Source organism: Marmota flaviventris, chromosome 10 (assembly GCF_047511675.1).
Source record: "Marmota flaviventris isolate mMarFla1 chromosome 10, mMarFla1.hap1, whole genome shotgun sequence".
Classification (NCBI taxonomy): Eukaryota; Metazoa; Chordata; class Mammalia; order Rodentia; family Sciuridae; genus Marmota; species Marmota flaviventris.
This window is the reverse complement of record NC_092507.1, coordinates 62751814-63787960: the sequence shown is the minus strand read 5'-3', so window position 1 is coordinate 63787960 and position 1036147 is coordinate 62751814. Positions and strand designations below refer to the sequence as shown.

Below are 1036147 nucleotides of genomic sequence, written 5' to 3'. Positions count from 1 at the left end.
GCTTTTGCATTTTATGTTCACGGCCTGGAGAAATCTATCATGAGATTGTTTTTCCTAAACTATTGTATTATTTCAGTTTTCCAGTTGTTCTAATTTACTCTTCCCCCTTAGTTTTACTTTTCCATATTTATGCAATTCTCATGCAATCTTTAGATCATAATATTTCATTTAAATTATGTCATTCATTATTTGCTTCAAAGATTAACATTTATATTTCGACCTGATCTTTGAGGTTCCTAATGTTCATCTAAGTGATTTTAAAGTTTTTTTCTTTTTTTTAACTTTTGGCACATCTTATTCATGTGATTAACTGAACCTGTAGATTCTTCCTAATTTTAATGAAGAATTTCTGGCTTCTAGAGATGGAACTGCTATGGTTTATTTCATAAGAATCCTAATGAATTTGGTTCTTTCGTGGTGTTGCCTGTTGATCTGAAAGGGCATGATTTCACATTCAGAACTTTGATTAAAATTAAAAACATCATTATTGTTCAGTGTTGGGCAATTCACAATAGCCTGTTTAACAATACTCTCTTCCCTGCATTAAATTACAAGTGGCATTTGTTAAATATCTAATTTAGCTAAAAACATATTTCTTGTTAAATTGCTCAGTGAAAATAGTTGTCTTAATGTGTTACTTAACACTTCACCTGTAGCAGTGTAATGTTAAAGATTACATTAAGATGGAAATGATCAACAGGCCAACTGAACCATGGGCACAATAAGAGCTTTCTCAAGGCCAAAAAAGGCATTACAATCCTTTTTTAATCTTCACTAATCTAATGCTGGACTGATGATACAACAGGAACTATTTTTAACTTATGAGGCATCCTTCCATACTTCATATTAAGAAAGCTAAAATGATTGGTTCAATAATGAATATCAGTGCAACTTGTTAGGGAGAGGGCAAAAAACCTATGTGATTTAGCCTTTCAAGGAAAAGCAAAAAAAATTGAAAACACTGTCCAACACTGCCATCCTTGAAGCTATTTATTCAATTTGTGCTTTAGGCATGAATAGTACCAGTTGTTAGGGCAGGAAAAGCAGCAGCCAGAGGAGAATCTTATCGAGTCTTGGCAATTCTTTATTGTATGGTTGCACTTGACACTCAAATTAATGAAACAAAGGACCAACTTGATGAATCATTGCAAGCAGATTATCTGTGTTTCTCTAGGGTTCTTTTTGAGATGCTACTAGACGCAGCTCTTGCATTTTTCAGGATTGTTCTCCCTCCATCTAGCAAGTTGCCCAGTGACCGATAAAACACTTCTAATATATTTTGCCATGCCAAACAGAGCCATCATATTTATGATTTAAACTCATGGCAGCACGTTGGACATCTGTTACACGATATGTTTGACCAAATTCATTAAGCTTATGCTTTTTCCCCCTCCTGGGATAGCAGTTAGTTACTTGCAAAATCTACTTATGAAATGGCCAGGATAAATTTAAAAATTTAACTCTGAGCTTCATTTGAATGACTTCAAAGTGTCTGACTTTCAAATGTTTTATTAGATTGATGCCACTATTTTAGGCATTCTGATCTGAGAGCCAAATGGACAAGGTCTGGTTGTGGGGGGGCATATAAATAAAACAAATAAGACAAGTTAATTCAATTTGATGGTGATTTAATGATCACTTGTTACCTGATGAGTCTGCATTAGGGAACACAGAGATGAATAAAACAGAGATTTTCAATCTCTGAGGGTTTAGAACCTACTGTGTGTGTGTGTGTGTGTGTGTGTGTGTGTGTGTGTCTAATGAGACAAGTCCATGAATAGGTAATTTCAGACAGAGTACTATAGATTCAGCATATATTTATCAAATACCTACTGTGTTAAGCATCTACTCTGTTAAGCACCTACTATGTGCCAGGCATTGGGAACTTCTATCTCTAAGGAATTCATAGTCTGTTCCCAGATAAGTACTATGAGCTTTTATATTATAAAGAACTAGGATCAATCAACTAGTTTGTTTTTCAACTTTAGACAGTCTGTTTATTTAAGATCTGAGAGGTTTGAGATTTCAAGGGCATCCATCTACATTTATGCAACTTTATGTACACCTTTAAGTTAATAATAATCTGAATAGCCAGAAACAGCAGAAAATAGGTAGGCAGCATTCACAAATACTTGATTGACTTGGAGACAAGCAGACAGGTAGACAAGTCAATGAAGCATTTTTAGTTCATCTAACTTGCACAGTTCAATACAAAATGAGTGGAGGAATCACAATTTGCTTCTCAAAACCCAAGTAGCTGAGATGGATTTCTCACCATTTAAAATTTTGCCACATTTCTGCCTCTGGTGCTATCACATCCAATCAAATAGTTTCCTATTTTTGAAGAAAAAAAAAGAAAGAAAGGAATAGAATTGAAAAGAAATTGAGTGTTCTACAATGTAGGTTATGTGATAAAATGAAGCTGGGAATTTATGAAACAAGGCATGTCATGGGGCGATGAGGGAACAGGTAGAACAGCTCGGAGGGAAGGCTAGCTTTGCACAAGGCCAGAACTATCAAAGGAGGAAGAAAGGGTTCTGGAAATCCAGGAGCCCTGCCCCAATTCTAAATTGACTAATAACTCAGAAACAAGCATTTCACAATTTCAAAGGTTGATGGAAAGCAGAAAACAACACAATGTAAACTAAATTTGAGATACAATTATTTTTCACCTTATAGTCGTAAAGAACAAGAAGGAAATTCTTTAAAACGCAACAAATAAAGATAGAAAATCCTAAAGCAAGTTCAATACTGTGTGTGTGTGTGTGTATGTGTGTGTCCTGCAGTTTACTTAATTCTTTATTCTTTATTTCAGAGTTTAGGCCCAGTAGGCTGGTTGGTTGAGAATAAGTTCCTAGAATCAGGCTCCCAGGACTCAGATTTTGACCTTACCATTTACTATCTCTGTGACCTTGGGTACCTCACTGAGCTGTGCCTTAGTGTTCATGTACAAAATAGTACCTACTTCAAAGCATTGTTGGGAAGATTACTATAGGTACTATAGGTGATAGGTCTGGGCTGACACTAATAGATTGTTAGTAGTATCTTATGAGTACAATTAATAAACTGTGTTTCAAGGCAAAACAGCAGGTCTTGATCTTACCTAGGGCAAGGAATTTATAAATATATTCATCATTGTTAACTCTTCTACAAAATTGGTATAAGACAATCTATCCTGCAGATTGTTTACTTATTAAGGTCTTGATTATGTGATTTCTTTGCAAAATGTTAAGTTTTGTATAAACTAAGGTCAAAGTTTAGGATGGTGACAACTGAGCAGAGTTGTGAACCTATCTTGATCAGTGATCCTATCCTGAGGAAGGGCATTCTATGCAAAAGGAATAGCTAATGCAAAGGCCATGATGTAAGGAAGGGCTTGCTGGTCATGGTGGGGGGGCATAAAAGAGGCTGAACTGGTTGGAATAGATGGGGCAGGAGGGAAAGTGCAAGGGAAATGGGATGGAGGAATAGCCTAGGTCCAGATGGTTTGGCCCTTGTCAGCCATGAAACAATGTGCAGGAAACCCAACAGAGGGTTCAATGCAGGTAATGGATTCTTGATGTTTTAGAAAGATTGCATGGCTGTTGTGCTAAAATTAGCTTTAGGGAAAGCAAGAGTGGCAAAAGGGAGACCCATTAGGCTACTGCAGTAGTCTAGGTAAGAAGAGATCATCATGCTTTAAGAAATGACTGAACTCAGTATTTGTTGATTACTGGGTATGAGATACAAGTAAAGAGGCAAAGAACAGTGCAACTGGAAGGATATGACATTGGGCAACTGGAAGGATATGGCATGGCTGTATTTCCAAGGTAGGGAGTGCTGTTGGAGAAGCAGGTGTTGGGGGCCAGAGGTGGAGAATTTGTATTTAGAAGTAACATCATTTAGAAGTGACACCTCAGTGTGCGATGTCATGCCACAGAGTTCAGGCATGACGTTGGGCTGTGATACATGCCCTGGATATCACAAGCATGAAAGGATGTGAACTCCCCGAGTAAGCCAGGACACAGAAGAGAAGTCACAGGCCTGAGTTCTGGGTGCTTCAAATTTCAGATGCCAGGAAAAGGAGGTCTCCTGAATAGTAACCCTAACACTGAAAAACAACAAATAACTATCCAAACCTGCTATGATGTAGGTGGCTGATGATTTTCATTTTGAATGGTTTTTCCATGCCAATGCAGTTAGTCATTTATGTTCTCAAAGCACTTTTTAAATTCTATTATCGTACCAAGCAGGTTTAGTCATGTTTATTTTTGTATTTATTGTTGATCCTTCCTTCTAACCTATAAATTTTTGAGAACCAGGACTATGTCCTATTACTGTTTATATCCACCATGCCTGGCGCAAACTGAGGATGATAATATTAATCACTAACATTTATTTAGCCCTTACTGTGTGCCAACATTTTTCTAAAAGCTTCACATATATTAACTCATTTAGAGCCCATAGCAATTGCATGGGATAGATGTTATTACTATCTTCATTTCCCAAATGAGTGAATCCCAAGTCAGAGAGTCATTTGCCTCAAGTTACCCAGATCATATTAAGTGTTGGGCTTAATAAATATTTGTTAAAACAAATAAATATCTCTTAAAGAATGAATGAATAGAAGCTTTGCAAGAGTTTTCACGTCCAAATTTTTCTCCTGAACTCTGAATTGGTCTGACTTACAAGAATGTGGTTAAAACCCAATCTTTAGATAGTATAAGTAAAGGCAGTTTCTCATTTTGTGATGTATTTTTGCTCCTTTTATTTTTCAAGATATATACACACAGTTAAGTGCATAAAATTTTAATATACAATTTTGATGAGTTTTAACAGAAACATCCACCTGCTAATCAGCAGCACTGTCAAGACAGAGGCCATTTCCATCACCCCAGAAGGCACCTTCATGCTTCTTTGCGGTTGTACCAACCCCATCCCATAAGCCAGCACTGAAACCCTGCTCTGATTTTTATAACTATACATTAGCCTCGCCTGTACATAGATGACACCATATGTATATATCCTTGGGTCTGACTTCTTCCATTTAGCATAATATTTTTGAGATTTATTCATGTTGTTGAATATATTAATACCTTGTTCTTTCTTATCATCAAGTACTATTCTATTGTGTGAATACAGCACAATTTTTAAATTCATTCTCCTGTTAATGAACATTTGGGTTGTTGCCAGTTTGAGGCTCTTATGAATAAAGGTATTGAGAACATTCTTATGCAGGTCTTTTTATAGCTGTGTGCTTTCATTTTTCATGTGTGAATACCTAGGAGTGGAATGGTTGGGCCAGATGATTAGGTGTATGGTTAACTTTAGAAGAAATTGATAAAATGTTTTTCAATGTGATTTATAAACCACTCAACAATGAGGGTGGTTTATGTTGTTGTACACTGTCTTCAGCACTGGGTGTGACCAGTCTTGATGTCTTTGTGCTTTTCAAGGGATTTCTACAGTTGTTGATGAGAAGTGAAAATCTTTGCATTAGCATCCAGAATCCTTCCAGACTATATGCTTACCATTCTCTTTGAGCTCATCTCCTGACTTTCTACACAGGAACACTTGGAACTAGCCATAAAACCTGTTCTTTGAGTTTACTGTCCTATATTAATGCTTTAGAGAAGTCCCTGTGCCTCCTTCTCCTTCACCTATCAACCTATACCTCCCCCAGCCCAGCCGCTTTGCTTCCTGAACCTCTGGGCAGAAGTAAGGCTCCTTCTTTTATGCTTCAGACACAAGCTTGGAATCACATAGACCAGGTTTGGCCCGGCCTCGGACACTTAACTCTCATGTGACCAAGAGAAGCCATTGGTCACTGCTCTCAATTCCCTCATTTATAATAGGTGGGTAGCCAACCTTTCTAGCAGATTGGCTGTGTAGACAAAATACACTAATTATGTAAAGTGTCCATCACTCTTCTGGGTATACAGATGGATCAATCTAAAGGTTCATTTTTCATAGAGGACTGCCTGTTTGGTGTAGATGGAGACACGTCCATCCTTCAAATGTTTATTGAGCTTACAATAAAAGTAATAGTTAATACATATTTGTGCCTGCTGTCGGGCATTGTGTTCATTATAGGGAGAGCTTATTTAATCCTCACAATGACTTTCTGACCAATGATGGCAACATCTCTATTTACTAACAAGGAAACCAAAAGGTAGAGATGTGAGGCCATTTGTCCAAGGTCACATTGCTAGAAGGTGACAGACCTCAATATTTGACCAGGTCTGTCTGACTGCAGAGCCATCTCTCACAACCTCCACACTCCACTATTTTCAAAATGATCTGACCTTAGATCTGGACTCCTACAAGATGCTGGAAGTGCACTGATAAGCAAGGCAGCCCTCACTGCAGAGGACAAACCTGTAAGCAGATAATTGCAATCCAATGAGCTAAGTGTAAAAGTTGAGTTATGAACAAAGAAGTAGAGGTGCACAGAAGAGGAGGAACACACAGCCATTTTTAAGAGCCATTTCAGATATAATTTTTCTGGCAAAGAGAAAATTGGTTTTCAAGGATCCACTAGAAATAGGCCTGGAACAGTGGGACATCAGGGACCAAAGCATGGAAGCCTGGAACCTCATGACAGGTGATAGGAACAGACAAGCCATTTGTGAACAAGGCAGGGAGATCTAAGAACCAGGGTAGCTCCATACAGTTGTGCAATGCACAAGGATATTCATCTAAATAGGCATCACTCATCACAGAAGTGCAGACCTGTGTATTTAATCAATTTCCCTGAAAGTAGTGACCAAGTAGTTTACTTTATAATTATTGGAACTTTACAACATTTTTCCCCCCAGTAGATAAACAGAGTGTTACAAAAGAAACTGGAGTTTTTATAAATTTGCACATAAATATTGTTTGGGCTGGGAGTAGTTTGCTCAGAATTACTCTCTAGGTGGATGTCTCTGGAGATAGCAAGAAGGATGCCTTTGTGGAGGGAAAGACTGGAGCCAGGGAGCAGTTAGGTGACTATTGCAGAAGTTCCAGTGAGAGAGGAAGAAGTTTTTGGTCAGAGCACTGTTGTTCAGGATGGATTCTTAGGCAGGTATTAAAATGGCTAGAGTGGAGGATATCCTAATGTTTCATAAGTAGATTTATAAAGATGAAGCATTGATTTTTCTTATGCAAAATAGTGCTTATAATTGTGGTCACATTTCAGAGTGATATAGAGTAATAATAATAAATGGCTTATATCTTGTCTTAGTTCTCTCAGAAGCATACCCTGGGATAAGGACCCACTTGTAAGTATTTACTTGGCAGGTAAAGAAACCCCCACTGGGGGAGTAGGAGATTGTCACAGGCGGGGGAAGGCAGCCAGTAACAGTGTATTGTCAACAAGTTACTACTGTAGGCAACTGGAGCCCAATTCTGCAGAGGAAATTCTGGCAGCCAGTGTAGAACTCGGGCCTCAGTTATTCCCCCCGAGGGTGAGAGAGCAGTGGGGTCTCTGCGGTTGCCGACTGCTCTGTGCGGGGTGGTGTGCGTTGATTGCTTGGCACGCACTGCACAGCACAGGTGGTGAAGCGGGAGGACTCTGGAGGCTGCAAAGTCCCGCCAGCAGACACGCAGGTGCTGGAGGTTTCCAGTCCCGGGTTTGCCCTGAAGTGGCAAAGGCATGGGAACACAGAAGGCTCATGACAGCATCTGCTGCACATGCAAATTGCTCTTCCGAGTTTTCAAAAGATTCAAATTCATTATGTCCTTTGAACCGCCCCATAACCTTGAGAAACAGAAAAGTGTGAGGCCAGTTCCTCCTTCCTCCACAGCTGCCATTCCCAACAGAAACGTTTCTTGTCAAGGTCTCTCTTCTTTTTCTTACTACTGATTTGTTTAGATATCTGTCTCCTGACCTCAACTGTGAGCGGCTGAATTTAGAAACTGCCTATTAGTCACCTTTTCTTCCCAGAGCTTGCAAGTGGTGGGTGCTTGGTAAATGGAACTGTGAAGGAATCAATGATTAGCATCACCATTTCAACTTTGTTAAGGCCGAACTGAGATTGCTAAGCAACCTCCCCAAATCGCCCAAACAGGTGACAGGGCTCATCTCTTCTGCCTTTCCCTGGAGACCTGTTGAACTGCAGTACAGCTCAGCAAGGTGACGGGGCTAATCACCTTTTTATAAAGCTTTATAATCGCTTTTTATAAAACCCTTGGATATAGTGTGAATATGTCCCCCGATACACCCACTTCCCCAAGAGAAAAAAAAAAAAAAAAACTCAGTCTTTTCAATTACTAATCCATTTTGGAGACCAGAAGATCACTGCACAATGTCTGCTATTCTTCAGTTCTGTTATGAAATTACATTAATAGTCTACAGAAAAGAAATAGGGGAAAAGAGAGGAGGGGAAAAGACACCAGTTAAACTATACAAATATATCCATGGCATAACATGAAGGGAGTAGTTGAGGGTAGACCAATGACCACAACAGCCCTCTATGACATTCAGTGGAGGGAGCTTTACAACTTAGGAATTATTTTTAAAAATATTTATAATGTCTCAAAATAAAATGGAGAACCACAAATTGGGGACAACACCATGGCTCTTCATAATAGAAAACATTTTTCTTTTTCCCTCTCCAGATATCAAAGGACCAGCCCTGTGGGCCCAATGTAGCAATCTGAAGCTGAATGAGAATGTGTGCTCAAACTCCCTGCATCCTGGCTGAAACAGGAAGTCAAGGGTGGTGCTGGCCCATGGAGAAGAAAGGCTTCCTTCTGCTTCTAATACAGCATGCAATGGAAGGAGAGCAGTTGCAACAGGGGAGATCCCTGAGGGCTTTCAAAATGAATTAAAAATAAATTCTTGTCTGTCCTTGCCATATTTTTGGTAATATAAAATGTGTGATTGATCTATGTGCCTCTCTTCTTATGCTTATTTATATCAAACTTGTGTCTTCTTAACTTTTGTTTGGAAACGTTATATATTCAATTTAAAATAGATAATTTAAGCAACATTGAAATGTTAAAGTTTAAAAAGTCAAATTTAAAAAAACAACACAATTTAAATCTTGCCTCCTCATGAGAAGACTTAAATTGGTGATTTTGAAATTCCTTTTTATCTGTAGAACCTACACTTCACCTCCATGTGAGGGTAAGGATACAGGGTTCACTTGTTTCAGTACCAATTCTACCACTGTGGACTATGACCTTGAATAAGATATTAAATCTCTGTATATTCTACTTGTCTCCTCCATGCAAAGTAGATGGTTATAAATACTGCCTTCCACAGAACAACCATTTGAAGAATCAAATGAGGTAATGATAATACCTAATATGTATATAGCATTTTCTATATATTTAATCGAATTAGTCCATTTTTTGTCACTATAACAAAATACCTGAGACAGTCTAATTTTATAAAGAAAAGAAGTTTATTTAGCTCATAGATGTGGCGATTCAAGGGCAAAGTACAAACACTGATTGACTTAGCTCTGGTGAGAACCTCATGGTGGATGACTGCCAGTGTCACAGCAGTGGAAGTGCATGTGGGAGGAAGAGAATGCACCTTAAAACAAGAAGCCAGAGAGAGACTCAGGGTTCAGGCTCAGGCTTTAATAACAACTTGCTCTTGCAAGAACACATTTTGGGGGAACAGCATTCCCTTTGCAGGGCATGGCTCCACTGACATAAGGACCTCCAACTGGTCCCAATTCTTAAAGGCCCATCCCGTCTCTCAAAACTGCCACTTGGGAACAAAGCCTGCAACACATGAACCTTTAGGGGGATACTCTAATCAGATCCAAAGCACCATTAATCTTCATAGTAATATTGTTAGCTATAATAATATTAGTTATGCATGAATCTTCATAATAATATTATAGTTATAATAATATTATTAGTTATTATAATAATATTATGCATGAATCTTCATAATAATATTATAAGTTATGTACTGTTATTATCTCCTTTTTACACATAAGGAAACTGAGGCAGAGATAGGCATAGTATCTTGTTCATGGCTACATAGCTTCTAAGGGTTAGTGTTGGTATTTGAGCCGTGACACATTAAAAAAAAAACTTTAAGAAAAGCTTTATTAAGTACTATTGCCATTACAATAAAATCTAACCTGGAGTCTCTTTCTGGGAATTAAAACTGGAACTGCTCTGGTTGACTTAGAATTGGGAAACCCAGATTTCTCCCTGCTCCCTGAGACAGCCACTGAGGTAGTTCCTTGAAAAACAAACATGGAAATCATTGGCCTTACTGCAGCTGATAGAGAAAATCAAGCATTAATAAAAAAATAAATAAATAAAGGCAGGCTAACAAATCCCTATACGATATAGTCTGTTTGTCCTGCCTTATAAGTCTTATTGGATACTTCAAATGTTAACTACCTCTCGTCCTTCCACAAATAAACAGCTACATCTCTTAAGATGACAGACAAGACAAGAGCCATGACAATATGTTTTCTTGGGCCTGTTTTTATGAGGTCCAAACTTGGGGATATCAAAGGCACAACCAGATGGATTTGCTTTACAATTTATCCTTAAATAACAAAAACTATTTGAAAAATATTAATTCGTTTGTCCATTCATTCAGCAAATATTGATGGAGTACAAAGTTTGAATCAGACATGGTTGTAGGAAAGGTGGGAAATAGTGAGGCAGAACCTGGCTGTATAACCTTACACCTCCTTGCTCTCAGTCACCTCATTCCTCAGTCACCTGCAGATGACCCACTGCCTGCTCATGTCCCCTGTGCACAGTCCAGATGCCCACTTTGATGTTTCACCATCTCAACCCAGACACTGACGTCTTTCCCTTACTTCTTCCATGTTCTGTAATGGTTCTATCTTCTCTTCCAGGAAAAAATGTATTGTTTCATTCACTATTTTCAGAATTTTTCTCCCACTGCTTTCCAGCAAGGGCTAGCTTCTCTTGTGAATTTATTTCTTTTTCAAGTCAATAGAAGGCTGGGATCTCTTTTAACAGGATGACTCTGAAGGGACAGGCCTGCTATAACACCCAACTTGCTAGATAATCTTGAGGTTCAACCTCAATAATTCATTTCACACCAGGCACCATCCTGGCACACGCCAGGCCCTTGGTTACAAGCCATTTCCCCTCTTCCTTAAGAACATAGTACCTGGAATGAAATACTGTGTGACCATTTACAATTTATGTGTTGTTATACATCAAGGCTTTAAATATATGGAGGTCATTTCTTCCTTTCGTAAGTTATCATCAGAGAGAATTTATGAACCCTCAGATTCATAGGGTTGGGATGAATAGTATAAAATTGAGGCAATAAAGCTCCATCCTACACTTTTGCTCAGAACTTCTTTCAGGGACATTTTTGTAACCTTATAATATTCACATTTGTAGAAGATATTTTCATCTTGGACATTTGCTGCTATGGTTGACATTGTTTTATATGTAATTAGCTATTTATGTGTACCAATGAGTAGTTTTCATATATAAATTTGGTGCCTGGATTTATATGTGCCATAAGTGGAAAGGCCAATTGAAAAGTAATGAGATGCAAATTGAGGTGACTTGACATGTGGTAGTTTCTAGGATTAACTAATTAATTATCTAATTCTTTCACCTATTGAGCATTTATTGTGTCCCTGTACTGTGACCAACCACCACAGGAGAGGTCCTGATAATACAAAGGTTAGAGTTCCTCAGGCTATCAGAGATGGGTTCATGAAGGATTTCATATTGTATGGAAAAGTGCAATGATAGCTGTAAGTTCATGGTATGTTAGTAGCAAAAAAAATAGGAGTGATCAACTCACATGTTGTAAAATACAGGTTTTGTTATTTGGGTATGATGAGCTGATAGATCCAGAGATGGTGGCCTTAGAAGGACAGTCTGTTATATTCAGAGATCCCAAGAAAGGTACATATCATGCTCTGGGGGGCCACCAGGGTAAAGAGGTTTGGGCAGGAGGTGAGGGCATGGGTGGTTGGTAGAAGGGGTAAAGTGGGCGAGAGCCCTCCTTGTAGTTGTGAGAGGCAAAGTAAGCAGGTTCAGGATTGGACAGTTTTAAAAGTAATTTCAGTCACTGTGGAGCACAAGAGCTGTCCTTAGTTGTCTGCTACTTGGCCCTGGGGTGTTAGGTAGGTAGATGAGAGCTGATGAAGAACTCTGTTGGGGGTTTGTGCTCTGGATTGGTTAGTTTGCATTTCAAATATGTGTTCCCATTGTGGCTGTTTGCTCTCTCTAGGAATTAGCTATCCCTCCAGGAAGCATGGCCCAAGATGTCAAAGCATCAAAATATACAAAATAAAACACTTTAGTTAATACAACCATGTGGAGTCAGGGCAGCCAGGAGGACAAGGCTAAAGCAGATGGAAAAGTGCCTCCTGGGCAGATGGTTCATCTTATGCAAATGCCCAGGTGCTTGGAAGAGATGGTTGTACTTCAACGTGTTTGGAATCCACAGTTCCGATGAAGCATGAGTAGTAAGGTAGGGGCGGGTGGAAGTGTGTGGGATGAAGGCACGGGCCAGTTCATGAAGTTTGCCTGGTTAAGGAATTTGTACTTTATTTTAAAGACTGTAGGAATAGCTGAAGGAGGAGGATGACAATGATTTTAGTTTACTTCTGTTTGGTGAAAATCTATGCTACTAAATCTATGCTATTTAAAAATTAATGAGGTTTCACATTTCATCTTTGTAAAATAAACAACATGATGTGTTTAGTACCTTCAGTGGTTATGTAAAGAATGTTTACTCTTCTTTCCTAGGGATTATAAATCTTTGGTGTTCTCTTTTTCCAGGGCCCACCCGGTAGACAAGTAGTACAGCAGAAAGTACAGAATGATAAGGAAGTAATTAGAAGACCAGTGTCCTGTTTATTGCATTGACTGAATCACTTAATTTCTCCAAGGAAAGACCTAGTGGATTAGATCATGAACTGGAGACAGTCAATGTGTGTGAATTTTGACTTTGTGACTTACTGTATGACCTCTGTCTCAGTATCCTCATATATATAATGGAAATAAGAATAATATTTATATCATGGTATTGATAAGAAGATTTGGAATTTTTTCCCTGACTTTCATGCATCTGTCAGCACCAACTCTGGGTGTACTGATGCTTTATGCAGTGTTCTGGTGGTGTGGATTGTCAGACCAAAGAATACACATCAGAACGGAATAAAGGAAAATTGGATGTTTGTGGAAAATCACTGGCACTATCACATACTCCAATACTTGGGAGCAGAGCCTCTTCTATAGCAGAGAAATGGAGTTTGAAGACTATTGTTCTTGGCTGATGTCAACATCCTCCAGAGTTGGTGTGCTCTATATGTTGCTATAAATCAGAGATCAATATATGGTCTATTTTCCTCCTTCTTCTCTCCTTGAATAAGACACACATCTGGGAGCCAGCACCTATGGGGTGGGGGAGTGACTTGCATAGTTGCTGCTACCAGCAACATTTGTGCTGCTTGTCCTTATGACTCTGGGTTCTGTTTTTTCCTTTGAGTTGAAAGCTGCCATTGCTGTCTTGCCTTTTCAGTTCTTCATGCTGTTAGGCAATCACACAAAAAGAAGTTACACTTCAGTTGGGCTGGTTGACTCTGAGTAGCAAGGCAAAATAGGGTTGCTATTATACAATGAGTGTAGTGAAAAGCAGGCATGGAAACATAAGATGCTGCATGGACTCTTAACCTTTACAACCCTTCATAGGCAGACCTACCAAGTGCTCAAATCCCTAAAGAATAAAAATCTGCCTTGATGAACTGAACAAAGAAGCTGAATTGGGATTTTTCAAGCAAGGGAACACAGATATGTAGCTTTGATCTGTGTGTCTTCATATACATGTATGCATGGTACAACTCCTTTAAAATATAAAAAGTGGAGCTCGAAACTTAAAAACATAGTTGTGTTATTATAAGATTAATGAAAAAACATATTTCTTGTTTTTTAGTTACTATAAAATAATAGGAAATGTTTTCAATTATTAGTTATGCAGGATATCACCACATGTTATAAACAGAATATGTCCTGAACTAATCAAATTCCAAATGAATGTGAGGCAGTCACTTTTGAATTTGACCTTTATTTTGGCTCATCTCAAATAGATAAGAAATTTGATCCTCACCAATTTTAGAATACAACCTGAGTGTAGCACAAGAATCAATAAAAGTTAAAATCATGTTATGTTGATATACTCTTCCTTTTGTGGGTGGAGGAGTGGGTCCACTTTTGGTTTGCTATGATTTCATTTTTTTACCTGAGAAAGATATGTATTAAGTCTTAAATGTTATAGAATGAAGTTTTGTTAGTTTTCTTGATGCTCAGAATCCATTCTTCTTCTTTTCTTTGGCAAAATTCTTCTTTCCCATTTGTGTAATCCAGATGGCATTCTCAACCAAGGGACTATTCTCCTCTACCAATGAGTAGCCTTGATCTGTGTGTTCATGGTCTGGCACATGTGTCGTGGGTCAACCAGACTTTCCCTTGCAGGACTTGAGAGCTTGTAGAGAGGTGTGCAAAGCTGGAAACAAAATCTGGCGGTAGTTGATTCCTCTCCATGGTGGCAGTACCAACGACAGTCTTCTTCCACCAGGATCTCAGGAGCTTTTCTTGTACTTACCTCTTTTGAGTTTCATTCTTCTAATAATATTTCTTCAGTCTTGTGAACCAACCAAAAAATACAGAGTCTAATAACCCAGGCTAGGCCAGAATGCAAAGTCTTACAGAGGGCACGGAGAGGAGAGCCTGGCATTTCTGGGATAGGAGGATGTGAGCAAAGTAGTGGTGGTGGTCTCAAATAGTACAATGAGTCTGAATAACCCAAAGTAACTCACAGTAAAGTCAGCACAGAATTAATAATGAAGGGGCTTTTATTCTTATTTGATGGGTCCTAGTATGTAGGTCATGGATCCCTAGTGTGTTACATGGTTTGAAACCAAAATCTATCATAATTTATATGTGACCAAACCTGATCTATAGGTTGAATAAAAATCCATGGAATCACTATTATGTGGTACTATAAAAAATTAAAAGTACAAGAGATTTTACCATCAAAATATTAGGGAATAACTGGACTAAGTCAGCAGTTCTCAGCTATAAAGTGATTAACATGCTTGTCTATCATGGTGGAATTTGATAGTAATATTAGTTGAAATGTCAAGGTTTATAGGCACATTGCTTCTTTTGTAAATTAGAGCAGATTCAAGCTGTCCTTTTTATAAATCTGTTGTCTTCTTCAGTGGAGAAAAATGGAGAAGAATTTTAACTGTTACTCTAAGAATTGCACACAAATTGCTACCCCTACTATCTCAATCACAAAGCATGGTGAGACACTGGTCTTGATGTGGCATTGATGATTTTAGTGGCAATACATTCTTATGGTGGATTCTATTTTGTGAGTTGTTGTTCCATCATTACTTCCCATTTGTTTTTTATTTTATCTATGGTAGATTTATTATTTATTTTTTTAAAATATAAACTTACACAAAGTTAACAAAACAGTCAAATTCACAAATATTCTTCACCCAGTCTCCGAATTGTGAACATTTTACCTCATATACCCTGTTTTCTCTCATAAACCATACATTTGAATTATATCAAATATAATATACAAAATAATACATCATAGGTATAATATGTATTATGGGTAACAATATATACTATGTACATATCATTCATATATATATATGTGTGTGTGTGTGTATATATATATATATATATATATATATATGTGTGTGTGTGTGTGTGTGTGTGTATATATATATATATATATATATATATATATATATATATATATATATAATTTATTTCCATAGTATTTTTGTAAAGAATGCATGCATGAGTTTGGTCATGAGAAAATTCTGGATAAACACAGACTGTGGTTCTGTGCCTTTTTACTTTTTTTTTTCCACTTTTTTTCAATCTGGAACAGTTCTTTAGTCTTCTCTGTTTTTATATCCATGATAGTTTTAAACAGTGCAGAACTTTCATTCTTTGAGACAGCTTTATTCCAGTAGCTACATTACAAAAATCAAGGAGAATCCGGTGAAATCAATAGCTATCCTTACTTAAATCATTATATTTAAAATGTGATCATTCAAAATGTAATCAGCACAAAGGGACCCTCCAAAAGGCCATCAGCAGATTTCTCAGCAGGAAACTTGCAGACTAGTAAGATGGCATATTCAAGGTGCTGAAGGAAGAAAGGAAACTGCCAACCAAGAACTATATACTGCACAAAGCTGTCCTTCAGAAATGAAGGGGAGAAAAAGATATTCTCAAACTAAAGCTGAGTGAGTCAATCACCAATAGACCTGCCATATAAGAAATGTCAAATGGAATTTTGCAAGTTGAGACAAAAGACTGCTAAATGGCAACCTGGAAACAAGAAAGTATACAGCTCCCTGGTAAGGGAGGTAATTATAAAGTCAAATTCAGAGTACTTGAAAGCTGTAATGGTGGTCATAGAACACTTACAACTTCAGTATGAAAATTAAAAACAACTATAGGTAAAATAGCAAATAATTTTTAATATATCCTTAATATATTAAAATAATATATTAATATAATAATATCCTTTAATATAAAATGATGTGAATGTGAAATCAATAGCATAAAATATGGGGGGAGGGGTGGGAAGCAAAAGTGTGGAGTTTTTATAAGTTTAAACTGAGATTAAGTTGTAATCAAGTTAAAATAGACTGGGATAACTATGTTATGCTTTTTGTAATCCTCATGGTAATCATAAGGACAAAAAAAATCTCCAGTAGGTACACAAAAGTTAAAGAGAAAGAAATCAATTTGTAGTACAGCAAAAAAAAAAAAAAAATCATCAAATCACAAAGGAAGATGTTAAAAAGGACAAAAGAAACAAAGGAACTACAAAATACCTTAAAGCAATTAACAGAGTGGCAAGAATAAGTCCTTATCTCTCAACAATTACTATGGCTTAAATTATCTAATTAAAAGGCATAGAGTGACTGAATGGGATTAAAAAAAACAGAGGAGGAGGATCACATGGCAGATTATAGGGAGGGTGTATTCTCAAGCTGCTCCTCAGCTCAAGATTCAAGTATTGGGAAGATTGCTCCCCAGTGAGGTGGGGGAATCAGGGAATTCATTGAAATTCAACCTTGGACAGTAAAATAATGACAGACACTGAAAGTTGGAAGCTTTGAAAATAAAATAAGAAACAATATGTTAATGATGTGCCAGCTTGCACAGGGAGAGAGAGAGAGAGAGAGAGAGAGAGAGAGAGAGAGAGAGAGAAGCATAGTGAATAAAATTGGCTTGGAGGAACCTGTGGGGTAGAGAGGAAGGCTGGTCTTAACTGGAAAAAAATGGCAGGGGAAGTTGTTGAGTGAAAAGTGATCAAAATCACTGAGCTGACAGGAGAAGAGTCATGACAGGAACCTGAGTCATGATGGGAACCATCTTTAAGTGGCCATGGAGCATTGAATAGAGGTCAGAGATTCAAGAGTTTATAAATGAAATTTCCAGCCTGCCTAGCATTTGTATGTTGTGGGGTTAAGAGTGTGCCTGGATCAGGTGCAGAAAGGATTGTGCCTAGGGTAATCCAGGATGGGACAGTTGAGGAGAAAGAGCCTCCTTTGTTGCTGGCACCTCATCTGAGCAACTGGAAGATGCCAGCAACTGGTCAGACAGGCATGTATGCATTCCAGGTCCAATCATGGGTAATTCACATCCATGACTAGGGAATATGTGAGACCTGCAGAGGTTGAGAACTAAGAGTGAGACTTTTGGAAGGTCCCTGAGAACTAGATGTCCAGCAGAGATTGTCATCTGCCCAGAAACAGAGGGCATGGATCTAATCTCAACTACCCTCAAAGAGACTTCCAAATGATAGCCAAGGCTAAAACTCAACTGCTGGAACTTCCAGTTTAGATCTTCTTAGTCAGCCCTGCTCTAAGAGTACAGTATTTTTCAGTACCCCCAGTCTATCCTATCTTAAACTGTGAGATAGGAAACTGAGAGCTACTACAACCAGCTTTGGCTTCAGGACACAGTGGCTGGCAGCTTGGTGATAAACATAAATAAATGAGATTCAACAACCCCTAGCCCTTGACACAAGGGTTCCAGAGCCCTAAAAGAAATGCAAAAGAATGGCACAACAGCAAAAGCAATGAGCAAACATCCTTACCAACAGTTTTGACCACCCCAGTGGAAAAAAAAGCTCTTTATTTTTCATTACGAATTTTTTTCCTATCCCACTCTTCTTTTTTAAACTTAAATTTTATTTACTTTTATATTTTTTTGCTTTCTTCCATTCTGTGTACTTATATTTATGTGTGTGTGTGTGCGCACGCGTGCACTTATTCTTGCTGTGCTGTTAGGTTTGAGAATGTGTGTGTGTTTGGTATAATTAAATTAAATATAAAACAAATATATAAATAAAAATTAAAGAAAAAATATATAAATTTTCTTTTATTCACCCACTTATTATTTAGCCTTGTTTTCCCTTTGGTGGGATAAAATTTTATGTTGATTTGATTTGATTTTTTAATTTTTTCATACCTTGGTTTTTGCTCCTCTTTTTTACCTCTTCATCACCCTTCTTCCCCTACTCAGAGCCAAATTTTCTTTTTTCCTTTCTCCCTCTTTCTTTCTTTTATTACTTTTGGTTATTTCTTATACTCCTTTGTAGCAATCATATGTTACCTTTCTCTTGCAACTATTCCATGCAAATGACTCTAAAAACAAGTAGTAGTGGCCATTCCCATACCTGACAAAGCAGATTTCAAGCAAAAGAGATTTAATCAGGAGAGACAAAGAATACCACTACATACTGACTAAAAGAACAATCCAACAAGAAGATACAATGATAATAAATATTTATGCCCCAAATGCCCGTGTACCTAATTACATGAAAAACTACTTCTGGACATTAAATTCTAGGTACACCCAAGCACACTAATACTGATGAAACTCACCCTTTTCACCAATAGACCAGTCATTTAGACATAAAATCAATAAAGATATTTCCAACCTAAGTAACACTATAAATCAAATGAACCTAATAGACATCTACAAAATATTTCACCCAAAAACAGCTGAATTCACTTTCTTCTCAGCAGTTCATACGGATCCTTTTCCAAAATAGATCACATTCTAGATCATAATGCAAGTCTTAGCAAATGCAAAAAATTGATATAATCCTGTGCATCCTATTACATCAGAATGGAACAAAACTAGAAATCAACAGCAAGAAAACTTACAGAAATCACATAAGAGATTGAAATCTACATGAAGATTGAACACTACTTTTTAAGTAAGGAATGGATAATAAAAGAAGTGAGAGAAGAAAACAAAAAGTTCTTAGAGACAAATTAGAAAAGAGATACAGCATATTAAAATCTCTGGGACAGTATTAAGGCAGTCCTAGAAGGAAAGTTTATAGCATTGATTGTCTATATTGAAAAAATAAGCAGAAAGATACCCACCAAATAATCTAAGGCTACACCTCAAGGCCCAAATCAGTAAAAGATGGGAAACAATGAAGATCAGAGCTGAAATTAATAAAATTGAGAATAAAAAAACAACACAAAGGATTCATGCAACAAAGAGTTGTTTCTTGAAAAGATAAACCAGACTGATAAACTATAAGTCATAATAACAAAAGGAAAGAGACAATACCCAAATCAACAAGATTAGAGATGAAAAAGGAAATATCACCACAGACAGTTCTGAAATCCAGAGGATCATTAGAAGCTATTTTGGAAATCTATACGCCAATAAACTGGAAAATTTAGAAGACATTAACAAATTTCTAGGTATGCATGCCCTGTCCAAATAGAACCAGGAATATATAGAAAGCCTAAACAGACCAATATCAAGCAATAAGACTGAAGCAGCAATTAAAAGTCTTCCAACAAAGAAAAGCCCAGGACTAGATGCATTCTCAGTCAAGTGCTACCAGGCCTTTAAAGAAGAACTAACACCAGTCGTTCTCAAATTATTCCACAAAATAGAAAAAGAGAGAACATTCTCAAATACATTCTATGAAGATGGTATAACTCTGATACCAAAACCAGACAAGGACAAATCAAGAAAACTATAGATCAATATCCCTGATGAACATAGATGCAAATTTTGGGAGAAGGGTACTGGGGATTGAACTCAGGGGCACTCAACCACAGAGCTACATCCTCAGCCCTATTTTGTATTTTTATTTAGAGGCAGGGTCTCTATTAAGTTGCTTAGAGCCTCGCTTTTGCAGAGGCTGGCTTTGAACTTGGCATCCTCCTGCCTCCACCTTCCAAGCCACTGGGATTACAGGTGTGCACCACTGCATCCAGCTGCAAAAATTTTTAATAAAATATTACCAAGCCACATTCAAGAAGATAGTACACCATCATCAAGTGGGTTTTATCCCATGGATGCAAGTTTGGTTTAATATACACAAATCAATAAATGTAATTCACCTTATAAACAGAATTAAGGAACAAGAATCATTTCAATAGATGCAAGAAAGAACTTGGATAAAATATAGTACCTGTTCATGTTTAAAATGCTGGTGAAACTAAGGATAGAATGAACTTATCTCAACATTATAAAGGCTGCATATGACAAACCCAGGTCAACCTTGTACTGAATGGAAAAAAAAAACCCTGAAAACATATGCTTTAAAATCAGGCACAGGACAAATATTTCTACTCTCACCACTACTATTCAATATCATTTTTTAAATTCTAGCCAGAGCAATCAAGCAAGAGAAGGGATTTAAAGGGATATACACAGAAAAATAAATCAAACTATCTTTGTTTGCTGATGACATGATCCTATATCTAGAAGACCCCCAAAATTTCACCAGAATTACATGAGTTGATAAATGAATTCATCAAAGTAGCAGGATAAAAGATCAACACTCACAAATTTATAACTTTCTTATACTACAATAGTAAATCTGCTGAGAAAGAAATCATAAGAGTTATCCCATTCAGAATAAGTTACTTGGGGATAAGTCAAATTAAATAGATGAAAGACCTCTACAATGGAAACTACATAACACTGAAGAAAGAAATCAAAGAAGATCTTAGAGTAGAAAGGCCTCCTCTATTCTTGGAGGTAGAATTAATATTATCACAAATGACCATGTTACCAAAAGTGTTATACAGATTCAATGCAATCGCCATAAAAATACCAATGATATTCTTCATAGATCTAGAAAAAAACATTCCTAAAATGAAGAGTGATGTTGGAGTGATCATAATACCTGCTCTCAAATTGTACTACAGAGCTATAGTAACAAAAACACTATGGTATTGGCATCAAAATAGACAGAGACAAACCCACAGAGTTACAGTCATTTGACACTTGGAAAAGGTGCCAAAAATGTAACTACATGTTGGAAAAAAAATAGCCTTTTTAACAAATGGTGCTGGGAAAATCAGATATCCATATTTATTTATTTATTCTTTCTTTTTAAAAAAATTTATTTCTTACATTACAATAGTGGAGTGCATTACATTCATAATTATCCATTCACAGCATAATTTTTTGTAACTCTGTATATAAAGTATGTTCACACCAAATTATGCCATTACACATGAGCTGTCTTATTTTTTTGCATACAATTCTTTTTTTTATTGGTTGCTCAAGATAATATAATGATCTTGATATATCATACATTTGATTCAAATGGGGTATGGATTCTTATTTTTCTATGTGTACAGATTGCAGGATCACATTGGTTATACAGCCATGTATATACATACAGCAATACTAGTGTCTGTTGTATTCTGCTACTCTTCCTATCCCCCCTCCCTTCCCCTCCCCTCCCATCACCTCTTTCTACCCAATCTACTGTGACACATTTCTCTCTCTTTTTTCCCCCTCACACCATCATATATGTAATTTCGTATAACAATGAGGGTCTCCTTCCATCTTCTGTGCAATTCCCCTTCTCCCTCCCATTCCCTCCCACCTCTCGTCCCTGTTTAGTGGCAATCTTCTTCTCATGCTCTTCCTCCCTACTCTGTTTTGAGTCACCTCCCTTATATCAAAGAAGACCTTCAGCACTTGTTTTTTAGGGATTGGTTAACTTCACTTAGCATAATCTGCTCTAATGCCATCTATTTCCCTGCAAATGCCATGATTTTGTTATTTTTTAGTGCTGAGTAATATTCCATTGTATATAAATGCCACATTTTTTTTTTATCCATTCATCTATTGAAGGGCATCTAGGTTTGTTCCACAGTCTCGCTATTGTGAATTGTGCTGCTGTGTCCCTGTAGTATGCTCTTTTTAAGTCTTTTGGGTATAGTCCGAGAAGGGGAATAGCTGGGTCAAATGATGGTTCCATTCCCAGCTTTCCAAGGATACTCCATACTGCCCTCCAAATTGGCTGCACCAATTTGCAGTCCCACCAGCAATGTACAAGTGTACCCTTTTCCCCACATCTTTGCCAGCACTTGTTATTGTTTGACTTCATAATGGCTGCCATTCTTACTGGAGTGAGATGGTATCTTAGAAGAATGAAACTGGACCCTATCTCTCATTCTGCACAAGGTCAAATCAAAGTGAATCAAAGGACCAACTAGACTAGAAAATTTGTAACTGCTACAAGAAAAGATAGGGTCAACACTCCAACATATTGGCTTAGGAACTAACTTCCTAATCAAGACCCCTCAAACTCAAGAAATAAAACCATAAATAAATAAGTAGGATGGCAACAAATGAAAACACTTTCACACAGCAAAGGAAATGATTAACAATGTGAAGAGAGAGCCTACATAATGGGGGGGAAATATTTGCCAGCTATCCTACCAACAAGGAATTAATATCCAGAATATATTATAAAGAATACAAAGAGCTCAACACCAAAAAAAATTACATAATCAAATGGGCAAAAGAACTAAACAAACATTTTTCAAAAGAAGAAACACAAATGGCCAAAGAATATATGAAAAAATTTTACATATCCCTGGCTGTCAGGGAAATGCAAATCAAAACAATATTAAGATCCCATATCAATCCAGTCAAAATGGAAATCATCAAGAATATAAAAAATAAATGCTGGTGAGTATATAGGGGAAATGGTACACTCATACATTCTTGGTGGGACTGCACATTATCATAACCTCTTTGGAAAGAAAATATGAGGACTCCTCAAAATAATAGGAATAGAATCACCACATGACCCAGTTATCCCACTCCTCAGTATTTATCCAAAAGATCTAAAATCAATATACTATGGTGATACAGGTAAGTCAATATTTATAGCAGCACAATTCACAATAGCCAAGTTATGGAACCAGCCCAGGTGCCTGTCAAGAGATGATCTGATTAAGAAAATGTGCTATATATCACTCACCCGTAAAGAAGAATGAAATTACAGCATCTTCTGATAAATGGATGGAATGGGAGAATATCAAGCTGAGTGAAATAAGCCAGACTCAGAAAATCAAGGGTTGAATCGTTTTTTTTCTCATATGCAAAAGAAGGAGTAACGTAAGGGAGAAAAAATGGTGAGGAGGTCAGATCTTATAAGGATAAAGGAAAAGCAACGGAATAGAAGAAGGAAATTGAGGAGGAGAGGGGAGGGACAGGAAAGGGGAAGAAAAGCAAAATCTATATGACAGAATTACACTACATATATGTATAAATATGCCTCAGTGAATTCCACCTTTATGTATGTCTATAAAGCACCGATTAAAAAAAAAAAAAAAACAACAGATGCAGCAGTATACTGCCAAAAGACAATCACTTTAGTTTTAAGGATACAGATAGGCTGAAAAGGAAGGGATTTACAAAGTTGCAAATAATAATCAAAAGAAAGCAGGAAAAGCTATACTTAGATAAGATAGATCTAAGTAAAAAAAAAATATCGTAAGAGACAAAGAAGGCCATTGTATTATAAGACAATCACTTCAACAGGAGAAAATAACAATTACAAACATATATGTATCTAAAGACAATTGATGATTGACAGAGGTGCCAAGAACACACAATGGGGAGAATGGAGTATTTTTAATAAACGATGCTAGCAAAATTGGACATCCCCAGGCAGAACAAGTGTATTGGATTCTTATCTCTTGCTATACACAAAAATCAATTCAAAAGTGATTAAAGACTTGAATATGAAGCCCAAAACTATGAACTACTAGAAGGAAAAGCTTCTTGACATTGGTCTGGGCAATGTTTTTTTTTTTTTTGGTTATGACACCAAAAGCACAAGCAACAAAAGCAGAAATTGAACAAGTGGGATTTGCATCAAATTAAAAACTTTATAAAAAGTAAGGAAACTATCAAAAGATGAAAAGGTGATAAGAAAATGGGAGAAAATATTTGCGAGTCAAATATCTGATGACAGGTTAATATCCAAAATATATAAGAAATTAAAAATGTTCAATAGCAAAAGCAAGACAACATCAGCAAATGACTCAATTATAAAAGGGGCTGAGTACCTGAACAGACATTTCTTAAAGAAGACATTCAGATGCCTAACAGGTTTATAAAAAGATGCTCAATATCACCAACCCTTGGGAAAATGCAAATCAAAACTACAGTGAGATATCATTTTACATCTGTTAAAATGATAAGAGACAAATGTTGGCAGAGATGTGGAGAAAAAGGAACTCTTGTACAATGTTGGTAGGAAAGTTAATCAGTACATCCATGATGTAAAACTGTATAGAGAGTTCTAAAAAAATTAAAAATACAACTACCCTATTGAGCAGGAATCCCACTTCTGGGTATGTAGCCAAAGGAAATGAAATCAGATTCTCAAAGAGATGTGTGAATCACCATGTTCATTTCATCACTATTCACAATAGCCAAGGTATGAACATATTTAAAAAAGCCTACGTTTCATAGATAGATGAAGGAATAAAGAAAATGTGGAAGGTACAAACATAAGTATATGTATGATGAAATATTTTTCAGCCTCAAAAGAGAAGTATTTATGTACACCTATATCAATATTTATATATCCACTGAAATCCATGCGTTCACACTGACACCTCCAATTCCAGTCCAACCCCTTTTCTTTCTTGTTTTCCACCTTATTGTATTTTAAATCCTTTAGGTTGACAGCAAGAACCTTGACTCCCATTATTTTCAGTACATTGTGTAGTATTTATTCAGTCCTCCAACTTGTCACCAATCTTTGGATCCTGCTGACTGTCTCTTTGCTCTTGGCTCTATTGCCACCTTTGTGACCCCTCTGCTGCCTTGGTGGTCCCACTGCCCTCTCTCCTGCACTTCTACCTCCTTGACCGCCTCATAGTCATCTCCCAAAGCCTGCTGCTGGCCCTTCAGCCCCACAGATACTCAAGTATCTCCTGACAAATGTTTCTGACAAGTGTTTGCTTTTCTTCTCCACCAAATGTTGGGAGTGGACCTGGATCAGCAAAGGGTGGGTTCTTGTATCTAAATGACATTAGTTCTGTGTGTCACAGTAGGGAAACCATAGCTAACCCCCATCCTTGGCCATGAGATGCCACTGAATATAATCAGGTGGGAGAGTGATATTTGTCTTTAGAAGGATTATCCTGGCCACCATGTGAAGGAACCAGAGGAGAAAGGACATATAACCAGAGGTAAGAAGAGTACAGGAAGGAGGGGTGTTTTAGAATTGACAGCATAGAGCAAAACCTGCCAACAACCTAAAGAGGCACCAGTAAGGATCCACTCTGAAAGTGGTGTATTTCAGATTCTAGTGGCACATGTGCTGTCTGTGGAAGGGCTAAACTACTGGAGGTGCCTTTCCCTCAGGCTAGGATCTGCTAATGAGAATTGTGCTGATGGCATCAGGCTCCCAACTTAGTTTTTATTTAGTGGAGTGTGTTTCCACTTAACAAATATAAACACTGATCCAGGGCTTGGGCTTGTCAGTTTTTATTTATTATTTTAACTTGAATTTGCATCACTCTTGAGATCCAAATCAATTTAGTACCTTACTTCAAAATTCTTTCAAATATTTGAATAAAATACTTCTTGGCACTTTTAAAACTGCATCTTCTGCATCAAGCAAAAAAATATATGTTGCTGAATTATTTAGGTGATTACCTGAGAAAGGACAGACCGGTCCTATCTGAACAATGCTTCTCTTCTTTGTTCTTTTTTGGGAAAAAAGAATGTCCCTTCTTTCCTGTTCTCATGGTCTTCTTATGCAAGCTCAAACAGAGCAATTTAGCCCAGCAGCTTAGACCTTCTGTGGGGAATCAAAAAGGGAGATGTAGAGATTTGTACAAATACAAAACGGTAGAGAGAAAACACCAAAGACAGCTTTCTCTTTCACAGACTAAAAATGTAAAAATCTACTCTACTACGTCCTTGCAATAGACCCAAATATCAAAAGTGATCTTAAAGGTAACCAAAGTCCATTCCTTAAATGGACAGACAGCACATGTGCCACTAGAATCTGAAATACACCACTTTCAGAGCGGATCCTTACTCGTGGCTCTTTATCCCTCTCTCCCTGCCATCTCTGCCTCCAGTGGCTTTTAATCTGAGGTATTGCTATGAGACAGAAGTGTTCCCTACTCTTCATCAGGAGTGATAAGAAGTTGTCTTTGTCAAGCTAGCCTAGTTGGCCAGGCACTCTGGGTTTTGTTTCACTTCTATGTGAGCATCCACCAGCTCCCCAGAGCTACATAGACACTCCCAGGGGCTGTCATAATCACTCTGCATATATAAAGATTTAAAAACACCTGTTGAGGACTTATACATGTATTGGTTGGGCATTTAAGGAATGGACTTTGTTTACCTTTAAGATTACTTTTGATATTTGGGTCTATTGCAAGGACATAGTAGAGTAGATTTTTACATTTTCAGTCTGTGAAAGAGAGAGCTAACTGTCTTTGGTGTTTTTCTCTCCACCTTTCTGTATTTGTACAAATCTCCACATCTCCCTTTCTGCTTCCCCACAGGCTGGAAATGGGCACTGTGCTGCTGAGATACCTTTGATTATATGACCAAGGCCACTTCCTCAGAGATGGCAGAGCCCTTATAGTTCAGAAGGCAGGGAGTTTGATATATATGGCTTCCCACAGGGTTGATATAACTACAGATCCACAATCTAGAACATGGCAGAATACATTCAACAATAGGAAAGATATTAGCACACATTTGAATATTGCTAGGCTTTCAGGGTGTTTTTTTCCCCCAATACATTGAGAAACATCAGTAAACATCTCCTTCTAAAGTCTCTTCTCACCCTGACTCTCCCAGCCCTTTACTTCAGAGGGTGAGCATGTGCTGAAGCACTCAGCCAAAGCTGTCCTAACACACATCTGGACAAGGTGATGATGCCATGAAAGAATTCATTGCTTAAAAAAAATATTTCTGCTAACGTTTAAATTCTCCAACAAAAATTTGTCACTTTGATATAAGAACATGTTTCCTGTTCCCAGAAAGAAAATATCTCTAAATTATCAAGAACTGCAAGGATTGGGAAATTTTACTCATTTGCAAGCTAACAAATTAGCTTGCCACAATTTCCTGGAGGAGGGAAGAAGACTTGAGACTTCTGGGTCAGAGACAAAAAGACTTTATGACAGAAAACACAAGCAGCACAAGCTTTATGTTCACACTGGCTCTCTTCGCTGCTTTATCCCACGGAGATATGGAGGCAGGCCTAGGAGACGCTGTGCACACAGGGATGTTGCAATACAGATGAGGAAACCTCTATCTTTATGGAGAGCTTCTAGTAAACCTGCTCAATCTTTTCCCCAGCAGACATTATCTTCTAATATTCTTATTCTGGATCATGAAACAACTACGCTTTCTGTCTTGTGGGATTCAAAAGCTGTCTGTTTTACAAATATCTTTGAAAAGATCATTCTGACAAAGGCTGATAGAAGATATAACAGAAACATTATGGAGAATGGTGGATCAACACGTGAAAGAAAGAATATTAAGCCTTTAGCAACTTTACACACATGACAAAGCATAACTAATGACACTTTCTAAGGCTGGCCTTCTGGCAATGGCTCCCCAAGAAAAGAAAGGCAAACACAATAGGTCCCTTCTGGAATCTTAGTGGCCTGGTGCTCGCAGAGTGACAGATTTGGATAAAATATTTAACTGGAGACCCTGGGGTAAGGGCAAAGATACCTCCTCCACAGACTGACTTAGATCACTTGGCTCCCTCTCACTGGAACACTATCCTTCTCCTCTTTTCTAGGATAATTCCTTCATTTTTTTCCTTGAAGACTCTGCTAGGATACCTCCCCTGCAAAACCTGCCGTGAGTACTTGCCTCCAACTGAGATAACCATCCACAGCTGTGCTCCCACAGCACCCTGTTTATCTTGCTCTGCAAGACCATTTATTGCACTATATGAGAGCTGTGACGTGATGTTTCCTTTGTCAACTGTAGCCTTCTTGAGAAGAATCTGTATATCTGTCTACTTCTCTGGTTTGCAATAAATGTTTGAAGAACTGAACTAATTTGGTGATGATTTCAGTACCTAGGTTTGACCTTCGGTTTCCATTGGTTTCCTCAAATTCGATATAAATTCTATACCAGATTATAATTTCCCACCGAGCAGTGGACTTGCCTTAAAATTCCTTGATACTTCTCTCAGAGTCATGTTTCCTAATAGGAAAACAAATTAGATACCATCTTCTCTTTGGGGAATTATAAGTCTAAATGAACAAGAAGCTACTTATGGTTGGATTAGATGTTCAACAAGGTCAGACAATTGTTCTGGGCTCCATGAGGTCCACTATAAATGTCAGTCTTGGAAGAAATGGTACTTAGAGTGATTTTATGGTTATGTGTTCATAAGGGCACAAGCTAGGCTGCTGTAACAAAGAGACCCCAAATACAGTAGCTCTAATAGGATAAGTGTCTATCTTTTATGTAACAGTCTTCAAGTAGATGGGTCAATGGGCCAAGGTGAATAGGCAGTTCTCCAAAAATAATTGGAGTTCCCTTTCATTTTGTCACTGGAGGTTGGTTTTCCCTCTCTATTGTTTGGGGCCTGAAAGCATCCAGTTTTTCTGATCTTATAGGATTCCACATTTCTGGACTTCTAGACTTTCGATTCATTTTATTTTTTGCTACAAATTGCTCAATGTTTTTTTTTTTCCTGAGGTATTATTTGTCCTGTAATATTGCCAAACAGCCAATAACAACAAACACAGACTATAAAATTTCAGATTTTCATCCTCTTTTCTTAAGATGGCTGATCAGAAGCCACATGATCTGCCTCCCAGGTTTCCTAAGGAGACGATTTTACTAAATACATCACACAGATCTCCCTCGCGCCAACCTCATTTAGCAATTATCTTGACACTAAGCCAGTGCCACATTACAGGGCTTTTTTTGTTGTTCGTTTGTTTTTGTTTTGTTATTTGGTGACAGTTCATCATTTCTGTTCCAAATATGTGCATTAGTCAAAGTGGGACCGTGGTGGATTCTGTTATTGTCTCCAATTATTTGTTACCCTTTCCTGTAAAAGGATTGCAGTTTTATGTGTCATTGTAGTTATTATATGACTCACTGTGAAAAATGAAATGGGAGATGTGCAGTACACCACTTCTGAACAGAAGGTTTAGAAGCCACCATGTAGTTCCATCAGCCCTCTTGCCACTCCCATAAGATCAGTGCTGTTGAGGATGGGAGCTGCTTCTTTCCCCTGAATCCCAGCGTGCAGATAACTCAGAGAGGAGAGACACAGCCAATCCCTAGCCACATCTGATGTGAGCTCATCTTAAAGCATTATATGCCACTGGTTCTTGTGGCTTTTGTTTTCACAGCATTGAACTTAGTGAAAGCTGACTGGAACAGCTAGAGTGCACAGCAGTAATACATAAATCCCTAAATCTCAGCAGCTTAGTACAAAAGAGTTTAATGCTCTTGATTAAGTTAGGGTAGATGGAACTTCATTTTTTTCTAGGATATAGCCTCCTTTCAGGCATTGCTAAATCAACTGTCATGAACAGCTATAGCTTTTAACTTACTGGCCAACTTCTGTTTATACCATATTTAACCAAATCCACTGGGATGGGACCTCATGAAGGTCTAAATTATGATTTTTTTTTTTTTTTGGTACATCAACTCCTTGTTCCTTATTACCTGCTCCTCCATTCTTACAGAAGACGTTTTATTTTATTTTTTATTGAATTTTTAAAATATAGTTTGACTTTCACCATTTTGAGATTTTGGTTAGCCTCAAACTTGTGAACCTCCTGCCTCAAGTCTCCTGAGTTGCACCACCACCCCTGGCTTGTACTGTCTTTTTAATCATTAAAGAAGGATTGTTTTGGTTGCTCCAAAATGAATCCCATTCTATTTTCCAAATTCAATATTATTTTGAACTTATTCCAGAAACTGCGGGGGGATATTGGTCTTATGATTCAGAGAGATACTTGGATCCCTGCAACCTTGGTGTAGGGGGAAGGTTTGGAACAAGTATTCCAGCTTCTAACTCTCAGTCTTAAACTTCACATAGCATTTCTAAATGGTCCAAAGTGACCTGCTTATTTCTCTCTTATCTAAAGATGGTGATTAAAATTAGCTTAGTGTCGAAGCTTTAAAAACCTTTGAACAGATTTTAGCAGCTCAGTGTATCTTTGATTAGGATATGTTCATTTAGGTGTTCCAACTCTTTTAAAAACTCTTCAGTAAATTTCCAAGCCTCTTGCCTAACATAACTGACCGATTGCCTTTCCAACTCCCAGCCCTAAAGGAGTCTAAAATCATTTCTCTGACATTCTCATCGACTAATTGGACTTTGATTGGTGTCAGCTGCTGCCAACTGTGATAAAACTGTTTTCAGTAAGCCTTGACATTCTAGAGGTGACATTAGGTCACCTCTTCACACTTATAAACAGGAAAGTTTTAGAATTAAGAGGGGGGTTGATGCTATGAATAATCTTTCATTCAAGAGACCTAAATTAAGAACTGACTATGTGCCAGATACTGTCAGTGTGGGGTAAAAACTTACTCCCTCTTCCAAATTTTCACTGGAAAGAGCAAATTAATGTAATTGGAAAAGATGGTAAATGCAGAACGAGCAAAATGCTGCCCAGCTTTGAAATTGCTGTGAGTGGAGGAAAAGCACATTTGTGGATGAAGGAGAGGAGACACAGTGGAAGTCCACAGCAGCCTCTGGCCTATGCAGTGAGCACTCCACATGACAGGGGTGTGTGCATGTATGTATGGTATATTTATATTTATATATAAAGAGACAGAGAGACAGAAATACTTATCCACTGTGTTAGTCAAATTTCTGTCTCTGTGACAAAACATCTGAGACAAACAACTTAAAAGGAGGAAGGATTATTTATTTTGGCTCATGGTTTTAGAGATCTCAGTTCATGGTCACTTGGACCTATTGCTTTGGGCCCGTGGTGGGACAGAACATAAATAAAGAGCATGTGGTAGAGGAAACTACTCACCTTATGGCTTCCAGGAAACAAAACAGAAAGAGAGGGAGGGCTGGGTTCACCCGGCTGGGTTCCCCACCCACAGTTCAGAGGCATGCTCCCCGTGACCTACTTCCTCTATATAGGCCCCACCTTCTAGAGTTTCCTCCACCTGCCAACAGCACCATTAGCTGATATCAAGTCTTTAACCCATAAGCCTTTGGGGCTCATTTCAGATCCAAACTTTAAATCTGCTGAAGAAGGTAGCTGGCATTGGAATTCCCAGAGTGCGACCAACATGGAAATGGCTAGCTCTATCTGATATAGCACTTATCACAGGAGGTAGCCTTCCACATTCACACATCATCACTCATTCCATTATCACAATACGATTGTGAGGTAAGCAGCATCACATTCCCGTACAGATGAGGAGACCCACTCCTCTCATTTTTTGCTCCTGGTTTGTAATTGACTGAGTTGTTCAGATAAATTGTGCAGCCTCCTACAGAAGGCAGTTGTGCCAGTTAGAGAAGAGAAACAGGAGCCCCAGCTCATGTTCTGGTGGCTGACATACAGAACCAGAGCTGCTGTGGACTGTGAGGCCCCTGGAGGTGACTGCCTTAGGGCTGCAGCTTCCTCCTGATTTCCTGGGAACAGCCAGATGTCTCATCTTGTGAAGTGAAACTACAGAAATCTAAATCCTCCTCCTTTTCTATTTGTCTTGAGCCTGAAATATTTGATCAGGGACCCATCTTCTCTGTGGCAGAATCTGTCTGAGCTGTTGATGCTGGGCAAACATAGCTGTCCCCTTGCAGAGTGGCAAACAAAACTCACTGGATATGCCAGAAGCAGTAGCAACTCAAAAGATGGAGGCAAATTTACCCTTCAAGTCATGAGAAGAAAACTCTCAAATAATCTCTCATTGGCAGTTTCAATAGGAGAGCATTGCATTTAGGATGAAGATGCGGACAATTCTAAAAGAGAGTCCAAGAATCAAAATTGTTTCTTGGACATGAAAAATAATGAATTCTCAATTTATGCAATGGAGGAAGTAGGCAGTTAATGGAGCATAATAGAAAACCGAATTGTTGCATGAGAAATAAGGTTGATACTTGACTATAGACAGTAAAGAAAGCATAAAGGAGTGAAAACAGAGAAAGGAGACATAGGTCTGATCGTTGTGATCTGATAGGACATAATTTAGAACACCTTGAGAAGAGGACTAAATAACTATAGGGAATTAACAATCAGAAATAATAAAAGGTAAAACTTGAATATTAGGGTTGAAATAAATAAAATGTCTGGGTTAGGGCAAAGTTTTTAAAATTTAAATGATTTCTTAACCATTTAAAATATGCAGCTTCAAGAGAAATAAATTGATTGATTTTTAAAGAAAAATAATACAGTTGACATCAAAATTCTTCTCTTTAAAATGAACACTGGCAGAAAATAACAGGGCATTGTCCACATAATTTCAAGAGGCAAAATATTACGCTCCCAGAATCCAGTCCTACCCACACTTGTCTTCACATAGAGCGGTGGAGGAAAGACAATCTCCAATGTGTAAGGCTTCAGAAAGCATATGTTAGTGCATTCTTCCTGAAAAAATTACTTGAATAAGTGCTTCAGTGAGCCAAGAAATTAATCATAATAAAGAATTTAGAAATCAGAATTTATCAAAGAAAATGTAGTGAAAGATAGAACAAGTGAAATAGCATCAAATTTAGATTACTATTGCTAATGTAGACATGAAGCTTTCTTCAAATGTCAAAAACAAAGAAGAAGATACACAACAATGTCATAAAAAGAACTGGGATCTAAATTCTTAGATCCTTTAAACAAAAACTGGGTGGTGGGGTGTGTGCATCATATTTGATATTGTATATATATATATATATATATATATATATATATATATATATATATATATTTACTTATTTATTTATGTATATCTTTGTTTTTATTTTTCAAAAGCTTTAAAGATGCACCAATAGCAAGGTTAAAAATCACTTAGTTTTTTGACAGATAAAATTCTCCTTAAGCTACCCACACTCACCAACACACCTGAATATGAAAGACATATCAGTGAAGACTGCTCTGAGAAAGAGCAGCCAACTTAAGACTCTAACACCTAGTCTTCCCCTTTGCTTATAGGAGGGCTCTGAGGCCTTGTGACCAAATTCTGAAACTTATTGTTTAAAATTTGAAAATTCTTGCTATAGTAGAACAAAATGAATAAAACTTCTGTTCATAAAACCACAGTGTACACCAATGTGCTGTGTGTGATTGGATTATAGACATGCCCTGAAATATTGATCTCTGACACTGGAGTGGCTGTGCAGGCCTGAAGCAACTGGTGTCCCATTGCTTTTGACCTTGAGCTGCCTTATCCAGGGCTCCTTGAAGAGTGAAGTGGTTTGTTAGCGTACCCCTCAGCCACCCCAGAAGTCTTCTCATTACCTGAATAGCTCTTTCAGCAGTCAGTGTTAGTAAGATGTGTGTTCATTTGTGTGAGGGGGCAGGTATGGCACAAGTCCCAGTTAGCTTTGGTCCTGGGTAGAGGCTGATGGGAGGTGGAACTTCCGGATGCATACAGCTCCCTGCAATAATCCTTATCTCAGTATTCATGTATCTGAAACTTCTATCCATTTCTGGCAGAGTGCCTTTGTGTTGGCAATTTAGGTACCTTCAGAATGGCCTAAGAATCTATGCTCATTCTGAAAATGAGAGCACTACCACTACTTTTAACTACTTAATATGAAAAAAAATTTCAAGAGGTTCAAAATCCATCCACATTATTACAAGAAATTTCCACGTTACATTAAGAAATAAAAGAAAAGGAAGAGCTGTTGGTTTCTTTAAATATAATTTAAACAGGGACCTTTTTGAATTATTGTAAAAATGCTTTACAATTTTTATCACCCTCCTGTGCAAACTAAGTTCCTCAAATTCTCATTCTCATTATGAGAATTTGAAAATATCATCATGAAAAATTCTTCATCAAGAATTTTGTGTAGAGAGCTGCCAACCACGCCTGCAAGGTAGGCGGAACTGTGACCACCGGCACAACAGGCGCAGCGGCCTGCTGAAGGGCAGAGCTGCCCCCACCCCCGCGCCTGCAAGGTAGGCGGAACTGTGACCACCACGGAAAAGGCCCAGTGGCCCGCAGAGAGGCAGAGCTGCCAACCACACCTGCAAGGTAGGCGGGCCTGCGACCCACCAGCAGAACAGGCGCAGTGGCCTGCTGAGAGACAGAGCCGCCCCCTCCCCCCGCGCCTGCAAGGTAGACGGAACTGTGACCACTCACAGAACAGGCCCAGCGGCCTGCTGAGGGGCAGAGACGCCCCCCTCCCCCCGCTCCTGCAAGGTAGGCGGAACTGTGACCACTGGCACAACAGGCTCAGCGGCCTGCTGAAGGGCAGAGCCGCCCCCACCCCCGCGCCTGCAAGGTAGGCGGAACTGTGACCACCTACCGAAAAGGCCCAGTGGCCCGTGGAGGGGCAGAGCTGCCAACCACGCCTGCAAGGTAGGCGGGCCTGCGACCCACCTGCAGAACAGGTGCAGCGGCCTGCTGAGGGGCAGAGCCGCCCCCTCCCCCCGCGCCTGCAAGGTAGACGGAACTGTGACCACTGGCAGAACAGGCCCAGCGGCCTGCTGAGGGGCAGAGCCGCCCCCTCCCCCCCTGCAAGGTAGGCGGACCTGTGACCCACTGGAAGCACAGACCCAGAATTCCGCGGAGGGGCAGAACTGCCCCATGCGCCTGCAAGGTAGGCGGACCTGCGACCACCAACAGAACATGCCAGACCTGCAACCAACAGACAGAACAGGCCCAGCGGCCTGCGGAAGGGTAGAGCCGCCCCCCCCCCCCGCGCCTGCAAGGAAGGCGGACCTGCGACCCACCAGCAGAACAGGCCCAGAGGCCTGCAGAAGGGCAATGCCGCTGCCTGCGCCTGCAAAATAGGCAGAACTGCGACCACTGACAGAACAAGCCTAGCGGCCCGCAGAGGGGCAGAGCCGCTGCCTGCGCCTGCGAGGGAGACTTTGCAACTATACAAGACCAATATAAATATATAGGGGGAAAATTCAATAGCACAACAGTTTCACCAAGCAGAAAGAAACGCGAACAGTATGAAGAGACAAGGAAAGAAAGGACCACAAGCAATGCAGGTCAACTCAACGTTAGAAGAGGTAATATCTGCAGCAGATGGAATGTCAGATAAAGAATTCAGGGTATACATGCTTCAGATGATCTGGAGTCTCAGGGAAGACATCAGACAGCAAAATCAGACAATGAAAGATCACTTCAACAATGAATTACATAAACAAATCCAAGAAGCCAAAGATCAACTATACAGGGAGATAGAGGTTATAAAAAACAAACAAACAGAAATCCTAGAAATGCAGGAAGCAATAAACCAACTTAAAAACTCAATTGAGAATACTACCAGCAGAGTAGAACACTTAGAAGATAGAACATCAGACAATGAAGATAAAGTATTTCAACTTGAAAAGAACATAGACAGCTCAGCAAGACTGTTAAGAAACCATGAGCAGAACATCCAAGAAATATGGGATAACATCAAGAGACCAAATTTAAGAGTCATTGGGATACAGGAAGGGATAGAGTTTCAAACCAAAGGAATGAGCAATCTATTCAATGAAATAATACGAGAAAACTTCCCAGACTTGAAGAATGAGACAGAATCCCAAATCCTAGAAGCCTACAGGACGCCGAATGTGCAAAATCATAAGAGATCCACACCTAGACACATTATAATGAAGATGCCCAACATACAGAATAAGGAGAGAATTTTAAAAGCTACAAGAGAAAGGAAGCAGATCACATTTAGGGGTAAGCCAATCAGGATAACAGCTGATCTTTCAACACAGACTCTGAAAGCTAGAAGATCCTGGAATAACATATTTCAAACACTGAAAGAAAATGGGTTCCAACCAAGAATTGTGTATCCAGCAAAATTAAGCTTCAGGATGGAAGATGAAATTAAAACCTTCCACGATAAACAAAAGTTAAAAGAATTTGCAGCTAGAAAACCATCCCTTCAAAACATCCTTGGCAAAACATTACAGGAAGAGGAAATGGAAAATAACAATGAAAACCAACAGTGGGAGGTAGGACAGTAAAGGGGGGAAAAATAATCAAAGAGGAAAACAAGCCATGTTTAGTAACATAAATAAACAAATATGGCTGGAACAACAACCCATATCTCAATAATAACCCTAAATGTTAATGGCTTAACCTCACCAATGAAGAGACACAGGCTAGTAGAATGGATCACAAAACAAGACCCAACAATATGCTGCCTACAGGAGACGCATTTGATAGGAAAAGACATACATAGGCTGAAGGTGAAAGGTTGGGAAAAATCATATCACTCATATGGACTTCGGAAACAAGCAGGAGTGTCCATACTCATATCAAATAAAATAGATTTCAAGCCAAAGTTAATCAAAAGGGATAAAGAGGGACACTACATACTGCTCAAGGGAACCATACACCAACAAGACATAACAATCATAAATATATATGCCCCAAACAATGGTGCAGCTATGTTCATCAAACAAACTCTTCTCAAGTTCAAGAGTCTAATAGACCACCATACAATAATCATGGGAGACTTCAACACACCTCTCTCACCAATGGACAGATCTTCCAAACAAAAGTTGAATAAGGAAACTATAGAACTCAATAACACAATTAATAACCTAGACTTAATTGACATATATAGAATATACTACCCAACATCAAGCAGTTACACTTTTTTCTCAGCAGCACATGGATCCTTCTCAAAAATAGATCATATATTATGTCACAGGGCAACTCTTAGACAATATAAAGGAGTAGAGATTATACCATGCATCTTATCTGATCATAATGGAATGAAACTGAAAATCAACGATAAAAGAAGGAAGGAAAAAGTATACATCACTTGGAGAATGAACAATAGGTTACTGAATGATCAATGGGTTATAGAAGACATCAAGGAGGAAATTAAAAAATTCTTAGAGATAAATGAAAACACAGACACAACATATCGGAATCTATGGGACACATTGAAAGCAGTTCTAAGAGGAAAATTCATTGCTTGGAGTTCATTCCTTAAAAAAAGAAAAAAACCAACAAATAAATGATCTCATACTTCATCTCAAAATCCTAGAAAAAGAAGAGAAAAACAACAGCAAAAGAAGTAGAAGGCAAGAAATAATTAAAACCAGAGTTGAAATTAATGAAATCGAAACAAAAGAAACAATTGAAAAAATTGACAAAACTAAAAGTTGGTTCTTTGAAAAAATAAACAAAATCGACAGACCCTTAGCCATGCTAGCGAAGAGAAGAAGAGAGAGAACTCAAATTACTAGCATACGGGATGAAAAAGGCAATATCACAACAGACACTTCAGATATACAGAAGATAATCAAAAATTATTTTGAATCCTTATACTCCAATAAATTAGAAGATAGTGAAGGCATCGATAAATTTCTTAAGTCATATGATCTGCCCAGATTGAGTCAGGAGGATATAGACAACCTAAACAGACCAATATCAATTGAGGAAATAGAAGAAACCATCAAAAGACTACCAACTAAGAAAAGCCCAGGACCGGACGGGTATACAGCAGAGTTTTACAAAACCTTTAAAGAGGAACTAATACCAATACTTTTCAAGCTACTTCAGGAAATAGAAAAAGAGGGAGAACTTCCAAATTCATTCTATGAGGCCAACATCACCCTGATACCTAAACCAGACAAAGACACTTCAAAGAAAGAAAACTACAGACCAATATCTCTAATGAACCTAGATGCAAAAATCCTCAATAAAATTCTGGCGAATCGGATACAAAAACATATCAAAAAAATTGTGCACCATGATCAAGTAGGATTCATCCCTGGGATGCAAGGCTGGTTCAATATACGGAAATCAATAAATGTTATTCATCACATCAATAAACTTAAAAATAAGAACCATATGATCATCTCGATAGATGTGGAAAAAGCATTCAACAAAGTACAGCATCCCTTTATGTTCAAAACTCTAGAAAAACTAGGGATAACAGGAACATACCTCAATATTGTAAAAGCAATCTATGCTAAGCCTCAGGCTAGCATCATTCTGAATGGAGAAAAATTGAAGGCATTCCCTCTAAAATCTGGAACAAGACAGGGATGCCCTCTCTCACCACTTCTGTTCAACATAGTTCTCGAAACACTGGCCAGAGCAATTAGACAGACGAAAGAAATTAAAGGCATAAAAATAGGAAAAGAAGAACTTAAATTATCACTATTTGCAGGTGACATGATTCTATACCTAGCAGACCCAAAAGGGTCTACAAAGAAACTATTAGAGCTAATAAATGAATTCAGCAAAGTGGCAGGATATAAAATCAACACGCATAAATCAAAGGCATTCCTGTATATCAGCGACAAATCCTCTGAAATGGAAATGAGGACAACCACTCCATTCACAATATCTTCAAAAAAAATAAAATACTTGGGAATCAACCTAACAAAAGAGGTGAAAGACTTATACAATGAAAACTATAGAACCCTAAAGAGAGAAATAGAAGAAGATCTTAGAAGATGGAAAAATATACCCTGTGCATGGATAGGCAGAACTAACATCATCAAAATGGCGATATTACCAAAAGTTCTCTATAGGTTTAATGCAATGCCAATCAAAATCCCAACGGCATTTCTTGTAGAAATAGATAAAGCAATCATGAAATTCATATGGAAAAATAAAAGACCCAGAATAGCAAAAACAATGCTAAGCAGGAAGTGTGAATCAGGCGGTATAGCAATACCAGACTTCAAACTATACTACAGAGCAATAGTAACAAAAACAGCATGGTACTGGTACCAAAACAGGTGGGTGGACCAATGGTACAGAATAGAGGACACAGAAACCAATCCACAAAACTACAACTATCTTATATTTGATAAAGGGGCTAAAAGCATGCAATGGAGGAAGGATAGCATCTTCAACAGATGGCGCTCGGAAAACTGGAAATCCATATGCAACAAAATGAAACTGAATCCCTTTCTCTCGCCATGCACAAAAGTGAATTCAAAATGGATCAAGGAGCTTGATATCAAATCAGAGACACGCCGTCTGATAGAAGAAAAAGTTGGCTACGATCTACATACTGTGGGGTCGGGCTCCAAATTCCTCAATAGGACACCCATAGCACAAAAGTTAATAACTAGAATCAACAAATGGGACTTACTCAAACTAAAAAGTTTTTTCTCAGCAAAAGAAACAATAAGAGAGGTAAATAGGGAGCCTACATCCTGGGAACAAATCTTTACTCCTCACACTTCAGATAGAGCCCTAATATCCAGAGTATACAAAGAACTCAAAAAATTAGACAATAAGAGAACAAACAACCCAATCAACAAATGGGCCAAGGACCTGAACAGACACTTCTCAGAGGAGGACATACAATCAATCAACAAGTACATGAAAAAATGCTCACCATCTCTAGCAGTCAGAGAAATGGAAATCAAAACCACCCTAAGATACCATCTCACTCCAGTAAGATTGGCAGCCATTATGAAGTCAAACAACAACAAGTGCTGGTGAGGATGTGGGGAAAAGGGTACACTTGTACATTGCTGGTGGGACTGCAGATTGGTGCAGCCAATTTGGAAAGCAGTATGGAGATTTCTTGGAAAGCTGGGAATGGAGCCACCATTTGACCCAGCTATTCCCCTTCTCGGTCTATTCCCTAAAGACCTAAAAAGAGCATGCTACAGGGACACTGCTACATCAATGTTCATAGCAGCACAATTCACAATAGCAAGACTGTGGAACCAACCTAGATGCCCTTCAATAGACGAATGGATAAAAAAAAATGTCGCATTTATACACAATGGAGTATTACTCTGCATTAAAAAATGACAAAATCATAGAATTTACAGGGAAATGGATGGCATTAGAGTAGATTATGCTAAGTGAAGCTAGCCAATCCCTAAAAAACAAATGCCAAATGTCTTCTTTGATATAAGGAGAGTAACTAAGAACAGAGTAGGGTCGAAGAGCATGAGAAGAAGATTAACATTAAACAGGGAGGAGAGGTGGGAGGGAAAGGGAGAGAGAAGGGAAATTGCATGGAAATGGAAGGAGACCCTCAGGGTTATACAAAAGTACATACAAGAGGTAGTGAGGGGAAAGGGAAAAATAATACAAGGGGGACAAATGAATGACAGTAGAGGGGGCAGAGAGAGAAGAGGGGAGGGGAGGGGAGGGGAGGGGGAATAGTAGAGGATAGGAAAGGCAGCAGAACACAACAGACACTCGTATGGCAATATGTAAATCAATGGATGTGTAACTAATGTGATTCTGCAATCTGTATATGGGGTAAAAATGGGAGCTCATAACCCACTTGAATCAAAGTGTGAAATATGATATATCAAGAACTATGTAATGTTTTGAACAACCAACAATAAAAAATTAAAAAAAAAGAATTTTGTGTAGTTATTTCAAACCTAAACCCTAATATAAATAAAAGCTAGAACTGTGGAAGCAAGCTCAAGTTTTCATGCATTAAACATGCTGAGAAAATTTTAATTGAAAACTTTACATAAATTCGATATTTAATATGTATTTTACTTTTCTTACTGTTTTACATTTTACTCATAATTTTATAATATACAGAAAATATATTTTACACTAAATTCTATATACTCATATTTCTTCCGGTTTATTCAGGGGGATGGGCACCCAAGTATTATTTTCTATGTTTTTGTGCTATAAACTAAAAGAAGTTAGGAAGCACTACATTAGGAAAATAAATATGCTTAGAAAGTTTCATCCATCACAAAAATAAAGGGGAATAAAGGAGGTTCATTTGAACACTAACCAGTATGTATTAAATGAAGGTGGGAATTATAAAACAACATGTGTTTTCACTTTTACAAAATAAAAATATGAAACTACCACTACTGGGTATGTGTGGCTCTCTCCCCAGTTGGCATGATTTCTTACCTCTCTATATTGTCCCTCTTTAACACAAAGTGGCCATGGAAGCAGCTCTGCTTATAGAACATATCCATGCCCCTGTCCGTAGGTACTTGGATCAGGGATGGGGTCTTTGATGAATCCATATTTCCTTCCTGGAGGGCTTTGAAATTGTGGACAAGTGTGTATGGTTTTAGTGTGGCTGTGATGTTGGATAGAGGAAATATAAAACCACAAGACATTGGTACTGGCCATTTTCTGTCACAGGATGGGGAAATAGAGGTAAAGATGCAGAAAGCAGATTGTTCCAGTTCCCTGCAGCATGTTAGTCTGTTTCTAAGGCCTGGTACATTTCTGCTTATGAGTTCAGGAAGACGTCCTATTATCCTTTTTATAAATCCCCCTTTTACTTTAATTACTTCAATTAGGCTTCCTCTGCCCACATCCATTGAATTCATTATCTATATATTAATTTACAGGAAATGATGAAAGACAGGGAGACCTACAGTAAAATATCAGCAGAGTTTAACTTTGGAGAGCGGAGCACAGTGAATTTGACTTTTACTTTTTGTTTGTAGCAAAACCTTTCCAAGAAGCATGTATTGCTCTTGGGATAAGAGAAAGGGCTAACAAAGATATTTATTTAGGGGATCTGACATTTGGTAATAATGTTTAATCTAAATTTTTCCATTTACGCTCCTAAATTTGAGTCTTATGATACATGATACAAAATGAAAGGTGACAATTCAGAAAATACTGGTCTTTGTTATTGTGACTATAATACTAAAATTAAAATAGAGCATTCTGCTCTTTAAATAAGTACAATTGTAAGTTCATCTTAATCTGCTTTCTAGGGGAAGAATTTATGAACTTTTTATTGGTGTACAAGTCATACTCCATTTGAAGAAATGCCTTATGAAGAGAACGGTTATTTGCCCTCAATTAGTGAAAATTAAGACGAAGTGAGCCATAGGGAAAAGTAACACACTTCCATTTCTGGTCCCATAGAAGGTCTTGCATCCCTGCAATGTCTGTAACATCAACAAAGCAACAAAAAGAGACTTGAATGGACTTTGACTGATTTTATTATCCTGGGGAATGCAGAAAGGCATATATTACTAATGAAGCATAAGAAGAGAAAAGGGTGCTGTTTCTCTAAACCCAGATTGCTTTCAAAATGTCAAAAAAAAAAAAAAAATCCAAGCCATTGAAAACCTGAATTTAAATTTCAGATTCTAAGGGGGTGTGAGTGAGAACTTCCTTCTGAATTCAGTCTGTTCCTGAGAAAAGATATGAACACCCCACACATTAATAATTTGGCAAAGTTGGCCATCTGACTTAAAAAGCTCAAATGCTGAAATCATGCTGAAGATTGTGTGGTTTTATGCTTAGCACAGATGGGTTCACCTGTGTGAATTTCTGTTCTTATTTAATGTTGTTGTCTTTAAGATGAGAAATGGAAGGTTGACATTTTCAGATGCATCTTCAGTGGCAAGTCTTGAGCAGAAATAATCACCAGCATTATTTGTCTGATGACAATACAATGGAGTAAAATGAATGATGACAGCCCTTGCAACTTGTACTTTGGGGGAGAAAGGATAAGAGTTTGCTGTAGAAGGGAGAAGAAATATTTGATTAAAATAAAATTCTTGGATAAGACTGTGTTCAAATGTGGGATCATTTTTTTCCCCTCCTCTGTACTTAACCCTAATGGTTGCTTAGATCTTGTTTTCAGTCTGTTACAGACCTCAGCCATTCCAAACTGTGGGACTCTGAATGACTCTGAATGTTAGCAACTGCTGTCTGAGGCCAGTCAAATCATTTCCAACTGGCACTCACTCATTGCTCAGGTTTCCTTGTAGGACAGGTATAGACCTTGGGTTCAGGCAACCAGGTTTGAATCCTGGTTCCTGTTGGTGAGACTTTGCAAGGTGGTTTAATCTCACTGAATTTTGTTTTCCTTCTTTGTAGGCGGTTGTGGAGATAAAGTGTGATGACATAATGCAGACTGGTGCAGAATCTTTGTTCTTTATGAATATCTGAAGGCTTAATCTCAGCTCTAACCTAGTCTTCCTTGAAAAACGTCCACTGTGCAGCCTCCTTGTCTTTTACACATATTCTTTGCTCATTGCATCTGTGCTTATTTCTTTAGGAGTGCTGAGATATTTGCTTTCTGGTGTTTTTCTAGACTATTCTTTTAGAAATTTCTCTTTTTGCCCACAAAATCCTATGCCTTTAGTTGTTAGGTTTTGGGGAATACAGTGGAGTTAACAGCTAGGAAATAAGATTTGCCTCTGTGGATTAAACTATGAAACTATCACATATTGGAGGTTGGTTGTACTTGCCTTATATGGTTATTGTGAAGACTAGAAGAGATAATGCAGGAAGCTGTTAGCATGAATGCCTAAATATGGCTGTGTGAGTAGTGATGTTGATTATGTTGACAAGTCCTAAGAGTGCCAGGCAAAAATCGTAATGTATAAGCAGTAAGTATGTTGTGGATTTTTCCTAATAAAAATTAGAGTTGTTAACAACTTTAGCATAGAGATTGCAAATAGGGCTTTATTCCCCCCCTCATATGCTATCTAGGATATTGGTCTAAGAAGGACTCTGAAAGCTGCATCTGAGATCACTGGGAAAGTGCACCATGGAGAGCAATGTCAGTTGTGGGAGCAGGATGTGGTGATGAATGTCAATTATTTAGTTTTTTTTTCCAGGAGATTTCTTTCCTCCTTTCCTCTCCTCTCTTCTCCTTTCTTCCATATTCTCTCTCTCTCTCTCTTTCTCTCTCCTGGACTCATCTAAATAATTCCCACCTTCCAATGTAAAAAAATAAAATACCCTACGATTACACAAAATTAGAGAACAATATGATGAAAACCATACTTAAATTCTTCCAAGACAGTTACTGAAAAATTTAAGCCAAAAAATCATTACCAATTTTAGACTTTATTAGCCCATAAAAATTTGAAGTAAAATCAATGAGGGTAAAGTAATAATATTTCTTGAAAATAAAGAATAGCACCTGTTGAAAACCCTGACCAATCAAGATAATACTAGTGGTTCTCTAATTACAGGTTTTCTTCCTGCAATCAGTGTGACTTTTAATTACTGTAGGTCCATGCAGTGGAATGTTTCCAATGTTGCCAAGCCTCAAGGGACGTATTTAGTTGAATCCTAAATTAGAAGCTTCTGTAAATTCTAGTTACACACCAGTTACAACTAATTTTAGTTTAATGTGACAAAGATTACTAATGGTTCACTAGTATCTGTGAATGGACACTGGGCATAATAATTGCATGGATTTGTACAGTTTGTAGAGATTAAATAAGATGCTAAATGTAACAGTGAGGACATTGGCCAGCACACAGCACAAGCACAGAGAATGTAGTTATTATTAATTCATGCAATTTTAGAAATTCTAGTGAAATCCTACTAACTCTTTAAATTCATCTCTATCTTCTTATAATATTTCAACTACACTACTTGAATGTTTTTTCCTTTACGGCTCTGAATCATGTTTTAAAAAGCACATTGCCTTGGGAAGACTGACACTTCATTCCTTTAGATGTTTAGCATATTTATAAATGGCTGCAATGAGCCAGACAGCATGCAGTGTCCCATTGGGGGTAGGGAACCACTAAAATGAATGTCATGGTTCATAACCCTAAGGAACTATGAGTCATTCTGGGTGTGCATGGCTGCCTGGCTTAGTCTGATAATTTCTGTGATCTGGCCCCAAACCACCTTTCCAAATGAATTTCCCATTGCAGTACATTATGCTCTGTCCCCACGGAACCACCATGTTTCCTAAGCAATCCTGTGCTTTCCTATTTCTATGTTGTGTACATTCTGTTTCCTCCAATTGAAAATATTCCCATTCTTATGGTTAGAAGAAACAGGTTAACTATAACCTCACCTATGAAATCTTTTGTTTATATCACAGTCTGTAAGAAGGCTTCCCTTTTTTACACAGCTACAGTAGTTTACCTTTCGGTGAATTAATGGCTGTGTGACTGATTAAGTAAACTTGTGTCTTACCATAGTCATAGGGCAAGGGTAAAAATATGCCTTAGGCATACTGGGTGAGTATGTAGAGTAAGGTGGTAAGAAGTTTTGAAGGCAAGCATCAGTGGATTGGCACTTCATGTATACATACCATAAACTATAATGTATACTGGGGGACAAGCTCTGGAATCAGGTTCTAGCCCCACCACTCTTCTGTATGACCTCAACCAGGTTATTCAGTTTTCTATCTGTAAAATGGAAATAACAAGACTATCTTCATCCTAGGATTCTGAGGATTAAATGAGACAATACATATTAAATACTTAACATGATAACTCCTTGGTATATGGTAGGAATGACTGTTAACTATTATCATTTTCTATTCTGTGAGCTTGTCATTTTCCATGTACTGGTAAAACCCTAGACTCACTGCTAGTTTTGAATCTAGTTCTTTGGATTCATCCTCCTTGGCAGATAAACAATTATAATCCCATGCAAATATAAAACTGGAGACCATCAAGAGACCATTTGGAGTATCAGGAAGTGTGGTTGTGCAAGTTATATGACTTTTTCAGATAATCCAGTTCTCCAATTGGCCACTTCTGTGTAGTCTCTACTCCACTCTTTCAAGTTTGCATCTATCACACTTGATGGTCATCTCCTCTTGTTAGCTGGCAATGGTTGAGACCAATTAAAATGCAATTAATAAGTGATAACTCCAGAATAGAATGATGTTGGCTTGTGTCAGAGGCATTCAGAGAGAAGCAGCTCAGCAGGCCTGTCATGTTGGCAGAATTAGCTGGAAAAACCACTTCAGTGTTCTTTGAAAACAACTGAAATGCTTTCCTCTGAGTGTCACCAATAAAGTACAAAAAGCATAACCAAAAGAGCATATTGATGCAGTGCTGTTTGCAGCAAATTTCCCTGATTAGGGACAAAACCTTCATTTATGTTTTATTTTATGTGAGTACATGTGTGTTTAAGTAATATATGCCAACCACTATAACAGGAAATTTGGATGGTGTAATTGGAAAAGAAAGTACAGATGAGAAGATTAGAGCATTATCTTTTGCAGCACTACAAAGGATGTGAAACAGCATTTGAGGTCAATCAGAGGTTCTGTGAAGTCATTTTACAGGAGGTACTTAAGCTACACCTTATTTGTGGTTTCACAGTTTCTAAGTGGACTGGTAGGTCAGATAGTGGTTGGGTGAATCCCTCACAAAAGATAACTGAAACATGTTTGAACTAGGGATGAAACATGGCAGGAAGAAATATCATGAGGGAGAGGAACTAGAGAAAGAAATATCATTTTTAAGTATCTTAGCTGGAGGTTAGCTATTTATGCAGGTTTCTTTGGATAGTCCCAGTTTATGCCTATGTTTAGGCTCCTTCTCTATTTAGCAACTATTTCCACTCTCTAAAGTGTCCTTGTTTATAGGTACTAGGGTTGAACTAAAATGCTCAATTTCCTCCCATTGCCAAGATAAAGTAGCATGGACCAAAATCTGCCTTTGGCTGCTGAAATTCTGAGTTGTATGGTAGGGAAAAAGGAAAGGCAAGAGATTGCCTCCTGAAAACCCCAGGTACGTTTATTTGGTTACTTGGATAATAAAAGACCACACATGGAAGGCTGGCCAGATAATCAAGCATGTTTGTATCTAATGCAAATTTATCCTTTGGACGATTGATCCTCTGTTCCCTTGTGCTCTCCTGCTCCTGTGGAGCAGAAATGTTGCTCACTCTTCAAGGTGGTTAAAGTAAGAGAACACAAGCTAAATATTATGGTTTCTTCTAAGATGAAGAGTTTTTTCCAGGAGATGGTCAAGAGGGAGATAAGGTTAAAGAGTTGATTCTAGTCCAAGGGCTGGAACTTGTTGTCCTAGAAGGAAGTGATTTCTCCCTTTTCAGAAAGCATACTTCACCTGTGCAGTTCCCTTAGGTCCTTGCATATCTACCCAGGAGGGGCCAACTATCACCAGGAGAGAACTTATAGGTGTCTCCCTTTGGTGTCACACAGGGTAGCAATAATACGATTCTAAGACTACTAGCATTGCTCCTATTTAAAAATATTATTGAAGCATTCTGGTTTTTTTTTTTCAAGCCAAAGGTTATTACTTTTATTTAACATTGTACTAGAGGACTCAGCCATTGGTGTATAGCAAGAAAAAAAGTTGCCAGTAATGAAAATAAACAGAACTGATTATTCAGAGGTGATATGAGAAATATACAAATAAAAGGCCCAATGTATACAGACATAATATGCACACGGACCAACTAAGAGAATTGAATAAGATTACTAGGTAAAGGATCAATTTTAAAAAGTCAATTGCAGTGCTATATAATGACAACCAATAACTACAAATTGTTAATTTTAAGTAGAATATTTTTTAAAATAAACAAAGTATAGTACCAGGGAATCAATTTAAATAAAAGATGTCAAAGTCCTTTGTGTAGTAATTTTACTGAAATGTTATTTTACACTATTACTGCAAAGAAGAGCTAAGTAAATGGAGGCATGGCATGTTTCTCGATATGGTGACCAGGTCTCCCATAGTTGATCTGTTAAAATATCAATTGAATTCTTTATGAAATGTCTACAGTATAGATGGAAGAGAAAATAACAGCCAGGAATATTCTGAAAAGAGAAAAATATGGAGGAACTTTACCTTCCAGCTACCCAGAGCATTATAAAGCTTGATATTAGCTATATATTTGGGTACATAAAGAGATCAGAAATAGACCCACTCATTTACAGAATCCTGGTACACACAGACCTTGCACTGTGCATCAAAGGGGAAAATGGCCATCAATGCTGTTGGGCCAATGGGTTGTCTCTGTGCAAACAAGGAGAACTGGAACTCTGCCTAATATTCTGAACAAGTCTATTTCAGGTAATTAACAGTTTAGAAGTAAAAATAAGTCTAAACTTTCAAAATAGAACATAGGATAAAATACCACATGGTAGGGATGTACTTCTAAACAATTCATACAACACTTAAACCACAGATTAAAAAGTAATAAATTTGCTCACATCAACAGAAGATTATGTGTTTTATCAGAAGACAGAAGAAAAAACTAAGTGAGAAATGGGCATAATACAGAAAAAGATAAATCATAGAAGGCATTTAAATTCTTATAAGCATATGAGGAAAATATTCAACCTAATTAGTAATCAGGAAAATGCAAATCAAAATGGCAATGAATCAACATCTTATACCCCTCAGACTGACAATGTTGGACCGTAGTAATAATCAGTGAAAATGCGACACATAGTTCTTGTGGAGTATAAATCATATATCCACTTTGGGAAATTATTTGGCATTATTTTTATTTTATTGTACATATTTGTGGAATACAGTATTCTAATTTGATATGTATGTACAATGTGTACTGAACAAAATAGGGTAATTGACATTTCCATCTCTTTATCTTTACTTTACCTTTGGAGCCCTTGAGCTCCTATTTTCTAGTTATTCATAAAATATATATTAGGCTATTGTGAATTATGCCGTACTATATAGAGCACTAGAAGTTATTACTTTTATCTAACTGTGTTTTGGTATCCATTATCCATCCTCCCTCTATCTAATCACTATTCTACATGCAGGTGGAATAATTTTTTAAATGTGAAGAAAAGCACATTCTATTACCTAGAAATCTCACTCATAGATTGGTATTGTAGATAAGTTCTTGCTCATGTGCATAATGTATAAGAACATTCATACCATGTTTACTCAAATGTCCAGCTAAATGTCCATTGAAAGGAGAATTGATCAATAAATAGCATACTCTACAGTAGTGAAGATGACTGAATACAACTAAATGCTTCAACATGGATAAAAATTGAAAACAATGTGAAGAAAGCAAATCATAAAGGAATACTCAGAGTATAACACCACTTCAGTAAAGTTCAGATACACAAAATGAGTAATTTATACTTTTGAGCTACATAAATAGATAATAAAACTATTTCTAAAAGCCATAGTTTTGGGTGGAAGGAGGGAAATAAAAGTTGAGGGGGAAGGATTCAACTGCTTTACTAGAATTAGCAATTGTCTATTTTTTTAATGCTGGTTTGGGGCACATAAATATTCACTTTGTTATTCTTTATATCTTAGCTGTTCACTAGACCTGGTTTTTTGAATATATGAAATATTTTCATGAAAAATAAATTTTTAAAAAGTTTCCAGCTAGCCACAGACTCCCATCAGCTGATTCATGCTGTTCAATTATTTCCTTATTTACAGCTGGATTTATACTTTTACCTTTGGCTCATCCCTGAACAAATTTACAGAACATGGTCTAGTGATCAGATTAGCAGCTTTCTGTACTGTATTAGCCAATCCCAACCTCAGCATATGCATAATACAATTTTAATGACCCAGAACAACATATTTAGTTATCTAATATAGGCAGTTTCCCCATTAGCAATTTCATTGGAAATCCCCCAGTATGTAATTTCTATTAGTGACTTTATTATGAAATTCTATTGCTGCCTGCTGGGGGCTGTACCAGAAACCTGATTTGATGATCCCAACAAATGTTACTTCCTCAGTGAAGCCTTTGCTAATGCCTGAAGGCAGATTTTGTTATCTCCTTCTGCTCATCCCAATAGCATTTCCTTGTTTGCAAAATGGAGAGTAGTGACATCTACCTTCCAGCTTACTATGAGTGATAAACGCAATCATGCATTTAGAGCTCACGGTAAGCACTCTCAAATATCAGCCACGTCTGTATTTTATTTATGTTATTATCATCATCATCATCATCATCATCCATACTGTATTAGAATTCCTGTCACAGTGTGATATGCATCAGCTAATTGTCTCTATCACAGTCTCCCTCTATATTTTGTAAACTTGAGGATGGGAAGTGTGTCTTATTTGTCTATGTGTCCCAGGTGCCTACTACGGTTCCTATTGTATACTAGACACTCAATAAACATTTCTTGAATTTAGTTTAAAGAGAATTGTTTTAATGGTTTTATATTTTGGATTTTCAAATTTCTTCCAGGTTCTAGTCCCTTGAAAGCTCCTAAAATTTTTGTCCTACTCTGTCCCTCTGTTGCTCTTATTCCTTGTTGGATACAATCAGAGACTTAGTGATGTCAAAAGACAAGTTACAATTTCAATATCTTAATTGGCTCTATTTGCAATTCTTGAATCAGGCAATTCTTTTTCCATAGAGTCAAATAAGTGTTTCAATGAGGTGAACAGAGGAGGTTGATTTAATAGACAGAAGAGGACTGAAGAGAGCAGAAACAAAACACAAAGAGTGGTTTGGTCATTTAAAAGTGACTTTCTTTGCAAGGTGGGAACAGGGAGGCAGAATGATAGAAAAATAACTGATGGGTTAACAGTAGGTTACTTTTGTTTTTGTAAGGATTGCAACAAAGGGACCTTTATTGTCATGCTAGCTAAAACTGGCCTATTTGGGGAAATTGAACTTCTCTCTCTTGATTTCTTGAAAGGTCAGAGAACAAGTTCAATTTCAGTTTGGTGGCGTGAAACTTTAGTATTAGTGACTCCATTTTGGGTTTTGGTCTGGTTTTGGAAGGCTAGTGTAGGAGCTTAGTCAAAATTAATGACCTCTTTTAATTTTTATTTAACATTGAGATTATGGCAGGATACTCAGACATACTCCCAGAGGAAAGAGAGAAATGGCTACCCTTGATTGGGCAGTTTGCAATTCTGGATGAAAACTTTTGCTCTTGATTATCATTTCCTTAGTCAGAAAACACAATACCTAAACATGAACAAAATTTGATTTTCCCAATGTAGATTTTGTAATCTACAGTTACAAAATCACTGACTGTAGATTTTGCTCTTCCATGTGTATCAACCTGAGAAATAAATGATAGCTGATACATGATGTATGGTGAGGTTTGGGCCAGAGAATAGGAAATAGATCCATGCTTCTAAATAGTTTACACTCTAATTTTGATTTGTTACTGATTGTAGTTATGTAGTCATAAAAGTGTTTAAGAATTTTCTTGTGTGAGAGGCAAGAGAGTGTGATGTGATATGTAATACAGTATGATCAGTATGAAACTTTATTGGTAAGTAGATTGATTACTATGTATATAAAAAGTATTTGGTTGGAATGTTTTTAAAGATTAATTATGTAGTTATATACTTGGAAATAATTTGTGTTTTATTATTGGAACTAGAAAATAATAAATTACTGGATTTGGGGGAATAGATTTTATATAGTCACCTATATTAAGGCTCTATCAAAATAGAGAGGTACAGAATTACATGCAAATAAAATCACCAAAGCCCAGAAGAATGTGATCTTCTTAGCTGGCACTAGGAGCAGAGTTTGGGATAGAGTGAAGTAATGGTTGGAGAAGATGGTAAAATATAAAATGGAGAAGAACTATTTTGTGGTGGATAAAAAGAATGTACCAAGCCCCTCTACATTACCAGGGAGTCCCAAGTTTCCAAGACCATCTTTAGAGTTTCCAGAGCCACCTAAGTCCTTGTTGGAGGATAGTGGGGTGAAGTCTTCATAATCAACATAGAGCATGGTGCTTCTCTCCATGCAATAACAAATCCCCTGTGAGCACTTGGAACCACTGCTGGCCATGGAGGTATTTGGCTACTTGGCTAGGGATGCCCTGGCATAGTCCATGAGGGACCCCCTTACAGCTCACAGAACCACAACCGAACATCCAGAGAGGCCAAGGTAAAGACTGGGTGAATAGACTATGGTGACTGAGCTCCAAGCAATTTTTGAAGACAGAGAATGATCCAGACAGGGAAAAAATAGATCCATAAGTCTGTACCCCAACATGGAACCAAATGGATCAGTCGTGGTCTCCTTACCCAGAGCCAATCAGAGAACAGCTGCGGGGGCTTGGATGTTTGCCATGTCCTTAACATTGGTGGATTTTAAAACTGGAAGTATGTGAAAGAAGTTTCTGCATCTGAAACACCTCATCAGGAAAGGTCTTTTCATACTTGTTTTTGATTTTGCTTGTATTGTCTTCTGTGTTGATTGGTTTCCTGTCACTACTTGTTAATTCCTACTTTTATCTAATTTTATGCATTTTAAAAATTCATGAATTAAATTTTTCTCTTTTCTTTCATTTTTATTTCCTCCCCTTTCTTTTTCATCCAGTTTTTTCTCCTTTCTTTTTTTCTTCACATTCTTAAAATGTTTTTGTTCCTTTTTCCTTCAATTATTTTCTCTCCATGTTTTATAGAGCTTAATATTTATTTTGCTTTTTCTATTACTAACTTTTCAAGATAGTCTTTAAATTGCTCCCGATTTCTTCTCTCTGGTTAATCAGGTCGCAGAGAAAATTTTCAATAAGTTTTTATTGCATGCTGATATATCTCTTGCTTTTAAACTCTAGAGGTTACTAATGGTTGTTGACTCCTCTTAAAGTAGTGTCAGGAATTGAATATAGCACTTTGAGCATAAAACTTTTTAACACATTGAGTGGGTGATTTGAGCCTGAGGTAAACCCTACACTGGGGCACAACATAAAGAGAGAGCAGCTCATTAAAAAGACGCTCACACAATAGTGGTAGAGATATCCATCCTAACAGAAGGACACATTCAAGCATGCAGACACAGATACCATGACAAAATGTACTAAGATGCCTCCAAAAGTTCAAAGCTCCCCAACAACTTAATCAATAATAGTAAAGTGAAAGAAATGCCAAAGAATTAAAAAAAATTGAGGGTTAAAATGATCACTTAATTAAAAGAAGAATTAAAAAGGAACCAAGGAAGACAATGTAGGATATGAAAGACCATTTTGAGAAGGCAGAGATTCTGAAAAGCAACCAAACAGAGATCTTGGGAATGCACACCATAAGTCAAATACAAAACCTAGTTCAATGTTTCTCCAAGAGACTAGGTCAAGTAAAAAAAAAAAGTGAGGTTTTGGAGATATGGTAGATGAATTAGAGTTCAGACAGTAATAAAGAAAAAGTAAGAAACGAAGAATAGAATACACAACAGCTCTGGGACAACATTAAAAGACTAAATTTAAGACTTAGATCTCAAGGAAGGAATGGAGATACATATAATGACAAACTGAATAAGAAAACGTATTCAGTAAAATAACAGGAATTCATAAAAGCAAACCTATTGGAATAACCGATTTCTTAGCAGAATCTGAAGGTCGAGATGGCATGTAATAATGTATTTCAAGTCCCAAAAGAAAAATAACTGCCTACCTGTATTACAATATTCAACAAAACCATCAGTGAGAATTGAAAAAGAAATAAAAAACCTTTTAAGATAAGCATAAGCTAAAGGAATTCATGACTAAAAAACTGAAATTTTTGAAGATAGTTGAAGAAATCCCATGCACAGAAAAAGATAAACAACCAAGAGAGCCTGAGAACAAATAAATCTCATTAGAAGAGTAAATAAGCAAATGAGAATTGGGAATGAATCCAACATTAGAAATAAAATAAAATGACAGGAATTAATAGATATTTCTCTATAATAACACTGAATGTAAATATTTTAATTCTTTAATTAAAAGACACAGACTGACAGATTGGATTAAAAAGAAGATGCAAATGACCTAAATGTATATTGTCTACAAGAATCATACCTTAATAGTAAAGATATTCACAGACTAAAAATGAAAGGATGGAAAATTATATTTCATGCAAATAGAATCTGAAAGGAAGCTGGAATAGCTATTCTCATAACTGAGGAAGCAGACTTCAAGTCAAAATTAGAAGAGACAAAGATGGTCACTACATATTGGTAAAAGCAACAATATGACAAGAAAATATAATAATTGTAAATATTTATGCCTTAATAATTGGTTATACAATTTCATAAAACAAACACTACCTGACATGGAAGGACAGACAAATTCCAATACAATAATAGTGGTGACTTTAATACATCATTCTTACTATTAGGTAGGTCATTCAGATATAATCATAAAGATTCTACAGAGATAAACTATATTATAGATCAAATGGACTTAACATCTCCAGAATATTTTATCCAACAACAGCTGAATTCACCTTCTTTTCAGCTGTTCATGGAATTTTCTCCAACATAGACCACATATTAGATCACAAAACCTATCTTAGCAAATACATAAAAGAGGGAGAATTCCTTGTATCTTATGTGATCATAATGTAATGAAATTAGAAATGTACAGCAAGAAAAATACAGAAACACATGAAGATTTAACAATATACTTTTTTTTTGAATGTGTGGTGCTGGGGATTGAACTCAGGGCCTCATGCATGCTAAGCAAGCACTACCACAGAGTAACATCCCCAGCTCTGAATAATATACTTTGGAATGATGAATGGAAATCAGGAAAGAAATTTCAAGCCATTTCATAATCTGTGGGATATAAAAAAGGTAGTTCAAAGAAGTTTATAGCTTGTGAGTGCCCACATAAAAGAAAAATCAAAAGATATCAAATAAACAACTTAATGTCACATCTCAAGGGCTTAGAAAAAAAAGAGCAAAACAGTAGAAGGAGATAAATGATAAACATTAGAACTAAAATCAATGAAATTGGGAATAAAATAATAATATAAAATATCAATTAAGCATAGAGTTGATTCTTTGAAAAGATACACAAGATTTATAAATCCTCAGACAAACAACCAAAATAAAGAGAGAAGAGATAAATAAAATCAGAATTGAAAAAAGAAGCATTATTATGGATACCACTGAAATCCAGAGGATCATTAAGCTCTATTTCCAAAATTATATTCCAATAAATAGGAAAATGTAGAAGAAATGGATAAATTTCTGGACTTATACAACTTACTAAATTTGCACCAAGAGTTAATAGAAACTTAAAAAAAGACCTATAGCAAACAATGGGGTTGAAGCAAAAATAGAAACCTCCTAACAAAGAAATGCTCAAGACTAGATGGATTATCAGCTTAATTTTATCAACTCTTTAAAGAAGAATCAATACCATTTCTCCTCAAATTATTCCATGAAATACAAAGGGAAGGAATGGTTCCAAACACATTCTGCAAAGCCAGTAGCACCCTAATGCCAAAACCAGGAAGGGACCCATCAAGGAAAGTAATTTGAAATCAGTATAATTGATGAACATAAATAAAAAATCCTTTATAAAATACTTACACACTGTATTCAACAACATATTAAAAAGATCACAGAGCATGCTGAAATTGATTTCATTCTAGGGGTACAAGGATGGTTCAACTTATGCAAATCAATAAATATACCACAATAAATATATGTGTATATCAATATATACACTACTTAGAATCAAGAACAAAAATTATATAATCATCTCAATAGATGCAGAAAATGCCTTTGACAAATTCCAACAGCCCTTCATGATAAAAACCCCAAAGAAACGAGGTATAGAAGGAACTTACCTCAACATAATAAAGGCTGTATGTGCCAAACCCAAAGGCAATATCATTTTGAAAGGGAAAAACTGAAAGCATTTTTTTTTAGAATCAAGAACAAAATAAAGATATCCACTTTCATCAGTTTATTCAATATAGTACTTGAAATTTTAACCAGAGCAATTAGACAGGAAAAAGAAATAAAAGGGATACAAAGAAGAAAGAAAGATATTAAGTTATCCCTATTTGCAAATGATATCATCCTATACTTAGCAGATCCTAAAGGCTCTACCAGAAGACTTCTAAATTTGACAAATTGAGCAAAGTAGCAGGATACAAAATTAACATACAAAATCAATAGCTTTTCTATACACAAATAATGAACCTGCCGAAAAATAAATCAGGAAAAACAAATCTATTCACAATAGCTTCAATAAGTAAATAGATAAATAAACAAATAAGTAAAAATACCTAGGAATAAATCTTCCATTCAACAACTTAGCAAGGCCAACCTTCTTAGCTTCCAAGAACAGACAAAATCAGGCCCATTCAGAGTGTTATGGACATATATACTATCTAGGAAAAAATCTAAGCAATGAGGTGAAAGATTTGTACAAGGAAATTAACAAAATGCTGAAAAAAGAAATTGAAGAATACACTAGAAGATGGAAACCCTTCCCATATTCATAGATGAGCAGAATGAATATTCTTAAAAGCAGTCTATAGATTCAATGTGATTTTGATCAAAATACCAATAACTTTCATTACAGAACTAGAAAAACAATTCTAAAATTTATGTGGAAGAGAAAAAGACCTAGAATAGCCAAATCACTCCTGAGAAAATAGAAATGTTGGCAGCATCACAATACCTGTTTTCAAATTATACTACAGAGCCATAGTAATAAAAACAGCATGGTACTGCCATAAAAACAGATATGTAGACCAATGAAACAGATAAGAAGACATGGAGACAAACCCACATCTGATTCATGATAAAAGTGAAAAACTTATGTTAGAGAAAAGATTCCTTAACAAATGGTGATGGGAAAACTGGGTATTCATCTGTAGAAGAATGAAACCAGATTCCTATCTTCCTTTTTAAAAGTCCACTCAAAATGGATCAACAGACCTAGGTATAGAAGAAAAAACAGAGGAAATACTTTAACATATAGTCACAGGCAATGACTTTCTGAATGGGACACCTATTGCTTAGGAAATAATACCGAGTATTGATAGATGGGTGGCATCAATTAAAAAGCTGATGCACAGCAGCAAAGAAAATAGTCACAAGAAGAGACAGAGTACAGAATGGGAAAAAATCTTTGCCAGCTACTCTTCCAACAGAGGGTTAATATCCAGAATATACAAATAACTAAAAAATTCAACATCAAAAAACAACAACAAAAAAACCCACCAAAAAGCCCACTCAATAAATGGGTAAATGAACTAAATAGTCACACTTCAAAAGAAGCACAAATTACCAATAATTACATAAAAAGTGTTGAACATCTGTAGCCATCAGGGAAATGCAGGTCAAAACCACAATGCAGTTCCATCTAACTCTAGTCAGAATGGTAATTATCAAGAATACAAATATTAATCAGGAGTGTGAAGAGATAGCCTACAGAATGGGAGAAAAATCTTTGCCACCCACACCTCAGATAAGGCATTAATTTCCAGAATATACAAAGAACTCAAAAAGCTTATCATCCAAAAACAAAACAAAACAAATAATCCAATCAATAAATGGGCAAAAAAACTAAACAGACACTTTTCAAAAGAAGAAATATGAATGCTCAATAAATACATGTTCAAAATCTCTAGCAATTAGAGAAATGCAAATTAAAACTAAATTGAGATTTCACTTCACTTGAGTCAGAATGGCAGTCATCAAGAATACAAGTAACAATAAATGTTGGTGAGGATGTGAGGAAAAGTCCTACATTGCTGGTGGGACTGCAAATTGGTGCAACCACTCTGGAAAGCAGTATGAAGATTCTTCAAAAAACTAGAATGGAACATTCTAGTTACATCCCTTCTCAGTATATATCCAAAGGAGTTAAAAATCAGCATATTACAGTGACATAGCCACATCAATATTTATTGCAGCTCAATTCACAATAGCCATACTCTGTAACCAACCTAGGTGTCCATCAACAGATGATGGATAAAGAACATGTGATATATATACACAATGGAACATTACCCAACCATAAGAAAGAATGACTTTGTGATTTTTTTTCTGGTAAATGAATGGATCTGAGGACTATCATGCTAAGTGAAATAATCAATCCCAGAAAACAAGAGGTCAAATGTTCTCTCTGATATGTTGGTGCTAAAACACAGGGGGTTGGAGAGGAGAGGAATAGAAGTTCAGTGGATTAGTCAGAGGGGAATAAAGGTAAGGGAAGGAGTTTGGGAATAGGGAAAATAGTGGAATGAATCTGACATAACTTTCCTATGTACATATATGAATACACCACAGAGAATCTCCACATCATGTACATCCATAAGACTGAGATCCTAAAATGAATAAGATATGCTCCATGTTTGTATAAGTATTGACTCTACTGTCATGTATAACTAAAAAGAACAAATAAAAAAGAGAATACAGGGCTGGGGTTGTGGCTCAGAGGTAAAGTGTTCACCTAGCATGCAAGAGGCACTGGGTTTGATTCTCAGCACCATGTAATAATAAAATAAAGATATTGTGTCCACCTATAACTAAAAAATAAATATTTTTTTTAAAGGGAATACAAATAACAATAAACACTGGTGAAAATGTGGGGGAAAAGAAATTCTAATATATTTTTGATGGGAATATAAATTAGTACAGCCACTGTGGAAAACAGTATGGAGGGTCCTTCAAAAGATAAATAAAATAAAATAAAAAAGGAATACCATATAACTCAGATATACCACTCCTTGGTATTTTCAAAACAAGATCAGCATATTTTAGAGATACATGCATTCCCATGTTTATAGCCACACATTTCACAATAGCCAAGTTATGGAATCAGCCTAGGGGTCTGTCAACAGAAGAATAGGTAAAGAAAATGTTGCTGAGAGCCATAGCCAAGTAGGAATGATGCATGGCATTTTGGGTTGAAAGGTGACCCCAGCAAGCCATTGAGATGATAATGATTATGTTAAGATGTGCATTCAATTGGAGATTAGACCCCTGCTGTCTACCTAGGCCTGCTACAACTCCCGGAGAGTTCCCATTGGTTGGGGAAGTGCGGTAGGAGGGAATTCCAGAGGAGGGATTTCCTGTTGGTGTAGTGTGTCCCGAGTGGGTGGTTGGGGGGAGAATTCCCGGGGAGCGTGTGTGGAGTGTGCTGGTGGAGTTCAGAAATAAAGTTTGTTCCTGCTTGAGTGGCTCGTGATTTTGTGCCCAGCCAGACTGCGGCAAAATGTGGTAGGTATATACAATGGAGTTTTATTCAGCCATAAAGAAGAATGAAAGTATATCATATGCTGGAAAAATGGATGGAACTGAAGAGCATCAAGTTAAGTGAAATAAGCCAGGCACAGCAAGGACAATGTCATATATTTTCTTTCATTTGTAGGGGGGGAGGGAAAAAGGGAGGGAGGGAAAGGAAGGAGGAGAGAAAGAGAGAAAGAGAAAAGAAGGAAGGAAGAAGAGGGTGTTTAAAAACAGAAAGGAGCCTATGAGAGAAGAGGAAGGGAACCAGGGGAGGAAGAGGGAATAGTATGGTAAGTGTTGGGAAGCTGAAATTGGTCAAATTATGTTATGCACATATACTAATGTGCCATGATGAAACTCACTATTCTGTACAATTAACTTGCACTAAAAAAGGGATGTACCAAGCATTCACCTTTAAAAGTCCAAAACTACTACTCTTACCAGTCATTTTGCTCACTGGAGTGGTCATGGTCATGTTATTAAACCAAGGTTTAAAACCCCAGACCCTGGGCACTGTCACCATTGAGGTGGGGAAGGAAACCCTAGCAGCAGAGTGTGGGGTCCCACACAGCAGAAAGAGTATGACTTGAGAGTCAGGAAGTGCTTTAAGTTCAAGCTCTGCCACTCATAGCACATGAAATCTTGCCTAAGTGACTTAATATTTTTTGACTGATTTTTTATTTTTTAATGAAATGGTATGGAAATAGTGTCTTTTTTAGCTTGTTTTATTTTATTTTTGGTTTTGATACTGGGGTTAAACCCAGGAGCACTTTACCACTAAACTACATCCCCTACATCCCTAGCACTTTTCATTTGTTATTTTAAGACAAGACCTCACTAAATCGTTGAGTCTGGCCCTGAACTTGTGATCCTCCTGCATCAGCCTGCTGAGTTGCTGGGATTATAGGCATGCAACATGCCTGGATATCATATCTTAATGAAGAACTAGAGGTTATTTATCAGATGCTGGTACATTGCAGATGCTCCCAATTCTCCTTTACTAATGAACATTTACTGAGTGTTCCTCCACTTAGGCCCTATGCTGGAATTTGGGAAAGAAAGATAAAACAGACACTTTCTTTTTTTTTTTTGTCACAGAAGATGCTACCTGGCTGAGAATTTAGTCAATGAAACAAATGTGGGAAACATTTTATAAAGAGGAATAGAAGAAAGTGCTAGATGATTTCTGGTGTTCATCATCTCTTCTTTCTTACAAATAAGAATCCCAAATTTTTATTGAAAACATTGTGCTTTGGTTAAATTACTATTCTCCTAAGTCCATTTTACAGCTCAATATGGCCTTGCAATTAATTTATAGCCAATTAAAAAAAAAATAAGCACAAGTTCTATGTGTAATATTGGGATGTTTTCCAATTGTAGAGGAGTGCTTCTTTTTTTTTTTAATTTTTGTACAGGGATTGAACTCAGGGGTACTCAACCACTGAGCGACATCCCTGCCCTATTTTGTATCTTATTTAGAGACAGAGTCTCACTGAGTTGCTTAGCTTAGTTGCTTTTGCTGACGCTGGCTTTGAACATGCAATCCTCCTGCCTCCGCCTCCTGAGCTTCTGGGATTACAGGTGTGCGCCACCATGCAGGGCTGAGGGGTGCTTCTTTATTGCCTCTTTTTCTTTTTCTGGTATCTGGAGTGTGGACACGATAACTGCAGCTTGAGCATCCTTCTTCAACATCTTCAACCTGAGGTGGAAGTCTTGCAGGGAAAGTTACTACCAAATTGAGGTCCTTGGTGACCGTGAGGCCAGCCTCTAGCTTGGGCTACTTATCTTCAAATTTCATTTGTATGAGAGAACAATAAGCCTATCTTTTTGTTGAAGTCATGGTTCTTCAGAATTGTCTGAAATTTTCAGCCTACCCTAATTGAATTAATGTAACAGGATACAGTGAGGGATACAAAGTGACTGGAGACCTTTGAATTAGGGGAACAGAAAGGATTCTTAGAGGATGAGCTAAGGGGAGGATGAGCTGAGGGGCCTACCACCTAGTGTGGTGCTCCATTAGGAGTTTGCACTGTAGTTACAGACACAGTGTGCAATGCCTAGACAAGTTTATTAGAAAGAGGGTTTGAGAGCTCTTACATAAATTGGTCTGTCATTTCCTAAATAAGAGAGCTTTTCACTGACAGGCTGAAACAGCTGGACTGGTATTTTGTAATTTACTCAGGGGTGTGTGTGTGTGTGTGTTGAGAGAGAGAATACTTCAGAAATACTAATTAATGTTTTTCTCCTTATTCTCCCTTTTACTTCTTGATCCTTCTCCCACATTTGACCAGTTAGACTTTTATCAGTGTTCGCTGCCTCAGAAGAAAACATAGCCATATAGAAAAGAGAAAAAAGAGATCCCTAAACTGCTAACAAAGACGGGACAGGCATTCTCTCACCAGGGACAGATGTCAGAGAAGCACCTCTGATGAGTCCCTGAGAGAGAAGTGCTGTGTGTCCTGCGCCCTGGATCCAGTCCCAGGCCACTACTGATGGGGCCACTGAGGTCTGAAGCAAGGTGTCTCTGTTCTTTCCCAGGTAGAGCCTGGGTAGCTGACAGGCTCCAGAAGAGAAGTGAGTTTGTGGTGTCTAGGCAGGCAGCACCTTAGGTACTCAGAATGCCCCTGAATTCCAGTGTGGCATGAAAGCTGCAACACAATCCCAGGGTGTCCAGCAGTGTCCTAGAAACAGCAGAGAAAGAGAGCTACTACTGCCCCGATGTTTATTGGAGTAAGAGAAATGACTCAGCAGTGACCAGCGAGGGTATGTCTGTGGGTGTCAGCATGAAAAGATGACAGTGCACACTTGGCACCCACCTCCCAACACCATGGCACTGTGTACACCCCCAGGGTTTAGGTGTGACAACCCTACCATAGAAAAGGGCTGATTTCCACACTAGCAGTCTGCTAAAGAGCAGCTTAGTTTAGTTGTTGGGGGAAGAAAAGAGATGGCTCTTACAGACCCGAGTGTGGGAACAGAGATCAGGATCTGCTGCTGGTTCTTTTATTCATTCTTCCAACAATAATTTGTTGAGCACCAAGTGACTGATACTGTTTCTAGGTTTGGAATACTAGAATACACAAGACAGATGAAATGCCTGCCATGGCATATAGTTTAAGTGAAGTTAGGAACATAGAAATGAACAGAAAATACATTAATGTTATTATATTATTAGATCGGGTACTATTAAGGACTAGGTAGAAAGATAAAGCAGGGTCAGGAATACCTTACCCACACTGGGAGATGAATATATAGAAACTAATTATGAATCTGAATGGAACCCCTTGCTGTTATTACCTGTCTCGTGTGTTGCATCAATCTTATGTAACTGAGGAGAGCACACAATCATTGATCATTCTCAAGGTGGAGATGCCAGAAACGATGATGGAGCACTTAAACTGTGACTGTGCCTTCCAAAGATCAAGGCCAATCTGGAAGCAAGATCCAGGTTTTGGATAAACCCCAGGACTGAAGCTGAGCTTCAGTGAAAGCCTCGTGTATTTCTTCTTTTAACCCTTTCATATGCCCCACTGGGTAAATACCTGTATTCATTTTGATAAATGATAGCATTGATCCTCAGAGAGGTTAATCCCCTGGACCAAGGTTGTGTCAGGATTCAGACCTAAAATTATGAATCCAAGGATCTCACTCTGCACTAAACAGATTGAAGCTTTCTGTCCATCTCCATGGGTTGCACTTCTGCACTCTCTTGCTTTGCAGCCAATTGAGGATTCTCAAGCAATTGCACAGGCCCAGGAAATCCTCTGCAACCCTAGGAGGACCCTCCTTTGCCTACAGTCCACTGTCATTCAGGATGGAGAGTAGAGTGGGGGAAGGGGACTAAAATGTTTGACAGGCCTCAGAGGTCTCGGTTACCCTGAAACAAGCTCCTGTGAATATATTCAGCTATAATCAATTTACAACACAGGCTGTCGCCCTAGAGAATTGAAAGAAAGCTTGAGGATCATCCAATATACTCATCTTTGTAATCTATGAATTTTCTGAAGACAATCTCTGATATGAAGACATTTTTCTTCCTACTGTCTCATGTTCTAATGGAGAAGTTCTAACCTGACTGGGCAAAAAGGTCTTTCAGTTCTCAAGGTAAGCAAAGGGTAAATGACCAGATACCAAAGATGAGCAATAGCTGAAAGGAACAACTAAGGACAAAACTCAAGGATCTTTACCTCAATTCCAGTGTGTCATGAATGTCATGAAAAGAAAATTAGAATCAATTATTGCAAAGCGGGGGCCATGAACCTGAAATTCGTGGTTTTCTTCCATATAGATATCAACAGTTGGGCAAAGTTATTGGCAATTTACTCAAAAAAAAGCATTAATAAAAGAATTCAACCTGAAAAATGTGCCATTTTATGGGTAGTACACGTGGGTTCACCTGTATGAATTTACTGTGCTTATTTAATATCCCCTTTAAGATGAAAAATGATGCCTGCCCAGAGTTAATAGCATCTTTCAGTGCTGAGAAAGTGCTCTTGTGGATTGAATGGCAGTTGCTCCTTCCTCAGATGGAGATTGAAAACTTCATCTTGAGCGTCTTGCGCTGGTGATGGCGTCCCATGCAAACATCAGCAGCAGAATGCCCACTAACGAACAGTGCGTTACCATAGGTACCTTGACTTTGTGGGCTCATCAGTCAAGGATGTCCTACTTCAGAAAGCCTCATCAGTCATCATTGAGCTGATAGAAAGGGAACTGCTAACTAATTCACACTTCAGTTTACAGGTCGGTTTTCTGACACTGTCCATCAGATGGCATATTTTGCATTTTTCATCTGTATCTTACTGTTGTACCTCCTTGAGTCTGAAAATCTTAACCATCAAGACAAATGATAGATATGTGTAGACACTTTGGTTTTGAAATTACTTAGAGTTCCCTTAGAGATTTGGAAAATGCTGGAGAACATGCGAGGTGATACTCCAGGAAATATGGGAACACAATGTACAGGTAGTAATCTTTCCTGAGGATCAGATTCCCTGTCTATAAACTCTGAAAGTATCTTTTAGGCCTACTATTTTGTAAATCTAAAATCTCTCTTTTGCTTTTAGGAAGAGATTCTTAGAAAATTCTTCCTATTCAGGCGCATATCATTTTCTTATTTTTACAAAAGATAGTTTGAGCTGGTTATGGTGTGGGGAGAAAAAAATGACTGTGGATCATTTCCTAAGTGGGACTTAGGAAGCAGATTGTAGGAGAGAGGGGAAAATGGAGACATGATCAGTGAATATATAGAAATGACAGTGACACCCACCAATCTTACAATTAACACATGTTCACAAAAAAGAGCAGGTAAAAACTACATTTCCACTGCTCTAAGGAAAGGAATTCAAATACATATATTCTCAAAAGTAATAAATATTACACAGCTTCAATAAAAAGAACTGTACATCACTGAGTAAATCATTTATTTTTATCTGAATTCATTCAGTTATAAAATGAAAGCACTTATTTAACGTTTTTTTCCCCTTAGTCCTAAAATTTAAGGTCTTGTAGACTACTGGGATTTAAAAAAAATGTAATGTTATAAAACAAAAACATATAATTATTGTTTTGAGTTCTTTCAAATAAGGTCAGATTTCTTTAAATAGAAAAAGAACCCGTGGGGCTCTTTTGTTGGGGAGTGTGAATGGAAAACTGGGTAAAACAATACTTTATAAAATGGTATCCATAGACTCCTGAGAGGCCCTAAATGCATTCCCAGGGCTCGCAAGTTCCTAAGTCTGCACGAAACCATACAGAATGAAGGAGTTCAGAACATGCCACCTTGAATATTCCACTCTGGCATATGGACTATTTTAAGTTAAAAACACTTGGTAATCAACAGATACAGAAGGACACTCTGAACTTCCTTTTTCTTCTCAAAAGAAAAAGATGAAACTCCCATGAGAAAGATGCCATCTCTAAGAAAGAAACATTCTCATAACCAAGGGTGGAAAATAGAGGCCAAGAGAAGTCTGTACACACCACGCTTGGCAGATGAACCCTATCTTCCTAGTTATTTCTTCACATTAATTCTCAAGCTTGAGTCCCTTTGCCCTGTTGTGTTTTCCGCATTTTCTGCTTTTGTCTAACTCACTATAGCAGCTTTCAACTTTGCTTCCTTGGGGCTCATTTTTCTTGTGAAGATTCTCATGGACATGTAAAAAAATTGAAATTTGGTTTGCTTTTCTTTTGTTAGCTTAATTCTTAGGCCTAGTAAGAAATTCAAAGAGGATAGAAGAGAAACACTGCCTTTCCTGCAAGGACCTAGAATTGGAAGTGGATGAATGAGAGGTAGAGTTGGGAAGCAAGTAGGAAGTTGTCAGTGTACTGATCAGAGGAATTTTTTTTTTTTTTTTGGTACCAGGGAGCGAACTCAGGGGCACAGAACCACTGAGCCATGCCCCCAGTGTTCTTTTATATTTTATTTAGAGACAGGGTCTCACTGAGTTGCTTAGAGCCTCACTTTTGCTGAGGCTGCTTTGAACTGATGATCCTCCTACCTCAGCCTTCCCAGCCACTGGGATTACAGGCATGCACCACCATGCCTGGTCTGATAAGAGTTTCGACAGAGAATAGAAGGATCTTCAGATAAAGTAATTTGAGGAGTTGTCCAAAAGAGACTTCTGCAAAGATTCACAGGGTGTAAACCATAAAGGGTAGCATGGCACCCAAATACCATTAATATCCCTAGCTTAGCAAGAATGGAAGGAAGAATCCATCTGTAGAATAGAGCAGAGAAGAAGCCATGACCTTCAGCAGGGGACACAGTCAGTGTACAGGTGGGGACTTGGAAATACCCCTCATTTAATCACGTTTCTTCTCCTGGCTCCTCATGGACTAAACTCAACTCAGGCACGGGGGTCTGCTGAAGGCAGACATGTTAGCCTCCAGGACAGAGAACAAGATGGTAAAGCAGGGAGGTGGATCTGTAGAAGCCAAAGATACCCAGTACAGGGGGTTAGGGGAAAAGAGAAGGATATGAAAGAAGTCCTTATACAAGGATGACCCAGGGTTCAGCACCATCTATGTCCGTATCTATATATTTATATCAAACATTTTGCTTCATGTAATTCTACGTCATAATGTCCCATAAATTAATATGCCAGTCTGTTTCTTCCCCTTCCGGGGCCTAACGCAGCACTTTGCACACATGACAGGCTCAATGAAGATGTGCTGATTTGATTAGATGGATATTAATTAAAGATTTACATTTGAAGCTAAAATCACAACAGTTTCTCTAAATTTATACTTCTCCCTACAAACTGAGAGAAAGAGAAGATATAAAAATATTCTAGTTTGGCAGTTGTCAGGAAATGAAGTAAAAAACAAAGGAGGATGCCAGGATTTTATTTTAATCATCAGCCATTATTAATGATGTCACTTTGTTTTACAAAACCCTTTAAAGCTTACAGTCTTTAATATGGTCTTTAAAACAACCCTTAGCAGTTTTAGTTGTTCTTGCTATTTTCTGTCCCCACTTTACAGATGAAGAGAATGAGGCCAGAGGCGGATGAGCAATGTGCCTGAGGTCATATGTCTAGTAAATAGAGCTGATCCAATGTTGATTCCAGCACACTGCTCATTACTTTAAGAAGACTTTACTGTAAGATTCCCTAACGGGGATAGGAGGCTCCTAATCTATCCATCTCCTACCTTTTCTTTTTGTAAATGGAAAATATGACAATTTTATTTGCAACCTAATGGGATAATTTTTTTTGAGAAGTGAATTTAAATGATATCATCAATCACTTAGCCAGATGATATATGGCTGTAGGAAACAAAATTAAAATAGTTAAAGCAGTTAAACATATATTTTATTTCTCTTTTGCATTTCCAATAGAACCAGACTATGGAACATTCACCAACACCTGTTTATTGTTTCCAACATACTATATTTAACTTGTTATTTTCTTTAATTAGGCAAGATTTCATGTCAAATTCAGATTCTGAGAATGGATTGTTTAGAAATAAAATGTCAAGTTTCTTATTCACACATCTAATTTCTTTTTGACCTCAGAGAATTCCTCAAATCTAATGAAATTGCTAGGTAGGGGAATGAGAAAGATCAGCTGCTATCAGGCGGTTTTCTTCCTTTTTATGTATTTTTATGGTATCTGTTTTGCAATTACTAAATGGTGGTCTCAGGGACACCCATCTGTCATGCCTAATTAGGGACTATAAATGGATCTTCAGCAAATATTTCATTAAAAATGAGATTTCCAAGTAATAGAAAAATATTACGCCCAAGCTATAATGGCAAGTGCTTTACAAAAATATTACAGAGAAATAGGGAGAAAATGAATTATATACTATATTATCCCAATTTTAATTAGACTCATAGAATGTTAAAATGGGAAGAGAGATCAGAGAGAAAGCTGAAAGTAGAGAACTAAACATCCACTTAAATAAATGTGCTTCATTTAGTACTTACACTATCACTAGGAAGTTGGAATAACTATCAGAACATGAGGAAAAGGAGGCTCAGAGAGGAATTTCAATTTTCCCAACACCATACAATTAAGAAAAGAGGAGGTCAGGGGTCAAACCTGGGTTTATCTGGTACTACAGCTCCAACTCCTACCAGTGAGTCAGTACATGAATAAGACCAGAACCCATACTTCATGACTCAGACCAGCACCTTTCACACTCTCTGTAATGTCTCTAAAGAAAGGGTGGACATTGACCCTAGGAATAAAGCCAGAGGCCTTTTCTACCCTTCATCTTAGTAATTCTCTTCATATCTCTATAATGTCCCCCATATGAACATTTATTTATGTTAAATATAACCCATTGGATAAATAGCCAGGAGGAAGAGCTGAAGAGATCTGCATATCTATTCTCTTTTCTTCATTATAATGAACTTAAAATTCTTATAATACTCTCAGTGTAGCAAGGATTGCAGTGGCTTAATAAATATTGCATAAAGCCATGCATCCGAATGGGTATCATGAGCTTTGGGAGCTAGAAGATTCCTTAGAGATAACATAATCTTTACTAATATATTACTATTTGAAAATTAAATCTCAGGGAGATTCCATGACTTATCCAAATCTATCCATTCACGTCAAGTTCTAGTGCCTAAGTCTTCTGACCTCCAGGAGACTGATATGCCCTCACATCAGGTTGTTTCAGAAACACAACCTAAAAAAAATAATAAAAATAAATAAGAAGTATAGATAAAATCAAGGAATGGCCTACTGAAGCAATGAACTTTAAGAAAAACAAAAAGTGCTATTTTTATATAAAAAAAGAACAGATGATATTCAGGACAAGAAAATCAATGTGGCCTTAAATTTTGGAGATATTAAAGCAATAATTTTAGATACCCAGGAAAATAGAATACAATCTTGATGCAAGATTTTGTGTCAAGCCAAGTTATTCATGAATAAAGACAGAAAAAATTGTACTCTGAAACATTTGAGCTACAATCAATAAAGAAGTCAAGCCAATCATGAAAATCAAAATGAAGAGTTCTTAGGAAATCATAGCAAAAAAGGACTAGTAAACTGTTACTATGATTGCAGGCTAAAATGTAAATAATCTTATACTTGACAAAGTAAAAGTAGTAATACAACTGCAAACCCACAATGTTGAGTGGTGGGAACTTGGAGAGGAATGAAGAGAAGATTCAGTACAAAATCATTACCTGAGAGACAGAGACATGTGTGCAGTTCACATAGTTACAAAAGTAACTCAGGGAGAATTATCAAAAGATCAGAAATGAAAATCTGCAAAACAAAGTTGAACCCAGATTCAAACCAAAGCAAAAGATTGAAAAGGCATGAAAATTGGGATGATTTCATGATCACATGTACCCTAAAATGAATGCATATAAAATATTTATAGGCCTTCCCATATTACCTATTTATAATGATAAAATATGATGGAATTAGGAAGGGAAGGGTAAAACCATAATCATACTACAAGCACTTTTTTAATGCAATCTTATAAAGTAGTACTTTTATAAGATAGTAATCATAATGATATTCTTTAAAAAAAAAGTAAACAAAAATAGACCAGTAATAGAGATGACCAGACCAAAAACTAAATTCAGACCAAAATATCATTGAAAAACCCCGGGATATATAAATTACTACCTTTCATTTAGAATTAACTATTGAAATGTATTTTCCTCAATGTCCCAGATGTTACACAGTTAGAACAGGATGATAGGATATCACCACTTCTGCCACGAGATGTGGGACACTGGAAATAACTATCACTTCCTACACCCAGATTGGGTAATTATAGTTCTATTAAATTATATAAGAACCTCACCTTCAACCAATCCTTTTGGCCCCTCTAGGTAGAAAATGATTTTTATTAAAATTAGACTTCATATTATCCCATATATTGTTGTGCAAGAGAACTTCCAGTTTTTCCTCTTTTCAGACAAGTGGAGTATGAGGGCAAGTTATGGGGAGAGCTTGACCAAAAGCAGATGGCTAATGCCTCCCATTTGAGGAAGGATGCTTTTATGCATGACATTTAAAATACCAAGGACATTTTTCATGCTCCCTTCCAGTTTTGTCTTTAGTGAATGATCTTGCAACTAACACTACACACAAGCAAAATTTATACTTCTGTTATTTTGAAAATTTGAAAATATAATGTTTTTACAAGATGTAAGACATTTCTTACTGTACTAATACATTGCATTTGAGTGTCCAACAGAAAATTTGAAGGCAGGAACATTGAGTGACCACAAAATAATTTCTTTTTCTCTTCAAAAATTTAGTTATCTATGAAATGATATTTTTCTATAAGGCAATTTACTGAAACAGAAGTTCCATAGCCATCTTTTATAACAATACTGTTATGTTACTGATGACTTTACAAATTATTATGATTTTTTGGTCCATGGGATTGAACTCAGGGTCTCTTAACCATTTATCTACATCCCCAGTGCTTTTTATTTTTTGAGACAGGGTCTCACTAAGGTGCTTAGGACCTTGCTAAACTTAGCTGAGGCTGGCCTCAAGTCTGCAACTCTTCTGCCTCAGTCTCTTGACACTGGAATCACAGGTGTGCACCACATGTGCCCAGATACAAATTATTAATAAGTGATGTTACTGTGCGGATGTGTGTTTTGGCATGTCAGTTGGTGTGTGTGTGTGTGTCAAAATATAGCAAGGATGATTCTCTTACTCTTATTTGATGTTCTCCTCAGGCTACTGAACCTGCATTAGAGCCAAGAATGCAAAAATTTACATTTGGGTACAGAACTCTGAAATTGTTCTGCCGTAGGCCCTGTCAAATCAGCCTCCTTTAAGTTCAATCATTTATTCAACAAGTATTTATTGAGAACCTTATTTATATGTGTCTGGCAGAAGTAGCTACTGGGCATTACAGCAGAGAACAGAAATAGGATTTCAATATTTTAGGTAATTTTTGTGGGATAGTTTCCCTAGAGAGCAGTCTCCATGCTGGAGATTTATTAGGGTGCATTCCCAAATTCAACATACAGGGACATGAAAGGTAGCAAAAAGGATTGTGTCAGGGTGAGTTGCACTATAACCTTGGTGTATTAGGATCACTCAGTGCTCACTATTCAAACCCCTGTTCTGTAGAACTTCTTGTTCCTGATATTCTTGTCTTTCTCCTTTCAGATCCTCAACTAACTGGTCAAGTCATTTACAACTTTCCACACATTCACTATGTTCTTATCTTGAGCCACTTCTCTTTTGGCACAAATTGGATGTCCCAGTAATCTTCCCAAAGCTCTACCCACTGATAGGATTTCTACCCATGACCATCTATCAGGAACACCGATAATGAGGTTTATGCTGTCCATGTTTGTTTTCAGATCTCACTCCTGTACTCAAGTGACCCACCTGTGAATCAAGGCTGAGAGTCTTTCCCATGTCTATGAGTGGGCTGTGAAGAACCTCCCAAGGGTTCCTCTCAATATATGAGTAATATAAGGTAAGGGAGATAGATGTGCTAGTGCAAAAAATGGTGGATGACATGTGGATCTGTCCTAGCTCTCTTGCAGTTTATGCACTGAAGAATTGCTCATACTCAATCTTGGATGTACTACTTCTAATTTAAGATGGATTGCTGCTGGGCCCATCCAATTTTATGAGCTGGTGAGTCTGAGAGAACTCAGGTCATGATGGACAGTTCTGGCTGCATAGCCATTTGATGTTCTGTGCTCTGTCTCTTCGACAGAGTCATAGGACAACACTGCAAATACATATCGCTGTCTATTCAGGTGGGCAGTTATTTCTGATTCTCTTTTCTGATAGGGATGGAAAAGAGTTCATTTACCAGATCACTAGCTTTACAACATATATCTGAGGTTGTGTTAATCTGTTCTAGCATAGATAACATACCTAGCATAGCAGCTGAAAATGGTGCTCCTGCTTTGTGAGTTTTTAGTAGCCTACTGTATCCCCTGGGATCCATCTGTTTTACTGTAGAAGCCAAACTGATGACTTAAGTGTTGTTATTATGGGGATCACTATACCTACATCTTTTAGGTCTAGGAGTGGAACTAATTGTTGCAGTTCTCCCTAAGATGTGTTATTCATTTCTAATTTCCTGTTGGGCATGGAGTGTAGAAAGATTTCAGAGGCTTCCTCCTGGTCTTCCTTACTATGATAGCTCTTGCCCTATAGGTTAAGCATCCCCTGTATCAATTGTGCCAACTACTACTTGTGTTCATAACAATTATAGGTTTGGAGACTGAAGAACTGAGTACTAGATGGGTAATGAATTTCATAGACCCACTGTGACCTAAATCTGAACCAGGGCTTCATATATTGCCTGATGTCTCTATATCCTTGTGTTAATGGAGGCCCATGGTGACACCTTGGCTCTCCAGGTATGAATGTCAACACAGACCTTGCATCCAAGAGTCCACTCAATATATGAGTAATATCCTTTCTTCAGTGTACACATTATTAAAGTGCTGTAGGTTACTTTGGAAGTGTTATATTATGATATATTAAGAAATATATATTTGGATTTTATTTCTGGTTCCTGGAACAGGACTCCTAAAAAACTCTCATAATTTCCTGAGCCATTGGGGTGAGAAGAATATCTTTTATTATTGCTAATAAGCTCTTTTCAACCATACTGGAGAAGTTTATGCTAATGAGGTGACTCTTGGTGTGACCCTGGATAGTTCTAAGTCAGGACCCGGTTGCCAGAGAAACCAACATCTTGTTCAGAAGGTGGATTTTTCATCCTTATTCCCTAGTTTCTAGGGAGAGGAAACGGGTTGGAGTTTGAGTTTGATCATGAATGGTCAATGATTTAAACAATCATGTCTGTGTGATAGAACCCCACAAAAATCCCAAACAATAGAGTCCAGGGAGATTTTGAGTTGATAAATTCAGAGGGGCTGGGAGGGTTGGCTGCCCAAAGACAGTATGGAAGCTTTCAACACTCCTTCCTTCATATCTGGCCCTGTGAATCTCTTCCATTAAGCTGTTCATGAGTTGTATCCTTTATAATTAACTGGCAGTAGTAAGTAAACTATTTTCCTGAATTCTGTGAACCATTTAGCAAATTTTCAAAACCCCCAGTGGGGTGGGGGTCATTGCAACTCTCAATTTATAATTGATTGATCAGAAGTATGAGAGGCCCTGGACTTGCGATTTTCAGCTGACATGGGGAAGTGTTGTGGGACTTGGCCCTTAATTGTGGGATTCAATACTAACTCCAGGTAGACGGTGTCAGAATTTAATTGAGTTGTAGGACACCCAGCTGATGTTGAAAAATTGGTCGATTTGTTGCTCTGTGTGTGTGTGTGTGTGTGAGAGAGAGAGAGAGAGAGAGAAACCCTACAGTTTGGGGCTGGAAATGTTGTGAGTTAAAATAATTCCTGAGGGGAAATCATTATTATGTACATTTGTATGGCCTTATATGGCCACCATTCCTGTGGTTCATCATCTCTTTCAGTCAATAGAATCTGGGTCTGAAACCAGACTCAGGCCTGGAAACTGAGCTGAGAATTGTAAACTTTTACTGAGGTGGCTGCCATCTTCCTTGATTCTCATCTTTGCAAGGTATCATTTTCTCTTTCCTTGATTTATTTTTATTACGTGTATTGACTGCTACCATTTTTTTTTGGTTGCCCATCTGTTTCCCCCTCAGGAATGTAATATACAATTAGCCATCTCCATATTCTCTGTAGGGGAGAATCCCCTGGCAGCCCTGGTGATTTTTTCATCCACCATTATTAAACTCATGTGGACCTTAATGTTTTAGGGTCCTGTCTTTCCCATGCCACTGGTGAGCCCAATGCTATAATGGAATCTTCAGCTGTTAGTTTTGTGTGACAGAAGAGAACCACCACAAACCCCTAAGTGATCCTTGTGTCCATTTCACCAGTGCATTCCTTACTACTTTGGTGACTGTTGTATCATTTGGGCTTTCCCATGGACGACAGTCCATAGATGTTTGGCCTTATATAGTATATCTGCTTTATTATAGCCCACTTTTTTTTGAGTTTCTTTTTTCCTTTATTTTACCATCTGTCATAGTTATTCTGGCTCTCTTTGAGTGGATCATCATTTTTATCCTCTTCTAGGTGTTATCCTAGTACCATACGCACATCATCTTCCAAAATCCTTGCCAGGGTGTTAAATCTTATATCCTTGGAGAGAGCTCTCAAATTCCTAAGCTCTTCCTTATCAAACAGTATGTTTAACTTACTGGATGAAACACCCTCAGAATCCAGTCCCGTGTGCTTTCTCCCAGGCCTGCCGCCCCCTGCTAGCTCTGCCTTGTACTCCTTTGGGATATGCTTTCTTTCCTCTCCATCAAGTCCAACATGTCTCTAGCTGAATCATGTCACAGTTTTACCCTAGTTATTTTTTTTTTTTATTTTTTTATTTTTTTTTTTTTATTGTTGGCTGTTCAAAACATTACATAGTTCTTGATATATCATATTTCACAATTTGATTCAAGTGGGTTATGAGCTCCCATTTTTACCCCATATACAGATTGCAGAATCACATCAGTTACACATCCATTGATTTACATATTGCCATACTAGTGTCTGTTGTATTCTGCTGTCTTTCCTATCCTCTACTATCCCCCCTCCCCTCCCCTCCCCTCCCCTCCCCTCCCCTCTTCTCTCTCTGCCCCCTTTACTGACATTCATTTGTCCCCCTTGTATTATTTTTCCCCTTCCCCTCACTTCCTCTTGTATGTACTTTTGTATACCTCTGAGGGTCTCCTTCCATTTCCATGCATTTTCCCTTCTCTCTCCCTTTCCCTCCCACCTCTCATCCCTGTTTAATGTTAATCTTCTTCTCATGCTCTTCGACCCTACTCTGTTCTTAGCTACTCTCCTTATATCAAAGAAGACATTTGACATTTGTTTTTTAGGGATTGGCTAGCTTCACTTAGCATAATCTGTTCTAATGCCATCCATTTCCCTGTAAATTCTATGATTTTGTCATTTTTTAATGCAGAGTAATACTCCATTGTGTATAAATGCCACATTTTTTTTATCCATTCATCCATTGAAGGGCATCTAGGTTGGTTCCACAGTCTAGCTATTGTGAATTGTGCTGCTATGAACATCGATGTAGCAGTGTCCCTGTAGCATGCTCTTTTTAGGTCTTTAGGGAATAGACCGAGAAGGGGAATAGCTGGGTCAAATGGTGGCTCCATTCCCAGCTTTCCAAGAAATCTCCATACTGCTTTCCAAATTGGCTGCACCAATTTGCAGTCCCACCAGCAATGTACAAGTGTACCCTTTTCCCCACATCCTCGCCAGCACTTGTTGTTGTTTGACTTCATAATGGCTGCCAATCTAACTGGAGTGAGATGGTATCTTAGGGTGGTTTTGATTTGCATTTCTCTGACTGCTAGAGATGGTGAGCATTTTTTCATGTACTTGTTGATTGACTGTATGTCCTCCTCTGAGAAGTGTCTGTTCAGGTCCTTGGCCCATTTGTTGATTGGGTTGTTTGTTCTCTTATTGTCTAATTTTTTGAGCTCTTTGTATACTCTGGATATTAGGGCTCTATCTGAAGTGTGAGGAGTAAAGATTTGTTCCCAGGTTGTAGGCTCTCTATTTACCTCTCTTATTGTATCTTTTGCTGAGAAAAAACTTTTTAGTTTGAGTAAGTCCCATTTGTTGATTCTAGTTATTAACTTTTGTGCTATGGGTGTCCTATTGAGGAATTTGGAGCCCGACCCCACCGACTGTAGATCGTAGCCAACTTTTTCTTCTATCAGACGGCGCGTCTCTGATTTGATATCAAGCTCCTTGATCCATTTTGAATTCACTTTTGTGCATGGCGAGAGAAAGGGATTCAGTTTCATTTTGTTGCATATGGATTTCCAGTTTTCCCAGCACCATTTGTTGAAGATGCTATCCTTCCTCCATTGCATGCTTTTAGACCCTTTATCAAATATAAGATAGTTGTAGTTTTGTGGATTGGTTTCTGTGTCCTCTATTCTGTACCATTGGTCCACCCGCCTGTTTTGGTACCAGTACCATGCTGTTTTTGTTACTATTGCTCTGTAATATAGTTTGAAGTCTGGTATCGCTATACCGCCTGATTCACACTTCCTGCTTAGCATTGTTTTTGCTATTCTGGGTCTTTTATTTTTCCATATGAATTTCATGATTGCTTTCTCTATTTCTACAAGAAATGCCGTTGGGATTTTGATTGGCATTGCATTAAACCTATAGAGAACTTTTGGTAATATCGCCATTTTGATGATGTTAGTTCTGCCTATCCATGAACAGGGTATATTTTTCCATCTTCTAAGATCTTCTTCTATTTCTCTCTTTAGGGTTCTGTAGTTTTCATTGTATAAGTCTTTCACCTCTTTTGTTAGGTTGATTCCTAAGTATTTTATTTTTTTTGAAGATATTGTGAATGGAGTGGTTGTCCTCATTTCCATTTCAGAGGGTTTGTCGCTGATATACAGGAATGCCTTTGATTTATGCGTGTTGATTTTATATCCTGCCACTTTGCTGAATTCATTTATTAGCTCTAATAGTTTCTTTGTAGACCCTTTTGGGTCTGCTAGGTATAGAATCATGTCATCTGCAAATAGTGATAATTTAAGTTCTTCTTTTCCTATTTTGATGCCTTTAATTTCTTTCGTCTGTCTAATTGCTCTGGCCAGTGTTTCGAGAACTATGTTGAACAGAAGTGGTGAGAGAGGGCATCCCTGTCTTGTTCCAGATTTTAGAGGGAATGCCTTCAATTTTTCTCCATTCAGAATGATGCTAGCCTGAGGCTTAGCATAGATTGCTTTTACAATATTGAGGTATGTTCCTGTTATCCCTAGTTTTTCTAGAGTTTTGAACATAAAGGGATGCTGTACTTTGTCGAATGCTTTTTCCGCATCTATCGAGATGATCATATGGTTCTTATTTTTAAGTCTATTGATGTGGTGAATAACATTTATTGATTTCCTTATATTGAACCAGCCTTGCATCCCAGGGATGAATCCTACTTGATCATGGTGCACAATTTTTTTGATGTGCCTTTGTATCCGAGTGGCCAGAATTTTATTGAGGATTTTTGCATCCAAGTTCATTAGAGATATTGGTCTGTAGTTTTCTTTCTTTGAAGTGTCTTTGTCTGGTTTAGGTATCAGGGTGATGTTGGCCTCGTAGAATGAATTTGTAAGTTCTCCCTCTTTTTCTATTTCCCGAAGTAGCTTGAAAAGTATTGGTATTAGTTCCTCTTTAAAGGTTTTGTAAAACTCTGCTGTATACCCATCCGGTCCTGGGCTTTTCTTAGTTGGTAGTCTTTTGATGGTTTCTTCTATTTCCTCAATTGATATTGGTCTGTTTAGGTTGTCTATATCCTCCTGACTCAATCTGGGCAGATCATATGACTTAAGAAATTTATCTATGCCTTCACTATCTTCTAATTTATTGGAGTATAAGGATTCAAAATAATTTTTGATTATCTTCTGTATTTCTGAAGTGTCTGTTGTGATATTGCCTCTTTCATCCCGTATGTTAGTGATTTGAGTTCTCTCTCTTCTTCTCTTCGCTAGCATGGCTAAGGGTCTGTCGATTTTGTTTATTTTTTCAAAGAACCAACTTTTAGTTTTGTCAATTTTTTCAATTGTTTCTTTTGTTTCGATTTCATTAATTTCAGCTCTGATTTTAATTATTTCTTGCCTTCTACTTCTTTTGCTGTTGTTTTGCTCTTCTTTTTCTAGGATTTTGAGATGAAGTATGAGATCATTTATTTGTTGGTTTTTTCTTTTTTTAAGGAATGAACTCCAAGCAATGAATTTTCCTCTTAGAACTGCTTTCAATGTGTCCCATAGATTCCGATATGTTGTGTCTGTGTTTTCATTAATCTCTAAGAATTTTTTAATTTCCTCCTTGATGTCTTCTATAACCCATTGATCATTCAGTAACCTATTGTTCATTCTCCAAGTGATATATTCTTTTTCCTTCCTTCTTTTATCGTTGATTTTCAGTTCCATTCCATTATGATCAGATAGGATGCATGGTATTATCTCTACTCCTTTGTATTGTCTAAGAGTTTCCCTGTGACATAATATATGATCTATTTTTGAGAAGGATCCATGTGCTGCTGAGAAAAAAGTGTAACTGTTTGATGTTGGGTGGTATATTCTATATATGTCAATTAAGTCTAGGTTATTAATTGTGTTATTGAGTTCTATAGTTTCCTTATTCAACTTTTGTTTGGAAGATCTGTCCAGTGGTGAGAGAGGTGTGTTGAAGTCTCCCATGATTATTGTATGGTGGTCTATTAGACTCTTGAACTTGAGAAGAGTTTGTTTGATGAACATAGCTGCACCATTGTTTGGGGCATATATATTTATGATTGTTATGTCTTGTTGGTGTATGGTTCCCTTGAGCAGTATGTAGTGTCCCTCTTTATCCCTTTTGATTAACTTTGGCTTAAAATCTATTTTATTTGATATGAGTATGGATACTCCTGCTTGTTTCCGAAGTCCATATGAGTGATATGATTTTTCCCAACCTTTCACCTTCAGCCTATGTATGTCTTTTCCTATCAAATGCGTCTCCTGTAGGCAGCATATTGTTGGGTCTTGTTTTGTGATCCATTCTACTAGCCTGTGTCTCTTGATTGGTGAGTTTAAGCCATTAACATTTAGGGTTATTATTGAGATATGGGTTGTTCTTCCAGCCATATTTGTTTATTTATGTTACTAAACATGGTTTGTTTTCCACTTTGATTATTTTCCCCCCTTTAGTGTCCTACCTCCCACTGTTGGTTTTCATTGTTATTTTCCATTTCCTCTTCCTGTAATGTTTTGCCAAGGATGTTTTGAAGAAATGGTTTTCTAGCTGCAAATTCTTTTAACTTTTGTTTATCGTGGAAGGTTTTAATTTCATCTTCCATCCTGAAGCTTAATTTCGCTGGAAACACAATTCTTGGTTGGAACCCATTTTCTTTCAGTGTTTGAAATATGTTATTCCAGGATCTTCTAGCTTTCAGAGTCTGTGTTGAAAGATCAGCTGTTATCCTGATTGGCTTACCCCTAAATGTGATCTGTTTCCTTTCTCTTGTAGCTTTTAAAATTCTCTCCTTGTTCTGTATGTTGGGCATCTTCATTATAATGTGTCTAGGTGTGGGTCTCTTATGATTTTGCACATTCGGCGTCCTGTAGGCTTCTAGGATTTGGGGTTCTGTCTCATTCTTCAAGTCTGGGAAGTTTTCTCGAATTATTTCATTGAATAGATTGCTCATTCCTTTGGTTTGAAACTCTGTTCCTTCCTGTATCCCAATGACTCTTAAATTTGGTCTCTTGATGTTATCCCATATTTCTTGGATGTTCTGCTCATGGTTTCTTAACAGTCTTGCTGAGCTGTCTATGTTCTTTTCAAGTTGAAATACTTTATCTTCATTGTCTGATGTTCTGTCTTCTAAGTGTTCTACTCTGCTGGTAGTATTCTCAATTGAGTTTTTAAGTTGGCTTATTGCTTCCTGCATTTCTAGGATTTCTGTTTGTTTGTTTTTTATAACCTCTATTTCCCTGTATAGTTGATCTTTTGCTTCTTGGATTTGTTTATGTAATTCATTGTTGAAGTGATCTTTCATTGTCTGATTTTGCTGTCTGATGTCTTCCTTGAGACTCCAGATCATCTGAAGCATGTATATCCTGAATTCTTTATCTGACATTCCATCAGCTGCAGCTATTACCTCTTCTAAAGTTGAGTTGACCTGCAATGCTTGTGGTCCTTTCTTTCCTTGTCTCTTCATACTGTTCGCGTTCCTTTCTTCTTGGTGAAACTGTTGTGCTATTGAATTTTCCCCCTATATATTTATATTGGTCTTGTATAGTTGCAAAGTCTCCCTCGCAGGCACGGGCGGCGGCTCTGCCCCTCCGCCAATTGGGGCAATGTGCCTACCACGCCGGCAGGCCGCTGGGCCTGCTCTGCCAGTCGGTAGCAGGTCCGCCGTCCTTGCAGGCGCGGGCGGCGGCTCTGTCCCTCTGCGGGCCGCTAGGCTTGTTCTGTCGGTGGTCGCCGTTCTGCCTACTTTGCAGGCGCAGGCAGCGGCACTGCCCCTCTGCAGGCCTCTGGGGCTGTACTGCCAGTGGGTCGCAGGTCCGCCTACTTTGCAGGCGTGGGGGGGGGGCGGCTCTACCCTTCCTCAGGCCACTGGGCCTGTTCTGTCTCTCGGTTGCAGGTCTGACCTGTTCTGATGGTGGTCTCAGTTCCGATTACCTTGCAGGCGCGGGGGGGAGGGGGCGGCTCTGCCTCTCAGCAGGCCGCTGCTCCTCTTCTGCCGGTGGGTCGCAGGCCCGCCTACCTTGCAGGAGTGATTGGAAGCTCTGTCCCGCCGCGGGCCACTGGGCCTTTTCTGTCGGTGGTCACCCTTCCCCTACCTGGCAGGCGAGGGGGGTGGGGGGCGGCTCTGCCCCTCAGCAGGCCGCTGGGCCTGCTCTGTGTTTGGTCCCAGTTCCCTCTACTATGCCGGCGCAGGGGGAGGGGGCGGCTCAGCCTCTCAGCAGGCGGCTGCTCCTCTTCTGCCGGTGGGTCGCAGGCCCGCCTACCTTGCAGGAGTGATTGGAAGCTCTGTCCCGCCGCGGGCCACTGGGCCTTTTCTGTCTGTGGTCACCCTTCCCCTACCTGGCAGGCGAGGGGGGTGGGGGGCGGCTCTGCCCCTCAGCAGGCCGCTGGGCCCGCTCTGTGTTTGGTCCCAGTTCCCTCTACTATGCCGGCGCAGGGGGAGGGGGCGGCTCAGCCTCTCAGCAGGCGGCTGCTCCTCTTCTGCCAGTGGGTCGCAGGCCCGCCTACCTTGCAGGAGTGATTGGAAGCTCTGTCCCGCCGCGGGCCACTGGGCCTTTTCTGTCGGTGGTCACCCTTCCCCTACCTGGCAGGCGAGGGGGGTGGGTGGCGGCTCTGCCCCTCAGCAGGCCGCTGGGCCTGCTCTGTGATTGGTCCCAGTTCCGTCTACTATGCCAGCGCAGGCGGAGGGGGCGGCTCAGCCTCTCAGCAGGCGGCTGCTCCTCTTCTGCCAGTGGGTCGCAGGCCCGCCTACCTTGCAGGAGTGATTGGAAGCTCTGTCCCGCCCTGGGCCACTGGGCCTTTTCTGTCGGTGGTCACCCTTCCCCTACCTGGCAGGCGAGGGGGGTGGGGGGCGGCTCTGCCCCTCAGCAGGCTGCTGGGCCTGCTCTGTGTTTGGTCCCAGTTCTCTCTACTATGCCGGCGCAGGGGGAGGGGGCGGCTCAGCCTCTCAGCAGGCGACTGCTCCTCTTCTGCCGGTGGGTCGCAGGCCCGCCTACCTTGCAGGAGTGATTGGAAGCTCTGTCCCGCCCTGGGCCACTGGGCCTTTTCTGTCGGTGGTCACCCTTCCCCTACCTGGCAGGCGAGGGGGGTGGGGGGCGGCTCTGCCCCTCAGCAGGCCGCTGGGCCTGCTCTGTCTTTGGTCCCAGTTCCCTCTACTATCTTACCCTAGTTATTTGTCTAGTGACCAGAAAGAAGGTGGGGGCATTGCTGAAGAGACACACATTTTGTATTGGAGAGTGGCTTCTGTATCATCCTTAAACAAGAGAAGACTGCTAATTCTTAAAAAGACTCAGCTACTTCTGCAGGTTCAGAGAGTTCTTGTAACCTGGGATTCAACATCTTTAGATGTGTCAATTCAGATATTCCTATTCTACCTATCAAGTCATTGTTTATCAACAGGACTCTCAGCTTGGCACAGAAGACTTTTCTTGATTAGGAATTCAACTTTCTTTGGAGCTCTTCTGTTCTTCCAATGAAGTTCTGAGATTGGTCCTCAGACTTCTCTGTCTCCTCACTGCAGAGGGTACGAGCATGTTTATGTGCTTCCCCACAAATCCTCTGGCTTTCACACTAACCTTTTAATTGATGATTAAGCCCTCCTAACCTTTTGTTATCTTTCTCCTGAGGTCATTTCAGCTTGACAATAGCTACCCAATTCTATTCTACTTAGGTATTATCTCTCTCTCGTATTGCTCGAGAGCCTGGCATATCAACCAGCTAATGCATTGCCTTCCACTGATGTACCTTCTCAATTTAACACTGAAAAAAGTTTTAAAAAATTCATCATGTACCAAGGACTATCTGTGCTCTACCACCACCAGTGCTGAGGTTCCCATTGCCAGAATGTGGTGGGTGATCAAACGCCAAGATCCTGTTCCTGTACCTCTTCCTCCAGTCACCCCCAGCACCAACTGTTTCAGGTTGGTTCCCTGGGAAGCAGATTCTGAAGTGGAGATTAATGTGCATAATCGTTACTGAGGATGCTATCTACTGTGGAAGGAAGCCTGGTGGAGCAGAGGCAGAAATTGAACTGAAATACAATCTCAGTGGAAGTCAAACTGATCCTAAGAAGAGTTCTAAAGTTGAAACCAGCATTCAGAGTTGTCCTGAGTTGTGGTGAAGGGGCTGGACCTTTATATTCCATATGAATTTTTCCTTCAATGCTAGCTTCTCTGAGACAGGAATTGTTACTACAGAAAAGTGATTCTATGTGCATGGCTGTCTCCATAGAGGCTGACAGCTAAGACCCTTCTATCATTAGCACTCTCCACTGGGGATAAGTCACTTTCTGAAGTGCCCGCATGATGGTACATCAGGGCTCACCACAATCATAATAATGATAATCAGTATTTTCCAGAGCTTTGTCTATACTAAGAACCACGCTGTGTGCATTATTGACATTATTTCATCTAATATTTTCTAGAATCTTATAAAGTATCTACTGTTATTTCTCTAATTTTAAAAATGAGAAAAATGAAGACTGGAGAGGTACAGTGGCTTTCCTGGGTGACAGGTAATGAACACAGGAACTGGGATTTGAGCTTATACCCAGGAACTCACATACAGCTTTTCTCAGCTCAGCTGAAGCAGTCACCCATGCATTGGAATCGAGCCCAGCTTAGTGAGAATTGAACAAAGTCCCTTGATGCCCATTCTACCCTCTTCTTCGGGCATTCTTACTCTATCTATCTATCTATCATCTGCCAGTCTATCTATTTTGTTTTCTTAGTGGTGCTGGCCATTAAACCCAGGGCCTTGTGCATCCTAGACAAGTGCTCCACCACTGAGTTACATTGCCAGCCCATATTCCCTGAGTATTCTGCATTTAGGTTGAGGCATGCTGTTTGCCTACACTGTGCTTTTTGTCCAAATTAAAAAAAAAAAAAAAGAAAAGAAAACAGTGTTCCCCTTTGCTTTGGTGTCACAGTTTCTTGGACATTTTTCTTGTCCAGCAAACAGTCCTTTTTGGTGAAGACTAAGACAACCTTTTCTATAGGGACCTCATGTCTATTACTGAGCATAGGTTTGACAAGCCACACTCGGGCTAAATTTCAGCTTTCACTTATCCCCTTGGGTCAGTGACTGCACAGCACCTTGTCAGATGAATGGTTCCATTGCTGCTGTTTAAGAAAGTTGCTTTTAAATCCCCATCTTAGCCTACAACTGTGTGCCGAGTTTTGTATATGCTGAAATCAATTGGCCACTATATATTCTCATTTATAATTTCTACAATCACCTAAAATGGTTTACTTCCAAAGAATTCCTCATTTATCTCCCCATATCCATGAAAATCTGTTATTTCCTTGTATTTTAATAACTCAATCATTGGCGCTGCCATCTCTCCTTTGCCCAGGATAGGAATATGAATACAAATCCCTGGTACATACCTGGCCCTGTAGTGAGGTATAGGATAACCAGTCTTTTTCCTCATTGAATTTGTGACTTATGAGAGAGACAGGCAAGAGCTAATAAACAAACAGGTAAATAATTCCCAGTTAAGTTTGCTATTATGAAAAACATCAACAGGGTGATATGACAAAAATTGAGGAAGGGATTTATTTTTCATAAGGTGGTTAGGATCTACCTCTCTGAAGAAATGACTTTTTAACTGAGGCATGAAGAAAGAAGAACAAGTGCAGATGTTTCATGTTTGATGAATCATTTGCAATGCCTCATCCTCTTACATCCCACACAAACCAGGTCTATGGCTTCTATTTCCTCAACAACTCATGAGTCTGCCTGTCTTCTTCAGTTCTCCTGCATGGACTTGCATTTAAAGTCATTATGCTTTCCTTGTCTTAATTACTTCATGCTTCCTAACCACTACTATGGCCAACTGTCAACATCTTTCTATCCCATTACCATAAGAATACTCAAAATCGGTCATATTGCCTTTATTAAAATTTGAAAGTAGGTCCTCTTCTTTTTCAATATAAAACTCAAACATCATAGACTAGGATACTAGCTATTTTAGCCTGGACCTTGTCAGTCTCCCCAGATCCTCGTCATAATGCCCTGTGTACATCATGCCTCTTGGAGCTCTACTGAATCCTGGGTATAAGCTCAAATCAGCAGTTCCCTTGCTAAGCCAAGCTCTCAGCTCCCTTCATTCCAGGTGTAGTTTTATATACTGTCTGTCTTTCCTGACACATGTCACCACTTCCCCTGGAGCATATAAACATGCTCAGTACTGTGATTCTGTGGCTGGTCTACTGCTTGTCTTTTCTGGAGACTTGTTAGGTGTACCCTCAATGTGTCACCTTTATTTGTTGTATCTGCTATCTTCTGTTGAATGTAGCTTGGTGGGTTTATTTATTTTATTTTCTCTTGCCCACATCTCAGTTTAAAACCACTCTTGGACAGGTTACTGGGTCTCCTTCCAAACACACTCTTCTAGCTTTTGTGATACATATTTCATCTCTTGTCAGAAGTCGGCTTCAATAGCTAAATCCTGTCATCTGATTACCCTGCATAGAGGTGTTTGACTCAATGTGTCCTTTTCTCATACACAGACAGAAACATTTATTGGAAGAATGAATTAAAATGCACACAGGTCCCCAAGTCCTCCTGTTTCCCAGCTAGAATTTCAAATTCACCAGGGATAAGATCCAGGTTTCTCTTGGTTGGTTGCACCACTGGCTTCTGGGATATTCTCAGTTCTATTCAGTATTTATTAATCCATTCAGGTATCATGTATTGAACACCTCAGTGGTTCTGAGCACAGCTATGAAGTCAAATGTATATTGGTTGAATCCCATTCCACAACTTACTCTTGTGTAAGTTATTTAAATTCTCTGAATGTCAGAGTCTTTATCTGACACTGATGAAGTGGGCCCAGAAATTATTTCAAATGCTGATCTGAGGATTGAAATGAGATGATACATATAAAGCACTTAGGCCAATGCCTGGTTCACAGTAAGCACTGACTAAGGAGGAGTGACTTGAAATAATATTTACACAAAGCCATCTTATTCTCTGTGCTAGATGCTTGGTACATATCTTGAATTTCCCTCCAGAAAGTCAGTGGGTATTTTCCAGATTCATTGTGTCAGTACAAATTGTGCCATATTCATGTCACAATGATAGTACTAAAAATAATGATATTTATTCATTTACTAAGTACCGGCTTTGTACCAGCTTATGCCAAATGTGTTGCAATCCTCATCACTAATTCACAGTCATCCTCCAAGTACATGTTAGCCTGTTTTGCATATGAGGAGGCTGAGGTCCAGAGATTTAGGGGTTTCTCTAAGACTGCTCAGCTAACAAGTGGAATTCTGGGTCTAGGTTTGTCTTACTCAAATTGCATACTCTTAGCTCTCCCTTCTGGAAATTGTAGGTTTATCTCATCATTTAATTCATATCTCTTTGGTGTTAGAAGTGATGCTGCTTCCAAATTTCCCTTCATATACAATTACACATATTTGTTATAGCTCTCATGGTTTTATTTTCTCCTTACTTTAATTGTGTTAAATTTGTTCAATTTGACAATAATCCGGGCTTCTTTTTGATAATTTTATTGTTTTATGTGATTGTAAGTAGTACACATTTACTTGGGGGAAAAAAAGCATAAGAATGGAAATAAAACACACACAATTCCCACCTTCCAGGTCAGTTTTAATATTTGATTTTTATTGCTTTCTGCACCATTGGAGTATTTTTTATTGTTTGGTGCCTAGATAATTTATTTTGTCTAGGAACCCATCATCCTGGCAATACAAAGCAACATAGAAGACATTCTTCTTTTTCTCATCTTAATTTGCTTACCTGCTGATCTGTTTGCATTTTTTGACATTCATAATTGGCCACCACCTAAATAGGAAATCAAATGAGATTTTTACTTGAAGGCAGCTATTGTAAATCTTTTCAGACCCTAAGAGTCTTTGGCATTCCTCTCTCCCCCTGGAAAAAGAAGAAGAAAAAGAAAGAGAAGCCTATTTTGTTAGCTCCCTGGTTACGTAAATACCACTGGTTATAGATAAAAATTTTTGGCTTGCTTAATTAGTCTTCTCAATCTCTTTGATCTTTTTGGCTATCTTCTAAAATGTTAGTGACAATTTACACAAAGTAGAGCCAAATATATCTCCAAACTCTACTGATTTCAGGAAACACAGATCTTAGCTTCATGAAACTATACACTTGCTAAGAATATACGGAAAATGGCTGGGCCTGAGTATTTTGGGTATGATTAGAAATCCACCAAAAGAAAGATGGTATTGAAAGGGGCTCAGAAAGGCATCAAAAGAACTATGCTGCTTTGTAAAAGAGTTTCCTGCTTTGCTCTCAAAATTGTATTCATCTCAATAAATATTAATAAATTAAAAATATGAAGATAAGTATATAAAGGGCTCACATGAATCTTCAAGAAAATGAGCAGTGCCCAATACAAGGATGGCCCAATGGTGTATAAACATATTTGACAAAAGAGAAATATAAACATCAGATATAAATATTCTTACTGAGGCCACTTGTAATCAAAGAAAACTAATTGAAACTATTACTAAGTGGAATATTAAAAAATTGATATTTAGAACTAATGAACATATAGTAAAAAATAAACTTACACTGTCAATGAAAAGAAATTTGGAAATTTGTATTGAAAACCTTATTCTTCATATACTTTGATGCAAAAATCCCTCTTCCATAATATGGCTTAAGAAAATAATGACATATACAGGCAAAGACTTAGCAAAAAATGTTTATTATGGCATTATTTAATAAAAGGAAAGCATCTTAAATTAGGATTCTGGTTAAGTAGAATACATATACCTTTATAATGAAATACTATACTCTTCAAATTATATTTATGAAGAATCTTTAGTGACATGATAAAATGATGAGATTATATCATATAAAAATATGAAATTGTGTATTTAGATTGTGAACAGTTATGTGAAGACAGTCACATAAAATAGAGGAAGTAAATATGTCTGATCCATCATAACGGGCTGATTTTTATTGATGCCTTTCTACTTCTTCCGTTATCCTTTCTTTAAAATTCTTAATGGCAAAATAATAAATGTTATTTTGTTTTTTAAAAAGTGCATTCCAGACATTCATCTTACTAATTGTCACCATTTACAAGTTGTTTTGGTCATGTTGTATATCTCAGAAAAACTGTTCTGATTTTGTTTCTTTCCTGTCCTCATTTGAGATGAAGGACTGAAGGAACTGGTCATCAATAAGCCATGACATTTATAGTCCTCAGAGTCCCGGTTCCTCCTGGCCTTGGCAGCAGCCCTCAAATCCCAGTCTGCTTTTGTTACTGCCCTCAGGACTAGAGTCCTCTTGAGACCCAAAGGAACTCCACATTTTCCCTCCTGCTACTCTGCTGAGTGGAAGGAGTAGGTTATATGTTTATTTGGAGGCTGCCAACTCCCAGTTACAAATCAAAGTAATTGGCTGAAGTTCATCAGAAATGTGGGAAGGGCAAAGAGCTCACAAATAAGAAAATGATAAGTTGGTTGCATCTGCACTCATGTTCCCACCCCTTTGTTTGTCGTTGCTAACATAAGTCATCCTTGATGACTTATGGGTTTCTGAGATGGGGAGAGCTGAATCAAGTCTTGGTTTTTATCTGTTTTGGATCAGAACACTATATTTATTATAGAAATACTCAAGAGACATTAATAATCAAGATGAATTGTGTTTTGAATGGCTGCTTTCACAGGACACCTAATAAAATACTCCATTCCAGAGGCTACCAGCAAAATGCAAGGATGCTTGACAGTGTGGTGCCGGGCTGACAGGGGATGCTGGAAGTTTCTCTGCATTATTTGGTACTTCATGTTGATAGTGGGCCCTTTGTTCAGGACTGTCCCTTATTCATTCTCCCAGCCTAGATGAAAATGATGTAAATACCCACCATTGAGTGATATATTTTACAAAGGGTTCCAACATATACCGTCTCATTTAAGAAAGGAAGTCAGCATGGTGAAATGGGAGGAATTCAGGTTTTGGATTCAGCGACACACTTGGACTTAAGTCCCACCTATACCATGCATTTTTAGTGGGACCAATATGTAGGTCATGCTTACTTTGCAAGTTTGATACAAAGATTATCAATTACATATGCGATTAGCTGGTTTGTTCATTCTTTCACTCGCTATTCCAAAGGACTTGCAGGTGTTCAATATCAGTATTCTAAGAAAGTTAATAAAACAATATTTATTAGAGAGAGAAGCAAATCAATCATTCTTCCTTCTTACATAGAACTTTTAGTCTAGTTGGTTTAGCTAAGTATTAACCTAATAATAGCAAATAAGTTAAGAATTGTCACTTGTGATAAATGCTATAAAAGATGACTTTCTAGTTAAGTAATTAATCCTAGGTAAATGGGAAGTTGTGCCTAAACTGAGTTCTGAAGGATGTAAACAAGTTCTCCAGGGAGAGAAGGTAAGTAGGTTGCTCCAGAAGAGAAGGTAGCATGTACAAGGCCTGAAAATGTGGCAAGTAAGTGGACACATTAAGAACAAGGAACAGGGAGACAGGTGTTCAGAAGGGAGGGCAAAGGCCACACTGTGTGGGGATTCTTGATTGAGTCAGTGAGCAATACCACCTCTCTGGGTAAGAACAGGTATTAATTATCCCAAGAACAATGTGAAATCATTGAGAATTTTAACCATTTGTGAATAGGATCATATTTCATGTTGAAAATTTGTACAAATTGTAAAAACTAAATTAGAGGAAGTCCAGACAAGATACAATTAGATCAGATAAGAAACTAATATAGAGTTCAGGAGAGAGATCATGGTAGCTTGGATGAAGATGGTGATGATAAAAATGTATAATATGATATATATAAATAATAAAGTATTACTCAGCCTTAAAGAAGAATGACTTTATGACATTTGCAAGTAAATGGGTGAAACTGGAGACTATCATGCTAAGTGAAATAAGCCAATCCCCAAAAGGTGAAATGTTTTTGTTGATATGTGGAAGCTAACCCATAATAAGAGGGGAAGTATAAATATTCAGTAGATTAGACAAAGGGGGGATGAAGGAAGGGAGGGGGGATAGGAAAATAAAAGACAGTGGAATGAGTCCGAAATAATTTTCATAGGTACAACATAGTGAATCCCCACCATTATGTATATCCATGAGAATGGGGTCCTAATTAAAATAAGATATAGTTCATGCTTGTAAAATTATATCAAAATGAATTCTACTGTCATGTATAACTAAAAAGAACCAATAAAATTAAAATATATGAGCAAACCAAAAAAATGAGTATATGGAATCCAGAGATATTTAGAAGCAAAACAGAACTTGATTATGGAACAAATGTGTGAGTCCTGTATACCAAAGAACTTAAAATCAGCATACTACAGTGACACAATGTCACTGTAATGTCTACAATACCTACCAAATTTCTGAATTATATAGTCCAAAGACAAAAGCAATGTTGAATGGCAAAGATCAAGAGTTCCTCATGTGGACATGTTGAGTTTGAGATATCTTTGAGACAACAAGAAGAGAGTTAAGGAAACAATCAATAATGTGAACAGAGAGTCTACATAATGGGAGAAAATCTTTACCACATGCACCTCTAATAGAGTACTAATCTACAGGATATATAAAGAACTCAAAAAACTTAACACCCCAAAACAAATAACCCAATTAGTAAATGGGCTAAGGAACTGAACAGACACTTCTCAGAAGAAGAAAAAGAATTGATCAACAAATATATGAAAAAATGTTCAATATATCTAGCAATTACAGAAATGCAAATCAAAACTACATTGAGATTCCATCTCATTCCTGTCAGAATGGCAATTATCAAGAATACAAGCAACAATAAATGTTGACGAGGATGTGGGAAAAAAGGTACACTCATACATAGCTGGAAGGACTGCAAATTGGTGCAACCACTCTGGAAAACAGTATGGAGATTCCTTAGAAAACCTCAAATGGAACCACCATTTGACCCAGTTATCCCACTCCTAGGTTTATACCAAAGGACTTAAAATCAGCATACTACAGTGATAAAGCACTTCAATATTTATAGCAACTCAAATCACAATAGCAACACTATGGAACCAATCTAGGTGCCCTTTAACAGATGAATGAATTAAGAAAATGTGGTATATAAACACAGTGGACTATTACTCAGTCTTAAAGAAGAATGAAATTATGGTAGTTGCAGGTTAATGGATAGAGCTGGAGAATATCATGCTAAGCCAAATAAGTCAGTCCCCCAAATCCAAAGGCTGAATGTTTTCTCTTATATGCAGATGCTAATTCACAATAAGTGGGTGGGGCTAGGGAAGAATATATTGTACTTGGGGTTAGACAGAGGGGAGTGAAAGGAGGGGAGGGAATATGAGTGTAGGAAGGATAGTAGAATTAATCAGACATCACTACCCTATGTGTATATATGATTACATGAAGAGTGTGATTCTATACTTTGTACAATCAGATGAGTGAGAAGTTGTACTCCATTTATGTATGATGTATCAAAATGCATTCTACTGTCATCTATAACTAATTAGAACAAAATTTAAAAAAAAAGAAAAAAAATAAGGGAGTTAAATATGTAGTTGGCATGCAGTCTTTAATAAAATGACATGTATTCATTACATCATATAATTGTTTTATGTTCACAATACAAGAAACTGCTTATATACTTTTCCATATGCTAGTACTTCCTATATTTATCAGGATCCTTAACTGTAAGACAACTGAATCCACTCTATTGGAAACATTGAAGTTTTGGAGAAAACTGGTTAATTCAAATAATCTATAATAGAGCTAAAAGACTATCTTTGGAGACTTTATAACCATGAATAGCAGAGCTGGGGCAAAACATAGGAAAAACGCCAAACCACACCCTGGACTGTTTGGTACCTATGATGTTTAAGACTGAGGACAGAACTCTGACAGTAGCGGGAAGACCAGATGTCTCTGCCAATTGCTTGCTAGAAAAGCCAATAAGCCCTTATGGATCCCTATAAATATAGATATGCCCTACACATTGCTCACTTCTGCATCCAAAATTTGGGTGACTCTATGATAGGCGTTAACCGAAAAGATAAGCCATTCTCCTAGCTGCAAAGGAATCTAGTTCAGGAAAGCAGGTTAGAAGAAAACTGCGTGGGTTTTGAGAGAGCCAATTTACAATGTTTGCTAGGCTTCCTTTACTATTCAAGTACATTTCACTGCCCATGATTAATCTTAGAAACAACACTATGCTTCTGTTAGCACAGTACGGCTACATCTTTCATATGAGTGAACCATGCCTACCCTCCCTTCCAAAAGATGAAAAGGGCTGGACAGGGACACAGGCAACTTGCTGCCCATCAAATATCCACTTTTTCTTCCTTATAAAGCCTGATTTTGAGGGTGGGCTGGTAATAGACTTCGTTTTAAAAAAAAAATCTACTTTTCTCAGGTTCTCTTGCAAATCGAGGAGGCCATGTCACCTAGTTCTGGGCAGTGAAATGTGATTAAAACTTCTTAGACGGGATTCTGGGGCAGTTGTATTAAGGTGATAATATGCTGCTTTATTTTTGTCTTAATGCTTCGCCCTTCTTCCTGACTGAAAGGTGCTTGGATTGTCAGATGTATTATCTTACGGGATAACCATCCCATAGGAGATTGGCTCAGACAAACAAGGAAGCCTCTGAGCCCTTGCATTCCCCCATATAGCCTTTCCTGGCTTCACTTACAGGAGAGTAGAGCAAGCTCCTAACTGTATGTGCTTCTTCCATTCTTCTCTGGGATTTTCTATTATAAGCAACCAAACCCAAATTTCTAACCAATAAATCTAATCGGGCTCTCTTATTCCCTCTTGCTTCTTCACATCCATTTTTCTACACCATATGCAAGTGATCCTTCAAACAGAAAATGGTGATATAATTTTCTTATTCAAAGCCCTTCAATAACTTTTCTCAATCATTATCCTGGCCCATAAATCACAACACCCTCTGACAACCTCTTCAATTTCATCCTATGGAACCTGCCCCTCTTCACCAGGCTCTGAATGCACCAACTTTCCTGTCAAAGGGTCTCCTTCAATGCCTCCCTTAGCAAGAAATGATTTCCTATACTTACTCTACTAGGTCTTAGTTCTAACCATTTCCCCATAGAGGCCTACTCTGACCCCATAGTCTTTTTTTTAAAAAAATATGTATTTTTAATTGTTAATGGACCTTTATTTTGTTCATTTATTTATATGTGGTGCTGAGAATTGAACCCAGTGCCTCACACATACTAGGAAAGTGCTCTACCACTGGACCACAACCCCAGCTCCTGACCCCACAATCTTAATTAGGTCTCTTCTGTTCATCGCTCTTCCTGAATCATGTTATTTTTTTCTTCCCTAGCTCTTATTCCAAATCACATTTATACATAAGTTTATTTCTTCACTGTTTCCTTCCTTAGATCATGAATTCCATGAGGACAAGTCCTTTATCTGCTTGGTTGATAATTACACTAAGCAGAGGTCCTTGTATAAAGTAAATATGTAATAAATATTAGTTGAATGACAAATGAATGAATTCATCAGACTCTGCCACAGAGGATGTGTTTCAGCAGTCAAATATCATATGTGCTCACAGACACAGAATCTAATAGTAACAAGATATTATTGTGGTAAAGGACCTTAGTAATCCATAGTCAAGAACAGAGCTAGAGAAAATCAGAGAGATAAATAAGTTTTCCAAGCATCACATCACACCCTTGCCCCAAATCTAAAAATGTTCTAGAATAGACTTGTCAAGCAACTTGTATTCATTTGGCCATTTACTGAACATTTCCCATATTCCAGGCACCACAACAGAAGGAAGTAAAGACATATCCTGCCCTTGAAAAGCATACACATAGATACATGTGGTGACAAGGTCTATGGAGAAGGAACTGCAGCCTCTGCTGAAACCACAAATTTGGGGCATTGAACTTAGCTTAGAAGCCTAGGTGTAAGAGAAGGTTTCAGACCTGTGTCCTAACCCTTCCTCGTGCATTCCATCACCAAACCTATAAAAAGGGGAACACATTTGCCTGCCAAACGGATTTCACCTTTTGGGTCCCCTTCTTCCTCCGGGAGAAGTCTTTTCTGCTGTACTTTAATAAACTTCTAATTTCTACTCTGAAAAAAAAAAAAAAGAGAAGGTTTCAAGGGAAGGTGGTGTGTAATGTCTGGAAGACAAATAAGAGTTCTTCAGACTGATGAGGATAAAGGCAGAGATTTCAACTGGATGAACAACACATACAAAGACATGGAAATCTGAAAGTGAAAGGCCAGGGCAGAGTGGAGGCATTTTACAAAAGATGCAGGCAACTCCTGACACTCCCTTGGGTCTCAGCTCAGTCAACACCATGCTGAGGAACTCTCTAGACCTGTTTTGCGAGGCTCTTCCTGGTGGTGGGTGACACCATGCTGTGGTACAAATGCTCATTCAGTTCTCAGCATCTCACCCTAGACTGCACAAGGATGAGTGCAATGTACATGTGCTTAGTGGATATTCGAATCTGGGCCAGAACCAGATCATGGAAAACCTGAATAGGGTGGCTGGATTTTTACTTTGAATAGATTGGCATGGTCTTGGGAAGTTAAGGGGAGGGCTGATTTAGATAGACTGAAATGAAGTCAAGGAGATCAGTAGAAGAGTATTGAAATAGAGAAACTATTTTGAAGATGTATCTTATCATTGAAGTAAACTTTTTTGGTGTGTTAAAAATAATTATCCTTGGAAAAAAATTGAGGCTGGCAAACATGACCTGACTTTCTTCCATATTTCTGATATAATGTGAACCCCAGAGTCTCATAAATATAAGAAACATAAGTAAAATATTTCCCTCCCCTTTGGTTCCTAGCTCATCTTACCTCTTTCTCTCCTCTTCATCTGCAAACTTCCTGAAAAGAAGTCATTTTTATTCTAACTCAGCCATTTCTCAAACAATGGCAAAATATGCTTTCACTGCTTTCCTGAAAATTCTCACATTGTCTAAATGGTTCATTTTGTTGACAGCTCTTTGGCTTCTAAAATAATATTTTATTCCAAAATCTAAAATCTTTATTTTTTAGATTATGTTTTTTTTTACCCTCCCTTTCCATGCCTGACCTCCACCCCATTCAACAGCTAATCTACTTCCCTGAAATTGCCTTCTCAATGTGAAAATTCCCTTGGCTTCCCCATCTATGTAGAACAAAGTCATTGTCATTCTCCTTCCAATTGTAACTAATTAGTTCAATTGTAACTAATATTTTTGACTTTTAAATTGGTACCCTCAGCCCTCCACGTCTTTCAAATGAAAAGTCTCATAGAAACCTCAAACTCAGCATATCCAAAAGTGAATATGTCATCTCTCCTCCCATGAAGCCTATTCTCTTGTATCACTTATTTCAATGAATGAAGCCATCATACACTCAATTAGCCAAAGTATAAACTTCAAAGTCATTCTCCACTCTTCTTCCCCCATCTCACTGACACCCCAAATTAACAGCCAAGTCTAGCTAATTGCTTCTAAGTAATAACTTCTGAATTGTAGTGTAATGAACAGAACAGCCCAACAGTAATGCTGGAAACTCACCCTTATTTGAATAATGAATTAGCTGGAACCAGTGGTTGTTCTCCTACAGGAAGGATCTCTACCCAAGCTTCATTTCCCATGGATCAAGAGGTTTCTTCCCTTCATTTGGGTCAACTGCACCATGTGTTTCCCCAAGCCTTCCAGATTCTTAAGAGTTGGCATTTCCAGTCAATTCCTAAACTGGTGGCACTTCCAATTCAGGCAATGTTGTACCAGGTACCTTGTCTATTCCTCCAATGACAAGTTTGTTTTCTCAAGATTTTCTATTAGGAGAGAGAGTCATGGAAATGGGGGGGGGGACGCATATTTCCACTGGGACATAAACCCAAAATGCATATCTGGCAGAGCTTAGTCTGTAACATAATGCTCTGTGGAGCAGTATTAAGATGTAGAGACCTTTTTCTTTCTTGACTTCTTATCCCAGTTTGTAAGTTATCTTGTTCCCCAGTAAAGCTTATTCCTTAGCCTTTGACATTTGCCCTTGCAAAAATATGCCTCAACTTGTTGTACATAGCAGGAGGTGAACCACAAGGGACTCAGCTGGCATGCCACATTCCCTGCCTACCCTCTGTATCCCAAAGCAACATCTTCTGTTAACATCTCATTACCTCTCAATAGGAAAACTGCAACAGCTTCCTATCTGAACTGCTGCCTCAGAGTGTGCCTGTCTCCTAACCTTCACATACTTTCTGAAGGTAAATTTAAAATAAAAATTAGATCACCTATATGTTCCTCATTTTAAATCTTTCAGTATCCTATGATAGTGTTTCTGTTTAAAAAAAATTTCTGGATTCCCAGTGGACTTAAAATTATTTATTATAACATCAACAAAATCTATAAGCACATAAGACTATGTGTGACAATTTTTATTTCTCATAGGTAATATATAAATCTAACCCCAAAATAAATATAATCATGTGTTGCTTCATGATGGACAAACATTCTGAGAAGCATACCATTAGACAATTTCATCATTCTGTGAATATAACAGAATGTAAACTAAAACAGCTGTATCACTAGGTGATATAATTTTAAGGAACCACTGTGTTAAGTGGGTCTAATATTGATCAAAATGGCATGTGGTGGGTCTGGAGCTGTGGCTCAGTGGTAGAGCACTTGCCTGGCATGTGTGAGGCACTGGGTTCAATTCTCAGCACCACATATAAATAAATAAATAAAATAAAGGTCCATCAATGACTAGGAAATACATATAAAAATGGCATGTGGTGTATGACTGCATACAATTAAATATAAGCAAAATGGTAAAACAGATAAAATTCTAATTAACACTAGTGTGAAAGATTAATAGTAGAAAGAAAATTTTTGTATACTTGTATATTCTATCTTTGTTTCTGTACCTTTAATTTAAAATACTGAAGAGAGCAATGCTGTTTACTTAAGAAGGTTGTTCACAGTGGAGTTAAGCATTGTTACTTATTTGTTTACTATTTTAGCATATTCAGACTACCTACTTATTCTATTTTTGTCTGTAGAATAATCATATTCAATTTTAATGAACTGTCCCTTGATCCCTGGGCGACTATCTTGTTTGCTTGAAGATAAGGTTATCATTATGGCATATTTAAGTCTGTATTAAATGATTACCTAATCCAATTATTACAAGATTTGTGAACAGGAAAATAATATTTCAAGTTAATTTTTGTTTCTTATACTTGTTGAAAAGATATTTATGTCCCCAGCACAGAGCCAGAGGAAAGATATCAGTAAATACTATAATAAGTGATCTGTTCAAAATATGTTGGCATGACTTGACCGCAAATCAGGTTTTCTGTCATTATTTCCATTGTGTCTGAAATTTGGAAGAAAGCATATTCAGACTTGGTAGAAAACTATCTTTATGTAGTGTCCCAAGATGTTATTTGGCCTTTAGTTGGCATGAATAAATATTTAACTTCATAAATTTGTTCCTTTGTTATAAGCTACAAACATTTAAAAGGAGCTGCTCCTCTGTGCAATGTTCTTATCACAATTTCACATTAAAGAATCCCAGTTTATTGTCTACCTTAAGAGACAAAATCACATCCTAGGAAAATGCGTCTTATTTTAATTATCAGTGTCATTATAACTGGTAAAATGATTCCACACAAATACAATGAACTCAGCATAGGACAATAATCATTTTGTCATTTGGACATGTTGATCTCACCCCATACAATCAAATGCATTTACTAACCCATTAAAAGTTAAAAACTGTCACTTTAGGTCAGGGTTGCAAGCTGGTGGTGCAGTATTTTGTTTGGACTGCACAGTTATACCTTTTGAAATCATATTTTAATACTTTTAAGCTGGGGCATATAACCTCTAGAATACATGGGCCCCGCCACTCTTGACTGTCTTGTAGCTGCCATGATCATTTATTTACAAAAATCACTTATTTACAAATGAGTTGTCAACTCCCACACTGCATCCAAGGTGACCATAATGTAACCATGGACTCCAATTACGGTAGTAATTAAATGATCCAAAGCATACATGTATTCATTTTAGAAGTTTTGTGATATTTTGTTTTCTTTTGTTTAGAGTCTCATCAAAATGAGGGGGAAAAAGGCTTTCTGATAATTTTTTAAAATTTGTTGTTTTTATATATGCATTATAGTAGGATATATTTTGACATATTATACATACATGGAGTACAATCCATTATAGTTTTGATTCCATTCTTATAGTTAAACATGATGTGGAATTCCTCTGGTCATGTATTCATATATGAGTACAGGAAAGTTATGTCCAATTTATTCTGCTGTCTTTTCTACTCCCATCCCACCTCCCTTCCCTTCATTCCCTTTTGTCTAATCCGAGAAACTTTTATACTTCTCCTCCTGATCCTCCCTTTTTATGGTTGAGATCCACAGAACATTTGGCTTTGCTTTTTTGGGGGGGGCGCGGTGGGAGGGTGGTTTATTTAGGTTAGAATGATATTCTCCAGTTCCATCCACTTATTGGCAAATGCTATAATTTCTTTCTTCTTTATGGCTGAGTAATATTCTATTGTGTGTATATACCACATTTTCTTTATCCATTCATCTGTTGAAGGGCACCGTGGTTGGTTCCATAGCTTGGCTATGAATTGAGCTGCTATAAATATCGATGTGCCAATAAATGGGATGGCATCAAACTAAAAAGCTTCTTCACAACAAAGGAAACAATCAAGAACATGAACAGGGAGCCTACTGAATGGGAGAAAATCTTTACCACCTGCTTCTCAGATAGAGCATTAATCTCCAGGATATAAAAAGAACTCAAAAATTTAACACCAAAAAAAAAAAAAAACCCACAAAACAAATAATCCAATCAATAAATGGGCAAAGGAACTGAACAGGCACTTCACAGAAGAAGAAATATGAATAGTCAAAAAAAATGAAAAAAATATTTAACATCTCTAGCAATTAGAGAAATGCAAATTAAAACTACACTGAAATTCCATCTCTAGTCAGAATGGCAATTATCTGTCGCGACCCCTCGCCAGCAAGGGAAAACACGACACAGGATTCTTCTTTCAGCAGTTTATTCAGGCCTTGATTCAAGTATCATCTTCTAGCGACCCCCCGCCGAGCGCCCAAGCACAGCCTAATAAAGCCTCCCGCATACCAATCCCAAGCTGCCACGTGGATCTTTCTCATAGGGTGGTAAGGGATTGCGTGCCAATTCTCCATAAAAGGAGTTGTTTATCACAGGCCACAGTGGAAGCCGGCGCCATCTTCTAATGGCGGCCACGGTCTATAGGAACGGCTCACCACAATTATCAAGAATACAGGTAATAATAAATGTTGGCAAGGATGTGTGGAAAAAGGTTCACTTATACATTGTGGGTAGGACTGCAAATTGGTGCAATTACTCTGGGAAGCAGTGTGGAGATTCCTTAGAAAACCTGGAATGGAACAACTATTTGACTTAGTTAACCCATGCCTAGGTTTATACCCAAAGGACTTAAAATCAGCATACTATAGTGATGCAGCCACATCAATGTTTTTTGAGAATTTTCCCAAGAGTGTTCCCTCCCTTAAGGATCTTGTGTTAAGGGTCTGTGGACCCCAGTTTGAGTATTGCCGGAATACTTTAATTCCTTAAAGGGGTGGCCACTACACTAAATGCCATATTGCTTTCTTGGCAGACATACCCCCTCACCTATCATATAATCTATCCTCCAGCCACATGAATTGCTTATCTTTCCTCAAACATTCTGTGAATGATAATGTCTTGATGTCAACATACATCTTCCTTCTGCCTAGGATACCTATTCCACCTTATTAGGCAGACAAACTCCCATTCACTCCTTTGACTCTGCACAACATAGTTGAAGTCTCACCTCCCCAGTGAAGGTTTTCCAAGCTCCTATAGCAGAATTAGTTTGCTTCCTGCTTCATGTCCCCCCACAACACTATTTTAAAAGACACTTTATTGTAGGATCTATCTCTTGGCGTTGATTATAGTGAATCCGTAGTGAGTCTCTTCCTAGGTCTCTACCTCATTTCTTTCTAAAGGGACTAAGGAGCTGCATCATCTCCATTCCTCTGAGGACCAGGATGTTACACACTCTTAAGAAGGCAAATACAGATGGTACATGAAGGAATAGATAAGGGAGAGTAAAATAAAGAAAGCTGTGCTGAAGAGATCTGTTTCTTTCAAGTACAAGAAAGGCACATACCATTTGGAGCCACAAGTCTTGAGTTCAATTTTTCCATTTCTGGAAAATCAGCTGCCATTGTCTTCAAATAGTGCTTCCATTCTCCCTCTCTTCTCTTTATGAGAATCTGATTAACGTCTGTCGGATGATCTCATTGTAGCTTCTATGTATTTTCCCTTTTTACTATGTGTACTTGCCTTCTTCGTGCTACATTTTGTACGATATTTCGGATTCCCCTTCTGGTTCACTAATTATCTCTTCAGCTGGATCTAACATAGTGTATATACGACAACTTGGCTCTTAATTTTGGTTATTGTAATTTAAGTTTTAGCAGTTCTATTTGGTTCTTCGCAAATCTTTTTATAGATTCTTGTTTTTTTGTAGTTATTTTCTAGCATGCTTTTAAATTTTTTTTAAAATACAGAGCAAAATGTGTTGTTTTATCATTTATGTCTGTTAATTTGGACATATCAATTCTTTGAGAGTGTAGAAGATACTCTTGTTGCCTGCAGACCTTACCATTTCAGTGCATACCAGTCCAAATTGCTCACTGCCAACACCTGCATCTTTTTGAAAGCTTTTTCTAATAACCCAAACCCACAAATTCTGGACAACTAACATCACCTTCATCCCCTGGGAATAGCTTTGCTTTTGCTGTCTTATCCCTAAAGTAGATAAATCTGTGGCTTGTGTTTTTCCTGACCCTGGAGTGCCCCAGCAGGACTGAGCTCCAGCCTCCTAGAGGTAACTAGCTTGGCAGTACAACCCTTGCTAGCTGTCTTTCCTCATTCCTTCCCTGCCTCACTTCTCAACCTCCCCACAGGCTCCTTCCACTCAAATCCTGACCTGTGAATTCCACATTAAAATTGTGAGTTTTTCTGTTATCTGTTTTTTTTCTTTTTCTTCTTGTCTTGTGTATAGTACCATGTTTCCTTATTGCCTAGTTATGAACTACATGCTATATTTAAAGAGATATTTATGTAAGTTAATGAAGACCTAGGAAAATGATATTTTCCTCCAAAGAGAATTTTTTTGGTCTCGTCTTGAGGCCTGGAGAAATACTGATCTTGAATGACATTATTCAGAGTTTAAATTTTGAGGCTCCATAGACCTCCTCGTTGCTATAAACCTGGGCTGCAAGTCCCTCAAGGGTTGGTTTATTTCTGGTTCATTCTTGAGGCACTTTGGAGTCCCCATGTCAATGTGGAGAGTTGTCAGACTTCCCAGATGGGACAGACATGGAGGTCTTATTTTCCCTCCCATCTTTCAAGGCTATCAGAAACACAATTTGTCTTTGCAGCTTTTTCATCCAAATGTGCTAAAGACAAAAGCAACTTTGAGTACTGGATTTATTCCTCTGGATCTTTACCTCCTTCTATATTCAGACTGAGTCATTCTTGGGCTGTTGTTAGCTCTTAGGCACTTTAGAAAGACGCTTTTTTATATTTCATCCTGACTTTTTGTTGTTTTCAGTGAAAAGATTGACTAAAAATCCTAGATCATTATCAATAGGATAAGTTGGTTTTTTTTTTTTCTCTTTAATGTAGGCACAAAATAGTAAGCAGTATAGCCCCCTGTGGAACTTGGTCTTTTATTTCTTCTCCTGATCAGCCCAATTTGTTAAAGATTATTTAAAAAACCTTTGTGAAAATATTAACTGTTGGTGGAAGAAGTTTTTAGGTGGTGGCCTTACTACAAAACTCCTCTTGGCTTTAATTTGATCATCCCATCTTCTGCAACAATGCCATGCATGTGGTTAAACTCAAGAAGTGTATGCTTTTGAAGAATCTGTAGAGCAAGGATAGTAATAACTCACCTGAAGAACTGCATTAAGGGAAGAACAGATAACGTGTAAAAATAGAGATTCAAGGTATCGCTGGTAGATCCATAGTGGTTTAGTGATTTGTTCAAGGTTCAAAAATCAAGTATGGAAAGGGAGAGAAACCAAGATCCCCAATTTTCCCTCATTTCCTATGAGAAATGATGCTCCAAAGAATAGCCATGTTTTGGTGTCAGAAAGGCCAATCTTCCTGGGAGTGATGGAGTTCATTGCAAATGGGCTCCTGTCAGGACAAAACTACTTTAGTGCAACATGACTGCTTCCCAGGATCCTTCCAGCTTGCACATAAATTGACTGTCTGAACTCACAGTCTGGTGATACAGCATTGCCTGCACAATTCAGCTAAGCAACAAGCCAAATAGAATGTAACACGCATTATATTGTTACAAAAGGGGTAAAAAAAGGGGGGAAGCTATATGGCTGGGAGGACATAGTGGAATATGACAAGACTTGTTGCAGCTTGAAACTTCAATCAATTCATCTTGAATGTCACTCATTAAGATTGGTTTAGTTAACTTCCACTCAGTTTGGTTCACCTCAAAAAGCATTTATTGAGGCCCTGCTGTGTGCACTGGGCTGGGAATTCAGAGATGATGAATGTTAGTTATACACAAACTTCCTGCAAGGAAAATATACCCCAGAGGGTATACAGAGGCATAGCAATACAGTTATTATATACTAAATCTCAATCACTTCACTGTTGGCATCTCCAAAGAATTATTTGTTTGGGGTCAGGTTGGGGGGCACTTTACAAGTAGATTCTGTAATAATTTTGGTCACAGATTACAAATTAGCTCCTCAGTCCTGTGACAGTTGATACCAGATCTCTGTATTGGGTTCAAATGGAGGTGATGACAGACTCCCTTAATATTTCTGCAAGTTCATGTGTCTCCATCAGCTGTGTGTGCATTCTGTAGTGAGTCAATTCTGTTTCCCTGGACCTCAAGTTCTACAATGGCCAGAGGAAAGATTGTTATAAGTTGAAATATTCAGCCTAAAGAGAAGCTGGGAACTATGAAAATCCTCTGAGAAATATATTTCTCACCAAATTATTCATTCACTTTACAAATTCAAATGCTGGGATAAGTTTCAGGGGGAAAAATCTGATTAGATAAGCTTCCATTCTTCCTAGATTTTGAGCACTAATTCACCCTGCACTCATCTAGCTTTTACCATATAATATTTCCATGCTTCTCTAAAGGAAGAATAGGCAGTTTCTTGATTTACTGATCAGGTAATATGTGTGTGTGTGTGTGTGTGTGTGTGTGTGTGTTGTGGGGGTTTGTGATGATGGGAAAGAGTGAAATCTATCCTGAAGAAAAGTAATGCACATTCAAAGTGGAGGTGGCATTTGACATTGAGTAGGATGAGTTTTCTGCATAGTATTTGATATAACTGGGAAATGGAGGAGGGTTGGTGCTGTGTCAGCACACGGACTGCAAAGGCAATAAAAACCACATATACCTGAACTATGGGGTGGGGGGTTGGGAAGCAGTCAAAAACATTCTGAGTGAAAACAGAGACAGCAGTAGTCATTTGAATGGAGGAAAACAAATAATCAGAATGGGAAGGAAAGAGGGAAGGGAGGGAAAGAGAGAGGGAAGAGGGAGAAAAGGGAACAGAGAGGAAAGAGAGGTGGGGGAGGAGAGAGAGACAGAGACAAAGGGAGAAGCACAGAAGCTACATCTGGAAGGAGTTCATTCATTTTTTAAAGTTCAGTGAAAAATCAGAAGTTTGTGTCCTTTAGAAACCGTCCCCTCCTGCTTTCCTTGTGAAATTTCTTCTTTCAAATGCTTTGTTTACTGCAGCATTTCATCCCTCCCAGAACCCTGAGTTTTCCTGTCAACAAGAAAAAAGAAATTTCTGATAAGACTTATTGCAATTGAAGTACTGAAATGCATTTCTATCTTATGGAGAACATGGTGTGGAAATTGCTAACAGAAATGTAGGACTCATGGTTTTGGAAAGGACCACCTTTCTGGAAAACTTCAGGCACATCTTCCAGGTTCTGAGAATAACATAGAAAAACACAGAGCTTCTAAGAGTCACAGAGAAGTATTGAGCGAGAATTTTTGAGACATGGGTAGAAGTGGCAGTATTCATTTATGGAGGTACATTTTCACAAAGTCAAAAGGGAAGCCTCCAGGTATACTGTGACTGAGAGTCAGAAAGAGGGGACACAATTATTCACTATCCACGAGGGGTCAAGTACAATGCCATCAGTTTTTAAATGAGTTGTCTCAAGTTTGACTATAGCAACATGAGACAGTTCCTACTATACCCATTTTACAGATAAGAAAATTAAGTCCTGAGGAGAAATTCACTGAAGATAAAACAGATATCTAGTTGCTACCAGGATTAATAGAAAGAGTTACCAGTTTTTGAGAGCTTACTGTGTACCACTTTGCAAATACCCAATTAAGCACTTTGCAAACACCCAATTTAATTCTCATAATTACCCTTTGAAACAGAATCAATTTCCCCAAACTATTGGAGAAGAATATATGAAACAACCAATAAATGGCAGAGACTTGATTGAACCCAGGTATGTCTGATTCCAGGGGTGAATTTCCTAACAGAGCCTCACCCCGGTCCTCTTTTGGTGATTGTACTGTGGTCACTGTACTCCCAGACTTCCAGACGACTGCTGCTCTTTATAATGCCCTCTTTTGCCTTTTTTTTAACCCTCTCTGCCTGATACCCAACACCCTGATCTTGACCTTTAACCCACTTTCCCAATAATAAAAGGATGCACTTGCCGTGGGCACTGTCTGTACACACCAAATTGTAAAAACAGCTCTTCAAAGGAGGCATTAGTGTCTCTATCTGTCTTACAGATGAGGAAACTGAGGCTTTGCACATTCAGCGTACTCATCCAAGGTCAAATGCTGAAAAGTGATGGATTTAGAATTTGACATTAAATCCATCTCCCTCTGAGCCCTGTGAACTCCACTTCCCTGCAGGGCCCCTTGAACGTGTTCTGGGGAATAATCCTGTGCTCACAGTGGGGCAGGGGATTAGAATTCTCAACAAAGTGCTTTCTAATCATTTGACTGTCAGAGGGCCTCCACTTTACTGAGTACCAAACTCCAATTTTTCCAGTGTGAAAGGAAGCCTTTGCAAAATAGAAAACGTACTTTCATTCCAGAGAGAGTCCTAGGAATAATAATAATAAAAAAAAGAATGTGCAAAGAAAAGCAGTGGGGGAGATGGCTAATACCACAAGCTTATTCTCATAGGGGAAAAAGAGACGTTTTAGAAAAGATCTATTGTGTGAACTTGAAAACATGAGGCAGGGTCAGAAGTGCTGGGTTGCAGACCCATGAAGGAAGTAGCCATGAGAAGAATAGCCTTGATTACAAGCCAGTGTTAATTAGGCTTTGGGGCTCACAATGAGCAATGGAGATTGAGCTCCAATCATTGCTCCCACACATGAAGGTTTTTGTAATATGGAAAAGTTATATAATTCTCCTTTCACATTGTCATTTTAAATCCTCAAATTAATGAAACAGTTTTCCAGGAAAATAATAGCAGCAAGAAAAATATAAAATAGTAACAGAAGAATTTTGAAAATGCTCACCAAGAAGCAGCTAGGAAATCAATACCTGATTTCTAGGCATGTTTCATAGTTTTGCTATTTACATGGGCCAGAATTAATTTTTCCTATGGAGAATTTATGGACTTCCAGATGTATCATGCTGAAGATAGCATAGATCCAACACAAGGCAAATGCCTGTTCCACGTTTAATCAGTGAGAAAACAAAAACAAAAACAGATCATGAATGCAAAAGGGACTTTGTACCAAAGAGGAGGAGGAGTAAGATATTCTGGGAAAAGAGAAAGAGAGAGGATTATTTCCCCTTGGTTTATTTTCATCATACATTGAACTTCTAGCCCTTAATATCCATTAACATTATTTGTTTAATGTCTGTCTTCCTTGATAAACTGAAAAGCTCCATGAGGTTGAGACTGTACCAATCAATCTCTGTGTAAGTGTGTTAGTTGAGAACTTGACTCTGAAGCTAGGATTACTCTGTTTAAATTCCAGCTTCTCTACCTGGTAGCTCTGTAACCTTGGGGAAGTTCAGTCTCCTGAGCCATATGGCAAGGATGATAGTAATAGCTACTTTACAGGGATATGGGAGAAATGCATGATTTAGTATTTGTTAGATTAGCGCCTGATGCCTATGTAAACTAGGCAAGTGTCTGCTGCTATTATTCTTCTTCACAAATGTAGCCCATGACTTAATATAGTGCTTATGTAAAGTAGTTTGGTAAAAACAGAATGCGTGGATAAATAAGTTAAACAAATATTTTGTTTCCTTTTCCTTTTAGAAGGAAATAGTTTTTTTTCTTTTTTCCTTAAGTGAGTCCAAATTTTCCAAACCGGCCTCATTTTGTCCCAAATGGTACAATAAAATAAAAATTAGGAGAAATGCCCAACTGGTGCACTGATACTTTTTGTTCATATACTCACACTCCTAATGATTCTAATAACATCGGTAACCTCTGCTTCATGATTGTTTATAAAGCAATCGTGTCTGTAAAAAGGCAGTTCACAGCCATCCTTGAATATATTCTGCCTCTTAGTGAATATGCTTTAGCTCTACCTCCAGATGGAATCAAAGTTGACCCACTGGGAATTCTGTAGAACAAAGAGCTTCTCTGTTTAGAACTTCCTTTGAAGCCAATTCATTATTCTTGTTGTGAATTTTAATGTCTCCATTCTTTCTCTCTTTCTTTAAAGTTACATTCTAAAATGCCTATTATGGAGGATATATCTGATCAAGCAATGAATAATTCTTCTCTGATGGTAGTTGGTACAGATGGCTGGGTTGAGACTATTTTTACTCAGGGAAATGGCACCATGGTGATTTGTTTAATTTGAGATGAGACTTACTACTGTGGTTGGAGTCTATCCCTCAGTGGTTCACATGTTGGAAGGTTGGTCCCCAGTGAGGTGACACTGGGAGGTGATGGAACCTTTGAGAGGCGGGGCTTAGTACAGTTGGATAATTAGGTCATTAGAGATGCATCCTTTGGAAAAGATTAGCATAGTTCTTGTGGAGACCCACTTAGTTTCCTCAAGAGCAAGACTGGCCTGTCCCCAATCTCTGCAACCCTGTTTCACCAGGTGATCCAGCTCCTACAGTGATGCCATCTGTCATAAAACCCTTATCAGAGACTGAACAAATGAGGCTTTCTGATGTTGGACTTTTAGTCTCCAAAACCCTGAGTTAAATAAACTTTTTCTTTATACATTACCCAGCCTCAGGCATTTTGTTACAGCAAAGGAAAATGAACTAATACTCTGACAAATTTAGAACACTCTAATATTATTTTCTCCTCTTTGGGGATGTGCTCTAACAGCCCCAAATGGCCTTAATAAACTTTGTTAGGTAGTTTTGTATTTAACAGATATTCTTTAAAATTTTGTCTTCTCCTGCATTAAGACATCTGAAGAGATGAAATGTTATCTATGTGTGCTGCCTGATGTTTGCAATCTCTCTGGATTTAACACAATATAAACATTCTTGGTTACCAGTGATACTGAGGCCACCTCCACTGTGTATATTCTGGGTTTAGGATTTCTTGCTCTTTTGGAAATGTGTTGTCCAATAGCATACAAAGCGAAATAACTTTGAAGGACAAGGTTTAATAACAATTATATTAAAGTTCAGGAATAGCACACAAAATTATAGTCAAAATACAACCCCAAGTTACTCATGCAAAAGAATAGGGCTAATAAAATATTTCCATTATCATCAATTTAGTATTTGACTTCCATTATTATTTATTTTAAATGAGTGAAGTCAAACTGTAAATGTTCCCTTTATTAATTTTTTCAAATTAAACTTTTAACTTTGAGATAATTATGGACTCAAATATAGTGGTAAGATATAAAGAGACCCTATGTACCCTTTGCCTAGTTTTTTTTTTCAAACAAATGTCCTTTATAACTGTGGTACTAATCACTAATCTGTTCTATATTTCTATAATTTTATCATTTCAAGAATACTGTATAAATAAAATCATAATTTTTATCCTCTGGAGAAACAATGCCATGGCTAATTATGGGGGTAAAAGTTAAGAATTCAGGTCTTTACCTGGTGCTGCTATTAAATAGCACTTTGATCTGTGGAAAATTACCTAACCTCATCTGTAAAATGATAGAGCTGATCCTTCCAAGTTCCCTTTCAATTCAAAATCATGTGATTTTTGTGATTTCAATGCACCTTAAATGCATCTGAATTGCCATAAGAGGACAGAGCTGAGGCTTTGGGAGTGAGGAGTGTTGCTCTCCAGCATTTTTGCAGAGGATGCTTCCTGAAATGATCTTGTCTTCATTAGTAGCAAGGTACTGCTGAATCCTTTCCTGCCATGTGAAATTGACCTTCATTTGCAGTTACAGAAAGCAGAAGAATGTTCAGGGATTTTTCCCCCCTGTTTCTTCTTCAGAGGGGTTATAGAAACATCTCTGAAACTCACCTAAACAGGGAAAACATAGAACCTTTATTTGAAACTCCATCTCCTTTTACTCTCCCTGAATTCTGCAAAAAGAATACTGGAGTGAACAACCAGAGATAACTCTTTGCAGTGATGTGATTACAGGTCAAACAGACATTAGAACAAGAGCTGATGAGAAGATAGGTGGTTTGACTGCTATTGCTTCAAATGAAAGTTTTGATATCAGGTCTGGCTTTTATAGTATTTGGCCTACACTAGTATAGGGTCTCCTGTCTAGAAGTGGTTAGAGTCTGCTGTTACTGTCTTGAAATTCTCAATAATTTTATCCTTGGACTTTTTTTTTCAGTAAAAACCATTGGGATACTGGTATAGGTTTCTGAGCAGAGGAAATGAAGGAAGTATATGTTTGCTTCATCCATATGTAGCTTTCTTAATACCCCAGGAGGATAGAATAAGTGTGGATCTATGTTTCCATTATTCTGCTACATGAATGAGCCATGAAATAAGAGTTGTATAATTTTGCATGTCAGTTAAATACTCTGATATTTGCATTAAAAAGACATTGTACAATAAATATAAATGGTAAAATTTATAATCTAAGTTCATGATTTTTCTTTACTTAGAGCACTAAATAGCACTCCATGATGAGTGCTCAGAGAGGTTATAGAAGAAAAATAGGTTTATATTTTAATATCTTAATACTTTTCCCCTGATTTTTATAAGTAGCTCCCACTTTCATTTTGCACTGGATCCCTCAAATTACATAGTCAACCCTAAGTTGTGTGGTGGTGCTGAGATGCTGAGCACATACAAATAGGGAAAGGTCTCTTTAGATGCGTTGGTTTAATTTTTTGGAGTAAGGAAAGTGAGATCAACTTGGCTGAGTAGAAAATTATTTTATTTTATTTTGCTTTGTTTTGTTTAGGAAGGATACAGGGTACCCATTGAACTGAAGGGAAGACTGAGAAAACATTTTCAGAAAAGGCAGAAATGAAGAATGTGCCAGGGATCCAGGAATGGCAACCAAAGAATAACCTGAAAGGCTTCATAGCTACAGTGAATCTGTTCCAAATGCATAACCATGTTTGTTCTGCTCCACTTGGCATTCTCAGCCAAAAGCAAAGTTTGACTGGTCATGTTGGTTTGCCATTCACCTAGAAGAGGAAACATTTCCTTGACTATAATCCAAGTCAATCAATGTGGAAGAAGTCAATTCCCAAATAGATACTTTGGTACCTATCTTAGGAAGGGGGATGCAGACTGAATGCCAAATCAACAAATATCCATTAAGTTAAAGGACATTCTGAACAAAGGGTACTGAGTGCATGGTTTTGCCTATAGTACACACTACAGTCTGACTTTAATAATCAGGTGTATCCCACTATCACATATCTTTGCATAACAAAACTTGGTTAGATTAGTTTTATTTTTCCTTTATTGTTCTTACAAAAATGCTATTAGAGAGGCTACTATATACTCTGTATTTGATTAAATATTGATATAAATATGATGATACAGTCATGTCAAAGACATACATGATCCCCACCTCCGTAAATTTTAAAATTTAGGAAGTCTTGGGTGACAGTTAAAGGATTATTAGAGATTATGGATAATTAATGAGCATTCATTTTATAACATGCTGACATCTGAAAATATGTGCATAAAGGACACACTGCTGGTTGCTGGTACTGATGATGTCTGAACCCTTCCCTCTAAGTAGGTGATGGAAACCTGCAGCCAGTGCTTTTGCCTAGCCTTTGTTTTTCAAATACCACTGTAATAGGCTCTGTCTGACCAGGTATGAGCAACTCCTCTTTCTGGTTCTGGGGATCCTTTTTTATGTCACACACTAGAGCATAGTGGTTAAGAGAATGAGTTCTTGGAACTCAATGGCCTGAATTCAAACTTGGTTCCACTATTCTTAGCTGTGTAAGCTTGGACATGTTATATAACCTTTCTGTCCCTGTCTGTAAAATGGAAACAACCCTGTACCTTCCTAGGTGGGTGCTCAATAAATGCCAGGCTTTGACTACCACCACCACTACTGAGTCATACTTACTAAACTCGACAGAACTCCATTTTTCTCCTCTTCTCTATATTGCTTAGATTATACACTGTTTGTTAGTATTTTCTGTAATGATGGAAATGTTCTGCATCTATGATTTCCAAAAGGTAGCCATTAATCACATCTAGCTGCTGACTTCTTACAATGTGGATAGTATGACTGAGGAACTGAATTCAATTTTAGTTGAAATTTGAATTTAAATAGCCACAGGTGGCTAATGGCTACCCCAGTGGGCAGTGTAAGGAAAAGGAAATTTAGTTAGATAAAGGACAACACAGAACATTCAAGTCATATACAGTGAGGTTACTTCGATAAGGTTGGAGGACAGAAGAGACATAAAAGTTATCTTTTCCTTCATTTCTGTCTCCTCTGTTCTTCTCTTTCATTCCCATTCCTTCCATCTCCACTGATATTGGAGGATACCTCATTTATTAGGCTGATCATCATTTAGAAGATCAAGGAGTTAAAGGCTCTAAGGTGAAGGTAAGATCTTAACTTCTATCCTTGATTTTTGCCTGAAAATTTATTCTTGCAGTTTTCATACATACTAATGCAGTTCACCAGATTAAAAATCATGTGGGGAAAAAAATTGGAGCAAAATCCAGCAAGTGACTAAGAGCTTATATTTTTTTGAGGTCTCTCCTGAGCGTCTCTGTAACTTAGAAGCCTAAATAGGACCTAGGATTCAGGGATTTCAGATTCTGGTTATAAAGTGTTAGCAAAGACTACAGCCTTTTAAAATTCTTGTTTACAACCTGCTCTGAAATCCCTTTAGGTACAATCTTATAGAAATAATATTACCAAGTTTTCTTCCTTCAAAAATATCTTGCAAAATGCTAGTCTCCTGATTCCTGTTAAGATGTTACATAAAGATAATGTCAATAAATGTTTACTTTTGTCATCAGCATTTCCCTGAAAATGAATGAAATGTTCTTTAGGGTGTTGGAGGCATCTATCCTGCCTTGAAAGAAATGAAAATTGTTATAGCAGAAATGAAGAGTAAAAAGGGCCAAGTGAAGTTTTTTAACTTACAAAAAAGGCTAATGGAATCCATGACAGAAACATTTGAAAGGCAAAATTTTTCTTGAGATAGAAGGGATTAATTAAGAGAAGAGGATTGGAGGTGTAGTTCAGTGATAGAGTGTTTACCCAACATACCTGAGCCATGGATCCATCCCCATTGCTGAGGGAGAGAAATACAAAGATGGATAGATGGATGGCTAGGCACTGAGAATTATAAGGAAAGCTCTCAAACATGCAGTACCTAAAGATTATTCCAGAATCCCAATGTCATGTAGAAAGGGAAGCAAAAAGATTCAGATGGTCCTGGCTTGAAGTGAGGGTTACTGAGACCTGGAAAGGAACAGAAAATGGATCTAGGCTTAGAGAAGGAGCTGGGGGAGGGTCCCCACTAAGGAAGCCACAGGTAGGGAAATGGAGACTAATGCCACCCTTATCAATGGAATGGGGCCTCAGGTAAGCAAGACCAGTCATGCAGACCATCCACCAGGATTCTGGGAAGCAATGCCCATCATCTTGGCTACAGTCATGTTAGCCCTTTTGTTGTTCTTGATTTCAGGTGGAGCCTTTTTGGTAATTGTTTCCAGGCCATCTACCATTGGTGGGTTGTCTGTCAGAAGTGCAGCTTTGCTGAGCTTCCTTTGAAGTGTCTCAACTGGGCATTTCCTCATTTCTCAACCCTTCTGGGGAACCCACAAGCCCTTTTTTTTTTTTTTTGTAGGTAAGTGGTCTATCACTGAGCTACACTCCCAGACGTCATAAGCTCTCTTAACCAAACAATGAAAACCTTTATGTTGGCACACATGTGGAGAGTGTGAAAGGGACCATGGGTGGATTGCATAGTGGAGAAGCACTGTGTTCCCAATTTTTTTGTAGGGAATGCTTCAAAGTAAGAACTTTGCTCAGTGCTGAAGCTGTCTCTTTATAATCTGGGTGTTTCAGGACTTCTTTCTACAGTTTTGTCTTCTAGTTATGCTACAGTGTAGGGGACAACATTTTGAACATTTTTGAACGTGTTTTTTTTCCCTTTGGGGGGGAAACATAGGCTTTGTGTAGTAATATTAAACATTTAAAAGTCCTCTTAGCCACTAAAACATTTAGCTTTAGTGGCTAAGTCAGGAGGACATGTCTAAGCTGGTCATCTTAACAGCACATTCAGTTTGGTTTTAATTACATTCAGCAGAGGGTATTAAGCACCAAATCTAAACCAAATCTACTAGGCATCAGGCTAGTAACTGTAGTACAAAATTCAAGACTATTGGTATTCATCATTCCAACACAGTTTAGTTCTGTGTAATTCCTTAAAGACAATGTTGTTTATCCATAAGCCTGTTGCTAGTGTGGGTGGAGTAGTTGGTAGACAAGGAGACACATCAATAAATGCATTTGGCTTTTTTTCTTTCTCAACTGCAAACTATCACTGACTCATTCAATAGTGACAATATGGCCCTTAATGAGGTTAAAGAAGATATTTGGTGGTTCTGCCCACTCCCGCCCTTTTGCTGGTTCCTACTTTGTCGTTCAAACCTAAAGCCCTTTATACTCCCTTGTCTTCTTCTGTGTCTCACTTCTCTGGATCTTGTGTGCACCCAAAGTAAAATTCTTACTGGCTTATTTGTTCCCATTTAGCTCTGGGGGACAGCTGCTTGAAGGTGTCTGAGTGGGTAGCTGGAGGCTATCCAGCTCCATTTGGCTTAGACTAATAATTTAGAAGGATTTGTTTCTTTCATTTGTTTCTCACTCTGCATTGAAAAAAATGGAAATTTGTCTGCAGAGTGGGATGTAAAGGTAGTGAGTGGGAGAGGCTGAAAGAATAAGATGGGGTGCATCCCTCCTGCCACCTGCTAGCTGCGAAAGTCAGTTCCTTTCTCTTTTGTGCTTTGTTACCACCATCTGCCAAGCTATATTAGTCAGGTCTCTTTAACCAAAGAGCTCAAGTAACAGAAACTAACTTGATCTTGCAACAAACTAACTCAAGTAATAAACTAGCTCAAGTAACAAACTAACTTGAAATTTATAAGGTCGTGGTATCTTTCACAAAGCCAAAGAACAGAAATATCTGGAATGGTATAAGGAAGGAACAGAAATGAGCACTTGAAAAGTCTTTGGGTTTTTCCTTTCTCTATATCTTTTCTTATCATGAGTCATTGGAATGCCTGCTCTGCTTCTCTCTCTCTAAATACCTTTTTTTCCTGGACTTCCTATCCCAGAATATGGACACCCCAGAGTATCTATATTCTGAGACTGAAGTTTGATTCAGCTTCAGAGACTGATACTTCTCAGACCCAGATTCTCATCCACATATACTTGTAAGCTTTGGTCTGGTGTCCATGCCTGGTCTAATCAACCCCAACAGAGGAATTAAAGACACAGTATAAACTTGATGAGAAGAGCCACTTCTGTGGACCAAGAGATAATTTCCAAATAATAAGAGAGAATTGGGAATTGAACACACTTACTAGCTACCTCAATCCTAGTGATGTGCTGTATGATACCTTTTTCTTCCTTTTAGATCCTTCCAGTTCTTTATTTATATGATTTTGTCATAAGAAAGATGTGATCACTGTAATTCTGTAAGGCTGACTACCTTCACCCAGAACAGATTCATGTGGGGACAAGCACTGTGATTGGGATAGTTACAGATCTCCACATATTAATATCTTGATCTCTAACTTCCTTGAAAAATGGGTTTGTCAGTAAAGATGCCAAGGCCTATGAATGTCTGTGTATCTCTGCCCAAATAACTAAGTATCGAGTGACAAGAATAAAGAAGCAATGTCTCTTCAGATTTATGGAGCCCTTAAGTTTTCCTCCTACACACCAAGAAATAGGGATGATGATATTTGGAAGGTTAGAGCACTGGAGTTAAAATGCCAACTCAGCTGATTACCTGTGCAATAATGATGCCTTACTCCGATTCCTCATTTGCTCCTCAGTTTCCTCATAATAGGTAATGATAATGATGTCCAACTCATTAATTAATCTGAAGATTTGTTATATGCCACAATTCTTTGGGTGTGAAGTGTCTCATAAAAGCCTCTGTGTTAATTCAGAAGTGTTTAGAGGTGAAATGATTAGATTATGAGAGCTGTAACCAAAGTAGTGCATTTCATGGATTGATAATTTAAATGGACCAGCCGAGTGGTAACTACAGGAGGATGGGGCATGGCTAGAGAAAATGAGTCACTGGAGGCATGCTCTGGGGATTATATGTATTGTCCCTGAAGCTTCTATTCTGTCTCTGTTTTCTGGCTATCATGAGGTGAGCAGCTTTCCTCTGCCATGTCTTGGGCCCACTGAAGGTATTGGCTGACCATGGACTGAAGTTCTGAAACCATGAGCTCGAAATAAATGTTTCCTCCTCTAAATTGCTCTGGTCAGTTATCTTAGTCACAGATATGAAAAGCTGATTAACACAGGAATTGTTGCTGTAACATACCTGATCATGATGCTCCGAAGCTTTTGTAATTTGTGTGTGGAAGAACTTTGGAAAAGTTTGGAAATGCAGGATAGAGAAGTCTTAGAATGTTGTAAGTGGAGCTTAATGGGTGATTCTGGTGTGAACTAAGAAGACCAGAAGGCTGCGAGGAATGTGGACAGTAAAGACCATGCTCATGAGGTTTCAGAGGAGAAGGAGGACTCAATTGGGAATTGGACTAGAGGTCACAAGTGTCATATTTTGGCAAAGAACTTGTCTGCATTTTGCCCATGTCCTCAGACTTTGTATAAGGCTGAACTTAAAGGTGATAGACTAATTAATCTACTGGAGGTTTTAAGTCAGCCCAGCATTTAGGCAGTATCGTGAGTATTGCTGGCAGTTTTCAATTAGGTTTACTGGGAGAATCAGGAACATAAAACAGAGAAGAAAATTTTTAAAAACTTAAATTTGGCCAGAAAAGTACATGTAAAATTGAGGCCAATGAAGTTCTGATTGTTGAAGAGATTACAATCTTTACAGAGAAACTAACTATTTTGCACAGAGATGACAGGAAAGATGCCTTGGGGGCACCTCAGAAATCAGCAAAAACATGCCCATCACAGGTTCAAGGGTGTAAAATGTAAAACTCCTTTGAAAAGAGACATCCTGTTCACACAGGAGCATCTAGGAAGTTTCCTTAGGATTCAATTGACCATGCTTGGCTTCCCAGGCACTTAGAGACCACGGCATCCATGGTCCAAGGGAGCTCAACCACTATTCAAATTGTTGACAGGCCATGGCTTTATCTATGTGACACTAAATTGTCAGGAATGCAGGAACCTGGAGTTAGGGAGTCAAAGAGACTTCCATCAAGTTTTCAAAGGAAGACACTGGAGACCAGGCAAAATGTGGCAGGGCTGGAATCCCTGTAGGCATCCCCTAAGAGAATGACACATAAAATTCTAAGAGGGAAGCTGAAGCTGCAGTGGAGACCTCCCAGATTGAGAGATGCCAGTAATGTGGAACATCTTCTGAGGAAAGCTTCTGGCTGTGAACAGAGGCAGGCTGAGAGAGAGCTCATGTGTGCTGAAAGAAGCGCGGCCACAGGGATGGAACTACAGAAGCCATTTGGAACTCACATTTTGCCGCCATGTGTTCCAGATGCTGGACATAGAACTATAGGACCTAATGTTTGTCTGGCTGGGTTTTAGTCTGATTTTGCTTCCATCCCTTCTTTCGATGCTCCTATTCCTTCCGTTTGAAATAGGGATATATACTTTGTGTGACTGTATATTTTGTGTGTTTGTGTGTGTATCAAAAACAAGCCCCCACCCCACACATGCACAGGGGCTCTAATTTCCAGTTATGGTCAGCTTTTAAAAATAAAATATTTCCATTGTAGTTGAAGACCCTGTTAACTTCTTTCTGAACACTTAATTTTTAATTATCCCCAAAGTAACTAATTCCCTTAATTTATCATTTGTTGCATATATATAATATGTGTGTATGTATATATATATATATATGTAGGTGCTGGGGATGAAACCTAGCCAAAAGCTCACCTTGAGTCTCAGAGGAGCTTTTGCTTTGGATTTGGACTTTTGGATAATTCTGGAACTGCTAAGACTGTGGGGAATGTTAGAGATGGGCTAAATGCATTTTGCACTATGAGATAAACATGTGCTTTTTGGAGCCAGGGACAGGATGTTATGGTTTGGATATGAGGTATCCTCTAAAAGCTCCTGTGTTATTGCAGAAGGTGAAATGGTTAGAATATGAGAGTCAGAACTTAACAGTGCATTAATCCATTTGATGGATTAATAGTTTGAATGGATTACTGAGTGGTAACTGCAGGCAGGTGGGGCATGGCTGGAGGAAGTGGGTCACCAGGGCAAGGACTTGGTATTATATATTTTGTCTCTGGTTTCTCTCTGTTTATTGGCTGCCACAAGTTAAACAGCTTTCCTCTGATGGGCTCTTCTGCCCAATATTCTGCCTCACCTCAGGTCCAGAGCAATAGAGCCAGCTGACCATGGACTGAAACCTCTGAAACCGTGAGACAAAACAAACTTCTCCTTCTCTAAGTTGTTCTTGATGGGTGTTTTGGTCACAGTGGTACAAAGCTAACACATGCCTCCTATGCACCAAGTTTTGCACTAGGCTTCTGATACAGTGATCCTACCCTCACACATTTTATGGTATGAATTGTCATAAAGTACATATTTTATAATTAACAGGAAGTATTTAAGATGTAAAAAGAATAATAATGGTCAATAATATATGGTCAGCTTTTAAAAATAAAATATTTTTATTGCAGTTTAAGACCTTGTTAACTTCTTTCTGAACACTTAATTTTTACTTCTCCCTGAAGTATCTATATCTATATATATCTATATCTATATATCTATATCTATATCTATATATATATATATATATATATATATATATATATATATATATATATTGCTGGAGATGGAACCCAAAGCCTTATACATGCCAGACAAGCCCTTTTTCACTGAGCTATACTCCAAGTAGCCATGTGTTTCTTCATACATTTATGTTAGGAGTTGAAATGTACCCCCTTTAGTATGTTTAAATCCTAACTCCTCACTGTGATCTTATTAGAAATAAGTTCTTTGCAAATGAACAAATTAAGACTCAATCATTAGTGTGGGCCCAAAGCAATATGCCTGTGATCTTATGAAAAGGGGAAATTTGGACCCATACGCACAGAGGCAGAATAACAATAACTGAAAATGAAGAAAGATGTTGGGCTGATGCACTTACAAGCCAAGAAACAGCAAAGATTATCAGAAAACTACCTGAAGTTAGAAGAGAGGAAAGCGATTTTCCCTTACAACCTCAGAAAAAGCCAATCCAATTGATACCTTGGTCTGAGATTTCTAGTCTCCAGTATTGGGAGAGAATAAATTTCTGCTGTTTAAGCCATTTGTTTATAGTACTTTTTGTTATAGCAGCCCTGGCAAAGTAAAACAACTACTATATCTGTATATATTCCTAAACAAGCTGAAAATTTTTTACATATATTAAAATGTTACATAAATTATATTTTGCTGCAAATAGTTTTCCATGACTTTATTTTTTCTCTTAGAATTGCTTATGAGATTGATCCTTTAGTACATGTAGCTTTTTTTTAGTGTTACATAGTAGGCTATTTTATGAATATACTTTAATTGATATGTTTTAATTATCCATGTCCCTGATGATGTGCATAATAATGATACTGCTATGGACATTCTTATCAATATTTCATTGCACATAGTTGAAATCATTTCTCGGTGGTTTATACCACATAATTGAATTTCTATGTCATTACTATGTCCAACAGTGTTGAGCAGTTTATCTTATTATACAACCTCACTGACAATCAGTGTCATCTAACTTTTAAATTGTTTCTATACTTGTCAGTGTACCTAGAACTGATATTTGAAATTATGAAGTGTTCTATGAACCCATATATGCAAAGTGTTATGAGAAGTCCAAACTAGCCTGAAAGTGTGGCAGAGAGGGTTATGGTATAAAAAGTAACACTTAAATTGGAACTTGAGATATAAATAGGTGTCAGGGGAATGGAAGTGGGAAGTTTGATGGATCAAGGAGCAGAAATTGAAGATAAGTGTGGTGTCATTGAGTAGGGGACAGAGAGTGTACTCACTAGTGCTAATGTAACCCTTTGATAATTCAGGTGGCCTCTCCTCCTTCTGCAGGAACAAGAAAACAACTTTTTGAGCATAAGCAACTTCTATTACCTCCAAGTCTAGGACATGCACCTTGAAGGTCGAATGAGGAAATATTCTTTGTTTCACTACGTATGTAGGTCAGAGTTCAAAAACTGGGTACAGTGAGATGACATCATAAAATGTGCTTTATTTGAACACCACAATAATTTTCACCATCAACTCATTTTTTATTTCTCCGTCACTCTGAATTCTGTCTGAAGTCACTTATGTTTGAGAGCCCTGTGGTTTGTAGGGAGTAGGGAGGAACAAATTATCTCCTTTGGGATAGATAAATTGCCTAACTGAGAAGTCCTAGTTGACATCACTGTACAACCACTACTGTAGAGATGAATTACAGGAAAGAAAACCCAGCTGGGTCATCCAGGACCTTCCCTGCTTGTAGGACTAGGCCCCATTTCTCCCCTGGAGAGTAAAAGTGGGGAAGGCTAAGAGTCTCACTCCCCACCTGGCATACACATAGGAACACTTTTCAAGCTGCAGAAATGCCATTTGGGTTATAATACATGAGATGGGAGTAAGGAACATCTGGGAGTGGGAGGAGGTTGAGTTTTCCTAGAGAAGATGGAGATTTCTACTGAGAAATGTTAGGTGTTTTTTGTTTTTTGTTTTTTTTTTTTGGTGTGGTGCTGGGGATCGAACCCAGGACCTTGTGCATGCAAGGCAAGCGCTCTACCAACTGAGCTCTATCCCCAGCCCTTAGATGGCAGACCTTTTGGAAAGGAGCTTGCTACTGATGGCAGGGAGCCCTGGTAAAGAGCGAGGGAAACACCCACTAGGGGTACCTTCCTTTCAAGGCTCAGGAAAGCCCAATTTAGTGAACCTTCTGTTCTTTTCTAGATTTGTAACTACTTTCTGAAACTGCCTTAACTCTCTTGTCAAATTCTCATCTATCTGACACACAGACTGGTGTACTGAATTTGGGGAGACTGAGAGATCAGGCAGTAGAAAACAGGAGCTCTTCTAGTTCATGCTGTAAAACGCATCAGGCCATTCACTGTTTTTCAACTCAGAGACTCTTGATATTGGAGGTGGTTCAGGAGAGAGGTCCATGGGGAATCCTGGGAGCAGGAGTAGGGAGGGGGCTAGAAGGGGATACTAGAAAAATATATCTGAAATAATTATAAACCCAAATTCTAGGGGTTAGACTTGAATTGGTTTTCAGCCTTCTCTGAAAATTAGAATCACATGGGAGCTTAAAAAAATTCCCAGTGCCAGACCAATTATAAACCATAATTTCTAGTTGGGAGGATACAGGCATCACTTTTTTTTTTTTTAAATAAAACTTCCTAGGTGACTGACACCAATGTTCAGCCAAGACTGAAAATCACTGGATTAGAGAATATTGCCTTCTGAAAGCGATCAGAGGGGCCCATAGCTGCCACACTTACATTTAGTTTCAGTAACAAAATAAAGTATGTTTTAATAGAAATGCACCATCTCAGCTCTTCTGTGCTGTCGTGAGCATATTTTTAGAGTAAACAACAATTTAAAAAATGGGTGACTTTGTGGCAGGGAAGAAAAATGCAGTTAGAATTATTTTTTTTCCTCTTTGCCTATAAAAGCTTTACAAAATACTGCAAACTTTGCCAAAACAAAATTGTATTTCCACCATATTTTATCTCTTGAAGCAATTCTAATGCCTAGAATCAAATGCCCTCCTGCACCACCCTCTGGTTCATAGATCCCAAAGAGGTTTTGTATTCTATCTCAGATATTCATTCTTCCTTGAACTGAAAAGATGTTTCGACTCTGAGGCATTTAGGAGGAATTGCTTAGAAAAAGCCCTGCAGGGAGGCTGTCATAATGATGCTGTTTTAAAGAACACCCTAGACCTCTTGGAGGGAATCACTAACCACCCTCCCGTGTTTTGTTTTCCTTCCTGGTCTCTGAGCTTTCTGCAATACTTTGGTTTGGTTTCTAAGGCAAAATTTATGATATGTTGCTGACTGAAGAACAATTCAATTTTATGCAACCGTCATGCTCACCAGGAGGACCCGAAACATTTTCCCATAGTTTCTCCCAATATGTTCCATGTTAATTTTGGTCCATATCTCCCCTTAAGGTGTAATGAATGGGGAAGATAAGTTCATGAACAGTCCTTTGTGAAAGCAGCATATTTTTCCTTCTTTTTCTAAATGGGATAGCAGAAACCCCAACTATATTGCTGTGTATGTGTGTGTGTGTGTGTGCATGCACGCACATGTATGCATATGTATGAGTGTGCATGCATGCATGCATATGTTTGTGTGTATGTATGGGTGTGTGCATTTGAGTCTTCTGGGGTGTGGGATAGGGGAAGTAAATGGACCTTCTATGGCTTCAAATAATGGCCAAGTGGGAGCTCCGTCTTATCTTACAGATGCTGCTTGCTTGAGTTTCATGACACATTTTATTGGCATCTCAATCTTTGATCTTTCTGCTCAGCTAATCGTTTAACCTGGTAAGCAGCTGTTTCGTGTGGATATGTTTGGGATTTAGAGGATGGAATTGAATGCCCCAGAAGTTTGCTTGCAAAGCCTAATTTTAACCAGAGGATGCCAATTGCCTTCTATTATAGGATCACATCCCCTTTTATGTGTACCTGGAAGAGCTCAGTTGAGGTTTTTTTTTTTTCTTTTCAACAAAGTCTTTGTATATTTTCCCCATCTGTTCTCAAATGATTTATTCAATATTTGTTTGTCATCAAAATTCAGATATCACTTCCCACATCTCCACATACCTAAGGCTAGTGTGCTTTCCAGTTAAATGCCCCTGGTTGTCTTTCTTCTCCTCTGCACTGCAATTGTTCGTTTGTCCCCTTTCCACGTCAGGACCAAAGAAGACTCCACAGGTGTTGTCATATTTAGCATATATTTTTTTTTCTATCAGGTCAGAGGAAGTCGGTGCCTCTGCAGTGTCTGATATGAGTCCATGGGCTAAATCGATAATGAGCCTGTCGAGACAAATAGGCCAGCAATTGTTCTAGCCAGGCCAAAGGAGGCGAGCAAAATGCCAATTGCAGACGCAGTGGTGAACCGAGCTGCTGAGAGCAGACAGTCCCGGATTAATGAAATCGCACGCGCTCAGCTTGCACCCGGAACTAAAGCAGCTTTGGGAAAGGCATATGGCAAAAAATAAGCCAAAGTTAATCGCAAAGTCAGGCGTCCAATAAAGCAGCAGCTGCTTGAAAAGGAAAGCACAACAGCACAGTGACTTCTCTCCTGCTCCGTCAAGCAGGGGGATGTGCAGAGCAGGATTAGCCGGGCTACAACCCACCGCGCTGCGGTTGCCAGGGCGGCAGCGAGCTCCGGTCCGTGTGTGCCTGGGGCCCCGAGACCTGCTGCGGCTCTTGCCCGAGGCAGCCAGCTGTGGATCTGATTAGCGGCAGCAGCCAGGGCAGCTCTGGAGCCCGTCCGCCTCTCATTTTCCTTCCACTTACGAAACAGCCAGCACCAGGCTCTATTGTTTCCTACCAGTTTCTCCCCGCACTGCCAGTAATCAGCAATAGTCTGCACTTGAGTGCACGACCTCATTTAAAGAGGTTTGGCGGAATGTCAGCGTCATGTTTTTCCCCTCCTCGGTTAATGATGGCGTCTCTCTTTGCCACTTGATTTTGAATCTGTCGTAATTGCCTCCAAGAGCTTCTATGTCCAGGACTTGGTAACACTTTAGCTGTTCTCCCAAAGAAACCAGACTAGGCGAGAGGGTTATGGATTGTCAGAGGCTTGTTGGCTTCCCTGGAATTTATTTTCACTGTTGTAGAGAGTGGTTTAGGTATTGGTTTGCTCTCACCTTGGGCTTGTGTTCTCTGAGAGGAATTCCATGGAACACTAGTGGGATTTAAATGAGTATCCCTTAGGAAAATAAATTCCCAAGTCAACTAAATTTGAAAATCACTGTGTTTCATAGTTTTTTTTTTTTTTTAAGTGACTTGACATTTTTGGTACATCAACGGGCTTTGTAAGGTGGGTAATAAATTAGAATTTATAAAATTTTACAATGATGTTGTCCTTAGAACCCTGTTTTGGAAGAGCATTTGATGTTGGTTGAATTAAACCTCCCCAAATTCATATATTGAAGCCCTAACTCCCAGTACCTCAGAATGTAGTCTTCTTTGGAAACAGGGATGTTGCATATATAGTAAGTTGAGACAAGGTCATACCAGGGTAGGCTAAACTCCCAATGCATCCTTATAAAAGGTGAAAATTTGGACACAGAGACAGACACACACAGGGAGAATGCCATAGGAAGATTGGAGTTATTCTGTCATAGACCAGATAAATACTAGAAGTTTGGAGAAAGGTCTGCAGGCCTTTAGAGGGAGCATAGTCAGCTGTCACCTTGAACTCAGGCTTTCATTCTACAGAACTAGGCATGGTCTGTCTGTTTAAGCTACTTTGTTATGGCAGCCCCAGGAAACTAACAATATTCAAGGGAATACTGTATGAGGAACAAATACTATTTAACAGTTTTACCATGATAGTAGTTATAGCAGACCATGAACATACTCACAGAAGTTTAAGATTTTAAGAAGTTTAAGGTTCAATAGAAGATTTTCTATATATTTCTGGGTAGAGTTAATTCAGACAACCATGATGTTCATTTGCATTTAAAAGGAAATTCTTAGGCCAACTATATATTTTATAAAGCAAATGGAAACATTGCTCTCTTGCATTCTTAAATACTAGAATTATTAAACTACTTTTATTACTTAAGCTCACGATCATCTTTCTGCCTTGCCCGAATAACTGCTGCAGCCTTTAATTACATGGGTTGGCAAAATTGTCCCAGGAGTTACCCTAGCCTGTCTGGATTGTATTCCTCTATCCCATTGCTTGAATTAAATTGAATGTCCTGCAACTCATGGCCGCACATGAGCAGGCAGTGCAGCTATTTTATTGAAGGAATTTCCAAGGTTGAATAATGATAACCCAAACTTGGGGATTTTATGGTCTAGTAAATATTAAAAATTAATTTGGAGACTGACAGAGACTTGTAAACTTTCCTTTTGTCAAGTAAGCATGTTAAAACAACAGTGACTGAGAAAATAAATAAGAATCAATAACTACTGTGTGCTAGCGACATCATTTAAACTTTTAAATTTGCCAAGTAGAAATATTAAAACAAATGACTAAAGGTACCAAAAAATATAAACAACTTGAACAACCATGAGTTAATTTGATGGTTTCTAAAAGAACAGGATATTTCCAAAACCAAAAGAATCAAAAGAGAAAACTGTCATGGTGTCCTAGTGGGTTATGTGTTTGGAGTGTTATGTGCCAGGCATGTTGTAAATATTTTATGTGTATAAATTCAATTACTCCCCACAAAAGACTGTAAGATTGAAACAATCTTTAGTTTATAGGCAAGGAAACTAAAGTACTGGGTTTAAAAGTTGACTGGGTTTATCTGCTGCTAGGTGTTGAGGCTGGGTATTGAATCCACAAGACAGGCCCCCAGAGACTATGTTTCTGTGATTCTGAACATCAGATGATCTTAAATCTCTGATGACATAATCCTTTCTCATAAGGAAACCTCAGCTAACTTACTCAGATGTGCCTGGGAGTGAGTGTGTGTGTGTGCATGTTTTTAATCCTGCTTCTCCCCCTTTACTACAGATCTGTGATAACATCCTCAGGGCAGTCTGGCCTGGGTTTAGAAAGCCCAGATTGTAGCTGCAAATCCACGTGCCAGCAAGAGGTCCAGAATGGAAATGTGCTATGTGTATATGGAGGGAATTCCTAAGGTAGCTAGGGGAATTGGCTCATTTTTCTCATCAGTCATCTGTGTTTTGTGGTAGGACTTGAGCAACCTTCTAAAAGGTGAGTACAAATCAATCATTTCAGCTGACATTTTGAAAATACTGCAGGGTGGCAGAAAGTTAATGTATCAAATACCATTAAAGGTTTAAAACAACCAAACCAAAACTAAAATACTTTAGACTTAACCTCAAAACCTGAGCTGTGATTCAGTGTTGAGATCGGTGTTTGTGTGTGTGTGTGTGTGTTCATGCAAGTGTGTATGTGTGTATAATGTGATTCGGATTTGATAGCCAGGATGTATATGGAAACACTACATAAACCACTCAAAAAGAAATCACATTAAGCACATAAATGACCTTCTGCACCTGGAATTTACCACATAGGCGTAGCTTCTGCAAGGGAAGAGCTTTGTATTGCAGCATGATTTAATGAAAGGACATGCTTTGGGGTCAGGTAAAACATGGGTTCCTATGCGTTGTTGCTGTGGGGTCTTGGAAAATTCAATGTTTTAGTCCATTCAGGGTGCGGCAAGAAAAAGACCATGAACTGGGGTTGGTTCTTGAGGCTGGGAAGTCCAGGAGGAAAACACTTTCTTATTGGGTGTCTGGTGAGGGCCTATTCCTCATAGATGGCACCTACTCATTGTGTCTCATGTGGTAAAAGGGGCACATAAGGGCACTAATCCCCACCCATGAGGGCTCTGCCTTCCTGACCTAATCACCACCAAAACCTCCTCCAATCCTGATACCCCTGCATTGGGGATTAGTTTCAGCACATGAAATTTGGGAGGACAGTAACATTCAGAATATAGTAGTCACTTACTTATCCACTGCTTTATTTATTTTTATTTGGAAAGAGTAAAACCTTTAGTATAGCTTTTTATGAAAATTAGACTAATTAATGTCCAAAAGAGAATTTAAAAAATTTTTTTTGTGATACTGAGGATCAAACACAAAGCCTCATCACTGTACCACTGAGTCACATTCCCAAGCTGAGAATTTCGTTTTTTAACAAATATTAATACAGAAATTATATTGATAGACCCTTTTCTAAGTGATTTATAAATATTAATAACAATCCTATGAAGGTAGATGTAATACTAGGGTAGTAATAATTACTTCCATTTTATAGTGAAGAAAAATGAGGCAGAGAGAGAGAGAGGTTAAATAACTTGTTTAAAGACAAGAGAGCTGGTAAATGTCAGAGGGTTCAAACCCAGGCATTCTGGTGCTGGAGATTGCATTCTTAATCTTGATTCTGTAGTATACTGATAACTGAAGCTGAAATACTTTCAATTTTAAGTATCTATCAGTTAACGGTGTTTGAAAGAGCTGCTTTACCCGAACTCCGGACACAAAGGAAATAGTTGGATGTGGACAAATTGTACATGGATTTAATTAGTTGTGAATTTATAAGGTTAAATGCATAGAGATTGTGCAGTGTGGGATTCCCTGTCAACCACCAATTTCTTCACACCAGATGTTGGCAATAGTGCTTGGTCATCAGCTTCCCAACTGCCACTTATTTCTCTCTTGTCTCTTCCCATTTGTTGTATGGTTTCCTTTCTGGCCTGACCAGCTTCCAAGTTTCTGCCTCCACCCTTAATAGATGCAGGAACTCTCAGACTCTCTCATAGGCTTTCTGCCTTTTTAAATGTCGTAGCTCTTAGCAAGGACTTTTCCAGCCCTGTGTCCAGGCTGCACTCCCACTAGGCTCTGCCTTTTCTTCTTTGGGTGGGTGACATACATCTTGAAGGAGAGTTTGTAGGAGCTATTTCTCCTTTCTCTTGTGCAATCCACTGTTAAATTCCTGCATTGATTTGGCTTCTTTCCACAACACTTGACTGAATGGCTCTCATGGTGGTCATCAATGCTCTGTTAATTGTTGAATACAATTGCATTGTACTTGACCTCTCATGGAAGACCCTGCATGGTCTGGCCCAAGGCCAACTCTCTTGTCTCATTTCCTGTTCCATCTCCCTTACTTATTGTCTGGCTCCACTGACCTACCTACTGTTCTTCAAACAGCAGTGCTACTCCATGATCTTTGCATATGCTGTTACCCTTGCCCCTTGAACATTATTTTCCCAGATATTTGCATGGCTCTTCCTGCATTCATATCTCTGTGGAACATCACTTCTTAAAGTAACCCTTTCTAAACACTGCTATCTAAAATGGCACTGGTTTTGCCCATCATTTTCAATCTCCTTACCTACTCTAGATGTTTTCAAAGCATGTATCAACTTATCCCTTAACTGCCTCCCCCAGGATATAATTTCATGAAAGCAGGGGCTCATCTTCTTTGTCTGCAGGTGTAGTTTTTGTAGCTGTACTAAGTGCCCTGCTAGTAGTAGAAGTTCTATAAATACTGGATTTAATGAGTGAATTTGAATGTCCCTTATCTCTTAGCTTCTGTATAACACTACCCTTTCTGGTTCTCCTACTTTCTTCCTGACCAAACTGTCTCTTGCTTACACTTGATCTAATTCATCTACCTGGAACATAAGAATTTCATCCTTGCTCCTTTTTCTCTCCAACTTCACATCTTGTTCTTGGGCAATCCTTTTGATGACTTTGTCCCTCCCTTATATGGTGATACCTTTACATCTTTCTCCCTTGGATCTTCCAAAGGGAAGATACATATTTCCAATATCTCCATGCAGAGATACCTCAAACTCAACATGAGGATAGGAGGGCTAGTTTTCCATCCTCCAGATGCTTTTAGTTCCTGTCTCAATTGAAAGCATTATCATCCACTCCACTAAGCTAAGCATTTAAGCATTTCCTGCTTTTCTCTTATATATCTGAGTTCTATTATATCCATTTCAGAAGAAATCCATTTCTTTTGCCGTGCTTGAGGCCAAGGGTCATCATCTGTTGCCTGGAATATTTCAGTAGTATACTATATACTGCCTCCCTGCCTCCAACTTCTCTTACCTTCATTTCAATTCATCCATATAAAATGCTTCCAGAATTCCTTTTCTGACATGAAACTTTGATCATCATTTTCTCTTTCAAGAATCTTGGTAGAGCTACTAGTTCTGGATCAAAATCTGAGCTCCCTGGTCTGATCCATAGGCCCTCACGATGATCTTAAGATACTATTAACTGGCTGCAAGAGAACAAAGCTTTTAATTGAATCATAGCATCCCAGCTGTTGTCCTTCCTCCTGGGCAACAAGGAGAATATCCAGATGTTGGTCTGCCTCACACCTCAGCCAGACTCTGGCTGGCAGGGATAGCCCAAGGGTTTCTCAGTGTGAGGTGTGGAGGCGGGTACAATAGTGAACCTAGGGGGTTAGTCCACTATTATGCCAACAGCCAAAATGTTCTCTCCTCCAAAAATATGGATTTTTTCTTATAAAAATTAATAATTATTTTTTTTCTGTGAAGTGTGCTTACTTCATAGGAAATAATGATAATAGTTACAATCTACCATATGCTGGGTATTATTCCAAGCACTTTATATGTATTAATTTATTCATTCATTAAACAATGTCAGGTAGATAGTATGATTCTCTCCACATTATGTATGAAGGAGCCAGGGCACAAAGAGATTAAATAACTTTCTGAAGGTCTTACAGGTAGACACAAGTCTGAAATTAAAACTTAGCTAATATTACTGTGCTATTATAAAAAATCTGGGGACCTGCTGGTGTTATTGAGAAGGAGAAAAGATTGGAATTGAGGGAGTCATATTCCCTCCTTTTTTCTCTGGGATTTTTGATGTCTGGGGTAAGAGAATTCCATGAGTAACGGAGGCAAGAACATACAAGAGGAAGTTTTATGGGGAGGAGGTTATTTCTTAAATAATCATTTGAGTGACTGGACAGAGATAGGAGGAATGGTGTAGAGAAGAGAAGGTAGAGGAAGAAGAAAGAAAGGGAGCAGAAAGAGATCTCAGATACAAATCTCAGATACAAGAGCTCAGATACAAATGGAGTGAATGACCCTGGGAGTCACTGAGACCATCTGGAAAATCCTCCCATTATTTGGCACAAGGATACAATTTGCTTGAAACGTGACCCTTTACAAGTTCCTCCCTTTGGGGCCTCTGCTATCCCTCCAAAATGCTGCACTGTATTGAGTCTTTTGGGGAGTTTGGTCAGGTGGAAGCCCCGAAGAAGGGCCAATTTCACTCCTTTTGTGCATGTTGGTGATGAGGGGGCTACAAGAACACCGGTGTTTTGAATGACCAAGCTTGGATACTAGAGAGACACATGATCCAGAAGGCGCCTCAGATGAACCTGAACTCCAGAGGCAATGGCATTAAACTTGTAATTGCCCCAGATTGGTGTCTCAGTACAACCATGGGCCTGCCACAGCTGGGTGCACCTGTCTGAGCCACATCACCTTCGACCCATTGCTGTCTTGTCCACCAGGAGTTCTCCCATATCTGAGTCTGTCAGTGGGCTGCTGTCTTGGACGTCTTTCCTTCCCTTCCATCTTCCTCATGCTCTTGTCACTCTGTCTGTTCCTTCCCCTCCCTACAGAAGTCTTGTAGGTCTCAGAGGATGTGGGATGTATTTCTGTTGTCATATAAAGCACATTGTATGGTGGTTTTCCCGGACAAGCCGTGAGCTTCTCTAAGTATGCTTTAAATTCCAGTCTTGGTATTCTTATCAAGGAGCATAGAGCCCATGGTAGGTGCTTAATAAATGTTTGATGAATACATAAATGAATGAATACCTGTAAAACATTTAATGGTGCTGCAGCTGTTGCTGCTGTCACTCCTCATGCATCTCAGTGGATTTTTTTCATTTCCTTTCCTTTTTTTTTCCCTGCATTGGCACACAGCTCCCTGTAAGGAGTAAACAGCCCCCTTTTCCCTTAGGAGATGCTAAGGGTGTCATTAGTTACAAGATACTCCTATGGCATGCAAATAATACTTTATCCATTGTCCTTTCTGTTTCTTTATTAGAAAAACAGAGAAAACTTTATATTAGAATTCTGCCCTGTCTGGGAAGACACACCAGACTTTAATTCTTGATAATGATTATAGAAAGTTTCACCGAAGAATTTGCTTTATGCTGGCTAATGGGGTAGGTGCTTTTGACACATTTTCTCAGTTAATACTTAGGGAAATCTCCATTTTTAATAGCATCATTTTTTTTCATCTTAAAATGTAGATGCTGAGGCCTACAGAGGTTGAGTATCTTGCCCAAGACCATCTTAGTAAGTGGAGAAGTCAGAATTCAAAACCAGATGAATCTGGTTTTGAAAACACACAGAAGGAAGAGCCATGATCAGTGATCTGTTTCACACTTCTGACTGCTACATGGGGATGGCTCTCAGACCACCAGGTCCAGAGCTGGAGACACAAGGATGACCACAAGTCCTGATGTCTCTGAGACTGGGACTCAGGGTATGGTGATGAGGGCAGAGAGAAACAGACAGACCAAAAACATAGTAAGACATAAAATTTGAGGAGTATTGTGACAGATTAGACAAGGGAGACCTGCCCGTAATCTGCTGGTACCTCATTGGTTGCCTGGGAGCATGAGGACGTCCAAGGAAACATTACAAAGAGAGTAGGGATTGGTGAGAAGATAACAAATTCAGTTACAGGGGTGTTGAGTGTAATGTACTGGAGGTATCCAAGAACGATTTCTAGGAGATATTTTTATGTATGAGTCTGAAATTCAGAGGGAATGCCTTGACTCTTTGTATCACCCTTTGTGCTCCGTGATCATTTGATTTAAAATTCTTTTAGTTAGTAAAAGTTTTCCACTTAATGGACATCAAGGGAGTGTTTATTAGTGAATCAGAGCCTCTTAGGGAAACCTGGTCCATACTATCTTATGAAATGCACTTTCCCATTGCCTGAAATAATTCTGCCTTCTTTATTATATTTTATATTGTCCTTTCCCAGAAAACAGATAGCTGTGTCACCTCTGCATCTATAGTCTCAAATGCATTTTGTTTGGGAGATGAAGTGTCTATGTCTATAAATTATTTTCAACTGTTAGTTTTCTTCCACACTGTCTTCTAATTTAAAAGGATTACTATTTTTTTTTCATTTAATTAAACATTTAGCCCTTCAATATAGTCTTGCTTATCATCCTGAGCACAAACGAAAATAGCACGATTAAATAAATCTGAGAGTCCCAGCTTAGATTGTTTCACCAAAGGAAACTGAAAATACTCCAAGATATAGGAAATAAAAGGTGGTAACATGTGATATAAAGTATTGTCTCACCACCAACAACAAAAAAGAGAACAGACAAGCCAAAATGGATTGCCTACGGGTCTCCTCCCCTGCAGTGGGGCGTCCAGCTCAATGTTGTGAACTGTTGCAATGAATTTTGGCCTCTCAGTGTCTGAATACCCTTCATTGTGTGTGTGTGTGTGTGTGTGTGTGTGTGTGTGTGTGTGTGTGTGTGTGAAACTGCAATCAAATAGTGAAAAGCTGGTTCTTACTAGAGAGACAGCAAATATGATTGTCTTCCCAGACCCTGGATGCTAAGGTGTGGACATATGACCCCATCGCTGACATGGAGAGATAGCTACTTCAGGCTTACAGCTGGATGCTGGGGAGGGGAGCGACAGGGACTAAATAGACTCTACTCTGGTGAGAGTGGCAGTGGCAACATCCAGTTTTTAGAGGCAGCAGAGAATGGTTCTGTGGTCAGAATGCTGTGTCTTCCATCCTGGGCTTGGAAAAACATATCATGGAATCTGTTTTGCAGACCAGCTTTGCAGCATGTGATTTTGGACACTGCTTTTGTCTGAAGAGTTGCCATGCCTGACTCTCCTAGATATTTTGTAAGCTGCCCAATACCCTTTTATTAAATTCATTTTCTGCTCACATTTGCCAGGGTTGTCTGTCAACTGTCTGATGCAACTGAGTGATACATCCTAATTCCATGTGACACACAAAATTTAAAGAATCTGTCCTATAGCTTCTCTGTAGGGATGACGTTAGAATGAATTTCATTTTGTCTTGGATTATAATTACATATTTTAATCAGATTTTTTGAGAACAGAGACTACATTTTATTTATTTTTGCATCCTACTGCTAATGTCCAATTTCAAATGCCTTGGACATAGTAAAGATTTTAAAATTGACTTGAGCAGGATGTAAATAGACCTTTCTAGCTGCAAGAAAACAACACGGACCAGGCTGAATGTAGACTGTGGAACTGTGAAAAACACTGGGGGAAGTCAATAGGTATCCTTTTATCATGAAGACTTAGGCAGGGAGATGTTCCCCATGAGGCTTTGCCTGTTAGGTCCAGGCCACTGGTCAGTAATAGGCAGAGTGATGGCAGTAATCCCTCCTCTAAGCATCTGCCATCAGGGTCTATTCGCTGAGCAATAATAGTCTGGATTTCAGTGCCTACTGAGTCTTCTCTTCTTCTGGTGAGTTATTGTAGTAGACCCAATGCAATTTCCCCCTTTCAGAAGGGTAGATATAAGCTTCTTTCCCTGTTTTTTTTTTTTTTTCAAAAGTATTTCTTAGAACCAGCAGCATACATTTTATATCATAATCTTTATTTCTTAGTGCCTCGCTTACCTTTTATGGGTGTAAAAGACAACCCTGTGTGAAATTGCATTTCTTATGCATAATTGTCCTTCAGCAGGATTTTTCATGATGCTCACTGGACACATGTAATAGAGTACCTGCAGTCCCATCTCACTGCTCTTTGGTGTGAGTCTACTGATCACACCTTTATTAAGTTATGCCCATCAAACCAGAAATTGGTCATAGATCTAGCTCATTTTAACATGGGTGTGAATTGAACTCCTTCCTCTTTTACCCCTCTCTTTGAAGTTAATTATTGGTGTTATGTACTTGCTTTGTCATTTTCAGTTTTTGTTTTGATCCTTTCCCTCATACTAAGGTCTTGGAGAGCTATTTGAATTTCATTTTTTTCCTCTTATTTTACCTGTATATTTTTAACTCACCAAAGGGTATTATATGGTGTACTTAGCTCTTACTCTAAAGGAAATACTGCTTATTTTAATGTGGAGATGTATGTATCTTCAAATAAAAACTTTAAAAGAAGTAAGAACTTTTCTAGTTCCTTTCTTTTGCTTAGCTCTATTAAATGTGAATTTGACTTCATCTAGAGAGTGTACTGCAGAGTAGTAATAAAAGTATAGGCTCCAACATTGAACTGCTGAGGATCAATCCCAGGTTTTCCATTGAATAGTTCTGGAGTACTAAAATCTCAGACTTTGATTTCTTCACATGTAATAAGGGCATGATTATCTACCTCAGTGTTGTTGATAAATTAATTAATTTTCACATATAGAAACTTTCAACAGAGAATGGTTCTTAATAAGATTTTATTCAGGGTTAGTTATCATTACTTATATTATTATTCCCTTATTTATTTCATTTGCAACTTCCAAGTTAAGGTCATTCTTTAGGTTTTCGAAAATCATCACCATTGAAATTCATAAAGAACCAAAATTCTAAGTCTCTTAGCACAGATAATCTAGAATACGTTAAGCCACAAATTAATTTTTAAAACTTTGTAAGTTCATCAAGTATTGTTAATGCACATTAATATACTATTAATTAAGTTCAATAGCTTCTATGCTCTTAAGATATTATTTCCTTAGCTACTATATATTTTTATATATCATCTTAGGTTTTTTTTTCTGTAGATGGTAAACATAAAATTAAAATTAAATAATGACATTTTATGCATTTTATATTGGGAAGGGGTCTTACACATTAGATGTTTTCATTTTCTACTTGAAAAGAGAATCCATTCATACCAGGTCTCATAACACTTAGAGGTTTCAAGCCCAGTAAGGCTTATACTTTGAGTATCAGGATTTACTGGAAGGAGGGGAATTTCTCTTTCAGACTATAAGATTATGTTAATTTAAAGGATATGCACAAATACAAAAAAAATTTTCTAAAAGAAGCAGTATATATGGGCTGAGGTTGTAGCTCAGTGTTTGAGTGCTTGCCTCGCATGTGTGAGGCACTGAGTTTGATTCTCAGCACCACATAAAAAAATAAATAAATAAAATAAAGATATTGTGTCCATCTACAACTAAAAAATATTTTTTTAAAAAAGCAGTATATAGAAATAGACAAGTTAGATTGTTACTCAAAACAATTCTTATAAAGTTCATATCTTAAAGTAGCAAGTTTATTCACACTACTGAATTTCACAGGTACTTAACAATTTGATCTAAAGAGTTCATTATCATTCATGTTGCAGGTCAAATGTCACTGCCTCTAAGATTTTATCCTTAGCCATTCAAACTACAGAGGGCCTACCCCATTCACTCCCTTTCCTTGTAACTTCTTTATTTTTTTCATACTTCATATCAGAAATTATATTACTCATATATTTTTATTGCTTCTCTGTCTCTCTTCTATTGCAGCATAAATTCCATGAAGAAATGAGACGTTTTGCTTAATATTATATCTCTGTGTGCTAGAATCATGTCTGGCACATAACATTCTCTCAGTAAAAATGCATTTGTTTGATTGAATGGATACATGCAGCCCATGCTAAGGAAGTTGATTTTATTTGGAGTGCATAATAAGAGCAATTGAAGAATTCTGTGCAGCAGTGTGATATGATCAGATTTACATACTAGAAAGGCACTGGCCAACATTTTATGCATACCATCTCCATAAGCAGCCAAAAAATTAAATTTGCTTTTGGACTTAAATTGGAAGCATTCACAAATGTCATTTGGGACAAAGAAAGTCATAGGACTTGAAGAAATTGGGGATAGAAAGATGAAAGAAGAAAAAGAGAAAGAAAACCAAGGGGAGAAGGAGGAGAAAAAGGAAGAAGAAAAGATAAAGATAAATGAAAAATGCCTAGGAAAATTAACCCAGACAAGCAAACAGATATCTGAATGAGAGGGAGAGACTTGGAGAGTCAGTGAATCCTAATTGCTTTAGAAGAATTCCATGGTACAAACTTTGGGTTATGAGATGCTCTCTCTGGAGATCAGTTTGGGTCCTTATATGTTGTTTTCAGAATGACTCCATCATCTTTTCATCTAGTTGTTGTGAAATTTTGAACTGACACATGAACTTGGTGATCTGAAGAGGTGCCTGTATCTTGTGAATTCAGCTTAGATCTTGAAGGTCATATACAAGCACCAGGCAAATTGCTTGTGGAATTGGGGGTGAGTAGCCAACAATTTGACTTTTTGTGTATATTATTGGTACAATGATGGTGACTGTTGAGAGTAGCAAAGAAAAGCAGGGTCCCTGAGCAGGCTGGATTCAATTCTAGAATCTTAGGTGCAGAAAAGAAGACATCATATAATTAACTCTGAATTAATGGAAGGAGAACAGAGCCATGAATCATACCAAATAGTACATCGTTTTAAAATTGCACATGGAACTGGGCTTTGGAATGCACTGTATGACTTCTTTAGCAGAGGATTTGCATCTTATTTGCTTTGCTTAAGCTAATAGTAAAATTAATGTGTATTCCTTCTGCATTTAAAAGATATTTGGCAGCAGGTGGATTAGATGGAAAGAGTGTAGGAGAAAGGGAAATAAAAAATATAAGGGAAGAGAGCAGCCAGGCAGCATGTTGCCTGGCTGGAGATTCAGGCCAGGGTAAAAACTTGCCTCTCACAACCTCTACGATGCAAAACTCTCATGTGCACAGTTAAGAATGAACCATATAATCAGATAATAAAATTGAAAGCACCAGACTCAATAGAATCAGCATTCAAAATATTCATTAAATAAAATGAATTTTTCCTCTCTATTTAAGTAAGGATTCCTTATTTCACTGAAAATCTGCAAAAGGTCTATTCAATATTGTTTGATTTTTATTGGGTGTTATCTTGGTAAGAAGGCACAGAAATCCTCTTTCTTTTTTTTTCTTCCTTTCCTCAGATTGAATCCTGAAATGGTATAAAAATATTACAATTTTCGTCTTGGGTATAAAACCAGCTGTTGCTATCAGAATGTATTACATCAGTTTGAACTTTAGTCACAATGCTATTTTTGAAAAGCAATGTATGGTTGACTTTTAGGGACATGTTTTTAAAAGCTTGGAGAATGAGTTACCTTAGTTGAGGCTTTTTGTCCTTGAATGGCTGGCCACTTTCGAGATGTGTCAGTACAACACATCAGTACTTAGGTTCTGCTGATGAAACTAGACACTCATTCTCTGATCACATTGACACTTCTGATCAGGGCCAGGACTACCATCAGTGAGCTTCGTTAGAAGAGGGTGCTATGGCCAACTCTCCAGGAGAGCCCGAGGCAGCAGACACTCAGCCAGCCAATGCTCTGCTCTCATACCAGTTGGGACCCACTGAAAAAGTGTTCCAAAGATCTCAGAGGACTGTGGTTATCGGAAGAACACCCACCAGCACGATGCTTCATACCCTGCCTGGAGTGGTGAGAAACTTGAAACCTTAATCTCTTGCTTGGCAGGGATCCTTCATTCTTACTTCTACTGGATCTCAGCAGGACCAAGACATTAAAGCATGCTTGTATTTGAATCCAGATGGTGTGAATCTATAACTCCATATAAACAGACTAATCTTCGAGAAAACCTGTCTTGCATCCCTATCATCAGACTACATAGGCATCTGTTCTGCGATACTGGGTCTCTAATATCTCATATACACCCTGAAGTAAATAAAGACACTCTGTGTGTCACGTCAGTGGAGGAGCATCACATAAATAGGATGAAGGCACACAGGGAATAATTCTTCACAGACACCAGCCAATCACCCTTACACCATTGCTGAAATTGTGATCTAGCAGCCCTATCAATTGAAATTATAAAGTTCTCAATGAAGAACATTTATTATTATAGATTATTTTCATTGATTGCTCCTAAATTGCCAACATAGTACAGAAAGAAAATCAAAGTTTAAGAGGTTCTGTGACATTTATCAATGTTCTTTTATGTCAGAGAATGCTGGTCAGTCCCCTCATTGCTAATAAAACAAGGGTTGCTTTTATACTGGCAATTGTGTCTGGCTGCATGTAACAGAAGGCTGACCTCATTGGTTTAATAAACAGGGCTTTATTTTCATTATGTACTGAAGTTATTTTGTTTATTTGTTTTCATAATATATTTTGTTTTGATTTTTTTTTTTTGTTTGGCAAGTGAAAAAAAATGGCTCCATGATGAAGTCTAGAACTCAGGCTCTGCCCACCTTTCTGCTTTGACATCCCTACTGCGTGGCTTTCTTCCTTATGCTCAAAAGATGACTTTTTTCTTTTTGGGCATCATATTCAATTATGAGAAGAAATCATGCTGCAGTGGGGCAATTGAGGGGAGAGAAAGAAAAGAAAAGAGATATGCTGGCAAAGTCTATCCTTTTCTATCAGGAAAACAATAATTTCCCTAAAATCTTAACTGAATAGATTTCTATTTCCTTATCTTTGGGCAGAAAAGGAGCCAATGGCCATCTTATTGTTTCTATTGGTGAGAAACCCTGAGAATACCATTTTGGTGAGGGTATTGGTCAAGCAACTTGTACTTTTATCAAGTTATAAAATGTGGGCTACAATTTTCTTCCAGATTCATTAGAATTTTTTGATGCTCTAGACGATTCATCACAGAAGTTATTTAAAACTTCTGATATATAAAGCATACAGATAACCCGAGTCTGACAAACTTGCTGGTGTGGAAATTATTCCTAAATCTCAAGGGCCTTATTTATTTCTTTTTCCTAATAGTCAGTGAGATCTGGCGAGGGGTGGGAAAGACATCAGGGAGGGCAGGAACTTTATTTTTCCCAAGCATCTAATGTATCACATATAGCAAGAGCTCAAAAGAGCACATTTAATGAGTGAATGCATGAATAAGAGTGAGAAGATTTGGGATTTGGCACCATCGCTGATTCGCTATAAGATCTCGAGCATATGATTTGACCTTTTCCTGTCTGTTTTTTCCTATCTCTGAAATGGTGACATTATAGGTGCAAATGTGCCTCCCGAGGCTGTAGAGAAGGTCAGGTAAGAGAATGCATGATAAACATTTCTTGCACAGTGTAGGTATTTACAATTTGCCTAGTGCCTTCATTTCCTTTGTTCCTCTCTTTAGTTCTTCTTATCACCCTGGCCCCACCATTGACCTGTGATAGAGTTACAGCAGATATCACTGAGTTCACGTCTAGTGGATTAAGAAGATAAATGTTGATGGCCTGCAAGTGATCTAAGTTCACATAAATTATAAGTGGCAAAGTTTGATATTTAGGTTTGAAAAAATACAGTATACAGTAAGTTATTTTAATTCAGAACCTTTTTTTTTCATAAAGGGCTTAAAGTGGTGAGGAATTCTCAGTACTTAGTACTCTGAGAAACACATGCATGCAATAGCTCGTAGACTGCTTAAAAGATAGTCTCATTTGGTCCCTGAAGAAAAGGTTGAAAGCCCTCACGGAGTATTTTCAAGAATATGAAGGACCCAAGAATTTGAAATAAAAGGAGTTGGAACACCGTGAAACTAAGCAACATATTGTAAAATAGAATTTTGAAATTCTAAAATGTGTTAATAAGGTTACTTTCTCTAGAGAGTTAAAAAAAATAGATTCCCATCAGTGGGAGGCAGTTTAAGTACAGCACAGTAAGAGAAGAGCATGCGGTCTGCCTCCCTAAGTGTGCCTCTGAGCCTTATTATCTCCAAACTCTTAGAATTCATTATCACTTCTGTTTATTTACTTCAAAATAACAACTGACACTTCACAATTTACAAGTGCTTTTGCACATAGCCTCTCATTTAATTCTCACAACAACCTTCTAATATATTATGCACATTTTTCTAGGAGTAAGTTTCAAAACTAAAATTCGAACCAAATTCTTCTGAATCTATATCTGATGCTCTTTTCTAGACAACTCATCTGTGTCCTCTTTCTATGTGATCATGTTTTACCTGGACAGCTGGTGAGTTCATTGTCTTCCAGTTTAAACTTGCTGCTTCTATAGTCCCCAGACTACAGTCCTGGTCTTGGTTGGTGGAACCACTTTCTGCTCAGTAGTCTGAGGCAGAGACTTAGGACTCAAATTATACCACTTTTTTTTCTCTCTCACCTCTGCTCAAGCATCATGTTCTGTTGATTTTAACTTTCAAATATATCTAAAAGATTTCTCTTCTTTCCAGCTCACCACTACTTTTTTTTGGCTTAAAAGCTTTACCACATTTTTACCTGAATTATTAAAATAATTTATTTCCCAGATTTTCTCCCCTCAGTATTTCTTCCTTCGTGACAACCCAGGACCAGAGTGAAGAGCTTTATGAGAGGAGAAAAGTAGTGAGATATCTATGGAAATCCCTGCTAGAACCTTCCCACGGCTTCCTGTTTCCCACTAAGTGCTTCCTAGTGTTCAGCTACTTTCATAGTCTTTGCATTTTGGCGCCATAGTCTCTTTATTCTAATTTTTAAAATTTGTTCTTTTTAGATACACAGGACAGTAGAGTGTAGTAATTATACATACATAGAACATAATTTATTCTCATTAGGATCCCATTCTTGTGGTTGTACATGATACAGAGTTTCACCGGTTGTGTATTCATATATGAACACAGGAAAGCTCTGTCCAATTCATTCTACTGTCTCTTCTAATCCCATCCTCTCTTCCCTTCATTCCCCTTTGCCTAATCCAATAAACTTCTATTCTTCCCCTACCCTTATTGTGTGTTAGCATCCACATGTCCGAGAGAATATTTGGCCTTTGGTTTGGGAGGATGGGCATCACTTAGCAGATAGTCTCCAGTTCCATCCATTTACCAGTAAATACCATAATTCATTCTTCTTTGTGTCATAGTCTTATACCACTTAAAGTTATCTGCAGTGTCTTCTTGAAAATAGTGCATTGATACACACAGACATTCAACATAGGAGACTCTATACAACCAATTCAGAGCACGTGGTCTTCTCAGTCTTTCAAAGACTTGTGAGAGAAGTATTAGTTGGTTCCAAGATTTCCTCTTAGAGCCCTAAGCCTGAATTCATGGGTTTGGGTAGGATGCATTATCAGTATTTTAGTCTATTCAGGGCACTTAAATTGGTGAAATCGTGAATTGGGGGCTAGCTATGTTTCTCCTTAATACCCATTAAAATTTATACATAACTATTAATATTTAAAATGTTATTTATATTACCTAAAATCATCTCTCCTATATCAGTGGTAAATCTTGCACACTTCTAGAAACTTCTTAGTATGACATAAGTGTCTTTGTGATCTGGCTTTTTTTATTTTTACTAGGTGGTCTCATCTACAGGGTGATCATAAGTTGACTATAAATTTATAACCCAAACCAAGATATGTTTTAGTATGAAGTGGAGGGAGGTGCTAATTGATAACTGAGTTGGAACAACAGATATAAAACTAGACCATCTCAGGAGAATGTAGGCATATGCTCTTCCTAGTGATCTACTCACTCTAATTTCTAATTTAAAGACTTGAGGAATACTCAAGTATTTTTAGGTTTTTGTACCAACAACATAACTTCAAGTCTTTGAGTTTTTGCACATCCTGTTCCTTAAGCTTTGAAATCCCTTATCAATTTAATTCTGATACCTAACTCCTACACATTAGCTTCTTTAGGAAGCTTTTTCTAGACTCCAGACTGTATCAAATGACTGTTCCCAGTATTTCTTGAGAATTCTAAATATATGCTTATTTTCAATTGATCTTGTTACATTGATCTTGTTCATGCAGCATATAACACTCTTTAAGGCATACATGCATGGAATATATGTGACATACTCAGTATAAGGATATGTCTTATCTACAGAATCCATGTTAGGACTTCATGTTATCTCTAGGGGAATATCTCCTATCTATAACCCCAAATTTAACCCTTACTTGATTGGTAATATTGCTACTACCCCAAAGCATCAGAAAAGTGCTCTGAAGAAGTGATGACTTATCTCTCTTCTCTTTTCTTTACTTTTCTTTACCTTCTGTGCAGAAGCAGAATATCATGGTGCTTTAAACATGGTTTAGTAGTTAGACAGATCTGGATTAGAATTCCTGCTTTCACTTGCTAATTTTGTGATCTTGAACAAATTATTCAACTTTCCTAAACCTAAATTTCCTTGTCTGCAAAATCTGGATGATAATAAAAGCCCACCTGTGAGAACATTGTGATGATCAAAAGCAATGATGCATCTAAAATTATGACCATCATGCTGGGCTTGCAGTATGTGCTTGGTGTAAATGTCCTGGGAGTGATTTCAGTAACAAGATGAAATAGGAAGACCTGGACCCTCTTCGCTACCATAGAACACTAATTCAGCTACAATTCATAGGCAAATTACCTTTGTGAGAAATCCGAAACTAATTGAAAGGCCATGCATGCTGGGTTAAAATAAAACCAGACTCACCAAAGCCCAGTAAGGAAATTTGAGGTACTCTCTGACGTCTGGATGCCGTGTAGCACCATGTGATGAGGAAAGGCTGTGTAGCCTGGAGTTTCACCCAGGGGAGGTAGGAACTTGGTTTACATGTTCAGCACTTCAACTTTGGCAAGACTCTTTAGAGGCCTGGCTCTCTTTTTGCCAGTCTTGGAGACCTGATGGTGATTGTGCTGTCTCGGCATCTGGAGAAGAACAAAGTGTTTATTTTCAGCCAGTAGGTGCTACTAATCTCTCCCTTGCTTAGTAAAGAGTGAGTGGATGGAAAATTCCAGGTCTCCCATATGCCCTGGGAAGAGAAGGCATTGATCCACACATGTAGTAATCCAACGTGTCTGGTACTATCTAAAGAACTAGACCAACCAAGGGTCTTCAATGGTGTTAAAGTGGAGATGACAGCTTGGACAGGTAGATTATATAGCTCCCCCATTGTTTTGTTGTGGAGCAAGCCAACAATATCACAGCTGCCTCCTTCTTCCTGAGGAGCCTAAGAGTTAACAGAAGGTCTCATAACCTCAATGGGTTTATTGGTGGGTTTTCTTCTCTATAAGGCCAGTCTTTGAAGACTAGAAGAGGAGCTCACTTTATCTAACATGCAGATATTAACATGGAAAATAAAGAGTCAATCACCAATATTCCAAACAAAGGGAAAATGTACGTTCCCAAAGTTCAACCATGTTGGTACATACAGAAATTCCTTCTTTTTTGAGGCTGTAGACTATTCCATTTGTATGTATGTGTACACATGTGTGTGCATGCACATTACATTTTCTTTATTCATGCATCTTTGTGTGACTTAGTTTGTTTGCATTTCCTAGCAATTGTGATAGTGCAGCAATGAACATGGTCCTAATATCCTGCAATGTTTTGATTTTATGTTTTAAATAAATAACTATAACTGGAATTGTTAGGTCATATGGTAGCTCTAGTTTTAATTTTTTGATGAATTGCCATACTATTTCCATAGTAGTTTGTACCAATTTGTACTCCCACCAATAGAGTGAATGGGGTCCAATATCCACTGCATCCCCAACAACACTTAAGAGGTTTTTTTTTTTTTTGTTCTTGTTTCTATATAATCAACCATCCTGATGGGTGTGAGGCAATATCTCATTGTGGTTTGATTTGCATTTCCCTGCTGATGAAGGATACTTTTCCCCCATATACCTATTGGCAATTTGTATGTTTTCTTTGAAAAACATGTGTACCTGATTGTTAGCCTATTTTAAATGGGGTTTTAAATGACCCTAAGTTTTCATTTTATTACTTTTTTTGAAACTACTATTACAGGATTTCCTTACATATTTTAGAGTTTAACCTTTTATTAGATATATGGTTTGCAAATATTTTCTCAAACTGTGTGGGTCACCTTCTTACTTTGTTGGTTATTTCCTGTGGTGTGCAGAAGATTTTCAGTTTGATATCACCCCTCTTGTTCTATGTTTGCTTTTGTTGCCTGTATTTTTGATGTTGTGTCCATGAACTTACTGCCAATAACAATGGCATGAGGTTTTCCCCTTGTGTTTTCTTCAAGGAATTTTATATTTCAAGTCTTCAGTTTAAATCTTTAGTCTTTGTTATTTGACTTTTGTTTTCATGGTGTAAGATAAAGTCTAACTTCCTTCTCTTGAATGTAGGTATTCAGTTTCTCAAACACAATTTGTCGATAAGCCTATCCTTTCTCCCTTGTGTATTCTTAACACTTTTGTCAAAGATCAATTGATCATATGTGTACGGATTTATTTCTGAACTCCCCGTACTGTTCCATGGGTCTATATGGATGTCCTTATGCCAGTACCATACTGACTGATGTAGCTTTATAAAACATTTTTAAATAAGAATATATGATGCCTCCAGCTATGTTCTTCCTCAAGACTGACTTTTGTATTTATGGTCTTTTGTGGTTCTATGTGATTTTTTTGAGTTGTTATCAAAGATTTCTGTAAAATATTTAAATTTGTTAAGAGTGGCATTGAATTTATAAATTTCTTTGGGCATTACGTTAGTCGATTCTGAATGCTGTAACAAAATACCATAGACTGGTTTATAAGCAACAGAAATTTATTTCTTACAGTTCTGGAGTTCAGAACCATCAAGATCAAGGCACCAGCATCTTGCATGTCTGCTAAAAGCTAATTTCTCATAGAAAGCCAACTTCTTACTATAACCTCACTGGCAGAAGGGGTGAGGGATCTCTCTAGGGCCTCTTTTCTGAGGGTACTGATCCCATTAATTAGCGTCCCCTCTTTAAGGTCCAATTTCCTCCTAACACCATCATATTGAGGTTAGGATTTTAATGTATGAATTTGGGGGTAGGATATATAAACATTCAGACTGTCTTAGGCAATGTGTAAATTCCAAAACTTCTATATCTTTTAATCCGTGAACATGAGTGGTTTTTGCCATTTATTTGTGGCTCATTTAATTTCTTCCATCTATATTTTGTAGTATTTAATGTACAAGTTTTTAACTCCTTATGTAAGTTTATTTCCAGGTATTTTATTCTTTTTGGTAATATTCTGGATGAGAATGTTTTTCTAATTTCCTTTACAGGTAGTTAATTGCTAGTGTATAAATTGATTTGGTAAAAAAAATGTTTTGTTGAATTTTTAAGGTTTTCTACATATAAGATCATGTCATCTGCAAACAGGATTTTTTTTCCTTTTCTTCTGATTTTGCTTTCTATTTTCCTTTCTTTATCTCACCTAATTTCTTTGACTAGGAATTCCAGTATTATGTTAAATATAAGTGACAGGGGTAGGCACCCTTTCCACTTTCTTGCTTTTTGGAGGAAAAGCTTTTAGTTTTTAACCACTCAGCATGATATTAATTGTGGACTTTTCATATGTGACTTTTATTATGTGGAGGTAATTTCCTTCTATTCCTAGTTCACTGAGTTTTTAATCACAAAAGGATGTTGAATTTGGTCAAATGCTTTCTTCTGCATCCATTGAGAAGATAGTGTGATTTCATCTTCTTATTCTGTTAATGTAGTGTATCCTATATATTGATTTTCGTATGTTGAACCGTCTTCGCCTCCTAAAGATAAATTCCATTTGCTTATGATGTATGATCCTTCTAATGGGCTATTGAATTTGGTTTGCTAGTATTTTACTGAGACTATTCACATCTATCTTCATCAAGATGTTGACCTATTTTGTTTATTCTTTCTTTCTTTGCTTTGATATTGTTGCTGTTGCTGTGTTGCAGTGATGCTGGGGACCAAGTCCAAGGTCTCACACATGTTAGGCAAGTGCTGTACCACTGAGCTACAGTACCAGACTCTTAGATTTCTTTTCTTATGATCTATTTTTGGCTTTGGTACTAGGGTAATGTTGGCCTGTAAACTGAGTTTGGAAGAGTTCCTTTCTGAATTTTTTTGGAAGAGTTTGAAAAGAATTGGTGTTAGTTCTTTAAACGATTGGTAGAATTCTCCAGTGAAGCCATCTGTTCCTGAATTTTTCTTTGTTGGGAAGTTTTTTTTATTACTAAGTCAATCTCCATATTATTTATAGGCTTTTCAAATTTTCAAGTCCTGATTTATGACTGATATGTTGTTTGTTCTAGAAATTTTTCTATAGTTTCTAGTGTATTCAATTTGTTGGCATTTAATTGTTTATAGTAGTCTCTAGTCTCTTATGTCCATTTTATTTCTGTAAAATTTCTGTAGTACGTGTTGCAGTCTCCGATATGGTTTCTGATTTTATTTATTTTGATCCTTTCTTTCTTCCTTCTTTCCCCCCTTCTTTCCTTCCTTCCTTTTTCTTAGTGTAGCTAAGAGTTTGTGCTATGATTTAAATGTATACCCCTAAAGTTTATGTTTAATGCCCCAAACAACAGTTTGGAGAGGTGGGCCCTTTAAGAGGTGTTAGATCATTAGGGATCAACCCTCATGAGTAAATGATGCCATTATCAAAGGAGAGGTAAGTTATCATGGGAGTGGCTTCCTCACAAAAGGATGATTGGTCTTCTTCCTTTCTCTCTCTCTTGCATGTGCTACCCTGCCTTTGCCTCTTTCACAGGGGATGATGCCGCAAGATGTTCCTTGACAGGTGTGGGCCCCTTGACTGTGGACTGCCCCACTTCTAGAACTCTAAGAAATAAATCTGTTCTTTATAAATTATGCAGCCTCAGGAATTCTGTTGTAATAGCCCAAAATGGATTTAAACATTTTACCAATTTTTTTTCTCTTAAAAAATACTTCTAGTTTCATTGGTTATTTTCTGTTTTCTATTTAATTTATTTTGTTTTAGTCTTTATTTCCTTCATTTTCTAACTTTGAGCTTATCTTATTCCTGGAAGTATAAAATTAGGTGGTTATGTGTTTTTCTTCTTCTTCTTTTTTTTTTTTTTAACTTAGCTATTGGTCTTTAGGACCCTCCCCCTTGACACTGTTTTACTGTGTCCATTTTTTTTATGATTTTGGTTTGTTGTAGTTTTGTTTCAGTTGTCTCCAAGCATTTTCTAATTTACTTTTTGATTTCTTCTTTAACACAATGTATATTCAAGAATATGGTGTTTAATTGTCACATATTTGTGAATTTTCTCATTTTCTTTCTGCTATTCATTCCATTGTGGATTAGATACTTGATTTCATTCTTCTTAAATGTGTGGTCTTGTTTTGTGACCTAACATGTGATCTCTCCTAGAGAAAGATCCATGTGTGCTTGAGAAGGATGTGTATTCTGCTGCTATTGGGTAGAAAGCTTAATATTTATATCAGATCCATTTGCACTACAGTATTCTTTAAATACTATGTTTACTTATTGATCTTCTGCCTGGGTATTCTGTCCATTATTGAAACTAGAGTATTAAAGCCTTCTACAATTATTGTGTTGCTCTCTATCCTTTCAGTTGTTTCAATGTTTGCTTTATGCTTTATATATTTAGATGCTCTTATCTTAAATGCATAGGTTATATCTTCCCAGTGGATTGAAACTTTTATTATTATAAAACATGTAAAAGTCACCTCTTCTATCTTTTGTTTTTTATCATTTGCATGAAATACCTTTATCCATCCCTTCACTTTCAGAATGTGTGTCCTTAAAATTAAAGTGAGTTTCTTGTATATAGTATATCGTTGGATCTTATATTTTTTATCATTCATTCTATGTCTTTTGATTAAGAATGTTAATCCCATTATATTTAAAGTGGTTACTTTTATTAGGAAAGATTTTAAAATGCCATTTTTGGGGTGTTTTATATTTTTGTGTTTTTACTATCTTTTCTTCCTTTGCTGTCTTCTTTTGAGTTTTATTGATTATTTTAATATGGACATTCCTTTCTCTTTTTCTTGTGTAACTTCTTTGGGTGTGTGCGCATTTATATATTGTAAACTGAAATAAGCCATACACAGAAAGACAAATACTCAAAAAACTGACAATTTTTGTGAGATTTCTAACATAGTCAAATTCATAGATTCCGGGTGGAATGGTGGTTGCCACGTACCAGTGACATGAGGATGGAAATTGGCAGCCATAAAGTTTTTATCAAGTAATATAAACAAACTTTAGAGATATGCTGCACAACATTATGCTTATGGTCATTGGCAAGGTATCAAGCACTTAAAAATGTGTTAAGGTATATCTCATATTACACATTCTTACCACAATGAGATGAAATAAATTGCTAGAGAAAATTCTGAATTGATACTGAGATCTTACTATCTGATGAAAAGAATGCTCGAAATAGCAATGCCATTCATTAAAAAAGCAATAGAGATGGATGAATAAATTGATGAATAAGACATGAGTTAGGGAAAAAAGCAATGGGTGGAAGCGGTGAGATTTTTTGAATCATTAGAAAACCTTGGGTATATAAAGGCACTTGGCTGGAATCAACTATTCACTGAGCTCTGAAGAAGCATAGAATAAATGCAGTCAACTAAGGATGCAGAGAAGTAGAAGAGGGAGAGGGAAGAGGGAAAGAAGAGAGAGGGGATGATAAAGGAAATGGATTTCACAAAATTACTTTAAGTTCATTTTGAAAGATACCAAAGGAAATTTCACTTTTATGAATATGCAGAAGAAAGGAAGTTTAAAAGGGTAGAGGAAAAGGGAGGATGGGGCTTGAAGTCAAATTCCTTGTGTGTATGATTTTGTCAAAATTAACCCAATTATTATGTATAATTATGATGCTCTAATAAAAAATATATTTTTAAAAAGGAGTGCAGCAAACATATGCTTTAGGCAGTCTATATGTGCTAACATATAAAAATGAAGTTCTTTAAACCATTGTTTTTATTTCATAAGAAATTCCAAGAGATTTTTCACTACTTGTGTTCTTCTTGGAACTCTTGCCATCACATCTTCTGTGTGTTTGAAAAAGCAAGTTTTAAATCCCTGATGCCATCTTCTATCTTAGAGACAATTTGATTAATAACCCATGCAATCACTGATTGATTAAGTCATCATTGCATGCCTGTTACATATCAAGTACTTACCTATGTTCCTCTCATGCATTAGGCAGGCATTATATATGCACTGGGGATAAAATGATGATTAAAGAATTTGGTCTTTGGGGCTTATCTAACTTAAGGGGTAGCAAGTCATAGAAGGAGGAGGACAGGCTACTATGGGAGATTTATCCTATTTTTTATAGGATATAATTTTAAGGACTAATATTTGTTTCTGACTATAAACAGAAATTCCCTTCTGCTCAATGTTTTCATATTTTCCTCAGGTTCTAAACAAAAATGGATACTGTCAAACACGTCCTTGTTCTACCTAAACACTCATGGTACAGGGTAAATTTAAACATTGATTAGAAAGACAGTACAATTCCACTGTATGTACAGCTCCAGGCAAGCTCTGTCAATTGTTAGCTAATGATTTCCAACAATTCATTTCAATTCATCAGTCATTTTTTTATGTCTCTATAAACATGTGCTGAAAAAAATGACAGATTAAAATTGCAGAGGCTGCCAACCAATATTTGGCATGCTATCTTTGACCACCTTGGTGGCACGTGCACCCTTGAAATACTCATTTAACTGTCCCAGTGTTAGCCTTGTCATATTGACATATAGTGCAAGGATCATGTCTAGTAAAACTGTTCCAGTTGGGAATGATTAGTAAAATGTCTGAACTCTGGGTCTCTTAAAACAATTACAAACGTCACTGTGCTAGCTCTGGGTTATGTCAGAACATGATGTTGGATAGCTGTCCTGCCATAACATAGAAATAAAGAAGTTATTTATAGCTATTAAGCTGAAATATCAGCATACCCATTTAGACGATCACAAAGTTTGTATGAAAATGGCTGCTTCAAATGTATTCAAAAGCTTTACTCTACAATGCACCCAAACATCTTCTTTGAATAGTGTATGTATTTTATTGTTCTGAAAGTATACCACTTTATCTGTCAGTACAGTGTTAAATTGCAGGCCATTTTCTCAATTTAATTTTATTGATTTCATTTTCAACAAATACTTATTGAGAATCTGCTTTGCATTCAGTATTGTTCTAGGTTTGAGATAAAGGAGGAACTACGCATTCTAAGTTCCTGACCTCATAGGGTTTTCATTATTTTGATATGTGGGGAATGATGAGATAGAAGATTTATTGTAACAACACATTTTTATATTACTAAATACTAAAAACATACCGAATGGGAAGTTAGAATGGGAATTACTTAGAGGAATGAAGATTCTTTAGAGCATTAGCAAAGGACTCTCTGAGATGATGTGATTTGATCTAAGATCTAAACCGTGACAAGAAGATCGCCAAACTAATATTTGGCATGTGGAGGACTCTGGGCAGAGGGGACAACATGTGCAAAGACCTTGCAGCATGGTAAAGATAATGATGTGTTCAAGGGACAGAAAGGAAGCCTGTGTGGCTAGAATATATTAAGTGAGAGAGAGAGAGCAAGGAGAAGATGAGGTTGGCAGAAAATTAAGCCTTCCCTGATACTCTTGCAATGGAAAGACAGTGGTGGGTGACGTGATTTAAGCATTAAGGACATCTCTGGCTTCAGTCTGGAGGATGGAACTGGGGTGGCTAAAAGGGAAGCAGGGAAACAACTCAGAACTAATGCGTTTGTCTCAATAAGAGCTAACTGAAGATTAGAAGCTGGAGATGGTGAGCACTGTCTGGAGTGGAATGTGCATTGATAGTCAGGTCTGCAGTACTTGCTAAAGGATTGAATAAATGATATGTTTAAAAGAGAAAAATGGAAGATGGTGACATTGGGGTTTGGGTTTGAACTTCCTAGATAGTGGTGCCACTTGCTAAGATTAGGGAACACTGAGGGAGAAAAAAGAGGTTAGTTTAAAATATACTAACTTTGAGGTAGCTTTTTAGACATCTAAATGGAATTATCTCACAGGTAGTCTTGATTGTATGTAGCTCATGGCAGGATTGAGGTTGAAGAGAGAGGTATGGATATTGTGAGGTAAGTGAAAAAGTGTAGGTGTGGAGCCATTCCTATAGGGTCAAAGGAGAGTTGAACTGGAAAAACCAGCGTAAGAGAGCTGGAGAGTTTAAGGAGTATTTGAAGAGTAGGATGTTTGAGAGGTTGTGTTTGTTATTTGTGAAATAACAAATTCACCTAGGAAGGAGGTGCTGAAGTGGAAGGCATTCATTTAGGAAATCGCTACTAATCCTCCCTGGGTATAATAGTCAATTAGAATCACTTCAAGACCAGAGGTGGAGATGAAGACAGAGGTTAAGATGGATATTGGTAGGAAAAATAGAAGGTGCCAGATTTTGATGACTTATGCTTTAATGGGTCTGAGGAAAAGGGGAACAAGTGGTTTGGGAATATCAAAACAGAGCAAACAAGACACCTACTCCTATGCCTGAGATTTAGGGCAAGGTAGATATGGGGGAAACTCCAATCTTGGGAGAGTTGCTAGGAAAGCAGAATTTCTAGTGGAAATCCTGGTTCCTTTAGAGCATCAGAATCCTCTGCAGAACTTGTTAAAACACAGATTACTGGGCCCTATCCCAGAGTTTTTGATTTAGCAGGTTGGGGTAGGGGCAGACCATGTGCATTTCTAAAATGTTCCCAGATGTTGCTCATGCTGCTGATTCATGGAACATGCTCTGATGACCGGTGACTTATAGTCAGAAGTTTCAGAGAAGAGGTTAAGATGAGGGGAGATTACTGATAGCAGTCTAGATGTTAGAGGGCAGTGTGGATGTTTGGGGAGAAAAAGGAGGAAAGTGGTGATGAATGAAAATGGTCAATTTGGTTATCAGATGGTGTGTGAGGAAACCAGAGATGTGAAGTACCCTTGGAGCAGTGCTCATTGTCTCTGGAAGGAAAGTAGTCAGTGAAAGTCTGATGGTTCATTATGAGGCATCTCTTCACTTCCATCTCATGGAATGGTGTGTGGGGCTAGAGGATGGTTAAGGGGCTCTACTGTTGCACCTCTCCCTCCATGGTAGTTCCATGAGTATATGGGTGGTAGAGGGGATTTTTACTAGGAATGGGAAAAGATGTGACCTTCAGGACACTGTTTACCTTACAAAGAAGAGCTGCCTCATCAGAGTGCAAACCTGGTTGCAAAGCACCAGTACAGCTGAGGACATGCTCCTCCATGTATTGGGGGCATTTGGGTTTGGGGTGACTTAAAAATAAGTTAAGACACTGAGCAGTTCTTTTGCATAATTAATAGTGGTGGATACTATCATGGCTTTGCCCATTTGTGTCCTGGAGATGCAACGAGCAGAGCAGCTTGATCAATCAGAATTATTTCTATTGCCAATCACTTGGAGTGATTATTTGCAGGCACAAATGGATAAAGGTGTTCAAACCCTGTAATCTAGACTCTACTGCATGTTCTCTCTTTCCCAATGATTTTAGTTGTGCTGTCTTCATTTCCAGAAAAAGCCTTTTCTTGTAGCAATCAACAGCCTCAAGTTTACATCTTACCACTCAGAAAATCCAGTGGAAAGAACCTTCCTTTTCCCAAAAGCCCTGCATAAATTGCAATGATGCAACAATCCTTCAATCAATCACTACAACCAAAGAGACAGAGGGACAGATTTGACCTGGCTTGTCATGTGCCAGAGAGAAGGAATGGAGGCATGAGATTCTCTGTCAACACTACCTGACCCAATGAACTGAAAAGCAGAGGAAATTGGTTTCCTAAAAGGAAATTGTATGCTATGATTAAAAAAGAAAGAGAGCAATAATAATGTTTATTGAAAACTAATGTTCATAAGTCATGGTGCTAAGTGTTTTACATTATCTAATTTAATTTTCATAATGCCTGGTGAGAGCATTACTGTAATTATTCTTATATTACTCAAACACTAAGAGGTTAAGCCATTTTGTATGCTTACATGGCTTGTGAGTGGCAGGGTACACTCTGCAGAGTTATGGGTGAGGAGTAATACAGGGGACAGGGAAATTCTGGGTTGGGGCCCAGCAACCTGTGCTTTAATAAGTTTGGCAGAGAATTCTGATAGAGGCCAGCAAAAGCCATCTCAAGGTGCATGAAAGTCATGAGGCCAACAGTGAGGTGGGACAGCAGCAGGTGGACTAGGGGCAAGGCATGTTGTCAGGGTGGTGCCAGGGCTAGCCCAGCAGTGTCAGGAAGCAAGGTGTCCCAGGATGGGAAGAGAATGTCAAAAACAGAGAACTTCTGAACTCAATCAACTTGAAATAAGTGATGAGAGACTTAATGAGGCCTCACCATGAAGCTGTTGTCTTCAGGATCGTTTATGTTCTCCGCAGACAAGTGAAAGCTGAGGTGGCACAAATGTTGACGAGAGAGCTCAGTCCCGTGTCCTATTGGTACCTCATTGTCGTGTTTGTAAAAGCAATCATACATTTCCCATCTGTTTTCAATTTCTCTCCAAGAATCTGTATCGTTTTGTTTACAGACTCACCCCCACCCTATGGGGCAGAGTTGTGTATAATTATGCTGAACTTGAGTGGAAAACATGTGATTATGATTCCAGCTTCAGCCATAACAATGTTCGTTTTGTTATCTCACACAATACTTTTAAGTAAGACTGCGGAGGGAGAAATTCACGGGAAACTTTCTGCAGTTTTGAAGCTCACGCTGTTCCCTTTGCTCCTGTCCAGATGGAAACCCACTGGTGCAAGAATCCCCAGGATCATAGTGTATTGGGAGCGATTAGACTGACGTGATGGATTCCTAGCTGCCCTTGAGAGGAGCCCCTCCTTTTCTCTGTGGAGGTTCCCTCTCCTTATTTGCCATCAATTGATCATAACAGCTGCAATAAAATCCACTTCACCTTAATAAAAATGAACCAGAGAGACTCATTCTATATATTCCAACATCACTTGCACAAGTGCTGATTATTGATCTGAAAACAGGCTGTGCCTTAGCTTGGTAATGTTTAGCTTCATTTCCCCCCTCCCCTCAGGTTTCAGTAACAGCCACCATTGCCTACTCTGGAATTGCCCTAGCAGAACGATATGATAGCGGACAGGCCAGAAAATCTCTCCTGGGTCAACAATTCATCATAATGAAAATTTCAGAGGCCCGAGTATGTTCACTGAACAGTTAACAACTCATGCTTTTCTCCCCAATATATCATATGCATTGGGCTTGCTGACTGTCATCGTTAAATTCAATTTCTCCAGTATGGCTGATAATTATGGTATTGAACAATTGATTTTGCATAACTGCATAACCAGAGCTGATTTGGCTGTCATTACTGGGAAAGGGAAAATGACAGTGGTCGCAGCTGAATGCCATGGGCCCCTGAAGAACTGTTAAGAAAGGCAAAACTCAAAAGCATCTAATTTTTCTTTCCAGTTGAGCTGTCCTGCCAGCTCCTCATTGTGAAGTGAGAAGTAGATATCTTGGAAGTGACAGCAAAATGACACCAGGGCCATGGCTACCTTTACTTTCATTGCACAATTTCCATCCTCTTCAAATCACAAAGTTTACCAGTTGATGGGGTCATTTTGCCAAGGGCACAGACCTTGGAGCTGTTCCAAGACAGGGACATCAAGCCGTGTGTTCTGTCTCTTATTTTATTGTGGACAATAAACCCTGTAATATTCCATTCTGTTCAACAGAGGTTTATTGAGTGTATGCATGCTTCAAGCTCTCTGCTAGGGGCTCGGGTTCATGTGATTTGTATACACCTTGTTTCTGTTTGTGCTTGAAAGCCCACTGGGATATGCATTTAATTGTCAGCTAGATTTCTGCTTGAATCTGTGGTTGTCTTAGTGTGTTAGTGTGTCATCTGTGCTCTCATACATGCCAGAATGAGGGGAGCTACTTAATTGCTGGCCTCCCAGGTGCCATAACCTTCACATTGAGGGGGACAATACTAGGCTCTAGAGCCAGACTAGTCCTTGTTTTGCACCACTACGTAGAGTCAACAAAAATATTGGGGATGGTACTGGGCTATAGCTCAGTAGCAGCATGTATGAGGCCCTGGGTTCCATACCCAGCTCTGACAAAAAAGAAAGAAATATTAGGGAGTAAGACCTGGCTTGGTAATTGGAATTGAAGAACATTTAGAAATTAAGATATTGCATAAAAGAATAAAAGGAGAAGTGTTTGTAATTATCTAGAAATACTAACCACTGTTACCATTTTTGCTATCTTAATGTTTTCTCTGTACATATACATGATACACACAGGCATAAACATGGTTACATGGTTACAGTTAGGAAACTGTGCCCCATCAAGCAATATCATGAATGTGTATTCATCTGCTGCACATTAAGCACCTATTGTGTGCCAAGCACTATTGTAGGCATGGCAAATTGTGGACAAAAGAGGCAAATACAGACTTTATTGAAGCACTCTTTCCAGTGGGGGATGGGTAAAGAGAAGAGAAAATAAAGAAACAAGAAAATATGAAGAAAGCACTACAGGTGGATGGGCAGAGGGGCTTCTTTCACAAAATACTGCTAAACAGTGGATCAAATGGCAAAACAAACTAGCCATGGGAAGATTAAGGAAGAGCGTTCCTGGCAGAGATACCAGCCAATGCAAATGCTCAGTGAGGGAACCAGTGTGGTTTTGGGTTACAGGAACAGAAATGGCCTTACCTGCAGTAGATGGGACAGGGAGAGAAGTATGGGATGAGGTTAGAGAAGGAGGAAAAGGGCCAGTTGTTCTCTGCTAGTTCTTTCTATGTGTGGTCAAAGCGACTGAAGTGTTTTAAATAGGGAATAGCAAGAATGGATTTGCGTATTTAAAAATCCCCAAACTCTAGCTGCCAAGTGAGAATTGATTGCAGGGGAGAGCAGAGTAACTAGTGGTGCCACTACAGAGTTCATTAAAGTGGTCCTTAAGAGAGATGGTAATGACTTGAGCCAGGAGTTCAAACCATTACCCTAGAAAAAGTTTATTCAGATCAGCTAGAGGTATTAACTTATTCCAAGGTAAGTAATGTATACGCAGAATCTAGCAATGGGCTCTTGGGAAGAAGAAAACCCACATGCACTTTTGGATTTTTTTTTTTTAATTAGGAACAAGAAAACTCTATTAGCCACTAGCAGTGTTGATGTTGGAAAGAGATGTTGATGTTGATGTTGATGTTGGAAAGAGGGAGAGAGAAAAAAGACAGTGTGAGCAGAAAATAAGGAAGGTAGATAGATAAATGGTAGACAGATAGATTATCCATAGAACAAGAAAGAAAAAGGAAAGGAAAAGGAAAAAAGAAAAAGAAAAAGGAAAGTCTAAGAGAGAAACTAGAAAAACTGCTACCTTGTGGTTTGTGGTGTGTGGCAATGCTATTTAACATTTCTACTTGCTAGCATTTGTGACAAAAATTACTTACTTTCCCCAGAATTTTGTCAGTTAGTAGGAATTAGCTAATTATTGGAAATGTGCAGTAGAGTCTGGAATGCAGTGGTTTATTCATAGATGTAAGGGTTATGTTGTCAGACTGTGGTAGAATCTTATTAAAATAAGAAAATAAGTAGCACAGGGTCTCAGGCAGGAGCAGTGACACAGAATAACCAGGTGTCCTCTCCAAGAAATTATTTTCCTGATAATTGTACATAAACGTCTTGCTCCACACTTTCTCACATGCACTTAGCTCTCGATGGAGGCCAATTATAAGTAGAAAATCTGACTTTCATGCCTTCTCAGAGTTTATTTTCACCCTTTCTTCTGTCCTCATATATTATTGACTAGTGATGAATGAGAGAAAGAGGGAGAGAGAGAGAAAGAGACAGAGTTTCAGAATCTAAGTCACCACCTTTCACTCAGACAAATATCTTCAAGATGGGAAATATGTGGGAATCTTCTTTTGCCCGAAATATCTAGTTGGTAACTGGGAAAAACTTGTATATACTTGTATAAACTGAGTAGGTGCTGAATGTTAAGAGAGATTAGGAGTTGTAGAAAGGAAGAAATTATTTGAATCCTGCATCTGAAAGAAATGATTTTGAGTCCTGTTACCTTGTCTCTCTCAGGGTCTCGGTTTTGTCCTCTATAAAATGGAGCCAGGTTTACCTACCTCGTAGAGCTGTTGTAAAGAACAGATGTGATTATTATGAAAAGTAGCTTGCACTCAGTGAACATTCATTTTCTTACCTTTGCTTTTATTGATCGGTGTGTACAACCAGTCTAACACTCTTTCCCTGAAGCCTGTTTCTACACGACAATACATGGGTAGAGGCCAAAATATTTCAAGTTTTCTTTCTCTATTGCACCTGTCCTTCTGCCCTCTATATGCTGCTGCCAGTCTTTGGTGGATGAAACTTTGAAATTTCAAGCTGTGATTTCTCTGGGGTACTGTTTGGATCTGTCACCCTGGTCGAGGGCCATGGGGTATGTAAATAATGACATCTCTTAAAATACTTTTAATCCCTCATCTTGATGGATGCTTCTGTGTTTCACATTTGTCCTTTGAGGAAGAAAAGGGAAACTAATAGCTCCTGCAGGTGACAGGTAATTACAGACCAAGAGCTAGGCTAGCACCAAGCAGTATGCCAGGATGTCTTGCTCAAGAACAAAGGTTCACAATCCCACCTTCTTCCTGATGGTGCCGAGAAAAGGCACTACACTTTTAATTACAATTAAACCCTGCATCATCAGGGAAGCAGAAAGCTAGTGTTGACTCAGTCAGTTTCAGAATTGCCCAAAAGTGAAGTTGGGAGGAGATGTCCTGGCTTAATCCCAGGTTGATTTAAGTCTTTGGTTAATTTCCAGAGTTCTGGAAAAGTTGATTCTGAAAGTTTTTATTATTTATTTATTTTTTGTTATTATTGCTTTTATGGAGGGGTGGAATTTGGATTTCTTTACCCTGTTGTTTTTGATGTCATCCCCCTAATTGATTTTTATCTTGCTAAATGTTGTATTTTCCTGATTCTTTGAATGATTCATGATTTTTTATTAGAACCAGATATTTTGAATTTTATAATGTCAGGTGCTGGATTCTTCTGTATTCAAGTACATAATGTTGGGCTTTATTCTGGGGTGAAGTTAATTTACTTGAAATAAGTCTTCTGTGAGGGCTTACCCTTAAACTCTGTGAATATAGATCCAGAATGGTCTTTAATCATGGATCACTCCATAACTCGGGTGGTCCTGAGGATTCTACCCAATACGCCAGGTATTAGAGGGTTTCCCCCTCTGGCTGGTTAGAACTAAACTATTCCCAGTCCTGTGAGACTCCAGGGATTGCTCCATCTACTCCTTTCCATTATTGCTTCTTGGGGTTTAGGAATTTGCTTTTTCCATGAATTTGTGTCTTGGTACTCAGGCAAAGATTTGGAATCACTCTGCAGATCTCTTGATTCTGTGCCTTGGGTGAGTCTCTCCTCTCTGCTATTTGGCTCCACAAATTCTTGCCATTTGGCACATATGAATTATGAAATGTCTCCTCAACTCAGCAGAACTGCTGGGATATTTTGCTTCTTCCTTCCTGGACTGATCCTGGAAACTCACCCCAAGCAGAAACTGGGAAATTGTAAGACTTGTCCCCCGACGCCCACACCTTTTACTCTCAACCAGCACTAACCTGTATTGCCTATTGTCTAGTGGCTGAAAACTGATGTTTTTACCTGGTTTTCCAGTTATTTAAGATGAAATTGTTAGCTGGTCATCATGGCCAGAAAGCTTCCTAACACTTTCATTAACACATATGTAGACAATTTATTGGCCCTTTGGTCAACATTTGTTTTCCATTATCCCATGCCTTCCTTCTGCTTGGATGTATATTTTATTTTGCTGAATTTTGTCAGGTATGGTTCTGGGGGAGGTATGCTTTCCAAATCTTTGCACATCTAAAACTATGCCATCTTTCCTTCATTTGTTGGTTTGGCAAACAAATTCATGTTCAAAAGAGATATTCGTTGAAGACAGCACTCTATTGTTTTTCAGAATTTAGTGTTTTGTATGAGATTTCTAGTAGCAATTTGTTGACAGTCTGTTTTTACCTCTTTAGAAGCATTTAGCATTTTCTGTTTCTCTTGGAGCTCAGAAATGCACATATTCCATGAACCAAAATGCAATTGTTTTGATGGCTGAGGAAGGAGAAATACAGTTTTGAAATTCTAGTGTTATGGAAAAAAAACAACAACAAACAAATCCAAAAATATATGGAAAACAGATTTCCCTCAGAGCTGTCTGAGTGTGGCCTGGTCTGGCCACACATAGCCTTTCTGATGCCCCAGGCCTGCCTCTGTCCTTCCTATTTCTACTTGCATCTTCCTTGTTATGGCATTTTGAATTTCCTCATTCAGTCTGACAAAGGCTCTTACCTACTTTTGCAGAATGTTGAGCCCTGCAACAAATAAAAAGCTTATGTTACTTGTTTAACAACACTAGGTTTAACAATGTGTTAACTTATTAACAATAATTTCTACTCTACATAGAAAAAATAGGCTAAAAGTTTTCCTTATAAAGAATTAGAGTTGTCAGAGAGCTATCCAGTATAATTTATTGGTTTTCACAGTTCCGTATACAAATGTTCAGAAATCACATATCAATTTTATAGCTAGTTCTAAAAGAAAAATGTTTCAGGTAGGAACCACAGTTCCAAAATAGAAATGACATATACTTACTGGTTAATATTTTAGCCTATAAAAATTAATCTGAGGTTTAAACACACAAAGGAATGATATTAGAGGGTGATAATGGTGTCAAAAGGAGCATTATTATGCCCATTTTGTGAGTTGTTCTCAAATTATGTGATATCATTAAAACTGCAGCCATCCTATGAAAGGCCACGGTTGTTGATTAAAAGCAGTTAAAGTGACTCTGTGTGTGTGTGTGTGTGTGTGTTAACCTAGTATGCTGAGCATAAGGAGTGGCTATTCCCTTCTCAAATATTCAGCAGGAACAAGGAAAAAAAAAGATAAGAACTAATCTGGGGTAGATGTGTTTTGTAAGAATTTGGTTTGTGAATGCAAGTTTCTACATCCTCCTTCTATAGCATATTCTGACAGATGTTTGATCTGACACATGGAATGTGAAAAAAAGGACAAGTCATCTTCTTTTGGAATTTTAACATCATGTACAATGAAACATGCTGAGAGCCACGGCCGAGTCTGTATGGCCCCTGGCATTTTGCCAACAGTATTGATTGACAGGCGAGGCATTACTATCCACCTCTGCCGCAACCTTTGAGTTCTCGCACTATTTTGGAGTTGTCGTGGGGATTTCCGGGGATTCCCCGAGAGTTCCCATTGGTTGGGGAAGTGCAGGAGGAGGGATTTCCGGGAGAGATATTTCCGGCTGGGGGTTCCTGGACCAGCCGCATGTCGTTCGGGAGGATTCCCCGGGAGCTGTGTGAAGTGTTTTCCTGCAGTTCAAAAATAAAGTTTGTTCCTGCTTCAGTGGCTCGTGATTTGTGCCCAGCCAGACTGCGGCATTTGGTGGCCCGTACAGGGGACGTCTGAAGCTTCGGGGTAAGTGAAATTGCTTGCCCCTAAGGGAAGGCGAGAGAATGGGTGACCATTTAAAAAAAAAAAAAATGTGTTCTTGTTTTGATTTATTTTGTGTTTGTTTCAAGCTGCCTATCCCTAGAATTTTCTCAGGCAGATTGGGAAAAATGGTTGGCTCAAGGTTTGAAGTTGTTCGCCCCTGAGGAAGAGATAGAAATAGACCACAAACGCACATATCAAGAAAATAGGAAAATTGATACAACGATTTTTTGTTCCGTTTTTGTTTCATTCTGTTTCGGTTTTGTTTTGTGTTATCTTATTGGGTTGCGTTATCTTTATAACAGATTAGAAATTAGTAAAAAACAAACTGAAAGAGTGTTAAGTAAATTGTTAGAGGTTCAGACCATAGAGAAAGACATTTTAGATCAAGCAAAAGAGAAGGTCTCTCAAGCTAGTCAGACAGAGGAAGAAAATTTAAAGGAAGAAAGCTTAGAGGAGAAACAGCTATTAGGGAAAAAGCTACAACAGGAGGCTGCTACTAACACCGTTCTATCACCAGAGGGCGTAATTCAACCAACAGCTCCCCCTATGGAGATAGCTGAGTGGCCCTCAAACCCCGTAGTTGATAGATGGGATCCTGAGACAGGACCTCAAAGATTAGCATGCCCTGTACTTGAGCAGGCAGGAGGGCAGCGAATTCACCGTGCTTTAGATTTCGAAACAGTGAAGCAGTTAAAGGAGGCTGTAACAACCTATGGTCCTCAAGCACCGTTCACTGTAAGCATGGTCAAATCCATTACCAACTTGGACATGACGCCAGCAGATTGGGCTAGTATGTGTAAATCTGTGCTAAATGGAGGACAATATTTGTTATGGAAGGTTGCCAATGAGGAATTTTGCAGGGAGACAGCTAGGCGAAATGCAGCAGCCGGTTACCCTCAAAGAAATCTAGATATGTTGTTAGGAAAAGGACCTTATGAGGGTCAACGGCAACAAATTGAATATGATCCTGGCGTATACGCACAAATTGTTGTAGATGCGGTTAGGGCATGGAAAACTTTACAGGGGCATGGAGATTTACAAGGTCAATTATCTAAGGTAATACAAGGAACTAATGAACCTTACGCTGAATTTGTAGATAGGCTTATTCAAGCAGCTTCCAGAATTTTTGGGGATACAGAACAGGCAATGCCATTTATAAAACAACTGGCTTATGACCAAGCAAATCGTTGCTGCAGAGAGGTCATTAGACCATAGAGACATGAAGATTTAAACACATATATTAAATTATGTAGAGACATTAATGAAAAAGGGCAAGTCTTAGCATCAGTACAACAGGCTTTAGATGCCAGGCCAAAAACATGCTATAATTGTGATCAAACAGGACATTTTAAAAGGAGTTGCCCCATAGGAGGAGGGTTTAACAAAGCTAGGTAACAAAGCTAGGTATCAAAGGAATAGAATACCGGGTATTTGCCCATGATGCCGTAGAGGGAAATATTGGGCTAATGAATGCCGTTCTCAAACCACCATAGAGGGTATTCCGTTATCAAAAAACAGACAAGGACCAAGTGTTTACCCACGATATCGTGGAGAAAGGCATCGGGCTCCATTGTCAAAAAACGGACAGGGGGGACCAATGCTCCGGGGCCCACGACCACAAATGTATGGGGCACTGGAGGAACCCAGAAACACCATGGAGGAACCCAGCAACACCATCAGGGTAGTGCCCAGGACACATTATCCATCAGATCTCTCATCAGACGAACCAGAGGGAGCGCAGGGTTGGACATCTGCGCCTCCGCCAGAGCAGTACTAACTCCAGAGATGGGAGTTCAAATCATTCCCACAGGAGTAAAAGGACCTCTTCCCCAAGGAACAGTAGGCTTATTGTTAGGACGCAGTTCTTCTACACTAAAAGGACTTATGATAAGTCCCGGGGTAATTGATCCCGATTATGAAGGTGAAATAAAAATTATAGTTAGTTCTCCAAAGGGTATATCAGTAATTTCACCAGGAGATAGAATAGCACAGTTATTAATAATACCCAGCCTACATGATAAATTTTCCAGTAGTACTATAGAAAGAGGTTCCAGGGGATTAGGCTCCACAGGTGTAGATTGGGCTATGCTGTCTTTAAATTTAGATTCTTGCCCCATGCTAAAACTAAATATTCAAGGACATGAATTTAATGGACTACTGGATACAGGTGCAGACCTTAGCATCATGTCTCGTCAAGAATGGCCAAAACATTGGCCATTACAACAAGCCACTCAAACGCTTCGAGGCCTAGGAGTGGCAACTAATCCCCATAGAAGTGCAATGGTATTAGATTGGAAGGATCCTGAAGGATGTGAAGGAACTATACAGCAATATGTATTGGATCATCTTCCTATAAATTTATGGGGACGAGATGTCCTAGATCAATTAGGTTTGACATTAACAAATAACATCAATCCAAATGCGCCCACTATTAGGGCTGGACAAGGTTTCAGGAAAGAAAAAAAGATTAGGAGAACAAGGCATAGCAGCACCAATTCAAATAGATCAGGGAATAAATAGACATGGACTGGGTTTTCAGAAGGGGTCACTGAGGCAATAAAAATTACTTGGAAATCAGATAGACCAGTATGGGTTCCTCAATGGCCCCTGACTAAAGAAAAGATACAAGAAGCCCATGACCTGGTCAAACAACAATTAGCAGAGGGACATATACAACCTTCCGTATCTCCCCATAATACTCCCATTTTTGTCATTAAAAAGAAATCTGGTAAATGGAGATTACTGCAAGATTTAAGAGCCATTAATAATGAGATGGTTATTATGGGACCTCCTCAATCGGGGATTCCTCAATTGTCTGCTTTGCCAAAAACCTGGTACGTTTTAGCTATAGATATTAAAGATTGTTTTTATTCAATTCCAATTCATCCTGAGGATAGTCCACATTTTGCATTTACTATCCCTGCACTGAATCATGAAGGTCCTGATCAGAGATATGAATGGAAAGTACTCCCTCAAGGGATGGCTAACAGCCCAACTATGTGTCAAATTTATGTTAACAAAGCAATCCAGCCACTTAGAAATCAAAATCCTAAACTACAAATATTTCACTATATGGATGATGTATTGTTAGCACACAAAGATAAAAACACATTGCTAGAATGTTATGCCACACTTACAAATTTATTAAAAAATTATAATCTAGAGATAGCAATAGATAAAGTACAATTAAATTTTCCAATTAATTATTTAGGAGTTCTATTATCCTCAACCATGGTCCGTCCACCAAAAATTCAAATATGAGTAGATCAACTCAAATCACTTAACGACTTTCAAAAGTTATTAGGAGACATAAATTGGATAAGGCCTTATCTAGGCATACCAACAGGAGAGTTGGGACCTTTATTTGATATCCTAAAAGGTCCGTCAGATCCAAATTCACCCCGCATGTTAACGCCTGAAGCAAGAAAGGCATTAAAAATTATTGAAACATATATGGAAAATATGCATTTGGATAGAATTGATATAACTTTGCCTTTATTATTTATTGTAATACCAACAAAAAATATTCCTACAGGAGTATTTTGGCAAGAAGGTCCATTATTGTGGATACATTTATCTTATTCTCCTAACACTATTCTTACTAGGTATCCTGAGGCTGTAGGACAATTAATACTCAAAGGAATAAAAGGGAGTGTTTGGAATTTCTCCCAATAAAATTATTACTCCATATACTATGGATCAAATTTATGGGTTAGCTAATGAGTTAAATACTTGGGCAATAATCATGTGTAAATCTAATGTTTCATTTGATAATCACTTACCATCTAATCCTTTGTTGTCTTTTTGGTCTTCGCATCCTGTAGTTTTTCCAAAAATGACAAGAAAAACCCCTATCATGAATGCTCCAAATGTATTCACTGATGGGTCAAATAATGGTACAGCAGCAGTAGTTACCCCTGATCAAACTTTTACATTTTTAGTACCCAAACAAGCAGCTCAAAAGGTAGAGCTTAATGCAGTTTTACAAGCTTTTATGATGTTTAAAGATTCTGTATTTAATTTATTCTCTGATAGTCAGTATATAGTTAATGCTATAGGATCCCTTGAAGATGCTGGCAGGATTTCCCCTTCCTTTACGGTTTTCTCTTTGTTTTCTGCTATACAAAGTCTAATCTGGGACAGAAAAGATCCATTCTTTATAGGACATATCAGAGCACATACAGGATTGCCTGGAGCCCTTAGTTTGGGCAACGATTTAGCAGATAAAACTACACATGACATACATATTTTCTCTACACTAGAAGAAGCTACACATTTTCATAAAAGGTTCCGTGTCAATGCTAATACTTTACAAAAGCATTTTAAAATAACTAAGGAACAAGCTAGACAAATAATAAAACAATGTCAAAATTGTGTGACCTTTTTACCACAAGTTAATCTTGGAGTCAATCCTAGAGGACTGATACCTAACCATATTTGGCAGATGGACGTCACACACTTGCCACAATTTGGAAAATTAAAATATTTGCATGTTACAGTTGATACTTCTTCCGGATTTTTGATGGGCTCCCTTCATTCCGGAGAAAAAACTAAAGATGTTATAGCTCATTGCTTACAAAATTTTGCCACTGTGGGCGTTCCAAAACAGTTAAAAACAGATAATGGTCCTGGTTATACTTCTACCTCTTTTAAACAATTTTGCTCATCATTTGGCATTACTCATACAACAGGAATCCCATACAATCCTCAGGGACAAGGCATAGTTGAAAGAGCTCATCAAACTATTAAAATGTACTTACTAAAGCAAAAAGAGGGAATTGGAAAGGGGTATATATCACCCAAAGATAAACTTAAAATAACCCTTTTTACTCTAAACTTTTTAAATTTGGATTCCTCAGGGCTTAGTGCTGCGGAAAGGCATATGTGTCCAAAAAATGTACATAAGCCTAAGGTACTTTGGAAGGATATTCTAACAGGACAATGGAAAGGTCCTGACCCAGTGATTGTCTGGAGTCGGGGTTCTGTTTGTGTTTTTCCACAGGGAGAACAGCAGCCGATTTGGATTCCAGAGAGATTAACTAAAACAATTTCTACAGGCCAAAAGAAGATGATTTGACTCAAATCCATAACAGCTGATATCCAGAACTCCAGTTTGGCTATTCTTACATCTGCGACAGTGATTAACCAGGATGGTTTTTTCAATATTTATTTTATTATTTGCCTTTTCCCACATCATAAAGTTCTATTTTATTTTTGAGCTCATACAAACCTAGGTTAATGTTTTTCTGATCAGTTTTATTTTTTGACTGTGGAGTTTTTAAGCATTGCAATGGAGATTTCACCTAGGTAAAGCTACAAGGCCTTTACTATTGTCTTATGTGTTGTATGTTATGTGTGCACGCTTCTGTTTTGTGTTGTATGTCTGTATGTGCGTATGTCCATATATCATATATGAGGAGCGCTCATGAATAAATGGATCTGAATTTTTTTATTCACGTGATTTTAATGGTTTAATTTAGATTGGGTAAACAGCTGTTGAAAATTGTTTTAATATGTGAACAAATAAGGAGGTTAACAGATCTGTTTGTTTACTTTCACCTTTCCTTCTCATTATGTTTAATAATTCTGTTCAGGATAATGTAAATTGTTCAAAAAATTGTTTTCTTAGTGCCTGTTGGAATGTTACATAATTTTTTTCTTAGCATCATTGCCAGAATTCCTATCTTCATCCCAGTGCCGGTGAAGACAAAGATAAAACCAAACTACAGCTTCTTCGATAGTTATCACAACAAACTGTAAAAACTGATGCATCGATGAATAATAACTCAACAAGTAATGCTCAATTAAGGAGTCGATTTACTTTGGGAGGAAATGGACATATTGACAGATTCCTCTGCTTTGAATTGCTTGCAGAACTTGCCTGGACTATGTATCACTTGTATGCATTGTGAACTATCTGTTGGTACAGCGAATTGTGGTAGTGCTGGAGTATTTTTGCTGATGGTGTCACCGGTGGTACAGTTTTTCAAAGGAGCCCTCAATTGGCTTAGTGTCATGGCATTTTGCATCCTCCTCCCTTCTACTAGTGATGGTCTAAAATTTGGGGGCCAACAGAGGTGAGGCAAAGAACCTCACCCCCCCACTGGCACCAAGGCCAAATTTGGGGGCCAACAGAGGTGAGGCAAAGAACCTCACCCCCCGACTGGTGCATAGGCCTATCCACAAGTATGGCTGTATGCTGGACAGGTAGTCAGTGACGGGTATGATCCAATTGCAGTGGTACCAACCTAAGACAGGAGGCTGACGCCTAGAGGTCAGTTCATCCGATGACGGGTAAGGACCATATGTTGAATTGGACTGCCTAACAGGCACGGTCCCTAAGCCACATTGCTTGTTGTTTAATTAAACAAAAAGGGGGAGATGCTGAGAGCCACGGCCGAGTCTGTATGGCCCCTGGCATTTTGCCAACAGTATTGATTGACAGGCGAGGCATTACTATCCGCCTCTGCCGCAACCTTTGAGTTCTCGCACTATTTTGGAGTTGTCGTGGGGATTTCCAGGGATTCCCCGAGAGTTCCCATTGGTTGGGGAAGTGCAGGAGGAGGGATTTCCGGGAGAGATATTTCTGGCTGGGGGTTCCTGGACCAGCCGCATGTCGTTCAGGAGGATTCCCCGGGAGCTGTGTGAAGTGTTTTCCTGCAGTTCAAAAATAAAGTTTGTTCCTGCTTCAGTGGCTCGTGATTTGTGCCCAGCCAGACTGCGGCAGAAACACATGCTTTTAAATTCTTTGATCAACAATATTTGTTGGTGTCCCTTTCTTAGGCTGCCACACAAACTATTTTCAGTACCATGAGTCATTAGGGTTGAAAAGAGTTTTTCAGGGATTCTGTTTACTTATGGGACTCTGAAAAAGTACCAGAATTCAACTGTATACTTGAGAAGTAGATAAAATACAAAATAAAGGTTGGACGAGTACAATGAAAAAATATGAAAGAATTTAGGAATTAATGTAGTTAGAAATTTTTCTTAGAAAATGATAAAATTGCTTCCAAATTTCTCAGGTCATTTTTGTTGCCTTCTCTAAACTTCCACTAACTATGTGTATTTTTGCATTTGAGTTTCACTAGCAGGTGCATGTTTGGAGTATTTTGGGTGGGCTCAGTAAACAGGGAGTCAATGCCACCAAAATGCTTGTGTGGGGGGCTGTCATTAGAACAAAGAAGCTCAGGCATGGGTATAGTCAGTGCATCATTGTTCTGACCTCTAATGCTGTGGTGCTTCAAAATAAGGAATATCAGAAAGTGAAATAGTCAGGTGCTAGCTTGAAATAACTCCTGAGCATGCACATGGAGAGGCTGGTAGAAAGGAAAGCACCTTTGAAAAGAAATGTTTTTCAATAGTATATGCTAAATGTAGTGTAGAAAGAGGGTGAAGGTCCTATTTAAAATAGAAAACTAAGCTCATTAGTCAATGAAGAAAGTCCACTTAGGAATGAAGATGTTTGAAAAAATCTTGCTAAGAAACTGTTCAGATACACTTAGGCAAGGGAGCAATCCTGTGCAATGTGAATTTCTTACAACAAATGCCTTTTGGCATCCAGTATGAGCTCTGACCACAGAAGAGCAGCATATAGTGGAGATGGGGAAGTGGGGAGGTAGGAAGCGACATGGTTTTGGTTGGGCCACATCAAAACTGTTGCATGAGTTTGTAGGGATGAACACAACTACAATTACTATGTATAGCTAAAAAGCTCTAATAAAAAAGTCATTGTCATAAATAAATATGATATCATATCAATGTATAATAAACCTCCTTGTCAATCAAAAAAGAAAAGAAAAGAAAAACAACTATTGTGCTGTCAGTCAATATAATTGGTGAAAAAACTTTGGACAAACCCAATTCAGGGAAGTTTTAACTTTACAAAAGAGGAGAAAAGCAGAGTCAAAAACTATCTTGGGAGAAAAAAAATGTAGGACAGCAGAGATGAATAATCTCACAAATGGCAGCTGGTTATATTTAAATTGGCACTTTTCTACCTTTATGGAAACAATTGTAAACTACTATAATCCTCTTGAAAGTAATATGTTAACACAAAGCAAGAACTGTAGAGATGGTCATACCCTTACCCCAGCAATGTTACCCTGGGGAATGTATCCTAAGGAATAATTCCACAGAAGCAGAAAATCTTTATGCAGGAAAGTATTCATTACAACAGCTTTTTAACAACAAATACAAAAGTCTCTAAGAAATAATATATGTAAAAAACAGTTGTGAAATTGTTTAGTAAATTATGAAACATAGTCCATAGGATATTATTCAGCCATTAAAATTATAAAGACCAAGAAAGATAAGGAAAAATGCTTATATTATGATGTTAAAAGGAAACAGTGGGATTACGATATTATGTAAATTATGATTGCATCTGTTTAAAATGTGCATGAGATTGGAAAGAAAACATGCAAAACCATATATAGTTACGTTAGTTTGTAAGGCTTGTGGATAATTTTTTTTAGTTTTAAAAAATTGAGTTTAATAAATAATAAATATATTTTGAATAAAATGTAATGGGAATATAACTTGTCAAGGGATATAAAACTAGTAAATAATGGGGTAAAGAGAATATATGTTGGAATGCTATTTAGTACTTTTGAAAATTTTATTGCTTTAGCTCGGGAATCATCATAAGTATGTGTAATATAGATTATCTTTTATAATAAGAATGGTCACATTGGTTGTATGAATCCAATAGAACTGTTCTAAGCCTGAGCATTAAGTGTATAAGAGTCTTCATATCATCATCAGTTACAGAGATGAAACATAAATGGAAATTGGCAAAGCTACTAGCTTACTGCATAATGCAAAATTGCTGACTCCTAACTCCTACCATGTACACTTCCAACAAAACTTACTACAATGTATTTAATATATACAGCTGAATATGCACTATCCATGTGTCCTTGCATTTGCATTTATTCCTCTGTGTGTGTTTTTACCTTTCAAAATTATGAAACTTTATACACAAGAAAATGTATAAAACATACAGGCACAATTTAACCAATAATTACTATGTGACATCTTGCATAACCACCATCTAGACTAAGAACTAGAATATTGCCAATCCCTTAAACGCTATCAGTCATGGCCCCTTCTCTCATTCATTAGTAGTAGCCATAATTAGGAAGCCCTAGTATCATAGTTTGAATCTAAAAATGTCCCTCAAATAGCTCATATATTAGACAATGTAGCAATGCTCAGAGGTGAAGGGATAGGATTATGAGAGCTCTATCCTCATTAGTGGATGTATCTGTTTGATGGATTAATAATTTGAATGGGCAATGGGTTGGCAACTGAGGTGTGCTTGTAGGAAGTAGGTCACTGAGAGTGTGTCCTTGGGCTATGCCTTACACATAGCTTCTCTCTCTCTCTCTCTCTCTGCTTCCTGGCTGCCATTAACTGAGCATATTTCTCTGTCATTCCCTTCCACCATGATGTTTTGCTCACCTGGGGCCCAGTGTAATGGAGCCTACCAACTATGGACCGAACCTCTGAAACCGTGAGCCCCAAATACACAGTGATGAGAAGCTGACATCAATTCTGATCTTTTTGAGTCATCACTCCCCAGTTGTGTTTGCTTTTTCTCATGGGTCTCAGGTACACAGAATTGCTTTAATCATAATATTTGGCTTATGGAACTCTGCCATAGTTGGTGTACATATAGCCCTCCATTTTCATTTTATTTCATACTGATTTGGTGAAACTCATGAATTTATTGCCTAACTCAAGAACCACTAACCTCAGCTTTCTATATGCTCCTCAACTGCTCCAGTCGGCTGCCTCCTCGACAGAGGTATCCTGAGTTGCATATTATTCAGAATCCTGAATTGTATTATTCTTTCTGTCCTCTTTTTAAAACTAGCCTTACCAACTACATATGTATGTTCAGACAGTGTACATCTAATTTTGTTTGGTTTTGAATTTATATGGATGGATTATACATGTATTACTTGGCAACTTATTCCCACCCCCGCAACTAAATGGTTTTTAAGCTTCATTCCTATTATTGTCTACATCTATAGTTTGTTTACATTCACCTCTAAGAAGCATTTGATTATATGAATATATAGCTTATTTATTTAATTTCATATTGATTGGCACTTGTGTTTCTGTTTTTTAGAATTATGAGCAGTGCTGTTATGAGCAATCTGGAACATGTTTTTGGATGCACACAAACAGAAATTTTCTCTAGTTTACATTCTAGAGGCACACTAAATGTACATTTTGGCAGGGTTTTGAAATCGATATTCAACCAAAGTTGAGACCAAACATAAATGCCATCAGAATACCATCAATTCTATTATATGGGAATAAAATCTGAAATTGTATATCAAAATGTAATTATCATAATTTAACTATTAAAATTTTAAGTGACCAGTTTTTAAACATTTGAAATGGCACACATTTCTTGGTGCCACTGATTACTGTCAGTTCTGTTGGTGACACTATAGTCACCATTTTACATCTTTAAATAGACACTTTGAATGAGGGTCAGATGAGACACAGGTATTATTTTGCCAATCTGTCAATACCATAGCGAACATATTATATTCTCTGATTGAAATGCTGGAGCCAATTTTGTCATGTCTTCCTTTCTCTTTAATGGCAATGCACTGCTATAAGGACAAAGCTTCACTTCAACTCACGGACTTGAAAATGTGTTCCAGTGATGATGCAATTTAAACAAGGCAAACTAAAGCTTTGGGTATTGCTTAAAAAAGATTATGTCTGACTGTTTCCAGAAGTAGACTTAAAGCTAATATCCTTACTTATATATTTTAACCTTCTAGCATTTTTGCCCTTAATTTTTCCTACATCCATAAAATTGAGAAAAAAAATTGTCTTTTAAACTTTGGATTTAGAAATGAGGCAATGCAACAATGTGATTAGCTTTCAAGATAAAAAGAGAAGTCATACAAAAATTTCATCTGCATCTCAGCTTTCATTTCTCTCATGCACAATAATTTCAGATTCTTCCTCAGATTGCAATGATGGGAGACTGTTTTTTCAGCAGGTGTCAGGTGGGAGATGCTCACATTCTCAAAGCACTTTAGTCTGGTTGCTTCTGAAGCAGCTTCTAGCAAATATGTCGTTTCATTTGTGTCATATCAGACAATATTATTGATATTGTTCACAGCAATGTATGGTGTTAAATTTCTTTTAATTAACATGTACTAGCTGCTTTGCTCATGTTTAGAAAAATTCTTGTGTCAGGACAACATAATGCTGTTCTAAAATCTCTTGTCATGAGATTGACCTTGGTAGGAGAAGGATAATAGAAGTAGGTCAATATTGTTTATGACCAATAACTCTGTAACAGTACTGGTGAGGACTGAACATGTCACTGGAGGGTGTGAACAGACAGCTGTCTGTGAGTAATTTCTCACCCAGTTCTGTTCTTTACCATACAGTTTCATCAATAAGGACAACAAGTGTCACACCGAGGTTGGCTGATTTTTCCTGGAGTTAAGCAAAAGGATTAACAAAATTCATACAGCAGACATAGATAGACCACTATGTCTAACAATTACATGAAGTATATTCTTTCAAACACAAGCAAAATTTCAAAATTTTCTTGTTCACAAATCACAAAACGTATTTAAGGATCTAAATCATACAGAGACATCCTAAAATTAAAATCATACACAGCACAATAAAATTAACCTAGGAATTAATAACTTAAAAATTAAGTATAGTATTTGCAAATTTAAAACTAAACACTTCTAAAGTAAACCCATGTTTCAAAAAGAAATTATATTAGCACTCAATAAAAATTATTTTGAGTGAAATGTTTGTTTGTATAATTAAAAAAGGCAAGAATTTCTTTGAAAAGACTAAAACAATTGACAAACTTGTAAGAATGAAGAAACAAGAAGAAATGACATAAATTCACTGAAGAATATAAAAGGGAATGAACATAGGAATTATACACATGAAAGAGATTAAAATAATTTATAGACAGTTTCACTTATTTCATTTAGAATTCTATTCTTGTGGTTGTACATGATGTGGAGTTACCCTGGCTGTGTATACAAATACAAGGCTAGGAAAGTTATGACCAATTAATTCTACCATCTTTCCCATTCCCCTCCCCTTCCCTTCCTTTAGTTTCTCTTTGTTTAATCCAATAGATAGATTTCTATTATTCCTAAGTAAGTTTCTTAATACATGGAAGCATTTATGAATTTTTTTACCAAATCTCACATTTAAAGTGAAATGTTGAAAGCTTTGCCTTTGAAATCAACAAAAGGGAATAAGTTTTCATTCTCTCTTCTTTTAGTATTTGTTGGAGATCCCAGCCAGCACAATAAAGTAGGAAAAAGAAATAAAAGAAACACAGCTGTCATTTTTCAACTATGATAATAAGCACTATTACAATTCATCATTTCTGGGTCTATAATTTTTTAAATCAATAGTTAAAACTCATCATTATTTTCTACAACTAAAAAAGAAAAAAATGCCAATTAAATTCTGAAACTGCATTGACAATTTTCCTACATTCTGTGTGATTTAGTTTTTGCTTCTGTAGAGAGATTTGTCAGTTTTTCTGGACATTGTGGTGTTGAGAGAAGTTCTCCTGACCTCAGTTTCATTACATGAAATGTGATAGATAATTATTCTGCACTTGTGGCAGTAATAACATCACACAATTTGTACCACTTATGGGTATTTTTTTCTTTTTGGATATTTGATTATTATTTTACAAGTAAATATATTTCAATTTTTACTTCCACAATGAATATTAATATGCTCTCTTGCTCTATTTCTATGCTTTTTCATGTACTCAGTAACTTTTCTTTCCAAAACCTAATAATAGTGTAATTGTTGTAAAGACATTTTAATTGACAGTTACAGTTAGCACATGTAACAATGACCGTGTTCACTCATTCACAGGTGATGAGGACTGTTACCTTGAAAGTAATAATTATAAATTAGATTCTAAGATTCATTTCAACTTCATAAATATTAAAATGTATAAAAAGACACACCATGGCCTTGTTTAAAAATAAGATAAGTTAGCAAGTTTGCAGGATATACGATCAATATAGAAAAAAGATTGGATTTTTTCACCAGCAATGGAATGCTCAGTTGCTTTAGAGCTGCTGATTTTCTACCCTATTTAGGGTAATGTAAGGTGGGGGTAAAATGAACTCCACAAAACCTTCTCCCACTTCTTCACTTGTCTTCCATTCTAGATGCTTTCCCATCCCTTCCTACCCCAACACATAATGGGAACCAGCTATTTTCCATCTCTCCAAGAGATTCTCACATTGCTTTTGTAATATTTGAGGAATATGAACCTTCTGTGGCTTCTGGATTACTCCAGAGTTGGACTTGAAGAATGGAATCAAGTATGGGTAAAAATCAGTTTAGAATTTTCTAAGTCTCTTTAATGTCTCCTATTTAACATGTTTGTCTTTGTTTTTCTTTTTAAGAAACAAGGATCTGAGAAGGAGTTAAATCACTCAATGTTGCTATAGAGTGGATGGGAGCTCACCAAAGGATTCCTTTCTCAGTTTCATCATTTGTAATCTTCATAGGTAGTTATCTGAAATAAGGACTTTTACATTTTCCTGCCATTGGAATAGTTAGTTTAAATAAATCATCACAATGTTTCTTACTAGAGCTTTCTCAGAGATGTAATGAAAGCTTTTGAATATACCAAGTACATTATATTGATGGCTCTTGTGTATATATTCTTTTCATTGTGTCAGTTTCCTCTGACACCTCAAATGGTAAAGAGAATCTGTACAGAGAAAACCCCTTTGTATAACTACTTTATATCAAATCCTTTCAGAAAACTTGAAAGAGTTGATTAGCTAATTTTATCTTCCACTGTACAAACCTTAATGATAGCTACTCTGTGATTGACAAATCTTTTGCTACTTTTCATTTTGGTGGCTGACCATTTTCTAAAATATGTTATCACCAAAAGATCACCTGTGTAGTGAGACAGGTAGGAAACCTGCTTTCAGACATGTGGACATTCATCTTTTCACTCTTTCTCCAATTATTTCTGCAGCCATTTCAGTCTCATTCTCTCTGAGTGGTTCCTTTGACTTCATCAGGTAATGCCCCTCTTTTTGTTAATCACACATTATGGCTTTCTTATGGACCCTACCCCTCTGCTGTGCCCTCTTTTTTCCCATCTTTGTTATCGTGTTGTTAGTAGACCAGTAAAATAAGATGCATTTACTGTGTTGCTTTGGAAGAATGTGATTGTTAAAGTGACACTATCCTACTCCAAGTATCTCTTTCCAAAGTGACACAGCTGCCTAATTTGTTGGCAACAGCAAATATTCATTCTTGGTAATGTTGCAAAACTAATATAGCCAAGGAAGAGAAAAAGAAGCATCATTCAGTGTTCATCATCAGCTATCAAATTATAACTGTAAGATTTATATTACCAAAATATTAACAATAGGAATACCCTGATTGACAGAGTTTTTGATATGGTAGAGATTTAGGGATGAGACACTTTGACAGTTTTGATATGACATATATGTGTTAAATGTTTGTCAATTTGTTTTTCTTTACAGGAAAGTTATTGGGGTCAATAAACTCACAAAAGCCTATTTTGTGATTAGGGTTATTGTGGAAGAAAATTGACAGTGGAAGAATTCTTTCCTGGGTGTGAGCTTTGCCTAGTGAGCTGTGGCAAGTTGTTTTCCCTATCTGTCTGCCCAGGCGAGTGATGGAATTCCTCAGAGTTATTTAACATTTTCTGTTTTATGAATACATTTAAGCTCCTTTCACTATTCATAGCAGTACCCCGGTTACAATGTGTCAAAAAGAAGTCAGTGTGGTTCTGTACTGAAGAGTTATTAGCTATGACTTTTTGCAAGTTAGTTAGTCTCAGTTTCTTATCTATACAGTGGGAATAATAAATGTACCTACCTCATAGGGATTAAATGAGAAAATGCATATAATCATATAGTCCAGAGTCAGGAAAAGAGTAAATACTCAAGGAATGTTTGTTATTATTGTTAATAACATCAGGGCAAATGAGCAGAGGGTTGGATATGTGTAACAGTAGTTATGGTGTAAAGGGTAAAACTTGAGGTTTGCCACATCTGATACCATAAACCTTGTTATTAAAAAGGCTTCTATTGTGCATACCAAAAAATTAAATCTAAAGTATAGTAGATTCCCAAAGGAACGTAGGGCTGGAATTAGTTGGACAAAATTACAATGCTAATCCATTAACTGTAAAAATTATTTTTGTCTCCAGAAGGAAATAAAAGCTGATGCAATGAATGGAAGTGAAATAAAATAATCTTGGAAGTGATGATTAACTGATGAGAAGATGATTAGAAAACTCTTTAAAAATGAAATGGGACCTATATCAAAGCTTTTGGTTAAAAATGTTTGAGTACTTAAGCAATACTGAATGTCTTATAAAAAACATCATTTCACACTTACATTGAGACCCACAAGCAAACAAAACAAAACCAAGCAAACGAAAGATGTTCAACTATATACAATAAGTTCAAGTCTCTTATTATTTCCCTATCCATCTTCATTGATATAACCTCTCTATGTAGTACAATCTGCTGCATCAGACAGAACAGGTGAGACTAGACCTTAGGAAGTGACATATGCCAAAATCTCAAGCAATAAAGGGAAGGACTTCACTTGATCATCATGGATATCACCGATGTTGGGGTAGCAATCCTGTAATCCCTGCCTGATTATGTCTTCCATTCAAAGAAAAAGACTCACAAGTTCAACATGACAAAAGATACAACAGAGCTCTTGAAAAAATCTTTAACTCTTCAGTGTTAATTTCCGTAGTGAAATCTTCCACATCACATTGTTGTATATGAATCATGGAACTAAAGTGAGAAAGCAATGCTTAGAGACATCTAGACCTCAGCTTCATGACTCCTAGACTAGGTCATGTCCTCAGATAGCTAGTAAAATCTACCAATTTGTGAGCATCTGTTTCTAGAAGTTTTCAAAAGGGAAGGGCAGTTTGGGGGAACAGGTGGATATCTGAACAAATACAAAACAAAGACATATTTCATGGGGATCTCATTGACTTTTAGAAATGCTTTGAACAATAGCCATGGCCACTGGGGTGCTGTAATGACATGCCCCATTATAAAATGTAACACTAAGTAAACGTAGGAGTGGAAATTTAACAATTGAACATTTAATGGCTGCAATTATGGCAAAAGAATAATGAACCTATTAGACAGGAGAACTGGCAATTACTCTACAGCTTATTGGAATACAGCTGTGAAAAAGTAATACAGCAGCATACTTAAGAATGGTTATTAAAAGGGGATAATGCATTCTGTTTACACTGACAGAAGCAATTTTTCTTCTGAAATGAAATGGCACTTTTTGGCTATCAGACATATGAACTCAGATATGATGAATCCTACTATTTAAAGGTAATGCATTTTCAGATATGCCTCTCTAGCTGTAAATGATGTCTCCACTAAGACCATAAGGGTGAGATCTTTTTGGTGAAAGAAATGGAAGAGGATGTCAAAATGGCCTTATAAACACTAAATAAATCACCTGCAGAAAAGTGGGCTAAATTTTAACTGATTCAAATAGCTGCAATAAATAAAATATATACAAGTTCAGATGTGGAATGTCAAGAGAAGGTGTTCAAAACAATTACATGATCTGTGAAATCATCATTTCAGTGTCTGGGAGTGATGGATGTGTCCCATTGCATTTTCAAATGTATACACTTCTAAGTGCAATTTATATGGCCCTCTCCACTTTCAGCTATATCCTTCTACATGTAGTCATCAGAACCCTGGGAGACAGCCAAATACTGGGCTGCTTGAAAACAATAATCCAGATAAAGGGTTGGGCACTAAGGTGCAAATGAAATGTAAGAAAACTGTGCTAAGTACATCAGTCCCTCAAGACCTCGAAACCTGTCCAGAGATTGATTTTGAAAGGGAAGCCATGTTCTCATAACATAACATAAGGGGTTGTCAATAGCCATTTCCAAGGTAGATTGGAGTGATGTACAGTAAATGCTTGAACTGCACAGAATTCTGGGAATTCAGAGATCCTTGGGAAGGTCCTCTGATCCAGCCCAGACCTCTGTTCCCTGGCAGGACCATATTCAAGCTATCTAAAATAGGGGAGAGAGTCCTTCATTTTAATCCTTTTAGCAGGGAAGACTCAATGTTTATTGGATCCACTCCCCCCCACCCCGCCCCCTGGAGGAAAAGTGTACCTGAAACTTGAGTTCAGGTCCCTTTTCTTATTACAGTCCTATAAATTTATGGAACAAGATTAAAGCATGGTGCCAGACTGAAACTCCACTTGCCTGGAACACTCTTGTGTATGGAAGTCCCACCTACTGCAGTGTGCATTGTGCCCATTATGCCGCAGTCCGGTTCCCTGCCTGGAGCTTGAAGCTGGTTGTGCTCTGCATGCTCTACCTAACAAGCTAATGTGGGAAGAGGCTGTTTTAAATGGAGTGTTCTGACTGGTCTAGGACATTTTGATGTTTGACATATGTAAAAAGAACAAATTAAATTATCTTTTAACCTGGAAAGAAGTTGCTCTGGGGAGACAAGGAATATGAGGTTCTAAAATAAGACATTTTTATAGTTTTACGGTCACAGACCTGTTTGGGGGGTTCAATGGACTCTGTAGATAATCCCCCCCCACACAGGTTGCACATATATAGTGATTTTACATGAAATTCCAGGGCTAGAAACCTAGTAGGAAGTCTGAAGTCCTAGAGTGAAACTTATATAAGAAGTAGGAGTATCAACTTCTATAGCCTTTTATCTAAATAAAGCTTATGCAACTGCCAGTTCTCAAACATTTGATTTAAGAAGGCCAGTGAGAGTGGGGAAATTACATTCATACAGTTAAAAAATACGGTTAGAGTTAAATAGTTTTCCTTAGACTTCCTACCACATCAGATTCTGGCTGGTTTGAATTTCACTCTTTCTTTCTTCCCATGTTTATATAGGTAGAGAGAGCACTAGAGATCAGAATGTCCAATCAGTGGATAAAGAAAGAGGTCTCTAGATGACCAGCCCTATTAATGAAAGTTGACTGTTAGTCTTGAGAGAATGAAAAGATGAAAGATGAGAGAATGGTTTTGTCCATTTTTTCTACAACTGTTGTCTGACCTCTGAACCAAACTTCTCTCCATCCAAGTTCAAGATGATAGGGAAAAAAATGAGATGTCCTTACTTTAGAGAGGCCAATAAAAGTGGGTGGAAAAGGTCAGTCCCTTTGGGGGTCTCCATGGTGTACTGCATTGCTGCATCTGCTCTGCTCTGATTTCCATGTCTGCCCTCCTGATGCCCACCCTCCTCCACCCTTCTTTGTTCAGGTTTCTCCTTGGACTTCAGATCTGCTCTGGAAATCAAAATATTGATCATCTCTTTTGCTTTCTGACCCAGTTTTCTCTTAGATTTTGTTCCCCTGAATAGCCATTTAGTCTCCCTTGAGTGAGTCCTTCTTTTCTGTTTGCAATTACCCGAACAATATCTAGACCGATTCCCCTACCAGATGCTAAAACTCAGAAAAGGGACTGATAATGGCCGTGATTTCAAAACTGCGTTCTAATATCCTGGGTGTAGGCAATGGAAGGAAAGTAAAGTAAATAATGCCTAAGGTGGGGCAGGACGGAGAAGGGACAAGAGGATACTTGGTCAGCATGTGCACAAAAGTATACTAAAATTAAATCTTCTGGCTTCTTTTATCTGATCACAGAGAGAGTACAGAAAGAGGTTAGAAATGCAGGTTAGAAAGATGGCATCCATCCTACAATTTGAGACTCATAGTTTCAGATCACAGTGCCTATTGTGCAATGAAATACAGTCATTCTTTTCAAATAACATAATTATCTTATGAATGGTATAATTATATTGCATTGTGTGTGTATTAAAATTATCAAATTGTTAAATGCCAACATTATGTATACACATCTATGTATGTATATGTATACATATACATATATTCCTGATTTGTCACTTCTCTATTTGCATATACCTTGAGCCTTGAAAAAGAAAAGAAGAAAAGGAAATACTCTAGACTTCCACTTATTACTGGGAAGCCCTGGGGAAAGAAAAAGAGAGAGGAAGGAGAATGAAGAAAAAAGGGTGGGGGGAATAAAAAGGATAAAGGAACAGGCCTTTATCCATGAAGAGGCTGGTCTTTTTTCACAATCCCTTTGCTATCCTTTTCTTTTCTCCTCTTGAAAATTAAAAGGTTTTTTCCTTTTGCTTTCTATTGCTCAATTGTATTTGGAGGAATATAGATGCAACTTACAATAGGCAAAAGACGTGGTGTGGCTTTCAGGACAATGTTCTAAAGTGTTTTATTCAATAATAAAATAGAAAATGCCCAAATTCCCTGATTCTTTGACTTTACCTAGTATAATCTCCCTCCCCCATCAGTACTGGGATTGCCAGGGGTGCTCTGCCTCTGAGCTATCTCTGCCCTCTTTTTATTTTATTTTGGGACAAGGTCTCACTAACTTGCCATTATAGTCAAATTTTTTTCGTTGCTGTGAACGAAAGACTTGACAAGAAGAACATAGAGGAAGAAAAGTTTATTTGGGAGCTCATGATTTCAGAGGTCTCAGTCCACAGATGGCTGATACCATTTCTCTGGTCCTGGATGAGGCAGAGCACTATGGTAAAAGGGTGTGGTAGAAGAAAGCAGCTCAGGACGTGGCCACCAGGAAGCAGAGCTCCACTCACCAGGGACAAGATATAAACTCCAAAGGTACACCGACCTTCTCCACCCACATCCTTCCTATCTGTAGTTACTGCCCAGTTAATTCTTATTAGGGGATTAAAGGACTGATTATGTAAAGACTGTCATAACCCAATCATTTTATTGTCTAAACTTACTTGCATTGTCTCACACATGAGCTTTTGGGGGACACATCAAATATCTAAACCAGAACAGTTATCGAAGCTGGCCTCAAACATGTAATCTTCCTTCCTCAGCCCCCATGAATTGCTATGTGCCACTGTGCCTGGCTATGTAGTCTTAGTAAACGTGTTTTTGTTTTTTCTACTTTACCTCTTAATTTTTTTTAATTTTTTTTTTACTTTGTTCTAATTAGTTACACATGACAGTAGAATGCATTTTGACACATTCTACAAAAATGGAGCACAACTTCTCCTTCCTCTGGCTATACATGGTGCAGAGTGACACAGATAGTGTTGGTTCCATAGTTTAGCTATTGTGAATTGAGCTGCTGTAAACATTGATATGGCTGCATCATTGTAATATGCTGATTTTAAGTCCTTTGGGTATAAACCAAGGAGTAGGATAACTGGGACAAATGTTGGTTCCACTCCAAGTTTTCTTAGGAATCTCCATAGTGCTTTCCAGAGTGTTTGCACCAATTTGCAGTCCCACCAGCAATGTATGAGTGTACCTTTCCCCCACATCGTCACCAACACTTATTATTGCTTGTATTCTTGATAATTGCCATTCTGACTGGAGTGAGATGAAATCTTAGACTAGTTTTGATTTGCATTTCTGTAATTGCTAGAGATGATGAACATTTTTTCATGTTTGTTGATCAATTGTATTTCTTCTGTGAAGTGTCTGCTCATTTCCTTAGCCCACTTATTGGAGGGTTATTTGTTTGTTTGTTTGTTTGTTTGTTTTGGTGTCAAGTTTTTTGAGTTCTTTATATATCCTGGAGATTAGTGCTCTATCTGCGGTGTGTGTGGTAAAGATTTTTTTCCCATTCTGTAGGCTCTCTCTTCATGTTATTGATTGTTTCCTTTGCTAAGAAGAAGCTTTATAATTTGAATCCATCCCATTTATTGATTCTTGATTTTACTTCTTGTACTTCAAGAGTCTTGTTAAGGAAATCAGGTCCTAAGCTGGCATGATGAAGATTTGGGCCTGCTTTTTCTTCTACTAGGCGAAGGGTCTCTTTTCTAGTGCCTAAGTCTGTGATCAACTTTGAATTGATTTTTGTGCAGGGTAAGAGATAGAGGTTTAATTTAATTTTGCTACATAAGCATTTCCAGTTTTCCCAGCACCATTTGTTAAAGAGGCTATCTTTTTTCCAATGTATGTTTTTGGTGCCTTTGTCTAGTATGAGATACCTGTATTTATGTGGGTTTGTCTCTGCATCTTCTGTTCTGTACCATTGGTCTATCTGTCTATTTTGGTGCTAATACCATGCTATTTTTCTTACTATTGCTCTTTAGTATAGTTTAAGGTCTGGTATTCTGATCCTCCTACTTCACTTTTCTCACTAAGTATTGCTTTGGCTATTTATTTTTCCAAATGAATTTCATGATTGCTTCTTCAAGTTTTATAAAGAATGTCATTGGGATTTTAATAAGAATTGCATTAAATCTGTATAACACTTTTGGTAGTATGGCCATTTTGATAATATTAATCCTGTCTATCCAAGAACAAGGGAGATCTTCCCATCTTCTAAAGTCTTCTTCAATTTCTTTCTTTAGCATTCTGTAGTTTTCATTATAGAGATCATTCACCTCTTCTGTTAGATTGATTCTCAAGTATTTTATTTTATTTTTTTGAGGCTATTGTGAATGGGTAGTTTTCCTAATTTCTTTTGCAGTGGATTCATCACTGATGTATAGAAATGCATTTGATTTATGGGAATTGATTTTATATCCTGCTACTTTGCTGAATTCATTTGTAAGTTCTAGAAGTTTTCTGGTGGAATATTTTGGATCTTCTAAATATAGAATCATGTTGTAGCAAATAGTGATAGTTTGAGTTCTTCATTTGCTATTACTATCCCTTTAGTTTCTTTCCTCTATCTGATTGCACTGGCTAGAGCTTCAAGGACTATGTTGAATAGGAGTGGTGAAAGAGGGCATCCCTGTCTTGTTCCAGTTCTTAGAGGGAATGCTTCCAATTTTTCTCCATTTAGAATGATATTGGCGTTGGTCTTAGCATAGTTTTTATAATGTTGAGTTATGTGCCTATCATCCTTAGTTTTTCTAGTGTTTTGAACATGAATCTGTCTGGTCCTGGGCTTTTCTTGGTTGATAGGTGCTATATTTTGTCAAATGCTTTTTCTGTGTCTCTTGAGATGATATGATTCTTGTGTTTAGTCTATTGATGTGATGAATTACATTTATTGATTTCCATATGTTGAACAAATCTTGCATCCCTGAGATGAACTCCACTTAATCACGGTACACTTTTTTTAAAAAAAATATGTTTTTGTATGGAATTTGCCAGAATTTTATTGAGAATTTTTGCATCTATGTTCATCAGGAATATTGGCCTGAAGTTTTCTTTCCTTGATGTGTCTTTCTTTGGTTTTGGTATGAGGGTGATGCTAGCTTCATAGAATGAGTTTGAAAGAGTTTTCTCCTTTTATATTTCTATGGAATATCTTGAGGAGTATTGATATTAGTTCTCCTTTGAAGGTCTTGTAGAACTCGGCTGAGAATCTGTCTGGTCCTGGGCTTTTCTTGGTTGATAGGTTTTGATGGCATCGTCTATTTCATTGCTTGAAATTGATCTGTTTAAATTGTGTATGTTCTCCTGATTCTATTTGTGTAGGTCATATGTCTCTAGAAATTTGTTGATGTCTTCAAGATTTTCTATTTTATTTGAGTATAAATTTTCAAAATAGTTTCTAATTATCTTCTGTATTTCTGTAGTGACCATCGTGACATTTCCTTTTTCATAATAAATTTTAGTAATTTGAGTTTTCTCTCTTTCTCTTTGTTAGTGTAGATAAGGGTTTATCAATTTTATTTATTATTTCAAAGAACCAACATTTTGTTTTGTCAATTTTTAAAAATTATTTCTTATGATTCAATTTCATTGATTTCAGCTGATATTAATTATTTCCTGCCTTCTACTGCTTTTGGTATTGATTTGTTCTTCTTTTTCTAGGGCTTTGAGATGTAATATTAGATAATTTATTTGTTGACTTTTTGTTGTTTTAATGAATGAGTTCAGTGCAATGAACTTTCCTCTTAGCACTGCCTTCATAGTGTCCCAGAGATTTTGATATGTTGTATCAGTGTTCTCATTTACCCCTAAGTATTTTTTCTATTTCCTCCCTGATTTTTTCTGCTATCCATATGTTATTCAATAGTATGTTATTTAGTCTCCAGGTATTGGAGTAGCATCTATTTTTTATTTTATCATTGATTTCTAGTTTCATTGCATTACGATCTGATAGAATGCAGGAGAGTATTTCTATATTTTTGTATTTGCTAAGTATTGCTTTTTGGCACAATATATGATCTATTTTAGAGAAGAATCCACGTGCTGCTGAGAAGAAAGTATATTCGGTCAATGATGGATGACATACTCTCTATATGTCTGTTAAGTTTAAATAATTGATTGTATTACTGAGTTCTACAGTTTCTTTGTTTAGTTTTTGTTTGGAAGATCTATCCAGTGGTGAGAGAGGTGTGTTAAAGTCACCCAGTATTATTGTGTTGTGGTCTATTTGATTCTTGAAACGGAGAAGGGTTTGTTTGATGTACATAGATGCTCCATTGTTTTGGGCATAAATATTTACAGTTGTTATGTTGTGGTGATGTATGATTCCCTTAAGCAGTATGAAATGTCCCTCTTTAACCTTTCTAACTTTGGTTTGAAGTCCATTTTATATAATATGAGGATGGAAAACCCTCTTGTTTACACAGTCCATGTGAGTGATATGATTTTTCCCAACCTTTCACCTTCAGTCTGTGGATATCTTCCCGGGAAATGAGTATCTCAAAAGAAGCATATTGTTGGGTCTTTTAAAAAATACAATCTGCCAGTCTATGTCTTTTGATTAATGAGTTTAGGCCATTAACATTCAGGTTTATTATTGAGATATTATTTGTATTCCCAGTCATTTTGGTTTTTAACTGGACTTAACTAAATATCCTTTGATTTACTTTGTCTTTAGTTGTAGTTCCTCTCCTTGCTGGTTTTCTTTTTTTTTTAATTTTTTATTTCATTTGTTCCTCATGGAATATTTTGGTGAGAATGTTCTGTAGTATAGGCTTTCTATTTGTGAATTCTTTTAACTTTTGTTTATCATGGGAGGTTTTTATTTCATCTTCAAATCTGAAGCTTAGTTTTACTGGGTATAAAATTCTTGGTTGCTTGATAGGACTCAGCGGTAGAGCACTTGCCTTACATGTGCAAGACCCTGGGTTCGATCCTCAGCACCACATAAAATATACATATCATATACATACACACACATAAACACACACACACACACACACACATATATATATGTATATAAAATAAAGGTATTGTGTCCAACTACAACAACAAAAAAAATTAAAAATAAAATTCTTGGTTGGCATCCATTTTCTTTCAGAGCTTAATATATGTTATTCTAGGACCTCCTGGCATTGAGGGTCTGAGCTGAGAAATCAGCTGAAATTTGAATTGGTTTCCCCCTATATGTAATTTGAATTTTTTTATCACAGCCTTTAAAATTCCATCCTTATTCTGTATGTTAGTCATTATCATTATAATGTACCTTGGCGTAGGTGTGCTGCAATTTTGTATATTTGGGTCCTATAAGCTTCCTATAATCGATTTTCCATTTCATTCTTTAGATTTGGAAACTGTTCTGATATTATGTCATTGAAAAGATTGTAAATTCCTTTGGTTTGTATCTCCATGTGTTCATCTATTCCAATAAATAGACAAATTTGGTCTTCTTATGTTATCCCATAATTCTTGGAAGATCTGTTCATGGTTTCTTATCATCTTCTCTATATGGTCAACTTTATTTTCAAGAGTATATGTTTTGTCATCATTGCCTTAGGTTCTGTCTTCCAAGTGGTCTAGTCTGTTGGGAATATTTTCCATTGAATTTTTAAATTTGGTTTATTTTTTTTTCATTTCGAGGATTTCTGCTTCATTCTTTTTATAGTCTCTGCCTCTTTATTGAAGTGATCTTTCACTTCCTATATTTTCTCTTTATTTCAAAGGTCAGTCTAATTATGTACCTTATAAACTCCTTCTCTGATATTTCTTCTACTGTGTTGTCTATGTATTCTTTTGTTGGAATATCTAGCTTTGTTCCCTTATGTTTTCATTTTGTTTGTGTGTCTTCCCATCTAGCTGTATGGATCTGAGGCAGTACAGTTTGTATCCTATAGACTTATAGTGTCCCTGAAGGCTTCCAGTACCTTCACCTTTAAGGGGGGAGACCAATATTAACAGCACCCAATGCAAACAATGTACAGCTTTATACCAAAAAGCCCCATTAAGGCATCTACAGTTTTGTCCAATAAACATAAATGATGTGTTCAATTATTGTCTACAATATAATCAGTAAGTTTGCTAAAAGGGCTTATCATTTCAAATGATGGACAAAGAGGGAACAGAAGTAGTATAGGATGTAATGTTTATGAGAGAAAAGGATATAATTTAAAGGTAAAATTTGTAGTAAGAGCAAAGGAGGAATTAATAGAGGTTCACTGTTAGCATGAGAGAAATCAGAAAGAGAATCCAGGGAGACAGATAAGTGAGAGAAAAAAAATATGTACAGATTTAAAACAAAAAGCAAAAATATAAGAATACACAACAAAAGTGAAATATACTATTCAGACATCCCATTCCTCAATAAATTGATGCATGAAAAATATTTGGATTCAAAGATGGTAGAGATATGAGAGAGAGAGGGGGAATAAAAATGGAAGTCTCAATGGGAAATTGAATCATTGCTTTTGTTGGCTTTCAAAAAATTTCTCAGCTTCCTTTCTTCACCCATAGGTGGGTTTGTCTGAAGTTTCATTTGTTTGAGTTGCTTAGATGCCCCTATACTCTCTTCCAGTCTTCCCACTGAAGCTGGCCCCTGCAGTCCCTGCATACTTTAGGACTCACTGATTTGGACACAGCCTGGTTTTCTCCAACCTGTGCTCCCTCCAGGGAACTGTCCCCAGTCTCCAGCTTTCCAGAGGCTTGCTAGGCCCAGACATGCCCATGCACACCCATTCTGCAATCCGACAGATCTGGGCTTCAGATTCCCCAGACTTTGCCTTGCTACAGTCCCAAGATCTCAGGGCCATTTCAACTTGCAGAGAGACCACCAGGGATGTGCTCACATAAAATGCCACTCCACAAAGAGGTAACACTAGCACATCTAGCAGGAAGACATCAGGTACAACCAGATCTGCAGGTATCCCAACAATATATCTCCAGGACCTGGCAGGTGTCCCCAGACCAAGGTGGCTGCTCCCCAAGTTGGCAGCAGTGGCAGCAGCAAACCTGCAGGTCAATTGCCCCTGGACTTGGGTGTCCCAACATGGTGGCTGCTAAATGTAACCAAACCTGCGGGGACCCTGACAGTGGACCTCCAGACAGTAGCAGGCAGCAGGCAGCAGGCAATCCATGGGCAATTCACCACAAATGGTGGGTGATTGGTGGGTGGACAGTAGGCTGTGGGTGATGCACAGGCAAAAGGAAGGCAAATGGGCAGGTGGTTGGTGGCAGTCAGCCAGTGATCTGCTGTAAAAGTCGGGGAGTCTGCTTGGTGGGCGGAAGGGCAAACAGCAGGGGATCAGTGGGCAGTGAGGGCTGCCTCCCAGTAAAACGGTATTTCCTCTGCTTGAATCTCAAGTCACGGAGTGACAAGGAGTGCAAGTCTCCCTCTAGTTCACCATCTTGAACTCCTAATAAACATGCTTTATTGAATACACAGTCAGTGAGTTTTGAAAGACAAGTGCATCTTTAAGTTCCTCTCCAAACACCTGTAGCAAACCAACCAATAGTGCTGCCAGTTGGTATCCCCAGGGATCATTGCGGAAGTGAATTGGCTTTTCCTCACTCAGGACTCAACTGGTCAACTTCTTGCAATGATCATACCATAGAAATGTCAAACAATCTGCATTTCTGGTCCCAGCTCCATTTGAATTAGTTAAGTAGTCTTGAGGAAGTCACTGCTCCCTCCTGGGATGTTTTTATTTCCCCTTAGAAAATATAGGAATTTGAGGCTGGAGTTATAGCTTAGCTGTAGAGCACTTGCCTCACACATGTGAGGTGCTGGGTTCTATTCTCTGCACCACATTAAAATAAATAAAGATATTGTGTCCATCTTTAAAACAAAATCTTTAAAAAATATATAGGAATTCAATTATAATAATATTAAGATGTTTATAGATCTAAATGTTTTATGATCCCGTGGTTTTAATTATTGAACAACATGATACTGTTTATGCCATATAATGCAAAAATAAAAAAAAAACAAATAAACAACAACAAAAAAGACCTCAATCTGACATGTTTTGTTGTCTGAGTACACTGTATCTACAAGCTTAAGGCAAATTAATATCCAAATACAACAATGGAGTCCTTGATTTTCTGAATATACCAAAAGCTTATTTTCACTTGGCATGTCACTACACAGTAGTAGGAACTTAGTCTGAGGAACATTTAAAGAAGTAAGGTTTGTGATTATTGAGGAACTTATGCAAATTTTTTTAAACAGAACTCAGCTCCATCCTAGGTTGTTATGATGAGATTTTTGAGAGTGTGAAGCTGGCCCTAGCCTACCTCTGCAGATCATGATTCCGTGTTTAGACACATTTTATCTTATCACAGTGGGAGTTGGTTGAAAGTACCCAGCAACTGTGCTTGCTTGCACTGAAACTTGTCGTCATGAACAAACGGCACAAGCTGTTCCCTTTAGGAAGTGTATTTTGTGGATGAGAAAGTACAGAAATAAAGCAAAAGGCTGGCAAACGAGGAGCTCAGGAAGGTGATTAATAAGAAATAGGAAATTATATTGCAAGAAAATACCTCTGTGAATGCATACTCCCTGTGGCCAAGGTAAATATTTTGGACTTTGAATTGGCTCATAAATGCAGCTATCAATGGAGTGATGTCAGCATAATTCTTAGAGAACTCATATATTTTAAAAATAACAAATGTAGCTCTTTATGAATAAATAGTGAAGATTTATTGATTATTGACAGAAAAGTTTAAAAACAGTAAGGGAAAACCATTCAAGCCCTTGACACTGATTTAGGTAAACTGTTTATAGAAAAAGGAAGCGGAGAAACTTGCTTTATTAACATGCAGATCATTTTTTCAATATTTTCTGCGCTAGCATTCAGTGTTCATGTTGAGGAAAGTAGCTGTTTGCATCCTATGTACTCTTTCTTGGCTTCCTTTATCTCGAGCAGACTTTGGGAAGAGAACATATTTCTTTGATAAATATAATACAAAAAAACTCCTGCACTGAGGAATAGCTATGCCCTTTCAAACTAACAAATTAGGCAAGGCCTTTATTTTTTTTTTCCCATTTACTCTCCCTATAGAATATCACTGCATATATCACTACTACTGTATTAATAATATTTAATGATAATTATATTAGCAACATTAATAAAGGATTTTAATTCTCTTTTGCAGTTAAATCAATTCCCTTGTGCTAAAAAGAAATCATTAATAATTCCACATCGACTCACGAAATTTTCCAATTATTTCAATGCTGAATTTTCACACTTCCACAGAGACATGGTAAATAAATAAGGCCTTTGAATGTGGTGATGCAAACCTTTCCATTTCAGCTGCTACGTGCTGCGTTTTTATGATCAGTTTAAGGAAGGAAGAAGCTCCTTAAGTTCTTTAGGTGTTAGAAGGGGCTAAGTTTGCATCTTTGCTTGCCAATTTCAACAATATCCAAGTGAGGCTGAGATTGTACCTTTTTTCCTTAATTTCTTTTCTAATCCTTTTATAAATCCTGTTCATGGTTACTGCTTTTCTTTGTCTTAGTCCATAGCACAGTCATATGTATTTGTCAGTATCCTGCTATATTAAATAAAGTCCCAAATCTCTTTAGATTACTACAGTCCAAGTTTATTGCTCACTAATGGCACAGTTCAGTGGGAGTCAAATGAGAATCCTGAATGACTCTCATCCAATCTGTGACTTGGGGACCAATTGATTTCCATCTTGCAACTCAGGAATCTCAGAAACCTTTGCTTTCAGCGTTTTGTCTAGAAAACAGAAAGTGCAAGTGAAAAATGCCCATCTACTCTTGTTGGCCTCGGATTCAGGATGCAGACTTCCTTCACTAGCAGGGATTAGTCACATACCCCACCTAAAGCATCCGGGTAGAAAAATGCAGTGAAGTTCATGGATATTTTGTTAGTAGTAACATTCTCAGCCATATCTTAAGAAAGATCAGAATTATATATTTCTAATGCACATGTGGAGGAGCAAAGTCCAAATGTAGCTAAGAAAACAAAGAAATCATCCAAGAGTACATAGGGCTTTGGGAATTAATGAATTCTAAATTAGATAATTTCAATATTTCTGATATTACTCACGCTGGGTGATATATATATACTGGGTATTTCCACTCTGGAAAGCACTTTTACTGTAGTGTATTCTCAGAAACTTCCATAATTTCTGACAGGTAAATGTTGCTCCTCAATAAATATTTGCTGAATTAAAGAATACATGTCAATTCAGTTCAAGCATCTAATAGTCCTGTGTCCCATCACTGATTGGCTGATGGGGCCCAATGTAACAATATAATTTTGTCAAAGATGACTTTTCTATAGCTGATAAAGATCACTGAGCAGAAAATGAGCAGAGTTGCCCTTTTCCTTCTCTGGCTCTGCCCAGCCAGCTGGTGGATATGGAACTTTCCCAGACCTGGTCTCTATGGAGAAGAGAAAGAAATCCAACTGTAGTCTCCTTCTTGCTATTTAAAAAAAAAAAATAGCATTTCTACACACCTGTAATCCCAGTGGTTCGGGAAGCTTGAGACAAGGAGGATCCAGAATTCAAAGCCAGCCTCAGCAAAAGGGAAGCACTAAGCAACTCAGTGAGGCCCTGTCTCTAAATAAAATACAAAGTAGGGCTGGGGATGTGGCTCAGTGGTCTAGTGACCCTGAGTTCAATTCCTGTACACCCCCTGCAAAAAAAAAAAATAGCAATTCTCATTTTGGCTAGGGTGAATGGTAGTGACTGTTACAGACAAACCCGAACACCTCTGATGCACCTTATTGTGGAGTATATTCCTTCCTGGTAGCATTGTTTGGTGTAGATGTGCCTGGTCAGGCTGGCTCTTATGCAAGTTATGTCTGTAACTAAGGATTCTCCATTGCCTTTACTTGGGGCTCCCAGGTTACCCGTTAGGGTCATCTCCATCCAAGTCAGACAGAGGGGAGGGTATCACAGAGATCCTATTTATGAGTTTTTCATGGTGGGTGTTTTATAGGACTAGAAGTTGTGTGCATCATTTCCATCTCTATTGCACTGACCAAAACTTAGTCATGTGGCTATATCCAACTGCAAGGGAATTAGGAAATGTTTTCTAGAGGTTATTTTGGAAGGAGAAAAGCAGGCAGTCTCTGTCATAATAGTCAACAATGATCAAACAGACATGGTATTCAAAAGTTAGATATGTAGTCCCAGAAAACAGAAGGTACTTACAAACAGAATTTAACATTTTCAACCACACTGTTTACAGATATATGTTTTAACTATAACCAACTCACTCGTTTTCACCAGTTGTCATCCACTAGGTAATAGGAAAGAAAATGAACTGATATTTCAGTTGAAACTAATGATACAATTCCACAGAACCTTCTGCCATGGTTTGGATATAGTTTGTGCCCTCAAAAGTTCTTGTGTTGGGACCTTGGTCCCCAGGACAGCAGTGTTCTGAGGTGATAAATTCTTTAAGGGGTGGGGTGTAGTCAGAGCTCCTAGTTCAATTGGGGGCAGGCCCTCAAAAGGGAATAAGATATTTCTTGTGGGATGCTGGCTAATTCTCATGAAGATTGTTACAAAATCCTGAACTGGCTCCTTCTGGTCCCTTACTGCTTCCTCTATGGTCATGTGATTCTTCCTCCCACAGGTGGTCCCTGTGGCCTCTGCCATTCACTATGATGTGATACAATCAGGAAGGTCCACACTATAGCTGAGTCAGTGCCAGCACCATGACCTGAAACCTTAACTGTGAACAAAGTCAACTTCTTTTCTTTATAAAGTTAGTCTGTCTCAAGTATTTCATCAAAGCAATGAAAAGCTGATTAGCTGTGGATTTTTAAAAGGTAGTCTTTACTAGATTGAGACAGTGATGTTCTAGTTTTCATTTGTTGGCTATTTTTTACATTAAAGGTTTGGGAAAAGAGTAAAAGACCTCTACTCTTACTTGTTATGTAAATGCTTTATTATAGTGATGCAAATTTTATCTATTTGTTGTTTAAACTTTATAAATGATAGATAATTTTTTTGCTTCTGTCTCAGAGCTGAGAGTATTAATCTGGGATCCAAGTGGAGAGTTGGACAAAGGACAAGTTAAAGGCACTTGTGATTGGTGGCCTAGGGAGTATGGGGTTTGCTTTTCCAACACTTTCTGTTGTAATTTTTAGAGAGCATCTCCTTTTGACAAAGGATTATTTTTAAATGCAAAGATGATAAATAAAGTAGAAGTAAACATGAAAAAGCTGATTAATCTTTTTTAAACGATGGGCTCATTATTAACATTTGATGGTTATCTGAAAAAGTTTAGCAAGGCAGGAAATCATAAAAATATACACAGTAAGGATTTTAACTTTAAAACATATGCATATCCATTGTTTTGCCTAGCTTTTAATGTAAATCCAAAGATTATACTTTCGTTTGTATATTGATGTATTGATTAAACTAATCTTCTCTTTCTTGCATAAACTATATCCACTATGTGTTTTCTACAATCATTTCAGTCTCTCTTTTCTTAAAATAGAGAAGCAAATTTCCAACTATCTTTTAAAATTGTCTCTTTCCCATCCAATTTGACAGTCGTTTTTTAAAAGTATACAATTTGATGGTTTTAATATATTCACACAATTGTGCAACCATCGCTATAATCTAATTTTAGAACACTTCTCACTCCCAAAGAAACCTTGCATGTATTAGCAGCCACTCCCCATTTCTCTCCCTGCCAGCTCCTGGAAACCACTAGTCTACTTTCTGTTTCTATGGATTTGCTTATTCTGTAATCTTTTAAACCAAACCTCTAATTTGAATGTTTATGTTGTTTACACATGCTCAGTATTGGCAAAAGGTAATTAGATGGACATCTAATATTTTTTTCACAGTTTGCTTGATTACATCCTTTTTTGTTGCTTTTTTTCTTTTCATTTTAAAATTTACTTATTCATTTTTAAGTTGATGAAGCATATATATTTATCATGATTACAACATGATGTTTTGAAATATGTATTCATTGAAGAAGGAATAAATTGAATAAATTAATATATGCATTCCCTCACATATTTATTTTTTTGGTCAGAACACTTAAAATATATTCTTTTAGAGGTTTCTGAGAATAGAATACAGCAAGGCTGTTGATGCCTTATTGTGCAGTGGTTCTCGTGAACTTACTCCCCTTGTCTAACTGGAATTTTGTATTATTCACCAATATCTCTCCAACCCCCTCACCCTCAAACTTCTGCCATCTACCATTCTACTTTGCTTTTATGAATTCAACTTTTTTTGAAATCCACATTGAAGTCATATCTTGTGATATTTATCTTTCTATGTCTGATTTATTTCACTTAACATGACATTTAGGTTCACTAATGTCACATACTGCAGAACTTCCTGTTTTAAGGCTGAATAGTGTTTTATTATGTATGTACATCATGTTTTCTTTATTCATGCAACTGTTAATAAACACTTAGGTTGATTCCATATCTTGCCTATTAAGGCGATTATGAATGATGCTGCACTGAACAAGGGAGTGTGGATATGAAGTGACCTATTTTGACCCAATTTTATAAGACATTGGTATTCATTTTTAATGATGAAATATGCCAAACCAATCAAGATACTTATCTACATGAAGAATTATGGGCCTATTCCTCAGCTTTAAAGACATACTATTTGTATATTAGAAGCCCCAGTGTGTTCCCCTTCTCATCACACCACCTACTTCCCCCTCAGGTAACTTCTTTCTTGAACATTATGTTAGTCATTTCCTTTGCTTCCAAATAGTTCTACCAGATGAGTATATATCTCTCAAGACATATATATTTTTTTTATTTTGCTATTTTTAATAATTTGTATATATGTAGTCTTATAGTATATCAATGACACTTTTTGGCTCAGAATTTTTTTGAAAGTCACCCATATGAAGTACAATTCTGTTGTTCATTCATTTTCACTGCTTTAAATTATTCCAAATTTTGAAATGTTGTAATTTATTCATTCTACTATTGATGGAGAGTGGATTGTTTCTAGATTTTGCTACCATAAGTATCCTTGAATATTCCTCCTAAAATGCAGATGCAAATTTATTTTGGCTATAAACAGGAGTGGAAATATTGGGTCAGAGGTAATGGGCATGTTCAAGTTTACTATGTAACTCCAGTTTTCCAAAAAGCTCACACCATTTTACATTTCTAACAGCTATGTTTGAGAGTTCTCATTGTTTCCATAATTACCAATGGGATATTTTTCCTATTGTTTATTGGGGGTACTAATTCATTGTGAGATACATGTAGCAAATGTCTTTTTGCCAGCTTCTAAATTCTCATTTCATTCTCTTCACTGTGTCTTTTGATGAAAAGAAATTAGAGTTTTTTTCATGTAATCAAGTTGATTGTTCTTTGTTTTGCGAATTGAATTTCTATGTCTTATTTAAGAAATCCTTACTAGCAAAAGTCATAAAGAGATTCTCCTATCTTATGTTTTATCAGTTTTAAAATTCTCATTTCTCATGTAAATATTTAAATTATCTGTAATTTATTTTTGTGTCTGTTATGTGTTAAGTGTCCAGCTTAATTTATTATTTCTTGAATAGGCAATTTTCCCAATGCCTTTTATTAATAATCCATCATTGCTCCACTAGCCTTCAATGTCAGTTTTCTCATATATCAGGTTTCTGCATGAAGTAGATTTATTTATAGACACACTTGCTGTTCTATGGGGGTTATCTGCTTCTGAGTCAATATAAAGCTAGTAATGCCTGTAGCTTTATGATACCTTAAATACCCTGTAGGGAAACTTTTGAATTTCCTATTTTGGACAAAAGGCAATTTTATAATATTGAGGTCTCCTATCCATGGACATTGTAAGTTCTCCATTTACTTTGTATAAATTAAGGGCTTTCAGTAACGGTTTATAATTTTATCCTTGAAAGTAGTTTACTAAATATATAATATAAATATACATATAAAATCATACTTTTAGCCAGTTTTTACTGATGTATAGAAATGTTGAAAATACTTTAATAACTGAGAGTCTTTTGTCTATATGTAATTGCAAATAATAACAATCTTGTTTCTTGCTCTGTTGAAAATCATCAAATACATTTTTCTGTAGTCATTGAGATGATCATAGCAGTTTTTCTCTTTTATCTGTTAGTCAATGAATTTTATTTATAAATCTTTCCAAAGTTAAGCCAATCTTTAATATTTTAGATAAATTAAACTTTGTTGTGAATATTATATATAATTATGGTCTGAAATTTGTTGCTTATAACTTTGTATTTTTGCATTTATGTTCATAAGATATATTGAGCTGTAACTGGTTTTTTTGTATTATCATTGTCATATTTTGCTATCCAAATTATATCAGATTCAGTAAATAACATAGTGTCCTATTTTTTTCTCTAACAACATTTTCTATAAGATGAGAATAATTTATCTTTTGAGTATTTAATGGCAATCAATGCCAGTAAAACCAGAAAAAATTTCTGGGTTAGTTTGATGGTTATGTTATTACTCAATTTTCTCATTTATATATAAGTCAATTTTGGTAACTTATATTTGCCTAACAATTTAACCCATCTCAGTTTTCAGATTTTGGCACATAAATGTGTAACCTCTCTTCCCAGGTATACGTATAACACACTTTTGCCTCCTTAAATTACTCAATTGTGACTTGTCTTTTGTAATTATTTTTCCAAAGCTTTGCCTAATTTGAAGAAACTTACCTTTCCTAGACAGTGGAATGAATCTGAAATAATTTTCCTATGTACTTACATAGAATACACCATAGTTAATCCCACCATCATGTATCCATAAGAATTGGGTCCTAATTATAATAACATATATTCCATGACTGTATATTTATATCACAATGAATTTACAGTCATGTGTAAATAAAAAGAACTAATAAAGAAGATTAAAAGTCAAACTAAAAAAAGAATCAATATTTGATTTGTTCATAAAAAGTTCCTTCTGCTTTTTGGATTATCTTGGTGTTCTGTTTCTAACTAAATTGGCTAAATATAAATCTATTAATTTTTAGCTGTCCTTATTTCTAAACATAAGCATTTAGAAAGTTATACATTCTCTTCTAACTAATGCATTGTTTATATACCAGGAGTTCTGATAAATGCTACTTCAATTATTGTTTAGTTGTAAATATTTTCTAATTTCCATTGTAATTTTTTTTGAAGCATAAGTTTTTTGAAGTATAATTTTAAATTCCAAACACTTAGGGTTTTCTAGTTTTTTAAAAAATTGATTTCTAGCTAATATATGCATTGTAATTAGAAAATAAGTTATGGTTGGTATTAATCCTTTGAAATTTATTGAGACTCGCTTTATGTCCAAAACATCATTCATATTCATGAATATTCCATATGTACCAGAAAAAGATGTGTGTTCTGTAGTTTGGGGGTATATTTTCTTGCTATTTCTAAATCGTTTATTGTGCTGTTTCATTTATCCCCAGTTTTGACTAATTATGCTCTCACTTATCAACAACTTTATGTTTAAGTACCTCATTATGAAAGTAGATTGTTAATATCAGTTTTAGTTTAATAATAGACCTTCAAACCAACCCTTAAGTAACCAAATGCACATATGTGAATGAACATATGAAGACAGGACACTCCTGGAGACAGGAGTGACCCAATGTGGAAAAGCAAATGTTGGAATCATTGACCGGATGTGATAACACAAAGAATGAAAATAATAAAAAAAAATCTGTGGATTGAACCATACAACACTCCAGAATTTATAGGTTGGAAAGACAGGAAAAGACACAAAAGACTTCCATTGATAGAAACTTAAGTCTATGAATCAGCAGTGCCAGACAGTAGCTATTGCTAATTGCTAGAATTCAGGGTGCTGAGTTCTGTCTTTGCCATCAAAAAAGCTATAGAGAAGGGGAAACCTGATACATGTGCTCAGGCTCTCCTTCTCTGCTAACCTTGCTGCACATTCCCCTTTCCTCTGATGTGGTGTCCATACTAGTTTGCAAAAGCCTTTGAGGTTATCTTCTTCCAGAAGCCTGTAAAGAGAATGGAGCAAAAGTTCTTGTGCCCTCACAGTTCTGGTCCATAATCTAAAGACCTTCCTCCTCTCAGGATACAGCTCAAGGCAAAATACACTCACCACCACCCCTCCCTTCTTTGGGTGCATTCTTGCTCACATTTTCTAGAAGACAGAAAGGACAGAGTTTTCTTTTATTTGTTTGGTCTTTGCCTAAACTGTATTATTTTACTCCTTTTCCCGTCTCAATGGCAAAAAGACTTATTCTGAGGGTTGGGGCTACAACTCCTTGGTAGGGCATTTGCCTAGTATATGCAAGGCCTGGGGTTTGATTGTTATCACTGGCTGGTGTGTGGGGGGGAGATATTCTTCTCCATCCTGGTGGAGAATCATGTGATGAACTACAAACTAAAGAAGTTTGAAAGGAGTTTAATTGTTGATAATTAATAATCCACAATGTATAGCCTATTTTAAAAAAAGGTGAATTCCCTCCTGACTCTTCCCCCCTACATGCATAAATGGGTTCCTAGGAGTGCTTTGGAAGAAGTTGGATGCAAGAGACAGGTCTGCAGGAGAAGATTAAAATGCACAGCTAAGTGAAAGCGTCTTCTTTTTGGACATTTTGGAAACTTTCAGTATGAAGAGTCCTTAGTTCTCTCAGGGCTTTTCTGAAACTAGTACAACTTGATGGGGAGGTATTACCCCCAGATATAGGTGAGACATGCCCTTGTTCTGTATCCTGAATTTTAGAGGACCTAACTGGCCCCTAAAGTCTATACCTTTCTTTGTTTATACCCTTTTTTACTAGTTTGGGGGTCCCAGGGGAAAATGTTCAGATCCCCAAGAACCTACATCTCCCCCACACTCTCCACCATGTTCAAGGCCAATTCTGGATACCCGGGACCCTTGCAAAACTTTTTTGACTTAATCTTCCCGAGAGTAGACTTTACTTCAAATGAATATCCCTCTAGACCCTAGGGATAACTAAATGTGTAGGTGATGGCTGGAACTTGGCAAGTGGTTAAGAGTGTCCAGATGCATTTGGACATCCCACTGTGTAGGAAAGAATCAGGAGTGGGAAGAGCAGGCAGTGGGCTCTTGGTGGGATTTCTCTAAACTACCATATTCCAGCATGGAACTCAGAGGATTCTAAGAACTCTTAAACCCAAAACAGGTCTTCCAAGATGTTATGAAGGTATATTTTTCAAGATAGGGAGTTAGAACAGTTTTAATTTAACATTTTGTTAGATGATTTATAAACTGTATATATTTAAATGTTTTACTCTGGGTTCTAGATATTAGGATGGGATATGGGAGGTGGGTGGACTCTATTAAGACTCAAATATGTATAAAGGAATGTCATAAAAATGCATGTATATGTAAAATCCAAGGCATAAAAATAAATAAATGATCTAGATATCACTTGTAGTAAGGCCCAGTGTTTTGCTGCACCTCTTCTAAAACACAGGACCCTAGTGACCACACTGCCTCAGACAAAGGGTTCTGCCAACCAGGCTGGTTTCTTCAGTCCATAGCAATCCCTCTGTAATAAAACAAAAACAAAACAAAACAAAAAACAGGAGATGTGCTTTACCACCCTCCTGTACTTCTCTTGTCCTCCTTCTGAGTGGAAATGTGACCTCTTACCAGCTCTCTTCTGCTCTCCATACAGGAAAATCCTACTGTCTTTCCAGGCCCAGTGCAAAGCCCAACTTGTGGTCATCTCTGATCATTTATGTTGTATCTGTCCCAATAGCATGCAAATCCCTGAGTTCTTTGCTTTTGAAGGCCTCTGCCAGTGTCCTGTAATGGAGGAATTCATTAAATGTCTTTAGGAAAAATGAATTCTCATTGCATATGTATCTGGCATGATGGGTTCAGCCTGGGATGATATACCAAATATAAGTAGGTAGGTGGGCTGTTTCCTTTCTTATGTTCTGTCTTAGCAGATGATTTAAAATTCTGAAAAAGGTATTATAGTTATCTTTCTATAAATCATTTAGTGTCACTAGCATAGTTGTAAGATTGGTACAGATCAAACCTTGATAAGATGGTTAGAGAAGAAAGGATGTGAAGAAAATAAGATGAAAATGGAAACCAGCAGCTCTAAAACAATGGTAAAGAATGTCCTAGATCCACAGATGTATGTTAGTGATGGGGAAGGGAGGGGAAAATTGGAGAAGATTGGAAATTACCTCAGGATCCTGCAGTGAGAATTCTATTTTATTTCTCTTCCCTTTCTCTATCCTTATTTTTAGGATTCAGAGTGATCTTGGAGGTGATCTCCACTGTCACTGCACCCTTTCCTCTAAGCACAAGCTGTCATGCTGCTTGACAGTTGCATTTTTCTATCTAGTTTATACAACTTGCAAATACCTTCCTAAGCATTGCTCTGCCTTGAAAAAATAATGCTGGCAGTTTGACTGTATTATCCCCTACGCCAATAATAGAGCTTTAAAAACCCTCTTACTAATTCACATTGGTCTTTGGAATAACTTTTTCTGAATACCAGCATAGCAGTGAATTAATTTCATTTTGAATTTAATTAAGTTTTTTTTTTTAAAAAAAAAACATAATTACAGATAATACAGTTGAGATGGCTAAAAGAGTCAGTATCAAGCCAAAAAACGACACTGTGATGAGGCAATATATCAGGACAACACCTCTTCTCACTCTCCATTCCTCATTTTTATTTGACTTGAATTGTGAGGAATCTGCCAGTCAGCCCCTTTCTACTAGCAGGAAGGGACAGGGCTGGGGAACAGGGCAAGTCAGAAACAGATGTCATGAAAAACAGAACTAGGGATTCACTTGCATTTTAAAATCAGATAACTGGGTGCAAATTCTTCTAAGACCTTGACAACTTAACCTCTCCAAACCTTGATTCCTTCATGTTTCATTATATTTTGGGATAACATGAAACCAGAACAAATGGGCAATATTTGAGGTAGAAGTATATATATATAATATACATATTATATATATGTGTGTATATATATGCATATATATATGCATATATATATATATAGAGAGAGAGAGAGAGAGAGAGAGAGAGAGAGAGAAAGAGAGAGAGAGAGAGATCTCAATAGGTTGCAGCAAATAGGCTCCATCTTGATAAAAATTTAATAAGGAAATATTTAAAGTTCTATTCTTATGACTGAAAAAAAAAAAGAAACCACATCACTCATGCAAATGCAGTAGCAATTACATACACACCTGGAGTGGGACCAACAGAACTTCTTATAAAAGAGAAAATAATGCACCTGTTTTTAACTGTTACCACACAAGTTTTACAGAGGAAATGACATATGAATTAGGTCTTGGGGCACAAGTTTGATTTCCCAGAAAAAAACATATTTTGGCAACAGATTATGCTTATTACTCCAGAGGGCTATTTGGGTAGAGATATTCAAGAATAAGAATTTAGGTCATCAGAAGATGTGTCTAGCCAGCAGAACTGACAAGAATGCGATTTCAGAAGCCAGGTAACAGCAGTCAACTGGAAGTACTCCATGCTGGCATGGAGTGTACTCAAGCAACACCTGCATTGCTGCATGGAAGGCGGGAGGGCATAATCATTAAGAGCTCACATTCTGGAGACAAACTGCCTGCACTGAAATCGTAACTTTGCCCCTTAGAAGCTACGCCTTTAGTGCCTCAGTTTCTCTACCTTTAAAACAGAAGCAAGATTAATGTGTATTGCCGCAGTCCGGCTGCAGCAAAATAACCAGGGGGTGACGAACAACTTGTGTACATTGATACAGCAGGAGTGGGAGCCGTTTATTGTAGGACAGGAGGGGTATATATACATTACACACAGCTTATCTTAATTAACATAAACTAGATACAGCAGTCAACCAATAAGGAATCTCCACACTTAATGGCTCGCTGGCGTTACTTCACAAACCACTCCCTCTGGCAAAATGCCAGGCGCCATCTTGACTTGTTTACAGACCCTAACAGTGTATTTCATATTGTTGTTGTGAGGATTAAATAATTAACAAATGTGAAGTCTGTTAGTGTTTTAAAATACATATATTTGGTACCAGGGATTGAACCCAAGGGCTTAACTACTGAGCCACATCCCAGCCCTTTCTTATATTTTATTTAGAGACAGGGTCTTGCTGAGTTGCTTAGGGCCTCACTAAATTGCTGAAGCTGGCTTTGAACTCAAGATACTCCTGCCTCAGCCTCTTGATTACAGGTGTGCACCACCATGCCTGGCTGCTTTGTAGACATTAGTGGTAGTATTTTTTGGATGGGTTGTTATAGAAGAAGTTCTTGCTTTCCATGAGTTTGTTTGGGTGATCAATATTAGATCTTCTTCTGAGATCCTATGATTATACATTTCTCTATACCCTTCCTCTAAATGGATGAAAATTTCCAGTTGATCACTGAATAAGATATTCTTAAAAACAAACAAACAAACCATGTTTCTCTAAGAAAATCTTCTAACACTTTTTTTAGTAGTAATGAAAAGCATATTTTAACAATTATTTGAAAAATTATTCTGACTCCCCAAAGAAATTAACTACCTCCAAACTCAGTATTTGGCATCTAGGAACAGCGGGAATAGAGGTAGATAGGAGAGAGGGATGCCAATCAAAATTAATTTTTTTATTAAATTTTTAATTAAATTCATTTTAGGGGGACAAGTTTATAAAATGATTTCAAGTGTTCTCCATGGCCACGACCTTGACAACTTAATCTCTCTGAGCCTTGATTTCTTCATGTTTCATTGTATTTTTGCATAACATGAAACCAGAACTAATGGGCAATATTTGAGGTAGCAGTGAACCACCTTCCTTTGCTGTGAACACTGTGCCTTCTCGGGGTCAGGCAGGATCCCCAATGGGTCTCCACCATGTGATAAGCTTTCATTGCAACTTCTTCACTGCTCTCACTGCCTTAGACTTCTCACTCTCCAACCCATTTGTGTACTGTTGCCTAAATGCTTCTTATAGAATGCCAATTCTCCCTGGCCTGACACTCCTCAAGAGCCCCCACAAGTCAACAGTATGACATGCAAACTCTATCAGTCACCAGTAACCATGCTCAAGTCCCAATGCCTTAAACCTGCTGCTAAGTGAGGCAGCTGACTACCTATGATGTTAAAACACAGCTCAGTCAGGTGTGGTGTAATCCTAGAGACTCGGTGAGGCTGAAGCAGGAGGATCACAAGTTCAAAGCCAGCCTCAGCAAATTAGTGAGGCCTTAAGCAACTTGGCAATACCCTGTCTCAAAATAAAAACAACAACAACAACAAATAAAAGCCAGCTCCACTTATGTGCATTTAGTCAGTCTCTGAAGATGGAATTCAGAAGTTAAGAAACTAAATCTCATATTTCATCCACATTGGTCTGGCTGTCACTATAGGCAGGGGAAGAGAGTGGAGTCATCTTTTTCTCATTGCATTTTAAATGGAATAAAGTTTAGCTCCAGCCCTCACACCTATTTCCCCTTAACAGCAGCAAACAGCAGCACTTAGCAGAGTTCCGACTAAGGCAGGTAGCCAATGATAGCTTAGCCCTTTTCTCTGTGTCTTCCAGCCAAACGGGAGATGTAATTCATGGCAGCAATCCTGAAGCTACAACTCTTGACAAATTAATTTCATAACAAAAATCAATCACGGCACTTGTTGCTGGCATACATAATATTTTGAGTTTCCTGTCTTGTGCCACAGAGACGAAGACCTCCTTGACCTTGACTACATTAAATGAATGTGCTTCTACATTAGTGTGATCTGCTGATCAATGCATGCACCATCATCCCAGGTCTGCTTCATGGAGATCAGTGTTGTGCTCCTGTTTCCTGTGGAGCTACCGAACCCAACCAAATTACCATTATTTGATAGCAGAAGGAATGTTTCCTCTAGTCAAAAACAGTAGCTATAGCAACACCTTGAGAAGGCCTCCTGTTTAGACTGGTCACCTCAGGCGAGATGTCAGCTGATTTGCCCACTAGCTTTTCCCTGAACAAATATCTGGTAGCTGAGAGGCGGGGGAAGAAAAAACTCACACCAGAAATCCCAGTGTGACCACAGAGATAATAATTACCTGTTCAGAGCATACCCTTGTTCACTCCCAGGGCCAAAAAGGCTAAGTGGGAAAGGAGGCACGGACCGATGGCTGGCTAAGCACATTGTCTGCATAATAGCAAAGTGCAAAGGTGGGTACCATAAGTGACAGATAGGTGGGGTGAGAGAAGAAAAATATCTTTTCCTTTTTAAGGTTAGAGGAATTGAGGGACTAGATTATACCTGTGAATTTCAATCGAGCCACAAGAACCCACTGGGAAAGGGCTACTGACCCTCCCATTGGATTGTTCAATACAGTTTCACAGATGGGTGAGAACTTTCACTGTCAAGCCAAACCTTCTAGAGTGAGCTTCACTGGAAGTCTTTGTTCAACTAGCAGAATCAATCACTCTTGCTGATTTCCCCCAGTTGGTTGTTTATAAAAAGAAAAGAAAAAAAAATATTTGGGCTGCTCAGGAAGGAGTGTTAGTATGGCCATCATCCCCAGCAACTGATGCCTACCTATATAGAAGCCTGTGTCTGATGCCTAACCAGAAGAGACCCCACATGAGTATGTTAATTATACAAAAAAAAAAAAAAAATGGCTAGGGGACACACCTGGACTTAGTTAGATACCTGAGTGCTAAATGAGATGTCTCATTTTCAAAGCTCTTAATTTACTATTTTATAAAATGATCTTGTGGCAAAAAGAAAAGAGCTAATTAAGCATTTCATTATCTGACTGATATAACAAAGCACAAAGTGACAGTGGGAAAAAAAAAGTCAGCTTTGAGAAACATCTGTCCCACTCTAATGCTGAGGAATTCACAGCCTAGGACAGCATCTGCAGATGGAGGCTTTAAAAATTGAAAGAGAGGAATCTTCAAATAGCATGTTATAGAAATACACCAGGGAATAAACTCCAGACAAAGTTTGCTCTTCGAACCTCTACATAGAATTTACTCTTGGAAATGATAGAGCACCCCTGTGCAGAGGAAATCATGTTGAAATTGGTAGTGATTTAATGAATACAAGGAAATTATACTGAATTTACTGGGTATTGTCTTTCTCATGTTCAAGGTTTTCCTAAGTGTCTTACTAACAAGCAATTAAATTGCAGAGAGACCAGGAATGGGTGGGCAATGGCAAAATGTCGTCTCCGATCCTCGTGGTTTATATATTGCCTGGGACATCTCCCAGATTGCTGGAGGAGTGTTGGTTGCTGATGTCACAGCTGTTTCTGCATTTGCCTGAATGAGCAATGAGATTTGGGATTCTCTCTAATTAGTGGAATTTAGTAGGGAGCTTCACTAATACTACAGTAAACCACTATCAGGTAGGACCATTCATTCATAAGAACATGTGCTGCCCAAAGACAGACCACTCAAAAGAAAATAAGGAAATAAAAGCATGCAGTATGATGATTTTTATTATAAAATTAATAGAAGAGGGAGAAATTATAACAATTTGTAACCTTGTACCAGAGAGAGAGAGAGAGAGAGAGAGAACTGGCAATGGTGTATGATGCATAGTATGCAATTAAAAATATTTGTCACATAAATGTTTTCTTCCATTCTTTTTAATCCAAGTGTGTGTGTTGTTAAATACAATGGGATCATAAAAGTGAAGGAATGGGGGAGACCACATAGGTATAAATGTGGACAGGTGAGAAAGGAGATTTGAAAGTGCTAACACACTTCCTACTTGAATGTGTCCACCACCAGTGGAAAATACTGAAAAGAGAAGCCAGTTAAATTGGGAGGAAAACCAAGGGTGCTCGGTCCTGAAAGCCAGGGAAAGAAAGTGTGTTAAGGAGGAAGGAAAAGGTAACTCTGCCAACAGTTGCTAATATATCACTGCTTTTAGTCCAGGTAGTGCCTCATGTAAAGTAAAGAAAAAGATACCCTCTTCTGGTGGATGGGCTGCTTCAAATATGCTACTCAGCAAATGCATTGTGGAATAAATTCCCCTTTTCAGGAGCCACTGGGCAGGCACAGCCAGCACAATTATACATGGCAATCCTCAGAGGTGATGATAAGAAAAAGATCAAGAATTGGTCCTTGAATTTAGCAATGTGGATGCCATTAATGACCTGCACAGGAGGTGTTTTGGAGGAAGGGTGATCACCAACACGTGAATGTTCAGAGTCTAAGGGATTGAGCACACAGGAATTGTAGACAGTGAATCTAGACAGCTCTTTGGGGGAGATGTGTCTCAAAGAAGGGCTAAGAAATAAGGTAGTCCATGTCCATTGTGGGGGACATGGACTAAGAGAGACAGAGGATAGCAGTGTACTTGTATGCTAACGGGAGTGATGACACCATTGTCCTCTCTTGCCTGCCAAGCCTTTTTCAATTGTTTCCCTACATTCACTTGCATCCTTCAGTCTTTTCTCTGAGTATTCCTTGAGTGTGACTTTTATAAATCATAAATCAAATCATGTCATGCTCTCCCCCCATAACACTGAAAACAATATCCAAAGTCCTTTCCATGACCTGTAAGATCCTCCCTGGCTAACTCTCTTTCCAGATTTCCTGGCACTTGTCCTCTGCAGTGCGCAGCCCCAGCCTTGCTGGCCTCCTGTGCTTTCTCCAACACACCAAGCAATCTCCTACCCAGGGCTTCTGTGCTTGCTCTTCTTTCTGCTTCCTCATTTCTCTCAGGTTTCTACCCAAACATCACCTCCTCCGTCTTTGCCTGACCACCTTATGATTCTCCTGGCACTCTCTATTTCATTGAATGCTTTTTCATCACTGTAATATCAATGATAATTTTCACTGTCTCTCTCCCCCTCAAAGGTAGTTTTGTAAAGATAGTGGCAGTGTCTCAATTCACATGTTTACCCATAGCCCATACAGTAATGCCTGGTATGTAGAAAGCACCCTATCAGAATTCTTTAAATGAATTAATACACGAACAACTGAAAGAATACTACAATTGACACTATGCATACTAATGATTTTTCATTAATTGTCAACTTAGGATCATGGGTTTGAATTCTGTTGGGCCTCTAGAGATGAGTAGAGAGGAGCTCCTGTGCTTTAAAGATATTCTTCATCCAAAGGTAAAAGGCCTTCGGGTCAGCCTAACCATACTTTAGGGTCTTTAGTTTATTAAAGAACATCTGGTAGAAAATTAACCCAGTAACGTCTGCCATTCTGGTGCTAAGAACACTGGATATGCATTAGAAGGAGTGGGTTCGAGTCTGTTCTGCTACTTGTTAGTACTATGTGACTTTCTGTAAGTCCCTGTATTTCTTTACCCTAGGTATCTCGTTTTCAATTTGCGAGAAAGAATATCTCATCAGCTTCCACCACCTCCTTGCTTGAGGGCCAAGTGAGATATTTGGGATAGTGCTAAACAAATGCATATGAATATTTCTCTGGATGAAAGAAATTGAGACTCACCCATGGGGATGAGAGAGAGCACAAAGTGTTCTGCTGCAGCATATGCAGCATCTGGCTTTTAAAAATGTGTCCCTTAGGAAGAAAAATGTGATTGTTGTCGAGACTGCAGCAAAGAATCATTTCAAAAGTGATATTTTCCAACTCTAATAAGTCTGTGATCAAACAATCAGTTTCTGGGGTAAAGGCCACCACTTTCCACCAACTGACCTGGAAGCCTGCACCATATATTTAATGTCAAGAGTGTGCAAGCATAAGCACTTTCTGCCCGTGAAGAACAGAAAATAAAACCATGTCATGTAAGAGACCAGACATGCCCATCTAGCTGGGAGCTGACAGGCGTGCCTCCAAGGGGCCGCCCTGAGGCATCGCCTGCTGCGTGCCAGCTAGTCCCTGGAGTGGCCAGAGGTGGTGCTTTCCATACAGCATGTGTGTGCTAGTTGCAAGCAGAGAGGAAGTGCCTGGAAGGTGAAAGCTAGGGACAACATGGGCATAGGGATAGCTCAGGCATCTCTTCTCCTCTCCCTTGTGGCATGGTTTCTTTCTGCCACTCCCTACTCCAAGCCCCTCTTTCCATCATCACCTCCCTCTGTTTACTCAGGGCCCTGCACCCACTCCCATTACCTCAGTCTATACCTGAACCCCTGGGGTCACCCTGGGCTTGTTAATTACCAGTAACCTGTTAATTACTATCCCCTGTTAATTACCAGTAACCTCCAGTTGCCCGGTTTCATTATTTGCAAAGAAATCTTTTTTCTTTTGATGCTTCTGGGGATTGAACCCAGGGCTTTGTGCCTTCTAGGCAAACACTCTACCAACTTACCTATATCCCCAGCCCCTACAAAGGAATCTTATTGGGCCAGCTCACCTCATTTGGATCCTAGCCCCAGAAATCTTGGGTCACTGGTCTTTTTAGTTTGGACCACCTTTGAGAGAGCTGCTCACCTCGGGACAATCCACTATGACAGAGTGAGGTCATGTGGTACTTAGCATGGCTGTATCATTGACAGAAACCATGGGCCTGGGCAGATTCCTCGAGAAGGCGATTAGGGAGCACAGGCATTTGAAAAGACACCTGGCTTAGGTGAGGGCATTGTCACGTATGTGGAAAGCCTCTATAGTGTTTTGCAGAATCACTGGTTACTCACAAAGAAGCTGTTATTCAAAGAGAACAAATCTCCTTCTTGCAGTCTCTCGTGGCCTTTCATCCTGTCTATCAAGCTAAGCTACTTGCATCAGTGTTATTAATTTTCAAGGATAACAAACTGGTTTCTAACATGCTAAAAAGAGGCCTAGACACCAAGACCCACTAAGCAGCAAGAGTTGTTTCACTATATAAACGTTTGTTATAGTAGGCTTAGGCCAACCAATACGAGAACCTTCACAGTGTTGCACAATCTGTGATCCTACCCTGTATCCATCCTTGGATGCTCACCTGCCCAACTTGGACTCAGTACCTCCAGCGGTGGGACTTGGACATCATGTTCCCAGGATTGTCCTTTTGGTTATAAAAACTCAAACAAGCATTCACTGAAGTGGGAGAGGGGATACAATAGCACCTTTACACATGAGATTAAAAATAAAATGTTCATCATCCGGCATGAGGAGGTCAGAGGTTCCTGCTCCTATTGCCAATGCCCCTGACACGATCTTCCTAAAGAAATTAATTTGGGGGGCTATCAGTATAGGGATAGGAACTGAAAATGCTCTTTTCCTTGGCACTTGGTTATCAGCACTGCTGGAGGGTATATCTGGTGTAGGGATTGGACCATCATGTGGTCTTAAAAGATCTTGTCAGAGCAGGGGTGGGGCTGGGAACCTTCCTCTCGGCCTCACTCCAGATGTGAGGTACAGCAAAGCCCTCATGTACCCCCAGTGTTAGAGTCAGAGGACTGATCCTTGAGGACTGTCTTAAAGCGGAGGCTCCTCTGGCTTTCTTAGTATTTGTCATAGCCAGTGACCAGGCCAGTTGCTATCTGTTAAAAAGAAGAATGAGGAGCTCTGGGTTTTCTTCCTTAGTGGGACTCATCGCTGTGATCCCCATTTAGTCCTAAATTTCTGCATCTGTTCAAAGGAGGCATCCACACAAATAGATTTCTGATGGGCAGACAACCTTTCCACGCTTGAGGTATCCAAGAGGAGGATGGAATCCCCCACTCACCTCAGCAGTCTGACCACCCAGAAAAGGTATCTTGGAGAACCCAGAGGTACAGTCTCCAAATTATATTTTCTTTTTACCATAAAGTTTAATGAGGATGATAAAAAATGATAACAATGGCAACATCGATGAGCCCCACAGATGCCTGTGGATATTAACTAACTTGGGTTGGGCCATATATATAGTAAGTGGCCCCAATACTGGAGAGAAAGATTTCTTTAGCAAGGCTAAATATACAGATCTTTGAGTTTTATATATACATAGATGGGTTCATTCCCAATTTCTCCGGTCCAGTTACCTTTCTGACTAACTTGTAAAAGTGGAACCATTGACCTGGAATTTACATATGTAGGGTCTCCACCCTCATTTCTCTCTTATTCTGCTGTAGGCAGAGTCAATAGCAGGAATTGCCCTAGGGAGCTGACCTGTGCCTTTGTTTACTTTTCACACAGGGACAATGGCCAAGGAACACAGGTCTTTGGGCTGCCATGTACAGCCTGCCACTGAAGGGATTGGCCTAAATGAAGTGGGAAAGTATTGAATAACACGTCCAGGTCACAGAGCTGGGAAGTGATAGAACTCCCAGACCAGGGCCTGAAAAATCGTGGGCTGCCAGTAACTAGTTATTGAATGAATGGAAGCTGGGCTCCAAACCCAGCTTTTCATTCTAAGGAAATGCAGTTTCTATTTGGACAGTCTGCTCCCATTTTAAACATCTCTCACTAATTAGCATTGAAAGAAAAAGCTTTTTTAACTTCATCCTTTCTTTTCAGATACAGAAATGTCACATACGATATTGAGTGATCACATTGGGAGCAATGCTAGTAGGAAGATGGGAGGAGGAATTTAGTCCTTCTGACCATCCTCCTGGTCATGGGTAAACAGCGTGCCACTGTCTGCCTGGCGTTTTCTTTTGTGTTTGGAAATGGAATACTAAGTGAGTCTAAAATTAGTTTCAATGAATACTGGAAGAAAAGAATCCCACTTGAGATGATTGTGTTGCTGTGAGTATGATGTACAGACCAAGGTGTCAGTCTCCTCTGCTGACAAGAGCAGAGTGATCAGATGTAGATAGCATCTCTCAGACCTGTGGGCCCTTCCCCAAGATTCATCAGCGCAGCTAATGCAGGACTGCTTCAGATGACAATGATCACTGTACAATGTCACGGTAATGTGACCTGGCACGGCTTGGTAAAGCTAAATAACCTCTCCAAGGGAGTTATCTCACACACGCACACGCACACGCACACACACACACACACATCCTGAGAGATTTGATAGGGCAAGTTCACAGCATGGGTGGGGACAGCACTGGTTGAGCACTCTACTTAGTATTTAGCGGAGTGAAATTATTTAATAAGGCTTCTCTTGAATTAAAAATCTTAGCAATTCTCTGTCTCTCTCTCACACACACACACACACACACACACATGCCAACACACACGCACACTTTGTCTTTTACCACCCCTCCCTCTTCTCCTTTCTCTTCTTTCTTGAGCTCAATAAATTTTGCAAACTCAAGAAATGGAGCCATTGTACACATTGTACACAGTATGAAATAACCTTCCCCCTCCACTACATTGGTCCAGAAGAAACCTGTTTTCCCTTCGTCCTATTCAATGACAGAGTAAATTTTAATTATTTTCCTCCTAAATGAAATGCTTCGCTACTCACCTGGTGAAGGTTAGTCAGGTATCTATTCTCTTCCTTGCCTGCTATGGATGTTAGGCATCAAAGTTGGGAGAACTCTGGCACAGGGATCATGGAGGGATGGGCAAAGAGTATTAGTCAAGGCTGGAATCTACACGTTCTGCCCACCAGGTCAGAATCCATAAACTGTGCAGGTATGCAAGAGGCCATCACACCTCTACAGTGGTGTGTTTACCCGTGAGTGCCTGTTCTGCCTCCATCTCCTTCTGTCATCCTTTCCTGAAGGTGCCGCATAATCAACAGTAGGCAGCACAGGGATGGCATCCAGGATCAAGTGACCCACCATCTACAGCATCTCAACTCCATGAAGGGACTCCTCACAGAGAGTCCATGCTATGGCCTGGAATGGAGCTTTTCAACTTCTTTAGGCCTCCCTATTTTAGCCAAATTTCCAAGCATGTAAGCAACACTTGAGATGATCAACTTAAAAAGAGAAAAGTTCACCATGGCTTACAGTTTCAGAGATTTCAGTCCATGGCCAGTTGGCTCTGTTGCTTCTGAGCCTGTAGCAAGTGAGCATCTCCTGGAAGGAGCACATGGTGGAGGAAGCTACTCACCTCATGGTGGCCTAGAAGCAAATAAGAGAAAGAGACGGGTGTCCCATGATTCTATAGAGTATCATCCCAACAACATAAAACCTCCCACCAAGCCCCACGTTTTAAAGATCCCACCACCTTCAATAGCACCAAGCTGAGGACCAAGCCTATAAAACATGGACCTTTGAGGGATATTCCACATCCCCAGTCCACCCTACGCTTCTTCTTGAACCCGAGGCACACTGCTCTCCAAGCTCTTTCTGCCTCTGCACTAACTGACTGAGCCTGAAGTATCGAGTCTGAAGCATATTATTCTGTTCACCTGGTGCTTGTCACCAGCACATCATCTTTGATTTTCCCTTGGATCTTTTTGTTATCCTAAAGCCCCCCCCCCCTAAATTTTAGCAACTTAAAATGGAGTAGGGTTGTCACGAATCACTTTGAACAGTGTCTCTGTCATACAAAAGCACTCAGTTCTCTCAAAGGATCAGGTTGTAAAATAATTCCTTAACTAGTTTAGGGTGTTACTCTGCATGTGTATGTGTGTGGGGGGTGGGTATGTGGTGTGTTGGGGGTTGTGAAGAAGGTGGAGAAGATGAGAAATGTTTTTTAAATTTCTTAAATAGAGGGCTGGGGCTGTAGCTCAGTGGCAGAGCACTTGCCTAGCACATGTGAGTCCCTGGGTTTGATCCTCAGCACCACATAAAAATAAAAACAAAATAAAGGCATGCTTTCCATCTAAAAGTACAAATAAAAAAAATTTAAATTCTTAAATATTAAAAAAAATGCTTTGGGGAAGGAATTTATTTTATAAGATTTTTCCCTTGTTAGGGGTTTAGTAAATTTTATAAATTGTCGATTTCATAGTAATGATCCAATAGCCACACTAAGGTAGGCTTCTTTTGTAAATAAACTTGGGGGCTGGGTGCAAACCAAATCCCCTTGGTACCAGGCAGAAGCACCCCTATTAATCCTGCCGCTTGTAGATGATGCATTTTCAGTCATATCCCACATTAATAGGTCACATGGAAAAAATATCATCTTGGTTGGAGCCAGTTGCATAGTTTAAACAACAAATCCTCCAGCCCAGAGATCACCTGTGGGGCTTAAGGTCAGTGATTAGAATACCAATTTAAAGAACCTTACAAATCTGGAGAAAATTACCTTCAGCTGCATGAAAAGCATGATGAATTTCAAGAAATATCATTTTTTATTTTTAGAATGCAATGACTAACAACCTACTTAACCTTGAGATTCTGACTTTACTGGAGCTATGGTGTGGTCCAGCACTGGCATATATAATGACAAAGCTTCTTTGTCAGGGAGAGATTTGTCTGAGGGCTATTATGCTATCCTGATATTAAGATTTAAAAAAAGGAAAAATATGTAGGCGGGTAAGCAAATCAAGCTTTGTATTTTGATCTGAGAGAGATTGAAAGACATTTTCCAAGACAGAGAATTTTTCTAAGTTCCTTTTGTTTAAGTAAATTGTCCTCCTCCCACACTTCTCAAGACTATTTTGGTTGCTGATTTTAAGTTTCTAATGGCATGGGTTTTACCAGGTAAAACTGACTTCTGCAGACACCTTTTATAGAGATGTTCTCCAGATGTGAAGCCCATGTGTTGGTGAAAAATGCATTTTATCATCATCATGCTCTAGAGCTGTTACAAGAAATCTACAGGGAATTAAATGCTACTTTTACCCATAATTACCATTTACTTAATCTTTTGTTGTTGTGATGGTGGTAAGACTATATGTATATGTATATATACACACAAAACTTGTTATTTTTCTTGATGTACTATTAAATTCAGCAGCATTAGTTATTTTCACAATATTGCATAATCTTCACCACTATTTCCAAAAATTTTCATCACCCAACAGACTATGAAACAAAAACTCTCTATCTTTCCTCCCTCTCAGTCTCTGTTAATTTATAATCTACTTGTAATCTACTTTCTGTTCCTATTAATTTGCCTATTATATAAGCAGAATTCTATGCTATCTGTCCATTAATGTCTGGCTTATTCCAACTTACCACAGTTTTCTCAAAGATCATCCATGTTTAGGATATATGGAAACTTCATTCATTTTCATAGCTGAATAATATTCCATTGTGTCTAGAGATCACATTTTGTTCATCCTTTATTCTGGACACCTGGGTTGTTTTCATTATTTTTACTTTTATAAATATGACTCAACTACTTAGTTTTTTTTTTAATGTGCAATAGAGATTTGCTGAAAAGTCATTCTTTACTGGAAGTTAAATTCTTTAAGGATCAGTTTTTAAATACTTTTGCCAAGTGAAGAGTTTCTAGACCCACTCTGGCTGCTTCGGATGGTGGAAACCACAATTCTGCTTTGAGTAGTACAGCTGGCAAAGTTGCTTTACATTTTGTCCTTTTTCACCAAGATGAACTAGGTGGTATCAAATAAATGTCATTGTCCCATAGCCTTGAAAAAAACCTGGATGATAAAGAATGCTCAGCATCAATTCCAAAAATAGATGAGAAGTGAAGTTCTAAGAGAAGAATAGGTGGCTGAATTAGTATTAAGGGAGTTAGCAGAGGATGGGCTATGTGGTTTTAGAGCTAAGGATAATGAGTTGGTCAAAGATTCATCTGGAAAACAGAACCAATCTGAATACTTAAAATGAAAAGGGAGTCTACAGTGGGGGACTGGGTTACTGGGTTTCAGAAGGATTACTGGAATAGGTACTAGGAGAACATTAGAATAACTCTTAAAAGCATTCTTCAAGAGTTCTAGGGGAGCTACTGCCCCCCTGACGCCCTTACTGCAGCTAAGAGTGCATGCTCCTGTCCCTGGGACCCAGGGTCCTGGAATCTGGAATCATGGTTGTGGGTTAATCAACACCCCCTCTTTTTTCCTTTGGCTGAGATAGTCTGTTCAAGGAGAAATAAAAATGTTTATAGGTCATATTATAAGCTATTTTAAAATCAAAATATATTCTTTGTGCCTACACAGGTTTTGGTATTTCCCTTCATTAATGAAAAAAATTTGGATCAGGAAAAACCTTGGAAAATATATATCTAGTGTAATTCATAGCATCTGATTATAACCAGCATCTTTGGTTAATTTTCTTAGAAGTTGAGATCTGGTAGTGGGCTGATCAGACTGAGAGATTAGGGGAGGGTGATAGTTAGGATCCAAATTCAGAAACGGAGCAGGGAGGACAAGAGCAGTCCCAGTAGGGGATTCCTAGGTTTAAGGAAAGCAGGAAGAGGGAAGCTGAATAGAATATGGGATGATCTAAGGAGACTGTAAAGCTGCCAAGTCTCAGCAAGAAATAGAACAGATGCAAAATTCTATGCAAATAATTATTTTTTCTTTATTACCTATTTATAAGTCATAGCAGACTTATAATAATAATTTTGGAAAAGGTGGTTGGGATACCCTATGTGCATGGTTTGTGTGTGCTTGGTGGAGGGGCTATTCCTTGGAGATCCCCACTAGAGTTTCACAGGTTGATGAACTGGGGAGAAGGATCAGAAAAGATATGACTTGGTTCTGTCTCGTCTGAGGAGCTGGCTGCCCTCTGTTCCTTCACATTGATGGTTTTGCAGGGGCCCAATGGAGGGACAAGAGCTCTTAGTGTTCAGCACAGCATTGATTCTTTGGAAGTTTAATATTTGAACTTTAATTTCTTCTTGGGAATTTCATAAAGGAAGAGGTTTGAACTCAAATAGGTTGCAGTCAAATAGGTTGCAGTTACTGGAACATCTTTAGGTCATGCAACTTCATTGCAGAATTGCTAAATCAGACGCTGTGACCAGACACGATTTAGTGGGGGAATCAAGTAGGAGAGTGGATTTTCAGTTGTGAGAGTAGAAAGACCTTGTACTTTCCTGTCCTTTACTGTTGTGACCCTCTTTGGAGTCTTCTGGGGACAAAGTCTAAATTATCCACTAGTGGTTAATAAGGGGACATTTCTTTTCCCAAGGAATAGTCACTCTTTTGGTTGACCTTAGCTTAGGGAATATCTGGACATTTCTTCATTTCTTCATTCCTCATTTCTTCAACTTCGTGTTTCCTTCTGAAGGAATATCAAATAATTGATACATTTGGTGGCATTGCCTTTACATGATTCAGCACCTTTCTCTCTCTGAAAGACAGACGGTTGTTGACAAAAAGTATAAATTGTGTTCTGCTTTGCTTCTCCTTTCCAGGGGAAGCCTATGATAATTCAGCACTTCCAGTGAGTGAATAGCCACACCTATTTAAATCTGTGCAAGGATTCCTATGCTCACTGGGCAAGTAGTCCTAAATCACTAGTCTCATCCATAATCTGACCCCTGGGTCTTCCTCTTCCTCAATTCTGAACTTGGGTGGGGAAATGTTGAGGATTAGCTCTTTTGACCCTCAAAAGTAAGAGGACAGTGGCTTTTTCTCACTCTGTATCACATGGTATCCAAATGAGGGTCCAGTTGCCACACCCTGAATGGTGGATGCTGCCAGTGATGCAGCCCTCAGAAAGCCAAAGTCGCCATCTTGGGAAGGGTTTCTGCAGTGCATTTGCTTTTCAAATGAATAATCAATCAGTCAAACTTAATTTTTAAAATGATATCAGATAGATTCTAGGGTTTCACAGAACTCAGTTTCGCCACGTTTCATATAAACACAACCCAGCAACCAAAATGACTAAAAAGTCCTTTCAGTGTTCTGATTTTTTACTTGCATTGTCTAAAGGACAGTAAAAGGGATCCTATTCAAAACATAGAAACACTTGTCAAAAATCCCTTCTTGTTTTCCACTTTTTTTCCCCACACCTTTGGTTGCTTGCTAAGCCTTCTGCTCAAAACTTTGTCTTCAGAATAAGTGAAATCTCTGTGTCAACAGGAACTTTTTCGTATACAAGGGTATCGTTTTAGCAGAGAAAGAACTCAAATTATTTATGATAGCCTGGGTTTTAAATTAATATTATTTGAATTAAATTAGTATAATTAAAAATTACTTGAGCCAATACTTATTCAAAAACCAAATATGCTTTAAACCTTTAAATGGAACTTCAAGTTTTGTTATTCTGTTTATGAATTTAGTGATTTTTGGCATAAAATTAAAAAAATTTATTAATGTTGATTAATTCAAGTTAACAAATTTGACATGACTATTATCAATTGGACCATTCCACCCTCCACCCTTCATTTCTTGTTTTTCAGAAATCCATCCTAAATGAGCTCTGTGAGTACCTTGTCCTCTTCCAGCTGGAATGACACTGAACTTTGTCAGTAGTGTGCCCTGAAGTGGCTGCAGCAGGAGAGGGCTTTTCTCTCTGGTTCCAGTGTGCTCCTCTTGGAAGGCTCTCGCAGCAGGTGTGGCTTCTCTAAGTGCCCAGCTACCATGGGATGGTTGCCTACTCGAATCTAGAGCTCTTGGTGCAGGTGACTTTGCCACCTCCAGACTCCTGCAATGCACAGCAGCCAGCAGCACCTGGCAGCCAGCGGCTTCCCCAGCACCCTCTCAGGAGGTTCTATAGCTGCATGCTTCTAGCAAGATGCTTTATAAACAGCTGACATCTTAGAGAATGGATTTCTGGAAAGTTCCAGAGGTTGGATTTCCAGAAAGTTGCATCAGTAGAACACTAAACTGAATTTTCTGCTGCCCAGTAAGCCATGGACACATCTTTACAATCAATATCTGGGCCTCAGGATGGATTTTCCTTTTCCTGCATGCTGGATCTCACCTAAGGTAAGATTGCTTCTTTTATTTGCAATCCCTGTGTCTTTATAGGATTTTTGATTCTATCTAGACTTCTCTTATGACTCCAATCCCCTATTAAAGGTAATAACTCATTTACTCAATCTTTGAATTGCATCCTGAATGCCCTGCAGGATGTGGCACTTGGACCCTCATTTGTATACCTTATGATGCAGCATAGGTTTAATAAGCAGTCTCTTTTTCAGACCTAATCCCTTATATATGCTCAGATTTTTGAACTCTGCCTATGACTTAATACCATTAAGTTTCCTTTTAAGCCCTTAAAATGATCCAAAGAGCAAACTTTAAACTCATAATAAGTAAAAATCTCTTAATACTTAAGCAATCCTTATAAATCTAATAAATTAAATTTATACAAATAGGAAATTTCAAATTCACATGACCATTCCAATTTGTTTACAAACTTAGTCAAACTCTTGTAGAGCTTTCAACTTAAATCAGAAACCGAAAATCAATTACTGATTCAAATTTGGCACCAGAAGTCTAATTTTTCAGATTTTTAAATATGCCAAGATAATCTCAAGCAATTTACATAAAGAAATGTGGATTAGATTGATTCTAATACAACAGCATTTACACGATAGGCTCGGGTTATTCAATGTTGTATTTATTTCCAGTTTTTTCCCAAGGTAAGGCAATTATCCAGCTGTGTCTGGTTAGCAATTATGTTAGTCAGCTTTTCATTACTGTGACAAAAATGCCTGATCAGAACAACTTAGAGGAATAAAGGTTTATTCTGAGTTTATGGTTTCAGAGGTCTTGGTCCATGGTTGGCCAACTCCATGGCTCTGGGCCGTAGGTAAAACAGAGTTTCAGGGCAGAAGGGCAGCAGTGATAGAAAGCTGCTCAACTCACAGCAGCTGGGAAAGGGGAAAGGGATACAGAGAAGATGATCCATTTGGGGACATATTCCCATGGATCTACCTCCTTTGGTCACACCCCTTCTGCCTCCAGTAACTACCCAGTTGGTCCATTCCAACCATGATGGATCCATTCTAATCACTTTACCTCTGACTCTTCCTGCATTAACACAGGAGCTTTGGGGGGACACCTCATCTCCACACCAACACAGATTCTAAGTTGACTTACTATGAAAGATTTGGAGACTGTAGGGGAGATAGATGGACTGCATTCATGGATGCCAAGTGTTTTTTGTTTTTTTTAAGTATATATGTATATGTTCAGTTCTTAATAAAAACTGGTCCTGGGTCAATTTTTTTTTTTTTCATGTTACTTGGGGCACAGAAATCTTGTTGTTTTCAGATACAGCTAACTTCTCTTGGGAAACGCAGTCTCCTGTATGCAGTTTTTGATCCTACAAGGCTGTATAATAATGGGCTTCAGGCCTGTAACACTTCCTTACAAAGAACTGAAGAGTCCTCACATTCTGTGCTGAGCTATCCCTCTGGGTGGTTATTTCTTTCCCTGGTTATTTCAGTCTCAATGTGTACCGCTTCATCCTACGTAAGCGGTAGATGGCTGGTTTATTCCACGTGTAATGTTTTCAGAGTTCTGCCATGTTGAGTATGCAACAACATTTCCTTCCTTTTTAAGGCTGAATAATGTTTCTTTATATGTCTACGCCACATTTTGCTTGTCAATTTCTTGTTCCTTTTTCATGTGTGTGTCATATAGCACCTGGTCAACACTAGTACTATAGCTGACTATTTATTTTCCTCTTAGGTGAGAGGTGGGTCCTTCTGCTGCTACAGCACAAGAGGGGTACATGCCGGCCAACTGCTTGTGACTGATGGCCATGGGGGACCGACATCCACTACCGAAGCTGCTCTTGTTCTGTTTCTCCTCTGTATGAGCAAAGCATTGTTCCACTCAGGGTTTGATTGCTTTGTGGGTTTATTCACTGAATCTTCTCTGAAGTAGTGACATTTTTGCTACAGACCGAATGCTAGTGTCTTCTTCAACTTCATGTTGAAATTCCAAGTCCCAGTGGGATGGTATTTGGAGGTGGGGTCATTGGGGAGTGGTTAGGTTCTAAGAGTGGAGCCCTCATGAATGAATTAGTGTCCTTGTAAAAGAGGCCCCAGATGGCCCATTCACCTCTACCAACTTGATCTTGGACTTCACAAACTCTAAAATGGTGAGAAACAGATTTATGTTATTTGTACGCCACTTGGTCTCTTGGTATTCTGTTCTAACAGTCTGAATAAACCAAGGTGACTGATTAGGTTTGGAAGCAAAATCCTCTGAAGACTCCATTGGTAGAAAAAATGTTGAAAACATTTGAATTTTAGATTTCAACAGACCTGGATTAAAATCCTAGGTTTAATTTTTATTATCCCTATTATCCTGCCTGAGCCTCGGTTTCCTCATGGCAATAATGATATGATGATGACAACAACAAAAATGACAAGAACAGAGAACTCCCAGATAAGAATTAAATTTGATTTGTGTAAGCATTTGACACAATGTCTGGCATCTAGACTTTACTTTCTTTTGTCTTCCTCTTGCTTTTGTCCTATTTTGTCCTTTTTGTTTGTTTGGAAATGTCTTCATCAGCTTTTCATTGCTGTGACAAAATACCTGAGAAAATCAAATTAGAGGAAGTAAGATTTATTTTGGCTCACAGTTTCAGAAGTTTCAGTTCATGGTTGGCTGGCCCCATTAATATGGGCTTGTAGTGAGGCAGAACATCATGGTGGAGAGAGTGTGGTGGAGCAGAGCTACTCACGTCAATAGCAGATGGAAAGCAGAGAGGGAGGAGGGGGCCCAGGACAAAAGAGTTCCCAAGAACATACCTCCAAGGACCCACTCCCTTAAGCGAGGTTCACTTCTTACAGTTTTTACCACTTGCCAATAATTCATTTAGCTATGAACCCATTAATGGATTAACTCATTTATGAGATCTGAGCCCTAGTAATCCAATCACTTCCTGAAGTCCGACCTCTGAACCTTGCTACACTGGGGTCCAAACCTTCCACACATGAAACTTTCAAGGGGACATTCCAGATCCAAACCTTAACAGGAAGTCTTAATTCTGATTCTTAAAAGCACGGCCATCTAGTTCAAAAAGCATGGGACCTTCATGCAACAAGCATTCCTAGAGACAAGTTATCATGCCCAACATCCTAAGTGAATATGCCCCCACTTCACAAACATGGACCATTGCTTATGAGAATAAGCCCTCACAATAAGTCAATGATCAAAAGACAATCACCAAAGCTTATCTTTGACAACATCCTTGCCAGTTTTTTTTTCAGTCTGGAGCTCCTCAGGGTTCTGTCTTTGGTAGGGGAAGTCAGAGACCTTTGTTCATTGACGCTGATTATGCAGCGCCCCCTGCTTGCTGTGCAGGTTGTGGCAGCCTTGCTGAGACTGCCAGCCCAGGATACAATTACTGCCAATTGCATTGGGATATTTGTGTGAGAGAATGCCCTGTTATAGAACACACAGAGGGAAGCAAAACACTGATTATTTAATTTGCATTGTTTTTCCATGAATATAAAGAAACTCCCTTCTGCAAGGAGCACAGAGGCAAAATGATTAAGGCAGAATGGCCAGAATAGAATGAAATAAACCCAGTTGCTTAAAAGAAAGGGGAGGAAAAAAAAAAAAAAAACTCATGGAAGCAGAAGCAGTCATAAAAAACAATGTTATTTAAATAATACTATATCTCTCCTGCCTTATCATTCTGATTACATTCAACTAATCTGCAAAATTGAAAGGTAATGAGCAGTATTTCCTTAAAGCACATTAAATAATAGTGTCAAAATGCAAATTTATTCATTAAGTATAGATGAGTATGTTAAATATTCATGAATTGTTGCTCACAGTATGTAATTAATGCCATGGTCTTTGTGTCCAGGGTGTTGAGAAGATAAAGGGTTGTACCATCACTGTTATGAACTGATACCCTTCTCAAAAATTCCCCTCGGGACAAAGGTTAGGCCCCCAGCAGACCCCAAACTGAGCTTAATTTTATCAATACTTTATATTGTATTTTAATAGGAACAGAGCTATCTGATGACTTAAGATTTATATTTCCTACTCCTGCTGTCTGATAATCTAGATGGGAAATAAATATTTTAGGCTTGAAGAAACTCTTGCTTGGCCTGAATATACTAGATCTGAAATTCTTTTGTTGGTTTCTGACCTTGGGCAAATGGAAGCATTTTATAAAAGTCTTGCTCTTAAGAAGAAAATGTCATGTTTTTACCTCCTGTTCTCCATCCCTTCTTTTTTTTTATATCTTAAGTTCAGTCCTTCCATTTGAGGTAGAGCCCCTTAGGTTTAGAATATCTTGAAAATACCATTCGTTTTCTCTCCATAAACCCATCTGATCTAGGGCCACGTACAGTCTGAAAATCATATCGCTTCCTAAAGGGCTAGTGTATTTTTATAGATTCTGGGAAGTTAAAGCCTCCCATGCATAATGTTTCCTATTTACTATCTAGGTTACTTGTCCCACTGTTTATTTTGATTCCTATTTGTTATTGTTGATCTCTAAGGAAACCCACAAGTGCAAGGTAGCAAATAAAAAATTTATATTTTTATCAAAAATCAAAGACACTGTGATATTTTTTATTTGTTTTAATTAGTTACACATGACAGTAAAATGATCTTGACATATCATACGTTTGAATCAGATGGGATATAATTTCTCATTTTTCTGCGTGTACAGGTTGCAGAATCACATTCATCATGCAGTCACGTATATACATACAGCCATAATAAAGTCTATCTTATTCTTCTGCCCTTCCTATCCCTCCTTCCCCCCCCCACCCTCCCATCACTTCTCTCTACCCAATCTAATGTGACACACTTCTTATTTTTTTTCCCTCACATCGTCATACATGTAATCTGTATAACGATAAGGAACTCCTTCCATCTTCTATGCAATTCCCCTTTCTCTTCCACCTCTCTTCCCTATTTAGTGGTTATCTTCTTCTCATGCTCTTCCTCCCTATCCCATTTTGAGTCACCCCCCTTATATCAGAGAAGACATTCAGCCTTTGTTTTTTAGGGATCGGCTAACTTCACTTATCATAATCTGTTCTAATGCCATCCATTTCCCTGCAAATGCCATGATCTTGTTATTTTTTAGTGCTGAGTAATATTCCATTGTGAATAAATGCCACATTTTTTTTAAATCCATTCATCCATTGAAGGGCATCTAGGTTGGTTCCATAGTCTAGCTATTGTGAATTGTGCTGCTATAAACATTTATGTGGCTGTGTCCCTGTAGTATGCTGTTTTTAGGTCTTTTGGGTATAGTCTGAGAAGGGGAATAGCTGGGTCAAATGGTGGTTCCATTCCCAGCTTTCCAAGGAATCTCCATACTGCTTGCCAAATTGGCTGCCCCAATTTGCAGTCCCACCAGCAATGCATGAGTGTACCTTTTTCCCTGCATCCTCATCAGCACTTGTTGTTTGACTTCATAATGGCTGCCATTCTTACTGGAGTGAGATGGTATCTTACAGTAGTTTTAATTTGCATTTCTCTGATTGCTAGAGATGGTGAGCATTTTTTTGTATATTTGTTGATTGATTGTATATCCTCTTCTGAGAAGTGTCTGTTCAGCTCCTTGGCCCATTTGTTGATTGGGTTATTTATTTTTTTGTTGTTTAACTTTTTGAGTTCTTTGTATACTCTAGAGATTAGAGCTCTATCTGATGTATGAGAGGTAAAAATTTGTTCCCAGGATGTAGGCTCCCTATTTACCTCACATATCATTTCTCTTGTGAGAAAAAAACTTTTTAGTTTGAATTCATCCCATTTGTTGATTCTTGGTTTTAACTCTTGTGCTATAGGTTTCTTATTAAGGAATTTGGGTCCTAACCCCACATGATGGAGATTAGGGCCAACTTTTTAAAGAAGCTGTGATTTTAATCCTTCTCATATCTTTCCAAGTTTATTAGCAAACTTTATAGTGTTTGGGAGCTTTAAAGATGGGAATCAAATTTTTCCAATTGTGTAGTAGCTTATTAAAAATGAATTAGATACACATGATGTCTTGCATGTAACACTATATAAATATATCTTTCTGCTAGTAGATTGAATTATTGTCCTCAGTTCTTTATCTCTCCATGATAACATTTATGATAACATCTTACAACCATACCTCATGCCATGCAGGTTTTACAACATATCTCCTAAGAGTGGTCAGAATGTTTCTCTGCTCCACTGATGTGGGACTTGGCTGTCTAACTTGTTTTGGCCGATGAAATGCTGGCTGAAATGAACAGGAGCCAACTCAAAGACAAAGCTTTAAAAAGCATCATGTGCTTGCACTCATTTTCTTATGCTTCTGTCACTCACCATAAGAACAGCATGCCCCAGCGAGCTGCTTATCCAATGGTATGAAAGAAACACAGAGCAGACCTGATTCCAGCCCTGAGACTGGAGCCAAGCCCAGGGTACTGTAGCTGTACTCTACACCCCAGTCTACCCACAGACCTATGAGGGCGAACACAAATGTTATGATAGGTCACTGGGTTTTGGAGTTTGCATATGTATATGTGTATTTGTGTTCATTGTGCTAAACAAACACAATAGAAAATTTACCCTTTTAGCTAATTACAAGTATATAGTATTCTCCATTATGTACATTCAAATTTGTTGTGTGGCCATCAGCACTATCCATTTCAAGAGTTTTTCATCTTCCACAACTGAAACTGCACCCATGAAACTCTTAACTCCCCATTTATCTCTCTCCCTCCAGCTCCTGTCAACCACCATCCACTTTCTCTATGAATTTAATTACTGTAGGAACCCCACAAAAGGCGAATCATGTAAGGGGAGTCCTTTGTGTGGCTGTCTTATTTTATGTATAATGTATTCAAAGTTTGGTCATGTTGTAACCTGCACCAGAATTCCCCACCCCCCGCCACACACACCTTTTGTTGTTATTGTTTTAATTAGTTATACCTGACAGTAGAATGCATTCATGTACTTTGATAGATCATACATAGATGGGATATAATTTCTCATTTTTCTGAGTGTACATGTTGCAGAATCATATTGGTTATGCAGTCACATCTATACATACAGTAATAATGTCTATTTCATTCCACTATCTTTCCTATCCCACATCCCCTCCTCTCCCCTCCCATCACTTCCCTCTACCTAATCTAAGGTAACGCTATTCTTCCCTAGTGCCCCCCGCCTTATTGTGAATCAGCATCCACATATTAGAGAAAACATTTGGCCTTTGGTTTTGTGGGATTGGCTTATTTTGCTTAGCATGATATTCCATCCATTTACTGGCAAATGTCATAATTTCACTCTTCTTTAAAGCTGAATAATATTCCATTGAGTATATATACCCCTTTTCTACCATTTTTTTAAGGGCTGAATAATAATGTTCCATTGTATGTGTGTACAACATTTTTTCATCTATTCATCTGTCAATGCACACTTGGATTGCTTATACTATTTGGCCATTATGAATAATGATGCTATGAACATGAGTGTATAATTCTCTGTTTGAGTCCCTGCTTTCACTTTCTTTTGAATATATACTCAGATGTGGAATTCTTGGAACATATGGTGATTTTTTGGTTGACTATTTTGAGATGTTATCATACTGTTTTCCACAGTGGCTGGACCATTTTACATTCTCACCAGCGATGCAAAAGGCTTTCAATACCTTCACACTTGTTTCCTTCCTTCTTTCTTTTTAATAATCATCACCTTATTGGGTATGAAGTGATATCTCAATGTGGTTTTGATTCACATTTCCCTTTGACTAGTGATACTGAACATCTTTTCATGTCCTATTGGCCATTTGGATGCCTTCTTTCTTTCAAGAAGTGTCTGTTCAAGTTCTTTTATTGTTAAGATCTAAATAACTGGTTAATATAATATATACTATTCCTGAAAAAATATACTTAAAAAGAAAAGGGCATAGTGGTTATTACATGTAGAAATTCCAGTAAGTTTTTCTGTAACTTTTATACTTTATGTGTTATTTGAATATTTTTATGATTATCATTTTAATAAAATTATAATAGTAAGTTTATATTTATGTAAATTAGTGAATAACGTAGGCCAGAAGTGGTAAATAGTGCTTCCAAATCCAAATTTAGGATCCATCATAAGTTATCTTTCAAATGGCTAACAACAGAAAAATTACACCAATGAAGAAATTTCATAAACAATTTTAAAATAAAGAAATTTCATAGATTTCTTATTGGTCTTGAGAAATAGGATGAAGCCCAAGCAACCCTGGGCCTATCTCTAATCATGTCAAGTTCAACTAAGAGTTGAATAATAAATAGCTTCTGACCCCTGTTCTTTGTTGCCCACAACTTTTGTCATGGTAGCTACATTTGAATTTGTGACTTCTGAGCAAAACAGGGCTATGTGGGAGCTTGAAACATTTATTTAACTTTTTTCAAGTTTCCAGATTCTATATGAGGATTGTAGACTAATGGAAAGTGTCTAAGATTTGAACTCAGAGAAGACTGAGTCTCATCTTGTTCTCTGGGTGATATTCTGTCAATATCTCAATCCCTCAAATTCCTGCTCTATTCTTTACAAGTTGGGATTATTCTTTTTACAGGACTTTTGTGAGAATTACAAGTGATTATATCTATGAAAATTGTTGTCCTTAAATTGAGCATTAAAGGCTAATCACAATAATTATCTCTGGTTTCTCTGTTTCCAGTAGTGTCTGAGACACTCTTTCAGAAGTCCACATGCCAAATGTCCCTGTCTCCTTCAAATCTTTGCTTTAAAAATTGTCTTCTCCATGAAATCTATTCTGACCACCATCTATTTACTTTTATTTATTTTTCTTTCTATGTTTGGTTTTGAATAGCTTCTATGGGTTTATCTTCAGGATCACTGTTTTCTTTTTTCCTGTGTTAGTCTAATCTACTATTAATTTTAATTCTATCCAGGGCATTTTTAATCTCATACATAGTGATTTTTATTCCTGCAAATTTATATAGGGCTTTTGAAATATCTTTCATGTCTTTACTTAGCTTTTTGAACATATGGAAAATACTTAGAACAATTGTTTTAATATCCTTGTCTGCTAATTCTCACATCTGTGTCAATTCTGGGTCTTTTAAAATTGATTTTTCCTTGTATTTTCTTGCTGTTTTTGAATTAGTAGAAGTTTTTAAATATTCCAGACATTGTTAAGTTTACTTTTTTGGGTACTGGACATCATTGTAATCATCTTCATATATTCTCAATCCTTATTTTTGGATGCATTTAAATTACTAGGAAGCAGTTTAATATTTTGGATTTTGCTCTTGAGGTTTGTTAGGTGGAACCAGAGCACTGTTAAGCCTAGGGCTAATTGTTCCCCATTACTCAGTCAAGAAATTTCCGAGCTATTTACTTAATGTCCTATAAATTATGAGACTTTCTAGTTGCTGGTGAGAATGGGCATTATTCCCAGCCCTGCATGAGTATTGGCAATGGTTCCCTCTGATCCTTTTGACTGGTTAATTCCCTAAGCTCTAATGTATGTGCTGATGAGCACACAACTGAAGGCTAGGGACCCTCTGCAAGTCTCCCCAGTTCTTCCTCTTCATCTTTCTCCCATCTGCCGTCTTGATCCTTTCACTGTCTTTCCGTCTTTATTCTGTCACCATCCCTGGTGGCCTTGTTTCTCTGAACTCTCAACTTCCTCTCCTCTACTCAAGGTGTCCACCAGACTCTGCCTGGGTTTCCCTCCCTGAGACATGGTCTGGAAACTCTTTCAAGGTAACAAGGCTCACCTTGTTTGTTTCCATTTCTGAGAGACCAATGTCCTTTGTTGCCTGTCATCCAGTATCTGAAAACCAATATTTTATGTTAAAACTTTATTTATTTATTTTTTTGGCTGCGTCAGGTGGAAAACCAAACCTAGACTCTGATTATCTTGATCAGAAAAGAAGTCTTTAATGATTCTTTTTTTTATAATTTACTTTCTGGAAAATATAACCTTATGCATATATAAAGGTAAGAGGGCTTAAATTTATTTCTGTTATTTATTGATAGAGAAAAGGGACTTGGGGCATGTGTGCTGGCCAATATTATTGGATCTTTTAAAAGCTAAATTAAAACATTTAGAACCAGAAACATGAAACACAACCACATAAAAACATGGAACTAATCATCTTTCCCATAAATAGCACACTATCAGTAACAAGAAGTGAAATCAAGAATGCTTCTTTTCCTTCGTGAACATCTGGGGTTGGAGAGGTGATGAAAACTTCTGCTCATAATTGGAATCACCAGAAATCAATACCACAGACAGGCAAGTTGAATTTCAGGACATACTTTATCATCATTAGTAAAATTATTAACGAGACAAAAGAACACATTGGGTGAGGCATTAAAATAGGATGGTGTCATCTCTTTGAGGTGTCATGATAGAAGAAAATGAGTAGTGACTGTATTGATTTCTTTTCTCTGAAGTTCTGAGACCAAAGATAGCCAGAGTGATAAACAAAAGGACTAGGAAAGGGTGTCTGCATTTGTGTGGTCTTCAGTGAGAAAACTGAAGAGTTCCTTGATAGAGTATATACAGTACAGGATATGAAGTGGGCTGGGTTTTTTGGACCTGGAATTTCCTCAGATAGGATGGAAGTGGGAGTGGGGAAGCAAGCAGGAAGGTGCATCTCTGTCTAATTATTGTAGGTGAACCAGGGACATTTCTAATGTTTCATGACAGCTATATTTGTACCTTAGATCCTGCTTTTATATTAGAAAATTGAAATGGATAACATCTATATCAAAATGAATATTTTGATCTAAGTAGTTCAATTTGGTTGTACTTCTTGGATCCATCTAAGTGATCATTTTTTCTTTACATCATACGTAAGTAATTCACATATGGAAAAATGAAGGGTGATAATAATAGTAGTGGCAGATAAATTTGGGGGGTTCAGTAAGAGCCAAATTATTATATTCATCTATTCTTTAATCATGTCAATAGCTACAGAAATTAGTTACTGTAGCATTTGTAGAGGAGGCTTAGAGAGATAAGATTCACTAAGCAAAATTGTGTATTTTACAAGTAGAAATTATGAAAAGCCTCAGCTTTCTCATCTGAAAATGTATGTGGGTGCTTATTGGATTACCTTTGATTGTTTGCACTAAATGAAATAACAAGGGAAATGTGACCACAGAGGTCATAGACCCTGTCATGCCTGGGGCAGAGGTGGGAGTTGGGGGTGGAGTTCTTAAAGTTTCCTGATGACTTCATGGATCATAGGAGACACACACACACACACACACACACACACACACACACAAAGGAGAATAAAGGAAACACACCGCTGAATATGATAAAGCAATAAGCCAGAGTGAGAAGGGAGAGACAGACAGACAGACAATAGCAGGAACCAAAGCAACAATGGATAGAGCCCTTGTGCTTGAACCCTTGTCCTTTATAGACCAGCTCCTCCAGGGTGCCACCAAAAGCTGATGCTGCTGCCACTTAAGGACTTACCTGAGTTTTCCCTCCCACTTAACTGGTGAAATCTTTACACTCTCCTCCTGGATCTAATCCTTTCCCCCTCTTCTTCTACATACTTAATTTTTGAGAGAAGTTTTAGATTCACAGCAGAAGTGAGCTGAAGGTAAATATTTCCCATTAAATTCTGATCCCCCCCATGCATATCCTTCCTCATTATAAACACCCCCCACACACCATAGTGAGACATTTGTTACAACATTATTACCCAGAGACCATAGACCATAGTTTACAGTAATTTTCAGTGTTGTACTATATATATATATATATATATATATATATGTACAAGTTGATAATGACATGTATCTACTATTTTAGTATTTTATGGAGTAAGTGTGTTATAGTTAAAGCAACGTCCCGGGGTTTCATAAATTGACTTCCAGACCACTCACGAATCAAGCCTTTAGTGAAGCACACTGGTGATGACTGACAGGGAACATAAAGTCTGTTCTCTGATCAGCCCCGAACAATTGCAAGGGCGCCCCTTTTAAGCCTGAAAACCACAAAAGGGATATTTAGGGGCCCAGCCAATGCAAGCAAGCCAAGTTACAGAAGCAGGAGATTGCAGTCAGGCAGCAGGAAGCTTAACCAATCACAATTAGCCCAGTTACCCCAGTTACAGAAACAGAGCCCCATTACCCTACTTACAGAAACAATGCCCCGTTAGGTAGTTCCGTGTTCTTAAGGGTTTCTATAACAAAAGGAAAAAAACAACTTGCCCCAGTCATCATCTTTCTATTTGGCATGGCTGTTTTACAAAATGGAGTTACTAAACCAAATGGAGTCACTTTGCCTTGACTATCACAATTGGCCCTGAAATCTTCTGTATTCCTTGTATTCATCTATGCCCGTTCCCTAATCCCTTTTGATTACTGATCTTTCTGCTCTCTTCATCTTGTTGCTCTTACATAATGTCATATGGTTGGAATCATACAGTATGTACCCTTTCCAGGTTGGTGTCTTTTGCTCATTAATATGCCTTTAAGCTCACTTCGTGTCTTTTCTTGGCTTCATATTTCATTGTCTGGATGTACCATAATTTATTTATCCACTTACCTATTGAAGGACATCTTGGGTGCTTCCAAGTTTGACCAATTATCCAGCTGCAATAAACATCCACATGCATGTTTTTTACATGGACATAATTTCAATTTATGAACTGTAATTACTAGATAATATGAGAAAGATACGTGTTTTAGTCAACTTTCTTGCCTTTTTGAACAAAAGGATGACAAGAAAAATTAAAGGAGGGAAAGTTTATTTGGGGGTTCATGGATTCAGAGGTCTCAGTCCATAGATGGCTGACTCCATTGCTTTGTGCTAGAACATCATGGTGGAAGAGTGTGGTAGAGAAAAGTTGCTGAGGACATGGAATTGAATCCAGAATTAGACAGACAGTCAGTGTAGATAGGTAAATTGAGTCAGGTTGGATCAAGGAGGCCAATTTTGAGTGAGTCTGGGAAGTTGGAGACTGTCCCCTGAGGGATTAATACGTTAATTCCTTTAAATCCCTTCTTCCACACTTATCAAGAACCTGCCCCTGCTCCAACCTGCTTCCAAGGTAACCTGTCCCGGGAATTTCCCCTTCCTACAGGGAGCTATAAGGTTGTTAAGGTGTCCTTGGCTACTCCCTCCTGCTCTCCCCCTTCAGCCCACCTGTTTCCCACCTTTGGGCCCTCCCATTGAGCATTCCTAGGCCTAGTCATGTATGCAGGAAGGAGAAGGATAACTTGAAAAGGCAGGAGAACAAAAGAAACTTAGGACATATAAAAAGGGCAGAATGCCTCGCCTCTTGGGATATCAGGATACTAGCTATGGTATTTTTAATAAAATCCAGTTTATCAAGTCTCTCTTTCACAGATTATACTTTTGGTGTTGTATCTAAAAAGTCATTGCCAAACCCAAAGTCGTCTAGATTTTCTTTTCTATTATGTTCCAGGAATTTGTAGTTTGCATCATACATTCACTTCTGTGATTCATTTGTATTAATTTTGTGAATAGTGAAAGCCCCTTTTCTTATTTCTTTTTTTCTATTCTTTCTTCTCCTTTCCTTTCTTCTTCCCCTCATATGGATGTCTATTTTTTTCCAGTATCATTTGTTGAAAATTTTGTCTTTGTCCCATTGTGTGACCTTTGATACTTTATCACAAATATGTTTACTATATTTATGTGGGTCCATTTTTAGACTCTCTATTTTGTTCTTTTTCCATTTGTCTATTCTTTCATCAGTATCACACTATTTTAAATATTGTAGCTTTATAGTGAATCTTAAAGATAGGTAGTGTCAGTCCTCCAACTTCGTTCTTTTTGTTCAAGACTGTTGGCTCTTCTAAGTTTTTTGTCTCTCATTAACTTTATAATTACCTTGACAATATTCACAAAATAACTTGTTGATATTTTGATTAGGATTGCATTAAATCTATAAGCCAAATTGGAAAGAACTTATATTTTGACCAATTGTGTCTTTCTATCTATGAACATGGGATATCTCTCCATTTATTTAGAACTTCTTTGATTACAGTTGTATAGTTTTACTCTTATAGATTTTATACATATTTTGTTAGACTTACACTTAAATATTACTCCCTATATTCTAGTTTTCTTTGACTTCCATGATCTCCTTTAGTGTCTTTTTTAGTTTGCTTACCTATTGTACATTATTCTTAGATGGACTGCAATTCCCCATCCCCCTTTCTGCTGCACTCATGTCTTACCTATGACAAATGTTCTTGCTATCATACGGTGGATGAGCTCTCAGATTATGGCAAGGCTGAGCATTTGGAGCAACAGCACCAGTAGCTGAGATAATGAAAAGCCCCATGATGTCCTGAAACCAGATAGGACCAGAATATGGTTATGGGGATTTTCAAACAATTTTGCACCAATTTACTAACTCAATTCTCTTATAGAACTTTAGGTGCTTTCTCATGTCTCCTTCTAGATTTATGCTCCCTGATAATTCATCTGTGGCACTGGGCGCTGAACTCAAGGCCTTATACATACTAGTTATATGCTGTACCACTGAGCAGCATCCTCTGCTTAACTCCTTAACTTAATTACAATTTTCTTTTCTGATTTCATTTTTGAAGTTATCAATTTACCATTTCTGTTAGCTTGTTAATTTTATATTCTTTTATTTTTATTTTTTAGTAGTTACCTCAAGATTTCAATTCAATCTTGACTTCTTAAAATCTAGTATAAATTTGTATTTTTTCCTTTTTCTGCATAAGGAACTTAGAAATTTTATTTCCTTTATTCAAGCTTATTGTGTATATATTTTTCTTTAACATATATTTAAAATTCTACAAGCTTATCATTATTATTGTTTTATGCCACTTTTTAAACATTTGTATTCTTTCCATTATTCTTCACTATTTTTTAAATTCCTATTTCCAGTCAGGTAGTTATCTTCTGTCCTTTTTTTTTTTTAAATCTTTGGGCAGTATTGGGATTGAACCCCAAACCTTATGCATGCTGGACAAGTGATCTGCCACTGAGCTACACCCCCCAACCCTTTATCTTCTGTCTTAAGAAAAGTTCTCTATTTATTTCAGCCAAGGTTTATTAGTGAGAAATTTATTTGTGTAAAAATGTCTTTGTTTTGACTCCAAATATGTAGACTATTAGTACCGGCTGTAAAAGTTTAAGGATGGCATGTTCAGAGACGGTATTATATTACATTTTGTCCTGATTTCATTATTTCTATGGAGAAGTCAACTGTCGGTGTGATTATTGCTGCTTGGAAATTAATGTGCCTTTTCCCCCTCTGACTTCTTTTAAGATTTTCTCTTTGCCTTCAATATACATTCCCTTTCCCCAGTGATAGTATGAGGTACCTGAGTGGTTTTTCTAATTTGAAATCACCTTTATTGGAATTTAGTTTACTTCTTAAATCTGTGGTTTGATGTCTCTCTTATTTTAGAAAAATTTTTTGGTCACTTACCATCCAATATTCTGTCTTTCCCATCTAGGGGTTCATTTATGTATATTAATTTTTTAACTTTGCTTCAACCTAAACGTTTGGTACTAGTACTCTACTCCTCTTTTCAGAAATGTCTAGTCTTCTATGAAGCCCATCTAGTGAGTTCTTATTTTTAATTTTGAAGTTTCTCTTAACTTCTATATTCTTCTAGAAGTGAACCATTTCATTTCTTTAGTTGTCCAGTGAATTGTTCATCTTCTCATACATTTTAAAAAATATATTAGACACAGTTATTTGTTGTATAATGTCTAATATTTATATTTATCATAAGTTCATTTCCATTGCTATTTCTCTTGTTCTCTTCTACTGGCTTGCCTGATCAATTTTAATTTAACTTTTTAAAATGTTGCATATGAAAATATATAGAAATAATTTGATTCTGGATCATATTATTTTCTTTCAGAGAGGATTCATTTTTTTTCTTGGCAGGCAGTTAACCTGGCGGCAGATCACTTTAATTAAATTTGAGAATAATATGATTAGAATTTTGTTTCCAGTGGGCTGTTCTGTTTCTTGTTAGCCTTTCTTCTAGTGAGTAGTCCTTCCAGGGCCTCAGATGTTTGCTAGAACCGCTTCTCTTTGTCAGGACCTGAATTTGATTTTTTTTTTTTTTTGCTCCCCAGTTCTATGAGACTGCTGAAAATTTGACTTAGCTTCCCAGCCTAGTAATGAGCAAATGCTTTCAAGGGAAAAGCTGAACTGAATGTCAGGCTTACCTCTTTGCACTTTCTGTCTCTTAGAAACTTAGCTGCTAATATCTTTGTTCCTTGATAGCTCCCTGGTGTTTCCCAACAGATTTTTTTGTTCATATTTTATCCAACCCTCCCAGTTGTTCTTGGCAGTAAAGGTTATCCTTGTGCAAGTTAATAAGCCATCACTGGAAATGGAAACTCTTCTCATGCTTCTGAAATTTGTAATTTTTTTTTATGTAGCTAGTTTATATTTGCTACTAGGTGGTAAATTCCTAGAAGGTAGGGATTCTTTTTACTTGTAATACCTTGACCTACACACAGTGCATATTCATTCTATTGATACTGACTGACTGAGTAAATGAATTTTTAATTGGGAGTCCCCCAATAAAAGAAGTAATGCTGAACTCATTTTATTCAGGAGTTAAAATTTCATATAAAAATGAGTTAAGAGAGTCATTGTGATAAATGAATATAGACTCAGAAAAGTGAACCAGCTAAACTACATCAAAGTTTTAAAATAATGTCAGCGAGTCAGACACGGAAATTCTGAAAACCTTTAACTCCCCAGGATTTATTCATTCTACATGAAATAGGAGTTCTCCTAGTGACACTTTGATCCAACATCCTCATGTTGTTGGAGTGCAGAAACCTTAAGGCCTCAAAGTTCTGCTCTGATTTTGATCCAAAACCATAATCAGGTTTTGATCCATTTCAGAAAAGAGGCCTCATCTCCAGAGTCCAGCAGCAGCCATGGAACCAGGGAAATCATTATGCACAGACCAAAGGCCCTGCGAGGGGCAGACAACTGATAGATGCGTTGTTGAAAATGCTTGTCCACTTCCTTCTTCCATTTCTTTGGTTACTTGGCCTAACTTAGTTATTCTTTATTGTTCAGAAACAATATTTATTTAAGTCTTTTGAATTCCAGTTTGTGTTATTGTTATTCATTTAAGAAATATTCTTAATGTTTATCATGGTTTAATTACCATAAAAATGCATAGAGAGGGGAACATGAGAAGTAGGAATAGAACCCTTGTTCCCAAAATGGGGGAGGGTGTGTGTGTTGTGTGTGTGTGTGTGTGTGTGTGTATGATGATACACAGCATGAAGAGTAGACAGCTTCCAGATAGAAGCCTTGTAGAAAAGTATGTTTATTAGATGAACAAATAGATTTCTAGAAAAATTGTTGGAGTGCAGTTTTAATTGCTGCAGATATTGCTTAGATCCTAGTTGCTTTCATCTGAAGTCACATCAAGATGGTCAGTTAGGCTTATAGGATTTGTAAAAATAAACGCATCTTTGAATTTTTGCCTATTTACATCAAAATAAAAAATATTCAAGATTTCAATAAATCTTTTGGTAAAGAGAGTTCAGTACATCAACCTATCAGCTTACAAGTCAGTCCCAGAAACCTGAACCAGTAGAGCATCTGACTGCCTTTGATAGAATGGTTTTAAACAAGTTGAGTGAATTATTTTGGTGTTCTGGGTCCACAGAAACAAGATGAGCTCAACCAAGTCCTTCATTTTACCAAAAAAAAAAAAAAAAAAAGATGGTGGTAAACACTTTCTCTTTCAATTCATTGAATTGGTATTTTATAACTAGCCAAACTGACGAATGTGCTGTTTTGATAATTCAGAGGTAAATTTTCATTATATTAATCTTTCTTTGCCCTGTGATTTATTTGGTAATACAATGTGCCTACTACTATTACAAGATTCTTGGGGAATTATAAGTGAAAGATAGTCACTGTTACTTAGAATAGTTTTCACTGATAGTAATAGAAAATCTCCAAGAAATAGGCAGTCCAGGGGAAATATGTTGCTTAATTCCAGAGATTTTTTAATGTTTTCGTTGTTCAACAGATATTCACATACTTATTACAAAGTAGAAATGCAAAGGGTGGGTGTCAGCTGTCCAGTTTTAACTTTTTTTGTGTGTGTGGTGCTGGGAATTGAACCCAGGACCTTATACATGTGAGTCCAGCACTCTACCAACTGAGCTATATCCCCAGCCTTGATTTTAACTTTTTAAATATTATTATTGTAGTTTGTATAATACAATTCAGTTTTTGCACACAGTTTTGAGTTTTAATACACATATAGATTTGTATAACCTCCAACATAAAGAGAATTTAAAACAATATCATAATCCCCCAAACTCTTTCATGCTACCCCAGAAGTCACCACAAACCTAATTCAACCCCTGGCAACCACTCACCTGTCCTTTATCATGTAAGTGGAATCATATCTATGTAAGCTTTTACTATTATCTTCTTTAGTATGTAAGTGGAATCATTTCTATGTAACCCTTTACTATTATCTTCTTTCCCACAGCATGATGCAATCAAGAGTTCTCCATGCTGTGTGAAGGATAGTTTATTTTTTTATTGAAGAGCAATATTTTATTGGGTGAAAACTGCATAATTAATCCATTCACCCACTGACAGACATTTGGGTTACTTCCAGTTTGGGATAATTATGAATACTATTGATATACAGGTTAATGTACAGGTTTTTGTTCTATAGATAAATTATTTCCTTAATGCATTGGGTCAGAGAGTAAAGTGTATATACTTAATGTTAAATGAAATGGCTAAACTATTTCCAGATGGCTGTACAATTTTGCATTCTGTTTTTCAGTGTGTGAGGGTTCAGGTTGCTACATGTTCTCATCATCACATAATATGTGATATTTTGTTGCTTTGCTTTTGTTGTTGTATTTTTTCTTAACCATTCTAATAGATGTATATATGGTGGTAGTTCATTGTAGTTTTAATTTGCAGTTTTCTGATGTCTAATGATGTTGAGCATCCTTACAAGTGTTTATTTCAATCTATATATCTTCATTGAAGAAATATCTGCCTATGGTGGTTAATTTTATGTTTCAATTTGGCTAGGCTGTGGTACCCAATTACTTGGTACATCAAACACATCTGGATGTTGCTGTGAAGATTTTTTTTTAATGAGAGTAACATTTAAATCAGTAGACTTTGAGTAAAGCAGTTTTTCCTCTATAATGTGAAAGTGCATCATACAATCAGTTGAATGCCTTAAGAAAAAAATTGACCTGCTCTAAGGAAGAGGGAATCCTGCCAGATTCTGAAGCAGGCTGCCTTCAGACTTGAGCTGCAGCATCAACTCTTCCCTGGGTCTCTAGCCTGACAACATACCTCACAAATTTTGCACTTATCATCCTTGACAATCAGATGAGTCAAGTCTTTGAGAGATTCTATTGGTTCTGTTCCTCTGGAAAACCTTGAATAATTCCTTTGCCCAATTTTGCATTGTATTTTTTTGTGCCTTATTGAACTTTGAGAAGTCTTTATATATACTGGATAAAAATCTTTTTGTTAGATGTATGATATGCAAATATTTTCCCTAAACTCTGGATCATTTTTAAGAGTGTCTTTCTCAGAGCAAAATTTTCCCATGTAAAGAATTGTCTCCCAGAAAATTATGCCTTAAGTATATTTAAATATTTTTATGGATTTTCAAATGATAATTTTTCTCCTTAGTTTTAAAATGTTTATTGTCAGTATTTAAAAACATGACTTTTTAAATGTTAAGCTTCTTTCTTACAATATTGCTAAAGTTATTTAGCAATATTGTAGGAAATATTGAATTTCTAGAGTGTTTTTTAAAATAATATTTTTTGGAATTTTCTACATTAAAAAAAACTATTGTCTGAGAATATGGAGTGTTTTATTCTCCTATTCCTTTCTTATGTTATGTATTTTTTTTCTTGCCTTATCACACTGGTGAGGACCTCTAGTACAAACACAAATAGGAAAAGGTGAAAGCAGACATCTTTGCCTTGTTACCAAATACAGGAGAAAAGCATTCAGTCTTTTACCATTCAACATGATATTAGGTTGTATGTTTTGGGTAGATGCCCTTTTCTTATAACATTTAAAGGTTTCCCTTTTCTGCCTCCTTCCTCTCTGTGATTTCTCCCCCACACTCTGATTCTCATTCTGGTGCTATGTCTAGAAATCCAGACCTTCGGCCTCCCTGTGTCATTGTTTACTTACTTTAGTTGAGTTCACCTCAAAGTGAAAAATTCAAAGACTTTTTCCTATAAGAGCCTGCCTTTCTGGTCCTCTGATTGGAGAGAGACTATTTTTCTTGGAGATAGTTCCAGCCATGCATGGTATATTATTATGGACTTTTGCTACCCTAAAGTGAAATCAAGGAGATAGGAGAAGAAAAAATTCACAGAAAAACAAAAAGGAGAAATTCATTGCTATAGGGGATATTCTTCAAATTATTGTTCCATCTTCAATCTAATTGTCATGGATTATTTTTTGAAGTTCTAGGTAGTTCGTTTATATGTTTGTGTCTTGAAATTTTAGCTGTAATCCATGGGAAACAGAGTGGATTGTATTTACTTCTTCTTCTTCTTCTTCTTTGTGTGTGTATGTTTATTTTTTACTTGTTCTAATTAGTTATACATGCTAGCACATGCATTTTGATTCATTGTACACAAATGGAGCACAACTTGTCATTTCTCTGGTTGTACATGATATAGAGTAGTACCACATATGCAGTCATCTATACCTTGGTTAATGATGTTCACCTTGTTTCACCATCTTTCCTACCCCCATTCTCCTTCCCTCCCTCCCCTCCCTTTACCCAATCAGAGTTCCTCCATTCTCCCCAGCCCCCACCCCATTATAGTTCAGCATCCACTTATCAGAGAGAACATTTGGTGTTTGTTTTTTTGGGATCGGCTTACTTCGCTTAGCATGATATTCTCCAACTCCATTTTTGACCTGCAAATGCCATAATTTTACTCTCTTTTAATGCTGAGTACTCACTTCTTAAATGGAAGCCCAAACTGTCAGCTATCTCTTAAGAAAATTTCCATCTCATGCTTACTTCTCATTGACCAGAAATTGATAATATGAACATACAAACTGATAGGGTAAATGACATTATAGCTAGCCAAAAAAAGGCTTTGTAATCAAGAAAAAAATATATAGCTATCGCATGCCAGTTAGCTTTAAAAAAAAACTCTAGATCTAATAGAAGAGACAGGCATGTAATCCATCTGTTACTATTTTGAAAGTGATATATGAGATATTTGTCCTTATGAGCATGGCTTCCATACTGCGGTCTCTGAAATCCTAAGTGCTCTACAGAAAGTCATGTAAGTCTCAAAACTATTGTAATATTTCAAGAAACTTCACAGAAGTCGTATGTTTACCTTTGATTAAGTTTTAAAAGTTAATGAAGCATGGAACTTCTTTCCTTTTAGCTGGAATTCTATGAAGTCAATTAGTAATTCTAGTGTTCTCATCCTGACTCCAAGTTTATAATAGACATAAAAATTTCTCAGTTACTAAGAATGTAAAACAAATTACTTTTAACTTAATATATGCAATACAGTAGACATTGTCTTTCAAAACAGAGTCTTGATGATATTTGTAGATTTTTCTTTCTTTAGGTTATTTTGAACAGCAAATAACAAAATTTGAAAATCCAGTTCATGTTTTAGGCAGTTTTTCAAGTGGGGGGGAGGGCATTTATTTGCTCATGCAATTGAGAAAAATATACCGAAATAGGCATCAGTGACACTTTGGTGGTGATGTTGGTGGGGTGAGGGGTGGGAGGGTTCAGAATATCCCAACTAGCTTTTTGTCTCTTCATTTAACATGCAGCATGGACATTTTTCCCATTAAGGGGAAGATAACTGTTGGCCAGATAGGCTGTCAACATTCCTTTATAATAACATCACTGGAAAGAGGCAGTTCCTTTCTTTTAGAATCTATACATGTAGGGAAGGGTTTGAATTGTCCACGCTTGGGATAGATGCCTATTCTGAAGCAATTACCATGTTAACTATGACATGATGCAAAGATTGACCCATCCTGGATTATGGGCCCACCCTGTGGTTTGTTAGTAGATGAACAGAAAGAAAAAAATGTGTGCTGGGAAAGGAGAAATAACAGCTACCCCAAATTAATATTGTGTGCTAATGAAAGTATCATACCTGAGTTTATTTTCCTGTGATTGGGTATCTGATATTTTAAAAATTCAGGCACTAAGTTTTTCCTTTGAGAGAGATCACAATCAGAGAAGTTTCTTAAATTATTACTTACAGTATATTCTAAACTTTCTTCTTTTTGTCAAGAGTTCTGAATTGTCACTGTGTGTCCCCAAGTCAGGAATATTTTCTATCATTAGAGCCAGAAAGGAAATCTCAACTTCATTTTAGCCATAGGTGGTGCAGATCTGAAAGCTCTTTATTTCATTTTTTCTCCATCCTTTTGCCACATTCCAGCTGTGATATAGATAACCTAGCACCAGGCCTGAGTGTTAATTTGAAATGTTATAGTGTCTTTCTTCAAAAAATGTCTCAAACTATTTTTACTTAAACTTTTAACTAACAGTAAATATTTGTTAGGTGAATAAAGGAATGATTGGTACTCGATAAATACTAGTCATTCAGAATATCAAAATTTTTTCATCTTCTTTGGAGATCTTGCAATTTCCCCTCTATATACAACATTATATGCATGTTTAACTCTAATTTTAAAATGTCACTTCAGCATTTTCTTCTTTCTTTTTTTCTGGCCTGCTCATGAATTTCTGGAAACAGCATTTCTTGACATCACATCAATTTTAAAAACTTGAATGCATTTTTCATTCTTTCTGTCTTTCCATCATCCCAAAACCTACCCAGTGCCAGTGTGCCAGGGATTTTCAATTCACAATGTGATTGCTCTTGTTTGGGAAGCCACATCACAAAAAATCCATATTTGGAACCAGATTTTATTCCCTTAACTCTTGATAAAAACTAACTACTACTCCTTCATTCTTACATGCACTCTCTGCTAAGACCCCTGTGGAGAGCACAAATCTCCATTTAAAATATGTAGCATTCTTTTCACCTGTTATTTGTATATTTGTAAACAGGGTAGCTTCTTTTAAGAGTCCTTTTTACCCTCTGATATTTGTTTTCCTTGTAAAGCCAACTCCATAGGTTATTTCTCACTGGATTCATTCTCTGAAGATATATACTAGGTTGGGTGTGATGACACACACCTGTAATCCCAGCAACTTGGGAGGCTGAGGCAGGAGAATTGTGAGTTCAAAATGAGCCTCAGCAATTTATCAAGGTCCTAATGAGATCACATCTCAAAATAAAAAATAAAAGAGCTCATCTAGTCAGCCATTTCACTGCTATGACTAAATGATCCAACCAGAACAATTGTAGAGGAGGAATAGTTTATTTGAGAGGCTCAGGGTTTCAGAGGTCCATAGAAGGCTTGCTACATCTCTGAGGGCTCGAGGTGAGGCAGAACATCACAGCAGAAGAAAATGGAAGAGGGAGACAGCTCACATGAAGATCAGGAAGCAGAGAGAAACGCTACTGGCCAGATACAAATATATACCCAAAGCCACGTCCCAATTCCCATCTCCTCCAGCCACACCCTACAACTTCAGTTACCATTCAGTTAATACCTATCAGGGGATTAAATCACAGAATGAGTTAAGACTCTTACAACCCAATCATTTCTCCTCTGAACCTTCTTGTATTGTCTCACACATTTTGGAGGGATACCTCACATCCAAACCATAACAGGACTGGAGATGTTGCTCAGTGGTTAAGTGGCCCTGGGTTCGATCCCTGGTACAAAAAATAAAATAAAAATAAAAACAAAAACAAAAATAAAAGTGATATACTAGATATACTAGATTTACTCCAACTTTGTATGTTTTGGTAAATTTGGTTTATCATCATTGTGGACATGGAAATATGAAAATTTTGCTAATCTATATCAAATGGGTGATGAAGTCTTCATTTTACTTATTTTTCATCTTTTACTATTTAGTTCATACATATGCTTTCAGATTCAAGTGTCATTCTTATTGTGAAGGTTTTTTTTAACCTTGTATAGGTATAGATGGAGTGTTAGGCAATTTATAAGGGAACTTCTAATGATTCTGCTTTCTGGTCTTGTATAATTTCCTTCCCTTAAAGAACTTGCCTCTATCCTGTAGAATACCTCAACAATGAGAGGGTGTCATGTCTAATATTAGGTTAGAAGGGATCGTGACCGTTATCGGCAGACATTCTTCTTAGATGATTTTCATGTGTTGATGATGGTGTGATGGTGTGAGCTGTTCTAGCAAAGATACACATGGCAAGGATGTAGACCAGCACCCATCAAGAGCCCTCTAGGCCTGATTGTGGTCAAAACTCATATGAGCTTGGAAATGAATCCCTCTACAGTTGAGCTTTCAAACTAAATATCTGCCCTGGTTGGTTTGAATGGAGTTTTGTGAGAGCCGCTAAGGAAGAAGATTCATATGTGCCATGCTTGTTTTTCTGTCCCAGAGAGACTGTGCTATAATAAATATATGTTGTTTTAAACAATCAAGTTTGTGGTAATTAGTTGCTCAGCAATTAATAATTAATTGAAATGGTCACTGTATCCTTTGTGCTTTTATGACATTTTGTACATATTTCTATCACAGCATTTTCAGAACCTATTCTATACTGTGCAAAGGAATATCTATCTATCTATCTATCATCTATCACCAGTCCTGTCTCCTGAACTTTGTATGTAACACTTTACTTCAGTGTTCTTTATGCTCTTCAAATTGACCATATCTAAAACAATTAAAATCTTCTCCTCTGCTTACTATTTTAGGTTGTAGGATCAGCAACCTCCCAAACTTGTAAACCACCCTCGATTTCTCTCCCTACTCTGTGTGATTCTTTAAAGAAAAAGTCAGATATAATACTCCTTTTTTTATGGAAACTTTCCACACTTTGCATGCAGTGCTCTTGAATATTCATACCACAGCCTGTAGGACTTGGGTGATCTGGACTCTGATCATATTGCTCATTTATCTCTAATACTATCCACTTCTCACCTCTGAGGTTTTCCTCCAACCAGCCATCCTAAATTTCTTTCAGATTCTGGAACGTGTTGTGCTTTTTCTCTTCATCAGGTCTCCCTGCATTCTGCTGTTTCTTGCCCACACTTGCCTCTTCACATCCCCCTTTGCTGGATTCACTTCTGCTCATCATCCCCATCTCAGTTTGAAACCACTTTCCTCAGGAAGCCTGTCTTGATTATCTTGGGTTGTCTGCCTACCCACACTACTGTCTGCGTGAAGACTTCCTACATTATGCAACACTCCCAAAGCACCTGCATTTCTCCCAGTCAAATACTTAAGCCATTGTTTAGAGCTGCCTACCTGTGGAATTTCTCATTGCACTGTAAACTCCATAAAAGCAGAAACTTCACTGAAAGTGTTCTCCAGTGGATCCTTTATGCCTACCAGAGTGCTCAGTTTCCATTTGTATTTCCTATTCTCTCTCATATTGAATATCTTTTCATGTGTTTATTGGCCATTTATAGTTCTTCTCTTGAAAAGTTTCCATTCAAACTGTTTGCCTACTTTTAGCTGAGATATTATCATTTTATTATTGAGTTTTAAAGAGTCCTTAGATTCACAGAGAGGCAGATGGATATAGATATGTGCGCTACAAGTATTTTCTTCAGCCTATGGCTTGTCTTTTTATTTTCTTAGAGTATCTTTCAAAAATGAGTTTTTAAATTTGGTCTTGTCCGATTTATCAATGTTTTTCTTTCATGATTTCTGTTCTCTCTCTCTCTCTCTCTCTCTCTCTCTCTCTCTCTCTCTCTCTGTGTGTGTGTGTGTGTGTGTGTGTTTGCAGATCTTTGCCTATCCCCAAACCATGAAGATTTTTATCCTTTGTTTTCTTCTAGAAATTTTAGAGTTTGTCTTTTATGTTCAGGTTAATCATCCACTTCAGGTTAATTTTTTCCATATGGCATAAGGTAAGAATTTGATATTCATTCATTTCCATATGGATATCTGTTTGTTTCTGCACCAGATGTTGAAAAAACATTCTCTCCCACTGAATTACCTTCGCATATTTATAGGAAATCATTTGACCAAATATATGTGGATCTGTTTCTGGACTCTAGAGTACAGAAATGGACAGAGTTCATGAAATCACCTGGGTGGCCCTTTAGCTGATATGGAGGAGAGAAGAATCTTTAGGGAGAAAATGAGAGTTCAGCAGAAATTGAGAAAAGACATAGAAAGGTATTGATTTATGATCTCTCAACTAGCTATCTCCTCCCCTGGTTACCCTTCTTCTCTACTCACAGTAAATCATTAATTTTTCCTGGGACCTAATGGGTCACTTGCAAGAAGATAAAAGTAGGTTATTTAGAACGTGTAAGTCATTTAATCAAATAAAAGAGAGTAATTTCTCCATTAGATTTTCTTTAGCAACAGGTAAAAGTTGAGTTAGGGCATATTATGAAATTTGCTTTCCCAATTTGTTTCTGAGCTCTGCTGAAGTCTCCAATTAGATGCATACAGCTATCATTACATTAGGAAATTTTCATTCAAGCTCTGTAGATAAGTATAGATGAAACCATCATAAGAAAAGCATAATCAGGATAATTCACATTCATGGTAACTCCTAAAGCTGAGAGTGAATGCATATCAAGAATAATAACACAAGACTAATTGATCTACATGGATAAAAGGGATAAAATGGGTCCATATTTACACCTAAATTGGTTCCACATCCTCTGCTATTTGAATTCACAGCTTACTTTGAAATGCCTTTGAAAGGTGCTATTTGTTCAATGAATACATGTAAAAATAGTACCAGAGCCTCAACTGAACCCTGGCCCCCTAGCAAATTCCAGAGAAGATGGGAAAGAATTCTTAGCATTTTACTATACCATGGATGTTTTCATTTCATTTTTCAAAAATAACCTCTACATTTTCGAATAAACATTGCTCTTCTACAAGACACTGCTGTCAGAAAGTCTCATCTTATGTTAGATGAAAGTGTTTTTATGTCTTGGTGGCTGTCTCCTATATTAGCCGTTTCAATAAGGCATTGCTAATAGAAGTTCAAGATGTACTTCCTGAGACCCAGAATGTACTGCATCATCCTGAGAGTCTAAATCACCATGTAGGTATACTGGAATATTACCTGCACATATACGTGATGCAATGACAATTTTTAGATCAGAATCATCATTTCCTTGTGCCTCTTATGCTTCTGTATTACACATGATGCATTTTGTTTGCATCACTGTTATGTGCATTACCTTATTCTGAGTCACCCTGCAGTGATTTAGAATTTAGATTTTTTTTAACTCTTTGGAAAAAACATAAAGATAAATACTGCAGCCTACCTATCCTACCCATCTCCATATCCTCCAAAGCTCTAATGCAGTACCATGAATTTGGTTATATCCATTGGATATTTCTTGATATGATAAAGACTGGAACTAACTCCCCAATTATACATTAAGCATATTATCAAACTTTCACTATGGGTGCTAGGAATACAATTAAACTCATAGCCTCTCCAATCCTCCCTACTGAGAAGACAGGTTGACACAGTGTGATGATTAGAATGCTTTATGTTCAATTAGTTCTCTTGGATTAAGTCTAGCAAAGGAAAAGGCAGGTTATTTAAAGTTGTATTATGGAAAATATTATTTTACAAAAACCTTAAGAGGGCAGTTTGAAAAGGGCATTGATTGCTTAAAACTTAAAATATCCAAGGTATCATTTTGAAACTACAAAGACCAGATAAAAGGATTATAAATGTACTGAAAGTGAGTGGTACAGACCAGAAAACTGAAAAATGCAGCAAAACTCAATATGAAGAATTTATTTATTCTAACAGAAATATGCAAAGGTGGAAAATATAAATGGTTCCTAAATCTACAGTGACATCCATTATCATAAATTACCAACATGAGGAATACTATGATACTAAATGCAATTTTCTTGAGTCATTATATTTCAAAGACATATCACAATAGTAATTTTATAAAAATACGGATGTATGAAATGTGAACAAATTTCCTCCACAGGAAGCAAAAAAATTTATACCTTCTTGAGAATATGCAGTCATGGAGCTGAAATGATGATGGTAGTGTGAGGGTTCTGGGGAGTGTGTGTGTGTGTGTGTGTGTGTGTGTGTGTGTTTACCTACCATTATCAAAGGTACTCCCAAATTTTGGGAACCATCTCTGAACATGAACTGAATAAAATCTGTCATCAGCAGATGACTGTTTTAAGAGATAGCTTATGAATATGCTGCTGCTAAGATAAGAGTCTCCCAAAGCTTACACATATTGGGCACACTTTTTCAGAGCTTTGGTAGCCTTTATGCCTGGGAGTTTCATCCTATTTCATAGAATTTTGGTGGCTTCTTCAAAGATCTTTAGTGGCTATTGAGTTCAACTCTCTAATCAATGGAATCACTGAAAAATGGTGTAATCTGATTTATCTGCAAACCCTTTATAACAATTTCACCCACTCTAAAAATCCACAGTCTAATTTTGGACTCCTCCTCTAAATGTTCTCCATGGATAAAAATCTGATATTTTATTCATTGGCTCTAATTCTGTTCAGTAAAGCCACAGAACTTAATTTTGCACCTGAATTAATATCTTTTAAATATTTGAATTTAGTTTTTTCTAAAACATTCTATGAAGGTGATCACATGTTTCTAACTCCCGGTGCAATAAAATTTCTAGTTCCCTCATGATCCTCATTTTTCTCAACCTTATTCCAACTCTTTTGACTAGATTCACATTTGTCGGCATCTTTAGAGTGTGGTGACTCCCACTGCAATTGAAAAATGGACCAAACATAGAGGAAGAGCTAATTCATGAAAAAAAATGTAAATTGCCAATAAATATGCAAAAACTTAATTTCCATAGTAATCAGTTAAATGCTAATTAAAAGACTATAAACTCCCCCCCTCACCCTTGGTATATATAAAGTTAGCAAAAATGAAAAACCTACCATTTTTGGCAAGAGTTCAGTGCAGCAGGCACCACTATATGCTAGTAAACTAAAAGGAAAAAAGATCAGAGAAGTGTTCAAAAATTCATGAACCATAGCTATTTACCACATAGGGAAAGGTGAGAAGGGAGGAATGGTTAAGTAGATTATGGTCACAATATAGCTATTGAAAATGTTTTGGGATAATCTGATGACATCAGGGAAAATGTTTGAATTTTTTTTCATTGAGGAGACAAAGAAAGCTATAAACTACCTACACACATAAATTTTATTAATATTTATAGAAAAAAACACTAGATGAATACTGGACAGCGAACATGGGCATTCTAACCTTTTTGCCTTTACATATTCTAATATCTTCCATTTCCAACCAGAAATTGAATAAAAATAAGTTTTAAAAATATACTGAGAAATGGGTTGATCATTTCTGATCCTTGCTGATGCTAATATCCTGATCTTAATATCTAAAGGTATTAGTGACCTTTTAAATTGGTTTTTCTTCTAGTGGAGTATTCTAAAATCTCCAAATGTATTTTCAGAACTACTGTTATTAAGTCATGTTTCTGTTTTTTCTTTTTCTTTTTTTTTTTTTTGAACCAAAGTGTCCTGGCTTTATATTTGTTCCTCTGACATATCATTGAGTTTCACTGAATTCATATATTGTGTTTCAGAATATTGTTCAGTTTATTTCTGTTGCTCTGTAGGCAGCAGCCCCTTATAGTTCAATATGATTCACAGCTTCATCTGCATGACATTAATGTCCTTATCTAGCACTAATGCCCTTTTCTCCATCAAAGAGGGTGAAGTATATTCTTTTTTCACTAGGGAGGAAACCTATCATAATCAGTGTCAGCAAATGATGTGTTGGCCAAACTGTTTTAATTTGAAGTAATCCTGACACTGAAGATGAAAGACCATTATATGTACATTTTATTGTATGTGTTCTATTGCTAGAGAAATTTAGGCATGTGGTAGAAAGTTTTGGATGATGATACAGATTTTTAAATGATTTCATAAGCACTGAAAATTATATATTTAAAAAGTTTTATCAATTGTAGGTTCAAGAACTCTCAATGCATAACGTAAATTTCTACATTATGGTATAAATGGTATTACTCCAGAATTTTAGCTATGGACATAAGGATAGTGACAATACCACTCTGATAAAACTGAATAATTTATCCCTGTGAAGAATCATAATAAAATCTTATCACCAACTAGAACCTCTAGAAACAGAGTCAAATCTGTCACTTACCATACCAACTCCAAGCACTGCACTTTCTTGTCCTTACATGAAATTTCACATTGATCTGGAAGAAGGTAAACCACTGGCAGATTCCTTTCTCTAATTATTTTGCTTTTAGACTTCCAGCTAATCTCTCTCATGGGCAAACAAAGAAAATTTATATGCTAATGCAAAGCACTTTTTCCCAAGACAGCCAATAGTTTCCTATTAGGCAAAAAAGAATTTTAGGATGCCAAGTTCTGTTTGTGTTAAGGGAAAAGGATTTCTAGATACATTGAAGAAAATAATGTCAACTGGTAGAAAGAAAGTGTAGGGGAGAGAGAAAGCATGGCACCTCTCTTCTTTGGCATGTACCTTATATTTTGATGATGGCCAGTCCATTTATGGCATACTGGTACTTTTTCTTTGTTGAGCAAGTTCATATGCCCCTAAGAACACAGAAAAAGAGGGGCAAGAGAGGGATATTTGCAATGTTAAAATTTGAGCACCAGAAATTGCCTTTTTTTTTTCTTCTCTAAGTTGTTCTTTTTTTTTTTTTAAATTTTTTATTGTTGGCTGTTCAAAACATTACATAGTTCTTGATATATCATATTTCACACTTTGATTCAAGTGGGTTATGAGCTCCCATTTTTACCCCATATACAGATTGCAGAATCACATCAGTTACACATCCATTGATTTACATAATGCCATACTAGTGTCTGTTGTGTTCTGCTGCCTTTCCTATCCTCTACTATCCCCCCTCCCCTCCCCTCCCCTCCCCTCTTCTCTCTCTGCCCCCTCTACTGACATTCATTTGTCCCCCTTGTATTATTTTTCCCTTTCCCCTCACTTCCTCTTGTATGTACTTTTGTATAACTCTGAGGGTCTCCTTCCATTTCCATGCAATTTCCCTTCTCTCTCCCTTTCCCTCCCACCTCTCATCCCTGTTTAATGTTAATCTTCTTCTCATGCTCTTCGACCCTACTCTGTTCTTAGTTGCCTTTTTAACTTAAAAAACCATCACAGCATTGCATGGACCTGAAGTAAAGGTGAGGTGAAAAGACAGGCTATTGTTGGTGTCATCTGGCAAAGGAAGAGACAGACAGAAGAGGTTCATCAGAGGTGAGGTTGGATCTACCTTACCTTAACCACAGATCATTAAGACATTAAAAGTCATGTTTTCTATTGTTGGTTCACTAAAATCACTTAAAAGTGTTTCCTGCTTATCAGTTTCTTTCTTTGCTTTCTCAGGGAGAAGAAATCATATCCTCTCTTCTTGGCATAATGGAACCTAGATCAATATTTTGTTCCTGGGTTTATTCTGTCTCAGGTGTGGGCGCTGACATCCATGCAGAGAAATACTAATGCGAACCACTCTCCGCATGGGTGCACAAAACTGAGTGAATTTTCTTTTTCTTTTTATGGCTATATGTCATCATTAACAAGAATACTGTGGCAGATATTGTTAGATCTTCATCAAACCCTTGTTCTGTTCCTACTGGGCCCACAGTTAGACAACATAGCCCACCTAAGTGGTAGGTCATGTTCCTGAATCCGGAACGTGGAATGCAGAGGATGTGATGTTCAGTACTTACAGGCTTGCCTGTAAGACCCTCCAACTTTGGTCCTCTTTGCTTTTTTGCATTAGCAGGTCAAATACAGAGGACTTGAAAGGCCAAAGGGAGGGCAAAGCCACATGATGCAATGTGCCTTCATCTCTGAGTTGCCCTTGGAGGGCAACTGGTTGGTTGGAGAGGAGCCCCCCCCCTTCCCTGTGGAACCCAAGGCCCCTTCTGTTGAGCCACTAAATTTGGGGGGTTTTGGTTATAGCTATTAGCATATTCCAACATGATATAGGCTTTAGGCCAAACTGCTTTTGTTCAAACCTCATTCCATTACTATCTGTGTGATGTTGGGTAAACTACTTCACCTTTCTGTGCTTTGATTTGTTTGTGTGTGAAATGGTGACAATAACAACATATACTTCACAGAGTATTCAGGGGATTGGATGAGGTATACAGTCCTTTAGTAAACCTGGAACATAAGTTACTATTAGTGATTCCCAAAGAAGACTCTTTGGGGCTGAAGGTTTGGATCAGGATTCTATCCCTAGTAACCCTCCTCCTCTACAAAAAAACGAAAACAAAAAATACTTATTTGAAACCTCATCCAAATATGTGGTGAGTAGGATCAAGTAATATAAGCTGATTTGTAAAATAAGGAACTATACAAACAAAGAAAATGATGGTTAAAAGGAAAGTTAGAAGGGGGGGATTTATTTTAAGCTGCATCTTTACTAACTTGACTTTGGAAGGAAGTTTCTCTCAGTCTAAGACAGTTAAGGTGGACTAAACAAATTCTGAGAATTGACCAACATCTTCTCTTGTTATTGTCCAGAATAGAATTTTGGATATCTTTCTGCCTTAAATATTGAATATATTGAATACTCCCACCATTTTTTCTTTCAATAATAAATAGTCTCTGGCTTTGTTAACATATCCTTATTTGTCTAGTTGTGAAAGAAAAAAAAACCCTGAAAAATGCTAATAGCCCTTTGACACTGGGAAAGCTGTATTTGAAGACATAGTGCCTATAAATAAAGCAATATGATATCATAAAAAAATCCCTCACCTAATGTAGAGCTGTGCATTTACAGTCTCCTCTGTAAATAGATGAAGATTACAGGTTTTAAAAGTGAATGAGAGACTACAGCAAAATTGTGTGAACTCAGAAAAATGAGTGAAGCATAAAACATACTATATGTAATAGAAATGGGTATTTACTCAGTAGCAGTGACAACAAAGTTAAACCCAAGGAAATTAGTGCTTTCAGGTTGGGTAACAAGGAATCATGAAATGCCTTGGTTCTAGTCCCTTGGAGTTTCTTAGAAGAAGCTGCTCTCTGTAGGCAAATGCTTGAATTTGGAAATTGGCTATTTATTCATCAAGATCTTCTTTACCTTTATGAAACTGAGCTTCTATTTTTCTGAAGTCTCCAAGGCATGAACAAAAGGAGACATATATATGGAGAAAGAAGAGCTTTTCTACCTCAAAAACAAATCATGTATATTCTGAAAAGGACCAAAAAAAAAAAAAAAAGGTGGTGATAGAACTTAAAAAGAGCTAAATGAGATTTTTTGCAGTGTTACAATGCCCAAGGACAGTTTCAATTCGATGCCTTAGCAATTTACATGCAATTTTATTCTGGTGGTATCTCTAAGGTTCAGCAAAAAACAAGCACCAGAACAATACACCATCTCTGAGCCACAGGAAACATTTTCAGGCCCCAGTGCATAGAGCTTCAAAACTCTCCACTTCTAATAGAATCGTATAAGTAAAAAGTATATATAATTGTATTATATATACTTTATATATATATATATATATATATATATATATATATATATATAAATTGCATTATATATAAATGTAGAGATATTATTTACATATATATGTAATATATATAATTATTATACTTTTATATAAATATGTGTTATATATAAATATATATAAATATACTTTTATATAAGTATAAAGAAAAAGCCCTTTTCAGTTTTGCATGCTGATTAAGTCTTATGGGACATTTGGGGCTGGTATTTACCTTTCTGAAGGGTATGTGGGCTCAGAGAGTATGTGCATTGCAAAAGATGAGCAATGAAACCAAAGGGTAGTATTTCACTGGCCACTGCTGATGCACAATTTTACTAACACAGGCAGCTGAGATGGTTTGAGAGTGACACTTCTGCTCTGAGGAGTAGTCAAGAGTAGCACTTGACAGTTTCATCAGGTAACCCCTTCATCATCTAACAGCTCTTGGCATATGTTAGTCAGCTCTTCATCTCTGGGACCAAAATACCTGTCCAGAACAACTTAGAGAAAGATAAAAGTTTATTTTGAGCTCACAGTTTCTGAGATTTCGTCCATGGTCTGCCAACATTTTTGCTCTGGGTCCAAGGTGAGCCAGAACATCATGAAGGAAGAGCATGGCCAGGGGAAACTGCTCTGCTCAGGAAGGAGAGAGAGCAGGGTAGGGAGAGAGATAGAGAGAGAGAGAGAGAGAGAGAGAGAGAGAGAGAGAGAGAGAGAGAGAGGCAAGAGGATCTCGAGTTCAAACCTCACAATTCAGCAAGACCTTAAGCAACTTAGTGAGACCCTGTTTCTAAATAAAATATAAAAAAGAACTGGGGAATGTGGCTCGGTGTTTAAGTGACCCTGGTTCAATCCCTAATACCAAAAAAAAAAAAAAGAAAGAAAGGAAGGAAGGAAGAAAAGAAATTCGAAAACTAATGTTAAAAATACAAAGATGATTTGATAAGTTGTTTCTTATTTCCTTTTCATGTTGAGGACAATTAAGCCATGGATATTGTGTGTGTGTGTGTGTGTGTGAGAGAGAGAGAAAGAGAGAGAGAGAGAGAGAGAGAGAGAGAGAGAGAGAGAGAGAGAGAGAGAGAGAGAGAGAAACACGTAGGGAAGAAGTTGAACCTTTCCAGGGCACGCACACAATGGGCCACATCCTCCAGCCATGTCCCACCTGCCTACAGTTACCACCTAGTCTCTTCAAACTGGGATGGCCTGATTAGATTGCAGCTCTCACAATCCAATCATTTCACTTTGAAATATTCCTGCACATTGACACTTTTGGGGGACACCTCATATCCAGACCATAACATGGTGTATCCATGGCTTAATTGTCCTCAACACCAAAAGGAAGTAAGAAACAACTCATGGACTCATCTTTTTATTTTTAACACTAGTCTTAGAATTTCTTTTCTTTCTTCCCTGCTTTCTTTCTTGATTTCTTTTTCTTTTTTTTTTTTTTTTTTGTGGTACTAGGGATTGAACCAGGGTCACTAAAACACCAAGCCACATTCCCCAACTCTTTTTTATATTTTATTTAGAAACAGGGTCTCACTAAGTTGCTTAGGGTCTTGCTGAATTGTGAGGCTTTGAACTCGAGATCCTCTTGCCTCAGCCTCCCGCACTGCTAGGATTACAGGCATATGCCAACCTGGTAGGCTAGAATTTCTTTATATGAGAACATGGCCTAGTCTTAGAAAAAAACATAGAGAATGGAGAATATAGACAATTACTGGGTTATGTTCCTTCAATTATGCAAATATTCTTATACTTCTTTGTGGGGATTCTTTGATCCTGAGTAGAACCAACACAAATTGGAGTCTGTTTTTCTGTGAATGTAGATTCTTTTAGTATAAACATATGCATTTTTTTCCCAGCTGCTATTCTGTGCTTTGAAAAAATGTAGTGGAGCTGGATGTGGAGGTGCACACCATAAAAATCCCAGCAACTTGGGATGCTCAGGCAGGAGGCTCATAAGTTTGTGGCCAGGCTGAGCTACTTAGCAAGACCCTGTTTTAAAAAAAAATGATGATGGTGGAGTAGGTATGGGAGTGGCTGGGGATATAGCTCAGTGATACAATGCCTCAAGATCCATCCCCAGTACTGAAAGGAAAAAAAAATGTATAGTAGAAAAATTATTAGATAAGGAGACAGGAGATGAGAGTTTGGGTCTTAGTACTGCCATCAGTCTATTCTCTAGTGACAGGTAACCACTTCATTCTGTATGGGTCTGGTCTTCAACTCTCAGGTGGAGGAAGTGGACTGGCTGGTCTTTAAGGACCTTTCAGCTCTAAAAGTTCAGACTACTTAGAAAGCCTAGCACCGGTTCCTTCAGTCATTGGTTTTTTCAGTACACTATTAAAATAATGAGATCTTGCCATTTACAAATGGAGTTAAATTCAAAGTATTTTTCCCTTGTGTTTCAGGGGCATTAACTAATTTGCTATGCTAAGACATGCAAATTGAAACTGGACAACAAAGTTGATTCTTGACATTTGACATGTCATCTTAAAGCTTAGATGGGTTTGTTTTTTAAAAAAGTAAGCCATCTGTTTATATCTTCTTGCTTATCAAAATTAAACTCATCTCATAATTAGCATCCAATTAACACCGCCAGGTGAAGTACTCCAGTGTTGTCTTTATTCTAAAAAAGCCATGAGTGATTCTCTTCTGATGGCTTTATACTTCTTGGAAGGTCAGCAGGTCTCCAATTCAGACTGTTGTTCCCAGACCAGCTGATTCATACCAAATCCTCAAAGAGCAATCTCCTTATATAATTTTCTTTTTTCACAATGGTCACAGTCCTCTAGCTATATAATAAAAACCATGCAAATCTGAGTCCTGCTTATGCTAAAGACTGGCTTATTTGAATAGGGGGACCAGTGTTCATTTACTTCTGCATGAATGAAGCCTGATGCAATGTTTTTCATGTGATTTTAGCTAAGCTGTAATCGGCAGAGCCTTACGATACAGATTGCTATACTTACAAGTCTGATTTGTGACAACTGTGGCATCTAATTGTGTTCCCAGTTCTAGATTTAGTGCCTTATCTTGCTTTATCCTTCTGGCCAGCTACTGAATATGTTTTTATGTACTCTCAGCAATCAGTACTTTTACTTTGAATTTCTGCTTTTTTCATAGGATTCAAAATGAAACCCAACAAATTTCAGATGGAGGCTAAAATAGGGTTTTTTGTGATTCACATATCTTTGAGGAATATAGGATTACATGTATGCTTTCATATATAGTTATGAGTATATATGTATATTTATGCATATAATTATATTCCACACAAATGAACTTTATGAGCATATATTCAAATATCATCCCAAATCCTACCAAATTTTGTTTTCTTTGATAGGTTTGGTAACAATGTAAAATTGTGTGACCATCATAACAATACAAATCATTAAAACTTGTCACTAGGTTAACTTAGATAGGATTCAAACATTTATTGTAAAATTATTTTAAAACTTACTTTTGCTAGGTTTCTGCAGAATTAGAAATAGAATTTATTATTTTAACTTGCATTCTTTTATACTGATTTCAGAAAATAACAGCATTTTCCATAGTTTTGCCTAGAGTCTCAGGTGATATTGAACCACTTTTCTTTTCCACAGATATTAATTAACATTCAGGATAGGTGCACCTCAGTGATGAACGAGTTCATCTGTATATTCCAGTGTTTAGATTCTGGATGAAATCTTTTTCATTTGACCACAACCTGTAGAATTGTCTAGAAATTGCCTTACACTTCTCTATCAGCAAATCTGTGAAGGAAAATTTCTCCCAACATGGGAGAAAGTCAACTGCATTTCCACTAAAATTAGGAAGCTGGAATAAGAAAATCGGAGCCAGGCATGATGGTATATGCTTGTAATCCCAGCACCTTGGGAACCTGAGGCAGGAGCATCACCAGTTCAAAGCCAGCCTCAGCAAAATGAGGTGCTAAGCAACCAATAGGACTGGGGATGTGGCTCCACAGCCAAGTGTCCCTGGGTTCTATACCCGATACCTAAAGAAGAAGAAGAAATAGTAAATGAAAGCAGAGAAAATTAAGATGACAGAGGAAAGTAAGTCGTGAGTTTCTATCAAAACCCCAATTACACTGGAGATAATCCAAGTGGGTCTCCAATTTGAGAATAAAATACTTCTGTTTCTTGATTTTAGAAAAAAAAAAGTATGAAAGAAAACAATAATAAAAAAAATGCAGAGTAGGAATTTAGTTTAGAAAAGAAAGAGACAAAAAGAAACAAGAGAAGAGGGAGAGAGGAAAGGAAGAGGGGAAGAGAGAAGAGAGGAGAGGACTTGCCCTGAGCAACCTCCACAGCGCATGCCCAGTGCCGGCCTTTCCCACACATGCAGTGAGGAGACAGAGCACTGCAGTCTCCTTCATCAGGGAACCATAGACAGAGGCCAGAGAGCAGCATATCTTAACAATTTATCATCAGTAAAGGCAAAAACAAACGAGTCAGCCCTCCATTTACTGGGAAATTAAACAAATCAGGTCATGGCATTCCCCAAAGCATTCTGATTAATCAAGGATTCCTTTTTATTTAAAAGTGGAATTTCTGTATCACAACAAGGAGAAAAACAGTGTATTACAATTTTTGACATTTGTATCTATTTATTTTTGAGTGGACATTTCTATTCATCAAAAAAATCTTCAGAGACCTGAAAATATTCAGAGACCTGAAAATCATATGAGGAAACAACCAAAGAACAACAATTCACTTCCATGATGAAATTGGAGCTTGGGTATTTTTATGGATGTGGGTATCAAGTGGCAGAAGAGGAGCAGGAGAGAGGCTTTTACCCAGATCAGCATATTTTAATGATAACTCATCTTGATATTTAGCACTGGTAAATACATGCCAACTCTTCCTGAGGTGAAATGCATCATTTCTTCCAGCCTCTTAAAGGTTCTTTAAGTTGAGCCTGGCTTTTGTCTTTTAAATCATTCTGCAAGGAAGTATCTAGACTCCTAGCTACTCTCTCAGTGAATAAACCCTCTAATATTTAATGAGCAATGAGAATACAGAGAACAATTTTCTTAAACCTAGAATAGGAAACTATTTCTCTACTTTCATTCATTTCTATTGTCCCTAATTCCCCATCTAAATACATCAATTAAAAAACCAGACAAACAAAAGAAAATAATCAAAAGTACTTAAGTTCATAGGGGTCTTAGTCTATGGCCAAGACCATCCTTATGGTACTTTCTGCATAACCTTGATATAATATATTGTATTTGGCACTGAAATCAATTGATTACTAATCTATATAAATGCTAGTCTATGCAAATATTAGCAAGTAGAGAAATTCGGTGTATATCAGAACAATCAACAAATTACAGATCAACTACTAAAACAGATGGCAGAATTTGTAGGTGATAATTCAGTGAGGTGGTCAAGGGCATCACATGGTATAGGATATGAAAAGGACTCTAAACAACAAAGCACTTTGGACATTAAGGTCATCATTATTGTTATTATGGTATAACAACTGATAAACTATGGGGAAAATTAACCCCAAGAAGGCAAAAGTTCTGTTCAGATGTAATATAAGGAAGGAATCACCCATGTTTAACAGTTGGCACTTGGCAATGATACTGTAATGTATGGAAAGACACATCTTGGGCCTATAAAATAGAAATTTGAGTATACAAATATATACTATGAAGTATGATAGGATACAAATTGATGTAAAAATATGCTTTGCTTTCCCTGTTTCATGATTTTAAAAAGCGTATAATTTTGTGTTGCTGGATGTTGAAGCAGAGTTAGGAAACCCTTTGGTTACGTTTTAGGAAAGTTTCACAGTATATGTTATTACAGTGTTGAAGTTGGTATCTTACATGTTAAATAGCCTTCACAAATATTTTGGACTCAGCCAAAATAACTAAACACTAATTCTGATACTATGTTTAGTTATATTGATATTGTTTTGAGTAGTAAGCATGAAGTGGTCAGAGTGGAGATTCCTCAAGATTTGCTACTTGGTACATTTCAGATTAAGTGTTGAGACAGTCAAGGTACCCTGATCTGTAAGACTTCCTTGATGTCTTCATTGCTAATTAGGTAATGGCCTGAGGCTTCAGCTCTGGGAAGATGACATATCAAAGAGATATCTTCCCTTCCTCAGGCTAATTAGTAAACTGCAGTAAGATACTTGTACCCTGATAGCATATCTTGGGACAGTGTTTGACAGTTAACCATTCTTCAAGATGGTGGAGCTGCCCAGGCTCCAGAGGCCACGGATTCGGTAATCTGTCTTCAGGAGGTCAAATTCCATGACTTTTAAAAGTTACTGTTGAAGAATTCTGGGCAGCTATCTTGAAGGGTAATCTTCCATTTCTTAAGTCACAGTTGTCATATCACTGGCCTTCATTTCAATTCCAGTTAAATTATAAAGTGCAGTATGTAGTGTTGAACCTTCAGAAAGAACATAATGTGTACAACCACCCTCCACGGAATCCCACCAGGTTCAAATTTCTAGCAGAGTCACCATCCATATTGGAGAATGTACAGGGACTTGAGCATCATTGCTGTCTTCTTTATCATCACCATCATGGTCATTGGCATCACCAGCATCACAATTGTTATATCACGATCAGAACAAGTGATGTGGCAGGGTCAGAAAATCCAACATCAAGACACTGTCCAGTTTGGATGTGTAAATATTATTCTGTGTTTCTTGGCCCATTTAGCAAACACTTTCTTTTCAGTAATAAACCTGTGTCCCCCATATGGGGCATGTTCATGAAGAAAATATTCATCACACTCATCTCTTCCTTGTTCATAGTAATGATAGGGGACTTTTCTATAACCTTCTGTCCTAGAAAAGAAAAAAAATAGGAAAGGGAGAGAAAGATTGAGATGAAGAATGAAGCATTCACTTACAAGAATCCATTAGGTGCCCAGTAAATGCATTTACTTGAAAACCCATAGATGATTCTTGTTGATGAACTCAGTTAAAAGCTATTATGTATGAAAGCTTTTAGGAAGATGTACCAGGTTTTTAGTGCTTTCATAGATCAAGGAAAATTTATACATCACACCAATTACATTCAAACATATGGCTATCCTTTGAAAGAGGAAATGGTGTATAATGGAAGCGAACTTGGGCAGACTGATGCTCTTGCAGAATTTAAAGAAATTTTGTGATTTTTCAACAGTTAAGACTTTGGGTTCATCTGTGCTCTACTATATGTATAGTTAGGGTAGAAATATTTGTTCATCAAGATTGTGGCTGAGAGTTACCATTTTGACAATATGATTAAAACAGTCTCTGAGTTATAATGTGCCAATTGTTGGTAGAGAATATATTTCATTACCCTGATGAAGCACGGAGGGTTTGTTTTATTATCTAATTAGAAACTCTCCCCCCAGCTAGGATATACTATGGATAAACACACTCATTTTAAATAAGGATCTGGCAGATTACTCACTTATTAGTGAAATATAATTTCCAGGAATTCTTATTAAGCTGTCAGTTTCTCTGAGGCTTCAGGACATTTTTTTCCTTCATGATCAAATATAACCATCGAGTGGATAGCCATCCATCAAGCATTAGAGCACAGAGATGACAAACTCACTTTTGCAAATTAAATTGCCTCTAAACTTGTTCCAAATTTCCAAGCTACCAGTCCCTGACATGCCACTGATTAAGGAAAAAGTGTTCCTTCTGACATTTGACATTAGACTGTGGTAAATATTTTTCTTTTTATCACCCCTGAAAGTCACAACTTGATGCACTGACAATAACATGTCATGTCAGCAAAGAACACCAGGAAATAATTGTTGCTTTATCTGTTTCTCAGATTTATGACATTAAAATGAATTGTGATATTTTGACAAGATATCAGAATTGGAGCTGCATAAAAATAATTTCCTGTGATCTTACTTGCAGTAGGTGTCATTTATCATCCCGTAGACGTGGATGCCATAACAGGCGTCCATGGCCAGAAGGAAGGTAAACCACCCCGTGCTGAGGTAAGAGCCAGACTGCACTCTGTGGGGGGAAAAAAACAACAAACAAAACAACACAGAAAACATACACAGAGCAGAAATGAAGTGTGGTGAGAAATAAGCAACACTTCATCAGAAACATAGCACTTGTTACCAAGAAGCATTAAGAAACTTGACAATCTGTCAAGGATGCACACTTATTTTGAATTATCTCTGAATAATTTATAGACATGCTCCTGCTCTTACTACCTTAAGCCTCAAAGCTACATTGTGTGATAGAAAAACCATATGGCAAATATCTGAAGTCAAATAATCCTGCTCCCTTCAGGTGAAAAATAATTTATTTGATTTTCCATAAGACACAAATTAGTGCTCTCTATCAGAGAGCAGGTTTTCTAAAGGTTGTTTGGAGCCCTGTTGGGAACTGAATGGGAATGGTGTTGTCGTGCTTACCTGGACAGATTACTTTCTCAAAGGCTTCTTGGATTTTTATGTGTAAATGGGGTGCAGTGTCGGTGAGTGGCTTAGTCTATGAAAGCACCCAAAGTTTTCCTAAACTGTCTTCCAGGTATTGTGAGACAGGACTTTTCCCTTGTAAGAACAATGTTACCAACTTCATCAACACATTTTTATTGGACACCTACTATGTGCTAATCACTATTCTAGATGCTAGGAATATAGCAGTTATCCAAACATCCATTCAGGTCTTTATGGAGCCCAGAGGATTAAGTTTAAAGGTAACTGTGCTATAAACATTAGACAGAGAAGGCTTTTTTGATAATAGGGGCAAAAATCTAAAAAATAGTATTAAGGTTTGGGAATGGGGGTGGGGATGGGAGTGTTTGGCAGATGAGAAGGAGCCATGTAGACCATACCAGAGGAAAATGTTTCAGGAAGAGGAACCAACAAGGGCAAAATCACAAAAATGGAAATGTGCTTGGATGTCCAATAAGGAGTTGGGAAGCACAACTGAGGTGGGAGGGCAGCTGATGCCTTTAGATGTAGCACTGACTGGGGCCACTCATTTTTAGAAACTGGACCACACTGAGTTATACGCACTTCCCTTTGTGATAGGAAGAGTAGCAGCAACACAAATCTGGAGTATGTGCTGTGTGAGTGGGAAGGGGTTCCAGAAGAACGCAAGATAGACTATGGAGCACTTTGCTTACTATAAAACTTAGCCTGCTGTCATTTTGCAGTATAGGGTCTGAGAAGGAGCATCAATAATGGGATCTGCTAGTTTGAAAACTGGGAGATATCAGAAGAGGCAAATGCTGGACAAAAAGCTCTGTAAGAGAATGCAGGCATTATGTACTGAATTTGTCTGGCTATTATTTTCACGGAATTGTATACCTTCTCCTCTCCTTGCTTTCTCATGCTACTTTTCCCACATTTTTACTCTCTAATATCCTCCCTCTCCTTCTTCATTACTAGCCTAGATAAGCACTAGTAGAGATCACTGAAAATTACAGCATTTGCTTGGACATAATGAGAAAAATATGTCTCATTTCTTCACCCACTTATTTATTTTTCCAACAAATATTTATTGGTATCCTATTATGTGTCACTGACTGTGCGAGAGGCTGTTGATAAATATTTTCCTAAGGAGCACATGATCTACCGGAGGAGGAACACACATTAATACAATTGATCATAATACAATACAACAAAGCATGGGCCAATTTATTTCAGAGTCAGTACCGAGTGGAGTACAGAACTGAAGTGGAGATGCCTGGTCTCACATTCTAGCTCTGCCACTGCTTGAATGAGAGGCTGTGGACAGCCAGACTCTTTGGGTCTTAGTGTCCTTGTTTCTAAAATGAGATTGTTGAACTAAGTCATGAGTAAATCTTCCTCCAGATTTAAAATAGATGATTCTGTGATCATCACCCTCCATCATCAATCTGAGATTAAGCATTAACCATTACGTAGTAACATGCTCTGTGCATGTTGGATTGTTGCAAATAGCAATCACATTAGTTAGATTATATTTAGTGCTAACTTGTGTGCTGGGTGTGATACAAAATGCATGAGATATTAAGTTTAAAAAAAAAGTGTACAGAAAGTGTTTTCCTTGCAATGGTATAATCACTTAAAGTTTTAGTGGAGGAGCTCTGTGTTTGCCTTTTCTCACTGCCATTCAGGAAAATACAAGATGACTGTCCAAGGCAGACGACGCAACTGGACTATGGTACTAGAGGTAAAGCTTAATTTGAATGAGGATAAATATAAGTTGGGGTAAATGGTCATTCCTTTGACACAGTCCCTCCACACAATTGCCAACAGTCAAGAATCCAGATGACATTCCAGGTCAAGATAAAGGGGGATCCTTTGTGTGACATATGGACCACTATTCTGCAAAAGAAGCTCTCCTGACTTATTCAGGTCCAGCCCAGATAGTCAATTCTGAGAGTTCAACAGTAAGCATTTGAGATGGAGCCCTCAAAGGGTATTAGGACATAACTGTTTCTGTGATTCCTCTATCTTTCTTCACTTGACCACAGGAAAGGGGTCAGGAATTATAGGCTTTGACATCTGTTCAAAGATCTTTCCACCTTACCACTTAATAAGAACTTATGATACTAGATTCCTTTTAGGCCTAACCTGATTTATTTTGTTTCGGGGTAGATAGTCTATGCTAATTAGCCCAAAAATTCTTCCAACAATGTGTGTTGCATTTGATTCAGACGCAGGAGGTTCATACTGCCCAAGTGTCCTGTCCTAAAAAACAGCACTTAATTAGACAGTTGCATTTTCCCCCTTAATGCCTGTCATATATTTGGGTTATGAAATGGCATGAGGTTTCCTATCTGTAGTACATGCTGAGACCTTCAGAGTGCTTTGTTCTCAAAATGCTCAAAGTAAATGTCCTTACAAAGATGCTTGAATGGCATACTAGCAAATGCTAGCTCCATCCAGGAATTCTTCCAAACAAATAGCTGGTGTTTTGAGTCCCTGGAGGAATGCACTGGCCTGGATGGCCCTGCCTCCAGTAATTCTTGTAGTTGTACCATATGCAACTACACGTGTACCACGTCTTGTTGCATGGGTGTGTTAGAAAGGAGTATAAACCATACCCAAGGAAGACTTTCAGGATTCAGTAAAACAACACAAAGACTTGAGCTGATGTACTTGAAATTGTTTATACTTTTCAGTTTGAAGAGACCTAGTAATCACTATCAAATAGCTTAAAATTCTTCAAGAGTGTATTCTGGGGCCAAATATTGTATTTTGTCATGCATACGCCACTATGTATCAGCTGGCCATCAACCATAGTACTTTTTATACCTTCCATATTTAAGGATCAATAAAAGCAATTATTGTCATCCACAAATAAACAATCAAGATTCCCATAGGGATGATAAGAGAATTTAAGCTCCTAATTCAGTACAATAGAAAAAGCTTAAATTAATGCAGTGGAATAATGCGCCAGTGAGCCAGGCAGGGGAAAATAAAGGCTGAAGAATTACCAGGAAGCTATCAATCATTTGCTTTCACTGGCCAGGTTCTGCCTCCCACTGCTCCTTGGTAATCAAGATACTTATAACTTGGAAACTACTTAAATATACCTGTGCATCCCTTGGAAAAAATGATGCTGTCAACACCTTGATGTAGCACATGCTCGGAGGCGTATCATTTAAAATATGATCTTTCATCTAGTTTATTACTGATAAAATGTAAGCAACTTTACCCCCTTGACGTTTACCCCTATTCCTTGATATCTTAAGGCCATCACCTGAATACAAGGACTCCTTGTCTGTCAAACTATCCTCATTTTTACCACTCTCAATATTTCTGGCTGTCAACATCTCTCCTTTGCCTGCTTTTCAGCATATACCTTATTTTTGGAAACATTGTGAGGCACTTTTCTCCTATTACCTGGCAAGCTGGAAACTGCTACAGAGTAACATTTTTGTTCTGGGTAATTTCAGAGGATGAACTGAGTACTCTGCAAAGGTTACTCTTCAAAAGAAAACTGGATTATGCTGAATTTATTATTTGTTCACAGGATGCTTTGCTAATTATTCAAAACTGTCACTTCATGACTTGGGTTTTGAACTCAATAAGCTTATACTTTGATGGGTAAAATAATAGCACTTTCCTCCAGTTCAGGGTTTCTCAGTTTCAGCACTTTTGGAATTTTGGATGAGACCATTTTTGTTGTGTGGATTTTCCAGTGCAGTTCTCTCATTTTTTCAGATTCCTTTCTTTTGCAAGCTCACCTGGGTCCTAATAGGACAGTAGAACTCTTGGCTCCCATGCCTAATCCTAGCATAGAGTGGTTTCCTCTGAAGGTGCCCCTGATCCTGAAATGCCAAGTTTTCCTTAACTATGGTTCCTATTTTGTCTTCTCACTGTTCCTCAGACTTTCCTTATCCAGACTGGCATCTTTCTTTGTTCTTTCCTTTATAAGTCTATCTGAAACCATTCAGGTTTGACCCAACCTTACGCATTATCTTACCTTTTCACACAACCCCTGTCTCTTGGAATGAGCAACCCCTGTCTCTTGGACTTGACCAAAGGGCAAGTCCTTATCTGTAATGGAGGATGCATACTAGGGAAAGGAAAGGAGCATCAGGTGGGAACAAAGACAAGGAGTTTGGGAGCCTCCGTCTCTGCCTCCCTTTATGGAATGGTTCCTTTGGGGTCCTATGACTCAAGCTTTGCAATGTCATTTCTACCATTTCTTATTTCTTCCAGGAACCAATGAAAGCCAATCCTGGGGCACTCAAAGATAACATTTCAGAAGCATAATAAGCATTTATCAAGGCCTGAAGGGGATCAAGACCCTCCCAATAATGGAGGTTTATTGGAGAGCACAGTATTGGCAGCAGCTTCTGAAATCTGCTATACTCTGGACTAAAAAGGGATTTTTAAAAAAGAATTAATCAATATTTCATGTCTTGTTTTAACATTATTGGACCTCAGTTCTCTCATCAATATACTACACTGGCAGGGTAAATAAAAATAGCAGAGTAAGTTTCCAAATGCCTTCCTAGGAAGAAGGAATACCTGGCAGAATACAGATTATTCAATTAAAATCATTCTTTCCTCCATTTTTTTTTCAAAAGCACATGGATAATGAAAGAACACATTTAAACAAAGAGACTAAGCAAGAAAAACAGCTGATGGTTATCAGTAGTACCTTGGGATTCAATCTAATATTGTGAACCAGTCTAATGGAAGCAGAGCTCAAAGTGTGGAAATAATTTCAGCTGTCCCCAAGTCATATATTTTTGTATATTATTCGATAGTCCAGAGCTATGGAAATGCTCCAGACTTTGCCCATTATATTAACACTGTATATTTGTACTATCTATCAGTGGGACATGACCAGCAAATTCTTTAGGCAGCAACAACTTTCTGCAATTCAGGCAGCAGAATTCTCAGTCTCGGTTTGAATCATTTGCAAATGGACATTAAATTTTCAAATGGATAAAAACATCATCCTATGGGTGATGATTCTTAAGAGAATATACCAAGTTCAGGGAATTCAGGCCTAGAAAATAATAAGAATTACCATGGATAAAAGAAGAAAAACAGTATAGATCTTCGAGGAAGACTATACCGCTGTCCCCCTCAGCTGATGCAGAAGGCCTGTGTTAATCAGTAGGCATTTGTACTGGGAATATAACAAATAGTTTTCCTGCCACAGAATCAACAGGACCTTCTGACTAGTGATGAATGCAATGAAATTGTACAAAAGAAGAGTAATAAGAAACGACTGTGTTCTTTTCAAAATGTACATTTAAAAGTAAAATGGTACAGCTCCCAAAGGTATGATTTATGGCTGCTGTAGAAATAGAAGATACCACTCACAAAAATTACTTTGTTCATTCATCTCAAAAATTAAAAGGTTATTTCATTCTTGCCCTTGGGCTTTAATGCCCTTTCAATTGGAGATGCTGATTTCTGGGATTTCATTCATTTTCTTAAATGAACAATGGAACCCCAGGAAAGGCAGGGATGGGTGATGGAGATCTCCTTGACCCCTTCATTTACCAGCAACCAGTTTCTCAGCCACTCAAAATGGATGAGTGCTAAGGGCTGAAATGCATTCCCTCAGATCCTTACTTTGAAATCCTAATACCAGTGTGGTATATTTGATATCTGGTGATAGGGCCTTTGAGAGATAATTAACTTTAGGTGAAATTATGAGGGTGGGTCCCTCATTATGATATTAGTTTCCTTGTAAGGAGAAGAGGAAACACCAGAGCTCTGCCTCTTTCTACCACATGAAGAACAACAAAAAGCAGCCATCTATATCTAGGAAGAAAGCCATCAGAAATCAATACTGCTGGTACACTGAGCTTGGACTTCCAGGCTTCAAAACTATTAAAAAAATTATTTTGTTTAAGTCATGAAGTCTATGGTAATTTGACATATGACAGCCAGAGAAAACTAAGACAGTGGGTATCCTATAAGACCCCCTCCCAACAAACCTAAACTCACCTTGTTTTTTTCCAGGACTCTTTTTCCTGAACTCTCTGCTCTAGTCATTTGGGCCCACATATTTCTCCTTAAGCACACCTAGAGCATGTTAACCTCTGGCTTTTCATGGTTGTGAATGATTTTCCTCTTCCTGAAAGGACCTTTCCAGTTTCTAATTGATTGAGCTTCAAATCTGCCTCCTCTCACACATCCAAAAGATGACCTAGTTCATAGAAATAACAAGTTGCCCCCTACCCACCTCAGCTAAGGCTCGACTCAGGGAGACCAGACTTGAAAACTTCTCAAAACTAGGGCTATCAAGTGTGCAATTCTGCAAGTGTTATGGGAGTATCAGGGGAAGAGCAAGAAACACAATTTGGAAATTGTGGAATTCCTTCTGTAATAGGAGGTAGGAGCTAAGCTAGAGTCGAAGATCAAGTAGAAACTAGGAATAAAAGATAAGAAAGACAGTCTTCCACGCTAAGGGAACAGTTCATGCAGAATAATGGGAATAGAATTAGTGAGGCTCTGTCCCCTAATCTGAAAAGGACCTTAAACACCATCAGCAGTTATTTCCATACTACACTGTTGGCTAGAGACAGGATGCATAAGAAGCACTGATTTATTTTCCAGTGTTACATTGTGTTTTGAAATATTGTAGATATCTTGATGTTTTTTATAGTTTTTTTTTTTTTAGATGTAGGAAATTTATGGGTCTGGAGAAAAGTATCCAGAAGAAAATTGGCAGAATTATGTTTTTTCTTCCTCATTAAATTCCTCATTAATTCAGAGTTGAGAACAAATGTAAACAACATATGACGAAGAATAAAAACAATTCGAAATGTGTGATGATGAATGCACCTAGTAGTGCTCATCTGTGTTATAAACCAAGTTACGAATCATTAGCAAACTCATCTAATCTCCACTTACCACCAGGCAGGCTTCCTCAGTACACACCTGGAGGTTCATGACTATTCCATTGACAAAGGAAACAGTTCTTAATTTACTTACATGGAAATGAAGACATACTCTTCCTCTAAGCATGTGAATACCTTGTAATACCTTTCAGACCTGGAAATGTTGAACTTAATGACTTGTAAATATCCCCTCCACCTAGTAAGGTTTCCAGGAGAACGAATGATTCTATGCACCTTCATAACCCCAATTTCTACCCTAGATAACTTCATTATCTTCTCTGGATCTCTGATTTTCCTAAATGACCCCAGACTTGAAGATCCACGGCATGCAGAAAGTCTGTGTGGGTACATGACTACTCATGACACTCTACAGGTCCTTATCACAATGACCAAAGGTTTTTGTGCTTTTTCCCTCTACTTGGTGGTATGAATAGTCCCCTCTCTGAGCATGGCTTGCTATGGGTGTAGTAGCTTCCCTGACTCATTGCCTCTGGGCTTAATCAAATGACTTGCTGAGACTGAAAGATGAGTAGAAATAAATACTGTGATAGTTCCCTGTAAGGATTTTAAGATGCATTACATGGTTCCCATTTCTTACACTCTTTCCTCCATCATAAGAATAACACATTTAGGGGAGGTGTTTCTTTGGCCTCAGTCATGGAAGGAGGAACCTTATGGAACAGACGTGAGCCAAAATTAAAACCAAATCCAGCTAAGCTTAATGGACATATAGCTGATCAGGGATGTATGAGTAGGAAATAGAACTGTTTTTGCCAATCATTGAGTTTTAGAGTTATCTGTCATACATCAAAAGCTGATTGAGATATCTCAATTGATAATTTCTATTATTTACAGAGAATTTATATGTGCCAGATCTATAGCTGTCATAACTGTACATTATCTTCCTGAAGTAATGCTCATAAAACCCCTCCCTCTAGGGAATGTTAGTATTCCCATTATACAAATAAACATTCAAGGTTGTACAAAGTACTATATTTGCCCAAGAAGAGTCTGACTCAGGTTCTTAAATGAATTCTTTCTTGGTCACTGTTCTCAGTGGTGTACGAGGCATTGCATGTCTGATAGATAAGCCAGCAAAAGATCTCAATTCTTCTTCTGGCTCCACTATTAACCCTCTGGGAAATCTTAGACATGTCACTTCTTCCTGGACTATGGCTTCTCTGAAAGCAGAATTAGGAGATCTGCTTCGGGTCTTTCATCATTAGCTGCAATTCTATAAAAGTCCACGTTAGAGAAATTATAAATGTACAGTTGTATTTTTAGTACAGAGATATATCTATCACCACTTTATAGGTTTGTCCTTGTAGCTTCAGTTCAAAGCACTTTCAGAATTTCAGCTGTGGACCTGTTCAAACAATAGCTTTATGCCACTGATGTGGATATATGCATTAACTTAAAGAGATAAAGAGGTAACTCTTGAAATAAAGATGAAGTTCCTGGATCCACTCCACTCCCTAGGCCCGGCTTCCTTCCAATTCTTTGTTTCTATCAACTTTTAATAAATCCCCCCTCTTTGGCTGGTGTCAGCTGAAGGAGGAGTCTCATCTCTGCAACCAAAGATTGAAGTTGGATCGGTTGACCTCTAAGATCTTTTCCAGCACAACTGAGTCCATCAAATATTCTAGGTATAATTAGGGACTTTACTTTCAACTAATCCTTGACTCTTATTAGCAACCCTTCTTTGATCTGATCCTACTTTTATACTTGGACTTAAAATAGTTGCTTCTTCTCAGCTTACCCTTCAACTTATCTTGAAATCATGCCCTTCCTAAATTGATGTGGGCTTCAGTATTCTGAATGCTAATCAGCTTCTCTACCTAAGGCACAGGTGCCTGTTCTCGGCTAACCTGATAAATGTAATTAAAGGAAGGGTTTGTCTTTTTCTTCCAGCTCTTCTATCAGCTGTAACTTATGCATATATTTTCCTTATGACTTAAGGGGGTGGGGAGGAGAGATTATAATCAGGTAGGTGTATGTCTAAACAGATAAAAGAACTTTTCCTCCATTTTCCTTTTTTGGAAGAGAAATGAATTGACTTACTTTCCCCTAACTTTGTGACATAACCAGAGTTTGAGTTAAGCAAAGATTTCCCATCAGAAATTGTTCTAGCACAGCAACAGACTAAAACTTGCTCCTGACAAAAATGCTTTCTGAATTTGTGTTCTCTTTTGAGATGAAAATTTAGATTTAAAAATAACTTTTTAAGTCGCTAAAATTTTAAACAAGGATTTGTAACAGTGGTTTGAGGTTGTTTTACCCCGGAGAGGAGACTGAGGATCCAAGTCTTGCTAGCTCCTCCAGCACCTCTAAGATCACCATTAAACCACCCTCAGCTAGAGCCCAAGTGATTAGCCTCACGCAACAATGAGATTAAAAAACACAAAGCAGCTCTGACCTTCCTCTGGTTAAAAAAAAGACTAATTTTGCAGCCACATCCTGCTTATTCAAAGCTATTGTCATCTTTCTGACTGAGTTGTATGGCTCAATAAGTCCTGGAATAAATTATTTTGAGGGAATATTTATTTTCAATAGGAAACTCTAAGCTAAACCATTTTCACCGTCTATTAAAATTGTTTTTATCTGGCTCACTAAAGGAAAATAATTCAATCCAAAAAGGTCAAAAGCAACAACTGACAGATGAGTCTTAAGGCATTTAGAATTCTAGAGCCTCTAACCTAAAGGAGAGGCTTTAAAGCCTGCCATTTTCCCAGTATGCTGACATTAATTGACTATCTTATGTGTAAGATCTTTGCCAAACAGAAGGGTATCATAAGCCTCTCAAAACAGGCTGGTCTAGTGCTCCTACTCCAGCCTGCCTGCTCTATCTGAATACCTGAAGTTAAACAAGTTAGTGATGGAATCTTCCTTGAAACTCAAGGATAATTGATTCTCATCTATTAAAACAAGCTATTTGTCCACCATACCAGAATGCTATTTCAATTAAAAATTGCCAGAAATTTCAATTCTAAAAAAAAAGTTCCTTTTCTCTATTTTTTAGATGCCTGTTGAGATGGGATTTAGGAGCATAAAATGTTTTGTTTGTGTTCATCCAGATTTTCCTGTTGATTTAGATTTGTTGTTGTGTGGTGGAGGTAGTGCCCTTCCCACCGAGCTGCTGCAGAGCTTGGCTGAATACCGGTGGGGAAAGCCTGGCACTCGTTGCTTACTGTTAGGGTTTGGATGTTAGGTGTCCCCCAAAAGCTCATATGTGAGACAATGCAAGAAGGTTCAGAGGAGGAATGATTGGGTTGTAAGAGTCTAAACCCAATTCGTGATTTCATCCCCTGATAGGTATTAACTGAGTGGTAACTGAAGTGGTAGTGTGTGGCTGGAGGAGGTGGGAATTAGAGCGTGGCTTTGGGGTATATATTTGTATCTGGAGAGTGGAGTCTCTCTCTCTGCTTCTTGATCACCATGATGTGAGCTGCTTCCTTCTGCCACACACTCCACCATGATGTTTAACCTCATCTTGAGTTTGGGAAATGGAGCCAGCCTTCTATGGACTAAGACCTTGAAAACTGTGAGCCCTCAAATAATAGTTGTTCTGACCAGATTCTTTGACTACCAGAACCTCCAGAAATTTAGGGGACCTTTCTCTTTTCACAATAATTTATTCTGCCCAAATCAAGGGAAAAATCAGAAATATACAGAAATTTCAAGAAGGCATAGTCCTTCACTTCTCTGATCAGAGGAAGATGAGAGCACTAATTCTCCTCCTTTAAACAAAAGATATAATTTTCATGTGTCTCTGAAATTCTTCAAGTGCTATATTTTTGTTGATCCAGAGTAGCCAAAATGCTATAAAGAGGAAACTAGAACACAGAGCCAAAGCAGTATATCATAGGAAATGCTAAGACAAAAAAATATATATACAAAGTAGAACCTAGAAAATGTTCTTTATGTGAAAGCAACTGATTAAAATGCAAGAATGTTGTATTGCCACAGATTTTCCTATATTGCAACAGTCACAGAATGTCAGAAAAAGAAATCTCCATGCCCAACTATAAAAAAGAGGAGGACTCCACAAAACAGGGAAGGAGATCCTCCGTCTGGCACATTTGCTGTATGCTCATGTTTCTGCACTCTAAAATTCTGACTAAAGAGGTTGCAGGGAAGTGACCAGGGGAACTACTGAATTCTGAAAGCTGTTGGATAACTGTATTTGAAGCCCTCTTATTGTATTCCTTCCATTCCCCTCTCCTTCTCCTTACTTCTGAAGCTGAATCCTTCAGTGCTTATAATCAAAGCAAAAGAATGAAAAGAACTACATGGAAGTGAAACACAAGACAACATTTTATGAAAGACTTACCCCCCAAATAAGAACATGGATTAAAGGTAGCTTCTTTTTTTCCTCATGAGCCCGACAAAGGAAGTGGAAAGGGGTTCTGACTGTGGAGGTTTAACTAGCTCCCTCCTCAGGGATCCCTGTGGGATCTCCTGCCCCTGGGTCCCTGGCCTCTACCTCCTGGTCACAGCCCCCATCTCCCTAGAAGTACTGTTTCTGAGTCCTCTCCCCTCTTCCCCAGCTCTACTCTCCACCACTGCTATTGATACTGGATTTTATTTTCCTGTCAGCATAGACTGGGTACTGGTACTTATTAAAAAAAATATATATATTTTTAAACTTCCTAGGTGATTATAGAATGGTGCATAGCAACCAGGGCTGAAAATCACTGATGTAAATGGTAGTTAGGTTTGAAGATTCTATTAGAAGTTGAGTTCCACTTTCTTATGAGTTCAGTTAGCTTCTGAGAATTGGCCTGAGAATCTAGCCACTACTTTAAAAGTTGTTTCTTTAGGAAAATGTGTCCCAGTTTATAAATGGCCAACTTGCAGCCTGACTGGAATCTTGCCAGTGGAGGGAATGTTGGTGGGCAAAGGTGCCCCATCTATCTGAGTCAGCCATGTCTAGCTTATAGCGGGCACTCAATTTGTCCAGCTTAGTTGAATAATTTTTGGAAAGTAGCCTGTTCCAAGTAAGAAACTGCCAACATATTTTTCCCTGAGGATTTTAAAACATTTTGCTGTTATCGTCTCAATGATGGTGTAACAGATACTTCCTGATAGAAGTGTGATGTGTCTGAGGATATACCAGGGACATGCCAGAGACACAGGCCAAGACAGCACTCAAAGTCTCATGAGTTTCACACGCAGCTCTTCTCATCATTTACCTCCAGAATCAAGTTCTAAACTCTCCTTAAAAAAATAGTTGTAGATGGACATAATACCTTTATTTTGTTTATTCATTTTTATGTGGTGCTGAGGATCGAACCCAGTGCCTCACACATGTGAGGCAATCTCTCTACTGCTGGCCCCCAGCACTCTCCTTTTTCCTCGTCAGTTAACCCATAGCTCAGATGCAATTCTGATTTTATTAGGATTGAAATCTGCTCTCCACTTTTTTATAAATAAGAAATTGTTGTGAAGGATTGATCACGAACTGTATGTAATAGAAAGAAGAAACAAAGTTGGGGCTCCAAATGCTGGAAAGATGTGTTTCCATAGTTAGTTTCACGCACAGAAGATGTGTCAACATCACGAAGCTTAATCACTGCTAAATCCCCGAAATGATGAGGTGAAATATCAATTTAACTAAATTAATTAAATCCTCACCGCAAAGCAAACTCTCAGAAAATTAGTAGTGCCTTTTGCCCCCTCCTGGAGAAGGAAAGCACACACCCCGGTGGGTTCTCATGGCAGCTGATCTTAGGTCATCCCACAGACAAAGGAGAGACTTGCTCCTCTCTACCTTTGCTGCCACTGTGCTTGCCTCTTGCTGCTGAGGTCCTCAGTTTCACACAGGCCGGAAATGACATTTGCACACTAGCTTCCCATAGGAAAGCTTCCTTAGCTTTTCTGTTAGCACAAAGCTCTTTCAATTATGTCCAGCTCAGAAATGTCATTTTATTCATCAGAAGGTCATTTTACAGTTTTTAAATGGCTTTGGACCTGCCACTTTCTTTGAGTAACCCTGACCACAAGAGCAGTTGCTATTCTCCTCAGGCTGAGCTTACAGCAATTCTTTCATATAAACCTTCTGTTAATAGGACTAATGCGTTGGAGATCGTTACTGGATTTGTTGAAGAGACTTTTTAAGAGTTCAACCGCTGACTTGCACCATGTGAGAGAAGAAAAACTTGAAGTGCTCACAACCATAGGTGTGAGTGAGTGCTGTTTCCTTTTGCTGGCACTTCAGGAATGAAACATGATGTCCCTGCAGCCAAAGAACATCTTAGGTGGTAAGTGGCTCAGTCCCTGAGTTACTCTGGGTGATTTTATCAATTTGTAAGTAAGTCCACTTCGCAGTGGCAACGTCATTCTCTAGGTTACGGATGGGAAGCCTGACTTTCCCTTCTTTCTGCTTGGTGCTCCAAATTCTTTCTTCATGTCGTCATTGGCATCCATCTCTCCCTTTACTTTACACTGCTACTTGAAAACCCCGGTAACAGGGAGGCTGGGATAGGCCTCAGATCAGTGCCTCTGCCCACTGTGGCAATTATGGAATCTATATGGGGAACAAGGTGGGGCTGGACTGGTGACAAAAGTGAATCAGGTCCCAGGGAGCCATCTTTTTGGTTTTTTTGCAGTTGTGGCACAGTCTTTACAAATCCCAAAAAATTAAAGGTGGGGAAAGAGGTAAATTAAAAAAAAAAAACACTCAAGTATGACTATGGAGAAAGATATGTTTTCCTATCTTCCTACCCAGTAATTTTTTTTTGTAGTCACAGGTGAATTTATGGTAGAAACCACCTCTATGTGTTTCCAGATGAGGTGTTAGAACTGAGAAACTACACGCTGAGTTAGACACAAAATCAATATTGTTTGATTCAGCCTTGACAATTCATCATGGTACTTTCCCACATCATCTCTTTCAAGAAGGTAATGCAAGAGGAAAATCAGATTTTTCTCTAATCAAGGGTGAGGAATGATTTTTAGCTTTGTGATAATCAAGGAACTTCAAAGAACTCAGTGTTGGTTAAAATATGAAAGCCATTTAAATCCCAATTTTATATTGCAACATGCCACAAAAATCTTCTTTTGATTATTATTAATCTTTTTAGACTTTATACACTATTAGAAAAGCAGTACCATTTAATAAGTATGTTAAACATAGGCCCCAAACTACTAATAAAAAGGATCTTTGGGTGGATGGGTGGACCATTAGTTGTTCCCAACAATTCACTTGCTTCCTTAAAGAGGGGAGAAGCTGGAGAGGGAACCACTTTCCTATTGATCACTGTTATTTTTCTCTCTAACATACATGTTTCTTATTTCAGAGTAACTCAAGGATATGTAATCTCAGTAGTTTCTTCTCTTTTTGTTTGTGTGTGTGTGTGTGTGTATGTCTCAAAAGTAATACATCATTTTGATTGAAGAATTGTTTCATGAGCAACTTATGTTTTAAGAGAGAGGTATGTTATTTTGTTTTGTTTGTAGCCTACCTGGCATATGAAGAAATAAGTAGAGAAAATAAATAACTTAATAGCTAATTTAGAAAAAAATAATTTTGAATATGAATATATTCAAAATTTAAAATTACTGAGTATATTGAATATCTAAGACCGTTATTATACATTGAGAGTTCTGTGACCAAAAGAGGTAAAAAAGCTTCAGTGCTTCAAAAAACATAAAATAGGATTGAAAACACATATTTATTGGCTAGGGCATTTTATATAGAGATATATGTGTATTTACATATCTATATAGTATAATATATACTATAAGTAATACATATATTATATGTGCAATTATAGTATTTATAACCACCTGAAGAAAAGGATTTACTCCTCTCAGTTTAATTTGTACTCTACATATTAGGAGCACAAATATTTCACAAAATTGAGGGATGAAATTACGTGCATTTATTTCGCAAACACGATGCCCTTATTCAACAGACAGCAAGCACATAGCAAGCAGCCTGCTATGAGTCAGGCACCACATAGCTAAGGTAGTTTGCTTTTTAGTATGGAGTAATTCCTGCGTCAGGAAAGAAAGCGCATGAACATCTTTTTGCTGGGCCCTTAGCTGATCCATGAAGCACTGTCTGTAATAATATGGCATCTCTCTGAATAAAGGGTTCTATGACTTAGGGAGGAATTGGTCTCAAAAGTGGCATTAACACCTTCTCTTTCCGCTTACAGGCCACAAATGTCCAACATCCTCTCAACGCCACTTCAAAGAAAGTGTTTTAAAAACAGGATCAATATTCTTCGACCTTCTTCTTGGGATTCTAGGCCCCACAATTCACCTGGCTCTGCTGCCTCCCTCCCTCCAGGCCCACATACGTGTCACCTCACTTTGTTCTCAGCATCGGGGACAGCATACCCATGGAGAAGCTTGATTCTCCTGCCTGGGATTCTATCATTTTCTGCTTCCCTGACCTGACTTTGATGCTTCCCTGTTCTGCGCTGAACTGGGGTGACAAGAGCAAGGAGTTATTGCCTCTAAGCAGAGTAGGCTGTCCACACCGTTAGCCCTTGGAGCAAAGAGCAAGTGTGTTTACTAAAGTGAGGAAAAATGGAGACACTTGAAGCCTCATCAGTAAAGAGAATAAAACTAACAGGGGAATTTAATTACAAGCTCACTGACAACCAGTTAGCATTGTGTTTGGGTTCATTTCTCTCTTGGCTATTTTATAGAAAATATTTCAAATTAAGAAAATAAAATCCTGTGATAATTCCCATGCTGCATAAGTTGTTACAGAGCCCAGAAAAATACGGAGCATTTCCCAATGCATATTACCAATCCAGTGTCACACTGATACTAAAATTCAAGAGAGAGCCAAAAGGGGGTACAGGGAAAAAATGCAGTACAATCCCATTTATAATTACAGACTCAAAAATCCTCAATTAAAACCTAACTCACTGGTCTTAGCACTAAATTAAAAGGTCATACTCTATGGCTAAGCAGTGTCTACTCCAGGAATACCAGGAAGATTTACTATAAGGAAAGCTATTAATAAAACACTTCTCACAAGTGGGAGGTTGAACCCTGTCAATGGCATGCCAATCGGCCTTACATGAAGGACAGGGAATCATGTAATGTTTAGAAATGAAGAGTTTTACAACATTAACTGGATTTCTTGGCTGCTGGATATCTGAGCTTTCATTTGATAATGAGCTAATATAATCTATAAGAATAAAATATATTAAGTAGCATTTCCTCAACTTATTTGATCCAGACAATAGATCCCTACCCCATTTTTTTTCATGGACCAGCCTGTGGAATGAATGTCTCTGGCAAACATTTTTTGATGGATCCTGTATTCATTTCATTCAAAGTATCAGTTATTCGACGAAGAAACACTACATCATTTCTCAACAGATGACATAAAGAATTTGACAAAATTCAATATTCAACCCAAATAAAAATGTTTTAGTCTGTGACTAAAATGTTTTCATTAATCCTTAATAAAGAACACCGCTAGTAAAATAAAGGCTGACATTGTAAGTCATGGTTAAATGTTAGAGAAACGTCATTAAAGTCAATAATGAGAAATGCATAGACTGTTGTTTTACTCTAACATTATTCTAGAAACTTTAGTGAATGGAATCAACACATAATTTTTCACAATGGGAAGAAACAAATCTTATAGCTATCTGAATGAATCTTCAATCTGAATGAAATAATGATGTCTGAATGAAAAATAGTAGAAGGAACTCAAGAAGATCATGTTAAGCAAAATGAGTTAAACTCAGAAGGTCTAGGTTCCTATGTTTTCTCTCATATGTGGAAACTGGAGAGGAAAAAGGAAAAGAAACGTGTGGACGAGGGATCTCCTGAAAATCGAAGGACTAGAGGAAATGGACTAGAGGAAAGGAAGAGGGAAAGGAAAAGTGGAATGTCAAGCCTGGGGAATGACACGGGCCAAAATATATCATCATACTGTGTGCGCGTAAAAATATATAACAAGAAATCCCACCATTATGTACAACTATAATGCCCTAATAAGAAAAGAAGAAAACTAAAAACTCTTAGAATGAGGTAGTTAGATAAGATGGTTAAATAAAAAATATATATTTAAAAAACTGATAGTTTTCTCTTATGACCAGAATCAATAGTTAGAAAATAGAATGTATCAAAATAGCAAGTTCATTCCATGCCAACATAATGCAAAATATTAAGGAATAATCTTCATAAAAAATTTGCAGGACTTTCAAGACTGAACTACCAATTTTACTGAATGGGAAGATATGTCAGTTCTTCCCAAGTTAATGAATAAGTCTAAATGCAATTCTGATCAAAATTCCACTGATGTGAAAATATTCATAAAAAAGGAAAACACATTGATAAAGTGAAGGAAAAATGTTGTTAACATGTGGAATTTGAAGGGTTAATGTTTTTAACATAACAATGGATCTGTTAAATGACTGAAAGAGGACACACACTGCAGAGTGGGCTTGTGTACCCACCTGGCACTTCCAGCTCAGGACCTTTGGTTTTACTCTGACAGTGCACTTTCTTGGCAAGTGTTTCCTGACAGCCTATATCAGATACCAACCACCCCCACTAGAGTGGCTGCTCCAGACTCTCATCTGACTTCATTTTTCACCAAACTATTCATCACCACCTGACATGGTACAGATTTTTTAAATTGATTCTTTCTCTTCCCACTAGACTGCGGAGTTCACGAGTATCATTCATTTGGTCAATGTATGTTTTCCCAGGATCTAGAGTAAAAATCATCATATAACAGAAGCTCAATAAATATTCTTTGGTTAAGTGAATAAATACCATCTACTCTCCTTTAATAATTCTAAGTATTTCCTATATTCATTGGACACTTTGAATAATGTATTTTATGTGTGACTGTCATTTTCATTCATATCAGCATGTTCATGCCTTAAAACTTAGGGTTACTTTATTTGGCTTGGAATGAACTTGCTATTTTGTAATGAAATTATATTTTATATAAAACAGGACTTTAAAACTTTGGATTAAAAACTATATTTTAATGGGAACCTATCAAGGCCTATGAGGGGGGCATGTTGTCAGACTATCTCATCTTAGTAACTAAGAGAATTTGTTGACCACGTTAGGTTTGTTTGGGGCAGTCCTAGGATTATATAAGATGCAGGACTGAAGAGTCAAAAACAGAGGTCAGGTTTTAGCTGAAAGGCCTGTCCCCTACATAAAGGTATAGGCCAAGACAGAGGCTGGACACACATGTGTCTTGAAATCCTGCCTGTATTCAGCCATGATTTGTTCCTTCATTCTGGCTGTATCAGCCCAGAGGGAGGGATGCTATACTATTGTGATGAAAGAAGAAATAAATATTTGGGATTCTTTCCCCCAGTTCCTGGCACAGAGTTCAAGTTTAAACTCAGTGATTTTCCTGAGTGTAGGATGATAAGAGCAACTTTTGTTATAATATTTGGTCTTAGACCTTGATTCCTGTCACAACAGCTTCAAAAACCTTGGAATATTCAGAGTGGCATGAGTGCCTTTTGGTATGTTAATGGCATGACTGATGACTGGGGCTCCTAGAAAACCTCAGGATGGTGGAATGTGATGGACATCATTATCCAAAGTACATGTATGAAGACTTGAATTGGGTGTCAACCTACTTTATATATAAACAAAGATATGAAAAATTGGGATATATATGTGTAATAAGAATTGTAATACAAAAAAAGAAAAAACAAGTACATGTATAAAGACATGAATTGGCATGAACATACTTTATACAAAGATATGAAAAATTGTGCTATATATGTGTAATAAGAATTGTAATATATTCTACTGTTGTGTATTTTAAAAAATAAAATCAATTAAAAAAAAACCCTCAGGATGGGAGCTGGTTGCTAGAGGAACCAATCATATGATTAGAGGGTTAGAACTTAAACCTTTAAACCTCATTTCAGGACAAGGATAAAATCACAAGATTGAGCTCAGTTACCAATTGTCAGTGGTTTGATCAACCATGTCTACATAACAGAATCACCATGAAACCTATAAATAAAGGAGTTCAGACAGCTGCTGGATTGTTGAGTACATGGAGTTGCTGGGAAGGTGGGAAATCACACCCTTCCCCACATACCTTGCTCTGTATGTCTCTTCTATTTGGTTCTTCCTGAGTTCTATCATTTATAATAAATAGGTAATAACAAGTTAACTGTTTTCTTCAGTTCTATGAGCAACCTTAGCAAATTATCAAAACTATTGATAGGTAGACACCTCCAGTTTATAGATGCTGGTCAGAAGCACAAGAAGCCTGGATTTGCAATTGGCATCTCAATTTTGTGGGACTGAGTCCTGTGGGGTCTACACTAACTTTTGGTAGGTAGCATTAGAATTGAATAGAATTGTAGGATAGCTGGATGGTGTCTGAGAATTGGTTGAATGTGCAAAAAGATCTCACACATTTGGCATAGAAAAATTGTCCTTAAGCCTAGAGAAACAAGTTTTTTCCTTGGGGTATCTTTAAGTAATCCCTCACCTGGAGGGGAACCTTTTTCAATTGTACAAAAAGACTAGGGATAATGATAGCATTGGGGTTGTTCATAATCAAGATTTTCTTGAGTAAATTATTTCAGAAGGCAGAGACAAAAGGAAATCATCAGAGATTCCAAAACTAGCACATTTGCTGTTTGGGAGGGAAAAAGAAAGGTCCTGAGAAGAGCCACTCCTAAAGAGCATTTAGGATAGACAAATCTCATTCTAATAAATCTCAATAAGCCTAATAAAACATATAACTTTTCTGAACAGAGAGACCAAAGTGAGCACAATCTTGGGATTATAACCTTAAGAATGATTCTGAATAAGTTTAAATCCAAAGTTGATGGAGATTGATAATAAAAATGTTACAGAAGTACCATTGATTTTTCTATTTGTGAATTGACACATTTAATGAGATTCTCCCAAGTGGTAGTAGGTTATGGGGAAATAGGAGGCTATACTATGTGTTAGGTGATGTGTGCAGAATGCAACAGGATTTTAGTAGTTTAGAAAAGGAAGTGATCATTTTTTATTGGACATGTTGGAGAGGTGTTTGTTGAACAATAATATTTAGGGGTATTAACTATGAGTGGAAGTTTGCCTAGTGGATAAAGTAAGAGCATTCCCAACAGAGGAGTGAGTATATGATTAAAAGACAGAGAAGTTAAATTATGGTACATTCAAGGGATGAAGAGGAGTTTAACATAACCACACCATATGGTATATATGACGGAGTAGCAGGAAATGAGGGTAGAGAAAGATTGTGAAATGTTGGACTACAGGAGAACCTTCTGTACTAAGCTTGTCTTTTAAGCAAGGAGAGCCAGGCACTCCCTAAGAGGAGGAGTAACGTAATACGTTATTTCATATTTACAGGGAATAACATGATTAAATTTTTATGACAGTCCATGTGAAATATAACTGCATTTGGGAAACATTGGTGACACAATGACAAGATAGAAGGTCCAATTAAGACATTATTAAGATGGGAAACAAGTTGTAAAAAGGATTAGAGAGAAGAGAGAGTCAAATCATAGAACATTCCTGAAAACTAGTAAATTGGATGCAGCAGAGTCAAGCCAAAGCAATTTCTAGTTTGAAATCCTGGTGGGATGATGATACCATAATGAAAACATAGACTCCGGTTATTTTAGGATATGAGACAACACTGGAGTCTGGTGTTAACTTTGAGGTGTGTCTAGCATCACAGCTTGGGAAATTCCAAGATGAACTTAGAATATGAGACTGGACAGATCAAGTCTGAATAGAGAAAGATCTTGCAATATTCGGATTATGAATGTAGAAGAATAAAAATCAAGAAGAGGAACAAGAAATCAGTCCTTAAGGGGACCACAAAGATATGATGTATGAGTAAGTAAGAGGCCAAAGAGAGAGATGGAGAAGACACAGGTAGAAATGTCCTTTGCTTTGTTAGATATTACATTTATAGACTCATCACCTCTCATTAACAGTATTGATTTTCATTAATTTTTTTTAAATAGAAAAGAAACTAATATGGCAGCCATAATAGGTGCTTAATGAATTTCAACAGTGACTACAGTTTTTCCAGAATTTCCAGAACAAATTTGTTTATAGAATCTTGAATATCTGGTGTTTCATAGAACATAGTTTAGGAAAATACTAAACTACACTTTTGGTAATCTTATGTTAAAGAAGCTAAATTGACAGATAAAGTACTTTTTACTTATTAAAAATGAAACACTGAGAGGATTTGACCTCACAATTCAAATATTCAACCCTTCTTTCAAAGAACTGTGACTTTCTAACGCCCAGTTAGTTCTTTATGTACTGGAAACTAAGAGCCACATAGGTTTATAACCTTGAAACCAGGGTATGTACACAGACAACCACCACATTTTCTTCTATATGGGTGACTTTTCATCTCCCATTCAATTTTTTCTAGATCTACATTTATTATTATTGTAAAATATTTTATACATTTAAATGACATGCATATGTAATGTGTTCATGGGTCCATAGAGAATAAACACTCAAGCTTAAGTAAGAATTATCAATTCAAACATTTATGTTCCTATCCCATATCCCTGGCGAAAGTAATCACTATTTTAGTTTTTAGATACATCATTCATTTTTTTCCCTTCAAATTTTACTATATGCGAATATGTCCTTGATCAAAATATTAGTTCTGTTTCTCATCGTTGCATATATGACATAATTTTGTGTGCATGCTTATGATTTCTGTTTTTCCACTCAGCATTTGTTTGTGAACTTGATCTCTTAAATTAATGCTTGTAGCCAAATTTTATTCATTTCTTAAACTATCACACTAAATCCATATGAGCACATAATAATTTATTTACCCATTTTTTTGTGAATGGACATTTGAGATGCTTTCAGTTTCTTTCTGAAAATGAACAACCTGTACAAATGTTTCTCTAGAGAAATATCTAGAATCAGATTGTTAGGTGGAATGGTAAGCAAATGTTCAACTATAAGATAACTGTTTTCCAAGGAATGGGGACCAATTATACTCCCATCAACAGCATATATGAACTCCTCTGCACTTCATCTTCAAAAAATATGTATTTTCAGACTTTAAATTTTTTGCCAATCTCATGGGTATAAAATTATACTTAATTTTGGTTTGAATTTGCATTGCTCTGATTACTAATGTGGTTGAAAAATCATTTTTAAAATAATTTAAAATTTTGTTCTAATTAGTTATACATAATAATAGAGCGCATTTCCACACATCATACATAAATGGAGCATAACTTCTCATTCTTCTGGTTGTACATGATGTACAGTTACACTGGTCATGTAATCATATATGCACATAGGGTCATAATGTCCAATTTATTCTATTATCCTTCCTGTCCTTGAACCCTCTTCCCTCCCATCCCTCCCCTCTGTCTAATCCAAAGTATCTCCATTCTTTCCTACCCAACCTCCCCTTATTGTGAATTAGCACCTACATATCAGAGAAAACATTTGGCCTTTGGTCATGTTTCTTCTGAGAAATTCCAGTTCAGCTTATTTTCTTTCAAATGTATTGTTCGTCTTTTCTTTAAGTTTTTAGTTGTGCTTTGTGCTACTCCCACTTGAATGTGTTGTAAGTCTTCTCTCAGTATGGTTTGTCTTCTTACTTTTTTCTTTGAAACTTTACATCTTAAAATTAATCAATTAATTAAAATGATTAAATAAAAATAAATCAATACATAATGTGTTAATAAAATTAATAAAAATAAATTTACACAAGTAACCACACATATGGGTCTTTTCCTGTGCAGTTAGTGCATGGGTGCTGTTTTTAAGAAATTCATGTCTAATCTGATAAATAATTTAAGACTTTTTAAAAAGCATTTTATTTTTAATTAACACATCATAATTTCATGCATTTATGGAATATGATGTGATGTTTTGATACATATGTACATATATATATTTATAAGATATTTTTATAGCGTGTTTTCTTTTCTTGTCCTATGACTTAAAATCACAAGTCTGTTACTTTACCAACTTAATATTATTATGCTAACAATTTACAAATATAAAGGCTTGGGAGGTCTCAAGTGTACTTTTGTCTTTTTCTTTCTGCTGTTCCCCTTCCTGTCTCTCCTTTGGTTTATCTACTTAAACACTCTCTCTCATCAACCCATGAAACACTCAGGATTTCCTTCTGTGTGCACATTCATGCATGCACATGCCCACAGGCACACACACGCACTTTTGTGTGCCCTTGTTGTTCTAAGATCCTACAACCAAACTCATCTCCAGTTCTGCTTCCCAGGTAAAGTGTTACCACCCCTAACTCTGGTAAACTGGCACTAGCAAACTTCCACACTTCAGCTTGCTATGAATAGCAAGTTGTTGGTAGGTAAGGCTCACTTTTCTTTTTCTCAAATCCTTTTTTTCTTTCCTAAAGCCTGATCAACATTGATTACCTCTCTTATGATGACCTTACCTCTTACTTTGCAAGGTCATGAGAGACTACTTAAAAGTCTCTGCAATGTCTTCCTCCCTGACCTCCCATCATTCCAATTTTTCTGCATCTGTTATCTATTTTTGCTCATTTGGGTAAAAAGATATCTTCTAGAAGGTGGAAGATCATATCCAGGACCCCTACTTTCATTTTGACTTCTTCTTCTTGTTTGGAAACTCTCCATTTCCTCACTGTTATCAGTATATGATATTTAGCTACTCACTTGCAGCACTGAGCTCATCTCTATTTCCTTTCCCATTCCTTCCTCACTAGCTTCCTCCTTTGCAGTTTCTAGCTAACAGACTCCACATGGTTTTACTTAGGAGACATAGGCTGGAATTCTGGTGTGACCACTGACTTCTTGTTCTAGTGTCAGTAAAAAAGACAAGAAAAATTTCAGCCAACTGTCCTTGTAAATGGAAAAAAAAATATTCCTACCCATGAGATTGTTGCCAGGGTTACACACAACATAATGTTTGAAACTGAGCTTCATGGAGGCACATGGTGGGAGTTCTATATGTGTAAGTTTGCTTTTTTTAATCCTCTAATTTAACTTCCTCTTCTTTAATCTTTTTTAACTTTGAAAAATAAATTTATTTTGCTTCCTAAGTTAATGATTTAAATACTTCTATCCTATAATTATATCTTTTTCAACCAAGGCCCGATGTCCTAATTCTTTTATTGAAAATAACTATATACATCCCTCAATTACCTTACTAATTTCATCTATTTTTTGGGGGGGTTTTAGTTGTAGATGATGCAATACTCATTTTATTTATTTATTTTATGTGCTGCCGAGAATCAAACTCAGTGTCTCACATGTGCTAAGCAAGCACACTACTGAGCCACAACCCCAGCCCTCACTTCATCTAATTCTTACTCATCTAATTCTTACTATTTATCAGTTTTATTTCAAAGACAGGTAGAAAATAAAAAGCAAAAAGAACTGAAATTAGTGAACTTGAATATGCTGTTTTCCTGAAAAAGAAGATGTTGTAGGTAGTATGTTTCACCTTAATATGTCTTATCCATTTTGTAGATGACCATTTCCATGAAATTTATCAGTGAAATGGCATTTGGAAAAATACATTAGATAAATGGCTTCTGAAGTAGTGTTCTAAGTATTGTTCTAATCTAATTATTAAAGCCAATCCATATGCATAAGCTGAAAGCTGGAAAAAACTATTTCTTTGATGCATTTATTTTATAATAACCTTGACATGTTTTAAAATGTACCGGACATCTTCAAGATGCAGCACAATGCACTCAGAGAACAGTGAAATAGCTGCAGGGTCAGAACAAATTTATATACTGGATGAGGTAGAGACTGGCATGCTACTCAAGATTTTTTGGAAGGGAAGGGGCAGAGAAAAATGAGCAAAGATCTTGTCTTATCACTTCTTGTGTTCTTAGTTCCCAGCAAAATGTCTGTACTTAGAGAAAGTTAGACTAAATATGAGGATGGAAATGAAAATGACTCTTTATTTGATCCATTTCTATACCAGTCTGTATTAGTCAGTTAGGCTGCTGTAAGAAAATAATATTAACTTTGTGTCATATAAGCAACAAAAATTTATATCTGACGGTTCTAGAGACTGAAAGTCTCAGATTGGGGTGCCAGTATGGTTGAGTGCTGGTGAGGGACCTCTTAGTTATGTGGACTCAACTTTTTATTTTCACCTCTGGTGCACAGGGTGGAAGCAAGCTCTCTTGAATCATTACAGCATTAATCCCCTTTCTGAGGGCTCCACCATTATGATTTCATCTAATCCCAATTACCTCCAAAAAGCCCTACCTCCATTAGGTATTAACCACACTTGGGAAATAGAATTTCGTCATAAGATTTCATCATAAGAGTTTGAAGTTATGCAAACATTTGGTGTATAACATCTACCTTAAAAATCACCTTTGGTCTAAAGTCAATTTTAATGCCTACCTATTTCTCTCTTGCCACCCTATCAATTTTCTAGCTTTAGAGAATAAACAAAGCATATAAAACATAAAATTGTATGTTCTGAAAATTGTGTGTCAATGATCATAATTTCATTGATGTGCATCATCCAAAATAATAAAATATGATGAAGAATGAAAGTATTTATCCACATTGTCTAAGCTACATTCCTTCCCTCCTATAAAAAATGGGCTAAAATGAGAGGAGTAATAAAATAAACAATGTTTTATCATAATTACTTGGATAGTTTAGGTAATTCATCCTTCAAGGTAGAAGGATATTTTATTTTTTAGATGTAGATATAACACTTAGATGCTTTTCACCATGAAATGTTTATAATAGTCCCTTTACAATAAGCCCATACTCTCAAGCTGAAAAAATTACCCAGAAATCTTATATAAACCTTTCAATTATTTGTATGTATAAGAGAATTACAAAAGATAATTTATTTTAATGTGAATCGCTAATGAAAAATAAATGAGAAATATTAATGGTATTTCTTCTATTAAATTTATGGAAATAAACAATCATAAAACTACCCAGAAGAAAAAAATAGTAATACAATGAACCTATAAGAGTGGGGAAAAAAACAGAAGCAAATAATACTAATAAAGCTAGATTACTTTTGAAAGTACATATTTCAGTACCAAACTTTTTATCAAGTTATTTTCTCTTTCCATAAAAAAACACACATTATGTAAAACTGTGGATGTGTAACCGATGTGATTCTGCAATCTGTATTTGGGATAAAAATGGGAGTTCATAACCCACTTGAATCTAATGTATGAAATATGATGTCAAGAGCTTTGTAATGTTTTGAACAACCAATAAAAAAAGAAATTAAAAAAACCCACAGAAATAGTGAGAATTGTTAGATTCTCATATACTTTGCTAGAATTGTTATATTCATATTTTTTGTCAGAAATTTATTTTTTCTATAGGTACAGGAAGAGGTATATAGTAGAAATGGATGTTATCGAAGATATGCTCTAATCAGTTCTTGCTTAAACACTAGTGCAAAGAATCCTTCTCTGTCACAGATGTAATAGAGGCTTAGCACTTATTTTTCAATTTATGGCAGGGATAAGCAGTGAAGATCTCAGCTTGTCTATAAAGCAAACCTGAATCATGAGTATGGAAGAGATCCATAAAAGGATTAGTGGGGGTTTGAAAAAGTATTTTACTTTTTCCATCATGGAATACAATGGAATAATTCAAAATGGGTTTTTGATCCAGAAATATCAACATAGGATAATTCATATTTCTTTCCCAAGTCCTCCTTATCAGTTTAAATTCTGAATCTAAGCTATTTGCAAAACATTTCTAGCTGTCAGTTGGACCCCAGACCTGAGTACAGCTCAACCCGTCATCACCATGGATGCTGTGGGGTGGACAGGAGCATGGGAATGTGTGGCCTCCCTGCTTTTCTGTAGTCCAAATGCACTTGCTCATGAAGAAAAACTCTGAGGAAAAAGTTAAACAATTATTTCCCACTCATGTCCTCTTACAAATATGCTCACAATGATCCAAGAGGGTGCCACCAGCTGAAGTTTCTGCTCTCAGTGTCTACTCCACTGCAGTCTCTGAACCATGGGACCGTCCCTGGCTCAGAACAGCTATTTTCCCATGCTTCTCAAACCCTGCTTGACCATTCCTGGGTTAATGTATAGTGTGTTTGAATTTCAGAACACAAAATCAGATGTTCAAGACCTACATTTCTTAATTTTTATGTTAAACTTCCATTTTTCCAGGAAACACAAATGCAATCGCAATCAATTCAGGGCTTTTTTTTTTTTATTGGTTGTTCAAAACATTACAAAGCTCTTGACATATTATATTTCATTTTTCAGTCAACTTGGCATTACCCCATTCCTCATCTTCGAGGATGCTTATTTGTTTCTGAGGTTTATGCAGTGGATCTGATCCTTGGTCCTGATCACCTTCATGCTGGTGTCCACCTAGATATCTCTATCCTCAATGGGTCTCTGGTCACTGATCCATGTAATCTATGGTAAACAAACAAACAACAACAACAAAACAGCATACTGTTCTTTCTCAGCAACTTCTGAGTCTGTCTTGTGTTCATGGGGAACAAGAAGTTACTTCTCCTACATGGAGTGAAGAGGGGCCTGCAAGCCTGTCATGGGCTCTCTACCAATTCATTCCTTTCATCCAATGTTGCTATTAGTTTTGAGTTCTTATCAGTATGCTTGCTGCAAAGCAATTGAAGCATTCCTTTTTAAAGTTCTGCTGATAACCAGCTTAGGTAGGTTAGAGTAATGAATGTCCCTCCCGGGCTCTGCAAGTTTGCCATTATCCATGTATAGTAGGAGTTGTTTACGGAAGTTTGTGATGTCATGGAGGTTGCCTGCACTGATTTCTTCCTCTCTATCTGATTACATTCCCTGGTTCATTTGAACAGGATCAAGTATTATATTTCAAAAATCACCTGTTAATTTGCCTTCTGGGAGAGTTACTTCATTTAGCATGAACTTTGGATCAGACTGGGTGTGCTCAAATCCCAGCTATGCCCTTCACTAATCTGTGTGCTGACCACCTCTCTATGCCTCAGTTTCTTCATCCAAAAATGGGCATTATAATAATAATCGACAAGTAGGGGCATAAAGCTATCATGAAGATACATTGAACTAATTTATAGCTCTTAGAACAGTACCTACAAAATAGCATATGCTGTTTTGCCCTTATTTTTGTCTTCTGGCAATCATTAGATGAATCATATTCTAGGAAAAGCTCTAAGGACAAATCAGCTTGCTTGGGAAGTGAGGTGAGCAGTGACAGACATCGATCTGTGCATAAAATACTAGCTACAATAAGCAAAAAGCATGTGTGCGGGAGGGGTTGAGGGCATTCTGGATCCTTCAGGAGTTCTGGTATCCTTTGCAGAGACATATAGGTAAAGAGAGACAGAGGCAGGTTGGAGACAGACATCATATTTTACCATTTGGAAAATTGCCTTGAAAAGACAAAGGTTCCAGCTCCCATGCCTTTCTCCTCTGAGAGAGAAACCAGATGTTCAGTCAAGCTGGTCATCCAAGTGCTCTGTATGGCACAGTGAGGCAAAGTGGGGTGCATGTGTATGTGTCTTCTTCGTCTGTTTAGGCTCATATAACAAAATGCCACAGACTGGGTGGTTTATAAACTCAGAAATTTATTTTTCACCATTTTGGAGACTGGGAAGCCCAAGATCAAGCTTCCAGGAGATTCAACGATGGGAGAACCTTTTCCTCAAAGATGGTGGTCTTCTACATGGCCCAAGAGGTCAGGGGTTTTACATGAGCCTCCTGTATAAGGGCTCCAATCCTGTTTTCCTCCAAGGCCCCACCTCCTAGTACCATCATCACCTCGGGGGTTAGGTTTTCTCCTTGTGAATTTTGTGGGGACACAAACATATGGACATCGTGTGCATGCCTGGGCCATGTGTGGGAGAACTTCTAGTCATTATATAGTCACAGCTTCCCACTAGAAAGGCAAGGCAGCACTACCACCATCACCGGGCATAGCACATGATAAGCAAACAGCATGTTACTAAAGAATAATGTGGTTCTAAATGACTGGTTGGCCAAATGGGAACAGCTGGCTCTTTGTGACCATGTTGGAGCTTCCATTTCCCTCTACTGTTGAGCAGGCCTTCCTCCCGGTTCAGATGGGGAAAGTAATCAGTGAAAAGCTAATCGACACTCCCTTGCTTTATGCTTTCAGACTCAACTTTGGGTTTTCTTTTCTTTTATGAATGTCCTCAGAAATCTTTCAGGCTAGTAAATCTCTTTGAAAACATCGTAAGATGGGAAAGGGAAACCTTTGAAATCATCTCTTAAAATGAACTCAAGGATAATTATGGGCTCACAAGTATAAACATGTCCATTCAAAATTGAATTGGGGTCTAAAGAGACTAAATAACGGCATGTCATACATTTCCTTGTGTATGGAATGCCAAAGGACCCCGGCCGGCCAAGAGTACCACCACCAATAGCAATAGTTATAACCGATGTTTTGCAAGGAAAAGTTATTTTAACTTTATTAAGGCTTAATGGAACTAGTCATTCACTGGTCAGAAATCTCTGTCTCACTAGATGTTGCTTTGCTTCCAGAAATAATTTACTGGGCTAAATTCTTTAAAGTTTAGTTGTTGTCATATTTGATAGTTGTCATACTTCTGATAAATACAAGTAACGGAATAAGAAAGTACAAATATGTCTTTGATGAATATCTTGGAATTAGAAGTGTTTTTCCAAGAAGATTTTTTTTTCGGTTAGTACAAAACTATAGATCTTTTTTTTTTCTTCAGATTTATGCTCAGTTACACTTATTGAGCAACTACTATGTGCCAGAATATTGTCGAAGGCTGAGGCTTTCTTACATAAACAGGACATGTCTCAGAAAAACCGACTATCTTATGGGGAGATGAGCACTGAAAAAATAATTATAAATCCACAAGATGAACAAAAGGAAAGAGGCATGAATAAATCATTAAGGAGGAAGTAATTAATTATGCTTGGGCAGCAAAGGGGAAACAAAAGCTGAAGCAGAGGTCCTTGAAGAGTATTCCAGGAGTCTTCCAGGCTTCGTGTTAATAAACAAGACCCGCATTTTGTGTGTTTATCTGACTTGGAAAGATAAACCCTGCATTTTCCAATGCAATGGTGCCCAGCCTTAACTGCACATTAGTCACCTGGGGAGCTCTTAAAAAAATGGGCATGAAGGGACTACATAGACCAATTAAACCCGAATCCTTGGAGTGAGCCTCAGTCCTCAGTCACCACCACCATTAAAACATCTCCCAGGTGATTCTGACTGTGTCACTAGTATTGAGAAACTCTTTCCAGTATTGGAACCAACTATAGAACACTCTCTATGCCCTAAGTCGAGGGGACCTTTATTTGGGAAGGGGTAAGAGAGCAGAACGATCCGTGTCCTTGAAAAGAAAGGATTCACAAAGGTTTAAACTTCAAGAATTCTCTTTTATATACCTAACTGCAGTCAAGGTAAAAAATCAATTGTTAATGCCTGTTTGGGTTTGATTATGGATAGTCATAAATGTTGTTTATTGATTGTTACTGGCTAGGCTTTGAGAGTTACACTTCGGTATCTAGACCTGAAGACTCTCACGTGCTGAAGACTTCAGGGCTCTAAGTACTTGAAATGATTCCTACCTCCAACTATCCCGAGAGGCTTCTGAACATTTTCAATGTGCAGTGCATTAAATTGCCAATTAAAATCCCCCCTTTAAAAAAATCCTGAGAGTGGGGCGTGGTGGCACACACCTGTAATCCCAGTATCTCGGGAGGCTGAGATAGGAGGATTATTGTGAGTTCAAAGCCAACCTCAGCAAAAGTGAGGGGCTAAGCCACACAGTGAGACCCTGTCTCTAAATAAAATACAAAATTTGGCTGGGTGTGTGGCTCAGTGGTTGAAGGCCCCTGAGTTCAAAGCCCAGTACCCGCCCCCCCAAATAAAATATCCTGAGGTAATCTAAATAAAGTATGGAAGTAATAATAATGTAATATGTAAATATTGGGTCATTAACTGTAACAAATAAAAATCTAAGATTCTAACAATATGGGAAACTAGGTTGGGATAAAGGGGATGCTGTCTATACTACAGTCTTAGCAATATTTTGTAAATCTAAGGCTGTTGAACATTTTCAAAGTTTCTTTTTAAAAATCTCCCTTTTCTATCTTTGAAGCTGATACACATCATTCAGTGTCACCTTCCAGTACATGAGATTTTGACCTTCAGTTAACTTTCTAGCTCTCTCTCCTTATAACCTAATAAGATAGAATATCAGCTATGTTGCTAGGCCAACATTGCTTATGATAAAATGACACCTAGTTGATAAATTTCATCTGAGCTGGGAGAATTATAAACATCTGATAGGAAGCCTTAGCTTCCTTGAATGTAGGGACCACTTCTGACCAACATGATCCTTGATGAAGGAGGCCATCAAAGTTACCCCTGAGTTGTCAAGAGATATGGACTCCAATAAGACACGTTGCTTTGAATTGAGGAATCTTACATACCTACCTGATATGAGGTTCATTTCCTTAAATGTAAGCAGTTACCTAGATGCCAAGAGAATCACTCCTGGAAGGAAGGCCATGTGGATTCTTCAAGGTGTCCCCCCAAGAGAAGAGCCTGGTGCTGCTCACTTGGCAGGCTGTATATTCTGTGCTAGAGTTTCCCAAATACCCAAGTTTTTAAATGTGGCCTGTGGGAGAATTTTGAGTCTATTGTAGGACTGCCACCTGATGGATATTGACCATTGTATCATGACCTTCATAGGTAGCCAGAGATAGATGGCAGGTGGTATATTACTTTGTCATACACAGACAGACATAGCAATTGAGTGGTCTCATAAATGAGACTATTGGTGGCATAGGTATTTGTTAGGCTGATTCAGTGGTATCATAGTTTATTCAAAGATGGTCAAAGAAGTAAAGAGTCCAAAGGGGCAGCTTTCTCTTTGCCTGCATTTGTCTGTCTCTGTCTTCACCTATCCATCTATCTATCTATGCATCTCGCCATGCATTCATTCACCCATTTATCTACCCATCTATTTATCTATTGTTATTGATATTTTCCTTCATGGGGTGGACAATATTAGAATGTTATTTATGCTTTGTTAATTTTTAATTTGCAATCCTTAATAGTAACAAGGTTATTAGCACCTACCTAGAGCTCTGAGTGCCCACACTAGATAACAAAATTTTTCAGAGGACCTGTATTACCAAATCAGAGTTTGGTATTAGGGTTTGATTTGGTAATACAGGTCCTCTGAAAAACCAGAAGTAAAAAGAGGGAATTTGAGATCTTCAGTATTTTCTAAAGTCCTCAAAGTCAATAAAGGTATTGAGATTAGGTATAAACATATTTCTAAGAAAAAGTCATAACCTTTAGAATTGGGTAGATGAGGTGTGTTCTGTTTATCATGAATAATATTACATATGGAAAAATAAGATATATGATTTTTAATAGTGATTGATAGGATTGCTAGCTGTTTAATTTAAAAAAAAATAGTTCTGGATGTGTAGAAGTAGCTTCATTTTTTAATAGCTCCACTTTTATGTTAGTATTTTTTTTTTTCATTCTTTACAGCTCTCAGAAAAGTATATTTTTTCCTAGAGCCACAACCAAACTCGTGGTCATATGATTGGATTTCAGTAACCACTGAAAATTACTCCATATTCAGAGCCATTCCAGGGGATTTTTATGGATAAACTAGGGAAGTGTTGAGGACCCATCTCCCTATGCTGTTTGCTGTATTGTTTGTGAGGAGCTCTGTAAGGATCTGGGCGACCCTCTGAGATTTCCACCATGACTACCTGGCTTCTTCCAGATGAGTCAGTCCCTCTCCATGGCCAGTCCTGTCCTCATCACCCACCACATCAGCATGCTTCCTGCATTATGCCAAAACCACTTGTTTACAGGCCTGGGTTCCCATGAGATCCCATGCAAATACTTTAAGAATAGAACCTAGGTCTCATTTATCTTTGATTGCCCAACAAGTGTTACAACTAGTAGGCATTTAATGACTAATTCTTGGAAGGAAAATGAACTTTGGGGGAGGGAGAGCAAATAGTCTCAGAGTATCTGGGAGGTGATTGTAAAACCCTGGACAGAGTTTGATACTCTTTACCAACGAGGGAAAATATAAAAGTCATATAGAAAGATTCCAGATAAAAAATCTTTTCTGATTCTGTCAAGTTCAGTTTCTCAAAATTATGCCCTATCCAAGGCCATTAGAGCCTCTGGGCCCCTTTTCGATTTTCCACATGTTCATCATGCCAAAATTTTGTTATCTAGTATGGGCACTCGGAGCTCTAGGTAGGTGCTAATAACCTTGTTACTATTAAGGATTGCAAATTAAAAATTAACAAAGCATCCACACAAAATTCCAGTGATAACATCACAATTAGTTCTGGGAAACAACACAATTCCTTACAGAAGCTTCCTTTGCTTCTATACTGCACTCTGTCTGATAAGCACTTGCCAACAAAGACATCATACTAATTACAGTTTGTTATACAAAGGGCAGGGAAACTGATAAATGATTCATTGATTATTTTCTTTCTGAAATAATTCTTCTGTTCCTGTCCTCAAGTTACATTTGGAAAAATAAATGGAAGGCTTAAGTACTTTTTCCAAGGAATTATTTAGGAGAAATCATGCTGACAACTTTAATTCTTAGCAATTGTGAATGGCTATGCATTAAAACAAAGAAGGGAAGAAAACAAAATAATTTTTGATCTTTGTGTCTTTGTGTGTGGAAAAGAATTGCCATCTTAAAAACAGATGGGTGCTATAAAATGTTCTTTGGCTTCTGTGTCAAGTTCTCCAATTCCTGCTGGTCCAAGTTACATCAGGTGCAACTTCCTCTCCTCTCTATCCCCAGCAGCTGTGCAGAGGCAAGATGGCTCAGCAATTTTACTGGCTTTCTTGTCTTTTAAAAGGTCAACACGTGATAGCTAATCTGTCCATGGAAAATGGCTGGGCAAGGGCAGGCATTTGGGAAGTTCAAAAAGTCTTCAGAGAATAGTAAAAAGGAATGCGGGATGACACAACAAGAGTCAGGCTCCAAAGGGTCTTTCTTTCTATTTGTATTTTTTTAGTGCTGAGGACTGAACCCAGGGCCTTGACATGCTAAGCATTTGCTCTACCACTGGGCTCTGTTCCCAGCCCCCAAAAGATCTCTGGATGCCTCCTCCATCTGGGCACTTCCTTCATGTGTACACCAGTGCCTCATCTACAACATGCCCCCAAAGGACCTTTGCCTGTTTCCTTAAACCTTTTCCAATTTGTGTGTCCTCATCTCAAAAAATGACATCAGAGTCCTATAGGCTGAAAACATTTCCTCATCATCCTATTTGTTCTCCCTTACTCCCACATATTACTGCTAGATTTTACTTAAAAAATGTTTCTTAAATTCTTTCCTTCCATCTTCTTTCACTTGGAACCTCATTGTCTCTGAGCTGGACAACTATAATCACTTCAAGATGATCTCTCTGCCTTTAGTCTTTTCTCTCACTTACCTAATGTCTAAGCTGCTGCCACAGTGAGTTTTCTGAAATACAGATCTGGTTACGACATCCTCCACTTCAAATGTTTCGATTGCCTTCTACCATCTAGGCTACAGAATACGATCCAGTGTCCTTCACCTCGTGCAAGAAAATCTTCAGAATTTCATCCCTGCTGATACTTCTGATACTGCTGATACTGCAGGTTGCTCCTCTACCTTCATTGTATGTTTGATCATTATGGATCCATTTGTGAATTAAAAGACATGCTTGTTCTTTAGATACTATGTGCCAAACATTCTCTAGATCCATACAGGTGCAGAGCCCTTGCACACGCTCTTCTGGAATGCCCTTGTAAGGCTTCCTTTAAGATTCTGCTCACATATCACGTCCTCTGTGCAGTCTTCACTGACCCTCCTGGCTAGAGGCAGCCAGGTCATATTCCATGCAACCAGAATTTACTCATCTCACATCCTCTGCTCTGATTTGACACAGTATAAATATATGCATTGTTAATTCTTCCTCTCACTAAAATAAAGATTGAAGTCTTTAAAAAAGACAGACCATGTCTTGTTCATCTGTGTAGCCTCAGTGTTTAGGGTAGTTCTTGGCATGCAGTGGGTACCTGATAAATATTTTCGGGTGATTGACAACCTGTGTTCATCATATGTGTCTAGGATACATCTGCTTCATACACACTTACCCGGTACTCTCAAGAAAATGCAGGCACATCTCCAGGCAACCACTCATCCCACCCACATACCTAATGTCAATGGAACTCCACAAATTTCTCCATCAAAATAAAATTCATCATGCTGAAAAATAAAACTAAACAGAACTGAAAGGGAGATTAATAACAGTTGCCTCAAGTGTCGTGGCTTCCATAGGGAACTGGAGCATGTGCATGTGTCTGCACACACCCACACACACCTCCTGCCTACTTAGCTCTCACTAATCTTTCATATCTCATTTGCATTTCTTCAGAGAACCTTCCCTGGACCTAACCCAGATTAAGTGAAGTTCCTCTGTCATGTATTCATTTAGAATCAAATCTCTCCCTTTGATTGGCTTTATCCATCTGTAATTATATTTGTATATGATCACATGATTAATTTCTAGTTTCTTTTTCAAACCGTAATTTTAACAGGATATGCTCATGTATGATACATGGAGTATACATATGCGTTGAATAATAAACAAGTGAACAATCTACTTTAACCCTCATAATAACTAGCCAAGGTAAACATTGTTATTATATGCATTTTCCAGAGAAAATGGATACTGTGTATAATTAGGTAACTAGCCCAAGGTTACACAGTCAGGGATGAAACCCTGGGACAGTTGCTGGATTTCTGCTTCCCGTATCACAGAAAACTAATCTACAGCTATTTTAAAACTTTAAATAAATGAGCTCAGTTTTATTATTCACTGTTGAATGCCTAAGAAAATTTATCAATTTTAAACATGAGTTAAAAAATATGAGTGGATTCACAAGAGGGTTTGTCTTTTTTGATCTCTCAGCTCTGATTGGAAATAAGTCAGTATCAACAGTGTTGCTGAAATTTCTGCTGAAGATCCATAGGGGTGCCTGGAGTCTAACAATAGAAAATGCAAGCCTAGCTTTTTTTCTCAAATATATGATTCTTGTATAATTCCTGGTGTGAGTTTGAAATAATTAAAAAAGTAATCTGATATTTGCAATTTAATGAAACATATCTGACAGCTGGGTATTGAAGAATTTACTGTTGCATTCTTTTATAGCCTTCTTAAAATCCTAATCCTATTTCTCCTACAGAATGGATGTATTCTTCCTGAATAAAGACACGGAAAAGCAATAGCAGATGAACTGTGGCCATGCTGCGCAGCTGCTCAGAGCCTCAGGAAAGTCTGAGTCTTGATGTCACAGAGAGTTCTACAGACTCCAGTTAATGGGGAGCAGAGACCCAGGTGCATTTTGAATACAAAGAAACCACAGGGGTGCAGCATGGCGACATGGAGCATGTATGTTTACCAAGACCATTTGCTGCCATTGGACTCCACTGGAGTTGCCTGAAATGTACTCAGTTGTAGGGTGAAAAGGAAGGTGAAATGGAATACAAAATGAACTAAAAGAATGGAACTAGACTCCAGAAGAGAGTCAGAACTACAGTTGTTCCCTACTTCCCAAGTTTGATATGGAAAAGAACCTGCGTGCATGAAGGGGTACTGATTGCCATAGAAGAATTAGTTTCTAACACACTGGGTATCTCAATGCCCAATTCATCTCTACTTTTGATGGGATCTTATTTTTTCAAAGCTAATTTAAGCTACACTTAAAAACAAGTCAGTATTTCTATTCCCTTCTTTCAGATGTGCTCTTCTAACATTACTCCTGAAGTGGAGCAGTCAGGAGTAGAACTCTGAGGAGTCAATTTCCCCACCTGACATGTTGCATCATATTAATGCTCAATTTCAGACATGAATTACTTTAATGGCCCATTTTATAAGCCATCCATTGTCTGGATTCTTACAAGAATTAGCAAGTTTTATTCTTTACTTAATAAAAATCTCTCTAGGCTTTCTGACTCAGAGGGGATGATGAAAAACAGGCAAGGGCACATTTTTTTTTCCCTGTGGGTCTGGCAAATTCCTTTACTCCAGGGCAATGGGCAGACCTTCTCAGGGTAAGAAATGGAAGCACAGAGTGAAGGGAAAATTCAGTTCAGAGCCATTTTTGTACCCAGAGAAAGTGAAGAATTCTCGCAAACTATTGTAAAAGTTCTCAACTGTCATATGGAGTAGTTTAGTCCTAATGAAAAAATCTCCAGAATAACAAACAGGGAGATATTTATAAATGGCATGAAATATTAAAGAACAAAGCAGTGTTTCACTGTGATGGAATGTCTTGGTACATTACTTGTGTATTCTCGTTTTTATTCAAAGCTGTGGAGACACATATCTGCTTAGATATATTGACTTTCCCATTTTCCAGACTCAATGGGCAGAAATAGATTCAAATCACATGTGTAGTGAGTATATCAGTCAGAGTATAGACTGGAAACCAAAACTACTGTAAGTACTTTAGGTAGAGAAAATTTAATACCTGGAATTAGTTACATGGATGATAGAAAGCCAGAAAAACCAATCAGAGAAGATGGAACAGCATAAAGCAATGCAAAGGCATGAAGCCACTCCGGAATTTTGAAGTGGCATATTTATCAACTGGTATGATCAAGTTGGAACGTGTACCATGGTGGAGGGTGGAGACTGCCCAGCAGAAGCTGGGTCATGGAAGTAAGGGATGTCCAGTGTGTGTGAAACCAGAGGAGACACATCTTCTGGTGGAGATGCTTCCCCAAGGCAGAGGGAGAATTACTTCAGCTTCTCCTCTCCTAGCATGCTGTGCTAGTACACTGCTATAGTTGGTCCCCTAGGGCTCATGTATTACAGACTTCTTCCCTGGTGTGGTAGTATTGAGATGGTGGAACCTTTAAGAAATGGAGCCTATTGGAAGATAATTAGGTCATGGGACCAATGCCCCTGAAAGGGGTTAAGGCAGGTCTTGTGCACTGTAGTAGTTCTCTTGAGAATGGGTTGTTGTAAGGGAGCCTGGATCTCCCCCTAAGTCCTTGGTTTGCGGGTACCATTCACCACTCTTGCACACATCCCTGCCATTTTGATACCATCTACCATGAGGCCCTCACCAGAGTGGAGCAGATGCCATGTGATGCTCTTCATCTCCAGAACTATAAGTGAAATTGCCTTTTTTCTTTATAAAGTACCTAGCTTCAGGTGTTCTGGTTAGCAGCAAAAAAAAGACTAAGACATATCCTATTATGGTCAGAACCACCTGGAAACTGGCTGTCAAGAGAGCCTGACAAATGGTATTTCCCATGATTAATAGCAGAGTGGAGAAAGAGTGGGAAATGATTCTAAGGACACGCTGGCAAATTGTCCAGCCTTCACACACAGGCTGAGCACAGAGTACCATTACTTTTGTGCTGTAAGCTTGAGAATTCAGTTCACTTTTCTCTTTGCTTTGTTTCTGTTTCTTAGTGCCTTTTATTGACACATCCTGTGTGCCCTGTGTAACAAAAAATGCTGGAGTTTGCTCTGGTAGAAAAGCAGAGATCAGGAAGATGAGCTAAGGGAGGAGACACATGGAAAAGGTGTTGTACACTTTATTTGGATATGGCTTCATTAAGAAAATTGGGTGTGATGCTCTATTTCTTTTTAAAGTTACCTTGCTTTTGACAGATTCCATATTCAAGGAGGAGAGATGAAAGAAGGAGAGCGAGGGAGAGAGAGAGAGAGAGAGAGAGAGAGAGAGAGAGAGGAGGAAAGAAGGCAGGAAAGAAGGGAGGAGGGAAGGAAAAGAAAAAAGGAAGGAAAGGAAAATATTTGTGACTATTGTGTGTTCACTGGGTCCATCATTTAGTTTTAGGTGGCTTTGGGGGTGCACAGAGAAGGAAGAGGAATGAGCACTAGGCTAGGTCTGCTCTTGCAATGGGTGGAAAGGGAAAAGGAGCAAAGAATACTGTAGGCATTCATTATCTCTGTCCCCTCCTGGCTCATGCCAGGTTTCCCAGGTATAGCTCCTCTACTGGCCTCCACAGGGTCACTGAAGCCCTGGCAGATGCCCCCTGGCAGGTGCTCCCAAGAGCTATCAGTAGTAGGACCTGTCTGCACCCCTTTATGCTGTGAACCTGCCTCTCACCAATCCCAGCCTCCAGGCTTTGCAACCCACGTGCCATTTTTCTTGTCCTGCTGGAGCTCATTAAATCTGAATAGGGCCACCTGAAGTCCAAGCTTGCTTTAGAATTTCCATACCAAGAGCCATGATGTGCCTAGCACGTTGACTAGACGATTTATCGGGATAATTTCATGTAATCTTCACACTGATAGCAGTTTACAGGTGCAGAGACAGATTTGAGGTTAATTTGCTTAATGTCTCTGATCAGTAAGCCACAATGGGATTGGAACTGTGTTCTTTGTGTGCAAGTGCAAATTTATACTGTCCTGGGCAGCCCAGGGCCAGGACACAGCAGCAATTCCACAGGCTTCTCCTTATTTATACCAGGCTCTCAGCATCTGGAGAACTGTGCCCTTTAACCAATTCTCATAAAGCCAGAGTCAGAGCCGTGGACACACATAACCCGAGGAGAACTGGACAGACAGGAACATCTTCGCGGGGAGACAGATACACACTGCGTACTAACTGGGACTCACAACATGGACTCACAACAGTATGTTGTGAGTCCCAGTTAGTATCCCTGGGCTCCTCATTAGCCTTCCATCTCACAGAACAAATCCATGTCAGGTAATCAAACACATTTCTTTCCTTGTCTCTTCTCATCTAAGGGACTGTATCTACTTCCTACAGCTTATTTTGTATCATTTATCAGGACTAATATAAAATCATTCTAATAATAATCCACCCAAACTGGCCTTCATATCTGGTGTCTGGAATATAACAGAAATCTTTTCATTTCAGTTTGAAAGCATTGCTTCATCCAACTAACTGACTGCAAACTGACACATAATCTAACCTAAAGGTTATGGATCAGTAGGTAAATGCAGAAATTCTATTAGTTTTCAGGCCAGGGATTTATGCCATTCATTTTTAAATGAAATCAAAATCCTATACAGAAATGGGGAAGAAAACACCATGGATAGATTCATTTTTAACAGCATCCACTTAACTCTTACACAGGGCCCAAAAGGCAGCAGTTTCTATATCATGTAGATACTTTTTATTCCTGTTCATTGACTTTGACAAAGATAGTAAATAGCATGCATATAGAGAATAGATACATTTTGAAGAAATATTAAAACACTGATTAATGTAACATTAAAGAAATGTAAAATCCCTTGCCTAAAGAGAGAGAGAAATTAAAATGTCTTTGGTTCTTAATGAAAGTGCACCGGGCTTAAATAAATCTGAATTCCTTACCTTAACCTGAGTTTAAAATAATGGGCTAACTTGACAGCACTTTACAAATCCTAGCAATGAACATTATCATTTATTACCAGAATGAGTGATAATAGGAGTAGCAGAGAGATAGCACATACTGGGAAGTGTCCAAAGAGTTTAGCAAGACAATATTTCTTTTTCACAATACAAAGATAAAACAGTCATAAAACTGCAAGTTCGTTTCATTCATTTGGAGGAGAAGGGCAGGTGGGTGTTCTGGTTAAACAGATTGCAACCTTCTCCTAAAGGAGCATAAAGGAAAAAGAACAAACACTGGAGGTAATATTCACCCTACAGTGCAAGGAGGTACATGGATTTAAAGTCCATCACAGTAATTAAATTTCAATGTTGACACAGTACATCTCAACATTCAGAGTTCTAAATATAGTTTATACAGTGCCTGTGAGCAAAATGCAATGCACATGAATATTTATCTGTGTAGCAAAGATTCTTTTGCCACATGCTCAGGAAACAAGGGTTGAGATTAGGACCCACCAAGGCAGAGTCCGCAGAATTTGATGATAAACATTCAAAATAGTTGAAATAATCTCATGGCCTCCTCTGAGGCAGTAATTTTCAAGCATTTTTGGTTGCAGAGCCCTTTGTATAAAGGAATTCTAATTAGAGGCCAAATATTTGAAATAAATTGAAGTGGAATAGGTCAGTTGATTTACGCAGAGAGGCAGGGTGATCTAGACCCCTGATTTCTCAATGGCACAGCAGACTTTGCAGCACACAATATAAAACTACTATTTTAACCCATAAATAAGTAAAATAAAAATCCATTTAGTATTTGATTAACTCTAAGATACTGTAATGATTTGAAGGCACTGACAGATGGTAGAGAGCTATGCATTTCAGAAGGAAAGTCTTGTGAAATTAGTTATGATAGGGAAGAAGCAATAAGAACAGAAGTAAATGTTATTTACTTTCTGTCACAAGAAGGAAGATACCATCTTGTTTCACATTATTCTCAGGGCTTGGGTTTTGTTCCTGGTTCCAGAATAGACTGCATCCTCTCTTTCTGCCTCCAACCTTAGTTTGTCCAGCTATGCTGTCAGAGACTGCGCCTGTGCTCAGGCTCTCCCCTGCTGGAAGTTCCTGGAACTGCAAGATGCTCTTAAGCCTCACGTTTCTCTACATTAACCCAGATTTCCTCAAGCATTTTCATAGTTTATTAGTCAGTTTAGGTTAAGCATGTGGTGGTAACAAATACCCCAAGTCCTAAGTAATGTATAACAACTCATTTCTTGGTAGTTTTACAAGATGATAATGGGTTTGCTAGATGTCAATCTTACTGTGGGTTCTAGGCTAATGGAATATTCATATTTGTCACACCATTGGCCTTTTGACAAATAAAAGCCTTCTTGCAATGTGTTATACAAGGCCTCTGGAAGATATGACTTGGAAGTAGCACAGATAACTTCTGCTCACATGCCATTGGACAAAATAAGTCAATTGTCCTTTAAGAAAGCTCAACTCAACAATCTCATTTCAGTTTGTTTTGTCATGCGATTTCAATGATAGATACATAGATGACATTAATCAAGGCAATTTCCACTGAGAACCAGAGTAGGATTTCTTGTATGTTCTTTCAAAACAGGTTTTACTCCTTTTAGGAATGATGGTTAAATAATTTAATTCAGCTTTAATTTGTTAGCTTTTTAGATATTTGGAAAGCAGAGATATCAAACATGTCCTAAACAGAAGGATAACATGCCTTGGTGCTTTTGGTTCTCCCAGTATCCCACTAAGAGATTAACTTCAGAAAAAACATTTGTAGCATATATTAAGAGTGACAGATACAGCCGGAAATGGTAGTGCACACCTACAATCCCAGCAACTCAGGAGGCTGAGAAAGAAAAATCACAAGTTTGAGGCCAGCCCAGACAACTTAGCAAGGCCTTTAAGCAACTTAATGAAACCCTGTCTCAAATTTTTAAAAAAATAAAAAGGGCTGGGAATGTAATTCAATGGCATAGTATCCTTGGGCTAAATTCCCAGTACCCCCCCACCCTCCCAAAAAAGTGCTAGACATGACTTGCTTTTAGAAAAATCATTCATTCATTATTATCTACTATGAACCAAACAAGCAAGCACTGTGCCAGATGGAATCCTGCTCTCATGAAATTTACAAATGAAAGACCTCCTGTGTGGGATAGCTGATGGACATCCTAAATGGTATATTCAACATCTGACATCATCCCAACTGCTACATGATTCCAGCTCTCCCACCGACTGATCATAAGACACCTTGAGACAGTTATGTAGTTTCTATATACTCTTCCCCCTACATAAAGTGGGGAGAATAGAAGTAACTACCTCACAGGTTTGTTGTGCAGACTTCTTGAGACACTAAAAAGCACTTAGTTGTTCCTGGAGCATAGCAAGTGCCCAGTAAACACTAATCATAGTCTTCATCACAACCATAAAAAGAGCATACATCAGAGTGGTGCTGAGAAAGGGAATCTGGCTTTGAAGAGTTGCATCTGAAAAAGATCTGGTGATCTTCACTGAAGAAGCTTAAGATGGATCAACAGTGTGATGGAGCTACTTGAAAAGCTAAATTCAACTCAAATAGTAGAGGGAGCATCGTATCTTGTAAAAACAAATTAATTCTACTTCAGTCTTCCCTGGTCAAAACTTACATTTGTTACCACCACATGCTTAACCTACAGAAATGTTCTGTTGGGTGTGGGACACTAATTTAGGGAAGAGGAGAACCTGCTGCTGTACCTGCCAGACACATGGTCTTAAGCACTCAGTCTCTGTGAAGATGAGTTCCTAGCGTCACACACTGTCAGCCACTCCGGTTTTTGTTAAGTCACTAGAATGCTTGGCATGTACTAGCCTTCGTTTTTTCTAAGAATTTTTCTGATACATATTGGCCAATCCTACAGGGATGCTTTACAATGCCCTTCAGAATGTCAGAAGGACTTATACCAATCCCTAATTTCCTGTTGATCTTTACCATCTGTTGCCTTGACCTTTCCATCAAAGGCTCCTCAAGCTGCTGGAAGCCCCACATGCTAACACGCAGTGTGCTATTCTCCCTGTGCTTAGCCTCAGCCTCAGCACTACCACTTGCATACATTTTTGTCTTCCATTATGGCTTCAAACAGTTCACCAGAACACACAAATATATGGCAGAAAGAGAGGCTCCTGAGGGTATACAACACACTGATGAACACTTTCCACTCAGTATGGTGCGGTGGAGTGTTCACTGGCTGAGAACATTTGCCATATGGGGCACAAACATTTGCTGCCTGAAAGCATCTAGTACAATCTACCATGTCAGTTCTCATTGGCTCAGAGCATGCCGGCGCTCTGCGGATCTGAAAAAATATGTATTAATAATATGCTCTAATGAATATTCTATACATACATAGATATTTCTTTGGGGAAAACTACTTCATATACACATACTATTGAAATAAATCAGGCAGCAAGGGGCAGCTTTAAATGGAACATGTGTTCGAATTTAGTAGCACTTCAAGGGGGATAATAATAAGCTATTGCTTGCTGAGAAGATAACCAGGTGATGAAGGACATAGGAAACTTGGACAGAGAAAGAAGGGATATGAACCTCCCCAAAGAAACACAGTTCACTTCGAAGCTATTTTCAAGCACAACAGGGAAACTTGCTCTGTCCTGTTCCAGAAGGCAGTAGGAGTCACAAAAACTAGAGATGATAAGAAAGCATATTTTGCCCAGTTTGAGATGAGATTTTTTTAATATTTAATAAGGACTGACCAAGAAATGGTTTATATTCCATGATAAGGAGCTCTGCATCTCCAGAATGATCATTTTTTATGGGTGCCATATCTGTATATGAGTAGGGTGTTGGTTTATCAATGATGGCCACACACTCTTTGACATTCCTTCCATAAAGAAGCCCCTCCTCTTGAATCTGGGTGGGTTTGTAATTGTCTTAATTTAATTAAGGATGTGACAGTGGCGCTATATGACTTCCAAGGCTAGATCATAGGAGTCTAGACAATATTCACCTTGTTTTCTTGAATGCGTATTTAAGGGACTCCATCTCTGAACCCAGCCACCGTGCTGGGAGAAATTGGAGCGTGGAAAGATCACGTTTGGGCAAGATAATTGGAATTTAGTGTACAGATTCATTCATATTCATTTTGTCATTTGGAAAATTAGAAATAAATTAAGTTCTACTAAAATTTAATATCCCACTTGACTGTGGTGCCATCATTCATCTGCACATCGGAGTCAACATGCTTAACGTCTCTCTTTGAGTGTATTCTGGCATTTTCTGATTTAGGTGGTCTAGTCAAACTTGTTTATATATTTATTATAGTGCTTAGTTTTGACTTCTTGATTTGTCCTTCCTTTCAAAATAGACAATGGACTTAAAGAGATTCCTACAAAGAACCCATGGGTTGACAAAAATAAAGTAACAATGTAAGCCCGTGGACACAAGAAGAAACCCACTGAGCTGATGGGTGTCTTTAGTCAAGCTTCCAGCTAGTCCGAGCATCAGAGTCAAAGCTGTGATGATGTGATTTGATCAGAACTAACAATATTAAATTATCCAAGAAATTATCTGAAATGTAGATTTACATTCACTATCTGATTGTTCCTCACCTGAAGAGTTATTGTGCTTTGGTATATTAAATAGTTGTAGCAGCCAGCGTATATATGTGTATTAATAAATAATAAATAAGAAAAGAAGTTCACAAAAATATGAAATTGTCCTGTTTGACTATTTTGGATACTCAGAATGTCAATTTCATGTGGGTCAATATTATTTATTGAGCTTATAAACTATTTACCTTTAGGATGAATGTAGTTAAAGAAAAAAAAAAAAAAAAAAGCAGACAGACCACTGGTTCAAAGAATAAGACACATGATAAACATGGACTTGGGACTAAGTGCACAGGAAAAAAATGCATGATCGCTCCCAAGTCTGTATCTCTTGTGTATTTGAGAAAACTGATACACGACATGTTACAAAATCATTGCTTTTTTTGTCTGAGAGATAAATAATTTTACCATAATGCATGGGTCCTTTCCAGTCAGGGTGGTTCTTAGTGCCCTGATAGATTATGAAACACTGACTTGAATGACGATGGTTATTCTTTGCTTGACTCCATTCTGCAGTGATCTATCTAGAAAATCAACATTCCTTAGGAAAAAAACAAGGCTTTAAAAAGAATGATTTTTATGGGAGCTGGTGGTTATAGAGAATTTTAGTGCCAATAAAAAGAAGATGAGGATTACTTGCTCCTTTGAGGCCGTGAGGTAATTAAAAAACAATATTTAGTGGCTTTTAGAGCACCTATTTCCATGAAATCTCAGCACTAAATAATTCAGGGAAATCTGAATAGATAAATCACCCAAATAGATCAGAAAAAAATGAATAAGCAACCATAATCCTATGCCACCTCCATCCTCTTCAAATTCATTAAATTATTTTAACCTCCTGGCACAAAATTTCTAACACTTCAAAGCATGTGTGTTGCTTTCGTGCTTCTCAAAATTTGTGTCTGGAGGACCACACAGGAAATGCTTGACCATAAGGGACACTTTTCTGCAGAAGCCTTCCTCCCAAAGGTCCCAGGAAATGAACTCCCAACCTGCTCCTGCAATCTGTAGTGTTAGTCCACAGTCTCAGCACAATATGCAAAAGTAGATTTATGCCTCAAACTAAAAGGAGATCATGGATTGGTTTATTCATTTGTTCTTTCAGTCACTGATTCATTCAGCAAGAATTCAAGTTTCTACTCTCTATGAGGCAATGATGAAGAAACAAAAGTCCAGAAGAATGTAGCAAGTTGCAACCAGGAGCTAAGGACACCCCCCCGCCAAAAAAAAAAATTAGAATTCCAAACACCAGGTGAATTTGGTTCCCTAAGATAAGGTAAAATGTGAGAAGATTAAAACAGGCTATTAAAAACTAATGTGTGCTGGCACTTCTGTGTATCTCAATAATTTACATTTGAAAACTAGCTCCTGCAGAAGCTATCCCAAAGTTAAAATCATGTGACAGAACACCTGCAAAGAGCAAGAGAAAGAAGGAGGAGGCTGAGTGGAGGGAGAGAATGGCAGCCACTTCTAAAGCCCCTGGGATATAATGTCCCAAACAGAGTTAATAGTAGACATGAACGTGTCAAAAGAACTCAGGAGCTAACTGAAGAGTCCTCTCGGGCTTGGGATGCATCTCAGTGGTGGAGCGCTTGCCTGGAGGTACCAAGGCCCTGAGTTTAATCCCAGCAGTGCAAAAAGGTGGGGGTGGGGTGGGGGGGGAGCTCTCCTGTCTAGGTGAAGATAGAATAATTTGAGAAGCATAGAGAAAGCATAGATATAATAGACTGAAATATTTTAATGAACTTTAAATCCATTTCTTTTCATGATAATAAAAAAGTACTGAGTTCTGATGGAGACTGCTAGACTCAAAACTGTGAAATACAGAATCGAGAATTTACTCTCCATTGAGAATTTACTCTCCTTTTTCTACACTCACTGTAGAAACAGTGTACCACCGTTAACTGGAGAGTAGATATAGGACGTTTTTACTATAAAAATATTACATCTAATAAGTGAGGAAAGCATGAGAAAATAAGAATATCATGTTTTGATCTTTACTGAACTAATAGTGCTAGGTACTGAACGTCAACGGCTCACCTCTCCAGACATGGCACAGGTCTTGGGTATTTTCTATTAAGCCAACAATACCAGATATGTAGGTGTCTTGTCAAAACCATCAAATCTGAGTATGATCAAAACTCCAGATATAACTATTAATTCCAGTAATGAGCTGCATAATGACATTTTGGTCATGAGAGACTGCACTTGTGATGGCAGTCCCACAGATTGTATGGCCCAGTGACATCACAGCCATAACATACCATATGACATTTCGATAATGACAAAGTTGCCTAACAATGCATCTCTCAGAAAGCATACTTGTTACGGAATTGGAGACTCTCATGCTAAGGGAAATAAGCCAATCCCAATAAAACAAAGGCTGAATGTTCTCTCTGATATGTAGATGCTGACTCACAATGGGGGTGAGGGGAGAAGGGGAGGTTCACTGGATTGGACAGAGTGGCATGGGGCACAGAGGAAGAGGGGATGGGAATGGAAAAGACAGTAGAATGAATTGGACATAACTTTCCTATGTTCATATATGAATAACATGATCAGTGTAACTCTGCATTGTGTACAACCACAAGAATGGGAAGTTATACTCCATGTATATATGATATGTCAAAATACATTCTACTGTCATTTATAACTAAAAAGAACAAATAATTTTTTTTTTTTAAAAAGAAAGCATTCTTTTTACTAAGTGATGCATGACTAATATGATATAGCATTTGCCTCCAAATAATAGGAGGTTGTGGATGAAGGTTGTGGAGATATGACTGATGTTGGAGATGGAGTGGGGACACAGAAGAGTGAGTTAATATTTGTTGGGGCTGGTGATAAACATGTGAAGGTTCATTATATATTATTCTGCTTACATGTGTGTATGTTTGGAATTTCTCCATAATAAAGGGAAAAATTAATAGAGGTATAAACTATTATAAACAAAATACCAGCAGGGACTGTCTACTTTATGCTCTTTCAGATTCTCCAAAGAAGTTACCTACAAATGTCTGGTTTTCTCAGATTCATAGCTATATTTAATGTGGAAGAATCCATATTGAATACATAAGCCTGACAGAAAGCAAGCAGGAACACACACTCTCTCTTTATGTGTCCGTGCAGAATATATGTATGTCCACATACACACAAATTTATATATGCATAGATACATCCCAAGATGCATAATATTGATATTCTGTTTGAAACCATTTTTAACCTTGTCAGAGAAGGCATCTCAGACTGACCACAAATAAACCAATATTTCAATTAGCACAAAAACACGATTCAGATCGTGTACCAGACAAATGATCTTTGTGGCATGGGTAGCTAGTGTTTATAAAATGAGTCCCAGTGAATAACCATGTGGACACTATGCCTCAAAGATTAAGGGAGCTCTATCAAATGGCTGTGTCTAGGTCAATTTCAGTCTGGAGAAAATGCACTGGATCCAGGAATTCCATACCTTAGACTAGCTCTGAGCTTTCTGGGGTTCCACTTTGATACTGAGAATATAGAACCTTCTATAATTCAACAAATCAGACAATAAAAAGATGGTTCACCTACTTTTCATATTAAAGGTCAAAGCATCCATCTTCATAGTACATTATAAAATTCTAGCACAATGAAATTGAAGCAAGACAACGCAAACAAACGAAAAGCCCTGAGCTCCTGAAAAGTAACAAAGTCCAGATTATGAATATAATAGCCTCTTTCCTTTTGTTTGCCACATCTAGCTGTTTACACAACACAGGAACCCTTATGGATCCCTGCATTATTAGAGCAAATTAGCACGTTTCATGACAGTCCTGGATTATTGCAGATGAAAGTATTTAACCAACAGGGATTTTATGGCTGGCAAATGTGATTATATATCCATTAGCATCTGCAAGCCAAACAGACATGTCACATACCTACCAAAAACTCCTCAGTGAGGATGGTCTAATTTTCACTATTTCAAGCACACAAAAGGATTTTTATCCAGGCAGAGCCAATTACAACTTTGACAAAACTGGGTAGTAAACTAGGGCGAGTTATTTCTGTCACTTAAACAATTATCAACTTCCCATCTGCTATCTAAGGATATTAGAAAAGAATCGTCTGTCATTGTCATTTTTTTGAAATGTGGCAAATGTTGACCATTTACTTCATTAGTCTGCTGTCCTTACCCACTAAACATATTGAAATTTTATAGGAGAGAAACTTGGAGAAAATAGTAAATCTTCTCTTTCTCCAACCGAAAAGAATAGGGCATAAAAATAATGAGACATCTGCCCTGGCAGAGCTGCGAGCTGGTTAATGCAGAAATGCTGGGGTTCTATTGCACGGTATGCTTGCAGGTTGCATCACTGTTATCAGGGGCAATATGTGCAGGCCCAGGGCTGGGAGGACAATGCCTGGATGTTTTGAGGGAGCTGATGCTAAATATTTCCCCATCATGCTACAGTTTTGTTTTTGACAAATCCTGCTGTGCTGTAATGAACTTTAAGCAACAGCTGGGAGAAGAAGACATGCCAGTTTTCAAGGTCTGTGGGAAAAATGAATGTTTTTATGACATGATTTATAAATGATATTATATCTATGAAATTTTAATGCTTTAATTTTGGCCCACATGGCATGAATTAGTGAGCCAAGATACTATCGGGCCTCATTTTCACAAGAGCAATTTCCACTAACGGATTAAGGGGCCATAGCTCTTGCTAAAGGTTACCTTCCCTGCAGAAGGAGGCAGGGCAGACAGAAACCTAGCACTGCCTTTTTCTACAAAACCACTCAATTGGAGGAATCAAAACCTTCTCCACTCTACAGTCTTGTAATCAAAATCAGAGCAATGGGAAGATGAACAGGTTCTACGTGGATAAAATTTAACGAGAACAAATTAGAAAAATCAAAACAAATTTAAGAAGTGAAAACATTAAAAAAAATATTTACTTAGCATAATCTCCTGCTTTTCTGTTGCCATGATATATCTCATTCATTAGGCAGAAAGTTTATAAAGGTAAAGAACTCGGCATAAAACCAGGATTGTCTTGGTTAGTTTCTTCCTGTTTTCCTTCCTTCTTTGTTTGGGGTGGGGGTTGGGAGGGGAAAGGGTGCATGGTGGCTGTTGCTCAGTCAATCAACACTGCATCCTTTCTGCCTGCTAGACCTCTAGACTGGGTTGGAGAAGCAATGTCAGAGCTGGTTTTGGCCTCCCCGTGTAGGTTAGGAGGGGAAAGTAACATGACAGAACAAGCTCTCCAAGTGGATGATGTAGTAAGATGCAGAGTCTAAATAGTTCAGGGAGAAGGAAAACAAGGATATCCCCAGCAATCAGGAATGGGCTCCTTAAAGAGGCGAAGATTTAGAGGCTTGCAATGGGCACTGAAGACAATAGAATTTTGACAGTTACAAGAGGAGGAAGGGGGCACTCTTGGCAAGAGATCCTGCTGGATCAATAACAGCACTTGGAGCTGGTGGATCTTGAGTAAGCTTGGTAGATTCAAAAAACATATGATATAAGCAAATCAACTTCTTTAGTTATATGAAGACTCTCATTCCTGATGACCACCTGGAAATGATTACCAGGCTCCCGTGTTCACCTCTGCCATTTTTTCTGTACTATACATTCCAGTTTTTATACAACTTTTATAAAACTAAGTTTTAAGAGGTAACTGATGTCTCTTTTGTAAACCAGAGAAATTTGCAAGCCTGCGCCTCGGGAAACTAATATTTTAGCTATTCTTGGGGTGTTACTACCTGTTTTTGTTTGGCTTCTATAGCACTCGGCTGCCAAGATTCCTTGGTCTAATGGCAGCAGGGGGAAAGCTATCATCAATTATGGATTGGGAGTAAACAATTAACTTTTCAGGTAGCAATTCAAATGAAAGCCAAATTTGTTTTTGGACATTCTGTGATATTGAAACTTTGGTTTATCGAGAGATGCAAAAACACTTCATTTTCCATAATGTCTGTGGATGCCGTTAAGTTCTATTCCCTGGTCTTTATATGCACCTCTGCAAGAATAAAAGCACTATCATGGTCAGAAATGCCCACTGCCAAATAACTAATAATCCTTTTCTCTGCTGCATTTGACAGTGCCCAGGGGAGAAGCAGAGAAATTCTTTGAGCAGAGTTGCCTAAGGTTTCCCTAGCTGGCCCTGACTGCACTGGCCACCTGTTCCCTGTTTAGAGAAACCACCCTTTCCCCCCACCAACCTTCTGTTCCTTGTCTCAGACTAACGATGATATATGGGGTGCTGTGTTCCTCCTAATTATGAAAATTGCTTTCCATTGGTTCCAAGATTTTTATTTGATATCTTCTCAGAATCTTGGCTAGCCTCTGTGCCTTGGGACCCTTAAGTAAAATTAGATCTTAGAGCCCCCATATGGGATCTGACACACAGCTTTTAACCAGGAGCTCTTATTTAAAAAAGGAAAGTGGATGCTTCAAAGAAAAGATTCTAGTCCCTTACTATGCATTTCACCTCACCATTAAGCCTAGGTTTTCACAACTAAAGAGTTCCTGGACCCTGAGGCACCACTGCCTGGACTACTGGCCACCGCCTGCAGATTTCCTTCAGTATGTTACTCCTTCACAACATGACCTCTTACCTGTGTTTGGATGGCCATCTTCATCTCCCAACTCCCTTCTGAGAAGCCCGAAAATTTCTCTTGAGCCTCTACCACACCAATATTAGTTACCATCAAATCTCTCACCTTGTTGTCTTCTAACCCTGTCCTTTCCAATCTACCCACATTCTACTACTTGATTTTAGGCTTGTTATTTTCATTTGGATTATAGAAAATAGATAGCAATTTATTCTTAGTTGTACCTGGTCTCCCTGCCTTTACCCTTATTCCCTTAATTGTCTTTAGACTCTCTAGTCTAAATGATTGCTGTGAAATACAAATCCGCTATTGTTATTCCCATCCTCCAGACCCTTCAGAAACTCTAGGCCTTCAGATGATGCAGGAACCTTTTGCCGGTGCTGACTGAAATGCTACTCCCCTTCTTAGTAACCCTGGTTTGTCTTTGTGCACACATCTTGCAGAGGTCTTTCCTTGCCTGTGCTAACCTCTAAAATAACTCTTTACTTGATTCTTTCCATGGGCTCCTTTGGAGGATGGGGTTGGCAGTGCTTTGTTTTACTTATCTGTGAATCCTCAGTGTGGATGACAGTGTGACACAGCCTCAGTTCTCAAAGTATGTTTGGTGAATAAATCAATGATGCAAATTAGAATAAAGTCTTTCTCCTCATTGGTCATTAAAAGCATAAAAGTATATTATTCTAGCATTTGGGTGCTACTGGAAACCACAAGATTGAGAGAGAACTTTTTTTTTTTTTAAACAAAGAACTGTTAGTACATTTGTAATGGATGTTGGTAAAGAACCTAAGAATGATTATCTTTCCATTGGTAATTAAAATGGATTTCCATTTCCTCTGCACAAAAAGATAAACTTTTTCTATGGCTCAAATCAAGACCTTTCACCATTGGCTTCTCCATGATAGCATGCTCTGCATTTTAAGAGTCTTTCCCCAGCCATAGAATCCAGTATTTGGCTGCTTCAAGTGCAAATGCATATTCAGAGTTTCTACTAAAATGATTCAGCTATTCAAGTATCCTTTACCAATGTAAGAGTCCACACAGAGCTTGGAAGGTGAACTTCTTTGCCTTAGCATCATCCAGAGACTCAGAGAAGAAGGGGCCACCTTCTCAACCTGACTCAAATGAGTCAGTTGGTCTGCCTATAACCAGTGACTGATGCCATCACTAGTTCTTCCATGTGATGTTGGTGTTCATTGATAGACCCTATTATTTTTATCACCAGTTTTATGGAAATATTTAGCATCTTAGAAGTATCTAAGGGCTCTTCTTGGCTATTTAAAATTGGAAGGTTGGGAAGGAAATATGTGCATTCCCTAATTCTGCTGTCTGAGGCAGTTCCCAGGGACTTGTATATTATCCAAAGAAACTATGGGCCTGTGGATTTCAGGTAAATATAGGGAGAATATTTTAAAAACTGTAGCTACTGGCTGGGAGAATGAGCTGCCTAAGAAGTATAGAGCTTCCTGTGCTGAGATTTCAAGAAAAGGCTGATAATTGCAGATTAATAGGTTAGGGAGAAGACAGCCACGGGGAGAAGGAGTGTGGGGTAGTAGGAATAAGGAGGGCATGCCATGTAAGTTCATCCCTGCGATTCTGTGATCCTAATAGATTCTGTTCAATTGGTGCTAGATTCTATGTGTAGACTTAAATTAATGTCAAAAGCTATAAAATATCATCTAGAAATAAGACTGATATGACTATCTCATCTTTATGTAATCTACTATTTTAGACACATAGTTTAGATAAAAATCCCTGATTCTGAATTTAACACTTAATCATTCTAAACTGTGCCAGATACCAGGTCCTATAAGTGCTTATCTAAAGCAATTTGGCTACAAAATTTTTTATCAGATTGTCAAATTTTGTATTTCTCCCCTCTCTCTTCTACCTCCATCAAGGCAATCTTACATTATTCATTGAAGTATTTCTAGTATATCTAAACAGTCCTTGGCATACGGTAGGTAGTCAATGAATATTTATTGAATTATGAGAATTTTCTTACTCACAATATTGAATGAAAAAGATAAAGGTATCTCTCTATCCAGAGCAAATATCTCTCTTGGAGTCTTCTCTACTGCCTTGCCACCCATCCATGCCCATTCATAATTGCTCTAAGGAATCCTAGAATGTGACCAGACTACTCAAAATTTCTCAAAAGCACAAGACAAGAAGATAAATTTAAAATGTTAATGACATATATGCATATATGCATATATATGTTATATACACACATGCATATATATATATGTGTGTGTGTGTGTGTGTGTGTGTGTGTGTATAAAGTTCTGCAATGTTTTTCTTTGTGTTTTTCCCTTTTTAATAATTCCTTTCTGAAATGAAATTTTATTAGTTGTTTGATACAAAAATAAAAGGAAAGGGAAGGGCAAGATCCTGTCTTTTCAATGTCATCATACAAACTGAGCCAATATCTCTGGAAAGATGGAATCAAGAGATACTTTTCCTTTTCTCTGCATAGGTGAAGCACAAGCAAAGTGACCTAGGTCACAGAATCACACAATGATATAGGCAGCGAGGGAGCTAAGCACTTAGGACCCCTTCATGGATTGCCCCCCTGCCCCCACTATACAAGGCACACACAGAGCCCTGATCCCTCAGAATAACACCACTGTATATTGATGTTATGTGACATATACTGCTATATGATAAGCAGCAAGGGGATTTCTAATGTAGAAGTTGACACAATGACCTATCATCAGGTTTATGTTGCCTCTGACATTTCAGAGGATGCTTGTAAGAGGACCTGAAAATTAATTCTACTCACTGGTACTGGCAATCACTTAAAAAGTGTCTATGGGCATCAAAAGATTCCTTGCCCTACTTCTGGATGAGACATAGCCAAGGGATCTCTCAGGTTGGTTCAGCATCACCCTCAGGAGTACAATGGCAGGATGGAACCTGTTTCCCAAAAGTCCCCTGTCGACTCATTGCTAATCTAGCCACATCGATCGCTAAAGAAAGATGATCACTTCTACAAAACTTGGTTAATGTTCTGAGCTGTGGCCTAAGATCAGCAAAGCTTCTCTTTAAATGATAAGACAAGCAATTTTAAATTTTCTTCTCCAAATGAATTTAAGGTACTAAGTCACTACCTACAATTGTTCATGATGGTATCTTCTTGTCTTCTTGCCAAGCTGTGAGACTAACAATGCTTTTGACAAGCAGAGAAATTCCTTAGTTGTCTGCTGTCTCCGCAACAAATTTCCTTCATCAACTAATTCACTAATTTGGGCCTTCTTGAGAACGCAGCTAATTTGTGAGAACAGGTGGCTCATTCCATAAGTGTTCAATAAAGATTCACACATGATTACACATACAGCATCGCCTTAAAGACAAATGAAGAAATGTGTGTATTTATGGAGAAACTAAAGAGATAGACAAGAGATTCTTCAGTAGCTAACAGTGTGCATCTGGTGATCTGGCAAAATTCTTGCAAAACTGGTGGGGAAAGGGAGCAGAAGCAGGTAACACAAGGATATAAAGTCCTTGTCACATGGATAATTTAACAATTCTCAGGGAGACTACCAAGAGATGATGGAAACCAAGGAGGAGGAAAAAAAAAAAAACTACTAATCATGATTTCACTCTTAATTTTCTCTGCTCTTATGAGACACATGGCTTGAGATCATTCAGTCATGCAACATTTATTGAGCACTTAATAAGCACTCAGTACATGGCAGTACAATCAACTATCTGCTTTCATTATAAACAAGGAAAAGGAATGCTATGGGATTAAGAAAATATCTGGTTTACAAACTAAATTAGATGCTAAGGTATTACTGGAGTAGATAAGCCTGTCCAGATATCAAATAATCATTACCTTACAAAGCATCAGATCTAAACAGTACAAAGTGCAATGAGTACCACAAGAGTTTTAAATTAACACATATCTAGCAGGGTGGTAATGAGTTCAATCACTCTTTATATATGACAAATAAGAAACACAACCTCACTCAGGCAGAATGGACCTTTCTTTCCTATTTTTGATCCTAGCTATTTTTGTATTCCTTTATCTAGGAAAAAGAAATGTTTGCATTTACAAGATAGTAAATAATTCTAGTGCTCTGAAGGTTTAAATTAAAGGTTAATGAAGGTGAAGAATTTAACAAAACATGATTTCTAAAAGAAAGAAGATCCAGTTTCTATAACCTATGATAAAATCATGGCTGAGAAAATTCTTCAACTGGTACAAGACTGACTGGCCTTTACAGATATGGAAATTATCCTTTTAAAAAGTAGATGGATACAGAGTAGCCGATATTTTTTGGTTGAAGGGTTAAAGATAGGCTAAGTCATTTATTCACTCTTCAATTAACACGTTCATTTGTTCTAAAGACACTCACTAAACATCTTAGAGGAGTTGGCTGTTAAAGATCAAAGGACTATGAAGCCAAGTGGAATCTCCTGTTAATGATGACTACAGGAAGTTCAGGGGGTGCTGAGGGGTATGTGAACAGCAGTAGGGGCTCTAAACCAGATTTCTCCGTAAAAGTGATGGCAGATCTAAGAAGTTGAAGATAAAGAAAAGGGTTGAAGTATAGGAATTACCTTGTAGCAAAAGGAGGCAGTATAGTTAAAATACACCGTAATTGTGAACATAAAAGTAGTTGGTGCAGCTGTAGGGATGGGAGAGGGAGCCCAGGGGCAGGAGATAAGTTCAGGATGAGTTTTTTTTAAAAAGTCTCATATGCTAACCTAAGGTCTAGGAATAATAGGGAACCATGGAGAGATTTTTAACCCAGGGTGGAGACCATTGGGTTTGTGTTTTGGAGGAGGGTGTACCAGAAGCAAGAAAAATGTTCCAGAATATATTGTAGGATTCAGTGGAGAAATGGCAATAAAAAGGTAGTGGGAAGGGCTGGGATATGGCTCAGTGGTAGAGCACTGGCCTAGTGTGTATGAGGCCCCAGGTTCAGTCCCCAGCACCACAAAAAGTGGTGGTGGGTTTTTTTCCCAACAAAACAACAAAAGCGGGGGCGAACACACCACCACCACCACCAAAACAGGCATGATTTGTAATGCACATGCCTGTAATCCCAAGGAGGCTGAGAGAGGAGGACCATAGCGGTCATTTGGCAAACTTGGCAAGACCCTGTCTCAAAATAAAAATAAAAAAATAAAAAGGGCTGGGAAGGTAGCTCAGGTACACCCCTGGGATTTATTCTCAGTTACACACACACACACACACACACACACACGGAGAGAGAACTACACAGACATGAGGAAGAATAAATAAAATTTGATCTAAAATAGAATGCAGGAGATAAAAACTCAGAAAAAAATTGGAGAACTGAGATTCTGGCTTTTTGCCTGGATAGAAGCCCCTCCCATCACCAAGTTTCAGAAGATAAGCCAAGGAGCAGTTTTGGAAGAGGAGAGCATGTGTACAACTTTGGACAGCTTGATTCTCTGTTGCCTGTAAGGAACATCACTGATATAAGGGAGATCACTGATATTTGGGTTGGGATGCCAGTGGGTTTAGGTTGAGAATATGAATGTATGAGTAGTATCTACAGCCATGGCCTGCTTGCAGTCATCCAGGGATTGGTGCTGAATGGAAAAAGAGAGAAGCAAAGGAAAATCCTGTGAATAATATTTCTGGATTAAGAAGAAGATAAAAAAAAATACCAATCAGACAAAGAAAGAACTATCTGATTGGTATTCTTCAAGGCAAGAGAAGAGAGCATTTTGATAAAGGGATGTGAGCCAAGTGCCCTCAAAAGATAAGAAAAAGCAAACAACAACAACAATAATCAAACAAACAAAAATGCCCATGTCCATGTCATTGATAAACCTACTGTTGTGGCAGTATGAAAATCTAGTTGTGTGAATTAGAAGTGAATGAATATTTAGGGAAGGAGACTGGAGATACCTACTTCTTATACTTCTTTAAGTAGCTTGCTTTGAAACATGAAGGAGTTTTATCATGGTAAATAGAGGATGATGCATCATTGAGAAAATAAAAATTAACAAAGATGGATGGAATTAAGAAGCTTCATATAAATCAAGAGGGAAAAAAAATCAATAGTACAGAGAAGTAACTGAAGAAAGAAAGGGAGAAGGGAGATAAAATAACACCCCTTGGTCTGAGGACAGATGATCTGGAGTGCAGGTGAAGAATCACCCCTTACTCTACATACATTTTTAATGATATTCCATAAAGCTTTCTGTTTTACAAAGATATTTTATATAGATATTTCAAAAAAGGTTTAAAATTCGTATTGATTTAAGATGGACATTATTAGCTCAACCAACATGAGTGCACACTACTCATAAATGGCTGGATTAACTCTCTAAATTAGATCCCTTCCTTCCATATTCAGAGCATGACACAGCCCTTCTTTAACTTTGCAGCTTTATTACAGAAAATGGATCAGTTTTACACCCCGCCTCAGACAGAAAATGATCTTTGAGTTAGACCGCCTTGACATGGATGAGATGTCAAGTCACTTGATTTTCAAAAGTAGATGATAGAAACTGATTTCCGTAATTTTTTGAAAATCAAGTCCAAAAACACAGGAGTTTCATAGCTTACAAAAATTCTCTGATGTTAATAGTACAAATGATAAAATATGTGCCTAATCAAAAGACTCAGTCAGTATTGAACAGTAGGCCCTGCAGCACCCAATTACTCAGTGTTGTTTCTATTAAGAAATATGATGTGGGGGTATGTCCAAACCTCTAACCGTAAATAATATATGGAATAATATAAAGAAGGAAGAAGAAGTTTCTTAAGTGCTGCCTTATGTGGTCTTAATCGTAATCCTAATAGGAGAGTAATTAATTGGAAAGGGGATGTGTGTGTTTTTCAAGCAATCAGATTTTCACATCCAGGCAGCACTTCTTCTAAAGTTGACTTGCTAATAAAGTTGCATTTGCAACTGGCATTAACATGATTTTATTTTGAATGTGTCATTTTGATTTGCCTAGGAGTGTTGTTTTGATTTGCCTGGGCTGATTTTACAGCAGGACAAACACAGAATGTTCTATAGTTGTCTCAGCTCACGCAAGGCTCATCCTGCAACCCCTGTCCTTGGTTAAATGAAGTGACCCACCATGTTTCAATTAACTCAGTTTTGCCCAGCCCAAATTCATATTTGGGCTCGAATATTTCCTCCCTCTTGCATTCACTGAACTCATTTTGTACCAATCCAACAGAAATATGTCTTGGGAAGAAAACATTAACTTGAAAGTAGAGAAACCAGCAGGGTTTTTGTTTTGCTTTGTTTTCGTTGCCTTTATTTCAAACAAGTGTATGTTTAGGCAGCAGAGACAGGAGTATATGGCCTTTCACTCATTTCCCTAGAGAATGGTTTATCAACTGCTATAAAAGGAGTTATTTTTTTTTTCTGCAAAACGCATATCAGATCCTCTGACAAGCAGTAGTCATTAAGGTCTGTTCGGTATGCAGTTCTGAATGCCAGGGATGGTTTTGCAGGCAAGCCATCCCCTGGGGCACTTTAACCCCATTTATTCTTCTCAATTTTCCTCTAGGTTTCTAGCCGAAAAAAAAAAAAAAAGAAAATAAATTAAATTAACAAAATCCATTTGGAAAATGAACCTTTTGTAATGGGTTCTAGGAAATGTTTAGTGCAGGCAGGAATAGGACTAGTATTTTCACTCACACCCAAGATGACGGCTTTGATGCATGGGCAGTGACAGTCTTGGCAAACCTGGGATTTGAGGCAACAGCTCATTAATGCACCTGCACGCTAAGTAATGTACCGTGTGTCAATGTTTCCACGGTGCCTTTCCATCACCTCTTCTTCACAATGTAGAACCTCAGCCTGCCTTTGTTTTTGGGGGGAGGGAAGGGGGGGTAAAGCTGCCAGTGTACATGGGGGATGGTTGTGGGTGTTGAAGTTGGTGTTAATCCATGCATTGGTTCAGTGTCATTGGGCTCCTGTAGAGATTCCAAATTACAATGCGACTGCACAGGGTTTATAGACAGCTCTCATGCTGAGACAGAGATGGTCTGCAAAAAGAGTGCCAGGAAGAAAGTATATACATGACACAGAAGCCGGCTTGTGCACAAACCTTCCGGAGCATTTCTGTAGATAAGTTTTGGTGTGTTAAAGCAACGTGGAATGCTTAACATACAAATCAGTTAAACGACTGGAAAAAGTGACAGACTGCAGCGAGTAGGGAAGGGTTCAAATCAGGCCCCTACTGGGTCCTTGTGGTCTGATCTTGGATAAACCACTGGACCTCAATGAACTTTGCAAATAGGGTACAATGACACCTGCTTCACAAGGTGGCTTGGGAGATAAAACTACATAATAGATAAGGAATTCTCCTCACATCCCCCAATGAGTCAAACTGGGTCTTCCTCCAGGCACTGTGGATACAGAGTAAGATATGATACCTGTCTTGTGCTTAAATTGTTTTCTTCTTTTCTTCAATTTCTAAAGCCTCTCCTTCCATTGTCAAGGTAGCAATAATCTTCCTTTGACCACACAGACAGAACTACTGAGGCACAGAGGTATAGAATTGTTTGCTCAGAACAAATAAAACATTTCCTCGCCAGAGAGCCTGTGGTGCTGACACCAAATTGACAGTTCCCTGCTTGGGAGTTTGGAAAGGCAGGTTCTCCCTTATCACATCCTACACACTCTGGACAGGCTGCAGTCAAGGTAAATAACCCAAGTGCACAGGGGGTTGTTGGGAACCAAAATATAAAGAGATATCCATGAGAGATATTTATTTCTCATAAGTGTCAGTTTGATTTGATTTGGGCTGTTCAAAGGATATCTTTGAAATACCAAGGGTATTTCAAACTGCAATATTATTAACTACCTTCTCATGTGGATATTATTGCAACTAGTGGTATCTGCCTCATGGTTCTGCTTTAAAATACTTTGTTGCTTAAAAGGAAAGAAAAATGTGACATTTTATAACATGTTTTGTTATTTTTCCTTTATCATTAGAAATGATCTTCCATTTTGCTTGTTTTTCTAGTAAAATGTCATAAGTAAATAACAATTGATACTCCCCCCCCCTGTTTCTTTGATTATTGCTGTCTTGTTGATACCTTACCTTGGCAGCCATTTCAAAAGTAAGGGTGTGATTGATCCCATGGATATGCATAATTTTAGAGCTTACTCTAGCTTTCATGGTATATTAAACCTGGTATTGAAATTCCAATCAGATGTGTTACGATGTTATGAAACACCAAAGCCAAAAATAAGAAGATCTTATGACTTTAAACAACGTATTTAGTTTGATCCAGACATCTCCTCAAAATAAAGTAAAAAATATTTCTCTTGCTTTCCTCATATGTAACAGTAAAATGTTAATGTTTTTGCTCTCTCCGGCTCCTCCTTTCTGTTCTTCCTACCTCCTTCCTTTCCTGCTCGCCTTCTTTTCTTTCTTTCACTCATCATCTACTTATTGAGAGTCGGGCAGCAACCTGTCTAGGATTGCCTGAAGTGGAGGATGTGGAACTTTCCTTACTAAAACAGAAATTCTTGGGCAAATCGGGGTGAGTTGGACATTGTAATTGGACATTGTAATTATGTGCCAGTTATTATTCTAGAAGCTGGACATTCAGCATTGAATAAAGCAGTCCCTCTCTCATGTAAGATACTTCCCAACCAGGAAAGAAAAGAAATTCTAACAACATGAGTAAGTGCTAAGAAGAAGACTAAAACAGGATCAGAGCAAGAGAGAAATGGGTAAGGGAAGAAATTTTTATTTTGTTTCGGGTGGTCAGACCAGAGCTTTCTGGTTAGGTGGCATCAAGCAGGATGTGAAGGAAGAGACAGTGAGACGGAGGACAGCACAAGGAAAAATCCATCTGTTGTGGAGGGACTCTGAGCAGCAGAGAGCTGGAGGTATGAAGGAAGAGGAAGAAGGCCAGTGTGGCTGGAGTGGACCAAGGGGAGGTGGAGGCAGGACATGGCACCTGCCAGTCACTATACAGAGCTGAAGCTTTCCTTCTTAACGCCCACAGGAAACCACTGGAGGGTGAAGATCATTTAGGGAGATTTTTGGTTGTGAAGAGAATAAGTCAGGAGGAAGAATAGAAGCAGAGAAACTAGTTACTAGTTTCTCATCTTCCTTCTATTATTGGGTGTTTTGAACATAAATTGCTTTTCATCTTCTATAAAAGATTGTTGAGCCGGACCCCTTTGCAAGCTACTCTGTATATTGGGATATGTTATCATTTCAGAATAGAATCGGGGGGATACTTACTGTTTGGGATTTGCCTTTGCTCCAGGGATTCATGAGGGCACCCCCCATTCACTGCTACCTAATATCCACTACAAAACAAAATCTTCAGAAACAAAATCTTTGTTAATCAATTTTTTTTTTAAATGTCATTTACCTGACCTAGTCTCTAAGTTATATCAGAATACCAAACTGTCACTTGGAACAATAACTGAAATAAAAAGCACCGTTCAAAATAGAAACACTTTCAATAGAAAATTTGAAAAGAGGCTTCTGACTAGTGTTTGGTAGAGATAATAATTTTGAATTGTATTAATGTGCTTTTTTTTTGCTCTGAATGTCTGTGTGTACGCCCCCATATTGTTCCAGTTATTAGCTCCAGGCGGAGGGGCAGGCGGGTGGTTAGGCATGTTGGGCAGGATTGCAAAGGTAAAAGAGGAGTCAGTATATAGGTTCGAACATCCAGATTTTTTGGCACTGGCAACAAGACAATAGTTTTAAACAATTTAATCTGTTGGAAATGACCAAGACTGTCCAGGATCTGTTGGCTTCAACTAACATACTGCTTTGGTTTGGATCTCAAAGTCAAACATATTAAACAAAGCCAAGCTTTGTTAAAAGACCTGGTCACTAGCCTGGGGCACTACTGGGAGTTAGCAGAATCTTCAGGAGATAAGAAAGGATGTTAGGGGCATGCCCTTGACAGGGGTACTGGGGCCCTGGCCCCTTGCTTTTCCTTTCTGTCTTTGCTTGATATAAAGTGAACAGGTCTCCTCTACCATGTGCTCCCACCATGATATACTTTGGCATCACAGGCCTAATGCAACAGGGCCAAGAGAACTTAGACTGAAACCTCTGACACAGAGCCTAAACAAACCCTTCCTCCTTATAAGTTGATTACCTCAGGTAATTTGTCACAGTAATAGAAAGCTGGCTAACACACACACACACACACTCTAAGAACTAGGCCTGAAACACAAACCAGGCATGTTTTTATCTTTTCTATAATATGGAGGGGACACCTTTTCTACAACTTCAGCTGAGCTGTAAGGCTTGGTGTCCTGAGAAGAAGGATATGACTTAGAGGCTCATTCAAGAGAGAAAGAGAAAGTAAAGGAGCTCCACTTTCCCTGAAGAAGTTCCCTATGGGGACCAGCAGGAAGAAAGTGAGGTAGGAGGAGTAAAGAGAAGACCTGTCCTCTTGCTTCCTGAGGGAGGGGATAATTGTGCCATAGGTGGAGACCACAGTAGTGGCCCCACATAAGTGAAATGGCCTGAGATTAGATCTTCAAAGTCTTCCTCAACTCCTGTGAATGTACTAGGTATCCAGAAGCATCCTTCTGTACTCTAGGGAAGAGAAGCACAGGTGAAGTGTGCCTGATGAGCTTTGAGGGGACTTCCCTTCAGTTGTTCCCAGCATGGCCTGAGTCTTTAAAGCTTGCTCACCCAATGGGAACCCATAAATGAGATCAGAGGGGCCTCCTGTCCCCTTGGACCTAGAACCATGCCTAGTCCTTCCAACATACCCAGACACCATCTTTGGGAACAGAAAAGTGAGAAGAAGTGTGAAAAGGCTTTGAATTTTCCTGCAGAGAGTATTTTATTATTTTTTAAAAATATTTATTTTTTGTAGTTGTAGTTGGACACAATAACTTTATTTTATTTATTTATATGTGGTGCTGAGGATTGAACCCAGGGCCTTGTACATGCAAGGTGAGCGCTCTATCACTAAGCCATAACCCCAGGCCCCAGAAAAATATTTTAAATGGGAAAAAAAAAAGAAAACAAAGAAAACCACCAAGTTGAAGTTTTTCTGTTATCTAGGAAGTAGCTGAGTGCTCATGAAAAATTAGATCAGTTTCAGGAAAATGAAGAAGTTGCACTGACTTTTCTGAGTCTGGTGTGTTATTTTTTTGATCTTACCAGTTTGGCATTGTCAGTGGGCCCTTGGCTAGCATTGAATCCCGAATCTGGCCTTGCAGTGAAGGGTAAAGTCATTTGCTGTGGTGTTCTTTTGAATTAAGTCCCCTGCAGGGGTCAATCCAGTTTGTGGGGAGCCTAAAACCTACATGGTGTGGGGAGTGAAGGTCACTAAGGGAACAAGTGAAAATTAGGTACAAATGAAAATATTTAGTGTTAAATAATAAATCACAGAAAGTTACTAGAGATTCTTTTTCTTCTGTGATCTTTTTTCTTCCCGGTGGGGCCCTTGCAAGTGAGGGGCACTGATGCTTACACTACATCAGCTTCATGTTAATAGAGATCTCTGGATCTCTATAGGTTATCCTGTTTTCTACAGGAACCAATGGTCCAGGTTAAGTCTATGGTCTCATTAGGAGCAAACCAGCAGACCAGTTGAGCACAGCTGCTTCCTTTGCACTACTGTTCTTGTTGGAGACAGGGGAATGGGGTCAAGTTCATCAAGTACTCCCTCCTGTACCTCTTGTCTACTTCTTGGCACCCTTTTCTCCTTCCTGGACTTGGGGTGCTGAGTGGATCCTTCTTGAAAAAACTGGAGCAAATAAAAACAATTTTCTAATGTTGAGGTGTTATTGGGAGAATTTCCTGTCTGTTAATCTAAGTATCTTTCAAGGGGCAGAAGGGAGAATTTGCTGAGCATTCTCTCAGAAGCTGCATCAATAACCATTCTAGGAGCTTTGTTTTTCTATGGAGAAGAACTTTTTGCTTCATATTTTTCCATACGAAAATCAAACAAAACATATATCGAACAGCTAAACACCACCATTTTCTCCATTGGGTAAATGAAATAAGACAATATATGTGAACTACATTGTAACAATACTCTGCTAAATAAACATAAAACTATTTATTATTGTTATTGTTGTCATTATTTCTACTGCTTTGGGGCATGAAAGCTAAATTGGTTTCTAAATATGCTTGACTTTGCCACCAGAGTGTTGCTGAGACTTGAAAATCCAAGGATTATCTTCCTTTTGGGAATAATGAAGAAAATTGTATGGGTGAAAGAAAGTTCCAGAAACAATTACTATGACTTCTTGAGATACCTCTGGATAAGAGGCATCAGGCACTGGCCTCTCCTACTTTGTCCTTTTGTCAGCACATGGAAAGTGATGCAAACTTTAAAACAGATGCATCAACAAAGGTTTAATTTCACTACTGGCTCAAGGCCTAACATCCCCTCTTCCTGTTTTCCATATCTCTGGCCTGCCTGGTTTCGTGAGAAGTTGCCAAACAAGATTGAAAACTGATTGATTTCCCATTTTGATACAGCTACATTGCTGGTTATATTATTCTTTAGTGGTGTTAGTTAAATATTTAATGAAATCTTAAGAGAAAAATTTTGTCTGTGTAATGTAAACATATTGTTAGGTTGCCTGAAAGGGTCACATCTTGATTAAGCTGAATGTCAGGAGTATTGATAGTACCTTCTCAGTATTCCAGAAAGCTACCATCAGTGAAAACCCCACAGAGCACTGAGGCAATTCTGCCTTTTATGCACAACCTGGATGCATTGGTAGTGGGAGAGCTTGTCCAATCCCACATGTGGCTCCATTCCTTCATCTGCGCATCTAACAATTTAGATTTTCAGAAACAGAATGCTAACTGGAGAATTTGTCTCTGTGACCTTTATTGTGCAAAGATTTATTCCTCCTATAATCCACTACAGATCTCGATCACTTATTAAACTAACAAAAGTTTTCAAATGTGCTCATGATAAAATGTCTATTTTAACAAGGCAGAATTAAAGATAATGGGGTGGTTGTTATAGAACTTTGTCTCAAACAGTAAAATCAGTCAGGATGATACTCTCACTAGGTAGGCTAACTCAGGAGGTGGTAGAGAGACACTAGCACTGGGTGTTTTTAAACAAAGCAATGGTTACTGCCCAATGGAGATATTGTGGTGGTTGATAATGTTGATATAGCCTGCCTAGTTACTTCCATATAATTCTGTACCCATTTCTGCTCTATCATTCTCACTGCCATTATGCTAACTTGAGCCCTACTTATCATTTCCCTGGACTACGTCCACATTTTTTTCTTTGCTTGTTTCCTTGTCTATGATCCCTTATGTGCTGCCCTCCACCAGGATATTTAGTGATTATTTTTCTTTTTAGCAGTATCATTCTCATGTAACTCACACAGCAAATAATTTACCCATTTAAAATGCATTCAGGGGGCTGGGGTTGTGGCTCAGTGGTAGCGTGCTTGCCTAGCATGCATGAGGCACTGGGTTCAATTCTCAGCACCACATACAAATAAATAAAATAAAGATCCGTCAATAACTGAAAAAAAAATTTAAAAAATGCAACTCTCATTGAGAGTTGATGAACATGTTTGCACCTGTTTTACCACAATCTGATTTTATTTATTTATTTTGGTTTGTTGTTGTAGTTGTTTTGGTTTTTGGTGCCAGGGATTGAACTCAAGGGTGCTTAACCACCAAGCCACATCCCAGCTCTTTTTAAAAAGTGTTTTTGAGACAGAGTCTCACTAGGTTGCTTACACCCTGGCTAAGTTGTTGAGGCTGGCTTCACACCTGTGATTCTCCTGCCTCAGCCTCCTGAGCTGCTGAGCTTGTAGGTGTGAGTCATCATGCCCGGCTTTGTTTTGCTTTTTTTTTAAGATGGGTTCTCACAGGGCTGGGATTGTGGCCCAGTGGTAGAGCGCTCACCTTGCACATGTGGGACCCTGAGTTCGATCCTCAGCACCACATAAAAATAAATAAGTGAAATAAAGGTATTGTGTCCAACTACAACTAAAAAATAATATTAAAAAAAAGATGGGTTTTCACTATGTTACCACAGCTGGACCTGAACTCGAAATCCTCCATCCTCAGCCTCCTGAGTGTCTATAGAATTGTCTATTCTGTAAATAGAATCACTCAATACATGGTCTTTTTTGACCAGTCTGCTTCACTCAGCATAATATTTTCAAGATTCCTCCTTGGTTTTTAGAATCAGTACTTCATTGCTGAATAATATTGTATTATATAGATATGCTTCATTTTTTTATCCATTTGAGAGTTGATGAACATGTTTATACCTTTTGGCTATGAAGAATAATACTGCTATGAACATTCAACTACAAATTTTTGTGTGGGCAATGCTTCCATTTTTCCTGAAAAAGAATTACTACATCATGGGTGAAACTCTATGTTTAACATTTTAAAGAATGCCCAGACTGTGTTTCAAAGCAGCTGTGCTATTTTACATCCCCACCAACAGCTCGTGAAGGCTCCAGGTTCTCTGTCCTTGCCAATATTTGCTGCTATCTGTTATGCTAGTGGGTGTGGAGAGGTGTCTCGTTGTGGTCTGATTTGCATTTTCAGGATGTCTAATAATGTTGAGCATCCTAATAATGTGAGTTGGCTATTTGTATATCTCCTTCAGAGAAATGTCTATTCTAATCCTTGAACCATTTCAAAAATTATGTTGCAATAATTCTTTATTATCCATGCAGGGCTTTACTCTGATGCATAATCTGTCAATATTTTTTTCACATTCTGAGTTGTCTTTTCACTTTCTTGATGGTGTCCTTTGAAGCACAAAATTTTTTAATTTTAATAAAGTCTTGCTCATCTATTTCTTAAACTGTTGTTGCTTTCACTTCTACTGTTAAATGTAGGAAATCACTGACTAACCCAAGATTGTGACAACTTACTCTTGTATTGTCTTCTAGGAATTTTATAATTTGAGTTCCTATCCATGGGTCTATGAGTCCCTTTGTTAGTTTTTTTGTGTATTGTGTGATGTAAGTGTCCAACTTCATTGTTTCTCATGTGTATGTGCAATTACCCTAACATTATTTGTTGAAAGAGTGGTTTTTCCTCACACAAATCCAAGAGTTCATTGCGTTTCACATTCAAAATTCTTTGGCAGTTCACTGCTACCTCTGGCTGTAGCTTTTACATTTGGACTCCATGAACCTCATCTCCAGGAGAACTTTAATAAGCAGACTTAATTTGTTTTAATCATGCACCACTTGATGTGCATCCTTCTATTGATCTGTTCATCGAGACTCATTGGAGTAACAAACCGAGATTTGGGAACAGGAATTCCTTTAGGGAAAGTAGCTTCCTACCCTACCCCATCATTTTCTTGCTTATATTAATGAAGTCTAGAGAAATGACAATTCAATTCCTAGTATTTACCTACTTTGCATTTGTTGACATTTTGTTCTTTAATTATTTCAAATAATTCCTTGTGCATTTGTTTTTTTTCTGTCTGATTAGATAATAATCTTCTTGAAGATCTATAGTAACTTGATTTCATGTGATTATTTTTGGTGCCTGTTAACAATAAAATACATACTTAACTCTAATAAGCTTGCATTTCCAGTGCTTTCCTGAATTGTCTCCTTATATTACCTAAGGAAGCTTTTACTTTTAAGAACATTTAGGCTATTTTATAAATGAGAGTAATGAACTGGTCTGTTTCTAATTTACAGAAGAGAAAGGATTTAATCTGCTCAAGGAGACATTTAGGTATCCTAGAGAAAATTACTCAACTTTTTGAACTTCAGTTTCTAACTTAAAATGACCTAATACCTACTCTGCATGTTTTCTTAAGTATTAAATAGTTAGTACTTATTTAGTGTTTAGTGAGTGCTTGCATGTCATATCTTCTGGGAAATATTAGTTAATTTTATCATCATAGTCATTACCGATGTTGGAAGTATTCTACGATGGAATTAGTCCTTAGAAGTCCAAGGATTGGAATGTATTTTTGCTTCAGGGCATTGAAGCAGCTCTTCATTAGCCTTTTGAGTTAATAGAGTTTCCCAGATTGCTAACTTTCTTCCAATAACTATAAATGCTTAGAAAAGTATATGCAACGAATGTTAGAAAACACTAATTTTCATCCACCTCCACATCAAGCCACATGTCTAAAGGGGTTGGTTTTATTAACCAAGTAAATCTTCTGACTCCAGCCTCCAGAGAAGGAAGAGCCTATGTCCCAGAGCATACTTCCTCTCAAGAAATAACATGACCCACGTAAAGCATCCTCATTAGCTAAGCTCTTCCATCAATTTTCAGGTTGCAGTATTTTTTTTTCTTGAAGCCTAGTAAAGCTAGCTTAATTGGCTTTTCCCCCCTGTAGCAGAAGTTTTGGGGAAGATGTATATCTGGAAATCTAATTACATATCTTAACTGTAACCTGAGAAGCTTAAAATTCACAGATGCACTTTATCTGTCAAATATGGAGACAGTTGGCAAATGCAGGCCATAAAGGTGGAGATTTAGTACCCAACTGCATGAATTGTTGCTGCTTTTCTATGTTTATTACTTCACAGTTAATCAAGGAGATAACTCCCAGGAGTTTTTGGTATCTTTCTCCCAATGTTCTACATGATGAGGGGGAAGGAGAAAAGAATATTCTCTTTGCAACATGTTTCCAATTGGAATAAGGTATTTGGTTCACAAATCCTTGAATGAAGAAATAGCATTAAATGTTCCAATCAATTTTCTGAAATCTTTTTTAAAGTCAACAGACCAGGTCATCACATTATTATCACTGTGTGTACACAGTTCTTTTGGTACAGTAATTTCTCAGTAATTGTATGAATATGTGCATGTAATTAGGACAGATATTCAGAAACAGAACTGCTCAGCAATGATCAAAACCATATTTTTACATTGGCTTGGCATTTTACCACCAAGAGCAATTACATTGAAATAATTTTGTAATATTGAAGCTCTAATTATTGACCAGAAAATAGTTGCTCTGCTAAGCATCCAAACTACAAAAGATTTTATGTGTATAGAAGTATATAAAAAAAAGAGCAGAGCCACTCTCCATCACAAGCCATCACCAATGCCACCTAGGACAACTTCTAAGAAGACATGCTCATCCAGTTCACAAACAGAACCTCACCTTGAGCAATTAAGGGTTTATATCCTAAAAGATTCTACATGCAGTTATCAGCAGGTGCCAGCATAATTCACCTCATCAGCAAATGGGTAATTATGGCACTGGACCAAGTTACCCCAGAAATCCTTGGCTGATGGATATTCAAATCTCAGAATTACTGAGGAGTTCTACTCATCTGGCCTAAAGTAAACAGACCTAACATTTCCATCTTCCTCATCTCCCTCTGTTCATACCTTTTGTTATTATTATATAAGCTTTAAATGTTCCACTTTTTAAAAGCATAGAAATTGAAAGAATAATAGTATTGCTACTGCTATTGCCACTCCTCTAATAATAAAAGGTCTCAGTAAACATAAGACAAGAAAAATAAATACAGAAAAAGCATTTGAAAAAATTCAACAATGCTTTTTAACTAAAAACTTCAAAGAATTAGGCACAGAAGAAACATACCTCAACACAATCAATGCTACATATGACAAGTCCATAGTTAACATCATACCAAATGGAGAGAAGCTGAAATTGCTTTAAGATCAGGAAGAAAACAAAGAAATCCACTTTCACCATTCTTATTTAATATAAAATCTTACCCATGACAAGAGAGAAAATTAAAGTGCATCAAATAGGAAAGAAGAAGGACAAATGAATGTTACAGTTTGAATAGGTAGTGTCCCCCAAAATCTCATGTGTGAGACAATGCAAAAATAGTCAGAGGCCGATTAGATTATGAGATTTATAAATGAATGGATTAACTGGGTGATAACTGTAGGAAGGTATTGTGTAGCTGAAGGAGGTAGGTCACTGGGGGCATGCATTTGGGATTTATATTTTATCCCCAGTAAGCAGAACTCTCAGCTTCATGGAGGCCATGTCCTGAGCTGTTTTCCTGTGTCACACCCTTCCGCCATGATGTTCTGTCTCACCTTGGGCCCAGAGATATGGATTCAGTTTTCTATGGACTGAGACCTCTGAAAACATTAGCCAAATAAATTTCTCCTCCTGTAATTTTTTTCTATCAGTTCTTTTGGCCACAGTGATGAAAAGCTACCTAAAATAACAAATTATCTCTGTTTGAAGACAAGATGATTTATATATAGAAAAACCTAATGATTCCACCAAAAAACTGTTAGAATTGATAAATGAATTCCATGAGGTTTTAGATACAAAAGCAACATAAAATTGGTAGCTTTTTAAAATACAGAAACAAGGAAATTGCTGAGAAAGAAATCAAGAAAGCAATCTCATTCATAATAGTTAGACACTAGGATTGCTGTATGTATACACATGGGTGTATAACCAATGTGATCCTGCAATTTGTACATGTGGAAAATGAGAATTCATATCCTATCTGAATCAAATGTATGATATGTCAAGATCATTGTATTGTCTTGAGAAACTAATTAAAAATAAAATAAAATAAAGAATATAGAAAGTAAACTTAACCAAAGAAGTGAAGGATTTCTATAATGAAAATTCCAAACCACTGATAAAAGAAACTGAAGAACACAAACACAAGCACACACATGCATGTGTGCACCATGTTCATGGATCAGAGTTAATTATATTGCTAAAATGTTCATGTTATCCAATCTAATACCAATGGCATTCTTTGCAAAAATAGAAAGAAAATAACAGTCCTGTAATTTACGCAGGATTACACAAGGTCCCAAGTAGCCAAATCCAATCCTAGTCAAAAAGAAAAAAACTGGAGGCAATATCTGACTTCAAAATATATTATCAAAACAGCATGGTATTAGCATAAAAACAGACACATAGGCCAATGGAAAAGAATAAAGAACTCACAAATGAATACACATATGTACAGCCACCTGATTTTCAACAAAGGCAGTAAGAGAATGCACAGGAGAAAAGTCTCTTCAACAAATGGTTCTGGTAAAACTGGATATCCACGTGTAGAAGAAAAAAAAACTAAATCCCTTTTTTCTACCATGTATGAAAAGCAACTCAAAATGGATTGAAGAGTTAAATGTAAGATCCAAAGTTCCACAATTGCCAAAAGAAAACACAAGGGAAATGCTTCAGGATATTGGTTTAGGCAAAGAGTTTTCTTTTTGGACATGAACCCAAAAGCACAGCAACAAAAGTAAAAATTTACAAATGGTATTACATCCATAATATTACTAATTACTAATAGTATTACTAATATGCTTCTGCACAACAAAGAGAACCATCAAAGTAAAGGGGAAACTTAAGAATGGGAGGAAATATTTGCAAATTGTTTATCTGAGAAGAGATTTAGTGTATATATATATATATATATATATATATATATATATATATAAATTTATATGTATTTATATATATACTAAATTTATATGTATTTATATAGTTCCAGTAATATATATATATATATATATATATACACACACACACACATATTTATATTTAGTTCCAACATTATATAATAAATTATATATATATATATATATATATATATATATATATATATATATATAAAATTTGAGTTTATATATATCACATAATTGAGCATGGTATTGGCAGGAAAATACAAATGAAAACCACCATGAATTATCATCTTACCCCAGTTAGAATGACTATTATCAAAAAGACAAAAAATAACAAATGCTGGCAAGGATGTGAGGAAAGGGGAAATTTCATGCACCATTGATGAGATGCTAACTCATACAGCTATTCTGGTAAATAGGATGGAAGTTCCTCAAAAATCCAAAAATAGAATGAAAAGAACAATGCATGATCCAAAGATCCCACTACAGGTTATGTGTCCAAAGGAACTGAAATCAGTATGTTGAAGAGACATTTGCACTTGCATGTTTATTGCATCACTATTCACAACAGCCAAAATATGAAATCAAACTAGGTGCCCATCAACAAAAGAAAAAATGTGCAGCATTTATATACAATATAATGTCTTTCAGTTATAAAAATGAATGAAATTCTGTCATTTGCAGCAACATAGATGGAAATGAAGGATATCGTATTTAGTGAAATAAAGTCAGGAACAGAAAGACAAACACCCATGTTCCTACTTATATAGAGAGGTTAAAATATTGATCTTAAAAAAGTGGAGTCGGCTGGTTACCAGAGCCTGGGAAGTTTGTAGGTTGGGAAGAGAAGATGATTAACACATAGAGGAGAACAATTGGACAGGAGGAATAACTTCTAACATTCTGCAGCACAGCAAATAACTATGGTTGATAATAATAAATTGAATATTTCAAAATTGCTAGTAGACAAGATTTTGACTATTCCCAGCACAAAGACATGATAAATGAGGTGAGAGATAATGCCAATTACTCCAATCTGATCATTGCACATTTTATATGTGTAATAAAATGCTATATTATATTCCACTAATACGTATAGTTGCTATGTGTCAATTTAAATAAAACTATAATAGAAACCCCAAATAATAGAGTAATTAGTTAATAACTTTTGCTTTATTAAAATCTATTACTCTGATTCATGAAGCAAAATCTAGCAAGAAATGAAAAATCTAGCAATGGTCTGGGAAAAGATATTTGCAATGTGTATGTTCAACAAAGGGTTACTATCCACAATATATAAAGAGCTTTACGAATCCTTAAGAAAAAAATATCCCATTCCCTGAAAAAGGGCAATGAAACAGGTAATTTTCATACAAGGAAAACTAATTGGTCAACATATCTATTGAAAGATCTTTAATCTTCCACATTGTCAGGGAACTACAAAATTTAAAATAATGTTATGTTATTTTACACTAATAGATTGACAAAAATCTGTTTGATAATAGGAACTTTTGAGGATAGAAAAAAGTTCCTCTCATCCAGAGCTTGTGGGAGTATCAATTAGAACAATTATTTGATAGAACATATTAGGCAAAATAAAAGAAAATTGAAGAAATCTCTTTCTTGCCCTGTAACTTTATTTACAGGTACCTAACCTTAAACTAAGAAAGTCTCACAGGTGTCACAGGGAGGTATTTAAAAGAATGTTAATTGTACATTATACTATTTGCAAAAGGGAATAACTATAAACATCAAAATGTTTATCAATGCAAAAATGGAAAACTAAGCGACAGTATGTTCATATAATAAAACACTACACAGACACATGCAAAATTGTCCTTAAACATCGGTATCAAGCTGACTGAAACGATCAGGCTTTTAATATTTATTAATTTTATAGTGTTTATATGGCATAATATTTACATGCAGCTTAAAAATATGCAAAATAATATCTTGACATTTCATATGGCTTTGGATATTTACCCAGTTTGTCATAGTACAAAAACACATAGTAGTCTGATTCAACTTAAGGGCAGGGATTACTTCCAGAGGGAAAGACAGGGGCATGGAACCAGGGACAGAGACTCGGGACTTGAATAGCATTTGAGATATTTTACTTATTAAAATATGACGACAACACCAAAGGGTCTAGGGTAAAATCAGTGAATTTGATAGAGCTGAGCAGTAGACATTTTAATGCTCATTATTTCATTCCATATATATATATATATATATATATATATATATATATATATATTTGTATATATACATCTTTATGTTTGAAATGTTTACAATAAATACAAAAGAGAAATATGTACACTGAATTTTGATGAGCAGATTCCCATTTTCTCAGGTGTTTGTGACTGTATGATAATTTCAGAGGTATTTTTTTTCCTCCTTTTGTCTTCTAGAAGTCACCTAGTCCACAAATGAAGCAGTGTTAAGTGCCTGCCACTCATCAGGACAAAACTGGTGTATTAGTCAGCTTTTCATTACTATAAAAAGTAATGCAAATTACCTGTACAAAGCAAAAGGTTATTTCAGTTCTGAAGGATTCAATCTAAGATTGGGTGGCACCTGTGCTTTGGGCCTCTGGCAGGGCGGGCACAACATGGTAGGAGCGTCAAAGAAAACTGCTTATATCACGAGTGAGCCAGGAAGTAGAGACAGGATAGAGCCAGGACAATCCCCTTCAAGGGTATGTCCCTAATGACCTAAGGACCTCCTCCCACTAGGGCCTTTCTCTTAGAAGTCCATAGCATTCCCAGTACCACCACCCTGAAGACCAAGCCTTCACACCTGGACCTTTGAGGGATACTCATCCAAGTCTGAAATAGCAGCTAGGTTTTACAGTGGTGATAGACCAGATGTAGATATAGAGTATATCTATATATCTACATCTATATCTATCATGATTTGTGTCCTTATACACTTATAATCCCAAATTATAAATGTACAACCATAAATTATGATAGATGTCATGAAGAGAAGAGGCAGGGAACTATGACAGAGGGTAACTGGAGTGGGGCCGGGAGTGGGAGACGCTTGTGTCTTGGCAGACACTGAGGTTTGGTGACCCTGGAAAATGATTGACATTTCCTTCTTCTTTGCCCATCTCTACCCTGGAGACTGGAAAGCTAAACATGACTTTACACATTCCTGGAAAGTGACAAGAGTCCTCACCAATTACATAGAGTTCAGAGTCTCTGGGGACAATGCCCCTTCTTGAATACAAAAGCAAAGACCCACTGGAAAAAATAATCAAGTTGGAAGCCACAAGTGTGGGGGTGGAACAGGGAAATAGATGGACACTAGGTCCTGGGTGACTTTGCTGAGTTGTGGCACCGGCACTGGACTTTTTTTTCAGTCACATAAATTAATATCTATAGGCTCAAGCCTCTCTCAGTACAGTTTTCTCTTATTTGCAGTTCAAATGATCCCAAACAGATACACAAAAAATAGGGTGGGATTTTAGAAGAGGTGACATTTAAGTTGAGAGGCAAGAAATGAGAGAGCTAACCATGCAGAAAACAGGAAAGGAACAAGGAGGTGGGAGGGAACACTAGCAGAGAGAAGAACAGTAGGTTTCAGAGGTTTGGCACGTTTGAAGAACTCAAGGAAACCCACTGAGTCAGGTGCTTAATAATGGCACTGTGAGTGCTTTGTTATTGGCTGGGAAGCTGGATATTTGACTCTCTTAGGTGCTAGGTTAAGAACAGTGCAGTTAATGATCTGTAAACAAAGACCAATTCAATGGCACCAAGGGGAGTTGCTGTTTTTAGACTCCTTTCTATGAAACAAAGAATTACCCTTAATTCATCTACTTGGATATTTGTAGGTTGATCTTTTGAAAGTGAAGTCTGCCAAGTCCTCCTTGAGTCCAGGAGTACAGCCTTCTCTACTCCCTCCCAACTGCCTAAGGTGGGGTGGTAGGTGGGGGATTAGCATCTTTCTCTTTGACATAAAATAAATTGCAATGATAGGATTTAACTACAGCCTAGCCAACCGTGTCTGAGGCATTCCCTGTGTTACAAAGGTTTCTATTTTGTGCTGTATTTGTCTGAATGGGAAGAGGCAGCTTCACTGTTGAAAGGCCTGACCTGAATAACGCAACAAAAATCTAGCTCCCTTAATCCGGTCCTCACTGGGCACTAAGGAATGGGTTGGCTGATTTTTTAATATGCTTCCAATTGGTCGAGTTCCTGGATCCTATACTCTTTTGGCAAAAGAAGGTGATTTTATAAGATAGTATTTACTGAACACCTGGGTAGGCAGAGTGCCATTGCAGGCAAGAAGCCTATTGCTTGGAAGGAAATGTCCATTTTCATCTGAAAAAAATCTTAATTTGATGGCTATTCTGCAAGTTTCTATTGGCTAGTTTAGAACAGATCTGGATTTTTTTTTTTTAATTTAGTTTCCAGGCCTGTCCTTTCTCTTCTCCTTCGCTTTCTGCTATACTATAGCTGTCTAATCCGTTTAATCTTTCATGGGCATCCTTTCCTCAGGCTCCTGAATTTATTCACTCTTGTTGCTATTCTCTGCACTTCCTCCAAATTGCTTGAGCTTCCCTGGTAATGAAGTGGTGGGAACACTATGTGTGGTGCCAGGTGCTGCTCAGCTAGAACTGTCCACAGAGGAACTGTTATGCTGTGTCCTTCTGCACAGCCAGCCTCAACCTGGACTTCCCTCCCATCCTGCCAGACTGCATGGCTGGCCTGAATTTAATTTGCAGACCACTGGGCCTCCTGGGCCTACTTTGGCAACTCTGCGATCTGGCGTCTGCTTCCCAGAGAACAGCTCTGTGTTTGGATTCTCTTTCCCCAGGTGTATTCACTGCCTTGCCTTTTTTTCAAATGCTCACAAAGTTATTATTCCCAGCCTACATACCTTAAGTCTCAAAGGTCGTTTACATTTTATTTCTGTTGCCTGAGCTGTTTGCAATCCTTTCCAAATTGGAATCATTAGTGAATTCCAAAAACTAGCAGCTTCTTCCCTTTTTCCATCCAGGTCATGAATAAGAATGCTTAAAAAACAGTCAGAACCACAGTTGAGGCAACAACATATTAGGTGACGCATCTTAATCCTCTTTGAATAGTAATTTCTCCACCAGCATCGCCACTCTGAAACTGCTTAGTTTACTAAAGTTTTCTAGCCAACTTTAAATCTACATACCCAACCTTCCAAATACTTATTGAGTATTATGCTAGGTACTTTGAGAGAGTCCAAATCATGTAAGACACAATTACTGTTCTTCAAAAGGCTTCTCTCACTACAGAGGAATTAAATTTTTTCATAATTCAATATTTAATAAGCATCTTCAATGATCCCAACATTGTTAGAGAGATCTGAAACAGCCTTTATGAGTTTTCATTGTACATATGATGGCATGTGATTATAATGAAATGTAAGAACCATAATGAAATATATACCTAGACTATCAATCTTTCACCCTCAGTTTCTTCATCTGAAAAATGGCACCAATGTTCTAAGTGAGAGGCTAAACAATACTTATTGCCATGCACAATACAAAGTACTGAGATGTTGTCATTAATGATAGTTACTAAGTATAATAATGAAATTATTATTATTATTATTATTATTATTATTATTATTATTATTACTATTATCTCCCATAGTCAATCTTATTGGCCACAGCTATGTTGGGTACTATTATAGGAAAATTCAGAAACCTGTAGTAGGTTCAATGGAAAAGAATACTGGGATGAATGCCAATACCATGGACGGTCAGGAAGAGGAGATACTTATGCAAGTGATTATTGACCTTGCAAAATACACATAACTAAGCGCTGCAGTGTGCAATGGGATCTTCTGCCTTGGGAGTGGCATGAAGTGCACAGGAGGTAACTGATTTTGTGCTGTAGGATAGGAAGAGTCTGATGTCCTGTGGTAGGAGCTGTACCACTCTGTGACTTTTGGTCTCCTACTAAATTGATTCAGAACTCCAGGTGCATTTTAAGCTTGGAGTCTAAGAGATCACATAAAGCTGGGTGTGGGTAAGATTTTCTGCTACCAAAATAAGGTCATTCCTGGCTAGGGTAGCTGCAGAAAGTCCTTGGTACTGGTAAGAAACTGCTGTCCCATGACAAAGTTTTCACTTATCTGCAGCAAAATGAGAATAAGGCCAGTGGAGATGGGATTTCATGCAACCAAGAGTTCTTAACTTAAAGGACTGATATTGTGTGCTCTTTCGATTTTGTGGGTGTTAAAATGTCATCTCTTTCATAAAAAGATGCTCTGATGATATCCCTTCTTAGATTGGGTCTTGAAGTAAATTCCATAGTGCTTATTGCTGTGAAAGTTTATCTTCCATAGCTTTAACACCATTGATAATGCTGATAACTCCTAAATGTATGTCTTGTGGCAAAATGGTCCTCAAAGCTTCCCACAGGGATACCCTCCTGCGTTGGATATCTCATAGGCACCTTAAATTTATCAAATCCAGAAAGGAATCCTTAACTCACCCTTTCTTCTTTAACATGTTCCTCTCTTGGTTTTCAGTCTCAGAAACTGCTATATTAAATGGCAAGTAGCTCTGGCCACCAGATATATAGGAAGTATCCTTCATACTTCTTTTTTCCTTCTCCCTACCTCATCTATCAATAAGCTTCCATGATTTTAGTTCCAAAATATGTTTCAAATCCAGCTAGTGACTAGCATCATGGTCACCCACCAGTTATATCTAGGCCAATGAAATTTCATACCAATTGCTCCTTGCACTCTTGCTTCCTTCCAATCCCATCTCTAATAGCATCTGGAGGAATTTTTAAAAACATTGATCCTGCTTAAAATTCTTTAATGGCCTTCTATTACTCTTAGCATAAAGTTCAGAATCTCTACCACTGCCTACAAGGCCCTGCATAGTCTCAGGTTTGTTAACTACAAGTGTTGATTCTAAAGGGGAAGATTTCCCTGACACTCTCTGTCCACACAAAATCGATGTGTTACATTGTTACATGCTCACAGAGGGTGATGTTTATTTATATGGGAACCTATCTCAACATGAAATACACACACACACATATAAATATAATTGATTGAAATATTCCCCCCCACCATCAGACTATGATACTTTAGGACTTGTATCTCGCTTGTTTTTCACTGCATTCCCAGGGCACATTTTAGTAGCTACAAATAGAATGTGTTCAGTAAATATTCACTGAAATATTGTTGTGGCTTATATCTAAGGTATCCCCCTAAAGCTCATGTGCAAGAATGTAAGAACTTTCAGAGGTGGAATGATTAGACTTGGGGAGTTGAAACCTGATTGGTGGATTAGCTCACTGATCTTAATGAACTGGGTGGTAACTGTAGGCAGGTAGGGTATAGCTGGAGGAGATAGTCCACTGGAGGCATGCCTTTGGGGTACCATGGATTGAACCTCTTAAACCTTGAACCAAAATAAACTGTTCCTCCTGTACATTGTTCTTGTAAGGTATTTGGTCATAGCGACAAACTAACTAAAACAAATACCAAATGAGTGAAAAAAGTAAACATCTTTTCTTAGTAAATGGTCTTTTAGAGCTTGTGGGAGGTGCTAATAGGAATAGCTAATGGTGGGCTGGTTCTCTGCTTTCTGGATGGATTTTTAAAAAAATTTAATTCTAGCTGTAGAACTTCCAGAGCTCTGGATGCTGGGCATGGCTCTAAAACTCTTAAGTGTGTCTAAAAGAAAAAGAATAAATACACATTGTATCCATGTCAAATTTAAGTTTTGCATTTTGGAGGAATTTCACTGCATAACTGTGTCTGATTTGCTGGTAAATTCTACAGAAAGAAAGATCTATTTACAGTGAAACTGTGCCTTTATTCCATTTGGCTCCACAGTATTCCACTTCATAATTTTGGGCTATCAATTAGAAAAGCAAGATTCTAAGCCAGCCAATCAGACTGACATCCCTAGCAGCAGCTTGTATTCTAGCACTTGGATGGTTGTATCAAACATTTTATTGGGATCCAGATGTTCTGGTTCCCGACCTTCCCTTAGTGAGTGGCTGACAGGTACTCCTGTCCAAAAACAAAGCAGTCGGTACTTAACTGGAGGGTCTCACACTTGGCAATGTTCTCCAAATAATATAAAAAGGCTTATCATCGTTGTCAAAGTTACATATGAATGAGGTATTTGCTATCTGAGTTGTAATTAAAAACTCCATTAAAAGAAATTTTGAATTCATTACCAACTTTTTTTGGCACACGTTTCTCTATAGAAAAATGAGCCATGTATAGCTGAGGCATTTCAGCATTCAGAGGAGGGCTGAATTCCAAAAGAGGCTTGAGGAAAGGCAGAGATAGTGGTCATAGTGACAAAAAACGAACTAAAACAAATACCAACATAAAGGAGGGCAAGAGCAAGATTCAGACAGTGACATTAATGGTGAGGTAGTAATTCCTCTCATTCCAGCACCACCGTATACGACTGCAATTCTCTAATTGGATTGTGCCATTTCATTAACATTGAGGGCCACTGTCCCTAATGAGTCTCTTCAAAATAAGCAAACAGGAGGTAGCTTATCATTACAGCTCTCACTTATAATGTGCCTATCTATCAGAAGGATATTATTGGAAAAAAATTAATTGCATTACAGTGGGTGCCACTGAATGTAAGCACATTTGGTTCTTAGGGAAATGATTAGCCTAAGTGGCTGACCATATTAATTGACTACTGAGAGTAGGCATCAGTGATGAGTGGGAAGCAAATAGATGTGTATCTCAAAAGGAAACTCCATTTCACAGTAGCATAGTGAAGCTGGATGAGAAAGCAGCCCCAGCTCTGCCTGCAGCTGGTTAAACCAGGCAGTTTCTGAAATCAGGACGTAAATTAATAATAGTATTAATTCAATAGCAGACTCCCTTTATTGAGCACTTACTATAAGTGCTCACTCACTCACTCAGCAGTGAGGCTGAGCTCTTTAAATTCATAATCTTCATCCTCACAATAATAACCCACTGAGATGTCTCACAACTTGCAAGTGATAATCAGGAAGCAAATCAGTTTGATTCTAAAACTAGTACCCTTAATCATAAACCTGTACATTTTAGGTCCAAACACAACAGAGTATGTTTAGCACTAGTCCATTCTGTTAGCCTAGGCATAGCTGTACATCTGAGTTTAAGGCCTCCAGGTATTCATTTGGATGAATATTTATTGAATATTCTATTTGTTTGTATATGGTTTAGACATATTGGAAAACACTATTATTTTTAGGATGAAATGGCTCTGCCTTTATGCCTGTGATTGTTAACAGTAATCCATAAATAGCAGTAAGGCTGATTTTAAAAGTAGCACTGATTCAAAATTTCCTAACTCTGTTAAGGAAAAGGGGTGACTAATACTCCACATATTTATCTGAAAACTCATAATGAATCAAGGTAATGTGTATTGAAATATGACATCTCAGAAACAGTAGCACCCACTGCACAGAACTGTCTATGGCATTCTCCATCACATGTGACAATGGGGACAATTCAGGAAATCTTGACTGTCCAAATAATTATTCCAGGCCCATGATTTTCATACCACGTGGTTCAGTTTTTGCAAAAGTAAAAAGTTATGCATGTCCAGGGCAGAGGGTGTATGTTGATGGAGTTATGGGGAGATAGGTTGAATAGAGGGGGTGGGTATGATAAGGCGAGGGTCCTGAAAACCAGTGGAAAAAAGCAAACACTCCTTTGAAGATTGACCCTGTTGGGGTAACAGATATTGACATTTTAAAATGAAATAGTTTATAATGAAATCAGAAGCTATTTTAAGGGGAAGATGGTGGGAGCAAAGGGTCTCTAGCACTGCTGGAGTAAAACTTATGCATGAGATGAGAGAGGGGACCAAACACTTGGGCGGAGACCCTAGGAAGCAGCATGGAAACATGAGTAAATGATGGAGTTTTGGTTAGGTTTGGATAGGTGGTGTCCTCAAAAGCTCATGCATGAAACAATGCAAGAATGTTCAGAGGTGAAATGATTAGTTATGAGAGCCAGAACCAAATCAGTGGATTAATTCATTGATGTGGATTAATTGGGTGGTAACTGTAGGCAGGTAGGGTATGGCTGGAAGAAGTACCCTGGGGCTGTACATTTGGGGTTTATATTTTGTCCCTGGTGAGCAAAGCTCTATTTCCCTGTCCTGAGCCAAGCCCTTCCGCCATGATGTTCTGCCTCACCTTGGTCCCAGAGCTATGGAGTCAGCTATCTATGGACTGAGATCTCAGAAGCTTGTGCGCCAAAGTAAATTTTCCCTCCTCCAATTGTTCTTGTCAGGTCTTTTGGTCACAGCAATTTAATAGCTGTCTAAAATAGCTAGCGAGAGAGAATCTTGACAAGGATGGTAAGATCCTTCTCAAAATGGGGTTGCCTTGTTTAATCACTTTGTTCAATCTCAGGGGAATGAAATGATACTGACAACCTCTGTCCTGCAGCCTTGCAGCATGACCTACCTCACTTCCTCTTCCACTCCCCATTGCCCACTCCCTTCCTTCCACCCATCCCTCTAGAGGCAGAAGTGTAAAACTTTAGGTTCTTCCTGTTTAATGCCATACTTTCCTCTGGATCCCATTCCACCATCTCTGCCACTTCTTACGGACCATGTTATATTAGTTTTTTTTTCTTTCTTTTACCTTTTCCTACTGCCGGTTCCTTCCCTTCAGCCTCAGCCTTGCTTAAGCTTTTCCACTCTTTGAATGACCCATGATCAACCCTGCACTTCCTTCAGCCACCATCCTGTCCATTCCCTCCTTCCTCCCATCCTAAGTTCTTCCAGAGGACTCTGTGCTTGCTCTCCCCACATTCTCTCCTCAACTGGCTACAGCCACTCCTGCAGTGAGATTGCTCTAACGCAGTCACCTGAAGTCATGGCTTTTCTAAGTTTAGGGTTTTTGAAGCCCTTATCTTGGATCTCAAAGCTTTAGTTTCACTTTGGATCACACCACCTTTCTGAACCACCTTTGTTCCTCTGGCCTTAGTGACATGCCACTATTGTGGGTCCCTTCTTCCCATCTTCATTGTTCCACTCTTTCTCAATTCCCTCTACTTTGGTCCACTCTAAAAGCCAGGACTCTGCTCTTGCCTCTGCTCTGACGCCTCATCTTCTCTCACGGTGTTAGGTGTTTATAATTTATGAATTCGAGTTTCCTAGTAGGAACTGTTGTTCACAACTCAGGGGCTCATATCCAGTTGCCTCTTGGACATATTTTCTCAAATGCCTTTGAGAAACCTTGAAGTAAACATGACAAAAATGAGCACCTACCTGATCCCCTATACTGGATTCTTCTTCAGTATATGTATGCATGTGTAGAACAAATTGTCTAGTGAGTCAACTATAAACTTGAGGGACATCCTCACCAATGCTCATCAAATCAGTCATAATGCATGACTTTCTTAGGCTATTTTTTAAATCAGTCATATCTGCTCCATTCAATTATCCTTTCCTAATTCAGCTCTTTCACCTACATTATAGCAATATCTTCCTCACTGTTCTCCCTGACCCTTTAATCCACCCTCCATATTTCCCCAGAAAGACCACATTATCACTGAGTAACCATCATTATTGTTTCACTATTGTTTCATCTTCCATCACCAACAGGATAAAATCTAAACTTTTAACCTAAGACACAGACCTCCTATAATCTGACCTCCAGAGACTCATCCTCTGCTAGTCTCTGTTTGATATTTTAAGCTCCAGTAATACTAATGGGTTTAATGACTCAGAATACCCCATACTATTTTTATCTCAAAGCAAGACTTTTGCCATCTCCCTCCAACCCTGATTCCCCTCCCCCATTTCTCCCAAATTCTTCTGAACACCTTGACTCTAAAAATTTAGTTGGATCATTTTCTATGCCACCTAGCACCTTGGCATGTCTCTTATCATTGTGCTCACCACACTACGTGAACATCATGTTTACACATCTGTTTCCCCAATATAAGTATGAAATCCTTAAGGACAAAGGCCTATATTATTATTTCTTAGTGAATCCCTAAGTGCCTGAAGCAGATTCTGATTTTTATGCAATAAATACTGACATAAACAAATACATGTATAGGACTTGGAATTTTTCAAATTGCCTTCCTACATAACATCTCCTTTAACTCATATAAACTGCATATTTTAATTTATTAAAAAAGGGACACTTAAGGTGAGAACCATCTGAACAACACAGCACAAAGGCTATCAGAACACAGCCCACAATTATTTTAATAAGGAATTATGACTGCCCCCCAAATTAGCTCAGGAATTAAAAAACAAGAAATCCCAATTTACCATGTTGAAGTCTTGTAGTTTACTCCTTTTTGAGTTCCAAAAATAGTATGTGGTCATTTTCCTATGTTGATAACTGAGTATTTTACCTATTTCTACAATCATTTCAGTAGAAGTTTTAATTCTTCCTTTATCCACAAATTACTAGTCCATATGGAGTTGCCAATTCTCATTTTGTATTTTTATCTGATTTTTTGATTAACTTTTAGATGGCAGATGAATTCACAAATTGGATTTTGTATGTAAAAACATTAAACTGAAATGATGTTTGATTAAGACTTCTTTTGCCCAGTAGAATAGTCGTTATCAAATGCCATTTTTGCTCATGAAGCAAATATAGTTAAGTTATAAAACCTGCAGCCTATTATCAATACATTTAATGTGTTTTCTTTGAGACAAATAGCTTTACCTTTTGACCTAGAGAAAAAGAAGGCTTACAGCAACAAGCAAGCTCATGCTTTAAATGCTGTTCAGAATTTTAATAATGGTGTGTTCAATATTTGGATTCAATTCCCTAAGGATAAGAGAAACCAAATTAGACTATTTAGTTAGTACTTCCTTACTAAAGGGAAAAATATCATCTGCATACAATATCAATAAATTCACAGTTTTATTCCATTTCCATTTCTAAGTGACTGCTATAGAGAAGAAACACTCATTTGGGGGTAGATAGCAAATACAGAGCTCAGCATTCTGGTTCCAACATCTTTCTTTGTTCCTATGTATCTGTGAAGGGCAACATTCTTTCTTTTCCTTCACTTTGCAAAAGTCATGGAAATTAGAACTTATCTATTACCAGAAAGAAGAAGTCATGGAAATTGGAATTTATCTATTACCAGAAAGAAGACAGGCCTAAAATAAATCATACTATTGTCTGGTGATTGTCTTTCTATAAAAAAACATTTATAAAGTTCAACAGTGATGCTACAATTCCTGGTATCCTGGTTTGTACATAATCATGTCTTCCAAATGCCAGGCGAGAGATTATCACAAAGAACACAAAATTTCGAAATGCGTCAAAATGTTAGTAAACACTTACAGAGCACTTACTGTGTGTCAGAAAATTTTCTAAGCATTTTACAGGTAGTAGCTCATTTTGTTCCCTCAGCCATTCTGAGAGAATGTTCCATGGTTCTTTCCATAGAACATGCTCTTCCTTTCCCCAACACTGCCTCTCCCATGGCCTACTGCCTGAAGTGTGGTTCATAGAGATGATTTCATATTGTAGATGGTCCCGCTTCATATTGAAAAAATTCTTATGAATTCACAGTCTTGGACAAGGATCTGAGAAAACATCTGTTCTAACCAAGACCCAGAGAAGCTACCTGATACACCTTACGTCACGCATCTTACAGGTGGCAAGTGTCCTGACTCCACCCCCCGACACACACACCTAACTTGCTTATTCCACATCCTTTTCTTATGTGAAAGATGAGGAACTCATTTACTTCAAACCTATTTCCTAACTACCTATGGCATGCCAGGCATTTTATACACTGGAGATATGAAGACAGAAAATATGAAGCCTTTTTGAGTTATGCTATTCAAATCACTAAGTAAATAGGGATTTACTGAGTCCCATGTATGCACTGAGCTTCAGAGAAGTTCTTCAGAGATAGTGTGGGTGAAGTAGACAAGGAGGTAAGTAAAGAATTATCCTTGATCTCAAAAGGGTTACATAAAAGTCAGAAGAGGCATGAAATACTTGCAGGAAAACACAAAAGAGCATATCATTATGAGCCTAGTTGTGTAGTCAATGACTACCAAGGGACTTCAGAGAAGGGGGGTGCTATGCTATGGCTTCCCAAACTCATGTTGAAATTTAATTTCAATCCTAACAGAATTAAAAGTTGGGATCTTTCAAACGTGATGAAGTTAGGAGGACTCCACCCTCACGAATGGATGTCTGTTTTCATTGAGGGAGTAGTAATCAGGAGGCAGACTGGGTTTGCTAAGAGAGAAAATTCCACCTGATTTCCTCTAGGTCTGTGTGATGCTTGATTGTCGCCCTTCTGCAATGCTATGAGGCAACACAAAGACCCTCATCAGACACTGGCACCATCCTCCTGGACTCTCAGCCTCCAGAATTATAAGCCAAGTAGATCTCTTTTCTTTATCAATTACCCAGTCTGTGGAATTCTGTGAATATAGGAGTAAATGGAATAAGACAGGGAAATTCAATAAATAGATGAAATCTGAGTGTGTGCACTGTGGAGAGAGCAAACGTGAATGGAATGGTTGCCTATGTGGAGCATGCCTCAGCTACAGATGCAGAGACATGGGTGTACTTTGAATACATAGGGCCGAATGAATAAAGTAAGAGACAACTGGATTTTAACATGTCATTATATAAATTAATATAAATGGGCATTTAACAAAATATTTTTTGGGGTGAAGAATGTATGCAATAAGAAAAGATGCATATAACACATAACAGAATGAGGCCCTGGGTTCAATCCTCAGCACAAGGAGAAGGAGGAGGAGAGGAGGAAGAATAAGAAATATAATGGAATGATTGCTGATACAGAGAGGGAGTAAAAGAATAGAAATAAAGATAATCAGTGTCATAGTTAATTGATTCATTGAACAAAATCAGGGTCCTTGCAGACCAAGGCTTCCGGACCTGATTACGTCAATTGTCTATCATTAAGTCCAAGGAAAAAACTTGAGGGAGTCTGGAATAGACACAGTATAAATTGAAAGGATATATGGGCCATATTCAGGCTAAGAGAAGACTGAGAAAGGCCCTCAGGATGAGGGCACAGGATGAGAAGATAGAGACCTGCTGTCCTTGTGCAGTAGAGACAGTAGAGGAAATATGGGTGGATATGTGGCTTGGACCTCTTAGAGGAATCTTCAAAAGCCAGACTGAGGCCTGAGAGTAGATGTGGCAGAAAACAGGGACTCAAGTGGAGATCTCAAGCAGGTGGGTGGTGCAGAGACAAAGGAGAATAAGGGTAGTCTGGTAGCATAGGCAGGAACAAAGACCAAGATGGTAAGGCATCTAGGAATCCAAGCTGTGGACATTTAACTGTGTATGAATGAGGGCCTAAAATAGTGGTGACTAGGGGAATGAGAAAGAGATGAACAAGGAGCATTGCTGTGGTCTGAATTTGGTTTGTTCCATCTGAAACTCATGTTGAAATTTGATTTCCATTGTGGCAGCGTTGGATATGGGGCCTTTAGGAAGTGATTAGGTCGCTGAGAAGCATAACTTTCTTTCTCATGGTAGTGAGTTCTTACTCTCACAGGACTGAATTAGTTATCTGGAGAGTAAATCATTATAAGGTGAGACTGTTTCTCATGTTTTCTCTTTTCTGGGTGCTTGCTTGCCCTTTCACCTTTTGCCATGTTGTGATGATGTATAAAAAGTCCTCACCATTCTACTGCCATGTTCTAGCCTCCATAACCAAATAAGCTAAATAAACTTCCTTCCTTTTAAATTACCAGTCTCAGGTATTGTGTTATAGCAGCAGAACACATAAAACAGATGCAGTCCCCGAGAAGATCATGATGCTACGGGGATGTAATTGTTTGATTCTTTGTACAGGACATTGTCAAAAGTTTGCTTCTGAGTAGCCATGGTACCCAAAAGCAGTTAAGTGGGTCACTTGCTTAGCTTTCCTTAGTGGTAGATTAATTAGCCAGCTGTAACTCCCGGATCTCTATTTTTAAATAATGACTTGCATAAATCTCCAAAGACAAGAACTCACCACTGGTACACAGCACAATCCAACAGCTGCAAGTTATTATGCCCAGTGGAAATTAAATATCTTTTAGGGAAATCATGCAAGATCTCATGATAAATATGAAATTAACTCCTGCCACCTCTATGCCCACCTCATTTCTTCGCTTGCCTGCCATCCTAATAAGCAGAGTCTCTAGGGTCCTGAAATGACAGTAGAATTGGTAATATTTTTAAAAGGCATTATTCATCTATGAGCATCCCACAGAACATGCAGCCTTTGTCCTTGATTTGGGTTAGAAACTCTGGAAATCAAACATTGATAGACGTACTCCATAGTCCCCCTCCTTAATACCTTGAATCCAAGGTCAGACAGAGATACTTATAATGCCAGGGATGAAAACAATCTCATGAGCTTCATCACTTTTCTTCCTCCACCTACTACTTTCAAATTCGCACTTCTTTCCTTCTTGCCAAATACATCCTGGTTCCTTTTTTACTTCCTTCTTTACTTATAAGCTCTGGCTTTCAGATAATTTGTGACTTTTTCCTTTTTGCTTTCACTCCCCATTTTTCTCTTAGGTCTGGGTTCCTGCAGTGTGTGGAGGATAAGAAACACTGTGTTCTCAAACTGCAAACAGAGTAAAGAGGATGCAAGAGCTGGCCTGAAGTATCTCCTAACTCTAGCAGAAGTGCTATAGAAGGGCTGTAAGGCCTGGCACGGCATTCATGTTCAGATGCCATTTGTTAATGCGTGTTTAATAAGACTGATATCAAACCACCCCGTGGTTTTGGCAGGCAACTCTTGCCTGGGAAAGTAGAAATGAAATCCTTAAGTTTCCCAAGTTACTGTAAAGAGTTCACAACACATTCCCAACTTCCCAGTTGAGCACCAATGCTCAAGAAACCAGGAGAAGAAAAAGAATCGATGCCTCAAAACAAGCGGTATGATTTTTGGGGTCAGAAGGGAGGCAGAGGAAATCAGTAAGGATCTGAAAAGAGAAGCAGGGGATGGTCATCATGGCATCGCTGCCTGGAGAGGCTGTGGTTCAAGCTCACTGTGAAGCTGGAATTGGCTGATAAAGGTCCTCTTTGCTCTCCACAGGTTCCAGCATCTCTCTGACTTTCCCAGGGAGGGCTGCAAACTCCAATGCTGCTGGGCAGTACTGTTTTCCTCTTTCTACCTGAGGTAAGTCTTGACTGAAGCCTGGGCCCTCCCCTTGACCTTTGACCTCATATGCCAAGGAGTTAACATGGTTCTTGCCTCCAGCTAATGGTTTCCAACATTGCTGAATTGAGTCTATCTGATCAATTTTGTGAACTTCTGCCTTTGGCATGAAGGTCATTATTGTGTTTTGCACCTGGAATCACATTGTAATGAAGCAGATCACATTCTCTTACAGTCAATGAGGGGGAAAAAAAGCACACAAAGTGGAAATTACTCCTAAAATGACCTTGCTAAATTTCTACATCTGGTTAACAGAGCCTGTTTCTATACATCAAGAAACTGACATGGCAGCTTTGTCATACAACCAGGCAACCCAATTCCATGTTAGCAAACATGCTATTATGGAACATATGGCATAAGCCCATTAATACTGTGCACAGTTGATGAATTCCCAATGTACTACCCACGATGTTTACTGATTCCCTGCCACCCTGCCCGGGGCTACTTTCAAACATGTCAGAAAAATAAAATGTCCATATTTGCATTAGAAAGTTATTCCATATTTACTCATGCTAATAAAAACAAAAGCTTGCTTTTTAAGGAAGGAGCAAACCCCATAATCAATTTTCTGAAAGGCCCAGGTATTTGACATGTTCTGCAAATATTGCATTCACTGGAATAACACCTTGAACAACAGGCTAGGCTGGCTCTGCAGCTTCTTACCTCTTACTCAGTGCATAGTATCTTCCAGCAGACGGCAACCCGTAAGCTATAGTGGTACTAGCAGACCACTCATTTTCTCAACAACTTGCCTTAGTTTTTTCCTTAATGCCCAAAGAAATTTTTGACAAATCCATGAACAAATTAACTATGAGAATAGCCATGACTTGATGATGCCCTATAACTTTTCTATCTGTTGCATTAAAAACCAGCTCCCTCTTCCAACAGCCTGACACTCCTTTCTGGACTGGAATATAGGCTTTGAGGTCATCACAAAGGGCATGAAATTCTGCCTCTGAAAATCACTTGTAATGTTATCATGAACAAGTCACTTAACATCTTTGGGCCCCTATCCCCTCATCTATGAAATGGGTGTCTTCTAAAGATTCTGTAAGTCATAAGAGACAAAAACTCACTTCAAACTATTTTAAGAGAAACACAAAGAATCTTTATGGATCTACCGGGCTAGGACAGTTATTAAGCTATATGAACAAATCATACAACAAATCATACAAATCAAAGTATGGGTACCAGGGCCTCAAATGCTAGGATCAAAGTAAAGCCACCAGAATTCACTTCCTTCCAATCCCAGTGGCTCAGGAGGCTGAGGCAGGAGGATCATGAGTTCAAAAGCAGCCTCAATAAAAGCGAGACCCTAAGCAACTCAGTGAGACCCTGTCTCTAAATAAAATACAAAATAGGGCTGGGGTTGTGGCTCAGTGGTTGAGTGCCCCTGAGTTCAATCCCTGGTTCCAAAAAAAAAAAAAAAAAAAAAAAGAATCCACTTCTTCCTTCATGTCTCTCTCAGCTCATCTCTGCTGGACTTCACATTTATCCATTGCAGGTATACTTTCTTCACTTATCAATGCACTGGGTCTCTTAGTCCCAGTATCACATTCCTACAGCATGATGAACCCACAGGTAAGGGTGCTTATTCTTTGCATTCAAATCAAATGCTTAGATAGTATTCCACAGGAGGCCTCAGGTTGGCCCTGCTGGTTTACATGTTTATCATAGGATAAGAGGTCCATTATGACAGTCCAAAGTTTTGAATTCTGTGAATATGTTAATAAAATCGACACAGGCACTTTAAAATAGATTGGAAATCATAATCCAGAGCTTATAGATCCTTCATATAAATTTTCATATCTAAATAAAATATATGTACACATATATATTTTCAAACTCTCTGATCATTCACTTATTATTTGCCTCAAAAAAAGAGATCTTTAAAAACATAAATATTATTTCAAAGTTACAGTAAATGGTATATTAATTGCTCAGTTTAAGTATTTATAGTTGTTCCACATTTGGGAGGATGGGATTAAATAGGTAAATCAGATATAGAGTCGTGTCCACCACAGCATATAAAAGGTAATAGTCAGAGTGAGTTACCAGAAGAATAGGGATAAAAATCCTTGCTGAGAAAACAAGATGAAAATAAAAACTATTCCTCCACACCTAGGTGTGCAGGTCCCAGCATGCAGTGGTGCTGAATGTGTCCTATAAACCTTCAATAGTTATATATGAGCCCTAAAAGAGCAGCTATCAAATTCTATTTATTATTTCTCTATTTTAGGGCAAAAATGGCTGAGGCTGGTATCAATGACAACTATAATGATAATACTTAACACTGAAGGAGCAATTGATTACTATATGTCATGAATTGCTTTCTTAACATCTCATATATATGGACTGTGAAATAGGTACTATCAATATTTCCAGTTTTCATGTAAGTGAAATGATGCAGAGAAAGAAAATCAACTTTCCCAAAGTCAAAAAACTAGTGGTAGGGCCAGAGTTCATAACGCCAACCACCAGGCCATGCTGCCTAGCCATTTTTCCTGCACCATCAATAAAGCAAAAATACTCATATTTTGCTCTGTCCTCTGCATCTTTTCCTTGATGCACTGAAGACTCTACAAGACTGGTAATTGGGTCTATCTTAGTCATAGTTGCATAAATATGCCATCTTATGGTTTACATGACTGATAAGAAGAGTAGAGATAATTAAGATCAGGCTAGACTTTAAGTTGAGTGTCTGAATATCATTCAAATAATAGTGCTGTTGAAAATGAATATGCACATCCATTTTTCTGAAATTCAGAAAAGATACATAATATTCAGGTGCCTAATAACTTGGCTGCTAGTTAATCATATTTGACACTTATATAGCACTTCACCTTTTAAAATCATTTTAGAATATGTTAGTTCATTAATCCCGACAACAACCATGTCAGACAGGAAAGATTCCTGATACTGCCTCTGATCTCTCTCTACCACCTGGTATCTAAACACTTGGCCGCCTAAAGAAGGAAGAAAAGAATTAAATAAACCAAGCAAGGCAACGTGCAGACAAGAATGACAGAGACTTAGAGGGAGAGAATGTAAAGGGAGTGTCTTCTGACTTTGGAGAGGTTTGTCCTTGACACAAACTTTCAACATGCAATGTCCACATAATAACAGTTATTCACCTTTGATTGGTAAAACTACAAGAAAACAGCAACCAAGCTGCATCTTCAACATCAAACACCTGTACCTCAATAGCTTGACCCTATAAATGGCCATCTCTACTGATTAAAAAATGCTTCTAGTTATAAGTTTTCTTCATATTTGCATACTTACATTCCAAGTCAGGGTTCTCACCCCAACTTCTACTTCTCTTAAAAATACACACACACACACACAAAAAAAAAACAAAACCAAAAAACAAAAAAAAAAAAAGCACACAAATTGGCCTTATGTTAACATCTGGTATGCTTTTAACTGTGCTCAGTATAGATTTCTTTATGTTTCCATGTCATTTGGAGGCATTCCCATTAATAGAATGACATTAAAATCAAACCCAAACCAGACTGACATACAGTGCATATGTCTAGTTAGTGAGGAAACATCTTCTTTTTAGCATCAGCTCATTCTGCTTTCTCAGGATGCTAAAGATTAAAGGGAAGGCAGCAAAGGACAATAATGATAAACTCATATTCTAGGATCAGGAAGATCAGGGTTCAAACTGATTAAACTAATGAGTATCTATGTGACCTCAGGCAAGTTGCTCACTCTCTCTGAGCGTGTTTCTACAGAATAACCTCAGAGCCCTACTTCTAGAATTGTGGTAAGATTCAATAATCATTCATAGGCTTAGCACAGAGTGGGGAATGCAATGAATGCTCAGAAGTAAATATGATTTACTGTCTCCAGGTTTCTTTGATAGTCTCACATTCCATTTTAAGGTATGATATTCAAACTACCTGAAAATGATAAACCCAAGAATTCTAGCTATGATTCCCTATGAACCAGGAATATACTGTGGTTTGCGTTAAGGCATAAGGATCTTTATCCAACATGGCTGGCAACAGAAATGCTCTAAATCACTCAAAAGGTCAGATACTTGTCAGCAGTTAGCAGACTAATATGCAATGTCGACCCTGGGCAAAGTCAGGCAATAGATGATTTGTCTATCATGAGCCTATATTTTTTCTCCTACTGCCCTGTTCCCTCTTCTTGGGATGCTGTCCTCATTCTATTTTATTCGGGGGCAATTGAGGGCTTTTCAGCTGCCTTGGAAGATTCAACAAATAAATGATCACTTTACCTACTCATGAGCGCTACTCTGGCAGCTTAAGACTTTAAAGGTTCCTAATGTTAGCTTTTGCCTGTTTTCTATAATCACATTATTAACTTGGAAGAGTGATTTTTCAGCTCCTTCCCCTCCTTTCAAACAGCTACCAAGATAATACATGATAAAGGGACATGGTAATGTCTCACATTTCCTTTTTACATGAGACATGCAAGGATGTTAGGAGTTGGGGAAGGTGGTATCAAGTTCATGGGTTAATTTTCCATATCTAATAAAGTACACCCCCTTTTTGTTAAAAAAAAAGAATTTGTCCATTGGAAGAAAAAAACAGAAGGAAGCATTCAAACGATAGTGCTGAAACCGGATGAACACTTATTTTGCAGACACAATTACAACTGCCAGAGGATAAAATTTTTTCAAAACTATTTAATCTCTGAAATGGGCAATAAGCTTGTCAGCCTCTTGGGCATTTCAACCTTGATGCAATGGTTCATAGCGAATCTTTCCATGACCAAAACTCATCAGATTCATCAAGTGTCTTCATTCCTTCACAATAAAAGTCTTTTAAGACTCTGAGGATGAAGGAAGCTTTGTGTGTGCAATATATGCTTCTCTCTGTCACCAATGCAAAACCTGGGGATGTGCACAAAAAAAGAGCCTTAAAAATGGGGATATTCATCTTGCAAGTCTTTGAGATGCTATTTCTAAGCTAATCTCCCCTACAAATCAAGAAGTCCAATTCAATTCAAGTCCAATTCAAGCTTGTCTTCCAGAACATCTAGTAAATCTTCAAAAACATGAATTGTGTACTTGTTTTGTGTCTCACTTTCTACCCATCCTCCTCTTAGCCTCATGAGTTCATTATGGCTATGGGAAGTATTAAGAATTGACTGGAATTAGTGCTTTTTTTTTTTGCTATCACATCTATTAATGACTGCAACATCATAAACAATAAAGTTTAATTAGAAACTAAAGTGTCTACAGCAATTAAATATGAAGGAAGTATTCAAAAACACAGCAGGAAGGATCATATTTTTAAAGCATTTAAATTGCAAATGATGTTATTGATGGAACTTTTAAAAGGAATTTTGCATTTGGGTAAAAGATAAAAGAAAGAGACAAGTCTAAAGTGAAGAATTGACTCAATGGCATTTACAGACAAATAAATATTTAGGATGGATCAATTTGCAACCATGAGCAGATGCTTCAGGAAATATATAGAGCTAATGGGAACTGTCTTTAATTTCAACCTCACCGAGTCAATGAGAAAAAAAATCAACTTAAAGGATTCCAGAGTAATGACATGACTCATTAGTGTTAAGGCCACTTCAAATTAAAGGACTCATCTTCAGTTACTGAGAGAAGAAAATGATTAATGAGCTTCATGCATGAATATTTGGAAAGAGCTGTAACTCACTTTTTGGATTTAAAACCACCTGAAACTATAACCACAAGGATTTCATGTTTCTTGGACCAGATTCTAAAAAATTTTTCCCCCTTTGATTCTGTAGCTCACAGAGCTGGGGATGAAGTTGTGTATCCACTAGTCAATTGATCTAGGAGTGCTGTGAATGATAAAGTCAGGACAAACACTGGAGAGAGGGGAAAATTCTATTACCATGGTGAGACAGCAAAAGAATGAAGACAAGCCTACCTTCTACTAAGTTTATATTCTAAAATATAATGGTAGTAAACTCAGAAGTCAATGAAAAATGCAGAGAGCTCAGTCATCTCTTTCTGAATGCTATGAAGTCCACAGCTGAGTCTGCCACTGTTTTTGGCATTTGCTCTTGAGTTCGGAATTTGACAGACTGCTTCTATCTTTAACATCTTCACATATTAGGCTCATTTGAGAGGGGTGGGTCCATTTTAAAGTCTCTGGAAACCAAAATTTAGTGCTTGGAGGAAGTATGATGAATAAATTGTCTTGATCATTGAAAACAAGTGAGAAAAAAATAATTATTTCATAAAAAAGTGATATATGGGGAAAAATTAGATAAAAGTCCAGAATGTGAGGATTAAAAGGGGCAGGGAAGTTTGTAGACAGTAGTGGCTCTTCTTGAACCACTTGTGAGAAAGACATTAGTTTAAGTGCACTTCCTGAGGGTTGGAATACTGCCACAAACAAACAAACAAACAAAAATGGAGACTTGTTCTTTGACTCCTGGGATGATCTATTAGTAACTCATTTGCAAGTTAGAGGAAATCAGAGACATCATGACATTTTTATGATTCCTTTCTGGTATTCAGGAATGTGGACAATTTCATTTCCTAATAGAAGTGTGTTTCTTCTTCCTCTGTGTTTGAATTGCAACGGAAGAGAAGCATAGCATTCTTTGTTGAAGTTCTCCAAGTTGACAGTCTGAAACTCTGATCTATATTTATTTATTTTTCAATTTAAATTCAAAGCCAGAGTTCATAAGTACTTTCACACAAGCTGCAGACCTGTGGGATGTGCTCTCTGGCTCCTCTGTACAGATAAAGTTTTGGTCTCCTCATTTTGATCAATTAATATTTCAGAGAGTTAACTTTTTACTGAAATTGGAGTAGATGTCATTTTCCAGAAAGTCATTTACATTGCTATTCGTTTTCTTTTCAGTGCCTTGTTTATGACTAAAAATGCACTGATGATTTCATAATGAGAGTATATTATGTAGAAATGGGAATATAATCTTTGAAAAGCATGACTTTTTATGTGTTAGGTAACATTTCTCTTCAATTTCTCCTTTCATGTGATTGTTTTGTCTTTTCTAAAGGGAAATATAAGTGTCAGGAGAAGACTAAAAATATATAGAACAAATTTATATATATATGTATATTTATATATATGTATGTGTGTATGTATATATATACATATATATGTGTGTATATATATATGTATATTTATATATATGTATGTGTGTATGTATATATATACATATATATGTGTGTGTATGTGTGTGTGTGTATATATATATATATATATATATATATATATATATATATATTTCTTGAACTACTAAAAAATCTAGAGGGACCAGATGATTAAAGTTTTTCATTTCTAAAGAACTTGCTTTGAGAAATCTCAGAAGATGGAGATGGATTGTTTTCATTATTGCTTAAGTTTTGTTAGGGACATAGAATATATTAGGTCTATAATGAATCAAAGTATTCCATTTTTCTAATGTTATATATAATATTATGGACTATTAAAAGCAATACTTCTCACTATATGAAAAAAACCAGTGAAACCATTGAGTATGAACTTCATGTAGACATTTATTTCTTATTTCATAATTATTAGATAAATAAATGATGAGCACCTACTTTGATAAGAGTTATGGCAAGAATAAACATGAATAACATATAGCTTTTTGTTGTTGTTGTTACCAGGAATTGAATCCAGGGGCGATCATCCATGGAGCCACATTCCCAGCCTTTTTATTATTTATTTATATTTTGGGGTACTGATGATTTAACTCAAGGGCATCCCCAGCCCTATTTTGTATTTTATTTAGAGACAGGGTCTCACTGAGTGGCTTAGTGCCTTGCTGTTGCTGAGACTGGCTTTGAATTCTCAATCCTCCGGTCTCAGCCCCCTGAGCCAAGGGGATTACAGGTGTGTGTCACCATGCCCAGCTTCCCCTTTTTATTTTTTAATTTTGAGACAGGTTCTTGCTAAGTTGCTAAGGGTCTCGCTAAGTTGTTGAAACTGGCTTTGAACTTGCTATCCTCCTGCCTCAGCCTTCCATATCATTGGGATAATAAGCATGCATCACTGCACCTGGCGTAACATGTAGTTTTTGCCATTAACAACTTTTTAAAATTATTTTTGCCATTAATTTATAATATAGTAGTAGAGACAATATTACCAGGTACTCTCTAATATAGGGCAAAAGATTCAAAATGCTATTAGATTTGTATCTCAATTGGTTTGCTGAGGGTACATCTTTACCTCTTTTCCCTCTCAAGTTATCACTGCTATGAACTTTTAACAAACCATCGTAAATGCCACGGCAAGACGGGAAAACTTGTCTAAGGCAGAGCACATATTGACAGAACTTTGGGAAAAACATCATAAATTGATGAGTGTACTAATTCCATGAAGACTAAGATAGTTTTCTTTAGGTCGATTGACCTGATTAGAAGAATTTTAAGAAGAAAAATAAAACTAAGATAGACACAAGAATCATGTTTAAATTACATGATAAATGGTTGAGACTGGGCTGGGGTTGTAGCTCAGTGGTAGAGCACTTGCCTAGCACATGTGAGGTTTAATCCTTAACACCACATAGAATAAATAATAAATTAAATAAGGTATTGTGTCCATCTACAACTATATATATATATATACACACCCACACATATACATGTATATACACACATATATACATGTATATATATTATATTAATATATTTTATATATATATATATATATATATATATATATATATATATATATATATTTTAAAAAGCAGTTGAGAAAATAAGGATGAGAGAGGCTAAAATAATGGGAACTGGAGGCTCTTGGAAAAGTGTGATAATGATCTCTAGTTTCCCTTTCCCTAGAAGCTTAGGCTGATACTTGCCATCAGTCACCTGGGAAGCTGGGCCTTCACTGAGAAGGGGGCCACTGCCAGAGATTGAGAAACAGTACCCTCTTGATATCTAAATGGAATGAAGTCACAAAATTAAGCACTTGAGGAGCCTGAGGGTGCCACTGACTCACCCTCAAAATGTTTACCAAATGCTGAAGGTGTGCAAAGTAGAACTAAAGAGCTAAGAACTGAAAAGAAATAATAAAGGAAATTGTTCAGGCAAAAAAGAATATAACCATAGAGGAAAATACAGAAATGGAGGAATAAATAAAGAATAATAAAAAAATAAATATGTAAAATCTACTTAAATATTAGTGGCATAAAATAATACAATGATTATATCTGTGGAATTTAAAATATACAGAGAAGTAAAATGCTTAGTAACAATAAACCCTAGGGATAAATGAAGTTAAAGTGTTGTCAGGTTCTATCATTACTATAAAAGAGGTAAAAGTTATCATTGACACTAGGCTATAATAAGTCATGGGTGCACATTTTGACTCTAAATCATTATAAGAGTTGTTAAGATGTAAAACTAATAAGAGAATGGAAAAAAATTGAATGGTAAAAATAACTTGATTAATCCAAAATAAAGCAAGAAAGCAAAAGACATTAAATAAAACTTCACATAGACTGGATTTGGTGACACACACCTGTAATCCCAGCAGGTGGGGAGGCTGAGGCAGGAGGATAGCAAGTTCAAGACTATCATCAGTATCTTTTACTTCAAGGTCCAAGTAAAAGATGAATAATTTAATGCTAAAATTTTCAAAAATCATGTGTTTATAACAGTAAGGGAGTATCATGTGCCATGAAACTACTAACTAAAGAAAAGTGGTGAAACTATACTAATGTTAGTCAAAATTAAGACAAAGTGTTACTAGAATATTCTAAGATAAAGTGCCAAAACACTAGGAAGATATACCAATTCTAGATATATCAAGTTAAAAAAATTAGTAGGATCCTAGATTCTATAAGCCATACAGAATAAGAGAGCCTTTAAAATAAGTGATTTTTTTTCAAAAAACCAAACTCTTAAGTAATTACAAGATCAGAAGTAGTAGTGAAGGCTACAAGTAGTAGATTGGGTGTGAATGTGCAAGTGCATATATATATATATATATATATATATATATATATATATATATACTCTGTTAATTCCCTGCTCTTAGAGCTGCTGACTGCAATGTATGCTTCTAGAAATATACTGAAAATATGATTTTATAAGTGGGAATTCTGAAAAGTACCTCTGATAAGTTATATTCTCCTGTGCTAAGATGAGAGGCTATGAAATCTCCTTAAAGAACTTTTCTAGTTATGTATCTCTTTTCCTTTGCTGTTATTGGAGTTTATATTTGCTGCTGGTTCAATAGGGATTCTCATCTGTGCTGAGAAAATAAGATGTCACTATCAATACTTTTCAATCAGGATTCTCATATACAAATATAAGCAAGCATCCATGAATTTCTAAATATTTGAGGGAACTAAAGAATGAAAAAAAGAGTCATTGACTCAATATAAAGAAGAATTAATCAGGAAAAAAGACATTAACATAGGAAACAGTGTGTGTGTGTGAATACAGATACATACATGTTTATATACCTTAAAATTTAATAAATATCCATGATAAAAGCAACTGGCTTCAATGAAAAATAAATGGGAAGAGTCCTCAGAAATTAAAGACACAATTGGCATAAACTTGATAAGTTAGCAGAACAGTTGGAAATTGAATAATGAACTAGAAGTTCAAAATGAGAGACTCCTCCAGAAAACAGCACAAACAGAAAAAGGAGTTGAAAATAGATATAAGTCATGGAAAATGAAAGCCAATATTAAGCATCAGTAAAGTTTAATAAGTAACACATCTCCATGACTGTAAAGCTGAACTAATGTAATAGTCACTATCTACACATGGCTTTTTAAACTAATTATAATTTAATAAATTTTAAAACTTCAGTTCCTCGATTTACTACCCACATTTCAAAGGCTCAAGAGCTGCATATGATAGGTGGCTGCCATTTTGAACAGTGCAGTGAGAAGAGATTACTTACAAAGGAACAGGGAACTGACTGACATCATTTTTTTTTCAGCAGAAAATTTGGATGCACAATGTTTTCAAATTTTGATCAGAACATGATTTTCATTCTAAAATTTTACATCATCTTTAATGTGTGAAGATAGAACTGACATTTTCAGATGCAAGATCTCAAGATGTTTTACTCCATAGGATCTTTTTTAAGGGAGTACTTACTTGAAGATACATTCAGGAAAAAACAAAAACAACAATATCACCAAAAATGAAAAGAATCTAAATGAGATACAATAAAAGACGGGTAATAATTTAATCAGAATGCTCTTGGAGAAGTCTGAAATATGGATAATAATAATAATGTTATGATACTTAAGGCAATTTCTCCAGAACAATTCCTAAGACTTTTTTCTTGAAGAACAAAATGAATATGCAATATCTAATCATTTCAACAAAATATAGAAAAGGGCAGGAAGGTGGAAGGGAAGTGAAAATGTATTAAGAGTCTAATTTAGAAGGAGCAGTTGAAGAAAGTACTTAGTGTCAACACAGAACTGGAAATTGTAAGATTACACAGTGTATTTAAATATATATTACATGGAGACTGAGGATATAGTTCAGTGGTAAGCATGGGGCCCTGGGTAATTTCTAGCACTGAAATAAATTTTTAAAAAATGAATAAATGAATGTATAATTCATGAAAAAATGAAATGTATAATTACCAAACAAGGAAGAAGAAAACAGATAACCCAACAAAACCAAAATAATATAAAAAAGGGGGAAAATGAAATAATTAGAATATATAAGATTCAATATTTCAGTTAGTATGATAAATGTAAATTAAATAAAATGCTTCATTTAAAATAGGAGCCATTTGGGGACACAAAATAATTTCATTTATATGCCCTTTACTATAGTCATACCTATGTGAAATTGGCACACAATAGTTGAACATAGTTTCACTAATCAGTGAACACTTGTCAATCTCATTTAAACTGACATAATATTTGTATGTAATCTATGTATATCCTTTTGTGTATTTTAAATAAATTCCATATTACATGTAAATATGCATTATAATGTATATTTTAGGGATTAATGAGAAGAAAAAAAAGTCTGTATGTACTCATTATAGATACAATTTTTCTTCAAGTACATTTGAAATGTGGTTGGTTGAATCCAAGGATGCAGAATTTGTGGATACAACAAATAAGTTGAACCTATCAGAATTCTATAAGGAAAATTAAACAAATTTATAATTATATTTGGACACTGCAATGTACCTCTCTTAAAGATATAAAAGTGAAGTAGTCAGAAATAAGTAGTATTACAGAGCATTCAGTACTAAAAATTATACCTAATAGACAAAAATGAATTATTTTTAATATCCATAAATTAGTTATAAAAACTTACTCTTTAAGGTCACAAAAGAATCTCATACAATTTAAAAAGTAGAAATTAAGGCCTACATTTTATGACTCAATATATATATATATATATATATATATATATAAAATATATGATAAATGTAAATGTAGTTATAATAAATATTAAATATATATATATATTTATATATATATATATATATTTTTTTTGCACAGTCTTCCTCCAAAACCAAAAACAAGAAAACTCCAATTGTAAATATTTAAAAAACACACTTTTACTAAATCATGACTTGCTATAGTTTTGATCTGGGATTTCCTCCAAAGACCCGTGTGTTGAAGCCTTGGTCCTCAGTCTGTTGTGCCATTGGGAGGTGTTGGGACCATTAGGAGATGGAGCCTAGTGAGAGGAAGTAGGTCTTGGAGATGTAACCTTGAGGTGATACTAGAACTTTCCTGGCTGCCAGGAGGAGAGCACTTGTTCCACCACATTCTCCTGCTTCACCACAGCCTAAAAGCAACAGATCAACTGACCATGGACTGAAACTTCGAAAACTGTAAGCCAAAAAGCCAAAATAAGCCTTACCTCCTTTAATTTGATCTATCAAAGGTCTTTTTCAGAGCAATGGAAAGCTAACATGAGTTAAGGAGGAAATCACAATTAAAATCACAATTTATTTAGCAGTGAATAGCATTGAATACATATCAAAGTGGGCTAGTCCACAGACAAACTCGGAAGAAAAAGCATAGCCTTAGAATGTACCAATTAATAATAATGAAAAATGTTAAAAATGATCAATTTTAATAATCAATTAGGCAAATGAAGAAAATAATTTATAAGGTTTGAAAGTAAATATAATAATAATGATGGCAAATCTTAAAAAGATAGGTTTGATTAATCACAGTTAAAAGTGACATTTTACAAGAATAAATAATACCTTCGAAAAAAACCTGACAAGTCTAATGAAAAACTGTAAGGGCAGCCAAATTAAAAAATGATTAACTTTTCTGCACGCTAAAAATAAAACATTGAAAGCACACCTAAAAAGTCATAGTCACTAAAACACTAAAACTATAAAGCTACCAGAAATGTGCAAGACCTACATGAAGAAAATGGTGAAATTTTACTATGAGACATAAAAGGAGATTTGGATAAACGAAGCAATGTTCTTGAGGGAGAAAAGTACATATTTTAAATGTGTTGATTCTCCTGATATAAGGCTGTAGAGTCAATAAAATCTCAATCTAAATCCCATGATTATTAATCAATTTAAACGGTCTTTTAGCTTATTTGAATCAATAAAATGTGCAAGAATCCCGAGGAAAATTTTGAGATTAAAACATAATTCATCAGGATCTGCCTTAGCAGAAATTGAATTTTAAAGCAAAATGATAAAAGGACTCAGAACAAACAAAAGAAAAGCCTGAAAGTTTTTATAATACAAGTATTAAAAATTTCAATATTGAGAAAGCGACAATGAACAATGAATGAAAGTTAAAAGATGACAAGAAAGAAATGGCTACAACATTTATGAGTAATAAAGCCATAATATTCCTTTTAAATGGTTCTTTAAAAATATAAAGACAAGCCATTGAATACCTGAGCATAGGACCAGTCACAAGAAAATAAGCACATGGGCTAAAAAACATGCACAGTTTGTTAAGGTTGCTAGTACAGGGGAATAAAATCACAATAAGAAGAAAGTAACTTTTGCTCAGTAGATTGAGAATGTAAAAAAAAAAATTGCTCAAGTTTTTTAGAATGTGACAAAAACAGCAAGATCAGATACTATCCAGGCACAGTTCCTTTAGAAGAAAGCTGTCAGGGTATAGCTATCAAAATATAAAATGTGCATACTCCCTGATCTAGCAATCTCACTTCTAGGAATGTTTCCTAACAAAAATCTTGCAGTTATCCAAAAGTCATATATTCTCAGTAATAGCAAAAAATGTAGGGAGGATTTCTTTTTTCAGTTGCTAGCTATAGAAAATGAATTCAAATAATTTAAGCAAAAACACAGTCAGAAAAACCACATACTCATTAAAAGAAAAAAGAAGTGTGTATGTGTATGTGTATATATGTGCATGTGTGTGTATATTCATTATCTCTGTCTATATATGTGTGCGTTTAGCTCTATGTAATGTCCAAGACATAGTTACAATAATATTTTTAAAATATTTAAATGGCAGAATATCTGAAGCAGCAGAATGAACAAACACATGTAAGTGCCTTGAGTGTGCATGTGTGTGCACGTCCATAGAACAGGGCTAGACTATTATTAGGGGTGACCTGTGAACAACAGCACAGCTTTGAAGAATTAGAAGTAGACTTTCATGTTTTTTATTTTATTTTTCAGAGTAGTACACTCCATCCCTACAAAAATCACAACATTCAAGTATGATGTTTTCCATGTTAAAAAAAAAAAAAATTAAAGAAGAAACTATTTTCTGTGAGCACAAGGAAAGAAGACACTAATGCCAAGAGACAAATCCAAAGTTGGAGCCTAAGATCCAGTCCCCGCCCCTCAAGAGGTTAGGAGATAGGGAATTGTTTCTCAGGTTGTCATGACACACAGTATAGAGGTCCATGAGAGAAGTAAAAACAAATCATCAGGGAAGACAGCAGAGAGCTATTACTTCAAATATGTTATCTAATAATTCATTTTGTTCTACCACTTAATGTGGAGAGGAAAATTCAATTCATTTGAAATCATTTATTCATATCCCTAAACTGAGCAGCATATTGATTTTGGAATCCATTTCGTGACATTCAAGAGGCCTTCGATGTGGAGCCCTTCCATTTTTAAGTGTCCTCACATCACCCACGACGACTGTACTGCCACGCTGGCAAAAATCACAGCCACACTAAAGGGCGACATTTTCCTGCTCATTTTAGTTGAATCCAGCAAATGTCGCCTACATGGCTTTAGTGTGCCAAGTCCTGGACGACGAGGCCTTGAGAAGGGAAGAAGAAAACCCCATGTCCTCAACCTGGAGAATCTTCAAATCCTGGGGAAGAGAGGCAGAAACATCCAAGCTGCATTTAGGGCATTGTGGGGAAAAGGGAGGGGCAGACGGGCAGGCTGGGGATGCGCACAGCTGCAGAAGTTAGCTAGGGTGAAAAGGGGCAGCCCTGCTGTTTCATGGGCATGAAACAGCAGGGCTGCTTGCAGGGAAGCAGAGCCTCTCTTTCTGATTTGTACTTGGTGACATAGGTTGGAAAGAGAGGGGATGGAAGTGAGGCCAGAGAGGTGGACCAAGGTCTGACTGACTCTTGCAGGCTTCAGATGGAGAGTTAAAGGCTTCAGCTCTATTGGGGGCAAAATTCGAAGGATTTTTAAGTTGCAGTGTTAGATTTAACTTTATAAATGGATCACCCTGGTGTGGGATAGTAGAAGAAGGCAAGGACATCAGTTAGGAAAGTGGCAAAGGACCCTGATTTCCTGCATTCCGTGGCAAAATTAGGGTGGAGATGAGTTTGAGAAACCTCTCTAGGAAGTCAGTTCACCAGACTTGGGCTGGGAGGATTTTAATGAGCCAACATCAAGGAAGATCTTAGAGTGCATGGCATGTAGGAAACACTGCGTAATTGTGGCTATGATTATTGGATCCACCATGCTGTCTCTGTCTCTTTATACTTTCTGCTTCCTCTTGTAGGACCATCCTCCCCGAATGCATACCTCCTCTGGTCCCACAGCTCACTCTATTGTTCCTGTCATAACATATTCTGATACTGTATGTGCGTCTCTGGCTGCAGGCTTCTAGACTGCAGAGTCAGTATTTCATTTGTATTTCCTTCCCCATACCCAGCACATCACTTCACGCAAAGGGCTCAAGATATTTTTGGTGAAAGCAGGAATCAAAGGCTGAAATATTTTACACATACTCTTTTTAGCTCATGAGGCCTTAAAATGTAAAGAAATGAAACTTAGTGTGAACATCCATTCTAAAGTTCTTGTCTAGAGCTCCTAGTATGCTGTAGGTGAAATCACGTCCATATTTATATTGTGATCTGTTACTGTAACATGGAAAAGCTATGCCATTCAAGCCTTTGACTTCAACAGCAGCAGATGACACTTCAGGTAGCTTGCTATGTTTTAACTGTCCCTGTAGAGTCCAGTTCAGTCCTCAAAAAACACCTTCAGACAGGCTGAGAAAATCCTTTCTTCCCTGTGGTGGGTAGAATAATGGCCCCCTGAAGATGTTCCCACAGTAACCCTTGAAACCTGTGAATGTTACCTTACATAGCAAAAATAACATTACAGTTGTATTTAAATTAAGGATCTTGAGCTGCAGATATTATACTGGATTACTGAGGCCGAACACAGAGATCCCTAAAAGAGGAAGAGGAAGACAGGAAAGTCAGGGAAGGAGATGTGGGAATGGAAGCCGAGGTCAGAGTGAAGTGGGGCCAGGAGCCAGGGAATGTGGACAGCCCTGCATTTCTTGCTGGAAAAGGAAAGGAAGCAGATTCTCTCTCATAGCTTCCAGAAGGCATGCGGCCCTGCCAACCCCATTAAGGCTTCTAACTTCAGAACTACCTTCTAAGTTTCAGAACTGCAGGAAAATAAATCTGTATTTTTTTAAGTCACTAAGTTCGTGGTAATTTGTTACCACAGCAATGGGAACCTAACACTTTCCCCAAGACACACATACTCAGTACAGTTCATTCCAGTCTCTTTGTTCCCTTGGATGAAGCTCCCATCCCTCAAGAACTGCTCTTACCTTTTGAAGTGTCAAGATTAGCATGGCTGCTGCTTCCTCTTCTTCTTCTTCTTTTTTTTTTTAATAATTCTAAGTAAGATATGGGTGTCGGCTGCAGCAAACTAACCAGGGGGTGACAAGCAACTTGTGTAGAGTGATACAGCAGGAGTGGGAGCCGTTTATTGTAGGACAGGAGGGGTATATATACATTCCACACAGCTTATCTTATTTAACATAAACTAGATACAGCAGTCAACCAATAAGGAATCTCCACACTTAATGGCTCGCTGGCATTACCTCACAAACCACTCCCTCTGGCAAAATGCCAGGCGCCATCCTGACTTGTTTACAGACTTTAACAGGTGTGGTATAAATCAGAACAATCCCAATATTAGAAGTTCTCTATTTTTAATATTAAACTCAATTTGATCCAAACTGAACTCCTGACAATATATTCTCTATCTCTTTTTAATGAACCGTTCTCTGAATGCAAATTGTATTAGCAAGTACAATCACCGCTCGACACCCCCTTTCTTTACCTTTCATTTTGTGTTTCCCTGTTTGAATGTTTTTTGGGGGGAGCTTCATTGAGTAATAAAGATATCTTCTTGGACCACTGATATTCAAATCTTTTTACACTAAATCAAAACTTAAAGAATAACTCTCTTGGTCTTTCTAGAATAAACAATTCCATTTTCATTTCTCCACTGAGTTTAAAGATGAGAAGCTATTCAACTCTAAGACTCTTACATTAGAATCATCATCCCAGACCTAGAAAATTCTGTCCTCCTTAAGGTATGTATACTATGTACATTGTCCTTACTAAGTTGACACTCTAAGCTCACCATCTGGTTTTTCCCGGCAATTTACATATATTTTTATGTGACAAAAAAACTTTCTTATTGATTCTTAAATAAAAAATATGCCCCGTGTCTCAGAAATCAGCTGAAAAATTTCAACATTTCCATAACATAAAAGCGTCAGTGTGTTCCAGTAGCTGTAAAATTTTAGAGCATAAAATGGGAAGGAGATCATGGGATACAAGTTACCTGATGTTTGCCCAGGAGTCTGGGATCTGGCTCAGCCCTGGGTTGATGCTTGCTGGAAAGCCCTCCTCCCTTTCTCCATACCTTTTCTGGAATCTCTTCTAGGTACCTCCCAACAACTCTAAGGTGCTAGGACAGACTTCTCAGGTGGCAAAATGCAATGATGCAACTTTCCTATGTCTTTCTGTGCAGACTCCAGAAGCTGTTGTAGAGAATAGAATATTAAAACTTTCCTGACATTACATCACCTTTGTGATGGGCCAAATTCCTCCAAGACAAGTCTACGAACCAAGAAAAGAAAATCAAAGGATCCAATAAGCATATGAAAAGATGCTCCCTAGTATAACCCATCAGGAAAATCTAAATCAAAACCACAGTGAGATTTTGCTTCATGCCTACCGTGATGGCTAAAATAAAAAAGAAGTAACAGTACTAATAAGGATGTGGAGAAATTGGGACCCTCATACACTGCTAATGTGGAGTGTCAAAAGGTACTATTCTTCTTAAAAAGTCTACTGCTTCCTCAAAAGTCTATAGTTACCAGGATTGGGGTTGTGGCTCAGTGGTAGAACACTTGCCTGGCATATGTGAGGCCCTGGGTTCGATCCTCAGCACCACATATAAATAAACAAATAAAGTGAAAAACCCATTGGCATCTAAAAAATATTCTTAAAAATTTTTTTTAAAAGTCTATAGTTACCATACAACTTAGCAATTCCACTCCTAAATACTTTCTTAAGAAAAATGAAAACGTGAGTCCACAGAAAATCTTGTACATGGATTTTCATAATAGCATTATTAATAAATAGCAGACAAAAGTAAAAACAACCTAAATGTCCTTCAACTGATGAGACTGTACACAAAATGTGGTATATCCACCTAGTGGAATATTATTCAGCCATAAAAGGAATGCAGTACTGTTACATGCAACAATATAGATGAAACTTGAAATATTATGCCAAGTGACAGAGACAACACACAAAGGAGATTTGCATGGAATATTGAGAGTAGGCAGTTCTATAGAGAGAAAGTAGATGAGTGATTACCTAAGGCTAGAGGGTGCTGGGAACAGGGCTACTGAGGGAGGATGGATAAGAGGCCTGGGGTTTCATTTTGGATGCAAATGTTCCAAAACTGATTATGGTGATGATTTTACAACTCTAGATATATCAAAAGTTATTGAATTCTGAATTTTAGATGGGAGAATTATGTCACATAGGAATTATAACTTCAGAGGTTTTTTTTTTTTTAAGAAATAGAAGAAATGGGTATTTCCCACAATGCTTACTTAGCTGTCATTGGTTAACTGCTCATGTTGCCTCCTCCAGCCACCTCCGCCATTAGCCTCACCTTGTTTTACTTTGAGTTGACAGGATCAAAACCAGCATCAGCTCCTAAGAGACCCAGATTTAGATTGGCCAGAATCTTATTTGTTTAGTTTGTGAAATAACCAACAGCAGAAGCATTTGCTTGATTCTACTGGCTTCTTCCTGAAAACCCCTGCCAAAACCAAAATGCATGCCATTTTTCATTATTGTCTTAGAAATTTTCACCTTAAATATTTATTTCTGTTCCTGTCCACTCATGCTCCAAGGCTACACTCCATTATGTCAATATTCATATGTATTTACTTCCTCTGACTTCTAGTCACTCCTAGTCATTTGGCCATGCCCTACATAAAACCACCTGCCTTTATGAAACGATCTGATTGTTGTCTTCTAATCCAAGACGGACAAATTATCTGCAGATTACAGTTTTTAATATCCAAACCACCTGCCTCAGTCCCCAACACCCATTATTAGTCTCTACATTAGAATAAGTAGAATTGACCTGGTTGGGCCCATTTGTAATCCTAGTAACTCAAAGCCAGCCTGAGCAACTTAGAGAGGCTCTAAGCAACTTAGCAAGATCTTGTTTCAAAATATAAAAAGGGCTGGGGATGTAGCTCAGTGGTAAAATGACCCTGAGTTCAATCCCCACTAAAAATAAAAAAAAAAAAAATTCATTTGAAATATTAATGTGATTCGGGAAGAAAAAAGTATTGATATACCCTAGACAGACATATCTCCCAATATCAAGTCAAACATAATAATTACTAAATAATATTTTTAGGAATGGGTTGGGGAAGTCTATAGCATGTGGCAGAACTTAGGCAGGGTTTTGCTGTGTTCATAACCTCAGCAAAGGTGACTGGAAGATACACAGAGCCAGCGGAATCTCAGGGAAATTGTAATTTGCTTAAGCGGGTTATTGGGAGGGAGAAGGGGATTGCTAAAGAAGATATAAGGTTTTGGTGTAAGAGACCTTTCTCTTAATTCACAATGGGGACCAGATTCCTTTCTTACTAGGACACGAATACTGTCTTTCTTCCATGTTAATATAATATCACTCTACTACAATTAAACTTCTGCTATAGTTCAGTGGTACTAGAAGTGGTTTCTACCTCCTCTACCCCAGGTTTACAGCAGCGAATAAAAATTTGTAAGGACCCCAAGATTCAAAAGGGTGAAGGGGACTATGTGTCACCTACACAGAATCCCCATTACAATCTCACTGGCTCCACTACAAAGAACCTCAGCAACATTCTGGAAATAATTAATATTTGATGTGTTAAGTTTCATATATAGTACTTTATGAAATAAAGATCACATCTCCAAGTAAGAGCTGAACTATTTATTTTCCTGTGTTCCTCAATAAGGAGGTTCACATCAGCAACTATGGACAAGTAGGAACAGTCAAATTAACAATGGTGGGCACTGAAACTAAGTGACAAACCCCTTCCCCCATGCACATGCTATTTCACATGTCCATATAAAATTATTTTTAACTGTTAGTATTGGCAAAGGTGGAAGATGATGATAGGGTAGTCTAAGGTCTTCCATTTAGCGTTTCAATTTCAGTGCCTTTAATAGATTACACTGCATCTCAAAAAATGTCCCACCAAAGGAACTTCTGCTTCTAAACTTATTGAAGACCTTGTCTCCTTGGAAATAAAATTCTCAAGTTAGACAGACTAAGTCTTACCAGTCTAGGTTTTACTTTGTTCTACTAATAAAGTGAAGAACAATCATTCCTCATAATGTCAATAATTGATGTGATGTAGGACAAGCTCGAGTTTGATTACATGTCTAGAAGTGCTCTGACATATTACCCTGAGTTTTTCAATAATAGTTTTGGCTGCTCAATTCTTGTCTAATTATCCTAAGTAGTTTATCACAAATGAAAATATTAACACTTTACTAGGTATTTGAAAAAAATATTTACCATGTTACTCAATAGAACACAGTTTTCTGTTAGGACTATGATTTAAAGATATCTATCTCCTCAATGCATATGCTGGGTTTCATATGTTAAACTACAGTAAGAAGAGAGGGCTAGAGCCCCTCTTTGTCCTTGAACAATGCCACATGTGAAGTAAGCTAGAAAAAAAAAATGACAGTGGGCATTATCCTATGAAAAAGTTTGCATTCATCAGAATGCCTTTCTAAAATATAAAACTTTTAAAAATAACCAAATATCTAGTATCATACTGGTAGATAGTACTGTTTATTAGTTCTTTTTTTGAAAATTGTTTTTGGTACTGGGGATTGACCCCAGGGGTGCTTTACCACTGAGCACACACTCAGTCCCTTTTGTTTTTGATTTTGAGACAGGATCTTGCTGAGTTGCTGAGGGTCCCACTAAAGTTGCTAAGGCTGGCCTTGAATTTGCCATTCTCCTGTCTCAGCCTCCCAAGTCACTGAGATTACAGGTATGTAACACCACACTCAGCTAGGACTTGGTAGTTTAAAAAAGCTCCAATGGCAAATAATATATATTTAGCAATTGTAAAACCTCACTGTAATATGATCTATCACATGATAGATCATATTACAGTGAGGTTTTACAATTGCTAAATATATGTTATTTGAATTACATTAAGCCCTTTAAAATGTATCACTCCATACATTGAAGACTTAAAAAAAAAAAACATGGTGTTATCCTCTAACACAAGCATCTAAGTGTTCTTTGAGTACCCATTGGGTGTCCTATGCTACTTGTATATTTGATTCATATTTAATTTTTTGTACACTTTTCAGTGCATGTTACTTTCATATAGTACACTTCTTCACATTAAGTATTAAAGCCTTATTGACTATTTTTCATTTTTTCCTTAGATGTTTATTTAATATTATATTGGATTGAATTTTGCCTCCCTATAAAAAAAAATATGTTTCAAGAAATAAAGGTCTTTGCAGGTGTAATTACGGTAGAAATCTTGAGATGATACCATCTTGCATTAAGCGAGTCCTAAATCCAATGACAAGTTCTTAAAAGAGGAAGAAACAGACACAGAGAAGAGGAAAACACCACATGAAAGATGGAGGCAGAGATGGGGGTTATGCACCTACGAGCCAGGCATTTGAGGATTTCCAGGAGCCTCCAGAAGCTAGAAGACAAGCATGGAAAAGATTGCTTTTCAGAGCCTCCAAAAGAAACCAATATTGCAGACCCCTTGATTTCAGACTTCGAGTCTCCAGGACTGTGAGAAAATAAATTTCTGTCGTGCTAAGCCACCAACTTTGTGGTAATTTATTATGCCAACCCAGAAACCTAACACAAATATCAACAATATGCCTGGTGCTGGGCATACAAAAATGAAAAACGCCAGTTCCTTCTTCTGGGAGTTGGTGGTCAAATGAGAGGAATAACCAGTGAATCCTCTGGGATTGCTAGGAACTGGGGGAATGCCTAAGAGGATAACCAAACAGACGTGAACAGGAGATAGTCAGGAGACCTGCAGGAAGAGGCAATGGTGGAGCTGAGTTTATAAAGTCTTCCCAGGTTATTCAATCCTACTTAACACCAAACACATTACAATCAATGACTATGCAACTGCAGAGGACAGAATGTTAGAGCAAACAATCATGAGTATGCTAGCACATTCTTCTGATTTCAAGATTCCTCTGACTTCTTCAAAGTCCCTTCTCACTAGGTATTATCAGACCATCCACTTCACAATAAAAAAAGGAATAAACAAACAAACAAATAAATAAAGATTTCAATAGAGAGCTGACTATAACTTTTCATTTTCCAGTTGGTAGAGCAAGTCTTTCACCTTATGTTTAGACATTAGAAATACTGGAAATGCTGATTTCTAACACCTATCTTCTCTGAGGGTCTGGAATTTCAGAATCATTTTGTTTGGATTGAGGTTGGATCTTTTTCTATAAAAATATGTATTTGTCCTGCAATTAGTAACATACTTTGTAATTGGCTGTCTGTTATACCTTGGCAGGAATTCACCCAATAGTTATTACCTGAGTCCTACTGTTGTAGTTTGGATATGAGGTCTCCCCCAAGACCTCACATGTGAGACAATGTAAGAATGTTCAGAGGAGAAATGTTTGGGTTATGAGACTCTCAACCTGATCACTGAATTAATCCCCTGATGTGATTAACTGAGTGGTAACTGAAGGCAGGTAGGGTGTGGCTGGAGGAGGTGGGCATGGGGGTGTGCCTTTGGAGTATGTATTTTGTATCTGGTGATTGGAGTCTCTCTCTCTCTGCTTACTGATCATCAAGTGAGTTGCTTCCCTCTGCCACACTCTTCTGCCATGATGTTCTGCCTTACCTTGAGCCCCCTGTGGAATAGAGTTGGCTATCTATGAACTGAGACCTCTGAAACCATGAGCCCTCAAATAAACTTTTCCTCTTCTACAGTTGTTCTGGTCATGTCTTTTAGTCACAGCAGCCAAAAAAAAAAAAAAAAAAAAAAAGGACTAAAACACCTACCTATTTGTGGTAGGAAAAAGAGAGGCATATTACGTGGCAGTGGTATGAAAACAAATGGATAGGCCACAGTGGGGCATCTGCTCTGTCTGGTTGAAACAGAGCTAAGCCAAATACAGGGGAGCTGGGGGATCAGGGTGAGAATGGGTGGGATGAGACAATCAGCGAGACACAAGTTTGGAAATTAACAACCAAACAAGTGAAGGAGAATGAGCTCTAGGACAGTCTTCAGCATCGGTCCTTTACCTTTGGCAAATCCAGCTTGCTCATAGTATGCTGTGGGCCAATTATTCTCTTGGTTCTACTCCCTTCAATTTTTTTTTTTCCACTAGTTTAATTCATTTTAGCATATAGAGCTCAAAGCATACAAGTTTTAAATTATGTTTCAAGTTATCTGATCTACAACTATAATTTGAACTGTATCTACACTGAGATACTAATTCAAATGTGTTAGCTGGAAATCGTATTTTTTTTTTTTGCCACACATCCCTATAATATTCCAACAGTCGTTCAGTCACACACATTAGAAACACTGCAGTTCTGTTCTCTCACTCTATTTCTCAAGCATTTGACTTGTTTTCTTGTGTTACAGAGAAAAGAACACAAGTTAGTAGTAAGGCAGAACTAGTTTGGAAGCTCTCGTGAGCTTGCACAGGTTATCTAATCTTTATGAGCCCTAATTTCTTCTGTGCAATCGTATTTTAGCTAGAATTTTTTTCCTCCAAAATTTATATGGTGAAATCTAAAGCCTCAGTATATCAGCATGTGACCTTATTTGGAAACAGATCTTTACTATGGAGTAAAAATGAAATTGTTGCAGTGATCCTTAATCAAATATGAGGGAGTCCTTATAAAAGAGGGTAATTTGGACACAGAAACATGCAGAAATGAAAAGGAATGGGAAGAGACATGGGTAGAAAAAGTCTTGCACCCACAAGTCAAGGAGAAAGTTCTGGAACATATCTTTCTTTCACAGCCCTCAGAAGGAACCAACCTTGCTGACACCTTAATTTTTGGACTTCTAGCCTTCAGAACTAGGAGAAGTAAAATTCTGATGTGAAGCCACCTGGTTTGTGGTACTTGTTAATGGCAAGCTTACCAAACTAACACAAATGGCAGTAGTAATGCCTCCAAAGATTGAGAGGCAGACTGTTGCCAGCTGGCCAGGCTGACGAGATGAGCTGGGCTCAAAGGAGTTGGCTGTATCAATAACTACGAAAACGGAGAAGAAATCACACAAACGTGAAAATAACTTTTTCTCAATTGCTGGGGTCAGGAACAGCTCTGAGACCTCAGCTATCAGCTCCCATGCTGGAGGGCAAGGGAAGCAAGGGAGACAAGAGGCAAGAGATCCAGCATACCCTGAACCCCTCTATTTATTGGGGAAAGGACATTCCATAAAGTTCCACCCAAATAAGGCAAGGGATTGGGTTTCGAAGGGTGGAGTCTTGCTTGGTGATGTCTTGTAGTCCGCAGATTGATTGACATTTTGGCAAGTCAGGCCCATCTCAGGTGCTGTGTGGGATCACAGGCAGAGTGAGAGAAAAGGCACACATATGTCACACAGCAATGTCACACTAGTCCCCTCATATTGCTCAAATGTGCATAGCTCATACACTAGGACCACGGATGGCTCCCAGTAGCCGACATTGTCGCTGCTTTCTCCAAGACCACCACTGTTTCTTACTTGCTAACAGAGCTTTGATCTTTCTTTAGGTATCAGGAAGAGATTCCTTGATCTCAGAAAAGATTGATGCTGTCCCTGAAATGGGATGAGCACATGACCCCGTGGTGGCTGAAGAGTTGTACAGGGAAGCTTCTGGGGATTCTGAGAAAGATATTTTTTACCCTGATAAGAGGAGCACAGGAAGGAGCAGTGCTGCCCTTTGCTGCCCTTCATCTCAGGCTTTGAAGTGGATCATGGGAGGATGCAGAGCCTGATGCTGCTGCAGCTGCCTCAGAACGTGTGGACATGGGGGAGGCCGAAACTATCACAGAAATGCTGAACTGATCGGGAGCTCTGATTTCATTGATTTGCTGAATCAATTCCAGTGACTGCCTGCATCCAGACTGCTTCAATAATGAAAAAAAAAAAATAGACATCTATTGCTTGTGCACTGTTGGTCAGGGGTTCTCAGAATGAACTAAAGCACCAAGACTGCTGCTCCATGGTGAGCACTCAGTCAACACTGGGTCCTTGCCCCTTTGTTCTCCTGGTGCAGCTTCTGTAGCTTTGGTCCACATTCTTCCTTTTGATGCATGCTCATTTAGGTTACCTTGATATCCTGCTTCTCTACCTTTGCTTCCATTTATTTGGGAAAACTGCAGCTAGCTTGCCCAATAGGCATGTTCTTTTTTCTTTGACCCGCTTCATAAAATTTGCTTCCTTCAGTCCATTTTCCACAAACTGACTTACTCTCTTGCTGTTTCAGCTCAACAAAATGATTTCTTCTTTCTTAGTGTTTGTTTTCCTGAGAATTGGAATGTAAGTTCTTGGGATAAGGACCTTGCCTTTTGAATCATTTGCCTCCTAAGCCATCATGCATTCATTTGGGAATTTGCAGATTAGACAGAGCATGACCAGAGCTTTGGCAAGTGGCTACAGAGAGAATGGATGGGAAGGAGGCTAGAGTCACTGAGCAGGCTCTGGCCTTATCCACCACAAGGTCAATGGCTTAATTTGACTGAAGGTAATAGCAAGCAAAACTCCAAAATGAGAAATGGAGTGTAGGAGGAAAGAGGGGAGAGAGGAGTGGAAGGGAGTATATCTAAACTAATTTCCTTTTAACACACCACTGCCAACACAAGAATAAGGGTAAAAGAGAAGCAGAGTCATCTCCCCGCTCTCCAGGGGTCTTCCCCTCATTGTGTGATGCAATATTCCAGAAAAGGTCTGCAAATATGTGGTCACATATAATCACAGGTAACATTTAGTGGCACAGCCTCTTAATTTTGTATAAATGGGTTCACTGTAAATATTCTGCAATCTGTTCTTATACTTGAGAATATGTCATGGATGCTTTTTCCACTACTATATACATCCCATAATTGCCCAAGTAAAAAGCAAAGTTACTTTCCTAAAACTGTTCTTCAGAAAGGAAAGGTAATTGTCTTTGAATCATTTTAAAGTGTCTGAGATTATAGGAATCTTTCTTCATTACTTAATTCTGAAGAAAATGTTGTTGTTTGGGGAAAGATGTGTTATCTGAAAAACTTCAAGTAGTATGTTTTGACACCTATTATGATTGCTTGATGATGTTGATTAAAAGGGGACAAACAATGTATCATATATTAGTCTTTAGACCTGGGATTAAGTCAAAAATTTAAGACTGCGTAACAAGACTTCTAAAGATCATTTAACAAACAATAAAATAAGTGGTTGTATTGTGAAATCTTGCAGACATACCTACAGAAAGAATTATAATAAAGCAATTTTCTGGTATTCATCTGAACATTACTTGTGGTTCGGGATAAAATTTCTAGGGAGAGCACTGTATGTGGGCACACAATTGGTACATTTCAAGTAACAGATGGAAATGAGGCAGATGTACTCTGAAAAATATGTCAGATGATTCAGAGAGCAGTCCCAGTTTGTAAGACACTAATGTCAAAGATTCACTGAAGTATAGCAGCAATACTGAATCAAGATTGCAAAAAGTAGAAATATTTCTAAAGTAATATGTCATATGTGATCTTTAATGTGTAGCTTTATATGCATAAATGGTATAACTATGTATACTAAATATATAGCTATGTATAATCTTGAATATATAACTAGATTGATAAATATAAATACATACTTGAAAAATTTATTTATAATTTCAGAAGCATGTGCATTTCAGTTGGTTGAAGCCGTTGAAAAAAAATCTCTACAATGGAAAATATGAGTCTATTCTATATTCTAACCAACGAATGTTTGCCACATTTTCCAGTTGCATTGTATTCCATAACAGAGATGCACCATATTTTATTTTGTCAGTTTATTGATGACCTTTTACATTTTATGTCTGTAGTGACTATTAAGATTGTAATTGCTTTTCTCATATGTATTTCAGGTGTTCTTGCAAGGATGTCTATGGAAAAAGTTCCTCCAAGAGTCATTTTTGGGTTAATTCATATTGTAGTTGTCTAGAATTTTCTATTCCTTTATTTTCTTTCTTGTGCACCAAAATGTTGGTGCTTAAGTATAGTGTATTTGAGTTACCATGTGAGAGGTTGTCATAATCAGCAGAGGAAATGATTTATTTTCTTATGTATTTTCATTCATAAGGCCATAGGGAGCCTTCCCCTCCTCTGAAGTCCATGGCCCAAAGAGCACAATAGTATCCCACCAGGCGAGAACTGAAGACAATTGAGCAAACCCTGGGAAACTGTTGAAGGATTAAAAAGACCAACTGGGAAGGGGGAGAACCCAGGAACAGACAGACTAAAAAATGAGATTAGAGAAGAGGCTTCCTTATTTTCATCTGAGTTAGACGCTGTCTAGCTTGATAAATGTCCCAAAGGGAAGAGGAAAATGTATTTTGCTCCTTCCTCTATGCTCCATGAATATTTTATTTCTGGTGATGGTACTTGACTTTCATATCCTACCAGATAATGTGGACATTACTAAGATTTTATAATAAATAATGCCAATTCCCTTACGGAAAAACTATCTCAAATTATACTCCACCAATGTTTTTTTTTTTTTTTTTCCCCATAGTCTCACCAACATTTCATATCATTAAGCTCCTTAATTATTGCCAATTAGCAAAAAATATCTCAATTTAATTATATAAGTTTAAGCATCTTTTCATGGTCTTTGACCAATCATATGTTTTCTTCTTTGCCTACTTACTTCATATTTGGTTGTTTATATTTTTCTAATTGATATTATAAAGAGCTTGATATATTAGCAAATTAACTGTTAGTCAATTGGGGCAAATTACTACTCAGTTCATTATTTATCATTTTAGGTTGTTTAATTACTTAGTACTTATGGCTCTGCAGAGTTATATTCTGATGTAATAAAATCTATCATTTTTTAAAAACTATATTTTTCTGGAGTTTGTGAAGTGTTGTTGTAGATGAAGTTTACCTGGTTAATTTATACAGAATGAATAGAGAAAATTATCTCATCCTTAGCCACTCACCAGTCAAGTGATCTTGGAAAAGTCATTTAAACTTCCATACTTTTCCTCCTTTACAAAGAGGAAACTTTTTCCACTTCTCTGTTTCTCTTTGCTGTTTTGATAATTGAATGAGGCAAGGTTTCAAAGACTCTTGACCTCACATGATCTACATAAATAACAAAGTAGTTCATATCTGCAAATGGGATGACTAAATGTAAAGTGTTTTCATATAAGGAATACCTTCCTTGAATTAGGTAAAAAGTAATACAAATTTGGAGAATCAACTAATTAGACTTTAAAACAAAGTGAAAAGAGGTTTTTCTAAAGCCTGTTAGCATCAAAACTCTCCATTCCAGACACTTTAAGTCATCAGGCCACACAAATGATCCGCACATTCTCATTAATACTACAGACTGTTGGTTAGGGGAAAAAAAAAAAAAAAAAAAAAAAAACCTTAATCGCTCATTCCTTCTCTCTAGGGATTCTAACAAATTGAGGAATGGAGAAGCCAATTGGTGATCAAAATAGAGTACCAGCTTTAGTGAGGATAAGAGATATTGGGGAATGCGGAAAATCTTATCACCTTCTCTAAACCTAAATCACAGATCAACCAGACCAATTTGCTGTTCAGATTCACATTTTTGAAGCTAAATACAGAGGTTTTCCCCTGATCTGTAGTTTTGCTTTCTACAGTTTCAGTTACCCATGGTCAATAAAGGTCCAAATATATTAAATGGAAAATTCTAGAGATAAATATTTCATGTACTTTAAATGACCTTAATTGCAGGATATTATTTTAATTGCTCCATTTTATTATTGTTGTTGTTAATCGCTTACTGTGCCAATTTTGTCAATTAAACATTATCGAAGGTATGCATGTATAGGAAAAGACACAGTATACACAGTTGGTTCTTGTATCTGTGGGTTTCAAAAGTGTGGATTCAACCAACCATGGATCAAAAATAATATATATATTTCTAAATGCATCTGTACTGAACATGTACTGGATGTTTTTCTTGTCATTATTCCCTAAACAATATAGTACATCAACTATTTATATACCATTTACATTGTATTAGGTGTTATAAGTAATCTATGAATGATTTACAGAATACTGGATGATGTGCACAGGTTTACGCAAATACTATATACAATTTTATGAAGGTACTTGAGCATCCATAAAGTTTTATATTCACTGGGAATCCTAAAATTAATCCCCCATGGATGCTGAGGTACAACGGTATAGGGTTCAGGGATATCTTCAGTTTTGAGCATCCATTGGGGGAGTCTTAAAACATCCCTTTTCGGCAAGGGGGGATGACTATACCATTTCTTTTATGCTATTTCTCTTGAGCTCAAGAATCTTATCCTGGACTTTACCCTGGTCCTCTTCACACTCCTCCTCTAGTCCTCCCCACTGTTCTTAATTTGTGGAGCAATAGGCTGGGTGGGCTCCCCAAGATCAACAGTGTCCAGTAAGTGCAGGTTCTTTTCTTCCTGTGGTTCCCACAAAGCTGCCTGCCCATAGTTATATACTCCTGACCAGGAATATAGAGTGCCTTTCTTTGAATTCATTTGATTTCAATGATTCCTTATTTCCTGTCATCACAGAAATTGTGGTTCCCCCTTCCTCAGAGAATCCCTAATTAGGGTTATTAATACTCATGACCAGGTCTCCTGAAGAAAGCAGACCATCTGGCACCTTTGGCAAGGATCCAACTTGTACATATTAAAACAAATTCCCCCAAATAAGTGAAAAATAAAAGAATGGATACCAGCCTTCTCAGTTTCTTCACCCATATGAAGTAGCAAGACAACAGAGTAGCCCCCAACCCTGGAAAAAGCTCCCACCAGAGGCCATTGAGCAGTCAGCCTTAGAGGGCAGGGACTTCGGATGCAGACATATGGAGAGGTCATTTGTTTCTCATTTACCCAACAGATAAGAATATGGAAATAGTCTCAGTCCATTTGTTTGATGGGCCTCCTAAGCCGGTGATAAACAAATCAATACAATTAGTAGTGGCTCATCATCATTAGGGAACCTTCACTGCTGGGACACAATTTAATTATACCTGTCGCTTTACAGGAAAGGAAAGCTGTCGAAATGGGTGGCTTCCCTAGGGGTTGCAGCAAAGCACAAGCAGGTAGAAAGCTCCTGGGCAGTGTCCATAGGACTCCTTGAGAGCATCGTGCATAAGGCACAGCAAAGGGATGTCACCAGGTCAGTCTTCATTGCTCCTGCTGCAAGTTCTTGGGATTCAGTGGAGCAAATCTGCATTCTGCATGGAGCTCAGAAATATAACAATACTAACAGATTGAAACAATGAATAAAGATTAAAAGGACATCTAATCTAGCACTAAAATCTAACCAGAAGCCAGAATGCCTGGAGTGGGTTCAAATGCCTCCCTCATGCAGCTCTGTGATAGGGACAGAGTTACAGAATTGCCTTCTGCCTCAGCTTTCCAGCTGAATCGCTGGAACCTGATGACTGACAAGCAGCCAATACTCTGTAAATGAGACCTGGGAACTTAGCGTTGTTCTTACAGGGCACTTTTGTACCACGATTTCTGCTCTGGGGACTTACTATTTTGAATAAACCTGTCTACATCCCAGATGGATTGTCATACAAATGGAGGAGCCATCTACCATCTTCCTGCTGTGTCTCAGAGCTTCAAGTAGATCTTCCATTGAACCAAATCTAAAGGGGGGTTTGTCCAATTAGGATAATTGCAATTTTGATTTTGAAGTGACTTTGGGAAAAAAAAAATATGGCTAGCATCCTAAGTTTCAAATGAGGAAAACAAGGCCCAGAGTAGTTCATTTATTTGCCCAGATTACCAGGCTTGATGATGAAGATTTGGTACTTGAACCAAAAACACAATTGGAGGGTTTTCTCTGCTATACTGGAATAACAAGTTTGTATGTTTCCAAAGTTCTACTTTAAAGAAGTTACCCCCAAGTAACAAAGGTTCTTGAATGTTGAATTTATTATTTCAATAGTGTTGACTCTTCCTAATTGGTTCCTAGGAGATCATCAGCAAATTAAAATTATTTTCCCAATAAAGTAATTTCTAAATTATAGGAGCCAGTCATCAACTAAATACATAATTTTGAGGTTCAAGGTACTATGATAGACTCATTGATTTAAAAGTTTATATATAAAAATGGGGAAGGGACCTGGATTTCCAACTGGAGGTGAAGCTATATAGGAAGGTTTTTTGACTTTTATTAGACTGTGAAGAAAGTAAGAAATAACTTTTCATTAAACTAGGGAGTGACTGTCATAGTACATAGCATTACTTACCAGAATACTGTAGAATTTTCCCACCATTGTTGAAGATCACAAAGGCAGTCATAGTGTATTTTCCAACTTCAGAACAAGAAACCCTACCCTTAAATATCTGACTAATTCATATGCAAAAATACTATGAAGAAGCTACCAAACTAAGAAAGAAAAGCAACTTTACTTAAAAACGGGACCCTGTAGAATGCCAGAAATTAGACTACCAGAGGGTTCGGTGGTATTGATTTCAGAATGCATGAGATGTGATCAAGATATCACTTAGTTCTCAAAGTGGACAAGAAACGTTAGGAAAATATGCTTAGAAATCTGGCTGCCAAGATTGAGTCAGGTTGTGATGAGACAGAGTGCAGAAGTTTATGGAGACACTTGACCATGCAGAAAGCTCTGCTAAGGGCTGGGCAGAGATGAAAAAGGAATCAAGATGAGAAAAGAAACAAATATGGCTAGGCATGGTGGTCTACACCTGTAATCCCAGCAGCTTGGGAAACTGAGACAGGAGCATCTCGAGTTCAAAGCCAGCCTCAGCAAAAGCAAGGCACTAAGCAACTCAGTGTTGGGTTATCTGAATTGGAACTGCAGCCGAGAGGTTCCCAGCCTTGGGAGTGGCATGAGTAGAGTTGATTATTGGTGATAAGCTATGGATCATGATCATCATCATTATTATTTCTTTTAAATAACAAAACCAATTGAAATTTTTATCATCAAATAATCAGCTATTTTGTTTTCACTAATAGGTGGTTTTTAAATTTTGGTTTTTCCTATGGTCATATTCTTAAGTTTGTAGTTTTGTTTCTTTTTGATGTAAGCATATTTTCTTCAATTAAGGCTATTAATTGAAGTGTGACACTGTTTCTAAATAAAATACAAAATGGGACTACTGGGGACGTGGCTCAGGTTGAGTGCTCCTGAGTTGAATCCCTGATATTGGCCTCCCTCCAAAAAAAAGCAAATATAGAGATGTGGGACCTACTCAGATCCCCTGAGGAAATGATGGCCTGGCACACACGACACAATCCAGTTGTGAAGTTTCTAGATATGTTTGTTGATATCCACTGTAGAACATTCTGAATGACTGAAAACAACTTCTCTTCTTGAGTACAATGCTAAAATGACAAAGTGATTATTTAATCAATACACGTTACATAAATATTAAACTCAGGAAGGACTGAATAATAAAAAAATAGAAATCACACCCAGATTTACATTGCCTGCTATTTTGAAGAATGAAAAACATGTCTCTGTTATTCCATTTGAAGAGAGAGATAAGCAAGCATTCCCTTTGAATGGTCCAGGAAAGCTCATTTTAGAAAACTATTAAGATTTTGAAATAAGAGGAGAGCATTTTGAGAAATGACTAATCAAAATCTGCAATTAGTGATTTCAGATCACAGCAAAAACATCAGAAGCAAAAGGTAGACTTGAGAAAAGAGACTGGAGAGGAAGGATTAGAGCTGCAGATTCTGTGTCTTTGTTTCCTACTAGGATCACATTGCTGCTTCTGTTATCTCCTAAATCTCTCTCTTGCCCACAAGTCTCCCTTCAAAGGTTATTTTGTAGTACTACCTCTCCAGTTTCTCCAGGTCTGGTATGCCCATAGTTACCATCTTTTGGATTTTGCCAATGCTTCATAGCAGCATCTGCCTCTTTAGCTACTTGAAAAACCCTCAGCACAAGAAGTTTTGTTGTAGACATTATTTACTTCCAAAGACAGCATTTGATTTTGAAAGGCTGCTGAATAATGTAACCAAATGAATAAGAAACCCAACATTGAAATAAAATAGGTCTAATGGTACTTTAAAAGGAAGCCAAACTATGGAATCAGCCTAAGTGTCCATCAATGGATGAATGGATAAAGAAAATGTGGTATATATACACAATGGAGCTTATTCAGCCATAACACAAAATGAAATTATGGCATCTTCAGGAAAATGGTTGGAACTTGAGACCATCATGGTAAGGGAAATAAGTTAAATTCAGAATGTTAAAGGTCCTTTTTTTCTCTCATATGGAGAAGCCAGAGAGGAAGAAGGAAAACAAAAAATCTCCTTTTGAAAAACAAAAGGAGATCAGTAGAAGAAAAGAATCAAGAGGAGGAAGGAGAAGAGGGAGGGAGGAAGTGTTGGGGAGTGATATTGGTCAAATTTTATTATTATATTGTATACATGTACAAATACATAACAATAAACCCCATCAATATGTACAACTATAATGTAACTTTTTTTTAAATGTGGAAAGAGAAAAACAAAACAAGTCAACAAGAGTAAGAAGATGTCTACTCTGTTTTACATCATCTCCCTTCTGTTCCCCCTGATCCAAGCCTCAAAGTGGTGCAAGCCTGCAGGATTAGAAAAAAAACTGCTCCAATACCAGGGTACCCGGAAAAGACCTCTCCATTTGAGAAAATCAACTAGTTCGTAGAACAGGTAAAGAAAGTTCATTCATGAATGTCATTATTGACATTACCCTGCAACAGATTTGTAGGACCCCAAAATTTCTCCAGCCGTGAGCTTAATCTTACATATTGATTTAATTCCTACTTGACCCCTCTTTTATTCATTTTCTTTTTAGCTTGAGAACAGCTATATTCTTGCTCAGCACTTTCCTTGGATGCTTTATATGTATGCTGGGTAGCCCTACACCATGGTCTAGTTCCATATTTAAGTTAGGTTTGCACATGGCTACAGTTTGGATCTGAAATGTCCCCCAAAGGTCCATGGTAAAGGCTTGGTCCCCACCCATAGCACTAATGGCAGGTAGTAGAACCTTTAACAGGTGGGAGATCTTCAGGTCATTGGGGCATGCCTTTTAAGGGATAGTGGGACCCCATTCCCTCCCTCTTTCTCATTTTTTTTTCTTCTGCTGCAAAGGGAGGGGTTATGCTGCACTATGCACTTCCTTGATGATGTGCCACCTTCCTACCAAAGACTTAAAAGCAAGGTGTCCATCCATCCAAACTAGAACCTCCAAAACTGTGAGCCCAAATAAACCCTTCCTCTTTTTTAAGTTGATTGTCTCAGGTATTTGTTATAGTGATGGAAAGCTGACTAACACACACATATTCATCCTTGTATTACCATTATAACGTATGGGGGAGTTTGATGTCCTCAAATACTTGTCATGGCATGAGTAGAGTTGATTATTGGTGATAAGCTATGGGTCATGATCATCATCATTATTATTTCTTTTAAACAAAAAAATTGAGATTTTATCATCAAATAATCAGTTATTTTGTTTTCACTAATACGTGATTTTTAAATTTTGTTTTTTCCCATGGTCATATTCTTAAAGTTTGTAGTTTTGTTTCTTTTTAAAGTAAGCATATTTTCTTCAATTAAGGCTATTAGTTCTACACCATCATTAAGTCTACTATTTTATTTTACTTTACTTCCCATTTCTTAGGGATTTTTTTAATTTGATACTAGGTCTTCCTAGTATCACTGCAGGCCTATGTGACACCTGTAGGATTCATCATCCTTAACTTCTCAACGGGCCTCCAGTTCATTCTCGAAAGGGAAATTAATTAACTTACAGGCAGGTAAGGAGTAGTCATGGGGTAAGAAAAACTAATTAACCACAGTACAGGTTACTTGGCGTTTCTGAAACTTAGTTCACTCATAGGTCAAATAAAAATGATAGTATATGCTACTGATGACCTAGGATATTTGTGCATGTAAAGGCAAAGACACATCAGGGTTGGAAGTTTGGGCTGAACACTAAGCTCATATAGATAATATACACCAAAGTGATTTGTGAGAAAATCACCCTGTAGGACTAAAAAGGAGACAACGAAGCTAATTACATGGCTCATAAACAATTTAGCCACAATGAAGGCATAAAAGGTTTGAGAGAGGAAAGAATTCAAGGGAGAATTTCTTTGGCAAGAACTGTGCCTTAGGGTCTCTTCCCCAAAATGGTACTTGCCCCCTTTTTTCCACTCTAGTGACCTGGCTCAATGGGACCAACAGGAAATGCACTATCCATCTCCTGCACCTAGGGAGACATAGAGACCTAGCATCTCACTGCCACTGGCAACAATGGAAAAAGTGTCTCCTTCAGGTTCTTGGGCCAAGAGATATGTGTTTCCTTAGATTAAACACAGGCTAAGTAAATGAGGGAACAAGAATAACGCTGGGCTACCACCATTCTGCTCAAGGGGAGGCTTTGAGCTAGAGAATGAAAATTCAGCAGCTAGAAGCTGGAGATGAATATCTGCCCTCAGATAATTCCTAGGGATTGTGGATGGGTAAGGAATGAATCACAGAAAAATGGGTTACCTGAATTGGAACTGCAGCTGAGAGGTTCCCATCTTAGGAGTGGGAAGAAGATCCCAACGAACACATGAAAGTGTTTCATGAGAGACAAGTTTAATATTGGCCAGGTCCAGAGTGCACCAGGCCAACTTAGAGCAGAACCATTGATGTAAGACTTGCCTCTCATCCTTACCTCTTGCTCCAATTACAAATGGTCTATAAATAGCAGCTAGCAGCTAGCAAGAAAGAGAAAAAAGGAACCAAAGGCATTACACTCCCAGGTTGCAGGCCCACTGGGAGAATAGAAAGTAGCTTCAATTTAGAATGAAGCTGGAAGTTTCCCTGTGACAAGGGACCAAACATTTAATGTACCAAACTGGGAAAATATATTTTTTTAAAGTAAAGTAATCAGAATACATGTTATTATCTGAAAAATATCAGGAATCCCATGGAAATGCCCAAGTTAAATTTTCATTCAGCAGCAGGGAAAGAATTAAATATATTCTAAAGGGAGAGGTGAAAAAATATATTGTTTCTATTCAACATAATTCAAACATACACACATACCTGTATATTGTGTGTTTCCTATACAGTAGTCTGCTAAAAAATTGAAGTGTTAGGGGCTGGGCCTATGGCTCAGTGGTAGAGTACCTGCCTCGCATGTGTGAGGCACTGGGCTCGATCCTCAGCACCACACAAAAATAAATAAAGATATTGTGTCCATCTACAACTTTAAAAAAAAGGCAAGAGAATAAAATGTTGATCACTAAAAAAAACAAAACAAAAAACAAGGTATAACAGGAACATATCTCAACATTGTAAAAGCTATCTATGCTAAGCCCCAGGCCAACATCATTCTAAATGGAGAAAAATTGAAAGCATTCCCTCTAAAAACTGGAAGAAAGCAGGGATGCCCTCTTTTACCTCTTCTATTTAACATAGTTCTTGAAACACTATCCAGAGCAATTAGATAGATGAAAAGAATTAAAAGAATATGGATAAGAAAAGAAGAATGCAAATTATCACTATTTGCTGATGAAATGATTCTATACCGAGGATATACTAAGATATACTAGGATTCTATACCTATATCCAAAAAATTCCACCAGAAACCTTCTAGAACTAATAAATGAATTCAGCAAAGTAGTAGGATATAAAATCAATACCATAAATCAAAGGTATTTCTGTATATCAGTGACAAATCCTCTGAAAGAGAAATGAGAAAAACTACCCAATTTACAATAGCCTCAAAAAACAAACAAACAAACAAACAAAAAAACCTTGGGAGTAAACAAAAGAGGTGAAAGAACTCTATAATGAAAACTACAGAACACTAAAGAAAGAAATTAAAGAAGACCTTAGAAAAATGGAAAAATCCTTCTTGTTCTTGGATAGGCCGAATTAATATTGCTAAAATGACCAGACTACCAAAGTCATTATACATATTTAATGCAATTCTGATCAAAATCCCAATGAGATTCCTCATAGAAATAGAAAAATCAGTCATGAAATTCATCTAGAAAAATATGAGACCCAGAATAGTTAAAGCAGTCTTCACCAAGAAGAGTGAAGCAGATGGCATTATTATTCCAGACCTTAAATTATACTACAGAGCAATAGTAACAAAAACAGCATGGTATTGGCAACAAAATAGACTTGTAGACCAATAGTACAGAATAGAAGACAAAGAGACAAACCCACATAATTACAGTATCTTATATTAGACAAAGGCGCCAAAAACATATATTGGAGAAAAAATAGCCTCTTCAACAAATGGTGCTGGGAAAACTGGAAATCCATATGCAACAAAATGAAAGTCCCCAATCTCTCACCATGCACAAAACTAAACTCAAAGTGGATCAAGAACCTAGGAATTAAACCACAGACACTGCACCTAAGAGAAGAAAAAGCAGGCCCAAATCTCTATTATGTTGGATTAGGCCCCAACTTCCTTAATAAGACTCCTATAGCACAAGAATTAAAACCAAGAATCAATAAATGGGATGGATTCAAACTAAAAAGCTTCTTCTCAGCAAAAGAAACCATCAGTGAGGTGAATACAGAGCCTCCATTTTGGGAGCAAATTTTTACCACATGCACATCAGAGAGAGCTCTAATCTCTAGGATATATAAATAACTCAAAAATATTAACACCAAAAAACTCAAATAATCCAATCAATAAATGGGCCAAGGAACTGAAGAGACAATTCTCAGAAGAAGATATATAAATCAATCAATAAATATATGAAAAAATGTTCAACATTTCTAGCAATTAGAGAAATGCAAATCAAAACCACTCTAAGATTTCATCTCACTCCAGTCAGAATGGCAGCTATAAAGAATACAAACAACAATAAGTATTGGTGAGGATGTGGGGGAAGTGGCACACTCATACATTGCTGGTGGGACTGAAAATTGGTACAGCCAATATGGAAAGCAGTATGGAGACTCCTTGGAAAACTGGAAATGGAACCACCACTTGACCCAGGTAACCCACTCCTTGGCCTCTATCCAAAGCGTTAAAAACAGCACACTATAGGGACACAGCCACATCAATATTTATAGCAGTACAATTCACAATAGCTAAACTGTGGAACCAACCTAGATGCCCTTCAGTAGATGAAAGGATAAAGAAACTGTAGTATATATATATATATATATATATATATATATATATATATATATATGAATATTACTCAACATTAAAAGAGAACAAAATCATGGCATTTGCAGGTAAATGGATGGAGTTGGAGAATATAATGCTAAGTGAAGTAAGCCAATCTCCCAAAAAACAAATGCTGGATGTTTTCTCTGACCTAAGGATGCTGATTCATAATGGGGGTGGTGGGGCAGTGTGGGAGGAATAGAGGAACTTTAGATAGGGCAAAGGGGAGGAAAGGAAAAGGAGGGGGCTTATAGATAAGAAAAATGGTGGAATGAGAAAGATATTATTAATCTAAGTACCTGTATGAAAACACAAATGGTGTGACTCTACTTTGTGTACAACCAGAGTCATGAGAAATTGTGATCTATTTGTGTAATATGAATTGAATTGAATCCTGCTGTCATATATAACAAAATAGAATTTAAAAATAACTGAAACGTTAACAAAGATGGAAGCTTCCAAGTCTGATCCACCATATAAAGATTTTAAAAAAAAAGTTCCCAAATCCTAAACTAACTTCTCTACTTTGAGAACCCAAGTGTGTAGAGAGTGTGGTAAGAAGGATCCAGATGAAGGAGTCTCATCAGAGAGCTCTTGACTTGCTGACAATCTTCACCTCCCCAAATATGATGAGGGGAACTTTCAGGGGTTACTGAGAGACATGTGGGCCACATTTCCAGGTCAGGAGACAGAGAAGACTGATGCCCAAGCAGCCTCTGACTAACCAGCCTTCCCTCCCAGAGGCTGCATGCAAGATGTGAACATTTCCCATGGAGCACTAGTGAATCAAGTAGAAGACACAGCAAATAGGGGATTTAAAAAATATCACCCATAAAATCCTGCTTCAAGACTGAATATATGTCCTCTACCCTATAGGTGCTGAGTGAAGAGCCAAGAGAGACTGCTTAGACTAGAACAGATGCTTGGGATATGAGCCCTCAGAAGAAGTGGCCCAATAGGAGAATCTTTGAAAAATACATGAAAGTTTCCTCCATCAGGCACATCAATATGAACCATCCACCGGACTCAGAGCCAAATAATAACTGAGACTAAGGTATTACTGTCTTTCTTTCCTGTCTCTTGTCTTACACTGGTTGGGGCGGGGGGATCTGAAACAGCAGTGATCAGGTGAGAAAAGGGGTGAACAAGGAGAGGACTGAGAAAGCCTAGGCCCTATCTTAGGAAGAAGAGAATACGTTCAAGTTCAAGCTCTGATTATTCCATGAAACTGATAATAATGAAAATTAATGGAATTGAGACCAAATTTGTGACTTCAGGGCATTTCAGTGTATTTATCCTCCATGAGTGAGCAAAGAAATAATAGAGCCTACTAGAATTGTTATCCAAGAGCAAGGAATGAGAACTCCTTCTCTAAAATACTTAAGGGGATGGTGGAAGACAAAAGTTAGGTCTATCAACTCATAATGGTCAACAATAATTTACCCCAATGCCCAGAAGAGTCCTGACACAGGGTGGGTATTCAATAAAAGATTTCATGAATAAATGAATAGCATGTCACGAACACACACACACACACACACCTACAACTCTGGAATCTATAAAGCTTCTTAAATAATATTTCCAAATAAAGATATTATTCTAGTAATTACTAATGGTAATAATATCCAATTACCTACAATCTTCATAATCAAGGTTTGCATTCACTCACTCATCCACTAATTCATGCAATAAATGTTCACTATGCAACAACTTTATCCCAAGTACTATGCTGAGGACTGGAGATGTAACAATGAGGAAACTCCTGTCTTCACAGATTTCCCTGTCCAAAGGGGAAGGCAGACCAGAAAAATAAGCAATTGCTTCTAGAAAGGCTAAACTTTTGAGTGGAAGAGAAGAAAGGGAGGAAGAAGAAAGATGACCATAGATTTTCATAAGTGGGGTTTACCCTGGTCCTACTGAATTCTGGTTGGCCAGTGGCCAGTCTGAGGGACAGCATAGGCTTGGAAAACAGCAGTTCTAGCAAAGAATGCGAAAGGGCAGAGGATGCCAAACAAGCATTTAGCTCCTTATGTATTTGTGCAGAACTGTTTCTGGGAGTGGAAGCCAAATTGTATTACAGAATCATGGATGATGGAGGAATGCTCAAATGGACTAGAAAGCATGACTAGTGGGGACCAAAGGGCCTGAATGCCTGTAAGTTGTCTTAAATAGTCTTGCTGTCATCCATATGGTCATTCACTTAACAAATATTTATTAAATGTTGGCTCTGAGCTGGCACACCCTGATCCTCATGGATCTTAGGTACCTCTTCCTCCCAAGGCTTTCTGTTCTGTTCTTAGGAGAAGATGGTAGGGTAGCTGAACAATTATGGACAAGGCTGTGGACACCCTATCTGGGTTTGGTCTGGATGACTCCAGTAGACTAACTCTATGTCTCTGAACTTTGCTTTCCTCCCAGGTAGAAATGTGCCTTGCCAGGTGGCTGCTAGGTAGAGAACATGCAATAATGCATGTGGAGCCTTTGTCCAGGACCTTGTGCATAAGAAGTTCTGGGTACAAGTTAGTTATTTGTTATTATTATTCTCCTCTTTTTTTTTCTGCTGCACTTCCTGGGAAATTGGGCACTTTGTTCTACTCAGCACAAATGCCGTAGTGTTTGAAATATTTCTCCTTGGTGAAGCTGCTTAATATCAGTATGTGAAATATCTCCTCTTTTTTTTTCTCCTCTTAATCAGTGTTATTGTTAACAACTCAGAAGCAACATGGTGATTGTAACTCCAAAAGGAGTGAAATCTCAGGGGCTCATAACCTTTCAGAAAATGAAAAAAATCTCTTGGGCTGAAATTCTGAATGCTGACTCTTACTGCAAAGGTGAAGTTTTTGTATGAAGAAAATTTGATAAAATTCTCTTTGACAAATGTCTGAGTCACTGGAGCATGAAAAAAAAAGGTGTTTCTCTTCCCTTGAAAGAAATTTTGGGTGCCTTTTTCAGTGCAAGAATATCTCAATAAGCAGCTTGATTTTCAAATGTCAAACGTGCCACCAAACTTGGTTCTTGGGTAGGACAAATACCTTTGATTTGTTTGAAGAAATTTGATTTGGAAATAGTCAAGTGATTAGGTGTTGAGACTAAGGCTTTGAAGTCACAGAGCATGGATTTCTATTATAGGCCCTTGTGGAGCCCCAGACATTTGCATGTAAAATGTTCCTAGAACTTTTGCATATGCTTAGATATTAAAATAAGCAGGCCTAATGCATTTATAAGATTCCCATCTGTCACATACACAATGCACGTTAAAATACAACCTGATGAAGAAATACCATTTTGTTGTTTAAACTTAATCACATAGGAGAATGAACAGAGAGTGCCGATGAGCTCTGACTGCCGAAGTCCTAAATGCAAGTTACATTTAATTCTCTATGTTGCACATTTGAGACATCCTTAAATAATGGCTCTTAGGAGATCTCCATTTGAAAGAAACTTAAAAATGTGGATCTGAACCAATGAAAAGTTAAGAATCATTCAAGCATAAAAACAAAAGTTTAAAAAGGACCTTGAAAGGTAATAACACCCAATTCCTACTTAAAGTTACAATTTTGTAGGATGTTAGGGCTGGGGGAGACCCAAAGGAAATCACCTATGCCAAATATTTTATATTACAAATAAAGAAATTGAGGTCCTACTTAGAATTCATTCAAATTTTATTTGTATTTTCTTTTAGAATTTCAGGGAAAAAAAAAAAAAAAAAACTCTAAAACTTCCCTAAGCAACATATACTAGTGTTTAAACATCAAAGAATTGCAGCTACCCCAATTTCCACCAATGAGGCTAATTTTATTGATGGAATGAAAGTAACAGCATGCCATACACCTCTGTAAATGACTAATGCTAGAACATGGCACTGTGACACCACATTAGAAATGCAAAATCATTTCAATTTCAGAAAGCTCACGGGGGACCTTATGTGAGTTTTCCAGTGGATGCTGTTATTCTACCAAGAAGCAGGGGCAGAGGGGATTGACATGTGTACTTTAAGCCTGAACTTCAGCTCTGTCTCTTATTAACTAGAACTGGGCAAATCCCTTATTTTCTCTAAGACTCTGCATATTCTTGGACATTAGCAATAGGTACTATAGAATTGCTAAATGAGGACCCAAGAGTATCTCACTTATTCATTATGGTCGTTTTTTTTTTTTTTTCTTATACATAATATTTGCAGGATAATAAAATGAAAATGATAATGATTGCTTGTTATTACCACCCTTATCGTCTCTAGCAAATATATTATTTAAGATATAAACATACATAAAAATTACATTTATAAAGAGAATTTGGAGGACTAGTATACAAGCAGGGGTGAGAGGAGTACTGCTGATTTGTGAAGGATTTTTTTCTTTCTTTCTTCTTGGAGATGAAGTGTTGATAGCAGCTAGAAGTACTATATCCCCCAATGACTGGGTGACATTTCCATCTCCTTCACATCTGTGATATTCTGGCTTTTGTCTACCTAACACCATCTTCAAATTTTGCTTCATGTAGCATTCACTCATGTTTACACTTAAAGGAATTTGAAGATCGGATAGGAAAAGCCACATGTAGTTTATGTCTAACCTCAAGATCCAGTTATAAGAAATTGATATTGTTTTTACATTTTTTTCAGAAATGCCAAAGATAAGTCTTGCTTGTTATCACTGGAGATTCTAATTTATCTGGTTAAAATGAGTTTCAAATGATTATTGGTAGTGGTAACTCTTATGCAAATCAATTTCAGTTTGGTAGTGGAACATCAAATTGCACTATAATGAAAAGCAAATCCTCTAAGTTCTCATTCTCTCATTTAATACAAATTGATGTCACAGCATGACTGATAAACAAAAAAATACTTTTCTCTATTATTTCTATTTGTTAGCTTGATGCATTTAATTACAGACCCAGGAACTAGCAGTTCTGTTGTCTTTATCAACCAAGAGTTACAGACAACTTTACTTTGTTCAGGTTAATATGTTATTTTTTAAAAATGTAAAATTTTTATGTGTGGATTGACTAGCCAAAGGGATAAGTTTGGCAAGAAGTCACCAAGATCTTGATTAACTGTATGAAGCTATATGAGACTCAGGGAGGAGGGAAGCATTTCGATTTTGTCCATCTCTGCATTCTGATGGCCCCTCCCCACAACCTACTTCTTGAAGTAACTTTTTCGAGTGGTGTGATAAAGTATGCAGACCAAAATATTCTCTCCTGTGGCATGGAAAGCATTTCAGTTATGCTGTATGTCTCCGCAATACCATTTTAAGCACGTCAATACTGTTCTGGGGAAGGTATTAGAATTGATGGACTAGGGGCAAGGCTATGACTATAAATCTGACTATGGAGAAGAAGGTCAATCAGAGGAAAAGCATCTAGATGCACATGACTGGAAAAAAATGATAGTCCTGAGGGTATGTAGATTGTAGAATTGGGAAAGTAAGTCCTTTTCTCTTGTGGAGTAAAATCCAGTCTCTGTGTGAATGAGAGTTAGAGGTACTGGGTCTGATGGCAAGGCACCTGGCTTCACTGAGCAATTGAAGTCTCTCTTGATATTAGTTATGGTAAATCAACTGGAAGAGAAAAGCCTGGATCCAGCAAACAGGTCAAGTGTTGGTTCAGCTTTGGAGTCCACAGAATTTCGTTGAGAATAAGCCAGAAGGAACTCCACAAGACAGAAAAGGAAATGTTTGAAAAAGCAAGACAGGGGGTCTCCAATCCATTAAGTAACTTCCCTGACTGAAATGAAATAGCCTCGGGCTGCCAGATCATGGTGAAGATAGCAACTGCTATTAGGGAGACAGCCCAGGCCCAAAAAGGCTGAGATCTAACTAAAAAATCACAATGCAGACAAAAAGGGCAGTCAGTCCATAGCCAGGCAAACAGAGGTGATTAGGAGAGAAACATACAGGAGGGCACAGATTCTCCAGACCTGGAGGAAGGTAGGAATGAGAGCTCTAGTATCCAGGGTAATAAGCCAGGCCCCTCTTCAGGAGCAGCTCACAGTTCTCTTCTCTTTACTTGGTACTACCTACCCTTCCAAAGATGGCCAGGCACGCATATGTCCAGTTCAAAGACACTTTCTTGGCCACAGGCTCAGTTATTTCACAATGCAGAAAAAAAGTGATCAAGGCCCATGGAAAAGCAATATCTTCAGAAGTATCTCTTCAGAATAATGTATGAAATAAAATTACCAGAAATCTTGTCCCTCAAATTCACTGCTTGGTCACTAGTATTTAACACAGCACCTGGCACATGACAGATACTCATTAAATCTGTATTGAGTGAATGAACAACTGAATGCATCAGTGAGAGGAGCCTAGAGGGTGGCCCGTCCTTTGGTGTACCTCTTTGCCCCAGAATGCCTGAGACAGACCAGGTCAGCTCTGTGCTAGGCACTGGGACGGATGTTCTCAGGCTCACATGGTACTGAGATGCTTCTCTTCTGGACAGCATGTTTTTCCTGAGACAGACTTCTTTTACTACTGAGGTGGTGAGATGACAAAAGCCAAGCTCCAGTGTAGGCTGAGGGCAAAGGGAACAAGAAACCTGTGTGACCTAATTTGTTCCGGCTACCTTCCACTAAGACCAGCCCACCCAGGTTCTTCAGGTCCAGCATGGCTCACAGAGACCTGCATTCAGGCGAGGAGCCAAATCACCAGCCAAGGTGTCCCTTTGCCTGACTATTGTGGGCAGGATCAAGAGATGCAGATTGTGAGTCATGATTCCATTGTCTTTTTAAACATAAAGTACAGCATCCATCAAAAACATGCTGGGTTGAAAGATAAGAGTCTTATCTGCTTTCAACATATCCAGGGATAGATATTTTGGAGTACTTGATATGTTTGAAAATTATTTCTTCTTTATATGTCTCTTAGTAGTCAATAGAAAATGGAGAGAAAGGCAGTAAAAGGGTAAAGGCGAGGTGGGGGTGGCTCTACCGGTACCACCGTTTGGGGCAAGGGTCAGAGAGAAAATAAAGATCACTAAATCCTGGCCAGATGTAGTGGCACACACCTGTAATCCCAGATACTCAGGAGATTGAGACAGGAGAATCGGAAGTTTAAGGCCAGCCTGGGCAATTTAGCAAGTCCCTGTCTCAAAAAAATATAAAAAGGGCTGGGATACAGCTCAGCAGAGTAGCCCTCTGCACTGAATCCTCAGTACTAAAACAAAGGAAGGAAGGAAGGAAGGAAGGAAGGAAGGAAGGAAGGAAGGAAGGAAGGAAGGGAGGGAGGGAGGAAGGAAGGAAGGAGAGAGAGAGAAAGAAAGAGAGAGAGAGAGAGAAAAGAAGCATTCCTGGATCATGGCTTTTGGGACGATATTTTACTCCTGGGTCCACTGAGGGACAGAGGCAAAGTAAGGGCAAAGACCAAACCAAATGCAAGCTGGTGGTTGAAGAATGTCCTCCTAATGGATGATAGAAAACATGTCCTAAAAACTCCTGATTGTGAAGGGATGTTCAAGCTACTTGCACAAAACACAAACAGAGCTGAGGGTGGGCAGTGGGTTGGGGCTGACCAGCTGCTCATTTACATAAAGGGCAGCATGATGTTCACTTTAGGGTTTTAATGGCAGCTTCTGCCTGATGCCATAAAGCCCTGCATCCAAACTGCTCCTCTGAGAAAGAGAAAGAAATTTGTGCAAAACACAAGGATATTGTTTAGAATTAATGTGGTGAACAGGCCCTACTCCTCAAAATCATACCTAATCTCATTGCATTTCAATGAAAATGGTCCTAACTCATTAAGGAAAACAATCCATGGTCTCATTTAAGTTCAGCATATGCCTGAATCTTTTAAATGTTATTTTATTAATATATTTTTCATTCTCTCTTAAAATACTTTTTGGCATGAACACCTTAGTACAGATACATTTGTACTAGAGCGGGGATCAGCAAACTATAGTCTGTGGGTCAAATTCAACCAGTGGCTCCTTTTGAACTAAGAGCTAGGAATAGTCTTTACATTTTAAAGGGTTTGGAAAAATGACAAAGAAAATAATATGCAATAGAGATCATTTGTGGCCTATCAGGCTAAATTATTAGCTTTCACAGAAAAAGTTTGCACTCTTGCATTACAATACTGTTTCTTCTTACAATTCTTAGAAGTCTTAAGATTATGAAAGGAAAAAAAAAAAAAGAACAGGAATAGCCGGTATGATGTCAGTTTTAGTTTGCCTGAAGATTTACAAAAATTCAGTGAAACAATAGAATTGGTCCTCCAAGAGGGAAATCTTATGACATTTATAAATTGCAAAATGACTTGTTTCTATATAATATTATATTTCTTATATTGTACTGGACATTGATCACATTGAAATCATCGACCAAAATGCAGTTGGACTTCCCTCCTTTGTTCTAAACAGTACTGAAAAATGGTCTCCATGGTAATCTCAATACATGAAAGGCTCAAATTGTGATTCATTTCAATGACTATCGTCACCCTATATTGTTCTCATCTCAGATGAAGTCCTTCTCATATGGCATCTCCTTTCGTCTTCAAAACTACCACATGAGACAGACAATACATTCTTCCCATTTCATAGAGGAAGTGACTGAGACTCAGAGGAATGAATATCGTGTGTATGGTCTCCCAGTTACTAAGCAGCGGGACAAAGACTTGAACTCAGTTCTAGCTGGTCAGGTCTCAGCATGAGCTGTGGGACAGCATTGTGCTCTGTGTGCTGCAATGTCTCCCTCTACAGAGACAGTACATTTTATTCTTTACTCTTTTTGCAAATTCTGTACCATTTGGGGAGTGGGTGGGTGAAACCTCCCCACCTCTGCATCTGTAGCCACCCCTCTAGTGCACACACAGAACAAAAGGAACTTTTGGAAGGTTCTAAAATCCATAAAAGGAAGGTGTGTCTTGTTCTTTTCATTGTGAATTAAAAAGCTGAGGTTAGGATTTCTTATTTGGATTGGTGCTATTTAAAGGACAAACCTTTGAGTAACGATGATTTTGGTTGAGAGCATGTGTTTGCTATCCTTAATTTTGCCTCAGCGATGAGGACTGCCAAGAGGTGGATCTGAAAGGAGGCACAGTCCCACAGGATGGCAGCTTGGCTTTTCCCCTTCACTTGAGTCCTTCTCCCTCTCTCCTTTCTTTCTCCCTTCCACCTTCATTTTTACCTCCATGTTTACTATTAAATACAGGAGTTCAGAGGGAGTTAGAAAATCTTAGGCTACCACAACAGGGAAGAAGAGCCAGCTGCATCTTTCTGTCTGAGGCCTCTAATAGCCCAGCCCCTCCTCCACCCCCTGCTCCCAGCCAGCACGTCCAACTGCTGATGTCGCATTTTTTCCATGGAGGTTGTGCTATCGTGTCAAGAAATAACAACTGCACTTTGGAGGCATCCTCCTCAAAAATCCAAATCTCTATCTAGGCCCTATTGCCGTCCACCCACAACAGTATTTTCCTAGTCACAGATTTTCACAATGATCTTTATTTCTCCTTATTCTCTGCCCCTGATCCCATCACCAGATCATGCCACCTACTGTTCTCCCACCTCTTCCTCTACCTCTCTTTCTGAACTTTTCATCTGCCACTTGACAGTCTGGCTTATGTCAGTCATCTTAATTTTCCTCCTTATAATGAAGACTCTTCCCCTTCACACCCCATTGCAGCATAACAAGGTCTCAAAACTCTTCAGATCAAAGCCACAGCCACCATTTACTGGCTTAAAGTTCTGCATGGTGGGTAGAGTTCAATGGCAGTGGCTGCTTTCCACAACAACATGCATTGGAGAGTGGGTGGGTGAAACCTGGGGCAGCTGGACTTGGCTCTGTGGGAACTGAGCTGGTGATAATGCTTCTGGCCTTTCTGCTAGGGTGTAACTGAACCCTCTGGGACCACATTGGCCTCTCTCTTCCCATGCTGTATCCTCCAGGGCCTCTGTTTGGCTGCTCTTTCTCTTTCACACTCCAGGAAGTCCAGGAAGTGTACATAGTAGCTCAGGATTTCAGAAGGGCAAGAATGGAAACTGCAATGTCTCTTATGGCCCAATTTGTCACGTTTGCCTCATCTTTATCAAACCAATTCATAAACCTAGCCCAGGTTCAAGGGGAGAGGACACAGACTCCACTTCCTGATGGAAAGAGTAACAAAACAGCTTTGCAAGAGGGCATGTAGAATGAGAGGGCTTTTGTGTGATCATTGAAAGATAAAGTCATATGTGTTTCAATATGAATGGAATCTACTTAAAAATAGAATGACCTGCTTAATAAAAGGTGAACTTCCCATCTTTGAGCATTTTCAAGGATGAATTGGGAGGAATAGAGATAGGATCTAATTCAAATTTAATGTCTACCATCCTAATAGTATTGCAATTTTGTAAGAAAGAGAAAGAGAAATCAATAAATCAAGAAGTGTACGGCTATAACAGTCATTTTTCTGTGGTTAAAGAAATCATCCTAAATTCTAACTTCACACTGCAGATCACAAACATTGTCAAATGGTTTTAGACTTGTCATCACCCAGAAATGTGCCACCTGTGGAAATACACCTGTGTCTCTCCTTGTGAGCAATTTCTTATCAAATGAGAATTCTCACTCCTCTTGTCAGACTACACATTCTGGCTAGTGTCATCCTGTCGCCAGAAATGACTGCTGTATAACTTCTTCATTTATCTATCCTACCCTATTCCTCCCTCCTGCTACCTCTTGTCTCCCACCAGATGAGCTCAGGACTATTTTTGTTAGTGTTGAATGCTTCCTACTGTCCCCACTCACTACTATTCTTTATTACCCTCACCCTAGCCTTAGGGAAAAAAAAGTCCCTCCTACCCAAGGTCCCCCCCCCATCCATCCACATCACATCTGAGCCACATTCTCCTCACCTCTCAGTCATCTTACTCTATCCATTAATCTCTCTCTATACTTGATTGACAACATCCCACTCTGTGAGAGCCACTTTTCCTTCAGAATAAGAAACATTCATCCTTCACCTATCAGGAGCCTGAACACCTAATCCTTGCCCACTATCCAACTATGCCCTCATTTTCTCTCCAATATTTATAGTCAAGCTTCCAAAGTAGTCTTAGTGTTAGCTTGTAGGCTTAGCATACTCATCAAAGGCAATGGGCATTGTTCTAAGCATTTTCCCCATGTGAGCTCACTTACTATTCATAACAACCTTGAGATAGAGCTATGTTTATTCCCATTTTAGAGAGAGGAAAAAAAAAAAAAAAAGCAGAGACAGAGACAGACACTTAGTATCCCATCCGTAGTCAACAACTAGTGAGTGAGAGTTTGAGTTTGGGTTTAACCTGAGTGGCCTGGCTCCAGAGTCTATGACTCCCTCACCAGATTACTAACTCAAATGCTGTTCAGTCCACTGCAGTTCACCTTCTGCCTTCCCCAGTGGAATTGCTCTCCAGGTCACCAACTTCATTCTAGTTGCCAGTATCAATTAATACCTATTGGTCCTCGTCCAACTCTGCTGAAAAATTGTATGTGAAGAGGAACAACAGAGAGAGAAATTGAAAGAAAAAATAAAAAGAGAAAAGAAGCTTCTAGTCTCTCGTACAGGGGAAACTGTCCAGTCCGGCACGGCTAAGACCAAGAAAGCAAATCTTTTTTTCTTACTCACCTATGCTTCAGGTATTTTAGACCAAACTTCTACGCCTGAACTGTTAGTCAATTCAGATCACAAACTCACAAATGAAGGCAGGTCTCCCAAAAGTATTTGCAAGAGACTTTACAAACCCAGTTTTACCTCATTAACGCCAAGTATGCTAGGGCCACTGAATTCTTAATAATACCTCACGGAACATGGATTTGGAAAGCCCTTTGGCTATGAGATACATTTTATAAAACCCATTTTTTTAACAATGGGTCAACAGTATTGGCATGTACAATTATTCAAAGAAGTACCATTGTTTAGAAAAAATAAAAAGGTCAGATCCTGCCCAAGTTAGCAGAAATAGACATCCTTGTGAAAGCTGCTTGCAAAAGTATAATGACAACACAGAGTTTCAAAAATTATGCCAAGAGAATGAAAAATGAAAAAACCAAGGGAAGTAGTTTATTCTTAGATATTTGCATCTGTTACATTTCTAACTCAAAGAGTCAGCAAATGTTTATTGTGTGCTGACCACAGTCACATCACCATACTTTGTGCAGAGAGAGATCTGAGAAGAGGGCTCTGCTCTCCTAGGCCTTAAATGCTGCTTGCTCTTTCAATGTGTGAATTGGATGAACACTTGTACATTCACGAGGCAGATGCTGACTATCCACTATGGGTCAGAAGTCACTGCTTTTAAGACCCCCTCCTTCAGTGAGCTTGTGTCTTATTGGCAGGAGGACAAAAACATCATGATCAATAATACAAAGTAGAAAACATACTTTTAAGCACTTAGAACAGCAGTAAGTATAGAGTCAGCATTTCCCAAATATTTGTTAAATAAACAGTAAGTATTATAAAATAGGTCCATGCTAAGTGCTGCACACATTAGGTGGAAGGAAGTGGATGTTTCATAAAAACAGCATCTGAACTGGGCCTTAAAGAGATTCAGAGTACTGGTGACAAGCACACCCATTCCAGGACAAAGTCAGAGAGGCAGGAGATCCCCAAAGTTACATAACCAGTTGCTTTTGCCAGAATTGGTAGGTAGATAAAAGGGAGGTTAACCAAGGAGCGAGTGTTTTGATTAATGGGTAATAAGGAACCAGCAACATTATTGAAGATAATAGGACAGGGTTAGAACTCTGGCATAAGCAGATAACTAACTGAGAAACTGTTATCTGTGGGGTGAGATTCTAAGGGGGAGATCAACTCAGGTCTGCCTCTGTATTCATGATCTGCAGACTCTGGCAAGTATAGGGCATGTCTGTCATTGACATGAAGTCTTCAGCCTCTGCTTCTGCTAAAAGTACATTAGCACAGTCATGCCTGCCCTGTGTCCAGCCTAGTTCATGTAGAGCTGACCTCCTTCCAGATGAGTCCAGGTAACTGTGGCCCAGGCAGTCCTTTAGCCTCAGTGCAGGATCCTTAAGATGGAAGATCTTAGGATAGACAATGACCCAATTTGAACTGAGATAAAGTTTTGAGTTTTTAAACTAAACTCTTGGGAGAAAAAAAAAAGCCCCTAATTTTCCTCTTATTAGATTTGGGGAACCTTAAAGCAAAAACCTGTTTGAAAATGAAGGCAAGAGAGGAGAAAACATATTTCACATTTGTGACATAATATCTTCCTCACTTCTTATTTTCAATCAAAAAGGATCCTGACTGATACAATAGGAAAGTTATTTAATGAACTGACATAAAAACAGGCAATTGGGTTCTATATGGAAACAGCATAGTCTAATGGGAGATGACCCCAATCTTTGGATGGCCAGTCTGCCATATCTCTAGACATCAGCAGTTTCCTGTGGAATCCTGTTCACCTACAAGCCATGATTCATCTCCTAACTTGATGATCTATGTTTCAATGGATCAGTCACAGAGAATCGTAGAGCTAGGCACACAGTAGCATGCACTAAGTCCTTTGGACAATTTGTTGCAGAACTTAGATTTTAGAAAGAAAACAAGTTATGAAGGATCCTGTTGGTAAAAGAAAAAAAAGTATTAGCTGTAGGATCCAGATCACTGTTGTCAACAAACCATCAGTTTGGGCCCTGGCACAGCAACATGGAGTGAAAAGTTAACTTTCACCCTTTTCTTCCAGATGGTGACACTTGTCTTAAATTACAGTCATAATAACAATAATAATAAGGATATTTTGTTAGTAGTTAAAATCTTAGTGTATTAATGTTGCTAAACATAAAAAGAATAGACTTTCACTGCAAGGAAAAAAAATGTGCAATACTGCAAATACCACTCATCCGACTCAAATAACCTCCACTGGTAATTTCTAGAGGAGCAAGAGGAGTGATTTTCATTTGTGCTTACCTGAAGCAAGGGCTCCATTAATGCAAAACATCAAATACCCATCAAACCTGTTTCATTCTAGGGGCTAACTACAAGCTGGACACAGCCACTCAGTATTCTCACGGGTGCATTACATTTCCAAGGCTTTGGCTGTTCTGAAATAAAGTAACTGCTCATCTCTGCCTTACCTATTGTTATATTCGTGGGCTTTATACATCATTCATAAACCTCCTGGTGTTATTTATTGTGAATCTTTCTGGCACAAGTCACATTCGATCAACATACTGAGAAACAAGTGTTCCAGTCACTAAACAGAACTCTTATAAGAAGAGAAATGGATTGAAACTTGTTCAGGATTCAGTTTACCTTAATACAGTTAACTGGATTAGCTGTCAGGGGAATGTCTCTTTGTGATTTATTTGATACATGTGTGACTTTTTTTCTTCAGGGTTCTGACTTTAATTAATTCCGTATTTACTGAACACCTACACTGTGCAAGACACTTAGGTCCTGGGGCAATCCCACATTTTGTACTATTAGATAATCCTTCAAATCCACAAGGAAGCAACAAAACTGCAAATGCTGAGGGCGTGAAGAGGAAAAAGGGAGAGGTGCGCTGTATTAGGGTAGCATTAAATAGTGGGGAAGAAGCCTTTCATCAATAGTCTTTTAATAGGGAAAAAAATCATTTTTGGCTCACCCCTAATCTAAGGCATTGCAACATGTAATCAGAGAATTTAAAAGAAACAAATACAATAATTGCTATTGGTACAAGTAACATTCTTTTACTAGCAAGCAAATGATATTGTAATAATCCATAAGGTACATTTTTGAAGCTTTCTTTTTAAACAACCAAGGTAGAAAAAGCAAATGAGTCCACATCAGTATACTCAGTGGAATGGAAAGACCTTCTCCCCCACTACTGGGGATTGAAATCAGGGCCACTCCACCCCTGAACTACATTCCAGGACCTTTTTATTTTTAATTTGAGACACTAAGTTGCTCAGTCTGACCTCAAACTTGTGATCCTCCTGCCTCAACCTCCAGAGTAGCAGGGATTACTGTTAAGCAGCATTGTACCCAGCAAAAGTTTATATTTTCATCTGAGACTCTAGAATATTTTCTTTCTTGCCTCCTTTCCCCTTTCCTTCCTTCCTTTCATAAATATTTATCTCCAACCAATAAAGAGGTAAGAAGAAATTTCCATAGGTTTTGCTAATGTCAAATTATATTGGTTAGAAATCTCTTCTAATGATTAACTACACTGGCCCCTCACACCCTGAAACAGGGAATCCTAAAGTCCTTTGTCCTCCATTGGGATGATAGAAATCCAGATCCTCCAATATTATAAGGAAAAAAAAATCATTTTGGTAAAAATTGAGTAAAGCTCAGGCACAGAACCATAAATAAACTCCCTGTTTATTAGTACATTTGGACAAGTGTGTGAAAGCAGACTTTAAAATTTTGTAGAATTTGTAACATTTCGTTAACTTCAGGGGTGACATATTTGGTGATGAGAAACTGGCAAATTTGGAGGTCAGTATCCTTTAACAAATATTTTGGTTTCACAAACAATAAGGGCAAGCTTGCTGGATATGATGGCACACACTTATAATCCTAGTTACTGGGGAGGCTGAGGCAGAAGGATGGCAGATTTGAGGTTAGTCTCAGCAACTTAGCGACACCCTAAACAATTTAGCAAGATTCCATTTCAAAATAAAAAACAAAAAGCACTGTGGATGTAGCTCAATGATAAAGTGCCCCTGGGTTCATCAATCCACAGATATGGACTTACTGGGTGGTATCTATAGGCAGGTAGGGTGTAGGTAGGTAGGATGTGGCTACAGGAGATAGTCACTGGGGATGTGCCTTTAGGGTTTGTATTTTGTCCCTGGTGAGCTGAGTTTTTCTCTGCTTCCTGGTTGCTTTCCTTTGCCTTGCCCTTCTGCCATGATACTCTGCCTTACTCAGACCCAGAGAATGGAGTTGGCCAACCATGGACTGAACCTCTGAAAAAGCCAAAATAAACTTTTCTTCCTCTATGTTATTCTTTTCAGGTCTTTTTGGTCAAATTGACCAAAAAGCTGACTAAAACATGCCCCAAATAGCTATTTAAATCACAGGCACTATATTTAGGTACTTAGGGACAAAGACTGATCTAGTTGCTAGCCAGTAAGTTCTTAAATGAGGGTCTTTGCTGTCTGCTACATCATTTTCCCTCCCCAGGAGTTTATGAACCCAAGACCTTTAAAAAAAAATGAGATAAAGTCATCCGCCACTCACTCTGCTTATAATTTTAAAACTAGAAGAAAAGAGGATAGAAAGAAAGATGGAAGAGAGATAGGAATAAAGAAAAAAATTATTTGGTGTATATATAAAACAGAACTTTTTTTGCTAAAAAAGTTAAAAAATAAATTGTCAGATAGAGATCGTATATAAATAATACCAATATTTGTCATTTCCATACAAGCTCCTCACCAGTGGAATTATAGAACAAGGAATATCCTGACCTGAACATTGCCATAGACTTTTATTAACTAATGGAATAAAAATTTTATTTCATTTATTATAATTTTTATGTTTGCCTATCTAAATTTGTTTTAAGCAACAATTCATTCATTACGCTTTTGGGAATCTGTATTAAATTCCATTCAAGAAACAATTATTACAAACAATTTTCTTCTAATTATTTTAAAAGTACACATATATAGAAGAAAAAAATTGAAGAATGAGGACATGAATAGAGAATTAGTTTTCTGTTACCCAATGTTCCTATGACCATTATTGACAGGTTTATGTCATTTTAATTTTTTTCCTTTAAGTGAGGGTATGCAAATCAGAATCTTATTCTATGCAGAGTTTTATACTCCCTTTTCACATAACTTTACTGTAGACATTATTCAAATTAATATGTATTTGTTTATTTTACTTCCAATGCCTCCTTAATTCGTTACCATATGATTATAGCATGCTTTACTTGACCAAACTTCCATTGTTGGGTATTTAGATTGTTTCTGAGAGACTTTTTTTCCCATGAGATTTTTATAAGTCTGATTCAAGGCTATCAGGAAAAGATCACCTATACTCATATTTCCTTTCTGTCTAATAGTTATTTGGGATACAGTCCTTTCAACAAAGCTTATACCCCATTCATAACAAGACACTTCAAAGTTCATGACCACAGGCTACACCATTTCAACATGTTAAAGGATATTACTTCAGTCTAAATTATCTGATGAGATTGTCTTATTTTGGGTGCGTATTTTGGGTGCGAACATTAAAACCCCACAAAGAATCAGACAAGACATCTGATTATTTTGAAAGAACTTCTTCTCCTTCTGTTCATTTATTTGGTTTCTTTTGGTCCCTTTTTTTCCCCTTGTAAATTTAATTATTTAAATGTTAATTCTCCAAATCCTTCACAAGTTCAGGCTTCAAAAGTTCATATAAAGAAAGCTTCAGTTAAAAAAAAAAATTCCATTGTTATTACTCTTCATAGTCAAGTAGTTTTTAGATCCTAATTATTGTTAAATAGAAAATAACAGTATAAATTTAAATGCTAAGTCTGAATACAGTTTAGCAAATTTCATTCCTCATGTGTATGCAGTATAACTGTGGCCATACGTTTTAACTGACCCTATATCATAAAATTTTGTATATCACCAATTAGACTTCACAGAATAACACAATAGGTTTTACAAAAATTGACCCCAAAAGTCTCCATTTCTGAGTACTTATGTTGTTTCAACAGTTCATATGTAAAAAATTCTGCAATGAACATCTTAGCTTTTAAAATTCTCCTAAATGATTTCCTAGTGTGAAATTCCTAGAAGTATAATTATAATATTGGAGGATATGGGCACCTTCATATATTGCCAAAATACTTTCCAAAGTCATTACATTGCCAACAATAATATACGAGTCCAGAAGCTTCACCAATATTGTACCAGCAGGAAGTATTGCACTTTAAAAATGTTTTCTCATTTGACAGATGTACAATGGTAATTGCCCAAGGTTTTTAATCCAAGTATATCTATGGGTTGCTCTCTCAAGAACCCTGGAGAGCTATATGCAAAATTCTCCTTGGCTCCCTGTGTGAACTGGTAGCTAGAATAAACAGACATAGAAGTAAAATGGGTCACTCAAGAGCAATTCCAGTTCACTGAGACATCACTACTAAATAAAAGATGATCCAGGGAGTTGATACAAGTTTGTATCTCCTTATATTGGAAACGGTGCCATCATCACAATGATTTAATCCAACTATTTGAAACTGAAGGTCAGTTTTGCTGGAGACTAACAATATTCAACCTAGATTTATTTGAGATTAGGGCTATTACCAACCATGACAGGGAGACATGTTTGTTACGACACAATTTATTTTTATATGAACATCCTTTATACCAAGAGTCATAAAACATTTTACAGTGATACATAAGCTAATGGTCCTTGTAGAATGCTGATTTTTTTTCAATGTTTATTTAACTTGTGATGAAAAATCGGTTGTTTTATTTTCTGGTAGGTAACAGCTGACTTTCCAACAACTCTGTTAAAGAAAAAAACTCCTGAGGTTAAGAAGGACTCTGGACCCGGAACATCATGATTTACCCTTTTCTAACACTTCACACAGAATCAAGGAAATGCAACTTTGTGGTGAAAACAAAGGAGAGGAAAAGAATTAGGAAAAAAGAATCAATCTGCACCAATAGGGAAAATCTGTCAAACAAGCAAGTTTTTGTTGTTGTTGTTTTGTTTTCCTTCAAAGAAATGAAAAATGTTCTCCTGTCTTTTCCCAGTACATCTGCAACCCCTCAGTGTTGGGCTGATATGACATTTAAATGATAAAGTAAGACAATTTGAAGTCCACCATATCAAATACAGTAACTGCTCTCCCAGGAACTAGAGAAAGGAATCAATGACTATACTGTTGGATGCCTTGAGGTCTGCGGTATTATTTTCATAAATTAAATTTATAAGGCATTGGATTGCTTTCTTTTGCTTTTTCAGGGAAGTCAAAACATCATTACTCCCCATTGAGATGAGGTGACAGTTTTGCAGATAGATGTCTTGGCTTTCTCTTTTCCTGTAGCCCCAGTCCTTCACCTAATACAGGAACTGTAGGAAATACTTGCATCAAGGGAATAAAGTTAGGTAGAATTCTTCTAAAACCACATAGAAATAACTCAGCCAGGCAATGGTAATTCCTGTTATTCCCTAAGGACACAAGTTAAAATCTGGAATCAGAAGAGAGGCTCACTGGATCCCAGAGCAAATGACTCAAAATCTAAAATGCAGAAAATTCAATTTCTGACTGTTATTCACTATGAGTTTCTGAAGCTTTTTTTTTTTAAACTAATATGCAGTTCATTTATTCCTGCTCCTTCTTCCTCAATTTCATGCCCTCTACGTCTTTTCCAGTAGAAGGAGATGAATACTAGTCCATTTTTTTTTCAATTGAAAGAATGCTTCATTTTAAAAAATGTGTTTGAAGACTTGATAGGCACAAATGTGTTTTCAAACATGACTTTTGACAAAGTTGATGCCCAAAACAGGCTGTATATGCTGAATTAGTAGAAGAAACCTTTCTGAGTTAGACAGTGCTAGGTTCAAATCTTGGTCCTGCAAATTCTTAGCTGTACATGCCTAAAAATGTTATTTATCCTTATCATTCCCAGCTTCTCCTTCTATAAAACAGAATTAAGATTTACTTTATAGAGTAATTGTGATTATTATATAAGGTGATCATTTAAAGATTGTAGTGTGAAGCCTGTTGGTATGGTTTAGATGTGAGGTGTCCTCCAAAAGCTCATGTGTGAGGCAATGCAAGAGTTTGCAGAGGTGAAAAGATGGGTTTATGAGAGCTGTCATCTAATTGAATATGAATATGAATATGAATATGGATGAACTGGGTGGTAACTGTAGGCAGATGGAGTGTGACTGGAAGAAGTAGGTTACTGGGGTACGCCTTTGGGATTTCTATTTTGTCCAAGGTGAGCAGAGCTCTCTGGTTGTCATGTCCTGAGTTGCTTCCTTTTGTTACACCCTTTCGCCATGTTATTCTGACTCATCTCAGGCTTAGAGCTATAGTTGGACAACCATGGATTGAACCTCTGAAACTGAGAGTCAAAGTAAACTGTTCCTTCTTTAAGTTGCTCCCTTTGGGTCCTTTGGTCCCAGGAATGCAAAGCTGACTAATGCACCTATCAAATCCAATGCCTGGCATACAGAATGCAATGAATAAATGGCCACTAACTCTGCTACTGCTGTGGCCAGAGGCTTAAATCCTTATCTCATTCTTTTTCCACTCTTCCCTGAGATCAGATGGCTACACTCAAAATAGGGCTCACAGAGTGGAGGCTGGTTGCCAGCAAGGTGCTGAGTTCCATTACTCTTCTGCAAGATTCTTTCTTCCAGGACATTTACTTCCAGCCTGTCCACAAAGCCCAGTGAACCGGGTAATTAACAACGAAGGATCTGACCTATTCATGGGTCATGATCACCATCACCCACAACAGCAAATAATTATTGTGCTTTCCATGTATCAGTTGGCTAAAAATAAAACATATTTTGAGGAACCAGAGGTTGTTGTTTTAAATACCTTTCCATATTGATTAAGGAGGTGGTTTCCTGGAAACATATATAAAAATAAATAAGTCTTTGGAAATTGTTTCAACTGTGTATGGCAGAAGATGAAATAAGGCTTAAGTCCTGAGCTTAGAGTTTAAGTGGTGCTCGAGAGGTGTCAGTCACTGCCAAAGGGGTAATTTATCAAGGTGTGACCAGGTGTAGCAAAACCATGAGGGGTGGCACAGTACACCAGGCCTAGTAGCAGTGTGGAACAGAAGATCAAAAGGAATGGTGGGGCAGTCACTGGGACACAGAGACATAAACTACTGCATGGAGAGGAAACCCATAGAGAGAGAGAACCAGTGGTGACCTTGCAAAGAGGGATTGGGGGGAATACATACTCCAACCTTCCTCTTCTCTTTTTCTCTACTGCTTGTCTTCTGCTACTAAAACTCATGCTAAGGCTAAATTCCTCAAAGCAGCAGTTTTGGGAGTGGGGACTAGTGGGAGGTGCTTGGGTCATGGGGTAGGAGCACTCATGGATAAATTAGTGCTGTCTCACAGAGACCAGTGAATTCTCACTTTCAAGAATGGATCATGAGATGGGTTTTATAATAAAAGGTTGCCCATCCTGTTTTGTCTCTTCCTCGGATGCCTTCTTTCCTTCCACATTCTGCCATGAGTTGAAGCCGTGGGGCCCCTCACCAGACTGAGTAGATGCTAGTACCATGTTCTGGACTTCCAGAACTGTGTGCCCATGTAAGCATCTTTTACTATCAATCTCATGTGTTCTGTTATATTAACAGAAAATGGACTAAATCATGTTTCCACTGGCTAAATCCAACCAGAAGGCACACAGAAGATAGCTCTTGGATGCATCCCATCCATAAGGGTCAATGTCTCAGGGAAGAGAAGAAGGTAGAGACACTCAGAGTGGGCCTCGGAGGGCAAACAGAAAATCTTTACTATGCCCATCTACCCAAGCAAGATGATTCCATGCCCTGTGGTGGGAAAGCCCTGGGTCAAAATATCTATTAGAGCAAGGAATTAATCTTGTTCACTTTTGTAACCCAAATGTCCAGCAATTTCTGAGCTTAGAGTAAGCACTCAACAAATATCTGGTCCAGGAAAGGCAGCATTGTTTGGTATTCACTTCAGTATTAGATTTTTTAAGAAGAGCATTTTCAATTTGCTGCTCAACCGATCAAAAGCATGTCTCTGCAGAGTCATAGAGAAATATGAAAATAGACAAAGTGACAAAAGTTTGGCATGTGAAGTCAAAACTGTCTTATCTCCAATGAGCTGTGCAAGGCGGCTCTGCACATGAATGCATTCCCCCAGAAAAGTCTGGCTCCTTCACAGCAAGTTAAAGTTTAAATCCTTTCCTAATTCCATTGGCTGATATAAATGGAGCCCCCATAATTTACGTAAAGCAGTAGGGCTTTTAGGTTAACATTTGGAAGAGCAAATTTAAAGAAGAGTACAAAATGAAATAATTCTGCGAATTTCAGAGTTAAGCTCTCACTATTAAAATTATTAGAACTTTCTGTGGTGTTTTTTTTTTTCCTATTAGCTTTTCTGCAGTATTTATATTTTAACACCATTGAAATAATTGCACTTGGATTAAACTTTTAAAACTTTGGTGATAATTTTTACAATAGTTTTGATGAACTAAAAGACTTTAAAATCTGTTGAAGCAGGGCAAGTGGTGTTTAACCATAAGTCAAACATGTCATTTGAGACAGTGAATTTCAAATAATAAGCAATATACTTCACATAGTAATTTGGTATACACTTAGATTTGTACTGGGTCACAATGGTGCATGCTGTACACGTTCTCTACCACTGAGCTAAACTCCCAGCCCCTCACTATCAAATGTGTTCTTAGTGTGCATAGTGGTCAGACATTTTGAAAATCACTATCTTAAATAAGCATCCCAAATGTGACATTTACTCTGCTTAAAAACTTGCCATAATGAATGATATTTAATCAGTGCTATTTAATTATCCATCTGAAACAAACACTATGTCTTTTTAAGTACCATGGATGCCGATAAATTGTATTCTTTTCTACTTGCTTCCTCTAAAAAAAAACATGTTGTCATCCACTAAATTAATTTTAAGAGCTAGTAATGGGTAGGATGCTACAGTTTCGAAAGGTTTGCTTTGTTTTGGCTCATCTGTAAGTGCCAAATGTAGAAAATAAGAAAGCACAAGGTAGTCTAAAGGAAAAAAAAAACAATGGGGACAGAATGAATTAAGGGGGTCATAATGCAATGCAGTAATCTATTGTGGGACCCATAGAAATGGCTGGATCCTTTTTATACGAAGAGTTGGAAGAGAGACAAAGAAACAACCTATTCATTTACACATGCATATCTTAGTATATTTTACCCATTTATGTTAGACTTTAAGGCTGCCACCCTTTGTCAGGTCTTGAAGGTGGGGAGGTAAAAGCGTCATGCTCCCAAGTCCATGATCTGGGAAGATGGAGATGAGTTTGGAATTGGCTACTACACCGATGACAAACAGCTTCTCAGGGGCATGTGCAGGGCACTGAGGAAACAGAAGGCCACACAACTAGTCTGATGGGGAAAGTCAGGTACTCCACTCAGAGGAGTACTCAAGAACATGCCCAGCTGTCCTGTTCAAGGCTGGAGTCAGATAACCTAGGTCTGAATCTTTATTCTGACCATGAACTAATTGAATGTCCTTGAACAACCTCTGAGCCTTTCCATCTGTAAAATGAAAGGCTAAGAACACCAACCTGTGGGGTTTCTGTGGGGATTAGGCAGGGCCATGTACCTAAGGAGTCTACCACAACACCAAGTGGACAACACATGGTCACTGCTGTTATACAACTGCTGTCAACACCAAGATCCTCTGTTTTTACTCTCAGAGCTGGTGGCAAGAGCTCCCTTGCACACATCAGCATCCCACATTATTAGCCAGGGTCACCTTGAGCTTCTAACAAGCCCCACAGAGGCCCATATGGAGATAGAAATCTCAGCTCAATGTTTTCTGGGAAAGAAGTGGAATAAAGTGCCCAGCAGGGGGTGCCACTGTCCTGAAGTGATGTCTTTTCCTGAAGTTCTAACATTGTCATGTAAAGTAACTAATTGTGTGGTTTTAAATATTTTGGTGCTTTTAAGGCTTAATAGCACAGGATCTAATTACTTGGAGATGAAATATAAAAAAAAAGGAGTGAAGAGCTATCAGATTCCAAAGTCTGCTGTGGGCAACCTCTAGGGGAGAAACTGCTTAAATATAAAACACAGCTTATTAAAGTTGTACAAAGATCCAAATGATAACTGATCGCTGATCACTATGTGTTTTGAATATTTAGAGGATTCTGTGAAGGATATGAACTACCAGCAGATATGGAGTATCATAAAGAACAATTTTATAGTAGGAAGAATAAAGCAGACTTAGATTAAATAAGACAATGACCAATCTTGACTCCCAGGTTGCAATTTCTGCCTCCAGCTTTCCCGAGTTGGGCCTTTTCATGCTGTGAACTTACTTTAATAAATAAGACATTCAAATAAAATGATCACAAATATTACTCCCACTCATCTCACCCGAAACCTGTAGAAGTCTAACCCAACCATTGTAAAGCCTGTCACCATTTCCCTCTTGCCCATTTACTCAAAATGCTGAAACAAAATCAGAAATTCTGAGTCTACCACCTAGTCTTTGGACATAAAAAAGGAATTCATCCATATTATCAAGCTAAATGTTTCCATTGAGAATGATTTTGGAAGAGAATGTGAAGAAGAAAAGTAAATGCTCTTTAAAAGACATCAATTTCTATGTATTAAATCAAATAAATGATAGATAACGGGCTGCAGGTTTGGGTTATAATCTTGTTACTGCTTAGAGCAATTGCTAATGCAAATGAAGAATAATGAACTCAGGGCCATTTAGCAATTGTCTTTGATAGCAATGCTGACTCCTGGAAACCCACAGTGAGAGACGTTTCAGATGCAATAATGGGACACAGTTCTGCAGTGTCTCATTTATTTGCTAGAATCAAAGGCTGCCTTGTTTCTTGACAGGTGAAAATAGAGGACCAATGATCAAAGGGAAAGAATTAGGAAAGGGACCTCTTAGTGAATAGTGGATGAAGAATTTGGGAAAATTTACCCTTGAGACTTTTTTTTTTTTAAGTTGTATGATTTCTTAAAAAATGACCAACAAGTAACTCTTATGCATCTAAAGTTTTGTGTTTAAAACACTATGACACAAACAACCCAATTAAAAAAATGGGAAAGGATTTGACATGTCTCCAAAGAAGATACACAAATGATAAATGAGCACATGAAAAAATGCCCAGTGTCACTAGTCATTAGGGGAATGCAAATCAAAACCACAATGAGATGCTAATTAGATCATTATTAAAAATAAACAAAAGTGAAAAATAACAAGTTTGGGCAAGGATGTGGAAGAACGGGAGCCTTCCTATGCTGTTGGTAGGAAGGTAAAATGGTGCAATCACAGTAGAAAATAGTCTGGCATTTTCTTAATAAGTAAAATGTAGAATAACCAGATGGACCAGCAATTCTACTCATAGGTACACATTCAAAAAAATTAGAAACAGGTGTTCAAACCAAAGCTTGTACAAGAATGTTCACAGCAGCACTTTTTTCCAATAGTCAAAAAGAGGAAACAACTGAAATGTCCATCAACTGGTGAACGAATAAGCAAAATTTGGCATAGTCATATCATGGAATATTAGTTGCCCATACAAAGGAATGAAATACAGATATATGCTAAAACATGAATGAACTTTGAAAGCAGCATGCTAAGTGAAAGAAGTCAGACATAAAAGGCCACATATTTATGATTCCATTTACTTTGCTTATAATTGACATTTATTAGGCTTGTGATGGCCATCTTTCATGTTCCTTGGTACCTTTGATTTTTTTCTTTTTATTGGTTATTTTTATTTATATATAACATTAGGATTCATTTTGGCATAATTATAAAAGCATGAAATATAATTTGTTTTAATTCAGTCTCCAGTATTTTCCCTTTCTCACCCTCCTTCCCTTCCCCAATTCCCTTCCTTCTACTCTATTGATCTTCTGATATATATATTTTAAATTACTGTCTTGTGGATATTTATGATGGTGAGATTCACTATGGTCTACTCCTATATGTACATATAAAAGTTAGGTCATTCCATGTTCTTTCTTTATCTCATCTCTCCTCCCTCCCCTTAAATCCCTTTCATCTACTCCACTGATCTTCCTTCTATTTTTTAACTCCCCCCACTCTTATTTTGGATTAGCTTCCTCATATCAGAGAAAACATTCAACCTTTGACTTTTAGGGACTGGCTTATTTCAGTTAGCATGATAATCTCCAGTTCCATCCATTTACCAGCAAATGCCATATGTCATTCTTCTTTATAGCTGAATAAAAATGTGAGATACACACACACACACAAATGTGTGTGTATAAATGGAATATTATGATGATTCCATTCTTAGGGACTATCCAGAACAGGGAAATTCACTGAGATAAAAGGCAGATTAGTGAGTCATTGGCTGGGACCAAAGGGAAGGGGAAATGGGGAGGAACCTCTTAGTGGGTGTGACATTTCCTTTTGGGTGATGAAATTGCTCAGAAACTAGATAATGATGATGAATACACAATATTGTAAATCTACTAAATGCTACAGAACAGTATACTTTAAGATAGCATATTTTGTATCATTTGTATTTTAATATATATGTTGTTATGGTTTGGATCTGGAAGGCTTCCAAAGTCTCTTCCTGAAGCACAGTTCCCAGTGCAGCAAGGTTTAGAGGCGGGGCTTTTCGACAATGATTGGGTCACAAGGGCTCTGACTTCATCAGTGGATTAATCTATTCATAGTTGAATGGATGAGGGTGGGGGGAGGTGGGACCTAGTTGGACAAAGTAGGTCACGGTGGAATACCCCAAAAGGGTTTGTCTCCTCCTCAGTACCTCAGTCCCTTCCTTCCTGATGCCCCCACTTCCAATGGTATCTATGCCTTCTAGCTGCCATGAGCTGAGGAGCTTTCCTCCACCATGCCTTTAGGCCCAGAGCCATGGAAGTGGCTGGCCATGGACCGAATCCTCTGAAACTGGGAGCCAAAAGACATCTTCTTTCCTCTAAGTAGTTCTTATCAGGTATTTGGTCAGAGTGATGAAAAGCTCACAACACACACACACACACACACACACACGTGCACACATTATACCATGGCAGCTCCAGAAATTCCATAAAGAATTGAAGGAAGCTGTTTGAAAGGGTTCTAGAGGCTGGGGCTGCTTCAAAAGCAAAGTTCCTCAGAATGAATATGACTTTTGCTGATTATTTTGATGGAATGTCTGGAAGTGACTCATGGAAATTAAGAAAGGGGAAAATTGAAAAAAAAATTAAAATAATAAAATAAAAATTGAAAAATTTTGGCTTGAGAAAAAAGAAAGGCAAAATAAGGAAATCACCCCATGTCCCCACCAATGTTGAAACACCTTACAGAGGCATCCAGATTTTCAAATGTAAAATAATCAATATGGAATATTATTCCTTGTAGTAGATGCACTGAGAATATAATAGACTTTGTTCAACAGATTTGTTTCATAACCTCTATTTATTTATATTAGCATATCTAGCCTTCAATTTCTGTTCCCTGTCTCCTCACTTTTCTTCTCTGCAATATGGAGACATTGTTCATTTTCTTCTCTACTCCCCTAGCAATTTTTATTGTTCTGTATAACAACAGGGGAGCAAGCAGTTTTACACACTTGTAATAAGCTACTCCTCTTAGCAGCTGACAGTCAATTCCATCCTATCCCCAAATTTTTCTCTATATTAAGCAGTGATGCCTTATTGTCCAAGGACACTATTTTAATTTGTCAGCCCATCCTGGATCTAAGTTTAAAAAACATGGCGATGAAAGGAACCAAAGTTCTCAAAACTGAAGCCTTAGAAGTTTTTTCTTTACAACTTAGAGGTAAATGAATTCATGGGGATTGACAGACATGCTGGGTTGTATATAGATTTTAGGGAAATAATTATCATTTATTTTCCTGAATCATTGATCTCACTCCACAATAGAGGATGTAAAAACATAATTTTCACATTAAAACAGATACATTATGGAGCAAGATGCAAGATCCATGTGAATTTTTAATATTATACAAGGTTTAAAAGAAATTTCTCATTAGCCTCTAGATTCTGAAAGGACTCATACATTCTCCTCTGCCTTTAGAAACATGTTCTTACATGTCTCTGTTGTGACCTGCAACAGATCACACAAATTTGCAGTAATGTGGCACTATAATGCTGGTGGAAAATTTCTAGTGTCCTGTCTAATGCCACAGAGAAGTCACAGTCTTTATATTGTGCTTTAGAATTAGTTGCCAACGTATTTTTACACATTCTATTCATTCCATACTGCCAGTGCCCTAGTGGGGTTGTGATTTTATAGATGAGTATAAGAAGGCTCGGAAAATGTAAGCAATTTTCATTTATAGAGATACTGACAGTCTGACTCAGAGTCAAAGTTACCCTAAAAGGCGAAGCAAAATGCTGGGTTCAGAGAGGGGTAGAGTATTGGTTGAAACTTGTATCCAATGTACTCTAACTCCACAGAACAAACAAAGGGTTCTTCTGCAAAATAACAAATAAAGAGAGCAGTAGGCACAACTGAGGATGGGGGTGAACTCTTGTAGCAGAAACATCCAAATCTGCACAGTGAATGGAAAGATCTTGGCATCCGAGCAGCCTGGGTTATACCTATACATAGGAGATTGTGGTGTGTTCTGAAGAAGTTCAAAGTCTCCCTGGAGTAAAATCTACATATACTAAATTAGGAGTCCTTTAAAGGAGCTGACTCAGCAAAACCAAGCTACAAGGAACACAAACCCCTCCACTCATCATACAGCTTTTAAGCAGCTTTTATTCATTGTTTTACTCCAAAGTATAAATCAGCAGCAGAAAGTGACCATAAATTGAGGAAATATGTCAAAATGAAAGCCAAAAAATCCAAATATCCATAAAATAAGGAAATGGCACAAAATAACCTGCAGGATAATATGTGCAGGAAACTGAAGAGGCAAAAGACCCAGAAGAGCCAACTAAACAGTGAGCAAAGCAAAAAGGACTGGCAGACACTACCTGGCTTCAAGACTTGCTCTAAAGCTACAGTAGTTGAGACAGTGTGGTATTGATGAAGGAGTAGACAAACAGATCAGCAGAACAGAATAGAGAGCTCAGAAATAGACCCAAACAAACAGACCCAGTCAACTGACCTTGACAAAAAGCAAAAGCAATACAATGGAACAAAGATGACCTTTTAACATATTGTTGGAACAACTAGAAATCTACATCCCAAAAACAAATTTAGAAACAGAGCTTACAACTTTCACAAAGAATTAACTCAAAATGGATCACTGACCTTCATTTAAAATTCAAAATTATTAAAGTATGAGGAGTTAACAAAGGAGAACACTATGATGATTTGGTATGGTGGTAACTTTTTAGATATAACATCCAAGGCACAATCCTTAAGAGAAATAATCAGCAACCTGGATTTCATTCAGACTAAAAGCTTTCACTTTACATATACACTATATACATTACCTAGAAGATGAGAAGATAAGCCACAGACTGGGAGAAAATATCAACCAAAAATATACCTGTATATGTCCATTATACCTAAACAAGGCAGTTTTGAAAAAAAAAACTATTATCCAAAACATACAAAAGACTTTAAAAACAACAATAACAAAACTCACAATCCAATTATCTAAACACCAAAGAAGATACACAGGAGGCAAATAAGCTTCTGAAAAGATGTTCACAATCATGTAATTAAGGAATTTCAAATTAAAGCAACATTGAGATCATACCACACATGTATTAGATGGCCAAAAGAAACTCTGTCACTGAAAAATGTCTTCAGTCAATGCAAAATGGTATAGCCATCATGGAAGAGTGTTTGGAGGCTTTTTATGAAATTAAACACACTCCAGCAATAGTACTCCTTCACAAAAGAGTTTAAAACTTATGTACACCCAAAAATCTGCACAAGGATATTGATTTGTACATACTTGCCAAACACTTGCCAAACACAGGAGCAATTGAGATGCTCTTTAGTAGGTGAATGCATAAGTAAACTGTGGTACAACATCCGACAATGGAATATTATTCAGTACTAAAAAGAAATCAGCTAACAAGCCATGAAATGACATGGCGGAAGTTTAAGGGCATAATACTAATTAAAGAAATGTTTTGATTTAGACATGGGGTGTTCCTCAAAAGCTCATGTGTGAGATAATGCAAGAAAGTTTAGAGGTGATTGATTGGGTAATGAGTGTCTTAACCTAGTCAGTGACTTAATCCTCTGACAGGTATTAACTGGGAGGTAACTGTAGGCAGGTAGGGTGTGGCTAAGGGAATCTCTCTCACTGACTCCTGGTTCCATGATCTGAGCTGTCTTCCTCTACCACACCCTTATGCTATAATATTCTGTCTTACCTTGGACCCAGAGCAATGGAGTTGACCACCAATGGACTGACTGACACCTCTGAAATAACGTGAACCCCCAAATAAACTTTTCCTCTAAAATTGTGCTTGTCAGGTATTTTGGTCACAGCAGTGAAAGAAGCTGACTAAAACAAGAAGCCAGTCTCAAGAGACTACACACTGAATGATTCCAACTACATGACATTTTGGGAAAGGAAGAACTATGGAGATAGTGAAGATCTGGGATTGCTAGGGGTTTGTGGGGAGGGTGGGATGAATAGGAGGAACACAGAGGATTTCTAGGGCAGTAAAACTATTCCACATGATATTATAATGGTAGGTACATGTCATTATATATTTGTCTAAACCCACAGAATGTACACAAGGAGTGAAACTCAAACATAAACTTCGTGTGACAACGAGGTTCGTGTGACAACAATGGGTGGATGTAGGTTAATCAACTGTAACAAATGCATCACTCTGGTGGGAATATTGTGAGAGGCTGAACATGTGTGGGAAAAAGGGCATGTGGGATATCTCTGGATCTTCCTCTCAGTTTTTCTGTAAATCTAAAATGGTTGTAAAAAATGAAGCCTATTTAAAAAAAAAAAAAAACAACTAATATCACACACAAAAAAAGTTTTTTAAGAAAAGAATATAACCATAGCGTATTGCTTGTTTCTTTCAATGAATAACATTTACACAGTTATAAATGCTGAACTGTTGCCTTAACTGAAAATTATGATAAAGCTATATTGGGAAAAGGAGACAATCAGGTGTATGGGGACATGAAAGATCAATTCTCAAATGCCATCAAAGGAATTTCATAGATAATATCTAAATTGAGACACAAAAGAAGTATACATATGCCACTTAGAAAAATGGAGATAAATAGCATCAGCCAAAGGTCTCAGAAGTGATTGCCACTAAAAGAAAGAAAGATGAGTTCCAGGAGGCTACTATTTTTAAACATACTTTTAAGTGTATGCATGCATTATTTTCATAAAAAAATGTTAATTTTAAAAAGAATTTCAGGGCTGGGGATGTAGTTCTGTGGTAAAGCACTTGCCTAGCATGCAAAACGACCTAGGCTCAATCCCCAGCATGGCAAAAACAAACAAACAAACAAACAAATAAATCACTCCATAGTGTCCCATAATAGAAGATTCAAATATTTCTGAAATAATCAATGAAATAAGATACAACATATTCATTAAATAACATTTTGAAGAATATCTGCATCCAAAAGAAAGAATGTCCACAATATATTGACATCATAAAAATAAAAGGAGTGAAAAGAGTATAGATATCATGTGATTCCATTTTTTTAAACACAAATACGCCCAGTTTGTATATACTGTGGATATAAAAATTAATGTTCAATTCCCTCAAAAAACTTCCAATCAAGTAGAAGGTACATATAAAAGCTGACAGTTTTAATATGATGAGTTTGTTAATCAGATGCAGGGATTTATGAACTTGAGTGTGCTTCAGAATCAGTTGGAGGACTTCTTTAAACAAAGATTCAGGGGCTGTACCCCAGAGTTTCTGATTTGGCAGTTTTGAGGGGGAGCCTAATAATTTTCATCTTTAACACATTCCTGGGGCTGTAGCTGCTGCTGGGCTAGGACTCCACTTTACACATGGAGATGGTTACCTGCAGGGGTCTCAGGTACATCTTGCCCAGCATGGAGGTCAGGCAAGGCTTCCTGGTGGAGATGCTCCCAAATTATATCTTCAGGGTTTCTCAGTAGTCTCTGAATAGTTCTCGAAAATTTGGAAAGCTACTGACAGATCTTAAAGGAAATCCCTGATTTGTCAATAAGAAGATTGCCCATACTTACTCTGAATGCCACATTTTCTTGCTCTGGACTAGAATTGTCTACTGGCCACTGGGTATTTCCAACAAATCAGTGTCAGTGTTCTGCCCTTTTATGAAAGGAAGGAAATAGACTCATAAAAATGTCATTTTTAAGAATAGAAATTTGACAAACAGAATCTTCCAAGCTAGAAATGACTGGGAGTGTTCAGAATAAGTTTGTATCATTGAAGAGAGGAAGGGAGTCCTGACTCAGTCCAATAAAGAGAGAGCACACACACTTGCCAGATGGTTACAAGACAGCCAGGGCAGCTCCCTGCTAACTATGTGATGCTGTCCCTCTGTTCCTTTCTCCAGAGGAGAGGCAAATGTGGAAAATGGAGAAGGAACATTAGTAGATCCATCCAGAGTCTACACACTGGGCCATGCACTAGACAGTTCCTGCAACATTCAAAGCATCCCTAGGTGCATAGTATATTAAGGAAATATCAGAAAAATGAATCTCTGCTCATGTGTTAGCCAGCTAGTTTCTTTCTCACTCTAACCTTTTAAAGTTTTCCCTAAGGACAAAAATTTCAGGTCTGAAATTAGTATTGAGTTGTCAAGTAAGTGAATAAATACTTGTTGCCATGGTCAGGTTGGGCAAGTTGTGTCTAAAGGACACAAGAGATGTTCTTTCCTACAGCATCAGCAAGTTGGAAAACAATCTTCTGATAGCCCTTATTCTAACTCTAAAGGTCTATAACCAGGTCTACTTTTAGAGAGTAGAAATGTGAATGTGAAAGACTGATTGTCATGCTAGTAGTTATCAGTGACTCCTTAGGAGAGGAAAAATCCCCGATGGTGGACACAGTGAAGACCAATAGTTGGCCAAGTCTCTCATAAATTAAACAATGACCCTCCTTCTCTAGAAAGGTGCCAACTTTTGTTGCTTCTGATGGAACGACAATTAGGTCAGTTCCAGTCACCTGAAACACTGGTCCCAGCTATTCTAATGAAAATTTCTATTGAAAAATAGTTGGAGATGGTCTTTTCTGCATATGTACACTTATTAAGATGCCAAATTGCATTAAATGCCATTAAAGAGTCTCTCAAGAGTTAAACAATAATTAAGTGAACTAAAACTCTCTTGCCATCTCTCTTGGGTGGGAACTTGACCTCTTTGTCATGCAAAAGGCAAAACTAGGAGGCTACTTTCTAACATAATATTTTGATTTTCAAATAATTTTGTTTCAAAATTCATAAAATAATTTTACAGAGCATCAGACTGAGTGCTTTAAAATGTGAAAAGTTCAAGAGAGCCGAATTACATTCTCCCTCACACTTTAGCCAAAGATAATGTAAACGGAAAGCAAAATCCTTTTTGGTGCTGGAATTCTTGGTGAGAGTGAGCAGAGAATTTGCCTAGGATTTATAGGGGACCATAGATCCCCTGTGCCTATCAGCACTTCTGACCAGCCTGCCTTATTCCCTGCATGCTCAGTCAGGAGACAGACCCCTCCCAACTCCAGGCTCAGTGAACTCACAGGCTCCTCACTCTTTAAGCCAAATTGGATGCCACTGCCTTTACCTATCCCAGGAGCTTCTGAATTAGCAATGACAGGTCTGCTTTGGCTTTGGTTTGGCCAAGTCACTTGGATCTTACAATTAAAACTTATATTAGTTAATATGCTGGAATAATACCAAGACTGGTACTCTCAAGACATCAGCCATGAGACTTCAAGGACAAGAAATCTTGAGTAATCATAATTGTAATACTATAGATGTCAGAGATCACAGAAGGAAGTTAAAGAAAGCCAGTAGTTTAAAGAAGAAAAAGTGAAACTCTTAAACACAGTAGGAGACCATTTTGATCTTTGTTATCTGTCTTAGGTATGAAGAAATGAGAGCTGAATTCAGCAGGAGTCTGATGGAGGAGGAATAGCTAAGCTGTTTCAACTAAAATTTTGAATTTTAAATTCCATTAAAGAAATACATATTCTGATTGTCAGTCACTTTGAGTTGGTCAAACTCAAAAAAGGAGTCCTGAAAGGGTCAATGTGAAGGTGCACCACTAAGTCAGGCATCTTGCTCAGTGGAAAGAAAGGCTGTGTGCAAATCAGGGTTTCTCATCAAATACCAGATCTATTGTTGGGAACACTTGGAAAAAAGTATGGTGTGCTCTTGGTCAAGAAAGCAGTGCATAATATTTCTTTCCCATATCCAAACCATGACTCATTAAACTCTGAAATGGGTTAGTTATGTCACAGCATATTGTCACTTGGGCATATTTGGAGTAAACCTAATAGAATCCAACTCCAAACTGTCATGCTTATGAATGCAAACAGCGATGTAGAGGTTCTCAAAGTACCAAACCAGAAAATCACTTAATTTTGGTTACAGTATATACAGTAATACTTGAGAGGTGTCCCTTTACGTGTGTGCTTTGGTTATGGGAATGTGGAAGTTAGTGTGTAACCCCTATGAGTACATCAACTGATAGAGGAGAAAATTGGGATAAGAGGAATAAATCAAACTAAAATGGAATATTTCTGTAGATAAATTCCGTGAGGAAAATTTAGAGTTGGCAAATCATTAAATTTTAAGGGGAGACATACATAAAATCATTTCAAGGAAGAGGAAAGAACAAGTTATTTTACCTAAGCTAGAACACACAATACCTTTGTTTTTGGTTTTTTTTGGATATAGGGGATTGAACCCAGGGGAGCTTAACCACTGAGCCACATCCCCAGCCTGTTTTATACACACACACACACACACACACACACACATAATCTAGAGACAGGGTCTTACTAAATTGCATAAGGCCTTACTAAATTGCTGAGGGTGGCTTTGAACTTGCAATCCTTCTGCCTCAGCCTCCTGAGATGCTGGGACTACAGGTGCGCACTACCACACCAGGCCAATACCTCTTGAGTTCTTAGCAGTTACACCACTTGCCCCATGCAAATGCACTTACCATGGGGGAATGGAAGAACATAAATAAACTCTCAAAGACCCTGATAATTGATGAGCAAGATAGTTTCAAAGTGTTGTTTACAAAAATTAAAATGCTTTGAAGATTGAGATTGACATCAGGAGAAGCTTACTCTTTCAAAGTGGGTTCTCTGAGTGCTTGATTAGGGAAAAAACTGTATTTGATGCTAGTGTTTTGGGGGCTCTCAGTATAGAACAGTTAAGTATGTGGGTGCTATAATCAGAATGGATTTGAATCCTGCCTTGACCATCCTTCCTCCTAGCTTAGGCTAGCTTAGGTAAGGAGCACAGTCTTTCTGTGGCTCACTTGCCTTGCTAAAGAATAAATATAATAGTTGCACCTGCTTCTCAGGGTACTTGAGATGATCCAATGAGATAAAACATATAATCATGATCCAGTATTTGGCATGGTTTCAATAAATGATATTTATGATAATTTCAATAATAATTATAGGTCCACATATCTGTCAGTAGTTGTTGAGCAAACCCACCCTCTTTTACATTTTCTTAAAGTCTTAGGCTTGTTGGTTCTCATTCTACTTGCAGATCCTGAAAGAAGTCCATCTCTTATCCTGTTTTCTCTGCCCAGTTCCTGCCATACAGGACTCGCATGATAAAAATGTGTTTTAAATTTCCATTTATTTTAAATAGTGAGTCATAAAATTAATCAATTATAGTTTACAAGGCTATTATGCTCCTGGGTGGTTTGAAGGTAAAAGTCTAAAATAGAATTTGCTAAAAAACAATAAGATTCTATCAGATAAAATTTTATTTTCTAGAAAAGGGAAAGGATAAACCTGTAGTGAGTATTTTGGCCATGTAGTAGCTTCTGCTTCAAAAACCTTGTTCATGTTTGTCATTATGACTGCATGTCCCCATCCTGGCCCACTCACTTCTGCCATCATCCTTACTGAGCTCTATGATTTGACTTGTCACAAAATTACATTATTTTATTGGCCATCACTTTGAAAAAATGTAAACATCGGGGTGGCAAATTCTTTGTTTCTTTTTTTATTTTTTGAACCAGAGATTGAACCTAGGGGTGTGTAACCATTGAGCCACACCCCTAGCCTTTGTTGTTGTTGTTGTTATTATTATTTTGAGACAACGTCTTGCTAAATTGCTGAGGGACTTGCTAAGTTGCTGAGGCTGGCTTTGAACTTGAAATCCTCCTGTCTCAGCCTCCTGAGCTGCTGGGATTATAGGCATGTGTCCCTCTACCTGGCCCAGGGTCACAAATTCTTGATCCAAGGTACAATGTGCTCCCTGATGCCTACCTTCATTTCCAGGACATCTCTCCATTCTTTTCCACTAAATCATTTCCACCAACCAGCTCTTCCAGCACATTCCATATACCATGCTTTTGTGTTTTATTCAGGCTGTTAACCTCTGCAGAGAAAGTCCTTTCCCATTTTTCTCCTAAAGAGTCCACAGTATACCTCATAAAACCTATCAGGGTTATGTTCTGTTGAGTACATATTAAGTGTCAGGAACTAGTCTAGGCACTTAAAACACTTAAACTAATTTAATTTCCACTACAATTCTATAGGGTGGTATTATTATCATCTCTATTTGCAGAAGAAAAAAGTGAGGCACACAGAGGTTAAGAAATGTGCCACAGTCACACTGAGGGTAAGTGGCAGCTGCTTGTGTCTGTCAGAATTCGTTCTGTTCTCTCCTCAGGTAGAGAATCTTGTTTATATTGCCATTTCGGTGCTTGTTACAGTCTGATGTGTTAGGGGTTCTTTCTCTCATTACCTTCGAATCCTCAGTGCCCAGCACTGAACCTCATAATTGGCTAGTGTTTTAACTGAATGAATTCATATAAGAAAAACACAGCTACATTCTCTACAGATTTTCCTAACATCGGGTATGCTCCTGCATCTTCATTTGGTTGCAAAAACTGGGTTCCGAGGCAACTGAATAGGAATGAGAGTGGGCAGACGAAAGCACATAAACGGTTTTAGAGATGGCACACTTTTGTAAAAGTGCATCCTTCAACCCACAGCAAAAATCAAATGCCCCACACACTTCTAAATCCTGAAGAGTTACTGAAGCATACAAGAAGAGACTGAAAACATAACACACAGCTTTTCAAAGTCCCAAACTTTTATAAATAAACTTCCTTTCTTCATTTCTATACATTACATTTTATTTTAAGCCATGCATATTAGAGAGGATTAATATCCTCTCAAAACAGCTTAATTCAGTTTTGATAGTAACTCTTGCAAAGACTGTTTACTGGACCATTCCTCCAGGACTCTCTGCTCCACTTGGCTGTCAAAGGAAAACCAATGATATATGACAGCTGATGCCCTCTCCTGAAGATCACTCACTTCGACCAATGGTTTAGGTAAAGAGTCCCCATGTTACTATGGAAAATTATCAGATATCTTCAAAGACAACATCTCAATATCCACTTTGGTCTCCAAGAAAAGTACGCAGCAATGAAAAATTGAGTATTTCAATGATTAAAAATCATGGGGCATTTAACTCATCATAATATCACTTTTCTGATTTCCAAGTTGATATTTATTGAATATGTGTTACAGATCCAAAAAGAATAACACAGCCACTTGCTCAAGAAGCCTCTTATTCTAGTTAGTGATGAGGATCCTTGCTCAAATGATTATTCTGTTGTATGATATGTTGATATCATATATGTGATAGCCATTCTGCCTAGACACAGACATGGCAGGGAGGGTCCATGGCGGTGGAGCCACTTTTCGGCATCAAGGAAACACTGGAGTTGACTAGGTGGAGAGCAAAGGAGGAGGTGAGGTGGGAATGGGAATGATAAGTAGAAAAGAAATATTCATGTGCAGAAAAGGAATATTGTTACATTGGAGCACAGGATGATTCATGACTTAAAAGGAAAAGAAAGAGTGTGGAAGAGAAAGAAAAAAATGTCCTTTACATAAGAAAGGTAGAGCCTATAGCAGGAGGAGAAATGCATAGGACTATAGGAGTGAAATGCAAGTAAATTATTTAATAGAAAGATAAGAATGTTGTTTGATAGCATTTCATTTAATGGTGTCAGAATGAATTAAGAAAAATTCTAAGCTTTCTAAATGGACCACAAGTTATAAGCATTTGAAAAATTAATATCAATTCTGAAGCCAACATGATGTAGATTTGGGACAAATTTTTCTTCTATTTTTTTTTTCTATTCCAGTTCCAAAGTCCTTGATCCACTTTGAGTTGAGTTTTGTGGATGATGAGAGATAGGTTTTTAATCTCATTTTGCTACATATGGATTTTTAGTTTTCCCAGCACTGTTTGTTGAAGAGGCTATCTTTTCTCCACGGTATGTTTTTTGGCACCTTTGTCTAGTATCAGACAGCCATATTTGTGTGGGGTTGTCTCTGTTTTCTATTCCATACCATTGGTCTATGTGTCTGTTTTGGTGACTTTTGTTACTATAGCTCTGTAGTATAATTTAAGGTCTGGCTTTGTGATGTCTCTTGCTTCATTTTTCTTGCTAAGGATTGCTTTGACTATTCTGAGTCTCTTATTTTTCCAAATGAATTTCATGACTTCCTTAACAAGACTTCTAAAGTTCAAGAAGTAAAATCAAGAATCAATAAAGGGGATGAAGTAAAACTAAAAAGCTTCTTCACAGTAAATGAAATAATCAGGAACATGAAGACAGAACATACAGAATGGGAGAAAATCTTTACCACATGCACCTCAGAGAGAGCATTAATCTCCAGAATATATAAAGAACTCAAAAAACTCAACATCAAAAAAAACAACCAACAAATAACCCAATCAATAAATAGACTAACAAACAGGACAGACACTTCACAGAAGAAATATAATCAATCAACAAACATAGGAAGAAATGTTCATTATCTTTAGCAATTAGAGAAATGCAAATCAAAACTACTCTGAGATTTCGTCTCACTCTAGTCAGAATGGCAATTATCAACAATACAAGCAATAAGTGTTGGCCAGGATGTGGGGAAAATGGTACACTCATACATTGCTGGTAGGACTGCAAATTGGTGCAACCAATATGAAAAGTAGTTTTCCTCAGAAAACGTGGAATGGAACCACCATTTAACCCAGTTATCCCACTCCTTGGTTTATACACAAAGGACTTAAAATCAGCAGACTACTGTGGTGCAGCCACATCAATGTTTGTAGCACCTCAATTCAAAATAGTTAAACTGTGGAACCAAAGTAGATGCCCTTCAACAGATGAATGGATGAAGAAAATGTAATATATATATATATATATATATATATATATATATATATATATATATATATAACAAAATATTAGTCATAAAGAAGAATGAAATTATGATTCTTTCCGGTAAATGGATAGAAATGGAGAATATCATACTAATTGAAATAAGCCAATCCCCCCAAATAAAAGATGAACGGTTTCTTTGATATGCATGTTAATTCACAATAAGGGGGGATGGTTAGGGAAGAATAGAAGTACTTCAGATTAGACAAAGAGGAATGAAGGGAAGGGTGAAGGAATGGGAAAAGGAAAGATAGTAGAATGAATCAGACATTACTATCTTATGTGCATATATTATTACATGACTAATGTAATTCTACATGGTGTACTACCAGAAGAATGAGAATTTCATATAAGTATATGTCAAAATATATTCCACTATCATGTATAACTACTAAGAACAAATTTAAAAAATCAAGATTTTATTCAAAAAATTTAGAGGAATGATTATCTTAGATGAAAATAAGTTTGAATTAAGCCTCTGCACACCTAATGTTTTAGGTCTTCTCATTTTGACCTTAATTTTTAAAATAAATAATTAATTATCTATTATTTACTAAATAAACACTTAGAATTGATTTTAAGAAATGAGAAAATACAAAAATAAGAGTTCCCAATGAAACAAAATAATATTATTTTCATGAAGAAATTATATGTATTTTTCTGTAATAAGTGATTTGGCAAATCAAAAAAAAAAGCTTCACTGGACACTAAGTGTAAACCAAAGAATATTGTATTTATCAGAGAAAATAATTCATTTTGGAAATCACAAAAACATTTGATCATTTGAAACAATGAGACCATCTAAAAATCTTACTGAACAAAGTTGCTGAGAGGCAAGGACTTGAAATCTGACAGAGATGCTCAAATTGAGGGTGTAGAGTTTCCCCAAAAGGGTTATCAACACCATCTTGAGAGTCTTAAGGAAGCTGGACTGAAGAAACCACCTTCCATGTACATAGTCTTCTTATCCAGTGGGTGGGACTTGTACTTTTTCATTCGGACTTGATTTATGAAATGTATCTCCTTAAGTGAAGACTTCAGGAATAATAATGAAATGAGTATCAGAAAGAAAATTTCCCTCATTTTTGAAGCACTGTGCACCCGTTAGTTATGTATACCCAGAGTTGCGTGGGATTTTAGATTTTAAAAGGAGTTTTTAAAACCTGTGTTGAGCTGAGTGTGGTGGCACATACCTGGAATCTCAGAGACTGATGAGGAGGCTGAGGCAGGAAGATCCCAAATTCAAAGCCAGCCTCAGCCACTTAGTGAGGCCCTAAGCAACTATGTCTGGGGGATGTGGCTTAGTGGTTAAGCAACCCTGGGCTCAATCTCTGGTACCAAAGAATAAAGATTAAAAAGTAAATAAAACCTATGCTGACAAAAGTACGAGTGTTCATCAAAGCTCACCTGGGCTAAAGGTCTGGTCAGAGCCAGAGTTGGCTTTCTAACAGGCCACTAGGATTTTGGAGATTGCTATAAAATTCCTAGTATATGTAAAGATTCAGTTTCCAAGAAAGGTGCTGACATAATCAAGAGCTCCTTCAGTTTTTAAAATGGGGACAACTTTTAAATAAGAGCAGACTTCTTTAAGGTTGGAGGTGAACCTCAGTAGTAGAACTCATGAGGTCCTGGGTTCAGTCCTCAGAACTATAAAAATAAAAGTAAAAAAAGAAGAGAAAAAGAAAAGGAATCTCTGATTGTGCTATTTATCATATCTTAGAAAAAGAAAAGTACTTAGCATAGCTTCTTTATTCAATTATTTACTTAGTATCCAGGACAATGTCATTGTGTGTCAATTCCCTCATCTGTGAGGAAAGAAGGAATTTGTTTCCCTTGTGAAGTTACAGTCAGAATTGAATGAACTAATGTAAGAAAATAATTAGAATTGTGTTTCATACAAATTCCAGGATTCATTAAACGCTTCTAAAAAATACCTAATACTTATCTAACCATCATAGTTTGGGTTAAGAACTTATTTACAATATTTTACACATTAAATTATGACTGGTGGACCACAAATGAGTAAGACATAAAAATACTGACTTTGACTTCTTAAGAGTTATATAGCTTTCATCAAATTAAAAAACTGGGATTCAGAATACCTCAGTAATAATATGATTAATTTATTTCAAAAGAAAGCAATGTCCCTTTAAGCTTAAATTTGCAACCCAATGGCTTAATGGCCAGCAGTTTCCTAGATGTGATATTCTGATGGACCTTCAGATCCTTCAAGAATTGCTGTCATCTTCAATCAGCTGTCCTTTAATCTACTTAGGACTGGGTCTCATGTGATTACTAGCAGTTGCAGCTTGAGTTTAGAAGATTGCTTATTGACAGAGAAAAGTTATATTTTGCATTAAAATGTTTAATGCAAAAGAGAGTAAGTTACAAATTCATTCAAAGGGGTTTTTAAAATGAAAAAAGTAATTTTGGATTTTATCTGATATTGAAGATTTTTATAAAAGGGCAAGACATAATGTAATAACAAGGCTACTATTGATCTATATTCTCTGTGTCATAGAAATTTAACTACCAATGAAAATAAGTTACCAATATAACCATGAACACATCAAAACTATTATTATTTTGAAGTTACATTGCAATATTGACTGAATCATCTGGAAACTACTTTCTCAGGAAGGAGAAAAATATTAATTTGGGAGGAATTAAAGTTAAGTCTTGTTAGCTTTGACTGAATAACATTATTCAGGAAGAGTATCACTAGGGCCTCAGGATAATGTACTTCCCATTTTTAGATTTATTCAATTATTTACCCAGCATCCAGGACAGTTATTATCTATGATCTATCATTCAGACTTTGAAATGTTAAAGGCTCTAAAACTTCCTTTAGCCTTTGCTGTAGCAAATGGATAAGAGTGTTCCTTATTTCTGAAAATAGAGACAGAGAAAAAAAATAGAAAATAGGTTTTTCTCACCATTTATCATATGCATATATTCACTTCATAAATTTTCCTTTTATGTGTATATTGGGTTTATCACTTTTCCCCCCTCTCATATAAGGTAATAATAATTATAATATGTACTTTACATTATATCATTATCATTCTCAAATTTTTTAGGTTCATAGTTTTACTTGATATTTTCAATTACCTCTTTGATATATAAGTATATATTTAAAATTTGCCTAATCTACATACTTGTAAAATGTTGAATAAATAATTAACTCAACTGCAAAAATAAGAAAACTGAGATATTGAGAAACAAAGCGATTAGAGGTACTAAATGTGAATTACCAAAATAAAAAATGGCAATAAAAAGGCATCTTCCAGTGATAGCTCATGATATATACATATATTAACTAATTTTAGTGAGTTCAATTCAAAGACAATATTGTTCATACAATGATAACAAAGCTTAATATACAGCCTTTTAACTCTATCCTCTCCTTCTCCCTCCTATAAATAGCTACATTTTCCACAATACTGTTTTATAATTCTGCTTCCCTTTTATTCACTAATGTGTTTGCATTCCTCAGTGAAAGAAGTTCTTTTCAAGGAAATTTTCATGTTACTCATTGTTTTAGGATTTTTAGCACATAGTAGATGTAATAAATGTTTGTGGCATAAATAAATGAAATGTTGATTTGTGAGAATATGTGAGTTGATTCATGAGGACAGAAGCTTATTTTTATTTAATACTCCAACCACCCAAAGGTTTTAGAACAGAATGGTTGATTTTCATGAAATACCAAGCCACAGTCATAGTGGAGTGGGAGTACAAGGAGTGGCAACCAATTTGTAAGCATTTTAAGGTGTGCCTGGTCAAGATTTATTACATCTGTCTCTGATTCCTGCCTCCTTGGAAAGGAGCTAACCAATGTTAATGATTCCACCAGTTGGAAGGAAAATTGGAAACCTACATTTTATTCAGGGCCCTTTAGTTACTGGGTGACGGGCCATAGTTTACTATTTGAGGTTATCTGTGAGGAGTGAAATCGCAACACTCATCATGCAACTAAATGAGCATGCAGTAGTCAATAAGAGTAGTCAATAAGAATGCTAAAATAAATAAATGAATGAATGAATAGGGAAAATAAAAATAAACTCTGTGATCGCAGTGTGACACTATCTAATGCATAAGCATCACTATGTCTCACCCCTATCTGCTATCATCTGCAGCTTTTATAAATAATTGTCATATTGGATTAAGGGTCCTGGATTCCATAAAGCAGTTTGTACTAATTTCCCTGTGTTTCTTCCAGTTAGGAACAACTGGCAGCTGGAGCTGAGCCTTGGGGAATCAACAGAAGTGACCCATGACTTGCAGTTGTGAAGGTCCTGCTAACCATCAGATCACTTCCACAGTTCTCAAGGGCTATTGGTTATGTTTGGTGGTGAAGGCAGATAAGGAAAAGGAGGTTTGAGGGAAAACTAGAAGCCAGACCTAAAGCCAGGTGCTCATTAAGATTGTTTTCCTAGGGCTGGGGTGTAGCTTAGTGGTAGAGCACTTGCCTAGTATGCACAAGATCCAGGTTCAATCCCCAGTACCACCAATAATTTTCTTTTTTAAAAAAATTTCTCTTGGACAAAATATAAATAATCAGGTAGTGTGTTCTAGCTACCTATATTTGTATCAGACAATTTCAGAAAACATAGAATGCTGTAAAAAAGTACGCAGAAATCATGCTTGACTCCCCCTACCCATGGTTATTCTTTTGGACTTTGAATGTAATTATATACCCATATTACAAAATACAATGGATGAAAACCTGGAGAAACAATGGGGATAAAATCACCTTCTCTCTCTTACAGTTAGAACACAAGCAAACAAAAAAACAAAACAACAATGACAAAAAAAAAAAAAAAAAACCCACAAAAAAACACAAGAAACCAACCAAACAAAAAATAATTTAAAGAGAAATGAAGTAAAAACATGAACAAAATCTATTAAGAAAGACAAGCATCATCAGGAACCTAAAAGATATTTATGACAGAGAAAGCTTTCAAAGGAAGGAAGAAAATACTGATTAAATCTGTCCATCTCCAAAAATGATAGCATGAAGCAGCCCAAGTTGCAAGTCAAGAGCTCTGAGAGATCTTTCCATCTTTTAAGATCCTCTTCAATTTCTTTCTTTGTTGTTCTATAGTTTTCATTGTGAATCAATCTAATCTTCTGTTAGATTGATTCCCAAGTATTTTTGTTTTTTTTGAGGCTACTTTGAATGGGGTAGTTTTCCTAATTTTTCTTTCAGAGGGTTTATCACTGATGTATAGAAATGCATTTAACTTATGAATATTGATTTTGTATCCTGCTACTTTGCTGAGTTCATTTATAAATTCTAGAAGTTTTCTGATGGAGCATTTGGGATCCTCTAAGTATAGAATCATGTCATCGGCAAGTAATGATAGTTTGAGAATTAATATCATCAAAATGCTCATACTACCAAAAGCATTATACAGATTTAATTCAATTCCAATTAAAATCCCAACAACATTCTTCATAGAAATAGAAAAAGCAATCATGAAATTCATTTGGAAAAATAAGATACACAGAATAGTCAAGGCAATTCTTATCAAGAAGAGTGAAGCAGGAGGCATCACAAAACCAGACCTTAAACTATACTACAGATTTATAGTAAAAAAAAAAAAACCCAAAAAACAAAAAACAAAACAGCCAAACAAACAAAAAAAATGGCATGGTATTGGTACCAAAACAGACATGTAGACCAATGGTACAGAATAGAAGACACAGAGACAAAGTAACATAAATACAGTTATTTCATACTAGACAAAGGTGTCCAAAACATACATTGGAAAAGGGGACCCTTCAACAAATGGTGCTGGGGAAACTGAAAATCCATATGCAGCAGAATGAAATGAAACCACTATCTCTCACCTGGCACAAGAATCAACTCAAAGCTGATCAAAGACCTAGGAATTAGGCCAGAAACCATGCACCTAATAGAAGAAAAAGTAGACCCAAATTTTCATCATGTTGGATTAGGTCCTGACTTCCTTAACTAGACTCCTAAAGCACAAGAAATAAAATAAAGAATTAATAAATAATGAATTCAAACTGAAAAGCTTCTTCTCAGTAAAGGAAACAATCAATATGTGAAGAGAGAACCTACAGACTGGGAGACCATTTTTACCACACAAACATCTGATAGAGAAATAATTTCCAGAATATATAAATAACTCAAAAAACTTAACACCAAAAAATTAATAACCCAATCAAATAAATGGGCTAAGGAACTGAACAGAAGAAGATACACCATAGATCAACAAATACATAAAAAAATGTTCAACTTCTCTAGTAATTAGAGAAATGCAAATCAAAACTACTCTAAGATTTCATTTCTCTCCAGTCAGTATGGCAATCATCAAGAATACAAGCAATAATAAGTGTTAGTAAGGATGTGGGGGGGAAAGTACATTCATATATTGCTGGTGGCACTGCAATTGGTGCAACCACACTTAAAAAGAGTATGGAGATTCCTTAAAATACTTAGAATGAAACCACCATTTGAACCAGCTATCCCACTCCTTGGTCTTCACCCAAAGGACTTAAAAATCAACAGACTACAGTGATGCAGCCATGTCAATGTTTATAGCAGCACAATTCACAATAGCTAAACTGTGAAACCAACCTAGATGCCCTTCAATAGATGAATTGGATAAAGAAACTGTGGTATATATACACAGTGGAATATTACTCAGCATTTAAAGAGAATAAAATCATGGCGTTTTCAGGTAGATGGATGGAGTTGGAGAATATCATGCTAAGTGAAGTAAGCTAATCCCCAGAAACCAAAGGCCAAAAGTTCTCTCTGATAAGTGGATGTTGATCCATAATGGTGGGGGCATGAGAAGAATGAAGGAACTTTGGGAAAAGGGGAAGGAGGGGAGGGGAGGGGGAATGGGGGCAGGAAAGATGTTGGAATGATATGAAAATCAGTACCCTAGGTACATGTATGACTGCACACATGGTACGACTCTATATTGCATACAACCAGAGAAGTGACAAGTTGTGCTCCATTTGTGTACAATGAATCAAAATGCATTCTGCTGTCATATAAATAGAACAAATAAATAAATAAATTAAAAAAAAAACGAGTTCTGAGAAAGAACAAAGAGAGATACAGATGGTCAGAGTGAGCAGATATTACAAAGAAAGAGGAGAGAAAAGACAAAAACATGAGAGGTAGAAGTAGGAGGGATGGCAAGAGGTCTTTGCCAAAAGAGGAAAAACAGCATGAGAAGAAAGATGCCCCACAGCTCACTCTCTAGGATGAGCTGCAGAAGCTTGTGGACTGCCAGATTCTGTTTTGAAAAAAAATTTCAATAAACAACAAAAACATATTTGATGGCATGAAGGAAGGAAAAGACTTTATTATATTCACTATCCACCAGTGGGAAAAAAAAGATAAATCATTCAGCATTAAAGAAAAATAAATAAATAAAGGCTACTTAGCTACCTAGGTCAACTGGAATTTTTCAGTGTATTAATAAAACATTTCTAAATAAGGGAGTTGAAAACTGGTGTCCCAACAAAACTCTGCAGAGAATGTTTATTCACAATTGATAAAATTTGGAAGCAACCAAATACCATTCAGCGGTGAGTAGATAAATAAGCTGTGGTATTGACAATGGAATATTATCCAATACTTCAACAAAATGTGTTTCAAGCCATGAAAAAAAAAATGGAGAAATGTTAACTACCTATTGCTATGTGAAAGATGGCAGCCTGAAAAGTTCATATACTGAATGATTCCAAATAGGTGACAACGTGAAAAAGGCAAAAACTATAAAACATAAAAAGATCAGAAGGTGCTCAGGATTGGGAGAGAGCAAAGGATGAATAGACAAAGCCCAAAGGAGTTTTAGGGTAGTGAAAATACTCTGGGCTTGAGTACTAGAGAGGTGGATACCATTTTAACCATTTGTCCAAACCCAGAATATATAACACCAGGAGTGAAGCTTGAGATAAACTGTCAGCTTGGTGAGATCATGGTGTGCTGATGCAGGCTGATGTAATAAATGTACCATTCTGGTGGAGTGGTAGACAGTGGGGGAGGGTGAGCATGTGTGGGGCCAGGGGCATGTGGGGCTTCTCTATGCCTTCTGCTTAATTTTGCATGAGCTGGTCTAAAAAATAAAGTCTTTAAAAAAAGCAGACCCTCCAATAAATAAATAACACATTTTCAAAGGGCGGCGGATCAGCCTCTTTTCCTATCCCTCTATTCTGTTTTATTTGTAACTCCTCATAGATGAGAGCACAGCATGGAAGAAATTTCTTGGAAAAAACAATTTTGTAGAAAATTTTGCCTGTTGTATTTGTGGAGGAAGGGAGAAAAAGGAAGAATTTGTAATGGTTTACCTCTATGAAATAACAAACTACAAAAAACAAAAATCAAGTGGATTTTCCTTGAATTTTATATTTTAACCAAAATGCAGTTTTCATTTTAGTTGCATCTATACAGGTTATGATTTTTTTTAATCATTCAGTTTTAATTCTGGAGCTCTTTTCCCATTTTTGAGTAAAGGAAATAAATCCTTGAGGTTGCAGGATGTGACCTGCCCAAGTTTAGCTAGTTGAAATAAGCATTCTTAGTGTTCCCTCGTATTTATTTCTGGGGTTCACAAAGTAGCATTAGCTACAAAGGATCCAGCACCTGCTTCTAGCAGAAACCAAGCAAGTTAAGCACCTTTCCAGCATGGGAGATTGAGACTGCTTTCCTCAGCAGGTGAGAGGTTGCCAGACCTGTGATGCTGACCCCTTCTTGTCCATCCTTGCCCATAAACTCTCAGCTAAAATGATACTTCCCCAAGGAGAAGGTCTTTGAGTTCAGGGCAGAGGAGATAGTGCTTGATTCTGCCAAGAGGTTTTACAAGACTCCTGTAAGGACAAGGCTCAGAAAAAATTACTTTTCAGTATAAAATCAGCTTCAGGCAGATTCCACTAGCTGCAAAAAGGCTTTTGAGTATTGCTTCCAAGTGCTCGCAAAATTGACATTCTCATCAACAAATATTTGTTGAGGAACTAATATACACCAGGTATTCTGAAAGTGAGCTTTGGGGGTTTCCAATATTGTCAGTCTTGTTGGTCAGCCAGAAACATACATAAAAGATAGACAGTCAAACCAGTCTGTACAAGGTACAAGATACAAGTTCTTAAGTCACGCATAGGAAGGAGAGATAAATGGGTTGTTAGAGATAGCTGCATGGAAGAATTGATTCTTGAGCTGTGCCTTAAAAGATTTATATGACAAGAATATAGAAGGAAGGGTAGTTCAGTTTGGAAAATGCAACCAGCCAAGATCCAGGCTCAGAATATGTCCTGGGGAATCATGAGCAGGCATAATTGCTCTGGCTACAGACTATCTGCAGAGACTGGATGGTCATAAACTTAGAGAAATGGTTGAGTAAAATTTTCATAAGGACAAGAATGCCAGATGAAAGATTATAGGCAATGAGAAGCCATCAAAGTGTTGTGGGTAGATGAATGACAGGCAAAGACATTTAGGAAGATTATTCTGGTAGGTGTACAAAATGTGGAATGAAAGTCAAAAGATGAGAAATGAGAAAAGGTGGAGAATATTATGACAAACTAGGTGTGATATAAGAGCCTTAAAATATAAATAAAGCCTATAATCAAGCGAAATTATGAAGGAAGTAGTTGTGGACCTGGTAACTCAGTCAGAGTTTGACTTGGAAAGATGATCCAAACCTAGAAAGATCATGTTTCACATAGAAAATGCCCAATAGCCAACCTAGTTGAAGACACCATGTTTAGGAGTGTTTCAGAAATGGAGATAATATTAGCCCTTTGGCACCATGGGAGTGAATGAGTCCTCTTGGATAAGGAATGTTTTATTTGGTATGAACATTTAAAGGGAACAAAAGAAAAATAGAGACCAGTCTCATGGCTTCTTAGATGGATAGAGGCCACCAACTATGTTTGCAAACTTCTACTTGGATTTTCTAGAACAATTTAATGATACAAGACTGCTGTTAGTAGCCATAGGTCATTCCATTCTCCAGAAGGAGCACCACAGTCCACCAATCTGAAAGTGAGACTTGAGCTGTTGGAAACCTTGGTGACTTGGCCAATGTCTTTCAGAGTTCCAATCTTCAAAGCCCATTTTGAAGAACACAAATGCCAGTTGCAGACTGAGGGACTCTATGCTGTTTTCATTATTATATAGCTGAAGATTTTTCATAAAGGAGAGAAAAATAAAACTCCAAGTGATTAAATATACAACAAAATGTTATTTAGAGTAAAATGTGACAATAGCTAGGAATTATACTTTGGATACTATAATACAGGTATAATATTATAAAATGGATACACTAATTCATAATAATAATGTTTACTAATGCTTATCACATGCCAGGCAATGGCTATGAAATTTATAAATATTGAGTATAATTTTTAAAAAATGCTGATGGAAGATAGTATTAGTGATGCACCAGAATAGTGGTGCACCAGAATCTATAGCAAGAACCAATACTGCTCCTTCTAAAATTAGCCTTAATTTAGGTAGATCTCCTCTAATCTCAGAATTTGGTATAACAAATCCATTGCTAAAAACAGAACAAAGATGATTTAAGTACACATCCAGATCATTTTAACTATATCAATGACACAATTGGAGAAACCTTTGCATAAATTATCAATGGTAAGAACTCATATTTTCAGTTCATTTGTTAAAAATGCAGTAAGTTACAGTGTTTCAAGGGACCTTTTGTTACATTGCAAAATTCATATTGAAGATAGACCTCAGCTTCACTTAATGTCTCCACATAAACTATTTGGAGAAAAATATAGCCAGTTTATAAGAAGTGCAGAAATGTTGTTAAGCTTAATTAGATGTAATTGTCACACTTTCATTAGCTATTAACATTATGTAAAGATAAACTAATGCGTAATGAGTTCTTTCATTGTCACATAATTGTAATTTTAATGATTACATTATGACCAATATAATACAGTGCATATTTTCAATTTTCCCATTAGTGGGCAATTATTTATAAGGTTTTCTATTACAATCTGTCCATAGAGACCAAGTTATTAATGCCTCCATTTTCCTATAATGATGACCACAGTGTTGAAATCAATATGATAGCCACGGGGAGAATTTCAAAGTAACATGGAAAGAACAACAAAACTACAACCATGAAGCAGTTCATTCAGCACATGGCCTGAGGAAATTTCAAGATGAGGAAAATAAGATATTAATATTCTTATGAGAAGTTTTCGTTTACAAGGTTTCCCCAAGTATATTTTCCCTTATTTTTTTTTTTTGTGGCCTTAAGTCCCCAACCCTTTCCTCAGACTGTTTTCATGGTATAAAATATTCAATAGCCTAGCCTTTGAAAAATGTCTTCAGCAGTTTTCACCATGCAGAGAGTTAAATTAAAATCCCACAAAGGCCATTTCTGGGAAATTTTTTGAATTGTTCAATTTCAGGCTTGTATGTCAAGAAGTGAAATGCTGATGAACTATATGATTTGCCCCAAACATGATGAAGAGTGGTGAAAATTTATTAGAACAAAGGCAGAGGGTGATATGACGACAGTCATTTTGGCACCAAGGGGCTAGGAATAGCTTCTGCAAATTAATAGCAAGCAATAACCAAAACACAATAAATAGAGTTTTTGTGTTTAAATAGAAGGCTTCTTCCCTATTCTTTGGTTAAAGACTGAGACTATTTGGTGGATCTGGAGAGATGTTAGGAGTATGTGAAGAAGTTCAGGAATGTGGCCTAATAAGTGCCTGACCTTTGCTAGTTGCACTACTTCATCCTGTAGCCCTGTGAACTCATGCCTCTCTCCCTCAACTATACGAGGGAAAGACTATCTGTGAATCCCTGGAACCTTGCACTCTACAAAGTTTGCAGAAGAAATGAATGAATTACCAAGATTAATGAACTAGTCATATTATCTAATTTGATGACAACCAGATTTTCAACAGGTCATTTTCCCTACTTGAGAAAAGCTGTTGACCAAAGTGCTCAATAAATATGCATTCATGTCATTTGGTGATATGATTTAAAAAATTTTAATTTTTCCATCCCAGTGGAGGAGAATCAAGAATCTTTGCACACAACAGATCACTGGTTTTCAAACTCTGGTATGTATAAGACATACCTGCAGAACTGATAACTGACAGAGTCTCAGGTCCTCTTCCCAGAAATTCTGAATCTGCAGGGCCAAGAGGCTATGCAAGACCCTCCAGAACATTCTGAAACAGGTAGTCCACAGAACACCTTGAGAAACAATTCAGGTGGTGCTCAGTTCAATAGCTGAGAGGCACGCAGACCAATAAACACAGCTTCTGCCTAGGATTCAGAAGTCCCTGTCAGTGAAGCCTCACAACAAGGGATCTTGAGAAAGTCACTAAATTTGCCTGGTCTTAGATTTTCTCACCCATAAAATGAGTGTGTTGGGCTCATTTCCCAGGTTCTTTACCAAGATGTCTGTACAACTAAGGGCCCAAGAAGTTGGCAACAGAGATTCTTAAGCTATGTCTGAGATCTCAAAAAGTCAAGCAGGACAAATGTTGTCACTTATTTACCCAATAAAAAAAAACCTTATATTCTTTATATTCTCCATTTCCACCCATTTACCAGAAAATGCCATAATTTCATTCTTTTTAATGACTGAAGAGAACTCCATTGTATACAATATATACCAAAATTTCTCAATCAATTCATCTGTTGATGGGCATCTGGGTTGATCATGCTAAATGAAATTAGCCAAACTCAAAGGTCAAACTCAAAGGTCGAATGTTTCCTCTCATATGTGGAAGCTAGAGTAAAATAAAAGAAGGGGGGAAGGGAGGATAAGATTACATAAAGAATCAATCAAATACAAATTAATAGACAGGCGAAAAGAAGTCTAATAGAGGAAGGAGAAGAGGAGGGGGAGGTGGGAAGGGAAAAGGAGAAGAGAAAAAGGGGACGATCATGAACTGAAATCAATCTCCATGCATGTCTGATTTTTTTTTTCCAGAATGAGCCCAAATACTATGTATAACCACAAAGATCTAGTAAAAAATTGAAAAAATAAACTTACTGAAATATCTGCATTTTTCATTCGGCGATAGAACGACATCACTTCAATGTACTTCCTCTGGTTATCAGAACTCTGAGAGCAGTTATATTTGTCTCAAATTTATAAAAAATGGAGAAAGAATTAAATGTTACTTAATAAATGTAGTTTCCAGGTTACATCTTTCAAAGTGTAAAGATCACAGTGGTAAAATCGTACAAAGGAATATTGGAGGGAAAGATATTGTAACATAGGGTTGTAGAAATTCCTAAATTCTGATCTAACTCTAAGAGTTCTTGACTAATGTTCTTTACTAACTTAATGTCTTAAGTTAGTAAACTAACAATCCAAACAGCCACCCCAGTTACCCCCTCAAAAACTGAGTAGTGAGTGATACCTATGTGTCAGGTGTTCTTTGAGGGTACAGGGATACAGTGTTGGGCAAACAAAAGTCTGGCTCACAGGATGCTTACAATCTTATAGGAAAGACTGACAAGAGCATACCATGATATATTGGGCTATAATAAGTGACATGGAAAAAGTATAGTTTGATAAGCAGATTGGGAGTGGAGCAGTGGGAGTTATTGTCAAGCAGGGCTCTCCTCCAGGTGTGGTGGCACATGCCTGTAATCCCAACAGCTCCAGAGCTGAGGCAGGAGGATCATGAGTTTAAAACCAGCCTCAGCAAAAGTGAGGCACTAAGCAACTCAATGAGACCCTGTCTCTAAATAAAATACAAAATAGGGCTGTGGATGTGGCTCAGTGGTAGAATACCCCTGATTTCAATCCTCAGTACCCCTAACCCCCCAAAAAGATAGGGCTCTCCAATAAGGTGCATTTGAATCAAGACCTAAAAGAAACAAAGGAGAAAAATCATTTAGCTATCAGAAGGGACTCCAGAAATATTGAGCTATAGAATATATGCATTTCAAAATAGGGAGATGATTCATCTTCTACATTATCATGAGTTTTACTTAAGCTAACACATGAATGAGCTCATATTCTGGGCAGACTCCAGGCTTATAGAAAAAGTACATGGTCTTGATTTCTTAACAGGTCTGTGGGGAATGCAGGTGAAATCTGTAGCCCATTGATCGTCTGACAATGAGGTCAGAACCTGGACTTTGGTACAAAACTTAGTTTTCTGCTTTAAGAGCATATCTTGGTTTGCTGTACATCCTTGTGGGCCATATATTTTTAGCTCACTCTGGGATTTGTTCTATCTTGGCAGGGTTTCTCAGCTACTTTCATTTCCTACCTACTGACATCTTGATGAGCATAGTTTATAAATATTAAAAATAAGGAGGTGAGACCGGCTGCAAAGAACCTGCCAACACCTCCAGAACCTCCAACAGATTCCCAGTCCAGCCAGAGACTATGCTTCAAACATCAGTGGATTCTTCCCATCTAGGACAATGTCTGACACCTACTTAGCACCCTGGGAGTGTGTGCTCAAAAAACGTTTGCAAAAGACTTGAATGAAGCTCCATTTCTTTGCTGCCTGTCTCATGCCAAAATAAAAGCTCACCCTAAATAGAAGAGCTTGGTGTGTGTGTGTGGGGGAGAGGGCATATGGGCGTTATGTTAGTAAACAGGATGTTTTCTATCTTTTATGAGAAAGCATGGCAGCTGCTTGCTAAGCTCCTAATAGGGGAAGCTGTTAGTTTTACATTCTTGAAAGCCCCTATTTGCATAGACCCTTTATAGAAGACAGACGTTAGAAATGGAAATAGTATCTGATCACCAAATCTCACTTGTGCTAGAAAGTTCTGCCTATGGTTTGTGATTTTTGGAAATGTGGATGTGCTGACAACAAAATTAACTCCTCCAAAGAACTGAGAATTGCCTACTCTCATCATCCCTCTCACTGTAATTTACATGACTTGACGAAATTAGACCGTTATTTTCATCGGGGTGATCTGCAAAATCATAAAATGATGTGTATTTTGGGAACACCTAATTAACTTTCCTTAGTTCCACCGAGGTTTCAGCTACGGCTATAAGCATTGCAAATATCATAGAGGTGTTTCCATCTAGCTTTGGTAACCAAAGAGATGCTCCAAAGACTTGAAAGAAAAATGTCACTATAAATCAGACAATGATGAGAATTCAAATAAAATGGTGAGCCTATGGTATAAAATCAGGTACACACTGCTTTGCCAAAACTTGTTTTGCTTCAAATAGCAAGAAAGACTTACATAATTGAAGCCAATATTAATAATCAAAACAGCAAGATTGCAGACATATACACACAAAGTCCATCTCTCTTTACAGTTTTTTATCACAAACATTAACCAATATTGATCAAGCTGTTAGACACAAAAGTTTGCTTTAATATATAATCAGCATCTGAAGTGAAAGCCACATTTCCTAGACAATTGCCAGCACCTTGTGTCATACTTGTAAATAATGGGCAACTCCTATTGAGCACCATCTGCTTAATGGAGAGAAATGTTCATCTTAATTAGCAAATTCTTCTTATTATTTAATATTTATTGAACACCCACAATGTGTTTGGCATCAAAAACACCAGAAAAACACTCTCTACCCACCAAGAATCCACCTGCTAAGGAAATATGATGAGTCGGTTTTATAGTCATTTCTGTTTTTAACATATTTCATGTACTTTTTTCCAGGTGACAGAGTCGCAAATGGTTCACTTTTGGAAAGGTCTTCTTTCCTAATTAAGGTAGGATGGTGAGCTAGCAGATGAGTTATGATGAAGACAAAGAGAAGATAAAGGGCAAATTAATTACAGTCATCATGAAGCCTAAGTGAAATACACTCCATTGATGGAAGAAAAATTAATGCACTCCTAAGTAAAACTAACTATATTTGCTATGCACTGACAGTTGGGACTATAGAATTGAATCAGAAATAACAAACATGGAGCAAAAATTGTCACCTTGAAATAGCAACTATTCTTTGTTTTGAATTTACCCTCAGAGCTTAGGTGTCTCCACAATTCCTTGGGACACTCGTTTCATTATGATGTTATTAACATACGGTTAAGAAAGATTTCATGGTCAAAGATCTACTCTCAACTAGAAAAAAATAAGCTAGATTGGCAACACTTTCTGGAAGCCCCAAATTTAAGTCCCTTCTATTTCCACCTCCAATCAATAACAGTTCAAGAAAATTTCACAAGTTCAATTTTAAAACTTTGCACATCTATGATTATGATAGTATCTTTGCATGAGATATCTAGTAATGACTTTAATTTTTCTTTTAGTGCACATTATTAAAAAAAAAGAAAAATGTGTTTTGCTCCAATGATTGAACATCTCATACAGGACTGTTTTACCATGTCCTGAATTCTAACCCATTCTCTACTGCACGTGGTTTCTATGTTTCTAGAAAAGTTTCCCATCCACATCTACTTTGCCAGTTTCTAAGTGTTTCAGTTTTTTTTTAATGATTTTAATTAAGTCATATGCTGTCTTCATTCCATCTTTCTCAATAGGAAAACATATAATAAGTGTCCAATAATGCTTGACTTTGTCATAATGCTTTTTGTCCTTGGGTTTTACTATTTCTCATAAATCAGGAATGCAAACCCCAGAGGGGAAAGCTCCAGAGGAAGGGCCCCCAAGATCCATATGTTAGAAATGAGTCAAAGAACGGAATATTATTCAGTGTCTTAAATTTATGGACATACTTTCTAGATAACTACCTCAGCCAGATAATTTAGGCAAAATAGAAATTGTATATTAGTAGAGGCAATGATGTGGTGATAGCAGTTGTCAAACAGTGCCAATCTGAACTTTAAATGAATATAATTTAAAGGAAATACATGACAGAGGAAAAATGACAAGCTCATACATTGTCAGGATAATAAATACCTAATGAGCAAAATTGGAAAGTAAATAGTAGGCTGAACATACACCCAAATGTTGGTTCTTTACTCAAAAGTCAGAGAACAGAATGATCTGTATCTCTATCCAGAATGATAAAGCATCCCTTTCTTATAAGCTAATGAGCAGCACCATCTGGCATGATTACAGAGGAACAAGATCTTAAGAAAATAAAGGATACAATGACAGAGCTACCGGAGGATATTCACCAGAGGTTAAAATTTTTTTTTCATTAAAAATATAGCAAAAAACAATTGTAGGTGTTCACATTACAATACACGAACAGTAAAAAGATCACAGAACCAAATGCTTTCAAAATAAGTGAATGTGCTTCCTAATATCTTAAAATCTTTCTCTACCACATTGGTCTCCAAAGTGTGGCCCCAGGACCAGCAGCAACATCATTACTTGGAAATTTGTTAGAAATGCAAAATTATTGGGCCATAGCAAAGAGACACCAACTCAGAAACTAGGGGTAAGCCTAGAGATCTATGATTAATCAGCTTTTCTGGTGATTTTGGTATAGGCTCATACAGAACCACTGTTGCATCAATCCAAATAAGAATGAGAAAGTTTTGCTGTTTCTACTGGATAACAAATAGATTAACTACTTGGGTCAATTCTTTAAACAACTTGTTCAAGTACTGAAGAATAAAACTCAGTGACTCCAGTTCCTCGAGTGAGATGATGTTATTTTTGAATAAAAGAGCTCCCATTCTCATACTCTTTTGTAGAACAAGAACAGAACAAACTACTTTAAATTTCTACTTTAACGGTACTATTCATGAAAGTGTGCAGTTTCTTTTTCTTTAAGCTGCTTTGTTAGACCCTGCATGACAAGTTTTGCAGGTTTGCCTGCGTCTCTTAAAGTCTTTAATTGTTTTCCATATCTAGGTCATTCCATCTGCAAATATTGAGGACCTACTACATACCATAGACTATTCTAGATGCTTGGGTTATGTTGCTGAACAAAACGTATGATGATTCCTTCTCTTAAGGAACTTCTATTTTAGTAGAAGAGACATATTAAAATCAATTAACAATAAAATCAGTAAGTATATTATATAAAGTATCAGAAGATAAACAATGCCATGGAGAATAAAAGGAAAAGCAGAATAAGGTAAAGAGAATTGGGAATGCTACGTATGTGAGGCAAGATTTCAATTTTAAGTAATATCATGGTAGACTCATTGAACAGGTGAAAATAGCAAAGCCTAGAGAAGTTGGTCATGCAACATATGGGAGGAAGAGTACCTGGCAGTGAGTGTCCTCCAGTGGCAGGAGGAAGTGAGCATAGGGGAAGACAAATAAATAAAGGTCAGAGGAAACAGAGGGTCAGATCACCAGGGCCGTCATCATCATCGTAAGCCTTAAACAACTTGTGCTTTTATTTTAAGATAAAAGGGGACTCCTGCAGGGTTTTGAGGAAAAGAATGACATGATCTGAATTATATAAAAACACTTTCAGTAATTTTTCTCTAAGCCTATGTACAAATTCATCAACCATATATACCAGGGGTTAGGAAACTCGGCTTCCGTTTTTCTGTTTTCTTTATGTTCATCATAAAGTTATTTAAAAGGGTTCTCACTAGGGAAATTCATGTTCTTTGTTATCAAAGAAGTAAATGTTTGTTTATTTGGAGACTATTAAAAGATGAAGTTGGGAAGTGAAGCTCAGCTTGTTCTTACTGTAGTTCTCAGTAGAACTGTGGGTCTTCTGTTTTCGCCTTCTGAGGTTAGAGTTATATTTGCCTCTAAAGACCCAAGAGTGTAACTTTGGGTTTGGCTCTATGACTTTTTTTTTTTTTTTTTTTTTTTCACTTAGGCTAACAGAATTGTGAATGAAGTTTTGGAATCTGCTTCAAAACTGAAGTGAAACTAAAATGGAAACCTGTATTTGAGGAATGGCTCTGTCAGTGACTTATTAAAAACCCAGTGCCCAGTCACAAAAATCCTGGAGAAGGTAATGGATTTGACAACCTTTGGGTAAGATAGAGCAAGGGTGATGTCTCTGAAGAGAACAGTGGAAACTTTTTACCAAAGTCAACTCCTAGAATATGTCACGTTGCTGTGACTCTTCTTTACTGAATGAGTGTTTTGAAATTTACAAGTATTTCACCAAATGACAAATTTGAAAAACTATCAGATGGTATTTCTTTTTCCTTCATTCATCCATCAAACGTTTCCTGAATACCTGTTACAGTCAAGCATTATGTCATGGCACTCAGGGTAACAAATGTATGAGAGCTTCTCTCAAGAGGTTTGTGTACCACTTGAACACATTAGACAGACAAAAAGAATGCATGGTAAAAAGTGATTTTCCTATAAAAACTCTAGTTTACAATACTAGAGGCTTTCAAAGGATATGAATTCTATTTAGGGATATTACAAAAGACTTCATGAAAGAAGTAACATCTGATTTGGCCTCAGATCCTGTTCATAATGTCTGGGCTGTTTTGAGTTATCATGATAGAGGAAGTACAATTTAGGTAGAGCAAAGTAACTTTGCAAAAGCTGTAGGCCACTTAGCTGAATGAAGTAGAGTAAAAACATCCTTTTTTTTTTTTTGACATATTGGAGGCATAGGTCCTATACAAGGTCTAAGAATAAGATGAAGACAGGCAGAATCACTAATCTTAAGTGTATTGTCCCATGAGAGAAATGGAAAAGTAATATAAGAAGTCTGATAAGTAAGTCCCTTATTGAATTCTTAAGAATTTCTGAGCATCATCATTAAGAAACTTAGGAATAAGACAGGGTCACAAAATTGGAATTCAATTACAGATTACCAAGGCTATTTGTGAAATAGCTATGCTTGATTTATATATTTCTCCAGTTCAAGAAATAATAAAATGCTGTCTTGTCCTTTTGTTCAAAGCAAGCTAAAATAGCACAAATTAGCAGAATTGGACTGGCCTTGGATCTTGCTAAAAATGCCAACCCCCAGGCCCTGTCCCCGATCACCTGAATCAATAGGCAACATGATGAACATTAAAGTTTGAAAGTACTATCATGATCTAAAAGGACATCCTCTTCATTAAAAAGAGTTAAGCAGGGAAGTCAATTTTGGAATGGTATTTTAGAATGTTTGTCTAAGCAATTAAAAATCTTACAGTATAGGTGAACATAATATAAAATGAAAGCTCTCAAAATAATCAACTCTTTCTGAAAGAGTTAAGATTTACAAGAATAGAAGGGGAAAGAGACTGCTTCTGGCTCATGTATTTTTAAAATTTATTTACCATTTTTAGTTTTTTAAATGTTGACCTAATCTTGAAGGGAGAAAATGGCCCGAGAAAAGAAAATCATTAAATAAAAAAAGAAAAAATCCAAATTATAGAAAACAGGAGTTAAGTGAACTGAAGAGGTACATCTCATGACAGATAATTAATGATTGAAGTGTGTGTAAAATTTAAAAGTCTCGATATATTTTAATGAGACTTCCAATTTAAGACATATTTGTCTTTGAGGTTCAAACTCTTTGTAATGTTCTGAAATGTTTATATTGAGGGAACTTTTAGCACGCGTGTCTATTGGGGCTTTCTATATAGTATTATCTGGCTGTGTGTTCAACCGGCTGTCAAGGCATATCATCTGGCCCAGGAGAACCTTATTTTCCTCAGTGGACTGGAGGCAAATCTTGATTTCCACAACTATCGGTGACCTGACCAGCCTTCCTTTTAAAAACCTACTCATTGAATTTGAGATGCTGCTCTTGTTGTAATCCTAAGTGAATGTCTTGTCAAATGTAGCTTGCACGCGCACAAGTAAATATGTTTTTAAACATGAGAGGCTGGTACTGCTGCCTTGATAAATCAAAACCATCCCTTCTATCTTCCTACTGTGAAAATAGATCTTTTCTTTGTTATTGAATTTTTAATTCCTAACACATGTATATTACAGAGGAGGCTCAATATAGGTCACTGGATGTCATCATGAATAATGGGAAAAAGGAAGTCCCTATTCCCCAATGCTTGTTAGCAATGAGAACGCAGCCCTGGATGCCTTAGTATGCTTTTTGACTCAGGAGTCCTATGGGCCTGCCCTCTACTGCTATGCGAACTTATTGTTCCTGCCAAATATATCAACTGGGGTGGGAACATTAATTCTTTTTAACAAAAGAGTGTCAATGATGCTCCTGCAAAAGTGCTGAGATGCTATATTTGCAAAGACAGTCTTCAAAATGGAAAAAAAAAAAAAAAAAAGATACTGTTTTTACTACTGTGTTCTGTCCTTCAAATCCAAGATTTTTTTTTTCCACTTTGCCTGTTTTCTCTTGATCCAGGTTTTCCTGGGGCTAGGGGCTATTTATTTGAAGTTGGAATAACTAGATCTTTGTATTCAGAGTCCAGGTCCAGTATTAATATTCCTTTGCATAAACTTGGCACATGTCTGTGCCTGTGGCTGACTCCCAGGGCTGGCACAGTTGCGTTGTTTGTCTCTGTTTTTTTTTTGTCTTTCTACTTGCCTCATTGTGCTTGTGGAGACAGCTTGCCTCCTGTGCTGACAGAGGAACTCGGAAGAGCTCTCAAGTTCTCAGGGGAGAAGACTTGAAACCCCTTCCCACTCTAGAAACTACTATGAGTTTGCCAACCTAAGGGATGTGAGCCAATTTAATTCTACAGTCAATCAACGCAATGGCACAAGAAGCTTTCAAAATGGCCAAGCTGAAATAGCGAAACCTGGGCTGCACTTCAAACCCTTGCTAGATTATAAAACTGTCACCACAAACAGCAGTGAGGAATGACACATCACTGATTTCTTTTTCTCTCCTCAAGATTGAGTGGGAATGGATAGAGCACACTGGCCAGGAGGAGCCAGGTAGAAACTCTGACGGGTACAAATCAGTGTCCCATTTTGTCAGTGTTTTCCAAAAGTGACTTGTGCATCTGGCTTCCCAAACAATCCTTAAGAGCGATTCCCTTTCTTCTTACCCTCTTCAACCTGAGGCAGGAACATCTTGAAACCTTGATCTATTTGCTGCTAGCTTTCATTAATTTCATCCATCCCTGAAGGCGGAGCCACATTGGTGCCAGCTAATTAAGACCTATTTAGGGCAGCACAGAGTCCTTTATCAGACTAGAATTAGCTTTCCTCTTTTAATGGGGACTGTAGTTTTCTCAATTATTACTTAATTAAATAATGTGCATACATTTGCCAACGGATTCCTAAAGTGCAGTGAGAGCTGAAATTGCCCACCTGCCATAGGTAAGCAAAATACCTCACGACAGCTCTCTATTGCCTTGCCAGAAAAGTTAGCATTCCTTTCGCATCCGCACGTGCCAGGCACATACTCACGTTCTTCAGTGTTGAGTGTGGCACCATGTGCAGCTGTCAGCCCCACAGCACCTCCAGGGTGTTTCTGTCTTAAGATGTATTAACTCAAATGTACAACAGCAGGCTAATATTATTTATGCATACCAACATTCAAAAGGAAAAAAAGATTCATTTTGATCAGATTGTCTTGAATATAAGACCTTTAATTCCAAAGGTTTCTGGAAGAAATAAATGTTCTATAGAATTTATAATTCTAGTTTTCCAGAAATATATTTGGTAAGTGAAACTATAAAGGTGACTGCTGCCCAGAAAACCTAGAATTCTAAAGAAAATTGGGTCCTAAAAGATAAAGGACAGCCGGGCACAGTGGAGCATGCCTGCAATCCCAGCGTCAGGGGAGGCTGAGGCAGGAGGATCCCAAGTTCAAAGCCAGCCTTAGCAAAAGCGAGGTGCTAAGCAATTCAGTAAGACCCTGTCTTTAAATAAAATACAAAATAGGTTTAGGGATGTGGCTCAGTGATTGAGTGCCCCTGAGTTCAATCCCCAATACCATAGTAATAATAATAATAATAATAATAATAATAATAAGATAAAGGGCAAATGAACTACTGTTCTACTCTGCCAGCTTTTGCTATAAAGCTACCCTGCCTAATTGACAAGCCAGATAATTGTAGGGAGTAAATAAAAAGAAAAAAAAAATTAAGTTTCATTTGGTTTGAAAAAGAACTTTAACATGCTTGGTCTAAATTTATTCTAAGAAATTCAACAGTGTATGCATTTCTTCTAGTACTTTATGTTTCTTTAGTTAGGAATCCCTTAAGACAAAAATAAAAACATTGGAAAAATGAAAAGATGCCCACCTTAGATTGGAAAGTTGTTTTTGCTAAATGGACTTTGACTACTTTGAAGAAGCTAAGAAGAGTATTTTTCTTAGCTAGTAATTTTTTCTATCATGAATCACTTTATAATTTTTTTAAAAATTGTATAAATTATACATAATGGTGACATGATCTTTCCATAAAAAAAAAAAACAACTTAATGACAAAAATGAGAACGTGCTGACAAGTTCCAATAAGTCCAGGCTAACCAAGCAAAAAAGCTTTACAACAAAACTAAAGTCAAATGGACACTCTTTTATTCCTTACTCCCTCTTTCCTACAATGATGTAGATCACTTGATTTGCTCCTAGTTACTTGGGGGGAAAATATTAGAAACTTTTTTTTTTAGTAATAACCAATATACACCCTGGGAGTATAGACCTACTTGAACGCCTGACATGAAATAATCTTCTTTGTTGCAAAACAATCTTGAAATGTTTGTAAGAATCCCACAGCATGTTGTGACATTGTTCTTACTCAAAGATTTTGTGTGTATGTTGTAGGATGAAGCAGATGAATAATTACATTGGTGTTGCTTGGACCTTTGATTGTTGGCATGGTGGAAAGACACATGAATAAAAACCTAGTGGCCCACAATTTGAATAAAAAGTTTCAATTTGAACTTATAATTATTTTACATGTAAATAATGTACAAGTCATATGTTGTTTATATTCCAGCTTCATCCACTGTAAGGACTATGAAACTAATACCAACTCAGTAACAATGGGCACCAAAAGTGCCAAAGTAATGCTTTTTTAATGACTGAAAGAAACTGGTGTCCTTTGGAAAAAAGTCTCAATGCAGGTGTACTTCAGGTTATATTCAAGAAGAGCAGAAACATCTTACAACACCAGAAAGCAGAGATCTAACATTACTAAGGAACACTGAAAAGATTCAAAGCCAATTTGAAGAAGTTGCTATTGGTCAATGGAGGATAATTTTAGCATAAAGATATAATTTTAATGAACTGAAATGCTGAATTCAAATATGTTTAAGTCTGTTGATCAATATATAAATATTAACAATAACAAACTTATAGGTAGATTTGGGAAATGCTATGAAACTAGTGCGTTAAAACCAGTAAATAAAGAGAAGAGACTGGTACTATCTTATGTCTCATGGTAACCAAATGGCAAATGAGGGCACATTTTCTTTATAAAGTATTTCAGATAATAAATGAAAAGTTATGATGAAATATCACCATTTTTGCCACCCTAATAAATTATTGGGTCTAGTTAATGATTGTTAATGACTTCTAACATGGTAAGAAAGTATTACTCCTGATAGAAATACCACTAATGGTCTTGGCAAGAAAACAAATCTGAATCCAATCAATCCCCAATGCAGAAATATTAATTCAAAAGAAATACCACAAGCTGCAATTAGCAAATTTAGATTGTAGAAGACATGAGACTAATGCCTAAAACAGTGTGGAAAGAGGAACCATACAGGTTAAGAGAAATACAGGAAATGAATCAATCAATCACAATTTGTGAAACTTGTTCTAATCTTCATTCAAACTCACTGTTAAAAATTTATTAATGAGACAACTGGAGAAATTTTCAAACTGACTAAACAGATAATAATAGTAAAAAAATATTGTTGATTTTTTTGTAGGACAGTCACATTGAATTTTTTGATTAACATTTGCAGATATACACTAAGATATTAATAAATGAACTGATATGATATCTGAGATTTGCCTCAAAATGCTTGGGGAGGGAGAAAGTATATAAAGGATAGATGGAACATCATCAGGTATGAGTTGATAATTATCAAGCTGAGTAGTGGCTACACAGAGGTTTCCTGCACTCCTAGTCTCTCTGCTTTATAAGTTCAATATTTTCCTTCATTAAAAGTTTTTGTAGATATTGTTGGTTGAAATTTGTCAATGAATGTCATAACACCATGGGTAATCCTTAGACAATATGTCTCTAGCATATTGATAGAATGTAGATTTAAATCAAAGTGGGGAGAATAGTCTTTGAGAATATTTTGGTTAACCTTGTATTGTTTGACCAGATTCTACTCAAATCATCCATTCCACCCTTTGCTAAAACACTCACATAGTTGACCCCTTCTGTCTGGTTGTAGTACCTGGCAGAGCAACCACATCGCAACGAACTCAGTGAAAAACAACAGCAAGAATGTATCATAAAATTGTTTTAGACTTTAAAAAATTTACTTTGGTAATTCTACCCATTGAATAGTACCTGAAAATTAATTTTACCAAGCAAGTAAATTTGCCAAGTAATTTTCTCACTATAAAAACACTGTTCTCGTCATAGCCAGTAGAAAAACAATCTCCCAGTGCTGTTGTCTCCAGTTCTTATTGTATAATCCACACATCTGTGACAGTGTTGCTCACAGCAAAAACCAACGTGATACAAACACACAGAAACAAGCACCATACTAAGCTCTTCTCTCGTACCCCCAAAGGATTCTAGGCCTTGGAGTTATGACTGGGGGATACCCTGAGGACTAACTCTAATGAAAAACCAAATATATCTAATTAATTGCATTGCTCCGGGATAATCAGAGACCAGAGGTTTCCAAAACCTCATGAGAATGGTCATATTTATATAGAATGGTGCTAACAGGAGTGAAATTCTTTGAAGCACCAGACTCGTTCTTTTATCTCTCTTGCCTGTCTCTTTGGACAGCTTATGCTATGTGGATTCACACCTAACCTTTAGGATTGCTCTCGCCAATACTACCAGTAGAAGGGACCTGTATCATACATTTTTTCTGTCTTACACTTCATATGAAATTGTGCATTTTAGTGCTTAGAAGCATAAAATGCTAAATTCAAATCAACCCACAATATCAACAGCAGAGTTAGTCTATCAAAGATTTTAAAATACTTATCATCATTGAAATTACATCCAGAGATACTGGGAACTTGCCATCCTCAAAACCATACTCCAGTATAGTTAATACTGTAGATTTTACAATACTGAATAAGGAAATATGCACATTTTGAGAAAAATCACAATGTTAATATTGGAATTATAGTTGGTGCTCAATTTATCCATTTCACAAATAAGAGAAATTCACATACTTTCAAACTTCAGCCACTGGTCTCAGTATTTTCCCTTAATAGTTCTTTATTAAAGTAAAACATAGGAACTAAGATTTGATTGATTTGTAATTCATCTTCTCTCCCTTTTACTGATTATGTTTCTGAAAAGGAAGAAAAAAGTCATGCAACAAAGGGACTAAAAGGTGAGTAAAGAGGAAATAGGAGAAGTCAGGAGTGGAAGAAGAATGAGGTAAGTAGGACCCAAAAGAAAAAGGGAAAGGATGGTTTACAGCACGCTGCAGAAAAAAATGGAAGTAATAAAAAAATGCAAATTGGTTTTAGGATAATTGAGTGAAGGATATTTATACCTCGTTTCTCTTCAGGAATCCAACTGCTAATGATTTTAAGTAATGCATAATTTCAATATGGTATTTTGCTTAACGTGCTAGATACCAAGTATGGTATTCAAGATCAGAGAATTTATCTGCATGCAAGAAGCTTTGCAATTTTTTTTTTCCCCAGTGTTGGGAATCAAACCCAGGGCCTCATACCTGCTGGGCAAACACTCTACTGCTGGGCTACATTCTCCAGCCCTTTGCAAACTTATTAGAGAATCAATAGCCTGTTCTTTTTATGATGTAGGTAAAAAAATTGCCACAATTTCCAGTGGCATTTAGACCAATGCATAATCCTGAAATTTCTTAATATTTTTATGTTTTGAAACAGAAATGTGTCGACTTCCTCTTTCAGCTAAAATCCAATTTAATCAATAGCAAATGGAGCCACATTATAAAAAGATCTGAAGATAACTTGGAGAAGCATCCAGCGTTTCTAGGAGTATCAAGCCAATTAAAAATGGAGAGAACAGAAGGTAGTGTAGGTGGAATTAATGGGACCTGGCTGCTGGCTCATCAAGTAATCATAATAGTCAAAAACACGCAACGATCAGCTTAAAAAATAACTCTGTTCATTTGATAGCTGGCAAAAGGACTCAGCAAAGATTTAACATACAAGAAAATAAGGCTGCTTCAGAGGTGACTCACCTATCTTTCCCAGTTTCCTTCTTAAAAATTCCATCACAGTAGCTCATGCGCTTCTCGGTGGTCACATAAATTTGGGCATTTGGATAAACATCAACCGTCTTTTTCAGCATGTTGTAAACGATGCCATTGCCATCTTTCCTCATATTGCGGAAAGGGCCCCAAATAACATAAATAGTAGTGTTTGCTTCTTTAAAAAAATAATCAGGATTTTTTAGCAAAAGAGGAACACTGGTATGGGACACAACTCGAATCATCGTCATGCGGCCAACATCTTCTTCATAACCCTTAGTGGGGGCATTGTTCATTCTCCAAATGCAGGAAGATCGATCTATCTCGCTTCCCACCTTCTGTCCAACCATCTGACCTGAGTTTGACACTATGGCGCAAAGGTCACAGTCCAATTGCAAAGGCTGAAAAACAGAAAGAGAAAGAAAGCAGCTGGTAAATTCACCTAGTCAATATAGTATTTGGGAAGACAAAAAATTTCGGATGTGGCATAACTTCTGAACATGGAAATACTTCTGAAATACATAAACCAACCCTGCAGTCTCTGCTATAGGTTATCAAGTAAGCAGAATACTTCCATTAAAAAAGAAAATGTATACTCTTAAAATAATTTAAATTTTTGTATCCTTACATGTTGGTTTAAAATCATGTGGAAAAAATATTCATTTGTTTTCCACTCTAAATGATGAATTTTTAAATTTAGAACTGCAATTTCAAATGAAATAAGGGAATATGGAAATTTTTGACTTCTGGAATAAGGTGGTTGGTGGCTATAAAAGAAATACAAACAAAACATATCTAGGTATCAAGTCTGCATTTTAGCTATATGTATGCATGGATAAGTAGCCGTTGATAAAAATATGAAGAGTTCAGCAGATGATGAAGTTCTAAAGAAGATTTTCAGAACTACATTAAGATAAACCCCATACTGGCCAAAATACTGAGCAGACTCAAAAAAAAAAATTCCTTCAAGTCACCATGTTAATTGGCCTTTGTGCCTACATTTATTCTAGATGGACAGGGAAGGCCTATTTTAAAAACTCAGGGAAGACATGTACACAGAGGGTCTCTAGAGCCTGTTTAATTCCCTCACTTTTTATTTAACCATGGAGGTAACAGAGACTCAGCCAAGTGAAGCATTAGCTTTCAGAACATAGAAATGATAATGTTGCAGTGGCAGATTTAAATGCAGGTCTTCAAACTCTAAGCCCACTGCTCATTCCATCATCCTTTGCCTTAATTCCTCCTAAAACAGCTACATACATTACTTTTGCTGCTTCTGTCCCACATGAAAAAGTTACCCTATCTTCAACACTGACAAAGAAATGTTGATACACATCTTCCTCATCTCCCTTTGATGAGAGTCCACATTTTGATCCTGAATTTGATCCTGAGTTTTATTGTGCCTACTTGGAAACAGCTCTCTCACAAATAGAGGCCTTATTTTACTTGATGAATTATGTCTGTCTTCTAGATAAATTCTGTTAAGAACAACATCTGTCTTCTTCATTTTAACCCCACTTCCCAGAAGACTCTGGAATATAGTATGTGCTTGACTGGTGAAGTTAAGAAATGAAAGAAATTGAGTTAAAATAATTTATTAGGAACATTGAACTTAATACCAGCGAACAAATGGGCTTTTCCAATTAATTTAGACTTGTTGATTCAGACAAAACATATCAACACAGAGGGTCTTCAGGCTCACTCCAGATGTCATAACCCGGGTAGTTCAACAGAGAGGTAAGACCCTCAGCAAAGTCATCTGACAATCATGCAATCATGCTACAAATGCAACAAGTCACCTTTCCTAGCCATGGTAAGAACTTGTAGTAGTTAGTGGACACCTACTATGCATCAGGCATAGTTCAATTCCAAGAGTTAGAACTGAGCTAGGAAAATTATAAACAAAAATTCCTGACACAATAGAACTTACATTCAACTTGGGGGTGGGAACAATAAATAAATCAACATCCTCTTATATTCAAGAATGATCAGTTATAAATGAAGAAAATTTAAACAAGAAAGGAAGTTAGCAAGTGTGTATTATGTGTGTATGTGTGTGTGTGTGTGTGTGTGTGTATGAGAGAGAGAGAGAGAGAGAGAGAGAGAGAGAGAGAGAGAGAGAGAGAATGATCAGAAAAAAAGCCTTACTGAGGAAAGACATGGATAAAGAGATGTGAATGCTTATGCAAGTACCTAGGTCAACCAGGAATAAGGAAGAGGACTGTGACCTGGCAGAGCCAGAGAGGACAGTGAGTAGATCTTGGGGCCAAACATGGAAGAGGAGAATCAGTTAGGACCTTTGACTTCCTGTGCAATGTGGTGGGGGCGGGGCGGGGGGGGCTCTAAACAGAGTGACCAACCTGAGTTGTATTTAATCATTTTGGCTGCTGTGTGGAAAACTGATGAAAAAGAGGCAAGGGTATGAGATGTGATGGTGGCTGGGAACATGGTGAGAGCAAAGGAGGTGGAGAGAGGCAGAATGCATTCTGAACATACCGTACCACCCACTGGACTGGCCCACAGACTGGATGTGTGAATGTAGGGTGTGAAAGAAAGAGAGGAATCAAGAATGACTTCAGCAATTAGCCTAAGCAACTGGAGGCCTGGAGCCACCTTTCACTGAGAAGGAGAAAGGAACGCTTCAGGAAGAGGACCAGAGAGGAAAGTGAGGGCCTCCTCCCCAGCTGGGTAAGATCTGAAATACCTGCCAAAGAACTTTGCAAGCACTATCACAAAACTGCTCACACTGCTTCCAAGAACTTTGCTGACCAGATTATTAAAGTAATATGGGCTCATTGTTAAAAACTTAAAAAATTAAAAAGGAATAGACAAAAGAATAAAAACTTTACAAATTTTTATCACTTGACAACCACTACATTTATGACTTATATTTACCTCTTTCTATATCTATTACCTTAGATAGGTTGAGAAATACCATTTATCCTATTTGTCAGCATTGATATTTCATTTAATTTTAAATAATTAGTTTTTCCCATGCCAGTAAGTAGTTCTTAGGGGTAATTTCAGTGCCAGATCATTATTCCCTTATCCATATGGTATATGGATATACCATAACATAGCTAGTTGCCTACCACTGGGTATTTAGCTATTATTTTATCCTACTATAAAAAATACTTGGATAAATATCCTTGTGCTTCCTTCTGTATTTTGGATGCTAACATGTTAATTTAGACTTGTTTCTTTAATTTGATTTAATTGTGTTCCTATAAAATATACTAGACTGACAAAGACATCTGTTTGATTTGTCCAAACCAAGAATTAAAAAAAAAAAAAAACGACTTGCAAAACCCACAAAGGTCTTTTTATAAGGTCTCTTAAAACTCTGCTGCAAAAGGGGCTGCCTGATGCCTCTGCTGCTGTCAGAATACTGAACTAAGGCCAGCAGCTGACAATCCAAGGACCAGGTCAGAACAGTCAGTTCAAAGTGGGTGAGTATGTCAGGACTTGGGAATGGGGTTTTATAGGTTGGTGCCATATGAAGACTTCACTAGTGGCCAGATGGAAGCCCAAGAACATGCCTCTTAGGATCAGGCATTGATCTAGGACTTTCCTTCATCCACTTAGGAGCCTTCATTTGCGGGGGCAGCAAGGAAGAACACAATATTCTTCTGGCCAAGCAATTTGTGGCAGGGCCTGATACCCATCACATATAACCAAGTCCCCCAAGCTCACTCAGAGTCATGCAAATCAATGTCTAATTTAAACTTTGTGTGTCATATGGCACCCTCCAACTTATCACCAAGATACATATGGTACGCGGAGGTTATGTTCCATTTACTGTTCCAACAAGTTGTTTCATTGTATAATAAAAACATGTTTGGAGTAGAGTCTCTACAAAATTTTAAAAAATCAAAAAGAAGAAAGAAAAAGGCTTGGATGTGTTTGATAAAATGCAGCAATTTGTGTTGGATTTCCCAGTCATTAGAGTGAATTAGCTGGTTCTGCTATAACAAGGCTTAATTTAACTAATAAGAATCAGCATACTGGTCTCACTTGACAATCGCAACCTCTGAAAGTGATCAATTAAGACATCACAATCTGTTCCATGACAACATATTGGGATACCACAGCTGTGCAGATTATGAGGTCAGCAGCTGACTAACAACTTGAGGGCAAATACTGGGAACAGTCTCTTGTTTATGTGATAAATATGTAATCAGGAAGAGCGCCATAAATGCAATGGCTTTGGGGGTTGATGATGATCTTTAAATTGTCCCCTTGTTTTTACTATTCACTAAGCCACATAGTCACATGGCTAGAGTCTTAAGAGACTTTCTTAATACACATGTGTGTATTTGGTCATAGTCCTGCCTAGCCATCTGACTTCCTGCAGGAAGTACCAGGAGACATGGTTGAATATGACAACTGCTATATTTAGCACTTGGTTGCAGGAACCATTTGTAAAGTATGGTAGGAGTGCAGGGCCCCATGAATGAAACATTCCTAATCATAATCAGATGCTTCAGGCCATACAAAGAGCTGGCAAGGACCCCAGTGATTCGTTTATATGTTTGAAGCCACCTTCAAACTACAGTAACCCATCATAAAAAGAAAGAAATAGCTAGGTATGAATGGATGGTTTGACCCCAGAGTTGCCTTATCTAGTTATCTCAGTTTCTTTTATTAGCTTTATTGTTTCATCTTTTTGATCTCAACTTTCTTTGTTGAAATGTACTGCTGTTTCTTGAACACACTGATATGATTTGATTTGGGGGCCTTACTTGAAAGTTTATTCCATATGGTTCCACTAGCTCAGTTCTGACTGCCTCAGTCTCTCTCTCTCTCTCTCTCTCTCTCTCTCTCTCTCCCTGCACCCCTCCTTTCCAGATTGAGGATGTGGATTTTCTGAGACCTTTAAGATTTATCTGGTTCCAATTTATCAAGCTCTACCTTAAGTTAAAATTCTCCTTTTCAACTGAATTGTTGCTATTCTTGTTTATTTTCATTAAAAAAAAAAAAAAAAAAACTTGTCCTCTTTATCTTGTCTCTTGTATACTCAAAACATCATTCAAGATACTTTGGTAAGGCTTGGGCTGTGTCTATAAACCAAGAGCACCACAAATATTTAATGAATCCTGTCTGAGCAACTATATCCTTTGTTAAAAAAAAAAGTCCAAATATTTCAACACTTCACTTTATTTGAGATATAGAATACTTATTTTTTAAATGGAAATAGCATGATATTTGTTTCAGATATTTTCTTCCTTTGCCAAAGTATACTAACTCTATGCCAACATATTTGGTTATAAACACTCATATTGGGGAGAGTTAAAAGTTTGGTGACATCTATTGAATAATCAAATATTTTTTATCTAGATCCTATTGTGCACAAGGCTTTATAAAGGGTAAAATAGTTTTAAACTTCTAATGAAGGTGAAATTTAATCTTGGTACACAGCTCTGAGATGTGAGGGGGACATTCTATGACCAACTAAGGTTAACGCCTCTGTGGTTTTAGAGGCCTAAGGGATTGCCTTGAAAAACAAGGTGTTTCTCTGTAAAATGAACATTGACATTTTGCCTTATTACAAGAAAAGAGAACTTCTTGATTGCTGGCTAGGCCACAGGAGGAGGGTGAGAGAAGAGGAGAAGAAATGGTATGAGTAATGTATAAAAACATAGTGTGTCATATTTATTGATATACATGTGATTATGGGATAGTCATCCTTTTCAGCATTTTCTTATATTATCCCATTTAACTTTCAAAATAGATTTTTAAGTGAGTTTGTTTTTATTTTTTATTTCCCATTATATAGTTAGAGAAATTAAGGTAAATATGACATCCTCTGGACACTAGATCTTTCATATAAAATATATGTTGTCATTTATGAAATGAACTTAAAGCAGCATTAAGAAGTGGGGGATATACAGAAACAAGCATTGTTAATTTGCAATATGCTTTCCTTTTGCAAAGCTGGGAATGGAACAAGGGACTTTGACATGCTACATGATTGCTCTACTACTAAATCCTCAGCCCAATTTGCTGTATTCTTAATATACATATACACAAGCACCTGAAATATTAGCCAGTATCATATCAAAACTATTTATAATAAATTATAGATTAATGCTTTTAAAAATGCAGCTAGCCAGAATTTCACCTGAACAGGACAAAGTCCTTCTGCTGATGAACAGCTCTACAGGCATGCTAGGCTTTGTTCATAAGCAAAGCAACCTCTCTTTTCTGGCAATAGTACTGGCATGGTATAAGGAATTATGTGAGTATTTTTTTTCTCCATATTTTCATTTTTTAATATGGCTGAAATTTCAGTCTGAGATAAACTAATCATGACCAATTTTATTAGTTTTAAAATGTTCCTTCACATCTGTTTACTCAATTTGCTTTTCAAACTGTTTCTTTCACAAATAGCAGTGAGTTGTTTTTCTTTCTCAAGCAATAAATGATTACCATCAACGTCTGGGGAGAACAACAGACCTTGGCAGAGGATGCTTTTGAGGCTGGTCCCATGGCTAAAAGGAATGCCACCCCTTGCTCTAAAGCATCCTTGAGGTCTGTTCTCTCTAGACATCCATGCTGCCTATTTTAAGTCCTTGGGAATCCACTGTAGTTGGAGACTCAAGCGTCCCCCAGCTCATGAGCTAATTGCTTTCTCCTCTATACTTATGAGGAACTGGGGCTTTGGGATCATCTGCTCATACTAAAGATTGTTCTACACCATGCATATTTTTATTTTATTATGAGCATGAGTCTTAGGCACAAAAATAAATTCTGTTTTTAAAAAATGCTGAAGAAAGCATGCACTAAGGGAATTGATTCCCCATGCAGGTCTTATGTTCTCTGAGACCATGGGTGGGAGGAAAGGTGTAAATATATAGATACTCTTATCCTTTTTCTAAGAGTCCGTGGCATGTTTATAATCGGTCAGCTTTACTTCCTTGTGTTTAAACAATATTTGCATGTAGACTCCAGAAACCAATTTACCAGGATATTCCCAATGTATCCTTGCCTGGTTAAAAACAAAACAAAACAAAAAGTAAGGAAGAAAAGAGATCAGTGGTCTAAACTGATAGGTCACTCACTCTGATGGGCAAGTTTCACCTCTCACTGAGTCACTTTCTTCTTCAATTTGGTATAGTTAAGTAACTCTCGTCTTTCCCTGTTCTAAATTTGCACACACGGGTTCAGAATGATATACCCCTTCATCTTGGCCAAGCTGATGGGATAACTCAACCTTCATCCTGCTCTTCACTAAGAGACCTGGGAAAATGTTCTTGTCTTTTCTTGGAGTATGAATCTGACAATTGCCCTATCCTTCTTGAACGATATACTGTCAAACACTTTACATTTTAATCAGTAAGAAGAATGAAATATTTAACCTTTACTTTTTTTCTCTCTGAATAAGTTTATAGACAATAGAATGGACAGTTAAAATCTGTGAAATAAACCTACAAAACAGTGTGGTTTCCCCAGCAAAAAGGAATGGCCATGTGTAAAAGGTCACCTGTCAACTAGTTCTAGTTATTAAATCTCTGCATTTATCATTAAGGTGGCTCTATGGAAAATGAAGGTCAAGACACTAAATTATGAAACAGTCAGGATTAGAAAAGGTCACCAAAAATCTAAGCAAAATTCAACCAAACCTGCTAATTCTATACCCTCATAGCAAGCAGAAATAGCCAGAGATGGAACTCAACCACTGGACAGCTCTAATCTTTCCCCTACTTTAGCACTACACTAAAAACGAATTTCCATTTGATGTCTTGAAATCTAAAATGAAACTTGCTCATCTCAAATAAAAACAGGAGCTTCAATAAATATTTCAGAACAAGAATCATGTTTGAATCGAACCAGCCTAAATTATTAAAAACATTGTTTTACACTACTCTAATGGTTGCTTTCATTTCAACCATAAGAATGCAATTTAAAATTTGGGAGATGGGGCGCTCAAGGCACCTTAATGCCTTACAGGACAATTAGCAGCTCACCACTCACTAATTTACTACTTTAATGTTGAAACAAATGAGATCTTTGCTTTTCATCATCCAATTTGAATGAATTTGAACAAAGCAGGTTGAACAAAGCTCCAGAGACACTCTTCAGTTTGCTGTCATTTATTCCTCGACTCTTCCTGAATGTCTTTAGAGTTTTAGTTTTAGAGGCTTCAACATGTATAATGATGCCATTGGGGAATAGATTTTACCTTTATTCTCCTTGATGTTCTTTTGAGGTCTTTCAAGTGAAAGGTACAAAAGAGGCATTAACAATCTGGCATTGTTTTTATTGCTTAACAAAGAAAAAAAATGTATTTTAATTTTTCCCGTGTTTCAGGAATGATTAAGCAAGCTGTTTTCATCTACACTGAGTCACTTTCAGCAGACCTCTAACTGAGAGCAAAGAATTGTGAAGACTGTTCTAGAGAGAAATCAACACAGTTCAGCCAAGCCAGCCTGTAAATGTACTTCTTTGCCCCTCCACAAACCAGCATCTTCCGGTTAATACAGCTTTCAAAAACAGTGTGTATAAATCACACACTACAAGAAATAGCATATAAAAACACAGATTTGATAACCCACTGTTAGGCTCCGACTCCCTATGGATTTGGGATATGGCATTTACCTTGGTTTCTACCTGGTGGCATTATATCCAAAGCATAAAACTTAATATGGGGGTGCATAAAAATGTTAATGCCGAGAAATAATTCTACAACAGGAAACATAAAACTAGGTTTCTCAGTTGCCGTTGTTGATATGTTCCCTTTACTCGGAAGCTCCTTGAGGGAATGGATCTGTATAATCATGGAGGTGTGCCAAAGGCAAACAGCTTGCTTCCTCCAGAATGAGAGGCAAAAACAAGGCTTCTCAAACCAGAAAAGAATTTTCTCCTATTGCCTTGAATAAAAGAAGTAACTGATATTCTACCATCACAATCAGGATATATTTGTGGCCAACTTATCTCTATATTATTTTTCTCTTCTTTCGGGAAGAAAACTCAGAACCTGCTGCTTACATATGATCCAAATACATTATGTAGAACAAGTGAGAAAACTGATGTTTTGCTATGGTACTAGTGTCATAACATGTCACTCAATTAGGGACATGGTTCTCAACTGGCTGCACAGTATAATGATCAGGATATCCTTTATAAATGGTAATGGTTGGAATCCAACTCAGGCAAAATGACATAGACAAATGTTGTGTTTGGCACCTACCCATTAGTGTTTTCTTTAAAAGTTCCACACAATTCCTATGGGCATTTGGGTTTTAGGAACATTTTCCTAGAGGAATTAGCAATGAAAAGAGGAAACTACACTGTCTTATCAAAGGGATGGAAAAAATAGTAAAATTTGCATCCCTGGGGCCCTAGATGGAGAAGATACTGGGGTAGGAAATCTTTCTAATTATACCTCAAATATAACAAAATTGATGAGCAGCTGTTACACATGGAATCAGTGGTATCAGTCAGATTTTGAAGAGCAAAAGAAGATATTGGAAATTAATATGTGGTACTAAGCCTGAAAATGTTTATTTCCTGTAAGATCATTGTTACTTATATGTTTTATATTCTGGCTAAAATTTCCTTTGGAAATGAGGAGAATCACATTACTTTATAAATTCTCTTAACTGTCATGTGCCATTCCCATCAGCATATGAAGCTTGTGGTAACTTAGATATTCATGGACATTTATTAGATCTGAATTTTTGTTTCATTTTGTTTTTGTTTTTAGCTGGAAGATATTTTTTGTGGGTTTGGAATTTGAGTTGCAGAAGCTGGTAGGGATGGAGTGATTTATAGGGTCCAACAGTGGGATAAGAACATATGGAAGATAAGACTCCATAATTTAAGATCAAAGCTGGGGCGCTGGGGATGTGGCTCAATGGGTAACGCGCTCACCTGGCATGCATGGGGCACCGGGTTCGATCCTCAGCACCACATAAAAATAAAAAATAAAGATGTTGTGTCTGCAGAAAACTGAAAGATAAATATTAAAAAATTCTCTCTCTCTTCTCTCTCTCTTTAAAAAATATCAAAGCTGGATGGATAGTCTTTGAAAAGGCAGAGTTGCTTCTTTTGATAAAACAGGAAAACAACAACAATTAGAAATGCAAGGAGAAACAGATGATTTTACAAGACAGGATAGCTATTAGATTTTACTCCTGATTCCCTTATATTCCTATAAAGCAAGTAAGGGTTAAATATTGAGAGGAGGATATTTACAGGCTTCAGAAGGATGAGCTTTGAACAAGAGAATATTTTGAGTAAGGATGTTTAGAATAAAAAAGGACTCTAAGCAATGTCTCAGCTGGGATTTAGAAGTTATAGATGTGTGATGAACCTCCTGCGATATTATATATCTTTTCCAATAGTGCTCAGGAGCACAAAAGCACGAATAAACAAACAAACAAATAAACAAAAAAGGTATCCAGCTTGATCCAGGGCTGAAGATTATGGCAATTCTTGTATTCAAAGTTTGAATCTGACATATAGTCATGGGCACTCATAAATATGAAATCAAAACTGAAAGCAGAAGGAAATGGTGGCAAATCTGTATATTGAAAAGATAAGATGTATGATTATCTTAGTGGGGGAGAAGATAATTTCAAGAGTTGGGGTGGGGGAAACATCTCTTTAAAACAATCAAAATCCTAACAAGATAGAGAAGAGCGGGACTCACTAAGAGCTAAGTGTTACTTTTTTCTCCAGGGGCATTTCTGGCTCTGGAAGAAGACAGAAATCAGAATCTAGAGCCCAAAAAGGGTAAATAAATATCCACTTTGTATAGGATTCTTAGAATTGTAAGATGTATTCTAAAATTAAGACTGAACTGGAAATAAACAAGTGTTACAAACTTTGCCACCTTATTACATGTTTCTTGTTGTCTCTGAAAGCCTGTTTTGGAAATTATATTATGTAGTTCTGGACTTCTAATTAATGACTTTAGATATCTGTCACAAGTGAAGAAAAATCTGCTCTGGAGGAACAAAATGTCATCCCAGGCCTAAACTTTTGTTACAAATAATTTTTCAAGTATAATGCCAGGTGCACAAAAATCTCAGACAAATGAGAAAAAATAAATCATTGGAGAAAAGCAACCAAAACGGTCACATGAGATTGGGATTACATAATAGACTAAAATAACTGTGTTTACCATGTTGAAGATGATTAAATTCAAGTGGAAATTATAGCAGGGAAAGAAAAATTATAAAAATTAATTAAACATATGTATAGAAAGAACACTTAGAAGTTCTAGAAATGGCAAGTATACATGAAATGTAGAATTCAATAAACACATTTATAACAAACTAGATAAAGTTAAAGAAAGAATTAATAAAGCAGAAGGTAGAAGCAAGGAACATTAAAAAGAAAAATAAGGTAGGAAACAGAGAATACAATGAAATGAAAGAATACAAAAGTTTTCCTAAAGAGGAAATTCAAATAAGCATGAGAAAAGGTGTTTATCACTGGTACCCAGGAAACTGAAAACTAAAACAATGAGATGATACCACACATCTATAGGTAACCTGAAAATAAAATGTCTGACAATACGGAATGCTAACAGAACAGAGACCAGAGGTCTGGTGCAATGACTGGTGGAAGTGTTTATTTACGATTAACATTTCAGAAAATTGTGACCTTATACTGTGTCCCCAACCCCTGCCACACACAAACCGTAACCCAGGAATTCTGATATGTGCTATCCTATTAAAATCCATTCTTTTACGTGCCTGCATTTGTATAGAAGAATATTCAAAGTAGCTTTGTTGATAGCACACTCAAATTGCAAACAACACAAATTTTTATCAGTGTACTTATGCAAGGAAATACTATCCTGCATTGAAAACAAATGAGCAACATGGATAAATCTTAAAAACATCATGTTGAGCAAAAGCCAGATACAAACGTATACATGGTAGAGAAGGTTCTATTTATATAGCTATCTTACTAGTTAAGAGCAGGATATTTTCTTAACACATTAAAGAATATAATTTTGAAATCAAAACCAACATCACAACAGTATCAGAGCAGTACTAGTGTATTATTTTTTAAGAGGTTAGTAGCTGTTTTTCAAATATGATGTTCTTTGGATAAATATGTTGGGAAAAGGTGGATACTTTCTCCTTCTCAAGAAGATTAACAATAGATATTAAATGCTAAAAGCTAAAAGGCTCATTCACTGAAGAAATCAGTCTCATTTCAGTTAATTCAGTTTCAGAAAATTATTTGGAAACCTCAGCCTCCCGCACCCCCTAAGAAACCAATTACCATTTTGTGGGATAATGGTTTGGATTATAAACTGGAAATTCTGAGCCATATTCTTATTAGTGTTGGGAACAAGACATGAATGCCCACTGATACCATATTTATTTAACATTGTTCTTGAAGTTCTACTCAATGTAATAATAGAAATCCAATAGTGGAGAGAAAAGAGGTATTAATACCAAAAAAAAAAAAGGAGGGAAAAAGTCATTGTTATTTACAAAGGATATAGTAGTTTTCCTTGCAAATAAAACAAGTCAGAAGAAAATCATTATAATTAATAGCATATAAAATGGTGACCAACTATGACATGGATACACAAAATCACAGAACTTCAGAAAAAGAAAAAAAAGAAAGAAATCTAATATACATAATAGAAACAAAAATGCAAACCACATGGGGCCACACTGAATAAGAAATATGCAAATACTCTATAAAAAATGAGCACCTTACATAAGAACAAGTTGCAATGGGTTATAAGTTTGAATATTTAATTAAAAAAGTTAAGAAAAATTTAATCTCTATACCCAGTCTAGATGCTTATTGAAGTTCATTTCAGGTTTAAGGTTTTGTCATCTTTACATTTGGAAGAGCTTAAACCTGTCGAGTTATAAGATTCAGACATTAAGATTTAAATGTAATATTTATGCTTGCTTTGTCATCTCCCATTCCATTGCTGCCATGGTAATTATAATTTGAAATCCTTTTCTTGTTTGAATAATTATTTTTTAAACTATGTTAAATCTTCTTTTAGATATCATGGGTTATTGACCCAGTAAATGAAATTACTGAGCCCACAGTGTTTTTAATGCTTTAATGAAGTGGTATTCCAAAATGCTCAGTCCCTGTGACCATGTAAAGATGGTTATTAGCTAAAACTGAAAATGACCATCCTTCGACTACCCAAGACTGCTGAAACTACACAAACTATAACTACACTCAGAGCTTAGAAGATCAAAAACACAATAAATAAATGATCATTCATTCATTGGGTGAGTAAGCCAAAGTGCTGTGTCAGATGCTGTGGTGCATCTTTGCCACAGGTTTAAGAGATTTCATACTTAGTAGATGTCTTAGTCTGTGTTGTGCTGCTATAACTGAATATCTGAGATCATATAATTTTATAATAAACAGATTTACTTCTTCCAGTTCTAGAGCCTGGAAAGCCCAAAGTCAGGTAAGGGCCTTCTTGCTTGTGTCATCCTACACCAGAAAGCAAAAGGCAGAAGTCCAATACAACATGTGCACACATGAATCAGAGAGAGAGAAAGGGGCTGAACTCATCCTTTTTATCAGGTACTACTCTGGAAGTCAGTAACCAGTTTCCACAATAAGATCATTAATCCATTCATTCTATATTCCTCCTCCTCCTCCTCTTCCTCCTCCTCTTCCTCCTTCTCCTCCTCCTCCTCCTCTTCCTCCTTCTCCTCCTACACCACCACCACCACCACCACCAGAAAGCAAAGGTCCTACCTTTCAACACTCTTGCATTGAGGATTAACTTTCCAACTTTAAGAGACATATTCAAACCATAGCAGGAGACTCTTGGTATATTCTCCCAAATCTACGGACCTCAAATTGATGCTTCAACATGGGATAGTTTTGTCAAAATCTAATGCTGGTGTCAGAGAATAAAACTTCAACAAATTTAGTTTCAAAGATCTAAATGGATTTCATTAGTTACTCATGAACCAAGTAATATTTCATCTGCAAAACGGAAAGATGTTCCTATGAGCTGAGCAGAAGAGTTGGGTTTTATAGGTTGAAAAGGGTTGACAAAAGCAGAAACAACAAAAAGAAAATTATGGTTTCAAAAAAGTTCTAATTTTTATTAAAACTTGTGCATGTGTATAACTACTATAAACAAAAGTGCTTGTTGGTTGTCAGTTACAAATAACTATTTATGACTAATTATCAAGCATAGAGTTTTACGCAGAGTATAGGTAACACCTCAAACACTGAGACTTATTTCAAATACATGTTTTATTTCTTAGTAGAGAAGAAAAAAATTAACATACTATGGCCACATCATTTCTCTATCTTTTGGGGGCCAAGAGCATATATTTATTTGTGCATAAGTGATATTTGTCAGTATGGTTTAAACAATGAAGACATGATTTAAAATAAAAGCTATTAACACCAGGACTTTGAAAATCTAATGTGAAAGAAACATGCAATTGTATAGAATAATTTCAATACAACTTTGAAAATTTCATCATACTCCACGTCCCTCTTACCTCAAAGGAGTTGATGTTTTGTGAAAATTATCATAGAAGCAATGCTACAGTTTGGATCTTATATGTTCCCCAAATTCCCATGTGCTTAAGGCTTGGTCCCCAAAGGGGTGCTATTGGGAGGTGATGGAAAGTTTAAGAGGTAGGCCTAATTGGAGGTCTTTAGTTCACTGGGGAGTGCCCTTGAAGGAGACTGTGGGAACCCAACCCCTTCTCCTCCTCTCTCCACTACCCACTCACAAGGGAAGCCATCTTGTTTTTCTGCACACACTATCACCATGGTGTGCTGCCTCGTGCTCAAAGCACCAATGCCAACCAATCACAGACTGAAACCTCTGAAACTGTGAGTCAACAGAAATCCTTTCTCCACAGAAGTAGATTATCTCAGATATTTGTTATAGTGACATAATGATGCAAAGCTGACTAACACAGCCAGTTTCTAGCAGCATAGAAGAATAAAAGCAAGCATTGTCTCTGTCATCAGACTTGGGTTCAAGTACAACTCTGCTACTGTCAATCTCTGTGGTTTCACATAAATTTTTCAACTTCTCTCTGTTTCCTAAGTTCTGCAACCCATTTATTTGTAACTCATAAGCAGCTTCTGCATTTGTCCCATAGTAGCCATGAGGAAAAATTCACTACTACAACTCATCCCCCACTAAAGAAAAACTAACCCACAGGCATTGCAGATGGTGTAAACTTAGCTGGTGATGCTCTGGGGATATGGAAAAAAGTATTTCCTCCCACATCTTCATATTTCCCAAGCCACACACTCCAGATTCTATTTTTCTCCATTTCTTTTTTATTTTTATTTTTTAGTTACAACTAAACTTTATTTTATTTATTTATGTGGTGCTGAGGATCAAACCTAGTACCTCACAATGCTAGGCAAGCACTCAACACTGAGCCACAATCCCAGCCCTCTCCATTTCTTTACAAAGCGGTTCAGTTCTCCTGATTTCTCCAAGTTTGTGACCTCATAGCTGTCAATTACTCAGCATACTAAAGACTCTAGCAATCATGATCTACCCTTCTTAGGCGATATTAGGGCTTTATCAATATAAAATCATATGATTCATAAATAAAAGTGCAGCCATACACATTCTACAAGAAGTATGGCCCTTCAACTTCCTGCATTGTTATCACATGAGGATCCCTCAGGACTTATAAAATCATCCTGTTTTTGTTTTAGCACTCATATTTTTCTTAGAAGATGCTGGTAATAAAGTCAAATGTGTTTCAGAACACACTATATACTTGATACCTTCATTTTTTACACATCGTCTGCTTGGTAGAAAAATGCTAGTTAGGAGGTAAAATGTCAGCTGCAGCTTAAGGATACACAGAGCTAACGCTTTTATGTGAGTTGGATAATGAATGCTGAGTACGAATTGTGAATGAAATCATTCCTCCAATTCATGATGGGAATAATTCTTCAGATCTAAGTTCTCCCACTGCCCCACAGAGGAAATCCTAAATAAGAATCCTGATCCGCTGTTAAGACTGCATGAAGTTTCAAAAGATAACCAAGGTCTGGAAGACTCCAATAACTGTACCTGTCTCCCCTGAGTGACCAGAAGACAGTTGTAAATCACTGCCGAAACAGAGCATAGGGTGTTGTTTCTTAAAAATAAAAGGATATAATATCCTCAAGTTTTTAAAAGAAAATTAATTTCAAAATAGATTTCCTGGCTGGGTATCAGGAAAACTGTTCTCAAAATATAATGTGTTATTTGTGGTCCTTTTTGGAAAACGGGTAGGGTATTATGGGTATTATAGATAACTACAGATGGCAGTGGAGTTTATAATGTATGCAAAGAGGAATGGTTCCAGGCTGATATTTTTCCCCCCTGGAAAACTTTCTAATACTTCCACATTAATAATGGGCCATTATCTAGAAATTGAAGCAGCTAAGTCTGAACACTACAGGACTTGTCGTTAAGCTTTGAATGTGTTCTTACAATTATCCAGTTGCAAGTTAATCGCAATGTAGCCTATAATGTCCCAAGCTGAATTCTGACTTATATTTCTCATCAATTGACTTGTGCTCTGCTTTTTTTTACTGCAACATTAGGTCAATCAACAAAAACATCCTGGATGAATGAGATGACATTACTACCAAACCCGAAGTTCCAGCTCTCCGGCTGGAAGTCTAACCTCTAATTTACTCCAGTCCAGGCTGATTAGACCTATTATTTAATGAAGTCTCCCTTGGTTGTCTGTCTATCAAATTATTTGTATTCATGGAGAGAAAGTGATAAGCCAAAATGCTAATTATCCATTTTTCTAAAATAAAAGGTCCATGCTAAGAATAACAATGAGTTATTAAAATAGCACTTTTCATCTGGCATAATACGTCTTAACAAGCTCTTTAAATCCAGGGATTTTCATTGCTGGACATCTTATCTAATAAGGAAGATGTTTACTTTCTATCTATTCAGACTTTACTAGCGTTGGACATCTGGTTTTGAATTTGAATGTTGTTGGAAATAATGAGCAAAGATGGGGCAAATTCAGTCTTTAAAAACTGACTTATTAAAATAAAACCTATACTTAATTTATTGATGTATATTATCATTTGTCCAAGTACCTGGGTCTAAAATAGTTGTTCTCACCTGGGAGTGATTTTGTTTCCTGCAGGGACCTTTGACAATGTCTGCAGACTTTTTGACTATTAAAATTTGGGGGGATACTAACTTGCATCTTGTGAGTAAAAGCCAAACATGTTGCTGAAGATCCGACAATAAAGAGTATGGCATCAATCCTCCAAAAAAGAGTATCCAGTCTAAAGTGTCAACAGTACTGATGTTGGGAAACCCAGATCCAAAAGAAAGAAAGGAATCCTCATAAGTAATTTGGCAATCGGTGTAATGAACTTAGACTACATAAATGCTATGAAATTAAACTCTTTTCCAAGAGTTTATCTTTTTTTTCCACAAGATTTTATCTTCTTAGAACAATGCTAATTGTACTAAAGGTAGGTCAACCCTTAATTTCATATGATCGAACATTTATATCTCAGTTTTGTGATAAGTAGAACATTTTTTTGTATGTGTGATGAAAATTGGATGGATAAAAATATGTATTGGTGGAGAAGGTGGGAAAAGTAGAGAAACATAGGGCAAATAAGAAAGGGAGATAGGATGGTTGAATGAAAGTGAATAGAGTCAATCCTAATGTTTTGGATCAAAAAGAAAAACAGAGAGGGAGGGAGGGAGAAACATGGATGTTTCTATTAGCTTTATAACCTGTGTCTAAAGCATCTTCAATTCTGCAAGGATTGTATTAGCTGGCTAACTTATTCTCTACTTCATCTCCTGCTACAAACTCACCACACACACACTCACACCAGAAGATTTTCGCACACAGAAATGGCCTTTGTGAAAGGGCTGAAATGACTGCCATCCCAACAACTACAATGGCCATTTTAAAAAATCAGTAGACATTTTGGTAGTTGGAAGTTAAATGATTTGGAGAGCAACCTAATATACCATTTTGTTTTACATATGAGGTGATAACACCAAACTTCCAATGCGAAGTCCTAAAGTATTTTGTAACCATAAAACAACTTAGAGGTTCACCCTCTTCTATTCTTCCTAGAGGACAAGTCCAAGAGAAAACAGTTTATTTTCTAGACAGGTTTCTGTTTCCTTGGCACAGAAATTCCTGGCACGGGAGAGCTGTGAAGCACACAATGGCTTCAGGTTGGCAAGCTGTCAGCACTTCAGTTCCCAGCAGCCAGGCTCCTCTGAGTCCTGCCAAAGCCACCAAGCAACACTTTAGTCTTCAGAGCCAAGAGCCCTTGGGAGGGAACCATCCTCTCTGCAAAAACTCAATATATGCTCCATTAGCTAAAAAGCTGATTACCAGGAGTAGAGGTTTTAGTCAACTATAGCTACCCTTTGAAATTTGAAGAATCTTAGTGTCACCAGAGTTTGGTAGTCAATTACATTTTAATAATGTAGATGTCAGAGAGGGGCAATCATCTCTATTTAGTTAATACCAACGTCCCTCTCATTGACTCAAAATGTTCCTTCCAAAAGTAAAAATAAAACAACAACAAAAACAAAAAAACCCCTGGAGATTAAAGATAATAGTTGCAGATAATAGAAGAAAGAATTATGAACATTAATTATATGGAATAGCTTATTCAGAATCCATGCATATCCAATGAAGAAATAATTGTTAGAATATGAAGTGGTCCACCAAAACAACAAAACTACATAAATAAAAATACCATGAAACCAACATAAATAATAAATCATTTCTATGAATAAATGAGCACAGGGAAATCTATCAAAACCCATTAAAAACAAGGATCATATATATAAAATGAACTTAGACTACATAATGAAGTGTCTGTGTGTGTGTGTGTGTGTATGAAACTGAGTTTGCATGTAAGAACTGGAGTAAAGGTCAGTGTGATACAATGATAGGACGTGATAGCAGATTATTCATAGGGGAGAAAGCAAATATACAGCTGCTTTAAATTTTTGACTATTAGGAAAAAATTAAGCTATGTACATTCTTAATAAATAGTACCCCAAAAGCTAAGGCTGAGTATATAAATGCTGTAGAATACTACATCATCCAGAAAACAAATGCACTGAGCTGTTTGGCACTTGGCCTTAGTTTGCATTCTTTCCCCAAAGTATGATAATTCTTTTTCACTTTCTCCTTGACAGATAAATTGTGTCCAAAACAAAAATCTTCCAGAAAAAATTAATTAAAATGTCACTGATGTGTGCCATACTTTCTTAAAAGAGAACTTCTTTTAAGAAGATGAAGTTAAAGTGATATCAAAGATTAAATGTAATGAAGTGTGTCTGAGATACACAGTTACCAATTAAAAACATATTTGTGGTAATTAGCTTTCAAAATAAATGTGGAGATTTTAAACTCTGAAATCCACATCTCTTACTCTCACAAGGCATATCATCAGTCCATAAAAGTAAATGAATCAAAACACTAACCACACAAAGCAAGACACAGTTTTCTGGCACTTTTTGGTAGGGGAAAAAAAATCTCAAGGAAATGGCTTTGTTACTTACATTAACTCAAAAATCAACAAGATTTTCAAAGTGTGTCCAATAAACTTCAAACCCCTCACATGCCTTTGGGAGCCTACCCTCTCTGTCATAGTGAGCCAGGACATGTAAGTTCTTAAGGTTTCTCAGTCATACCCTGTTCTTGCCTCAGCTTAAGAACTTGCACATTCTGTCTTTATTTCTGGAGTTCTTTGTCCTTCACTTCCCTTCCCATTTTCCAGGTACTTATCAGCATCAGGACACAGCTAAAACATCAGCTTCTCCAAGAAGCCTTTTGCTGACTGCCCAGTGAAGCTCAAGGCAAATGCTCCCAATTAGGCCCTTGCGTATAACTCTGTTGTGTCCTTGGAGATATTTATTGTAATTATAATCAAATTCTTCTTGTTGCATTTATTTGTCTATGGACAGTCTTTCCCATTAGGCCTCAGATTTCTTAGAAGAGAACATTTCATTTCCCGCTATATCCACAACACTAACCAAAGGCCTGGCTCAAAGCAGAGGTTCAATAAGTATTTCTGAATATATAGGAGCAGAGTCTGATGCACCATAAATATCACATTGGTTAAAAGTTCAGATGTATTTACCAATAGAGTGGTTTTAACACCATTATCCACATCAGTGTTAAGTAAAGTCCCACTTTATTGGCACAGCATGTGATATTTTTCAGAACATATGACTTAAATGTTTTGTTTTGTTTTTCAAGTGCACTGAATTCTGAGGAATCCAAGAATAGGGGGACCTCTGCTATTATTAAGGCATATAGTTTATCAACTTCCGATTGAACTGAGAAATAGCGTTAAATATATTCAGTGTAGTCAGTGACTAAGCACACGGATACATGTCTACATGGATATGATCATATGAGCACACATATCAAAACACACCTATAAGCAGTCAGGAGCTCCTGCTAGATAGACTGTCCTGAAGTAGATATGTGAGGGCTTAGCATCCAAGTCCTTTCCTACCCTGAACTTTTCAAAAATTGTTTTCATAACCTGCATTTTCCTTTTAACATCCAACAGGCCGAATATGAAATTTCAGATAAAGGATAATATTGATTTAGAGGGAGTGAATCTATCACAGACTTCAATTTGTAATAAAAAGGCTATGATAACTGCAGAAGCCAGGATCACAGAATTTTTCTTATTTGAGCAGTTTAGTCCAGATTGGCAACATGAAAAGAGAAGAGGGGTTTGAAGGCCAAAAAATAAGGGCTAAAGGGAAGTTTTTAAGGGTTATTTGAAAAAGCCACAAAGTGTAACTTTCAATCACAATTTCAGTGATACTAATAATTAGTAAGTCTTATAAAAGCCAGGAAATTATTACTTTTTTCAGTATAACTCCAGCATCCGGAATACTGTCTGACATCTAGTAGGCACTTAATAAATATCTGTTGAATGACTAATAATGATGACTATTAACAGTGTCAAATACTGTGCTAAACAGCTCCTAGAAAATAAACCAATTAACAATCACTCCAACCTTGGAGGAAGTTTTGTCATGACCATTGTAAAGGTAATATAAAGTTGACAAAAATCTAAATAATTTCTCAAGGATCAGAGAGCAAAGCCAGCATTCACATCCAGGACCAGATGAGTCTGCCTTCTTAATTGCTGCTCTAAACAGGCTTCTGGAACATGCAGCACTACACAGAGGAGAAATGTGGCCACATTTAAATGGATGTGCAGGAAAAGAAATCAGAAAATGAGATGAACTGCAGAGCAGCAGAACAGGTCCTATTTCTGTTCAATCAGTTCACTGAAGCTGCAAGTACAATGCCATAGGATATTATGGAGGTGGCTAAAGCCAGGATGGGGTGAGAAAGGGAGTCAGGAAAAAATACACAGCAAATAAAGAGCTTATTCCTTTCCATAGTAACAACTATACCTCTAGCCACAACATCGCCAGTGCTGTCAGAGGAACCTTACAAAAATGAGGCAGACTCTGTTTTTCAAAAGAGTAATAATGAAAAAAATAAAATCCTCTGGTGCTTTTCCTCTATCAGCTCTGCTTATAAATTCATAGCACAGCATGGAGGTTATTAAAATCCCATATGTGAGAACCACACACAGCACAAAGAGATATGAATTGGTGTTCCATGGAGATAATGCTATCTAATGGGCAAAACAAGTAGTAGGGTTTCATTTTTATTCTGAGTACATTTGAAAAGGGCTCAGCATCCAACCACTGTGTGTGGATAGCTAACATCCAAAGACCATTTCACCCTTCCTTCCTATGGATTAATAAGTAGGATGTAAAGAGTAGGGTTGTTATCTGCCCAAGTCTGGATATTCCCATGACATTTTTTTTTTTTTCTCTACTTGCAGCTGTTTAAAATAGAGTGGATTAAAAGCTTCTCAGGCTGCCTTGACACCGGAGGAAAGTAGAGCAAATCTCCCCTTGCACCTTTGAGGGAGTTGGGTGGCAAAGGAGTCAGAGGAAACTTGTGATTTCTGGGCCAGAATCCACCAGAGACTTGCCTGGAGACTTAGGGCAAGCTGGCTCACTACTTCTCTCTCTCTCTCTCTTCTTGGTTTGTTTGTTTAGGTTTATCTATTTATTTGGCCAGAAAAGGCTGCTTCTGCCAAATGTACTGTCAGGTAATATCAAATACAACTAATGGTAGCAAATGCTGTTCCATATGATGTGGGAAGGATAATAGAATGTAGCAACTCAGCAGCTACAAATTAAAAAAAAAAAAATTAAGAATATCCTATTACTTTAGTCAACAGAATACCCTGTATCTAGATTTTTAAAAATAACTTAGTGCTGGAATTCATTAAAACAAAGTAATGACTATTTCTAATTTATGAACTACAAAATCCAATCTTCAAAAGCAGTAAGTTTGTGGTCATAAACACGTAGATCAAGGGTTAGTCAAGAAACTCTATTGGGAAGCTAGGAAGTTTAAAATCCAACTAGAACTCAGAGTAATTCTATAGCCATCCCAAGCTACCAATACCAAAAACAAACCCAAAAGCATCTAAATGGAATTGAATTGGAAAATCAGCAATGTACCTCAAAAAAGTGATTTTAAAAAATATAAATGCAAGTAAACTATGAAGGATTTCTGAGCTGGGACTTTATTCCTTCATTCAGCAAATAACTATGAGCCCTCACCATGTGCTGGGCTCTGTTTCATACCCTGGGGGATTCTGTGGGAAGACAGACAACAAGGTCCCTGTCCTTATGGAGCTCACATTTAGTGCTGATGGGAAGATTGAAGAACACCTCCTGTAGACCCAGAGTCCCCAGTGTAAAACATCACTGCTAAGTCTCAACTGATGGCTTGAAATAAAGAGGAAATATCTTGAGAAATGGGAAATAATCATCTTCAGCCAGATAGGGAGAGAACCTGCAGAAGCCCACCTAGGAGTGAGAAGAATGCAGTAAGGTGAAAAGTCCTGAAGGGAAGAGGTTGAGGCCAAAATGAGCCCCAGTGTGGGAGGTTGAGAATGGCAAGTCCTTAAAGGGAATCTGGACACCAAGCCTCTTAGACCTCATAAAAAGCTCTACTAACCTAAAACAAATATGTAACTACTATATCTAAACAAATAAGATTTCCTTTTCCTAGCAATGTAGGATAATACTCCTCTTTCAGGAATTGTCCACATAGAGGTGATGAATATTCTCTTATGGGCTATATTAGGAAATAAGAATGTTGATAATTGGGCTAGGGATGTGGTAACACGCTCGCCTGGCATGCATGGGGCACTGGGTTCGATCCTCAGCACCACATAAAAATAAAATAAAATAAAGATGTTGTGTCCACCGAAAATGAAAAATAAATATTAAAAAAAATTCAAAAAAAAGAATGTTGATAAAACAGGAAAGGAATAAAAATCTCAAAATTGGCATTGATGCCCCTTGGGCTCTAGGTTCATCTAGAACATCAATAGTTAGGAGATTTTCAGCAAACCCCGTTATCTTTATCTCTGTTGCCTGATAGGCTCATTGCACATAACACATCTACTCTCTCCCCAGCTTTGTCAGGGAAATTAAAAAAAAACATTATTTGCTTGTATGAATATGCCACAATGAAATACATGTTCTGTATAAATTAAAAGACTTTTTTTTTTAAAGAAAGGGACACATTTGAAAGCTTACCTAGCTAATTTTCACAATTGCATTCAGCTTGGTCTGATCCTCTTGATTGAAAGAAATAAAAACATCATGATTTACCAAATGCTTAAACATATACCACACACATTTCCTATTGAACCCTTACACAATTCCTGTGGGGTTCCTATGATTATTAGCCACCTATTACAGATGAGGAAGCTGGGGTCCTGAGAATTTAAAGTGTATTGTGAAAGTTCACGCATCTGGTTAATCAAACTCAAATCTATCTGGACTCCAAAGCCTATGAATTAAACTACTAAGTCTTTCTGGATTTTTCTCATCTCTCTAGATTCACTTCAGTTCCCAATCAGTACAATTCAATTCAATTCAATCCAATCCACAGACTTTTATCATGGTTCAGATAGCCTGCATATTTTCCAAAACAACACACATACCCTTTCTAGACATTTCCACCTTGCTCAGCCATGAATGAAGAGTGTAGTGAAAGCAAGTGTCTGCCCAGAGAGGCTCTGGGGCCATACCTCCCTGACATTCAGCCTTGGTTACCTTAGCAGAGGACTACTAAGCTGCTCAGGACCCTCCTCAGAGTCGCAGGGGCCAGCCAGGCTTTAGAAAACAAATTCTTCACGTCTTATTCCTAACACTTACATCAATTTATGCAGCTCTATGAAAGCTCCTGGTTCATGAGCCAAACTTGTCATCAGTGTAAACTCATCCTCATCCACAGAGAGAAAACAGTCAGTTCCCAAAATATCTTTGCCTCCAGCTTTCCAGAAAGCCCGTCCTCCTGATTGCTCAGTATAGTACTAGAGATTAGAGGGATTAAAAACAAATATAAGGAATGATCCAATCTGCCAAGGTAATTATAGCAACAATCACAAACATTTGTAGAGTGCTTACTTTTGTGCCAGATACTGTTTTAAATAATTATTGACTCACTTAATTCTTAAAACACAACAAGGACACAGGTATTGCTATTACTTCTATTTTGCAGTGAGGAAACTGAGACACAGAATTGAAGGGATTTGCTTTAACATCAGAGCTGAGAATAACCCAAGTAGTCTGTCTCCAAGGTTATGCCCTTAACTGTTGCCTATGCTAACCCACACGTAATCTAGATGGGGAGAAAAAAGATTTGAGACTTCAATAATACCATTAGCAGGTATATTCATTTCTATAATATATAATAGCTATTATGGGGTAGAGTGTATGTAACTTGAATCCCCCCAAATTTCCTCTGTTTGTAGTGTTTGCCATCTTTCTTCAGTTGGAAACATTTCTGAATTTTTAAAAATCTTGAGATTTTTAATGAATTAATTAATTAATTTATTTATTTATTTTTAGCAATAACATGTATATAAAATGCTATTCTGACTTGCTTCACTATTGCTCAATTTTACTTGTTTTAGAATTTGTAAATGAATTAATACGGTATGCATTTTGTATATCTGGCTTTGCTCATCGTTGCATCCACAAGACCACCCAAGCTGCTATGAGTAGCAGTAGTTCATTCATTATTCCACCACGTGAATATAACGTACAATTTTTCCCTTCCACTGTTGATGTGCATGGTGTTATGTTCAGTTTTTATGAACATCATTGTTCATTTCCTTTCATGTCAAATGTACCCATGTGCTTCAGGTATCTAGGAATGGAATTATTGGGTCATAGGATGTGTATATGTTCTTGTTATCTTTTTTGTTATTGATTTTTAGCTTAATTCCTTTGTGATCAGAGTGCAAAGTGAATCCAATGAATTATTCTAAAGACTTAATTTATTGACCGTCTTTAATCAATTTCATTAGTATTTTATATTTACTTGAAAAGTATGTGTATTTTGCAGCTTTTAGGTGCAGACATATCATTTAGGTCAACTTTTTCAAACTGTGCTTCTAAAATCCACTATATCCTTATTCATAACTTGTCTGCTAATGCTAGCAGTTAAAGAGAGAAAGGTGCTTTAAAATCTCCAATTATGGTTACCACATGGCCTACTTCTCTTCTTAGTCTTGTCATTTTTTGCTTTAAGCATTTTGTGCTATTGGATAATCCTGTCAAATTGTTCATTGTGTTACTGTGACAGGGCTTCTTTCATTTTTAGTGTGACTTCCTTCCTTAAAATTTGCAATGCCTAATACCAGTGCAGGTAAGCCAGATTCCTTTTGATTAATGTCTGCATGGCATATCTTTTTCCATTCTTTTGCTTTCAACCTTTATGTGTCCTAGTATTTAGAGTGCATCTCATTAGATACCATAAAGTTATTTTTATGTAGTTGAGCAATAGGTCTTTTAATGGGAACACTTAGGGCATTTAATGTAAATATTTGATATATACATGTTAGATTCAGATTGGAATCTACCACATTCCTCTTCATTTTCTACTTCTATTTGTTCTTTGTTCCTGTTTCTCTCTTTATTTAAAGAATTAATCAAGAAACTTTAAAAAAATTTTGCCAGTTTTGTTACTTCTACATTCTTTTTCAAATTCTTTTCAGTGATTACACTAGAAATTGTATATTCATCCTTGGTTTACTGTATAATTCAGCACTTTCACTAATTCCCAAACACTGCAGGGACCTAATAACACTTCTACACCTTACCCTGCTCCTGCATTTTTGGCTACTATTGCATTATTTTAATTTCACCAGACATTATCATTTTTGTTTTGTACAATGCCCATCTATGTTTTCCTTTGTACCAACACAAAGTGTCTTGCTCTTCAATGCTTTTTACATTTCTGGACTTCCATATGGAATCATTTCTTTTTGCCTGATCAAGTCCTTTAAATATTTTAGTGCAGATCTGCAATAAACTCTCTGCTTCTATTTGTTTGCAAATATCTCTATTTCTTGTTCATTTGAAGGATATTTTCACTTGATGTAGAATTAGGTTGGCAGTTATTTTCTTTCAGCCCTTTTAAGATGCCATTCCATTGACTTCTGGAATACACTGTTTCAATCTTACTATTGTTCCTTTGAAGATGTTTTGTTTTTCTGGCTGCTTTTAAAATTTTTATCATTGTTCCAGATTTTCGTTCTGATGTACCAAGGTGTTGGTTTGTTTGCATTTATGCTGCTTAGGGTTCATGGAGATTCCGAAGTTGCACCTTGAGGTCTTTATCAGCTTTGAAAAATCTTCAGTCAATACATTTCAAATGTTACTTCTGCCTCATTCTTTCTCTCTCTGATTTCTGGGGCTTCTAAATATACTTATGTTGTATCTGATTCTCAAACAATTTGAAACAAATAGTTTTTCCATTTTTCTACAGTCCTTTGTTGATTAGTTATGTCATAAAATTTATTAAAGATGTGGGAGAGTCAACTGCTGTTTTTTTAAAAAAAAAAACATACTTACCTATTTTCTTATCTTTCTTTATACTAGAAATGGTCACACCTTGAGAAGTACCATGTTAGATTTTTTACTGATTTTTTCTCTCGTCTATTGTACTCTTCTCTATCTTTGATCCTTTTACTCTTGATTCTTCAATTTGTTATTTTTTAATATCTTCAACTTTACTATTCGTTGACCCAATTATGTGTAATCTGCTACTACACATATCTTTTATGTTCATTATTAAAGGTTTTAATTCTAGGGCGTTCATGGGTTCTGACTGTGAAGGAAATCAACCTTTGCTTCTATTTTCTTGAGCATGTTAATTATTATTTTAAAGTCTGTCTGATAATCTCACTATATCAATAACCTATAATTTATTTCTATTTTCTCTTAGAAATACAGTTATTTGATCCTGTTTTCTGACATGCCTGGTAATTTTCTACTGACTATTGTACATTGTAAATAAAACAATTTTATATTCTCTGGATAAAGTTATCCTCCTACGGGAATGGTTCCATTTTCTTCTGGAAGCCAGAGCACAAAGAGTTATCTTAATCCAGTAGGAATGGTCTGTTTCAAGTTTGCCCTTGCAATTACATTTTGGCTTTTCAGGATTTCAGTTGACAGTTGGTGATGTTTACTGGTGCCCTTCTTCCTTGAGGCACCCTGGACTGCAATTTCTGTCCCTTCCGTTCTATGCGATTGTATAGAATTTTGCAGTTCTCTGCTTAGAATTTCAGGCTTTTAACTGCTACATCTTCTTGGTTTCTCAGTGTCTCAGTCTGCTCCTGCACAGTGCAGAAGTCCACAGATTCCTCAGGGAAGCCAAGTGCAGAATGCTGCCTCAGATCTCGGTGATTCCCTTTTCTTAGGATTTGGCCCTCCTTGTTGTTTTCTACCATGCCCATTAGAATTCCTGTATATCTAGGCTACTCTTTGTGTTCAGGCCTCCCCCCACCTTTATGTATTGCAGTTGTATTATAGGAAAAAAGCCACAGAGGTCTTTCTCACCTCAGTGCATTTCCTTCTCTCAGTGTTCATGGTGGTGACTTTCAAAGTCTAGCCCTTTTTGGTGCCCTCTGATCCCTTCAAATGGTGGCTTATCCAGCTTCTCGGTGGGAAAGTTAGCCTGATAACAGCTACTCCATCATGACTGCAAGCAACTGTGGCCTTGTTAGGATTAAATAATACATAGGAAGTGGCAAAATATTTACTAAATGACAGTAAATTGTCAATAAATATTTACTGATATTATTGCTGTTACTGTTAATGAATTATGTCAGGAATATCCTTACTCCAAAATCCCAATTCCAAATGTTCTTTATTTCAACACTTGTCCTGGAACTGTAGGGTGCAGATATTGCTTTAAGTTAGCTGGCCTCATGTGGCAGATTTTCCAGGTGACTTGAAATCTCTTATTGTCTTCTTGTAGCTATCCAAACTACTTTCAAGCAAAATTTTATGCGGATCCCCAAGAAATGAATCTAGAGGTGCCTGTTTTACTCACTCCTATCTCAACCTTTCCTACAATTGATGGATGGATAGAAAGATAGACAGAATAACAGATAAACACTCCTGAGTTTTAATCATGGAGCCCTAGAGCTTTGTGCAATCTATATTAAGAAAACTGCTGCAAAACTAGTGACAATTTCAGGACACCACATCTTTTAGAGAAAAATAATGCTTAAACATTAATGCCATAATTTGGGAAACATTACCAGGCATTTTATCCTGTTTAGGTCCCATTATATAAAGGCCCAGTATGGTTCAACCAAAATTTCTGGGGATTTTTACACATCACTCCATCTCTGGAGTGCTCATCAGAATCCAGGTTATTACACTTCCTCTGTGATATGCTAAACACGTGTAATGCCCGATGTCCTGGCCCCATTTATCCTACAGAATTAACCAACACCAGATGAAGCAGCAGAGTCATCTTGTATACTCACAATAACTCTGACTCAGGATGCTTTTCGTGGCTAAAGAGGACAACCCAGAAATGTGCATTGTGAAAACACAAGGACAGAGAAAGAGAGGGAAATGACCAAAAAGCAAACACGCTCTACAGAAAGGTGAACCTTCTAGGTCCCAGATGAGACTGTATTGTAAGGAATAGAGTTTGACAAATACAGTGATTAAAGCAATTCCATTCTTTTTTTTTTTTTAAAGAGAGTTAGAGAGAGAGAGAGAAAGAGAGAGAGAGAGAGAGAATTTTTCAACATTTATTTTCTAGTTTTCAGCGGACACAACATCTTCATTTGCATGTGGTGCTGAGGATGGAACCTGGGCCACATGCATGCCAGGCGAGCGTGCTACCTCTTGAGCCACATCCCCAGCCCTCCATTCTTAGTCTGTATCTCAAAAATAAATATATCAAGTGAATTAAAAGAGATCTAATTCATAATTTCATCCTCTTATTCCCTATATAAACTTTTAAAGTTGAAATTCAGTGTAAAATTCAGAAAAAGAAATCATAAGTCTATAGTTTAATGGACCATTTCAATTGATCACAGGTGTGTAACCACCACCCAAATTTTTTTAAAATAGAATGGTCTGAGGTCTATAGAAACCTCTTAGGCCCTTTCCCAGTTACTACCCTCTCCCTGCTCCCCCAAAGCAACAACTGTCTCAAACACAGATTAGCTCTGACTGCTTTTGAATTCTGTATAAATGGAATCATACAGTTTTTAGCATCTGATTTTTGTTGTTGTTGTTGTTGTTCTTATCATTGTGAGACTGGTCCATATGTTTTGCTTCATGATAATAAATATACAAACTATTTATTCATTTCACTGTCAATGAAAATGTTTATGATTTCTAAATATGGCTATAATGAATAATGCTACTAACGCAATTTATGTACATGATATTCAGCACTCATATGTATTCATTGTGTTTGTGTATATGCTGAGAAGTAGCATTGCTAGGTTGTAGGATATGCATAGGTTCAATTTTAGCAGATGGAAAAATGTTGACTACACGGGTTGTACTAATTATACTCACACCACCAAGTGCAAAAGAGTTTCCAGTTCCTGCATATTCTTACCAACACTTGGTTTTGTCAATCATGTCTGGTTTAGCAATTATGGGAATGTTTCCATGCCATTAGGCTTTTAACTTGCACTCTCTTGATTAGTAATAAGGCTGAGTACCCTTTTATTTATTTTTTGTTCATTTCCCTCTCTCTCTCTCTCTCTCTTTGTGTGTGAAGTACCTGTTCACATTTCTTGTCCATTCTAAGAACACTTCTTAAAATTCCCCTTCTGTCCTTCTCATGTTCATTCAAGACCCTCTCCCCAAATTCCTCTCATTTATTTTCCTTAATGTAGAGAGACATGGGCTGGATGCCATACTTTTTTCTTTATCTCTTTGCTTCTTCCAATACTCACATTCTCTCTGACAAGAGAGCTTAGGAACTGAGGCAGCCATTGGGTATCTTTCCCACTCCCTCCCCACTATGGCTGTCCACCATCCTCCTGTTTCTGAGTCACCAAAGCCCAGGGAGCTTCCTTCAGACATCTCCTGTACATTCTTCGAGTTTTTTAAAATTCCTTTTTGTGACTCTACCACTCCCCTGTGCCATGTTGGGCACTTGGCAAGGACTAAATTATGCAGATGGACTAGGAGAGAGAGGATACCCACAGGGGGCTACTTTCAGGTCTCAGATGCCAAATTTGACCATTTGCCAGGAGAAGCTTGTTTTTCTGGGAGAGGAGCCACACATTGCCTCCCAGCTTCCCAAACTTCCTCCAGAATGGGCTCATTTCTCATTAACCCCAAAGCAAAAGCCATTATCAAATTCTCTGCCTTTTGCCACCATGGAAAACTACTTGGCCACCATTTGACAGGCACAGATGGTACCACCAGCTGCAAGTTTCTTCAGTTCTTGTTGACTCTAAACTGCCCTTAGTATTAATCTTTCTGCAGTTTGCTCAGTAACATGAAAGATGGGGCCAAACCTCTAACCTGGGAATAAAATTCATGGTAGGAGATTTAGCAGGGTCTGTTGGAGAGTGAGATGGGATTAGAGATGTTGGAAAGATGAATGGAAGAACAGCCCTGGAAAGAAAATGTGTAGATAGATAAAATGAATTAGAATTGGTTAAACAAAAGATAAGGGCCCATAAGGGGAAAAGGCCCAAGGAGAGAGAAATAGTCTTTGGTCCAAAGATAATTTTTTTTTTTTTTTTGCTGGTCTGAAGTGGAGCCAGGACTTCACACTATAATTTTGTATATCAAGTAAGAAATTAGGGGAATGAAAGAAAGACCCTCTCAAAGAAGTACCTTCTTTGTGGTTAGAGGAGATTAGGATAACCATTCTGATTGATGCACCATCTTTTCTAACACACACACACACACACACACACACACACACAGCCCTCAAAAAACAAACAAAAAAATAACTCAAAGATATATATATATATATATCCAGGGTCCTGTATAAAATAAGTAAATGTCACATATTTTCTGCAAGAGATTTTTTTTTCCAGAATTCTTATTGCTAGGGATAAAGTTAAAAGTTCTGACAACTTCTCATCCTCCCATGGTAACAAAATATAAGTTCACATTCAACTACTTTTGACTCTTTCTTTTTCATATCAAAACTACTATTTCACATACCAAATACCAAAGCCATTAATCTAAGGGTAGGGAAATGGGCCAAAAGGCCTGGTAAATTCCTCCTCACCCCAAGCATATGATATGGTAAAATCTGGCCTTCGTGGGAAGTGCTGGAGGATGCCATCCACACAGTCAGAGGAATGACCTGTGTTTAAAGGATCTGTATGCATGTCTGCGGGTGCTTTCTTCCCCAGCTGAAGAATGGTACATGTCCCTGTGCACCTGCAACCTGGGGCCCCAGTGGACCCTCCAGAAAGTTCAGCTATATAACAACAATAATGTGTTTGAATATTTTCATTGACGGACAAGACACAAAGAACTTTACATACATCATCTCATCAGTGAACCCTCACAGTGATTCTATGAGGGAGGTTCTATCATTATAATTGGGGTTTAAGTGCTGGAGTGAGGTCACCCAAATAGTAAGTGGCAGGTCCTAAGGACCTAAGGACTGGTACTCAGCTCCATGCCTCAGAAGTTCTGGGCAGTACTTGATTTTGTTTCTTAGGCTTCCCCTGGGGGGAAAAAAAAATCTCCTTTAATGCTTTATTCTTAGGATTTCTTTGAGCTATTCCATCTGAAAGGCTTCAATCTTCACTTCTATTCCTTGTCTACAACCTGACTGTACCTAAGTGAGTTTTTATTTGTGGCATTTATTTGAGTGAGTGTGGATGGGGGAGTGTTTTGGCTTGCTAGATTTATTTATTTTCTTAAATTTAACTTGTATGATAATAAAATGTAACCCAAAAGGTAAACAGGGAATGTATATTGATAGAATTTGTTAATTCGTATATGTATATTATAATACCTAGAGTAACCATCAAGAAAGCTATTCAAAAACACTATAAATGAATAAATACAGAATCCTAAGAAAATGTTCAAGCAGCCCTTAGGCAGATAAGAAAAGAAAAAAGAGAAGCATGAGAAATTGAGATAATTATGAACAGAGAATATCAAAATGGTAGACTTAAGCCCTAACATATTAATAATTACCTCATGTGAATGGTCTACCCAATTAAAGTTCAGATTTGCAGAATGGATTAAAAACCACATTCCAACAATGTTCTGTCTATAAGAATTGATACATTCAACAACTTGGATGAATGTCAAGAGAATTTTGCAGAGTTTAAAAAGCTAATTTCAGAAGATCTCATAGTGTATGATTCCATTTATAGGGCATTCTGGAAAGGACAAAAATCATGGCTATGGAGAATACATTAGTGGTTGCCAGGGGTAAGGTGGGGAGAGAAGGAGGAAGTTGGCTTGAAGGGGCAGCTCAAGATAAACTTGTGATGAAACTGTTTTATAGCTTGACTATATTATTGGTTACACAAATACATGACAAATTTGCAGAACATTAAAACACACTCACAAATGCATGTGAAACTGATAAAACTCAAGTTGGGTAAATTATATCAATATCATCTTTCTAGTTAGGATAGTAAACTGAATGTATGCACCGTGTCACCTTTGGAGGAAAATGGATGTAAGTTATATCGGCTCTCTGTATTATTTCTTTTCTTTCTCTCTTCTCCCTTTCCTTCTATTCTCTTTTCTTCTTCTCCCTTCCTTTCTAATTAGGATTGACTCCATACTAGAGTCAATAAAGCTAGACGCATGCTTTACCCTTGAGCTACAATTCCCAGCCCTCTCTGAATTATTTCTTATAACTGCATATGAATCTGTAATTATCTAAAAATAGAAAAAGTTTCTTTTCCTTATTTTTTTTAAAGGGGAGGGAAGGAAATGTATACTGAAAAGCAGGTTTCCCATCAACCAGTCTCCTAATCCTTCCATTCTCCTCCCAGGAATGATTTCTGGCCATTTTCTTACATATCCTTCCACAGATAGTCTATACTGTCTTCACACATCAACATGCATGGATGTACACACTCATATAAGTTTACAGTTTTTGCATAAAATCTAACACTATGTACACTTTTTGTTGTTGTTGTTATTTTTTTTTTCCTGCTGTGACTTAAAGACCTGACAAGAAAAATTTTGAGGAGGAAAAGTTCATTTGGGGGTTCACAGTTTCAGAAGTTTCAGTCCATAGACAGCCAGCTCCATTCCTCAGGGCTTGAGGTGATGCTGGCCATCATGGAGGAATATGTGACAGAGGGAAGAATGTGGCTCACATGATGATTGGTAAGCAGAGAGAGAGACTCCACTCTCCAGATACAAAATATATAATACCACAAAGGCACATCCCCAATGACCCACCTCCTCCGGCCACACCCTGCTTGCCTTCAGATAGAGATTAACTGAAGGTTAAGGTTAAGGTTAATTAATCAGATTGGGTTAAGACTCTCATCAACCAATCATTTCACCTCTAAACCTTCTTGCATGGTCTTACACATAAGCCTTTGGGGGACACCTAATATCTAAACCTTAACAACACTTTCTCCCCTGCCCCCTTTCTTTTTAAATCAATTTACATTTGATTTAAAAAGTAGTGACAAAGCTCTTTGTTTTTAATTGCTGCTTAGTATTCCATTGTATGAATAAATCTTGATTTATGTATTCAATCCTTTTTCCACAGAAAAACATGACCCAATACAAAAGAGACATTTGGTTTATTTCTAAATATTTTCTATTATAAACAATATTCCAGTGTAATCCAGTGATCACTGAACTGATTTTTTTCTAACCATGTCATCCCATCCCATCCAAATATCTTTGCAATGCAATGCTTACTCTTGGGATTCTGGGAGCCAGGTCTAGGCTTTCCAATCACTTCACAGGGCCCCACTCTGTTTACTTAGGAGATGCTGAGCAGATTCTTGTATGTTTTCATGATTATGACCAAGACTCTGCATCACTTGGCATCTTGTTGTTATTATTTTACGACTCTACATTTTACTTAGCAAAAGTGAACCTACTAGCTGGATGCAGTGGTTGAAGGGAAAGCAAGGAACAAGAGACCAGTAAGCAAGAAATGAAACACAGAGACCAGGCAGAGATACACACGAGAGTTTGTCAGAACTGACAAATAAATGCCATCTCTCTATAGCAGAGAGAGGCAAAATAGGCTTGGGTTCCAGGACTTTAATGGGGCAGACTCAGGAATCAGAGCTGGGTGGGTCCTAATGCAGGCAGTTAGGGGTTGGGTTGGTATGAGGGAGCAGTGAGCCTTTCTTAGAAACAGCCTTGGGCAGGAAAGCAAAACTTTTCCCTTAAAATGGCAGCTGTCATTTAAGATGACCATCCAGATGCTAAGCAAGGACCTTATCTTGGTGCATGCCTCTAATCCCAGCAGCTTAGGATGCTAAGGCAGGAGGACCCAAATTAGTGAGGCTCTAAGCAACTCGGAAGACCCTGCCTCTAAATAAAATTTAAAAGGGGGCTTGGGATGTGTCTCAGTGGTTAAGTGCCTCTGGGTTCAATTCTGGTACCAGAAAAAAAAAAAAGTGAACCTATTTATGATTTCTGTCAGACATTTTTTTCTCCAAGGTAGAAATATTTTTACTCTGAATTCTCTCCCAATACCTAGACTATGATTATGAGTGTCTGGTCTTTATCAGTTTCCTATCACTTCTTTATGACTTGTCCTCTTTGAGGAAATAGTTTTTCTATTATAAAAATTTTGTGTTAGTCAACTTTTTGTTGCTGTGACCAAAATACCTGTGGTACACAAAACTTAGAGGAGGAAAGATTTATTGTGACTCATGGATTCAGAGGTTCGAGTTCCTGGTTAGCAGGCTCCATTTCTTTGGGCCTGAGGTGAGGTAGATCATTATGGTAGAAAGGGCATGGTAGAGGAAATCTGCTCAGCTCACAGAAGTCAGAAATGGGGAGAGAGAGAGAGAGAGAGAGAGAGAGAGAGAGAGAGAGAGAGAGAGAGAGAGGGAGGAGAGGGGAGAGAAGGGGGCTGAAGATAAGCATACCCCATGTTGGGGTAGACACAAATCAGTGCCTAGGAAGACCTGTTGTTCCTGGTGCTAAAATAAGAAGGATTCCAAAGAACATGATGTTAAAAGAAATGGAGAGGGGATACTGGTCACCTTCCTTATCTCCAATCTTTAGGTAGGGATCAAAGCAGAACAAACTTGGTTATAAAGTAAAAGAATGTAATCATAAAACATCTGAAGAAATTCATTTGCACAGTGGGCCTGTGATCTGTCCTGTGTATTCTTGCTGTTTTGTAGGCACAGTGTGGCCTTCCCTTTTGTCCCAGCCTGCTGTCACTGAGGAGCACATGAGTAATAAAATGTTCAAACCATCTCCATTGAGTTCTCTAAGTTCTTTTGGGGGACAGTTAAACAGTACAGTGAGGCTTTTGCTGTTGAACACCCCCAGTGACTGACTTCCTGCCACTAGATCCCACCTCTGAGTAGTTCATTTAGCCATCAATGGATTAATCCACTAATAAGGTCCAATCTCCAGTGATTCAGTCACTTCCCAAAAGCCCAGCCTCTGAACACATGAGAGTCTGGGGGACATTCTAGACCCAAAACATAACAAATCCCATTGGACAAACAGCTGAATCAAAAGTGTAATTCTCTTCTTCAATATATTGAAAGGAAGGTGTTCTAATACACCTTGCAGATGCATAAACATGTATTAATAATGTGATATACACTCAAATGGGGTGCAGGCACTTAGATTTTTGCATCATATGATCCTTTTCTCTTTCTCATGTACCACCTTCTCTCATCTCTGTGGAATTTACACTTTAAACAGAATATCAGGTATAGATCAATAAACACTGCTCCAAAAACAGGAAAAAGGAAAAGAAAAGCTGGACCTTTCTCAATGCCCATTGCCAAATGCTACAACAAAAAGCATTTTTTTTAAAAAAATGTGTTTTCATCACTAAAGGTGCAGCTCAACTTTTGCATTAGGATGTTAGCTCATTTCTGCCAATTAATCAACAAAGAAAAATGTTGAATGGATTTAATGTGCATGTGTGTGTGTGTGTATGCACATGCATGTGTGTCAATATTTTTGTAAAGTTAAGGTACGTGCACCATTATATATGCACAATCATTTTACAGCTGTCCCTATGTAATTTTAAATGTACATCTCCAGTGTCTAGTAAGTGGTCAATACACACTGGTTGAGTAAATTTGAGTGAATAAATGAGAATGTCCGTTTCTTGCAAATGGGTTCTTAGTGCCCCTGTGTCAACGTGTCTATTTCATTAGTCTTGCACGTGTCTGTGATTATGAAAGGTGTTAATAAAAATTAGGTGAAGAAGTTTCTCTTTAGCTTTTCTTCTTTGGGTAAATATTCTGTAACCCTTAGGATATTCCATTGTGTGCAAGCTCTGCCTTATCCTCACCATAATGACTCTGTGCAACAGGACCATTTTAACGTCTGATCTATTCCACCAGGTGAAGCAAACAAATTAGACAGAGCACCACAGCTGCTTGATATAGGATGTCCTCATGTTTTTGCTCCCATTTTTAATACACCCAAGCATCACATTTATTTTTTCAACAGCTGCTGCACATTGAGCAGACTTCTTAATTAGCTAATGTTTGGAAAGCCCTTTGAAGATAAAAAGCCCTATATAAGTGCTAAGTGTTATTATTACCTTGACAAAAGAGTTCTCTTTTACCTTGGCTCACTGAGAAATGTGTGAGCTTTCCTTCTCTCTAACTAGCAGTAGTCAAACTATAGAAAACATAAATCACAGGAGAAAGAACTTAGAAATTCAGCTGTGGCCCCTGAAAGCAGGCAATTGGGCACCCTGGAGTGTTCCTTCCTGCCCTAATGTAATCTTCAACAGAAGCCAAAAGAAAGGAATTCTGGTGCTTGGAGGTGGTTAGAAAACACATTTTCAGCCTCTAGGATGTTTAAAAGAAAATGAAAATACTTACAGCACCCTCTTTCATGAAAAGGCTTTTTGGATGTCAAACCTAAAGAGACCTTGTTTCTTTTAGCTTCATTTTGGAAAACAAAACAAATGTTTAGTTCTCACGGACTATGTCTCTGCAAATAGACATCCATGGTCCAGAGACGAAAAACGATTTACCTGAACCAAATTCATCTCTGAGTTGCCTTCTTCCCCTCCTCATTGCCAGGAGGCAAAGTACTAAAGAGAATCTAATGGAAAATGAAAAGCAAAGGCTAAGAAAACTCAACAACTAGTGGCTACACTGTACCCCTGAGACTCACCTCTGCTTATCAAAAACAACAACAACAACAACAACAAAAAAAAAAAAAACCACAGCAACAAAAACACCCTACCCCTCACAGAGTATAATGCAGCTTCTGCCTCTGGGGAAACTTGCATTTTAGTATTAGTAAAACAAAACAACAGTAACAACTGCCCACCTATTTGCCAGGTCCCATGATATATGCATGTGCCTTTGTGTATCATTTACTTTCCACAACAACCTCAAAAGAGGACTATTTTTATTTTTATCTTAAGGATTAGAAAATAGTCCCAGGAAGGCATGTCCCAAGCTACCAGTTAGGCAGTAGAATCATCCTTTGGACCCAGGTATATCTGGCCACAGACCTGAGCTCTTTCAACAAGGATGACATATCAAAGCCATGGTTGTCAGAGCTGCAAGACCAGTGTAAATAAACATGGTACCCTTCCTCTTAGGATGTACTCCTGGAGAGAAGGCAAGAAGCACATGTGTCTAGTGATAGGAAAGTCACGGTGAAATTAATTCGAGGGCCTTCTTGAGAAGATAGGTTTCCCACATCTAGCAAAGTGTAAGAGGTGGGCACTCTCTCTGATCACCATGGATATCACTCCCCTGCAGAATTTGATTAAGAGATAGGAAGGAAAGGGATGCAAGAAGATGAACTGAAAATATAACAAAGAATAACAAAACAAAACCAAATCCATGCTGTGGAAATTAATGCTGGCCTTTAGCCAATTGTTCTTATTTATTATTTAAGTGAATAAATCACTTAAACTTTTTAAAAATAAATTATGCTATTACCAGTTTTTCCCACTGGCATTCATGTTTCAAATCTGGGCACTTGTGAAGATAGGACAGAGGTGGCATTAAGTGACAGGGAATGTAACTTAGAGGGAAAGGATCTGGAAAGGGGGAAATAATAAAAACTACCCAAAGATTGTGAGTTGGAAATGTTTCCCTTATAACCTTCAAACTCTCTTGGCTACTGGAAATAATGCCACAACACAATGTATATGTGTATCAAAACATTACATTGTACCCCAAAAATATACACAATTACCTTTTCTTTTGTCTATTAATTTAAAAAAAAATAAGTTTAAAGAAAAATAAGCCCCAACTGAAGTGATTTCTGCAAGGATAATGTAAACAGCTTTAGCATGTCCGCCTGCTTGAAGCTCTGAATCTCCCACTATCCCCATCACTCTGAAAGCCGATGCCTCCGCTTCCTGGTGCCAAAGTACACTTATGGAACAAGGCTGCACTCAACAGGCTCATGTGCCAAGATAGAAACACTCCTTTGGTGTCCTCCCTAAATGAGGCTAGCCGTGGAAAACACTCGCTGTCATGACACCGCTCTAGGGCTGCAGGCTTAACGTCTGTGAAGGTAGAAATCAGTACTCAACATCAACTTTGCATAAATCTCTAGGAACTGGGGACAACTCACTGCTCCCCAAGGAAAGGCCAGAGCACGGAAGTGAGATGCTCAGCAATGAGAGTTTGTTTGTGGCTAATATATTAGATAAATTATTCAAGAGCAACATCCTTGTGAGCCCTGTAATTACTGCCAAGTAACTGAGCTTGTTGACCTACAAAATGTAGATCAAAGACTAAATCTGCATTTCACATAAGATTCCTTCCAGGCTCTAGCACACTGGGCTGCCCAAGTGGCTGCTTTGAAACCCAAAACAGGAAGCATAAAATATTGTCCCTCAGAAGTTATATGATGTAGGGGAGACCAAGAGGGTGAATTCACCTTCGCAACAGGTAACATCAAAGTCCTCCAGAGTCTGGCCCAACTGCTCTTTCCAGTAGATTTTGCATTATAATCTGCAAGGTTTCCAGGCTCACTCTAAATGGAAACAATTGCTTTTCCACCTGATACATACCCTGCATTTGCCACCTACCCTTGTTAATTCCTATTGACACTTTTTCCTAGACAGTCTTTCCACCACAAGTCCCCAGTTTCAATTTCTTCCTTTGGTTCAAAGTGTCTTATGCTATCTCTTCAGGGAAGGTTCCCCCCCCCCCTCAGGTAGAAATATAAATAACACTTACATCACATTTCTCAAATGAAAACATCTTTCTCCTGCATACTGATGCCATTAAAAGGATTCATTTTAACGATGACATCACTCGTCTAGAATCACCATGACAGGCATTCATGTCCATTTCATCTTAGACCCTTTTTGGTACTCAGTTCAGTGCCTTAATAAGAACTGGATGCGAATGAAATATTTATCTAATAAAAATTCACTCCATGTTCCTCAAATTTATTATCATTAATTGCCATGAAGTATTCTAGACCCTAAGGACATGTCATGAACAAGACAGACTGGTATTCCTGATCTAATGGAATGACATTCCAAAGGAGGAGGCAGACAATAAACAAAATTAACAAGTTGTACAAATAGCAGAAGATGAAAAGTGCAAGGAGGAAAAGTAGAGAAGGAATATAGAAAGGGCCGAATGTTTAGATTGGATGGGTAGACGGGTGAGTAGATGGGGAGGTGAATGGATTCATTACACTATAAAAAAAAAAAAGAAAGAAAAACTGGCTTTATTGGTGGGAAAATAAACCACCCAAGAACATTTTCCATTCTCTATATAAATCAGCTTCCGAGGCTAAAAGGTGATGGTTCATCTCATCCATAATAATCTTAGAAAAATAAAGAACAAAGAATGGGATCTCTCAATTTATTACTATACTGACTTCAGATGTCCCTAAATAAGTCACTCTGGATGACCTTTCAAAAAAAAATATGTTAATTCCTAAGAGTTTGTGAAGAAGCAGTGCATTAGGTCAGAAAGAGCATGTCTTAGTTTGGGATGTTCCTACAAAAGAGAATGAGAATAAATGATTGAATATGAATCTGTTAGCAGGAAAAAGTTTATGTGGACTGAAGCCTTTTAAGTTGTGGGTGGATGAGTTACCTGATTCCCTCCAATAACATCTGGAATGAAGACGGTTTTCACTAAGCAACGGGAATGTGGTATCTTCAGACCCAGAGTGGCCAGTTCCTGGGTCACAAATCAGCTCATTGAATGTCTCCAACCCACTGACTCATTTTCATCTGCAGCATGGATTAGATTGGCTTCATGTCTCCCATTCTGGAAAGGAGCGTGCACCCAGTGTGAAGGCCAACAGGGGGGCCATGCTTCTCATGATTGGTCCCTGCTGCTTTGCCACTGGAGAGGACAGCACTATATTCTCCACACTATTTCACAAATTGATTTCAATTTTAGGGAAAAACATTTATTTGTAGTGAAAACTCTCCTTCATCTCTAACAGTGAGAATCACTTTGGTGAATAAGAATACACTCTTGGTGTTACAAGCTCATTTTTTGAAAAAACAACAACAATAACAACAACAAAAACAAAACTGCACAGCCAGTCATGGGCATTTCTCTCTCCCTCATGATTTCCAAAGCTTAGACTATCCCAGGCTTGGAACTGTCTGCCTGTTATGGAGGTAGCATTGGCTAATATCCAATATGGCCTCTGAACATTTCCAGTTAAGTCTCAGCCTCTAATGCAAGTTATGCTGTTAAGTTTTTTTCTGTCCCTCCTTTATTCCTATTTTCCAAGACCCTCAGAAATTGTAGACTGGAGGGTGGATATTCTATGGGGGTGGAGGTAGTCAGCAATCACTGTGCCAGCAGCATGGGTTTAGATTGTGCAAGTTCAATTCCTAGCTCCCCAATTACTAGCTCTATGTCTTAAGGTAATACGACTAACTTCTCTGTGCCTCAGTTTCTTCATTGATAAAATAAAAAGAATGTGACAAAATTTCTATGAGGGTGAAATAAATCACTTACAAATAGTAAATGGCTGGCACATATAAGCATTTATTTTTAGTTGTTGTTTCCCCTGTAAGAGGGAGAGGAATAAGACAGTGGCCAAGGTCCTGGCTAGCTCATTGGGATTTATAGTGATGGTCAGGCATGCTCATCACTGGAGGGGCAGGACCTTGAAGTATGTGCCCTAGAGGGTTACAGAAGTTTACTAGGAATAATGCTTCCCAAGGGTCCAGCCAACAATTTGGCCCCAGTAACAAAGCACCGGTCTTGGTGGAGGGAAGAATTTTTCTGCTGACATCTAATTCTGGTTGATCAAAAGCACTTGTCTGGGCACCAGAGTGACAGTGAGCTACATTAAAATGGAAAAGAGATATTTCTCTAAACATTCTGTAGAACACCAGAGCACAGATTGTTCTAAACTGAAGCCCCTTGTAAAAAAGAGTTGAAAGTCACACTGACAGAAACAGAGAAGTGCTTCCTCCACCAGAGAGAGCAAACCAGCAGGACAGGGATGTCAGAGCAGGTGGCAAAGTCGTTTGCCAGAAGAGCTTTTTTAACTTGGCTATAAAGGATGAAAGTGAATGATTCCCACAGCTTTCTGAATGCTACTGAATGCAAGCCTTTGTTTTCTTGCAGTTTGGTCAAATGGTGATGTGGCTTTTAAACTGTAGAGCTGTAAATACATTTCATCTGCTAAACTTATGATCTTAACACAGTAAGGGATGTAAAAAAACAATTCCATTTATTAAGCATTAAACAAATATTAAGCCCCCCCCCCCCCCCGTTGTTCCAGCTACTGTGTGTTAGGTGCTAGGGACAAAGGGAGGAGAAAAAGCAAGCAGGTTTCTGCCCTCCCAGGGCTCACAGAGAGAGAAGTCACCAGCCAGCCAGCCAGCCAGGAATGGGTCATGATTTGAGTGGAGGCATACCAGCAGATTTGAGCATCAGTACAGATTCTTCCTTCAAAAAGTGATCACTGAGAGCTGAAGAATGACTAAAATTTAGCTAGGCAGAGAGAGGGAGGCGAAGCCCCCCCACCACCGCCCAGTCATGGAAACGGTATGCACTAGGGTCCAGACATAGTGCCCTAGAAGATGGCTTTTAGATAGGGTCAATAAACTAGATCTTGCCGAACTCTGGTTTTGGAAACTTAGTTTTATGGAGACACAACTGCATTCATTCATTTGCATATTGTCTATACTATAGCTGGTTTTGCACTACAATGATACAATGACAGAATTGAATAGCTGTGACAGGCTATGAGGTCCATAAAACCTAAAATATTTACAAGCCTATCTGGCTCTTTGTAGAAAAAACTGCCAACCCTGGGCTAGAGCATGGGGGGACAGTGAGCAATCTCTCGGCACAGCTCCTTCAGCATCACTCAGGTGCTGGGTGACAGTAGTATAAAGTAAAATGGATGAGTCGACAGGTTCACTTTTCTGCACACTTTAGAAGTCAGATTTGTAGCAATTGCCCCCATGGCACTAGGAAAGGACGAGGTGTTTTCGTAGCACAATTTTATGTTTGTACTTCATAAAACCTGTTTGTAGAATATATTTTTATCCAAGGGACTGGGGGGTTGGGGGACCACTAACTCACTACATGCCACTAAGACTGAGATCTGTGTTGCTAGTTTGTAGGCTCAAATTTCCAGCAACATGCTGAATAAATACACTATCTGATGAGCTCCATCACAAGACCTGTTAAGCAAAAATATGTTAAAGGGGGATGGCACACTCCATCTGGCCCCAACATCAGTTCTTGACTGAAGTCACAGTTGGCATTCATCTAGTTCTGAGAGCTATCTATAATATATACTTCAGAGTTTTATAATAACAACAAAAGCTTCACTGAACTTTTGGTCCATTCAAAATTTAGCACCAGCTTCTGCCTGAAACCCTCTCCTCTGTCCTCTGGAATATGCCCATCTTTGGTCTTGGTGAGTGTGGATGTTTTCCTTTGCCTGCAGATTCAGACTGGTGACCCCACCTGCTGCTCCCACATAATGTCTCTGTCCTTGCCATCTGCTCCATACCTGTAAGATCCTTGAGAGGAAAGCTACATCTTTTCACCACCGTAGCTCCATGCCTGAGATGTCTGCATTATATGTTTACTTAATCTAAAAAGGAAAAACTAATAATGATTTGATTTATACTTTGGAATAAGAATTCTGTATATTGTTAATAGTTAACCAACATGATTACATGAACATTGAGCCATGTGTTTCTGATGTTAACTCCCATTTCCTTCACACCAAGGACTTAGCCTGGTGCCACTCACAATGTTTGCTGATAGAGTGTCATCTTGTTCTGTCTTTATTTACCCAGATTTTGCAGATTTTACCTTGGAGGTCAGCACTGTCATGTTCTAATGCTGACCCACTATCGTGGTCACTTTCTTATGTCAGAATTTCCAATACTTACTACGAAGCCTTTTCAATCTCTCTGTTATATAAACTTTGGTTCATAATTTATATTATAGAGATTTAACTACAATATTTCTATGGAAGTATGTTTACATTAATTTGCCCTGCAATGTGCTGGCTTCCATATTTTATACCTGGCAATGGTAGTATTTAGCTGATTTTATCATTTTCTGTTTTCAGAACCTATGTTTTTTGCCAGGCCAGGGAGAAAAGGAGACAATTCTTACTCAGTAGAGAAAGTAGTTTATTGATTGATTTCAAGTTATGATATCAGGGCACCTTCACACTTGCTGGGTAGGAAATTTCTGTTTTGTCATTATACAATGATTATATAGAAATCAAACCAAATAAGAAAGGATCTTAAATGTGTCAGAAAAAAAAAATGTTCAAAATGGGAGAAAGATAGTATATAGCAGTCTGCAATCAGTAACTTTATGTTATTTTTTTTCTTGTCATTTAATGCTTTTGGTAAGACTTCATGAGGGGAAAATATCAGAGTTGTTCTTTCCCCAAAACAGGAATAAACTAGAATTGACTATGCAAATTTTTTTTTTTTTTTTGCACTTAAGATCTACTTTCAAACTTCTAGCAACAAAAATAGTAGATAACTCATTTTTTGGTGAAATTAAGAGCCAGGAGAAAAGACTGAATTTGGAGGGGTCAATCAGATCAAGTTTTTTAAAAAAAGATTATGGGCTTGAATTCACAGAGTTCTTAAATGCCATGGAAGCAAAAAAAGATCACTGGACAAAATTAAGCAGGGTAGAAAATTTAATATTTTATGCCCAGGTTGGTTTATAAAGAAACATGACATAGGGGCAAGGGATTCTGAAAAGAATTCATTGAAAACAAATTCAATACATTAATTTTTTTTAAGTGAAGAAAGAATTTAAATTTAAAAAGAGGATCTCAGTTTGAAATAGCAAGGTAATAGTAATTTCTAATCTTCACAGCCAATACCTGTATCGCTAAGGACTGTGGATAAGACAGGGACTGAGGGAGAGAGAGTAGAGAAGGAAAAGTGAGGGTAAGTGAAAGATTACGTTTATCGATGCCACATCAATACAGTTGACATAAGAACTATAACAATGGAGTAAATTAATGAAACTGATCTTCAGAAAATTAGAGACCAGTTAAATGGTACTGTTAGTGTATCACTTTTCAGAATGTGAAAAATTGAAAGACTATGCTTGTCATTATTATAAAAGAATGCTAGGACTTATTTTTACATACATAAAGACCTTGTGAATTTTTAGAAAAGATCATGATTATGTGACAAGGCACTGATTTCCACTGGCACAGGCTTCTACACCACAGTAACTTGGCTCATGGAATTAGCTAAGATATCACAGGAAATTCTACTCACTATAGTATTAAAGCAAAAGTAAATGCTTTACCTTCAATAGTGTGGAAAGAAATTTAATTTCGAAGACTTCTTTTAAAGGAATAGGTTTGTCTTAAAAAAAAAAATCTGTCCCCAATGTCCTTGGTCCTTTGGGAACTTAAAAAACTATTTCCATAGTCTATTTAACTACCTGACAACCACATTTAATGTCTAATTTTCAGAGTATTAAATGTTTCTGATACTGATTTTCATAATATTATTCTGTCTAAATAAATGGTTGGTACCCTTTTTACCAGAGGATAACAATTTAGAATAAGAAGTGGTAAGTGACAAACAGTTTTAAGAATTTTTCAAGTGCATTAAAATATTCTTTTTTCCTTTCTATAGAAGAAAAATTGAAAATGGATGTGACCTAGGAACTTTATATTTTCAAGCACATGTAGCTGAAAAAAGTCAGAGTAGCAAAGAAGTACAAGTACCTCAAATATCTGTAGGCAGAAGAATTCACATAATATATGCACAAAATGAAATACTACTTAGCCTTAAAAAGGAAGAAAATGCTGTCATATAGAGGGACATGAATAAACCTTGGGGACTTCATGTTAAGTGAAAAAAGCTAGCCACCAAAAAACACAAAATGCATGATTCCACATAAAATAGGGATACCAAGAGTCAAACACTGCAGATGACAGTTACTGAGTGTGGGGAAGGAAAGAAAGAGTCCCTATTTAATGGATCAACAAAATGAGCAAGTCCTAGAGATCAGTTCAACAATGTGAATACACTTAAAACCACAGAACTGAACATATAAAAATGGTGAAGATGGTAAGTTTTATATTAAAAGTTTTAACCCAATTAAAAAAAAACCCAAGGTATGTTTCTGACTCATTTACATTTATCGCTTGTTTGCAGAGGACTCAGAAGGCCATGAAACCCTTGCCTTCAGTCTTTTAATTAGCCTCTAGCTCTTTTTCCTTAGACACAAAATCTTGTATTTTGACAGGATTAAATGAACAAGAGTACATGAAAGGAAAGCTTTAAATTTTCCTTGAAATTGAGGCACAAATTCCCAGAAGACCAATGAGGTTCTAAACTTGAAATGTACACTTGACAATCACCATTAATAACTAAGATATACCTTCAAACGAATTCCCCAATCTACTTATTATGTATGAACATAAGCAATTATGCCTTTGAACAACACATATACCATATACTGCAGAGCATAGAACCAAATTAATGCATAATATGATCTCACATGGATAATTGATAACAGGAATATTGATTAGCTAGCAGAAATATTTTATCTCAACACTTTGTATTTTCATTATAAGCAAGGAAATGGACAGGCATATTTATTACTAAAATATTGAATGAAATAGCTGAGGTAGAGAATATTTGAAATTGAGGTCCACAATTGTGCATCTCAACAGAGCAGCAGATATTAAGTGATTATGTATACAGCTTAGCATTAGGCTCCAATTGCTGGCAAAATTAACAAAAGTTGGTCTTTGCTCTTAGAAATTTGACCACAAAACGAAGAAGATCACTAGGCCTTTATATAATCAGAATGTAAACAGAACAATATGAGAGCGATAAACAAAAAGCTATAAGAATGCAGAAGAGAAGGATGACCAGACTAAAATCTTAGACATGTAGTTATTCGGAACTGACATCAGAGATAGAAATCTACACCCTAAAAGAGTCCATTTCATTTTGGGAAGCTCTGGTTGATGAAAATTTCTTTTTTAAAGTAGAATGAACATATAGTTCCCTTTAACTTCCCTTTAACTTTTACTTGGAGAAGTTATATATTAAGCCTTATTTCTCATCTACATGGTAACCTTTATTATTAGTCATTAATTATAAAAGTGACTATGTAGAGTTGGCAAAGTGAGTTGAATTAGCACTCCCATATGAAAATCTGAAAGACTAGAGAGAAGTCATAACTAAACATGCATGTTTGGGAGTCATTGATTAATAAATGATAATTGAAATCCTCCATCATTCTCAAGCCACTCTTCTCAACTTGGCCGGGCAAATCATTCATCCGTCTCAATTGATTCTCCTTTCAAATTACCTTTCTAATCTTCCCCACAGTCACTATCATCTCTTATTTTTATAGCCTTAGATCATCTCCTCGTATTCAGTTTACCCACTTCCAAGCCATTATTGCCTGCTCTGAATTGTCCTTAATATATGAGTTTGCCAGGACTGTTTACCAAAGGAATCTAGAAGTTTGAGATGACCTTGTGGGCAGAGCCAGGCTACCTCTGTGGGTGCTAGTGAAGGATGGCTGCAGCCCTCTCTCATAGCTTCGGACAGGGCCTTGGCTTATAGAGTTGTAACTCCATCTTCCTGTGGTGTTCTCCTTGTGTGCATTTTTATCTCTTCCATACAGCATTTGTAAAAATAAAAACACTAGTCTCGGTTTAGATGCCCACACTATTCCAGCATGACCTTGTCTTATTCATTATATCTGCAAAGACTTGTTTCTAAATAAGGTCTCTTTTTGAAGTATTGGGGTTAACACTTTAAAAAACAAATCATGAGGGGTCACAATTCAACCCATAACACTTTCAAAATGTAAATATGATATTGTCATTTCCTCTAAAAATGATCTAAAGGCTCCTCATAGTCTCCAGCACAAATTCCAAAACTTTTAAAATCTAGTTTGCTATACTCTCTTCTTCTTCTTTTTCTTTCTTTCTTTCTTTATTTTTGTACCAGGGATTGAACTCAGCTACATCCCCCAGCTTGTATTTTTTTTGGTGGGGTGGTGGTGCCAGGGATTGAACTCAGGGGCACTCGACCACTGAGCCACATCCAAAGCCCTGTTTTGTATTTTATTTAGAGACAGGATCTCACTGAGTTGCTTAGTGCCTTTTGTTTGCTGAGGCTGGCTTTGAACTCATGATCCTCCTGCCTCAACCTCCCAAGCTGCTGGAATTACAGGCGTGCGCCACCATGCCAGTTTTTTGACAGGGTCTTGCTAAGTTACTTAAGAACTTGCCAAGTTGCTGAGGCTGGCTTTGAACTTGTGATACACCTGCCTCAGCTACCTTAGCTGCTGAGATTACACATGTGCTCCACTAGGCCTGGCTTAACCTGGTTTACTAAATTCTTCACAGTCTGGCCTTTTGTTTTTCTTTTATTTTGTCTCTTGCAACTCTCTTTCTCCTCACCCTGTTCCCAGAAATAATCAGCAACAAATGTAAAGTTATAATAGCAATGTTTTTACAACATGGTGCTAGGAGAGAGTCTAATAGTAGTTTTGACCTAATCTGGGACATCAGAAGATGCTTCCTCAAGGATACAAGATCAGGGGCTGGGGTTGTGGCTCGGAGGTAGAGCGCTCGCCTAGCATGCATGAGGCACTGGGTTCGATCCTCAGCACCACATAAAAATAAAATTAAAAAATATATATATATAAAGGATACAAGATCTGACAGGTTTGTAGGTGGACACTGGAGAGAACAGCATTCCAAATAGAGGGAGTGATTTGTCCTCCTTGCCTGAAGGATGGACTGAAGGAAGGCCAAAGGAGCACAGCTGGAGATGAGGCTGGAGGCTGGAGGAATTGGAAGGCCAAACTGAAAAGGCCCCTGTGGACTATATCTAAGAATCCTAGGAAGGCACAGGCAGCCACTGAGAATACTCAGGGAAACATGATAATTAAATCTGCATTTGGGAAAAAAAAATCACCCTGGCAACTACATTGTAAAAAAAATCACTCTGGAAAATAGCATAGAAGAGGTGAGTGTAAAGATATTGGAAAAGTCTAGGAATGGAACCATGGTATCCCATATGAGGATGATCTATCTTTAATGAACAATAGATACATTAGAAGGTAAAATTGAGAGCTTGGGGTAGATTGATATGAGGAACGAAGATGCCAGAAGTCACTTGCAGAATTGTGGCTCATATGTGAGGTGCCCTACATTACCATTCATTAACACTGGAAAGAGTGGAAAAGGTTCATGAGCTCTGTAAGTACTTGTTGAGTCTAAGGAGCATTTGAGATACCTTAGGAAAATAGGGGTTCAGAGCTCTTGTCCAGGGTTGATGTATAATTTTTTAAATTAAATTATTTATTTATTCTAAGTTGTTATATATGATGGCAGGATGCAATTCATTTCATATTACACATATAGAGCCGGGTTTTTCAAGTCTCTGTTTGTACACAAAATATTTTCACACCATTCATGTCTTCATACAGGTACTTAGGATAATGATATCTAACTCATCCCACCATCTTTTCCTACCCCTTTTCCCCATCTAACATTCCTCCATTCCTCCCATGCTCCCCCACCCATCACCATTAAGAGTCAGCATCCTCATATCAGAGAAAATATTCGGCCTCTGTGTTTTGGGGATTGGCTTACTTCACTTAGCATTATATTCTCTAACTCCATTCATTTACCTGCAAATGCCATGATTTTATTCTCTTTTAATGCTGAATAATATTCCATTGTGTGTATATACCAAAGTTTCCATTCTGTGTCCTCTATTCTGTACCATTGGTCTACAGGTCTATTTTGGTGCCAATACCATGCTATTTTTGTTACTATTGCTCTGTGTATAGTTTAAGGTCTGGAACAGTAATGCCACCAGCTTTACTTTTCTTGTTAAGGATTGCTTTGGCTATTCTGGGTCTCTTATTTTTCCAGATGAATTTCATGATTGCCTTTTCTATTTCTGTGAGGAATGTCATTAGGATTTCGATTGGGATTGCATTGAATCTGTATAGTGATTTTGGTAGTATGATCATTTTGACAATATTAATTCTGCCTATCCAAGAACAAGGTAGATCTTTTCATCTTCTAAGGTCTTCTTTAATTTCTTTCTTTAGTGTTCTGTAGTTTTCATTGTAGAGGTCTTTTACCTCTTTTATTAAGTTGATTCCAAGTATTTTTTTTTGAGGGTATAATAAATGGGGTGGTTTCTTAGTTTCTCTTTCTGAGGATTCGTCACTGATGTATAGAAATGCCTTTGATTTGTCAATTCATATCAGGTAGATTGCAACTGTAGACACAGACATCTGGAAGTCAGAACTGAGAAGGAGAGAGTATCTAAGACTGCACTTAGATTCTAACCTTTAATTTCAAGATTAAACATTTAATAGGGAAAGAAAAGCCACTGAAAGAGATAGAAAGGATCAGAATATATCATGGATATTCAGTGGAGAAAAAGCAATATTTAAAAGAAGAAGTTATCATCATTAATAAATATTGCCAGAAATCAGTTAAGACTGAGAAAGAAAGGGGGTGGGGGAGACTAATGCATCTTGTCTATCACTACTTTTCTCCTCTCCAAGCCAAACATTCCATGTCTTTAACTGATGAAGCACCTCACATTTTACCATTACAGGTATTACATTTTAGCTTCATCTGGTGGAACTCCAGTGTGGCCACATTTTTTAATTGTCACTGAGTGAATGTGCCACTGAGCACATAAAGCTTCTTTATCCACAATGTGCACAGTCCTGGCATGGGAGAAGGACAAAGTACCAGTCAGACTAGAAGCCCACCCTCAAAGACCTTTAAGCCTGAAAGAAAAAACAGCACACACCTGTGTAAGTAAACACAATGCAGAGTGGGAAAAAAAAAAGTGTTTATTGTTTACATTCTGAAGAGGAGGAGATTATATCTATTAGGTTTTCATAGCAGAGGAAATATCCAATCTGAATCCAATAAGGCAGATAGAATACAGATATTGAAGAGATGGCAGAAAAGGATCTTCCAGTTAGGGGAATTAAAAAAAAAAAAGCAAATAAAGCAGCAGGCATAGGAATTGGAAGATGCGGGAGGGTGTGAAAGGAAACATGAGGAAACAAGCAGGATATGGCCAGGGTCCCTGTGAAGGCATGTGCTCAGTTATCTCACTTCTTCCTCTGGGTCCTGCTCTTGAAAGTTCCACCACCTCCAGATAGCCCCACAGGCAGGGACCAAGCCTTTCACAGGCAGGAACTTCGCAGGACATACCAGACTCAAACTGCAGCAGGTGTTGTCTCAAAGGGATAGAAGAGCTCAGTGGCTATTTTTTAAAAATCTTTTATTGGCTTTTTTAAAAATACACAACAGCAGTGGAATGCACTACAATTCTTATTACACATATAGAGCACAATTTTTCATATCTCTGTATTTGGCGGCTATTTTAATACTGTCAATGCTTATGAGTTTTCGACTTAACAGTGGTGTGAAAGAGACATGAATTCAGTAGAATTCTTACTTCAGATTTTCCCAGGCTAGCGATACGTGATCAGATACTCTCCCGATGCTGGGCAGTGGCAGGAGCCACAGCTCCCAGTCAGCCCCACTATTAAGGGGAAACAACTAACTCCCTACAGTGCTGCTCTGTGAGGCTAAAAGACTTCTGGTGGGTCAGGTGCATTGCATGCCTCTTCAGATTAGTGTATGTGGAATCGACAGTAGGTTTATCAGATATTCCCTTCACAAGTCAAGGAGCATTTGCAGTTCCTGTTGCATTATGCTTAGGCATAGGTGATCTCTGTGGTTTGGTATCAGGACTAGGAGATTCAAGAAACTAATGATAGAATCAGGATGCTTTTTGATATATTCTTTTTGCTCATAACACTCCTTTGAGTTTTCACTAACTTTCATTGTTATTCTCATGATCTGCTTTTGATCTATACCTTCCCTGTCCACTCCCAGCTCTCCCTATGATCCTTCACTGCTTTACTTTTCTTCATGCACTTAACAACATCCAAACACTATATTTCCTTTCTTTTTTGTTTTTCTCTTATCTCTGTCTGGATTCTAGAACATAAGCCCCATTAGGTAACTTTATTATTTGTTTAACTCTATTGCTCACAGTTATATCCCCAGAGTCTAGATAGGAGTTTGGTGCAGGTTAGGCAGTCAGTGTTATTAATTACTTCATATGTTTGGACTTTATAACTGGATCACCCAAAAGCATTCTAAAACAGATCACCTTCCTTCTATGAGGACAGCAGCAGCAGCCTGAGTCCAGGAAATAAGGACAACAGAGGGTAGACTCAAAAAATCAGCAGGAGAAAGAATCCAAAGGAGTGGCCTGTCCAATAAATGTCTGGAAGAGGGGAGAGAAGGAAATCAAATGATGATTCAGGGTTTCATAATGAGTGAGTTGGACAAGTAGGAGCTACTGGCAAAAACAGATCCAGGAATTCTAGCAAAGAAGCAGAATTGGAATGTCATAATGTAATGTTCTAGAAACTAATCAACTTTATAATATCATTTCCTATAAAATATCACTTCCCTCCATAAAGTATTATTTTGTAAAAGTGAAGAACCTCTGCATTCCAAACAACCTTTTTTAAGCCAACAGTGTACACATGTGAGACAATAGCATATGGGCAGGCGAGACAGAGGGAGGCAGAACAAAGAAACTCTGACTTTGATAGATTAAACCCTCGACTTGATAAATGGTTCATGCAGATCAGTAACGGGAAGGCCTACGTGCCAACAAGAAGAGCCAAAAATAATCTTGTAGTTTAAAAGAGTGAATGAATGATACAGCACTCTGCATTTGGAAAAGCCTCAGCCGTGATCATGAAATATGTATCAAAAGCCTTGGCTCTATGGGTGATATGTAAAGTTTCCTCTCTGGCTGTGGTGAATGTTATTTTTTCTGATACAGACTGAGCCAAATTCACATTACAGATTCTACGTTTTATAATTCTTCCAGCATAAATTGCTTCAAACCAAGCAAAATCCAGAATTCACTTTTTCTTGCTTGGTAGAGAAGGTGGCAGTCTATAAAAGGAAATGAGCCAGCAGATTTATCCTCTTTATCACACAGGGAAATCACAATGCATATCTCAAAATGATCATACATCAGAAAAATAACTGAAAGGAAATACACTAAAATGGAAATTATCTTTCATAGGAATATACATAATTTCTATTTTATTTCTTTACAATGAGTATATATTATTCTCCAATTAGAATAAAAAATAAAAGGTTCTCTTTAATGAATGTTCACTGGTCCAAAGCTGCTTGGGGATAAGCTTGTAGGTTGTTTTTTAAGAAATTTTGACAACATTACATCTCCATTGAGAGAAGAAATTAATCCATGGGGTTGGGGAGATGCATTTCATTCTAAATCATTTTGAATTTAAGCAAAAAAGAATCTATGATTGGTTTGGAAACAACTAAAGCACCAGCAATTCTAATCACCCAGATGTGATGCTAAGTACATTACATCAAATTCATAGATACTTCTTAAATTCAGTTTTAGTCAATAAAGTCAACCTCTGCATGAAAAATTATTTCAAATTGTTTCATATGCGTTAACCTCTTTAAAATGTTCCTTCTGATCTCAATGCCTATCTACCAAAACAGTTTTGTTTTTATTGTTTTTTGTACTGGAGAGATCGAACCCAGGGGAACTTTACCACTGAGCTACATCCCCAGTCCTTTTTTTTATTACTTTTTTATTTTGAGACAGAGTCTTAATAAGTTGCCCAGTCTGGCCTTGAACTTGTGATCCTTCTGCCTCAGTCTCCCTCATCATTAGGATTATAGACATTCACCACCACACCCAACTTTGCTTTGCTTTGTTTTAAAGGACCATAATGAAAAAGAAAAACAGCAGATTGGGTTAGAGTTCAATAACCAACCTGACAGCTGAATGTAGATATACACAGAATTGTCTATTTGATACATTTCCCCCAAACCAGCATTCCTAGAAGTTCTGGGGCAGTACTAGCAAAGCATAACTAGTCATTTGAAACAAATAAAAGAGAGACCTCTCTCCAGTATACTCACCAGTACCAGCACACACCTCATCAAATTTCACATACCTAATGGATACCTTGATTTTAAAACCAACCAACCGGTCGATCAAAAAAACCCTCTAAATATAGTCAACCCTCAATACTGAATGATTTCATAGACATCATCTATGAGAATTAAGCCCAAAGTCCATAAAATAAAAAATACACACAAATATGTAAACAGGCGCGGTTTGAGATACTAAGAAAATAATGTGCTGAACAAGTCCCCAAGGAGTTGACCTGACCCAGCGGGAGGCCAGGAGAAAACATGGAGCTATATGACAAATTAGGATAATTCTAAGAAGACCATATAGGACAGGCTACACCTGGCCAAGGAGGAAGGACAGTAGGCTGCAGGGTCCAACTGAAGCTGGTGGGAATACCTGCTGTGGGATGTGAAATTGGCATGACCTTCACTGGGACCACCATCATGGAGTCATAGCAGAGGTAGTTGGCAGGAACAGGACAGCTACTGGAAAGGGACGGGTAAATAAATATCCTCAGTTTCAGTAGTGGCTCCCCAGCCATGGTCTCTATAATGGTGGGGATATGCCATACTGGTGTTGGTGGTATTTAAAGGGAAGTGTGGGGACCCAGTGAATCTGAGAAAGCTGTACCAGGACAACAAAGGCATGCTGTTTGGAGTCCCTGGGGCATTCCCTCTGGCTGTTCAAGACCCACCTGCTAGGGTTTTGAAGTACTGTGGGACTTTGAAGACCATAGGGGCGGAGGTCCATGTCTGAGTGTGTGTTCTTATGACTGGCTAGTGGGGACAAGCCCACAATACGGGGCCTCTGGGAAAGAGACAGTTTTGTGTCTAGATGATTTTTTTGCCGATGCTCTTTGGGATGAAGGACCACCAGCTTCTCCAGAGTGATGGAGGGCAGCATATAATGAAAGCCCTGAGTGGGTCTGACCACACTGAGGCCTCTCCTCCAACACCATCTCACAACTCAGACCCACTCAGTCCCCCTCCCATCACCCTATCCTGGCTAACTGCCCTGCCCAGTGCAGGGGCCCAGACCAACCTCAGTTGGGCCACACAACTAGAACTGTGGGCAAATTTCTGCAATAAACACTGATTTGAAACAAACAAACAAACTGGATAGAGCAACTAAGTCACTGGAGGAGAAGAGATGGCAGTAGTGGTAAATCTAGTCTCTGAGGGAATGACATATAAACTGAAATTTCTCAGAAAAGCATGGCCAGCCACTTGGATAAGGGGACCTAAAGTGTCTGGATGGAGTTAGCAGCCAGCAACTCCATGGCAGACACTGGTATGTCATGTTCTGGGAGCAGGTGGAGGCCAGTGAGGCTGGAGGGGAGGTACAGGCAGGAGCCTGAGTGGCCACGATAAGGATGACCACTATTCCAACTGCAGACAAAGGCCAGTAGAAATTTTAAGAAGAGGAATCAAGTAATCTTTATATTTGCATTTTATAGCTTTCAAAGATCTCTTGGGTGGCTCTGTGGGGAAACAATTATGAGATGGGCTGGGAGGTGAGAGTGGAAAGCAAGAGACCAGTCAGGAACCAAATCAAAAGTTAATGGGTTTCAGATTGAGTCAGGAGGATATAGACAACCTAAACAGACCAATATCAATTGAGGAAGTAGAAGAAACCATCAAAAGACTACCAACTAAGAAAAGCCCAGGACCGGATGGGTATACAGCAGAGTTTTACAAAACCTTTAAAGAGGAACTAATACCAATACTTTTCAAGCTACTTCGGGAAATAGAAAAAGAGGGAGAACTTCCAAATTCATTCTACGAGGCCAACATCACCCTGATACCTAAACCAGACAAAGACACTTCAAAGAAAGAAAACTACAGACCAATATCTCTAATGAACCTAGATGCAAAAATCCTCAATAAAATTCTGGCGACTCGGATACAAAAACATATCAAAAAAATTGTGCACCATGATCAAGTAGGATTCATCCCTGGGATGCAAGGCTGGTTCAATATACGGAAATCAATAAATGTTATTCACCACATCAATAGACTTAAAAATAAGAACCATATGATCATCTCGATAGATGCGGAAAAAGCATTCGACAAAGTACAGCATCCCTTTATGTTCAAAACTCTAGAAAAACTAGGGATAACAGGAACATACCTCAATATTGTAAAAGCAATCTATGCTAAGCCTCAGGCTAGCATCATTCTGAATGGAGAAAAATTGAAGGCATTCCCTCTAAAATCTGGAACAAGACAGGGATGCCCTCTCTCACCACTTCTGTTCAACATAGTTCTCGAAACACTGGCCAGAGCAATTAGACAGACGAAAGAAATTAAAGGCATCAAAATAGGAAAAGAAGAACTTAAATTATCACTATTTGCAGATGACATGATTCTATACCTAGCAGACCCAAAAGGGTCTACAAAGAAACTATTAGAGCTAATAAATGAATTCAGCAAAGTGGCAGGATATAAAATCAACACGCATAAATCAAAGGCATTCCTGTATATCAGCGACAAATCCTCTGAAATGGAAATGAGGACAACCACTCCATTCACAATATCTTCAAAAAAAATAAAATACTTGGGAATCAACCTAACAAAAGAGGTGAAAGACTTATACAATGAAAACTACAGAACCCTAAAGAGAGAAATAGAAGAAGATCTTAGAAGATGGAAAAATATACCCTGTTCATGGATAGGCAGAACTAACATCATCAAAATGGCGATATTACCAAAAGTTCTCTATAGGTTTAATGCAATGCCAATCAAAATCCCAATGGCATTTCTTGTAGAAATAGAGAAAGCAATCATGAAATTCATATGGAAAAATAAAAGACCCAGAATAGCAAAAACAATGCTAAGCAGGAAGTGTGAATCAGGCGGTATAGCGATACCAGACTTCAAACTATACTACAGAGCAATAGTAACAAAAACAGCATGGTACTGGTACCAAAACAGGCGGGTGGACCAATGGTACAGAATAGAGGACACAGAAACCAATCCACAAAACTACAACTACCTTATATTTGATAAAGGGGCTAAAAGCATGCAATGGAGGAAGGATAGCATCTTCAACAAATGGTGCTGGGAAAACTGGAAATCCATATGCAACAAAATGAAACTGAATCCCTTTCTCTCGCCATGCACAAAAGTTAATTCAAAATGGATCAAGGAGCTTGATATCAAATCAGAGACACGCCGTCTGATAGAAGAAAAAGTTGGCTACGATCTACATACTGTGGGGTCGGGCTCCAAATTCCTCAATAGGACACCCATAGCACAAAAGTTAATAACTAGAATCAACAAATGGGACTTACTCAAACTAAAAAGTTTTTTCTCAGCAAAAGATACAATAAGAGAGGTAAATAGAGAGCCTACATCCTGGGAACAAATCTTTACTCCTCACACTTCAGATAGAGCCCTAATATCCAGAGTATACAAAGAACTCAAAAAATTAGACAATAAGAGAATAAACAACCCAATCAACAAATGGGCCAAGGACCTGAACAGACACTTCTCAGAGGAGGACATACAATCCATCAACAAGTACATGAAAAAATGCTCACCATCTCTAGCAGTCAGAGAAATGCAAATCAAAACCACCCTAAGATACCATCTCACTCCAGTTAGATTGGCAGCCATTATGAAGTCAAACAACAACAAGTGCTGGCGAGGATGTAGGGAAAAGGGTACACTTGTACATTGCTGGTGGGACTGCAAATTGGTGCAGCCAATTTGGAAAGCAGTATGGAGATTTCTTGGAAAGCTGGGAATGGAGCCACCATTTGACCCAGCTATTCCCCTTCTCGGTCTATTCCCTAAAGACCTAAAAAGAGCATGCTACAGGGACACTGCTACATCGATGTTCATAGCAGCACAATTCACAATAGCTAGACTGTGGAACCAACCTAGATGCCCTTCAATGGATGAATGGATAAAAAGAATGTGGCATTTATACATAATGGAGTATTACTCTGCATTAAAAAATGACAAAATCATAGAATTTACAGGGAAATGGATGGCATTAGAGCAGATTATGCTAAGTGAAGCTAGCCAATCCCTAAAAAACAAATGCCAAATGTCTTCTTTGATATAAGGAGAGTAACTAAGAACAGAGTAGGGACGAAGAGCATGAGAAGAAGATTAACATTAAACAGGGATGAGAGGTGGGAGGGAAAGGGAGAGAGAAGGGAAAATGCATGGAAATGGAAGGAGACCCTCAGAGTTATACAAAAGTACATACAAGAGGAAGTGAGGGGAAGGGGAAAAATAATACAAGGGGGACAAACGAATGTCAGTAGAGGGGGCAGAGAGAGAAGAGGGGAGGGGAGGGGAGGGGAGGGGGGATAGTAGAGGATAGGAAAGGCAGCAGAATACAACAGACACTAGTATGGCAATATGTAAATCAATGGATGTGTAACTGATGTGATTCTGCAATCTGTATATGGGGTAAAAATGGGAGCTCATAACCCACTTGAATCAAATTGTGAAATATGATATATCAAGAACTATGTAATGTTTTGAACAGCCAACAATAAAAAATTTTAAAAAAAAGTTTAAAAAAAAAAAAAGTTAATGGGTTAGAGAGGAACATGGAATGTCGAGACAGGCCTGGAGACATAACTGACCTGCATGCTGATGGATAGAATATGGAGGAAGTCTGGGCAGCAAAATTTCTAGGATGCATTTTAGTGTCTGGCTTGAAAAACTCAGTAGATGGCAGTAACATTTACTGAAATGAGGAGGCATGAGAAGAGCATCTGTGAAGAGAACACTGTATTTTGAATATGTGCCTAATTAAGGAACTATCATACATCCACATGGGGATGTCAAGCAGGCAATGGGATATGCGAGTCACAAACTCATGACAGGTGTCAAGTATTACTAACCAGACCCACTCTGCCCATCACACAGCATGCAATCACTGAAGCAATGAGTTTTGCAAGAGACTTTATTCACAAGGCAGCCAAGCATGTGAAGATGGAAGAGCCAGTCTCAAATCCACCTCCCCAAAGATATGGTTTAAGGATATTTTCTAGGCTGAGGTTGGAGAAAGGTGATTGGAGGTTAACTAAGGGCAGATTAAGTCTAGAGGGCTTATTCAGGAACTATGAGCAGGTGAAATGGGTTAAGTCTAGTGGGTTTGGTCAGGTTTTCCCTGGGTTTCATTATGGCTGCAGGCATAAAATTATACAGAAGGATTTAAAGTAATGAAATCAGATGAGGTCACCTAGGAATGGGATGTAGAGAAAAGAAGGCTCAGGCTCTTCAGCACATCAGTAGTTAGGTATTAGCCAGAGGTGCAAAAGCAAGCCAAGTCTGAAAACAGCCAGTTAGGCAGAGGGAAAAGTGAGAGACAAGCACACTGAGCACTTCACTGTCTTAATTTCCTTTATCCTATGAGGCAGGTAGTATTCACAGGAGCAAGTAGTCAATTTGTTCAGATGTTCTTGAAAGGTGATCCATTTCCAGAAAGGATAACCGTGTGGGCAATGATAATGTCACTGGTGATGTCCACAAGGGTGTTTCAGTGTTGAATGGGACTAGCTTTGGGGGTTGGGGGTATAGGTCAGTGGTAGAGCATGTGCTTTGCATGCCCAAGGCCCTGTGTTCGATCCTACCACCACAAAATAAAACAAGCCTTGCTTAAAAGGAGCTACAGTTACTTACAAATTATTAAATGCCTAAATACCAATTAAGTTTTTTTTAAAGAATTAATTAAACACAACTTTTAAACAGCATTATGTCAATGCTTTTCAACTTTCTTTTCACTTTTGTCCCTCTAAGGGGCCTGGTTTAGACCATCTTTCCCCCACCCTCATGAAAATTTAATACCATAGATAAACTTTACAGTCAACACTTGATACATTACCAGAGAACTGGTCACCCCATGGCCACCAAAATCTAGGATGCTCAAAAGTCTCATATAAATTCATGTAGTATTTGCATATAACCTACCCACATCCTCCTGAATAACTTAAATCTTCTTTAGTTTATTTATGATACATAATATGATGTAAATGCTATGTAAATTGTTGTTATCCTGTATTGTTTAAGAAATAATGACAAGTAAAGAAATGATAAAGATTAGATACAGATGCAATTATTTTCCCCAAATATTTTCAATCATTGGTTGGTTAAATCTGTGTATGCTGCTATGTATCTATTTATGTACTATTGCCCTTTAGATAGCACAAACTGTAATATCAAGGACCTTGTAATTCATCCCCCTCAACCTCTAGGGAATCAATTTTCATATCCGTTATGGATGTGACATCACCCTGCTCAAGAATACATGCATTACAATTACAGGTTATTACTCTGTGGGTTAGTCAGTTTTGCATTGCTGTGACCAAAATTACTTGACTGTAACAATCTAGAGGAGGAAAAGTTTATTTGGGACTCATGGTTTCAGAGGTTCAGTTCATGGTTGGTTCAGTTCGTGGTTGGCAGAGTCCATTGCTCTGGGATTGAGGTGAGAAGGAGAATCACAGTGGAAGAACATGGCATAGGAAAGCAGCTCAGGACACAGCAGCCAGGAAACAGAGAGGAAATGGGCAAGGGACCACAGGAAAAGTAAACCCTTCCAAGGCACACCCAGTGACACACCTCCTCCAGGCATGCCTATAGTTGCCATCCAGTACAGTAGTAGTCCTTTCAAATTATTAATCCACCAAATGGATTAATCCACTTACTAGATTACAGCTGTCTTATTCTAATGATGAGCTCTTAGGGTATAATTATCCACAGCATAACACTGTGTTAAGGGGAAATTACATAGTTTACTCATCATTAGATTGGCCATCTAGTTTACTTTCCAACTGACAAATTTTTGAGGAGAAAGGTGGTACTACTGGTGACTACCCTGGGATAAAGAAATACACTAGAATACCCCAGCAAACTGGGATAGATGACCATCCTACTCATCACGAAATCTGAAAAGAAATAAAGAAAATGTGAAAGATAAATTGACAATATATAATACTAAAATGGACAAATGAATCTAAGACTCGTTTTGTCAGAAAAATGAACAAAAATGGATGAACATGAAAAATCTAATTAAGACAGAAAAAGAGAAAACAAAAAGCAAATCAGAAGTTATAACCATAATATAAAAACATAGACACATTGGGCTTAAAATGTATCATAGAATCCTATATACACTTTATACTAAGAAATTTGAAAAGCTAGATAAAAAGATAATTTTCTAGAAATGTACAAAATTTAAAAACTGACTTGAGAGTAAAAATTAATAGGTATAAACAATTGTTTTAGTCAGCTTTTTCGCTGCTGTGACTTAAGGACCTGACCAGCACAATTATAGAGAAGGAGTTTATTTGAGGGCTCACAGTTTCAGAGGTCTCAGTCCAGAGAAGGCTGTCTCCCTTCCTCAGGGCTTGAAGTAAGGCTGAACATGTTGGTGGGAGAGGGTGGCAGAGAGAAACAGCTCACATCACAGTGATCAGGAAGCAGACAGAAGTCTCTACTTGCCAGGTACAAATGTATATAACTCAAGGCCATGCCCCAATTCCCACCTCCTCCAATCAAACCTAACAGTTCAGTTACCACTCACTTAATCCCTATCAGGGGATTAACTCACTGATTGGGTTAAGACTTTCTTTTAACCCAATCATCCCTCCGCTGAGCCTTCTTGCATTGTCTCACAGGTGAGCTTTGGGAGGACATCTCACATCCAAATCATAACAACAATCATGAAACAAATTAAAAATATTATCCATGAAATATTTTCAAAATGAAATTTAGACCTTTATATTTCCTTGAAAAGGAATTCTTTTAAATCTTAAAAATACATAATGCAACTAGGCAACTTGGTCTGTTCCCAAGCTGAACAAAAGATAGAGTTATGTCATTCATTTTATGAAACTAACATAAGCCTGATGCCAAACTTGACAAAGTTAATACACAATAAAGAAAACTCTCACCCAATCTCATGTCTGAATATAGACGTGCACATCCTAAAGAAAATCTAGTGAATTAACATCCCAGCACAAGCTGTTTAGTATGTAAGATCAAGGATGAATGAAATCTGCCTTGCTTCTCAGCACTAAGCTACACTCTGAACTTTTGTACTCGGTTTTAACACTTTTCTCAGTCACATGAGCAAAGAGTGAGAGAAGAATGTGATGCTGCAAATCCTTCAAATTATTAAAGTAGGGGCTGGGATTGTGGGTCAGCCGCAGAGCGCTCACCTAGCACGTGCAAGGCCCTGGGTTCCATTCTCAGCACTACAAAAAAATAAATTTAAAATAATGTATAAAATATATACTCTTAAAAAATTATGAAAGTAAAAAATATGACAGAAAATTGAGTTGTGGCTGGAGGTATAGCTCAGCAGTAGAGTAATTGCCTAGCACAGGCAAGGCCCAGGGTTCAATCCCCAGTGCCATGGAAATAAATATAGAAAATTGAGATGTGCTGAAAATAGTATGATCATTTATCAGTATAATCATGCTTAGGAAAGCTCTAAGAAGCTACTATTTGTTCCACAACCATCAGGCCTTATAATAGCACATATACTAAAAGACATTATGACACTAATATTTCATGGTTTAGATGAGATAAACCAATTATTTTAATCCATTATCATAAATGCAACCCATGTCAGGGTTGGCATAATAGAAAAATTATCCAAGAAGCTGGAAAACATGTTTATTTTCAAACCTGTCTTGGTTTAAAAATTTAAGACTTGATTCTCATTTTACCCATCTTAATCATGATTATGAAGATTATTACTTGCACTTGAGCTGAAGAAATCTAATTCAAGTTAATGCTTTAAAATGTGTCATTCAAAGGACATTTTCACATTCTTTTTTCTTAATCTTATAATTATTGACAGCTATACCTTCAAAAAGTTAAATCTTAAACATTCCCTTTTGATTCCAGTACTTAGTAAATTGTATGAAGGGGATGTAAGCCTGTTTACATTCATTTATTTTAAACTTGTTTAAACATCTCTATTTCAAAATGGATTAGTTTTTTTTTCTTCAGTTTTTATTTTGAAAGAATTTAAGCCAATAGAAAAGTGACAAGAATAAGAGAATGTACACAGGTACTCCTTGCACCTAGGTTCACCAAATATTAACATTTTGTCACATTTACTTTATCTTATTTTTTATATAAACATATTTTAATGGTTGTTTATCTGTTTTATTTATTTATTTGAATCGGTTATAGTAGAATGCGTCTTTAATTTACTGTACACAAATGGAGCACCATTTTTTACTTCTCTGATTGTACAAAAAGTAGGGTCACATCATCCGTGCAATCATAAACATATTTTGCTAAACTATTTGAAAATATATTGCAGACCTTGTGATCTTTCAGGATGCACATTATAAATCTAATGACAGCCCTGGAGGTAAGCACAATATACTTAACAAATTCAGAAAAATTAACTGAAATAATATTTTCTAATTTACAGTCCATTTCCAAATTGTGCTAGTCAAAATAATAATATAAATCCAATTTCCTGCTTTTCAACTTTCATAATAAAGCTGTTATAAAAATGACAAACTTTAAATACGGATGTAGTACAGAACATTGACCTTGACAATGAAAGAAGGAGAGTGCAGAGTACTGATCTAATGCCCCGTCAGGTGGACACTCAAGAAAGGCTGCCTTAGGTGATGTGACAGGAGATCTCAGTTCGTTACTAAAAACTACAAAGGAAAACATCAAAATCAAAATAATAATGTCTATCAAACTTTGGGGAAGAGAAGGAAAAGGAAGTTAGGAAGGAAGTATGAATGAATCCCCCTTTTTTTAGCGGCATCAACAGATAACATCTAAAGTTGATAAATCAATGAATAGTAAAATACAAAAATACAGCCATCCCCCAACACCGTGGTTTCCCATTCCACAGTGATCTACAGTCAATAGAGTGGCCTGATAGTACATGAAATATACCAGAGATAAACAACTCATGGATTTTAAATTATGCGCCATTCTGAGTGGCAGTGATGAAAACTCAGGAGTTCTTGCTGCCCCACCCCTGAAACTATTCAGCCCTGGGCACAGCCCACCCATGCAATGGAGCTGAACACCGGTTGATCACTCAGTGGCAGTCTCTTTTATCAGATCTACTGTCATGGTATCTCAGCACTCGTGTTCAAGTTAACACTTGTTTCACCTCATAATACCCAATGCAAAATAGCAATGCTGCAAAGGAAGCACCAGTGCATAAAACAGGTAAGGATCATTGAGCTCTGGTCCTCTATAGCCACACTACAGAGAAGACAGGGAAACAACACAGTATATATGGGGTTCCGAGTATCAGTTTCAGACACGACTGCAGTCTTGCCACATACCCTCTGTGGATAAGCAGGGACTATGCTAGCAGGATGGTCCTGTCCTGAAATATTAATTTAGCTGTTCTCTGCATTTCCCTCCAGAGCTTTTGTGTCATCTGTACCCCAAGAGCTACTTTCCTTCCCCAGGCACCTTCCCCTCGTCCATATTGAAGGGGAAAATGAAGATTCAAAGTCACAGATCAAGAAGTCTGTTTGAGGGTTTCTCTTCTTGGAGACCCCAGAACATAAAGAAAAGTGTAAGAGAGGACAAGGGAAACAAAGAAACAGGCAAGGGATTACATATCAAAAGGACAAAAGGGGATCCCCCAGGGTAAGTTTGGAAAACAGTGCAGAATGGACTTGGGAGATGGGCAGTCCTCTCCTGTGCACTACCCATGCCAACTCATTTCCTTAGACAACTGTTCTGGTATCCAGCAATCATGGGGGCCTGTGAGAATCCTACCTGGAAAACTTGAAAAAGGGACCTTTGCTCCTGGCCAAGATGAGGTTCGCTTGGACCAGCAGGAAATTTCCCTACAAGAGTTCAGGGGCTTGTACTATTTAATGCACAGTAAGAACTAGAAGAACTGAATGATTCTTTTTTTTTTTTTTTAAGACTCTGAAGACTATGACTAGGAGAAAGTAGAAGCAGCATGAGGAGTTGTTGCTTTTCCCCCTGATAACCCTTCTGTACTATTTACTATATACACTTATTACTTACGTAAAATTGGAGAGGGAGATGGAAACTAAAGGTTTTCATTACTGAATACTCTGCTAGCTGCATTCAATACATTGTCTTACTTATCCTTCAACAGTAAAGGATTGCATTTGCAATGCCATAACCAAAGGGGCTGGCACATTATCAGGGAATCAACATTGATTTAATCAGTGGACTACTAAATGAGTGCACAGATGTTGCATATAAAACGTCAAGAGGTTCCTAACATCTCCTCCTCTAGCCACCTCACCACATATGATCATTCTGCCTGGCCTAAAATTGGCATCAGTGTTTTCAAAATTTTTGGTCTTCAGGAAAGAAAAGAAATTAGAAAATCCATCACACAATGATAATTTCAATTTCTGTAGCCTCCTTCTGTCTTGGGAGTCCTCAGTCTCCAGTGGTTTGGAAGAGAGGAGTTTCATCCTGGCACTGAAAACCTTAAATTAGAGTGAATAAATGGAGACTTGGCATAGCACTTCTAAAAGGTTGCCAACCTCTGCTCAGTTGCCTTTTCTACATCAACTCTCATGTGCAAAGGAAATCAGAATGTACAAGTTGCTGGGAAAGATACTTCCACGTTTTGAAATGCACAAAAATCACAGGTGGTCTCTCTCACACTAAATTAGACTTTCAGGGTAAATCAATAGGGTCAGAAAGTGCACAAGGCAATAAAACTACAGACTAGACCAGTTGCTGCTAAATAATAAGTTATCTCTGCCAGCAACACAGTATAGAAAGTTAGAAAATAAATAGTGGAGGCCATTTTTCAAATCCATTCTGTATGGGCTATTTTAATTTGTAGGGCTCTCTAAGAACCAAATACGCTTGTCATGGTAAACACTTATTTCCAGAGATTCTCATTGGCAGGCTTCTATGAAAAGCAGGAAGAATGTTGTTGTACAATTATTGCCAGAATTTGCAGATAGAGAGTATTAAAATCAAGCATTAACAAAATTTTAAAGTTCCATTTTCATTTAGCTCCTAAAATAAAGATCAAGGACAATTTATAAGTAACATCTATTAAACATCATGGAGCTGACTCCATGCTGAGCACTTTTTAGAAGGTCCCCAACTTATGATGGTTTGACTTCAAATTGTTTTACTCTATGATGATGAGAAAGTGCAACTGGATAGCCAATCTGTTTTTCATTTTCAGTACACTGTTCAATAAATTACATAAAATATTTAACACCTTATTACAAAATAGGCTGGTGTTAGATAATTTTGGGGATAATGTAAGTGTTCAGAGCATTATTAAGGTAGGAAAGGCTAAGCAATGCTATTCAGTGGGTTAGATGATTCAATGCATTTTTGACTTGATATTTTCAACTTGGGATAGGCTTATTGGGATGTATCTCCATCATTATTGAGGACCATCTGTACATGCATTATTTCAATTTACTGCTCAAAATTGTACTTTGTTGATATGATTAAGAAACTTGTCCCACATCAGAGTTAATAAGAGCAGAGCAAACACTTAAACCCAGGCATACAAGCTCCAGAGCCATACTTCTTTTTTTTTTTAATTCATTTTTTAGTTGTAGTTGGACACAATACATTTATTTATTTATTTGTTTGTTTGTTTATTTATTTATTTTTATGTGGTGCTGAGAATCAAACCCAGGGTCTCACGTGTGCTAGGCCAGTGCTCTACCGCTGAGCCACAACCCCAGCCCAGAGCCATACTTCTTAACCACTGTGATATTCCTTCTGATATGTAGCAAGCAAATGTACAATAAATTCTACTATAAGTATTCAATTAAATCAGGAGTAGCAGCATAGGAACTAGGTATTGGGTATGGGTCACCAAAGTTTAAATTGCTTACATGCTACCAAATTTTTCCTGGTAGATCATCCTGTATGAAATAACCATTATCTTCTCCTCTCCTTTATCTTCTCTTTCCTCTCTTTGCTGTCTCTCCATCTGTCTTTTTCTGTCTCTGCATGCGCACACGGTGCGTGCACACACACACACACACACACACTGAAACTTTCTCAATATATAGGTAGTAAATAAACTTGATAATGATTATAACAACAGTAGTTTCTTGAGTGCTTACTATTTGAGTCATTTTTTAATGGTGTAACCAAGAACAATTTTAGGGGAGGAATAGTCTATTTGGGGGCTCATGGTTTCAGAGGTCTCAGTTCATAGACAGCAGACTCCATTCTTCAGGGCTCAAGGCACTCTTCATGGTGGAAGAGTGCAGTGGAGGAAAGTGGCTTAGGCTATCACATCAGGAAGGAGAGAGAGAGAGAGAGAGAGAGAGAGAGAGAGAGAGAGAGAGACTCTACTCCCCAGAGACAAAATATATACCCCAAATGCAAGGCCCCAAAGACCTACCTCCTCTAGCCACATACCCAATGTCAGTCACCACCCAGTTAATCCCTATCAGGGGATTTTGTCACTGATTGGGTTAAGGCTCTCATAACCCAATCATTTCATCCCTAAACCTTCTTGCATTGTCTTACACATTAGCTTTTGGGGAACACCTGATATTTAAACCATAATACATACTGAGCCCTACATGAGCCAGGTACTGTGCTGAGAACAGTGTATACTGTCCTGTTTAATGCTTAAATTCACCCTCAGGGTAGGCATTTTTCCTTTTTATCTAACTCACTTTCATGGAGGAGAAAGTGGATGCTCAAGAGTATTAGATAACTTGGCCAAAGTCTCAAAACTGAAGAAATAGATCAGTAAGAATTTGAATCCATAACTTCTAACTCCCCAAATCCCTACCTGCCACACACCACTGCTTTCCCAGCCTATGGCCGAAATAAATCAGACAGGCAAAGCTTTATCACGTGGGCTGCCACCCACCCTGCCTCACAGTCCCGTTTTGCTGTCTCTTCCTCTGGTCTTGCTTTACACAATTACATTTGACTGTGAATAAAAAGGCATTTCCTAATACCAACCTGCCCCTTGGGTCAGGTGTCCTAACAGTGTGGAAAACCCCTGGGGAGCCCTCTAGCACAGGGGTGAAGAGCAGAGGCTCTGGACATAGGCAGAGCTCTACTGGAAGCCTAGCTTTGCCACCTCCTATTGACGACCTTGAAAACTTGACTTACCTGATGTGGCCTCATTTTTCTGTCTACCACACTACGAAATAGAAATAGTGAGTGCCCATTATGAATCAAGAAGAAATCTGTCATAGTCACTGTACTCATTTCTAGAAGCCAAAGAGGAACAAAGGGTATAAAGTAATATCATATACTTGGTGGTGATAAGAAGTATAAGGACATTAAAGGAAACTGAGGAGGCAGATAATGTAGGAATTGCCAGTAGGGGGAGTGGACTTTTATAAGGTGTGTCCAGGGAACTTTTGCTTAGAAAGTGAAAGAAGAAGAACCTGTCTAAAAGGAGTAAAGGAGAAAGTCATGACTACATTTGGGAGAAGTTTATTCCAGGCCAAAGAATAACTAATGCAAAGACCCTGTGGTAAGACAATTAGTTTGCTCAAGAATAGCAAGGAAGCCAGCGTCCCTGGAAACAAGTCAGTCAGGGAAAGGGCATGAGGTGGGGTGGGGGACAGATCCCAGTAGGATGTTGGCTGTCACTCTCAGTAAGATGGGGCAGATTAAAGAATTTTGAGCAGAGGCATGATTGGATTTGCCTTCAAAGTAATGGAACATTTGATGAAGATAACTAATACAAGCTCTTGGCATGGTGTTTGATGAAAGTTATTTGCTATTACTTTTATCATTAGAAATACTATTATAAAGTAGAGCAATTTACTATGCCGCACTAGGGTTTCCATGGAACTTGCTGTCAACATCACTAGATAAAAGCTAAGCCAACACCTAAGAGGCTCTCTTTACTCTCTGCCTTTCTTCTTATTTTTTTTCATTCATTCTCTTATCTCCTTTCTCCCCCCCCCCTTCCTCTCAACTCTCTGTATTCTCTCTACCTCCTCCAGAATCTTTAGCTTCGATTTCTTCTTTCTCCCTTTTCCTTTCCAGAGGGAAAAGAATTCAAAAAGCTTTCTTGAGATTAGTTAGCAAAATTTGAGATGGGAAAGTAAGGATGTAACCCCTGCGGTGTTTCCTCAAGCCAGAGGAAGGGAAACCTGAACCCAGGAGCAGCATGGGGTGTGTCTCTGCGTGCTGTACCCATTCTTGCTCACGCAGGACTGAGGATTAGCAGTCAAACTCAGGGTTTAGCACAAACTGGTTGTGGATGAATCAGCTTTCTCTTGTCAACCAGAGCCAAGGACCCTGAGGGATTAGGAAGACAGATGAGAGGATTTGGTGGGACAAGAGGAAAGAGAAGAACTGGTGAGGGGTGTGTGACAGAGGCAGGCTGTGGGAAGGCACTGAAAGAAACTAGGGGGACCCCCAACAAGGGAATGGAGAGTGTTAGACATCACCTCCTCCTACTCCAGTGCCTTGTAACTCTCACTCCCACAGCATGTGCCAGGGAGGAAACAAATGGGAAACCTCCAGAAAATGATCTTTAGTTGGCGCTTATGTATACCCGATGAAACTCATTTACTCTGTACATTTTCTCCCTTTAATCTAACAACCCTGTAAGGCAGAGCATATTCTTCCAGATATGGTCAATTTCAAAACTCTTAATCTCTCTTCTCTATCACTCTCCTCTTGGGAGGTGGGGAACCACGAGAAATCGCTCAGAGGAGTAGCAACAGCACTCACTGAGCACCTGCTCCAAGCCAGTTACTCTTGCAGGCACTGGGACACAGTCCTCGCCAACAGAACAGATGAATTCAGCTCCTCTAAGAGCTCACAGTCCACTGGTGGAGTGCAGTGATTTGGATGTGGTCTGAGTGTGTCCCCTTTAGGTTCACGTGCTATGGTTTAGTCCTCAGTTCGATAGTTGAAGTAGTGGAACTTCTAAGAGTCTCTTCCTACATGGGGCCACTACTCACAGCAAGGATTAATGCTGGTCTGATGGTGTGAATTTCTCAAAAGAGCAGGTCTTTAGAAAGCAAGGCCACTGCGTAAGCTTGACTCCTTGGGCACACAGCATATTCCCTTTCTGCTTCTCTGCCACGTTGTGCCAGGATGCCACACTGTGTTGTTAGGACCCTCCAGCCAACAGAATTGTGAGCTAAATAAACCTCTTGATAACTTACACAGCTTCAGGCATTTTGTTATAGCAACACCATGGATTGATATAAGGAAACAAACCAGATAAATAAGTAAATTAGAGAGTATGTCAGACATTAGTAACATCAAGGGGGAAAAAAATAACACAGGAAAAAGGAATATAAAATATAGGCAGGGAGGCAAGAGAACCAGGAAAGTTCTCTTCAGAAGCATAGGGGTGAAATTCTCCTCTTTAGACCAGGTGACCTTGTAAATCAAGATCTCTCTTTGTAAACACATGCTTTCATCTCTTCCCAGAATAGCCAGAGTAAAAATTGTTTCCGTTTCTGACCTATAATAATACACCTAGTTCCATCTCACCCATCAGGTCTCAGATTAAATTTCAGGAAGGTCTTCCCTGGCTACTCTATCTAAAGTTGTTTCCCTCTTCCTCTGCCTGCCTGTCTTAACTCTCTAGCTTGACATCATGGCTGTTTCCTTCATAGCACTTTCAACAATTTGCAATTTAATTGCATACTTGTGTATTTGCATAGTTGTCTTTCCCACCATATACATTATGAATTCACAAGTCACAGGAGAAGGTCTTGTCTCACATTTGTTCCTCATCCAAAGCTCGGCTCGATGCCGGACATCAAGTGGATGCCACAACACTTTGATGAATAAATGAATGAATACACCATCTGAAGTAATTCTCGTAGCTGCCTTAATTCCTCTGTAGAGACTTTTCTGACAATTGCTTTACACTAGCACATTTATCATACAAGGCAAGGGCATCCCGCTATTCCATGGCATTAACACACTTTGGAGGCTTTAAAAGAAAAAGAAGGCAAAGATTATCAAAGGACTTCTGAGCTGGAAGTCCTTGTTTGGTCCCCATTCCTGCTTTGTACTCTGTAGGGTTTTGCTTTAGATGCGAAGGAGAGAAGAAAGGAGAAGTACCGTAGGTAGGAGTTTGTTCTAACCTTGCAGGCAGGGGAGGCTGCCTGCACACCAGCATTTGACAGGCCACGGTTCCAGAGAGATTTTTTAGCTGTTCATCCTGGCTGCATGCCTGGTTTATTTCTGGTTTGGACTACTTTCCTGAGCTTTCTAGGATACAGATTCAGCTCCCACGGAACTCACAGAACACGCTGATCTGACCCTCTTTCTATTTTCCTTTCTCCAGATGTGGAGTTTCCCCGTCTTGCTTGGCCTTCCTGTACTTTCCTTCCTCTTCGGGCTCCTCCAGGCTGCAGAGGCAACTGATACCAAAGTGCAGGTCACAGAGGGAGGTCCTGTTGTGGAAGCAGCAGTATAGCTAAAGATGTTCAGTTTGCTTTCCTTACTATGAATATAAAAAGGGAAAGTTTTCCCACTCAGACAATTCTGGAAATATTTCATTCGTCTTATCAAAAAGTAGAGAAAGACAAGCTTAGAGAAACTCATTTAGGAACAGAAAAGGTCTCCTATGATAATCAAATTAATGAGGAAAAAAGATGCCTTTCACCTATAAATGGATATTCCAGCATAAAGGAAAGAGAGCACACACCGCTTCCCTGACCTTGCCTTGGTCATTCTTAGAGGTACAGAAGGCATTGACAGAGTTCCTGAAAACTGAAGTGTTAATGCGCCAGCTCTTGACCTTGAGAGTCCTCTGGGTGCCCCACAGTCTGAGTGTCTTCTAATCCTACCCCAGTTTCTAAGGAAAGTCCTACTCCTACACACAAAAGCCATGGACAACAATTTAGCACTTTCATTTCTGCAGCCTTTTGTGAAACAAACAAACAGCTCAGACCATTTCACCATCTACCTTGGAAAAAGTAGCATATGGGTTATATTTCAAATGCTTCAGTTTCATCTTTTGGCAGAACTTTGATTCCTTCTGGGAGGTCAGTTGCTGGCAAGGCTGGACCAGAGACTATCCTAAGTGCTTCTCGCTGGGTCCTGGCCAAGAGGGGCAGAGGTCTTGAATTTCTTGATGATTTCTCTCTTAGAATGTCTGTATACTCCTGTGAGGGAACTTCTCTGAGCCCACCTGACTGATGGGGAGTATCATCCTGGACATGGAGGTGTGAGGGCCACAAAGCCAGCCATCTCCCATCACTACCACTTGAAGCTGGCCTGTGTGAAAGGCACACACAGAATCACCTTCCGCTCCAGGCTGGGAAAATACTCCAATTTCTGGGCTCTGTGCACAATTTCCAGGACATTGGCCGGCAGCGTGTTGCTCTTCATTTTAGTGTAGACAAAAAAGTAAAAGTCACCCTACAGATTACTTGTCAGGCCCACAGATATACTCTTAGGGACCACAGCAATGATAACTACTTTTTGCATCGCGCTTTGAAGTTCAAAGGGTTTCTTGTATATTGCCCCAAATTCTCACCACAGCCTGGTGAGGCGATTCCTATCATTATCCATGGCAGGGCCCTCTCTATTCTTGGAGTCTCTGAAGCTCCTGCTAGCTCAGGGCGTGTAGTTCTTGCTGTTTCCTCTTCCTTCAGATATTCACATGCTGTCTTTCTCATTTCTTTCTGGCTTTTACTAAATGGCACCATATTACACAATCCACTGAATGCTCCCGTAAGAAATAGCCACAGAATCCGGCTTCCTTTCCCTGCTTCATTTTATCTTCATAACATTTGTCACTTATGTATCCCATTTATCTATGTATTTTTGGTAGCTTATTATCATCCTCCTGTCACTAGATTAGTAGAGGAGCTTGGTCTGAATTCACTACTCTATCGAAAGTGCCTAGAATGATGGACACATAGTTGGCTCTCAAAAACTGTTTGTTGAATGAATAAATGAATGGAGGAATGAATGAATACTCAAGGCCTATTTTATTGTAGATCAAGCCTTATTTTACAGTGGCAAATTCAAGAGGAAGAACTATTTTCTCAGTGTATTAGTTTTCTCTTGTTACTATGGCGTAGTACCACAAACTTAATGACTCCTACAAAACGGTACAAATCTTTCTCTCACAGTTATAGAGGTCACAATATGAAATGGGCCTAACCTGGCTGAAATCAAGGTATCAGGTGACTGTGTTCCTTCTGGGGGTTCTAGAAATAAGTCTATTTCCTTGCCTTTTCCAGTTTCTAGGAGTTTCTCACGTTCCATGGCTCAAGCAGGGCCCTTTCCTCCATCTTCACTCCATCTTCAGAAACAGCATCAAAATCTCTTTAAATTACTGCTTCTGATCTTCCTGTTTCTACCTTTTACTAATAAGGACCCATTTGGCTAATCCAGGATGATGTTTGCTTCTCAGTACCCTTGACTTTATCACATATGAAAATCCCCTTTACCATGGAAGGAAGCATATTCACAAGTTCCAGGGGTTAGAATGTAAACATGTTTGGGGACCATTTATCTGTGTACTACCCTTAAAGTCAAACAGCAGAGCTAAGCTGAGCCCATAGTACGAGTTAGGCTTCCAACCCATGGCTGATTCATCAGAATAAAGGGAAATGAAGGCTGGGATGACCTTGATGGCAGAATGGGAACCAATGATAATGTCAGACTTCTCTAGGCAAGTGACAGTGGATTCTTGTATTCTTGTATTATGAACTCATCATATTCCCATCCTGGGTGTATATCCCAAAGATAATATTAGATAACCAGAAGAGATCCAATACCTAATTTATTTATCTGTTGACAAACAGAATCTGGTCCATTTCTTTGGGTCAGACCCACAAGCGGGGGTGCTGCAGAACAGGGTTTCTCCATCTCAGCACTATTGACACTTTGAGCCTGATAATTATTTGTTGTGGGTTATTCTATAAATTTTAGGATATTTAGCATCAGCATCATCTTTTGTGCCCAATTTTTCTCCCTGAGTTGTGACAATTAAAGTGTCCCCAGACATTCACAAATGTCCCCTAGGGGGCAAAATCACTCCAGTTACAAACCACTGCTATAGAGAAATCAGACCCACCCTTGCCAAAGACTACCACCAGGACAGGGGGCGGGACAGTCAACCCTCTGCAGGCATCCCTGTCCAAGAATCTGGCATGATTGGAGTCTTTGTCTTTTTCAACACTTAGGTGCCTGTCATTTACAATATAGGATTCTGGCTGAAAGACATTTGGCTACACCAAGCATAAAATGCTTTCCCATCCTGCTGGCAAAACATAATTAACCAAATGACAATGGCTTTCACATCCACATTGATTCCTATAATTTCAAGTCTCTATTACTAGATAAATCAACAGCTGAATTATATTTATCAGCAAAAGCCTCCTCTCCTGGCAGACTTTTTGTTAAATATATTAATCCTAGAAGAGTAATACTTTTCCTAAGCTTTGCAAAGCAGTCCACCCATAAAAATGTTAATAGCCACAGCATCATTTTCAGTATGCTGCTCCACTATTAGCTATGCTGGTCCTCCATGTGGGGCAGCTGTTGGCTTTTCTGACTATAAGGTGCAATATAGTACATAGCAGCCCCATTGAGGATCATGTGGCTCAGGCGCTGCCAGGAGAAAGCTTTGTAGTGCTCTTGTGATTTCTAATTCTTTGTCTGGACATCTAGCACCCAACTCGTCCCTCTGGATATGTGAGTCTGGGACAGAAGAGACAGTAGGGTTAGTACTACCCCACTTCAGATTCTAGGAAGAGATCCCCACTAGTAGTGTATACAGAAGTGCATACTACAAAAGTATATAGGACGTTTCCCAGACTTGTCATCTCTCAATGGGCTCATTAGTGTAGGCAGGCCTTTTCAAATACAGACAAATCCCCTAGCAATCTTGTTAAAATGTAGGTTTTGATTTGGTAGATCTGGGATAGGCCTTGGGATTCCACACGTCCATCAGGCACCAGATGATGGTCTCACAGTCCATACTCTAGGTGTCAAGTATTAGACCACATGCATTTTAACATCCTTACTGCTCAGAAAGGCCACTTTCCTAAAGGAGGACACCTCTGAATGCAAACCACGGATTCACTGGCTGCACCTCACACAGAAACAGAAGTTTTTGTGCTGCCTTGGTTACCTGGGATTCCAGACCCAGTGAAGAGATAATTTCTCAACTTCTTTCTGTGTCACTCTAGTTGCACAGTAGCTCCTGCCACTTATTAGCAGGCACATCTGGCTCTCCTCTTGCCTCCAAGCCAGCAGCTCCTGCAGCGCCTGGGCCAGCATCCAGTTGCTGACACAGCAGCCAGAGAGCACTTGGGCAATGTGCTCAAGTCCAAGGGGGCTCAGCTTGGCCTTTGCTTAAGCAACAGGAGGGGATGGATCTGGGAGAACCCAGAGCCCAGAGATTAGAGGCTGGGCTCTGCATGAGGGACCTATCATCCCTCCAGCCTGAGCAGATTTGAATAATTGGGACTGAGAGGCAAATGCAGATGTCCTCTTGGGCCTCTGAAGTGAGCCCTGCCTGTCTCCACTCTGCCAGCACATTAGCTCCTCTGAAGGAAGCCTGGCTTACTTGCTCATGCAGCTGCTGTTCACAAACATGCCACAGACCAAAGGAGGAGGGGGAATAACTAAGAAATCCCTTGGTATGGCAGTGTCAGGGGATTTCTGCCTAGATCTGGGAGATGTGATTCCTGAGCAGCTCTCACAAGGTCATCCTTTCTGTCCTTGACCATGTCACTCACCTGCTCCCGCCTCATATTTTTCTTGTTAAACAATTAGTCATAAAAGAACCCCTCCTAATCAAGGTGCTGGGGGATGTGTCCTTTGTCAAAATATGGGTGTTTAGCAAGGGGGGAAACCTGAGATGTTGCCGTAGCCCTCACTACTCATTAGCTGTTTTATTTTTCACTAATCATTTAAATTTCAAGTGACTTAATTTCTTCGCCTATATTCTGGGGTTAATGTTTCAATGATTATCTCATGAATTTCTAATGAAGATCAAATAACTATATGACTGCATTGTAAACTGTTTAATGTGCTGAGTGAGATTCCATCAATGATAAGAAATTATATGGAATATTACAAGTATTGTTTATACCACAATGTACACAAGGACTTGGAATTGGAGACCTCTATGCTGCTGTCTTGGGATTCACTTATACACTAAATTCAAGGGCATTCCTTGACAATCATTAGGGAACAGCAAGTCTACACTATACTAAGAAACATGTTTTGGGTCAAAGTTCTATTTTCCAACAAGTAATTGAAATAATGCCAAAAACATTCAAGATCACCATGCTCTACCTTGCTTGCCTCATGTAAATGCAATCTACCTTGTGTTCTTCTTGGTAAGCTAATGGCACTCTGAGGAAATCCACAGTGAGAAACTGCAGCTTCCTGGGGCCTTCTCAGCCTGCTCACGCATTTTAATCTTTGCCTCCTGTCAGAAAGGCTTTGAGAATGTGACCTGCCCTCCAGACTTGCTTATTATCCTTCCCAGAAATATGAGTCCTTATTAAAATCCATGTAGTCTGTGCAGCTCTGGCACTGCTGGCTGAGCCCAAATTGGAAAGATGAAAATAGCAAGCAAGGAGAGGAAACAATTTTACATGGCTCTTTTTGGATCAATAAAATTAATAACATTTATCAGAAATAAGTCACTCCTATTCTAACACTGTTACAGATATGTGGTCAGTCAACTTAGCCTGCCAGAGTATTTTTTTTTATTGTAACAAACATACTTGAGCACCTATTATGTGCCAGGCAATGTTTGGTAAATGGAAAACACAACTGGGAAAGGAAGTTCTAAAACCCTCAACTAATTGCTTGCTTGGTCTTTGTTGTGTAGGTTTCAGGCAGAGTTCAACTCCCATATGATTTTTTAAAGCAAATAGATGCAGGCACTTTATCAAATAGTAAAAAAAAAAAAATACAGAATGTTCTGGACCAAACAAAGTCAGTAGAGGACTGTATGAGATTCACTTAAACACTTTGAAAGGTTTGGAATAATACAACAAATATACGTAACTCCTGCATGAGCATTAGAATTACCTGCACATCTTTTTAAATAAACTGATTCCAGGGACCCAGACCAGCCTGTAAATCTATAGTTCCCAGAGTATGCCTCAGGACCAGAAGCAGCAACACGATCTGGGGACGTGTTACAGTGTCTCAACACTGACCTCAGATCTATTGAATCTGAAATCCTGAGGCTGAAGCCAGCAAGAGGTGTTTTTACAAAATTTTCAGGTGAATCTGGACATGTTAAAACTTGAGAAAAATCACTCCTTTACATTATATTTCCTAGGAATTCAAGTGTTCTTATAGGAGCCTATCAGTCAACATTGGAAATAATTATTGTAAATTATCTGCCAGTTGTGAGATTACCAACATGATGAGCAGTTCTAAACAAATACCAATGGAGACTCTTATGATGCATATTGGTGAAGCTCATTTTTGTGATTGACCATTTCCCTTCATTTGTCCAATATTAATTTGTACTTCTCACATGGCATCCTTTATTGGAGATATATATATATATATATATATATATATATATATATATATATATATATATATATCTTCTACATACTCCTGGACTACATTCTTCATGCAGAACACTTGCAGTAACATGGAAAAACAACTATATCCAAAATAAGAAGCCATTTGTTATTGTATGGTATTATAGTTTTTACAAAAGTAAGATATGAATGGAGAAATCTCAGGAATGGATAACTAACACAGTCCTTGAAATAAAAGCACATTCCTATGATTCAAAAGTAAGATTGTAGTTAGATGAGTTTAGAATATCAATAATAGTGCAGATGAGATAAACATGGATTTGATCACCCAATGCTGGAATAATATAGAGAAAAAGCCATGCAGAGAAGATTGAAAGAAAACACTTTTAGAATAAGTAAAAGCAAGGACTGGTTTTAAATACATGTAATTTCAACCATATGGAATCATCTTTGATGGAAAGAAAGAGATTCAAATTAATTCATCAAGAGATAATAATACTTAATGTATAAAATTCAGATTTTAGATCAGATTTCTTATGTCCTTCCACCTAATAGCAATATAAACATGGGGAAATTAATTAGTCTCATCTTACCACAATGTTATCATCTATAAAATGGGAAAAGAGTGCCCATAATAGAACATTTTGTGGGAAACAAATAAGTTCATAAATTTAAAATGCCAGTTAGTATTTGATACCACTTAGCTACCAAAATCATTATCATAGCTTCTGGGTATATAAATTTGCAATCTCCTATTGTATCCAGTTCATTGTTCAAGTATTTGACATAAACTGATAGATTTTTTTTTTAAATCTAAGAGATCCTCTGATACATAAAGAGAAGTGAAAGGAAACATGGATAAACAAGGACAACCAGGTTCATTGGGGAATCATGCAAAAAATAATTTTTCATTAACTTTGATTAGTAAAAAATTTTCAAGTGATAGTTGAGATAAATTAATTTCTATAAAAACTACAATTATAATTATAAGAAGGTAGTGATATTTGAACTGGATTATAGACATAGAAAAAGAATCTTAAGATTGGAAAGGATCTTGGCAAGCCCCTATACCACACCACTTTGAATATATATATATATATATGATTTCATTCCTGTGAGCCTTAGTGCAAATATTTCCAGTCTTGGATACTATTTGACAATATAACATATTCTGATTTTGGATAGTTTTAATGCCCACAAAGTTATTACTTATATTGAGCTCAAACCTGCCTTTAAACCTTTCAATCACTACCCTACTTCTTGTGATTTTTATAAAATGCAAATCTTTTTTTGGCGGGGTGGGGAAGGGTACCAGAGACTGAACTCAAGGGCACTCAAACACAGAGCCACATCCCCAGCCCTATTTTTTATTTTATTTAGAAGCAGGGTCTCACTGAGTTGCTTAGCACCTTGCTATTGCTGAGACTGGCTTTGAACTCTGGATCCTCTTTCCTCAGCCTCCTGAGATAATGGGATTACAAGTGTGTACCACCATGCCCAGCTAAAATGCAAATCTTGCTAAGCATTCTTACCCATCAAACATACCATGACTTAGGAGAGTCACATATCTAGATAAAAGTCATCTTAGTTTCTCTTAGGATTGAAATTAATACTGTAGTGAAATGCATACATCATAGAGTATTTAGGGATGTGCTCTTCCCAAGTGAAGGCACCACTGGAAGAAAGGATATGAGGAAAGGAACTTGAGATAGAAGATCTGAACTTTCAAGAGCTATGGTTATGTACAGGGAGACAAGTCTACACACAAGGAATGGCAAAAATAAATACATAGGGCTGGGGATGTGGCTCAAGCGGTAGTGTGCTCGCCTGGCATGCAGGCGGCCGGGGTTCGATCCTCAGCACCACATACAAACAAAGATGTTGTGTCCGCCGAAAACTAAAAAATAAATATTAAAAAATTCTCTCTCTCTCTCTCTCTCTCTCTCTCTCTCTCTCTCTCTCTCTCTCCCTCTCCCTCCCTCACTCCCTCTCTCTTAAAATAAATAAATAAATAAATACACACACACACACACACACACACACACATTGCTGTTCTAGAAACAGGGTCTACACTAGGAACTTAGAACCCCCAAAGAAGGCAATTAGAAAAGGCCTAGTAGATGAATAGTTCAACAGGCAAATGAGGGGAAGAGCAGGCATTTGAAAACTCAGAAAGGTATGAAGAATTTTGTGAATTTTAAAATTCAAAATGATTCAAAATTACCGAAGTATCAGGCACCAAGGGGAGAGGGTTAAAGAGTGATAATAAGCCTGGAAAGGTGGACAGATATTGGAATCTGCACACTGAACAGTCTCAAAAACCACATATGGATAGACTCAGAACACAGTCTCTATCTTGTAACCAACTTCCACTACCTCACGGAATTCCATTAGCCCTGAAACACTTAGTGTAGCCTTTGCATGGCAAAACCCTGACTCATCACAGCCTTATTTCTTTCCAAGGAAGTGGTATCGACTTTGTTCTATAGAAGGCAGCTTAGAGCTTGCTAAAGTTAAGTACCTTATCTCAATCTGAGCTCTATGGATGAACCTGGGAAAATCAATCTCACAATTTGCCAAGCTCCAACTTTTCTAAATGTTTCCATGTCCCTTTCCCGAATTAGAAGACCAGGAAAAAAAGGAATGAGTAGATAAAGAAAGTGAAACATATCTCACAGCTTCAGTGAAGAGGAATTAATGGAATGCAGACTCCCGTTGTTGGCAGATTAGTGATGAGACCCCAAAAGAGCATTCTAGCAGGTTCAGCTCCCACAAGACATCTGAACCAAGTGCCTGGTCCCCTTTGGGGATCCCCATTGTCATTAACCTTAGTAAGCTCCATTATAAACACAGAGTTGGTAGAAGATACTCTTTTGACACCAGCAAACTGGCATAGAATTAACTCTGGGTAAGAGAAATTGTGAGCACAAGGAAATTTATAACATTAATGACTTTAACAAATCTGAGCTGATTAACAGGATGCCACGAACTGAAATCCTTGTGTTCCAATCAATCGTCTGGGAAACTTCATGAAACACACTTAACGGGAGAAAAATCCATGAGATAGTCTAGGCAGCTCTCTTTTGAAAAACAGAGGAATAATCAAAAAGACACAATGGAGTGATTATTGCCTAGTAAGTATTAAGCTGCCACTCTTTTTGGTAAATAAATATCTACATTTACATTTATTCTCCATAAAAGGAATCTTTCTGGAACAAAGGCCCATTGGAGATATAAGCTCGGCAGAGCAAACTCTGCCTTGATCAGCTGAAGATGGAAGAAAATATGCAGAAGGAAACTTTTTATACTGGAACTGTTACCGGAATACAGCAAGCAATGGGTGAAATGAATGGCTGGTCAGATGAGGAACTGATCACAGTCTATCTAGTATTTAAATAATCAAGTTGCAGAGCATTTAGTAAAAGGTGAATAAGAAATAATTTTGATGAAGTAACATTTGAACAGGAAAGGGAGAGCACAGGTTCTATTCAATCATTGCTCAGTTGAAGGATTAAGGAAGCATTTGGGTGGTTGCACATCCACTGAGTGGTTGCAAATTGGAATGCATCTGGATACAGCCCTCTTGGCATTTGTTTGCCTGATTAATTATCCATAACATAAGCTTTTCCTTATAAACCATAGACACCATCCACTTCTTTTTCATTCCTTTTCTACTGCTCATTAGCAAGTAATTTTTTTTAAAGTATCCAACTATGTAGCTGTTCATCTCCTCCTAGTGATCAGGTAATACCACTGTATGACAAAGTCAGATGTCAAATTAACAGGGTCACATGCCAGTAACATCACATCATTATCACCGCTATGCTAAGTCTCATGTACTGGTATTCACTATCCACTTTCACCTTCTCTACTCCTCCTATGATTCTGCAGAGCAATAGAAATCTAACAACTACATGTCCTAGACTTTCTTGCCACTACAATATTTGGTACCATTTAGATACTGCTGATGGAATGCAATACCGCAAAATTTGAAATGCAGGAGATGGGATCAATCTTCCTGTAGCAATGGTGACTGAAGGGTGGCTTCTGACCATTGTGTGATTTTGCAGCATTTTCACTGACTAGACTTGTGATACAGAATAATCTACACTTTCAGGAACCTCTTGTCATTATGACCTTGAATAAGTGGTTTAATTTTTTTATCTCATGGATTACTTATAGTGTGATAATAATGGTGCTATTGCATAGAATTGCTTTGAAGACTGCATATCAGGCAAGAAGATGTTAACTGCTCTGCTTCTCCATATAAACTACTTGGAAGAGTGCCTGACACAGAGAAGTATTCAATAAGGGTTAGTTAAGATAGTGATGATTGGAGACTCATAGGGTCTAGCTACTAAAGGAAGAAATTTGATGTCAGAAGACAGAAGACAACTATGTGGTATTTAACAAATTACATAATCTCTTTGGTCTTCAGTTATTTAACATTTATGGTTGAAAATTGAGTATATAGTCATGTAATCAAGGCCATGTGATTATTTAATAACTGTGATGTCTTCAGATTTAGAAAACACAAAGTGTACAAATGTGCATAATTATTAGTTATACAAAAAGGTGCCAAACAGTTCACAGGAGAAAGCCACGACTACTAAGTAGGAGAATTGGTGTTATGGTTTAGATATGAGGTGACCCCAGAAGCTCATGTATGAGACAATGCAAGAAAGTTTAGAGTGAAATGATTGGGCTATGAGAGCCTTAACCTAACAGGGGCTTAATCCACTGATATGGGTTAATCAGGTGGTCACTGTAGGCAGGTAAATTGTGGCTGAAGGAGGTAGCTCACTGGGGGAATGCCTTTGGCATATATATCTTGTCCCTGGTGAGCAGAGTTCACGCTCTCTGCCTCCTGGTATACGTGTCCTGGGCTGCTTTCCTCCACCTCACCCTTCTGAGATGTGCTGCCTCACCTCAGGCCCAGAGCTCTGGAGTCAACTATCTATGGACCAAGAACTCTGAAATTGTGAGTGCCAAATAAACTTTTCAGCTCCTATTTTTTCTTGCCAGGTATTTTGGTCATAATGGTGGAAAAGCTGATTAAAAAAAAAAGGCAAACCACCATGGACAAAATGATGACTTCTACTGGGTTTTGAGGAATAAGTAGATATTCTACATGTAAAAATGTCATACAGACAATTGCCAGTGTGAACTAAGACATAACAGTGAGGAACTGAAGGGCCAATATAAGATATATTATTATTTTTCTAACATCTCTGTCTAGCATTTATGCTACACATGCTTTGAGAACAGTTAAGGCAAGGGATGCTAAGTGAAATCTCCAAATTGACTTTCTGCATAGTTAACATCACTTACAGAGAAAAATGGTTATGGGAGCAGGATGCATTGAAAAGAGAAGGCTTGTGGGCATGATTATGTAGCCTACAGAATTCAAGATGCATTCTTCTATGTTAAAAGCAAAAGAGAAAAAAGAATGCTTCCTACCAGCAAGAGAATGTCAAGGTGGCTCAGATGGTGAATATTATTCTGTTGCCACGATTCCTGTGTTTTTGTCAACATAAGAATTTTTGACACAGACATATCACTCACCGAAGAAAAGAATGACCTCGTGTTAGATGAGTCCATTCCCAAACTCCACATAGGGATAATAACAACAGGCTGAGGTTATTAATGAAAAGGAGAATTATAATGATCATGCTGGTCTGAGAAGCAAGTAAGCAAATTGACCATAGGCCTTTGCACTAAAAAAATAAATAAGTTCCGGAGATGATGAGGGCAATTGGAGTCAGTTCATATTCACGTGGCGCCCATGGATATCAAAGACAAAGCAGCCTCTTTGAAGTAGATGTTCAGGGAAGAAACACAAGGGCTATTTGGCACATAGCTCAGGACCTAAAACTTTGCCTCATTTTTAATCTTCAGTGGATTTCTGATGAACGATGTCAATTTCCACCTAATTTAAAATCAAGGGCATATATTACCATATCCCACTAGTTCTTTCATTTAGGAAAGCCAACATTTTCACTCTGAAATCCTGTCCTGAACACATCCTGTCTGAAAGCTCATATTATTTCAAGAATACAGGGTTAAAAGGCTCAGTGCAGCCAGGGATGAAACAGAGTTATCAACCACACTGCCTTTGCAACAGGGCTTAAGTAACTCAAAACAGCACCATTTCTTTTGAAAAATGTAGGGAGAGAAATATGAGGTCAATTCATCAGCAAGATGCCAAGAATGGTGTTGTTGTGGTTGTTATTCCCTACCAGTGCAATAGAGTACAAAGACAGAAGGAGAGCTCAGCTTTTGTACTCAGTCCAGCTGTGGACTGCAATAAGATAACCGACTTAACGGAAGCTCACATCAGAAAGTAAAAGCCTCAACTCCTGTGCTCATCATCCATGAAGTTCCCCGATTCAACAAAAGCAATCAAGATTAAACCAAATATGAGTCACAGGCAGTTGAATCCTGAGCAAAGGAAGGAGGACCATCGAGAGAATAATGTGCCCACACACTGGATGCTCTTTCTCTGCACTTGATCATGAAACTGAAACCTGGGGCTCCATAGTCAGGATTCAAAACTCATCACTGCCGCTTTGAGCATGTGTGATTCTGAGTGAGTCCTAGAACTTGTCCTAGCCTCAATTTCCTCATCTATAACCTGGAATAATCATTTTACATAACCAAAAGAGGAATTTGTGAGAAATTTTTAAACTCAGTGATTCAATAAAAGAATTATATATCTGCGATGGTTAATTTTACACCTAAATTTGAGTAGGTCATCGTGCCTTGATATTTGGCCAAAGGTTATTCTGGATGTTCTATGAAGGTGTTCTTTTTAGATGAAAGTAACATTAATTTGGTAGACTTTTGAGTATATCTGCCTACATTTCATAAAATAGGTAGTCCCCATCTAATTATGTAAAGGCCTACAAGATCAAAGACTGATCTCTCTGAGCAAGAAGGAGTTCTGTAGGCAGACTGCATTTGGACTGAAAGCACAAGTCTTCCTAAGTCTCCAGGTTGCTAGCCTACCCCATCAGATACTGACTCCACAATCTCATAGACCAATTCCCAAATCTCTCTCTCTTTACAAATACATACACACACACACACACACACACACACACACACACACAAATACACGCACACCTCATCCTGTTGATTCTATTCATCTGGAGCACCCTGATACACACCCAGTGAAAAATAAATTATTTGGCAAAAGCAGTTCAAAATAAGGAAGTGCCACCTTGATAAGTTTCAAGAGAAAAATTACATGATCATTTCAATAGATGACAAAAGTCACTTGATAAAATTAAACACATATAGGCATAGGTATTTTAGGAAAAATGATTTTGAAAACATTTGGATTCTTGCTTTATATGGTAAAGAAAACTAAGTCCATTCAAACATGTTTGAGAATTCAAACATGTTTGAGAAATCAAACATTAGAAGCAGTCTCTTTAAATATCTTGTGCTGTTATTTGTTATGGTGTGATAAACTATATTGAAAGAAAATGAGAAAGATATCATTTAAAAATTGAGATTGCACACCTAAACAATCTAAACAAAATTTATAAAACTTAATTAGAAACTCACAAGAGTTCAGCATCATGACCAAATACAAAAAAAAACAAACCATAAAATTAGAATCATTTCTGCCTTGGTGATGCTCACGTATAATCTCATCAACTGAGGGGGCTGAGGCAAGAGTATCACAAGTTTGAGGTCAGCCTGAGAAACTTAGCAAGTCCTTCAGCATCTTAGCAAGACCTTATTTCAAAAAAAATAAAAAATAAAAAGCAAAAGAAGACTGAGGTTGAAGTTCAGCAATCAAGTACCCCTGGGTTCAATCCCCAATATTACTCCCCAAAATGTCACAAGAACTATGCTTAAAAGGTAAACTTATGCTCTTTTTCCAAGAAATAACTCAACAATCACTTGTATAGATAAGATATTTTTAAGAGAAATTGTTATAGTAATGTCTATTTTTATAATACTAACTCCTACCAGAATTGTAAATGAAACTATTTCAGCAAATATTTACTCACTTCTCACTAAACTCCATAGGAGGGGTGCACTGTCCACTCCATTAATGTTGGACATGGCTGTGTAATTTGCTTGGACATCAGGGTGGGTGGAATGTGCTTTCCTGCCCTTTTGGGCTTAGCTTTGGTGAAGGAATGTTAGCAAACATGAGATCACCCAAAGCTTATGATGTGCTTTTAAAGTGGGGTTTAATCTCTTGTGCTTTTGCCTTCACCATGAGAAGAATATGCTCCAGGTGGTCCAAAAGTCATCAGTGACTAGAGACACATGAGGCAGAACTGGAACCAACTTGCTGTTCTGGATTAAGTGCAGTTGGCATAGACTATGTTGGCTGTAGCCCAGTTGATAGCTATGTTAAATCGCCAAGTTGGAGCAATTTGTTTTGCAGCAGTGTTATGCAAATAGTTGTTCCCACAATGAAGATTTTTCATTTTGTTTCATTTATTATCATTATTATTTAATGGCAGTGCTAGGGATCAAACCTATGGCCTCACACATGCTAGGTAAACCCTCTACCACTAAGTTTATCCCTAGCCCCAAGATTTCTTATTTTATCTAACAAAATGATGCTAAAATTAATATATAAGTCAATTTAGAAACTCCTGAATGGCAGATGAGCAAACAGGAAGCAGGTCTAGCTCACAAGCAGTAGTGATTAAAAACCAGTATTTTTTTTTTAATGTAAAGTTTTCAACAATGAAATAAAATTGTGCCAAAAAGAGTTAATGAGAAAAATGTAATTTACATATATTAAAGTGGACTTTCCAAAACAGAGAAAGGATTATAGAATAGTGTAATGATAGTTAATGATGTAAAAAATAAAAATAAATCTGTATATATACCACAGTGATACCTTCATAAATATATTTGCACATAGGGAAAGACTAAATAGAAAATGAATGTGTAACAGGCTATTTAAATGAGTCTATCTCAAAAAGATGCAACAAAAACCAGAAAAATATTAAATTCCACATACTAACAGTAGGTGCAAAATTGCCTATAGAGGCCATACTAACAGATGATCAGAATGCTTCTGGTAGTATTTACCCAGCACACATGCAAAATGTGGAACAGACATGGGAGGGTAAGGAAAGTCTTCTCAATGATCTGTGCACCAGTCCTCTCTACCCGCAAGTTCGACAGGTCCTCTCCTAGTGGAGATACAAATATTTTATATAGGTGGCAGCTGTGAGTATACGTGGCAGTGTCCTTAGTGGTAAAGAGCACAGACCCCGGAGCCAGGGTTCAAATCTCATCTTCTCCACCTAGAGCTGAGTGATCTTGGGCCTCTGTTTCCTTATCTGTGAAAAGGGATGATGATACCTATTCTCCAAGGTTGTTATGAGGTTTAAATAAACTAGTGCACATAAAGAACTTAGAATAATGTTTGGCACAGAGTAAGAACTATGTTAATTTATTTTTATCATCATCATTATTACTGTCATTACTTTATTACTGTTATCATTTCTGGCAACATGCTGAAAATATTCTGTGAGCTTTGGAAAAGATACCTGAAAGGCAGCTTAGAGTCCTCAGTCCAATAAATACTCTTGAACTTTATTACAAAGAAACAGTTATTGGCAAAATACAATACATAGCCATCAAAAAGTTATTTACTTTGTACCTTTCCTTCCTAGTAATTTAAAAAATGATTTACAGTACAAAACACGGGTTTCATTATAATATAAGAAACTGTCATAGTGTATGAGTATAGACAAGAAGGATTTAAAAGGTCTCACCAACTTCCATGTATGTTATTGGGGGCTCTTTGAAGAACCTGTATTTATAAGCAGAGGAGGAATTATTTTTAGAATACTAACATTTTCCTCCACAACTATTTTTTTCTTTCAGTATAGAAAATTAAAACAATTATAAGTATTCAAAATACATTTTAATAATTTATAATACATTTGAATGTATTCATAATACATTTGAATACATATATTATCTACCCCTTTCCTAGGGAGCTGGTCTAAAATATTTCACACTATTTCCAACCACCTACTTCTGTGGTCTTCTTTATCTTATTCAATGCCATTTCCACCTTTCCAAATACCCTGGTCAAAAAAAAAATAGTCATTTAAAAAATAAACTTTATTTAAAAGCAGTTTTAGATTTACAGAAAAAATTGAGAAGATACATATACCTCACCATATACCTCACATAGTCTCCATTATTTTCTGTTGGTCTGATACTTTTGTTGCAATTAATGAACCAGTATTAATAAACTTTTATTAACTAAAGTCTATGCTTGATTCAGATTCCTGGCTGGTTTTGGTACCAGGGATTGAACCTAGGGGCCTTAACCACTGAGCCACATCCCCAGCCCTTTTAAAATTATTTGTTTGTTTGTTTGTTTGTTTGAGACAAGGTGTCACTAAGTTGCTTAGGGCCTCACTAAATTGCTGTGGCTGACTTTGAACTTGAGATCCTCCTGCCTCAGCATCCTAAGCCACTGGGATTGTAGGCAAGCCCACCACACATGGAAGATTTCTCGGTTTTGACCTAACATCCTTCTGTTCCAGCAATCCACCCAGGACACCACATTATAGTTTATAGCAATGTCTCCTTGGGATTCTCTCAGCTGCAATCCACGGATTCCAGCTTGCTTGCTTTCTTTGTCCTTACATTTTGAGGGGTACAGGTCAGATGTTTGGTAGAATGTCCCTTATTTGGATTTGTCTGGCATTTTTATCATGATTTGGTAGGCTTATGGGTTTTGAGAAAAAAGGCTACAGAGGCAAAGCACTATTTCCATCACATCAGACCAACAATGTATTCTGCCCACAGAGTTGTGGCTGTTGATGCTGACCTCAATCACCTGCTGGGTAGTGTTTCCAAGTGTCTCCCTGTAACATGATTACTTTGCCATTTCATAGTGTCCTCTTTGCAAGGGAGTCACTATGACTGACTCACACTTAAGCAATGGGAGAGTACTCACTTTTAAAAGTATTCCAAATAATATGTCTACCTAGACAGTTTAAGTTCCATTTTTCTGAAGAAAGGAACAGCTCTGGAGTGTTTCAGAGATAGACATTGCTTTAAAATATGTCTTCTAGTAATAAATGCAATGTATGCTCATTGTGGGAAAATTGAATTACATCTAAGAAACAGATCACCTAAATTTCACAGCCCATAAGCCACCACAGTTAGTTTCTGAAGTATTGTCTCCAAACCTTCTTTCTATGACTATACTTAAAGAATTGGCATAATCCTCTAGGTGTATGACTCTATTATTTACCACTTAATATTACGTAAAACTGTTATGTACTTTTAGACAAAGTGTTTTATCCTTTAAAATTCCAGAACCTAGCTCAGTGGCTGGCGTTTGCTAGTAACATATGTAGATCCTGCATATGTGACTTCATGAACTGAAGAGCCCTCTGTAAAACCATCCAGAGGAACCATTTAAAACTGAGCAAGACAATCTCAGACTCTTTCTTTGCCCGCAAAGGACAACCAGAGTCACTGGCATAGAAATGTTACTTTGGGGCCTTGGAAAATTAGTCCCGTCAGTATTATGGTACATATCATGTAAGGGTTAAAAGGAAATTGCATGTAAATTGTTTAATGCAGTGACTGTCATTTAATTTAATAATGGAACATTTTTTGTATATTTATCTACTTATTAATTCATTTATTTATTTCTAGGCACATTCAATTATTTTTGAAAGTTATGTGACTTTTTTTTTCTTACTAGACTTCTGTTTCCCAGTTTTTGTTTTCTTTTTTAAGAATCATTTTAGAATTTGTTGCACAGGTCCACATTCCTGTATCCCAAGTCATCTGGACCACGGGCATTTTAGAATTCAAAATTTTTCAGACTTGGAGAAGACAATAGAGCAAATATACAGCACATTATAAAACATCAAGGCAGAGTATGGTGAAACATGTTGCCATCAAACCATAATATTTTCTGTAGCAAAGATGCATAATCACAATAAATAGACTGTTTCTAGTCATTCTATAATTTTTTATAATTAATTATAAATTTTTATAATTTTTTGATGGTGCATTTTAAGAATCCCCGAGTCTGGGTCATGTGAACACTGTCCTCATTAGAGGAATTTTCAATGCCTCTAGCCAAAGATTGTCACTTGCTGGGACCAGTTTTTGGTGTATTTCTCAGTTTGCTAGGTTTCTAAACTTCAAGTAGCAAAATTCATACTAAGCACACACTACAACACAGGCCTAGTATTTTGATTTACTTTTTTTTTTTTTTTTAGTATTTTGAATTTCCAGAGATAATTTTTGGTTGTTGTTGTTATTCAGAGACCAGCTCAATATATGAGCTTCCTTATCTGTTCTCTGTGCTATTCTACTGCTCTTTCTAGCTTCTGAACGCTCTGCACTAGGTTGGTAGGTATGAGAGGGAACTCATTTTTTTCTCTTTCCTGAACTTAGACCTCACTTCTTGTCCTGGGGGTTCATTCGACCCAATTCCCTCAGTTATGGACACTGATAAGCCCTCAGTATCCATAGTCACATTGTTTGTCTATGCTGGCCTCTCTTTTCTTCCTTTTCAGCTTCTGATACACAAAGATGTTCCTGCTTCCCGACAAGGTTAGCTATCATCTTTTTTATCTGGTATAGCAGGAGGGTTGTCAGGTCATCTTAGATAATGTATTGCCAGACTAGGACTCTTAATTTTGTTCTCCTTTTAAGTCAATAATCTATTTATTAAATACTTGATAGGCTAGTCAGTTTCATGTTACTAAATAAAATACCTTGAGACAAATAACTTATAAAGAAAAAAAACACTTATTTTGGCTTACAGTTTTGTAGGTTCCAGTACAAGATTGAGCAGCCAATTGCTTTGGGCCTATGGTGAGGCAGCATATCACAGTGTGACTGCGTGGCAGAGCAAACTGCTCACCTCATGGCCAGGAAGCTAAAAAGAAAGAGAGATCCAGGTTCCATAATCCCCTTTGAGGGCATAGCCCCAATGACCAAAGGACCTCCCACTAGATCTCACCTCCTGACGGTCCACATCACCTACCATGGTGCCCAATAGGAACCAAGCCTTTAATACATAGATATTTAGGGTGAATTCATTCAAAGCATAGTACTTGGAAAATGTATATTATCAGAGCATTTGATAAATCAGATATATCATTTACTAAGCCTTGTTGATAATATTTGATATATGAGCTATACAGTTACTTTTTTTCCTTCTGGTACTGAGGGTTAAACCCAGGGCTACTCTATCATTGAGCTACACCCCCAGTCCTCTTTGTTTTGTTTTGTTTTTATCTTGAAACAGGGTCTTGCCAAGTTGCTGAGTCTGCCCTCAAACTTGCAGTCCTCCTACTTCAGCCTTCAAAATGGCTGGGATTCTGAGTCTGACTTTATAAAGTTATTTTTAAAATAAAATATTCAGCAACGATATTTTTTTCTTTTGTGAGTAATCCTTTGTATAGGTCACTTGGAAAAATGAGAAATCACAATTTGAAGCCATCTACTTAGTGACAAATTATCTTCCAGACACTGAATACAATTGCTTAATTGAAATCATTTGAATGTTCACTATTCTCAGCAGCATCAGAATGAATCTGTTATGTAAGACTGTGACTCACACTTCATAACTCTAGGCTGAAATGTCAGTGCCTACTAGGTGGTATTGTTCCAGGAGACTTGTAACCTAGTCCATATGTTCTCTTCGTGGGTGAACCCCAATTTTATTTTTTTTTAAAGTAGAGTTCATTGCTGGTCTTTAGCACATAGTTTGGAGCAGGGTAAGCACTTGTTAAATACTTGGTGATTTACTAATATTCACAGATAATACTAACTGCCACTAGATTAATGCTTTTTTTTTTTGTCTTCCCCTTTTGCTAGTTACTCTGCCAGACTATCAGCTTAAGAAAAGCTAAACAGAAACTCTGACCATCAGGACTCTAGTTCTGTTCAATCAAGGTATTTGCGATAGGTGCACTGCTTTGCTTTCTTTTGCTTGCCCCAAATGATGTAATTTGATATTTGCATTTCTAATAAGGTCCTTTCAAATGTGTTAAAATTTCCGTTGGCAAATGGGCATTTTTCTACCCAAGGTTCTTCAATAAATAAAATTCCCTTACATCTTCCAGGGGAACCAATTAATGCATTAAAAACTATGATGATAATGAATCTTCCATCAATAACAGATATGATGCATAAAGTGAAAATCAATCTCTTTTGACTGCTGATGCCTCTTAGCAATAGCAAAATTTCATCTGATAATTATATTAAAACTAAGTGAGTATGACCAGAATTCAGTAAGTAATCATTCTTGTCCAGTCATTTGCTGGTGGTCTGACCTTGACAAATTGTGGCCTTCATTCTCTCCCTCAGAAGGACAAGCTGATTTACTAGGCAGTATGTTCCAGAGCAGAAAGATACACAGTGTCTACTCCTTATGGTCACCTAAGCCGACTGACGAATGTGACTGCTGCACTAGACTCCCAGGTCTGAGAGCACAGGTCTGGAGAGAGAGCTGCTCTTGTCTGCAGGTGGCAACTTGCTGAAAGATGGGTGCAGAATGTTGGGCGGTGGTTGAAAATGACTTTGATGCATTAGTCAGGACTCTTTGGGTTGTAACTGACAAACACACAGCTCAAAAGAGCAAAAATAAGTAAAGAAAAAGAAAGATTTATTGGTTTGTATATACAAACCACAGAATGTGGGGAGGTTGGTTTTAAAAACAGCTGGGCTCAGGATCTCGAATATAGTGCAAGACCTGAAGCCAGTGGTGTAACTTGTTTCTGCTCCTCTCAGCATCGTGGTCTAGTTCTCTCCCAGGAACTTAGCCACTGGTATCCAGCAAATTGCATCTTGATAAGTCTAATACCCCAGAAAAGAGGGTTCCTTTACCAGTGTGACTGAAAGGAAAAACAAACAAATCATTCAATCAGGGTGGAGCTCAGAATAGCCCATCCTGAGCATGTGCCCACCTCTTGACCCATGACTTGATTGGCTGATCACTAGTCTTTTTGCTCACCCCTATAGTCAGGAGGAAGAGGCCAATTTCTCTAATAAAGGTAAAGTAGAGAACAATTAAGCATCAGAGGCACTATATCTACCTACCTAGCTACTTCTATATAGGAGCCAATTTATTATGTAATATAGTATGCATGCATCTATTCTGTACATTTATATTTAGGAAAGTAGATATTGTTCTGGGAACTTGTGCACAGGTATATATTTCATGCATGAATTTTCTGCATTTGTGTAAATGCTGGTTCATGAATATCAGTATGTATACACTGCATGTACATATGTATTATTATCTTTGCATGTATGAGTGTGGTCTTTTCTTTTCAATGGAGCTTATTCATATCCTAGATTTTAATTACTCAATGAATGCATTTTCTATCTTCTTCATACCCCAGAACACGTTTAATTCTAGCTGGATTTAACTACTTATGACCCCTATATGTGTCTCATTTCCTTCTCTGGAAAATCAAAGCATCATGTAGTCCTGAGACAGTGCTCAGGGACTCCTGGACAGAGGCACTGTGTCCATATTAGAGATTCAGAGAGAGCATTAGTAAAAGTGGTCCTCTATTTAGCTTGCAGAGCATCTAGACCAGGGTGAGACACTCCAAGACTGGGTAGCCAGCCAAACAAGCAAAGAACCATAAGATTAGAATTAAAAGTAGTTAATCCAGAGAAAAGATGAGAAATGGATCTATGGGCTATGAGGCAATCTGATTACCGGAATAGATATTAGTTTACTGTGACTTTTGATGTAGAGCCTTTGGTCTACTGGGAGTGACAGAGCTCAAGGAAACTGTACAGTGTATATTCTGAACTCTTGCTTTTTCTCTTCTCCCCAACTGTACACTTTCTCTTTGTGCCCCAGGAAAATCCTCTCCTAAGCAAGGGAAAGCTTCCTAGAATTATTCAAACCCCCATTCTGTCCCTCCCATTTGGCACACATTTATACATTGTCTTGAGATGTGGCCATTGATTGAGAGTTTTATTTCATAACCAGATGGAGAAACATAATCAACTCTCCTCCATATATATATATATATGTATATATATATATATATATATATATATATATATATGCCCTCATGTACTTGTAAAAAATGATCTACTATCTTTAAATGATGAATCAAATATGCACATGTCAAATAAGTAATCTTTATTATATGTTAATTTAGTTGTTTCTTTTTCTAAAGCAATTTAATAGTTGAAAATTTTTGCTTTACAATTACACAAATGAAAATATTCAGATTTTAACAATTAAATTGATCTGTTAAGAAATTTTGGAACATACATTTGCATATAATTGTTCTCCATATACTTATATAAAATCCTAAGCTTATATTCCTAAATATAGAAAACCCATTTATGTCAGCATTAGTTACATGTATACATTTATTTGAATGTGTGTAATGTGTGGTTTTATGGCCAAGAAAGTCAGTTCTATTTCTTAATTGTTACTATAACTATAATTTGGGAAATTCTATTGCAACATCAATATGTTATGCACATCTTTAATTAGGCTAGTGTGGCCTGTCTGTCACACCAACTGATCCTAAATATTCTTATTTAGTCTACTTGAGGCTTTATAATGTTCTCATTTTTAAAAGAGGCATGTTTCAGCTCATTAAATTGCTCAGTAAATGAAAACGAAGCCCTACACTTGAATGCTGTGTTCTGGAAATCCTGTGCTTCTCCACTATGCACATCGTTAGGCACTGTGGAAAGTGTGTCCTTCCCTTACTATCAGAAATCCTCCACAGCTCCAGCAGTCTATGGTTCTCTTCTCAGATCCAAGGGATACACCTGTCACCCCACCTATCACAAGAAAGACTGACTGTGGCATCCCATTCATTGATCATCAGAGCTTAATTCTGTTTTCTAAAAGTAAATGAAAATAAGTCACAAGCTGATTGCTCTGAGCAGGGTCTCCCCTTCATGTCACACAACAGAAAAGCACAACACAATGACCAAGTCCATGATAGGAAACTACAGACAGAACCTAGCCTGAAGTTCCTTTCCTTCTTTATCCCCCAAATCTGCCATGATCTCATCAGGATGAAACAATGATACCTTGAATCAAGCCCTGAGGTACCTAAATCCATTATACCTTCCTTATCTGCTATAATTTAAAATGAATAGTTATAATTTATGTTAGGAAGAAAACTGGGTTCACAATATGTTTCCAAGTATGGCTTTGAGTTTTTTGTTTGTTTGTTTTTTAACCACACCAGCATGGCATTCTTTTTGCCATGTCCAAGGTCAACTGATAATACAGTAACTCTGCCATAATACTACAGGTGGAGTCTGTATATTCAGTACTGCCAGAAATAGGGGGTTGCATTATTGATATAATAATGGAATTCAGGACAAGCCTGAGCTCCTAGTGGGTCAGAAATTAGGGGGAGGTAGGGTGCAGGGGTAGTCTGTTGCAAAATCAATATTGTTCCTGGTCCAAGTTTCAGTTTGGTAACATCTCGTGGCTGTTGTCAGCTCAAATATAAGTACCAATGAGGAATTCTGGGTTCTGTGACCAGAAGACTTTCAATATTTCAGTACTCACCTAGTTTGTTGCACTCATTTTGTTTCTCAAGATTTCTCTTTCCCCCAGGATAAGAATTGTAGCTGGTATTGGTTGACAAAGCAAATGGGTACTTATGGGTTAAAGAAGAGGAACCATTCACCAACTGCATTATTGGATTGTCCTTACTATAGTTGGAATATTTTAATTATTTCAATTCTAATAGTCTTCACAATATGCTGCTTTTTATGAGTCTGGATTCATATATTCAATTCAAAATATAAGTAAAGCCACATATTTATCTTCTCTGTGTTCTTTATACTTTTATCTTTTGCATGCCCCTTGGAAGAAAATTATTCAAAAACCAAATATTTACTGATGCAATGAAGTGGAGCTCGAACTGGGCATAATTTACTATACTTTGAGATCTTCAGGACAGAGGGTCATAGATTCACTGACAGCCTATAGTTCTGGTTGGGCAGATCCAAAGGTATTATATCCAAAGGATTTTGATTATAGATAATCAAAGAATCAAATTTTGCACCAGGGAAGCCCAAGTTTCCAGAGTGAACACTAAATCTTTGTCACCTCCCACCCCACCTTGTTATAGATAGTACTGAAGAGATATTCCCTCTCATAAACATTTCAGCTCATAAACATCTATGTCATAGAGCCATCTTCCACAGCAACACGTGTATAGATGCTTTGGTTCTGGAAATCATTGCCAGCATGTCTACATAGATGAAAATAATAATAATAATAATAATAATAATAATAATAATAATAATAATAATAAAACTCTAGGAAGTTGAGTGGTTTCTAGAAAGCCACTAAATATACATTTTATAAGAAAAAAAAACTTATGAGAAAACCTTAAGGATCAAGACCTTGAAGTAAGTAGATCATCATACCTGCCTCAGTTCAGCCAAGGCTACTGACATGTCTCTTGAATCAGAGTAGAAGGGGCAGGGGCACAGAAGGATGCAGCTGCTTTTGAGGTGTGCAGCTCAAAGTCAAGGCCCCAGTAGCAAAGCTTCTCTCTGACCGCCTCCTGCATCACTCTCTTTCACCTCTTCTTATCCCCCAAGCAAGGAATACAGACTAGAATGCCCTCAAGGTGGATCACAGAAAACAGAAACCATTTTCCCCAAAGCCAGCTATCAAACCTAAAAACAATATTCTAACTTCCCCCACATTATTTTGTGTAATAATTGACATAAAGAAGTTTTCTGACCGATGTTGTTTTGAGAAGTCATCAGCTCCCCATTTCAGAAACTGTCCTGCTTCATACCAAAGAGGAAGAAATGCTACATCTGAGGGACCAAGAAGAACCTGAAAGCAAGCCTTACGGAACTTCCCTCCCACAGTCTGGTACTATTGGTTCATACCTTCTTGTCCAATCATATTTCTACCTGTCTGCCCACTTGTCACCAAACCCAAGCATAAAAAATTCAGAGTTCACCCTGGGTCTTTAGATTGTCAATCTGAAGTCTCCCAAGCCATGCAAAATATGATCAAATAAATGCAATGTGCTTTTCTCTTGCTAACCTGTCTTTGACTATTGGGTGTTTTCCCACAATCTTAATGATGGGAAGGAAATGGGCAGCCCCCTTTTCTACCCCTCCAGAAGCATGGTTTGAATGTCAATATTGAAGCTATGTGCCCCAAAATATTGAATCCACCATGTATCATTTTACTTATATTACTTTGACTCTTGAAGCCTTTTCTATCCTAAATATTTTATTTAAATTTTCTCTGAAAGGGATTTCCCCTAAGACCATTATTTGGAAAGGATCAATGCACAAACTTTTGGAAGAGTGAAGCCCAGACATGGGAATATGTGTGGTGGGACTCTCAGTGGGAAAGATGAAATCAGTGAGAAGGGAGGTAGAAAGTCACCAAACCCCCAATTTATCCTGGGACTGCTTGAGAAAAATCTGCCATTCTCTTGAGTGTTCATATGTTGTTTTTTAACTTTGATGTAAAATTTTCTCCTCATCGTTTCTCCTCCTCACCTGTAACATGAATATGGGACTTTTCATTCTATTATGCATAGATCAGAGCTAGAGGAATATGTTGTGTTATATGTTTGTCTTTAGGAGAAATGAAATTTCCTTTCAGTAATTCTGGTTTGCTTTGAATAGCTTAATAATCCTATTTCTTCTTTTTAGTGATTTCTTGCTGTTGCGTTAGATGAAAAGCTTTGTGGGATTCATGGTCCACAGTAAGTAGTCAATAAGTATCCTACCTGGGCTCAGAAGATATTTTTAATCTTTTATTATGAAATTGACATGCAATAAAACATATATGTAGGTTTAACAAATAATTAGAATATGTACACATATGTGTTTCCAATAGGATCAACAGATTGCGTATCACTGATGCCCCAGAAACCCAGCCTGACCACAAAGCACATGTTCCTCACAAACGTAATTGCTACTGATTTTTTTCCCCTTTTTCTATGTGTCCGTAAACCATTTAGTTTTGCCTCTTCCTGTGATCTACAAATAGAATCACACTGTGCACACAATCTTACCCTCCAAGTTGTCACATACGGCTACAGCGTCTCCATGGTCATTACTGTATGATATTCCAGTGTACGTAGCAGAATTCAATCCATTCTCCTGCTGATAGCTGTTTGAGTATACTCTAAGTTCTGGCCATCATGCCATGTGTGCTGTCTATGCCTCTCATGTCTGAGTTCATGAATTTCTTTAGTATAGAGAGATACCAATCACTGGAAATGCTGTCATATAGGGAATGCAGACTTGAACTTTACTTGATAATGGGAAAGTGGCTTTGCCAAAGTGGTTGTTCTAGTTTATTCTCCCACTACTAATATATAAGAGTTCCTGTTGTTCCACATCCTCACCAATATTCAATATTTGCAGATTTCTGATATTTTTTTTTTTTTTTTTTTTTTTACCAATCTGGTATTTGGGACACAGGGATACTTCTTTGTACTTTAAACATTTTTTTTTCTTTGTGATTTAAATTTCCAGAATGCTGAGTACTAGTAGGGTTGGAAAGCATTTTGTAGGTTTATTGACCTGAGTCCAGGGTCTGTAAAATGTGAATATCAATTCTGGTACTCTGAACTTTGGTATTTGGACAGGAATCATTCTGAACATTTTGTGTCATGATGGTAAGTTCAGGGAATGCAGAGGACACCCATTCATTAAATATCCATTTGGAGCTGGGTACCTCATGCACTTTGTCCTACTGAAGCCTCCTAATAACCATCAGATGGATGCTGTTTCCAAATTTTGCAAATAAGGAAATTGAGACTTAGAGGTTAAGAAAGTTACCCCAAAACAAACATACTGCTTTTGGAAGTACAGCTCAGTGTGAAAACTCAAACCATGCCTTGGTGCCTCCAAAGCCTGAGCTCTTTTCAGTAATCACGTTTCTTCACAAGAAATAACCCATACAGGAGAAAAATGATGCTTGATATTCTTTGGTAAAGTCATTGTATTAAAAACTATATCAAAAGAAGTTCAAAGGTAGCCCAATTAATATAACTAATTAAATAACCAAATCCCTAGGTCCATTTTTCTTTCAACACTTTAAAATCCAAATCACAAATATTTAAACAAATGAAAGGGTCTTTGATATGTGGTGGGATTTCCCTTATGAGAGTAATTCATAGAACATTTTAGTCACATGTTTCATTTTCAGCCTGTGACAAGCACTTGTGAAATGATTAACACCATACTGTGGAGTTGTAGAACATTAAATGACAGCCAGAAATAAAAGTAAGAAAAAATGAGAGTGGGACAAACTATTCTCTGAGAGACACATTTTATATAGGTAATCAATTTATTAGGACACTCAACAAATTCAAGCAATAGACACTTTTAAAAAATTAATTTAAAACCAATTAAAGGATAAACATCAAGCAAGGCTCCTAAGGATTTATGTGTTATTAATGGTGCTTTTCCCCCCAACTATAAAGGTCTAATAAAAAGCCTGTAAATCCTGTAGATACAGAAACAATTTTCAAAGAATCAAATTAACCAGAAGCAATGACTCAGGTATGATATTGCCCACAAAAAGGGATGGACCAAGGAAGCTCGCAACATCTCTCACAGGATGCTAAGAATAACTCTCAAGAGGGGCAGCCTCCTGTGTGCCCCTCTCCTCTCTAGTATCTTTACAAAATGACCTTTCAAAGGATCTGATCCAAAACCTCTCCCCAGAGGAATATATACACACCGGTGGCCTGCTTCTTTGTCACCAACATCAAACAGGCTTAGACTTTGCATCTATGGTTATTAGCCTCACATTTATCCCACTCCACAGCAATGAACAGTGAAAACAATTTTATTAACTACTTCTCTATGCCTCACACATTTTTTGATGTTCATTACTCTACCGTATTTCATGAGACAAATGTTTGCTGGCAAAATTGCTAGCATAGCGTGTACTTTCTAGTTGTCAATACGCAGCCATCCTCTCCTGTGCCACCAGTTGACTACAAAGATTTAAAGGTTCAGTGATTATAGGATTTAAATGATTTTAACCCCTTTAAATTTGGAAACTCTTTAAATCCCATTATCTCTGCAGCCACTGAGAAATTTGAAATTAGCTTGGCCTTTCCTAGCTCCAGGTCTAAGGATTACAGAGTTTTAAAGAGTACAAATGCTTTTCTGAAGTTCTATAAAGAGCTGGCCCCAACCAGTGGACCCAGAGGAAATAAAGCCAGCCAGTTCTCCAGCTGGTAAGTGCTGATCAGAGTTTCTAAATGGAAAGACCTATATGTTATGCCACAAACCACCAGGAAAACAGGTAATTGCTTCCTCGACTCCATATGAAGCCACTGAATTGGAAGATCTGATGTAGGAGGGGGGTAGGTTTTTAGACATGTGTCAGAAGTGTCTAAGAATGAGAAAAAAAGATATCAAGGACCCAAACAAGCTCTCTGGGACAGAGAGGGTAATTCAGTGAGTTGGAAGCCATCTTGCTCCTGAAGAAAAGCTGTTACCATGGATACCCATGGAATCCTAGGTAACCTCTGGGGTCTTACCTCTTGTGTCCGCACATTTATGTATCCATAGTGAGTTCGAAGGGGCCGCCTGAATGTGTAGGAGAACGGTATCCATTTTGTACCAGGTTGTCCAAAGCAGTTTAGTAGCAATGGGAAATTCACTTCATTTACAAGGCGCACAACCAGCAGGAAGAGGAATGCAGCTATGAAGCTCACCGCAATCACAGACTTTCTCTACAAAACATAAAAAAAAAAAGACTTTCAACTAAAAGCAGTCACAGAGGGAGATTCCTTTATTCCTTTCTCTTTTTCTTTCATAAGGAAAAAAGGATTCTGTCACTTAGAATATTTCACTTCGAGACTGAAAATAATGACTTAGTGACCAGGTCGCCTTTGTGTGCTGGGCCTCTGAGATCAAGCAGAGACGTTTTCTTGTACTCCTCCCTTCTGTCTCTTCTCCTGTTTACTTTCCTATCTTCCTTGCATACTCCTATTCAGTTTGAAAAACCCAAATCAGAAATTTCCACCTGCAGGCAGCCTTTCCTAATGGCTCAATCCCTCCCACCAACATTCTTTGACACCCCACCTCCCCACCAATAGAGGAAGAAGGCCTGTCACTCCCTTGCTTTCCTTGAAAGGCAATATGTTGTACTATTTTCACTGCACAACACTGTGTGTTTATGGAATCCTCCTTCCACAGGATTGTGAGCTCCTGTAGAACTGGGTTGTACTCTGTGTTATAACTCCCTATATCCCAGGACCTTAATGCAGGACCTCAATGCTATAGGCATTCAACAAATACCTGAGTGAAATGAATGAATGAATGCATTTTTTCCCATTCTTGTAGACAGTCTCATTATAGCTCACTCTTCTGCTTTTGTATCTAGAATCCTTTGTGTGCAGGAAATTGAAAGGCAAGTGACTCACCCAAGATAGAGATTCAACCAAGAGATTTTATTGGGGGACTGCCCGGAGGGGAAGAAAAGGAGAGGCAGAGAGTAGAGAGAAGAGAGGAGGAGGACAGAGAGGGAGAGAAAGAGAGCAGAGAGAGGAGGGAAAGAAGAGGAAGAGGGAAAAGCGGAAGAGAGGAAGAGGGTAGAGAGCGTGAGCTTGCAATCTTCGGCTTAAGAAAGGTTGCATAGGTGACATGGCACGTGCTGATTGGCAGGGTGACTCGGGAACAGCGAGTGGACACTGTGTCTTGCGGGGATTGGTCGAGAAAACTTTTGAATTTGGCACTCTTCGGCTTGGCGCCCTTTGGAGAGGAGGGGAAGGGGTAAGGGATTCCATGATGTTCTTGCCAGATGGAAACTTAACTTCAGCGGGGAGTCTCCCACACACCCAACAGAAATGACCTGTGCTAAATAAAGCATATGCAAAAGTAAAAATCAAAATGATAACCACAAAGGGAGGAAACATTTCAGACCAGGCAGCATAAGAACATTCTGCTCAATGTTCTGCAATGGAATAAAAGCTGGAGCAAATGCATCTTATCTGGTAGGAGAAAGCAGAGATGTATTTAAGATTGATCTTAATAAAAGGCATGAGTTTAAACTGGTAGGGATGTGTGGGCACCTAGGTAAAGGAAAGAACAGACTAGAAAACATGGGGTAATTCATTGGCACAGAGCTATCTTAACTGTACAGCACAAAGGAGAAAAAACTAGAGATATAAATGATAACCTTATGGTAGACTGCCTCAGACACCAAGCTAAGAAGCCTGTGCTGAGTTTGCTAGGAAATGAAAAGCCAAAGTAGATTTTTGTTGTTATTGTTGTTGTTGTTGTCTATTTATTTAATTTTGCTAATGGTAACACTTATAATCAAACATCAGTGTTTAAGATGCTTTGGAGCAGGGAGAGAATAAAGGTACAGAGTGACTAATTAGGAGGTTGTTCTCTTTGGTCAGGGCAGAGGTAAGGAGGGATGGAAACTAGGACAGAGGCAGAGGAAATAAAAGGTGAAAAAAGACGTGAAAGGCTCAATTTAGATAGAAGGAATAGAACCTGATCATGGATGAGAAACACATGGCAGACCCAAAACTCATACACGACGGAGACTTTGAGCCTAAGGGATTGCAACAAATAAAAACCAGTCATATCAGGAGACACCAGAGTGCCCAGAGCAGGAATTTATCCATGACCTTGGCTTTCTTGTTGCTGATTTTCAGGGTCTGGTAGATCATCCTCATGAAATTGTCACAGAGTCAGGGGGAAGGTCAATGCTAGAGCAAGAAGAAAGATGAGCTGAGGGTGGACCTCAAGAACAACTACAAGGGCAGGGCAAAGACAGTGAAACGTTCCCTCGTGAAATTGGACTTGGCCTCTCATTTCTCTTCAAACTTAAGGAAAGCCAATAATTTTCTGAGAATGACTGAGTATTTGTTGTTGTGATTGTGTGTTGAATTTACCACTTCTTGGTATAATTAACTTCATTTTTTTTTTCCCTCATAAAATCTCCCAAGGAAGTAAAGAAACTCAAAGATGGTCCCTGTGTCTGCTGAGGGCCCAGCCGCTATCTGTACAGCAAAACCTGAGGTCAGAGACACCCAAAGAAAGTCTTCATTCTTTCTTGGCTTTTGTAATTTGTAAAACCTACATTCCTCCGTCTAGCCAGCCTAATTTTCTAATCACCTGAAAGTCCCTTGAGCTCTGCCTCCTCAAAACCCCTTATCTCACCACTAACTACCACAGCCTTAACTCATTTAACCTTCTAATCATGAAAAACCGTTTTAATTTGCTCCTCTGTGGAATCATTATGTCCACAACATTGCAATGTGTCAAGGTAACAGCTTAAATGAGGTGATGGATTTTACAAGTTTAAAGGGACATAGACCAGAACAGATGGCTAAATAAAAGCAAAGAGGCCAGTCACCCATTAAGTAAACAGGTAAGAACCTTTTTTTCTTTTCTTTTCTTTTTTTTAAATCACCATCCAGTAGCTTGTTACAAAACAGCAGCTTGCTTTGAAGGAGACCCAGATGGGATCTGTGCTTTTGTCTACTCCTGAGCCCAGCATGGGTCTCTGGTTCTCTTAGTTACTGTATTGCATTGCATGAGTGGGGGGTTTGGGGACAAAGGCGTGCCTTTCTGAATCTGCTGATGGCGAGTAGTAACACATACATAATGCATACATGAGAAGAAAATAAATCAACCATTTTGAGAGAAACTTCAAAATGGAATGAAATCACAGTGGTAAAAGCCTGCTCCCTGGCAATCCGTGTCCTCCTCCTGTGTTCTATCAAAGGGAACTAAGTAATGAGCATGGAGAAGGTGGGGGAGCAGCTGAGTGACTTAGGCACCGGTCCCTCTGTGCTCCCCCTGGAATGGCATTCTGCAGTGGGCAGAGCTGTTCCCAGCTCAGACCTCCAGCCCAGACCCTCTTGTGTTGCCTGGACCTTATTATTCGCCTTTCTTCATGTTTCTATATCTCTGTGTAACCTGAAAGCATTGTCATAGTGCTGCCACAAAACCACCCTGAAACTCCACTAGAAAAGGTGGAACTTGAAGCACATTCTATGCTCCAGATGACAAGGACAACAGAACCTAACCCAAGGTTTTATTCTCCTAGTAGTCACTTCTGCTTGATCATGACCTTGAGCTTCAGCTACTACAGTGAAAACCATGGATGAGGCACTTTGAAGTCTATTCATAGCTAAATGCAGAGAGAGAGAGAGAGAGAGAGAGAGAGAGAGAGTGTCTGTTAGGGATGCAGGAGATGGGGAAGTAAACGAAGTACTAATACTAACATTATCTACATGAATGTATTCATACCTTCAAGTCACAATTGTTCATTGGGTCCAAAAATTATAGTAGAAAGTCCATGCTTCCCAAGAGTCATTTAGTGACTTTTAGTGACTCATGTGTCACATGAGGTACCAGGAGGTATGCATGGGATACTGGGATCTCCAGGGAAGTGTTGTGGGAGGGACAACACTTCTTGAAATGATTGCCTGAATAGAGTGTGTATTAGGATGGGGGAGGATTAGCAGTGTGAAGACAGGAGGAGCATTCTAGGCAGAGATAACAGTGGTTTGAAAGTCCATAATTTGATCAAAATCCTTCAAGTCAGCCAGGTGTGGTAGTGCATGGCTGTAATCCCAGCAGCTTGGGAGCCTGAGGCATGAAGACTACAAGTTCAAAGCCAGCCTCAACAACATATCAAGGCCCTAGGACACCTACAGAGACCCTGTTTCAAAATAAAACATACAAAGGGCTGGAGATGTGGCTCAGTAGTTAAATGCCCCTGGTTCCTGGGTTCAATCCCTAGTACAAAAAAAAAGAAAAGAAAATGAAAGAAACCTCCAAGTCATTTGGTAAGAAGGCTACAAAGATTCCATGTGGCAAGAGAAGATACAAAATAGAGATCAAATAATAAAACAAAAACCAATCAGCCAAATATATTAAATGGGATGCGTTTATCTAGCCTACCTACTTTATATTCAGATAACGAGAGGATGATTGCATGAAAGTGATATGTTTCATAATTCTAAAATATCTTCCCTTTTCCAGTCAAGAAAAAATGCACCAGATCAACACACCATAAAGTCCTGTTTCCAGTTGTTTGACTTATTCCATCAATAAATGTACATCATCAGCGGCTCGTTCTAGTAACAGTTATGAGTCCATACCTGCTCAGAAGATTGGAAGCCTCCACCTATTTAGACCTGTGCACTGTGTCTAACCATTTGTTTATTGATGTGATCAGTGTTGCCTTTATTGAAGTCATCAGAACATCCTTCAGATTCAACTGCCACCAGTTAGGTTAAGCAAAAAACAGTAAGTATCTGTCAGCTTATAAAGTATCAGACTTGGTTTAACAAATTTTCCATACTGCAAAAAGCAGACATAAACTTAATAAGTGGCCATTCCTGTGAGATCAGAAGCATGGACATTAAATAATACACAGAGTAGAAAGCACAGAGCACATCTGAAGCGCAAAGTCAGCACTCAAGAAATGCAAGATGTTATCACAATACAATTGTTAATTGTTAGATCCTTGATGGGTAGTAGCCAGTTGGCAAATGCTGGTTCGGCCTTGTGAACTGCATGATAAAAACTAGAGGAATCTCGTTCTCAAATATTCCAAGCAGCTGCAAACCCTTGAACTATTCAGTGCAATGTATCCATACAAGCTCCAGGAGAATGTCACTATGCCTAAATAGATCTTATGAATAGCTTTAGGGAAAGCTTTCTCCTTTTCTATTCTTCATTTTGCACAAATCTGAAGGGGTCTTTAACAGCTGAAACATTTAGAATTTAATCCCATCTCTATTGCAAAAATATGCATCAAAAATGTGACATTCCAGTTGCTTGCTCCTCAAAGGCAGAATATAACTTATCAGACTTTATATCAAAAATGCCTATTTCTGCTACAGACAGCTCATGATTTGGGAGAGAAGACGATTGCAGAGATTTAGACCTAGCAAATTTGCAAACTGTATTAATTTTATTTATGTTTTAATTCCTTCTACCACAGGATTAGTCATTTGTTACAGAATGTTCTTTAACTACTAATCCAGACAGTCGATGGACTTTTTTAAAATTTGCTTTTCCATAAATGATAACCAACAGTATAAAGGTGTACTTTTGTATTTAGGTAGTATTATCTATTGACTTGAAGTAATTGCTTACCAGGGTAAAGTAGAGTTAACTTTTATCCATTTGCTATTATTTAGCCAATACATTTGAGATACAATATCAATTGGGTTATTTGTAGCAGTGCTCAGTCACTTCACATATTGGAACATCCCTACACATTGCTTATTTGTGATCTTATCAAATGCTAATTCTCCTATATAAAAATCATAGTTCTACCTTGTACCATTGGCCAAGTTCCAAGTCTCGTTCTCCCCAAATACAATAAAGCTTCTTGCCATTTGCACAAAGATAAATTAGCAAAGCTCAGAGTATATAAGGAGAGCCTCCCTTTGTTTTGTTTTATCTGTTGAATCAACAATCAGTTTGAATCCTGCTTATTAAACCATAGTGCACTTTGGGGAAAATCTCACACATTTGTGTGGGATAGAGGTCAAGAAAGGAGGGTACTAAAAAGGCAGAAGTCCTGATGGTCAAGTCCATGCAGGAGCTTATGGGGGCAGCCTCTGGAAGCACAGGTTATCAACCAGAGAGTCTGAATGTCAAACAAGACCAATAGAGGAGAATTAATAGCATGTGAGAGTGCAGGAGGCTGATGGAACAGATGCAATACGGTAAACAGATTTTAAGGATAGGCTTTGAAGAAGGCAGGAGGAAAGTCGCTAGGGAGTGAGGATGAGATATGATCCTGCAAAGTCTTCTCTGTCATGCCAAAAAGTCTGACCTTATGCGGTAGAATCCAAAGGGACCTGATCCTGGGAAAGACAGGATCAGGTCTGACTTTGGAAATTTCCCTCTTGAAGTGGTGGGGACATTGGATGGAGTTGGGGAAGGACACCTATCATGATATTATCAGCATGAGAAACAACAATTATTACTTTTAGAGACTGGCTTTTCTTCTCCCAGTAGGGGTACCTTCTAGGAGATTAAGTTAAGATAGAGCATAAATAAATAAATGATTAACACAGTCTTAACAGAAGATAATATTTAATGAGTGTTATCCAGTATAAAAATATTTATATACTCTCCTTCTCCCAAAGAAAGAAAGGCAGATGGAAGTTGAGTGACTTGTCCAAGGTCACTGATCATGGAAATGGACTTGAGCTCAGATATTCTGACTCCAGAACCATGCTCTAGTGTGTGAAATTACTAAGTTGTTCATTGTTATTCATACCAATGGGAACACTCTTAAAGAACTTAATTCAGAAATTTTAAGAGCTGGTACCAGCCTTAAATAGATTTGGTAATGTAGTTTGTCAATAAACACAACACCTAATTCATATGGAAAATTAAGAGGCTGATGTGAAACATGGTAATCACATTTACTTCAAAATCAGTAATTGTGGACAAATTTAATTCATTTTGCCTAAATCTGGCTTTATTCCCAGAATTAAAAAGACAACTACAGGTTACCCTTGGTTAGTACTCAGGGAAAATGTAGCAATTATGCTTCCACTTCTATTAGAGAACACTAGGTACTCTCTATCTTATTGTGGGTAGTTTGCAGGCCCCAACTAAGGGAATAGGTGTCTTCCCTTCTCAGTTCTACCACCCTTTTATTTAAATAAAAGGGTAAACAATAAAATGTTTGGCGGTTTTATAAGAAAAAAGTTTAAAAGCAATAGAACTCCTGCAAACTAGCAATCTACTTTAAGAATTTGGAACGCATGTCAACGTGTCACCTGCAGTCATGGGTACAGTCAGTAAAAATAACCAATCCAACAAAAACCAAGGCAATAGCAATCTCATGGGCACCACTGGCACCAACTCTTCTATGCAGAAACTAGTCCTAGAAAAACACATAGATGGCCAGAATTTCCTCAGAGATTTTTCTTTCCCAAAGACTTCCTGTGGCTACAAACATCAAGCTAACATGAGCATTACGAGTTTGTCAGATGACATTGCAAGAGGTCACGCTGAATTTTCTGACACCTATGTTAAAACCATAATGAAAAAATACCACATGAAAATCACTATGATCACACTCACTGAGTTTGTCTTACTTAGTAAAATGATAAAAACCCGGTTTATCTCATTTGGCCTGCTCATCTTTATCCTAATGCCTCAGTATATGTCCTTTCATAGAGCAGGAAGAAATCAAAGTTCATCAGGAACACAGGATAGAACCAAAGATCAATACTACATGCACAGTATGAAGGGCCCAGAAGGCAAAGTCTCCTGGTGTGGCTGGACAAACAGACACACAGAAATTTAACCCACGGGTTAGTTCCGATGATGAGAAGAACAACAGAGACAGAGCAGATGACCCTAAAGTTTCTTTTCTTTTCCTTAAATCTTGTTCCATATTGAGCACCTGCTGCTACATTGAGGGACTCTCTGTGCCCCTAGAGTTGGGCAGAAGGAAAAGAAGTGTTGAGCAACGAGGGAGGACGGAAGGAATCAGGTGATCAAACCCGACCAGACCTGGGCTTTTGTTGAGTTCTCAGCCACCTTATAGTCTTCATTGGCTTTTTATGGCTTATGCAAATTTCTGCTTGGTGTCTTTTTTCTCTTTTAAGAGATAAGTTTGTCTCTTAGAATCCAGTTCTTACTTCAAGGTGTTCAGGACACAGAAGTGGAGCATAAGCATTAATTCTGGTAGCCCTAGTGTCCTTAGAGAAGGAAGTGCTGCCCAGAACCACCATAACGATGACAGTGACTTCAATGGGACACTGATGAGGACATCAACCGAGAACTCTTATTTTTATATGAATCGACATGACCTTTACATTATACAGCATTTATCTTTTCAAACACGTTCAAAACTGTCACCTCACATAAGTCTCAATCACCAGTGAAATAAGAAGTGCTTAAAAATCTCTCCCATCTCCCTTCCATGCCCTCCATGTTTCCAACTGGACTCCTCATCTTTCTCCAGAGCCCCATTGCTACATATATCCTGGGATTTTGTTCTTCTTGTTCTCCCTGCCTGTTCCTGTTTTTCACCATCTCCATCTCTACAAGTTCAAATATGACTCAGCTCAAATGGTTTCTCCTCATTCCTCCCTGGCTCCCAGTGCAGGGATGAGAGTGGGGTGTGAGGAGGTGCACGAAGAAGGAAGGAGGAGAAAATTAGCACAGAAAGATTGCCATTTAATTTTGCCTTTGAAAATTCCTAGAAATAAATAAAGTCTGAGAAACATCTCCTAAGTGACAGCACCAAGCACAGTATCTCGAACATAGAAGGTGGTAAATATCTGGGAAGTAATGAAAGAAGGAAGGATGGAGGGACTAAACATTACATTATTCTCTTCCAATGTAAGTGCTAAATTACCCGAAACACTTCACATTAATATTATTGAGGGCAAAAAAAAAGAGTGTTTTGCATAAAAAGAAAAAAAAAACGCAAATTTTTTTTTTTCTTTTTCTCATCTTTTGGAAATTTCTATGTACATGTGATGGGACTATGGTGGGAAGGTCGGGGAAGTAGGGGAAGTTTGGGATATGGAATATAAAGTGAAGAAAAAATTGAGTATTTGCTAAACTGGGCTTTTCACTGAGAAACTGCTTCAAAGTTCCTGAAAAAACTTGTAAATCTGAATGACAGCAAACTAGTAAACCTGCTTACAGCAACATTCTTTATATGGCACATAATGAAAAGACTTACAAGAATACATATTTTTTAGAAAATCAACTCTTGTCGGAGGATGATAACACTTAAAGCTAGAATCTTATATCATAGAATGAGAAATGGATAACAAAAGAGTATCCTGTCCTTCTGACAAGGACAATAGCCCATTTCTAAGAGGAGATACTTGCAGCAGTGTGCTATTTATTGCTCAGCAAGTACCAGGTACCATGCCAAGTACTCTTCAGGAATGAAAATGGATTTTTCCCAAGAGAGCTCCTGTGGACTCAGGGTGGCCAAGTGATACTAAATGGTCAATACCTATAACCTCTGCCTCATGGTTTAGGCCCATCGCACCTCTGTTTTCTTACCTGAAATTGGAGAAAACAATAGTATCTATTATTTAATTATTAAGCATTTAAATGAATTACTACACCTAATCCTTAGAGCACTGTCTGGCAAAAGGAATGTCTCAATAAATGTGAGCTTCTATTATCACATTTTATCAGCTATAGATACCATTAATTGCTGGTCACATTGTTACTTTCAATATGATAAAAAAAAATAATAAGATGGTGAGTCTAAGAGGAGACCTCTGTAAAAAGCTGAAACACCAAATGGCTATTTCTTTAGAGTTAGAATATTCCAGAAATAAAACTGCTATTCTAAGAGGCAGAAGAAGAGAAAGAGGAAAAATAATCTCCCTGGAGAATTTAAATCACAAACAATTACTCATGCAGGTTTTGGATACATTTTTACTACCAATATGATTTTTAAATGCTCTCAGGTGGGTAGTGATCCCAGACGACCATCTGTTACAACACCAATCCTGTTTGAGGAAGAATCCTAGAAGAATTAAACTTTGGGGGTTGAGGTTGAGGCTCAGCAGTAGAGCACTCGTCTCGCATGTGCGCACCCTAGGTTCGATCCTCAGCACCACATAAAAATAGAGGCATTGTGTTGTGTCCATCTACATCTAAAAAAAAATAAAATAAAATATTTTTTTAAAAATAAATAAATAAAGGTATTGTATCCAACTACAACTAAAAAATAATAATAATAAAAAAGAATTAAACTTTGTTCAGGCTGATAAGGACTGCAAAGTGGTATTGAGTATAAGATACACTCCACTCTCAGATATGTGCAATGTGGAAGAACATCTTAAAAATCAATGAAATATGGCAGCAGTTTCATGGTCATAGTTGTAATCACCATCATTATCATCAACCCCCTAAGGAACAAAGAGAATCAGGAATGGTGCCTGGTGCCTGGATTACTTTAAACATTATCTCTCATCCTGTATCCTAAAGAAGGCATAATAAGGAAAGAATAACTAAAGCTGTTTGAGACAATGCAATTTACCAATGCAAAATAGCCTTTGGGTCTTTTTTTTTTCTTTTTGTTGAGATTGCACCTGAAAAAAAAAAAACAAAAAAACAAAACAAAAAAAAAAAACCATCCAACCAACCAAACAAACAAAAACCCCCTTTTTTCTGAGGATAGTTAAACTCTCCTCTCCTTCTCCTGCACAGGCAGGCATATTCTACCCCATCCCTATTCATACAAATCCACTGTGGCACCTCCCAGTATCTCTCTAAGGAATATGCACTGTCCTCTTGTAGGTCAAAGTTGAACCTTAGCAGAGTAAAGCATACATATTAAACAGTCTTGCACTTAAACACAAGCAGAGTTTTGCCAGAGCATAGGTCTCATGGTGATAATAAATACTATTGTACCAAGAGCACTTGAATTTCTAAGTAGGACAGTTTTCCTATCAATTCTAGATTTAATATTGCATTGGCAGTAATTTGAATTGTTTGTACAACATAAAGCATATTCATTTATTACTAATAGTCTCCTGTGCTAGAATAGCAAAGGCAAAAAGATTCCCACTGTTAAATTGGAACTTACAAGATAAAGGTCTGTTACAAGCCTTTGATATTTATTTTATCAACACCAAATCTGTCAGTGCCATATTTTTTCCAACAGCTTTCTACCCACCTTAATCTAGATGTCCTGGATGCAACTCAAATTCAATAGTCCAAATCCAGACCAATGTTCTGCCCATCCCCAGTCCAATCTTCCTCACCCATGTGTCCCTGAGTAGCTCCCACAGAAATTGCTTTGGAGTCCTGAGAATTAAATTCTCAACTCTACTTAATAGCTATATGAACTTGGACATCTTAATTTTCTTTGTCTCTGGTTCCTCATCTGTAAAATCATATGAAAATTAAATAATGAGATAACACAGAATGGGTCTTACTTACCGCCCAGCACATGGGAGTCAATTAATGATCATTAGTCTTCTTTTTTAAATTCACATATCAATTCTCCTATGCAAGCTGTTCTTTCTTCATGAAACATCTTCTTTCCATCCTCTTTCTCTTTCAGGAAAACAGCTATTTATCCTTCAAGGCTAAATCCCAATGTCATCTTTGAAACTGGCCTGTCCCTGAAAATTTCAAGACACTTTTTTTCTAATCCAAACATACTTCAAATCATGTTGTAATTATCTGGTTACCAATCAACCTTCATTCAACCAACTTCAGCAACTCTACTACACTCCATGTCCTCTCCTTCTCCTCAGACAGACATTGCTAGTCAACCACAGCACCATTTCCCCATAGCCAAGATGCAATTTCAGAATCTTTTCAACACAAGGCTCCAGACAGTGGTGGTACTAATCAAGTTACCACTCGGCATTAAATAGGTGGCAGCTTAAGGTCAGAGGTTGTACCTTAATAAGTCTATAATCCATGTGATCACAAGTTTGACCATTAGTATCTCCAGGATTTCCTAATCTATATACACATTTTTTAAGAATTCCTGCTGGTTCCCAAATCTAATAATGATTCTGTAATAATGACCCACCCTGATTAGCCAGAGTTGGTGTCACTAACAAGGAAAGTTCACAGCATAGCTCTGCACATGGCTACCAAACTGAATCCAGGCTCATTTCTTATCACAGAGTTAGGCATGCCTATAGACACTCGCAAATTGAAGCCGGTGTCTAGGTGTCTACGTAATTGAAATAGAAACGGGGTAAGAATTTGTGATCTTTCAACTTAGCAGATAGCAGCTGCCACTTACCAAAGCCTACCTGATTGCTGCTATTTTGCACCTGCTGAGAAAAAGTTTGCAGCAAAAGAGATTATTTCCTTTTTTAACCCTTGGCTGAGAGCAAGCCTCTATTTTCTTTTGCCCAGTTATACAGAATAGATATTGGGTTCATTCTCTCATATGTGGGCGGACACTGATGGGTTAAGACACATGGTCAAACAACTTCCACTAAGCACTGGCAATCACAGTGGGAATTTTAAATGTTCACTGAGCCAGTTTGTTGAAAACTTGCAATCTTCTTGGAAATAGAGCTACATGAAGCAAAAAAAGAGCCTCAGAATATCCATTCTATGCTTATTTCTTAAAATAAGGAGAGAAAGCTGGTTTCGTATTTTGTATAAGACTGCATAAAGATGGAAGTTTCTCTGGAGATGATCTGTTGATTCCATAAGCCAAATATTCAGATTTATTCAGTAAACATTATCTTGAAAATATACATGAAGCTAGTTCCCAGGGAAGGAATTACCAATAAATAGTTGTGAAGAAACAAAGGCCATTTCTCCAAATTTGGAAAACAGACTGAATTAGTGAGAACTTAGTTTGTGCTGAATCTTAATATTTTAACTAAAACATGAGCTCTGGTACCCAAAACTCTCAATGTGTCCCACCCTTAGTGGAAATTCTTCTTTTGCAGAGTAAGGTCCAAATGTCTAAACTTCTACAAACCCCAAGGGGCTAACTACCAGCACCCTGAACCATTACTACACATTCTCATCACCACTGGAATGACCAGCTGGGCTGTAAGTTGACCGAGACCTGAATTTGTATGTTTTCTTCACTGGTGCCTCTCCATGGCTAAAACAACCAAGCCAAAGCCAAGAGTCTACAAACCTAGAAAACACCTTGAATATGGGGGCAGTATTCAGGTCTGAGTGTGAGCTGCAGTGTGTCTATCTTAACCACAGATCTCTCTCTTTGGTGTAGCAAGAAAAGCCACCTCCACACCCTCTTTCCTCTCCAGCATCTAACCACCACTTCACCCAACTATGCTTAGAAACATGTAATTCACATTCACTTAAAAACTGTTTTCACCAAATTCATTAGGTAATGTTCCAAACCATGAAGTTTGGCCCATATTCTTAGCATATTTTGACATTTTTGTGTTTTATTTTTAGGTGATATTCTGCAAATCAGGCTTTGCTCCTGTTTTGACAAAGCCTTTTCTTCCTGAGTAAAATAGATGAGCAGTTCAGCAAGACAGGGCAGCTTTTATCTGCAAAAAAATCTGCCTTTCAGCAGAGCAGACAATACGAGCAAAACGGAGGCAAACACACACAATATTTCCTATATGTGAATTGTGCTTCTTTTTTTTCCCGTGGGATGTGCAAGTGGCAAGATAGTTTATTCCCATGTGGCGCTGATAGCGGGTCCTGAATACTTCTGAATATATCACTTTTATTGCCTTTTATATTGAATTACTATGAAAGAAAAAATACTTTTGTGAGAATTCAAAATCAAAATACTTTAAGAGCTTTTAGAGTCTACCTCTAAGACATAAAGAAAAGCTTAAAAAAACAAATAATTCTGCTAAGGGATGCCAGACACCACTCCCACTGAGAGAGGGCCCCTTCATAGGAAGGGAGAGAACATCAAATATTTATGCTGACTTTCAGAGAAAAAATGCAAGTGTTCCATTTGGGGTTCAGGCACTCAGGGTCCTATTCCTGCCTCTTCAGAACTTGCTGTGTAAAGGAAAAACTTTGCCCCAGGGTGCTTTGGCGTGGACATTTTGGCACTGCATGCTCCTTCTGGGATTCAGTTTAAGATATGTCCTAATGATAGTATATTTGAATAATAATCTCATCTCTCCACTGTCCATCAATCATAGGATTCTTTTTTTAAAAAAAAAATATATATATATATATATCTTTTTTATATTTGGGGGGTAAATTTTCAGTAGACTTCCTCTTCTTTCCATGAACATAAGAATTCCACAAACCATGATATGCTATTTCAAGCACTTCAATTCCCAGTTTGCCATTTATCTTCAAGTGAGAGGAAGTTCTCTGTATAGTAAAGTCTGAGTGTCTTACAATGATATTAAAAAAAAAAAAAAAAACTCCTTTGTGACCTGACCTCTGATTCTTCATCTAGCCTCATCTCTCAGCCTCCTCCAAGTCAAACCTCACACTGTAGCCATAGTAAACTTCTTGAGGCTCTCAGTAAAATCCTTGCTTTTGATCTTCTTGTATCTTGGTAGAGATTAAGTATCTCTTATCAGAAATGCCTAGGATTAGAAGTGTTTCAGATTTCAGAGTTTTTTTTTTTTTTTTTTTTTGGAGTGGAATATTTCCATAGACTTTACCAGTTGAATATCTCTAATGCAAAAATTTGATCCAGAATGCTCCAAGATCTCTAATTTTTTTTTAAGCATCATGTTGGTGCTCAAAACAATTTTGAATTTCAGTGTATTTGAGATTTCAATTTTCTGAATTGGGGCTGCTCAACCTGTATAATTTTTTTCCATGTAAAATTTCAGTTGGAGGGGAAAATACAGTCACTAGACTATTTTTTTAAATCTCTGCTTGTTCTTCTAGCTTTTCTATTTATAATCAACAAATTAGTTCATAGGTTCTTGAGGAGTCCATAGCCAGGTAAAGAGATGGGTTGGTGAATAACAGTAATAGAGAAAGAGGGTATTACAGTTTAGATATGAGATATACCCCCAAAAGTTCATGTGTAAGACAATGCAACAATGTTTAGAGGTGAGATTTGGGGGTTATAATAGATTCAACGTGATCAGTAGCTTGTTCCACTGATGTGAATTAAGGTGTGGCTAGAGGAGGTAGGTCACTGGGGGCATGCCTTTAGAGTTTGTATTTTATCCTTGTTTACAGAGTTCTCTCTCTACTTCCTGATTGACATGTCCTGAGCAGCTTTCCTCCTCCATAACCATCCACCATAATGTTCTGCTTCATCTTGGGCCCAGAGCAATGAAGCTGACCATCTATGGATTAAGAGCTCTGAAATCATGAGCCAAATAAACTTTTCTTCTTCTACTGTGTTCTTGTCAGGTCTTTATATCACAGTGATGAATAAAGCTGAGTAAATCAGTGTAGAGAGGATAAAGTTATAAAAGAAATCTGTATATACATGTATGTATATCTATGTATATATGTGTGTTGTGTGTGTGTATATATATATATATATATATATATATATATATATACACACACACACTCATATATAAGTCTTCGCTATTTCAGATTATAATGGTAGTATCAATAAGTAAATACTTACTATGTTTCTTGAATGATGTGAGTGAGGTTCTTTACACATATCACCTCTAATCTTTATAATACATGTAAATATCCTTGAACCTTATTTTACAGTTGAGGAAAATCCTGGTCAAAGAGGATACATGATTTGCCCAGGATAACAACTGGTAAGTAATGAAGTCAAGATTAAAACCTGACTTTAAAAAGCTGGTGATCCCTGTATTATATGTTAAGGCTACCTTATCTTATCTAGTCTTACATCTGCCTGCTCTAATAAAGTGTAATGCCTTGATGTAAGGACCATGTCTTCTATCCCTGGCCCTGAAAACTCATTCTTTGGCACATACCAGGCACAAGGATATATTGCCCAAATCAATAAATTAAATGAAGACAATAATTTGCTTTGTGTTTTTTTCAGGTTAAAAAATTATTGTGAGTGAAAATGGATATGCTTGTATATCTTTTTGGTGTCTTATTTTAATCATTTTCATGAGGCAATATGGTCAAAAGAAAAGAAAATTTGGATAAGAAAATCTAGATTCCAATCTTGTCTCCACACTAGGCAAATTAGGTCCTATCTACAGATTTCTCAACTCTGAAAAATGGAGATAAGAACCCCTCCTCACAGATTTATGAGATGTGACCCTGATATAACCTATAAAAATTCCTTCCCTCATTAACACTCAAGTTCTACACTGATGTTGATGGCTAACCACACCTGGTGATTTTTATAAGATCATTTATTCAAACTATGACTGTACTTTTAAAAGAAGAAAATATGAAGGTTAGAGATTTTTTATGTTCTACGAATCAGTGTACGTTTATTGAGTGTCTACACTATGAAAGTCATAGAATCTGAGTTCAATTTAGTCCCATGAAATAAAAAAAAAAAGAATGACAGTAGCAGAAAACATAAAGGAGAAAAAAATAGCAGTTATTTATTATACAATAATGCAATGCCTTTCATTCTCCTCAGGCCTGGAACCCACAGGGGCTGGGACTGTCTGGGCTGCCTCAGCATCACCTTAGCAGGACATCTGATACACGGGTGGTGTTCCACTCACCAGTCTGGACTACACATTCGTGGATCATTATTTAATAAAATGCAATGGGCACTTTGGGTTTCTAAGATAAGGCATGCTCTGGAAGTGGAGGATAAAAAGGAAAAAAGGTGGATTTTGTACAGATGAGTAGGAATAGAAATTTGCAAATTAAAAACTGGCAAATAAGAGGAAAAGAGTCAATAAAAGAAATGATGTCCAAGAAAGTAGCAAGTGGAGTAAAGACATCCAAACACGTTTCCTTGAAAGAAAAGAGACCATCTGGACTTTTCCATCTAGCGATATTACAGTTCTCAAAGCATTTCCATGCAAGAAGATGACTTTCTCCCTCCCACCTGTCCCACAAACTTTTCCCAAGGAGTCTGTTCTGCTTTCCAGATGTTCTTTCTCTTTCTCTAATCCCTCCTTTCTAGATGCTATCCTGGTGGGATAGGCATGGGCGTCAGAAAATCCTGAGTTTGACCTCTACACAAGCACACTTTCCTCTCTGAACCTCTAATCTGGAAAATGGAGGATAGTAACCTGCCACTTTTCACACTGAAGAGAAGACTAAATGAAGTTCTATACATAACAGAGTTCAGAGCAAACCACCCCCAAATATGCCACTTAAGCACATGAATGATTTTGAGCTGAAAGCATGTAAAAAAAAAAAAAAAAAAAACAACACAGCAGTGAGATCATATAAACTTCCTTCTGGTTTTTAGAAGCAGGACATGAAATTCCCATGTGAATGCCAGGTGCACTGTTCTTATCAAGAATGGTGGGTCCAGACTGAAAGAACCCTGTATATATCTTGTTAAAATAGCTCTTACCTCTGAGCCTCCCCCTCATAACAATTTGCTTTTCCATCATTTTTTGTTATTTGTCCAATTAATATATGTGCTCAACTCTGTGCATCCAGGTCATGTTCTCATGAAGGTGCCTGGGCCTCATAAAGCCTGAATTAAACACATTTGTATGTTTCTCTCCTATTGATTCGTCTTCTGTCAATTTGATTCTCAGGCCCAGCAGGGGGGGAAAGAAAAAAACAACAACCTCAAAGTGATAGAGATAAATTTTTGCCTTCCCTACATATATTATATATCTATCATGTAGTGACTGCTCAATAAATGTCCACCCCATTCACTACTCCCTATCCTTTCTGCATTCATCCTTCATCATGATGGATATAACTTATAACTGTGACTTAACTGAGAAGAGGCAGGGAAACACACACACACACACACACACACACACACACACACACACCATATCCTACCTTTTACCAAATGCAGTAGTACTAAAGACAATATCTCCAAACAAAGAATAATACACTTGGTAGAACATTCAGAGTTTTTAACTACAAAGAATCATGCTAGCAGCACCTTGAAATACAACCTTTGGGTCTCTTTAGTTTGAAAAATCTTCAAGAAGCTCTTTGATATCAAAGAACAAACTTATTTTTGGTAGCTTTAAACTATAATTGCTCAGGCTCCCTAGTGGGAAAAAAAATAAAGTCTCATAAAGAAAAAGAAGAAGAAAACATCTCAATAAAGGCTTTCAGAGGTCGGGGTAGGGGGCCTCTCACTGATTTGCTAAAGTTCTTAACAGAGCTCTTCCTTTGCATAGCATGGATAGGGGCAGCTGCCAGACAGAAGAACCAAATTATAACAAGAGGAGGCAGAATGACAGTACCCCATAACCTGATCAGTTCTTAACAAGTTGAACATCTTCCCTTGCTCATCACAAATTATGGAAATGTGAAATATTTTACCATCTAAAAGGCGAACAAAATATACAAAGTAAATAGAATCTTCCCAGGATATTTTGCCTCCTTAGAGTGATGGACAAGTGCATTAACTTCACATAAATTATATGCCTAAATAAACCAGCTAACAACACACTACCACATACCCATCACTCTGCCTCCCTTAAGTGGGTTGAACTTGACCTTCGAAACCCTTGAAATGCAAAAAAACTTACTCTTTTCTGACATTTATGAGTGTCTTTTCTGCTTGACTGCCTTTTACCGCCTGGAAATAATAGTGAAAGCACTGTAGACGAAATCTGCTATAAACACTGACAAATAACAGGAAAGGCAGACAGTTTTATTCCAGGCAGGTTAAAGCTAATCTAATCAAATCTAATTCTCTCTTTTTCTGTAAGCCTACCACTATGTTCAATTTATTCTTTGATTAGAAGTGCAGTATGATAGTCCTCTGTTGGACCACAGTTAAACGATACTGAGGTTTACATTTTCCCTAGAAACAATTCTGATGAAACAATAGATTTTTAAAGGGTTGGGTTGGCTTTTTTTTTTTTTTTTTTTTAAGAAATCTTGCTCTCATACTAAAGTTCTAAGAAGATTCTTAGTTCTAAGGGAAACTTTCTTTTCCTCGGTGCTTTTTGACAATGAAATTGTACTGACTGTTTCTATTCTAACCAAGAGAAAAGTGGTCCTGGGTCCTGGGTTTCAGAAATTCAAGAAAAAGAGCTTTTTGAAAATACTGACTAATGGCAGTAAAGACGTGACATTATGTATATTTAAATACTGAATAATGGGAAGAATGAGATTTTTGACTGAGGAATGGTTAGCAATTCTGTTAGCAAGGTACAAAGAGCGACTTTCTTTTCATTGAACAAATGTACAGTCCCTCATCAAAACAGAGCTTTCTGAGTGAGCACAAAGCAAGACTATGTGCCCAAAAATGATTTCACAAAAGTGGCCAATTTTCCTTCCTGTTAAAAGTTTTCACTGACCCAAATATCATCCTGCTCGTCCACCTAATGCATTTACACACTCCTCACATACAAATTCACATGCACATATTTGTGCTTCCAGTGCATCCTTAGGAAACACCACCAACCTGTTTGAAAGCATTATGCTTAGAAACAGAAGAAATTTTACTAACAGTCTTAAAAGAAGAAAGAAGAAAAGGCCACTACTTTTTCTTCACCTTCAAATTAACATATAATTGCTAGTCTTTGTATAAAAGACTAGGAAACTTGACACAGTAAGTTGGGATTGCAACAAAATCATTTATTGAATTGACCTTGCAAATGACACGAAGAGTGGCAACTGTGATGTAGAGGAAAGGCAACCTGTGTTTGCCATCATTTGGCTTTGGTTCTAACCTGAGTTTTTCTATTAACCAGCAATGTGGCTGTGGGCTCTTTTGGACTTAAGTTCCTCAGATATAAAATCAGTAAAGAGGACAAATGGAACTAATATTTCCTTAAGTCACTCCTAGCCCCATATGGGAGTATGTGCAGGCCTAATGATCACATAATATGATAGACCCATGCTCCCATCAGGGGTGAAAAGGACCCCAGCAGCATTTATCTAACCATCCACATTTTGCATTACTAACTCTGTTGATTAAATCTACAAAACATACAACACTGTGGCAATGACATTATTGATAAGTCAGTATTTGAAAAAACTTGCAATAAAATAGAAAGATGGCTACAAAAAACACTATCATTAAATGATATAATAAGTAGGACAGGTCACAAATTCAGTTACAAACATTTAAAACCATTGCTCTGGACTGGGCATGTAGCTCAGTGGTACAGTATTTGCCTAGCATGCATGAGGCTATGGAGTCAACTTCCAGCACCACCACAAAAAAAAAAAAAAAATTCTCTAATAAAAGATGGGTAGAAAGATGGTTAGAAATGTTTCCCTGATATTTCTTTGATATCACTTGGGAGAAGAAAGATCTGAGGTTTAGTTGACCAGGAAACACAAACTGATTGACATAGATGCAAAAGAAAATAATTAGAGGACTAGGAAGTAATCATTCCTCAGAGACCTGGAATGATTAAATATCAAAGAAATGACAGTTGATGTATTCCTCTTTTGTGTAGATGATAGAAATAGGTCCACCAGTCTATGGCCACACCCCCCTAAACATGCCAGCTCTCTTCTGATTTCAGAAGCTAAGCAGGGTCAGACCTAATTAGTACCTGGATGGTAGAAAAAGGCCTTCCAAATAGAAGTTCAAGGAGGTGAATTTTGACTTCATATTAATAATAACTTTGGTTTCATATATAAGAAAACATTTATAGTGTGTTTAATAAGCCTCAGGCATAATTAAGGTGTGAGGCTACAGAAACAGGCACAGACCTGCATTCGAGGAGTCCAGGGTCCAATAACAAACATACTACTTTGAGAGACAGAGAATACCCCAAAGGAGGAAGTTGCCAAGTAAGGCTTACTGATGACTTTTAAAGAGAAATTTTGTTTGAGGTGAGTTGTTAGATTCAATCTCCTTTTAACTTTTATTCTAGGCTGCTGGTCCAAGGTGTAGCAAGGTACTTCCTTTAAAAATTGCATAAAATGAGCCAATGTTACTTAAAGGCACTTAGAATGTGCCAAGACATAGGTCAGAAGGAGAACTTAAATGAAAAAGGAGGATTCACTGTTACCAGTTCATTTACAGCCAGTGTTTCATAAGGGCCTCCTCATACCTGCTTCAGGTAGCCCTGCTCTTGTAATGTGGAAAACTCAACTGTTTTTATAAGCATTCCTCAGAATCCAGGTATATCACTGGCCATTCAGTAGCTTTTTCTCACTGTGACCAAAATACATGACAAGAACAACTTTGAGGAGGAAAAGTTTATTTGAGGCTCATGGGTTCAAGGTTAAGTCCTTGGTTGGCCAACCCCCATTGATCTGGGCCTGAGATAAGGCAGAGCATTATCATGGAAGGGTATGGCAGAAAAGAACTGTCAACTCATGGTGGACAAGAAATAATCCCCAATGGCATGACCCCAGTGACCTTTGTCCTCCAGTCATGCCCCACCTGTCCACAATTTCCACCCAGTAGACCAAATTATTAATCCATCAAATGAATTAACCACTGATCATAATCTAATAATCTAACCATTTTACCTCTGAATATTCCTGCATTAACACATGAGCTTTTCAGGAGACATTAGAGATCCAAATCATACCAGCCTCTTTTCCCACTATACTGGAACCACCATTTCTAACAAAATAATTTTAAATCGGGGCTGATAGTGTTTCAACTTCCCAGGAGATGAAGCATCAACAATTGCCCATTTTTAATGTTGCTGTCAGAATATTAAGTTTCTGAGAAGGTTCACTGCTCATTACTGGTTAGGGCAATGTTTTATGACAGGCTACAATGAATACAAATCCCAAGAATTATCTTGGAGGGTTCTCAAAGTACTGCTGCAAGATTTCCTCAGTGAGGCTGCTAAGTCTTTTGGCTATAAATCTCATCCAACAACACTGCTTATTCAATTTAAGGCTGCAAGCCCAAGAGAGATTAATGAGATGAGTTGTCCACTAGTCAAGGGAAGAACACAAGATCTATCCTATCTTATTTCATCTTCTGGCTTAATCATTATAAGTGTTATGTAATGTGACATTCACACATTATTGAAGACGTTCAAGGAACAAATTGCATATCACTAATCAGCAGATCATTTTTCATTTTCTTGCAGACTCTAAAATTAATGATGCCCTCCCTTTTTTTTTTATTAAATCCTCTCAAAAACAAACAAAAAAAACCACCAAGTTATTAAATAAGAAATTGAACATGAGAACAATAAGCATTTGGGGAATAATAAGTATTTCTTTTTCTTTCTTTCTTTCTTTCTTTCTTTTTTTTTTTCCCCAATTTGGTACTTTCCCCTAAGCCAACCAATTCTAGCAGTGTTAGAAAGAGGCTTAAGGAGCAGCAACTTATTTTGTTTTGGTTCGTTAGATCTCTGACAAGCAACTCGCTCTTTCAGGATCCAAAATGTTCTTTTCCCATTTGAATCTTTCATGCCTGTTATTCCTCTTTAACAAAGTGGTTGCAACACACTTGGATGCTATTTCCAAGCTGCTAATTGGAACCCCGGGAATGCCCTGGCCGGGCAGGGACAGGGAGGCCACATTGAACTGGCTGGGACCCATGCTGTCAGAAGCCTCTGTTCTAGCTAGAATCCACTCTGACAGAGTTGCAGGGCTACCCCCTCAGTTGGACAACCAAAGAGGTGGGCCCTCTGACCCTGGCACTGCCGTCCCAATCAGCTCACCCCTAAGATGTGCTGAGGATTTTAATCAAGTAAGAAATTCTGTCAACATTCCATTGCAAGATATGGAAGAAGACTCATCATCAAAGAGAAGCTTGGAGTGTCTGAAATTTAAACTTTTGGTAGGTCCCAGGAGCCGCTCTTATTTTCAAGTATGATGTTCACTTAGAACATCCATCTCCTTCCTCTTTTCCTGTTCAAAACAAGCCAGTCTCATGGGCTATTATTCTCCATCCACTTTATGACCTTCTTCCTTAATTATTTAAGAGTTACTTCCTCTTGACATTTCTCAGCTGGACCTTTCAAACTTCAGCCATGAGTGGAGAAGACAGGGCAGCATAGCAGTGTGATAAATAGGTTGGGTCAGTCACCTGTGAGTTCCCCACCACCACCACCACCAGTGACTCACACATGGCGTCCACCTCCTTCCAGGGCGGCACACAAGCTCACCTATCCTCAGAAGTGAGATGAGCAGCAGCAATGCCCAGGATGACCCTGGGAAGTTACTACCAGGAAACAAGCTGCCAACCACAAATGGCACAGGCCTGAGACGGGCATGAAGCGGAGGGGAAGAAAACCCATCAAGCCTGAATCCTCGTCTAAAAGATCTGGTTCTGGACCTACTACTCTCTCTCTGGGGGGCACATCCTGGGCCTCAGTGTCCTCTGCTGTGAGATAATCATATCTGTTTTAAAGGGAAGCTGTAGAAACATACCCACCTACCCAAAGAGGCAGCACTTTCAGTTGTGGAAAATGAAAACCCTTAAGTATCCACCAGAAGGTGAAATGAATAGATGTATAATGGGTATTCATTGTGTAGGTTTGTGGCAGCTTAATGGGGTGAAGTAGAACTGTGTTTATATGATGAAATGATTTCTAAGATACAGAGGAGAAGAAAGAAAGGGAGGAAGGAAAAAAGAGAAGGAAGGAGGGAAGAAAGCAAGAGAGGGCGAGGCAGACACACAGGCTTATGGTAGAAAGTTTTATAATTTATAATGTTGTTTTCTACGAAGCAATACTGTACTTCCTTTCCCTGCAGATTTATCTGTATATAAATGAACAGAAAAAAGTGCTGGACACACATAGTATATTCTCAGTGATTAGCCCCGTGGAGGAGAGCAGGGAATTGGAAATGGAAGTACTGCTCAAAAGGAATTTTTACTTTTATCTGTGATATTCCAATTTTCTTATAAAATTGTGTATTTCTTTACTAAATGTGTAATTAAAATTATTTTAAAAGGAAAAGCGTGCTTGTGAGATAATGTGTGTGAAACTACTCTGTAAAGTAGAAAAGGCTGGGCAGATGTCAGCTTTTCCCATCAGCCCTCCCAGGTCAAACCACACGCACACATGCAGACAAAGCAACTCAGTCCCACTCCAGCTGTTAGCCCACACTGGCTATGAGAAAGAAAGACGGTGTGCACTTCAACACCTACCTCACTGTACAGGTGACCAAAGAGTGAATGTAGAGTCTTCACGGCTGACCCTATAACAGGTCCTTGGTAAATGGCTGTTGGATGTTGGACCTCAAAGTAGGAGATCTGAACCTCTTTGAGGATTTTATTGCTTCATTGGATCTAATATAAAGGGCTAGTTTAATCCAGCATTTCCCAAACAACTTTTTGTACCTCCTCTCCCCCCCCCCCCAAAAAAAAAAACCTCTCTAGTTAATGTTTTCCTAGTCACACCATTCACAAAATTTAGTTTTGGCTCCTTGTGAGTGACACCAACCCCTCTGAGAACTCATGGTTTGTGCTAATGGTTCCTTGCCACGTGTCAGGTACCACGTAAAGCATTACACCTGAATTAACATGTTTAAACTTCAACAACAAGACCAATTGAGGCACAGAGAAGGTAAGTGATTACTTTAGATTCTCCAAAACTAAGTGCCTGAGCTGGGATCTGGACCCAGACAGTTTGACTTCTATCTATGCTCATGACCATTACCCTTTGTTGCCTCAAATAAAATGGGCCCAAGAATGCTTGAGAAAAATATCTTGTCTCACAGAGAAAGATCAATGGAGTTTATCCCAAATGAAACTGTCAGTTTTTGGTGGTGTTTGTAGAAAATAGAGGTTGACATTAAAGGTAACACTCCAGAGTATAAGTAACACAGGGTCCTGTAAACATAGGTTTCAGGAGCATAAGTGGGAGGAAAGAGCAAACCTGTTTTTATTGGGGTTTATGGCACTGAAAAAAATACAGCTTCGTAGACAAGATGAGCATATACAATAGGTCAGGACACACTTGGGATAGCGAAGACTGTTTCTATATGCCCCACATATGAGAAAAGTACAACACTTCCATTTTTCTGCTCCCTATAGTAGAGACTGGGTCAATTGGTATCTCTCCAACTAGTGATCCAGGACTCCCAAAATAGTGCTCACTTCCCCAACTCTGCCCTGTCTTTTTATTCCCAGAGTCTCACTCACATGTGTCTGCACAAGTAATGTGCTTCTCTCCACTCAAGTGAGACCTGTTTTTGAGAGTCTACTTCAAAGTGAATCTCATCCCAACCTCAGACAAGCCCACACCCTGCCCCTTCATGGAGACCTTGACCACCCAGCAAGCTCCACTTTGTCCCTCATCCCACCTTCCACAGTATTAACTGTGTCCCCCACTCATCTGAATCTTTTTGCTGTACAGGTTGATTGCATGATTCTGTATGCCACTTCCTCTCTTAGATTACAGGTTCCTTGGTATGGAGAACTGATAGAATTTACACTTCTGGGAACTCTCCCCAGACCCAGCATAGAGTGTGACTTCCCCACAGATGCCACATTGGGGAGACTGATGTCTGACATGGTCTACTGTTTAGGATGTGCATGTTAAAAACATCTGGTGGGAGAGAAGTCCTCTCTGCAGGCAGAAACCAGCCCACTGGATTAAAATCATTATGGGGGATATAATGTTGGAGTTGATCAAATGATCAATATTTCTGCACCCAGCTTCCACAATGATTTTACACAGTTATTTTACCTTTCCTCCGAAAATTCTAGACACAGTCATAGCTTAGCCACAAGTTATCAAGGTAGCAGATTCAAATCTCCGTAAGCAGAAGAGTGTGCCCATCAGGCCAAAAATGAATCAATACCCCAAAGCAGAGCAGGAGATGTAGTTTTTCCATGCCATTTGTAGCTGGGCAGTGGAGTGCAGGCATTGACAACTGATTCCCATGGCAGGTTGCCTGCTAAACCCAGCTCTGCTGTTTATAAGCCATATGACCTTGGACAAGTTACTTAACTTTGTGCCTCTATTTTTTCATCTGTAAAATGGGGTAGTGACCTCTCAGGTTGTAGTAATAATTAAATGTGGCACACAGAACCACTTACTAGCTGTGCTGCTATTTGTGAAAGTGCATATAATCAGAAAAGAAGAAACTAGATGATGCTTTTTATGTATGCATAATGTTGAAGAAGAACAAACCCGCGCGGTGATCTAACTTTTTACAATGCTTTAGCTCTTTGGATATCAGTGACACATTTCTCAAGTGACACTCATCACACAGGCTTGCCTTTATAATGCCTGTGATTTGGGCTAAAGGAAAGAGTCCCTCTTTAATTAACCTGATGCCACCAGAGGATCCTAAATAAACTACTCATCTTCTAAACAGATGAGCTTCTCTCACCTGCTAAAATGAATCTCAAGTAATTGCTGTTATTTGTTAGGGGTGGGAAGGCCCCAGTTTACTGTGACCAGATAACTCTATTTGTGATGGGATTTATGTACCATCCCACACTCCACTGGTGTCAACAGACAGCAGAAAAGTGACTTGCAAATGACAAAAAGCAAAGTTAAAAATAACTTCAACTGTCCTAACTGAGCAAATTATCTTCATAATGATGTTGGATGAGGACTATGCCTAACTTTGCAAGTGGACACATGCTGTGATCATTTATGCAAAATGAGAGATCACTTCACCTAAAAACACTTTCCATGAGAAAGGATGTGCAAGCATTCTTAACACTGGTACATTTTCTACCAGAATGTGCTGCCTATTGCTTCCTCTCTGTCCCTGAAAGTTGGGAAGGCCAAGCTAGCACTGATGTAATACTTTTCTATTAAAAAAAAAAAAACTATTATTGATTTATTTCTACAAACATCTCTGGCAAGGCTAGAAGACCAGAATTCAGAGTAGATTGAAGTTCATATACTTTTTAGTGTAAATTGTTTCATTTCACTGGATTCTTGTAGGGCATTTTAAATAGAGTATATAGCTCACTGGGTCTTTTTAAAATCCCCCATCTACCCACCCCCACTTTTCCAGAGACAATAAAGGTGAAAAGAAACTGTGTGACTTTCAATTAGATGACAAGGTCTGCAAGCTGCGATTGTCCTCCTTTCCTGGGGCACCCACAACTGAGGCAGCACTCCTGGTACTCAGGCCTGGACACTTCCTCCCCAATTTCAATTTTGGCTTCACAATTCCAAGCTGGCCTGACTGAAGCATGGTCACAAGGTCAGTAGCTTCATAGCAACAGCCAAATACTTCATAAAAAAGAGGACAAGTCATTGCATCTTGTTTAATTCACAAAGTGTAGGAGTGTTGCCCAAGGTAGGGGGCAGGCACTGACATCAAACCTGTCTCTGGGACTCACATGGATCTGGAAGCAAAGAAAATAAAGGCTTTGGGGCGGGTGCTGACCCTCTGTTTTTGCTCTCACTTTTTTCTCCATTCCTGGGAATAGAGAGTGGTTAGAGAGGCCTGTTACCCTTCAGACACGCTTGATCCAGGAGGGTGGAACCAGATCATACAAAGTTGATGGCTGCTTCTCCTGAGAATATTCCCTGAGAAATCTCTGCAGGTATCCGTCACTTCTGGATGTCTCTCTGTGTCCCTCTCTGCCTGTCTGTTTCTGTTAGGGTGTATGTGTGTGTATGAGATTGTGTATGTCTGATTCTCTCCAGGTGTGTGTCTGTCTTTATTTCCTGCTCTGTCTCTGTCACTATCTTTTACTCTGCATGCACCTTCCTGGCTCTGTTCTCCTGTGTGTGCCTCTCTGCACCTCTCTCAGCTTGTCTGTCAGTGATTTCCTCATGGTCATCAACAGGCACTACTACATGATGACTTTTCTGGCCCTGGGCTCAATTGCGTTCAGCATAAAAAAGAATATTAAAATATATTTTATGACTACATCAGTATAAGGCAAATATAACTCAGGCTGGATTCATTAATGTATATTCATTTTTTTTCCTCCTGGTTTAAAAAAATTAAAATTATAACATTTCAAGGGAGCCCCCAAAATGTTGTGGCACTGTGCCTGTGATACCTCACAGGTAAGTCTCAGTCTCTCTCTCTCTCTCTCTCTCTCTCTCTCTCTCTCTCTCTGTGTGTCTCTCTCTCCCTTTCAACCAGGGTACTGGTCCGCTATCTTAGCCTAGAAAACTAGGCAAGCTCAGCTAGTTCACTTCTACTCTGGGCTTCAGGGCTATTTCTCACAGGTTAGGGTGGTAACCCTGTCCCTTCCTTATGTTGGAATGTTAAGATCTAAGCTGGTTAGGGTTTCAGGACAGGAATGAGCTAAGTGCATTCCTGGCTGCTATAGTTCCAGATCAGGTGTAAGATCTCCTGGAAGCAGGTCTAGTCCTCCAGACACCTGCCTTAGAATGCACCTGAAAATCCAAGAAGGATCCCAATCTTCTTCCTGTCTTGTTCCCTGTCTCCCTCCCCAGGAAGCTACCTGGGTGAAGGCAGCAGGACTATCCACAAACACAAAGCTGGAGACCCATCGTGACCCCATCATTTCTCTGAGGAAGCCCCGGCATCTCATATGCAATACGGCTGAGTTTGTCTACCTGGAGGACTGGTAGGACAAGGACACATCGTATGACTCACAAGCAACTGGGTTTGATCACCTGTGCTTGTGAAGACCAAGATACCTTAGTGAAAATTCTTAACAATAGTTCGCCTCCAAATCCAACTGTCATCCACACCTGATCCTCCAGAGATAGTTTTTAGGTTTGATATTCAGTTTTCTAACTTGTTTTTATAATAGTTCTAATTAAAAAGTCTCCCCCCAAAAAATCCCCAAGCTTTTTGCTATCTCCCTAGGAAATAGAATAAAATGAAATTGATTTTCTTCTTTATCAGCAAAGCTTGTAAATTGAAGGCGCAAATCCCAGGAAGCCAGCACATTAAATTTATCTTAATGTTGCTAATTGGACCCAAAAAAAAGTCCTTTTTTTCTTAGTAAAGCTTTGAAAAACAAGTAAATCCCACTTGTTAATACTTTATCTATCTCTCTTTGCCCCAATAAAATAGAAAAATGTTCAATGTGTTTTCTAAAAAGTATTTTTACTTTTGGAGAGATTATTTGGCTATTTCTGGCCCCAAACCTTCCCTTTTTTGCCAGTTTCTGCCTACAATGATATGCTCTTCCTATTTGCTTTCATTTGTAATAGATTTCCCTCTCTGATCCTTTGGTGTTACCTGCACACATATACCTCCTAATTTCCTTCTGGTCTCAGAGACTTGTGAACAATTCACCTTATCTAAGACCAGAGGAAAAAAATTAAAATTATAAATCAAATAATGGTAATACTTTAAATATAAATTTCTGTCCTTTCAACATCCTATGCATATCTAACTCAGTTCTCTGGCCTTTCCATTGGTTTGAACCAATCATAAAATTCTCATCTTCCAAGAAGCAAGGGCACAGAAAGGATGAATGACAAAGAGATTAGGTTCCTAATAACATATTCATGAAGGTTCCCTTATACGTGGTCACATGAAGTCTATAAATTAGCCTCGATCTGTGAAATTTCCAAACAATTTTGAATGCCAATACCTGAAGAAAAAATACCCACACATTTATTTATTGGATAGATATGACCAGACTCATTCAGAGAGGTTCACCTTGGCGATACAAACGAAAGGCCGTAATAGAAACACTAAGGCTGATCCCTGTGTTTCTATTTCACTCCTCCTCCTGCCCCAGGAATACTGAAGAAGCAGAAAACTTGGGAGAAAAGGAATTTTGTTGAATGAGAAAAGAATCTGACCATTTAAATTCATTACAAGATGAGGAAGGTTGACGTCTCAAACTTAAACTTAGGCAGGAAATCAAAGAGGGCAAGATATAGAGAAGTACAGTTATACCAACCAGACCAGATCTTCCTTTTATTCCTAATTTCCAGGAAATCTGGTAGGTCCTGACCTACCGTGCCTTCCCCCAAGTTGATGGGATAAAAGACATCGATTGGACTTTGTAGTGCTGCTCAGATGTGTATAACTCAGTGAGCTCTAAACCAGACTTCCTGAGTGTATTTGAGTTTATTTAAATGTAAAGTTTTCATTATAACATTAAATTGATAAAAAAAAGAACAAGAAATACTATTATCAATTCAGCTGACAAAGTAGTACATAAAAGCTCAATGTGAATTTACAAAAGGTATAGTTTTCTCTTTTAGAGGAAAAAACAAATTTTCAAATCTCTGTAACATCAGTCAGTAATAATATCATGGGGGGGAGGGGGGGGCGAGCAGAGGGCGGGTGGAGTTAGAATCTAGCTCAGAGGTCTTGCCAGAGTCTGGAACACTCTGAAGCAGTGTGGAAGCCCAGAGGTCACTGGGGTGTAAGGTGAGGGGAAACAAAGTAGAGAAGTACCAGTTTTAGGGGTTCATACAAAGAGTTATCCATAAGATAGTCTTGCAAGAATGAGTCCAATGCTTAAAAAAAAGTTGGTTTGAAGGTACAGGTAATTCCTCTGACCTTAGAAAAATCTTAGTTAAAAACCTCTGACCTTAGAAAAACCTTTGTAAAACTGCTCCTGAGAAATAGGAATTTGCACCATTTAAAAAGAAAATCCTTCCAGATGTTACTATAGTACTGTTAATAAAACTGAAACTGGAAACCACCTGATCATCCATATTGGTGTATACTCAATATAAACTTTTAGACAATAATAAAAATGATAGTGTGATTTTAAATGATTTCAGGTGGGAAAACGTTCATAATACACAAAACAGATGATAAAAGATTAAGGTTGAATTGTATTATATAATCATGCATTTTTCATGTGTATGAAATCATATGTATAACATATACACACATTCATATATGATTATGTATGTGTCCATAAGCTTCTTTTCCCCTTTTCCCCTCAAGATTCATCACAAAAGCTTAATATAATCAATCTCTCAAGATAGGACAAAAGGAAGGAAATGAACTGAACAAGTGTAGCAAGAACTCATTCAGTAGGAAGAAGGAGAAAAGAAGATGAGAAACACATAATTTTTGCCTTCTCAAATCTAGAGTAATTATAAATTATTTGCAATCACCTTAGGTGACTTGAGGGTAGTGGTTTTGGAATTAAAGCAACTTAGATGCATCCTACTTCTCCATTTGTCCTTTGCTACCTTTTCCATTACAGTCTGAAGACATTTCCACTTTGCTCCTATCATCAGTTGAGCTAACAGATGTAACAGTACCCCCTACAGCACCTGGCACCTGGTATAGTCTCATTCCATGTTCCTTTTCTCCCTTTCCTTGCTGTCTACTGAGTCTAAAATTGTGATAATAATATTAAATAATAATGAATCCAGGCCACATCCACCAACTTTTTCTTGAAAACCCCTAAACAGGCACTGTAATTGTGTAGCACAGTGAGGTTTGAAAATGAAAACAAGATGCTGAATAAGGCCAAGCCACAAGTCATTGTTCTCTAGACCTGCTCTAGCATTCTGGTTGAACAGAATGGCGCTGTCTGTTGGCCAGATTTCATCTTCCTGACAGTTTTCCCAGGGACCTTGACCCCACTTGAATTCCCATCTGTGTGCCTTTGAACACTGTGTGCTCTGTGCAGATGAGGAGCACAGGCACACTGCTGGGTGCTGGCCACAGTCTCCTGCAGGCTGCAGGCATCTCTGGCCAGCTTCCCTGCTGAGACACAGCCAGGGTTGCAATCCGACACCTTCCTCAGACTGCAGCCCAAGGAGAATATATTTTATGCCATTCATTCACCACTTTACTAACACAGAAAATGAACTCATAAGTAAGTGTGCTTTTTCGCTTAATATTGTTTTTTCCTAAGGCTTCAAAGAGAGAAAATGTGCACACCCAAGAGAAAAATCCATATTGATTTCAAGGCAATATCTCAGGGCAAGGATACCTTCAGTTATCCTTCAGTTAAAAGGGGAAAAAAGAAAAAAAAATCAGAATTCAGGTATCCACACACTAGTCAGTTAGTGGCCTTGCTACTTACTGTTCACATGGCTTTGAAAATGTGTTCTAGCCTCTGTGCTTCAGCTTCCCTATCTGCAAAATGGGATGATAATAAAAAGTACTGCAAGATTTATTTGATATTGAAGATCAAATTTATAAATTGCTTAGATTAGTACATGTCACAAAGTAAGCATTAGATTAGTGTTTGATAAATGTAAATATATATACACACCATTGGGCCCAAGGAAAAGATTTATTGGAGGGCAGGAAGGCAATATTCAATAAGCATCTAGTCTGTGAGGTGACTTTGTATATTATCTTAGTTACCTCTAGGATCAACTGGTAAGTAGATATTACTTATCCCATTTTATAGAAAAGAAAACCAAGGCTCAAATAGAATAAAGTGACTTGCCCAAATTTACACAGCTAGTAAGCTACTGAGCTGGAATCTGAGCAGAGGTCTATTGAATTCAAATATTTTGTATCATACCATGCACATATTAATAATGGTATTCACAGCTAGAACCAGCCTCTGCCACATCCCATAGTGCAGTCAACCCAATCTTCTGTCTCCAGTGGCCAGAACAGGAAAGTGGAGCAGAAGTTCATGGTCCTTTACCCCAACTGCAACAGGCATGAATTGAGCTCCCCAAAGAGCACTCTAGGTATTCATTTACTAAAAATAATAAATGCTGAAAGTACTAGGCAAGAAATTACAATTCATTAACCAAACTGGAAAGGATGTAACAGCCCTGGGATGAAAATAGAGGCATTTGAGAGCATCAGCCTCCAGTGTTTCTTTACTTACAAGCAACAGATTTTTGAGACCATATCCCCCATTTTACTCAAACAAAAAAAAAAAAAAACATTTATAACAGATAAAATAAAACAAATATAAATAGGAGTTCTGAAATGGCTTTCCACTTTCTACTTAGGAATCACTGATTTAGACCATAGTCAAGGGAGAGATGGAAGGAAGGAGAAAGGGAGAAATAGAAAAGCAGAGAAAGAAACAGGAGAGGGAAGAAGTAAAAGGAGGGGAGGAATAAAGGGCAGAATAAATAAGAATAAAACATGATAAAGGAGAAGGGGGAGAAGAGAAAGCGCAAGATGAGAATAAAGAGAGAAGAGACAGACTGTGTTTGTTGAGCAACCGCTTACTCAAAACCCCTAACGATAGACAAACAGAACTCTCCTAGCTCAGCACCCTACAAATCTACTCTGCTTCTCAAATGGCATCTGTGAAGATCTCTATTGGTGTTTTACAAATTTCTTCCTAAGTCTTGCTATTTTATTTTTGAATTCTGCAGAGAATCAGGAAGACCATCTGAGGCCTGGTTGGTACAGGCATCATGATTGTGCTCCAGTCCTAGAAAGTGAAGAGGTCACCAGGAAAATGCTGTAGTACGTGGACTCCACTTGTGCCTGGGACGTTACTTGACACTGTGACTCTGAACCCAGCTCAAATGCGATGCTCACTTGACTGTAGCCACTACTGCCTCTGAAAGCCATGAAAAATACCAGTCTTCCTTTTCCCACAAAGGCTCTTTTTCCCCATTTCTTCTGCAACAACATCCACTGCCATCCTTCCAAGCTCTAGGGGCCTGTTGGGAAGTGCAGGCTGATTGATAGCGAGCATGTCTTCCAGCAGATTCTACCCTGGAGGATCGCAGACAGGGAGATGACTTGAGGTAATTTCCTCATGAAAGAACACTGGGCTCAGGCATCAGAGCCATATCCAGCAGAGAGTCCTTTCTCATCAAATCCACAGAGGAGCCTGTTCACTGCCCTACTCTCACTTTAGTTGTTATCAGTTTTCCATCACTCGCCATTTAAGTAAATATTAAAGGACTCCATATAGACCGTGGTTTTACAATTCCATTTCCTGGTTTTGCTGTGCGCATCAAAATGCAGTCTAGGAAAACATGTTGGTAATGCTTGCTATCTGTCATCTCAGGTATACAAAGACCTTCCTCGGGGACTCCTCAGCCAGTGACAGTGACAAGAGGGGCCGGATAAAGTAGTTATTAAACCTTAGATGATTTTAGAGATGGGAGGGGAGAGTTACATAATTGGGCTACAGAATGGATTATCCATTCTCGTCATTGACTTCAATGCTTTGAAAATTCTAAACATTCTTTTTGCCTGATGTAAAGCACACTGAGATGAACAGAAACATTTTGGAGCAAAATGCACCTGGTTTTAAAATCTGGGTTTACCATAAACACATTAGCTTTGTGACTTAAAGTAAATGACTTGGCTTTTCCTAAACCTTGATTTCCTTTTAATAAAATAGAAGAAATGACACTTAGATGGGTGCAGTGTGAGCCTCCCCAAAGAAGAGGCTGAGGCAGGAAGATCACAAGTTCAAAGCCAGCCTCAGCAATTTAGTGAGGCCCTAAGCAACACAGTGAAACCCTATCTCCAAATAAAATATAAAAAGGTCTGAGGACATGGCTCAGCAATTAAGTACCCCTGGGTTCAATCACCAGAATCAAAGGAAAAAGGAAATACAAGAAAAGAAATGAAATAACAGCTAACACGAAAGGCTGGGTGAGGATTAAATAAGATCCTGTAGGTGTTGCAAGCAAATTGACTAAAATTACTTTAAAATTGCATTGTTCTCTCCCCCAATACCCCTTTTCTTTTTTCTTTCTTTTCCTTTCAAGTAGATAAGCAAATCTTATCATTCTTTTTCTGCACAGTTTGGGCCCCTCAAAAATGAGAAGTAACCAGATGTCAACAACTCTTCATGACGTATGGAAACACTAAAGTCCATTGGGAAAAAAAAAAAAAAAGTAGTGATGCTGAAAGGCACCACTTATAATAGCAACTAAAAATATTAAAGACCTATCTGAGTAGATACAGATAGAGATATAGATGACAATATGATAATGTTATAAAGACGCCATCCGTTCCCTATATCTACAAATTTAATGTAATTCAATAAAAAATATTAGAAATTTCTAATTCAATTTTTAAAATATGTAGAAGAGCAAACAGATGAGCATGACATTCCTGAAGAACAAGGAGAAGGGGGTGAAGGGGTGGATAGAAACCTGTCTGATCAGATTAAGTGCTTATTAAAAGCTTATTTAAAGTTTACTATAAAGGTATATAATATATACATACATAGATATAAAAATATATATACACAAACATATATAAACACCTATATATGTACAGACATACAGGGTATGCACATACACACACACACACACACACACACACACAGGACCTTAATGAACCTGTCATGAAGGAGGGGTTCTATTCCATCTGTATTTCAAATATGGACTTTAGTTGTCTCAGCATTACTTATCCTTTCACAGGGATCAATAGTAAACACTCTGTCATCTACAGGGTTTCCATATATGTATGGATTCATTTCTGGGCTCTCTGTTGTCTTCTATTTGTCCTTAACTGTCTTTGTGTCAGTACCACATTACACACATACACATAGACACATATATATGTTAAGTTTCAGTAGAAAAAAATTTTTAGTAAGATACCAAAATATTTTAATAATTGTAAAGAATATTTTAATAATTGCACCAGCTTACATGTTTTAATTTATTAAAAGAAATTACTTTTAAAAGTGAAAATATAAACCACAAATCAAGAGAAGATAGTGTACCACATATAACAGGATAATCTGGGTGAAAGTTACAAGCAGACATTTTACAATAGAAGAAACAGGAATGTCAATAAACAAATGAAAATCTTCCATACCTAATTCATTTGCCAAAAAGGCAAATTGAACCAAAGTATAATTCCATACACAGCAACTTGACAATTTTTTTTTAAATGCTAACAAAAGCAAGTATTGGCAAAGAACTTCTTATAGTCTACTTATGTTAATAAGAATTGTATTCTAAAATAAAAGGCATTATGTTATATTTAAGAAAATAATTTTGCACTTAATAGTAACATTAAAATTGTGCATCATCTCATTCAACGATGTCATTCTTAAATATACATCTGGACCCCCCTTTTATGCAGACAACAGATCTACAAGAGATGTTCAACAGCATTATTCAGAATAGTCCAAAAGTGGAACTAACTTAAAGGTCTACCAACAATAGTAAACAAATCAACTGTGATTTAATCATACAATGGAATACTGTAGCACAGTAAACCTGAATAAACACATCCATGCACCAGCGTGGACAAATATCACAAACCATGTGAAATGAAAAAGGTGACTTTCAGAAGAATGAACATAGATGGTACCAAGAATACAAAATTCAATACCATGAGATGTTAATAAAGAGCTTATTTAGAAATACATGCACATGGGGTATAACTATTCAGAAAAGGGAGATACTGATAAACACAAAGAAACCTTTCCCCTGGCAGTGAATACAGGAAGCAAAGCTATGGAGGACTGAAAGAAATTTCCCAAAGAAATGGTAAAACTCCATTTCCTAATGTGGATGGTAGCCTCATAAGTTTCCATTACATTGTCGTTCACATACACTGTATAGTGCACATGTTGTTTCATATGCATAAAAATATTCACAAATAATTTTGATGAACTTATGGGATGCAGTGAAAGCCAATAAGATGTTAGGAGAGGTTTTATGGGAGTCATTTTCAGAGAAGGATTCTTCACATTCTGAAAAGGTACCCAAATCCTCTATGTCTCTACTTTGCAAAGGTATGATATAAAAATATAAAGTCTAGAAATGTTTTTGCCATTTATTTCTCATAAAAGAATAGCTCTTAGTTTCAATGTCATTTTGCAGTCAACAAAACATAGAGGAAGAATGAATTTAGTAGCTGATAACACTGCTGAACTAAGGAACCAAACCAAACCTGAAGCTTTCACTACCTGTGGTACAACCAGACCCACAGATCAGTGAACCTCCTTATTGTCTAAAATGTGTAAGTACTAAAGGCATGTACATTCCTTAAACACTAAGAAAACTATCAATTAAGAAGAAAACAAACCAGTAGAACCAATGCCTAGCATACTCAACAAGAGAAGAAAAAACTCATGTAAGAATCTAGAAAAGACTCAGGTATTATCCATGGGACCTGGGCACTATCCAAGATAAGGGTAACTGGTTCAGTGTGGACAAATGTCCAGAACTTTGGCACAGTGCTAACAGGTGGGTATAGAACACCAAGAAAGGCCAAAGTTGTTTCCTGCGACTTGGGAGGAATGGAGGCATTAAAATCAGAATTCAGTATTTCAAAATATATGCTATTTCTTAATATCTGAGCCAATCTTCCAATCTACTACATAGGCCAAGGCCTAACAACAGACTTCCTGAAGTGCACCTTCAATGGCACTCATTTTCCTTAAAGAAGTGTTCATGATCACATAGGTTTAAATGTTGCATATTGTAACCTGTGTTTATTGATTGATAAGATGCTTTAGCATATTAAAATCTTGTAACAAATCTTTTCCTAAATGCCTTTAGGCAATGAACATTCTATAGGAATATCTGTCACAAATCAGGGAGCTGGAACTGCACTCAATATACTTTGGAAAACACCACCCCCATACAGCATAGTCAGTCTCTGTCTGCAGGGATGCCTCCTTCGCTCACCAGTATGGAGAACAGAGCCCTGGGTTGCTTTTCTTGAGGTCTCAGAGAGTGACATTTTCCCATATTCTGGTGAAACAATGGCTGTCTGCCAGATGTGAACTGACCCCAAAGTGAAGTTCGACATTCCCTGGATTTGAGTGCTTTTGCTGTCACAGTAACAAACTGTTAGTCACAGGCTTTACCAGAAACTGTTAAATCACAAGAGTGTGTCAGGAAAATGTTCTGAAAGCACCATGGGAAAGCACCCCCTCCCAACTCCCATCCTTTAAAACACCCTTGTTTGCATTTACCGTTTCCTTCAGAGATTAGAAATCAGAACAAGAAGACTGGTGCTAGCATTTTAAAAATAATATCAGAATAATATCAGAATGTAATAAGTTCAGACTAGAGAACTGCTGACATTCTTCTATTGATTGAAGAGGTTTGGGCTACAGAAATAGCTTTCACTCATGTTCCACTCAAGATTCTGGAACTGCTTACTTGTGGATTCCTGATGGGGAATGATGAGAAATGGGAGAGGAAGCTGATCAGAGATAAGGCAGAACATAATGAAATGCCTGAATTACTGAGACTGGGAAGGGTGGGGCAAACTCATAAAAGACTGCCCCAGGTTTGCTCCAGCCACTGTGTTGTTAAAATAGTTACAGAGACAGATTTCACAGTGGAATCCAGCAAGTATGTTTTTAAAAGTGGGTCAATTAGAATTTTTATAAAATCTTTAAAGATTTAAGATGAGATGGAACAGGTTCAGTCAGAATCTAATATCAGGTTGGAAAATTAGGATGTATACTTGCTTATATGTGCATATCTTATGTATTTTATATATCCACATAATTTACCCACACATGCAAACATGTATAATCTATGAATAGTTGGAAGGAGTTTTACATTATTCAGAGATAATAACTAAGCTAAACTCCCTTGAACTATTAACATAGTTTGCAAAAAAAAATTAGAAAGGAAAATATTAAAATATTAACTATATCTGACTTTGAATGTCAAGATTATAAGTTGGTCTTTTTCTTCCGTTTAGTTTTATGTATGTTTCAAAGATTCTGTGATAAATGGGACTCTTGCCTCTAGGCCATATAATATGTTGCTGGTGAATGAAGCAGCGAGGCAGTAGCTAGAGAGTTTAGCAATAGCCTTGCACAGAATATGAAGCACAGTATGGCATAGAGAATACATGGTACCTGGGGGGAGATGAACTTCTAGAAACATCATTCCATTACAGAAGTGTAGCAAAATTTACTTACACATCTGAAGAGTAGATATATAGACTGTTTTCAATTTTCCCTGTTACACATGATGGCTATAAAAATGTTTGCTCAAATTTTGTTTTTTTATTTTTAGAAATAATTTCCCAAAGTTAGATTAGTGGATCAGTAATATCAGTATCTTAAGCTTCCTATGCTTATTTTGGTTTTGCTTTCCATATTGTTATGCCAGCAAAAAAATCGTACCAGGAATTTATTAAAAGCTACATCTTAACTTACTAACTTAAAGTATTAAATTTTAATTTTATCCTACTTAAACTTTTTACCAATTTAACAAACATAAATGGTCATCATTTTAGTTTAATATTTGTCTCCTTTGATTACTAGGAAGGGTTTCACATTTGTTAGAAGTTTATTTACAATATCAGTAATTCTGATATTATGAATTGTTCCTTTCTGCTCTATTACCTGTTATGTTTTGGGATTTTTCTTTGAATAGATACAGACATATAGATATAGGTACATATGTAGATATATTGACGTATACATATACATAAACTTTCTATGTTAAGATTACTAACCAATATTCGTTGTGAATATTTTTCTGGTTTGTATGTTAATTTTGAATATGATAAATATTTGATTTTTCCTATTCTTCTTTGCTTTTAAACTTTCCAATTCAGAGATCAAATAAATATTCACTAAATTTCCTTGGAGTTTTTTATGATTTTTTTATCCACTTAAATTCTAATCCGTGTAGATTTTTATTTCTGTCAACAAAACGAGATGAAAATACAACTTGATGTTTCCCCAGATATCTAATTTTCTCAACATTCTTATCCTGGCAATATCTTCTTTAACGGGTATACTAAATTATTCTATGTACCAGGGTATATTTTTTATAAGAGAAAAATGCTATTTTTTAAGGTTATAAATGCAACAAAAATCAGTCACTGTAAGGATGACAAAGTGAAGCCTTTTGTTACTTTTTTAAATGGCTATTCCTCTCCTCACCCCTACCCTAGCTACATTACATTACGTGAATAGTGATCCACCCATCAAGTTCCCTAAAGTCAGGTACAGCCCTCAGTTCCTGTTTTATCTAGGCTTTCTCTGTTATTTTCTCACTACAGTGACCCATCAAACTTGTGAGGCCTTTGAATTCCCCCTGTCCTCTCATTGCTCACAGTGGTCAGGTGGTTTCAAGAGCATTCCATGGGGTGGTTAGGACAGCCAAGGTCTTGCCATTTAAGAATATGGCACCTGATGATAATAGACTCATCATGCTGCCCCAGTTGAAGAAAGAGGACATTCTGACACTCACTCAGAGAGTGTCACTAAGGTAGGAAAGCTATTCAAGGTTCAAGCATGGGTATAATGAAAGAACACTGGACTATTCATGAGGAAGCCTGAGGATCCCATCCTGATTCAGCCTTGAATGCCTTGGAGAGGTCATTGACTTAATGGCACCTTGAGTATCTTATGTGTAAAATTAATGAGCTTGACTAGTGAAGAATACAGTTTGGAACTTTACAAGCAAACCATGCAGATATATTTAGTCGGGTTTGAATGCTGTTTTAACTTTTTAACACAATAGGATATTGCACTGTGTTTCTAGAAGTCCCTATTATTGTCATGCAGCTGGTTTCATTCACTTGTGCTACTTACCTGTCCTCAGAAGGGTCTAAATGATCTCTGAAGTCCCTCCTGACATTATCAATTTATCCAGTCTCTCTAAAACCCACATTGGCTCTACTTGCAAAGTACGCCTGAAATCTGATCACTTCTCATGACCCCTACTGCTACCACCCTGCTCCCAATCACCACCAGGATTAGTGCCATGGTCCCCTAATGGATTTTCCACCCTAGCTATGCCAGTCTTTTCCAACAGAAAGCACTGGAGTGGTCTTTTAAAGCATAAAGTTGTCCTGCAAACATCACCTAATAAACATCTACTCTGGGCTCCCTATTTGAAATAGCATGTTTTCCAAACCCCTGATCACACTTACCTGTGTTATTTTGGGTCTATTCAGTCCACAAGAGTGTAAGACCACTGAGGACAGGCATTTTTGTCTGTTTTGTTTAGAGGTTGCTATCGTCCTTGGCACAGAGTGCTCTCTCAACAAATAACTGAATAATTACAAAGCTGTAAAAAAGTTTTTTTCTCTCTCTCCTACAATAAATTCTTCTGGTTCTAAGATGTTAAATCAGGAAAGCTGTATCCTAAAATGAAAATAGGAATTCTTCTCTAGCCTCTCCCATTCCAGCCAACTGCTCACTACCCTCTCAGCACCCTGCAGAATTCCCAGTAAGAGTTGGAGAGACTTTTATGTGACAAGTCTACAAAGACACAAGTTGAAATAGGAGGGAAACTTCTTTTCCTCAGCCATCAAATAAGGAATAGACACAAGGATCAATTTTATAAAACAAACAAGGTAGCCAGATCCAAGATGCAGACTTGGCATGCTCATATGACATAGGTCAAAGTTACATGGTATCATCTATGTTCTTTAAGCCCATCATCCCTAGAGGCTATCTCCAGATCTGTTTGCTGAATTCAAATACACTGACAATAAGATCTTGAGTTTCTCAAGAGTAATACATTCTCTTTCTAAGACTAAGAAAGGTCAAATCCCCCCAAACCTGAGCTGCTTGCAGTAGCTTTTGGATAAATCTCTTTCAAGTGTGGACTAAATGAGGACATGCACCCCTTGCAAAGGTGACCAATCTCATTGAGACTGGACATTCTCACCTGCACTTGCTGCTCCTGGCCATTCCCATCCCTCCCTCCAGCTCTCTGACCTGCCTTCAATTCAGATCTGGCTCAAGTCTGGTCACAGACATATATTTCACAGACCAACACCATCTAGAAATAAAATGGATAAGAAGAGATGGCTGCCAACTTTCTATCCTGTCAAATAAATACACCGATGACGTATTTTAGCATACTCGCAAGAAAATAATATGAAAGTGCATAATCCCAAAATGAGTCTAATAATTGTAATTTTATATAGTCTTGTTTGTTATATGTCATAAAATTTCCTTGGGAATCAATGTTTGGGAAGCACTGATGACAGTGTCTCTGAACCTCCTCTCTGGAATGATGAGCTCTCGGTGTGACGCTCCATTGGGAAGCAGGGATGTGATTCTTTTTTTTTTTTTTTTAATTTTTTTTTTTAATTTTTTATTGTTGGCTGTTCAAAACATTACATAGTTCTTGATATATCATATTTCACAATTTGATTCAAGTGGGTTATGAGCTCCCATTTTTACCCCATATACAGATTGCAGAATCACATCAGTTGCACATCCATTGATTTACATATTGCCATACTCGTGTCTGTTGTATTCTGCTGCCTTTCCTATCCTCTACTATCCCCCCTCCCCTCTCCTCCCCTCCCCTCTTCTCTCTCTGCCCCCTCTACTGACATTCGTTTGTCCCCCTTGTATTATTTTTCCCCTTCCCCTCACTTCCTCTTGTATGTACTTTTGTATAACTCTGAGGGTCTCCTTCCATTTCCATGCATTTTCCCTTCTCTCTCCCTTTCCCTCCCACCTCTCATCCCTGTTTAATGTTAATCTTCTTCTCCTGCTCTTCGACCCTACTCTGTTCTTAGTTACTCTCCTTATATCAAAGAAGACATTTGGCATTTGTTTTTTAGGGATTGGCTAGCTTCACTTAGCATAATCTGCTCTAATGCCATCCATTTCCCTGCAAATTCTATGATTTTGTCATTTGTTAATGCAGAGTAATACTCCATTGTGTATAAATGCCACATTTTTTTTATCCATTCGTCTATTGAAAGGCATCTAGGTTGGTTCCACAGTCTTGCTATTGTGAATTGTGCTGTTATGAACATCGATGTAGCGGTGTCCCTGTAGCATGCTCTTTTTAGGTCTTTAGGGAATAGACCGAGAAGGGGAATAGCTGGGTCAAATGGTGGCTCCATTCCCAGCTTTCCAAGAAATCTCCATACTGCTTTCCAAATTGGCTGCACCAATTTGCAGTCCCACCAGCAATGTACAAGTGTACCCTTTTCCCCACATCCTCGCCAGCACTTGTTGTTGTTTGACTTCATAATGGCTGCCAATCTAACTGGAGTGAGATGGTATCTTAGGGTGGTTTTGATTTGCATTTCTCTGACTGCTAGAGATGGTGAGCATTTTTTCATGTACTTGTTGATTGATTGTATGTCCTCCTCTGAGAAGTGTCTGTTCAGGTCCTTGGCCCATTTGTTGATTGGGTTGTTTGTTCTCTTATTGTCTAATTTTTGGAGTTCTTTGTATACTCTGGATATTAGGGCTCTATCTGAAGTGTGAGGAGTAAAGATTTGTTCCCAGGATGTAGGCTCTCTATTTACCTTTCTTATTGTATCTTTTGCTGAGAAAAAACTTTTTAGTTTGAGTAAGTCCCATTTGTTGATTCTAGTTATTAACTTTTGTGCTATGGGTGTCCTATTGAGGAATTTGGAGCCCGACCCCACAGCATGTAGATCGTAGCCAACTTTTCCTTCTATCAGACGGCGTGTCTCTGATTTGATATCAAGCTCCTTGATCCATTTTGAATTAACTTTTGTGCATGGCGAGAGAAAGGGATTCAGTTTCATTTTGTTGCATATGGATTTCCAGTTTTCCCAGCACCATTTGTTGAAGATGCTATCCTTCCTCCATTGCATGCTTTTAGCCCCTTTATCAAATATAAGGTAGTTGTAGTTTTGTGGATTGGTTTCTGTGTCCTCTATTCTGTACCATTGGTCCACCCGCCTGTTTTGGTACCAGTACCATGCTGTTTTTGTTACTATTGCTCTGTAGTATAGTTTGAAGTCTGGTATCGCTATACCGCCTGATTCACACTTCCTGCTTAGCATTGTTTTTGCTATTCTGGGTCTTTTATTTTTCCATATGAATTTCATGATTGCTTTCTCTATTTCTACAAGAAATGCCATTGGGATTTTGATTGGCATTGCATTAAACCTATAGAGAACTTTTGGTAATATCGCCATTTTGATGATGTTAGTTCTGCCTATCCATGAACAGGGTATATTTTTCCATCTTCTAAGATCTTCTTCTATTTCTCTCTTTAGGGTTCTGTAGTTTTCATTGTATAAGTCTTTCACCTCTTTTGTTAGGTTGATTCCCAAGTATTTTATTTTTTTTGAAGATATTGTGAATGGAGTGGTTGTCCTCATTTCCATTTCAGAGGATTTGTCGCTGATATACAGGAATGCCTTTGATTTATGCGTGTTGATTTTATATCCTGCCACTTTGCTGAATTCATTTATTAGCTCTAATAGTTTCTTTGTAGACCCTTTTGGGTCTGCTAGGTATAGAATCATGTCATCTGCAAATAGTGATAATTTAAGTTCTTCTTTTCCTATTTTGATGCCTTTAACTTCTTCCGTCTGTCTAATTGCTCTGGCCAGTGTTTCGAGAACTATGTTGAACAGAAGTGGTGAGAGAGGGCATCCCTGTCTTGTTCCAGATTTTAGAGGGAATGCCTTCAATTTTTCTCCATTCAGAATGATGCTAGCCTGAGGCTTAGCATAGATTGCTTTTACAATATTGAGGTATGTTCCTGTTATCCCTAGTTTTTCTAGAGTTTTGAACATAAAGGGATGCTGTACTTTGTCGAATGCTTTTTCCGTATCTATCGAGATGATCATATGGTTCTTATTTTTAAGTCTATTGATGTGGTGAATAACATTTATTGATTTCCGTATATTGAACCAGCCTTGCATCCCAGGGATGCATCCTACTTGATCATGGTGCACAATTTTTTTGATATGTTTTTGTATCCGAGTGGCCAGAATTTTATTGAGGATTTTTGCATCTAGGTTCATTAGAGATATTGGTCTGTAGTTTTCTTTCTTTGAAGTGTCTTTGTCTGGTTTAGGTATCAGGGTGATGTTGGCCTCGTAGAATGAATTTGGAAGTTCTCCCTCTTTTTCTATTTCCCGAAGTAGCTTGAAAAGTATTGGTATTAGTTCCTCTTTAAAGGTTTTGTAAAACTCTGCTGTATACCCATCCGGTCCTGGGCTTTTCTTAGTTGGTAGTCTTTTGATGGTTTCTTCTATTTCCTCAATTGATATTGGTCTGTTTAGGTTGTCTATATCCTCCTGACTCAATCTGGGCAGATCATATGACTTAAGAAATTTATCGATGCCTTCACTATCTTCTAATTTATTGGAGTATAAGGATTCAAAATAATTTTTGATTATCTTCTGTATTTCTGAAGTGTCTGTTGTGATATTGCCTCTTTCATCCCGTATGTTAGTAATTTGAGTTCTCTCTCTTCTTCTCTTCGCTAGCATGGCTAAGGGTCTGTCGATTTTGTTTATTTTTTCAAAGAACCAACTTTTAGTTTTGTCAATTTTTTCAATTGTTTCTTTTGTTTCGATTTCATTAATTTCAGCTCTGATTTTAATTATTTCTTGCCTTCTACTTCTTTTGCTGTTGTTTTGCTCTTCTTTTTCTAGGATTTTGAGATGAAGTATGAGATCATTTATTTGTTGGTTTTTTCTTTTTTTAAGGAATGAACTCCAAGCAATGAATTTTCCTCTTAGAACTGCTTTCAATGTGTCCCATAGATTCCGATATGTTGTGTCTGTGTTGTCATTTATCTCTAAGAATTTTTTAATTTCCTCCTTGATGTCTTCTATAACCCATTGATCATTCAGTAACCTATTGTTCATTCTCCAAGTGATATATTCTTTTTCCTTCCTTCTTTTATCGTTGATTTTCAGTTCCATTCCATTATGATCAGATAGGATGCATGGTATTATCTCTACTCCTTTATATTGTCTAAGAGTTTCCCTGTGACATAATATATGATCTATTTTTGAGAAGGATCCATGTGCTGCTGAGAAAAAAGTGTAACTGCTTGATGTTGGGTGGTATATTCTATATATGTCAATTAAGTCTAGGTTATTAATTGTGTTATTGAGTTCTATAGTTTCCTTATTCAACTTTTGTTTGGAAGATCTGTCCAGTGGTGATAGAGGTGTGTTGAAGTCTCCCATGATTATTGTATGGTGGTCTATTAGACTCTTGAACTTGAGAAGAGTTTGTTTGATGAACATAGCTGCACCATTGTTTGGGGCATATATATTTATGATTGTTATGTCTTGTTGGTGTATGGTTCCCTTGAGCAGTATGTAGTGTCCCTCTTTATCCCTTTTGATTAACTTTGGCTTGAAATCTATTTTATTTGATATGAGTATGGATACTCTTGCTTGTTTCCGAAGTCCATATGAGTGATATGATTTTTCCCAACCTTTCACCTTCAGCCTATGTATGTCTTTTCCTATCAAATGCGTCTCCTGTAGGCAGCATATTGTTGGGTCTTGTTTTGTGATCCATTCTGCTAGCCTGTGTCTCTTGATTGGTGAGTTTAAGCCATTAACATTTAGGGTTATTATTGAGATATGGGTTGTTCTTCCAGCCATATTTGTTTATTTATGTTACTAAACATGGTTTGTTTTCCTCTTTGATTATTTTCCCCCCTTTAGTGTCCTACCTCCCACTGTTGGTTTTCATTGTTATTTTCCATTTCCTCTTCCTGTAATGTTTTGCCAAGGATGTTTTGAAGAGATGGTTTTCTAGCTGCAAATTCTTTTAACTTTTGTTTATCGTGGAAGCTTTTAATTTCATCTTCCATCCTGAAGCTTAGTTTCGCTGGAAACACAATTCTTGGTTGGAACCCATTTTCTTTCAGTGTTTGAAATATGTTATTCCAGGATCTTCTAGCTTTCAGAGTCTGTTATCAGCTGTTATCCTGATTGGCTTACCCGTAAATGTGATCTGCTTCCTTTCTCTTGTAGCTTTTAAAATTCTCTCCTTATTCTGTATGTTGGGCATCTTCATTATAATGTGTCTAGGTGTGGGTCTCTTATGATTTTGCACATTCGGCGTCCTGTAGGCTTCTAGGATTTGGGGTTCTGTCTCATTCTTCAAGTCTGGGAAGTTTTCTCGTATTATTTCATTGAATAGATTGCTCATTCCTTTGGTTTGAAACTCTGTCCCTTCCTGTATCCCAATGACTCTTAAATTTGGTCTCTTGATGTTATCCCATATTTCTTGGATGTTCTGCTCATGGTTTCTTAACAGTCTTGCTGAGCTGTCTATGTTCTTTTCAAGTTGAAATACTTTATCTTCATTGTCTGATGTTCTGTCTTCTAAGTGTTCTACTCTGCTGGTAGTATTCTCAATTGAGTTTTTAAGTTGGCTTATTGCTTCCTGCATTTCTAGGATTTCTGTTTGTTTGTTTTTTATAACCTCTATTTCCCTGTATAGTTGATCTTTTGCTTCTTGGATTTGTTTATGTAATTCATTGTTGAAGTGATCTTTCATTGTCTGATTTTGCTGTCTGATGTCTTCCTTGAGACTCCAGATCATCTGAAGCATGTATATCCTGAATTCTTTATCTGACATTCCATCTGCTGCAGCTATTACCTCTTCTAACGTTGAGTTGACCTGCATTGCTTGTGGTCCTTTCTTTCCTTGTCTCTTCATACTGTCCGCGTTCCTTTCTACTTGGTGAAACTGTTGTGCTATTGAATTTTCCCCCTATATATTTATATTGGTCTTGTATAGTTGCAAAGTCTCCCTCGCAGGCGCGGGCGGCGGCTCTGCCCCTCCTCCAATTGGGGCAACGTGCCTACCACGCTGGCAGGCCGCTGGGCCTGCTCTGCCGGTCGGTAGCAGGTCCGCCGACCTTGCAGGCGCGGGCGGCGGCTCTGTCCCTCTGCGGGCCGCTAGGCTTGTTCTGTCGGTGGTCGCAGTTCTGCCTACTTTGCAGGCGCAGGCAGCAGCACTGCCCCTCTGCAGGCCTCTGGGGCTGTACTGCCAGTGGGTCGCAGGTCCGCCTACCTTGCAGGCGCGGGGGGGGGGGGCGGCTCTACCCTTCCTCAGGCCACTGGGCCTGTTCTGTCTGTCGGTTGCAGGTCTGGCCTGTTCTGATGTTGGTCACAGTTCCGTCTACCTTGCAGGCGCGGGGGGGAGGGGGCGGCTCTGCTTCTCAGCAGGCCGCTGCTCCTCTTCTGCCGGTGGGTCACAGGCCCGCCTACCTTGCAGGAGTGATTGGAAGTTCTGTCCCGCCGCGGGCCACTGGGCCTTTTCTGTCGGTGGTCACAGTTCCACCTACCTGGCAGGCGCGGGGGGTGGGGGGCGGCTCTGCCCCTCAGCAGGCCGCTGGGCCTGCTCTGTGCGTGGTCACAGTTCCCTCTACCTTGCCGGTGCAGGGGGAGGGGGCGGCTCTGCCTCTCAGCAGGCCGCTGCTCCTCTTCTGCCGGTGGGTCGCAGGCCCGCCTACCTTGCAGGAGTGATTGGAAGCTCTGTCCTGCCGCGGGCCACTGGGCCTTTTCTGTCGGTGGTCACAGTTCCCCTACCTGGCAGGCGCGGGGGGTCGCAGGGATGTGATTCTAACTGGATGCTTCACATTAGAGCTAAAGAGAAGATTTCTCTCTCTCTCTCTCTCTCTCTCTCTCTCTCTCTCTCTCTCTCAGTGCTCGGTGTCAGGTACATATGCCTTATGGTGTCCCCTCTAAGTCAGCACTCCAGAATACTTAGAGTCTAGGACAGAAGAAAGACTCATTATCAAGATCTTGAATTTTGGAAGGTGTCCTCCCAGTGGATTTGACCCAATCCAGGGTCTTTATAGAGAACTGGGCAACTAGCTTTCGTTTTTCCTATTCCTTTTAGAATCCTTCAACAGTTTTGGCTGATCAGCAAATAGCATGTGGCAAGTGACTGAATATGAATGGTCTTGTCCTAAGAGTCCTGGTAGAATAGTAAGTTCCATTGCAACTGGTTCACTACCAAATAAAACTTTAAATCGGAAGGTACAATCCAAATTTCTATGACATGTAAAAAGCTAAAAAGGGCCCTCCAATATTTTTTTCAGGTTGGAGGGGGCACCAAAAAAACATGTATATATGAGGTGACCCTCACTCCAATGTGAACACCAGTGACTGCAGCTGGGCAGACGGCCAGGCCCTCTTCCCTGGGCTGATCATGACACCACCTGCCTGGCATCTACAAGCACCTGCCCAATTTCTAACAGGATGGAAAGAAGCTTAGAAAAGATCAACAGCAAAGAGAAAAGGGAAGATGGAGAAGGAACAATCAGATGAAGCCAGGAATAGAGTCATGACCCCTAGTGTTCATCACACAGGTCTGCAGGGTTTGCTGATGGGCTGCAAACTTGGTTCTGGGCTTCTTAACAGATCACCATAGCTTACAGTCTAAGAACAACAACAACAACAATAAAAAGTTATATTTCATCCCCAAATAAAACAGTTTTACTCTATTAATAACATTAAATCCCATGAAGCAATTAAGCATGTAACATAGAATGATACAAAGCAGCATAAAGTGCCAAAATGTGAGGTCCTAGTGACAAAGTGATTGGAGTGGTCCCAGGTTGGAGAGTGGCATCAAGGAGTGATGAGAAAGCTGTTAAGATAGAGAGGTCTGACAAAGCATCCCTCAACCAGGCCTCATAAGACAGGTGCATCAAGCTGGGGCAGAGCAGCCCACAGACTGCCTGAAAGAGAAGAGGATTGTATCAAAACAATAGAGGGAAAAGGGGGTCAAATTTATTCAGCCATCAGGTAACACCCTTTATTTCTAACAAGTCTATTTTGCTTCCTAGGTATTTTTTTTACTTGGATTATTGTCAAGCTACTATGGGAAACACTAAGCTAGTTAAGAATGAAATGCCCCCTAGAACTTAGTGAATAAGGACTGAAGCTTTGAGACATTGGGATTCAATTTCTTTTTTCTCCCTTCCAATCAAGATCACTGGTGCGTGGCTGGCCCCACTTGTTTCATGCAATACTAAAGGGAAGACTGACTGCTCCCCAGCAGGGCTCACAAAGGAAAGGGTCCCACTCACAGTGGCAGCCTGTCCTCCCGGCTTCAGCACCCCGGCAGAATGGATTGCTTTTACTCTCCCTCGCTCTTGAATCTGCATCAAGCATCATCAAGACAAATTCAGCAACTGTTCAACAATCCCACCTCTATTTCTCCATGTCACTGATGGAGAGTTTTGTGTGGCCTCAGTGAAATTAATGGCAAATCCATTTGGCAAAGCAAAACAAATCTGGAATTAACAAACAGCACTGCTACCACTTCTTGGTTTATTAGTAGAGAAAGATATATTTCGTGCATTTTCTTCAGTTCAATATCTTATCTGTATCAAAATGAGGAACAAAGAGCTCATCACATCAATAATGGAATTTCAAGCAGCTGTGGGGATGGGACTACAATTTTCTTCCCTACATAAATGGAGATCTGTGAGTGCTACCGGGAGTAGACTTTTCAGATGAATCAATTAAAAAATTATAAAGCATTTTGGTCGCTGAGTCAGGTGGACATGAGAACATCACATACTTCCCTTCTCCCCTATACTGCAGAAAGTAGAAAGTTGAAATCTTTTTTCATGAGATATTGACTACATCCTCATATCAAAGCAGCCATAGTCATTACAGAGTCAGCCAGTCTTTCTGTAAGAAATCCTATCTAGGGAGGATTTACAGAATATTGGCTGCTTTTGATTCACAAAGAGCTGGTTTTAAAGCTGGGGTCTCAGTTGCTTTGAATTCATTTCATTTGCATACTACACATAGTCAAAGCAAAGCCATTTCTTGGGTTTCTGACCGTTCACAATTTTACAGAGGTGATAATTAAGATAACAGTCTACTCTTCTTTAGAAAATGTGTATTCTTTTCAAATGTTAGGATTATGAAGATCAGATTCTTATTCAGCCTCAGTGCTAACATATTTTCCTTCAAAAATCTATACTGTGTTTTCACGTGGGTGCTAAAGAAAAGGTGGCAAAAATACAGCAAAGATGGTTACAGGTGCTCTTGTATAGCAAGCAGAAGGAAAAAGCAAAGGAAAAGGAAAAAAAATACAGCAATGGATATAGCACTGCTTCATCTCACTTTAGGCAGATCTTGGACAGAATGGGAAGGGAAGTGACAGAGGAGGAGGCAACCTAGCAAAATCTTAAGTGAACTAATGACCAAGTCCAGAGAGGTCAGTGAGAGAGAGAAGGAGGTACATACAAGGGATCATGATCAAAAAGTTGAACCTTGAGGATCCATAATTTGAGGAAGATAACTGAGGAAGGGATCAGAGACCTGGATCAGAATCACCAGAATATAAGAACGAGATCCCAGCGGACACTGGTTGCCATGATCCAGAGTATCACTGGGCTGGAAGGAAAACTGGGATGTTCCTGAGTGACTTGGCACCCAGACAAGGTTGGAAAGTAAACTGAACAGAGGGACTTTCACATTGGTATTGCCAGTTCTCTCACCATTCATTCACCTGCTGCCTTTCAACAAGACCTGAACCTGGCCTTACATAGGACACAACCCAAAGAAAATTCTTCCTTGGGCCACTTGGGCTAATCCTACAGAGCAGCTGCACCTGAGATCATGTGCTGCTACTGAACATAATCCATAGCTGGAGAGACATGTGACTGAGAAGTCAAGTACTTTCCAACTTTCTGGTCTGGATTATCTGTGTCCCAAGTAGGACAGAAGGGAAAGATCAGTGGCTGGGATACTCACTGGGAGGGTGGCAGCAGGAGACTTAGAAGGTGAGCAGAAGGAGATGGAGCAGATGGAAGAGAACTGCATATAGAACCCACTGAGCCAATTGCTAGATGATGTCCTAGGAGCATCTGGGGCTCTTTAACCATGAGAGAACAAATCTCATCATCTAGGCTCCAGAAGGAAATGACATCTGCTGTCCCAGCAGTCTGTGTTCCACATGTAGACAAGTACAACCGGGTTGAGTCAGGTATACAGGGTCGAGCCCCCCATATAAAGGGGCTTCAGGCTGTTCTTCCTCTGAGACTGTCTCCTTTGAGACCCACCACCTTTCTGAAGAAATGGCAAATGTTCTGTGAAATGAGGAGGCTTTAGAGTATCTACAGACCTACTTGAGAGAGTCACCCTTAAGCTGAGGAAGACAGCATGTCCTGGGAAATAAAGGTGAGGGCTCCCAGGAAAGGAAGTTACTTGTTTAGTCCTCTGCCTCCTGGGCTGCTTTTGTTATCATCATGTTCCCTGCAATGAGGAGAACATTTGACAGAGAGAAGGTGCCCTGATGATGTCTGATGAATGAATAAATGGATTCTACAACATCCAGTTTTCTACTACTAGCTATTTATAGTTGGTTAATGTTATAATTTCTTCCTCTGCAAAATTTTTAGAATTTGACCATAATCCAGAAATATTTGAAGAATTCATTATATAGCCCATTTGCTTAGAACCAAAAGCATGGAATTCCTGACTGTGATCCTTCAACCATTCACCAGTGAGACTGCAGATTCCTGGGGCCTCACGGGACCTACTGCACCAAATTCTCTTTGTGTATGTGTATGTGGCAGAGCTAAGTGTAGGAATCAGAAGTTCTCACAAGCAGTGCAGGTGATACTCCAACAATGCCACACTGTGAGAAACACGGCGATTTAACATGGAACAACACTGCATTCTAGCACTAAGCATGCAACTTCACGCACACTCTCATCCTTACAACTACCCTATGAGGCAAGTATGAGCCTCCTCATTTCATAGATAAGGAAACTGATGTAAATAAGGTCGCAATGGCCAGTGAGCAGCTGAGCCAGGATCCATCCCAGGTCTGCCTAAGCCCAAACCCCTGTTCTTACAAATGGGAATGAGTTGAGTGAATGCTGGCTATAGACCCTATACTAAGTGCAATATTTTTGTGCCTTATTTTCAGTATTTTTTACTTTAATTTTGATTAAAGTATATGTTTGTGGTGAAGAACTGAGAGAAAATATGGTTTCATCTGATAGACGTGTATGTTCTCACAGCCTATCAATATGAAGAGCAGTAAGGGAGAAAAAACAGAGGGAGGAGAATGGCAACATGCAGGAGCATGTTTGTTCCCCAAATGAAATGTTACAACTGGGCTGGGGTTGTGGCTCTGTGGTAGAGCATTTGCCCAGTACATGCAAGGCCCTGGGTTCGATCCTCAGAACCACATAAAAAAATAAATAAAATAAAGGCATGTGTCTGACTACAACTAAAAAATAAATATTAAAAAAAGGAAATGTTACAAATGAATTTTGTATACTTGATCAAAAATGATTAGCAAAACTGTGCTATTACTGTCAAATACACTTAGGACATGACACTGTACCAGTAGCACCATCCCACATAACCATCACCCATACAGGTAACCTCGATGGCTAATATAGCCACAGTTGGTCTCAAAATATTGAATTCTACCAAAACAGATTTATGTGAGCACACACACACATGACTCACAGAAGCTACCAAGCCAATTCTTTATTATATTTACTCTAGTAAAAAAAAAATGCCCTTTTTTTAGGGGCTTTGGCTCTGGCTCAGTGGTAGAGCTCTCGCCTGGCACAGCTCTCGCCTGGCACATGTGAGGCACTGGGTTCAATCCTCAGCACCACATAAAAATAAAATAAAGGTATTGTGTCCATCTACAACATACACACACACACACACACACACACATATCCTTTTTTAGCAGGGCACAGTGGCACACGGCTGTAATCCCAGCAGCTCAGGAGGCTGAGGCAGGAGGACCACAAGTTCAAAGCCAGCCTCAGCAATGGCGAGGCATTAAGCAACTCCATGAGACCTTGTCTCTAATAAAATATGAAAAAGGGCTGGGGATGTGGCTCAGTGGTTGAGTGCCCCTGAGTTCAATCCCTGGTAACCTCCTGGCAAAAAAAAAAAAAAGTCCTTTTTTTTTCTTTTCAAGGCAGTTGTCATTGTCAAATATCACCTGTATACACATTCCTAGAGTTAAAATGGTATTGAGTTTTATTGCTAGATATGTGAATTGTGTCGCGATGCTCCTGTTAACTGGCTTCATATTAATGAGGCATAGATAATTTATGTTTTATAAGCCAGAGAGATAAAGAGCATTCCTTAAAGGTACCACCGAATCTCTAGGTAATGAAATCTAGTTGAAAAGCACGGTGTTATAGTCAAGTGTCTTAGGGTATGGTTCCATCACTAATCAGTTCCATGTGGGGTCCAAAAATGACTTCCCCACCTTCTTAAAATGACTGGTCATAATATCTACTGCTACATTTGCAGTGGCAGGTTCCGTGAGTTAAGTCAATAAACACAAGAGCTTGACCACAGAAGTTGTTATTCTAAGTGATGAGTAAGGATCACATCTGAGCAAAACCAGGCTTAGGTTTAGATTCCAGGCACTTCTGGAACTCATCCTCACCTCCTACTGAGCCCCTCCCCTGGAAGCTATTCCACATACCATCTTGAAAGATGGATTTAAGTAAGTGATTCCTGCAAGGCACTTTGAGCAACTCACAGAAAGAGACATTTGAAGAGCAAATTATTATTTTTATAGGAGATATTACAAGAGCATGGCAGTAGCGACTACAATTACTATTCAGTGCAGAATCTTCTTAAGTGCACGTGGCAGACGTGCTTGGAGAACTGAAGTATTTTCATGGGTCTTAAAGGTTTAAACTAATAACACCTATATAGTTACCAAAGATAATTTGATGACTATAATATAGAGAGATAGATAGGTCCATTACTTCAAATGAATCCAGGGCAGTAATGGAAAAAATTTAAAGTTACCAGTACTATGCAGATGTAGCTGCCTAGAGATAACCCCAACTCCTTCCTGACACTTCTCTGCTTGTTCTAAGTAATAGAATCTCAGACTGTTACTGACTTGCTAAGAAGTTTCCTCATCTGTAAAATGAGGGGATGTGGGTAATGTCTCCTCACACCAGTAGGAGTACACACTGGTTGCTGTATGTTGTGCAAAATAACACCTTATCCAACTGTCCCAGGACTTTTGGCAACCTCCTCTTATCTTCCCACTTCAGTTACCCTGATTGCAGCAGTTACATTTAATATAACTTGTCCATCCAAAGCCTCTCAGTTGCTGTTTCAGTTCAAACCTCTTTCTACCTCCACTAAATGCCACTCATTACAAGATGCCACTAGGACACAAAGGTTCATCAACAGATGGAAGGTGAAAAAGGGTCCTTCCCAGGCCCACACAAAGGGTGCCGCTGACTTAGGTAATGAGTGAGTCTACCATGTCAACAGAAACAGCATGTCAACTGCTAGGGTCAGACAACAGAGAAAGAAAGATGGTGTTCAGAGAGGCAAAATGTGTCTTCCCAGCAGCTGCCGAAAGAAGGAAACTCTGGAGCCTAGAAACTAAACCAATTCTGTTACCACAAAAGTATCTGCTTTTGCAGAATATGAATATTTTGTCATTTTTCCTAGAACTTCAGGATTAACCACTGTATCAGTCAGGGTTCTCCAGAGGAACAGAACAAATGACCATTAATAAAAGAATAGTTGACTAAACTATGATGTATCCAAACCAATATAAGATTGATTATACTAAATTTTAGTATAACCAAACCACATTCTGGAGAACCATGAAAAGACAGACACAGTGGGCTGGGGCTGTAGCTTAGTAGTAGAGCACTTGCCTAGCATTTATCAGGCCCTGGGTTCTATCACCAGCACTGGAGGAAAAAAGGGAAAAAAAGACGGATACAGAAACATGGGAGATATTTGTCAAAGAACATAATTCCAATTAGACAGGAGGAATAAGTTCAAGAGGTCTACTGTACAAAGAGGAGATAATAGTTCATAACATTATATAACAGGTATATACTGTGTGCGTAAAAATTGCAAAGTGGTTAGATTTTAAGTAGTTTCATCAAAAAAAGAAAGTAACTGTGGTAATACATAGGCTGATGATCTTGACTTAGCCATTCCAAAATGCACATGAATATCAAAATGTCACGTTGCACATATAAATACATACAACTTCAGTGATCAATTAAAAACCTTTTTTAAAAAAATTTAAAGTCACATATGAATTAATCTTGATAGATACCCACAGTATATTGGATTAAAAAACAAAAGAACCCTTTAGAAAACATTTTTTTTTTTTTTTTTTTTAGTAAATGAGCCTAACAGGAACAAGAAAGAGATGAATATATTAAGTTTAATCCGAGTCTACACCTAATTATCTTTCGGCCTGGCCTGATTTATCTTCAAACTAAAACATCCTTTCAGTGAAACTGCACCCCATGACATGTACATGAAATACAGCAAAGTGTTTAAGGGCACAAGCTTTGAAGTCAGACAGACCCAGGTTCATGTCTCATCTCAAAGACGTCTTTCCTATGACCTTGGACACTTTATCCATCTCTAAATCTCAGTTTCCTCAACTACAAAATGATGATAATAATGCCCTTCTTCTCAGAGGAATATTGTTCTGATTGAAACATGGTAAAGAAAGTGCTGAGCACAGAAATTGGCACATAGCAAGTGCTCAATACAGGGTGGCTATTACTTTAACTATTATCTAATTGCCTTAGAGATCAGCCTTCACTAAAAACAGAAATCCTTCTGCAGTCTGACATTTAAAAGGCCACCACCAAAAGAATACGCTTAAGCTTCCAAGAAGGTACTTGTGAAAGCGTGGGCCGATGAATAAATGACATTTGATTTTCTATTCCAACATCTTTCCATTTCAACATTTTCTGATTAGGCAGCCACATGGTTCTCTCAAGCTGCCCAGCTTCCCTCCCACATTTTCAAACCAGGATTTTTCCAAATGTGAAGCGTGGTCCCCAAAGCGTCCTGCCTGCCTCCATCACAGATCACCCACAGGTCTTTGGGCTCCAAGGCCCTGAAGCAGGTGAGGTAATTGGCTTGAAAAACTCAGCCCAGCTATTCTATATTTCAGTTAGAAAATAAAGGTTAAAAAGAAGCAAAATTAGGGCAAGAAGGAGGAAAAGAAGATGAGGGTCCAGTCTCCATTCACCCCCTGGAGTGCTGCCCAGGATTCTAGATATGAGGAAGGATATCATTTTAAATTTGGGAAGGGTTCCCTGATTTTGAGAAAAAAACCCAGCACCTTTGTAAATCAGAGCAAATAAATACAAGCTCATTAGCACCAAAAATCCTACTGCCCCAAATTCAAGTAAACTTTGGAGTATATGTACTCAGCACCAGTCTTTATATACTAGTAGAGAGAGGTGTTTCCAGTTCCAGATAGGTCATGGCACCCATTTCTCTTACAATTTTCCCCACTGCAATCTATAAAGTGCTAGTGCTTTTAAACTGTTTAAAAGAAGGCAATGGTATTAAATTATGGGCTTATCCAAGAGAGAAGGGCTTAATTTTTATTAGAGAATGATGATGTTGGTGGTGATGATGAGAACAGCTAACATTTATTGAGCACTGACTAAATAGGCGCCAGGCATTATGCTAAGTGCTTTACCCAACAACACATGTGATAGATATTGTCACGTGAAATGGGGACAGAGAGAGGTCACATAACCATTTCCAGTCAGCAATCAGGCCAGGATGTCTATTCAGGCTCTCTCTCCTCAGACTGTACACATTTTCCCCTTCATTACCATCCATTTAAGTCTCCAAAGTCTTTACCCCCACTGCATATGGCATTTGGTTTCTTCGACATCGATGCAGCTGCCTTAGATTTTTTTTTTTTTTTTTTGTAAGCACATGGCAACCTAGAGAATTTCATTCTTATGCTTCTCACTCACATGCTTATTTTTTTTCGTCTTGTAAAAGAAATCATGGCCATTTCATCATAATTCTGTATTCTTTCAGAGCATGCATTCATCTTTTATTTTCCTGAATGAAGTTTGGTTTGTAGCATGCAAGGAAAACAGGATTGAAAAGACAGGGAGAATATAAATCTTTTCCTAGAAACAAGACAAATACTCTCACCACATGTAAAAGAGTTTTCTCTCTTCACCAGAAAATTTTGAAGGTGGTAAATTTTGGGGGAGTCACAAATATATACAAAAAGACTTGCTAGATTTTTTAAGTTTGTGATAAAACCTGGCAACTTCCATGACTTCAATTACATTATGCATTCTGTAGTACACAGTCTGACACCTTCCTGGGTTTTCTTCCTGCCAGAATATTCTTTCCAGCTAGACTACAAAGCCCTTGAGGGTCAAAGCCACATCCTACAATGCCATGTGGGCCCAGACCATGCACAGTAGCTTGTATATAGTAGGGACTCAGAGTTTAATTAAGTCAAACATCATTTACTTTTTAAGCAAACTCCAAACCTCTGAAAAGTCGACATTCTAGAATACACAGCTTTCTTCAATATTGCTACATCCCAGGGGAGCCTTCAAGTGACAATAAAATTGATTTCTTTCCCCAGCCAAACCTGAAGCCCTGATGGCTCTGGAATTATCATCTGGATATAAACCCATCCGTGCTAAAGGTGCCCATTTCTTTAAAGAGCTAAGGAAACAAAGACCAGAAAAAGCAATCTTTGATGAGAATGGCCTGCCTTCCAGTTTAAAGATCAGATAATTCTGTAGGGAGATATACTGTACTTTACAGCCTGAATTTGTGTCATACTTGAAGCTGCTTAATAGTTATTGAATGGATATTTCCTTCTAAAAAAATTAAACTTAACACCTTATCTTATTTTACAATTGAAATTCCCTATAAAAGTCGGAGATAGGTTTATGATGAAAACACTTAAAATTACACATGAATCATTTGAATTAACAACCAACTCTACACTGAGAACATAACAGTGATCCGACACTACTTAAACATGAAAAGGCCACTGCAATATGCTTATTGCCTTTATGTGGGACACAAAAGCTTAATTAAAAGTCACAGCAGTTTTCAGGTTCACATGAGGCAGAGGAGCCTGGGGACAGCAGTGCCTGAATCAGAAGAGGCCAATAGGGCAGGGCTGCCAGCCAGAGCAGCTCCGTGTTCTTTTGTCTACTTAATAGAGTGGGTTTCTGCATAAGATGCCATTTGGTGAAAGGAAAAGCAACCAAGAGTGTAAAAGATATGGGGCCCAAATAAAATAACATCATTAGGCTTCTATCACACCTTTTTTTCCAATATCATTCAGCAGAATAACCTGTCACTCTTTCTCAATTTGTATCAACTGTGAATCTCAGCACATTTTAGAAGCTACTGGCTTTCATTAGTGAACTGTGGGTATAGACTAACAAAGACAGGGACTGAGCAGAAGAATCGAAAGTGGGGCAATGAAAGAATAAATGATGGAGAGATTTAATGGAATATGCATGGCATTATGAGGAGCTATCATTACTGAAGAGCACAACTAAGGACGCTTGAAGATTCTTTTAAATAAATCAGTTCTGCTCAAGTCAATGCTCTTTAAACCTGACTATGCTGCAGAATTGGTCATGGTGCTTACTAAAAGATAGATGCCTGGATTCCATTCTAGGTTTACTAAATCCAGAATCACAAGGGGCTGGGAGGTACCCAGAAACTGTTTATTTAATAAGTTCCCCCAAATTACTCAGATGCACATCCAAACTTTAAAGTCACTACTCTAAACCACACCCATGTCATGGTATGAATTCTCGGCAAAGTAATTCCTAAAAAAATGAATTTATTTAAATTAAGAAAGAGCAAGACATTTTGGTTGGTTATAATAAAACCATATTCATGTAAGTAAAGCACCTTTCAACATCCAAGAAAACGAACTGTCATTTTTAAAGATTGGGGGAGTGAACCATATGCTCTGAAACCTTCCTTATAAACCTGACATTATGAAGCAATACCTTCCTATCCTTGCAATGGATAAGAAAATTCCCTGGCTTACTTGAAACAACTACCTACTTTCCGACATCTGTCAAATTTCCGCATTGCTGAGATTTGGAGGTTCGTCAAAACCAATTACCAGTCCGAAAACTTAAATAATATAATCAATAAGCCTGAATATGAACAGAATATTCAAAATGCTATGAATGCCTCATGTTACACTGATTTTAACTTTTGTGATTGGGATATTATCCCTGTTTCTATGAAAACATTATTCAGCATGTCTTGTTTATAAATTACACAGCACTTCTTTTTGTTTTCTCAAATTTCCTGGACTTTTTTTTTTTTAATTCCAAGTATTTTTATGTACTTGATGTACTCCAACCACATCATTCCTTGAAGGTGTCTGCCACCATCCAACAAACCCGAAATAAATACCAAGATATTTTAAAATCCTACTTAAAAAAAAAAAAAACCCTCTAACCTAAACACATGTATCCTCCAAATTCTAATTTTTAAAATTGGCTTGTATTTTATATTTGGTTGATACAATTTAAACTCACTAAGCAGTGGGACGCCACTTACAATGCCACTTTAACACACACCTACCCAGTTGGAAGGCAACTTGTTCAGTAATTCACTTTTATTTCCATTGCTACTCTTTGCGCCCATAATGGGGTCTCTTGCTGCCTCTGAGTTTCAGTGCCTTTTTGTTATGATCAAGGAATATTCCAAATACCTGGCCTTCTCTTACATGAGGATTGTCTTTTGAAATTACTACAATTTTGAAAAGTGCACAGATTTGCAATCTATTTAACAATGGCTCTTCCAAAGTAGAATTGGAGGGAGGGAAGACTGTTACCTATTTCTTTTCTTCTTTAAATTACAAAGGTAATTTAATACTTGTTATAACAGGTCAAACAGTATAGCTGTACACAAAGTAGAAATACATTTTAAACTAGTATAAAGTATCTTAACTTTTATTGCAAAAATATTGCATACTTTCAGTTTAGGCTTGCTACCCCTCTGTTGCTTTTCCTAATTGTACTTTGCATGTGTTATTATTGACTGTCTTAAAAATTCTCTAATTTTAATGTTGCCTTGTGTCACTTTTTTTCCATTTCCTTTAGAGAGTCTCACAGTAAAAAGTAAACGTAATCTCTATTATATTTTCCTCATTTCATTATTGCCTGCCTTTTGTATCGCTTTTCAGTTTTGTTTCTTTTCCTTGCACTCTTTTACTTTCTAATTATTGTTCTGGTATAGATAGGCTTTCGTGCCACACACAAGAGGAAAATTAAGTCCTTATCTGAAACACCCACATTTTCATGATAGAAACAAATCTTTTTTTTTTAATATTTATTTTTTAGTTTTGTTAGGTGGACACAATATTTTATTTTTATGTGGGATCGAACATGCTATCCAAGCACTCTACCACTGAGCCACAACCCCAGCTCAATAGGAACAAATCTTTAAACTAGGAATTGCCAACTCAGTAACATTTGAGGACCAAGCATGTAGCAAAGCAGCAAAACAGGCAGCATGTAAGACATTAGGAGCCAGGAGGACTGTAGCCAACTGAATTTGAAAGCATCTTAAATGCATTTATATTTAAATTCGTACCAACTGAACAAAACACACAAGGGTCAAGTTCAGCTTTGAGGACCAGTTTGCAGCCTCTGCAAGATTTTATTCCCAATCTCATTCTCTCTCTCTCTCTCTCTCTCTCTCTCTCTCCAAACAGGGAATTCAATTGATTGGTTTTTATTTGCACCAATGGAAAAGTATCATAGCATAGATAACACAAAAGAGCAGATAATCCAAAATTTGCATGCAGATGGCCTCAGCGTGCTCTGCTTTTTCTATAAAATTTATCATTTAACTAAAATTTGTTCATATTAACCCTGTATTTAAAATGCCTTGGATTCTTGGATTCCTCCCAAGCACAAACAACTCTGTGAGTTATGGTGGATAGGAGGCAGCGTGATGAATGGACATAAGTGATGAAATTGACACAGGGGTGTGGGCAACATCTGTGAAGTGAAATTTATAGGAGGTCATTGCATTGGACTAAGTTCCTGAATGAGGCCCCAACAGACAGACCCTACCAGAATGGAATCATTCATACTAGCTGCCATTCAATCAAGCTCAGAAACAGGCCAGTTTTCCAAAAAGCATATTCACAGCATATTCAGAAGGGGCCCAGTCACCTGAATCAGCATGATAAGGAAGCCACCTCTGCTTTAACCTATGCAGAGAAAGCAACATGAAATATAATGTTAGTCAATCTAGGGGTTTTGTTTTGTTTTGTTTTTGTTTGTTTGCACTGTGTTCTCTCCTTGTTTTCGGCTCAAACTATCTTAAAAATCTGTCTCTTCTGCCACACCCAAGGCAACAACTTTCCATTTCATACACAGGATGGATTCAAGAATTGCTCATCAAAGTCAATTAGATCTTTCAACTCAATGTGTTTAAAGGTCATTTTCTGACACATCATAAGCCAACAGTTTTAAAGCTGTAAATTCACATGCAAGTAGTGACAAAAACCAGATTCCCAAGGTCTATGAGACAGTTTTGAATTTAGCCTTTGCAGAAAATTGAATGTGGTAAAATAAAAACCAGCAATTCTCTCTCCCCTACCATTTTACCATTGTTAAGAGGGAATGCTTTTTCACAAAACAGTCTTTGAAATTTTATCCAATGTCAACTCTGCCTACTGCTTACCAAAAATGGAAACAACACAAGCAGATGATAATTGTCATTTTCTCCTATCACAGAGGAGAGACTTTGAACAGGGGAGAAAAATCAAAAACACGGCATGAGACAGCTTTGCCATCCTGATGAAGGGTGAGTCACTAATTCCACAGCAGCTTCCTTAATTGCAGCTAAGTACACCAGTATCCAGCTTAACATTCGTTTTCTTCTTAGAGCATTAGAGCACTATTCTCCTCTGATCCACTTAGGTCTAGAAATAGTAACTGTCCTAAGAACACAGGAAAACTGCATAATAAATGGTGTATATTTAGCATCTCTAGAGCATTTTATGGATTCAAGATTTCATAGAAGCATTTTCATGATTCCTTCCATCTGCAAAGGCAGAGAAATAAAGTCATTTACCAAGGTCATAGAGAAAATTATTAGAATGAGAATCCAAACTTATAGCCCCTTCCAGATCATTACTCCATTCACAGAGGGCTTCTACCTCATTTACCACCATTTCCCTCTAAGCTGCCAATGGGCCACTGAGGGGCTTGGAGAATTCTTCAAGGAATCCCAAGGTCTGTGCTTCACACACCACCCTAACACAGAATCCCACAGGAAGAGGTGAGTCAGTTAGGGCACAGGAGACTGATGAGACCCAGGCTGTCTGCTAGAATACAGGAAAGTGCAGAGAGGATCACCAGTGCTAGAGGAGTTGAGGATTCTTGGCTTCACTGCCTTACAGTGCTTTCCATCAAGTGTATGCATAGCAAGTTAGACAGGGTTAATGTTGCTGAATGGATGACTTTTCCTTGCAGGGAATACTCCAATTGAACCCATTTTAATGAAGAAACAATGAAAGAATTCTGTAATTTGACCAAATATGACATACACCCTAGAAGTGCACTGGAGTATCCTAAGATATCTGATGCTTCACCACATTTCCCAGACCTTGAGTGTTGACACAGTCAATCTCTCCATCATGCTTTTGAAAAACCTTTGATTCTATATCAGTTCAGGTTCATGGGAAGCTTTAATGGCAAATGGCTTCCCATTTTAAATGAGCACCTTCATCTCCGTGCAAGCCAAAGACAGTAATGACAGTATTTTGTAGTCTAGGACTTCATGGCTCTCTGCAAACACATTTCTACTTCTTTCTTCAGAGAAAAAAAATAGGGCAGATTCTTTATTCCCAATTTACTAAAGAAAGAATGATGCAGAAAAAAAATGTATAAATTGAAAATAACTCGTCACAGAATTCCAAGGATCCTGAGATATTTTTAAAGATCAAATCGTACTTTTCTTTATACTATAATATAATCACTTTTCTGAGCTTTTAGTGTGTTTGTGTGTGTCTATCTTTTTGTGTCCTATGAAAATACCAACTTATATTTCAGTATAGCAAGCCAAGAGCACTACCAATACCATAAAGAAAGCAGCACAATAGAGAAGTGGTAAAATTCTATTTTATATCCTTACTTTTTCTATCTTCCCCACTAGCGTTATACCATCAAAAAAGAGAATCTGATCGATCGCTTCATGACAATAGACAGTGATTTAATTTCTGACACACAGCAATAAGGTAGACTTCATCAGCAATCTTTGCTCCATGAGAGATTGCCTTATGATTCTCTACTCCACAAACCTCATTTCAATTGAACGCTATCACAGAGCAGCTTACCAATTAAATCAAAATGTCTTAATACTACAGAAAAGAGATTCTTAAATGCAATAACAGCATTTCTCAGCTGTGTTTACAGCCTTGGACGTTGCTATTTAAATACCCCGAAGGATAAATTCGAGGAAGAATTTCACTTTGCACCATTTCGATTCACTGGCTTTAACATCACATCCCTCATAGCACTCATAGCAAGAGGAAATCTCGGCCCCCAGCCTAAGAAATAAAGAAAAAGGACTGTCCTCAAGGGAACTACTGGCAAGGTATATCAGAAATATCACCTTTTCCCCAAAAACTAGCGTCATTATATACACTCACCCCATATATACACATATACACACTCCCTTAAACATAAGCAGAATACAGCTCTATTTGATAAGAGAGAGAACTTGGCTCAATATAGCACACTTGTTATCCTATTCATTCCTACAAACCCCTTTGGGGAGTGTTTGTCTCACATCACAAGGTAGATACTGTGGTTCCGAAAAGCAAGGCAGATGACCTCTATAAACCTGGATTCAAAATCCTTTTGAATTTACAGCCAGTGTCCACGTAACTACCATGTTATAATGCCACCCACCTTGATCAGCACCACAAAAAGGGCAGAAGAGCCACTCCAGGCTTGGCAGGGCCCTCCGTGGGCATCACTCCATTTCTCACTATTGTGTCATCTGGTTTCCATTCCTGCCATCACCACTCCCTCCACCATCAAATGACAACTGATCATCACATTAAAAGCACTTAAACCACACTGAAGACTAATTGAAATTTGAACACATTTGCCTTTAGGTGGGTGAGGACAGTAGTTTGAATCATATTTGGTTCAGTAAGTCCATCCCTTAGGCCCTTCATGGAACATCCCCTCTGAGGGAGGCACTATACCGATGTGTGATGAGAGAACAGTGAAGGATTTTGAACGAGGTAGGCATGGCTAGGAAGGGAGGTTGAGGCAAGAATAGTGTAATTTGACCAAATATGACATACACCCTAGAAGTGCACTGGAATATCCTAAGATGTCTAATGCTTCACCACATTTCCCAGACCTTGAGTGTTGACACAGTCTACATAAGCTGTACAAAATTCAGACCTTACCCTCCAGGCTTTGGAAAGTAACAAAGATGCATTAAAAAAAAGGAAAAAGGCAGAATAAGAATCATGATTTTGAAAATAATTTTGGCAAAAATGTAGACAAAGGATTTGGGAAGAAATTGGATGTGAAAGAAGCCTTATATTGTAAGAAGTCGACTTATAATATTCAGGAAAGAAATAAAGTGGGAATTGAAAGGAAATAACAAATAACTATAGTAGTGACATGGGACTGACGATGGGAGGACATGGTCATTGAGGGAGGTGGTTAGGCCATGGTCAGAAGAGAACAGATGGATGGCAGTAGAAGAGTCAAGAAAGAAAAAAGAAATTTGATTTTAGGTGTGTGAATTTGTGCTGCCAGGATTTCTGTGTAAAGACAGTGTGCACAGCAGATGGAAATTCAGGGTGGAGCCCAATAGGAAGGTCAAGGCTATATGCACAGGCTTGGAAAACCAACAAGATTGGCACCTAAGAATTTATTGTTGTCACTGTTCTTTTGAGTGGTTGACTGATGTCAGAATACACTAAACAAAGGAGAGGATAAAGTCTTTTACATCATCAGCAAATTACTTCTAATTGTTTCATCTGTGTATTCTCTACTTCTTGCATGAATAGAAGCTCCTCAGGGCAGACTCCAGGACAGCCTTCAAGCAGGTGGCTTATAAGCACTTAGAAACAGGAATGCACTGAAGAAAGCTAAGAAGCCCTGCCTCCACATGGTCCTTGGAAGTGCACTTGGAAACTGCTGGAAAGAGACAACAGCTCTTTCTCTTTCACCTCTGCAAATACAATTCAGGTTTCCTCCTGGCTGAAGGCCTCTGCTTATTTTCCATGGATTAACGCTTCCAAGTGAGCAGGAATTGACTTGCCAAGTAGTCTAATTCACTTGGCTGGTGTGTCTCACTTAAAAAGCCATTAACAAGTCAGACAAGAGGGTTGAGGAATGTCCAATTAAAGCAATTGCTGCACTGTCCAAATGCCTAGCAGCTGTGCCATCCTCACACCATCAATGAGCTATGAAAATAAGATTTTAACACTTCCTTGATAGCTCAGCCAAAACTTGGTCTGGAAGCCATTGAGGCCTGACAAGAGCTGGTTAGACAATACAAACCATCCCGTTTTGTATAGCTCTGTTATTAAAGATCTGAGACTTCTCTGAATTAGGTTATGATTCCTTAAATGTGACACCCAAAGCACAAATAGGAAAAAAAAAAAAGTTAAAGTAGGCATCATCAAAATTTTTTTTTTAAAAAAGGTATGTTTCAAAAAAAATACCATCAAGAAAGTAAAAAGATAATCCATAGAATGGGAGAAAATATTTGCAAATCTCATATCTGATGTGAAACAAAATATACAGGTTACTCTTACAACCTAACAATGAAAAGACAACTTGAATTTTTTTTTAATGGAGAAAAGAATTTGAATGGGCATTTCTCTAAAGATAAAAATGACTAGCAAACATGAGAAGGTATTCGTAATCAACAGAAATGGGCAAATCAAACCCACAAGACACCATTTTACACTCACTAGGATGGCTAAAATCAAAAGGATAGACAATAACAAGTTTGGGCAAGGATGCAGAGAAATGTATACCTCATATATTTCTGGAAGAATTGTAAAAGGATGCAGCCACTTTTGAAAACAGTTTGTCAATTAAACATCAAGCTACCATATGATGCAGCATTCCAATCCTAAATATATTCCCAAGAGAATGAAAAACCTACGTCCACCCAAATGTTCATAGCAGTATCATTATTATATCCTAGATGTGACTAAGGCTGGTGAATGAATAAACAAAGATGGTAAATTCATTCAGTGGAATATATTTGACAATCAAAATAGTTAAGTACTGATACAAACTACAATATGCATAAACCTCAAAATATGCTAAGTAAAAGAAACTAGTTGAAAAAAAAAGGTCTTGTATTAAATGATCTTATTTATAGAAAATGTCCAGAATAGGCAAATCCACAAGTCAGAGAGTAGATTAGTAATTATCGGGGGGGGGGGGGTAGGCAGGGAGGGGAACATCCCCTCTGAGCAAGGCACTATAGGAAATGAGTGCTAAAAAGTGCTTGGTCTTCAGATATTAGAAATGGCTGCGAAACTCCATGATTATCCTAAAGTTCATTAAGTGATAAATTTAAACTGGTGTATTTTGTATAAAGGAGATTCTATCTCAATTGAAGAGAAAGTGAGGAACAAGAGACAGATAAGCGAGAAATGAAAGACAGAGACTAGGCAGAGATACACACAAGAGTTTATTTGTCAGCGTTGACAATAGCGGAGAGAGGCAAAACAGGCTTGGGGTCCAGGACTTTTACGGGGCAGGCTCAGGAATCAGAGCCGGGTGGGTCCTAATGCAGGTGGTTAGGGTTTGGGTTGATTTGAGGGAGTGGTGAGCCTTTCTCAGAAACACCCTTGGGCGGGAAAACAAAACTTTTTCCTTAAAATGACAGCTGTCACTTAAGATGGCTGTCCAGATGCTAAACAAGGACCTTATATCAATAAAGCTATTTTTTTTAAATGTCATATTCTCTCAGGGTCATCCCTGCACACGAGAACATGAACAGTCTCCTTTCAGGATGTAAGAAGGGACACTGGCCTGGAAAGAACCTAGACAGCCCTATCAGGAGAAGCAAGGCAGTCCCTGAGAAGCCACTGTTAGTGTGGAGTTTTGGTGTCCCCTGGCTTCCAGCTGGCCTCAAATGGCACGGTTTTTCAGCTTTATAATGTGTCATTCTCTTTCCATTCTTGTCTTTTTGAACAAAGGAGCAGGCATGAATGGAAGAGAGAAAAGGGAATGAGAGAATAGGGTAGAGGAAGGGTGGGGAGAAGGAGTGAGGAGGGAAGGCAAGGGAAGAGAGGGAAAGGAGTATTCAGTTCTGAGACATCAGGACTTGAAAACACATGCTTCGTGTAGACAATCAAAATTATGGATCTTCAACCAAAAACAAAGAAAAATCACACATTCTTCAATTTGAGATAATCGCTGTTTAGTTCCACCCCCACTACTTTAGAACCTAAGGAGCAGTGATTTGATTAAAGAAAGGCATTAGCTAAGCAGAGGGCCTTAAGTAGAGATTGCTAGACTCGAAACCCATTTCCCTAATACCAAAGAAGCTAATTGCTCTGTTTCCTAAGATTAGATCCAAAGAGAGGTTAGCTGCTATAACTGCATGCTTACGGAGATGATGGCATCACAAATGCTGAAAAGAGGAACAGAACCAGTCTCAGCTTTGATATTACAAACACATTTTAAAGTTTTTTTTTTTATTTTTTTTAAGAGGAAACAAAAGAATGTTTTCCTTAAAAAGAAAATTCAAAGCCAGTGTAGCCTGTGATTGTGGAAACTGCTTTGGGATAAAAGAAAAAGGGTGGGTGAATCAAAGCAGCTGCCATTTGCTGAGCAGCTTCTGTATACCAGGCACTGCACGTGTGAGATCGTGAATCCCAATAACCGCCCTGTAAGCTGAAAAACCATCATTTCCATTTAAAGACATCTTGCTTCTCAATCCCCACAACCACATTCAGAGGAGTTACAGGACATGAGCTTACACTAAATAGTAAAATTTTAATGTTCACCAGAAGGCTGTCCAATAGAAAGAAATGCATTGTGAGCTACAGTAGTAATCTTAAATTTTCTATAATTCACATTAGAAATGAAAAAGGAGGAATTCATTTCAACAATTTATTTTAATTTATCTAATATATCCAAAATATTCTCATTTCAATATGTAGTTAATATTAAAAGTTTCATCGTGCCTTAAACTGTGTGTGTGTGTGTCTGTGTGTGTGTCTGTGTGCCAACTCCGTGAAATCCAGCGTGTATACTTATAAAGTATACACATTTCATGACTCAATAGCAACATATAGTGGCTTCCATTTTGGATGGTGAACTCTACAGCATTCTACAAATATAAAATTAAGACATGCATCATCCTAATTAGTCTCCAAGACAACTCCATGACACATTTTGCAGGTGAATAATCTGAGGCCCTGAAAGTTAAGTGGATCCATAAAATCACATAGAGTAGCACCTTTTCCTTTTCAATAAGGAGAAAGTTAAATAATAAATAGGAAGATCATATAGCGGTTAAGTGCAAAACCAACTTAAACTTAGTTGTACTTCTAAATTCAAAACACTTTTTCAAAAGTGTTTTATAGTTTGAGTTTTCCCAGTTATCTCAGTCGAACTTGAAGACAGAAGGGAAAAAAAAAAGAATATGAAGGGAAGATAAACTGCCAGAACAAAAAGACCCAAAATTACATAACTCAAAGGAAATGGTTTATTTCCAAATGTTCCATTTCTGTGTGTGCACATGGCACACACATTAGCACACACGTATGTTTATACATCAATGGTGGTGGAGGGGACTTGGCTCACTAGTCACTCAGAGCCTCCGGCTGAGGAGGCAGCTCATCTGGCTGCCTTCCAAGGTTGCTCTAGGCACCCCCATCTCAGCTTCCAGGAGGAAGATAAGCACACCAAGGATTGCAGGCAGGAAGTTAGTGGCCAAGCGTGAGTATAGCACACGTCACTTCCATCCCATTCTACTGGTGAATGGGTCATCAGGCTACCACACTGGACTACAAAGGCTGAGAAATGGAGAGAAGGTGGTCAGACCAAAGAATAGGAGAATGGACTGAGGTGGAGAGCCAGCATCTTGTTCTCAACATTAGCCAAGTAGATATGATCCCACTAAAAACTGAGACAGAAATGCTGTTAAAAAGTGCCAGCTAGAAACTTCACATAGGCCTGAAAGAAGAAGAGGGGCTCACATTTAAAAGCACCTTTTACATAAAAAAAACAACATGCTAATATTTTATGTGTTCTTCCCAATTAATCTCATAAAAATCTGATGAGATAGGTGTCTTCTTTTTCTCAATTTAAGAAAGAAAGAAAGAAAGAGATGGAGAGACAGAGAGAGAGATGGAGAAAGGAAAGATGGAGAGAAAGAAAGAACCCTAAAACTGGTAAAGGATAAAGAAATTGACCAAAGACAAATAGCTAATAACTGTCTCTCAGTTTAAAGCTTTTTCCAGCATATCACACCAATAATAAAGAACTAGCAATGAAAAAAAAAAAAAAAAATATATATATATATATATATATATATATATAGTTACCATTTGTTGAATATCTGGACTATAAGGCAGTATATCATGAAGTATATACTGTACATGTTTCACACACACACACATATAAATATATTATTTTATTTAATCTTCCTGGAAAAGTCTAAAGACACAAATTTACACACACACACATATAAATATATTATTTTATTTAATCTTCCTGGAAAAGTCTAAAGACACAAATTTACACACACACACATATAAATATATTATTTTATTTAATCTTCCTGGAAAAGTCTAAAAACACAAATCTATTTCTCAATTTACATTTAAGGAAACTAGGAACTAGAGAGGTTAAGTAACTTTCCCAAGGTCATGTAGCTAAGCCATGGTAGTTCCTAGATTTGAATACATCTGACTTCAAAGTATACACTTCTTCTCCAGAATTAATTTACCAATGGGCACCTTACTTGGGAAAGGCCAAAAATGAGGCCCTGTGCCTTAGCAGTAGAAAAAGCAAAATAAGAGAAGAGGATACAGAAGAGAAAGATGAAAGGTGGTTATAGAAGAACCTCTCATTAGCCCAGGACCTCTTTGCCTCTCATCGTGGCTCTGCATCAGATTGCTAAAGGAAGTTGGGATTGGAAGCTGGTGTTTCCTTATGGAGAATTCAAGACCCCTCCTTTCACATCTTCCCTTCCTCTCCCATGGAAAGGAGTATCATTGGCTGCTCAAGTTTAATGGTGCTGATTTGGGTCACATGTTCAGAAATTCAGAAGTTAGTGGGGAGAAATCATTATTGAGGCAAAATGTTCCTTTCTTCTGTTGTTCCATGTGGCCAGAGTGATGATAAGGCCAGACTTTCAGATGCTTCTTTCTAGGGGGCCATTGAGGGCAGAAGGACAGAGGGCCATCCCAGGACTACAGCCCAAAGAACCCCAGGGCACCACAGTAGCCAGGACAAGCTGCCAATGTCATTAGAGCCCAAAGACCCCTGGCTCGTGTGCTCACTTCTTCCTTATCTCTTTTTTTAATATAATTTTGTTTAGTTGTAGATGGACAATATCTTTATTTTTATTTATTTATTTTTATGTGGTGCTCAGGATCGAACCCAGGGCCTCACACATGCAAGGGGCAAGCACTCTACTACTAAGCTACAACCCCAGCCCGCTTTATCTCCTTTTAAACAGTAAAATTCCAAGATACAGGAGGAGTCTTAGAAAGTAAAACTAGTTACCTAAAATGCCCCAGATTGAAAAGACTCAAAATACCTGATAAATAAGTCTGGACCAAAAAAAAAAAAAAAATCCGTAGATTTGTTATGATGTGTACACTCAGACGCACAGCATGTGCTATTTTCTGCCCTGGAAATAGCTTCCTCTCACACCTACTTCAACTCTTCCACTTGAAAAAATCCTACTCATCCTTTGTGGCTGAAGTCCAAAGCAGTGGCTGTAATGAAACCCTCTCCCTGCTCTCTGTGGTTGGTTCCTCCTCCTCTGAAATCTCAGAGCTCTTTGTTTATTGTCTACAGAGGCCAAGATGCAGCCTCACAACCAGCCGAGCAGCACCATCCATCTCCTCCGCTACATTGTTGAGCTCCTGGACACAGGATGCCTCTGTCCAGTGCCCAGCACCTGCCTGGCAGGGAACAAGCCCTTCACCAATGTCTGTGGATGGACTAACCAATGAAGGCCTGGGAATGCCCCACGATTGCCTGCTTGGTCGCTGGTGTTTTGGGAGGCTCAGCCCCTCCTGGCTGAAGGTTGTCTCATGCTGGGGGCATCTTCTCGTGCATTTTTCATTTTCCATAATGGCCTCTTCTTTTCATGCATTTTATTGATCTGAGTGATGAAATTTATTATTTATTAGATTTCTGTAATAGCTTTGTTCCAAAGAGCACAGTGGGATATGCAGAGACTCCTAGGCAACAGCAAAGAAGACCAGAACAAAGGAAGCGCAGTGTGGGAAATGGAGAGGAGGACAAGAAGATGCAAGCCAGGAAGGATTTGCAAAGCAGAACCACTGTCTTCAGAGAAGTAGCAGCCAGGTCAGGCTCCTGGGAGCCCGTGTCAATCCTGGCCTCCGCCCAGCCTCCACCCTCACCAGGTTTGTCTGACAGTCTGACAGGAGAAACAGTATGAAAAGCACTTTGAAAAGATAAAAGCATACTACAAATGCAACGTAATATTATTCCATTATCATTAATCAACATTAATATAATTCATTCAGAAGCAGGAAGTATTTTATATCCAGGCAAGGGAGGTGGAAAGTTCAGAGTATCCATCTTCCTCTGCTAAACTCTAAGTTCTCCAAAAGCAAGGACCACACTGTATTCATTTCTTACCCATGCTAGGTCCCCAAAAGAATGTTCCAAATGATACCAAATCCTGCAAAAGCATCTTCATTCTACCTAGAATCTCCAGAAACATATTCACTCTATCTGGAATCCTAGTGGGAGACTGTAAATTTAATATCCTCATACTTCCTTCCATTCTAGTCTGAATTCCCATGGGATGGCCCTAAGAGAAAACTGGTTTTCTTTCTTCCATTTACAGACATTACCTTATGAATTCTTAGCCTATGACACACATTTAGCTTCCACCATATTTCTGGAAAAGCAGTCATGCGTGGATACTCTTAAGTATACCTTAAACCTTTCAGCTTCTTTTGGTGGGGGTACCGGGGATTGAACTTGGGGGCACTAAACCACTGAACCACATCCCCAGTCCTGTTTGGTATTTTATTTAAAGACAGGTTCTCACTGAGTTGCTTAGCACCTTGCTTTTGCTGAGGCTGGGTTTGAACTCTCGATCCTCCTGCCTCAGCCTCCTGAGTCACTGGGATTACAGGTGAGCATCATGCACCTGGCAAACCTTTCAGCTTTGTTGAATAGTTCCTTTAATGAGCCCAAATAGGCCCTCCCTCCTTCTGCTGCACTACAAATAAGATCCTCCTTAAAATAAGAATGTCTGAAGTGGTTCATTGACTCCATGTGAGCCTCTGCATCCCTCCCAGATACCATTAACTTGACTATTTGCTTCCATGGCTCTCAGGGATGCTTGCCTGGCCCTGGGCCCTTCCTCTCAAGGCACTCTTGAAACTAACCTCGAGTTCTCTGAAGGCAGGAGCCAGCTTTTATTAGTCTGGGCATTCTTAACAAGGGCTTGGGGACTCTGTTTACTGAACATTAACTGAATCAGGAACTTGCCACTATTTTAAATACATTACTTACTAGATCAAAGTGACAACTTTATGTCTGTTTAATTAACAGTTTTTAATGCAACAACTGAGCTTCCTATCTAAAAATTACGGTGGAACCTTGATTATACAAACTCAATACATTATTCAGAAAATCGCATTTACATACAAAAGTCAAAGTAGATAGTTATGAATTTGTGAAATTTTCTGCCATCATTCAAAGAGTTTCACAGGTTGAGATTACAGTCTCGTTTACAATCACAAAAAAATAGAGAAGCTTTAGCAACACCAAAATCATCCCACCTCTCTAATTATCAGTTGAGGAATATGTAAACTGTGGATACTCAGATAAAGAATGTCCTTTGAAGGTTCCTATGAGGGTTAGAAGGAGGGAAGGTTGACCCTCACCAACAGTAGCTACGGCAAATTCACACAGTGCTTATTATACTCATGTAATCCAAACCTCACCCTATGAGATAGTGCCATAGATTGAAGTGTTCTCTCTCAAAATTCAAATGTTGAAATTCTAAATCCAAGCACCTCAGAATGTGACTGTTTGGAGATTAGGGCATTACAGATGTAACTAGTTAACTCAAAATGAGGTCATACTGGACTAGAATGGATCCCTAATCCAATACGACTGATTTTAGTATAAAAAGGGGAAATCAGGACACAGACTGGTACACTGGGAGAATACTATGTGAAGATGAAGGCAGAGAGCAGGACATCAAAGATTGCCAGCAAACCAGAAGTCCACAGAAGACACCAGCCCTGCCAACACTCAGACTTCTAACCTCCAGAACTGTAACACGGTGAATTTCTTATTTAGTCACCCATTTGCAGTACTTTGTCACAACAGCCCTTGCAAATTTATACAGGTAGGTATTCACACAATCCCCATTTCAACTTGGGGAAGCTGAGGCACAGGAATTCATCCAGTATATTCAATGAAAGATACCTACTTATTTACAGTGCTTTTAATGAATCCAATGCAGGCCGGCTTTATCACTTGACACTCACCTATGTGCATCTGGCCAATGATATTTGTGAGGTAATCTTTTTCCCCTTTGAACAATAGCTCCAAACAGCTTTTGCTTTTCCCTTGAAAGCCAAAAACCATCAGCTGAGTGACTCCTGGCACACTGCAAGGAAATGCCCAAGTGCCGGACCCCGCTAACTGGGGTTTAAGCAACTGCATCTCTGTGAAGAAGCTGAAGCCCAATCTCTCTGGTTGGAGCAGCTGTATTTGGGTGGTGGGAGACATCAGATCTGACTGCCTGCATAGAGATCTTCAGGCTACTCTTTGGAAGGATGCCTTTCAATGTAAATTTGATTGATTTACTATTATGCATATCCTTCATCTTCCACAGGCCCTGTGGGAAGAAGAGAAAGGAATTCATTCCTTCCTGATAAATTGGTCCTAGAAAACCTAGTTAAGAAGCTGAGAAGGACTATTCAGTCCTTTCAAACAATAACCTTTAAAAGCAACAGCAGTGTTTCTCATGGCTGCCTCTGTTTACTACAAAATGTGTTTTGAAGATTGAATTTTCTTGGAATTGCTATACAGAGAAACTCAGGTGTAGAGCCCAGTTTATAGAATAACAGCAGGGGATTCTAGAAAAGAGGTCAGATACTGGAGTACATAGGGCTTCAGTACAGATAGGAATCTGCCTTATTGCTATGATTTTTCATGGGTGTACAAAGCACACCGTTCCAAACTGCTTCCAACTAGAAGAGACAGACCCTGAAATCCCACTGGGAGAGCACAGTTCTTTGATAATTCCTCTGTATGGGCATTAAAATGCAAACACTAATCCCTCCAACCTATGAGCAGAAATTTTCTTTTCTTGGTGCTGGGGATTGAATCCAGGGCCTCACCTATGCTAAGGAGCAAAACTTTCCCTGGGAGCTGCTTTAGTTAGCTATTTCTCTGCTGTGACCAAAAGACCAGACAAGAACAATTTTTAAAGAAGAAAAAGTTTAGTTGGGGCTCAATATGTCAGAGGTCTCTGTCCATAAATGTCCAACTCCATAGTTCTTGGCCTGAGGTGAGGAAGAATATCATGACAGAAGAGTGTGGTGGAGGAAACCAGCTAGGAACATGACCACAATGAAGCAGAGAGACACCTTTCACCAGCCACAAAATATATACCCCAAAGGCATACCCACCTGCTCCAGTCCGAGCCTACCTGCCTACAGTTACCACCCAGTTAATCCCTATCAGTGGATCAACACACTGATTAGATTAAGGTTCTCATAACCCAATCCTTTCACCTCTGAACGTTCTAGTATTGGCTCACACATGAACCTTATGAGGATATCTCATGTCTAAACCATAATAGGAACATTCCTTCATTTTCCTCAGCTGAAAATGAAGGCAAAACATAGTCTCAGAACCTACACTATGAACAGCCATTTAGAAGGACCCAGTCCTTTGCTAGGGGAGGGTGCAGAGGAATCTAGGAGGAAAGAAAGCAGAAAACCACCTGGAGAGACATAGAAGACCGGAGAGCAGAAGGAGCAGCAAGCACCCAGGAGGGAATGTGGTGCTCTGGATAAAAACACATGCTTTGGTATCACACAGATGCACACTGGAGTCAGAGCCTTCCCATCTGATCATTTTATGTTCTTGGACAAATTATTTAAACTCTCAGGCTACATTTTCACATCCATTTGATAAAAATAACAATATTGAATGGCATTTCTTCTTGGACTGCTTATTACCCCCTAAGGAGCCCTTTTAGACATATTTTTAATTGCCCCCTCATTAAATTTTAATGCTACAGATAAAGAAGTGACCTGTTGACATACTATATTTTTATCTGTGCTTTATACATTAGAAAGTACACTCGTTTGCTCTTTTTTTGACCTCAGGGGCAATGTTACCCCACTGAAAATGCACACTATATATGGTTGTTGTTATAAGTAAATGCTACACCGTAGATGGAGCTCTCAGCACACTGATTGGCAGCAGGAACAACAAAATATTTAACAACAGTCTCTACCCTGGTCTTACTGATTAAGCACAGGCACTGCCCATGTAAAGGGGATAAACACCTTAAATAACTGGTCAACCATAGCAGTGCATATCCCATGAGGTAGACTGAACTACAGGTCACAATTCTTCACTCCCCTGTGGAGGCACTATGCACCCACACCTTACCTTGGTCCTCTGGTTAGTGGATGTCCTTCCCCACTTTCATTTTTTTGGCAGGCTCATGTGCTTTATTTGACCAATGCATGTTAAATTACTCTCAACTAAAACTTATAAGTCTTAAAGAGGCTGTTAATCCCTCTCATGCGGTTTATGCTTATGCAGGTGAATCTTTGGACTCAAAAGCAGATCTTTATTTATAACTCTCTTAACTTTCATTATATTGGATACCACTGTATGTAACTGGCCTCATCCAATGTTCACATTATAGGAAGTAGTAGGAGGGGTTTTAGTTGTAATAGGTGCAGTATTAATTTTATTAATGGAGAGGAATAGAGAGGAAGTGAGGGAGGGAAAGAACCAGGAAGGATGAGTGTGTCAGCAGCAAACATGTATTGAGTATTGACTGTGCAGTAGGGAGTTTTCCAATCCTGTTGAGACTTGATTGTCTGATCCAATATGGCAGACACTCCTCATGATGGACGGGGACAAGTTACCCTGCACTGGAAAACAGGGACTTGTTAACAGAGAGGAGAAGAAGTTGTGAAGCTATTTATTCATGTCCAAATACAGCCCAGTTATCCTGAGCAAGAGAGACCTGAAGCAGGACAGTAGAGACATAGAGAAAGGAGCTCGTTTGGTCATATGAACTACACAAACTGTAGAAGCCCAATCAGAAAAAGGGCCCCTTACACTCATATGGCCAGACCACAGGTTTGGTCCTATCAGAGTGGAATGTGGGCTGAGATTCAGAATTATGCTCTCTCCAGCAAAGGACTTGGTTCAGGTACAAATTGCTTGACTATATCTGGCAACCCTGGAGGTGGGGTAAATGGATCTCCTGGAAGATCACACAGTACCATTCCTACCTGCAGCAGGGTAAAACTGCTGACAACACAGAAATGAACTCAAGTCCACATATGATGGATAAGATGCTTCCTTGAACCACATTAGTCACAGACAGGCATCTTCTCAATATTTCCGGTTGCTAATGCTTCTCTCTGTGCAGTGTTGATCACTATAGGTTAAGTGCTTTTTGTACACTTAAAAAGCTGGTGCTTTTTGTACAGTTTTACAGGGTGCTAAAGAATTGGGTTCTTGAACCAGACTTATGGCATCAAAGCCTGGCCCTATTCTATATAAAGCATAGAAGCTTGGATAAGTCGAGTTTTCCCTTGTAAAATGGGAATGATGAGAGTGTCAACCTGTAAGCATTTTCAAGATTCTATTAGATGTCTCAGCTATCACACACAACAAACCAGCCTGAGTGTTAATGGCTTAAAACAACACTGTCAAAAAATTAAAAATAGAATTTCTATATGATCCATCATTTGGACTTCCATGTAATCTATCCAAAAGAATTGAAAGCAGGTCTCAAAGAAATATTTGTATACCCATGTTCATAGCAGTTTTATATTCAATGACCATTTGGGTGGAAGCAACCCAAATGTCCTTTGACAGATGAAGGAAAAGCGAAAAAGCGATATATACATACAACGGAATGTTATGCCACCTTAAAAATGAAGGAAATTCTGATACATACTACAACATGGATGAATATTAAGGAATATTAAACTAAGTGAAATAAGGAAGTCACTCAAATAACATGATTCTAGCATGATTTCCCTCATATAGGACATCTTTGGTAGTCAAATTCAGAAAGTAGATGGTTGTAGCCAGAGAGTAACAGGAGGGAGAAGTTGGGAGTTATTTAACAGCTAGGGTTTCAATTTTACAAGATGAAAAGGCTTTGGAGATTGGTTGCACTGCCATGTGAAGGTACTTAACACCACTGAATTATACACTTAAAATGATTAACGTGGTAAATTTCACATTCTGTATATTTTACCAAAGTGTAAAAATAAAATAACAATAAAAATTTAAATTAAAAAGCAACCGTTTTCTTATCTCCTAATTCTGTGGAAAGCAATTTAAGCTCTTCCTTGCCCACAGCCATCTGGTAGCTCAGCTGGACCTGGGTTGTTCAAGATGGCCTCTCTTGCATAGCTTGATGCTAGCTCTTAGCTGGGCCTCCATTTGCACATGGTCTTTCATTCCAGATCTGTGTTCCAAGAGGGAGAGAGAGAAGTCTCTTGAGGCCTTGTCTTGCAAGCTGCAAAATGTCAAGTTCACTACAGTCTATGGGTCAACGAATGTCACAAGGCCAGTCCAGACTCAAAGAAGAGGCAAACAGATTTCCCTCATGAAGAGGGAGAGGCAGACAGTAAATTTACATTGCAAATGAGCGTGCATAAAGGTGGGAAGGAATTATTACAGAGCTCTTCACAAATACACTACCACTTAGGGCATTAAGAACAGTGGCTTACACTTGGTGAGCACTTAAAAAGTATTTATTTCTTTATTTACATTAAAAATAATGTAAATATTACATTTGTTACAATTCTTAAAATTCCTGAAATGTTTGCCAATTGACAGACTGATTCTGAGACTTTCTAATACATTTCTTTTGATCAGAAAAGAGGAAAAGACATCAGTTACTATTAGGAGTCTGTACTTCACAAATTAAAGTCTAAATAAATGCAAACCAAATATCACATTGTGAAATTTAATAATGCTTATCACACACTTTTTCCATAAATTGATTCAATTCAGTAGGTTCACCTAATCTTACATAAAATTAAATTAATTTGAAAAAAATACTTGAACCCTAGTATATCGCCAGAAGATCCTAAAGGCTCAACTGATAAAAGATAATTCAAAAACAATGTAGATCTTTGCTTATGAACAATGTTTAAGTATTTTTGCTTCCTTCTTTTCTTTCATCGTATTAAAGCTCCATAATTGCAGTTCTTATGTATAAAAATTACAGAGTGAATATGGATAATAAACTCAATGCAGAAGAAACCAAATACACTAAAATAAGGTGCAATTTGATTTCAAACTGTTTTTAGGCACTTGGTCCAACTTCTCATCCTAACATTTATGCGTACTCTTTAAGGTTTGGGAGAAGTCATTGCTGAAATGTCATTGAATTTTGATTAGAAAAAGATAAAAGCACAACTGGCTTTGTTTCTCCTGTTTTACCTGGCCCTATTACCCATACAGGCAAAGGTATGGGATAATTGGAACTTCTAAGGCAACTCATATGTAAGCAAGCATGCCCTAGCCTTTTGATGACCTGCTAAGCTCAGATCTCCTATTTCCAAATCTTTTGAGAATAATATTTGAAAAGGTTTTCCTTTATACTATTACATTTTTTAAAAGGGAAGGGGGAAAAAAAGCCATTGGCGATTGATTTCTGTTACAAAAAGGCCCCTGTGCCCCTCCCTACTCAGTAGCATGAGAATGGGTTCAGGGTCAGACAGTAATGCCTAATGCATGCATTGACATTTAGTAATTCACTTCACCTCTCAGAACTTTCCACACTGGGAATGGCAAATGGAGGCTCCTGGTGCATCTCTCTCAGGCCAGCCAAATCTCCCCTCCAGAGCTAGGAAATGCTAATGTACCCAAAGGAACAACAATATATGAAACTGTCCACTTACAGAAACCACACAATTAAAAAGTGCTCCCGGACAATATTGTTGCCTGCCCAACAAAGCCCTATGGAAATAAATGAAAACCAACCAAATGAGAACAAGCAAAGGCTAGTTATCAAAGCTTGCTAGCCAGGGAGTTAGCCAGGGAAGTTGGATAGCTTTATCCTGAAAAAGAAAAGCTTCCAATGTGCCCTGATAGGCTGCAGAAAAAGGGAAGCTGTAGATGGGCAGAGGGGCATCCTGTGTGATGGTCCTAAGCTGAATGTGGAGACAGAAATTGCCAGTTGTTAATCAAATTCTGGCCATTTGGGACCAATCATTACAGAAGTTATTGTATAGCCACCAGGATTGGTACTAGAGATGGCAGTCTGAATTCCTAAAGAACAGTTTATAGCAGGCTAGCTTCCTGGACTACTGACTGTGGATAAGGGGCTGAAGTCCTAGACAGGATGCTGAAGGTTGTGGGTCAGGATTCTAGTCTTACACGTGATCTGGACATTGTCTGTGTCTATTTAGCCTCTCAGCACTCAATGAAACCAGAGCAGGTGCAGTGAGCATTAACCTGGTGAATGTAATTTGAATTTGATAAAGCCTGTCAGAGGACGGCTCCCTTCCCCATCCTGCCTTTGTATCTGTTCAGGTGTCTATCAACATTTATCATCTAAGATGATCATCAATGCACAGGGTTTTTATCTTGACTGGCATGAACCCCTCTGAGCAGAAACTACTGTTTATGTTGCTTCAAACTTAGACATGGGCAAACAATTTGAAGCAAAATCTACTTTCAGCTAAAATTAAAAAAAGGTTACACATTTAATGTTTCTTGACAGGAGAAAGCACCTTTCATTTACAGAGATAACATTTTTCTTAAAAGGAAACCAATGGGATATCTGAGGAATAGATAATTAAAAAATAATTTATAAGACTGACATAATAGTACCTCCGGAGCTCTGAGACCCACTTCCTACTGAGTTTTAAAATGTGCTGCTGTGGTTTGACCCAGAGAACAGAGTAGATCTGAAAATGTGGCAGATTGTCAGACGTGAAGTAGACCAAAAATGAGTCTGAAAGAGGGCTTCACATAGTTCCACCTCAAAATGACCTTTCTTTCCAAGGTTTCTGGGTCACCTATGAATTAACCTAATTAATACAAATGTTTGGGGAAAAGAATCATATTTGTGCCATAAATTTAGATTAATGGAAGACAGAAGACCTATAATATGAGAATGTATATATGAGAGAAAGTTATATTGTAAAGAGAGAGATTGTTCTTAGAGGTGTCATGATTTTATTTATAGTATTACTGAAACCACAGGGCTTTGCTTAAAATTTGGCACCCCTGAACCATAATGTTCTTAAAAATTCCTAAGTGGTAGACAAAGCTCTATAAAATGGTCCATTTCCACATTTCAATAGGAAAATCAATCCTCGTCTAGAGCAAATGTATTTTGCTACAATAGACATCTTTCTGCCTTGACATCCTAACCTCAATTCTCTTGGGCCTGAAGCATAATTGCAGCTGATTGGTGTTTACCTCCAGATACACACTTTGTTAACAAAGTAATGAAATTAAATGTTCCACAAATGAGTACTTGCAGGTTTTAGGTTTTGTTTTTTTTTTTTTCCTTCCCACCAAACAGATTCTAGAAAGCACATCCCTTTGAAAAGAAGCTCAGAACAATATTTTCCAAGCGTTCCATATAGTCATAGCTTTAAATCTCTTGCAACACTTTGGATGTGTACTATAATATATGGTCTCTTGAGAGCAAATAATAGTAGAAACATCCTATTGAGTTAGTACCTGCTGATTATTACTGTCACTGAACATTTAAAAAGAGCAACAAGGAGGTTTTGGAATTTTCCCTAGGGATTTTTAAAATATAAGATATATACCCAATCAATGCTAGGGTGGCAGACTCAACTGCTGCTACGATATATTCCACTAAGTGGAATTTAAATATGTGCATGATACACTGACATACTTGCATTATCTTAGAATAAAAATCATATATATACTCTACAGTTTTAATTAATTTTTGCAAATATTTACCTGCATGCTGTCTGTCCTGGACACCAGGTCGGTGATAAAGATACAAAGATGGGTGAATACAGTCCCTACCCTCAAGCACTTCACTGTCTAGAAGGAAAATAAGGAGGACAAACAAATAACTTTAATACAATGTGATAACTGCCACAAGAGAAATTGATCTTGAAGTTCTCAGACTTCCCAAAAGAAGATTTAATTAATTCTTCCAGAAAGGTTGAGGGAAGGCTGACATTCCGCCATGGAACCACCACCATGGGTCTTGTTTACCTCCAAAGTCCATTTTGATTCATCAGGGCCATAGCATCCTGAATGCAGACGTGGAAGGCACATAAAGAAGGGCACGGAATTTTTAAAAGTAGGGATAAAGTCCTTGGGTTCACCTGTCAGTCTGAACCATCAGTTGATATTTACAGTTGTATCAGGCTTTGACTTCCATTGTGCTCCTGAATCATTTTTGAAGGAAAAAAAAAAAAAAGTCAGCAGCAACAACAAATACCTGTATGTCTGCATGATCGAGAAATATTTCTCAGGGCTGAGATGTGGTTTCGTGGTAGGGCTCTTGCCTAGCATGTGCAAGGCTCTGGGTTTGATCCCCAGCAATGGAAAAAAAAAAAAAAAGGATTTATCTTTTTATCAGAAATGTCAGTTAAACCCCACCTAGTGACTAAGAATTAGAATCATTCTCTGGGTTTTCCAATTGTTGAGAATGCAGTAAAATTCAATTCACCGTCCCTAACAATATTCCTAACAAGTATATCTGTAATCATTTATATTACAATGCAACCCACTCTATAAGAAAAAAGAAGTCATTCCAACTAGACCACAGGAAGCCACAGAGGTCTCCCTGGAGTGTAAACAGGCTCCTTTCTTACGGAGCCTGTTTACCCCATTCCTGGGTTGGCAGGAAATGCCAGTCCAAACACTGATCATAGAAGTATTCTAGGAGACAAAGTAAATTCCTTTTTTTTCAGAAGAAACATACAGCATTAAGTCAAATTTCAATATTTCACACCCTCCACTATCTGCCAGACAAGAAGAAAAACCCTGAACGTAGTGTTTTATACCCACAGTCTGGGTGCAATTGATTTACTTTCATTGGAATCATTCATCTATCAGAGCCTGAAAACATAAATGTCAAAGCGGCCATAATATATTTGCACCAATAAAGTCATCAGTTATGCTTTCATACCACATAGAGAGAGAGGACTTTATTAACCTTCATGAGGATTAAATACAAGAATAACGTTAAAGGAAACCACTTGGTGAGATTCTTGGTGAGGGGTGTATAAGGGTGGGTAGAGTAGGGTAGAATGAGACAAGTAAGTAGTAATGGGGCCTTAAGATGGGTAAACACAGTCCCCACCCTAGGATGGGTAAGGATGAGCAAGTAGGCTCTTAATAAAATGGCTCCTATCGGATCTTAAATCTTGCCTGCTCCCATACAAAACTCACTGTCCTCTCATCCCAATTTGTCATCATTTCCTCTCCATTGTGCAATTCATAGACACATGCAACTTATTAACAGACTATTTCCCCTACTTTTCCACAAGCTATTATCTAAGTGATATTATTTCCTTACAAAATGAGAGAACATTAACTAGGCTCTCTAAATCCAGTGAAGCATATGGCAGGTTAGAAACTGCCTACAGAACAAACAGTGACATAGTCAAATATTGCTTAGGATGGACTTAAATGCTACTTGAGGATAGGGTGGGGTTTCTTTCCTTCTTTAATGGTTCTCTCCCCCACCCCCACTTCTGTACTAGGTCTCTTTCTTGCATCCATCAGTGGCTAATCTCAGTAAAGGAAACTTTCAGACTAATACACATACCACTTAAAAAGCATAAGGCGCTCTTCACAGGGGACCAAGCCTGAAGCTAAAGTAACAAAGTTCTAATTATGAAATTTCTGGCATCCATATACAGGAATGGAGTCTGAGGAGGAGTCGTTCTTTGGATGGCAGGCGTAAGATTCAAACATCAGATTAAATCCCATTTCAGGAAATTTAGAGGCCTTTTAAAGTCTTCCAGCATAATGAATTTTGAGTGCATCAAATATACTTTGAAATAAGATGACTTTGCCTTTGGATAGACAGTTGGGTACCATTGCTCAATAGAACAAAAACAAAAAAAGAGCTTCAGAAAAGTGTTAAAAGTGTCACTGTGTTGGCCGTTCCTCAGCCTGCATCCCTAAGCCACCAGGCAGGAAGCAGCCATCTGCCCAGGCAGGGCCCTGTCTTATAGCACCAAGTTGACATCCACACAGCCTGAAATAAACCACTCCTGGGTCTTCTGCTGTCATCAGATGCCTTCAATATCAACTAAATCTCCAGGGGACTATGACGCCTGACCAGATCTCTCTATTCTTAAGGGATTCACCGTCCTGCCTGAATCACTTGGTGAGAAAACTGCATTTTAATACAAGGCAAAGTCATCTTGTCATGCAGAACTTTTTATCAAGCTGATTTAGGGGAAATCTTTCTATCCACATAGGCCTTTCATCCCTTTAGAGATTTATGGAGAAGCTTATAACTACCAAAATCAATCTCTAGCACCAGAAATCTTTTGTTTCATAAAACTTAGAGGTATTTGTTATAATCTGTTTGTGTTGAACAGAGAATCGATGTGCTATTATTTAATAGAGGGTACCAAAATATTTCATCCAGGGCACAGGCAACCTGATGTCCAGATTCCACAAAATGCTCATTGCAACAAGACCATGTTGATTTGGGCCAAGTCTGCCTTAACTCCATCTGAGTGAAGCATGTGTCTTCTATCCTTTTTCCTGTATATTCAACAAATATTTAGTGAACATTTATTTTGGACCAACACCATCCTCTGGACTAGAAATATAAAGATCAACAAATACATTTCTTGTTTTCATACTTAGCAGAGAGATGTTATGAGGGTCCTGAATAAAGCAAAAAGAAGAGAGAGCAACACTTTATTTCTGACAAAGTAGGTAAAATCTCCTGAGACAAGGTGGCCTGGAGTAAAATTTTGAAGGTAAAATAGAAGTTCAACAGGCAAAGCCATGGATGAGGAAAGGCTATTACAAGAAGAATCGGCATCAGGTTCAAAGGCAGAAAAAATAGGAAGTGTTGAACAATGGTCAGTGTGCAGTCAACATCAGATGATGGCTGGTGGTACTGTGAGGCTGGAGAACTCGGCTTTGCACTAAAATGTTAAGATATTCTGGAATAAGTCCAGGAGGCCTTGGAGACTCTGATTCTAACTCTGGATCCTCTTCACATAAAATTTTACATACAGAGAGTTTACCAATTTTTTTGACTGTTATTTATGGACACAGGTTTACAAACTCCGGCTGCTAGTGACAATGGTAAAGGTAGAGAGGTTTTAGCCAGAAAGGTCTTCATGATAAAATTCTTTTGAAAAAAATCATACCAGCATTAATAAAGCAGGACAGAATAAAAGGATTAATTAGTAGAGTCAGGAAGACAGAAAATTGTTGGAATCTTCTGGAGAAGACCATTGCACAGGTTCTTAACTGCATTGACAATTGCAAGACAGTAACATGGATTTATGTAAGCTCTGACCTGGCCTGAATGCTTCCAAAAGCACATTTCAAATGTTTAATTTTTAACAGTTAGGGATAGAGTTTTCACTACAACCAAAAGCAGAAAACAAAGCAATAATACATACACTGGGATAAAAACAAAATTTTAGAATCTCCTCTTCAAGAAGATAGCCTCCCAGCAACAGAGAAATCATTCCCCCTCCATCACTCACATTACAGAGCCAAAAAACAAGTTTACTCCTTCAACACAACCAAAGCTCACACCAAAGGCTGGATAAATAAAGTTTTACAGGGAACATGAAATAATAGCCAAGATACTCTTGAGTCAAAGTACTTTTATTTTAATAACAATTAGCAATGATCTTTGCACTTAAGTAAAATTAAATGAGAACTCTATCACTTATTTGGAGAACAAACAAAAACAAAGCTGATCTTACCAAAGTTTACATTCAAATGTGACAAGACATGTACATTAGACTTTTTATCCATTGTTATTTTGAGTTGCTGAACATATGAAATGCAAGTAAGAGAGAAAGCAGGCAAAAATAGGACAAAACATACTACAGGGACACAGCCACATCAATGTTTATAGCAGCACAATTCACAATAGCTAAACTGTGGAGCCAACCTAGATGCCCTTCAGTAGATGAATGGATAAAGAAAATGTGGTATATATACACAATGGAATATTATTCAGCTTTAAAAGAGAATAAAATCATGGCATTTGCAGGTAAGTAGATGAAGCTGGAGAATATAATTCTAAGTGAAATTAACCAATTCAAAAAAAAAATGCCAAATGATTTCTCTAAGGATGCTGATCCATAATATGTGGGGGTGGTGGGTGGGGGGTGGGGTGGGAGGATTAAATGAACTCTAGATAAGGCAAAGGGGAAAAGGGGAGGGAGGGGAAGGGAGGGGCAATAGGGGTAGGGAAGATGGTGGAATGTGATGGTCATCATTATCCTAAGTACATGTAAGAAGACACGAAGGATGTGACTCTACTTTGTGTACAACCAGAGATATGAACAATTGTGCTCTATATGTGTAATATGAATTGTAATGCATTCTGTTTTCATATATGACAAATCAAAATTTTTTTTAAAAATAGAATAATGATTGTGGTTATAGAATCTCTTAGGCAAGGGACTGACTTGGAATGATGGATGGACAATGACCTGAGTGGCATATTCCAACACTGGGGAAGAGAAGCTATGAAACCCAGGTACAGGCTGGAGCTGGGTGAGAGCCACATTTGTTTTCCACATCATTTTAAGGTAGCTGATCTCCAGCAGCCGACCTTAGTACAACCAAACCCATCATGGTGTACAATATGACAATAAGAGCTTCCACTAGAGCATATTAAATAATTGCTCCAGGGCATGTGGTTAGAACTAAAATCATGCCTTTTAGACTTTTCCCAAGCCCGGGGTTCTTTGGTCAAAACAAAACAAACAAACAAAAAATTGTAATTTTTTGATGCATTATGACTATAGTCTTAAGGTTTCTAGGGAAATTCATTAAACTTTCCTAATTGAGGCTACTCCAGTCTGTCTCAATTGCACCAAAACCAATCTGATCATTGAGTGGGGATGAACTGCTCAATTGCACCAAAAACAATCTGGTCACTGGGTGGGCTTTTAAGGACAGGGACCACCTGTGTGACAAGTGCTACTTTGGACATAATCAGACTTTGCATCTGTCAAAGCTGGAATGTTTTTCTCAGAAAGCTTTTACATCATTTTTAAATCTGCAATGTCACAATTAAGAATGACCTGAAGTTCTTGCTCTTATAAACATCTCAAAGAAGACCCCAATAACATAAAGGTTTACTTCAATTCCAGGTATCCTCATGAGCTATTCTTTTAGTCCAAAATTCCTTTTCTACCCTAGGGGTTATTGCTCACTGCTTCCTCAGAATTTAGCTTGAACCCCACTCTTTTCAGGAGGAAATCCTTGCCCCTTCTTCCAAGTCAGAATCAAGCCATCTCAACATGTACTATCACAGTGCTTTTCCTGAAACTATAACCACCTGATTAACATCAATAGATTACAAGAAATGTGACACCTGAGTAGTCCCATTATCTGGTATGATGGTAGACACTCCAATAATAGCTAAGTGTAATACAAAACCCAATCATGCATCCAGGCATGAGATTTTGTGAAAAAAAAAAAAAAAAAAACAATGATCCAAACTGCTGAAAGACTTTTACTTTGTGTAAAATGCTTGCTTTTGAAAGAATAACTGTGAACAAGGGACATTCCCTTATATAATAGTCAGGTCCTCAAAACTAATTTATTTTTCTGTCTCTAATGTCTCACAAAACATACAAAATTAGGGAAATTGTTCTCTAAAAAAACCTCCATAAACAGACTATTCAATTGCAGGAAATTTGTTTTTAGAAAGTTTTACCCTGGCTTCATACTTCTGATGAAATTTATCAGATTATTAGATGAGATCTTGTGAAATGTTAAGAACCCTCAAAAAATAAAAGAAAATTACCACCAGAAAAGCAAATAATTAGGAAAAACATTTCTACCTTAGCCATTTGCTTGGATTCTTAATCAAAAATGGCATTTACAAACTAAAATTATAAGGTACCTTCTCTGTAACAATCATCATGCATTGCAGGAATTTCTCAGGGCTGGGATGCTGCAGCAACTGAGAAATTCAGAGCAAGATTCAGAACCACTTTCCTGTCCTCTAGAAATTCAACTCTCCAATCCCAACTTGAATTATAACTAGGTTAAAGATCAAGTCTATGCATGGGCCATTTTCTACCATGGAAAGATTCAGTTACAGATGGATACTGGCACACTAACAAAGAATGCTACTTCATATGTCATATGAAACGTCCACCATATCCAACCCACAGCTGCTGCATGTCACTTAGTTGCATATGGTCAAATCCTTTCATGCTTCAGGGGCCCTGATCACTGGAGAAGCTCACACAGTGCATCTAAAAAGAGCTTACTTCTGTGCACAGAGGAATGCTGGCCTGGAGGAATCTCTTGGCCATCAGCACCTGCTGTGCTGTAGATATAGACTTGAGAAAGCACCTGGCCCAAATTTCACATCTAGGAACACAGAGGTCTACCTCTGTGCCCCCTTGATCTTGGTCACAGAACCAATGGGAACCTGAAAGTATCTCAAGAGTCCTCCATACTTCTGACTCTGCTTAACTTTCTATAGTAATGAAAAGAATAGTCTCAAACGTAAGTGAAAGGTTAGAAAATAGATGAGAGAGAAGAGAGGGAGCAGATCATTCCACCTTAAAACTTAAAACTTTCAGCTGAAGTGAAGCAGGATCAGCACATGTTGCGCAGCAGGAATTAAACTGCAGATGCAAATTATTTTATCTCATCAAATCCTCCCAGCCAATTCCCATGGCTGGAATGAGTATCTCCATTTTACAGAGAAAGAAGCAAATCTCAGAGTGTTCTAAGCCAAAACTAGCCACTAAGTTAATTTACTTACTTAATGATGTGACCTTGGCAACTATTTTCCATAAAATCTCAAGGCACAGTTTCCTTAGACAAAACTGGGAATAAAATATTACCTACATCAAATGATTGTTGTGTGGATTAAATACAAAATACATACAAATCCCTTAATGCCTGATATGGTAAGTGACTAATAAATATAGGTACCAGAATTGTGGTCTATAATAAAAATAAAAACAACAATGATAATAGAGGAGTAACAAATACAACAATATTATTATGGAGTGACAGAGGAAAGAGATCAAACACAGGTATGCTCAACTCTAAACACTTTGCTCTTGACCCATACATCCATAAATAACACTACCTAGGTAATAAGATTAAGATTCAGGAATGGATGGATCCATGCGCAGAAGGAAAAAGGAAAAGAAGATATATATATAATTTTTCTGCAGAATGGTAAACAGCTTTTCTTTCTCCAGAAATAGTAATGCAATGTTGCATTGGATCTTTCAGTCAGGTGTTTATTGAAGATATTGCTTTCCTCACCACTGTATCTCTGGCCCCCAGCACAGAATCTGATGTGCTGAAGGTACTCAATATAAAGATTTATTGACTGAGCTCCAGCAGGAGATTTTGGTTAGAACCTAAGAACAGCTATTCCAACCTGCACGGTCTCTGACACCAGCAGGAGGTTGTCTCCTCCTAGACAGGCTGCAGGGCTAGCTGCTCAGTCCACTGTGGACTCCTGGGTGAGGAGGGGCCATCTGAATCATATCCAAGCCCAACCTTTGGTGATCCCATCAGTTTTATCTTTTCAAAGTTACAGGTTACAATGAATCTGAGGAGCAGTCACCCTGGATATAGAAGAAGTTCTATTTCTCAACCTGAAAAACTCCCAAGTTCTGCCAGATGTAGGAATAAAGATATTTCTGGATTGGAACAATAATTTAGACTACCCCATCATGTAAGAGAGAAAATATTTGATTCACAAAGCTTCTTCACCCTCCTTCTGGACTACGATTAAAAAGAAAAACCTACTTCTAAAAATGAAAGGGATTTAGGATCACAATTTAATTTCCTCTTCTCCTTGAGAAAAACACACAGGAACACAAAACAAAGTAACTGAGGATTTCTTAAACATTTCTGTCAATAAAGATTGTTATTAAAGAAGTAGAGAGAGGTTTTAAAATTTTCCCACAGGGAGTTAAAGGGTACTATTATGATTTCAAAACTTATATCTTAAAAGACCTTTGAATTGATGGATTTAATCATGTATGAAATTAAAATGAGGTGCTATCTTAAAAGGCTAAATTTATTTTAGTACAATTCAAGGATTTTAATATATGCCCAAGGCTGACTGTTTATCAGAGCTGGCATTTCTAAAATAACAAAGGATGATGCCAATATTTTTTTCCTAACAAGATTTGTAATTTATGTAGCAGGAACAACTTAATGTGCCAGTGATTTGTCCTCCTGAAACTGTAATTGATGATGAAGCACTAATTTTTACACATCAAAGAAATTAAATCCAGCTTTCCTGTGCATTATTGACCTTTACTGTACACAAAGCAGCTCAGAAGAAACAAATTACACTGCAGTAAAGTTCTGGATTTCCTTTACACACTGGATTTCATTCAATGGCTGCAAATCAGATGAAAGTGCTGGCCCATGTGTGGCTTGAATCTATTAGTGGAAGACATACAAGTTAATGCATATTTGTGTGTGTGGGTGTGTGTGGGTGTGTGTGAGCGCACACATGTATGTGTGTAATTTCAGATGATGATGGAGAAAAATGAATAAGAAAGGGAAGGCTAGGAATTGAGGGAGAGATTATAAGATGAGCAAAAACCAGAAGGAGGTGGGGGTCAATTATGCAGGTATCTGGAGGAAAAGTGTTTGGACCAGGAAGGGCAGTGACTACAAAGGCCTGAGACAACTGAACAACTTGAAGATCCTGAGATGGTGCTTGGAGGTCTCAAATAACATCCATGAGACCACAGTGGCTAAGTCAGGGGAAGAAATTTAAAGTCCCTTTGAATGTGTAAGTTTGTGGGATTCTGTAAACTCCCAGGGCCTGGCAGTCCCACTAGAAAGCCCTATTGTCCCAAGTACTCCCCCACATCCACTTCTGAGGCTTCTGCTGCACAGATCCCTTTCTACCCTGGGAAAGCCAGAGAGAAGAACTGAATCTGGCTTCTTAAGACAGACCAAGCAAGAGATATTCAAGACTGTACCTCTTTCTATTGTCCTCCAAGACAAACTTCTTTGTTTTCTTGAACTCTTCCCTTCAAACGTTATAGTTGCCAAACCACACTGTCCTGACAATTCCTAAATATACCCCAAGCCTAGAGTGGGGCATTCAGAAATTAGACAGCATGCATTTTTCCATGCAAGTAACACTTATAGACTGCACAAATATGAAGTGAATAAAAGTAGGCAGGTCCTCCCTTAGCCTACATCACTAGTTCTCAAACTTAGCGGCACAGTAGGATCACTTAGGGTGAGGAGAGGGCATTAAAAACTCCTGTGCCAAACTTAACTAACTATGCCTATACCCTCTAATTCAGAATCTCCATCAATGACCTATCCATCATCATTTTGATTTCCCATGAGTTCCAGTAGGTAGCTCTGGATTGCATTATTCCCATTGCTGAAGCTTACATTCTGGGAGCCACACATTCACAGGGTGAATGATGCTATGTTTTTTCAACCCCAGTTTAATATACACTAAGGTTAAGCCATGTGTCCTCTGTCCTGTCCATTACTGTCATGAATTCTTTTAAATCAAAAACAATCATCATATTTCTGCTTAGGAAACAGCAAAGGATTCAATTTAGCCTATCTTTTCAGTCTACTGAGGTCCTTCTGAATTTTGATTCTTCTTCCAACTTGAGTCATCCACAAAGGCAGTCTGTCTATTGTTGTTGACATCAGTGATGTACACATTGGCTAGGCCAGAGTGGACAACCACACCACAGAACTCCACAGACTTCCTTCTAGACAGTCATCCTGCTTAGCCCTCCACATCACCATACTTGATACAAGTGCCTTTTGAGGTAGATACTGTTACATCCAATTTGAAGAGAAGGAAATGGTGATTCAGAGAAGTGAAATGACTGCCTGGGATCACAGAAGTTAAGAGAAAGCCAAGAATTGAAGAGAAATCTATATCTGATTCCAAGTCTCATGCTCTCTTCATTAGCTGCCTCTCATGGTTGGTTAATTAATCAGCAACTAACTCAACTGTTCTTACTCAGCAGCCATTTCTTCAAGGATAGCATGAGAGCTTTTCCCTTTTAACTGGATAAAATTGAAACTAACCACATCATCTTTATTTCTCTGATAGTCACTCAAAAAATATTTATTAAGGATCTAATGCATGCCTGCCCTGCAAATAATAAGGACTCAGCAATGAAGAAAACATGGGGGAAAAATTCTTCTTTTATTGATGCTTACATTGTTATGCCAATCACAGAAGGAAATGAAGTAAATTTGTCATATCTTAATCTCAGTGAACTCTTGGTAGCTTCTATTTATCACAACTTTCTTCTGTAAGTACTCAGAAATCAACCTTTTATAATTTGTTTCAAAACCTTTTCCAGAATTTATATTACAACAATCTTAACAACATTTCACCTGCTTTAAGTAAACGACATAGTGCTCTTAAGAATCTGAGAATTGAGAAATTCTGGGAATTTGCTTGCATCATGAAAAGATGAAAATATCCAAACCAGCTCTTTAGGCCAGTGCTGTCTTAAAAACTTCCAGAAATAACAGAAATGTTCCGTGTCTGTGCTGTCATTACGGCTGCCAGTAGCCACATGTGACTGTTGTGCACTTGAAATGTGGCTAGTGTGCCTGAGAAAATAAAGCTTTCGTTGTATTTAATTTTAATTAATCTAAAATTATCCGTCACATCTGATGAGTCAGTGGCAGCCATCCTGGACTTCACAGCTCTGGAGGGATCCACATTAAAAATTGACAAACACTCAAAAAAGAAGGAAAAAGAAACAAAACCTTATAAATTCATTTGCTATGGCCTTTGGTCACTGCTTATCCTAGGATTTCTTACAATTACATTGAATTATCTTTCCCCAAAACATACTGAGAGGCTGGTATGCCACTGGTATAATCATAAACAGTACGCCTTCACTTAGGACCTAAAACAAAGCAGGCCGTAGTCATACATGGAATTCATGAAATTTGCCGCTGAAAATCTGCCTCTGATTTTCAGTCTAGGAGAAGCTGTCTGAATTGGTTCCTACCTTTCTTTAATCCATCAGGTGGTGGCAGCCACCAGAGGTAGATGACTTCATCTCCAAAGCTGTGCCTGGGGAAAGCAGGCTGCTGGGCATATTTCAATCTGAATAGATACCTGGCATTATTTACCTCTCTAAGAGAGCATGTTTGTTTGCTTTTTCAGTACTGGGTGTGGAACCCAGGGTGCTCTACTACTGAGCTACATCCCCAACCCTTTTGATTTTATTTTGAAACAGGATCTCACTAAGTTGCCTAGGCTGGCCTTAAACTTGCCATCCTCTTGCCTCATCCTCCCAAATTGCTGTGATTACAGGTGTGCACCACTGCGCCCAGCATGTTGGTTGTTTCAATGTGTATATATGACAAATGCTCAATTGTAAATGAGCACACCCTCGTGATTCTACTAGAAATAAGTTGAACAAAAGAAATATGTTTTAGAATGGGACAGAACCTGGCATAGTTAGATATGGTTGTAACATTCTTTGTCTTCAGATTCTACATTTTACAGCATAATGATACGGGGAAACTAAAATATAATGAAATTTTCGTAATCAACACAACCCATTCGAACAACCTCTCAGCCAAGTTTTGGTGGCTTAAAACTCAATAAATATTTATTTCTCACTCAAGTCACATCACAGCCTCTGTAAGTAGATAGAGCCTCTGTTCTATGCAGTGTTTTCAGGGACCCAGTATGCCTCCATCTTACGGCTCTCCCACTGCACCTTCTGCATCCAGTTGGAAGATAAGGGAAAAGAGAAGATCTGGAGGGTCATGCAGTAGATTTTTAGGTTTTGAAGTTTATCAGAATTCAATCCCATGGCCCTGCCTGACAACACAGGAGAGCAGGTTATGCAATTCCAACAATGTGCCTGAGAGAAAAGGGAACACGCAGCATTGTCTCTGCCATTATCACTAATTTGAATTATTTGGAAAGATAGGCCAGCCTGAATTAATGAAATCATCAATGTACTCATTCAGTTATTCCTTTGACACATAGGCAGTAAATTTAACTCTTTCCAGCACAGAACAAGTTGACTTTATAACATAAGCCTCAGCTGTCTCCCTACTATGCTTTAGACCTGCCACTGATACCCACAAATACTATCAAGTGAGATACACACACACACACACACACAAAGTAGTATAAATAGATGAAAAGAGTGGTCCTTATTTCACTAGACTGAAGAGCTTCCTCATAAAAACCCTGAGGCATTTCATGATTAATCCTCAAAGAATACGAAGTTTTTAACGAAGTACCTGCATTCCAAAGTGACCTGAAAAATATCCTCTTATGGAAAAAAAAAAATCAATTGCTGAAATTTCTTTAATATTGTATGCTAAAGTGGAAATATATCCTTATGCTCCCTAAATATTTAGAGGTTTGGGGTTGATGTTCAAATCATCTTCATTATCATCATTACCAAAATTGCACATTAATATTATGCACCAGTCGGGTTCTTTTTCTAAAAAATAAAAAATAAAGCCTCAACCTCTCTGTGATCCAACATCCGAGACTCTAAACTCCAAGCCATCAAAAAGTATTTTTCAAGCAATCAAAAAAAGAGAAGCTGCCAAATGAAGGCTCTTGATTAAAAATCAACATGATTACTGAAAGCACAGGCTTGGGGCACCAGCCTGCCGAGCCCTTTGAGAATGTCGCTTATGGGACAAACTCGGTCCAGAAAACACCAATTTAATTTCAACAAAATGAGATTGTCTGGAAGCATTTCACTACATTTAACATAGGGGAGCAGTTTCCAAAAATGAGGCTTAGGTTTCTGGATATAACAATTAGGAAGCTGTCTAGGGGGCAGAATCCAAAGTATAATTATTACTAAATGGAGTGTTTTTCTGGGGGTGGAAATAAACTGTTCAACATGGCTGCACGAGCCCAAATGGTCAGAAGGGGTGTAACAGAAGTGTTTCTGCTGTTTTAATACCTACTGGACCTGTTTAAGTGAGCAAGCTCAGCAAGCAAAAGTTGTTATGGACTGAACTATGTCCCCTCCCCCAAATTCCTTCATTGAAGCTAATCCCCAATGTGTCTGTCTTTGGAGACAAGGCCTTTAAAGAGTTAATTAAAATTAACTGAGGTTTTAAACTTGGGGCCCCAATCCAATAGAGGCAGTGGCCTTATAAGAAGGGGAGGAGACCCTGGGAAATCCACATGCACAGAGGAAAGACCATGGGAGGACACAGAACACAGTTGTTGGCAGGCGAAGAAGAGAGGCCTCAGGAGAAACCAAACCTGCCAACACCTTCATCTTTAGCTCAGAACAGTAAGAAATAAATTTCTTTTGTTTAGGATACCTAGTCCATACAGTGTTTTGTTATGTCCCCTACCACATTAACATAAGGGTGAATACATAAAGACAACTGTGTTAGCACAGGTGTCCAGGTGAGCACAAATCAAACTCAGTCCAATACAGATAAGGTCCAAGTCATAGATCTCAGAATGAAGGGCAACACCAGGAATGCTGGCACTACCATTTTGGCACACTAGTCAGAGAAAAGGTATCTGCAGCTCACATGAAGAAAAAAACAAAAACGAAAAAAATAATGTTCATGCAGATCTCAGCTACAACTATCAGATGCCAAAGAAGGCTTTCAAATCACGTTATTGCTGACTTTTAGAAAATGCTATCCTAATTGCAAGTGGGCTTTACTCTGGGCACTGACTGACCAAACAGGTTGGAAAATAGAAGTGGCTGGTCAGAGCCCCCTGGGAATATGGTTATAGGAATGGAGTTGTTTGATTATAATTTGAGGGGCAGCAACTCTGACTCAAGGCCAAGAGCCAAAATAAACCCCAGGATAATTCCCTAAGGAATGTGGGACTCTGGTTTAGTAGCAAGAGTGACCCAGGGGCCACACAGGCTGAAATCAGATTGTTGTTGTGTCTGTAAATTCTGCACCAAGTAAAGAATAGCTCATGGAACCTGAAAAATCATCCTGGGTATATAAAATGCTGGCAAATGCCAAGCAGTTCTTTAGCTACTTTTAGAGGTTTTGTTTATTTGTTTGGGTTGGCTTTAGTTTTTTGGTTTTTTGCTGTTTTGTCTCTAATGACTTCATCTTCAAGATTCCTGGTGAGGAAGCAGAGCTTGGATCCCCAGGAGAAATACCCACCACTTTCTCGGACTTCTCCCCTCAGGGCCAATGGCTAAGTGAAAGGAGGAAAGTTGCTAGCTCACAGGACACCTTCATGAGTATCAGGCAAAGGTGTCCCTGTGAAGATGCAGCCCTATGCCAGGTGCAAGGTTTAGCCAGGAAATGCAGGCTGGGTCTCAGCTCCAACTTGGCACCCAGGCCCCGACATGCTTGAACAGGACACAGTCTGCACAAACATAGGGGAAACTGATGTAAAAACCTGAGCCTGTGCGGCCTTGTGAGCCACCATGTGATGAGACAGTAAAACACCCACACTTTTATCACAGCACAAGCTCAGTGGCTTTAAGAAGTAGTCCAACTCCAACGGACCTGAATGAAAGCAGCCATTCTAACTGGCATGACATCACGAGCCTATTCTCAAGACAATGCAACATAGCAATTTACCAAGTAAACATTACAGTAACAGCCTGCGCATTCTACAAAATCTCTGAGAATAGCAGGGGCAGACAATGAAAGGTCTGAGAAAGCTGCAGCAAACAGGCAAAATGAACCACTAAACACAAAAGCCTTGAGACGAGAACTATAAAAGATGAATGTACCTCTCAAGATGAAGCATGGAAGCTTTCTGGAGACCAAAGAAAGTTGAAACTGAGTCAAGAAGAATTAAAAGCAAGAGAGAAAGAGATAGTGTGCGCTAATAAAAAACCTTATTAGCTTTAATTGGCCCTAGAGAAATATTTAAAAAAAAAAAAGTAAAGACCTAAGAATTCAGGTAAAACCAGTAGAAGAGGCTGTTAAATGTGAAAAAATATTTATGATACAAATGACTCCAGGCACAGTGTAACTGGAGAAAGTGGAGGTAAATGTTTAAAAAAATAAGTCAATAACTCCTTTAGACACACATCATAGTAATGGAAAGAAAATCCTGCCCCATAAAACGCAGTGGGGCTCAGATCCCACCTGAGCACAAGAGTCCGGAGACAGGTGGGGTTACCCACTGATCTTTCCAGACCCTCGTGTGGTAGACTCGCTTGGGCCCATTCAGCATTCTGAGGTGTGAACCATTGGCTTGACACTGTTGACTTCCTGGGTGATGATGAGCAATCAGAATCACATCCAGCCCCACTCTCAGGAGGTGTCTTCAAATTGGTGTTTGCAAAAGGAGATGTTCAGGTCATAGAGAGCTGGGAATCGGTTATCCTGGACACAGGCAGGAAGTACTATTTATGCTAAGACTGAGGCTTACATGTCCCCTGAATACCTCCCTCAGAGAGTCAGACTGAAAATCCCTTGTTTTTCATCCAGAACATCAACTTTATGTGAAGAGTCAGACTCTGGAAGGAGAAGTGTGTGGTCTGAGACTCTGTTCTGCATCTAGTAGGCTGTGGGCTACTAGACCCTGGTCCTTTCATTGGATAATTCTCCAACCAAATGTTTGTTGGTTAAAAACATGAACTTTTGTGGATAAAGTAGAAATTAACAAACAGTGACTAACTTTGCATGACACCTTATCATTTGCAAAGCATTTTCATACAGAATCATTGTCTCCAAGATCATCCAGACAGCCTGAAGCTATAGCACTACCCCAATAGGCACCTGTACCCCTCGGACAAGGGGTGCTCCCACCCATGGTGCCCAGCCATGCTCTGGGAGGGTGGGCCTGGGGTAGGTCCCTGTAGGCACTGAGTTGAGTAAAGCCTATATAAATGGGGAGTTCTGGGATCCTGGCTCCCAATGGCATAAAATGGTACATGGGTTCTGTTAAGCCATTTCCTTGGCCCTAGGGAGAAGACCATTCATGAATGAAGCAGCCAGAAGAGGGCTAATGCAGGTAGCTCTGCAGCACAGGGAAGGGTGAAGGGCCTGACTCCTTGTGCCCTTGACTAAAGATGGTGCAGCGCTTTCCTGAAGATGCTTTCAAGGTCATTTTCTATGTTAGTCAATCTGGGGCATGTAGGTAAAAATTTAACAGTAGAGAAAGAATAGGGACTGTGGGGAATCAACAATGGACACAAGATAGATTTAACATCCATTCTTTAGCATTGATTTGAAGGGGGTGGGGACCACCTTTAATGTACATTCTCCTAAATGGCACTAAGTTTCATACAGACGGGAGCAGAGAGTAGACACTGAGGAAGGGCAACCCCCAAATTGGTACTAATCACGAATATAAAGAAAGACAGCTAGACCTGAGCAAGGTGAATGGAGTTGTTTTGCTGGAAGTTCCCATTTAAGTGTGAGCTTAATGGCCCCAAAGAAATATCTTTACAGTTATCAATTATGCTTAACAGTCACCACATATCGAGAGCCTTTTAAATGACATCCTTTCACATCTCTGAAAGGTATAGATGTATTTAATATTGTTCAGAAATATCAAGTCACCTGCCTAATGCCCCACAGCTAGAAAGCAGCAGGGTCAGGATTCGAATCCAGAAATAACTCTCATGACCACAGTCCTTTCCCAGCCCCAGCCCTCTACAACCTAGAGAATTAAAAGCCACCATCCTCTGCTGTCTCAGACTGACAACAGAAGAGGCACAGTTGTGCTCATCCTGAAAAGTGGCATTATTTTCTGTGCTGCTCCCTTCACTTCAAAGAATCCTTTCACCAAGGCAACATAGCACTTCATCACATAGGCCTCCTGGGATTATTTTATGGTCTCTTTTTTTCTGTTTCTTGAAATACAAGCTTCTAGGTTCTAAAGACCACGTTTCCTACTTTGTGATATCCTTCTCCGCAGCTAGCATCAACTCATATATGAAAGGAGCTCAAGAAAGATTATTTGAATAAATGAATGATGTTCTAAAGAGAGAAGTAAGAACCAAATTGGGAGGAGATAATGGTGCCGGCAGTATGGTGAGAAACATAAAGGCAATTTCATTCAATTCCAAGATGGGAAAATAACACTGACATGCACTGTTGGGGGAATCCATGGTCTAATCTTCTTTAACGTCCCTAGTGCTTAATCTGTCAGTCACCACACACAGATTTAGTACTTACTGCCAGGTATTCATTCTCAATTATTTGAAGCATAAACTTGGCAGCATTGGATAATATAGCCGTGGAAATGTTTTTGGCTTCTTTGAGAGAAAAAAAAAAATATATGTACTTTCATTATTTCTCAATGCCATTGTAGATTTCTCTCCTCCTTTATAACATAAAATCAGCAGCAAGGGTCCCATTCATAAATGCACACTAACTTTCCCTCTGAGGCTGCCTGATGGGACCAAACAAGATGTTCTTTTGAAAGGGGACTCAGTGATGGCTATCACATCACTAGTATCTCCCCCTCTCCCCTTCTCCTCTATGACATACATCACTCTTTTGGCCCTGAGGTCAGTTCTTCTGTAGGCACAGTGAGTCCCCCGACCTATGCTTTGGGGACCCCTGAGCAGGCAGGGAGATGGATGGGGAGAAGTAGTGGACTGCCTCCATCAGGATGGTCAAAGAGAAGCTGTGGACACCTGACTAGAGCAGCCATTCTCCAGAGTTCACATGGCAGATCATTTGGAAGATACAAAGCTCTTCACTCAAATATAAAGCATTAATATTGATAGAATACTCTTAAAATAATTTCATAAGTGTCTTGGTAGCTACATCAGATCTTAGCTGGGCAGTCCTGCTCTCAGCACACACTGAAGAGTGCTAACTCTGAGCCAAGCTTCATGCTAGGGAACTGTGGGAAATAAAGACAGGGAGAATCTCTTGCCTGCCCCCAAGGACCCCGCAGTCCAGGAAGCAAATTATGGTGGGAAGAACAGAAGTGGTGTGCTCAGTGTGTGCCACGCTGTCATCAGCACATTTTCTTATATCAATTGATCTGAGTCTGCATATATCAAGTCAACTAAGTATGTCTCCTATAAGAATCCAAGGCTATCAGGACTCAGATGAAGTGCTATGGAAAGTCAAGGATTTTTCTCATGGCATCTCTCATTTAGTTTTCTTAAGACTCTATCAGAAGCAGTTGTTGCCAAAGGGCTAGGAGAATATTATGGGAGTAAAATTTAAGATGAGAAATTCTCCCAAGATTTCTGTCAAATCTCCCTACAGCACATAGAAAAAGCCTGCAATTACCTAAATTTTAGCATCACGATATATACACTGCAATAGGATACACAGCTCTTCGACACCCAGGCAACAACACTGCCCAGTCTCACTCTACCTCACCTCCATCACAGTCCATCAGAGCACCCAGCTCCATGTCACTCCCCTCTGCAAACACTTAGCTTGCCTAGAGGTCAGATGAAGTACCTGATTCTTATTTCCAATGCTTCCCCTTAAGAATTTTAAGTAATTCTGACAGTTCAGAGAATTGAACTTCCCTCTTTAAGATAGGATATATGGTGAAAATGCACACTGGATAAAAGTATTTTCAAGAATTCCTACACTTAAAAACACAACTTCCATCTGAATTAATATGCTAAATACAACTCTTTTCAGTTTATTCATTAAATGTTTACCACTTACATTTTCTTATCATTCTTTGTTGTCTTTTGTTCATTATTTTTGGCATTCAAGCATAGACTTTCATGTATTTTTCTTCAGCAAAGTGCACATGAATCACTGTTTTCCCTTACTGAGTGTAATAGTCTGGAGGGCAAGGTCACTATCATTGATTCTGAATCATCCATGTGCATAAGAATCACAAAAAGAGCCTGTAAAGCTACCAATCTAAACCCAATCCCCAGAAATTGTTTTGTAAATTGATTTGACATGATTTTTAAAGTTTCCCAGAACTTTGTTGTAGTTCTCTCACAAACAACTGCTTGGGGGAAGAGTGGGGGTGGTTATAATACAGCAATGCATGAGTTCCCTGGAAGAGATTTAAGTTGAGTGCCACTTGATCTGAATGTGGCCATCACTGTTCTGAGTGCCTCCTCCATTGATCTGAGTGTTGCCTGCACCTCAAGAGTTTTCTAAAGTGCTCCAGGTGACTAACATGAAGATTGAGAATGTCCGTACATATACCCTAGGACCTGGCCCAGTATTCGTACATACATAATTGGATGTCTTTTTAAGTTTTTTCTAATATATGATAAAACAATTTCATTTAAAATATTCTAAATCCCAATTCTACAATTCCACACAAATTAATCAGAACCAATAAAGTCTAATTATATTTTAAAAGTTACCATACTTGGATCCCTCTAAAGCTGCAGACTGATTATTTCAAAGAGTATTTACTTCCTTGACAGGTAATTTCTTCATAATTAAGATGAACTGATCTCCATATTTAACATCAAGGACTCAAAGGCCACATCAAAATACATCTAATAAATCAGTACATTGAAAAATGCTATGCTCTAAGGCCACATATAGATGACTTGTCTGCAGTTTAAAGGCTGTATGCAGATTTTTCTCTAAAAAAAAAAAAAAATCTCAACTTCTAATACTTAACAGGAAGTCTCTGATTACAAACACTTGACACTTTGTACCTCTCATTCTGTGTTGTCTAAGCATTATCTCTGCTTCCTGTTCCAACAACTTAGCATTCATGAGTTCCAACTGCAGAGTTTCCCAAAAGCCATGACTAGAAGAATGTGGGAAGAGAACCTGGGGTGGAGGTGGGAGCTCACTGTATTCTCACGGGACTCTCAGCAAGGCTTAAGGTTTCGATATGTATGGATCCCTGTTGGACCTTGTAGAGGCCATACACAATAAAGGTTCACAATAAATATTTGTGCTGATTACTTTTAATGTCTTGAAACTAATCCTATACTTGTATATGTACACATAGACACACCCCACAAGATGCATATACCACCTCTGCTTTCTTAAAGGGGATCCTTTTGGAAACATCAATGGTGTTCCTCTGCTCTCTGAGTAAAAAACATTGTCTTTGAGTTAAAAACTCAGAGTCAAAATCATGTGCATAGTTTTCTCTTTGTGTGTTACCCTTTCCATTGTAGCCAGAAAATTCATCAGTTTTTTTCTTCATATCCTTCAGGGGTATCTCTGACATCGGGTCACTTTACTCAGAAGGAGTGCTGAGTCAGTTAATTACTTTTGCTTTAATGCAGGTTCCATTATTTTACTGAGTCAATGCTCCCAGAGGCTTTAGGGTAGTTAAATTTTACTAATGAATTTACCAATATGTTGTGCCCATGCTGAATGTTATGTACATGGGGGTTTTTAGTAATTGTAAAAGTGAGATTGCCACACTGCTTCAAAGAGATCTTCTTGTCCTTCTGATTTTTTCTCCTTCTTCACCTCCTCTTTATTCTTTTAATTTAGTGGCTTTACAGAAATATAATAGAAATATCCTTTTCTTTGTGGTCTTTTTCTCTCTACCATTACATCCTGACTTCCTAAGTGAAGAAATCATTATTCTCTTCTAGTCACAGAGAACTCCCTAGGAATCTTCTGTATTCCCCCCTCTCTCTATACCCCACCCTCATTTGTCTCTGCAGACACAATCTCACAGTTTCTCTTTTTTTTTTTTTTTTTTTGGGGGGGGGGGGGGTACTGGAGATTGATCCCAGGGGCACTTAATCACCAAGCTGCTAAGCCACAGTCTCAGCCCTTTTATTTATATATTTTATTTAGAGACAGGATCTCACTGATTTGCTTAGGGTCTCCATCAGTTGCAGAGGCTGGCTTTAAACTCTCAATCTTCCCATCTCAGCTTCTCTGGGATTACAAGCATGTGCCACTGTGCCCAGCAGTTTCTCTACACCTACAGCAGAAATCAGCCATAACAGAAAGACATACTGTGAATCCGGTATAACCAACGACAAAGCCCCAAAAGCCCCTTATGAAGGTGGGGTGGGGGGTCCTTAGAATAATCTGGATCCAATCCATTGCTGTTTAAAAAAAAAAAAAAAGTTGTATTATACAAAAATGGTTTTTCTCATACCTACCACGTGGCTATTTAGGTAGAGCATCAGAAAAGAGGAAACTGCATTAAGTTCAAGAGATAACCCACAACAGATTTAATGCAAATTTTATTTGGTTCAGTCACATTTTTCCATTTGAATACACAAACAAGCTCTCATTTAATCAAGAATTTTAACTCTCCCAGTTGGGATGACTGTAAATCTCAACTTCCCAACTCCTTCAGGACAAATGGGAAACATAAATTAGAAAAACAAAGGTTGCCAGACCAGAAAATGTAAGGCTTCTAAGGGTTTTAATTCAAGTATGAGCTATGAATGCATTCCATATTATGCAGAAAAAGTTATGAAGCATTTTACTTTAATTAATGGAGCATTGAAACTATTGCTGAAATTCTTAAGCATGAAATTCAAGCACACAGCACAGAATTTCCTTCAAGTCAAATTAGCATATGGCCACAGGACCCAATTCTGAAATAGTCGTGATAAATCACAGCCATTTAGAATGCACTAGATCTTAGTTTAATGTAAATAATACATTAGTACCTTCAAAGGTCAAGTGTCTACAGCACACACCACTCAGGAAAAAAAATTACACAACACTGTACAACACTGATATCTGAGACTTGGTTATATGACATCATAACCCTTCAGCAATAGCTGTACAATCTCTAAATTAAAACTGTTAGTTTTTCATCAGAAGTAGCTTTTATTAAGCAGAAACACAGTCCCACTACTCATCGACTCAAAAGGAATTCTCCTTAAGAAGAGAAGTGGCCAGTGATCTCTGGCTGGGGAGATATATCTCCATTACAAAGCCCCCTACATAATCCATCATTATTTTAGTTTTTTTTGCCACTGTGGTAAAAGGATCCGCCCAGAACAAGTGTAGAAGAGGAAAGGTTTATTTAGGGGCTCCCGGTTTCAGGGGTCTCAATCCACAAGCAGCAGGCTCCATTCCTCGGGGCTTGAAATAAGGCAGGACATCGTGGCAGAAGAGTATGGCAGGGGGAAGCAGCTCACATGTTGAACAAGAAGCAGAGAGAGAGAGAGAGAGAGTCTCTACTCTCCAGATTCAAAATATATACCCCATAGCCATGCCCCCAATGAACCACTTCCTCCAGCCACACCCCACCAGCCTCCAATTACCACCAGAGTTAATCCCATCAGGGATTAACTCACTGATTAGGTTAAGGCTGTCACCCAATCATTTCTCCTCCAAACCTTCTTGCATTGTGTCACACATGAGCTTTGGGGGGCCACCACATCTAAACCATAACAATCATCCTGGCTCACCATCAATCTTGTGGTGGTGGCACAGCATCAGTCCTACAAGTCTAGATTTTATAATCAGAGCTATGACTTGGGTTATACCAGAGATAAATGTGGCAATCTCCATAAGCAGCCATACCCTTCTTGTGGGACCCAGTCACTTCAAAATGATCCCAATAAGCAACGGGGACCCAAGAAACTCTCATCCATTGAAGGAAAGGAAAGAATTTGAACCATGGATGGAAAATGTGCTTCTTTTCTCTTTACTGAGCTGGCTCTTCCACACCACTCTCACTGCCAGCCCCTCTTATTCTTGCCAGGCTCTTCCTGGTGTCAGGCAGGATCTGCCCTTAATTCCGGGCCTTCCTACACAAGGCATCTTTCTCAGTCTAGTTCAGAGTTCAACCATCTAGTTGTTGGGTGGCTCAGATCTGACTCCTATGTTCCTGAACCAGAGCTTGACCAATAGATGAAAATCTCCTGCTGGCTCTCTGAAGGCACCTCTAATTAAACATATTTAAAATCTAAGCCATACTCATCTGATCTTCCCAAATAAATCTGGTCTTCCCCCTGCGTTCGCTTTATCAGTGAACAGCACCACCATCTACATCAGTGCCTGAGCCAAAAACTTTAAGTCAGCCTGGCTTCCTCTCTCTCTCCTCACCAGTTCATCCAATTAGTCACCAAACCTTACTGAGTCTCCTTGTACCTGAGGCCTAATAGTCCTTTCCATTCCACGTCCACTTCCTTACACCAGGCTGATTTTTTTCCACCCAACTGCAACAACCCCCTAATGTTTCCCTACTTTGAATCCTGCTGACTTCCATTTCATTCTCCAGACAGCTACCAACCATTGTGATTGTCCAAAGATGTAAATCCAGTTATGTCACCCAACTGAATATACATTAAAACTGCCCTCCATTGCTCTCAAAATAAACACAAATTTCTGGAATAAGGATCCTCAACCAGGGGCAATTTCACTTCCCCAAAGGACATTTGGCCATATCTGAAGACATTTTGACTTATCAAAACTGAAGGGGTGCTGAGCAGGGTGGCATACACCTGTAATCCCAGTGGCTGGGGAGGTTGAGAAAGGAGGATTGAAAGCTCAAAGCCAGCATCAGCAAAAGCGGAACACTAAGCAACTCAGTGAGACCCTATCTTTAAATAAAAATACAAAATAGGGCTAGGGATGTGGCTCAGTGGTTGAGTGCCCCTGAGTTCAATCCCCAGTACAAAAAAAGAAAAAAAAAAAAAAAAAAACCTGAAGGAGTGGGAGTTGCTAGTGACCTCTAAAACAGATCCCAGGGATGCTGCTAAACATCCCACAATGAACAGGACAGCCCCTGTCCCCACCTCAGCAAAGAATTGCCCAGCCTAAAATGTCAATAGTGCTGAGAATGAGAAACACGAAAGGCAGAGAGGGTCCTGCCTGATCTTTCTACCTTCTTATCATTCCCTCCCTTCTACGTCTCCACCTTGAGCTAAACTCCATGAGCCAAATTAACCTTCTCAAAGACACTGTGTTCTCCTTCTCCCTGTCTCACCACACACTGTTCGTGCAGCCTGGAATACTGTTCATACTGCTTTCTTTACCTAATTAAAATTCTCCCTTAAACTTTCAGCTCAGACATCACTTACCCTGGGAACCTGACCCTGCCCCATGATTTAGATGCCCCATCAGCCCAGTTAGCTCTCTGCCCTTCCCTTGTCATCATACTGTTTTATAATTGCCTGTTGACTTATCAGCATCTCCCCAGACGACAAATAAGAGTTCATGCCTATCTTGTCCTCTATATTGTTCTCAGTTTCCTGCACAAAGCTTCGCACAGAGTGAGCACTCACATATTTGTTCAATGAATGTACGATTTGAAATCAGCTTCATCAAGTTACTAACATTTCCCATTTAGCACAATGGTTTCAGCAATCTTGAAAACTAGTATGCATCCCAAGCTCCACAAGAAAATAAGCTTGGATAAATTCAGAAAGTGGCAAAGATGCCCTGTGACATTAGGGGAGCTAAAGACTGGTAAAAATCATGCTGGTGAGTAAAACTGTGGGCAGTCAGGCACATCTTTGGAATTCAGTCATCTGGCTATAATAGCAATTAAGCACAGCAAAATAGAACATGTTCGAAAAGATACAAATATTGAATCAGTTATTGTTCCAACTTATTGCTCACATAAAAATAAAACACGGGGAAATTTTCAATTCTTGGGCAAAATTAATCAAGTGAAACAGGAAGGATCAGTGGGACATCATTTTCCATCCATGGACATGAATAACAGACCTAAAAGGACACCATATGAATTCCTATGACTCAGTTTCTTATCATGTGCTACCCAGAGGAGCAGCATCAGCATCACCCAGGAACTTAAGGAATGTGTAGATTCACGGCCCTGTCTAAAACCTTCTCAATCAGAAACTCAGAGGCAGGACTCAGCAATCTGTTTTCACAAGCCTTCCAGAGCATCCTGCCACTGGCTGAAGTGGGAGGACATCAGACAACAAGTGCAAAACTCCATGTTCATAAATAATGACATTTATATAAGACCTACTATGTGCCAAACCCCATTCTAAGTTGTTCATACCTTAAGTCACACAATAATAATACTATGATGTTCCTACTTCACAGATGAGAAAACACAGTGTTATTCCTTCTCAACAAATTATAGAGACTCCTGGTTTCCCATGAAGAAAACTTAGCCAGAATCTGACCTTCTGAGAAGTAGGACTCCTTGCAAAACCTTTCTCCCTTTTACCTACCTCAGTTATGGCTTCTCTGTCCCTTAGCCCACATTCATTTCAGATTCCCTGACCCTTGAACTTTATAGGCACACCAAATACATGCTTGTTCCTTAATTCCTATATAGAACTCATCCCCAGGACCTACTTCCTTTAGACCAACAGTTCTCAAATGCACCCCTGGGGAAAGCAGGGAGGGATCCTTTAGACCCTGAAAAGGAACCACAAGGTCAAAACTGTTTTTGTGATGACACTAAGGCATATTTGCCTTTGCTGCTAGGCAGAAATCTGCACCAAGGATACAAAACAATGGTAGGTAGAAGTGCCAGCACTTTGGCATGAATTACTACAGCAGCTTCCAACTGTACTAGTAGCCATTGTGTTCCTCATGGTCATGTACTCTCAATAAAATAAGTACTGGTTTCAATTAAGATGTTCTTGATGCAGTAGTAAGAATTATTAATTTTATTAAACCTTGAGTACACATGCTTTTAATATTCTGTGTGATGAAATGGGAAAATGCATAAAGCACTTCTATTGCATACATAAATAAAACTGTCACAAAGAAACACTCTCATATAATTGTTTGAGTCACAAGTTCAACTAGTTGCTTTTTATTGAACATAATTTTTACTGAAAGGAAAACTAATGAAGTAAAGTTATTTAGACTTGGGCCTTTTGGCAGATGTTTACTTGAAAATGAATGAAGTCATCCTATCGTGTTAAGAAAAACAACTAACAGAATTTGATGCCAATGACAAATATCTAGTTTTTCAAGTGAAAATTAGGATTTTATAAAAGCTTGTGTCTGCCATCATGAGCTTGGCAACTTTTCAGTACTTAAATTCTTTTCTGATGATATACTTGAGTGGTGATATTGAGGGATGTGTTTTTTTTTTTTTTTTTTTGGGGGGGGGGTTGTTTGTTTGTTTGTGTTTTTGTTTTTTGCTATCATAGAATGAAATGATAACATTGAAAGAGCTACATTAACTTAGTGAGCCAATATTTTAAAATGACCATGCAAGATGCTACCAAATCATGCATGGGTGAAAAACCCAAAGGACAAGCTAGACCAATGGGTTTTAAAGTGACAGAAAATGAAAAGTTCATTGATTTGGTTTCAGATTCCACATTGCAACTAACCTTTAAAAAACTACCAAGTGGAGTTATGCTGTAGTAAAAAGCAGAATGTCCACAATAATCTGAAAAGGCTATTCAAATATTCCCTTTTCCAACTACATTTCCATGAAGCTGATTTTTTTTCCATCTACATCCACCAACACAACATATTGCAACAGATTGAATGCAGAAGCAATATGAGAATCCAGCTGTCTGCCATACCGGAAGACATTAAATTTTCAAAAATATTTTAAATGCTAACACTCTTGCTATTTTTTTTTTACTTTGGAAAATGTAACTATTTTTCATTAATATATGTTATTTGTGAAAACATATAATGAGTTTATTATTATCACTATTAAATGAACTAATAAATTTTTAAATATTCCCAAATTTAATTTCTAATACTAGAAACATCAGTGGATATGACTCATACAAACAAAGTTCATATAAATTATTGAGATTCTCAATATTTATTTTTTTCTTGATACTGGGAAACTTTACCACTGATATATATCCCTAGTCCTTTTTATTTTTTGAGACACAATCTCTCTAAGTTGCATAGGGCCTCACAAAGTTACTGAGACTGGCCTCAAATTTGCAATCCTCCTGCCTCAGCCTCCTTGAGTCACTGGAATTATAGGCGCCAAGCCGGGCTCAATATTTTTTTTAAAGTGTAAAGATTTCCTAATACAGAGGATTCAAGAACTACTGTCATTAACCTATAGACCTTTTTCCTTGCATATACCTCCTTATGCTCCTACTCAGTAGCTCCAATTACCTCTCTTCCAAGTCTTCCCTGATTTCCACTCAATGAATTTATTTATTCTGTAATCCTCTATAGTCCATGCAACATAGTTCAGATCTTTACATATCTATAAGCCCAAGTTTGAATAACATGACCTGTATTGTCCAGCTTGTTCATTCATTACAGTGGCCTTAGGAAAACTCTTTGCTCTAAGCCTTAAAATCTCCATTTGCAAAACAAAGACAATCATAAGCCTCCTTCATTAGAGCTATAGGAAGATGGTTGTCTATTAATTACACCCCAAATTCATATGCTGAATTTCAGCTTGGCTGTATTAGGTGTATGAAAGTGACTGGGGATAACTGAGGTCAAAGGGTGGAGTTCTGATCCAGTAGGATTAAGGTCCATGTAAGAAGAGACACCAGAGAACTCTCTCTTTCCACCATATGAGGACACAGTGAGAAGATACTATCTACAAGTCAAAAGAAAGGCCCTTGCCAGAAAATGAATCAGTCAAAACCTTGATCTTGAACTTCCCAGCCTCCAGAACTGAAAAAAAAAAAAAAAATTTCTATTGTTTAAGCCATTCAGTCTATGGTATTTTGTTATAGCAGCCCTTGCTACATATTTTGGTACTAAGAAATCAATGCTGCTTCTATACGTACCTAAAAATATGGAATTAGTTTTGGAACTGGGTGATGGTTAGAAGCTGAATGAGTTTCTAGGTCCATATCAGAAAAGGCCCAGACTGCTGTCAAGGAAATGTTAGTAGGATTGTAGACATAAAAGGTGATTCTAGTCAGGGCTCCAAAAGAAAAGAGGAGAGCTGGTGATAAGGTATCCGTCTTGTCAAGAATACATATTAATCATGAACAGAACATTGGTGGAAATATGAACATTAAAGACCAAAATGGTGAGGTTTCAGACAGGAGGAAAATGTTATTGGAAATTGGAAGACAAGTAATCCTCATTATAAAAAGGCAAAGAAGTTTTCTAAACTGTATTATAATGTCTTGTAGAAGGTAGAATTTTTAAACAATAAAATTAAATACTCACCACTGAGGAGATGTCTAAGCAAAATGTTGAAAGAGCAGTGTAGTCCTCCTGACTGCTTTTGATAAAAAGTAAGAGGAGAAAGATAAATGGAAGATGGAATTATAAGCCAAAAGGAATCAGAAGTTAAAGATTTTGAATGTTCTCAACCTTTCCAGATTAGAAAATAGGAAAGAGTCCCCTTGGGAAGAGATATTTCAGGGTATGGCTAGACTCTGCATAACGAAGCTATGGGATACTATGAGCAGAAACAATGCTAATCTGAACTGAAATGCATGGAGATGAAGGCTCTTGGACTTGGGGATTGAACAGAGCAAGACCATGGAGCTGTTCAGCTGTGTAAACTATCCTTTAAGAAAGAGGATGATTTAGAGATCATCAGGACTGTCTCCACCTCAATTTCACAGGGTAGAGACACCACCAGCAGCAGTGGTTTCAATAAGCCAGGCTACCACCACCCAGGGCCATGAACGCAGATAGTCCAGTGGATCCAAGGGCAAAGCATTGAATCAAAGAAGATTACCTCTGGGCCTGAAGTACAAGTGGAATTTCCTTTGGTAGTTCTGGAACTGTCTTGGAACCCATTATTCTTTGATTCTTTCTGATTTCTTCTTTTTGAAATAGGAATGGCTATCCAATGCATATCCCACTACTGTACTTTGGAAGCACATAACTTGTTTGGCTTCAGGCTCCCAAGTGGAAAGGAAATTTTGTCTCAAAATGGTGTACCTTAAACCCACCTATATCTGATATTTAGATGAGACTTTGGACTTTAGAGATGATGCTGGAATGAGTTAGGACTTTTGGTACTAATGGAATAGAATAAATATATTTTGTGTACAAGAACATAAATTTGGAGGAGTCAGGTGTGGAATGTTATAATATATATTGTGTTTTGATAGATCAATAGATAGATCAAAGATAGATAGATAGATAAATAGATAGATTCCACCAATTCATATATTGATGTTCTAATCACCAGTGTAGCTATATTTAGAGTATGGAAGTAATGAAGTAAAATGAGGTCATAAGTATGGGTCCCTGATCTGCTAGGATTATCATCCTTGCCAAAAAGAGACATCAGAGAGAGTTCATTCTCTCTTTCTCTCTACCATGTGATGCAACAGGAAGGCAGCCATGGAGAATTCCCTCACTAGAAACTATTGCCAGATCCTTGTTTCTGGTTTCTAACTTCCAGAACTGAGAGAAAATTAATGTATCTTGTTCAAGTCACCCAGTCCTTATCATAGTCAAAGCAGACTAAGACAAAATTCGAAAAATAAGATGGGTACAGCATTTAGCACAGTTCCTGGTACATAGTGAGCACAATAAATATTCTTCTTCTATTATTATTATTATTATTATTATTATTAATCATTATTATTATTCATTCAACAAATGCTTATTAATTACTATAGTTATTAAGGCTCCTGCTATCATGGCATTTAAGTCTAGACCAATGGATGTTTAAATAAATAATAATTCAAATAAGTATCTACCTATAGTGGTATTAAATGTTGAGGAAAAAAATCAAAGACACTAAAAGAAGATAAAAAATAAGGGAGACCTAAAGTGAGGTATGTGTACGAAATTAGCTCAATTTAGCCATTGCATAGTGAATATGTCCTTCAAAATAATACATTATACATGATAAATATATTCAATGTTCAATTAAAAATTAAGCAATTTTTTTCAAAGAAAAGGGAGACTAATTTACACTGGGTGTTACACATCAAGAAAGACATCTTTGAGAAAGTGGCATATATATGCTGTCACAAAAAGATGAATAGACATCTTTCATGTATAGACCCCCACAGAAAAGAGGCGCCTCTTGCCTCATGGACCCCTCACTGGGTAGAAGAATTGACTATTTTCATTATTAGATATTTTTTCTACCTGATTTAAGTTACACTCAGAAGCACAAAAGCTTGTTTTTTACTTTTTATATGACACTTTTAAACTTAATGCTTATTCTGGCTTTTGTATGAATGGCCTATGCTTGCTGTTCGTTGAGAATTACTAAGAGAAGTAGAAATACCTTCTGGGGAAATCGAAAAATGACCTTTACAGGAAAAAAAGGCTAAAGATAAAAGGATCAATAAACAAAAGTCCCCAGTTTCCCAATACACCTGACTAATGTTACAATCAGAAAAAAAAATTTAATTCATAAGGTCAGACTCTTCAGAGCAGAAAAGACCAGTAGGTGAGAACAAGGACACACGGGAGTCTATGAAAGTGGATTCCAGTCTCACTGTTAAGTGGTTTTTCCTGATCAAAACAGAGAAGCAATGGAAAGCTTTAAAAAATGATCCACAGGACTGAGAGTACATAACTGCAACTATTCCATTTAAGGCAGGGTATTTTAACCACCTGTCCTCAGTAACAAAACGTCTTCTCACCAAAACAGGCCCCAGCAACAAGAAGCCAACAGAGAGATGAAAGCAACCATGCCTTCTTGCTGGCCGAGACGATGGAAGGGACCTCTGAGGCTGCATGTCAAGATAATAAAATATTAAAGTGTGTCTCTCTTCACCTTTTCCTTCCACATGCCCACAGATGTCCTGTGAGAGCAGGACTCTTCAAAAAAATTTTTTTCCAAGTCTAGTAGAGTGCAGGTTCTTGATAAATCATGATATGTCAGTAACCTGGTGGAAGGAACCTGTAGTCAGGGTTCAGCAGAGCCTGGTACCAATCTCAGTTCACAATCATGGGAAATATTTGCTGTTTCTAATGTCCAAGGTTTGCCATGTCTCACACAAGGATGATGGCTTTTGAAAAAAAAAAAAAATTCATCTATAAATTAGCTCTGATTTTTAGAAATAAGATGCATTATCAGAATCAAAAGAGGCCCACATTTTGCACCAGTATTACATTGGCTTCTTCAATTATCTGATGTTCAAAGCTGGAATTCAATATACATAGATGTAGGGGACCGCCTCTCCATTCTAGAGATCTAGAAGACATTCTGAATGGTCCAAGAGTGGGACCAGCACAAGGTGTAACTCTCATCTACTCTTGGTCGCTCCGTTGCTGTATTCCCACAGGAGCTCCTACACTTAAGTCTCATAACCAGATCTGCTCTTTATACTCAGGAGATGATATCACCTTCATTTCAGTAAAATAAGCCCTTGTGTTTTACTATTCCCAATTTTCCGACCTCCTCAACACACACACTGAATTATATGCAGCTCCATTCTTTCATCCTTCCCACCCACCTCTGAAGGAAAAGTGTCACTCATCCAGTTTAACCTAATTTCCCTCCTGTGCCTGCATCTTAGCCACCTCCAGCTCCACAGGGACCTCAGCCACCTCTTCTTTCCTTCTTCTTCAACTTCTTAGTGCCAAAGGCTTCCTTTACAAGGATGAACATGTTCCAGTGCCCTGATTTGTGTCCCATTGCCAGCTAGGACTTTTCTCCACACCCATCCCATTTTCTGTACAGCCAGTCTTCTTCAAAGGACAGTCTACCCTGTGGTTTCTTTCTTCTTTCCTTCCTTCCTTCCTTCCTTCCTTTTTTTCCTTTCTTGGTAGTAGGGATTGAACCCAGTGGTGCTTAACCATTGACCCACATTCTCAGTACCCCCCACTTTTGGAGGGGGTGTACCATGGATTGAACTCAGGGTCACTCAACTACTGAGCTACATCCCCAGCCCTGTTTTATATATATTTTTTTTATTTTTTATTGTTGGTTGTTCAAAACATTACAAATTTCTTGATATATCATATTTCACACTTTGATTCAAGTGGGTTATGAACTCTCATTTTTACCCCATATACAGATTGCAGAATCACATCAGTTACACATCCATTGATTTACATATTGCCATACTAGTGTCTGTTGTGTTCTGCTGCCTTTCCTATCCTCTACTATTCCCCCTCCCCTCCCCTCCCCTCCCCTCTTCTCTCTCTACCCCCTCTACTGTCATTCATTTCTCCCCCTTGTATTATTTTTCCCTTTCCCCTCACTTCCTCTTGTATGTACTTTTGTATAACCCTGAGGGTCTCCTTCCATTTCCATGCAATTTCCCTTCTCTCTCCCTTTCCCTCCCACCTCTCATCCCTGTTTAATGTTAACCTTCTTTTCCTGCTCTTCGTCCCTACTCTGTTCTTAGTTACTCTCCTTATATCAAAGAAGACATTTGGCATTTGTTTTTTAGGAATTGGCTAGCTTCACTTAGCATAATCTGCTCTAATGCCATCCATTTCCCTGAAAATTCTATGATTTTGTCATTTTTTAATGCAGAGTAATACTCCATTGTGTATAAATGCCACATTTTTTTTATCCATTCGTCTATTGAAAGGCATCTAGGTTGGTTCCACAGTCTTGCTATTGTGAATTGTGCTGCTACGAACATCGATGTAGCAGTGTCCCTGTAGCATGCTCTTTTTAGGTCTTTAGGGAATAGACCGAGAAGGGGAATAGCTGGGTCAAATGGTGGCTCCATTCCCAGCTTTCCAAGAAATCTCCATACTGCTTTCCAAATTGGCTGCACCAATCTGCAGTCCCACCAGCAATGTACAAGTGTACCCTTTTCCCCACATCCTCGCCAGCACTTGTTGTTGTTTGACTTCCTAATGGCTGCCAATCTTACTGGAGTGAGATGGTATCTTAGGGTGGTTTTGATTTGCATTTCTCTGACAGCTAGAGATGGTGAGCATTTTTTCATGTACTTGTTGATTGACTGTATGTCCTCCTCTGAGAAGTGTCTGTTCAGGTCCTTGGCCCATTTGTTGATTGGGTTGTTTGTTCTCTTATTGTCTAATTTTTGGAGTTCTTTGTATACTCTGGATATTAGGGCTCTATCTGAAGTGTGAAGAGTAAAGATTTGTTCCCAGGATGTAGGCTCCCTATTTACCTCTCTTATTGTTTCTTTTGCTGAGAAAAAACTTTTTAGTTTGAGTAAGTCCCATTTGTTGATTCTAGTTATTAACTTTTGTGCTATGGGTGTCCTATTTAGGAATTTGGAGCCCGACCCCACCGTATGTAGATCGTAGCCAACTTTTTCTTCTATCAGACGGCGTGTCTCTGATTTGATATCAAGCTCCTTGATCCATTTTGAATTAACTTTTGTGCATGGCGAGAGAAAGGGATTCAGTTTCATTTTGTTGCATATGGATTTCCAGTTTTCCCAGCACCATTTGTTGAAGATGCTATCCTTCCTCCATTGCATGCTTTTAGCCCCTTTATCAAATATAAGATAGTTGTAGTTTTGTGGATTGGTTTCTGTGTCCTCTATTCTGTACCATTGGTCCACCCGCCTGTTTTGGTACCAGTACCATGCTGTTTTTGTTACTATTGCTCTGTAGTATAGTTTGAAGTCTGGTATCGCTATACCGCCTGATTCACACTTCCTGCTTAGCATTGTTTTTGCTATTCTGGGTCTTTTATTTTTCCATATGAATTTCATGATTGCTTTCTCTATTTCTACAAGAAATGCCGTTGGGATTTTGATTGGCATTGCATCAAACCTATAGAGAACTCAGGGTCTCACTGAGTTGCTTAACGCCTCACTTTTGCTAAGGCTGGCTTTGAACTCATGATCCTCCTGCCTCAGCCTCCTAAGCTGCCCAGCCCTTTTTATATTTTATTTTGAGATGGTCTTGCTGAGTTACTTAGGGCCTTGCTAAGTTGCTGAGGCCGGCTTTGAACTTGTAACCCTCCTGCCTCAACCTCCCAAGCTGCTAGGATTACAGAATGTGCCACCACACCCAACCTACACCATGGTTTTCAAACTTCTATGTGCAAACATATCTTAGAGACCACAGTCAAATGTCGGTTCTAATTCAGGAAGTCTGGGACAGAGCAGAGATTCCAAACTCCTAACAAGCTCCAGGGAGATACTGACACTCCTGCTATTTTGCAGATCTCACTCAGAAAAGTCAGTTTTTGTGCTCTAAGTTCACTTTCCCTATTTCTGCTACTAAAATTAATATCACTTTTTAAATGGGCTTCTAGAAATGGGAGTATAAATATTAAATAAATGTAACATACCCTTACTGATCTCATGGCCATAAGCACATTTAATAATAACATTTCAGTTCTAGGGTTAGGACTGGATGGCTAACCAGCTTTATGTCACAAAGAGGAAATCAACAAATACTCCAGAAATCCACCAACTAGAGTGTTTTCAACAGACCATGGAAACCATTGGGTTAGGAATCTGGTCAGCCAGGGTAGGTTAAAGTCTCAAAGCCCTTATGGGTCACAGGCAAAAACCATTTCTGTACAGTTGTAGAAAAGTCTGAAATTTCTGGGAAATTGCCTCACTAAATCATTTTATTTATGCTTGCGTATGGATCTTATTTTTTGATGTTGTTTAATTTTACTTTGCTTGTCTTGTTTTATTTTTCAATACAATGTAAACCAAATCCTTCCAGCATAATATCCCGAAGCTTGCAAAGAAGGAAATATTAACCATTTCAAAAGCAGCAAGAAGACACGAAACCGGAAGGCTGGAGTTCCATGCACTTTTCTAACAGATTTGCATTGCCAGGCAGAAATATTTCTCAATCTGCCTCTCACCAACTCTAGCCTCTAATGAGCAAACAGCAGGTAAAATAGACCCTGTGTCCTATTGGCTTATCACAGAATAATGAATGACCTGATTGGTGAAATGTCATGAGTGCCATGTACTACATTGTTTTTGTTGCATTAATTACCAATTAGACACAATGAATTGTTTAAAGAGATTTGTTCAACTCTATCCCATCTCACAAGGAAATGAGTACCCATCTGATGGGCTTTTGTGAACCTGCCACTGAGCTCTCAGAAGTCACAATCCACTGTGACCCAGTAACTAGAAGAAACTCATACCCCTAGCCCCATTGGTGTGGTGGGGGCGGGGGGCGGTCTTACAATGTCAGTCCTCACTAATGGCCTTCAGGGGTCCTCCAAGGTAATGCTTAAACACTGTAGCCTAGACCATAAGACACTTCCGGAGCTGTAGGTGAACCTGGCCCACCTGTCTCTATAGCAATGTGGCCCTTTCCCTCTCTACTTGCATAGCTAATACTTCTTTCAAGAGCCTTTCCCTCCCCACCCCCCACCCCCCCACACACACACAAGGGATCTGGGAGGGCAGGAGAGGGCAGAAGACAAACCTATTTGCAAAACAAGCTGGCATTCCCATTTAAGCTTGTGAAATTTCACTCTTGACTCTTCTTATTAGATTTACTCTTTGCAGGCTTCTGATCTCTTATTACTCATTCTGCTCACTGCCCTTCCAAGGGTATATTTGTCTGAGATTACAGCATTCAACTAATCACAATGACTTGTGACTTAAGTGATCTTGAGTCCATCCATATTTCACTCCACTGTCTATTGGCGTGTTGGCTTTAGCTCAGGCCATGTTAGGGGACACCAAGAAGCTCAGAGTGACTGCATACAGAAGTATACCAAAAAAAGCAGTGAAGTCCTCATGCCCTGGGGTTTGAGGAGCCATACACTTATCACAGAAGGGGTGTTGATATACACAGGCCAAGGATACAAATCATGCTACTGTAGAAAGGAATTAGGAATTTTCATGCATAAAAATGAACACAGCCACTGTGTTCCCCCAGCAGCTCACACAGGCTCATATAGCGTAACAGGGCAGGATAACAGGAGGAAGCTCCCTTTTCCATTCTTTTTGGAGAAGATGGAATGAGAGACATATGCTCTTGGCACCATGTAACTCTACTGGAGAGACTGGCTCCATGCCTGCTGCCCACCTGCAGCTAGTGTCTGGTGAACCCTAGCCAGGCCCACACATTTAAAAGACAAGGCAACTGGAGATCAGTTTCCCACACACAATCCCTTAACAGACCTCACTAATCTAATCCCACATGCACTAATTCCCTCCTACTCCACATGCGCTGTAATTTTAACCCTAACCTACAAAATGCAACCTCTTTGTTTCTGAATCTAAGTCTATGTATTCACAGGCTGTTAGTTACTCCTTTCTTTGAAAACAAATCAGATCCTGAGTTCTACATTCTTTAAGGGTAGAATCTCAGAGACATTTTATGGGGTTGGGGTTGGGGTTGGGGAGACTAAATTTAGGTCTCTATATCAAAAACCCAGAGCCTGGGGAGGCCTGCAGGCTCATGGCAACTCTGGAATGAGCACAGTGATCAGAAGTTAGCTGCACAGATGCTGCCAGGAGTGGTTCCCTGTAAACCCAGGGTGGCTAACCACTGTTATCTGAAATGGGAAGTGCTAGGGTTTAGACATGAGGTATCCCCCAAAAGCTCATGTGTGACATGATGCAAGAAAGTTTTGAGGTGAAATGACTGGGGTATGACAGCCTTCACCTAATCAGTGCATTAATCCACTTGTGGGGATTAACTGGACAGTAACTATAGGCAGGTAAGGTACGGCCGGAAGAGGTAGCTCACTGGGGGATTGCCTTTGGAGTTTGTGTCTTGTCCCTGGTGAGTGGAGCTCTCTCTTTGCTTCCTGATGACTGAGTCCTGAGCTGCTTCCCTCTACCACACTCCTCTGCCATGATGTTTTACCTCATCTCAGGCCCAGAGCAATGGAGCCAGCCATCTATGGACTGAGACTCTGAAACCAGAAGTACCAAATAGACTCTTCTAAAGTTATTCTGGTCAGTTCTTTTGGTCACAGCAAGGAAAAGCTGACTAAAACAGGAAGTGTGTGTGTGTGTGTACGTGTGTGCACAGAAATTCATACGGGCATGTAGGGTGGGGGACACTGAAGAATGAAGAGAGTCACTGGCCTAAGCTCAATGGTCTAAGCAATGGGACTGCATGTTGACATCCTGTGACTTCACATGCCTATGTCATATATCTCCCCCTGGCTCCCAGCAGGATTACAAAATACTCCACAATGCTTTGGAGTAAGTAAATACTTCATCGCCTGTTACATTAAACATGGCTGCCTGCACTGAGTGGTTTCTACAATGCCCGAGAGTATTTTTAGTCACCAGTAGCATAACCTACAGAAATGATGCTTGGATTCAGTTAATCAACTTACCTAGAGGTTATAAATTTATGGAATCTACCCAGTTAACTGGAATGCACATACATACTGAGAGTAAAAAAAATATGCATATACTCTGTAGTCTACCCTTTACTTCATTCCCAGGCCACACAATGAAATATCAAGTAAGTAATTATAGAACTACAGGATGGAAAACAACCAGGGTATTTTGGTTAAAGAAGCTGTGACTCTGAAGCATGATACATTCATCTATTGTGTGTCATAATGAAGGCAGTAATTTATTTCAATGCCATTTAGAATGCACAGCTATTCTGCAGAAAAGCATCCAAAACATTAAGAAGAAGATCAGAAGAAAAACTGTAATTTCCTAGGAACGGGTGCCAGAACTAAAACTTTAACAATGGCAAGAGGTTGAAATGGCACATTTTGAGTTTTTTAAAAAACTCAGGCTTGAGGAGTGGGAGGGGTGGGAGGAAGGGACAGAGAGGCAGTTTCCTTGGAAACTAAATGTGATATTATTGCAGCAATAAGCCTCAGGAATCATTGTTTAGGGTGTGAAAATACTGTTCATCTGCTTAAAGCCGGACAAGGGTAATTGAGAACCTAAATAATTGTGATCTCTATGAGGATCCTCAGGGAACTCTAAAGACTGCTGCAGAGTGGAGGTGCCACGTACGAGCTCATAAATCTGCAGAGGAACACGAGAAAAGGCCCCCCACGAGGGCATGGAGAGCAGACGACCGCCATAATGAGTTACGTGTACAATTTCCAGGGCATGGATATAAATAGGCAGCACAAAGCGGCTCACTCTCCTGCCCTCCTTGGTCCTTTCCGGTGGCCTTGAGAATACACCTCAGTCCCAGGTAAGCAGGTTTGCAGAGAGACCAATCTACCTTTCTTAGCCCAGCTCTACACTTACTAGCTCTCTAAGTCTGACACCCTACTAACCTCCCTGGGCCTCACCCAGAAAAACAAAGACAAAAACCACTTCCTTCTCAGGCATTTACTGTGAAATCTAATGAAGGAGGAAAAGCCCCAGAACACGGCCTGGCATGTTCTGGAGGTGACTCACATGAGTTAATATTCTTTATCTTCTCAGTAGTCACTGGTTGTATTTTGGCCTGTCTGGTTTCTTCCAGCTGTGGGCATCCTAAGGAAGTAAGAAATAGATTGGGACTCTAATGGCAGGAGTTCTAAATAAAGAAACACCTGGGTGTGCCCTCTGGGCAAGTCAGAATTGGGGTGCATGGGCCATCACTGCCATTCAGACACCTAGGAAGCAATGATGCTGAAGAGAGAAAGGCAGGGAGTGACAGCAGATCATGTGTGTGGGCAAGAAGCTAGATGGAATCAGGAATACCTAAAGGAGAACCAAGTATAAAAGTATTTCTATATAAGGGATGGGACTTGTCCAGTCTGGTCCATTTCTGTGTTCCTAGTTCCAAGATGACAGCTGGAACACAGTATGTGCTCTACAGAGTACTGTGGAAAGACATCAGAGTGTTCTAGGAGCTACAGGCAAAGTCATCTAGTTAGGCATCAGGAGCCAGGAGTTGGATTCAGAGTGAACACACAAACCAAAATGATAGTAAAGCCAAAACTGCTGCCCCTCAGGACAGGAATCCATCACATGCTCATACATACATCTTGCAAATATTTATTGAGCATCTACTATATTATTGAACTTAGGTAAAGTGCTTCAGAACAAAATAAAGTCCTCATCATTTGGAGCTTATATACTGGTGACATTCTGTTACATTACTTTAAATGGTGCATGTGTCTGTCTCCCAACTAGTCTGGGAGTTTCTCCAGGCAGGGCCTATGTCTTGGTCAACCAGAGTCTTCAGTACTGACCAAAGTGCCTGTAGGCTCACAGGAAGGATACAATAAATATTTTTTTGAACTGAACTCAAAAGGTCAAGAAGCACTTTGACTTGGAATAGGAAGTACTGTGGGCCTGGATTTGGGTCTCAGATCTAACACTAACCAGCTTGGTGATCTTGGGCAAGTTACTTTTCCACCTTGACCCTCAGTTTCCTTATCTGCAAAGTGTATTTAGTGATACAGAGTTCAAGATGGGGTTAAAAGAGGAGCTGCCTTTAACACAATTAGTACAGAGGAGGGCACCAGGTGGTCAGTAAATGGTACCTGATGCTCTCATGATCACTGTCATTATTATTCCTCATCAGGAGCACAGATGACTGTGCTCAGTAGGAGAGTATGAATAGAAAATTAGAGCAAAGCCTCACCAGTAAAACTTTTAACTCAAGAAAAGACAGTTTGGTACATAAGAATTTCCCCCTGCTAATTTCTATGTCTAAAGGAAGACACATACACAGCCAAGCTGGCAGAATTTATTTTGTATGACAGTTACAAGATCAGTTTTGGAGTGAACCTTGAGTTCAAGTCCATTCTGAACAGTATCAGCTCCCATTACTCATCCTCATTATTGGTGTGCTCCTGGAGACCCTCTTAAATTGGTCAGTGCTCAAGTCTGCACTTCCATTTTTAGGTGTGGACAAATTCTGAAGAGCTAGAACCCTCTGGGAAGTCTGTACATTTCTTGCTTTTCTTGACTCAGTTCTGGTGACTTGGATAAGCTGATGAGGTCAGCTGTCACCAGGTAGAAATGATCCTCTCAGTGAAACATCTCTAATGAGATGATTTTGGTTCACAGGAGGTGTGATCAATAATATAGTGACTGCTAATAAACTAAAAGAGAGAAAATTACTGAAGCAGTAACCAATGCATCAGTTGTTCTATTCCTAAAAAAAATAAAGAATATATAAGTAGTTATTAAAGTGGGTTACATAAATAGGCTCAGGGTAGAGAGAGAAATAGCAAGGAGAAACAAGACAGACTAACACAATAATCAGTAGATCTAGCGTTACCCAAATGTGTAAGTAGAACCATATATTTATACATGTGTATATACTGCAATAAACTGAGGTTTCAATGAGATATATAACATATATATGTATATAGAGTAGTTATATATCTTCATTCACTCAACCACTCACTTATGTATTTAATAACACATATAAAATACATATTTCAATAATATGTATGTGTTAAATATATATAATCACATATACAAGTCATCCCACAGTATCAACAGGGTTTTGTAGATACCACAGAGTTTAGTAGATACCACAGAAGATACCACATCAATAGATGCTCAAGTCTCTTCTATCAAGTGATATAGTATTTGCATGTAACCTATGCACATCCTCACATATACTTTCAATAATCACCAGATTACTTATAATACCTAACATAATATAAAAAAATGCTGTGTAAATAGTTGTTATACTGTATCGTTTAGGGGAAAACTACAAGAAAAATTCTGTGCTTGTTCAGTACAGGTACAATTTTTTTAATATATTTGTTTCATGGTTGGCCGAATCCATGGGTGTGGAACTCACAGATATGGAGAGATGGAGAGTGGACTGTGTAGTCATTATCTGCCTCCCACACCCAAGAGATAAAAGACAGGTGGTTCTGAAATTAAGTGTGGCAATCAACGATAGTAGAAAAGAGGACATTAAGTCTTCAAGTCTTACAGTGTGGGCCATTTTCTTAAGTAAATAATAATGTACCAATAAATGAATGAGCTATAAATAAGCTTAAGAAATACCATATAGGGAGTGGAGGTGTGGCTCAGCTGTAGAGCACTCGCCTAGCACATGCAAGGTGCTGAGTTTGATCCTCAGCACCACATAAAAATAAATAAATAAAGTAAAGGTATATTATGTCCAACTACAACTAAAAAAATATTTTTTTTAAAAAAAAAGATATACTATTCAGGTCTTCTCTAGATAAGACTACAAATAGAAGACCTAATTGGTGTACAGAAAAATCTCCTAAATTCTCAATATATTACCACAAGATTTTCCCTAACTACCCCTTTATTGACATTCTTTTCTATTCTCTATAATCACTGAACAGACGCCTCCCCCCAAAAAAATAACTGCATTATACAGGCAGCATCTACAAACTCTGTAATAGGCCTCATGTCTAACCTTAGACACCAATACCATGAATACGTACTCCATTTCTCAAATGACAATTTTGCACATAGTAAAATAAGTGGTAAGTCAAAATTCAAATGACTGAAGTTGTTTTAGGTAATTCGTAGGTTGTAAAAACTAATGAGAAGTGAAAAAAAATTATGAGGGTATTACACCACTCCCATTAAAATGAAAATCTATGTTACAACTTTATGTTCTTCAAATATCATGTCAGACTGAGCAACAACCAATGCATCAGTTGTTCTATTCCTAAAAAAAAAAAAAAAAATCAGTTTATTTATACAGCATGATAGCCATATTTATTTCTTTTCAGAAATACCTGACTAGTTATTCTTTTAAACCAGAATCAGCTCCCATTTTCATGACTATCAAAGTTTATTTTTAATCAGCTCTTCATTTGAGTAGCTAAGATGAAAATAATTGCAAAAGACAAGTATACACACACACACACACACACACACACACAATTTTCATGCATTAACTCATGGACACCCACATCACACACTACAAGCACAACAGGGTAATCTGAAAGCAGATAAAATCCCTAAAAAGGAAAAAAAAAACTCTTATAAAGTCTTCATTATGAACAGTTTTATGAATAGCACTAAAGGATTTAGTACATGTATGAGAAACGATCTGTGCAGCAAGACTCAATCAGTCAGATATTAGTTTCATGCTGCAGAAGAGACTATGTCTAGACTTGTCTGCAAAAAATGACCTGTTGCTACTCTTTTATGCTCTCTTCAGAATGGCTGGCCAGTGCACAGTGGATATTCTGTATTTAGGTTCTGCTTGGACAAGTGATTGCTGATAATCAGCTACCATTTTATCTATTGAAAAGCCATGGGGCAATTTCTAAGGAACCCCAATAACATTCACAGTAAGCAGAGCTCACCACAGTGAAACTGCTTATTTCATTTAAGTCTTCAAATTCAGGGAGCAGAGAAAACAAATAGGCAGAGTAAGTTTCATACTGGACTTTCAAATTGTTATCAGTAGGGTTTGCTGATAGCAGGGTGATACTGGCCCCCATCATAAGATAGTTTCAGTGACCCTCTGAAGCATGAGAAATAAGCATTCTAATTCAAATTTCTGAGTGTTCCTGTCCTGTCATAGCATTAAAATAATCATGCAAATCTGCCTCCAGCTGGTCTCTGATTTGCATTCATTTTTTTCTGTTCAAAATGATTTATACATACTTGTACTCAATTCTAAATTCTAATTTTAACATTCAGTCTTAGAAGAAGGGACATTTAAAATATTTGAACTAAATTTATAATATTAATAGCTAGCAATTATTAGTATTATCAGTGTGTGGCTGACACCAAATCTGGTTAATAAGCAAAGTACCTGCATGCATGTTCTTCACAGAATTGAGCTCCAAACACATTTCTTTTTGCTAATGTAAAAAATAGCTACTTAATGTGAATATTAACTTCTTAACACACAAATGATAAAAGTACATAAAATACTGAATGTTGATTAAATAAAAGAAGACAAAGAAAGTCTTAACAAATCCTATGTAATTGAAAGAACAGACTACTCTCCATTCTAAAGTTATATTTAATTTTAATAACTTGTCTAAGAATAATGGGAAAATTTACACTTCAGCCCTCATGGAGTCAAAGACCACTCAAGCAGAAACCCAGGAGCCATTAACAGGCAGCCCACACTCTTCTCAGAGAAGTAAAACAGAAGCAATCGAAACTTTCCAGAAAAGTCAGGATTAGAGCCAGTTCCTGGATTCCACTTCCAGGGAAGCTCTCATACCCAAATAAATTCAGACTTAAATCAAAGCTCAGTCGGTGCTAACAATAACAATAGAAATAATAGCTATAGTATTTTTAGTAAAAACCTAATTTAACACATTAGTTGGGAAACAAGCATACATTCTATCCTGCAACAACTCCACAAAATACAGCTATCTTTCTTTTATAAATGACAAAACCAGAATTCTGAGAATGCCAAATATCACCCAATTAATAAATGACAAAACTAAATTTAAAACCCAGATTTACTTATAATACATTCATTTATAAATACTTTTTGAACACCTTCTATGTACCAGGTACTTTTGCAGATACTAGGGATCTCCAGCGAACAAAGTAGGGGCCCTGTCTTCACAGAGCTTGTGTTAATGTCTTTGTTAGTACTTTGTAAATAACAAGCCAATAAAAGCAAATAAACAGAATGTCAGATGATGAAGTATGCCATGCAGAAAAATAAACAATAAGGGAAAGACAAAATATGAAATTAAGAGAAGGAGTTCCAATTTCACATAAGCTGGTCTGGAACCAATTTTCTAATAAGGCAAAATTAGTCACACTTGAAGAAAAGTAAGGGAACCATACAAATACCTGATTTAAAAAAAAAAATCTTCTGGCACAGGAAATAAGGGAAGTGGTCCAGAACTGACTTGTCCCAGTGAGAAAAAGCAAGGAGGGATTTATGTCCAGAGCTGAGTGATCAAGGACCATTAGGTCAGAGAGGAGGTGAGAGAGATCAGGATGGGGGACATTACGACAGAGTCCTAAAAAAAGACTCTACCATATGGGCTTTAGAGGACTCTGTTTAAAGGCTTGGTTGGAAGTTTAAGAGACCAGAGTTCTGAGCAAAGATGCAAGAGACCTGAGTTATATATGATTATGCTGGGGAAAGACTTCAGAAACGAAGGTAGAAAGTGGTAGGTGAGTCAGAGGACTGACAATGGAGAAAGGTGACTCAGACCAGCATGTTAACAATGGAGGTTGTGAAAATAGAGGGCTTCTGATTTATTGTAAAGAATTTGCTATGTAGATATGGGAGTAAAAGACAGAGGTAAAAATGTCTCTGAGGAAGGGTCATTTGCTGAGAAGTCTGCACAAAACCTATCAGGACGAATCAGATGAACTGAGTTAAAACCTAAAGGGAGGAGAGGAACTCAGGTTCGGAAACACTCCATGATTTTGAAAGGGCAGCTCATAACTTGAGCATGGTCAGGTTTCCTTCCACTCTGTACCACTGGGGCTTCTGAGCTGGTCCCAAATCCAATGAGTTTTCAAATTTTTCTTTGAGGAATCAGAGGCTGAATACTTTCCAGAGAAATCACTCCTGCCCTTGGGTCTAGGGAAGGCCTGTTCCATCTGTCGCCAGTGTCCAATCCGAGACCACTCTTTCAAAATGGCTGTCCTTGGGAGGGTGGGGAGCCAGATATTTTTCTACTTCTTTATACCGTTTATTCTCCCATATAAATACTCTAATTAACGTTTAATCTTCCTGTGTTGTGCCTTGAAGCAGAGCCTGTGAAAGGCAGAATTAAAAATCACAGGCTTATGATATTCCACAAGTTTGACATTAAGTAACCACAATAATTCAGGGGAAAGACCAAAACCCAACTCTCCATTCAGACTACGAGGGACGCTGGGTCACTTTGTGCAGGCCTTCTCTGCCAAATTCATCATTTTCCTTTTATTCTCCACTGTTACACTGTGGATGACTATTTCAGCTCCCTCTTTCCCAGGGAGGGGCCATATGCTGCGAGAAAATGGCTCCGTCACTCAAGAGGGATGAAATCAGCGGAGCAGCACTGGGCTAGAAATGATTACTGAAGGCCCGTTAGGAGAAGCCGGCAAACTCCACATCAACCATCACTCCCTCTGCACACCAGGACTTGGAAGAAAAGGAAAGAAGACTTTCTGCTGCTTATGGTATCTCAGGGAATCATCTGACAGCTTATTTATTAAATGCATTTTAATATTAATTCTCCTCTGCACCAGAGCTGACCTTCAAAAACATTTACTGAGTCTTGAGAACATGAAACACAGTGGCCGAGGGAAGTCCTGGAGATGGAGAGCGCCTTATGTAAGCCCTTTTTCTCCTGTACAGTAAGATGTAAAACCAGTTAAAATGAAATACTACGTTAGGTCGCTGATCTTTTAATATACAGTTTAAATTGGGCACCCAGATAAATTGGAATCCAATTAATTAAGATCCAAATTACTTTTCTCCCTGTATATTTCAGAGGACGATGTATCACAGGAATGCATAACAACAAAAAGAAATTTTTAGCTCTTTCTCAAACATGTTCTGAGTCTAAAACACATTTTATCTTTTCCGGTCCTAAAAGATGAGAACAGACATCCAGAATAATCACTCTCCAACAGTCAACAAATGTACAATTATATTTAGTCAAAGTCCAGACCAAAAAGTTCTGCAAAAGAGGTCCCCATTTTACCCCTTTTTATAAAATTGTACTAAAACACACGAAACACAAAACATTTGCAACATTGCATGACCATCACTACTGTCTACCTTCAGAATTCTTTTCATCTTGCAAAACTCAAATTCTGTACCATAAACAATAACTTGTCATTCCCCTCTATTTTACTCTTAATCAGAAAATTCAACTAAATAGAAATCCTCATTCTAAAAAATGGCTGAGTTTTTTTTTTCCTTATATAGTGTAAAATTAGGCCTATCTTCTTTTATGGTTTTACTTCATATTTGTCTGATTTATACATTATACTTAGGAAAGACTCTTATTTTGTTCCAGAAAGTCATGTTCAAGTCTCAGATTTCTACAAGCCAATGCATCGAGATGAGTGACCAATCGATATGGTTAGCCGATTATGAATTAGAAGCTGCAAATAAAAACCTTCCCATACTGGCTCTCTGAATCAGTTTCCATCATCAATTAAGATCAGAGCTGTTTTCACAAGTATCTTGGAGATGAATAATGATAAAACCATATTTTAATCTCTTTAAAGCACTAGGAAAAATGACCACCCAAACCTCCATCCCCAAAAAGTGTTTGTGGGCTCCCATAAATGAGCACACCACGAGTCAAACCAGGGCTTTTCTATGTAAAAACTGAGCAGGTGCAGTAGTGAGGCAGGCTGGATGGTGGATTTCTGTCTTCATCCAACAGCAAGCCTGCAGGAGGGCGTGGGTGCTCTCTGGAGCATTTGCAGGCCCAGCACAAGATAAAGCTCTTGTCAGTCTTTCTCAGTTCTGAGTCATTAGTTCTGGGGAGGGAAGGCATTAGAAAACCTCTCAAGCCACAAACCACATATCTTAGGGAGATAGCTAATTAGAATTCACCCTAAACTGTGAAAGAATTAACAGACATTAAATAATCATTATTTATAATTGGGGAATCAAGTTACCCAAAAGAATAAAAAAACAAGGCAAAGCTCAGATTGCCTTGGTTAATGTTTCATTTGGAAAAATAAGAGGGTATGTCGAATGATCAATAACTTATGTTCCCAAAGTTACTAACATAGAAATAATTTTTTTTGGAACACCCATGTTAAAAATGCAATTAGAATCTTTACTCCTAAAAAGAGCATACAAAAATGTCAACTATATGTAGCCAAAAGCATAGGACAAATAGCCTATCCTGACGTCTGGAGTAGTGGTCAAGGGTTAATGACCCATAGTACTAAAAAGAAGTTTCCTTCCTTCTTTTCATGACAAAGCACTGACCTGGGAGAAATTTTTAAAGAGGAAAAAAATTTTTTTATTTATTTATTTTTCCCATTTTGTGTTTCTTACCCACCTTCTGGTACTTCCCTCCTAAGGACATGATTCTCTCAAACTGCTGTAATTTCAGTTCTTTCCCAGCTGGGTTCCCACCCTGGCCAAGCCCACCCCCAGTGACCTATTATCCTTCTAGGCAGCTGGCCTCAAGTCCTTCAAAGCCAATGTATCAGACCAAGATACAGATCAAACAAGACAACATGTTCCCTGTTTGGGTCGAAAATAATAACTTTGCAATATGTAGCCTCAAAAAGTCAAAGAAATGCAAATAAAAATATGAACATACATTGTCATCCAATGGGCTAAAAATGGCAAAACAAAAAAAAAAAAAATAACATTATGCAGCATGACAGGGTATGAAAAATAAACACTCCCAAAAAACTCCTGGAGGCAGCCTGAACTGGCTCAACCTCTCTGGAGGCACTTTGCTTCTCCACATCCAAACTCTTAAAAAAAAAAAGAAAAGAAAAAAGAAAGAAAGAAATGTGAGTGTAACATTGACCCATTGACTACTAAGAACCAGACAAAGCAAACAATTGAAAACATGCACAAAGATGTTTAAGATGTCCTGTTTATGGAATAAAGAAATCTGAAAATTAATTGCCCATCAAGAACAGATTGTTAAGTAAATAACAGAATTTCCATACAATGAAATATACAAGTACTGTTAAGTAATATAGCATAGAAAAATATTTATTTTCCTGCTTTGTGCTAAGTAAAAAAAAAAAGACGACTTTTTACGTAAAATATGCATAAAATATATATTATGAGCAATAAAATTTATTTTATTCTATTTACAAAATATATAAAATATTGGAAAGACATTTATAAAAATATGAACAGTGATTAACTCTGGGTTTTTATTTTATTTTTGTGTGCGTGCTTTCTGTGATTTTTAGGATTTCTTTACTAACCACAAAATTAACCAAGACATTCTGTAATTACTTAGAAAATGTTACTTTAAAAATTTAATATGGGCCACTAAAAACAGGAATACCAATAGATCCAGCAGAGAAACAGCAAGAGAGGGTGGGAGATGAAAGTCATCAGGTGGAAGGGTGGAGAGTGCAAGTCTGAATTGTAGCTGACTCTATATGATGCTATTTGGGGTAATACTCTCCCCAGAGCACACATGGACACACACACACACACAAATACACACACTAACCTCACAAATAACTGTTTGATTAAGAACAAACAAAAGAAAAAGTGCTTGAAAAGGCATTCCTACAAACACACAGTTCTACCTTCATATTTTTCCAAAGCATTTGGCTGTTTGCTCTACTGTAAGAAATATTACACATCCTGTTGCTTTAGAACACTTGAAATCATGTAAATTATTCCTGGGGAATGTTTAAAAATTCATATTATTTACTCCTGAGAGACCACAACATCTTTCCAGATTGCAGCAAACTATTCTGTGAATCAAGGATTTTAATTTCTAAGATGCAAGAGCAATGCTTTGTGCTCAGATCAATAAAAGGAAATGAGCTACTGTGGCTTGTCTGCTTCCCCCAGACACCCACCCCAACACTTATTCACAATCCTGAGTGGATCAAAACTCCATTTGTAAATTAGACGAGCTTGTTTGATACAGGAACACAGCTAAACCATGTGCAGTGCAAACCGCACTCATGGCTTATTCTAAGGACCACTGGTCTCTCTTCCCATGCCAAATCCCAGGCTTGTGTGGAGATGAATAAGCTGGGTACCAACAAAAAATAAATAAATAAATAAATGAACTGGGCTTTACAGAATCCAAAGCTTTGCATAGACCTTTGAGATAATTTCTTTTTAAAATGCCTTTTTCCCCCTTTCTCTAGCAATGCAGTTAATTACCACTATCTGTGTTTTTTAAAATAAAAGCATGGAGAAAAGATGTCCCCATTTTTCAATCTAATATATATTTCTATTCTGATTCTACAAAAACACTCTTGGCATTGACTACCATCATTCTTTCTTTTTCCTAATCTATTTGCTACTATTATTTCTATTTTTAAGATTACAATAGCAATCCCTATGTTTGCAATGCCAGATTATTATGGGCTTGATGTAACTACACAATTTGAATATTCTATGTAAAGATTGTCTGTAGGCTAATTTTCTTTCATCCATTTGACTGGTCTTTCAGTGCACCAGTGACTGCATAGGTAATCCTGGGCTGCAGTACCAGGAAACCCACTTAACCACAAGTATAAGCTGCCCACTCCAATCTAGAATGGTGACATTTTGATTCTCCATCTGCTGGTTCTTTCTTCTCATTTCTCTATTTGGTAGGAGGGTAAGAGTTGCTCCAACACCCCCAAAACTTGAACATTCTGCCACGAACCTTAACAATATGTAAACCTGGCAAAAAAATATATATATATATTTTTAGGGATTGAGGCTAAGTGTGGTGGCTTAGAGCTTTGGCATGCTTTACTAAGAATGTGCCATAACAGTTTTTAACTTTGGCAGGTTGCAAGCTTGTACTGGTCATGGGATTGGTTTTTATAGTCTATAGCTACCTTTAAACGGTTATGGCAACATCATGTAAATGAATTGTGGGCAGAAGAATTGAGCACATTCACAACAACCCTAAAGTATAAAGGTTATTGTATTTCATCAAATCTAAAATGCCACTGAATGTAAGACAGCTTAATTTAACATATCGCCAAGAAAGGATAAAAAACACTGCCATCTATAACATGCCATTCTGTATAAGACACATCCAAGTTAAAATGTGAAGAAAAAGGAATGAAGAGATGTTAAAATGTGAAGATGTTAAAATGTGAAGAAAGAAAGAATGAAGCTTACAGTCAATGAACTGTGGTACCAGCTTCGTTTTTTTCATTCAAGGAAACTTAGGTTTGAAAAGAGTGACTTACAAAGATTACATCCACAGAAAACGGTGAGTCATTCACCTGGATCTCCAAGCGCACAACCTCCCCACGCTGCCCAGGGGGCACTACAAGGTTTTAGGTAGATGATCTCTTTTCAACATCACACATTACATATTGGTTGGTCGCTGCAGATTTTTTATTGTGCTAAGGCCTCTGGAGACTTGCAAAACACACACACAAAAATCAGAGTTCTTCCCACTGATTAACTTTCTATCCAAAAAAAAAATTTTTTTTTGAACCCAAGGCCTTGTGCATGACGAGGCAAGCACCCTACCAACTGAGCTATATCCCCAGCCCTTTCTATCGATTTTATGACTTAAGAAAAATATGTAAAATTTTGTGAACAATTTTAAAATTGTACCACACATTACCACAGACAAAAAGTCCATACTTTTTTTTTTAAATTAGTGCACTATACATAGTAGTTGGGTTCATTTTGAAAGCCATACTTTCAAGGAATTTGATTTCAATCCCCATTCCTCCCCCACTTTCCCTACCCTCTACCCTCCCCGTATTCTCTTTCCTCTACTAAACTTTCTTTCCCTCATTTATTTATTTATTTATTTATTGGTACTTGTCTATATATACACAAAAGTGAAATTTCTTGTGGTATATTTATGTAGACCACATATATATGTGATTTCACTCTCCTTTCCCACTCATCTTTCCTCCCTCTCAATCTCCTTCTTCTATTCCACTGATCTTCCCTATATATTTATGATATCCCATTCATCCCCACCCCTGCCCACCTTCTTTCCCTTATTTTGCTCCACATATGAGGAAAAAAATTGACTCTTGATTTTCTGAGTCTGCCTAATTTCACTTAGCATGATGTTCTCCATTATCATTCATTGACCAGTAGTGCCATAATTTCATTGCTCTTTATGGCTGAGTAAAACTCCATTGTGTTTATAGACCACATTTTCTTTACCCATTCATTTGTTGACAGGCACCTGGGCTGATTCCATAATTTGGCTATTGTGAATTGTGCTGCTTATTATAAACATTGACATGGCTACTGTATGCTGATTTTAGACCTTTTAGATATATACCAAGGAGTGATTCGGATAGCTGGCTCATATGGTAGTTCCATTCCTAGTTTTCTAAGGAATCTTTACGCTGCTTTCCAGAGCAGATGTACCAATTTGCAGTCCTACCAACAATATATCAGTGTACCTTTACCCCTACATCCTCACCAACATTTATTATTATTTGTGGTATAATTGTGTTATAATTATTTTGTTCTCATTTTTGTTTATTTATTTATTTTTTGGTACTGGGGATTGAACTCAGGGGCACTTGACCACTGAGCCACATCCCCAGCCCCATTTTGCATTGTGTTTAGAGTCAGGGTCTCATGGAGTTGCTTAGCACCTCACTTTTGCTGAAGCTGGCTTTGAACTCGCAATCCTCCTGCCTTAGTTTCCCTAGTCACTGGGATTACAGGTGTGTGCCACCACGCCCGGCTTGTGTTCTTATTATTTGTGTTATAATTGCCATCCTGACTGGAGTGAGATGAATGCTGTAGGGTTTTAAAGTAGAGTAGAATCAGTTCTGAGATAGTCAAAGAAAGCTTCCTTAAACAGGGAAAACAAGGAGATTACGGAAAGCCCCCAAAGCAGTTAGCAATAGCCCAAGAAGGAATCTAGAATAATAACCTGTACCTACCAGCCACATGCTGGACTTCTCTGTCTTTGAACCACAGCAACAGTACCTCTAAGCAGGTACTGTTCCTCTGCCTGCCACAGCCTTCCCCCAGCTCTGGGTCCTGTTTCCTCCTCTTTGTTCCTGACATCAACCTCCAACACCACATCCTCTGTGAAACCTTATGTGATCCCTAAAAGAGACTGGGCTTCTGGTTAAACGATGCCATAGCACTCCAAAGCTTTGCCACTTTGTAATTCTTATAATTATTTACTTCAAGACTTGGAACTGCTTATGGTTATACATCCATTAGAGCCAGCCACTCTATAAAGTCAGGGGCTGTCCCATTTGCTCACCACTGGGCCTCCAGAGCTGAACACATAACAGGAGCCCTACAAGTTGGCTTTTAATTATCAAGACTAAACATTCACAAGCTTTATCTCATTTGATCCTCATATGACAAACCCAGTACCATTGTTTCCTCCATTATTTGAATTGAAGAAACTGAGACTTAGAGAGGCAAATTAATTTACCCAAGTCCCACAAGAGAAAAGATAAGACTTCAGCCAGGTGTGCCTACCACCAAAGACCATGCTGTTGACCATTTGGGTCATAGTCTCCAGCCCTCCACCTGGTAGACAAATGCAGCAACCAGAGGGGAAGGGATATTTCCAGGTACCAGGAGGCTTATCTGTCTGAGATGGACAATACACATGCAGCGGATTCAAACTGAACATTTTTTGAGTACCTACCACATGTCATGCTCTAGGCTGATCACCACATAGGTTATTTTATTTATTTTCACAATCACTCCAGGTTTGAACTTATCCTCTCTGCTTCATTGATAGAAAAATAGAGAAGCTAAGTACCAAGACCACTCACACAGCTGGTAAGCAGCAAAGTCAACATGCTAAGCTATAAATTGGGCAACTATGCACCAGCAAAATTTTAGAGGATTTTACCCCCAACCCTGTTCCCCAATCTGAATGCTGACTCTTTGGTCAACTCGCACTGAGAGATGTCAATTTCCCACAACTTTTTCTGACCAATCCCAATCTTCAGGGAGTGTTGTTGACCAAACCCTGATAATATTTAACTGATGAACATTGTGAAAATTAAATACCACTTAGAAAAAGCAGCCCAATGAAAAAGCAAAGACACAGCATTAGGCACTCTGTGGAACTGGGGGATGTTCAGACTATATCCAAATCAGGAGTGGCCTTTCCAGGCAAATTGTATGGCTCAATGCTGGGGCAAGCCAGAGTTGTAAGAGCCAAGTTATGGATCAGCTTTGCAATAAAATTGGATTTGACACTTATTTGCTCAGGAGATTGGGTATTATCTTCCCAGCATGCACTTTGGAACATGAGTTTCAGCCCACCTGCAAGGTAAGTTTAGATGTCAATAGAGAATGCAAAGAAATCTTTAGGCTGTGGTCATTAGCAGAAAGGAAAACCTGCAAAGTTCCCATCATTAAATGAAGACCCACAGCATCTGTTCCAACCTCTGGGGAACCTGTCACTTGTCTTGCAGTGCTTGATGAAGGAATAAGGGTGGGGACCTGGACAGTGTGATAGAGAGGCAGGAAACCTAGATGCTGGTCCCATTCTGCTGTTCACTAGCTCTGTGACCTCAGACAAGTCAGAGAATCTCAAGAGTTGAAAGAATATTCAGGTTTTATTAGTCCAGACAGTTAACTGAATCGCTTTCATAGCATGACTGCCAAGTGACAATTGAGTTTACACTTTATACCCAAGTGCTGGAAAAATCATTACTTCTAGTCCCTCTCCAGTGCTCTAGCATCTCTGAGAACCTTGGAGAAAGAATCACCATACCCAAGGCCTGGAGGTTGGAAAGAGCCCAAAGTCTGAAAGGCATCAGCTTTTAAAAATCTTAACAATACTAGAAGAAAGAGAGGTCACAGCCCATCGCCATGGAAAGAGCTATCCCCTATTAATCAAGGTTAAGTGGTCATGTAATTCCAAACAAAATTTTTAAAATGAATCCCTTACAAAAATGACTTGCCTGGAGTGAAAGGAAAACTTAAATTTTGAGACTTGAAAACAAAGTTTTCATATACCAGATTCAGATCTAGAGAAAAAGATATTTAAAGTATACGGCTTCCATGTAACAAATAAAATGAATTGATTACACGGCAGTGTTATTGTAATTATGGCTCTGGACTGGTGAAGGGCCACAAATCGTCATCAGGCTGCAGGGAGACAGGAACTCGCACTAGGATCTAAAGTGAGTCTGTCACTGAGCACACAGTTGACTTCAATAGGTTGTGTGCATGTGGCTGTGAGCAGGCATTCTCATGCAGGACACTCTCAGTGAAAGAAGTGCACACTGATCTACATTCTGGTGCAAAACCCTCTTCGTCCAAATGGTAATAAACAGAAGAGCCACTTTGTGGAGCAATGTTAGAAAATAATAAATTGGGTGTTTTTATTTTTGTTTGTTTTTTGTTTTTTTGGTGGGGAAGTACCAGAGATTGAACCCAGGGGCACTTAGCTACTAAGCCACATCCTCAGACCTTTTAATGTTTTATTTTGAGACAGGGGCTCACTAAGTTGCTCAGGGCCTTGCTAAGTTGCTGAGGCTGGCTTTGAACTCATGATCCTCCTGCCTCAGCCTCCCAAGCCACTGGGATTATAGGCATGCTCCATTGTGCCCAGCAAATTGGGTTTTACACTTATAGGCACATGGGATTCCAATGACCATGTAACAATTTTTCTTCATGCATGAAGCTCCAACCCATAAAATCTCCCAGAGGAGGCCCATCCACTGTCACAGGCAGAAGCTGCTGCCTGGTGTCACCTAGTCTACTGCAGTGCTCTCTAGTAGACTGCTCAACTCCAGATGCTCCAAGCCAACCTCCACAGCTCCAAGCATCTTTTTGGAACATTTCTAAACACTCACTTCCCTGCTTAAAATCCTCTGGGATTGCTCCCGTGTCTACTGCATCAGCCCTAACCTTTTGAATTTGATCACCAATTATTTTCTGCCCCTCTTTCACCCCTGGGATTATCAGGCACTCCCTGAGCACATCACGCTCTTAAATCCCTCTGTGCTTTACCTCCCTCACGTTGCTCCTCTACTTCAAATATTCTTTCCCTTCTATCCACTGAACTCATCCTTTACCAGTGCAGATAATGCCTCTGAAAGTTTTCACCAACTATCCCAAAATGAACTGTGTCCAGGTCCTTTCTGGGAAGCACCTTACTGACATCACTATTAACATTATTAACTCCAGAACTTCACAACTCCTATCTGGACATCCTTGGGCAAGTTATGTTACAGCTCTCAGTTTCTCTTCCTATAAAATGGTAACAATAACAGTACTTTCTTTGTAGGGTTGATATGAGGATGAACTTAATCTATGTAAGGTATTTGAACAGTGTCCAATGTACAGTGAGTATTCTGTAAATTAATGTGTCCCTACTACTTCTTATAATGTGAACATTGGATAGGAATGATGGGAACTTTGCAGGTTTTTCTCTCTGTAAATGCCATATCTCTGATATTATGTTGTATTTTACTTGTTTTCACGTCTGTTTTATCCAATGCATTGTAAGCTTTTTGAAAGGTAGAGCTTTCATATCTACCTCTGGCACAGTGTCTGGTCCATAGAAGGCACTAAATAAAATGTTGGTACAAGAAATGCAGCAGGATACAGGTGGGTAGAACCAGGAGCTGAGGGACTCTAGGCACCATCCGAGGCCTTTTAGAAAATGACTCCAGGCCTACATTTCCCAACTTAAGTAACATATCTAAACAGCCACCACCCTCAACTCAGACTGTTATTCTCTTCTCTGTTCCCTGGAAAGCATCTGTGCTTTCCAACCTCCACTCTGGTCCCAGAAAATGCAAAGGAATCTGCCTGTTCTCCCCAGCCATCATCTCTCAGACCCTGCTTCAAACAGGAGCCTGGCACAGTGGCGAAAGCCCTGGACTTGCCAGCAAAGGGCCAGTTCCTAGCTCAGCCACTGGCCAGATTTGTGATCTGGGGCAAAGCCCTGAACATTAATGACCATTTCCTCATCCGTGACATGAGACATCATTTCATCCACTTGTTATGGGGATAAGCAAGCAACACAAGAATATGTAGTTTATAGTACAAAGCACCAAGTGCAAAGGAAGAGCTATTACTAGATGTTGGTAGAAGCTACTAATTACCAGGTACTCGTTCACTGACAAGCACTAGGCTAAGCGCTTTGTGCTTTATCTTATTTAATCCTGTAACCAACAGAAGAGCTGCCATCATCTCCCACAGTAATTAAGGTAACTGTAACCAAGAGAGCCTGATTCTGCCTGGCCTAAGCTAAAAGAAAAAGAAAGAGGACGAGGAGGAGGAGGAACAAAAGTAGAACAATAGCAGCAGCCAAAACAAGGACAAGGAGAAGAGAGAATGGACTTTTACAAGATGCTGAAGTTGCTCAAAGAACTAATAACTCCAGGCAGGCACAGGAGTTCCCAGAGGCTGCAGAGGTGGATGCAGGTGGCCCCGCCCCCCAGACTGAAGACACAAAAGCACCTCCTGCCAATGTTTTGAGTACTGTAGCTTCACTCTAAGTTTTCAAAATGAGTAGAATCTTCAGTGAGATGGAGCCCTATCTCATGCTTTCAAATCCCTAGGCCAGAGAAGCCAATTGACCAGTGGGAAGAGAACAGCCCTGCATATTAATGAAAACAGGGCTTGTCTAGTGAGCCCAAAAGACACCATTTAAAGAGTCTGTTATATTCCCATTTTACAGGTGAAGGTCTGACCTTAGAGCCTGCATTTGCCCAAGGTCCCATGGCTTGTAATTGTGAAGCCAGGTGACAAGACAAGTCACTGGTATTAAAGCAAGAACTTGGAATCTCCCCACTATGAAACCTACTTTCCAAAGGAATGAATCCAGGAAATCACCCCACAAATATTTTCTCTAAGAAGCTTAGCACCAATGCAACCTTAATTACCTTCAGAGGACTTACCTGGGTGGCTGTGAGCCAGCGGCAGCCACCCTGCCAGGCCTGGATTCTCCCTCTTCCATTTACTAGAATTGTGACTGAACAGGTTGTTTAACTTCTTGGGACTTAAAACCATGCCTGGAGCAAAAAACCCACACAGTCAATATAACCCTGAAGAAGAACTAAGCTGAAGAAATAACACTACTCAATTTGAAAACTGATAATGAAGCTACTGTACTCAAAAGAGCTTGGAGTTGGTGAAAGAAAAAAAAATATATATATATATATTAGATCAATGGGACAGAATAGTGGACTCAGGAACAGAGTCACACAAAGGCAAGAGACTGTTGACAAAAGACCAAAGGTAATTTGTGAAGAAATGTCCTTTTGACAAAAAAGTACTCAAACACCCAGACATCTCTATGCACAAAATAAATAAATAAATAAATAAATAAATAAATAACCTAATACAGATCTTATATCTCACAAAAATTGTTCAAAATGTATCACAGACTTAACTGTAAAATGCAACTATAAAAATTCTAAAACGAACAAAGGAGAAAAATCTAGGTGACCACTGGAGAAGAGTTTTTAGATATGATAGCAAAAGCAGGATCCATGAAAAAAAATTGTTCCATGAAAGAAAAAAATGTTAAGTTGGACTGTATTTTAAAATGGAAAACTTCCATGCTATAAGAGATACTGTTTAAAAGAATTAAAAGACAAGTTATAGGTCCAGAAAAAAATATTTGTAAACAGGTATCTGATAATTGACTTATATGCAAAGAACTCATACATTCAACAATAAAAAAAATCATTACTGAACGAAAGATCTAAGCAGAGACTTCACCAAAGAAGAAATATAGGTGGCAAATAAGCATATGAAAGAATGCTGAGCTTCATTTTTCATTAGGGAATTTTGAATGAAAATAACTACAAGATACAACCACATGCCTATTAGAATAGTTAAAAAACTGAAAAGACCTATTGCTAGTAAAGAAATGGAGCCACAAGAACCTCATTCATTGTTGGTGGAGGTGCAAAATGGTACAGGCATTTGGAAATAGTTTGGTAATTCTTTATAAAGAAATTGCACTCCTATTTACCCATATAATTTGAGAACTATATCCATACAAAAACCTGCCTGCAAACATTACAACAGCTTTATTCAGAATCACTAAAAATTGGGAGCAACCAAGTCCTTAAATAGGGAAAGAGATTAACAAATTGGTTATATACATACAATGGAACATGGTTCAGGCATAAGGAGCATGAAAAGACATGGATAAATCTTAAATGTATCCCACTACGAAGCCAGTCTGAAAAGGCCATTTGGTATATAATTCCAATTACATGACTTTCTGTAAAAGGCAAAACCATAGAGACAGCGAAAAGACCTGTGATCACTGGGGATTTGAGGAGGGCTGAACAGGTGAAGAGATGCTGCACAGAAACTTTTTAGAGTGGCGTAGCTATTCTGCCTATTACCACAATTGTGGATGCATGACAGGATGCATTTGTCAAAACCCACTGAAAATCACTGCACAAAGAGTAAACCTTAACATATGTAAAGTTTTAAAAAAAATTTACTTAGGGAGTCAGGATAATCCAAGGATAAAAAGCAGGATGTGACAAATCAATCTAACTGGGTTACCAATGATGAGGCCACCCTCACTAAATGAGGTGGAGGAAAAGGTGCTATGTAAGTAGCTTTGGAAATGAGTGGAATCTGTAAAACGAAAGGCAAAATAAACTGCACATAAGCACCGTACTCCAGTGGACAAAGCTGTTTCCCACAGGTGTACAGGCTAACAATTCTGATACTGCTAAACGTGTATACTGGAATTGAACAATCACATACATGCATGGCACATTCGGGGAGCAAAGTTTATCATATTGGGAGTCGGGAGGTTACAGAGAAGCAAGGGGAGAGGCTGAGATGATGTATGAGCAGATGGATTAGAGTTGGAGACATGCATATGAACTCATATTTTGCCACTTACAGATGAGAAAACACACGTCTGTGGATTGATATGCACACATATATTTCCTTGCTCTGTCAGGGCTGAGAAACAATATCACCCAGTACCAACAAGCCACCAAGACCCCAGATCTTGGTTTTACTGTCTTCTAATAAAAGAAGCCAAGACTCTGTGAACTAGGGCAGGGGATGTACTTGTCAGATGAGCCTGGAGTATCCTGTGGGGCCAGAAAGTAAGAAAGTGTTCAAAAACAAACAGCAGCATGTCAAAGGGACACAGGAGGCAACTTCCCAGTGGCCAAAGCGGGAACAAAATAAACAAAATTAAAATTATATTTGATTAAAACCCAAAACATTAGATTATGATATTTCGATAATATAAATTAGTATCTGGTTATTATAGAGTAATTCTCTATGAATCCATTCCTATAGAAAAACAATAATTGAGTATGTCAATAAATGAGGGAGAGGAGACAAATTTCCTGTGCCGAGGAATCCCAAAGAACTTGTGTAGATACTCTGCCCACTGGAAGGTGGGGGTAACTCCCCATGCACTGAGTTTGGACCACACGTGGCCACATTTTTCTGGGAGTATAGTATAAAAGGGGACTGGTGGGAAGATAGCAACTTTATAGGGGGACACCGACGATGAAATGTCATGTTGGTGGCATGTGCTCTACTATGATGTGCTAAGCATGGCATTTTATTTCTGTGAACCTCTCCTCAAAAACTCATTTGCCCAGTCTAATCATGAGAAAAACCTCAGACAGATTCCAACAGAGAAATCCCTGACCTGGTGTTTCTTAAAACTATCAAGGTACTCAAAAACAAGGAAAACCTGAAAAACCGTCACAGCCAACAGGATCCTAAAGAGACGTGACAACAAATGCTTTGCATGGTAACTTGGAGGTGATCCTAGGACAGAATAAAGGACATTGGGTCATAAGCTAAGTAAATCTGAGTAAAGAGTAGACATTTGAATCTAGAGTGTTATTAACAAACTTAATAGGGTTCACTAATTGTAACCAATGTGCTACACTAATGGAAGATATGAATGGAGAAAACTGGGGAACTCCGTACTGTCTGCATAGATTTTCTGTAAATCTAAAATGGTTTTAAAACAAAGTTTATTAAACAAGCAAAAATAAACCATCCCTGGCACACAGTACTTCTGTACATGATTAGCTGGTACTGATGGTGGTGGTATTCATGGCTGGGATAGAGACGACTTACTAAGTGAATCCTTTATTTTCTCCTATGAAAGTCTAAGTTCAAATGCCTGGGAAGGAAGTCGTCACTGTGAGGCCACCACAGGACAAAGGATCACAAACTCTGTACCAGGAATAGCAGTGCTGCCAGTAGCTTTGTGGATCAACACTGAAGCCTTTCTAGGGAACAGGGCACCCCCCATCCGCACAAATTAAGGGGAGGTCACTCCCACATCCTCCAAGGTAAAAGAACTGGAAGTACTGACTCCCTCCACCACAAAGATTTCAATCAAGAGATGCTTCATATGCAGAAGGAACTTCTGACAAGCACCAAGGAACGGACCCCCCAGGCACTGCCAGATGACTTAGAAACCCTACAAGTCAAAGTCATGGTTTCCTTCGAGCACTCCTGACAAGTGCATCTTGGCTTAAATCTAAACTCCAGTCTAGTAGGAAATCTCCTGGGAAACTGACCACACCAACCACGGGCACTCCGGCTCTCTCCAGAATGAGCAAGAACAACACACTAAGCGGAGTGCTCATCTCCTGTCAGACCTCTGTACCAGCATGCTACTGCCACGTTTAAACCAGAAGCGTGGGAGGAGGGAAAGAGAAGAGCAGACACTGGCAGCATGCTAAATGTGGATGTTCCTGCAAGTGCAAAAAGCCCCTGGGTTACAATCACATTTCATTAATGAAACACAAATAAGCAGGGACTGCTTAATTTACAACAGGAGTTTCCAGACATTCGTCTTCCCCAGCCTGGCTGGATTGGAGAGTGTCCTCATGTTCACAGCACACCTGGAAAGTGGAAGTTGAGACACAACATAGCATCTTAAACGCAGTGCTCTCCTAAGGACTTCAACCAAGAAACAACCAGAGTTTTTCCCAGTACTGCTGCTTTGAGAGTGACGAGAGTGCCCTCTTGTGGAGAAGACTGAGCCCTGCATGCAGGGTGCAAATCTGTGCTGGATCAGGAACACTATTCCTGGTCGAGGCAGGCTCTTCAAATTCGTGTAGTTGGTTCCTGCTCTGTTTTCTCCTCTTCACAATCTTTGTGGTGTTCCAAGAGGGAATGGTCCACTCCCTTAAGCACAAGAAAATTCCTGTAGGAAATGAATAGACCCATTTTCAGGTGGACTGGGGAGGTTTGGTTTCACTTCTCTCCTGATAAGTCGGCCTTTGGCTGGGTGTATAGCTCATCCTCGTCACTAAGAGAGCCATCCTCACTTCAGACCCCAGGGCTGACATCTCAGTGCCATTCGTAAGGACCCAGCCAACTGGTAAGCCAGGGGGGAAGGTTCTTAATGAACACACAGAAATAGGAAAAGTTGCCCATTTCTGAGAACCCCACCTCTGGACACCATCAAAACCCAGCAGGCAACGGCATCATTTCAGACAAAGGAAAATGAGAAAGTGGAGGGTTCAGAGGCTCTGCCTGAGGCAGAAGAAGACTAACCGCATTAGAGGACACATTAGAGGACAAAAATAAGTCACTCCAAAAGTCATGTTGAATGCTTTATCCAAAATATAATTTCCATTTAAAAGTTAGAGACACAGGAAAAAAAAAAACTGTATCAACAGCAAACCTAGAAAATTCTGACTTCAGAACATAAGAAGTGAACACTCCTTTGCCTGAATTCATTCCAGGTTCTATTGAAATGGACAAGGAATACTGAATATGCCCGATTGACATTCCCTCCCCCAAACAGGCTTGCTAACTGGATGCAGCCATTGATCTAATTCACATGCCCACGCAGGTGAGGCCAGGAGCTGAAGCAGCTCTGGGCTAGCACCTCTCTCTCTCCGGGTTTCACTCTCTGGAAAGCCATAGGTGCATAGGAGCCCAAAGAAAGGAGCAATGGAGTACCTGGCTTGTTTAGGTGACTGTGGCAGCAAAAGAAGAAAGGGCTGGGAGCAGGACATTAAGAGTATGCTTCCAAAACAGGCAGCTTCATATGATCTGAAAACAGCCAGTAGCCACACACACACACACACACACACAAAAATATTCTCAAAGAATCAAAGAAATGCTAATTAAAGACATTATATCATTTCACCTATCAGAAAGGCAAAATGAAAAAAAAAAAAAAAAACGCACACTGACATGTTTGTTACTGGAGAGCTGAGGAAAGAGACATCAGAAACCACTACTACAGGGAGTATAAAAATGGGTTTCCCATTTCTGGACACCAGATGTATCCAATACCTTTAAAAATGTGCATATCTTAAGACCCAGCAATTCCCTTCTGGGAATTCTAAAATAAAACTTGAACAGCCTTTTCCAACATGAATATCATTTTTCTAAAAGTTTATGAATGATCACACAATAGGATTTAAACTCATGGCTCCAGATAAATAAGTAAAAAAAAAAAAAAAGACATTTTAACAGCCAAAAAGCATTAAAGAATTAGCACAAGTATTGTTGGAGCCTTTTCTGCAAATGACCTGTTTGGGTTCTACGTAGTTTTACAAGTTGAGAATCATACACAAGCATTTTATTTCTAAATTAAAGGACTGTGGTTTATAGGGGTCATTTGTTTCTGTCAGGAGGCCACAGTCAACAGCCACAGGCGTCACACAAATGCTTCACTCTGAGCTTTGCCAAAGGCCCGTGGGCATCTCACAATCTAAAAAAGAGTCCATCTTTACCTGCAATGCCTCATAAACAACCCTGACCCTTCATCTCAAGGAGCTCCCCAAATGTGATGTGCACAGGACAGGTGTCACATGCCTCATCACCTAGCGGATGGGGCATGTTTAAAAGTTGCTTCTCTGTGATAAATATTTTCTCCACATCTGAACAGGAATGAGCCCTTGTTAAGGCAATGGCTGTGGGACTCTTCTAGAATAGATCAACAGTGTCCTTGGAAAAGCAAAAAGCTAGAAGCCCAAGTAAACACTTAAGACGTGACAATGACAAACAGACATGAATAATATATGCCTTCAAAAAATGTGATCTTCCTGGGAGACTTTATTTATACACTCAGCCATTTTTTGCTCTCTCTGGCTCTCAAAGAGGAGTTAATCCCTTTGACAATTTTTCACTCAGAGAAAGACAAAGGAATCCATGGTGGGAAGGGAAATATTGTTCCATGAATCAGGTACAGAAGGATTCATGAGTCACCACGAATTTAAATTTCTGCTGTGTGTAGCCAAGTGGAAGAGCACTGGAGCAGGAGTCAGCAAGGATGGTACAAAAGGCAGAGCTCCAGATTATCACTGTTTGGGCAGAAAAAAACTCAACAGCAGCAAGGATCTTCTGAAATAGCCACCTCTGTCCCTAATCTGCGGTGCACATAGTCCACCACTAGACCATTCCTGGAGAAATCTCTGTGCCTGTGGAAGGTGCTCTGGTTGCCATGTCTGGATGACACAGATGTGGGACCCAAGCAGGGAGTGGATCCTGTTTATCACCTTCCAGACTCACACACTGGGCGATATCCCCGTCATGCCAACACACAAGCCACTTCACAGGGAGGGAATCTACTGGGCCCTGTGCAGCAGGAAACTGGAATTGTCCACAGAAAACCTGAAGTTATGGGGGGGGAGGTTGTGATAAGGGGAGAATATGGTAAAACTTCAAAGAAATACCAAGGCAAGAGATGAAAATAATAAAAAAGGTAGAAGACAGGAGGAACTAGAGTCTACCCAGACTGAGCCTCAAGGAAACCAAGTCCACTCGTTGATTTCCAATCTGCAAAAGACCAGTGAACCTGATTATTGCTATTGACCTTACTTGACACCATTTAAGAAGAAAAGTAAGCAAGAACAAAGGAGAAAAGGTTAAAGAGGAAAGTTAAAGTTAACTTGAAAGAATGCCTCTCACACCAAAGCTTTCAACACTCATTGTAAAAGCCAGCCCACCAGGGCAGTGATTCATGAAGATCCCCTTACAGGAAACTTTAATAAAGAGGCTCTTAAATGGGGACTGTAAATAAAGGTATAGGATCTGCAGAGCTCTAAGATCTTAGAGATAATCTGACCCAGCCTCCTCCTTGTGCAGAGAAGGACATGCAATCTGTTTAACAGTGACTGGACAGCCACGTCACCCCAATCTTTGCTACGATTTCACTCCTAGAAGAATAAACTCAGATTAACTCCCCCCCAACCCTAGGAGATCCCTGGTACTTAAAAATCTCACTATATCACTCAGGAAATGTCACCCAATACATCAAACAACTCCTGCAACTGCCATACTATCCAGCAATCCACTTCGGTAAAGTCAGAATGTTTAGGGCAGCACTGTTCACAGCAGTCAAGATAGGGAATCAACCTAAGTATCTACGGACAATGGACAACGAATGGCTAAAAAAAAAAAAAACTGATCTACACATGCAATAAAGTATTATTCAATTTTAAAAAAGAAAATCCTCTCAATTGCACCAACAGGGATGATCCTGAAGGATAACTATGAGGTAATGCACATATTAATTAGCTTCTTTGTGATACTTCCTTCACAACGCATGCATACATTAAAACACCATGGCAGACCCCATGTAGACATACAATTTTTGCTTGTCAATCATATCTCAGGGAGCCGCTCCTTTGTTACAGGTGTGCTTATAGATTAATAGGAAATTCAGGTAACACACTCTCTCACAATGCACTCCACAAGCAGCCTTCACATGTGAGCCTAGACAGGGCTGCTCACCACGCCTGGTTGAATGGCTGGTTATGGCCAGACTCTGCCTATTTGTCTTTCAAGCAAAAAATGATTTGACGATTATGTGTCAAGCACACAGAAATGAAAATGATTTGAAACTCAGGACCCCACATACCACAAAAAACAGCAACATTAGCAGTACCTTTGTCATTAAAAGAGTGACAGCCAGGTATCACATACCATCTCCCAAACTTTGCATTAATTATATGACCTGATTCCAGCAAGAACACTATGAGGCAGGTATTGTTATTTCCATTTTACAGATGAAGAAACGGAGGCTTAGAAAAGTGAATTACTAACAGAAACCAGATAGTGTGGTCATTCCAGCTACTCAGGAGGCTGAGGTAGAAGGGTAGCAAGTTCAAGACCAGCCTGGGAAGCTTGACAAGACCCTGACTCAAAATAAAATTTAAAAAGGGGCTGAGGGTGTAGCTCTGTAGTAGAGTGCTTGTGGTCCTGCAACTAGAGAGTGGGAGAAACTGAGGCTACAGTGCAGTCTCCTGGATTCCTAAGCCTTATCTAAACTGCCTCCCTAATAAATGCATATTTTCACTCATTTAGTTAATTCCCCATTCAAACAGAAAAAAAATCAGGTGGTGATATGAGAATAAAACCTGGGTGGTTGGGGAGGGCTGATGAGAGAGAAGACAAGTTTCTGCTTGGCCTCTGCTAAGGCGCCTGGGGACAGGAGGTTTGCCATTGAAGAAAAAGAATGACACATTTTCCTGTGGCTGGATGGAAATCCAGAGTCAGCAGCCTGATACACACACAGGCTTAATTTGCAAAAATAGCACTGCCATTTCCCAGCATTAGTTTATTCATTGTGGAGAGTATATGAATTCTCAGAGAATGAAGGAGAAACAAATTTAAAAAAAAAAAAGAAGAAAGATAGATACTGGGAGAAAAAACAAACAGATTTTCCCTAATAAGAGCAATGTATTTGCCCCAAAGTGGAAAAAGTAGATAAAACATGAAAACAAAACCCAAAAGGAAAATAGGAACCTCAAATCCCTCCAAACTCTATCTCTGATTATTCTTCCAAGGTCAGCAGCTGACATATTTGCAACAGAGCTTTGTTATTAATGAAATACCTTTTAGGAAAAAGAAACCTCAGGGAAATAGAAATCCCCATTAACAGCCTCCTGAGGATCTCAGGCTTTCATCTTAAATGCTCACCTGAGGACAAAGATCATATGGCCACTGCAGTGGTCCAATGGGGCAGACACCACTGGGGGCCACTCGACTGGAGGCACAATGTTGGGTTTGTTCCATTCGTTATAAATTTACTGAGCATGTTCCACAGTGATGTAAGAGGCAAACATGAATACTCCATTATCCTTTTTCAACTAAGAAGTAACTTTGCTACACAGCAGAATGTGCTTCCTAATAAGGCAGGTATAAATGACAATCCTCCAAAGAGAGGAAACCATACAAAGAGATTAGAGAAGACTTTTTCTGGAAGAGATGCTGCTTAGAAAGTTAGACTCTGCCGAGTAGAGACAGATGATGACGGATGAAGGCTGAGGACTAACAACGAGGCAAGGACAGAGCAAGGAATACAGGATGCATGAGCACCAGCAGGAGATAGAAAGGAAAGGCCCACACATTCACTCTACCTGCATTGGAAACATCTGCTGAGCACCTATTCGGCAGACGTTGTTGTAGGTGCCTGGGATACAACACAAACAAAACAGACATCCAGTCTCAAGGAGCATATGTTCTAGCTGAGGTGAGACAAACAGAAAACAAAATAAATAAGTAAATGGGTCTATTAGGAGGGATGCTATAATGTTTACCCCAACAAAGAAAAAGCACAGAGGAGGAAAAGGAGTTCTGGAGAAGGCGGAAGGAAGCTTGCAAGTTGCTAGTCTCAAGAACAGGCAATTGAATAGCAGATTCAGGCATTTGAACTTGACTTCATGGACACCAAAGAGCCAAAGGAGCTTTTCTGAGAAAATACCCTTAAGGGGCTTGGCAGTGAGAGTGAGTGATCAGTAGAAGTCAGCTGTTGGTGGTGGTGTTTAATTTGGGGGTGCCTTTGAGGATGCTAAATTGGAAGCAGCAGGTGGAAGTGTTAGACACACTATGGGACAGAGAGGTACTCAAAAAGGGGGGCCAGAAAGTACATTTCACCGAACACTGGTCTTGCAAGACAATTCTACTGGGAATAAATTTAGAAATGAGTCAGCCACCCAACCCCTTCCTGGCAGCATTTTGAAGGTTCTGATCTGACCTATAGATAAACCAGCAAACAACCATGTTTAACTCTGTCTGAACCTACTTTTTCCACTCTTTCCTGACCACTTAATTTGTTTAGGGACCGGAGGAGGCAGAATATTTATTAAAACTTAGCAGCATGAACCCTGTGAAATGCTGATCAAGAGGAAAAGTCATTCAAATCCCGAAAACTGGAAAGAGGGGAGGGTGGATGAGAGAGAGAACTAAATGGCAGGCTTTGGCAGGTGCTGGATGGGGAGGGTGGACAGGAGTGCGGGCAGGCGGGCAGGAGGAGGGAGGAACTGTCAAAGTCAGAGAGGATGGGAGGGTGCCAAGAGCCACTAACACAGAATCCTCAAGAACATCTCAATCAAAAGTTGAGCCACCTTCAGGGAAGACACAGTGAATGCTAACTCTCTTCTGAGCGCCTCCCACCTGACAGCAATGAAAACAAGGAATTAAGAAAGGGATAATCTTCCTTTTATAAAAAATAAAAATAAAAAAGGGAGAAGTTAAGGCTTTAAACAGGCTCCATCTAGATCACCCTGCAATCAGTCCTGAAGGGATGGAGAAGGACAGTGAATTCTGACAAAGCAAAGACACAGAGAAGGTGTTGCTCAGAATCAAGCCTTGTTTAATCAGGGTAAGAATGTAAAGAACATCTTAAGTCATTAATCTTGAAAAGTACATTTTGTCCACTCACACAGACGTTCATAATTCAGGCACCTCTTTTCCTTGGCTATTTAGCAGGTAGTCTGTATTTATTAAATTGCCTTTATGCCTTTTAGATGACTGTAAATTTTTAAAAAAATAAAGAATTAATAAGTCATTTTTGTTTATTTGCCAAGCTGTCTTACATACAGGTCCAGATTATCAATGTCACCTCTTAACCAGAGAGAACATTTGTAAACTAACCACTTGTAAGTCCATGTCTTAAAAATATAATATTCCACTGCTCAGTAAAATCCATTGAGAAATAGATAATGACTTGTACATGCTAAAGTTTTAAAGCCAGACAGGTGCAGTGGCGCACACCTGTAATCCCAGCAGCTCAGGAGGCTGAGGCAGGAGGATCATGAGTTCAAAGTCAGCCTCAGCAACTTAGTGATGCCCTAAGAAACTTAGTGATACCCTAACTCTAAATAAAGTATAAAAAAGGGCTGAGGATGTGGCCCTGCAGTTAAGCACCCCTGGGTTCAATACTCTCCCCCTTCAAATTTTAAAGCCTATATAGAACTGACATGTAAATTCATATTTATCTAATTTTTCAAAACATAAAAGAATTTACTTTCTAATTCATAAATGCTGTTTTGTGATGTCATTATCACAGCATTAATGCATATGCCAATTTAAATAGCTGTGCAGTACTGAATCAGAAGTGAGTTTCAAGTCACTAATTAAAAACATAACTGAAAAAGCTACACACCTAAATAGTCTTTTGGCATGGAGGTATTTCAACAGAGTGGAGCATCTCACAAGGTGCACAGATAGCACACCGAGAACTTGTTCAGATTTAGATGCTGATACTGGGTCAGGATGGGGCCTGGGAGTTCACTCTTCTGACAAGGGCAAGCCGTTTATCCATGCCCCACACTTTGAGCAGTCAGGCAACAGATCATCTTCCAGGACTTCAGGATGTCCGCATGGTTTGGTGAATTAAGCTGGGTTAAAGGGACCAACTTATTTTTTTTTTTTTTTTTTTTTGGTTTGCACAGTGATTCCTCCTGGACTCTCCAGAAAAGCACCACCACCCCTGCCATCTAGGAAGTCTCAAAGGCCCAGTTTCTGAAATCACATGTGCAAAATGTAGAGGCATAATGGTAGGGAGAAACAGGAAATTGGAATGACAATGTCCAGTTGGTGAGCAACTATCTCTTCTGCACTACTAGTAATAAAGTGGAGGATTCACAGGTGAGTCTGGGTTGAGGTTTAAGATTTGGGTTTTCAATATTGTCCAGCTAATTCTTAGGACCAAGCTAGTTATGAACAAGCCACAGCAATAGAGGCAATCTTCTCATTTTGCAATAGGAACTGGAAATTCAAAAGATGCCCAAGGCCACCCAACTTGTCACAGATCTAAAGTACAAATTCAGGACATCTTCTGACTGCAAGAAAAGAGCCATTTCTCCCAAATGACACCTCTTGTCAAGGTGATTTCAAACCTTTTTCTGGTAACCAACATTTGAGAAATTTATAGAAACTGCCAGGTTCTGGGACACAATTCACATCAAGGTCAGAACTTTGAGAAAGGAAGATACCAGGAACTATTCAGTAGGTTACTCTAAAAAATGAGGTGGGAAAGCCAGGCATAGCCGTGCATGCCTGTAACCTCAAGAAGCTGAGGCAGGAGGATCACGAGTTCAATTCCAGCCTCAGCAACTTAGTGAGGCCCTAAGAACTCAGTAATACATTATCTAAATAAATTATAAAAAAGGGTTGGGGATGTGGCTCGGTGGTTAAGTGCCCCTGGAATCAATCCCTGGTACCAAAAATTAAAAATAAAAATAAAATAAATAAATAATAAGGTGGGATGGTATTTATTAAAAGAAGAGATGAAAATCAGAAGTCACCATGAGCTGGCTCACTGTCCATCCCCCCTCCCAGATGGAACCAGGGCAAACGGATTGCCCCATAGCTGTTCCCTTCAGTACTGACTGTGAGCTCTTGGAGCAGTGACTGGTCTGTGCTAGGTGCTTGTCGAATAATTAGCAAATGAATGAACAAGGAATGGGCCAACACTCTCCAACATTTATTGAGCTTCTATTAGGAGCCAGGGGCTATAAATGTAAAAATAAAAAAGATGTAGTCCCTGACCTCAAGAGGTTAGCATCTGTTTTGTTAATCAGTTGTTTGGAAAGAAAGTTTTCTTGCTCCTGTGACATTTGATGTTCTGGTTGCTTCCTCCTCTTTTCCCTTTCCTCGGCCTCTGAGCAGGCATTCCTGACCTTGCTCCTTGACTTTCCTCTTATTACTGAGGCCAAAGAACATGCTTCCCCATCCTCTCCTTCTGTGCCAGAGTCTTCTGCTATTCCCAAGCCCATGTTTCTAAGTGGTGAAGAGGGGGAAATAAAGGCTCAGAAGTTTGAGATCCTGGCTCAATTACTGAGCATTTCCATGTGCCGGATGCTACTCTGAGTACTTTCCAGGGATGATCAACAATGAATCAATCTCCCTCTCCCCTCTCTCTCTGTCTCTCTCTCTCTCTCAGGCTTTGTTCATGCTAAGCACACACTATACCACTGAGCCAAATCCCCAGCCCAACTGTACTGAGGTGGTATTTCACCATTGCACAGATGAGAAGAGTGAGACCCAGGAAGGCTAGAGACAGGCCCACAGCAGCCATGCAAGATGTGGTCATGCAGAATTTGAATCTGGAAGCCCAGCATTCACCTCACCTCGCTCCAAGCTGCCTCTCAGTAGCCACAGTCCTCGCCCTACCATCAGATCCTCAGCCTGCATCTCCAGACACAAGCGGCGCCTGAGCCTGTACACAGACATTCTCATACTTGTCAGTGGGAAAGAGTCTTGATTTCTTTTCAAAGACCCCACACTGCTATTAAGTAGTAATTTTTCTTTCCAAAAGTTTTTCTCTCAGCATGGGAGTGGGCTGAAGAGTAATTTATTGAATTGTTTGAAAAATATTCATAGAACATATGGAAGCAAAAATAATAATCACATAGCATTTGGTACTATATTCCAAAGGAACTGTTGGATGAATTTTTTTTTCCCCAATGTTTTAAGTCCTCATCCAGAACACACTTTTTTTCACAGGGGTCCACTTGAAGATAGATGAGTGCATTTAGTCTCTCTATACTGTCATATGCCCTAAACACTTCATTTCAAATATACACGTGAACAAATGGACTCACACATACACACACATCCCTTGGTAGAAGGTCTATTTTAGGTCCTGGACAAGCACCCTTGCAATCACCTAGCAATGCTTTGACAAATGAGTTTGTTAATGGGACTGTCAGATAGCTGGAAAGAATTGCATGTTCTATAAGCACTATAAAAATTCTCTTCCCTTTAAGGACAGACGACAAGCTAGTGGTAAGGAGATTACTTTTTAAATAAATCCGAAGTTAGTTTTAAACCCTTTACTGCCAAGATCCATTTCATTAAGTGCAAAAATAGGTTCCTTCCCACTGCCCAAAAAGCCTGCCATAAGGGTAAAACGGGATGAGTTCAATTTTCCTAAAAATTGTTTTAAAAGAAAAAAAAAGTCACAATATCACTAGCTTAGGCATCTAATTTCCTTGTGATAAGAAAGTAATCCCTCTTTTGCCCTCTCCTTGCTCTGGCTGCAGGCCAACATTTTCAAGCAGAACAAAGTCAAAGAAGTAAAAGACAGGGTGTACCCAGATCTAATCCTCCATGTGAATTGACCCGATGTGGCTCACAGCAATGTGATCCTGAAGCAGATGCAAAAGAAAAGGAGGCAGGCATTCCAGACAGGGTAGCCCGGCCTCCACCAGCAAGCTCTGCTTATTGCTGTCACCAGATAGCCAAGGCTGGCCACCACTCACTGGCAGACATTGTCCAAAAACGTGATCCTTCAATGTCTTTAGACTGTTTGGTTCTCACTTGAGGGGTCAAAGGTCTTTCACAGTATTTATTCCCATCTTACACATCTCACGATGGCAGAGATAGATGTCACGTGTTTCCTCCAAAAACAAATCCTCCCACTTCACCTAGTTCGGGGCCACACTTCTGTCCCTCATGCAGCTAGAGGTGTCCTGACACCTCAGTTCTGGATGCAGGCTGATGGTGTCATCTGAATCTTCACACTTCATTGTCAAAAGAAGGATGTGCTCCCTCCTCTTCTCTCTGGTCATTGGCAGCCGCGGCAAGCCAGCTGTGACGACAAGGACGTGGACAGCATCCTAGGAGATGGTACAGTCAAGATGAAAGTGGCCTGGGTTCCTGGAAGACAGCTGGAGCCGAGCCCACTACTCTGTCCAGACCCCCCCTACCCCTGCACTGTCATGTGAAAGAGAAACATAGGTCTATTTGAATTAAACGACAGGTGTTTTTAATCTCTCTGTTATAACAGCTTAGCCCATTCCTCAATAATTTCACTCCTCCTTGACTCTATCCCAACAAAGATGGAATTCCTCCACCCTTCCCAGCCTCCTCTCCCATCTCCACATCTTTGCACTTGGGGAGACCTGCCATAGCTGGGATATCCACTTCCTGACCAATGTTCCATTTTCCAAGGCCCAGGCTCTCCTCCCTCCCTCTCAGCCAGCTTCTGTTGCCCTTTGGATGTGAAGCTTTAGCCCTTGATCAGGTATTGACAAGCATAGGTCTCACCTTGGAGGGTCTTCATGTGAGGGTCAAGCCCCATATGGAGAAGGCCTAAGACCCAGGCAGGAATCTTGGTTTGGTATCAACTCCAGAGCTTAGTTGTGGCCTGGAAAAGGGCAGGGGAACAGACTCCTGATTTTTACTTTCCCTATTCTTAAATCTGGGTTACTGTGAAGAGACAGAAGCACATACTAAATAAAGTCCCTATTGTAAACCAAGTATGGTGGCGCGCTCCTGTAATCCCAGTGACTCAGGAATCTGAGGCAGGAGGATGGCAAGTTCAAGGCTAGCCTCCTCAACTTAGCAAGACCCTGTCTCAAAATGAAAATAAAAGGACTGGGGATGTAGTTCAGTGGTAACCAAGTGCCTCTGGGTCAGTCCCCAATGCAAATAAATAAAGTCCCTCCAGATACAGTAGCCCTCACCTATAATCCTAGTGGCTGGGGAGACTGAGGTAGAAGGACAGAGAGTTCAAAGGGAGCCTCAACAATTTAGCAATACTCTGTCTCAAAGAAATAAATAACAAAAAGGGCTGGAGATGTTGCTCAGTGGTTAGGTGTCCCTGGGTTCAATCCCTGGTACTGAAAATAAACAAAGTTCCTATTATGACAAAGTCTCTTGCTTGATCCGTTTTTCTTCTTCCTTTCTTTTCTAGACAGGAGAGGCTGGATGTTTAATATCCTCCTGAAACATTGTTTTAAATCTGGGTATAAAACAAAGGTTTTAACAAATGCTTTAAAAGACAAAAGTCCCCCTGTGATTTTATTTTATTTTATTTTTGCCACAAGTAAACATGATGCTGACCATCTGTATATAAAAAAAAATAAGCTTTAGTCTTTCACAATTCCTTTAAATGCATGCTTTCCTCTGGCCTGGATTCTCTAGGAGTTCAAATCACTTGAGGAGAACCGTCACAGGAGCCTGTGGCTTCTAGGAAGGGCAGTTTGCTTTATGGGTTGTCAGGGAGGAATATTAGACTCTCTGAGTTGGGCATTCCAGTTTCTGAGGCCATTTCTCAGCATGACCCTGGGCAGATGGACATCTAAACTCATTTCTTTTCTGGGTTACAGACAAGAGGAAACCTCTCTACTCTGGGAACACAGTCAGCCCTTAGAACTAGTCTTCTCCAATTGCAATGGTACCAACCTAACGGGTAAGGACCATATGTACTATTGGACAACCTAAGGCAGGCACGGTCCCTAAGCCACATGCTTGTTGTTTAAACAGAGAGGGGGAGATGTTGAGAGCCACAGCCGAAGGGGCCCCAGCAAACTTTCAGACTGCCAGCTGATGATTGGCTCACAGCGGCCCCAGCAACATCTAGCTGATTGGCTCCTCTTTGGTGATGCTCATTGGGCTGTTTCCCTGCCCTTTCAGACCACGGAGCTGCTCATTGGGGGACTTTTTTGGCTCTGCCCATGCAACCCAGCCAATCGGCCTCAAGAGCAAGAGGATTGTGGGAGGTGGAGAGGCTTGGGGTGTGGGGAGAGGCTTGTGGGAAGCCGGTGGTGGCAGTTGGGCTCTGAAGGTTTTCCTGAGGAGCTTTTTTGTTTGGCATGTGTGGTTCTAAAAATAAAGTTAGTTTCTTTTGACAAGTGGCTCCTGAATCGTGCCCAGCCAGACTGCGGCAGTCTTCCCTATAAAAACCCCTGGATATGCAGAGTATTGCAATTCAGCATTGTGAAATAAACCACAGTGACCAAAAGGAACACACTCCAGACCTGTCCCAAAGGAAACTGCTAAGCACCCTGGTGCCTGCTCAGTAGAAAGAGCTACCCAGAACACCCCAGAAGGGGGCATGGAAACCAAGCCTCCAAGAGGATACCCCAAAATATTCTCCATCCATCCTGCTTCCACCCAGGTAAACTAAAGTCATTAATAATTTCAAGAAATATTCATTGAATACCTAAGGTAGGCAAATTACCAACTACACAAGAAAGAAGAGAAAGTCCATCTTTGAAGGTTTTACCATTCAGTAGGAGACAGAAATAAGCAGGCAATTTTAATATATTATGATAAACACTTTGCTAAAAGAAGTTCAAGGGTCAATGGGAATAGCTCAAGATGGAGACAGAAAGGTAAGCAGGGGTCATCTGGTTAGCAGGGGCGGCAGACAACAGCCGGAGTCCCATCAGGCCCCAGGTGGGCTTTGGACTCACCCCTTTTCTTGTCCCTTACCTGGCAAAAGAAAGACCTGCCATCCTTCAGAGGCACTACAAGGGCAGCCAAAAAGGGGGGCGGTGACTCACCCACAGTGTTAATGACATACCTTGAAAACACCAAACAGGCAAAATGCAAAACTACTCTGTGCTCAAGAGATCTCGATATCTACTTTCTCAGAGCATCGGATTAATCTCTTTCACTATCAAAATCAATAAAAGTTGATACAAGAGACAGGCAGGGGAAGCATCCGCTTCTGAAGTCAGAGAACCAAAATTAGACTAATTGTATTGTTCAAGAGCCTAAATTTCACAGTGAGAGGCACCATATGAATCAAGCAATGATTGATAGCTACATCTAAGATGAGCACTTAGCAAAACAGTGAGGATAAAGAGGTTCTGTCGTTTGGGTATTAGAATTGATTTTATTCTTCCTGAGTTAGAGGAGGTGAGGATGGGTGAGGATTAGATCTTATTCGTGGGTTAGTCTTTCCCTGTTCTGCGGTCTCAGGGAAAGAGACATGCACAGGATTTCAGAGCTAAAATGTGAGAGAGCATCATTTTACGGGTTAGAAATCTGAGGTTCAAAAGGTAAGTGACTTGTCTGTCTGGGTGGTGGCAAAACAAGAACTAGAACTCAGGCCCTAGATTCTCATTCGGTAAATCCAAATCCACTCTGAGGCCAGAAACCTGGCACTAGACACGTATTTACTTGGGAAAAAATTTGATTTTCGTAGAGGCAATTTTTCTTTAATATCTCTCTCTGTCTCTCAGAATCTATATCGGCAGGATAAGGCTATCAAGACAACTTTCAGCCTGGCTTCCTACAGGAATGAAGGTCAAGGAGCAAAGCTGCAGAGGAACGGAAGCCACTGTCACTGAATGAGCAACTCTTTTCAGGAAACAGTACAAGTGTGAGAGTGTGTGTGTTTATATGTGCACCTATTTGTGTGTGCGTGTGTGTGTATACACACACACGCACACGCACACATATGTAAGAGCATGTAGGTGCTACATATATGAGTCTAAGAGGTGTGATGTGTGTGAGTGTCCTTTGTGTGGGTTTTTACGTAAGTGTGCATATATATGCGTGCGACTCTCTGTGTATACCTGCATTTGCATGTGTATGTATCAAAAGTTTATCTTCATGAGGGGAAAAAAAGGAAGAAATGAAATCTTCACAAACTGTTTTTGGCTGCCTTTACAAAGCTCTGCCTCCTCATGCTGATGCATTTATAGGGGAGGGCAAGGAGCGGGGGTCTACTTAGCTGGTAGTCCTTTTCATTGTGGTTGGTGGATAGAAAAATCCACTATACGACACCAAAGAACAAACCGAGGCCTGAAGAAACGTGACAACAACGGCACAAGTAGAAGAACACTCCAGAGGCTTCACTTCTCCCCGTTTGAGAGAGAAGCTACTGAATATCTGCTAAGCTGGGCAGTCAGAATTCTACTTAGAAGGCTGTCTGGAATTGCACATAACAACCAGTTTGGGGAGGTGCCCACGAAGACTGTTAGGACAGCTGTGACACACAAGGATCTAAGCATCAGCTCTGATCCTGAGGCAAATGCAGCCTCTTTTAAATATTGGTCTTGAATCATGCATTTGTTTGAATTTCCTGGCTCCTCTCAACCTCACCAGGCTCAGGCAAGCAATATCAATATTGTCCTTGGGAAGCACCCCACCTTGTGTCCTCAGGAAGAAGCTTGCAGGGGACACATCACTCTGTCACTAAAGCACTAGGGGTTCAATGACCTTTCTTTCTAAAGATCCAGAGATCTTCCTTCCATAAGTCCTTCTGGAACCAATTTTATCTTTTCTCATGTTTAAGGAAAGGTGACATCTTTTCAACCAGCCTTTTTTGAAATTCTGAGACTTCAGAATATGGACTTCTTCACTAGACTTAAGATCTTTGAGAACAAAGACCACATGTTTTACTCTATATTCCCAGCATGGCATATGTTTAACATATCAAGTTTCAAGTTCTGCAAATATTTCAACAAAATTGACACCAGTACACTAAAAAAGGTTAGAAATAATAATCTCAAGTTAGTATACATTATTATACTAATATTGTTACAATTACATTGTTATTATTGTATATTATTATATTACATATTATATGCTGTATTTTAGTTTTTATAGGTGTTTCACCTCTGAGATGATGGGACAAACTGGATTAGGTGAATGGAGATACTGCTTAACATATGCCTGAATGTAGAGTGAAGTTTTGCCACAAAAGAATGAAGGTTTGTTCTCACAGTTATACAGCAACGTCTAGAATAAGACCCTAAGTCACCTGGGCCATGACAGTGGTTTGGCAAGGAGTATTTTGATCAAGGATTTAGGGAAAGCTTTCTTAGGGCACCAGTGAATTCAGAGCCATGGCTGAAAGCAAGAAAACTTATATGCAAATAGACATTCTCTGCTCAGCCAGAGAAGCATCTTGGCTTCAGATAAGGGACTGAATTCCTTGAAAAGATTTTCAGCCTAGTGGGACTGCAAATAGGTGCAACCACTCTGGAAAGCAGTATGGAGTTTCCTTAGAAAACTTAGAATGGACCATTTGACCCAGTTATCCCACTCCTCAGTCTATACCCAAAGGACTTAAAATCAGCATACTATAGGGACACAGCCATATCAGTGTTTATAGCAGCTCACTTCACAATAGCTAAGCTATGGAACCAACCTAGGTGCCCTTCAATAGATGAGTGGATAAAGAAAATGTGATGTATATACACAATTGACTGTTACTCAGCCACAAAGAAGAATAAAATATGGCATTTGCTGGTAAATGGATGGAACCGGAGACTATTGTGCTAAGTGAAATAAGCCAATCCCCCAAGAAAACCAAACACCAAATGTCCTCTCTGATATGGGGGGGTTGGGGAATAAGGAAGAATAGAAGCTCATTGGATTAGACAAAGGGGAATGAAAGAAAGGGAAGAGGGATGGGAATAGAAAAGACAGTAGAATGAATTAGACATAACTTTCCTGTGTTCATATACAAATGCACAACCAGTGTAACTCCACAACATGTTCAACCATAAAAATGAGATCCAACTAGAATAAGTTATACTCCATGTATGTATGTCAAAATACACTGTACTGCCAAGTATCTCTAAGAACAAATAAAATTTAAAACAAAAAGATTTCCAACCTAGAGAACCAACATCTTTCTTATTTATTTATTTTAATTAAGTATATATGATAGCAGAATGCATTTCAATTCATTGTACACAATTGTAGTACAACTTTTCATTTCTCTGGTTGTACACAATGTAGCGTCACACCATGTGTAGTCATACATGTATCCAGGGTAATGATGTCTATCTCATTCCACCATCTTTTCTACCCTCGTACACCCTCCCCTCTCTTCCCTCCCTTTTACCCAAAGTTCCTCCATTTTTCCCCTTCCCCACTATCCTTTATGGATCAGCATCCACTTATCAGAGAGAACAACATTCGGCCTTTTGTTTTTGGGGATTGGCTTACTTCACTTAGCATTCCAACTTCACCCATTTACCTGTAAATGCCATATTTTTATTCTGTTTTAATGCTGAGTAATATTCCATTGTGAATATATATATATATATATATATATATATATATATATATATATATATATATATATATATCACAGTTTCTTTATCCATTCATCTATTGAAGGGCATCTACGTTGGTTCCACAGTTTAGCTATTGTGAATTGAGCTGCTATAAACATTGCTGTGGCTGTGTTACACCATAGTATATTGATTTTAAGTCCTTTGGGTACAGAACGAGGATGGATAGCTGGTGGTTCAAATGGTGGTTCCATTCCAAGTTTTCTAAGGAATCTCCATACTGCTTTCCAGAGTGGTTGCACCAATTTGCAGTCCAAACAGCAATGTGTAAGTGTGCCTTTTCCCCCACATCCTCGCCAACACTTACTGTTGTTTGTATTCTTGATAATTGCCATTCTGACTGGCATGAGATGAAATCTTAGAGTAGCAATCTCTAATTGCTAGAGATGATGAACATTTTTTCATATATTTATTGATGGATTGTATATCTTCTTCTGAGAAATGTCTGTTCAGCTCCTTAGCCCATTTATTCATTGGGTTGTTTGGTTTTTTGGTATTAAGTTTTTTGAGTTCTTTATATATCCTGGAGATTAGTGCCTCACATGGCGTGAGGCAAAAATTTGCTCCTAAGATGTAGGATCTCTATTTACCTCACTGATTGGTTCTTTTGCTGAGAAAAAGCTTTTTAGTTTGAATCCATCCCATTTATTAACTTTTGATTTTATTTCTTGCACTTTAGGAGTCTTGTTAAGGAAGTCAGGGCCTAATCTGATGTGATGAAGATTTGGGCCTATTTTTTCCTCTGTTAGGCACAGGGTCTCTGGTTTAATTCCTAGGTCCTTGATCCACTTTGAGTTGAGTTTTCTGCATGGTGAGAGATAGGGGTTTAGTTTCATTTTGTTGCATATGGATTTCCAGTTTTCCCAGCACCATTTGTTGAAGAGGCTGTCTTTTCTCCAATGTATGTTTTCAGCTTCTTTGTCTACTATGTGGATTTGTCTCTGTGTGTTATATTCTGTACCATTGGTCTACATGTCTATTTTGGTGCCAATACCAGGCCATTTTTGTTACTAGAGAACCAGCATCTTGAACCCATGGCAGCTCACACACAAACTAGTTCTCCTTGGAGGCATAGCTACAACTTAGTGAGAAGGAAAGCCAGAAAAGCCTTTTGCTCAAATATTGAAGATGACACTATTAAAGACTAAGAACTATTAAATCAAAATCTCCTTGGAGCTGATGGAGGTGAGTGAGAGTGAGATTCTACTAGAAGCTTCTTTGCATTTGTTTGAATATCATCTCCATCTATTTCACACTTCTTGATTGCCATCTGTTGTATCACCTGCTTCTCAGAAATGTTTTTCTATCAACATACCTTGACTGTGGAATGTTTATTTATAGCAAGTCACATCTATGTGAAACTCACCACTGGATCCCCAGAACTCCCCCAAACATCAGATCTGCGTAGCAGTTAATGGCTGACAGTGACTGAAAAAAGGGAAAAAAAAATCTCTGAAAATACTCAGGCCTCCCAGACAGATATAATAAAACATAAAGGACCCATACCATGGAATTCTTTGCCAAGTAGTCATTTAGCCTAGTGGTTACCTCTTCTCTGCACACAGAAGCAACGAAGTAGAGCAGGAGATAGAAAACACAAATTGCAAGGGCTCCCAAGTGGGAAGAACCTATTTTGAATCCCTCCTCTATTACATCTTGGCTCTGTCATCCTGACCAAGTTAATGAATCATTCTAGGTTTTTATGGTTTTTATCAAATAATTCAAAGTATCAACTTCACAAGCTATTGTAAAGATTAAATAAGATGTATTTTTTCAAGCACTTAGAACTGACACTCACAGTGGGTAAATAATGTTAGGATCATTACTAGGATTTGTATGCAAACTGCCATTTCTGAAGCCCATAGATTTGCCAGACTTGGGAGAAAAAAAAAATCTCACGAAAGGGTTATTGACAAAGACTGCAATTCCCAATCATCCAAACCAAGGGAGTGAAAAGAAGAAATAACCTTCCAAACATTTAAACCTTTTCTAAGCAACAATAAGCTTCCTAGAATTGGCATGGAACGAGATGCTGTATAATGTGGGTGTCAGTTGCCTCTCTAACTCTGGTACTTAGCCAACTGTGAAAATTATTTTGGGGTTTGCTTCTCTAAAAAAGATATTTACACACAAGCACACATACACACATGCTCTCTCTCTCTCTCTCTCTCTCTCTCTCTCGCTCGCTCTCTCTCTCTCTCTCTCTCTCTCTCTCACACACACACACACACACACACACACACACTTGATCAGTACCCTTCCGAATTTTGTTTTTCTCCTCTTAAAACCAACTGGGGAAGAATTAGCTTAGAGATAACTACACAGAATCGCAAAAGGTAGCACTTAATGAGATTAAAATTGAATTTGTCAAAGATGACTAGATGATATATTATAGATTGCAAATTTAGTACAAATTTCAAAACTCTCTCACATTAGCAAGTCCTATGCATGCATTTATTTGTAAGTTGTATATCAGGAACAAAGAGTCTATTGACAACAAAGCTATTTTGGAGAAAGTTTGTCTCCCAACAGAAATAAATGCATTTAAAACAACTATTGACCAGGTTTCTGCCATTTACTAAACCCTCTGAATTTGGTTTCTGGAAATGCATTTATAAATGGCCTGTAGGTCTCTCTTTTTTTTTTTAGCTATTTACAATGAAGAGTATAATCTTCTAAAATAAAGCACCTGTGTTAAAAATTCCACCTTGAGCCTGTGAGCAGTGCTGCTCTCTGGCCCTTGCAGCTGATTCTGGAAGACCGCACGTGAGCAAGCACAAAGGCCTGACCTCAAAAGGGCCCCCATCCTGAGAAGAGGCCTTTCATGCAGCCAGAGCAGAAAAGCCTGGGGTTTGCAATCAAATCACAGATTCATTCAAGGGCACAACTCAAGAGCCCAGCCTTTCAAGCACACTGCTGTGGGGCTCCTTCAAGACAACACACACAGGGACACATGTGACACCTGGAATCAATTATGTGTACCCAAGATTAGAGATGAGGCCCATGGGTGGAAACCTATGCCAGGAGGGAATGCAATTGCCTTTCTACCCATGTGTCTGTGCGCTCACATGGGCCTTGAAGACAAAGCAGCCTGGAGAAAGGACTTCTGTCTTGGGTGGCAGGCAGCTCCAGTTTGCGCCCCTCCTCTGATGCTTAGTTCACAATATGGTATAATTAGATGGGATGTGTGATAAAATTAAAATCCATAATTCAAAAGAACACAGGTTTTTGAAGTCAGTCCCAAGTCAGATGAATTTTGACTCTGGTCCATATTATGAGCTATATGGTCCGAGCAAATAAAAAAAAAAAAAACATTTTAAGACTTAGTTCCCTCAACTGCAAAAATCTCATTAGTGTGCTGTGGTAAATGGGCTACTTCATGTGAACACATCCAGTTGAATTTCGATCCCGTAAGTCAATCCTTACTATTTGGCTCCTTTCTAAAATAAGTTATGTGACAACATGCAAAATACTTATTTGTTAAGCTAAAAAAAAATAACCAGCACAAATACAGCTTTTTGCAATAACCATATATACAAAATAGAATAGGAAATGCACAAGTTGCCTCTGTGTGGAGGAGTGATTAGCTTCTTCTTTTCTAATTTCTCTTTTAAGAAGAAAGTATTGCTTTCATAATGACAAAATTGTATGATCTTAGTAACTGGTAGTTATTAAGCCTGTGAGTATTCGGAAAAGGCTGAAGGTGGGTGGGTTTGATGACAGAGACAAGGCCAACACCATTCTTCAGGCAGCCCGTATACACTAAGCATGATGGGAGCACATACCCAGGAATAAGCAGTGGCCACGCCCAGAAAGGCTCACACCCAGGGGCAAGCAGGGAGGAAGAGGCCAGGAAAAGAAAAGGACTTCTGGAAATGGGGCAGAAAACAACCAAATCCTACCTCCATCTCCAACTCAACAACTGGTGATGTAGGACATCCCTAAATAGCAAGACAGTCACAGAATGTTAGAGTAGGAGGAAACCCTAGGGGTCATCTCTCTGAAGCCCTCATTTCATAGATTAGGAGCTTCAAACCTAAAAACAACCAGTGACATTCATTTATTCTTGGCTTCATCAATGATTTCAATTGGGTGTCCACTGTGAGCCAGCTGAGGGATGGAGACACAGCTGTGAGCAAAACCCTTGCCCCCTGGAAGATGTACAGAGAGGAGAGCCAATGGTAAAAATGCATGTTGCAGAAGCAGCCATCCTGCACCCTGCCTGCTATTCCCCACCACTGCCCAGTCAGTGCCCCAGGAGTGAAACAGTCCTTCTCTAAAGGTCAGGTGCCCAGTCATCCCTTAGCCCCACACTCTTTTTCCTAATTAGGAAAAATAGTTCCCTTTTGTGGGGACATAGTGAAGAACTTCCTTGCACCACTTAAGTGTGGAGGACAAGGGCACCTGGACAGCTTCACTTCTACATCTGTCCACACAAGAAATGGGGTTGAGAACTAGGATCTTCACTTGCAGCCTATATGGGTCCATCACCCTGCACTGACTACCAGGAAGGACCTGTCTCCATTCCATGAGTAAACTGTTGTTCCGACCAGATTTATGTGTTGAGTCCTTAGAGATTTTGAACTCATTGAAAATGCAGTGGGCAGAGATCCATGGGCTCCTACTTCTGGTGGTGGACTTTGCATGTTGTCTGCTATCTACCAGGTGATGCGGATCCTCATTTGGGACTGGTAGCTGGATCTTCCGGTTGGACAGTTTCTCACAGTTAGCATGTTTACCAAAGAGACTTATATGGCCTAGAGGAAAGCAAGGGCTTGTGGTTTTGTTGCCAGATCCTGAGGGTGATGGGATAAGGGAAATTTGGGCCATGTTCTAGACCTTCGAGGATAAAAGGAATTCAATACACCTCTCCATAAACAGGTGAATTGGGTCAACAGCTTATGGTGAAGATATAGAAAGTGGGACCCAAAATGATCAGGGAGTCTATCCCCTGACTGCTGATTACCTCATTGCTTATATGTTGATGACCCAAATGGTTGGGATCTCAGTGTATGCAAACTGAAAGCCCCAGGATGGTGCTACAAGAAGCAACTCTCAGTAGCTACTCACACAAGACCCGTTTTCACACAAGGCTGAACATCAGTGGTATCTCTGAAGACAAAACCATGGAAATATGCTCATTCTCTGGAAGTGAGATAAAGACAATAAAACAGAGGTATGGGCAGAAGCCAGGGATCCCTGCTGCCTGGTCAGTGTGTCTGTTTGATAAGAAGGCCTTGCAGACCCAAATGTCTCCAGCAGAAAGCCTATTTTGGGGAAGTTGCCAATCCCTTCTCTACAATAGCACATTTTCCCCAGTGCCCAACAGGACTGCATGATGTGACCATGATAAACTGAGGAGACTGGGAGCATGACAAAGGTGCAGCCACCATGGGGGATTTTCCTGGAAAATGGTTCAGAAAGGCATCTGACCATTAAGATAAAGGACTCAGCCACTTGGTTCCAAGACCTTGCATGAAATTGTCCTGTAACATACAGCTTGGGAGAGACAGTAGGTGGTTTGGGGGAGGAAGCAGTAACCCACAGGCATGTGTTTATGAGTGGAACCCTTTCAGGCACTGATGGTCACAGGTCCCATTGCTATAAGTATTATAGACACTGATGTTTTGGCAGCCTGGGATGTTGAACATGATGGATATGCATCTCCCCAGGGCAATATCTGAGCCACATGGGCTACACCCTGCCGCCTGCCCATAACCGCCCAGTCCCCTACAGTGGTAGGGAGATAATCCAAGACCTGGTACAAGCAGAGTGCTTTTGACTTACTTTGTAACAATTTAACAGTCTGGTCATAAAGGCCTCCAGGGCATGGAGGCTGCCACAAACTAGGACAGGATGACCGGTGACATGGTGGTTAAGTGCTGGATATTATCACCATTTCCCAGTCAGTGAGGGCACATAACAGGGATTGGTATGCAATCATGGACTTGGCCAATGCCTTTTTCTCAATTTCCTGGCAGGAGAATGACCAAGACCGATTTGCATTCCAGTGGAATGCCTTGCAAGACACTCACTGTCCTCCCCCAGATTTCCTTAACTGCCCTGCCACTTGTCATTGACAGATAGGAACTCAATTTGTAGCATGTCCAAGTCTCACCACAAGTTTTTCTTATACATTATATAGATGACATCTTGATTGTAGGTGGCACTAAGAAACTAGTGGCCTTGGATTTTCACTCAATCACCACTGCGAGGTCTAATGCTGGTTGGGTCAAAAGTCCAGATAAGATTCAAAACCCACCCAACAATTCCTCAGGGCCTTCTGGGCAGGAAATCACCAGAGCATTATGGAGAAGATCAACCAGAAGTTATTGCCTCTGGTTTTACTCACTAATAAAAATGAAGCATAGCAGCTGGGGGATCTGTTTGCATACTCAAGCTCACACATCCTCCATCTGGGTATACTTCTCACACTCTAATCTAGCCACCTTTGAAAGGGACCCTTATCAATGATGAGTATTGGAAGCTGTTCAACAAGCCATGGCCCAGGCACTGGTTCTAGGAGCATCCCTTGAAGCCTAATAATCCAGTGGTACTGCAGCTGTCCACAACCCCGGCATACAGAAACCACCACTAAAGTGCCAACTCTGATTCTGGCCAAACTGCCTGAAGAGCTGTTGCCTGATTTTCTCTCTCTCTCTCTCTCTCTCTCTCTCTCTCTATATATATATATATATATATATATATATATATATATATACTGTTCTCTGCTTGCTACATGGGGATGACAGTTCTATATCCAGACTAGATGTCAACTGCTGTGAGATATATATTTAAGTGGCAGCTTCGTGCTTGCTCCTGGGCTCGGGTGGGAGACAGAACTTCTCATCACAAAAGCATACTATGTAACTCTGAGGCCTGAGATGTCCATCTTTACCTGTGTTCTCACAATCTCACTAACAAAACTGGACAAGCCCAGTGGAGTTGCATCATCAAATGGAACCGGTACACCCAAGATTGAGACAAGCCGGGATGCCAAGAGGTCAGTCAAATCCATGAGGAGGCCACCCTGCTGGGGCTAACAGAGTCCTGCACCCTCCCCTAGCCACCTGGGGCTGCAATTTAGAAAGGTTCCAGCTGAAGGAATGCCCTGTTTACTAATGATTCCACAAAACTGGAAGCTGATGGAGCCTGCTAGGCCACCACAGCCATGCACCCCAAGGATAGCCACTTCTTAACTGAAACTGGAGGAAGATGTGTGGCCTGATGGGCTGAATTTCATATAGTAATGATGGCTGGGTAAGTCATCTCAGCCCACAACCTTATTGCATTTTTTACTGATTCCTGGGTCCTGACAAATAGTGTAGCCATTTGGTCAGGATAATGATGACTAAGTGACTGGGCTATTAAGAATCCTGTGTGGTGGTGCACTTGCCTGGCATGTGCGAGGCACTGGGTTCAATTCTCAGCACAGCATATAAATAAAATAAAGGTCCATAAATAATACACACACACACACACACACACACACACACATGAATCCTGTGTTTGGGAGAAGGACTATGGCATTTGCTTATCAGATACAATCCTAGTAATTCATGTGGATGCTCACAGCAAATGATCTTTCCAACAGAAATCCCCAGGTGACAAAGCCCATGAAAAACAACATTGCAGTGGTCACCTGCGGAGTGCACTGGCAAACCAGTCTTGAAACCCCACCTCAAATGCAGGAATGGGCCAATTTCAGGGGAGTAATCCTTGAAGCTGCAGAATGTGATGCAGTCTTGAATTCCTGCCAACAAATCCCAGCAGGAGGACAAGAATTAGGACATACTGGAGAAGGGCATCAGCAGGCTTGCTTTTGGCAGGTTGACCACATTTAACATTCCAGGTTCCTCTGGTTTTGGCTGGTTTCTCACAGCAGTTGACATCTTGTCTGGATATAGAACTGCCATCCCCATGTAGCAAGTAGAGAATAGTACCACCACAGTAGCCCTGAACAAAAATGTTTGCATGAGTTTGGCTTCCCTACCAAAATCCAATCAGATCAGGGTACTTCTTTCATAGCACAAGGCTCAAAACAATGGACCCAAATCCATGTTGGATCTTCCACACTTAATAAGCTAACAGGGCCATAAGCTAACAGGGCCATGAAATAGTGAAATGGAAAATTCAACCACAATTTAAAAAGGGACATCAAGAAGATTATTGGCAGGATAGTGTCCTGGAGTCATCAAGGCTATTTGGACACCCACACTGCATTTCAACCAAAGGCAAGCTCATTGTCAGAATGTGTGTTAGGAAACACTGAGCTTGGAAGGGGTAGAGGACCAGGCAGTCCCCTGATTAGGCCAGGCCTGAGGAATCCCAAACTCAGCATATCCATGCATTCCTTTGCTTTTCTCCATCTGGTACACTCTGTCCAGGGTGGTTAGCATTCCATGACACTGACTTCCCCCACCCTCCACCCTAATCTGGAGGTCAAGCTGCCTCGGGGTACTTACCTCCTTTGGGACCCCAAGGGGAAAGGAAAGGCTCACAGAACAGCACAATATCAGAATCCTCCTGGTAGCATCAGGAACTCCCAGCATGCAAAATTTGTATAGGACACAATTTCATTGTCTGGATTAGATGCTTAGGGATGACAGGTTTGGGCAAACAGCAAAATCAATGTGTTCTTGTAGAGGTGGTGGCTCCTGGCTTAGAACAATTGGCCTGGGTGATAATCCCCAGAAACTGCATACCTCGAGTGATAGGAATGAAGCATCTCTGGTCTTGGAAGGAATAATGCAATTGTGTGTGTCCTGGGGTGGAGGATGCTGATCTCTCTCCCTTTTCCTCCTCCCTAGTGATATCCTAATCAAAATCACATGACCATAGTGAAGGAAGGTGACCTGAAACAAAGCCACGCCTGTCACCCAAGTTGAAAGTCTTTTCATCTTATACCTCAGTTGTGGCAATATGGCCAATACATGACTTCCTCAGGTCATCAATGGATCCACCCACCAAGCACCACCACTGACATAGACCGGGTGTTGGATTTTTCCAGCATCACCTGCTTTAATGTCAAATATAATATGAGTGGAAAGAACTCCACATGGGTCAGGCATTATGCATGCTGGCACTTTGGGCAGCAATCAATGTGTAATTTTTCTCTTTAATTAAGCCACAATCTGGCAACAAGTAGAGACAATAACTTCCCAAGATATGTTTCTTTATGAACCTCAATGGGCAATGAAATGCCTTCCCCCTGGATAAGGGTTTTACTTTCCTGGGGCACTGTCCAGGTGAAACAGAGTTTCAGAGAGACCCCCTCTGCTTGTCCTTTGTAGGGTGACATCTGATACCCTTCCTAAGGACAAAACCGACAGTTGGTTGCACTCACCTGTCCAAAGACACAAACATATAGATACTAGAAAAGATGATAGGAAAACCCTCGTTGATCACAGCAGAAATGGTTAACACCAAAGCCCTGATCCACTGAGGACCAGTAAGACTCACTGAGAGGATGGGGTTGTGGCTCAGCAGTAGAGCACTCACCTAGCACATAGGAGGTCCTGGGTTCGACCCTCAACACCATATAAACATAAATAAATAAAATAAAAGTATTGTATCCAACGACAACTAAAAAATAAATGTTTTAAAAAAAAAAAAAGCTCACTGAACTTGCCAGCAAAAACAGTGATGGGGAGCCAGACTGACCTTGAGTATCTGCCAGCAGGACTGAGCAGGATCTGTGCTAAGGTCAACACCTCTTGCTGTGTGTACATCCACTATTCAGAGAAGATAAGCAAAGGAGGGAGCCATCCTCCTCAGACTGGTCCTAAAAGGCTCTGTTACCTCATTTGGGCAGGACAACTCTGAATCACATGAATCACTCACAAACACTCCAAAGACATTGCTATCTTCCACGGTACATTTGGAAGTACATCACATTCAGGTTTGGCTGTTGGTCCTAGCAAGTGCAACACATGCTTTGTATTTTTTTTTCCCTCCATCTTTCCCAATGAGGGTCAGGGGATGAATTTTTGGAGAAACAGTTGTCCCAGTCAGGACCCTGGTCCTAGAACAGTCCTTCATCTGGAGCTGCCACTAACTCCCTCATCCTTTTTCCCTGTAAGGAGAAATCTTTCTTTGTTCTGGATGTGCAATTTCCTTATATTGCTTAAGTGTGAATGTCATGGTAATGGTACAGGGCTCCCCTCAATTGTATACCTGCCCCTCAGGAGGGAATGAGGTCTTCCCCTGCAGTCCATCTTCCTGTGGTAGGAGACTGTCATGTAGCGCACGCTGATTTTGCTGTATCTCTTCTCCTTTCTGTGAATAAATCCTTATTCTACCCAGTGCCTTGTGTGCTGAGTCCTCCTTGGGGACTCCAAACCTATAGATAACACACTGGGCCAAGGCCAGTGGGCTCCTGTTTCTGGTGGTTGGCTTGTTATACTCTGTGCCATCCTCTGTGGGATGGGAACCCTTAATTGGGATTGGGAGCTGGACCTGCTCAGCACATACCATAACATCAGATAGTAATAACATGATGCAGGGTAAGAAACAAGAAGGACATGGAGAGAACAGAAGATGAAGCTGGATCATGCAGGGCTCTCAAGGTGAGTAAAGTCTGCAGATGCTACTCTGATGTGACGAGTATAACTGGAGGGTGTGCATGTGGTCACCTACCTTGTGCTGATGAAGTCTCCAGGCACACATGTTAAGGCTCCTGGAAACTAATTGAAGACATGGCTGCCTCGCTAAATGGACAGTCAGCCCTTCATCACTGCCATCTTACAAGATATGCATTACTGATGTATCACCAGGCCCCCTGACAGACTTTATTCCAACTTTCAGTGCTACTGAAAATAGTAATAATTAAAATCAAGCAAGAAGTGAGATAATCCATGTAAAATATTAAACACAGTGAATGCCATTGCACATAACAAATGTTTATTATTTTGTCACAGTAAAATGTTAAGAGTAGACAAGTCCATTTAATACATAAAATTTATTATAAATGAAAACAGAGCCTTGACTTTATTTCCGTTTCAAAAGTCTACACTCTGAGCAAAATAGTTCTTGTCATTATCCCTTGAGTTACCATGCACCCCTCACCAACATCTATCATAAGAGAGCAGGAAGTTTATATTTTTAAGCCAAGCAGATACAGTATTCTCTGCTGCCAATAAAAATATACTAACAGCTTGGGGCCCCATGGTGTCTTTTCTTGCTGATAAAAAGCACCAGGAGCAGTCAGTCTTCCCCATATGCAGTGATTGGGTTCCCTCTGTACCACTCATGCCCAGTGACACCAGATTCCTCATTTACACCAACACCCACATCTTGGAGGACATGCATTTCACTCCATATCACAAGGAACTCATAAAAATCTTGAAGATGATTTCAGAAATCTACTTCCCACCTCAAAACATCACACTATAGCACTCATAAGTTCTGAACTTTATTGCAGTCGTTTTGTGTTTTTACCATAGGCATGAGGGTTACATCCTTGCTGGACTCAAGAAAGGTGAGACATTTGTCAAAGATCCTGGTGGGAGTTGTTTGGAATCATGGTTTGAAAGTCCACTAGGTGTTTGTACTTTATGTGTCCTTTCATTCTTAATACAACATGCAAGGAAGAGATTATCATCCCTGTGTACAGACAAGTTAATGGAAATACAGAGACCGGGTATCACTTGCCAGGACAAAGGGAGAGTTATGGTTTCAACCCATGGCTCTCACCCAAGGTCCACACTCTTCCCAGAGAAACAGTCAGTGAACAGCATCCTTTATGTGAGTGAGGAGGAGGCTGACTTGATTGAGAAAGATAAGAAACACTTTATGATGCAACAAATTCACACATGACTAGAAGGAAGGAAGGAAGAGAGAAAGAAGAAGGAAGGAAGGAAGGAAGGAAGGAAGGAAGGAAGGAAGGAAGGAAGGAAGGAAGGAAGGAAGGAAGGAGGCTGAGGGGAAAAGACAAAAAGAGATAGTGAGAGGCTTTTTCCTTAAGCTTGTCACTTACCAAGTTTCGTAGTAAGTAATTCCATTTGAAATAGGGGCATAAGGTCAATGTGTGAGTGAGAGAAAGAAGGAAAAGAATGTAGAAGAGATGCAAGAAAGAGGCACTAGTGAGGGAGCTACATGGAAAGAAAAAAAGTATTAAGAAAATACAAGACTTTTTGTTCTTTGTTCCTCTTGAAATATTAGAAGTAACTTCCTTATCAGCAAGACTCTTGAGACAGACCTCTAAAAACATCTTTCAAGGCAAAGAAATGAGGCCCTATACTATTTGGGGGGTTTCTATATCAACTTAAGTCCTGCAAATCCAATAAGATTTCCAGACAGAATCCCAGGGGAGCCTGCTATGTCCAACAGCAGCAGGAAGATTTACACTAACTGAATATGGCTTTCCTCAGGGCCTGCTCAATTGGCTCCATCCATCTAAACAGGATCTAACACAGAAGCAGGGAATAAAGTAGAAGATTGGTATGGGGGTGCCAGGGAATACCTGGCATGGACACAAGTGGCATATCCTGATTGGTATTTAAAAACACATCAGGGTGAAGGCGATCTTGTGTTAAAGAAAAGCCAGAGAAACTGAAAGGGATCATCCCCAGATCTGTAAAAGCTAAGATGCCAGAAGCAGCCAACAACAAAGATTCTACAAGAGTCTGCTGTCTGCTGATGGGAAACACATGCCTTGTTGTACAGAGACCAGCTTCTGATCTTCTCAGTATACTCTAGGTACTAAAATAAGATGACAAAGGATGCTTTATGGCTCTTTCCAGATGTACCACAGAGACTTGCACGGCCAGCTGAAAAGGATTCAGTGTGAATCTGAGTCCTGAACCACAAGAGGGGAGCTGTAGGGTGGGCAGGGTGGAAAGGTCAGCACTGGGAGTTTCACTCACATTTAGGAGCTGCTGAGGAGTCCCAGAGAGGCCAGAGGATGAGGAAGATGAGACAAAGGGCCAACCAGCAGCCACTGCGTGAGCAACAGCCTCAGTGCCCCAAAACTCAACAGTCCAGGGAACTCACAAGGAGGAGGGAAGGGAAGCCCTAAGTGAGGAATTAAATTTACTTGATCTTTGGCTATAAATATCAATTCTGGCAGACAGAAACCTGACTGGCTGTTCCTGGCCAAACAGGTTTAGAAAGAGGATGTCCCAGAGCAATATGAAATTTGTCATTTTCTCTTTCTCAGAGAAATACACAATCTTAAATTTTCTAGTAGGTATATTAACAAGAAGAGATGAGAAACAAGTGAAATTAGTTTTTTTACATATTTTACTTTACCCATGTTTCTAAAATATTGATTAGGGAGTCAATAAAAATTATCAATGAGATATTTTACCTTCTTTATTAACGGGATAGGTATTTTACATTTCTGGTATCCTCTTTGTAAGCTGGTGTGTCTTACTATTTTGACACATCGGGTTCACAATATCCACAGTACAACTACTCACCGTGGCTGTTCATATATTACCTCACGATTTATATACATGCACTTTATCTTTTCTCAAAATTTTTATTAATCAAATAAAAAAAAACTCTGATGAATTTACAATCAACAGGAACTCTCTGAAAGGCAGACAGAATATCAAGTCCAGATATAGGAAAATTGGGACAACTGGGGTGTGTCACACACACACACACACACAAAATGTTGGGGACAAGATGACCCTGTGTTCTCTGCTGAATGGTACAGAACATCACAGCTATTGTGAAATGGAAGTCTGAGCCAGTCTCCTGTTAGAAATAATGACACAGCTTTTTAATATAGGGTAGATGGAGTACTGCTTGTCCCCATCAAGGGATATGCCACCTTATACAGAGGTAAGTAGAGGAGGAGTGCAACTTACCCAAGAAAACAGGCCCCACCCTAGCCCATCAATGCCACCTAAAATTTCTGTCTGGAATACTCAAAATCCTTTAGTCATCTTCACATAACTTTGAAAGAATGCTGTGACATCTTGTCACAGGGCTGCCAGCAGGACTCACTTTGGGGCTTCCTACCTCCGGCAAGGCAGGCTCCAGGGAAGGAAGGCAAATGAACTACTGCGAGAGTCCCCTGGCACTCCAGCAGCCCCTCAGGAGCCTAGCCACCATCTGTTTCCTCTCTTCTCCAGCTCTGAGCCCCTCACAGCTGCACCTGGAACCAATAACATTCTTTTTCTCTTCAGATAACTCCCAAAGTTGTTTTGTTTTGAAACTTTCACCTGTGAGAGAGCAAAACATTGACCCCTAAGCCTGGAAAATGGAAGCAGATTCCTGTCCAACTCTCCAATCTCCTCGCCCACATGCCCATACCTTCTCCTATTTTGGACTCTAGTAATACTTCACAGCCAGCGGGCACTTGCTTTCTCCCTCTCTCTCACACTCCCACACTCTGCACATGCATATGCACACAAACACACACACACACATACACCCTTTTGATGACAAACCCAAGTCCCATTGCTAACATTAACTAACTATGTGACCTTGGGCAATTATTTGACCGTAGTAAGTGAGCTTCCTCTTCTAAGAAACCAGGACAATGACTGACTGTGTGTACCTCACAGAGACGTGGAGATTAAAATGAGTTGATGCACTAAAGTGAGTGCATTGGAAATTAAAATGACTAGGACTAGAACTGGGCCCAGAGCATGCTGAGACCCACACTAGAGATTGCTAGCACTTACCACACCATTATCCAGTAATCAATAAATGAAAGCTGTGATTACTAGTAGTAGTACTGAAATATTTACTCCTTCCTTCAAAGTTTACCTCACTCTGCTAGGTTTCCTGTTCACTCATCATACTAACTCCCTACCTGCCACACACTGACACAAACCTGATGACCCTCCCTGAGCCAGTGCATTTACTCCTCCCATTCTTTTATTTATATCTTTGTAATTATATATAATAATGGGATTTGATATGCTATATTCATACACACACATGATTTGATCAATCTTATTTCCCACTACCTTTTGTCTCCCCCCATCTGCTTGTTCTATAATACTGTTCTCACTTCTACTACTGATATTATTTTAAATTAGTGTAATACACACACACACACACACACACACACACACACACACAATGAGACAAGGGGAGGTAGAGGAAGACTGCAATTAAGATTATATATATGATTCACTGTAGTATGCTCCCCAGTACTTCCCCATGCCTTCCTATCCACCCTTCCTCTACTTTATTGGTCTCGCCTCTATTTTTTTTTTAGATTCTGTTTTTATTTATTTATTTCTCCCCCCCCCCCGCCCCCCGCAAGGAGAGAAAGAGAGAGAGGAGGGAGGGACTGTAAAGCCAACAGGGGGTGAGGGGAGAAGACAAGGCCCAGAACCAGGGAGAGGGATTTGGGTATTCCTTTCTGAGTAAGACATAAACCTCTGGAAGGCCTGTGTGCAGGGAGTGGTGTAGTCTGACTGGCACTTGAAAGTACGGCTGCAAGGAGAACAGGCAGTGGAGGGGCAAGGATGGGAAGTTTTGTCATAGATAGTCCAGGTGAGACGGGTGGAAAGGCAGGCAGTAGCAACAGAGATCCCAACTGGATTTGCTGATGGATTGACGAAAGAACCAAAGGTGACACTTGGGTTTGGTCCTAGAAGCTGGCACACTCAGCAAATCATTCACCCAAAGATTCCACATCCTAACCTCCAACACCAGTGAGTGTGTTATGTTCCACAGCACAAGGGGCTTTGCAGGCAAGATGAAGATGAGGAGCCTGGTCTAGGGAGATTAGTCAGATTAGCTAAAGGTGGGACCAACATCGTCACAGCACCCCCATAACAGAAAGACTGAGTCACAAGGGACAGAGTCAGAAAACCAGATGTGCTAATGACAGCAAAAGTCAGAGGGATGCAGACCATGAGCCACAGAGTTTGAGAAGGCTTTGGAAGTTGGAGAAGTCAGGAAACAGCAGCTCCCCCACAGCCTTCAGAAGGAACACAGTGCTGCCAATCCACGGTAGACTTCTGACCTCCAGAACTATGAAATAATAAAATTATGCTGCTTTGCATTGGTGAGAACTTGCGACAGCAGCAAAAGGAAACTAATGCACTTGGGTTCCCTGGAATGTCAGTTACTGAGACAGAGAGCACTGGGAAAGGAGCAGGAGTCAGGAGCTCTGCTGAGGTCGGGCTGGATCCGAGAGGCCCATTATCTCTCCAAGCAGAGATACCAAGTGAACAGATGATGACCAACTCTGGAGCTAGAGAAAGTGTAACTTCTTCACATGACCTTGAACAAGTCCCTTCATTCTTGTAAACACCAGTGTCTTCTCTAAACTGGGGGTTAAATCTTCCTTGTCTACCTCAAGGAGATAGATTCAAGGAGACGTGTATGCAAGCGTTCAAAGTGAGCCACTAATATAAGGTATTTGTTATTCTGATAAATTGGCCTCTAACCCAAAGACAGTGGTAGTGATTTCTCACAGAGACCTTTTAAAGTCTTCTGTCTCCACAAAGCTCATTGCATCCCATCAGGCTCCACAGAATGTAGAGAGTAGCACTTAGGGCAGTAAATGGCTACAATTTTCAGGGAAACACCCGATCGCTCTGGATATGTCCAATTAATTGAACTGTAAGGAAAATCCCACCCTCAGAGCTCTCGGCAACTGGGCCACTCACTCCTCCAGTCCAGACTTGCCCGACTGTAAACTGTGACAAACTGACATCCAACAGCCAAGCAACGGGCGTGTGTATTTTATTTCCTGCTAAATGATTAGTGAGTTTGAAAAGGTTGTGGAGTCCAGTGAGACAAGCCCAAGCTGCCTCCAAATACAGGATTCATTCACCCATTCATTATGTAACCATTTGCAGTGGAGGGGCTTGGAGCCCAGAGCAGGCACTCATGGGGCCTAGAACAGGCCTATGGTCCTGGAATTACTCTTCCTACCACTTCTTATCCACCCAGGAAGGGAAACATTTGTTCTTGATGAGGCCGGGATCCCTTCAGTAGCAGGTCCATCAATTACCAATCCAGTTTTATCATCCATGAACTAGGATTACAATCCCAGGAGAATAACATAGTGCGAGGTACTCACTAAAAGCTCAGTAACTAGTTGCCTTAATCATTATAATTATTACTGTTTTTTAACCTTCACCCCAATTTTTTAAATCAGTCAAAAATATGTATTTTGAAATCTCCATTATGACAGAGTAAGTCATATCCCTTCTCCCCCAACAGACTTAAAATATTTGAAGAAGGCTTTCATTACCCCTCTCCACCTCTCTTCCAGGGAAAACAGAGCCAATTTCCTTCCCATCCCTCATAATAACTCTCAGAACTCCTTCCTATCCTCACTGCTTATTCTTATGTGTTCTTACATTTGGCCACGGTTCTCTTAAAACATGGCCTTTGATGGAACACAGTGGTCTGATCGATGTCAAGTGTCCTGGGACTATTGTAGAGCAAATATTTAGCATTAAAGGACTCATTGTTTCAATTATTCACCACCAAATTTCAAAGATACATGGCATAACCCGGTGTGAAACTTCACTTAAGTGTAAATTTGGATCCTCGAGATGATACAGCCAATGTCTGGAGTAGCTATTTAGGTCCCAAGGGCCCAGCATTTTTCAGGCAACAAAACTTGAGATTTCCTCCAGGTCCTTGGGTACAATAACACCCTTAATGTGATTATAAACTCGGCTTCCTTACAAAAATTTGCCACTGAGCAAAGGCAAGACTTTAGTAAAATTACATTTACATAAAAGGATTTGCACGAGAGACAGGAGAATATTTATAGAAATATGATTTGGGAAAAACAAGGTGCCATACAAATATTTCCATATTCACAAGTTTGGAGACTGGTGAAGGTCTCTTAACTGTACCTTTTGCAAATGTCATGTGTCCTCTGCATATAAATCAATGAAGCCAAAGAAAGCTCCAGGTCTTCTGCCCAGGAAATAAGCAGGGTAGTCAGTACAGCACTGAATTAGGAGACTGGCCCCCTGGACTCACCCAACTCTGCCAGACACTGCCTGACCTTCAGAATCTTTGATTCCTTTGAGTTTTAATCTCCCTGTCCCAAAATAAGGACACTGGATTATGTCAAGGATTGTTTTTCTCACCACCACCACCCCCTTTTATTTTTTTCTTCGCCTCTGGGGATTGAAATCCCAGTGTCTCACACATGCTAGGCAGACACTGTACCACTGAGCTACATGGCCAGGCCTTTTTATTTTATTTGGAGGCAGGATCTTACTAAATTGCTGAGGCTGGCCTCAAACTTGCAGTCTTGCCTCAACCTCAAGAGTCACTGGGATTATAGGCACATGTCTCCAGGGCTTCTTAATCTGCCATCAAGAGACAGGTAAGTCAGGGGAGATGTGTACCCACTGAAGTTTCAAAGATAAGGATATATACATTTTGAGGGTAAAAGAACCATAGCATTTATCAAATTGTAGATATTGGAGTAACTGTTTTACAAATATTCATAACCATTGCTAATACTTAAAAACTTACTATGTGCCTCATGAATAATATTTCACTAAATCATAACACTCCCATGAAATAGATACTCCTGTTGTCTCACTTCAACAAGAAGAAAGGTGAAGTTCAGAATGATTCGATAACTTGCCCACGTCACCCAGAGGCAAGATTTCTGCCCAGGGCTAAATCCACAGAGTCTGCTCTTGTTGCCTCCCAATTAGCTCAGACACTAGGTACCTCGGCTAGTTGGTTATCACATCACAGTGTGGAACTGTCTTTAATTTGCCCATCTGTAGGCTGGACTTTCTGAAAGCTTAGTAGCGGTCAGCGTGTTCTGTTCATTCATTCGTATTAGTAGGCCCAGAGACCAGTCCAGCAGGAGTGGCCCCGCCATTTGCAAAGCTGCTTCCTCTGAGAGCTAAGAAGGCAGCAAAGATAGCATTAGGAAAATGAAATTGCTCACGCTTGCAAATGCACACATTTTAGGTTTAGACTTCAGTGGATTATTAAGACTCAGAATACCACAGGTAAAAATTCATTTCTTATTAAGTTTTTATACTCAACCCCACAAATTACCTTGTTCGAGTGTTTCTGTTTATGCAGAAAAGTTCCCTTCCATTATGCTTCCATTCTTGGAAACCATGACATGAAATTAACTTTTCCTGATGCTTTGTATGTATCTTCAACCTAAAGTAATACACAATTGACTTTCCATGAATTACTAAGTTTTGAGGCCCTTTAAAATAAGCCCTGAAGCATGATAATTATATATGTCTAAAAATATCTGCATACATAGGGAAAATAATTTTACTTAGTAACAGAAACTAACACTGGCTAATATAAACACAAAGTGGAGAAGGGACATTTTTTAGAGGAATACTATTATATTATAGAATCCAAGATTTGATTATATGCTGGAAAGAGCTAGAACCAGAGCCTGAGGCATGTGGAAGACCCAGGAATACACTCTCTCTCCCTGTCTGATTTCACCTCAAGTGCTCTGTGGGTTGGCTTCATTCCTCCATCTCAGTTCCTCCGGCCATTTGACAGAACGTGACTTCAACAGCTCTTCACTTTTCAGGTCCTCTTATTTTAGCCACCAGGCAGGAAACTATCTTCTCTTTCTCAACTCCAGTTCCGATCCCCAAGGAACTAAGTAAGAAAAGACCCTGGATGGATCAGCTGTGGTTGGGACAAGAGCAGCTTGAAGCCACATGGCTGCTTCCATGGTAACTATGGAGAGAGAATAACAGAGAAGCAATTTCCAGAATGGGAAGGGTGGCTGAGGGAAGCGTGGTCAGGCTGCAGGCCAATGCCTTAACATGTGTCCCCTCCACACCTTCCTGAGTTAGACACTTTTCTTAAGTAGGCAGAAAGCTCTTAGTTCATCATGACCAAGGTCCTGACCATGGCCCAGGGGCCTGGGGATGCGGCTCTGTCCCCCTTAGAGCACGCTCATCTTCCTGCCTTGGATCTAGTCACTGAGTTTCTCTTCATCTCTTCAGAGATGGAGCCTCTTTTGAAGTCAAGACCTTTATATAAGGTCGCCTTTGCTTTCTGCCCACACTACACCTCCTTTCAGCCTATCTTCTTCGAGACCCTGGGGCCACTCTTCCAGAGCAGACTGTCACAACTGCAGTGACAAAGTTTGGCAGTTTCTGAGCTGATTTTTTTTTTTTTTTTTCTGTCATACTACAAGCTTAGTGAAGGCAAAGCCTGTCTTTCAGTTTGTATCTAATTCTCTAGTGTCTGGTTCAGTATCCTGTGATGGTAAATGCTCGAAAAAAAACTTAATGCCTATTTTCAAGAGAAAAAGTGAACAAGTGAGGGAGGCCAAGTTCTAAACTTTCAAGTAGTACCCAAAAGGGAGGTGTGGTCTAGCATCCAACAAAGTACTTCTCACACCTCATTTTCCAACTCAAAACACTTACATAGACAGGAACCAATTGGCAGGTGACGGCTGGCAAGGACAATCCCAGAGGCATAAGGGACGCTTTGTTACACCAAGGCAACCCTGCAAACAAAGTCAAACTGTGGTCCACCAAGAAGCAGGACTCTTGTACTGGAGGAGGCCAAGTGTGTGCTCCCATCCCAGGGATTTTCAAAAAACAGGCCATCAGCCACTCATCTAAAAACCAGAAATCCCGAATATCAAGGTCTTTTTTAACCTAAAGTTCAAAGATATATCATCAGTCATTACTTAAGACCCACAGCTCCCACTAAATATAAATGACTCCTTCTGTGGTTTTCACACTAACTGTGGCTTTGGAACATGGTTGGCATATATTAAAAAAATTTTCCCTTCAAATTAACATCTTAAATAAAATTACAACTACCCCAAATCAGTCGTGAATCATGCCAGGTGGTGAGGTGCTGAGGTGGTGGGGAGTGGGGACCGTCCCCATTTACTTAGAGATGTAGTAAAATATATTGACGTAGAAAAATACAACAAAAATAAGCCTAAGCTCAGTTAAATTTCTACAATGCAGTGCCTGGAAATAAATTCTAAAACATAATATATTCAACAAGTGATCCTATAGGAGCAGTCTCATTTTTTTTTTTCCTTGAAAAAAACACAAGTCAATCCTAAAAGGTAAAGAACACAAAATATAAAGCCTATCATTGTTTTCAAGATCAGATAAAGCTGCCACCTGGATTATTGGCTACTATGGGTGTGGACTGTTTTGCTTCCTCAGCACACTTTGGACTCTCTTTAGGATATCTCCTCTACTACCCCAGCTCATGGATCCAGGAGTGGAACCTACCATTTTTATATACTCCACAGTCTTCCCCTTTCTCCAGTTCTTTCCATGGAGGCTTCTTGTTCAACTGTACAGGTGTAATTTCTTAAAAGTAATAGAGTACTACTCATGTGGCTCTTTATTTAGTAAGATTCCTATTTTGTAATCAGGGAAAATAATATGTTCATTGTAGAAACTAAATCTAAGGAAAAAATCAGAAAGAAGAAAATAGGCACCTCTCATTCTACCACTCAGAGGTTTTGTTTACACTACTCCGGGCCTGGTGCAGGACATATTGTCCCCGTTCCAAGAAAGAAATTGATAGCCAACCACACAGGTAATGACTTTCAATTCTAATAAATGCTACCATGTAAATATCCAGGCTAGGATGCTATGAAAACATGATGGGATCTATTATTCTATATTTTGAGGTCCATGTTTCCTACGTTTTTCCATTGTAACTGTTGGGTATACATTATTTTTTACCCAGCTGGGTTACACAGTGCATACTACTATAAATACTACAAATTTCATTTGTCCTTTCCAAAGCTAACTTTCACAAACAAGGGAGTTGCTTGTCTCAGAATTTCCCTCAGAAATCCCAGGAAACAATGGGTGGCAAGAGAGCCATCACTGAGTTACAATTGGCCACAGATAAAATCAAGGAACTGTGTTTTCTGTAGCTCTCTGAAGCAACTGAATCACCCCTGGCCAAAAGGGGGCCAGTATGGTGAGCAAGATGAGGTCATCACTTCATCTCAAAGGCACAATGGAAAGTCCATAAGAACACATTCCAGATTCTTTTTCTTTCTTCCAGGCTCTTGCAAATTCATTGAAAAGGCCATTACTTTATCACAGAGCTTTGAGTTTGCTGATAAGACCTCATAACAATATCATTTGGAAATCTCCCCCAACTTGCCCTGCCCCATAAAATACAGGTAAGATTGGGAGGGTTTGCAAAACTCTGCATTCAATGGAAATTTAACTAAGACATCGACCATGTTCTAGGTGGAGCTGTGAGGTGTTCTCTGTCTCTTTTGCCTAGAAAATTTCACTTTCACACTTGCTGTCTCTGTTTCACCCATTCCCATTAATCTAGACACAAAATCTCAATGTTTTCTTCAGTTCCCACAAAAATAATTCCCTCAAAAACCCTCTGTGAGTAAAATATAGAGTTACTAAAGAATGGTCATCGTCATCATCATCATCACCACCACCATCATCATCATAATCAACAGATAGCACAGCACACATCAAACTAATTGAAAATCTCACATTAGACATTATAGTCCCTGGTATTGACCTTTTAGAACACAGCATCTAGTCTTCTGCCAATTTCCCCAATTCCCTCTCTTGTCTCTGCTCCTCCATTTTCTTTTCTACCACTGTCCAGAGTTGAACAAAACATAAATTCCCTTCACTTTCTCAACTACAAAAGATTAACCATCTCTTTTTGTGGCCTTGGTCCCCACATACCAATATTTTCATTGTTTTACCATCTCTTCAAAATGACATATTATGGTATTTTCCCAAACAAAGGCAATTCCCTCTCTCAGGAAAAGTCTGGTGTTAGCTGTTAAAATTATACTATTTTCCTTTTTGTATTTTGGACTTGTAAGGACCAAAGACCATGATGAGGCAGTTCTTGCTACTCCAAACCCCCCGCCCCCACTGGTGGACATCTATAATCTGTCCACACAGCCTGCTCTTTCAAGACTCAATTTTATCCTTGGATTCTCAGGTCTAGGAAAATACTTAGAGATTATCTAACACAACCCTCTAATTTCACAGAAGTGCAGTGAGCTGACATTCCCACAGCCACAGTGCAAGTTAGTGGCAAGCCAGACTTTCACAGGTCCATGTCTCTCCCAGGACAGTCCTATTAACAAGGGTTCCTCAAGTACATTTCTGTGCTCACAGAGACACAGTATTAATGCAGACAATTCAAAAAGAACAAAGCACAAAAGGTACATGCTTATGCTTGAAATATATTTAGGTACTGGTTTCTACCTCCTTTGTAATGGAGCTAAAGTCTTCTACGTCACAGTTCGTAATAAATGGATCTGGAAGTATCAATATGCACATTTCATGATATCCTTTTGTGAATGGTAAGGTATATAAGGTATAGTGATTGAGATCCATTTCTTTCCTGAGAATAGGATTCCAGGGGAGGAAGGGGTGTGGGGAATATTTGGATACTAGAAAAATGGGCAAAATTACAATAAGCTCTTTGGGCAGAAGAAGGAAAAAGAGGAACTGAGAATAGTCAGCTTGCAGGCTTCCATCCAGATATTCAACAAACAAGTAAACAATTAAACTTCTGTGATAACTCCCAGCTCACTGCATAGTCTTCTCATAGTCTGCCTTTGAAAAATGAATGTGCAATTTAGTACATGTTCAAATACTGGCCCTTTTTTTCCATGGAAATTTACCTTAATAATTTGTTAGTAGAGGAAACAATAGAAGAGCAATGTAACACCTCCCTAAACCTATGCTTGAAAGAACACACTCCCCAGCCTAATTCTCAGCTAGCATTGCTTAACTTTCTTCATCAGTTCTTTCATGATTTCCCATCTTGGTTTTCAGGGAAGAATGACTTCACGCAAAGTGTACACGAAAGCCCAGACTCTGCATGGTGCCCTGGCAGACAGGCAATGCCATAAGCAAGCAATACAGATTTGGCTCAGTCTTTGTGCTCTGTCTCTGAGCCTGAGAACTGACCCACCAGGCCAGATGGAAGCTGCATTATCCACATGCTACATCAAAACTATCAGGCATGGATCAGGACACACACACTGCCCAATGGACAGCATCCCCCAAAGACTTTGGGCATGTGGAGATGGAATTTGGCTGCTTCTCCTTTGAACAGAAAATTCCAAAATAACATATAGGAGGCTCTTGAAAATGAGCCCCCTTGATCAATTATGCTATAATTGCTAACAACAAGGGACCAACTCTCTGCCCCTGGGTTTCATGCCCTTCTCCCCCGGCTCAGTTTCTAGGAGGCTTTGATTTTCTACATGGAAACAGTACCACTTTAGTGTAGGAATTCTCCATTACTCTTAATGAGGAGGGAGGAGTGGTTGTATAACTAGGAGGAAAGTCAGAAAAAAAAACTATGTCTACTCTATTTTGTCATCAGCCCACTCATATTTGTGTTGATGGAAGTCACACCTATCAAGTCAACAACATGGAGCACAAGAGCAAGTGAGGCCTACCAACTGTTGTTCTCTCCCTGTATTCTCGGACTCCAAGTTATATACGATTCCTCCCAGGAACACAGAGGCTGCACCAGATCTGTCAGAGAAACTATAAATCACCTAATTAAATAATATGAAAACAGAATCATAGTGTGGCAGTTCTCTGATTAGCTGTCATATTGCTCTGAGCAAGGAACCGCAAAGGGAAAAATGCTCCTTCATTTTAGATGTGGAAAATTTCATTTTCTTCATACACACACACACACACAAACACACACATACACCCCTACAGATTTGAGAACTCATTATACGGGTATTTTTTCAAAATGACCAAGACGTTTGCAAATACCTAACCCATTGCATCTATTACTGATATTATTTTTTTCCTGCCTCCTACAACATCTGTTTCAATCCATGGATTTAAATCTCCCATAAAATATTTTAGACATCCTTCACGCCAAGGCTCAGACCACAGCTGGTATGAAGAATGGAGCTTTTGCTAAGGACACCTTGTTAACCAGGACTTGTTCAACACAGTTAGTTTATTTTTTTAACCATCTTATAAAATTTCAGTGATAAGCATACAGAACTTGGTTGAACAGACTTGAAGAAATGTATGTGCTACAAACTCATCAAGTCTGGGCTGAGTTTCTATCTCTGTTCATGATGAAAAAAAAAAAAAAAAAAGCCTTGATGGGGAGAAATGTGATTAAACAAGGACAGGGGCACATCACAGAGCTCGGTGTTCCAGCTGTGGTCCTCTGACGGGCTTCAAAGGGCCTGCAAATTCCCTAAAATTACATCTGAAACTGTTTTATGTAAGCTTTATGTTAGGCAAGACCCTGCATAAGCAATAAGAAAACAAATACCACAGACAAGAACATTTTTAAGGCTAGGACACCACAATCACGGTATCAAGAGAGAAGAATACAGTGGTTAAGAATGTGGAACATGACTCTACGGGCAGACCAATCTGGGGTTGAGGCCAGCTGTACCTCCTAAAAGTAGAAGCTTGAGCAAATTACTTCACTCCTCAGAGTCCCTGTTTATTCCTCAGTGAAACAGTGATAAAAAAAATGGGACATACAGATCAGATCTCATTGGATTATTGATTATTATGAGAAAAAATGAAGATGCATTTAAAGAACAGTGTATTTTGATTAGTACTTATTACCATTAGCCGCTATCTCCCTCATCAGCCACTGCACTCTTTGGGTTAGTCAAGGAAGAAGTTAGTCAGGAAAGTGAAGCCCAGTTCACCTCAGACTTGCAGAAATGGAAAACCAGCAAGAAAAATTCCCCACATGACCAATTAAAACCTACCCCATGGGTGAAGACCCAAGTGAAGCCTGTGTTTCTTCCTATAAAGTCATGACGGGAGCATGTGAGGATGACTATCCTGGCTCACAGGAAGGAAAAGAGAGAAGTTAATTTCTCAGGCAGAGAGCAAGGAAACTTCTTCAGGCTCCTTAGAACATATGAGTGTTGAACAAAAGGAAATACGTGCCTGTGTCCACCTCTCAGGGTGAGTGCTCCCACACACACTTCCCATGATGCAGCGAGCTGGGGAAGACACTAGGGAAAGGCCACTGTTTCAACTGGATAAATTTTATTGGGATTTTTGATGTTGTTCTTATTAGATCTATGCTCTTCCATCCCCCACTTGATGTTTCTCATATTCAAACTATGGATTTTTTCTGTTTAACTGAAAAAAAAGAAAAAGGAATGTATTTTGCTGTTGTTGCTCTGCCTCACCCCGCCAAAGTGAGGTGAACTCTGGGAAAATGGGTTGCACTAAGCTTTGGGAGTCATCAACAAAATACATGAAGAACAGGCCCACGGTGCAGCACTAAAGTTGAAGCACAACCTCCTAGAAGCATATGTAGGAAAGGAAAGAGCACAGTTTGCATTTTATTTACTTTTCAAAACTGCTTTATCAGCCCCTCTTGCATACATCAACATTGTTCAGTTCATTTTTCATGGAATGAGGGCTGGAGAGAAAACATGGAAATTTTGCTCTGAAAGAGAATATCTGTTAATAATAACAACAATTTTTAATCTCACAAATAAGCCAATTAATTAAAAGAGATTCCCACCCGCTTTCATTATCATCACCATAACAACAACAAAAATGTGATTCAATGACTGCTTATCACATCCCAGCCTGGATGTTTTTGTATATACGAATTCTAAAAGTCAAATACCATTGTTATTATTTGACAGAGGAGAAAACTGAGCCTCAAAGAGGTTAAGTTTTTGTTTTGTTTTTTGGGTGTTTTTTTGCCTTATGCTACAAAACTAGTAAATAGCAGAGCATATACTTACACAAAGATCAGTTTGATGCCAAAGCTCAGCTTTTTTCCAAGTTACCTAACATGACAATTCTATTTCTCTACCATGTGAAGAATTGTCTCTCATAAAAGGAAGCTAATCTTTCCAGTTTAAAAAGAATGAAAGAAAATTGTTTGAGGTGGTACTTGTACAATAATTTTGGAAATATAATAGCCACATGATAATAGCACCAGCAATCCAGGATGTATTTTATAGAGCTGTTAATATATGCCTGGAGTGGTCAAAGGCTTTGCCACTCACTCATGGCAAGTAGTAATGGCCAATAAAACCTGCCTTGTCATGTCTTAATGCCATATTAGATCATCACGCATAATGAAATGTTTTCAAACTGCATTGTTATCAGAAGAGAAGAAAAAGCGGTGGTTAAACAAGCAAGCAAGTTGAGGAGAGGGCCCTGAGATAAGACCTTGCCTAACTCTACAACAATGTGCTATTGTGACCTACAGCACATCCCAGGTCTCAGGATCTCAGCATCTCCATCTGTAAACTGAGGTTCACCATGACAAGTTAAGACCCTTTCAAGCTTCACCATTTATCCCACAACAGCTGAAGAAGCGCAAACCAGGCACATCCTGTGCCAGGGGCAGAGGACACCACAGCAACGAGGCAGAATCCCCTGGTCTGATGCTGGACCTCAAATGGAAAGGAGGTGAGCCGAGACTCTGCCCTGTTTTAGAACTTCCTCCTCATTTACGTCACAAAAAAATTTCCATACAAACATAAAAAAAAAAATCTTGATAATGGTTGAATTTTCTGATGATATGGGGAGGGAGGGTTCTGTCACTATTTTCCCTACTTTTGTGACATCTGATATTACTAATCATAAAAATTTTAAAGGAGAAGAGCTTTGGACAGACTTCTGCCTTTGACAATGACCCACTACGTATATCAGATAAAACCTTCTCATCAAAGACAAGTAGGAAAGAGAAACAAAATATTTGTTAAATGCTTTGAAACATGTAAAAGTTAATAAGATTGAAGGGTGGGTAAAAGCATCAAGCCACCAGCAAGGAAAAGGAGAAGTCCAGAGAAAGGACAAGGAATTAGGAACCTGTTTTCCCTCTGTGGAAGTCTTTTTTTTTTCCCAAGTTTTTAAAAAATTATTTATTTATTCTAATTTGTTATACATGATGGCAGAATGCAATTTATTTCATATTACACACATAGAGCACAGTTTTTCAAGTCACTGATTGTACACAAAGTATTTTCACACCATTCATGTCTTCAGACATGTACTTTGGGTAATGATGTCTAACTCATTCCACCGTATTTCCTACCAGCATTTTGCCTCCCTCCCCTTTGCCCTATCTAAAATTCCTCCATTCCTCCCATGCTCCCCTCTACACACTGCCATTATGAGTCAGCATCCTCATATCAAAGAAAATATTTGGCCTTTGGTTTTGGATTGGTTTGCTTCACTTAGCAATATAAATTCCAACTCCATCCATTTACCTGCAAATGCCATGATTCTATTCTCTTGTAATGCTGAGTAATGTTCCATTGCGTATATATACCAAAGTTTCCCTATCCATTCATCTACTGAAGGGCATCTGGGTTGGTTCCACAGTTTAGCTATTGTGAATTGTGCTGCTATAAACATTGATGTGGCTGTGTCCCTGTAGTATGCTGTTTTTAAGTCCTCTGGGTATAGACCGAAGAGCAGGATAGCTGGGTCAAATGGTGGTTCCATTTAAAGTTTTCCAAGGAATCTCCATATTGCTTTCCAGATTGGCTGCACCGATTGGCAGTCCCACCATCAATGTATGAGTGTGCATTTAGGAGCTAAGGAAATTGGTATTTGTGTTAAGTCCTGCTGGGGGTGAAGAACATACCTGAGCATGCCATTTGTTCCGGATTGGGATCCCCATGGACCTGTTCCCCAGCAGGAAGGGAGAAGAGATGGCTAGTAGGTCCTCAGAGAGGACTATGGACCATCTTCACACCACCTAGTCTAAAAAACTGAAGCACAGTGTTTCCAGAAAGCTAACACCCCACATATCAGATTCTATCTATAAAATACTGTACACATATGATCTCACACAATTATAAATACTCAAGCTCATGGGGAGATAAGAAGATATAAACAAAGAAGAGCAGAAATAACAAAAACAGAAACACATCCTTTTATGGAAAAACAAATAGCAAAATTAGGGATGCTGAAAGGAGGAGCTGGTCTTGGATCATTGATATGAGTCCTGAATGCAATCACACATATCTCTATAAGAGAGTGGCAGGTTTTTAAGACAGACACACAGAGGAAAAAGTAATGTGAAGAATGAGCAGAGAGAATCAACCACAAATGAACGAATGCCCACAGCTACCAGACACTGAAAGAGGCAAAGAATGCATTCTTCCCAGGGCATCTAGAAGGAGCATGGTTGCTAATGCCTTGACTTAAAAGCCTCCAGAATTGTTGAGAAAATACATTCCTATTGTTTAGGCCATGTGGTTTTTGGTATTTTGTTGCATCAGTCCCATGAAACCAATATAAATGATGAACTCAAAAATGAGGGTCAAATGGAAACTTGAGACCTAAAAACATATTAACTATAATTAATAACTTATCGAATGAATTTAACTTTAGAAGAATAGACCCAGTCAAAGCAGAAATTAGAAACCAGAAGAAAACAATGAGGATAAAGCACAGAAAGACAAAAGGATGGAAAAAATAGGATAAAACACATTATTGAATTTGGTAAGAAGGTATAACAGCACATATGTAATTATACCCAAGAGAAAAAGGAGAGTGGGTGGACAAAGCAACATGTGATAAGATAATAAATAGCTGAGAACTTTCCCAAGCCAAAGAAGATATCAGTCCTCACAGAAACCAGACAAGGAGCCCTAAAAACCCCAAGCATGCTATATAAAAAGAAAACTTCATCTAGGCTCATTATAATAAAACCGTTAAAACTACAAAGAGAAAAACCTAAAATCAGTCTACAGGAGAAAAAGGAACAAAAATTAGATTTCTAGCTATACTATGAACAGAAATAAAGGAAATCAAAAGTAGGCAAAAAAAAAATCTTTGAGGTGTTGAAAGAACATATTTAACAGTCTAGAATTCTATGCCCAGAGAAAATATCCTTAATAATGGTGGTGAAATAAAGCATTATAGATGAACAAAAGCTGAAAGAATTTGTTAGCATCAGACTTCAAAACAGAAGGCACTAAGGAGTGCTTTCTAGGCAAAATTTTTTAAAAAGTGATCCCAGGTGGAATATCAGAAGCAGGAAGCAGAGTGCAAAGAGAAGGAAGACTATACAAGCAAACCAAAGGCACTACTCTTACAGAGCCCCAAGAGTAGAGACATCTGGGGCCTGGAAAGGAAAGGGGCAAAACACACATAAGTGACATGTAAGCCAGAGAGAAAACTGCCAGGAAGTATTCTAAGACATAAACCAAGCATGCACACTGTAATTTCCAACGTAAGCACCGAAATGAAAGAATACAAAACTTGCAAGCTCATAGAGAGAAAAAGTGGAGGGACTATATTGCAAAACTTATAACAACAACTCAAAAGAAGGGAGGAAAAGAGGAGAAATAGGAACACAGAAAAAGCAGGACTAAAAGAAAGAAGATTGTAAATTTCAGCCCAATTCTGGATGAAGTTACATTAAAAATAAGTGAACTAAATGTTCCAATCAAAAGACAATCATGGGGGGGCTGGGGCTGTAGCTCAGTGGCAGAGCACTTGCCTCGCATGTGTGAGAGACTGGGTTCGATCCTCAGCACCATATATAAATAAGAGAAAGAAAGAAAGAAAGGAAGGAAGGAAGGAAGGAAGGAAGGAAGGAGGGAGGGAAGAAAGGTGTATTGACAACTAAAAATATACATATGTATTAAAAAAAAAGGCAAACTATGGGTATGGTGTAGCTCAGTGGTAGGGCACTTTCCTACTATGTGTGAGGCCCAGCGTTCAATCCCTAGCACCTCAAAAATAAAAAGACAACTATATGTTGTATACAAGAGACATATCTAAAAAAAGCAGGCTACAGACATGTAAAAACTAAAAAAGATTAATAGATTTATATACGTATATATAAAGATTAATATATATATATATATATATATATATTATTATATATAGCATATATACATATATACCTGCACATACATGCACACGCCAGGCAAATGCTAACCAAAAGACAGTTGCCATGGCTTTGTTAAAATCAGATAAAATAGATATTAAGAAAAAAAGTATTGAGAGTCACTTTGTAATTGAAAAAAATAATAAGTATACCCTCATTGTATGAAATTTTAACAGATCTCTCTCAGATACTTATAAAACAAAAAAGACAAAAGAAATCAATAAGAATATAGGCAATTAGAAAACCATAAACAGCAAAGTTGACCAAATAAACATGTTTAGAGCTCTGCACAGATAACTAGAAAATGCACATTATTTCCATGCACATGGGAAATGCACAACAGGCCATATGCTATGAAAACAGACACATCACAGCACATTCCAAAGTAGTGATCAATGCAGGGTTTGCTCTTTGCTCACAAGGCTCTGAAGCTAAAAATGAACAGCAAAAAGATGGGTAGGAAATCCTCAGCAGAAATTAGAATACTCTTAGCTGAACAAGATGAGTTTATATAAATCACATAAAATAATTTTATATAATCATATAAGTGATTTCATATAAAACTTTTTTGTACCCTACAACAAAACCAGTACTTAAAAGGAAATTTATTATTTAAAATCTATATTACATAAGATGAAAACTGAGAATCTACAAATCAAACCTTTCATTTTAAGACTACTCAAGTTTCAAAGAAAGTAAAAAAAGAAAATGAATAAAGACAAGAGCAGAAATGAAAAAGAAATACACAATATAGAAAGTTAACAACTAGAACAAGGAAATATTAAAAATAAAATACTAAACCTTTTGAAAGACCAATCAGGAAAAGATAGCGTTCAAAATTCAAAAGGTGACCTCTCCACAGATCATGCAGGCATCAAATATAGAAGAAGATATTACAAACAAATTAATGCTAATAACATGAAAACTGAGACGCAATGCCAAAGTTTCAGAAAAACAAATCTCACCAAAATGGACTCAAAGAAAATCTAAAAACCTGAATAATCTTAAACCTATTAAAAAATTGTAGTGCATGCAATAATGAAGAAATGGAATGAACCTAAGTGCCCATCAATCATTTACAACCACATGGCTGGAACTAAGGCCATTATGGTAAGTGACATAAGCCAGGCATAGAAAAGCAAACACCACATGATCTCACTCATACGTGAAAGCAAAAAAAAAAAAAAATGGATTTCATAGAAGTTAATAGTAGGACAGTGGTTACCAGAGTCTGGGGACAGTAGAGGGGAGGTAGAAATGAGGAATGGTTAGTCAACAAGTACTAAGTTACAGTTAGGAGAAATAAGTTCTAGTGTTTTATTGTATGGTAGGATGACTATTGCTAATGATAATGTACTGTATAGTTTTTAAAAGACGCTACAAATGATTTTGAAATTTTCAACAATAAGAAATTATAAGTGTTTGAGAACACCTATATGCTTGTTCTGAGATGAACACAACACAGTTGTATACATCCATCAAAACATCACATAGCAGGACTGGAAATATAGCTCAATTAGTAGAGTGCTTGCCTACCACTCTCAATCCTCAGCACCACCAAAAAAATTAAAAAACAAACAAACATACAAACAACAATAGAATCACACAACTATGCACGATTCTCATATTTTAACTGTAATGTACATACAAAAAATCTAGATACAGACAAATCTAAATATAGACCTTACATCCCTCTCCAAAATTAACTCAAATGAATCATAGATCTAAATATGAATACAGACTCCATAGGAGAAAAATCTGGAGGACCCTGGGTATGGCAATGACCTTTTAATTGCAACACTCCAGGCCTGGTCCATGAGGATTGATAAGCTGGAATTTAATAAAATCAGAACTTAATGCTCTGTGAAAGACACTGAAAAGATAATGAAAAACAAGCCACAAACTGAGGAAAAATATTTACAAATGACATATTAGGTAGAGGACCATTATTCAAAATATATAAAGAACTCTTAAAACTTATCAATGAAAAAAAAAAAAAAAAAAAAAACAAACCAATTAGAAAACTGGTCAAAGACCTTAAAAAACATTTCACTAAAGAAGGTACACAGATGGGAGATAAGTATATGAAAAGATGTTCCACAACATGTGACCAGGGAAATGGAAATAAAAACCATATGATACCATTGTACACACATGGGCCAAAATCCAGAATACTGAAAAGACCAAATACTGATGAGGATGTGGAGCATCAGGAACTCTCATTCATTGCTGATGGGACTGCAAATTGGAGTAGCCTCTTTGGAACACAGTCTGGAAGTTTCTTACAAACCTAAACATATGATTCAAACACTGGCACTCCTTAGTATTTAACCAAAGAAGCTGAAAACTTATATACACACACACACACAAAAAAAAAAAAACCCTATAAACACATTTATAGCATTTTATTAATAATTCACAAAACCCGGAAGCAACCAAAATGTCCTTCAGTAGATGAAGTGTTAAATAAACTGTAGGCCATTTGGACAACAAAATGTATTCACTGCTAAAAAATGAACTATCCAGCCATGCAAAGACCACTGCATATTACTAAGTAAAAGAACTCAATCTGAAAAGGCTAAATACTGCATGACTCCAAGTGAATGAAATTCTGAAAAGCAAAAACTATGGAGACAGTAAAAACACCAGTGGTTTCCAGGTATTAGGAGAAGGAAGGGATAAAAAGGTAGACCACAGAATTTTTAAGGCAGTGAAACCCACTCTTTATAATACGATAATGATAGTTACATGTCATTGTAAGTTTGCCCAACCTGTAGAATGTGCAACACCAAGAGAGAACTCTGTGTTTTCTGTCTTATGCAGAAGCTAGAGAGAAAAAAAATATATAATAAGCAAACAAAAAAAGAATTTCATTAAATCAGAAGGGAGAACATTAGAGTAAGAGGAAGAGAATCAAGGAGGAGAGAGGAAGAGAGGGAAAGGGGAGGTACTGGGGAATGAAATCAACTGAATTATGCAACTGTAAATATGAGTCCCACTTTAGGTATAATTATAATGCATCAATTAAAAATAAATAAATAGAAGGGAAACAGTAGAGGAAAGGGGAAGGGAAGGTACTGGGGAAATAAATAAGCAAACTATGTTATGTGCATATATTAATATGTCACAAGGAATTCTAATACTATGTATAATTATAATGCACTAATAAAAGTATTTTTTAAAGGAACAAACCCTATGGACTTTATGTGATCATGATGTGTCAATGTAGGTTCATCAACTCTAACAAATGCACCACTCTGGTGGAATGGTGCTGCAATGGCAAGGCTGTACATGCCTGTGGGCTAGGAGTACATGGGACATCTCTTATCTTCAGCTCCATTTTGCTCTGAACCTAAAACTTCTCTAAAAAAAAATAGTCTATCAGGGGCTGAGGTTGTGGCTCAAAGGTAGAGCGCTCACCTAGCATGCATGAGGCACTGGGTTTCATCCTCAGCACCACATAAAATAAAAAAAGATGTTGTGTCCACCTATAGCTAAATATTTAAAAAACAGTCCATCAAAAATTGTAATTTTTGTAATTTAAAACCTTACACAAACAAAACATCCTGATAACCACCAGAGAATTCTGTGAGAAATTAAAAGAATGCTGACAATTCTCAAATACCTCCAGAGAATAGAAAAAGAAAATACATTTCCTAATTCACTTTAAGCATAATTTTCATAACCAAAGTCTGACATGAACTTTGTGAGGAAAGAAATTTTCAGGTCTATTTTGCTCATGAACATAAATATTAGAAGCGCAAACAAAATACTAGGAAACCAAACACAGCAAAATATAAAAATATTAATCAACCTTGACCCTTTTAAAAATGCATGGTTCTCTAACATTTTTAACTTTATTCATCATATTGACATAAACAAGAAGAAAATTCATATAATTATTTTAGTAGATGCAAGAACATCTTTGATTAAACTCATCTCCCATTGATGATTTAAAACTCTGAGCAAAAGAAGAATAAAGGGGGAAAGTCTTTAAAATGCATCTTTAGAAAGCCTCCTGCAAGCCTGATATATACTGATGAAATGGGAAATATTTTCTCTATTTAAAGTTCTAGCCACTATGATCAGGTAAGAAAAATAAATTAAAAATTTAGAAAAGAAAAAAATAAGTGTTATTGTTAGCAGATGATGGGCAAAACTGCTAAATGTAAAGGTCAGTAAACAAAAAGATCTACTTGTTTATACCCCAGCTATCAACAGAAAGAAACTTTTAAAAGTAATTTTCATTATCACTTCAAAAATATGAGAAAAAAAAATACATATGAACCTTTCTAAAAAAATGTAAAATAACTATGTATAAAACAATAAAGGATCATTGAGAGAATTAAAAGATAATACTTGGATCTATACATGTTATTCATTGGTTGGAAGAGTCGATTTATAAAAATGTTAGTTCTTCCTAATTCTGTAACTAAAGGAATTTTTAAAAACAACAACAAAAAAACTATGAAAGCTTAATTGAAATACAAAAAAAAAAAAAAAAAAGGGTCACATTTTTAGGGTATGGCTTGGTGATTTCTACAGCTACCCAATCCATCCCCACATGCCCCTGTGTAGTTCATCCCCCAATCCTCCCTCCACACCCAACTCCAGGCAACCACTGGTTGATTGTCATCACTAGAAAGCAGTTGAAGCTGTTGGAAAACTTTATTTAGATAGAACCCTACCATAGGTACTCTTTTGTGTCTGACTTCTTGTATTTAACATACTGTCTTGGAGATTCACTCATTGTCCAGTGCAAGTTTGTTCCTTATATAAATAATAACTAATAGTTTAGTAATAATTTTACATTGTATAAATATGATGATTGTTTTCAGTTTGGAGCAATTTTGAATGAAGTCACTATGAATATTTACACTTTTGTGGACATATGTCTTTATTTCTCTTAGATAAATACCTAGGAGGAAAATTTTTGAGGATTCAATGCACTGTTAAATTAAACCCAATATAAAAAATTCCTTTGCTTTTTTGGAACTTAGCTAATTCAAAAATTCAAAAGAAAATGTACAGAGTGAGGATGACCTTATAAAAGAAGAGAAAATTGGGAAGTCTGGCTCAAACAACTTCTTATAAAAAACTAATATGGGGCTGGGGCTCAGTGGCAGAGCACTCGCCTAGCACGTGCGAGACCCTGGGTTCGATCCTCAGCACCACATAAAAATAAATAAATAAAGTAAAAGTATTGTGTCCAACTACAACTAAAGAGAGAGAGAGAGACAGAGAGAGAGAGAAATTTAAAAAACAAAACTAATATGGAAGTATAAAATAGAGCAATGGATTAATGGAATTTAACAAAGTCCAGAAACAGCTCTAAACATACATGAACATTGGGGCACCTTTGCTAACCAATAGTGAAATGACAGTCTTTTCAATGAATGGTTCCAGGAAAATTAGCTAGCAGGGGGGTGGGGAGAGGGGTGCTGAAAATCTATTTTACATCTTTCAAAAAAAAAGTAAAATCTAAATGAGTTTTAGATTGAAATTTGAAAGGCAAAATAATGTTTCCAGAAGTTAATATGCTAAAATATTTTCATGAATTCAAGTTGGTGAAAAATTTCATAGGTAGGTATTTTAAAAGTCATTATAAAAGATTACTAAAGTAGGCTGCATTGAAATTGTTTTGTTCATAAAAGACACCAGTAAGGGGATGAAAAGGCAAGTTAAAAAGCTAAAGTACATATTTATAGCACATGTAATTAGTATAATTATATACCATATTAACATAGAGAATATATATTTTTTCCTACCACACCCAAAAAAAGGAAAAGGACAGGTAACTAGATTTTTTTTTAAATGTGAAAAACACTAAAAATGGCTGTTGAAGAAGAAAATATTCTAATAGCTAATAAACATCTGAAAAAAATGTTCAATTTATTTTGTAATATGAGGAATTCAAATTTAAACAATAAAAAGATAGCATTAAATTCCTCCTGAGTGGCAAAAGTTTAAAAGTTTGGCTAGACACAGACACGTGCCTGTAATTCCAGAAATTTGGGAGACTTAGGCAGGAGGATCATAAGTTCAAGGGCAGCCTGAGTAATTTAACAAGACCCTCAGCAATTTAGTGAGACCCAGTCTCAAAACAAAGAATAAAAAAAGGGGTGGGGTTGTAGTTCAATGGTGGAGTGCCAGAGAAAGGGGGGTGGGGCAGGTTGGTTGACAATGTCAACTATTAGCAAGAATACAGAGAAAGGGACTCCTATACTTCTGGAGGAAGAATAAATTCATATAATCACTTTGGAAACAGTTTAGTATTATCTGCCATCAGAAATAAATTGTGAAAGGCTTTGAACAGGGGAGAAAAAAATAGGACTGACTGTCCAGTTAAATGCACCATTCTGTGTTATCTTGCCTTTCATTGTCTATGAACTATTCTACAACTAGCTAAATTGTAGAAAATTGGTAACAACACCAAAACTTCTTGTCCAGGAGAAATGCAAATGAATTGTCTGGTGGAATGAAATGCCCTGTGAGTAAACAGCACTTTTCATCTACTCATAAATTCACTACCACCTCTCTGACTGCCTGTATTTATGTGGGTCTTTACATCGTTCAATTCTCCTTTGAACAAGTTATAACACCTTCCTGGTTCCCTCATTAGTTAATGAATTAAATGAAATATTGGACACGTACTGTTTTTATATTTGTATGAAAGCAGTGTCTTTGCTTTCTGGGGAAAAAAAAATCCTTTCATACTGAGACCAAAGACTATATATCCTATGGCCCAGTAAGTCCACTCCTAGGTACCCAATCAACAGAAATGCATGCATATCTGCCCCCAAGAAACATGTAAAGAATGTTTATAACATCACCATTTATAATAGCTAAGAACTGGAAACACCACAAATATCCATCAGTGGTCACGTGAATAAAATATATTGTGGAATACTTCCATAATAAAATACAGCAACACAGTCACTAGAACAGCAATGCACCTCACACACATCATGCTGAGAAAAAGAAGCCAGACCTAAAATAATACTATACAAAATCTTTTTTTAAAAAAGAAACAAAAGTAAACCACTTGAAATATACAATCAGTTGACAAAGATTCTATAAGAACTTCTTTGCCTTGCTGTTCAAAGTCAGCATAGTGGTTGCCTGTACAGGCAAGAGAGGTGAGAATTGGGAAAGAGTAGAAGGAGCCCTTTTGAGATAGCAGTAATGTTCTATCTTGACCTTGAGAGCGGCAATGATCATAAACATATTCACTTTATGATAAATCATTGCCCTATTTAATTGTTCAGTGCATTTTCCTTAATGTACATTATCTTTCACAATAAAGAAAATATTTTTTTTTTTTAAAAAAAAGGCTTCAGGGAGTGAAGGACCTGATAGCCAATTAGAGACAAAAGCTATAGCATTTGCTGTATTATCCAGCAAGCAAGTTTTCCACATTAATATTCCAAGTCATTAAAGAAATGGCCTTCAGAGACTATTTTCTAATCCCCCAAAGCAGTAAAATAAATGCAATAAGCTGCCGGAAAAGACAGGAAGCCTAACAATCCCTGGGCCAGGACATTTTTTTTCTTAAGAGGTTTGCCAGGTTCATAAACTAAGTATTTTCAGCTAGAAGTTTATATGTAAGCTTTACCCTCCCTCTCTGAAAACAGAAAATTAGCTGCCATTCAAAAGAAATTAACACCTGCATCTACTTCATTTCAAGGGAAAATTGTTTCTTTCCATCTCCCCTGTAACTTGATATACTTCTGCATGCAACAGGCAGAGGTGACAGCCCCTTTGTCATCAGCCTAGGTAATTGCTGCCTGGGTAAGCAAGCCCTGAAACCACAGCACCAGCTCTGTCATCTGTCCAGGAGGGTTCACCAGGTACTGTGGGCACCATTCCTGCACAGGAGTGGGTGAAAGTTAGAAAATTCAACCAGTGACTCTCAGCTGTTCATGTTTTGACTATGTGAGAGAGCCAGGAGGGCATACCCAAGGGCCTCATGGCAAGGCTGCTCACCTTACTAGACATCCAATTTCATTCATTATTGAGGGGAGAAAAAAATTGGAAATGGAGGGAGTGAAGGGGACAAATGCGAGGAGAGGAACAGAAGTACATATATGCCTCTTATGCTCTGTCCCCAACTCCTCCTACACCAAACCCTGGAAGATTAACTCCTTCCTTTTCCAGAATAAAAATAATGATAGTCAGCATTCATTAAATACATGCTATATGCATATTTATGTGTGTTTTAGAATGAATATATACATATATGTACATATATAATCTAATATATATTTTATACACACACACACACACACACACATCATCTAATCTTCTTCACGGTTGTCCTTATAAGTAGGTAGCTTTGTCTTCATTTTCAGGGGGAAATTAAAGCTCAGATAGGTTCAATAATGTTTCCAACATCATACCTCGGGAACAGTCTGACCAGCTCTTGGCCTGGAGAAAACTAATTTTTTCGTTTCTTTGCTTTTTTAGTTTTTGGGTTTTGTTCGTTTGTTTTATTTGGTACCAGGGTTTGAACCCAGAGGGTCTTAACCACTAAGCCACAATCCCAGTGCTTTTCTTTTCTTTTTTTTTTTTTTTTTTCTTTTTTTGAGACAGGATCTTTCTAAGTTGTTTAGCGCCTCCCTGAGTTGCTGAGGTTGGCTTTGAACTTGCAATCCTAGCACCTCAGCCTCCCAAATTGCTGGGATTACAGGCCTGAACCATCACATCCAGCCTGGAGAAAACTGTTAGCCTCTAGGTCTACCCTATCTCCATCAGTGCAATGAATTACCAGGTTTTCCTAAAAGGCAACTAATTAGCCACTGCCTGCCTAAATCTTCCTATCTTGAAATGATACAATCAATATGTGAAGTTGCCATGAATGATACAAAAAGAGTGCACCTAGTAATAAAATTTCTTTCACTAGAGACAATTAACCAATAAACATTAGTGATACCAACTTCATATTGCTCCTGATAACCACCTGTGAAGTAGATGTGATTATTATGCCAGTTTTTCTCTAATGTATAAAGTACAAAGAGGTTGCTACTTGTCTCCAGATCCCACAAATGTAAAAAACAAAGCAAGGACTCCAATCCTGGCTCCAAGGTACCTAATCATCTCAGGTGATGAGAAACCACATGAACATCTATAATATATGTAGCAGTATCAAGAGGAAGGAAAGAAGGTTTGGTGAGTGATGTCAAATGATGGCTAAGTAGCCAAAAGGTCAGTGGGTAAGGGACAGAAGCAGAGAAAGGAAGGTGTCTGAGAAACAGAGGGGAAACTTATTTAAACTGACTTCAGTAGCATGCCATGGTGGGGAGGAAGAGAAAAAGGCATTGCTGAAGAACACACCTTCAAAGCCCCTCCTGTGGTGGTGAACCCAAAGACCTGAGCTCCTTGTATCTTACGAACACACTTCCATTGGAACAATCTTAATGTATACAAACAAAATTATATGCATTTTCTCCCTATTTGGTCACTGGAATTAGTACAATATTGCATTAGTGCAATATTGCATCTAACACTCTCTAGAGTCAGACTTCCTAGATTCATAATTCTGGCACTGAAACATACCATTATGACCTTAGCAAGTTACTAAAGGTCTCTATGCCTCAGTTTCCTTTTTTGCAAAGATTAGATATCAACCCTAGAAGGGTATTAAGAATAACAATATTATAAAGCTAAATAGTGCCTAGCTCTTTAATAAATAGTAGTTTTTAATAAATATTAGCTGTTAATAAATATTAGCTATTATGATCATCATCATAATTATAAATCCACAACCCTTAACTTAGCACATAAAACCCACCCGCGTTTAATCCCCACCTTCCTCTCAAACACCATCTCTGATACACTTGCAGTTCACCCTGGCTACCCTCTCTCGCCTCTCTGCTTTTGTTCCTCCCATCCTCTCCATCAGGACACTTTCCCACTTCTCTGCCAGGATAATTCCCTAGAGCTTCTTCCTCTTAACTTGACCAGATGCTTTCCCGGTTCTCCTAAAGCCACATTGTCTCTATCAGATCCCCCATCACCTATGGTGACTATCCAGGAAGAAAAATACCTTTTTTTTCCTCAATCGCCATGAGTTCTTTATTGAGGCACACCCTGGTAACAAAAGACAGACTAACAAGCAAAAGACAAACAAGTTTATTCACACACACAATCATCACTGCCTGGAAGAAACTTCCATGAAAAGTAAACAGAAAGTGGTGACTTAGCGACTTTGGCTTATGCAGCATCTTCCACAAAGAAAGATAAATTCATAGAGAAATTACAGGGCAAAAGAAAGCAGTTTTCAACTCTGAGAAGGTAAATATATGGGAGGAAACTAATGGAATGGGGTTTGTTTGCAGATTCCTCTGGTGCTGTATCTAGGCTAACAAGATCTAGAGTTGTCACCAGGAAAGAAGAATTCATGTGGTGTTGTCTTTAGGCAGAAAATTGGGGAGACAGAATTTTTCCTCCATTTGTTGCTTGTTCATTTCCTTCAGCTCAAAAATAATTTTCATGACAAAGATACCTATTTTGCGGTGACGATGCCTGTTTACCTGCACTGTCTTAAACTTTTGAGCTCTCAGGACTAGCAGGCCTCTGCCTCTTCCCAGAAAGTTTCTAGAACAAGCTGAGGGATGGAATTTGGGTAGTTTCAGGCTCTAGTCACAGAACATGGAAGATAGTTTTTGCCACAATGACAGAAATTCTCTTCTACCTTTCTATGTTTCCCTTTACTGCAATCCACAAAAGGCTAAAAAGCATCTTCTCGTAAAACAGTCCATAAAACTGTATGTGGTAATTAAGTGTCACCAGTCCTCAGCACACACAGCTAAGCGGTGCTATGCAGCTGCCTGCTTTCCATATGCATTAACGCTTGCTCCTTTTCATTTCCTCCCCGTTAAAGTTGTTCAAAACAAATACATTACAGTGTATCCAATTTATTCCCATCTTTTTCTAAGCTATGATTTTTTCACAGGGATGTACAATTCTTGCCGATGTTCAAATCTTTACTGCTGCTCTCTTACAAACCTAATTGGGAAATTGTATGTATTCACACAAGGAAGCTCAAATCCAAAAGAATTCAACAAAGTTGAGTCAAACCACCTGCCTCTAAAGACAGTTCTTAAGGAGCAGCAGCTTCAGGGACCTTGCTTTCAGAATATGAGGACATGGAGCAGAAGGAGGACCCAATGGGAAAGAGGACATACTTGAAGCCAGGCATTCTGGCTCTGAATCTTGGCTGCTGAATAGAACTGAGTGACCTTGGATAACTGGCAGCACTGGTGACAATCAGTGGGACCCTGTGCAAAGTAAAATGCAAAGCCAATGTTCAAAATTAAAAAGAATATTAAGGCAGAAATTATAGAATATTATATACCAAGAGTGAACACTTCTAAGCATGTGCTCCTGTGGGATTACAGAGTGTATGACACCTAGCCTCTCACCTCCGTCTCCTCCACTGTTAAATAGACACAAAAACAGCACCAATCTCAAAGGGATGCTGTAAGGAATGCTGTAAAGTCTCCCAAAAACTGTTTACAAAAGCATCATGGGATGTAGCTCAGTAGTGGAGCACTTGCCTAGCATGTGCCAAGGCCTTGGGTTCAACCCCAGCATAGGGAGAAAAGCATAAAAAATGTTAGCTTTGCCCATTATCATTTTTTAAATGTCCACCTATGAAATAGAATAAATAAGGCATTAATATTCAGTTACAAATAATTCTTATTTCACCAAGGAATTAGTCCTAAGATCCTGTATGTAGCAAACTTCCTTATTTAACTCTGATTGAGTTTATAAAAGATTGATGCCTGGGCTACTTACTAAAAGAGAACATATTAGGCAAAACAAAGGATGACTCTAATCAAAGAAGCAAACCCAGGAAAGGAAGAGGGGCTCAGACAAGATGGTCTAAGAGATGTTTTAATTTAAGGTTTACAAGGACAGGATCTCTCTTTCTCTGTTTATACACATGCCATTCTGGCCTATCTGTAGGATGCTCTTATGTCTTTGATGGGGCTGGATTAATAGCCAAGTTTTGGTGTCAATCAGAATTGAGTTGGATTCTCTGCCTCTAGATCCCCCAACTCTCTGACCTCAGACAATTAACTTCTATAAGCCTGCATTTCCTCATTAACAATCCAAACTCACAGAAGAATTTAAAAACAGGTTCACAGGGTTCTCATAAGTTTTAACTGATATATACAAAGTGCAGAGCTTAGCTCAAGGTTTGGCACATACTACTGCTCATAAATAGCTGCCTTCAGGGCAATAATGTGGAACCATGCTCTAAGTTGGTATTGGGATACAAAGAATAAGCATTAAATGCACATTGGACCAGAAATACCCTACTCCCCCCAAATTACAGCCTAAAATCCCAAGCATGGACTATTCAAAAATGTGAGAAAGAACCTTGACTGTCCATCAAGAATCAAAGTACAAAAGATCACTTTCAAACTTGGGATTGCTCTGATCAAATAAAAACTTCAACACCTGTATCAATATCTTAATTTGCCAAGAATATTTTACACTTTACTAGTACTTTCAAATAGATTGATATATTTGCTTACCCTCATTTTATAGATGAGACATTCTCACTGAAGGGTAGTCACCCAGACTGTGCTCTGGGGCCAATACAAAATGTCAGTTCAGTTTCGTTCATTTCTAGAAGCATGTGCCTTAAATGTGCCTGACTGCACTCTACCCAGGTGCCATTGCCATGCTTTAACTTATAACTTTCTGGTGGAAATTCTGCCTGTGCTATCACTAAGGCAGTCATAATTACAGAACTAATTTCCAAATACCAAAGTAGAGCCAACCCAAGGTCTCCGAGCATTGTAAAAAGACAGTAAGACAACAGGATATTCTACTGCCCAACTCAGTGGCTCTCCCACAATTTATTCCTGTGTTTAAAATGTCTCAAAGGCATAGGCATTCCATTATCTATAAGGTCAAGGTCAAACTCAGTCTACCCCACCTCTCCCTAGAGTCCAGACTAAGCTCCAGCCAAACAGAAGTGCCCACTGTTTTCCACAAATGTCATGTTTTAGATTCAAGACCTGAAAAGAACCCAGAATAATGAGACCAGAGATAATGAGAAGTTGAGTGCTTTAGAGGAGATTGGGAGGGAAGCAAGATGTCATGTGGGCCTGTGGAGTCATGATAAAAAGAATATAATTTATTTCAAATGAAAAGGAAAGACATTGACCACTAAAGAAAGAGAATGAGATAATCTAATCCATAGTTTGAAAACATTCCTTCTAGGTGCTGTGCTAAGAACTGATACAAGAGTCACGAACAAAGAAGAAGAAACTAGGGGTTGGGGAAATGGGCAGTATATGTATGTTGCACAGCCATCCCAACTAGTTAGCTTGAAGGTGTGAAAAACCAACCTCTACCTCAGAACAAAGCCTGTCCAAGGAAGGGACATGACCTTTGTCCTTGGAAAGACCCACAGAGCACTCTTAGGCACATACCCACCCTGCTGAGTTGTTTATCTACAAATAACAGAAGAAATCTGCTGTGCCAGGTGTCCCTGACTCAGTCAGGCTAGATGGGGACCCTTAGCAACCTCCTAGCAGCCACCAATCAGCATGAGACAGGGAAATACCTGGGATGCCAGATGACCCTCCCAGTAGTTTATGGTGGATGATAACGTGTTGGGAAACTATGTAGTTCAGTATGTACACCCCTCTTGGCTTAAACCAATCAGTTCAAACGAATCCCCCTCTTGTAGTAACCAATCACCCCTCCCCAACTTGTTCCCGCCAGCAAATGTGCTAATCATGTTTTAGAGTTGTTATTTGATTTTCCCGCGGTGTGTGATGATTTGCTAAGAGATGCTATGATGTATGTGGGGGTCCCTGCCTTCTCCAAAGAATGTATAAAACTGCTGTAAACCCTGGGCTCGAGGCCTCTCAGCCGTCACCAGTTGCTCTATGCACGCAGAGAACCAAGCTAGCTCGCAATAAACATCTCTTTGCTGTTTACATGGATCTTGGTCTCTGGTGGTCTTTTGGGGGTCCCGAATTCGAGCATAACAGGTGCTCATACCTATCCATCAAGATTCTATGCAAGTAACTGGTCATTGGTGAAACTAATCCAAATTTAGCTAAGTGTTAAATAAACAACCTTACTGGAAGACCCGTAGAGTAGAGGAATGAAGTCAGGGAGAAAAAAAGGGAAGGAAAGAAAAGGTCCTGGGAATGAAATTGACCAAATTAAATTATGTGTGTGTGCAATGAATACCAATATTATCTATTATTATAATATCCTAATAATAAAAAAGAACTACTTTCCCAAGTGTAATCTAGCTTGAAAGTTCTCCAAGTTAAAAAAAAAATCACAACATTCCTTGATTTTTTAATATTCAGTTTTAACTCAGATCAAAATTATTCCCATAAGTTGTTTTAACATATATTGATGTTGAGTTCATTTCAATAATTCTATATGGTTCCCTCCCTCCAATAGCAAATGGTTAAAAGCAGGGCATTCTGAGTCAGATATATCTGAAATGGATTCACTTGCTGTACTGCCACTTACTTGGAAGAATTACTTAGCTTTCCTGAGCCTCAATTTCTACATTTGTAAAATGAGGATACACATACCTCAAAGGGATGCTGTAACATTTTGCCCACATAATATAAGATGATTAGTTCACCTGCCATAGTAGCTGACCAATAAATATTAGCTGCTACAAAGATGATAACATTGTCCTCCCAAGGCAAGGCTCAAAGACAGTTGCTAGTCATATATAAACTCTCAGGACAGAAGAAATGATAGCCCAAGAAATAATGATGAATCTTAAGTTTCCCTTCATTAAATGGAAAATTCAACAATTTGAACAATAGCTAATAAGTTACTTGTATAAAATGTTTAAGTTCATTTTATGTTGGCTTGCCCAATTTGATACATACAACTCCAAACTCTTCCTTAAACAGTCACACTTAGATCTTTGACACATTTTAATTGTTAGCGTTCTGTTTAAAATTCTGCTTATGTAATCACTGTCATAAAATCGGAACTGAGATAAGTAATTTCAAAATACAAAGAACAATGACCAGAGTCAACCAGAGGACTCTGAGTACTTGAAAAGACAATAGAGTATTCTCTTCTGCTCAACACCTCCACTGATTTAATATTCTGCTTAACACACATCAGTGTGTCCCCATGGCTAGGGGACAAAATCTCCAGTCCTTCACAGAACCCACATGATCCTTTGAGATCTGGCCCCAACTACACCATCTCTTTCAGCTCTCAAAACCAGCTCAATTCCAGCCAGCCACAATTTTTCACTTTCCCAAAATGTCTTGTTCCTTCATGGCATCTTATCTTTGCATATGATATTTTATTTGCCTGAAATTAATTCATTCTATCATTCCCTTGTTTGTTGACTACACTGTGCTAGATGTTACACACACGGTGATGAACAACACAGTTATGAACGCTGCCCTTTAAGTTTGACAGCTGATAGGCAAACAAATATGCATGTATTCACATGCTAAGAAAATGCTATCAACACTAATAAACAAGGAAGTGTAACAGAGGTATCAAGAAGAGATCTATTTCATTAGCATAATCAGCAAAGGCAGTAAGCTATGTTTGGGGGCTTGAAAGGTGGGGGAAAAGATGAGCTCAAGTTCAAATTACACCACCTTGCACCACCTTTGCAAAGAAGTGGAGGGCAAAGTACAGTAGCTGGGAGAGCAAAACAGGAAGGAATTTGATAGGGCCCAAGAACTGGTGGAATGAAGAGAAGCAGGGGACCAAGGTCTAGGAAATTAGATCTCAAGACTAAGTGGGAACAAGGTCATGAGCACTGGGCACCTCATGGAGGAATTCAGATTTTTCAAAAGTGAAACAGAAAGGAATCAAAAGATTTAAACAAGGACTCTGGCTGTTCTGTGGCATTTGGGGATAAGTGATGACAGGGAGAACAAGGAGACAGCTGGAGCAGAAAAACTGCCCTACCCATCCAGAACAATGGGCTCAAGTTCAATTACACCACCTTGCACCACCTTTGCAAAGAAAATTAATTCTGCCAGGTCTGATATGCCCTTGGTGAGTCTTCCTATGTGTGATCTGATTTGTCGTTGTTGTGCAGTACCAGGGATTAAATACAGGGTGCTTTATTACCACTAAGCCACATCCCCAGCCCTTTTATTTATTTTTTATTTTTTTTCAATTTTGAGACAGGGTCTCATAAGTTGCTTATGACCTTGCTAAGTTGCTGAGGTTAGCTTTGAACTTGCGATCCTCCTGCCTCAGCCTCTCAACCCACTGAGATTACAGGCATGAACTACCCAGCCCAACTGTAGTTGTAAGTCACTTACCATGGAACCTTGAGCAGAACACTTGAGAGTTTCCTCTAAGCGTTGGTTCTCTCACAGGTAAAATAGACATGACAAAAGTACTTATCTAGTAGACTGCTGACTATGAAAGGAGATCATGTATATATCTTAACTATAACTAAACCTATTGCTATTGTAAAGAAGTTGGAAATAGGTTTGTCTGTAAATGACCTTAAAATTATACTCTATTAAATGCATTTTATGATAGCCAAACTCCCGGATTCCAATCCTAGCATGTCTTTTACTAGTAGCAGAAGGGAATGTCTGTTGTGGCCCCTCTTTTACTGGGAAGCCAATCCTATTCTGAGCTTCAATTCCCTCATCTATATAGGAATTTATGACAGTACCAACCTAAAACATTTGTAAGGATTAAGGGAATTAATGCACAATTATAAAGCCCCAACAAACTACATGCAAGCACTCAGCAAATGTTATCAGTATTCTATCACTCATACCAGACCATAATTCCCTTAAAAAGGAATCAGATTTTCTATTGTCTTTCAACTCCATTCTTTCTACCTCTCCTCTTATTCACAGTGAGTGGATTCTAAGTGCCTGATAAACTTCCTTTTCATACATCTCTATTTGCTAAAGATAAGTTGGCCATGGGGAGGGCTCAAACACAGACCCTGTTCACCTACATATCTCTAAGAATATATAGTAAATTTGAGTTGTTCTGATAAAGAAATCCAGGTCTTGTATATGGTCTGAATAGCATTTCTTTCAATAAGACTTTAATATCCTGGGTCAAATATGGGTCAGAAGAAAAAAAAAAAAATCTTTAAGTTACCAACAAGTTAGAAATCACATGGTGAAATCTTGGCTCAAATCCAGACATTAACCAGGCTGCTGAGATGAAGTAGTATGGCCAAATTAAACAGACATCAAACCTGCCAAGGAACAAATAATTAAGTGACATAAACTGAGGTAGGTGAGAGAGGTTCTCAAACTCCCAGATGAAAGAATGTGAGGAAAAATCAATAAGACTGCAACCTTTCAGCAGCCACAGTGCAAGTCCTCGCTGCCTCTGGGGAATGAATGTCCTCCTAAAAATAGGGAGGAAGGAAGGCGACAGGGTGGTGAAGGTCAGCAATAACAGAGCAAACACAAGTAGTAGTAAAGTCAGCCTCCAGGCCACAGTATAGGTATGAGAGATGACACCCCTAGGCAGTCACAAACACCAGGCCAATGACTTTACACCAGGCATAGAAATGATGCACATTTCCCAGAGAAGAATTCTTAATGGAATGGCTTCCTGGGATTCTGCAAGAAGGCTTTACCTATCCATTTACAGAGTTCTACAAGCCTCCCAGCTCTGGGGCTGAGATGATGGCTCTTTAGGCAAATTAATGATCCCTGTGATGCCAGTATTAGAAAGAGACATGGAAGCCAGAGATAAAGGGAGAAAATCAGAAAAATGAGCTGCACAACAGATGGAGGCATAGAAATAGAGAACCAGGAGAAAGCAAATGGAAAACTTTACGGATCTTTCTCCTTCTTGACAGTAATAAGAGCTTAAAGGAATAGATTAAATCAGACGTTTCCAATGTTCTTTGTTACTTATTAAAATCCCAAACAAAGCTTTGAATTGTCAACATGGAAAAAAAATAGGTATCATCTCTCCTTAGTCTTCACTCTCCCCATTCCTAATCCTTAGATAATGACTTTTTAAATATGAGACTGGCTGAGCCAATAATTAAGATAGTGAACTCTAACAATAGGGCATTAACTTTTATGACCAATGCTAACACAAGTTAACTAAAGACTGTTTTCTGAACCCCCAATCTTTTCTGTTAGCCAGAAGAGAAATGGGGGGGGGGGGGCACAGAATGAGATGTGACACACTATCAGCAGGAACCAAATTCCCTAGTTTATAAATCATTATAAACTGATTTTCCAGAAATGCACAAGTGACACTATGGGCGAGGGATTAATTTTTGTCCCAGCCCCTTGCTGTTGGGCACAATCTTTTTAATATGCATGTGGCCTGAACCCCCCAGAGAATCAGAAAGCTGGCAATTTAAAGACAACAATCATTTGAAATCAAATGATTATATTGTCTAAAAAGTTGACTGAAACATGTAGGACTTAAATTTCTAAACTGACGTAAATTTCTAGTCAATTTCTTTTGGATGATGCATGGGTTCAATTCCTTGCTTTCTAGCTTCCATAACTCAACAACTATCTCTTGAGCAAGATGTAGTATGGTAGGACTACCAAAAGTATGGCGCACAGATGGGCATCATCAGCATCACCTAGGGACCTGTTAGAAATGCAAACTCTTGGGTCCCACACCATACAAATGAAATGAGAAATTCTGGGAGCAGGTCCTGGCAATCTCTAGTATAATAAGCCCTTTAGGATTTCTGATGCAGTTGAAGTAGAACATGCTGTTGTCAGCACATCTCTTAGGAGCACCGACATTTGGTCTGAATTCCAGTTCCACTATGAGACTTTGGGGAGTTACTATTCCTCTCTAAGCTTCTGCCTCTTCTTCATATAGAATACTTGGTTTATGAGCTGGGGATGTGGCTCAGTGGTTGACTGCCCCGAGTTCAATCCCCAGTATCTCCCCCCAAGAAAAGATCACTGGGTTTATGTTCAGTAAATATCCCTAACACTCATGGTACAAGGCACCAGGGCTAGTGCTGGCCATACATAAGAGATCCACATGGCCCTTGACCCTAACTCTCAGCACAGGGTTGGCAAACTTCATCTGTAAAGAGATAGATAGTATCCTTGGCTTTGTGGGCCATATGGTCCTCATCTTAACTTCTCCACTCTGTCACTGCGGCAGGAAGCAGACATAGGCACTGGGAAATGAATAAATGTAGCTACGTTCCAATAAAACTATTTATGAACACTGAAATTTGAATTTCATATAATGCTCTGTGTCATGAGATCATATTCAGTGTGTGTGTGTGTGTGTGTGTGTGTGTGTGTGTGTTTTAACCATTTAAAAGTACAGATATGCCTCGGGGGCTATAGTTTGCTGACCCTGGTCTAGTACTCTCATTTAAGTAAAGTTATTAAGCTATAGGAATCTGGGCTTTCTCATCTGTCAAGTGAAAGTAACACTGCCTGTTCTGAAGGTTTGTTGTGAGAATAAATATCTGTAAACTATCTGGTAAGCTGCCTGACACAGAGAAGACACTCAGCAAATGGCACCCACTGTCATTATTATAATGAAATGTTCGCTTACAGAAAAAAAGAAAAGAAAGAAAGAAGCCTAACACTACAATGTAGGAAAATTGGAAAAGTGTTGGAGCAGGACAGAAACACAATGCAAAAGTGTAAGCAAAACAGAGCTGTAAGTTTACAAACCTATTCACTCTAAGCACCATTGGATATGCATCTATTATTAACATATTGTTTAACTTATATACACACAAATAGCGGTGAAAAATAAGCAAAATATACAAAGGAACTTCAATCACCTTACTCTGTGGACTTAAAAGAAGATGTGGTTTATTTTGGACATCTAAATTGCTCCCATATGTGCACTACCCGCCTGCAGCAATGAAACAACTCCAATAAAAGTGTATAAAGTCCATCACTAACCTCAAAGCCTCCAGGAGTTCACACCACCACACTGAGACCAAAGAGCCAACTCACACATCCCACACTGCAGCACCTCGAGGGAGAATTCACAGCTGCGCAACATCTGGGGATAGGGGAGTTGGGATCCGGATATGGAGAAACCTAGGACTTCATCTTGAGATGAGATTTCGAGGGCTCCTCAAAAGCTGAAATACGTCCTGGGGTCAGGCACTCATTATTTGCTCATTAGTCGCCTTCCTTTGGTTGCCAAGAGTTTAACCAACAGGTGTGTCCTGCCCTTCTGATCCCAACCCAGTGGGCAATCCTTCCCCCATCCCCTCACACTACTCCCATTGTCTCTAGGTTCAGCAGGCTCTTCTGATGGTGAGGAGAAATACCTGCAGGCATGCTCCTCAATACAAGAGTCACTAACCATATGTGGCTACTGAACATTGAAGCCCAGCTGGTACAACTAAGGACTCTCATTTTTTATTTAATTTCATTTTAATGAATTTATATTTAAAAACTGATGCTGCACTCAGCCTTGGGAAAAGGTTTAAACATGTGTGAGAAACTTGAATATGTGAATCTACCTTTTCATTTAAAATTAGTAAAATCTAAATACTGATTAAGTATTTCTGCTAAAAATTTAGCATGTGAATTGAGAAGTGGTGTAATTGTACATGGTATACCAAATTTTGAAGACCTCTTATGAAAAGGGGGAAATGAACATTTAATTATAATTCTTTATTGATTGATCACATGGACAAATGGAGACATTTTGGATATGTTGGGTTAAAAAAAAAAACATTACTAAAGTAATTCTACATGCTTCTTTTTGTTTTACTTTTTTTTTTAATGTGGCTCTTAGAAAAAGGTAAGGTTGCATAAGTGCTACATTACATTTCTGACTTTTAGCTTTGCTTCATAACGTTAAATAAACTTATCATCACCTCTGCCATAAAGCTAGAATCAGACATAAAATCTGTTCAGCTCTGACCTTTGCACTTCCTGGTCTTTTTACTGCTGATGGCTTAGAGAACAGTTGCTCTCTTCTCAGATACAATTTTCCCTGATTGATAGGGCAACCCTTCACTGAAAGGTTTTCACTGCTCTTTGAGCCCAGCCACTGTTAAGGCCAACCAAAAATGGTAACCCAACCCTGTTCTCCACAGGTGTGTTTCCTACTTGCCCCAAGGAGAGGAATCACATCAAAAGTAATTTGCTCATTTCAGTTCTTAAATCTAAGATGAACTCCAGGACCAGCTTTTAATCCTAGATCATGACTCATATCCACCTCTGGACGAACAAATTTTCCTTCCAATTCCTTTGTGATCATACTCTTCTAAGAGTAAGATTCAAACATAGGTTTTACAACTGACCAAGGAAGTTTTTATTTTATGTCTGATGAATGCACAGTTAAGAAATTCACCAAGAAACAAAATAGTCTTTGGAATTAGAAAGAAGTCTTTTCCGGAAAAGGATTTTACATGCAACAGTTTTTAAATTTGAGTAAATAATAAGAAACGAGACTATGAATGTGGATGTATATTTATATTTACTGTACACACACAGAGACACAGCTTTTACACAAATACCAGAATGACCCTAGGACAGGGGCCCCTTTTACTGGTCCTCCATTGCTCTCTTTCGGAGTTAACTTCTCCCCGACTCACCCAAGGACCAGATGTTGTAGGCCCCCACCCCTCCACATCTCACAGGAAATGAAAAAGTGGCTGGAGATATGGAGTGTGGAACAAAGGATCTCTCAAAAAAAAATGTTACCTACCCCCAGGCTGCTGTTTATTGAAATCTCCTGAGATTCTGGGTCAAGGTCTCTGACTTAGCCACTTTAAGTCTATTTAAAATCAAAACCAGAGCCCACTCTCGAGTTCTTGAACTGAGAGAGACAGCAATAGTAAAAGCACTGATAATCCCTTCACCTGGACCACGTTCCTGCTGACAAACCTTTACAGAGCTGCTAACAAGGAAAGGAATTAACCAATTTGAAGCTTAGCACCTCTTCCTTTTCCAGCTTAGGTGGAGGTGCTAATTGGCAGTAAAATACATAAAAGGTGTACATCAGAGTGGCTGGAGAATGGGTCTGGATGATCCATAACCTAAATAATGAGCCTTTTAATAACCACGAGCTAACTGCAGGTTTTGGTAATAGGATCTTGGTAGTACTTGTAAATCTACTCTCTTCAATTAAAGAAATGCCTCCTTCTACCACTTTTCCCTAAAGCCACGAAACAAAAAAAAAGAAAAGAAAAAAAAGAACTCATCCAACTCCCAGGCCTCAGGCATGTGTGTGCCTTAAATTTGGATAAATGATAGAAATTTTCCTCCTGAAGAGATTTCATAACTTTGCCCAGAGGAGAGTTCATAAGTTTGGAAGTCATTCCTGGGATTCCCCTATTCTCTTCTGACCTAAACACCACTAGTCCCCAATATAGGTTTTCTTGATTCCAACTGTTATCATTATTAATACTACTACTACTAATGGGCCTTTTCACTTCATATGTGTACAAGCACATCCTAATTTGCAAAATATATTCTCAAGCACTCTTTCTTTTAGTCAACACTGCCTCAGGGGCAGAAGAACCTGAAGTTAACACAATTTGTGAGTCTCTTTGAGAAAATGAATATAAAGTTATAACTTCAAAAGTGCTAAGGCCTTTTCCGGAGCCCTGGAGGGGTCCTGAGTTAACTTCTACTCTGTACCGCCCCCTCCCTCCCTCCCTCCCCTTCCCTTGTCTCCATGCATGCTTCCAAATTGACAGCACATGTGGGTTCTTCAGGCAGGGCATTCACGTGACTTGCCCAGAGTCAAGGGGCTATTATTCAGTGTTAGACAAGAATTAAAACCTTCTCATGCCCTAGTCTCTCTGGCCCCTCTAGTTCCCCTTGTCACAAAGGAAACTCAGAGGAAGGAACAAATAAAAACCAACATAGCAAAAAGTGGCCCCTGCCAGGCGGTTGTTAGGAAGCTGTCTAGACTGAGAACTGCTGGGGGTGGAAGATGGTGAAATAAACTCAAAGGCCCTCCAAGCTTTCGCTTCACTGACAATGAAGGGAGAAGACACTCAATGTGACCACAGAAAGTCAATTAAGCTCATCCCCATCACTTATAGGACGTGGGACAAGTTACTTAAGTTTTCCTAAACCTCAGTATCTTCATTTGTAATAACTTTCCTTAGCACAAGACCAAGCCTGAGCATTCTAACTGTTTCATAAATCGCAACTACAGCTTCTGTAGTTATCAACTCAGCCCAAGCACTACTTTTACAGCCACTTACTCCCCAAAGTGCACTAATGTTCATGGCAACAGCATCTGTTCAGTCAACAAAAGACTGGAAATTAGACCAGGCAGCTACTGAGACTTCAGACACCTTGAGCACAGGTAAGAAATGTCATCACTGATGTATTAGACAGGGCGCTTTGTCTTTGTCTTATCTACTTGCTGGAGTTGTTCCAGAAGTTTCAGAGTTCAATCTGTGTACCTGCAAAGTCTGTGTGATGTTCCAGGCTCAGGGAAGCCATATGGCTTTTAAATGCTCTGAGACCTCATAGTTAGCAAAACCATATTCCTGTATGGTCATGAGTGTTTGCTTTTTCTTTGGGTTTTTTTGTTTTGGGGGGGTTTTTTGATTGTATGTTTTTACTAATCTAGGAATAAATGATCATGAGAAAAGTTATGCCATTCCTATACTTTCAATCTTTCTTCCATCCCGTCCAGTTCTCTCATCCCTCCCACCAAATTTTAAATTGGCTCCAAGGAGTGATAATAGACCTACAAGAAACACACTGAGAAGGAATCTAAGGAGCAAACGAATTGATAAACTCTAAATTGCGTTCATCTCTTAAGGTTAAAAAAAAAAAAAATCCATGCTACATCCATGAAGAATTTAGCTGTCTATTAAAGTTAGTTCAGGCTCATGTTTGTCATTGGAGTTTAAAAACAAAAATTAACTCCATTAATATATTAAACAAACATTTAGAGATCAATCACTTACTGAGAGCCAGGCTAGTTCTTAGGAATACTAAGTTGGATAAGACAAGGCTTCTTCTCATTTGAGACTCAACTGAGCAACTACTACAACCCACCCTTATACTCCCACACCACTGGTGTACCAGTAGTTTGTATACTTTTAATTACTAGTTGAATTATTTGCTTTCTCAATGAGTCTGATTGACCTAAAGAAGTCTCCTACCCCTATGTGTTTATAATCAAAAGAGTTTGAATATGCAAACAGTTCATGGACAGTACAGATAATATTGCCTGCCTCAGAGATAAGAGCTAATACCACAGGAGCACAGAGGAAGCCTGCTAATCAGGGGAAGGCTTGACTGCATATGGAATACTGAACTAGGAGCTGAAAGATGAGTAGAATGTTTGTCAGTGGTGGAAACTGATAGCAGAGGTAATTTTCTGCAAAGAAAAAACAGATATACAATATCAACTAGTAGCTCATAGTTATCAAGGACTTAAAATACATCAGGTTCTCCTCTATAGAAATGAACTCTTATTTCCTGTAGCGACCAGTTTTGCTCCCATTTCATAGATAAGCAAATTGAGACTTAGAGAGCTTATTGGTAGAACACACTGGTCTATCCTGAGCCCAGGCTCCCAGTTCCTATACTACACTACAAAAGCAAAGAGCTTAAATACGTGTCTGGATCAGTAAGTGGTAAGGCCAGATACATGGCCAGGGGACAGACTCTAAAGGAATTTGAAGGATGCTAAACAAGTTTATCACTCAGGGGTTGGGGAGGCAAAATCAGCATTTAAGACAAAAAAAAAAAAAAATGCTTAGTTGGTACTGCATTTTACACAATACTCTGAAAGTGATAAGAAAGATGGGGGGAACCGTGAAGAGCCTCAAGAAAAGAGCCTACTTCAAAAGACAGACCAAGGCAAAGGGAATAAAGATGCAGAGTAAAGGGCAGATCTGAAAGACTTTCCTGAGGCAGAATTGATGCAATATGGTGGAGGATTAGATCTGGGGCAAGAGGAAAACAAGTAAATGAGAAGACACTAAGTTCGTAACTTGAGATCACAACTCATCCAGTTTCCCATCAATCACGATAAATAGTCAAGGACACATGACTAGAGAAAAGATAACAGTAGCTCAGTCATGCACCAACTGTATCATGTTCTGACTGCCTCATCTTCATAATCCTCATCAACCTGGCAAAACTGTAATCTTCTTTAAGGCAGAAATAATTCACAAGTAGTTTGTACCCACATATCCACTCAATGTTCACTTCAGTAGCAAATAAAAATTCAATACAATTCATCAAATGTTTGTTAAATATGGAAACTGTACAAGGTACGGTGCTCAAAAAGTTCTTGCTGACCAAATGTAGAAATCATAAAAGACCACAATATATGCAGTTTTAATCACATAAAATTATAAACATCTACAACTTAGAAGAAAGACAAATGACTAATTTGTCTAAAGACACCAATCCTTGTGTTGCTTGTTCACTCTGTGACAGAGTTACCAGAAGAGTATGGCAAGAAATAAACCTATTGAGATCTGGAGTTGTTTTGTTTTTGTGTATTCAGGATAATGAATATACCGATCACCTCACTTAACTCCTACAATAACCCATTCTCAACCCCTTTAATGACCCATGGTCAGCCCCATTAAGCTGAGGCATGAAATAAAAAACAAACAAACAAAAAAAACCCTGCTCTGGTTCTATAATTAATAAGTGGTAAAAAGAGGTGAAGACATAATTAAAACCCACATATTTTTGGCTTGAAGGCCCATGTGATGTGGAGCGAATTCGGACCCCACAATTAAATAATTGAGGAGACCACCACTCTGTTATGAGAACAAGCCCTGTGCATGGACAGAATGGGTTCTGGGTGTGCACAATGCCTTGAAGGAACAGTTCCATTCCATAAAAGAGCAACATTAGCCACCAAACATGAACTTCTCCTCTCAGCTAGTAAGAGATTAGCATTTTTTTTTTGTGGGGGGAGTACTGGGGATTGAACTAAGGGGCACTCGACCACTGAGCCACATCCTCAGCCTTATTTTGTATTTTATTTAGAAACAGAGTCTCACTGAGTTGTTTAGTGCCTGCTTTTGCTGAGGCTGGCTTTGAACTCACGATCTTCCTGCCTCAGCCTCCTGCCCCACTGGGATTACAGGTAAAATAAGCATTTTTTGAGTCACCATTGGACAGGCAAAATTATACTTCCATAGATATCTCTATATCTTGGTTTTCTTATATGGAAAAGTGAACAGTAAAATCTACTCCGATAATTTTTTGAGAAAATTAAAATCTTCACCCAAAGAATAAAATTGACATCACCTCTAAAGTTATTTTTAAAACAAAAGCTCCATTGCAATAAATCCTATTCAGCTCCAATATCATCAGTATGAAGCCTGTCTTGACGACCCCCCCAACAGCATTCACTGCTCTCCTCCTCTAACTTCTATTATGCTTCCAGAAACTGATGCTATTTTGTTCTTTGCATTATAACATAAGCAATCATTTGCTTTCCCATCTCCCTTACTATACGGTAAGCCACTTGAAAATGGGGTCAATGGCTTATATATCTTGTAATATGAAGGGAATTAGGACATGCCACTCCAATATATGCTGCTTTGGAATACTGATTATTTTGAGTGGAAGGCAACTGAGAAAAAGCAGATGTAAGAACAGTCCTCTAATGTCTCCTTCTACCTAAAAGAAGGGCATATAAGTTCCTATGACAAAGGTATTTTCCCTATATAAGAAAGAGAAGAACTTTTTTTATCATCAAAGGTGGAAGGTCAACACTAGGATAAATCTGTACAAACTTACAATAAGAAAAACTTATTTTCCATTAGTTTCCCAATCTCTTTCCTAAAATTTACCACCTCTAGCCCCAAACCCCCTTTTACCTTTGTCTCTTCACATCTCCACAGTTCATTAGTTTTTGTTAAAATGGTGTATAAGTTCTCAGCCTATCACTTTCTTTGGGTCTTCATTTCTTATACATGTGAAGACGTCTCTGCACACATAAAAATACTAATATCAAATGAAAATTGTATGCTTTTCTCCTGTTTTGTCAGTTTGATTATCAGGCTCAGGCAAAGAAGCTAAGAGAGTCTTTCCTTTTCCTCCCTCGCGGATACCAACATCTGTCTAGGGCCAGAATATAGAAAAAAATGTTTCATAGCAAAAAATAAAATAAAAACATTTTATTTTACTTCAACCCTTTTTAGAAATTATTATAATTGTACACATTCTACAACTTGGGGAAACGGAAGGCTCCAAGTTGAAAATGACTGTCTACAAACATAGCATGAAGCCATGCTTGCCCCGAACCCAGGTCTCTGGAAACCTGTTCTCACCACTCTACTGTGTGTAGCCTTCAAAGACAACAAGGGGTAAAGGCCCATCACAGACCATCTAGTCCATCAAACAGAAAGGCAGCAAGGACTAAATGGTATTACGGCATCTTAGAAAGTCATCTGGGAAAGTACAGGGAACAGCTTTAAAGTATAAGGAAAGTTGGCAGACTTTCCTGCGTCTAAATCCAAGTTCACTCTGTCTTTAACCCTGTGTGACCCTAGGCACAGCTCTTAAACTTAGGACCCTCAGCTCCCTGATCTATAAAATGGAGTTGAAAACAATGATACGTACCTCTTCAGGCTTTCTATGTAAGAATAAAAGAGTTATATGAAACACTCTAAGGATATGGTACTAATTACATTTGTTATTATTATATATCAAGAAAAACTGGCAAATATTAAATACTTGTGCTACAAAGTATTTTTCCTATCCTAATTTATTTCATCCCCACTAATAGGCGCTAGTAGTTTGATCTTCTGTTGAGAAAACAGATTCACAGCCATTTCAGTAACTTGTCCAGGGTCATATAAGTTGCACACTAATGTCTTTCTGCATCCAAAGTTTTTGCTCTTTGCAGTATTGGCATCCCAGATTAGCTTTGAGGAAAGATATATAAAATCAGATATGCCCTAATATAGGTCAACATGAGGTGCAAGAAGTGAAAGGTTAGATCATACTCATATGTAACATGGGATAAGCATTAAAGATATTCGGAAAGATTTGGGAGTGTAGCTCAATGGTAGAATACATGCCTAGCCTAGGATGTGTGAGGCCCTGGGTTCCATCCCCAGCAATCTGCTAAAAAAAAAAAAAAAAAAAAAAAAAAAAGTACAGAATTAGGCACACAAGATACAAAAGGGGCAATAAATGTTATGTCCCTCAATTTCTTCCACAGTGAATAGCATAAAAAAGTAGTAGAAATTACTCATATTCATTTCTTAGAGTCTTGAGGTTAAAAATCCTGTATTATAATGCACACATACTATTTCCTCATGATTTTGCTACCATTTGTTATGTCCCAGAATATGTTCTGAAACAAACAGAGGAAGTTCAGAAAAGTCACAGGAAATGTTTGATCTCCTTTACTTCCAAGAAAGGGACACAAACTCTACTAGGTTACTTTCTTAATTGCATCATTAACACCAAGCCATGTTGGAAGATGATTCAGGTAGAACAGCAGTAGGTGATTCAAATCATCCTACAGAAAAAAAAAAAAAAAAAAAGCTATTTCACAACAACACAACGAAACCCAAAAAATTGTCTTTTGGTGTGGTTTGTTTTTCACACACAGCTTCCTCAAGCTGGGAACAAACAGGCTTTCACATTTCTCCAGTCAAGGTCAAGGAAACCTTCACGTTGTGAATGTTTCAAGTATGCAGTCAGGTTAGGCATATGTAGAAATAGTAGTGAACAACAAATGGGGCAAGGAGTGGGGAAGGGCAGGGGCACTTCCAGGGGATGGAGAGAAAGTTCTTCTTAAGGGAGCCCCCACATCACCTGAAGCCACAAGGCTGTGAACTCAGATAGATATTCAGAACAACTGAAGAACAGACTTGGAGAAGGAACTCAACCAAAAAGAGGTGGTTGGGTGAACTTTGATAGGTTGTAAAATCATTTCGTCCCTTCAAATTCATGAACCTACAGAAGCCCAAGGTCCTCTTCCGATGAATATATCTTCCTATGAACTTTTCCAAAGTAGAGCTAATGTCACATAGGGAGAGCAGATTTCACAGAAAACTCATTCCTCAGAGACTACCTGTAAACCCAGAAGTTTTTGTCTTCATATGATCAAATACTCCCTAGAACTCCCCTTGCTCTCCCTCCCCCCCATTCCAAACGCTATGCCCCTCACTAGCAACAACCCACGCCCAGGCACTCCTCTTCGGTCGGTGGCCCCTGAAAGGCCTCGGGCTCATCAGAGCTGCGGGGATTCGCGGGAGCACCCCTTCCTCTCTGTGCCATCCCCATTATTCGGCACACAACCCTGCTCTCCCCTGGAGCCAACAGTCTGCAGCTCCTTCCTTCAGTGCAGGCGCGAGCAGGCAGGAATGGTGGGAAAAGAAGCTGTGCCAGCTGCATGTTTCAGAATCTCCCTCCATATGCATTTGCCAAAGGAACAAAAAGAAAATCAACGCCAGGAAAAGACAACTGAGATGAGGATGCGGTGGGACCGCGGCTGACTCGGTGCCTCTTAGCAGCCAGGGGCTGGCCAACCACGCGTCCGAGCCACAGATCCGAGTCGTTACCTTCAGGATGCAGGCCATGGCGCTCCGCCGGCCCTCCTGCCACCGAGCAGCGGGCGCGCCTGGGTCAGGGGCAGTCCCGACGGCGGGCTGGAGACTGGTACCGTGGCAGGACCACTCCAGCCCACATTCCCGCAGATCCAAATAAGGGGACCGCGGCGCGAGCTGCGCGGCCCCAGGCCCCGCCCCCCCGAGCCGCGGCCCCGCCCCCGGCCCCGTCCACTGGCCGGCGGCCCGCGCAGCCCCGCCCCCGGGTCACGTGCCGTCCCGGGCGCCGGCGCCGGCGGCCGCAGCCCTGGGTTCCTGCTACCTCTTTTCTTCTTCTTCTTTTTTTTTTTTTCCGCGAAACCGTTCTGTGTAGATCAATGTATGCAAATTCTTCTCTGCAGCAGGCAGGGATGTGGGTCCCGCTGGGAAGAGAAAGCGGCCTTTTCTCCTCGGTTGGGTCCCCTCTCACACATCAGAGAACTCCTAACAGACATTTCACACTTTTGAAAAAGTTAAACGGGTTTGGCATCGCCCTTCTGCAAGGCTTTGGGTGCATCAAAGGATTCTTCGAAGTAGCAAGGCAAGTTTTCCCTGGGCTGTTAAAGAACGGAGGCTTCACTTTGCAAGACTCTTGTAATGGGCTTACGTAAAATTATTTGTAAAAATATTTTCTGTTGATCAGGGACCGCAAATATCTATCAGTGAAAGAAGTCATGAACCATACAGTGGTAGAGTGTGTGTGTAAAAACATATTTTATACACACACACATATACTTACGTGTGCAATACATAACACCTATGCCATTGCTCTTTCTGATTTAAGTTTATGAAAAAGTTTTTATTTAAAAAATACACACTATGGAGAAACAACGTGTGTGTGTGTGTGTGTGTGTATATATATATATATATATATATATATATATATACACACACACACACATATATATCTTGTGTTATATATGTGTGTGTATATATATTGATGGTATACGTATATGAAGTGAGTATATGTGTATATACGCAGGACTTTTCCCTTCTACAGGTTTAGGATTTTAAAGAAGTTTGTTACAGTTTCATAACAAAATTAGATATAAGCTTTCTTGATAGGCTTGGAAATCCAGAAGGTCGTTTTACAAGCATCCAAGTTGAATTGTAACTAAAACTAAAGTCAATATGGCAGCTTTACCTGAGAGTCAGGTGGTCAGGGAAAAGATGTTCGCAGTCCTCTCTCTCCACTCCTTCTCTCTAGGTGCTCTTCGACAATAAAAAGGAAAGCCAGATTCCCAAGCCAGAGCCAACAAACAGAAGCAGTCATTTCCACAAAGAAAGTAACACTATATACAGAAGAGAGAGAGAATTCGGCAAATATCCATACATTCCCCACTTGATTTGTCAGAGAAATCTTTAAAAAGTAGCTCAAAATATTTACCCAAAAGAAGTTTCCCTTGGAGAAACCCTGATTAGTTTGCTGACATGGAGTTAGGAAAAGCACTGCCGGCTGGTAGTGGTTGGCTCACAAACCAAGAGGTGGAAACCAGGTGTCCAAGGGACTTTGTAGTTTGTTGATGAGAACATTCAAAATCCTGAGAGAGCTGGAGGAACCACAGAAAAGAGGGAGGCTGGTCAAACACCCTGCTCCCTGGGAAACCAAACTCTGAACTGCCAACCCTTCTTCCTGGCCCTCCCTCTTCCTTGGAGATCAGTTGTATTTTCAGCAAGAACTTCTTGGACTGTGTGTATCCTTTAAACTGATGTTTTAGCTCATGGTCTTTAGAGGCCAGAAAACTCAATTATTTTATTCATTCATTCATCCATTCCTTTATTAATTCAACAAACTTTTTGAGGTACTAGTAAATAGAAGAATAAACTTTTTTTTTTTTTTTTTTTTTTTTTTTTTTTTTTGTAGCTATGATGAACTGGAGGAAAAATCTTTATTAAGACACTATCAGACCTGTCAGGGATATGAGAAAGACTTTCATGCTCTCTAATATTATCCTAACTGTGAGCTCTTAGTTAAGTGGGAGAGATAAAAGATGCATGAGAACACAATATGGTAAGGGCCTTAGCCATAGGAGAAGCAAAGCTCTAAGAAAGGAGGAGCAAGGGTGGGCAGGGCACATCATGGTTTCTCCAGAAAGCCTGCACATCTGGGAAGCAACACATCAGACTCTAGTGAGCTTGACCAAGTGTCTTAACCTTTCTTTATTCTTACCTTATGTAATAGTATATATCCCTATTAAAATAAATAAAATAATGTTTATGAACGCACTCACTTAATTCCTGTCACTACAAGAATTTTTTTAAATGGTAGCTCATTATCTAAAGAAGAAAACCTTCCACTGAAGATAGATTGCAGAAGATGAATAGGATGATCACTACCATCCCTTCCTGGGTGTCTCAGAAGGATGAATAACAAGGGGCAAACTTTTAGCATCTTGTGACTTGGGTATGCCATGATGAGGGCTTCACTAACTATAACAGGCTTTCTCAAACTCCTACCAACCATGTCCACAATTCCCAAAATGCTAATTTTTGCTAACATCCAGAACTTATACCCAAATATAGTTAGGAATGAAGGTACATTCATAAAATAAATATAAAAACAAACTATAAATTCTAGAATAAATCTGGACCAGAAAATTTATAAAATAGTATTAACAATCACTGTCTCAGATGGACCATTCAAAAAATATTTTGGATAGGAATGAAAACAGGTTCTGAATCGACCAGGGAATGAAAGTGGGAAGATGAGAGCATGTGTTCAGGATATTTTTTGTTTTAAAACAAGCCAAAATACAGGAATAGCTTAGGCTAACCCATAGGTGTAGAATAAATTTTCAACCCTCAAATTGTAAAATATAAAGCTAATAGATTGCTCCAAAAATAAGGATAAGAAAATTAAAGCATTCTGGAGTTAGATGCAATGTCTCATCTGAGCCTCCAACATTTGTAGATGATGTCATGTTCAACTGGTAAGTTGGGGACCAGGGGCTTGAACCCACATACTTTTGGATCTTTTTTTTTTTTTTTTTTTTTTGGTACCAAGGATTGAACCCAGAGGCACTTAACCACTGAGCTACATCCCCAGCCTTTTTAAATATTTTATTTAAAGATCTAGTCTCTCTGAGTTGCTTAGGCCTTTGCTGATTTGCTGAAGCTGGCTTTGAACTCACAATCTTCCTGCCTTAGCTTTCCAAGCCACTGGGATTACAGGCTTGTGCCACCACGCCCAGCTTGGATCTGTCTTCTTCATTGCTATACTCACTTGGCCAGTATGTCAGAAGGGCAGTCTCTACCATTTAGAACCATTCAGATTTAGGTTTGGTCATAAGAACACCTACATAAGAATGTAACATTTCTGGGATACATACACAGATACAAAAGTTACGGTTAGTATGTAAGTCTGTGGAGGATAGTTACATTCTATCTGAATGTAAACACGTCTTATATTTTTCAACCCTTAGCCCCTGGGAAATACTTTAACAAAAACTCTGCACAAAAATTCCAGCTAGGTTTCCACACAACCAAACTGTTACCATCTTCCGCCCATGAGACTTTCTTCCCATCCAAGACTGTCCCTGCTTTATCTTACCTACTATATGGGGTCTGCCACATAGTAGCCTGCCTGGCCTTGCTTCCCTTTCTGGCAAGATCTTGCAAACTAGCCCTATCCCTACATCAGCCTCAAAGGTTCTTCTTGTTTTCATTTGCTCCATCTTCCCTCTCCTTGAGGCTTCTTCTCAGTGAGATCTCAACCTGCCTTAAGACTGAGACCTTATGAGTTATGACAAGTCATGGGCTAAATCTTGCTATTTAAATTCATTTTAGTTTCATTGTAAACATCCCCATTACCAAGTAATTCTTAGAGTTATAACATACAGTTCCCTGATAGAATTAAAATGCAGACTCCCATAACTTTTTCAATTTCATCCTGCATACATATTAATTTAATATACTTATATTCAACACAGTCATTTATTAAGGTTTTAATTGGATCTCAGTTTTTCCCATCTACAGATTTAAAATGAATTCCAGATATCATAAAACTCTTCTTGTCATCCACTACATAAATTATGCTTCCATAGAAGACTGAGACTGTGACTGGAAGATCCATTAGAAAATGTTATGGGAAAGTCATTTTTTAAATATTCTGAGCCAGAATAGGAAATGATTTTTCCCCCCTAGAAACTGCTGCACTAGTACAACTTTGACCTAGGAACTAATTGATATCCTAAAGCAGGTGTCTGTCTATCCATAACCCTATGTATGTCTACATCTACATCTGTATCCAAAAGCCTCTGTGGTTGTGCCTTTAAGGTATATATAATAAGAATGGTATGGGGTTAAGTTTCATTCCCCTCATTTTGGATAGCATTCATTCCAAAATGTTATCCAGTTTGCATTCCCAAGACTTAAGCTTATTGCTATTTCAAACCTTGCACAGTTCTAATTCAGATTTCACCATTATCCCTGACTGTATTGATACTCATCTGGGATGAACTCCAATACAAGTTATGCATGACTTAAAATTGCATTTTTAAATACTGTATATTTTCCCATTCCATTACATTCTCCCTTAACTTCATTTTAGTTCTGTCTTTCCTATTGTAAGTTCTCATCTTTTCTCAAAATTTTTAAATGAACCAAATAAAGAAAAAATAAGAAATCTGTTTCTCATTTAAAGAGAAGTCTAAAATTAATGCTCTTTACCTAATTTTCATTTCATAGAAAAATGTAGCTTCTAACCAAATTTATTTTTCTTAAAGAATCCCCCCTAAAATCTTTTTTAAACATAATAAATAGAAGGTAAATATGGCCAGAAGCACTGGCATGTAGTTTGAATTTGGTTTGTATTGGATTTCTCCAAGGCTATTGAAGGCTCCATTATTAATTGAGTCTGATATTTCTCAACCACGTTTCCCAGAGTTTATTTTCTTTTTATTATGAGATTCTTCCCATGTGTTTCTCAACACTCATCTAAGATTTCTCCTCTGAGTCATGCCTCCTCTTACATGCTTCCCTAAAAACATTAGAGTAGAAATTTGGTATTTGAAATGCATCCATGGTGGATCTGATGGAAACACTCACAGGAGGGGGGTCTAACAGGAGCCCCCTGCAGTCTGTTTGCTTGAAACACATTTTTTTTCCCATTGAGTGATCTGGGCCTCACAATCCCTCCAGAAAGAGGTAAGATTTTTGGTAATACTGTGTGTCAATACCAACCTCTTCTAGGGAACTGTTTCCAATCTACACTTTTTGTACATGTCTGAGCTGCTGAAGGAAAGGTAGAAGAACAACATGCAATCCAAAGAAGAAAGTGTCAAGAGGGCATCACCTAAATACACTCTTAGAGAATCCCTTAACCACAAGTACTGTTACTGTGAATGAGCTTTCTCCTATATTGAAATTGCAATTGCTTCTCTTTGTCACCAAAGCTTGATATATTTATGGTCCTGCAACACTGCTTCCCACCATGAAGACCCGTTATTCTCATACATAGGGGTCAGCAAACTTTTTCAGTAAAGAATCAGATATAAACATTAGGCTTTGTGAGCCATTTGGTCTCTGTCACAATTACTGAACTCTGCCATTAGAGTATGAAAGCCATCACAGATATAAATAAATGGGCAATGGCTGTGTTCCAATAAAACTTAATTTATGGAGACTGAAATATATATTTCATTCTTTGATTTTTTTTCCCTCAACCATTTAAAAACATGCAATCCATTCTTGGCTCTTCAGAGTACACAAACAATCTGCTGGTCCCTGCAGATTTGCCAACCCTTGGCTTTACCTTTGCACTCTTAATTCATCTAGACTTCACCATCCTTCAAGCCCAACTCAAATCCTATTTGGTTCTTGATGTCTTGTTAATTCACTTTCTTCTAGCATAGCTTCTCCTCCTTGGTTTCCAATAACTGATCTTTGCAAAATTATTCTGGCAGTTAATCATATATCATCTATTGGCATTCATTCTAATATTAACTTGACCTATTATTTCATCTTCATTTTGCTTTTACTTTAGGCCTTACTTGTCAAATAGATTGCAAGCTTCATTCTCTTTTTTTTCCTTTGTGTTCTTCACCTTTGCGTTCTTCACCTATCTGTGCTCCCAGCAAGAAAATACATTTCCTAATATTCTCAGTAAATGCCGATTAATTTCATTTTATTCATTCAACTCTGAAGAGATAACTAACAATGTCAGGTGACAAGATGTCAGCAACCATAAATTTATAAAATTGAAAACCAAATTGTCTTACCATTCTAGATGCCACTCAAAACTTTTGAGTGAAGAATTTTGGATTTATTATTAATTTCCTCATCACATATGATATTGTCAGATTATCTAATAATTCTCTATGAGTAATGTATCAGATCATCTTTGTATTTTATTTTTTAACTAACGGGGGGATTACATGATTTAAATGGATTTTTCAGTCCGTGTTTAATGACAAGAGTGGCCTGAAATTACCCCTTTGGATGTTATCAGTTGATTGAGAAATCAGTGATGCTTTGCTTCTAAGTAGTTATCTGCCTTATTTCCACCATTTTTTTAATCACTGTACTATCTTTTTAAATCAGTCACAGTGCATTATGTTTATCCAATATTTATTCTAGTTGAGAATGATTCACTGATTTACTCTATGATTTTTTTCAGTTTGCTCCACTTTATTTCATCTTTATTTTCATTAAAATACAATGAATAGTCTTATAAATAAATCTATTTTGTCTAACATCAGGAGAGGTCTAGATTTTTCAAAAGCAACAAACATTTAAATAACTGAGTTTGCAGTTTTTGCTGACACCTTTATAATTAAGAAATAGAAAGATGTTACATACTAAATAATGGCATGTTCTAAGATTAGTTTTCCTTTCAAGTGGTGAGTTGAGCAATATTTAGAACAAGCACTGCATGATCTGAAAATTAGAAAAATGTATATTTCCTTCTTCTCTTTTTTTAAAGAGAGAGAGAGAATTTTTTAATATTTATTTATTTATTTTTTAGTTTTCGGTGGACACAACGTCTTTATTTTATTTTTATGTCATGCTGAGGATCGAACCCAGTGCCCCACGCATGCCAGGCAAGCACGCTATCTCTTGAGCCACATCCCCAGCCCCTCCTTCTTCTCTTGTAGGCTTATATTTTAATGACTTATTCACATCTGTCTTCATTCTTGAATTGCAATAAAAATTTGCCATTTAAAAATACATGAAAAATAATGTCCCATTTCTCTATATATAAAGTAACCGCTTTGTATTTTCAATAAAAGTACACTATTAGCATAGCCATTGGATGAATCTAAAGTATAAAATTGTCCAAATATATAAAAATGCTTTATCCTCGACTCTTTTGTTTGATCTGTTTTTTCCCCCACTACTTTTGGTATTCCTGTTACTCCATTTTGCCTCTTTCTTCTTTTACAACCCACTTTAACCCTTTCCAGGTGAAAGTTAACAAGAAACATACCGTGGAGGGGGGGATAGTTTGCCTTGAGAAAGTACTAGCTTGGCTCATGTATTTGTCTGAATAAAATGCAAATACTCAAAGCAACTGACAAGATTTATGAAGGGTCTGAAATTTTATCCTACATGCAAACTAAGAAATTACCTACACATTTTTATGGTTGTTGGCTAAAGATATGAGACCCCCATTCTGGATCAGAGATGTAGGATTAATGACTTACATTCATAGGACTATTTATTATAGCAACTACTCATTGGCAGGGAATCAACATTTGCACCCATTTCCCAAGCCCCAGTTCCCTCAAGGCAAATTGAACAAGGCCAACCCACTGTGAATTTTGCTGAAGAGAAAAACTCTGAATTTAAGGAATTTAAACCTTTTTTAATGGGCTTAGGCATGCTGGCCCTTTGCACCTCAGGAAATACTCTCACTCTCTTCCATGACTCATATCTATACAAACATCCCTGAAAAAACCAATGTAAAACAAAGGTGTTCTATGCTTTCTTCACAAAACATACAGAAACATAAAAACCCACTGTAAACTGTTTATTACTAGAGTCACATTCATTATACATGTCAATATGAATTGTGATTAATAATGTCCATGTGCTCTGTACAAGCTTTTATTAAATCTAAGCAACTGGAAAAGCACTTAAGAAGCATTCAGTGCTGTTTGTTGAATGCATGTGAGTTACCTCATAACTTTTTAATATGCAGAATTTTTAAAAGTGACAATCATAATAAATAATTATAAAATATACCCAATGTCCATATTTTATTTCTCTTTAAGTCTTAGACATCATATTCTATTCAAATACTCTATGCATTAAAATGAAATATGTACCCACTGACTCCAAAAACATCCTTTATTTTATTTTTCTTTCCATTTTCTTCTACTAAAAACATACACATTCTATCTTTCTCTTGACCAGAGATTACGTAAAATATTTCTAAAATTTTAGCTATGCAGAGAATGGTGATTGAATTGTTGTTGAATAACTTAGCTAATACTCGTTTAAACATTAAAGGTGCTCATATTTCTCAAGTAGGCATTTTCCCTCTAAATTACATTTCTTTTTCCCCCCTCTCTTGTTTTCAGGAGACTAAAAAATTTTTACTTGCCCTACCCAGGAAGGAGCCAGAGAAAGTAAATATAACAGAGCCCTTTATTTGCAAAAATATTCTTTTTTTTAGTGATATAAAGTAGTCACATGAGTCTGGTTACCACACAAATGTTACTAATGTCTGTGTTAGCTAGGTTTCTGTCACTGTGACAAAATACCTGAGATAACCAAATCAAAAGAGGAAAGATTCATTTTGGCTCATCTTTTGGCTCTATTGTTTCTGGGCCTGTTGTGAGGCAGAACAGCTCTCTGGGCAGCACATAGTAAAGCAAAGTTGCTCAGCTCATGGTGGCCAGAAAGCAGAGAAAGAAGGAAAGGGAGACAAAGAGAGAGAGAGAGAGAAAGGGAGGAAGGACCCAGGGATAAAATCCACCCTTCAAAGGTACACCCCAATAATACACCTCTTCCAACTAGGTCCACCATCCATCACCCCCACATTCCATCACCTTCCAATAGCACCACCATCTGTGGACCAAGCCTGAACATATGAGTCTTTGACATTACAGATCCAAACTATAACAGTGTCTTAAGCATATATCTCAATTAGCCCCCTAATTTTAGGCAAGATGGCACTTACTAAATCTACCTCAGAAAGAAGAGAACCTCTTCATATTTGAGGAGGAAATTTTACAACATTCTTTAGGAACCCTCAGCTTCTATAGCTACAATCTTTCCAAAATTGTCCTTTATGTGAAACCTGAAATTTTTCTTGCAACAAATTAATGCTCTCATGTTACACATAACTCAAGAGTTTCCAGTCTCTCTCTAGCCCCACATTCCACTTGAATTTGCCACACTCTCACCACAGAATTCATGTGTATCTGCATAGTGCACTGGGTCCTGAAATGTGTGTGTCTGGCGTTGAGCCTCTGATGAGAGACATCAAATAAATACTCTTCATTTCCCTTTAATGGTAGACTTCCTCCTCTTCTCAGGCATCTGTTGTCTGCAGCCAGGGAAAGGGAGTGACATCACTAGGCATGTAATGTGTGGTGTGCTGTGGGGTCAGCTGAAGGGTAATTTCTAGGAAGCATGCCTATTCAAAAGACAAATCAATGTTGGCATTGAGCAGGGGACACTTAGCAAAATGATGCATTTGAGATGGCATTTCCGTGGGGGACACAGTGACAGAGACTTCATGCACCCATCTGGCCATGGTAACAATTGGCATGCTAGTGTTCTTTAGGGGCACCTCAAGTGTCTTCTTTATGAGTTAGGATTAGCAAAATAAAATTTAGCCAAGGGTTCACGCTGGAAAAAAAGCAAAGATATTCTGTCAGATGAAATATTCCTTGAGTCTTTCAAAGCCTTCATTTAGCTTTCGCTTCAGAACAGATGTGCCCAGATATTATTTTTGGTTAAGGCTAAAATCCAAGCTGACCCTAGCAATAAGCAATAGTCCTTCTCCTAATCTAAAAATGTATGTTGGGGAATGGCAGTAAGAACAATATATAGAAAGAAATAAAACTCAAACACAAAATCTCTCTAAAATCATCCTCAAGTCTAAGCATGAGTTAAGAGAGAAGGGTAATCCACCAAATCGTGTTACCAGATTGATGCAGTCTTCTCTCCCACCCTTCTTTCCTCACTTTTCCTCCCACCTGTGTATTTGTTCACATACCATCCCTCTACCTGGATGTTCTCCTTTCTCCTTTTCAGCAATCAATATTCAACTCACCTTTAAATGCCTAATTCGGAAGCTACAATCTATACGATGAGCACCCAAATAGGAAATATTTATTCAACTAATTATGAGCACCTACTATATGCAAGAAGCTGAACAGGTATCCCTAAAGGAGGCAGATATAATTCCTAGCCTCTGGTGCTGGCAGCCTTCAATTCCTCTTCTGCACTGTTAGGGCCTTTACTGTAACTCTGAGTCATTTGGAAGTTAGGATATACTTCTTTACATTGTGAGGAGATACATATGTGGAAGCTAGAGAGAAAAAAGGAAAAGAAGTGTGGGGAGTGGATCTCATAGGCCAATTTTTTGAGAGCAATCACTCATTTTTCCATCCAGATGGTAGGTAACTTATATACAGGGAGTTGAGACCAAAGATAAGGCAGAAACACCTGGGTTGTTTTTGTTTTTGTTTTCATTTTTGTTTGGTAAGGGGATTAATACCTGGGTTTAAATCTCAGTTTTGCAGATGGTTATTTTACTCTAGCGAGACATTCATGGGCTGTGTGTGAGAGCTATGCGCATTTGAGCATGTGGGAGGACATGCTCAAATGGGAGCTCTTTGGGCAGTTTTATGCAGGGCACCTGAGATGGGTGTGGCTTTCCAAGATGTCAATCAATCTGCCGACCAGACCGCAGGATATCACCAAGCAACCCCCTGAACCCAATCCCTTGCCTTATTTCGGTGGAACTTTCTCAAATGTCTTTACCCCCAATAAATAGAAGTTTTTAGGCATGTTCTCTCTTGCTCCTTCCAGCGCTGGAGCTGACCCTTGGGGTCATCAGCGGAACCATCCTGCCTTAGAAACCTTTGTTCCTATGCTGCATGGTTTCTTCACTGTTTTCTTAGTTATTGACACAGCCAGCTCCTATGAACCCAGTTCATATCACCAGCCCGGCCACTGTATTGAAGCTGGGTTTCTCCAGTTTTTGATTTTCAGAAACTTCAAACCTGAAGAATTGAAAGACTAATACATGGAACAACTTCACAAAAATTCAATAGCTCTCAGCAGTTTGTCACATTTTCTTTCCACATGTGCACACACATCTACATTTGAGAATAAGTTGTAGACCTTAAGAAACATCACCCCTAAATACCTTAGCATGTGTCTTCTAACATTCAGTAGATGTTAGAAGATTACCCCATATCATTATTACATTTAAGTCCACATTTAAACATTCTGATGTGTACCAATAATGTTCTGCATTGTTGTTTTTAATCAGGATCTAACAAAGATCACTCAAGTATTGCTTTTGATTTTATCATTTATCTTTCATCTCCTTTAATCTAGAATAGCTCTCCTCCATTTTGTCTTTCAAGACATTCACTATTTTGAAGAGTGTTATTGTTTATCTTTTTGTTTTGGTGCTGGGGATTGAACTCTGGGCCTCACACATGATAAGTATGTGCTCTATCACTGAGCTACACTACACCATCAGCCCTGAAGAGTTGCCTTGAACAGTTGTTTTGAAAAGTCGTTTTGCAAAACGTCCCTCAAATTTAGTTTGTCTGATTGTTTCTCTATAATTAGATTTAGATTAAATATTGTAGCAAAAATAGAGCTGCAGCATTCTTCTATGAAACACAGTTTCTGTGAGAAGTAAATGAAGAACTATGGACATATTAATGGGTAAACACTAGGTGCTCACCAAACATTTGTTCTCCTACCGTGCTATGATTCTTTTTTTTTTTAATATTTGTTTAGTCGTAGGTGGATACAAATACCTGTTTATTTTATTTATGTGGTGCTGAGGCTCGAACTCAGGGCCTCACTCGTGCAAGATGAGTGCTCTACTGCTGAGCCACAGCCACAGTTCCCCATACTGTGATTCTTTTCTAGACCAGCATCCAACCTCACGTTTGAGCTCAATGAGTTTTTTCCATTGATAAAGATTTTCCCCGGAAAAGCCCTTTTTCAGCATATACATGGCTTATTGATGGATCTCTTTGGTAGGTCTTTTTGGAGATATCACCACCCTTAGAAATACTGAGAAAGATGTCAGGCCTCAGAGCACATTACCAGACACTATAAAACTTAATTACCTCAATAGTGCAGGTAAAGCTAAATAAGAAAAACTGTATTTTCAATAAAATGAACTAAAAATTTCATCAAAAATTATTTTGCCTCATTTATTATGACTGAGAAAATGTGTCTGAATCTGCTTGTCCATTTCATTAAGTGTAGTAGTGCAAATAAAATTAATGTCTTTGAAAGTTGAATTTTCCAGGGTCATCCCTAGCAATAATAGTTTTCACTAAGCCGAGCCATAGATGGAGGTGAGCTAGGAAGTTGAACTTAATATAGACTGCTCTAGAACCTTGTTCAGTCACTTGCTGAAAAAATGTCTCCAATTGGTTGTTGTCTTGGTATGGTTTCTTTTTCATCAAACAAAAGTACAAGGAGGGAAATTCAGTTATTTGAAGGTTCCAGTTAGTTGGGTAGCCTACAACTTCTTTTCAAGGTCATTAGTCTACCAGGTTACAACCAGAAAAACTCCAGTTGTCATGAGAAGATTTTGATCACCTGCTTGCAGGGTGGTACATCATTTCTCATGGCATGTAATCAGTAACCGAAAATCATCTATATTTCTAACAAATGGGTATTTAGCAATTTTAAAAGTACTCCATCAATATGAAAGTTAGCAATATAGTCAAATCACATAATACATCAAAGACAATTATAACTAAATTACATACTGACTAGATTCGTAATTGTTTTCTGCATGTATGTCTCATACTTGTGTAGGTCATAGGCTCCTTGTGAGAATGATTTGTGTCTTTTCTTTAATTGCTTCAGAAAGTCGTAGGGTAATGTAAGGCAGGTCATCAGGTCTGATTGTGACTCATAAAGGCCCTAAGCTTTGAAAATATTCTGTACATTATGATTCACACACACACACACACACACACACACACACACACACATTATCCATTTCTTGATCGCTCCAATTGTCTTATTTTTGATGCCACTAGTTTGTTGATGTTTTTAGAATAATTCAGTTTGCCCATTGGTTATTACAGCATTGCATATGATAGAATTACATTGAAACAAACAAACACAATGTAAGGCATTTTAAATGCACAATGACCTAGGCTGAATCTCAACAACTAACTCTGCCCCTGGGTAACTTCACTCAGAGAAAATTTAATAAAGATATCAGTGTATTACTGAGTATCCATAATAGACCATTTGTTGTAGATAATAAAATTTCTTGGATGATGTGACTTTCATCACTAAGCTGCTGGGAGACAGCAACCTTTCTTAACATTCTTGCCCAAGTCAATGAAATTTCTAGACATTGAAAAGTTTTCACAATTTATAGCATTTTACTGTTGTATAAATGTGCTTAGAATCAAAGATGCCTAAGAAAGAAAAAAAAGCAACTAAGAATCTATGGTCATAAAATGTACTTCTACTTTCAAAAGAGAATAGTTTCCATTCCATTTTCATATTCAAAGTATCCATGTGTGTTATGGTTCCCCTCAAGCCCATATAACTCATTTACCAGCAAATTTCAAAGTTAGAGTGAACTTTTTACAGCACTCTCATTGCAACTTTGGGTTTTTAAAATCCTACATCATTTTTTGTTTTATTTTTGAAAGCAAATATCTCCCATGCAGATTCTTATGCACCATGTAAACTGTGTTTCTCATTGTGTTTGTGTGCAAATACACCAAGTTTAAAAACAAATATGATTTTGAAAGACACTGTGTTGCCCTAACAAAGGGAACATTGTACATCTTCCCTGACAGCTTCCCACTAATTAAAGAGGGCTTGATGCTCTGCAGAATGTGACTCCTTCCACACCCTCCCCCAACCCATCATCTCATTGCACAAACTATAGAGAAAACAACTTGTATTTTGCTGGAATCTTCATGGTAGAAAAAAATTAATAACATTCCAGGAAGCTAAGGAGGCAAGATTTCCTGATGGCACATGATTCCTCCTTTTAAAGTACCACTGGCTAGGGGATTTGGTTAGAAAGAGGTCTCCATACACCACTCTTTCTGAGTTATCAGTATGTAGTCAGTTTTTTTTTTTTCTTATGTTTGTTTGTTTGTAGTAGTGACTTCTTATTTATTTCACCCATACTGATAAAATTTTGACATTCCATTTTACAAAATCTGGCTCTGCAAAACCACAAAAGCTGAGAGATAGACATGGCCATGTCAACTTCTTGAGTTTCTAAACCTAATTTTTAGATGGACATCTTGCACAAACAACCAAAGACGTGCTGGTACACACTAACCTGTATCTTTTGCAGTCCCAATGTTCCATGTTAGAGCTTACTGAGGAAAATTCTTCCATCTCTTTAAATTTAAACTGGGTATTTGCTTAATGAAGCTTATCTGTAGAGCACTGCATGTGTACATACATATACACTGTTGTAAAAAGCATGAAACAACATCTAACATTCCACCATGCCATTTTAGTCTGTTTTTATTTCTTTGTAAGTGTTGTTTATTTTAGAAGCAAACCATAACATACTTTAAGTTAGAGCAAAAGTAACAACAATGGTAATACTCTATTTTCATGCTTTAAAATTTCCAAAATAGCCCATTTGTATCCCACAGCTAGGAAAGGTAAGGTGTGATGCAGAGTCCAGTTCTCATGCTCTAAACCAGTGATCACAAACATTTTTCTATAATTGGCCAGAGAGTAAATATTTTAGGCTTTACCAACCATACAGTTTCTGTCACAAATAATTAACACTGCCATTGTAGTGGAAAAGTAACCACAGAAAATATATCAATGACTGAGTGTGACTGTTTTCCAATAAAACCTTATTCTCAAAAACAGACATTGGCTGGATCTGTTTGGTGAGTTGTCATTTGTCAACTTCTCCTCTAAACCACTGTGCTTTACAATCAGAAGATGGTAAAAATTATAAGACAGTTATATATTTTTAAATTGTTATTATAGTTTGAGCTAGCAAAAAAAAAAAAAAAGGCTGTATCGAAGAGGAAGCATTTTAGCAGTGCCTGAAATGAGTTACGTCTAGATGTGATCCCCAGAAGGTTGGATATTTCATGCAAAGAGAACGATGTGAGCAAAATTATGGAGGCAGACTGTGAAGTAGGATATGTACAGGAAGAGGAGGTGGTTCAGTCTGACTAAGGCACAGATATTTAAAGAACAGTGAGATAGGAAACAATGGTTTTTCTTTTGGTAAAAATATCTCAAATTAAAAATAAAACTTCCATTTCATAGGTATTTGGAAAATATTATCTGTTTGTGGGCAGAGAGATGTCATGAGAGAGGACATAATTATTCATTTGTCCTTATTATGATCAAAGTTGTTTTGATCAGCTTTTTGGCTGCTGTGACTAAAAGAGCTGACCAGAACAACTGTAGAGGGGAAAGAGTTTATTTTGAGGGTTCACAGTGTCATGGACAGCAGGCTTCATTCTTTGGGGCTTGAGGTGAGGCACTACACCATGGCAGGAGAGTGTAGTGGAGGGAAGCAGTTCACATGATGGTCAGAAAACAGAGAGGCTCCACTTGCCTGATACAAAATATATACCCCAAAGGCATTCCTCCAGTGACCCTCCTCCTCTGGTCACACCCTACCTGCTTTCAGTTACAGCTCATTTAATCCCATCAGGGGATGGATTTACTGATCCAGTTAAGAGACTCATAACCCAATCATTTCATGGGCTTGAGGGGCTGCACCCACAGTTTGCCATCACCTACACTTTGAATGGGAAAGTACTAACAGTAGGAATCAGAATCCTCAGGCTGTGTCGTGAGTCACATTATTTGCTCATGAACCGTTAGTCAGGAATTCAGGCCAAGCTTGACTGAACAGTTCTTCTGTTTATTTGAAGCTGGAGTCATTCATTCATCTGCAGTCGGCTCAACTGGGTTGAGAGAGGGTGAAAGGACCAAGAAGTCTCTCACAGGGTTGTGTGCTGGTGCTCCTCTGCTTGGCCTCTCTCTCTATGTGTAGACAGTGTGGGCTTCTCGACAGCATGGTGGCCTCAGAGGAATCAGACTTCTAGCAGCATGGTTGGCCACCAAGAGGGAGCATGCCAAGTGGTCAGGGTAAAACTCAGGAATCTCATAAGGTCAGTCTTGGAAGTCACATAGTATCACTTCTGTCACATTTTATTACTCAAAACCAGTCATAGGCAGCCCAGAATCAAGGGAAGGAGAAATAAATTCCACCTCCTGATAGAGGAGTGGCAAGATCAATTGCAAAAGAGCTTTCAGGAGGGGAGATGTTATTGTGGCCTTCTCTGGAAACACAATCTACCATAGAGCAGTTTAACATAAAAATTGTGCTGGGATCAATAAAACCTCTAGGAACCTGGGAGAGGCCAATGCAAAACCACTTCAGCAGCACAAGCCTTGTGGTAGTCACATGGTAAACAAGCCTCATTGAAAATGAACTTGTGATCAAAAATCAGAAACCACATAAGAAAGTCAGATACAGACACAACAGCAAGCACGGCACACTGGGACATGGAATAAGAAGAAAAGAAAGAAAATTAGCAATAAACACATATAATATCAACTGAGCACTCAGCATGTACCAGACAATATTCTAAACTCTGAAACGTGCAGAAAGGTAAAGGCAGAAACAGAAGTCATGAGTGAGGAACTAGACAATATAAGAACCAAATAGGCATGTTTGAAAAGTATGAAATTGAACTTGTAGTGGTAAAAAAACAACATATTAATTGAAATAAGAATCCCAACATAGTGAAAAGTAAATTAATGAAATGTAAGATAGACCTGAGGAAATAATTTCAGCATCAGTATAATAAAAATAGATAAAAATATTGAAAATGTAAAATATTAGAGGGATTTTAAGAAACATGAATATTAAAGTAAGAGAATCTAACATACATCTAATAGGAATTCCAAAAGTAAGGAAGGGAGAGGATGAAGAAAAAACAAAATCCAAAGAGAATATGGCTGAGAATTTTCAAGAACTTTCTGAAAAGAGAAGTCATTACATTTATGAATCCTACCACATTTTAAGCAAGATGAATAAAAAAAAAAATCCACAACTAGACTCGTTTAGGGAAAATGCACAGCAACCAAAATAAAAAGTAAATCTTCAAACCTACTAGAGAAGGAAAATGAGACACATCAACAATTGGACTGACTGGTTTCTCCCCAGCAATAATATGTATATAATAAAATGACATGTTTAAAATGCTATTAATTTAGTAATCTGATAATAAAAACTATTATTTATGAGATGGCAAAATAAATTCACCTTATAAAAGAGAGAAATCATCAACTCAGATTTTTTTCTACTACTCAACTTTGCTGAAATTTATTTTCTGTCCATTTTGACAGCACACTGTGAAGTTTTGACAAATAAACACAACTTGCAATGGTTACCACTGCCATCAAGATACAGAACATTTTCATCACTGGGAAAGGTTTCCTATGTCTCTTCCCAGGCAATTTCCCACCCCACTCTTGGCCCTAAGCAACCACTGATCTGCTTTTTGTCCCTATAAATTAGATCATTTTTTTCCTACAGTTTTTAATGGAATTACATTGCATGTAATCTTTGCGTCTGGTTTCTTTCACGCTGTTTAATGTTTTTTGAGATTCATCCATGTTATACATATCATTAGTTCATTTCTTTTTACTGCTGAGAAATAGTTCATTGTACAGGAAAAGAAAACTGATGCTTCAATATTAATTTTAGACAAAAGAAAAGTTGAATCAGAAAGTACTATTCAAGTTTAAAAAGGACTGTGCATAATAAGCAGCATCAAATTACAATTACTCCAGGGGAGTAAAATAAATATAAATTTGCATTCTTCTAACAATATAAGCACAGAGCATTTAAAGTAAATCTGACAAAATAACAAGGAGAAAATTTAAAATCCACCATCTTCGTCGTACAATTTTTTAAAAGTAATTATTTCAGAAAAAAATGAGTAAGGATATAGAAAACAGAGGAGATGGCTGTTGAAATACAGTCTAAGAAGATCATTTGTGGCATCTGTGAAAAGGCAATTTATTGTCAGTAGAAGGTCCTCTCACACTTACATGCTTAGACAGCAAAGCACACTAGGAAAAACAGCAGCAGGAAGGGGACTTTTATGTGAAGGCGGTAACATTGTTAGCAGCTCTATAGGACATTGGTGACCGTACTTCGGTGGAAGATTTAAAAACAAGTGGGCTACTTTCCCTTTTTTAGGAAATAAAATCCAAAATAACATAATAAAAAATAATATCAACTGAGCACTCAGCGTGTATCAGACAATATTCTAAACTCTGTGTGAACATTATCTCTCCTTGCATCAACTTTTGAATTCATAAAAGAGGAAGCTAAGGCTTAAGAGAGGTACTAGTGTAGTGAATAACATGAGAACCTGACCTTGTGTCCAACTCTAGAATCAACACCTAACACTACCAGACCACATTGTGTCCACCCCAAACCAGAAGTTCACAGATTCCCACCATAACTTCCCGTTCTTCTGACAGGCCTAGCACATTCCTGACCCAAACCACTACTAAACCACAGACCAGTTCATTCTTATTCCAACTGTGGAGCAAAGACTCAGCTGGAGTATTTCTCACGTCAAATATTCCATCTGCAGAGAAGCAAGATGGGTTTATTTCTTTTTTAAAACAGTCTGCCTGGGGCTGGCCCTATGATGGAAGTGAGAGGCAGCAGGGTATCTGACAATGAAGTGCTGGAGATCAGAGCTGGGGAATGACATGCAGACACAGCACATCAAAGCCATAGGGAGTGGCCTGAAAACAGGCAGCTCAGTGTTGACCTCCCTCCTGCCCACATGGGGAGACAGGATGCTGCAATGGTCCTTCTCTAACCACTGTCCGATTGCACCTCACCACAATAACCAAAGCCTGTCAATGAATTTTTTGGACTCTTGCTTCCTTGACCTCATTCTTACCTCATCTCTAGTTCATCCTGAAAAAATAATAATAAAAATAACAACAACAACAGTAATAATAACAAGCAAAGTGGATTGGAGTTCTTATATGGATTTTAGAAAGCTGTAAAAATTAAACTGTGAATGAGTACCACATGTGTTATGTTACCTCACCTAAACTTAGAAATCAGCCCTTTCCATAATATGAATTATGTCTTAGATGAAAGGACTGAAAGGAATGACTCATTGACGTTCTGCAGCCGGCTTGTAGTTTTTCTCAGAAAGATGAGGAGATACAACATTGTAGGACCTGAATAAAAAACTTGGGAAGATAAACATTACCTTAGCATTTGCCAAACACTGTGTTGGCCACTTGGTATGAGGTCTGGCATGTAGTTGGTGCTAAATAAATGTTTTGAAATAACAATAAATAATTATAACACTTTAGAAAACTTGAAGCAAAATTGTTAAATGAAGCTAAATGAGAGCTGCTATGTTTAAATACACTGGCAAAAATAAAAAGACAGATGAGCAATTGTTAAGTACTTTTGATCAGTTTGGATCATAAACTACCTAGGCTTTCAAATATCCACCCTTCCCATGATTCTTGGGCATACTTCTTAACTTTTCCCTGCCTCAGGCTCCTCCTCTGTGAAATGGGAAGTTTAAAGTTATTTGTTGGGGTTGCTGTGAGGATTACATTAAATTACATAAATAGATGTGTGACACGGTATCTTTTCTTTAGGTCACTTTCTCAACTATTTCACCTTTGTGGATAAGGTGTAACCATATCAATTTTTTTTTTTTTTTTTAACGAGAGGGCTCTAAATATTTAAAATCCCAAACTTCACACCAAAGTCAACTTTCTTCCTAAGGATAATGCGAGGGTTAGTGTAGCCCAGTGTTTCATTAAAAACAAACTTTTATTCTTCCCTTTCCTTACCAAAAGTACTTGCCTTTAATGAAAACAGAAAACTGATCTCCTAATTAACATTTTCAAAACTATGACCCTATTAATGCACCATTTGTAGTCAAAAGAGTTAAGCATTTAAAAAATATTCGTGTAGGCAGTGAGCTAAAACCAGCTTTGATTTCAATGTTGGAAGGACTGGAAGAAGGTTCTGTGAGTGGAATTTTCGTCTGTCCACAGTCACTGTTGCTTGGGCTTGGCAAGCACTCAATAGAGAATATGTAAAAGATTGACTGGTGGATTTCTCTATGCCACACCAAACTGCTAAGACTTCGTCCTCCAAAGATACATGTTATTCTGTGAAGAACCTAAACACCTACATTCAAAATATCTTAAAAAAGATAATCCTTCAAGCTGAGCCTCAGTTTCCACTTGTAGATGGTTCAACCCTTGCAGCAATGCTGGAAGAATGGGAGGTGGCAATTGTAAATACTTCCTGAACATAATAGCACTCAGTAAGGGTACTTATTCTTCTTAACATTAACTTCCTGAAGGTTTTATTCTGCATGTTTTTTATGTAAATTTTAGTTTAATTTGTCTAAATGATTTTTCCTCTTCCAAACATTTTTCTGTGTGTGAATACAGAATAAATAATAGTGTAATGTAATGAGCCTATGTTCTGGAAATCAAAGGACCTAGTTTCAGAGCTCTCTCTGACACACAGAAAGGGTTTGCTCCAGGGAAGGCAGAGATAGAAAAAGGGATCCTGATTTATCACTTACTACCTTGGGTGACCCTGGACATGAAAGAACTTAAAATCTCTAAGCCTTGATTCTTAAATGGAAATAATAATAATAACCTTAACCCACAGGGTTGTTATAAGGATTAGAGAAGAGTAAGGCTTTGTTTTATCCTCCCCTCCTATAGAGAACCCCCTGCAGCACCTGAGGTAATCAATATAGAGGATAAATAAATGATTGAAGGAATAAACAAATGAGAGGGAAGGGAGGGGTGGAAAGAAGGAGGGAGGAAAGAGAGAGAGAAAAAAATGTGCCTCTCAGATATTTCAGCACACAAGTATCTCTGAGCTTTTTATTTTAAAATGTAAGGTAGTAAAATCTTGAGGGCAGATTCTGAAAGAAAGCATTTTTTAAAATTAGCACCTTCTATAGGCCTGTCATCTCATCCTTACAAGACCTCATTAAGCATCCAGAATACCTTGGAAAAGTACCAAATACCAAATCATGAAAAATGGGAGAAAAAAATTCCCAAGGCAAAAGGATTGTTTTCTATCTTCCCAAGCATCTGTTCCTTCATACTGAAATATTTCATGCAAAACATATTTCATGTAATTCAAATAATTAACAGAAACAAATATTAAACAATTAACAGAGAGCAGCAAACAACAAATCTCTTCTGATTTCATTGCCATTGTTCTAAGCCTTCAATAAGAATTAGCATTCTTGTATCCAAATTGCCAGCAAAATTAAGAACACATTACCAGTTTTATTATAAAGAATTATTTGGAAGGAAATACTATTTGAGTTTTTTTTTTTCTTTTAATCATAGAAGAGCAAAACAAGCAGTTAGCACTGTGTATTCATTAATAAAAAGAGCAAAAAAAAAAAAAAAAAAAAAAACAACCCACTATCAAAATCAATTAAATTTCTTTTGGTATGAAGGGAACATTCAACATGCATTGAAAATAGTCTATTTTGAGCAGTCGTAGTTTTCATTTTTTCTTAAATGTATCAGACATAGATTTCACAGCTCATAATTAATTCCCAGTGCCCACATCACCATTAATTTTTAATCAAAGCAGAGCTGCTGTGAATGCTACTGCTATTTCACCAAGGTTAGTGGGGGGTTGTTTTCAGGCTAAGAAACCCTTGCTTGTTCTACATAACAGAGACTGATGTTTAAAAGAATGGCCACATGCACCCTGAAATCCCAGCTAATTACCTACAGGTGATGGGGACCAAGCTCTGCATCCTGACATTCTCTCTCTCTCTCTCTCTCTCTCTCTCTCTCTCTCTCTCTCTCTCTCTCTCACACACACACACACACACACACAAAAGGCAAAGCAAGACAAAAAAAATCTAGTTTCACAGATAATTACACCTTTACACAGGCTAGAGATTTGGGATTTCATATTCTTGGGCGGTGTTAAGACTTAGGAGTTATACATTGTTAGAAAGTATTTCCTCTATATGTATATAGGGAATTCTCCACAATCAATTTACCATCCTTATGCTCATAAATGTATGTTTCCAGGAGCTCCCCAGATAGCACGGTAACGCTGCACCAGGGAGCAGATGTGATACAAGTTCACAGAACTTTTTTGACATAAAAATCACCAGTCAAGGAAATCATTTCAGTGTGAGTTAAGGAAGGCCTCAGGCAAGCTATTCTCCAATCTAACATCAAACAACAAAAAGCAAAACTGGAGGACTAATAGTCAATTTCAAACCAAGTAAGTACACTGACTACAGATAAGTACTATCAACTAAAAAAAAAAAAAAAACATTACTATCAACTGCAAGAAAATTTCTTACACTTTATACTTTTACATAAAAGACATAACCTGGCCATGCAGATTTAAATAGCTATATAAATTTCATATATATAAATATAGATATATACAATATCATCTTTTTAAAAACCTAATAAATATCTAATAAGGAAAAATTAAATATGGCTAATCTAACTGAATATAAATAAAAGCTAAATTGTTTAAGCATACTTTATCAGACAGATACACAGATAACCCACATAGACAAAAATCTTTAGTGTTCATAGAAAAATTTTCCAAAATAGAATTACTAGTGATATTAGCAATCATTTTAATTTGTATTTATTATTCTCTGTGTCTTCCAAATTCTTAATATAAACCAATACAATTTTATAAGAAAAACCTTAATATTTCCATGTTTAAAATTGCAAGCTGATTATTTCCCTCATATGCTAAAATTTGAGATGTTCCATAAAATAAAGAACTTGGTTCTCAATAAGCTATGAAAGTAAAATTAGTCCTTACTTAGTCATACCTCCTGCTATGGAACCCTCCACAACACAGCAGTGAATATTCAATAAATCACTCAAAAGTGCTTATACAGCAGACATACCTTACAAAGATGCCAGGAGCAGCACCAGTGAACTTTAGTCCAAAGAAAATAGCATAAATAATACTTACGTGGGCCGCTGATGCTGATTTCATTGCCATTGTTCTCAGCCTTCAATAAGACTTATGTGGGCCACTCCACAGAATCATGTGGTTCTTAATTAAGTTTAGAATTCAACACAAATTCAACATTACTGAAACTTCAAATAACATTAGTTGCAAAGCCATGATAATCCAGGATTTAGTAAATGAAGCCCTCAATTCTATCTTGTCATGCTTTTAACCCTCCTCCCAACACCTTTCCTTCCTGCCTGCCATTCTACATAACTGGGTCTCCCTAGGCATGGATGTACAAACCATGAAAGGCACCAAAATGTTCCTTTGTTCAAAATATTGCCTCCATTATCTGGTGAGAATGTGTGAATTTCCCATTTTTCAAGGTTCTTAGCCTAGGCATACACGTCAGAAAGAAAAGTGCCAGGAATTTTTGATAGTTGGGAATAAATGCAGATGAATTAAGAGAATGCAGAGAAGGAGGAAAGGAGAGCAGATGTCCCAGGGGATAGTGTGGTGCCGAACTATAGGGAAAAGTGAGACACATTTGCACAGACAGTTTGGGGCCTTGTTGTAGAAGACTCTGGTAGTGAGTGTGTGATGACAGATTTTATTGCAAGGACAGCAATTCATTGAGGAATCTTGACCAGAGGATGACTTGATCAAAGTGATGTTTTAAACAGGATGAATTGGAGCAGGAAAGATGACTATAATTAAGAAGACCATCTAGAAGGAAATGGCGGTGGTTTAGGCCAGATATGATGAGGGCATGAACAAATGGAAAAGGAGGGGAAAAGAAGACAAGTTGATGGATACAGATCAACCTTAAAGGAGTCAGATGTGACTTGAGGGAATAAGAAGGTCAAGGGAGAGGTTTTAGTGAAATGAGGAAGACCCAAGCATGATTTAGGTTGTGGGGAAGGAGGTAGAGGAAAGGAAGAGATTAAACCAATGGATGGGGGAATAAGGGAATCAAGGTAAAGAAGAAAAAAAAAAATATTTACTGAACATTGACTTGTGTCAGACCAAGGCTAGATACTGTAAATAAATATCAACTCTCAGAAAGCAAAATCTGTATCTTTTTCATCTTGGTTCTTCCAGTCTTCACATATGGGAGGCACCCAACAAATGTTTGCTAAATGAATGGTGCTGAGGTAGGAGAAAATATTAGCCTAGGAGAGATCAAAGGACATGTTTTCAGAGGTAGGGGAGGATGAAGAGGGTGCTGAAGACATGGAGGCAGCAATCCTGACAGCTCATGAGATGAGAGTCAAGGCCTGTCATTAAAAGGGAGGACAATGATGTGGATTGTGGGAGTGAGATCAAGGCCTAAGGAATGGCAAAGGGTTTAAACAGTTATTTTAAGTAGTGAAAACTGGGCTCACTTAAATATGCATAAAAATTTGCAAATAGCAGTGAAGTTCTAACTAATGTTAGTAAATCTTATGGGGGTCTATTTATTGACTTCCATCAGTAACAACTCCCTAGGCAAAGATTAAGAGCAGAAAAAGCCAGATAGAGCTCATTCAGTTCTTCTGGACTTATACTCTCTGGTGAAAAACTTCATCATAAATTTGTCACATTAGTTTGAATTATTATTATTATTAGTATTAGTAGTAGTAGTAGTAGTAGTAGTAGTATCTTCCAGTTCATAGAAATCTTCTCAAAGATAAGAGTTTTGTCACCAGTATGACTCTATGTCATATACAACTAGAAGAAAGAGAAGTTATACTCCATTTATATATGCTGTATTAAAATGCATTCTATTGTCCTATATAACTAATTAGAACAAATGAAAAAAAAAAAAAAAGACTTGTGTCTCACACATCTGTGTCCCAGTCCCTAATATGGTGCCCAGAATACCATCAGCACTCAGTCAATATCTCTGGATACATATTCCCCCCTTCATTGATTCCATCTCTGCCTTTGTGCCACCTCCTTCGCCATAGCCTAAAGCATGCTCAGTTTCTCCTACTTTCACTAAAAGCATTTCTTTAACCTTCTTATTCCCTCAAGTCATATCTGAATCCTCCTTTAATGTTAATCTGTGCCCATCAAGGCCTTGCACCAGCAAGCAGGAACAATGGAAATTCAGTGTCAAACAGCAGACTCTGGGGTGACAAATAGCATATGAGCCTGAAGCACATACTAGATGGTGTATAAAATGAAGATAGAATGATGTAAGTAGATTATAAGGACAGGGAAGGGAGTTGCCTTCGAGGAACAAAATGGTAAACTAAAAGTGTCTAAGGACATTTGATGAATCACATAACAAAAAGGCTAGAGCTTCAGCAGTCCCAAGGTTGTTGCAGTGCTCAAAGAGGTCTAGGACTCAGTATTTTCCATATTTTTGGTCAAATTCCTGAATATCATTAGTATTCACTCTTTTTTGGTTGTAAGATGGCCACAGCAGTTGTAGGCATTATATTCAGATAAAACACATTCTGGAGAGAGAGAGAGAGAGAGGGAGAGAGAGAGAAAGAGAGAGAGAGAGAGAGAGAGAGAGAGAGAGAGAGAGAGAGAGAGAGAGAGAGAATCATTTCATTTTTGTGTCAGGAAGGAAAATGTTTTCTAGACCTCAGATGCAGAGCTTGAGTGTCATTGGCCATATTAAGATCATGTGCTTATTCTGCAGGTGTAAAATGTGCTGGCAACACCTGCATTTCCAGTTTCTGTGTTGGGGGATGTCTGCTCTTTCAAGCCAGGAAGCATCAGGGAGATGTGGATGGAGGAAGTAGCTGAACAGTAGTCAACAAGACGAGATGAAGAATTGTGACCACAGTTTGGTTTGATAGCCTGGGAAAGCCTCAGTATAACCATCTTGCCTGCTGACCCACGCAGAATCCCATGAAATTTGCTTTGTGTGTGGATCATGTAATTCAGTCTTCTATAGCTGATTGGTGTAGGAGGACACCCAACCAAGAGAGTCAGTAACCCATATGACATGGCTTAAACTGAGAACCAAAGCAACTAGATTCTTTTTCAGCTACTTATATTAAGGATATTTGTAATAAGGATGATATATTCCCAAGCATTCTGATGTGCTTTGTTTCCTGCATTGCTTTTTTTAATGGTTCTTTTTAGTTATTCACAACAATAAAATTCATTTTGATATAATTATACAAGCACAGGATATATCTTATTCTAATCAGTACCTTATCTTATGGATATACACAATGGTGGGATTCCCTATGGTATATTCATATATTTACATAAGGAAATTATTTCAGATTCATTCCACCTTCCTTCCTTTTCTTCTCCCCCTTCCCTTTCCTTCATTCCCCTTTGTCAAATCTACTGAACATCTTTTCTTCCCCTCTCCCACCTTATTGTGGCTTAGAGATTCCTGCACTTCTTGTAGTCTTTTTCTTTATCAACAAGAGATATTTACAATGCCCCAAGGACAGTTAGTCTGTTAAAGTAAGGATGAAAGAGAGGCATAACTTTTTGATTATCTGGACCCTTTACTTAAGTTCTCTTTTTCTTAACAAACATCCAATGAACTTCTCTCTGTTCTTTGCTATTAAAATTGCCAAACTGTAACATGGAATTAAAAACATGGGCTATATGACACCAATCTCCAGAATATATAAAGAACTCAAAAATGTAACACCAAAAAAACCAAATAACCCAATCAATAAATGGGCCAAGGAGATGAACAGACACTTCACAGAAGAAATACAATCTATCAACAAACATATGAAAAAATGTTCATCATGCTAGCAATTAGAGAAATGCAAATCAAAACTACTCTTAAGATTTCATCTCACTCCAGTCATAATGGTAATTATAAAGAATATAAGCAATAACAAGTGTTGGTGAGGATGTGGGAGAAAAGGTATACTCACACATTGCTGATGGGACTGCAAATTGGAACAACCACTCTGGAAAGCAGTATGAAGATTCCTCAGAAAACTTGGAATGAAAGCACCATTCGACCCAGATATCCCACTCCTTGGTTTATACCCAAAGGACTTAAAATCAGCATACTACAGTGATGCAGCCACATCAGTATTTACAGCAGCTCAGTTCACAATAGCTAAAATATGGAACCAACCTAGGTGCCCTTCAACAGATGAATGGATAAAGAAAATGTGGTACATATACACAATGGAATATTACTCAGCTTTAAAGAAGAATGAAATTATGTCATTTGCAGGTAAGTGGATGGAACTAGAGAGTATCATGCTAAGTGACACAAGTCAATCCCCAAAAAACAAAGACAAAATGTTTTCTCTGATCAATGGATGTTGATCCATAGATGGAGGGAAGGGAGAGGAAAGAATGAAGGAACTTTGGATTGTGCAGAAGGGAGTGAGGGTAACAGAGGGGCTGTGGGGATGAAAAGGACCGTAAAATGAGACAGACATTATTATCCTATATAAATATATGATCACACTATTGATGTGACTGCACCATGTACAACCAGAGGAATGAGAATGTGTGTGTGCTCCATTTGTGTACAATGTGTCAAAATGCATTCTACTGTCATGTATATCTAAGAATAACAAATTTAAAATTTTTTGAAAAAAAAAAGAAAGTTCTTAAGGTTTCTGAAAGAAGTTGCAATGATTGAACCTATAGATGATGTAATAGAATCAAGTTGTTCTTACTACATCCTTTGTGAGTATCACTATAAAATTTTGTGTTCATTACCAATACTATATTTTCTTTACAAATCACAATGTGAAATGAATATCAATAAATTTATAATTGTAAAGTGAAAACATGGGCTATTTGAATGCCCCCTGGACTACGCAAAGAGAGAAACATCTGAATGTCAACAACAACAATAATAACAAACACTTGTTAAGCACTTATGCTAAGTGTGAGAATGTTATTTCATTTAAGGATGAATGTTATTTCATATAAGGATGGTATAATTAGGAGCCTCATTTATAGCTATGGATTGCAAGTGCTATGGGAAGAAGACATTGCTTACCCAGCATCCATCCAGCTGTCATCTAACATTACTCCATGTCCTCCATCATACTCCAGCCTGACCTTCAGGAAAAGCCCCTCATGTATCTAAGGAATAATACCACCAGCAGCAGCAGCAGCACCCTCAACACAGTAATTGATCCCAAAGCTATGATTCTTAGCACTTGGTGTTTCCTTAAACACAAGTATTGCCTCAAGAATGGGAATATCACCTAACCTAACCAATGAGGCACCAAGGGCAGGTCTGCCTGGAGCTCCTGCAAGAGTCTCCCTGCTCTGAAAGGACAGCCCTTGTAATCAAGTCCCTCTTTTTACATGAACACAGTCATCTGCAGACATAAAGCTTGGAACTTCTAGAGGTTTGTGCCCTGGTATCAGTTAGAACTACTTCTGGCAGCAAATAAGTACCAAATGAAGAGTAGCATACACAATTAGGAGAATTTGTTTCATGAACAGAAGGCCAAGACTTAGTTAGGTATTTGGAGGTTAATCTAATGGCTTAGCAATAAAATAACCAATCCATGTTTTCCCATATTTATTATCTATGCTTAGCATGTTGGCATGATCCTATATTCCAAATCACAGGTGTGTGCAACAGTGTCTCCTGAGATAATCAGATATTTCCTCCCGTGTATCTCCTTCCAATCAAGAGAAGACTTTTCAATAATATTCCAAAAGACTTCTCTTATTAATCATTGGCCATAGTTGCATCACAAGCCTAGGACTAAACCAATTTCTAGCAAGAAGAGTAGAATTGTCATATTTGGTTTAATTAAAATTCCCCTTTAGATTGCAAAGGGTCTGACTTCCCTGAGTGTATAGGAAGGTTTAAAACAAAATCAGCTTTCCAGAAAATAAAAAAATGCTAGAATTGGGAGGGTGATATGCATGTAGAGTCACCAAGGAGGAACAAGCTGGAGACAAAGATTTTCCTTCCTTGAGGGAGGGAAATATAATGAAGAAAAGAGCCAGAGTCACTGGATTAAGCCAGACCTGAAGGCTACCCTATGTTGAACTTTCAGCTAGGTCAATAGATTCCCCTATTGTAGATGTTTCTCAGAGTCAAGTTTTCCATTACCTGCAGCCCAAAGCATCCCAACAAGTACAATGGCAGAGGCAGAACTCAAAATCATACTTGTCTGAATTATTTCTGGCTACCAAATCTCATTATATCTCCAGAGCCTACCAGAGCAATGAAGTAGTGGCCAACTGGTTTGACTGGTCTTTCCTCTAGTTTGCTTAATTTCTAGCAAATTCTTTATTCATTCAGGGAATAAAGACCCGCTACTCAGGTGGTGGTATGGACTTCTAGGCCCTCTCCTCTTAAGTCTGGAGCTGGGTCCCTTTTCTTCTGGGGCTTTTCCTCTTTACTGTCTCATTCATTCCATTTCCTTCTTCATCTTTTCTGGTACCATTTGAACCCAAGTCAGGCTTTTGTTTGAGGAAACAAAATAAAATAATTAAATAGTGTTGAAAATGATCAAGAAAAAAAAAAGATTTGGTGAAAAGGAAGATAGTAAACTATTTTCTCATGTCACTGGGGAAAATTTGAGGTCTTGATGTCAGTAGGCTGCAGTGAAGAAAAATTTTTTAAAAAGCTCTTTTGGCCATATTTTACTCTATTCCATCTATTCAGCCAATATACATTGAACACTTTTTCTGTGCCAGACACTTTACTGAGTTCTGGGAATACAAGAATGAAAAAAACAACTGATATGGTCTGCCTTTTTGAAGCTTACAGTCCAATCTTAAAGATAAACATTGATCAAATAATTTAAAAAATCCAATTAAGATACAACTGCACTCAATACCATGAAGGAGAAGTATGTGGTGAAAAGTTATTGTAAGATGGCAGTGGGACAATGAGCCAAAGTAATATAAGAAAAAATTATTATAATTATTGTATTAGGTTTCTCTAGAGAAATAGAACCATGTATCTGTGCTTTACTGTAAGGGATTGGCTCACATGATTGCAGAAGCTGAGAAGTCCCATGACCTGCCATCAGCAAGCTAGAGACCCAGGAAGCACTGGTGTAAACTCCAGTCCAAGTCTAAAGGCCCTGAGGGCCAGGGCACTGATGCTACAAGACCAAGTCCGAGGACAGAAGACTAAGCTTAAGCGGTGAGAGAGAGAGGAGAGAGACAGAAACAGAGAGAGAAGGGGGGTTGGGGGTGGACTCTGAAGCTTCCTCCCATTTTTGTTCTATTTAGACCTCAACAGGTTAGTGAATGTCCACCCACATTTGGGAAAGGTCATCTACTTTCCATCATCCACAAATTCAAATGCTAAAAAAAAAAAAAAAATCAGCTCTCCAGAAAATTTTTTAAAAAATGCTAGAATTGGTATGGTGATGTGCCCTTGTAGACAGACCCAGAAATAATGTTTAACCAGCTGTATGGGCATTTTCTGACAAATTAACCCATAAAATAAGCCATCACAATTACCTGGCAAGAAATAGAGTACCCAAGTGATATCACCTACCTTTTAGGGTTCTGTCCAGTGCATTAGAAGAAAATCAATGAGAAGAAACTAGCCGTGGACTCTGGTTAGATTCAAATGTTAGTCTAGCTTTCTTGTACAAGTATCAAGGAGCTTCAATGCATATATAGTTAGAAAACACGACAATAATTGGGGAACCTGGAATCTGCTATTTACTCAGCCGTAAAGAACGACTTTATGACATGCTGGTAAGTGGATGGATCTGGAGACTATCATGCTAAGTAAATTAAGCCAATCCCCCCAAACCAAAGGTTGAATGTTCTCCCTGATATGTGGGAGTAGGGTGGGGAGAATAGAAGTTCAGTGGAGCAGACAAAGAGGAATGAAGGGAAGGGAGGAGATAGGAAGAGGAAAGACAGTGGAATGAATCTAACATGTAACATTCTCATGTACACGTATGAATACACCACAATGAGTTTTAATATTGTGAACATCCACAAGAAATTAACTTAAAAAAAATAAAGTAACTATGGGCAAATGGCAGAAATATCCACAGAGGGAAGGAAGCAGGTGGTGGGGGAGGGGAGGGGAGGGGAAGGAAGCAGGTGGTGGGGGAGGGGAGGGGAGGGGAAGGAAACGTTGGGGACTGAATTAGAACAAGATATATTCCATGGTCTTATAATTATGTCAAAATGTATTCTACTGTCATGTATAACTAAAAAGAACCAATAAAAAATGTGAAAATAGCATTTTTTTAAAATAAGTGAGTCTCTCATTCTCACTTGGCCAAGGACATTGTCAGAACCATTGTGTTGCCTGACAGGGAGAAATAGGGATTCTGATTTTGTTTTGTCTTAAACACATTATAAAATTTCACACTAACACAAAAGCTATTAAAATAACAGTGCAGATTCAGGTTCTTATTCAACTTGGGGGAAAAAAGAAGGTTTCCATGTACATCTCCCTTTGATCCCATTTCCTTTCCTAACACCCAATTATCCTGAGTGCAATGATTACCATCAGCATGGGTCTCTTTATACTTGCTATAAACATGCATATTTCAAAAAATATTTTGTTACATGGTCCTATGCATTACATTAATACAATAAGATTATGCACATTCTTCCACAGCTTGCCCTTTCTGTTCATTGTTATGTAAGTGTGATCCATTTATGTAAATGTATGAAGATTGCTTGTTAATTTTCACTGCTGCATAATATTTCATTATATTCACTCATTCTGTTGCTCATAAAAATTTAGCATGCTTCCATTTGAATCCTTCTGTTCACAAAAATGGTATGTTTCTCCTCTTAAAATAAATAACTGAATCTTAACTTTATTTCTTCAAGCTTGCTTTAAAAAACATTCTGTGAATGTTTGCATGATGTCACAGAATAAGCCATCAACTAATATTCCAAAAGTCTAGCTCTGAAACTATATGCTTCATGTGTTGCTTATGTGAGGATACTTGGTTTTAATATAATGGGAATGGATCTGGGAAATACATCTCTATAATGATTTGCTCTATGAAGCTCTTAACTATTTACTTCACTGAAATTGCAATAGCATACAAGCATGATTACTCTGTAGACTCAAGTGAAAGAAAATGTTAGTAGCCTTTGTTCCTATGTGGATATAAAAACATGTCAGAAAAGGCTATAATTATTTGAATTCATGACATACCTTTCTTCTAAAAGAGCTTTAAAACTGTATAATTGAATTTATCCTGAAAGCGCTCCTGAGAAATAGAGGTTCTTTTCACCCAATTTAATAAGTGACACTGAAGTTTGTTGGATCACCCCAGATCACACAGACTAGCTTTGATTCTTGCTCTAAAATGGTCTACACTCAACTTAGCTGTCTCATACAGCTTTCATCTTTGATAGAATAGTTAAAGTCTATGTTATTATAAGTTCTGGCACTAAAAAGCGATTTCAGCAACTGAATTGACCAAGGCTCCAAATCCCCTTGGACAGTTTTATCAGTTATGGTCCATTTGGCTGGCAGTAAAAGAAACCTAGTGATGTTAACAATAGGGAAATTTATTATCTCACATAGAAAGAAGTGTAGAGGTAGCTGAGGAGACAGATTCCCTTTAGCTCTGCCATGCCTTCCTCAGTCTTAGCATGATCTCAGGCCAGTCTCAACAGAGCTTGCAGTAGCTCCAGGCATCACAGCCCAGTACAACAGCATTCAGAGGAATAAGAGGCATGTATGTATCTTTATAATTCTCTGAGGAATGCTCTTCAGAACCATTTTTCTGCCCTCAGTTAGTAGGAGATACCTATTCATCACTTGTCAGAACTGAGTCACATACAAACCACTGAACCAAACATTAGCCAGGGGATGATATCCATGTCTCTCCCAACAGACCCACCCTTAGGGCTGGGATTAGCTACCTGTGTAACACATGACTGCGTGGAGGAGGAGATACCTAAATCAGGCTTCTCTAGGAAGGGGAAAAAAGAAAAGGATACAGTGTAGGTAAACCAAAAGCACTCAATAGAGTCAGTCCTCGTCACACCCAGGCTGTCCACTGTGAATACAATTCAGAGATAAGGAAGTGAGTGGCAGCCCTGCTTGAGCCTCATGACAGACTTTTACAAACTCCACGTCTAACACCCCTAGAACTCCCTTACTTTGATCCCCAAGGCCTGTAGACTTATGATCCACAGAGTTAAGTCAGCAAAGCTGGTCACTAATATTTGGCTATTCATGACTGTAAATAAAGAATTTGGGCCTGAATTTTGCAGTTGATTAATAGTGAGAATGACTAACACAATCTGGTTTGAGGAGTTAAGCATTTTGCTTCTAATGTTAAATGACAGACTAATATTCAATATTTGCTTGAAGAACTCTCTAATGTTCAATGTAAATTTTAAAGTATATGAATTAAGTTAAATCCTGGAACCACTTCCTTTTATTTCCCCTCCCTGCTATTCCTCAAATAGAAACTGCTTCATTTCTTTTGCCAGCTTGGCAAAAACAAATCGGACTTTGAGTAAGTAATTGAGATGAACTTGAACATTAGCCCTTTGTTTGAGTGACAACTAGGTATTTGCCAAATGCTATAGATAGACACATGAAGACATCCTGCAGGAAACTTGCCTGATACAAAAGTTTGCATATACACTTCTTTACACAAATACTCTTTAAAAAGTGTATTTTTAAAATACTGCCAATGGTGGCTGGGGATAAAGTTAGTAGAGTGCTTGCCTCGCATGCACAAGGCCCTGGGTTCAATCCCTAGCACCACCAAAAATAAAATAAAATGATGCCAATGTACCTGAAGATGCCAGTTTATTTTAGGCAGAAATTTAAAAGACTGCCCTAATTTGAGTGAGGCAACTGTCAAAAATAAGAAGGCACCAAGAAAATCTGATGAGGTTGTAGGTAGATTTACTAAAAACTCTTCTCAACTCCTTCTACCGCCAGGTTTAGTTGCTTGTTAACTAAACTACAACTCAGTCTTTAAATCATAAGGGGCCTCCAAAACTGCAGAAGTTTCCAATAAAAGATCTCTTAGCCCTAAGTGAGTCTTCAATCAATTTCTTCTACCCCATGAAAGCTTCCATGAGGCTCAGCTATAGGCAGTGTGTTATTGCCTCCTTCCCCAAATCTCAAGAGTGTTCAAAGTTTATTTGAAAATACACACAGTCTCCTCACATTGCTTAGCATCAACTTCGAGATAGTTCTCCTTCCATCCTGAAACAGCTGCTACCTGTCTTTTGATGAGCATGGAAAGGAATGACTTTGGACTTGAAGAAATGAAACCTGTACATTTCTTTCAAGTACATGACAATTGGCTGTTCGAAAGCTGTTAGTTTACTTTCTTTTGAACTATTTGGAAAAGAGATGCCTGATTGGATAAAAGCCAAGGGAAGTTTCTAGATTAGGCTTCACTAGATGAAGAGAATATCCATGGCCCCACACCTGCACTTTGATTTTAAGCCTATTTTACTGGTTAACTCCTATTACTTCTTTGGCATCCAACCATTGTTTCCCCCACCACACACCTGTACAAAATGAAATTCTCTCCCTCAGTGGTAAGAGACAGGTATGCTACATGACCCCCATGACAGTCACCGTGGACAAGGGGGCTAGTGTATAAGGTAGGGAGGGATGAAATAAAATGAAGAGAGACATCAGAAGGTGAAGAGAGCTTACCTAGAAGCTGAAATCTCTTCTTTTCCTTTCAGTTTATCAAGATTCATTCTCCTATTTTCTCTTACCATTTTCCCACCTGTTTTTGTCCCCCTCTTGGGTCTCTGGAACTTAGGAAAACACTTTGTTAAAAATGTCCCTTAGGTAAAAGATGATGGATTGGTTAATGTTTGAAGTCTGCTCTCTGCCACCTCTCACACCCACATCCCCATCTACTTAACACCCAAACCCAAGAAATCCCTTCCTAGGCAGCATAGCTCTTTTTCCCTGTTTCCCACCCCCAAAACCTCCCCAGGGAGGACAAGAGCTGCCCATGAGGTCATAGACTTTACATAGAATGAGAAGGGTTCTTGCTATAAAAAACTAAAAGAAGAAAAGTGCAAGAAGACCTTGAAAGGGAGAACAAGGATGTCAGGGGCCCTCTGGTTGGACCGGGGTCAGTTTGAAGTTGAGATTTGAATGCAAGGGGGTGGTCAGGAGATTTGAGAGGATGGGAGATATGCAAGCTCAATGGAAACTTGGTTCACTCTAGAGCATGTCTGACATGTAAGAGACATTAATAAAGATTATTGAAATTTTAATTAAGAATAAGAGGAATGGATGGGGAAAATCTGAGTACAGTGGGATTACAAATTAGGTCAACATGTTTATATTTGAAAGTTTGATAAAAATTTGAATTGTTTTTAGTTAGCTTTGTTTGAAGGACTGGAGTTATTTTCTTTGAAACTCTGTTCTGGCTTGGATTCCAGTTGCATTTATGCCTTTATGTTGAGAAGTTAATGTCATTTAGGAAATTTCAGAGCCAGAGTGAGAACTGGGTTTGTGGCTATTGGTGATGAGTAGCTAGTGATAGAATACTGTATTTTCTGCATATAAAGATGTCTCCCTAGGAAAACCACAGGATTCTTACAATTTAGCATACTATCTTAGAGTGGTGGTAGTAAAAAAAATGCCGTATTTCACAAGGTACTAAACCATGTTTTAGACATTTAGATGGAATATGAGAAGGCATGACACATCTGTGATGAGGCAGTGGGCTGAAGGTGAAAATGGTGACATGTATTTACACTTTCACAAACAGTGCTTGAACATCTGGGTGTCAAGAATTGGGCTAGGTGCAATGTCACACAAGGAAATGTGGGTATGGCAGAAGAAGATTCGAAATTCTGATTTAAATTAGGGACATGGAAGTGCATTTCTACCCTTATGAAGATGTAAGTTGATAACCTCTTATGAAATTAGGGACAGTGAGGTTGGAGCTTTCAATTTAACATCTCACTGAAGTCTCCCAGGAGGGAGGTCATGCCACCCTCCTTCAGGGAATGCTAACCCTTGCTTTGTGGAAGCTTCTCTCTCCCTGATTCCAGATACAGGAAGGATCTGATGGAAGCCTAATGTTATAGGACCCTATTCTTTTAGACACAACTGATGAGTCCAGAGAGTAAGTGATGCAAAAAAACAGGCTGTTGGAGGAGGCTTTGTTTCCCACTATGTGAGTAAGTTTGTCTGGGAGGAAAAACAAAAATAAAAACAAAAGCGCTGAAGGTGGTGTGCAAAAAGAAAAGGCAAGAGAGGCCTGGCAGGGCAAGAATCCCTGGTCCCTGCGTGCGTGCTATCGGTTACTCTCAGCTTTCTTCTGCAGAAAATTAAATATAAATAAATTCCTTTCTTTTGTTTTTGTTTTGTTTTACTAAATTGCTTTGATGTGAGGCCTTTTCAATAGTAATCAAAATATTTTGAAATAAGATACTTAAAAAGTTGAAAGTGCTTTATGTAAATAAGCAACGGCCTTAGTTAAACCGAAGAATTATTTTGAGTCTTAGAATAGACTTTGGAAACTAAAGACTCTGATCCCAAACTCATCATTCATTAGATGAGTAACTATGGGTCACTGTCCTTGAAGTGTGGTTACCACCACACCATCTGTAAAAAGATACACACACACAAACACACACACATATGTGTGTGTGTGTGTATATATATTTATATATATATATAATGCATATATAATGTTTAATGTTCACTATCTCATTTGGCCCATCATCTCATTTGATCATATGTATATGATATTATGTAATTTACACCATGAAAGGTGGTCATTGAGTATCATGTGATAAACTCCAATTGTGAAGAAGCAAGAAGCAAGAGTTACAAACATGCTGTTGCTATACTGGAAGAATGCAGTCCTGAATGATTAAGGGAGTCTAAGAACATTCCTCAGTCAGATGGGGAGAGAATTATGGCTCTGTTAAGTGAACTCACAGAAATTTAAGAGCAAACTCAGCAGAATTATCTTTCCATAAGATATCACAGATAAAAGACCCAATAGAGCAAATAGATTACTTTTTTATAGAGGTAATGCAAGATAATGCAAAAATATTCAGTGATCGGAGAAAGGGGAAGAAACAACACTCCTAGAGGTAACTAACCCTTTCCTGAAAATTCCTGGGTCTCTCCAGTGGTCTCAGGATATCAATAGGACACATTAATTAGACTGTATCTTATTGATGTCTGTGCACAGTCAATAATCAGAGAAGTTCCACTTTTAGATTGCTAAAAAGTTTACAAATAATCTTATCTATTAAATTATGCAAAGGGTTCTGGCAAGTTGTTTTAGATGAAGAGTCTAGAGCTAAAATTGCATTTGTAATTCTCTTTGTATATGAACCAAATGTCATACTCTTTGGATTAACGATCTACATTTCAAAATTTGGCAAGTGGCTCAGCCATTTGCATGGGCTATAAAGGCATCATCACAATGTTTAACCAAAGTGTAAAAGATCATCTGGGACATCTCAGATTACTGCCAATTGAAAACCATAAGACTGGTCTAAATGAAATTCCTAAAATGCCAACTTGAACTCCCAGAAGTCAAATACTACACTGGAGATGGAAAATGAACAAGTAGACCTTTCTCCTCACCACACATGTCCCCTAACTGCTCCATGTGACATAAACAAGCAAACAAAATACCTCCAGACATTGGAAATCACCTCCAACCAAAATGCAGCTGTTGTCCTCTGTGTGGCTTTCCCTGAGCTTCCAACTCTCCCACTATCGCCTCCAAACCAGAGTAAAATTTTTTCCTGCATGGAGAGCCTGTGATATAATGTTCATTACCTGATAATGTGTCCCTTATCCTAAGGTGTCACATGCATGAAGGAAATGTCTGTTCCTTACATGTGACTTCATGCAAAGTATAAAACTACATTCACTGTGCCTTGAGACCTGGACTCGAACTCAATAAATTTGTTGAATATGGAATTTTCCTCTCACAGGAAGGACATCAGCTCCCTGCTGAGAAGTTGAGTATTGAGTTGGATCATTTTAAAAGAACCCTACCTTCATCAGGACCTTCAGAGAAGCGTTCTTTGTCCTATGTGTGTTTGTGTGGCACTAGTGAAGATACCCAATAAGAAGACAGTGATGTTTTCAGGATAACTGATTCCCTCCAACTGTTAGAGTCTGTAAACAAGTCTGGATGGCGCCTGGCATTTTGCCAGAGGGAGTGGTTTGTGAAGTAACCGCCAGCAAGCCATTAAGTGTGGAGATTCCTTATTGGTTGACTGATGTATCTAGTTTATGCTAATTAAGATAAGCTGTGTGGAATGTATAAATACCTCTGTTGTTCTACAATAAAGGGCTCCCACTCCTGCTGTATCAATCTACACAAGTTGTTCATCACCCCCCTGGTTATTTTGCTGCAGCTGGACTGCGGCATCCAACTATATGGAAGACAAATCATTTAATTTAAAAAATAAATTAGTCAGTTGAGGTGATAGTCATGGAGGATGACCCATGACTGGCAAGGGGGCTTTTCTGAACTAAAGTAAAATGTTCCTCTTTAAGGCTATTGGTCACTCCGGAGGTAATGTCACAGATCACTCTAAATGAACTATTATATTGGGCACTAAAGATATCCCAAAAGTCTGATTTAATCCAACAAAGAGAATGTAAATTCCTTGTGCATATTTTGGAGTATTAAGAGATTTTTGCAAAACTGAAATTTCTAGACTGGTCTTAAAGATTCCAGATATATTCTATATATGGAATCTATATACTCCAGATAGCTTACTATTCTTCTAAGTATCAAATTCTCTATCATAAACAGTTTTGGGGTGAGGTTTTCTTTTAAATCTCTCATAGGATAAAACATGCTGTAATCTAGCTGGGTACAGTGGCACATGCCTATAATCCCAGCATCTTGGGAGATTGAGACAGGAGAATCATGAGTTCAAAGCCAGTTTCAGCAATGGTGAGGCACTGAGCAACTCAGTGAGTCCCTGTCTCTAAATAAAATACAAAAAAAAAGGGCTGCAGATGTGGCTCAGCCATTTGCAGGGGTCAAGTACCTCTGAGTTCAATTCACAGTACCAAAAAAAAAATGCTATAATCTACCTTAAAGAATGAACATAAGAATGATATTTGCTTCCTATTGAGACAGATTATTTAGCAATGATGAAACTTTGATTAAATCAGGATTTCCAGAATAGTGATTTCTGGAGAAATAACAAAGTTATCTGAGCCTCACTCCACAGCTTTGAAGCAAGAAAGTTGCTCCTTCCTTTCTGGACTAGGAGAGAGAATTAAGGAATAGTTTTCTCCTACTTTGTAATCTATGACAGTGATCGTACATAGAAGTCACTGGTTCAGAGTGAGGTAGTGGGGAGACCCTTAGTAAATGGATACCTCTGAAAACAGGACAAGTTATGTCAAGTTTTTTTCTTTGTTTAAAGATCAACAGAACTTTTGATGTATGCTTATAAGAAATTAGACATATCATTAATTAAAATGTCACCAACCTGAGGAACTTAACCAAGGGCCCACGAGTGACTAATGGTTAGACTGTTTGACCAAAAAGGAACATTATGCCTTCCAAGTAGATGGTGGTTGCCGTGGAACTTGATCACCATGATGAGTGGTCATCATGCGACTTGGTCACCATGAGATCTGATTTCTAAGGAAGTTTGTGAATATTTTCCAAATCTAACAATGGCTTTCCTGGTTAGAATTTCATATTCGATGTCCTAAAAGGCATATTTCCAATCAGAGAACTTAAATCTTGGTGTGTCACTTATCTTCTCCTAATGACAAGGATCACCCACATGCCTTCTTTGCTGTCCTTTGATCAATCTTTGCCTGTGCCTTGCATACTGATGCCTCTTGAAATTCTTTCTATGACAAGTGTCAAGAAATTGGATGGACCCAGGTGTGGTAGCACACGCCTATAATTCCAGCAGCTCAGGAGGCTGAGGCAGGAGGATTGCGAGTTCAAAACCAACCTCAGCAAAAGCAAGGTGCTAAACAACTCATGAGACTCTGTCTCTAAATAAAGTACAAAAAGGGCGGGGGATGTGGCTCAGTGGTCGAGTGCCCCTAAGTTAAATCCTCGGTACCAAAAAAAAAAAAAAGAAAAGAAAAAAGAAGGACCTAGATGGTTCCAAGTTAGGGTTCCTTTCTCTGAGGATCTCCTTAGACCCCCTCTGGTGACAAGACAGTCCCTATAAATCTCATGCTCAGCCTGAGTGCTGCCCACTATGGCCCTTTCTAGAGAGCAGAACATGAATGTCTACTAGATACATTCATCAAAATAGTTTAATTTGTGTATCAACTCATCTGGGAATATTCAACTGATGGCATTGAGAATAAGTGGACATTTGTAAAATGACTCTCGAAGGCAAAGCCCGAAGTTTCAGCTACAAGACAAACCAATATCATCTCCTGGCAGAGCCAATTTTACACTTAAATTATGGAGGAGAATTGGTCAGTTATGAATACAAAATACTAACTGGAAATTATTTCTTTGGCAACCCAAACTCCCAGAATACAGCCAGAGACTAGAAAACAAAGGCAAAAGACTCCCAAAAAGACCAAAAAAAAAAAAAAAAAAATCAAAGCCCTCGTGTATTCCTCATACAGAGAAGGCTGCCTCTTCCTTAGATCCTACTGACACCTATTTTATAATCAAGATTTTAAAAGCTGGTTATCAGTAATATGTGTAGCAGATGCTATGGGAAGCACATTAATAGGCCCAATAACTGCTGATGTCTGAGGGAAAAAAATTAAAAACCAGTTTTAAAAATTCCAAAATTGAAAGTTACCACCGTGCAGGTGTAAAAAGGATGAAGGCTCAAAGCCCTGCAGCCTCACAGTCATAGGACACCACTGTCCTACAGCATGTTAGTTTCTATCCTGTTACCATTAGACATATTAGTCATGAGTCTACATGAAAATCACTCAGTAATATTCTGTCCACTGTTTTACAGGTAGGAAAGGATATAATTATTTGAGAAAGTGGCCAGGGTAGGAGGGAGACTTGTCACTACTACTACCTTTTAATCTTAGAACCATGTTGTCTTAGTCTGCTTGGGCTTTCAAATAGAATACTGCAGACAGGGTGGCCCAACAGCAGAAATTGACTTTCTTACAGTTACAGAGGCTGGAAGTGCAAGACAAAGGTGCCAACAGAGTTGGTCTCCCGTGAGGGTTTCCTTCCTGGCTTGCACATGACCACCTTCTCACTGTACTTCACATAGTCTTTCATCTGCACATGTGCACCCTGGTGTCTTCCTTTTCTTGTAAGACACCAGTCTTATCAGATTAGGGCCACCCTTATGACCTCAACTAACCTTAATTATCTCCTTAAAGTTTCTATCTCCAAATACAGTCACATTGGGGATTAGAATTTCAATATATGGATTTGGGGTGGGAGGGATACAATTCAATCCACAATACAGGTGAATACTTATTTAAAGATAAAAAAGCAAATAGCACCTGCAATTTTTGAGCATCTACTATGTACTAGGTTTCTGATAGTACTCTAGAAAATTAATTGCAATAGCAGGAACTCATACTAGAGTAACAAAACTAACTACAAAATGGTTTTGGTGTTTAACTTAATTCTCTGGAAAATGAGCAGTCACTTTCTAATGATGTTTCTAAGAAGTTTCTGTATACAGTCTATCAAATATAGTACACAATTCACCAAATATAGTAAAACACATCAAATACCGTCCTCTCTTTTCATTCTCTTCTTTTATTCCCTTTTTTTAACCTCCTCTATTCTTCCTCTCCTCTAATTCTTTGTCCATATTTTCAGTAATTTTTCTGTGAAATCATTGATTGTTTCTGATAAGGGTTCTTCATTTAAGAAGTAGACTAGAAAGCAGGGCATGGTGACCCACCTATAGTCCCAGCTACTGGGGAGGCTGAGATAGGAGGATCATTGGAGCCTAGGACTCTTATGCCATCCTTGGCAACATAGTGAGACCTCATCTCAAATAAATAAATAAATAAATAGATAGATAGATAAATAAATAAATAAAGGAAGAAATAGCCTAGAGACAATTGAAGGTTCCAATTCAGGTTTGCTTATTTAAAGGGGTGTAGGGTTCGATAAATTTTTGCATTTAACCTCACCTAGTTGCTCAGAGTAGAGGGTGACAAGGATTCTGGTTTCTACTAGGGATTTGCTTTCACCCTTTCCCTTTCCCAAATCATTCATTTCTGGTTATCTGGATAAATCTTTGGCTCTCTGTCTTACCTATGGAAATGTATCCACTAAAATATGATTTTGTGCACATGCTATTCTAGAAAAGAACTGGAGATAAGCAATTCTGACCTGATCCATTATTGTAAAGACTATGAGGCTAAGAAGTCAGAAAAGGTGGTAACAATTTTGGGGCCAGTCACTGCAAAGCCCAGCATTCCTGGCTGCAGACCACGTCACTAGTCATTCTGACATGATGTGGATTCTGTGGCAGTTGAGGCAGTTGTCAAATTAGCTTAGTCATTTCAAGATATTTAAAAGGAATACTTTTTCATTTTTGATTTTTCAGTTAAGTTTCCTGTTTTAACAAACATCCGAAGTACACAGGGGAGGGCATAATCTCTGTTCTGCTACAATAAACCTACTGCATATGAGGCAACCGGGGATGGGTTATAAATGACCTATAATTTACTGAAAGTACTGACGCGCAGCTTTATATCAGGTTTTTCTTATTCCTCTTCAAACCTCCTGGCATTTCTCTTATCAAGATTCAACAGCAGCAGCCCTGTAGCTCAGCTGCCTATTTGTGCTTTAGTACAAGACCAAGAAAACATTTCACTGCTATAGATAACTTTCTAAAAAGTTAGATCCCTATTTAACGTGGAAAGTTCAAGATTTGCTGGCTTTAAATTGTCAGTTAAGCAGTCGTCGTGGAAATGTGTTTACTGAGGGGGAAAGACCAGATTGAAATGGGGAGCAGATGTCATCCAAACGGACTTTGAAGTCAATTTTATAAGCAGGGCATTGAAATTAATGGCCATAAAATCGACTTGAGCAAGTCCCAGGCCAACGACCAGCTGCAGAGTCAACATACCTCCATGCTGACCCCCTCCACCCTCGGCCCTTCCTATTCCACTAACAGCTCTCACACATAAAGATTTCCGATAATGTCAAAATGCCCATGCTGATGGAGAATTCACTGGGATGAAAATAGTCATGGATTGAAGTCTAATTCCCAATTTGCATTCTGGCCTCAGAATATTCCTCATCTGTTTAAATTTCTGACTGACTGAAAGATAAACTCACCTTTTAAATAAGCCCAATAAACACAATGTTCTTGAGAGCTAAAATTTAACAATATGAAGACTTTTGTGACTTCAAGGCTGTTTCAACCAGAGATGCTTATCTTGCAAAATGTCCGTGACTCTAATATGCACACTGTGCTTGACACTTAAAATTCCCTGCAGTTGGGGCAGCTGTCAACGTCAACGTTGGAGTGTTTATTCTGTGGCTTTACTATTTCAAGGATAGCATATGTCTCATCTTAATAGATGTCAGGGGAGGTGGGTGGCATCATAGAATTGTGGAACCACAGATCATCTGTCTAGTGATTCCAAAGTGCAGCTTCACAGTCGGTTCCAGGCTGGCTACAAAGGAACTTGTTAAAAATACATTGTCGGGCTGGGGTTGTGGCTTAGCAGTAGAGCACTCGCCTAGCACGTGTGAGGCCCTGGGTTCGACCCTCAGCACTACATAAAAATAAATAAATAAAATAAAGGTATTGTGTCCAACTAGAACTAAAAAATAAATTAAAAAAAAAATACAATGTCACAGGTCCTGCCTCTGGGACACTGGAGACGAGTCTTAGGAGGTTGAAATTTTAAAGTCTCCTTCAGTGATTACAATGGGCAATCAGGGTGGGAACCCAATACTCTGAATCCAATCACTCATCTAATATGAAAATTCTGTTCTCTCACCATTTAGTCTTCCAAATCACACTAAAACTTCCTGAGCTTGTGGGCACAATAGACATAGGGATAGTCTCCTGAACACATATGTGACTGGGTAAGAAAAGTATTAGCAAAATAGTAATAGAAAAACACTAGTGTGGTTTTTAAAATGTTAAATGCAAAAAGAGAGAGAGAAAACAAGGAAAAAGAAGGAAAGAAGGGGGGAAAGGAAGGAAGGTAGAAAGGGACAGAGGGAGGGAGGGAGGAAGGAACAAAGAAAAGGGAGGGTTTTTTTTTTTATCATGGTGTGAGAAAATTACCAAGTTTTAAAAATTACAAAGACCAGGAAGAATTGCACAATAAGCACTTCTAAGTCAGAATCCATGGTCAAGCTGAGCCCAAGGACCCTGGACTGAATGGGCAAGGGAGCTGCATTGTTCTCCATGGCTTGCTGTGCTCAGTGGAGTGAGGCACATTGCATTTAGTGGTGGTACAAATCAACGAAGGCCTGGGGAAGGTCCTGAATGTCCAGCATAATGTATGTGGTAAACTGAAACCACTCCAGGAACGAACAGCTTCCTGAGAGCTAAGTCACTTTTAGCAACACGTGTCATAGCATACCAGACTTAAATCAATCTTCTAGATAGCATTTCTTCCAAGTGTTTATTCTGCTTCTACTTGAACACTTCAGCCTGAAATAGCCCACTCAACTTTTAGAGAGCTGTAATAATTAAAAGCTCTTATGTACACTGAGGTGAAATTTGTCTTTCTGTAGTGCCTACCCATTAATCCATATCCAACCATGCTTCCACCTGACAGAGAGCTGTTTAGATATTCAGAAATGGTAATCTTGATCCTCACCACCTGCTCTTCATCAGGCCAAGCCATCCCGATTTTATATATGCATCTCAAATGGCATTGCTTAGAGTCTCTAATGGCTCAGCCTATATTTCTTTAAAATGTTCAGGGTCCATAATTTTTTACTGTAATGCTTCAGATTTGGTAGTAGATACAGTGAGACTATCGGGTCCTCAGAGCTACACACTGTGTTTCTATGGGTAGAGAATAGGCTGGGTAGGTTTAGACAGTCAACTCTCATCATGGCTCATATGGTACTTGCAGTTACTCGTGCCTTTATCGTCCAGAGCATCTTCCAGCCCTGGGGCACACCCTGCCCTTTGCTACAGCAACCTGAGGAAGGCCTCTGTGGCTACCTGGCCATTGACTAAGGGAACTTTGCCTGGTCTCTCCTTTCTAGTCCCCTGCATACCTTACTAGTACCTATTTGTGATTCTGAACCCTCCCTTGAAAATTAAATCCCTCTTATTATATCACATTTTAGACTACTTATCTGATTTTGGACTGGCATGTCCCTGGAAATGTTCTAGACTGATCTGCTGTGATTTGTTCTTACACAGTGGCCTCCAAGTTACTTCCTGGCAGGCCCCAGGGTGCCCTTTCTGTTCACTAAAGGTACATGGATGACCAAAAAGCCCTACGCATGTTTTTAGCATGCACAGTTAAAGCACACCTTCCCAGGCATATTTATGAAAGTAGTTTGGGGTACACAAATGTTGGGTAGTACATTCATCCCTGTAAAACTTCGTGCTGTTAGATTTGTCTATCATGTTGTAGTCCCCATGGTTCTCAACTATTGTCTAAAATATTTATTATATTTTCAGATCTTTACCATCTGCCAATATGATTCTCATGGCAGTGATTGTCTTTTCTAAATTATTAATTTCAGAGGGAAAAGATAAGCAGCATCCTCTTGAGCACAACCCTAGAAACTTTTATCTATATGACATTGATTCATGAAATTACTTTCTGAGTATTGTGCTTTCATAAATTACGAACCTATAAAGTACCTAAATAAAAAATAAACTTACAAGTGAATTATATTAAAGGTCATGAAAAACTGAGGAAAGCCTAAGAAGCTATCACAGATCAAAGATTGATAAGGAGACATAACAGCTAAATGCAGCATGGTATCCTGAATGAGATAGTGGGATGGAAAAAAGAATAATGGTAGAAAGACTGGTGGAATTCAAAGTCTGTAGATTCTTTAATGTATTAAAACAATGTCACTCTCTTAGTTTTGATGAATAACCATGGTTATGTAACACGTGAACAATAGGGGAAATTGGGCAAAAGGTACATGGGATCTCTTGGTATTATCTTGCCCCTCTTATGTAAATCTAAAATTATTTTAAAATATTGAGTTCTAAAAGTTTTAAAATAAAGGTACTTTCAAAGCAATATATACTCTAAATTCATCACTTCCTAATTGTTTTACTATTATCTATGCACTTGAGGTTATTGACTTCCTTTTTTTTTATTGGTGTGCTATAGTTGCACATACTGGTGGGATTTGTTGTTACATATCCGCATATATTCACAATACACAATGTAACAGTATAATGGGCCAATATCACTCCCCAGCACTTCACCCGCTAGCCTGGACCCTTTCCTCTACTGATCTCCCTTTGGTTTTGAGGTTATTTACTTCTATGGTATTCATACTCACACAATTTTTCCAAATATCTAGCTGTTAAACACCAGCACATGATTCTTCAAGACTTTTCATTACTAAGGAGAAGAATAGTCTTTACTCATGCCTTCAACCATAGTAATCATTTTTTGAACCCTGATTACTGTGGGAGGATCTCATCCTCTGATTTACTTGTAAATAAAATTATTTCATGATGAGGCCACTTTGGAGTTCTTTTGTGTGTGTGTGTGTGTTGTTTTTTAAAAAAATTCATTTATTTTCTTTTTTTAATGAACTTATTTTTATAGCAGGTTTAGGTCATAGCAAAATTGAACAGAAAGTACAAAGATATTCCATATATTATCTTTCCCCATACATGTCTAGACTCCCTCAGTATAAACCTCCCCCTCTAGAGTGGACATTTGTTACAATGGGTAGACCTATATGGACACATTATGATTACACAAAGTCCACAATTTACATTAGGGTTTACTCTTGGCATTGAAAAGAGCAACAACAGATCCTTATGGGTATATACCCTGTGTCTGGACCAATGTATGGTGACGTGTACACACCATGACAGTATCTGCATCCATCAGTACAGATGATTTCCCTGCCCTAAAAATCTGAACTCCTTGCAACGACGAGTCTTTACCAACTGCACAGTTTTAGCTTTCCCAGAATGTCGTAAAATTAGAAGCACACAGTATATAACCTTTCTGAAGTGGCTTCTTTCACTTAGTAATATGCATTTAAGCTTCTTCCATGTTTTCTCATGGCTTGATAGCTCTTTCTTCTGACTGCTAAGTGCAATGGAGGTACCACAGTTTTTTCTTTCTTTCTTTTTTCCTATTGGATCTCTTTTTGTGTGGAATGTCTGTCTGCATTTTCTTTCATGGTTATATTTTTTTCTGAAGCAATCAGAGTTTTCTAAAACCTGTAGTAATTTAAGGAGCACTTTAAATATGAAAACTAGAAGAATCACTTTCTTCTTACAGTCCATACCAAAAAATAGAATCCCCTGTTATGCAAAAAACGTTGTATCATTAACCATGCCCCTGAAAATAATCACTCAGAGCATTACTACCTAAGAGATCACTTTATGTTCTTTGTCAACTGGAATCCTATGTACCTAAGCCTCATATGGTCAGGACCACATTTCCCATGTTGACTATAAAGCCCACCAATATAGCCTGCAACTGCCTTTCTGAAATCAGACCCATTGTGTCTATAGCATTCTGTTGACTAACTGACCTAGAAACCCCAATAAAAAGTTTTAGACGGATCTGCTGTGATTTGTTCTTGGTAAACTCTACACTTGTATATCACCTTTTTCTAAAAGGTATGTTCAGTGACTCCCCTGTTTATTAGTTTGATTGTAAACTGTCTGAGACTCAGACAAATGTAAGAGAACTGGAGGAAATTGCTTCCTAATTGTCAGACTCCCACACTGTGTTCGGAAAAACACAATCACAGGCTCACTTGAAAATTGCTTCTATTTACCTTCATTTTAATCAAAAGCAAGTAATTAAGAAATTTGCTCTCCGGAAGACTTCTAATAAGCAAATTTCCATTATCTTTAACCACATAGTGTGAACTGACTTTTCTTTTCTTAATGAATCTTGCAATGCGGGTGTGGACATGCATTAATCTAGCCACAGCAGAGCAGAACGGAGCCCACTGAAGACAAGAACCAACAGACCTCCTCCCTCCACACACAAATTAATAAGTGCAGGATGTAGCCTAGGTGGTCCAAGAGTTGAAGAGGACAAGAAAATCTATGTGTCATTCTAGTCAAAGGGACTAGACATTATTTATGTTTTTAATGTAACCATATTACATGGACAGAGCTGAAAATGTGGCAGATTGGATGACAACTTGAATAGTGGATTTTACAAATGATAATAGATAACATTTATTGTGCCAAACATTCTAGTATACACTTTAAATGAATTACCCCATTTAAAATAATGGGATTATTATCCCTTTGCCATGGACGAGAAAATTGATGTTCAAAGATATAAAATTGTACTAGATAACCAGGGTGGTAAGCAGCTGTGTTCATTCATTTTTCATTACAATAATGAACTACCTGTGGAATGCTAACTTTATAAAGTAAAGAGGCTTGTTTAACTCATATAGTTTTGGAAGTGCCAGGATAAAGCGCTGGCATTGCCTCAGCTCTGATGAGGGCCCTCTCAGCTTCACTGGATCATGGGAGGGTAGGTGGGGCATGGGCAGGAACTCACGTGGGAGGCAAAGAACAGATTGCAAACAGGTCACCAGAGAGAGACTGGGGTCTCACAATCTCTTAAGAGGGCACACCTCCAAGTGACCTAAGGACCTCCTACTAGGCCCCACCTCTGGAAGATCGCATAAGCTCTACACTATCGCTGCATTGAGGCCCAATCCTCTAACATATGAACCTTGGGGGACAAACCCCATCAGAACAAACCACAGCAGAAGTCAAGTTGGGATTTGTACCGAGGTTTGTGCAGTGCCAGAGTCTTCATTGTGTCTTTATGTCCCTCTTTGTGGCTATGTATTCATTTGAACTACTAAACGATAAAGTGGTGAATAATTTTTCTTTACTGAGAGCCACGTGAAATAGTTCTTCTATCCCTAAAATCTTTCAAGAACATACTTCAATACATATATAGGTATGTATCCTTAAATTATAAACTGGTGCTGCTGCACAATTATAATTATAGTGTAAAAGATACAAAATTAGAAAAATAAAATAAAATACTATAAACATTTAAATATATTCTAGTTTTTTTCTTCTCTCAACCCATGGGTCACCTTGTTTACCCCTCCTCAACACAAGGATTCCCTTTGCCAAATGTAATTAGTTACATGTGATTTTGGTAAATTCTTGTTTAATTACTTTGAACTAGTACTTTACATAGGACGTTGTGTTTTCAAACATGATTAAAATCACTGTGGGTGACATGAAAGGATCATGACTCTTGAATAAAATAAAAGGGTAAAAGCTAAACCTAATTTCAATCCTTTGCGTACCTGTCTGTCTTAAGACTCATCCCCTTTCTACATCCTCCCTAGCCACATGCACCATCTATACAGGAGTACCAACATCACTAACCAACAGGAGAGGGAGGTGGTACTGAAGACTAACAAAAGCTTCTAAATAATAGAGGGCCTGGTGGCATGAAAGGGCTGTGTAACATTTCCTAACTCAGACCCATCACCCATTTTGTGGACTAACTGTAGATTTGTACTAAATGATCAAAATGTTAAGAGTACAGGCAAAACCTAAAGAATTTTGCAAGTATAAAGATTTTTTTCCACAAGAACCATTTATATTTATTTCAAGGATGCTGAAAGTTTGGTTAGAACATGATGCAAGCAGTGCTTTCCCATCTTAAATTCCCAGGATGTGAAGAGGGTGTTTTGCAGAATAAGCACTTGGCATAATTTGTCACGGGAGAAAAGTATAGTAGGGGAAATTACTCTAGATGCTACCCTGGATGAACTAACTTACTTATAGTGACACAATGAAGTATTCTTTTGTATCATTTTAATGCTGTGGCTATCAAGTGGTATTTAGTGGAATTCAAGAATGGTGTCTGTCATAGGGTGAGGTTGGGGAACGAAGAAGAGAAACAACCACCAGAGGGCGCTCTAGCTCACTTCTCTGACTAGAGGAATTCTCTTCTGTTGTTCTATATATTGCTGGGGCTTAGAGGATTCCATCCAAACAGTCTATTTTTGAACATTAACCTATGATCCTACACATGTTGGGCAATTTTAAGGTTATCTTTATAAGTAAAATATGAAGCTTTTCTGTACTTCATTTTTAAAACTTGAGGCAAGAATATGAAGCAAAAATCAAATTTGATAAAACTTCAGGAACAAATAATAATGTAAAAGAGTTCAAAAATTAATAGCTTTAGAGTTTCTACATAGGCTCCAAGTGAGCCATGGAATGCCTGCATCATCAAAAGTTAGAATTTAAAGTGGGGATATATAAACTTAATCCCCCTTAAAGATGACCTTCGTGACAGTGACTCAGCAGGGCAGGTTTCTGAATCGTCATGCAGAAATATCTGGAGGAGTGTATGGAATGCACTGAGGTTTCAAATGAAGTGTGTGTGTGTGTGTGTGTGTGTGTGTGTTGTACTGAGGATTGAGCCCAGGGCCTTGAACATGCTAGACAAGCATTCTACCCCTGAGCTAAGTTCCTAGCTACATTGGGATTTTGAACTCTCAATTGCTAATTATTAATCTTTGGAAGTGCTCTGGGAGAAAAATCAAGATAGCTGTATCTTCTAGCATGTGGGGAAATTATTAGAATTAAAACACACTGAAAGAACAATTGTTACCACTCTGAAGTATTTTTCTGAAAAAATATATTGGCGAAGAAGTGTTATTTTCAGTGGAGTAGAACACTTAGCCATTCAGTACCGATGCTCAATACAGGCCTTATTAGCCATTTGCTGTCAGCAAATGGTTTGTTGTACCTACCTGTAGTCCCAGGTAGGTACAACAAACCATAATTATGAACACAGACTACCTCCAACTTGGGGAAACAAAATTGCTTTGACAGGAGTCAGTCTCTCAAATAGTTCTAATGCCTAAGCTTCAGAAGTAACTCCTTACTTGGTCAACTTACCCCCTACTGATCTTATGGCTAAATAATCCACAACAGGAAATATACCTCCAGCTAGGCAGGCCTACCCACTGCTCCTTACCACTCCCAAACCTTTGCTCTCATTAAACCCACTGCTGAAATGCCTCCCTGCCTTTTACCTAGTAGTTACCATTCATCACGAACTTCATCCTGTGCCCCCTTCTCCTTAATCAGTTCTGTTTACAGTAATTTCTCTCTTCTCCAAATTCACTTGTCCAATAAACAAACATTTATTGATCACCTACTATGTGCCAGACACTGTTATGGTTGCTGAGGATATGTTTTTGATCAAGACACACAAAGTCCCTGCTCTTGTTGAACTTAAAATATAAGTGGGGAGACTATAACAACAACAAATACACACACACACACACAAATAGACATATTTATATAGCATGACTTCAGGAAATAGTGCTGAGGAAATATAAAGCTGAGGCAGGAGAATCTTTACTATTCACTGTCTGTGCCATTCACTTCCAATATAACACCTTGTATTCCATGTTAACTTTTGATCTGAGACTGTTTTGAAAGAGCCTTAAGGGAGAGATGCACTATCTTTGTATCATCCGCCATGCCTTAGCTCAAGTCTTACAACAGATGTTCAGTAAACGTTTGTTGGATTTCTTCAATTAAATGAGATCTATTTGCCAGCATCATGAAGAGGGATTTTGATCTGATGCTGACTAATGGGCTAGCTTAGAATCCACATAAAGATGAGAGGCTTTGGGGATGGTTTGCAGCTGTCATAATGTCAGATACTAATTTAAGTCACAGAAATTTTGTTTTGAAACATCCATAGATTCCATCAATGTAATGCTTACTGTAAGTGCACTGTGGTTCTTAAGATACAATGTGCATATTTTCTCCATTTTTCTGGAACACTCCTGAATCCACAGATTTTTGTTCATTTCAAAATAAAATGTGTTTTGATAACTTTCATTTTATATTGAAGAATTCTTCATATTAGTAAATTAACAAATCATGAGGGAAAAAAACAACTCCAAGTGAAATGGTGTCTGCAGGTAGCCTTTCTCTGGAAGGCCTCCAGCATCTTCACATCACCAAAATCTGTGTGCCATTCTCAACTCGGCAGCCACGTCAGCCTGTGAAACATGTTTGAGTGTCCTCAGTCAGGCCTATCCTGAATGAAGGATACAGAAATGCAAACAGCGATGGAATGGTGCCCTTGCCCTGGGGTGTGTGACCTGCTAGACACTCACTGCACTGACTTTATCAGCAGGTTTCACTGCCTTCCATCTCATCATACTTGAGGAATCAGAGCAGGGATGATCGACCACACATGTGTTTGCAGAGAGCAAAGAGTGTGTTCCTAGAGTCAGATAAATGGGGATTCAAATCCTAATTCTGCCACTCACTGACCGGGAAACCTTGGTCCAGATACTCTATCTTTCTGAATGTGAATTTCCTTGTTGCAAAATGGAAATAATAAACACTATGTTTAAGGCGTGGTGAGCATTTTAACAAGATCAAATACACATGCCTCATCTTTATATAGGTAGCGCTCACATTGTATCTTATCTTGTTATATTTTTATCATTATTTCTCACTTATAATCACCTTGTAATTGCTAAGCACTAAAGTAGGAATTTGAATAAGACACCTTTCAAGACTAGATGAGGAAAGAGAAACATGAGGAGACAATTCCAACAAGGGAATAAGCAGAAAGTAATGAGAGCAATGATGGACAGGTGCCTGGTATATTCTGTGACCTTGGAGGACAAATATCTAGCTCATGGGCTGTGAGAAACTTCCCAGTGAATATCATGCAGGACGTCAGAAAGGGCAAATGAAAGGGGAGAGTGCAGGGGCAGTGCAGGTACAGAGAACAGCATGAGTAAAAGCATGAAAACAAGCCACAAAATGTCCATTCAGTGTTGCCGCCTACAAGTCCAAGGCACAGAGTGGTAAACATGAAGAGAGAAGCTGGAGAGATAAGCAGGAAGCAGCTCATGAGGTTGACTCATGGAGCCTTGTCATGGTAAAGATTTTTAAAACTGCCCTGAAGAAAACTGGTAGGAAATGCAATTAAAGAACTTAAAGAACAAACACGACTACATTTGAACAAAATGTATCACACTGGTGGCTAGGCAGAAGGAGGACTGGGAGGAATATATTAGGAAGTGGAGAGATAAAATTAAAATCAGATTTTGAACTGGGCATGAGTGGAAAGACAAATTCAAGAATCAATAGGCCATTAGGGAGGGCTCAATGTGGAGAGGAGAACATCCAGCAGAATCCACAAGTTTCTACCTAGAGGGATGAAGTAGAATGAGTAGAGAAAATCCAATGAAATTGTGAAGTCCTAATAGGGGTCAAACATCTGTCCTCCAGGATTCTGAAATACCTGTAATTACGAAGAGTGGAAGCCAGGGATTTTGTGAATTAGAATGACATTGGGGCTCCGTAAGCAACAGTGTGCCAGGTACAGCCTAGTGGTATCAACCTCCCTGAAGGGTAGGATTTACACAAATCTGATGCATGCCTGTGTGCCATGGCAGTAGGGTCCCTGGGAATGAGAGCCCTCCCTTCCTTCCACCTGTGGTGTGCACACTGTGGGAAGAAATAGCCTGCATGAAAAGGATGGGGGGGTAGTTTTGCACCAGGGGCAGAGAATGTTTTCGCCCAGATATAAGGAGGCAAGCAACATTCTATGAAGAGAGCTTAAAGACTCAGGGGTTTTGTTAATAGTGGCACAAGATCTTCCCTTACCCCTAGACCTGTCATTTCCCATCCCATCTTCAGTGATGTCAATATTAAGTGCTCTCTAATTTATTACCCTTTCCCCTCTTAGCAGAGCAGACTATTAACTGTTCTGACCTCCGCAGCCACGTGCTCCTCCTCACTGATGCAGTGATCAATGCCCAGAAAATATCTTTCTCCTGAGAAGTTTCAAGCACCTCGAAACTCATCAAAGTGGATGAGCAGCTTAAACTGCTCCTGGAGCATTGTGTGGTTAAAATAGCGAGTGTTCAAGAGTCTGCGGTCAGGATTGATTCCTCGGATGGGGCCAGGAACAGCTGTGACCCAGACCCTCCGGGGCACATCTTACTGCTACTTAAGTCACTTGCAGAAGGGGTTACTTGAAGCATTTGACCTGCCCACACTAAGCAGCACTAAACCAGTTGGGTCTTTCTAAGGATTTCCATTACTTTGTAGCATTGCAATTGGACTCACTAATAGTTTTGAACTTCTGACTTTAAAAATCCATTCTTACTGAAGATATGTCTGAATGCTCTGATTTGGTTAATGAAATATTTAGAAGGAGAGATACTTGTAGAAGCCATTGAGAGGTCATGTAAATTGAGGGTGGAGTTCTATCTTCAGTTACACCTGATATATATATCAGGATATCTCTTTATCCCCTTAGATCTGGAAATGCTGCCTTTTCCTGATCTTCCAACAAACATGTCTACTGAAATGTGATACTCAAGGACAGAGGTTATTGAAAACATGAGCAGTACAGAAACCCAAACTAGACTCATTAGATTTACAATTCTGAGGAAGTGAATGTGTTTACAAGAATACTTTTAAGAAAATTATTTTCAAATAACACATACAAGGACAAAGACAAATCCACAGTTTGGACTTCTGGCCTATGATTCTTGCAAAAGACCCCAACCACCGTGTTGGCTCCTTCTCCTCAATCTTCTGACTTCAGTGATGTCAATATTAAGTGCTCTCTAATTTATTACCCTTTCCCCTCTTAGCAGAGCAGACCATTAACTGTTCTGACCTCCGCATGGCTGTGTTAGGGAGATAAAGAATTAATTCTTGGTTACAACTAACAGACATCCTGACATGTATGCAGGCACTGTGACTATCTTAGTTGGTAAAATTATTTTGGTGAACAGTGGCCCCACCAGCCTTGTAAAGGTGTCAGGGAGAAGTATCATACTATCAGCAGTGGGCTATTTATGGTATGGGAATGCAGAATCCCAGGGCAAAAAGATTTCTGGCATTTTAGAAAGGCTGGGTTGGGATGGAATATACTTTCCATGAGTATTGTTTTTTGGCTGCTTTTTGGAATAAATTTTAGGGCAAAAATGTTTGAGGCTAGAGGCAAGAAATGGAAAAAAAATCTCATGGAACAGCAGTTTCAAGGATACAGTCACTTCTTGGTAGAAAATAAGAGAGAGGATACTGACAACTTATTTAAACAGAATGACTCAAGTTGGATTCTGAGACTTGTCAGAACCTATGCTAAGCACATTCGCAAATAGAAGATATTGAAACCATTTTCATTTTTGCCTTTGTCTTTTAGAGTTGAGGTCTTGCTTTTCAAAAGAAAATGAGCTTGTGAATCCTCATACCCAATGGAGGAAATGCTGACAATTATATTCCAATAACATTTGTAAATTTAATTTTCCACTACTATATGCATTGCAAAAATAAAAAACTGTATATCAGCCCAGAGTAATGGTTTTTATAATCTATTTGTTATGACAAAAATCTACAAATTCAGGCATGATCTTACAGGGTTTAGGGTATATAGGTTGTTAGGCTCAGCAATGTACAACCTTTGGAGAAATTAAAAGTTTCATTCAGAACTAAGCATCCATGGTCTCTCAATTCTGGCATAGAATGAAAAGTAACAGGTGGCCAGTATTCCTCTGTTGACCAGCTCAACTTGGCTAAGTTGAAGACATTAACTAAACTGTACTAGCTATGGGATGAAGCACCAGTTTTCTATACCTTCTTAGAGTTTTATTTATGTATTGAGAATGAAAGTCTGCCTTTTTAAAAACATAAAGAACTGTGCTTTATTTTAATTAAACTCAAGATTCACTGGCTATTTTCTGTGTGCTGAGGAATAATATGTTTACTAATGGATTACACTAGAATAGCATACCAAGATGTTGATCCATACTGGTAGTGTATGACACAGGAACATTGCATATGGTGTTAAAAATAGAATGCCAAATAATATTTAAGTTATAAAAGCTATTTTTACCTGTATGTATAAGAAAAATACCAAATGCTGCCAGGGGCGGTGGCACACTCCTATAATGCCAGTGACTCAGAAGGCTTAGGCAGGAGGATCGCAAGTTCAAGGTCAACCTGGATGACTAAGTAAAACCCTGTCTCCAAGTAAAAAGGGCTGGGGATGTAACTTAGTGCTAAAGCATCCCTGAGTTCAATCCTGTTAGCCCATCCACCACCAAAGAAAAATACTAAATGCAGTTTTATAATCACATTGTTTTATGGTAATCCGACTCTAAGAAATGGTATCCTGGCCCCTGAAAAACAGGAAATCCTGTAAAAGATTTCTTGTTGCTGAATGCAGGATCTCTGGATGCATAGGCAGCATTTACTATGTAAAAACTGAATTAGCTATTCCATACTGGCTACTTGCTGGTCTTTCTATGTCAGTTTTATTCAAACTTTCTTGCTCATATGTCCCCTAAAATAAATATAAAAACCTAGATTTGCCTCTATATAGTCACAGACTAGACTATTTCAATATCAACTTAAGTAGTGGCAAGAACACAATTTCCATATTGCAAATATTCACATTTATAAATAGCAAGTGTTTCACTGTATGTTTAGATAAATACAATGGAATCTAAATATCAAAATGATTTGATACCCACTGAGGTTGGATAGAATAAATTAAAAAATGATAGAGAGAAAGGAGACAAAAGGAAAGACGAGGAAAATATCACTTTAATCTGGAAGCCTTGTGCTAACGTTATTCATCCCATTGCTCTCAGAGCCAGTGTTCCTCCCACGCACGCCTGTCATTCCCCAAGCCAGCTCTTGCTTCCAGGCCTGTCACTCCCAAATTTCTTGGAAATCTAAATTTTTATTCACAATCTTAAAGTTACTGAAAATTTCCCTGTGCACTGTTAATTAGCCCACTAAAACATGCATTTTTAGAATAGACTGAGCAAGGGGAAATATAAAACTTATACTAGGGTACTTCCCCAGAAACTACAATATAGGGGGTACTTTTCAGTGTTGTCTATCACATAGAAACATCAACCTAAGGATCCTGAGAACTGCCAGACCACCATTAACCATCTTGTGATCACCAAACCAACATCATCCCATATACTTTTCTGTGCCCACCCCTCACCAATTTTCCTTTGAAAGAAGAGCCTGGGTGGGCTGGGGTTGTAGCTCAGTGGTAGAGTGCTTACCTAGCACATGTAAGGAACTGGGTTTGACTCACAGCACCACATAAAAATAAATAAATAGTTGGGAAAGGTGATGCACGCCTGTAATCCCAGCGGCAGGGGAGGCTGAGGCAGAAGAATTGCGAGCTCAAAGCCAGCCTCAGCAAAAGTGAGGTGCTAAGTAACTCAAGGATACCTGCCTCTAAGTAAAATACAAAAGGGATGTGGCTCAGTGTTTGAGTGCCCCTGAGTTCAATCCCTGGTAGCCCCCTCTAAATAAATAAATAAATAAAAGTACTAAGTCCATCTACAACTAACAACTAATACATATATATATGCCTGAGTACCCCCAAAATGTCTTCTACTTGAGATAGTCTGCATCCTTTCTTGAATGTATATTCCTTAATTTCCTAAATAAATCTCAGTGCCTCAAGATCTGACACATCTAGAAATTCTTCTCTATAGCATTTGTCAAGGACCTCATTGTCCTAAGTTGAAGAAGTCTCCCCTCCAGAACCTCCCCAGACCTCCCTGGTGACACCCATCACTGCCTATTTCAAAGATACGTGAACATGCTCTTTGATGGCTGGATGTTTTACATAACTGTAAAGTTTTTCCACTCCATTTCCCTCACAAAATTTGACGCTAATGCAATACAGTATTATAACTGAAAACATTTTATTGATCGACTTATATTGCTCTGTTACAAATATATTTTGAAACTGTAAATTTTTAGGCCAAAAATTATTTTTTTCTAAGTATAAAACTTTGAGTATTAAATTATTTTTCTGTATTGTGTATTCTTAACGGTTATTAGTTGTACATGGTTCATTGGAAAAATAACTATGTTTCAAATTTTGAAATGTAATAATTAGACCAAAAAAAAAAAAAGGTAAAATGCTACTGAGAAACCACCACTTAATGCAATAGATTTTTTTCCTTGGTTCACCTAAGTTTGAGTGAATATTGTTTAATGCTAAATTAAACATTAGTTCAATCTGAATTATCTTTTAATATACATAAAGGCTGAGGATCATTCAGTAGAAACAGATGAAATTTATTTAAAATAATTACTTAGCTTTTTAAACTCCTAAGTTAGATGCTAAAAGTCACCAAAGATCTATCACTAACAATTATTTTTCATAACATTTCATCTAACAAATCAAAGAGTTCTCTTCAATTTTGTTGCTAGCAAGGAAGTGAAGATTTTGACTTTTAAGAATGTATAGGGGCTGGGGATGTGGCTCAAGTGGTAGCGCGCTCGCCTCGCATGTGCGGGGCACTGGGTTTGATCCTCAGCACCACATAAAAATAAAAATAAAGATGTTGTGTCCACCAAGAACTAAAAAAAAATTCTCTCTCTCTCTCTCTCTCTCTCTCTCTCTCTCTCTCTCTATATATATATATATATATATATATATATATATAAAATATAATCTCAAAAAAGAAAAAAAAAGTGTATATTATCAAGTCATTACAACGACTTACTTTTTAGTTTCTGGGAACAATAGCAAACCAAAAAAGCTTTTTAGAGATTTAGCTATTAATTAAACTCATTATAATCTTTCACTAGAGGCTCTTTATACATCCTTAAGGTTAGACAAAACTAGAACTTGTAAGTTTTAGGCTTCTCCTATTGCCTATAAACAAGGACCTTCACCTTCTTGTCAAACATCCACTTATTAGAACGTATTAAAACAAATTTAAAAGGTCATGACAAGCTGACATGACCTTTTAAATCTGTTTAAAATTTAGATAGACAGACACTTGATATTCATATAGATAGATAATTTTCATTTCATAGTTGAAGATTATTAAGTGTATAATAATGATTACGACAGAATTGGGACAGAAAAGACAATGATTCTATGTAAATGAAGTTGGTTTTCCAAAGTCCAGTGCATTATATGCCAGGTTGCATTTAGGGAAATTTTTAGCAATTAACATCAATAAGTGATAGGGAAGAACTTAAAAGGGAATATGGGTTATTAATAGGTGAATTAATCATTATTGTAAGTGCATTCTTTACTAGAGAATCCACACATATTCTGGTTAAATTAATCATGTAAGGAGATGACAGAAATAAAATGAGTTTGCAGAAAAGAGGTTGAAAAATGACAGCAAGCAGAACCCTGTTCCCAAGGCAAAAAAAAAAAAAAGTGGGGGGAGTATACATCTTTTTTTTGATAAAAGGTCAAGATATTGTTTCTTCTACAATCTAAACACATGTGTGTTATCATATGTTTCATTTTGCAAAAATGTAATGTTGATTTGTTGAAACATGGATATTTTTACTTCTCTCTCTTTGAAATCATGCAAAATATGACACTGAAACTATTCATTTGCTCTTCATTATTGAAAATGGCAAATATGTCAAGACGATGTGCTTCATAACTAATTAATATTCCCAGCATCCTTGTTACTATTCTTAAATATCCTGAAATAAACTGGTGTGGTATGTGTATGTCAGGGTCTAGGAAGAAAACAAAAACTTCATGAGGCATTGAACATGAAATTTACCACAGGGCAATTGGTTTCCCAGATGGTGAATGTGGGCAAAAGGAATCACCAAGGTAACTTTAATACACAACAGAAGGGGCAGCTGCTATTTCAAGGAAGGGTTTGGAATTACCCACAGTTCAGAGTGTCCTAAAAAGCTGGGGCTCAGACCCTGAAGAGGAGCATGACTCAGTTACTGTTAGTACTTCTGAGAACATGCCAACTTGGGGTGAGGGTGGCTCTAAGACTTACAATGGAGATGAGCCCAGAATCAGCTGGTCTCCATGCAAGAATGCCACTTCAGGGATGATGCTAAGAACAATGAGAAAACAGAGAGGGGAAAGTCCCTTCTCCATCTCCCTATGAACCCTGCTAGCATCCCTGTTAGCGAACACTTATGGAATGCCAGCAGGCAATGGAGAGATTTTAGAGTTCCAGCCCAGCCCCATGGAGTTGTGCCTAGAAGGGCACATTTGCAGCTGAAAAGCTGTAACCTCAAAACCAGTTCAGCTATAAGGCTTAGTTTTGAGCCTCTCATTTGGATGATACTGGCTGCCATGGGGACTGGCAGGTAGGCACTAATGTTTGGTGTTTTCCACAGACAACCCAATGCCTGGGTCAGAGTAAACCACATATTAGGTAGTCAATGCTTATTGAGTCAATAAATGGATAGATGGAATTTGGTTATCAATCTCTCTGATTGCAAAATCTGTGAAGAAAACTTCTTTCACTATCACTACCATACTCACTACCTTTAAGAGGAAGTAAGCCAAAGAGAATCTCTTTCTACTTTATAAATTTGCCAGCAAGTGGCCTTGGCTCCCCATTTCATGAATGTCTCCAATGCTACTAGACTGAACCAAAATGAACTAATACAACACCACCATTGGCTAAGTGCTTCCAGTTTGGACTCTTTCCACAACATAGAACCAAATTTCATCTGATGACCATGTCAACACAAAATCTTCAGGTTATATTTTGTGCTAACCTGGAACTACAAATACAGCAAAGTGATAACTGTTACAAGAATCTCAGGAATGCTTCAGACATACTTATTTCCCAAAGAGAACAACATGCATGCATTGTTCTTATTAAAACCTATAAAAGCTTTAATGACATCAGTGGCAAATAAGTTGTAAATGAGTCATGACTTTCTTAAACTTGTGGATTTGCACTTTGCTCTTAAAAACGTCCCTCTGTCTACCTTTTATGCCTGACCTGAGCCTTGGATCACTGCACAGCAGGCTTCTCTCCTCTTGGAGCCCTGAGACACCAGTGCCATATTCATTTGCATTTTTAAAAAGAGAAAGAAGAGCAGGACATGTGCCAAATTAAAAAGAATCAACTAATTAATTCCATACAACCTGATGACAATCCATTGGGATTCACATGTTCTAGCTCAAAAAAATCTAGGCATTTTGATTTTTGACACTAGCCTGATAAGTTTAAATAACCCTTCTCAGTGGTATCAGATGTATGGCAGAATACCAAGAGCCATGCCAGCAAGAGGAGTAAGCAGGTCGCTGAAACTTTGGACCAGCACAAAAAGACTTTTATTTATGGACCACAGAAATTTCAAGCTCCTTCACCTTTACCAGCAGTTGACCATTTGTTCTATAATGCTGAGTAGAACCCAGGGGAACGTCTTTGGAAACCTGTTCCTGGCCCCTTAAATCTATTCTGGAATGTCTTGTATCACCTTGAAGTTCAAGGCAATGAAACAGTGTTGTAGAATCCTGTGATTCCTTACAGCAAAAGTTGAACATTAATGTAGTTTTGATTTTTAAATGTTATTTACTGATCTGTTATATATTCTGGAAGGAAACACTGGTTTTGGCCTATGCTCTGATTGGAGGGGATGATGTTTTTCCCTCTTTCCTCACTCCTGAGGCTGTCTGATTATTCTCCCTGGATTTCTGATTCAAGCAAATGAGACACTGGGTTATTTTATTTTTGGTCACACTCACCTCCAGTGGATTTTTATGACAGTTATGGTATTAAAGTCAGAGTGTTTCACTTGGAGAAATGAAGTGTTGGCATTCGAGCTGGAAAAGCTTAGGCAGAGGTTATTTTTGTACCCTGTGAAGTAATGAATGTTACACCAACATATGGCTTTCGACATATGAGTGTCTCCTCCTTTGGGGCCCTTCTTTGGGGAAGGCCTCAGGGCACACCATTTGGAACTGTGCTGTCTAAGCAAAGTTGACCTGTTAGATCAGAATGGATAATGGATATCAGAGGCACTGAGCCATCCAATTCCCATAATATATATCCTTTATCTTTTGTCATTTCATTTTTTCTCATTGGTCTATGATTGTTTCTTTTTCTTCTTTCTTTGTTCTCTATATCTTTGCTGTTTCATGCTTTACCCTGTTAACCTTATCTGAGGCTAAATAGTAAGGGGCTTCTAATTTAAAGTGATCTCTTAAATTGTCCTCTAGTTTTCTATAAATCTTCAATGTTGGTAACTATAAATAATAAAGGAAACCTATTAATGCTTTATCATTATAACTAACGGGATTGATGCTTACATCTCTCCTTTAGTTAGAGTTGAAATCTTGTCACCAAGATCACCTTTCCATTAAATCAGTAGTTCTCAAATCACAGTCTAAGGAACCCTGTAGGTCATTGAAGTCCTTTCAGAGAGACAGTCTTTAAAATGTTGATATTCCATTACATTTTTTACCTTTTAACCCTTATTTTTCACTGTATTCAGTGAAGTTTTCCAGAATGCACATGAGATATGAGAATATAGTTATTTTAATTGATGCTAAAGAAATTTATAAAAATGTAAAGCAGTACCATTATTCTATTATTTTTGTTTTAGATAATATGGTTAGTTTCATAAAAATATGTTATTTTTATTTACATGTGATGAGTTTATGGTTTATTATTGTCCTTTAATAAATCAATCAATAAATTTTTAGAGTATTTTTTGATAGATCTAATTCATATAAGCAAAAACCCTCTGGGTCCTCATAGTCTTTGGTCCTAAAAGTTTGAGAATCACTGTTAAATTACAGCCAAGAAGTCAAGTATTGGTCTTCCATTTAGAGTAACTTCCATAAAGTAAAACTTTACAACAGAATATTTTAATAATTCCTGATGGGGCTGAGGTTGTGACTCAGTGGCAGAGTGCTCACCTAGCACATGTGAGGCACTGGGTTCAAACCTCAGCACCACATAAAAATGAAATAAAGATAATGTGTTCACCTACAACTAAAAAATAAATATTAAAAAATGAGTCCTGAACACTGGATATTCATATGCAATAGATTGAAATTGAACCCCTATATCTCACCTTGCACAAAACTCAACTCAAAGTGGATCAAGGACCCTAGCATTAGATCAGAGACCCTGCACATACTAGAAGAAAAAGTAGGCCCAAATCTCAACTATGTCAGCTCAACTATGTTATTCTCAGTTAAGACTCCTGAAGCATAAGAAGTAAAATCAAGAATCAATACATGGGATGAAATCAAACAAAAAAGCTTCTTCACAGCAAAGGAAACAATCAAGAACGTGAACAGAGAACTTACAGAATGGGATAAAATCATTACCACCTGCACCTCAGATAGAGCATTAATCTCTAGGATATACAAAGAACTCAAAACACTTAACTCCAAAAAACAAATAACCCACTCAATAAATGGGCAGAGGAACTGAACAGGCACTTCACAGAAAAAGAAATATGAATGGTCAAAAAATATATGAAAAAATGTTCAACATCTCTAGCAAGTAGAGAAATGCAAATTAAAACTACACTGAGATTTTTATCTCACTCCATTCAGAATGGCAATTATCAAGAATACAAGTAACAATAAATGTTGGCAAGGATATGGGGAAAAACTTTTACTCATACATTACTGTTGGGAATGCAAATTGGTATAATTACTATAGAAAGCCGTATGGATATTCTTTAGAAAACTTGGAATGGAACCACTATTGACCTGTTATCCCACTCTTTGGCTTAAACCGAAAGATTTAAAATCAGCATACTACATACAACATAGCCATATCAATGTTTATAGCAGTTCAATTCACAATGGCCAAGTTATATAACCAACGTGGGTGCCCTTCAATAGATGAATGAAAAAAAGAAAATATGGTATGTGTACACAGTGAAATATTACTCAACTATAAAGAAGAATGAAATTATGGCATTTGCCAGTAAATGGATGGAACTAGAGAATATCACACTAAATGAAATAAGCCAGTCCCAAGAAACCAAAGGTCAAATATTCTCTCTGGTATATGGATGCTAACCTATAACAAGAAGGGTATGGAAAGGAAGTATAGAAGTTTATTGTATTAGACAAAGATAAATGAAGAGAAAGGACATGGGATGGGAACAGAAAAGAAAGTATAGTGAATCAGACATAACTTTCCTGTGCTTATATATGAATACATAACCAGTGTAACTCCACATCATGTTCAACAACAAGAGGGGATCAAAATTGTAATGGGTTGTACCCCATGTGTGTATAATATGTCAAAATACACTCTACTCGTGTATATCTAAAAACAACAAATAAATAAAATTTAAAAAGTCCTGATAGTTTGAACTCCACACTATGTGATGAATCTAACCACAGTTCACCATGCTTGTCACCTATACTCTAGTTCACTTCTGCAAAACACATTTTGCAATGTGTTTCCTTGCACCACTTATACCCTACTACAATCCCTCCTGGGATTCTGCATCCAAGATAATCTTTTAATATTCCATTAGCTTCTCAACATACTAAAAACAAATCTTTTAATAAAATTTAAAATTAGTGATATATATATACATACATACATACATATATGCCGCAGTCTGGCTGGGCACAAATCACGAGCCACTGAAGCAGGAACAAACTTTATTTCTGAACTCCACCAGCACACTCCACACACGCTCCCTGGAAACTCTCCTGAACGCCACCCATGCCGCTCCTCCAGGAACCACCAACTGGAAATCCCTCCTCCAGCACTTCCCCAACCAATGGGAACTCTCCGGGAATCCCCATGAGAACTCCAAAGTAGCAGGCCGAGGTGGACAGCAGGGGTCTAATACACATAGCTTAACATAACCATTATCATCTCAATGGCTTGCTGGCGCCACCTCTCAACCACTCCGTTCTGGCAAAAATGCCATGCATCATTCGGACTCGGCTATGGCTCTCAGCAACATATATATATATATATATATATATATATATATATATATATAAAGGTGAACTTTATTATGCTATATTCATATATGTACATAGGATAATTTGGTCAATTTCATTCCACCATTCCTCACTTTTTCCTTCCCTCCTCTCTTCCCTCAATCTCCTTCCACTGTTACACTGATCTTTCTCTTATTTTCATAGAATTAATCTCTCCCTTTTTTCTTATTTTTTCTAGCTTCCACATATGAAAGAATTTATTTGACCCTTGACTTTCTGGGTCTGGCTTGTTTCACTTAGCATGAGATTCTCCATTTCCATCAATTGACCAGCAAATGCCATAATTTCATTCTTCTTCATGGCTGATTAAAACACCATTTTGTGTGTGTGTGTGTGTATATATATATATCACATTTTGTTAATCCATTCATCTATTGATGGGCATCTGGACTGGTTCCATAACTTGGCTATTATAAATAGTACTACTAAAAACATTGATGTGGCTTATCACTCTAGCATGCTGATTTTAGTTCTTTTGGATATATACCAATGAATGGGATAGCTGGGTCATATAGTGGTTCCATTTCTAGCTTTCTGAGGAATCTCCATAGTGCTTTCCAGAGCAGTTGTACTAATTTTCAGTCCCACCAACAATGTATGAATGTACCTTTTCTCCCACATCCTCATCAGCATTTATTTTTTTATTCTTGATAATTACCATAAAAATGAATCTTTGCATGGATTATAATCCTCCATGAGTTGATTTTTCTCTCTGACCATTCTTGCTAGTCACATTGGCCTTTTGCTCTTCTCCATTCTTGTTATCCCCTCTGCTTGGAGCTCTTCCCTCAGATATCTTCATGGCTTCCTTTATCTCTTGTCATCTCTTATAAATTCTCCTAAAATAGTGTCCTATTCCCACCCATTTTTTCCTTTTAGCCTCCTTTCTTTCCTTGCAAACATTTCACTGATTGGCATCTATCTATACTATATGACAAAATATATATAGTATTTGTATATTTTCAGTCTTTCATACCACAGTGAAGCCTCCACAAGGACAGAGAATTTGACTACTCCACTCATCACAGTATATCCAGTGCCTAGAATGGTGCTTTGTACTGAGTATGTGGTCAGTAACTATTTACTTGTGTGAATGAGGTCTAACTGCCTCCATATTCTTGTAGACATGTATTAACTCCAAATGTACTATGAATTTAGCTCTATACCAGCTGCCAGGATACAGAGATGAATAAAGGACAACTCAAAATCTATATTGTAAATCAGAATAAAATCTTAGAATAGAGACACAGGTAAGGTGTATAGGAGAGAACAAAGGATAAAATGACTGTCTATCACTGAGAGGTTCAAGAAAGGTTTGTGACAGAGAGAATACCTGAAAATGGTTAGCTATGTTGATTTTAAGGTTATCTTGTTTGGGTCTTGCCAAATATCTGTTCTTTTTGCTGTAGTTCTAGCTGGAGACCATCAATGATTTTTGTCCAGAAGTTTCCTTGGTTCATTCCTGATACCAGGAATCAGTTCTTTCAATAGGTAACAGAAGCAAAGCAAAGGGAGCCAATTTTAAGATGGAGACAAGGGGGTAGGGACCGGCAGAGAGAAAGAAAAAGCATGCACACACAAAGAGCATAACCTTTACTGAGACCTTTCTAGCCTTTTTTTTTTTAAAAAAAAAAAAAACAGAAATTTTCCTAATAAATTGCCTCACATATCTTATAAATTCATGTCACCTCTAATATTAGATGACTTTCTGTTATCATTTGCCTGAAAACAGAGGTGCATTGAGTCTAGTGTTCCCATGGTATTCCACAATGGAGAGTGGTGCTCCCTTTCCTCAATATGTACATATTTTCTGTACCACCTGTGAACCATCAGCCCCCATGCAATTGACAACCTCAATCAATATTTCCGAGCCCCTGTTTGAAAACTGTTAGAATGTTTTAAGACTAGTAATATCTCATCTGACTTTTGCTACTCTCTCCATAATTAATTCCATCTAGAAAGGTCTGGTTCCTGGACGACAAATCCTACCACATCAGAAATCAATTATACAAAATATTTCTTGTGACTGATGATATTTATACACTAACTGACTCACCCAAGTGTACTACTGTCCTCTTGGAAATCTCACGTTACAATTTTAAATACTTTGTGCGCTGAACAACCATCATAGTCTTTCATTGTTGACCTAGCCAGAGAGGTCAATTCTCTTGGTGTTTGCCTAAGTATCTGATTTAAAAAAAGGCATATCAGGATGTTTTCTGAAGAAATATTAATTAGTTAAACTCATACTGGACATAAAGAAATGCATCAGCCCATGTAAAAAGAAGACTAGAATTAAGGCATATATCTTCATTGGTTTATCAGGGACTCTAATGATGTCATCAAGGACCCAGGCTCTTTTTCCATGTCACACTCTCCTGTTCACTTCCTACGATACCTCCTAGGGCTGGTTTCCCTCACAGACATGGAAGGCTTCTGGTAGCAGTCAGTATCACTCATTGCTTTGTTCATATACAGCAGGTGAAGGTGATTTCTAGAAGTTGTCTCAAGAGTGATGATATTCCTTCCCAGAAACCTCTAGCAATTCTTTCATTGAGTTTCATTGTCCTGATTTGTCTTTAGACTTCCTATTCCTAAAATCATAACTATGCGAGGAAAATGGGCTAAGACCTATTTGTCTCTGAAGGAGGAGGGGTTCACCTGATGGGGGAACAGCTCTCTAAACTTCATGACTATAGAACAAAGGGAAGAGTGAAGTTGAGGTGATAACCATGTGACTATTATGGGGAGTCTGTTTCTCACACCAGTTCAGTGCAATACTAGAATTTTACAGTCCCATGTAACTGTTAATTGTGTCTAGTTCTGCAAAGCAAAGCAACGTCTGATTGAAGATCACTCTTAACTGTAGATCTGTAAACCTCCTCCCAGCTTCTTTAATTGTTCTATTTATAGCAGTTTGTCATTTGTCTGGACTTACCCTTTCTCTCCACCAAGGCCCCCTTTACTAGGGGATAACCAAGTGATAGGATATTCTTCTCTTCTTGTCTTAGAAAAGACTAGAGAGGCTGCATCTTCATTCAACCCCCTGGCTGTGTGAAAGAAGGCATTAATTAATGCACTGAAATTGACCTGCTCCTGAAGTGACCCTGACAGGTGGGGTGTTCATTCATCACCCTTCACTGACCATGGAGCATCTGGAGGGGTCATGAAGTAACTCCAGGGAAGTAATACACTTTATCACTTTGATACTGAAACTGTGGTCATTTTCTTCCATTACAGGCATGATTTTTAAATGGCAATTTTAAATTCATGTTATCCTACTTGTATAGATGAGTACTTCAAGGGATATTTATTATGTGGATCTATTATGCTCATCAAGATGCTTGAAAACCTCTGAGAATGCCAAGGAAGAGCTGGGCATAAAACAATCTTCTGGAAGGTCTGATATGGCCTAGAAACCTTCCATAGGGAACCCTCCACTGAGTTGAGGCCTGCTTTAGAAGACCACCACTCCAGGCACACCTGAGCTCTGCCTGGGTACAAATGTCTGATACAGAAATAAACTAACAACTCCAAAGAATTTCCAGTGGGCTTCCAATTTGGTGGAGGCTTCCCCCATGTCTGCTGCAAGGTTTCTCTTAGGTCTTGCTGCTCTGTCTGTCCTTTGGGGAAGAAAGACCATTCTTTCTAGTCAATGATACCCTTTTATAGACAGGGAATTTCACACAAGCTATTTGCTTCTCTTGCTGTTCTTTTTCTAATGGTATGGACAACTAATTTAAAATTCAATAAGATTTCTCTCTTGGCTTGCACTTTGCCAAGATTCTCTCTTACTCAGGAAAAAGGAGAAAATATTTACTTATATCCCTGGCTATGGCTTCATCATGAAATAAAGTTCTTCCTGGACATTTTGTACTCTTAGGTGTCTGAACAATGCAGATTCTAGAAGATTTCTTTTTGGATTTTCTTTGCTTCAAATATTTGTTCAAGACTCTGTAAATATATCATCGACTGGATACCAGACCAGTTATTAAACATCAACTGAATCCACACTGTAAACAACTCTGAAATCTCACATATAGCAATTTTAAAGTACTGGCTTCTTAGGTGAACCACGATGCTACCCTGGGGCAGACTCTGAATGATGGCGCTGCACTCCACAAAGATATAAACTGAACAATATCCAGAAATGTTGTCACCTGAATCTCCACTAATAAAATTTAACAGGCCAAATGCTACAAAATGTAGCCACTTTCCTATTTCAAGTTGAAAATTCATTAATAAAAACAGGAGAAAACCTCCTCTGAACTTCCTTGGAGGCTACAGAGAGGTGTTTTTGTTGTTGTTGTTTTTTAAGCCAATAGCATTACCAGAGATCATGGAAGTCATTCAAAATGAAAGCTCTTGGCAAGCAAACTTGTCGAAGATGAGATAACCAAAGTTAATGCAGCATCAGATGAAACTTATTACTTGCAAAACATAGCCAAAAGGGGGATTAAAAGACATATGCATAAAAGCTGGGGATGTTTTCCAAGAAGAGACATTAAATTCCAATGGGAAGTGTCACTTGTATCACTGCACATCATCAATTTGCCTATTGGTGATGAGTGTCTGAGTGGGCTTGAAACTGGACAAGCCAATAGTTTTCCGAACTGGCTTAAAAAAAAAAAATCAAATACCTCTTTTTACTGTGCTTCAGCACAATCTTCCTTCTATCATTATCTATCTGAAATGCCTTTCAATAATTTTTTTTAATTGTGATTTTTAAGTTTGCCTCCGAGTTTGATATTGGAGCCAACTCACTATTATCCACTCACTTTAACATCAAAGAAAGAGAACCTCATCATTACCTCATTGCATCTTGCATCCTGAACAGAGATCCATTCTGGTACTTAGGAAGAATCAGGATCCTGGTGATTTGTTGAAACATAAGAAAACAATAGTGATTTATTGTCAAAACCCACTTTTATTCCTGATTTAGTTAGAAAGGCCTCACCTGGAAGTGTCTCTACTCATTTGAATCTCTGTTGAACACCTACCAACCAGCCTGACATGGAAGCAAAAGCCTGGAAGGAAGGCAGAGACTAACTTCTATTCTGAAAACAGAAGATGGAGGGGGAAAGGGTACCTTCTTATAGCTAGAAGTTCAAAAGAAATTCTAAGTACACTGTCAGAGTATCTTGTATCTGTGAAGTCCCTGCAGAGTTAACATACTGATTAGTGGGCAGAGAATCTATAGCCAGTGGTGAGGTCAAGCTCCTCCACTCTGTAGCTATGAGATCAGGACAAATAATTTAGCTTTTTGTATCTCAGTTTTCTCACTTGTAAAATAGGAATACTACTACCCTCAGATATTAAATATATATATATATATATATATATATATATATATATATATATATATATAAAGTGCTTAGGAAAGATCAACATATATAACATATTCAATAATTCATAAACACATATGAAGAGATATTCCAACTATATATATATAAAGCCAAGCAAAATTAAATGTTATAATAAACATTATATGCAATAAAATACATGTAATAAGATATATATGAAAATAGTCAAAAAGCTAAATAAAACTAGCATATTCTGTAAAATTACTTGACAAATGAAAATATGGTTCAATCCTACAAGACAGATAATAAAGTAGTCAAAAAGCTAAATAAAATAGTCAAAAAGCTAAATAAAACTAGCATATTCTGTAAAATTACTTGACAAATGAAAATATGGTTCAATCCTACAAAACAGATAATAAAGAAATATACAGAGATAATAAAAAGTCTCCCAATGTGAAAAACACATATAACTGCATAAAAAGTCTGATGTGGAACTTACATGTTAATTTTACAAATTTATAAATAATATGGGAGTAAGAAGGGAGTTTCTCAAGACCCAGATATATCCCAACGGAGAGTGAGCTGATACTTTCTTTAAAAAAAAAGTCTTGGTATCAAGTAGAGTCATAAAATAATTTTATTAACCTCATAGTTTAATGTAATAAGTATTCAATAAACATTTATCATTGGTAGTAATTATGATGGTGATAGGTCTCTCACAAACAAAATAATAAAGTTTCATTATTAACTGCTAACATTTGATTAGGTCTTTTCAAAGCACTTCCCCATATATTTTTTTGATAGAGTCTCACAACAATCCTATAAGAGTAGTATGCTTCTGTTTTTCTTAGATGGGAAATTAAAATCATGAGGTTGAATGACTTGCTAGAGGTTGCACAACTTTTAGTACTAGAGATGACCTTCACATTCAAATTTATTTTCCTATCCATCACACTTTATAAAGGTAGGTAGGCATGTGCCTGACTGACTAAAGTCAATTTGTTATAATTATTCAATGAATTTTTGATGATGTTGATTTGGCAAATGGTAGGTGGAGTTTCCCCTTAAGAGATGCTTCCTCACTACCTCTCCCCTCCTCTTCTCTCCTCTCTTATTTTCTTCTCTTGCCTCAGTGGTCTTTCAAAGTTTCCATTTCAGCTGTCTCAATATTAGATCAAAGCAATGTTTAGAAGAAATAAACCTGCAATTGTATTGGATTAAGTCTTTCTGGTCACTGCTAACTAAATCCATAAGAGTCTGTGGTTATTAAAAAGCAACAGTATTCAGCATGATTGCACTTTATTTTTCCCTTTTTGCTAAATTTCATTCAAAATTACTTTAAGCTTCTTTTAAAAGAGTAAATTCACTTTGCTTAAAATCAGGGATATTCAATGTAGAAGGGAATTCTCAAAAAAAGGGTTCCAGAAAATTTTGATCAAATGACCATCATAAAAATAAAAGCCATGTTCTGATTCTACCTGTTGCGTAAATAACTGGAAAACATGATGTCATCCTTATCTGAATAATGAGGACTAAGGCAGCAAAACAACACAATTACCCTAATTCCAAATAGAGGTAGGCCCCATCAAAGAGAGTAGGATTCACAGATTGGCATCCCTGCAGCAGAGCATGGATGAAAGAGGCACTAGCCACTGTGCAACTGGGCAAGAAAAATCAACTAAAATTTTAACAGGTTGCCAAAGGCAAAGTGTGAGCTAGCATGACAGGGATGAACCCCAAGAGCCCCAGACACAGGGGAGTTTATGCTCCTGGTAGACTCATGTCCCCAACTGCCACACATAAAAGTGAGGACAGATTAGAGAGAGCCTGCTAAACTAGTGCAAGTGTGCAGAAGGGGATTAATTCACTCTGAAGACACAAGAACCTAATCTGGATTCCTTCCTGGTTCCCTTATCCCATAAGAAGCAAAAGCTTTAAAACAATAAAGAAGGACAGCAGATCCTATTGCACTTACCCAACTCACATGTAAAGATCTATAGCTACCAGAGGAAGGATAGAAGAATAAACCCTCCATCCATGGAGAAGAAACAGGAAAAGTTCTAAGCCCACAATCCCATAGCTCCCTGTTGAGGTTTCATACCAGTAGGGGAGAGGAAGGGACTCTTCCACTCAAGACATACCATGAATAGAACACTGTTTCGCTGCCAAGAAGAGAGGGGTTAGAGACACTAAGAAAGTGCCAACACAAAGGCCTAGCCACACAGGGCCTATCTGGGACTGAGTCTGGGCAGGGCAAGAAAGTGGTGGAATCAGGAAGATATTGCAGTAATCCAGGAGAGCAAGAAGTAGATTTTGGTCCATTTTGAAGGCACAGTACAGCTTATATTTCCCTGGTTTTATGACTAGGGTAGTAGAACAGTCAAAATATGCTTTGCTCTAGACAATCTCACTCTAAGCCTGTTTTCCAGGGGTAATTGGTAATAACACTTATTTTCATTCTGAAAGTACTCTGGTTTGCACAATAAATTGTATAGACTCTCTAGTTTGAGAAACAGAGAGGAAATCAAGGCTTCCCCCAAGTGTTTGGGATGAGCAATTGAAAGGATGAAGTTCTGTAATGGGGAAGTCTTCACTTTGTAGGAGTTGGAAAAGCATGATCAGGAGCTCAATTTTGGTATGTTGAATTTAAGATGTCAACAAGACATTCAAGCTGGGAATGACAAATAAGAGCTTTGCTCTTCAAGTCTACAGTTGGGGAGAAGAGTGGCCTGGAGATAAAATTTAGGAGTCATCAGCATATAGAATGTACTTAAAGCAATTAGATTGGTTGAGAGTGCAAGAGTGAATGAGCACAGAGAACACAACAGGATCAGGGACTAAGTCCCGAACTACTCCAACTCTATAAGAGACTAAGAAGGCTCAACTACCCAGGTAGGAGAAAAACCAACAGGATGCCATCTCCTGGATATTAAGGGAAGAATTTAAAAGTTCATTTTAAGAAATAACAAGTTTATACTATGTCATATTGACTTTTCCCTCAATTAAACTGTTAATGAGCTCTAAATATTGGTAAAATCTGGAAAATATTCTCTTTGCTTCATAAGTTCAGAGATACACTAAGAGATAATATGATATGAGCAAATATAGGTACAATGTGTTTTTCTAAGACTTTTCTCAGTTTTCTCTCCTGACTAAGCAATGGTAAAATCTAGTTAAGAAACCACAGATGATAAGGCTTCCTCATACTTAGTAGCAAATTTTAAATATTTTAATAAATTGCATACTAGCAAGAAAAATTTCATTTCCCATCAATTTAGAATAGTTAAAGAAATTGAAATATTTTAAGAACCTCCTGGAAACAAGTTGACTTCCTGACAACAACTATTATCTTAAATGTTTCTTGACTGAAGGGTGAATTTTTGTTCAGGCAAAACAATGCGAGAGGAAGTTGGAAATAAAATGACAAGAAAATTAAGGTATTAAAGCTCTAAAGACCAACATCATAACAGCTATTTCCAGGAGCACTCATCCCTCTAAAATACCACCCAAAATACCACCTCTGAATTCTCTCAGGGATTCTCTAAAATTCTGCAGACCAACACTTTGTAATTTGACCCTCCTTAATAACAAACCAAATGTTTTGCAGATTTACAATTAAATTCCATCCAACTGACAATCTCAAGGATGAGAAAGCAAAGAATGAAAATACTCTGAGGGGGAAATTGCTTATTTTCATTGTTGTATTTATTAATAGTTACTTGGTTATTGACAAAGCAAGATCTCATTAAAATTAAAAGAAATTAAGTATTTGCCTTTCTAAGGGCAATAACAAAAAGGGAAGAAGCAAATTTTGAAGGAAGAATTCAAACAAAAAGATCCAAAATATAAAGAGATAATGAATTCAAAATGGATTCAACTGAATTTACAACCACAGGGGCTTTTTTTTTTTTTTTTCAATATCCAAGGTTTCACTCTCAGAGTTTTCCTCAAAATGGAGTCACTCACTATCTTGTTTTAAAAAGAGACATTCAGTCCTCTAGAACACAAAATTTGAATTTGCAACAATCACAGAGGGGTTAATTATGTTTATGACTATGTCCTTAAAGGCAAACCATTTGATTGGCTTATTTACATATTAATCTGTTTAGGAAGAAAGTTTTCCTGAGTAAAGATTTTCTGTTGCAGTTTGTTAAATTGGTGGCTGCTCGGTTTTCACAGGTTTCTCTTTTAGATTCGAGATGTTGATTAAATATGAGTTTATTTATATTTCCTTTGAAACATTTAATACATGTCATATTCAAACAATGACACACTAACTTTATTTCTAAGACCAACCTATATAATTTTCAAATATGTGAATAGATGTCAAAGAATGAGATTGCTTTTGCTTACAGGCATGATTGCAGATGAGGTCTCCATTAAAGCCATTTTTCATCCTTTAGAAAATTTCAAATGACACCCTAATAATAGTTAATTTTCAAACATAAAAATTAGCATTGACCCTGACTAAATAAAATGTATACTTACTGTATAAAACTTTGTACTCCCATGGCCCCCTTTATCCAAACAATAATAAAAAAATTACAAAAGTAGGCAATCTTTATCTCTCATATCTAACATTAGTGCTATAATAGGCAATGTGACAAAAATGCATCAGAACCAAAATGCTCTGCTTGACTCGTAGCGCTTTAGCCATGGTTCATGATTCTGTGAAGTCTTCCAGGAAATATCTGCAATGCCAGGCCAGTGTGCATGGCCAATGTGACAAGGAGGAGGATGAAATTTTAGGGATGCCAGAACGACCATCTGCTGTGTCTCTCCTGCTAGCATCTTTCAGTACCAAAGATTCCTACCCACAGTGGCTCTGTTCAAAAGTTAAATATGAAAAACAGGAATAAATCAATAAGTTACTAGCACTGACTAGTATGTGACTAGGTAGTGGTATCCATCCCTTTGGAAAGAAAAAGACATACAATTCAGGGTTGTTGTGAGAATTTAAATAATGAAGACATGGAAATTGCTTGGAACACAGTACCTACAAATTTTTATGTAGGCAAAAATATATAAATAATATATGTATATTTAGCCAATATATTTTATATATCCAAACAATAATACAATTTATTATAAAAGTATATATATAATGTTAATAATAGATTGAATAGGAGAATGTTCTATGGTCCATAAGATATGAGTTAGGAAGAAAACTAAAGCACTATAAAGCCTACTCTTCTATCCACTGATATTAGGGGAAAGGTTTAAATATGCAGTAGATTATGAAGAGTTTATAAAAGAATAAATTATATCCTTGTATTCTAAGTTGGCAATCATGAACCATTGTACTCTTAGTTCTATCTCTCCCACAGCTGTTAACATTTTCAGGTGTCACTTAAAGCTTTTATGTGCTGATTTCATTATAAATACCTTATCTAGATAGTGTTAAATTCTTTAGAGTAATATTTCTTTATGTTATTAGAGAGAGACGTATCAAAGGACTATCCCAGTGGCCTGTTCTCACTGATATCCACTTTCAGAGGCTGTTGCCTTGTGCACCATGTGAATAGAGGACACATCACACAAGCCTCTGTAGAAGTAGAAAGCAAGTAATCCAAGACTTTCCCAAATTGAAATAAAACAGGCATCAATTTTTTTAAAAGCCGTTTCAACTTTTCTGCATTTTATAATTATTAAAATGTTTTAATGTATAAATATGAAATTTTTATCTATTGAGACAGGGTTGAATCTTTTGAATGAACATTAAAAATATCCAAAAATTAAATTTGTCAGTGAATAATCAGCTCCAAGCAGCTTTGTGCACATAAATTTTCTTTTTTTTTTGGTGGTGTTGGGAATTGAACCCAGAGATTCATGCTTGTTAGGCAAGTGATCTACACTAAGGTACATACTCTCCCTTTATTTATTTATTTCTTATTTGTTCTAATTATTTATACATGACAGTAGAATGCATTTGGATATATCATAAGTAAATGGAGTATAACTTCTCATTCTTCTGGTTGTACATGATGCAGAATTACACTGGTTGTATAATCATATATGTACGTAGGATAATAATAACTGATTCATTCCACTGTCCTTCCTACCCCTGTACCCCCTCCCATCCCTTCACTACCTTGTCTAAGCCAAAGTACTTCTATTCTTCCCTAGCCCCCCCCCCCCCGCCACATACTTATTGTGAATTAGGACCCACATATCAGAGAAAATATTCAGCTTTTGGTTCTTTGGGATTGATTTATTTTACTTAGCATGATATTCTCCAGCTCCATCCATTTACTGGCAAATGCCATCATTTCATTGTTCTTTAAGGCTGAATAATATTTCATATGTACCATATTGTTTTATCCATTCATCTATTGAAGGGCACCTAGGTCGGTTCCATAGTTTAACTATTGTGAATTGAGCTGCTATAAACATTGATGTGGCTACAACATGTAGTGTCCAGCCCTTTATTTTTATTTTGAAACAGGGTCTTTTTAAGTTACCCAGTCTGGCCTAAAACTTGTGACTCTCCTACCTCAGTCTCCTGAATAGCTGATGAGTATGCAGCAGAATATTTTAAATACATGTTAAAAACAAAAACACAACAAAGCACTAACCGTTATCTCCCTAAATAAAACACTCGAGTGGCTATGTGACATGAAGTATGCTTCTGGTGAGGTTTTGTACTCTAGCATGAATGTACTTAAGACAAAGACCAATGCATAAAAGATTCATGACTTCATTTATCACAAGTGTTATTTCACTGTGGGCCTTTTTGTGGGAGCAAGCTAAAGATGATCTTTGCCATTTTGGTGAAATACACCACAAAGACTTTAGCAAGTCTGCATCCCCATCCTAACTGCACTGCCATACTGAAAAGCCAAGAAAGACCTGATACCTGACAGCTTGAACATGGTACATCTTGTCATGTTCCCCAAAGCATTAGCAAGTTGATGGGAACTACACCCCCTGATCTGGAATACACCCATTCCCTAACACTTTACCTTTTCCTGAGCCCTTTTTCATCTTGTACCAGAACATTTTCAGTGAAAGACCTTTGTTAATACAAGCTGATTAACAAAGAAAAATAATTGACACAAGCATCCTTGACGTTCTAAATAATAAAATATTATTTCCAAATGCCTGAGAAAGTTGTACATTTTTATATAATTATACTGATATTTCTTCTATATCTGGCTCTTAAGAAAAACTTGATGAAGACCCCAGCTCCAAGCCCCCAAACCAGAGACTTCAGAGATGAATAACAGTGAGCTAAAGCCACAAGAAACCAAATTTACTCATTACAAGATTCTGATAATTGATAAAAGTGAATTTACAGTGGTCCCTGAATGTAGCATTCCCCTAGTTCTCTTCAGAGACATGATTTTGAAAGAAATTAAGAGCAAATAATTACTAAAAAGAATGAAATCAGTTTAGACAGTGTATCAGGCCAAGTGGAATAAGTAGAGATGTAAACTTTTGCCTATTTGTATCCCTAGTTCAATAAATAGGATAGATAGGAGAATGGAGTGACCTTCTCATTTTTAATCAAACTTTAAATCCAATCCCAACTCCCAAGCACATGCAGAACACACTGAACTCTTGCATTTTTAATTTACTCTCTAAATCTCCCTCCTCCCTGTCTCAGTTTCTCTCAATGTATGTTTTTCTCTTTTCTTCACTGCTTTCCTATTCTCAATCTCTCTTTTCAGAAATATGGTCTGAATTAGTCACAATTAACTTATTCAACAACTCCTAGGCAGTCTGTATTAGTTTTGGTGAAATCATCTGAAAATTCAGTTTCAGCAACAATAAGTGTTGGCGAGGACGTGGGGAAAAAGGTACACACATACACTCATGGTGGGACTGCAAATTGGTGCAGCCAATATGGAAAGAAGTATAGAGATCCCTTGGAAAACTGTAAATGGAACCACCATTTGACCCAGCTATCCCTCTCCTCGGTCTATAACCAAAGGACTTAAAAACAGCATAGTACAGGGACACAGCCACATCAATGTTTATAGCAGCACAATTCACAATAGCTAAACTGTGGAACCAACCTAGATGCCCTTCAGTAGATGAATAGATTCAAAAAATGTGACATATATACACAATGGAATATTACTCAGCAATAAAAGAGAATAAAATCATGGCATTTGCAGGTAAATGGATGGAGTTGGAGGAGATATTGCTAAGTAAAGTTAGCCAATCCACCCCCCAAAAAAACAAATGCTGAGTGTTTTCTCTGATATAAGGAGACTGGTTCATAGTGGGGTAGTGAGGGGAAGCATGGGAGGTATAGAAGAACTCTAGATAGGCAGAGGGGTGGGAGGGGATGGGAGGGGGCAGGGGGTTAGAAATTATGGTGGATTCACAATATCCTCAAAAAAAATAAAATACTTGGGAATCAACTTAACAAAAGAGGTGAAAGATCTATACAATGAAAACTAAAGAGAGAAATACAAGAAGACATTAGAAGATGGAAAGATCTACCTTGCTCATGGATAGGCAGAATTAATATTAATATTATTAAAATGACCAAATTACCAAAAGCACTATACAGATTCAATGCAATTCTGATCAAAATACCAATGGCATTCCTCACAGAAATAAAAAAAGCAATTATGAAATTCATCTGGAAAAATAAGAGACCCAGAATAGCTAAAGCAATTCTAAGCAGGAAGAGTGAAACAGGTGGTATCATTATATCAGATCTTAAACTATACTATACTACAGAGCAATAGTAACAAAAACAGCATGCTACTTGCACCACAACAGGCTGGTGGACCAATGGTACAGGATAGAGGACACAGAGACTAACCAACAAAACTACAACTACCTTATATTAGACAAAGGTGCTAAAAGCATGCACTGGAGAAAGGATAGCATCTTCAACAAATGTTGCTGGGAAAACTGGAAATCTATCTGCAACAAAATAAAATTGAATCCGTTTCTCTCACCATGCACAAGAGTTGACTCAAAATGGATCAAGGATCAAGGATCTAGGAATTAAACCAGAGACTCTGCATCTAATAAAAGAAAAAGTAGGCCCTAATCTCCATCAAGTGGGTTAGGCCCCAATTTCCTTAATAAGACACCTATAGCACAAGCATTAAAACCAAGAATCAACTAATGTGATGAATTCAAACTAAAAAGATTTTTTCTCAGCAAGAGAAATAATATGAGAGGTGAATAGGGAGCCTACATCCTGGGAACAAATTTTTACCCCTCACACATCAGATACAGCTCTAATCTCTAGGGTATACAAAGAACTCAAAAAGCTATACACCAAAAAAAAAAAAAAAAAAAAAAAAAAACCCAAATAACCCAATCAACAAATGAGCCAAGGACTGAACAGACACTTCTCAGAAGAGTTTATACAATCAATCAACAAATATACGAAAAAAATGCTCATCATCTCTAGCAATCAGAGAAATACAAATTAAAACTACTCTAAGGTATCATCTCACTCCAGTAAGAATGGCAGCCATGATGAAGACAAACAACAAGTGCTGGTGAGGATGTGGGGGAAAAGGTACACTCATACACTGATGGTGGGACTGCAAATTGGTGCAGCCAATTTGGAAAGCAGTATGGCGATTCCTTGGAAATCTGGGAATGGAACCACCATTTGACCCAGCTATTCCTTTTCTCGGACTATACCAAAGGACCTAAAAACGGCATACTACAGAGACACAGCCACATCAATGTTTATAGAAGCCCAATTCACAATAGCTAGACTGTGGAGCTAACCTAGATGCCCTTCAATGGATGAATGGATAAAAAAAAACGTGGCATATATACACAATGGAATATTACTCAGCACTAAAAAATAACAAGATCATGGCATTTGCAGGAAAATGGATGGCATTAGAGCAGATTATGCTAAGTGAAGTTAGCCAATCCCCAAAAAACAAATGCCAAATGTCTTCTCTGATATAAGGGAGGCAACTCAAATTGGGGAAGAGAGGAAGAGCATGGGAAGAAGATTACTTCTACATAGGTAAGAGGAGTGGGAAGGAAAGGGAGGGAGAAAGGTGGAAGGAGACCCTCATTTTTATGCAAAATACATGTATGAAGATGTGAGAAAAAAAAAGAATAGCGTTACCCTAGATTAGGTAGAGAGAAGTGATGGGAGAGGAGTGGAGGGGTTGGGAAGATAGGAAGAATAGTAGAATGAAATAGACATTATTATTGCTGTATGTATATATGTGACTGCATGACCAATGTGATTCTGCAACTTGTATACTCAGAAAAATGAGAAATTATATCCCATCTGATTCAAATGTATGATATGTCAAGATCATTGTACTGTCATGTGCAACTAAGTAAAACAAATTAAAAACAAAAAAGAAATTATGGTGGAATGTGATGAACATCATTATCCAAAGTACATGTACGAAGGCACGAATCGGTGTGAATATACTTTATATACAACCAGAGATATGAAAATTGTGCTCTATATGTGTAATATGAATTGTAATGCATTCTGCTGTCATATATATTTTAAAAATCAATAAAAAAAGAAAAAAAAGAAAAAGAAAATTCAGGTTTCAGGAAGGGGGAATTGAAAGTTATGTGACTATTAATTTAAAGCACTACAATATCTCAGATAGCACCTAGGAACCCCTATCAGGAGTTAAATTTTTGTTTCCCCAACTCCCCCATCTCCTTCTATACAGCGCTTCTTCCAACTAAAACATGTAACTGGTAATCCGCAAGCAAGTTGTTGTCTGTTATGGTATGAGTATATGAAGTGTGATCATAAAATATCAGAATGAAATTTTCTTTTTTTTAATATTTTATTTTTTAGTTATAGTTGGACACAACACTTTTATTTTACTCATTTATTTTTATGTGGTGCTGAGGATCGAACCCAGGGCCTCACACGTGCTAGGTGAGTGTTCTACCACTGAGCCACAACCCCAGCCCCCAGAATGAACTTTTCATCAAAAATATACATCAGGCTTGTGTATGCTAGAGAGTGTCTAGAGAGTATTTCTTTCCCATCACTTGGGGAGGCTGTGTAATGGTGCCAATGTTCCAGATATTTTAGAAAATTTTAAATATTTGTCTTTGGGGATTGCAGCATAATAATATCTTTAATTTGAAATGAAATCTCTGGACGTTGCATTTTTGAAATCCATTCAAAGGCATGTAAAGTTAAATCTAGTGATTAAAATTGGTTAAATGTCTTTTGAGGTCAAAATTAAATATGATTATAAAGTTCTAGCCAGGGATATATTGTTAATCTTTTACCACTTTTAATGTCTAAGATTCTACCTAGCACATATTCAAAATGTTATGGTTCAGATATTTGGTGTCCCACAAAAGCTCAAGTGTGAGACAATGCAGGAAAATCTAGAGGTAAAATTATATTGGAATTATAAGAGCCTTAACTAATCAGTCTATTAATCCCACGATATGGATTAACTGGGTAGTAACCAGAGGCAGGTAGGTTGTGGCTAGAGGAGCTGGGTCAATGGGGACATGTCTTTGGGTTTATATTTTGTCTGTGGTGAGTGGAGCTCTTTCTTTGCTTCCTAGTAGGATGTTCCCATCTGCTTTCCTCCTCCACATATCTCTGCCCTGATGTCCTGCCTCACGTTAGACCCTGAGGAACGCAGTAAGCCATTTATGGACTAAGACTTCTCAAACCATGAGTCCCCAAATAAACTTTTCCTACTCTAAAATTGTTCTTGTTTGGTCACAGCAGTGAAAAAGCTGACTAAAATATAAGGCATTCTTGTCGGAATAGGTTTTTATTTCATAGTTTATAAACTAGTTCTAGAGATCATTCTGAGAATCTGAGTATACCCACAGAATTCATCCAGGTATGTACTTTGGGTGGAATAGCACTAATTTTATATGTGTTCATTCTAGTATTGTTTTTTTAAAACTCATTTCTGAATAGCCACATTCCTAATGGATATTCATTGATTGGATCTAACCATTTGCAGCAGTTAATTTATCCAATCTAACTTCTGCTCAGACTATTATCCTATTAATAATTGTTACAGATTAATCTGTAATTTTCATTTTGATCTGGAAGAGGGTAAACTTTTTCTATAAAGGATTATATAGTAAAATTTTTAGGTTTTGCAGGCCAAGCAGCAAATCTGAGACCATTATATAGATATCTATGTAAGAAAAGACAATCTCCAAAATGTATTATTGATGAAATTCAAAATATAACAATAATAGCTGAGTATGTCTTTTAATATAACAGATCTACTCATGACAAGAATTGGGTTTCTTTTAGGGGTGATAATATTTCACTTAGTTGGAGTCCTAAGTAAAGGTTTCTATATCAAGTTGATTGCAATGGTTCATCTGTAAAACCATGTTTTGGCTAGCCTCAAAAAGAAAAAAAGATAAATTCTTGAGAGGATGAAAAGAAAAGGAAATATTTACACACTGACAGTGGTAATGTAAATTAGTCCAGTTGTTTTGGAAAATAATATGGAGGTTCCCCAAAAAACTAAAAATGAACTACCACATAATCCAATAATCCCAATACTGTGTATCATCCAAAGGAAAGTAAATCAGTATGCCAAAGCGATAGCTATACAACCATGTTTACTGCAGCACTATTCACAATATGTAAGATATATAATCAATTTTGGTGTCCATTAGTGGAAAAATGGATAAAGAAAATGTGATATGTATATTCCATATATACATATATGGAATATTATTCAGTCTAAAAAGAATGAAATACTGTCATCTGCAGCAACATGCATGAATCTGAAGGTCATTTATGTTAAATGAAATAAGAAAAGAGAAAGATAAATGTTGCATATTCTCATTCATGTGGAAGTTAAAAGAATCGATTTCATAGGAGTAGAAAGTAGAATAGTGGTTACCAGCGACTGGAAAGGATAGGGAGAAGAGGAGAACAGGGAAGGATTGGCTAAACAGGTAAAAAATACAGTTACAAGGATTAAGTTCTAGAGTTTTGTAGCACGATAGCATGACTATGATTGATAATAATTTCAAAATAGCTAGAAGAGGATTGTGAATATTTCCTGCACAAATAGATGGTTAGTGTTTTAAGCAACGGATATGCTAATAACCCTGACTTTATCATTGCAAGTTATATAAATGTGTTGGTATGTTATGCTGTACTCACATGAATATGGACAATTTTAAAAATTAAAAATTAAATATAAGAATACAGACCTTTCTTCTGCTTGGGATATACAAAACCAGGCATTGGACTGAATTTGACCCAAGGACCATAGTTCTTCAGTGCCTGTCTAGGGCTGTAGTGAATTGTCATGGACTACTGGGTCTGTTTACCTTTCCAGGGAGAAGTGGAAGTAAGTGAATTGCATTAATTTCACTGAATACAAGAATGTTCTCTTGACAGTTTAGTAGCCTTAAGAGTTTCCAAACCCACTCACACTTGTTATAAAACATGGAATACAAGGAAGGCTAAGACAACTGGGAGACCACTGGTTCTGAATATTGTCCTCAGAGACACCATATTTCATTGATTCAAAGACAAAGTTTTACTCATATTTTGAAGTCAGGCTGGGTCTTACAATCAATGATTCAATTTAATTGTCAGGACTTTTTCTTTCTTAGTACAAGTAAAACAATGGGGAGGCATCTAAGCTTCTATGAAATGTGGCAATATTTCTCATTCAAGGCTGCAATTCAGTTCCCCCTGAGTCTCTTTATCCCTGGCTCAATAACTACCTTTCTTGTTAGAGCTTATGTTCTACTTCCTTCTCCTGTTGCCACAGAAAAGGCTCCTTTTGAACAGTCTTTCCCAGTAAAGGCCTTGCATGAACATTAAAAAACTATCAATTTTGTTTTAGTTGGTAGCAGGGTATATAATAGGACCTTGTTTAAAGATGGACTTTCTTGTAAAATTCGTTTCCTTTAAAAAAAAAAAAAGAATTCCTTTCCCTCCCAAATGACAAGAGGGGAATTTTTGAAGGTTAGTGTGCCCTGCATGCAACTTCTCTGGTGTGGATTAGCATCCCTGGAGGAGAAAAGGCTGCCTGACTCCTGAGTTGGCCCAAGGCCTGGTTCCCTTGACAACCGCCTCTCTAAATCTAATGCCGGGCGCCACCTGGTGTCCACATCAAATAGGTGCAACAAACAGGTGCCCGGCTGCAGGAAAGCCTTGAGGGGAAAAAGAGAGATTTATGGAGGGAAAGTTTAAGGATATGAAAAGGTTGGAATGCAATGAATAGAGCCAGGAAGGCAGGCTTTAACAAGATGAGGTGTTGCAACATGTGCATCTGCTTGACCACATGGGATTTTGCAGGCAATATGTGATTGATCATAGTGTAACATATCTGTTTTGTTTTTTTTTAAACAGGAGAGAGAGAGAGAGAGAGAGAGAGAGAGAGAGAGAGAGAGAGAGAGAGAGAGAATTTTTTAATATTTATTTTTCAGTTTTCGGTGGACACAACATCTTTATTTTATTTGTATGTGGTGCTGAGGATCGAACCCAGTGCCCCGCGCATGCCAGGCGAGCACGTTACCGCTTGAGCCACATCCCCAGCCCCTGTTTTATTTGTTTATTTATTTTTTTAAAGTTACTGTGGACAGAGCATTAGAATAGAAGTCAGATGCCCTTAGAATTATTTCTGGTTTTGCTATGAATCAGTGGTTTATTATGTGGCAAACACTATAGTAGGTATCTGAGTCTAACATTGTGCAAGATGCTCTGTGTAGATTATTTCATCCAAACCTCACAAGTGACACATTAAACCTATGAGTATAACTTATGACGGAGACATTAAAATTCCATTAGTAAATTATGCTGAAGGAGGTTAGATAATTTGCCCAAGGTCACATAGCTGGTGTGTGTCAGGGCTGAAATAGAAATTTTTTACTTGGCACCATACCTGCAATATGATGGACAATCAATTACATTTGTTTATAGAAACCTCCTCTTTTCATGACACCAGACTCATCACTCATCACCACTACACAGTGCACTTGGTGGCACTACTCGTATGTCCTGAAACAATTTAGGCCAGGCCTAGAGTGTCTGCCTCTCCTTTCTGTTACCTGTGCAGTATTCTGGAGGTGGAAGGAGATTTAATCCCCAAGGAACATCTCATCCTCCTAATCACAGGGCATAAAAGCAGAAGACAAGAGAACAGCAAGCACAGAAACCTTCACTGATGGCCTGATCAAGGACTAAAATTCTTGTTACTGCTTGTTACTGCTAGTAAAGATGTTCATTCATAGCAACGACTCTTCAGAGTTGTTAGAAAATTTCCTTCCAATCTTTTTCTTTTCTTTTCTTTCTTTCTTTCTTTTTTTCTTTTGTGTGTGTGATCTCCTGTTCTCATGTAAAATAGAAATGATTTCTCAGCAAAAGTCAGGGTTCCCAGAGTTATTTCCACCACCCGTGGCTGTCTGAACTCTCCATCCTTGTGCAAATGCCAAGAATTGCATCACATCACTACAACAACAGTCCACACTGTTCCTGCAGCCCTCCCAGCTATCAATCCCCCCAACAGCATGCATCTCTCAAGCCAGAGATGAATCACAAACATAAGGAAAGAAAAATGTATAAACATATGGAGGAAATAAAACTCTCCCGGAAAGTGGCAGAATTTATTTTCACTCTCCAGGAGCTGTCCTCCAGACTTGAAAACCTCCACTTTCTTGAAAAAGCATCTGGAAGTTCAGAATTACTTTCATATGGCAAATGTGTGAGCTATGACTCCTATATGTTGTATCTATTTTCTCACTTAAGGCTTTTGAGAGCACTACAGGAAGGGCATTTCCCTCATCTTTTACTATCTGCACTCTTGAGAAGCTTATGGCTTGTTTAGGGGGACTCATAAAGAAAAATAATAATAATTTGAATCCCAGGGAAGCTTTGGAATAAATGAGATCATGTCTATGAGAGTTGTGTTATAGACTAGAAATTACTGAGTGTGTCAGGGTTCCATTGTATTATAAGAATAAAGGATTTAGTATAGAAATGAGACTTCACACTAAACATGAGAATTGGTTGGGAAATGAAAGTTTGAAAAGGGAAAGAAGAGAATCTGAGTCATTAACTAATGTACCTGACTCCCTGGCACAGATGGATGAGTTGCACTACCTCTTCACACCTCAGTTTCCTCACCTAAAATGGTAAGGCACAGAGACTCCAGAACCTCCAGGGAGGCATCAAAGTCTGGCTTTGACGTGTACCAACTGAACAGCCCTGGGAAATTCACTTTAGTTCTCTATACCTCATCTTCTCATCTATGAAATAAGGATTATAAGAGAACCTATCTTGCAGGGTTGCTGTGTGGGTTAAACTAAATGATAGAATAGTGCCCAAATACACAAGCACATAGTAAATGCAACAATTTTTACCATCACAGGAGCGTGGTGATAACTAAATGGGATGTCCATCAAGCAACTGGATCATTATCTGGAAGAGAGCATATCACCAGCGAACACTTTCTATAAACTATGATGACTCCAGATTTTGAGCCAGAGACACTGTAAGTATAATGTGGGAAGCTTAGCAGTTGAAAATACTAGGACAGGCTTTGAGGGGGACAGATGGGAACCATGACAGCACAGTCAAGTCTAGAGCACAGAGCATGTGACTATTGAACCAAGAAGAGCCACAGCATTCCCTTGAGACTGAGATGTGCTTTTAAAGGATTACCTGACACTGCTGAGAGCCATAGCTAAGTAAGAATGATGCATGGCAATTTCTTTGTCAGCCTACCCCATGTTGCTTAGAGGGAGGACTCTCCATTGTGGAAATGGGCTTGCCTTGGACCCAGGGCATTTGCAGTGACTTTGCATGAAAGGTGACCTTGCTCAAGGACCAGGGCGGATCCGGGTTTAGGGCGGTTCCAGGTTTAAGGTGATTCCTGCTGGGAATAGGGCGTATCCTGCTGCCTCAGGCGGCCGCTGAGTTCCCGTTGAGTTCTCACAGGATTCAGAGAGTATTTTGGGATTCAGAACCCGGTGGAGAGTGTGGATTTTGCGCAGAACTTGCTTGTAGGGTGCCGGTGTGAGTTCGGGAATAAAGAATTGCTGTTTGAATCTACAAGGCTGTGAGTGGCTCCTGATTTTGTGCCCAGCCAGACTGCAGCATGACACAACTTGTAGAACAGAAAAGGAGAATGGGATAAGAAAGACTAGTTACAGAGCCCTTGCAATAATCTTGGGAAGCATCAATGAGGACCTGGATTATGATAGTCCAGAGGGAAATGAAGAGATGGAGGGAGTCAAGATGTCACATGGCAGAGCTAATAGATCATGGAAATTGACAGGATATGAAATATATTAAAGAGGAGGGATCAAAGATGATTTTTAAAATTAAGGAAAAGAGAAAAAGCAATCAGTGGTGGAAGATGATTTCTTGAGCATATGCAAATGACTTGTTCAAGTGAAAATGTGTGGTCTGAAGATCAAGAGCAATCTCAAGACTGTAGATAATGATCTGAAGTTCATCTGAGAGAGCTATGACAGTAAAAGACAAAATACCACTATTTCCAAGCTCACTTCGGAAAAAGAAAAAGAAAACCTTAAATATAATATTAGCAGATATTATTTAGTAATGTATGTATGTATTTGTGCTGAGAGAAAGAGAGAGAGAGAGACAGAGAGAGAGAGAATATCAATTAAGATTTATTCCATGAGTTCAAGGGTGGATTAATAATAGAAAGTCTATTAGTATAATTTATTCTATTACCAATTAGAATGAGAACCAAAAAATGACCTTCTCGGCAGGAAAAAACATTCAATAAAATTCAACATCCATTCGTTATATTAAATGAAAACTTAGCAAACTGGAATAGACAAAAATAAAGATTGTCTACCAAAATATATAGCAAACCTTATACTCATTGGTATAACATTAGAAGCATTTCTTTTAAAATCAGAAACTAAACAAAAACACTCTTTATTATCATTTTTATTCAACATTGCATTGGGTCCAAGCTAAATAACAAAACAAAGAGAAAGTTAAAAAAAAACAAAAGTAAAATGACATTGTCTTTAGAGAAATTTAAAATTAATAAATCATTAATCATTTACAACAATTTTCCTGAAAATTTTCAGACTATAAGATTATTATATAAAAACTAATTACATTTCTAAACACCAATAGAGAACTATATTTTTTAAAAGATACCATTTATAAGACCAGCAAAAAATTATAAACATATTTATATATATAAACATATGATAATAAGGAATAAATCCAAACCAAGGATGCAGAAGACCTTTTACATATTATCAGTTATCATAGATATCCCAAATAGAGATAGGCACAATGCTTGTGAATAAAGCCTGAATATTATAAATTGCTGAGAGCCATAGCCTAGTAGGAATGATGCATGGCATTTTTGGTTGTAAGGTGACAGGTGATGCCAGCAAGCCATTGAGATGATAATGATTATGTTAAGATGTGCATTCAATTGGATATTAGACCCCCTGGGGTCCGCCTGGGCCTGCTACTTTGGAGCCCTCAGGGGACTCCCAGAGAGTTCCCATTGGTTGGGGCAGTGCAGTAGGAGGGATTTCCGGAGGAGGGATTTCCGGTTGGTGTGCTGTGGCCCGGGAGAAGGCCGAGTGCGTGGAGTTCGCGGGAGTTTTGGAAATAAAGTTTGTTCCTGCTTGAGTGGCTCGTGATTTTGTGCCCAGCCAGACTGCAGCAATAAATATTATAAATCAATTTCCTTAAAACTCATTTATTAATTCATTGTAATTTCAATAAAGGATCCAAATGTTTTCATGGGTTTAACAATGTGATTTTCAAATACATATGGGAGAACAAAAGACCAAAAATTGAATGAAAATTTCAAAGGAGAAAAACAAGGTTAAAGGATTTGTCCTTTGTAATTGTGACATTTATCATCTAACTGTAGTAATTAAGACAGTGTGACACTGGCCAGAAATAGCAAAAGATCAGTGGAACAGAACAGAAATCCCAGAAACTGACCCATGCATATCTAGAAATTTAATATATGACATATGTAGCATCATAGGTCACTGGTTAGAGAAAAGCTATTCAAAATGTCATGCTGAAACAATGTTTTCTTCCTGGAAAAAAATTAAAGTATATCTGTACTTCATACTGTAAGTTCCAAGTGACTATAAACTTGAATGTGAAAAAACAAACTTTTAAAAATTAGAATATATTGATCATAGGTTTTGTGATTCTTACACAAAACACAAAAATCATTAACTATGAAGGCAAATGTTAATATGCTCAAGTGATTTAAATTTGGCAATTTCAGTTAATTACATACAATAAAATGTAAAGATACACATGGCAAATGTATTTGTAATTTGTGTAACTTTATAAGCATAGTACCCATAATATCATAATATTAAAAGATTCATACAAAATGATAAGAAAAAAGTCAACTCAAATGAAACATGAGCAAATGGTACAAATAGGCAATTCTTAGAAAAGAAAACTCAATAGCCAACAACAATACAAAAAGTAGCTCAGGCCAGGCACAGTGGTGCACACCTGTAATCCCAGCAATTTAGTAGTCTAAGGCAGGAGGATTACAAACTTGAGGCCAATCTCAGCAACTTAACAAGGCACTAAACAATTTAGTGAAACTCTGTCTTAAAATGATAAGACATGGGGATGTAGCTCAGTGGTAAAGAATCTCTGAGTTCAACCCCCAAGACCAAATAAATCAATAAATAAAGCAACTCAAGAATAAACTGAGAATCCACTGTGGGTGGGTCTGTAAGTCAGCAGGGCCACTTGGAGAGACACAGCTGCCTATAATAGAACTGAAGGTGAGCTCATGAGTCAACTCAGCAATTTCATTTATAGGTTTGGATCTCAAAGGGTACAATATTGACCCTGGGGCATTTGAAAATTTGTCAGCTGTCACTTGACTCCAAATTGCAGTCTATTTCCAGTTGTAAAGATATGAGAAAATTAGAAATTTTATCTTGAAAATATGAAAAGTAATGGATTGAATTCGCCTAACTATATAAAAGGGTGAGATTTATTTCTGTCTTTGCAATCTCTCAGTAGATTTCCTGTGACACCTATCACATTCTGGTTTAATGCTTTTTCAATAATAAAACTGTGTTCTTTTTCTTAAGGAAAAAAAATGCTCAAACTCACTAGTAATTACGGAAATGCAAATTTAAACAATGAGATACTATTATGAATCCATTAAAAATTTAAAAATAAGAAAACCTGACAATAACAAGTTTGTGAGAGGACATGGAGCAGCTGTAAATTTATACACTGCTGGCATGCAAATTGGTAAATCTACTTTAGAAAACAGTTTGGCACTGTCTAGTAAATTTGAATAAATACATAGCCTATGCTCTAGCAACTTTCTCCCCATTGAGACTCTCACATATGTGCAACAAGATACATGTATTCATATGTTTATAGCAGCACTATTTTTAACAGCCAAAACCCAGAAATCACCCAATATTTTAAGAGTGAAACAAAACAACTTCAGAAACCTGAAGTTTGCTAATGAATAAATGTCCCAAACATAATTGTGCAGTGAAGAATTACCCTTTTCCACTTGGCTCAATGGCACACACCTGGAATCCCAGTAGCTCAGGAGGCTGAGACAGGAGGATCATGAGTTCAAAGCCAGACTCAGCAAAAGCAAGGTGCTAAGCAACTCAGTGAGACTTGTCTCTAAATAAAATACAAAATTGGGCTGGGAATGTGACTCAGTGGTCGAATGCCCCTAAATTCAGTCCCTGGTAACCACCCCCCACGCCCAAAGAATTAACCTTTCCCAAAGAGATGTGTGGCTTTGGCTCTTGGGTAGAAGGAATAGAACTCTAGGACTTTAGAATATCATGCTGAGGAAAGGTGTCCTTATTTGCCACTGATAGTCTAATAATGTGATTTATGAGGGGAGTTTTGGGCTCCCCAGTATCCCCTCTACCTCCAGATGGGCTGAGACTAGGATTCAGCTACATGGGCAGTCAACCCTGGAGACCCAATACAAACTCTGGACACCAAGGTTTGAATGAACTTCCCAGGTGGGTTAAACTCCTTGAATATTGTTATATCTGGTTGCTAGAGAGTAAAACTGTCATCATATAAGGTTGCTGATAAAGAAACACTGGCCATAATAACAGGGGAAGAAGATGATGTGAAGTTCCATGTTTGGTAGTTTCCTGAACTCTACCATATATACCTCTTCCCTTGACTGATCCTATCTTTTCCTATAACATACCTTAAATGTGACTATGACAGCTTTCAATGAAATAAGTGAATTTATTAGCAAATTAGCATATATGGGGGTGTTGAGAACCCCCTGAACTTGAAATTGGTGTCAGAAGACAGACTGGTCTTGTATGTTTTCCTCAAGCTTTACAATAATATTCAGGGAAAACAGCAAGTTATATGCATACATATGCACATATGATATGAAACCATTTATAAAAATTCAAAGCCAGGCAAAACAATGAATGTCCTGCATTTTTTTTGTGTGTAGGTTGAACATGGCACTATTTTAGGGAATATTTTCCCTATCATCACCTTTGTAAACAGTGCCTCCCAGACTCATGCAAATACCAGCTGCTCAAGTGCACCATGAAATGATATGATATGAAATATCATAATGAACATTCTTAGTAACACTATGAAGACATATACGAGAATGATAGCCTCCAAGTTGAGGACACTGGTTACCTCTTTGAGGGAAATGAGATAAAACAATCAAGAAAGGACACAGGGGACTTCAGTGGTAGTATAGGTGAAGCTGTAATAAAGCTATGATATTTTATAGGTTTGATGTAGATGGCTAGTTCTTCATTCTTTTTTCATGTGTATGAAATAGAATCGCTTTTTTAAACCCTCTATTCAAGGGACCAAAAGATGAAAATAACTCAGAGAGAAAGAGAAGTTCAGAAAGAAAGATATAAGAGGAAAACTAGCAGAACACAACATCAAGGAAAAATTTTAAAAAGTTTTTAATAGGACAGCATTCAATAGTGCTTCAAGGAAGGTGAGGATAACGAGGTGATCTATGGGTTTGGCAATTAGATCATTTTGATCTTTCAAAGAACAGTTGTGATTGAACAGTGAGAGTGAAGTCAGATTGCAAGAGGTTGAGGAGGGAGCAGGAAATGATGAAGTGGAAACAATGAGTGTTGACGCCACTGTCTGGATGTTGGGTAGTAAAGCAAAGGAGGTGGGCAAAAAACTACAGCTGCAAGGAATGTTATGGTTAAAGATGAGTCTTTTTTATTTTGTTTTGTTCAGAAGGAAGGAGACATACAAGCTGATGATGCAAAGGGAAATACTAAAGATCAGAAAGAAAAAAAATATGACTTTGTTCTTATTCTTTGGGAATAATTACTCTCTTTTCTCATGTACTTCCTGAGAAGATGATACAGTCATTGCAAGTGACAAAGTTTCCTTAGTGATACCAGCAAGATGGCAGAACAGGAAGTCTCTGGCTCTACTGTCCCCCGCAGAAAGTTCAATGAGCAACAATCCACAGACAAGAACATCTTTCAGAAAGCCTTAATACTTCAAAACAAGCCCGAAACACCTACATGGTCCATAGAACTGAACGAAAATATAAAAGGGTAAGAACAGCATCACTCTGACCATGTCATCCTGCTGTTCCCAAAAGTTGGCACAATACCAGAAAGACTGCATTTCCCTGGGCCCATGGTTTCTACAAGGGGGAAAGAAAATACAAGGCAGTCTTTAGCATTCTCAGAACTTAAAGACAGGTCTCAGGAAGAACACTGGTCCTACCTTATGGAGGACACTGTGGTAATAGCTTGGTTAGACTGCCTAGGGTCTGGTAGAAATGAAGAAATGAAGAAAGGGGATGTGGGCTCAATGGTGGAGCACCTGCCTAGCACACAAGCCCACAGGGAGTTTGGTGATACCTCTGTGATCCTGCCAGCTGGGGCATCTGATTTGGAGATACCACCAAACTCCATAGCCCATTTGCAAAGCTGAGCTGTTTGCCTTCAGAAGGATGGTGGAGAAGTTCAACTAGGCCTGAGCCCCTAGCCAACTAATCTTTTCATGCTCAGCCTCAAAGTTCACTCCAATGACCCCTCTCAAGAAGGAAGATGGCAACCTCCACATATTTTAGAGAAATATAGGAACCAGACCTGTGCTGTTTAGCCTAGGAAGTCATATAGATGCTCAGCTCAGGCAGAATCCCACCCTACATCTCACCCCGACAGGGAAGCAATCCTCAATCACACATTTCTAGAGTACATAATACCTTACCAATTCTAAGTGGTGATTCTGCCTAATATCAGAGTCCAGCCTCCAGCCCTAATCAACTTCAGACCCCCCCAAATAGAATTGCCTGGTCAGAAAATATACTCTGTGACCAACCTAACCAGAAGCCATCACAGTACCCACCCAGCAGCTCCACCTGATAGCAGAACCCAGCCAGTGCTCTCAACAGAAAGCAGCAACTAGACAGCAGCCTCACCCAACATCAGAAGTAATGCAGCAACCTGGCCAACTAGAGAAGCCACAAGAAGCTCTGCCTGTCCAGGATCATCATCCACTGACCTTTCCAGAATCACAGGATTGACTAAATGAAGAAATTTTAAAAAAGCCCCAACTATATGCTGCCTACAAGAAACTTACTTCACTGGTAACAATACACATAAACTAATCATAAAGGGTTAGAAAAAGATATGCAAATGGAAAGCCAATTTGAACAGGAGTAGCTATACTCATATCAAATAAAATAGAATTTAAATCAAAAACTAAAAAGAGAGAGTAAACATCATTACATATTGATAAAAGTATCAATTCATCAAGAATATATAACAATTGTAAATATGTACGTACCTAATATAGACCACCCAAATATATAAAGCAAATATTATTAGATCTAAATGGAGAAATAGACTATGATGTAATAATAGTAAGGAATTTTAACACCCCACTTTCCTCAATAGACAGATTACCCAGAAACAAAAGCATTGAAGAAATATCTGAGTTGAATTATACTACAAAACAAATGGACCTAACAGATATTTACAAAACATTTCCTCCAACAGTAACAGAACATACATTCTTCTCATCAGCATGTGAAATATTCTCCAGGATACATGGTATGTTAGGCCACAAATACAATGAATAAATTTTTAAGAATTGAAATCATATCATATGTCTTCTCAGACAATAATGTAGTAAAATTACAATTAAACAATAAGAATAGAAAGTACACAAATATACCGAAATTAAATAGCATGTTCCTAAATCATTAACAGGTAATTAAAGAAACTAAAATGAAATTCTACCTGGTCTTTCTCAAGATATTTTGTCTCTGTTTCATATATCCTTGTACAAAACTTGTGTCCTGATACAGCTGGATGGAGTCATCCTTCCATTGGTCGTGTCTTGGCCTCCTACTGACTTCATAACTTCCCATGTTGATAGATCACTGTGGCTGATCCACAACCTGCCTGGGAATGATAAGCTTCCATGGCTCAAATGCAACTAAGTTGACAATTGCACCCTAATGCTCCAAATACCTGCCCACGGTAGGAAATAGGGGAAATCCCTATTCCCCAAAAGAGGTGAGAACTAGGGTCAGCTGCCTTACACTGAAGTGAGAACTCCAGACTCTGAAGCTCCAACTCCTAGGAGACTCAAGGGACTGCTATTCTCATTGAATGAATAAAAACAGAGAAAGGAGCCACAGAATGTATAGGGTTCTAAAGTCTAGCAAGAGGGGAAAAAAAAGCTAGATATCTGTCAGAGAAAGGGATAGGCAACAACAAGAGGGAAAAATGGAAGATGAGTGAGGAGCGAGAAGGTGAATGTTGGCAGGTGGAGGAAAAGGAAGACAAGAGGGGAGTAAAGGGCTGGGACTGGGGCTCAGTGGTAGAGCCCTGGCCTTCCACATGTGAGGCACTGGGTTTGATCCTCAGCACCACATAAAAATAAATAAAGATACTGTGTCTATCTACAACTAAAAAATAATAATAAAAAAATTTTTAAAAAGAGAGGGGAGTAAGAGAGAAGGGAGGCAGAGGGAGTTGCAAATAGCCTAATCAAGGCAGGCATTGTTTTTCAGGAACATTCAGAAGTCTAATATGAAAGACAAGACTATTCACAGTGACTCCTATCACAGAATATGGTGGATCCACTCCTTCATAGATAATAAGCTCTGAGGCATTTATAAGCTTTTGTAGAAAGCAAGACTACCCAACATCATGCATTTTACAGATTCCTACCTAATGCATGACTTGAAACTCCTCATGTTTGTGAGAGGTATAGAGCTGAACAGAAACAGGAAAAGAGCAGCAAGTTTCCTACTGAGTTCATGAATTCATGTGTGGCTATTGGGAGTGGGCTGATTTCATCCATTATCCCCTGGACTTGGTCTAGAATAGTTACCAACAACACGTTAAGTGATTTTTAAATTTTAATCGTTCCAATGCTTATACTATCTATAAAAATAGTACGTTGATTTGGTCATTAACAGTTCACATATTAGTATTTTAGACTGGGATAGAACATAATACTACTTGAACAAACTTGTTTTTAATCAGAAGCTTTTCTATTTATCAGCTGTATGAGTTCCCCCACAGTGTCAGCACCCTTATGCTCTTAGAAATCACAGGCAGAGTCTGACACACAGGGATATAAGACCAATGTTGGGAACCCCTGACCACCAGAGCCAAGTATGCATTTTTCCAAGCCCATTTCCCCATACTCTAGTATCCTGGAACACATCCTTTGATTCATCTCCTGAACTCTCTGACTTATTTTTCAGCTGCCTCATATTTACCAATTTTTTTTTTACCATGAACCTTCCTTGCTAAGTCCCATTGGAGGGCTCCTCTGTCCCACCCTTCCCACAGCCATTTTCCTTCAACATCTGTTGCTTGATAGTCTTCTTCCCTGATGGACACCAATGATCTTGGCCACACTCACACTTGCTGATGAATAAAAGTCATATCAGTCAATTACAATACTTATTTTGTCCCCCAAATTAATTTTGACCATTTTCTTTCATACCTGTTAGAAGTCTCCTGAGTGCCCCCCCATAGATACTAATCAAATATCAAACTCTTATGCATATAGGCATCAACAAGTAATATAAATGATTGAAGCAATTGGGGAGAGAGGCACTGGTGGGTACTGAGGCAAATCAGAGACCAGACTCCATTTTAAGAAGACCTAAATAAAACTCACCTTGAACCAATCATCACCATATGAATACAAATCAGGGCCTACCTGTTTCAGATTGTCATTTTTTTTTTTTCACAAATCTCTCAATATTTTTCTGCTTAAAACTAAAACTAATTTAACATTAATTTATATACATACATAACATATATATCTATATCTACATATAGATATAGATATTAACTAACACTATGAGGGCCAAACAACAAAATACAAATGTAATGCCAGTTTGTGATGCCAGATGTGTTGCTTAATAACTGAAGTATCAACAGGACAATGACTTGAGAAGCCATGGACAGCAACAATCTGGTAATAACCACTATCCATAGCATGGCTCTCCAGTTTTTGATGTATTGTAATGAACAAAATAGATGAAAACTACTCCATTTTATTGGTTTTTCTCCCCATAGATAGATAAAAAACAGGAAAGAGAAGAGGAATTCAAAACTACACTTTAGAAATACCTCAATCAGGCTAGATAATCATGAGCCGAATTCTGGTTCCAAAGTAGTAGGCAGTCTCTTGACCAGGGTGATTCATGGATCTCAAATCCTTTGTTGTGGGTGGGGTTGGGAGGTGGGTCCAAAAGGAAGATATTATGATTTGGAGCTTAGTCAAAGAGTGAGGCTTACACAAATGTGACAAGAGGAATTATGATCCTATAGGCCAGTGACTGAGTGCTTTTCCCAAATGATTCCTATATCTTTGCATCCACCAAAACCTTCCCTTTAAGGATCAGGGGGAGAAGAGGGAAAGGGGAAATATTGGGAAATGATATTGGCTAAATTATAGTGTTATATTATGTGCATGTACAAATATGAAACAATAAATCTTACCATTATGTACAACTATAATGCAACAATTTTTAAAAATACGGGGAAAAAAGACTTTCCCTTTAAGACCTTAATTCAGCATCTCCCAAGTCTGTGCTTAGACTCAGGTTATATGAATGGACTTGCTAAAACCTTGATTCTCTGAGCCCTCAGAGTTGTCTGGTTTGGGGGTTGTGTGGCAGCCAGAGCCCCTGAGTCTGCTGTCTCTGACCATAGTAGTGAGGCCAGGGGACAAAAAGACAGTCAGTGTAAATAACAAATAATTGGGTTGGATTGGAAAAATGGAAGCTGATTTGGGTCTGGGAAAATGGAGGTTTCCCTCTGAGGGGATTGAAATGCTAATACCTCCAGAGCCCTTCCCCTGCCTCCCCTTAAGCTGTTGCCTACAGGGAACTGTTCCTCCAAAAATATTGTTAATGAAGCACCTCCTGACCCTGAGAGGTACCTCTAGAAGGCTTCCTTCTCACCTTTTGGCTCATCTAACTTTTGGACCCTGGTCACACAGGCAAGATAAGGGGAGGGAGAGAGCATGAGAACAAAGAAAATCTAAAGTGTAGAAAAGAGGCAGAACACCCCCACTCTTTTGGATACCCATCTCTGGGACCCCTTCTCTGCCGAGAAGTTTGTCTTTGTTCTACCCTTTAAATAAAACTTGCTTTCTACACCTGCCTTGGCATTTCTCAGGGGTTCAATCGTCACATCTGGGGAAACGACCTCTGATTGATTCTCATCACCAGCGGTATCAGTAGTGTAATGTGTTTTCCCCAATGCACTACCCAGAATGTTATTATTTTAAACCTGGCACAATGAGGAAAAGATTAAAAAGTCCTGCTAACTCATCTGTCTGCAGGATTTTCTATGGCTGGGCTTGCCTTGGAGGTGGTCTTCATCCCTGCCGTGGATGTACAGCTCTCGTGACTCCCCCTCCAAGAATGAAGCACTTGTTTCCAAGCTGTGGGGACAGCTGGCAGCTCAGTTCCTCTATAAGGCTTACCCTCTGTTAAAGAGAGCCATCTCACTCAAGGTCACTTTCTTTCTCAAGGACAGCCTGCATGCATTAACTGTTCAACCTGGCCTCCTCTTTACAATTCTAGTCAAGCTGAAAGGGCCACCCCAGCTCCAAAGCTCCTGTAAGTCTGGCTGAGGCTTCTGTTTCAGTACATCACAGTTGAATTCCCTTTCTGTTCAATCCTGCTTTCTTTGCCTCCCACAGATGTTGATCCCAGGAGCACATCCTACCATCCTCCTGCATGCAAATCTCCATCTCAGAGTCAGTCTCTTGGAACTGACCTGTGACAACCTCCTGATTCAATCTCTTGCCTATAAAACTCATCCCCTCTGGAAACATGGAGAAACATAACTAAGCATGGCCTTGCCATCTCAGATGAATCTCATTTCAACGTCCATTTCCCACAGAGGTTATTAAGGTCTTAATTCCTTCCCTTTTCGCATGTAGGTCATGAGGTCCACTTTTCACTAATACTAGACTTCTTCAGTGAGGTTTAGTGAACAAGTTTTACACAGTAGGGGAGAGAGATAAATCCCTGAGAAGTAAAATAAAACTTCTAGTTCTAACACCCTCCCTCCATCTCAGGGCACCCAGGATCATCAGATGCTGCTGTCCAGGAGTAGACTCAGTATCAGATTGTCCACTCTATTATCACTACTACGATAATAACTGCAACAATAATACTCATTACTACCATCAATTGTATTCTTGCTATATTGTAGGAGGCACACTAAAAGTTTTTTGAAATGTATTATCTTTAACTTTTCCAACAAACCCAATGAAGAAAGCACTGCTAACCTTTTCTATAGAGGAATAAGGTGAGAAGAATCAAAGCACCTAAGGCCACCTCACTGTGGAGCTGGGACTAAATGCAATGTCTTTCTCCCTTCAAATCCTGATCTTGTTCCTCTACATCACATTCTTGTGTCCTCTATTATTCCTACTTCTTCAGCTCAGAGTTCCTTTTAGAATCAAAGCTCCATAAAGGGAGTTTAGCCTGTTTTGTTCTCCTTTGTATTCCAGTGCCCACAATAGGGGCTGGTGTGTGGCAGATATACAGTTAGTTATTTGTTTGAATGACTAGTGAGTGAATGAATGAATAAGGTCAGGTGACAGGATCCTGACATAGTGGACACTGCATCAAAGACTGCTAAGCAATATGCCCAAACTTATTATTTCTTAGAAGCCAGGGCTGCCTCTAGCCCAAATGGTGCTTTTGTGCAAATCAGAAAAGTAGCCCTTTTCTCAAGATATTTTCATCCATCTATTAGAAATTTGTCCTAGCACATGGATTTGTTAGGACAAGACACTTTGCTGCCATCTGCCAGAAAATAATAAATGTTCACGTCTATGATGCCTATGATGTAAATGATGTCCTCTTAAAGGTGGCACATGAGGTGTAGATGCTCTGCCTAGGACCACTTTTGTCTAATGAGGTACTGGAGTCTGATTTGTCTTATTTTCTGACAGTTGAATTTTAACCCATATTCATTTTGAATTCCTTACTTAGTCCACTTTTTTCAACTTTGAGATAATGGCCAAAGTCTCAGAGAGTTTGCTAGATGACAGTCTTGGTATCACCCCAGCTCTCCACTCCACAAAGTTCATGCTTTCAGAGAGCACTCCTTGATGGAGAGCTATTTTCAAGAGCTGTACAATTTCCTGACATTCTTTTTTTGCCTGTTGAAGACAGATTCTCTTGAGAGAACAATAACTTAAGTACTTTAGAAACACTGTGAATGCCGTTGCCTCCCTTCTGAATCAAGCGTTCTTTCTCATCAGTAATCTTCCCTTCTGACCTGCTTTTTACAGCCTGTGTTACTTCCTTTGTCCCAGACAGACAAAACAACTGGTCTGGAAAAGGTCAAATTCAGCATGTCAAAATAATATATATTTCCACATTTCCAAGGAAAAGAAAGGTAAGACAGTAGATAACATTAATCAATGCATCTCTAAGTTTCCCAAGGAAGAGACTAGAAATGTAAATCATGAATAGTCTTTCAATAGGGACACCCAGATACCAATATATAAAGTAACTGAGAGTCTTATTTTATACAGAGATATTTATGGACAAGAAAGAATGTAACAGGATACCTTGCTGTTATAAAATATATTAAGGACAAGGCAAATCAGACAGTTGGTTTAATTCCTACAATACTAAAATGAAGATGATTTGGCTGCATACAAAGGTCACAGTAAACAAACATCAACTCCACTTTGATGATCAAGACAGTTTTCTACAGTAAATCTTAACACACAGGCATAACTAAGTTATGCTCTTGTTGGAGAACCCATTGTATTTTGTTTATTCTTCTGCTGGAATATTTTGTATATTGTATGTGTAAGCAAAAATAACCAACACGGTTTGGGCAGCATTAGGAAAACACAAATAACCGGGGTGGAAACAGACCTCAAATGGATCAGCAAGTTTTCCTTTATTCCTCAGTAGAGTCCATCAGTCAGGCACTGGAAGGGCTCATTTTCTGGCTACAAAAATGGCTGGCAGTTACAGAAAGGGTTTGAATTTTACAGTTTACAATGAAGGTGGTTTAATCATTGGAAACTGTGAACATGTTGGTTTGGACAGTAAGGAAAGAAGTTGTAAAAAGCCTAGAAAAGCTCAGAACTGGGTATTCATTGCTTATCTTCTTCCTCTGGGAACCACTGTTACCCAGACCTTCACTATTTGCCTTTCTCCTCCCAGGACTCAAAGGCAATGGGAAAGGGTAAAAGTTGAGGGCCCAGTATTCCAGTATCTGCCTCCTCTCATCAGGACCCATTGTGGTTGAGAAGGGATGAATGTTGGCATTTGGTGGAGATGCTGGGAATGATTCAGGGAAAGAAAGAAAGTTTGCTTTTTTCCCTTGGGGCCCATTGTTACTGGGAAAGGATTTTCTGAGAGAAGTTTGATGTTTGGCTAATTTTCCTCCTTCCTCCTGAGCCACGTGTCTCTCTGTTTTTCCCTGGGGCTGTATTGGAATATTATTTTTCCATAACCCTTCTGTATGGAATTTTCATCTTTTCCCCATTGGATTGGGAAGTCCTCAAGGGCAAGAACCACATCTTGTATGTTTTTGTATTCCAAGTGGTAAGTATAATGCCTATACCTCACAAACTTCTAAGCTGATTTATGAGAGTCAGCTGGATCTCATTTGTGCAGAAGAATTATAAACCATCCTTGATTATAAAATCTTGTTTCCGAATAGTAAAGAAGGGAAAGTCAGTAGCAACATCCAGAAGACTCAAAGGACAACATCTTTCACAAAATGCTTCATCACTCACAGTGTTATTAATTTCTTAAGTTCCTAAAATTTCTATTGAATTTGCTAAAATTCACCCATTTATTACAAATCCTGTGTATTATCCTTCTGTGTATAATGACTCAAGCAATGAAATACAGGTGTTTATAGGGAATCTGTGCCCTTTGCTATGGTAGACATGAATTAAATGGACAACATTTCCCTAAATACTATGCCAGGAAGATGTTTAATGAGATGCATAGCAAATATCATGGTGCCACACAAGTGGGGACTCTCCAAAAGAGGACCTGCCCAACAAAGGACTTTAAAAATCCTTTTCCGTCATCCTACCACACCCAATAATAATCCAGTGAAAGGACTGCAGCTTCCCACAACAGAGAATACCTATTCTGTGAAAAAAAAAAAAAAAGTTGCTACCTGAATATTCCAATAGAGAACAATGTGGTCAGAAAGGTCACAAACACAGTTAACATTTCACAGTACTTACTATTAGAACTTTGCTAGGTACTTAACATGCATTCATCCTCAAAGCACCTGGGTGGGGGGAGGGATATATTCTTATCAACTCTATTTGATAGGGAAGAAAACTTAGATCTACTAAACATACTAATAATTTCCTAAGATCTCAGGGAAAGCAAATAGCAAATAGCAACACCAGTCTTGAACCTTAGTTTCTCTGTGGGAACTCCATACTGTGAGCAAGCATGTAAGCAGAAACTAAGAGTTGAAACAACACTTCAGTTCTCCAATGTATTTAGATAACTCTTCTGTTCTGGGAGGATTATGTGACTCTTCCCACTGAAGTATTACTTTGGTCAGTGGAATGCCATAATATACTTTATTGCAGAAGTATTTAAGAGTCAATGTGACATTCATTCTCCACTTCTGTTACCACAAAAATACCAAAAGCCCCATGTTGAGATGGCAGCATCAACCAATGCCCACTTCAAATATAGGGTCAAGGATAATAACAGAAGGAAGGACCTTTGAGAGAGCCAATTCAAAGGCTGTGAAGATTGATGGACTGGGAAATTTTCCTAGGGAAATGGGAAGTTTTCAGAATTGATTCATACTAGTTAACTGCTGTGTCTCCCATTCTTCCTCCTACCAAATGTGAAGTTATTGAAGTTACCCTATCCCTATTCTATTGAGAGAGCAACATGAGAGATACAGATAACTTTTTTTTTTTAAGTTCACATTATCTCATGGGGCATTTGGTCTTCTCACTCTTGAGGGTGCTGGGAGATGTATATTCTGAAGGTAGGGGAAAATAAATCTTAAATATGGTTATCAGATTATGGTAGGTATTTCAAGAAGGCCCTAATATTTCTCTTCTATCCACTTAGGAATATTGGTAAATTTCACTTCCTTGTTCTCTCAAAATTTGGCATAGCCAAGGCCTTTTTTGGTCAACTGAATGTAAGAATAAATAATGTGTAACTTCTGGCAGATGTATTTAAGATTCAAGCAATCTTATTTCCCCTTTCACAGAAAATCCTGAAACCTCATGTTGAAATAGCAATATTATGAAATGATAAAGCTTCCACCAGTCTGGTTATGTGTAGGAACATTATAAACATTGTCCCCTGCCTCTACAATTAAAACATATGGTTAAAAAAAACAACAAAAAAAAAAAAACCCTTTTTATTTTTTCAAACACAGAAAATTTGGGATTTATTTGTTACCACAGTATAACCACCTAGCCTATACTGATAACACCCTTAATCTTAGCATTAAGAGAATCCCGAAATCAAAATATCAGACTGGATTTCATGGGATAGGGGCAGTGAGAGATACCTAAAAGACATCCTGAAAGAGAATGAACCTAAATCTTTCCCTAGTCAAACTAATTGTCACTTGCTCCTTAATGAAGAAGAAACAAAATGTATTATCAGGCATACAAAAATGATGGTAGTGTCTCTCAAGGAAATTTATAGGCAAACAAATAAATAAATATAGACAATTCTTGTTATTTTTTATCTTTTATTGATTTTACTTTTTTAAAAAATACACGACATCAGTGGAATGCATTACAATTCTTATTACACATATAGAGCACAATTTTTCATATCTCTCTATATAAAGGATGTTCATGACAATTCATGCCTTTATACATGTACTTTTTGCATTATAACTCTTAATACACATATATACCACAATTTTTCATATCTCTGTATATAAAGTATGTTGACACTCAATTCAAGTCTTCATACATGTACTTTGTATAATGATGTCCATCACATTCCACCATCCATGCTAATCTCCTGCCCCCTCGCTTTCCCTCCCACCCCTCTTCCCTATCTAGAATCCATCTAATCCTCCCATGCTCTCCCTCCCTACCCACTATGAGTCAGCCTCCTTATATCAGAGAAAATAATCAGCATTTGTTTTTTGGGGATTGGCTAACTTCATTTAGCATTATCTTCTCCAATGCCATCAATTTAACTGCAAATGCCATGATTTTTGTTCTTTTTTAATGCTGAGTAAAATTCCATTGTGTATATATGCCACATTTTTTTTATCCATTCATCCACTGAAAGACATCTAGGTTGGCTCCACAGTTTAGCTATTGTGAATTTTGCTGCTATAAACATTGATGTAGCTGTGTCCCTGTAGTATGCTGTTTTTAAGTCCTTTGGGTATAGTCCGAGGAGAGGAATAGCTGGGTCAAACGGTGGTTCCATTCCCAGATTTCCAAGGAATTTCCATACTGCTTTCCATATTGGCTGCACCAATTTGCAGTCCCACCAGCAATGTATGAGTTATCCTTTTCCCCACATCCTCGCCAACACTTATTGTTGTTTGTCTTCATAATATCTACCATTCTGACTGGAGTGAGATGATACCTTAGAGTAGTTTTGATTTGCGTTTCTCTGATTGCTAGAGATGATGAGCATTTTTTCATATATTTGTTGATTGATTGTATATCCTCTTCTGAGAAGTGTCTGTTTAGGTCCTTGGCCCATTTGTTGATGGGTTATTTGTTTGTTTTTTTGTTTTGTTTTGTTTTTTTTTGGTGTTTAGCTTTTTGAGTTCTTTATATACCCTAGAGATTAGTGCTCTATCTGATGTGTTAGGGGTAAAAATTTGCTCCTAGGATGTAGGCTCTCTGTTCACCTCACAGATTGTTTCTTTTGCTGAAAATAAACTTTTTAGTTTGATTCCATACCATTTATTGATTCTTGGTTCTAATTCTTGCTCTATAGGAGTCTCATTAAAGAAACTGGGGCCTAATAGAGTACCCAGCCATGGGTATTTTACTACAGCAAAACAAAATGAACCAACACAGCATCCATAATGGGTGACTGCTGTAATGGAAGCAAAACAAGGTACAGTGGAAATGCAGAGAAAGGAAATTTAATAATTCAGTGAGTGGGGATTCAGAGGAGGCAGAAAAATCTTTCAGAGAGGAAATTATGCTTAAGCAAAGTTTTGTAGAATAAACAGAATTTGACCCACAGGCAACAAGCAGAAGATATTTTAGAAAGAGGTAAATGTGCATGGGAAGAATTTAAAACTGAGAGGACTGGGAGGGAAAGACCCTATATATTATTCTAAGGAGGCTAGAATTTATTCTCTGTAAATAGAAGTGAATGATATCCTATCCTGCTTAACTGAATATACTATAGACTTCTCAATTGCACTTCCCTTCTATTTGCCACATTGCTACTCTGGTGCCAGAGTAGCAATCATTTGTGGCCATATGCACAATGGAAAAAATTTGTCACCCAGATTTGTCATATCAGGTGAATATAAATGATTATTTCCGAAGAGCAATTATTTGCCTGTCTCATTTGTAATTTCTTCTACTTAAATTTCATTTTCTAAATATGGCTATCCTGAAAGGTTCACATTAAAATTTATTCACTAAGCAATTTCACAATTGGGAGACAATGTTTTGGCAAAGTGTTTGACTTGAGGAGAATTCAAGACATGGAATGTGTCTAATCCTCAGATAACTACCACTCAATCTAGTCAGAGTGGCTATGATGTCTGCTACATATCAGTAGAGTGTTTTTGACTAAGCTGGTAAAAATACCATCCAGGAGGGAGTTTCTGTGTATCTGGATATCCATTGGGCATATGACCACAAATGATTTTGAAAGTGCTACAATTATTGATTTTTGCAATGACAAATTTTAGCAAGTAGGCAAAGACAAACCAATTCAAAGATAAATCATATTAACTGACTGGCCAGCTGGGCAGAATTGGTTCTATTGGTATCCCCATGGCTGTTGACGGGTTGTTTTAAGTGCTTGGTGTCCTGTTATTACATTGTTTGCCTTACATGGTGTTCAGGTAGGCCTACCTTTTGTTCACTGAATGGAAATGCCACACACCTTGGTGACCAAATTTGGTCACTAAACATCAGTTTAGGCCACTGTCATCCACTACCTCTTTTAATTTCCGGGCCTTTCATATGCTAGTCTCATTTTCTCTCCCTTTCATTCTCTATGCTCCTATCAGAGTGCAATTTTGAAAGTCATGTTATGGATTGATTCATGTCCCTCAAATTCATAGTACTGAAGCCCTAATGTGACCGCATTTAGGATGTGGCCACTAAGGAGGTATTAAAGTTAAATGATGTCATAAGGGTTGGGCCTTAATCAGATAGGATTAGGGTCTTTAAAACCTTATAATAAAAAGAAAAGATATCAGCTCTCTGTACACATACACACACACAGGAAATGTAATATGGACACAGCAAGAAGGTGACTAGCTACCCACAAGTCAGAAAGAGGTCTCACCAGATACCCACCCTACTGACATTTTGATCTTAGACTTCCATGCCTCCAAAACTGTGAGAAAATAAGTCTCTGTTGTTTAAGCCACTGAGACTGTGGTGTTTTCATTTCAGCGTGAGCAGACAAATACCAGTAGTAAAGCCAATGCATCACTCTCCAGATTAAAAATCACTCCTTAGCATGGTCTCAAGGCTCAGCTTGCTCAGTTTTCCCCAACTCTTTCCTGACTCACATCCTCATTCAGTGACTGAGCCATGCTGGCCTGTTTAACACCAGGTCTTTCTTTGCCTTTTGCATGCCTACCTCTCAGTCTAGAAAGTTGCTTCCCATTCCTCACCACAAATTCTATTTACTTATCCTGTCTCATCTTAAATATTGCCTCTTCCAGCTAGTACCATCCATTACTTCCTCTGTCCTCCTGGGTGAAGTGCCACTCTCAGGATCCCATTAGTCCTTTATTTTCTCTAACAGCATGGACCATCCTGTGTTACCATTTCCTCTTTACTTGACTGTCTTTCCCCGTTACATTGTAAACTTTACCAAAGCAAGACTGAGTCCCATCGCTTCTTTTCTTTCAAAAGACAGCACATTGCCAGCACTGCATGCATTAATGTTTGTTGAGTGCTTGAATAAATGAACAGTGAGCAAACCCATACTCCTTCTTCCTCTGAAGAGACAACATACAGGATTTAGTATCTGAAAAAAAAATAATGTAAGTTCCAGTTCCACCAGCTATTTATTGGTTTCTGCTCTGGATAAGTTACTTTTTTTGTGACCCAATTTTTATCTGCAAAATATGGAAGAAAATAACACCTACTTCAAAGAATTGCAGTAATTGTGGTTAAAATATGCATAAAGAGGCACTGTAAACTAGCAACAATCTGTTAAACACATGTTATTACATATATTGAAGATATACATGTTTATTATTCAAGAGCTTAATTTTTAACTACTGATTTAATTTAAAAAGGTAGTTAAATTTGGTACTGTGGTTGCAGTTTCATCCTACAAATGAAAATCATTGTACTGAGACTAGATTAGGATATTAGGACTCTCACGAAATGCAGCAGGAAATTTCAATTTTTTTTTAAAGTGGCTAAACAGAAGCTGCTCAATTCTGATTTTCCAGCATTTACTGAAAAAAAAAAAACTAAAAATACACTATGCAAAAATATTTTTTAAAAAATGAAAACTCTGTCCAGTATATTACAAAAATGTAGTCTATGATAACTTTATTTGCTGACACTAAAACAATAATTTATAACCAAAACCATTTTCTGTGTGGTCAGGTGGAAAATTGGACATTGCAGATGATCCTGAGACGTGTAGAGGATGGACATTCTACTCTTCAGCTCACTCAACCATACAGAGCTTTCTCCATAGACCCTGAACAGAAAGCTTCATGGGCAATAGCTCAGTTTCACTAAATGACCAGGGGAGCTAATGGACAGTCATGCTTATCTGAAAACTGACACAAAGTATTTCTCACTGTTGGCTTTAAGATCATTTCCAAATCTACTTCTTTTTCAATTTCTAAATCAGTAATCATTTGTAAGGTTTGGAGAATTGGCTGATTTATCAGCGTATGACCTACCAGTGAACTCTAATATGGAGCTACCCCATTGTTCAAGTAAAACAGGGACCTATGCAAGCCAATTCTTGCACCCAGACATCAACCATTAATGGAGGTCTTATGAATGGGGATTTTCCAAATTTTTAATTTACTAAATTATAAAGAAGTCTGAAAATCTAGAAAACATTCCCCTAATTATTTCCTCTGAGCCCCGATAAGGAGGTGAGTACTCCTGGCCAACCTGCCTTCTTTTTAAAAAATGTGAACAATTTATTAAAAGGGATAGATCACTTTCACCAATGGTTAACAAGGATGAAGGGAAAAGTATACCACAAAGTACTGGTGGGAATGTAAGTTGGCAAAATCTTTAGAGTAGGCAGTTAGGTAATCATGGCTATGCACATAGGAAAGCTATTTAAATACAGTGGCATTCATAAAGAATGTATTTTCTGGTTCAGACAAATAATTTGAATGCAGTTATATTTTCCCATTTATGTCTACCTTGCTTAAGAGATTTGGCAGAAGGCTAGTCTACTAATTCCTTATTCAGCCACTTACTGTCTCAGTTCCTATGTCAGCCAATACCAAAATACATATTGAAAAAGGTTCAGTTTTCCCTGTTGAAAACAAGAGGTCCTTCTTCATTTTCTTTTGGAATCCTTGGGCCTTTTTCAAGTAGAAATCTATCCAATGCCAATAATCTTTGGGTCAATTTAAACATATATTTCCATAGTCAAATCTTTGTAGTCTAATAATTCCCAACCATTAGAATATTCACTAGGATAATGTATGAGTCACTTAAAGCTTGTCCAGGAGACTAGAACTCTCTTTGTAGCTTTGTAGCTAAAATGCTAGTAAATGTAATATCCAAAGAAGGATATTTATGTACATAGAGGGGATAAGTGCCAAACAATAACATAGAAAAATCAAACTCAAGATGTTGGGTTTAAGATATACTGCGAATGTGCCAGTGTACCAACAACAGGGCAAGGGAAGCTCAGGCCACTCTCTTCTGCTAAACCCAAATGAGTCACATAGAGATGCCGTCTATCAATTCTGCAAAGGACCCTTATATTCTTTCCTGGGTAGGTTTCCTTATTCATGCATCAAGCTTCTCCTTTCTGTTAAGACAGAGCAGAAATAGACTAGGGGTTTATTCATGAGGCCAAGATCCTACCCATTTCTTTCCCTCCGTTAATACTTACTCCAAGAGATTGTATAAAGGGATGGAACATTACACTCAAAATAACCACCACCACCCCCTGTTTACATTATGCTGACCTACTTGAAAAAATAAAGACAAATTATTACATCACTTTTTACTGGTAGTTAGTTCTTTGAGAAGTAAACATTAGAAATACACATGAACATACAATATTTACCTTTTATTGTACTGACACATTCAACTTTCACTGAGTATGCTACAGTCATCTGATTCTTGATAAAGGTGCCAAAAACATACACTAGAGAAAAGACAGCTTTTTTAACAACTGGGGCTGGGAAAATTTGACATCCATGTGTAGAAGAATGACATCCATGTATAGATCACTGTCTTTCACCCTGTACAAAAGTCAACTCAAAATGGATCAGAGACCTAAATGTAAGACCAGAAACTTTGCAATTTTTAGAAGAAAAAAAGAGGGAAAACAATTCAACATACAGGCTCATACAAAAACATCTTTAATAGGACCCCAATAGTTCAGGAAGTAAGAGCAAGAATCAATAAATGTAACAGTATCAAATTATAAAGCTTCATCACAGGAAAGAAAATGATTAACAAAGTGAAAAGACAACCTACATAAAGGAAAACAATCTTTGCCAGCTACTTTTTCTAACAAAGGATTAATATCCAGACTATATAAAGAACTTGAAAAACTTAACATTAAAAAAATAAATTACCCAACCAATGAATGGGCAAATGACCTGAACAGACACTGCTCAAATGAAGAAGTACAAATGGCCAACAACTATATGAAAAAAATGTTCAACATCTTAATCCATCAGAGAAATACAAATAAAAACTACATTGAGATTCCATTTCACTGCAGTTAGAATGGCAATAATCAAGAATACAAATAACGATAAATGCTGGCAAGAATGGGGGTGGAGATCTGATATACTATTGGTGGGAAAGTAAATTAATACAGATACTATGAAAATCATTCTGTAGTTTCCTCAAAAAGCTAAAAATATAACGACTATATGATTCAACTAATTTCATTGGTATTTATCCAAAAAGAATGAACGTCAGCATGCTTTAGAGATACATATTTACTGCAGCACAATTCACAATTGCTAAGTTATGGAACCAGCTTAGGTATCCATCCATCAACAGATGAGTGGATAAAGACAATGTGGTATATAGTCACAATAAGTTTTATTCAGCCATAAAGAGTAATGAAATTATGTCATTTGCAGGAAGATGAATGGAACTAGAGAACATAATTTTGAGTAAAATAAGTCATACTCAGAAGAAAAAAGTATCATATATTTTCTCTCATATTTGGAAGCTCAAAGGAAGAAGAAGGAACACCATAAAAGGGAAGGGAAACTATTAAGAGAGGAAGGGGATAAACAGGAAAGAGATAGGAAAGGTGGGGGAGGTATTCAGGAGTGAAACTTATCAAATTACATTTTTATGTACATATGAATAAACCACAATAAACCCCACTAGTCTGTATAATTAATATGCACAAATAAATACTTAGCATGAGAATATACTGGTCTTGCTGATTGATATCTGCAGATTTTTTTGAAATGTAAGATAAATGGATGTGATAGTGAAGAAAATGGACTGTAGAAGCTAGGTGGTGGTAAAATATAAAAATTTTCATAATATGGCAGATGCAGTGGTACGCAAGTAATCACCACAGGGATGGGAAGATATATGTAAAACTTTGGGTCACAATAAAATGAAATACTTGCCCAGAACTGAATGAAACAAGACTGGTTTGTCAGGCTTGGAATTCCTTTACTGCTGATGGATTCCCTCTCCTCTGTCTATTTATGTATATCTGCTTCATCTCTCTGTGTGTATTTGCTCCTGTGGTTTTAAAGAAGATCTATCCAAGTTTTTCTAAAGGCAACTTTTCCTATGGGCTCTGTCCTACTTTATCTCAATATATAGTAGGCAGAAGAATATATATTTAATATATAGTCAATAAATTTGTTGATTATTAACCTTGAAGCCATGATAATTTCTTCAGCTCTAGCATCTTCAATACCTATATTAATCCTTGCTTGATTCTTTAAAACATGCTCAAGGCTTCTCTAACTTTAAACAAATAATTTTGACAAATACATAGACCTTCGGAGAACTATGATGGAACCCTGAAGAACACAAGAGAAATCAATCCTCTTCTCCACAGGAATGTCTGGTCTGGCCCAGAACATGGAACACAGACACAGTGAGATGCTGGCTCAAAACGCCTGGTTTCTGGTTAAACAGATCTGCAGACTGTGTAAGTCATATATTCCACTTCCACAGTTTCCTTATCTGTAAAACAGAGGAAATAAGCCTCTGAAGATTATTGTGGGCCTAAACGCATTAATAAATATAAAACACTTAGCAAGGTGTTGTTCAGAATAGGAACCTGACAAGTGTATTTTTAAATAATAAACAAAATCCCCCCACACACACACCATGGCAGAAAATCTCTTTTCCTTAGACTTGCCTTACTTGCCAAATTAAATAGATGCTCTTTAATCCTTTGGGAAAAAACTTATTGAATGCCATGAGGAGACATTTAAGTGTTTATTTCCTGCTTCTTTTTATTTTTATTGGTGCATTATAATTACACATAATAGTGAGATTCATTGTGCCTTATTCATACATGTACATAGCATAATTTGCTCCATCTCTTTCCCTGACACCTTCCATTTAAGTGGGAAATGTAGTCACTATCTCTTCAGCCAGGTGGCCAGTTAAATAGCAATCTGACATGATACAATTTAAACTAAAAATAAAAACAGAAGCTAAAAAGTAATGAGTATCTTGTTTTTCATAAAATATTAAAAAATCCCTTTATCTGTATTTGGTTTTTTTTTTTACTTTTGTAATTTTTTTTATTAGTTGTTCAAAACATTACAAAGCTCTTGACATATCATATTTCATACATTTGATTCAAGTGGGTTATGAACTCCCATTTTTACCCTGTATTCAGATTGCAGAATCACGTTGGTTACACATCCATGTTTTTACATACTGCCATACTAGTGTCTGTTGTATTCTGCTGCCTTTCTTTATCTGTATTTGTAAAAATCCATGTCAACAAGGAGATTGGTGAGGAAAAAAATATATATAGTTGTGTGTGTGTGTGTGTGTATGTGTGTGTGTGTTAGAGAGAGAGAGACAGAGATCTGTGCCTTTTGCACCTTCTTGTCATATCCCTTTCTTTATCATGCTACCTCAGGAGGCTTTGGGTCATTAGTGAGATGACTAGATTTGTCCTTATGCACACTGGACTATTTTGCTTCATCTGATGAAAAAAAATTACTGTTTTAATTTGAAAAATATCAAATGGAAAAAATGGTTTTTAAAAAATCACTCAGTCCAAACTGTAAAGAATTAGGTAGTAAGGTTGGAAACTGAGAGAATAGGTCAGGGATGTTAGCAACAAGGGAAGAGATGATGATTGTTAGGACAAAGTTTAGAGGCAGCAGTGATGGAGGGAAGTGGGCAGGGATGTGTTATATTTTTTACATTTTGGAGCTAGAGCTATTGCATTGAAGATAATGGGTATGGGAGGAGTAGTGAAGGCAACAGTAGAAAGAAATGACTCCAAGGTTTTTGATTTGAGAATTTAAGCAGGCAATGGTGCCATTTTATAAGAGGTAAGACTAGAGGAGGAAAAGATTTGGGGAGGTGTGCCAATAGATGCAAGTGCTGTGCTTTGAAAATGTTAGGTTTGAAATAATTTTTTGTTATCCATATGGATATGGAGAAATATTGCCTTCTAGACTTTTGTTTAATATGTGAATTGGGAGAGAATCTCCTCTTTATGAACTTCAGCATTACAAAAGAAAAACACAGAAAGGAAGCCATTCTACAACACTGCCTACTTTGACAAAATTCCTTTCTATAGACCAAAGTTGCTCTTATCCTGGGGACATAGATCAGAGGTAGCTAGTTTTCTATCCCAGTATCCGTCTCTCTTCCTGTGTCATGGAAACTCTGATTTTTAACTGGCCACCTGGCTGAAGGGATAGTGACTACATTTCCCATCATTCTTTGTATCTAGATGTGGCAAATCAACTATATTCTCACCAGTGATCTATAAACAGTTCTGTCTAGAAAATTTGGGGAATTTACAATATTGTTGGTATGTGCCTTTTGCACCTTCTTGCTATATCCCTTTCCCTATCCTGCTGATAACAATGGATGCAAGTGTTGGAGCTCCAATATTCATCCACATTGTACTATAAGAATGAGGCTTCTGAAGATGACAGGAGAGAGCTGGAAGAAACCTGGGTACCTGATGACATAAGGAGTCATCATCCACTTCACGGTTTTATAGATGATATAGAGAATATATGTATATGTCTTATATATTATATATTTATATTATATTATATATTTATATTTATATTCTTTTTTTTGTCTTTTTTTTAATTTATTTTTTTATTGGTTGTTCAAAACATTATAAAGCTATTGACATATCATATTTCATACATTAGATTCAAGTTGGTTATGAACTCCCAATTTTACCCCAAATACAGATTACAGAATCACATCGGTTACACATCCACATTTTTACATAATGCCCTATTAGTAACTGTTGTATTCTGCTACCTTTCCTATCCTCTACTATCCCCCCTCCCTCCCCTCCCATCTTCTCTCACTACCCCATCCACTGTAATTCATTTCTCTCCTTGTTTATTTTCCCATTCCCCTCACAACCTCTTATATGTAATTTTGTATAACAATGAGGGTCTCCCTCCATTACCATGCAATTTCCCTTTCTCTCCCTTTCCATGCCACCTCATGTATCTGTTTAATGTTAATCTTTTCTTCCTGCTCTTCCTCCCTGCTCTGTTCTTAGTTGCTCTCATTATATCAAAGAAGACATTTGGTATTTGTTTTTTAGGGATTGGCTAGCTTCACTAAGCATAATCTGCTCTAGTGCCATCCATTTCCCTGCAAATTCTATGATTTTGTCATTTTTTAGTGCTGCGTAATACTCCATGGTGTATAAATGCCACATTTTTTTTATCCATTCATCTATTGAAGGGCATCTGGGTTGGTTCCACAGTCTAGCAATTGAGAATTGTGCTGCTATGAACATCGATGTAGCAGTATCCCTGTAGTACGCTCTTTTAAGGTCTTCAGGGAATAGTCCAAGAATATATTTATATTCTTATTAGGAGCACAGAATATATATCAAATATATGTCAATATGTATTTTTTGCTCCTACAAAGAACATAAACTCTTTGAGGGATAGAAGGATGAATCTTTCACCAGTCCATGCACAAATGCTCGTGGGTACATATGACTTTATACTTTTCCATAGGTGTTTCTTGGGAGGATGGTTCATTGCCTCAATTAAACCACATGCCTCAGAGGGATGAGAATGCTAATTAATCTGAGCATGTATTGCCCAAGAGGAGAGTGGAAGGCATTCTATGTGGAGATAATAGTTCTGACATAAGGTACAGAGATGGGATAAAAAAAGCACTAGTACATATAACATGAAGATGATTTGTATTGTGAATCAGTCCCTGGAATTGAGAACCTGTATGAGATTGAAAAGGAGAAATGAACAAACTTGTCTTTGATGTCTGGGAAGAGGAGAGAGAAAGCCTGGTTTTTATATGTTGTGATTTTTAGCAACTCTAGGTGTCGCGACCCCTCGCCGGCAAGGGAAAACACGACACAGGATTCTTCTTTCAGCAGTTTATTCAGGCCTTGATTCATGTATCATCTTCTAGTGACCCCCCGCCGAGCGCCCAAGCACAGCCTAATAAAGCCTCCCGCATACCAATCCTAAGCTGCCACGTGGATCTTTCTCATAGGGTGGGAAGGGATTGCGTGCCAATTCTCCATATTAGGAGTTGTTTGTCACAGGCCACAGTGGAAGCCGGCACCATCTTCTAATGGCAGCCACCGTTTATAAGAACGGCTCACCACATCTAGGAAGTTCTTTCTGATTGCAGCAAATGTCTCCTCAATTCATTGATGCCTAAAGTTAAAGTTTTTTTAAACTATACAGCTTGTTAAATTATGAGGGGGGTTGGTAGAAAGAGAAAAAATAATTCTTATAAGTCATTGTATCTCAATGCTACAAGTTTAGCACACCCTTTGCTAAGAACAAAAAATGTGGAAATAAAAGAAAACAAGATTTTGGTTCTTGAGAAGGATGGAAGATAGGATCCCTGTGTTTGTCAGCTTTCTGTTGCCATAGCAAATATCAGAAATAAATGAACTTAAAAAGATGAAGAGTTTATTTTGACTTACAGTATCAGAGGTTTCAGTCTATGATTGCTTGACCCCATTGCTTTTGGACTTGTGGCAAGGCAGAATATCATGGTGAAAAACACATGGTAGAGGCAGATACTCTCATGGAAGCTGGGATGCAAAATGAGAGAAAGGGACTAGAGTCCTAATAGCCCCTTCTGAAGCAGGCCCTCAATTACTTAACTTCCTTCTCCTAGGCCCCATCTCCTAAGGGTTCCACCAACCCCCATTAGCACCAGAAGTTGAGGTCTTCAACACATGGGCCTTTGGGGGATACTCATCCAAATCATAACAAAATCCAATGATAGAAGAAGGAGGAGGAAGAGGATGAGGAGGAGGAGGAGGAGAAAGAGAAGAAGGAGGAGGAGGAAGAGAAGGAGGAGGAAAAGGAGGAGGAAGAGGAGGAGGAGGAGAAGGAGAAGGAGGAGGAGGAGAAGGAGGAGGAGGGGGGGGGAGGAGAAAATATATATAACTAAGTTTCACAGTTTTTTTTTGAAGTCTTACTTTAGATATGAGGCTAGGGCTCTGGGAGGACATTTATTCTCTACAAGACTATTTTATTTATACATTGGAACATATGGAGACATATGGCTTATTAATTTATTAAAACTCCCTTTATCATCCTTTTCCAACATGCTAGGGAATAAAGCAATACTCCAGTGCCCAAGTCATTGAAAGTAAATAAGCATTTTATTTTTATCACAGAGAATAGAGGAATGAAGTATACTTAAGTGATTTCTATTTTTTCACAACTGCTTTTGATCTTACATTAGATTTGCTAGGAGGCTTATTTTAAAGGCACTTCAAGGACAAACAAGTTCAGATCTGATTATTATTTCTTTTGACAATACTTATTAAAAACTGAAAAGACAGAGATGCTGTCAATTTCTCATTTTGGTTGACCTTGTCATTTTCTAATCACATCAGCAGAAATAAAGTATATCTCTGCCAGAGGTAATATTATCTTTGCAAAAGGATATATTGGAGTAATTAATTGTCTAGTGACTTACAATTTTTAATCTTCATACCACAAAACCAAGGAAAAGAATAGAAATTTATATCAGTCAAATATAGTTTCATTTAAAGTCCACCTTGACATCCCAAGTATCAAGTATACTAAAGAAGAGACAGGTTCATACTAACAAACTAATAATAATAATGCTTTTAATTCCAATACCATTAATGATAATATCACCTGTAGTCTATGTGCCAAGACAATGGTATTTATATTTTATATATTTTTTAAATTAATTCTCATAAAAATACCAGGACTCTTTAAAATTTTAAACCCTGATATTATTTTTAAACAAGTTCTGGGTTGGAGCAGATTATGTGCCATTTACCAGTTGTGTATGATAAGAAAATTACAGCAACTTTTTTATTTTCACCATCTAACAATCAGGGGTGGTCATGGAACTGACAACATAGGTGTGATGATGGTTCCCTGTATGTGTCAAATTTTCTGGGTCAGAGGGTGCCCAGAAATTTGGTCAAACATTATTCTGGATGTTTCTGTTAGAGTGTATTTAGATGAAATTAACATTTAAATTGGTAAATGGAGTAAAACGGATTGCTCTTCCTAATGTGGGTGGGCTATATCAATCAAATGAAAGCGTGAATAGAATAAAGTGGAAAGATATCCAAGTAAGAGAATTCATCTTACCTGACTGCTTTTGAACTGGGAGGTCAGCTTTTCCCCTGCTGTTGGACTTAAATGAAAACTGGCTTTTCTTGGGTCTCAAGATTGCTACCTTTAAACTGGAACTAAACCACTGGCTATCTTGGATTTCCAGCCTCCTGACTCCTTGGGACTTGTCAACCTCTATGTTAGATAGATAGACAGACAGACAGATAGAAAGAAAGAATTGGTTTCATTCCCCTAGGTAAGCCAAATACAATAAGGTAGCATGGTCTAAATGAGGCAAATAAATAGAGTATTTATTGAGTATGGTACCTGGCACGTAGTTGCACAAACCACTCTGCAATTGCCTTTCTCATCATAGTCATAAAACATAAATTGTTTCAACTTCCTCTTGAAATGAAAATATCCTAGCATTGTTCTCTTGGACCCAAGACACAGAAGGAATATCAGTATTGATCACTCTTGCTTAATCATTCATTTCATGTGCCTTTGTTGTCTGAATTATTTGTTTTAAAGAAGCTAAAGATTGGAAAATTTTAAGATCTATCTTGGGTTAGTTATTAAATCAATGCTATCAAAGTTGGCTTATTACAGTGTCAGGAATTTAGATGTCGACTACTTCTTTTCTTATGTATAGATATTTTAGGTCCTTCATCTTTTAAAGCCATATTTTTTTCTAAAAGAAAGGGTATACGAGAAGAACAGCAGCTCAATAAATAAGCTATTCAATCAATACAGTGATTCTGACCTACATCATAAGAGTGACAAGAGAATTACTTTCTATAAAATATTCTTGTGAAAGGTATGCAATTGGAGCATGCAGAGAGAACATGATGTAAGTTGTTTTAAATGACCTGTTCTCAAAATGAATCTTCCAACTAAATATAGAAGAGTAGAGATATAGGTATACTTACAAGAGCTATAAACAGGTTGGATACAGTATATAACCTTCAGAACTGTGACTCATACAGACTTACTTGGTGTCAGGCATTGTGCTTGTGCTAGATTTATTAATTGAGTAAAACATGCTCTCTGACTTCCAGAAGATCAGTCCATCTTCCATTAAGGGTAGAGTCCAGAGTTTAATGAGTATATCAGAAAGAAGAGGTCAATTCAACCTGGTATATAAGAATAGAGTGGAGAAAAACACAGAGTGATGAAGAGAAGTCGAGGGGGAAGGAAGAGTGGTCTTGGAGCAGGAAAGCATAGGAAAGTATCAAAGCATAGTAAGAAAATTATGTGCTGGGAGTAGACTGTGGCTTCTTATGACTGAAGCAGGGAATAGGTGGAGAAGAGTACAAAAGTTGTAGGTGGTATTCAGATAATGAGCATCTTCAATGATATGCAAGGAAATTTAGGTGGGTCATATAAATCATTTATATTAATCCAATATGATGGTGCCAAATACTGTGATAACATCTCATTGCTGACTAAAGAACATTTCTGTCACTTTTCAAAGTTCGTTAGTTACAGGTTCTAGACTTTTCAACACATATTTTGCTATATTGTAGTCTTCCCGCAGAATCCATTTGATAACACTACTTACTTTATCATCTGCATAAAGAATGCTAAAAATGAACACAGAAAGAAAAATTGGGGATGGTGTCATAGTCTCACACTTGTTCTTTTATCCATTTCACCATTTCCCTGATGGTAGAGGAAGATATGGGAAAGCCACTGCTTCCTTTTCTTCCCCTGAGAAAGATGGAAAGTTCAGGAGAATCATAAATCAGAATTTGAGGAACACTCTGGAAGGTAGGGCAAAGGACTGTTTCTTGCCTGTAGTTGCTGAGAGTTGGCTCATTACAAAGCTAATACAAATGAAGACTGGTATTTAGTGGCTCCAAGAAGGGAGAAACAGAAGTTTCTAGACCCCTTGATGCTGAGAATTTGGAGGTGACCAGGGAGCAGTATTAGGCTTCTTGGTATAGTCACACACTCAAGAGAATACATGGTACATTCTCTTGAATGGGGGCAAAGTGACATGGGAGTATCTTTCTCCTGGGTTTCCCTCCCCTGAGGGTAGGTGAGAGCAGAAGTGCTGAAAGTGTGCACACATCACCTATAATAAGATCAGTCAGGTGATGTGGAGCCTGCTTTCTGCTGCATCCAGGTGGAGGAATGATCTGCAGATAGGCGTTATTGTACATGTCACCAGCATCAGATGGAGAAGCAATATTAGACAAAAGAGGCTTGCTTTCTCCCTTTCAAAGTGTAGGCAATCACCAATGAAGTCTTCTTTCTCTCCTTGCTGCACTCCTGTTTATGACCTCATGGGCCCAAGCACATGAGATAGCAAGAAAAATAATGAGGAAAGAGACTATGTACTTTTGTGTCCTTCTGTGTCCTTCTGTGTCCTATGCAGAAAATAAAGATAGAAATTGTATTTGAAATGAGTCTAAAATCTTAACAGTGAGATTAGACTCACAACCATTGGATTGGGCTAACTTCTTCTATAACTATAATATCCTTAACTGGCAACTTTGTTTTCTTCCCTTTATTTTTTAATACCTAGTTCATTGGCATAGAGGGTGTGGTCCTAGAATTTAAACTGATGCTGAAATGGATGAGGCTTTTTGAGGAGGACTGAGTGTATGCTGCATGTAGGAAGCCTATAATAATTTTTAGCTAGATGGTAGATTTTGATGGTTTTAGATATGGTAGAAATTCTTTAGTGCTCTTCCTTACAAAATGTAGAGTCTAAATCACCTTCATTTGTATGTAGGCTGAACTAAGTGACTTACTTCTAATCAACAGAATATTGCAGAAGACAAAGATTTTCACCACAATATTGGGGTAATTTATTACACAGCAATCAATCATGAATTCCCTTCCCAAATAGTGTCACAATACTATTCCTAAAGCAATTCATATAATTGAAAGCATTTACATCTTACAATGAATGATTTCTCCCTTCATTTGAAGTAACTTACAAATGAATCCATCTCTATATCCACAATTTCTCCTCTCCATAGCCTCAGTTTTATTAAGATCTTTTCTATGTTTGTCTCCTAATCTAATATGAAGACATTTTGGATATTTTGAGTATATGAACTATTTTTATGTGACAATGCATAGAGCAAATGAAATCTAAGATAGGTATTTTACATTTCAAAATTTTACATTGATGACAGAAAAATGACTTTTATATAGCAGATATGCCATAAATATTATGTAATTGATTGATTGAACATAATTTACAGCAAAATGTTAAGAAAAAATATAACTGAGTAAAGCTAGCCCTAAAACCAGATGGATCACTATAAAAGAAATTAGCAAGATGTTATTGAAGATTAAAAAATAAAAAGCCCACAAATGCCATAATATATAAGGAAATCATGAAGATAAAAGAAGAAAATGAAATATGTGGCTTAAAAAGAATTTAGATAAAAATGAATTATTTTTTCTCTTTATTTTTAATCTGATTGTTTTACCAAAAAAGCAATGAATTAAGTCTATTTTTCTAGTTAATAAAAAAACAGAAAAATATGCAATTTTGAAATAGAAAAAATATTCCCAAATGAGACTATTACTTTCCTTATAAGTTGAAAAAAAAATCTCTTAAACCGGATAGTGTTTTATAAATCACAGATTTTTCCCACACTACAAATTTGTGTCTTGCAATGATACTATGCAGTAGTTGTGGAAGAAATTTTCTTGTTGTTGTTTTTGCAGATTAGGTAAAGTTATAAGAGGTTAAAGAATTTGCTCAAGGTTACCTTTAAGGTAAGTGGAAGAATCAATATTTAAACCCAGGTCTTTGGACTCCAAATCCAGTATTCTCTCTACATATCACACTAAAAAACTTGAGTTAAGTACATGAGAAAGTCAATTCAGTTTATCAGTGAATGAATGATCTGCAAACACAGCAGTATTTCCTAGCAAATCATAGCCATAAAAGCTCCATCTGGAACAAACTGCCCAATTCCAGAAATATAGGCCACATAAAAATCACACCTAAGCTGAAATTAGGAAGGAAAACTCACAAGGCTGCTGAATGATCACCTAGGCTCTCAAGGTGGCTTCCTTGACTTTATAAAGAGCAGTATTCTTGTTCATTACCATTATGCTGACATACATGCTCCCTGAGCAGATGACAGCCATGGATATAAAAAGAAAAAAGTTTTTAAAACAATTTTATCATACATTTGAAACTTATTTCAACTTTTTCAATAACTATAACTTTGAATCAATGTAATTCCTATATTGAAAGGCTATTACTTCCAGTTGAAAGAAACATCATGCTGAAAATTATAAAAGTATATGCTATAAATTGAATGTGGGATCACTAAGAAAAACTGAAACACAGGATAATAGTAGTGGTATGAGATCTAACATAAATAGATGGTAAGCATAAGCCAAGGGTAATTATAAGAGAGATTCTAGAGGAAAGAGAGGATATTGAAGGCAGAGGGTAGGCATGGCGAAGCATGTTTGGAAGACAAAAATCAAATTAATTTAGTGGGAAACCATGAAATATTAAGTGCTGTAGGACTATCACAACAGGTTGAGAATTTTAGATACTAAAAGGCACCTGATTAGAAAACTTGTTTGGCAGCTACCAATATAATGAATGTATATTTGGGAAATTCAAGAGTATAGCATTGAAAGTCAAAGATATATAAAATGTAAGAACTGGAAGATCCCAGTGGCTTGAGAGGCTAAGGCAGGAGGATTGCGAATACAAAGTCAGCCTCAGCAAAAGAGAGGCACTAAACAACTCAGTGAGATCCTGTCTCTAAATAAAATACAAAACAGGGCTTGGGATGTGGCTCAGTGGTCAAGTGCTCCCAAGTTCAATCCCCCGCCCCAAAAAGAACTGGAAGGGGGAAAAATGGAGTGATCTGGAAGTTACTACCTTAATCAAGAATCAAAGTTTTTATCATTCAAAGTTGGACAATCTGACATTATGCACTTTCTAGTAAAATACAAAAGATACTTCAATATCACCTATGAGAAAACTTTGTAAGAAAAATGTTTATGATGAATCTAATGAGATTATATTGTAGAAAATACAAAAGGTAAAGAACTTAAAACTTAGTATGAAGAAACAATTAGAATGCCAGATATTCCATAATCACCATGGAGTCATCATCAAAACAGAAGGAATTGAGACCTGTTCCAAAGTCCAAAAGGACAAAAAACTAAATGTAATGTGTGTGTTTCATGTTTTTTAAAACTCTAAAGAAATATCTTAGGACACATGGGGAAATTTGAGTATGGAGTAGATATTACATGATTTGAAGAGGATCTTGAGACCTTAGAAATTACGTGATATAACAAACATATTCACTTTGCATAAGAGAACTAAGGTCCATGAAGTTTCCAAGTGATCTGCCCAAATCACACTTTTAATTAACCATAGTGTTATGTTTAAAACCAGATTTTCTCATTTCTAATACAAATCTCATTTTACTACTAGAAACAGATGGTATTTGTATAAATCATGCCTAAATATGAGAAAATTAAAATATATAAAACATAAGGAAGAAAATGTTGCTTCGTGGTTATCTTTTACCTGTTAAGTTTGTTTGTTCCTTGGATGTGTGAGGGTTAACTAAGTTTTCCTTCTAGGTGAACAGCATCTCCAGTCCTGATCTTTTGCATCAGCCCATCTATTGCTCAGCCCATCCCAATCCTTTATTATTAAAAGTCTTCTTTTTCCCTACTTGGCCAACAATTAAAAGCACAACTGAGCAACTACCACAAATACCACAAAGGATTCTACCTTGTTCTTCATTATAAAATTGAATGCTGCTTCCCAGGAAAATAGAAATGTAACAAAATGCTGGAGGAGAACAAAGATGTACAATATCCATGGGCTTAAATTTTGTGTGGTTTGGGCCTATTGTTATCTTTATATCTCCTTTTCCAGCTCATATTTGATTGTTTTTATTACCAAAAGATAGTCATTACACATAAATAATTATTTACAATATGATAGACTTACCCAAACAAACATAGATTAAAAAGCCTTCCACAATTAATAAAGCTCTCTTTTTCATCTTATTTAGAGTTGTCTATAATTGCGGACAGCCTTTTTGGTAGTTAATGGCTTACAGTTTTGTTTGTTTAATTGCTTACTTTGAAAGGAAAAAAAAGCTTTTGTTCTTCTATTTGTTTTTAAAAAATTGTTAGAAATACATATGATTAATTCTTTTTTAAGCAGTGAAATAACAAGAATTGACAAAATCCAGTGATATTCCACAACAAAATAATCCTTTCATTTCTATATGCTTTTTGACCAATTATTTTATTTTTAAAACAAAATTTAAGAAAGTGTCTAAACATACTGATTTTAGTTTATGTTCTCTGCCAGATAGTCAGTAAATATTGGTATTTCTAAAAGGTGATCTGAAGAGATGGAAACATGAAAAACAAAAAGCCTAAACAAAATGACAGCTTTATATCCAACTCCCTGAAGGGTATTCACAGATCTGCAAACACTCAAAATTTCCTGTTTTTAAGAAAGCTGTTCTTTGGTATAGGCTATCATATTGTGACTTTGAATCCCAGGTAGATGTCATGCCAAAATAGATCCTAGTTGTTTTTAGCATTGTTATATTGTTATGGGTGGGTGGGTGGGGGGATATATGTGTGTGTGTGTGAGTGTGTGTATGTGTGTGTGTGTGTGTGTATGCTTGTTTTGCTCATTTCATTCCTAAAGCATAGTAATCTTCAAACTAGTCTGACAAATAGATAGATAGATATGTGGATATAGATGTAGATATGTAATATATATTAAATGATATGAAATAAAGGAAACACTTGAGAAGATGCTTAAAAAATTATAGAAAAGTGAGATATATGATAAGGACATCATTAAGAGACTAGAAATAAATTCAAAGAGAAGTAATTAGAAACTAATTTTTTTAGACTCAAGTCTGAAGATCTTAAGAGGTTTACCAGGCCCAGATAACATTGAAAAAAGACTACCATCTAGACATGATTTGATGATATTAAAACACTTCAAGGATAAATAAAGTATCAGTAAATAAAATAAGGTTCGTTGACAACTAAAAAAAATATTTAAAAGAAAAAGAAAAGAGGACCTTGGAGTATTATAAAATACCATGATCAGGTACCAAGATTCATGGAAAACAACTTCTAATAAGCAGGTCTGAGTCCTATGTGGAAATAGAAACATATGCCCAGCTTAATTTTAGAATTTTTATGGTCCAGGGACTTCCCTGTGCATTCTTTTTCCCTTTTTCATCTATATGGGATTATCCTATGCTTTTCTTGCCATTGTATGTTGAGTGGGGTAGGGGATGGGAGGCATAGGGGAGTTAAGCAGTCTGTTTAATTTACAGGTCTTCAGAGAGAAAGGAACAGTACTCAAGAAGCTACAGCCAAAGAGCCTCCTCTGTACTGAAGTAGGTGGTGAAATACATCATTTTAAGCTGATGCTATAATAAGACTTGGGGTGGGGGGTATCTTCAGGGAGAGGAGTGTTGCATGTGAAAGGGACATATGCAATAACCAGGAGGTGTCTTGAGGGCGGATCTAGTGTTTCTGAAGGATGAAATCACTTATAAATAAATGGGAAATTTACAATTCAATTGCTCAAATTTTTTCTTAATATATCAATTGTCTTAGAACAAATTCATACTTTCAGGCTAAGCATTGTAACAGAATTCACTCCTTTAAAAGAGAATTTAATAGTTTAAAGATTGATCAATTAGCATAGAATTAGAACAAATAAATGATTTATGTATGGAATATAGTCTGATGAAATCTGATAAAAAGTTGGTGCTTTATAATGGTGAAAGACTCCAGTAGCCTCAAAGCTCATGTTTCTCAGACCCAACAAAATCCTTTAGCATATGATGGATGAGCATTGTTAAGATGTGTTTCTACTAAGGTCTACTTTATAATATGCTGGCTATAGCCTTTAGTTAAATAATTTAAAATATGAATTAATTTCAGAGATTAAAAAACAGTCAAGTAGGGCTGGGGTTATGGATCAGTGGTAGAATGCTCATCTAGCATGCATGAGGCACTGGGTTCAATCCTCAGCACCACATAAAAATAAGATAGTGTGTCCACCTAAATTAAAAAATAAATATTAAAAAATAGTCAAGTAAAGTTAATTGTTCTCTAAGGGTCTAAGATATTTTGTAGTACTCACAATGTGTTTGTTTGATTAGATTAGCCTTTTTTAAGTACTATTTTTATTAAGACTTGGTGTCAAGAACAATCTTTATCTACACTTTATATTTTATGAATTGATATGTAAATGACACACATTAATAAAATTATATTTACTAATTTTGTATAATAATATATAAAATGACAATTCAGTGACTCTGTTAAAGAGACAAAACAAAATCTATTAAAGAGAGCGAGGGAGAGAGAATTCACTCATCTAAAACTCAAGCCATTTCCCTATAGTACTCTTTAGTCCTCTTCATTGCTATCATACATAGACCTCCTTACTCTAGCCTTTATGAATAAAGATTTTGGAATTTTATTCATATTCTTTATTTGCCCTGAGTTCGTCTATCTTCATACCAATATCAATATACACAACTCATATTATGACTTAATCATAAAATTTGCATTTTAATTGCAATAATCTTGACTCTTGGCTTGTAGCATATAACTAATCTTCAACTTTTCCACCTCAAATATATTAGACTTTAAGAGTGCACTCCCTGGCCATAACTTCCTATCCTCCCAATTTCTCATATACCATTCACTTCTGCTTCACCTAGTCTTTAGCCATGGGGAATTTTAGTATCATTTTCTTTCATTCTGACCCTTCCTATCCTCTCTGCCTTCCAAATCTGGCCTAGACATCACTGTTGATAACTTCAAATAACTCTGTATATCATAATATGACCAGAAAATTAATACTGACTTCAAAATTAAAATTGATTTAATATGCATCCTTAATTACAAAAGAATCACAGGTATATTGACAACATTTGAAACACTTTCAGAAAACAAAAGTAAAAGTAAAGTCACTATTAATCATGTTAGAAAGAAAGAAATAGCATTAGCATATATTATATATATATACCTATACACACACACACACATATATATATATATCCACTTATTTCTATTAATATATACACATACACATTTAAAAATATATTGTACCATATACTGATTTCTTAAAATCACATGGCAAGTTTGCTTTTAAATTCAAATGGTACTCTGTAAATAATCTTTTTAGAAAATAATATCATTTTTTAAAAATGTACTATTATAAATGCCTTTATTATAGAGCTTTAAGTTACTACTATGGTATAATTTATGTAGACTAAATGCTTTTGCAAGTGTAATAACCCAAACAATTTTAATCTCACATTTGTTTCTGTCATCCTATGAAATTCTAATTGTGATTATATTTCTCTTTTGATTAAATATTCTATACATAGAACTCATTGCTTATTTTAAGCTTTATGTGGAATCAGAATTTGACAGAATTTTTAAACAGAAGTCTGTTTTTTTCTAAGTATTACCATTTTCCAGAATATAATATCACCATTAGTCTTGTATACTAATGTTCCTGGGTACATATTATCTTTTTATTATTACTACACTCCAATTTTTTAAATGCACATTAATAACTTAAAAGGAAAAGTCTCCTCCCCACAAAACCTACTTCACAGCCCTCCCAACTCACCTCATTTAGCTAGATACAATCATAAAAATTAATTCAGATTTAGGAGAGGGAGTAAGGATCCAAGAAACCTTATTTTATTTATAAGAAGGGTTCAAGGTTTAAATTGTAGAATATTTTTAGATACTTATTCATTTACTCCTAAGTATAAGAGAACATATATGATCAGTAGTCTTAAAATATTTTTAGTAGCTTTATTTTGTAGAAGACAGTGCTTGTACAATAACAGCCCATAAAATACATGAAGTGAGGTATTGCACATTAAGCTTAAGGGATTCAGTCCTAGATGCATCCTGGTTGCCATCTACCTCACCTTGTATTGATTGAAGTGCAACTACAAACTCTTAGGGCTCTGGGGAGCTTGGTTACTGAACAAAAATTTATGATTAAACACAACCATGACATGATATCACAAACAGGTAAGTCTCAGAAACTATGAAAGAATGTAACAATATATTATTCTTTATTTTTAATGATCAGATTATATAAAGCCTTTTTATAATGCAATTTTGTTTTATGTACATGTGTAATTTCTATATTTTTAGAAATAACTTTTGAAAAGTGCTTTTAGATAGGACCATGTCCACCAGCAATTACCTTAAATTTTATGTAATTTATATATATTTAAAACTACCTTTCACTCTTAACTATATCCTGTTTGAATAATGCATTTTTGTTTTGTGATCAAAAAATTTGAAGTGTTGACAACTTCAGTCAGTTTTTTATATAAGCCAAAATATTGTGACACTCTAAGGATACTGAAGTACCTGAGAAACTCAATCAGAAGAAAATTTTACTAAATGGAGAATATTGTCAATTCTATTTTATAAAATAAAATGCTGTGTTAATCCCACTTCTCTGAGAAGCAATTACCAATAAGGGTTTAAATATGGAAGGATTTTATTGAAGAAATATCTGTGAGAAATAGCAGGGAGATATTCTGAGAAGGGAGAGTTATAAAACTGTGATGCAAGTGTAACACTGTTATGGTTTGGGTATGAGGTGTCCCCCGAGAGCTCATACTCCAAGAGCTATAACCTAATCAGCAAATCAATACATTTGATGAATTAATTTGAAAGAACTACCATGCCTGATGATAACTGTAGGCAGGTAGTGTAGCTGGAGGAGGTAGGTTCCTGGGGATGGACCCTGCAAAGTTTATCTTCCCTATGGCACCTTCCCCTTGCTCTCTGCTTCCTAGTCACTATGAGGTGAGCAACTTTCCTCCCACAATGCCCTTCTGCCATCATGTTCTGCCTCACTGTACCCCAGAGTGATGGAGTCAGCTGACCATAGACTAAACCTCAGAAATAGTGAGTCCAAAATAACCTTTTCCTTTTCTAAGTTGTTCTTGTCAGGTACTATGGTCACAGTGACAAAAAACTGACTAATGTAAACACCAAGTGGAAAACCAAGGAAAGAAGATTGGGTGGACAGGTTCTAGGCTGAGACTGGCATGCTGCCAGGCACATTTGAAGGCCACGGCAAAAATATTATAGACATTTCAGCCCAGACATTTGCATAGCATTATCTTTATGTCATTCAAAGTACCTTTCTACTACAATCACCAAATATGCTACTTTTGATTCTTTTCAATGTTTTGCCAAATTTAGGTGCAGCAAAACTTTAGAATTTCAAATTTTATTCATTTCAGACAGAATGTAACTATCCAACTAAAGGTTCCTGTAATCTGAGAATTTTTAAAGTGGCATTAGAGAAGTTAGAAACCAAATTCCTATGATGATCTCTTTGTTTAATTTGTTTAGTACTTTCCTTTTCTCTAAGGATACACTTTTACATTACTCATTGTGAAGTTTTTGTTTTTATAACAATCATTTTCCAAAAGAAGGGGGTTGGTGTTTCATTCATTGAATACTTTTAAAGATTTCAAACTGAGTTTGAACAAATGCACCAAAAATATGTAGAAACTGTTGAAAAAAAATGAAGTCCAATGTCATTATGCAAAGCTTAGGATGATTTACAAAATAATTCTCAAAGACTCAAGCATCTCTAAAGTCTGTTTGGTGATGGATAGCAGAAAGTGCATAATTTCTGAAGTGTGTTTTTTTATTTCAACATTTATTCAGTTCAGTGCCGTCCTAGGAAAAATTTTATGACCAAGTATGATCACTTGCTCTTGGTTCTCCTCCTATTCTTTGACCACCTTTTGGTTTCCATTATAAAATTTCTTCCTAAATCTATCTCTTCAATGTTTGTCCTTGTAGCCTTTTATGTCTAATCCTTGCTATCTTTTATTATTAAATATTAAAGTCAATCTCATCCATATCCATAGATTTACTCACTCAAAAATCTTTATAGAATAGACTTTCTGTGAGAAACACTACTAATTTCTTTTTTAAAGAATTATTTTTATTTTTATTTATTTTTTAGTTACAGGTGGACACAATGTCTTTATTTTACTTTATGTGGTGCTGAGGATCAAGCCCAGTGCCTCACACATGCTAGGCAAGGGCTCGACCTCTGAGCCACAAACCCAGCCCACAAATACCACTAATTTCTAGGAATAAGAAAAAATAGTTCAGGTCTTCAAGTAGCTTATCATTCAGTGGAAAACACAGACAGTTAATAAGGTTTCATCTCATCTGTATTGGTGCAGTAGAGGTAAATGCATGATTCTATTGGAGTATGTGAAACATTTATCACAAGGTATAAAATCTAAATCAGATAAAAGGGTTTAAGGTAAGGGGAGACATTCTGCCAAAGACACATGGAAGAAAAGTAAGAATTAATGGATGAAGAGTAGGAAGTTTTTCTGGATAGAAGAAGTAATCTGGAACATTCAAATAGATGTGAATATTTCATCATGGATGAGAGTTAGAGATGAACTAGTGAGAGATGTGATAAGTGACAGAGAAGTTTAGACCTTTATCCTTAAAGCTATGATGAAACTTAAAAAGATTTTCAATTAAATATCATCAAGAGATTGCATTTTGGAAAATCAGGTTAGCAACAATGTGGATAATGGTTTGTATTGGATAAAATGCAATAATTGAAGCATGCAAGAAAAAAATACAGAGGACTAAACTAAATCATTTCAGGTCGTGTTGGAGACTAGATAACCAATTTGGGAGATATTAGAAATAAATGTAATATACAGGAAAACTTAAAACAAAGGTGAGGAAAATGGAGGAGCCATGGGTGACTCCATAATGTTTTCCACTTGGGTAATAAGTTCAATAGGATTGGAGTTGAGAAGAAAAATGGGGGCTGAAGACATGAAAGGAAACAAAACTAATCAAAAAACATCTTCAGAGTGAGAAGAGTAAGATAAATTAATCCTGGAGGGACAGGAACATTTAAGGAATGAACAAAGCAAGAAAAGTCTTCCAAGATGATTAAACATTCAGAGACACAGAAAACTTCTGGAATGTGAAATACCTTGGAAATCAAAGGAGGAAATGATTTGAAGATGATGATAGTAGTTCAAAAAAATTCATCAGTCCTTACGTCATATAATAGAATTAAGAAGTGTCTACTGATTCAGCAATGAAAAGAGCATGAGTAACCTTAACAAGAGTAATCTGATGAGCAGAAGCCAGATTGCATTTGATTGAGGAGCATGTCAAAGAAGACACAGTGCAAACATGAATATAAGATATAGTTTTAGAGGAACAGAAGGTGAAGGATAAGAGATAAAATAGAAATATAGGACTACATAGGACTTAAATACTTTTAAGAAAGAAACTTGAATATGTTTACATGCTGAGAAATAGCCAGAAAAAAGATAAGTTTGAAAACACAAGAGAGGAAAATGATACTTGCGGCAAAGTCACTAAAAAGAAAGAAGAGAACAAATTTGAGAGGCATATCCTTATGCAGGAAAAAGGTTTTCTAGTGGGAGGTTAAAATATATATATAAAGCTGGATGCTCTTATGGGTTGAGTTGTGTATTTCCAAAATATATGTTGAAGACCCAACCCTTTGTATCTATGAATGCGTCCTCATTTGGAAATTGGATCTTTGTAGATGTGATCTCCTTTAGCTGAGTTTATACTGGACTGGAATGGGCCCTAATCCAATGATATCTGTGTATGAAGAGGAAGATTTAGACATAGATACACATACACAAAGGGAGAAGTTGATGTGAATACAAGGCAGAGAATGGAGCAATGGTCTACAAACACAGGAAAGCCAAGGATGGTAAGCAACCACCCTAGGACTAGGACAGAAGCATTAAAGTCTGCCTCAAATCCTCCCAAAGGAAACAAGCCTGCTGCAGCTTGATTTCAAACTTTTGACTTCCCTAATTGTAAGAGAATAAATTTTATTTGTTTATAGCATCCAGACTGGTAATTTGTTATGTCTGCCCTAGGAGATTCATACAGGTGAAGCATGGGGGAGTTTCCAGTTGAGGGAATTTCATCACCATTGCCTCTATTTCCAATCTGAAGTAAAGGATGAAAGGCTGTGGAAGAGGATGAAGTAGATTATAGAGTGGAGGTTAGAGAAAGTGAAGGTTGTTTGAAATACTTGTACAGATACTACAAAGGATGATTAGGAATATGTAGGAAGTTTTCCAGACTCATCTATTACATATACTTTCTCCCAAATCAATATCCCAAATCTAAATCTCTCAGATTTCTCTTGTGAATATCAGATATATTTAGCCCTCAGGGTGACCAATATTTTACTTTCTTTGTTCTGTCACAAAGTATTATGGGTGAAGTTTGCATGTGATACACTTGCATGGGTATTTCCAGGGTTTTGTTCAATTTTCAGTTGTTTAATTCAACCCTACTTCTTTCCTACTCAGGAAAGCATAACAATATTATGAAGTGAGAGCATACATTAACTAATTTTTATAAAAGTAAATTATTCTTGAATGTAGTTATTTTACCACTAGCAATGAAATACTTGGGGAAAATCTTCACAACTGATCAAATTATCTGTGTTTCTCAAAATGTAAGAAAGGCTGGTAAAGAAATATAATGAGTTCTGTTTTAAACATTTGAGTTCGTGGTTATATAGGAACTTTCAAGGATAAATGAGGCTGGAACAAAAGGATAATCAGTGTAGATAATAAATGATTGGGTCAGGAAAATGGGGGCTGATTCAAAGGAAATAAAATGTTAATACCTCCAGAGTACTTCCCCCTCCTCCAACCTGGTGCCAAGGTTACCTAACTCCAGGGAATTATTCCTCCCAGCAAGGAGTTGTTAATGAATGCCGCCTGGGTGGCTGGCTCCCTTCCTGCTATACTCCTTGGCATCTCCTTTCTGGCTCTTGGATCACTCCATCTTTTGGTCATATAAGCAGGATGGAAGGAGAGGGCATGAGAACAAATTAAATCTGAAATCTATAAAAGGGACAAGACAACTCTACTTCCTTGGGCACCAGGTTTGGACCTCCTATTCTGCAGAGGAGTAAAATTTGTTTCTCTCTCTCTCTCTCTCTCTCTCTCTCTCTCTTCTATAAAACTTTTTGCTCTTGCCTCAGCATTTCTTGGGTGTTCAATCTTCAACACCAGGGGAATGGGGACCAGGATCCTGATTCTCAACACTGGATTATTTCTGGTCTAATAAATATCTATCATGTAGACCATATATTTGGGTCTGAAATTTCGCTGTATTTAAAGTGCTTGGAAACAAAAAAAAAATGATAAATGTTTGAGTAGATACATTTAATCTGATTTATAGATTATATAATATATAAACATCATGACATTCTATTTAAATAATCTACATTTAAATATTATATATGTACATATGCATTTGTGTACCTCAAAAATATGTGTAATTTTGTTTTATGTATCAGTTAAAAACATAAATTTAAATTTACAAAAAGATAAATTTAAATTAAAAAAATAAATAGCAAGCCTTGGGAGATAAAAGTTTTAATGTGGGATAATTGAATTGAACCAATCATCTGCTTAAACTTGGTAAGTGAATTATGAAGATAAAGGAAACAATTATCTTGGCAAGTTCAAAGTTGAAGAAAGTGGGAAACTGATGGATCAGTCAGTCTACTAATCTTTCTACTTCCTTAAGACTAGTTGATATGAACCTAGAAACTCAGAGTTGTAGGGTGGAGGGGAGATGGTAAGAAAGCTCTAATTGGGGGTCTATTCTCAGTGTAGTTGAAGGGTTATGAAAAATAATATTCCTACAAGGCAGCCCCCCAAGAAAAACAGAGGGACAGTGTGGCTTAGAAGGAGGGAGAAAAATTAGCCAAACATAAACCTCTTCTAGTACATCCTTTCCCAGTATAAATGGTCCCTAAGGGAAAAAGCAAACTTTTATCCCTTCCCAGGTTCATCCCCAGCATCTCCACCAAAAGCAAACATTTATCTCTTCCAAATGTTGTAGTATGAACTGAACAATATAATCAGTAAGTCATAGACATAGGTTATAGATTATAGGAACAAGGTAAAATAACATAGATAGGCAACAGTAAGACATAAGTTCATAGATAACATAGATAAGTTAATCAGGAGTAAGCCTAAGTAATAGTAATAAAATCATGTAACTGTAAGATATAGGATTAAGCCACAGGAAAAAGATATGGAACAGTGAAAAGTGATAAGTCAGTATGCCAATATAGTTATAGATAAATATAGGCTGATAGGTTAATATAGATATAGACAAGGTTAAATCAATATAGTTGTGAACAACTGTATTAGCTTCTCATTTAGACATAAGGCTTATAGATATCAGTAATAAAATGATGAGTAAATAAGATAACTGCAAGCATCAAATAAGTTATTAGTACTGGGATAGCAGGAATGGAGTTATTGTAGCTATACGAACAAAACATGTGACCATAGGGACTCCATCTTAGCTGTTCTAGACTCCATCTTAGTTTTTCTGTTACTGTTCCTATGAAGAGGGAACTGTGTGACCCATTTCTGAGAAACAGAAATGAAAATTGTCTTTTTTTAATATTTATTTTTTTAGTTTTAGGTGGATACAAAATCTTTATTTTATTTTAATGTGGTGCTGAGAATCGAACCCAGTGCCTCACATGTGCTAGGTGAGCACTCTACCACTTGAGCCACAACCCCAGCCCCAAAACTGTCTTCTTCCAAAAAATTGTTTTTCTGCACTTTGTACCCCACAGAATATACCCAACTCAGGATATGATGGTGGTCATGGTGAGCTACATCCTGAGTTTGAGTACATTTATGGATCTAAATGACTTTGAAATAGATTTATGCCCCCGCTCGGCTGAAACTCGGGATACAGTTGTCTAACTCTTGCTCAGACCTGAGATGCGGTTAACTAAGTTGTAAGCTAACTGCTTTTTTTTTTTTTAGCTTCTGTAACTTGCTTGCTTGCATCATGCTGAGAAAAGCCCCTGAATTGTGGTTTTTGTGCTTAAATCCCCAAGACACAGGCCAGGAAATTACTGTTCTCCCACAGAGCATCAGTCTCTGTGAGTGGGTGACAGTCCCTGGCAAGATAAATAAAGCTCTCTTTTGTTTCAGTTCAGACTTGAAGTGTTTTCTGAGGTGGCTCCCCATAACACCAACCCCAATAAGTTCTGAAGAAAGGAGGCAAATACTGAAATGCTAGGCCCTAGACTTTTACCCTTTCCCATTGCAGATGAATCCTAGAAGGAGAAAAACAAGTATTGAAGATCTAGGTAACAATGGGTCCCAGAGGAAGGAAGATAAGCAATGAGCACTGAGTTGTGAGCTTTTCCCAATGACAAGGAGTTTCAAACTTTTCACAATAGCCTTCCTGAGTCAAAATTTTAATCTGCACAACTAAGTCCAATGATTAATTCACCCTCAATAAACCATGAAACCTAAACTCCTTCTGTAACCCAGGGCTTGCTAAAGAAAAGCTTGCTAATCTGAGGTTTGCTTCCCATATCCTGCCTCCATCATGTGTGGGCCATGCACTTACAGTAATCCATAGGATATTAGTAATAGAAGGGACCTTATTGGTCATTAGCATCTAATACTCTGATTTGCCAATGGCCAGAAGTTAAGGAGGGGATTTCTGGGTTAGGTAATGAAAAGTTTAGTTTTAAAGGTCTTAAATTGCTAATCCAACATTGTACAACCTTTTAGAGTGAGCACATTGGGGCTCATTTTTTCTAACTTCCTTTTCAGAGTTGTTTTTTTTTTTTCCCCAGATTCCACAGTTCCACAGGCAAATATTCCAAATTTCCAATTTTGTTTTATTATAAGATAGGAAAAGAAAAGCACAAAGTTCAAATATGAACTGGTTCATTAGAGATTATTTTAACAAAATACAATAGTTTAATTTGGAACAAAATTTAGCTAAAAAACTTTTACATTTTGTTGATGTAGGGATAAAACATAATATTTGGTTCCAAGTCTAGTCAACCAGTGATTCTAACAGTGAGACTGCTTGACCAAAAAGATAGACTCACTAGCCTCACTTCTTTACCTCTGGCCTAGAAAACAGGAGGAAGTTATCATTCATAATGTGATTTGTGCATCATGTAACTGGCATTCTTAGGTACTGATAATCATTAAAAAGGTTGTTTTAGCAAACAGCTTCATCTCTCTCATGAACTCTTACTGATTTTCACTGCAAATTATTTTGTCCAATGACTTTAATTCCCTGTCTAGATGACCAAATATCCAAAAATAAGAGTTCAGATTAATAATGTTTTACTCTATTCTTCAATATCTTTTAGTCAGTTCTCTCTTTTCCCTTAAATGATTTGTAATGCAAATGAAGAATCTGAGAAGTCACAAGTTAGATTCTGACCTCTTAAATTGACTTCATTTAAATAGCTCTTACTACAGGAAAGAGCAGACCTTCTTGCTTTTGGGGTGAAAGAAATCACAATTTGAAATGTCAGTTGCCTCAGGCAGGCACATCACATTGAGTTGTATTTAAAGATAGCTTAAAGCTAGCTTCACACTGAATTATAATAGAAAAGTCACTGAAGTCATCTCTTTTCATCTACAGCTGAAAAAGGAGAATTTTAATATTACTTTATATTGGAAAAAATGGTTCATGAATATATAACAGTCCAATAATTTTACCACATACAATAATAGTTTTTCTTTGGAAAATAAAAAAAGAAAACTATAAAGCTATCCAATAACTGATATAATTTGGTATCATATCAGTGTAAATACGAATTAATATGATGAAAATATAGAGATAAAAATTAATTCAGTAATTATTTTGATTTGGTAATGAGGACGATTTCTACTTAATGATTATCTAAGGGGTACAAGACAAAAAAAATTTTAAGTCTAAAGGTACAAATTGTGAAAACAAGTAAAACCATCTCATAAAAATGTTTTTAAAAGATCTCTCCTATTTTATGTAGACCCAATTAACATTCCCAGTAACACTGCCGGTAACACTGCTTGTCAGCTTTTCATCACTGTGACAAAATTCTGAGAAAAACAATTTAAAGGAGGAAAGATTTTATTTCAGCTCATGGTTTTAGCTCATGATCAGCTGGCTTCACCACTATGGGCCTATGCTGAGGCAGAGCATCAGGATGGAGAGGGTGTGGTAAAACAGCTGCTTACTTCATGACAAATGGGAGGCAGAGAGACAGAGAATGATGAAGAGGCCAAAGACAAGAAATACCCCTCTAGAGCATTCCCCCACTGACCTACTTTCTCCAACTAGGCCTCATCTCCTATAGTTTCTATCACCTCCCATTAATGCATCAATTATAAAACCATCAGTGGATTAATCATCGATGGGGTCGGAGCCCTCATGATCCAATCAATTTCCATGAGCCCCACCTCTGAACATTGCTGCATTGGAAACAGATTTCAACACTATAAGCCTTTGGGGGACATTACAGATTTAACCCATAACAAACTATGTTAAGAGGTGGGACTCTTGGGAAGTGATTGGATCATGAGGGCTCTGACTACGTGCTCTCCTCTCATAAGTTTTTTAAAACATTGATGAGGTTTAGGACATGCCAATCCAAAATATGGCACCAAAATGCCTTATGTTCTCTCATCTTCTTTTTTTCCTTTATTAAATTATATGTTTATTCTCATTTGTTATACATGATGGCAGAATGCAATTTATTTCATATTAACATAAAGAGCACAATTTTTCAAGTCACTAGATGTACACAAAGTATTTTCACACCATTCGTGTCTTCATACATGTACTTAGGGTTATGATGTCTAACTCATTCCACCGTCATTCCTACCCCTTTGACCCCTCCCTTTTGCTCCCTCCCCTTTGCCCTACCTAAAGTTCCTCCATTCCTACCATGCTCCCCCTCCACCCATCACTATTATGAGTCAGCATCCTCAAATCAAAGAAAACATTTGGCCTTTGGTTTTGGGGGATTGGCTTACTTCACTTAGCATTATATTCTCTAACTCCATCAATTTACCTGAAAATGCCATCTTCCTTTCACATTTCTTTTCTGAAGAAGACCATAAAACCTAGGAAGGACACTCTGACCTTCTTCTCTCTTTCCTAAAAACCCAAGAATGACAAGTGTCCTGCTATATGCATACTTAGAAGGAATGAATGTCACATAAGGACCCATGAAGAATCTGAACATAGACCTTGCTAAGTTCCCCCCAATTTATTACTATCACATCATACCTTTTTGTTTTCCAATCATACTTATGTTTTTGTGACTATCTGTTGAGAGCCACAGCCCAGTCAGAATGATGCCTGGCATTTGCCAGAGGGAATGGTTGAAAGGTTGTTATGCTCGAATTCGGGACCTCCAAAGACCACCAGAGACCCAAGATCGATGTAAGCAGCAAAGACGTGTTTATTACGAGCTAGCTCGGTCCTCCACGCGCACACACAGCAACTGGTGACCCTGAGAGGCCCTGAGCCCAGGGTTTGCAGCATTGTTATGGAGAGGACAGGGACTTCACATACATCATAGCCTCTTTTAGCAAATCATCACACACCGCGGGAAAATCAAATAACAACTCTAAAACATGATTAGCACATTCACTGACGGGAACAAGTTGGGTAGGGGTGATTGGTCAGTACAAAAGGGGTATTCGTTTGAACTGATTGGTTTAAGCCAAGAGGGGTGGTTTCCCAACATGTTATCCACCATAAACTACTGGGAAGAAAAGAAAACACTGTAGCAGAAAACACTGCTTCCCTAATCTTGCTTAACAAAGGGGAGTAAAGTTTATCAAAGTTCTTTAAAACACAGCTAAAAGGGGTGTAAAAGGTGAGAACAGAAAAGCTGGCGGTTCTATTGACTTTTGGTCCTTACAGGAGAAGCATACTAGGGACAATTTAGGCTAAAATTTAGCTAAAGTTACCTCCACACATTGTAAGGGTCCGGCGAACAAATCATAGAAAGAGGATAAAGTTGAACTGCTAATTATTAGAAGATATAAAATTAGAAAACTCTTGTGAATACTGACACAGAAAGACACAAAATAGTTACATCTAATGAGTACAAAAACTTAGAAATGTTCATTCAAAAAATTTATATATAGGGGCTAAGTTGTAACTCAGTGGTAGAGTGTTTGCCTAGCACATGTGAGGCATTGGGTTCAATCCTCAGCACCAAATCAATCAATCAAAGGTATTATGTCCCTCTACAACTAAAAAATATTTTTTAAAAATTTATATATATATATATATATATATATATATATATATATATATATAGAGAGAGAGAGAGAGAGAGAGAGAGAGAGAGAGAGAGGGAGAGAGAGAGAGAGAGAGTATGTGATATAGGGAGTATTTTAGTGATCAAAGGATGACAAAGAGCAATGTTTGGTAAATAAAATTACATCTCTATTTCATGCAAAAACCAAAATTTAATCCAAAAGCTCTAAAAAGAACTAATTATACAATAATAAAAACATCAAATCTAGGTAGCAATACTACACAATCATATCACTCACCTATGGTTTACTTATAAATGCTTCTCTGGTAGAACTCAGCTATCCATTTATCCTTGACACTACTCCTTAGGTAGGTGATGACCTCTACTTTTTATTTATTTTTTTATTTTTTTTTTAATTTTTTATTGTTGGCTGTTCAAAACATTACATAGTTCTTGATATATCATATTTCACAATTTGATTCAAGTGGGTTATGAGCTCCCATTTTTACCCCATATACAGATTGCAGAATCACATCAGTCACACATCCATTGATTTACATATTGCCATACTAGTGTCTGTTGTATTCTGCTGCCTTTCCTATCCTCTACTATCCCCCCTCCCCTCCCCTCCCCTCCCCTCTTCTCTCTCTGCCCCCTCTACTGACATTCGTTTGTCCCCCTTGTATTATTTTTCCCCTTCCCCTCACTTCCTCTTGTATGTACTTTTGTATAACTCTGAGGGTCTCCTTCCATTTCCATGCATTTTCCCTTCTCTCTCCCTTTCCCTCCCACCTCTCATCCCTGTTTAATGTTAATCTTCTTCTCATGCTCTTCAACCCTACTCTGTTCTTAGTTACTCTCCTTATATCAAAGAAGACATTTGGCATTTGTTTTTTAGGGATTGGCTAGCTTCACTTAGCATAATCTGCTCTAATGCCATCCATTTCCCTGTAAATTCTATGATTTTGTCATTTTTTAATGCAGAGTAATACTCCATTGTGTATAAATGCCACATTTTTTTTATCCATTCATCCATTGAAGGGCATCTAGGTTGGTTCCACAGTCTAGCTATTGTGAATTGTGCTGCTATGAACATCGATGTAGCAGTGTCCCTGTAGCATGCTCTTTTTAGGTCTTTAGGGAATAGACAGAGAAGGGGAATAGCTGGGTCAAATGGTGGCTCCATTCCCAACTTTCCAAGAAATCTCCATACTGCTTTCCAAATTGGCTGCACCAATTTGCAGTCCCACCAGCAATGTACAAGTGTACCCTTTTCCCCACATCCTCGCCAGCACTTGTTGTTGTTTGACTTCATAATGGCTGCCAATCTTACTGGAGTGAGATGGTATCTTAGGGTGGTTTTGATTTGCATTTCTCTGACTGCTAGAGATGGTGAGCATTTTTTCATGTACTTGTTGATTGATTGTATGTCCTCCTCTGAGAAGTGTCTGTTCAGGTCCTTGGCCCATTTGTTGATTGGGTTGTTTGTTCTCTTATTGTCTAATTTTTTGAGTTCTTTGTATACTCTGGATATTAGGGCTCTATCTGAAGTGTGAGGAGTAAAGATTTGTTCCCAGGATGTAGGCTCTCTATTTACCTCTCTTATTGTATCTTTTGCTGAGAAAAAAACTTTTTAGTTTGAGTAAGTCCCATTTGTTGATTCTAGTTATTAACTTTTGTGCTATGGGTGTCCTATTGAGGAATATGGAGCCCGACCCCACAGTATGTAGATCGTAGCCAACTTTTTCTTCTATCAGACGGCGTGTCTCTGATTTGATATCAAGCTCCTTGATCCATTTTGAATTAACTTTTGTGCATGGCGAGAGAAAGGGATTCAGTTTCATTTTGTTGCATATGGATTTCCAGTTTTCCCAGCACCATTTGTTGAAGATGCTATCCTTCCTCCATTGCATGCTTTTAGCCCCTTTATCAAATATAAGGTAGTTGTAGTTTTGTGGATTGGTTTCTGTGTCCTCTATTCTGTACCATTGGTCCACCCGCCTGTTTTGGTACCAGTACCATGCTGTTTTTGTTACTATTGCTCTGTAGTATAGTTTGAAGTCTGGTATCGCTATACCGCCTGATTCACACTTCCTGCTTAGCATTGTTTTTGCTATTCTGGGTCTTTTATTTTTCCATATGAATTTCATGATTGCTTTCTCTATTTCTACAAGAAATGCCATTGGGATTTTGATTGGCATTGCATTAAACCTATAGAGAACTTTTGGTAATATCGCCATTTTGATGATGTTAGTTCTGCCTATCCATGAACAGGGTATATTTTTCCATCTTCTAAGATCTTCTTCTATTTCTCTCTTTAGGGTTCTGTAGTTTTCATTGTATAAGTCTTTCACCTCTTTTGTTAGGTTGATTCCCAAGTATTTTATTTTTTTTGAAGATATTGTGAATGGAGTGGTTGTCCTCATTTCCATTTCAGAGGATTTGTCGCTGATATACAGGAATGCCTTTGATTTATGCATGTTGATTTTATATCCTGCCACTTTGCTGAATTCATTTATTAGCTCTAATAGTTTCTTTGTAGACCCTATTGGGTCTGCTAGGTATAGAATCATGTCATCTGCAAATAGTGATAATTTAAGTTCTTCTTTTCCTATTTTGATGCCTTTAATTTCTTTTGTCTGTCTAATTGCTCTGGCCAGTGTTTCGAGAACTATGTTGAACAGAAGTGGTGAGAGAGGGCATCCCTGTCTTGTTCCAGATTTTAGAGGGAATGCCTTCAATTTTTCTCCATTCAGAATGATGCTAGCCTGAGGCTTAGCATAGATTGCTTTTACAATATTGAGGTATGTTCCTGTTATCCCTAGTTTTTCTAGAGTTTTGAACATAAAGGGATGCTGTACTTTGTCGAATGCTTTTTCCGCATCTATCGAGATGATCATATGGTTCTTATTTTTAAGTCTATTGATGTGGTGAATAACATTTATTGATTTCCGTATATTGAACCAGCCTTGCATCCCAGGGATGAATCCTACTTGATCATGGTGCACAATTTTTTTGATATGTTTTTGTATCCAAGTGGCCAGAATTTTATTGAGGATTTTTGCATCTAGGTTCATTAGAGATATTGGTCTGTAGTTTTCTTTCTTTGAAGAGTCTTTTTCTAGTTTAGGTATCAGGGTGATGTTGGCCTCGTAGAATGAATTTGGAAGTTCTCCCTCTTTTTCTATTTCCCGAAGTAGCTTGAAAAGTATTGGTATTAGTTCCTCTTTAAAGGTTTTGTAAAACTCTGCTGTATACCCATCCGGTCCTGGGCTTTTCTTAGTTGGTAGTCTTTTGATGGTTTCTTCTATTTCCTCAATTGATATTGGTCTGTTTAGGTTGTCTATATCCTCCTGACTCAATCTGGGCAGATCATATGACTTAAGAAATTTATCTATGCCTTCACTATCTTCTAATTTATTGGAGTATAAGGATTCAAAATAATTTTTGATTATCTTCTGTATTTCTGAAGTGTCTGTTGTGATATTGCCTCTTTCATCCCGTATGTTAGTAATTTGAGTTCTCTCTCTTCTTCTCTTCGCTAGCATGGCTAAGGGTCTGTCGATTTTGTTTATTTTTTCAAAGAACCAACTTTTAGTTTTGTCAATTTTTTCAATTGTTTCTTTTGTTTCGATTTCATTACTTTCAGCTCTGATTTTAATTATTTCTTGCCTTCTACTTCTTTTGCTGTTGTTTTGCTCTTCTTTTTCTAGGATTTTGAGATGAAGTATGAGATCATTTATTTGTTGGTTTTTTCTTTTTTTAAGGAATGAACTCCAAGCAATGAATTTTCCTCTTAGAACTGCTTTCAGTGTGTCCCATAGATTCCGATATGTTGTGTCTGTGTTTTCATTAATCTCTAAGAATTTTTTAATTTCCTCCTTGATGTCTTCTATAACCCATTGATCATTCAGTAACCTATTGTTCATTCTCGAAGTGATGTATTCTTTTTCCTTCCTTCTTTTATCGTTGATTTTCAGTTCCATTCCATTATGATCAGATAGGATGCATGGTATTATCTCTACTCCTTTATATTGTCTAAGAGTTTCCCTGTGACATAATATATGATCTATTTTTGAGAAGGATCCATGTGCTGCTGAGAAAAAAGTGTAACTGCTTGCTGTTGGGTGGTATATTCTATATATGTCAATTAAGTCTAGGTTATTAATTGTGTTATTGAGTTCTATAGTTTCCTTATTCAACTTTTGTTTGGAAGATCTGTCCAGTGGTGATAGAGGTGTGTTGAAGTCTCCCATGATTATTGTATGGTGGTCTATTAGACTCTTGAACTTGAGAAGAGTTTGTTTGATGAATATAGCTGCACCATTGTTTGGGGCATATATATTTATGATTGTTATGTCTTGTTGGTGTATGGTTCCCTTGAGCAGTATGTAGTGTCCCTCTTTATCCCTTTTGATTAACTTTGGCTTGAAATCTATTTTATTTGATATGAGTATGGATACTCCTGCTTGTTTCCGAAGTCCATATGAGTGATATGATTTTTCCCAACCTTTCACTTTCAGCCTATGTATGTCTTTTCCTATCAAATGCGTCTCCTGTAGGCAGCATATTGTTGGGTCTTGTTTTGTGATCCATTCTACTAGCCTGTGTCTCTTGATTGGTGAGTTTAAGCCATTAACATTTAGGGTTATTATTGAGATATGGGTTGTTCTTCCAGCCATATTTGTTTATTTATGTTACTAAACATGGTTTGTTTTCCTCTTTGATTATTTTCCCCCCTTTAGTGTCCTACCTCCCACTGTTGGTTTTCATTGTTATTTTCCATTTCCTCTTCCTGTAATGTTTTGCCAAGGATGTTTTGAAGAGATGGTTTTCTAGCTGCAAATTCTTTTAACTTTTGTTTATCGTGGAAGGTTTTAATTTCATCTTCCATCCTGAAGCTTAATTTCGCTGGAAACACAATTCTTGGTTGGAACCCATTTTCTTTCAGTGTTTGAAATATGTTATTCCAGGATCTTCTAGCTTTCAGAGTCTGTGTTGAAAGATCAGCTGTTATCCTGATTGGCTTACCCCTAAATGTGATCTGCTTCCTTTCTCTTGTAGCTTTTAAAATTCTCTCCTTATTCTGTATGTTGGGCATCTTCATTATAATGTGTCTAGGTGTGGGTCTCTTATGATTTTGCACATTCGGCGTCCTGTAGGCTTCTAGGATTTGGGGTTCTGTCTCATTCTTCAAGTCTGGGAAGTTTTCTCGTATTATTTCATTGAATAGATTGCTCATTCCTTTGGTTTGAAACTCTGTCCCTTCCTGTATCCCAATGACTCTTAAATTTGGTCTCTTGATGTTATCCCATATTTCTTGGATGTTCTGCTCATGGTTTCTTAACAGTCTTGCTGAGCTGTCTATGTTCTTTTCAAGTTGAAATACTTTATCTTCATTGTCTGATGTTCTGTCTTCTAAGTGTTCTACTCTGCTGGTAGTATTCTCAATTGAGTTTTTAAGTTGGCTTATTGCTTCCTGCATTTCTAGGATTTCTGTTTGTTTGTTTTTTATAACCTCTATTTCCCTGTATAGTTGATCTTTTGCTTCTTGGATTTGTTTATGTAATTCATTGTTGAAGTGATCTTTCATTGTCTGATTTTGCTGTCTGATGTCTTCCTTGAGACTCCAGATCATCTGAAGCATGTATATCCTGAATTCTTTATCTGACATTCCATCTGTTGCAGCTATTACCTCTTCTAACGTTGAGTTTACCTGCATTGCTTGTGGTCCTTTCTTTCCTTGTCTCTTCATACTGTTCGCGTTCCTTTCTACTTGGTGAAACTGTTGTGCTATTGAATTTTCCCCCTATATATTTATATTGGTCTTGTATAGTTGCAAAGTCTCCCTCGCAGGCGCGGGCAGCGGCTCTGCCCCTCCTCCAATTGGGGCAATGTGCCTACCACGCCGGCAGGCCGCTGGGCCTGCTCTGCCGGTCGGTAGCAGGTCCGCCGACCTTGCAGGCGCGGGCGGCGGCTCTGTCCCTCTGCGGGCCGCTAGGCTTGTTCTGTCGGTGGTCGCAGTTCTGCCTACTTTGCAGGCGCAGGCAGCGGCACTGCCCTTCTGCAGGCCTCTGGGGCTGTACTGCCAGTGGGTCGCAGGTCCGCCTACCTTGCAGGAGTGATTGGAAGCTCTGTCCCGCCGCGGGCCACTGGGCCTTTTCTGTCGGTGGTCACAGTTCCACCTACCTGGCAGGCGCGGGGGGTGGGGGGCGGCTCTGCCCCTCAGCAGGCCGCTGGGCCTGCTCTGTGCGTGGTCACAGTTCCCTCGACTTTGCCGGTGCAGGGGGAGGGGGAGGTTCAGCCTCTCAGCAGGCCGCTGCTCCTCTTCTGCCGGTGGGTCGCAGGCCCGCCTACCTTGCAGGAGTGATTGGAAGCTCTGTCCCGCCGCGGACCACTGGGCCTTTTCTGTCGGTGGTCACAGTTCCACCTACCTGGCAGGCGCGGGGGGTGGGGGGCGGCTCTGCCCCTCAGCAGGCCGCTGGGCCTGCTCTGTGCGTGGTCACAGTTCCCTCTACTTTGCCGGCGCAGCGGGAGGGGGCGGTTCAGCCTCTCAGCAGGCCGCTGCTCCTCTTCTGCCGGTGGGTCGCAGGCCCGCCTACCTTGCAGGAGTGATTGGAAGCTCTGTCCCGCCGCGGACCACTGGGCCTTTTCTGTCGGTGGTCACAGTTCCACCTACCTGGCAGGCGCGGGGGGTGGGGGGCGGCTCTGCCCCTCAGCAGGCCGCTGGGCCTGCTCTGTGTGTGGTCACAGTTCCCTCTACCTTGCCGGTGCAGGGGGAGGGGGCGGCTCTGCCTCTCAGCAGGCCGCTGCTCCTCTTCTGCCGGTGGGTCGCAGGCTCGCCTACCTTGCAGGAGTGATTGGAAGCTCTGTCCCGCCGTGGGCCACTGGGCCTTTTCTGTCGGTGGTCACAGTTCCCCTACCTGGCAGGCGCGGGGGGTGGGGGGCGGCTCTGCCCCTCAGCAGGCCGCTGGGCCTGCTCTGTGGGTGGTCACAGTTCCCTCTACCTTGCCGGCGCAGGGGGAGGGGGCGGCTCAGCCTCTCAGCAGGCCGCTGCTCCTCTTCTGCCAGTGGGTCGCAGGCCCGCCTACCTTGCAGGAGTGATTGGAAGCTCTGTCCCGCCGCGGGCCACTGGGCCTTTTCTGTCGGTGGTCACAGTTCCACCTACCTGGCAGGCGCGGGGGGTGGGGGGCGGCTCTGCCCCTCAGCAGGCCGCTGGGCCTGCTCTGTGCGTGGTCACAGTTCCCTCTACCTTGCCGGCGCAGGGGGAGGGGGCGGCTCAGTCTGTCAGCAGGCCGCTGCTCCTCTTCTGCCGGTGGGTCGCAGGCCCGCCTACCTTGCAGGAGTGATTGGAAGCTCTGTCCCGCCGCGGGCCACTGGGCCTTTTCTGTAGGTGGTCACCGTTCCCCTACCTGGCAGGCGCGGGGGGTGGGGGGCGGCTTTGCCCCTCAGCAGGCCGCTGGGCCTGCTCTGTGTTTGGTCACAGTTCCCTCTACTATGCCGGCGCAGGGGGAGGGGGCGGCTCAGCCTCTCAGCAGGCCGCTGCTCCTCTTCTGCCGGTGGGTCGCAGGCCCGCCTACCTTGCAGGAGTGATTGGAAGCTCTGTCCCGCCGCGGGCCACTGGGCCTTTTCTGTCGGTGGTCACAGTTCCCCTACCTGGCAGGCGCGGGGGGGTGGGGGACGGCTCTGCCCCTCAGCAGGCCGCTGGGCCTGCTCTGTGCGTGGTCACAGTTCCCTCTACTTTGCCGGCGCAGGGGGAGGGGGCGGCTCAGCCTCTCAGCAGGCCGCTGCTCCTCCTGACCTCTACTTTTTGTAGTGTTGTTGTGCTGCACCAGTTCTACATCTTAACAAAATGTAGCTGCACTAGGTCAGTCAGGTTATCGATTTAACTATCTGGCAAAAATTAATTACCTCAAGGATTAATGAGTGATAATGGTTTCAAATATGTCTTCTAATACCTAGGCCTGAAATGCCCTAACCCGGAGGAAAACTGATTAGAAATATCAAGTGGCATTTATAATCTATGTAACTTTTTTTTAATTTGTATTTTTAATTGTTTTTATCAAAATTACTCATGAGAATTCCTTAACACAAGACTTCTGAAACTTTTTTTTATTATGAATCATATAGGGATATAATTAACATTGCAGATTCTAAACAAAGAATCTAGATATGGCTTCATGTTCTAAATTTTTCAAAATCCCAGATTGTGTTTCTGCGGCTGCTTCAAAAATTATATTTTAGGAGGAAATTTTAAACAACATGCAGACATAGCTCTAATGGCAGGGAAACCAGTAGTTATCCATGTAATTGATTCTGATCAAAGGGGTTTTTTTTTGTTGTTGTTGTTTTTTAAATTTTTTTTATTTGTTCTAATTAGTCATACATGATAGCAGGATGCATTTCTTTTTTTATGGCATAACTTTTTTATTTTTTTTAATTTTTATTGTTGGTTGTTCAAAACATTACATAGTTCTTGATATATCATATTTCACACTTTGATTCAAGTGGATTATGAACTCCCATTTTTACCCCATATACAGATTGCAGAATCACATCGGTTACACATCCACTGATTTACATATTGCCATACTAGTGTCTGTTGTATTCTGCTGCCTTTCCTATCCTCTGCTATCCCCCCTCCCCTCCCCTCCCCTCCCCTCCCCTCTTCTCTCTCTACCCCATCTACTGTAATTCATTTCTCCCCCTTGTTTTTTTCCCCTTACCCCTCACTTCCTCTTGTATGTAATTTTGTGTAACCTGAGTGTCTCCTTCCATTTCCATGCAATTTCCCATCTCTCTCCCTTTTCCTCCCACCTCTCATCCCTGTTTAATGTTAATCTTCTTCTCATGCTCTTCCTCCCTACTCTGTTCTTAGTTACTCTCCTTATATCAAAGAAGACATTTGACATTTGGGATTGGCTAGCTTCACTTAGCATAATCTGCTCTAATGCCAAGCAGGATGCATTTCAATTCATTGTACACAAATGGAGCACAACTTTTCATTTCTCTGGTTATACAAGATGTTGAGTTGTACCACATGTACAATCATACATGTACCTACCATAATGATGTTCACCTCATTCCACCATCTTTCCTGCCCCCATTCCCCCTCCCCTTCACCCAATTAAAGTTCTTCCATTCTCCTCTCACTGATGGATCAGCATCCACGTATCAGATAGAAGTGGTTTTAACCTAATCACAACACACAGAAACCAACATAAAATTCATGCCTAGGTTTTCAATCTTAAGTATCTTTTTTAAAAAAAAAGTATTTGTTAAAACTTGCTACTTCTTGGCCTGAGGTTGTAGCTCAGTGGTAGAGCACTTGCCTAGCATGTGTGAGGCACTGGGTTCGATTCTCAGCACTGCATATAAATAAATAAAGGTAAATTGACAACTAAAAATTTTTTTTAAAAGAAAAATAACCTCACAACTTCTCAATCATTAATATAAAATGTATGAAACTGATATGTAACATTTTTAAGCAAAGACATTTATTAAAGCTGTCAAATATATTTGTAGTACCATTAAACTTCTGTCGATTTTACTGAGGGCTTTCCATAAACATGAGACGCATAAGCCACACACTATGGACAAATAGTATAGATACACTAAAGTATTAGGGCAGCTGAGCACAAACTGTGTATACAGTCTTGGTTCAAATCATTGCTACTTACTAGCTATATGACCTCTGGCAAGTGGCTTAACCCATGTAAACGTCAGGTTCCTCAACTACAAAATGGGGGTAACAATAGAAAATTATTAGAACTAAATGAAAAAGGGCATACAAAGCACTTGCCTACTACAGTCAAAGAACAAGAGGAATCAATATATGTTAACTAGTAGATTGTCTACTAAATGTGTTTTGATAATTACCATTAGTAATGGCTATAATTTAAAAAATTAAAGAATTAATACAGTACCAATTTTAGCTTACTTTGTTCAAATTTTTATATTCAAAGTGAACATAACTTGTTTTTTTCTGATTACAAAAAATACATACTCACTAACATTCAAATTATGCAGAAAATTATAAAGGAAAAAGGGAAAATCATTCTTATTTATATATCCAGAGATTTATATTTCTATTACTTTAATATATATTCTCAAACACTTTTTTCCAAAACCAAGATTAATCTATCATATGTTTATCTCAGTTTTATTTATATATAATCATAGAGCTCTTGTTTCATGACCTATATTCATAAACTATCCATAAAAATGAAAATGTAGTTTTCTCTTTTTGGAGAAGCACTAGGGTAGAGGTGAAGATTCTAGCCCCATCCTGCCTGCATTCAAACCCTAGCTTTACAAATTATTAGACATCATCTTGGACAAGACATTCTTGCTCAAAAAGCACTATATCTTAGCTTCCTTACCTGTATAGTTATTTTAAATATTAAAGTAGTTAATATCTAAAGTACAATTAACAGTGCCTCGTATATAAAAGTTATCTTTTATTACACATGGTCCTACAAAGTGCCCATAACATATTGGTATATAAATTAAAAGCAGCTCATTGAACTATGGTAATTTTATCCAATTTGTATGAAATTAACAAAATATAGAATAATACACCTATATATTATTTTGTATACACATACATTAGCATAAAAGTATTTAGAAGGTTATACATAATTACTAACATGAATATCTCAAGAGATTTTCATTGGCTTTATAATGTTGCAATTTTTACAACTTTTATGCATATTACTAAGAAATCAATAAAAATAGTTCAATTTAGAAATGTATTTTTGAGAAAATGAAGAAAGAAAGAATAGAGAAAAACAACTAAACCCTTGGTTTTCAGAAAGATGACAATTGTTATTAGGTTGCATGGTGAGAAAAAGACTTCAGAATTTACAAAATTAAATGTAATATTGGTAGAACTATATTATAGTAAATCCAAAGTTATCATTTCCTCTTACTAAAGACACATCAATTGTGTGATTTAAGTAAAAATGAGGGAAAAGGAAAAAGAGAACACATAAGTGCCTTTTAAAAATGCTAATACATATATACATGGAATACATAAAACCAAGGTTGTCACATTTATTACTGACAACTCTGTGAATGGCATAGAAAGGTGGCTGAAACATAAGCTACTAAACAATAATAAAACAACCATAACATATTTCCTTTTTTAAAAAATTGGGACAAGGATGCCATACCAAGATTGAAGAACTTTTAATATACAAATTGTATATATATTCTCCTTGTTTATAGAAGAATAATATCTATAAAATATAGAATCCAAGACAAAATTTTTGAATTTTATTTAATATTTTACTCCATTCTTGTCTCTCTGGGAATGAATATACACAAGTTAGCAAGTTACTTTAGCTAACAAATCAGTCTCAACTCTAAAATAGGGAAAATAACCTATGAGGATTAAGTGAGAATAAATGGTATTCATGCAGAACATGAAGACAATAGTACTTGATTGTCTATTGTTTACATAATAAGCTTAAATATAATCAATCTGTTTATTAATATTATTTAGTGTAATGTAAGAATGTGCTTTTACTCTATTTTCTATTTGTTTACATGTTAGACTAAAAAGAATAATGAGTTTGATTAATATTGTTTAATGTAATATATAAACCGTGCTTTCAGCACTTGAGAAACATACAAAGTAGCTTGTGGTGAGTTTTGGGGAAGTTGAAAATATTGTATCTTAGCTCCTTCCCCGACGCCATTTCTGTCCGTGTCTCTCTCAAATGCCATCAGTTACATAGAGAGTCCAAAATTTCTTACCTATGCTGATGACAGATCTGCATCTATTGTGATGTCATCAGTACTTTATGGTAACATTTCATTTGACATTTTTACCCTGGTTACAGTTTAAAGGACACTGTTTGTGGAGTAAAGGCTATCACATTATCAAAATATGTAACTAAAGGATTACAGTATGACTACCTGTGATTTTATTTCTATACTGCTGCCTTAAGAAGCAATGAGTAAATCTAAATTATGTCGTAAGACTTCTTTTCCAAGAAGCAATATATTCTGCAATCTTATTGACAAAACTGTTAAGAGACCCTCCTTGCAGTTTTTGGGTCAATGGGGATATCACTGTTATGAACCTAGGATTTACAGAACACTGGCAAAAATTCTGAGGTATGTCGACTTGGATGGGTTTGACATACTACTCACAGATTATATTGCATTTGTGGAAAAATCAGGATACCGTTTTGAACTAAATTTTAACCTTGAATTTACTGAAATATGTGTGAATACAATTCTGTACTGGGTTTTTGCCAGAAAAGGTAATCCTGATTTTGTGGAATTGCTTCTTAAGAAGACAAAAGACTATGTTCAAGACCGAAGTTGTAACCTGGCACTGATATGGAGGTAATAATCTTATGTTTTTACCATTGAAATTTTTACCTTTAGGAGATTATAATTCTTCTTTTCTCTTCAATTAATAAGTATAGTTGCTGTATATAGATGTGCATTTATTCACACCTGAGTCATAAATCCTGACTCAACTGCTCATTGTTCACTCCTTTATTTCTTATGTAGTTGATAAACTTTTACCTACTTGAACGTAGTTATGTACTAATAAAATATTAGTGGTTCTGCTTTATATAGTTTACATATTAGGGATCAATGTAATGCAATGTTACAGAATATAGGTTTCTTTAATAAGACAAAACATTGTTTTGTGTGATACTCTGATCTTTTTGAGAATATCAAATAGTATATTTATAATTCGTGTATTAGTTGACTTTCAGAGTACAATACAGAATATACAAACATATTCACTTAGTATTATTTATTAAACATCATAGTTCCCTATTTGTATGTTAAATGTTGATAAATTTGACTGCAAATTTTCCACACATGAGCACAAAGAAAATCAAGTTCCAACCGCAATCTGTTATAGGGCCAAATTTTTACATAGTCTGAACTTGTCAATTTACCTAATGACTACCTGAGGATCTCATAAAATAAAAGTGACCTCCTTGTAGAGTCTGTAACATAGTTTTTGAAGTTATCTAATTTGTATTAACTCCAACCTATTCTTTGCTTTTAGGTATTAATCTTATTAGAATAGATGTGCATTTATTCATTTGTTCAATGAAGTATTGATCATCATACTATATATGCAACATTGTGCTAGGCACAATGACAGGAGCAGGTGTACAAAGAAAAAACAGATCAATTAAAGACTAATTCAATTTAGGTTCTACCTGAAGCAGAGGTTTTTTTTTGGACTGTGTATCACTGTGCTATTGAAAAACTCCTGGACTGTGTTTCTTAATGATTACCCAAGTACATGGACTGATAGCTATGGTTTGGAAATATCAATTTAAAAACCCCAAAGAGCACTTTTTGTTGTCTTAAGTAACCAGTATATTTGTTAATACAGGAGACAGCAGCACTTCTAAAGCTGTGTGTCACAAACTTGACTAAGTAATGCCTATGTAAAACAGAAGTGAATAAAGAAAAAGAAATAATATACAGAAGGGAGAGAAGAAAATTGGAAAGAAAAAAAAATGAAAAAAAGAGAAACACACAGTAGAACACTACAGAGGGCCATGAACAACATTTTCTTTTCTTTTTGGTGCTGAGGATCAAACCCAGGGCCTTGTAAATGCTAAGCAAGTGCTCTACAACTAAGCTATTTACATCCCAGTCGCCATTATCAATTACTTTAAAATACAGTTTTGAAATAAATTTTGACTTAGAATCATATATAAGATAAAAACTCATTACAGGTCAATTCTATTTACTACAGCATCACTTGAATTTTTCAGAATCTTAGAATTTTAGATATGAATGAAGAATGAGAATTTTTTGGTAAACTCTTAACTGTAGGCAGCAGCCTCTTGCATAGCATCCCTGGCCAATGCTCCCTGGTCTCTGAACAACTCTAATAATATAGAGTTAACTATTTCCAGGGATATATCAGTTCCTTGCCTGGAATCCTTTTGTTTCCCACAAAGCTTTACCCATTCCCATAATTTTAAATATTATGTATATACCAAAGTCTCCAAAAGCTTTATCTCTAGCTCTGACCTCTCTTTTCAGCTCCAGACTCCCTCTACTATCTACTTAACTTTGCCACTTGGTATGTCAAACTTAGTAAAAACAAAACAGAATATTGATCTAACTTATCCTTTTCCTTATCTGTTCCTCTCTGTGAGTTCCCCCACATGATTCACAGCTCCTTTTGTTCTACCCTATTGCTCAAGGCAGAAATCTGGGATTTATTCTTGATTATTTTCTTTCCTTTAACAACAAATGAGCAAGTCCTTTTGCCTATATCTGTAAAACATAGCCAATTTATTTTCATTTCCTTCTTTCTAACCTAAGTGAAGCTACCCTCTTCTCCTGCCTAGATATGGCAATAGACTCTTAGACTTCCAGGTTTCATTCTTCCCTTCCCACCCCTATAATCTATTCTTGACTTGGACATTTGAGTGACCTTTTTAAAACGTAAATTAGCTCATTATTACCCATATTCAAAATCCTCCAAAGTTTTCCCACTACAAATGGTATCAAACAATACCCCTTTTTATAAAATCCTACATGAATGGCCCTCAATATTTCCTTCAAATCTAGTCTCATGTTATTCTCTATATTTGATCACTATCATTGAACCCCACAGACCCTTCTTGAACATCTTAAAGTTCATTCCTGCCCTTGAGGCCTTATAACTGCTCCCTTCACCTGAAAAATCTCTTCACTCAGACATTCCCATAACTAACTTCTTCTTAACAGTTGGGTCTCAGTATAAATAAATAATATTTCCACAGAGAGAATTTCCTTAATCACCTATTCTAAAGAAGTTAATCATTATTAGAGCATTTTATTTCCATTCTCTGCACAGCACCAATCACTGTGTATTTGCTATCTGTGTTTCTTTCATTGATTTGTTTGCTCTCATTCTACCCTTAATAAAAGTAAGCTCTACGAGAACAGGAACTTTGACTACTGCATCACTGAATCCTCAGTGCCTAGAACTATGCCACATATTGAGCAAGTGCTCAACCAAGATTTTGTTGCATGAAAAAGTGAATTTTGATAGATTTATTTGATCCTTCTTTCTCACAGTGTGCTGAAATCTGCTTCCCTTTCTCTAATATGCCTTTCTAGCTTTAAAAAACAGCATACTCTTTCTTCTACATGGAAACCTCTCAAATATTTTAACACAGCTATTATATCCTCAAAACAATTACTTTAATTTCCTACTATCTGTTTATTTTTACAGCAGAATCATTCTTTGGTCACTCTCTGTTGTGTACACTCTAATTTGATAATATCCCTATTATAATAATGAACAGCTCATTATTACCCATATTCAAAACTTCTATACTACATTTACAAAGTCCCTGGGGTAGAGGAGATAGAATTAATGGGGAAAAAAGGAATTTGTTCATTTTTACAACAAACCAGCAACAAACATTCTAATGCCACAGTGCAACAGATTATAAGTGGCTAAAGGGAAATGATGTCATTCATTTAAAGTAACAATAATCATTTATTAAGCATTTTCTAAGTGTCAAGCTACATGCAACTTGTTGGAGATAGAAAGACAAAGGTAGTCATTTTTCTGATTTTGGAAAGCTTACATAATAGTGAGGCATAAATGGGAAAAAATTATAATTACACTCTAAGTGCCAAAATACAAGCTTCTACAGATAAAGCAGAGAAGGAAATTGTTAATACTACTGGGAAAGAGTGTGTATCAGAGAAAGTCTCTAGAAAAAGGGATGCATTCAATTGATTTTTAAAAGACAAAAATTTTCCCTTTTTTCCCCTTGAAAAAAAAATGTAATGTAGGCAGAGGGAAGGCAACTAAAACTAAGGGAAACACCACAATATGTTGTCTCCAATGACTTCAGGCAGTTCAGTAACAGCTAGAAAGTGAGATGAGAATCAGAAGTGGCTAAAGACTAAGCCCTGAATGAAAGCTTCAGGGGCTTTTATAGGCCATATAGAGGGATTTAAATGATATCATAGGGATACCCAGGCAATGAAGGTCAAAATTATAGAATGAAAAGAGGGAGAAATAATTCTGCTCTACCACCTTCCTCCCCAACCTTTACCACACTTCTGTATCACAACTGTCCAGTTAAGTCATAATAATAAACTGAAGCAGCAGCAGACAGAGAAAAAGAGAAATTTTAAAACAGAATAGTATATTATTAGAAGTGAAGAATCAGGGAAAAGTTAGTCTTTGATTTCTAAAAGTTCAGACTTGTTGATGATTGCATTAATTTCCTGTTGCTGCTGTTTTTGGGGTTTTTTAAAGGCACAAACTTAATGGCTGAAAACAACATGAATTTATAGTTCTGGGAGGCAGAAGTCCAAAACGAGTCTTATGGAACTAAAATGAAAATTTCAGAAGGTCTGACTACTTCTGGAGGCTCTAAAGCAGATCAGTTCTCTTACCTTTATCATCTTCAAAAGCCCACCTACATTTCTTGGCTCACAGCCTCTTCCTCCATCTTCAAAGCCAGCATGACTTCAGCAGCATGGTAGGGTCATCATATATCCTTCATTGACTCTCCTGCAATCATTCTCCAAAACTTCTTGTAAGGACCCTTGCAATTACCTGGATAATTTCCATCTCAAGATCCTTTTCCTAATCACATGTGCAAAGTTCCTTTTGTCATCATTTAACTTACCACACATGACCACAAGCCTCTCTAGACATTACAAGGAATCTGAAAACTCAGTTTTAGGTGTAGGAGTTTGCACTGCCTAAGGGATATATCCAGGTAGAGATGTACAGTACATGGCTAGCTCTATAGTGTCATCCCTGATGTCTTTCTATTAAATCCCACATCTACTCTGTTAGGAAATTTGCTGCTTCTGTTTTCAATTTATGGAATAGAGCCACCTCCACTGTTGTCACCCTGTTCCAAGCTAAGTTGTTTTATTCCTTTTGTCCTATAGCAAGTTCTCAACAAAGTGCCAGTCATGCTACACTTCTAACCAAACTCTCCAATGGCTTATCCATTCCATTTAGAGTAAAAGGTGAAGTTCTTATAATAATCTGTAAGGTTCATTTCAGTGTGGTATCTCATTTCCTCTAATCTCATATCCTACCCTTCTTTGCCCTTTTCAACCTTTCAACCACACTTGGCTCCCTTCTTCCCCACTCCAGGTACACTCTCCTGCCTTAGGGCCCTTAAATATCTAAAGGGCACCTTATCCCTTTCTAGTCTTTGTTCAGATGTCATCTTTTAGTAAGGACCTCTTTTAGCATCCAATGTAAAAATGGAAAATGCCCTCAATACACTTCCCAGTATATCCATACTTCTTATTCTGTGCTACTTTTTCTATTTTCCACAGAATTTAGCACCTCCTAACATATAAAATTTGTTTGCTGTATACATCCTGTATTGTCAGTAATGGTTTACTATAACATAAGCAAGGCAACAGAGTTTTTATTTATTCACTGATGTATCCAAAGCACCTAAAGCAGTGCCTAGCACATAGTATACATTAAATATTTGTTGAAATAAATGAGTAGACAGTAGTTGAAATTGTGGTCATGTATGAAATTTCCTGAATCAAATTAAAATTGTTCAAAAGGCCATATATTATTTAGATGATGAGGCAGAAGAAAAGGAGACTGTGCAGGGGAGTTGAGAAGGAATAGCCAAAGAGATAGATGGGGAACAGTGAGACAATAGTCTGAAGAAAAGGGAAACATGGATTCAAGAACCTCTGTGTTAAATACCACAGAGATAAAATTATATGGAGAAGCATCTACTAAGTTTTGTCAGCTAGAAACCAAAGGAGAATGGTTAGAAAAAAATTAGAAATAATTATAGCTACAAAACGGAATCATCCTTTGCATGTCTATATGGAAATATTATGATCCAGTTTGCGGCAGTCCGGCTGCAGCAAAATAACGGGGGGGGGGGGGGGGGGGGGGTGACGAACAACTTGTGTACATTGATACAGCAGGAGTGGGAGCCATTTATTGTAGGACAGGAGGGGTATATATACATTCCACACAGCTTATCTTAATTAACATAAACTAGATACAGCAGTCAACCAATAAGGAATCTCCACACTTAATGGCTCCCTGGCGTTACTTCACAAACCACTCCCTCTGGCATTTTGCCAGGCGCCATCTTGACTTGTTTACAGACCCTAACACCAGTTCATAAGCATATATGACAGGTTTTCAGATACAGAGGGTTCAGTTCATTAGCCTTACATTTTAAAACTGAATTTTGCTTTGCTTGCCTTACTTTATCCATATCAATACTATTATAATTAACTGTCACTACAGATTAAGCAACTTTTGGTTTATAGTACCATTCTCTTTAAATATGATGATTAATCATATATCATTTGGATACTGATTAGACTTTTTAATTTCATTTTAAACTTATTTGAGTTTTAGTTATATTTTCAACATTTTGCAATATTCATTTAATATTTCTAAAGGTAATCACAATTTTAATTTATTTAAATCCACTAGTATCTCAAATCTTAAAAATGACCACTTAAGGTTTATTTTGTTCCTCAAGTCTCCTGAATTCCAATACTATAAAGTTAAGGCAACTTAGCTTTCTTAAGAAGTAGCAAGATGAATAAATTTTATTGGCTTTGGTAAGTTTAAATGATTGTATATCACCAAAAATCTTGTGAAGATTAAAGACAAATTCCAATTAAAAATATTTGAGTGCCTATATTATATATGCCCAGTATTATTTTAGGCACTTAGAGATACAATAGTGGATAAAAACCACAAAATTTCTGTCTTTTTGGAGCTTTGATTTTTTACAGATAATTTTGCTCAGCCATTTATTTTGTAAGATGATAAAAATGAAAGCTTAAAGGCATTTAAATAAGTTTTCCAAAATAATAAGAACTTAAGTGAGGTATGCTCAAAATGCCAAGAATAAGATAAAGTTCAGAGTATTCAAAGAAGATATCATGAAAGAATTTTTTGGACAGGGTCTTCTAAAATGAACTAGACTTAGCATTGAAAAAATAAGAGAACATATACAAAGCAAAGAAATGTGAAAGAGCTAAATATAATGGTAGTTTGGAAAACAGAATATCAATGATCGATAACACAAAAGAAGTAGTTTAAGAGTTCAATTTTGGTTACATATTAAAAGTATCTGTGAAAAAGATGATATGTCCATGAAAATATTCACCTCAAGATATTTCAGTAGAGAATGAGGATAAATACACACACACACACACACACACACACACACACACTGTGCTAGGGGCAAAGATTCACCTTTTGACTTCTAAAATGCTACTTTGCACTGCAACATACTATTTTTTTTCAATTACAAAATTCTGACATTTCAGAGCTCAGTGAAGCTTTGGAGATAAGCTAGTTAGTTTAATGATTTTCTAACAATAATTTTTGAAGTTCCTAACCAGGGAACTAATAGTGGGGAGGGCTCTAGCACCTTCAAATCCACTTCAACCAGAGATACTCCTTTTTCTGAGTTTTGTAGAATTCTTCAGATAAAAATAATTTGAAAACAATATATCTAAAACAAAACATTTATTTTATGTAGCTAGTCTTGTATAACAATCCCCAAAGCCAGTCTAAGTTCCTGGATAACCTACAGGAAGTGACTGTTCTAAGTAGAGTCAAGTGCCACTTCTCAGTACTTCTACATTACCTCAAGCTTACTTCTATTGCAGCAATTATTACCTTATATTTACTGTGTTGAATTACTTGTCTGTTCTTTATTAGACCAAAATAATCAGGGACTGCATCTTTAATCTCTATATAGCTACTTCTCAGTACATTCTGCACAAGCTAGTGTTAAACAAATCAATTAACAAAAGAATAAGCAAATTAGTACATAAATGCATGAAGAAATTGAGACAAAGAGAATGACTTACCCAAGATCACACAGTTAGGAGAAACTCCACTGTATACTGTTATATCATGCTGCCTTCCATCTTAATTAAATATACACAATCTTAAAGCTTCCTTTCCTTGCTCTGCCTAGTTGTCTCATACCAATATTTATACTTGTATGCTATTGTGCAGTGTATATTAGTATTTTATTAGGTCAGCCAAGATAATCCCAAAGGAAAGGATCATTAACCAAATTTCCCTTTCCGTGGTCTTAAAAGCCATGTTACTTGGCCAAATTTGACCTGTTAATATAGATTTCCATGTGATCAAAAACACCACCACCATGTTTACTCTACATTTACACCAACCAACTCAATAGTAAGCACCAAAGTCTACTAAATGAAACAATTACAAACACTGCATAACATTAGGAAAAAAAGTTCCATTCTGTCAGAAGAGAGGAAAATTTTTCAAGTGTAGCCATCATGCAGCACTCCAGGAAAAAAGATTTTAGAGGAATCAAAACTTTACTTCTGAAGAAAAATAAAATTCTGCCCTAAGGAACCTGATATAGCTCTCATCCTAATTTACATTTTTAAGCTCATTCTAATTTTATGAAAATGAAAAAATAGAATTAAGATAGCTATACTTACTCCTTTTTCACCTAATCTTCAATCTCAATTCAAGCTCATATGTGACACATGATCAAGAACAAAATCAAACAAAAAGATACCAAATGGTTCCATAATTCTGTTAACAAAAGTAAAATTGTAAAAAATAATTTTCCTTTTTAGATTTTTTCCAGAGCTTCACGAGTTTTATACTATGTTTCTAATCACTATGGCTTTCTCAAATGAGAAACACAGAATGGCTGTGACTACAAGTAACCCCTTTCCACACACTATAAATCTTTTTTGCTTACCTTTCTTCAAGTGTAAAGGGGACTTCAGATGTTTGGTAGGAGTTTTCTTTTATCCTTCAGTTTGGTCTAGACTTACACAATGAAAAACTCTTCATAAGGCATACTAATGTAAATGTAAATTACACTTTATATATAAAGGTAGACTTTAAAAGTTAAGACAATATTTAAAATAATGCTATTATTTTTCTATTACTATTCAAAGGATTTCTTAATTCTGTATTCAATAAAGTTTTTGTTTGTTTGACTCACAGAACTTTCACACCAGTATACTGTCCAAGCCCACTAAGTGGCGTCACACCTCTACTCTATGTAGCTCAGACAAGACAGTCTAACATCTTAAAAATACTCCTGCAATATGGAATCCTAGAAAGAGAAAAAAACCCTCTCAATATTGTCTTAACAATATTGCTGTATCCTTCAAGAGTGAGAATAATGGTTGATCATGAATTGATTGACATTGAGGAAGATGCCAAAACATGTTTAGTGTTATGTTCCAGAGTGCTTTCCACCATTTCAATCAGGGAAATAGAGGTAAGTAAAATATTGTTCTCTGGGTTTTTCTACTGATGATGAATTTTAAGATAAAACTGCGGTGGTAAAATTAAAAAGTTAATTTTAACCTACAGATTATATCCTGTGACAAATTAATCATATGCTTATTAATTAAAAATTAGAGGCAAAATCCAAATTAGCTAAAAATTAGTCCTTTACTTTATAATTTTGATTTCCTCAATATGGAAGAATTTTAAAAGTTAAATTTACAGTTTATTTAGTGTTACTATATAGTTGTATATTATTAAATATTATTAACATAAGCCGCTGTGTTTATTAAGAATTCTGTCTCTTAAAAGCAAAATAGAGCAGGGCATAGCGGCACATACCTATAGTCCCAGGCTCAGAAGGCTGAGGCAAGAGGTTTGCAAGTTCAAAGCCAGTTCTCAGCAACTTAGTGAGGCCCTAAGCACCTTAGCAAGACCCTATCTCAAAATAAAAAAATAAAAGTTCTGGGATGTAGCTCAGTTGTTAAGCACCCCTTGGTTCAATCTCTGTGTCAAAACAAACAAACAAACAAAAAGCAAAGTAGATTAAACATTTTGCAGACCTCTTTTCCAATAAGATATTTAGAAATGAAAGTTGCATTTCTCTTTACAAATAAAATCACATACTAAGAAACATATTTTTTTCCATTCAAAATTCCAAACACTTCTAATCATTATAAAGACATAAAGTCTTAAAATATTTGTTCTAATAATATATATCTCAGAAGTGGTAAAGATCTTCTTCTAAGGTTTTCAAAATAAACCAGGCTTAGAGAAAAAAAAATTGACCATCTATATAGAAAATTTTCACCCTTCAAAATGAACAGCAAGTTCTAGAATCAAATTGTACCATGCCCACTAGTAGAAAGAAATGCCTTTTTAAAGTTATTCCTATAAACTTAAACCAAATTACTAAGGAATGAACAGTTCTCCCACTCTTTAAATAAAAGAATGAACAATTCTCCCACTCCAGAAATAAACTAATAGAGATATAACTCTGCTGTATTTTTTTTTCTTAGTGACTCAACAGTAAATAGCAATGCCTTTGCCAATTGTAAGGAAAACAAGTAGGTCAAATTATTTTGGCAACCCACTTTTAAAACAAAAATAACTTTTTTTTTGCATTTTCAGCAACTTGCTTGTCCTTGTTCAGTGTTAGTTCTGCACAATTATTCCAGAACGTATCAATTTTCAACCAATTCCATGAATGCTATTACTGAGGTATCACTACAGGAAGAAAATACTAGGATAGAGTAAGTTGACCAAAATTACCCACCTGAGTGGCAAAGAATTTCCAATCAATTGCAGTTGAATAAGTTAAAACAGCACTGTGTAAGAAGATAAAGGATTAAATTGCTTGAAAAAGAACACTTCCAAGTAGGTTCCCCATCATAGCACATATATTTTATTGTAAGTAAATGTTTAGATATCTCGATGTCTACACCATGGGTCTTAGCACAAAAACTGTGTCTCATTTATATTCCCTAGCAATTATCCCAAATGCCTATCACAATGCTGAGGATATATTAGATATTCTTTAAGTAACTAATGATTGAATAAATAATGAATGTGTATGTATCTAATATAGTTAAATAATTGAAAGTGTCATGGAGCCTGAAGAGTATAGGTTTTACTAGGAAATACATTTGTAATACAGGAATACCAAGTCAATCTATTAACATTTTGACCTCTAGAATTATATTTTTAAAGAGATACCTTCAAAAAAACGTAATTATTTTTTTAATTTGGAGAAGCCTCTAGTAAGCCTTCTATGTGTTAATTTTTACTCTACAGTGGCTGGAACCACCAGGGAACAACTTCTAGGATTTACATTGTCTGTGTCCAGCTTTAGACCCATAGAATCAATCTCTGAAATAGGTCCTAAGCATTGAAAATCTTTACACCCACTAATATATGGCCACATTAACAATAAACTGATAAAATATAAGTATGATCATATAAAATTAAAAATTTACTTAGCCATAGTGGTAAACAATTTGGTATGTATTCTTACAAACACTATTTAAACTTTATCATTGTTAGTAATAAAATGGGAAAAAAAATACCTGCCTTGGGTGAAAATATTTTTGAAAAGGCTATAAGAGTTAAATAAATTTAGCATTTTTTTCTGAATTTGAGTAAAAAAAATAAAACTGCTAAAAATTTGGACTAATCCAATGATTAACATGACAAAAACTTTTCCCTTATTTCAGACACAACTGAGCTTAGGAAGACATCCAGTTATTGCAAATTGGTTGGAATACATTCCTTCAACAAGATACAAAGATCCATGTGAACTATTACATCTTTGCAGAATAACCATCAGGACTCAACTACTAACCAACAATATGCTCCCAAATGGAATATTTTCACTCGTAATTCCTGTTCATCTACAGAGCTACCTGAATTTAGAAAGCTAATATGCATCTTTATCCTAAGTCCTTTAAAGATGCTCACCATTGTGCCGCTTTGAAGTTAATAAATTATTAACTTCATGAAAGTTTTTTTGAGGTTCATTATATACAAGGACTTTATTTACCTTTGCAGTTATTCTATGTCCAAATACAGTCACATGTTGAGGTTCTGAGGGTTAGAACATCAACATATATTTTTTGGGGGGGACATATTCAACACATAATAACTTCTAACTAAAAAATCAGATCAGTCACTAAATTTGGTTCAGTCACTAAATTTCTTTTTTCTTTGAAGTAAATGTCTTTTATCCCTCACCAGTCATTCTACCCTCTCCAGTCTCTTTACCTCACACAAACATTGTTTCTACTTTTAACCCTCATCAATTCTACTGAAATATTCTCTTAAACTGATCTCTGACTCTTGTTTCAATCTCATCTTAAAATCATTTATACTACCAATCGCGTTATATTATTAAAATGTAAATATAATCATGGTGTACACCCACCACTATCATCACCACCACCCCTTTCCCACTGCTCAACAACAAAAACATTTATAAAATGCTTATTGTTTCATGCCCTTGGTTCTACATATTGCTGATCCTGCTATCTAAAATGCCTGTTCCTTCCTGAATGTTAGACATATTTTATTCTTTAAACTCCCTTTGAGCCACAGAAATAATATTCTTTGTAACAATATTATATTACTGTAATATATTACATTATTGTACTTACCACATATATCCAAATGTATGTGTTTTTTCTCTTTACTACTTCTGGGGTTCTCAAAGTTAGATGTCATATCTTTTGTATTTCCAACATCTAACGTGTTGACTGGTCTTTAGTAAATATTTATTGAATTAGATTTCCTTTGTGGCTTTCTAACAGTAAGACAGTATTCTAAAAGCTTTTGCTTGAAGGGACAGATTTAGAAATGTGCTGTCAGAGAGTAGGCTAAAAGAAGCTAAAAATAATTTTTAAAAAAGAGAAATAAAACATCACTGCTGGATAACGAATTACCAGAATAACTTTAAATTTCCAACAAAGTGTTGCTCAATACACAGCTATAAGAATGACTAAATTTTGAGTAAGAGCTCTAACAATACCATATACTAGTAAGCATGAGGAGCAACTAGAATGCTTATATATGGCTGATGGGAATGCAAAAAATAACAGCCATTCTGGAAAACAATTTGGTATCTCCTTATGAAGTTAAACATAAACTTACCATAGGTCAGAGAGTTGCTTCCTATTTAATTTAGGTAAATGAAAATGTATACTCCCACAAAAAACAGTACAGGAAGATGTATAGTAACTTTATTTATAATTAACGAAAGCTGGAAAGCCAAATGTCCTTCCAAGAATGAATGCTTAAACTAAAGCACATTCAAAGTAACCCTTGTCAGCTAACAATAGAAAGGCATAACAACAGGGGCAAATCTCAGGGTTATATACTCTATGCAGGTATCCATTAGGAATTCTGGAAAGCAAAAACAAAACAAAACAAAACAAAAAAAACTATAGGGAAAGAATGTAGGTCTGTGGTTGGTGGATTAAAGTTAGGGACAACGCCAGGGTAATATTTTGTAGTGATATAACTTTTATATCTCTATTGTGGTGGTGGTTACATAAATCCACAATATGTTTTAGTTAGCTTTTTCACTGCTGTGACTAAAAGATCTAATCAGAACAATGATAGAGGAGGAAAAGTTTATTTGAGGGCTCACGGTTTCAGAGGTCTTAGTCCATAGGAGGCAGGCTACATTCCTCAGGGCTAGAGGTGAAGTAGAACATCATGGTAGAAGAGTATGGCAGAGGGAAGCAGCTCACATGATAATCAGAAAGGAGTGGGGGAGAGGGGAGGAAGAGGGAGAGAGGGGGAGGAGAAGGGAGGGAGGAAGAGATAGAGAGATAAAGAGAGAGAAAGAGATTCCACTCTTCAGATACAAAATATATACTCCATAGTCATGCCCCCAATGAACCACTTCCTCCAGCCACATCCCACTGCCTCCAGCTACCACCCAATTAATCCCATCAGGGATTAATTCATTGATTAGGTTAAGGCTATAACCCAACCAATTCTCCTCCAAATCTTGCATTGTCTCCCATGTGAGCTTTTGGGGGATACCTCATATTCAAACCATAATATATATTAAAACTCATAAAACTGTACCCAGAAAAGTTGATTTTACTGTTTGTAAATTTTAAGATGAACACTTCCTAAGCATGAGGATAAGCTTCCTTTTTCCTCCATTTCCACATATCTTACTCTAGACTTGAAAAGACTACCTTATACAGGACTTTATCCTGTGAGGAGAAAGGTAGAATGAACTAATAGAATGGCTTTGAGGTAGAGTTAAAGGAATTACTACTAAGGCATAATAGGTATTTATGTCAAAGGCTGGATTATGAGATAGTCATCTTATTTTGAAAAAAGACAAAGAACTGAAAAGCAGAATAGATCTGAAAATTAAAGAATGGATTGTGCCCCCCTGTATTCCCTCTCTTTGTGACATAATTATATCTTCCTTTGATTTGCTTTCTGTTATGTTTCTGCTATACATAGAATAGTTTAAGAAAAAGTAATTTAATTTTAAGAAGATATAAAGCTATTTCTATTTCAATATCTCAAATCTAAAATAAGAGGGATTAATCATTGGCTGCAGTTTTTGCATCAAAACTTTAACTGAAAAATTTTCTTAAAACTCTAGTGGAACCTAACATTAGGGTTAATTCTACAAGGAAGCTAATGCATTTGAAGAAATGATAGTCAGCATGTTTGATACTTTTCACCTGTTTCTGCTTGTCTGTTTTTCTTCTACTGCCTATTCCTCTTCTACCTTTTACTGCTTCCTACATTTTCTTTCCCACTCTCCCAATCTACCATGACCTTTTACTCCTCCGTGCCTTTTAGAAATTTGTCACAAGCCTAAATTATGTCTTTAGGAATAATCACATAAAATATAATTCAATACAAACACTGTGAATTAAAATGTGGCTAAGGTTAAAATACAAATAGAGTGATATTCTTTTTCTAAAACATAACAATAGAGAATATAAATAGTCTAACAAGACATTTAATACATATTAAGTGTAAAACACTAATTTACATGTACTTTTTCAAGGAAGTATGTAAGTCATTTAAATTATAACTTTTTCAAAATACCTGGCTACTAATATTAGAATACTTAGAGCAAGTTTAATAAGGTCAACAAATTTAAATCTTATAAAATGTAACATGCATATGTCAACAAAATATGGCCTTAATCAGTCTGTGAATAATTTTTTGCTAAATTACTATTGATACTACAGTTATTGAATAAATAGTTCAAATGTATACTCTGATTTCCATATACTTAGTTGCTGTTATAATTTGAATTTTCCCCAAATGTGTTTCAACAAGGACCTCAATGCAGCAATGTTTAGAGTTGAGACTCTTGGGAAATGATTGGATCACAAGCACTCTTAACTCCATCAATGAATTAATCCATTGATGGGTTCATAATTTGATGGCTTTACTGGAGGTGGTGAAAACTTTAGAAGGTAGAAAGCAGTTGGAGGAAATTGGTTTCTGACAGCATGTCCTTAAACAGTATAATATGTTCTAGGCTCCTTCCTCACTCACTTTTTGCTTCTGGCCACTATGTGGTTAGCAGCTTTCACCATGATGTTTTGTCTCCCATAGACCAGCTAACCATTGACTAAAATCTCTGAAATCATAAGCCAAAATAAACCTTTCCTCCTTTATTTTATTTTCTCAGGTATTTAGTCATAGCAACAGAAAAGAATAACAGTTGCCCAAGAAAAGACTAACTTCCTTATGTTAGGCCTTTATACTGTGATTATGTGAATAAGTCACCTACTGAATATGGAAATAAGATGCCTGAGAAGACTCTTTCTAATTAATTAATAACTGGTAGTCTTCTGTTTTCTTCTGCCCATTTATAAAATAAGAATAACCTTTGGGTAAACTCAGAAATGGTTGTATAAGCCACATGCCTCTGATAAACAGCTCCTTTGTAAAACAACAAATGGGGTAAATAAAAAAAACTGTATTTCCTTTTTACTGCCTTTTATTTACCTAATAAAGATGATCAAGACAAAAATTAGAAAAAAGAAGAAAGTAAGAAAAAATTGAACTACTGGATGTCTAGAAAATTAAAAGGATTTAACATTACAAAATGCTTATTTCTACATCTAGAATGTCCAAAAGAGAACGTTAAAATTCTCAGTAGCATTCTAACATCAGAATCATTTATAATTGGAATCTAAGGGTATCAATTCAGCAATTGTTGAGTTATAAGGTATATTACTTCAGAATAGAATGTTAAAAAAAAACTCAAACAAGTTTCCAGATCTAAAAAGAAAGGATTTTTTTTAAAGTTAAGGTATATGTAATATTTTAAATTATAATTTATAAATGCAAATAAACTTAGCAATGTGATTTTCATAAATGAGAGAAAAGTTATGCCTTATACTTTTTTCTAACATAAAGATCATTCCTTTAAATAGTTCTCATTTGTTAAATTAAAATAGCAATTTTTTGTTCATTTTAGAATATTTAGATGAAAATTCTGAGGTTAATATAATATGGTTTTTAATTAAAATATAATATTTAGTAAATATTTTCTTTTGCTCTTAGGAGATAAATTAATTCAAGGTTCCTGATATAAAGATATATTATTTCATTAGTATAAAATATGACTTGTATTATTCTTCAGTTTTTCCTGGAACTTGCTCAGCCTTGCATAAATCTTCTTCATATTTCTTCTTGAGATTATTTAAATACATCCGCAAACTGTCTGGATCCAATTGAGAATTTCGAGCCGTTTGAACAAGTCTTGTGGCTAGATGATACACAGCTCTCTGTCTTTCCATCTCCGGGGTACTCCTTTGGTGCTGCTGTTATTAAATATCCACAGATATAAATTTAAAATGAATACAATTTTATTTAAATCATAGTTTGACACTGTTCTACATCTATAGAAATATGGAGGAACTCAAAGATAAGAATCAGTTCCATCCAACTAGTAAAAATAATACACTAGAAGAAATTTTTTAAATTCTATTTGGAAGAATAAAAATACTATTTGGAAGAATGAAATTTCTTATGAACATTTACTACTTTATGACAGAACCTTAAATCCTCAGAAATCGCTTTTCAATGAAAAAAAATTTGTTAAATAAATCAAATTCTTCAATAAAAATACCAAGAACAGTAATAGAAAATTCAACAGAAAAAGGTTCTACAAATACTTTTTCACTAAAATGGTATGGGCAAATAGCACTACTCATTGCTATACAGTAATCATAATTTTAATGTTATCCAAATATACCACTATGCTGTCTCCTATTTTAATTCCTCAGTAGATAAACTGGTGGACATAATGGGTCATCAGAAAATTCCTTGTCCCTAACAGAACTCATATGTAGAAATTGTTGGAGTCTAAGAGAAAATATTCATGGAGGGGAATAGTACATTTTAAAAATACACAACATAAATAGCTATTTAAAATTATGCCTTAATTCCTAACAAACTATACTTGAGGATACCCAAGAAATTTAAAATGAGAATTTGGAAGACTTTTATATATTCCATTTTTGAATAGTACTTCATGATTGGAAATACAGCTGAAAAATTCTTAATCCATACCTTTGCCTGACCTAGATAGAGGAATCAACATTTTCAATCTCAACTATGTATGAAAAGTCTTGGTTAGTCTCCCAGAAATACAATCCTGTCAACTCTTTCTCAATACAGCAAGGAATTCTAAATATTTTCCTACTTTTATTATAGGAAAAGATGAGTTAAGATTCCATGAGGTAGAATAGGGTTATCATATATTCACCCATGTTTCTACTTAATACATAAGTTGATTACCATTACTCTATTATTCAAATAACAAGTTTTAGATATCTATTACCATCTATGTTCCAGACCCCAAAGCTTGTGTATATGTGTCTAGGGAGAATACAAAATGTGAACCTGATATAATATCAGAACTCAAGGAGCTTGTGGTCTAGTGATAAAAAGGCTTATTTTAAGCAATTTATTATGGCAATTATGAAAAGTTCCACAAGGGCAATATAAAAGGTTCTGAGAAAGGGAAGTTCACTTCTAGATCACATGAAGAGAAGCTTAAATTAAATGGAGTATTTGGAATGAATCCTGATGAGTAGAAGCACCTAGACGGGAGAGTGTTCTTCATAGAAGAAACAGCCAAAGCACATTGGAGAGCATGCTACACAATCAAGTCAAAGTGATGAAATGACAAGTAATTCAATGTGACAAATGTGGATTATGCAAAACTGAGTGAAGTAATGTAAAGCTTGTGTAGATAACAAAGAAGATCTTAACACAAAAATCAACAAACTTCAGAATCATCTGATAACTGGTTAAAAAAAAAAAAAAAAGCAAATTCCTGAGCCACAAATTCCTGAGATCCTTAAAAATCTAAGATGTACCAAACATTTCAGGTGATTCTAATTTCTTAAAACTATGTTTTGAGAAATAATATAGAAGACTTTTAACACTAGGCTAAGGAGTTCAACTTTTATATTGTTAAAAAATAACTGAATGTTTCTGAGTAGGCAAACAATCTGGTAAGAGCTAAGCATTAGAAGATAATCTGGTAGAAGTGTGCAGGAGGTATTGAAAAGAGAGACAATTTAATTACACAGACCTAATGAGATGTAATTAAGAGGAGGGGTACATAGATGATTCTTATGGGTCATTGGGAGGCTTGAAAGAAAAGATATGGGAGATGTTTTCAGAAAAAGTAATTCTCAATTCAATTTTTGTCCTAAAAAGTAGACTAAGGTGTCAAGGGGAAATGTATATAGATTTGGAGATGGGCAGTAGTGATACAGAATCTGTGAAAAAGGATGAGATCACCAAGACTGCAAATTTTTTAAAAAGTGTGGGGGTGGGAAAAATATTATAAACATTTATATTTAGTAAGTATAAAAAGATAAAGTGTTGGTGAAGAAAGGAAATAAGTAATAATCAAAGAAATAAGAGGATAAAAATGTCCATAAGAGAAAAACTGCACAGACAGAATTAAGGAAAGGGAAGTGATAAGTGCCATAGAGATATCATGGAAGATAAGAAGTGATTTTAGAAAAAAAAAAAAAAACACAAGATGTTTTGATTAACTGGGATTTAAGAAAAAAGTTTCAAAATACTGAGGGGAAAGGGGAAAAAAAACAAGAGAGAGAAATGAATTACAGTAGATGGGGTAGAGAGAGAAGATGGGAGGGGAGGGGAGGGGAGGGAGGGGGAAAGGAAGGGGATAGGAAAGGCAGCAAAATACAACAGACACTAGTATGGCAGTATGTATAAACGTGGATGTGTAACCAATGTGAATCTGCAAGCTGTATACGTGGTAAAAATGGGAGTTCATAACCCACTTGAATCAAATGTATGATATGTCAAGAGCATTGTAATGTTTTGAACAACCAATAAAAAAAGAAAAAAAAAAAGATTAAGATTACAAGTGGATAGCAGAAGAAGAAAGTATAGATACTCCTGAGTTTTCAGTAAAAAAGAGAAATGGGAAAATAATTTAAGAAATTGGTGTGAGGATTTCTTGGTGGAAGAAAAAAAAACATAATCATATTCATAGAAAAAGGGAAATCAGTGCAGAAAAGAATGAGCAAAAGAGAAAAATGAAACAAACAATACTCAGAAGGAAATAAAACAGAAAAGTTAATTTTAAAAAATTTTTTAAATGTTAATGAACCTTTATTTTATTAATTTATTTATATGTAGAGCTGAGAATCGAACCCAGTGTCTCACACATTCTAGGAAAGCGCTGTACTACTGAGCCACAACCTCACCCCAGAAAAGTTAATTTTAAAAAGTCTGAAAAGCAATCTTTTTTCTTAAAAAGAAGAAATATGAGATGGGTGAAAAATATTCCAAGAACAGAATTTTGCAGAAATTGTGCAACAAGGGCTCACAAAGGGTGGAAATGTTTTGAAAGAGTTACAGAAAAGGAGTTATAGAGATCAATAAAAGGAGAAGAAAAAAATATTCAGTAAAATATTCAACTAAAGTTAGAATGTAAGAATTTTATAGTGGATAAAATTAGACTATCTAGAATATTTTTCAAACATTACTAGGAAAGTTAAAGCCTAGATGACCAAAGAAGTGGCCTATAACAGGAATTTGGCAAGATTAAATCTGAAAAATTATGGAATGAGAGGTACTTCAGAATGATAACACTGATAAAATTACTGATGAAGAGATGTAAGTGGTAATTAGGCAAGTGAAGTCATAGAGACAGTCTAAAAAATCAGAGAAGGAAAGAATGCAATAAAAAGTGGAAGGCAGATTAAGAAAAAGTGAAAGAAAACTATTATTGAAGAAAATTCCCACTACCTAGCTCAACTTACTTAACACATTGAATTTTCTTTTTTTTTTTTCACATTGAATTTTTTAAAACACTACAAAGCAACCTAATTTGAAAAATGAAAAATATTTCCGATTTTCTGAGTCAACAGATGTGCTTTTAGTGTTGGATATACTACTTTGTAACAAATCACTTAACCTCTATAAACCTATAAAAATGATAGTAAAACTAATACATTTATTATTTATCATTTTATTAGAAAGACGTAACTACTTCATTTCTTCTTTTCAATGCTACATAAAACCATAAAAATACAAATGTCATGCATGGTGATTTTTATTTTTAATGTCCCTTTTAAATACTTATTTTTTCATTATAAATTCATTTGGCAATAATTAATATAGAAACTGAACTGCTGAATTTTTCTCTTTTAGTAGCTGATGTGGTGGGAAAAGCCATAACAGGCCAAATCAAAAATGGGTTGAGAAATAAAAATAATTTTCTTAAGAATTAAGCTTTATATTTTAAATATTTAATTATTTTAAGTATTACTATTACAAGATATTTAGGTCAAAGCCAAAATAAGAAAGTACACTAAAACCATTTTTTTTTAATTTGAAAAACAATTAATTCTTATTGTTAAAGTGGTTTTTACCAAAATTTGTCTTGCAATTTGAGTTGTGATTTCTTTGGCATCCATGACAATTGATTGTGGAAGTGATGATACCTCTGCTGCTTTTAAACCTAAAATTATAAATAAAACCAATAAAAATAAATAAATAAATAAGAAACTAAAAAAAACAATAAATAAATAAATAAAATTATAAATAAAAAAACTGGCTTCAAAATAGTTATTTATGATATTTTTATGTTTGTTTTAACTGATGTTAATATTTTTTCCAAAGATTTAAATTTCCCTTGTACAAGGATTTCTGAACTGCTCAATTCTCAAAATTAAGTTTTCCAAAGTTTTGGATGACAACTTCCCAATTATTAGATTTAATTGCTTGTCCCAGACAAATAAGGCAAATATCAATTAACTCTCAATATACTTCTGAGACAGGAAAGAAAAGAGGTAACTAGGAAATAATAACATTAATATTACAATTACAAAAACAGTCAATTGCTGGCCACAGTGGCTCATGCCTGTATTCCAGCAACTATGTGACTGACCTCTGAGGAAAAGTAAAGCATCCTTGTTTTACTTTTTGAAATGGTAAATCAATCAGATAACTTATTTGTTTCATATGTCTAATCTTTATAAGCCTCAAATTCATTGCCTATGAAATGGGGATAATTTTTCATATAGAGAGACTCATAAAAATTCAATAAACTATCAAAAGTCAGCTGCCTAGCATATAGCATAGTACTGGCTGCAATTCCAGCAGCTCAGGAGGCTGAGGCAGGAGTATTAAAAGTTCAAAGCCAGACTCAACAACTTAGTGAGACCCTGTCTAAAAATATAGAATAAAAAATGGTCTGAGCTATGGTTCAGTAGTTAAGCAATCTGGGTTCAATACCTGGTACCAAAACAAACAAACAAACAAAAAGTAGTTGGTTTAATAGAAGGTGGAAGGATATTTGTTTTTTCAAATGATGAGAATGTTGAGTCACAGAGACAACCTTACAGCTGAATGTTCCTCTAGCAAAACTATGAGATTAGAATTTCTCAGAAGATAAAATAGTAGGTGACCACTCTACGCAAATTCAAAGTATAAACTATTATTCTTGTATTTTAAAAGCTTAATTGTATTGTATCAATGCCATGCAGGCACTCTACTGTGTGCCAATTTTTTATTGTACTTTAGAAGCAATGGAAGCAATGACAATATTTATTGAGAAGTTACTCATTGCCAAGTACTATGCTAGGCAGTTGACTTTTGATAACATTGAATCTTTATGACTCTCTCTATATAAAAAAATTATCCCTATTTCATAGGTAATGAAATTGAGGCTTATAAAGACTAGACATGTGATACAAATAAGTTATCCAGTTGATTTACCATTTTGAAAAGTAAAACAAGGATGCTTTACTTTTCCTCACAGGGTCAGTCACATCCATAGCTAAAATGGTTTTTGGAACCTTATATGTATGGATCAACTGAAAATTCTCCGAATCTGTGATGATTTTATATGTCATATAATTACTTATGTAGAAAGTATCTAATAAAGTTTAGGAATATCATATGATTTGGTAATAATTCTCATTTAATTAGTAATACTCTGAAATTGAAGAAAACAGAAGGAATTTACTCCTAATAGAGTGTGTAGGAAATGTACAATTTTCAACTTAATATTTAACTTGCAATTATAAACTAAATTACATTTTTGTAAGAGTAGAAATTCATACTTCTAGGGCTTTCATGTAACATATTTCTACACAGTGATAGACCCAACCTGATCTTTTCTTAAAATTGGGCATCTCACCACAAAGCCATGAAAAGATAATTTTGGCTTTACTATAAATTACTGCAAATTCTGAACCTGCTTGGAATGCCTGCCCGTGCCTTGAACTCACCCATGCCTGGCTCTCTGACCAGATAGCAGCCCTCTCTGAAACTTAGTGACACCTCATAAATATTGGCCTTCCCTGGCCAGACAACGACCCTCTCTGAGGCTCTAATGGTCCTCATAAATTCTGATGTTGGGGCCAGCAAAAAAATGTAAACTACCATTAGTGTGATGCTTGTCAGAGTTCTGTTATCTGTAACCCCCTTTTGTGTAACTTTCTGGGCTATAAAGCTGGGCTGCAGGAAAGCTGGGGTGCTGTCTTGTTCCCGCCGTTTTGGGAGGGAGAGGCAGCCCGGCCGGTCGAAATAATAAGCTTGCTTTAATTTGATTTTAATTGGAGTCAGTGGTCTTTTCTTGTGTCCTGGTCAAACAACAGTTACTGGTTCATGTAAGTTTATATAAATTAAAAAGTTATATACGTGTGTGTGTTATATATATATATATATATAAGCTTATAATGTATAAATGTCATATATATGGTATATATTAATTTTCAGCTTATATGAACTTATATGAACCAGTACAACAGATACATAATGTGATTTTGACATATAGTCTTAGGCATATAAACATTCACACACACACACACACACACACACAAAAAAAAAAAAACTAAACAAAGAAAGTTTGCTTAGATTGATAGCCAAGAAAAGGGGAGAAAACAGTTTGTCTGAAGAGAATGTGTTTTAATCTATAATTTATATATGCAATACCATAATTTTTTTCTTCTGTGAGTCCTTTAGAAAGTTTGTATGTATACAAAATTGCTTCTTTATTTCTTGAGGCATTCTTTACATGCTGAACTTCAAAATGCATGTTTTCTACATTAGGATACAAAACATCTATATGGCATAGTTCCAGGAAATGTGTAGCAAACAGTGTAAATGCCTATAATACATAAAAGACAATGAATATTAGTGCTTTTTAAAGTGAATTAGAAAATTCAATTGTAACTATTTAAACATAAAAATTTAATTTATTTTTCCAAATAGCTTGACAGAGATGTAAGAACAAAACCAATAATGTGGAGGCTAACATGATCAATCCATTTTAAAGTGTTTTGAAATTTTATATCCAATGAAGTAATATCTTTATTATTTTTCCTCATATATATGTATGGTACTTTATGGAAAAGAGAAAAAATCTAAAATTAAAATCATAAGAAATATATTTGAAGATATTAAAAAGATGTTTGCCAAAAACAAAACTATTAACTGAGGGAATCACTTAGTAGGGAGATAACCCCCACACATGATAAAATCATAATATTTCCTTCAACTTTTAAAAACTCCATTTTGAAAGTAGCTTCCCTTCCTGTAATTGAAATCAATGGATTGCCTTGAGGTATTCGAAATTCCCTAAATGTGATTTTTGTTTGTTTGTTTTTTGTTTTGTGGTGCTAGGGATAAAATCAAAAGCAAAGCCACCAAAGTTTTTACTTTTGCTAAAATAAGCAGAGGTATGCATAATTGATTATGTTTTAGGACATATTTACCAATGAGAAAAGAAATAGATGATCAATGGAAAACAGAATACTAAAATAGTCTAAAAAGAAAATATTTGGCTGGAGGCTGGGGATGTAGCTCAGCTGGTAGAGCTCTTCCCTAGAATGCACAAAGCTCTGGGTTCTAGCCCCAACACCACAAACAAGAGAGAGAAGTGGGGCGGGGGGAGAGGGAGGGAGGGAGGGATTTGGTTGGCAAAATGGTACAACCATGGAAGACTGGCAGCAAGAAAGGAAAGAAAAGTTTTTGTATGCAACTTGCTAATAGTTTGGATATTGAGTGCATCCTCTTAGGAGCTGTTAAAAGCTTGTTCCTCAGTTTGGCAATGCTGGAAGGTGAAGGAACATTTAAGAGGTAGGGCTTAGTGGAGGTAATTAGGTCACTGCTCCTAGAAGAAATCAATGCTGGTCTACTGGAGTGAGTTCTTTAGAACAAGTTGATATAAAAGAGCAAGGGGGCAGTCCTTGATTATTGGAATAAACTATTTAAAAGCTAGGGACCATGGTCGATAACAATATTCTTAAAAATTATGTGTCTAACCTATCTACTAGAATAACTTTGTAAACTGTGTTTCACATTAGTTCAATTTAACAAATAATTATTCACAATGTTTTCTATTACAAACATTGTGCTAGGAACTGAAGATAGTAAATTATAAAAATAATAATTAAAAGTGAATTAAAAATTAAAATACTCCTTAAAAGTGAGTAGCAATGTTATATGTTTACTAAATTACTTATAATAGAAAAAGACATTCAGACCTATCATTAAAGGTTTTATTCTTAGATACTACAGAGTACCACAGGGGTTTCACATTGTTGCTGAGACTTTGTGATCCTCCTGCCTCAGACTCCTAAGGAGCTGGGATTACAGGTATGTACACCATGCTTAGATAGGAATTGACTTATAATCATGGAGACGGACAAGTTCTAAGAACTGTGATTGGCAAGATGATAATCCAGAAGAGCCAATTATAGTTCTAGTCTGAATGCAAGCAAATTTTAGATCCAGAAAAAGTAGATATTTCAGTTTGAGGCTGGTGGCAGACAAGAACTCATCTTCCAGACTGAAGGCAGTCAGAAGTTTCTCAGGACTCTTGAGAGAGTCAATATTTTTGTTCTATTCAGGCTTTTAATTTATTAGCTGGGACCTAGCCACATTTGGGAGGGCTATCTGCTTTATTCAGCTTACAATTCAAATGTTCATCTCCTCCAGAAATATACGCACAGACACACACAGAAAAATGTTGGACCAAATGTCACAACTTGTGACCCCATCAAGTTGATATATGAAACTAACCATCCACAAGTCCACTCCTTGTCAACTTGGTACCTATATATATCTCCTTATACCATATTTCATCTCCAAGTGAAGATAACAATAAGGTCATAATTTTACCTAATATGATACAACTATCTTGAGAACAACCATGAATACATTAACTACTTCCCCAGAAGAGGAGGTAAAAATCCTCCAGAGAGTTCATTCTTCTCTTTGATGTCTTATACTTTAAAAACTATGATGGATACTACAGATGTAGCTCTATAGTAGAGTGCATTCTTAGCATGCACAAAGCCCTGAGTCTAGCACCAATAAAACAAAAAAATATATTTAAAAAAAAAACCTATGATGTAAAATTAGCAATATTTAAATCCTATGGTATTAAGTCAATACATTTGGGTCACCTGATAGCAAAAAATAAAGATGTTCACGTAATATATGTCTTTATGCACAAATATTCATAATAAAAAAGGAGGGGAAATCATAATTGTACTCTTCATTACTGTAACTGGTAACATAGTCATAGCTGCTTCTAGTACTTATTTTAAAATCCCTTTGTCTTCAGGAAGTACCTTAGCTACTCATGGTTCTTTGCCTGCTAACATGGTTCAAATCTCCATTACTGAAGGATCTTGGTCAACCATGGTTCTTCCTATATCCAATTGTTATAGTTTTCCATCAACCTTAATCACAGATGTGATAATTTACAAACAGATACCCTAAGGAATCTCTGGTATTCCAGACAGACTCCTCATGCCCACATTGTGGAGTAGTGCTGTTTCCCTTTGGTAATCAAGATCAATCACTCCTGTCAGCATAGTGATTCCCTTCTTTGATTTAGAGACATAAGGAACTCAAAGTAGCTGGGGAGGAGCCTCAACTTTCAAGTCAAAGTAATTGTGTCCCCTGGAGGAAGCATTGTTCCCTTTCTAATTAAGATGTTTATGCCAACAGAGTACAAGTTTTCAAGCACAAGAAGCAAAAATGTTGCTTGGTGGTTACTAGGGATAATAATGAGCAATGTCTTTTCCATTACCACCACTCTTTTATTCTTAGACTCATGAATCTGGGCTATGGGAGAAATAGCATCATATATTGAAAGCTGACTTAGAACATATACAGTCTTCTGGAGAACCTTACTCCAGTATAACAAGGTACTGCCTCCTACCTGGTGCTATAACTGAGTTCTTCAAAAGGCCATACCATGATTTTGTGAAGGTGTTTACTTTGGATGGTGGCGAACATGGTAAAAACAGTCAATTCCAAAGCTATTTGCAACACTGCATTTATTGTAAAGGGAGTTGATCAGAAGTAATGCTGTAATATTCCATTGTTTATATACACCACATTTTTAAATCCATTTATCTACTGAAGTGCATCTAGGTTGGTTCCATAGTTTAGCTATTGTGAATTGTGCTGCTATAAACATTGATGTGGCTGTGTCCCTGTAGTATTCTGTTTTTAAGTCCTTCTTTGGGTATAGACTGAGGAGAAGGACAGCTGGGTCAAATGGTGGTTTCATTCCCAATTTTTGAAAGAAATCTGCATACTGCTTCCCATATTGGCTGCACCAATTTGCAGTCCCACCAGCAGTGTATGAGTGTACCTTTTCCCCCACATCCTTGCCAACACTTATTGTTGTTTGGCTTCATAATAGCTGCCATTCTGACTGGAGTGAGATGAAATCTTAGAGTATTTTGATTTGCATTTCTCTTAATTGCTAGCAATGATGAACATTTTTTTAATATATTTGTTGATTGATTGTATATCATCTCTTAAGAAGTGTCTGTTCAGGTCCTTGGCCCATTTATTGATTGGGTTATTTGGTTTTTGGTGCTTAGCTTTTTGAGTTTTTTATATACCCTAGAGATTAGTGCTCTATCTAATCTAAATGTGTGAGGTGTAAAGATTTGCTCCCATTCTGTAGGCTCTCTATTCACCTCACAGATTGTTTCTTTTGCTGAGAAGAAACTTTTTAGTTTGAATCTATCCCATTTATTGATTCTTGATTTTGATTCTTGTGCCAAAGGAGTCTTATTAATGAAGCTGGGGCCTAATCCCACTTTTTCTTCTATTGTACACAGGGTCTCTGGTTTTATTCCTAGGTCCTTGATCCATTTTAAGTTGAGTTTTGTGCATGGTGAGAAATAGGGGTTTAAGAGAATAAGATCATGACAATTGCAGGTAAATGGATGGAGTCAGAGAAGATAATGCTAAGTGAAGTTAGCCAATCCCAAAAAACCAAATTCCAAATGTTTCCTCTGATAGAAGGAGGCTGATTCATAGTGGGGTAGGGAGGGGGCCCGTCAGAGGAATAGATGAACTATAGATAGGGCAGAGGGGTGGGAGGGGAAGGGAGGGGATTAGAAATGATGGTGGAATGTGATGAACATTATTATCCAAAGTACATATATGAAGACATGAATTGGTGTGAATATACTTTGTATACAACCAGAGATATGAAAAATTATGCTCTATATGTATAAGAATTATAATGCAGTCCACTGTCATATATAAATAAAATAATTAATAAAAAAGAAGCAATGCTGTGTGAAATATTGTGATGGTAGATAAGGCATTCCATAAGTCCACAGATGATAATTTTGGCAGAAGGATCACATGTAGAAAAGGTAAATCCATCTCAAGATTATATATTTCAGTAAGAACATGATGGAAGTTATCCAATGTAATTAACCTGGAGCTGGTTGATCATCTCAGGGAATGGTTCCTTAATGGGGATATCATGTTGATCTCTGCTGCTGGCAGATAGAGCACTCAATAGTGGCCATAGCTGAGTTGATCTTGGTAAGTAAAAATCCATGTTGCTGAGTCCATGTATAACTTCCAGTCCTCCTATCATTGCTACTTTGTTCATGAGCCCTTTGGGTGATAATGACAAAGATGTCTGGGAAAAGAAGCTAGTTGAAGGTTTTAGTCAGCTTTTTATTGCTGTGACCAACATACCTGACAGGAACAACTTGGAGGAGAAAAGTTTATTTTGGCTCATCATTTCAGAGATTCAGTATATGGTTGGCCAGCTCCATAGCTATGGGCCTGAGGTAAGACAGAACAGAATGCTGGAAGGGTAGTGGAGGAAAACATTTCAGTACTTGATAGCCAGGAAAGAAAGAGAGGGAGCTCTGTTCACCAGGGACATAATATCAACCCCAAAGGCAAGCCCCCAGTGACTTACTTCCCCCAATCATATCCTATCTACCTATAGTTCCTACTCAGTTAATATATTCAAGAGGATTAATCCACTCATTAGGTTATAGTTCTTTAATCTTTTTACTTCTGAAAGTTTTGTATTCTCTCACACATAAGCTTTGGGGGGACACAACATATGCAAACCATATCACTTGTATCCACATAACAAGTCATCCTATCTCCTATCCACTTGATTATTAAAATCTTCCTCTGCTGAGGTCACTCTTTGTTGGCATTCAACAGGACACAAATATCTTTTTTTGTCTATCCTCAGAAGTCTATTCACATCTTTCCTCCCCAAATTTCCTTGTCATCAATTGTTTGATCATATTCCAAGTTCCTGACTATGTAGCCAAACCACTGCCTACAGTCCACGAATTAATATATAGTTGCATATCTAGCCATTTTTCCTTCCAGGAAGAGTGGTCAACCTGGTGCACTGCTTGAAATTCTTCCTTCTGAGAGGATTTTCTTTCATAATTGTGTTTAAGAGATGTCCCAGAAAGGGATTATAGTGCTAGAGTTGTCCACCATTAGGGGTACCTGCATATTGTGCATACAGGCAGTTCTGTTGGCTTTTACTTGGCCTTTGCAATGATAATTTCCCTCAAGTCACAATTCAGGGAACCAATGTAAGGATTTTTCCAGCTGTTAAGCATATTTTAATTAGGCATTACAGTACTGGAGAAATAACCACAGAATTAGTTTGGGAACTCACTGGGCCCACTGTGAGATAGACTTAAACTAAAATTTAATTGATCACCTGACCTTCATAAGTCCCTTTTCTGACTAGGGACTACAGTAACATTTTGGATCTCCTAAAATTACAGAAAGCTCAAAGCCAGGACCAGTCAGTAGTCCTTACAAAATTTGACTGCTTCTTTTCCCCAGTGCACAATTATCCCAGTGAAAGGCCATATATCCCTTTGGGGGATTGGGTAGGAGGAGGATAAATTGAATAGTTATCCCTCTATATCCATTGGCTCCATATCCATAGATGGAACCAACCACAGATGGAAAATATATGGGGAAAAGATAGGTTTGTATTAGCATGGACAATCTTTTTTTTTTTTTTTTTCGTGTTCCTTAATATAGTGTAACAACTACTTACATTGCATTTATATTATATTAGGAATTATAAATAATCTAGAGATGATTTAAAGTATGCAGGGAGATATGCATATATTACATTCAAATATGACACCATTTTATATAAGAGCTTGAAAATCTGCAGATTTTGGTAAACTTGGGGGTTCCTGGAACCCAGGTACCACGGACACTGAGAGATGACTGTATCAATATTTGAAAGTGTACCAGGATTCTTTCTCAAGAGGATCTCTCCCCAGCTGGTGCATGAGCTGCTAGAAACAATGGTAACACAAGCCTCTCTTCCCTTGGTATCCTCAGCCTGGATTCCCCTGTGCACAACCCTCTTTATGCCTATTTCAGTTGCAATGGGCCATGTACACTCTGGACACCTCACCAGGCATTTGTTGGAACAGGTTGGCAATAAATTTTATGAACTCCAGAGCTTCCATCACTGAATGCTGCCACCCAGTCACTTGCAAATGTCTCTTGTCTCAACTCTCTGCTCACTGCCAAGAGGTTCTAGTTCTTTCAATCATCAGTTTGCTCCAATATCTCTGGGTCAGTTGAGATCAGCCTCCTTCTCCGTTTTATGGTTCTCTCATGCCAAATTTATTCACAGTACCTTTTTCTCTTTCAGCCTGTGTTCTCCCTCCCCTCTGTGGTAAATTGGTAGTGCTAATGCTGCTACCACCAGCAAAGCTGCTATGTCTCTAATATATTATTTCCTGTTCTATGTTCAAAGCTTCTGAATTTCTGTGTCTCTATGATTATTTTACTATCTAGTATTGAATTTAAGTGAATTCCCTCAGGTACCCTCCTTGCTAAGAAGCAATACTCCTGTGCTGCTTGAATCTCAAGCTGTAGAACAACTGGAAAGTACTCCCTTCCTTTAATCTGCCATCTTCACAAGCTCCCAAGTCAAACTATTCTGATTATTGTTTTGACTCTTCTGCTTATTATGGTAGTAACTATGCCCACTTTGACTTTGGTGATTGAGTATCACTGTTTGGCCCTTGCTACCACAAATCCAATTATTCCTATTATAGGTTTCCCAATTCAGAAACCACAGTTCCCACCATAAAGTCTGGCCTATAGAAAAGAGTGATAATAGACCATTTCAAGGATTCCAGGACTTCTCTCATAAATTTATTTCCTATACACATGGTGAAATGCATGTCTTTTCAACTTTCCCGGAAGGGGTAAATAGGTCATATATGACAAATACACTCTAACATTCCAACCTCCCTAGCTTTGAAGCTTTTCTTCTGCCTTGAATTATACCCAGTATTTCCAACTCACTCATGATGGTCCACTTATGCTCCATATTTCAGCCAACCAACCAAACTGTTAGAGCCCTTCTTAATTCACAGAGTTGCAATATTAAATACAGACTCTACTTATAGCCCATATCAATAAAATCACCTTGATTCAACTTTATCTCCCTTTTTTTTAAAGAGAGAGAGAGAGAGAGAGAGAGAGAGAGAGAATTTTTTAACATTTATTGTTTAGTTTTTGGCAGACACAACATCTTTATTTGTATGTGGTGCTGAGGATCGAACCCTGTGCCGCGCACATGCCAGGCAAGCACACTACTGCTTGAGCCACATCCCCAGCCCACTTTATCTCCCTTTTATCATTATCCCATACCCTTAATACCCATCCCCACCCATGTTTCCTAGATTTCTATTTGTATAGGTTTTAGAAAAAGAAGCCAAGATGAGTGGGGGAGTGGGAAGTATACTCAGCATTGTCTTACATGGAAACTGCCTCAGGACAGTCATTATAGTTTCCTTAGGTAATGCTGGGTAATCTCCTCAGATGAGATTGAAAGCTACTTTCACTAGGGGTAGGGAGATCTGACAAAAAAGATTCATCAGAATTTAAGGATTAAATATCTCCAACTTCATTATGATCTTCCTATACATCTCTATTCACACTTTCAGTATTCCATTCCTTCCCAACTCTGTCCTTTTCCAAATCAAATGCAGGCAGACTCTGAGTCATCTGGCTATTTGCTCTATTCAGGTTCTTAATCTATTGGAGGGGACCACTCACATCAGGGAGGGTCATCTGCTTTATTTAATCTACAATTCAATGTTAACACATTCTAGAAATAACCTTATACACACACCTAGAATAATGTTTGACCAAATGCCTGGCCCAGTCATGTTGACACATAAAATCATCCACCATAGATACTAATTAGCTTTTGGTTTTAAGTAATAAGTACATCTTATTTATATGAGAAATTATAATTGACTGACATTTAGAATTATAGAAACTAAAATTATCGATTAGCATTATTATTTTGTGGGGCGGGGGTAGGGACCGGGAATTGAACTCAGGGGCACTCTACCACTGAGCCACATTCCCAGCCCTATTTTGTATTTTATTTAGAGACAGGGTCTCACTGAGTGCTTAGAACATTATTTTTTAATTCATCACATACCTTTGTGTATAAAAGAAATTTTTTTCTTATTTTATATTATAAATCATTACAGACTCTCATTTAAGGTTCATCTTAGGAATATTTTAAGGTATTCTAAATATAAAAAGTATTTGGAATGATCATCTAAAAAGACATTTTAAAAATTAGACTAATAATAGAGAAAAAACACTGTTTAAAAGTGTAATGATGTTACTTTTTCATGCTAAACTTTTTATAAAAGTTTAGTTGTAAACTTAACCCTTTTAGATCACTAGGGGCGATCCAACATGGCGGCAGGCGGAAGGCAGCGCTTTCAGTACCTCCTCAGTAATGGGGTCAGAGAGACGCATCGATACGCTTGGATTCTACCTGCTGAGAGGCTCCTGGCGAAATTCCACTGAAGAGAGACCAGCCGGCAATTGGTAGGATTTTTGGAGGTGACAGTTTGCCCCAGACGAGTGAATCTCCGCCACACAGCGCAGCACAGAGGTCCGGACCCACCAGCCGCTGCCCGCGCGACTCAACTCGGCGACCGCCTGCCCACGGCCCCCGCGAATGGGCGGCTAGCCCCCAAGGCGCGGCCCAGCAGGTGCGGCGCAGGGAATCTAGGAAGAGGTCTCTAGCCAGGCCTTCATGAAGTAGCGAACTGGGAGCTGAAACCAACCAGAGACAGACCAATGCCACCCCTCCCTTCCGAAACTCCAGCAAGGAGCCTGGGGCCCGCCATAGCAGAGAGGTGACATCACTGGAGTTCGGCCGACGGAATTCCTTCCCAGCTGAATCCACTTTAGCAGGTGTGTGACTCCCACCCCCTCCAGATACAAGCAGCCAGGAAACCTCGGGAATCTCCCTGGGGGCGTGTCTGTAGGAAAGCAGAGGGGATTCCCGATCTGCAACTCCCCTTATCACCAGCGGCGACACCTAAGGTCTTAGCCGCCAGTTTCCGGGGGCATGCCCACCAAAGGGGTCCGGAAAAATTAAAACTGTTGGTCCCCAGATCACCGCACTACAGCACTGGGGCTTAGATGAATGACGGAGAGAATGCTCAGTCGTTCAGGAAATAGGACACGCGGTGGGGCTGCAAATGTAACCAGATCTCTGGGGAACCACCTCCGGTGAACAGGACCTGGCTGGCAGGCTGGCAGGAGGAAGGGGGGAGGGGCCGGAGAAGTGAAACAGCTCTGACCTAACAGGACTGAGAGACTCCCAGGAGCCACCTTACATTGCTATCGGCACATAGAGGGCAGAAGCTTGGCTTGGAGGGCACAGCTCTGCCTACTGGAAGAGAAGAAAATGGATCTCTAAGACTTCAATTTTTTTTTTATTTTTTTTCTCTCTCTTTGTTCTTTTCTCCACTTTTCCTTCTTTCTTTCTTTCCTGTTTCAAGTTTTATTGTTCTTTCCATTCTCCTCTAATCTATCTCTCTCTCCTTTCTTTTTAAGAGCACCTTCCTTCCCCTACCCCACAACTTTCATCCCAAGCATTAGGTCTTCCATTACGTGTAATTGTCTAAATGCAAACAGGTGAATGTTTAGAAGCTGTCTATAGGGCTCCTAAATACCTAGCTACTACCAACACCCTGATCCATTCACCTGTTAGTATCCCCCTTCAGTAGAGCAATCTTCTAAAGTAGCCAAGACATACTAACCCTCATACCATCATAGCACCTAACCTAAACATAAAGTCCTAAGAACAGACAACAAATCACTATACGTATACAGAATCCGGAAGCCTTTTATGAATTGAATGAATCAGCTTTAAAGTACAATAAAGCCCAACATTTCTAGGCATAGTCTCCCATCACAAAGGAGAGACAACAGAGATATACAAAACCAAAACAAATTTATAGGAGAAAGCAGAAACACAGCAGTCAAACAGAGCTGGAAAGTAACGTGAACAACATGAAAAAACAAGGGAAAAAAGGATTACAAGCAATGCAGGACAACTTAAATCTACAGGAGGATCTAGAGGCATGAGAAAAATGGACAGAGAAAGAACTCAAGGCATACCTAACTCAGATGGAACGGAATATTAGAGAAAACATGAGACAGCAAGTCCAAGTAATGAAAGTATATTTTGAAAACGAATTAAACAAACAAATTCAAATGGTAAAGAATGAGCTCTACCAGGAGATAGAGATTTAAAAAAAAAATCAAACAGTAATCCTAGAAATGCAGGAAACCATAAACCAAATTAAAAACTCAAACGAGAATATTACAAATAGACTAGATCAAGTAGAAGTCAGAATATCAGATAATGAAGACAAAGTTTATCAACTTGAAAAGAATATAGTCAACACAGAAAGAATGCTTAAAAACTCACGAGCAATCTATCCAAGAGATACGGGATGTCATAAAAAAACCAAACTTGAGAGTCATTGGGATAGAAGAAGGTATGGAGGTTCAAACCAAAGGAATGGACAACCTATTAAATGAAATAATCCTAGAAAACTTCCCAGATATGAAAGATGGAATAGACTGCCAAATCCCGGAAGCCTACAGGACCCCAAACATTCAAAACCGTAATAGACCATCTCCAAGACACATAATTATGAAGATATCCAACATACAGAACAAGGAGAGAATATTAAAAGCTACGAGAGAAAGGAGGCAGATTACATTCAGGGGTAAACCAATTAGGTTAACAGCTGATTTTTCATCAGAGACGTTGAAAGCGAGAAGATCCTGGAACAACGTATTTCAAACGCTGAAAAATAATGGATTCCAACCAAGAATACTGTATCCAGCAAAATTAAGCTTCAGATTTGACAATGAAATTAAAATAGTTCACGATAAACAAAAGTTAAAAGAATTCGCAGCCAGAAAACCAGCACTGCAAGGCATTTTGAGCAAAATACTACAAGAAGAGGAATTGAAAAATAGCACCCAAAACTGACAGTGGGAGGTATCTCAGTAAAGGGGGAGAAAAATAACCAAAGAGGAAAAACTAGCCAAACTAAAATAAATAAATAAATAAACATGACTGGAAGTACAAACCATATTTCAATAGTAACCTTAAATGTTAATGGCTTAAATTCACCAATCAAGAGACATAGGCTAGTAACCTGGATTAAAAAAACAGATCCAACAATATGCTGCCTTCAGGAGACTCATATGATAGGAAAAGACATACATAGGCTGAAGGTGAAAGGTTGGGAAAAATCATACCACTCACATGGCCCTCGGAAGCAAGCAGGAGTGGCCATACTCATATCGAATAAAATCAATTTCAAACCTAAGTTAATCAAAAGGGATAAAGAAGGACACTATATACTGTTAAAAGGAACCATCCACCAACAAGACACGAAAATTATCAATTTGTATGCACCAAACATTGGTGCTGCAACGTTCATAAAACAAACTCTCCTCAAGTTCAAGAGTCAAATAGACCACAACACAATAATTATGGGTGACTTCAATACACCGCTCTTTCCATTAGACAGATCCTCCAGACAAAAGCTGAATAAAGAAACTATAGAACTCAATAACACAATCAATAACCTAGACTTAACCGACATATATAGAATATATCAACCATCATGAAGTAGATACACGTTCTTCTTAGCAGCACATGGATCTTACTCAAAGATAGACCATATACTATGCCATAGGGCAACTCTTCGTAATTATAAAGGTGTGGAGATAATACCATGCACCTTATCTGATCATAATGGAATGAAACTGGAAATCAATGATTAAAAAAGGAAGGAAAAATCATGCATCACCTGGAAAATGAACAATATGTTACTGAATGATCAATGGGTTACAGAGGACATATAGGAAGAAATCAGAAAATTCTTAGAGATAAATGACAATACAGACACAACATACCGGAAGCTATGGGACACAATGAAAGCAGTTTTAAGATGGAAATTCATTTCCTGGAGTTCATTCCTCAAAAAAAGAAAAAAACCAACAAATAATTGAACTCACACTTCATCTCAAAACCCTAGAAAAGGAAGAGCAAAACAACAGCAAATGTAGTAGAAGACAAGAAATAATTAAAATCAGAGCAGAAATCAATGAAATTGAAACAAAAAAAACCATTGAGAAAATTGATAAAACTAAAAGTTGGTTCTTCGAAAAAATAAATAAGATCGACAGACCCTTAGCCAAGCTAATGAAGAGAAGAAGAGAGAGAATTCAAATTACTAACATACGGGATGAAAAAGGCAATATCACAAAGGACACCACAGAAATACAGAAGATAATTAGAAAATATTTTGAAACCCTATATTCCAATAAAATAGAAGATAGTGAATATATCAATAAATTTCTTAAGTCATATGATCTGCCCAGATTGAGTCAGGAAGACACACACAATTTAAACAGACCAATAACAAAGGAAGACATAGAAGAAGCCATCAAAAGACTACCAACCAAGAAAAGCCCTGGACCAGATGGGTATACAGTGGAGTTTTACAAAACCTTCAAAGAAGAATTAATACCAATACTTTTCAAGCTATTTCAAGAAATAGAAAAAGAAGGAGCTCTTCCAAATTCATTCTACGAGGCCAACATCACCCTGATCCCGAAACCAGACAAAGACACTTCAAAGAAAGAAAACTACAGACCAATATCTCTAATGAACTTAGATGCAAAAATTCTCAATAAAATCCTGGCGAATCGCATACAAAAGCATATCAAAAAAATTGTGCACCATGATCAAGTAGGATTCATCCCTGGGATGCAAGGCTGGTTCAATATATGGAAATCAATAAATGTTATTCACCACATCAATAGACTTAAAGATAAGAACCATATGATCATCTCGATAGATGTAGAAAAAGCATTTGACAAAGTACAGCATCCCTTTATGTTCAAAACACTAGAAAAACTAGGGATAACAGGAACTTACCTCAACATTGTAAAAGCTATATATGCTAAGCCTCAGGCTAGCATCATTCTAAATGGAGAAAAACTGAAGGCATTCCCTCTAAAATCTGGAACAAGACAGGGATGCCCTCTCTCACCACTTCTATTCAATTTAGTTCTTGAAATACTAGCCAGAGCAATTAGACAGACAAAATAAATTAAAGGCATAAAAATAGGAAAAGAAGAACTTAAATTATCACTATTTGCAGATGATATGATTCTATACCTAGCAGACCCAAAAGGGTCTACAAAGAAACTGCTAGAGTTAATAAATGAATTCAGCAAAGTGGCAGGATATAACATCAACACGCATAAATCAAAGGCATTCCTGTATATCAGCAACAAAACTTCTGAAATGGAAATGAGGAAAACCACTCCATTCACAATATCCTCAAAAATAATAAAATACTTGTGAATCAACCTAACAAAAGAGGTGAAAGATTTATACAATGAAAACTACAGAACCCTAAAGAGAGAGATAGAAGATCTTAGAAGATGGAAAAATATACCCTGTTCATGGATAGGCAGAACTAACATCATCAAAATGGCGATATTACCCAAAGTTCTCTACAGGTTTAATGCGATGCCAATCAAAATCCCAACGGCATTTCTTGTAGAAATAGATAAAGCAATCATGAAATTCATATGGAAAAACAAAAGACCCAGAATAGCAAAAGCAATTCTAAGCAGAAAGTGTGAATCTGGAGGTATAGCGATACCAGATTTCAAACTGTACTACAGAGCAATAGTAACAAGAACAGCATGGTACTGGTACCAAAACAGGCAGGTGGACCAATGGTACAGAATAGAGGACACAGAAACCAATCCACAAAATTACAACATTCTTATATTTGATAAAGGGGCTAAAAGCATGCAATGGAGGAAGGATAGCATCTTCAACAAATGGTGCTGGGAAAACTGGAAATCCATATGCAACAAAATGAAGTTGAACCCCTTTCTCTCGCCATGCACAAAAGTTAACTGAAAATGGATCAAAGAGCCTGATAGAAGAAAAAGTTGGCTCCGATCTACATATTGTGGGGTTGGGCTCCAAATTCCTTAATAGGATGCCCATAGCCCAAGAGTTAATAACAAGAATAAACAAATGGGACTTACTTAAACTAAAAAGTTTTTTCTCAGCAAGAGAAACAATAAGAGAGGTAAATAGGGAGCCTACATCCTGGGAACAAACTTTTACCCCTCACACTTCAGATAGAGCCCTAATATCCAGAATATACAAAAAACTCAAAAAATTAAACAATAAGATAACAAATAACCCAATCAACAAATGGGCCAAGGACCTGAACAGACACTTCTCAGAGGAGGACATACAATCAATCAACAAGTACATGAAAAAATGCTCACCATCTCTAGCAGTCAGAAAAATGCAAATCAAAACCACCCTAAGATACCATCTCACTCCAGTAAGATTGGCAGCCATTATGAAGTCAAACAACAATAAGTGTTTGCGAGGATGTGGGGAAAAGGGAACACTTGTACATTGCTGGTGGGACTGCAGATTGGTGTGGCCAATTTGGAAAGCAGTACGGAGATTCCTGGGAAAGCTGGGAATGGAACCACCATTTGACCCAGCTATTGCCCTTCTGGGACTATTCCCTGAGGACCTTAAAAGAGCATACTATAGGGATACTGCCACATCAATGATCATAGCAGCACAATTCACAATAGCTAGACTGTGGAACCAATCTAGATGCCTTTCAATAGATGAATGGATTAAAAAAATGTGACATTTATACACAATGGAGTATTACGCGGCACTAAAAATGACAAAATCATGGAATTTGCAGGGAAATGATGGCATTAGAGCAGATTATGCTAAGTGAAGCTAGCCAATCCTTAAAAAACAAATGCCAAATGTCTTCTTTGATATAAGGAGAGTAACTAAGAACAGAGCAAGGAGGAAGAGCATGAGGAAAAGATTAACATTAAACAGAGATGAGTGGGGGGAGGGAAAGGGAGAGAGAAGGGAAATTGCATGGAAATGGAAGGAGACCCTCAATGTTACACAAAATTACATATAAGAGGTTGTGAGGGTAAAGGGGGGGGGGGAAACAAGGGAGAGAATTGAACAACAGCAGATGAGGTAGAGAGGGAAGATGGGAGGGGAGGGGAGGGGGGATAGTAGGGGATAGGAAAGGTAGCAGAATACAACAGTCACTAATATGGCATTATGTAAAAATGTGAATGTGTAACGGATGTGATTCTGCAATTTGTATTTGGGGTAAAAATGGGAGTTCATAACCCACTTGAATCAAATGTATGAAAGATGATATGTCATGAGCTTTGTAATGTTTTGAACAACCAAGAAAAAAAAATTTTAAAAAACTTAACCCTTTTATACAAAATAAATCAAGTGTGTTTATTGAATGGTGATTGCCTGCTTTATTTCAGACAACCAGTGCTTTGATTTTTATTATGCTATGTTATAACTGAACCCAAATAAATACAAGTTGAAATTTATGTAGACTGTATTAAGATTATAATAAAATGTATCTGAAGTTTAAAAAAAGACACTGTTTGACATAGCTGATTTGTTAAAAACTCTTTTCTGTAAAGGAATTAGATTTTAGATGAGTAGGTCAATAGAGTTTTGCAAGTGACCTCAGATGGATAGTGTTTACTTCATGTTGTGACATCATAAACAATATAATTACATGTGGAAATAATTATTAAAATGTCTTCATATTTTTCTATTCAAATTGATTAAAGCCAACCATCTTTTACATTGTTTGTATTTATTTTCTCCTTGTTTATATTACAGCTATCATACTAATTATTCCCATTTCCATCAGAAATAAAGCAACAAAAATATAAAATGCTATGATATACATTTTCAACCCCAAAATTGTTTGCAAAGCTATTTGGGGTGGGTGTGACATCCAATCATAAATATATCAAAAATGACTCAAAATTAATACATTTACATTAAATAGAGAAGTATACCTTTAAGCTCAGCAGATATTCACAAACAGCATAACAAATACCAATACCTTCTTCTGTATTAGTACCTCTGCCAAGTTCATCAATTATTATGAGTGATTTGTCATTAGCATTATGTAGAATATATGCTATCTGAAAAATATAATTTTAATATTATTCATTGTAGCCAAACAGCTGTCACTATCATAGAAAAATGGAACGAAACCCAATCTCTTTATTAGTTCATCTGAAATGTATTTTAATATAGAAATCCTGCTGAGTAGAAAATAACACATTGCTTTTCTTTCTCAAGATCTCATGACTACCAATTTCAATAGAATAGCTGATATATAAAGAGATAGACATATGCATATGTATATGAGACAACAGAGTAAATAATCATTATCTAAAATATTGATGTCTTTAGAGATAGTAAAATAAAACAAAGCAGTGAATTAAGTGTTCAAATAAAACATCATGATAGTCATTTTCTTCTCTACAAATGACTAACCACTTAAAATCATCTAACAAATTTATTTTACCATCACTCTGTATTCAATAAAGATGGAAAGAAAAATTTAGGAAAAAAGTGCCCAATACTTAATTCTTCGTTTAAGAAAAAAAATGGAATTCCTGACCAATAAAGACTTAAGACTTAAATTGTCAGAAGTGCTCCTTACCCCAAAGAATATTATCTTCTTTCACTCAAGATATAATTCCACCTATATTATATTATGACACAATATAAGTTTTATGAACATTATTTCTTTCAATGAGACTAAGCTTTTTAAGGCTAGGATGATTTAAAGAAACACCTCAAGCACCTGGTATATTGCTATACTCCTCCAAAGACATTCAATATATACTAAGTAATTATATAAATTGTGGGACAAATGATAACTTTATTCACTATCTATTTACAGAAAATTATCCAATTATAGTGATCCAATAATTCCTATCTAATATAGATATTTCAAGAGCTTGTTTAGCTGTCAAGCCTACTTGATATAGGTTTGGAAATAGGGAAGGCTACATATTTTATACAGCAAAAGAAAATTCTATAAGGGCAAATGTGAGGGTGATTTAAAAATCCTTCTAACAGTTACCTTTTATTTTAAAATCAAGCCTAAGAGGAAAAATAGATAATATACAGAATGATACTAAATATTATTTTTGAAAAGTCTTTTATACATTCCATATAAAAACATGTAAGCATATTTTTATCATTCAATAACAAGATTTTCTTTTAAAACTGTACTTTTCGATAAAATATTCACTTCTATTTCTTCCTAAAACAAAAATTAGGAAGCTGTCTTTGACTGCCCTCTGGCTCTCAGAAAGGAGTATAAGCACTTTGCAAGTTTTACTTCAAGAATACTTTCTAGCATAATTGACCATTAATGGGAAAATGTAATATATTTAACACAAGAAATGTTTTACTTGAGTACCTCTTTCATTTCCTTCATAAATGTTGATGAATTTGTTTCAATATCATCATCAGTACTGATCCTTGTAAAAATCTGTTCAGCAATTCTAAAGGAAGAATATTCTGCTGGAACATAAGATCCTATAAAATATAAGATCAAAGTAAACTAAAATGCTTTTATAAAAATTTTTTTATAAAAAAATTATATAAGTACCAACAACATTTTATACTTCTTGGCTCATTTACTAGAATTATGTGGTGGAAAGAGCAATGGATATAGAGTTAGAAACACAGCCCAGCCCTATTATTTATTTCATAATCTTGAACAGCACTGAACTCTCTTGAGTATCATCTTCCTCACATATAAAATGGAAATAGTTGTATAAAGTTATTTGGAAGTTCTAATAATACAAATATTATTTCAAATGGAATAATTTTTAAGTAATATACTTAAATGATAATCACATTCAAAATACGAGAATTTGAAGGAAATGTTTATAAAGTTCAAGTTGATAAAATAACTATAGAAAGGTATATTAGAAAACATTATCATAAATATACAGAAACAGACAGGATAAGAAATGAAAAAGGTGAATTTTAATCCACAAGACTGTTTTTATCTGAGAAATTAATATGCTAACTAATCTAAAACATTTATCTTTTGAAAACAAGTCAATCTAATTAGTATGTATCTAACAGTATGTATATAATATTATAATCTTCATTTGCAGATAGGATGCGCCCATCTTTCTACATAGTATGGGATATAAAAGACATTCTAACATCATAAGAATATGAATATACAATAGTTGAGTGGGGAAAGTATTACACATATAAAATTCTTTATAGATAAAATAGTGAAATAATGGGAGCAAAGAAATAGCCATTTAAAACAAAGATAAGGATAAAGGACGAAGCCTAGATCACAAGAACAAGATTATCGGGGTAAGAAAGCAACAGTTAAACTAATACTAATAAAACTAAAAGTAGTGATGGCAATTATAATGATTGCACCTACTTTTCACATGATAGACATTTTATAATTATTTTCTCCAATTCTCAAGATAATCCACTGAAGTAGGTTCTAATTTTTCTCATTTTACCACTGAAAACATGGAGCCTCAGAATTACAAAGCTAGTAAGATGTAGCTCTTTCATGTTAATCTATTTTTAATCTTCTTAAAAGCAGAGATTATAAACCTAGAGCAGCTTCTAACACATCATAATATCATGATAAATGTTTCTGAAAATAAATAAAGAATTGATGAAGGCAGAATTTCAATCAGATTTGTCTGACTCAAAACAAAAACAACCTCTATTTTCTCAAGATACTGGAAATGAACTGCTTCTTTCTTAATAGTCTAGAAGATGGGACATTTTATTCATTTAGAGCTAAGAGTCTAGGGTCATGCTGTCTGAGTTTGAATCTATAGTTAAAATACATCTGCAAGCTACATATACATCTGCCTCATAGGAATTATGTGATATTTGATAAATTACTTCCCAATTCTTTGATTTACTCATCTATAACATGGAGTTAATAATAATACTCATTATATTTTTATAAGCAATAGATGAATAATACATATATTAGGATAATACATGGAAGGTACAGAGAAACAGAATTAGCTATTAGGGCCATTTGGGTAGACTAAGGCAAAGAACTGATATGGGGAGATGTTGGGCAAATCTTTGGCCCTGATCTTCCTTGTTATGTGCTGGGAGCCATTAGCCAAGTAGGTATGACAATTTCCTTGCCAGCGTACCCCATGTTGCAGTGACATTGAATGTAGGTGACCTTGTTCAAGGACCAAGGCGGATTAGGGCGTTCCCGGTTTAGGTTCCAGGTTTAAGGTTTAAGATTATTCCTGCTGGGAATAGGGCGTATCCTGCTGCCTGAGTTCCCCTTGAGTTCTCACAGGATTCAGACAGTATTTTTTTGGAGATAGAAGCCCAGTGGAGGTGGATTTGGGCAGAGAACGTGGATTTCCCCAGAACGTGTTTGTAGACGGCTGGTGTGAGTTCGGGAATAAAGAGTTGCTGTTTGAATCTACAAGCTGTGTGGTGGCTCTTGATTGTGTGCCCAGCCAGACTGCGGCATCTGTGCCCAGCCAGACTGTGGCAGTTATGTAGAAATTTAGCAAATAATTATTAAAAGCTATTATGTGTTGGGGTGAGTAACACAGACATGGGCCCTTCCCTCAGAGAGAATAAATTATTAATCTCTTAAATATAAATTTCCTATAGGGTTTTCAGAAGAATTAAATGAAAAATAAATGTTAAAAGTACCAAAAAGAGAATATAGAATATGCTATTAATTGGCATGCTTGTATTTTATCCTTTCTCCTAACCTCCACCCCAAAAATTCTCAAAATTGCTTATCTATATTATTACAAAAGCTGTCTAGCTGATATTTTGCTTCTGGTCTGGTTCTTGTCTATAACCAGTAAGAGTGATCTAAGTTAAATCGGATCATGCCATTCTCTTGCTAAATAGCTCCCTAAAGATTGCTGGATAAAATTCAGTCTCCTCCAGTAAGGATCTAGACACTTCATGATTTAATTCCTGTCCATTTCTCCAGCGTTATATCCTGCCATTCAGTTACTCTGCTCAACAAACCAAAAGAACTACAAACCTCAGGACTATTTGTAATTCCTTGAGCACATCATACTATTTTTTTTTCTACTGTGCTTTAGAAAAATGCTTTTACCTCTGTCTGGGAAGTCCCTTTTGTTTCTCATACCCTCCCCTTCACAGTATTTTGTATATATTATTTCAGCTCTAATAATGATTCTTAGAAGTATGTACCTAATATTATAATCTTCATTTTCAGATAGGAAAACTAAGACTTGAGAATTTAAGGAATTTACTTAAGATTACACAACTAGTAACTGGATAAATGGATCTACCTGCCAAGTCTGTGCTCTTACTATCAAGCCTTTCAAGTCCCAGAGCTTTCTTTTATTCAGACTGTACAGACACTATATATAGTTTGAGGTATTTCAGAGGTTTAAGATGGGCAACAACAAGAAAATAATTATCTTTAAATATTTAAAGAACTAATATCAGAAAGACTAGATTTTTCTGTGATAAATAAAAGAATTAGGACTAATAAATACAAGTTATAGAAAGTTAGAATTTAGTATAATGAATACTTTAACAATTAGGGCTGTTCAATAATTGTACAGCCTTTTTAAAAGACAAAGCTACTCATAAATACTCAAGTAACAGATTACATCACATATAAATCAGTTAGTTAAGATGTATTTTTAATTTCAGGAAAACTCTAAATAAAATATTTAATTTTCTTCATTTGTTAATCTCTGATTTTCTTTCCCAGAACTAAGAGTAAATATTCTCTGTATCAACAATATTACCATTGCTGTGTTCCTTGCAATCCTTTACATTAGACCAGGGTTTCTCACCCATCATACTACTAACATCTCAGGCTCAATATATTTTTCTTATGTGTTGGTGAAGGAGGGAAGGAGAAAGAGGGGAGCCCTGTATTATAGAATGTTAGCAGCATTGCTGGACTCTATACTCCCACCAGTTAACAATCAAAAAATATTTTTAGACATTGCCAAATTCCTAGGTTTGGGGGTTAGGGGTCTGGAACCAAAACCAAATTTGTAGGCTTGGGGGAAAGTGAACCAAAACCATGCCTGGTTGACAATTTCTGCATTAGGGCCAAAAAGTTCATCCCTGATCCATATATTCCTCAAGGACACTCATTTTTCAGAGATAGTAGTTGTTTGGACAGCAAGAATATGTGACAGTGTTGTGTGTTCATATATGTATGCCTAACATCCAATTGCTATTGGTACCCTCTAATTAAAGGATAAATTTCTTTATCTGAAATATTATAACTTTGGGAAAAACTCACATGGGTTATTCAAGGCAAAAATTTACCCTACTCATTTCATTTTTTCTCACAAAAAAGTGTTTTTGATCCTGAAATTCTTATATAATTCAATTCAATGATAATTGATACAATATTAATAGAGTAAGCAAGTTTCTAATTTTGTAATATTCCAAAATGGAACATTCCACTATACAATCCAAATTGAATGAATTTTAATGAATACCAAGAGTTAAAGTTATGATCTACATAATAGGTGCACTACTATACTTTTTTATAGACACAATACCTTTATTTTATTTGTTTATTGTACGTGGTGCCAGGGATCGAACCCAGTGCCTCACGCATGCTAGGCAAGAATTCTACAACTGAGTCACAACCCCACCCGCACTACCATACTTTTAGGTAGGAGAATCTACTCAAAACTTTTCTTGAGTTAATTAGGCACGTGCAGCTAAAATCTAGGCACAAAACATTTTCAAAAGGGAATATAATTGGTAATACTAAAGTAAAAGCATAACTTACCAATCTGGGCCATAATCTGACAAAGAGCAATCTGTTTTAAATATGTGGATTTCCCACTCATATTTGGTCCAGTTATGATTAAAAAATTACTCCCTTCTGTTATATAAGTATTGTTGGCAACAGGTTTCTCCACAGATATTTTCTCAAGAATCGGATGCCATCCCTGTTTGATTGCTAAAGTGTCAGTGAACTCTGGACGTACTGAAGAGAAAAATATAACGTTTTTAAAGATTAGTATATTTATATATAAAGAGTTTGTGATATGTATTACTGTGCATAACTTAGTGATTTTACCAGGGCCAACTTGGGACATTAATATTGATATTATTTTATCACAAATCCCTAACTAAATCCCTCTAAATTACAATGAATATACTCTAATCATTTTTATTCGCTTTCAGAAAACTCTGCAATTTAGTTCTTTGTCACTATCTTGGGTTCCAGATCATTCAATTTTCAGATTAAATTGTATAGATTAAAAAGAATAAGGTATCCATTGGTGATATTGTTAAAATAACAAGTGATTACTACAGAACTGCATATTTACTTACTGTACCTTAAACATTATTTCAACCTTTAATATTATTTTGAATCCTTAGCACTTGAAATAAGGTATGATTATAGAATAAAAGCAAATGAAAAAAGAATTTTCTGTCCTAGCCTCTGGAGAAATTTGTCTAAAAAGAAATTTAAGAGCACAAATAAAATATAACACAAAAATTTTGTTACTTCATAAAAACAAATAATGATCAGATCTCTATGGAAACCAATTGAAGGTGGAAGGAGGATGAAGAAGGTGGAAGTATGAGTGAAAACTAAAATGCTGTAAAATCTCTAGGTGAAATGCATGCATAAACTTGAAAGCATGCATTATAAAACAGAGATTAATTTTTAAAATTTTAAGGGATTTTCAAAAATTCATTATTTATTCATTATTAATATTATTATTATCCCTCTCAAACCAAAATAGAACAATATTAAATCCTTTAAGAGTTACCAAAAAAAAAACTATTGTCAGGATGGCCAATCCCTAAGGTAAGATTTTGATCCCAAAAGACATATAAAAGATTAATAAGTTTCAGTCTATAAAATACCAAAGCAAAAGTAATATTTCCATGAGAAATATGAAAAACTTTATGATTCTTCCCATAAAAACAACTTAACATCATAATTTTGAAATGTTACGATTGATTTTAATTAGAAATTTTAATGTTTTTAATGTTATTAGGTCCACAATTTTTTTTAATATTTTCGTTAGTTGTTGATGAATCTTTATTTATTTATTTACATGCGGTGCTGAAACTCAAACCCAGTGCCTCACACATGCTAGGCAAGCACTCTACCACTCAGCCACAACCCCAGACTAAGTCCACAATTATTGAACCATAACCATCACATACTGGTTCTGTAATTTCTCATGCTACAGTATGGTTATTACTAATAAGTTGGAAAAGAAATTTCAAAGGGCTATCTTGAGTGAAGTATTCACTCAACATTAGAAAATTACTTAACATTATTATTCAATGTCTGTACATAGTATTGAATACAAAAATAAATGACATAATTCCTGATCCTGGTATGCTCACATCTAAAGAACAAAAACGCTCACTTTGGAGATTCATTTCTCTCTATTAGCATTTGTCACACTGCTTCTAATGAGTATTCAGATCTGAACTTCATACGTTTCAATCATTGCCATTTTCACCAAGGAAATGTCTCTGTAGTGTCTTATTTGGTAAGACTTTAAAATATCTTGCAGTTTTTTTCTTTTTGATTTCCCATTTTCTGAGTGAATAATTTTTTGGATTTTAAAATAAATTTTAGGGGCAACTTTATTTTGTGTCCTAGTCTAGGACATAGGCAAGAATCTATATTTCATGTAAAACATGTAATGTTAAATACAATTATTCATGTTAAATACAATTATTTAAATGGAATACAAATCTCAGTATGCCACATTCTTATTTCAAAGAAAGTAACTTACCATAGTCAGAAAGAGTGCAGGCATGAGCAAAAGAGAGTAGCATATCCAGCATTGACACAGTGTCAGAAAGTTTATATAAGCAATGAATATGTTCATAAATCTCACTAAGCAGTTTGCACACTATCCTGAAAGTACATGTTGGGAAAGACACGTAATTATTTTTTAAAAAGCACATACAATACAATTATCAAATACTACTAAATGTATTGCCTAAGGTAGAGTAATATTCATAGTGAAGTGTACACCACAACTACACAAACCTATTGTTCAATTGTTTCATTTTAGAGATGAGGAAATGAAATGATTGCTTAAGGTCACATCTACTTAATGAAAAAGAATCTATCTTTTGGTGTATTAACACTACATTTTTAAAGTGATGTTTCTATTAAGAAAATAATCTTTTATTAATAAAAATATCATATATAGGTCAAATCAAGCCCTAACAATACTTTAATCCCATCTGTTAATAATTCTGTTTTTGCACACATTAGATCGAACACAAAAGCTATTATATATTTTTCTTTCATTCTCTCTTACACATGCAACATCCAAATAACATAATCATTTAAGAATTTATGTGTCAGTATTTTGATATAGTATAAAAATTTTTCCCTTACAAGATAAATATGTACCCAAAGCTTATTATATTTTATAATGTCTGTGGTCCATGTCTTAAAACTGTTTAGAAATCCCAACATATCTCTATTATCTCAGAACACCAATTCTAAATTTTCTATTTCTTCTAACTGTATAGCTATCGTTTCACAAACAACAAAAGAACTGGTACCATTGCGATATTGCTATAGAAATGTCAGGATATGAGAAACTGAGGGCTTATGGACCATAGGAAAAAAATAAAGTAAAAGAAATTCAAGATAAGCCCATGCTATGCTAACCTCCTCTACTTATGATGGAAAGTACAATACAGAAGTATTGGTTATAATGTTATAATGGCATTTTTTGTGTAATTAGATCTGCCCTGAAGTTTCTGTGAGACTCAGTGGCCCTCACCATAATGACAGACTTTCTTTCCTAACATTCATAATTTTATAATTGTCTGTAATCAGACAAAAAGTCAATTAATAAAATTTATCATAGTTCTTTAAACCAATTTATTTCAAAATTCAAATACTTTAAATGTTCTTACATGTAAGTCATGTGATAGATTTCTCGCAAAGACTCTTGGCATCTTTCATTCATTTTAATTAAATCTGCTGATGTAAAACTGTAAGAATTTTTCACTTTAGAAATCTGTTAATAATTTAAAAACAGAATATATGAACATGCATATGAAACAAAACAGATTTATACAACTTAAATATAAGTTAGTCACTTTAATTTTTGAGAAATGATATCACAAAAAAAGTTCTAAGTAATGTTTGGGGAAAATAAAAGGAAGACAACTTCAAAGGATAAAGCAGTCTATTTTAACCTGCTCTATCCAACATGACCATTTTGACAGGTTTTAAATAGTCAGTGTAAATGTTAAAATATTGCATTTTATTACCAACTGACACACATGACAGATATCAGTGATATTCATGCCATGTATGACTCCTGTCTTATCCCTTATCCCATAATTGAACCTCACTCAAAATCTAATCACATTGCTAAATTTAACCCATTCATTACTTCATCCTTTCCTCACTTCTTGGAAACACAGTTTGCTTATACACACACACCCCAGAGTACATGCATGTGTATGTATGTGGGTAATATACAAATAAATTTAAAAGTTAAAGAGTTTGTTTTTGTCAAAAGGTCCTCCTTGGAAGCAGAGAAAGAAAAGTTAATAAGCATGCAGAAAAAAAAAGATTTCCATGGTCCAAAGGTTTGTAGATATTAAGTTTTAAAGTTTAAGCACATTTCTTTACTTCAGGATTTTTCAAAATAGGAAAATATGTATAGAGAAACATTTTCTATTTTAGGTAGTCTCTTTGTTTTCCTTTCTTCTCACACCAAGCTCTCAAAACTGATTTTTCTCCTAAAAAAAGCTTCTAAATCACTCTGAGTCTAGTATAACTCTTACACAGTGGGAGGAAAATAAAAGAAGCAATATACAAAGTATTCAGAAGATTGGCATGTAAACTTAAGGAGTGCTGGAATATATATAAATGTACTATAAAATCAGGAACAATAATTTCCTAACCACTCTTGAATGAACCTTAATAAATTCTGAAGGAAGTTGATCAGTGGGTAGCACTGTACAATCCATAGTCATCTGAATGAAAAATCCTCGAGCAGAGCTAAAACTTGTCCTTAAAGGCAGACTATATTTTTCTGCAAGCTGCGTTATCATTCCTAATGGCCAGAAACAAGAAAAACAAAAATAAAGTGAAAGAATTTTAATGAGAGAGTTGCTTTTTGTTTAAAAAGTCACAAGATATTTTTCCATAAATAGTTTTTAAACATTTTTTTCCAGTTTTATTTTATTGTAGTTGAAAATAGACAAGAATAATTTCTACTGGTGACCATAGTTCATAATAATACATTGTATGTTTCAAAATTGCTAAAAGAATAGATTTTTTAATGTTCTCGCCACAAAGAAATGGTAATTTTGGAGTGATGGATATGTTCTTTAGTCTAGATGTTTTCTTTTTTTTTTTGGAATGCATTACACTAATTATTACCCATATACAGCACAATTTTTCGTAACACTGTATATAAAATATGTTTATGCCAAATTATGCCATTACACATGTACTCTTTTTTTGCATTACAATTCTAAATACACATATATACCACAATTTTTCATATCTCTGTTTGTATATAAGGTATGTTGACACCAAATTCAAATCTTCATTCATGTAATTCTTATAATGATGACCACCACATTCCACCATCCTTGCTAATCCCCTTCCCCCTACCTTTCCCTCCCACCCCTCTTCCCTATCTTGAAATAATCTTCCTCCCATGCTCTCCCTCCCTACCCCACTTTGAGTCACTCCCCTTATATCAGAGAAAACATTCGGCATTTGTTTTTGGGGGATTACCTAACTTCACTTAGCATTATCTTATTTAACGCTATCCATTTGCCATCTTTTTTGTTGTTGTGACAGACAGAATAAATAAATTTATTTATTTATTTATATGTGGTGCTGAAAATTGAACCCAGTGCCTCACACATGCAAAGCAAGTGCTTTACCACTAAGCTACATATAGCCCCAGCCCCCATTCTAATTTTTAATAAAAGATAACAATCACATAAATTATTGCAATCATTAAGAAGGTCCCTCTATAAAATATATTTTATAACACGAAATATTCTTTTTAAAGAAATAATTAATTCATCAAAATTCCCTAAAAATCTAAACCTCCTATCAACTTCATACTAATACAGAGTTTTAAATTTATATTTTATTTTATGACCATTAATCTTGAACATTGTTTGAACATTGCTCAAAACAATCACTCCTCCTGACTTTCCTGCTTTTCTCAATGGTACCATCATTCTTACATTAGAAATTTCATTAAGCACTAATGGCCACATTTCCCTTTACCAAGGCCATATTTACTTAATAATTAACTTGTATAAAATTTTCTTTTAACCTCGGTATTTTTCTTGACTCAGATTCATTGTTATCATCCTAAATATTAATATTAATATTACTAACATGCAATAATTTAAACTGGCTTCCCTGACTCCATTTTACTCAACTTTACTAAATATATTTTTTAATAAATTTTATTTCACAAGGCAAAACCATCTCAGTACTTCATTCTCTTTGGGGAAAACATTTAAACTCCTAACTCTCAAAGACTAAATTCTGGTTCCCAGCCTACACTTAGGATTTATCTTTGACTAGTACTGTGAGGGAATGTCTTATTCCATCCTATCACCTTTGCTCATTCATTCCTTGAGGATTTCATTGAACCTCTGTGCTTCAGCTTATACCACTGCCAGTGGTTAGAATTTCTCCCTAGGCTATTCCAACTACCAACAAACGTCCATCATCTATGGGAAGATCCTCTATTTATTCTGACTCCTACTCTGGTTTCTCTTCAGATCGTATAAATCTTTCGCCTTTTACTATTCTGACTCCTCTCAAATGCTGCATTTTCCTTTATACACCTAATATTCTTGTGAAATTATGATGTTTAGGGTTTAAATCCACCAGTACTTATATACATATATAATGTGTACATATTTATGTATGTGTGTTTTTTACTTTATTGTCTGCCTTCACATAAGCTCTGTGAGGACAGGGACTTAATCTTGATCACTATGTATTCCTCGTGCCCAGATCGGTATCAAAGTTATTATTAGATCAATAAATATTTGTTAAAAGGTTACTGGACTGGCTTAATAATCACCTCCTCTTGAAAAAAATGATGTTTCTGCTGCTGAAATTTTTAGCATTAATAGCCTACATTTTTCTTATAACTTATATACAATATTGTATGAGAGTAACTATATTTAAGTTCAGAAAAAAGATATAATAATTTTATGTCCTTTTTTTTAAAAAAGGGGTTCCTTATATAGTAACATGTTAACATTATCTGTTTTGAAATAAAAAATAAATTTAAAATATGTATAACTAATTATCACCAGCAAAAAATCCAGCATGTCCTAAAAAAGTGTGTTTTATTCCTTAAAATTAAAAAAAAAAGTTTGAAATAAATTACCTGCTATGTCATCTACTATCTCTGTATATGTTCTTCTGGCTATGTCAAGAAATTCATTTATGTGAGACCTCACTGCATAGCACTTTTGAGTCCTCATATTCAAGCATCCTTTCATGTATCTTACATCATCATTAATTACTGTTTTAATCTTTTCAAGTATGATTTCAAACCTAATGTTAAGGTTAAAAAATTACAAGTAATAAATCAGCTTTTGTATAATTTAATCATAATAATAGTAAACTTATTGAAAGCTATTTTCAAATAATTATGCAACAATTATTTTCCATAAGTTACAGTTATGACTCAAAAAATTCTAAATTTTTTCATCAGTCAAAACTAGAATAGTGTGAGGCCACCAAGAACAATTCTAAGATCTGCTAATATATAGATCTCCCAAATTATACATACTGACTGTGCCTGTGAGTACAAAACATATTCCTAAAGAACTGTCATAAAAATTCTGTCTTCATGCTCATTCACTCAATAAATACTAACACGATGTAGCAAGAGCTGTACTAGGTACAAGGATTCAAAGAAAACATGTGCTCCCTGCCCTCATAAGGAAGACTAAACATATATTGTGAGGCAGTGTAACTGAAGCCTCATAACTATCAGTTATCTAGTGGAGTGGAGAAGCCTGGTAACACCTATTTTCCTAACATTTTCCTTTATTCTGCTCTGTATTTTATTTGCAATTAAGCTGGTTTTATTATTAACTTCAGTTTGTGGCATCACACTGTATATAAAACTCGAATAAATAAAATATTTTTAAGTATCTTTTTTGGTCATGAACTAAAATGCTATTGCTAATAATTTAACAAGATTCAAATCAAACTGTACTTAGATCTTTTTCCATACTCATATCTATTATTTCTATTTGCATTAGGCCTTTTTTATTTAATAAAGAAAAGGAATATATTTATATATTTTTAAGTCTTTCCATAGAGAATGACTAAAAAGGGAAGTATTAAAATCATCCATAGGCCAGGCACAGTGGCACATGCCTATAATCCCAGAGGCTGAGGAGGCTGAGGCAGGAGTATGGTGAGTTCAAAGCTAACCACAGCAAAAGCAAGGTGCTAAGCAACTCAATGAGACCCTGTCTCTAAATAAAATACAAAATAGGGCTGGAGATTGGCTCAGTGGTAGAATGCACCTGAGTTCAATACCTGGTATTCCTTCCTCCACACCCCCCCCCCCCCGCCGCCAAAAAAAAAATCACCCATGGATTTTAATCTCTCATACAATTCTACCTGCCAGTTGCATAAATAATGTGTTGTTACCCTATTTTTTATATACATAAGATGAAATATATAGCTAGAATTTTAATGAATAGATAAAGTTTCTGTTAATCAAAACTCAAGTAACTATTCTATAGACTACAATTGGAATCTTTAAAATAAGTTATGATCAGGAAGAAAAGAATAATCTTATATTTTATTAACAGTTGAATGACAAAAACCTCTTGTCTTCCAAGGAACCATAGTAAGCTCTTAATAAAGGTGTGTTACAGTTCTTCAGAGTAATCTATTAAAGAGTAAAATAAAGAATAGTTAAAGATAACAAATTATGACATTATTCAAACACAGCATTTTATAATTGTTTAATACTTTATAGTTTACCAAGTGCTTTCTTGCTTTCTCATTTTCATGCACCCCCAAAATATTTTAGGTATGTAGGTGAGGACAGATTTTTCCTTCCAAAAAGAGCACATAGTTAATGAGTGTCATCCATTGTTTCACCTTCATGACTTCTATTTTTCTTATCTCCTAATTGTTAAGATTTAACAACATATAGTGGTAGGTATTAATATAGCTCTGTTGTACATTTAGAGTTCTCAACATATAATTACAAAATTTGGATTATAAATACATTAAACTAGAAAAGTGCTTGGTATGTTTGTAAATAAAACAATTTCTCTATTATTAAGTGGCAAAAGTAGGAATTTTGTTTTGCTTGATGAAAATTATAAGTGGTCACTAATTGAATAAACAGAAATGAGGAGAATACCTCCTTAACCTGATATTTATCTATTTTAGTTTGATATAAGGCAATGGCAAAAACATTTTTCTTTTGCTTCAGAAAAGAAAAATAATATATACATACTGATAAAAACTAGAAAGTTCATAGAAACATAAAGGAAAATTAAATCACTCATAATTATATCTCTTCTAAAGATACTCTAAATATTACAATATATTTCCTATCAGAAATCAAAAATTATACACCATTGTATGTTCCTTTTCCCCACAGTTAATACTACATATAAGTATTAGAGATTTTTTTCATACCAAAAAATTTAATAATTTATATTCCACCCTGTGGGAAACAAATAGTCTAATTATTTGAGTATTATTTCACGTATAATTTCATACTAATACAAATAATGTTGACCATCATTGGATGTAAATCTTGGTCAACATTTGTTAATTTTTTTCAAACAGATTTGTAGGCATAGTATTGCAAGATCAAAAGATATATGTTATGAATGTTTCCTATAAAGTAGGTACAATTTGTACTGATACTAGCTATTTAAGAAGTTTTCTATCTCATTGGTCTCTCATTTTTCCAAAATAATCATACCATGAATGGAAAGGCTAACAAACTTTTTTCCTGTTTAAATTAGTTTAAAACATTAAATATAATGTATGGTGGTAGACTGGATCTTGTACCAAGAAAAAAATTCTATAAAGAATATGGTTAAAAATTTGTTAAAATGTAAATATGGGGTATACACTGTATAATAGTATTATATCAACATTAAATATTCTGAGTTTGATAATTATATTGTCATTATATAAGAGAACATCCTTTTGTGTAGAAGATACACAAGCTAGTATTTAGGTACTTCAACTTACTTTCAAATGGTTCAGTGAAAGTTATTAATAAACACATGTGTGTGAGTGTGCATGTGCTGTTTGTATTAAGAAAAAATATGCAAATTTGTTAAACAATCATGTAATTTCTCTAAGTTTAAATTTTTTCCTAAACACAAAGTTGAAAAAATGATGCCTAACATGTTATACAATTAATATACACACATGTAAATGAGGAGCTTTTTACTGTCATGTATAACTGATTAGAATTAATATATATATATATATATATATATATATATATATATATATATATGCACATACACACATATACACACACGTAAATTACCTTTAAAGGGTCCACAAGTTCCAAGGTATGCTTTAGATATATTAAATTTGTTATTTTTGATTCAGCTGCATTAACCTGATAAGATAAAAATCTAAATGTGAAACCATAAATATTTAATGCAAGAATGGGTTTTTCTCTTGAATATTTTAGCATTCTATTCAGGATGCCAGTCTAGAGAATAATTAGAAGTTACTGACATACCATAATAAGCCAAGCAGACTAGTCTCCTGGAAATTGACAATGGGAGGAGTTTACTTCATTCTGCCTAATTTTCATTTCTATTTCAACATCTGAGCTAAACTTAAATTGTAATAACAATAGTAGATCTAGTTTAAACCTGAGTGGCACCAAGAGACTAAGGTTAATTTTTAAAAAGCACCAAGAATATATGTGGATAGTTGGTATTTTGAAACTGAATCTGAACCTCCCAGATAGGTATAGAACAACAAAATTCCCACCACATATTCCTGTTTAGACAAATAAAATCATTTTCATAATTCTAGTGGTCCAAATTAGTTATAATTTTCCAAAATACAATAATATCAACATTCTAAATTTTGTAAATAAAGTTTATGTGAATGAAATTACAATCTTTACAAATGAGTAGTAGTACCGACCTAGAAAAATGAGGATGTTGTTGTGCATGGACTAATTTATCAATATTGATAGAAACAGAGTTTTAGGATATCCCAGTTATAACACAATGTACTTGACATTGAGCTGTTTCCTTTTGAGGTCCCCTGGCCTATATCTTCACTGCACAATATCTGAGCCCTTCTATGACCATCTGGCCCAATTTAGAAGACACCATAATGAAGTCATCAGACCAAAAAGCGGTTCATACCATCTTATGAAGAATCTCTGAAAGTAACAGGACAATTAATTCTAAATAAAATTCACCACAAAGAAGACAACTATTTTTCCTATCACCAAATGTAAATAATTCCACAGCCAATCTTCCCCCGAAGAAGATCAAGGTGGAAGGATTAACACACTGAATATAAACTTATAATAAATTAAGAAACAGACAGAAAGACCAAAGAAACAGAATAAAAAGTCTAGACACAGACCCAAGCATATATTGGTACTTGATTTATGGTAAAGGCTGACTGCAGAAGAATAGGAAAAAGACAATCTTTTCCATAAATGATGATAATACTATTCTGAATCTATATGGGAAGAAAGAAACATGGACCTTTCTTCACCTGACCAATGTAAAAATTAATTCCAATGCACTGTAAATCTAAATGTAAAAAGTAAAACAATAAAACATCTGGACTATAACAAAAGAATATATATATATATATATATATATATATATATATATATATATATATATATGACTTTGGGTGTTCTAAGTTTTATAGAACTTTGTAATTGATAATTTGGCATCCATTAATCACTTGGTAAAGCTAACAGCCAAAGTTGTGTACATCTTCCCTGTGGTCTGGCTTTTGTAGGTACAAAAAAATCATATTATAAACCCTATAATCACAAACCTTAACATCAGAGTTTTGTTTTCTGCCAAACAGAAAACATTCCTACCTAATTAACAACTTCCTGGTACTATAGTAATAAAGGACTTTCCTATGCTTTTCCTTTGCTCTTTCCATCTCTTAACAGACCTGGTACTTCCTAGTGTGAACCTGCCCTCTCCTCTTGGGAATTATAAATAATAAAACTCTTTCAGTGTCATTAACTTCTCCATGTTGCTATTTAGTCACCTCCATAAATAAAAATCCATGGGTGTTTTAGTTAACTTTTTTTTTTTACTGTTGTGACTAAGGACTGACAATGTAGAGGAGAAAAGTTTACTTGAGGGCTCACAGTTTCAGAGGTCTCAATCCATAGACAGTAGGCTACATTCCTCAGGGCTCGAGGTGAGGCTAAACATCATGGCGTAAGAGTATGGTGGAGGTATGCAGCTCACATGATGATCAGATGGCAGACTCCACTTGCCAGATACAAATATATACTCCAAAGCCATGCCCCCAATGCCCTATCTCCTCCAGCCACACCTCACCTGCCTTAAATTACCACTCCAATAATCCCATCAGCTGATTAATTCACTGATTGGGTTAAGGCTTTCATGACCCTTTCATTTCTCCTCTGAACCCTTCTGCATTGTGTCACATGTAAGCTTTTGGGGGACACTTCACATACAAACCATAACAATGGGTAAAATCATGATATTGGAATAGGTAAATATTTCTTAAGTAGGACACAGCAAGCATAAACTATAAAGAAAAAACACTGATGAATCCAGACATTTAAATTAAGCACTTCTATTCACTACTAAGCCAGGATTGGTTTGCCAACAGTCAACTTTGAGAAACTAGAATTTGAAGGCAGATAATTTATTTGAAAAGTAATTCCAGCAAGAATAGACAAGGCAGGGGGAGTAAGACAAGGAAAGGAATGATAGCAGTGTAGAATGCATTAATGATCAGGTTACCAATGCAGCTCAGTCCTGCTGGAGATTTATGAGGGATGCTTTATGGCAAGTTTCAGGATCTACTCCAGAGATAAGGAAAAGGGTGTATTCGTTCACCAATTCCTTTTCAGTATTGGTTAAAAAGCTATTGCCAGGGGCATCAACTCCCTGATACACTAGGGCCTTTTCTGTGGTGAGGGAAAGTTCTCAGGTAATCTCATCTGCTTCCAGCAAGCAACTTCCCTTGCACAAAAGTGAATGCCAAGAAGATGTGGATGATATGCCAATAGCACCTGCTCCACAAATTTGATTAAACATATGGTAGTTAGTCACTGCTGAAGAGGTGCTGAAGGTTAAAGGAGATAGATGAACTGAAATGGTTTCTGAGCTCATATGAAAAGTCAAGAAAAAGACAGAATGACTATTGGGTAGCCTTGAGGGCTCTGTGAATATATGAGAGTCAAAGCTAGTGAATTTTAGAAAGTATGGAGAATAATAGTCTGAGTACCAATAAGGAATGAGGACACCAGCTTTAAACTCCCTAGTAAGAGGAATATGCAAAGGAAAACCACTGTCACTAAGAGGTCTGCAAAACAAGAGTCACCAACCTGTAATTTTCAGTTTGAGGAAGAAGTTAAAGAATATAAAGGAGATTTGGTAATAACTGAACTTGAGTAACCAGAGAGGAAAATGGAAATATCATGGAATGGATAGGGGTGGAAATAAAGACAGCAAAGTTGAAGTTGAGCTTTTGGGGACAGAGCTCTATAGTCCAAAATAAGAAGTAGTTGTAAGTACTGGGCTTCTTGTTGACTTACATGAACAGGAGTAGGGTCAACAAATTATCATTGATGTTTCAAAAGCAAAGAGCAATTCAAACATTAGTTCACATAAACATTGAAAACAAAGATTGGCACAGAAAATAGTCTTGATAGAACCAGGAAAAATTGTAGGGTCCCAACTGACTCTTGATGATAAAAATATAAAGTAAAAACTAAAAATAGACACACTGGGACTGCAACTTGTGAGACACTAGAAGAGGACTAGGCTAAGATGTGCAGAGAATCTGCTGTGATACTAAAGTCCTTTCTCTCTGACCTAACAATATTGTGTGATCTTGTAGAATCTATGCAATGGTAGCACTCTAACTTGTTCTGCACTATTTGCAACCTAACGGTTTTGGGTAAAACATGCAATTCATAAGTAAAATTGTTCTTTAACACATTTCTCATTTAAAATTATCATTCAAAGCAGTGACATTTGGCAAAAGGCCATAAAGGCTAATCATAATATTTTGTGTGTTAACATTCATAATTAAAAGTCCTTAAACATTTACTGATTCCAAAAATACTGTTAAATGCAAAGTGAAAAAAGATTAATGATCCAGGTTAGCAATGACATATTCAAAAATAAAGTGAAGAACTTTCTCTGTATAATCATAAATCCTTTTATTTTAATATAATCACTATAATTTAATATTAATTATTAGGATTGAAACTGGAAGAAGAAAGCATTCCTGCTGTGGGGGAGTTAAAACCAGAGCAAGGGAAGATGGAGAGATGGTACAGTACAGGAGAGTGATAAGGACATCCAAACTGGAGGTCTGCCATCACAGCCATCACAGTGTATATGAGCTTGAACAAGATCAGGAGAGTATCTATGCAAAGGGAGAAGAATAGTTTGGCATTAGTTTTGGATCCCAACTAGGCTGAAGAAGTTTCTGCATAGGAGGCAAGCTTGATGCAGAATATAAGCCTGAGAGAAGGGAGAGAATTACTATACAGAAGAATTTATTAGCGGGTCCTGGAACACAGGCAGAATGAGGATGGTACCTGCATGGGTAAGGAGTGACAGCAGTGAGAGAATAATAGGAGAAATGGACCAAACATTTTAATGTATTAAGGATAATGACTTTCTCATCAGGTTTCTCATTGGCAGAAAAGGGAGTTACAATAATAGAAAGGGAAAGAACTAGTATACCCAGGGATGGCCAACTGAAATTGGAGGTACTGGTGTGAACTCATGATTTTCTGTTGTATAGATGAATATAGAAATAAATATATAGAGTTAAATGTATATACTTCTATACTTATTTATATAAATACATATTTATTCCCTAGCCATGAGAGGGTTGGGAGTTGTGACACTCCAATAGCAACAAGTGCTCAGATCTTTTTTGAAAATTTATTTATTTATATTATTATAATTATTCCACCATACTAACTGTACATATTAGTGGGTTTCACTGTGATATTTCCATATATGCACTTAGCATACTTTGATCTTATTCACCCTCCCTCTTATTTTCTCCTCTCTACTTCCTCTTCCCAGTCCCTTTCCCTTTCCTTAACAGTCTGTCTTCTATTTCAGGTTGTCTTTTTTGTTTTTCTTTTCCAGTTTCCATACATAAGAGAAAATGTGACAATGTGACAATTATCTTTCTGTGTCTGGCTAATTTTGTATAACATATATGACAATATCCAGTTCTATCGATTTTTCCTTAAAATGACATGATTTTTTTCTTTATTACTGAATAAAACTCCATTATGTATATATACCATACCTTCCCTATCTATTCAATGGGCAATGCACTCTCAGGTGGATTCTGTGTCTTGACTATTCTGAATAGTGTCACAATAAATGTGGGTATGCAGGAATTTCTTTTGTCTGCTGGCTTAACAATGTATAAAACTTCCCTTTTCTCCACATTGTCCCCTACATAATTATTTTTTTGTTGTTGTTTATGAATAATAGCCATTATGACCAAAGTGAGATAGATGGCAGTGAAATTTTGATTTGCAATTACCTGATGACTAAAGGTGTTGAGCATTTTTTTCACATATTTATTGGCCATTTATACTTATTTGAGAAGTGTCTGCTCAGATCATTTGCCCATTGATTGGATTATCATTGACTTATTTTTGAGTTCTTTATATATTTTAGACATTAATTCTCTATCAGATGAATGGCTGACAAAATTTTCTCCCATTGAGTAGATTGTTTACTCACAATGTTGTCTGTTTTCCTTGCTGTGCAGAGGCTTTTTAATTTGATGCAATAGCATTTGTCAACTCTTGCCTTTATTTCCTGAGCTTTTGGAGTCCTATTCAAGAAATTGTTGCCTATATCAATACCTTGAAGTGGTTCCTATATGTTTTCTTATAGTAGTTTCAAAGCTTCAGGTCTTACATTAAGGTCTTTATATATTTTCAGTTGATTTTTGTACAAGGTGGGTGATAGCAACCTAGTTTAAGTCTTCTCCAAGTGGTTATCCAGTTTTCCTAGCACCACTTGTTGAAGAGCCTGTCTTATCTCCAGCACATGTTTTTGGCAACTTAGTCAAGAAACAGATGGCTGTAAATAATGTGGGTTTAACTCTGGGTCCTCTGTTTTGTTCCATTGGTCTATGTGTCCATTTTTATGCTACTGCTATGCTTTTTTTAATAAGTAGGGTTCTAGAATATTTTGAAATCAGACATTGTGATACAGTGTTGCACTTTTTGCTTAAGATTGCTATAGCTATTCAGGGTCTCTGTGCTTCCATATGAGTTTTGTTTTTTTCTAATTCTGTGAGCAATGTCATTGATATTTTGACATGTATTGTATTGAATCTACAGATTATTTTGGGTAGCATGGCCATTTTAACAATATTAATTTTCCTAATCCATAAAAATGGAAGGCCTTTCCATCTCTTAGTGTATTCTTCAATGTCTTCCCCCAGGAGTTTTAAATTTTTCACTGTAAACGTTTTTCACCTACTTGTTTAGGATTATTTCTAGATTTTCTTTTTTTTTTTAAGGATATTGTGAATGAAAATGTTTTCCTGATTTTTTTCTCAGCAAATACTTATTGTTTTATAAAAAAAAAATAATGCTTGTGTTGATTTTGTATTCTGTTACTTTGCTCAATTTTTCAGTTATATGAGTTTTTACATGGATTATTTAGGGTCTTTTAGAATTATATCACCTGTAAATAGGTACAATTCAATGTCCTCTTTTCTTATTTGTATCCCTTTTACTTTGTTTTCTTGCCTGATTGTTATGTCTAGTTGTTTGAATGATCTTTGTTCATTACTTTCTCCCTTATTCATCTTAGAGATTTGATGATTTACTGAATCAATGATATAGATTCCTTTTTCTCATTTATATATCTACTCTTCTAGTGACATTTATTCTTTCCTGGACTTTCCTGGACTCTGTTTATCTTGCTTCCTCTTCTGTGAATAGGATTCCTTTAAGTGTTTTCTGTAATGTAGGTTAATGGTGATAATTCCTTTAGTTTATGCTTATCTTAGAAGATCTTCTTTGATTCTGAAAGATAATTGTGCAGGACATAGTCATTTAGGTTTGCAGATATTTCCTTCAAGGGCTTGAAATATATCATTCCATGCCCTCCAGACTTTTATAGTTCTTCTATGAAACATATTGTTATTCTGATGGGTTTGCATTTATAAGTGACTTTTGCTTCTCTTGCAGCTTTCAATATTCTTTGTTCTGAATTTTTGGTAATATAACTATAATATAATGTGAAGAATTCTTTTCTGGTCATTTCTACTTGCAGTTCTAAATGCCCAATATGCATAAAATGTCAGACTCATACAGGACATCCATGTCATTCCCAATATTTGGAAATTTTTTGCTATTATTTCCTCTGAACAGGAGTAGACAATTAACTTACGATTAACTGGTTTGGTCTTTTAATCATGTCCCAAAGGTATTAGATGTTCTGTTCATTCTTATTTTATCTGAAAGTAATAATTTTTCAACCTTCTCTTCAAGCCCTGATATTTATTCCACTTGATCTTGTCTATTGGCAAAGTTTTCAACTGAGTTTCTTATTTGACTTATTGAGATTTCCATTTCCAAGATTTCTGTTTGCCTTTTTGAATCTCCCTTTATTGAATTGTTCTTTCATATTCTTCTTTATCTTCCTTAATTAATTCAGCTGTTTATTTGAATCCTCTTTGAATACATTATTTTTATTATCATTCTTTTAAATTCTTTGCCCAGCATTTCATCCTCTTTTTAGAATCAATTTTTAGAATCAATTACTAAATAGTTATGAACTTTGGGAAGAATTGTGTTGCCTTGTTCTTCCATGTTTCTTATATTTCTTTTGAGATTTGTGCCTCTGTTGAATGTGTACCTATTCCACTTTTATATGAAGGCCTTCTTTGGGAAGAGCCTTCTCATGATGATGTTTGTTGCATAGTATTGAATTTAATTCAAAATGGACTTAGTAGTGTAAGTTTACTTGTGGTTTCTCTGGCTGTGATTGGTGAATTTTGACAGTGCATACTGTGTTGGAGCCTGAGACTCCCCCTTTCTCTTTAGATCTTGCAAGAGAGGGTCCCTTTAGTAGTTTAGGTAGGTGTGTTATAGACAGCAGAGTATATGGATAATCTGTGGTCACTCTTCCAGACTTGTCAACAATGTGCTGTCTGCAAGAGTATGATAGCGCCCTATGATGAGGTCCCTTGTAGGTGCAGTGTCCAAAACAGTTGTTATTTCTCTCTGTTATTGCTATAGGAGTGGGTCTTCAGCATGATGCCAGCTATGCGTGCTTGAGGGCATGTTATTAACTTGGAGTTTTTATTTCCCCTACTCTTTATGCCGAAGTATCTGCTTAGGTTCAAGCAGGGTTGAGTCATGGGTGAAGTAAGGTGCAATCTCTTAGCTGGGCTGGGAGTACAGCTCAGTGGCAGAGGATCTACCCAATATGCATAAAATGTCAGGCTCAATCTCTAGTACCATGCAGAAAGAAGAAAACAAGTAACTCCAAGAAAAACAAATAAAAGCAAATCAGATACAAAACACTCATAACAACAATAGAAATGGCAACCACAAAAATCATACAGAATCAACCAAATAATTTAAAAATGATGAAAATAAAATTGAGGAAGTAAAAAAGGGAAAAGGAAAGCATAATAAAATTAAAAATAGAAAGGAACAAAAATGGTAAATTTTGAAAGCGAGAATAAAAAATAAGACAAAAATTTGAATCTTAAAAAAGAGTAAAGAAAAAATAAAAAGAATTTATGTGTGTTTGTGTGTGTGTGTGTGTGTATATACATACATAAATATTTGGACAAAATACTAAATATTTTTTTAAAGTTTTAATAAAGAATGAAAGAATCATCTCCACTGAGGTGATCAGTTGTCTGGGCAAGAGTAAATGCTTGCTACCTATGCAAATCAGCATTCTTCCCTTGTCTTCTTTAGCTGTGCACCTCTTGGAGAGAGCAAAGACTGGAGTTTATCATTCTTTCTTTCTTACTCTTATGTTGCTTCACAGATGACCAGTAGGAATGGATCAGTTTGGAACCAGTTAGAATACTTAGTTGGCCTTTTCATCAGTGTGAACTAGGGCAGCACAGGACAATATCTTGGCAGAAATCTACTCTGGAGATTAGATTCAGCTCAGTGTTTTTCCAGGACTGTGTAGCCACTGCATTTTAGTACATCTGATTCACCAACACCCTCTGCGAAATCCACTTGGAAGGGCAACAATTTGCACTTTGTGAGGGCCTGAGAGAGGGAATTGCCTGCAGCAGACCCTGCATAATCCACTAACCATGACTCTGGCCTTCCAAGACCTAGCTCCTAGCTCCTGTGCTCCTCTCATTAGTTCCCTGAACTTCTTTAGCTTGTTGTCTAAGCCATCCATCTTAAAGGGGGAACTCTGATCCTCCAGAGTCAAGTCAAATCTCAAGAGAGATTCCTGCTGAGACAGTGTAGTTAGTAATGTTTTCTATAGGTTCTCCAAGTTCAGGAAAATGCAGGGGCTTTTGTTTCCCAGAAGCAGCAAGCTCAGATGCAACCTTCTCAAGTTACTTCTATTACAGCACCACAAGTACACACTGGAAAGTACAGAGAACCTCTCCAGCACCAGCTTCCTATGCAGATACCAAACAGATCAGCTGTGTTCATTTGGAAGTACTGGCTCTCTGCACTGTGCCAATTTCTGTTCTACTTGTGTTCACTTGGTCTCCCTCCTGTCACTATAACCACCCACACCCCGCTACACTTGCCCTCAGTCACACTGTTGTATGCACTACATTGTTGCACACTCAGTACTGGGACACTCTTTCTCATTCTGTTCCACTCTGTAGAGTCCCTGGTCTTATCCAAGTCTCTATCCAGTATTGAACCCCAGCATCTTCCCATAGTCATCACTTTAATAAGAAGCTGCTCTCTAGTTGTTCTGATTCCAACTTCCAGAAAAGTAGGTGAGTGCAGGCGGGCCATCTTGCCTCTCCAAATCTTAACTTGTGGATACAATTCCCTACTAAAATGAACAAGAACTCCTTGGAGAAATACCTGATTCAAACGCTGGAGCAGAGAAAGTACAAGGAAAGCCTGATTCATTGTATTGTACCAGAAAGTGATAAAGAATAATGAGTGTACTTCCAAATGACATAAATTCATCACTCTTCATATATGAAACATTTTTATGAGTTGTGTCAGTCACCTAGTTGTTCATTATTTTGATCAAACTACTTGGAAAGAAGACTTAGAGGTGAAAAAATTTATTTTGGGTTCATGGTTTCAGAGGTCTCAGTTCATGGTTGGCTGACTCCACTGCTTTGAAGTTGAGGTGAGACATAATAGCAGAAGGACATGGTAGAGGAAAGCCTCTCAGCTCATGGAAGCTAGGATGGAGAGAAATGTGTTACAGTAGATGGGGTAGAGAGAGGTGATGGGAGGGGAAGGGAGGGGAGGGGGGATAGGAAGGGCAACAGAACAACAGACACTAGTATGGCAGTATGTATAAACGTGGCTGTATAACCAATGTGATCCTGCAATCTATACACGTGGAAAAATAAGAATTCATACCCCATTTGAATCAAATGTATGATATGTCAAGATCATTGTAATGTTTTGAGCAACTAATAAAAAATTTTTTTAAAAGGGGGAAAAGACAACCCACAGAATGAAAGAAACTATTTGCAAATCCAATAAGGGACTAGTACCCAGAATAAACTCTTAAAATTCAAAAATACACATAAATGGGTAAAGGATTGCCGGGAGCCATTCATGAACTGTGCATGAACTAAAATTAGCATGGAAGCCTTTGGGTAGGAAAATCTGGTATCTGGAAACTCACAGCGGCACTCCTGCTGTTGAGACTGCCCAGTTCACGTGAATTCCCATTCAGCTCTGTCACAGGTTCTGCACAGAACGGGAGATGGAGTGACCTACTGGAGCCACATAGCCACACAACCTCTCAGAGATGGGTATGACTTGCCAAGGTACCAACAAATCTGTTGACTGCAAGCTACCATGAAGCAAGACTACACCTGTTGAAACCTTATCCCTGCCTTTGATGTACTCTCTCTTAAATCAACAATTAGTGCCACCTTCTAGTTGTTCAGTTCCAGCTCCTACCAGGAGGAAGGAGCTATTAGGCACTCTGCTTTTTAACACTAATTTCTGGCTCTATCTCTTAATTCTTCACTAATTATTTCAGACTTTCATTTTCTCAGGCAGCTCATCACCTCCTGAGCAGAAAACTACCCTAGTGGGGTGATGGTTGCCCCGTGATGAAGGATATGAATAAATATTTCTCTAAGGAAGATACACAAATGGCCACTATGCACATGAAAAAAATGCCTAAGCATTTTAATCATCAGGGAACTACCAATCAAAACTATGAGATAATACTTCTTACCTACTAGGATTGCAACAATCAAAGAGTGTGATAATAACAAGTCTTAGCAAGGATGTGGAGAAATCAGTACCCTCAAGCACTACTGGTGGGTATGTAAAATGATAAAGTCACTTTGGAAAATAGTATGGTATTTCCTCAAATAATTAAACATAAAGTTATCATATGACCTAGCATTTCCACTCATAGGTATACATCAAAATAAATGAAAACATATGTCTGTATAACAACTTATACACAAATATTCATAGCAGCATTACTGATGATAGCCAAAAGTGAAAATAACCTAAATGTTCACCAACTAACAAATTAATAAGCAAAATGTACCATAAACATACATATTAAAAACAAAGTGAGCTAAGAATGTAGCCCAGTGGTAGAGTTCTAACTAATAAGTCAGCAAAATAAATGAAATGGAATCATAGAAAGTTCTCAATCCAAAAGAAGGTAGGGGGTAAATAAAAGAGAAAAAGAAGGAAATAGATGAGGAATATAGAAAAAAATCAAGATGGCAGATTTAAATGGAACCACCATATGAATAATTTCAGTAAATGTAAAGGGAAAGATACCTCAATACATTCTGATCGGATACAAAAAAATAAGACCCAAAATATATGTTGCCTATAAAAAACTCACTTTAAGTACAAAGATATAAATAAGTTAAAAGCGAAAGGAGGGTAATGATGTCCCATTCTAATGCTAATTAAAAGCAAGCTGGTTATATTAATAATAGAACAGTGGATTTCAGAGCCAAACATTTTAGTAGGGATAATGAGGATCATTTCATGAGAAAGGTTAAAACTCATCAAGAGAACATAACAATCTTAAAGATCTCTATACCTAATAACAGAGCTCCAAACTGCTAGATAAAAACTGATAAAACTGCAAGGAAAAAAATAGGCCAATCCACAGTTACAGTTAGAGATTCCAATGCACCTTTCTCAATAACTGAAAGAACAAATAGACAAACCAGTATGAAAATAAGAGACTTGAAGAACACTATCAACTTGAACTGATATTTATGAAACATCAGCAAAATACAAATTTTTGTCAACTTTTCATGGACCATTAACCAAGATAGGCCTATTCTGACCCCTAAAATAAGTGTTTATAAAGTTAAAAGGATCTGTATTATGCAACCTTTTTCCTCTGCCCATTAGGAGTTTAAATTAGTAACAGAAAGGTATTTGGAGAGTCCCCAAACATTGGAAACAAAAAAACACACTTCTAAATAACACATATATCAAAGAAGAAATAAAACTTGGAATTTAGAAAGTATTTTGAACATTTCTTAATTAAAAAGAAAACAAAGTTGTGGATTACAGCTAAAGCAATATTCATAAGAAAATTTATAATACTAAATGTTTATATAAGAAAAGAAAAAAAGGTCTCAAATCAATGACTTCAGCTTTTACCTTTAAAATGTTGGTAAAAAGTTAAACCTAAGCACAGAGTAAGCAGAAGGAAAAGATAAAACAAAGAAAAAAACAAACAAAAAATCAATGAAACAAAGAACAGATGAAATCCCAAGCTGATTCCTTGAGACTAGCAACAAAATTGACAAACCCTAATAAGGCTGATAAGAAGATCATATTCAAGTTACCAGTATCAGTAATGAGAAAGCACATCACTGAAAACTTTACAGACATGTAAAGACAATGAGGAGGATACTACAAGCATTTATGCCAGTAAACATGAAGGTTTCAGTGGAATGAAAAATTCTTTGAGAGGTACAACTTACTAAAGCTCATTCAAGAAGAAACAAATAAATAGAACCATATTTATGTAAAAAGTTGAATTTTTAGTTAGAGACCTTCCTACTAAAAAAGTACAGGTTCTAATGACTTCATTTGTGAATTCTACTAAGTGTATACAAATAATAATATCAGTTCTACATAAACTCTACCAGAAAAATTGAAGAGTAGGGAGAATACTTTCAAATTTACTTTACAAAAGTCATTTAATTATTAATAAACTCAGGTTATCTCCAATTTGTTTATACTGAATTTAAGGTATTTTAATTACTTAAAGAAACTTCCAGTTCTGTGCCTGTCCAACTGCTGAAGCTTTTCCACCTATTGAGTTTTTATTACAAATAAACCTCAAAGGGTGTTTTTTTCCTACAATATGGGATAATTTCCCAAATATAAAATAGGTTTGAATGAATTTTTAAAAGTAATCAAATTTTACTGATGTACAAGATTTTATTTCCTTAAAGTAAATATTCTTTAGTTCAACTTAAAAGGAAGAATGTATTATTTCCTTTATCTATGAGGACTACTTAAATTTGGAAAATATCCAAAGAAGTAGTTTTATTCTTAAAGGTTAATCATATTTAAAGACTATCAGTGGCACAGCACTTGCCTAGCATGTGTGAGGCACTAGGTTTGAACCTTAGCACCACATAAAAATAAATAAATGATAAATAAAATAATTCTCAAAGAGTAATAAAAAATACTCTTTGAATTTAATATAATTTTATTTATTAGGCAAATATTATTATAATTTAAGGTTTTTTGAAAATTATATATAAATCTTTAAATAACTTAAATATGCCACCTGAAAGATCTAAGAAATGTGCCAATTCCTGAAAGATCTAAGAAATTTTTTATTATGCCATAACATATGGAATAATAATACATTTTTTAATTTGAAAGACAAATTTTTTTTTTTTTTTTTTTTTTTTTGGTGCTGCTGGGGATTGAACTCAGGACTTCACACGTGCTAGGCGAGGGCTTTTACCACTGAGCCTGGGATAATACATTATTAAAAGATTTTTTTAAAGAGGTCTTAAAATATTCTAAATATCAATAATGAAGTATTTTCCCAAACATTTTTATATTTTACCATTGTTACATTATATTAAGATAAGTTATATAACAATAATGATAAAAACATGATGTGTAAGTAAGCATACCGTGTCTTGTTTTGGAATTTGGACTAAAACAGAAAGAAGCTGCTCCGTATCAAGGAATCTTGATATAACTGAAATAAACAGACAAAATGTGAGCATTTAAACTAGGGCTAGCCAGGCATCGTGGCTTATGCCTCAGCCTCTTAGTGAGGCCCTAGGTAATTTAGTGAGACCCTGTCTTAGAATAAAAAGGGCTAGGTAATCCTAGTGCGAAAAAAAAAATCCACAAAAAACAAAAACCTTTATGGTACAGTCAAAAATATATATATATATCGTGTAAAATAAAACAGAATAGTTCTACTGTAACTCTTACTTATTTTAATATTATTCTTTCTCTACCAGGAATAAAACAATACATTCTAATGTTCTTTTGTTAATTTTGATTTTTCACCCATCTTTTCTCAAAATTTGACACGTTGACAACCCTTTTCTTCTTGAAGCTACATCCTATTTTATTTATAGGATGTTACCTATAAAATTTTCTTTATCTACTTTGATCTCTACTTCTCTTTCTGATATTTAAAATTCTTAGTTTAGCAGCATGGCTTAACCACTAACCATGTAATTAACCTTCCATGAAGTTACCTAACTTCTCTGAACTTCAGATATTCTTATCTTTTCAATGTACATAGCATCAGATCCACTCACACTGGCCTGTGCAGGACCCAGGCTCACTGTAGGCCCAGGTCCACTCCTCCACCAGAAGGTAACCATGGAAGTCCAGCCTCCTCTGGCACAGCACCACCCCTTCTGACCAGGCCCAGGCCTGGCCCAGATCCACCCACAGCCCCCAGGACTTGCGCAGGACCCAGGTCCAAGGCAGGTCAAAGTTCACCCCTCCCCCCACCTGGGAGCCTAAGCCTAACCCACTTCCATCTTGGGACACTGCAGTCATCACCATTGCCTTCCCCACGCAGTAACCCCTAACTTTTTGACAACAGACAGTGCCTAGAAGCAGCTGCATCTCAGAGCAGGCATCCCAAGAGAGCGTGAGGCCCACCCTTTCAGCCCCATCTCTGTAAGATACTGCATGCATCTTGGGGCACCTTAACTATTGTCTCAAGTTGCCTCAACTATTGCCGCCACCATCTTTAGATGCAGTAACATACATTAAGGGACACCAGCAGGGTCTGGAAGCCCAACATCAAGGTGAGGTACAGACAATCTGCACAGGTACTACAAGAATATAGGGGAGATAGAGACTCAGGAGAAAAAAAAAAGAAATCCTTGAAATAAAGGATACAATAAATCAAATAAAAAACTCAATAGAAAGCATAACAAACAGACTAGATCACTTGGAAGAAAGAACGTCAGATAATGAAGACAAAGTATGCAATCTAGAAAATAAAGTTGATCACACGGTGAAGATAGTAAGAAACCATGAACAGAACATCCAAGAATTATGGGACAGCATCAAAAGACCAAATCTAAGAGTTATTGGTATAGAGGAAAGCATAGAGTTTCAAACCAAAGGAATGCACAATCTCTTCAATGATATAATATCAGAAAATTTCCCAAACGTGAAGAATGAATGGGAAAACCAAATACAAGAGGCTTATAGGACACAAAAATGTACAAAATTACAACAGATCTACACCAAGGTACATTAAAATGAAAATGCCTAGCTTACAGAATAAGGATAGAATTTTAAAAGCCACAAGAGAGAGAAATCAGTTCACATAAAGGGGGAGACAAATTTGTATCTTAGCAGGTTTTTCAACCTAGACCCTCAAAGCCAGAAGAAGATCATAGAATGACATATACCAAGCTCTAAAAGAAAATGGATGCCAACCAAGAATCTTATATCGAGCAAAATTAAGCTTTAGATTGGATGATGAAATAAAAACCTTCCATGATAAACAAAAGTTAAAACAATTTATAATTAGAAATCTTGCATCACAGAACATCCTCAGCAAAATTATCCACAAAGAGGAAATGAAAAACAAGGATAAAAATCAGCAGAGAGAGGTATTACACTAAAGGAAAAATCTAATCAGAGGAGAAACCAAGTCACATTAATTACCAAAATAAACAAAAATGGCTGGGAATACAAATCATGTCTCAATAATAATCCTGAATGTATGGCATAAACTCACCAATCAAAAGACATAGACTAGCAGATTGGATAAAAAAAAAAGATACAATAATATGCTGCCTCCAAGAGACTCATCTCACAGGAAAAGACATCCACAGATTGAAGGTGAAAGGTTGGCAAAAATCATACCACTCACATGGACTGCGGAAGCAAGCAGGGGTTTCCATCCTCATATCAAATAAAGTAAACTTTAAGCAAAAGTCAATCAAAATGAATAAAGAAGGACACTATATACTGCACAAGGGAACCATATACCAATAAGACTTAACAATTATAAATATATATGCCCCAAATAATGGAGCATCTATGTTCATCAGAAAACTCTTCTCAAGTTCAAGAGTCAAATAGACCACAACACAATAATTTTGGCTGACTGTAACACACCTCTTTCATCACTAGATAGATCTTCCAAACAAAAACTGAACAAAGAAACTATAGAACTCAATAATGCAATCAATAACTTAGACTTAACTAACATATATAGAATATTTCATCCTTCAATGAGAGAATACACTTTCTTCTTAGCAGTACATGGATCCTTCTCTAAAATAGACCATAAACTATGCCACAAAGCAACTCTTAGCAAATATAAAAAAAAATAGAGCTATTACCCTGCATTCTATCAGATCATAATAGAATGAAATTAGAAATCAATGATAAAATAAGAAAAAAAGCTACTCCAACACCTGGAGACTAAATAATATGCTACTGAATGAACAATGGGTTGCAGAAGATATCAAGGAGGAGATTTAAAAAAAAATTAGAGGTGAATGAGAACACAGATACAACATATTGAAATTTCTGGGACACTATGAAAGCAGTTCTAAGAGGAAAGTTCATTGCATGAAGTTCATTCCTTAAAAGAAGAAAAAGTCAACAAATAAATGACTTAACATTACATCTCAAAGTGCTAGAAAAAGAAGAACAAATCTACATCAAAAAGCAGTAGAAGACAGGAAATAATTAAAATCAGAGCTGAAATCAATGAAATTAAAACAAAAAAAAAACAATTGAAAAAATTGACAGAACAAAAAGTTGGTTCTTGGAAAAAATAAATAAAAATTGACAGATCTTTAGTCATGCTAACAAAGAGGAGAGAGAAAACTCAAATTACTAACATAGATGATGAAAAAAGAAATATCATGACAGATACTACAGAAATACAGAAGATAATCAGAAATTATTTTTGAAAACTTGTACTCCAATAAAATAGAAAATATAGAAGGCACCGACAAATTTCTAGAGTCATATAATTTGCCCAATTGAATCAGGATGATATACACAATTTAAAAAAAAATCAATTTCAGGGCTGGGGATGTGGCTCAAGCGGTAGCACGCTCGCCTGGCATGCGTGTGGCCCGGGTTCGATCCTCAGCACCACATACAAACAAAGATGTTGTGTCCGCCGAAAACTAAAAAAAAAATAAATAAATATTAAAATTCTCTCTCTCTCTCTCTCTCTCTCTCTCTCTCCCTCCCTCTCTCACTCTCTCTTTAAAAAAAAAAAAAATCAATTTCAAGCCATGAAATAGAATATGCCATCAGAAGCCTATCAACTAAGAAAAGCCCAGGACACAGCCAAGTTCTTCAAGACCTTTAAAGAAGAACTAATATCAATACTCTTCAATTTATTTCAAGAAATAGAAAAAGAGGGAGCATTTCCAAACTCATTTTATGAGGCCAATACCACCCTGATTCCGAAAACAGGCAAAGCACATCAAAAAAAGAAAACTTTAGACCAATATCTCTAATGAACATAGATGCAAAAATTCTCAATAAAATTCTAGCAAGTCAATTACAAAAAGATCATGCATCATGATCAAGTGGGATTCATCCCAGGGATGCAAGGGTGGTTCAACACACGGAAACCAATAAATGTAATTCATCATATCAATAAACTTAAAGATAAGAATCATATGATCATCACAATAGATGCAGAAAAAACAATGACAAATACAGAACCCCTTCATGTTCAAAACACCAGAAAAATTAGGATAACAGGAACATATCTCAACATCATAAAGGCTATCTATGCTAAGCCCCAGGCCAACATTCTAAATGAAGAAAAATTGAAGGCATTCCTTCTAAAACCTGAAATAAGACAGGGATGCCCTCTTTCACCACTTCTATTTAACATAGTTCTTGAAACACTGGCCAGAGCAATTAGACAGACAAAATAAATTAAGGGGATACACATAGGAAAAGAAGAACTCAAACTGGCACTATTTGCTGATGACAGGATTCTATACCTACAAGACCCCAAAAGTTTCACCAGAAAACTTCTAGGACTCATAAATAAATTCAGGAAAGTAGCAAGATATAAAATCAACAACCATAAATCAAAGACATTTCTGTATATCAGTAACAAATCCTCAGAAAGGAAAACTACCCCATTTACAATAGCCTCAAAAAAAATTAAATAAAATACTTGGCAATCAACTTAACGAAAGAGGTGAAAATCTATATAATGAAAATTATAGAATCCTAAAGAAAGAAATCAAAGAAGACCTTAGAAGATAGAAAGATCTACCTTGCTCTTGGATAGGCAGAATTAATATTATCAAAATGACCATACTACCAAAAGCACTATACAAATTTAATGCAATTCTGATCAAAATCCCAATGGCATTCCTCACAGAAATAGAAACAGCAGTGATGAAATTCATCTGGAAAAATAAGAGACCCAGAATAGCTAAAGCAATCCTTAGCAGGAAGAGTGAAACAGGTAACATCACTATACGAGACCTTAACTATACTACAGAGCAATACTAACAAAAACAGCAAGGTATTGGCACCAAAACAGACTGATAGACTAATGGTACAGAATACAGGACACAGAGACTAACCCATAAAATTACAATTATCTTATATTAGATAAAGGTGCCAAAAACATACATTGGAGAAAAGATAGCCTCTTTAACAAATGTTGCTTGGAAAACTGGAAATCCATCTGCAACAAAATGAAATTAAACCCCTATCTCTCACCATGCACAAAACTCAACTCAAAATGGATCAAGGACCTAGGAATAAAACCAGAGACCCTGTGTCTAATAGAAAAAAAAAGTAGGCCCGAATCTCCATAATGTGGAATTAGGCCCTAACTTCCTTAGTAAGAATCTTATAGTGCAAGAATTAAAATCAAGAATCAATAAGTGGGATGGATTCAAACTAAAAAGTTTCTTCTCAGCAGAAGGAACAATCTGTGAGGTGAATAGAGAGCCTACAGAATTGGAGCAAATTTTTACTTCTCAGATACAGCACTTATCTCTAGGGTATATAAAAAACTCAAAAAGCTAAGGACCAAAAATAAATAAATAAATAAATAACTCAATCAATAACTGGGCCAAGGACCTGAACAGACACTTCTCAGAAGAAGATATACAATCAATCAACAAATACATGACAAAATGTTCATCATCGCTAGCAATTAGAGAAATGCAAATCAAAACCACTCTAAAATTTCATTTCACTCCAGTCAGAATGGCAGCTATTTTGAAAATAAACAACAATAAGTGTTGGCGAGGATGTGGGGAGAAAGGTACACTCATACACTGCTGGTGGGGCTGCAAATTGGTGCAGCCAATATGGAAAGCAGTATGGAGATTTCTTGGAAAATTGGGAATGGAACCACCATTTGACCCAGCTGTCCCTCTCCTCCTTGGTCTATACCAAAAGAAAGGACTTAAAAACAGAATACTACAGGGACACAGCCACATCAATGTTTACAGCAGCACAATTCACAATAGCTAAACTGTGGAACCAACCTAGATGCCCTTCAGTAGATGAATGGATAAAAAAAAATGTGGCATACATACACAATGGAATATTACTCAGCAATAAAAGAGAATAAAAGCATGGCATTTGCAGGTAAATGCATGGAGTTGGAGGAGATAATGCTAAATGAAGTTAGCCAATCCTATAAAAACAAATGCCGAATATTTTCTCTGATATAAGGAGGCTGATTCATAGTGGGGTAGGTAGGGGGAGCATGGGAGAATTAGATGAACTCTAGATAGGGCAGAGGGGTAGAGGGAAAGGGAGGGGGCATGGGGTTAGAAATGATGATGGAAAGTGATGGTCATCATTATCCAAAGTACATGTATGAAGACACTAATTGGTGTGAATATACTTTGTATACAACCAGGGATGAAAAACTGTGCTCTATATTTTGTAATATGAATTATAATGCATTTTGCTGTCACATATAAATTTAAAAAATTAATTTAAAAATTGGATTAAAATATTCAAATATCCAAAATATTAAATAAAGAAAAAAATATGAATACCTATTAGGTCCTACTCATATAAAGGAACCATTCCCCAACAAAACATGCATTTACAACATAGTAAGATAAGTGACATAACAATTATATTATAGAAACATGCAGAAAAGACATTTAACACAGACTGGGAAGTCAGACTTCTAGTCATAGAGACATTTAAATTAAAATGGTAAAGCATGTACTGCAGCTAGCTATACAACAGCTTGAGAGAAAGAGGTTTTAGAAAAGAGAAAAGCAAAATTTATAGTGTACCAAGGCTAGAAAACAAGAGCAGATATGTTTGAGTAACTTAAAGAAGTTCCATTAGACTAGAAAGCAAAATGGAAAGTATGGAATAGAAAGAGATGGTGTGGTAGATGACAGAAAAAGAGATACATAAAAGAGTTTGAATTTTATTCTAAAAGTAAATAACCTCCCAAAGATGTCCACTTCCTAACTCCTGGAACCTATGACTATGTTAACTGGTAAAGGAATTTACCAAATGGGATTAAGATAAGGATTTTGAACAGATGAACAGATTACTTTAGATTTTAACTGTTTGTCCCAATAAAGTCACAGGGTCCTTACAAGTGGTAGAAGGATCAGTGTCAAAGACAGATGATGTAAGCACAAAAGCAGAAGTCAAAAACAAAGAAGATACTATGTTACTGGCTTTAAAGACAGAGCAAGGGCAATAACAAGGAATGCAGATGACCCCTAGAAAAAGGAAACACAAAGAAATGGATTCTTCTCTAGAACCTCCAGAATGAGAATGTACTGCCAACACATTGATTTTAAGTCCAGTAAAGCTGATTTGGGACCTCCAGATAATAAATTCAGTTTTAAATTTCTTGTGATTTGTTACACCAGTAACAGAAAACAGTATAGTATGAAAAAGCCCCTGTCTCTAAATAAAATACAAGAGTATGGCTGGGGATGTGGCTCAATGTTGTGTGCCCCCGAGTTCAATCCCTGGTACCTCCCCCTCTCTGCCCCAGAAAAAGAAATAATCCAGTGAAAGAATGGGATGCAGAACATAGTTGACAGAATTAGCTATAAAAGGAACAGGAATGACTACTTCTAACTGAAACAAGGGGAAAGCAAAGTGGGTGAGTACAATATTTGGTAGCAGAAAGCTTAAAAATTCAAAAGGTGGAGCATAACCAACATTACAAGATTAAATGATTTTCATATTCCTGGCACTTGAGTTTTACACCAAATGCTAGGTGCCGCGTCCGGCTAACGGAGCCGAGTCTGTCGAGGGACGGCGGGGTTAAAAATACACAGGACACCAAGGTTCTTCATCCAGGAGGGAGCATGTGCGCAGCGCTTTATTGCCAAATTTGTTCCCCTTATATATCTTTTTAACAGCTGCGGGAAATTACTCAAAAGTGAGGAGGGGAGAGTAATAACTGCGTCCTTGGGTTACCGTCACGTCACCGTCCCCTATCAGGAGGCTCGAACAGGTCAAGATGTTCCCGAGAGACACATACGCGCGAGGCATATAAACAGGGAACCGCAAGCCCGCTTCCTGGCCTTGTGAGCTGGCCACATTGACATGCATAACAAAGAACTGGGGGTTGAGTCCCCAGGGGCCAGGGCGGGCCTGCTACCAGCAGCTAGGTATAGACAGGTGAACAAAATGTTCCTGAGAACAATAGGGTCACCAGTTAAAAATGACCTCTTTCTACCTTTACTACTGTCTCACTAAATACACAGGTACATACAGGGGGAAAGGAGTACATTCAACAACATTGGAAATATAGAGAAATAGTCAAACCAATACCAAAATTTGAAAGGAATTACAAGGTATTTGGAATTAGACTGAGAAAAACTCACTGAAGCTATGAATGTCTTCTCCATTTTCAGGTACCACTTCAATTTAGACTATTAGAACACAAGGTGGGGTAGTAAAGGGAATAGAGATATGGAAGACTGGCCAAATTGCTAGCAACCAGAAATTGGACTAAGAAATGTACACAAACTGTCCTTCCAACTACAGATTTAAGAAGGAAACTGCCACTGCACCTATTAAAAGAAAAAGTAGGCCCAAATCTCTATCATGTCAGATTAGGCCCCTACTTCCTTAATAAGACTCCTATAGTCCAAGAATTAAAATCAAGAATCAATAAATGGGATGGATTCAAATTAAAAAGCTTCTTCTAAGCAAAAGAGGTGACAGCATTCTGCTGTCATATAACAAATTAAAATTTAAAAAGAAATAAAATAAATTATGCTTTCTTCTCCAAAAGAAAAAGTGATAAATAGAAGCTAGATAAAAGTGTTGCTAGCAAATCAGCATTATTCATAATGTAAATTGACATTATTTTAGTTGCAGAAAAATAATACTAGATGGAAGTTTAGATATGCATTAAAGAAAGTAGGATATTCAAAATGTTATATGCATTAAAGAAGGAAGGATACTCGAAATATTAAATAAATAAATATAAAATGCTAAAAAAGAAAAAGAAATAAAGAAGAAGGAAACTGCACCATCATGCCAGTGAACAAATAAGGAATTTCTCAAGAGCTATTTTCTTGTCCCCTGCTATGAGCTGAACTGCATTCTCCAAAAAAATTTTAAAGTCCTAACTCCTAGTACCTGTGACATGACTTTATTTGTAAACTGTTTTTTTTATAGATATAATCAAGTTAGGATAAAGTCATTAGGATAGATCCTAATCCAATATGACTAATGTTTTACATGAAGACATTAAGAACACAATATGCCAACAGAGGCAAAGATTGGATTGATAGAGCTGAAAGTCAAGGTACACTGTGGATAGCCGCCACCAGAAGCTAGAAAAAAAACAAAGAAGGATTGATTCTCCCCTTCAGTTTTAGAGGGAGCATGGCCCTACCAACACCTTGATTTCAGCATTTAGCTTCCAGAACTTTAAGACAAATTTTTTCAGTTGTTTTAAACCATGGATTATGTGGTTCTCTTTAAATAGAAACCCTAGGAAACTAATATACCCCATCTGTTAATAATTATCTAATTTGGACAGATCTTCCCTCTCTGAAAATAACCACAGAGCAAAATAATTACCAAGTGTTCATTAAAAGAATAGAAAAAAGGAAAAGAATAGCATCCAGAAAATAAAAACATACCTCTGAAATTATTTACTGTGAAATTTAAAGGAAATTTTCAGGAAAATAGCTTCATTACAAGAATATAGGAATTTACACTTTCACTGACTGCCTTTTAAAAACTTAGAAAAAAATAATTCAACTAAACAAACTGTATTTTCAAAATTAGATGATATTCTTTTACCTGATTGAAGTCCAAAAAAGAGTTCCTCATCTTGAAGTAGTTCTTGAACACAATCTAATCTCATGTTAATGGTTTCAATATCAACTAGAGGTTCTAATATATTAGAACGAAGTCTTCTACTCCCTCCAGGAGTCTTAGTATAATTTAAAACACCAAAAAGAGTATGATTATTCCTTTGAAAACACAAGTTGGAAAATTCCATTAAGTATACAAAGAAAATTCCATTTTAACTTTGTAATTAAATAATTTTATAATCTATAACAGTGATATTTAAACTTTACTATGCATACAAACTACTTGGAGATTCTTCAGTATGTCTTGGAAAAGGACTGAGAATCTATATTTTTAACAAGCTCCCAAATATAGGGTCAGTCAATGAACCAAATTTTGATTATCAAGGATCAATAGTATCTCCTTACCCTTAGCGTCTTTTTCCACAGATCAATTACAATATTCAGACTAATATAAAGTTTTTAAATCTATGACATTTCATCAATAATAGCAAAATTATCAGTAATATATCCTAAAAGGGGTGCATTTATATTGATTTTTAAAAAATGAGTATTTAGTGTACTGATTTTGTTCTAATTGAAGAAGTTACAGAATTATAAGCAAAAGAGAATTCCATAATTTCTAAGTGATTCTTATAAAGAAATAAGCTATTATTAAGAATGCATTTCATTGGACTTTTTATGAGACAATTATAATGTATGTAAAATATCTGGTTAATTCTAATTTTTTGTTTGTTTTTTAAAGAGAGAGAGAGAGAGAGAATTTTTAATTTATTTTTTAGTTTTCCGCGGACACATCTTTGTATGTGGTGCTGAGGATCGAACCTGGGCCGCATGCATGCCAGGCGAGCACGCTACCACTTGAGCCACATCCCCAGCCCCTAATTCTAATTTTAATGAATAATTATTGAGTCCTTACAGTATTCAAAACTCTATGCTAAGTCCTAAGAACATAAGACAGACATAATTTCTATGGCCTTTATAGTGTAGTGGCTAATAATTTTAAAAAATTTTTTTTAGTTGTAGGTGAACACAATACCTATATTTTATTTATTTATTTTTATGTGGTGCTGAGGATCAAAACCAGTGCTTATCCATTAATTAGTCATGACAGAAGACAAAACAATTTGAATGGGGACAGAGAGACAATAAACGCATAATCTTAAAAAAACAGCTGGGCATGGTGGCACATGCCTGTAAAACCAAGCAGCTTGAGAGACTGAGGCAGGAAGATCACAAGTTTAAAGCCAGTCTCAACAACTTAGCAAGGCCCTGAGCAACTTAGCAAGAACCTGTCTCAAAATAAAAAATAAAACAGTTTGGGAATGTAGCTCAATAGTTAAGCACCCCTGGTTCAATCCTTGGTGAAGAAGGAGAAAAAGGATAAGGGGAAAGGGGAGGAGAAGGGGAAGGGGGAGAAGGAAGGGGAAGGAGAAGGGGAAGGGGGAGAGGAGAGGGAGAGGGGAAGGGGGAGAGGAGAGGGAGGGGGAGAGGGAAAACATTTCACATATATAAACTACTAACAAAAAATGATAATAAGAATGCATAAGAAAATGATTAGAATGTTGATGATTAGTTAGGTTGATTAAGAACGACTTCTCTGTGTATTCAACAGTTGTCTTAAGACTTGAATGACAAAAAAAGGAGGCAGCAATGCAAAGAGGATGATGGGATGGGAATTATAACAATTACAGCTAACATACGAAGAACACTTGGTATGTACCAGTAATTGCTTTAATCACTTTACATGTATTTGACTCATTTACTTCTAACAACCATTGCCGGGTTTCTGTTCTCGTGACTAAAAGGCTCAGGGGTCACTCCAAATAAACTGGGCTAACTGGGATGCACAAAATAACCACATGAGACACAAATACCTTTTTCTTTGGGGTCTATGTGACGGCTCCTCTGACCTTAAGGGTCCGAAGAAAGAGAGAGAGTGAGAGCACGAGCTGAACCCTTTTATTGAGGAGAAGTTATTTAAATGAGGCAAGGGGTCAGGTTTTGCTGAAGTCCGGATGGGCAAATAACCGGGAGGTGACAAGCAACTTGAAGGTTGAAGCGGGAACTACTGTATTGCAAGTGAACTCAGCGGGAACTGAGCGAGAACTCAAAGTAGTGGGCTCCTAAGGTAGCAGAACCGCTTCTCTGCGGGACAGCAGAGGTATATATACCTAACTAATTACACACAGCTTGACTCAATTACCATTATCTAGATACAGCAGTCAGCCAATAAGGAATCTTCATCATCTTAACGGCTCGCTGGCATTGCTTCACAAACCGCTCCTCCTGGCAAACTGCCAGGCGCCATCTTGACTTGAATTGCATCCCCAACAAGGTTTCAGGGGGCTGAGTCTATCTTCATGATGTCCACTGTCAGCAGGTTGACTGACACCTGGGTAGACCACACCCAAGGGCACAGTAAGGACACACACAAGGCACTTCTATGGAAGATTCTATCCTAAACAGGGCAAGGGGTTATATCACAAAGGAACAGGTGAGCATAGCTTCACCCATGGGGCTGTAGCAAGTCACACCCATGCAGGAGACATGGACCCTTGGACCCAAGAAGGGTGGGGAAAGCTCTACCACATTTCTGTGACTGAGCACCTCAGCACCCAGCCAGGGAGTGTGACTCAGTCATGTGCAAGGATGGTCTCCCACAAATCATGATATAAGGTAGATGCTATTATTAGTCACATTTTGCAACTAAAGAAACTAAAGCACAAGGACTAACTTATCCAAGGTTTCCAAGTAAGTTTCTAAGTAAGTAGTAGAATACCAACTTAAACCCAGGAATTCTGGCTCTAGAACCAGAAAAAAGATTGAGCTTTACAAGTGGGCTAAGAATGAGAGAGATGAATAAAGAAGTTGATAGAGACCAGGACACAGAAGTCCTGTAGGTCATGGTAAAGAATCTGGACTCTATTCTGAATGTCATAGGAACCACTGGAGGGTTTTATACAATAAAGTCAGGAAACCTGATTTCTAGGGGCTGGAGTTGTTCTCAGTGGTAGAGTACTTGCCTGGCATGTGTGAGGCCCTGGATTTGATCCTCAGCACCTCATATAAATAAATAAATAAATTGGAAAAAAAAATCCATTTACAACTAAAAATATTTTTAAAAAAGAAAACCTGACTTCTAGATTAAAAATATCACACTCTAGCTACTACTTGTAGAAGGATAAGGAAAAGGCAAAGAGATAAGTTGATAGGCTATTATATTAGTTCAGTCTAAGAGAACAGAGGTTTGGGTTAGGGGTTAGTCTTAGAAATGGTGAGAAGTGATACAGAATTATATAGACTCTCAAGCCTAAGTCAGAAGCATTTACAAATGGATTAGATCTGGGATGTTAAAAGGAGAGGAAATAAAAGTGACTCTTAAGTTTGTAGTCAGACTATTAGATTTTGGACAGATCAAATTAAACAAATTTTTAGGGAACTATCCAGATGAACTGATGGGGGGTCTCTCATCACATGCACAATTTTTTTTAACCTTTTGAGGACTTGATTTCTGCAGAAACAAAGGAAGTGACCAACACACACAAGTCTGACATTTGCTACAGAAATTAATGGGTGTAACAGGTGACAAGTCCATATAAGCACTGGAGCTATTCAGATAGTTCAGTAGGTATAATATCCATCTGTTAAACTGAGATTCTTTGATTCAAGTCTGTGAAAAGACTTCTGAATTTCTCATTTTCTATTATAGTACAAACTCTGGAGATCAGATATTCCTTTAAGTTTGTGTATCCCTAATATATAGCAGGAACTCAAGCAATGTTTGACAATGATAAACAATGATGAAGTATGCGATGTCATGAGGTAAAACTGAATATAAAGCACTTTACAACAATTACCAGGGTTGATCATTGATTTTTTTATGTTAAAATAAAATAACATATGAGGCTGGGTTTGTGTCTCAGTGGTAGAGCACTTACCCAGCATGTGCGAGGCGCTGGGTTCAATCCTCAGCACCACATAAAAATAAATAAATAAAATAAAGGTATTGTGTCCAATTAAAATAATAATAATAATAACATAAGAAGAATAACAGAAAATCAATAATAATTTTAACCCACACCATAACATATGTGAAGCAGTACCTCAATGTGGTTTTAATTTTCATTTCCCTAATGCTAGTTTATCTTTTCATGTACTTGTTGTTCTTTGTTATAGCTTTTGAAGAAATGTCTTTTAAGTCCTTTTACTCAGATAGTAACTGGGTTTTTCTGTTGTTTCATACAAATATGTTTTAAAACCTAACTTTTGTAAAACATCTGAGTGATTCACCAACAAGGGTACAATGATTAAAAATGTTTATTCAATATTTCTCTATCAAAAAATTAAAAGAACTTTCATGTATTCACATAAAATATGACATAAAATATGCTGATATATTTTATAAGAAAAAAAAACTGATGCTCTTACCTACAGTCTTGGTTATTAATTAACAATTCAAGGTTTTGGGCTGAGGATGAATCTATCATGGCTGTCTGTTCACTACCCTGAAAACAAATCTTCAGCGATTTTGGTGCATAAACTGAATTTTGAATAAACTCAACATATTTTAGTAAAGCTGCAACAGCTGCAAGGCAGTAATACCTGTAAGGTGACCAATGACATAGCATTATGTGTTTAGAATTAGGGAAAAAAAAAGTATTGATAGAGAAGAAAACATTTATTTCACCTTAATATTAGGAAAATCACAAGTACTTGCATAGGATCACTTAAATTCAAAGCTAAAAGGTGCACTGAATATGCCTAATTTTTAAAAACAAGGTAAATAACCTCTAATCCATAAAAAATCCCATTACTTAAGGGATATATTAAACTCCAATAAGTTACTTCGAAGAAAACATTCAATAGTATATTGTATCAATTGTTGACATATCATTCTAAATATTCAAATAAGTTGAGACTTTATAGGTATAGTCAAGAGGTCCCACAGCCATTATGATTAACCTAGTAAACAGGAGGTCCACTGGCTCAGAGAGTATCTATTTAGCTTATTTAAAGAAACATTTTTTCCAAAAGTATCATCACTGTCTCATGCTGACCCTTTTAGGAATAAATGTATGAAGTAACAGAAACACAACCTCAACTGTTTTCATTTCCTAGTACTCAAAATTCTAGGATATTGTAACTACTTGAGTGTTTTTAACTCCAAAGTATGGCAAGCAGCAACCATTAGGGCAACAAATTATGACTAATTTGAAAAATTCTATGTAAATCAAATTAGTAATATATGCCTTGTATATAAACTTCATTAATTATTTTTCTACTTCAGTAATTACTATGTATTATGAAATCAGGCACTTTTCTAGGTGGTAGGGATATAACAGATAACAAAACAGAAGAAAATCTGTGCCCTTGTGACACTCATACTAGAGATTAATTTCCTTTATATTATAACTTACTTGGATTGAACCTCCAGTAGGACAGTGCTGAATTCAGTAATACATAACTGTTCGATGTATTCTAATCCTTTGGTTTCATTGAAGTATTTCCTTTGGATAGTACTGAAATTAACGTTCTGAAAAGAAGTTTTTATTTTAAAACTGTAAAAATTGTTGAATGCCACACAGTTACTAAAAAACTGCTTGCTTGGTTTTTTTGTTTGTTGTAGTTTTTTGTTTTGTTTTGTTTTCTTCCTTTGGTACCAGAAATTAAACCCAGGGGAACATTACAACTGAGCTACATACTGACTTTTTTATTTTATTTTTTAATTTTAAGACAGGACCTCACTACCATTGCCCAGGCTAGCCTCAAACTTGCCTTCTGCATCAGCTTCTCAAGTCACTAAGATTACAGGCATGTGCCACCATGCACCCACCTCGAAATTGTTATTCTTAAATGAATCCTGGTACATGGGTAGGTGGTTTCAATACTGCTTAAAGTTTATCTTTTAATATTTTCAACATTTAAAGTAAGTTTTCTTAATTATTGAAAAAAGAAAATGGTTATTTATCTTGCTAAACGAATTATAGTGTAGTCTGTAGTTCTTATTAGGCATTACTCTCATAAAATTTAACTAAATATATATTAGATATGATAATTTAAAAAATAGAGCTGGAGTGTATCTCAGTAGTAGAGTGCCTCCTTAGCATGTATGAGGCCCTAGGTTTACTTCCCAGTACCAAATAACTTTTAGATTAATAAATAAACATGAAAGTCTTTGTCTTCTATTAATCTTATTCTAAAATAACAATTCTATAACATCACACAGTTTTAACCTCAGTCTTCCATACTCTAACATATTGAGAAAGGGTAAACTTTATAATGTGCTAGTTGAAAAGATGAAAATCCCAACTCCCACCTCCCTGTTCTATAATATGCTATTTACATGTGGTGAATTTAATTTATTTAGATTAAAGAGAAAGAGCTAATGGGACTTTTTGAAGAGGGAAAAAAAGGCATGCAGTTGTACAGTAAAAGGTTTACTTACTCTGGAAAAAAGTAATGGGTAAGAAAGATAGTATAATAACAATGAACTATGAAAAAGCTGTTAGGACTGAAAAAAAAACGTGAGCAGATAAGTAATATATATGCCAGGATTGTTTTAAAAGTTATTCAATTTAATCATCACAATAACCCTGTTTTATTTTCCTCTAAGTAAAATTCTGAAGTCAAGTAACTTTCCTGATATACACAGTCCAAAGTAAAACTTCTTTAGCTATGAAGTCCACATTTTTTCTACTTCATATTGATTCTGATTTAATGAAGGTTTTTTAATGATAAGTGTAGTAATAATAACAAGAGTGATAATAATTATTATTATTTTTCCCTCTATGTATAATACTTTCTCTTCAAATTCTTCCCATGGCTTGCTCCCTTAATTTGCCCAAATGTAATCTTATGAATGAAGCCACCTCTGATTACTTTATATAAAATATGAATTATTTAGTGGTAGGTACTAATATTGTCCTAAATTTTCTGTCAAAAAAAAAATCCTGAAGTTCAAAGATGTTAAATAACCTGCAGAAGTTCATTTAGAGTCAGGATTTGAAATTAAGACATCCAACTTCTCTGTTCTCTTGTTTTTCTTCTTTTTAATTGGTGTATTATACATAATTGTAGAATTCATTGTTATATATTCATACATGCACACAATATAACAATACATTTGGTTGACTTCTCTATTCTTTTAAGCACTATGCTATACTACATCTTAAACATATGGAATGTTTTTTGTTTTGCCTTTGGAGGACCTAACTGTTCCACATTTCACGTGATTCTAGTAGGCCTGTCAATTACAGTATTCTGTGACCCACAGCAGATTACTCCATGATCTAGGAGTAATTAATCATAGTGCCTCTACCTCCAGAAATAGTGATTAGTCTAATGTGAGAAAATGAACAAAGCAGGACCAGTTAGCATCCTTTCCTGGAATTCATATATGGACACTGGTTTGGTTATGCTGAGATTACATCAGCCTAAAGCTATCAGCAATCATCTTCTTAAACTTCATGGAGGTAATCTATCTTCAGTAGAAAAGAGATAATACTGGGGAGAAGGTAGAGGCAAAGATTCTCTCGTTGACTAAATTCTAGCCAGTAGATCTCAACTTTGACCTATCCAGACAAACTAAATACTAACAAGGTTTCTAAAAGCTCAAGGGTACATCCCTAGGATGATTCTACAAAAGGATGCCAAAAAATCCTTACTATTTATTTTAGCCAATGCCTAAAGATAAGAGTCCTTGTCTCCCATTCTCTGTGAGGGAAGGAACCTAACTTCAATACCCAGATAGTTTTCACATGGACCAACTCCACTTTCCTACTTTTTGTAATTTTTCACTTCCCTGACTCTGTTGAGCCCCTTCTCACTTCCCTAACTCTACTGAGCCCCTTCTCACTTCCCTGACTCTACTGAGCCCCTTCTCTCACTTCCCTCCCTAGTTCCTCATTCTCCCTTTAAAATACCCAGTCACCTCTAACAAAGCAAACTTGAGTTCACTCCACATTGGACACTTTTTCCTATTGAAATAATATATTTCTGATTAAAAATTTGTCCTTGAGCTGGGTCTGTGGCTCAGGGGTAGCACACTTGCCTGGCATGTGTGAGACACTGGGTTCAATTCTCAGCACCACGTGTAAATAAATAAATAAAGAATAAAGGTCTACCAACAACTAAAATAAAATTTTAAAAAATCTGTCCTTACCATCTTATCTAGATGTGATCAGATTTATCTTTGACATAGGATCTATCCAACCACTGACTTCCCAGTTACATAAGCCAATAAATTTTTGGCTAGTTTAAGTTGGATTCCTGCTACTTACCAAAAGACCTAAAAGGCCTAATCAGGACAACAAGAAGTGAGAAAGAAATATGTAAAAAGGATGATGAAAAGAAGTATGAGCCAATGAATGAGAGAGCAGAGAGAAAGAAACTTATAAAATAGAGACAATAAATTTAGAATAGGGACTATTTCTGGCAATGAGTCAATAAAATAAAACAAAACAGCTGAGTTGTGTAGTACCTCTAAGAGCACCACGGGGGTAAAAAAAACGTACATGACGACAGATGCTGAATATATTAAGAACAAGAGCAGAATTCATTAGACCCTAAATCTCATGTTGGTTCCAAATGTATTAAAATAAAAGCTAAGTCTAAAAATATAACAAAATATTCCATATTCTGAAAATAATTAGCACTCCTCAGGAATTATTCCAACTGCAATGTTGCTTACTTTCTTGGAACCACAGTCCCAATTCCACTAAACAGGGAGAGTTACTAGAGAAGAGAGAAACTATATGAGGGACAAAGCATTTGTTGTATAGGTTGTACAGCATTTACAAGTCACAGTCCCACAGACGGAGGCTACACTAGTAGACTAATTGTAAGGCAGTACATGTTCCCTTTGGGGAAGCTGAAACAATTTTGTAACAGAGACTAAACTGCCTAGAGAAAAAAAGCACTTACTGATAGTTGCTATCCCCTGGAAGAATGAGAACTTCAATTTTAACAGTAACTAGTTTCCAGAAAGCTACATCTAAAGAAAACTGGGCTTTAACTAACAGTCTGCTGTCCCTTGTATACTTGAGAAACCTCTTATTACCTAAAACATTTTTTTCTTTTACTTAAAGTAGATCAAGAATGTCCAATCAAATGTGAATTCTTTATTTTATTCTTGTTTTAGATTAGTGTTTGCATTTATTGACTATTTTAGGATTCTGAATATACAGTTACTCAAATTAGTTTTTCCTTATATTACAAAACAGAGTCTAAATAATTAAACCTTGAATGTTATTTTTGAGAATGAAATTGTTTACCTTGAAATTTTCTGTGATCAGAGTGAACAACTTCGTTGAATTCCCCACAACACAAGCAGTATTTGACATTATTATTTCCAAAGGTGATAAAATTTTGAGCTTAGTGATCACCTAAAATTATTGGTATAAATAATTTCATCAATGTAATCTTAGAACAGTCTTTAAAATAAAAAATTTCAATATTCTGAGATAATGACTTAATATTAATTCAGAAATAACAAAATTACAAATGGTCCAAGTTATACTTAAATCAATTTCTAATGATATATATTAAACATATATCCACATATATACATTATCATAAACATAGGCTATATTTAACTCACATTAGTTTGTAATAATTATAACTTAAAAGTTAATTTGAACTTATGAAATATATATTCCCAAAATAAGGTATTTTAAAATAAATTCTTCTACTCAATATTTTACCCATCTTCATTAAAAACATGAACATATCCAATCATGTAAGCATGGCAATGGGATTAGTACATCCCCATCAGTACATTTCAGAAGTTGAAAAGTACAAAAAGCAGTGAGAAATATTTGCTTTCTGCCTTGTGCTTTTTAACAAGATGCATTTCTTGGAGCTACTCGAGACACAAACTTAATCAGTATGTCCAACATTCCTGTTTTTCTAAAAAAAAAAAAAAAAATTCCCTATTCTTTTCAAATTATATAAAAAATTTTAAATACCCAGAAATGAAGTTAGTATACAGTATTAATATCATTTAGGTTGTTAAAGATAATAAAAATTATTAGGAAAATGAAGCCTATATATACTGGGGAACCATAAAGGGGAACTTGAAAAGATTAAACAATAAAAGACTAAAAGTAACATAGTACATCATATTTTAAAAGTAATTATAATCTTGTCAAGTAACTTTAGCCAGACATGGTGGCACATGCCTGTAATCCCAGCAGCTGGGGAGGCTGAGGCAGGAGGATTACATATTCAAGCCAGCCTCAGCAATTTAGCAAAACTATAAGCAATCTAGTGAGATCCTATTTCAAAATAAAAAGGCCTGGGGGCTGGGGATGTGGTTCAGATGTTAAGCACCCTTGGGTTTAATCCCTGGAATTAACAATGGTAATAATAATAATACCAACAACTTTTCTAAATGAAAAGATTAGGAAAAGGTTCACATCTAGCTGACATATCACACAAATTCCCATGACCACAGATCAGTGGCCCAAATTCATGTGATCAATACAGAGGCAAAATAAGTGAGGGCAAGAAGCTAAGGAAGTAGATTATGATGATCTAAGATACTAGTTTCCCTTAACTCTAGGAAAAAAAACAAATATTATTTCAATGGAAATAATCCTCCTAGAGATACGATTATCATGTTACCTTTAGAATGAGTCCAGGTATTATTAATTTGAATACATTAATTTTAGACACTAATGTTAAACATAAATTTGGAATATTCCAAGTAACAATAAAACATTTTCTTTTTTTTAAATATTTTTTTAGTTGTTGACAGACCTTTATGCATTTATGTGCAGTACTGAGAATTGAACCCAATGCCTCACACATGCCAGGCAGGTGCGCTACCACTGAGCCCCAGCCCCAGCCCAAACATTTTCTTTTTAGAATAAAAAATATTTTTAAAAAATCAGATGTAAAACAACTTTATTTTAATTCACAGTAACTGGAATAACCATGAATAACCTTTATCCTACCAAAAAGTACAAAACAGAAACTAATTAGAAAAACACTGACTTGGAACTCTGCATACTGCCTACTAGAACAACCATTTTCTAGAATTATTAATATTTACCTTGGCATATGTTGTATTGTCTGCAAACTGGGATAATATAATTTGAGGGCTTTTTAAATCAACGCTTGCCATTCCTATTTCACCTCTGGCAAGTCCTCTCCCTTCTACCACAGCTATAATAACTGATGGGGCATGTGCAGAAACTGAAGAGGATGTAGCTATAAAAAAAGTTTTAAATGAAGAAAATATATAAACTTACAAATGATCATTTCTAATTTTCTCACATAAGACTTCAAAGCCCCAAAGGTGAACATAGTTAAGAAAAATGCAGTCTATATTTCAAAGAAGCTAGAAGAGAGGATTTGATGTATACTCACCATGAAGAAATGATTAATGTTTAAGGTGACAGATATGGTAATTATCCAATTTAATCATTGTTCTATGTATACATGAATCAAAACATTATATTATACGCATAAGTATTTATAATTATTATTGCATCAAAAATTTTTAAAGAAAATAAAATTATTATTACATAAAGAATAGGAATTATCCAGGTGCAGTGGTACATGCCTCTAATCCAAAAGGCTCAGGAGGCTGAGGCATCACAAGTTCAAAGCTATCCTCAGCAACTTAACAAGGCCCTAAGCAACTTATAGAGACCCTGTCTCAACAAAAAGGGTTGAAGATTTTGCTCAGTGGTTAAGCATCCCTGTTCAACTCCTGATACCAAAAAAGAAAGAAGAATTATATGCAACTATAGTTCATCAATAAAAAATGTGGGAAAAAAAGAAGGTGGCTTATAAATATTAAGGGTGAGTAGGATATTCTACTAGATAGCAAGAATTATTATAAAGTTAAAGATGATGTAATAATGGCACAGAGATAGACATAATGACCTACTCAGGTTAAAAGAGAACTAGATATTGAAACAAACATATACAAATCATCAAAAGTTTTAGTATCCAGAATAAAGAATGGATACAAATTTTAAAAACCTACAGAATGGAGAGATCCAAGATGGTAGAATAGAGGTCACATTCCTGGCTGCTCCATGGCATGAAATCAAAAAAGCAAATAGGCAGTTTCTCCACAAGGTGGGTGAACAACAACAACAAAAAGGCAGAGTGGTAGTTTACTGGAACCTAAAACTGAACATTTAAAGCAGATCAGGGACATAGCAGGTTGGATAATATAAGGAAAAAATCCCCAGGGGCACAGCAGCTGCCACAGATGGGCTGGAAGCTCCAGCCAGAGGTCCCTCCATGAGGATAAGGGAATTAAAGGAACTTGCATTTTTGGGAAGCTCAAGGTGTGTCTGGGTATAGAGCAGTTAGAGATCAAAGACATTGCCCAGCAAACCTGAAGGACATATTGTACATGAAACTGCCATCTTTCCAGGCGGGTTGTGGAAGACAAAGGAAGGAACCATTTTGAAGCTGCAATGGGGAAGCCGGCAACTGAAGAAGTCAATTCCTGGCAAACCCACTTTGGGCCTGAAATACAGGTCCAGTAAACACACGCTGCACACGCTGAACAATATAGAGTATACTTAAATGACCAGAAGAAAATCAAAACTGGAGAGAGGTTTACACAAGGGACAACTGGTTTTGGAAACCCACCCTCTCTACCCCTCCCCCTCCAATCTGACTGCTTGCAGGACCTGCTAAGAGAGATATCTCTGGCTGGGCAGAGTCGGGAGAAACTGGAGACTGAACCAGAGACCAGGAAATGTGGGGTCTGTAGGTGACATAGGGGACTAAGAATTGGCTCCTCCACCCCCAGCAGGGTGCAGTGATGCAGCCTGTACTCCCACCCACTGGGAAGGCTGAGGCAGGAGGATGGTGAGTTTTTTCTAAAAAGAAAGCCAGCCCTCAGCAAAAGCGAGGCACTAAGCAATTCAGTGAGACCCTGACTCTAAATAAAATGCAAAATAGGGCTGGGGATGTGACTCAGTGGTTGAGTCACCCTGAATTCACTCCCTGGTACTAAAAAAAAAAAAAAAAAAAGAATTGGCTCGTCCACCACATGAGTGGAACCCCCAGAGCAGCCCTGGGATAAAGTCCTCCAGTGTGGACCAGGAAGTACCAAGCCCTGGAGATGCGCTGATTTAAAATCTCCAGAATAATTAGCATTCAGCCAAGAGCCTAGAGACCACCTATTCCTAAACCCTGCCGACAGGAATTTCACCTACAGGATTACCTCTCTCACTTCAGCAATCCAGAGTGTGGAGCACCACACTCCAGAAGGCTCCACCTAAAACTCCTGAGAAGAAAAGCTGAGAATATTTTGAACTCCAGTGGAAAGAATTCTTAAACTTCTCATGAAGTTGGTTTTTTTTTTTACTCTTTTTCACTGTTTAATTGTGACCATAATGGTACATGGAATTTATACAGTTTCCTATTTTATTTTTCTTCTCTAGCATTATTAAAGCCAATTATTTTACATGGATTAGTTTAAAAAAAAACTAGGATGTTTAGTTTTGTTTTGTATTCTTTTATTTTTAATGTATTTAAATTTTGCTTTATGTATATTTTTCTCCTATCTGTTTCCCTTGATTCTCTCCTTTCTTCTACTAATAGAAGAAACTGTTGTTCTTTTTCACCTTTTTTTTCACTCTTTAATCTTTTTCTTCTGTCTTCTCCTCCCTCATAATTATATATATATCACTTCTGTTCTCTCCCTGTCCACCATTTGAAAATATAAACCCTTTTGCAAACTTGTTTTTTTTTTATTATAGGCATAACTGATCACATCATTTCTGTTTATTGTGATGATTAACACTGTAGATGTCATAGTAGGAACTATTTGGTTTAATGCTATAAATTGTTTGCGTTGGTTTTAGTTATTATTTGTCTCTCCCTAAACAGAGAGGAACTATTTTAAGGACACTGTAAGTCCACAGGGTAGAAATTCTACTGCCTCAGATCCATACTGTTAAATGGGTAGACACACAAACAATATGAAAAAGCAAGGGAACAAATCGCACCAAGCAAACCAGGATATTCCAATAACAGGATACATCGATACCGCAGTGGAAGAAATGTCAGAGAAGGAGTTGAGAATACACAGTAGTTAAACTGATCTGCGAAGTAAAGGATGATGTAAGAGAAAATATAGGTAGCAAAAGATATTTTCAGGAAAGAGATAGACAGTCTGGGGAGGGGGGAACCCAAACAGAAATCCTTGAAATGAAAGAAAAAATAAACCAAATTTAAAATTCAATAGAAAGCATTACCAACAGACTAGATCACTTAGAAGACAGAACCTCAGGCAATGAAGACAAAATATATAATCTTGAAAATAGAGTTGTCTGCAGAGAGAATATGTTAAGAAAACATGAACAGAATTTCTAAGAATTATGGGGTTACATGAAAAGACCAAATTTAAGATTTATTAGAATAAATAAAGGCACAGAGATACAACCCAAAGGAATGCATAATCTTTTCAATGAAATAATATCAGAAAATTTCCCAAAGCTAAAGAATGAAATGGAAAATCAAATATAAGAAGCTTTCAGGACCCCAAATGTGCAAAATTACAACAGACCCACGTGAAGACACATCATAATGAAAATGCCTAGCATACAGAATAAGAATAAAATTTTAAACACTGTGAGAGAAAAATATAAGATTACATATGGGGGAAACCAATTCAGATCTCAGCTGATTTCTTAACTCAGACTCTCAAAGCTAGAAGGTCCTGGAATAACACATATCAATCTCTGAAAGAAAACGGATGCCAACCAAGAATCCTATATCCAGCCAAATTAACCTTCAGATTTGAAGATGAACTAAAAACTTTCCATGATAAACAAAAATTAAAGGAATTCACAATCGGGAAGCCTGCACTTTAGAATATTCTTAAGAAAATACTCCACAAAAATGAAATGAAAAAAAAGTGAAAACCAATGAAGGGAGGAACTCCACTAAGGGAATAGTCAATCAAAGGAGGAACTAATTCAAATTAAAAACTAGAAATAAACCAAAATGCCTGGGAACACAAATCATATCTAAATAATAACTTTGAACATTAATGGCCTAAATTCTTCTCAAAAGACAGAGACTGGCAGATTGGATTAAAAAACAAGACCCAACAATATGCTGTCTCTAAGAGACTGACCTCATAAGCAAAGACATTTACAGACTGAAGGTGAAAGGATGGGAAAAAACATATCACTCACATGGACTGCATAAACAAGAAGGGGTTTCTGTTCTCTAAAATAGACAGTTATGTAAGCTATATAATTATAATCATACAATTGTAATTTTACCTTAATACATTTTTAGCATCTGTAAGGGTGTTTTGATAGCTCCCTTTCCTGATATTTTCTTCTTGATTAGACTTGTTAGATTTTTATCAACTTTAAGCTGTATTATTTCTTTTCTATTTCACATATTTCTGCTCCTACTCTTACTTTTTCCTTCCTTCTATGTAATTTTGAAAATAATTTGTTAATCTAGCTTCTTTCTGATATAAATACTTTGTTCCTGAGTACTATTTCATCCCAGAAATTCTGATATTTTTTTATTGCTTAGTGATAAAAAGCACTTTTAATTTACCTTTCTTGTGCTTTCTTCTTTGATTTGTGTGATATTTATTTATAAATGCTGTTTAAATTTAAAGTAGTTGAGATGGGGGGTGGGGTTCTATATATCTTAAGGTTATTGATTTCTAATGTAATAAATTAGGCAGGAAACACAGCTTGTATGATTTCATATTTTTAAAATTTCTCAAAGCTTATTTTATGATAGAATACAGTCCATTCTTATTAATTTTCTACTTGTCATTTTTGTGTATAGTTCTCTATAAATAACAAATAGGTCAAATTGGCTGATAATGTTGTTCAGCCTTCTATATCATTACTCCTTCCAGCAAAATGAGAGGGCTAAAAATTTCCAAATATGATTGTGACTTGTCTCTCTAGTTTTATTAATTTTACTTCATGTATTTTGAAATTTTGTTATTAGGTACAGACACATTAGGATTGTTATACTTTCTTGAAGAAGTTACTGTATTATGGTTATGAAATGTTCCCCTTTATCTCTGAAAATGCTTTTTCTTGAAACTTATTTTATATTAATAGCTCTACTTCAGTTTCTCATGCTTATTTTCCCCTTCTTTTGCTTTTAACCTATTGGTGTATTGATATTTAAATTGTGACATGTATAGAGCATACAGTTATTGTTTGCTTTTTACACAAGTACAATATCTAGTTCATTTATATTTAAATTAATTATTGATAGTGTGAAAAAAAAAAACACCTGACATGAAGGTCAGTGGAAAATTGGGTAAATGATAGGTTTGATGATGTAATATTTTGGAAAATGGGTTGAATAAAATGGGTCCCACTGTCAAGACTCAGAGAGAAGACTGTTGGAATGCTTTTATTGCAAATATTCATTATCTCATTTATCATATGGTGCACAGGAACAGATGTATATTATTGTCTATTAACACTGTAGATGGACACGATATCTTTATTTATTTATTTATTTATTTTTATGTGGTGCTGAGGATCCAACCCAGTGTCTCATCCATGCAAGGCAAGAACTCTACCATTGAGCCACAGCCACAGCCCGTTTACACTTTTTATTTTGCAAATAAAAATTTATTCACACACACACACACACACACACACACACGTCTTTTAATATTCAAATATACATAGGCAATATATGCATAGGCAATCTCTTTGTCATCCCATTATGGCTTTAATGTGAAATTCTCTGACAACAAATAATACTGGGTATGTTTTCATATGTTTATTTGCCATTTGATTATCTTCTTCAATGAAATACCTGTTTATTTTGCTAATTTTTAATTGCATTATTTGCTAATTGTTGAGTTTTCCAGTCTTTGTATATTTTGTAAACAAGTAAGTGTATTGCAAATGTTTTTCTCAATCTATGGATTGATTGCTCCTTTATAAATGATTTGTTGACTGAAAATTTTTTTTAAAAAATTCAGGGTAAAAAAAAACCCTACAGAATAATGGTCAAAGGATATAAACATTCATTTCAAAGAAAATTAAAGACATATGGTCAAAAATATGCAAAAAGTAAATTAACCTCATTAGTATCAAAAAATGGAAGTTGAGACTATAGATTGTACTGCTAGGTTGGTAAATATTTAGAATCTAACAATATGAATGCTGATGAGTACTCTCTCACATTGTTAAGAAAAGTGTATATTGGAAGAAAACAGTCATGTGCCATTTAACAATGGGAATATATTCTGAGAAATGCATCATTAGCAAATTCCATCACTGTCCAAAAATCAAAGAGTACACTTAACTCAGTGTAGATGATATAGCCTGCTAGATACCTAGAGTATATAATATAGACTATTGGTCCTAAATCTATATAGCATGCTACTGTATTGAATACTATAACATAAAGGTAAGTATCTGTGTATCTAAACACAGAAAGATATTGTAAAAATACTAGGCAATAGGGAATTTTTAGCTCCATCATAATCTTATAGGAACAACATCACATACAGTCTGTCTTGAAATATTATTATGTATCATTTTAGACTTTATAAAACAACTTGGCAACATCTTATAACCAAAAATTTTCTTGTATGTACCTTATAGAACTGTTATACACTAAAACCTATTTCATCCATTTATCCAAAGAAGTAGATTAAATAAAAATTAAAATTTGAATATTAAAAGACATTCAATAGTATTATCAGGACTAACTTAGATTTAAATAAACGTCATGGAAGTAACAGAGCTTTCTCTTCCTTGTAATTTTTTGTCAGGATAGATAAAACTACATAGAAATGCAAATAACAAACAATATCAGAAGCTGTGTAACCATAGTAATGTAGCTAAAAATTATGAATATGGGTCAACTGACATTTATTTTTCAATCATCCATATCAGTAATAGATGACTTCAAATAAACTCAGTCACCATAATTTATAGAACTCTAATAAAAGATTCAAGCTGGGTGAATCTTATGTAGCTGAGATAGGAGGTTCCTAAATTTGAATCCAACCTGAGAAACTTAGTGAGACTGTCTCAAAATACAATTAAAAAGATTGGGGACATAGGGTAGTGGTATAACACCCCTGGATTCAATCTCCAGTACCACTAAAAAAAAAAAAAAAAAAAGTTTCAAAAGGCCAGAAGGTCATCAATGTTAGTCTTGCACTCATTTTACCTGAATATCCTATTTGTGGTGTCCAACTTTTATAACCTGATTTCTGGGGATTTCCAGCAGACAATGGAGTTTTAAGTATTTGAGGATAAGTTTCCTGTAAAGAAGATGAGCTTGTACCAAAATTTGTTGCAACGGGGTTTGGTGTGTGAGATCTTTTGTTTCCAAAGTGTGAACCTAAATTTGAAAAAAAAAAAAGTATTAATTCTTAAAGATTAGAATTATGTAACAATGTGTAAATCCTCATAATTCACATTGTCTACTTTCTATAAAACTTCATAATGATTTTTTTAAATATCAAGTTATGGCATTTAGTTACATTTTTTGTAAGTCTTCTTGTACTAAAATATGCTAATATGGCTTTTGTTTCCACAAGTTCACTGAGGCTACTCTTGCAAAAATCATAAATTACCTTCTTTAAATATACTTAATATGTTTAATTTTTTAGTAAATATTAAGCCTCTTTCCTCTGTTAACTTCCTCATTGAAACTCTCTCTTCACATGTAAAAGGTACTATAAGTTTCAGACTTGACTTCAGTTACTTTTTTAGATATTTATCTATTGACAAATTACCTGTTTTACAGTGTAATCTGAAACAAAGTATAAACAGCCTAGCATAGTGTCCTGAAATATGGAGGTTTAAAAAAAAATAGTTCTTTTCTACTATTTCCTTTCCTTTAATTTCCATGACAACTTTTTATCTTGATTCACTTTAAACTATTTTTAGTTTCCTTTCCCAGATCCATTTTCTTCTGTCTTCCTCTTAACTGTTGGAGTCCAGAATTCTAGTCTTTAAATCTTCTTTCACAAATCAACATTATACATTTTCTGTAAGCATCTCATCTGTTCCTGTTAACTTCTATTTCCTGACAACTCTCAAATCTTCCTATGCAGTCCTGATCCCTCTACTATACTGTAAACAAAGGTTTGATCAGCTTTTTAATAAAGGATTAGACTGAAAATACTTTAGGCTTTGTGGACTATACAGTCATGGTCACAATTATTTAACTCTGACACAGTAGGAAAGCAGTCATAGATAATACACTAGTAAATAAGCATGTATTTCAATAAAACTTTATTTTAGATACTAAAATTTAAATTTCATAAATCTTCACATGCCATAAAATAATATTCTTTTTAAATTTTTCAACCTTTTAAAAAATGCAAAAACCATTCTTACTACTTCACCTGCACTGTTCAATGTAGAAGCCACTAGCCACATGTGGCTATTTAAATAAAAATTAAATTAGGAATTCAATTCCTCAGTCATACTCGCCACATTTAAAATGCTGAAAAGTGACATTTGTCAACTGGTTACCATACGGACAGCATAGATATGGAATATTTCTATCCTCACAGAAAATTCTTCTTCTTTTTTTTGGATTGAACCCAAGAGTGCTTTACTACTGCACTGCTGCCCCTGTCCAGTGCAAGCAGCTGAACTAAAGTTACTCATGTGAATTTGGGGTGACGCAAAATACCACACAGACACAAAATACCTTTTATAAGCTTCAGGACAGCTTCCCTGTTTCCCAGCCTCAGGCTCCCCAAGAAGGGGACAAGACAAAGTTGAGGGAGAGAGAGAGAGAGACAGACAGACAGACAGACATGCCAATGGTTGGAAGTGGGCCTTTATTTGGGGAGGAGGATGCTGTTTCTTAGAACATTCTATTCAAAAAAGGCAGAAGGGGTAGGATTACAAAGGAACAAACAGGTGAGTGTAACTACACCTGGAGCCCAGCATTGTTATCTGAGCTGGGTAATGCCCAAGTTACTGAGAAACTGCAATAATTGTTCAGGACCCTGGGGCATCTGGACTTAAAGTCCTGTTTATCCAGGGCCCCACACTGCACTAATTCCCAGACCTTTTTTTAAATCTTTTTTATTCACAGCTCCTAACAGGGTCTTACTAAGTTTCTTAGGGATTTGCTAATTTGCTGAAGTGGGCCTTGAACTTGTGATCCTCCTGCCTCAGCTTCCCTAGCTGCTGGGATCAGAGACATGTGCCACTACACTGAATTAATCCTCACAGAAAATTCCATCAGAGGATGTAGTATAGATCACTGTATCTAACTACTTTCTGGACATAAACCTGTAGATATTTTCCCAGAACTTAAATCCAAAACAGAGCTTTTTATCTTTCCCCCAATATTTATTACCAGTCATGGTCAATTGTGCCATCTTGGATCCTGACACCCAAGTCATAAACTTAGTAGTAACTTTTAATTCCTCTTTTATCAATCCTAACAGCTAGTCAGAATTACCAAGTCCTATAATTCTTTTTGTTTATTGTAAACTTAGAAAAATTTCCAACTCTCTCCACTCCTATCAGCACATTTCAAGCCTGTATCTTCCTCAGAAAATATCCACAACGGTGTGGATAATTCAGGGGTATCATCATAAAAAGTACAGAATCTGACAAAATACCCTTCATGAGCATTTCCAGGCTTAAAAGAATTAAGGAAGGAACTAGGTACTAGAGACTGAAGACAGAGACCACTGTTTCTTGTTCTCAAGCTACTTTTAGATTCTGAGTCCTTTCTTGAAACTTGTTCACTTGTCTCAGCTTTCCTCCAACTTTTTTTTTTTTAACCTCTGTTTTGCTGTATTTCCTTCATATTCTCTCCTCTGATCCCAAATATACATAAGTTTTAAATCTGTATCTCTTCTAAATGTCTCTTCTTAGCCCTGGCTATATGGACATACCAGAGGCTCTTCACACTCAAAATGTCCATAATAGAACGCATCAACTTCCCTCTAAAAGTTGTTTCTACTAAAAAATTCCTATATCAGGTAAGAGAATGACCATCTATTCAATTATCAAAGCCAGAGAAGACCTGATGTTGGCATGGAGAATAAAACTAATCTGCTTCTCAGATCTAATTCCCGTAAGTACTTTAAATTTAACTACATCAGCTCATCTGTTCTAGTGACACAAAACTATTTGCAGTTTTATCCTGCTGCTTCTGTGCCTTTGCACATGTTTTTCTTTCTCAAGAATGCTCTTTGGTTTCTTTTCTACTTCCCTTTAGTTGGTATTCTTTGTCCTACTTTTAAAACCAATTCATGTTGCACTTACTCTATAGAATTTCTTTTCCCACTTTGGTTTTCCTACTTATAAATATCTCAAAAATGTCTTCAAATATAGTTATCTTTTAAAAGTGTATGTATAGATTTGTAAACCTGTCTTCCTTATTGAACCATAAATTCCTTGAAAGCATGTTTTTCTTATTCACAGCTCCTAACAATTTGAGCCTTGGCTCAGCTATTTGGGTCTTGGTTCTTTCTGTAAAAGAGGAACAAAACACCTACTTTGGCTGGGCACAGTGGTAACACCCAAAATCCAAGTGACTTGGGAGGCTGAGGCAAGAGTATCCAAGTTCAAGGCTAGTCTCAGCAATTTAGTGAGGCCCTAAGCCATTTAGTGAGACCTTGTCTCAAATTAAAAAAGGATTGGAATGTAGTTCAGCTTCCCCAGAGTTCAAGCCCCAGTACAAACAAAACTAAATAACAACAAAAATCCCTACTTTGCAGAATTATAGTGAGCATTGGAGTTTTAATATTCCTAATAAGAAACTAGAATGAAGTATATGAATTTTAATTAGCGGATATTATTAGAACTGATGAACATAAATGGATGGCAATGTATTTTGCGAAGAGGAAAACCACTAACAATATGAACATAGCCTTGGAGGAACTGCAAATTTCGCAGTTTTGTTCTAAAGCAGTGTAAATATCAAGAAGCAGGTAGAGTGCTTGCCGGGCATGTGTGAGGCACTGGGTTCGAATCTCAGCACTGCATATAAATAAATGAATAAAATAAAGGTCCATCAATAACTAAAAAATACATTTATTTATTTATTTTTTAAAAGAAGGGATGTGAGGTGTCTCCCAAAAGCTGACGCTGAGACAATGCAAGAAGGAAGAGAAATGATTGGGTTTTAAGAGTCTTATTCCAATTAGTAATTTAATCGTCTGACAGGGATTAACTGAGTGGTAACTAGAGTGGTAGGGTATGGCTAGAGGAGGTGGGAATTAGGGCGTGGCTATGGGGTATATATTTTGTATATGGAGAGTACAGTCTCTCTCTGCTTCCAGATCACCATGATGTGAACTGCTTCTCTCTGTCACACTCTTTTGCAATGATGTCCTGCCTCACCTTGAGTCCTGAGAAATGAAGCTGGCCTTGTATGGACTAAGACCTCTAAAACCGTGGGTCCTCAAATAAATTCTTTCTCTTCTATAGTTGTGATGGTTGGGTCCTTTAGTCACAACAGTGAGAAAGCTATAAAGATTGGAAACAGATCCAAAATGGCCATGGACAGTCTTTTAAACAGTTCGACCTTGTACCTGTTGATACAGAGCCACTGATTTAAGTTGCATGGGATATAAGAATTTTGCATTTTCCACATAACTCTAGTGGTACTCTAAGTAAACCTGGAAGAAGAAAGGATATGACATAAAATTATGTCACAAAATTAGACATAGAATTATGAGAGTCTGCAATAGCACAGAGATGAAAATGGACAGAATACTGTCACCCTCTTTCAGTTCATGGTAAAAGCATCATTTTCACATACAACTGCAATGCACAGCTTGGATCTGGTTCCAGATTTCTATTTCAGACTATCTCTTAAAATTTCCAATGATGGATAGATACCTCAAAATCATAATTAATATTCATTCTGATGCTTTTTAGTTTGCTTTTTGTATTTATCTCAATAATCTGATAGCTTAATCTTAAGTATAGAAGACTTAAGTATAGAAGTGTTTCCTCACTCATAACAGTTAACGAGTCATCTTTATCTTTTAAATAAGTCGAACTTAACTTGAAGGACTTTTTTTTGTTAGTTATTGATCGATCTTTATCATTTATTTGTTTATATGTGGTGCTGAAAATTGAACCCATTGCCTCACACATGCTAGGCAAGCACTCTACCACTGAACGGCCACAACCTCAGCCTGAAGGACTTGGTTTTTAATAGTAAACATATTCACTAGGATCAGATGAAATATTCAAATCAATCTATTTTCGTCCCATTCGATGACCTGGAGACTATTCATGCACAGCCTGTCACTTGTCACCCATTATAGTGGGTGTTGTTCCGGCCTTATTCAGACCTGAGAAAAGGCATCCAGACTTTTAATGGGCCTGACCCATACAATTCCCAGGACACCCTCTTTGCATCCCCCCAGGAACCACGTTGTCCTCCTCTGTGGTGGCCGCCCAGCCCAGGGGGTGCACCTTCACCCCATCAAGCACTCCTTGCCTGGGGCTGGCAGAGAGCTTGGCGGCTGGTGAGGGAGGCTGCTGCTGCAGCTGCGATCCCCCGCGGCTCCTGAAGTGCCGGGAGGAGTAGAGGACTCCGAGGCCTGAGCGGAAGGGCGGCTCTGAGGCGTCTTCATAAGTTCGAAAGCATAGCGGGGACCTCGGGGACACCGCGGGTGAACCCCTCCGGGTAAGGGGGAAGCCGCAGAAGCGGAAGCGGGGGTAGTAGGTCTCAGCATTCTCACAAGCCTCTCCGGGCCTCAGAAAGGTCATTTGTGAACGCCTGGTCGCGAGGCAAGGGCGGAAGTTGCTACCGAAAAGGGCGGGAGAACGGTGCGCAGAGCAGGAAGCCCGCTTTCCACAACCTCTGGGGTTTCATTGGTTCCTAGGTGCGCCCAGTGTCCAACACATTAAGACTTGTACTCAAATCAAAGCATCACGAAGGCTATGGCATGCACAAGGCTGTGTCCATAGTTATGTTAGGGACCCAAAAGAAGACTGGGTGAGATCTCGGGCTATTTCAGTCCCAACACCACCAATTTCGAAGTTTCACACATATAAGACTACAAGTTTAAACTGCAGTTTCACACATATAAGACTACAAGTTTAAACTGCAGTTTTTTGGCGGGGGGAGAAACGCTCACCTTTGCGATATTATACTCTTCAGATAAAACCATAGTACCATTTTCCTAGGGATACCAGGAAAAGCATCTTAATGCATAAGCTATTAAATACACTACACTACTAAATTGCATTAAGCATCTCAAAGATATAACCTAATTCACCCACATGCAATGGCTGTATAACTGAGAACTCTACAATGACTATTACTTGGTGATGACAAAAACATGCTTGAAAAGACCTCTTATTCTCCCCCCCAAACCGTTAAGGTTGGACGAACAGTTATGAACATTTTTGTAAAGAGTAACCATATCCAAATTTCAACAGCCAATTATTTTGTGCATCTTTTAATTCATGTTTATCCATTTACATCAGTGAACATTCTGTTGACACAAACCAATTAACATGAACTATGGTTTTTGAATACAGGAGCACATTCAAAGAAATCAAGTAAAATTAAATTCTTTTAAGTTTCCTGTTATGGGGATAAGAGTAACAGATACATTTATACAAAAAACATATAACAGCATTTCAAAGAGGAATCTAAAAGAAAATGCAATACAAGCCTTTATTTTATAATATGTATAGTAATATAATTTATTAAAATTAATTTAACAGTATACAAAATATTAGCAGTAATTTTTAGGTTCAAAACCAGAAATGTTGAGATGGCAAAACTCTAGGAAGATCTTTTCCATCAACAATGTGATCTAGCTCACTAGTTCAGGCTGAACATTGACTCTTCGAAGCACTTCTTCAGGCATGCAAAAAACAGGACTAACAGGTTTAATCTGTTCTTCTCCCAAAAGTGACAATCCAGCAATGCCAAATAATGTATGAAAAGGATCCACCTATTAAAAAAATTTGAGACCATTACAAAATGAAAATGTCTCTAAAGTTATAAATACTAAAAATGTCAGTTATGCTTAAAATTTTTCTGAAAGAGACTAACTTGTTGTTTACTTCTTGACCTTTATAACATAATACTAAATTTTACTGAGGTCCCCAGCCTCCAAAATCAGGAAAGAGAATTACACATTCAAGGAATAATGTAGGCTGCTGTAAGAGAAAGCTGACTTTGGAGGTAAAACAAGGAATACAGACTCAAAGGAGAATGCAGGTCATATACAGAGGCAAAGAACTGGTGATTAGAAATTTCTCTAAACTTGGATCCATATCATTCACTACATTTTAAGTTATTAAAAAAAATACACTACTTTTAAAACTACACTAGGACCATCCACTGGATGTACCATCATTTCTACAACCATAAATGCCAAGAACCAGGACATTTAATATTTTAAAAACAAAAACCAAACCTTATACAAACATGTTCAAAATATACTTGCCATGTCTCCTGGCCTATCTGCAAATCCTCCAGTTTCTTCATCTTGACATGCCAAAATGAAAGCTCGCAGTTTCTCTCTGTCAATCCAATGAAGTCTTCCAATTATCTTTAGGGAAGCCAATACCCACCATGAATAGCACACATCTGGTAACTGGAAGGGGAAAAGGGCACAAAAAATTGTCACCATTTCATCCTCTTATATTTTTAAGTTTTTAGAAATATTTGTAAGTGAATAAAAGTCTCATTTTGTTAAAACAATGCAGGGAGAAATCAAAGATGTTACAGACTGTTTGAAATGTTTCTTTCAAACTGATCACTGGAAATGACCAATCTCCAACCCACTCGCTCGTACCCATGCTGTTTCAGTTCTCAGTGAATAAGCATACATATATCTTTATTAATGTCTAACTTAGCACCTTAACCAACAAGCCTAGTCTAGCAGTAAAGGCTCACAAAACCCATTTTCCACTTTCCTAGGTACAGCATTTTTAACAAGTACGGTCCAGGTGGTTACACACTTAAGTCCTGAAAATGTGGTCACCTGAGTGTAAGAAATGCAGATCCTACCCACAACAGTTTGCATTTTAATGAACTCCCATAAGGATTTATATGTACATTAAAGGCTGCTCCAGACTCATATGCAGGCTCTTGGTGCTCTGACAGCCACCCATTTTTCTTAATGAGGTCCCCAGGATTCAAAATCAGACCTTATCTACATATCACTTGTGGGTATTTCCCTAGCCATTAATGTTATCCAAAAATATTTATAAAGCAAAGTTTAAAAATACATCAGGTCAAATGAAATGCACCATCATGCCCTAGTTCATGGGTCACAGGCACAGCAAGCCTTCAGAAAGATGGGGAAAAGACCTCCCAAAAGTTCAGATGTGAGACTATAAATAACTTAAAACTATGTGCATTTAATGGGGTCTTACACTAGTACTGGAGATGGTTCCTAGATTTGTTCATGAGTCAAATCTAGACTATAACCTAATAGTTTTTAAATCATAAAATACAAATGTTACCCCACAATAATTTTAACTGGAACACTGCCAGACTCTTATTTCTATGACTGTATTTGCAATAGGACAAATTGTCCTGCAAACAAAACTGCATACCAGCAAAATCAAAACACTGGCTGACTATCCTACATCCAAAATGCTTGGGAACAGAGTTTCAAATTTCGGAATATTTGCAAAAACACCCCAAAACATGTTTCATATATAGTTTAAACATATGGACAAGTAATGTTATACACTATTTTAGTGTGCGTTTTGGTGGTAATCTGTCACATAGGTTAAGTGTGGAATTTTACACTTTGTAGCATCATATAGATCTGAAGCTTTCAGATTTTAGAACATATTGGATTTCAGATTATGGATACTCACTCAATCTGCGTTCAGTATGGCCCTTAGACACTTAAGGTTTAGAACATAATGTGTAGGAAAATTTCAGTAACCTTACCTCTAAAAATGTCAAAATTTGGGTTTTCCCAGAAAAATGTCTTATTTAAGTTTTCAAACCTCAAAACTGGGCAAAATCAATTGTGCTTTCAAATATATGGGCATGGAGACTTATGTATAAGATGTGTCACAGTAAAGCCTTTGGCTATATCATTTCACCCCTTCAGTGCATGTCTGATACCCTGGTATAGGTCCCTGAACTAAGGTTTGCAAAAGGTTTCATTTCAAAGCCTGAAAAAATACAAGGCCTTCAGATGGGGTGGGAGGGTGTCCTTCTAAAAACTCAAGACAATAAATATTTACACTGGGGGATGGGGAATAGTGGTGACTGACTGATTACACTCAATTCTGAAAACAGATATCAGGGTCATTAAGAATTTCTTCTAGAAGGGTCTTTGTTTTGCCAAGGACTGTATTTTTTGGGGGATATTATTTAAAATTACAATGCAGCAAAGTTAAAGCTCATAATTGATCAATAGCAATATTGAAATGTGATGACAAAGAAGCAGTGTCTGCTCAGGGTTAAAAAATTAGTAATGTTAGAACACAGCTAAGAAACAATACCTTCTCCGGCCTTCCATTGAGTCCTCCTGAAGGTAACTGACGTTCACAAAGCCACCAACCAAGTAAATCAGAATTTACTTGATGCAACTGACTAGTGATAGCCAGAAATCCTGTGCAACAATAGATCTAAAATTACAGACATAAAGTACATGTGTATAATAACTTCTTGATAGCAAAAGTAATTAAAAAAAAATCATTCAAACTGTTTAAACTCCATTTTGTATTTAACTTTTATTACTAGGAGCCAATTCTGCCCTGACATAAATAAATATTGTCAAAATTTCTTCAGCCCATTTCCACAAGCATTTACATATACGATATTCTTGGCAGAATGTGCTCACTCAGAAAAACATTATGAAGACTTAATCTAATGATGTTCTACCTAATCAGAGGTATCTACTAAGAAGGAAGGTATATACATGGGACAAAGTATTGTAAAAATGCTTTCCCCTCATGTAGCACTAAGCAATTCTTATGTAATATCCCACATTACAATCAAAATTAACTTCATTTGCATTCAACAAATTTACTACAAATGGTCTCTTCAAAATGGACACTGAATCATAATCAATATAAATTACCTGTCCAGCATGGGACTCAGAACCAGGTCGACAACCAAATCCACCATCAAAGTTCATACAGGATAAAACAAATTCGATTGCCTTTTCAACATTAATAGCATCAAGTTTCCCCTATACACAGAAGGAAAAGAAACTATTAAATTCCAGAATATTCATGAATGTCTATATAATCATTTCAATATCAATAGTCAAATCTTACCAACAGAGCCAAAGTTGCCACTGCACAAAAGGAGAATCTTGTATCAATTTCTCCTAAAACAAAAATGGATTAAACCAACATATGTTACCAGAGGCTTCTAATCATAACAGTTCAAGTTATATTAAAAACAATGTCAGACAAATATCTCAAAATTTCCAGAAGTTTGAGCTTAACTTTTACGTTGTATAGTCAGGAGAAAACTGAAGAAACTAACAACTAAAAACTAACAAATAAGAGCAAATTATCCTAATTTATTTACACAGAACTGAAAGGATTAGTAATTTCTAAAATGCAATAAACTTACCCTATTTTACAAAAGTAGATTTTCATATCCCATGAAGCAGCTGGTCTCTCTGGTCTGCACTTGTGTTCAGCCCTAAAGCAGAGATTATCTACATTTATCAAATAAACTACTATTCCCTCCCCCCATTCAAATATTCAGAAATTTTGTTGTTTTTTTTTTTGTTCTCTTTCCATCAAAAATTTTTAAAACTTTACAAAACCACCAAATACTGGGGGAAAAAAATGTCACCTACCTTATCTTTTTAGATTGGGCCCCTCTGTTCCAGTGCTCCTGTATGCTGATATAACTACCACAGGGCATGCTGGAACCTCCAGACCATTAACTCCAGTTAGACCAGCTGCTTACTGGGACCTGAAAAGATGAAAAACTTAATCTCCTTATAAACTGATTACTACCAAGACCAGGATATATTGATATTCAATTTATGGTAGTATGGACAAAATCTGACATTACCCCAAATGTCTCCAGCAAAAGAACCATCTTCTTTCTGTAGACTTTGAACATATTCCACAACCTTATTTACATCAATAACATTAATACTATCATAAAGAGTAAGAATCTGTAAGAAAGATAAATGAATCTGGTAAGTAACCTTTCAAGTGTGTTCTTTTGCAGTTACTTTCTAAGATGTCAAACAATCATGTCCTTTGTCTATATGAACCTTTCTCAAAACATGCAGACTATCCTGTTATTAAATATATCAACTTAAGTATAAATAGACTTCAATATTAAATTCTCATTATTTTCAATGTTACATATACTGAAGGAAAAAAATTTACCCTCAAGGTCTCAGTGTAATTTTAGAATTCACATCACTTTGCATTCAGATAATACATGCCACCACATCACTGACCTTGTGGGAATGACTTAAACAGAACAAGACTTTTTAACATTAACATACTAATCATCTTCCTAGTACAGTTTCAATTCTTGACTCTTGAGAAAAGAGAATACATTATCAAGACTACTGAATCTGAAACATTTACCTGGACAGCACTAAGAGTATACAAAAGATGAGGATCATGTCCAATGCTTGCACTTATTCCACCACACTCATGTTGGCATGACTTAATAAACGTCAGAATCTCTTCTCTATTCATCCGATCAAGTTGTCCCATGAGATCCATTACTGTCAGACCCCAGTAGATACCACTCATTCTCAAATACTCAGACATACAGTATTCCTAAAACAACAATTTCTTAAATGTGTCAGTTTGAATTTATGACAGGTTAAAGAGATTTAACACTAATAGCTGGCTTATAAACTGGATTAACCAGGATTAATTCACCTGTTTGAAAATTTAAGGGCAAACCAGAGCTTTAAAAAACAACAAAAAAAGATCTGTTTATATCAGTAAAGTTCAGTGTTTCTTTCAAAGTACCTATACCACTTATCAGACATCCATTCTTTTAATGTGAATGTGGCACAAAATCTATTATCTATGAATTTACAAAAATGACCTAAAAACACAGAAAGTAGATGTGCAGATAGATGCCCAACTCAAGTAGTAGACAATCAAGAAGACTTAAAAATTAGTATGGATTCCAGAAACAATTTTTTTTAAGTATTTTTAGTTATAGATGGACACAATACCTTCATTTTATTTATACGTGATGCTGAGGATAGAACCCAATGCCTCATATGTGCTAGGCAAGCACTCTACCACTTGGCTATAACCCCAGCCCCAAACAAAAATTTGCTGCACTCAACAGTGCATTATTTTAGAGACTGTAAATCAGATGAGAATCTTAGTTTGCTGCCAAACCAAATCCAGGGTTCAAAGGAGACAATTCATTAAAAAGGAACAAGTCAAGGTTCATGCCTCTTAAAGTCACACTGGGGAAATTGAAGTTCTGACTTAAGTTCATTATCCTATTAAGAAATATGAAACTACAGGGTTAAAAACCTAAAACTTAGGAGCGAAAGTTAATATCAGATGTTTGTTTCCCAAGATGGCAGAAAACTAGCTGCTCAGATACTATAGCCAAACTGTTCACTACTTCTTGCTAATATTCTCATGGAGCCAGGTAATCTACTTAAATTATTGTTTAAAAGCTTGAGGTAATGCTGGGCCTGGTGGCGCACACCTATAATCCCAGGGGCTTGGGAGGCTGAGGCAGGAGGATTGGAAGTTCAAAGCCAGCCTCAGCAACTTAGAGGCACTAAGCAAATTAATGAGATCCTATCTCTAATAAAATATTTTTTAAAAAAGGACTGGGGATGTGGCTCAGTGATTAAGCACGCCCCCCCCCCTTCAATCCCTGTTACAAAAAAATTGAGGCAAAATTTTCTCAAGGTCTCAGTGTAATTCTAGAGCTAAGTATTACACATCAGCAGTAAATTCAGGTAATACATGCCAATACATCATTGACCTTGAATGTATACCTCAATCACAAAAATAGAAGCCTATTTTTTAACCTTATACTCTTATCTTCTTTATCTGGCAAAGTCTCTACTTATGGGTAAGATCATATTGATTCTGCCAAACCACCAAACTCAAATATACGAGCGACACATATTAAACTTTAAGGGCAAATCTTCAGTCCTCTGCATAGAGGAGGATACCACTTTAACAAGACATAAATACTGCTATATTACTTAGATATGTCAGACTTCAACTCTTGAACATAAAAATTCATACATACATAGTCATCTTTCTTTGAGCCATAGGATGCAATATAATCTGCATGTTTCTCCAGTAAAAGGGTGACAGGTGCATCAGACTTGATGATAACATCCTTCTGTGGTGTGCCCTTTCAAAAATAAAAAAGCAGCAATCTCATCAATGTTTACTCTGCCCCTTAGCATACATCCAATTTACACCTGAATTTTCTCACTGAAAATTTTCCAATTAAAAAAATCTCAGGTATCTGTTGTAAAAGTAACTTTTTAAACAACCAGTCAAATTCAGGTATTATTCAGGTCTCAGAGTAATTCTAGAGCTAAAGTATTAATAATCAACTTTTGATTCAGAATACATGCCAGCTCATCATTGACCCAAAAATTACCACTTGCATTTATTGTTCCTGTCTTTCACTCAGTTAAGTAAAAGCTTACCAAATGGGGAAAACTTAACACGTGGCAGAAAGACGCAATTTTTTTTTAATGTCTGGGTGGAAAATAATTTGCACTCCCGTTTAATCAAACTCATGTTTCAAAGCACCCTCTACTCTCATAAACCATTCCAATAATGAAGTATGCAATCCCATTAACTCCTTCACCACTGTTAAGCTCAATCCGAGTATTTCCAACAATCCCCAAATAATGTAGTTATTAGTCTTTTCATATATCTACACCTTAGTGACTAAGACTGAACTGTTGTTACCAGAAGTATGCCACGGAAATGACCCAAAATAAAATTGAGTAGCAAATTTCCTTTGGATTCCATTTAAAATTTAGGAGATTTCCAGCTATCCAAGAGGGTGAAGCATAAGGATTTCAAGCACAAGGGAGTCTGGGCAATTTTTTCCACTCGTGTCTCAAAATAAAATTAGAAAGGACTGGCTTGCGTACCATGCTCGAAGGCCACGATTCAAACCCCAGGACCAGGGAAAAGAAAAAAAAAATTGGAAAGCCTCATCGCTAATGATTTCTAAAACTTACTCGAACCCAAAACTAATTACAAAAAGCACGGAAAAATGTGTGTATGTACACAGAAATCAATAAACACGGAGGGAAAGTCAGCCATCAGTGAGGCTTTTTTTAGAGGAACCAAGAAACGCGGCCGCTCAACCCAAAAGAGGCCCGCCCAAAAGGATGAAGCCTACATAAAATTAGAAGCGGCAATTGCGCCTGCGAAATTTGCAGAAAACGCTGAGTAATACTTCAACCTGAGCCCTCAGAAAGTTCCCAAGGCCCGCGTCTTAACCTAAACATTCTCTAATACTGGACAGATAACCTATAGCAACTAACTGCTCAACAGTACATATTATTTTTCTGATCACTCTGAGGAGCCCGGTAAAAACCATCCACACTCACCATGTCTGAGAGCGAAAAGAAAGAACCTACCCCCTCCGTCGTAGACTTACGATTCGCGCGCCTGCGCAGTAGCTTCCTTGAGGCCCCCACCACACCCGACATAGCTGCCCATATGCCCGCCTGAAGGACGGAGCAATTCCCTGGCTGCTCTAGGACCCCACTGGTTTCTCATAGGTGTCCTCATTGCCTGCGCCTTAAATTTTTGGCTCATCTTTCTCCGTCCTAAGATCAGTTCCATTTATATGAAGCAGTTTTAAGTAACGTTGAAATATCTGAACCCTGTTAAGAAACTATTTGTTCTTTAAGTGCTTAAAAGATGTGTAATGGCAGTTAATTAGAATGCCCGCTTGCACGTAGTTAAGTGTCCATTCCTGTATTGCCTTCTGCTCCCCGATTCTTGAGGAAGTGCTTAGTAATTAAAATACTTAGATACTATTTCCAAAAAGAAATTGAGATTTCTACAGAATTCGGATTTTTTTTTCTCTCGTGTGTTGTCTTCCACGCTAAAGGTTTTTGTTTTGTTTTTGGGGTACTCAAGGTCACTTGACCACTGACCTACATTCCACCCTCTTAATTTTGCGGGGTGTAGGTGGGGGGAGACAAGGTCTTTGCCAATGAGCAGAGGCTGGCTTTGAACTTGCGATCCTCCTGCCTGACCTCCTAAATCGCTGGGATTACAGGCTTGCGCCACCAAAGCTGGTCACACTTAAGCATCCTTTAGAAAATAAAATTGATTTCTTTAAGTTAGGATTGCAGAAGTATTCCTGATATGCTGATACACATGAACTCTCAATAATTGAGACAAACTATGATGATGAGCTTCATTATTTTTCCCTATCATTCTGTTGATTTTCCCATTTATAATTTAGAACTGCTTTGCTAAATGCATCTAAACTTGTTTGGTGATTCGTTTGGTGAATTGAGCCTTTATCATTAGGTAAGGACTATTTCTGTTTCCAACAATGTATTTTATCTCAAAAAGCCTCCTCTGTTAGATATTAATGTAATTTTCCTAGTTTTCTGTTGGTTAGTAATTACCTCCAGGGGATTGTTTGTTAGTTTTGTTTCAATTTTACCTTTTAAGCTTTCAGTATTCCTATGTTTTAGAAAATGTCTTATAAATAGAAAGTAGCAGATTTTTTTATTGTCTACTTTTAACCAATAATTTCAGTCCATTTATATGTATTGTGACTATTTATTTGGACTTATATTTAACTTTTTACTTTGTATTTGTTATTCATTTTCTAAACTCTGTTATTTTTTTCTTCTTGCATTATTAGGGATTGAACCAAAGGCCTTCACATATAAGCTGTACCACTGAGCTTCACCTCCAGCACACACATAACACACACACACACACACACAAACACACACACTCACACACACACACCCCCCCCCCCCCCCCGCTTTTTTTTTTTTTTTTTTTTTTTTGAGACAGTCTTATTAAGTTGCCCAGGATAGACTAAAACTTGGCCTCTACCTGTCTCAACCTCCCTCCTAACTGGATGATAGACATTAGCCTCCATGCTCAACTCTATGCTTATTGTTTTGGCCTTTCTTGCCTATTAAAAAAATGTATGTTCTAATAATCTGTTTCCTTATTCTATTTTTTTTTCCTAGTCTTCTGGTTTATAAGTTACAGACTATATAATTCTATCATTTTTGTGACTACTTTGAAATTTACATCGTATGCTTAAAATCACTTTTTAAATTCTTTTGTTTTAAAACTGTAGATGAACACAATACCTTTATTTATTTATTTATTTTAATGTGGTGCTGAGGATTGAACTCAGGGCCTCACACATGGTAGGCAACTGCTATACCACTGAGCTACAAACACAGCCCACTTAAAAACATTTAAAGTTAATACCCTAACTCTACCTCCCAACAGTATAAAAACCTTAGTATGCTCCCATCACCCTTCTTTTACCTTGTTCTGTAGTATTTTAGTTTTTTTTTAACTTCAAAAATAATATTTTGTTATCATCACCTGATGAGGGCAAAGATTTATCAATTCACTTAACTATTTCCTCCTGCATATCACACTGTCCTTTTGGAGTCATTTTTTATTCCTTTAATGATCTTCCTTATTTGAATGATTGTCTGCTGATTGTAAACTCTCAGTTGTGTTTATCTGAAAATGCCTTTATTTTCACCCTGGATGATTCTTCAAATAATTTTGTTTGTTGCTATTTTTAGAAAATTCTGAGTTAACAGTTGTTTTTTTTCTCAACACTTAAAAGATAATCCATTAATGCTATTGGGAAGATACCAGTCATTCTACTTGTCACTTTGTGGGTGAATTCCCTTTTCTGCTTAGAAGATCTTTTCTTGGTCTTCTGTTTTATGCATTTTCAATGAAGATGTGTCTAATTGTGGATTTTTTAAACTAAATATTTGATGAACTTCATATATTTGCAAGTTAATTATTTTATCTGATCTGAAAATTCTCTAACATTTTCTCTTCCAATGCCACTCTTAAACCCAAATTGGATTCCTGGTCTGGGCCTCATTTATAGAAGGTCCTGCTCTGTTCATCCTCCATCCAACATTCTTCTACATCTGACAAGGTGTCCCTGGAACCAAGCCATTCACTTATCTCTGACAACTGAGTGTGCCTCCCAGAGCCTCCTTCCCCATTTCCAGACCATATTTTAGGACCTCCTGAATTTCCCTGCCCAGCTGCTTCATAGCCCACTTCCATATTCTCTCTGGGTTCCTTCTGTGGGCAGGTTTCTTAAAAGGTAAAGCATATGCTTGGATGTGTACCACATGTCCTCAGGTTGGTCAAAGCACTGTGCTAAGTCGTGTATGGATACAGCTTGGATATATAGGCTGAAATGTCTACATTCATTGGTACAAAACCCAAGACAAGGTGAGGGACAGGCCCTAAGAGGCATTGCTTTATTCTTTTGAATTTTTTAGCACAGGATTCTTGGAAGCCCAAGTAGTCTAAATTTGATCCTGGCTTTCTGCATTGTCATAAAGGTATAATTATGAAAGTGGGAGGACAGAACATAGTTTAAGAGTTTATTAACTTTGTTTTTAACTTTTAAATATTAAGACATATGTATAGGCCTCCATTTGTGCTTATTCTAGGCCCTAAAAATGTAAGGGGTGGATCTTCTCTCAATATTCTCTACTTGTAGGTCTTTAGTAAACATGTTAGACTTTCTTGTTCCATGCTTCTTATTTCTTAGCCTATTGTATTTTCTGCCTTTGTTTTTTATGATTGATTATCTTGGGTAATTTCTTCAAGTCTATTTTCTTTTGTCCTTTTGTTACACAGTCTGTGGGCTAATAGCATCAACATTGCAGGATCTTTTAGAAAGGCAGAGCTGGACCCTCAACCTACCAATCACGTTTTTTTATTTTAGCAATTTCCCCAAGTAATTTCTATGCATGTTAAAATTTGAGAAACACTACTTCAGTTCTTTAAGCCTCTCTTCAGCTGGTGCCTAATTTGCTATCTAACAAATTCAGTACATTTTAATTTTAATAATTATATTGTTCAGTTCTAAAGATTCAATCTTATTATTTCAGATCTGTTTTTGTAATTGCCTGTTCTTTCTTTTTTGTCATTAGTTTTGTTGTTGTTGTTGTTGTTTGTTTGTTTTGTTCTAGGGATTTAGCCCAGGGTTGCTTAACCACTGAGCCCTTTATATTTTTTTGAGACAGTGTGTTGCTAAGATGCTTAGGGCATTGCTAAGTTGCCCAGGCTGGCCTCAAACTTACAATCCTCCTGTCTCAACCTTCTTAGCCACTGGGATTATAGGCATCCACCACCACTCTGGCTTATCATTAGTTTTTGTCTAACTGATCATTCTAGTTTTTTTTTTTTTTTTTCCAGTAGTGGGGATTGAACCAGAAGCCCTCTACCACTGAGCCATACCCCCAGCCCTTTTATTTTATTTTGAGACAGTGCCACACTAAGTTGCTGAGGCTGCCCTCAGACATATAATCTTCCTGCTTCAGCCTCCTGAGTCAATGAGATTGCAGGTGTCCCCACCATGCCTGGCTGTATCTGATCATTCTTATATGTAGTCTTGGATTCCAGAATCTGTTATTTTTAATTTCTTTTTACTTTTTTCCATGGGACTGATTCCTTATTTATTTTAGAGATTTTTGGGGTGAAAGCTCCTATTAGAAGGTGTTTTTCTCTGGAGAATACTTGCATTTGCTTCTGACAAAGGTCAAATGGTCCAAATTACCTAAATCTACATTATGCATACTTGTAATAAATGCCCTATATAGCTGACACTCAACTAGAGAAAACAGCTCAAATAAGAACTGTTCCTGCTGGACATAGTGCTGCACACCTACAACCCCAGCAGCTTGGGAGTCTGAGGCAGCAACTTAGCAAGGCCCTAAACAACTTAGCGAGACCCTGTCCCAAAATAAAATGTAAAAAGAGTTGGGGATGTGGCTCAGTGGTTAAGTGTCCCTGAGTTCAATCTGTGGTACCAAAAGAAAAAAAAAGTTTCTATCATTAATGATCCTAGTGGGAATGACAGTTGGTAAGTAATCTATGATTAAATTCTATGATAAAGACAAGCTCAGCATCCTGGAAAAAAGGTGTCTAAATCAATGGGGTGAGGGCAGTATGGTAGGTATGTAGTACAGAAGAGGTGGACACCCAAGGAATTTTTTAGAAGATGGTTTAAGCTGCAGTAGTCCAGAGGGGCTGATGCCTAAAAATTTCTGGACCCCAGGTCTGAAAATTTTTTTAGATTTATACTCATTGGGGGTTTATACCCAGGACAGGTTACATAACAGTTATTCTTTGTCCCGTGTTTTAGATCAGACAGGTTTCACAAGTTTTTACCAAGGAAAACAGAAATAATAACTTTTGCACAACAGCAAGCTTGATTGCAGATCTAGCTTTTATAAGAGAAAGTTGGTCTTTACAACAAAGAGGAAGCCTCAAACCATAATGAGCTCTCTGCAGAAATACTTTATAAAAGGAATACATTCTTTGTAAAAATCTTTCTGACAAGAGAAGCTTAGTTATGGTTCAAGTCTTTAGAGAAGCTTAATTATGGTGGGGATCTTTTTGATGGGGGTATCTGGTGGCTGCATCAGTAGAAGAAAGTAGAGGAGAGAGAAACTGATCAGATGTCCTAGGAAAATCAGTCCATGAAATAAAAATGATACATGCCTCAAATCCAAGACATAGCATTATTCAGATTGTGTCAATACTGGATGAAGGAATGAAAACTAAACCTCACTTCCTACTTTATAAATTCACTGAACAAATATGAACTGGATACCCAAAATGTGCCACATAGTCTAGGTTCTGGATATACAATTGTGAATAAAATAGAAATACATATAAGAAATATATTATTGTAATCACACTCAGTAATTCTGTTTCTAGGTATTTCTCCTACAGATAAGGGATACCAAGATAAGGTATGAAGTGATTTATGTGTAAGAATACTCATATCTGGGGATATATCTCAGTTGGTAGAGTGCTTGCCTAGCATGCACAGGCCCTGGGTTCAATCCCCAGCACCAACACACACACACAAAAATTTATAGTAGCAGTTCTCATAATAGCGAAAAATTATGAATATTTTAATTGACCATCAAAAGATCAAATAATTATGATACATTAATTATTCAGTTATTATTATTTTTTTTTATAATATTTGAATTTTATTTTGTTTTGATTTTGCAATGGTGGGGATAAAACTCAGGGCCTTGCACATGCTAGATAAATGCTCTATCACTGAGCGGAGGATGTATCCTCATTCACAATAGATGTCTTTACATACATGTCCATACATTTATGCAAAATTTATGTAAATTTTGCATAAATACAGAAGTATGTTGTCAAAAGACAGCTTTCATTTTTGTGAAGTATTTTTGCTTTGTTCTTTCTCTTTCTTCCTCTTCCCCTCCTCTGCTCACATCAGCAAATGCTCCCCACTAAGGAAATCAATGTCAGGAACTTAATATATTTTCTACCACCTAGTACTAAATAGGCATACATAAGATATATATGATAAGATATGTATGTATGTGTGCGTATGTGTGTGTGTGTGTATAGTATTTCTTTTATATTTGTTTTGCAAAAATTAAATAATATTATATTCACTTTTTTTCTCATTCAATGCTACCTTGTGGGAATCCCTTCAAGACAATTAGTATAATTCTTTTTTTTTTTTTAATTATTCCATGATTTTATTTTATTTTTTTTTTAATTTTTTATTGTTGGCTGTTCAAAACATTACATAGTTCTAGATATATCATATTTCACAATTTGATTCAAGTGGGTTATGAGCTCCCATTTTTAC

The 1036147-nt window shown here is 37.6% G+C and overlaps 4 protein-coding genes and 3 non-coding genes across 9 annotated transcripts; 1 reads left to right on the top strand and 6 right to left on the bottom strand.

Annotated features, from left to right (window-relative positions):
• Nucleotides 1–251278: 251278 nt before the first annotated feature.
• LOC114092660 (alpha-N-acetylgalactosaminide alpha-2,6-sialyltransferase 3) lies at nt 251279–768327 on the bottom strand. 3 transcript variants are annotated; one of them, XM_071618747.1, is made up of 5 exons: nt 768201–768327; nt 549144–549338; nt 449167–449576; nt 254556–254663; nt 251279–253487 (listed from the first exon to the last, which is right to left on the bottom strand). In XM_071618747.1, exons 1-5 carry the CDS (start codon nt 768216–768218, stop codon nt 253301–253303), a joined length of 918 nt encoding a protein of 305 aa, XP_071474848.1. In that variant the 5' UTR covers nt 768219–768327; the 3' UTR covers nt 251279–253300. The 3 variants fall into 3 exon arrangements, with proteins under 3 accessions (XP_071474848.1, XP_071474849.1, XP_071474850.1); XM_071618749.1 differs by having other exon boundaries at nt 253392–253482; XM_071618748.1 differs by lacking the exon at nt 254556–254663.
• Nucleotides 768328–918191: 149864 nt separating this feature from the next.
• Nucleotides 918192–929926, top strand: Asb17 (ankyrin repeat and SOCS box containing 17). Its single transcript, XM_027935268.2, has 3 exons — nt 918192–918589; nt 927219–927498; nt 929720–929926. Exons 1-3 carry the CDS (start codon nt 918192–918194, stop codon nt 929924–929926), a joined length of 885 nt encoding a protein of 294 aa, XP_027791069.2.
• Nucleotides 929927–934516: 4590 nt separating this feature from the next.
• Msh4 (mutS homolog 4) lies at nt 934517–1021069 on the bottom strand. The gene is made up of 20 exons (XM_027935258.2): nt 1020791–1021069; nt 1015523–1015696; nt 1008411–1008568; nt 1006630–1006740; nt 1002775–1002890; nt 1001786–1001959; nt 997344–997516; nt 987716–987783; nt 973698–973772; nt 971995–972059; nt 970533–970702; nt 968071–968207; nt 967054–967157; nt 965907–966031; nt 963923–964123; nt 959558–959676; nt 958134–958262; nt 941499–941673; nt 938930–939018; nt 934517–934822 (listed from the first exon to the last, which is right to left on the bottom strand). Exons 1-20 carry the CDS (start codon nt 1021026–1021028, stop codon nt 934631–934633), a joined length of 2793 nt encoding a protein of 930 aa, XP_027791059.2. The 5' UTR covers nt 1021029–1021069; the 3' UTR covers nt 934517–934630.
• Nucleotides 1021070–1021741: 672 nt separating this feature from the next.
• On the bottom strand, nt 1021742–1029904 carry Rabggtb (Rab geranylgeranyltransferase subunit beta). Its single transcript, XM_027935228.3, has 9 exons — nt 1029849–1029904; nt 1028516–1028623; nt 1026856–1027053; nt 1026323–1026428; nt 1025566–1025618; nt 1025367–1025477; nt 1024786–1024911; nt 1022760–1022909; nt 1021742–1022261 (listed from the first exon to the last, which is right to left on the bottom strand). Exons 1-9 carry the CDS (start codon nt 1029849–1029851, stop codon nt 1022121–1022123), a joined length of 996 nt encoding a protein of 331 aa, XP_027791029.2. The 5' UTR covers nt 1029852–1029904; the 3' UTR covers nt 1021742–1022120.
• LOC114092703 (small nucleolar RNA SNORD45) lies at nt 1026653–1026723 on the bottom strand. The gene has a single exon (XR_003582783.1). It is a non-coding gene; the product is annotated as a small nucleolar RNA SNORD45 (small nucleolar RNA).
• On the bottom strand, nt 1028164–1028243 carry LOC114092701 (small nucleolar RNA SNORD45). The gene has a single exon (XR_003582781.1). It is a non-coding gene; the product is annotated as a small nucleolar RNA SNORD45 (small nucleolar RNA).
• On the bottom strand, nt 1028790–1028868 carry LOC114092702 (small nucleolar RNA SNORD45). Its single transcript, XR_003582782.1, has one exon. It is a non-coding gene; the product is annotated as a small nucleolar RNA SNORD45 (small nucleolar RNA).
• Nucleotides 1029905–1036147: the final 6243 nt, after the last annotated feature.

What these genes read in the sequence shown, in the direction of transcription:
- LOC114092660 (XM_071618747.1), bottom strand. An exon ending in AAGGAAACTGGGAAAGATAG is followed by an intron (nt 254,664 to 449,166) that starts GTGAGTCACCTC and finishes TTCCCCCCACAG; the next exon opens with AGTGCAGTCTGGCTCTTACC. An exon ending in ATAAATGACACCTACTGCAA is followed by an intron (nt 253,488 to 254,555) that starts GTAAGATCACAG and finishes TTTCTTTTCTAG; the next exon opens with GACAGAAGGTTATAGAAAAG.
- Asb17 (XM_027935268.2), top strand. Translation starts at nt 918,192, where the DNA reads ATGAGTAAATCTAAATTATGTCGTAAGACTTCTTTTCCAAGAAGCAAT. An exon ending in AACCTGGCACTGATATGGAG is followed by an intron (nt 918,590 to 927,218) that starts GTAATAATCTTA and finishes TTTGACTCACAG; the next exon opens with AACTTTCACACCAGTATACT. An exon ending in TTTCAATCAGGGAAATAGAG is followed by an intron (nt 927,499 to 929,719) that starts GTAAGTAAAATA and finishes CCCTTATTTCAG; the next exon opens with ACACAACTGAGCTTAGGAAG.
- Msh4 (XM_027935258.2), bottom strand. Translation starts at nt 1,021,028, where the DNA reads ATGCTGAGACCTACTACCCCCGCTTCCGCTTCTGCGGCTTCCCCCTTA. An exon ending in GGTTCCTTGGAAGACAAGAG is followed by an intron (nt 970,703 to 971,994) that starts GTTTTTGTCATT and finishes CCTTAACATTAG; the next exon opens with GTTTGAAATCATACTTGAAA. An exon ending in ATCTATCACATGACTTACAT is followed by an intron (nt 966,032 to 967,053) that starts GTAAGAACATTT and finishes ATGTACTTTCAG; the next exon opens with GATAGTGTGCAAACTGCTTA.
- Rabggtb (XM_027935228.3), bottom strand. An exon ending in TCAATGGAAGGCCGGAGAAG is followed by an intron (nt 1,022,910 to 1,024,785) that starts GTATTGTTTCTT and finishes TTCCCCTTCCAG; the next exon opens with TTACCAGATGTGTGCTATTC. An exon ending in CAGATAGGCCAGGAGACATG is followed by an intron (nt 1,022,262 to 1,022,759) that starts GCAAGTATATTT and finishes TTTTTTTAATAG; the next exon opens with GTGGATCCTTTTCATACATT.